The sequence below is a fragment of the Lissotriton vulgaris genome, chromosome 3_2 (genome assembly GCF_964263255.1).
Source record: "Lissotriton vulgaris chromosome 3_2, aLisVul1.2, whole genome shotgun sequence".
Taxonomy (NCBI): domain Eukaryota; kingdom Metazoa; phylum Chordata; class Amphibia; order Caudata; family Salamandridae; genus Lissotriton; species Lissotriton vulgaris.
The window spans coordinates 309,009,445-310,077,299 of record NC_141690.1 but is presented as its reverse complement, the minus strand read 5'-3'; the positions used below and the strand labels follow the sequence as shown (position 1 = coordinate 310,077,299).

Sequence of the window (1,067,855 nt, the reverse complement as noted above, 5' to 3'; positions counted from 1 at the left end):
CTGGCTATGTGTTGACACTGGTGGGCAACTCTGGTGCATCCCTGCCCAAAATATACAATAATAACATCTGCCCATTCAGTAGTGCTCGCAGTAAAAGAAGGGCTCAGGTATTCCAGTTTGACCAAGAATTTGGAAACAGAATTTCCGGTAAGTAAATATTGATTCAGAAACCACAGGGTCAGACAGGAGTCAAATCAATAATAATTATTTAACCATATCTGAAGTGCATGACATATGTTTACAATTCAGTATCCTAAATGAAATTACTGGAGAGCTAGGTTTGCCTCACCACAGGGGTCCTCTCTCAGGAGGGGGGAAATCAATGAAACAATTAAATCAGTCTATGAATAGCACGAGAGCACACATTGCTCAACATATAACATTTGTGAACTCTGAATGATTCATTGAAAATATGCGCTGCACTATTTTTTGATGTGGTGTATACAATGAGATGTTATTCTTTAATGACTGATAAAGCACTAGGCGCAAGCACTGGCCTCTGAAAACGCACAGTGAATATGGTATCCTAGTGTCATTAATATGCATAAACGTTTACAATGCAATAGTGTGGCTGTAACGGTATTGCACCGTTACAACGCAACTTTTACAACGCACTACCATTACATTGCAACTTTTACAACGCAAATACCATTACAATGCATGCCATTACAACGCATGTCATTACATAGCAGATACAATTACAACGCATGCCATTACAGCTGCTTCATAGAACATAAATGCCAATGGTCCTCAATCACAAAACATTTTGTACAACTAGATTTGAACTGGTGCTCAGAAAGTGCCCACAGCCAGCGACAACAGGCTTTGAAGCCTGCTTGCAGCTGGCGCGTGCAAACAAAAAAAAGATAGCTTGGTGGGTTTTACACACTGGTGCACATAGGATTAGGTATGGGAAAATGTGTGTTGGCAAGGGAAGGGAAACGCGTTGGCCACTGGGAATGTGACACGCACTGCCAAATTCATACATCTGAGTATTCATGTACCTTTTCACATTCAATTCGCACACCTAGATGGAATGCCACAAAAAAGTCAAGTAAGGAAGATGACAGTTGGAAATATATATTTTTGCAATTCTTGCACCTGTGGAATATGTGCACTACTGGTAGCTTGTTTACATTGAACAGTTTAAAATCCATGACACAATCAACATAAGTGCATTGACTGTAGACCATAAAATCCTGAAATGGGTTATTTATTTGGGAAAAGGGAATTCATACCAACTAAATAAACTCAGTCTGGTTCAAACAAAACAACGTTTTGAGAAAATGTCTGCTCAAACACTGGTAGCTATGGCTCACGATGCAGTCAATCCCAAGAGAAGTGTGTTTAAAATCAAGAAGTACCAACAATTGTGAAGTAAAGAACATACATAACACTATGAGATTCTGTAGTATTGAAGCTGACAGGACAACAGGATAGCTTGTAGAGTTGGTTTATTCAGCTTAGGAGAAGCACAGCGACAGGGAACAGGCAAAGCTATCAACTGCCAGAAGGCAACATTCTACTACAAAGCCATGGAACATACAAGCACAGGGGTTCCAACTACAGGTGCCAGGGAGGCACAATACAGTGAATACTACATTATCCTCTTTTCTGTAAAACAAAAGAAGAAGAAGAAGAGTTCGAACCTGGTGAAGGTGGAGAGAAAAGAAAGGAAAGAAAAGAAAAGAGGAGAAAAGAAGAAAGAAAGGAAAAGAGAAGCGAAGTAACCAGAAAACCAGGATGGGAAGCAAGAGGTAAAGGAAAACACAACTGGTTGTAAAGGAGAGGAACAGAAGCAAAAAGTTATCTGAACCTGGCAGGAATCCTACACACTCTATGACTCCTGCGAGGTCCTGGTACAGAAACATCAACAACATTTCCGCCATTTCCGTTAATAGCAACAGTACCGAAACGTTTGTCACTTGAAACAGAGCTGGGTTTGGGCTGGGAAGCACCAGTGGAAGCATCATCACTACTAACTTTAACAACTTTACAGATGTTCCACCAATCCTTATTATTCACACGTACAGCATTTCCACAGACTTTATCAACCACAAGTGGCTGAGAGAATTTGCTCCTACCCTTGGTGACATGAACAGGATTCTTAATGCGAACCACATCACCAGCACAAATGTCATGGGCAGCAGACCTCTTCCGTTCATCAAAATAGGTCTTCTGCTTCTTTTGAGCTTCAGAAACATTGTCTCTGACCAAATCATCAATTCCATCCATTACATTCAATTTTACCCACTTTGACATCCAACCCGGACAAATTTTGGTGGAGGGTTTCCTACCCCTCAGGAGCTCAAAGGGGGAAACCCCAGTAGAAGAATGAGCCGTTGTGCGATAAAACCATAACATGGAACGCACAGCATTCTCAACCACACACTTACTGGCAATGGCCCACTGGATACAGCTGTTGAGAACGCGGTTCATCCTCTCAACGAGGCCATTGGCCTGGGGGTGGTAAAGGGAACTTTTCTTATGTGTCACACCACCTTGTTTAAGGAAAGATTCAAATTCACAACTGACAAATTGGACACCATTGCCAGTCATGACAACTGAAGGGAACCCCTCCCTCAAGAAGATGTCCTTTAGAAAGGAAATTACACTAGCAGAGGAGGCTTCACTGATGAAGCGGATTTCCGGCCATTTGGAGTAGTAATCAATGGCAACAATGGCAAAACGGGAACAAGGGGGTAAAAGGTAAAAAGGACCAACCAGGTCAACCCCAATCTTTTCCCACGCTCTTTCCGGAAGTTGAACAGGCTCCATAGGGGGAGACCTAACCTTATGACTTTTGTCTGAGGACTTGCAAATAACACAGTTGTCAACCAGAGAATCAACACACACGTCCATCTGCGGCCACCAGAACACATCTCTCAACCTGCGTTTGGTGAAAGTCTTCCCTAAATGCCCTTCATGTGCACCATCCACCAGACGCTTCCGCAAGCTCTCAGGGGGAATTAGCCTGCCACACCGCATGAGAATGCCATCCTCAACAGTGAGTTCATCAGCAACCTTGACGAAAGTTTGGAAAAGACCAGAAACATTCTTTTCTTTGGGCCACCCAGACTTCAGATAGTTGACAACCTGTAGGAGAACCACATCCTTCAATAACTCTTTTCTCCACTCAACCTCACTGATTGCACACATTCCTTCAAGATCCAAAGCCGCAACCAAACAATCCTCTTGATCTTCATCTTTTTCAATCTCGGGGTCACTATCAGTTAAGGGAAAACGAGAAAAATAGTCGGCCCTGACATTCTTTGAGCCCGGTAGATAAACAACCTCAAAGTCATACTGAAGAAGCTTAGTGGACAACCTTGCAATTCTAGGGGTATGCTCCTTAATCTTTTCCCCGGACAAAATAGAAACTAGGGGACTGTGATCTGTGCGAATGGTGAAATGACTTCCCCAGAGATAAGGATTAAACTTCCTGACCGCCCACCAACAAGCCAAGAGCTCTTTCTCAATAACAGAGAAGTTGACTTCTGCCCCACGCAGAACCCTTGAGGCATATGCGATGGTGTTGTCAACCTGTCCATTCCTCTGGGTAAGGACAGCCCCAAGTCCAAACCCACTTGCATCCACAGTCACGACACACTCCTTGTTGGGATCGAAGGGTTTGAGAATGCTCTCCCCAACAAGCTGTGATTTGATCCACTTGAAAATTTCTTGACAATTATCATCCCAAACAAAAGGCACACTTTTTTTTAACATGTTAGTCAAGGGTTGAACTTTTGACGCATAGTCCTTGATAAACCTTGAGTAAAACTCACTGAGTCCAATGAAAGATTTTAACCCAGATTTGTCGGCAGGTGGAGGAGCATCAACAATGGCTTTCACTAAGCCAGGACGTGGTTCCACACCTGCACGAGAAACAACGTGCCCTAGAAACTCCATCTTTTCTTTCAAGAAAACACATTTCTCTTTCTTCAATACGATTCCCTTTTCCTGCATGATTTCCAAGACCTGATTCAATGAAAAGTCATGATCCGCCTTGTTCTCGCCAAAAATTAAAACATCATCCTGGAAGACGATTACTCCAGGGGTGTCCCTAAACATCTGACTCATCAACCTTTGGAAAACTGCAGCCGCTGACGCAAGGCCAAACGGCATCCTACAGTACTGAAAACTGCCAAAGGGAGAGACAAACGCAGTCAGATGTCTAGAGGATTGACTCAACACCACCTGGTGGTAAGCGGAGGCCAAGTCCAGCTTTGTGTACCACCTTGCCCCTCTGGTAAGGGACAACAAATCTGTGATTTTTGGTAAGGGGTGTGAATCAATCCAGATGTTCTTGTTGAGACTGCGCAAATCCACACAGACGCGCAAATCCCCATTCCTTTTTCTGGCGACAACAAGTGGAGACAACCACAAGGACGACTCGATGGGTTCTATGACTCCTTTTCTGCACAAACCCATCAACTCCTTTTCTAGATCATCCCTCACGCTGAAAGGAACACTCCTCACCTTATGTTTTACGGGAATGGCACCATCCTTTACTCTAATTTCGTGGTTGAAACCCTTAATGACGCCAAGGCTGTTTCCGAAGACTCTGGGGAATCTGGAAATTAAACTCTCAATATTGTCACCTGAGACAATAACTGTAGACTCTCTACATTATCACAAGATTCTTCAATACTGATCTGTTCTTTGGACCCGGGTCTAAGGATCATTTTGAACAAACCCTGGTGGAACCAACCCAAAATGTTTAGGCCCTTCAATGAAACGTATACTTTACCAAAGATCCTCCTTCCCCTGAACTGAATAATGTCTTCAAAGAACCCAAGAAGAGCAATTCTACGCCCTTCATAAGAAACAGGAGTCCTGTCAGGTGGTAGGAGGTTCCTTTCAGGCCAAGTTACATCAAACAATTCTTGTGTAATCATAGTTACTCTAGCCCCAGAGTCTACTAAAAGGGTAATTATCTTGTCACCCACACCAAAGTCTTCAAGAGGGTCAACACAATCAGAAGGATCTCCAATAATGACCCCATCGTCCCGTACTACTACGACCAAGTCTCTAAGGTCATCTTGGATGCCATTCATAGAGTCAGAGTCATCAGCAGTACTTCCATAGGACTCTGAGACATTCCCAATAGTGTTGACGGTACTCAGACTCTGGGACTTGTTGCTGAAAGCAGGATTTCCCTGTTTAGAGACTTGGCAAATCTTTGCGAAATGCCCAAACTTTCCACAGTTCCGACATGTAGAGTTCCTGGCAGGGCAAAACTTGTTATTTTTATTGTGGGAAGGATTTCCACATCTGTAACAAATGTCATTTCTTGAAAAAGCATTTCTCTCAAAACGCTGTGAACCAGGAGTGTTGTTTCTGTCGAAACGTTGACTGCCAACCACTTTATTGTCTTTGTTCTCCTTGGTTCTAACAATTGAAACTCCCTCATCACATTTCTTTTCAAGTTCCTTTACTTCTTTTTTCGACAATTCTATACTCTTGGCCATACGAATAGTCTCTTCAAGTGTAGGATTGCCCAGAGTTAGGAGCTTCTGCTGAATAGACTTGTCGGAGCACTTACAAACGTACTGATCCCTAATTAATTGCTCACGAAAACCTTCAAATTCACATTCAGCACTTAGTTGTCTTAGACAGGAAACATACGTCTCAACATCCTCCCCAGGTAGTTGTTCTCTTTTGAAGAATTTGTGTCTTATGACAACAAGACTCGGCTTGACATCAAATCGTAACTCAAGTCTCAACCTTGTCTCTGTGTATTCATCTACATCCTCTTCTGCGTTGTTTCTCACCAAGGGAGGTAAATGCTTGAAGATTTCTCTACCCTCGAAGCCCAAAGAATGCAGTAGAAGACACTTCTTCCTTTCAGCGCGATATCTGGATGCGCCTATAGCCCCCAAATAAGTCTCAAAGGCATCAAACCATTTTCTCCAGATTATTGGAGGATTGCCTGGGGTTTCGAGAAAAGGAGGAGGAGGAGAAACAGATTGCATACTGGTAAAGATTAGGGATTTTACCCTTTATTGACTCTGTCGCTGCGCAAATGAAGTTGAGTATGCAAGTATAATATATTTTCCTTGAAAAAGGACCATGTAATAATTTTTTCCGCCACAAGATGGCACCGACGTGTAAAGTTAGTGTCAAACAAACACTAATGTAATGCCTTTCTTTTCCTTATGTTTAGGCGTTTTTTATTTACAGACGGCGCCAGCATGAGGATGGTGAAGAGCGCTTCCAAGGATTTCAGACCGGCAAGATATAAGCTGGCTCATAGACGCGTTGTCAGTACGCCATGAAATTGACTTAAAACGGCAAGACGCGAAGAGGCACAGAGACGCGTAGTCAGGGAGACGCGTCTGGCTGAAAGAGCGCGCGTCAGGCGTAGTCAAAGAGACGTGTGTAAGTAGAGCGCGTCAGGTGGTTGCGTTGGCAACAGAGCAAAGCAGAGTCTCGCGCTGGCATCAGTGACGTGGCGCGCTCGCGCTGGAAAAGGCGTAGCAGCTTCCTCGAGCCTCCACGTTACAACCTCGCGCAGACACCGATGACATGGCGCGCTCGCGCTGGAATGACGTTGTAGCCTCAACGTAATTAAAATAGATTAAAGAGCCATAAATTAGTAATTTTCGCGCAGAAAAGCAGCGGACCACTTATCTTGCCAATGGTCTTCGCTTCACCAGAGAGTTGAAACAGCTGCTCCTCATATACACTCGATCCACAGTGTACTGTCCACAGGAATACGAGGAAGGAGAGGTAAGGCAGGTTCTTTTATCTTCTCCTAAGCAGCATCGTCGCCAACAAATTTGTAGTATTGAAGCTGACAGGACAACAGGATAGCTTGTAGAGTTGGTTTATTCAGCTTAGGAGAAGCACAGCGACAGGGAACAGGCAAAGCTATCAACTGCCAGAAGGCAACATTCTACTACAAAGCCATGGAACATACACGCACAGGGGTTCCAACTACAGGTGCCAGGGAGGCACAATACAGTGAATACTACAGATTCCCAATAGAGAATGGTGCAATAAGTAAATAGGCACCAAAATCTTCAAATTAGTATAAGGGGAACCAGAATTATGATTTTTTTAAAGATTGTAAGGCAAAAGGCTTCCGGAAAAATCAACAGCTTCTAGTGAACTGAGACTTAGGCACAATTTCTGGCAAACCACAATGGAGTGAAGGTTGAATATACCACACCAAGTGGGTTGTCCAGTGAAAGGATTTGGCTTCAGATGCAGGGCATGATTTGAATTTTGCAGCTGGGTACTCCATCCAACATATTACAAGTGACATAGCATGAAATGCACTTGTAGTAAGGCAGGCAGGATATCGTGTTTGTAATGGAGTAACCCATCTGCCATATTCTAAATTGGGCTCTTAAGTCTCCAATTGCTGGGAAAGCTTCTTCTGGTCAGTCCTGAAACCCTAGGTCCTCATGGATGACTTCTAAGCAGCAGGTCTCTCCCCATGAATGTTTCATCAGAGTCTAGTCCTCTTTACTTAGCTGGGCCTTCTTGGAGTCTGTAGTCTTTCTCCTTTTTGTGTCCCTGAAAGCAGGTAAACAGGAGGCTACTTGACCGTTGGAGAGAAGTTCCATGAGTCCTTTGCCCACATGCATCAAACTGAATTGCATTTGCAAATGGTGCGAATCGCAAAATTCGGCCGTTTGCGAATGCAATTCATTGATTTGGGATGCATTAAGCTTTTTTTCGCAATTTTAGAAATCACAATTATGTTGCGATTTCTAAAATTGCGATTGCATTTAAGAAATCGCAATTTGAGATTTCCTAAATGCAATGCATGATCATTTCAAAATTGTGAATTCGCAATTTGGAAGAGGTAAATTAGCATGAAGTTGGACTTCATACTAATTTACCGAAAACTTACAAACATGCACAAAATTGCATTTATGAAAGTTGCATTTTACACACACACATGTCCTTGGGACATGTGTGTGTGTAAATTGCACTTAAGTTTAATTTCAGGGGTGCAGGGAGGGGTTCTTTGGACCCCCCCTGCACCCTTGAAATTGAATTTTCAATTTGCGATTCGCAAATTGAAAATTGGAAATTGTGAATGCCTTCCCATTGATTCCTATGGGCCTCTTGGCCCATAGGTATCAATGGGAATGGGATTCCTTAATTGCGATTCGCAAATTGAGAATCGCAATTAAGGAAAAATAAGAAATCGCAAAACTATTTGCGAAATTTTGATGCATTGCCATTTGCGAATTCCTAATTGCGATTCCTTAATTTCGCAATTAAGGATTCCCAAACTGCAACATTGATGCATGTGGCCGCTTGAGTCTTATTGAAACAAAAGTCAGAATTATCATCCCATCAAGGCCCTCTCCTTCAGATGAGCTCTTCACAGCTCCAGAAATTTTCTGTGGAGGTGGTGGTTGCAATGCCAGAGGTGCCAGAATTATCCTCTACACTAACCACTGATTGGAGAAAATCTATGATTTAAACTATTTTCTTGTAGTCCCCCTCATACTTTTTCAGCACTTCCTCTTTACCTTACTGTGATATTATCCAGGATCCTCTGTCTCAATGTGGCAGTCCTTGGCTGCCACCAGGGAGGCATGTTTTTAGCGTCTTGATAACTCGCTTACTTCACAGGTTCAAAACTGATTTTCATTCCTACTGTGCCTAGAGCCTGACTGCCTAGGAAGGTCCTGAGGATGAAAAGGAGATTCTCTTCCTGGCATTTAAAAGTCAAAATAGCTAGTTCTACATCTTCCCTTTGTTCTGCCAACGACTCCTGTACAATCCCAAATAGCTAAACTCTATTAAGTGGTCAGTAGTTATCACCTATTGCAGTGGCGTAGCAAGGTCAGGTGGTACCCAGTGCGCAAAATTTCTTGTCACCCTCCCCCACATTGAAATTATTAAAAGAAGGAAAAATAACTTAAAGTTTTGCCTTGCCTTGTTCTGTTTTTTTCTTTGCTAAGTACCACTCATTTCCCCCAAAAAAGTGTTCTGATCCCAAATCTTTATTTTAATTTTAAAAACACATATTTTTGCCATTTTGCCCCCCCCCTCCCCATGGATGACACCTGGGGCCACCCGTACCCACCACACCCCCCTACCCACGCCGCTGACCTTTTGGCTTTTCCTGGATTAGGGGCAAGGCACTATTCTCTGAGCTACAATTGTTAATTCTCCCAGGCAAGAATGTGTACTCCAGCTGTGGAGGTGTAATGTGTGGCAGAACTGGTTGTAGGCCCGTTCTAACTCATGCAGCCTAATGTATAAGTTTACAAAGTTACTTTTTTTCCTTAAACTATGAAAAAATTGATAGAAGCATCAAGTCAGATTTTGAAAGCAATCAATAACCTTGAAGCATTTTTACTGTCATTTCTAAAGCGTAGGTGAAAAATAAAGATTTTGAACCTACTTGGCCTACTAGGAAAAGTATAGCCGGATTTACTTAGTAAAATGTTTTTATTGCTTTATTTCACAGTGAGGTTAGAGGGGGGTGAGCCACTGAAAGCTGGAACCAAGCACGAACAAGATGCCTGGCTCTGGCCCAGCTCTTGGTCTTTCAAGGACAACATTAGTAGAGTCTTCTAGTGCTTTCTGCATACCAGTCATGCTCTAACCTCAACAAGAATTAAAGGCAAAGTATTAACCTTTGATCTAAAAGAGGTGAAAGAAAGAAATACCCATCTAGTGACTGAAATGCACAATGTGAAGCCAGAACACATTGGACCACATTCTTCGCTTGAACAAACTGTATGATCCGAAGCAAATATTGCAGTCCACTGAGCCTCTTTTTTCTTCATTATCACATACGAGAGTACCTTCAAATACATTACTTCAGAATTTGCACTGGATAAAAACCCCTTGTGCTTGCTATAGCAGACTATAATGTTGCTTCATGTATAATAGGAATTCAGGCCATGTATAGGATACCCATGACAACTGATTGCCTCTTAGTTCAATAATTGCACAATTCCCAGGGAAAGAATGGTTATACATTCATGAGTAAAATCTGTCAGTTTCAATAAATGCCTTTCAATTAAGTATTATAATCTGATGTCCTAAGATAAAATTCTTCTCCATGTTAAAGAAATATACTTTTTTGAACTTCGAAGACCCATTATTATTTCCACATGCGGTTTGTTGTGTGGTTTACAGGTCAAATATTTCTATGGCTTGCATGTACATACAATCTTAGATCCACGCCAAAGCCCTGACTCTCCTCTCTCTGTTAAATTGTTGGCTCGCCCATCTCTAAGTAAGGGCACACTAACACATCCAATATGTCATGTGCCCTATTTTATAGACCTGAACCCTGGCAGAGTTTTTTTTTCTCCTGCCATACGTCACTGTAATACATTGGATCTGCAGCCAAGCCAGATCACAGTGGTGCTCCTGTCATAAATATATTTTTGCCTGATAGACGGGTGATGTAAATATACACTGCAGTCCACATATGGCATTTAGCTTTCTGCCTTTTATTAAGCTACAAGAGCTACCCTTAAACCCTAAGAGGCCAGCATAGAAATGCTAAAATACAACTATGGCTTTTGTAGGTAACACTTTAAAGATTACTATATCATTTATATTGCTAAGTAACCCGTGCACAAATAATGGAATCACAGATTAATCATGAATTCAGACGGCCATGATGATTTCAAGCAATATTTATCATATTCATTCATAAGAAAAGAACATAATAACATTATATATTCACTAAATAAATGAAAGAAAGAGTACAGTGCTCCCAGTGACCAGAGAACAACGAAAAAAGAATATTACTAAAAAACGATATAAATGTTGTCATAACAAACAGCATGTAATCCTCAAATATATTCAATAAGCCTTATTGCAGTGTCACTCTAGTATGTTTGTTTGTTATATTTGTTGACGAGGTTGTGACCTGATAAAAAATAACCAGTTCTCATCAGGACATAATTATTATGGGAAGCATTTGAAAAAACGAACATGCAAGGGTAATAAATACTACATGGAATGGTTTGTAAATGTGCTTGAATCAGCCAGAAAAAACGAACTACTCCTGATAAACCAGTGCGACCAAAACCGTCTCAATAAGTATGAGCATGGGCTGGTAACAGTTGGAAAATGCTGTGCGAAAGCGAGGCTTGAAGCTTACCATTCATTCCAGCCTTCCGACGGAGCTCCCTGATTGGAGGGACTAGTCAGGCATGGAAAAAAGTCACAAGAATAAAAAAGGGTGCACAAAAAATATCAATAATATCCCCAAAAATATTATTGTAATAAATGAAAAAATAAAAAAGAAGAAAAAATGAGCCAGTTGGACTTTATGAAGTCCTCCCAGACAGTCACATAATAGAGTGTTTAAGTGTGCCTAAAAAGGCCATCTGCTGCCAGGAAGGGGGGCAGAGGTGGCCACAACCCTCCTTGCAACTGAATAGGCTGTGCCCTGTCGTCACGCAAAAGGTTTGTCCCAATTGCATTGTCACTGCAGCCAGTCAGCCATTAAATATAATGGGGTGACCCAGTGACCCTCAGAACCTGGGTTCTAAAGTTTAGACAAAAAACAATGGTTCTGTCGGATGTACAAAACAATTTTTTTGTTAAGTTGTAAATCTAAATATTCTTTATACATTTCAGAATAGAAATTCAATATGCAAGAACACACAGCACAACTCTTATTTTAAAAGATTTTTCTTATTATAGATATCTTGCATGCATCAATCAATTCGAAAATGGCTGTCCAAGACAGAAGTGACATAGAATCACATACAGGGTGAAATGCTTTAAAGTGACTAGAAGTGACAAGTGATGACCGTGCTATACAAGAAAAGGTAAGCTAAGACGAAGACAGACGCTAGCAACACAGCTCTCAAGGGATGGTTGCAGCAGCACCCATACCTCATTTCTCCACCGGCTGGTGAAAAAATTCATTCATTGCTGAAGAAAAACCACAATTACGGATACCTTTTGGAGGGTGTTGGCTGATACTCCGTTCTCAAACAGCTATTGAAGACATCTCTAGCTCATCAAGTTCTTTAAAGCTATTGAAGACATCTCTAGCTCATCAAGTTTTGAGGCTGCCCTCCAATCCCCTTGTCCTGATGAAGACCTGCCCGAGATGCAAATAAGTGTGCACCACATTTTAGGGTTGAAACGTCGACGTTGTGTTGTCAATCCGTCCATGTGAAGTCACAACTACAAAAAGAAAATAGTTTTGTTTGTTGTGCCTATTGAGTTAAAAAATGGACTGATGAAAATCTATGTTTTATATGTGAATATGTCATCCCACCTTTCCTTGTATAGCACGGTCATCACTTGTCACTTCTAGTCACTTAAAAGCATTTCACCCAGTATGTGATTCTATGTCACTTCTGTCTTGGACAGCCATTTTCGAATTGATTGATCCATGCAATATATCTATAATAAGAAAAATCATTTAAAATAAGAATTGGCCTCCAACCAGTCAGGGCAGGGAAGTCAGGACATTGCAAGCACTTCAAAGACAAACCTTTAGAAAGTTCTCCTACTTCAACTAAGGCGCCAGGAATAAAAATAGGACTCTCAGTCCCACTCTTCAGTTCACTTTCTGCACAGACAGAAGGACTCTAAAAGGATGGTCTGCTATTGTGGCCTACTGTATACTCCACAAGGCTGCTTTGCTGCACCTTGAAGGACGGCTGGGCTGCCTGGAGCCTACCTTGAACCCTCAAAGGCCTGCCCTGCTGCTTAAGCTCAGCTTCTTCAACTGAGCCCAGGACTACCAGTGAATCCAAACGCTAATTTTCTGGTCTCCTGTTCAGAGCTACAGGAACATAACAGGCTCCCACAGTCTTGAATCAAAACCTGAACCCAGCCTGAGTGAGTCCTAACCCCCCAAGTGGTGCTCCTCCAGTATTGGTCCCATTTTTGTGGTGCTAGAGGTGCCCATGTATCCAAAATACAAAACTGGGCTAAAAACTGATATAAGAATCAAGGGAAGACCGGCACCAGCCTGCTTGTTTATCTATGTTCTTCTCTGCAGCAGAAAATCCTGTTTAGTGGTGCTTCGACAAAGAGGTACCGGAACTCTCATAGGATGCAGCCTCCTGCCTCATCTTGCTGGAGATTTTTAACTTCCAAAGATGTGATTAAGTCCAAACGTAGAAATCTCCACCACAGATTCATTCAGCGACTTCCCGACGATGCTCCCTTCTTGGATACCACCTGGAGCCTTGCCCCACTGAACTTTAGCTTCTCAGAACTTTTCCTTCAAAAGTTTTTCTAAGTCTAAAGGAAAGTGAGGATCGGGGCCAATCCATTTCTTGTATCCGACCTGCACTCCAGCAAGATTTTCCGGCTTTGACTCAGTCTTGCATGACTCAATATCTGTGGTTGGTGGTATGATCTTTTTAGGTGCTAGTTTTTACTAAAAACTTTTAAAGTTAATAACTCCAGTTCTACTGATTTTATTTTTGTCGTTTTGGTATCAAATAATTTTTTTAAAGTACTCAGTGTTTTTAAATTGGTGTGGGATTTTTCTTGTATTTTGTGTTTTTGCTTTATTACTCTTTGTGTGTTGCATAAATACTGACAGCTTTTTTGCAAGCTATCAGAGGTTTAAGCAGAGGTTAATTAAGTGAAATTGTGTGATTCACCCTGACTTGGATTGTGGCTGTTGCTTCAACAGATGTCACTCGCCCTCTTCAACCAAGAACCCAGTCTCTTACAATATGCTTAGTTGGAACTTGTGCTGTTTTATTATTTTTGAAATAATTTACATTTAGAGGTAGGCTAGGTGTCATGTCCAAATTGCACACAAAATATGAAATTGCTTCTGACGCAATCAGAGAATGTGAATCAATCATGACAAATGGTCTACAGCACATGGGTGCACATTTCAAAGTCCTCAGAATCGTAAAAACTAGTTACAAAGACTTTGCATCGAGTTTCAGTTATTTTGTAACACAAACCTGATGCAAAGTGTTAGGCTGGAATTTACAACTCAATGACAATTATGATTAGCATTGGATTGTATCCAAAAGTAATACAAAGCTGTGCAATGTGCTGCCTGCAATTCACTTAATCAAGGGGGCATTTCATGAGGGGTGCGTTGGTGTTTCCTTGCAACCACCCATGGATGATGACACAAATCATTATCTACAAAGGAGTGTAGGTAGGGATTTGCTACAAAATCATGTGCAGTCCTAAGGAAGACATAACAAGGACAATATAAGAATTTCTCCTATTTATTTACTCTTTGCACATGTGCTGCATTCTATCCCACACATGCAAAGAGGCAAATGCCTTAAAGCATAATTAGGTTGACCATTCAAGACCTCTTGTATGTACATTAGTATATACTTATATGTGTATGTACTTTGTGGGCTCTGGAAATCAACCCTAGGACCTCTCTGCTTCCGCTTAGAGACTTTTTTTTCTGTTCAACTGCCTCTATTTAACTGTCTTGACAGAAAACGACCAGTAGAGGTCAGTAAAGTACCCGAATTGCTTTCTGCTTGTTCAACTGCTTCTATTCAACTGTCTTGATAGAAAACAACCAGTAGAGGTCAGTAAAATGCCAGAATTGCTTTCTGCTGAGGGACTTTCTTTTTTAAATTTTTCTGGCAACTGCCTCTTTTTAATTTTCTTGATAGAAAACGACCAGCAGAAGTCAGTAAAATATCAGAATCACTTTAGCATTCTCTAGATTCCAGTCCATAGAAATTGTCTTCGACGAGCACCCGTAGACAATAATATTTTTTTCAAATCTTGTATTTTCAGTGATATGACCCTGGCATTTTTCCCTTATTAAATTCTAGAAGGTTAAATTGTCATTCACGTTTTGCTTCCAGCCACCACAGCATACAGGAGGGGAAACAGGCCAGCTTCCTTTATCCATCGACTCTCTTCATTTTGAGTGACTACACAAAGTCAACGCCCATTGTTCATATCCACCTAAAAATAGTTGCATTCATTTTAGGTGACATAGCTGGCTCAAACCTTCCTTAAAAAACAGCTGCTTATATTGCCTACACTTGTGGTGACCAGTTTGAAGGTGATTTTCTTCTGACTCCTTTTTAGGGTTGCTTTAATAACTCTATAAGTGATGTAACATTGTAGATGCCTGCTAGGTTAGGTGGATATTTTTTCTTGTCTCTTTCACAAATAATAGTAATAATAAAGTGGCAGAACTGGAAAGCTTGTTCACATCATTAGCAAAACAGCGACATAAGTGAATGCCTTTCTGATTAATTTTCTTTATTGCAAGCATATGGTAGCCACGTTTAATGGACACCATATTTTCTTTTTAATTTTTTTTGTATATGCTTGTACTAAATTCACCTTAACCGTTCCACCATTTCAGCATCTTGCCAAGGCCAGTCCTATTGTTTTGCCAGTGGTTGATTTTTTTAAGAACTTATACATTGTCAAGAACTAGTAATACGACCAAAATGGACATGCATTTAAAAATCATGCTTGCCCCTTACGTGACGTAGGAAAAAAATAAGATAATGAGAGGCCCCTGTCATCAACCTCTTCTCCTGATACGAACATATAATGTCTCCTGAAAGAAAGTATGCATGATGAGTGTATACACACTAAATCGCACTAGAGTGATGCTTACAAAAGGCCAGTTGCCTAAATAAAACAGTGGCCGCTGGACAGATAAATGTGGGCTGGCACGATAGGTTTTTTTCCGAATAGGCAAAGCTCTGTAGCAAAATCGACGATACACAATTCTATCTTAATCTCTACTAAAGTCTACAACATGTTGCAACCAATTGCGCGCATGGGCACAGAATGCAAATAGGTATCTCTCTCTCTCTCTCTCTCTCTCTCTCTCTCTTTCTCCCTCCCTCTCCCTCTCCCTCTCCCTCTCCCTCTCCCTCTCCCTCTCTCTCTCTCCCCCATTGCCCCGCATCTAATCATTTTCATTTCCAGATTTCAGCACCCTGGGTGCTATCTGCATGATTGATATATGTTTGCGCATCGTTTGTCCTCATGCATTGTTTTGATTTCACCCACTACCATTTAATAATTTCACCTCGGAATTACAATTGATTATATCTAAATAATTTCCTCCACTAAATTAATATCGATTTCAGGTTTGAGGCGGCTTTTCTGACGAGTGCAATATTACATAATGAAATGCACAATTCCTTCAATGGTCCCCAAATTGTTGCCCCGTCCTCCTTCTAAATAAGTAACTCGGTGTATCGATCTGAATGGCCTTTCTGGCCTGTTTTAAACATAGGCATGCTGTATTGTATGCTCAGCTGTGTGCCTCTCACGGCACTTATTGCATCAGTTTATTGAGCTATTGGGCATATCAGTGGAGTTATCAAATGAGCCACTCATATTCTTAAATATGGCTCAAACCAAGCCTTCAGTTTTTTCTAAGCACATGAAACGTTATTACTTTTGTGACACACTCCAGCAATGCGTCACTTTTGCGCCATACAGATACGTCAGAAATACTGACGTATCTGTAACTCCTTGCGCAATGATGCGTCATACTGTAAATATGATGGATCATTGGTGTTGCAAGGAGGGCGCAATGAAAAGTGACGCATCGCTGTTTTCACGCAGTGATGCATCACTTTTCATAAATGAGGCCCCCGGTTTTTGGTTCTCGAAATCTGGCCACCTTAACACAGGAGAATTATGAAGCAGTGTCAGAATATGTCAGAAATCAGTGTATTTGAACTTGAAGAGGCGGGGTCTTATATTGTCTATTTTCTTAAAAGCATGCTGTATTTATTCGCTCTGACTGAATCTGCTGCTTCCATAAAGCGAGCCACTCACACCCTCCAGGAGAACCTTCTTCGTAATCTCCTTGTCTAGACAAAATTGACTGACTAGACACTGACAGACAAGTCCTCGAGCACCCATTCATCAGTTCCCACTACCCCTTCCAGTCGCTGACGGGCTGGCGGGCCCCCTGCCCTGCAGAGCAGAGGCGCGTGCGCACTCATTGTCATGCGCGCGGAAAAAGATACGATGTGAATTGGAGCTGATGGGTCTTCATGACAAAGACACCAAGTGCTTGACTCTGTCCGCGCAAAACCAATCCCCATTTCGCCTTCTGGCCCGGGTGCCAGCGAAGGACAAAGCCCTGCAGGTGTGATGTTTTCAGCGACTCCAGGCTTGAATAACGACCCAATGTCCTTGATTGCTCTGGCCTTTGGAGTGATAATGACATACTCTACATCACAGCGACCGTCACAAACCCTCAGTGATTGGCCTGTTGCCCTAAATGAGAGGACCTCGGCCCCTCGGCCCCTGTAAAGCAAAAGATATCTATATATATATAAATATATATATATATATATATATATATATATATATATATATATATATATATATATATATATACATATATATTTTTTTTGAGGTTTCACCTAAGTCACAGGTTCGCTACCATTTTTGGTGAAAATTAAAATAAAAGGTTTTATTGCTGTCAGATTCCCAGGGGGCCCAAGGACCAGACCTAGTGGGTCAGGGTATTCCTACCCTGCCTCCGGTTCTTTTTTACAAACATTTTTTGTGGGAATTTGCTGATGCGGAGTCCCAAGATGGCTGCCAACACTGTGTGGTTGAAGTGTTGGCAGCCAATCAGATTTCAGCACGGGCATTGTCGGATCCTCTGAGGATCCATGTCCCGGTATATACAAATTTGAATTTCTTTTGAATAACACCGCAAATACTGAACGGATTTACACCAATCAGCAAAAAGCACTCTTTCTGAACCAAGAGCTACCTTTCTGACACATTTTGTGTAATTCAGTCCAGTGGTTCGAGCTGTAGCCCTCTTCAACATCCTTATGGGAATTTACAATGGAAAAACACATTTTTTTGACAACCCCCCCACCCCCCTCTTTTCTCGGTCCGTGCTCACAGATCACCTTGAAACTTTCTAAGTCTAACAAGAATTACCAGTGTAGGTTTTTGGGAAAAGTTCGTGAAGATTTGTAAACTGCATCAAAGATTTAAGCAAGTCAACTATATATTTATAACTATATATATATATATATATATACATATATATATATATATATATATATACATATATATATATATATATATATATATATATATATATATATATATATATATATATATATATAAAACCAACTGGCGGTCGCCAGTAGGTATATATAGTTAGGACCTTGTTTCCATAGGAAATACGCAACATTCTATTGGGAATAACTTTGGCGCCGTTTGAGGAATTTGCATGTAATTTTCCAAAATTTAGGCCAGCTCCGTTCCGCTCCTTCCCTGGACGTTTCGGGGGGATTCGTCGTCCGGGGGACGAGAAGAAAGGGGGGTCCCAAAACGTGTTTTCCCCATGTTAATTTCCATAGGACGTTCAGACACGGCTACAGCCCGAACCGCTGAATGGAATTACACCAAACTTTGCAAAACTGTAGGGACTGGTACGCAGAAGTGCCTTTTCCATATTTGGTGAAAATTGCTCCAGTGGTTTTTACGAAAATTAACTTCCAGAAAATGTATATCTATAAGCGCGCTTCGAGCGCTCAGGGTACGCGTACCGGTAAGCGCAACAGGCGCGCCACGGAAGTGCGCGAGCGGAAAGCTGATTGGCTCTCGGGTGTCTGTCAACATTCCAAACAGTCCGGAGAGTCCGCCATCTTGTGTCTCGGTAGAATCGAGACACAAGAGGTGAAAAAAACAAGGGGGAAATGATTAAAAGGGGACAGGGTAGACACCCCCTGACCCCCTAGATTTTCTGAGGGGGGCCTAGAGGACCCTGAAGGGCAAAAAAACTAGGTGCGCGTACCCTGAGCGTACCACAGGGAGAAACAGTGCAAGAAAATAGTGTAAAATAAGAATTTGGAGTGCTTGGAGGTAAAAAGAGTTGTTGTGTTATGTGGGTGATTAAGTACCTACAAGTAGGTACCGATGCAGAGTCTAAAATTCAAGAGAAAGACTCTGTTCCCCTCATCTGAGAAATGTACACCGTCTCCTCTGTAGATATCTTGCATGTTGTAACGCAAGATATTGTGGGATATGGAACCCATACCATAGTCTCTCAGGAAAGCAGAAACAGACCTTTCAGGGACCCCCTGAGAAGACCTAGGGGGTCAGGGGTACCCTGCGCCCTTTTCACGTTCTCAACTATTACATTTCACTCTCTTCTGAAACTACACAAAATGGCAGCGATAGGGTGCATCAGAGACAGACAGTGAGAGAATGGAGGTAGGAGACGAAGAAGAGATGTCAAATATACATTGGAGAAAATATAGTGGGAGAAGGAAAGTAACTATGAGTAAACTTACTATGTAACACAAAAATGTTGCACTTTATACTATGTCTCACTTTATACCACAATCACTTCGCTACTACCTCATAAATTACAAATAAAAATGAATAATGTCTCAAACAATTTTTAATTTCTAAATATAAATTTATTCTTCTGAATTTTCATAATTTAAAAGAACTAGTAACATGTCGTCATCAGGAATTTCCTCATCAATCACATCATCAGGAATCTCCTCATCAAAAGTCTGCAAAGATGATTCCTGGAACTCTATGGTCTCCAAACATTCGAGAAATTCGCTGTCCAGAGACTGATCAAAAACATCCCTCATGTCATCTCCTCCTACAGAAACGTCTTCATTACTGGTGCTGTCAATACCCGGGACATTCAAAATCTCAATAAAAGTAGTGGAAAATTCAAAAACAATTTCAACGGTCTCACTCCCCCAATTTAGAACACTCTACAAATATAAATACTGATATTCACCAAATTATGGTCATTTTAAGTAACCACAGTGGCAGCTTTTGGAAATTGAATGTGGTGGAGCTTAAGACCAATAAATGAATTATTGTTGAGTGCAGCGAGGGAGTTGTACATTTAGGAGAAGGATCTAGGTGGGGGCTTCCCCCGGGGAAATGTTTTAAAATTGGTGCATTGTGGAGCAATTTTCAGCACTCTCTCTGTAATAAATGGATCAAAAATACAGTTCTTGTAGGCATTTCCAATTGTACAGAACTGGTGCACACATTTCAGCATTTGTAACTACCCATCAAGGAATGAGTAAATTGCAGCAAGTGGGCTGCAGCAAGTGTTTTACGCAAGTGTGTGTTCGCTAGAAAGTGTGTGCACATGTGTGTGTTACTTGAATATTCATGAATATGTGCATCATTGAGTGCCATTTTGTATTTAAAGATGTCTAAGAGTTGTCAGATGATACTCTGATTTTATAACAAGCTCTACATCAGCTCCTAATGGAGGAACAGCTTCAGAGTTATGACTGGTCCCGGGTTTTACTCTGCAGGGCTTCAATGAATTTCATGTGTACAAATAGGCAGAAGAAGGAAGTCAGAACAGGCAGGGCACAGAGGTCAACTCAAACAACAATTATATTGGAACGATTTGCCTCACTAATATTGATTCGATTTGACTCGCTAGAAGCTGAAGGTGCTAATTTACAAAGGTGGAAAGAGTGCTCACTTCAAAATTCAAAAAAGTGTATTTCTTTAACATGTGGAAGTTTGACATTCAAATATCACATTATAGTACTGCACTGAGAAGCACTTATTAAAATTAATAGTGTTTTAACATGAACTTAGAACAATTCCTGCCCCCCACCTCCACCCTGGTGACAGTAACACTAGTGAACTAAGAGGCAAGACAGTAGTCATTTGAACCCTGTATGTTGCCAGGATTCTATAAGATAGAGCAGCATTATCATCCGGCAAATCAAACACAATAGGTTTTTGTACAACTGGCATTCTGAACTCACATAGTTGAAGCTACTGAAATGAAAATCGATAAAGTATACTATTTTCCGAAGATCACAGGTGAAGCCACGATTAATCCAGTTTTTATGGTTTTACTTTGTACAAATCAGACACTAAATGGATATCTGTTTGTCTCCCATTGTTACCTTAATTGTAGGTGATATTGGTAGAGGTGGCATTGTTATTGGTTGCCTTCTTGTTTGTGGTATTGCTGGTGTGTGTTAGAGGTGGTGGTGGTATTTTTTGTTGTTGGTATTACTGGTGGAGGTGGTACTAAGAGTGTGGCAGTGGTATTAATGTAAATGTAATTTGTACTTGTAAAGCACACTAATACCCCAACTGGGGTGTCCTGGCGCGGTAACGCATACCGCTGTGGAACCCTTCCTTGCTTTTCCATGTGAAATGTCCACTCCTGGGTACCCCCAAGGTGTATCCAGGCATCCCAGTGCTGTTGTGGAGATTAAGCAAGCTATTGCCCAGAGTGGGACCCATGATTAGAATAGGCACCGAGGCGAGAATTATCAGGTCAAAGGAAATTGAGCCCAAGACCCGCTGAGGCGGGAATTGAACCCTGGTCCCGGGCCAGCCCTCTGCATCAGGGTCTGCCGCTCTAACCATTGAGCCACACTTCTACACATAATGGTGATGTGTTATTTCTAGTTTGGTAAATATTCTATGATGCCTATTATTAGTGATTGTAGAGATTTAAGACTGGGTAAAGAGAACACTGAATGTCACCTTTTAAAATGCATGCTGAAGGAAAAACTGCTTGCTTCCTGTATACAAAGTATGTGTTAGACAAAGAATAGAATGTGACAAAAAGTGTGATGGTTGATTTGTATCTTTTAGATGTTAAAAAGCTCCTCATGCATTGCAGTGCAAGATTTAAATAGGAGGCAACATACTAAAACCGAAAAGCCTATTGCTCTCAGCGTTGAGAGAGGAATATTTGAAAAATCAACCCACATTAGCGAAATTGTCATCATCTGAATCTATTATACAAAAAAATATTTGAAGGGGAAATAAATGATTGTCCTTCAATGTTGCAGCAGTTAAGTGTTTGGGAAATTACTCATTCCCCATATCTGATATAGCACAATAAGCATTTCCCCCTACACTGCCAATGGCTACACGTTCTAGTAAATCACCACTGCTCTGCCTCAAGAACTACACAATGGTATTAAAGTTACAATATTGCGTGGCTAGCCAAATGCCCCGCTTGCTCATAAGTGAAAATTGACCTCATGCATAAAACGCAGATGGCTGACTCCAAATTAACAGAGCCTTTTGCATTTTATTGCATTTTTGCATTTTATTTTATGACACATCCACAAATGGCAGAAAATATCAAAAGTCCTTCACTCTTTCTGTCATATTTGAGCCCTCCGCAAAAAATCTTATGATTAAAGAAGCCTTGGTATTATGATGAATTAATGCAAAAAATTAAGGCCGCCTAGCATTGATGGCTCGGGTAGTGAAATGTTACAATGTGCCTTGACTTCCTGTATTATAGCCCTGGCTAGATAATTGAAATAATTAACACTGATGATAAAAATGTGCTCAACACTAATTCCCCACCTTTTAGTCTGCATTTCCTGTTGAGATTTACAACCCTGCTCCAAAATGTAATACTCTTTTTGACTAATTGTCATCTGTGGGATCACAAGCCAGAAAAGCAGCATTTATCTAACACTCCTGTATTTCAGTGCTCTCACAGACAGGCTACAGGTCTGATAGTTTCCCAATACACTTTTTTACTAAATCACAAGCACCCTCTCTGTCTCTGGTATAAAGGATAATTGCTAGGAATAAAACCATGTACATTTTTGTTTTTCTAAGCATTCTATAGCCAGGTGACATGCCTAGAGAGAGAGACAATTATTTATTGTATAGTTAATTAAAACCATTATAATATTCCAAAGAATAAAATATAGTTCCTTCAGGTGCTATAATAGATTAGATACAAACAAGTAGGTGACATGTATAGGTAGAGTGTACTCATGGCAGTGACATTTTGCATGTCATTTGCAACATTATTTCGTCATACTGACCAGAGCACATTGTATTTGTTGGTCACTCGGTACAAATTCATTTTTTCACAGCTAATGCATTGCAAATGTAATCAAACAATTTTGCTTGAAATTACAATTATTGTAGTTGGAAAATTTTGCTTCAAAACCTACCTGAAAGGAGATGTGGTTCAGCCCCCAGAATCTAATGAAATAATGTTATGAAATTTCTCTTGGTAAAGCATTCACGTTCAGAAAGAAAATACAATTTGGAATGGCAATGAAAAAGAAAAGAAGTATATGACTTCCTGATAGCCAGATAAGGTGGGCAGGCTACTGCGACCAGTTTTCAGTAAGCATTACTTCTCACGCTTGAGCAGTCCCGCTGGCGTAGCAAGACTCAATTTCACTTTTGTGTCTCTAAAGCTGGAATATAACATCGCTAAGCCTATTTGGACTAGGTCCCTGGCTTTCTGCTTTCCAAAGTAATGTGTTGACATTCAATTGTCCTGTTTGTTTCACCTATTCCTGCCTATCTAGTTTATTTTTCTTCCAGTACACCAAACCTTTTCCTTTCAGTGATTGGGTGCCTGCTCTTTCATTCAATAACTGATAGAAAAGAAGCAAGAGTTTCATTTCATAGAGCCCTAAAACCCAATTAAAATCCAATTAATTGGATCCCAGGAACTTGAAAATTATTAGGCAACAACTTGAGCAGGATTTTAGAAGCTAAACAGTTAAATCTCAATAACGTATTGGAAGAGGTTATTTAAAAATCAGATTACTTTTGGTGGATAGTTGGATTTCATCTTAGAAACACATCAATTGTAAAGGAAGCTGGACAGCAGAATAGTCTACGCTAATGTTTTCAAAATAAGAATCAAGCAGCATGGATTATTTTGCTCTAGAACATAAACTTGCAGCATCATGCTTTTGTCTCGCCTTTATTTGCATGAGTGAGTCTAGATACAATATGTGTCAACCAATACAGATTAGACCATCCTAGAATTTTTTTACTTCCTCATGCCGACTAGATTTTGTTTAGTTAGATTACTCTGTTGGAAAATTGATATGAACTTTTCTGATAGCTTTACATGCATTTGTATACCCACTATTACATTGCCAATAAGCAGGGTGAAGGGGGACGCTAGAATATAGGTCTTTAACTGTATTGTAACCAATATTCCAAGACAACTGATATTACAAAGTACCTTGTCACTCATAAAAGAGGTCCCTTTCTTTTGGTAGCAAATTCTTTAACAACCAGTTTTCTACATAGGATTTCGCCAACTTTTCCTCATTGTTTAGGATGATTGATGAGACCTTTAAACCAAATAAGTTAGATTGTTCAGGTAAATTTGCACTTATATTTTGTGGGTATTTTACTACTAAATTTGGTTGTAATTTAACCTTGTAGAATTCCTTTTTTTTAAAACTGAAAATAGATCCCTTCCACAGTGGAAAACTAATAAGTGTGGTATCAATTTATAGAATCATTTAGCTGAGAGGGACTTCATCAAAGTTCATGAGCACTTCTAACCTGATGTTAAAATTTCCCTATATTCATAAATAGTGGTATTATCACTCATTATGTGTTTGTCTCCTTAATCCTTAAACCATCACTTAACAGTTCATGATCAGTCAAATCCTTTCTGTTTAATTATTTCCTTTATAGGAAAAAGTCAATGTTTGGGAAAAGCTTCTAAACTTGTGTTTGGTATACCCATGTGGTGTTTTTTAACTGGTAAAATTCAGACCTGCTGATATAAACAGTCATAATTTACTTCTACACTTTTTCACTGCTGTATGTAAGGCAGTATATGAAGTTCTGCAGCTTGTTCCTTGGCTAATTGACAGCTCCATATTACCCTAATACAAGCTCCAAAGGAAAAAGAAATAACTTGTAGTCGAGGTTCCTGAAAATGACCATAGAGAGGAGGAAATCTAATATAATTTCAATGCCTGGGATCAGCTGCAATAGGCCAGTAGTTTGAGGACTGAATCGCTGTTCCTTTTTTAAGTTCACCCCTTTATATATGTTAGACATACATATTTCACTTGCCCACTAGGGTTTTCAATTTTCTAACATCCACAGACATTTTTATAATGATGTAGAAATTGACGTATCTAAGATTCCAATTTAGGTGGGCCGTTGTATATTTAACGTCTTTAAGAGAGGCATCTCTTGCAATAAACAACAGTTGATTATCAGAGGGATGTGGACCAACAGAGTCCCTCAGGACATCAACCAATCAAATACTAAGGTTTGGGTTCCTTTGTTCTTTATGTGGCCCGTACCTCTAATGTTCCTATGTCCATTCGATCATAGTCACTGCATTACAAATGGGTCCAGGAGTGATCCTCTTTGTTATCAGCCAATACCACTTATTTATTATATTGTTAAAGCACTGTGTCCATGATAGCATGCTAAATTGGTCCAGCGAAAATAACTTCTTAGCTGATGTGCAATATAGTTTTACAGAAGGATTAGGAACTACAATGCAATGTCTAAATCTCTATTTGTTATCAGCAAATATGCAGAGGAGACTAGGCAGAAGGTCATCCACCAGGCTTTTAAAGCCTTAAGGAGAGCTTTCGTTAGCATGAACAGGTCAAAGTTGGAAAGAATGCTAACTTCAATAGAAGTGTATATGGCTATAATTGATCTTCTACAGAGTGCACACGTTGAACATTTAGCTAAAGTCTTGTATAAAGTAATGGGCGAATGGACTGAATATTTTAATTTAGATAGAGGCGTACCACAGAGATGTGCTCTTGCACCAAACATTTTATTGTACATACTTTATAATCTTAATTATTAGAATTCTCTATGCCAGCCCAGCTCTAGGCGAATGATGCTGTGTTATTATCATGAAATACTAATGTCCTTCAAAATAATTGATGCCTTTGTTTCTTTTATGTACACATTAGACTTAAATATTAATATATACAAAAAATATATTATGATTTGCGGTCCACAAAACCAGCCAAGACAAAATCGTTGTTTATTAATAACCAATTGATTGAAAAAGTACACAGTTTCGAATATCTTGGAGTGATTTTTAAATCTGCCAGCACTTGGTCTTCTCTTCTGATCTTCGCAAAATATTTTTTTACAATCCTTAGGTGCAATGCAGTTTTTAACTTCACCTCCAAACTGGAGAAGAAATCACTACGGGGCGTATTATCAAGGACCGGTGTTAAAATTATCGCTGTTTTATCGGCAGGAAACTGCCGTTAAAACAGAGATAATGGGCTTGATAATACACCCTTGTTAATTCCCATGGAAGCCCATGTTCTAGTGTTAACATGGGCTTCTATGGGAATTAACAAGGGCGTATTAACAAGGGCGTATTAACAAGCCCATTATCGCCGTTTTATCAGCAGTTTCCTGCCAATAAAACAGCGATAATTTTAACGCCAGTCCTTATATAGATACATAGAAATATACAGAAAGAAATGTTTGCCAACTTTGTAATTCAGGCATTTGGGAATATTTAGCATTCTACTTTTTACAGATGGAGAAAAAAAGTTTTTGTCAGAGGCTCCTGAGCCTCCTGTCAAGCCACCCTTATTATTTCTTGTCATGAGGAGTTGGGACCTAATTAACTTGAGGACACCATTAAATTAACCGCAAACATGTCTTCAGTTTTTACTTGGGTGATCTTTACTTTTTTTTAACAGAGCTAAAATGAATATTTAAATTCTCTCTGGTTAAAATATGTCAAGTCTGTGTGATGAACTTGGTAGACTCAATCTCATTTCAGATCCTATTTGTATTACCCTACAAGGCAAGGCCTGTGTGAAGAATGCTTTTTTATAGAGAATAGGCGTAACCATAGGGAAACACTATTGCCTCTAAAACTATTAATCGGATACCATAACATGTAACAAACTTGGCTGTTATGGAAATCTATTTTTACAAAACAGCCAATTTCTGTGATGAATTTGTTTTGTCTTGCTTCAGGCTGGGTATTGTTCATTTCCAGCTATCTTTTCTGAAAGTTTGGCAAAGTTCTATAAGCTGTTGCCCAGGTCATATATTTTCTCTCCAAAGCGTGCTTTCTTTTGATACATTTTTGCAGTTTTATAAATCCATGCACCAACGTTACTTTACTTCAGAAATGTGGCTTCAACACTTGCAGTTCTGCATTGATGTTTCTTCAAATGTTACCTAACCTGCATGTTTGCACTGCTTTTGGAACTTTTTTTTATAACTGGCTGTAATACTTTGTAAGTTCTATGGAATTTAAAATGTTTATGCATTTTTTGGGTTGTCTGTGATTTCTACCCTTTTGTATGCCTATGTGTTACTTTTATTTTCGAAATAAAGTATAAATGATGATAACTACTACCTCTTGCATAAGGGCTCAAATACACCTATATATCAAAGGGGTGGTTATAGGTATTAATCTGAGGTTTTATTTGAATGTTCACCCTAAATGAGAAGCACTATATTTTTTTTCAGAATCTAAAGCCCAGAAATAAAATGCAACGGTCTTCTGGCACTGAATTTGTGTTTGGTACAGCCTCCTCTAAAGGGAGATGCATAAGATCTTGTGAACAAATGGAGCTGTGTTCACCAGGAGGAAAACCACATGATCTTTGTCCAAGAAGACTTCCCCAAATGTCTAGAGACTTTTAAATCACCAAATAGGAAGTTAGAGAACATTTCCTGAATATTCCGACTTACACATTTTTTTACTCTGAAGGACACGACAAGGTACAAAGTTTACAAAAAATGAAGAGACCTTCATTGAAACTTTTTCCTGGTTTGATCCAACCTGAGTTCTAACCTTGAAGTTTGAGGCTACTGTTAGACTGTGTAAATGAGGGATGCTGCCTACCTTGGCAAAGCTGTCAGCCTTGTGCCACTAATGTTTTTGACCTCCATAAGAATTTCCAAGCCAAAAGATAAAAAACCTTTACCTGGGATGAAGCATTAACCCTTGACTGAATTCACTACATAACTAAAGAGCAGCAAGAGATGCCTAAGCCCCTCATCATCCATAACTCTAGGTCAAGGAAAAGAGGTAACCTTAACCTAACCTTTCACAATTGATGACTTCCCTAAAAGGGTAGCTACAGCTCGACAATACACATCAACTAATCGTTTTCTTTAGAAGGTGTTTTGCAATTTTAAACATATGATTTTCTTCATTTTGGTGTTCTTTTAATCAAGATATTTTGTTCTGCTTTACTAAGCTGATCTGGGAAATGTAATGTTGTTATGGTGTTGCTGTCCATGTACCACATGCAGGTTTCTCTGAGGGGGGCTTGCTACTTGTTCCCGCGCCCAATGGTAGCTAGGATTCCTAACATAAACATGTTTATCCAAAATGAATTATATTGTTTTGACTTTTGTGGGAGGACAGCGACAGCTCACGTCAAGACAGATGTCTACCTGCTGCATATATTAACAAAACAGATGGGTTCCAGGACTTAATTAAGCAAACATATTGTAATTTACACTTGTTTGCTGTGCATGCCACCTGGGGTACATGCTTATGGGAACATACAAACAATTTTACCTCTTGGGCCACTGGTATCACTGACATAATCTGGGAAGTTAGGAAATTTGGAAGGTGAGTGGATGATTGTGAATACGTATTCCCATTGCATGTACGATTGCCCTAGTGGAAGGCAGTTTCTTAGTCATATTTGCACTCACCATGACATTGAGAGATTAATAGAAGTTACACTGATGCAACAGTAGTCTCAAAGTGCATGAACCAAATAATGAAGCCTCTTTTAACTGTTTCCCCTATAAATGACTATATATATTTGTAACTATATATAGGAGAGCTTATATCCCCCACCCCCAACTAAATGGAAACACTGGAACTAAATAATGAAATTAGGGTTTGACATTTTAGGGACTGTTATCACTCTCCTCATGTACAGCAATGCCCTGTATTTCGTTAACACGCTACTTGCTTCTTTTTAAGATACATGTTCTGCCTTGGAAGTACTGTTTCATGTTTACTGTGTGGATTTTCAAATCTACATCAAAAATACATAAAACCAGGAACACCAAAACATCCGATTGATGTCTGCTCAAAGAAAGGAATACCCGGCTATGAAACGGCACACCTAGCAAGTTATTATTTCCCACAGAGTCTTGTTCTAAGATTAAAACCTCAGGCTTAATTTTGGTATCTGGCTATCCAAGCACCTCCGATTGAAAAAATGCAACAATCTACGGCTTATTAGAACATTGGAATGTTGGGAGCTCCATTGCAGACAATGGAGTGCTCCCTGCTTCTACGGGCCGGTAAAGGCCCGCCGAGCAACATTCCAATGTTCTACAAAGGCTTCTCGAAGCTCAAGGGGATTTATATCCCCTCGAGCTTCGAGAACCCTTTATTGAATTTGTTAGAACATTCTGCCCTCTAGTGGCAGAATGTTCTAATAGCCTTATAGCCCTTCGTAGCAGGGCTATACCGGCAATTAAAGCCCCGCTGTCTCGTTAAAGCCCCTCGCCTTCCGCTCGGGCCTTTAAAGATTCAGCTGGCCTTTAATAGCCGATATAGCCTGCTACGGCGGGCTATAAGGCTATATTAGAACATTGAAATGTTGGGAGCTTCACTGAAAACAATGCAGAATGCTCTGGGCTTCTAATGGCTGTAGAAGCCCGAAGTTCCAACATTCCAATGTTGTGCTCATGGTTGTTGCTGTGAACAAAGGCCTCTGTGAAGCCTCTGTTTTATTTGTTAGAACATTCTTACCTCTACCCTCCAGTAGCAGAATGTTTTAATAGTGTTAATTTGTCTCTGTAGCTTGGCTATGCCAGCATTAAAGTCCAGCTCCCTTGTTAAAGGCCCTGGCCGAAGGAACAAGCCTTTAATTGCCGGTATGGCCATTAAAGGCTACAGAAGGCAATAGTGGATCTTCTTGTGGATTAATCATCTATCAATTCAGTGGATGAGAGAGTGATGTTGGCCAGGGTGATCATCCAATTAAATTGTTTTGATACAGATTAGTGATTACATGATCAGCATATTTGATTTACTAGTCAGACCCTTGTACAGTGCACTACGGGTACCCAGGGCCAGTAAATCAAATGCCGTTAGTGGGCTGCAGCACTGATTGTGCAACGCACACAAGCAGCCTCTAAAATGAAACTACGGCCTGCCATTGTGGAGCCTGTGTGCAGTCTGGGACTGCCATGTCGACTTGGTAATTGCACGCACTTGCAAGTCCCTAAACCTTCCCTTGACTACATGTTAGTCACCCCTAAGGTAGGCCTAAGGTACCCCTGTTGTAGGGTGTATTGTATGTGAAAGGCAGGACATGCCCTAATGCGTGTGGCATGTCCTGATAGTGAAATATGACCAATTTCGTTTTTCACTATTGCCAGGCTACCTGCTTCCATAGGACAGAATTAGGAGTTTGTTTGTAACCTCATATAAACATAACTGCCCCTGGGAGCAAGATGGGAAAATAAAGTTTGATATGCCTGCACTTAGAATGTTAAAATGCATCTTTTAGTGAAGGTGATTTTTACTTTCTGTGTTTGAAAATACCACTTTCAGAAAGAAGGTATTTTTTTGCTTAGCCATCCAGTTTGCCTCTGCCTGGTTTGTGTATTGCATGTCTGGCTTTTGGATGACAGTGGCTGGGGAGGAGCAGTGGTTCCAGAGAGTCTGATGAGTCAGGCTGGGCTGAATAGACCTAGGCTGCAATTAAAGAAGGAGATTTCCTTTCACCTGAATGGGACTGGTCTTCCTTTCACAATGTAGTCTCCACCTCCTTCCAGGAAGCTACACCAGAGAGTACAGAACTGGTTTGACTGGGCACTGGGGTTCTCTGCCACCAGAGAACAAAGGATTGTGTGCTATAAAAAGTGGGGCCCAGACCCCTGAAATTTAGATCACTTCTGGGAAATCAAGAGGAACCTTTGCCAAGGAGAGGAGAGAGAGAAGCAACAGAAGAATACTGCCCCTATGCTGATGGCTGTCTGGGGTTGGCCTGCAGTCGCTACTTGCTGCCAAGGAAAGGAAAACATGACGTTGCTGTTTGATTTGTCCCCTGCGTGAGCAAAAGAACTCCAAGGACTTGAACTGAGCTTTCCCCCTCTTCTAGTGGTCTCAGGAACAGCAAAGACCTCACCTTGTCTGTGGGCACTGTCTCTGATTGTCTCTGCTGAAGAAAAAAGGGTAACTGACTCTGTCATCTAGTCTGTCGCTGGATTCTGTGTCCTGAAAGCACCGCCGAGAGCAATGCCTCACTTCACAACGCAACCCTGGGGTCAGCAACTCCATCAACGAGCCCCTACTTGCACCGCGTCCTGTGGATACTGTAATCCGCAACGCTTCCCTACACGCTGCAAGGACATCACCGACTCCGTCGCTGCCTGACCCGAACATCGACCGGCTCCGTCGCCGCACTGTGACCTGCCAGCACCGCAGAGAGCATCGTCACACCCTTTAACGTCAGACCAGGTCTCACCGACTCCGTCAAAGAGCCGCTACCTGCACCGAATGGTGAGGACATCGCCCACTGCAATGCTCTGTTTCACAACAAGACCGTGACATTTGCCCCGACTGACTCACACTGATGTGTTGGTCGCAACGTGAAAGGTACTGTGTCAGAGTCTGGTCCGTATCGACACAGTCAGCTGGAATTGCTAGACTCTGTCGTATTCAGTATTGCGGAAGCCCCAGGAGGAGCTACCGAGTCGGAGGGACCGTGATTTATTGATTTACCCGCAATTTAAAGGTTATTTTGCACAATTACTATCTTTCAAGAGTATTGTTTGTGTGAGTTTTTTTATTCTATTTGGTCTTGTTGGTTTAGATAAAGATGTATTATTTTTCTAAACTGATGTGGTATCCATTTGTAGTGTTTTCACTGTATTACTGTATGGGTACACAAATGCTTTTACACACTCCTCTTCCCTTGCTTTATGGACAAAACTATTGCAAAATACTATTTCAAAATTGTGGAAGGGGTATTCAACCACCTTAGCTTACTCACATCGAAAGCCCATCCTCTAATCAGTAATTTCCTTCGATACACCAAATAGAATCTCATCTCATGGTCACCCATCCATTGGGGAAAGTGGTCTGGTCTATGAGCCGGAAGTAAGATCTACATCAAAAGATCATTTTCCACTCTGCCTGGTTAGGTCTGGGTTGTGACAGCAAAGCTGTCAAACAGACCTGCTTACAAAATACATAAAATTGACTTTCAACCACTGTCTTGCTTCGATCAGCCTCTTTCAACCATTGGCTTGAGATTTTGCAAAACATATCTTGACTCAGCCTAAATGCAGTTGTTATTTTTCACCTAATGCAATTGGGTGTTTGGGCCAATCTTTCTAAGTGCACTTGAAGACTTTGAATGGACTGCATGAGGCATGACCTTACAGTTATAGCTCTCCCTGTCCCTTCTGCTGGCTCTATCTTGTGGGTCTCTCTTTAATGAGTGCATCCAACCCGTACTTACGGATTTTCAAAATGCTCACTTTTAGCACATGGGCAGGGATACCAGATAAATCTGCTTGTGATTTGCTTATTAATCGGTTTTCTCTGTATCATGTATCCCTTCTCTCTTACTAGGGCCATTATAGAGCCAGCAGAGCAGATAAACAATTGTAACTCTAACCACCCAGATCAGGAAGCAGAAAAGTACAACTTCTCAACAAGAACAGAAAAGTACAGCCTCGATTGTCAAAATAATGGAGTTTATACCAGGACCCTAGCCCAAGATACACCATTATGCAGTAAAGGATGCTGTTGCTAATAACATGTGGACGTTTTGCCACAATCACATGTTCCACTAGAACATTATGCATCTGGTTAGAGAAAGGCTTAAACATGAATTACATTGTTTTACTCTGATGTTATCACATTCTGCCATGCTACATAGATGATTGGCCTTCATGTGCTACAAAGATGATTGCCCTTCATGTGTTTCATAGATGATTGCCCTTCATGTGTTTCATAGATGATTGCCCATCACAAGCACCTGGATAACCTATTGGGTGATTAGCTGCACTTTATAAATCCTGATTGATTAATTGATTGATTGATGGGTGGTGTAAAGTCATACGCCATATCGCGTTGGACATTTAGAATACAGCTTGTCACAATGCATGCTATTACATTGCAAGTCATTAGAACAACTTGCTGTAGGGGGCACGCTGGACTTAGGAATAGTATTAGTTACTATCCCTTCTCCAGTTTGCACAACAGTAGGGAAGGTGTTTCAATTAATTTTAATACCTTAGTACCCCCTTCAGCAAGGCATTCTAATGACTTGCGATGAAAATTTATCGCGTACTAACAACGCACTCGTTGTAACAACCACGTTGCAATAGCACTGCGATGTAATGACAGAGCTGTAAACATTGTTTCCCGACATTTCACATACATAAGATTTGTACATTTCACGTAATTTGACCCTGGGATTTTTCTTAAACAACTTTAACAAATCAAGTAGGGTTTCCCAATAGACTCAATTATAGTTAAAAATTCACACAGTGTAGGTGTAATACATTCTAATAGCCTATTTCAAAATGTTAGCAATCTAGATCAACAAAAGTGAAATTATTGTTAGGTTACCACACAAAAATGTTACCTATGATTGTCATATGTAATTTGGGTGCCTAAAATTGCTAATTAGTTCAGCATTACATAACAGTACTGCAATAATCTTCTTCACTGAGGTTACTATATAGCATTTTTCAAGATTACCTAGTTTACCTTGAGATTTACTACAGCATCAGTAATTTTCTCCGTTTTTTTGGTGCTAATTTCCACTCCTGTTGTGCATCCAGTTCTGCCAAGTACCACGCATCAGGCGTTAGACTAACGCATTTCAGCGTGCTGCTCCATATCACCGCACTGAAATGCATTGTCACACATGATAGGCATAGCGCAACACCTTACCCGTCACTGACGCCGCATTAACCTTGCCTAATAGCGTTAAATGCTGACGTCGAGGTAGTGCCCCCTGGCTTCTACTGAGACATGACAGCCCAGTCTGACAGGTTGTGTGGCACTTATTTGAGTGCAGAGGGGAGTGGAGGTCAGGTGCTGCTTGCAGCCAGAGTTAACTTGTCGGAGGCGCTGGGCTACTTAGCACAAATGATCATGGTGTGGCACGGTTGCCTGCTCGCAGCGGACGCTGCATGGCTCAGCTCTCTCAGTCTGAGCAGCTGCAGTAAATTTGAGCCCCCGCTATGGCAAATTCAATTGCATGAAAGGGTGAGTGGAGTGACAGACTGGCCTTGGATTGGACACGACAGGCCTTGCCGAGTCGAGGGAGGACACACTGACTAAGTAGGTGGGCGGCAGATGGTTACTGAGCCGGCCCCACAGAGCAGTGTCACTGCAAAACATGAAATTGCAATAAGAGAGGCATAGGGGCGGAGGGCAGCCTTCTGAGAGTGTGTGTGTTGAATTATTTACAATATTCAAAGAATTCCTTCGGGCAGCTGCCTGCAGTCAGTGGGTGCCCCAGCCATGTTACAGAACTCGGTGTAGCTCACAAGTTCTGCTCTGGCACGGCATGGGCTCGGACCAACTGTGTGTTTCTGGCCTCCTTATCTTTCCGTGTTTTTTCTCAAAAGTGCCGGGGGTAATTTAAAGCAGGTTTTTGGCAGTCCTAGCTGTCGGCTATTTTGTATGTGAGATCCCTGCGCCGGCCTCAGCCAGACTGTGAGGATAATAAATGGTGCAAGTCAGCCGAGACTCTGTGACACCTTTTCAGCTGCGATGCCTGCATCCGTCTGTAACTTCTTCATGTTGGGGCCTCGCACCACCTTACTATTGGGCCCAGGGCACAAGTCCTAAACAAGCATTTACAATGCAATGGTCTCAGCATTATTAAAGGTAGAGCTATTGGCATTGCTCAAATTTTTTTTTAAAACATAAATATATGGTATTGTCATTTACAATGGCAATAGGTAAGCATTAGAGAGTAGTAGAGAGTATTCGCGGACACAGAGCCACACACACAGAAAGCCACACACACACACACACACACAGAGCCCCACACACACACACACAGATCCCCACACACACACACACACAGAGCCCCCCACACACACACAGAGCCACACACACACACAGCGAGCCCCACACACACGCAGAGCCCCACACACAGAGCCCCACACACACACACAAAGCCCCACACACACACACAGCGAGCCACACACACACATTGAGCCCCACACACACACAGAGCCCCACACACACACAGAGCCCCACACACGCACACAGAGCTCCACACACACAGAGCCCCACACACACATAGAGCTCCCTACACACACGCAGAGCCCCACACACACACAGAGCCCCCCCCACACACACACAGCGAGCCACACACAGAGCCCCCCCCACACACACACACAGAGCCACACACACACACACAGAGCCACACACACACACACACACACACAGAGCGACACACACACACACAGAGCCACACACACACACACACAGAGCCCCACACACGTTACTTCAGCCATACCTGCTTTCTAGAAGCTGCTTGTTGAGAAAAAAAAGTATATTTTGATGAGATCAAAAGCCCGTATTGCCACCATTATGTATTGGACTAGATTATAAACAAAAGAGGGGCTCCGAGCCCGGGCCCTCGGCTGCTACAAGAGTGTCTTTACAAGTTCAAAACTACCCATTTTGTAAACATGGGTCACATTTGTAGCTAATTCACTAATGTTTGGGACATGGCAGTTTTTCTGTTCCAGTCCGACCCTGCAAAGGTGGCAACCTCAATTCCACCCTGAATGACTGATATTGGCTTCCACATCATTTATTCCATCCGAATGAGTGACACGGAGTGCCACTTAAACTTCAAAAGCTTCTGTGTCACAAACAAATCAGTAATGACTCCCGCCCCAACCCAGACTAGCAGAAAAATGCTTCACCTCCGAAATGACAAACTACCTCCAAAGCATCAATAGATGCGGAGTTGCCAAAAAGGAAAAACCTCCAAAAAGCTACCTATATTTTTCAGCCTAGAAAACAGAGCAACAAACCGTCAGCCATAAACCTTGACCCTGCTTAACGTTCAGTTACTGTGTATAGCAGTACACAGACACCGTTTGGGACCCGCTGCTCTTCTGGGGCCTCATTTATGAAAAGTGACGCATCGCTGCGTGAAAACAGCGATGCGTCACTTTTCACTGCGCACTCCTTACGACATTCCTGATGCGTCATATTTAATGTATGACGCATCATGTCGCAAGGAGTGACAGATACGTCAAAAGTGACGCATTGCTGGAGTGTGTCACAAAAGTGACGCAACTCCAGCAATGCGTCCTTTCACATGGGGATAGCCCCATGTGAAAGGGCTTGCGTCAGTCTTACGCCTGCTGTGAGGCAGGCGCAAGATTTTGACGCAACAACGTCCTAAAAGTGACGCAATGAAATCTCATAGATTTCACTGCGTCACTATTACGAGGCTTTTTGCGGGGGAACGCCCCCTCTGCATACATTATACCTGACGCAGGTATAATGTGGCGCAGGGGTTTAAAAAGTGACGCATCTACTTAGATGCGTCACTTTTTAAATATGGCGCAACGAGGCGCATTTTTTACACTGCTGGTGCGTCACAAAAAGTGACGCACCGGCGGCGCAAAACTGACGCAAGGCCTTCATAAATAAGGCCCCTGGTGTTTACAGTGCAGAAGTTCATGACTTTGTCAGGTTCCGGGTGGGGCGCGGGGACTGGTCTAAAAAGTCAGCCAGACTTGGAAAGTGCATGAAGTGGTGGAGCTCGGGTGGTGAGCCTAATGGAGCGGATATATGTTGATACCACGCATACTTTTAGCACGCATACCATTACCCCGCATTTTTTACAACGCAGGACCCATTACCACGAATACCTTTACAACGCATTACACTACAACGCTGGTACTATTACAACGCATACCATTACAAAGTAAGTATAGGTAAGTATATAATATTTTAAAATAATGTAATTAATAATAATTTAAATATTTTAATTAATTAATAATTATTTTATTATTAAATATTTTAATTAATTATATAAATTTTTATTTATTAATTTGTAAATATATATGTTAAAAATACCCCTGTACCCCAAAACCCAAACCCAGCCCAGAACCCTAAAAATACCCCTGTACCCCAAAACCCAAACCCAACCCTGAAACCTAAAAATACCCCAGTATCCCAAAACCCAAACCCAACCCTGAAACCTAAAAATACCCCTGTACCCCAAAACCCAAACCCAACCCTGAAACCTAAAAATACCCCAATATCTCAAAACCCAAACCCAACCCTGAAACCTAAAAATACCCCTGTACCCCAAAACCCAAACCCAACCCTAAAACCTAAAAATACCCCTACCCAACCGTGAAACCTAAAAATACCCCTGTACCCCAAAACCCAAACCCAACCTTAAACCTAAAAATACCCCTGTACCCCAAAACCCAAACCCAGCCCTGAAACCTAAAAATACCCCTGTACCCCAAAACCCAAACCCAGCCCTGAAACCTAAAAATACCCCTGTACCCCCAAACCCAACCCTGAAACCTAAAAATACCCCTGTACCCCAAAACCCAAACCCAGCCCTGAAACCTAAAAATACCCCTGTACCCCAAAACCCAAACCCAGCCCTGAAACCTAAAAATACCCCTGTACCCCAAAACCCAAACCCAACCCTGAAACCTAAAAATACCCCTGTACACCAAAACCCAAACCCAACCCTGAAACCTAAAAATACCCCTGTACCCCAAAACCCAAACCCAACCCTGAAACCTAAATAAATACCCCTGTACCCCAAAACCCAAACCCAACCCTGAAAACTAAAAATACCCCTGTACCCCATAACCCAAACCCAATACCCCTAATAATTTTTTTTTAAAAAAGATAAACGTACCTATACTTACGTTGTAACGGTATGCGTTGTAATAGTATCTGCGTTGTAGTGTAATGCGTTGTAAAGGTATTCATGGTAAAGGGTCCTGCGTGGTAATAGTCTCGTTGTAAAAGTATTTCGTGCTAAAAGTTGCGTGGTAACAGTTACATACCTAATGGAGCAGCATCTTTCCCTACACCCCGAGTAACAACACCCCTCGAAGCCCGGCATGGGGTGCAAGGGCAGCAAAATGAGAGGCTGTCTGCAACCCAGGAGGAAGGTAATGGGCGGGAAATCCGCATCTTTTTTGTTTGTTTTTAGTTTCCTTTTTAAAAGTTTTGCACAAGTTGAAGAAGTGGCTGTGAATGGGGCCGGCTACGGAGGGGGCGACGGAAGCTCCACGGAAGGAGTGGGGGTGGGGGGAGGGGCAAAGGACCGGGTGAGTAGAGTAGGGCGCGGGCCGTGCTGGTGGGGAAGGGGTATCTAGTGGAGAGGTTTCCATTATGCAGAGTAGGGGGTCGACGAATAGGGGCTCAGCAAAGATCTGATGTTAGACAGCAGAATGGACTTTGGGTGTAGTTTAATTGTCTCGCATAAAAAGACATTTTACTCAATTAATTTAATGGAAGAAGTTTGAATCAGTGCCTCTTCCAAAACACACGATCCTCCCCCACGCTCTGCTGCGGTGCGAGGGCACGCACTGGCGTGGCTTCTGATAACCCCTGCCTCCTCCACGCCCCCAAATCCTACCTCCTGTCAATGATGTCAGGATCTGTCAAACCTCCCTTTCTGTCTCGCATCCTTAAAATAGCCGGAGGGGTCCTTTCTTCCGTCGAGCGCGCGGCTTTCGTCAGAACATCACAGCGACCGAGGGGGGGAGGGGAGACTTTTCCCTTAAAAGCACAACAATAGGCACTGACCCTGTGGCTTGTTTCTGGCCCCGAAAGGCAACATTTTTAATATTTACTGCATCAAAACAATAGCTGGAGGCCCCTAGACTTCTCCTGGGAGTGTTGCAATAACACCCGGGTAGTGCATAACTGTAGTGCCTGTAGTATGTGTACACATAACAGCACGTGAAGGGGGACTTTTCAGTAATGTAGACAACAGTTGCTGAAGGCCCCTACCATTTACTACAAGTCACCAGTAGCTGGAATATCCCTTTTTTTGGTGTCTTCAGTGGCTGATATAAGACTCCCACGGTGAAGGCCTGCTTGCATCCAGAAACAAGCGGATGGATGCAAGGGCCGGACGCAGTCGGGCAGAAATGGCTGCTGCAAAGCTCCGACATTATAGGAATCAGGGGCGTGTTTTTTGCTGAGTGACGGATGACGTCACGGTGAGAAAGAACGCAAAAAACACCCCCCCGAATCCGAAAAAGACGGGGCTTGGACCGAGTGACGCCCCTCTCCTCCAATGGCTGGCCTCCGTTTAGGAAGCCAGCCAATGGAGAAGAGGGGCGGGTTCAAGCCCCCTAACTAAGAAACATAAAATCTCGGAGCTCCGCCCACACTGCTACGCAGTGTGACGGAGTCCTCGACCTAAAAAAAAAGTGGGGGATGCTGTCACCGGAAGTGACTTCACAACAGGAAGTGACGTCACGAGAGGTGGCTTGCATCATCGGGCTCATTGCCTCCCCTCGCTCCCCCCTTAGATGCGATTGCTTCTGAGAAGTCAGCGAGTGAGCAGCTTGCTGTGAGATCAGATCTGGTCCCAGAGAGGCTAAACAGAGAAGTGTAGCTGTTACGCAGGGGGGACGGCGTCCACCCAGTAAAATAAGTGGGGGGACGCCGTCCACCAGCGTGGTATCCCGACTCGAGCCCTGATTGGGCCAGGCCTTACATGGTCAGAGAGAGACCCTGGAGTTATGATGCTCTTGTGATTGATTACGGCAAGGAGTGGGCCCACCCAGTGGGTTGGCACAGGCTGGCCATCTCTTCTAAAAACCACAGTTGATGGACAGAATGCAGAACAATGTCATACATTCACCCCAGTACAGAGATCTGGGCCTAAATCCATCGTTTTTTTGCACTCCACACCACCCCAGTTCAGACATGGCCATATGCAAATCAGTCTGACCCTGTGCCTCATGGGAACAGTCCAGCCCGAACTGCCAAGCCATGCCTTCCCTGGACCGGAAACAAGCTTCCGAGGACCGGTTTCTCGCATTCCAGCTGCCTTCAGCCCGGATTGCTTGAATCCAGTGATGTGGAGTGCATGGGACTCACGTCTGAGCATACCCATCCCACTCAGGGTGACAAATGCAAAAACCACAGTTGATGGACAGAATGCAGAACAATGTTATACATTCACCCCAGTACATCACCACCCCCTTTTGTATGGCCATCTCTTCTAGGCACCAGTGGGAGGAGTGTTGTTGGGGCCTCAAATCCTGTTTGGATTTGGGCGGAGTCTCATGTGAGCAGAGAGGTCCTGGAGTGATGCTCTCAGCAGCATCATTGATTGTGAAATTGGGCGACTCCAGCACTGAGAAGTGGACAGAGGGAGGGACATTCAAGGTGGGAAAATTAAAACAGGAGAGGGCAGCGTACATTGATGAGATATGGCACTGCCAGTTCCAGCATGACTGCATACAACTGCGCAAGGTCATAGGCTGCTCGGCCTGTTAAAGAGGTCACATGTGGAGCAGATGTTAATAGGGATTTTTTTACAGTACTGTGCTAGTGTTTATGTAGCACGTTCCATATGATAGACCTGAGCCACTTTGAATTATCGAGTACGTGGGTGCCCGTTTGCCAATTATACAGCGCTTATACTCACAACGAGGTTTCTGGACGCTCTTTGGTTACATTGTTGATAGGGTGATGGTAATGGAACTTTGGATGTGTCATTAGGATCAATTGATGAGCTTCACTGAACTTCAGATACTTTCAAATCTTATTGATTAATAATAGCAGCTGAGATCCGCGCTGGCACCTCTCAGCTGGTGGGTCGGGCAGTTTTCTTTTCAGCAGAACTCATTAGTTATTTCAATGTGGGGGGAACTTCTGTGTTTTTCTAGTGATTAAAATATGTAACATAGGGGCATTGTAGGAGAAGGCTAGTTCAGAGTCAGCAAGCGTAGGGGCACATGCTTGCCTTGGTTTGTCATCTGGGACACATTGAGGAGTTTTTTGTATTGCAAGGTTTTTTCTTTGTCTAGCCTTGACTGGTTTTTAGTGGTTAACTATAGAAGTTGGGTTTTTACCTTGCATAATAATAAACAATTCACAGAGGAGAACAAAAATACTAGTTGCTGCTTTGATTTACTTGTGAGAAAGTGTCACTCGTTTGGCAGTAGAATGTCATTCCCACTGAAACCACCAAAATGTCACACATAAGCAGTCTGAAACTTTGGCAGCTATGCTGGGCGATATAAGAATCAAACACACTCACTGCAGTATTTGATTGGTTTATCGTCTGTCCAACAACGTGCTGGTTGCTACAGACTAGTAAGTGCCACTAGTACCTTCTCCAATCCTCATTAAATTTACTTTTAAGCACAGCTTTGTCTAGAGCATAAGTGATCTGGGCACTAGGCTATTGCCCTTCCATTGTTGGTGCTTTGCAGCAGTTTTAAGATATTTTTTATAGCATCTATTTACTCAAATAGGTTTGATGTCTCATATTTTTGTTCCCCTCCTATTCACTGATTTTGCTTGCAAGAAAGTGTCACTCCTGTTGAATGTCACTCATGAATAAACTAAAATTATGAAAATGTCGCCCATAACCAATCTGAAACCTTGGCAGCTTCAAATAACAGTACCAATGTATCAAACATTTTTATTTGGAGCATTTTTTATTATTGACTCTTTAAGACTGTTATGTTATATTTATTTTGTATAGCGCCCTAATCACCCAAGAGGGTGTCCAGGTGCTTGGGCATGTGTTTGGTCCCCAGGGTGCACATAGGAAGAGCCACTAAGACTTCAGCTTCTTGTGGAACTCGAGGTTTGAGGATGAGGCTCTGGTGTGTTGAGGGAGGTGGTTCCATGTCTTGGGTGCCTGGGGAGGAATGCACAGTACTTTCCATTCCTCTCCAGTACTTGTCTCGCACAGCCGTCTGTCTCTGGCCTGTAAACACCCCCTCCCATTGAACGAGTCTGTAACCCACACTATGTGCAGGACACAGGTGGTTTTCTAATGTGCTCGCTCGCTGCGGTTAACATGCCAGAATTGTATCAAAACGCTCTGCCAGCCCCGCATTTCCATTTAATACACTACCCTATTTCTTCTTGGCTTAGCCTGGAAACCGAAGTCAAGAGAGATTTCGGAATCGAAAATATTTGCAAATGGTGTCCCCTGCTGCAGAAAAATCAATCCTTTTTTTCTTAGTTCCAAATTGTTCATTTTTCTTTCCTATTTTGCAGTAGCAGCGCAGATAGCTGCGTGCGCAGTCAACGCTTTACATGCAGGTCGCATTATTTACAATGCTCAAAATCTTGCGGTGTGTTAGCGCGCCCTCCTCTGGATTTCAGCTGTAATGACATCCTCTGCCAAACCTTACCCAACTGTTCTGTATAACATAAATTGCATTGTCTCCTCTGCGATTTTTCTGGTTCACCCTCACTCAGATGACGGGCAGCACGTCACCTCGTCATTGGAAGAGTATACATACTTTCATATACATTTACAGCACTGAAAAGAAACACATGGAAGAACAGAACTACCGAACTGACAAAAGGTACCGGTGGAAATGGACATTTGCCATATGTTGGGACCCCAATAGCCATAAACTCACCCCCAAAAATAGTTAACCTTTTGTGGAACTGTTCAGCTATTAATTAGGCACAGGTAAATGTGTATTTTCCATAGGAGCTTTGAGGTGTGTTCGTGCTGTGGGAGCAAGGGAAGGCAAAACTAATAGCCCATTGACCCTCATGCTGTACATTTTGGGGCATATTTATCATACTTTCACGCAGCGCAACGTATAATATAATATAGAATCCACGTTTGTAAAGCGCACAATCACCCGTAAGGGTCTCTAGGCACTGGGGGCCGTCGGGAAGATCAAGCAAGCTATTGCCCAGAGTCACATGGTGCTGGGCTAATCTGCCGCCGGCGATCGAATCGTGATCCCCGGATTCCGGAGGCAGTCGCCCTAGCCGCAGCACACACCTCTTCCTTAGCTCTGGCGCACCTTTGGCCGCCTAGCACCCACACAGGGACCCTCGCACCAAGGTGCAAGGGTGCCTGCGTTGTAAACAGGGCTGTCTTTGTGCACAAAAACAATCCTAAGACGCCTTTTCCTCTTTCTATGTGTGCAGCCCACAGAAAAAGAGGAAAAAATATGAAGAGAAATAAAGATATTTTCCATTGTTACGCCTCCCCTGCGGTGGTGTAGCATTAAGATGCTTTCCTACTATTGGTAAATCTGGCAGTGCGCAAAAATCCATGGTTGGATGCGTGGGAACGCCCACGCTCCACCCATGGAACGTCTCCCTGGGGCAGAGTAACGCAAGGCAGTGTTTTGCGCAGCCTCGGGGGTTTATCAAACCATGCAGGGCCACGCACGGGGGTCTTGCATGGCTTGATAAATCTGGCTTCAGTCTTGCGTTGCCCTTGCACCCCCTTGCGTTGCAAAGGGCAAAATAAGACCTTGATAAATATGGGCCTTAAACTATTAAAAATAAAATTGGTAGATGTTTCATACATTTCAGGGTTGCTTCAATGTATTCTGTATTCAGAGGTATATCTTTATATTAAAATGTAAAAAGGGATTTAATCAATCAAGTCATCATTGTACTGCTTGGCCTGTCACCCGAGACAGTATCCAGGCGCTTGTTGCAGGTTTTAGCTGAAGAGCCAGGGGGTGTCCTAGCTTAGGACACCCCCGCGCCGCACGGCCACCAGCTGCTGCGAGTGCCTCCCGCCTCCCGCCACCCGCCTGCCTCGCTGACCCTGCCGCCGCCGTCTGACCACGCCCCCTGCCACCGAGCGGCGTGGTCTCCTGCGGTCTAGTGCTGTGTTCACTGTTATTTTAGGCTCCTGTGCCCCGTTTTTCCTTGCTGTGTGCCCCTTTGCTGTTGCTGAGTTTGTCTTTCTTGTATTTTTATCGCCTGTCCCCCTGCTCTCGCTCCCCGGTTTCCTCCTGCCCCGCTCCCCGCCTCCGTTGATAACCACGCCCCCTTTCTTTCTGTGCCCTCCCCGCTCCCGCCTCCCAGCTGCTCCGCCCTCCCTCGCACTTGGCCATATATGGCGACCGTGCGACGCAGGTGAGTGTGACCTAGCTTAGGACACCCCCGCGCCGCACGGCCACCAGCTGCTGCGAGTGCCTCCCGCCACCCGCCTGCCTCGCTGACCCTGCCGCCGCCGTCTGACCACGCCCCCTGCCACCGAGCGGCGTGGTCTCCTGCGGTCTAGTGCTGTGTTCACTGTTATTTTAGGCTCCTGTGCCCCGTTTTTCCTTGCTGTGTGCCCCTTTGCTGTTGCTGAGTTTGTCTTTTGTTTTTCTTGTATTTTTATCTCCTGTCCCCCTGCTCTCGCTCCCCGGTTTCCTCCCACCCCGCTCCCCGCCTCCGTTGATAACCACGCCCCCTTTCTTTCTGTGCCCTCCCCGCTCCCGCCTCCCAGCTGCTCCGCCCTCCCTCGCACTTTGCCATATATGGCGACCGTGCGAACGCGCAGCGGGCGCGCCGATTGTGCGCCGAGGGCGCGCCAAAGGTAAGCCCGTCTGCGCCCGTCCGCGCCTGGACCGCGCCCAGTGCCGGAACCCCTGGTCCCCGCAGACCCCTGCCCACCCGCCGGACGTACGACACCGCCACCCTCAACGCACTCAACGCCGGCCGAGTCCCGGGCTGCTACCGAGCCACCCCGAGACGCACCCACGGACCCTTCTGCTGCAACGCCTGCAAGTTCACCTGCATCCGGACCTGCACCACTCCAGCAGTGCCCAAGACCTCGACGAGCAACAGCAGCAGCCACCTGAGATGCATCCTGCTCAACACCCGCTCCGTCCACAGGCACGCCATCGAGATCTGGAACCTGCTCGACACCACAGCCCCAGACGTCGCCTTCTTCACGGAAACCTGGATGAACGCCTCCTCCGCGCCTGACATCGCCATCGCCATCCCAGACGGCTACAAGATCATCCGTAGGGACCGCATCAATCACACCGGAGGAGGCATCGCCATCATCCACAGGAACACCATCCGCATCACGACCAACACCGATGACACCCTCTCTACCGCCGAGCACCTGCACTTCCAAGTCCACATCAACCCCAAGACCACCCTCAGAGGCACCCTCATCTACAGACCCCTGGACAACGCACACAATTCAGCGAAGACATCGCCGACTTCATCAGCCCGCACGCCCTCTGCTCCGCTGACTACATCCTCCTAGGGGACCTCAACTTCCACCTGGAGAACAACAACGACCGCAACACCACCACCCTGCTGGACAACCTCGCCAACCTGGGACTCAAGCAACTGGTGACCACCCCCACCCACTACCCCGGACACACACTCGACCCCGTCTTCTCATCCAGCAAGGACATTGCCTTCAGCCACGCCACCGGACTCCACTGGACGGACCACAGCTGCATCCACTTCAGCTTCGCAAGGACCACGATCCACCACCACCAGCAACAGGCGGCACGCAGGAACTGGAACAAGATCACAGCCGACCAGCTCGCGTCCTCCCTGAGCACGAACCCTCCCACCAGCACAACGAACCCCAGCCAGGCGGCCACCAACCTCATGAAGTGGATCAACGACTGCGCAGACGAGCTCGCCCCCCTGAGGACCCCGCCCAGCAGACCCGGCAGCAAGAAAGCCCCATGGTTCACCGATGAACTCAAGAGCTCCAAGAAGAACTGCCGAGCCCTCGAGAGAACCTGGCGCAGAGACCCAACACTGGACAACATGACTGCCCTTAAGCTCGCCACCCGGAAACACCACCAACTCATCCGCGCCACCAAGAAAACTGCATTCAAGGAACGACTGGACCACAACGCACACAACCGCAAAGAACTCTTCAACATCGTCAAAGAGCTCTCCAACCCCAACGCCGGAAACAACAACATCACCCCTTCGCAAGACCTCTGCAACTCCCTCGCCTCCTACTTCCACAACAAGATCGCGGACATACACAACAGCTTCAGCACTCAACCGACGAGCACCACGACCGAACCACTGCCCCCCACCACCTCCTCCGCGCCTGGAGTCCGATCAGCACCGAAGACACCATCCGCACAATGAACTCCATCCACTCCGGATCTCCGACCGACCCCTGCCCCCACCACGTCTTCAACAAGGCCGACGCTATCATCGCACCCCACCTGCGGGACATCATCAACACCTCCTTCGACACCGCTACCTTCCCGGAGAGCTGGAAGCACGCCAAACTCAGCGCTCTACTCAAGAAGCCATCGGCTGACCCCACCGACCTCAAGAACTACCGCCCCATCTCGCTGCTCCCATTTCCTGCAAAAGTCATCGAGAAGACCGTCAACAAGCAGCTGGCCGCCTTCCTCGAGACGAACGGATCCCTCGACCCCTCGCAGTCTGGCTTCCGGGCCAACCACAGCACCGAGACCGCCCTGATCGCAGTCACAGATGACATCCGAGCGCTGCTCGACAACGGAGAAACAGCGGCCCTCATCCTCCTCGACCTCTCTGCGGCCTTCGACACTGTTTGCCATCGCACCCTAGCACAACGCCTCAGCAACGACGGAGTCCAGGAGAAGGCACTGGAGTGGATCATCTCCTTCCTCGCCGGAAGAACACAGAGAGTCCGCCTCCCCCCATTCAGATCTGAAGCCACCGAAGTCATCTGCGGCGTCCCTCAAGGCTCCTCACTCAGTCCAACCCTCTTCAACATCTACATGAGCCCCCTCGCAGACATCGCACGCCAGCACAACCTCAACATCATCTCCTACGCCGACGACACCCAGTTGATCCTCTCCCTTACCAACGACCCCGCCACCGCCAGAGCCAACCTTCACGAAGGGATGAAAGAGGTAGCCGAATGGATGAAGAACAGCCGCCTGAAACTGAACTCGGACAAGACGGAAGTCCTCATCCTGGGATCCTCACACCCCGCCTGGGACGACTCCTGGTGGCCCCCCGCCCTAGGCAGCGCACCCAAACCAACAGACCACGCACGCAACCTGGGCTTCATCCTGGACTCCTCCCTCTCCATGACCAGACAAGTCAACGCCGTCTCCTCGTCATGCTTCAATATCCTGCGCATGCTACGCAAGATCTTCCGGTGGATCCCCACCGAGACCAGGAAGACGGTCACCCAGGCCCTCGTCACCAGCCGTCTGGACTACGGCAACACCCTCTACGCCGGATCCACCGCCAAACTCCAGAAGAGACTCCAGCGGATCCAGAACGCCTCAGCACGACTCATCCTGGACATCCCCTGTCGCAGCCACATCTCCGGACACCTGAGAGATCTGCATTGGCTCCCGGTCAACAAGAGAATCACCTTCCGTCTCCTCACCCACGCACAGAAAGCCCTACACAGCCAAGGCCCAGGATACCTCAACAGCCGCCTCAACTTCTACGCTCCCAAACGCCAGCTTCGTTCGACCAGCCACGCCCTCGCCGCCGTCCCCCGCATCCGCAGAGCCACCACAGGGGGACGGTCCTTCTCTGCCTCGCCGCCAAGACATGGAACTCCCTCCCCACCCACCTCCGCCTGACCCAGGACCACCTCGCCTTCAGGAAGCAACTCAAGACCTGGTTGTTCGAGCAGTAGCGGATCCCCCCCCCCCAGCGCCTTGAGACCCTCTGGGTAAGTAGTGCGCTATATAAATACGATGATTGATTGATTGATTGATTGATTGATTGAGGCCCTTCCCGAAGTCAGCCAGCAACTGTGTGGTGAGGAGGGATGTACGTCATTACATTGCGTCATTACATTGCGGTGTTTACATCGCGCTACTATTACAACGCAGTTATCACAACGCAAGTCGTTACACCGACTTGCGTTAGTGGCACTGGACTTAGGAATAGTATGATTTACTATTCCAACTCCAGCCTACGTAACAGTAGGGAAGGTGTTGGAATAGTAAATCATACTATTCCTTAGTATATAGCGCCATCCAGTGCAAGTCGTTGTAACAGCTTGCGTTGTGATGACTGCGTCGCAATGGTAGCGCGGTGTAAAGAACGTGTTGTGATGGTCGTCTCCCGGTGAGGAGGGGGAGGGGTTTCCAGGCTTCAGCAGTGTGATGGGAGAAGAGCGTCCTCTGGTATGGCAGCGGCATATACAGGGGCAAAGTATGCTGAACGAAGACTCCTGGAGGTCGGTGGAAATGCAGGCAATGGTTCATGTAGGTGGGACCTTGGTTGTGGAGGGCTTTGTAGGGGTGTGCCAGGAGATTGAAATGGCATCTCTTTTGCACCGGGAGCCAGTGGAGGTCTTTCAGGTGATGTGTGATGTGGGTTCTCTTGGGCTGGTCAAGGATCAGTCTGTCGGCTGTGTTCTGGGTTATCTGGAGTCTTTGCATGAGTTCGGTGATGGTGCCTGCTTAGAGTGCTTTGCCGTAGTCCAGTCGGCTGGTGATGCGAGCTTGCAACACTGTCTTCCTGGCTCTGATGGGGAGCCACTTGAAAATGTTTTTCAGATAATGTGAAAGTAGGCTGAGGAGATGGTGTTGACCTAATGTTTCATGGAGAGTTTGCAGCTGAGAATAATGCCAAAGTTGCGGCCATGGTTTTGTGGCGTGGGGGTGGGTCCGAAGTTCAACGACCACCAGGAATCATTCCAGAGGGCGGTGTGTTTGTCGAAGTTCAGAAGTTCAGTCTTGTCTGTGTTATGCTTCAAGCAGTTGTCCTTCATCCAGGCTGAGACATTCTTCATGCAGTTGTGAAAGTTGGTGTTAGACAAGGCAGAGTGGGATGAGAGAGAGAGGACGAGCTGAGTGTCGTTGGCGTGGGGGATAATATTAATGACGGGCAATCTGACGATGTCCGCGAGTGGTGTCATGTACACGTTGATGACCATTAGGCTGAGGGTTGAGCTTGGGGGATGCTGCAGGTGGTGTGGTAGGATTGCAATGGAAAGGAGGGAGGCAGACTGTCTAGGTACCTCCCATGAGGAAAGAAAGCTGCAGATAGGTCAAGCAAGATCAAGACAGCCGATTCTCCTCTGTTGAGTAGGGTGCGGAAGTTGTCTGTTGTGGTGATCAGAGCAGTCTCAATATAGTGGTTGGCTCTGAAGCCTGATTGTTACAGATTCAGTAGGTTGAATTCAGTGAGTCAGAGGTCGATATTCTTCTCCAGGACTTTGGCGTTGAATGGGAGCAGCGAGATGGGATGGCAGTTGTGGAACTCGCTGGGATCTGCTGAGGGTTTCTCGAGGATGGGTCTGACCTCAGTGTGTTACCAGGCATCGGGAAAGGTGGCAATGGTTATCGATGTCTTGAGGATAATGGTGAGTTGGCAGCTGATCATGTCTCTTCCGAGGTTAAAACATCGATGGGGCGCAGGGGTCGGTAGGTGCTCCCAAGTGGATGGAGTTCACCAGAAATTAATTTGAGATGTTCCACATCACTTCCAATAAACATTCTTTACAGAAGTGCTGTATTAGAAGAGTCATCTAAATGCTACTGATATCTCAGGGAAGTGGGTCAATAAGGTGCTAGTTTCACCATGTGACAGCTGAAAACCAGCACAAGCCTGAAGGATGGTTGATCCGCTTCCCTGTCCTTTAGTATTATCTTTAACAACAGGAAAGAGGACTGATATACAGGCAGTGAAGGGAATATAGCATGTTACAATACATGCCATCACATTGTGTTCTATTACAACGCGTTGTTAGAACGTGATACCTTTACATCGCAAGTCACATTAAATCGACTTGCTGTATGGGGCGCACTGGATTTAGGAAAAGTATAATTTAGTATTCTAACTCCAGCCTGCGCAACAGTAGGGAAGGTGTTGGAATAGTAAATTATACTATTCCTTATGGCAGAGCTCCCCCAACAGGAAGTCGATCTAATGACTTGCGATGTAAAGGTATCGTTGTAACGACCGGGTTGTAATAGTAACGCGATGTGATGGCAGCGTTGTAAACGCAGTTTCCCCAGTGAAGGTAGTAGCAGAAGTCAGCTTAGAAAAGGAATGATATGTGTCATGTGAACCGCGATTGACTGACATATGGGAATGTAAGGTAGGATAGATAAAAGAAAGGTTATGCCTGATTTATATCCGTACCAGTCACTTTATGGGCTCTGCCTATAAAATTGTCAAGCCGCTTCTGAAGTAGAATGATACCTTAAAACTAGGAGATAAAGCAGGAGGGGTTTACTTACTCACCAAGTGCCCTGACTTTACTGAAACCTCAGTCCCAAAGCTGGGGTGAACAAGTCTCATATTGGGTGATTGTTTGCTGATTGAAACAACAAGGCCCTAATTACAAATTGTCTGGTCTTTGCCGCAGAGATGGGGGGAGAGGGCAGAATTAAAATTCCTGGATTACTGTCCACTACCTCCTCAAAATATCTTCTTTGTCCAAGAGTTACCAGATGGGTATTACAGCACAGCTTTTCCTTATTCCGCCAATAACAATAACACTACTGCAAATTTCCGCCTGTTCTGAGAAGACACAAAGTGTCAGCAGGACTGCAGGTGTGGTCTGATGGCACAGGGGTCCAGGGCACGCTTGTAACTGTCCAGTCGGATCATTGTCTGTGCTCCTCAGACTGATTCAGGGGGTGGCCAGGGGCTGATAAATGTTGCTGCCTGCTTTCCTGAAGCATTTGTGACATGTCTGGAGTCTGCAGGCTGGAATTACTGGGTCTGGAAGTTTTAGGTCTGATGATTCCAGATTCAGACGTATTTGAATTGGATACCTCAGGAGTTTCACCCAGAGTTATAACTCTGGGTTACACACCTAAACTCATCATGAGAGACCAAGCAGCTGGAAGCCTGGGCGCTATCCCTGTTAGATAGAAGTCAGGTTCAGGAAGACAGAAGATGACAGAGAAGTGGGGACTATGAAAAGATGTAAGCTAATTGCTCTCAGACTGTTCTTAATAAGCCCCAGAAAGGATCACCATTGGGATTACACTCTTGGCATTGTCATGCACTGTGTTGTAAACTGAGTCGAATGTCAGTCAGCTGCACAGAATGGAGGTATTCCCTACCCTTTTAATATTGCTGTTTTAGGACTCAAATTCCACAGAACTGCAAGGCTAGTTGTTAGACCAGACAACCCTTTTGTTGCTTTAACCCCTCCTGTTCTGCTGAATTCATTGTGTTGACTTTAGGACTCTGCACTTTACCACTGCTAAGCTGTGCTACAATGATTGTGTTTTCTTGCTCAAATACGGCACAAATGGCCTACACCTAACTGGCACATTGAATTTACTTGTAAGTCCTAAGTAAATAGTACTCCCTGTACCCTGAGTATGTAAATTAAATGCTACTAGTGGGCCTGCGATACAAAAGGGGATGATCGACGGAGCGTTTGAGCAAATTAAACACTCGCCCCCAGTCAACTGATCTGGGTTTAATCCATCACCATTCTTTAGCTCACTCCACCACCCCAGTTCAGCCATGGTTATATGCAAATCAGTCTGACCCTGTGCCTCATGGGAACAGTCCAGCCCGAACTGCCAAGCCATGTGTTCCCTGGACCGGAAACAAGCATCCTGGGACCGGTTTCGGATTCATAATCCTCATCAGCCAGACTAGCTTGAATCCAGTTCCAAAGTAAGCAAGGGACTCACGTCTGAGCATACCCTGCCAACTTAGGGCGAACAAAGCGATACAAAAGGGGATGATGGACGGAGCGTTTGAACAAATCAAAAACTCACCCCCAATCAACTGATCTGGGTTTAATCCATCACCATTCTTTAGCTCACTCCGCCACCCCAGTTCAGACATTGTCATATGCAAATCAGTCTGACCCTGTGCCTCATGGGCAAGGGACTCACATCTGAGCATACCCTGCCAACTTATAGCATTATTTCCATCAACTGTTGCTTTGCATTTGTCACCCCGAGTGGGATGGGTATGCTCAGATGTGAGTCCCATGCTCTCCACACCACTGGAGTCAAGCTATCCTGGCTGAAGACGGCTGATAGCCAGAAACTAGTCCTAGGATGCTTGATTCCGGTCCAGGAAAGACATGGCTTGGCAGTTCGGGCTGGACTGTTCCCTTGAGGCACAGGGTCAAGGCTGATTTGCATATGGCCATGTCTGAACTGGGGTGGTGTGGAGTCCAAAAAAACGATGGATTTAGGCCCAGATCTCTGTACTGGGGTGAATGTATGACATTGTTCTGCATTCTGTCCATCAACTGTTGTTTTGCACCAGTGGGCCTGCAGCACTTATTGTGCTACTCACTAAAGTAGCCTTTTAAAACATGTGTCAGGCCTGATACTGCAGCATGTATAGCCATTTTAAATTGCAATTTCAACGTGGCAAAATAAACCTTTTGCCAGGCCCAAACTAGATTTTTAATAAATATATGATCCATGCTGGTTAGAGTGGTCCCATGGCGGCCGACCTCCCTGGTCCTAATAGGGCAGTTTGAAGACCACCGTGCCCCTGGGAGTCTGGCGGTCCGTGGACCGGCAGACTTGTAATAAGTCCCTTAGGCTCTTGGAAGACTTATATAAGGTATTTCAATTATTTTCAGGCTCCATTTTTGACCATCACCTTCTGAAGAGGCCATTCATTCTTCAGCAGTAAAATGGAGAAATACTAGCTCTCAGCTTTAAGTTTCATCCTGATCATAAAAGTTCATCAAACTTCTTTACGGCTGGGATCTGAATCAGCTCAGATATGTGGATGGCTGGTGCTGGAACATTTTGATCTCCAAGAAAACTATAAAGAAAATAGATAACTTTTTGAAGAGGTCCTCACACTAATATTGGAGATGTATTCTTCAGAATCTGTCCATGGCGTATGGAATGGGGAGGTCTTAGAAGGTATGATGTGTTCTTCATTGAGAAAGAAGAAGGAATAGAAAAGCAGGACTGAAAGAGGGGAGTAGGTGCTACAGGAGTAAATATTAAATCGTAATCTTAGTCCTTGACTCCTTGTGGTTAATTCACACAATTTCATGGTCAGGCTTCTTAATTCACCCAAAATCCAGTTCGCCCTTTCAACTCATTTGTATGGAGTGGAGAAGTGTGGCTCAATGGTTAGAGGAGGCAGACCCAGAAGCAGAGGTCAGACCCGGGACCTGGGTTCAATTCCCGACGCGGCAGGGTGTTGAGCCCAAATGTCCACGGACTCGCTAATTCTCGCTTCGGTGCTCACTCGAATCATGGGTTCACACTCTGCAACTCTGGGCATTAGCTTGCTTAATCTCCACAACGGCCCCCCTGCGGCGGGATGCCTGGCTTTCACCTTGGGGATGCCCAGTACGGGTTATCTCACAGGGAAAAGCCAGGACGGGTTCCCAAGGCAAGCGCCGAGATGCTCCAGGGTAAGTCGAGCGCTATATAAGACTGTACAATAATAATAATAATAATAATAATATTCTAAGAGGCACTGGGGAAGCTGGGCATATTTTTTTCTTTTTCTTTTCCCAGTGTACTCCCTTTGGACTCTTTTGACGTCCATTAATAACAATTGGCTGCACTGACTTTGATTATAAAATTTCACAATCATTTCTCTATTTTATTTTTGTCAGTTCGCCTTTACAAATAGTAAATATATGTTTAACATGTGTACATGCTAAACTGTACATGGTAAACTCTTTATTCTCTTAACTAGATAGCATTTTGATTGCTGATGAATTCATTTCCCATCACCTCTGCCAAAGTAAACCTTGAGCCTGGCCATGCCACTAAAGAAACCCTTTGGACATGTGAGCTCAGGAAAGTCTGAGCTAAGTCTCTGTTCCTTTCCCACAGTTATTCATAGATAAAACACATTTCATGCATAATATATGTATTCCAAATAATTCCTTAAAATACATGATACAATCACCAAAAATGATGTGGCAGATAGTCTGAGTCTTAATTAAAGAAAGTAATCATATGATACATTTCCAATAGCTCCCCTGCCACAAAGGAAATACCAATAGTAAAAGTCCCTAAGTGATTAAGGGCCATATGTATCATCAAACTGATTTGTGATTCCCAAATAGCGATTTTTAAGAAATTGCTATTTGAGAATCGCAAATAGGTATGTATGTACAATATCGCATTTTTTTTGCAATTTCTTAAAATTCCTTAATTGCGATTAGCAAATTGTGAATCGCAATTAAGGAATACTTTCCCATTCATTTCTATGGGCCAGGAGGCCGAACTTCTGCGAATTTCGGCATTTGCAAATGCGAATTTGCTTGATACATATGGCCCTTAGATCATTACCTCTCCGATTGCCACATGGTAAAAGGCAACTATTTCATATTCATCAATGTAAGGATTATATTTTGATCTTGTAAAATGTTCACTGTATAAGGTTCTCAAACAGTCTAGGTGCACAAGTTTTGACAAACGCGTGGAGGCAGCACTGTAAGAAATCCTTCATAAATTGATTAATATAGGTTCAGAATGTGCTCCTTCCTTTCCAGATGTTACCATCATTTTTCTTTACAGACACCACAGAGCCAAAGTCCAAACAGCTGCCAGCTTGTTACTCTGAACACTACACACACATTACACATATTTTTGGTCCTTTTGCCGTTCCATGGCCATAATTCCAGTGCCATAAATAGAAAACATGTACTCTGGGACACCATATGTGGGGTGTAAGGAAGTGGTAGTAAATAGCAAGCGGAGTCATTGGGTGGACGGTATGGGGATATTAGTCAGAGAGACATACACACTTAGGACCTCATTTATGAGAAGTGACGCATCGCTGCGTGAAAACAGCAATGCATCACTTTTCATTGCGCCCTCCTTGCGACACCAATGATGCGTCATATTTACAGTATGACGCATCATTGCGCAAGGAGTTACAGATACATCAGTATTTCTGATGTATCTGTATGGCGCAAAAGTGACACATTGCTGGAGTGTGTCACAAAAGTGACGCAACTCCAGCAACGTGTCCTTTCACATGGGGCAAGCCCCATGTGAAATGGCCTGTGTCAGTCTGGCGGCGTACGAAATTGACGCATTTGCATCCTAGAAGTGGCGCAGTGAAATCTTATAGATTTCACTGCGTCACTTTTACGACCCTTACGTGCGTCAATACGGCCCCCTTGCAGACAATATACCTGGCACAGGTATAATGTGGCGCAGGGTTTTACAAAGTGACGCATCTACCTAGATGTGTCACTTTGTAAATATGGCACAACAAGGTGCATTTCTTACGCCGCCGTGCGTCACAAAAAGTGATCCACCAGCAGCGTAAAAGTGACGCACAGCCTTATAAATGAGGCCCTTACTTTTCAGGAAAACTTCCTAAAAATAAACTGGCAACAAGGACAAATGTGGCAGTAAGTCTGTTCTAGATTACTTAGCAGGCCACAAACAAACTGCATTTCAAAATATCATCCATGGATAAGGCATGAGCTGAAGATATCTTTGTGTACCAATCAATTTCCTAGGCATGATAGCAGTAAGGACAATGAAGTGGTTGCTGTGGAAAGCTGCGTGGAGTGAAGTCACAGGTTGCATTTGTCATAAAATAGCATTGAAGGTAATTATGCCTAAGGAAAGCACATCACTTAACATGCTGGCCAGAGGTTTATACATAGCTCAGTGGGTAACCACTTTTGTAGCAGAGCTCCTTGTGTAACGTGCAGGTCAGCAGCTTTGTCACATAGCATAGTGAGTTATGAACTTGCACCAAGCATCTGCAATAAACTGTGCATTCAGCATATTGAAGTGCTGGTGGCTGGGATACCAGATCCAACTCCAAAGGAACTGCTGGGTCTGGAGTCCGGGTGGAACCCCTTCTTTTCCAGCACTGCCAAAATCCCTGAGATCCATTGCATGTAGCATAAATAGCTCAGCAATGTGATGCAACCCAAACAATAGCTCAATATGCAAGAAGCATTACAAATAGGAGATTGCTTCAAATTATAAACATGAACCCAATATTGGGCGCCAGTCTGCAACATACAACATCTACTGCACTGAATGTGAATGCCTCTAGCCACATACAGGTACATGCAAAAGTGAGGGTTGGAATGCTTGAGGTAATCTCAGCCACTGATAATTACTCTGGGCCACATTCCATGCCATTGTTCTTTTGTGCACCATGCGACCTCATACAGGAACCAGCTGTATGCAAATCAGTCTTGACCCTGCTTCAATATGAGTGGTCCAGCCCAAACTGCCAGTCAGGCTTCTTCTGAATGGTAAGAGAAGCAAACCATGGGTGACTTCAGCCTGTTTGGGCCTCTTCAGTCAGGTGTAGTTGGAGTCCTGGGCACATTGAGCATGGCACACATGTCCCGGCATACCAGGTGCATACAGGGCTTCACACTGAGCTACACACAAAGTGATGGGTGGAATGCTTGATTTACTCTAAGCCACTAGTAATTCACATAGGCCATATTTCAGTCCATTGTTTTGTCCATCCATGCCACCTCAGGCAGGAACCAGTCATGGCACGGTGGGCTAAAACGAATAGACTGGTCTGGGATGCGTCTCCGAGGAAATCCCGGTGGCTCAGCTTTATTCAAGCATACCTTCCATAATTTTGTTTCCTCCATGTGTACACATGCTCCAACAGTACCCTAACATGCACACAAGTTAAACAGGTAGCACCATTAACACAATTCTTTACCCTGAGTACTGGCCCTTCTGGTACAACCAAGATCATCTACACCAAATGGACAAGTCTTCATTACATGTTATCTGTTTATTATTACCAGCATAACATAACACTGCCTATGGCACCTAGACAACACCTACCTATCAGAAAGTTAAACAATCCTTTGTGTGAATCCTGGAACCAGGCGAGAATACACAATTCAAACAGCCTAAATGTTGATGACCAGGCTCACCCAAGACAGCATTAGGTACTGAACCAAACCAAAAAAGACAAAAAATCTGAAATGTTATGTCTTACATATTTTTGTAATTCCTTGAAAATAAGCATTATACTATTTCATGTAACTTTTTTTTACCAGAGTGTGCACCCCACGTAAAAGAAATCTTGCGATATTCTATCATGTGACTGGGTATTAAAACAATATCATGCCAATAAACATTTTCTGCTTCAATTATGCTTTTGCCTGTGTCATGAGATTTTTTGAGTGAGGTGTGTGCTCATGCAACAGATAGTGCCACAGTGTACCAGCAAGCTACATTTCCCTACAAAATATTAATTTTCTGAAATTTGCATGGAAGTTTGTGAAACTTTGCAAGAAGTCATTTTCAATTTCCCACACATACCTAATAACAAGTACAATTTTGGGATTTTCTTGTAACCTATGTTGGTTTTAAACTTCACAATATGTTCACTTGCCCGTCTTTTAGGGTCTGACTAAAGGGCCACCCCTCATGTCCCCATGGGCTTAAGTTTCTCCCACAAATTGGGTAAGTGAAGATACAGAATGCTTTTAATTATCTTGGATGGTCATTTTTGATGAGGTGTATGTGTGTATCCCAAAATTAAAAAGAAATGCTGGGACTATGATTTACGGTCTGTGTAGATTCAAAGCACCTCAGTCCAAGTCGCAAAAATCGTTCGTCTTGTGATTGGTTTTCACTTCTGACATTGTATGAGGTGAGACATTGGTGCATGCAAAGGTATGATTTGCATCACCTTGCTCTATACACCATTTTGTAATGCATGATTGTTTGACTTGGCCCTTTTGGCAGGTTCACCCCGAAACATTTTGCATTCTCCTAGCCTTTTTCTGTAACGTGGTGTTGGCGATTTTAGGCCTCTGAGCACGTTAGCACTGTGGTCCAGTGTAAAGTGTGTGAGCTCTCTGTGTATATGTGGTGAGATTGGACTGCCCTCCCATAGGAATGCATTGGGGATGAGTGTGTCTGTGGTAATTCCTGGTATGAGGGAAGCTGCAGGGGCGAGTTTAGTATGTATGAACTCGTGAGGATAAATGCTGCGCAATGGTGTGCGCAGATGTATGGTGAGTGGTGGAGAAATGTCACTTTTAGAAGTTGGCATTTCTGTGTGCTATGTGTCTGCTTGCCTGATGTGAATTGCATGTCTGGCTTGTGAGTGACAGGGGCTGAGAGGTGTGGGTGGCTCCAGGAGGGGCAGGGAGAGTCAGAGCTAGGCTGAATGGGACACCTAGAGTAAGAGTGGTGGGAGGGGTTATCCATTGACTCTGAATAGTGTGGTGCTTCCCTAGTGAATACTGTGGTGTGCCTGATGGCGAGCCCCCACCTAAGAATAGGGAAGAGGATCCCTGTCAAAAGAGTGATCCAAATCCCCCCTAAACCAGTTGCAACTGGTTCCCCCATGCCTTGCACTTTACACAAAAAAACGGTGTATAAAAGAAGGGGCTGTGACCCCATAAGGTTGTTCGGTACCTGGGTGCTGTTCCTGAGGCTGAGGGGGCATGCTGCTGCTGGGTCCCAGGAGGACCTGCCAGGAGGGCTGCCTCTCTGGACCCACATTGCCCCCCTGTCGCCTAAAGGCTTTCTTCTGGTTGCACCTAGTGCCTGGTGAGAGCTATACTCTCTCCAGGGGAGGAGAGCGTGGGCTGTTGCAGCGCCTACCTGCACGTGGAGATTGAGGGAATTCCGGCGTGAGGGATTCCCCTATGGTGCCAAGGAGAGCGGGTGGCGACCCCGTGTTTTGCTGAGCTGAGCAGGTGCCCACTGCGCATTTCAGCTTGGGAGCCCACCCCACTGCTTTAGGCCCTTTTTGCAGGTGCCCACCCCACATGTTTGTGCCTCTTGGTTGTGCGGAGGTAACTGGTGTTGGAGCCCACCCTGCCTCTGTCTGTCTCTGACGGGTGCCCACCTCGTTGTTCTTGTTCTCTTGGCGGGAGCCCACCACGCTACTGTGGCCTTCGAGGGGACCCCTGGCATGGAGATCACCCAGTGTGCAGAGTAGACAGCAGGAGTCCATCCAGCATTTGCGCTGAGTTGCGGAGATTGCAGAGAGGGGCCGCAGCACTGCCCGTGGCAACCTGGAAGTCAGGCAGAAGCCACCTGACTGGGGCTGGAGCTACGTGCCCTGTGGGGCGGAAGTTGCAACGCAAGACCAGTGTGTCTCCCATGCTTGAGGGAGAGCCCAACGGAGGAGAGAAAGCCCAGCGTGTCAAGGCGCCGATCCACAGTAGCCCGAGGAGACGTCCAGAGCCCTGAAAGTCTCCCCGCTGAAGTCCTGGATGGGCAGAGACAGGAGAGCCCCAACGGAGTACCAAGGGCTCCCCCAGCCCCGCTGTCTGCAGCATTGCCGAAAACGAGGAGAAGTGGTGAGGGAGCCCAGCGGGGCTCCCGTGGTGCAGGGTGGGCCCCATTGGTTACCACCCGGTGAGTAAGAGCTTGATCAGGCACAGTGTACTTCCTGAGCGGGCCCGCCATTGCCGGCCGCTGTAACAAGGGGCATATTTGTTGCTGAGGTCCCAGTGGCGGTCCTGAGGGCATGTGGTGCCTGTACCTTCCCCATTGTGGCCATTCCTCTGCAGCTGCCCCGCTTGCTAGAGGACAGCTGTACTGATTGGGGCACATTGTCAGTGCCAATTGGACTACAGTTTTTGTTGGAGAGTCGCAGAAAGGGGCTCAGGCAGCCCCGAGTGCCAGTGCTTTGGTTCACTCACAGCTGTGCCACAGTTGCAGGCAGCTGCAATGTTTTGGGGCCATTCTCTGCCAGTAAAGAAGGGGTGAGTTGCACCCCCCTCTTAGGCGCCCTGACTTTCTGGACATAGGGCAGTGGAGGCCCCAGCGAAAGGCCAGTTGGCCTTGGGGTCAGTTGAGAGTGTTGATAGGGTGCCAGGTCCTAATATGATGGCCAATGCCTAAATGTTCCTGACTACAGGGACTGCATATCTTGTTTATGCTTAGGAGATTTATGGGCCATGTCCTGGCCTGATGGTGTATGCCTAATGTGATTTCTATGCGTAATGTGATTTATGCGTATGGTTAGGCATAATGTGATGCCTAGGACCTACTGTATTTATGTTTAGGATGTCTAGGTATAATGTTTTTATGCTGGTAAAGCCCATTGTGTAATGTGTTTATGCTGATGAGGTTTGGGCCTAGTGTGGGTTTATGTCTTAGGTGGTAATGCTTAGGTCATTATGGTACCAGTAATTACTGGTTGTGGTTTACATTTTACTGACCTGTTCTGATGGTACTGACCATGGCCCGATTGGCTAGGTCCTGTATATAGTCCCCTGTGAATATTGCTCGTGCCAGTTGGCAGTGTAAATGTATTATTATGTTTCTAATGTGGTTATGAGAATACAAAGGTTATTTTTTATATTCCCTTGTGTGGACTTTATTTTGTGATGTGCCTAGTGTGTTGCTGCTGTGTGTGTGTGTGTTGCGTAAACGCTTTACACATTGCCTCTGGGATAAGCCTGACTGCTCGAGCCAAGCTACCAAGGGGGTGAGCAGAGGCTATCTTCAGCGGGTAACTCCCTTGCTCTGACTAGAGCAGTGATTTCTGCCTGGCTTTGGCGCAAGCCTTAGCCAACCAGAAATCCCATTTCTAAGATAATGATTAAGATAATGATTACGAATAGAGTTGACAACTATTATTGACAAAATTTGCTTACAATATGTAGCATGTGAGAAGGCACACATGATGGAAAGGTGTGCATTTAAAGTATGAGAAGTTACATGGTGGAACGTTTTCCCTCCTGCACCATAATTTATATTTACAGGTACAACCCAGAATGGCAAGTATTACACTGTCTATGCATGCTTTGAGTGAATTTGCATGTGACACAAGATCCTGTAAATTATGTCACCGGGGGAGTGCTAAAAATACAAACCCACCCTGATGAAAGCCCATGATCATTTCAGGCCATTAGTGTAGGGCTGAAACAAGTTAGTGTACTTGGTGAATTTAGGGTCACAGAACCATTGTATCCTAAAACCCCAATAGTATTATATACTTTTAATCTTTCCCATACACTCAACTAATAAAGGGATATGTTGGGAGTGGACAACAACTTTTTATCTTTAAAGTTATGCCCCCCGATTTAACATTCTTCATAATAGCTCCCTAGAACATGGTTGAGACCACCTTGACCTTTAGGAGTTAGGATGGACCCAATGAAGAAGCATGCCACTATTAGAGTGTGTGAGGGTTATATAAAAAAGGGATTATTTTCCGTTCCCACTTCCTTAGGAGTATCGCATATAAATTCTTGTTCCCATCTTGTAGGTGCCTTTCTTCCTGAGGGATACCCTAGTGTCAGTAGTATGTCTGTGTAGGAAGGATGTATCCCTTCAGCCTTTTCTAAATGGTTCTTCCCACCCTTCAGGCACTGGTAGGTTTCCTCTAAACCTCCAGACCTTTGAGCATTGAGGAATAGAAGCATTGCTCAGAGGATACTCTTAGTGTGAAAGGTATTTTGAGTAATAGAGTGGCATTGCCTACTTTTTCATGTATAGATACTGATGACTAATACCAATCATAGTAACACAAAGTCAAAAATTGTGTTGATAGTTGAAATGTGTCAATAGTGGAAAAACTGTTTCATTCTTAAACTTTGTAATACCCTCTGAGCACATGTGCAAGGAATTTCTGATTTTCAGTTCTTTTACAAAAATGTGAACAGCTTTTTTTCATATGTTGACACTACAAAGGCTGCCAAGCATTTACTCAACTTTTTAGTGCCAAGAAGCCAATTGGAGTATTTGTGCCATATCATTTTCCTCAATCAATCACTCAGTCATTCAATGATTTATTAGTATGCAATTGGAGACTAAAGCTACTTCTCTAGAAGCAGATGGGAAACCTGTCCTTAAAACATTAAGGAAGGGTCGCTGACTACTTTTGGAAGTGTCCCAGTTCCCATGTAGAGCTGCTGGACAAAGCCTTCCAATCAGGGAGCAAAGTACCTTTCTCCACTCTTCATTTTTCAGATCTGATCTCTGATCTGAGTTCTTGGAGGTAAATTGTTGCGAGTGGGCTCATGTGCAAATTGGGAAAGGGTAGGGTCTAGAAGCCAGATGTAAAGAGCCATTTAACCATCACAAACCCTGAGATTCACAAAATAATTTTGTGAGTTGTAAAAGCATTTCTAATTTACAAAACAGGCTTCCTGACTCAAACAGCAATACAATTAGCTAGGGGTGTTAAATGAGCATCTGCACTACCTTGCGTTTTCATAAATGAGATTTTTTTTTTTAAAGCAGTACTGGTTCCTCTACAGAAGATGCAGGGATGGTGGTCTGCCCTTCCTTACAGACCACTTGTCTTGTGTTTATAGGCAAGCACAGGAGGTCACAAATAGTGACCGGCCTAATTAATCTTCATTATAGATGTCATTTTGCAGGACTAAAGATTATGCGATTGGACGTAATCGCACAAAAGCCGCAACTTCAAATTAAAGACGGATCGCACTCCTATTTTTGCAACCAGTCTTTTGGTACATCAGGCCCTTGATTAGGAGAAGGGTTTTTATTGTTGGAAATATTAAAATATATCTATTTTTTCACTATTTTGATATTTTACATGTGGTGTCATCCAGGACTGCAGACCATAACTGTCTCCATGCTGTGGGGTGGTCCACCCAGGATTCATTCAGCTCGCCTTGTAATTCCTAAGCTAAACTGGGAGCCCAACAGGAAGACCAACTACATAAAGGCTTTCACTGTCTAGCTTTCTGGAAGGTCACTCAGCCTGCCCCATTTTCACCTGGAAGAATAAGGACCAAGCAGATAATAAATAACGATAATTACGCACTTATATAGCGCACGACTACCCGGAGCCATCTCGGCGCTTGTACGAATACCGCCAAAGAACCCTTCCTGCCTTTCCTTGTCAAGAGCCCACTCCTGGGCAACCCCAAGGTGAAGTCAGGCATCCTCAGCGTTTTCGGGGCCGTTGTAGAGATTGAGCAAGCTATTGCCCAGAGGTGCAGAGTGGGACCCATGATTAGAATAGGCACCGAGGCGAGAATTATCAGATCCGAGGAAATTGAGCCCGAGACGGGAATTGAACTCTGGTCCCGGAGAGACTACTGCATCAGGGTCTGCTGCTCTAACCATTGAGCCTCACTTCTCTACAGCAGAGAAGCGTTTCCTGTTTTTTCTATGTGAAATCTTATCATTTAAAATCTGACAACTCCCTCTTTGTAAAATCATGTGTATTTTTAACAGTACTTCTTTAGTTTATTTCCAAATTAATAAAGTGTATAGTTGTGTTTGCAGTGGTCATGCAACGTTCTGTTCTGTTTTCTCCTCTGACTCTATCAGCCTTTGATGAAAGTATTTGACCCCCCATCACTCCAAGATTCACATTCATTCACCTAAAAACACCAAAATTACTTTCACAACTGACCCCTTTTCAACTTCTGACCATTGTCTTCACATCCTTACAAAAACTCACTCATATGTAACATGAATCATGCGCCCCTCCATTCTGAGTCGCCCTATCCCCTGCCAAACTTTAACATTCTACTACCTGACAGCCTATCAAACTGCATTGCAGACCTTCACTTCTGCCACCATGTATGTCCTACTCTCTAATCCCCAGCCTAGGGCTGTACCTCTCTGACCACTCTAAAAGAAGATGTTTTACAGAGCACATAGACTCCTTGTCCCAACTCACTGAAGACCAGATCCTCTATAAAGACAAATCCTACATATTAAGAGCATTTAGTGGTGCTCCAGGGATAGTAAGACTGTCAATAGTCAATCTTAGTGCATATTCTTTGAGAACAACAAAAATGCAAATTACTAAACATTACATGTACAATTAAATTGACATAAATATTTGGCTATGAGTGTGAACACCAACACACATGCTAGTTTGCATATATTCACTCAATGTTGTTAGGCATATACACTCCTTGGGTACACACAGAAGTGTGTTCATTTAAAGAACAGAAGTAACTCCAAATCCAGGGTATGACTGTGGGAGGGCACCTTTAAACATGGTGGAGGTTGTTGGGAAAGGGGCTTCTCTTCAGAGTGGAATCGCTTGCATGGGCGAAAAAAGGTTTAACGAGCAGAACACTTCAGCTATTGTAAATGTACACTTACAACATTTAGGCATATGTAAAAAAAAAAGGGAATAAGATTGAAATCTCACAATATTTTAGAAAAACTCTTCTATAACTAAGACTGTTAGAGATTCTGGAGAAAAGAATTGGAATCCATTATTAAATTCCACAATGATCAGAAATGTATCTCACAAAATGTCACAGGTTTACAAGAGTACATTCCCGACTACATTTGTCATTAGAAGGCTGTGTGTGTACAATTGTATTTTTCTTCATATAGACTGTGTTAAATGGATATTACAAACAGTATGTCTCTTTGAAATTCTTAAACTCCTAAAATTGTAATACAAATAATGGGAAATGGCTGAACATTTACAAAAGTCTGCAGAATATGAAACTCAAATTATTTTATATGCACAATAGAGTTTAAGTCTTTGCCCTGTAAAGCCTTAATTCACATTCTGAACACTACGTTTTTCATTATTTTTTAAACAGATGCCATTGTATTGAGCAGTGCTTTAATTTGACCTTGTTTGCTTTATTTCCTAATTGTTAATTCCTAGGAACCGCTGAAGCACCAGCTTTCTCCTGTAATTCATTTGTATGTGCAAGTAGTCACATAATATATGTAGAGCCATGCAATTAAAATGAGGGATGGCCGCCATTTAGCTAAACAAGGCTGCTCTGTAATACATTGTTAGTTCCTGCACTAGCCTGCCCTTAACTCCGAAGGCTCCTGTTAGAAATCTGAACAGTCTGTAAGTACAAATGTCAGTGTAACTCTAAAACCTCGCAGGCTGCCATCCAATCGTTCAGCACAATGTTCCAATCAGCGGCGAACAGGTGAGCCTTCCAATGCCATCAAGGCTCAGTGAAAATTAATCAAGGGAAGGAAATGTTAAACTTAAGAGTTCACGTTTGCAGCACAGAGTTCATTATGGCCATCACTGGCTATGCAGCGTTAACTATGACTTGCTTTTCTAAGCCTCCCTTGAAAAGTCAGCTAGGCATTACTGCCAAGATCAATAGATAGATTGTCCTGTCCAGGCAACCAGAAGTAAATCAGCCAATCCCGCTGACTCAGTAGTCAAGCGCTGCCACCAATCACTGATTACTGGGTCCAAGACAGATATGGACATTTTACTGTCACATGAATATAATGGATTGTTCATTGCCACACTGATTAACCTTGCTTAATTCAGAACAACCTTTCAGAGATGGATTTTTAAGCATGGGTACAGTAAGAAATCTTACCAGGAAACTCAACTGTGCCTTACAATTAAACAGGGTTTCATACTTATTAAAATCAGAATCTGGCAAACTATTGTTACTTAAGAACTTATATCTATATTTAGTACCCTTTTTGAAGGCACTCGGCTGTACATGTTCTCTGAGCTGCCAGGACATTCAAAATAATTGTTAGATAGTGAAAAGAAAGGGGAACAGATGTTTGTGTTATTTTGTGCCTTTCAATGACTATACTAATGCCCAAACAGAATGATATATAATGCAACATGGTATAGAACACACTTACTGGGCCACAGATGCACACTTGTCTATAACAGGAAGTTCCAACCATTATTCAAGATTTTCACATCTTTAAAGAACACCAAATTTGAAAGGCTGAAAATAAAATTGCAACAATAGGGCTAAATGTCTTGAAGGCATATTGTGTTTTATATTTGTCTTCTGTACCTCTTAAAATATCATTTCTTAATTATAGACCACATTTAATGTCAGTGAAATTTCTTAATGTGCAAAAAAGTGTTGAACAAACAATCACAGATTTACTGGGATTGTGCTGAGGATTGGTTTTTGTTATGATCCGTACTATTGGTAATATAATTTACAATAATGCTTATATCACTTTAATAGAGAAAAACTATCCAGAACTCTTCTGGACAAGTGAAAAGTTAAAAATTATATTTGACTTAGAACCTCTAATTTGTGCATTGGGACAGTTGTGGCAAATGTGATTGGATAATGTTTTAATGAATCTGTATTTCTTTAGGGTGTCATGATAGCGCAGGGTAAGTACTTTCATGAATTAATTATTTGTCAAATGAGTACAAAACTGCTTTGGGATGGAGCTGCTTCCACATTTTTAGGTTTCCATTGATGATAGAAACATTGTCTAGCAGTTTAGAGTGATATAACACAGTGAGTGACTTGAAGAATGAATCAGCTCACTTTTGGTAGCACAGTTTCCACTTGGGGCTCAGTCTTTTGCTCCATGCAACATCCTTCACATTACATTTTGCTAACAGTCCTACCAACTGTGACAGACAACGGTGTGTGGCAGCTGTACAATGGCACATATCATCTGTTTAGTTACACACCACAGTCCTGATTTCCACATTGTGTTGTTACTACTCAGAGAGGAGGAAATATTCTACAGGGTACTGGAGCAACGACTTCATGCAGCTTTCAATTGTGTACATTTTAAAGAGTAAGCCAGGAAGTACAATATTTGACTGGTATGACCTGATAGGTGTATCCGACCTCTGCTCCAACACTGTTTACCTCTTGTTCTCTGGACCGCTAGGTTCTGGTCATCAAACAATGACTTTTGACCAGCAATTTACTTTTTCTTGTTGCTTTTTGTCTTAAAACTTTAAAAATCCCTTCCTTTTGATTTTGACGATCTTGGTGTCTTTGTAATCATTATATTTTGTTCTCTTTTTCTAAGGTAGTTTGTCACTGTTACTGTTTTTTTTCTTTACTTTAAAATTTGTTGTATTGCCTGAACGTCTCTTCCCTGGGAACTGATTGCTGGGCGCCCCATAGCTACCATCGGTTGAGCAGAGATTCTGCAGAAATCTGTTTCCACAATGTAGCCACAGTCGATTCATTGAGCTTATATGGGTTCACCTCTCCACAACTAACAACTCTATTACTGGCAATGTCTCTTTGTTTGTAGACATTCAACAACAACTGTGAATAATTTGCATTTGTAAGTGACAAGTTGAAGAGTAATTATTAGCATTTCAAGAGTAAATCAAAGTTGCAATTGTAATGCAATACCAAGAAGGTTGCTGAATACCATTTTTATGTTTTAAATGCTTTTCTCACAAGTAAGAGCATTTCCAAACAAACATTAAGCTGTGAAACAAAAGAACTCAATAAAAAACAGAAAGCAAATCTGAAATTTGACATTCCTAAAGACTCTCTGCTATTTGTATATTTCACAGGCACAAGTGTTATCACAGATGTATACCAGACCAGAGTTCTATTTGAATAACAAACACACATATGATCAAAAACCTGTTAGAACATTTCTGGAGGCACCTCAATCAGGCAGATTGTTGAAAACACAAATATAGTCTGTAGGCATGTTTATGACTTTTCTGTAAATCAGTTCCATTGGATGCTGTAATAATACCTTTGATGCATGTCTGTCTTTACTTTTCAGATCATTAAAACTGTAGAAGCCAGTGCTTCTTAGCTGTTGAAGATCTGCATTACTTAAACAAGTAGATCAGTGGCGTAGCTAGATCTACTGCCACCTGGGGCGGCCCCAAGGTTAGCTGTCCGGTGCAGGTAAGAGTTGGAAGGGGTGTCAGCCGACGGACTACTTCGACTTGTTCCAGTGGTTATGGGTGGCAGTCAACTTGTTATGGGGGGCGGAGGGTGGTGGTAGTCTACAGACACAACTTGGTTACCTTTGCCGTCCCCAAGAATAGTGCTGCCCCCTCGCTACGCCAATGAAGTAGATGAAGCACGGCCTCAATGAAGTTTGTAAGAAGTTAAGTGTCCCTGTTCCATTAATATACATTCGATCAAGTGTGTTTACCCACTAAAGATTGAGAGTAATGTAAAGTAGGATTTATATTTCAGTCAGCAGGGGATAGTACTGATCCAAAAAGGAAACCTTAGAAGTTATTGCATCTCATATCATTTATATCTTCTTTGTTACTGTTAGAGTTCCCACTGCTAAAACACAAACTCATCTTCTTTACAAATCTGCAAACAGTTATTTGAAAACAATATTGCAGACTTGCCGATGGACAAGTTGTTTGCAGCACTCTCATCTTTTGTACCAAAATTAGAATCATTGAAGTATTGGCTCCTTCATGTCATTCCCTAAATTTTCTTTTGGTAATGTCTTAGCTCCCATAAAAATCTTTCGTCCTGCACAATTATTTCTGCATCTTAATTTCCAATTGCAAAATGTGAAATCTGTTGAGAAGTCTATCAACTGCAAAGCAATGTTGATACTCAGTGCACCGTACTTCTGGTGACACTTAAAACCAGATGGTGAAAAGGGCAAAATCTAATCATTGTGAATCTTAAATCATTGTGGCTATTCACTGTGGTTAAATTATACTTAAACCCAATTCCTTCTGTTTCTCCTTGTACACCTCCTAATACGCTGAATCAAGTAAATGACCTTTTGGCACCCTGGGTTTTTTAATAAAACTTAAATAAAAAAAAGTCACATGGCCAATGTGATAGGCTTAACAATGGACAAGGGAGTTATCAATCAGGGAAATTATTTTCCTTTTAGAGTAAAAAATGAAAAAGAAAGTTTCATTGGCTAAAGGACATTTGCCACATGCGTTGTGTAGCCTATACATTTCTGAAATCTGTTCTGCTCATTAGAAGAAACTTACTCCTAGTGCATCTCTGACTTTAATACACCTGTTCTGAGTAGGTTCCTAGAGACTTAAAAATAATTAGAGATGTGTGGTCAATATTATCCAAAATGTTGTAGGAGTGCAACATGCATATGTGTCTGTTGTTTGCCCTCAGGGACCTTTGATAATTTAGAATGGGTTGCAGACGCTTGCACTGCCCTTGTGTAATATGGATCCCCCTGTACAAGTTATGTGCCCGAACAATCACAGTGGCAGTGCTCCCTTATGTTCACTTACACTGAGCAATGGCAAGTAAGCTGTCAGGAGGTGCATTGACTGTGCTTCATGTTGAAGGAGGGACACAGTCAGTGCATCACCATGAGGGCAGTCCTTGGGAAAGGATGGGGGAAAATCAGGAAAATCCAAGGCATCCACCTGTGGTCTGTTGCAATCACACACTGCAGACTCCTGTTAGGGGATCCATTCCCTCCTTTGTAAGTAAGGCCGGATCTCTGCAATGCAAGGCAGAAGGGAAGCTAAAAATCTTTAATACACTGTGCACAGTGGAGCTTTGCTTTTGCACCATCACTCTGAAAATCATATTTACTATAATAGTGCACACTTTCTCAGTCTGAGCCTTGAAAACCCACTCAGTGCAGCACCAATATGCAGAGTAACATAATGTGCCTTCTCTGTGATATGACCCCAGTCTTTATTTTTGGAAAAACATGTGTTTCAGTGAGTCCTGCCCCTATTAATAGTCATATTATAAGCAGCGTAAATAATAGATTTTACTCTAATGAAGAAACATATAACTGGAATGGAATTTGCATTCACATACAGAAAGAAAAATATATTCCACTTACAAAGGAACCATAACATCTTAAAAGTGGAAATGAAACAACATGTAAGTCATGGGACCCCTTTAATTGACATGTGTCAGAATGGGGGGCGTACAGATGAGGCAGCCTGCATGGAATATGTATGTGCACTGCCAGTTACTTTAAATAAAGTAATATTTATTTACCACTTTTCAAACAAGTTGCAAATGAGAGACTTCAAGAGGTCAAGATGTGCCCAGATGCCCACTAAGATAGGTTAGTTTCCTTGCACATAACTACCATTCACAGGCATATTGTTAATTTATTTTAATAATATTTTTCTCATTTGCCATTTATGAAGTGTTCTAATGGAGTTTGATCAATAAAGCTGCACACAATGACAACATAAAAGTGTACAGTATATTATTGTTATTATTCATTACACGTTGCCCAACGTCTTTATGATTTCTGCTCATTAATTTTATTAACTACAGGCTTAAGGTCAACCAGAGGATAAGAACAAGGAAAGAAGACAGAGGCAAGGACAAACAGAACATGTTTCAGTCTCCATTACTACCAAGCATTTGATTTCTGAGACTTCGCAAAGGGAAAGAAGAGTTATTGGGGGAATATTTTGACTGATCTTTGAAACAAGCGCTATCATCTTAGTCTGTCTATCGGATGCATCCATATATTCATTCATTAATCTTGCCACCCATCTGTCCCTCTTTATCCTTCCATTGCCTTTCCCTCATTTCATCCATTTATTTGTATTATAAACTTGACTGTTGTAATTCTAAACGCTCTATTGAAATTTTAGGTATGTCCTCTGTACAGCTTTGCATCCATACGACTGTCTGTCTGTCTATCTATTTATCTACCGTCAAACCATTTCGAACGCAAACTTTGAGGTTAGAGGGGTATACGTAATAGCCATTGTACATAATCTTTGTGAATTTCATTTGCACCAGAGCATCTCGATGATCCACAGACAAATTCAGATTTACTCCAGTCCAAATCCTTGTGAATGAATTAAAAAAAACTGTCATAATTATTCAGAACACTGCCCACTACCTTAATTTAATCAAAATTCGAATATGGGTAATATTACTGCTAGCAATACTGCACATAGAATTAAGAGTAGGCAGATTGGTATATGTAATTTGGGATTTTTTTAAATTGGGAAGTTTTGTAAATATGCATATTTTTAATTCATTCGTTTATATATGTAGTACACATGTAGCATAGTCTAACTGAATAGTTAGTAGAGAGCATTAAACCATACAAAAGCAAAACTGTAGGCGATCGTTTACAAGGGTACTCCGTTGTTGTAAATTGTATAAGATTATAGAATGCTTTATCATTTACCAAAATGCAATCTATTTGCATTGGTTACATCAGATGAAATAATGATGTCATGCTGCCAATAACATTTTATTTTCTCTTTCAGCTTTTCTTGTAATGTCTATGTCAATAAAACTATACTTTTAATGTAAGTTGCTATATGCTTTTTCCTCACTTTGGAAACTCAGCTTGACTAGGATGCTAAATGTATATATTTCTGATTTGTGAACTAGCAAACATTTCGAATGCACCCACAATACCTTGATATGGTAAAAAAATACATATGTAGAGATCCAGCAAAACACATATGGCATCTGAAAATACTCGTTTAAAATACCAACAGGACAATTTTACGATAAGCACAAAACACATGCTAAATTGTCAGATGAACATCTGCCAATGCTTAAAAAACATGATGCACCATGCAGTAGAACATTGTTCATAACCTGCCTCGCCACTGATTTGACCCCCTTGCCCTGGCAAAGATTGATACTGCACCCCATCTACAAAAAGGGATCAGTGGTGAGCCGTGACAGCTATCGCCTCATAGCTCTCTTGGATGTTGAAGCCAAATATTTCACCTGCCTACTACTGGAAGATCTGAAAGCATGGGCAAGCCGATTGTATTAATAGTGATAAAATACTATTATGTCTGGTTTTAGCAACCTTAAATCAATAACTGTTGTGCAAAAAAACTTCTACCCATTCCCTGTGATTTTTGCTCTCCCTGTCATTCAAGGACATCTTCTTTTTTATCTTGATGTTGGCAAATGGACCTATTTGCTCTGTTGTGTTTTCTTTATATTGTCAGCAATTGCATGAGCCACTTTATGAACTGGCATTTTTAGCTTACTTTGTTGGTGTCTGGTCAATCCATCCTTATCTAAGTGCTTCTATAGTGATAAAATATCATTATACTGAGCTCTAGAAGCTTTAAATGGACAGGAGCTGCACTACAATCACTGCTAGTAGATTGACCAATTCTCCTTTATCAAAGTGTATTTACAGTGATGAAATATCACTATGCTTAGTTCTAGAAGCATCATACGCATTACAGCTACACTGGAATCATCAGGAGTAGATTAGTCCATTTTGTGTCTCCTTCTTCTTTCACCATAACATGTGGGATTCTGTAATGTGCACATTGAGTAGGACTTGGTTTTGTTGCTTAACATTCATTGTAATTTCACTACTAAATGTCTGGATTTTTTGACAATTTCTTGTTTACAAAATGAAGTTACTCATCACAGATGTCTTAACCTTCTATGAACTGGTTGTGTTTTATGATGATATTTCTTTTTTTGTATTGTGTTTATTTTTTACATTATTAGTTCTTGCTGCCACCAGTTTAATGACCTTGATTATCTAAATATAGTATATTAAATCTGAATCTGAATCAGTAGAACAGATGATCTAAGTGTGGCACAGGATACACCACTTGTTTTAATACTGATGAGCAATATGGGGAAACCATAACAATTTGTTACCATTCTACAGCCATTTGCCTCCCTCAGCCATAAATGAAACTGTATGTTTCTAAGGCCATAAACATTGATCATTTACTGTATATCCATAACTGGGTTCTCCGTACAAATGACTAGCAATGTAAAGGTGGAATATATGAACCACGAGTCACAAAATGCCAGTAGTGCCGGAAGTGGCAAGTAGTGTAAACTTCACAAAGTAAATATGACCATGTTTACTTTTTTCAGGTGAGCCTTAATGACCTTGGGAACCAGAGGAAGTAAGGACTCAGCTAGAGGTTAACAAACAGCAATCTAGGAGTAGCTTCTGCCATCTTTGACTGACTCTAATTGACATCAGTAGCCCAATTTGTTAAAAAAAAGGCAAGCAAGGACTTCAGCAGAGTTGCACCTACTCTTCCTCATGGTAAAGAAACAACAACCCTTTTAAATCCGAACGCAGGTCACTCAGATTTAACAGAAATAAAGAAGTATTATTCTGTACTACTCAGAACCATTTTTAAAGATTCTTCATTCTCCCGCACTCATGCTACACAAAACCAGAGGACTTTGTCTAGTGATAAGTTTGTAAAATATTTTTCCCATAGGAGCCCACCGCCGGTCCTGGCAAGTACTAGGGTTGCTGAAAACAAAGTTTCTTGGGGTCTGATTTAGAGTTTGGCAGATTGGTGCTTGGTCACTCATGTGACAGACATCCCGTTCATCATATTGAAAGTGCCTTATTTCCGAATGCATATGTATTAAGGAATACGGGGTATCTGTCTAATTTGCCTTTTCACCACCTTTTCCATGACAGTGAGCCCGCCAAGGATAGGGTGGCCTGCCGCCTCTGGGCCCGGGGGTGCATGTAGGAAGTCACATTTTGCGCCCCCTGGTATAGCACGCCCATTTCCTGCACAGGAAGGAATGCACAACATGGTGAATTCCTTCCCGTGCATGAACATGCTGTGGCCGTGCCTGCCTAAGCTTCTCCTGTGAGTTTTAGACAGGCACCCCAGTGACACTTCCTCAGCACCGTCCGCCCACCTACGATTACAATTGTAATCCAGCGGACGGAAGCACTACTGGTTTGGCGGTCCTCCTGCAAAGCGCTAGTGTGGCGCTCCGCTGGCGGACTGCCAAACTCGTAATAAGGCCCTTCTTCTAAATTTTACCTCATGCTCTTTCTTCCAGGACTTTATCCTTTGTGGCTCTTTATCGCACTCTGTGGATTCTTTATTATCCATGCTTTTGTGCCCTTTTGTGACTGTTTACCCATTTTTCTCTTCCTACTTCTTTCCACGTTTCCTCCCTTGCTCTGAGTCTATATTTGGTAATGAAAATATAATCCCTGTCCTCAAAGGTGAGTACCAGTGTTTATCACCTACAACAACCGGAACAAATTAAAAACTGAATTTCCTGTTCTTCCCAAAGGATTGGTCAAACCTTTCACTTTGTCACCATCACAAAATCATACATCATCCAGTTGTTCCACCACACAAGACCTCAGTGGTGTCTAAAAACCCAAGTGGGGTTTTTGATTAAGCTTCACTATTGTCATATATTGTTTGTGGAGTACAGTACAAGGGTACTATATTACAAAAAAAATAAAAACATCTCAAAATGCATTACTTGGTGAATATTTAACAAGTATCACTATACGCTAACATAAACTGCACTCCTAGCCTGGTTGCATACATATTTGATCCACATAAACTGGCCAATGCACCACCCAAATTAGTATCATGAGTAACAATTTCTAGACTGCACTTATTATTTAATTTGTATCTAGGGTGCATATCGCACTCTGCAAAAGTCTCAAATATATATACAAATTGAGGCCACTGAACGTTCTGTATTTCTTTTCCACTGGTGGTCCAAAAAAGTACGTCTTAGGGACAGATTAGGAGTAATGACAGACCCAAATCAGTATTATTACACTGAGAAGTACCGATACCACAGGAATAGGTGCTTACAGGGTGTGGGAATCCTGTGCTATTACTAGTTTTTAAGTAAAAAAAGGGAAGCAGCAGGAGAATCAGTGTTTAAACACTGATTCCTGGATTTTTTCCTCAATACTAGGCCTTTTTAGCCTACACATTTTGGCTACTTCCAGCAGCTAAAAGTTACAGGTTAAACTGAAGAGAGTCACGTTTTTAACTAAGGATGTAGCGCTATTTTCTGCACTCAAAGTGCACCCTTGTGTCTGAAATGGGCCAAAGGATGCCTTATGCGCGTCGACAAGAGCACCGCGCGTGCTCTCTACGTTTGTTATTCCTGTCCTCCTGTGGTAGGATTTTTGCAGAAAAATATTCTTAAGTACTCAAGCAGGTGTAATGGGGTAATTTCTGTAATCTCACATCACAGGAATAATGAGGAATTGGTAAAATTAGTCTAATTACTCCCCACAGGCCTGTTGTAACTCCAGGTAGTGGCGAGACTGGATTTACAGGTCACTCAGGGTGAGGGTCTAAGTGACTGGAGATATGTCAAGAAGAGCAATAATGTTTTGCAATCAAACAAGCACCCTGGAAATTACCTAATGTATTAAACAAAATATCACTGGACAACATTTCATAAGCATCAATTGAGAGATTTTTTAAAAAACAATTCCTGCATCACCTAAATGTATTTGACAACGATATTTGTGGCTCAGATGTAAGACCATTCTTGAAGGTGGGAGAGGTGTGGTTCAGCGCCAAGGCGGATGAATTCGAACAGGGGCAGCTCTAGGCTTATGGTGGCCCTGGGCAGGGAGCGTAGGATAGGGGGCCCCAGAAGAGGGGTCCGAGCTGGGCGGAGCCCCCCACCCCGGAGCTCAGGAAGGTGTTTGGAAGTGGAACAGAGCCGGAGGCCGCCAAATCCCTGCCAGGGGCCGCCAAGCAAATATGTATTCATCCTCAGAGGATTATTATATTAAGGATATATATTGGTGTGGTGGCCCCTGGGGTTTGGTGGCCCTGTGCAGGTGCACAGCTGGCACATGCCTAAGGCCGCCCCTGATCCGAGCTCAAGGCTCACGATTCGATCCCGGCGCTGGTAGCAGCTCAGCTCAGCACCATGTGACTCTGGGCAATAGCTCACTTTATCTCCCCGATGGCCCCCAGCGCCTTGAGACCCTTAAGGGTGAGTAGTTTGCACTTTATAAATGCCGGATTTAGATTTAAGACATTGGTGTAAACTCATCTAAAATAGAACATAGTGGTAATGGAACCTATTCCAAATGTTCAGTGTGCTAAATGTAAATTCTTCCAAGTCTGTCTTCATTAGAATTGGAAAGTTGTTGCAGAAAGATGTAGAGGAAATTTTCATATTTAATGTGTAGTAACTGCTAATGGACTTCGCAGTTACACAGAAGAGAGCAGAACCACCCACCATGACTCAAAACGACATGACAGTCTGTAACTTCCCAGCGTGTTTTTCAGGAGGCCTAAAAGCTTGCTCTCAAAACATAACCGAGAACAGAGCATTAAACAGATATAAAGAGGGCCTGCATTTCAAGTACCAGGCACCTCAGCATGCACATTCTGTTTTCAGCTTTCAGCTAAAAATAAAACAACATCAACCTTCCAGCTATCCTAACTAGCAAATAAATAACTTTAGCTATCGTCCTTTAAAAACAGAGCACGTTTTACCATCAGGCCTCACACATTCTGCAGAATACTAATGGGACTTTGAGCAATTTATAGAACTTTCATGGGCAAAACAAACAAATGTTAGTTGGCCAAAGTTAGTTTTAAGGATGTGCACACACAGCTTTTATTTAACTTTATGATCTTTTTAATGTACCAGCCTAGAGAGTGTTTCTAAAGTCATGTCATTAGCATTTCAAAGCCTTGAAATTAGAGTTCCTGAGCCAGATCACTACATGTGCAATCATAGGCTTTTGTGGTTCAGAGGATGAGATACTATAAATGGTCATAGCAGGCGTACCATGGGACCCAATGCAAGCAAAGTCAAAGACCCTAGGTCTGTCTTTAACATGCTACGTCAAGCAGACACTGAAAGAAATATATGATGTTTGTATGGGTTAGCACATTAAAACCAGACCTAACAGCTCTGCAAATGCCTGTGCTGTAATTGTTGGAGGAATGGGGTTGGGTTCTATACTGGGGTGCAGCAGTGGGGTGTGTTAGAACTAGGCATTACAAGTTCAAATGCAGAGGTCAATATTACCATTACCAGTAGGAAATCTCTTGATCAATGTTTGAGCATATTTGCTAGTTTCTATTCAGCTGTACTTTGCCTGTGAAGAAACGTGCAATCAAGCACATGTGTATGTATTTCCCAAGACTCACAAAGTCTCATAAATACCAGAAGCCAATCTCTCTATAGGAAAACACAGCACAGGATGAGGTGAACAGCCATTATACCAGTGGTCTGGTTAAACACAAATCACAATTAAATGCTGCATTGCAAATGCCAGGAATATTTATACACAAGCATATATATGAAACAAGTTTCTGAGCACACGCAATCGTACATAAACATAAATTATGACTCATCCTTATATTTTTCAATTATTTTCTTTATTGGATGCTGATATTTCTGCCAGCCAACACGTGTTTTGTCAGTGGGTGTCACCCTAAAACTTCCTCAGGGCTGTTGTCCACAGTTTCTATCTCAATGGTGGATATATTCCCCACCATGGGGGCATAGCAATGGTAGGCTTAATTCCAATGAGAATTTGCATGCCCTGAATAAATCTTGTGACTTGTGTATGGGACAGATTCTCCATCTCTTCCTCTCCAGCAAATAAGCTCGCTACAGTGTGTAGGGTGACTTACCCACTGACGAAACACTTGTTGGCTGGCAGAAGAATCAGAATCCAATTAAAGAAAATAATTGGAAACTATAAGGATGACAGGATGACTCTTAATTTAGCATCTCTATTAAATGGACCAAGTCAGTGGTTTTTCCACTCACAGATGCCATTGAGGAGTTCTCCTTATACTTCCCCCTGTGCTGTGCTAGAGAATCTATTAAATATTTGGGAATATGGCTATGGAAAGCTAACTATGGGTGCGTGATAGACTGGCTGCGGGGTTGAGTGGCTGCATGGGCCCGCCTTCCTCTGTCTATGGCGGAATGATTGTCTATAGCCAAAATTATCTTTTTGCCTACATTTCTCTACTTGTTTATCCCTCCCCTTGCTGCTCAATAGCAGTTTTAGGTGTAGGCTGTGATCTAGTCTGGTGGCATTAACATGAGCTGGAAAACAGTCCAGTATCGGCTGGGAGATCATTATTCTGCTGTTTGAGCAGGGGGGCTAATTGCGCCTGAGCACAATTATCATTGTGCTCAGGCGCAATTTGTGTTTTATTGGTTATAACCATTACAGTTTATGGCACATCCGGCGCCTGAGCATGATCTTGTACTTCCGCAGTGACAATCTATAGTGCTGTAGAAGCCACAGCCTCGCCGGTGGGTGGGCATGGATACAGTAAGGTACACAGTCTAGGCACTGTGTGAACTCAGCCGTAGGGCTAGATTAGAGGATACATTTGCCCCCTCAGTGCCACTGATTGGGTATCGGAGATTTCCCTTTACCCATGACGTAGGTGTGTTAATATACTTAGGCGTCTCTAGTTCACCACGATGGGGACCGTGTTTCCCAGGGGGAATTTATTTTGCAACAACTGCTATTTGAGGATTATATGGTTAACTTGCTCGACCGATTCACCTATTATCAGCTTAAGGCTGACTTGTGTGCCACTTGCACTTCCTTTCCTGCTGTGCCCCCCGCACTGACTTCAAAGATTGCTGGGGAACCCTTCCCCATGAAAGTTGATAACCAGACTATATTCGGACGAGCTGTTCCTATTCGAATTCCTACTGACCGGTTGGGATGAGAGATCTTGCTGGGAGTGCCTATCTCTGAAGACATATGGGCCATTTGTTGCACGCAGTCGAGGGCGCTCCTACCCAACTACAGGCTGCGGCTGATTCTTAACACAGGCTCTATCGAACGCTGGAGTGGTTATGCAGAAGAAGGCTCTCAGAGGCGTTAGATATTTGCAACCTGGCACAAATTTTTTGCATTTGGCATGGGATTGCCCAGCAGTTTGGAGAAGTTGGGAAGCTTTTATGGATAGTATAGGTGAGATGACGGCGCTAAGATTAGATCGCACACCACTCACCGCCCTTCAGGGATATGTAGATCAAGTCCAGCTGGAGTTCAAAAGTTAGTCACATTGTTAATGCTCCTGGATAAGAGAAGAATGACAATGTGCTGGGGTTGTAGACCGTGATCGCAGGTTGAGGACTGGCTAAGGGACACCTCGTATTCCCAGAATCAGCTTGTGACCTATTGAAATTTGATGCCGGCCCTCTATCGCCGGAGGGATATCTGGGATTCCTTCTAGACCTATATGCTTCAGCACGAATCAACTGAAGGCGCTGCAGATAAGGTTGGTACTGTGTGCTGCTCTGTTTGACTCCCCATTATATGACCCCCATAGACTCAGATAACTGTGCAATTAGTGTTTGTTCTTCATCTCTTTCTGTTTTCTTATTCTTCCATTTAAAACTTTTTCCAACTCTTAGTATGTATAAGGCTGACCAACAGAAATTTTCACATGATTTAGTGATGTGGTGCCAGGCTATACAGAGGAATGATATCAACTGGGTCTGTATGATGTGCAAGTAAAATAAACCCATGCCTGATTGAAATGTGAATTCTGTATTCTTCCAGTCGAAAAGTAATAAACAGATTTAAAAATATACATATATATATATATGTATGTATATTAATTTTATGCAAAATAGTAACAGTTTGCTTTGAAGGAAACTATCAATAATTTGTGACTGCACCTCCAGTCACAGAGCATTTGCCCACACCTCAGGAGAGGTAGCAACTGATTTGGAAAGGTGTCCCAATGAGAATTGTGTTGATGGGCTTGCAGGAAGTGGGCAGTCGTCTAGGGGACAACTACCTGCTCACCTGTTTCCCCTGATGTTTTCCCAACTAGAAAACGTTAATTTGTGTCCTTTATGGAATGCAGGCTACTTTAAAAAAAAGATTTAAATTAGGGAACCCAAGTGCATGGATATCAGTCTGCTATCCTGTGAAGGTGACAACCCCAAAGTTCATAGCCAATCACCGAGGGTTGCAAATTTTTACCTGCCTAATTCATATTCATTAGACAGGTGATTCCGTGACCCCTTTGAATGGTAATTTTTGAAGCAGAAGCTATTAGTACATAGGTCACTTTGCAAAATCAAAGTCCCCTCTCAAAATATCAGTTTGAAATTTGCAACCATGTCTTCTGAATATTTTTTAAGTCATCTGGCCCAAAGAGTCTCATTCACAAAGGTATTTGCATGTTTAAGTGTCTCTAACTTGCATACACAGATGGCCACTTTATCAGGGCACCACAATTTTTGAACTTACAAGAAGTCAGAACAATTACAAAAGGAGCGTCCACTACATTGTTTTGTTTCCAACCTAAAGAGCCATTTTTCTGCGGCACTCAAGCCCTGACACACGAAGGAAGAAGATGATTTAGGGGGTGCTACACCAGACTGAAAGAAGAGGCTATACTTCTTGCTATTTAAAAGTCACAAGAGTTTGGAAATCACAACCCTGATGAAGTCCATTGAGTACGAAAAGCGTTGGATGGGCAAATTGGAAAATGTTATGCATTGAAAAATCAATACAAATTGGATACTCTTACAGAATTTCCCATATGCCATACCACGGGCCAGGTTCGCACAACTTAATGCCATACATAACAAATTTCTCTGGCACGATGGGGTGGTACAGATTGCATTGAGTACGTGCACGCAATCGACTTATTGCGGAGGCATTGTGGAGCAGACGTATATGCTTATTATGTGACCTCCCACCTACTAATTGTCAATGAGTGGTGGTACAGTTCACCATCTGACCCAGCATTTGTACTTGACCACAGGGCAATGGAGGGTGCTCCCCTCCTACAACTCCGGTATAGTGCATAGAATCTAGATTTCTTACCGCCTGCCAGAAACACAGAGATTCAAATTTGGAGGTCTATGGTCAAGCAGATGGGATCGCATGGCCGCCTGACTCAGACGAGCCTGTTGTGGCATGGTACACTTCTGCGTCCGGCAGCGGCATTAGCAGGAATTCGAGGGTGGGACCATATGGGGATATCCACCTTCGGGGATGTGGTACAGGGCACCACCTTAAAATCGTTCCAACAGCTCCAGACAGAGTTTCAATTACTTAAGACTCAATTCTATAAATATTGCCAACTCCGGCATGCTCTCACTCCCTTACTGCGACCAAATGATAATTTGCCTGAATTTCACCCTTTGGATGGCACCTATTGATGGGTGACTTGGGTGTCCATAAGTCTCGTCAGATCTATCAAACGCTGACGACACACAACCATACCACACTGCATAACACCAGAAAGGCATGGCTAGGAGAAATCCCTGACATGAACAATGACGATTGGACTGAAGCATTGGCTAGCCCTCGAGGTGCAGTGGTCTTGACACGCTACCATCTAACAATATTCAAATATATACACCGCATATACTATACCAGATTCCGAATTTGGAGGATGGACGCCAGTCAGTCCCCATTATGGTTGAGAGGTGGGGTGGAGGATGAGACCTTTTTGCAGACTGTTTGGAGTTGTACGGCACTGCAACCATTTTGGCGGAAGAGTCACTTTCAAGATACTCCTTTTCAAATTTTTGTGGTGTAAATTGAATAGTTGTGGCTTCTAGGCAGTGGGGGCATGAAAAGTTGAGAGTGGGATAACTGATGATATTTGGTATGATACACTTGTGCAATGGTAGATCCTAAACTGCTTTTGCTTATCTTTTGGTTACAAGAAGTCAGTTTCACATTTGTAAAACATTGGCTCACTGGGATGTTTCCGTACGAGTAGTCCTGCTCCTGTGAGTGAGGACTGGGTGTTGCAGGGCTATAATGAGGTGTAAGAGCAGGGATTTCATGATAGGGAAAATAAAGTAAGACAAAACTGCATTTGTCCTATCTTTGTTTTTTCAAGTACAAAAATATACACTTATCTTTTTTCAGATAAATAAAATTGCAAAGACTTTTTGAAAAATGCCTTAAAATCTGGGGCATGCATAGGTTTTAAGAAGTAAACTGAAAGATATTGTAATTTCTAAACAGTAGGAAAGATGTAACTATCCTTGACTAGGAATATCTGAGTGAAGATTACAGAGTACAATTGGTTGTAAGACTAACATCCATTATGTTCAAAGTATGGCAAATGTCCGATATATCCGAACAAATTAAAATATACAAACTTTTATGTGAATGTGGCTCAATCTGTTCAATTACATATATATATATATATTTTTTATAATAGAGTGATAAATATATAGTGTGAACTAGATCCAACGATACCAGAGGGCCAGTTTCCTTTCAGATGAACACGTTCATTTTTGTTAGGCATGGGAGATTGAGTGATTTACCCAGAATCACAAGATGTAGAGCGTCGTTGCTGAGACTCGAGCCTGTGGTTCTCCAGTCTGAAGTCAGCGCTCTAGCCATAAGGCTACATCCTCTCCCCAGATATGTTTACAAATTTCAGATATTGTATCTGAAATTGTGCAATCTAATTATCCCAATCTCTCATAAAGACTATGATATTAGAAAATGAAGAAAAAAACAAATACAAAGAATTTCCACATTCCAAAAAGATTCCCAGTCATATTAAATGTATGTTTAAAAAGATGCTATATACATGTGACCCTGCATATCAGGTTATTATAAAAAAAATCCCCTGCTTGACATTATGTTTTCTCTGAGTTTTCTTGGGCAGGGTAAGACGTGCTTGGTACATCACACTATTATTGAAATATTTCTTAACTTTCCCTTTAGATTCTCTGGATTTTAGTCAAGCTTAGTTCAATTTCATCTAGGTATTTGCACCAAAAAAACATTAACACCTTAAATGTGAGAAAGTGACTCTTGAAATCTCCACATTACCTTTGTAGTGAAGGGAACATGAACTTCAAGTATCCATAGTATGAGCAAATATTTCCATTGTTGCCAGCGCCAGAGGGATTTCCTTTTGGAATTCCCTCCTAGGCTGCTGGGCGAAGCTTCTCCTGCAGCTTTTGACAATTGACAATCTAATGTAGACACTATAAAAAGTAAAGTAAAAAAGAGAGTTTGTCTCCATTTACTTTAACTGTGTTCCATGCTCAGGGGCACATCTCAGCCCTCAGCGCACCAATCAGAATGTGAGAGGTTTATCATTGGAAATGGGGCATTTCCCCTTTCCAATGATACATCTCAGTAGTAGGTTACTGCTTGGGGATAGCCACAAGAGAAGGGTTCCCAAGCAAGGATCTACTGATTGGATCACCAGGGAGGTTTAAAGGTGTGTGAGCAGCCCACCAGGCATAGGCACTTACTATTTAGTAATCACTGCGTATATTCTCCGAATTTCAAAGTTATATTTCTTTTTCCACTGCACAAATTGAATATATATTCTTTCTTCCCTTTCTCTGTCTCAGGAGGGAACATTGATGGCTTCACTCTCTTCTGATATTTTCAATATCAGAAGAGAGCAAAGCCATCAATGCTATGAAGGACTCTGTGAAATTGGGGAAAAGACAATTTTCGAGTCAACCCAACAAAGAGACCTGGGTGATTTCCTGATTCCTAATATCTTACGCTGGACTATCATTTCATTAATAACAACATAATAAACGTATCAAGGCACTATCCTGCAATCTTAGGCCACTCCCTCCTGAGACAGAGAAAGAAGAAAGAGTATATATTCAATTTGTGCAGTGGAAAAAGAAATACAACTTTGAAATTCTGAGAATTTACGCAGTGATTAATAAATAGTAGAAGCATATTACTGAGAATATCACTGAAGAAGTATTTCTTAAATGAAAAACGTGCCCCCAAATGAAATGTTGTCCTGAAGGAGGTTGCCCCATATCTATTGGTTCCAACCACCGAAACGCGTCGACGCCTAAAACATAACGGGAAATCCATAAAAGCCGAGGGATTGTGAAATACACAGAAGTACTTGTACTAAGCATCCCTTGCAAAAAGACATATAGGGCTTTTGGTTAAGTCCAGTATCTAGTTAGAATATTGGAACTGCTTTTTTAAAGGGGGGGTGACTTTAATGCAGTTTTTATGATCATGTCATATGCTTTCTTCTTCTGTTTTAAAAAAGTGTTTATGTATTAGTGTATAAGAACATAAAGTGCAATGTATAAATAGTGATAAAGGGTTTTAAATGTATTGTTCATGTGTACTTTTGTGGGAACATTCCCTCATATTTTTAAAAAAGAAGATAAAAGTGATTTTTTACTAATAAAACATTTTGTAAGTGCCTATATTTCAGTTTGAGAACATATTTGGGACTGAGGTTGGATGAATATGAGTTATGAAGGTGTGATTGACAAAGATTATGAATGAGCGGATGGTGCAAAGGGACATATAGTTGATCTCCAGGGAAATTTCCATTGGCTAAGCTGTCTATAGTACCCTGCTCCCTGGAAACAGTGGGGTCGCCTCTCTTTTTTTCACAACTAACAACTGACTGACCTCCTTAACTTGCAGAAAGGACATGATGTATTGTGTAGGAAAATACAGCAATATCATGGAAAAGTTAAAGGCCACCTGTGGACTGCAGAAGATGTTGCACTATTCACTAGTTTTGCAAAGCTAAAATCTCTGTAGGTTTACCGGTTTACCTGTGTAACCTGACTCATGTAGTTTTCAAACCTGCAGGCATACTTTTTAATAACCCCTTTTGACATTAACTAACCCTATTTTTTAATATCGGAGAAGCGTGGCTCAGTGGTTAGAGGCGGCAGACCCGGAAGCTGAGATCGGCCGTGGACCAGGGTTCGATTCCACGCCTCGGCGGGTCTTGGGCTCAAAATTCCACGGAGTCGACAATTCTCGCTCCGGTGCCTAATCGACTCACGGGGTCACACTCTGCGACTCTGGGCAATAGCTTGCTTAATCTCCACTACGGCCCCTCGCGGCGGGATGCCTGGCTTTCACCTTGTGGATACCCGGCCGGGGCATCTCACAGGGGAATACCAGGACGGGTTCCCTAAGCAAGCGCCTTGAGACGCCTGGGTTAAAGCGCGCTATATAAATCGAAGCACATTTACATTTACATTTACATATTAAATACATTACATCTAAGTATGCCTTTTGCCCTGAAGGTGGCACACCTAGAAATCAAAGGTGCGGAAGGACAGAACGCTGAATAAATTGGATGGATTTAACTCAAATCTCTTGACTGGGGCGAATGTTTGATTTATTCAGCATTCGCCCATCATTTGTTGCAGCAGTACATTTTGCCTTAAGTGGAATGGGTATGCCCAGATGTGGGTCCCTTGCTCACTGTGCCATTTGATTCAAGCTAGCCTGGCCGATTTTCTCTAAGGGGAGCAAGTGGAGGCTGCGCAGGTGTTGGGTGATGTGTTCGTGTCGAGGGATGCCGAGGCTGAGTCTGGCTGCGGTGTTCAGTATGGTCTGGAGTTTGTGGAGCAGAGACTTGTTGATCCCGGCGTAGAGGGCGTTTCCAGTGAGGATTAAAACTAGCTCAGATGTGCAAACACTGCCAAATTTATTCCAGGGCACTCTGGCTAGATTAAAAATGTGAAGGATGAACGTGAGAGGAGAAAATTAAGATTTCTCCAAGAATCCTCTAACCTTGATGTAAGGTGACCACCCCACACCTCGCCAGTTCTATAGAAATATTCAGTGAAACTCGAACACGATTAGTGTATTGTTCAAGGTATCTTTGTTTGACTGGGAGCATTCTCCATAGATACCAGAGGTAGGATCGGAGGAGTCCTCCGGTTTTGGGTCCTGAAGAGTCATGATGAATGCTGAGTGACCCTTTCTTGCGGTCACACCTCCTTCGGCTGAAACATGTTGACACTTTGGCAGTAAAGGAAGGGTGAAGGAACCCTAATTTTCTCCCCTCACCTTCATCCTTCATGTTTTTAATTTAGGCAGATGGTGACAGAATACATTTGGCAGTGGGTACAGATCTGAGCTATTTTTAATCCTCCCTGGCTGCACTTTTTCTTAGGGGATCCCAATATTGTGTATTTGTTTGTATTATCTTCCCCTCCCTGTTGCTCTGCCCCAGGCATTGGTCTGCGCGGGAGTGTATGTAGGACACCCTATGATGAAGCATGTCACAATTCTGTGACTGAGGGCAGTTTTTCACACTGGACACAAGCCTTTCACAATTTATATACTTCTCCTCTTCCCTACTCCTCTGTGTGTTATTCTGTATACCTCAGCCAACCAGGAATTACATTTTTAACAATGTCCTATTGCGACTTTATCCCTAAAAGATTTGTGTTACATTGTTTAGCGGACATTTCTTTCTCGCTATTTAACATATTCATAGCTAAAACAGATTAAGGAATAGTTCCTCTACCAGGAATATTTTTTCTCACATGTCTACTAATCTGTTTAATTTTTTTTTTTTCAATTATTTAAACTTGATGTACACTTGGAATCTTCTTTATTTCTCACGATGTACTGTCGTTGCTTTCTGAAACATAACACCTTTACATATTTTGAAGGAAAGCTGGTTGTTTTTCAGGTCATGCTTCCAATTATAAGCCAAATTTACACTCAAAGGAGCATGTTTGCCTCTGAGAATCCTCTTGGTTGGTGGTGTGGGATCTCAACCATAGTTCAAATGAATATACAATATGTTCTCCATAGCCACAAGGTTGTCTTCACTGAAACGTGTGAGTATTTATCTTATGCAGATACAAAAGGCATTTAACATACCATGATAAAGGATAAAGTATATTTTACAGGAGCTGCCTCTTACAGGTGGGGTTGGAATACACAGTTTATAAAGACAGGAGCAATGAAAAGGAGGGTGGGGACATCAGAGAATGATACAGAAGCAGAGATAAAATAGATTTATAGAGATAGATAGATAGATAGATAGATAGATAGATAGATAGATAGATAGATAGATAGATAGATAGATAGATAGATAGATAGATAGACAGATAGATAGATAGACAGACAGATAGATAGATAGATAGAGAGATACTTCAAATGCCACGCAAACACAAAGGACAACTTCTTGATTGACGCACACACAAAAGGATACCTCACCTTGCACTTAAGTGTGGCTTTTATGGCTGTACGAGCAATCACAGGCCTACAATGTAATCTCTTTACATACAGAGGAAACAGGTCACACATCTGATGCCTATGTCACTACACTGATGGCAATACCACATAAAGTCAAGGCCTTAAATTACAATTCTATACACATATAACATTAGGTACCCAAAGACGTCATCAAAATACCGGTACTACCACATTTTGTCATTTGCTGGATTATTGGGCTATATACTACACTAATTTCTTGAAACTGTAACCGGTCATGGTAGTGTAAAGAGTCCCAACGGGGAAATATGACGTGATAATATTTCAATTGGTGATCACTTTATTATTACCTTGGGTGAAGGTTTAAAATTGGAAACTACAGGTTGAAACGTTGTCATAGCATAATTGAGTTCATTCAGGCCCTCACTGGAAAAACAGATTTCCAAACCCAGAGTTGTAAATAACATTCGCACTCGGAATCAGGTATGATTTTCCACCCAATTGATAATTATGGGCAAGAACATGAGGAATAACTTTCACAAAAAGTAGTTACGTCCATCCTGCAATTGTTATTGGCTCTGATGTTCTGGTTTACGCAGACAGCTGCCATCAGGTAGGCCCAGTGCATAAACAGGAGTCGATCCTCCACTTCTGATTATCCCTAGTGTTCTGGTTTACACAGAAAGCTGCCATTTAGTAGGCCCTGTGCATATATATGAGTACATCCTCCACTTGTCATTAGCTCTTGGTGCTGGTTTACACAGACACCTGCCATCAGGTAGGCCTCGTGTATAAACAGGAGTCCAACCTCCACTTGTTATTGGCTCTTGTGTGCTGAATTACACAGACACCTGCCATCAGGTAGGCCTCGTGTATAAACAGGAGTCCAACCTCCACCTGTTATTGGCTCTTGTGTGCTGAATTACACAGGCAGCTGCCATCAGGTAGGCCCCGTGCATAAACAGGAATCCATACTGCACCTGTTATTAGCCCAAGTATTCTGGTTTACGCAAACTGCTGCCATCAGTGCTTTGGTTTACAAAACAGCTGCTATAAAGTAGTCCCTGTGCATAACAGGAGTCCACCATCCACTTGTCATTAGCGCTTGTGTGCTAGTTTACACACCCAGCTGCAATCAGGTAGGCCCCATGCATAAACAGGAGTCCAACTCCACTTTTGATTAGTCCTAGTGTTCTGGTTTACTCAACAGCTTCCATCCAATTAGCCCCGTGCATGAACAGGAGTCCATCCTGCACTTCCGGTTTACGTAGACAGCTGCCAATAGGTAGGGCCTGTGCATGAACAGGAGTCCATCCTGCACTTGTTACTAGCACTAGTGTTCTGATTTACACAGAGAGCTGCCATCAAGAAGGCCCCATGCATGACAAGGAGTCCATCCTCCACTTGTTGTTAGCCCTAGTGTGCTGGTTTCACATACTGCTGCCGTCGAGTAGGCCCCATGAGCAAACAGGAATCCATCCTCCACTTGTTATTAGCCGTAGTGTTCTTGTTTATGCAGACAGCTGCCATCAAGAAGGCCCCATGCATGACAAGGAGTCCATCCTCCACTTGTTGTTAGCCCTAGTGTGCTGGTTTCACATACTGCTGCCGTCGAGTAGGCCCCATGAGCAAACAGGAATCCATCCTCCACTTGTTATTAGCCGTAGTGTTCTTGTTTATGCAGACAGCTGCCATCAAGAAGGCCCCATGCATGACAAGGAGTCCATCCTCCACTTGTTGTTAGCCCTAGTGTGCTGGTTTCACATACTGCTGCCGTCGAGTAGGCCCCATGAGCAAACAGGAATCCATCCTCCACTTGTTATTAGCCGTAGTGTTCTTGTTTATGCAGACAGCTGCCATCAAGAAGGCCCCATGCATGACAAGGAGTCCATCCTCCACTTGTTATTTTCTCTAATGTTCTGGTTTACGCAGACTGCTGCCATCAGGTAGGCCCCATGAATAAACATGAGTCCATCCTCCACCTGCCATTTGCTCTTGCATGTGGGTTGACGCAGACAGCTGCCATTAGGCATGCCCCTTGCATAAATAGAAGTCCATCCTGCACTTGTTACTAGCCCTTGTGTGATGGTTTACGCAGACAGCTACCATCAGGTAGGCCCCATGTGTTAACAGGAGCCCATCCTCTACTTGTTATTAGATCTTGTGTGATGGTTTACACGTACAGCTGTCATGAGGTGGGACACATGTGTAAACAGAAATCCATCCTGCACTTGTTATTAGCCGTAGTGTTCTGGTTTCACATACAGCTGCCGTCGAGTAGGCCCCATGAGCAAACAGGAGTCCATCCTCCACTTTTGATTAGTCCTAGTGTTCTGGTTTACTCAACAGCTTCCATCCAATTAGCCCCGTGCATGAACAGGAGTTCATCCTGCACTTCCGGTTTACGTAGACAGCTGCCAATAGGTAGGGCCTGTGCATGAACAGGAGTCCATCCTGCACTTGTTATTAGCCCTAGTGTTCTGATTTACACAGAGAGCTGCCATCAAGTAGACCCAGTGCATGAACAGGAGTCCATCCTGCACTTGTTAGTAGCACTAGTGCACTGGTTTATGCAGACAGCTGCCATCAAGAAGGCCCCATGCATGACAAGGAGTCCATCCTCCACTTGTTGTTAGCCCTAGTGTGCTGGTTTCACATACTGCTGCCGTCGAGTAGGCCCCATGAGCAAACAGGAATCCATCCTCCACTTGTTATTAGCCGTAGTGTTCTGGTTTATGCAGACAGCTGCCATCAAGAAGGCCCCATGCATGACAAGGAGTCCATCCTCCACTTGTTGTTAGCCCTAGTGTGCTGGTTTCACATACTGCTGCCGTCGAGTAGGCCCCATGAGCAAACAGGAATCCATCCTCCACTTGTTATTAGCCGTAGTGTTCTTGTTTATGCAGACAGCTGCCATCAAGAAGGCCCCATGCATGACAAGGAGTCCATCCTCCACTTGTTGTTAGCCCTAGTGTGCTGGTTTCACATACTGCTGCCGTCGAGTAGGCCCCATGAGCAAACAGGAATCCATCCTCCACTTGTTATTAGCCGTAGTGTTCTGGTTTATGCAGACGGCTACCATCAGGTAGACCCCACGCATGAACAGATGTCCATCCTGCACTTGGTATTAGCCCTAGTGTTCTGGTTTACACAGACAGCTGCCATCAAGTATGCCCCGTGCATAAACAGGAGCCCATCCTCCACTTGTTATTAGTTCTTGTGTGTTGGTTTACACATACAGCTGTCATGAGGTAGGACACATGTGTAAACAGAAATCCATCCTGCACTTGTTATTAGCCCTAGTGTTCTGGTTTATGCAGACGGCTACCATCAGGTAGACCCCACGCATGAACAGATGTCCATCCTGCACTTGGTATTAGCCCTAGTGTTCTGGTTTACGAGACAGCTGCCATCAAGTAGGTCCCATGCATAAACAGGAGGTCACCCTGCACTTCTTAATGGCCCTAATGTTCTTGTTTACACAGACAGCTGCCATCAAGTATGCCCCGTGCATGAACTCGAGTCCATCCTCCACTTGTTATTAGCTCTTCTGTGCTGGTTTCACATACAGCTGCCAACAGGTAGGCCCTGTGCAGATACAGGAGATACAGGAGTCCATCCTCCAATCGCCCGTAATTGCCCAGAACAACGTTCATGAAATTATCTGTCATTTACCCTGCTGCTCGTAAAACTGCTTTCGCTCACTTTTAGAATCATTATTTTACATTCTCGACGTGTTGTAACTGGGAATTTGTTTTAACTGGGGAATTGTTTGGAGAGGGTGGGGGAATCGAACCCTGACCGGAGAGGTTGCTAGTACCGATCACCACCATTTTTCATTGACGGTGCGGTCTAGTTGTTTTTACCCTGGCCTGATTTAAACAGGACGCTGCGCAAGCGCGCCAGACCCCGTAATTGCCCAGAACGTTTCTCTCCTTCTGCAGAACTTGTTGCTATTTTTTACTTGTTTGCACTATTATAGAATCTTTCAACTTGCATTGCTATTTGAATCTTTTAAATGTTTTATAAGCTTTCGTTCATGAAATTATCTGTCATTTACCCTGCTGCTCGTAGAACTGCTTTCGCTCACATTTAAAATCCTCATTTTACATTCTAGACGTGTTGTAACTGGGGAATTTGTTTTAACTGGGGAATTGTTTGGAGAGGGTGGGGGAATCAGGGCTAACTTCAGCACGGAAACAGCATTATTAGAAGTTGCTGAAGCTATTAAAACCACCTTGGACAAAGGAGGCAATGCAGTACTGGTGTTGTTGGACCTCTCTGCGGCCTTCAACACCGTACCTCATAACAGACTTCTGCACAGGCTAGAGGAGTGCTATGTCGGAGGACCCGTATTGAGATGGTTCACCTCCTTCCTGATCAACCATAAACAAACTATTTGGTCTCCTCCTTTCACAGCTGATATACTGCCCATGAATGCTGGAGTTCCTCAGGGCTCAATCTTGAGCCCTACTCTGTTTAATCTGTAAATGCCCCCTCTCGCACTACTTGCCAAGAAGCATAGTGCAAAAATAATATCATATGCGGACGATACCCAACTGTTGTTCACACGTGAGAAGGGGATGAGTTCAATGGCAATGCTAATAAAAAATGTTTATCCAAGGTATTTTCCTGGCTCAAAGATAACGGACTGAAATGCAACTCAGACAAATCATAGATTATTTTCTTCGGCTCCAGCCCTTGCGATGCATGGCGTAATTGGTGGTCGCAAGACATGTCCCCCTCTTCAGCACCAGTTACTGAGGTAAAACATCTAGGTGTTAAACTGGATGCTACCCTCTCAATGAAGGCCGGAAACTGTTTTGAGGTCTTGAGAATGTTGCGAAACTTTCTCCTCCTGCTTCCTGTCTCGCATAGAAAGATGGTCGTTCAGGCCTTGGTGATCTCAAGGCTGGATTACGTTAACTCTCTTTACTTGGGCCTCCTGGCGTATCTGGTTAGCCGTCTTCAGATGATTCAGAATGCGGCGGCCAGAGCCATTTTTCTAGCAGGCCCTATGACACATACGACCCATCTGCTGGCTTCCTTACATTGGCTTCCGGGTTCCGAAACGTATTCATTTTAAAGCACTGGTTCTGGTCTTAAAAGCCTTTCATAAGATCGGGGCTCCCTACTCAGTGAAGGATTTCAACACTACATTCCCCAACGCACTCTGAGGTCATCTGCTCAGCTTCTGACCTCCACGCCTAAGGCCCGACTGTCTCGGATTGGGGGTAGATCCTTTCAAATGGCAGCCTCTCATTTATGCAACACTCTACCTCTCTGTCTCAGACAGGTGCAAGACCTCCTCATGTTTAGATAGAAATTAAGGACCTGGCTCTTTCAACTGTAAGTTTTCGGCCTGCTGTCGGCACATAGGTGTTTACTTTTTGTTAGCTGTTATGTAGTCTTTTTGCTCCAGTGCCGGGACACTCCTGTGGGTAGCTGTACACTTTATAAGTGCCATATAACATAACATAACAAAACAATTGTTATTAGCCCTTCTGTGCTGCTTTACTCAGACAGCTGCCATCAGGTAGGCCCCATGCATAAACAGTAGTCCATCCCGCACAATTTATTAGCTCTTGTGTGCTGGTTTACGCAGACAGCTGCAAAAAGAACAATTGATGGACATAATGCAGAACAATGGCATACATTTACCCCAGTACAGAGATCTGGGCCTAACTATATAGTTTTTTTGCTCACCATGCCATTCCAGTTTGGACCCAGTCATATGCAAATGAGTCTTGACCCAGCGCCTAATGGGAACAGTCCAGCCCGAACTGCCAGGCCAGGTCCTCCCTGGACTACAAACAAGTATCGTAGGACCGGTTTTAGGCAATCAGGCCGCATCAGCAAGGATAGCTTGATTCCAGTGGCATGGAGAGCACAGGACCCATGTCTGAGCATACCCGTCCCACTCGGGTTGACAAATGCAAAAAGAACTATTGATGGACAGAATGCAGAACAATTTCATACATTCACCCCAGTACAGAGATCTGTGCCTAAATCCATTGCTTGTTTCTTTTGCATATGTCACCCTAAGTGGCAAGGGTATGCCCAGGCCTGGGTCCCATGCTCACTTCACCATTGGATTCAAGCTAGTCTGGCTGATAAAGGCTGATGCCCTGAAACCGGTCCCAGGATGCTTGTTTGCGGTCCAGGGAGGACCTGGCTTGGCAGTTCGGGCTGCATTGTTCCCACAAGGAACAGAGTCAAGACGGATTTGCATATGGCTGGGTCCAACCTGGAGTGGTGCGGTGAGCAAAAGAATGATGGATTTGACCCGGATCCTTGTGACTGGGGGTGAATGTTAGCATGGTCCAGCATTCCGTCCATCAATTGTCTCTTTTACGCAGACAGCTGCCACCAGGTAAGCTCCATGAATGAACAGAAGTGTTTACCAATCATCTTTTATGTGATATTGGCGTTAGAGATCTAACTGAGTTTGCGCGCATTTAACCACTAATGTTCGGATCTTAGTGACTCAAAAATCACTTCAAACATAACATTCCCAAAATGCAATAAATTACATTTAATTTTGAAAAAATGACCATCGTGCCCTCCATGCAATGTAATAAATAGTTTAGAACACTTCATACTCAGTTACTTCTTACATTCAATTCAGCGGCTGTAGTGTTTTTAACCCGTTGCCTGCTGATGACGGAACCGCTCCGTCATCAGCTGCGGTGGCCCTGTGCTGATGACGGAGCGGTTCCGTCATGGCCCGCTCGGAGCGCCTGCACGGCGCAAATTCCGCGCCTGCGCTGAGCGTTAAATTGAGAGGGGCGGGCCATGAGGGAACCGCTCCGTCATAAGCACAGCTCCACCGACGCTGGTGACGGAGCGGTTCCGTCACCAGCATGTGGCCGCCGCGCGGCCGCCCACCCCCTTAGCACTGCGGCGGAATAGCCGCCGCAGTGAAGGGGTTAATTGAAGAATGCTTGGCATCAAAACAAAAATCATGCATCAGTCAAGGAACAAATATGTCTAAATCTCAGTGAGCCAGACCCCTATATCGAAAATGATTCAATGTACAATGCATACGAATACCACATCATATGAGATATAAATAAACTCTCCACAAAATGTTAAAATGAAGAAAAAAAAAGGCGCGTCGCGTCTCCACATTGAGGTATTCTATGTACTAAAGCTGCACTGTTGTTCCGTATTTTTTTTTTTGGCTTAAAAATTGTGCATCTTCTTGTTAAGAATAGGCAATGGTATTATCATTTTGTAGAAAAACATAATATCCACAACAATGAAAACAAAATACATATATGTTTTACTTTGAACGCCATTACTGTGTGCGCGGTTCATTGCTGGTAGAATGCGGACAGCATTAAAATATTTAATTAAATGAACCTAAAAACTTGGGAATAATCACTTTTGAAGGACTTTAGCCCATGAAATTAAAACAACAACGATTTAGTGCATTTTTTTTGTTCTTTATTGATATTTCACCCATGATTCAGTGGTTTTAGCACTTTGCGTTCCAGAGCACATATCATTCTTCCCTCCCCGGACACACAATTAGGCGAGAGGCATATCACCTTGTTAAAAATGTGACAGACCAGTTTTTTCGCCTCCTTAATTGACTCACTTTCTTCCTCTGACTCATAGCGAGCGGGAACACCTGGGTTTTTACGAGGTATTTAAGCCAGACGCGTCATAAAACCTTTCAGCATCAACATGAAACTGATGAACTTATTTCCTAAATGACAAAAAAAAAAAAGGACAGAGGACTTACATTATTCATGTATTCGCTCAGCAGGTCCTGGAGGGCCTGTCGCACCGCGTTGCACTCGGCCACGATGCGCTCGCGGCGGTCGTCGCGCGTGCACGAGGAGTCGGCCATCAGCGCGGCGCCGCTGATGATGCTCTCCAGTCTTTCCTCTAAGGATGGGCGGAACCTGGCCTCGCTGAAGGTCAAGGGGTCAAGAATGATCTTGTTCTGCAAAGGAAAAGAGTTGAAAAGAGATTCAGTTACGCTGGATGGACTCTGATTACTCTTTCTTCAGCTCACATTTCATCAAAACTGAATTTCCCTAAAAATGAAAAAGTTAGAATTGTTTGGATGTTTCTGCTCAATCTATTACGACTACATATATATTCAAATAAAAGTAAGGTCCCTGAAAGGGCCACACAAAAGGGCAAGGCACATGTCTCATGCAACATTAATAGTGTTAGTTTGACCTGGGTTTAATAAGGTCTACCAGAAAGCTTTATGGAGCCCGGGTCATCCACTTTTTTCAGGCCTCCACTCTGCTTTTCATAACAAGCATTGGCATAGCCAATATGTCTCACTTTTGGGACCTTATAAGTGTTTAGTTATGCAGCACAATATCCTTGGTGCAACAACATCAACAGTTGCATGGCCAAACACTTATACGGTCCCAAAGGTGAGACCTATTGGCAATCCAGTGAGTCTTAGAGCTGTGCAAGACAGACGAATGGGATGCAGGGGAGCAGTAGGGTGAGACGGACCTCAGCTATAAACATAGTGTGGCTCCAACCCAGAAGACAAGTGAATAATGAGGTAGGGTTTCTCCTGAGTGCAACCCTGAATATGTTTTACGCATCCCATTTTTCTCTGGTAATACACAATGGCCCGCAGTTAACAAAATGCCATTTGCGTGCCTCAGAGTAGACCAAATTATTAATTGTGGTGAATACAATTTTGAATAGGATTGGCTGAACTGTATAGCTTTCCTTCTTAAGAGCTGTGTATTATAATACTGGAATTCCTGTATACGTAACTGACACGTAGATCACAGAACATTTGTATAATTTGCATTTGCGTAATTTAAGTTTTGGTTTTCTTTCCTGTGCCGCATAACTTATTCCTCCAGTGCCAGATAATTTCAGTCACTTTATCTATATTGATGTCTCCGTTTCTTGTTCCCTATAAATGGCAACAAAGCTCATGTCTTAAAGTAAGTAAATAATTACAATCCCGATGTTCTCCATTAAACGATGACGTTTAATCTACTTTTGTGTTAGAGTCCTGCCCTTACAACACATAGCAGGAGGTAGAGCTACTCCTATCTGCACGTCTCATACACTCCAATAAGCACTCCTAAGAGGTGCCAGACCCCAATTAACACCTCTGAGCACCCCCTCCTCAGCTCCATGCATGTCAGTGCCACCATCAGCATCTCTCAGGTACCTGGAGCCTGCCCACTCCCTCTCAGTCATCATCTCCCTCTGCCTCCCAGCATGAACAGTGACCAACCCAGACCTTTCCTCTGCCCCAAATGCTGCAAAAGCTCTCGTAACCCGAGGGTGGAGGGGTGTGGTGGGAGGTGGATAAAAACCAGAGGACATGGAATTGGAGGTGGGGGGGAGGTGTCCTGCCCCCCACCATACCCCTGCCGAATGGCATGTTACAGCAGGAGAAGGCAGTGGGGGGGCAGGTAGAGAGGTGTGTGGTGTCCTGGGCCCTAGGCCCACATGCCGGGACAAAGCCTACACAGACACGACAGTATGTTACTGAGACTGGCCACGAGCATGTGCACCCGGGCCCATTTATTAGCCTGGTCACGTCACTCGTGACGCCGGCGGTGGATGGGTGTGGGGTATGTGTGCCCACTCCCATAGAGGGAGTGGTTATTAAACTAGTGCCTGGCGAGACACTAGAACGTGTCTCGCAGGACACTACAAGGACACTACAAGGAGGGACGAAAGGAGGCTTAGGGATGAGAGAAATGAAGAGAGGCAGAAGCGGCGCTGGTGGGAGGGGAGAGAAAGAGGAACAGAAACATGGATTGTATTCGTTGAGGTTGCAGACGGCAGGGTGGGAGATGGGGTTGTAGGGGAGGGGCGAGGAGAGCAGGGGTGGGGCGACAAATGAGGGATGAAAGGAAACGGGGAAAGGTTACACAGAGGAAGCTGGAGAGGAAGGGGATGAGGAAAGTGTAGAGGAGATCAGAGGCGAGGAACGCAGGGAAGAGAGAGCCATGGATGGGACGGAAGAAAGAAGGGAACGAGGATGGGCATGGGTGGGGTGGAAGGGTTGAAAGAAAGGAGAAGGGAGAATTTAATTGTAGAGGTAGGGCATGAATAGGCGAGAGAGAGTGGGCGAGGTGAAAGAAGAGTGGACGGGGGATTGGAACTAGGAAGGTGAGATGCAGTAGAGGTAAAGGTGCAACACGCAGGGAAGTGGAAACAGGAAGACATGGGATGTTAAAGGGGAGAAGAAAGATGTTGGAAGAGGGGACGTGGCAGACAAGACTAGGGAAGAATAAGAGAGGGGCTGAAGAATTGGCCAGAAGGGGTGTATGGGATAGGAATTGAACATTTCAGAAGAATTAGAGCTGGAAAGAGAGGAGAGAGGAAGAACAAGCCAGCGAGTGATGCGCGTGCGCCACAGCAAGCAATCTGTTTTCAATTATCGTGCACGCATCTGTGCACGATAATTGAAAACAGATGTGGCCTGTGCTGGTACCTGCAAGCAATAGGCGGTGGGCGGCGCAAAGGCAGGACATGCGCCCGCCTTTGCCCAATTGCGTGTTGTCTTTCTTAGAAAGACGCACGCAAAGCCCTATAGCCTGCAACGAAAACAAAACCACACATATGTGAATATGTGGTGAGATGTCAGAAGCCCTTAAATAAAGTATTTGCCATAACTGCGCATGCGCTGTTACAGGCTCGACCTAAAAAATCATTTCATTCAGTGAAGGGAAAATAGTGTCTATTGAAAGCATTTAAATGCAGCCAGGCAAATACCGCATTTGAGATCACCTAGTGTTCATATTGAAAAGTCAATGTCAATATGAATAAAGATACATTCATATATAAAAACAGAATCACATTTTTATTAGCAAATTTGCCTGTTGTGAACTCCACATCAACCCAGACTCAGGAATACATAGTTTGGCAGGCCTTGAGACCCAGGCCAGAAGTCACTGATTGACAGATCACAGGAGGGGTGGAAGGTAGCCGCCAGACAAATGCGCGAACGGTAAATTTCAGATCAATCTCACAGACTGGCGCAGCAACACCACAGTGGTCCAGGGAGATTAGCCCCAATAAAAGGACACACGGCCGGAGGGGTGCGCACATTCCCAAAACACCATAAAGTAAGATAACACATGAAGTTAGGAGCACATAGACAATCGGGATACAGCAAACACAGTCCACGCAAGGTCGAGGCCCACCTGGATGCCTCATCCAATACCTTAATTTATGGCTCCAAAGACAGAGGTTCACATTCCTTACCAAAAATGGACCACTATAACTATTTTATTGCATTCAATGAACTGCATAAAAGTGTTGAAAAGTCATTCTGTATGCCCTGTGCACCCCCATTTTATGTTTACTGGTACTGGTGGTAACTGACTGTCCCAGGGCTCTGTTTAACCCCTTCGATGCTCATGACGAGCTCAGCTCGTCATGCAGTACACTGCTCGTGTGCTCATGACGAGCTGAGCTCGTCATGAACAATGGTAATAAGGCCAGCATCGATGGTGTTAACCAGGCCCTAGGCCAGTGCTATGTTGAAAACACAGTAAGACACACACATACATGAGGGTACACGATATACCAGGGTATCCTTATAATTGCCTTGACCTACCTAGGACATAATAGGGCAGGGGCATAAAAACAACCTTTAAGTCCCTGGTACATATAATGCCAGGGTATTTAAGAGCCCAGCAGCCAATTCTGCACTTGCATGAGAGCCTGAGGTCATTTTAATATCAGCCCTGTGTTGCAGGATTGCTTTTAAATGTAAATTGTGGCCAAACTCGACTCTGGTGGATGGGGCACTTAAAAAGTGATAAAGTACAATATTGTAGCATACAAGGTATCTTAGTGCATCCTCTAGGTGTTCCAGGGACGGCGGAAATGTGTTTCTAAGGAGAACCCTTATAAAAGAGGTTGTCCTGGTAATAGAAAAATTGCAAATTTTACTTTCCCCCCATTGTAGTAAAGTGCTTCTCAAAATCGACTTTTATGCTAGGAGCACAGTGAAGTAAGGATCAACACTATGTATGCATATTAAAAACCCCTAAAGTCTCCACTAGGTGTCCCATGGGTATAGGGTCCTGTAACTATAAAAAGGGTCCTTATAAAAGATGTTTTACATGCCCAGGTGTTGGAGTAATTGTATATTTCATTTTCCCAATGGTAGATCCCCAGCCACATATATTAACCTGGCAATAGTTTATTAATGTATAACTTCCGTTAGGAATTTACCCAAAATATAATTCAAGGATTTAGGAGAATGGTATTGATAACATCAACAATATGCTCTTGTTGAATTTATCCTAAACTAAACAGAAAAGACGTTATACTTTCTTGTCTGTAAGCCAGAATTTACCCTCCCTTTCATCTCCCCTGATTGGTCAGAGTTTAGAGGATTAGCCAGGCTGCTTTGATGAATTGATAAGTTGCTCCCTGGAGAGGTTATTTCTTAGAGAGAGCTCTGCTACACAGGAATGCCAGAGCAGGAGGCAGGGGTCGTAAACCATGGAGATTCAAAGCGGGATAGGACAGGCAGGGAAAGCCAGGTCCATCTACCCATCAGCTCCCCTGACCCGTCTAGAATTTGGTAGGGGGAGGAGAGCTATGGAAATGAGCCATAGTGGAGGTTGGTTTAACTAGTTCTTGCCCTGCTGCTGGAAATTTAGCCATACTGAATTTTGGTGAAATAGTGCTTTTTGGGATAAGATTATGCCACACTTTAGAGGAAATGGTCATGCTCTGGGGTGTCCTGCACCTCATTATACAGGAGTACTCTTCTGCTTGACCACAGGAAAACACTGAATAAATATGTGAGGGGTGCAGAGCCTTACAAATCTGCTGCTTGAAACTAAGAGAAGGGGAAGACTTACCATGCTGGAAATTTGATTTGTACCATCAGGTCCTGCATACTGACTCACGGTTCCTGCTACATTATCGGCAACTACAGCCCTTTGGATGTACCTTGCTTCAAGAGGAATACAGGGTAGACTCCCTGCAAGCTACAGGTTAACAGTTCTTACCTGGACCATCACCACCATGAATCCCCAGCCTGGAGTGCATTCAGTGGATTTGTAAGGGTTTTGTCCAAGTGGACTGTGGGAACTGAAGTCCCAAACTTTCAAGGACCATCTAGGAGATTCCAAACCCTTGGATTATGTTTTGAACACTTTGGACCCCCAAGAGGAACTTCAGGAAGAAGTTCCAGAAGTTTTGAGACGTTTGGAACAACTTTGAAACAAGCTTCATAAGGGGAACGACTCAACTGTGAGAGCAACAGTGAGCCTGCCTGCCCTCCTGGCTCACCCTGCAGAACAGCTCCAGAAGTCCGACTTCAAGAGTTTGACCAGGATCTCCCTGGAAAGCAAGCCGGTGAGCCCTCACCGAACTTGGACTGGTGAAGAGCATCGAGGAACCTCGGCAGAAAAAGCTCCAGAAAAGTTTCTAAGAAAGAAGGTAAAATCTAGACTGAGGCCTACCGCAAGGGGTAGCATAACAGGGCGCCATAGCGGTCACCCTTAAACTTTGACGTTGTCCTGGTACTGAGTGACCAGATGTCCCAAGGTGGCACTACAGGTTTCTAGGTGCCTTATAGTGCTAAATCTTTAGAAAAACATAACTTTGGTTCCCTACATTCGAGTTTTGTTGTTTTGGTGTCATTTTAAAGATAAAAATATTTCGATTTTTATAAAGTGGTGTGGGCTTTTTTTTGTGTGTTAAGCCTTAAATATTTGCTGAATTGGTGTTTTTCAATGCTTTACATACCTGTCTCTTAAGTTAAGCCTGCCTGCTCACAGCCAGGATACCAAGGGCTGAGCATGGGAATAATTTACTGAGACCTATTCTGAGCCCTAGACTGTGTTAGTGACCTTATTGCCAGTGGTAAATGCATATTTAGCACTACTAATACCCCACTTTGCAACAAAAATTCACTTAGACTGATTATAAATTAAGATAATCCACAGACTCTATGCCTATGCTCCTGGCTGCATTGTTTAATTAAACAAACAGCTCCTCGTTTGCCAAACGCCTCTTGGCTCTCGTTTTTTTAAAGTTATTTCATGTTCAAACAACACTACTGTATGTATGAATATGCTAAGTCTGTTTTGTTTCTTTAAATAATTTGTAGCATGAACCTGATGCCCTGAATAGAGCAGAGATCAGATCAAAGACCCCTGACTTCTCCTTCCTTGTGAGGGTCTGAGGCGTATATATTGCTTTAAATGCCGTGAACTATTTCTTAATAATAAGCATCTAAAATATTGTCTTTCTGGGAAACTGTCATCTGAAAGCGGCGGTCAAAGCAAGAAATGTGACATTGTTTGGGGCAGGTTTGCTAATTTTGTGAATGAGCACAGTGGCAGTTCCTCTGCTAAGGTGGAGGACCATCACTCCACAGCTTTGCGAGCAGTGAAGAGGGAAAATAAAATAATAATAACTGAACATAATCATAATAAAAAATATCATTTCCTAGGTGTGGGGAGGTGTTGGTCTGGTCAGAGAAGAGGCCAGGGGGAGGAGGGGTTTTCACTCCTAAAGTGTGCATGAATGTTTGGCCGTCCCTCTTAGGCTGGCAATACAGTCCTGCACATTTTGCATCTTCACCACTAGGCTGTAATGCACAGCTTGGTGAGGAAAATGCACAGACTCCCTGTCCCCTTCTGAGCGCTGACCACTGTTCTCAGACAAATGACAACACAGCATTGCAGTATTGTGATTGACTTAGGGGAACCAATCACAATGCTGCATTGCAGCATTCCTCTTGGATTAGGAGAGCCCGGGTGCTTCCTGAAACAGAGTAGAGGAGGCATCTGCAACGCGACCGCAGGTAAGTTTTCTTATTGTTAAAATATTTTCTACCCACCCCCACTTCCCTCCATCCCCTTTCCTCCATTCCTTATCAGCCACCACTGAATGAGACAATGCCATTCAGACAACCACCTACACAAATGAAGAAGGTGGCCCCAGAGAAGGAAACCAGTTGGCAAATGAGTTGAGTCAGAAAATGGAAGTAATCTATATAGGTGAAATCTCCTTTGCCTCTCCTATCCCCTCAGTGCATCTGTGGCACTGTGTGTCCTATAAAAAAAAATACATTCATATGTAATATACACAACTGTCAATTAAAAGAAATAAATATCAGACAAGGTGGCCATTTTATTGCCCTCTGGAGTCCATAAAAAGTGCTGCAAGTTTATCAGCAAAGAATGCAAAAACGTTGTGCTGGTCTTATAAAACATAACATCCTTATCAGATTTTTACCTTCAGTAGAGGCAGAAGTAATAGAATGATCCTTTTGAACCTGTTGACCATCATAATTTGACGGCATATGTAAAGTCTAACTTCAGTGCTCCGTTTCTTTCTTCTGCCTTAATTTGTAGCCCATGTTCATGAAGTGTATTTCCCAATTTTTATATTTTGTATTTTTAGAAACATACTAGTTGTCTGACAGGTGGAATGGTGTACTTATTTTCTAACATTCTGTACAACATATCACTGATAAGGTAGCCTCCTTCTGTGGGACTGTGCTGGTTCCAACTCTGGAGGTTGGTATACTGGTAGTGCAAGTGCCATTTATGACTATTCAAGCTGGACTATACTCCAAATCAATTTAAAGCAGGAGTTGAACACAGTTCCTGGTGACAATTGGGGCATTCATAGTTCTAGCGATTTTGATTTCTACAGTTAGCATTGCTAAATGTAAGCCTTTTGTAATATTCTGAAATCTTGACATCTGAAAGCATTTTAAACTGTAGTTTGAAAGTAATGTATGCAACCTTCCTGGATTCATGGAAACCTAGGTTTGTATCTTAAGAAAAGTGTAAACCTTCCTTCTAGTTAGGGTGAGGGAGTTACAAACCCGAAATAACCGCTACTCACCTCCTTGTAGCGTGGCACACGCAGGCAGGACTATCTCAGAGGAAATCTGTAAAGTATTTGTACATAACACACACAGTAATACAATGAAAACACCACAGATGGACACCACACCAATTTAGAAAAATAAAGTTTCTTTATCTGAACCAAACAATAGCAAAACGACAGAACTTCAACATACAGAACTAAAAATATGACTTTTTAAAAGTTTCAAGCAAATCTGTCCAGAGAACTCTATGGATGTTGCAATTTTACACAAAGTAAATTCGATGTGTCAAAAATCCACAAAGAAAAACAGCCGTAGAGGAGGTAAGCATCAGAAAATACAGCAATGCGTCAATTCCTGAGTCCCTTGGGAGGTGATGCATCAGTTCTGCTGTACGCAGGAGAAGTGTTGCCTCAAATCCGGACTGTAAGGAGATGCGAGGCTTCGACATCCAAACCGGTTTTGGCCTGCGGGTGATGTGGTGTAAAATCTGGTGCACAGGTGCCATGTGTTGAAATCTGGATGCGCAGGAGGTCGATGCAGCAGTGGCAAACAGGCACTGCTTCGATTTCTTCAGCCACAGTCCAAGGATACATCAATTCATTTCAGCTGCACATCAGGGCCTTTGTCGGAGTCAGTGCCTGGGTCTTAGACATCAGAGACACGGTGCACGGAACTTGTTGATTTCTTTGACTGCACCGTGACTGTACGTCAGAAAAACAGGTGGTGGTAGAAGTAAGCATTTATTTTGAAGACTTTTGTAGCTTTTTGCAGCAGGAACAACCTCCAAAGGCCCAGAAATGGAGGGGCACCACTTGGCACGTCACAACTCACAGCAGTGGAGTTCAGGGACGATGCAGGTGAAGTTTTAGATTCCGCTGATACTTCTTAAGAGAAGGTAGGCACCCACAAGCCCATCGAGAAACTTCACAAGCAGGATAATTGGCAAAATCTAGTCATTTTTCTCCAAAGCAGAAGCAGCAACCACAGGGCAAACAAGCAAAGCAACACACAGCAAAGGAGTAGTACTACTCCTTATAGCTCTTCAGCTCTCTTCTCCTTAGAGGAGTTACCTCTTGATCCATAAGTGTTTATATAAATGTGGGGTAGGCTCCAGAAACACTACGGGGCAGAGACAGCATTGTGAGAGGCCAGGCACAGCCCTATTCAGGTGTCAGTGACAACTCCTCCCACGATTCTAGCTCAAAAAGGCCCGTCAGCATGGTGATGGGCTTTAAGGATATGCAGGGCACACATCTGCTCCCTTTGTGTTACTGTCTATAGTTAATGAACAAACAACTCAGCTGTCAGTCTAAACCAGATGTTGATTCCACAGGCATGCAGAGGCACAGAATAGTAAAGCAAGAAAATGCCCTCTTTCTAACAGTGGCATTTTCAAACACACAATTTTAAAACCACCTTTCCCAGCACAAACTCCAAATCTCTAGCTCTTTCAATTTGAAAGTTACACTTGTAAAACGAAATTGGCAGTATTTCAATATCAGGACATGTAAAACACACCAATACATGTCCTTCCTTTCACAACCACTGCACCCTGCACATGGGGGTACATTAGGCATACCTGAGGGGTGATTTAAAAGTAGTAAAATGGAAGACCACTTGCCAGGTTGACATGGGAGTTAAAACTCCACTAGCATACATGCAATGGCAAGCCTGAGACAGGTTTACAGGGCTACTCATGTGGGTGGCACAACCAGTGCTGTAGGCCCATTACTAGCATTTGATAAACAGACCCTGGGTAAATACTGTGCACTTTACTAGGGTCTTACCAGTAAATCAAATATGCCAACCATGGATAACCAATTATAATCACAATTTACACAGAGAGCATATGCACTCTAGCACTGTTCAACAGTGGTAAAGTGCCCAGACTCCTAACGGCAACAAAAACACGTCAGAAAAAATAGGATGACACTGCTAAAAGGGCCCGGTCGAACAATTATTCTCCATGGTGCTCATTTTATTTAATAGTCCTCATAAATGCTGCTGGAAACATGCTAGCTAAAACAGTTACTAACTATCTTATTCTTAACTGCAACTGATTTAAGGAATACTAGTAATCGTGTATATTTCGTAATATCATTCTTAGATCAAGTGAACGTTAACATTTTACGTGACAATTGCACTTCTCAATGCAAATATGGCACCTAGAACTGTAAAGTGGGCATATTTGAGCCATTTTGCCTGCTAAACAGATAAAGAGGCTACATGAAATCTGCACCAAGCCTATCTGTGCTTTGCCTTTATCCTGTTGGGGACCTTAAGTATGAGAATGCATCATAAAAGTACTAGGCAGAGGAGGCTGGACAGTGTATCCTCCTCAAGGATGAAACACAAGTAAAAGAATAAAAATACCAACATAAAACAGCAGTTGTACACAAAAAAGTGTAAATACAAATTAACGTGTTAGATCTGTCAGCCTTAGGGTGGCCTTCCCGCAAATGTTTTGTTTCCACTCCTATTTTTGCTGATCTCCTTTTTGCTGGCCTTAGGACTCTGCACACCCTACCGCTGCTAATTTGTGCTAAAGTGCTCCTACGCTCTCTTTAAAACATGGTGTCATTGGCCTATACCCAATTGGCACATTTAATTTACTTATAAGTCCCTATTAGAAGGTACCACATGCACCCAGGGCCTGCAAATTAATTGCTACAAGTTGGCCTGCAGTACTGATTGTGCCACCCACTTATGTAGCCCTTCTAAATCTGTCTCACACCTGCCATTGCAGCCTTAGCGGTGTGGCGCCGTGGCTAGGGCGACTGACTCCAGAATCTGGGGATCACGGTTCAATCCCCGGCACCAGCGACAGGTTAGCCCAGCACCATGTGGCTCTGGGCAATAGCTTGCTTAATCTTCCCGATGGCCCCCAGCGCCTAGAGACCCTCACGGGTGATTGTGCGCTTTACAAATGTGGAATATTATTATTATATTAGTGTGAAGTTTTAAACTGCCATTTTGACCTGGCAAAATAAACCTGTTGACCTGCCCAAACCTTCCTTTTTAATACATCCCTAGTGTAGCCCTGAACAGCCCAGAGGCCAGGGTGCAGTGTATCTAAAAAGTAGAACACGCCTTTATAAGTTGTACATATCCTGGCAGTGAAAAACTCCTACATTTATTTTTCATTACAGCAAGGCCGACCTTTGCCATATGATATCATTGGAGATACATTATTAAATGTATTTCATTGCATTTATTAAGCTGTAACATTTAATTGGGAGCAGGTGGACATATTGAGTTTAATGTCTAAAGAATTGTCATCAAAAACCTTCTTCATTGGTGACGTTAGATATTTAATCACAATTCTGGAATTGCAATTTTTAGAAAGATGGCATTGTTTGGTCCCATCCATTTGGACTGCTGCCTGTATCCTGAGTCACGTGACTAGGGGGAAGTTACAGTTGATCTTTGTGTATTGCTTGCAGACATTGAGAAAAATGGAAGCTGGGTGTTGGGAGGATTTGCTACTCTGAGTTAATGTGGGGAGGAGCTGCCACCTACCACGCTTGAACATCACAAGTCTGAGCCATCTAGAAAACGGGCTTCACACTAGTTTATTGTGACTCTAGACAATCTAGGGCCACAGCAGGAAGTACCAAGCCCCTCTGTGGGATGGATTCTACTGGAAGCTTCCCCAACCAGCTATAAATATTGGACTTCAGACACCAACTCTTCAGTACACCTCTGGATCTGTAGACTCTGCCAGAAAGAAGGATTGCCATGCTGCTGAAAGGGCTGGCACTCTGATGGACTTCTGCTCTGAAGGACAGCTGCTCTGCCGGGCTGAACTGCTGTCCTGCTGACCTCATTTCTGGGTGAGAAAGACTGGATCTGCAATTCTAAATCTAGGACCCCAGAGCAACTCCAAATACTAGTTGGCTGGCCTCCTGATCCGAACCCCCAGGCACACAACTGACTTCACAACCTTGAACCAAGCCCCTGGATTCTGCCGTAGGTGAGTTCTATCTTGCCAAGTGGTGTCACTCCAGCCCTAGACCATTGGAGGTGGGCCTGAAGATGTTCTTCAAGCCTATTTCTGGAACCAGCAGAACTGGCACATCGACTCAGCTACACGGTGCAACTTCTAGCAGAACTGATGCGTTGCCTCTGCTGCATGGACTTTCCTACCACAAGGACTCAACATCACCATCACAGCCACATTGAAACTGCTGCTGTATGATGCAGCCCCAATTCAGGCCCTCAAATCACAAATCTTTTGTTAACTGCTGCCTCAACTCTACATTTTCTTTGGAACCAGACAGAGCGCAGCGCATCCTCAATGCAGGACTTCTCATCAGAAGCCCCCTCGTCGACAACCTCTTCAACAATGAGTAAGGACCTCACATGGCAGCAATCAGCTCCTCTGAACCAATGCTGTGCAATGCATCTCTGACCTGGACCTTGCATCTCCTCAGCTGCACGACGCATCCACGACGTGGGACTCTGTAACTCTACGCAACCAGGATTTAAGGCACTCTTGTTCAGCAGGCCTAACTATGCACCTGAAACTGGCTCACACTCCATCACAGTCAGCCCGAATCTGTAACTTTGTCGCAGTTTAGGGTGACCAGATATCCACAGTCGCAACTTTTGACTTAAATCCTTAAAATTCCATATCTCATGTTCTACTGATTGGATTTTTGTTGTTGTGGTCTTACTGTTATTTATTAAAATTTACTCTATTTTACTAGTGTGCTGTAAGATTATTCCTGTGTTGTGTTCTCATTTTATTTCTGTTTAAACTGCTGCATAAATACTTTACATATTGCCCTAAATTATGAATGACTGCTCTGTGCCAAGGTACCAGAGATTTGAGCAAAAGTGAATTTGGGGTTTGCTTGTGACTTCGCCATGACAATGATTGTGGTTTCTGCTTGAGTCGGGTTCCTCTGCCCTCAAACATTAACCCACATTTCTTACACTGGTGATCAACAAAGAGGATTTATTTGTGCAGAACCATTCAGTGATTTTGTGTTATACTAAAATCCCTGATAAGTTATCTGAGACCAATTTGAGCCTTTTTTAATTCTCCCTAGTGTCTGGATGTCTGTTTTACTTTGTTTCTAAATGTACGTTCTTGACCTCTTTTTCTCATGCCATGGAAGTGGAGAGGCTCATTGAGGATAACCTCAGCAGGGCTTGCAAACATACTTCAAGGAGAAGGGGTCACATGCAGGAAAGAAGGCCACGAAGCTGGACCTTCAGATAGCCCTCTGCGCCTATTAGGGAACCACTAGCAGGCAATCCCAGCCTGAGGACTCTGAAGATCCTAAAGTGGAGGATCCTGATGATGGGGAACTTGATTTGGGAATGGAGTATAACCTGGCTGTGGACCCTAAGGGGAGCTCCCAGAGGATTGAGACAATTTGGTCAGTGACAGAAAGTCCATTGTGTGGGCAGGAAGCAGTGTGTCTTCCAGGAACTTGTCCCTAGAGGAACTGGAGGACAGGAAGTCGGCTCAAGCTGGAGTTGGCCAAAATGTGACTAAAGGCAAAGGAAAAGAAGGCTGGTAGAGCGTAGGCAGAAAGGAAAATGCTGCTGTAGCAAAAGAGAAGTCTGAAAAAACTGAACATTAAACCTAGACAGAACTCAGAATCCAGTAGCAATGGTGGCAGCTTATGAGCAGTATCTGAAGATCCATATACCTAAATATATGGTGCCCTACTATGTGGTGGATGATGATATCAACAAATGGTTAGCTGCCTATGAGGTATCCTTGAGGGTACACAAGATCCCAGAGGAGTACTGGCGGGGGGAAGCTTGTGGAAGAAAATGCCTACAGTGTTCAGAGACACACCACTCCTGCAAGCGGTAGATGATCAACCCAAGTATTACCCCATGAAAGGCATACTTGTCACCAAGTTAGGCTGACCCCTGAGAAAGTACTGTCAGAGGATTAGGGACAGCCACGACCCCTCAAACTAGTCTTGGGTGGACTTCTTAGATTATTCTACCATTGAGTTGGGTAACAATAAACATCTGTTATTCAGCTCCAAGATGCTCCTTTGGGGTGAACGTGTGCTTTACAAATACCCATGTTATTTTATGTTATGTTATTCTAATGAGGCCTCAATGACTGGGCGAGGAGCAGCAAAGTTAATGATTATTATTGGGCAGTTCTACCTGATTTTGAGGGAGCACATGCTCAATATTTGTTTCACAGGGCTGCACCAGCGCCAGGTGGATAGCAAGCGGATAGATCCAAGGAAGGTTGCTGAGGAGACAGAAATGAGGGTCAGTATGTGGTGTAGTGTCTTGGGAATTAGGAATGTCGGAACTCTTTTGGCTCTGGATCTGACTCAGTGGTTGAGTGGGGGCCTGAGTAGGTTTTCAGGGGGCAACTCTAAGGAGACCTCAGGGTGCATGTATTAATAAATCTATCACAGGGATCAATGAGGGCTTATCAATATGAGATGTTCAAACATCCCTAGTTTCAGTAAGCCATTATGTAGCTGGGGAACTCCAGTTTCCAGCACATGGCTTCCATGGCCACTTGCAATATCTAAGAAATTACTTAGACATCACAGCAGATATGTCCACACATGTAGTATAGTGCAACTTGTGGTAGGGTCAGAAGGCCTGCTGTAGGGTTGGCTTACTGACACTGCATGCAGAGTCTGCAGGCATGGCACACAGGAGATGTGCCATGTTGTGTCTTCACTTTTCCCTGCACCATGGCATGCAGCCTGGCATGACAGCTTGCATGCGGGTGGTGCGGGGTCCCTTAGGGTGGCCAATACATGCTGCAACCATTGGGGTTCCTGTTGAGCCTCCTTGTCTTAGGTACCAGGGGTACCATTTAATAGGGTCTTACAAGGAATGCTAAGGTATTGCTGATTGGGGAAAATATTGTACAGTTTAAGGGAAAGAGATCTGGCACAAGGGACCTAGATGGCAGGTACCCAGTGCACTTCTGCCAAAGCTGCATCAGATGCTAGGCAAAAAGTAGGAGTGACCACATCAAATAGCGACACTTCCTTAAATAAAATGCTGCTGTGTCTTATTCTAAGTTGGTAAAACAGAAAGAAAAATGAAAATCTGAACTACAGAACATAAAAATATAATCAGGAATCAAAACTTGAAATCCATTTTAGCGACACACCGGATTGACCAAAAGCACAACATCTCTCAGTTGCGATTTCAAATTGGCATGGACAACCACAAAATACTACTACAAAGAAAAACTTTCTGTAATAAAAAATGTAACACTTTACAAACTAGAGGCATGAATGATAAATATGAAATAACTTATTTTCTATAACAACATGATTGTGTTACCTGGTAATTCTTCCATTAATTTCAAGGTATGATCTATCATTACAATTTTTAGCACATTATTTTATGGCTGTGATTATTCATTGCTAAATGCAAGTGCTTTGTTTGCTCATGTTTGACTATTATTTTATTTTATTTTTTAATAGCATTTAGATATCAGGCAATTTCTAATATTTGCCACTAGCAATATTATCCATTATCATGGTATCTTATTGAGTCACAAATGTATTGATTTTCTTATGTGCAGTACTTGTGTTGTGTTCAACTACCACCGATCTGGAAGGTAAAAAGTGTAAAGATTTTGTTTATTGCTTTGTTTATTTGTGGACACCAATACTTCTGGGTTCAAACATGCTGTACACCGGGCAGTATACTTCTGGATGCTTGCTGCGACACATGTAAAGCACCCTCATCTCTTTTGCTCACAAGCACGTTGTTGGGGAGGCTGCATGATCGTTTCTTCACATTTAACCCCTTCCTTGCTGCCATCGGCCTTTGGCCGTCATGAGCACTACCTCGCTGGTGCTGTGAACGTCCAACAGCCGACGCGGGCCAGCCCACTCCACGGAACCGCCGCACTGCGGCGAAATAACAACCGCGGCTGAGGTGTTAAGGTGATTTGCTTCACATCTTGAAACAGACATTGAAATGTCTACACTTGTTTCTGGCTTACATGGTTTAGGTCTCTTTAGCGTATAGTTCAAGTTCAAGTTCAGTAATTTGTATAGCGCGCTACTCACCCAGAGGGTCTCAAGGCGCTTGAGTGAGGGTGGGTGCATCATTTATCGAATAGCCAGGTCAGTATAGTGAAGAAGGACTTGTAAATACACTGCTGGTTTTAGGAGGGCATGCGTGTATGACAAGATCATGCACAGTGGTGATTGGGATTAAGTTGGACTTTGTGATTGCATAAGTATTTCACACAGGGCAGTTATTTGAGGAGTTTTTATTCATCACAAGGTGGATTATAGCTTCAATTGCACATGTATGTTAGTTTTTTATTTTGTTGTTGAGAGAACACTAATACGGGTAATACACACATTGTTGGATAAAGACATGGGGTTCCCGCTATCCATTTTCCCTGTTAATTTTCTTATTTTGATTGCGATTACCCCTGATGAAGGGTCTATTTTACATGAAATGCATTGGGTTCTGTGGTGTTAGATGCCTTTTGAAGAAAAGTTCAAGATTCACAAAGGAACGTATGTTTGAACATCAGTACTAAGTATTCACACATGTCTTCCAATGGATTAACAATAAAACATTTAAAGGTTCAATTGAAGGATTCCATAATACATTTTTGGTGTAAAGCGATTTATAATTAAATATTTAAAATGCCCAGGGGTCTTGTTTAGTAATGGATCTTGGGACTGGAAAGTTTGTTGGCTACCAACAGTTTCTCAAAATAAACCTTTTGCCAGGCCCAAACCTTCCTTTTTTCTACAAATAGGTAACCCCTAAGGTAGGCTCTGGGCAACCTAGAGGGCAGGGTGCAATGTATTTAAAAGGCAGGACATGTACTTTTAAGTCTTATGTCCTGGTAGTGAAAAACACCAAAAAGGGAGAGAGGAGCTAGACCCGCCTCACTTACACCTGAATAGGATGTGTCATGCCCCCACACAAAGGGCTGCATACCCCCATCCTGTAGTGAGTCTGGAGCCAGGATAGGAGCACTTCAAAGACCTTTCTCTGAAGTCTCCCCCACTTCAAAGGCACAGCTGCAAATAAGTGCTGAACCTCTGACTTCAGTACACTTCTTGAACTGTGACCAGTCTGCCAGGAAGAAGAACAGCTGTGCTGCTAAAGGACTTTTACTCTGTTGGACTGCTGTTTGCTAGACTCCTGCCTTTCTGTGCTGCAATGCTGCCTGCTGTTCCACTACCTGGGTGAGAAGGACTGGATCTGCATCACTTGAACCCAGATTGACTCCAAGGGCTAGTTGGCTGGCCTCTTGATCTCACATCTCAGGGACTTAAAAGACTCCCAACCACCCTGCTTCTTCACCTGGACTTTAACACCTGTAGGTCTGCCCTGCCAAGCGGTGCCACCCTGGATCAGGACCCTTGGAAGTGAGCCCAATTGGCTTTCTCCAGCAAAACTGACGCATCCTCTTGCGAACCGGTGCATCGCTGCTGTTGCATAGATCAGAACCAGCATATCGCTCCTATTGTGTAGATCAGAAACAGTGCATCACTCCTGTTGTGTGGAACAAGAATCGGCGCATAGCTTCTGCTGCCTGGATCAGCCCCGACGCATCACCTTCGCGACCACCACTGCTTGACGCTCTTCCCGGCTCAAGGTGTTTGCATCCTCTTCAACTGCATCCTTAAAGACAATGATGAATCTTCGTATCGCAGCTCTTCTCTCATCGGAGCCGACACATTGCCGCTGCTGCATGGATCAGGACCAGCGCATTGCCAACACTGCATGGATCGACACCGATGTATCGCTTCAGACACCCCCCACATCTTCAACGTCAACACAGCCAGGATTAAGGTACTTTTGTTCAGTGGGCCTCACTTGGTCCCTGAATCTGGCCCATGCTATGTTGCAGTCAGCTTCAACTTTTGACTTTGTCCTTGTCCGGCTTAACCAGATATCCCAAGCGAGCGCTCATTTCCTTCTCAGCGCTTATTTACAGTTCATATCTCAAGGTCTGATTACTGGATTTTGGATGTTTTAGTCTTGTTTTTTTTATTGAATCAATATCTATTTTTCTAACCTATTGTGGAATCTTTTTGTGTGGTGTTTTCACTGTTTTACCATTTGATGTGTTGTACAAATACTTTACAAATGGCCTCCAAGTTAAGCATGACTACTGTGTGGCAAGCTACCAGAGGGTGACCACAGGTTAATTTAGGGTTTGCCTGCCTGTTACCCTGGCTAGGACTGAGACTGCTGCCTGACTTGGGCTCATACCCTTTTCATGGATTAATATATACTTTGTCTCCCTAGTGTACGACATCTATTTTTGGTGTTCAAGATACAGAATCAGAGACCTCAGTAACTAAGTATTATGTTATGGAACGATTAACTTTATAGCAGTAAACCTTCACAAAGGAATCCTGTGAAATAGGGCTCTGACTCCTTCGCAGGGGTATTCAATGTGAAAACAGCGCAGCCTTCTTCCAGTACAATTAATTAGCTGGAAAGGAGAAATGCTGAAAATTGAAGGAAAAAATTAAGATGCACCTATGGTGCTTAAGTTTAGGTATAAAGCATTCTCGATATAATCAAAAGTGTGTCTTAGCAGTTATACCCGCTTGTATGTCTCCATGCTCATGATGGATGTTACCAAAAGTCCAGGTGGATAATGTAGACCTGGCATGAAACCTGCCCAAATCATGCTGTGAGGCAGTGCCTCCAAAAAGAGAGAGAGCGACAGAGAGAAAGAGAGAGAGAGGGAGATGGAGAGAGAGAGAGAGAGAGAGAGAGAGGGAGGGAAGGAGAGAGAGAGAGAGAGAGAGAGAGAGAAAGAGAGAGAATGTAAGAGACAGAGAGAGAGACAGAGACAGAGAGCGACAGAGAGACAGAACAAAAGACAGAGAGAGAGATAACGAAAGAGAGTGAGAGAGAGCGGGAGATACAGGGAGAGAGAAAGAGAGAGAGAGAGAAGAAAGAAAAAGAGAGAGAGAGATAGAGAGAGAGATGGAGTGAGAGGCTTTTGCAAGAAGCAGTTCCATGCTGGGAACTCAGACCACCTGAACACCCCCATAAGGCTGATGAATTTCAACAATCATTGATACGTGAACAGTGAGTCACACTTGTATGGGCATTGACAGAACACGACTTCCTCTATAATTTATTGGATATTTGTTCTTCTTTCATAAGAATCACTAGTCTTCCCTATATTTTCGGTCCCTTTGTAGAAGGTGATGGCCACCATGGTAGTGGCATTTATTGCCTGTTTTCAAACGGGGATTTTAAATTAGCTGAAGGGCGTGTCACCTTTAATCTGGTGGCTTTCATTGCTTAATACAAGGAGCACAAACTGTGTGGAAAATCAATTGTACTCTTTTTCTTCGACCTGTGTCAGCTAACAGGGCCCGTCGTAGGACTTCTGGGGCCCCGTGCAAAAGGGAGGATGTGAGGCCCCTCTAATTTGCATGCAACATCACAAGAATTGACATCACAGAAAGTGACATCGCAGGACTATTGATCTTATTTGGCGTCACTGAAGAGACCTAATGTGGACATCAGTAACATGGACAAAAAGATAAATATACAAATGCAATAAGTCCATATATTTTAAAACGGTATAAAATGGATCACATTTGTCACATTGGATGGAAAATCTAGGTGCAGGTCTCACAAGAATGGATATTTTTTACTCCAAGTTAACTGATTGTTTCCAGATGAGCGCATGACAAAAAATCCCACAGCATTATGGAAAATAAATTGAATGGCATCACTGGGAAATTTTTTGCAAAAGGGAATATATAGCAAGATTAATTCGAGTTCAGATACATGTATTTTTCATTTTACTTTGAAAGCTATGTAACTCACTGACCATAACACAAAAGAGCAGCTGAGAACCAGTGCTTTTGGATTTAGAGTACAGAATTATTCACTTTTCCTCACTAGGCTTGAGGGGATGAGAGCATGGGAAACAGGAGAGCAAATCTACATTTCTTATAAAAAGCAGATAAAAGGAAAGATTGCAATCAAACAATGAAGAGAGTGTAACTCCAACCTTCTAGATTATTCTTGTGGGGTGGCTCCCTGGTATTGATTCATTAGGGAAGGTTTAGTATCTGGGTGTGTTTAAAGTAAAGGTATGCTGTGTAGATTCAAGAGGTTTTCAAATCAATGTTTTTGATTTGGTATTAAACTGTAGGAAGTGGTACTGGCCGATTTTAGCGCTGGTGAAGCACTGTGCGACAATGTTTGTTGGTGTCCTCCAATGACGCCCTCCGCTAGAGATTCCCTCACTAACACCCTTTAGCAGTGCCTCTCAAGTCTCCATACTCACATTCTCGCTCAGATGCATTTAATTTGATTTACAGTGCCACTGATACCAGTGTAGAGTGTCAGAGCACTTTTTTTCAGAGTTTTATATAGCGCGAACTTGACCCGAACCGAATCGGGTATCAGAGCGCTTTACATAGCACCAGTTACGCTACCTGAGGACACAAATTCATTTTTGTTAGGCACGGGGAGATTAAGTGATTTGCCCAGAATCACAGGATGTTTGGCGTCATTACTGAGACTCGAACCCAGATCCCCAGGTCCGAGGTCATGCGCCCTAGCCGTTAGGCCAACTCCTCTCCCCCACTTAATATCACACACATTACACAGAGACAATCAATCATATGTGTGTAAATCACTCTATAGAAAATGTTACGTATGGCAAAGGACTCACATGACAAGACATGACAATCATACTAGTAGGAAGTATAGTTTACTAGTGATTGGTCAGGAGAAACACAAACTATGAATTTAGAATGTAACACCATGGTTGAGGGTTCCCCTTAATAACCAGAATTGATTTCTACCTAAAAGAACCCTTTTTGCAACATTAGGATAATCACAGACTGGGGGAAAACATAATGCTCTAATTATACCTTGTAGTTTATATCAAGCTCCAAGATGACAGTTAACAGCTCACTGTTCTTTGTTAGGATTTTGACTTATAAACTGCAACAAACAAAAGGTCCACTGACCTATTTATATTATGTGCACTTGGTGTTCTGCATAGTATGTGTTCTCTGCAGCAGGCACATTAACTGTCTGTACTACCTTTCCACGAATCAAAACTTCTACTTGACAAAACTCTATCTCTAACTAGGAAGAATATTAATTACCTGAGTTATCATGACAATTTTATTGTTGCCGGAAATTGCTGGAGGCCAGGAGGAGGCATTAAGTGCTCTTAAAAACATAATATACCTGCAAACATGACACCCCAACCAAAGTCAGAGCCAGGTGCGATTATACTGGTCGCAACGCCCTAGAGCCTCCCTGCTCAAGGTCCTCTGACCTCAGTGACAGTCATAGTCGCACTATGGTGAGCTCCTTCATAGGCCTCCGTGCAAAACTGTAGGTGAACTTCAGTATGGATTGTGGTTGCCAGACTTTCACGGTTAACCCACGCTTGCCACTGTTAGGGTCCACCTACTGGTGCTAAGACACCAGGGCTTCTAAGATCTAGCAGGGCCTTCGACAGTCTAGCACGGGAATGCGCTCCCTCAGGAGAGTTGTCTAGCGGACAGGTCATGAAGGCAGAACCTGGTTACCCCATTAAATTCAGCAGCTCTGGCCATAGTGCTACATCTTCTCCCCCACTGAACACCATACAGCCCCACTGAGAGAAACTCGCACTGCTTTCAGCAACAACCCAATTGTGCCCCGCTATAAACACCTGGTTGTGACTCAATTGAAATTATGCACTAGACAAGAGTAATATGCTGCCTGAAAAAAAACAAGTTACAACATCCTGGAGAAAGCAAACACTCAAGGGAAAGCAAGATTAAGAAACACATGCAAAATGTAAGAAGGAACAACATAGTTAGTTATCTTTACACTTTTACACTTATTATTCAGAAATCAGTGAGTGCTTTTGCCTGAAAAGTTAAGGATGTGACTACAAGTCCCAGAAGAGACATTTGATTATCCAATCCTCCCTTCAAGCAGGTATTTCAGTACCTCCAGGAGTGGTGCACTTCTCTACCGGGGAAAACAATGTTGTTCAAAGAAAGACTAGAAAACAAAAGTAGCGCTTCACTGGTAAACTCTGTAATGTGGTGCTAATGTGTTTGGATTTGAGTAAAATCAATCAGGCCACTTTGCGACCCACTGTGTCTTGCTTTATTTGGTTATATTTCCCATCTTCAAACGTATTTCTCTACGTCCTGAGACTGCACTTTGGAATAGAAAAATGTCTAAAAAGATGAAATTTCCAGCAAAAGTGTTTTTCTTTTTGGATTAATTTCACGGAAGAACAAATAAAGGAAAAGAGATAAGAGGGAGTAATACCCAATTCTTGAAGTTACGGTTTTCAGTAAGTGCGGAGGAGCAAGACAGAGTAAGAGTAAGAAGGGGGGCGGCTGCCAGCGGCAGAGCAGAAGTGGGCACTGTCCTTGTCCTCTCTGGGCAAGAAGGAAAATGACAGAGTCTGACCTCCCTGCCCCCGAACAGCCAAGCCTTATCTATAGGCTTTGGCTATTTCTGCCATCCTGGGAGGCGTGTTTAAAATGAAAAAGTAGGGGAGCTAAATATATTATATTAAAGAAGTAGGGGCATGCCCCCAAGGCTCTAGACATGAGACCTAAAGACAGGCAAAATATTTCGAAGTAAATCTATAGGCCACCTTGACATGCCTGGGTCTCATCTGCTCTTAGCATATCAGCACTACAAAATGGATACAAGGCCCAGGGGAGGGGGCCCCCCACACCTGGGCCTTGCAGCTTCCCCAGCGCCTAGAGGCCCAGGGAACGTGGCCCCCCAAACCTGGACCTTGCAGGGGCCCTCTCCCCTGAGCCTCGGAGCAGTAACGAGCAGGCACATTTCCATTAAAAGAAAATGTCGGTATCAGTGATGTGAAGGTTAACAAAAGCCAGTTGATCTGGCTGCTCCCTCCTCCCCTAACCTACCTCTCCTTATCTAAACAAAGGGGCCTTCTGTCACCTAGAATGGCCGGTACTTAACAGGGGCACTGCGCCGCCCCGCACTGTGAGTTAACATAATTGCAGGCCCCTTCCCAATATGTTTGTCTCTTCCCCAACTGCACCCCCTGGAATGCCACCGCTACCTCACCAGCAAGATCAAGGCACTTCTTTTTGTAATATGAAAGTGTGGGGCAAGGGGCCTCAGAGGAGCAGGGTGGCTAACTGTGGAAGTGTGGCCTTTCACATGGAAGCGGGGCCCCCCTGTGTTTTAGCTTAGCGTGAGGCCCTGGGCAGCTGCCCACACTGCTCATGCCTAGCGCCGGCACTGTCAGCTAAAACGACAACCCCGTGCTTATTCATAATTCATCTAGCAGATTATTAGCTCAAAGTTATCTGCTTTATTGTTTACATTTTATAAGCCGAAAGCAGACTTGAAAACGAGCAACACTGGCAGATATTGCTGCCAGCTTTAGAGACCGACTAGATTTATGTCAGTGAGCACGAGGACACTATCCTTGCACGTGCAGCCCCAGCCTCGTAATTCTACTGGACAGATTTTCCAGCGGCTGAGGGCGTGCCTGGGATCCCTCATCCTTGACGTCTGGGTGCAGGAACACAGGTGGTGTTCTAATTGGGCAGATCAGAATCCTACCCGGGAAAACCACTTCACCCAAAGTGTAATCAATCCCCCAGGAATCAGGGTATTAGGGGGCAGATTTAGAAGAAGGTGCCGAGGCATGGCACCACAAGCCCTTTGGCTGCGCCATGCTGCGCTATGCTGCAGCACTTTCAGAGCACAGGAATGCAACATATTTACAATGATATTTCGCATTCCTGTCCTCACCCCTGCGCTGGCACACAAACAGCTGCCATGCGTCCGGTGCAGGCAACCTTGCACCATAGTGCAAGGTTGCTTATGTCATGGGGAGATTGTTACAATCGCTACAGGCATATTCCTATTTCAATGCGTGCTGTAGAATGCAGTATGCAATGAAAGAGGAAAAAATTAGGAGAAATTAAAACATTTCTCCTCATTGTGCCTCACCACGCCACCCCTAGGGTGGCGTAGCATACTGGTGCATTTTCAGGTTTACAAATTCTCTTAAATCTGGAAATGTGTCTGGGTCCATGGGTGTTGCGTGGGAACACCCTCAGCAACACCCATGGAACACCCTTTCATGCAATGTGCCGTGTGTAAAGGGGCTGTATTTACTAGGACAGGAAAAGCCACAGCTTTACCTGTCCTTGTAAATATAGGGCAGTGTAATGCGCTGCCAGTGCGTCACAAAAAGTGATGTACTGGCAGTGCAAGGGGCTTGTAAATCTGCCCCTAGGATTCTTCACACTATGCAAACTTCATAATAATGCAAAGATGGCAACCCCATTTTAATCTTTTTGATGGTGCTCATAAAAGACGCCCGAGCACATTAACTGCAAATTATATCACTTTAATATTTTTGGAACCTTTATATTTCGAGATGAAAATATTTATTCGAAAACACGAATGTACAAACATTTCCAAAGTCGATTTTGGCAGCAAACCACGTGACAGATGTGTGTTGTTGAAGTAGCATGTGTCAGAAGCCTAAAGCAAGATACCAAGGTGACCTTCATTAATGGCAAACGTCTCTCAATTCATTTTTACTGGGTTTCTATAAAGCTTTTAGCTTGTCCAAACCCTGCCACCAAATGAAAGATACTTCTTTGCATGATTTTTTTAATAAGTCAAATAGTTTGGGATAATAGTAATCAACATTTTAATGGCTTGGCATGTGTTCCGATGTTCTGCTTTTCTCAATAAATAAAAGTTACACCATGTGTGTCACCCATTTCAAGCTTTGACAGCCTTAGTTCCACATGCCTGCAGTTGATGAAAGGATGCTGCAGGCAGCACTGGATATGCTCTCAGTGGTCAGTTGATGAAAGTACTAACAGGTGCATTGTAAAGCTCTTTTTCATTAGTATTGGTGAATGCAAATGAACCAGCTTATATAGCTGGGCTGCAGAGATGATGGCATAAACCTGACCAATACTGTGTAACAAATTTTGGTGGCACAAAATAAACAGCTCATTCATCAAATACGAGAATAGCTGAGTCTCTATTTTTCCTGCCTACACACTGCTGACCCAGCAACAAGGTCCGGCTTTACTCTCGGTGAAGCGACAGCTTCGAGACCTGAATATCCAATATTCATTTATGTTCCTGGCAGAAATACGGATTGTGAATGAACAGCAGGGCACAAGTCCTAAAAAAAGAAGTGGGGGGACGTTCCAAGTTAGGTGGTCACCGGAAGTGACGTCACGAAAGGTAGTCCCCTCTCATTACAGAGGTAGTATGATGCTACAACACGATCCAAGAGATCGCAGTACATCACAACGCATCTTTTACAACACAAGTCGTTACCACGATTTGCGCTTTAGGGTGCTGGACTTAGGAATAGTAGGATTTACTATTCCAACTCCAGCCTACGTACAGTAGGAACGGTGTTGGAATAGTAAATCTACTATTCCTTATTCTAGAGCGCCCCCCAGTGCAAGTCGTGGTAACAACTTGCATTGTAAAAGACGCGTCGTAATGGCACCGCTGTGTTTTGACAGCGGTGTAAAGGCTGTTTACCTTACAGAGAGTCCTTCACTTTGACCCTCAGCCACACTGAGCCAGCCCGGCTGCCCTTTGTGACTTCTTAGCTTCACGCATTTCAACAGCAACAGGTACCTCTCTCCTCTATCTTATGGGTTCAAAATTGCTGAGGCTTTTAAACCACAATTAGCACGCGCAGCCTTATAACTCTTGTATAATTACAGGTCGCGATCTCACCAACTGTGGCATGGTCGCATTTGTTGATGTCTCTCCATCTCACGGGTTGCCTCGGGCATCCAGCTCTTCTTCCAGGAAAGAACTGTGAGGCAGGGGGGACGGCGTCCACCCGGTAAAAACCCAGTAAAATAAGTGGGGGGATGCCATCCACCCTTGTGGTACCCCGACTCGAGCCCTGATGAACAGCGATCGCATTTCTTCATGGATCCAGAATAAGCTGGCCATTACCCCTCCCATTTACAGTTGTCACTACACAGGGCATTGTCACTTCCCTCTAGTTCAAGAGTCCATCTTTAGACCACATGTTTGGGCGTGGAGTCATCAGTTGCAGGCTCTGGTTTCATTTTAAATGGTATTGGTAACTCCACATTGGTGATCCCCACAAGATACAAGCAATGCAGAACTTCCTTCCCAGGCAAGCGAAAGGGGTCTGGGGTGGGGAGCTGCATACCCAACACGTAATTCACATGACAACATGTTCCATCACAGTAATATCAGATTTCTAACCCAAAATGTACGGAGGATACATTCAGCGCACCGTTGATACTCTGTATATTCATACACCAAACAACAGCAGGCACATATCTGCTTCCTGCAAGAGACTCATCTAATAGACAGTGAACTTCAGCGTCTCAGCAAACGCTGGAGAGGGCAAACTTATGGTACACAAGATTCTTTTTTATGCAAAAGGAGCCTTGTTATGAATCTGTCCAAGGACACCTTTTCAGTCCCTTTGATAAGGAAGAAGGATTTGTATTTCTGGAGGGCAGATTAGATGGTGAACAGGTCCTCTTGGGATGTATCTACATCCCAAACATGAAGCAGGTCATCTTTTGGACTACCCAATCTGAGATACTTGTCCAATGGGTGGGCATTCCATGGTTGCTAGGAGAAAACTATAGTAGTGTTCTAGATTTTTCTCTTGATCAATCACACCCATCGCTTTCCGGTGCTGTGGCATTGGCTGCAATTTAGTCAGTGGACTCAGCAATTGTCCCTCCTTGATGCTGGGAGAACCCATTATCCACATCTGCATCAATACTCTCACTTCTCTTTCCCCCATGATATATATGTTCGACTAGACTGTTTTATTTGCTCCTCAAAGTTTATGCCGCAATTGATGCACTGTGACTATTAGGATAGTGTCTGATCACGCTGCCCACATAGTAGATATTAGATGGGGATATGCCGCATTCCCCGTTTCCTACTTAGCAATTTTAAAAGGACACATTAGCAGATGCAGCATTTTGTGTATGCATAGGGCACATATCACCAGTTACTTTGTGGATAATCATGCCAGTGCTACAAGTCACACTATAGAATGGGCTTCTTTTAAGGTGGGAACCAGGACTTTTGTATGCAAAACATATCTGGGGTTCATAGAGAGGTTGCCCGTGACTTGAAGTCGTTGAAGGGGAAGTAATAACCTTTGACAACCATCACCCTTGAGATGCGATAACCCGTTGCACCCTAAGTGACGCAAAAGCGTGTTATGCCACACTGCTAGAACACCTATGTTACAACTGTGCAGAATATACCACTCAAATTCATGCAACAGGTGACAGGCCCAGGCACCTGCTTACATGGCTGGTTCATCAAGAGGCACAATCTCCGCCAATCATGGAGATTGCACAGGGTGGTGGGCCAGCCCTACAATCCAAATTCACATATCACAAGCATTTAGCTCTTATTACACTGCACTATATCAGTCATTGCCTGCACCTCCTCTGGCATTACAAGCCATTACCACCAGCGCATGTGAGGAACTTGATGGCTTGATCACTATAGGGTAAGTTAAGAATGCTATACGTAATATGGCTCGTAATAACACTCCTGATTTAGACGGCCACCAGTAAAATATTATGGGGCAGGTTTATGAGCCCCCTGCGCCACCAGCACGTCACTTTTTGTGACATACTGGAGGAGCATTTCACTTCTCCATATTTACAAGGAGAGGAAAAGCCACCCTGCCTGATTTTTTCCTCTCCTTGTAAATAGGGCCCCTTCACATGCAGCACTTTGCGTGGAAGGGGTGTTCCATGGGTGTTCCCACACAACACCTATGGAACGAGACACAATTCCAGGTTTACGAGTACATCTTGAAATGCGTGTCAATTCTACACCTCCCAAGGGGAGGTGTAGCCAGGCGCAATAAGGAGAATTGTTTTAATTTCTCCTCGTTTTTCCTCTTTCAAAGCGTGCTGCATTCTACAGCACACATTGAAAGAGGAAAATGCCTGTTGTGATTGTTTTTGTGCACGAAGGTGCCACTTCCTGCACAAATATTGCAGTAGATTGGCGGGTGTCATGTAGAGTGTGGGAGGAGCTCCCATGGCTTTTATGAAAGTGTTGTGGTCCATAAGTGTCCCATTCCCAAATAAGGCACAAATGGTCTCCACCCCCACATCTGTCCAGGGTCCAAGTACTCTCTGCGTTAGCGTGCCAGCTGCCAAAGCAATTCCTACCAATGTGATGTTAGCGGCATATCTGACGCCTTTAGAGGTATACCGTAGCACATTGATGCCCAGATATTTGAAGGTCTGTGGGGCCACTGGCAGCTGGAGTTCTCCGAAAGTAATATAGTCCGGGTGTGATTGATCGTGAAAGAAAAAAGACATTAGATTTCGATTCATTGATGGATGAGCTTGAGATCAGTTCGAACTCAGCAAACATACGGGGAAGCGAGACAAGTCCCTCCAACAGGTCCGTCACAAATAAGATAAGATCATCTGCATATGCTGATAGCAGACGCGATATGGTACCTGTAGGGCTACCTTACCCTGCATCCTCTCGCCGTATACAGAGTGCCAATGGCTCCAGTGCTAGAACTAATAATATCGGGGACAGGGGGCAGCCTGGTCGCGTACCCCTGTGGATACCATATTCCCTGGAGATTAGCTTCCCGGTTCGGATCCTTGCAGTGGGTGCCGCATATAATAGCTTTACCCATTTTACATATTCGGGGATAGACCAAAGCAGGCGATGACCCTAAACATGTATTCCCACGACAACGTATCTAATGCTTGTCTCATATCCAGGGATATGCAGCCAACGTTTAGATATTGCGCGAGCTCAGTCGACATGATCTGGTGTATTTTACGTAGATTTAATGAAGTGCTCCTAGCTGGTGTAAACCCGCATTGATCCATATGGATCAACTTGTGGAGGTATGGCTGAATTCTGTTGGCCAATACTTTGCTTAATATTTTGTATTCCGTACATAGCAAAGACAAGGGGCGACAGCCGGACATGTTTTCCGGATCCCTACCTGGCTTAGGCAATGACACCACCAGCGCTTGTGCGGTGGTGCAAGGAAGGTGCCCCAGCTCAAGCGATTTCTTATATAACTCCTCCAGATGTGGTATTAATACCTCAAAGTATGCTGCAAATAATTCCACCGGCAGCCCATCCGGGCCCGGAGGTTTGTTGCGCGCAAGTCCACCTATGGCTGCTTTTATTTCTGCCCTAGTAATAGGTCCCTCCAGGTCCTTCAGCATGCTTGTCGGGGGTTGCGGGTACGGTAGGTCAGTGAGGAAGTCGTCAATGGAAGACTCCCCCCAGAAAGTGTGGTGCCCTGCACAGTTCTTCATAGTAGTCACTGAAGGCATCATTAATTTCACACTGTGTGGTTGTAGTCTCTCCCCCAGGTACCGTGATGCGGCTAATAACAATAGTGGGAGGGTCATTTCTAATCACTTTAGCTAAGAGGGTACCTGACTTATCGGCCTCCGAATGATGTATTTGCATGTATGACCTATAATCTATCAGCCACAGTGTCTCGAGCAGTTCTGCATGATGTATGTGTGTCTCTTGTACCAGTGCCTGTTTCGTAGGGTCTCGTGTTGCCTCCTGCTCTAGTCGAGACATATCCGTCTCAGTGTCTTGCAGTTTTCTATGTACCTCTTGTATAGCTCCCACCGTTGTGCTAATTGCTGCACCCCTAACATGCCTTCATAGTATCCCACTCAAGCAGTATTGTAGAGGCAGTGTTGTGATTTTCCGTAAAGTAGTTTTGTAGTGCCGTGGAGAGCACGCTGCGAAACGCCGAATCCTCCAGCGTTTGAGGCCATAGCCGCCATGTGGCGACTGGGGAGGGTAGTCCGCCCCAGCTAAAAACTGTCTCCAGTGGGTTATGATCTGAAAATGTGTTTGCTAAGTGTGTGGTGTCTGTAATTTGGTCCGCCATGGATGCAGAACACATAATCCTATCTATTCTGGTGTGCAACTAATGTACAGGGGAGAAGAAGGAATATTCCCAGTGCAACGGGTTCCTTAGGCACCATGTGTCACATAGGGACCAGCCCTGTACCCACTCACTAAGGGCTTCTGCCTGTTTGACCGCTGACGCTTTCCGCAAGAGAGGTTGTGACCGGTCCATGGTGACGTCCATCCTCGCATTACAGTTGCTCCCTATGAGCCATGGATACGATTCCCATCCCACCACTATTGAATTTAGACTCCTGAAGTATTTGTGTTGGTCATAATTTGGAGCGCAAATGTTCCCTATGACAACCAGTATCCCGTCTAGCGTACCGCGCAGGAATATATACCATCCCTGCATTTCTATTCATTTGTCCAATGCAACAAAGGGCACTCCCCCCTTATCAAGATCGTCACCCCCCCTCCCGGCAAAGGCAGAGTAATTGGTGGATATAAGTTGACCTCTCCATTTCTTTCTCATTTTGGTAGCCTCCGCTTCTGTTAAGTGTGATTCTTGGAGGAAGACCACCTGTGCCCTCTAGCGCAGTGTTTCCCAAACAGGGGACCTCCAGGGGTCCGTGACACATTCCCAGGGGGTCCGTAGGCAACAGTTTTAAAAGCTTAAAAGCACATAAATGTTTATTGTATAATTAGCAGCTTTCCAGCAACAATAAAAGTGTCAAGATAATGCCAGTGATTAATGTACCTGTTGGAGCGTGAGGAGAGTTTTGTTCAGTGGCAGTTTGACTTAAATAGTGTAGCGCAGAGGGTTAATGTGCCTACTGCAAAGAAAGTGTAACATGCATTTCAAAAAGCAGTATTTTATGTGCATAGGTTTGTGGTTACTGCTTTTGTCACAGAGATTCTTTCGTTACTGTGCACTTTATAAGTGACAATCGTAATGTAGCAGAGGGACCTATAAACTGCCATCAAAGAGCTGCTTGCAAACTGCATGGTACCAGTTATTAACTTATGTTTTTTCCCAGTTATTCATTATCCTGATGCTGCTAATAAGATGTATTTGGTCTGAGTTTGTGCTTTTCCAGGCCAAGCACTCTTTAAACATTTTATATACAGACTGATTTACATGTATGATTCAATGTCTCTATATGTGTGTGATGTAAAGTGCTCTGACATCCTACAATGGTATGAGAAATGCTATGAAACAAATGAAATACATGTGACAGAGGGGCTATACTTCAATATAAAAAACTAAGGCCCAGATGTACGATTCGCTTTTATATGTGCGAACGGGTTCGCGAACCCATTTGTGCATGCAAAAACCTATTGAGCCATGTACATTGCCTATTTTGCGACTCGCTAAATAGGTTTTGCAACTTGCTATTTGAAAGGGGCATTCCCTTCCAAATAGCAAGTCTCAAAACCATGTACAAATGTTTTGTGGTCGCAAAACACTCGCAATTACCACCTACTTCCAGTAGATGGTATTGCATTCACAAATGGGAAGGGGTCCCCAGGGGACACCTTCCCCTTTGTAAATGCATGCAAAATATTTTTTTAAGGGCAGGCAGTGGCCCAGGGACCTCTGCCTGCCCGTAGAAAATGAAACAAAAACGTTTCATTTTTTTTTTTTAAAATGCATTGTAAACAGTCCCAGACATGGTGGCCTGCAGAGCCCAGCAGGCCACCATACCTGGGAGGGCTGGCATTCCCAATGAGGTCGCAAATTGCGAGAGGCTCATTAATATTAATGAACCTCGCAATTTGCGACCCCTTTGGGAATTCCAAACAGTGTTAAACACACTATTGTACATTTCATTTAGCGACTCGTAATTTGCCACTTCCAATGTGTCGCCAATTGCGAGGTGCTAAATGAAATGGTCGTACATCTGGCCCCAAAATCCTTAAAACTCTGAGTATTTGTTTTGTATGCACACGTGTGTATTTTTTTTGAATTACTGTTTTAATATTTGAAATTTAACTCATACAATTTTCTTGGGGATCCCCGGCTTCCAGTGGTGACTCAATGTGGGTCCTCAGGAGTTAAAAGTTTGGGAACCATTGCTCTAGCGTAATAAAATTGTGTGTACTCTGTGCCGCTTATGTATGGAGCCAAATCCCCAGACATTCCATGTAACAAATTTATATTTGTCTAGCATACGCTGTGCCATATCACCATCTGAGTCTTCTACTATGCAGGGGGTTATAGAATCGTGGGAGAGCTAACACTATCATTGTGCCAGAGCCATAGATCCCCAATCTAAACACGATACCAGGACAGGCCTAAAACTAAAAACAAGCCAGACCAAACTAGGTGAAAAATAAACCAATACACAATAAACTGTAGCAATTGCAAAGTGGGGACTGGCAGCCACATCCATTATGTAACGTAGCACATAACCTGGGTCTCCCCCGAGCATATCATATAGAAATCACATTTGTCATATTATCAGATATAGAAACAATGAAAAAGGATATACAGGGTGCAGGGGATCAGCGAACCGGTAGTGCACACATTATCAACAGTTTGTAGCACCGAAACCATTGCAATCAAGCTGTTATCCCAGCAGTCCCTCAGCCGTTTGAGGTGTCACAGTAGGAAAAAGTGTTAAGCTGCCTTCAGAGGCAGAGAGGACTGTGCTGTGCTCCAATGATTCCGACAGTCTGCAAGAGGAGCTGTCCCTGAAGGCGTTTGCCGCTGCCAGGGCCGTTTCCTTACTGGCCTGGGCTTGCTGCTGTGTGGGACCAGGAAAGGGCTTCACGCTCTTGGACTCTGCCACATGTTGAGACTGCCGGTGTCTCGCGTTTCCAGGTCCACGTGGTCTCGGACGGGACTGGCCTGAAAGTTGTGTAGGTTCCATAACTTCCAGCCGTTCCTCGACGTCTTCTGGGCTTTCGAAGAAGTAGGTCTTTTGGTCGTGAATTATCTTCAAGTGGGCAGGGAACGACAGTGCATATTTGAGGTCCATAGTGGGCAGTTTCCTCTTTACATCTTGAAAGGCAGAGCGCTGCCGATGTACCAGAAGTGTGTAATCAGGATAGAGTGATACTTGGCAGTTCTCAAACTGGACCTGTGGCTTCTCGCGTGCTTTTTGCAGCAGCACATCAAGGTCCCTATAGTTGAGGATATTCACAATTAAGGGTTTAGGCGGCGCTCCCACTCTTTGTCTTCCCATGGGGATCCGATGCGCCCTCTCAACACAGAAGAAGTCGGAGAGGTCCTTTGGGGCCACATGCGTGTGGAACCAATGCTCTATATAGGTCGGCGATTCAGTCCTTTCGCTGCATTCCGGCAGCCCTATGACGCAAATGTTGCCCCATGACCTGCTTCCGAAGGGATTGGAGCTGATTCGCAAGATCCTTGTGCTGGCCGGGTACCAGGTCTTCCAGTATGGAGTCATGGTCTTTCACCTTGTCAGCCAATTTACTATGGTCCGCTTTTAGGAGGGTAAAACCGGTGGTGAGGGGGCCTTTTTCCTGCTCGATAGCTCTCCTGGATTCTCTGACTTTATTCAGTATCAGGTCCAGTTTGTCCTGCACCTTCACTTCCTCTGTGGGGGGGATCTTGTTGAGTGATTTCGTGTTCATAGGCACGTCTCCATCGTCCAGTTCCTGGGAGTTAGTGGCTGCTACCTCTTTTATTTTGCCCTGCTGGGGGCCCATCTCTCCATTGCAGGGTATCGGACCTCACGCCGTCTAAACAGTAGATCTGGGCATACGATAGGTCAGAACAGGTGCTGCAGCCACGCCGGTGTCCCCCTGTCTTCTGTAAGTAGTATTCAGCAGTGCACCCACACTATGATAGAGACAGAAGTATAGAAAGCGTTACGGGTTCAGCTAGGCAACTACACACAGGTCTTGATCTATAACCTATGTCAGTGTACAGGTTCCCCGATCACGCTCTTCTTTGAGGAAAAAATCAAGAATATCCAAAAGGATTTTGTAACACCCCCCAGACCTAACCAGGATTCAGATCTGGGGACCAACCCAGACAGCACCAGTCACTCACTCCCAGCCTTCGAACCAGCTTCGCTGGAGCAGACACGGGCCGCAATTGCTGCCTGTAAATCAGATTCTCCTTTGGATGCTTGTCCTCCAATGGTACTACAACAAATTATAGACATTATCAACTCAGTAGTAAACCAGATAGTTAACACCTCATTAAACTCCGGCATATTCCAGATGAATGGAAGATAGCCCTAGTAAAACCACTGAAAAAACCCAAAGCATTGACTCATCCAATCTCTCCAACCTCCGCCCATTATCGCTTCTCCTGATACCGGGAAAAATCCCAGAATGACTAGTCCATAAAGAACTACTGAAGTTCCTCGAAACTACCATAGTTCTCCACCCTCTGCAGTCCGGCTTCCGTTCCAAGCACTCCACAGAATCTGCTCTCCTGGAAATATTGGACACTCTAAAAACCATAGTGGACAAAGGTAGGAAGACAGTTCTGATTTTGCTCAGCCTGTCAGCCGCTTTTGATACTATCTCACACAGTATTCTCCTTGCAAGGCTTCTATCCAGTAGCATCCTGAGTACCGTATTGGCATGGATTGAGTCCTTCCTCACCAATCGCAGGCAAGCAATGTCCCTTAGATCATTCCTTCCTACCGAACGTCCCATAAAAACTGGAGTGCCGCAGGGCTCATCCCTCAGCCCGCTGTTGTTCAACATATACATGACCCCGCTAATTTCCCTGATAACTTCATTCGCGATAGTAGTAATATCCTACGCAGATGACACACTATTAATTCTATCTCTGGACAAAGATTCCACTGACGCCGAACTCAATTTCAAACTCTGCCTAGCCGAGGGCATCCAATGGATGAGGAACAACCACCTCAGGTGTAACACCGACAAAACAGTGATTTTACTAATGGGGAAAGACAATTTCTTTCAGCCTAGTGCTTGGTGGCCAGAGGGTACGACACCATCACCTACCACTGTTAAGGTAGCAAAAACCTAGGAGTGCAATTCGACACTGCTCTCTCCTTTTGGCCACACGCACTGACAGTAACGGGGACCGGCTTTAACCTCATCAACTCATTAAAAAAAATGTTGACTTCATTCCCTTAATGGCTAGGAAAACAGGTGCGGTGGCACTGATCCTCTCGCACCTAGACTACTGCAACAGCCTCCTGGCGGGAGCCAATAAACAAACACTGAAAAGACTACAAGTGGTACAACACGCTGTTGCCCGACTAGTTCTGAAGTTCCCACGTAGGTCCTCAGCATCCGCAGCACTTAAAACCTTCCATTTGCTCCCAATGCATAAGAGAATCCTATTTAAGATACTCTTAATCACTTTCAGAGCCTCACTTAACCTGGGCCCAACGTACCTCGCAGTCAGATTTATCCTATATACCACATCCAGAACTCTTAGATAATCATCAGCAAACCTCCTCAAACCTCCCAGCTTTAGGTACAAAACCAAGGGAGGAAAAACAGTAGCCACATTAGGAACTAAAGCCTGGAACCGTTAGCCAACGCACCTGAGGATGTTAAAAACAGAGACACATTTCAGGAGGGCACTGAAAACCTGGATCTTCGTATCCCCAGACAAATTCTGCCCATCCCTTATATAGGGCCCTGCAGCTTCATCGCTTCCTCTCCTCCGCCTAGCACCAGGATGTGTGGAAAATTAATACGTTTTGGTAAACATTATCTGCGCCATCTTGCCTTCTCTCCCGATGCCACACTTTTTGTCGTGCACACCCGCCATTTTAGGTACCTTGGTCAGAACCACCCTCTGCACGCCACTGACCCCCAGCACGGCTCTTCGCCCTCACAAGCACCCCCCACGCACTGGTCACCCCGCTCTCTCATGCATGGGCCATAAACCCTCCCAATCTGCGCGGCTCTGCCTCGGAATCCTATCCTGTTCCCAGCGCGACACCTCCCTTCATTCCTTTCATGGTCCCAGGTCCTTTGATACAACCCCCCCCCCTTTTTTTCTGTGTGCCCGTTTGTCTTCCTCATTCCCAGGCCACCACCTGGCCCTGCGGATACTGTTTATTGCCCCCCCGTACAGTAGGAAGCTTCCCCCCATTAAAGGACCCTCAAATTGATCAAAGCCCCCACCCTATGAGATCCGATCAACCCCACACATTCCGTGAATCGGCGGAATGTCCAGCTGCGTGATAATCATCACCTGTTGTGACCGGGGTGGGGACTTCAACTGTAAATGTGTGTGGGAACGGGCCTGAAGGGGAGATTCCGAGGATGTCCTTTCATACTTCAAAGCATTGCAAGAATGTGTTACATGCAATAAAGATCATAAACTTGTGTATAAGAGGCCAGGCCTCAGAGATGCGGTTAGAGCACCTCGTGACGATACTTGCTGTCCGAACTGATGTGTTTCTCCTCCGGAGAGAATAAAACTTCTGTTTCCTGCCTTCCAGTCTCCAGCGCCTGCCTCTTTGTTTGGTAAACTTGAGTGGGTATAGAGGCGGCTAACGCCGGGCAACTTCGAAAAAGGTCTTCTGCCTGTACCTTTTTCAACAGATGCTCCTTCTAGAGTGACAGCATGCTCTATAAATGCAAAAATCAAATCAAATCATGGGGCTCACCTCACACCTTCGTGATTAAACCGTATGTTCTCATCTGCTGATCGTGCCTGTCCTAGATGCCCAGCGCTGTCACATGCTTTGGGCATGCCTGGATATTGCGAGTTTCTGGCATTCAGTAGATGCCCTATTAGCTACAGCTACAGATCTAATAGCAATCAACTCATGGAAAACCACAGCGCTGGGCTTTTTTCCAAGGAATAAAAGCTTTAAGGGGCGGACGCGCTTTGCTAATCTAGCCCTTCTTTTAGCCAAGCCCATACTAACCATGCGTTGGCATGCACAACAGCCCCTGTCCTTTCTTCAGTGGTGTCAAGTTTTGCTCCGTTGGGGTGAAGCAAAAGTTTCTGCGCTGCACTGGAAGGAGGACTAAAGAATAAGATGACGCCGTATAGCAGCAGTCTGGGACACAATGCTAATACAATTCAAAGAGCATATAGCAGAGCATCCCTCTATCATCTCACATCAATATACTCCTCCTTTGTACTCCTCTGATGGAGAATAACAGGGCATACTGTAGATCCGGCTCCACACTACTTAGTCAAGGCCACCTAACTAACATTGTGGTAATTCTGACCTCACACTACTCACTCATACACCCCCTAGCCAGTATTGTGGAGGATCCGGCCTCCCACTACTTACTCACGGCCCCCTAACCAGTATCTCCTCTATCCCCTTATTTGCCTAATCATGCTTTCCGCTCGTATATTCCTCTTTGTTTTACCCTATACTTAAACTCAAATTTCTTCTTATCTTTCCAAATTTTCTCTTGCTCCTTGATGGAGGACCGAAATATTTGCTGTTACAGTCACAGTGTCACAGCTGATGACTCCCAACTACTTAATACTAAATGCTTTTTAAGATGATTAATTAATTTTTCTTAATGAATGTGGCGCAAAAAAGCATATTGTATTGTATTACTGTATTGAATAATTTCAAAACCTAATAAAAATATTTGAGTCACCAGGTTTTTGTCCATGGGTAATAATAACGTGTTTTTAGATGGTGCTTCATAAAGCACTTGAGCTTTTTGTTCTACTACAATCACTTGAACCGTTTCTACATACTGTAATGGTGTTATTATTGCCATAATCAATAGTATTTGATGCAGCAACCCAAAAAGGTTGAAAGGCTCCATCTGCCTGACCAGTGTTTGAACATCTGGAACTAGATCAATAAATATTTTTTGAATGGCACTAAACTGGTAAGTAGTAGATGTAAACACCTTTTACCACTGTATTATGAAAGTCAAAGTCAAAGTCAAAAAAGGCTTTATTTCGATAAAAGTTATCATAAAAGCTTCACAATAAAATACATAAATTCATTTGAGTAAAAAAGGAAGAACAATTTAATTACAGTCAGTTTTAAAAAGTTTCAATTTTCATATAAAAGAAGCATTTCATAAGTAATTAATTAAAAAAGGAATTATATGAAAGTAGATTTAGGGAATATTCTTATTTGTGGCATTTTGTTGTGGTGGAGATGGTGGCAATGTACTCTTTTGTTTTTGTGCTGCTGTGTTGTCATGCTTTATTTTTGAATTTGTGATGATGTGCTGTACTTTGGTTGTTGTGTTGTGTCCTCCTTTGAGCGTTTATCCTCACACCTTTCCAACCAACACTTATTTATTCACATGTGAACCTCTAGGTCAGAAAAGATCCATTTCACCTGTTCTATGGGGTACTTCAAGGTTAGGATACCCCATGCTGTCTCCTGTGATTGTCAGCCTGTACATGGAGCCACGTAGTGCTCTATTCATGAAACCAGCATCAAGATCCACCAACATGCCAATGATATGCATCACTACCTGAAATTCTCCCCTGCTTCAGACATCCAATCCCTCAGACACTACTTGCATAGCATCCAGACTTGGATATGTGGCGCTTACCTGAAGCTCCATGGAACCAAGGCAGAAATCATGTTATTAGCCAAGAACAATAAACAAGATAAGTCACAAAACTGGCTAAATGACATGAATCCTAACAGCTTTGAACCCCAGATTTTACCCAATGCCAAGTCTATTGTATTCATCCTGGACACCAACTTCACCTTCAATGAAGAGATTGGCAAAAAACGCAAAAGACGGTGTGGTACCAGCTCTCTCTTCTAAATAAATTGAAAATGTTTCTTCCAAAAAGTGACTTCATAACTGCTGCTAAAACACGTGTACTCACATCTGGAAGGTGTTAATGTACTTACCATCTTCAAAACCAGCTGTATAATTTACAATGCCATCAGGACTAACACCCCTACTTATCCTACAGACAAGCTCACAATCTCTGGTGATTTTTGGCAGACCCACAGCCAGGACACCATCAGACTAAGAAATGTGAAAAAGTAAACACAAGACTGCAGGCCTTCTGCATATTTGCACCTAGGGGCTTATTTACAAGCCCCTTGCGCCACTTTTGCGTCATTTTTCCCATGTTAAAAATGACACAAAAGTGGCGCAAGGTGCTTGTAAATAAACTCCCTAGTTTCTGGAATAACAACCCTGTATTCACTAGGACCAATTCAATGCTGCTCCAACTTTGGAAAGAGTTGAGGAATCACCTGTTTACAGAACACTACATCTCAATGCATTAAGCATCCACAACCCAGCTTCCTCTCCTATTACTCGCTGACTTTATGCTTCAATTTGATTTTGCACAGCGCTCCTCAGCCTTCTCGCTCGGCTTGTGCCATTGAAATACAACATACATACAAACTTACATTCCTTTGTTGTGCCTGTCATGTTAAAAGTGTTTTATTATGTTACTTTGTGCATGTTATGGTTTTGTACTGCTGTTTTACCTAACATATGTCGCCCAATGTTGCTATTTTTCTAGACAAAGGAAGCACATGCTTTGGAGGTTCTTGTGACAATCAACCATCGACCACTGTCTGAGGTTGTAAAATAGAGCTGCTCTACCTCTTCCAATATTTAAAAAAGCAGTTAGTGAAAAATTGTAGCTGACATAATATAGGAGCCATCAACTTTAGATACAGAATCTGACCAGCAGTACCTAGCTGAAGCCTCTTGCCAGCTCATAAATGTTCTTGAAATTCAGGAGTAGCTTTCTGCTCTCCTCATAAGGAGTCTTCGACAAATGCAGCCCTCACACCAGAAAGAGAAGGTTTTTCTGTTTCCATCCATCAGGCACTTGGGGCCTTGATAGAGATTGGCAGATGGGATGCTCACAAACGCGGCAGATGTCCCGGCTGCCATGATACAAGTGCATTATAGCCTATGGCACTTGTAATACAGTAGACAGGATATCCATCATGTTTAGACAGAAAATCTCATCTTCCGCACTCTAAATAACTGTGAATGAGCATATATGAAGTATCTACTTAGTTTTCTGAATAAACCTATGAATTTGAGTACTGTCTCAGGATAATTATTATGAAGCCAAGTGTGTATGCATGAATTATCTTTATAGCTTGTTCAAACTTACGTATCCGGGTAATTTTTACAGCATATTTAAGATTGCTTTGACAGATTCAGTTGTATAGTATTGCTTGATATTTTAACATTATCCTTTATGTTGTTCAGGCGCGGCCGTTCCATTTGAGCGCAGGGGCCACGCCCCTTCACCTTTTGTCCCGTACGAACAGTGTCTTTCAGGCTGAACAAAGGTCAGCCTGACAGAAACTGTTCAATTTCAGTTCAGGCAGTCAGGAGCCAGACATGCACATTTAGTGCTGGCTCCTGGCTGCCTCAACTGTACTTTGCTGGGCTGAGAAAGTCACAGCTCCTGTGGGCATGACGTTCACAGCTCAGCAAAGGTTTCTAAGGCCCTCCCATCACTGACGAGGGGTAGCGTTACTGATTGCCTCAACCTGGATGCTTCAGTTTTAGGCCCTGAACCACCCAGGGTCGAGTGTCAATCAGTGACACTTCATCACAGAGTTTGGTGGGGTCAGTAGACTTACTGAACGCATCCTACTCTGTGATGACGTTGGGATTGCTGCCTTTCCGCATTGGATGACTCTAGGTCCTAAGCCTTCTGGAACCGCCGAGGCAGCACAGAGCTGGCTGCAGGTAAGTGTGTGTTTTGTTGTCTATTTAAATCATTGTTTGGCGCATGCGTGCATACATGTATGAATGAATGTTTGGGAAAGAGTGTTGTGAATGAATGTGTTTGAGTGTGTATGCACGTGTGTGTGAATGCATGGTTGTGAGTGTTATGTGTACAGGGTCGGATTGAGATCACAATTCGGCCCGGGCACTGACGAAAAAAGCGGCCCACATTCAAGAGGCGTGGCCCATATTTAAGGGGCGTGGCCCACATTCAAGGGGCGTGCCCTTTCATGAAACACTATTCGCACAGACAAGGAATGAAAGTGGGAGGATACTGTTCTTGCACAGGACACAGGGCAAAGGTGCCAATGGCCTACATGCTGAACAACTAAAAAAAATAGCAAGGCCCCTTTCTGTCACAAAATTATTCCAGCCCTCCAGCACAGGAGCACCTGAAAAGCAGCAAAGCCCCTGCTATTACTAACCTACTTAGCCCTCCCCAGACCTTCAGCTCAGGGGCACATGAACAGAGGTAAGGCCCCTGCAATTAGTAAATTAATCAGCCTCGAGAAAATGTCCTGGCAGGGGAGCACAAAACACAGCTTTCTGGGTCATCCTAGGTAGCCAGGGGGGAGGCTGAGGTGAATCTGGTGCATGGGAAGTGCCTTCCCAGTGTGTTCTGGCAGTCTGAGTGTTTACCATTTACTGTAGTATTACCCTTGTACCTGTGTATGGTACCCTTTTGTAACTTGAACATGTCACTTTTCTCTGGTATCACACTGCATGCTACCTCTCACTTTTGTTTGCTTTAGATACTTGCACAAGTGCCACCATTGCCTATGTAACGTTTGTTTTTGTGCTGGAGAGTCTGCCATTTATTGCAGTATTATACCTCTACTTGTACTTTGTACGCTTTTGTAACCTGCACACATATCACTTTTTCCTCCTGTAATGTACCAATTGCTACCTCATGTATTTTGGTTGCTCACTATTGTCACTTTTGATTCATGTAACTTAACGTTTGCTTTTGTAATTTGTCCACTTGTAATTTTTCTCTTCATGTATTATTGCTGTTCCTCGTGTGAAGCGCTCTGACACCTTCGGGTAAAGTCCGCGCTATATAAAATTGCATAAATAAATAAATTAAATAAAAAAATTCCAAACATCACCTGGCCCCCACAGCAAGACCCATTCTTCCTCGTCCACTATGTCCTGAATGTGAAGGGCTGTGGGCGAGGTGCTAAGACTAACACCGTTTCTGAGCTGCATGGGCCCCAGGGGGGCCGAGGTGCAAATGGCTCAAAGGCCTGAGAAACTCCTGGCCCCCAGGGAGGCCAATTATTGCAAACAATCACCCCTGCCCAGCCTCAGCTTGATTGCTTGGCAGGGCAGGGGTGAAGGAGAGGCCACAGCTGACAATCGCTCTCCGGCCGCACAGCACAGCGAGGCTGCTTTCATGTTCTCTGTCTGTTTCGTGCCCTCCGTGGGCCGTTTTTTTTTCTCCCCTTTCCTAGTCCACTCTCTGTGGACTGGGACAGGGGAGAAAAAAACGGCCCACAGAGGGCACTGAGGCACCGGCCCTTCGGCCCATTCCCGAATGCCCGCCTTGCCAATCCGCCCATGTATGTGTATGTGTGTGTGTGTCCCATCCACCCCCCTCCCTCCAAAACTTACCGGCCGCCCCTGTTGTTGTTTCTCATATTGTTGATGATTTTCGTTAATCAAACCATAAGTTAAATATATTTAATATTACACTAAATAATGCCCTAAGTTTGTAATAGGTCACACCTGCTCACTAAAACACATTTGTAAACGAGACCCAAAATGTTTACTCTGATTTTTTTTTTAATAGATTAAACATCGTTTATGAACAAATTATTCTGTTATCTGAACGGTGTTATAATTATTCCTACCGTGATAAACTAATAAACTATGTGTCCCTTGAGAATACAGTTGACTAAATTATTTGTTCAGAATCTTTACTCTCAGATGAAGGGCTTCACATTCCCAAATGCATAGGGAGCTCATTAACAAATTTCTAGAAAATAAAAGAGATGCACAAGAACGTTGGATTTTGAATAAGTTAATTAATTGATTTAACATGATAATACATAGTAGTTTGGATTTTGTCAAGAAAATGCATGTATGTGCGCACGCGTGGGTGTGCGCAAAACGTGACTCAGGTGGTAAATCCGGTAATGAGCAACTAACAATCAATATATGCAGATTGGGAACACATAAGAGGAGTATGTGCAGAACTTCAAAAGGTATCAATAATGAGCCGCCACTTCCAGCAGGCCCCGCAGCCCCCGCTGTGCAGGGGGGCCCCATGCTCCAGGGGGCCGCCCTCAGCACAGTACTTTGGCCAGAGAGCTCCTGATTGAGGCCGGAGCAGGCCCCTCCACGTACCTTGCATGGGGCCCACCAAAGTTTCTTTACGCCCCTGACTTCCACAGAATGTCTGAGTGATATTTATTTCACCATATCAGCACCAGAAAGGTCAGCACATTTCCGCTCTAAAGCTTTGTTCACAAACAAGTCAATGTGTTGGACAAGCCCCATTTTAAACCAAATAATATATAGAATTATAGATGGGTAAAAGTGAATTACGATGATATTTTTCACCAAGGGGTTCTGAGTGACATGAAATAGACAACAAGAGATAGGAGCAAGTTGTCTATGATTTCAGCAGAACCCTAAGGTTCCCTGTAATTCGCTTTTTACCATATATAAGTTTGGGTTAGGTATGCACTCAAGTCATGTGCTCCTGTTTCCAACTGCTATGCAGGGGCAGATGAGTAATAAGAGAGCCATACATAACATGGCCTCTCCTTCATACCTCAAATTAAAAGAAAAATCTCTGACCTCCTGTCACCCACCCCAACCACTCTCTCTGCCTTCCTTCCCTCTCCTTCAGAAGCTGTGCTCCCTGCATGGCACCGCTGCTCTGACAGACACTCACCAGCCCAGCCATTGCAGTCTGGAACTTCTTTTATGAGGTAGCAGCCGTGAGTTATGAGATTTATAACCCACCCACTGCTACGTTACAGTAGTGAATTATCAGATTTAAAATCTGACATCCTCGCTAATGGATCTCAGTTAGAGCCATACGTAACATAGAGAAAACAAACTGACCATACTAATAAACATATGGAAAGTATGCCTCTAGCAAGTACTCTGTTAATAAAGAAACAATACTTGAAATACCTTTGACTGAAAGTCTCCTAATTGGAAGACATGCAGCATTTGTATAAGATCAATGTGCCCCAGTGTTGGACATGGCCCTTTTTGCAGGGTTATCACCAAATGTTGTGCCTTCTTTCAGCTAATTTTCTGACCCTGTTTTTCTTGGTTTTAGGACTCTGTGCACTGCAACACAGCTAATCAGTGCTAAAGTGTATGTGCTCTCTCCTGTAAAACATAGTATGATTGGTTTACATCTGTTTAACATACTTAATTTACTTGAACACCCCTTTTACAGTGATATCCCATATACCTAGGGCCCAATAATAAAATGCTACTTGTGGCCTGCAGCACTGCTGATGTAGCCTTTCAAACCTGTCTCAGGCTTGCACTGCAGGGCCTGCATGTGCTGTTTACTGCCACGGAGACCAGACATTTAAAACTATTTGCCAAGCCTTAACCCCCCCTTTTACTACATATATGTCACCCCTAAGGTAGGCTTTAGGTAGTCTTGTGGGCAGGGTGCTGTGTAAGTAAAATATAGGGCATGTGCCTTTATTGTGTGGCATGTCCTGGTAGTGCCAACCAGCCTATTTGGTTTCACTCAACTGTGATGCCTACTCCTCTCATAGGATAGCATTAGGAATTCCTTTATATATTTTTAACTGGTAATTCCTGATCTGAGAGGAGTAGCATTGCCATGCTTGGGATGTTTGGAATAGTGGTGATACTTTCTGCTTCCTGGTGTAGCTGGATTTTACAATACTATTTTAGAAATGCCACTTTTAGGAAGTGAGCAGTTCTATGTGCTTATGACTCTTTGAGCTTTGCAGCCTGACTCCAATCCACGTCTGGGCCTGGTTGACAGCGACACTTTGTGCATACTTTCTAGATAGTCATGACACAGAAAGGGATTGGTGTGACAGGAGTAATATCTGCATTCACCTGCATACTGATAGTTGTCCAGGGATGGGAGAGAAAGAGGCAGGGCACACTTACATTTGTATAGATTGTGTCCTGCGCTCCCAAAAAAGGCTGATTCAGCCCCTACTGATGTCTGGAGCCAGGGCTGGGTTGAAAGGGATTCTTGCGCACTTCTAGATGTTCCCCTTGAAGTTCCACCTTGAACAAAGACAATTTTGAGTATAAGTACCCCATATTTTTAGACACTCCATGGGACTTGAAAACCAGATGCTGCTGGCTCTACCTGCACATATTGCCAGAGGAACTGCTGGGTTGCTCAAAGTACTCAACTGGACTGCTTTCCTGCTTGTTGCCCTGCCTCCTACCCTTGTGCCCCACATACAGTGTTCTCCAAGGACTTGTTGGCTTACCCTCTGTTCATAAGGTTTCATGCTGCATCGCCATTAAATGGCCGTGCAGGCTCTAGAGGCTGATCCTCATAAGCTTTCCTTGTGGGACTGCTTCGGAGTATACCTTGGTATACCAAGTAGGTGTAGACGCGAGGCCCGAGCTTTGATCAAAGGATGCCTTTAAGCCAGACCCCCATGCCGGATACTCATGAGGCTTTGCTCAGATAATTTCAAGAGTATAAAGCATAGAGGGAACCCCCTCTTACCCACACTGCACCTTAGCGAGAGCAACACATACCGGGTCACTTACACTTTATTTCGACCCCTTTTTAATAACCTTCTTATCGCTTTGCATACATAAAGGTCCTGAAGCTCATTTCCAAGGCCTGTCTGAAACATGTTGACCACACAGGATGTGGGAGACCTTAGATAACTACATAATACATCCATCGACTTGCTTTTAACACTGCTAAGGGCCCATGTTAGAACCGGAGGTCTCTGGTTGGCACAGGTAGGCACTTGTGACAAGCAAGAACCCTCAGCTCCAAGTCAGGGCAAGGGAACTACTCCTTCGAATAACCCCTGCTCACCCTCTAGGTAGTGTGGTGCGAGCAGACAAGGCTAATCCTCAGGGCGATAGTAAGTTAAGCATTAGTGATCACACACAGTAAACCCACTACCCCACCACAAACGGACACCAGTCGTATGGTTGTATCAAAAATACGTATACTTTATATAAAAGATTAATTCAAGCAGGATTATCACAAGACCAGAATAACGTTCAGTAAGTTGAGGTCACCAGATTACAATAGGCAAACTTAGTCTTTCCGTGTTTGTGGTTTAGCAAGGTACGGTGACAGGGAAATAAGAACGTGCGGACCCTGGATCCGGTATGAACTCGGGACGGAGTTCAAGTGTACCTTGCTGGTGGAAGTCCGAGGAGTTTCAGGCACGGCTACTTGTGAGGGCGGACCCCGAACGAGACCGACGGTTCTCCAGAGGATCTATCCGGCTCAATCCCCCTCGAGGACCGAGGCGAAGGCGCTAGACTGTGGAGGGTTGCGCGATCCGGGATCGGTGCAGCTCACGGGGCGAGGCGCCGTTCAGGCCTGCGCGGCGTACTACTTCTTAGACCCGTGGATCTGTGAGGGGCATCCAGTTCTGAGGCAGACGGTGCAGCACCACGTTTCCGGTACCACGGTACGGGGGGGCCTTTCTTGAGGTGCGGCACGAGCCTTGGTATGCAGGAGCGCAAAGCGAGACAGTCGGGTACGTTACGACGTACGGACCGTCTGAGGCTATGAGATGCTCTCCGTGCAGATTCCGGCTGGAGAAGATGAGAGGTGCGAAGCTCGCTCCGTAAGCGGTGAGGTGACAGGAAAGCAGGTGGCCCGGCACTGAAGCAGAGAGGGGCTCAGGGATGAGCGAGACTCTCTACGGCGGGGCGACCAAGCTCCGAGCTGTCACGACCTGCGAGAGGGCAAAGGCACCCGAGTCACAACTCTGGCGAGGGAATAAGAACTGAGGCCCACCAGCAGACGGGCACAAGTAGATAGAACCCAATGGTCCTGGGGTTCCGTTCAGGGGGCAAGCTCTCGATCAAGCCCTTGAAGATCGTTTCAGGCACAAGTCTACAAAGTCCTATCTGGTCCTTTCCTCTCCGTTCTCAGCAAGGCACCACTGCAGGCCAGTCTTACAGGATACAGACTGGTTTCCGTCCTTCAGCTTCTCTTGGTCCTTCTAGTCAGGCAGAGGTTCGTCGTGGTCAAAACTGGATCTGATTTGTAAGGAGCGGAGCTCCTATATTTATACTACATTTCTTTTGTCTTTACAGGCCAGGGGGCCTGAGCCTAGTTTAACCCGGTTCTGAAGTACTTTGTTGACAGGACGCTGCCGTCTTCTTTCAGGGTGCAGGGCAGAGATTTCAGACGCTCCGCAGGAGGTGGAGCCAGCATTGTGGTGGTGGACCACAACCCTATTCAGATTCAAAGACTACTCCGCCCACCCATCCTGGTGGAAGCATCTCATTCACCACCTTGAGCACCCGACTATCCCCCAGGAATCTCCCAGCCCTGTCACTCACCCAAACCCAGACAGCAGATACACATTCTGGCAGAGGCGGGCTGAACAGTTAGGCGAGCAAAGGCTAATTTCTATAAGTAGCATTTGCAAACACAGGATATTAAAATAAACCTTACTAAAGGAAGTATTTTATTATTCTTAGTTCAGGCATACTAAACTCGACCTGCTACCATGTTCCCTGAGCCTGCCGGGACTATAGTGTGTAATAGCTCTGACAGCTCATCTGGCGTAAGAGAACAGGTAGTCCTTCAATAGTCAAGAACGAGAAAGGGCGGTAATTCACTACTAGGACATGCCACACTGTAGGCATGTCCTACCTTACGCTTACAATGCACCCTGCCCGTAGGCCTACCATAGGGGTGACTGATATGAAGGTGAGGGAAGGTTCTGGGACTGGCAAGTGTGGGCACTTGCACAGCCAGCGTGACAGTACGGGACTGTACGCGGGGTCAGCAATGGCGGACCCGAGGCATATCTTACAAGGCCGCTTCTGTGGGTGGCGCATCCAGCGCTGCAGGCCCACTAGTGGCATTTGTATCTACAAGCCCCGGCATGCCTCGTGCACTTTACTGGGGACTGACAGTAAACCAAATATTCCAATTGTGGAAATCAATTACACATACACTTTACATTGGGAGCACTTGCACTGCGGCACGGATCGGCCGTGGCGCAGTGCCCTGAGCATCGAACACCAGCAAAACATCTGAGGCACATCAGCAAAAAGTGGAAGGAAGACTCACACCAAGGTGCCAGGTCTAACAGCCCACTAATAAAATATCCATAGTAGGAAATGGGACCCAAGGACAGTTTTTATATCACCTTCACACGCTATCACTGCACACTCACTCACCACAAAACCAGCTCCGCTGTAAACAGGCATTGAAGCACACCTGGGGCACTTTCCGTGTCACTGGGTGGAGCCTGATGATGAAGCATGCCACCAACTAGGTTGGTGGGTGAGGGCTTTCATAAGAAATAGTATTTCTTTCTTCTGCACAACACACAACTCTCATGCATGTTCAGGCTAGTTCCTTTTGATTATACATATACTTTTAGGGGAAGAGAACTAGCCTTCTTGTTCCTCTCTCTCTCCTTGATACCCAGTAATGCCAAAGAACTGCCTGCCAGACAAAAGAAAACTCCTAATCTGGCGGGTTGTTCAAACATGTGTTTGGTAGTGTGGAGGCAGAGAGGTCCCTCTCCTGCACTGCCATACTCATTATATGGCCTTTAGATGTATTCAGCCTCAACGTGACACTGAAATATTCCACTATTTGCAAGGCCTGACCCTTGATTAAAGTCCTACTAAAATAACACCTACATTTTCACCACTTTTATTATTTTTATCACTCCCTTCATCTGGTACTTAAGCACTATGGGGCATTATTATCAAGTTGGTTTATCTCTGCTTTTTTGGCTTTAAAAGCCAAGAAAGCGGAGATAACATTATCTCCCTATTACCTAGCTGTCGCTAACACCAGTTAGCGACAGCTAGTAGGAGATAGCGACCATCTTGGGCCCCACTTTGCATGTCAGTGATATTTATCACTAATGACATGCAAAGTGGGCGTGCCAAGATGTTAGCAACTGGAAACAGTCACTAACAGCGCTATCTCCTATTACCAACCTTTGGAGATATTCGCGCTGAGCACGAATATCTCCAAAAGCTAACACCTGCCCTGAGCAGTTCTTAGCCATGTTATCCAATGGGAGGTGGATAACATGGCTAAGAGCATTAGCTCGGTAATGCATGAATATCGCTGACTTTTCAGCGATATTCATGCATTGCGGCCGATTTTTATCGCATTTGCGATAAACCTTGGTAATACCAAGGTTTATCTGCGATAAAAATCGCCGCAGCTCAGCGGTAAATTTTTGTCTCTAACCATGCAATAGCGATAATTATCGCTATTGCTTGGTAATATGCCCCTATATTTCCAAATGGTATCATATGTGGTTTTTTTTCTTGAAAATCTCAGCACCAATGGATTAAGACATGAGCAGGTCCACGTCCACCAAGGCAGACTTAGTGAACCTTTGATCCAGCCCTGTCGGTGAACATCTGGCATCTGACTGATGTGGAAGCAGCGGTAGAGTGCATTGGGCTGCAGTATTCCTTCCAAATCTGAAACTACAAGTGACTTCCTCACATCCTGCTTAGATTTGTGCTCTGCAAACATACTTTTCAGTAGACCTGGTTGGTTCAACTACTCTTTGCAGCATAATAAGTCACAGAGTTTTATGTTTGTTGACTAGTTTGACAAACCAGTCATTTATAACACATTTTCTTACATTTTGAAAACTGATCGTTTACATGAGCCAGTCAGTACTAGTGATCACCAGGGAACAATAATGGACTCGCATTAAAAGGTGGACCCTAGTGGGCACTGGCATATAGACAGTGATGCTAAAACATGTTCTGACATAAGCAATATACTTTTCATTAAACATCTCAGTTCTGTTTTCATGAACAAAGTTGACTGTATGTGATTTTAACCTTCCTCCTAATAGAAGAAAAAACTGTGCATGAAAGTCAAGGAGAATAAACTTCTGAAACAAGTGTTTAAAGGGTGAATAATGACTGAGTCTGAAGTCAGCATTTCTCTTTTCTAATGGAATATATATTGGGCAATAAATGCAACTCCCCTGTCTGGTGGCGCATTACCTGGCGTTTTAAACAGGTCAATAAACACAATAGCACAGATAAAACCCCTACTCGCTCAGCCGCACGAGCGTAAAAACTGATTCACGGACTAAGCAATCACCCACAGAACGCCTCGTCTTGGAAAAATGGCGGGAAATCGCTCACATTACACTGACGGAAGATGAGACTTGTATTGAAAATATCAGATAATGCAGCAGAAATGTTCATGGCCTATCTAAAAGACCCTAATCCCGCGGATTGAATCACGTTTTACAGGCAGAGATGTCCAATAAACCTACTATTCCAGGAAATAATTTTGAGCCTATCGAGTTTTTCGGTCATAAAACTGTTGCCAGGGTTTAAAGGCTCTGGAAGCCACTGGATACCTTTTCCCAACATCTATTTGACAGTCTTTAGTATAAAATTCGTGGCCTGATGTAAACCGGGCGAAGACACAGCATCCATTCTTGCATTTGGAGATGTTCATTAGGCCAGTGCACACCTGCTCCCTGCATCTTCCTTGCCTGGTCCTTACTTTTAGAAATACGGCTAATACAAATCATGAAATGTATCATATGCAATGTCCCTCCACACCTTTAAAAACGGACTAACAGTTTCTCTCTAAGCTATGTCACTTTTCACTGCGCACTCCTTGCGACACCAATGATGCGTCATATTTAATGTATGACCCATCATGTCGCAAGGACTTACAGATACGTCAGTATTTCTGACGTATCTGTAAGCGCAAAAGTGACGCATTGCTGGAGTGTGTCACAAAAGTGATGCAACTCCAGCAATGCGTCCTTTCACATGGGGAAAGCCCATTGATGCTGTTGCGTCAAAATCTTGCGCCTGCCTCACAGCAGGCGTAAGACTGACGCAACAGCATCCTAAAAGTGACGCAGTGAAATCTCATAGATTTCACTGTGTCACTATTACGAGGTTTTTTGCGGGGGAACGCCCCCTCTGCATACATTATACCTGACGCAGGTATAATGTAGCGCAGGGTTTTAAAAAGTGATGCATCTACCTAGATGCGTCACTTTTTAAATATGGCGCAACAAGGCGCATATTTTACGCCGCTGGTGCGTCACAAAAAGTGACGCACCGGCGGCGCAAAACTGACGCAGGGCCTCATAAATAAGGGACACAATATCTATGAGCATCTTTCATAAAGTAACTAACAAAGTATCCCTTCAAATCTTTATAAAAATACTTATCATTGTAATCTTGGATACCTTTAGAAAAGTAACTAATTTGGAATCCCTTCATACTATTGATTATTCTTTCTCTCTCTTGTCGGTGGTCTCTACCTTTCCGCGTGCTCTTTGTGATCTTAACCGTTTTGGCGGCTAGCTGCGGGATACCAGTTGGTGTCAGAGCACTTTATAAATTCTATAAATAAATAAAATAAATGAACACAATATGCCTCAATTTCTTTTGAAAAGTAACTAACAGTGTGCAACAATATATTTTGAAAAGTAATTAGCACAGTAGCCCTCCATACTGTTAAATCACGTAAAGGTAACTTTAATTAGTTTTAAAGTCAGTGAAAACTCGACTGTCTTATACGACAGTGTTAGAAAGATAAATGTCTGATCCCAAAATATCATATTTTGGAAAAATGGATATGGAGACCAATTTATATATATAAAGTTACTAGCAACCCCATTAAATGATTCCTTTCTTAGATCATTTTGCTACTTCACTCAAACTAATAAACTTGACCCTTGGTAGGTCGCTCCCCACTCCGCACAGCTCCGCCTGTGCGCCTGTGCCCTAGCCTGCTGCCGCGTCTGCTGTCACGGGTTCGAGGCCCTCCCTGCTCCTGCTCGTGGTTCTGTTCTTTTAAGTTATTGTAATTTGTGCTTTTGTAAGTTCACCGTTGGTCTTCTTGTGCTTTTTGTCAATTCTCTTTGTGCTTTGTAACTTCACTGTTGGTTGTTTGTTCCCCCTCCCATCTGTGCCATTACCGTGCCCTATCCATTTCGGCCCATTCCTTCTCTACCCTCCCCTGCATCCCCTGCGACCCGTCCCCGCTCCTTATTCGCCCCCTCCCACCTCCCAGCTGCTCCTCCATCACACTTCCCCTTCTTATGGTTGCCGCTGTGCGGCTGCGTCCTGGCACGCCATAGGCAAGCCCGTCTGCGCCTGTCCGCAACTGGACCGCACCCAGCACGAGAACCTCTGGCCCCGTGAACGCCACAATGCCTCACTCCGCTACAACTCCAGCACCCTCCACATACTCAAAGCCAGACAATCACGCACCTGCTGCCTGGCCGCCCGAAGTGCACACAAGGTCCCTTTTCCTGCCAGAACCGCAGCCACTCCAGCATCCGACCCGCAACCCACCGACCAGGAAAGAACCCAACTACCTCAGATGCATCCTCCTCAACACTCGCTCTGCTCGCAAACACGCTATTGAACTCTGGGACCGACTCAACTCAACCTCCCCAGACTTCGCCTTCCTGACGGAGACCTGGATGAAACCCTCCTCGGCACCCGACATTGCCATAGCCATCCAGGACGGCTACAAGATCACCCACAGGGACCGCACCAACGGAGAAGGAGGAGGAATCGCCATTGTCCACAGGAACACCCTTAGAGTCTCGACCAGCACCGACAACACCCTCAGCACTGCCGAACACCTGCACTTCCAGATCCACACCAACCCCAAAACCACCCTCAGAGGAACCCTCGTCTACGGATCCCCCGGACCACGACCACAGTTCAGCAACTCCATCGCTGACTTCATCAGCACACACGCCCTCGCCTCCATGGACAACATCCTTTTCGGCGACCTGAAATTCCACCTCGAGAACAACAATAACACGAACTCCACCACCCTGATAGACAAACTAGCCAACCTCGGATTCTTGCAACTCGTCACAACACCCACCCACTCTGCGGGCCACAGGCTTAACCCCATCTTCTCCGCAAGCCCACACGTCTCCGTCAACCACACCACCGAACTCCACTGGACCGACCATCGCTGCACCCACTTCACCTTCCGGAAACCCACCTCGCTCCACCGCTCCCAACAGATGGCTCACTGCTGCTGCAGTAAAGTCACCAAAGACCACCTAACCACCACCCTCGCCCTGATCCCACCCCCCGAACCAACGGCCGCCGACACCGCCGCCCGCAAGCTCAGGCAGTGGATCGACCATGGCGCCAGCACACTCGCCCCGCTCAAGAAACCCTCCAACAGTCACACCAGCAAGAAAGCCAGCTGGTTCACTAAAGTCCTCCAGGCCTCCAAGCAAACCTGGTGTAAGCTGGAGAAGAACTGGCTTTATGAACAAACACCGGACAGCTACGCAGCCCACAAGAACGCCACCCGCAAACACCATCACCTCATCATATCAGCCAAAAGGACCTCCTTCAAAGACCGCCCAGATAACAATGCACACAACAGCAAAGAACTCTTCAACATAGTGAAAGAACTCTCCAACCCAAGTTCCAACACCAACGACATCCCTCTCGCAAGACCTGTGCGACTCGCTGGCCACCTACTTCCATTGCAAGATCGTAGACATCCACGACAGCTTCAACAACATGACTTCCACGACATCCACTGAAACCTCCGCCCCCACAACGACCATCCCCACCAACCGCCTACTCTCCTGGACCAACATCAACAACAACGACACCATCAAGGTCATGAACATCCTCCACTCAGGATCTCCGTCAGATCCCTGCCCACACCACATTTTCAACAAAGCCAGCAGCGCCATCGCACCCCATCTCCGGAAAGTCATAAACATCTATTTTGAGAAAGCAACCTTCCTGGAGAGCTGGAAGCATGCCAGGATTAATGCCGTACTCAGAAAACCTAAGGTCTATTGTACTAAGGTACCCCAGGAGTCCCCATGGGCTAAAACACTTAATAAACATATATATTTCCTATATCTAGGGTCACTGCACTTAAAACTGTTAGAAACGGGACCCTGGCCGGCCAAGACTCGCGTCGAGGTCAGTCAGGGATCACCATTTCTAAAGTCAGGGCAGGGGAGTCACACACCAAGGCAACCCCCACTCGCCCTCTAGGTAGCGTGGCGCGAGCAGTCTAAACTAAACTTGGAGGCGGTATGAGTTAAGTATTTGCGCACGCACCCCAGCAACAACACCCAAGGCCCACCACAAAGAAAGACTCCACACAAGGATATATAAAAAATAGCCTTTGTATTATAATAAACAACACATTAGATAACACACGCAAACTGTACAGTGTGCCAGGGGCACGGGCAGAATTTACAAGGGGAATTATGTACAGGACAGGGCCACATGGACCACTGTCAGGGGTAGGCACTTTCAGAAAATAATACTGGTAGGTATACACTTATGTCGTAAACATAGAATGAGTAGCACCAAAATTATAAATGCAACACACATCTGGAGTAATCACTGGAACAGAGTAAAGACCTCCTACGCAACCCTAAAACACTGTAGGCAATCACGCAGGTAACTAGGACCTTCAGCAGGACCTAGAAAAAGGAATACCAACACCTAAGCAGTTCACTCTTAGCAAAGGGAAGGAAACCTAAACATAAAATGGGACATCAACAATCTACTATGCAGGTCACATTTAGCATAGTGGATAAACATAAACTACCTAATCAGGTCACTTTTAGAAAAGGTAAGCGGACATAAACAATTGCACATGAGGCATTAAACACAGAGGTGCAGATTAGAACATTTTGCGCAAGAATCACATATCAAGAAATTACAATGCGCGGGGTGCACACAGCACAACACTCACAATGTCCCTCAGGCCAACTGGCCTCGAAAGGGGCGGAATGCCCTGAGTCTCAGTGTCAGGGAGGTCTGCGCAGGCAGCACAGAACACAAAGCCTAAACGTGGCAACTGTCCACTAAGTGCTGGACAGTTGTAAATATGATGCACAACGTTGGAGCCAGGAGGGCTCAAGAACAAGGTGGGCAAGGAGCCTCTCATGGGCTCACAAAGCAAATGGGCCAAGGTAGAGCTCAGCGCTCTAAAAATAATCAAAATGATGAAAAATGCCCCAGAGCCTCTCTCAGGGCTCTACATACGATGTGGCAATGAGCCTCGCCGGGCTCTCAACGAACAAATGGCCCCCAGGAGCCTCGGGGCTCCAATCTCAATACTCTGGCCACGTTGGAGTCCCTCACGGGGGACTCGAAGATAGATAATGCCCCACGGAGCCTCGCGCTCCCACAAAGGAATGCCACACACGTTGGAGCGGCCCTCTGCCAATCGGGGCCGCTCGAAGAACAAAGGACCCTGTCCCCGCACTCACCGGTACCTCGCTGGTGCTGCGGGGGCAGGAACACTGCCGGATCTCCTCCTCACTCGTCCCGGGGCTCTCCCTCCGATCGGGAGCCTCGGGCAGGACACGCCGGCTGCTTCTCTGCTGCGGGGCGGGACTTCCAATGGGCCTCGAGGGGGCTGCGCAGCGATTGGCCGGTCGGCCAAATACTTCCGGCTCGCCTCAGACAGGCAGACGGGCTCCCAGTACCCGAGGAGTGGGCTCCCTCAAGGTATTTACAAAATCAAAGTACGGGGCAATGCCGGGTGGGCTCCGGCTTCAAAATAAAATTATAAGGCGAGGTGGGCACTCGCTAATGCCGAAAATCGGCGAAATCGGTCCCAATACCGGGTGGGCACCGGCAATGAAAATACAGCGCTCCCAAGCGCTTAGGGACTACAGAAAGTGCGCTCAGCGGTGAAAAGATAAGCAAAGCGCTATTGAACGCTGGGGCACCAGGAAAGCGCGCCTAGCGCTATAAATCAATCAAAAGCGCTTCCAGGCACAGCAACAGCTCCAGCAGGGTCTGGAGGCAGGCAGAGGGGCAAGGCAGGGCCAGAGCCAGCACACTGGGTCTCCAGGCAGGGAGACAGCCAAGTGGCGGTCCTCTTGGCCCCCGCAGCAGCAGCAGCCCCCTCTGGCAAGATCCTAGGCAGAACCAAGAACAGGACAAATTGTATGGGGACACAGCCCCTTCTTATACAGAAAAACCCTTTGTCTCAAGGGTGCAGGGTGGGGGGAAACCAGTCGCAGCTGGTTCTGAAGTACTCTGTTTACCTCAACCACCCTCTCTATTCACTGGCAGGGCTAGGGCCATCAGTCGCATTACAGGGGGTGGAGCCAGCATTGTCTGGGGAAAGTCCAGGCCCATCAGGGACCAGGTGCACTCCTCCCAAGCCATCAAGCATGCTGATCTCACACTCACCACCGGGCAGACCCATCCAGCCTTCCTGGAGCCAGGCTCACCAGCCAGCTCCAGCCAATCACACTGCAGGCATATTTTACAGTAATATGCCAAGTCCTAGAAATGGCATTTCTACTCATGACACACACATGCCACAAACACCATTGCAAAGCATTCATTCCCACGAACACGCACATACCAAATTCGAGCATGCACTCCCCACACATCAGGAATTACTAGAGACACAGACATTCCCCATGCATCCCTATGGGAGAGCAGGCCAGCCTAACTACATGCAGGCACTTTACTCTGGGACACAGAGAAAAAGTGCGCACAGACCAGAAAATCATCCACGCATATCACAGATCAAAAGCAAAAAGATTAGGGGTGAACCTGCCTTAAGGGCCAAGTCCAACACAACCCCCTTCCAGCCAAAACGCAGGGCAGACCAATCACCACCGTGATGGACTTCCCTGCTTGGGGCGATAAAACACGGACGCGGGCCCGCAACTGCAGGGACACCCTCCTGTTTTACGCCACTGTGAACCCCTGGGGTTCTTTCTAAAACTCTGGTAGGGACTCACTGGATTACCCCACTGGTACTCTCCAGCTGCCCTCGGTGAGGACCAGGCCCTAGGCCACCCAGGTGCCACTGGTTCCTGCCAACTCACCAAGTGGGGGGTAGTAACCCCTGGCACATAACAGCCATTTTCCACTCTTCCTGTCTGCAAGACAGGGCTAGACTGCCGCTGGTTCTCCAGCCTAGGGTCTACAACCTTAGGTGGACCAGGAGTCTCAGGGAAGGTTCTCCTCCCCTTACCTCTTCTCCTAGGGTTCCTCCTCCTCCTGCGAGGGGTACCCTCTAAACACCACTCTCCCAACCTAGGGTTTAACCCCTCAGGTGGTACCGGGGTCAGAGGTGGGCTTTCCCACCCTCTGCACCCCCTTCCAGAGTCCTGCTCCCTCCCAACCGGGGCGGTACCCCTGGAGAAAGAACTGGTTAGGACACTGCTTACAGTATTCCCACCCTTCAGGTCAGGCAAACCCTGAACCTGGACCTCCAACCTCCGGTCTCGAACCTTCGGTGGAATCACTGCCTGGCACTCCAGGACTTCTGAGGACTCACAGGTCACTCCCAAATCACTCCTTTCACTGGACTTCTGTACTCTCCCTCCTGGAGCAGTACTGCCAGACTCCACAACTACAGAAGCTCCGCTCACAGAGGCTCCAGGTCCCCCACACACTAGGAGATCTCCCTCAAGTGGACTAACAGGAAAGCATAGATCCCCACCCTGGTGTTCCCTAAAGAAACCATCCAGGCTCTGAGGCAGGGCTTCGGGTATCTGTGGACTCTCGGTCTCACACTCACTTCCGCTCCACTGAGACAGACAGCAAGCCCCTACACCCTCCTCACTATACTGAGACCTAGCTGGGCTACTCTCACCCTCCTCCACCACGCTGGGTTGGAGAAAACCTGACCCACTATTATTGGAATCACTCCCTAGCGGCGCTAAGGAACCTCTTGCACTCTCCCAGCGCTCTGCTTCATCTGCAAGGTCCCAAGGACAAAAACACTTCTAATTCAGCAGGTGCTGACGCAACTCTGGACAAACAACACTGAGCAACTGCTCTTTGAGGAACATATTTACCACAACGTCCAGCTCATGGTCCGAGTTAGCCCTCAGCCAATCACACATTGCATCAGAACAGTCATCCATAAAATACCCCCATTTCTGGTGAGACGGTTTCCTAAGGTTCCTAAACCTCAACCTATTCTCCTCCTCTGGAGAAACAGGAACCATACTCTTGGAACTGGGAGTGGGACTGTCAACACCAAATCTTAAAAAGCTGCCACCACTGGACTCCACCCTCCCTGGGGAATCCAGACAATTATACATGCACTCAGGGGGTAACCTACTCTCTTGGGAACCTTCTCCCTGAACAAGGCCCTCTCAGCCTCTAGCTTGGCATGCTCCAACCTGAGCTGTTCCAACGCTAGCTGATACTCCCTCTCTTCCTTCCTATCCAACCACTCCTCTGGGGACAGGGAAAGGGATGGGGCGCTGGTACTGACAATGGACCCAGCAAGGGACTCCCTATCTATGGGGTCCTCACTCTCTGCTGACATCCATCCACTGTCATCCTCATCCAACTCACATTCATCAACAGAATCTTTAGGGCTCCCCACAGACTCACCACCCTCATGGCGTGCGGCCCGGGCCCTATCTCTCTCTCTGTGCTCAAGATCCCACTGATCCTTTTGCCACAGGATCAGGCTGTCCCTAAGCTGGGACTGAGTAACCAACTCACTCACCTCTATGCCTCCATTTTCGCAGAATCTGACCAGCTCTAACCTACTTTATCTAAACAGACTACAGAGATCAAAAACTGGCTCCATTTTGGCGGACGTTCTCCGGAAAAGTTTGACACAGGGAACCTGGGGGTCTGAGCTAAACAGGAGAATACAATTAGCACAATTCAGCAAGATTCCTATCTCAGAACTTGCACTCCACTGTCCAGTTAAACACACACTCATTCACACACAACCCTCCCCTCGGATTGGTAAGGCAGTTTCTACCACTCCTGATTCTCTCAACCTGACCACTAGCGACACAGGTACCAAACTCTGGGAGCAGGGCGGGGAACAAGGTACTGGACAAAATACAAATGACACCTTTCAGGAGAAGCAAAACTGAACTTCCCTAAAAAACAATAATCCCCAAAATGTGGTTATCTAAAAAAAATGCAGAGCTTTGAAGTGTGGCCTGTCGCCACTGTGGTACAGCGCAAACACAAATTCTTATCCTCACCGCTTGCCGCCAATGTTAGAAACAGGACCCTGGACGGCCAAGACTCGCGTCGAGGTCAGTCAGGGATCACCATTTCTAAAGTCAGGGCAGGCGAGTCACACACCAAGGCAACCCCCACTCGCCCTCTAGGTAGCGTGGCGCGAGCAGTCTAGGCTAAACTTGGAGGCGGTATGAGTTAAGTATTTGCGCACGCACCCCAGCAACAACACCCAAGGCCCACCACAAAGAAAGACTCCACACAAGGATATATAAAAAATAGCCTTTGTATTATAATAAACAACACATTAGATAACACACGCAAACTATGCAGTGTGCCAGGGGCACGGGCAGAATTTACAAGGGGAATTATGTACAGGACAGGGCCACATGGACCACTGTCAGGGGTAGGCACTTGTCAGAAAATAATACTGGTAGGTATACACTTATGTCGTAAACATAGAATGAGTAGCACCAACATTATAAATGCAACACACATCTGGAGTAATCACTGGAACAGAGTAAAGACCTCCTACGCAACCCTAACACACTGTAGGGAATCACGCAGGTAACTAGGACCTTCAGCAGGACCTAGAAAAAGGAATACCAACACCTAAGCAGTTCACTCTTAGCAAAGGGAAGGAAACCTAAACATAAAATGGGACATCAACAATCTACTATGCAGGTCACATTTAGCATAGTGGATAAACATAAAATACCTAATCAGGTCACTTTTAGAAAAGGTAGGCGAACATAAACAATTGCACATGAGATATTAAACACAGAGGTGCAGATTAGAACATTTTGCGCAAGAATCACATATCAAGAAATTACAATGCGCGGGGTGCACACAGCAAAACACTCACAATGTCTCTCAGGCCAACTGGCCTTGAAAGGGGCGGAATGCCCTGAGTCTCAGTGTCAGGGAGGTCTGCGCAGGCAGCACAGAACACAAAGCCTAAACGTGGCAACTGTCCACTAAGTGCTGGACAGTTGTAAATATGATGCACAACGTTGGAGCCAGGAGGGCTCAAGAACAAGGTGGGCAAGGAGCCTCTCAGGGGCTCACAAAGCAAATGGGCCAAGGTAGAGCTCAGCGCTCTAAAAATAATCAAAATGATGAAAAATGCCCCAGAGCCTCTCTCAGGGCTCTACATACGATGTGGCAATGAGCCTCGCCGGGCTCTCAACGAACAAATGGCCCCCAGGAGCCTCGGGGCTCCAATCTCAATACTCTGGCCACGTTGGAGTCCCTCACGGGGGACTCGAAGATAGATAATGCCCCACGGAGCCTCGCGCTCCCACAAAGGAATGCCACGCACGTTGGAGCGGCCCTCTGCCAATCGGGGCCGCTCGAAGAACAAAGGACCCTGTCCCCGCACTCACCGGTACCTCGCTGGTGCTGTGGGGGCAGGAACACTGCCGGATCTCCTCCTCACTCGTCCCGGGGCTCTCCCTCCGATCAGGAGCCTCGGGCAGGACACGCCGGCTGCTTCTCTGCTGCGGGGCGGGACTTCCGGTCGGCCTCGAGGGGGCCGGTCGGCCAAATACTTCCGGGTCGCCGCGGGCAGCGCGGCGGCTCGCCTCAGACAGGCAGGCGGGCTCCCAGTACCCGAGGAGTGGGCTCCCTCGAGGTATTTACAAAATCAAAGTACGGGGCAATGCCGGGTGGGCTCCGGCTTCAAAATAAAATTATAAGGCGAGGTGGGCACTCGCTAATGCCGAAAATCGGCGAAATCAGTCCCAATGCCGGGTGGGAACCGGCAATGAAAATACAGCGCTCCCAAGCGCTTAGGGACTACAGAAAGCGCGCTCAGCGCTGAAAAGATAAGCAAAGCGCTATTGAGCGCTGGGGCACCAGGAAAGCGCGCCTAGCGCTATAAATCAAACAAAAGCGCTTCCAGGCACAGCAACAGTTCCAGCAGGGTCTGGAGGCAGGCAGAGGGGCAAGGCAGGGCCAGAGCCAGCACACTGGGTCTCCAGGCAGGGAGACAGCCAAGTGGCGGTCCTCTTGGCCCCCGCAGCAGCAGCAGCCCCCTCTGGCAAGATCCTAGGCAGAACCAAGAACAGGACAAATTGTATGGGGACACAGCCCCTTCTTATACAGAAAAACCCTTTGTCTCAAGGGTGCAGGGTGGGGGGAAACCAGTCGCAGCTGGTTCTGAAGTACTCTGTTTACCTCAACCACCCTCTCTATTCACTGGCAGGGCTAGGGTCATCAGTCGCACTACAGGGGGTGGAGCCAGCATTGTCTGGGGAAAGTTCGGACCCATCAGGGACCAGGTGCACTCCTCCCAAGCCATCAAGCATGCTGATCTCACACTCACCACCGGGCAGACCCATCCAGCCTTCCTGGAGCCAGGCTCACCAGCCAGCTCCAGCCAATCACACTGCAGGCATATTTTACAGTAATATGCCAAGTCCTAGAAATGGCATTTCTACTCATGACACACACATGCCACATACACCATTGCAAAGCATTCATTCCCACGAACACGCACATACCAAATTCGAGCATGCACTCCCCACACATCAGGAATTACTAGGGACACAGACATTCCCCATGCATCTCTATGGGAGAGCAGGCCAGCCTAACTACATGCACGCACTTTACTCTGGGACACAGAGAAAAAGTGCGCACAGACCAGAAAATCATCCACGCATATCACAGATCAAAAGCAAAAAGATTAGGGGAGAACCTGCCTTAAGGGCCAAGTCCAACAAAAACATATAGGTCAACCCTGCTTGTTTCTAAGTGTGAGGGTGCCTCTGAATGAGCAGGAGACCCCTACAGACACTGGAGTCCATTCTCTCGGGTTGTGAGTGAAGCAGTTATATACTAAATAGAGGTGCACTGCATAATTAAATGATGAACATCTCTAAAATGGCTGCAACAAATACTATAATGTTTGGTACCAAACATGTTTGAATCATACTCCCACACCATAAACGGTGTGGGAGTATGATTCCAAGCACACGAAGAGCCCTCAATTATGCTCTCAGAGTCCCCGGTACCAGCCTTCTAGATCCATACAGACCAAAATGGTTGCATCCGACCAGAGACACGAGTCTGTCCTCCTGCTGCTGAGCCAAACTTGAGCAGGGGAAGGCAAAACAATAGTCATCCTGTTGCAGGGAGGTGTGACCACCTCCCAGACAGGATTACGTGTACTGGGGCAGGGTGGGTGCGCTTGCTAGCGCCACTCAGTCTGCATAAGGGTCACATTTGGTGTCCGCATGTATAGTCCTGTGCAAACCAGCTATGGGGGTTGCTGGCTCCTTCTCTGGCATGAATCTAGACAAAGGACATGACAGCAATCTCCCCCTGTCCAGACCCTCCCCTGGGAGGATCCCCTGAATTATCCCAACCCCTTTCCTTAGGCTACTTAAGGGCTTTCCTGTGGGTGGGTCCCTAGATTCATTGTGGGACAAGATACAGATCGGAAACCACTTCTTTTTCTACCGCCTGGGCACTCTGGACTTCGCTGGACTTCGTTTGGGCTCAACTACGTCTCCCTTCCAGTCTGCTGCATCATCTGGGCCTGTTCACAATTGCACTAACCTTCCAAGGCCTGTAGGCATCAAAGACACCCGAAGTAATCTCCCTTGGAGAGAAGGAGTCACTTCCCTACGTTTGCAGGCACCGCAACTAAGTCGACGAGTCTGCTGATCCTGAGCTCCTCTGGAGTACGTAAGGTTCTGCAACATAGGTGGCTCCACAGCTCCTGAGGCCTGCCCTGCTCTCTCACCAAGTTTGAGGCCAGTATCCCTCGGGGGTTGAAATAACGAAACCCCTGTGCACTGCGTCAACTTGTAGTTGCAAAGTCTTGTTGACTTCCTTCCAAGAAGATCCTCAGGCTCCACGTAGCCCCAACCTAGAGCACCTCCAATGACCAGAATCTTCAGCTACACCACATTGTGTGCATCATGGCCTGCATCTTTTGGTGAGCTGCTTGAGGTCTTCTTGCGACTCCAGTGCTTCCGGCCTGTGGTCCAATTAAGGGTCACCTTTGTTCCCTTTGGGCTCCTCTGATTGCTCGGGCCTGCCCTCACTCCCCGACACCGACCCCTCAGCAATCGGTATCCGACATGAGACAGCTCGTGCACAGCTCCTGATCATAATCAGTGTCACCTGGTCCTCACAGCTGCAAAGTCAAGGCCATCGTCATCTATCTTGCAACCTCCGACATCGGAGGGCATTCGTCTTCCAAGTCTCCTGGTCTCTCCTGAGTGACATAGACTCTGACTCCTCTGCTTGCAGGTACCTCTCATCTCGAATCCACCTTCGCATTCCACTGGACACTTTCTTCTTCTTCAGCAGCGGCCTCTTCCTGAAGTCCTCCATTCGGTTCCACTGCGGTTTCCGACACCACTTCACACCTATGCACCTGGCTTCTCTGGTGTAGGTAATATGGGTAGTAGGGTATCCACAGGTTGGACGGCTCTCCCACCTCCTGTCTTCCACTGGGGTTTCTTCAGGGTCTACTGGGAAGGGTCCTAGATCTTTAAAAGTCCAACTGCGACTTACCTGTAGAGTTGTACGGAATAAGCGGTTGTGTTTCCACACTGCACACGCTTTCCGTGGGGTCCCTATCTACTCACCTTTGGTGGTTTCTTGGATCCCCAGCATTTCTACGTCCTCTCGACATTGTCTTGACCCGAGGCATGGTTCTTATACCACTTTCTTAGTACATGGTTTGGTCCCCTCCTGGGGTCCACTGTGTATTCGGTGCTATTTACTGTGTTTCTTTGTAAAGTAGTGTGTGCATTATTATTATCTCTGGATAGGGGATATCTAAAGGTGCTACAGAGCATATTATAATAAATACATATTCTTATAAATACCTTGTGTGGTTCTTTTTCACTTAATCTATACTGTAAGATTGCATTCTGGTGAAAGAAGCTGCTTAACACACCTTCTGGACTAAGCCTGAAGGCTGCTCTCCACAGCTACCATTTGAAGAGCATTCTACGGTTGTCTAAGACCTCTTAAGTTGCCATAAGGGTTGTCTGGACTGGTGCTAGGTGCACACTTACATTAGCAGACAACATACACCAGTCCAGCTTCTCACAAGTGCAATTTTCAATTAGGAATGGATGGGACCCCCAAGTTTGGTGCCTCTGGAATCACAATTTAAAATCACAACTTATAATAAAGCTGGATTTTAAACTGTAATTCTGAAAATGCATTTTTTAGGAAGTTGCCATACTCCCCAGATCGGTCATCCTCCTAAATAAGGAAATAAATGAGCTGGTGAGGGAACAATATTTGTCCAGATCCGCCGAAAGATACCGCAAAATAGTCCTCTTAAAAAGAAGGAGACGTAGGGCCAAGATTAAAATAAAAAAAGAAAAAGAGGATTCTCTATGGATCAATTTGCGAGAGGCCGTAATCAACGGTCACGCAAGATTATTCTGGTCTCTAATCGGGGAGGGCTGTGGAACAAGAGTAAGACCCCGTCCAATCCCCATCTCTGAACAAATTTGGGTCAATTACATCGCTAATTTATATGCTAGTAATGGGCCGGTGGCCGAGTATAGGGGATCCTGTGAAGATAGTAATTTTCCAATAGATTTCCCTTCTGAAAAAACTATTGAACTGGCCATAAAGGAACTGCGCCCTTCCGGCGCAATGGGGCCTGATGAGCTCCCGGTATCAGTCTTGAAACAGGACTCAGTCGCCTGGAGCAAAATTTGTTTTCTCATATTTAGGTTCTGCTTCATGAGTAAAACTGTCCCCTTGTCCTGGAAAGGGAACATATTGGTGCCAGTGTTTAAGAAGGGCGACAGGAATGCACCCAAAAAGTACCGCCAAATCGCCCTGCTCGACGCAATTGGTAAAGTCTTCTCTAAATTTCTCTTATCCTTGATTAATGATTGGGTTGATAGGAGTCACATATTACCCTTAGAACAGACAGGCTTTCGTAAGGGACATGGCACCCTGGACAACCTTTCCGCTCTTCAGATAATCTCTGATAAATATGTAAGGGTTCGTGGGGGAAGAGTCTTTGCGGCTTTTATAGATTTCTCCACAGCGTTTGACAAAGTGGACCGGCCCTTGCTGTGGAGAAAGTTATCTGCCCTAGGCATGCCTCCTCTCCTGTTAGATTTGGTTCAGGCTCTCCACTCAGACACATGGTGCCAAGTCCTTCAAGGAGGGGAAAGAGGGTTGTCTCAAGTTATTCCTTCCATTAACGGACTAAAGCAGGGCTGTCTTTTGGCCCCTCTGCTTTTTTCCCTGTACATCTCAGATCTCCCTATGTCTTTATCTTCTTGTGATGGTATAGCCCCAGTATTGGGGGGAACTCCAATTTCTTGTTTGCTATATGCAGACGATATCCTTATATTGGACTTAACGCCCAAAGGGTTAAACAATCGTCTGCACGCTCTGCACCATTTTGCAGAATCCCACTACTTGAAGATAAACGCAGCAAAAAGTAAAATCATGTGCATCTCAGGGAGGAAAAAATCAAAATATGAGAACTTTGGTTGGTCAGTAGGAGGTCATAAGCTGGAGGTGGTAAAGTCTTATGTCTTCCTGGGGAAAATAATATCCAATAACCTAAGTGACAAGGCCCACATTGATAATAACACCCGGAAGGCCCTGTCTCAGGGTAAAAGCTTGAGTGCATTATACTCTGCCACTGGGAGAAGACATTTCTCTTACTTGCTAGAGGTCTTTCGGGTGAAAATCCCGTCATCCCTCTTGTACGGAATTGAAATAGTCGATCTAGGGCAATGGTTTTTTTTACACGTTGCAGAAGGAAAAATCTTACGGTTTTTAGCCTCTACTAACACCGCCTGCACAGTGGCTGCCCTAAGACTTGAATTCGGCATCCGTAGTAGTTGGGTGGAGGGCTTGGCAGGGTTAGTGCGTTGGGTAGCCAGTTGGCTGGAGGAGAAGTGGGGACTCTGAGACATTTGATGAAGAATGAATTGCTGGGCACCTTAAGGGAGTACTCCTTAACTGTAAAGAATTTTAGAAGGGCCGTAGCCCTTCTACAATTGGAGGAGAGTACGCTTTTTACTCTGTCTGCCAGCCAGTTAAAATCACTTTTGAAACAGGCCTCATGGGATCTCAGTTTTAGGTTGGACAGGGAGTCCATTCTTGCAAAGAAGGGAGTCACTCCTCTTACTGATACTTGCGTATTAAAACATAAGCAACCCTATGTCGCCTGGAACTTATCCCACGGCATACGGCGGTTTTGGCTTCTCCTGAGGCAGGATCTGCTGCCCTTAAATAATCTTATGGCTAGGTGGTATGGTTGTTCTGCAATTTGTAATTTTTGTAATTTGTTTACTCAAGATTGTATACACGTTCTTTTTATATGTCCTGTACTTCGACCATTTCGGCGTAAGTGGTTGAGACCAATATGCTTGAAATTAAGCATTCTTACTGCCAATTCCTTTCTACACGCTTTATATAATCCCCCCAATGAAATGTTATGTTTTAGTATTTGTAATTTTTTAAAAAGTTTTTTAGATATTTATTAGATGGTCTTTAAACTGTGTTGTGCTGATTATCTTGTATTTTGGTACATTCTGTAAATGTCTTTTGCATTTGAACGAGTACTTTGTATTGTGTATCTTTTTATGTGGACCTCTTTGGAGTTCCAAAACATAATAAAATAAACTTGAAACTTGAAGTTGCCATTTTCTTTCTTTAGCCATTTGGTGCCTACTGCCTGTCTCTGAATACACATCTGTGGTGGGTGTAAGCCGGGCTTTGTGCATTCCCTTTAGACAGCCAGACACAAAGCACAGTTAGGTGTTACTGAGTGGCCAGCCGCATCCTGATAGGGCATCCTGTGCAGGATGGGAGGAAGGAGCTCACACTTAAACATGAACAGGCAGGGTTCTGTCACCACACAAAGTGCTGTATACCCCCTACGGATAGTCTGGAGCCAGAGCTAGGAGAAAGCCCCTCTTTGAAGTCCCTTCCACTTCAAAGGTACAACTGGGTATAAGTACTGGGTCTCTGATCCCACCAAATCAGACTCTAATTGGCCTGTATAAAACTCTACCAGGAGGTGCGGCTGCTGTGCTGCTGCAGGGACTGCCCCTCTGCTGGACTGCTGCTTTTGAAAATCTGCTTTTCTACTCTGCTTCCCTGATTCCTGCAACCCTCTGCCCTGCCGAGGAAGAACTGAACTTGAACCCAGTGTGATCTCCAAGAGTATGCTGGCTTGCCTCCTGTTTTGAGAGTCAGGAATATCAAAGTCTTACCCTGCTCCTGTGCCTGGTCCACTAGAACTGGATCCAGGTACTCGCTCCAGTAGAATCGATGCATCCTGTGCAACGTGAAGCCGAATAGATGCATTGCCGCTGTTGCAGGAACAGAAACGGCACATCGCACTTTGAACCAGTGCATCGCCATCCGAACCAATGCATCAGAACCAACGCATCGCTGCCACTGCAGTGAAAGTTATTGACACATCCCTTCAAATGCGTGGAGAAAACCAGTGCATCAGCTGTGGACCCAACGCATCTTGGACCCATCTTTGTCTTGGGAACCGGAGCATTGCCATTGTTGCATGGAGAAAATCAATGCATCTCCCCCACAGGAGGACCAACACCGAGGCATCAATTGGCAGCACCCCACATCTTGCTGTTGCATCTAGGATCAAGGTACTTTTGTTCAACGTGCTTCTGTACCTGGGCCCTGTCCATCGTATTTGCCTTGCTGTCTTGACTTTGCCCCTGCCCAGCGTCACCTGATAACCCCCATGGGCCCTATTGCTTCTAAGCTGTATTTTTGCCATTATTCATTAAAAATTCATAAATTGACTTTTACTTATTGGATTTATATATAATTTATGGTGTGTATTTGATGTATCATGACTAGGATTGTGGTTCCTGCTTGGACAGGATGCATACCCCTGCCCACCAGAAACTCAGTTTCCAACAGGCATGAGGAAAAGTGAATGTTACCAGTAAATGAATAGTACCATTAAATAGCAAAAAATTAAAAAAAGTTGATGGGGCGATGAGACCAGGGAATAGGGTATTGTGATATTAGTGGGGTATGGGCACCAATGAGTAAGACATGGTGATCAGCTTGTGAGACAGGGCGATAGGAAGGAAAGCCATGATCATCAATATTTATTTGAGTATGAACTGTCATAAATTAGATCAGGTGTCAGGGTCTAGATATTTTGGAGGTACTGTGGCATTAGGACACAGCAGTCTCAGCAGTGCACGGTACCCATTTATGGCTGTCTTTGATTACCAAATGTCAGAAGTGGGGCACATTTTCTTTGCTATTGTTAGTGCTCTTCCACACTTGCTACATCAATATTGGGTGAACAGTGTGAGAAGAATGGTGAACAAAAAGGCAAGATGGCTGAAAATGTAGCAGAATTTATTTGTTGATGTGTCTAAAGCATACAATAGAACATGACACCATATCATTCACAAAGCAACATAACAGCACCATTAAAACATTACAGGGCATATCCCAATAAAACAGTCAAACAGAACGCAAGACAAAAACTACAATACAACACAAGGAAATCACATTTCAGTAATGCAGCAAAAATACAAATCAGCAGAATAAACAACAGAACACTTCACCAAGTGCTTAATTTGAGCCAGTGGTTGTAGATAGAGACACCAGCACTTAGTTTTGGATACCTCACTTATTTTTCCTCTTGAGACTTTGACCCCAAAGTAAGAGAGGGAAGAACACAAAAGGGGGAAAGAAGGCATAAGAGAAAGACCGAAAAAGTGTGACGATGGGAAAATGCAGAGAGGAAAAAGGACATGCCAGAATGAGTTTGAGTAACCAGGCACCTCTGATCAGGGAGTAAAGATGCTTAAGGGTGACTCAAGACTATGCAACCATGGCATTGAGCGCCACGACCTTCTATCGCTCCCGTCACAGATTTCTTATCAAAAGTATGGGCCACAAATATATTATTTTACAATTTAAGTACTGACTTCACCTCTGCAGCAAAATGCCACACAATAAATATGCAAAAACGTTCATGCCACACTTTACCACCTCCAGGATCTTATTTTGTATTTTATTTATTTTCATAATCTGGTAATGAACAAATGAACATTGTTTTGAGCAAGCGCTGTTCTTGTTCACCAACAAGTACGTGGAAAAACGCACCAGTCAAAATTGTTGTGATCCGAGACGAGTATTGTATTTGCATTTGCAGTGCTCACTTTATTTGTTTAAGGGGCCAGTGAGTTTAAAATGAGTGGTCGCAGTGCTTGCTTCATTTTATTTACACTGCTGGTCTGGCATCTATTTAAGAATATTCATCAAGGCTTTTACAAACACAATCTGTAGGACAACAAAACAAGAAGGTTGTGTTTCTCAGGTAGCATCACTATTTCAAACAATACCTTCTGGAAGTAGTATTTAGATTGTAACCAAAGTGTGTATGAAAGAATGAACAGGTGCCCCCCACGACAAGGCGAGGGGCACCCTTGGTTGCGCCGTGGGGCTGAGCCTCCTCCGGGGACCAGAGAAGGAGGTGGGGCTGGCCGGATAATGAAGGGCGGCGCTGTGGAAAAACGAAACTTAACGGAAATAAAACTTACCAGAGGTATTTAAGGTTGTGCTCCAGGGGTTTCGTTCTCTTTGTCCCCTTGGACCACAGCCTGGCTACAGGCGCGTCGTCGACCACCCTCCCACCTGGCAGAAGGCCAAGGCATCACGAAGGCAGAGTGCTGACAGTTTACAACATTAGGGGATGCACAACAATGGAGGTGCAGCCATTCGAGAGACCCCTAGAAGGGATAGATTCCATGAGTGCAGTGGATAGGCGGGGAGGAGGGGCTGACCTGACGGAAGTCCCGGACTCTACTGCCCTAACCCACCACGTATGGACTGAGAACAATCCCGGGGAGGATGCCTGCGTTCAGGTACCTCGGAGGGCTGGTGCGGTATGCGGTGCCCTGGATGTCAAGTAATGCAACTGTTGGCTGTAGCGCGTTGGGGGCTGACGGAGCAATGTGCACAGCACAGTGGGAAATGGCGGCCTAGACGGTCAAGTTCAAACGTATGGCCAAGTTCCTGTGTACGTTCGAAATGTACGGCCAAGTTGTTCTAGTGTACGGTCGAGTTAAATGTTAAAATGTAATGTCGTACCTAATTCCAGTACTGCTGTTGACATGTTGATGCAGATAAAGTGTGATGCTGTGAATAGTTCTTATATATCCAAGAAGGTTACTGTACCTTGGTAATGGTCCATGATGATTCACTTGGATTGATGTGAATAAAAAAGGCTACGCCCTGGACAACATATCCTGATTCTGAGAGTTCTTGGGCATAGTAAGGTGAAGAAATTTGGGGAGGAGGGAATGTCCCGATGTGCGCACAGTAAGACTCAGTGAGAGCTTGAAAGCGCTGTCAGAAATCAAGAACTGAATATTGCCTTTTAAATACACAGAACACAACTGTGTTTCTCCTAACTACAGCCTTGTTTTCTCAAGGAGCTGCGAAAACGGCAGATGGGCAATCGACATACAGATAAACTCCTCTTTAATGTATTGTGCTGTTTACATGGCATCCAGTGCTTACTTTGTAAATGTAAGTAGCGGGCAGGCCCATTGTCAGGAGGCCACTGCAGCTTGCACCATCCATTGCTCCTGCCTGCACTGCTAATGATAGTACCAACACAACTACTAACTCACCCACTCCTACTGCTATGACAATTCGGACTATTCCAGGACCCCCAAACTATAACAATAATTTGGGCGGCAGATAGTCATTTTTAATGTATATTAAATTAATAAACACCTGTTGTTGTGCCCGTCTCTAAATTATACTAACAGTTCCACCATGTGCAGAATGTCATAGCAAACAGTTAAGAGCCACTGCCGAACACCGGAAACCACCGGCTCAAATTAAGCACTCGGCATTTCAAGGTAAGTGGTCAAAAGATGCACTCAAATTCATCTCAATTTGTATCACCAGACATACGGTAAATTACTTCACTCACAAGGGAATGACCCTATCCGTTGAAAGAACATTCTGCCGTTCTGCTTTTTTCCGACTTGATCTTTAAAAATGAAGACCAGCCCTTCTTGATTTGCTGTTCCTAAGAAACAATATTTAAAGGGTGCACAGTTAGTAAACCTGCAGGTATTTTGCTGATGGCATAATGTTCTCTGCCTTCAAGAGAATGAGCTGTAAACTGCAGACCTGCTTAACTATGCCTGAGCAGGTCCTACTCTCACGCTTACGTGGCACATCATAACTGGCGCGTTGCTGCTGAACCAATCCGGTTCTGCCTTTGTCCCAGTGCACAGGACGAAATTAATGTATAATTGCGCTGATCAACACTGAAAGCCCTTCTCTGTGGAGTTTCTGTTATCTTTTTTTTTCTTATCACATGAGCTTTAGTAAACGACTGAAGCTTTCTCCAGCCAAACAACTGTAATGAGAAATATATTTGAAAGTGTTAGGCAACCTCATTTGGCAAAAAGCCTCATGGCTGCATGCAAAGTAGAAAATTCAAGCACATTTACACCATCCATGGGTAGGAAAAAAGTGCAGGTGCCTGTAGTAGAGTCGATATGACAGGCACAATTGTACCCTGGCTATGGGAGTCAGAATACGCTAGCAGGGTGTAGATCTCCTGAGTCCGGTGCCATGTTGCGGTTTAAACTCTCTGCTAACTCTGCAGGGCACAGACAGGGTGCCTTCTCGTCACCCATCTTCCCCGTGTTCACCTGATGCTTTGAGGTTGCGATGGGGACTCTGGTTGGTTAGCAAGTGATACCCCATAGGAGTCCATTTAAATAAGTTTGCACAAAGTGGCAAGCATGCACCAAAAAAGAATATCACAGCAGACTTCAAAGCTGATTGATGATAAAAAAAACTTCCAATTGTAATTTTTGCTTGCCCAGGAACCAGAAATAACATTCCTCAATGACGTGTTTATTTGTGAATGTGATTCTATCTCTTCCTACCCCAGTATACTAGAGAACTACATCGGAATTTAGGTACTGTACTTGGACCAATCTGCAGGGTCATCCCCAAAGTTTTTGCCTTCACCCTCCTGTTTTCCTAACCTGTTTATGTTGGCTTTAAGGACTCTGCAAACTTTACCACTGCTAACCAGCGCAAAAGTGCTTCGACTCTCTACTTAAAACATGATAGCATCGGCTAAAACCCAACTGGTATGTATTCCTGTAGCTACAACAGGATGTCATCCTTATGACCCTTGGAGTTCACTTCTTTATCCTGAGCATAAGAGGAAGCTGGTCCTGTACTTCAGGGTTCCTCTCAGTTCACAGACAGCAGGTCCTGTATTCTTCTATTCTTCAGCAGATCCAGAAATTGTTCTGCAGAGGGTGTCAGGGGATACCACATTTATGCTAGGCACTAGCCTGTGAGTGAGCTAGTTTGGCCTCCTCCCTAACCAATGGGCTAAAGGTATCCACACATTCCTGTCTTCCCTACTGCAAACAATTCCATAGTGCCCCTCCCTACATCAATGCAAGATGGTGAAACCCTTCTCCCCTTGTGTGGAGATGTGTACCCACCCAAAGGTGTCCAAAGTAAGGAGCAGTTGCTCATTTGTGGTCACTCCAATCCAGTTCTGGGTGCAGCTCCCCTCCCACTGGTATTGGTGCCGAAATGTTTGGGGGAACAAAGGAAGGTGCCTGTTCAGGTGGCATTTGACATCTGTCTGTTACACTGGAGGCTTATTTGTATTAAATTAAGTTCCTAGATACAGCTCAAATGGTCATCGTACCAGATTAACAGTAACACCTACCCACATCCGAGCCTTTGTCTTTGCTCTGGGAGCAGTTTTCACACTTCACGCTGGTCCATTTACTCAGAAGGCTACAGCTGGATATTAATGCAAATTACACTTCTTAGGATTTAGACATGTAAAAGGTAACTTTCTAAAAGTTATTTTCCTTAATATTATAAAAAATCTGACCACCATTAGGTGGGGGTTTTGATAAATATTAAAAAAAGAGGCGTTTAATTATCTTTATAGCTGGTTCATACCCTAAGGTAGCAGAATTAATATTTAATGTTGCTTCCTTATGGGACAGCCAGCCTTCCTACAGTGAAAATAGCTTTTGGGTGCAAGCTACTAGAAGAACATTCTAACATTAAGTTACTATATGTCCTGCTTTTAAATACCATAGGCCATACGTTGTGGGCTGCAAAGCCTACTTAGGGTGAGTTAATGATATTTGAAAGGATTGTTTTGACTTTACAAAAGGGTACATTTTTCAGGTGGAATTGCAATTTTTTCACTGCTCTAGTGAGGGGACACTAGTAGGCCTGAAGCCATGTGTGCACTGACACTGTATTGGATGGCACAATAGTCCACTACTGGCCTCCCAGGCCGTGGGTACATATTTTGGGGACCCAAAGGAAAGTTAAACATGCCAATTAGGAGGATACCAATTTAAACATTTGAAAAGGGAGAGTACAGGCATTTCACTACCGAAAAGTAGAGGTGACGTGCTCAGAGTTCTACAGCCAACAAAAACAGATAGTGAAAAAAACAGGCGGACATTACACATAAGATGGTGATTACCTACATAATTTCTTTAGCTTTCACCTGTGTCAATTTCTCCACAGTTTTATTTTGGTTTGCACCAAAAAACGTTACATTTTTTTGCTTGAGAACTACGTGTGGCTCATATATAGCTGTCTGTAAATTGTCCAGGCTTGTATGATGCGCCGCATCCCCATGCTGTGAAAAATGAATTTTTATGGGGACGGGGTGTCTTCAGTGGCTTCTGATGTACCGTCGCCCTAATTGTCCTACACAGGATAGATCATTTCACTGGAATTTGTAGGTTGTAAGTGAGGAAAACTCCACATCTTGCAGACAACATTTAAACAACTAAAAACACTCTCCAGTCCCCAACTTGGGCTCAATGTCCATCACGATTCATGGACCCTCAGTCTTATTACAGGCCCTACACCCCCTGCAATGTTCAAAGATTACCATAGATAACAGTTTCCTGTTGATTAATAGAGGCGTTAACGTATTATGGTTTTTGCACCTGAAGTCTTGCAGCTATTCCAAGCAGCAAATCCAGTTCAGTGGACCCTCAGTGGGTAAGTCTACAGCCTAGTGGAATTAAACATTGGACACAACTGCAATCTTGCCCCACTGAAGGATTCAATACTCCAAAAAAAGACTGCAGGGAAAATGTACTTAGAAATCATGCAAAGCAGTGCAGAAAGGCAAGTTGCTGTGCTATGTGGTGTGTATGGGAGAGAGCTGGAAAGCCCCATATTTACTAAGATATGGCACTCTTCAGCTCCCTCTACCTGGACTGGTGTTCTTGAAACTGTCTAGTGCCATTGCAGGCACCCTTTCACCATAGTGCAAGGATGCCTGCATTATGGGAAGGATTGTTTTCTACAGGAAGGAATACCTTGCTGCACAAAGGCAACATGTAAAAAGAAATAGCCCTCTTTCTCTGAGTGCTGCAGAAGAAACATGGACAATAATTATAACTCTCCTTGTTACGCCTCACTGGGGAAGGCATAGCATTTTGATACATTCCCAGGTTTACTAGCTCTAGTGGATTTGAGGCTTCCCCGTGACAAGAGTTGTGATCACTCCTTGAGGGGGAAGCTGTCCAATCCAAATAATAATCCAATGTTTTACAGATCCACAAACAAACAAATGACCTGAATGGTCAAACACAATTATAGAACATAGAGCTGAAGATGCGGAAGAGATTCCCTGCCACAATAAACTAAGAGCAGTTGAGAAGTCAGAGAGGGAAGGTTGGCCTAAAAAGAAGATGGCACCAGAAGGACTAGCCCCATTTTTTGCTGTCAAGTGAGCCCAAAGCATAGCAGTGGCAAGGCCCTCCCCAGAGGCCTCACTGAGACCAACTGTGAAAGAATGACTTAATTATCAGGATCAGGACATTCTGCCGAAAAGATCGAGGCCCTCAGGGGCAGGCCCACACTGGTTGATGACCAAAAGTTGTTTCTGTTCCATGATTGTAATGCACAGGTGGGAGCGAAAATAAATTTCTTTGTTAGAATCAAGAAAGCCTCACGTCGTTTTGAGTGAAGTACATCCTCACCTTCCCGTCCACCTCAATGACACATTGATAACAATAAGACATTGTTTTCTCTGACTATGAGGATGCACATGAATTTGCCATTAAGTGGGCTGCCACTTGCGGCTATTTAGTGGAAGAACCACAGCCAGGTAGGAACCGCCCTTCAGTTGCTTGGAACAGGAGTAGCCGAAATAAAGTTTCCAAATCCTGAAATAAACCAATAGCAGCAGAAAATGAATAGCCCTGTTGGCAGTGTGCAAACGAAGAACAGAGAAAGAGTCATCAAAGGCAATTGACTCTCGGATTTAATCTGATGCTGGTGGCTCAGAGAGTGCTGATAAGACTCTGAAACTTTTGTCACTCCAATGACATTAGAGGTCTTTATGGACTGATTAAATCTGTTTACTGTACATTTACCCTAAAGAAGAAGACCTGGGTCAGCGATTGGGTTTCGCTGCTGTTACAGGCAAAATGGTTTGATTGTGATAGGGGAGCGCGCATTGTTGGAGGGAGTGCTGGTTTTGGTTTCAGATTTGGGGCTTGATATTTGAAAATACTTGATCCAGATGTCACACTAAGGATGGGAGGGCAGCGGCGGACCTGCTGTCCTACTTAAAATTGGTGATTGCTTCAATGCCTTAAGCCTGAGCAAATGATCCTCTTTGGCACTGGGTTGCTTTTTTCCAGACATCTTCCTAAAAGGAAGACCCACAGATGTCATCTATATCTATAGCATTTTTAAGGTTTGTTTGCAGTGGTATAGGTACTGGGGAATTAAGCCCTGGAGAAAGGCGGGCAAATGGGGAAAGTTTTGTTCACTCATGCAGATGATTTCACAACATGAAATCTCCATTCTCTGACACCAGCAGATTAAATACTAAGCAAGTGTAAAAAAAAAAAGAAATCAAGAATTTATCATCTAGTCACCCAGGACCTGGAACAACATCCCTGTATCCATCAGGAGTGCCCCAGCACTGCTCTAATTTAAGAGAGAGTTGAAAACACAACTCTCTGAAAAACAGTACATCGTAATCCATGAACTGTCCACAATACAACTTTATCTCCTATTACTCATTGACTTTATACTTGTCTTTCATCATGTGCATCACCCTGCTGCCTTTTGGCTAGGCTTATGCAATGATAATACACCATACATACATATGTAAATGAAGCAGACGCTAAGATCGAGGTTCGGTTACATGGAGGGAGGCCAAACATAACAGAGTTAGACAAAGGGGGAAGTAATGTACCAGGCACCACTTGTGATGTCCCATCCATACAGAAACGCACAGAGCAAAAATGAGTTGCCATGCATAGAATGTTGGAGTATAGAATGTGAAAAGGAAGGGCAGAGTGATAAAAATACACAGATTTTATGCTTACATTAAACAACACTTAATAAATATTCTGTTCCAGCAAAAACACATCTGATAAGAGAGGAGACAAGTGTGGAGATGATGAGGCTAAAGAGGTGATGAAGAGAACATACTGAATATACAGAACAACTTTCTCTTCATACCCAAGGTACTTTATTTGGGGGTTCCGCCTGCAGACCCAATGCATTGGAATACTGCATTAAGCAAGAGGGCAGGTGTTAGACCTGATGTACTTGGTGTGGTCGTTCCCAAAACTATTTGCCTTCACCGTTCCTGTTTTCTTAAATTCATTTTATTGGAATTAGGGCTCTGTGTACTTTAGCACTACTAACCAGTGCTAAAGTGCTTGTGCACTCACCCTAAAGCATGATTAGCCCACTTAATGAACCTGACACTAGTCTTTTGTCGCACTTGATGTCTTAGAGCCTTTGCCGGGGAATGGAAGACATTTCCAGAAACAGATGTGGAGGTAGCCTAGAAGATACCCCCACTTCAAGGGCTGGTATCAGTTATAACTATTGGACCCATCAAAGTTATTTTTTGGTACACTCCTGGACCTGTGGAGGACTTTGGAAGGACTGCCTGGACCTCAGAGAACTGCCCTGCTGCTTGAGGATTGCCTCGCTCTCCAGAAGACTGCCCAGCTGATACCAGAGGACTACCTTCATGCCTGAGGCCTATCTTGCTCCCTGAAAGACTGCCCTGCTGCTTGAGGCCTGCCTTGCTGCTTGAACCCATGGCTATCAGAGTGCCACAAGGGCTAGTTGCCTGGACTCTTGTGTGAGCTGCAGGGACAAAATAAGCTGCAGACACTTTGAATCCTGCACCTGACTTCGGCTAGATTGAGTCCTAATTCCTCAAGTGGTGCCCCAATCCTGGAACCAATGATGTGTAGTTGGAGTTGCGGCTCCAGCTTAACCATAAAAGTTATGATTTAGAAAAACTTCACCAAAAAATGGCCTGGGAACTGGTAGAAGACCAAGACCTACCAGCCAGCTGATTTGCCTACGGTGCATTGCTGGTCAGCCTTACTTCATGGCAGTTCATGATAAGTTCTTCTGCGCAACAGTAAGTCCTGTTCAGCGGAACCTCATTGCAAAGGTATCAGGCCTCAATCGGCCCTCTATGACTACTGCCTGAAGCTTCCTTTGGCTGGAGATTTTTGACTTCCTCAAAAGTGACGAAGTCTGAAGAAAAAAAAATCACTGATTCCATCCAGCGGCACCCCCAACGATGACGCCTCCTCCTTGGACACTGACTGCTGCCTTGTCCCCTGAACTTACCCTTCTTAGAAACCTTTATTCAAAATGTCTTTCAAGTCTGAAAGAAAGTTGAGTTCGGTCTCCATCCACATTTTGTTTTCGACCCACGCTCTAGTGTGGTTGGCTATAAACTCTGGACACTTTGGCTGGCACTTTGATCATTTAGGCTTTACATTTCAATAAATACTTGACTCTGGTTCTACTGATCGCATGTAATTCATTTTGGTGTCATTTTATTTAGTAATGTGTTCACCATAGGGATTACAGCTTGCTGGAGCCCCTTGTAGAACTTATTAATATATGGAATACTATTCTCACTTTCGGTGAAGTATTTTTACGAGACGGAAATCCTAAATGATCCTGGAGAATCATATCAGGGAGGACCTTTAATGTTTGTATCACCAATACCTTGGCCAATACTTAATAATCTGTGTTTATAATGGCCTGTATGACCTTAACTCTAGTGGGAGTCTGTTCGGTTTAGGCAGCATGACAAACACAGTTGCTTTCATAGATTGTGGAAGAGTTCCCCTAACTCTGTCTTCTAAGTACAACTCCAATTACTGTGGTGCTATTGCACCTTAGTTTTTTAAGGCCCTGCTCTTGTTTACGCGTCTCTTGAGCCAGTAAAATTATTTTCCTCTCATCCAGGGCCAATTAGGTTTCCTACAGGGCACTCTCAGAAGATGTCTCCTCTAGTTTCAATTTGGCCAGCAGAGCTTAAACTCCCCTAAGCCTTCTTGTCCCCCAGTTCCTTAGTGGACATGCTGTGGGCAGACACACTGTTCCCTGCCCCGACATGGGATCTCACTCCTGCAGGCAAGGTGTCCTCCTCTCCTTCAGGGTGGGGGAGCTCAGGGATTGTGGCCCAACCCTATTCCTCCTTCTGTTAGGCCATCTCTTCCTCATCTCTGGAGTGATTGCATCCTTCAGACTTCCTCAAAAGTCAGAGGGCTACCTGAAGAAAAACCTTCCACCTCTCCTTGCAAAGTCTCAGCAGCTCTGCCTTGCTAAGGTCATCAACTTTGATCAGCTCCATCTCCGTTGTAGCAAAAAGGATATGAGGCATACTTAGATTTGGAACAAGGAAAAAATAGTTATATCTAAATTTATGAATTCAGATTTAAAAGAAATCAAATTTGATGTCAAACTATTCTAGAGATGTTAGTGTTACACAAAACCAGTGAGTGGCACTGCAGAAACATTAGTACTGCATCCCACCACAGAACACCAGTGTAAGAAATTGGGTTATTGGTTTGGGGGGTGGGTGAAAACCCTACTCAAGCAACAACCACAAACCTTATCAGGGTGAATCGCAACATTTAGTAAATCAACCTGTGCTTAAAACTCTGATAGCTTGGCACAAAGCAGGCAGGCTTAACACAGAGGCAATGTGTAAAGTATTTATACAGTATGCAAACAGAAGTGAAGAGAAAACACAACACAAAAAAAATTATAAATGAATTTAGAATTCCTTGGATATTTTTAATTTGCTTTTCGATGACCCCTCTGCCCTCCCCACAACTGAACTAGCCCAAGGAATGTCTGACATAATATCAACAGACAAAATATATACATACAAAAATATCGGCACAAAAATATCGAAATCAAAAATATCGGAGTCATATCTTCATAAAGGTAAGTACAAAAATATCGAAAAATTAATATCGTAGTACAAAAATATCGAAATTAAAAATATCGTTTTTTTAAATGTATTAATAATAATGTAAAAATAATTTTAAAATACATATCATTTTACAAATATTAAATAAAAATATTAAAACATAATTAAAAAATTAAAACTAATACATATACATTTAAAATAAATTAAACACTTAATAATTTAATGTAATTTTTTTTAAATTTCATTTAATTGATTTAATTTAAATTTATTTTATTTTTACCCTGTACGCCTGTACCCCAAAAACCCAAAACTGACCCTGAACCCTAAAAATACCCCTTTACCCAAAAACTGAAAACTGACCCTGAACCCAAAAAATACCCCTTTACCCAAAAACTGAAAACTGACCCTGAACCCTAAAAATACCCCTTTACCCAAAAACTGAAAACTGACCCTGAACCCTAAAAATACCCCTTTACCCAAGAACTGAAAACTGACCCTGAACCCTAAAAATACCCCTTTACCCAAAAACCCAAAACTGACCCTGAACCCTAAAAATACCCCTTTACCCAAAAATCCCAAACTGACCCTGAACCCTAAAAATACTCCTTTACCCAAAATTAATTAATATTATGTAATTACCAATTAATTATTAATTAACAATAACAATAAAGTAAATATATTAGCACATTAGCTGTAATTAATTTAATTTAATAATTAATATTATTTTTTCCCAATTAATTAATTAAGAATAAAAAAATTATATATATAAAAAAATTACTCTAATTAATGTAATTAACTAATTAATATTAATTAATTACCAACTAATTAATAATAAAAAATATGTACACAATTATATTAATTAATTAACTAATTAATATTAATTAATTACCAATTAATTATTAATTAAAAATATTTACAAACATATATTAATTAATTAATTATTATTAAATTACTTCCCACCCTATTCCCCTATAAACCCATAACCCGCTACAGAACATATTTATCAATTAATAAATTAATTCTCAATTAATTAAAAATTAATTCTCAATTAATTAATTAATAATTCCTACTAATTAATAATTAATTTAACATAATTAAATTACTTCCCACCCTATTCCCCTATAAACCCACAACCCGCTACAGTACTAAAAGACAATATTTAATTGAACTACATTAACAATAAATATTAAAACATAATAAATACAATATAATATACACAAAATTTATTTAAAAATTGATATTAGTAACATCGAAATTATTTATTTCGATATTATTGACATCGATATTTAAAACTTCGATATTACTAATATCATACTAATATCGATATTAAGACTGTCGATATTACTTACCTTCTATATTATGTCCCATCGATATTTAAACTTCGATATAATTGTATATCGAAATTTAAAACTCAATATTTTGTCTGTGTACCAGCCCAAGACCTCATGGCCTATCAGCTGCTTCAGAAGGTCTTGCAAGCAACCCATGTTAAAGGGCTCCTCCTCAACCCCATTTTTTCTAACCTGGGAGACCTGAAGTCAACAGAGCCCATCCCGCTTCTGTGGTCTGACCATTTTATGATCCCCTTCATCTGGCCACCACCTAGTACCAACCCAAATCTGACCTTGGTCCAAACTCTCCCTGGAGAGGTGGGCTCTGGAAATCGGAAAGATCAAACCGAATCTAGATTCTAATCCAGCGGCAGCCAATGAAAGTTTTTTCAAATGAATTGAGGGGTCACTCAATTTGGTGCTCCCCATAATATCAATCCAGAAGAAAGCTGGCCCTAAAAAGTCTGCTTGGTTCTCTCCCAAATTACGCATCATAAAGCAGCAATGTAAAAAATTAAAAAGGATATGGAGGAAAGATTTCTCACATGAGAAGAAATTGGAATACAGGGCGGCTATTGAATGGTATAAGGCAGAAATAAAAATAGCCCAAGCCACCTATTATGAGGAAAAGATCGCATCAGCCGCCAACTCCCCTAGAAAAACCTTCCTCATTGCCAAAAAACGACTTAAAGTCCCTTGCCCTCAGTTTATACCGGATACCTCAGGCCTCAGCTGCACCAATCGTGGTGAATACTTTGCTACCTAAGTACAAAACATCCTTAATCACATCCCCCAAAAAGATAGTGACATCTCAATCAAGCATATGAATGTGGGTGGGTATATAATGGAATATAAATTGATGACCTTCGCCACAATGACTCAGGAATCATTCCTAACCATCTTGTCATCAGTAAAAAGCGGGTCGCCACTAGACCCAGCACCTCCTAACATCTTAAAACTGGTCGGACCAACAATTGCCCCCACTCCTACACGCCTGGTTAATGTTTCATTATTGTCGGGCTCGGTTCCCCCTGAGTTGAAAAGGGCAATGGTAAAAGCGTTACTAAAAAGAACCAACTTGGATCCAGCCCACTTGGGCAACTACCGCCCTATCTTGCTCCTTCCCGAAATCAGCAAGATAGCTGAAAAATATGTTAAACACATTCTCTCCATGTTCCTTGAATCCAATGGCTTGCTCCATCCTTCTCAAACAGGCTTTTGCCCTAGCCAAGGCGCTGAAACGGCCTTACTATCAGTGGTGGAAGAGTCTAGGAAGATTCTTGATTCAAGAGGGTCATCAGCCATAATCCTCAATAAGCTAAGTGCAGCCTTCGATACGGTAAACCACCGAATTTTGGACCACTGTCTCAGGAGTGCAGGAGTGACTGGAACAGCCCTTCTTTGGCTACAACCTTTCCTAGAAGAAAGATGCTTCCAGGTTTTCGAAGGTGATACCACATCAAATCCTATCCCCTTACAGTGTGGAGTTCCTCACTGCTCATCCCTGATTCAAATAGTAACATACACCAACGACACTCAGCTGGTCATAGCACAGAACCATCCTAACCAGCCGACTAATGATCCTGTCTCGAGGAAGTCGCCAAGTGGAAAAGTTTGTCTCACCTAAAACTTAATGGCAAAAAAACCGAGCTTATGATCCTCGGAAACTCTCTAAATTTTAAAGCAAGCACCATGTGACTAACTATCATGGGCCCGGTGCCGGCCCCAAAAACAGAGATTAAAAGTCTGGGAATTTGGCTAGACCAAGATCTCAATTTTAAAGCACAGGCCAGGAAGACCACTGCCTCATATTATGGCCTGCTTAGAATGACCAATAAAATCCTTCCCCTCCTACCTTTCCAGGCAAGAAAACTACTGATCCAAGCACTAATTCTATCGAGGATAGACTACAGCAATGCCCTTTACCAACGGGTCCCGAATTCAGTGGTCACGAAACTGCTGGTCGTACAAAATTGTGCAGCGAGACTTCTCTTGGGGATTCCCAACCGTTGCTCGGCAAGGCCTGTGCTACGCTCCCTCCACTGGCTACCGGTGCAAGAGAGAATCAACTTCAAGGCCCTTTGCATTGCCCATAAGTCCCTGGATGGGAGTGAGCCTCCTATGAACAAAGCCATGATTCGCCCCTAATGGCTAACAGAAAACTCAGCTCAGGTAAGATTCACCTAGCAGTTGTCCCTAGGATCAAGAAGGCCAGAAGTGGCGGTCGGCTCTTCTCAAATTATGCCTCCTGAACTCTAGAATGCCCTTCCACTGCATCTTCGCAGGGAACCCAACCACCTGAGTTTCCGGAAGCAGGTAAAGACCTGGCTGTTTCCTAGGGTGTCTGACCTCTAGTTACGGTCTCCAGCACTCGGATGCTTCCGGGTAGCCATGTGCTATATAAAAGCCAATTCAATTCAATAATAGAGTCAATTTTAATAAAGAAAATAAAACCAGAATACCAAAAACCAACCAGAGAAACGGGAAATGGCTGTTTCAAAGATTTAGGTAGCTATAGAACCTAAAAGTAAAAAGCTCCACCCACGGTCATCTAGTCATGTTAGATCAGGGAAAAGTTCAGACTGACCAAGATGGAGCGCAGGTCAGATACAGGAAGAAGGTTAGTCCTGCTGAAACATTTACCTTGTTAAAGTCTGACATGCAGAGTTCCATTCACGGTGGAGGAGGCCATGAGGAGCAGGGAGAGATTCGCTTATGGTCATCATTGTAGCCGGAAGAGCAGGCCTGGCATCATAGATAGTCAGTTGGGCATCACACATGGTCATTGCTGGAGCTTACCATTGGTGATCAGTTCATGCTGTTGTTGCTGTAGCACAAAGTGCAATTTCACAGTGCAGATTGTCGCTGGCAGTCACTGTAGCATGAAGTGTCCGGTTTACAGGAACTTCATGATGGTGATCACTGTAGGCAGCAGAGTCTCATCACGAGTAGGCCTGTTCACGGTCGTTAAGGATCAAAAACTTTAGGATTTCATTTTTCTTCTTAGGAGGAGCTAAACTAATGCCGACCAAGGGTCCAGCAGAAGACAATAGGACTCAGAGGGGACCATTTGTAGGTCTAGGAAGGATTAAATGTCTTGGCCCAATTATCATTGACTGATGGGTATCTTTATGTCAGTACATACTGGATTAATTATCCATTCTAAGATGGGTCCTGAGGATGGTCTCAAGGACCTAGCTGGCCACTGGAGACCGAAACGTTGACATCTATTCCTCCTTAACAATAAGAGCTACAGTGTTTGCTATGTTTAGTCCCATTTTGGATTCTCCCAAAAATTATTTTGTAAATTAATCTGATGGGACATGTGTTTTTATGTAACTGTTTTTGGTTAGGATGATTGGATATGTTACAACAAAAGGGTAGCACGGAGTCAAAAGAAACTAAGTAAAACCCTAAAGGTGCCTCAAAGGAACAACAAACATGAACTGCTAATGTATGGAAAGAAAACAACAATGGGACCACTCAGCTCTTTAGGAGAAAATTCCCATCAGTCACCATTCGATTCCGCCCTTCATCATCTGGGAGTTATCACCATTAGAGACCAAAGGTACTCTCAGTGGACTGGTCAGATGTTAAGACCTAATCCCACCTGTATCGTACTATGATGAGTGATGGGAATTTTCTCCTAAAGAGCTGAGTGGTCCCATTGTTGTTTTCTTTCCATACATTAGCAGTTCATGTTTGTTGTTCCTTTGAGGCACCTTTAGGGTTTTACTTAGTTTCTTTTGACTCCGTGCTACCCTTTTGTTGTAACTGTTCTAAGGGACAGTAGCATTTTGGGGTCATTAAACTGCCCCTGAAGACCCTCCCCCCGTGTTTCTTTTTGATTGGATATGTTACCATAGGTTCCTATTTTATATCGATATTATATTTGACTATGGGATTGAATGGTGGTGTCAGTGTTTACATTAAAATTTATTTACGTACTACTTAGAATTTTGAAATATAATGCGGCATGTACTTTTGATATGCATAATATGTTGAACAAAAATACACTTATTTTTATTTCACCACATCTATTCTGGTTATATGATTTTTTGAAAAATAATTGTGCTGTAGATAAGTAATAGGATCACTTCTAGTGATTAGTGAAAAACCAAAGAGTTGAGATAAAGGAATCGTTAGGTAACATTTTGTGATTTAACTAGTTTGCCCAGTTCCTTGGGGTAGATTGGGTTGCCCTATGTTTTAATATAACTTTTAAAAAGTGGCATCTTAAGAAATGTGACTTAAAATCAGACTTTACCATTTAAGAGGATTTTAAATTACAATTTATTTGAGTCTAAACTTCATATCTGTATCTGCTCTCAATCAAAGGTTAGCACTTATAAAATTCAATAAGGTAGCCCAGTATTAGCCAATGAGAGAGATAGTATTAATATTGATCAAATTGATGCCAGTTTTTATAATGATACATTCATATGTAAGAATGAAATTGCATCCCTATTATCAAATTCATCCGTTATGAACTCTCAATCAACCCAGACTCAGGAATATGTGGTCAGGCAGGTGCTCAGACCTAGACCTGAAGTTAGTGGGTGACAGGTCACAGGTGAGGTGACACGTAGCCGACAGACAAAGCGTGAACTGGAAACTCAGGTCAATCCATCAGATAAGCACAGCAACACCACAAAGGTAAATGGAGACTGGCCCTAATAAAGCACATGTGACTGGAGGGAGGTGCACATTCCTAACACCTTAAAGTCAGAAGCCATATGACGTTAGGAACACACAGTCAGTCAGGAGACCGCACACACAGTACATGCAGTGATCACACGCCGCTCTTGCTGGACACCTGGACACCTTACCCACTGGCCCCCATTGTGTCCACACAAGGTCAAGGCCCACCTGCATTTGTTATCAGGGGCCCTATTAATGACTCCAGAACCATGGCCTGTATTCTCTTACCAAAATAGGATCAACACAAGGGTTTTACGATACCCAAAGAAATGTCTAAAAACGTATACAGATTGATTACATTTTGAGACAGTCCTCAGATCTGCTTCTGTAACTGTCTCCCAGCCGAAGCATTTAATTAAACCTACTGTTACGATTTTGCCAAACGCCTCTTGTCTTTTGTTTTTTCAAGGTAAATTCATATTCGAGCAACAATAGGCCAGGACAGGTAAAACCTAAAGCCTCATGCCCTACATGTTAAATACAATCCTCCCTGCTCTATGAGCCTTTTAGGGCCTGTTTTAGGATGAGTTATATGTATGAAATAGGCAGGTTAAGGCTTGGCAAAAGCTTTTTTTGCCCGGTTGAAATGGCACTTTAAACCTGCATTACAGGCTGCAGTGGCACACCAGAGACATGTTTTAAAGGGATACTTTGGTGGGTGGCACAATGAGTGCTGCATGCCCACTATTAGCATTAAATTTACAGGACCAGGGCACACATATACCATCTACAGGTACCTACAGGTAAATTAAATGTGGCAAGTAGTTAAGCCAATTTTACCTTGTTTGACGGAAAGAGCACAGTTACTGTAGCACCGGTTAACAGTCCTAATGGCAATTTAATTAATGTATTTTAATATTTGCTTTTGTAATGCGTGGCAGCTACCCAAAAAGGGTTTCCCAGCGCACTTTGCAGACTTGCGGAGAGAGGGATGAGAAGATATACATGTCTAGATGTTAAATAACCAGGGGGCATATTACCAAGCAATAGCGATAATTATCGCTATTGCTTGGTTAGAGACAAAAATTTACCGCTGAGCTGCGGCGATTTTTACCGCAAATAAACCTTGGTATTACCAAGGTTTATCACAAATGTGATAAAAATCGCCGCAAATGAATGAATATCGCTGAAAAGTCAGCGATATTCATGAATTACGGAGCTAATGCTCTTAGCCATGTTATCCACCTCCCATTGGATAACATGGCTAAGAACTGCGGGGCATATTATCAAGGGGGTTTATCTCCGCTTTTTTGACTTTAAAAGCCAAGAAAGCGGAGATAGAATTATCTCCCTATTACCTAGCTGTCGTTAATACCAGTTAGCGACAGCTAGTAGGAGATAGCGACCATCTTGGGCCCCACTTTGCATGTCAGTGATATTTATCACTAATGACATGCAAAGTGGGCGTGCCAAGATGTTAGCGACTGAAAACAGTCGCTAACATTGCTATCTCCTATTACCAACTTTTGGAGATATTCGTGCTAAGCGCAAATATCTCCAAAAGCTAACACCTGCCCTGAGCAATTCTTAGCCATGTTATCCAATAGGAGGTGGATAACATGGCTAAGAGCATTAGCTTGGTAATGCATGAATATCGCTGCCTTTTCAGCGATATTCATGCATTGCGGCGATTTTTATCGCATTTGCGATAAACCTTGGTAATACCAAGGTTTATTTGCGGTAAAAATCGCCGCAGCTCAGCGGTAAATTTTTGTCTCTAACCAAGCAATAGCGATAATTATCGCTATTGCTTGGTAATATGCCCCTGCTTTTGGAGATATTCGCGCTTAGCGCGAATATCTCCAAAAGTTGGTAATAGGAGATAGCGATGTTAGCGACTGTTTTCAGTCGCTAACATCTTGACACGCCCACTTTGCATGTCATTAGTGATAAATATCACTGACATGCAAAGTGGGGCCCAAGTTGGTCGCTATCTCCTACTAGCTGTCGCTAACTGGTGTTAGTGACAGCTAGGTAATAGGGAGATAATTTTATCTCCGCTTTCTTGGCTTTTAAAGCCAAAAACGCGGAGATAAACCCCCTTGATAATATGCCCCCAGGTTTTTAAGGCTTTGCGAAATTTAATGTAATCTATCTCGTTTCGTAGTGGAAGAGGCAGTGAATTCCACAGAGAGGGACCAAAATAGGAAAATGATCTTCTGCCCATACGAGAAAGCTTGATTTTAGGAATGACAAACTTCTCTGGCAATAAAAAAGAATTCAGCAAAACAGGAGGGTGTGAGGTCAAAAAGTTTGGGGAATACTTCACCAAGGATATCAGGTCTAGCATCTCCTTTCCACTACCTTTTTGCAAATTTGCCAATTCTGGTGTCTAAAAATATATTCAACAGCTGGACACCTTGCTGATAGAAATTGCTGGGCTGGAGGGCGGTCTTAATGTCCCTAACCATGAGAAGAACCACATAGCCATGGCATTACAAGACGTTGCTCAGTGGACAAGCAGACACACCTGAATAATAATATAGAGGCTGCTTATGTGGGTGGCACAATCAGTGCTGCAGGCCCACTATCAGCATTTGGATTACTGGCCCTGGGCACACACATTGCACTGTACTCAAAACTGACTAGTAATTCAAATCAGTCAATTATGCAAACAACAATCCATACATAAAATTTACAGGGAGAGCAAATGCACTTTAGCACTGATCAGAAGTGGTAAAGTACCCAGAGTCATAAAACCAACAAAAACAGGTAAGAAACAGAAGGACACAAAGCAAAAAATCACGGGATAAACCAGCTGTAAAAGTCTGTAAAATCGAGAGGGGCGTGGCTTGAACGCCGTACAAGATGGCGGCTTGACCTCGGAGCTCCGTCAGCCGTTCACCGGAGCCGGCGATTTTCTCTGCATTCACCAGGCGAATGCGAGCGCTGATGCCAGATTCCGCCGCCGGAACATGAGGTGAGCAGGGAGAATTAAGCTGCTCTCCTCGAAACCGGCGGTGTACGATTTTCTCACCAGTGACGCGCTTCGCTCTTCAGCGGCCGCCATTTTCTCCAGTTTTTGGCGCGCAACGTTCCCTTTCACCATATGCCGCTTTTTCACTTCAGCGTGCGCAATGCGGATGTTTCAAACACCGAACTCTTGGTATAATAGTCTCCTCTTCACCACCTTATCGCTTCACTTGTGATGTGTGTCTATTGGCTCTGTGGCAGGAAACAACGCTGTATTTTCTCTCAGCATAACTAAGCGCTACTTCCTCATGTCTGATATACTACTTTATACAACAAGCTGTCACGCTGCTCCACATTGACTCCTATGTTATACTAGCGCTTCAGTCTGTTTTCTCCCGGACATGAGGTGATACTCTCTCTCCACAATCTTCCTGATTTCTCTGAGGAGACAGTATATATTTTGGTGACGACCATTGTGCTAAATCTCATCATTCCTTAGCAAGTTGTGGTGTCATTGCACTTCTTTTCCCCGTTATTTATGGGGAAGCTTCGCAACCTCAAGCTTACAGCCTCCAAGACCAAACCGCAACTTTCCTCAGACTCTGACTCTGCGCCACACACTATGGATGATTCTGTTCCCATCAAACCAAATGCTGCTCACGGCGCAATTCCTAAAGCTACTACACCCAGTAAGCTTCTTCAACCCGCTTCAATAAAACGTCTGAAAAAAGACCCTCCCTCTCCAGACTCCTCAGCGCATTCTGCGTCAATGGATCTTATTCTGGAGGAGCTTCGTGCACTCAAACCCTTCATGGCTGAGACAACTAAAACCTTACAATTCCTTCACGACAAATGGTCTACTTTGGAGTCGAGGGTTCTATTGGTGGAACAATCTACAGAAACTCTTCAAACTTCCTGCGCAAAAATTACACTCTTGGAAAAGGATATCTCTCTCTTGAAGCGACAGTCGGAAGAGTTGGAAAATCGCAACAGGAGGAATAACCTTCGCCTTTATAATCTTCCGGAACTTACAGAAGGATCCAATCCAACAGCTTTCTTCCAAACATTTTTGCCAAAAATTTTGGATCTTCCTCCTTCCACCTCTCTTAATATTCAACGTGCGCACCGACTTGGTCTTAAAGTCTCCACCAAGCCCCGAGGAGTCATCATGCTGTTCCTCCAGTATACTGATCTTCTTCAAGTATTATCAGCAGCAAAGACTAAAAAACAAATTATATGGGAAGGTCATAGGCTATACCTTTCTCAGGACGTTGCTAAAGTCACAGCTGATCGTCGAAAGCAGTTCCTTGATTTAAGACCACGTTTGAGAGACCTTGGCGCCCGTTATGGACTGCTACATCCATGCCTCTTCAAGGTGACCTACAAGGAAAGAACAACTACTTTTGAAGATCCACTCGTCCTTGAAGAGTTCCTTCGTCGTCACGAAACCGTTAACATGGACACTGCAAGACCTGTTTAACCATCTTTGTTTTACCATGTTTTCTCATTTTGTCTACCTCTATGTTCCCTGCCGTCACTTGTTTCTAATGCCTGTATTTGACTGAATACCTCCTACATTTCTATATCCTACCCCTGTTGTGCAAATGTTCTTGTACTCTCTTCTTATCTTACTCTTCGTATGTATTTCTAATGTTTTTTCTAATTTTTATCTTTTTACAGATCCCAACCTCGTGTCTCTTCATCTCGGTGTATCCGTATTTCCCTTCATTTTGTTCCTTCGCTGGTTCCTCAGGTGTTCGACGATGTGAGTCTCCGTTGTTGATGTCGTCCTCTTCTGACGTCGTCATCCCTCAGTTCTCTTGATTTGTTCGTTGTTAGTTGAGATGTTACTCCTTTCTGTACTCATTGCTCTATTTTTTCTATTGCTTCTCTTTTCTCTTCCCTTACTCAATTCTTTCTTTTCTCTTCATCTACTATATTATCTCTATTCTCTTTTGCTCTCTTTCTCTTACATTTACTGTTTTTCGCATTTTCATTGCGCTTCTCTTCAATTTCTCGCTTATCTCTTAATGTATCTTACCTCATATCATTTTACTAAAGTTACAAATTCCGAGTAGTTACTTGGAATGTTAAAGGGTTAAATAACCCCATTAAGCGTCAACGTGTCCTGACCCACTTGGCGCGGCTTAAAGCCGATGTAGCTCTTTTACAAGAATCCCACCTTTCGGACACAGAAGCTACTAAACTTAAACGTTGCTGGGTAGGACATGTTTTTCACTCTCCTGCTTTAGGTAAGAAAAATGGTACTGTTATTTTATGTCATAAAAAGTTAAATGTTTCAGTTGTAACTCATGAAAATGATGATAATGGCCGTTGGGTTATTACTAAGCTCCTCATTGATAAAATACCTATCGTTATCTTTAATGTTTATGCTCCTACAGGTGTTGATAAGTTATTTTGGCCTGCTATTTCTGACAAATTAGTTACTCTTAATGAACAATATGTTATTTTTGGTGGTGATTGCAACCAAGTCCTAGACCCTTTTCTTGATAGGAATTCCAAAGTTAAATTTATCCCTTCCAAGATGCATTCCCAATTTATTACTTCAATTCAAAACTATGCTCTAGTTGACATATGGAGATTATGTAACCCTGACCTTAAAGAATACACGTTTTATTCCCCCACCCATCACTCTCAATCTCGTATTGATTATCTTTTCCTCAGCAAATCCCTAGCACAACTAGCCACCCATTCAGATATAGGTTCCATTTTAATCTCAGACCATGCCCCCGTTTTTGTCGATATTGACCTTATTCCCTTCTCCCCTCATTCGGGACGCTGGGGATTTAATAATTCTCTACTCCTGGACCCCATTTTCTCCACTAAATTTATAGATTTTGCCTCTGAGTTCTTTACACTAAACCACCTCCCTGAGTCTTCCTTTGTCACAGTTTGGGACTCTTTCAAAGCAGCTGCTAGAGGTTTTATCATTAATTTTGTTTCTCAAAAGAAAAAACAGTCGATTATCAAGTCAACTCAAATTTTGGATAAAATTAAGAAACTAGAATATACATATTATAACTCTACCTCTGAATCTTCACTTCGTGAACTTATCTCTGCCAAAATTGAGTTTAATAAGTTTACTACTAACGCAGCTTCAAATTCTCTTCTTAAATGTAACTCCCGCTATTATGGAGGCCAAAACAAAATGGGCAAACTTCTAACTAATTACCTTAAAATACGCAAGGAAAAAACAAAGATTGAGTCCTTACTAGATTCTGCTGGTGTTTCTTTGTTCAAAGACAAGGATATATTAGCTCAATTTGTCTCCTTTTACCAAACTTTATATACTCCTGAGTCTAGCCCTGATCCTGGTGACCTTCTATCCTATTTCCAGAATATCCCTTCCCCTCACTCTTCTCATGTGGATTTTTAATCCTTGGATTTAGACATTTCCCTCTCTGAAATTTCACATGCTGTTTCAATCCTCCGTAGAGGCAAAGCCCCAGGACCGGACGGTTTTACTATTGAGTTTTACAATCACTTCTCCTCCCTTCTCCTCCCTAAGCTTTTACTATTGTTTCAGTCCTTTGTCCAATCTGGCTCTTCTCAGGGAACTTTTCAAGAAGCATTAATTTGTCTCATACCCAAACCAGATAAAGATCATACGTTATGTAAAAATTATCGCCCAATTTCCCTGGTAAATACTGATTATAAAATTTTCGCCAAAATTATAGCTCTTAGATTAGACCCTCTGCTACCAGAACTTATCGGTCCGGAGCAATCCGGATTCGTTAAAGGTCGCTTGTCATCAGATAATTCTCGTGTTTTCTTTAACATTTTGAGTAGAGCTGCCTCTCTTCCCTCTCCATTAGCTGCCATTTCTCTCGATGCCGAAAAGGCCTTTGATAGAATAGGCTGGGATTTTATGTTTCAAGCTCTTCGTTGGTTTGGTTTTCCACCTAAATTCATTTCTCTTATTTCTTTACTTTATTCCAGTCCCCATGCCTCCATTTTCGCTAACGGTATCACTTCTGATTATTTTCCTCTTCGCAGAGGAGTCCGTCAAGGATGTCCTCTATCTCCTCTTCTATTTATTCTAGCTTTAGAACCCTTCTTAACCAAAATTAGACGAGACGAGAACATTTCTGGTTTTCAATATGGCCCCCAACAACAAGTTAAGTTATCGGTCTACGCGGATGATATTTTATTTTACTGCTCAGATCCTCAAACAACTTTACCTTCCTTCCTTAATCAAGTATCTGCTTTCTCTAATGTATCTGGATATAAACTTAATACGGACAAATGTGAAATACTCCCCCTGAATCCGTTATGCCTCAAACATCTATTTGACACCTCTGGCTTTTCCTGGCAACCCTCTAAGATTAAATATTTAGGTGTCTGGTTCGCCCCTCGCCTCTCTGATACCCTCAAATTTAATTTCGAATCTCTCTCTACTAAGATCACTACTTCTACCAACCGTTGGAACCCTCTCTTTCTTTCTTGGTGGGGACGCTTGGACTCCATAAAAATGATGCTAGCTCCTTTGGTCCTCTACACTATTTCTATGATTCCTATTCACATCCCTAATCATTACTTCAAGTCAATAGATTCTATTCTGCTGAAGTTTTTATGGAAAGGTAAAAAATCTCGAATAGCTCTTTCTGTTTTAAAGAGGGATAAATCTTTGGGCGGGGTCAAATTTCCCAATTTTAAATCGTACCATACTGCCTTTTCTTTAAAACAAGCCGTACGTTGGCTCTCTTCAGATCTTCCGTATTATCCTCCACTCTGGCTAACACTAGAATCATCCTTCCTCCATCCCTATGACTTTAGTGAAGTTCTTTCCTTTTCCTCTAATGTCTCTTCTCTCCGATCTCCTATCATTTCTCACACACGCTCCCTTCTTCAGCCTTACTTGTTATCCTCCTATCCTTCTGCTTCTTCTGTTCACACTCAACCTATTTGGCATAATAAACACCTTCAAATTCGCAATCGCTCACTTTATTGGAAATCTTGGCACTCTCGTGGTTTAAAATGGATTTCTCAACTTATTTCTGATACTGGTCCTCTTCCTTTTCACCTTCTTCAAAACCAATTTTCATTACCTTCCTCTTCTCGTAAACAATATTTATCGCTGATCCCCTCCCTTGTCCAATATCTCTCCTCCCTTCCTACTACCAATTCTATTCCTATACCTCACCTTTCCATCTCTAATGCCCTGGACCAGTCCCCCTCTGCTTCTTTTCTATATAAAGCTATACAATCATCGACTGAACGCTCTAAATCTAAGGTTGAGTTGGCTTGGGAGGAAGACTTGTCTCAAAACTGGCTCCCTATCTTTTGGGATAAAATTTGGTCTAAAATTCACAGTACATCTAGAGCTGCCAATACTACCCAAACCTTATTTTTTATTTATAATCGTACATTATATACTCCCTTAATTCTGTCTTCTTTCTCATGGGACACTCCTTCCACCTGTTGGTCCTGTTCTTGTCCTATAGCTGATTTGAAACACATGCTCTTTGACTGCCCTCCCATTCTCCATTTCTGGCACTTAGTTTGGTCCCAAATCCAAAAACTTTTCAACATCACTCTTCCCTTTTCCATCCTTCACATTTTTCTAGGTTCCCTTTCCCCTGATCTTTCTGGACCCCACCATAAACACAAACTACTCGATCTCCTGATAGCCATAGCCTTTCATCATATTACATCACATTGGAAACAGGCTAAAGACGTTTCCTTCACTGCATGGTGGAACGCAGTGTGTTTTAACCATCGTCTGGACACAAATTTTGTCTCCCCTATTTCCCTAGCAATTAAACGTGACCTTCTATGGATCCCCCTTACCGAATATCTATCCAGGATCTCCAGACCATCTCCCATTTCTCTATTACGCAGTGTCGAAGTTCAAAAACCACCATGATTGTTTTATCTTAATATATATGAGTTTATTGGTACAAACTATGTTTTCTTATTGTCACTTCTAAGTTATATACTTCTAATGATTTTCCCTTACCCTCAATATTCCTGACTTTCTTAATACATATTGTTCTTTTTACGTTATTTTTATGAACCATTCCATTGTAATGTAAGAGAGATTTCTTGTTTTTATAACTTATGACTGTTTCTTCATGTACTGTCTTTTCTTCTTCATGCCTTAATAAACTTCAAACTTAAAAAAAAAAAAAAGTCTGTAAAATCATGTTAAGCCGTGTGCTATATGTGCTGCGGCACATGCCAATGCACATACCAGAATCCTGCTTCCACCCATTGGATGAGTTGCTCCTGATAACTCTACTGGGGGTCTGGGAGAGCACCGATAAGCCTGGAGGTCCTGAGGCTCCTAAGGGATAGTTGAGGACTGCAGGCATCACATTTCAGGATGGAGGGAGAGATTTACCAACTTTTGACGTAGCACACTACAGCAGCCACAAATGTTGTGAAAAGGAGAGGAGGAGAGTGCTCTATTTACTCAGATAAGGCACTCTCCTCCCCTCTACCTTACGCCAGCACTGAAATCAGCTAATGAGTGCCATGGAGACACCTTTGCGCCATAGTGCCAGGGTGTCTCCATGAGTCTAGCATAGGTTTTGGGTAGCCTTCCAGTATAAAATACTTTGCTGAGACTCACTTCAAACCTTTTTCCTCTTTGTATGCATGCTGTACAGTGCAGCACACATGCAAATTCGAAAAAGGAAGGAGAAATGAAAGCATTTCTCCTTCCTTGCGCCTACGTGAACTTTACTTTACTTACTTAATTGGGTTTAGGGTGAGAAACCTTGGGTGGTTGCATGGAACGCCCATGCACCACCTTTGGTAAGCCTCCATAGCGCAATGTAAAGCAAAGCAGCGCTGTGCGCTGCTTTTCATTACTTTTCCGTTATTCAGAAATTAAATTTGAAAAAAAGATTTTGGGCCAATTTGGTTCACTTTTCTGATGCAAACTCGGTGCAAAATCTTAGTACACCTCCCCCTTGTATTGGGTGGCTCACTTACAACATACAGTGCCATGGTTTTTAGGAGGGAAGTACTGACCCAGTGGCAGGGATGCTGGCACACCTGGTATATTGGTGGGCACTACTGGCATTGCAACGAGTTCCCCACAAGAATAGAGCAGCATTGCCAGTTCATATTGAGACCCTACTGGACATATGGGGGCAGGCAACCAAAGGTGAAGGGGATGAATAGATATATATGCAGCAGCTGGTTCCCTGGTGCTCTGGGATTAGTCCAGCAATGCCTCTATACCCAAGAAACGTTATGTGGCCTTCTGAGATAGATGGGGGTAGATGGTGGGTGTTTCCTGGCACATGCTGGTCTGGCGGCGTCTGTCCGCAAGGCTTGGGCGAGGTTCTCATAAGAGCCAGAAATGCATGTATTTAACAAAACACCTCTAGATATGGGAGACACGGGCAAATTCATTACTCAAATGTACTCATTACTGACAGCGCATACTGCTATCCGCATTGCCACACTGACGACACAAGGGGAGGATGACATGGGAACGGAGATGAGCGAACTGGATTGGGTGTCTATGCTTGGCAACTGTCAGAGGGTTGCACGTAGTGCACACCTATACACTGTACATGCACACACCAGGCTTACATTACACCACAGTGGTTGCACAGACAAGATCCCTCCAATCCAAAGCAATGCCCCAAATGCAGGATAGCAGAGGGGACTAATATACATATGTGGTGGGAATGCCCGGGTGTGAGAGCTTTCTGGGGTGAGGTGGTTCAGACCTTGGGGATACTGACCGAACTACAACTGCAGCCAATAATTCAGATATGCTTGACGGGTCTGGTTACTCGCACTAAAGACAATAGATTTGTTGAAAAGGTACTAGAACCAGGATTGGCCAAGGCAAAGAACAGTTAAACTGAGAGACCCTGAGATGGGGCAGGATATAGAAACGGCTGGTCATTAACTTTCAAACATGTTTATTTCTATTTTTCTATTTTCAGGATTTGGTGAAGCGCAACAGCTACCCCGGCAAAGGGGTGTCCCGGCGCTAAGAACAGGCGCGCAGACTGAGGATAAAGGGGGAGAGGGAGAGAGGGAAAGCTAGGGAGCGGGGAAAAGGTGAGTCTTAATTGCTTTGCGGAAGGCAGGGAGGGAGTCAATGGAGCGAATGCTAAGGGGGAGATCGTTCCACAGTTTGGGGCCAAGGACGCTAAAGGAGCGACCTCCAGTTCGGCAGAGTCGAGTCCTAGGGATTGTCAGGAGGAGTTGGTTGGCAGAACGCAAAGCACGGCCAGGAACGTATGATTGGGCAAGGCTACGAAGCAGAGGGGGATTTCCTTGTTTCACGATCTTAAAGATCGTGACTAAGGCCTTGAATTTGATTCGGTAATCCACGGGCAGCCAGTGGAGCTTACGGATGGTAGCTCTGGCTGAACATCTGCGTGGGAGGCCAACCAGCGTTCTGGCTGCCGCATTTTGGATGCGTTGGAACCTAGCTGTTTCCGCTTTATTGGCTCCCAAAAGGAGGACGTTAGCGTAGTCCAGGCGCGATAGGATGGTGGCCTGGACGATAAGCTGGCGGGCCTTAGAATCGAAGAGCCCAAGTATGGGCCTGAGGTTCCTTAAAAGGCCTATGCAGGTGGCTGCCACCTTTTTTGTGTGGGACTGGAAGCTAAGGTTGGCATCAACCCAGACTCCCAGGTTTTTGACACATTTTTTGGGGAGTGGAGTGGCACCTAGGGATGACGGCCACCAGTGCTCGTTCCAAAGGCTGGTGTTACGGCCAAGGAGGAGCACCTCGGTTTTTCCGGCGTTGAGTTGGAGGTAGTTGTCCGTCATCCAGCGGGCCACAGCAGTCATACCCTCTTTAAACTTGGATGACACGAGGGACGGGCTTTCCGAAAGGGTGACAACCAGCTGGGTGTCGTCAGCGTACGAGACCAGCGTGAGCCCCCACTCTCTAGCCACGTCCGTGAGTGGCTGGACGTATAGATTAAAGAGGGAGGGGCTCAGCGCTGAACCCTGGGGGACACCTTGAGCGATGGGGTGGGGTTTAGAAAGAAATGGAGGAGCCGACACCTTGAAGGATCTATCCTTAAGAAAGGATCAGAACCATGCAAGTGCGAGGCCAGTCACACCGGTCATCTCCAGACGTTTCAGAAGGATGTCATGGGATACCGTGTCAAAGGCTGCGCTGAGATCAAGGAGAATCAGCGCAGCACTATGACCGGAATCTAAAATCATCCGGAGATGCTCCGTAGTGGCCAGTAGGGCAGACTCCGTACTATGGCCTGCACGGAAGCCATTTTGGGAGGGGTCCAGGATTCCGTGACTTTCCACATGTTTCGAAAGAATGTTATTAACATGGGTTTCGGCTATTTTGGAAATCCAGGGGAGAAGGGATATAGGCCGAAAATTTTCTGGTTTGGAGGGGTCGAGGGTAGGTTTTTTAATTGGTGATACCCATGCTTGTTTCCAAGCTATGGGTACGGATCCTGTGGAAAAGGAAAGGTTGAGGATGTTCAGCATGGGGGATAGAAAAAAGTCCATCGAGGCCAGAAAATGAGAAGGACTCATGGGGTCGGTAGGGGAACCAGACTTAACTTTCTTACCTAGTCTGATCAGGTCTGCGGCGGTGATGGCGGAAATTTGGGACAGAGGTAAGATGTTAGGAACTGTGGTCATAGAAACTCCACAGAAAGGAGCGATCTGTGGAAAGGTAGCATACATTTTCTGGACTTTTTCAACGAAATATGTTGCGAGCTGCTCACATTGCTCGTGGGAAGAAATTTTTGGAGGGGGCGCCCTAGGGTTTTGGAGCTCTTTCACTAGTTTAAAGATGATTTTAGATGGGTTCGCATTGGAGCTAATTTTGTTGGAATAAAAAGCAGCACGAGAAGATCTAATAGCTTTATGGTAGGTCTTAAGCCTGGATAAATATTCAGCCTTATCCTGGTTATCATAGTGTTTCCTCCATAGGCGCTCAGCCTTTTTACACTCCTTGCGCATTGCCCTAAGGGTGTCGTCGTACCACGGGTTGGAGGGTGTATTACGTCCTTTAGTCAGTTTAGCCGGAATAAGAGTGTCCAGGCCGTTACTGATCCAGTTGGTGAAAGAGGTATAGGTCGCGTCTATCTCCTGGTTAGCTTCGTATTGAAACTCTCCAAGGGTTTCATGTAAGGCAAGGGGGGAGAGTTTGTGCCAGGGTCTTTTTAGACGCTGAATGGATTCAGTTTTGATTTGACGTTGAGGTGCCGGAACATTCAGTTTAACAAGGTGGTGATCCGTCCATCCCATGGGGGTGGGGGTTTCTGCAGCTGCCTCTTGTATGTTAGAAAAGATCGGATCTAGGGTATGTCCAGCTATGTGGGTAGAAGTGTGGACCAGGGAGTTAAGTTGCAGTGCCGAGAGGTCTGCAAGAAGATTAGTAATGGTATTGTCGCCAGTCGCATCAAAGTGCAAGTTTAGGTCACCTAGGATAGTGAAGTTGGCGAATTTAGTAGTGAGCACTGTGGCCGTTTCGAGGAGGGCATTAATAAATCTAGTGGCCTGGCCTGGAGGGCGATAAATGTATAGGCCTGATAGCATAAATTGGGGGGTCACGCTAATTTTAAATTGTGCGCATTCACAATCTTGGAGAGGTTCCTTGATAAAAGAACAAGTCAGGTGTTTTTTGTAGATAATTGCGATGCCGCCGCCGCGAGATTCACGGTTAATGGTGACCAGGTTGAACTCATCTGGGAGCGTTAGATTGGGGATGGTGGTTATGTCATCTCGGAGCCATGTTTCGCATAGAAACAGTACATCAGGGTTTTCCTCCTGAAGGAGCGTATTTACCTCAGGGTGATGTTTAACGAGGGATCTGCAGTTGAGTTGGAGTATCGTCAGTGGCGGGATTGTAGTATTTGGGAGGTCACTTCGTACCCTAGTGGGTGCGTTGGTGGAGAAATGGCAGTGGTGGCATTGGAGATGCGTAAGACCTAGAATGCCAGTGGTGTGAGGGCATTTTTGGTGAAGGTTCAGATGTAAGAGTTCCTTACCGTCGTAACGTATGCGTTGACAGGGCCTGGACGGACCAGGGAGGGTGGCGAGAGGCGATGGTCTGGCGATGACGGGCGAAGACGGGCTTGCCTTAGGCGCGCCTTCGGCGCGCAAACGGCGCGCCCGCTGCGCCCGTCCGCTGCGCGTCCGGTGAATGCACATCCTTAAGAGAGGGGGAGGAGGTGGGTGGGCGTGGCCTGCAGGTAGGCGTGGCCTCTGTTCCTCGCCAGTAATGGCGGCAGAACTGAAATTTCTGGCGGACTCGGTGCAGCGAAAGGTTCGCTGTTTAGGCGTACTTCTAGCCCAGGAGGAGGTGCCTGAAGGGTGAGTGCGCAGATTAAAATACAATTTTACTAATCAGTGACACAGAAAATAAGTTTTAAAAAGTGGTTCGTCTTCTCCCGGCTTCCGCCTCAGGAGTTAGCGTAGTTCTGACTGGGTCGCGCTGTCGGCAGCGTTTAAATACCAGGGTGGGTGGGCGTGGCCTGCAGGTAGGCGTGGCCTCTGTTCCTCGCCAGTAATGGCGGCAGAACTGAAATTTCTGGCGGACTCGGTGCAGCGAAAGGTTCGCTGTTTAGGCGTACTTCTAGCCCAGGAGGAGGTGCCTGAAGGGTGAGTGCGCAGATTAAAATACAATTTTACTAATCAGTGACACAGAAAATAAGTTTTAAAAAGTGGTTCGTCTTCTCCCGGCTTCCGCCTCAGGAGTTAGCGTAGTTCTGACTGGGTCGCGCTGTCGGCAGCGTTTAAATACCAGGGTGGGTGGGCGTGGCCTGCAGGTAGGCGTGGCCTCTGTTCCTCGCCAGTAATGGCGGCAGAACTGAAATTTCTGGCGGACTCGGTGCAGCGAAAGGTTCGCTGTTTAGGCGTACTTCTAGCCCAGGAGGAGGTGCCTGAAGGGTGAGTGCGCAGATTAAAATACAATTTTACTAATCAGTGACACAGAAAATAAGTTTTAAAAAGTGGTTCGTCTTCTCCCGGCTTCCGCCTCAGGAGTTAGCGTAGTTATGGTGCTTATTCGATGTGATGCGACATGATAAAGCAAGCAATGCTGCCTACACTGCCCAAAAGCCATGCTGGCACTAACGCTGAATTGTCTACGGTGGGACTGCTTCTCTCTCTAATGTTTGGGGGAAAGGGCGGGAAGGGGGATGGGCTTTGTAATTGAAATGTGAAGATATTTACCTACTAATATCAATAAAAGACAGCTGAAAAAAATTGGCTTCAGCAACAAGTCAGGTTCAATGTAGCAATTAGTTAGATACCTCGAAGTGCCGTATCTGTAGTACCATTTGTAAGTTAGCACTTCTGAGTTGTCTATGGGTAACCCCATGCTGGTCAATGAGGTTACTAGCCTTTCCACATTAAAATGACATTGTATGGCCTTTGGTGTCAGGAGATGTAAAGGTAATAAAACACATGTCCATCTCTTTAATATAATGTACCCTGACTTTAGGGTCCAGTAGGCTTGCCCTGGTGGTGACTTATAAATATTCATGTTTCGGTTTTGCCATTTGTTCAAAGGGCAAAGTCGAGTTAGCAGTTTAAAAACTGCTCTGCCTGTGGACAATGGTGGGCTGGTTGGCATGTTTTGCTTTGTCACACTCATGGTGGCACAATACGTTCTACAGTCCTTGAGGGGCACTTAACATGCAGGCCCTTGGTACCCTTAGTACCGTATACTAAGGACTTATTGGTATAAGTAAGTTAACTTATGGCAGTTTGTACTGATGAAGGTCCACACAGGAGTTTGTAATTCGCAATGTTTTATTCTTGAAGATAACAGGTAGTAAAGTCTAGAACATCAAGTAGATATGTTGTAAATCAGAGCCCCACCAGGAGTTGCCTTTCAGCTGCTCAGCCCATGACCAACTGTCACTTCGCCTCTCTGAGTCCCAACATTCCGAGGCATCGTCAGACTCCAACATTCCAATGAGTCAGAGCACAGGCCCTGGCTGAGCAGAGGTGGTAAAATACCTTACAATATAAATGCAGGATACTACACAGCTGTTCTTGAGCCAATTAGATAGCTACCTTTTTAAAGGCCAGAGCATTGGCAGGGAGGCCTCTTTGGCAGGACTCAGTGCACCTCCTGAGTCGAAAAACCAGTAGCAGCAAGGGCATCATGCAAACAGTGGCATTTCTTTACAAATGAACACTGTCATATGTACCTTGCTTGAAACCCATGCATCTATAACAGTATCAGTATCTATTAATGTAATGTGTTACATGCTGAGTTATATACACGTTCTGAATCACCTTTCACCCTACACTCTATGGGATAATTACAGATTAAACCTGATCAGTAAAGGTATTATTAGTACTTGAACCAGACATACTGGAGAAAGTATGATAACCTCATACTTGGCCTTCTGTTCACCTGCACAGAGGTTTTCACATAAGGCAGTGGGATGTTCTGACAGAGATACCTATAAGAGGCACTCTCGCTTGTGTAACAAGAAAGCCCAGACATGACAGTTGTGCCCTTCCTTAGTTCCAAAGTGGTCCAGTAGATGAACAAGCTAACCAGAACCTGAAAATGAGTCAACAGCTGGTCAGATGTTCAGTTCACCAGAAAGCCATCCGAAGGAATTAAAAACCCAGGTAAAAAGTTTAGGTCTGTGAAACAGAGGACCCATCAACACAAGTGTACTAGGCAATACAATGTAATGGAGCAGCTTACTGGAAGTTAATCAAGCAGCACAAAATGCTCTGTCTTGTAAATATGCTTCAACCCCACTAGAGGGATGCTGATGTGATAGTTCCTTTTGAAGTAAAGAACAAGAACTTAGGGCTATATTATCAAGAAAGGGCGATACATAATCGCGGCTTTTATCGGCATGAAACCGCTGCTAAAGCGGCGATAATGGGCTTGATAATATGCCCTTGTGAATTCCCATAGAAGCCCATGTTCTGGTGTTAACCTGGACTTCTATGGGAATTCACAAGGGCATATTATCAAGCCCATTATCGCCGCTTTAGCGGCAGTTTCCTGACGATAAAAGCGGCGATAATGTATCGCCCTTTCTTGATAATATGGCCCCAGATTCCATATTTTTGATAAATGCCACATAAAATTCATTGTCTGCAAACGCTACAAAGTGGAAAGGTGAAAATATTAGGGATTGAGCTCAATAGATGCAATATGTATAAGGTCGAACTCATGCATATTTCGATTTAGAAGTATTATTCTAAATTGATTCAGGTGTTTTGTTACATAGGAAGCTCCCACTAAATAATGTCTAACACCAATCTGCATTGGTTTTCTTCTGAAGAATGTTCTAACGCGTGGCACATTTGATAATACTGTGAATGGTGGAGTTCATATATAAGAGTGATTATCCCACAAAAGTAAGACCAAGAATGACTAGATACTAAGATGTGCTGTGATATGCAAAGCAGCACATAGAGCAGCACTGATCAACATGCATAAATATATTTGCACCTGGCATGACACCAGACCCTCAGTAGCGCATCTAAAGTGGGAATTTTGAGGTGGGGAAAAAGCAAAAAATGCTAGTCTTACAAGCACAGATCAAATATAATCATGCAAAGCAGCTTGATTTGGACCTTCAGAGAATCCTAATGGCAAATGAAAACATGCTCCAACAGTGGCCAAATTTAAAATAATGTGAATTTTCCACATGGAATCCTGTAATTTGTGCGAAGTTACACCTATTTTGTGTGTATCACTTGGGTGATTGCATATAGAGATTTGTACTAGAATGTATGACTTAAGTACCAATCTCACTCGAGACACTACAGTTTCCCCTGCATGACTTTGCACAATTAAAAATCATGCGGGCTATTCACAAAAGTTACTTTACTATGTGGAGATCTGTGGCCCGACTGCAGTGTCTCCAAATCGTAAAGTATACACAAAACATATATACTTTTATGATAAATTCGAATGAAAATTAATTGTACATATTTATTAGAAATATAAAACAAAATGAAAAATGCTACCGCACTATTAACTTCATTTTCAAATTAATCTTAAATTAAAAAGAAAAAAAGCAGGTAAATCCCAAAGCTTTTAATTACAAACTCAAAATTGGAGCTCATACAAGGCCAGAAAGTTGTACTATTTTTCAGACAATAGGACAACAAGCCCTTCGCTCGTGTAGCCCTTATTCAATAATCTAAACCACGAATTCATTATTATTTCTTACAAGCAATTTCATGCGTACGTGTTTCAAAAGGATGTCATTGGCAAGTAATTACAGAGTCGCGGAAGAACCCTTTGTTCCATTTTTCCTGGAAAAGCTCACGTAGGTCTCCGAGAGTAAAATGCACTTTTTACATGTTTCCGTTCGTGATTGAGGTTATGATGCATTTGTGTCTTCAATAATCTATTGTAGAAAAGACGCCGTCTATTGTTGTACCTGCCTGGAACAGAGTTTTGTGTAATTTTACGTTTAGCCACTAGATGGCGATGCATAACAAGGAATACCGAGGACACCTATTTCTAATTAGATACTACCATTAATTTCATTAGAGTGGCCAGAGGTAAAATTTGCAGATATTCAGATGAACAAGGAGAAAATAGAATGTGTTTCATTCTGATTGGTATTTTATGTTTTAAAACAAAATACTTTGTAGTCACAAACGCATTCTAGTTGAACAGATATCTCTACTATTGAGCTGGTAAAGGAAACACCTCAGCATAAGCCCACTGAGCAAAGATAAGCATGCAGGCCTTCATTACAAGTTGGGGTATTTCACCCAGGGTAATAACTTCAGCTGTATCCCTCACATCACAATCACCAGTCTCTTCTGGACAGGAATATCACACCTGTAGACTTCAGAACTGATAATTCCAGGCTGAGCAAGACACCTGAACCCACATTTGCTAAGATTCTGTGACTGGATGGGATCACTTTTGTGGCACAACCCAGATCAAACCATTATTGGCATTTACTAAGCCACCAAAACCACTTTGAGTGGCTTTGCATCGTTTAGTAAATACAAAATAGCGTAAAGCAGCGCACAGTGCTGCCTTGCGTTACTTTGCGTTTGGCTCGGCGTTACCTGGATAGAGCATCACTTCTTCCTATACTCAATTCAGGTCCTTCCTGAAGACTCACTTGTTTCGCAAGAGGTATTACTAGAGCCCCTCAGTTTTTCATTACCTCTCCTTCTCTGTTGCCCTTCTATCTATTATCGATTCTGTTCCTTATCTGCCAATTAGCGCCAAGAAACCGTTGGGTGTATGTGCGCTCTATAAGTTCTTTTACATAACATAACATAACATTAGCATTCTCATGCATCTACTTATGCATTTTAATGCAAACCTAGATTTACAGAGACTCGTAAACCTGGGTTTGTGCCAAAATGCTGCACCTGCCCGACAGAGGCATAAGAAAGAGAAATATCTTTATTTCTGGCAGTTATTTCCTCTTTCGACACGCCTGCCCATAACCCAAGCACCCATACACCATGGTGCAAGGGCGCCTGCATTGACGCTAGAGAGCACATGGTGTGCCAGTGTGAGGGGATAGCAGAAATCTGTGTAAATATGGAGCATTTCTGCCCTCTCCCTTTCACACAACGCAGTGCAACAAGTTCCCTTGCGGTGCCACGCAAAGTATTAGCAAATGTGTCCCCTGTTCTTTGCTGCTACTGCAGGACCCATCAGTCCAGTAAGCAGACAATGCCCCCCCCAAATAAGCATACAATGCATCCTTGCTCCGCCACCCACCTACCCACATCCCACTGGCCCTCTTTTGACACTTACCACCTACTTAGGCCAGGTGGAAAACGGCACAGTATTTTTTCCAGTGGAATTGGGAAGAACTACAGGCTCTGTTGTGGCCACGCCTCATCTTGCCTTGCCGTCCGAGCCGAGTCCAATTGATCGAGGAGAGGGGAGGAGAGACGCACGCAGCCGCAGCCCAGCTATTCGAGCGCAAATCAAATCATGAGAGGAACGCCGGGCACCGAACATTGAGGAGAGTGTGTGCAGCGCAGAAGAGCGGCTGTGGAGCGACCCAAACCCCTTTCCTTACCCCTGCATGGTCCACTAAGACAAGCCGAGCCAAGCCGCGCAGAAAACGTAAGCCCCTGCTCTAAAAGCCGGGGCATCCCAGTGGGGGTGTGGGTGTGGCGTAATAGCTTGGTGGGCACAGAGGAGGACGCCGAGGAGCCGGAGTTTGAATCCCCCTGTAGTTGGGGCGGAGGCTGATGAGGCAAGCTAGAAGGAAGCGGCCGTGTTTTGGTAGCAAAAACGCAGCAAACGAGCAAACGAGCAAACGAGTGGCTAAAGCCCAGCCCACCAGCCTAGAAAATACCAGGAAAGCCCAGCCTAGGGGCAGAAGACGAAATAGAGAGGCTATACCAGAGAGATAATACCAAACAGGAAAAAGGAGAAAGGACTATTCCCTCTAACTTTCGGCAAGGCAGGCAGGCGGATAGCGGCACAACAGAGGTAAGTGAGCAGGAGTGAACGTATAAAAAGTGGAGTGTATTAGCAGTATCAGTTCACCATATCTGACACCATTGGAATATAAGACTAATTAGGGGCGTGTTGCAGAGATAAGCCAGGAACATCCCCAATATAATATAAACGAAAGGACATGGGCCCAAAACGCAAGCAAAAATCAAGGAAGGAGGCTCAGGAAGCCAGCCTAGCGACGAGCGAGGTACTGGCAGGATCAATATCATGGGAAGAGAGCCAGGAAAATCAGGTTTCCCATGAGGACATTACTGAGGGGCGTCGTAAAAAAGGGAAATGTAAAAAAGGAACTAAGCAGGCCTGCAAACTAAAGAGGGGTGCACTTCAATATCTACTAAAAAAAAGATAACAGCATCTTCTAACCCCGTAAAGGACTTCGTAGGTAAACATTACAAAGTCCAAAACTTGTCTGCAATAAACTTGGAACCCGAAGAAGAGCCCCGTCCCGAGAACACAATAAATACAGAAACCGAAGAGGTGCCCCAGGGGGGGGGAAGCAAGAGGGGAACGCCAGAAAAAGAATTGGAGGTGGAGATAGAGGACCCATCATTAATAAATCTATCCCTACAGAGTCAAAATCCAAAAATGGTGGCCCGCGGCTCTCCTCATCCCCAAAACATTTCTCCCAGCAAGCATCAGGGAACGAAGGGCAACTGAGAAGGGAAAGCTTTGAGTCTAGCTTTACCTGGGAGGGCACCTTCTAACCAAGTGCTATTCAGCCACGAGGGGAAAAACAACCCAAAACAGCAGGACCCAGGAAGGACTGGAAGCCAAGTGATCCTAGAGAGAAATATCCCACAGGACACGGATTTGTCAGCAGCATCTTCTTCGTCAATCATGGACCTACTACTAATGTTACAGAAAACCCTTAAGGGAATCCTAGAAGTATCACTGCTGAATAATGGTCTATTAAATGCCCAAAAGTCATTCTTAAAGAAGATAGAAGATGAGCTGATAGGAATTAAAGGACAAATGCCTCTCATGTTAAGACCAGTAGGGTCTCCACAAAACTCTGATAAAAGTATAGGAAGTGAACTGGAAGAGCCAGTAGATAATGTATATATATCTAGGCGCCCAATGCTGGTAAAAAGGAGGTGTGAACATACAAGGGTCCGTACTAAAGGCAGGGTAGGCAAAAAACAGGCCCCACAGATAGTGACAAAGGGAAATAGGAAGAAAAAGGAAGATGGGGGAACTCTAAATGTCTTGGCCCAGTCCTTTGTACCGATCGGATCCCTGGCAACGGAAGCCATAAGAAATGTGCAAAATAGACAAATGAAGAGTCAGAGAAGTAAGGACCCAAAAGAGAAAGTCTTAAAAACCAAAATTATAAAGCAGAGAAAAATTCCTGCGCTGCAAAGTCAAATGCAGAACCCCCTGAGGCATTGCAACTTGGAGGCAACACCACAGCCACAAGAGCTAGAACAAGGGCTCAAAGGGAGGAAAGAGATTAGACAGATACACTTAGCTTCCCCAGAGAATGGATGCGAGTGGGAGAATAATATATGGATCTATTTGGAACCAGCAGAAGCAGGACAAAGGGGTAAGAAATCAAGGAAAATTAAGCCTTTAAATAGGGAACAAGTTCTGTCAGTCTTCTCCAAATGTAGTAGCCTGAGTAGAATTGGTACAAAAGATTTAAGACAGGCGGGCTTTTTAGAAAGTAAATCAGGAAGGGAAGTAACAAAAATACTTCTATACTCAGATCTGGTAAAAATAGCAATTATGAAAGCAGCCAGCGAGATACTCCTGGGGGAGTAAGGGTAATAACAGAAAAAGCACTAAGGGGTGAATTACAACCTGGAAGGAACTTTCTAAAGTGCCATGCAGGTCTGGGTAGGAGACAGGTAAGGCTACATAAGGCTAACGAAGAAGACGGTAGCCGCCTGAAGGTAGTCATAGACAACACTGTAAAAGAGGACCTGTAGGGTAACTGGAGCCAAGGAAGTTATCTAGGAGACCTCTCGGAAAGATATTTGGATGGAACTGGGGAAGTTGGCGGCTTAAGTGAGATAGAATAGGAGGGAGGGGTGCCGCATAGCCTAAGTCTCTTAACGTGGAATGTAAATGGGTTAGGCAATGAGCTAAAAAAAGAACATATAAGGAAACAAGTAAACAAAGTAGAAATTGCCTGCCTACAAGAGACATGGGAATGCGGCGAAATCCCTATCTTCGAGGGCTACCAACAACTAAATCGACTGGTCAAGAGGCAAATATTTGGCTGACCATCGGGGGGAGTTATGACACTTATCTCGACAAAAATTCTAAGTAATGTAGTATTGTTAAAAGTAAAGTGTAAATGGCTACTGGCTTGCAGGTTAAATCATCTGACCCTGGACAAAAGATGCGAAATGATAATTGTCATAAATGTCTATATGCAGTGGGACAATGTGGGTGAATATGTAACTGAGATGGGAAATTTTAAACAGGATATAGATGTTATTTTAGAAATGTATGCTTCAGACGTGTTGTTAATTGTGGGGGATTTTAACCACAAATTGCATCCAATGAAGGTAGACTGCTGGTATACAGAACTACTGGATACTTATGGAATTAATTATGCCAGCTTCCCAGTATGTGTTCCCTCGAAAAAGGATTTGGATCTAGTCAACTATCTAGGGGAAAAGGGCCTTTTTTGCTTAAATGGCAGGTTTAAAACAGACTGCCCGGCAAAGAAGACCTTTAAAATAGGCTCACAAAACTCCCCAATTGACTACGTTTTCATGCTAGCCTGGAACTTCCACCTAGTGCAGGAATTTAAAGTACATCAAAGTGAGAGTAGCGACCATATCCCGCTCCAATTGCTGTTAAATGGGGGAAGGCTGGAACCAAGAGAAAAGGTGATCCCACTAGAGGTGGAGTACCCAAAACGGGTGACAACAAGATTAACAGACGAGTACCAGGAAAAGTTAAAATCATTTCAACTAAAGGAAGAATTAGTAAACCATGAGAGGAAAAACTTGGAGTGGTATGAGGAGAAAATAGCCCAAGCAGTCCAGTGCCTAAGAATAGAATTAAAAAAGGTTTAAAGAAACGGTACAATAAACCGGATCAGTTGTCTGAAATGGTTTCCAATGGACTGCCAAAGTAAAAAAAGAGATAAGGGCAGAAGCTAGAAAGCAAAGGAAAGAGTTCAACCAAGAGAGACAAAACCACATTACTAACTTGAAAGTTGAGTTTAAAAAGATGGTCACCGACGCAAAAAGGGTTTATAAAGAGAAATGCTGGGATGAGCTGTTAGAATCAATTGAGGCAAAGAACTTGAGACTATTCTGGAAATTGATAAAATCAGCATCGTCTCCCCCAGCTGGAGAAATGATATGCGTCGTAAGTGAGACCGCCTGGGATAAATACCTAAGGAAACTGTATGGAGCCCGATTACCATCGGGAGATATAGTAACCCAAGGTTGCCAGGAAATCTCAGAAGAATTCAAATTAGATTTTACTAAAGAGCGAGCGGAAGAAACGATTAAGAAACTGAACCTAACCCGGGCCTCAGGGCCGAATAATCTTCCAGCGATAATATTAAAGTCCCAAACAAAGTGGTGGGCAAGTTTCCTCTCTCAACTATTCCAAGTAATTTTAACAGAAGGTAAAATGCCATTAAATTGGAAGGGCGCAATAATTAGACCTATCCACAAAAAGGGTAGTATGGGGGAACCTCGAAATTATAGACTGATAAACCTTTTGGACATAGGGGGAAAAAGTATTTTCAAAACTAGTCTTACATAGACTAAATGATTGGGTTGAGGAATATTCAATAATACCCATTGAACAGGGAGGTTTCAGAGAGGGACACTCTACAATAGACCACTGCTTCTCTCTATGGGCAATGGCAAGGAAGTCAACGGAGCAGAACGGAAAGTTCTGCTGCTGCTTCGTCGACTTCCGAGCCGCATTTGACTCAGTGGATAGGAGCTGCCTATGGGAAACACTAATTAACAAAAATATCCCGAGAGATTTGTTGATTATACTAAAAGAGTTGCACCGAGGCAATTGGGCCCAAGTAATCAGAGACACTGAGGGGTCATTGACGCTAAAAACACCTATTGAAAACGGCCTGCGACAAGGCTGTGTTCTGGCCCCTCAGCTATTTTCCATATTTTTATCGGACTTACCGGATTGGCTAGAATAAATGGCAAAAAGGTACCGTGTCTGTTATACGCGGACGACCTCGTAATAGTGGAACAAACTGAAATAGGTCTTCAAAGGAAGCTGAATTCTTTTAATGAATATTGTACAAAAAAAAATTTAACGGTAAATTTAGACAAGACAAAAATCCTATGCTTTGGGAAAAAAGTGACTACGTTTAATTGGTTTTTAGGGGAGCTTAAACTAGAATCAGTTAATGAATACCGATACCTAGGTGTGTGGTTCGACAAAAGACTAAACTGGCAAACACACCTAGAAGCCCAAAAATCGTAGGCACAAACATCAATCGCTGGGTTCAAAATGTTTAACCGTGATTATGGGGATAAGTCCCATCGACCATTATTAAAAGCTTTCAGTGCAATGATACCACCGCAAGTACTCTATGGAGCAGAAATCCTTTATTTGAGCGGTAAGGGAGCCTGGGACCAAGAGGAAGGAAAATGCCTGAAAAATCTTTTATCTCTGCCCCCATCAGCAATGGTGCAAGCTATAAGAACAGAATTAGGAACAACAGCTTGGGCGGTACAATCACAAGTAGCAGTGATTAGATTTTGGAAACACCTCAAAAATGAAAAAGGACAAAAAGCTGCACAATATTGTCGGAAAAAGATACAACTAAGTAATTTAAAATGTGCAAAAATGTGCAGGAAGAGAATGATACAGGCCTGTGAAAACATGAAAGTGGACATATGCCGAGACTCCCTAATAGTAGAGTGTACAAAAAATGAGCTAAAGCTCAATGGACAAGTAGCTACTAGAAGTGCGGATAGGGAATACCTTGGCAAAAAAATATCGGTAGAGTTCATGATGAACTCATAGGAAAAGGAAAAATGGTTCCCCTACCTGGACATCCTACCTAACCCGTGATTTAGGAAAGAGATCCTAAGGTTGCGCATTGGGATTAACCCATGGCTAATAAATAAAGACATTAAAACCACATTTTGGATCCTAATGGGTACTCTAACTGTAGGCGGGGCACAAAAGGGGACTCCTTGCACATTTTGCTGGATTGTATAAACATCCTAGATCAACGCAAACTTTGGCTACGCCCTATATTTGTAAAATATGGTATAAGAACTCAGGCTCAAGCAATTGCGCGGATTACAGAATAACCTAGTATTGATATTGCAATTGCTCTAGGGAAATTCATAAAGGTAGTACAGAGTTTTATAATTAGTCAGAAATAATATTTTAGAATTTTATGAGGAACTTGAATCTTGTCTAAAGTCTTATTAATTTTAATAGGATAGGAAGTAAATGAATGAATTAATTATAGGAACACCCATCTATAAATGTCATGTATCTAGGGGGAGATCATTTTATAACCATGGTAGAAGATTTTAACTTTTAACCAGTTTGAGAGACAGTTAGGGAATATTTTAATCAATAATTAATTGTTATGTATTTGTTTAAAGATTACGATCTAAATAAACATACTTTTTGACTTGACTACAGGGTAAATAACCTGGTCGGGCCAACAGTTTCCCTGCCTCAACCTCTAACTAACTCATAAAGAGAGTTTTAGATATGGCCAGGCATTTACTGTCCTACACTCAGAAACCAGATAAAGTAAGGTCCACAAAGCTAATTAATCTATGTGTTTCATTTCAGGACACAAAACTGCTCTGCAGGGATAAAAAAAAAGACCTTGCAAGTCCTAAGCAAAATCAGCATTAGAGAGGGGAGTGGGTGGGGGTGGGGCCATGGAAACTGAAACATGAAAGACGTATTTTAGATCCATAAAGCAAATATTGTCCCTTCTTCATGCATTTAACTTATTTTACTTACATCAAACTCGTTCAAAGCTGCAGCTAGCTCGCCAATGCCAGTATGGCCCTGCTTCTCGTCAGTCGGGGAGGTCGCCTGGGCTGCATTTGATATACCAGCGATGGCGTCTTGAACTTGTTTGAAAACGTAATCTCTGTTGGCCCTTGTAGCAGCCACGTCAGGGTGACGGAGGAACGCCTGCGACGCAGTGTAGAGCATGGTGGCGTTCTTTTTAAGCGCTCCACGCGCAGCAGCCATTTCATCTCTACAATGAGGGTCTTTCAGTTCCTGTTTAAAAGGAAACAGACAGAGGCATGAAGAGACAAGCCAGTAAAATATTCTGTAGAAATAACATCAATTGCACACAATGGGGCACATGCATCAAGGTAATCATTTGCGATTACCAAATTGCGCATTTTAATGATTTACTAATTGGTAATTGCAAATGCCTATGCATGAAGGATTCGCAATTAATCTTTTGAATCCTTAACTTTGCGTAATAGCAAGTCGCAAATTGTGAATCACTATTAGGGAATGCATGCCCATTTATTCCGATGGGCCTAAAGTCCCATAGGAAGGAATTGGAATGCATTCGCAATTTGCGAATGCAAATCCAAGGGTGCCTGGTGGCCTTAGGCCCCCCTGAGGCACCCAGCAGAAAAGGTAAGTATGCACATGTGCAGCACACACATGCCCTATGGGCATGTGTGTGCTTCATAGCGCATTGAAAAAATATTTTTTTTAGCATTTTCCCATGCATGCACAAATTACCATCCACTTGAAGTTCAATGTGAGAAAGGCATCATTTTAAATGACATGACCCCAACACTTTTGTCTAGGGAGGATGTGATATGTGCTGGGTTTCCTATAGGTAGTTCTTGCAAAGAGAACACCAGTATGAACTTGGTTCCAGAAACTGTACACTAGTGAAGAACTCTGGTTCAAGACATAGGGACTGAGTTTGGCAGATTCACAAACTCCATAACAAAGTGGCAGATGTCCTATCAGTCCTCTTAAGAGGTCATTGATGACTATATACTTCAAAGAAGGTGTACTGGACATTTACTGATTTTAAAGTGGATGCCTCGCATCTGTCAAACTTCAAATTAGGCCCTCAGTCATTTTCCAGTAGAGTCCTAAATTGGTTACAGCTAGAAATCACGTCACAGTGTCATGTAAATGTCAAGAAGTGGGGGGGAGGACTTTATAAATATATTTCTAGGAGAGTAGTGGATATTTGTACTTATTTTTAGACCTCCTGCTGTTCATCCCTTTCTACATTACCCAATGAACAGAAGCAAATTTAGTACTGTTGGACCTGACATCCTCGACGTGGTTATCCCCAACTTTTTGCCTTACATCCTCCTGTTCTTGATTACTTCGTTTGTGCTGGCCTTAGGACTCTGCACACGTTACCAGTACTAATCAGTGTCAAAGTGCTTGTGTGCTCTACCTAAAACATGGTATAATTGGCTTACAACCAATTGAAATTTTTAATTTACTTGCAAGTCCCTTGTAAAGTAGTACTACATGTACCCAGGGGCTGTGAAACTAATGCCACTACTGGGCCTGCAGCACATATTGTGCCAACCACTTAAGTAACTTTTCAAAACTTTCTCAGGCCTGACATTGCAACGTGAGTGCACAGTTTTAAACCACTATTTTGACCTGGCAAGACCAACATCTTTCTTTTCAATACATATAAGCCACTCCTAGAGTAGAACCTAAACAGGCTATACAGCAGACCACAGTGTATTCAAAAAGATGGCCATGTACTTTTACAAAACTCTGACATTTGTTTTTTTACAAACATTGGTTTACCTTATAATATTTAATAAATGGTTACTCTCAATTGGCAGCAGGTAGAAATGTCAAGTTTGGTGACTAAAGAATTGTAATTTAAAACCCTCTATAACGGTGAAGTCTAATTTTAAGACACAATTCTGAAAATTCACTTTTAAAATTTTGTATTTTTTTTCCTAACAATTGGAACAAAACCAATCCTGGCTGTAATGTAAGCACCCTAGCAGCATGGCACCGAGCTGCCTGCACTAATTTTAGGCCTTAGTAGGTATGGTGCATTCTTGCTCTCTCTTTGTCACGCAACCCACCGCAGGAAGTTGAGCTGTATTGCCTGACTTGTTCAGAAATCTGCCCCATAAGGTTTTGATTAAAACTTCATGGCGTAGTTTACACTTCTTTTCTAGCACAGAATCCAAAAGGTTGTGCACTTTAGAAAATTGTCAATAACACAACAAAGCCTAAAGTGGCCTAACATGGCAATGTTACTTTAGTGTTTACAAAAAATCTGTCTGTTGTCCATCTAACCAGGTGGTATATTTATTGTTTACACTTTGTATATGAGAAACAAAACAATACCAAAATATTTATTCACAGAACCATATTTAAGTCATACCTTGCTGATGTCATAACTTGCATATGTTTTGCTAAATAGCTGCATTGATTTTGTTTGCTCACTGAAGATGCATTTGTTAGAGGTTGCCTACTGTAAAGGGTTGAATCATTTGTGTTTTTTTTTTACAGTTTTCTCATATCATTCAAATATTTTTTTCTCTAAAAATCCCTGTTTTCCACACACCCTGAGCTGTTTCTATGCCATAAACATTCAAATCATGTAGAATACTTGAGCCTTAGGTCTGGGTAGGAACTTCAAAATGGGGTCGTCATCTAGTTTGCCTTGCATCTTAGACCTTTCAACACTATGGCCCTTGTGTGAAAGTGTCCTTTTCTGATGAGATCACTTCCCATTTTTTCAAACGGATGCTATTGTTATATTATTCTGTGCACTTGGACATTCCCAATAGGACCCAGGACCCAGTGAATGTGCTCTGACCCCTAAAATATGGTAAAAGTGTCTAACTTCTGATAGAAAATATTTAACTTTCACATAAGCCCATAGTATATGATGTGAAAATACACCCATGGCACAGAAAGTTGGACTGCATCTCTTGTGCCATCCATTAGTGGGACAGACAGTCCATGGCTTCAGGCCTACCAGTGTAGCCTGACAGCTGCATTTCAAACCAGCAGTTCGCTCTGTCTAAATAACCCTTTCTGACTGGGCAAAACCTCCCTTTTAAATATGATGTCACCACTATGTGATCTTGTAGCCATGAGGTAGCCTACAAAGGGGCATATTATTAAGCTTGGCCGATATAATTATCGCCGCTTTATCGGCAGGAAACTGCTGATAAAGTGGCGATAGTGGGCTTGATAATATGCTCTATGGATTTCCAATCGAAGCTCATGTTAGATGTCTTTCACATTTAACATGAGCTTCGATTAGAATACCATAGAGCATATTATCAAGCCCATTATCACCACTTTATCGTCAGTTTCCTGCTAATAAAGCGGCGATAATGTTATCGCCCAGGCTTGATAAATGCCCCCCAGTGTTTAAAAGAAGGACAGGTAGAGAGGTAATATTACCATCTCCTTCAGTGACAGGGCCCCAAAAGCCATTTTCACAGTGAAAGGCTCAGGCTGCCCTATTAGAAATACTAGATATGAGGTTAAACTATTAATTCTGGTATCTTAGGTTTGAGACCAGCTAGAATATTAGTTCAGCTATTCGGCCAGTTTGGGTGGACCCAGGCATTTATTTACCTTGTTATGGGTCCTGCCCTTTCACAAGGAAACATAAGGTCTGACCTGGAGGTGGCAGTCCTTTGTTTCCCCCAGCCAGGCTATAACCAAGCCCACTGGGAGGGAAGAAAACCCCAACAACCAGTTTTGACTGACCACAGAGAAGGGAACTGGTCATTTTCATGGCCAAACCTTTGGGTGGGCACAAAGGATCTGTGCAAGGAAGGAAGGGTTCACCCATTTTGTATTTTGGGAGTATGGGGCACTATGGGATTGGTTATGGTAAGGCAAACAAGGACTGCTTCATAAGTGGGCAGGGTTCCCCCGGGAACATTTGCCCTGTAGGTTAGGGAGGAGCCAGAAGTCATCCCCACCCACTAGCTGTTGCCAACCATAAACGTGGCACTCCAAGGCCCTCTCCAAAGGACACTTCCTGTGGAAGAGCAGAAGAGGGGCCCCCTCAGCTGTTTGACACCTGTGAGGTGGCCTGAAGAGCTGAGCTCCTACAACGTGTTTCTAGGACAAAGAACCAGGACCAAGTGTCAGTTGTCTGATCTCTTGTGTGGCTGCAGGGAGACAAGAAGCTGCCAGAGGCCTTTTCTCTGAAGTCCCCAGCAGGACAGTAGCAACTGAACCTGGCCTGGACCCTGCTGGTGGCCTCTACTAGAGTGACTCTTGAACCCAAGAGCAATTCCTGAGGTCCTGGAACCCCAGGCTTTGTCAAATTGGACTTCTCCTAACAACTCTAAAAAGCTGGGAGTTAAAAATGTGCAGTACTTCCAGTCCTCCTGATAACAGAGACCAACCGTCCAGCCAATCTGCCCAAGATTCGATTGAGAAATTTGCTCTAGAAAATACTGTGACTTGCAGATTTTTGTGTGCAAGCATTTGCAGCACACGCAATTTTGCCGGCCAGCTTTTGTTTCCAGCAAATTTTAACCCGGTGTTACCGTACCTGCAACAGGAGCACCAGGCCAGTTGTAATATTTCACCAGAGGTTTCCACTCAACTTATAATCATGTCCCCAGTTAGAAGCATTTTATCTTTTAAAACCATGTTGTAAACATTGGGCTGGAGTTTATGAAAATATATTTGCAAATAAAAAAAAATCACAAATGATCTATGCACTAATCATACATTAAGGTATATTACGATACTATTAAGATTTCACTCTAATAATAGATGAACTTGGAAGGGACTTCTATGCTCATTTCACCTGCTTTTGGGCTTCATTTCCTGGAGTTAGAGTTCCTCTTCATTTGAGATAGTTTAAGGCGATGAAAACATACCAATGTATTTTTTTTTTATTATTTTCAAATTGTCTGACCATGGACTACAGCGGAAAGAAGCAATCAAAGAATGCATACTATTTGCTTTTATGGGGCGTTGTTTGTATTTCAAAAACTGAGACCTGTTGTGACCAGAGTATTTTCCTGTTGCACATAATTTAAAAAAATGTAGGATGTTTGATTGATCACATACCTGTTGCCTTCTTGCTGCTACATAGTTTAATTTCACCATCTCTTTGCCGAATTCTTTAAAACGATGAGCTAGGTCTTGCTCATTTGTAGCATTTTTTACATATTCAAGAGCTTCTTCAACCTACAATTTAGAACACGATATATACAGATTAGTTTTTTAAATTGTATGCATTACTTTTCTTTTGACAAATTCAGCAATAGAAATGCAGCAATGCATTAATCGCGCATAAATTAATGTATTTAGCAATCTATAGTTTATATTTATCACAACAAAATAATGCATTAACCCTGAAATGATCAAAAGTCTGCAGTCATAACAACATAGCATGGTCATTTGTAATTATGCTATTGTGCCAAAAACCTACTCCCTAAAGCCAGATAACAGCTGAGATGGCATATAGATCAGGCATCAAGCCTTCCTCGATTGCACACATGCCTTATGTGTAGTATGCTTCTGTTAAAAGAACAAACTTTACCCTCATCAGCCAAACCGAAATGATAAACCTGTTCCGCCTCTCACAGATTTCAATTTCAAAAAAAGCTTTATTCGAATTATAAAAACAAATTCATAAAAGCGTACAGTTAAAAAATCACATTTAAAAGTTACATTTCCAATATTAGTAAAATGCTACATTTTCATTACATCAATAAGAATTCAAGGTCTAAAAACAAAGAAATTTCATAATATGTTACCATAGCCAAGTGAAATAATTTGGATTAGGCCAGGAAGGGTCAGTATAATAAAACATATGCGGGTGCAAGTTTAAGCTTGCATTGTGTTTCTGTACCTAATAACAGCTCTCAGTAGGGAGGATACAACAAAAATATAATGTTCCTTTTTGTAGAGATCTTAATTTGTCATATGCCCCTCTGCATGACCTCAAACCCCACGATACAAGTAAGGATTTCAGGATTTTTTGCCTCGGCTTACTATAAAAAGTGCAAAAGAAAATACAGTGAATATTAGACTGGTAAGAGACATTGTCACAAGGGCAAAGTGGCTTCTCTTTACGCCAGTCATTACACTGTGGGAAGGTTATTAACCTGTAAAAGGTTTCTAACCTAAAACGAGTCAATAGCATACGAGTAAAAGGGGGCTGTTCGATCAAGAGGTATAGCTGAACCCCCTTATTGAGAGTAACCAAATCGTGGGCCATGACCGTCTTCTTATGTTTCTGTTCCTGCCATCTTTTGCTCTCTAGATGTGCCAACAAATGTTTTTTGAGACCAGATCTTGAGATGTTTGCCATGCTATCTGGATTAATAAAGAATTCGGGGAGGCCAGTTTCATCCAACAGGGCTTTAACATAAGAGAACCATTTAATGTTAGTGGCTCCATCCTTTGCTAGGCAGTCCGTTATGATTTTTCTGTTTAGAGGGGTCTCTGGATTTACCCATGCCATAGCAATATTGGTGATAACTTAATAATGTCTGTGACGTATGGCAAGGCTACTTCCATGTGTGTCACATTAGTTGCCGTGCTCTTGGGGGTGGCCAATAGATAGCGCAGGAAACGATTCTCGACGCGTTGGATACTTTCCACCTGCTCTATCCCCCAGAGCCCAGCCCCATATCTCGCTGTGGAAATGCATTTAGCCTTGAAGATATGGAGCAGTTCTTTAACTGGCCTCCCCCCTAGTCTTTTGGTAAAGTCCATCAGGGCTCCGGTAGCCTTTGTAAAAGCTAGCGTCCGTGTAACCACAGCATGTTTCCAGGAGCCCTTCCTCTCAAAATGGACTCCAAGGTAGCAAAATCTGTCAGTAAGTTCAACCCCTCAGCCATCCAGGGTTATTGGGTAAGGTGTTCTTCGGGTCTTAGGTCCGCACGACATTGTGTACGTTTTGGAAACATTCACATGGAGACTTCTAGTTTTCATGTACTCTGAGAATTTAGACACCGCCTTTTGTAGGCACATCCTCGTTTGTGACATAATCGCCGCATCGTCTGCGTAGAGCAGTATAGGGATGGGTGTTCCGTTTGCTGTAGGATAGTCATAGTAGACTTCACTCAAGATTGATCCGACCTTATTTATATAGAGCATAAAGAGCAGAGGTGCAAGAATGCACCCCTGTCTTACTCCTCTGTGGATCCGGAACATGCCGGAGCACTCACCCTTTCTGCCAAATCTGACACAAGCACCAGCCCCATGATACAGTTCCTTGATAAAAATGAGTATTTGATTGTCCAGGCCAATGTTCATTAATGTTTGCCAGAGCGTTCCATGGTCAACGCAGTCGAATGCAGAACTTAGGTCCACATATGTTATGTACAGATTTTTTTTTCAATGGATATACTTGGCTGTAATAATGGCTAAATTAAGTCCCTGCTCAATCGTCCCTTTACTTGACCTAAAACCATACTGGAAGTCAGAAATGATTTCCTGTTCCTCCAGCCAATCCTGCATGCGGTTAAGAATGATCCTGCCTGCGATCTTCATTAGGAAAGGGGGTGGTGATGAACAGAGTGTCTGAATTAAGCAGACCACTCTTACCCAGTCCAAAGATCAGGGCTTGATCCATCACCGTTATTTATCTCACTGCACCATCCCAGCTCAGAACATGGCTATATGCAAATCAGTCTGTCCCTGGCCCAGTGCATCATGGGAACAGGGCAGACTAAACTACCAAGCCAATTCTTCACCAGAAAGGAGACAAGCTACCGGGGACCGGTTTCTGGCATTTCAGCCGTCTTCGGCCCGGCTTGCTTGAATCCTGATGGTGCAGTGAGAAAGGGACTCATGTCTGAGTATACCCTGCCACACCTATAGTGGCCAAAAACGATTCAGAAAAGGGGGTGGTGATGAACAGAGTGTCTGAATTAAGCAGACCACTCTTACCCAGTCCAAAGATCAGGGCTTGATCCATCACCGTTATTTATCTCACTGCACCATCCCAGCTCAGAACCTGGCTATATGCAAATCAGTCTGTCCCTGGCCCAGTGCATCATGGGAACAGGGCAGACTAAACTACCAAGCCAATTCTTCACCAGAAAGGAGACAAGCTACCGGGGACCGGTTTCTGGCATTTCAGCCGTCTTCGGCCCGGCTTGCTTGAATCCTGATGGTGCAGTGAGAAAGGGACTCATGTCTGAGTATACCCTGCCACACCTATAGTGGCCAAAAACGATTCAGAAAAGGGGGTGGTGATGAACAGAGTGTCTGAATTAAGCAGACCACTCTTACCCAGTCCAAAGATCAGGGCTTGATCCATCACCGTTATTTATCTCACTGCACCATCCCAGCTCAGAACCTGGCTATATGCAAATCAGTCTGTCCCTGGCCCAGTGCATCATGGGAACAGGGCAGACTAAACTACCAAGCCAATTCTTCACCAGAAAGGAGACAAGCTACCGGGGACCGGTTTCTGGCATTTCAGCCGTCTTCGGCCCGGCTTGCTTGAATCCTGATGGTGCAGTGAGAAAGGGACTCATGTCTGAGTATACCCTGCCACACCTATAGTGGCCAAAAACTATTCAGAAAAGGGGGTGGTGATGAACAGAGTGTCTGAATTAAGCAGACCACTCTTACCCAGTCCAAAGATCAGGGCTTGATCCATCACCGTTATTTATCTCACTGCACCATCCCAGCTCAGAACCTGGCTATATGCAAATCAGTCTGTCCCTGGCCCAGTGCATCATGGGAACAGGGCAGACTAAACTACCAAGCCAATTCTTCACCAGAAAGGAGACAAGCTACCGGGGACCGGTTTCTGGCATTTCAGCCGTCTTCGGCCCGGCTTGCTTGAATCCTGATGGTGCAGTGAGAAAGGGACTCATGTCTGAGTATACCCTGCCACACCTATAGTGGCCAAAAACGATTCAGAAAAGGGGGTGGTGATGAACAGAGTGTCTGAATTAAGCAGACCACTCTTACCCAGTCCAAAGATCAGGGCTTGATCCATCACCGTTATTTATCTCACTGCACCATCCCAGCTCAGAACCTGGCTATATGCAAATCAGTCTGTCCCTGGCCCAGTGCATCATGGGAACAGGGCAGACTAAACTACCAAGCCAATTCTTCACCGGAAAGGAGACAAGCTACCGGGGACTGGTTTCTGGCATTTCAGGCGTCTTCGGCCCGGCTTGCTTGAATCCTGATGGTGCAGTGAGAAAGGGACTCATGTCTGAGTATACCCTGCCACACCTATAGTGGCCAAAACCGATTCAGAAAAGGGGGTGGTGATGAACAGAGTGTCTGAATTAAGCAGACCACTCTTACCCAGTCCAAAGATCAGGGCTTGATCCAACACCGTTATTTATCTCACTGCACCATCCCAGCTCAGAACCTGGCTATATGCAAATCAGTCTGTCCCTGGCCCAGTGCATCATGGGAACAGGGCAGACTAAACTACCAAGCCAATTCTTCACCAGAAAGGAGACAAGCTACCGGGGACCGGTTTCTGGCATTTCAGCCGTCTTCGGCCCGGCTTGCTTGAATCCTGATGGTGCAGTGAGAAAGGGACTCATGTCTGAGTATACCCTGCCACACCTATAGTGGCCAAAAACGATTCAGAAAAGGGGGTGGTGATGAACAGAGTGTCTGAATTAAGCAGACCACTCTTACCCAGTCCAAAGATCAGGGCTTGATCCATCACCGTTATTTATCTCACTGCACCATCCCAGCTCAGAACCTGGCTATATGCAAATCAGTCTATCCCTGGCCCAGTGCATCATGGGAACAGGGCAGACTAAACTACCAAGCCAATTCTTCACCAGAAAGGAGACAAGCTACCGGGGACAGGTGTCTGGCATTTCAGCCGTCTTCGGCCCGGCTTGCTTGAATCCTGATGGTGCAGTGAGAAAGGGACTCATGTCTGAGTATACCCTGCCACACCTATAGTGGCCAAAAACGATTCAGAAAAGGGGGTGGTGATGAACAGAGTGTCTGAATTAAGCAGACCACTCTTACCCAGTCCAAAGATCAGGGCTTTATCCATCACCGTTATTTATCTCACTGCACCATCCCAGCTCAGAACCTGGCTATATGCAAATCAGTCTGTCCCTGGCCCAGTGCATCATGGGAACCGGGCAGACTAAGTATTCTGAGAGTATTCTGCTTAATTCAGAAACTCTGTCCATCACCACCCCTTGTTGTTAAATATTTGGTCCACCCTAAGCGTGGAAGGGTATACTCAGATATGAGTCCCATGCTCATTGCACCATCAGGATTCAAGCAAGCCGGGCCGACGACGGCTGAAATGCCAGAAACTGGTCCCCGGAAGCTTGTTTCCTTCCCAGTGTAAGAATTGGCTTGGTAGTTTGGTTTGCCCTGTTCCCATCATGCACTGGGACAGGAACAGACTAATTTGCATATAGCCAGGTTCTGAGCTGGGATGGTGCAGTGAGCTAAAAAACGGTGTTGGATCTAGCCCTGATCTCTTGACTGGGTGAGAGTATTCTGCTTAATTCAGAAACTCTGTCCATCACCACCCCTTGTTGTTAAATATTTTGTCCACCCTAAGCGTGGAAGGGTATACTCAGAAGTGAGTCCCTTGCTCATTGCACCATCAGGATTCAAGCAAGCCGGGCCGACGACGGCTGAAATGCCAGAAACCGGTCCCCGGAAGCTTGTTTCCTTCCCAGTGTAAGAATTGGCTTGGTAGTTTGGTTTGCCCTGTTCCCATCATGCACTGGGACAGGAACAGACTAATTTGCATACAGCCAGGTTCTGAGCTGGGATGGTGCAGTGAGCTAAAAAACGGTGTTGGATCTAGCCCTGATCTCTTGACTGGGTGAGAGTATTCTGCTTAATTCAGAAACTCTGTCCATCACCACCCCTTGTTGTTAAATATTTTGTCCACCCTAAGCGTGGAAGGGTATACTCAGATGTGAGTCCCTTGCTCATTGCACCATCAGGATTCAAGCAAGCCGGGCCGACGACGGCTGAAATGCCAGAAACCGGTCCCCAGAAGCTTGTTTCCTTCCCAGTGTAAGAATTGGCTTGGTAGTTTGGTTTGCCCTGTTCCCATCATGCACTGGGACAGGAACAGACTAATTTGCATATAGCCAGGTTCTGAGCTGGGATGGTGCAGTGAGCTAAAAAACGGTGTTGGATCTAGCCCTGATCTCTTGACTGGGTGAGAGTATTCTGCTTAATTCAGAAACTCTGTCCATCACCACCCCTTGTTGTTAAATATTTTGTCCACCCTAAGCGTGGAAGGGTATACTCAGATGTGAGTCCCTTGCTCATTGCACCATCAGGATTCAAGCAAACCAGGCCGACGACGGCTGAAATGCCAGAAACCGGTCCCCGGAAGCTTGTTTCCTTCCCAGTGTAAGAATTGGCTTGGTAGTTTGGTTTGCCCTGTTCCCATCATGCACTGGGACAGGAACAGACTAATTTGCATACAGCCAGGTTCTGAGCTGGGATGGTGCAGTGAGCTAAAAAACGGTGTTGGATCTAGCCCTGATCTCTTGACTGGGTGAGAGTATTCTGCTTAATTCAGAAACTCTGTCCATCACCACCCCTTGTTGTTAAATATTTTGTCCACCCTAAGCGTGGAAGGGTATACTCAGATGTGAGTCCCTTGCTCATTGCACCATCAGGATTCAAGCAAGCCGGGTCGACGACGGCTGAAATGCCAGAAACCGGTCCCCGGAAGCTTGTTTCCTTCCCAGTGTTAGAATTGGCTTGGTAGTTTGGTTTGCCCTGTTCCCATCATGCACTGGGACAGGAACAGACTAATTTGCATATAGCCAGGTTCTGAGCTGGGATGGTGCAGTGAGCTAAAAAACGGTGTTGGATCTAGCCCTGATCTCTTGACTGGGTGAGAGTATTCTGCTTAATTCAGAAACTCTGTCCATCACCACCCCTTGTTGTTAAATATTTTGTCCACCCTAAGCGTGGAAGGGTATACTCAGATGTGAGTCCCTTGCTCATTGCACCATCAGGATTCAAGCAAGCCGGGCCGACGACGGCTGAAATGCCAGAAACCGGTCCCCGGAAGCTTGTTTCGTTCCCAGTGTAAGAATTGGCTTGGTAATTTGGTTTGCCCTGTTCCCATCATGCACTGGGACAGGAACAGACTAATTTGCATATAGCCAGGTTCTGAGCTGGGATGGTGCAGTGAGCTAAAAAACGGTGTTGGATCTAGCCCTGATCTCTTGACTGGGTGAGAGTATTCTGCTTAATTCAGAAACTCTGTCCATCACCACCCCTTGTTGTTAAATATTTTGTCCACCCTAAGCGTGGAAGGGTATACTCAGATGTGAGTCCCTTGCTCATTGCACCATCAAGATTCAAGCAAGCCGGGCCGACGACGGCTGAAATGCCAGAAACCGGTCCCCGGAAGCTTGTTTCCTTCCCAGTGTAAGAATTGGCTTGGTAGTCTGGTTTGCCCTGTTCCCATCATGCACTGGGACAGGAACAGACTAATTTGCATATAGCCAGGTTCTGAGCTGGGATGGTGCAGTGAGCTAAAAACGGTGTTGGATCTAGCCCTGATCTCTTGACTGGGTGAGAGTATTCTGCTTAATTCAGAAACTCTGTCCATCACCACCCCTTGTTGTTAAATATTTTGTCCACCCTAAGCGTGGAAGGGTATACTCAGAAGTGAGTCCCTTGCTCATTGCACCATCAGGATTCAAGCAAGCCGGGCCGACGACGGCTGAAATGCCAGAAACCGGTCCCCGGAAGCTTGTTTCCTTCCCAGTGTAAGAATTGGCTTGGTAGTTTGGTTTGCCCTATTCCCATCATGCACTGGGACAGGAACAGACTAATTTGCATACAGCCAGGTTCTGAGCTGGGATGGTGCAGTGAGCTAAAAAACGGTGTTGGATCTAGCCCTGATCTCTTGACTGGGTGAGAGTATTCTGCTTAATTCAGAAACTCTGTTCATCACCACCCCTTGTTGTTAAATATTTTGTCCACCCTAAGCGTGGAAGGGTATACTCAGATGTGAGTCCCTTGCTCATTGCACCATCAGGATTCAAGCAAGCCGGGCCGACGACGGCTGAAATGCCAGAAACCGGTCCCCGGAAGCTTGTTTCCTTCCCAGTGTAAGAATTGGCTTGGTAGTTTGGTTTGCCCTGTTCCCATCATGCACTGGGACAGGAACAGACTAATTTGCATATAGCCAGGTTCTGAGCTGGGATGGTGCAGTGAGCTAAAAAACGGTGTTGGATCTAGCCCTGATCTCTTGACTGGGTGAGAGTATTCTGCTTAATTCAGAAACTCTGTCCATCACCACCCCTTGTTGTTAAATATTTTGTCCACCCTAAGCGTGGAAGGGTATACTCAGATGTGAGTCCCTTGCTCATTGCACCATCAGGATTCAAGCAAGCCAGGCCGACGACTGCTGAAATGCCAGAAACCGGTCCCCGGAAGCTTGTTTCCTTCCCAGTGTAAGAATTGGCTTGGTAGTTTGGTTTGCCCTGTTCCCATCATGCACTGGGACAGGAACAGACTAATTTGCATACAGCCAGGTTCTGAGCTGGGATGGTGCAGTGAGCTAAAAAACGTTGTTGGATCTAGCCCTGATCTCTTGACTGGGTGAGAGTATTCTGCCTAATTCAGAAACTCTGTCCATCACCACCCCTTGTTGTTAAATATTTTGTCCACCCTAAGCGTGGAAGGGTATACTCAGATGTGAGTCCCTTGCTCATTGCACCATCAGGATTCAAGCAAGCCGGGCCGACGACGGCTGAAATGCCAGAAACCGGTCCCCGGAAGCTTGTTTCCTTCCCAGTGTTAGAATTGGCTTGGTAGTTTGGTTTGCCCTGTTCCCATCATGCACTGGGACAGGAACAGACTAATTTGCATATAGCCAGGTTCTGAGCTGGGATGGTGCAGTGAGCTAAAAAACGGTGTTGGATCTAGCCCTGATCTCTTGACTGGGTGAGAGTATTCTGCTTAATTCAGAAACTCTGTCCATCACCACCCCTTGTTGTTAAATATTTTGTCCACCCTAAGCATGGAAGGGTATACTCAGATGTGAGTCCCTTGGTCATTGCACCATCAGGATTCAAGCAAGCCGGGCCGACGACGGCTGAAATGCCAGAAACCCGTCCCCGGAAGCTTGTTTCCTTCCCAGTGTAAGAATTGGCTTGGTAGTTTGGTTTGCCCTGTTCCCATCATGCACTGGGACAGGAACAGACTAATTTGCATATAGCCAGGTTCTGAGCTGGGATGGTGCAGTGAGCTAAAAAACGGTGTTGGATCTAGCCCTGATCTCTTGACTGGGTGAGAGTATTCTGCTTAATTCAGAAACTCTGTCCATCACCACCCCTTGTTGTTAAATATTTTGTCCACCCTAAGCGTGGAAGGGTATACTCAGATGTGAGTCCCTTGCTCATTGCACCATCAGGATTCAAGCAAGCCGGGCCGACGACGGCTGAAATGCCAGAAACCGGTCCCCGGAAGCTTGTTTCCTTCCCAGTGTAAGAATTGGCTTGGTAGTTTGGTTTGCCCTGTTCCCATCATGCACTGGGACAGGAACAGACTAATTTGCATATAGCCAGGTTCTGAGCTGGGATGGTGCAGTGAGCTAAAAAACGGTGTTGGATCTAGCCCTGATCTCTTGACTGGGTGAGAGTATTCTGCTTAATTCAGAAACTCTGTCCATCACCACCCCTTGTTGTTAAATATTTTGTCCACCCTAAGCATGGAAGGGTATACTCAGATGTGAGTCCCTTGCTCATTGCACCATCAGGATTCAAGCAAGCCGGGCCGACGACGGCTGAAATGCCAGAAACCGGTCCCCGGAAGCTTGTTTCCTTCCCAGTGTAAGAATTGGCTTGGTAGTTTGGTTTGCCCTGTTCCCATCATGCACTGGGACAGGAACAGACTAATTTGCATATAGCCAGGTTCTGAGCTGGGATGGTGCAGTGAGCTAAAAAACGGTGTTGGATCTAGCCCTGATCTCTTGACTGGGTGAGAGTATTCTGCTTAATTCAGAAACTCTGTCCATCACCACCCCTTGTTGTTAAATATTTTGTCCACCCTAAGCGTGGAAGGGTATACTCAGATGTGAGTCCCTTGCTCATTGCACCATCAGGATTCAAGCAAGCCGGGCCGACGACGTCTGAAATGCCAGAAACCGGTCCCCGGAAGCTTGTTTCCTTCCAAGTGTAAGAATTGGCTTGGTAGTTTGGTTTGCCCTGTTCCCATCATGCACTGGGACGGGGACAGACTAATTTGCATATAGCCAGGTTCTGAGCTGGGATGGTGCAGTGAGCTAAAAAACGGTGTTGGATCTAGCCCTGATCTCTTGACTGGGTGAGAGTATTCTGCTTAATTCAGAAACTCTGTCCATCACCACCCCTTGTTGTTAAATATTTTGTCCACCCTAAGCGTGGAAGGGTATACTCAGATGTGAGTCCCTTGCTCATTGCACAATCAGGATTCAAGCAAGCCGGGCCGACGACGGCTGAATTGCCAGAAACCGGTCCCCGGAAGCTTGTTTCTTTCCCAGTGTAAGAATTGGCTTGGTAGTTTAGTTTGCCCTGTTCCCATCATGCACTGGGACAGGAACAGACTAATTTGCATATAGCCAGGTTCTGAGCTGGGATGGTGCAGTGAGCTAAAAAACGGTGTTGGATCTAGCCCTGATCTCTTGACTGGGTGAGAGTATTCTGCTTAATTCAGAAACTCTGTCCATCACCACCCCTTGTTGTTAAATATTTTGTCCACCCTAAGCGTGGAAGGGTATACTCAGATGTGAGTCCCTTGCTCATTGCACCATCAGGATTCAAGCAAGCCAGGCCGACGACGGCTGAATTGCCAGAAACCGGTCCCCGGAAGCTTGTTTCCTTCCCAGTGTAAGAATTGGCTTGGTAGTTTAGTTTGCCCTGTTCCCATCATGCACTGGGACAGGAACAGACTAATTTGCATATAGCCAGGTTCTGAGCTGGGATGGTGCAGTGAGCTAAAAAACGGTGTTGGATCTAGCCCTGATCTCTTGACTGGGTGAGAGTATTCTGCTTAATTCAGAAACTCTGTCCATCACCACCCCTTGTTGTTAAATATTTTGTCCACCCTAAGCGTGGAAGGGTATACTCAGATGTGAGTCCCTTGCTCATTGCACCATCAGGATTCAAGCAAGCCAGGCCGACGACGGCTGAAATGCCAGAAACCGGTCCCCGGAAGCTTGTTTCCTTCCCAGTGTAAGAATTGGCTTGGTAGTTTGGTTTGCCCTGTTCCCATCATGCACTGGGACAGGAACAGACTAATTTGCATATAGCCAGGTTCTGAGCTGGGATGGTGCAGTGAGCTAAAAAAACGGTGTTGGATCTAGCCCTGATCTCTTGACTGGGTGAGAGTATTCTGCTTAATTCAGAAACTCTGTCCATCACCACCCCTTGTTGTTAAATATTTTGTCCACCCTAAGCGTGGAAGGGTATACTCAGATGTGAGTCCCTTGCTCAATGCACCATCAGGATTCAAGCAAGCCGGGCCGACGACGGCTGAAATGCCAGAAACCGGTCCCCGGAAGCTTGTTTCCTTCCCAGTGTAAGAATTGGCTTGGTAGTTTGGTTTGCCCTGTTCCCATCATGCACTGGGACAGGAACAGACTAATTTGCATATAGCCAGGTTCTGAGCTGGGATGGTGCAGTGAGCTAAAAAACGGTGTTGGATCTAGCCCTGATCTCTTGACTGGGTGAGAGTATTCTGCTTAATTCAGAAACTCTGTCCATCACCACCCCTTGTTGTTAAATATTTTGTCCACCCTAAGCGTGGAAGGGTATACTCAGATGTGAGTCCCTTGCTCATTGCACCATCAGGATTCAAGCAAGCCGGGCCGACGACGGCTGAAATGCCAGAAACCGGTCCCCGGAAGCTTGTTTCCTTCCCAGTGTAAGAATTGGCTTGGTAGTTTGGTTTGCCCTGTTCCCATCATGCACTGGGAAAGGAACAGACTAATTTGCATATAGCCAGGTTCTGAGCTGGGATGGTGCAGTGAGCTAAAAAACGGTGTCGGATCTAGCCCTGATCTCTTGACTGGGTGAGAGTATTCTGCTTAATTCAGAAACTCTGTCCATCACCACCCCTTGTTGTTAAATATTTTGTCCACCCTAAGCGTGGAAGGGTATACTCAGAAGTGAGTTCCTTGCTCATTGCACCATCAGGATTCAAGCAAGCCGGGCCGACGACGGCTGAAATGCCAGAAACCGGTCCCCGGAAGCTTGTTTCCTTCCCAGTGTAAGAATTGGCTTGGTAGTTTGGTTTGCCCTGTTCCCATCATGCACTGGGACAGGAACAGACTAATTTGCATACAGCCAGGTTCTGAGCTGGGATGGTGCAGTGAGCTAAAAAACGGTGTTGGATCTAGCCCTGATCTCTTGACTGGGTGAGAGTATTCTGCTTAATTCAGAAACTCTGTCCATCACCACCCCTTGTTGTTAAATATTTTGTCCACCCTAAGCGTGGAAGGGTATACTCAGATGTGAGTCCCTTGCTCATTGCACCATCAGGATTCAAGCAAGCCGGGCCGACGACGGCTGAAATGCCAGAAACCGGTCCCCGGAAGCTTGTTTCCTTCCCAGTGTTAGAATTGGCTTGGTAGTTTGGTTTGCCCTGTTCCCATCATGCACTGGGACAGGAACAGACTAATTTGCATATAGCCAGGTTCTGAGCTGGGATGGTGCAGTGAGCTAAAAAACGGTGTTGGATCTAGCCCTGTTCTCTTAACTGGGTGAGAGTATTCTGCTTAATTCAGAAACTCTGTCCATCACCACCCCTTGTTGTTAAATATTTTGTCCACCCTAAGCATGGAAGGGTATACTCAGATGTGAGTCCCTTGCTCATTGCACCATCAGGATTCAAGCAAGCCGGGCCGACGACGGCTGAAATGCCAGAAACCGGTCCCCGGAAGCTTGTTTCCTTCCCAGTGTAAGAATTGGCTTGATAGTTTGGTTTGCCCTGTTCCCATCATGCACTGGGACAGGAACAGACTAATTTGCATACAGCCAGGTTCTGAGCTGGGATGGTGCAGTGAGCTAAAAAACGGTGTTGGATCTAGCCCTGATCTCTTGACTGGGTGAGAGTATTTTGCTTAATTCAGAAACTCTGTCCATCACCACCCCTTGTTGTTAAATATTTTGTCCACCCTAAGCGTGGAAGGGTATACTCAGATGTGAGTCCCTTGCTCATTGCACCATCAGGATTCAAGCAAGTCGGGCCGACGACGGCTGAAAGGCCAGAAACCGGTCCCCGGAAGCTTGTTTCCTTCCCAGTGTAAGAATTGGCTTGGTAATTTGGTTTGCCCTGTTCCCATCATGCACTGGGACAGGAACAGACTAATTTGCATATAGCCAGGTTCTGAGCTGGGATGGTGCAGTGAGCTAAAAAACGGTGTTGGATCTAGCCCTGATCTCTTGACTGGATGAGAGTATTCTGCTTAATTCAGAAACTCTGTCCATCACCACCCCTTGTTGTTAAATATTTTGTCCACCCTAAGCGTGGAAGGGTATACTCAGATGTGAGTCCCTTGCTCATTGCACCATCAAGATTCAAGCAAGCCGGGCCGACGACGGCTGAAATGCCAGAAACCGGTCCCCGGAAGCTTGTTTCCTTCCCAGTGTAAGAATTGGCTTGGTAGTCTGGTTTGCCCTGTTCCCATCATGCACTGGGACAGGAACAGACTAATTTGCATATAGCCAGGTTCTGAGCTGGGATGGTGCAGTGAGCTAAAAACGGTGTTGGATCTAGCCCTGATCTCTTGACTGGGTGAGAGTATTCTGCTTAATTCAGAAACTCTGTCCATCACCACCCCTTGTTGTTAAATATTTTGTCCACCCTAAGCGTGGAAGGGTATACTCAGAAGTGAGTCCCTTGCTCATTGCACCATCAGGATTCAAGCAAGCCGGGCCGACGACGGCTGAAATGCCAGAAACCGGTCCCCGGAAGCTTGTTTCCTTCCCAGTGTAAGAATTGGCTTGGTAGTTTGGTTTGCCCTGTTCCCATCATGCACTGGGACAGGAACAGACTAATTTGCATACAGCCAGGTTCTGAGCTGGGATGGTGCAGTGAGCTAAAAAACGGTGTTGGATCTAGCCCTGATCTCTTGACTGGGTGAGAGTATTCTGCTTAATTCAGAAACTCTGTCCATCACCACCCCTTGTTGTTAAATATTTTGTCCACCCTAAGCGTGGAAGGGTATACTCAGATGTGAGTCCCTTGCTCATTGCACCATCAGGATTCAAGCAAGCCGGGCCGACGACGGCTGAAATGCCAGAAACCGGTCCCCGGAAGCTTGTTTCCTTCCCAGTGTAAGAATTGGCTTGGTAGTTTGGTTTGCCCTGTTCCCATCATGCACTGGGACAGGAACAGACTAATTTGGATATAGCCAGGTTCTGAGCTGGGATGGTGCAGTGAGCTAAAAAACGGTGTTGGATCTAGCCCTGATCTCTTGACTGGGTGAGAGTATTCTGCTTAATTCAGAAACTCTGTCCATCACCACCCCTTGTTGTTAAATATTTTGTCCACCCTAAGCGTGGAAGGGTATACTCAGATGTGAGTCCCTTGCTCATTGCACCATCAGGATTCAAGCAAGCCGGGCCGACGACGGCTGAAATGCCAGACACCGGTCCCCGGAAGCTTGTTTCCTTCCCAGTGTAAGAATTGGCTTGGTAGTTTGGTTTGCCCTGTTCCCATCATGCACTGGGACAGGAACAGACTCATTTGCATATAGCCAGGTTCTGAGCTGGGATGGTGCAGTGAGCTAAAAAACGGTGTTGGATCTAGCCCTGATCTCTTGACTGGGTGAGAGTATTCTGCTTAATTCAGAAACTCTGTCCATCACCACCCCTTGTTGTTAAATATTTTGTCCACCCTAAGCGTGGAAGGGTATACTCAGATGTGAGTCCCTTGCTCATTGCACCATCAGGATTCAAGCAAGCCGGGCCGACGACGGCTGAAATGCCAGAAACCGGTCCCCGGAAGCTTGTTTCCTTCCCAGTGTAAGAATTGGCTTGGTAGTTTGGTTTGCCCTGTTCCCATCATGCACTGGGACAGGAACAGACTAATTTGCATATAGCCAGGTTCTGAGCTGGGATGGTGCAGTGAGCTAAAAAACGGTGTTGGATCTAGCCCTGATCTCTTGACTGGGTGAGAGTATTCTGCTTAATTCAGAAACTCTGTCCATCACCACCCCTTGTTGTTAAATATTTTGTCCACCCTAAGCGTGGAAGGGTATACTCAGATGTGAGTCCCTTGCTCATTGCACCATCAGGATTCAAGCAAGCCGGGCCGACGACGGCTGAAATGCCAGAAACCGGTCCCCGGAAGCTTGTTTCCTTCCCAGTGTTAGAATTGGCTTGGTAGTTTGGTTTGCCCTGTTCCCATCATGCACTGGGACAGGAACAGACTAATTTGCATATAGCCAGGTTCTGAGCTGGGATGGTGCAGTGAGCTAAAAAACGGTGTTGGATCTAGCCCTGATCTCTTGACTGGGTGAGAGTATTCTGCTTAATTCAGAAACTCTGTCCATCACCACCCCTTGTTGTTAAATATTTTGTCCACCCTAAGCATGGAAGGGTATACTCAGATGTGAGTCCCTTGCTCATTGCACCATCAGGATTCAAGCAAGCCGGGCGGACGACGGCTGAAATGCCAGAAACCCGTCCCCGGAAGCTTGTTTCCTTCCCAGTGTAAGAATTGGCTTGGTAGTTTGGTTTGCCCTGTTTCCATCATGCACTGGGACAGGAACAGACTAATTTGCATATAGCCAGGTTCTGAGCTGGGATGGTGCAGTGAGCTAAAAAACGGTGTTGGATCTAGCCCTGATCTCTTGACTGGGTGAGAGTATTCTGCTTAATTCAGAAACTCTGTCCATCACCACCCCTTGTTGTTAAATATTTTGTCCACCCTAAGCGTGGAAGGGTATACTCAAATGTGAGTCCCTTGCTCATTGCACCATCAGGATTCAAGCAAGCCGGGCCGACGACGGCTGAAATGCCAGAAACCGGTCCCCGGAAGCTTGTTTCCTTCCCAGTGTTAGAATTGGCTTGGTAGTTTGGTTTGCCCTGTTCCCATCATGCACTGGGACAGGAACAGACTAATTTGCATATAGCCAGGTTCTGAGCTGGGATGGTGCAGTGAGCTAAAAAACGGTGTTGGATCTAGCCCTGATCTCTTGACTGGGTGAGAGTATTCTGCTTAATTCAGAAACTCTGTCCATCACCACCCCTTGTTGTTAAATATTTTGTCCACCCTAAGCGTGGAAGGGTATACTCAGATGTGAGTCCCTTGCTCATTGCACCATCAGGATTCAAGCAAGCCGGGCCGACGACGGCTGAAATGCCAGAAACCGGTCCCCGGAAGCTTGTTTCCTTCCCAGTGTAAGAATTGGCTTGGTAGTTTGGTTTGCCCTGTTCCCATCATGCACTGGGACAGGAACAGACTAATTTGCATATAGCCAGGTTCTGAGCTGGGATGGTGCAGTGAGCTAAAAAACGGTGTTGGATCTAGCCCTGATCTCTTGACTGGGTGAGAGTATTCTGCTTAATTCAGAAACTCTGTCCATCACCACCCCTTGTTGTTAAATATTTTGTCCACCCTAAGCGTGGAAGGGTATACCCAGATGTGAGTCCCTTGCTCATTGCACAATCAGGATTCAAGCAAGCCGGGCCGACGACGGCTGAATTGCCAGAAACCGGTCCCCGGAAGCTTGTTTCCTTCCCAGTGTAAGAATTGGCTTGGTAGTTTAGTTTGCCCTGTTCCCATCATGCACTGGGACAGGAACAGACTAATTTGCATATAGCCAGGTTCTGAGCTGGGATGGTGCAGTGAGCTAAAAAACGGTGTTGGATCTAGCCCTGATCTCTTGACTGGGTGAGAGTATTCTGCTTAATTCAGAAACTCTGTCCATCACCACCCCTTGTTGTGAAATATTTTGTCCACCCTAAGCGTGGAAGGGTATACTCAGATGTGAGTCCCTTGCTCATTGCACCATCAGGATTCAAGCAAGCCGGGCCGACGACGGCTGAAATGCCAGAAACCGGTCCCCGGAAGCTTGTTTCCTTCCCAGTGTAAGAATTGGCTTGGTAGTTTGGTTTGCCCTGTTCCCATCATGCACTGGGACAGGAACAGACTAATTTGCATATAGCCAGGTTCTGAGCTGGGATGGTGCAGTGAGCTAAAAAACGGTGTTGGATCTAGCCCTGATCTCTTGACTGGGTGAGAGTATTCTGCTTAATTCAGAAACTCTGTCCATCACCACCCCTTGTTGTTAAATATTTTGTCCACCCTAAGCGTGGAAGGGTATACTCAGATGTGAGTCCCTTGCTCATTGCACCATCAGGATTCAAGCAAGCCAGGCCGACGACGGCTGAAATGCCAGAAACCGGTCCCCGGAAGCTTGTTTCCTTCCCAGTGTAAGAATTGGCTTGGTAGTTTGGTTTGCCCTGTTTCCATCATGCACTGGGACAGGAACAGACTAATTTGCATATAGCCAGGTTCTGAGCTGGGATGGTGCAGTGAGCTAAAAAAACGGTGTTGGATCTAGCCCTGATCTCTTGACTGGGTGAGAGTATTCTGCTTAATTCAGAAACTCTGTCCATCACCACCCCTTGTTGTTAAATATTTTGTCCACCCTAAGCGTGGAAGGGTATACTCAGATGTGAGTCCCTTGCTCATTGCACCATCAGGATTCAAGCAAGCCGGGCCGACGACGGCTGAAATGCCAGAAACCGGTCCCCGGAAGCTTGTTTCCTTCCCAGTGTAAGAATTGGCTTGGTAGTTTGGTTTGCCCTGATCCCATCATGCACTGGGACAGGAACAGACTAATTTGCATATAGCCAGGTTCTGAGCTGGGATGGTGCAGTGAGCTAAAAAACGGTGTTGGATCTAGCCCTGATCTCTTGACAGGGTGAGAGTACTCTGCTTAATTCAGAAACTCTGTCCATCACCACCCCTTGTTGTTAAATATTTTGTCCACCCTAAGCGTGGAAGGGTATACTCAGATGTGAGTCCCTTGCTCATTGCACCATCAGGATTCAAGCAAGCCGGGCCGACGACGGCTGAAATGCCAGAAACCGGTCCCCGGAAGCTTGTTTCCTTCCCAGTGTAAGAATTGGCTTGGTAGTTTGGTTTGCCCTGTTCCCATCATGCACTGGGACAGGAACAGACTAATTTGCATATAGCCAGGTTCTGAGCTGGGATGGTGCAGTGAGCTAAAAAACGGTGTTGGATCTAGCCCTGATCTCTTGACTGGGTGAGAGTATTCTGCTTAATTCAGAAACTCTGTCCATCACCACCCCTTGTTGTTAAATATTTTGTCCACCCTAAGCGTGGAAGGGTATACTCAGATGTGAGTCCCTTGCTCATTGCACCATCAGGATTCAAGCAAGCCGGGCCGACGACGGCTGAAATGCCAGAAACCGGTCCCCGGAAGCTTGTTTCCTTCCCAGTGTAAGAATTGGCTTGGTAGTTTGGTTTGCCCTGATCCCATCATGCACTGGGACAGGAACAGACTAATTTGCATATAGCCAGGTTCTGAGCTGGGATGGTGCAGTGAGCTAAAAAACGGTGTTGGATCTAGCCCTGATCTCTTGACTGGGTGAGAGTATTCTGCTTAATTCAGAAACTCTGTCCATCACCACCCCTTGTTGTTAAATATTTTGTCCACCCTAAGCGTGGAAGGGTATACTCAGATGTGAGTCCCTTGCTCATTGCACCATCAGGATTCAAGCAAGCCGGGCCGACGACGGCTGAAATGCCAGAAACCGGTCCCCGGAAGCTTGTTTCCTTCCCAGTGTTAGAATTGGCTTGGTAGTTTGGTTTGCCCTGTTCCCATCATGCACTGGGACAGGAACAGACTAATTTGCATATAGCCAGGTTCTGAGCTGGGATGGTGCAGTGAGCTAAAAAACGGTGTTGGATCTAGCCCTGATCTCTTGACTGGGTGAGAGTATTCTGCTTAATTCAGAAACTCTGTCCATCACCACCCCTTGTTGTTAAATATTTTGTCCACCCTAAGCGTGGAAGGGTATACTCAGATGTGAGTCCCTTGCTCATTGCACCATCAGGATTCAAGCAAGCCGGGCCGACGACGGCTGAAATGCCAGAAACCGGTCCCCGGAAGCTTGTTTCCTTCCCAGTGTAAGAATTGGCTTGGTAGTTTGGTTTGCCCTGTTCCCATCATGCACTGGGACAGGAACAGACTAATTTGCATATAGCCAGGTTCTGAGCTGGGATGGTGCAGTGAGCTAAAAAACGGTGTTGGATCTAGCCCTGATCTCTTGACTGGGTGAGAGTATTCTGCTTAATTCAGAAACTCTGTCCATCACCACCCCTTGTTGTTAAATATTTTGTCCACCCTAAGCGTGGTAGGGTATACTCAGATGTGAGTCCCTTGCTCATTGCACCATCAGGATTCAAGCAAGCCGGGCCGACGACGGCTGAAATGCCAGAAACCGGTCCCCGGAAGCTTGTTTCCTTCCCAGTGTAAGAATTGGCTTGGTAGTTTGGTTTGCCCTGTTCCCATCATGCACTGGGACAGGAACAGACTAATTTGCATATAGCCAGGTTCTGAGCTGGGATGGTGCAGTGAGCTAAAAAACGGTGTTGGATCTAGCCCTGATCTCTTGACTGGGTGAGAGTATTCTGCTTAATTCAGAAACTCTGTCCATCACCACCCCTTGTTGTGAAATATTTTGTCCACCCTAAGCGTGGAAGGGTATACTCAGATGTGAGTCCCTTGCTCATTGCACCATCAGGATTCAAGCAAGCCGGGCCGACGACGGCTGAAATGCCAGAAACCGTTCCCCGGAAGCTTGTTTCCTTCCCAGTGTAAGAATTGGCTTGGTAGTTTGGTTTGCCCTGTTCCCATCATGCACTGGGACAGGAACAGACTAATTTGCATATAGCCAGGTTCTGAGCTGGGATGGTGCAGTGAGCTAAAAAACGGTGTTGGATCTAGCCCTGATCTCTTGACTGGGTGAGAGTATTCTACTTAATTCAGAAACTCTGTCCATCACCACCCCTTGTTGTTAAATATTTTGTCCACCCTAAGCGTGGAAGGGTATACTCAGATGTGAGTCCCTTGCTCATTGCACCATCAGGATTCAAGCAAGCCAGGCTGACGAAGGCTGAAATGCCAGAAACCGGTCCCCGGAAGCTTGTTTCCTTCCCAGTGTAAGAATTGGCTTGGTAATTTGGTTTGCCCTGTTCCCATCATACACTGGGACAGGAACAGACTAATTTGCATATAGCCAGGTTCTGAGCTGGGATGGTGCAGTGAGCTAAAAAACGGTGTTGGATCTAGCCCTGATCTCTTGACTGGGTGAGAGTATTCTGCTTAATTCAGAAACTCTGTCCATCACCACCCCTTGTTGTTAAATATTTTGTCAACCCTAAGCATGGAAGGGTATACTCAGATGTGAGTCCCTTGCTCATTGCACCATCAGGATTCAAGCAAGCCGGGCCGACGACGACTGAAATGCCAGAAACCGGTCCCCGGAAGCTTGTTTCCTTCCCAGTGTAAGAATTGGCTTGGTAGTTTGGTTTGCCCTGTTCCCATCATGCACTGGGACAGGAACAGACTAATTTGCATATAGCCAGGTTCTGAGCTGGGATGGTGCAGTGAGCTAAAAAACGGTGTTGGATCTAGCCCTGATCTCTTGACTGGGTGAGAGTATTCTGCTTAATTCAGAAACTCTGTCCATCACCACCCCTTGTTGTTAAATATTTTGTCCACCCTAAGCGTGGTAGGGTATACTCAGATGTGAGTCCCTTGCTCATTGCACCATCAGGATTCAAGCAAGCCGGGCCGACGACGGCTGAAATGCCAGAAACCGGTCCCCGGAAGCTTGTTTCCTTCCCAGTGTAAGAATTGGCTTGGTAGTTTGGTTTGCCCTGTTCCCATCATGCACTGGGACAGGAACAGACTAATTTGCATATAGCCAGGTTCTGAGCTGGGATGGTGCAGTGAGCTAAAAAACGGTGTTGAATCTAGCCCTGATCTCTTGACTGGGTGAGAGTATTATGCTTAATTCAGAAACTCTGTCCATCACCACCCCTTGTTGTTAAATATTTTGTCCACCCTAAGCGTGGAAGGGTATACTCAGATGTGAGTCCCTTGCTCATTGCACAATCAGGATTCAAGCAAGCCGGGCCGACGACGGCTGAATTCCCAGAAACCGGTCCCTGGAAGCTTGTTTCCTTCCCAGTGTAAGAATTGGCTTGGTAGTTTAGTTTGCCCTGTTCCCATCATGCACTGGGACAGGAACAGACTAATTTGCATATAGCCAGGTTCTGAGCTGGGATGGTGCAGTGAGCTAAAAAACGGTGTTGGATCTAGCCCTGATCTCTTGACTGGGTGAGAGTATTCTGCTTAATTCAGAAACTCTGTCCATCACCACCCCTTGTTGTGAAATATTTTGTCCACCCTAAGCGTGGAAGGGTATACTCAGATGTGAGTCCCTTGCTCATTGCACCATCAGGATTCAAGCAAGCCGGGCCGACGACGGCTGAAATGCCAGAAACCGGTCCCCGGAAGCTTGTTTCCTTCCCAGTGTAAGAATTGGCTTGGTAGTTTGGTTTGCCCTGTTCCCATCATGCACTGGGACAGGAACAGACTAATTTGCATATAGCCAGGTTCTGAGCTGGGATGGTGCAGTGAGCTAAAAAACGGTGTTGGATCTAGCCCTGATCTCTTGACTGGGTGAGAGTATTCTGCTTAATTCAGAAACTCTGTCCATCACCATCCCTTGTTGTTAAATATTTTGTCCACCCTAAGCGTGGAAGGGTATACTCAGATGTGAGTCCCTTGCTCATTGCACCATCAGGATTCAAGCAAGCCGGGCCGACGACGGCTGAAATGCCAGAAACCGGTCCCCGGAAGCTTGTTTCCTTCCCAGTGTAAGAATTGGCTTGGTAGTTTGGTTTGCCCTGTTCCCATCATGCACTGGGACAGGAACAGACTAATTTGCATATAGCCAGGTTCTGAGCTGGGATGGTGCAGTGAGCTAAAAAACGGTGTTGGATCTAGCCCTGATCTCTTGACTGGGTGAGAGTATTCTGCTTAATTCAGAAACTCTGTCCATCACCACCCCTTGTTGTTAAATATTTTGTCCACCCTAAGCGTGGAAGGGTATACTCAGATGTGAGTCCCTTGCTCATTGCACCATCAGGATTCAAGCAAGCCAGGCCGACGACGGCTGAAATGCCAGAAACCGGTCCCCGGAAGCTTGTTTCCTTCCCAGTGTAAGAATTGGCTTGGTAGTTTGGTTTGCCCTGTTCCCATCATGCACTGGGACAGGAACAGACTAATTTGCATATAGCCAGGTTCTGAGCTGGGATGGTGCAGTGAGCTAAAAAACGGTGTTGGATCTAGCCCTGATCTCTTGACTGGGTGAGAGTATTCTGCTCAATTCATAAACTCTGTCCATCACCACCCCTTGTTGTTAAATATTTTGTCCACCCTAAGCATGGAAGGGTATACTCAGATGTGAGTCCCTTGCTCATTGCACCATCAGGATTCAAGCAAGCCGGGCCGACGACGGCTGAAATGCCAGAAACCAGTCCCCGGAAGCTTGTTTCCTTCCCAGTGTAAGAATTGGCTTGGTAGTTTGGTTTGCCCTGTTCCCATCATGCACTGGGACAGGAACAGACTAATTTGCATATAGCCAGGTTCTGAGCTGGGATGGTGCAGTGAGCTAAAAAACGGTGTTGGATCTAGCCCTGATCTCTTGACTGGGTGAGAGTATTCTGCTTAATTCAGAAACTCTGTCCATCACCACCCCTTGTTGTTAAATATTTTGTCCACCCTAAGCGTGGAAGGGTATATACTCAGATGTGAGTCCCTTGCTCATTGCACCATCAGGATTCAAGCAAGCCGGGCCGACGACGGCTGAAATGCCAGAAACCGGTCCCCGGAAGCTTGTTTCCTTCCCAGTGTAAGAATTGGCTTGGTAGTTTGGTTTGCCCTGTTCCCATCATGCACTGGGACCGGAACAGACTAATTTGCATATAGCCAGGTTCTGAGCTGGGATGGTGCAGTGAGCTAAAAAACGGTGTTGGATCTAGCCCTGATCTCTTGACTGGGTGAGAGTATTCTGCCTAATTCAGAAACTCTGTCCATCACCACCCCTTGTTGTTAAATATTTTGTCCACCCTAAGCGTGGAAGGGTATACTCAGATGTGAGTCCCTTGCTCATTGCACCATCAGGATTCAAGCAAGCCGGGCCGACGACGGCTGAAATGCCAGAAACCGGTCCCCGGAAGCTTGTTTCCTTCCCAGTGTAAGAATTGGCTTGGTAGTTTGGTTTGCCCTGTTCCCTTCATGCACTGGGACAGGAACAGACTAATTTGCATATAGCCAGGTTCTGAGCTGGGATGGTGCAGTGAGCTAAAAAACGGTGTTGGATCTAGCCCTGATCTCTTGACTGGGTGAGAGTATTCTGCTTAATTCAGAAACTCTGCCCATCACCACCCCTTGGTGTTAAATATTTTGTCCACCCTAAGCGTGGAAGGGTATACTCAGATGTGAGTCCCTTGCTCATTGCACCATCAGGATTCAAGCAAGCCGGGCCGACGACGGCTGAAATGCCAGAAAGCGGTCCCCGGAAGCTTGTTTCCTTCCCACTGTAAGAATTGGCTTGGTAGTTTGGTTTGCCCTGTTCCCATCATGCACTGGGACAGGAACAGACTAATTTGCATATAGCCAGGTTCTGAGCTGGGATGGTGCAGTGAGCTAAAAAACGGTGTTGGATCTAGCCCTGATCTCTTGACTGGGTGAGAGTATTCTGCTTAATTCAGAAACTCTGTCCATCACCACCCCTTGTTGTTAAATATTTTGTCCACCCTAAGCGTGGTAGGGTATACTCAGATGTGAGTCCCTTGCTCATTGCACCATCAGGATTCAAGCAAGCCGGGCCGACGACGGCTGAAATGCCAGAAACCGGTCCCCGGAAGCTTGTTTCCTTCCCAGTGTAAGAATTGGCTTGGTAGTTTGGTTTGCCCTGTTCCCATCATGCACTGGGACAGGAACAGACTAATTTGCATATAGCCAGGTTCTGAGCTGGGATGGTGCAGTGAGCTAAAAAACGGTGTTGAATCTAGCCCTGATCTCTTGACTGGGTGAGAGTATTATGCTTAATTCAGAAACTCTGTCCATCACCACCCCTTGTTGTTAAATATTTTGTCCACCCTAAGCGTGGAAGGGTATACTCAGATGTGAGTCCCTTGCTCATTGCACAATCAGGATTCAAGCAAGCCGGGCCGACGACGGCTGAATTCCCAGAAACCGGTCCCTGGAAGCTTGTTTCCTTCCCAGTGTAAGAATTGGCTTGGTAGTTTAGTTTGCCCTGTTCCCATCATGCACTGGGACAGGAACAGACTAATTTGCATATAGCCAGGTTCTGAGCTGGGATGGTGCAGTGAGCTAAAAAACGGTGTTGGATCTAGCCCTGATCTCTTGACTGGGTGAGAGTATTCTGCTTAATTCAGAAACTCTGTCCATCACCACCCCTTGTTGTGAAATATTTTGTCCACCCTAAGCGTGGAAGGGTATACTCAGATGTGAGTCCCTTGCTCATTGCACCATCAGGATTCAAGCAAGCCGGGCCGACGACGGCTGAAATGCCAGAAACCGTTCCACGGAAGCTTGTTTCCTTCCCAGTGTAAGAATTGGCTTGGTAGTTTGGTTTGCCCTGTTCCCATCATGCACTGGGACAGGAACAGACTAATTTGCATATAGCCAGGTTCTGAGCTGGAAGGGTGCAGTGAGCTAAAAAACGGTGTTGGATCTAGCCCTGATCTCTTGACTGGGTGAGAGTATTCTGCTTAATTCAGAAACTCTGTCCATCACCACCCCTTGTTGTTAAATATTTTGTCCACCCTAAGCGTGGTAGGGTATACTCAGATGTGAGTCCCTTGCTCATTGCACCATCAGGATTCAAGCAAGCCGGGCCGACGACGGCTGAAATGCCAGAAACCGGTCCCCGGAAGCTTGTTTCCTTCCCAGTGTAAGAATTGGCTTGGTAGTTTGGTTTGCCCTGTTCCCATCATGCACTGGGACAGGAACAGACTAATTTGCATATAGCCAGGTTCTGAGCTGGGATGGTGCAGTGAGCTAAAAAACGGTGTTGAATCTAGCCCTGATCTCTTGACTGGGTGAGAGTATTATGCTTAATTCAGAAACTCTGTCCATCACCACCCCTTGTTGTTAAATATTTTGTCCACCCTAAGCGTGGAAGGGTATACTCAGATGTGAGTCCCTTGCTCATTGCACAATCAGGATTCAAGCAAGCCGGGCCGACGACGGCTGAATTCCCAGAAACCGGTCCCTGGAAGCTTGTTTCCTTCCCAGTGTAAGAATTGGCTTGGTAGTTTAGTTTGCCCTGTTCCCATCATGCACTGGGACAGGAACAGACTAATTTGCATATAGCCAGGTTCTGAGCTGGGATGGTGCAGTGAGCTAAAAAACGGTGTTGGATCTAGCCCTGATCTCTTGACTGGGTGAGAGTATTCTGCTTAATTCAGAAACTCTGTCCATCACCACCCCTTGTTGTGAAATATTTTGTCCACCCTAAGCGTGGAAGGGTATACTCAGATGTGAGTCCCTTGCTCATTGCACCATCAGGATTCAAGCAAGCCGGGCCGACGACGGCTGAAATGCCAGAAACCGGTCCCCGGAAGCTTGTTTCCTTCCCAGTGTAAGAATTGGCTTGGTAGTTTGGTTTGCCCTGTTCCCATCATGCACTGGGACAGGAACAGACTAATTTGCATATAGCCAGGTTCTGAGCTGGGATGGTGCAGTGAGCTAAAAAACGGTGTTGGATCTAGCCCTGATCTCTTGACTGGGTGAGAGTATTCTGCTTAATTCAGAAACTCTGTCCATCACCATCCCTTGTTGTTAAATATTTTGTCCACCCTAAGCGTGGAAGGGTATACTCAGATGTGAGTCCCTTGCTCATTGCACCATCAGGATTCAAGCAAGCCGGGCCGACGACGGCTGAAATGCCAGAAACCGGTCCCCGGAAGCTTGTTTCCTTCCCAGTGTAAGAATTGGCTTGGTAGTTTGGTTTGCCCTGTTCCCATCATGCACTGGGACAGGAACAGACTAATTTGCATATAGCCAGCTTCTGAGCTGGGATGGTGCAGTGAGCTAAAAAACGGTGTTGGATCTAGCCCTGATCTCTTGACTGGGTGAGAGTATTCTGCTTAATTCAGAAACTCTGTCCATCACCACCCCTTGTTGTTAAATATTTTGTCCACCCTAAGCGTGGAAGGGTATACTCAGATGTGAGTCCCTTGCTCATTGCACCATCAGGATTCAAGCAAGCCAGGCCGACGACGGCTGAAATGCCAGAAACCGGTCCCCGGAAGCTTGTTTCCTTCCCAGTGTAAGAATTGGCTTGGTAGTTTGGTTTGCCCTGTTCCCATCATGCACTGGGACAGGAACAGACTAATTTGCATATAGCCAGGTTCTGAGCTGGGATGGTGCAGTGAGCTAAAAAACGGTGTTGGATCTAGCCCTGATCTCTTGACTGGGTGAGAGTATTCTGCTCAATTCATAAACTCTGTCCATCACCACCCCTTGTTGTTAAATATTTTGTCCACCCTAAGCATGGAAGGGTATACTCAGATGTGAGTCCCTTGCTCATTGCACCATCAGGATTCAAGCAAGCCGGGCCGACGACGGCTGAAATGCCAGAAACCAGTCCCCGGAAGCTTGTTTCCTTCCCAGTGTAAGAATTGGCTTGGTAGTTTGGTTTGCCCTGTTCCCATCATGCACTGGGACAGGAACAGACTAATTTGCATATAGCCAGGTTCTGAGCTGGGATGGTGCAGTGAGCTAAAAAACGGTGTTGGATCTAGCCCTGATCTCTTGACTGGGTGAGAGTATTCTGCTTAATTCAGAAACTCTGTCCATCACCACCCCTTGTTGTTAAATATTTTGTCCACCCTAAGCGTGGAAGGGTATATACTCAGATGTGAGTCCCTTGCTCATTGCACCATCAGGATTCAAGCAAGCCGGGCCGACGACGGCTGAAATGCCAGAAACCGGTCCCCGGAAGCTTGTTTCCTTCCCAGTGTAAGAATTGGCTTGGTAGTTTGGTTTGCCCTGTTCCCATCATGCACTGGGACCGGAACAGACTAATTTGCATATAGCCAGGTTCTGAGCTGGGATGGTGCAGTGAGCTAAAAAACGGTGTTGGATCTAGCCCTGATCTCTTGACTGGGTGAGAGTATTCTGCCTAATTCAGAAACTCTGTCCATCACCACCCCTTGTTGTTAAATATTTTGTCCACCCTAAGCGTGGAAGGGTATACTCAGATGTGAGTCCCTTGCTCATTGCACCATCAGGATTCAAGCAAGCCGGGCCGACGACGGCTGAAATGCCAGAAACCGGTCCCCGGAAGCTTGTTTCCTTCCCAGTGTAAGAATTGGCTTGGTAGTTTGGTTTGCCCTGTTCCCTTCATGCACTGGGACAGGAACAGACTAATTTGCATATAGCCAGGTTCTGAGCTGGGATGGTGCAGTGAGCTAAAAAACGGTGTTGGATCTAGCCCTGATCTCTTGACTGGGTGAGAGTATTCTGCTTAATTCAGAAACTCTGCCCATCACCACCCCTTGGTGTTAAATATTTTGTCCACCCTAAGCGTGGAAGGGTATACTCAGATGTGAGTCCCTTGCTCATTGCACCATCAGGATTCAAGCAAGCCGGGCCGACGACGGCTGAAATGCCAGAAAGCGGTCCCCGGAAGCTTGTTTCCTTCCCACTGTAAGAATTGGCTTGGTAGTTTGGTTTGCCCTGTTCCCATCATGCACTGGGACAGGAACAGACTAATTTGCATATAGCCAGGTTCTGAGCTGGGATGGTGCAGTGAGCTAAAAAACGGTGTTGGATCTAGCCCTGATCTCTTGACTGGGTGAGAGTATTCTGCTTAATTCAGAAACTCTGTCCATCACCACCCCTTGTTGTTAAATATTTTGTCCACCCTAAGCGTGGTAGGGTATACTCAGATGTGAGTCCCTTGCTCATTGCACCATCAGGATTCAAGCAAGCCGGGCCGACGACGGCTGAAATGCCAGAAACCGGTCCCCGGAAGCTTGTTTCCTTCCCAGTGTAAGAATTGGCTTGGTAGTTTGGTTTGCCCTGTTCCCATCATGCACTGGGACAGGAACAGACTAATTTGCATATAGCCAGGTTCTGAGCTGGGATGGTGCAGTGAGCTAAAAAACGGTGTTGAATCTAGCCCTGATCTCTTGACTGGGTGAGAGTATTATGCTTAATTCAGAAACTCTGTCCATCACCACCCCTTGTTGTTAAATATTTTGTCCACCCTAAGCGTGGAAGGGTATACTCAGATGTGAGTCCCTTGCTCATTGCACAATCAGGATTCAAGCAAGCCGGGCCGACGACGGCTGAATTCCCAGAAACCGGTCCCTGGAAGCTTGTTTCCTTCCCAGTGTAAGAATTGGCTTGGTAGTTTAGTTTGCCCTGTTCCCATCATGCACTGGGACAGGAACAGACTAATTTGCATATAGCCAGGTTCTGAGCTGGGATGGTGCAGTGAGCTAAAAAACGGTGTTGGATCTAGCCCTGATCTCTTGACTGGGTGAGAGTATTCTGCTTAATTCAGAAACTCTGTCCATCACCACCCCTTGTTGTGAAATATTTTGTCCACCCTAAGCGTGGAAGGGTATACTCAGATGTGAGTCCCTTGCTCATTGCACCATCAGGATTCAAGCAAGCCGGGCCGACGACGGCTGAAATGCCAGAAACCGTTCCACGGAAGCTTGTTTCCTTCCCAGTGTAAGAATTGGCTTGGTAGTTTGGTTTGCCCTGTTCCCATCATGCACTGGGACAGGAACAGACTAATTTGCATATAGCCAGGTTCTGAGCTGGAAGGGTGCAGTGAGCTAAAAAACGGTGTTGGATCTAGCCCTGATCTCTTGACTGGGTGAGAGTATTCTACTTAATTCAGAAACTCTGTCCATCACCACCCCTTGTTGTTAAATATTTTGTCCACCCTAAGCGTGGAAGGGTATACTCAGATGTGAGTCCCTTGCTCATTGCACCATCAGGATTCAAGCAAGCCAGGCTGACGACGGCTGAAATGCCAGAAACCGGTCCCCGGAAGCTTGTTTCCTTCCCAGTGTAAGAATTGGCTTGGTAATTTGGTTTGCCCTGTTCCCATCATGCACTGGGACAGGAACAGACTAATTTGCATATAGCCAGGTTCTGAGCTGGGATGGTGCAGTGAGCTAAAAAAACGGTGTTGGATCTAGCCCTGATCTCTTGACTGGGTGAGAGTATTCTGCTTAATTCAGAAACTCTGTCCATCACCACCCCTTGTTGTTAAATATTTTGTCCACCCTAAGCGTGGAAGGGTATACTCAGATGTGAGTCCCTTGCTCATTGCACCATCAGGATTCAAGCAAGCCGGGCCGACGACGGCTGAAAGGCCAGAAACCGGTCCCCGGAAGCTTGTTTCCTTCCCAGTGTAAGAATTGGCTTGGTAGTTTGGTTTGCCCTGTTCCCATCATGCACTGGGACAGGAACAGACTAATTTGCATATAGCCAGGTTCTGAGCTGGGATGGTGCAGTGAGCTAAAAAACGGTGTTGGATCTAGCCCTGATCTCTTGACTGGGTGAGAGTATTCTGCTTAATTCAGAAACTCTGTCCATCACCATCCCTTGTTGTTAAATATTTTGTCCACCCTAAGCGTGGAAGGGTATACTCAGATGTGAGTCCCTTGCTCATTGCACCATCAGGATTCAAGCAAGCCGGGCCGACGACGGCTGAAATGCCAGAAACCGGTCCCCGGAAGCTTGTTTCCTTCCCAGTGTAAGAATTGGCTTGGTAGTTTGGTTTGCCCTGTTCCCATCATGCACTGGGACAGGAACAGACTAATTTGCATATAGCCAGGTTCTGAGCTGGGATGGTGCAGTGAGCTAAAAAACGGTGTTGGATCTAGCCCTGATCTCTTGACTGGGTGAGAGTATTCTGCTTAATTCAGAAACTCTGTCCATCACCACCCCTTGTTGTTAAATATTTTGTCCACCCTAAGCGTGGAAGGGTATACTCAGATGTGAGTCCCTTGCTCATTGCACCATCAGGATTCAAGCAAGCCAGGCCGACGACGGCTGAAATGCCAGAAACCGGTCCCCGGAAGCTTGTTTCCTTCCCAGTGTAAGAATTGGCTTGGTAGTTTGGTTTGCCCTGTTCCCATCATGCACTGGGACAGGAACAGACTAATTTGCATATAGCCAGGTTCTGAGCTGGGATGGTGCAGTGAGCTAAAAAACGGTGTTGGATCTAGCCCTGATCTCTTGACTGGGTGAGAGTATTCTGCTCAATTCATAAACTCTGTCCATCACCACCCCTTGTTGTTAAATATTTTGTCCACCCTAAGCATGGAAGGGTATACTCAGATGTGAGTCCCTTGCTCATTGCACCATCAGGATTCAAGCAAGCCGGGCCGACGACGGCTGAAATGCCAGAAACCAGTCCCCGGAAGCTTGTTTCCTTCCCAGTGTAAAAATTGGCTTGGTAGTTTGGTTTGCCCTGTTCCCATCATGCACTGGGACAGGAACAGACTAATTTGCATATAGCCAGGTTCTGAGCTGGGATGGTGCAGTGAGCTAAAAAACGGTGTTGGATCTAGCCCTGATCTCTTGACTGGGTGAGAGTATTCTGCTTAATTCAGAAACTCTGTCCATCACCACCCCTTGTTGTTAAATATTTTGTCCACCCTAAGCGTGGAAGGGTATATACTCAGATGTGAGTCCCTTGCTCATTGCACCATCAGGATTCAAGCAAGCCGGGCCGACGACGGCTGAAATGCCAGAAACCGGTCCCCGGAAGCTTGTTTCCTTCCCAGTGTAAGAATTGGCTTGGTAGTTTGGTTTGCCCTGTTCCCATCATGCACTGGGACCGGAACAGACTAATTTGCATATAGCCAGGTTCTGAGCTGGGATGGTGCAGTGAGCTAAAAAACGGTGTTGGATCTAGCCCTGATCTCTTGACTGGGTGAGAGTATTCTGCCTAATTCAGAAACTCTGTCCATCACCACCCCTTGTTGTTAAATATTTTGTCCACCCTAAGCGTGGAAGGGTATACTCAGATGTGAGTCCCTTGCTCATTGCACCATCAGGATTCAAGCAAGCCGGGCCGACGACGGCTGAAATGCCAGAAACCGGTCCCCGGAAGCTTGTTTCCTTCCCAGTGTAAGAATTGGCTTGGTAGTTTGGTTTGCCCTGTTCCCTTCATGCACTGGGACAGGAACAGACTAATTTGCATATAGCCAGGTTCTGAGCTGGGATGGTGCAGTGAGCTAAAAAACGGTGTTAGATCTAGCCCTGATCTCTTGACTGGGTGAGAGTATTCTGCTTAATTCAGAAACTCTGCCCATCACCACCCCTTGGTGTTAAATATTTTGTCCACCCTAAGCGTGGAAGGGTATACTCAGATGTGAGTCCCTTGCTCATTGCACCATCAGGATTCAAGCAAGCCGGGCCGACGACGGCTGAAATGCCAGAAAGCGGTCCCCGGAAGCTTGTTTCCTTCCCACTGTAAGAATTGGCTTGGTAGTTTGGTTTGCCCTGTTCCCATCATGCACTGGGACAGGAACAGACTAATTTGCATATAGCCAGGTTCTGAGCTGGGATGGTGCAGTGAGCTAAAAAACGGTGTTGGATCTAGCCCTGATCTCTTGACTGGGTGAGAGTATTCTGCTTAATTCAGAAACTCTGTCCATCACCACCCCTTGTTGTTAAATATTTTGTCCACCCTAAGCGTGGTAGGGTATACTCAGATGTGAGTCCCTTGCTCATTGCACCATCAGGATTCAAGCAAGCCGGGCCGACGACGGCTGAAATGCCAGAAACCGGTCCCCGGAAGCTTGTTTCCTTCCCAGTGTAAGAATTGGCTTGGTAGTTTGGTTTGCCCTGTTCCCATCATGCACTGGGACAGGAACAGACTAATTTGCATATAGCCAGGTTCTGAGCTGGGATGGTGCAGTGAGCTAAAAAACGGTGTTGAATCTAGCCCTGATCTCTTGACTGGGTGAGAGTATTATGCTTAATTCAGAAACTCTGTCCATCACCACCCCTTGTTGTTAAATATTTTGTCCACCCTAAGCGTGGAAGGGTATACTCAGATGTGAGTCCCTTGCTCATTGCACAATCAGGATTCAAGCAAGCCGGGCCGACGACGGCTGAATTCCCAGAAACCGGTCCCTGGAAGCTTGTTTCCTTCCCAGTGTAAGAATTGGCTTGGTAGTTTAGTTTGCCCTGTTCCCATCATGCACTGGGACAGGAACAGACTAATTTGCATATAGCCAGGTTCTGAGCTGGGATGGTGCAGTGAGCTAAAAAACGGTGTTGGATCTAGCCCTGATCTCTTGACTGGGTGAGAGTATTCTGCTTAATTCAGAAACTCTGTCCATCACCACCCCTTGTTGTGAAATATTTTGTCCACCCTAAGCGTGGAAGGGTATACTCAGATGTGAGTCCCTTGCTCATTGCACCATCAGGATTCAAGCAAGCCGGGCCGACGACGGCTGAAATGCCAGAAACCGTTCCACGGAAGCTTGTTTCCTTCCCAGTGTAAGAATTGGCTTGGTAGTTTGGTTTGCCCTGTTCCCATCATGCACTGGGACAGGAACAGACTAATTTGCATATAGCCAGGTTCTGAGCTGGAAGGGTGCAGTGAGCTAAAAAACGGTGTTGGATCTAGCCCTGATCTCTTGACTGGGTGAGAGTATTCTACTTAATTCAGAAACTCTGTCCATCACCACCCCTTGTTGTTAAATATTTTGTCCACCCTAAGCGTGGAAGGGTATACTCAGATGTGAGTCCCTTGCTCATTGCACCATCAGGATTCAAGCAAGCCAGGCTGACGACGGCTGAAATGCCAGAAACCGGTCCCCGGAAGCTTGTTTCCTTCCCAGTGTAAGAATTGGCTTGGTAATTTGGTTTGCCCTGTTCCCATCATGCACTGGGACAGGAACAGACTAATTTGCATATAGCCAGGTTCTGAGCTGGGATGGTGCAGTGAGCTAAAAAAACGGTGTTGGATCTAGCCCTGATCTCTTGACTGGGTGAGAGTATTCTGCTTAATTCAGAAACTCTGTCCATCACCACCCCTTGTTGTTAAATATTTTGTCCACCCTAAGCGTGGAAGGGTATACTCAGATGTGAGTCCCTTGCTCATTGCACCATCAGGATTCAAGCAAGCCGGGCCGACGACGGCTGAAAGGCCAGAAACCGGTCCCCGGAAGCTTGTTTCCTTCCCAGTGTAAGAATTGGCTTGGTAGTTTGGTTTGCCCTGTTCCCATCATGCACTGGGACAGGAACAGACTAATTTGCATATAGCCAGGTTCTGAGCTGGGATGGTGCAGTGAGCTAAAAAACGGTGTTGGATCTAGCCCTGATCTCTTGACTGGGTGAGAGTATTCTGCTTAATTCAGAAACTCTGTCCATCACCATCCCTTGTTGTTAAATATTTTGTCCACCCTAAGCGTGGAAGGGTATACTCAGATGTGAGTCCCTTGCTCATTGCACCATCAGGATTCAAGCAAGCCGGGCCGACGACGGCTGAAATGCCAGAAACCGGTCCCCGGAAGCTTGTTTCCTTCCCAGTGTAAGAATTGGCTTGGTAGTTTGGTTTGCCCTGTTCCCATCATGCACTGGGACAGGAACAGACTAATTTGCATATAGCCAGGTTCTGAGCTGGGATGGTGCAGTGAGCTAAAAAACGGTGTTGGATCTAGCCCTGATCTCTTGACTGGGTGAGAGTATTCTGCTTAATTCAGAAACTCTGTCCATCACCACCCCTTGTTGTTAAATATTTTGTCCACCCTAAGCGTGGAAGGGTATACTCAGATGTGAGTCCCTTGCTCATTGCACCATCAGGATTCAAGCAAGCCAGGCCGACGACGGCTGAAATGCCAGAAACCGGTCCCCGGAAGCTTGTTTCCTTCCCAGTGTAAGAATTGGCTTGGTAGTTTGGTTTGCCCTGTTCCCATCATGCACTGGGACAGGAACAGACTAATTTGCATATAGCCAGGTTCTGAGCTGGGATGGTGCAGTGAGCTAAAAAACGGTGTTGGATCTAGCCCTGATCTCTTGACTGGGTGAGAGTATTCTGCTTAATTCAGAAACTCTGTCCATCACCACCCCTTGTTGTTAAATATTTTGTCCACCCTAAGCGTGGAAGGGTATATACTCAGATGTGAGTCCCTTGCTCATTGCACCATCAGGATTCAAGCAAGCCGGGCCGACGACGGCTGAAATGCCAGAAACCGGTCCCCGGAAGCTTGTTTCCTTCCCAGTGTAAGAATTGGCTTGGTAGTTTGGTTTGCCCTGTTCCCATCATGCACTGGGACCGGAACAGACTAATTTGCATATAGCCAGGTTCTGAGCTGGGATGGTGCAGTGAGCTAAAAAACGGTGTTGGATCTAGCCCTGATCTCTTGACTGGGTGAGAGTATTCTGCCTAATTCGGAAACTCTGTCCATCACCACCCCTTGTTGTTAAATATTTTGTCCACCCTAAGCGTGGAAGGGTATACTCAGATGTGAGTCCCTTGCTCATTGCACCATCAGGATTCAAGCAAGCCGGGCCGACGACGGCTGAAATGCCAGAAACCGGTCCCCGGAAGCTTGTTTCCTTCCCAGTGTAAGAATTGGCTTGGTAGTTTGGTTTGCCCTGTTCCCTTCATGCACTGGGACAGGAACAGACTAATTTGCATATAGCCAGGTTCTGAGCTGGGATGGTGCAGTGAGCTAAAAAACGGTGTTAGATCTAGCCCTGATCTCTTGACTGGGTGAGAGTATTCTGCTTAATTCAGAAACTCTGCCCATCACCACCCCTTGGTGTTAAATATTTTGTCCACCCTAAGCGTGGAAGGGTATACTCAGATGTGAGTCCCTTGCTCATTGCACCATCAGGATTCAAGCAAGCCGGGCCGACGACGGCTGAAATGCCAGAAACCGGTCCCCGGAAGCTTGTTTCCTTCCCACTGTAAGAATTGGCTTGGTAGTTTGGTTTGCCCTGTTCCCATCATGCACTGGGACAGGAACAGACTAATTTGCATATAGCCAGGTTCTGAGCTGGGATGGTGCAGTGAGCTAAAAAACGGTGTTGGATCTAGCCCTGATCTCTTGACTGGGTGAGAGTATTCTGCTTAATTCAGAAACTCTGTCCATCACCACCCCTTGTTGTTAAATATGCGATCTTCATTAAGCCGTCAAGAAGCGAAATTGGCCGATAGCAGGCAGGGTCATTCCTATCGCCCTTTTTATAGATCAGAACTATTATGGCTTCCGACCAAGTAGAGATAAACCCAATGTTATTTGAGGAGTTAAGCACATGGGTCAAAAGAGGTGCCCAAAGATCTGGAACACTTTTGAAGACATCCACAGGGACGCAGTCCGGCCCTGGGGCCTTTCCTGCCGGGCTTTCTCTGATTCCCCTCAGCACCTCATCCAGATGAAACTGTATGCCCAGTGGGAAAGAGGAGTTGTCAGTTTCTAGCAAGAATGCCCCATGATTTTCAGAACACACTCTAGAGGATTCAGCTCCGTTGTAGAGGCCTTCAAAATGTTTAACCCAACTTTATGCTGTGATAGCTTGATCTATTTTGGGACCCTGATGGTTTTGGAGGAACGGGGCATTAACGGCCTTCCAGAAGGCAAAATTGTCTTTCCGGTCTGCTGCTGCGCATAGATCAGACCACGCCTGAGTTTTTAACTCCCTTTTTCTATTTTTTAGGGCTCTCTGATAGGCATGTCTAGCTAGCTGGATCTCTTCTTTAGACTTTGGGCAGGAATGTAGGGCTTTTTTCAGGGCGACAAGTGCCTTGGTGCAAGTCCCACTGAACCATCCATGATGTCCCTTAGGTGGTTTACGAGGAACTTTAGTCAGTAGGAGTTTTATGTCTGCACAGATTTTTTTAAATGAGCCGAGTATGCTGTGAGCATTGGCTTCTACTGTAAGACAGGTTTTACGCTCTTCCTGGGCGTTCTTAACAAGCTTTTGTATGAAGTTTGTGGGTTCAACCTTTTCCCATTTTATACGAAACCCATTTTTCGAAGCAAGAATTGGGGTTAGATTGTATATAATATTACTCTTACAACTTTGACCACCATCCCCCGTCTTCAGTTCTACAACTATCGGGTAGTGATCACTAATTGCAGTGTCAAGAGTCTCCCAATTTAATACCAAACCTGCGTACCGAGTTAAAAGGAGTGTGAAATCAATGATCAAATTGTTCCTCCTCCCATTAAACGTTGGCCTAAAGGGTTTGTTTGGGGCGCACAATTCATTAATAAATGATAACGTGAATTGAGCTGATGTAGTATTATATAGCTCCCCTACTCTAGAGTGGGAGAAGTGGCTCACTGGCCCTTCAGAATCCTCTCCCAAGCCACAAATACCCTTCGATCCATGGGGGCAGAGGAGACAATTAAAATCCCATACCCAGAGCAGGGCCATGTCCCTAGACATTTGGTCCTCAATTTTGATAAGTTCCTTCAAAAGATTGTTAAGGGTACATTCAATTTGGGTAGGGGGGATGTTGTTATAAAAATTTACCAGCACCATGTTTTGTAAGGGTCCCCACAATGTGATCAAGATTTGATAATATTCATTGGTGATAAATGTAACATCTAGGGGCCCCATATTAACTGATATGTAAGTGCAGAGGCCCCCCTTAAATCTACCACTGGGACTCGGGATGGCTAGGGTAAAGAAGGTTTTATATCCCACAATATGAAGCTCTTTGTTTGACCAGGTTTCCTGGGCACAAATGATGGTGTGATTTAATGTCATTTGCTGCCATAAAGGATCGTTAAGTTTGGCAGATAAGCCTGCAACATTCCAGCTAATTATGCTATTAGAGGGTGGACTTTTCAGTGGCAGGCTGGTCTCGGGAGGTTCAACCTAGGATGCTTTAACTGTTTCCCTAAAGTTGGCATGTGTAATTGGCAGTTGTAGCCATTCCAGATTTGAGGTAACAGGTGCTTTTAATGGTTGTGCTAGTTGGATTATGGGACTCACAGCGGTATTAGAAAGTTCAGAGGCTGGCTTAATGGGATGTCTTAAGACATTAGCATATTTATTTGGGTCACGGTTTGCAATGCTATTAACAGAGCTAAAGCCTGTTACGAGCGCCGTGGAAGTTGGCATAACTATGTTAAGTGCAGGTATTTTATCCGCTACGCTTTCCTCTTGATCACACCTCATATCTTCCCTCACAGAGGGCTTATTAATAGCAGTGTGACTGGGTGTGAGTGTTTGATTGATTCAGATGCTCCGTCCATCACCACCCCCTTTTGTACCGCTTTTGGCCGCCATAAATGTGGCAGGGTATGCTCAGACGTGAGTCCCTTGCTCACTTTGCCACTGGATTCAAGCAAGCTGGGCTGAAGACGGCTGGAATGCCAGAAACCGGTCCTCGGAAGCTTGTTTCCTGTCCAGGGAAGACATGGCTTGGCAGTTCGGGCTGGGCTGTTCCCATGAGGCACAGGGTCAGACTGATTTGCAAATAGCCATGTCTGAACTGGGGTGGCGGAGTGGGCTAAAGAACGGTGATGGATTAAACCCAGATCTTTTGACTGGGTGTGAGTGTTTGATTGATTCAGATGCTCCGTCCATCACCACCCCCTTTTGTACCGCTTTTGGCCGCCATAAATGTGGCAGGGTATGCTCAGACGTGAGTCCCTTGCTCACTTTGCCACTGGATTCAAGCAAGCTGGGCTGAAGACGGCTGGAATGCCAGAAACCGGTCCTCGGAAGCTTGTTTCCTGTCCAGGGAAGACATGGCTTGGCAGTTCGGGCTGGGCTGTTCCCATGAGGCACAGGGTCAGACTGATTTGCAAATAGCCATGTCTGAACTGGGGTGGCGGAGTGGGCTAAAGAACGGTGATGGATTAAACCCAGATCTTTTGACTGGGTGTGAGTGTTTGATTGATTCAGATGCTCCGTCCATCACCACCCCCTTTTGTACTGCTTTTGGCCGCCATAAATGTGGCAGGGTATGCTCAGACGTGAGTCCCTTGCTCACTTTGCCACTGGATTCAAGCAAGCTGGGCTGAAGACGGCTGGAATGCCAGAAACCGGTCCTCGGAAGCTTGTTTCCTGTCCAGGGAAGACATGGCTTGGCAGTTCGGGCTGGGCTGTTCCCATGAGGCACAGGGTCAGACTGATTTGCAAATAGCCATGTCTGAACTGGGGTGGCGGAGTGGGCTAAAGAACGGTGATGGATTAAACCCAGATCTTTTGACTGGGTGTGAGTGTTTGATTGATTCAGATGCTCCGTCCATCACCACCCCCTTTTGTACCGCTTTTGGCCGCCATAAATGTGGCAGGGTATGCTCAGACGTGAGTCCCTTGCTCACTTTGCCACTGGATTCAAGCAAGCTGGGCTGAAGACGGCTGGAATGCCAGAAACCGGTCCTCGGAAGCTTGTTTCCTGTCCAGGGAAGACATGGCTTGGCAGTTCGGGCTGGGCTGTTCCCATGAGGCACAGGGTCAGACTGATTTGCAAATAGCCATGTCTGAACTGGGGTGGCGGAGTGGGCTAAAGAACGGTGATGGATTAAACCCAGATCTTTTGACTGGGTGTGAGTGTTTGATTGATTCAGATGCTCCGTCCATCACCACCCCCTTTTGTACCGCTTTTGGCCGCCATAAATGTGGCAGGGTATGCTCAGACGTGAGTCCCTTGCTCACTTTGCCACTGGATTCAAGCAAGCTGGGCTGAAGACGGCTGGAATGCCAGAAACCGGTCCTCGGAAGCTTGTTTCCTGTCCAGGGAAGACATGGCTTGGCAGTTCGGGCTGGGCTGTTCCCATGAGGCACAGGGTCAGACTGATTTGCAAATAGCCATGTCTGAACTGGGGTGGCGGAGTGGGCTAAAGAACGGTGATGGATTAAACCCAGATCTTTTGACTGGGTGTGAGTGTTTGATTGATTCAGATGCTCCGTCCATCACCACCCCCTTTTGTACAGCTCCACATTTGTTTGCAAAGGCAGAGACAAAAGACCATTAGGGTCCGTTGTATGAACTAAATTATTAGATATAAATGCAGCCATTTGTTTCTCTGAAGTGAGTCAGTCTACACCGTCTAGACCTGTCATAACTGTTTCTAGTGGGGACATTGAAAACTGGGGCCCCCCATGTTGTTAGAAGGCAATTTGCTTTCATGGGTTGATAGGGCTGAAGGGACCTCGGATAGAAGTAGCTCAGGTCGTGAATCTGGATGCCCTCCCCCTCGCTTTCCTGGAACCAGCCATTAAAGTGTTTTACAACTCTGCGGTCTCTAAAATTAATTATTATAATGTCTCCCTTAGAGTCTTTGGGCCTCTGACCTACCCATTTAAGCCTTCGGACATTCAGGATTTGCCCATTAATATTGGGGGGTAGCGGTCTATTATTCCGCAACCAGTGCATAACCTTGTTTTTATGTTCCCAGTAGCTTCCTGGTTTCTCTTGAGGTAATTCTGGGACCCTGGTCACTACAGCGACGTATGGAGCTGCCTCTGGAGGGAGATTAATTTGTAAAATGGGCCCAGTGTTCTTTCTATAGGATGAGTTGCTCCTGTGATTATTGTGTGATGTAGTCCCTGCTCTGGTTTCATTGCTCTCTAATACCTCAGTCCTTGGTGGTTCTGTTACCCTGGCGATGGTCTGTATCTTTGCTGGAGCTATATGTAGGGTGTTAGATCCTTCAGTAGGGCTGTATTGGCTATAACAGCATTTTCTATGGACCCTAGTTGGGAGGTCACTCTCTTTAGTCTTTCCACAATTGGCAGGAACAGAGATTTCATTAGAATTTCAATGTTCTCTGTCAGTTCCTGAATTAGGGATTAGTGGACCATGTTCTAAGTTTGAATTCATGGGTATTGTTTCTACTCCAGTCATTTCTTTTGTTGGAGTACGGGGGTGTGTCTTGGTCTGTTTGGCCTGTCTCCCTACTTGGTTGCTACCCCCCCTTTTCCTTTTTTGCGGGTTGGATGTAATTTGGGCCCGCACCTGGTTGGCAACACCAGGATTTGGGGGGTTTAATGGTGTGGGGTCTTCTAAGAGTAAGTCTATAGCACGATCAGCACTGGAGTCTCTACTGCTTGGGGGCCTATTAGACTCGGAAGGCGATGTGACGTCTTTAAGCAGGTAAGGTATACCAATGTCACTGAGACGCAATCTCTCCTTGTCTGATGAAGATACCAATGAGACCGCTGTAAGTGAGGGGCTTATAGATATGCGTTCACTGGAGGCTGCTTTGATGATGAACTGATCGAGTGTTCCTTTTATTGACCCTCCCATCAATGATTGTCTTCCCTTCATGGCCCTCGTTGACATAATTACTCGCTGTTTTTAAGTCAAAGACTTCTGCAATGAGAAATGGGCGGCAGAGATCAGAGTCTGCCCAATCAAAACAGCAGCGACAATACACAGAGTGAAAGGAACAGCTTTCCAATTGTTGTGATTAAGTGTCACGGTTCATAGGGCAGTGGAGTCAAGTCAGTAGTGGAAAGGGTGGCCCTCAGGCCACTGAGTGCCACAGAGGGCCCGCCCTTTGCCCAGGCTTCACCCGGTGTCCCGCGAGGCGGGGTTGACGCAGTTCTTATGCGCCTCCTGGTGCGGTCTCCTGGTGCGCGTTGCACATGGGCTGCTGGGGGTTGAAGTCCCCTGGCCCGCACTCCGCTCGGCGGCCGCACTGGTGAAAGTGAGTGAGGCAGTGGGAGACAGGCGGCTAATTCTGGTGACTTTATGCGGCTTTCTGCTATGTAGACAGGATCGTTTGGCTGTTGGCAGGTTGGCTGGCTGGCAAGCCCAACAGGGGCTACAGGATCATTCTAGCGAGCTTCCCCTCTCGGCAGGGGCTGACGCAGTTCTTATGCGCCTCCTGGCGCGGTCTCTTGGTGCGCGTTGCGCATGGGCTGCTGGGGGTTGAAGTCCCCTGGCCTGCACTCCGCTCGGCGGCCGCACTGGAGAAAGTGAGTGAGGCAGCGGGAGGCAGGCGGCTAATTTTGGCAGCTTTCTGCGGCTTTCTGCTATGTAGACAGGATCGTTTGGCTGTTGGCAGGTAGGCTGGCTGGCAAGCCCATCAGGGTCTACAGGATCATTCTAGCGAGCCTCTCACTGGTTTTTCCTTCTTGGAACATATTTTAGGAAGTTTTTCTCTAGGTCTTGCCTTCATACTGTTGGAGACCTATTATTTTCATATAGTACATATACTTAAAGTGGGCTGTCGTCAGCTCCTTGCTCATAATTAGATGGCATGATGTCTATTTTACTTCCATGCTCTCTGAAATGGCTTTTCTCCCTGTTTTTGAGTTTGGTTTTCCCAGCAGTATTTCAGTTTCATAGGGTGTTCACTGGATGGTGTACCCTTCCAAAGCTAACCCCAGACATTGCTGTGGATGTGAGGCACTATAGCCCTCATTTAGGGGCCGATTCACAGAACTAACTTAAGATAAAATCCTAAACTTACTACTTTTGGTATTCACAGAAGTTAGAATTTTGTCTTAAGTTTGTCTTAAGACAAACTTAAGACTGACTTAAGACAGACTTAAGACAAAATCATAACTTAAGTCTGTCTTAAGTTGGTCTTAAGTTTGTCTTAAGACAAACTTAAGACAAAATCCTAACTACTGTGAATACCAAAAGTAGTAAGTTTAGGATTTTATCTTAAGTTATTTCTGTGAATCAGGCCCTTAGTGTTTGGTAGATAGGGCACTGCCACAAATACCACAACGTACCTGGTCCAGCTAAACTGACAGTACACCCACTCTATTTAGAGTGTTGTGGTACCTCTGCAGAAACTTTACACCGATGACTCGACAGATCTGATCATCCACCCTATTTAAAGCAGAAAGTCTGGCACATTTTGTTTTTGTTCGGGAAAATTCCAAACAGACAAATAAAGAAATTACCCTGGTGTTTCAGTGTGATTTTTGTTTTGCATAAACAAAGACCTGCGTTGAGAGTTTGTTTTTGTGAAACAAAAGTGATTGCTGAGCAGCCACATAAACTATGCCTGCCACTTAGCACCCTTCCAATGCCAGACAGGTGGAGGTCCCGAAATATGGCATTGACAGTCTGTAGAGAAGTGGTGGTTGTAACTTCTGAACCCTGCTTGCCAGGGATATGTCCACCCTAACTTGGAATCTACGTTCTATCACTGTCACCCTAACCTCACACTCCTCTTCCTGCTTTCTTTTTAGCCCCCGTCTCTTAATGACCACCCTGACAGCTAACATCTATTCTTGAGGCCCTGTGTACTTTCAGAGCCATCTGCCACTCTATCAGAGGGTAGTCAATTTAAAATGGATTTTTTAGCCATTTAAAGACGGCATACACATGAGGGTGGGCAACCTTCTATGCAATATACTCCAAATTGAGCAATTTTATTAAAATATTACTGCTGCTGGTGATGAACGTGCATCCATGGTAGCCACTTCTAAATGGTTGTTCTTAAAATATACCAAATTGCATCCATAGATGGCCACCCAAAATACACGCATATCGAAGATGGTCACATTGAAACACATGGATATCATATATGGTGTAGTGTAGTTCCTATTTTCCCAATAGGCCCTGCGCATTGGAATAACATAAACAATAGTATGGACGTAGAAGTGCGGTCTTCCAGGTCTCTACTGACTATGCTAAACTTAATTGGGTTTGTTACCAACTAGCTCAGAGGTCACTGGAAACTTTCTTGACTGAATAGGAAGTGATCAGCTTCCCTGGTACAGACAAGAAGGGATTCAGTTTTCCAACAACCGCATAAACATGACAACTTTGCTCCTTAGAATAGGAGTCAATCTCTAGAGTTGTGTGAAACAATAGACAGTTATTTTACTCAGTCAGTTGTGCAGATTACTTTCACCAAGATGCAGAGAAATAGAGAGACGGGCGTTTTCAATAAAAAGGTATTATTTATTGAACAGTCTTTCTTCTCGTGCAAGAGAAATGAATTGCCACAATTGCAAGACTAGTTATTATAAAAAGTGCGTACAGTAAAATGAGGATTGCGAAATAATACTGTAAAAGCATTGATATGGTTTCTTAGCCATACAATGGTTAAAATGAATAAAATATATACATTCATATATACATTTAGCTAACGTACTCAACTGGTGCTTCTAACTACGCCTACCCCAGTTTACCTGACCTAAGCCTAATACTTGGGAGGGAGTAAGTAAGTAGCAGTTTTAGTTAAGTTGGTTTTGCCAAGGTTTGCTTCAAGAATTCTCTCTAAGGGTTTAGTCAACACCATACCTCTGAAATAGAATGTTGGAGGTCTTGTATCTCCTTCCAGGACTCGATATCCCAGTCACTCGCAAGAGTAGGCTGGAAACGCCGGAGCTGGATTTTCTCGGCAGGAGAAAAGACAGCGTCTCTCTCTCTCAGCGCGTCGAGGAGGAGGAGGGGCAGCGTCCATGGGCAGCTTGTATCTGCTGGGCTCTGCAAGGGACAGCTGTTCTGCTCCTATGTTCACCACACCATTGCTATCATCGATGTCGTTGAGGCAGCGTTTGCTTAAGGCAACGTTGGTAATATTTATACCTGAAAGGTGCCTGGTTTGACTTAAGTTTTTGGACATAAGACATCAATAAAGATGTCACTAGGAAGTGATCGTCTCTCAGTGCTCATTAGAGTTCTATTACAAATCAAAACATAGCAAGCGGTGTTTTCCCAGGTTGCTGAGTTTTTATCTTGTTGAAGAACTCGGAGTGTAATCTAGGAATCTTAGATAGTGGCTTCTGCTGTGTCATTTGCTCTAATGAGCTGCAGAGGAAGTGATTCTGAAATGTGGCTCTGATCGTGTTAGGCCAGAGACGATTTTCTGAAATATCGCTCTTGATCGTTTATGCCATTATAGGGGAATAAATGGATTATAGCCGTATAGGGGCATAAGGTCACAGTATTGATCGGGGTCCTAGATTAGAACGCGACAATGGCTTCTGTGGATGTTCAAGCCTCTGTGTCAAAGGCACAAAAATGTGATGAAACAAATGCTTGCAAATATCCTAAAACACTGGCAATCATTCTGCATAGCATGCCAACTCATTGTTTTTCACCCACCATGCTACTCTAGATTGAAGCCTGCCTTAGGCAAATCAGTTCTGACCCTGCTAATCATTTAAACAGTTCATCCCACAGAACACCTCAGCAACCACCAGCTCTTCGACACCACGCAGTCTGGATTGAGGTAAACTACATTACATGAACAGCACTTGTTGCAGCTGCAGTCGGTATCCGCATGATCATTGACAGAGGAGACATGGCAGTCCTCATTCTCCTGGACCTCCATGCAATGTTGTGCAAGGTTTCACACCCTATCCTTATTAGGCTCCTACACAAGATTGCCATCCAAGGTGGCTCTCAGCTCGAACTGGTCCTTCATAACAGATGGAACACAACCTGTCAGCCTGGCAACTTACTTCTCGGAAGACAGAAAACTCATCTACAAAGTGCCTCAAGGGTCATTGCTCAGCCCCACCCTCTTCAATGCATACATGATTCCTCTGGCCAAGGTCATTAGTGAACTTGACATCAGCATCCTCTCATACACTGGTGGCATGCAACTCAGACTCTCCATTTAAGAAAAGACTCCCAACACAAGAAACAAGTACACCTCTTGCATGACTGAAGTTACCAACTGGATGAAAGCCAGGTGTCTCCAGCTCAACAATGACAAGGCAGAAGTAGTGATCTTCAGTCAGAGACACCTCACCATGGGTTTCCAAATGGTGGTGTGTGAACTCGGACCCACACCCAGCACCCATGCCAAGAAACTTGGAATAATCATTGACAGCAAACTAAACATGACTGTACAACCCAACACCAACACTGTATCCTGCTTCCACACCGATAAGTTGCTACTAAAAAGTGCCTTGTAAACACACAGGGCAGGGTACTAACAAGTAAAAATAGGACACAGTACATACTTAAGCTAGTGTTTTCACACTAAAATAAAACCATTCCATGCATCAGCCTGGCTAGACTTTCCCCCATAGGCCAATATGATTAATAGCTTTAATGTCCACTTCTGCTTAGGATAGGGCTAGAAAGTGATTCAAAGGTATTTCCTGCTTAGTTCTTAACCCCTTCCATGCTCATGACGAGCTGAGCTTGTCATGCAGTACACTGCTCGTGTGCCCATAACGAGCTGAGCTCGTCATGAACAATGGGAAACAGGGGAATGAAGCACCTTGGGAAAATACCTCTAGCATTGATGGTGTTAAAACCAAAAAATCAGATTTTTGATAACTTTGTAAAAATGTAATTTTGGCATCAAGACTTTAAAAAAATTGTTCTGCACTCATCACTCATCGAATACATATCCCTGATTGTGAGAATTAACAGTCTTGGCTCCAGACTAACTGCAGGGAATATGCAGCCCATTGTGTGGCTGCCTATTCACACAGCCTTTTCAAAAGTGGGGCTGTGCCCAGCTCTTCCCTCCCATTCTGCTAGTGATGGCCCATCCAGGCGCACCTAATATCCCTAGAATTTGTGGCTGTCTAGGAGGAATACACACATTTCAACTACACCTAATTAACGTGACTCAGGTACAGGCTACAGGCTACAGGCACTAAATGGCTAAGAGAAGAAAATTACTACTTTCTAAAAGTGACGTTTTAAAAATGTTACTTAAAAATCAGACTTCACCATAAGTTTGGAATTGTCATTACAATTCCAAAGACGCCATGCATGAATTGGTTATCTGCTGCCATTTAGAAAGTACAGCTTATTAAATGTAATAGGGTAACAATATTAGTCTATGGGAAAGGTAGGCCTTGCAGCAGTCAAAACGAATGTAAGAGTTTTTTACTACCAGGCCATGTGAAACTTAAAAGTACATGTCCTACCTTTTAAATACACTGCACCCTGCCATCTGGGCTGTCCAAGGCCTACGATAAGGGTGACTTTTATGTATAAAAAGGAAAGGTTTGGGCCAGGCAAAAGGTTTGTTTTGCAAGGTCGACATGACAGTTAAAAACTGCACACATAAATTTACAACACAACACAAGCATTTTAAGCCTACAAAACAGGTGCACCTACTCCTTATAGTTTTTTGTTTGTTAGCAGGTTTGGAAAAAATACATTATTTTTTATATATGACCCCACCCACTCTAATGGTGGCATGCTTCATCACTGGGCTGACCTCGGCCCTAGAAGCCGACGTGGGCTCAACTGCATTTCAGGGAGCACTTATGAGAACTTACCGGGAGTCTAAAGATAAACAATCCTATTGAGGATCAAAGATATCTCTTTATTAGTGACCCTTGGTGGTATGGTTAAAAACTGCAGAAGGAGGGATGTCTAGGTTATTATGATCCTAATACCCTCAATTATATTGTCAACATGTGTCAGCCCTATTACTGTCCTAGAACAAACAAGTGCCTTTCTACAGCGAGATAACCGTCTGGCCAAAACAGCGTTTCCAGAAACCCCTGACACAGCCTGGACCCGCCCGCCAGTCTCCAGCAGCCGACCGCGCACGATTCAAACTACAGCGGGGCTGCCTGGAGGAGACCGGCGAGGGGCTTGAAACTTCAATACCCAGCAGCCCTCACTGGGGTCCAGCGTCATCAGCGAGCGCCCGGTGGCGCTTTAAATTGCCAGCGAAATCATTGAGCGGGCGATCTGTCCTAGAACAAACCAGTGCCTTTCTACAGCGAGATAACCGTCTGGCCAAAACAGCGTTTCCAGAAACCCCTGACACAGCCTGGACCCGCCCGCCAGTCTCCAGCAGCCGACCGCGCACGATTCAAACTACAGCGGGGCTGCCTGGAGGAGACCGGCGAGGGGCTTGAAACTTCAATACCCAGCAGCCCTCACTGGGGTCCAGCGTCATCAGCGAGCGCCAGGTGGCGCTTTAAATTGCCAGCGAAATCATTGAGCGGGCGATCTGTCCTAGAACAAACCAGTGCCTTTCTACAGCGAGATAACCGTCTGGCCAAAACAGCGTTTCCAGAAACCCCTGACACAGCCTGGACCCACCCGCCAGTCTCCAGCAGCCGACCGCGCACGATTCAAACTACAGCGGGGCTGCCTGGAGGAGACCGGCGAGGGGCTTGAAACTTCAATACCCAGCAGCCCTCACTGGGGTCCAGCGTCATCAGCGAGCGCCAGGTGGCGCTTTAAATTGCCAGCGAAATCATTGAGCGGGCGATCTGTCCTAGAACAAACCAGTGCCTTTCTACAGCGAGATAACCGTCTGGCCAAAACAGCGTTTCCAGAAACCCCTGACACAGCCTGGACCCGCCCGCCAGTCTCCAGCAGCCGACCGCGCACGATTCAAACTACAGCGGGGCTGCCTGGAGGAGACCGGCGAGGGGCTTGAAACTTAAATACACAGCAGCACTCACTGGGGTCCAGCGTCATCAGCGAGCGCCAGGTGGCGCTTTAAATTGCCAGCGAAATCATTGAGCGGGCGATCTGTCCTAGAACAAACCAGTGCCTTTCTACAGCGAGATATCCGTCTGGCCAAAACAGCGTTTCCAGAAACCCCTGACACAGCCTGGACCCGCCCGCCAGTCTCCAGCAGCCGACCGCGCGCGATTCAAACTACAGCGGGGCTGCCTGGAGGAGACCGGCGAGGGGCTTGAAACTTCGATACCCAGCAGCCCTCACTGGGGTCCAGCGTCATCAGCGAGCGCCAGGTGGCGCTTTAAATTGCCAGCGAAATCATTGAGCGGGCGATCTGTCCTAGAACAAACCAGTGCCTTTCTACAGCGAGATAACCGTCTGGCCAAAACAGCATTTCCAGAAACCCCTGACACAGCCTGGACCCGCCCGCCAGTCTCCAGCAGCCGATCGCGCACGATTCAAACTACAGCGGGGCTGCCTGGAGGAGACCGGCGAGGGGCTTGAAACTTAAATACCCAGCAGCCCTCACTGTGGTCCAGCGTCATCAGCGAGCGCCAGGTGGCGCTTTAAATTGCCAGCGAAGTCATTGAGCGGGCGATCTGTCCTAGAACAAACCAGTGCCTTTCTACAGCGAGATAACCGTCTGGCCAAAACAGCGTTTCCAGAAACCCCTGACACAGCCTGGACCCACCCGCCAGTCTCCAGCAGCCGACCGCGCACGATTCAAACTACAGCGGGGCTGCCTGGAGGAGACCGGCGAGGGGCTTGAAACTTCAATACCCAGCAGCCCTCACTGGGGTCCAGCGTCATCAGCGAGCGCCAGGTGGCGCTTTAAATTGCCAGCGAAATCATTGAGCGGGCGATCTGTCCTAGAACAAACCAGTGCCTTTCTACAGCGAGATAACCGTCTGGCCAAAACAGCGTTTCCAGAAACCCCTGACACAGCCTGGACCCGCCCGCCAGTCTCCAGCAGCCGACCGCGCACGATTCAAACTACAGCGGGGCTGCCTGGAGGAGACCGGCGAGGGGCTTGGAACTTCAATACCCAGCAGCCCTCACTGGGGTCCAGCGTCATCAGCGAGCGCCAGGTGGCGCTTTAAATTGCCAGCCAAATCATTGAGCGGGCGATCTGTCCTAGAACAAACCAGTGCCTTTCTACAGCGAGATAATCGTCTGGCCAAAACAGCGTTTCCAGAAACCCCTGACACAGCCTGGACCCGCCCGCCAGTCTCCAGCAGCCGACCGCGCACGATTCAAACTACAGCGGGGCTGCCTGGAGGAGACAAGCGAGGGGCTTGAAACTTCAATACCCAGCAGCCCTCACTGGGGTCCAGCGTCATCAGCGAGCGCCAGGTGGCGCTTTAAATTGCCAGCGAAATCATTGAGCGGGCGATCTGTCCTAGAACAAACCAGTGCCTTTCTACAGCGAGATAACCGTCTGGCCAAAACAGCGTTTCCAGAAACCCCTGACACAGCCTGGACCCGCCCGCCAGTCTCCAGCAGCCGACCGCGCACGATTCAAACTACAGCGGGGCTGCCTGGAGGAGACCGGCGAGGGGCTTGGAACTTCAATACCCAGCAGCCCTCACTGGGGTCCAGCGTCATCAGCGAGCGCCAGGTGGCGCTTTAAATTGCCAGCCAAATCATTGAGCGGGCGATCTGTCCTAGAACAAACCAGTGCCTTTCTACAGCGAGATAATCGTCTGGCCAAAACAGCGTTTCCAGAAACCCCTGACACAGCCTGGACCCGCCCGCCAGTCTCCAGCAGCCGACCGCGCACGATTCAAACTACAGCGGGGCTGCCTGGAGGAGACCAGCGAGGGGCTTGAAACTTCAATACCCAGCAGCCCTCACTGGGGTCCAGCGTCATCAGCGAGCGCCAGGTGGCGCTTTAAATTGCCAGCGAATTCATCTCGCGGGACGCCGGGTGAAGCCCGGGCAAAGGGCGGGCCCTCTGTGGCCCTCAGTGGCCTGAAGTGGCCGGGACGGGCCACCCCCTTAACATCTTCCGTGAGGACACCCTGTAACAAGGTAATCCACGTATTAGATACAAGGTGCATAGTTATACGTTCACTTCTTGAGGATGACTAAAGTGCAGAAGACCCCGATGGCAACGAGATCCACAACGAGATTAAAAACTGTGAGTACACCATTACCCACTATAACTGCCATTGATATCATGCTACAAAAACGATCAGCGTTGTGGCGGACGCTATCCAGGACACAGAAAGACGACTTTCCTTGACCCCAGATATGCGCTTTCCAAATTTGTCCCTGCACACTACCAATAACACGCATATTATGGACGATACAATTAACTCACAGGAATCATTATTAATGCAATCATTTACAGACTTACCAGGGTCGCATATTAAGGACAATACATCAAAACCCCTGTTTACATGCTCTGCAGGGAATACAATGGAGTGTAGCCCTTTGGTACCGACTAGTCATGATAGCAACATAAACTGTCTGCACACATCGCCTTCAGACTCTGAGGTTCAACTAGTCGAGAGTACCATACCTGCCATTCAACTGGCACTGATGATAACCCCTGAACCAACAAGTTCATAAGAAAAAACGAAAGACAAAACACCTATCGAAAAAAACATTCTGCCTAGTAGGCAAACCGAAACATTCAATTAAAGATATGTGGAAGAAACTTATACAGGGGAAATCTTCCGCGACAACCATAACAGGGCCCCTGTCGACACCCTCTCAAGACCCGGATACATCCCGAATTGAAAAGGACAACGTGGAGAGTATCCCGGCTAAAGAGCAGACAATGCAAATAGATCAGACATCCATAACGAAATACCCTCCTTGAGTGAAATAGAAACTATGGTTAAATCTCTCATACAGCCCATCAGTAAGCGAATTGTCAATATAGAGAAGGCTTTAGGAAAATTCGAGAGAGCACAAAATGAAGTATCTTCTAGCATTCTTAAATTGTTAAAAATGCCTAATACAACTTCTACCTTTGTTTCAGCGAGTACAACCCTCAAAGATAATAACTCAAAAAAAGTAAAAAATATTAGTGCCACAGCAAATAGTACTGTTAAACAGATAGCGCCACAGCAACAGGGATCTCCAGCCACAATTGACCCAGCATTAACTACACAGGTAGCGCCCAACCCATTGAATGTAATAGCTACACCCGTAAACAACACACAAATTACACAGATATGTGATGAAACTGATGACAGTGAATGGGCCGTGGAGGGTCACTCTCTAGAAGCAGTCAAAGCAAATGCGGAGACATTGAGGCACCCTACCTTATTAACGACGAACATCCCCACTAAGACAGCAGGGGTAAATCAGCATAAATCGATGACAGTAAAAATACCTATCCATATAAATCTTCCACCTGAGTCTAACGCATATACAATAGTCATGATTGGGGTCCCTAAACTGACTGATAATAGGGGGGAAACCTATGTGGAATTAAAAAATAAGGTCATGCAATGGCTAACCACACACAGGCCACTTCCCTCTCATATAATTGGGACCATTTCTCATGTGAAGAGAGTAGATTGGGTGGGCTCAAGATTTAAATCAACAGAGGGAGACTGCATTGTAGTTAGCTTTAAAGACAGAGGAGCGGCGAATTTCATCGCTAACTGGAGGAGTTCCTCGACAAATAGCCTGATCCGCACAATGGGTTTAAGCTATTTTTACCCCCATAATACAAACGGCCAAAGAAAAAATCCAAAACCCTATTATGGACAAGAGGGGTTTCTGGAGCCTCAAGCCCATTACCATTCACGGGCACCCCCCTTTGTTCCTAACCAGGGGATGATCTTAGACTTAGAACCGCAAAGACATGAACATTCATGGGAAGGTAGAGCATACAGCCACCCACCTCAAGTAATGTATGAGAGAATGGAACCTGTCCAATACACATATAAACGAGATCATGTAAATCCCTATCTGTTTCAAAACCAATTTGAGATTCCAACATCAAACAGATATGATGCCTTGTACACCTATGACCATTTGGACGAGGTGGATTGACTGACACCTGGCCTGCCCCCTAGTACTTTATCTGACCGGTCAAACTCTCAGGAACAAATCAACCTAATAAGTACTGATAAATCAGTAAGTACTCTCAACCTCCCAAGAGTGGCACTAGATATCAATATATTAGAGCCCGCAACATCTCCCCCTGACAACCTCTCCTCACAAAGTGCACTTACCCTCCCCACTTTTGAAGCGGGTAGCTCTTCCTCTACCATAGTCCATAACCTGTTACATAGTATTAGAAATCAACCGACAGTTGTAACAAGTCACTTCAACCAAAACTTGCATTCGCTACCTAACACGACCCAAGAGTTACCGAATGACCGTGATGAACTTAACACCATAAATATCTTGTCGTGGAACATTGCAGGACTGGCCGCAAAAGTGAACGATCAGACGTGGGTAGCATTTGTTAGGAAATATGCCATACTGTGCTTCCAGGAAACGTGGCTCACAGATAACAACGTCTTCATTGAGGGGTTCCAAAGTTTCTTTGTCCCAGCAACCCCATCTCCCAGTGGCAGATCAAAGGGGGGCCTGGCAACATTCATCAGCCTCTCCCTCATCTTCCAGGTAAAAAACAAACAGTTGGATAACAGGAACATTCAGATCCTGGAGATTAGGAAGGGTAAAAAAGCACTAACCCTGGTTAATTTTTATAACTCAGTAACGTCATTAGGAGAGTGCAATATCATCTAGCTCCACAATTACCTGCGAGATAATTTGGTAAAATCGCCACGGAATAAAATAATTGCAGGGGATTTTAACGCACACATCTGTGGAAACCCGACTACGACAACCTTGGACTCTTTGGGATGTGGGAACAAATCAGGTCTTCATTTTGCGCATTGTCTGCGAGGAACCAACATGAACAATTTAATAGATGGCCTGAACCTGAGTGTTGCAATGTCTCTGAAAGACGACTCCTTTATTTTTGAAATACCAACCTATAAAGGCTCAGAGCATGGCTCTTTCATAGACCATATACTTCTTTCTGTTGATCTGGCAAATTCAGCTTTAAACTTCAAAATACATGAAAGCATCTTTAGCGACCACAATCCAATCTCAGTGGAACTAGGAGAGGGTCTCTTTGAATTGCGGAAAATTTTTAAAGACCCGGGTGCTTTAAAACTGATCAGCAGAAATCGTCGTTTGAAATGGACCATGATAAACAGTGATGCTTTGCATAAGTCTGTCAAAATGAGCTGTGAACAGGAACTCAATCTCTGTGCCTCTGAATCCACATCACCTGAATCTATTTTATCTGTTTTTGCTGTGGTAACTCAAAGAATCGATCAACTGCTATCTGTTCCATCAAAAGGCCCAACTGACTGTCAGCCAAGATGGTTTGATCACGCCTGTTCAGCAGCCAGTCGAAACTTGAAAACGGCTCTCAAGAAAAAGCCAAGGGACTCCGCATATATTAAAATCCTGCGATCTGAATATAAATCAACCTTGGCATCTCGCAAAAAGGACATAAAAGCGAATATCTGGGAGTCTTTGCTTGATCCATCAACTCTGGGTAATAGCTCCAAGTTCTGGAGTATAATTAATAAGCCGTTGTTTGATGATCCCAACGCTGCAAGCCTTGGAACTACTATACCCGAGAATGAGTGGATTTCCTATTTTAGTTTAATCTTCAAGAGCGATGATCCTCAGATGATACAAGCAATCAAACTTCCAGAAGAAGCACCCTTGCTTTTCACAGTCAAAGAAGTCGAAAAGGGGATCCGTAGTCTAACCAGTAACAAGGCCCCGGGCCCAGATGGCCTTCCCCCAGACTTATTCAAATCAAATATCCCACTTTGGGCCCCAATCCTCACAGCGGTTGTCAATGCTGGTGTTGTAATCGGGGCCCCAAAGTCCTGGGGGTCCTCAACTATTGTACCCGTTTTTAAGAAGGGTGACAGAAGCAACGCAGCATGTTATAGGCCAATCTCTTTGATAAACTCAGTTGCCAAAGTAGTGGGAGGGATAATTTTGAATAGGCTGACCACGTGGGCCAAAAACAACAATGTAATGTCGCCCGTTCAATACGGTTTTAGACCAGGGCACTCAACAATAACTCAATGCCTGAACTTATATCTAATTAGTGGCAAGTACACTTTGGCTAGAAATGGAACCTTAAACATGGCCTTTATGGACCTTTCATCGGCCTTTGATTGTGTTGATAGAAATAAACTCTGGGATGTCCTATTAAAAATGGGGGTTGAAAAGAATCTGATTAACTTCTTAGCCGATCTCCATAGTGATACGCGAGCAAATGTTCGTTATACTAAAGACTTGAAAGTTACCAGGGACTTCAAGATAAATCGGGGGTTAGGCAGGGCTGTATTTTAGCACCATTTCTTTTTAATTTATATATAAACAGCCTTGAGGAGCATCTTTTAAAAACAAATACTGATTACCCATACATAGGGAGAAAGGGCGTACCTGTTCTGCTCTATGCAGACGACGCCGTCCTTATTTCCAGAACTGCATTAGGCCTTCAAATACTACTTGACTCTTTCTTCCAATTCATGAAATCACGGGGTCTGTGCATCAACAATACCAAGTCATTTGTTATGAAGTTAGGATCTGGTTCAAAAAAGTCCTACCCCTGCTCTGTTAATGGGGAAAAAATACCAATAACAAAGACTTTTTCATACCTCGGCATATTGTTTGACCACAAACTCACATGGGGTCCCGCAATAAGAAAGAAGAAAGGAGAAATATCAAGGACCAATGCTGCAGTAATTGATTTTGCGCGCAAAATGGGAAATACACCAGTGGTTGCTCTGATGAAATTGTACCAAGCTAAAAGCACCGCTGTGGCCTGTTATGGGAGTGATCTTTGGGGCTTTGTCCCAGTGGGCGACCTTGTAACTACCGAAAACAATTTTTTAAAACAAGTTTTGTGTCTACCCAAAGGCACAGCTAATTTTTCCACTCATGAGGAACTGGGCATGCCACACCTAGGGGATAAGATTGCTGTAAACCCCGTATTGTGTTGGCTAAACTGCTGGCTGAACGATGAAATACCATTTACCCAAAATATTCTTCTCGAAGCACTCAACTGGGAAGGGAAATTTAAGATACCCTGGTTAAAATATATCAGAAACTGTCTTCATGATCTGGGTCGACTGGAACTTTTCCTAGCACCACAGCAAGTATCCAAGCACGACGTAACTTATGTAAAGGGCACTTTTCTGTTGACTCGACAGCTTGCTAGGGAATAGTCAGAGCTGAAAAAGGGTAGTGTGATGAGACATGTTTTAACAAAATCATGTCTACAAATTGAACCATACCTATCCTGGCCCATCTCCAGACATGAGCGCTTCCTGTTGTCCAGATTTCGCTTCGATCTATTTCATTTGATGCTAGCTGTGCCCAGTGGGGCCCACAGGGGACAAGTGTTGCCAGCTTGCGGCTGCGACAGTAAGTCTCCGCAAGATCTGGCACACTTTTTATTTGTATGCTCCTATTATATGATACCACAGAAAATGTTTTTAAAACCCCTTTTTAAACAATTGAATATTGTACAAATAAGGCCTGCACTACTTTATCTCCAAATGCTGCACTGTGAAAGCACTTTGTTTATATGTAATTTCTTAAAAACAGCCCTGAAATTTAGAAAAAGTATGGAAGGCTAATCCCCATTTGAATCATTCTCCTCCTGTAAATATGTCTCTGATAATTAGTACACTTATATCCGTTTTGGGAAATTATATGCTCTTCTGTGATTCCTTGCTCTTGATGAATTGTCTTTTTTAATATTCGTTCTGTATATATATGTATTTTATTGTACTTTTATGACTGTATTGCACACAGTCGAATAAAGGAATTTTGAATCTTGAATCTACTAGCCTACACAAGGTCCTGAGCTTTCATCAGAATTTATAGATTTTTGTGTGCCCTGGATATATTACTGCAAATAGCAAATTTATGTCTAAATCCCATGCAGTATGCTAGTGTCCTACATGGCTTCTGGAGACTTGCCTAACAATGCCTGTTGGCAAAAAATGTAGTGCCTATAATAAAATAGGAACAGACAAATAAATTTATTTATTTATTTATTTTTAGCATTTATTGAGCGCGAACAATTGCCCGCAGGCGTCTCGGCGCTGTACTGTATTACCCTCCTATATGAGCTTGGAGAAGTTTTCAGAGGTTAAATAGCCAAGTTTTCAATTTCTTCCTAAAGGACATTAGGTTTGGACTTGATCTTATTGTTTGTGGAAGTGTGTTCCATAATCTTGGGGCGGCAACTAGGAAACGTCTGTCTCCCCAGTTGACCAGCCTAGTCCGTGGCACTACCAAGTCATTCTGTCCTGCTGATCGTAGCATTCGAGTGGGAGTATATGGGACAAGATGGTCGCACAGGAATTGAGGCGCTTGATGGTGTAGTGCCTTGTAGACGATACATAACGTCTTAAATTTAATTCGATTCCTGATAGGAAGCCAGTGAAGACTCCTCAATGATTCTGCTATAGGCTTGAATTTGGGAATGTTAAGGAGAAGTCTGGCTGCTGCATTTTGGATTGTTTGCATTTTCTTAATTATCCTAACTTGGGCGTTTGCAAACAATCCATTGCAGTAGTCCAGTGCTGATAGGACCAAAGCGCTAATCAGTGTCTTTCCCACATTTGTAGGGAGAAAAGGAAGGATCTTCCTCACCAGACGTAACTTGTAAAAAGCCGTAGAGGCTGTCTGATTGGCGTGAGCCATGAAATTTAGATTGTCATCAAAGACGACACCCAGATTTCTCACTTTCGTGACTGGTTTGGGTGCGGCTCCAAAAGATGATGGCCACCAGGTTGGGGACCAACTAGGGCTGAGGTGGCCAAAAGTGACCACCTCGGTTTTGTCGGAATTTAATTTCAGACAGTTTGCTGACATCCATTTTCCAATGGCCAGCATACCTGTCGTGAAATCTTCCGCCACTGTTTCCCCATCATTTCTGACAGCCAGTATCAGCTGTGTATCATCCGCATATGAGGTAAGGTTCATCCCGTGCGCTTTGATGGTGTTGGCAAGGTCCGACACATATATATTAAATAGTGTCGGACTCAGGGATGAACCTTGAGGTACCCCACATGGCAGTGATAACTCAGCGGATTCAAACTGGCCCAGTATAACTGCCTGGGATCTCTCTGCTAGAAAAGACGCTAGCAGATCTTTTGCCAGGCCTTGCACGCCCATCTTTTCGACACGGTTGACTAGGATCTTATGGTCAACCGTGTCGAAAGCAGCCGATAAATCTAAGAGCACCAATAGTGCTGTGCCACCTTGGTCTCTGATTAATCGGATGTCATCCGCTGCTTTAATGAGCACTGTTTCCGTTCCATGAAATTTGCGGAATCAAAATTGTGTTTCGTCGAGCAGATGGTATTGCTCGATGAATTCCGCAAGTTGAATATTCATGGCTTTTTCAACTATCTTAGCCAGGAAGGGTAAGTTCGCTATAGGCCTATAGTTTTTAAGTTCTGCTTTGTCCAAGCCGGGTTTTTTCAGGAGGGGTTTAAGTAAGGTTTTTTTTAACTGGTTTGGGAAGATGCCTGTACGGAACATGAGATTGATTATTTGGGTAATAACTGTAATAACAGTATCCATTATTGAACGAAGGGCATTCAAAGGACAAGGATCCAGGGCTGAGCCAGATTTAATTGACATTCCAAGGGTTGGTAAGTTTATATGTGCAAAATGAATAAAACCAAGATGAGCCCATAATAAATAGGGCTGTGTAGAAAGTGCCTCTATCGTGTGCACCTATTCCACATGCATCCTCATAATAATTTAAGCATGCAATCTATGCTCAGGACCATAGACCTTGTAAGTTTCGCAATTTACATATTTTGCTAACTGGATTCCTCTGACCATGTATCCACATGTAGAGCGTGATGCTTTCATATGTGTATGCTGAATGTATCTTTAATACTGAAAATGGACGTTAAACATAATTTTTCAAATTTCTGTATCATGTTAAAAACCTGTCCTTCAAATGTTGGCAGGTGTTGGCTGAAAGGAAAAACCATAGTCATGCAGTTGTCCAATTGCTATTGTGATGGTGTTAGTATATTATGACGCGTTTCCAAAGCTGTAAAACGTGCTGATAAAAATCACAATCACACTCACCCACTTTGGGTCACTATCAAAGCTCCTCAGGGGGCAGGAGTGCACATAGAGGCTGGCCTGGCAGGCCTGAGACATGTTTAAAGGGCTACTTAAGTGGTTGGCACAATCAGTGCTGCGGGCCACTAGTAGCATTTAATTTACAGGCTCTAGGCACACGTAGTGCCACTTTAATAGGGACTCACAAGTAAATTAAATATGCCAATTGGGGATAAGCTAAAATAACCATATTTTAAGGAGTGAGCACATGCACTCGTTAGCAGTGGCAAAGTACACAGAGTACAAGGACCAGTAAAAATGAGATGAGCAAAAGTGAAGGAGGAAGGCAAGAAGTTAGGGGGTACACCACTGGAGGAACTGGGTTGTTGGTTGACTTGGGTATGAGCCATGGTCAAGCAACAGTCGCAAACCTTTGCAGGGTGAACCACAAAATGTCAATAAATTAACCTGTGCTTAACTCTGGGTAGCTTGGCACAAAAAGCAGTCAGGTGTGACTTAGAGGCAAAGTGTAAAGTATTTATGTAGCACACAAACAGTAACTAAGTGAAAACTTACCATAAGAAAAAATCCCAAAGCAATTTAAAAACAAGGACCAGTAAAAATGAGATGAGCAAAAGTGAAGGAGGAAGGCAAGAAGTTAGGGGGTACACCACTGTAGGAACTGGGTTGTTGGTTGACTTGGGTATGAGCCATGGTCAAGCAACACTCGCAAACCTTTGCAGGGTGAACCACAAAATGTCAATAAATTAACCTGTGCTTAACTCTAGGTAGCTTGGCACAAAAAGCAGTCAGGTGTGACTTAGAGGCAAAGTGTAAAGTATTTATGTAGCACACAAACAGTAACTAAGTGAAAACATACCATAAGAAAAATCCCAAAGCAATTTAAAAATATAGAGTACATTTTAATGAATTATTTGGCACTAAATCGACAAACTTCCGATCACAAGACCTTGGGTTATGAATTTTGAAAGCTTTTATTGAAAATTAGCACCTAAAAGATCAATGTACCTGCTGCGAACATCCAGCTGCGCAAGACCAGGTCAAAGTAAAAATAACTATGCAAGACATGATGTAGCAGAGTCCAGATACAAGCAGTGGATTGGGCCCAGTCAGTGCTTACCTTTGGAATTGAAGAAATTCTGGAACAAAGTGTCTGAGAAGCTAAAAGCACAGTGGGGAAAATCTGCAGGAGTTGTCTGAGAAGGAAGTGTAATGGTGAGATGGCCTTCGGTTAATACAGTGGTGAGGATTCCACATTCAGACTTAGTCACCGAAATGGAAGTCGAAAATCTCCAGCAGGACAAGGCATAGGGTTGTAGCTGAAGACAGTTACATGAAATCAGATGGCCATTTGGTGAAGGACCGCTGAAAAGGATTAGCTGCTGCAGATAAGAACGCAGTGGGTGAAACCACAAAATCAATTTGACTGGCAATGCACCTCGGGCGGATAGGCAGGGCAGTTTTTGGCCATTATTTACCAAGTCCTCAGTTTTGGGAATTGGCCATCTGTGCACCTTTACACCTCAATCAAAGGTCCAGGATTGGTGGGACACCTCTGTGGGTACAGGACCCACTCAGACACGGTCCAGGCACGGTTTCAAGATGATGGTAGCCTTTTATGCCCCTGTGGCTCTGAACAGGAGGCCAGCACACCATTCTTTGGAGTCATCTCTGGTACCCCTGGGTGCAGATGAAGATGCATGGCTCAACAGCAGGGCTGGCCTATGTGGGTTCAGCGCAGGTTCCAGGCAGCAAAGCAAACCTTCCAGTAGCAGTAGCTGTCTGGCAGAGTGCACAGCAGGTCACAGCAGCAGTCAGTCCCTAGACAGGTGTCAGGCACAAAAGGACTAAGGGCAGGGAAATGGCAACGTTCTAAACGTGTAACTGCAACAGATGATGGACGGATTGCTGAATGATTCAAACATTCTACCCTAGTCAAGAGATCTGGGTTAAATCCATTGTTCTTTTGCCCACTACGCGACCCCAGTTTGGACCCAGCCATATGCAAATCAGTCTTAATTTATTTTATTTACTTGAGTTTTATATGGCGCTGGCTAGACCCGTAGGTATTAGGTGCGCTTTAAATGAGGAAAGTTACATTGGATACAAGTTACATATTGTTACAGAAGATACATCAGTTACAAGTTACATCAGTTGGTTCATGGCGTATTGAAGGGTAAGGGGGTAATGTAAAAGTGTAAAGGGGAGGGAGATAAAGCGGAGAGACGAAGGAAAGTCAGCCCAATGTCCAGCTGGGTAGGGGACGGCCGAAGGGGAAATTCACAGCCCATCTCCTCAATAGCTATCAGGTAGCTCCACCGGGCATCAGCCAAATAGCTGGGTCTCCACGGAAAAACATTTAAAGATCATGGAAGATGAGATGAATGGAGAGTAGAGGGGTAGGGGGCGAAGGGGAAGGAGGGAGATACGACTGAGAGACAAAGGAAAGTCTGCCCAAAGTACGGCTGGGTAGGTGACGGCTGAGGGGGAAGTCCACAACGCATCTGCTCTTTAGTTATCAGGTAACTCTACTGGGCATCAGCCAGAAAGCTAGGTCTCCACTGTCGGAGGAAAGTTCAATAAGGTCTATGTCCTGAAGGGGCATGATGGGGAATAGTATCAAGGTCAGGTGGAAGTCCAGTTTCTGTCCCAGAGTAGTAACACAACGTGGTAGGGACTATTGTGGCAGCCATCTTGGGGTCAGGCAAGGGTATTCTGACCTTGGTGTTACATTCAGCCGGTCCCATAATTATCTTATCCTTGAAGGGGGTGTTTGTTGAGCAATGGAGCAGCTAGAGGCCAGAGCCAGTGACCGGCCGTCTACTCCGGAGGAGAGTATTGCTGTGATATAGCTACAAGGGGGAGAAACAGGCGCCATTTTAGATCAGGCGTGGCGCCTCCTATATTGCTCTCACTCTCTCATAAAAATTAATTAGTCTCAACAAAAATGAAGCCATTGATTCGTGGTGGGCAACAGACAGCTAAAGGGGGCTGTAGCATTATTTATGCCCCCATCCTGACAGGGAATGTGTGCTCCTCTGGGTGTTTCTGTTGATCACGCTTCGATTACAGTTAGGTCATCTCAAGATCAGGCATCTGAGACAGGTTGGCTGGAGGATTTTGAGGTGAGAGGGTTTGATTGCATTAGTCAAGGATGAAAGGAAGGGGAGGGCTTACTTGGTTCTCCTAGGAAGTAAAAATAAATGCCAATAGATCAAGATCACCTGTCGGACTCCAAGGCAGCTATTATCAACGCAGTGGAATCCGCCATTTTAGATACCAACATCAGGGTCAGGCAAGCCAGGCAGGATGGAGGTCTGCAGTGAGTTGAAACAGCGCACGGAGAATGAGAGAACCAAGGAATTCGTTAGATTGCCTTTTCCTGCAGGTAAGTCGAGTTCACCGTTTGGGGCTGTTAGTAGATGTTTTAGTTTTAGACTTGCAATCGGGATCCGTCTGAAGTAGAGAGAGACTACATCTCAAGATGTCGGTCCACATGTCATCCCAGAGTGGTCACCAAACAGTCTGGCCCGCCCCCCATTTTTATTGTCTATTGGGCTGTATTGTGTAGCACAGACTTGGCGATCTCCGGTGCTCCGGACCGTTATGGCAGGTCACCCAGGTGGAATCGCAGAGTTCGTCTCCGGCAATCAATGTAAGTCCCAAGATGGCATCCGTGAGCCGAGCCATAGTTGGGAACTGGCTGTAGTCTTGACACTGTGCCTCATGGGAACAGTTCAGACTGAACTGCCAAGCTAGGTCCTCCCTGGACTGGAAACAAGCATCCTGTAACCGGTTTCGGGGTATGTCACCCTTCCTCAGCCAGGCTAGCTTGAATCTAGTGGCACAGTGAGCAAGGGACTCACGTTTGGGCTTACCCAACTGCAAGTGTAACTGCAACAAATGATGGACGAAATGTTGAATGCTTCAAACATTCTCCCAGAGTAAAGAGATCTGGGTTAAATCTAACATTCCTTTGCCCACTACGCCACCCCAGTTTGGACCCAGCAATATGCAAATCATTCTTGATCCTGTACCTCATGGGAACAGTCCAGAACGAACTTCCAAGCCAGGTCCCCCCTGGACCAGAAACAAGCATCCTGGGACCAGTTTCGGGGTGTGTCACCCTTCATCAGCCAGGCTAGCTTGAATCCAGTGGCACAATGAGAAAGCTGGTCCTTTGGACCACAATGTTCTTTCAGGAATAGACCATTGGAATCTGCCCTTTAGATAATCCGGTCCTGTGCCTTGGAGAGCTCTAAAAACCAGGCATAGAGCCTTAAAGCATACTAGACTCTTAACTGGGAACGAATGCAATTTCTTAATGTCTTTAGATACTGAGGAAAATCTAGACGTTCCTGTGAGTTTTTGACCTTTTTAGTGGGAACTGAAAGGGTGCCCAACGTGTCCGGCCACCAATTGGGTGTCCAAAAGTTGGTTTTATTGCTGAACAATATAACCCCGGCTTTACCCGAGTAAAGCTTGAGGCAGTTCTCTGCCATCCACCTGCACACTGATAGCATACAGTCTTGGAACCGCCCTTCAATGCCTACCTCTTTGCCAGGAATACCACAATTTGAGTATAGTTTGCATAGGAGGTGAGGCTGAATCCAAATGAACTTATGACGGGAGCCAAAGCACTGACATAGACATTAAACAGCGTTGGACTGACAGAGGAACCCCACAAGGTAGTGTAAAAGGTTCGGACTGGTAGTCCCCCAGTGCCACAATTTTTCTTCTGTCCTCAAGGAAGGATCTTAAAAGATCCGAAGCTTTCCCACGAATGCCACATGATTTTAGACGGTCCCTAATATTACATGATGCACCATATCAAAAGCAGCGGTCATATCCAACAAGATCAGTGCTGCCCTGCCTCCCTGATCTACGGCTTCCATAATCTCCTCCATAGCTTGTATGAGTGCGGACTCTGTGCTATGCCCCGCTCTAAAACCATATTGAGAGGTATCCAGCACTTGTGCTTCTGCTAGGAAGAGGCTTCTTTGTCAATTCATGATTTTCTCCACCAGTTTTGCTGGTGGTGGGAGTCTGGAAATCAGGCGAAAATTGTTCGAGTCTTTAGGATCCAAACTGGACTTTTTTAAAAGGGGCAAAATGGATGCCATTTTTCATTGTATAGGGAAAAGCCCTGTTATAAACATCATTTAAATATGGATATCAGTAAACCCACAATTGAGCCTGCAGCCAGTTTGACCACCGTGACTGTAATCAAGACTCAGTTCCAAATGTGTGACCCACTAGCCAGTGTTGTGGCGCTGTTGAGGCTACGGGCTGCATGATCAGTAGCTCCATGGCTTCTGTTTGTCTTCGGTGTGGCTCTGGGCTGGGCTCCCTTTTCTGGTGCAGGCCGTCTTCCGACTTTACACCAGGTCAGAGCAGGTGTTAATTTCCTGCTGCTAATGCGCATTATCGCCTGTTTTGGGTTCTCATCGTCGATCTGACTAGTCGTTGCGAATGTTACGGTGTGGTGTTGTCGTGGCTTTTGACACGGGAAAGCCTAGTCTGCTTCTCATTAGCGATATTTGCAGAGGTCATCTGTAGCGATGGTGATATGGGCTGTGATCACCAGCTTGTGAATGGTGCGATATTTTTATCGCCACTTTGGCAACGATAAAATGCCGTTAACTCTGCAATAAATATGCCCCTTGGTTTCTAGTACGGTGTGTCTGGGTCTTGACTATACTTAGCTTGTCTCTTCAAATTCCACGCTGTAGCAACAACCACACAATGGTAAACGTGATGCATACTGTGTGGCTATCCAGCCTGTCCATTGAGTGAACTAAGGCCTGCCACTGCAAAGACTGCACGCAGTTTGCTACCTGTCATGTTCTCCCGACAAGTGCACCCACTTGCCAGGCCTTACCCTTCTCTTTCCATGCACATAAGAAACCCCTATAGTAGGCCCAGGGTAACTCCCTGGGCAGGGTGCAGTGTTTGTGAAAGGTAGGACATGTACCAAAGTATGTACCATGTCCTAACAGTGAAATACTCCCCATTTCGTTTTTCACTCTTGCAATGCCATCTTGCCCAAGGGAAAGAATGGGGAAGGCTGCGTAATATGTGTCCAGCCTATCTTCCCATAGGCATAAGATGAAGAGGTGAAGTTTAGTGAGCCTGAGCTCACAATTTAATAACACATATTTTTGTGAAGGTGGTTTTGAATTGTGTGTTTAGAAACAGCGCTTTTAGAAGTGGCTGTTTTTTTTGTTCCAACAATTCTGTTTGTCTCTGCCTGGTTGTGGATTGACTGTCTGGATTTGAATGTGATAGGATCTGGGACATGTCTTGACCCAGGGGAGGAGTAGGAGAGACAGCATTAGTCTGACCTGCAACTTGAGTGTAGGGGGAGGATTAGCCCCCTGGATGTGAAGAGGCCTGGGCTGCTGCCATAAAAGAATAGCTTCATCTCCTGCTGAGTGATTGAGGAACCAGACCCCCACTATCAAAGGAAGAAGGTGTCACTGGCAGGGAGACACCCAGAACTGGTTTGGACAGGGGTCAGTGCCCCCTGAACACAAAGACTTCAAGGACATTTAGGGGTATAACTTTGAGAGATGAAACCCCTGAACCTTGGACTGATCAAGACTGAAAAGGATTGAAACAACTTTGTGGTCAAGAGGAACCTCTGCCAAGGAAGAACAGCTGAAGAGACTAAAGAGAAGGACTGAACGTTGCTGTGGGTTCTGGGGCTGGCCTGCAGTTTGCTGATTCAACTAAGGAGAGGCTAAGGGACTTGCTGTGTGCTGTGTTTCTCTGCTTGAAAGGACTTTGCTGTGTGCTGTGGCCCAAAGCAACTTGTATCCAAGAGACCGAGGAGAGCTCCCTCCCTATGATGGAAACTCAGGAACATCAACATTTCCAAGTGTGTCTCAGCGACGCTGTGTGCACATGATTTTTGCAGCCTGAGAACTTCATAAGCATTGCCCCGGGACTGTGTGGCCGAAACCCAACCGAGTCTCAGCAACGCTTAGTGGGTGTGCAACCTGACACTGACTGGGGTCAGTGGTGCTGGTTGGAAAGTGCCCCATGACTGCAGCATGAATTATCATCCACACTGCTGTGTAGCTGTTTGTGGCCCGAGCCGTCATCGTAACAGAGATTGAGGCTCAAGATCGCCGTTGCTGAAGGATTTCTTAAAGCTAAGGAAGTCGTGAGGTAATCATGATCTTTCTTCGCAAGAGGAATCTGCCCAAAATTGTCAGTAATGGAGAAGGCAGCACCATAACATGTCTGGCTACAGCGTCGCCTTGCATCGGAGGTGCGTCATCATCGGGAGCGCCCAGCAGGACGTCCGACGAGCAGGGAGAGAGAGAGAGGCAGCACATCCGCTAGGTAAGGCCTAGACTCCGGTCGGGAGCCGCTAGCGTGTGTGGCCTGGGGAGGAGTCCAGGAGGGCTTCTGTCTCTCTCCCGCTGCATCGCATTAGACTCGCTGAGTGCTCGAGCGGCTAGACCTGCCCGGCAAAACCGGGGCCGCACTCGGAAGTTCAGGACTGTTGTCTGTGTTTGGGGCCTAGTGGTGCCCGCGCTAATCATGTTGATTGGCCTGGTATTATTCCTGCATTATGAACTGCCTTATTACTTACATTAGGGATTGTATTATTCCTGCATTACCAACTGTCAGGTCCCCCACTAAAAGGTCCAATATTCGGAAAGGCGTCCAAAATGATAAAAGAGGAATGGTGGTAGCCGCCTTGTCAAAACTCTGGAAACAGCATTGGGTGCAGGGCAGACTGCAACATGGTGGCAAGGTGTTCCGTAAAGGAAGACAGGTTAGCACTCTAGTCCAAATTGAAAATTCAGGTGATACCGGTGAGGCGTGCGAAGAACTGCGCACTTGTTTGGTCTTACAGTATTTTTCTTCTTGATAAAGATACCACTATTTTCATACATCAGTGTGGTGTCCATTTGTGGTGTTATCACTGTGTCCCTGGGAGTGTGGTTGCAAATACTTTACACATTGCCTTGAAGATAAGCCTGGCTGCTCGTGCCAAGCTACCAGGGGGTGAGCAGGGGTTATCTAAGAGGATGTCCTACCTTTCCCTAACTAGAAGCAAGGGTCCCTATTTAGACTAAGTTAACTGCCTCAGCCAACTAGAGACCCCTAGTTCTAAGAACTCCCAAATAAGAAGGGGTCCCCAGGGGACCCCTTCCCCTTTGTGACGGCTCTAAAAATATTTTTTAAGGGCAGGCAGTGACCCCAGGAACCACTGCCTGCCCTTAAAAATCGAAACTGAAATGTTTAATTTTTATTTTTAAAATGCATCCTGTTTTCCTTCAAGGAAAACGGGTTGCATAAAAAAAACTGCTTTATTCAAAAGCAGTCCCAGACCTGGTGGTCTGCTGACCGTAGGAAGACCACAATCCCTGGAGTGCCAACCATTCCCAATGGGGTCCAAATTGCGACCGCCTCATCAATATGCATGATGCATGCAATTTGCGACCCCATTGGGAATCGCAAACAGTGTCTCAGACACTGTTGTGCATCTCAATTTGAGAGTCACAAATTGCGAGTCACAAATGCGATGCAATTTTGACTCGCAAATTGGTGGATCATACATCTGGCTCCAGAAGCCTACCCTGATAAGGTGGCGGATGCAGAACTGACCAGAAGAAGCTTTCTGAGCAGTAAGACCTCTGACCGGAGCAACTCACTCAGGGTATCCAACCTCTGCTCGATACCAGTCAGTGTGAAATTATGCCTAGGACAGTCCACTACAAACTGATTTCCCATAGTGCTTTAGCTGTATGACGCATACTTTTACAACGCATGCCTTTACAACGCATTTTTCACATCACAACATCCGTTACAACGCATTCCATTACATCGCATGACACGACATCGCATTTTAAGAAACTACCTTTACAAAGCATTCCATGTCATCGCATACTACCTTTACAACGCATACCATTACAACGCATGCCATTACATTGCATTTATGGTAAGTATTGGATAGCATAGGGGTAAAAATTACTATTCTAACTCCAAGGGGTGCAACAGTTGGGTAAATGTTGGACAGTGTAGGGTTAAAAATTATTATTCTAACTCCAGGGGGGGCCACAGTAGGGTGAGTGTTGGATAGTGTAGGGGTACTATGCGTTGTAATGGTACGCGTTGCAATGACTGCGTTGTAATGAGATGCGTTGTAATAGTATGTGTTGTAGTGTCATGCGATGTAATGGTTGCGTTGTAATGGCATGCGATGTAAAGGATGTTGCGATGTAATCACTGCATTGTAATGGTAGTGCGATGTAAAATTTGCATTGTGTAAAAGTTGTTTTCGGAAATTTTCAGGCACTTTTTGCCTTAAATGGTTTAAAAAAAGTATCTCTGGTTCCCCTTAATCTATTTTGATCATATTTTTGTGTCTTTTTGCTCATAAATGTTTTCTCTATGTTTAATAAATTGGTATGAGAATTTTATTTTAGTGTGTTCTTTACTTTAAAATTGTTGTACTGCTTGAACGTAGCACACACATCTCTGTGGATTGCCTGGTTCTAGAGCAAATTGTCTCTTAGAATTGTGGTTTGACCTAACCAGATAGGGTTTATTGAGCTGGTAGAGGAGCCCCCCTTCCAATATAAGAATCCCATTTCTGACAGCTGTCAATTGGTAAAGAACATTCTAGAGGACTGTAGTTTATTCTCAGAATACATGCTGTGAAGGTAGTACATGAAGATGGCATAAATCAGTATGGTGCAAGAATGATAATGTACATTGATTGCATTACATTTAAAGGACCGTATTCTCTAAATTACTGCCCACAATGGAGACAAAAATGTGTAATTACTTTTCACTGTGTGCCTGGTATTTTAAGTGAAAATTACTACTCTGACATTTGAGTAGACCTTTCAAATGACCAGCATGTTTTATGAATTCACGTCAAGCTTCTCTTGCACTTGCCAGCTACCATAGAAAGGTCTGCTAAAAGCAGCATATTTCACCTGATTTTCATTTTAATTTTACTTGGTGTCATACAGAAGTAATAACACGTTTTAAAGATCGGGAACAATGGATTTTAACTACTCCATGTTTTACTTATGCAAGACAACGTGCCTGACATTCGTAAAATCGACTTCTTTCTAAATGATCAAAAGTTACAAATAACATATATTTTTCAGGAAAAACTCAGAAGCATCACGCTATTTTCAAAAGAAAAGTATTTTCATCCAAAACCTGTTGATTGTTCTTTATTTATTCTGATCAACAATTATGTAATTATTAAGACAGGTACACCCTTGGCTGTACTGATCCTAATGGCACAACCACATCACCAAACACCTCCGCGACATCCACTGGCTCCCTGTCGAAAAAAGAATAAACTTCAAGCTGCTCACCCACGCCTACAAGGCCCTGCACATCCTCGGACCTCAAAACCTCACAACTGCCTCTCCTTCCAAGCCCATCAGAGAAACCTCCATTCAGCAGACCTCTCCCTAGCCACCAGATGAGAGGACTAGATCAGGCAGAAGGTCTTTCTCCTACCTTGCAGCCAAGACCTGGAACGATCGCTCCCTTCACCTCCAACGAAGCGCGACACTTCATCATTTCAGGAAAAACCTCAAGACCTGGCTCTTCGACTGACCCCAACGGACCTGCTCACACCTATCCCTCAGTGCCTTGATACCCGTGGGTGAGTAGTGCACTCTACAAAAACCTTGATTGATTGATTGAAACCTGATACTGAGGAAAAATCATAACATGTTCTTTAACACACTATTGCAGGCCCGCCACTCCTTGCTCTTTCCATTATTCGTTCAATCGTCATCTTTAAGGGGGGTACTTCAATTTAGGAAATATGAATATCCATTATATTGATGCCCCCAACTCTCTCTCAATTCTTGTCTCGGGCTCTTATCCTGAGAGTCCTGATGATGATCCCTTAACTTTCTAGGGGGTTGAAACATCAAGTATTACTACGGACCTCTTTTTAGGATTGTATATAGAAACGGGACGGGTTGTTCCTGATTTATGATGCACATCTTTGATCACTGATTTTCACTTGTGTGTATCATGTTCATGAGAGCACCAAACATGTTTCTCTCACACGCACTGCACCATCATTGATGCTTTTTGTTGTAATCTAGGTAAATGGTATATTCCTTGTCCTCCCCTCTCCACCTGTTTCCCCCCTCAAACCCCCTTCCACTTTTTGGTTTGCCCATTCCATAGAACATTCAGGTGAAGCTCATGTTAGAATGTTGGATGTGTGAGGATCTTGTTCGAATAAACTCCTTACCTCAAGTTGCCTTGGGAGGAGTTTTTCCAACAAATTAGAGAAGGGGATGGCCCTCCCCTCACATGAACCCATTGATGAAGCTTTGAGGAAAATGTTATGGTCATATCAGATCACTCCCACTGCAATCTCAGGAGTATCTCAATTTGTTTCTCCTAAAAGGAGAAATCCAGGATCCAAGTTGACTCCCTATTGGCTTAATGGAGGTTGCCGAGTTTGGGCGGAAACAAGATTGGTCATCACCAAAATATTATAAAACTAGGTATGACCGGAAATGGGGTACTCTCAGTAGAGATTGGAGAGAAGGTCAATGGGTCACAATTAAGCGACCTAAACCTAATCACTCAAAAATATCTTCATTCTTTAAACCTGTGAGAATCAAGGGCCAGATGTAGGAGCCTTAATACCAGTCGGAAACGGCTGATTTCGGCCGTTTCCGACCGGTATTTGGCTTTTGAGATGTAGGGGGCATTTTATTTACAGAATCGGTATATTTACTGATTCGGTAAATATACCGAATCGGTAAAATACCGAATCGGTAAATTTACCAATTCTGTACCGATTCTGTAAATCAAGATGTAGGTGGCACTGTAATCAGTGCCACAGGCCCTTACCGAATCGTTATTTACCATGGAATACTATTCCATGGTAAATAACGAATTCCAGTGTACATGCACATCTGTGCATGTACACCTGTGCCATGTGGCACACAGACATGCCCTAAGGGCATGTCTGTGGGTCAAATGGCACACAAGCCAGAAACAAGGGTGCAACAGGGTGTCAAAGTGACACCCTGTCACCCTTGCAAAATCGGTAATTTTACCGATTCTGTAATTACAGAATCGGTATTTGCCATTGATTCCTATGGGCTTCAAGGCCCATAGGAATCAATGGCAAATACCGATTCTATAATTACAGAATCGGTAATTACCGAATCATACAGAATCGGTATTGTTACCGATTATTTTACCTACATAGCAATTACCGAATAGTGAATACCGAATCTGTAAAATTCGGTATTTACCATTCGGTAAATTGCTATTACCTACATCTAGGCCCAAGTGTGTAAAACGCAAGTCTGTGGGTTTAGGGGATGGAGGTACATGGAGTATGGACAATGTGGCTCGTTGTACGGATGTGTTAATTCCTTCCTCAGATGATGGTGGGGTGTGGGATGGAAGACTGTTGAACTCAAATTGGTTTAACGATGTCAGAGTTCGACGGCAGATTATGAAATGTAATGCCTACTTCATTGTTGTTAAATGTATTCCTGTCTGCTAATTTCTTGAATTTCTTTTCCTATAATTCCTTTCAGGTTTTGGTAAAGATTATAGTTACAATTGATAAAGGGAGATTGTGGTGTTGCAGTCTAGTGCTCCCCACCCACGTGACCGGCGCCTTGCCTCATGGGACATCGAGAGGCGGCGCGATGAGGGCGTAGAGAATAATGAATGAACGCTTGCCCTCCCTTTGCCAATAAAAGCGAAACATAAGTTACCTCTAGCCCGAGTCGTCTTTCCCCAGGGGCTCACCTTTCTATCACCATAGACTGGCGACGAACGGTTGAGGACCCCACTGACAATGCTACACCACGTGCTCTTCTTATCCTGCGGCGTGGCATTCAGTCCCGCAGAGGGAGGGCGGCGCGCACCGGGCATCGGCCCTGAGGCAGCGCAACCGTGCTGTTAAGGTACACGCACCGAGCGAGTGTGGCCCCACGCTACCAGGAGCCTGCCGCTGCTTACACACCCTCTCTACTGCAGCACAGAGGAAAATATAAATAAATAAATCAGCCTCCTGGAGAGATAGACCGGCACTTGCCAGCCCCGCGCACAGCACTTGTGCTTCAGCACCACTATACCACCTCAGCGTCTACCAGGCCTTTCATTGCAGTGGTGCCTCTGCCAAACGGCACCTCTACTGCCTTCCAGCCACCTGCCCTCATAAGTAACCTGCTCCACAGTGCCACACTCCGCAATTGGGCCAAGCAGCTTCCACCAGCCCTCATTGCATTCAAGGTACTCAGCCACCAACTCAATAGTGCCATACTCACTACAGTCGATCCAAGTACTTCTCTCTCTCTCTCATTGGCTCACTGAAGAAAACGCAGCAAGGTGCCTCAACGCTGCCAGCGTGCTCAGGACTTCCACTTAGCTTCCCAGGACTGCCCAGGTGTGCCTGCAGGTCCTACCACCTCTGCCGCCGCCACCGACTGTGCACCCCACCTACTACCCTTCCAAGCAAATACATCCCAGCCCGGCAAGATGCGCGCCCAGACCTTCTCCTTGACCAACCCTGTTCGATTCCTCCCTAAGCCAGGGGAAACTGCAGTGAAGTGGGCAGACTGGAAGGGGTACTTTCTGAACTACCTATCAGCCTTAGAAACCGAAGGTAAAGAAGTGTTCTCTAGCAAACGCAGGAAGAAGATACTCCTTTAAAATCTCGGACCGGAGGGTCTACGAGTGTTTGAGAACATGGTCAAGAAACCAAGAGCAGCCACAGATGAAGACGTATTCCAGCATGCGATTGACGACTTAGACGGTCACTTCCAACCGGTCATTTGCATAGCCACTGATTGCAACTTCTTCCAACGCAAACAAAGCGACACAGAGACAGTGGAAGACTATGTCGCAGCTCTCAGGAAACCTGCATGGTGACCTGATTCGAGACCAAATAATATTGCAAGCAGTCAACACCAGCGTGCAGGAGAGGTTGTGGGTGAGTGGGAAACTCCCCTCCACGAAATCATCCCAATCGTCAAAAAGGCTGAACTGTCCAAAAGATGCGTGGCGGCTGCAAAAAAAGAGGACCCAAAACCGACGGCGTGCAAGATAAGCGACAAAGACACAATCAGAGACAAACTGGGCCCCTCCACAAGTCACAAGTATGGCCGAAGCTCCACGAAGACCTTGACAGCCTGTCCCCGATTCCAAAAGCTCTTGCTACAGGTGCAGCAGCCAGAGGCACATGGCTAACGACAAACGATGCCCTGCCTTTCACGTCAAGTGCTCCTTTTGAGGCATGACAGGACACTTTGGCAAAGCCTGCAGGTGGAGACCCTGCAGCAACACAGTTAAGTGTGTCATGTTCGACTCGGAGCCAGAAGCAAAAGAGGAGGAAGATGAAGATTGCATCTTGTAAATAGAAGCCCAGGTGTTAGGCGCCAACTGCACCTCTGGGAGGAAACCGTCCTGTCTCATGTCCATAGGAGTCATCCAAATATCCATGGTGGCGGACTCAGGGTCCCCATTCACAATCATCAAACGGGACATATGAGACAAGGATCTTGCCAGTGCATTAGGGCGTCATCTACACTCGACGGATGTACACCCGGTCACCTTCACAGGTGAAAAGATCCCCATGGTAGTATTCCAACAACTACAATTCGAATTCAAGGGACAGGAGCCACGGGCAAGATGTACGTGCAGAAACAGGACCCTTGGTCAACCAAGGAGCAAAAAAACGCAAGTTCTGATGCAGCCCCAACGTGGACGCACTTTGTGAAGAGTTTCCCGACGTCTTTGGCAGAAATTCTCCCAGTCTTCGAAAAAGGTTGTCCCCTTTTGATTACGAACTACAGGCCGATTAACTTAATTGATGTTACCCAGAAACTCTTTGCTCGGGTACTTCTTGATTGACCGCCTCCAATAATGGATCAAAGAGGAAGAGATCGTGAGTACAGGCCTGCTTCAGAAAAAACACCCCTACCGTCTGCCAGATTTTTAGACTCCAACTTCTTTTCTGGAAAACTATTACAATAGAGGGTAGCAGTCTCTATTTATTTATTTATTTATGTATTTATTTATAACAGTTGTAAAGCGCACTGTTACCGTACGGTGTCCTGGCACTGTCTTGATAGCTCCTGAAGCTAAATCCCCGGAATTAGTTTACAAAAAGCCATGTTTTTAGCTTTCTCCGAAAGGTCATCAGCTCAGGGGACAGTCGGAGTGCCACAGGAAGAGCATTCTAGGCCACCGCCGCCCCTCGGCTAAAACTCCTGCCTCCCCAACACACTTTCCTTATGCGTGCGATCAATCCCAAAGTGGCTGACCTCAAAAGTCTACCTGGTTTGTACAGGTGAAAATATTGCCCCAGGAATGCTGGGCCTAAACCATGGGTCGCCTTATAGACAATGCGCATGCTTTTAAATAGGATCCGCTTCCTTACTGGCAACCAATGTAGTTTCACCAGTTCGTGGGAGATAGATGCAAACTTAGGCAAGCCTGTAAGTAAGCGCGCTGCTGCATTCTGCAGTATCTATAACTTGTGAAGTACTCCTTGCTGGGCTTCAAGGAGCAAACTGTTGCAGTAATCCAATCGTGAGAGCACCAAGACCTGGGAGAAACGGAAGAACCTTCCGGAGGATTTTCATTTAAAATTTGTAGATCTGAAGTCGGCTTTCGATCTTGTACCAAGGGACAAACTTTGAGAGGTACTTACAGAGCTGGGAATCCCACGTTATCTCCTTAATATCCTAGAGAGGCTACATGTAAACAATTTTGCCCAAGTGAGATATGAGAAATATGGTGAACTAACACCTGATTCCCTCTCAAGAAAGGGGTACGGCAGGGTTGCGTTCTTGCACCCATCTTATTTTGCTTATTCATAAACAGACTCATTGAACAACTTAGAAAGGTAAAAGACAGCCATGTCCCTATGCTTGCCTCTGGCAGGGTTCACTCGATGATGTTAGCTGATAATACCCTTTTACTCTCAAAGACGCCAATGGAAATTCAATGCATTCTCAACAGCTTTTTGCAAGAACAGGGGTTTGGAGATCAACACAATGAAGACCAAATACATGGTCTTCAATCCTGCTATCAAGTCTCACCCAAATCCATCCCTGAATGGCATCCCGCTCGAAAGAGTTTCGGTCTTTGACTACCTGGGTGTCACCTTGTCAGAACATCTCAAATGGGGCCCGCAGATCACCAATGGAAGCCTTAAGCTAGCTCAGACAGTGGGAGGCCTCACTAAACCATATAGATTGTCCACATTTAAACCAGCAGGCCTGACAGAAAGGTGACAGAAAGGTGCGTCTGTGCATTGACCTTCGAGAACTAAACAAGAACATGCTGGTCGACAAGTTCCCGCTGCCACACATTAACGACATTGTAGCCCAAACAAATGGAATCAAGTGGTTTTCGACCATAGATCTCACCACCGCATACCATCAGATCTTACTCCACCCATCGTCTAGAAAGCTGACCTCGTTCATCACCCCATTCGACTGCTACAGATTGCGGCGCCTGCCCATCGGACTGACGTCCACAGCATCTGTCTTCCAAAAACTAATATATAAGCTGGTCAACGACTGCCGCGACATCCTCTACGTCCAAGTCAGAACACGATGAGACACTCAGAACAGTCTTACATACCGTGTCCACAAATGGACTCACCGCTGAACTGGAGAAGTGCAGATTCGACCTGCGCAAAGTCACATATCTGGGGTACGAAATTGGCGAACATAGAATTTTCCCGAAGAAAGCCAACGTCAAAGCCATCAGATTGGCGTCCACACCAAGTACCAAGGACAAAGTACGATCATTCTTCGGGCTGGTGGAATTCTATAGCAAATTTGTCAAGAACTTCGCAACCAAGACCCACAACTTACGCCAGCTGCTGAAAGACAAGTCCACTTTCCACTGGTCTGTGGTATAAGACACAGAATTTGAGACAATCAAAAAAGACATCTGTGAAGCCATTCAACTTCAGGGGTTCAACACCTCAGCCCCAGCATCCTGACAACAGATGCAAGCGAGAAGGGATTGGGAGCAGTCCTTTTGCAACGCGCCACAGACATCACCATCGTCTTCGCAACCCGCTCCCTCGCTCCCAATGAATAGAAGTTTAGCGTCATAGAAAAAGAGATGCTGGCCGCCATCTGGGCCATGGAGAAATTCCGACAATACCTCTGGGGCTCCAAGTTCACGCTCCGCACGGACCATAAGCCGCTAATCAAAGTCCTCATGTCCAGCGGGAATGCCAAAGCCACACCCGCGCTTAACCAGCCGGCTCCTGGATTTCGTCTACGACGTGGGATTCCTGCCAGGCCACAAGAACAAAGTAGCCGACTTTCTCAGCAGGTTGGCCGTGATGGAGGAAGCCCCACACTCTGACTGTTGGGATGAATACCAAGTGGCGCTCACGGCTGATCAGGAAACCACTATCGGGGCGCAAGACTGGAAGACGGCCTACAAACGGGACCTGGATCCTTCCAAAGTGAAGACCTAAGTCACTCATGGCTGGCCCGAAAAGAAACACTTGAAGGGTAATCTCAGGAAGTACTGGGAAGTGTGAGAGGAGTTATCCCTCAACGACATTGCCACATTCCTCCTTAGAGGTGAAAAAGTCATCCCCCGAAAGATGTGCTGGACTGCCTCCTCACCGTACTGCATGAGGGCCTTCTTGGCACCATCAAATCCAAACTAAGAGTGAAACAGTCATACTGGTGGATGCCGGTGGACAACTCTGTGGAACGGTTTGTGTGAGCCTGTCAACACTGCGCTAACGCCCACAACGCACACACAATGCTAAGACCCCCAATGGGGGAATTTAACAAGCACACAAACCCATGGGAAGAATTGTCAGTAGACATCCTGGGCTCCATTCTGGACTCATGGAGAGTACCCAAATATGTGATCGTCCTGGTCGACAAATACTCCAAGTGGCCGGAAGTGGAGATCCCTGAAAAAGTAGACACAGATTCCGTCATCACCTTCTTGACAAACTCATTCTTGAGGGAAGGTATTCCAAGTGTCCTCACCAGCGACAATGGACCCCAGTTCACCTTGGAAAAGTGGACAGCATTCCTCCAGAGAAATGGCATATGGAACAAACACACGCCAGAATATCATCCGGCCGGCAACGGCCAAGCAGAACGGTTCAACTGAGTTCTCATGGGCTCTGTCAGGCAGCCATCAGCGCGGGCAAGAACTGGGAGACAGAAATCAGAAACACCGTGAGGGCCTATCGCATCACTCCTACCCTCACACGATACAGCCCGTTCCGGATCCTACGTGGCAGGGAGCCGCTCACAAGGGACAACTTGGCGTGGATGGACTTGAAACTTCAAAGCTGCTGGTCACCTGCAGTAGTGAGGAGCAAAATACAAAATAGCCCAAAAGATATACAAGGACAATTACGACAAGACTCACGGAGTGCGAGCGGTCTCCTAAGCCCAAAGGGACTGGGTAAGAGTGAAATTGGACCACTTCGGCAAGAAAGGTGACAGCAAATTCAGCCTGCCACTCCAAGTCCAAGAACTGTACTCCCGCTCAGCACTACTACGTGACGGTAAAGTATGGTCACACAGCAGGATGGCGAAGTGCAACAAGGCCCTACAGTGGCAAGCCAATGGATCCTCCCCCATGACATGCTCTCAAGGGGTGCCGATGTACCTGGAAGACAATGTTGCTACCAACTGTTCCGAGTTCGGCGTCCTGGAAGGGGGGACAGGGGGCAGCACCGCATCCACAGGAGAAAGAAACAACACCCCCCCAGCACAACACACACCGCTTCAAACGCCCAATCACGTGGATATTCCAGAGGCGTCCACTTCACATGACAACTACCAGGAAAGAGGATCACACGAGGAGCAGTCGTCCTACACACAGAGTGGTGCGACCAATAAAATACAATGACTTTACCACATAGAGGTCCAAAGGGCACACACCATCTTCCCCCTGAGCTGACAACGCAGATACCCGGGACTTCTCTGGTGAGTGGTCACCACGCAGAGACTGTGCGCAAAAAGTGCTCACGCACAACCTACCGCTAAGCAGTCCAGACAATTGGGAAATAGTTTGTTTGCCTGTTGCATTGCTATTACAGGGGGGAGATATGTGGTGTTGCAGTCTAGTGCTCCACACCCACTTGACCGGCGCCTTGCCTCATGGGACATCGAGAGGCGGCACAATGTGGGCATAGAGAATAATGAATAGACGCTTGCCCTCCCTCTGCCCAAAAAAGCTAAACATAAGTTACCACTAGCCCCAGTCATCTTTCCCCTAGGGATCACCTTTCCATCACCACAGAGATGTGTTGTAATCTAGGTAAATGGTATATTCCTCGTCTTCCTTTCTCCACCTGTTTCTACCCCTCTCTTCCTCTTATTGGTTTGCCCATTCCATAGAACGTTCAGGTTAAGCTCATGTTAAAATGTTGGTGTGAGCCACCTGAACGGTTGGATGTGTGAGGATTTCGTTCGAATAAACTTCTTGCCTCAAGTTGCCTTGGAAAAGTTATTTTAACACTTTTCTCATGTTTTAAAATATGACTTCATTAAAGAAATAGTTTGGCACTTTTAAAGTTATGCTGATATCATTCATTTCATTCATCTCACTTACAAACCAGCCACATGCCCATTGTACTTTGATTTCGCTGTTCTCCCTTCATCTAACTTCACAATATATGAAGTTTCTTCGTCCATCTCTTTCCCACTAAACCAAAAAATTCCCCTTATGTGTAACAAAACTACTTATTGAAAAAAATTGAATTCCTGCTTTACACTTCTTGACTACTAGTCTGAATAAATGATGAATTGAGACCTATTATCCCATGACACTTAAAGCTTCCACCTCATCCAATCTTTACTACTCATTCATTGCCTTCTGATGCAGCTTCAGCGCACCCCTTAAATTAATTTCCAGTACACAAATAAGTCTCTTCAATCATCTCAGTAACATAAAACTCATAAAAGCCATATTAAAAAGAAGATTATTTGAGAAAATTAACCTTTTACAGCCATGGAAGTCACAAAATATAAATCCATTGTGCTTCTAGGCACTCTGGCCTCTATTTGGCGAGAAAGCTGGAAGCACCACTTTTAACACCACAAAGTGAGCAATATTGTAATTAAGGGGCATATTATCAAGGGCCTTATCTCCGCTTTTTTTGGCTTTAGAAGCCAAAAAAGCGGAGATAATGTTTTCGCCCTATTAACAAGGCAGTGCTAACATGTATTAGCGCATGTTAGCAGCCTTGTTACAGGTGCTTTGCTTTGTATCTCTAATGAGATGCAAAGTGGGCGTCACTGGGCAGTACAACCTTGCAAATATCGCTGATGTGCACATTGCAATATTTAAAAGGCTGCCCCAGCATTTAAGCAGACTGTAACTTTTGTAGAAAACCGCTGTTTTCGCCAAAAATTAATGTCTGCTAAAATGCAGACTTACCTATCCCTAACATTGAGGTGGATTATGTTGATACGACCACAGGGTCGTATCAGCAAGGTTAATGCCTTTTTGCAGGGAACATCGCCGGAAAACCAGCGATGTTCCCTGCAAAACTGAGATTTCCCCGCTATCGCTGGAATTTGTATCTCCCTGGAGAAATCCATTGTTAATAACGCGCTACCAGGGTGATAAATTCCAGCGATGGACGGCGATAAATAAAAAAGCGCTAAGCACGCTTTACTTTATTTATCGCCGTCCCCAGATAATATGCTCCTAGGTGATTAGTGTTAGTCAGCTTTCCAACATTTAAACGCTTCCATTATTTTTATTACTCATGATAACAATTATTTCTAGCTAGAATCTGTAAGCACTGGAAATGGATGTGCCAAGGTAATGTGAGTTAAGTTCTAAATCCTTCACCTTCCAAATTGGAAACTGATTGGATGGCGGGCAGCAATCTCCTTTCTCTGGAAACAACTTAAAATGAGCACACAATAGCCATCTTAAGTTAAACCACTAGTCAGAATGTGGGTTATAATTTTGGGATGAAGGTGACCTTTATGAACTTAATAAATATTTAGCTCTCAGCAGATGTCTCAGCGACACTCTGTTCAGCCTATGTTTGCTATGGCACATGCAGAAGGCAGTTCCACAGGAAAAAGATGTGTTAAGTTCAAGCAGTTGCAATAATTTCAAATTACAAAATGCAAGACAATAAAATTACCAAACAAATTAAGGAAAATGAGAGAAACATGTAATAAGCAAAACTCCACTGAAAGTAATTAAAATTAAACATAAGATGTGATTTGTTTTTGTAGGCATTCACACAGAAAAGGTAAAGCATCTAGATGAACAATACTTTGTATGACTGGGGTATAGGTGCAATGTTCATGTTATCTGCAAGAGAAAGCAGGTCGGATACACCAAGTCAGCCATCTCAGTCTAAGCTTCTTCCCTACTGCCTTTGTGTTTTTTAAAAGTTTAAGTCTTTTAGGGAGTTAGAGTCGGAGGCTGAAGCACGAGGGGTTCCTCAAACTTAAATATGTTGTTGTCGAGCTCCAGCTGCACCTATTGCTTTAAGTGCTAAAATCTCAACTGCAAAGTTCGATTTCATAGCCACTGAGGTTGTTTCACCGCGTATATCGATTTGCTGCATCACCACATATGATATACCTTTGGACTTAGTCACTTTTTTAGTTGTCAACATTCTTCAGCAGGGCCAGCCTGTCAGCTGCATCCAAGCAGGGCTCCTCAATGCCAGTTACCTTCACAGTAAGGACCACAGAAAAAGATGTTGAGCTCAGCAAAAAGCCTTATTCTGACCTGGGGTGGACATGGTCTGGTAGGTTAAGCCTCAGTACCTTGTCTCAATCTGCCAGCAGTGGAAGAAAAAGAGCCAAATATCACTTTTCATACACTGTTTTTAAACGTAATTCTGGTCACTACTGCAGCCCATGGGTCCTAAGGGGAGGCTTCTAGGCGCAAGATTTCTCTCCAGCCTTGCTTGGTGTGAGCCTCTGTGGTCAGATATACTTTCTTGAGGTCAAGAGGTCTTCTGATTTTGTGTCCCTGTAGTGGTCATACTGGAAACCAGCCACCTGACCCTTTAGAGCTTTCTTCCACCAAATTTAGTGAACCCAGTTCCGGAAATGTTCTTAGGAGGTGGCAGTGGAGTGACAGCCTTATACTGTGCACTAACTAGTGATTGTAGAATTGACCCACCCCAATTATATTTACTTTTTCACTCTATATTCATCTAATTTCTCAGAACTTCCTGGAGATTTACTACAAAAACATCCCAGAAGCCCAAAATATAAGATGGCTGGATCATTTTTCACTGAGAGGGTCTCTGACTCTTTTTAAACTTCTCCCCTGTGTCGATATTGGCTTCTACCCTCTATCAGGGTCAAACCTGTGTCGCTCACCTGCTGAGGTGACACCAAAGGGTCTAAGAGGACTCTTTGCATGAATGGGAGTGGTCTCACTTGTCATCACCAAGTATAAATAAGTCGAGTTATGGCTTCCCTTTGTTCTGCCAGCTGTTCCTTTCCACTCACAGATGATCACTCTCTGCTAAGTGGCCAATTGTTAAGGACACCGCTGCCTTCCTGGGCTCAGAGTCCAGGTTCTTGTCCCCTGGAGGGCAGGGTTGTTAGCTCAAGCCAGGAACGTGTATTGGCCTTTCGAGAAGCGATGAGTGGCTAAACTGGTTTGAGCCACTTCACACATTAAAGTTATCAAAATCAGATTTCACCATAAAATCATATTTTGGAAACTAAGGGAACATTTGATTCATGTTGTTACCATTTTCCAAAGTAGAGATACACAATAGTAGTACACAATAGTAGGTTTAGTTATATCTAGGCCTCTGCCTGGAGAATGTAGCCTAACCTACAAGCTGAAAACAGCTTTTAGATCACTGTGTGAGCACCATTTCACGTGCTACTTTTGTTTCGATGTTAGGAATTCTGGCTGTGGGTTTGCAAGGCATAATTTAGCAGTGATATAATGTACAAATAGAGGTTTCCCTTAACAGGAATGGAAACTTCTCCCTTCTGTGTGTCAAAGCAGTCCTTTTAAGGGGGCTCTACATTCTTTCTCATGATATCTCAGAAGAAATGGGACTAGGTTAATTTGTTAGAAAAGCAAAGCTGTTATTAAACATCATCCACTATGGTGTCTGTGTGCAACGCTGAGTAATGTCTTACATTTATACACTGTTTCTTTTTTGACCATGTGCCTTTCACCTTCCATATACACGTATTGAGTAAGACTGCCTCAGAAACAAACTACATAAAGAATCTCAAAGTGGCATCACACTCCTGTCCTACAAGTTATCATGGGTCTTACAGTATTGTTCATATTTTGTATTTATTTTAAATCGTTTTCATTCCAACAGCAGATATATGCAATACATTAAAACACAAATTGTATGCAGGAGTGTGGTTTGTATGGAAGGTCAGAGGTACATACGCTAATAAATGTAAACACGTTTTAAAGGGCAGACATTGCTCAAAACATTTCCCAGATTATAAATGATTTCCAAAGAAATCTCAATCCAACAGTAAAGTAACCCATTCAAAATACCTCCTGAAATATGATGGGAAACTCAGGATGACCTGCTTAAACTGCAGCCTGGAAAGAGCACAGAGGGGCTTCTGGCAGCCATATATTGTGTTAAATATATCGGTGGTACCATGTGATGTCATGCATGAGGAAGGGTGAGTGGTGACTCATATTCAACGTGCTCTTGGCAGCGAAAACGCTTAGTGCACAGAAATGGGAGCCACCCACAATCCCCACAATTGATGACAGGTTTTTGGACTTGGGATAGGGTGGTGAGATGGTGCATGTTTCAATTTTGAGAACATTGTGTGAGGAATCACTGGAGATTGTAGTGGATATCATGGGTGGGGCTTGACAGAGAGGCAGGGGTGGGTGGTGAGGGTGGCGATTTTTGGTTTTCAATATAAAAACATGAGGGGGGAGATTTACAAGGCCCCTGCACCATGGTGCGCAGTACTTACAACGCAACGCATGTGGGAGATGCAACGCGTTGTAAAGCCCTGTGCCACATGTAGGCGTTCCTGCGCAGGGGGGGGGTGTACCGGCGCAGGAAAGCCTACTAAAAGTGGCTGAGTGAAATCTACAAGTTTTAACTCAGTCCCTTTTAGCAGGTGTAAGGATTGAAGCAGCATTAACTAGATAGGGTCCCCAGAGCATTGCTGGAGCTGCGTCACACTTGAAACGCAACTCCTGCAATGCACCACTTTTACGGCATAGATGCGTGACACATCTGTGCCGTTTTTGCCCCATGGTGCGCCGCATTGTAAATGTGGCGCATCCATGATGGCGGAGCTGTGGAGCACAATAACTGGCGCATCCCTGCTGATTTGCAGGGATGCGCCAGTTATTGTAAATATGCCCCGAAATGTCTGGTTTCAAAGGTCCCCTCGCCTTCTTTTTCGTCATTATGTTGTATGATGCACTGGAATAGCTTGTGCTTGCAATGCTTTACGACATTTCAGTAAAAAATATCATTAAATTAAAAAAATATTTCAGTGATGTCAATACTCACTGCAGCCCACATAAAACATATACATTCCATGACACTGGTGTCATTTCTACACAATCTACAATGGCCTTACAAGTAAGTTACATCAATAAATTGGGCAAAATCGATTTCAATAGAACGCTTTTAGGGACAGAACACATAGTTCTAATACCAGCAGAAATAGAGTCCAGAAAAAGGCAAACAATCAAGGCTGAACGTGCAGAAAACACAGATTTCCTCCACAGGAATGCAACTTTCACGCGAAAAAACTTTCAAACGTATATGGCTAGTTATTGCAGTGTTCATAACGTTTAAAGAAACTTAAAAGGAAACATGAAAAGTGCCTATCAGTATTCTTAATTATTCCTGTAAGTATTTTTTGTATGGATCTTTTAACCATAAGTGAAAAAAAATTAAATTTTGATTGTGATTCAGTAAGGCAGAATTTAATATACTTTACTTCTCTCCAGCAGCTTTAAAAGACATTAAACATCTAGCAGGAATCCCTTTGATTCTCATCACCATCTGCCATATTGCTATAGAGTATGTTTCCAAAGTACCATTTCAAATAAGGTTTTTTTATTCCTCATTTTTTATGCATAATCATTAACCCAATTATATTCAAAAGATCATTTACATCTCTAAAACGGGTCTCTGAAATGTTATTTTTGGTCATGATTGAGCTTTTAAAGTTGCCATGTGGATCCATCATGTGGCATGCCGTCAAGAGTTGCTACTTTTGCAGAACATGTTTTTCCATTACATTCAAGCTGTTCCAGCAATAGGACACGTTGTTATCCAACAGAAACGAGATGTTTTTTTTAAGTTTATGTGATATTTCAAACTGCTTTTCATCTAACGCTTAATCAAATGCTCTTACATAGCACCCTAATTGTTACAAAGTGATTTTGTCTGAAATCTGCATTTTTCTAGGATGGTAAGTGCATGGGCGTGCAAAGTGCATCACTTTAACTCTGCATCACTGATTAGGTGGGTGGCATTTAGTAAGTCTAGGACATATAAAGGCAGTAGGGCTACCCACACTCAAGTACTGAACAGCTGTCACTGAGTGCTGAAAATTATGCTTTAAAAAGGAGACATTTATAATTGCAATTCAAAACAAAGTTACTATAATACATTTTTCAAAGTCTTGTAAAGTGCTTCTGCTTGGAACAAGCTAATTTATCATAAACCTAACAACACTCCTCTGATGAGGGAATTGCACTGGGTCCTGGTGAAAGAGCGAATGCTATTTAAGACTGGTTGCATTATTTTTAAATCTATATACAGCAACAGACCAGCTTTCATCTCAACTAGCGCTCAAAAATACTCACCGACCCGTTATCTAACCAGGGGTGGCTGCCACAAATAAAGGGTGGTGGGGTGGGAGGGGGATTGCATGTGGGGTCATGCGGGAGGGGGGTAGTTAGACATAATATATTTCAATTAAAAAAAATGACCTTTATCCGTTGCCCGCCACCAGCATTGCGTTGCGTTCGCCACCTCTCCTCTTCCTGGGTCCCGCAGCTCCTGGGACTGACTCCCATCTAATCCCGGTGCTGCAGAGCAGTGCGGGGATTGGCCTGAGTGGGCACAAATACCGCCCTTCTCAGACCAGAGGGTCTTTGGAGGAGAAGACCTAAGTGTGCATGTGTGTTTTGGTCAGCCTGAGATTGCCGTACAAACAAGCATGAGTACTCAGAGAGTGGAGTGCACTTAGCACTCCTCCTCACCTCTCACATGCCTTGGCCCCGCCCCTTCCTACAGCGCTGGCTAAGAGCAGGAAAATGCAAAATAAAACAAGTGACCAGCAAGTGGAGGGACCTAGGAATTATAGGCTCACAGTATCTTCTGCCTTGAAAACCACTGAGAGCTGCTGATGCTTGAACACCTTAGGCCAAGGAATCTATGGAGGAGATTAAGGAGTTGGGGGGCAGGTCCTTGAGCTCTCACTCATTGGAGGCAACATAATTTAATATAATCTCCAGACATTTGTAAAAAATGTAGAGCTAAGACGGCCCTTAATCAACCATCCTGGTAGCTTGAGAAAACCACTTGGAGTACCTTGCAGCAAACCCCATAAGTGGAGCCAGAGATATCTGCATTGATTCAGCTGATTGCATGGTGTATTTTACATGCACATTGGGCTGAGAAATTCTGCACAGCACCCCATACGAGAACGAGTGCCATGGGGACTAGCTGGAGAATGGGTCTATAAGGCGGACCACCTCCCTGATTTTGGTGTGTTGAAGGGATTCCCCAAGTTTCTTGATCAGCTCTTTGAAATACCAGGATGCTCCGTCCATCACCACCCCCTTTTGTACCGCTTTTGGCCGCCATAAGTGTGGCAGGGTATGCTCAGACGTGAGTCTCTTCCTCACTTTGCCACTGGATTCAAGCAAGCCGGGCTGAAGACGGCTGGAATGCCAGAAACCGGTCCTCGGAAGCTTGTTTCCGGTCCAGGGAAGACATTGCTTGGCAGTTCGGGCTGGACTGTTCCCATGAGGCACAGGGTCAGACTGATTTGCATATAGCCATGTCTGAACTGAGGCGGCAGAGTGGGCTAAAGAACGGTGATGGATTAAACCCAGATCTTTTGACTGGGTGTGAGTGTTTGATTGATTCAGATGCTCCGTCCATCACCACCCCCTTTTGTACAGCTTGAAAGATGCCATTTTCCTGCCTCAGCCATTTAGTGCCCTTCATCCGGTGTGTGTGTGTGTGTGTGGGTGTACTTGTAAAGCGCACTGCGACTCCATGGAGTATCCTGGTGCTGAAGCCCGCTGGGGAACCCGTCCTGGTTTTCTCTGTGAGATGGTCCCTTTCTGGGTATCTCCAAAGTGAAACCAGGCATCCCCGGCATCTTGGGGGGCCGTTGTAGAGATGAGGCAAGCTTAATGCCCAGAGTTCCCGAGTGTGTTCGCTGGTTAGAGTAGGCGCTGAGGCGAGAATTATCAAGTCTGTTTTGACCCTGGTCCATGACCCTGCCGCTCCACCCGCTCCTTGGCCTTCCTTGTGCCTCCTTGGCCTTTCCTTGTGCCGATCTCGCCTGCAAACGCTAGCCTGGTATCGTATTGCCTTACTGTATTCCTGATTGTGCCCCAATAGAGCCTGGTATCGTATTGCCTTACTTGTATTGGTATCGTATTGCCTTACTTTATTGCCTTACTTGTGGCCCCGATCTCGCCTGCATTGTATTTGTGCTCTTAACCCTCCCCGCTCCCTGCCACTGCTCCCCCGTGGCCCCACCCCGTTCCCTCGAGCATCCCCGGACCTCGCCACCCTGCTCCCGCCTCCCAGCTGCTCCTCCCTCCCACTGATAAACAAAAAGGAAGTCCCGCGACGTGAAGAGCTGTGACCATCCTGACCTAGTCAGAAATGGTCGCTCCACCCGCTCCTTGGCCTTCCTTGTGCCTCCTTGGCCTTTCCTTGTGCTGATCTCGTCTGCAATCGCCAGCCTGGTATGGTATTGCCTTACTGTATTCCTGATTGTGCCCCAACAGAGCCTGGTATCGTATTGCCTTACTTGTATTGGTATCGTGTTGCCTTACTGTATTGCCTTACTTGTGGCCCCGATCTCGCCTGCATTGTTTTTGTGCTCTTAACCCTCCCCGCTCCCTGCTGCTGCTTCCCCGCGGCCCCACCCCCGTTCCCTCGAGCATTCCCGGACCTCGCCACCCCGCTCCCGCCTCCCAGTTGCTCCTCCCTCACTCCGCCCCCCTCAACTCTCCACTTATGGCAGAGTCGCATACGCGCAGTGTTCACGCGCAGCGGGCGCGCCAAAGGTAAGCCTGTCTAAGCCCGTCTGTGCCTGGACCGCACCCAGCGCCAGACCCCCTGGAACCCGCAAAGGCCATCCGGCCTGCCGAACTTACGACGCCGCAACCCTTACCGCACTCAACACCGGCCGCCTCCACGACTGCCACCGAGCCGCCCCAGGAAGCACCCATGGACCCTTCACCTGCCAATCCTGCAAGTTCTGCTGCATCAGGACCCACACTACAACCACAAACGCCAAACAGAGCTTCAACAACAACCACCTGAAGTGCATCCTGCTCAACACCCGCTCGGTCCACAGACACGCCATTGAACTATGGAACCTACTCGACACCACATCGCCGGACGTCGCCTTTCTCACGGAAGCCTGGATGAACGCCTCATCAGCACCGGACATCGCCATAGCCATCCCGGACGGATACAAGATCATGCGAAGGGACCGCATCAACCAAACAGGAGGAGGTATCGCCATCGTCCACAAGAACACCATCCGCATCTCGACCAACTTTGACGACACCCCCATAGCCACCAAACACCTCCACTTCCAGATACACACCGACCCCAAGACCACACTCAGAGGCACCCTCATTTACAGACCCCCAGGACCCCGCACACAATTTAGCGAAGACATCGCTGACTTTGTCAGCCCACACGCCCTCCCCTCCGATGACTACCTTCTCTTAGGAGAACTCAACTTCCACCTGGAAAACAACAACGACAACAACACCACCACCCTGCTGGATAACCTCGCCAATCTCTGACTCAAACAACTGGTGAACACCCCCACCCACTACGCCGGACACACGCTTGACCCAATCTTCTCCTCCACCAAGCACATCTCCTTCAATCACATCACGAGACTCCACTGGACAGACCACAGCTGCGTCCACTTTAGTTTCAGAAAGACCACGACCCACCACCACCCGCAACAAATTCCCCGCAGACACTGGAACAAAATCACCACCGACCAGCTCACCACATCTCTGAACCAAAACCCTCCCGCCATATTAACGGACCCATATCAAGCAGCCATCAATCTCGCACAGTGGATCACCCACTGCGCTAACGAACTAGCACCCTTGAAAAACCATCCCAACAAGCCAGGAAGCAAAAAAGCCTCCTGGTTCAACGACGACCTCAAGAACTCCAAAAAGAACTGCTGCACCCTCGAGAAAGCCTGGCGAAGAAACCCACCCACAGACAACATGACCGCCCTCAAGAACGCCACCCGCAAACAACACCAGCTGATCCGCACCACCAAGAAATCAGCATTCAAGGATCGACTAGACAACAATGCCCACAACAGCAAGGAACTCTTCAGCATTGTCAAAGAGCTCACCAATCCCATCGCTGGCAACAACAACATCACTCCCTCTCAAGACTCTCTAGGCTCGTTCTTCCACAGCAAGATCGCAGACATTCATAACAGCTTCGGCGACCTGTCCACTCCCCTCACCACTGAACCTAAATCCCTCACCACAGCTCTTCACGCCTGGACCCCGATCAGCACTGAAGACACCATCCGCTTGATGAGCTCCATCCACTCCGGATCGCTAACCGACCCATGCCCCCATCACATCTTCAACAAGGCCGACTCCGTCATCGCACCCCATCTCTGGGACATCATCAACTTCTCCTTCAACACCGCTACCTTCCTGGAAATCTGGAAACATGCCGAACTCAGCGCCCTCCTGAAGAAACCTACAGCAGACCCCACCGAACTTAAGAACTACCGCCCCATCTCGCTCCTCCCGTTCCCCGCCAAAGTCATAGAGAAGACTGTCAACAATCAGCTCGCCGCTTTCCTCGAGTCTAACAATTCCCTCGACCCCTCACAGTCCGACTTCCGAACCAACCACAGCACTGAGACCGCCCTCATCGCAGCCACAGACGACATCCGGACTCTGCTCGACAACGGGGAATCAGCGGCCCTCATTCTCCTGGACCTCTCTGCAGCGTTCGACACGGTCTGCCACCGCACCCTTGTACAATGCCTCAGGGACGTCGGGATACAAGATAAGGCATTGGATTGGATCATCTCGTTCCTCGCCAGAAGAACGCAGAGAGTCCGCCTCCCCCCTTTCAGATCAGAGGCCACCGAAGTCATATGCGGCTTTCCACAAGGATCATCGCTCAGCCCCACCCTCTTCAACGTCTACATGAGCCCCCTCGCATCCATCGCACGCCAACACAACCTCAACATCATCTCCTACGCAGACGACACCCAGCTGATCCTCTCCCTCACCAAAGACCCAACCACTGCCAAAACCAAGTTACACGAAGGGATGAAAGAGGTAGCCGAGTGGATGAAGAACAGCCGCCTTAAACTGAACTCAGACAAGACGGAAGTCCTCATCCTAGGATCATCCCCCGCTACCTGGGACGACTCATGGTGGCCCCAGGCCCTAGGCAGCGCACCCAAACCAACGGACCGTGCTCGCAACTTGGGATTCATCCTAGACACCTCCCTCTCGTTGACCAGACAAGTCAACGCAGTCTCATCATCATGTTTTAACATCCTACGCATGCTCCGAAAGATCTTCCGATGGATCCCCACCGAAACAAGGAAGAGGGTCACCCAAGCACTTGTCACCAGCCGACTGGACTACGGAAACACCCTCTACGCCAGAACCACAGCCAAATCGCAGAAAAGACTTCAACGCAATCAGAACGCCTCCGCTAGACTCATCCTAGACTTACCTCGCCCAACCACATATCCGGCCACCTGAGAGACAAGCACTGACTCCCCGTCAACAAGAGAATCACGTTCCGTCTCCTCACCCACGCACACAAGGCACTCCACGACCTAGGACCCAGATACCTCAACACTCGCCTGACCTTTTACACCCCCACTCGCCAACTACGATCGTCCAACCAAGCCCTCTCCGCGATTCCACGCATCCGAAGAGCCACCATGGGAGGAAGATCCTTCTCCTACTTGGCGGCCAAGACCTGGAACTCCCTCCCCACCCACCTCCGTCTTACACAGAACCACCTCTCCTTCAGAAAGAAACTCAAAACCTGACTGTTCGATCAGTAGCGAACTCCTCTCCCTTAAGCGCCTTGAGACCCTCTGGGTGAGTAGCGCGCTATACAAATTTTGACTTGACTTGACTTAACCCTGGTCCCGGGCCGTTCTCTACTTACGGGTCTGCCGCCTCTAACCAGTGAGCCACACCACTACACCGGTGTCAGAGTCACACGATTGGGTGTAGATGACAGTTGGGGTTGTTGTATCCCTCCTAGACAGCCACACACAATGGGGGCTTAGGTGTACCTAGATGGGCCATCACTGGTAGGATGGAAAGGAGGAGCTGGGCACAGCCATACTTACTCCTGATTAGGCTGTGTCCTGACGCCACACAAAGGGCTGCATACCCCTAGTAGTTAGTCTACAGCCAGGGCAAGGAAGGTACTCTACCTGTGCTCTTCAAAGGCATTCCTCAGGAAGGTTCTCCCCACTTCAAAGGCAAAACTGGGTATACATATTAGACCTCAAACAGCAATTCTTCACTACACGTCTGGACCTATGGATACTCTGCCAGGACAAAGAACTGCTGTGCTGCTGAAAGGAATATCACTATGCTGGCATGCTGCTTTGAAGGACTTCAACTCTGCTGACCTGCTGCCCTCTTGCCTCGGTGAGGACTGGACCTGCATCTGTTGAACCTAGGACCCCCAAAGTGAATCCCAGGACGAGTTGGCCTGCCTCCTGACATGAGTCTCAGGGACAAAAAGTCACCAAAAATCTCTGCTATCTGTGAGTCTACCTTGCAAGTGGTGCCACCCTAGTGTTGGACCCTAGGAGGTGAGCTTAAGGTGCTCTGCCAGCCTCTGAGGATGAACTGACAAATCTCCTTTCCTGCACGGTGCAACCCCAAGCACTACCAACGCATCGCCGCTGCTGCATCGATCTTTCCTGTGGCAAACACCTGCATTGTCTTCACAGCCTCCTCAGAACCACCACTGCATGACTCATCCTCAGCACAGGCCTTTGCATTCCTCGATGAAGGCAGCATCGGTGACGACGCCGGACACTGCAGCGCAGTCTCGCAGCTCCTTCGAACTGACGCATAGCCCGGCTGTGCAATGCATCCTCGAAGCCGGACTTTGCATCTTAAACCCCTTTCACGGGATCCTCAATGTTAATGCTGACCCTCAAACTGCAGTCCAGTGAATTTCTGAACTGATGCATGGTTTCATCTGCACAAACCATTTTCGATGTGGGCACTTGCAATGCTCTGCAAACAGCATCTGTGATACTTTGTTTATCTGGCCTACCTGGGTCCATATAGCCGGCAGGTAATCCATCACAGTTGGCCTGAACATGTGATCTTGTACCGGTCCAGTGCAACCAGATATCCACAGTTGGCGTTTTTGGCTTTTTAGCGCTATTTTTATTGAAATCTTTAAAATGGCATATCTCAACAATAACCCTATTATTCTAAAATGGTGTGGGATCCTTATTGTGTGGTGTTCCTCACTTTATTTACTGTTTGAAATGTTGCACAAATACTTCACACATTGCCTCTAGCATAAGCCTGAGGTTGAGCACAGGTAAATTTAGGGTTGACTTGTACCTCACTCTGACAAGGATCGTGGTTGCTGCTTGACCAGGGCTCACACCCCAGTCAACCAACAATCCCACTTCTCACAGAGATCGAAGATAGTTATGTCCCTAGCCAGCTAGTGATGATAGAGCAACTCAAGGAGGATTACTCCACCCTATTTAGGCGATACCATAGAAGCTTCCAGTGTTGCCTAACAAGTGGTTATCTAACAGGATTCAGACATTTCTGAACCAGCATTGCTCTGAGCCAAATGAAGCGAGGAACTCTCAATAGACTGATTCCAAATTAGAGGGTATGGGCTGGGGCAATTCAATTCTCAAAGGTCCGCAGGAGGAAACAGACAACAAGTGAATTAGACTCTAAACCAGGAACACAAGGAAAAGGGAGGACAGGAAGGTTCTTCCATGCCCAAAGTGATTGCATACTATAGCTGCCGAAAGGAGGGACAATACAAAAGGGACTGTTAGCTAGTAGACCCTGTAATGGCAGCACCTCCTATAGCTAGAGTATTGCCTATGGGAGAAGGGATCAGAAAAGGCTCTGTGCTGCCCAACGTACTAGCAATGGTCATTTTGGGAAGGGACCTAGATGCTCCAAAGCACATCCATTCAAATACAATGGGGTTAGGGTTGGAAGCAGGTGCCAATGAGAGGAAATTGTCTATCGGGAAGGATCTCACACCCGAGGAGATGCTCCTTGGTGTCATGCCAATAAAAGAGCCCGTCATGCTAGGAAATGTGGGTGATAATGAATCTAGAGCATGGGAAACTTTAAACTTTGTGTGCTGTGTTGGTTAGCTCTATAGATTAAAGTGTCAAGATGCCACAATTAGCTATTTTTATTATTATTATAATTATTTTACATCATCATTATTATTATTACTATTATTATTTTTATTATAAAATACCTATTATTGCATAATGCTGCTGTTAGTTTTACTCTGTGTACTGGAACTCTGCTAACCAGGACCCAGTGCATGTGCACCGGCAACTAAAAGTGGAGAAGTGAGTGGAGAAGTGTGGCTCAATGGTTAGAGCGGCAGACTCTGATGCAGAGGTCTAGCCCGGGACCAGGGTTCAATTCCCCGCCTCTGCGGGTCTTGGGCTCAAAATTCCACGGACCTGATAATTCTCGCCTCGGTGCCTATTCCAATCATGGAGTCCCACTCTGCGACTCTGGGCAATAGCTTGCTTAATCTCCACAATAGCCCCCACAATGCTAAGGAAGCCTCGCCCCCACCCTGTGGGTGCCCCGGAGTGGGTGCCTCACAGGGAAAGCCAGGACGGGTTCCACAGTGGTATTCGTACAAGCTGCCTTGAGACCCTTGCGGGTGAGTAGTGCACTATACAAGTATCAATTTACTTTACTTTACTTACTAAAACAGGTTAAAATGGCTAAACTCCTTATTGGCATATTTAACTTACCTATAAGTCCCTAGTTTATGGTAAAAAGCCTACCCAGTGCTTGTAAGATTAATGTCTCTAGTGGTCTGCAGCACCCATTATGCCAACCACTACAGTCATATTTGCACTGTAACTGTAGTGGGTGGCATAATGGGTGCTGCAGACCACTAGAGACATTAAACTTACAAGCACTGGGTAGACTTTTTACCATAAACTAGGGACTTATAGGTAAGTTAAATATGCCAATAAGGAGTTTAGCCATTTTAACCTGTTTTAGTACCTATTTTCAATGTGGCAGGGTTAGGTGTTACATAGAATATCACTTCGATACAATACTACAATTTATTAATTGTATTTCCACCTAGAAAACAGCTGCAAAGTTCAAGAATGAAATATATTTATTACAAGCCCAATTCACTAATAAAGTCGGATTTATGATAAATATTAAAAAAATGCACTTTTAGAAAGCTACCTTTTCACTGCTCGAAGTCTCCTGAAGCGAATTTACATGAGCTTTCAGCTGTCACCCAAGTAATAATTAACTCCCTTGATGAGGTGTGAACTTGCCCTCAGGGTTGAGACGAAGGCCTTAGGTATGGGTAGATGCTCTGTTTCTCTGGCAAGTTGACCATCTGGGATGTGCCTAGGAACTTAAGTAACTTCAAAGCTGCCCGAGGCAGAGCCCTCTTTTGTCCACCTAGCAAGGCAGATATCAATGGCAAGGGGAGAGGAGCTGCCCGTAATAACTGGTTTGAAGTGACCACAGAGAAGGAGTTGCTAATTTCCATGGCCACACTTCTAGATGGGATCTGGGACACTTCACAGGTTGAGAACGGTTCAGTCATCTTTATTTTAGGTAGTGAGCGGCACTGTGGGATTGTCTGCAGTAGGGCACATTGGAATTGCTGCAAAAGTGGATACCTGTGAGAGCAGGTGTATGGTCAATATTGAACCATGACGTTGGAATGTATTCTGAGGATTCGTGCCTCTTTCAGTGCTAGACACCGTCCAAAAGGATTTAACCTATAATATCTATACCACTGAGAACTTCTAATAAAGATGTACAGCTACTGAGGCTGCCATTTATTCTGAAAAATCTTAAAAGAATATAGAGTGACAAGAACGACTTTGAACAAGGATTTCAATACTGTAGGGACACAGGAGTATTGCAAGGTCTGCCCAATCATGAGAGGAGGTATCATTCATGCAATAGAACGGACAATTGATGAGCCCTGAAGAAGTCCTAAAACAGGCCGAAACGCATTGGCTACCTGAGAATAAAGAATAAAGAAATTTGTAACAATTTGATTTGGTGGAACTGATTCTTTGTCTTTAATGTATCTTTCAGTGCGTATCTAGCTTACGCTGACTAGAGTGGTGGTCCCTGCCTGGCCTGGGTGCATACCTCAGCCAACCAGGAATCTCATTTCCAACAGTTGGTGATTCATGCATAGAGCTTGTTGCTGTAGTCCAGCTGGCACGGTGATCAGGGCTTGAGTGGCGGTTTTCCTGGTGTTGACGGGTAGTCGTCTCAAGATCCTATGGAGCATGTGGAGGGTGTGGAAGCTAGGCAGAGGAGACTGCATTGATCTGCCACTTCATGGTGAGTTTACTGTCCAGGATAGTGCAAAGGTTGTGGGCGTGGTCTTACGATGTGGGTCTGATGGCCACCAGTTGTCCTTCCATGGGGGGGGAGTTGTTCCCAAAATTCAGCACTTCCGTCTTGTTCGTTTTGAGCTTTAGGCAGTTGGTCCTCATCAAGTCTGTGACACTTGTCATGCAGTTGTGGAAGTTGGTCCTAGTGGTGAGAGGATCCCTAAGAGGATGAGTTGGGTGTCATCTGCATAGCATATGATATTGAGGGCCTGGATTCTGATGATGTTGCCAAGGGGCAGCACATAAGTGTTGAACAGGGTGGGGTTGAGGGATGAACTTTGTGATATGCAGCAGATTAGGCTCTTGGGTTCTGAAGTAAAGGAAGGCAGGCGCATTCTCTCTGTTCGACCGGTGAGGAAGGATGCAATCCATTTGGGGTGTCTCCCTCAATCCCGATGTAGTGGAGTCTCTTGATGAGTGTGTGGTGGGATATGGGATTGAACACCGGTAAGAGGTCAAGGAGGATCAGGGCTGCTGTTTCTCCCCAGTCAAGGAGAGTTCTGATAACATCGGTGCCAGAGTTCAGGGTGGTCTCCTGCTACAGTTGGCACGAAACCTGGATTGGGAGGTGTCCAGCAGGTTGTTTGTCTCCAGGTGGTCGATGAGTTGGTAGGAAGAGGAAGCAGAGAGATGGGGCGGTAGTTCTTTTGTTCGCCGTGGTCAACAGAGGATTTCTTGAGGAGGGGACTAACCTTTGTGTGTTTCCATCCTTCTGCGAAGGCGGCTGTAGTGATGGATGTGGTGAGAAAGGAGGCAAGTTTGCAGCTGATTTCCTTGATTCTGAGGTTGAAAAGATGGTGAGGGCAGGCGTCCATGGGTGCTCCTGAGTGCAAGGGGGTTCATGATGGCTGTGATGCTCTGGGTGGTGTGCTTTTCCCATGCAGTGAGAGTAGTTGCCTTGGCTTAAGTTGGTGTGAGGATTTTGCAGAGGTCTGTGGGTTGGGGAATGCAGTTTCTATAGATAGTGGATATCTTGTAGTGAAAATCGTTTGCCAGGGTGTCCAAGAGTTCTGAGAGGGGGAGATCGTGTTCTCAGTGGCTGTAGAACTCTCTGACAATACTGATGAGTTCCTTGCTGTGGTTGGAGCTTGCTTCAATGTGGTCTGCAAGGTCTTCTTTACGTGTTTATTAGGTGTTAGTGGTATTTATTGAGGGCTATCCCGAAGGAGGCGTGTGTACTACTTGTTTGGTGGGTCTGCTAGTCTTGGTGGGCTTGATAAGGATGACTCAGATCCAGCTGAAGATGTTTTGGATGACACTTTCAAGCGGAGTTGAGATGGGGGGTGGTGAGGGTGTCCTTCCATTGGGTCTCTATCACTTTGTTTCAACTGCAGTTGGAGGAGCTGGGACGCTTGATCGTAGTGCCTGGGGAACTTGGGGTGGTGAGCTGGACGATGGCGTGGTCAGTTCAGGTGAGTTCGGGGACAGGGCTGTACATGACTCTGTTGATGGCAGTTAAGATCGGGTCAAGAGTGTGTCCTGTGCTGTGTGTGGAGTTGGTGACCTGTTAGGTGAGGCTGATATTGATCATGCTTTCCAGGAGGTTGGCGGAGTTTGCATCTTTGGGGTCCTGGTGATCAGTAGGCAAGGGTGCATCTGATGGTTGCTTTGCTGTCAGTTTGGAGGTGGAAGCTGTAGTTTCCATGGTCGGTGTGTTGTTATCTTCTGTGACGTCCAACAGATGGTTTATTTCAGAATAATGTTGATGCTGCCTCCGTGTTTGTTTGTGCATTCCCAGTGTATCATTTTGTAACCATTGGGCATTGAGGTGGAGATGTCGGGGGGGGGGAGGGGTTGAGCCAAGTCTCTTTGATAAAGAGAACATTGGGGGTGAGGGTGGTGATAGTGGCCCTTGGGGTCCGCAAAGCCCATTCAGGGTGTCTGCGACTGATTGGAAAATTAAATAATATTAACATTAATAAAGTGTGCATACATAAAAAAGCAAAATGTTTAAAACGTTCTGTAAATGTGAAGGAATTCGAAATTGGAGGCTAAAAATGTCGCCAGTGTCCTCAAATTGATTAGTTGAAGCCGTGCAAGTGCCTCAAATGGAATATAGTATGGACGATGAGGGACTCAATCGAATTTAAAAAAGCTCCGACCTTCCTATCAGGATTCATTTTTTTACGTTTGCTTGTAAATTAAATGAAATATGTTATTTGTATATTTTCTGATGAATGCTTCTTTGTGCATTTTTGGTGTCTTGTTTTGCGGTCATCAAAAATGCTTAGGCCCGGGATCCTCAGCTTCCAGTAATGACTCAGTGGGAGTCACCGTTTCAAAATATTGATTCAGAAGGGGTCCCCGGGGTTCCTTGAAAGGTTAAGGAGGGGTCCTCAAAGTCTAAAGGTTATGAACCACTAGTCTAGAGTATCTATCTTTAAGTCTTTTTAACTGCGAACCAGTAGATACAATGGGGCAGATTTACCATCCCCTTACGCCTCTTTAGTGCCGCCGTTGCATCACTTTTGTGATGCAGCGGCGGCGCAAAAGATGCGCCATGGTGCGGGCTATTTACAACGTGACGCATCTGGGAGATGCATCACGTTGTAAATCCCTGCGCCTTAAGGAGGCGTTCCGCTGTAAGGGGGAGCGTGCCCACGCAGAAACGCCTCCTAAAAGTGGCTGAGTGAAATCTACAAGATTTCACTCAGTCACTTTTAGGCCCATGCTGCGTCAAAACCCTGCGGCTGCTTGAAGCAGGCGTAAGGCTTGACACAGCATTAGTAGAATGGGCCCCCTGAGCATTGCTGGAGCTGCGGCGCGCATGCGACACAACTCCAGCAATGCGACGCCTTTATGGCACAGAAGCGTGACGCATCTGTGCTGTTTTTGCCCCATGGTGCGCTGCATTGTAAATACGGCGCATCATGGGTGAGGGGGCATGGCGCATAATTACTGGCACATCCCTGCTAATTTGCAGGGATGCGCCGGTAATTGTAAATATGCCCCAATAGATACAATTATATAATTTTTAATATTTTGAAGCAGAGATAAAAAAATAACCTGTGAGTACCGAAAGAAATACCCTCTCCATGAAAGAATAGATATATCAAATTGTGTCATATTTTTTTTAAAAAAGGATAACGCCTAATGAAAGTTATGATGTCCTATGGTAAGCGCCAAGAGACGAGTGGTATTTGTGCGCTATATAAATATCAGTAACATAAAATATTATAAATCAAAGAACGTAAATACCAACACCGGCTTTAATAAACTGGGAGGAACTTGATAGAGTCCAGAAATAAAGTAGACACGAGAAGAGAGAATAGAACATTCTTTCTGGCGAATATTGTGTATCCATGAGTGGCATACTAAAGCATTACTTAATAATCACACAATAAATCTCTGGTACAATCTATAAACAAGAGCTGAGATCGTTAACTTGTTAGAAGCTTCTGTGCAGCAATATGTCATATATTCAATTAATGTTGATCTGTCTTCTCACATTTTTAGTTTGGTTGAATAATTGCCTCGTATTCTATTGTTCTACATGTTGTACCGAGGCTGAGAGCAGCAGGTGCGTGCAGTTCCTTCTAATGACCACAAGAGCGCACCACTCGGCAAGCACACTCTCAAAGTTAAAGAAAATCTCTGTTTGAGAGATAAACTGACCGTCTGCCTTATCATTTTCATAACTGTTTGATCTATCCATTCATTTCACGTTAGGACGTTTTAAAAATGTGTATACCTTTTACCCCTGACAAGGCATTCTTTCAAGACACTTATTCTGCAAATATCTAAAAGCTGGTGGACAGCAAATTTAGCTGATATTTTTAAATCGCACACCCCCCTCCTCAAAGATGTGACTTGGTGTTGTCCTGTTGAGATCAACAATAGCAAGATACTAAAGCATCGAGAATGACACAAGGGTTCGGTGTGCCCCAGCAGTCCTTCAGTCCAGAGCTCTTGCCATTATTCTAAAATGCAGGTCGGGGCGCAGCTATCCATGGTGCAGCAGAGGCAGTGATACTGAGGCTCTGGGGTGTTGGGGTGTCCTCTGACCTACATTGATGCTTTCACCACCCACCAGGGTTATGGGGGCAGCATTTTCCTTGCTTGCATTAGGGCCCATGGTACCTTTGCTGCACCACTGAATGCATGATGTATTTATGTACAACGTGATTCAAATGGTTATATCCCGGTAGGTTGAGCTTAATTAAAAAAAATAATCATAATAAGTGCAAGGTTCCACGGGGCATGCAGGGGTTACTAGGCCGAACCGTGGTGTTTGAGGCTTTTCCCTCCTGATGTCCCAGGGCCTGATCTAATATGGAACCTGAGCAGGGCAGAGTACACTTTCTGCACTTTACTCTCAGTGCTAACTATGGTCAAGCAGTTCAAGGCTTCCTGGGGCAGAAATTGTCCAGTCAAGTACTTATTTTTAATATTAAAAAGAAGTATTTTATTTCTAACTTTATTTCAAAGCAATATTACCAGATATATAAAAAATAACACATTTCCCCTTGAGGTCTGGGCTCAAATTTTTCACCAGCAAATCCCTCTCCGACCTGCTATTCGCAATGTGGTAAGAGTTATTCCCCATTCACTGGTGGCTGCATCCAGGCAATGCTTACTAGCAGTTCTTGACTCACAAGTCCCCTCTGACTCTCCATAAAATAGTCCAAAGAGTCTTGGTGCCACAGCCCCTCATGCAGAGATGTAGCCACTCCAGCATCAAGGAGGCTTGCAATGTCCCACAAGTGCCGACCACTGGCAATCACACTGTTTCAGTCCTGCGTGGGTAGCGGGCTGCGCGTGGCTCTCTCCTGCACATACAAGGCCGGCTCCAAAAGGGAGTGGAGATGCTCCAGTACTCCTCCTGCATGGTATGTCTTGCGCTCCCCACAGATGGGACGGAGAGTTAGATGTCTGTGCTCCCGGCTTGGGTCCTAATGATTCGGTGATGCACACACAGCGTCTTACTCAGTTTTACGACTCAATCCTAATTTCTTCATAGTAGGTCACGGCTCAGATTTCTCTAGTGACCTCATGACCACTTCAGTATCGGCAGCCCTTCCTGGCATATGGGTTGCGAAAAGTCCACTAGTCATGGCACCGGCCCTCACCACTCAGTAGTCCTCCTGGCATACCGAGTCACTGCCACAAGCACCAAACAGTTTTACTTGTCTCGCACTGCACTCCGCTCATGGCTATCTTCACACCGACCCCCTACTGGCATACGGGGGTCACTGACTGGAATCTGCACATGGTCAAAAACTAAATCGGTGTAGGAGCCATCGTCTAACATCTCAGACCGGGAGTCCACTCAGCTGGGCTACCCACTGGACCTTGCTCTCTTCTTCTTCACATGCACACATTTGTCTTGGCAAACAGGCAGGCACTGGTGTTCCAGGCTCCAGAGTAGATGTATCAGTTTCCCTCACCCAGCAGGGAGACTAGCAGGCCTTGGCCCCCAGTCCTGGTCACAGGCAGATGTCTTGCAGAGCTTCCCCTCGTAACATAGCCCATCCGTCTGCTTGGCAGATGAAAACTTTTGGGGTAAAACCTCTCCTACTTATAGTCCATTTTCAGACACCACATGTGATTTAGGGTCTGGGTCTTTGAAGTTTTATGTAGTGGTTCTGCTTCTTTTGAAGTGTACATTTTTCCCTCTCTTCTTCCTCTGAAAGGCTGTCTGTCACAGCAGAAGAGACTCCAAAGCTGAAAGCCTCGCAACACAGGCCACAGGAGTGACTAGACTTCATACCTGGTTGTCAGCCCCTGTGATATGTGCATCAAAATGTTAATCCCAGGTTCCCACTTTACTCCTTCTGATTCCCTTATCAGCCCCTTCTCCTGCCTAAGATGTGTCCAGGCACTTTCCCTGTGATCTATCACTGAATTGAAGAGAAACCTGCAACGCCTACAGGGGAGTCTCCCTCTCCCATCTCCAGTGTGCCCCACCCCGCCCACAGGAATGCTGCAATTCATAAATCTGTCTGTGGGTATTCCTCTACTCCTCATGTGTTCCCAGGCAGGCTTGGCGGGGGCGGCTCCACTGCTAAGTCAGAGAAGTGTCTCCCCACTGGTATTTTAGCTGTGCAAAAATGAAAAAGAAAATGATATAAACATAATGTCATCATTTTCTTTTCTATGCGTCAGTCGGAGCGGGGCTGGCCCTGTGAGGCCAGAGCAGGGGAGGAATGGTTTACACTCCTCTAAGTGCACATCACAGTTTGACCAACCGTCTGGGGGTGGCCAAACTATCATGCACACTTGGCATGTTCTCCATTGGGCTGTGTTGCACAGCGCCATGGAGAACATTCCCAGCCTCCCCAGGGAATGCATAAGTGTCCAAACAGGACGCTCAGACAAATCACAACGCTGCTCCTACAGTAGTGATTGACTGAGGGAGCCCAGAAGCCTGTGTGCTTCCTGTGCTTTCTGCAGATAGAAGAGACAAGTGTGGTGGCTGTAGAGGAATGCAGCAGTGAAGCGGAAAAGGTAAGTTCGTTAAAATATATATTTTAATACCCACATGACCCCCCACCCCATTACAAGCGAGCCACCACTTAGGCCTGGACTTCCCACTTTGCACCTGTGGGTCATTCAGGTAATTTACCATTACAGGCACACTTGTACTCAGTATATGGCCTAAGCACATATGCTGTCCAGTACTGTTACCTCCATGTATAATGCCATCACAGACACACATACATTCAGCCCATATAATCATTCTATGCACAATGCTCACTATTGTAGTCTTTCTGTATTGTGCCATGTTTTGCTACTTGCAAACACACTTACTGTCAACACACACATTAACCATGCTCTACACAACACCTCACCCTTCATGTATTGTACTTCTCGCAAGCACACATATACCCAGCACATGCAGGCACACTGCACAGCACTACATCTCTCATGTAATGTATCCCTCGTAGGTATACATGCACTCACAATGCATGTACTGCACAGCACTGCTCTATCCTGGCAGACAAACATCCAGCGCAGAATGACCACTCCTGTGCTGTGAGGCACTCTACATCTAACTGATGTAGGCCAAAAGTTAGTTAAGCACACGTCAGTGGAACTTCAAAATGGTTGAGTGAGATGGTAGGCCTCACTCCAATGACACAGATCAAAAAGGACCTGTTGACCCCTACATATCACTACACGGTATGCAGCCACCACAATACTCCTGCTGCTTTATTCCTGGTCAATGCAAAAACAACAATTGATGGACAGAACGCAGAACAATGTCATATATTCAGTACAGAGATCTGGGACTAAATCCATAGTTTTTCTTCTCACCATGCCATTCCAGTTTGGACCCACCCATACGCAAATCAGTCTTGACCCTGCGCCCAATGGGAACAGTCCAGCCTGAACTGCCAGGCCAGGTCCTCCCTGGACTGGAAACAAGCATCCTTGGACCGGTTTCGGGCTTTCAGCCTTCATTAGCCAGGGTAGCTAGACTCCAGTGGCATGGAGAGCACGGGACACACGTCTGGGCATACTCGTCCCACTCGGGTGACAATTGCAAAAACAACAATTGATGGACAGAATGCAGAACAATGTCATACATTCACCCGAATACAGAGATCTGGGCCTAAGTCCATCGTGTTTTTGTTCACCATACCATTCCAGTTTGGACCCAGCTATATGCAAATCAGTCTTGACCCTGCGCCCAATGGGAGCAGTCAAGCCCGAACTGCCAGGCCAGTCCTCCCTGGACTGGAAACAAGCATCCTAGGACCGGTTTCGGGCTTTCAGCCCTCATCAGCCAGAATAACTCCAGTGGCATGGAGAGCATGGGACACACGTCTGGGCATACCCGTCCCACTAGAAACCCCGAAACTGGTCCTAGGATGCTTGTTTCCTGTCGAGGGAGGACCTGGCTCAGCGGTTCGGGCTGGACTCTTCCCATGAGGCACAGAGTCAAGACTGATTTGCATATGGCCAGGTCTAAACTGGGGTGGCATGGTGAACAAAAGAATGATGGATTTAACCCAGATCTCTTGACTGGGGGTGAATGTTTTTATTTGTTCTGCATTTCGTCCTTCAATTGTTTGTCTTTTGCTTTCTCACCCTGAGTGCGCCGGGTATGCTCAGATGTGGGTCCTGGGCTCACTGTGCCACTGGACTCAAGCTATCCTGGCTGAATAGGGGTGAAACCCCAAAACCAGTCCTAGGATGCTTGTTTCCTGTCCAGGGAGGACTTGGCTTAGCAGTTTGGGCTGGACTGTTCCCATGATCCAAAGGGTCAAGACTGATTTGCATATGGCCAGGGCTAAACTGGGGTGGCATGGTGAGCAAAATAATGATGGATTTAGCCCAGATCTCTTGACTGGGGGTGAATGGTGTGATTTGTTCTGCATTCGTCCATCAATTGTGTGTCTTTGGCTTACTCCTGGTAAAAGCAGTAGCCTTCCACCCCTGTTAGGGTAGCGCTCTGGGCACCCATCCTGTTCCAACAAGACCACAATCTGTGAGACAGGCCTATGTCCTAGTAAACACATGTGGGTTGTGTTTGCCTTTGACAACAAACACCAGCAGTAGGGAATCCAGGCAACACTACAGTTGAGCAATCAGGGCAGGGGTTCATGCCCATAACGATTGAAGAGGACTTTTCTGTCCCAACATCCCCCAAAAATGAGTGCCATTGTCCACTCAGCAACTGTGGCATAGATTCAGCACTGCCTCTAGGGATATATTTAAAGGTCAGTGTTGATATTTTGTGTGTGTTAGACCTGCCAACCTTAGGGTGGTCTTCTCCTAAACACGTACCTACCCCCTCCTATTTAGCTGAATTTGTTTCTTTTGGCCATAGTACTCTGTGCACTTTACCACTGCTAACCTGCGCTGAAAAGCTTGTGCTCACTCCCTAAAACATGGAAAAATTGTCTTGTACCTGACTTAATTTACTTATACTTCAACCAATCAGTCAATCAATCAATGGGGATTTATAGAGCATGACTTATCCCCTGTGAGGGTCTACAGGTGCTGGGGGGGGTGTTTCGTGCTGCTCTGGGTTCTTTGTTGAAGAGCCAGGTCTTTAGACTCCTTCGGAATACAGTTGGGTATGTCACCAATCACAGGTGCAGGGGGAGGTCGTTCCAGAGTTTGGGTGTGAGGTGGGAGAAGAAGCGGACCCCGCTTCTACATCTGCGGATACAGTGGGAGTGGACGTGGAGGAGGAGGAGGAAGGAGAAGCAGGGATGTCTGGTGGGATGGTGGAAGTTTACTCTCTGGTTGAGGTAAGCTAGGCCCTGGTTGTGGCTGGCTTTGTAGATGTGGGTTAGAACTTTGAAGTGGTAGCGTTTGTTGATTGGAGCCAGTGTACAGCTCCGATAGGGGGGGGGCATGTGGGTTTGTCTCGAGAGGTTAAGACAAGTCTTACGGCAGCATTCTGTATCATTTGGAGCCTGTTTTGGAGATGGGTGTTCAACCCTATGTAAAGGGATTTGCTATAGTCCAGGTGGCTGGTGTCGGGGGCTAGGTAATGTTGCTCCTGATGTCTGTGGAAAGCAATTTGAAGATTTTCTTCAACATGCGGAGGATATGGAAGCATGCAGAGGTGACGGCATTCACCTGTAGTGTTAATGGATAAGTTACTATTGAGAATTATGCCTAGGTATTTTGCATGCTCTGTGAGCTCAGGCGGGGGGCCAGTTTGGTGATCCACCAGGTGTGATCCCAGTGGGAGGCAGAGCTCCTGAAGATGAGTACTTCGGTTTTGTCAGTGTTCAGTTTGAGGCATTTGTTCTGCATCCAGCTGGCTATATTGGTAATGCACCTGTGAAGTTGTCTCTTGTGCTGGCTAGGTCTGAGGAGAGGACAAGATAAATTGGGTGTTTACACGTAGGATATGATGTTCATGTTGTAGGATTTGACATGGGTGGCTATGGGGGCCATGCATCCCTAGTAAACTGGTATACCATATACCCAGAGCCAGAAAATTAAATTAAACTAGCACCTATTGTGCCACCACTTCAGTAGGTCCCTAAAACATGTCTCTGCCATTGCAGTCTGTGTGCAGTTCTAAGCTGCCAATTTTAGCTGGCAAAATAAACCTCTTACCAACTTTAAAACTCCCTTTTTTACACACCATTAAATGTAGACCGTAAATAGCCCCTTGGGCAGGATGCTTTGCATTTAAAAAAGTGGGACATGTACTTTTGTTACATGTCCTGATAGTGAAAAGCGCACAAATTTGTTTCTCGCTACTGTGAGTCCTGCCTCTCCCATAGGATCACATTGGGTTACCTTATTACATTTAATAATTGATCACTTTTGCTTGGGAGCAGGTAGAAATATCATGTTTTGTGTCTAAAAAATTATAATAAAATCCCCCTTAAATATAATGTCGGATTTTATTTTACAATTCGGAAAATGCCACTTTTAGAAAGTGTGCAAAAAAGTGGAAGGATCGAATGCTTGAATTAATCTCAGCCACTAGTAATTACTCGGGCCGCATCCCAATCCATCTTTATCTTGCACACAATGTCCCCTCAGTTTGAACCCAGTTATAGTCAAGTCAGTCTCGACCCTGCTACAATTGGAATAGTCCAGCCTGAACTGCAAAGACAGCTCCTCCCTGAACTGGAACACAAGGATCCCAGGACCGATTTTGCCCTAGTCATGGCTCATCAGCCAGGTACAGATTGGTTCCAGTGACACAGTGTGAACGGGAACCCTGCATGAGCATAGATGTCCCACTTTGGACAACAGACTAAATTATACAAAAAGTGATGGATGGAATGCTGGAATTAATCTCAGCCACTGGTAATTACTTGGGGCCACATCCCAATCCATTGTTATTTTACACAACATGTCACCTCAATTTGGACCCAGCTATATGCAAATCAGGCTTGACCCAACTCCAATTGGAATAGCCCAGCCCAAAAATGACAAGCCAGGTCCTCCCTAAACCAGAACACCAACAACCCAGGACCAGTTTTGTCCTAGTTATGGGCTTATCAGCCAGGTACAGCTTGGTTCCAGTGACACAGTGTGCACAGGACTGACGTCTGAGCATACCCATCCCACTAAGGGCTATGCACTAAAGTATACCAAAAAAGTGATGCCAAGGCTGCTGAGCCAAATGTTTCTTATTGACAGTAGATGGTGACATCATGCCCGCAGTTTGGGCATTCTGGCCTACACTTTCTTTGTCATCTAGCAGTCTTACATCTCACAACCATTGTGAGCTTTTCCTTATCACCCACTGCATAAAAGACTCTGCTAGTAGATCTGTGGTGTCTGGCTATAGGCGTGGGAGCCTGACTGCTGGCAACTGATTCATAGTGAGGCACATGCGGTATCCCATTTCTCCATAGGAGCAGGGGCGTAACACAGGCCCCTGCAGCCCACGCGGTGCGGGGGGTCCCCTAGCTCCAAGGGGCCCCATCGGCCCTGCACTCTGGCCGGAGAGCTCCTGATTGAGCCCGGAGGGGGCCTCCCTAAGTACCGTGCAGGGAGGCCCCCTCACTTTTCGTTACGCCAGTGCATAGGAGAGGTGCCTACTGTCTCTCGGGGCAAACACAGATGTACAAACAAATTAACTAGCCACAAACTATGTGATATGGTAAATCACAGGCTATTTGTGACCAATAAATTTAGGTGCATATTTACAAACCCAATTGCCACCCCAATGTTACTTTTCATGATATTGTGGTGGCAATAGGGGCTTCGCCTTATTTACAAGGCAGCATTAAGCCACTTTACATGACTTAACGCTGCCTTGTAAATAAGGCACTCTTTCACACTATACTTAGCATGAAAGGGGAAGGCAGTGGGTGTTGTGGGAGCGTTCCACTGGAAGACCCTTTGATTTTGATGCTGCCTCATATTTACAAGGGTAGCGTAAATATGGGGCAGTGCCTAACTGAAGACTAGGGAAAACCTGGTCTTACCCTGGCCCAACGAGGAGAAATGTTACATTTCTCCTCATTTTTGCTGTTTCCATCTGTTCTGTGTTGTAGAGCGCACATTGAAAAAGCAAAATTCCATTGATTGTTTATGTGCAGCGCTGCTCCAGGATTGGCTGGTTTACCATTCTAGGGGGAAGTCCATCCCTTTCCACACGAGCTGAGTAGAGAACCGGGAAGAAGGAGACCGCATACCAAGCCTGCGGCAGCGAGGACACAGAAAAGAGCGTTGGGCGGCAGGTAAATTCTTTGTATTTTTTTTAAAAGGTATATTGTTGTCTGTTTTTCCCCTCCCTCTTGTCCCACCACCCGCCAGTCCGCCCCCACACCGGCCACTACTGCTACTACATAAAGGTCTGGAACATCCTATGGATAAATGCTAACAGTAGTTTGGATAAAAAGCATGACAGAGGCAATAATCATCATGACAACAAGTCGATTATGGTTCTTCTTATGAGGTACAAATAGTATATTTGATATAGATCAAAATATGTGCACATTATTCATACATTTAACAGTATTCCAATTACATGGTTGTCAATCATTGACAAGTTTTTAAATGGATACAATTTGTACACAAAAGATATGTCTCCTTTTGATGATTTGAAATACACCTTTTATTCTGGTCAATCAATAGATGAAGATGAGATTTGGAAGTCTATTATATGAAAGGGATATAGTAAATCTGAATTTTTGAATCTGCAACATCTGTGAAACCCACAATGTTTCTTGGTGTTAGGATGCATCATGATCAGGTCACAGTTTTTGCCCCCATCAAGTACCTGCTTTAATAACTATATTGATTCCCAAATATCTGCTAGGAATGCTGCCTTGATGGAAACAGCATCTTGGCTTGAGGCCCAGGCCTGCTCATTAATTTTAAATGGTAAATACTTAATGTATGGAAAGCTCAACCCTCATCAAGACACTGGTGTTCAGCATATGCCATATAGGAGCCCTTTCATCCAGGAATACCTTTGCCCTTTCCTCCTGCTTCATTGACTGATCAGATGCTGCCTTCTGTATCAAGCAGCTGAAACTAACTACAACAGAAATGTCTTCAGATAGTGAGTAAAATCCTTCACAAACTGCAGACCCTCATACAAGGCAAATGAAGGCCATCTCGTTTCAGCATCAATTGTATCCTTGCTCCCGCTGCCCCCTCAAGACTTTCATATGAGGATTTTTCAATGTTTAGATGTTCTCTCGCTTTCCCAGTGGTGATCAATTAACTATTTACCCTTTACTATCCTCTAAGGGTATTTTTGGTTTACTCCTTTAAGCCCATCTCTAGTTTTCCATATTGCTTGGTTAGTCTTACACACATCATCTAATTTTTCTGCAAATTGTCTTACTGTTCAGGATGTGCTTGAATTTGAATTTGAATTTAAAGTATTTGTAGAGCGCGCGTATACCAAACTGTTTCATGGCGCTGTGGGGTCAATTCAATTTCAAGTTACGAGCTCAGAAATGACATAGGTTGAAAAGGCTTGTTGAAATAGAAAAGTTTTCATCTTCCCCCGGAACTCCATGTAGGATACCGAGGAGCGAATAGGAAGAGGTAAGGAGTTCCAAAAGGACGGGGCGAGAACAGCAAACTTACATCCTCCCATCCTCTTCTTCCTAAAGCGAGGGACAACCAGAAGAGAGAGGGTGGAAGAACGCAAGTGTCTGCTAGGAATGTACGGGTGGATATGGGATTTAATAAAAGCCGGAGCTGTCCCAGCAAGAGCCTGAAAGGTGAGGCAACCAAGTTTAAACAATGCACGCTCTTTAATGGGGAGCCAATGAAGGGAGCAGAGTACAGGGGTGATGTGCTGAGATCTGGGTAAGCTAAAAACCAAGCGGGCAGCTTGGTTCTGCCCCAGCTGGAGTTGGCACAGGGCATAGATGGGAATGCCATTAAATAATGCATTGCCGTAGTCTAAGCGTGAGAGTACCATCGCCAAAACAATAAGTTTGAGGGCTGGGAGTGTGAAAAAACGTGAAATTTTGCGAATGGTGCGCAGGATAAAGAAACAAGCTGAAACCACCGTGCTCACATGTGAATGAAGAGTGAGGTGCTGATTCAAAGTGATCCCCAGGGTTTTAACAGAGGAAGAAGGGAGAGGAGCAGAACCGAGTAAGGGGGGCCAAAAACAGAGGACCAAGGGTTGAGTTTGCCACCAGTCAGGACCAGCTCGGTCTTGTCAGGGTTGAGTTTCAAATGATTAGAGTTCATCCAATCCCTGATGAATACCATCACTGACTGGAAGTTGGAGATAGAGGAAGAAGAATTGGATAAATTAAAAATAAGCTGGAGGTCATCAGCGTAATTAAACACTGTGACCTCCATCTGTTGTAACGCAAACATAAGTGGGAAAATATACAAGTTGAAAAGAAGAGGGGAAAGAGAAGAGCCCTGGGGAACACCACATTTTACCTTGTGGGCTGATGAGGAGAAGTCCGCCAGATGAACGGCCTGGGCACGATCATTGAGCCAAAATAAACCTGTCTGTCCTTTTGATTCTTCTGTCATGAGGTTCAGGGAGCTTTCTGCATTCAAGCCTCACAGTCTAATTGGGAAAGTTAGAGCTTTGTTAATGGATCATACCCCAAAAGATTTGTTCTTGGGCATATATAACTCCTTTTCTTTTATATAGGAATTCTCAGAATATGCAATGCACTTCTTTATAGAATATAATGGAAGTCGATGTACAACGGAACAGGGGCTCATGTTACAGAAATTTTGAATTTATAACCCTAGGCTTAGGACTACGTTACGCTCGCGTAGTTTGCATAGTTGGCACAACTACGCACTACGCGACTTGCACGTGGCACAGAGCAAAAAGCGTAGCGTAGCAGGCATTTTTTGCTTGCTCGCGGTCCTCAACGTCAAGTTGGCGACCGCGAGCAAGCAAAATGACTTCCCAGCGAGACTTGTTCCTTGTTCGCAATCAGCAACATCAAATTGTCGATCACGAGCATGGAAAATAAACCTCTAGGCGAGATTCTCAACGCGGGAGGTCAGGTTTCTCATTGCAAGTGGTTGCCTATGTTCGAGACCCTCGCGATGAGAAATTACCAGTCCGTGTTGAGAAAACTGTCACTCGAAAACAAATCTACTTGAGCAGCAGAAAACGACCGCTTGCACTGTGCAAGATGCCGTTTTCAATGATTGCACAGTACGGACAAGCATGTGATACTGCAATCAGTGCGAAAAGCATTTTCCGTACCACACTATGCAGTTCGCGTAGCTACGCATAGCTTGCGTAGTGTGAAGTGTACTTCTCGTAGCTACACGTAGCGCGACATACGCAAACTACGCCCAGGGTTATGAACTTATGCAAAAAATAGGTAAATCCATTTTTCAGACCTGAACAATTGGCACCAGCTGGCTGCAAAATAAATGTTTTCACTAGGGCAGATTACAAACAATACTAATTTCATGATATTTCTTTTACATTTTCTCAATTTTTGTGACTTTTACAGTTGAAAAAAATGGAACTAAGGAGGTCATTAGGATGGCGGAAGGACCGTCGTCGGCGGTCCTTTCGCCCTACAGAAGCATTTTACCCGCCGCCAAATTAGGATGGCTGTGGTGACTGCGGAGGATGCAGTCTGTTCAGCGCTTCACTGCCAAAGGCAATCGTCCTGATTACCTGGCGGAGGATGCTGGGTGCCTAAACTGGTGACGGTGCCTAGCAGGCACTGTCTACCAAATTAGGATGTGGGTAAACAAAGGCCTTTTCATGGCATAGAAAGGCTGGTGGGGATTGGGTTTGGGGGCCGGTTGTGGGCCCCCCTTGTTGGGGGGGATGTTGCTGTACTGGGAAAGTACCATTTCCCTGCACTGAGAGGCAGGCACCGCGGGATGCCTGCCACGCAGTGCAGGGAAATAGGGTGCATGCTGTTTTCACATTGCTAACGGTGCTGCAGGCAGCACCGTCCGCAATGTTGAACACCCTGGATGTGCCCGCCAGTATGTCGGTTGCATCGTAGTATGTGTGGTGGGACCGCCGCACCTCTGGCAGTCGGTCCCAGCATCGCAACGATGGGGGGAGGACTGATGTCTGCCCGCCATCATAATGAGCCCCTAAGTTTGATATCATTTCTTTTGACCTATACTGTATAAAAATTAAACCATGCCAAATCCGTTTGCTCTATTCTTTTTTAACTTAGTCAGGATTTAGGATTTCTGTGTTGTTTAGCTTGCCCAAGGATAATGGTTTGAACAGAAAAGTATTACTGAGGTTGATTGCTTTAAGACCTACTGAAGCATGGGTTTCCTCAGACAAAATGTGTGTGGTATGTGTTCGCTTTCAGTTCTGTAGCATCCACTCCATCTTTGGAGCACGCAAAAGACTACACCACACACCGAGCTCTGTAATACGCATCTTTATTCTTCGTTATGCAACCATTAACTGAAGGTACTGCGTCACAGACTTTATTGACCACACCCAGATACCTCAGAACAGATTACTTAACTTTGTAAGGAATCTGCCTAGGACCACAATGGTCCTACTACACATGATCACATGACCCTACAAGTTCCAACAACAAAACATATAAAATATAAAGAACATTTTCCGTCCTAATCGGGTTGATTAGGACCAACATAAATGCAACAGATCACATTCAATTAGAAACCAAGAAAAAGTATTGCACAGTATGTTAAAGCCTATTAGAATAGCATAAAATCAGTTTGAATTATGCTTAATTTGTCCCTGTTTTTTCTGATGCTGGATACAGGCATTTATTTATTGCAGTCCTCCACATGGTGGTGATGTCTATCAGATATTGAGCAGATTAAATCAACATAGTGGTTAACAATTTTGCATGCATAAAAAATAATGCCGCCAGGGCCTCCAGGCCATTCTTACAGAGTATGTGACCTGGAACATTACAAATGGTCACACTTGTGCAATGGTTAGTGGAGAGCTTTGGCACTGCCATTTTCCAGGGACATTGGGTTGTGCAGGTAGCAGTGGCCACTTGAAAAATACCTTGGCAATGCCATTTTGTTTATTTGTGTTTTTTTTTTTACAGATTAAGCACTGCTGCTGTCGTTGTTCATGGCGGGCAAGTTTGAAGGCTCGAGTTAAATAGCTGAAGGGAAATAATTAAATTCCTTGTTGTAAAGATGAAGACAAGGGAGATGCATTGCTGTTGAGACTCTAACATACCTATGGCTCAAGAGTGGAATAGCTCCAGCGAGGAAAGTTTAACCCGTAAGTAAAACTTCCAAGGGTAGTGATTTCAATTTATTAGACTTGAAGGCTAAGAGTTCCCGGCGATACAGGAAACTCTTTCAACAACCACTCAAAGTGTGTTCAGCAGTCTCGGTCTGTAGAGTCCTCAAGCCTTAGAAATTCCAATTCTTCCGTATACATAGGAAATCCTATGCATACAATAGGGTATTTTCTTAATTCTTGTACACCTGAATCATACCCCTTTTAATAGTGACGCTGCACAGCTCACATCTCATTCCCCTCAGCTCTGATATTTGTCACCTCTTTCGCACTCAGGCAAATTCCTCAGCAGACATGAGTCATTTTTAGATTAAGAGATTAAGGCAGACATTCAAATATGTGTTTCCAGACACAGTTCCTTCTTTAGAGGGGATAAGCCACTGCTGTTTAAATTGTACCAGCCAGATGTCCAGCAAAGGCATACATGTTATATCATGAGAGCAGCCGCTTTTATCGGCAGGAAACTGCCGCTAAAGCGGCGATAATGGGCCTGATAATATGCCCTTGTGAATTCCCATAGAAGCCCAGCTTCTGGTGTTAACCTGGGCTTCTACGGGACTTCACAAGGGCATATTATCAAGCCCATTATCCCGCTTTAGCAGCAGTTTTCTGCCAATAAAAGTGGGACTGAAGGGGAGGGAGGGACTGAAACTTAAAGCCAATACGAAATAATGTTAAATTGAAACAGTTAATAACAGTTAAAAATATAAATGAATACAAATTAATGTTGCAAAATTTATACAAATATTGCATATTTATTAAAATAACATATTTTGAATTTTAAAAAAAGAAAGTAACCATAAATAATATTAAATTAATACCAATAATAAAATATATATACAAATAATCTGACAATAAAGGTACTATGTGACACAAAATAAACATTGCATGCCACAAATCGTATCTTTGAGCAATCTTGGGTGTCCAGTGTTGTTTTTGAATTGCTTTTGGTTATATAGTTTCCTATATTTTGCTCTATGGGTTCACCATAGCATAGTCTACATTTGGTACTCTATTCTGTATGTGTTATGTGTGAGGATTCTTTTTTGGGAAAGTTCCTACAGGGCAGAACATGAGCAGCATAGCATTCCTGGTGATGTCTAGGTGGACTGTCATTAACACCATTATTTCCTGGACATATATGCAAGACCTAGACAGGTTCTGGCACATCTCACTTAGCAATGAGGAGATAAATGTTTTAGGACACATTAAAGTAGTATTGAATATTGTATTATACATGCTTGTCAAAGCTTCGAATGATCTATCCCCTTTTGATATGCTTCCTTTAGTATTAATATTGAATTAATTTTAGCAATCCAATCTAGCATATTGGATTACTGGTAATGGGGTCTTGGCAGTCCCTTATTAGTATATGTTCCAAACGGTGAGTGATTTAGTGTAAGCAATCTAAAGAAATTCTTGTAAGCTATACTGGGGCCTGGCTGCATAAAAGAGAGTGGTAAGAAATGCCAAATATCCGACAATCCCTTAGAAAGCTGTCATGTCATGGAAATTATCATTAATTGCCATTGATTGAATTTGAACATTTACTACATTAAGGAATATTCCCATTAAAAAAAATGTATAATCAGTTTGGCAGCTTTATACTTTCAGTTTATAATTGAACAATAATAAATGTTCCTACATATTATGGGTAAGTTATGGAGGTCTAGGTCACATTTTTAGAATTATCTCTAAACCTGTCGGAGTGAAGCTCACAACATATCACTGGAAAATATGTCAAGCGTGACACTGGAACTCTCCTGACAGACAATAACTGTAAAATGGCAATATTTTGCATAGTGCGCATGCGCATGTATGTCAGAGCAAGACAGGTAATGCCGATTTTCAACTGCAAGGATCTCGAAGTGCTATGCGCCAAGTAATTTGCTAGTTAAGCATGGGTATGTATACTTATTTTTTCTGTCTCTTGCTCTTGTGAAGCTACTGTGTAGGCTTGTGAAACATTCTACTGGTATTCTTACACATCAGTGAAGAAACAGACCGAAGGAACAAAATCCATTAACATGTTGTATTGATTTTGCCGCTCGGCCTAACAAAATACAGAGAAATATTCTGCTTTCAATCAAAGTTCAAGGCAGTCCAATATCCCCAGGAACTGCTTTAGTCCTTTAAGTGCTAACCAGATTTTGACAAATGACAACCAGGTCATGCTTGCTCCATTGTTTGTAATTTATAGGGGATTGTAAGGATATGCAGATATTGTAACTAATTTTAGAGTGATCTGATGAGATATGCCATAATATTTGTATTTATTTAATTGCAAAAAAGCACACATACATTATTGATATGTAGGAATGTGTGTCTTTCTTCAGACATCGCAACAGGTGTGTTGAACAACATTATCCTCCTCTGGACTATTTGAAATATATTTTGGGGAAAAGCTATTTCCTCACTAATTTTGTAGCATTTTGTTAAACAGCAGTTCACGCAAGTAGCAATTTTTTGATGGTAGTGGTAAGTAGAAAAGGTGTAAGTCAAAAACACAGTAAAGGAATTGTGGAATAATTGCTTAAGCTCGGGAAGAAAATTACCCCCAATTTTTGTATTTACTTTCCTTTGCACACACACACACACACACGCACACACACGCACACACACACACACACACACACACACACACACACACACACACTCTCTCTCTCTCTCTCTCTCTCTCTCTCTCTCTCTCTCCTTCTAGTTATAGTTAGGACCATGTTGCTATTGGAAAAGCATTTTGGGCCTTGCCTATTTCTTTGATGTTGTATTGCAAACCTTGACAAAAGTTTCCAAGACAGATGTCAAGTTTTGAGGTGATCTGTCAAGCATAAGGCAAGGAAAAGGGGGTTATCAAAATAATTTCCCATTAGCGCTTTGAACACGACTACAGCCCGAACCCCTGGACGGAATTACACCAAATTTGGCTAGAAGGTAGATTTTGGGTTACAGATCACGCTTTCAGTTATTTGGTGTAAATGTGTCCAGTAGTTATTCAGAAAGTTAGGTGAAACCAAATGAGGATATCTGGACAGAGCCTAAGCACAGATCTCATGGTGAGATCTGGTTAGCTGTCAACACTTCAACCAGAAAGTGCGGGCAGCCATCTTAGGACCAATATACAGAACAGAAACCCAGAAACCCACCGCAATACATTGTAGTGAATGGCAGGTTTTGAGAGTAACAAAACGGGGAAATCATTTGTTGAGGGTATCATACTAATTAAAGGAATTGTGATGTTTTGCGGTGATTTTACTCTTCGAAAAAAAACCTTCTGCTCAGAGCACATCAATCATGTTTGAGAAAACAGTTTTCTCATGATTTTTCCATAGAAGGTGCTACAGGAGCTAAAATGAGAGCATATTTTCTGTAAATTCACACTACATTTCTCAGCCATATGAGAATGAAGCCTGACATTCTCAGTAAAACATAAACTTCCAACAGGAGCAGCCTGTCGGTTGATTCCTGTGCGTTTTACTGCAGCCTTACAGAATGTGCTTAAGAACAACTAGAGCGCTGACAAAAGTATGGCACACCTTTAAGCCATCTTGATTGAATCAAAATGGGAAAATGTAAAGTATTTCATTTAGAAAGAAACACAATGAGGCGATCCTTTCATAGAAATGATTGTTAGTGCTATAAAAATAAAAATTAGAACAGGTTTAAAATGAGATCTCAAATATCTTCCTGTTGTACTTCAACAGGAACAGCCTTTCAGTTGACTCCCTTGTGCTCTACTTCAGCCTCCCAGAGTGTGCTAAAGACCAACTAGAGCGCTAACAGTCTTACTTATGACAAAAGGATTGCACACCTGAAGCCATCTTGATTGAATCAAACTGGTAAAACCAAAAACATTTAATTTAGAATGTGGGGTTTCATTTTGTCATAGAAATAATGGATAGGGCTGTCAAAGAAAAACGTAAGACATATTTTAAGTGGCTTCTCAAGTATCTTCCTCTTCTATTTCATTAAAACATTCTTACATGTAGATTGGAACATGCACTTTCAATAACAGCAGCACACTGCCAGTTAACTTCCTGGTGATCAGCAGTTTACTACAGTGTTTTGCTAAGCAACTAGAGTGTTAACATTCTGAATCCATGCCACAAGTGTGGCACATCTGACTGCCATCTTGATGGAATCGAAGTGGAAAACTGAAAGCATTTTCTACAGAGGATACTGCAGTAAATCAGGAGATTAGGGAGCTTCAAAACAAGTAAGTCTACCAAAATGGTCACCAGAGAGAAATGTAACCCAATTATAGTCTAATGTCAGAAGTGTGTGAATCTCCCACACATATTGAGCTCCCTTATAAACATGCATGCAAGGGTTAACAAATACTAACCATTCAGGAAAGGAGTGGCAAAATATAAGAAATCTGAAAGATATGTTTTTATTTGCTGCCTCCACACTTTCAGAGTGTGCAAAGTTGAAAATGTTGCCTTAAATAGTGGTGTGCAATTCTTATGCTGAGTTCCTCCATTCCCTGACAGTATTGTTTCTATCTGATAAGACCCAAAAGTTAGATTTGATCAACAAACTCAATTTTCAGGTATGTGAATTACATTTAATTTGGAGACAAAAATGACTGAAAAGGTGTATGTGTATGTGGGAATCTCATAAGAGTATCAAATATTTTTGAGAAAAGATTGGAACTATATAAGGTAATGCATGAGTAGTTTGTGAGTGGCTATATATGTTTAATAACAGGTGAGTAAGGTGCTTTATGAGAGTATAAGAATGTGACAGTTTGTCTGATTTGTGGACTACGTATGTTAGAAGATGGTTTACAATGTATTGCTTTGAATTAGTATGTTATACATTTGCTGCTTACTACATGGCATAATTGGTATTAAAAAAACTGTAGATTAGGAGTTAAACTTTTAGTTAGCAAGGCATTAGAAGATGCAGAAATATTTACATGTGTATATATGATGTTCTGTTCTCAAACAGTGTTTCTCTTTGAATTCTGGGTGTTGTAGTTCTGTTACATTCCTTTATCAGACAGCTACAGAAGCAGATATACATTCAGTCACTTACCCAGAAACTATTGTGCATGCAGCAGATTCACACATAGTTGTAGTAACATCTATATTGCTCTCTTTTCTCTAACACAGGCACTGAGGTATTTATTTATAGCCACTTACATAGACATTTCACAAGTCATAGAGACACTAAAATAGACAGTCACATACTAGCACATTTACTTAAACGTCTCATTGCACTGCTACAGGTGTACTCACACAATTTCTCAGATATCTTGTCAAGTACTTTCACAACCTTCTCATTCATTTAAAGAAATACTCTTTCCACATGGATGGTGCTTGGAAGTACAGGTCCTGTGTTTGCACTTTCACTTTTAGCTTAATTTGCCATGTAAAAGTTGTTTGTCGAGTCTTAAATTCAACTTTCAGTTCACTAAGTTACGTGTGCACTTGCATGCCCCTAGCACAGTACAGCAAAGAGTATGCCATCCCTAAAGCAACTGGCATACATGTTTAGAAAAACATAAAGCCTCTGTTTCAGCTATTGAGACAACTGCAGAAGCATGTAGAGGTTCAGTCACTCACCAGACCATGCAGCAGACTCAAAGGTTATTGCAGTCACATCTACCTAGCTCTGTGTTGCCTAACACCGGCACTGAAGAGTTTCTGTAGCCACTTACAAACACATTTAGGCAGCCATAGAAGTATTATACCAGGCAGTTACATACCAGCACATTTACTTAAACATCTCATGGCACTGATAGAGGTGTACTCCTACAATTTATGAGATATATAGGCAAGTACTGACAAAACCTTCTCGACATGTATAGAACTAGTCCTTCAAACATGAGTGATGGCTACAAGTGCAGACCCTGTCTGTGCTCTCACTGCAAGCTTCACTTGGCATGTTATAGGTCATGTACCCAGTCACTGACCTACTCAGACACTCATGCACCCACTTAAACATCTACCAGACAAGTAGACATTGATACACACACTAACATAGTCAGTGAGACACTTAGGCAGATAGTCCCATGCCCACTCAGACACAGACGTACCCAGTCATATACCGACTTAGCAACTCTTGCACTCACTCACATATTCATCTTCAAAGGTACATGTATAAAATAGAATTTAAAAATCCTTAGAAATTCTTTTAAAAAAACAAAGGTAACAGGAATGTTATAGCTAAGAAATAGAACAAAAAAACCTACAAATTCACTCAAAAATAAAGGATTACAGGGACGTTCTGATTAGAAAACAGAATTAAAAAAACGTAGAAAATCAGGGACGTGATATTTAAGCTCACATGTCACTCGAACGAAAACAGTAATATTTAGCAGTTATAGTTACATAAGCTAACTGTAACTTACAGCCGTTGCATTGCACTGCCTATGACCTCACATATTACATTACTAATGACATGGTTAGTGACACCACTGATGACATCCCAAATAACATCACTGATCACATCATCCAGTGAGTGTGAGTGTTTTCTAAATGATTCTGAGTGTTAACGATAGATAATACAATACTATACAACTTAAATAAGTATAGCTTGTGTACTACTAAAGAGTAATACTATTTGTTACACATATTATGTGAGTGGTTGTGTGACTGTGTATCTGTGTCTGAGTAGGTGTCTGAGTGGCTCTATGGGTGTGTGAGTGGTTGCATGAGTGAGTGATTGGCTGTGTGAGTGCCTGTGTGAGTGGCTATATGACTGAATGACTGACTGTGTGTGTGGCTGTGTGGGTAAGTGAGAGGTGTGTCAGTGGTATATGGGTGAATACGTGGTTGTGTGTGAGGCTGTATAGGTGACTGATGGGGGTGTGAGTGAATATAAGAGTGGCTGATGGGGTGTGTGTGAGTGAAGATAAGAGTGGCTCTATGGGTCAGTTTATGCTTATGTCAGTGACTGTATAAGTGAGTGAGTACATGTGTTAGTATCCATTCTATATGAGTAAGTGAGCAGTGTCTGAGTGACTGTGTGGGTGAGTGAGTAGGTATGTGAGTAGCTATATGGGTAACTAAGACTAAGTGTCTGATTTGCTGTATAGGTATAAGCGTGGGTATGTGAGTATCTGTGAGGCTGGATGTGTGAGTGGCTGTGTTGGTGAGTGAGTGGGTGCATGAGTGGTTGTATGGTTGACTTATGGGTTATGTGAGTGGCTGAATGAGTATGTGGATGGATGTGGAATTTCTATGAGTTAGTGAGCATGTGAGTAAGCACTTGTATGAAACTGTGAATTGGCTTGTGAGTGGTTATGTGGGAGTAGCTGTATGTGAAGTTGCAAAGGGGTGTGAATTTGAATGTGAGTTGTTCTATGGAATATGTCATCAGTGATGTCATTTGAGATATCATCAGTGAAGTCATCAGTGATGTTACTGATCATGTCATGAGTGATGTAATATGTGAGGTTATAAGCGGTGCATTGCAGGGGTGTAAGTTATAGTTATCTCAGGGAACTATACCTGCTGACTTTCTTTTTTTTTTTTTTGGGTCGTAAGACTTTTATTGATATATGCCAAAAATATACATCAGTTCGCCTACAACCTGGAGGCCGGCTACCATCCACAGTGATAATTTTACCATTGTATTTACACAGCTATTCAGCTGACATTCTCCGGTCCGGCAGCAATTAAATGGCCTTGCAGGAAATAGCACAGTAGTACTCTTGAAATTATCCTCAATCGTCTTACTTTTATCTTTTATAACCAGAACTTAACTTGTGACTCGATAGATGCAGCACACAATATTCAGTTTACTAACAATTACTGGGTCTCACACTCCAGTAGGTCGTCCCAGGCGCTGACCATGTCCCCTCCCACTCCCCAGGTTCCTGAAGCAACCAGTAGACAAAGTCCAGATCCCTGAGCCCTCCTATAGCCATTGTCATTAGACCGCAATTGGCTGTCCAGTCCACGTCCTCCTCATCCTCTGAACTATCTGTATCCTCCTCAGGTAGAGGCTCACACAGGTCCCCCCGATAGCTATTCCAAGGCTGCCATATCTTTTTCCACTTGCAGGAGTTAGCTTTAATTTTATACACTGCTCGCTCGACCACCAGAAGCTTATCCATGTTCCTACACCACTGTGCCCAAGTCGGTGTGTCCGCCACCCCCCACTTCTGTGCTATATCTCGTTTAGCAACCATCACTCTCACCACCACCCATTGCTGTCTCTGACGTGTCAGATCATTCGGTCCCCACACATTCAACAAGCACACGCGAGGGTCAGGTGTAAGTGAGACCTCCAGCATCTGGGAAATGGTACGCATCACTTGCCGCCAATATTCAGCAATAATCGGGCAATCCCAGAGTGTATGCAGCAATGTTCCCTCTTCCCCACAGCCCCTGAGGCAATATGGGCGGTCTGCCCTAAGCATTTTGTGCAGGACAGTCCGTGTATGATAAACCCGGTGCAGTATCTTGAATTGCACGAGCCAGAATCGAGCCGAAATGCCCGCTTCCTTCGGGGATGCCATTGCAGCATTCCAGTCTGTCTCGTCCATATCGCCTAATTCGGCCACCCACTTCTCCCTCAGTTTAAGCAAGGGGTCAGGCAAATTGTTCATCATTTTTCGATAAGTGAGGGACGAGGCGCTGGTCTGCATAAAGTCAGTGAGAAGGCGATCCTCCAAGGGGTAGGACTCCGGGACATCCGTTCCAGGCTCTATGGCAGTCATTAGTGTGTGACGTATTTGTACATAATGGTAGTTTTCATTAGGACCTAGGCTGTACTGTTGTTGTAGCTGTGAAAAGGGGACCACCCCGTCTTTTGTCCACATGTCTCCCACCATGGATATCCCGATATTGTCCCATTGAGTGAAACCCTTACTACGTCTCAAGTGACCCAGCGCCTTAGTGTCCCACAGAGGTGTAAGTTTGGTTATGACACCCCCCATTTAAGTCTCGCCTGCGCCTTGTGCCACAGTGCCACGGTGTGTTTAGTCGGGCCCGTTAGTTTCGCCGTAAGGCCTTTGTGATACAGCGGGGCCAATAAGTTGTGCGTACCTAGTTGCGCTCTGTCTGCAAGATAAGCCGGGTCGTCATGCAGGGCATGTAGCCACTGATTAATAACTTTAAGTTGTGCCGCCCAGTAATATAATTGTATATTTGGCAGGGCTATCCCACCGTCGTACCAGCCGCGGTTGAGTTTCAAATGTGCCACTCGAGCCGGGCGCTCTCCCCATAGCAGGCCCGTCACCACCGCCGTCAATTTCTGGAAGTATAAGGGCGGCACCAGGGTCGGCGTATTTTGTAGTACATAAAGAAGACGCAGCAGCGCCATCATTTTAAACAGCGCCACCCGCCCCAGCAGTGTCAGAGGGAGGGCTTTCCAGTGTCTCACGTCAGCCTTCAGACGAGTGAGTGGAGGCAGTAAATTCTGTTCAGTAAAGACCGCAGCGTCGCGGGTGACATAAATTCCCAGGTATTTGAATGAGGTGCCTGCTACCGTCAACTGGCAGTCGCTGGGGAGGTCCGGGGAGGGACCCTTCAGTTCGTAGATGACCGACTTCGCCCACTTAATCTTATATCCGGAGTACTGCCCGTGGTCGTCACATAGTGACATAAGCACCGGGATGCCTCTCTTAGGGTCCGATAAGTAGATTAGCATGTCATCCACATAGAGGGATACTCTATCTTCCCAGTTGTCCTCCCAGCGTATTCCTCGCAGCAACGGGGTAGTTCTAATGATAGTGGCCAGTGGCTCCAGTACTAAGGCGAATAATAGGGGTGAGAGCGGGCAGCCCTGCTGTGTCCCCCTAGCTAGCGGTATTTCATGGGAGATGTGGCCATTCGCCGCCACGTGCGCCACCGGACTCGCGTATAGAAGCCGTACCCAAGAAATAAACTTAGGGCTGAAGCCCATGTGGGCCAGTACTGCAGAGAGATACTGGCATTCCACCATGTCAAACGCCATCCTGGCGTCTAACGACAGTATGGCTGCCGGCTCCGTCAACAATGAGGTTCGCGCCACTGCCCCATGCCCTCTCCGAAGGTTCAACGCCGTGCTCCTATGCGGCATAAAGCCCGATTGATCTGGATGGATTAATTGTGCAAGGTGAGGCAACAGTCTAATAGTCAGCAGTTTTGCCAATCTTTTGGCCTCGGCATTAATAAGAGAGATCTGGCGGTATGACGCACATTCAGTGGGCGGCTTGCCTGGCTTCGGAATCGCCACTATGGTCGCTATACACTGATCGAGTGGCAGGGTCCCCTTCTCTAGACTGTCCGTGTACATGGCCAGTAGAGGTTAAGACAGCGTTTCGGTCATTGCCGTAAGCCATTCAATAGGAATCCCGTTGGGACCCAACGCTTTGCCGGTATGGAGTGAAGTAATGGCCAACTGTATCTCCTCCAACTCCTCCACCGCGTCCTGTGACAGAGTCGGAGTTGGCACAGCCCGGAGTGCCGTCATCGCCGCCTCCTCCGTCACCTCTACTTCCGGGGTGTACACCCGTTCGAAGTGGTCAGCCAAGGCTTCCACTATCATCAAAGGGCGCGTTTGCAGCACCCCCTCTGAATTTTTCAGTTGCAATATATTTCTACCACCTCCCTTCTTTTTGTCCAGCCAGGCCAGGAGCTTACTGGCTTTGTCCCCGATATCGTATACCCTATGCGCAGTCGCCTCAACATTTTCGACTGTCCGCCGCCTGAGAAGGTCGTCGTGTGGCTGCTGGCAGAGGCGAAGAGTGTGCAGTGTGTCCACCGTCGGGTTTGCCATATGGGCCACATTCGCCTCTGCAAGTGTTGATTCTAGGTCTAGCAGTTCCCTTTTCTGCATGCGTTTGTGCCCCGCTATAGTCGCAATAGCCTGTTCTCTTAGAACCGTCTTATAGGCCTCCCATAGGGTCGTGGGGGACGTAACAGAAGCCGCATTTTCTGAGAAGTAATATTGGGTCATCTTTTTCAGGTCCTTACGAATGTGCGGTATCTTAAGGTACCCTGGAAAAATCGGGTAAATTCTTTTACGGGCACTCTCTGAGCACGACAGGCTCATGGTCAAGGGAGAATGATCAGAAATACTCCCTGGCCTGATCTGCATGTCACTTATGGTGAGGCGACCGTCGCCTAGTGTAAGGAAATAGTCAATGCGAGACAAACTGTTGTGAGTTGTGGAATAATAGGTGTAGTGCCGGCCTTCAGGGTGCAATTGTCGCCAGACGTCTACCAGCCCTTGTGCCTCTAGGAAGTCAGTAAAGCGAGACGGACCAGGTGTCTGCGTCCAAACTGGGAATCTATCCTGTGTGTTATGCGCTACTGCGTTAAAGTCCCCCCTACTATTAGGTCACCCTCCGGGAGCTCCAGCAGGAATCTCTCCAGGTCAGGAAGGGCGCTTGCATGAAGCGCTGGTGGAATGTATACAGATACTATGTTCAATGGCTTCCCCTCCCACTGTCCGTAGGCTGCCGCGAAGCAATTGTGATTGTCAATTTTGGTGGTCTGTAGTATGAACTGGGATGCCCTCCGCATCAGTATGCCCGTCCCGCGAGACCCTGACGTGAAGTCTGAATGTACTACCATGTGATAACCTCGTCTATCCAGCACCCCACTGGCCGTGCCCACCAGATGCGTTTCCTGAAGAAGAACCAAGTCGGGGCTCACCCTTCTAAGACCCTGCAGCACCAGCCCCCTCTTAATCTTGTCTCCCGGTCCCCGCACATTCCATGACATTAACTGTAGCGGCGCTACCGGCCCCGCGTGTGACCCCCCACTTAGGGTATCAGTCTGTGTGCTGTGCGCCATGTTCTACCTGCAGCGACGGACATAATTTTGACATGGACTGATGCCCATGCACCCGATGTGTGCCCACCTATGTGTCAGTATCTTCAAGCCATATGCAATTTCCATGAGTCAAACAATTCAAACAACTAAAAACACCCTCCCCCTGAACTCCCCCCTCCCTGCCCCCCTGCTACACGGACATGAAATCACCCACCCCCCCAACTTAGCAGAGTGCTTAACCCTTCCCCCACACCAAACACTTGCTCGTTGGGGTGTAGGACTCTCCGGAGTCGTCGGCCCCTCTTACCCTCCTCGGATGCCCTCTGCCCAGTGTCCAGCGGCAGGCCGGCAGGCAGCCCACATCGCTGTTGCAATGTCTCTTGTAGTCACCGGGTGGCTATTGTTCAGTGTCGGCCTCATCGTCTCCACCGTTTCTTACTGGCGAGCGTTCCTCCACCGTCCGCGCTGACGCCTGAGAGTTCGGATGACTCCCTGTGTCCTGGTTCTTTTGTATCCTGTTCGAACGGCGAGGCTGATTGGCTGGACGCCAACCCTCCAACCATTCCTCGGCTATCTCCGGAGTGTCAAAGAACCACGTCCTGTTTTAAGCTATCACTCTTAACCTTAGCATAGAATACTGAATCTCCCTCGCCCTCAATTCCCTCTTGACATCCAGAAACGTCCGTCGGTGACGAGCGACCTGTGCTGTATAGTCCGGAAAGAAGGCCAGCGTGGAGTTGTGAATCTTGACGGGGGGGGACACCCTCGCTGCCTGCAGGATAGCGTCTCTGTCCCGAAAGTTGAACAGACAGGCAAGGATAGGTCGTGGGGCTGCACCTGGTTTGGGCCGGCCCCCAGGGACTCAATGTGCCCTTTCCACCGAGAAGAAGGTGGACAATCCTTTAGGCTGGAGCTCCTTCTTTATCAGTTCTTCCACATATAGGTCCGTTGCTCTGGTGCCTTCTGATTCCGGAACGCCAAGGATTCTGATGTTGTTCCTCCTCGAGTGCCCTTCCTGATCATCCAGCCTCTCACGCAGTGTCTTGTTCTCTGCCGACATCCGTTCCATCGCCGTTTGGAGTTCCGACACGTCTTCCACCAGCGATTTTGTAACCACCTCCATTGAGCTCACCTTCTCAGACATTTTATGGAAGTTCGCCCTGTTTAGAGTAATTTCTGTGGAAATCGAGCCCACTGTTGCCTGCACCTGCGTCAGCGCCCGCATGACATCATCCAGTATTGCCTTCTTCCCACCTGCTCCGTCAGTAGATTTGCCGGCTGGGGTTCTGCCGTCCGCAGGGGATGGGGAGCCTTTGTCACAGGCATATTTATCGATGCAAGTTTGCGTCGTGCCGCCCTTTGAGCCTCTGCCCATCATTCTTGCTGTCTCTGTACCTCAGGCCTCTTGTCGTCGTGCCCGTCTCTCCTGCGCGGTGATGTGGATAATGGGAGGAATAGCGCCACTGTCGGTCCTATGCACAGATCAGGATGCCTCTCACCATTCCCTATTGCACCTGGTAGAAGGGAGCAGACTCAGCGCACTCCGCTGTCTCCAGTCAAGGTCCGCAGGTGTCCGCTCCTACTTTGCGGTGTTATTATACCTTGACGCCAGTCTAATGGGGAGGTGCACTTGCACGTCCTCCACTATACGTGCAGATAAAAATCACCAGCTTATATCCCTCTTGCCGAGTGGTCTGCCGCCTCAAACATAAAATCTTGGTCTTACGCCGCTATTAATGGGGCCTCTCACCGCGCCTCCTACCTTTATTGTGCCGGTGTGTGCGGGATCAGTGGGCGGCACTTCTTCCCCGGTTAATCACGTCCCAAGCACCCGCAGTGCCCTTCCTTCACTCCTGGGCAGCCGCTGTTTAGTAGCGCCGGTTGGAGCAATTACGGTAATGGCCGGATACCGTCAGGTAAAGCGGACGGTGGCACAGTCAGCCCCACACCACCTATTCACCACAGGGGGCCACTCACACCTTCAGTCCTGCCCGCCCATTTCAGCAGAAGCGCGCGTGGTCTACAGGCGGCCGTCACTCCTCTGCATTGCACCCAAGTCCACACTCCGGGCTGGCGCTCCACCGCACCAGCTGATCTCGGCCGGCAGTTGCTCCCCGTGACGGTCTGCGCCCGCCCCCGGGTCACAAGCTCAATGGTCTGCCTCACACCTGCATCGTCTTACGCACCAGTGCTCTAGGGAGGCAGCGATCACTCGTCCCTAGCGGGCCTCGGTTGGAGCATCACCCGGCGGCACCCCACTCCTCACTCCACAAACTCAGGTGGGGCTCCGCGGGACTCAATCGAGGGTCGGCACCGGGGGACACTCAGTAGGCCGGCGGGAGGCCCCTCTGCCATCGCGTCCACTGTCTTGTCCTGGCTCTCCCTTCACCACGATCATCACTCGGCTGTCTTTGACCCTCGGTTCGGCCAGTGTGTACAAAGATGGGGGCCCGGCTTGCTCTGTAGCTGCACCCTACGGTCTTCGCAGCCCGCAGTCCGGCTTATTTAAATGTCTCTGGTCTTTTACTTCCTCCGCTCGGTTGATACTTCCCTCGCCGGCCAAGGCAATTTTCCCAGCCTCCGGCGGGGTCACCGCAGCCACAGCCCGCAGGTGCTGACCACTTCCGGCGGGTCCCTCCCGGGCTACGGCCTCTTCCGGTCGGATTGCCAGTGCGGACAGACCCCGGCTCACTGCTGTCACTCAGGCCGCAGGCACACTTCGGCGTAGTTTCACCTCACGTCGTCGGATTTCAGTCAAAGTTGCTGCCCTCGGTCCCGCCCGGTCCCGGGCGTCGAGCCCCTCCATTGGAGCACTCAGAGTACACGGATGGTCTTACGGATATTAGGAGAGGCCGTTCGAACTACGGAGCTCTTTTTTTAGGCAGCCGCCATGCTTGGCTGCTAGCCACGCCCCTACCTGCTGACTTTCACTGGTTTTTCTAAAGGTGAAATGTGAGCCTAACTATAACATCCTTGTAACCTTTGTTTTTGTTTAGTGAAAATAACTATCTATCCAGCTATCTATCTATACAAACATACACACATGCACACACCCACATATATATTATCCAGTTGCAGACACCACTGGGTAGTTATAGACAGAATAATGTTTCCATAGAAAATACCCTTTTTGTGTTGCTAATAAGTTTAGCCCTATTTGACGGATTTCCACTAAACATTTAAAAAATGCAACCTTTTAACTAGTTTGTACATGGAATGATATGATGTGATCTGTCAAACACGGACTGAGAACAAGGGATCCAAAAATGAATTTTCCCCATTAATTTTTCCATAGGAACTTTAGACACAACTATAGCCCAAACCTCTAAAAGGATTTACACCAGATTTGACAGTAAGCTAGATCTGGGTTCAGAAAGTGTGCATTTAGTATTTTGGTGTAAGTCTATTCATTAGTTTTGGAAAAATTAATGTTCAAAATGTGTGTATAAGCTGCTGTAGAGGATCAACAGATATGACAGATCTCATTCTGAGATCTGACTGGCTGCCACCATCTCAACCAGGAAGTGGTAGCAACCATCCTAGGACTCTCAACTCAGTCCTGAGTCATAACAAAAAATGTCACAAAAAGAGATATGGTAGGGTAGGGAGCCCCTAGGCCTGGTAGTGGGGTCCCAGAGCAATCACTTTGGGGCCAAATACATTATGCTTCTTAAAATGTTGTCACAAATTTACAGAGGATAGGCAAAATAGTGGCATTTAAAAAAAAAACACTGGCTTTTCACCCACTCCCAGGTGAAATAGGGCTCAGAGGGGAAGTACAGAGGAAGCAAACCTCGAAGATGCCCAGGGAACTTCATATCCTGGTGCCAACATTTTATAGTAGGGGAGGTGGCAGGGGTAATTATAACTCGCACCCTCGCCATGCACTGCTAATTACCACACATTTTACATCACTCATGAAATTGTCTATGACATGATTGATAATATTACTGCAACATTTGCAATGAAATTATTTATGAGAAAACTGGGCATGGGTGGTGAGCAAGTTATAGCTATGTCAGTGCACAAGTTATGGGGGCATATTAACACGTGCTTTACCTCCACTTTTTTGGCTTTAAAAGCCAAAAAAGTGGAGATAAAACTATTGCCCTATTAACAAGAGGGTGCTAACATGCATAGTCCCATGTTAGCACCCTTTTTCCAACGACTCCCTTTGCATCTCTAATGAGATGCAAGGTGGGCTAACCTTGGTTATCACTACTTTCATTACAACTGCTTTCAGTCTGATTTAGCCATTATATTCAATGGAAGGTGGATATAATGGCTAAGTATGCCCTGCCCTATCATCAAGCTATCACCAAACGTTGTGAGATTATCGCTGGATTTCCAGTGATAATTGCACATTTGGCAGCTTGCGCTTGGAATTGTATCGTAGTTGACATAAGCTTTGCTGATAGCATGCTATCTCAGCAATACAATCCAGCAATAGCCGGCGATAATTATCCTCGCGCTAAGCGTGACAAGCGATAATTATTGCCGGCCCTTGCTGATATGCCCCATAGTTACTTGAGATAACTATAACTGGTGTATTTATGTGGGTATTAGAGTTTTGTTGTTAGTGAACATTTCACTTAACTATAACATTACCTTTGTTTATTTCAGTGAATTTCTTTTTAACATAAAGTAATATTTCATTACCATATGTAAAGCCAACCCTTGGTCGTGCACACCTGCTGTGCCCCGCTCTGACCCCTACCCTGCCATTGATGGCCCATCCAGGTACACCTAATCCCTATATTGTGTGGCTGTCAGGGAGGAATAAACAAAGTCCACCTGTCAGCTATTCCCAGTCATTTGTCCCAGGAGCAGGCTGCCGGAACCAATTAGTTAGGACAGGAAAATGCCAACTTTCTAAAAGTGGCATTTTCAAAATTGTAACTTAAACTCTGACATTACCAATAAAGAGGATTTTTAATTACAATTTCTGAGACACCAAAAAACATAATGTCTACCATTTCACAATAAAAAGTTATTGGTTATTAAATATAATAAGGCAACCCAATGTTATCCTATGGGAGAGGTAGACCTCACAGTAATAAAAAAATAATTTAGGATTATTCTCCTACAAGGACATATCAAAGCTTTTATACAAATTACACCCTGCCCTATGGGCTATGTAATACTTACCTTAGGGGTGACTTTTTTGTGATAAAGGGATAGTTTAGGGCTTGGCAAGTGGGTTACATTACCAGGTTTAATTGGCAGTTTAAAACTGCATCCAGGCTGCAATGGTAGACCTGAGACATGTGTTAAGGGCTCACTTAAGAGGGTGGCCCAATTACATCATTGAATTGATAGGTCCAGGGTATATGGATGCCACTTTACTAGGGACCTAAGTACATTAAACATACCAATCAGGTGTAAGACAATTTTACTATGTTTTATGGAGAGAGCACACGCGCTTTATCACTAGTTAGCAGTGTTAAAGTGCACCAAGTCCTAAATCCAATGCAATCAAATACAGCAACAAATGACATTGAAGGCAAGATGTTTTAGTAAAGACAACCCTAACTGTCTAACAGGATTCAAATTAACGCGCACGATTCTGCTTTTAATCTATGCAGCACCAAACGAAACTCAGAGCCTGATTTAGATCTAGGTGGATGGGTTACTCTGTCACAACGGTGATGGATATCCCGTCCGCCGAAGTATAAATCCCATAGGATTAAATGGCATTCATATTTTGTCTGGATATCTGTCACTGCTGGAGTAACCTGTCTGCCAAGATCTATATCAGAGCAAAACTAATGGGGATGATGGACGGAGTATAGAACATTGCAAGCACTCACCCCCAGTTAACTGATCCGGGTTTAATCCATCATCATTCTTTAACTCACTCTGCCACCCCAGTTCAGACATGGCCAAATGCAAATCAGTCTGACCCTGCGCCCCATGGGAACAGTCCAGCCCGAACTGGGAGTTGGGGCTGCACTGTTCCCATTGGTTGCAGGGCCTAGACTGATTTGCATATGGCTGGATCCAAACTGGAATTGCATGGTGAGCAAAAAAACGATGGATTTAGGCCCAGATCTCTGTACTGGGGTGAATGTATGACATTGTTCTGCATTCTGTCCATCAATAGTTCTTTTTACATGTGTCACCCCGAGTGGGACGGGTATGCTCAGATGTGAGTACCGTGCTCTCCATGCCACTGGAATCAAGCTATTCTGGCTGAAGAGGGGTGAAATCCCGAAACCGGTCTTAGGATGCTTGTTTCCAGTCCAGGGAGGACTTGGCCTGGTAGTTTGGGCTGGGCTTTTCCCATAAGGGCGCAGGGTCAAAACTGATTTGCATATGGCTGGGTCCAAACTGGAATCGCATGGTGAGCAAGAAAACGATGGATTTAGGCCCAGATCTCTGTACTGGGGTGAATGTATGACATTGTTCTGCATTCTGTCCATCAACAGTTCTTTTTGCAAGACCTATATCAGTCCCTTTAACGTCTCCCATGTCGAATAGTGCTTATGCGCCTATTTTTCCTCTGTAACTTTTAAACCTTCTGTGCAATCAGACCTTCCTAAATTGTATACACTTAGCAAGAGACTCCCCACCTGCACAACCACCAAATCAGTGTCCTTTTTCCCTACGGGCATATGTCTTCCTCATTCTGGACAGTTTATATTTCTTGTCAAATCCTAGCAAATTTTACATTTCAGTCTGAGTCATGAACGCCACCTCCTATATCCTCTACATATACAACAATGGTAGGATGTAAATGTATGAAACTTATATAGCGCAGGACTTACCCTGGGGCATCTCCGCGCTTGCTTAGGGAACCCGTCCTGGTATTCCCTTGTGAGATAGCCCTGGAAGGGTATCCACAAGGTGAAAGCCAGGCATCCCGCTGCGAAGGGCCAATGTGGAGATTAAGCAAGCTATTGCCCAGAGTCGCAGAGTGGGAACCCGTGAGTCGAGAAGGCACCGGAGCGAGAATTATCGAGTCCGTGGGATTATTGAGCCCAAGACCCGCCGAGGCGGGGAATTGAACCCTGGTCCAGGGCCGAAACTCAAGCTCCAGGTCTGCCGCCTCTAACCCCTGAGCCACACTTCTCCACAGCCACACTTCTCCACAGGACAGGACAGGCATAGAAGGCATTTAATAACATCTTAATAGGCCTATCTTTTCTATGCTTAAATACATTGCTCTAACCACCAGGTCATGTGCTCTGGGGACACTTATTGCATCATAGAAATGGAGCAGTATTTTGTGTAACATAAATATAAATTCATTCAACTTTTAATTTCAGTATTGCTTGTCAGCGCAATACCTATTGCTACCAGTTTAAAAAAAAAATACAGAGTGGCCTTGGCTCCAACCAGATAAGTATTTCCTTCTCATCTCTAGCAATTGTCTGTTCGGTAATGCAGTGTTTACAGAAAGCAATAATTTTTGTTTTGTATTTTTAAAAGTTCTAGTTGGGACTCCAAACAGAAACCAGCCCTACTTTCTTTGCATTTGCTTGCTCTATAGAAACTCTCACAGTTCTTTGTTATATTTAATAAAGTTTATCTTGTATATGCTACATTACTCTTTGTAAATTTAGACATTTGGATTGCTTTGCTTTCAAATAGCTAACAACCACCTTTTACATGCAAAACAAATACATAAACATGATATGGAATATACATACTATTTTCAGATGGGTCAAAAGCCTCATGACATCGGCCATGTCAGCCAAGATAAGAAGGCGTGTTACAGCAGACAGCAGTGCACGAGCAGCGCGCACCATTGTGCCCCTCTTCACCGATGAACAGGGGTCGTCTGCAAACTCTGAGGAGGCAATTCGCATGGTTTCACCTAAAGTGCAATAAAAAAGTAAAGGGTTAATAGTTAAAATGTCACTAAATGAACAACAACTAGGTATTAAAAAAACAAAACAGGTCAATAGGAAACTAATGGCACCTCCTCTTCAAAGCACATCCGTGGTATGGGTTACACCTGGCAGATTTGCATGTGCACATGTTTAGAGTTATTCATTTATTGGTGGTTTATTCGGAGGAAACGTATTCCAGCGAGTAATCTCCAAGGCCATGTCTGATGAGGGTATTTACTTAACCTGGGTTGGCATTTCCACCATTGTATTTGGACAGTAAAGTTGTTGTATCTTTATAATAATAATAATAATAATAATAATAATAATAATAATAATAATAATAATAATAATAATCCTGTATTTGTAAAGTGCACAGCTACTCGTAGGTTTCCTGCTGCTGGGGGCCGTCGGGAAGATTAAGCAAGCTATTGCCCAGAGTCACATGGAGCTGGGCAGACCCCTGTTTTAAACAAAGTGCTGTATCTCTCCTTTCCACAAGCAGGCACATGGCTTAGTGCAGGCAGGTTTCTACCTGCATGGCGTGCCCAGCACAGGACTCTGCCATCTCTGTTCTTCCTAGACCAGGCAGCGGCCAGCATTTCAGACCTCCGGGGATTGGGGAATCCATACTGGTAGGGCACCTTCAACAGACTGAGTACTCCAGTTTCTAAGGAAGTAGATCATGAACCTGGGTTCTCCATTTCTAGTGGCCAATTTGAATCTAACATGGACTTTATCAAAGGAGCTATTCTGTGTTTCCCAATCCAGGAATTCTAGAATTATCTCCTTGATGCAAATGCTTTGGAAGGACAATCTGCGTAGACTGGAATTTCCATATGTGAAAACCTTAACAATTTACTACATATTGACAAACATCAAGACATCAATTGTACAATTTCCCTAAACTAGATTACACACCCTTTCACTACATCATTTGTGGTAGCCCAAATTACACACTATGGGCCATATGTACACACACATTTTCCCATAGACTCAGAACGGGTAAAACCCTTTGACACATTCTGAACCTATATGTTCCTTCAATGTTTACACTGAAGGTACTCTCTGTATGTTTCTACAACAAAGAAAAGATCCACCTCAAAAGAAAGGACTTGTTTTCTGTAGCAGAAAAGGAGAAAGACAAAGAAGGCGAGAGTTCCTGTAAAGGAGAATAGACCTTTACTATCTCCAAGGTTCTGCCCGCCTGCTGGCCTTGGTACCAACAAACCTCTAGACTCCCTTTGAGATCTTCTGCCCTATATATCATCCTGGGCTGAGTTTAGTGTGGGATTCAGTGCAGAGATTTTCAAGCCGGCTCACTTCCATCCACTTAGGTAGGTCACAATCAAACATATATTCATCTGACTGAATTGAAGAAATATCTTCAAACTGCTGTGAGTATATGAACTAGTACCAATATTGAATTGCACCAAACTATTTTCAGATTTGTACCGTTCATAAGCAACTACACAAACCTTCAACTTTTAATGCATACTCTAATCAGTTCAGTTCACAAGATGTTTGTTTAGACCATGGTCTTTTAAACAATACAAAACAAAGCATAATCAGAGTCAAAAAAGTACGAACAGACAAAATTTCTACTACATACTCTAATCATGAAATCTTTTTAAAAAAGCTATATTTTGATCCATTGGTTTATCAGACATTGGGCCTGCTTGAAATGGCCTCACTAAAGCAAAAGGCACGTCATACCCGAAGATAATATAGCATTTGGCAGTGAGGCTTTGTCCAATGGCCCCAAAACTCTTCCTGAGCAGCACATTGATGGAAACATGTCACCGGGTACACACTAATATTTATTTTATTTTATTTTATTTAGCGATTTGTAAAGCGCCTGGTGACCCGAGGGCATCCTCGCGCTATGAAGATTTGTTATCCAGATGAGAGGGAAAAAGGGGGGAGGGACATTTATTTGGGGAATAAAAGGGTTTTAAGTTTTTTTCTAAAAATCAGGTAGCTGGGTTCCAGTCTGAGGGAACGTGGAAGGGAGTTCCATCCAGTGGACGCTTTTACCGAGAAGCGTCTGCCTCCCGTGCGTGTCTTTTTGAATTTGGGGATGTTGGCTAGGTGCTCATTCTCGGACCGTAGAGATCTGGGTGCTTTGTAGGGAGTGACCAGGCCGTTGAGAATTGCGGGGCCGGATCCATTGATTAGTTTGTATGCCGTGCACATGGCTTTGAATTCCACTCTTTGGCGCACAGGGAGCCAGTGCAGGGCCTTGATGGCAGGTTTAGCTGACACTCTGGAGGGGAGGTTCATGATTAGACGGGCTGCTGCGTTCTGTGTTCGTTGCAGTTTCGTCAGGGTGGCCTCAGGGGCTCCCAGGTAGACCGTATTACTATAGTTCAACCGTGACAGAATGAGTCCTTGGACTAGTAGTTTCCTGGACGCGGGTGGGAGTAGGGGAAGAATCCTGCGGGTAGTGCGCATCAGCCCAAAACAGGTACCAGCAGTTTTGGCCGCTTGCGTCTTCATTGAGAGCTCGGGTTCTAGCCAGACTCCAAAGGTCTTGATTTCGTGTTTCGGGATGGGAGTTTCCCCGAACACGTCTGGCCAGACCGCTGGAGGAATAGTCGCCCATTGCTTTCCTAGGAGCATCACTTCGGTTTTTGACCCATTTAATTTTAAAGATGATTCACACATCCAACCGTGGATTTCAGTAAGGCAGTTTTCCAGGTTGTCTGGGTGGTCGTCTAGTTGGGATAGGGAGACGACCAGTTGTGTGTCATCAGCATAGCTCACTATTTTTATACCGAATGGTGTCACCACGTTTTCAAGGGGGGCCATGTACGCATTAAAAAGCGTAGGGCTCAGGGACGAGCCCTGAGGGACCCCGCTCGTGAGGGTGAGGGTGGACGAGTGGTGATTGCCGTCCCATACTTGGAACGTGTGACCGGTGAGGAAGGACTCAATCCAGCTGAGTGCCGTCCCGGTAATCCCTGCTGCCGCCAGCCGATGAAGAAGGACCCGATGGTTGACGGTGTCGAAGGCTGCGCTAAGATCCAGGAGGATCACTGCCACTGACCCTCCTGAATCTAGAATGCGCCTTGCCTCCTCGATGACAGCGAGAAGGGTGGTGTCTGTACCGTGCCCTGGGCGAAACCCAGTTTGGGATTGCCGTAGGATGTTGTTTGTCTCGAAAAACTGAGACAATTGTCCGTTGACCAATTTCTCGGTTACTTTGCTAATGGCCGGGAGGAGGGAAATTGGCAGGTAGTTTGCCATATCTGCTGGGTCGAGCTGGGGTTTTTTAAGGAGTGCTTTCACCACCGCGCTCTTCCAGCTGGCTGGAACAGATCCCTGGGCAAGTGAGCTGTTAATAAGCTCTGTAAGAGTAGGGACTATGGCGGGGGCTACGGTTTTGAGGAATCTAATGGGTGCAGGGTCCAGGGGTGATCCGCTTTTCATTTTGGTCATGGTAACTTCTACCTCGTTCGATGTTACTGCCACCACACCAGACAACAATCACATTAAGTGTTGTGACAGCTGAGGTACAACACAGTCATTAGTCAATCAATAAAGTAAACAGTTTGGGAGTTCACATCAAGACAGATATTATGTTTTGTAAATTTGATTTAATATAGCACACCAATCAACCCGGGAGTGTTATCAATAAATCACGATAAACCCTCTCAAAACCGACACGCTACTACATTATGACAATTTACATATCAGATTTCGTCTTGTAATTCCTGATGCCTACCCACAAAACATAGCTCGTAGATCCCACTTTATATAAATCAGCTGTTAAAAAAGTGAGTTGCATGAGGTTGAAAACCAAAATGAGTTATTGACTGATCCACCATGTCTTAGCTGTTTCTTGAATTTCATTAGATGAGTTTCCTCCAGCAAGATATGGAGAATTGCCTTCCAAAGAGATCATTAACTTGAAAAGAGTATGAGGTCTGTAGACTTTAACTCAATTAATTTGACAGAATGTTGCAAATCGCTATGAGTACACAAGAAAACCTTTTATAAAAGTTAATTTCGCATTAAAATGTTACAGTCAGACGTTCAAATTCATATTCGAAGATAGATTTTACACTTTAATTCTATTCGTGTAGATTTATTATTTTTATGGCTTCTTATTTTTTATGGTTCTTGGTTTGTATGTCCATGTATCTTGTTGTTAATTTTCATAATGAATGGTGCACGTACCTGCATGGACTCTATTAGTGCACTGGATTTTGTGACCAGGATAGGATAATCAATGCACCTTGGGATATATTCTTCTAAAAATATTCTAAAAATAGCGATGTCAGTGAAAATATATTTTTAAGCAGTTGTCAGATATACAATAGCCCGCTTTTCAAATTAGGGCTTAAAACCAATTTTAATTATGAATGAATTAATATTGAACTTTTAAACATAGACCAAATATATTTCTGATTTATCGCACATTTTTGTGATTCCCAAAGCAGTGAATACACATTCCCTAAGAATTCTTCTTTAATATTTTTTTCTTTTTATTAACATATTTGTTGAATGTCAGACACTAAATATTTAACAACCAGATGTAGGGGGACCCCTTGCAAATTAAACTTCCTGTGGCAAATCCACTTAACTTGATACATCTCAGTAACTTGTTCAAGAGGTGCATTCAAGCCCCTGTGTCTACACAAGGTTGGAAAGTTATATCTCACCTCTACTAGTGGGATCCAAAACCACATTTCATCAGTACGCCAATATGCTCACTCATCCACAATCACGGGGTCCTCGTTTTAGCTTTTGCCAAGTGGGCACTTGGTAATGGGAATACCTTTGATGCTGGTCGCCCGGGTCAGGTTCTTGATCAGACAAGACTTCGCTGGGATTGACCCTTTGGGGGCATCCGTATGTGCAAATACTGTACAAAGCCCACTTTTATAAATATATAGCAGAACATTCCAAGCAATAGACATTTCGGAATTTGCTGCAGTCAAACTTTTATGCTTAGTGATATTAGTTCATTATTTTAATCAAATTAAGTCGTTTTGTTAGATTTGAGAAAGGATTATTATATAAAAACTTTCTTATGAGCTTTAGTGTGCTTGGAGTTCCCCTCATAAAAATATCCTTCCTCTGTTTATTTTTTGAATTCGGGAAACACTCCCAATAAGACTTAGAAAGAAAACAAAACTATTTGCTTTCAAGTTTGTCATTCCTCAAATGTTTTAATGTGCCAGGTTTGAAACATTTTGTAATTGTATTAAAAAAAAGTTTTCAAAATTATTTGTTGCTTAGAATTTGATTTCCTAATGTCATTATGTACAACAATGTCACGATGCTATTGACATTAGTTCTGAACCAATAACATTTATGCTTTTGGAGTTCATATATGCTCACAAAATTGTGCTTCAATGATCTGTAGGAAAAAGTGAAATATTTATTTACACACATTAGCAATTAGAGCAGTTGTACTGTTTTTGAGAAAAGGTAGGGCATTTCCCATGTACCTTGGACTCAGTACTTCTCTTTTATCGATTTATTTCTATACGGTACATTACAAACTGCCCTTATTCAACTACTCATGCATGGTTCGGGTAGGTGTACTCTACAACAAAAACATATGCACCTGTAAGAAAGAGACTGAAAGGCTGAGTCCAGCAGTTTCAGCCATCCATTTATCCAAGGTATGCAAATTGAGAAACCACAACTTGGGTAACAATAACATCTATTATTTGCGATGCTGAGATATAAACCCAAATATTAAGTAAATGGAATAATTTTATTTCAAACTGTAATTCATTTTGGTACTCTGTATTCAAAATAAAAATGTAGAATTTGTTATTAGTGATAGCATTCTGTTTGCTTCTCATTTAGCATATGGATGTGATTTACCCTGCATTATTGAATAAAAGAACTGAATTTAACAACCAGGGGGCTACTTTGCAAGAAACTCTTCTGCCAGCTGAGCAGATACAACTGTTAAGACTCCCTCAGCAGCAGCTTCCTTATTTTTAGGCAGAAAGGAGAGAGAACTAATTTTGCAGACACCTTTGGAAATATTTAAAATATGGACAGGACGGTGCCTGGAAAGATATAGAAAATTCATCAGACAGTAGCTGCAAGTGCAGAGCTGGATAAAAGTGTTAATTAAAAACACAAGGCGGGGAATAACTCCTACTGGCTTTTCTGAACTCCTGGAGGCAGATTTCACAGTGATTTGGTTTATGCTAATCAGGCAGACATACCTGTCTTTGAAGCCTCACCACATGCGCATTCTGTATCTAATGAAGTGCAGGCACATTTGCTCTAAGCTAGCTAGACACTAACTTAAATAAATCTTTAAGTGAGGAAGGAATTTCAGGTAGGCAAGTATCAGGACAGACTGTTTGCTGAGTTTTCAAAGGAGGAATCTATGATAAAACGTCCTTTCCCAGTGATGTATGTGCCACTGCCTCACTGTCAGTATGATGCTGCATAGAGTGTGACTGTGCCACTGCGAGAGCTTATTTGACAGTGTCGGAGAGTAAGCACGGAAATACTAGTGGGCATATTTATGTTGGTAATGCGCCACGTTTGTGTCATGCAACTGAGGCTTAAACGTGGTGCATCCCTACGACCAATTTACAACGTGACGCATCTAAGCAGATGTAAAGCCCTGCGTCACATGTGGGCGTTTCGGCGCAGGGTGGGCGTTCCGGGGCAGGTGCGCCTCGCAAAAGTGGCTGAGTGAAATCTACAAGATTTCACTCAGTCACTTTTAGGCCAATGCTGCGTCAAAACCCTGCGCCTGCTTGAAGCAGGCGTAAGGCTTGATGCAGCATTGGACAGATAGGGCACCCCCGAGCCTTGCTGGAGCTGCGTCACGCTTGCGACGCAACTCCAGCAATGCGCCACCTTTACGGCACAGATGCGTCACGCATCTGTGCCGTTTTTTAATCCATGGTGCGCTGCACTGAAAATGCGGCGCACCATGGGTGGCGGAGCTGCGGCGCACAATAACTGGCGCATCCCTGGGGATGCGCCAGTTATTATAAATCTGCCCCATGGCGTCTATTAGGGTATTGTGTAGATCCATAGTCGTAACACGTATCTCAAGCTCATAGCTTATTGATGAACAGAGCAGGGTCCAGGCTGATTACTGAGTATAAGGAACTTTGTTACACATTCCTTGAGGAATAGACACAAGGATTATCAGTTAGCCATTGTTTTGATGGCGAGGTTTAGTCTTGTTAAGTGACTTTCCCACTTGAACCAACATTGTGTGATGCTAGACAAATCAGTTAAAAAAAAAGTCATTGAAAACACTATACAATAAATGTAATCTGGTCACTTTTGTACAGAATAGAAACACCTTGAAGAGGTCTAGTATGTGATCTTGCAACATATAAATCTTTTCAACCATCAATCACCCAGCAGACCTCCAAGAAGTGTGGCGTTCTCTTATGATGCCCTCTGTGACCTCATGGCAAATCTCTCTACTGATTTCCAGACTCTTACTTTACTATATGTAAATGTTCAGACTTGCCATTAGCTCTAGAGCCTTGCCAGACAGAATGCTTTTCCCCTATTTGTTCAAGGCTCCTAAAACACCTTCACACCTGCACCTGGCAAAGAGGAGTCAGTAGTAAATCACTTCTGCTTCCCATCAACACACCATCACCACCTACAAAAGGTGATTCCTTTCACGATGACTGCGTAAGTAGAGTCCTGCCTCTCCCTCTTAACACCTTAACTGCGGCAGCAATTCGGCCGTGGTGCGGGCTTTCTGATGAGTGGGCGGGGCAGCGTCGGCCAACGGACATGCGCAGCACTACGAAGGTAGAACTCGCAACGGCCGTTGGCCGACGGCAGGAATGAAAGGGTTAACGTCCCCACATGCCTGCTGGGGTGAGGGGTGGGATGATCCTTTTTCGATCGTGTTTGCAAGGCTTACTTCTGATTAGTCGCAACACAGGTATTAGAATGACTAAAGGCAACATTTAATAAAATCAAATTTACAGTTTTGGTTAGAGTTTGCCAAAAATAGAATGGCACTGGCATCCGAAACTGAACTGGATGGTACAAGGTCTTGTGCAATGGTTTTCCTTGCATTTGGTGGCATTCTAGAGATGTTTTAGACCCAGGACTTCTTCCCGAAGTTAAAATGATCGCCAATGACCACACGAATACTGCTACTGACAGATTTTATTTATGCCACATAGTGGAAGTCAATGGCCAAGAGGAAATGCACAACTGAGTCACATCCTCATTGTCCCTATAAGAAATCAAGGAATGGTTTTGGAAAAAACTGACATATAGGGAACAAGAGGAAGAGAATCAATCAGGGCACAGGGAATAAGTCATTGTATGCCATGAATCCAACTCAAAGTTTCTACAGGAGGGTGCAGAAGATGTCCAAACCATTGAACAGAAGCAAATGTTTGTCTGCATGAAAGGGGGAGGCACAGGTTCTGACCATGGAACACCAAGCACTCACTCAGCTCATTTCCACATTATTTCTGGCAGAAATCCTAGATGGTGCTAGGCCTCCAACACTATACTATAGAGGTCGTACTCAGGGTGTAGAGAAGCTCTTACTGGTTAAACAGTGACCGGTTGACCAACACTCATCACAGCCTACAGCCTAATGCGAAGGTACAATGTCCATTCATTAAAAAGGGAAGCCCTGGCAAAGAGAATCATCCTCTAGGGAATACATGGTTTTGTAGTGCCTTATGTGTGCCGCAATAGAACGTATTCATGTCTAGTGGTCCCCATGGTCTCAGGATGATTATGTATCATCTTAATGTAAACTGAGATTTGCAGCAATACCTTATTCCTCAGCAATGGCATACTGTGGAAGTCACCAGTATGGGTAATATTCAAAATAGATGCCTGCTGATTAGACTGGGGAGAGAATTTCAACTCATTCAATGGAAAGGGAAAACAGAGGTGAAAGAGCACTCTTCAAAATGGAAATAGTTCCAAAAAGCCTTTAGTGTTTTAAATCATTTCCATCTTTTTATCAAGGAGCAGGGGTAGTCTGCATACTCAGACAGTGCAATGACAGGGGCCCACTGTAAATCTTAGGCTGGAACCCTTTCATGCAAGGACAGAATGGCAAGCTTGCAGCTGACATCTGAATGTTCTTAGATTTGAATCTCAGCAAGGATAGTCTTTTAGTCATTTAAAATCAACTGGCTGGGTCATATATCCTTTTTAACTAATGCTATTTCATGTCCATGGTGGTAAGTTCAGGAGGCGCTTTCTCCAAACAACTTTTAAAGCTGTATTATGAAAAAGGATTCTAGAGGTGTTAATATGTGACAAGAACGATCATGCATATTTGTTGTGTGACATTTTGTTGTGGGATTGATGTGTTCTGTTGTGCTGCTGAGCATTTATTCTGCATTATTGTAATGTGAGTTTATTTTGTTGAATTATGTTTGTTGTGTTCCATTGTGTTTTGTTGTGATGTACCCTGTTATGTTTTAGTTGTGTTGTTATATTGCATAGATAGCTAACTTTCATAGCATCCATTAACATCATGAAACAACATTACTTTACTTTCATTTGGCTGCTACCAGCCAACAGGATTCGTTAACCCTGTGTTCATAATTCTCAATAATGTTGTAAATATTGTATATACAATAAGGGAAAAGAGGATTTACATCTAACCCGTTTTGAAGAAATGCTCCATTTGATGATTCCTTTTATCATTATTCATTAAATGCATGTATACAAAATGATGGTGAATGCTTGAAAAGTTTCCTTTAAATTCTACAATGCATTTCACAACTATCAGTACAACTGATATTGACAGTTCAATAGGTGATGGATATTTTCACCAGGGGAAATCGAGCTGGCAGAGATTGGATCATGTTTTCCAACTGTAAGTAAGTGGTTTATTAGTTGTGGTGGATTGGTGTCTCCCTTAAGTAACAAAGGCACTAAAGTGTTAGGTCTAGTGAAAGGTGTCAGTAATTTAAACCTGAAATCAGCCCCTAATAGCTAAGGTTCATCGCTGACAGGCTTTACTTAGAGAAAATGTGTAAAGCATTTAGACGTACCAAAACTGTTATAAAGTCACAACCACTAAACAAAAATAATCCCACTCCAATTTATAAACAATGGAGAATACTTTTATAAAGAAAAGGGCACCAAAACAACTGAAATCCAATAAAGGGAACAGTGATATGATTTTTTAAAGTTTTAAGTACAAATAGTTTCAAAAAGTGCAAAGTGTCAATGGTAGTCAATGGTTGCAGTAGAACTGGACCTAGTTGTGAATTGAAGACAACCGAAATGGAGCGTGGGTCAGGTACACTAACCAGGTTTGACCCAGTCAGAGGTTTTACCTTGAAATTTAGTCAAAATATTCGGTGGGGCAAGGCAAACAAGGAGGAGTGCTCTGTGACATTGGACAAGGTACTGGTGAAGCTTTTGATTTCGTCAGGAATAGCTCTGAGTGGGAAAAGTTGAATATTGCACCCAGCGACTAACGAGCTACCGCTAAACTTAGCAGCCTGGTGCCAACGGAGTCGCCCTTGCACCATAGTGCTAGGGTGCCTGCATTGAGGGGAAGATTGTTCACGTGAAGGAAGGTCTCCCTTCCTGCACATAAACAATCTTTAAATGACGTTTTGTACATTTTACGGGGGCTGCTTAATACAGCAAACATAGAAGTTGCAAAATGTCATTATGTTTTGATTGCTTATGTGCAGGAAAGGTCACCTTCTTTCACATAAACAAACATTGGTATTTTGGTGTTTCTATGTGTGCTGTACAACGCAGCACACCTGGGAACGGCAAAAACGAGGAGAAAAAAAGCATTTCTCCTCATTTCGCCTGTTTATGACCAGGTTTTCTCTTGTCTAAATTTTGGTGCTGCCTCCTATTAATGCCACCCTTGTAAGTAGTGGGCAGCATCAAAATCAATGGGTGCTGCAGTGGAACGTCCACAGCAACACCCATTGCCTTCCTCTTTCACGCTAAGTACAGCGTGAAAGGGTGCTTTATTTACAAGGCAGTGCTAAGCCACAGGGAGTGGCTCAAAGCTGCCTTGTAAATGAGGTGAAGCCTCTATTGCCATCGCAACGTCAGTGAAAGAGACATTGTGGTGGCAATAGGGGCTTGTAAATATGCCATTTAGTGTCTTTTTCAGAAATCAGAATCCTCCAACTGAACAGAGCTGCAGGCTGTGTCTGATGAGGGCTCCATAAAGCTGTATACATTTTTACTAGGCGTGGGTGAAATTTTAATTACGCCGCAGTCATTGGAATAGTTTTAGTAAGTACGCATTATTTACCTGATGTGAAATTACCGAAATTATGAGAATTTGACTGCTTGAGTAATTAGGAGTAATATGGGGCAACAATCGTACCACAGGAGTACAGAAACAACAAAATAAGAGAGAGAGGGATGCTGCTGACTACTGCTGATTATATGCTTTAGCATTTATTGAAATGTTCTTAGCACAAAATGCATCTTTGGGCCCATTTTGGATACAATTATCACTAAGAAAATCATTTTAAATGCTGCTTTACACTTCTCACATTCTTACACATAATTCCAAGTAATTTGGTGGTAATTAAACAAAAAAAAATAACACACATTAGGCCCACTCCAATGTCTGTATACAATATGGCAGAAACAATCAAGGCATAATAACACAAAAGCAAATAAAATTACTGGTTAAAACAGGAAAGTTGCAATTTATTATGTATACATACAAGAATAAAATTCACATTAAGGTATTACATTACACATAAATAAGACATACAATTAAAAAACTATATCAACGCAAATTTATAACAGTTAAATCATTCAATTATGACCCGCATAATTGGCATAGGAAAGAAAGGTGGCAAGTATCAAGGAATTCCACCGAAACGCGTCGACGCCTCCAAAAATTTGTATAATTCCTGACTTCCTCATCGTTGTAGATATTTTGATTCTTGCATACATGACATCGATGAGATAATCTAGGAGTCTGAATATACTCATAGTATGTATAACAAATGTATAACAGTTAAATCATTCAATTATGACCCGCATAATTGGTACAGGAAAGAAAGGTGGCAAGTATCGAGGAATTCCACCGAAACGCGCCGACGCTTCCCAAAATTTGTACAATGAATGACTTCCTCATAGTTGTAGATATTTTGATTCTTGCAAACATGACATCGATGAGATAATCTAGGAATCTGAATATACTCATAGTATTGCACAATTTCTCATGTCTTACTGTTTCTGTATTTTCCTGTGCCAATTATGCGGGTCATAATTGAATGATTTAACTGTTATACATTTGCGTTGATATAGTTTTTTAATTGTATGTCTTATTTATGTGTAATGTAATACCTTAATGTGAATTTTATTCTTGTATGTATACATAATAAATTGCAACTTTCCTGTTTTAACCAGTAATTTTATTTGCTTTTGTGTTATTTAGGCCTTGATTGTTTCTGCCATATTGTATACAGTCTTGTTCAAGGGAATTTCTATTTCTCTGGTTACATAACCCTACTTCCCTTGATTAACTTAAGGGGTACCTCTCTTTTCGAATCCACTCCAATGTCTCACCAAAGTTCCTCTGAAACGGATTTGATGCTGCGGAAATGTTATATGCAGAGGTACACCGTGTCTTCAGCCCAGCCAGAGAGCTACTTGTGTACCCGCTTATCAGACTTGTCCTGGTCCTCCGGAGGACTTGAGATTCAAAAAGGTTGAGCCCCACTTTTCCAGGGCTGGTAGAAGTCTGGTTGGGCACATCTAAGGGTCCCAGGACCTTAAGAACCCTACTTGGGGGGGGGTGGGGGCAAGGAGGCAAGGCTCACTGCAGCAGAAACTACAGCAGGGTCCAGGTCAATGCCAGCTGATATTGTTCAGGTGGGCATTTTAGGAAAAAAACGTCTTGCCGTTTGTTGTGTAACTATAGCCACAGATGTGGCCAGACAACTGAACCTTGCAGTCTACTTCTTTGTCCTGGGTGCAAGTGGTAGCAGGTCCAGCCCTTCATATCTCCTCACTGGTCTGAAATAGCAGGTGGAGTCCTTCATCTGTACTTCCACTGGTCCAGAGAACTCTGAACAAGGTGTCTTGGGGTGACATGTTTTTGCCTAGGACTAACCTGAGGGGTGGGAGGTGACTCCTGGCCCCTCCTTATCATTGTAAAAGGTCCCAGGGGTACCAGTACCCACTTCTACAGCAGTTCTTGTGTGCCATGCTGCAAATAACCCCAAAGTACTATACTAGCCCTTTCATTTATGGAGCCATCCGCGGCCAGTGCAGGTAAGAGCAGGAGTCGAGAGGGTTGGGTGTGGGGGAGTCAAGAAACGATGACGAGGGAGAATAATACAAAAAAATAAAAACACTTACCTGGCGCTCGCAACATCACCGATTCAGCAATGCAGCGAGCGCTAGGTAAGTGTTTTTCTTTTTTTTCTTTTTTTCTCTCTCATCGTCCTATGTTGACTCCCCCCACCTTGTCCTCTTGCCCACTGCTCTTATCTGCACCGGCCGCGGCTGTTAGGAGCACCAAACCTCCAGTGGGGCAACCTTCGAAGCTGTAACCAGGCAGGTCACAGCTTAGCTTGATAGTTTAGCACAAAAAAGTTTTCTTTTGGGCCACAAAATGCTCTGAGTGGACTCATCCTGATTTTCCTGCCTGCCAGGATTGTGCCTTGAGCAGATAGTCTTGGGTGGTTGTTTCCAGGTCCACCAAGTCCCAACATTTGCAATTCTTTGGAGTAGCTACTCTTGGTCCCTTCTAAGCCTCTCAGGACTTCAGGACAGCACTTAAAGTCCAGGGCTCCCTCCAGCAGGGGCCATCAGCACAGTCAAGTTCAGCTCCACTTGCAACTGGTCAATATATGGAAATACTTCTTGTAGCTTGATGTCCCTTTAGCCACACACATGGTGAGCCAACTGGCGCTTCATAAGCTGGCTCTAAGTGGGAGCAGGTCCAGCCCAGCAGGTATCCTCCTTTCTGAGGCCCTGAGGGTTAAATGCCACGTTTGCACAATTCAATTGTCAGTTGATGGTGGTGACTCCTGGTCACTTCCCAGCCAATGGGAACAAATGCCTCAAACATTGTGTTTGTCTTTCTGCAGGCTTACCCCCTGTGTACCGCTCTCCAGGAAAATCAAGATGACTGAAACTTTTTGATAATGGAGGAGACTGGTCCTCAAAACATACCAAACCGGTTCAGTGACAAGCTCCCTCTCCTACTGGATTGAAGACAGGCTGGCTACATTTAACTCTGGTAGCAAAGAACCCTCATCTCCAGATTTAATTCTACAGTTAACTGTGAATGGGCAGATATCAAGTTAATGAAGTATCTGATCCTTCTGCAACTGCCTTTCCCGAGAGAGGATGAGTTTTATATTTCACACCCAGGTTTTCCTGCTAAAAGGATCATGCCATTGTTTCAAAGCAGGGAGCAGTTTCCACACCTCATCAAGCGGAAAGCACTGAAAAGAGATGCAGGTGCAGGCACACTAATACTAATTAGACAACTGGATCTTTGGGAAGGCAAAGTCTAACTTTTAAATGTTACTTTTCTTATATATTGATCAAAAATCAAGCTTTACCATTGAACAGGTTTGAAATAAATATTAAAAAGAGCAGTTAAATGGACTCTGTAGGTTATTCCAAGCAAGCGTTACCCAAAATAATACTTTAACTGTACTGTAGTTATTCTATGGTTAACAGGTACATCACTTTATAGTGAAAATACCCTTTGGGATCTAGTCACTGTAGGAGCATGCCATGCCTAATTTTTCACATGTTCCACTTTTAAACATTTGGCACCTTACATTGAGGCCTACAAGGCCTGCATGGGGATACTAACTTAATATTTAAAGGTAATGTCCCTTTCTGACAAAATGAAGGATATTTGGACAGGTATGACTGCAGGCTTAAAAGCTAGAAAATTCAGGCACAATTATAGGTCTGAAGTCATTATTTTCTTATTAGCCTAGTGGAAAGCACATTATGTTCTTCATTCCAAAGGTGATATTTAAACTTCATACCATCAATGTATTTCCAGCACCATATACTATAACCTTATTGGACAGGACAGCTAAATATGCCAATATGGGTTTAGATAATTTTACCATACTTTAGTAATAAGAACACAAATACAGCAGACTGATAAGCAGTATGCTGATGGGCAGAGCAAAAAAAACAGTAGCACCCATCAGCAAAATAATGTGGTGATGGTGCAAATAGAGGGATTTTCTTACAAATGTTTTCTAAATATTACACCGAAACAATATATGTGCCACTCTGAGCAATTTTGCCACTGAAATGTCATAAGAAAATAACCTTTCCATTCATAGTTTTCTTCTCACTTTATAGGGAAGAAAGCAGAAATAGATGTCACATGTAACAATGTAAAAGCATATTCACTTCTAGGAAACTTGTATCCTACATACCTTGTTTTCGGACGTCTTCCACAGCCCCAATCAATTCCTCTTTAAGGTCATGACTTTCTTTGGCAATCTGCTCTCCTTTTTCCAAAAAGTTCTGAGTTGCCTGCTCTACAGAAGCTGCAAGTACATGAGCTTTCTTCGATCTTCCTTTCTTTTTTCCAGACGGACCCTTGTTGCTTGTATTAACAAGTGTAGTCACCTGATAAAAGGAGAATATTGTAAACATATTTAATATACACATACTATGTAATCAATGTCAAATTATACATATTTGGTTGATGGAATACCTTCAACTTCCCCATTGCATTGAACAATCCATAGATCAAATACAACCTCTTTTCATCAATGAATTACTTTTATCTCCACTTTATTCACCAGCCCGCTGAGTAGTTTCATCCATTGTAATCTTTATCCACAAACTATTGAGACTTTTGTAGGCACCACAACATTAATCACAACATTGTACTCTCCAATTTAAGCCCTACGTACTCGAATAATTCAGATATGTGTAATAACTCCTGCTTCAAGGTTTGTGTCAAACACTGCCCCCACGTTTTTCCCCAGGTAAATTTTAAAAAGTGAAACCCACTTATATTTACTAGGAGTGGTGCCTTGTACATACGATAAAATAAGCACCAAAAAACAGGTTTTACCACGTTTTGAAGCTAAAACACAGAATAGGCAATAACAATCATCGCACCCAATAAATTGTAAAGGCCTCATTTGTAGTTATCAAGGGAGATAAATATTGGACGAGACACGAAAGCATTGTAGTGATAACATAGATCATTGTAGTTAGATACTTGCTGTTTCTCGGTTGTTGTCTTTCAAGGGAAGTGGCAGCACAGTCTATCTACCAAGCCTTCAGGACTGGCTCTTATAAATCCACTCCACTTTGACACAGATTCTAGGAAACAATACACATGGTCCTAAAGTATTCACCAGACTTCCTCTGTATCTGGGACCTTAAAAATGGGCCTATCTGGCTCAGAGCACAGACTCCTAAAGGAGGTTTCTGATGCCTCTTGGAATCTACTCTATACCAGTCATAAATTCGGTAGGTTGTCTTTTTCATTTCCGATAACAAGTTCTCAGTCACTCAGCCCACAATTTTTAAATCTCTATTAATTGACCTTAGGGCAAATGTTGGAATCTTCTTTAAGCTTTAGGTAGACCTGTACAAGGAAGAGTTTTTCTAGTTAGATATTGTAAAGAGGGCACTTGGAACAACAACCACAGAAAAACTTCCTAGCACCTATTCTTAGTTCAATGTGACATAATTGAAAGACTTGAGGATTAATACCAGGTCAATGATATCCTGTAGACATATCCTATTCAATTTTGGATGATAAAATTCACTCTTGCAGAAGAATATGTTTTCCTGGGTAGCCAACACAACCTTTACAAAAACAGCACTTCTTCTAGTGGATAGTGGGAGTGGTGTTCCAGAGCAAGTTATACCTCTTTGCTATGTCCTGGAAGACCATAGAATGCTGATGAACCTTATATATATTTGGGTTCTTAGTTGTGCAGACTGGGAGGTCTGCACAAATCATAGGTCCACAGTTGACTCCTTACTGGGAACCAAGGTCCCCATTGTAGGACAACTCTGTCAGGGTAGCGCAGCGGAGCAGTCCAAGGACTACTCAGGGGAGGTGGCATAGGCCTAAGACATGATTGTCCAATCAGTGCTTTTTCACTGGGAAATGAAAAGTATATTTATTACACACACACACTAAAATGAGGCAGATGGCAATAACGTTGATATGATTCTTGAATCACATTTAACACCTGGTGGGTCATGATTCTATAACAACAATACCCCTCATCTGTACCTGATGCAACAACATAATAATGGAGTTGTCATTTTTTCATAAAGCATGCCTATTGGCTTTGTCAAGGGGACATAATATAAAAATATAATTTACACCTATTGCCTTTGTCAAGGGGTCAGCACATCAACATATAAGGCAAGCTTGTTGGTTTAGTCAAGGGGACACCACATTAAAATGTTAGGAAAGCCTATTGGCTTGGTCTTGGGGTCGCCAAATTGAAACAACCATATATTGTTAAACAGTCTCCACAGGCCGGGCATTCAATGAGGTGGAACACATAGGCTTTATTTTCTTAAAAACGTCCAGAGGTGCCGGGGGCGGTGCTGTTGATGATGTCAACAGAAGTGTTGAATATTGTAAGAGATACTATTTTAAAGTAGCATACTTTTATGTAAATTTTGTCACTGATCTATCTTTGGGATTTTGTTTGTATTCATGACCAACTAGGCCTACATTTTAATCTGTGCAATAGGAAGTAGCAATATTATTATATTTTATATTTCTATATAGTTGTCAAAATAATGCAAGTATGTTTCTTATCTATCAAGTCCCATGTATAGTTAAAGGGCTTGTTTTGTTGACACTTTGTGCACTTGTGAATTCAATAGTGTACTCTATGTGTCAGATTGGCTTTTAGAAAATAATAGAGACCCTTATGATCCTTTCTAATATGGCTCAAGTGGCACTTGCCTTTTTGACAGATTACTCAATTTTCTTTTATCTACTTCTCATCCTGCCTGGGAGTTATAGACTGCTGCATTGCACCAGCCAATAACGTGTAGCCAGAGCAATCTCACCATATCTCTTCAAAAGCCACAATTCGGTGTCGATCTAATATTCATACCCCACAGATAACAGTTACTGTAAAATGAATCAGACTAAGAGTAGATATTTGGTCAACTAATGTGGCTTTTGCTGAGTCCCAACACATTATTCTTTTATCTTTCCACATATGCATTTGATGCATGTAATTGTGCATAATGCTTGTGTAACATCATCAGTGTGCCAGCTGGTAAAGTGTCACTAATAAAATGATATTTACAACAAGGGGTGGTGAGGGACAGAGTCTCTGAATTAAACAGAAAGCTCTCACCCAGTCAGGAGATCAGGGCTAGATCCAACACCGTTTTTTAGCTCACTGCACCATCCCAGTTTCAGAACCTGGCTGTATGCAAATTAGTCTGTTCCTGTCCCAGTGCATGATGGGAACAGGGCAAACCAAACTACAAAAGCCAATTCTTACACTGGGAAGGAAACAAGCTCCCGGGGACCGGTTTCTGGCATTACAGCCGTCTTCGGCCCGGTTTGCTTGAATCCTGATGGTGCAATGAGCAAGGGTCTCACATCTGAGAATACCCTTCCACGCTTAGGGTGGACAAAAATATTTACAACAAGGGGTGGTGAGGGACAGAGTCTCTGAATTAAACAGAAAGCTCTCTCCCAGTCAAGAGATCAGGGCTAGATCCAACACCGTTTTTTAGCTCACTGCACCATCCCAGTTTCAGAACCTGGCTGTATGCAAATTAGCCTGTTCCTGTCCCAGTGCATGATGGGAACAGGGCAAACCAAACTACAAAAGCCAATTCTTACACTGGGAAGGAAACAAGCTCCCGGGGACCGGTTTCTGGCATTACAGCCGTCTTCGGCCCGGTTTGCTTGAATCCTGATGGTGCAATGAGCAAGGGTCTCACATCTGAGAATACCCTTCCACGCTTAGGGTGGACAAAAATATTTACAACAAGGGGTGGTGAGGGACAGAGTCTCTGAATTAAACAGAAAGCTCTCACCCAGTCAAGAGATCAGGGCTAGATCCAACACCGTTTTTTAGCTCACTGCACCATCCCAGTTTCAGAACCTGGCTGTATGCAAATTAGTCTGTTCCTGTCCCAGTGCATGATGGGAACAGGGCAAACCAAACTACAAAAGCCTGATTTGCATATAGCCAGGTTCTGAGCTGGGATGGGGCAGTGAGATAAATAACGGTGATGGATCAAGCCCTGATCTTTGGACTGGGTAAGAGTGGTCTGTTTAACTCAGACACTCTGTTCATCACCACCCCCCTTTTTGTAAATCGTTTTTGGCCACTATAGGTGTGGCAGGGTATACTCAGACATGAGTCCCTTTCTCACTGCTCCATCAGGATTCAAGCAAGCCGGGCCGAAGAAGGCTGAAATGCCAGAAACCAGTCCCCGGTAGCTTGTCTCCTTTCTGTTGAAGAATTGGCTTGGTAGTTTAGTCTGCCCTGTTCCCATGATGCACTGGGCCAGGGACAGACTGATTTGCATATAGCCAGGTTCTGAGCTGGGATGGGGCAGTGAGATAAATAACGGTGATGGATCAAGCCCTGATCTTTGGACTGGGTAAGAGTGGTCTGTTTAACTCAGACACTCTGTTCATCACCACCCCCCCTTTTTGTAAATCGTTTTTGGCCACTATAGGTGTGGCAGGGTATACTCAGACATGAGTCCCTTTCTCACTGCTCCATCAGGATTCAAGCAAGCCGGGCCGAAGAAGGCTGAAATGCCAGAAACCGGTCCCCGGTAGCTTGTCTCCTTTCTGGTGAAGAATTGGCTTGGTAGTTTAGTCTGCCCTGTTCCCATGATGCACTGGGCCAGGGACAGACTGATTTGCATATAGCCAGGTTCTGAGCTGGGATGGGGCAGTGAGATAAATAATGGTGATGGATCAAGCCCTGATCTTTGGACTGGGTAAGAGTGGTCTGTTTAACTCAGACACTCTGTTCATCACCACCCCCCTTTTTGTAAACTAATAAAATGATAACATATTTTTGGGCAGAGTTACTGACATTGTGCACCAATTTGCCTCACAAAAGTAATCGAAACAGGGGCAAAATGTGTATTTGAGAGGTATTTTTCACCGCAAATTTCTATTTGCACTGGAAAATAGTCCTAAACCTGCTTGCTTTGCATCAATGGGGTGTAGCATGGGTAGTGCATGTGTGTTCCCATGTAACCACCCATGGATGTTGAAGCAAAACCCTGTCTACTAACATTTGTAGGCAGGGCGTTTTGCCACAAAAATGATGCATATTTGTAGTTGATTTAAAAAAAGGAGAAATTCTTTCATTTCCTCACATGTTTCTGACTATGCATGTGTGCTGCACTGTACCACGTGGGAAAAGAATTAAAGTTTATCTAGGCATAGCATTTTGTACTGGAATGGTACCTTTTCAGCACACAACCTATGCTACACATCACACAGACACATTTGCACTATACTGCAAAAGTGTGCACATGTCACAAGGCAGTCTATAGAAGAGAGCAGGAGTACCATATCTTGGTAGACAGTCCTGCTCTCTCACTCTCACACAGCACAGTGCAGCAACGTTGCTGCTCTTCGTTGCATGACAACTTTGGAAAACTGTCCCTATGTTGCCAGAAACCCCCATGCCTTATGATCGAATAGCTCCCACAACATAATTAACGTGTCTTTGGAAAACAAGAACATGGCAGTCACTGAATGGAAACATATCGTGCTGGTGACTTACACAATACACCTTCTCGCAGGGCAAAATCTATACTCTTAAAATAAAAATGAGTTTCTCTCCCTCAATAACATGTGCACTATCAACCTAGCGTGATACTTCAGTGAGGCATTGTTGGACCTGGGGTTACGAGTCCACATAGGGTAGCCTGGCACAGAGTGAAAGTACTTATCTCAAAGGCAATCGTGTTATGCTTGCGTCACACTTATCACATTAACCCAGCGCCCATCCACTGAAAGAAGACACCACACCTTGTTAGAAAACTAGAAATGCTTTATAGAAATATTTTGATAGGTTTACTCCTTCAGTAGTTCAAACTTATAATACATTAACCACTTCCACCTTTACTTATTTGCATAAATAGAGCACCACTTTGTTTTGTCTTACATGTTACATTTATTCACCAAATACATAAGAACTCAGGGAAACTCTTGGCACTTCAGGCTTACAGCAGTTATTTTACATTAACATCTCACCATTTTACTCATAGTGTACTTGACTCTGAGTTTACACCCCATGTTCCAACTCTCATTTTACTAAGAATCTCCCTTTAGCCTTTGTTTTACGTCGGGGCAAAAGGTTCCAACCACATCCCATACAAGTATTGGCTTACTTAAATTTGACTTGGGCTAGTGGGAGATTTCGTCACTGTCCATTGCTAAAGCACCATAGCCAAAGTCAGTAAATATTAGCCGCTAGCATATATCAAAGAAAGGTCCCCAATGACTTTAGTGGATTACAACAACATGGCACCCTAAATGCAGTTTCCCTTTTAGTTTCACCTTCTTCGCACTTTCACATAAGCGTAGGGAGAGGGTTGTCAAAGTTATCGTACATTCAAAGGTGTTAACTCCCCTCCCTTGAAAGGACTGCTACATTCAGTTCTTTTTCCCTAACTAACACAGTGTATGAAGATTCCACAGTTCTCCCTCAGTTTTCCGGCCGGCTATGCGTGAAGGGAGAGTTCTCAAAGAGGATTCAATACCCTCTGTTTCCCAGCCTGCTACCCTGCTTACTTTTCAACAGGACCATCCGGCCGATGCCAGCAGACTGAGGGATCACGGCGACAATCCGGGGAGTGTAGGGGTTAATTCTGGCCCGGTATGCTAAAGAAAGCCACATGCATCCAGGGAGACTCCGTGGTAACTGGAGTGCCTCAGTGCTTGCGCGTCCCTTCCTCCCAGCACCCCTCGGAGGTTTGGGCTCCTCCCTTCCCGGCCTCTCCCACTCTTGCCTTTCCCCTTCCGGGCTCAAATCCTCAGCGCCGGGTCAGCTCCGATGACAGGACATCCTACGGACTCGAAGGCTTCTCTCCGTCGGAGATCAAGTTTCGCACGGGGCCGTCTCTCACCCTGCTCTCGGCTACTTCACCCACGGTTCTCACTGGGAGGCGCTGCCGTCAACAATTCCTCAGCGCAGAGCCTCCACCTCACACGAGCCCTCGCGGACCTGCTGATCCGACTCACACAGGCGCAGGGAAGCGGCCACCACTGGGAGCTCAGGCCGGCCTTGGTAAGTCTACAGCCACGAAGAGAGAGGGGGGGCAGATTCTGGCCAGGCTCACAGTCGCTGAGGGGAATCTCTGTGCCCTGCCACTAGAAACCACCAGGTAGGGAATTGACTTCACAGGAGTTATTTTTGTGGTAATCCCCGATATAAGGCAGCATCAGCCACGCTTACTTTTCAGATCTACATAGATCTTTTCTAGCAATCCTTACTGGGGGACAGTCTCTCTTCTCTGGTACCTCAAGTATGTCGTGAGCAGACGGCTCTGCCGGGTCAGATCCACGGTTGAGGGGGGGGTATCAGACAGTAAAGAGGAAGCAGCCCCCATAGGCTGTCAGACCCTCTACCGCGCGCCCACCTCCTCGCTCCTCAGCCTGGACTCCAGCTCACCCTTGACCTGAGTACCACCTCTCCTCAGCTCAGCTCTCTCTACAAAATGGCCGCACAACATTCCAATATTTATAACCTAGAACCAGAGGGTCTAGAGTGGACCAGAAAGTTCTGGAACCCCTCATATTACCCAATGGCCCCAAGCCCTGAGGTAGCACTTGGCAGTTGGCAGGACTCCATTTTGTAAAGGTTTACTACCCTACCACCTCCAGTTTAAAAGAGCACCTGTACCCCTCCATGGTATAAAATAATGGCGCACCTAGAGCTCTAAGAACATCACCACAAAAAAGTTTGTAGTGGACACAAGAAATAAGAAGAAAAATTAGGAGGCAAAAGGGAAAAATAGGAGGGACTACCCAAAGGGCTGACATGTCTAACAGGCATCTTTATAGATTCCTGGAAAGTTAGACTAATGTGAAAACTTGAAATTGGTAAAAACATTGGTGGCTATAACAAACATTGTTGGATTTGAGAAGAACAGTCCCAAGCCTGTGAATGTGAAGGTTGGGACCACTCCATCATGTACAGCTTGGTCTCTGCAAATGGAAAGAGAAATGTGCACTCATTTGCTTATAAGGGACAGGTGCACAAATGGATGAAAGCAGAATCTTCCACCACCTGCAACTCTGATCACGCAATCAGTAATATCGAAGACTAAATTCCATGATAGTGATGCCAGCTAAATCATGAACTGTCACCACCTAACAAGGATTTTAATTCTGACCTCATAACTGGGTTTTTTAACTGCAGGTTACTTTAAAGATGGCATTTTCAACACATCCAATGATATGGGAAACTAAAATTCATGAAAGAAGAATATTCACTCAATTGAGTTTCAAAGTTGGAGGTTTTCAATGTGCATTATTGCCTTAGAGCCCACTATAGCAGGCTCTACCGACCACTAAAGGCCCGCTCCAGCGTTAAAGGCCCCAGCCTAAATCAAGGGCCTTTAACAAGGGAGCGTGCCTGTAATGGCTAGTAGAGCCTGCTAATGAGGGCTACAAGGCTATTGGAATATTCTGCCCCTAGAGGGCCTCACAGAGCCCAAGGGGGCTGAAATCTCCTCGGGCTCCGTGAGGCCTTTGTTAAATATTGGAATGTTGATGAACTGGGCTTCTACCGGCCAGTAGAACCTCAGAGCTCCCAACATTTCAATGTTCTAATACATATTATAATTCGAAAAGGTATTCAGTAATTAGAGATTAAGGGGGCCCACATAATTGAGTTTAAGATCCTGCATAGGAAATCTACACTATGGCATCTCATAATGGGTTTGCTTCCACACCAAGCCAAGTTCTTCGGATGATGACAGAAAATGAGATATTTGTGGATGACAGCTTCTCCACACACCTTAGCTAAGTGACATTTTCTTAATGTCAACCTTGTATACCTGGATTGGATCTTGATGCAGCCTGTTAAAGCCAGATTGAATGATTGTTATCAGGAATAGAAAATCTTTGGAATACATGGAACCAGAATACCCAGCTACATTTCTCCAGTAACAAGAAACAATAGCTAAAGAAACTTGTCTGTCAGAAGCATCCATATATGCCCTGGGATGAACCAAAAATGAAGCACACAGATAGGATCACTGGGGATGATTCCATTACTAAGAGACAAAACCAAGACATTGTTTTGTACATAAAGAGGATTTATGACATTCATATATGGAGCACCAGCCTACTAACCAGGAGCGGACTGGCCATAGCGGGCACCGGGCAATCCCCCGGTGCGCCGCACGTGTGGGGGCCGGTTTTGGGCCCCATGGGGGCCGTTTTTGTTACACACCCCTTTTTTAACCCTGGGCGAAGAACTACGCTCCGTTCGCGGAGTTTGCGGAGTTTCGGCAACTCCGCGCTCCGCGGAGAACGCGAAGTTGTCGAATACTCCGCAAACTGCTGCGTAGCGTAGTTCTCGCGCGCTCAATAGCATGTTCGCGTGCGCGAGGATGCTTGTCGGTAAGATCGAGTTGCCGAACATGCAGAAACTGCAATCTGGCACAGACTAACTCGCGAACACGTTAGTAGTGACCGGAAATAAGGGGACGCGAGCGGGCGGGACAAACCTCATGGGTAACTTTGCACGCTACACATCCCGAGCATGCAGGCAATCAATCAATCAATCAATCAGGATATTTGTATAGCGCGCTACTCACCCTGAGGGTCTCAAGGCGCTTGGGGGAGGGGGACCGCTACTGCTCGAACAGCCATGTCTTGAGTTGCTTCCTGAAGCATAGGTGGTCTTGAGTCAGGCGGAGGTGGATGGGGAGGGAGTTCCAAGTCTTGGCTGCCAGGTAGGAGAAGGATCTTCCTCCCATGGTGGATCTTTGGATGCGTGGCACGGAGTGTAGAAGGTCAGGCGGTTGTTGAGGTACCTGGGGCCCAGGTCGTGGAGGGCCTTGTGTGCGTGGGTGAGGAGTTGGAACGTGATTCTCTTGCTGACGGGGAGCCAGTGAAGGTCTCTCAGGTGTCCGGAGATGTGGCTGTGTCGGGGGATGTCCAAGATGAGTCGTGCGGAAGCGTTCTGGATGTGTTAGAGTCTTTTCTGGAGTTTGGCTGTGGTTCTGGTATAGAGGGTGTTTCCGTAGTCCAGTCGGCTGGTGACGAGTGCCTGTGTGACCCTCTTCCTGGTTTCGGTGGCGAGCCCTCGGAAGATCTTTCGGAGCATGCGTAGGATGTTGAAGCATGATGATGAGACGGCGTTGACTTGTCTGGTCATCGAGAGGGAGGAGTCCAGGATGAAGCCCAGGTTGCGTGCGTGGTCCGTTGGTTTGGGTGCGCTGCCCAGGGCAGGGGGCCACCAGGAGTCGTCCCAGGCGGAGGGTGATGATCCAAGGATGAGGACTTCCATCTTGTCTGAGTTCAGTTTCAGGCGGCTGTTCCTCATCCACTCAACTACGTCTTTCATCCCTACGTGTAGGTTGGTTCTGGCGGTTCCTGGGTCGTTGGTGAGGGAGAGGATCAGCTGGGTGTCGTCGGCGTAGGAGATGATGTTGAGGTTGTGTTGGCGTACGATGGCTGCGAGGGGGCTCATGTAGACGTTGAAGAGGGTGGGGCTGAGTGATGATCCTTGTGGTACGCCGCATATGACTTCGGTGGCCTTGGATCTGTATGGGGGGAGGCGGACTCTCTGGGTTCTTCCGGTGAGGAACGAGATGATCCACTCCAGTGCCTTCTCTTGGATTCCGATGTTGCTGAGGCGCTGCACTAGGGTGCGGTGGCAGACCGTATCGAATGCTGCGGAGAGGTCCAGGAGGATGAGGGCCGCTGTTTCCCAGTTGTCGAGCAGGGCTCAGATGTCGTCATTGGCTGCGATGAGGGCGGTCTCGGTGCTGTGGGTGGCGCGGAAGCCGGACTGCGAGTGGTCGAGGCTGGTTGGGCGAGCGCAATTGGTGATCCACTGTGTGAGGTTGTTGGCTGCTTGGTTGGGGTCCGTTGAGCTGGCGGGAGGGTTCTGGCTCAGTGAAGTGGTGAGCTGGTCGGTGGTGATCTTGTTCCAGTTCCTGCGGGGAACCTGTTGCGGGTGGTGGTGAGTCGTGGTCTTTCTGAAGCTGAAGTGGACGCAGCTGTGGTCTGTCCAGTGGAGTCCAGTGGAGTGGCTGAAAGAGATGTACTTGCTGGAGGAGAAGACTGGGTCAAGCGTGTCTCCGGCGTAGTGGGTGGGGGTGTTCACCAGTTGCATGAGTCCCAGGTTGGCGAGGTTGTCCAGCAGGGTGGTGGTGGTGGTGGTGTTGTCGTTGTTTTTCTCCAGGTGGAAGTTGATGTCCCCTAGGAGGATGTAGCCAGCGGAGGCGAGGGCATGCGGGCTGATGAAGTCTGCGATGTCTTCGCTGAATTGTGTGCGAGGTCCTGGGGGTCTGTAGATGAGGGTGCCTCTGAGTGTGGTCTTGGGGTCGGTGTGTATCTGGAAGTGAAGATGTTAAGCGGCTGTGAGGGTGTCGTCTGAGTTGGTCGTGATGCGGATGGTGTTCTTGTGGACGATGGCGATGCCTCCTCCTGTCTCGTGGACGCGGTCTCTCCGGGTAATCTTGTATCCGTCCGGGATGGCGACGGCGATGTCGGGCGCTGAGGAGGCGTTCATCCATGTTTCCGTGAGGAAGGCGACGTCTGGAGATGTGGTGTAGAGCAGGTTCCAGAGTTCCACGGCGCTCCCGAAGACGAAAAATGGCTCTTGAACGGGTCAAGCAAGCTACTACGCATGCTCGCGGAGCTATGCGTAGTTCGCGGAGTGCAAGTGCATCTTCGCGTAGCTCGCGGAGTGCGGCTACGCGAACTATGCCCAGGCTTACCCTTTTTGCAGCATAGCTGCAAAATCGGCCCTGTACCAAAATCGGCCGAAAATCGGCCCAGGCAAAAAGCTTGGCGGCACCTCCAACCCCCCCAGTGGGGTTGGGGGGGGGCGGCCGAGCTCTTTGCCAGGGCCGGTTGTGGTTCCCAGTCCGGCCCTGCTACTAACCTGTAAACAATACTGAAATTATGTTAATATACTACCTTAAAATTCAGGTTTTGTTCCTGCAATAGAAATCTCTGAGCATCATTACAGGTAGCCCATTATTTGATGTGTGGGTACTGAGGGTGCTGAAATCTCTGATTGTGATTGGAATGTGGACTGAGGTGGTCTGAGGTGCAGAACCCGACATAACAGATGTTTACTTGCATTTCATTTGTAATTCTTGGACAACTATAGAAGCAGGGGTTGCTTTTGGTGGCACATGTTATTTTTTGTGCCTTCAATCATGCTTTATGACTTTGATGATGCTTCATTGATCTCTTCGGATGTATGACGTTAGCACGCATACTATTACCTCGCATACCTTTACAACGCGGTATTTACAACGAATACCGTTACAACGCATAGCGCTTTGAGGTGCTGGATAGTGGTAAGTATAATTTTATATTCCAACTCCAGTCCCCGTGGACACTAGGGAAGGTGTTGGATATAAAATTAAACTTATTCCCTATCCTAGAGCACCCCCCAGCGCAATGCGTTGTAATGGTATGCGTGGTAATGCCTGCGTTGTAATGGTAGTGCGTTGTAAAAAATGCGTGCTAAACGTTGTATACCATCTCTTCACCATGTGTATAATCATATTAAATACACCCTCTATAGAGATGCCACCTCCTTGGCTATGGAGTGCTGTTGTGTCACATCAGTAAGTTGGTTACTCAATATTATCAAAATATGGAAAAAGAAGGATGACAACCCATCTATTTCTGCAAATAAAATAAGGCCCTAATTATGAGTTGCATGGTACTGGTAGTGATTTACCACAATGTAACTTCAGATGCAAAGTTACCATTATACTGCAGTAAATCATTTTCCAGCCAATGATACTGCATGCAATTCCCGATTCCGTATGGTTTAATAAATGCATTTACCACTTGCATGTTGTATGTGTATGCGGGAACCCCAGGTTGGGGTAGATAGTGAGGTGTAGAGAGAAGGGGAGGGAAGGCATAGGAATTTTCTGGCAGCGAAGAGTATAGTATACTCCACCATTAGAATAAAAAAGGGAATGTGGCTTGACAGCTACAGCAACCAAATCCTCTTGCAATTTCATCATCCAGAATTATTGCATGGTAAATGGTAAAATCATGCTTGGTTCTCCCACAGCCTGAAAAACTGGATGTGGAAAAAACAGCCCACTTGAAACCAGGCAGAACAGAATGCGATGAAGTAATTCCACTCATGTCCTTTGAAAGATTACATTAAAATGTTCCCCTTGAATACAGTCATAGACAGTAATAGAATTTCTTGTATTCCCCCCAACTACTAAATTTACTGGATAGAAAATGAGCAAAAGCAATTTAAAATAACTGATTGGCTTCTTTATTAGATAATATTAAAGAGATCTTTCAAATAGAATGCCATTGGCAGCAATGAATGGTAAATGTGTTCTATAACTATGTTACACACAGAGGAGGCGTGTCCTAGCAACATGACCGACAGAACTTGAGCTCTTCAGCTCCCAGCCGGTCTGCCATGAAATCCTGACATAATCCTGAAGTCTGGACTATAACAGTAGCCCAGAATAACACATCACAACTGGTAGCCAGTGGTACATCCGAAGCAATGACTGTCGGCCCGATAAAGGAAGGAAAAAAGAGCAAAATGAAGGTACTGGAAGGGGGGCTTAGCTAGGCCCGGGACATGGCAGTGCTCCGTGGTGCAGCGGCTTCGAGAGGGGAGCACGGCAGAGGCCCAAGGACTGCCAGATCTCCTTGAGGCTCGAGAATTTTGGGGCATGTGATTGCCCTGCTGCCCCGGTGAGCTCCCCCTCCCCACCTGCCCATAGCATGGAGGCAGTCGGCTGGCCCAGGATGAATTCCAGCAAAGGGGGGGCCCTACTGACCCAGACTGGCTGAGACTTAGGGGGAGCCGTGCTCCAGGAGCAGTGCAGGCAGGTGAGGCCTATCTGTGACTAGAAAAGACTCCGATGGCCTCGGTGGAGTGGCAAGAGACCTGCAGCTGTATGGTGGGGCGTGCCTGGTATGGTAAATCTGGGCCCGCTGGTGACCAAGATATCAGAGCCGAGCATCGAGCCCGCTCGGGGCAGGAGGAGGCAAGGCAACCCCCAATGGCTATTATAGAGAGTGAGACTCTGGAGGGCTGGATAGAGGGTCCCGGCGGATGTACGTTGTTACAAAGCATGCTTTTACCACGCATGCCTTTACAACGCAGGTTTTTCAACGCAAGTCGTTACAACGACTTGCGTTGGGGGGTGCTGGATAGTGAATAGTTTAATTTACTATTCCAACTCCAGTCCCCGTGGATAGTAGGGATGGTGTTGGATAGTAATTAAACTATTACCTATCCTACAGCACCCCCAGCACAATTCGTTGGAATGACTTGCGTTGAAAAATCTGTGTTGTAAAGGCACTGCGTGGTAAAAGTTGCGTCGTAAAGGATGTTTCCCTGTCCCTGCCGATGGTGGGGCAGCCCCAGCCATGCTGGCAGATGTAAGTGAAGACAACCAGTTTAAAATGAATCTCAACACAGGTACCTGAAGTGGGGCCTGGTATTGGGGGAACTACGCTGGCCTGCCCCCCTCCTCCTTCAAACTTGTAGCAGAGTAAAGAAGACACTGTGCGACCAGGGTGGCAGCGGTGAGGCCTTTTCCTCTGGCTCGGAGAGACAGACCATGGCAGGGGCCCCCTGCGGGGGTGAGATCCGATGGGTGCACACGGGCCTCAGACCCAGATCTGCAGTTGGGAGTAGCTGAGACGGGGCCCGGTGAGGCAGTTGGGCCTGGCTCGAGCCAACACCTGGAGGGGGGAATCAGGTTGGTCGTTCTCCCCCTCTGGTCCTGCCCAAGTGAAATCGGCATTTAGATGAGGCACCCCTCCCCAGCAGACAGGCTAGGAGAATAGCAGGGGCCTCGTGCAGCTTGCAGGGAGCAGCCTGACGGACTCCTTCAAAAAGACAAGAGTGAGACAGACACTGGATACATGAAAGGAGCTCATCCTACCCTCACAGAACTGTAGGTTAATGCTTGGCTGAGTGCTGAATGAGGTCTGGTGTGCTCCTGGAGAGTGGCACTTGCACATGTCATTCGACCACTGGCTAATTGTGGGTGTGCTGTGCACTAAGGGCTCACTATCACTGGCTAGCTCCTGTGAAGGGAAAGGATGGACAGGCTAGGGAGCAGGTGTGGTATATCACCCTACATTAAAACTCTGGCTGGGACTAACCTGTGTGGCAGGGACTTGAGAGCTTCTGGGCCTTGGTGGGCCGGAGGTTTGGAGCACCGTGCTGAAGACGTGGAGAGCTGTGCCAGACAGAGCAACATCTGCATGTTTGGCTTTCCTGAGAGAGCAGAGGGGAGATCAGTACAGCTGTTCCTGGAGCAGTTGATCAAAACCTACCTGTGCCCAGCGGGCATATCGGATATGTTTGCCATCGAGAGGGTGCACAGGGCCCTGGTGCCTTTGCTGCCGCCAGGGCCCCCCACGTGTGTTCATTGCAAAAATCTTGAACTATAGAGTCAGGGACTGCATCCTCCAGGCCACCAGAGAGCAACAAGACCTCTTCTTCAAAAAGAGCAAGATCACCATCTATCCTGATTATACCCAGCAGGCGCAGTAACAAAGGAAATCATTTTTAGGTGTCAAAGAGGAAATTAAGGCATATGCACCTGCAATACACACTGTTATACCCTGACAAACTTAAGGCCCTGTCACAGGGTAAGGTGCACTTCTTCGAGAGCCCTGAGGAGGTGTAGGAATGGCTGAAGATTTGGGTGGATGCACTTCCACACAAGGTCCTGGCTGCTAGACGGGCACAAAACACATGGTACACCTGGTCTATGAATATCAGTGTGGCTTCATACCAACCAACAACACGGGCATGAACATCAGGCAGTTAACGCACATTATGCACGAAGTACGGCAAAGAGACGAGGACCTAGCCTTAATCTCCATAGATTTGGAAAAGGCCTTTGATTCGGTGGATTGGGGGTACCTACTGGAGGCGCTCAGGGTGGCTGGATTTGGCCTGCGGTTCAGACGATGGGCATATATATTGTAAACGTCGGGCAGTGCTAGAGTTCGGGTGGGGCACAGCAGGTCAAGAGGGTGGCAGATAGGCTGGGGGCCATGCCAGGGCTGCCCACTTTCTCCACTTCTGTTTCCGCTAGCAATAGAGCCCCTGGCAATTTGGGTGACCAGGGACCTGGACTGCTGGGGAATTAATGCTGGTAGAACCTCCCATATCATATAACTGTATGCATTATTCTATGACTCCTCACCACAGGAGTTGGCACCGAAGCTACTATAGGTGCTGGAGGAGTTAAGAGGGTGTTCAAGGTTGCGACTTAACAGGTTGAAGTCATTAAGGTTCTCCCTGGCTTGTCTGGCGGGCCATTCTGCGGATTCTCTTCCTCAACTGGGCCTACAATGGGAGCAGGAGCACTTCAGGTACCTAGGCATACAGGTGGCGTATGAAGACTCACATATATTACATTTTAACATCTATAAGATGAAAGATGCACTAAAGGGGTCAGTGGGCTTTTGGAACACTCTGCTCTCCTTAATGGGCAGGTTGGCAATAGCTAAAATGGTGGTACTGCCCTGCTGCCTTTAAATGTTACAAAACGCCATGTGTCCCATACCCAGGTGAATATTTTGGGCTCTTGGTTCCATATTGATAGACTTGTACTGTCCAGGTCTTCGCAGCAGAGTGGCGCTCACCACACTGAATCGCACGTACAAGGGGGGGCGGACCCGAGGCTCCCAGATTGGAGCTCCAATACTATGCTGCTCAACTACAGTATGCCTCAAGATGGTTGCTGAAGGGGACAACTGGGAGAAAGGGATACTCCAGGATAGATTACCAGCTACTGACCTGCCATCTCTATTCTTGTAGGGCATGGGCACTTCTGATGTTGTGCCATATCTGGTCAGACAGGCAGCGCACATTTGGCAAATGTTTGTGAAGCAGATCTTGAGGTACGCCTGTTCCATCGCGAGTTGTCGGTGTGGGATATTGCGCCGGTCAGGAGGGTGTTGTCCAATATGTCACATCGGGTGTGGCAAATGGTGGGTTGCGACATGTTTGCGGATTTGTAACCAGGCCAGAGCTTTATCACATTCGAACAGGCCTATGGCTACTTTGGTCTGAGGCAGGGACAATACCTTCAATACACTGCTTTAGTTAATATATTTAAAGAAATATGGCCTACATATCTATCGATCCCATAGCCCACACTGACACTGGACATCTTACTCACTTGCGGGGTGGGTAAGCATACTATATTCAAACTGTATAGGGCAATGAGGTCAGACGCTAGTGCTTCCCCACCTGGGGCATTCGCAGCTTGGAATGCGGACCTGGAGGAGCCACTGGAAGACAAGGATTGGAGGTTGGCAGGCGCTCTCACGCACATGATCTCCTGCAATGCCTGCTTCCAGTTAATCCACTACAATTACACACATCGCATATATATGACCCCAGAGAGAAAACTTTGCATGGCCCCCAATTGCCCTAACTCAGTCACTGGATGCTATAAAGAAGGAGCTAATGTCTTGTACTTGGCTTGGGAATGCCCTGAGGTTAGCAGCTTCTGGCCAGATGTAGTGGAGCCGATAAGAGGCAGCATGAATAGAAGAGTGCGATTGACATCCAACCACTATCTACTAGAGTTGATATAAAAACCCCAAAAGCAATGTAAGATGGCATATAGACTCCAGCAACTACTGTTGGTGCTGGCAAGGCCCCGAATTGCAATTGTTTGGATGGAGGAGCGGGCGCCTAAGATCTCAGCATCGATTTGGGATGTGCGTTAGTGGAGGAGGTACACATGAAGAGTTGTCACAGGGATGAGTAATTAGAGAATTATTTAAGGCTCTGGAGGGAGCTCTGTCATGACCTACTGGCCGCCAGCCGCCAGACATGTTTCTAAAGCGAATTGGCTGTGGGTAACCATGGGGGTGCTGAAGGGGAGGGGGATTAAATGCTTTTAACACTTGGCTATACATTTTGGAGTGAGGAGGATTGTGGATGGGCTGATGCCTTGAACTGTATTAACTGTAATGTATGACTACATGATTTTTCTGCTGGCTTCGTCATGCAACCCTGTGTCACGTTATTAAGTAAAACTTTAAATAAAGTTTTGGAAAAAAATATGTTACACATAAGGGTATTAACACTTAATAAAGAAATGTGTGGGCATTAGTACTTTCATAGATATCACAGGGAGTTTGTTTCCTTCTGTGTCTCCCTAAAAAATGCATAGTCTATGAAAGTAGGAGATCGGAGAAGGGCATCCTTCTGATCCTTGGCTTTGACTGTACTTGACATGAAGGTCAGGAAGGGTATAAGTCACTCAATCAATCAATCAATCAGGAGTTTATATAGCGTAAAATGTAAAAAAAAATGTAAATTGATACTTGTATAGCGCACTACTCACCTGCAAGGGTCTCAAGGCGCTTGTATGAATACCGCTGTGGACCCCATCCTGGCTTTCCCTGTGAGGCGTCCACTCCTGTGCACCCCCAAGGTGGAGGCCAGGCATCCTTAGCGTTGTGGGGGCAGTTGTGGAGATTAAGCAAGCTATTGCCCAGAGTTGCAGAGTGGGACTCCATGATTGGAATAGGCACCGAGGCGAGAATTATCAGGTCCGTGGAATTTTTGAGCCCAAGACCCGCCGAGGCGGGGAATTGAACCCTGATCCCAGGCTAGACCTCTACATCAGGGTCTGCCGCTCTAACCATTGAGCCACACTTCTCCACGTGCTACTCACCCGTGAGGGTCTCAAGGTCCTTGGGGGGAGGCGGATCTGGATCAGTAGAAGAGCCAGGTCTTGAGGTCCCTCTTGAACGTGTGCAGGGTCGGGAGTGTCTGATGTTCACTGGGAGCTTGTTCCAGGTCTTGGCTGCGATGTAGGAGAAGGCTCTACAGCTGGTTTTGTTTCTGCGGATGCGGGGGATTTCTGCCAGGGCGAGGTCGGCGGAGCAGAGGTTTCTCTTGGGTGCGTGGTAGGAGACTCTTTCGTTGAGGTATTTGGGTCTGATGTTGTTGAGGGCTTTGTAGGCATGGGTGAGGAGTTTGTAAGTGACTCTCTTCTCGACGGGGAGCCAGTGGAGGTCACTAGTGCCTTGCAAAGCTTTTTTGTGCTTTGAGGTCGGCCGAAAAGCAAGGACTGGAAGTTCTTTTTCTATAAGCTCTGCTCCAAAGGGCAGGAGCCAACTCCTCTGTAGCGTTTCTAACGCAGGTTGTTACATTTTGTGATATCATCCTACAAAACGCCTGATAAGTCTGGGATGTTAACTTTTAAGACATTCGAATTTCTAGAGGATCTATTTTGTTGAAGGCTTTCGCATATGGGTCAGCCAGCTTGGTATTGGATCTAATTTTGTTGGCAGCCTCCAGGCAAACCTAATAAGATAAGTATCTGACCAGATAAGAGGTTGCAGGTCCTCCATATGTACTGCCACACTAGAGCAGACTTGGTCCAGTTTAAGGTCGCCTTGATGTGTTGCTTTCACCACATATTATTTTAAGCTAAGCAGGTCTTAGCCTAAAATATCAAGGTGTACATTTAAGTCACCTAGAAGCATAAAGTGTGAGTATCTTAGGGCTAGGTGTGTAATGGCTCTATCTAGTGTTTTTAGAAAACAGACAGCCAGTCCCGGTGGCCTATAGATTAGAACTCCTGCTACTGAGTGCTGGGGTGATAAAGTAATGCAAATGCCCAAGGCTTCTGCACCCATCAAGTCTTTGACCTTCATGTACTGGCATCCCCAATCTTCTCTGATAATTACTGACAGTCTGCCTCCCCCCCCCTTGAGATCTTTCCTGTCAATTTTAAAGCCCTTGGATTGGATAGCCAAGTTTCCGTCATGCAAATAAAATCAAGACTCCCTTCCTCTAAAAGATTGAAAATGTTGTAAGCATGTTTTTTGCATTGAGCGTGCAGTAATCAGAGTGTCACGGACTGGGACAGCACCATTTTTAGTTAGCCATGTTGGGACACCAGCATGTTTACTACTGTCTCTAGTAAAGCAGACATTACAACATGAGCAGTTCGTATTCAGCCCAGCCAGAGGGGCCCAATGCTCCTTTTGACATTTAATAGTCAGTGCCAGGTTCAAAAAAGTAATTTGACTATATTTAAAGAGGTTCTTACCCTCTGGGTACTCCTGGCAAACATGGCTGGTGGGGACGCTTCTGGGATGCTGATGCGTCTATGCAGTGTGTCTGCTTTTAAGCAGGAGCCCCAGTGACGACTAGAGCATGCACTAACCAAAAAATGGCATCTATAGTTGTCCAACACGGAAGGCTCCTTTTTTCTCCCTTCGTGGACTAGAGCACCATTTCCCCCTCGCGGAGCTCGAACTAGCAGCAACAACAAGTGAAACTTTTTAATATTACAGTTTTAGTTCCATTCGGGAGTAAACATATAAAAAGGATTAAAACCAACCACAATTTTTTAAAATAACACCTCACCTAACCCTCTCTATCTCAGCTCTCTCTTCACCACATATAAATGTAAATGTAAATGTAGTGCTTTTATATAGCGCAGGAATCACCCCCAAAGGGGTCTCAAGGCGCTGTGCACATCCCCGCTGTGGAACCCTTCCTGGCCTTTTCCTGTGAAGTGCCCACTCCTGGGCACACCCAAGGTGAAGCCAGGCATCCTAGCACTGTTGGGACCATTGTGGAGATTAAGCAAGCTATTGCCCAGAGTTGCAGAGTGGGACCCATGATTAGAATAGGCACTGAGGCAAGAATTATCACGTCCGGGGAAATTGTGCCCAAGACCCGCCAAGGTGGAAACTGAACTCTGGTCCGGGCGGGTCTGCCGCTCTAACCATTGAGCCACACTTCCCCATATACCTCCCTATCTCAAAGTCTAACCACTGTCTACCACTCACTGTGCATATCTACACATTCCAGCCTCTCTATCCCTTTCTCTGTCCCTCAGCTCTCTTTCACCTCTCTCTAAATCTGCCCTCCACCTATTTCACATTTCTCTCTAACTCCTCTCATCTTTCTCTACCATATCTATCTTTCTCTCTATGCTTCACCAATCTAGTTTCAGCTCCACCTTCTTTCTATCTCACATCTCGCACCATCTATTTCTCTCTCTCCCTTACATCTCTCCCACTGTCTTATCTTCATCTATGCCACCTCCCTTGCTCTCTTTTAACAACTAACCTCTCAATATACATCACTATTTATCTGCCACCTTCCCTCACCATCGCTCCTCTCAATTCTTACTTTTTATACTTTCACTTCACCGCTCTCACTATCATACTCTATTACCTACCTTTTTCTCTACCACATTTTCTCTATACTTACCTTCATTCACTTCATTTTCATTTCCCTGTACATACTAGTCTGTATTTCAACTCACTTCTAATTCACTTTTTTGTCTACTCTTACTTGATAGTGCTTTTTATCTCACTGAAGGAGTGCCCCTTTTAGACATGATCACCCCCAATTTTGCCTGGTATTTGATGCAATTTTGACAGATGTGCACTGGGTTCCTGCTATCCGGGTCACCAGTGCCAGATCTCTTTCCCTAAAACTGTGCAATTGTTCCCTAATTGGCAATACGTTTAGCACGCCTTGTACGTCCCTAGTAGATGGTTCCCCTGGAACCTGCAGCAGGGAGACTACAGAGGGTCCCCCAAGGGCTGCAGCCTATATTGTGCCACCCTATGGAACATCTCAGCTCACTCATACAAACTACAATTGCAGGCTGTGTGACATGGTGCAGCGAAAGGTGAAGACGCTGACATGGCACACCTCCTGTGTGCCATTCCTGCAAACTCTGAGTGCAGTATCATTAACTCTTAAGTCACTCCAACCCCACCCCAGCAGGCCTTACAGCCCTAAGGCAGGGTGCAACATACTACATGTGCGGACATATCTGCATGAGCAGATATGCCCCTGTGATGTTTACATCGATACTGACAACAAGTGAAGAGGAAAGCCATTTTTAGTACTTCCCTGGACACTGGTAATTACAAGTTACCCAGCTACAAGATGGCTTCACAGAAACTAAAGATGTTTTGTATCAAACATCTTGTATTAATAAACCCCTACTGATTCCAGTGATGGGTTTATTAATACATGCACCCTTAGAGGTGCCTCTTGAAAACATACCGACTACCAGTGTAGTGGCTGACTGGTGTAGACCAACCTGTCACCACAGACAGGTTTCTGACCACCGGCAGGTGAGGTCCATGCTCTATGAAGGCAGAAACAATGCATACACTGGTTGGAGGTGTTGTCACCTCCTCCATGCAGGATGGCTAAGTGATCAGCATATCAAGGCAGGAGGCTTCAAAGGTCTCTGCCTCCATTGATATGTGAACCAGGTTTCCCCCAGACAGGGGAAATGCCACCTCCTGCCCTGGACCCATTTGGCACCAGGACAGGTGGCAAAATTAGCTAGTCAGGAGGCATGTTATGCATTAGGCTAGTTTCACCCCTAATGTAGGCTACCTGAAAACTAAAACTCCACCATCATGGGTTTTGATGGAATTAAGTTTACTGGGTAAGGGTTATGCCCATTTACCACAGGAAGCGGTCACATAGGGAGTGTAGTTGCCCTGAAAGTAAGTAGCCCTTTGGCTACTATCTGTCTCTCCCCTTAACACCCCTAAATTGAGTATTTAGGAGGTACCCTTGATATGAGGAACTCAGATTCAATGGATCCAGAAGAAGAGGACAAAGACGAGCCGGGAGAAAACGAGAACTAAAGACTGCTGTGGACTTTTGGCACTGAACGCAGCCTGCCTGCCTGCCCAGTCTTGGCAATCGCGATTAGGCGACCTGTACTGCAGCTGGGCAACTACCAATAACCCCAGTAGGCTGCAAGCCCATCACAAATTTCCAGCAATCTGCCTTGGAGCTACTCCCCTGCAATTGGCAGGCAACGAAGAAGTAGTGTCTGGTTTATCGTATTGCCCCTCCCCAGATACCCCAATGCAGCAGCCCCCCAGGAAGAGGCACCTGTGGTCCCGAGGGTCAGATCTGTCTGTCCACTAAGTGAGAGAACACCAGGACTGACCGGAGCCGCACAGCACCAATATCCATGATACCGGACCCTTTAAGTACCATGACCTGTTTAAGTCCAGTTGGGGCTCTAACAGCAGCGAGACCGATCAGCCGTCGATGGACATCAGCAATGCAGCGACCCATTTCCTTCACTCCTTCACTCCCCTAAGCAAAAGTGACATCTATAACATTCTTCCAACGATCAACCCATCTAACCACTTCAGCGACCCACTACAACCTCCAATCTTCAAAGAAATAAAAAGCTGACATTCTCCTGTTATGGTCAAAGATTGTTACGCCTCAATATTGCAAGGCACTGCCTCCGACTGGCTAAAAGTAGGACAGGTAACCCCCATTTTAAAAAATGAATGTAGACAGTTCTGGCCTTAACAACTTCTGCCCTATTTCCAACATCCCCACTCTGGTGAAACCTCTAGTAAAATGTGTGCAAATTCAGCTCTGCACACACATTGGGACCTTGCAACTCTTGGATCAACATCAATCCGATTTTTGTCGAGGTCACAGCACTAAATCTGCACTCACTCAGACCATGGATGACATATTAAAAATGCAAGACCATAATAGATCATGTCTTCGGTTTCCAGTTAACTTATCCTCTGCCTTCAACACTGTTAAACACAACAGGTTACTGTCCATTCTAGAACAGGATGGGGCTAGCGGGGCCTGTATTGCAATCGTTTACATCATTCACACAGAACCCAAAGAGTCAAGGTGAATCAATCTCACTCTCAGCCCTTCCCTGTCAATATGGGGGTACGACAGGGGTTCCCCCTTTCACCCATTCTCTTCAATTTATTCCTGGTACCACTTACAAATGCACTGAACTCTGCGAACATTCTTTATCACATGTATGCAGATGACACTCAATTGTATCTGAAATCTCCTCCCTAGAAGACTTATTTTCCCTCAACTCTACCTTGCTGAACTCTCAAAAGTGGCTCACTGATAACCATCTCAAACTCAACACTTCCAAAACAGAATTCTTCCTCATCGCCTCCCCTAACAACACTACCAAGATCGACCTCTGGATGAAGTATCTAACAGTCTTCAACTGTTCATCTCACATTATTGAGCCAGTGAAATCCCTTGAAGTCACACTAGACAAACACCTGAATATGCAGAAGCAAATCAGCAATGCCACCAAGGTAGCTAATTATCAAATGGGTATACTAGGGAAACTCAAACCCTTCCTACCACACAACGACTTTAAGCTTGCAGTCCCACCTCTTGTATTGCCTAGACTAGACTACGGAAGCTCCACTCTCTGTGGTCTTCCTAAATACAATATGCCCGCCCAAGGACCTCCCTTTCTGTGGCCAGACGGATAACCTGTCCAAAAATAAATGATGATCACATATCTAGATCCCTAAAATCTCGAAGTATGAAGCAAGATTTCAGCTAAAGATAGCTTGCATGACTCATAAAGCCCTACATTTCAAGGTCCCCATATATCTGGCACAAAAGCTTGGCTTATCAGGTGGATGCAGACCCTCACGAAGTGCAAGTTCTTTACATCTGCAACCACAGATTTTTTTTAAAAAAAAGAACGAGCTACAGAGCCTTCTCGGGCATTGCCCAGAAGATATAGAACTTTCTGACACCGGAAGTCCGTCGAACCTCATCTACCTCTTCATTCAAACATGAACTGAAAGCAATACTAATGAACAAGTTTCTGCCCTAAGATACATTATGTTTTATTGTTTATTTATCTACCTGTTGTTCCGATGCTATGAATTACTACACATTGTTGTGCAACCATTGACTCTAGCTTTACCATACTAATCCCATATATATAATGACTGTCTGTTCCTGCAACTGTATCCTACATACCCTATATTGTGAAGCACTCTGATACCCTCTAGGGTTTTGTTCGTGCTGTACAAAACTTTATAAATAAATGTAAAGATTTGTTTTTTAAATTCCAGAGTGGCCCAGCTTTCATGATTTCTGCACCCTCAACCGGTGGGAAGCACAACCACAAGGACCTAGGACACACAGAGCCCAGCCGACCTATCCACTCTGCACCTGAGCCCCCTTGCTCCCAGGACCCTTGTAGCATCCAGCCCCCATTGGGAGCACCTGTACTTGTCCCCAAGTACCCCTCTGAAGCCTGTTTCTAGATGGCCCTTCTTTTCCCCTGGTGTAGCGCCCAAACTAACCACCACCTCTGCACCTGGACGCCCCAGGGCAGGTAACGAGTAACTGCTGGTGGTACTTTGGAGCTTGGCCCCCTGTGACCCTGAGTCCCGAAGGAGACCCACAGATTTCTACTGTTGATAATTGTATGCAACAAATGCCTTTTTTTCCCATAAGTAAGCATTGCTGCGTAAAGATGCATTCAAGTGAACTGTTTCTAACCTGCAAAACATAATATTTGAAAAAGTACTTTATTGATGACACGTTTCTAGGTTTCAAACTTTTTACAAAAATATGACTTAGTTTTCTAAATTTGTCGCAGATTTATTCTTGAGTGTGTGTCTCATTTATTCTCTTTGTGAGTACAATAAATGTTAAGCACTACTACCCACTGATAAGCCCAAACTGCTTGCCCACACTACCACAAAAGAGAGCATTTATTGCTATAATTCTTTCCTTTTTAAACCAATTCCTCGACTCTTTACACAGTGTACTTTGTTTGGTCCACTATATAAAGTGCCAGTTTCCTAAACTCACCATTTCTCTCTCGTAGAACATTTACATTGCTATATCCGTCTACATCAAACTGACAATGCTTACTCTGCCTCAGATCTGCCTCTCTACCTTATCTTGTTCGGCTCTAGAACTCATCTATTTCTGTCCTTCATTGCCTTTTGCTCTCCCTTTCTCTCTGCCTAGCTACTCTCTTAACTTTGACTGTTCTTTTGTACCTCTTCTCATGTCGCTCCTCTATCTCACATCTCTCACTGCCTTACATCTAACAATACTTGTCTCACCACCCCATCTCTCTACCTGTCTGTAATTCACCTCTCCTTCTATCTTAACTGTCTCTCTAGCTTACCCGGCCTTGTACTCCAACCCTCTACATTTCCTTCCCTTTATCTCTTTCTACCTGTTGACCTCACTCTGAAACCTTAGGTACGTAACAACTTCTCTTTCTCTACTTACCAATTCCTCTGTCAACCTCTCTGTATCTTTTTTCCTGGTATATAACCTATCTCTCTTTACCTTAGCTCTCTCCTACTTCACTTATCTCTCTACCTGTTCTTCATCTCTACCTCACTCATCCATTTACTTTTTACTCTCTCACCACACTGTTAGCATTACCTCTCTGTTAATTTCCTGTCTCCCATCCTGTTCTTTTTTAAACCCAGAAAAATTATTTAGTCAAATCAGAGAAGGGCATGTATGGAAATATGATAGGCAGGAAAGGGCAGGACAAGATGAAAAAGTATCATGTTTCAGCTGAGACTAATTCTTTTGCAGTGAGAATGCCAATATGCCCAACTTGAAGCAATGCTATGTGTTTTTTTATGTATTTAATAAACAGCATCACATATAGATTCACAGTCATGAATATTATAACATAATCATCCATATAAGCATCTTCAAGTTTCTACAAAACAGAAAGCAAATATAGGATCCAGAAATAGGAAAATAATAAAGAAGAAAAGAAACTGATCAGAAGGCAGTATAACACTTCTTCTATACTTGATAATTTTACCTATATACTCAACTTGGTTAGGTAAATGTCTTACTAAACAATATAACTGACGGTTAAGTAATTCACCCCTTAGTCCCGTGCATCCATCTTTCAACCGGTTCCCAAATTTTCTGACCCCGCGTTCGAGAACGCGTTCATTTAGCTGCGTATATTGCTGTTTCTTGATTATAAATAGCCAGAAATCTTGCCAGCCACATTTGATAATTTGAGGGATCTGCATCCTTCCAGCTAGCCGCTAATAACATTTTATATACAGTTACACCAATACATAAACATGATTCCTGAGTTTTGTTCAATCCCAGTGTATTATCAGAGCCCAACATGAATAGCATTGCTGACACCGGGAGCTGTTGTCCAAATAGTTCTTTCCAGAAGTTAATCAAATCATTTTTAAGTGGAGTTAACACCCGGCATCCATAAAACATATGAATTAGATTAGTAGGGCCCTGCGCGCATCTTGGACAGAGATCATCCGATCTTTTACCCCATTTAAACAATTTTGCTGGAGTGAAATATAAATTGAAAATCGTTTTATATGTCTGAGCTTTTAAGTTTGAAGACATAATTATCTTAGATGTTAATAACAAACTATAGTCAATATCAACATTTGGATCATTTAGTCTAGACGCCCATGATGATTCCGTATGTTCTATATCATCTTTTATTCTTTCTAGGAGTAAATCATATATTTTCCCTATTTTTACTGTTTTAATAGTCAATATATTCAGAATAGGTATTGTTTCAAATGATATCTCATGAATTTTTGCTTTCAGGATCGCTTTGATCTGATAAAATTTAAATTGGTGACTATTGGGGATATCATATTTCTTCTGAATATAAGAAAATTGAAGGTCTGCAACATTCTTGCATAGATCCAATATTGTGCTTTTACCTGCTCTGTTCCATTTCTTGGCCATATCATCATTTACCAACCGGGGAAGAAGGAAGGAGTCCCAAAGGGGAATATATCTATTATGTTTCGGGATTGATAAGAATTTCGAGATCTTTATCCAAACTTTCCAAGAACTCATAATTATTTTAAATTTTGTTTTTTTTAAAATAGCTTGGTTCTATTTGTTTCAATAGAAGACCTTGATGTTTATTCCCAAGTAGTAATTCGTATATAGAGGGAACTACTGGTGCTATCGTTCTGGAATCTAGCGTTTTTGTATTAAGCATGGGAGCCATTTGTTGAAGAAAAACCGCCCATTGATACAGCAGAATATTAGGAAGGGCTAAGCCTCCTCTATGTTGTGGTAATGATAGATACTTAAGAGACCTCCTAATTTTCCCATATTGCCCCATAAAAGATACAATTAATTAGTCTATTGCTTTAAGAGTACTGTCCTCCACTACTAATGGTATCGCTCGAAACAAATACAAAAGTTTTGGGAAAATATTCATTTTTACAAAATTACCCCTGCCAATAATCGATAAATGTAAACTGTCTACTCTCTTGAGATCTTTTCTTATAGTTTTAATTAATGGATTAAAATTAAAATTATTAATCATTTCAACTTTAGGTGTTAAGCATATCCCTAAATATGTGGCCTTTTCTACTATCCTAGGATCATTATAGCTTGTATTCTCAGTACAGATAATAATTGTTTTGGCTTTATTTAGTGAATAACCTGAAAATAAGCCGAATTGTTGAGTTATTGCTTCAATTTGTTCAATTGCCTCCGCGGGATCAGGTGTTACAATTGCCACATCATCGGCATAAGCTAGAACCTTCGTATCAAAATTACCTATAGAGATGGGTTTGATATCGCTATTATGAGGTAATTTCATGATTAGAGGATTAATATATAAAGCGAAAAGGATCGGAGAACAGGGACACCCCTGCCTTGTCCCCCTAGACACCTTTATTACCTTTGATTCCTTCCCCATAATCTGAAGCCTGGCTCTAGGTCGAGAGTACATAGCTTGAATAGATCTGATAAAGTTGTCTCCAAAATTCTTTAAACGAAGAATAGTCCACAAAAACTCCCATGATAACCGATGAAAGGCCTTTTCGGCATCGAGGCGGATCATTGACATCTGGCCGACCCCTCTGCAGACACGAAATCAAATAGCGCAATGGCTCTGCGGATATGATCGGTCGTACCCTTACCTGGAATGAAACCGTGTTGCCAGGGGGAGACCAGATGCTCAATCACCCCCCCCGAGCCGATTAGCCAAGATTTTTGCGTAGAGTTTGGAGTCGGAGTTGATCAGGGAGATAGGTCGGTACGAAGATGGATTCTCGACAGGTTTGTTTTTTTTGTGAAAAATTATTAGATCTGTCTCCTTCCAAGAGTCTGGAGTTGTACCCGTTATTTGTATGCCTGTAAAGAGATCTAGTAAAAAGGGCATTATAACCGGACCTAAGATTTTATATAATTCCAAAGGAATTTTTTCGGGACCGGCTGCCTTTCCTGAGGCAAGACCTGCCAACGCTAGCTGTAACTCAGTTATAGTAATTTGATTCGCAAAGTCAAGTTTAGATAGATTATCAAGAGTATTTATTGAGTCTATGTCACCAATAAATTGATTTACAGCATTACTAACTTCGAGTTCAGTTTGTGGATTATCATAGGAGTACAAGTCTTGGTAATACTGCCGGAACCCTTCAATAATTTTCTGTGGGTCAGTATATTGGGTATTATTTATATTTATACAAGGTATCGCATTGTAAGAGGCCTTCTGACGGGTACGGAGTGCCAGCTGTTTCCCCACTCTCTCACCGTTTTCGTACAGATTGTTTCGTTGTGTTTGGAATGTCTCAGCAGAGCGCTTAGTTAACCAATTATTCATTTCAGTTTTGAGAATAATTATCCGGTGAAGGATATGTTTTCCTTCTATACCCTGGGATATTGCTAAAATATGTTCTTCTTCGGCTTGAATCAGATCACGGGTTAGCTGTAAGTTCTTAGCTTCTCTGAATTTCTTAGTACGAGAAACGTAGCTTATAGTTTCACCAATGAGTGCTGCCTTGAAACAATCCCATACAGCCAATCTAAAAGCACTATATTGATTCATATTAAAAAAACCTTCTACCCATTTCTTGATGAAACTCACATATCCTTCATCGACCAAACGTTTCCTATCAAAAGTCCATTTAGTAACTGGTCTAACAAAATTGTATATATCCAATGTTAAAACTAGTGGGTTATGATCTGAAAGGATCTTTGGAAAGTTTTTGATCTCAGCTCTATTTGTCAAACCCCGTACTACTAAGAAGTAGTCTAATCTCACATATCTGTTATGCGGATATGAGAAACATGTGTAGCCAGGATCATTATAATTCTTTAAATCCCACATATCCGTCAAATCATGGCTCTGCATCAACTGATTAATGGCTCTAAATACCTTGGGTGTTCGGCCAACATAAGTATCTTGCCCAAAGTTTCTACAACCTGCCCCTAATGAAATATTCAAATCTCCACATACTATAAGCGTTTTAGACCGAGAGCCAAGTTCCATCTCTAATTTTTCAATGATTGCAGGTTCATCATAGTTCAAACCATAAATTGAACAAATGGTTAAGCCAGAAGATATGGTTGCAATAACCCATCTTCCTTGAGGATCACCTTTCTTGCGAATAGGCTCCCCTAGGTATAATTTGGTAATAATCGCGACTCCACGAGTATTAGATGTTTGAGATGTGGAGACACATAGATTATAACCAAATAACTTCAGAAGATCTCTTTTATCCCAAGGAAGATGGGTCTCTTGTAGGCAGATTATGTCAAAGGAGCCTTGTCTAATAATCTCGCTCAAACAAATCCACTTAGTTTTATCGTTCAAACCTGCCGCGTTCCATGAGCATATTGTTAACTTCCCCATTGCTGTTTAGGAGAATTTTCTCTACAACCCTCTGACATTTTAAATAGTCTTTCTAACCTGATCTGATCATAGCTTTCTGTTGGGTTCCATAAATTTAGTAATACTCTTACTGCTAGCTTAAAACATGTAACTGTGAATTTAATAGTGATGCTGATATTTTTTTGATTTTTCCTTCCACCCCCTCCCTCAAGACAGCCACCCCTCCAGCCCACCCCCTCTCTACCCTTCCCACCCAAATGAGACAACAGACTCTGTAAGAGTCCGTAATGATGAGCATGCAGCGTGCGACTCAGGCTCCTTTATCATATCATAATAATTCAAACAGATGCCGAGCTACACCTTTACCAGAAGAAAAAAAAAAGACTTGTAGGAATCAAATCGCAAACCAATGCTCCCTCCTATATTCCATTTAGAACATCAAAAACCCCTTAGTGAGCCACCACCCTTTCAATAATCCGTATATATCAACCATACCCCCTGAAATTGATTTATCAAGCATCTTACTTATGTTACCTACAGCCTAATCTAAATGACATGAACTTAGTTAAAGCCTGGAGGTTCATCACTATTATCGTTTGGATGAAATTTCATCCAGAAATTCTTTTCTGATGTAAAAAATTTAGACTGTCCTTCCCAAATCACTTTTAGTCGGGCTGGATTGTTGAGGTATGCTTTGGCTTTTATATCCTGAAACGGCTTGATGAGCTGGCGTAGCCTCCAGCGTCTTTCCACTGTAGTGTGGCAGAAGTCCGGGCGGACAAAATATGACACCTCCTTCCTGACTTTCTTTGCCTCGGGTCGGGCCTTCTCAAAAACTAATTGACGTAGCATAAAATTCCCCAAATAAACCAAAATGGCCTGAGGGTACCCCCGCGTTTCTGTGGTTGTTTCATCGTGAGAGGTACCCGATGGGCTCTCTGGACCTCAGCCGCCCAGTTCCATCCAGTTATTTCGGGAAGGGAGTCACGTAAGAGATCAATAACATACAGTCGGGCATCCCCCCTTCTTCCCCTTCCGGGACCCCTAAAACTCGTAAGTTATTTCTTCGCTGTCGGTTTTCAAACTCTTCCAGCTTCCACTTAATATCCGTCAATTGCTTTTCATGGGAATCAACGCGGCCCTGATGGGTGGCCAACTCTGTTTCATTAGTCACAATACGAGACTTCACTTCTGTAAGCCTATCCCCAAAAGAGCTACATGTTTTGGCCAACTTACGCACTACCCCCTGCATCTTGCGCATTGCGGCTTGGTTTTTACGAGTCAAGTCAAGTCAAGTCAGAGAATTTATATAGCGCACTACATACCCAGAGGGTCTCAAGGCGCTTGGGGAAGGGTGGGGGATTATTTGTCGAAAATCCAAGTTTTAAGCTGTTTTCTGAAGGATAGGTGGTTTTGAGTGAGGCGGAGGTGAATGGGAAGGGAGTTCCATGTTTTAGCTGCTAGGTAGGAGAAGGATCTTCCCCCCATGGTGGATTTGTTGATGTGAGGAATATCAGCAAGGGCTTGGTTGGAAGAACGTAGCTGGCGGGATGGGGAGTAGAAGGATAGACGCGTGTTGAGGCATTCTGGTCCAAGTTCGTAAAGTGCTTTGTGTGCGTGGGTGAGGAGGCGGAACATTATCCTCTTATTGATAGGGAGCCAGTGGAGATCTTTTAGGTGACCGAAATGTGGTCTTTACGCGGTATGTCTAGTATGAGTCTGGCTGATGCGTTTTGGATGCGTTGGAGATTTTTCTGAAGTTTCGCGGTGGTAACGGCGTATAGGGTGTTTCCGTAGTCCAGGCGGCTTGTAACCAGTGCGTGAGTGACTGTCTTTCTGGTTTCGGTGGGGATCCAGCGAAATGTTTTTTTGAGCATGCGGAGGATGTTGAAGCAAGATGATGAAACTGCGTTGACTTGTCTGGTCATCGAAAGTGAGGGGTCCAGGATGACTCCCAGGTTCCGTGCGTTGTCAGTTGGGATGGGTGCTTTTCCTAGGGCAGCTGGCCACCAAGAGTCGTCCCAGGCGGAGGGAGAATTACCTAAGATGAGGACTTCTGTTTTGTCTGAGTTCAGTTTGAGACGGCTGAGCTTCATCCATTCGGCTACTTCTTTCATTCCTTTATGTAGGTTGGTTTTGGCGGTGTTTGGGTCTTTGGTGAGGGAGAGGATTAGTTGAGTGTCATCAGCGTAGGAGATGATGTTAAGGTTGTGTTGGCGTGCGATGGCCGCGAGGGGGCTCATGTATACGTTGAAGAGGGTGGGGCTGAGTGAAGATCCTTGTGGTACGCCACAGATGACTTCGGTGGCCTCTGACTTGAACGGTGGGAGGCGGACTCTCTGGGTTCTTCCGGCAAGGAATGAGGTGATCCAATCCAGTGCTTTTCCTTGGATTCCGATGTTGTTGAGGCGTTGTAGAAGGGTGCTGTGGCAGAATGTGTCGAAGGCTGCGGAGAGGTCAAGGAGGATGAGGGCGACTGTGTCTCCATTGTCCAGTAGTGTTCGAATGTCGTCTGTTGCTGCGATGAGGGCGGTTTCAGTGCTGTGTTTGGCTCGGAAGCCGGACTTTGAAGAGTCGAGGGAGTTGTTGGTTTCGAGGAAGGCAGAGAGCTGGTTGTTGACTGCTTTCTCGATGACTTTGGCCGGGAATGGTAGGAGCGAAATGGGGCGGTAGTTTTTGAGTTCGGTGGGATCAGCTGTGGGTTTTTTCAGAAAGGCGCTGAGTTCGGCGTGTTTCCAGCTTTCCGGGAAGGTGGCGGATTTGAAGGAGCAGTTGATGACGTCTCGGAGATAGGGTGCTATGATGGAGTCTGCTTTGTTGAAGATGTGGTGAGGACATGGGTCTGTGGGGGATCCTGAGTGGATGGAGTTCATCAGGCGAATGATTTCCTCGGTGGAGATTGGGTTCCAGTCAGTAAGGATGTTCAGGGGGGGTGAGGGTACAGCAGAGGGTAGGGTGGGTTGGTCTCCGGGTTGGTTGTCGAAGCTGTTGTGGATGTCTGCGATTTTGTCGTGGAAGAACGAAGCTAGGGAGTCGCAGAGGGTTTGAGAGGGAGTGATGTCGTTGGAGTTGGCAGTGGGGTTGGTAAATTCTTTGACTATGTTGAATAGTTCCTTGCTGTTGTGAGCGTTGTTGTCTAGTCGGTCTTTGAATGCGGCTTTCTTGGCAGTCCGGATCAGTTGGTGGTGTATGCGGGTGGCGTTTTTGAAGGAGTTCCTGGTGCTGGTGTTTGGGTCTTTTTTCCAGGCTTTCTCAAGGGAGCGGCAGAGTTTCTTGGATTTCTTAAGATCATCGTTGAACCAGGGGACGTTTTTGCTGCCTAGTTTAATTTGACGTTTTTTCAAAGGTGCTAGGGTGTTGGCACTGTTGGTTAGCCATTGAGTGAGTTTAATGGCTGCTTGGTTGGCGTTCGATGAGAGGGCGGGGGGGGTTTGAAGAGGTGCTGAGGAGATCTGGTTGATGGTGATTTTGTTCCAGTTTCTTCGCAGAGAAGGTTGAGGATGACTATGGGTTGTGGTCTTTTTGTAGACAAAGTGGACGCAGCTGTGGTCTGTCCAATGGAGAACTGAAGTGTGACTGAAGGAGATGTGTTTGCTAGAGGTGAAGATAGGGTCGAGTGTGTGTCCTGCGTTGTTGGTGGGGGTGTTTACAAGTTGTTTGAGTCCGAGGTTGGCGAGATTGTCCAGAAGGGTGATGGAGTTGTTGTTCTTTTCTAGATGGAAATTGAGGTCTCCCAGTTGAATGTAGTCCTCGGAGGGGAGGGCGTGAGGGGTGATGAAGTCAGTGATGTCTTCACTGAATTGTGTGCGGGGACCTGGTGGCCTGTATAGGAGGGTGCCTCTGAGTGTGGTCTTGGGGTCGGTGTGGATCTGGAAGTGAAGGTGTTCGGCACTAGCGAGGTTGTCATCTGAGCTGGTTGAGACACGGATGGTGTTCTTATGGACGATGGCGATGCCTCCTCCTTTTTGGATTGTGCGGTCTTTTCGGATTATCTTGTAGCCGTCCGGGATGGCTATGGTGATGTCCGGAGCTGAGGAGGCGTTCATCCAGGTTTCTGTCAGGAAGGCGACGTCTGGAGAGATGGTGTCTAGTAGATTCCAAAGGTCGATGGCGTGTCTGTGGACCGAACGGGTGTTGAGCAGGAAGCATTTTAGGTGGTTGGTGTCGGATCTCTGTTTGGTGGTAGTGGGTGTGGCGTGGGCCTTGGTGCTGTCATACTTGCAAGAGTTGCATGCGAAGGGTCCATGGGTGTGTCCAGGTGCGGCTCGGGCGCATGTGGGGAGTCGCCCGGGGTTTAGTGCTAGGAGGGTGGTGGAGTCGTAAGTAATGCAGGAGGGGTGGGTGGGGCGAGGAACAGGGGGTCTGGCGCTGGGCGCGGTCTTGGCGCGGACGGGCGTAGACGGGCTTACCTTTGGCGCACCTTCGGCGCGGCCGCAGCGCGTGGACGCTGCGCGTTGGGACATCTGCCTTAAATGGATAGTGTTGGGGGCGGAGCGTGGGAGGGTCAGCTGGGAGGCAGGATCCAGGTGGAGGGAGGGTCTAGGAGCACACACCAAATGGCAGCAACAACAACAATAAATGCAGCGATGCCGTGCGAGGTTGGGGCCCAAACCTGATTAAAATGGAGCGCTATGGGGATGAATGTAGGCAGTGGTGGCAGGAAGCGCTGTGTAGCAGAGAAGGCGCTAAAATTAGGAATGCACCCAGCGGCAGTGAAATTGTTAGGGGAGATGCCCAGCAGTACGAGGTAGTTATGAACAGCAGAAAGTACCTCTTTAAACCCGTGGTAAAGTTAAAACAAACACAATGCCCAGCAGTGCGGTGTGCGATGACCAGAATGCAATACAAAATGCTCGTAGACCAAATGTAAGAAAAAGATCGAAAAGCACAATCAACGCTCGTCATGCCGCGTTTCTTCTCTATGTGTAGCAATAGCCTGAAGAATAGTACCTACTGCCGAGGCTGATGATATATGCGATTGAAGTTCTGGCCCCGCTTGATCATTCGAAAGAGTTTCAAGTGGAGTGTTAAGTGGATTAATTGAGTGATCCCATGCTAGATCTCTGGATCCCTGTCTTTTGGCTCTTTTTCTTAGCACAGTTTTAGCCCTAGAGTTTGGGGCGTCTGATTGATCACTGGGACTTTCGTCGGTACTAGCGGAAATCTCATCCTCATCATCCGACCATTCACCCCTCTCAGAAAATGAAAAAAAGTTGCTTGGATCTTTTTCAGCCTCAAGATCCACTAAGGCTAGAAAACCTTCCTCTGCCATTAAGCCTGTGGGTTGAGGCTCCCTGCTTGATGCCCCCCTCTTGCAGCATGTCACCGGCTACACCCGACCTCTCAGGAGGGCACGCTGCTATAATATTGTCAGCAGATTGCTCACCTTTAGTATCTGGGTTCGTTGCCATTGTATTTGCTTTACAGTTAGTCTTGAGTATTGGCGGAATATTCTCCGCTCTCACCTCAGGGGTCATTGACGAATTACCATCGGCAACAGCGTCCTCCTGGTTGAGTACTGGTAACTCTGGGTCAGGTTCCACGAACGCGGCTTTATTCTGCATTCTCACTGCTGCGGGAGCTGGCTCATTCTGCCGCTGGTGTCCCGGAACCATTTCACTCTGTAAACCCACCGCGGGAGCCAGCTCACTCTGCTGCTGATGCAAGAGCCGACTATCCTGCTTCCCGGAAAAGATCCGCAACAGTAGGTCCGGTATTGCGGTGAGCGGCGCCCTTTTTCTTAAGGCTTGAGGGATCGGGTGGAGGAGCTTTCAAAGAACCTGAGCTTGCACCCAAGACATCTTCCTGCTTCGCCAACTTCGCCGCCCTGGCTTTGGCGACCACAGACACAGGCGTTGGGATCGCCGCCGCCACCAGTTTCGTTGTTTTTTTTGGAGCCGCAATTATCTTAGGAGAAATGGTCGAATGCTTCGGGCTGCTGCAGGGGTTGTCGGTTGTTTTTTCTTGAGGTTCTTTAGCGTGGATTAGATCTGCCGAGGGGTAGGCTCTGCTCACAAGAACACAAAGTACCGTGAGTCCAATGTAGGTACTGATAGAATATTTATGCTTGTGCATTCTTAGTGTCTTGCGAACTTATTTTTCATCCCACAATCCATAGTAGTCAAAGAATGCGGTATTGCCTGGTAAAGGGGGACTGGCTCGCGATCTTAGCACGATATCCTAGCTTCGCATCGCTGGAGCCTCAGTCTATGCTGCACTGCGGTCTAGAGCACGACCGCCATCCTGCCTCGAAGCAATGCTATGTGTATTGCATAACAGACATCTTATGGGTAATTACAGAGAAATATTTGTTAAGTACAACACAATTAGAATAATTCTTCCTTGGCTATAAAAATAACAATGTAAGTATAAGAACTCCTGGCTTGATGATTACCAGGAAAGTCTATTTTCTTCTCAATATATAGAGTTGTTGCATTTCGAGGAGACTTTCCACCAACATGGAGCAATCCAGAAATTCAGCTAACTCGTAGATGCTTAAAATTCAGGAAGTTGGAGGACCTTGGCATCACAAAGACTGAAAAATACTTGATGAAAGAGGAATAGGTTTGTTTTTACATCTAAGACATATATTTCCACTATCTTACATTGAACATCAACAGCCTATCTATAAACAAGATCAGTATAACAGGGAAATATCATGGTAAGGAAAGTTTTGGGTACAATTAATTAATGAGAAAAGAGATTTAGCTCTTCTTCAGGCTTATTTAGAGAAATAGGTCAGACATATATGCGTGTCTTCAATAAATGCAGTGATGAGTTGGCAGAAGAACTTAGATTAGAAATTATCCATGAAATATGCAAAGGGGTTTTATCATCAATAGTGAATGCTCCCACTGACAAGTCTGGAAGATTTACACAGCAGAAACTGTGCTTCAGATGAAAGCAGGCATGCAAAAGAAATGTGGAGTAAAGGGTTAGTAGATTTCATTTTATGCTGGGTCATGCTGGAAGTATCAGTCTTCAGTTACAATCATATGCTAAATTATTGTCCAAGTTTGTTCTGTTTTGGGGAATTACTTATAATGAAAATTGACTTGATAATAGGTCTAGATCGGGATCCGCAAACATTTCCAGAGCAAGAGCTACATATGTTCAATGAACATTATCCCAAAAATAATATTAGTGTTGTAATAGTGATCAAATTAGGTAAGAATATATTAGAGGCTACCCTATACAAGAGTAACAGCATTGATCAACTTAATGCATCAGGCAGGGTTACCAGCAGTAACATAAAAAAAGCTTTGTCAACTTTTGCTGCTCTTGCAAAGGTAATACACCCTAGCCACCTCGTCAATGTTCATGGCAGCAAGGTAACAATATGATTTACCACTTCAATATCATCTTAAAAAGTATTTGGAAACGCAACCATTTTATTCCAAATATCTAGGGCCAGATGTATCAAGGCTTTTGCGACTCGCAAAGGCCGAAATTCGCAGAATTTCGGCCTTTGCGACTCGCAAACGGCCGATTTGCATTTTTTCATATGTATGAAAAAATCGCAACTTTAAGGATTGCTTATTTTGCCATAGCATTTAAGGAATCGCAAATTTTGCGATTCCTTAAATGATATGTATGACACATTTTGAAATTGCGATTTTGAGTTAAGAAATCGCAAATTACCACCAACTTGTACTTGGTGGTAATTTGCGATTTCTTTTCAAAATGCCCTATTTGGCATTTGTGAGGGTGGCATGTGACACACATACATGCCCATAGGGCATGTATGTGTGCCACATGCACACACATGTAAATTTCAGGGGTACAGCAGGGTGTCTTTGAGACACCCCTGCACCCTTGAAATAATTCTCAAATTGCGATTAGCAAATTGCGAATTCGCAATTTGAGGATTATTGCACTATCATTCCTATGGGCCTCCTGGCCCATAGGAATGCATTGGAAATTATTCTTTATTTGCGAATTCGCAAAATGCGAATTCGCAAATAAAGAATAATAAGGAATCGCTAAAAAATAGCGATTTGTACATACATTCAGTTTTGCGAATTCTAAATAGCGATTCGCAAAAAATCGCTATTTAGGATTCGCAAAACGGAATCTTGATACATCTGGCCCCGAGTGTGTTCTGAAAAGGCGCACATTTTACTCTCAACTACACACTTTTCAGTCTTGGTATAATATATTAATTCAGCCAAACAAAAACTTCTAATATAGTAGTCTGTGTAGCACACAGGAGACCCACTCAAAGGTAGCTGGAAAGCTTCAATTAGTTCACAAGCTGCACACTGGAGAATCTGGTCTAGACATTAGCATCCCAGAACAGCTATTAATCTTTAATGATGGAAGCAATGAATCTTATTGTAACTCTAATGTGTGGACACAGTGACTAGGCGCGTGAAATAGACCGTGTCATGGCACTTGGACCATGTGAAAAACAACACACAAGTTTGTGGTCCCAGATTAACGTTGTTCTTTAACAGCCCTTCATAGCAAGGGGACTCAATATTGGCGTATGCTGTTTATCAAAGGCACTTCCTAATCTTTATTTCTGAGACAATAAAGTAGTCTAGGAGCTTCCAAACACAATGACTCTTCAGCCCTGCTCAACAAATCTCGAACCCTTGCTTAGCAAATGTTAGTTCCCAGAATGACCATATATCATCCTTAATAGACAGTTATAATTTCAAACTGCCTTACACTTAGTTTTAATATTGACACCATGACTTTTCCCTAATAAAATTTTACTTACGTTATGGTTGCCAATTTCATACTTCACTTTTTTCCAGATCATTAATATTTTTCTCACTGCCTTTGACAACCCACACCATTACATCCATGTTTATTTTGGTATGATTCAGCAATGCTGGTCCCTTTGGGTTTGGAGTAGCACATAATACCAATAGGTGTGTCACTCCTTAACCGGATCACTTTTGATTGTATCCCAGATTATGATGCTCTGCCATATGGGTGGGCTGATGGGATTCATTTTCTTTTTGTTGTACACACTTTATAGGTAGACACAGACACTCTCTCTTTTCACACATACTAGCCATAGAGACCATTGACAGTCCTGTTTTGTATATTCAGTTCCCAGAATGTACCTTTTTATATTCCAGCACTACACGAAAAACCATGCTTTCTGCTGTCATGGTGTGGAAATGAGAGTATGATGAATGCAAGGCTAATAGGGAGTCTTGTTTCCCCTGTTGCTGGAAAGTTCTTCATCATTTAAATTGGACTGCCTGCCACCAGCCCAGCTAATTTGGAAGCAGAGAAAGAGACCAGTCCCAAGCAAGGATCTGGGCCCAAAATATATCACTGTCACTCCCTGTCACTGTTGTGGGATCCAAGCAGTGCCTAATTTAGAATATATTAGTGCAGGGGCTGAAGGAGCTTCTTAGGAGGTCATCACAGCAGTACTGAATGCTAGGCCTGCCAAATATCAAGGCTGATTAGTTTTAACCCCTTCCGTGCTCCCGTCGGCCGTTGGCTGTCGCAAGCACTACCTGGCTGGTGTTGCGAACGGCCAACATCCAAAGCGGCCCCGCCCACTCCTCAGAACGCCCGCGCTGCGCCGAAATAATGCCCGCTGTAAACAGGTAATTATACCTTGTTCCTCTTTCTTCCACCACTCTACACTTACTGTTTCGTTTTCCTACGCTAACAGGTTTTTACTTATCCCTGTTATCCTCTTTTATCACTGTTTCACTATCTATCTATTCTGCTCTCATTTAATTTCCCTTCTTTTTATCTGGGTCTAAGTCTGATGAAGAAAATTAGTTCTGAGTCCACTCAAGCCTACCACATTCAACCACTCGCACAAATAAAGCACTAGACGGGAGGCTCTAGGGCCAGTTATGTATGTATGTATGTATAGGCATTTATATAGCGCACTACTTACCCGTAGGGTCCCAAGGCGCTTCGACCGCTGCGAAACCCTTCCTGGCTTCCCTGAGAGATGGTCCCTTAATGGGTATCTCCAGGGTGAGACCAGGCATCCCCGGCGGTCTGGTGGGGCCGTTAGTGAAGATGAGGCTAGCTAATGCCCAGAGTTGCCGAGTGTGATCGCTGATCAGAGTGGGTACCGAGGCGAGAGAATTATCGAGTCCGCTGACCCTGGTCCAGAAACCTGCCGCGCCGGGAATCGAACCCTGGTCCCGGGCCGTCCTCTGCTCTCTGGTCTGCCGCCTCTAACCAGTGAGCCACACTACTTCACTATAGCTCCTTTAAACTAGTGTAAGTAGGCATATTGCAACACTCACTCCCTGAGCAGTGCCCATGCTCTTGAGAAAGCCTCTGCCTACCTTGTCTTTCTGTTCACCTGACTGTTCCATTGAGCTCTCACCCACAGGATCCAGGTACAGTCAGCACAGTGCTGACTGGCAGTGTGACCCTATCTTTGTATGCATTATATCGGTTTTCAGTTCTTAGAACTGCCTTTATAACCAATGCAGTCATTATCAATGGTTGCTATTCAAATGTGCCACACATTTCTCCTAAGTTGGCTCGATGAAAAATTCACAACTTCGTGTTTAATTGCATTTCTATTCTGTTCAATTTAGTTATCCAGAATTTCTTTCAATACAAAAATGTCATTTTCTGTAAAATCCTCAATAGTCCTTTCTCATTGTGCTGTAAGGTCATCATTTCCTGCTACCTGTCACAAATAGCTGTCAAGGTAGAATACTTTGAAAATGCCACCTAATATGTTGTGTTCTTTTAAATGTAACTTTAATATACTTTTTAGGTCCTGCCTAGGCAGCGCTTACATTGTCTCTTCGAGACATGCTGTATTGAGGATATGGAGCAGTACAAAAGGGGGTGGTGATGGAAGGAGCATCGGAACAAATCAAACACTCACACCCAGTCAACAGACCTGGGTTTAATCCATCACAGTTATTTAGCCCACTCTGCCACCCCAGTTCAGACATGGCCATATGCAAATCAGTCTGACCCTGTGCCTCATGGGAACAGTCCAACCCGAACTGCCAAGGCATGCCTTCCCTGGACCGGAAACAACCTTCCTAGGACTGGTTTCTGGCATTACAGTCGTCTTCAGCCAGGCGTGCTTGAATCCAGTGGCAAAGTGAGCAAGGGACTCACGTCTGAGCATACCCTGCCAACTTATGGCGAACAAAGCGGTACAAAAGGGGGTGTAATGGACGGAGCATCTGAACCAATCAAACACTCACACCCAGTCAACAGATATGAGTTTATTCCATCACCGTTCTTTAGCCCACTATGCAAACCCAGTTCAGACATGGCCATATGCAAATCAGTCTGACCCTGTGCCTCTTGGGAACAGTCTAGCCCGAACTGCCAAGCCATGCCTTCCCTGGACCGGAAACAAGCTTCCTAGGACCGGTTACTGGATTTAGGCCCAGATCTCTGTACTGGGGTGGATGTATGACATTGTTCTGCATTCTGTCCATCACCTGTTGTTTTTGCATTTGTCACCCCGAGTGGGACGGGTATGCTCAGACGTGAGTATCGTGCTCTCCATGCCACTGGAATCAAGCTATCCAGGCTGATGAGGGCTGAAAGCCCGAAACCGGCCCTTGGATGCTTGTTTCCAGTCCAGGGAGAACCTGGCTTGACAGTTCGGGCTGGACTGTTCCCATGGGGCACAGGGTCAAGACTGATTTGCACATAGCTGGGTTCAAACTGGAATGGCATGGTGAGCTAAAAAACAATGGATTTAGACCCAAATCTCTGTACTGGGGTGAATGTATGACATTGTTCTGCATTCTGTCCATCAGCTGTTGTGTTTGCATTTGTCACCCCGAGTGGGACGGGTATGCTCAGACGTGAGTCCCGTGCTCTCCATGCCACTGGAATCAAGCTATCCAGGCTGATGAGGGCAGAAAGCCCGAAACTGGTCCTTGGATGCTTGTTTCCAGTCCAGGGAGGACCTGGCTTGGCTGTTCGGGCTGGACTGTTCCCATGGGGCACAGGGTCAAGACTGATTTGCATATGTCTGGGTTCAAACTGGAATGGCATGGTGAGCAAAAAAATGATGGATTTAGGCCCAGATCTCTGTTCTGGGGTGAATGTATGACATTGTTCTGCATTCTGTCCATCACCTGTTGTTTTTGCTTTTGTCACCCCGAGTGGGACGGGTATGCTCAGATGTGAGTCCCATGCTCTCCATGCCACTGGAATCAAGCTATCCAGGCTGATGAGGGCTGAAAGCCCAAAACCGGTCCTTGGATGCTTGTTTCCAGTCCAGGGAGGACCTGGCTTGGCAGTTCGGGCTGGACTGTTCCCATGGGGCACAGGGTCAAGACTGATTTGCGTATGGCTGTATTCAAAGTGGAATGGCATGGTGAGCAAAAAAACGATGGATTTAGGCCCAGATCTCTGTACTGGGGTGAATGTATGACATTGTTCTGCATTCTGTCCATCACCTGTTATTTTTGTATTTAGGATATGGCCATGAAGCACAGCCCACTTTCCGCCCATCTTTTTAATTTGCTCCTGTGACTGTCCTTTGTAAATGGTGGCTTTTCATTGGTCAATAGGCATAGTAGTCCCACCTTAGTACCACCTTTTCTCTTCTTGTAACCTCCCATGAGTACATTCCCTGTTACATGTGTTGTTACTAAGTATGTTTTACTTAACAGCCTTAGAGCACTATTTTCTTAGATGGCTTTCTCTTGCTTGCTGTTGCGGGCAGGACCAGCTCTCCTGCACCGCTTTTTTCTCAAATTTAACCAGTGCAGTACACATCAGCTGGAATAATTGTGGCCGCAATTTTCTTTCATTAGTTGTAATCGCCGAATTCGGCCGCATGCCTTTTTTTCCTCTTTATTTAAGCTAAAGCACAAGTGTGCGACTGATTTGCAATGCAATAGCTCTCGTATTACTGAAAGTTTGACCTATTGCTGTTGCATTGTTATTAGCAACGCCAATAGCTCAAACTTTCAGTAATGCCAGCCCTATTACATTGCAAATGCTTGTTTGAACGATCTTGTGAAGCGGAGCCACATACCTGTCCACCCAAGACCCCTTTTATCCTGTAGTTATCCTTTTGGGGCCAGGCCTCCCAAAACTCCTACTTCTGTTTACATGACTGCTCTCGATAGGAATGCAGTGGGGGTAGAAAAATATTGCTGCATGGCAGACTTTCTGAATGATCTATTCTGTTATCAAAATCTAAAAATATATACATTACGGACATTCTATATTAAAGATAGAATATTAAGTAGAGACAATAACAAATCAAGCGTCGTTGACAGGCCTAGAAGTTACATTAGAACTTTAGAAAATGCATCACTTTAGAATTCCATTTCCACATTTATTCACAAAGAAAATACACAATTCAGCCATTAAAGCCACACTATTTTCAATACAGTTCCCTGCATGTGACTCCATGTTTTTAACTAACAGGCTCCGTGAACTTTACGTCTGCCTCGAAGTGCCAATACTGTGTCCATTTCTCACCATATTAATCTATCCCCTGAACACTGAAGATGGGTAATAGCCAGAATAAACACAGCTCTGACATTTTAGACTGTGTTATTGCTTCTGTTATATAATGCCAGGCTTTCACTTGACTGCACTGTCTTAATGCCTGAGTGTTTATTATAATAGGGCTCCCCCAGGCATCATTTTCAGCCTCTTCGAAGCCCCAGAGTATGACATTGTGGCAAAGAGCTAGCAGCAACCTACACAAGCGTAAAATCGCACCTCTGAGAACTAAAAATATAAACACGTGCCTATGAAACCTCAGTGCAATCACGCTCCCTGTTTTTAGAGTACTCTTGTAAAGCAGTCTCTTTAAAAAAAATAACAAAACACACATGTTCATTCTGATATATGCATTTCAATGACCTTTATTCTACATACACCTAAAAATGAATTAGTAGGTAATGCATGAGGAACTGAATACAAACGTACACATTGTTTAGCTGCGAAACACATGTCCAGTTTTTGTAACTTTTCATAGGAGCAGGGACATTTTGCACTCACATTTTTTGTAACTGACCACTGCAACAATGACATTTGCACCAGGTGACTGACATAAAAGGTGATGTTGCTTCTGCACCAGTCTGATAGCACAAACGTTGCTTTCACACTTTTCTGCTTGTGCATAAATCGCACTACACTGTTCCAAAAATAAGGTGGCCCAATATTTGGTGCTAAACATGACATGACCCATTAGCAGATCACATTGAAACTGCTCATCTTACCCAGGGATACATTGCAGCAGAATCATTGAATGAGAAAAGCCAAACCTTGGGCAATAGATTGAAGCTATAGTTGGGCTTTTTGAGTTCCTGACACCCAACACCTCAAGAGAAGAATTTACAAAGATAGCAGGAGCATTTTGAGAACCCCAGCCACCTTTTCTGGGCCTATTTACATCCTCAGCAGGCTCTGGGCACAATTTGTGATCTTAGGAAAAGCCCAGCACCGGATACACTACTTTCAAGCCTGCGTCCCATGGCCTTCAACAGCATGCCATGCCTCTGAGGGCATGATATGGTTGTTGGTCAATAAGGATGGGTTTTGCCCTTAAAGAGTGGCTCTTGAGTATGCCTGTACCTGTTAGGCACAAGAAGAGGCCATTTGAGGCACCCCACATGACCCCTCTCTACCACAATAACTGCTCAGAGTAGATAAAAAGAAGAGGCTAGATTAAAATTAAACCAATGCAACCAATATTCCAATGGGCTAGGCATATTTCATGAACTTCATTTATGCCTGGTGAGCAGTCTCTCCACTCCCACTACCTGCCAGGAACAAAGTGTGTCCTTCAACCAAATACTACATCCACATTTCTGTCTCCATTACTAGCTGGAAATGGCAAATGACAGCACACACAGTCGACAGCCAATATGAATGTTTCTTTCCCCCTTCACTGACTGCATGTAGTCCTTACGTAACCTTTTCCCATTCCCACTTATCATTAATTAATAATGTGCAATTTAATGGCAAATTCAGCTTTTATTACATCCATTTAATTGCACAATGTACACAAATCTTAGGTTTTATGAGATGGGTGCACTATTTTAAAGTTCTCAGAGGGTAACCATCTTTTTTACCACCCCCTTCAAAGAAAGAAAAACAAAAGAGGACATGCTACAAATGTTTTTTAAAAAGGCACATGATGTAGGGTGTTGGTTTATGAGGGAAATCACACCAATGTCTACACACAATGGCAATGATACAAAAAAATGAAGTATAATAATGCATTATTCATAAGTAGACGGGTCGAAGATATCTCCCTGGTTGTCCATACAGTTAGGGAGAAATACAAAAGATAACTGACTTCATGCCTGCCCCCTGGCCAGAATTGGTTCTGTATTCCAAGAGATGACTGATCGATTTTATGTGATTTATCTGGTATTGTAATTTATTATATTTGTATATGGTCACATGCAATATGATGCAATTTGCAAAGTCAAAAAATATGTAATTTAAAAAAAAACAGATATAAAAATGTGAACAAAACTTTTTTTGATATAATGATTAAAATTAAACAAAAAATATATCATACAAACATTTATCAGTACCTGAATATTTGTTCAGCATCTGACTTGTGTGGTTAAAATCCTTGCACGTAACCCGGTGCGATTTTCAGTTTTTCCAAAAAGTGCCCCCTGGCCAGAGCTAGGGGATATTATTAGTTCACAGAGTATTACTGAAGGGCTCGACTGTATTAAACTATCCTCACGGCTTTCCCCATTGACATAGGATGGTTGTGTCAGATGGTCTCATCACCCTGACCAAGTGTCTGGAAATGTCAGTGTGCCAATCTCTTTTCTCCTTATTCGTATTAATTAATTGTGTGCTTATATAGCGCAGGAATCACTCCCGAAGGGGTACCTCCGCGCTTCTGGCCCTGTCCGAGAGCTGTGGTGGGGGTTGTTAATGTATTCACTCCTGATTCTCCCCCACCACTGCGAGTCCATCTCACACTGCACCCACACATCCAACTGAAGCCAATAGTCTTGATCATGGAGTGAGTTAGAAGTATCACTTTCAGAATTAGGGAAAATTATACTGTGGCAGGTGTCCCAGTCCATCCCCTCCAACAAAATAATTCAGGAGGTGACAGACAAAAGCAGGTTACATGCCTCCTGATGTTATCTTTGCAATTTCAAAATTCACAGCTGTTGCTTCCTGCACAACCCACGAAGACATGAGGACACAAGGAATCAGCCACTCCACAGGATGAATGAGTGGATTCTATGTTAACAGTGGAGCATTATTGCACCATAACAACCCTCCTGGTGTCAGGCAATAATATGTTTGTAATAATGCCTGGAGCTGTGGCTGGTCACTGTGCTCTGGGGTCATTGATGGTCATTGCCCTGTTGCACCAACCTTGACCTTCATTACTTCCTTTGGATATTCGTGATCATATCTCATTGGTTCTCACTACAGCCTGAGGCTATTAATGCTTTCTTAGCCCATTTCCACTAATGAGCCCTAGGTGGTGGAAGAGTAGCAAGGCAACCCTTCCCAGCTTTTGATGATGACCAGGGGGTTGTTTCTTCACAGAGAGGACTCGGATAACAAACACCCCTTTGCCACCCCTTGCCTAAGTAAGATGTGATCTGAATACTACCACAGCATACACTTGCTGTCAGTAACTGTGCTCCCAGAAAGAGACATTCCCTTGACACTGCTTCTCATTTTAAAACCCTTGATGACTAAGAACACTGCTACCACCGTATTTGGAGATTTTCCCTAAAACCTTCTAACTATTTTGCAGTACAGAGACTGACTGACTGACTGACTGACTGACTGACGTTATTTGTAGAGCGCACTACTGCCGAAGCGTCTTGGCGCTATGTTAGAAGTGAGCTAGGACATAAACGCAGACCCTTTAGTGTTGGAGGAAGAGCCAAGTTTTGATTTCTTTCCTAACTGCCAATCTATTGGGTAATCTTCTAAGATGTAGTGGTAGCGTATTCCAGAGTTTGGACTCTAAAAGAGAGAACCGATTTCCCCCACAACGTACTCTTTTTATCTTCGGAATTTGTACAAGGCCAAGGAAAGATGACCTTACTGTCCGGGTAGGGACATAGTGTGAAAAGAGAGCTCGCTCATCCTCGGCCCGAGCTCCAAACAGAGCTTTGTGGACCAGAAAGAGCGATTTGAAATAAATGCGTCTTCGTACCGGGAGCCAGTGAAGATTCCTTATCACTTTTGATGTTGGCTGATGCTTAGGCAGCCCAAGTAGGACTCTGGCTGTCGCATTTTGGATAGCTTACAGCTTATCGAGTTGAAATGGGACCTCAACTTCAAAGCTTAAAAAGGCACTGAAAATAATTTCCATAAAAGTTTAGTTATGACTACTGTGCAGGGAAGTAATAACTTAGAAAATGGGATTGTTACCAGGTGAGGGAGTATTACAGCTCTCTCGATTCATATATCAATCGATCGCTAGTTTCACAATGTCTTCCCTTCCACTAACAAATGTCGATAGTTAATAGGTTAATGAGTAATAATAAAAAGGTTGAAGGATACTAATAAAAAATGGGTGTATTAGAAGGTATTGAAATATACTAAAGCCATAGTTGCAATTGTGGTCATTAATATGTGAAATTAATTTATAAATCATACCAAAAGACACCAAATATTAGGTGTCACCCTGGCTAGGGTGTTATGAAATGACTACGTCTTTCCAGATTTTTCAGTGTTTTAACATGGAGTCAGTGACACAAGAGACCACACTAATCCCTTGAGTATTCGAAAGAACAAATAACTGAACCATGATTTTCAAGGTCTTGTCTACATCGTACCAACTTCAACTGAAATATATGACAGTGTCCTAGTTTGTCTTACAAAATTCGCAATCACTTAGATTTACCAGAAGGTCTAAAGATACCTGTCTAGAGAAAGGTTCACTGTGCTACAAGAAGAACCTGTCTGCTCTGTTACACATGATTTCAACATTTCTAACTTTTCATATGATGCATAAAATTATTGCAGTAGGATGTTGAGCTTCAAAAGCTTTAAACAAAAAATCTAAACTTTGCATTCTATGTGCCACCTTCCTACACATTTTCTGAAAATAAATTACAAGGATAGTAAAGCTCAATCGTGTATGACATTTATGATATTACCTGCTTTAATTGTATTAAGTGTATGAGTTGAAGTATGTGGCACAGGGTGGGTCTCCATGTTGCTCCCTTGTGTCCATTTTACTAAGTCAAACTTATAACCCAGACCAGGCAGGTCGGTAAAGACTCAGAGCGGCATGCTGGTAAAGGGAAAGTGTCAATCATGTAATGTTGAATGATAGGCATTTATTAGAAATGTACCTTGCAAGCTGGAAAGCAGCAGATCTTTTGCTTGCACTGCAAGCCCTTTTCTGTGATGATTTTAATTGGCTGTTGAGTGTATCCTGCCTCAGAGTCTAAGCTAAGATTTTTCACTAACGGATTTCTAAATTGTACAACCTTGCAAAGGAATACTTTCTTGTAGTGAATTGTTGATTAAATGTAAACAGACAGGTGGGCTCACGTCAAGGTAACTCTCCTTAACAGTAAATGCCTCTGGTTGTCACCCATGATTTCATCATAGATTTACCAGAGAACGATGTGCCAATCTCTGTTAAAGAAGAAAGCTAAATATGATGTCAGTTGAACAATACATATTTGCTCGTATTTATAGCATGTTAAAGAATGTTGCTAACCCTTTTTTGCACAATGCTATTTAATCATCAAAATACATTTTTCAAATATATTTCATATTCTTTCTGAGTATCAATATGTCAATTGCCTTCTTTAACTGTACGAAGACTTTCATGGCATATATCAGCACCCACATTTAAAAGCAAGTGCAATCAAACATTTGAGTTGCGTTTGAATTGATATTTAGTTTAATACGAAGCGGGGAGTAGAAATGTACACCAATCCGTGCATGACCCAAATTGTGAAGAAAAGATTGTTTGTAATGGGGTATCAACATGGAAAATATATATGGTAGATGCTGTAAAGCTGATTGAAGTTAAAAATAGTTAGATGTCTCAGTTATCATAAAGTTAATTTAAATTTAAATTCACCTCAAATATTTGTACTATAAACACATTTTCTATGAACGGGCTCAAACATGATCAGGTAAAGATCCGGTGACCTTGGTAGTAAAGTGAATGTCAGGAACACTAAGAGCCAGATGTCTTACCAATGATGTTTGCGAGTCGCAAATTGCATTACATAGTGAGTTGAAATTTGCGAGTCGCCAATATCAATGTCCAAAAGTGTCAGAGACATTGTTTGTGATTCCCAATGGGGTTGCAAATTGCATACCGCATGCATAATAATGAGGCTGTTGCAATTTGCGACCCCATTGGAAATGGCTAGCACTCCCAGGGATGGTGGCCTGCTGGGGTCAGCAGACCTCCTTAACTGGGACTGCTTTTAAATAAAACAGTTTTATTTTCAATGCAAACCGTTTTCCTTAAAGGAAAACAGGATGCATTAAAAAAATGCAACTTTTCATTTTAATTTTTTAGGGTAGGCAGTGGCCCTAGGACTACTGCCTGCCCTTTAAAAATGTTTGTGCATGCATTACCAAAGGGGAAGGGGCCCCATGGGGATCTCTTCCTGTTTGCGAGTGCTTTACCACCCTTCTGAGGAAGGTGGTAAACTGCGAGTGTTTTGCGACCGCAATTGCAGTCACAAAACATTCTTACATAGCGTTTGGATTCGCTATTAGGAAGGGACGCCCCTTCCTAATAGCAAGTCGCTATTCCTATTTTGCGAGTCGCAAATTGATTTGTGATTCATAAAATAGCATTAGTGCATGGGCCACAGGATCTTTGTGGGCTCAACCAGTTCTAAAATCAATTTGAGCCTGCAAAAACCATGGTATATCTGGCCCCAAATTAATAGAGTTTGTATAAAAGCAGAACTAACTGCAACTAAGATGTTAACCTAATTCCCTTAAGCTGTTGAAAAGACATAACACACATATTCTGTGAGCGTCACGTACATTATATTATTCAGTATTTATAATCACACAAGTTGAAGCTTGAAGTGTTTTACCACTATAGTAAACAAATTGATGGTTTTTGGTTGTTATCCTTTGCAAATTTGAAAGATGAAGAAATAAAGAACAGTATCTCTGTAAAATGATAATTTTCATAAGAACTGAAACCCTTTCGCCCTTTGGCTTTTGAATCTCTCAATGAAAAGGAATATGTGATGTCTTCATAAAGTTAAAAAAAGGACTGACTAAGAAATATAACACACTTAAGGTGAACAAACCATGTTACATCAGAAACAATTCAATAAAACAAAATCGTAAATTAAAACCAAAATAAGCCAATAGTGTATGGTGGACAGTGAGCTAGGCACCTTCCGAGTCTGAATGGCAAATGAGCACAGTCAGAAGAAATCTGTTGGTTTACCCCAAGCAAAAGTTAAAAAGGACAAGCACATATTCACAATTCGTGGCCAACTGGCCACCGGTGCAAGGTTGGTGGAGGTTTTTGTGGTTTGTTCTCTGCAAAATTTTTACCTTGAAACAAAAGATATTCTGGATGTTAAAATCATCAGTGGGGCAATGATGGAACATGTAGCAAATCAGTGCCCCACAAGACCAGTTACATGCTGTTTGTGGGCCCTCCTTAACCTCGATCTTCACAATCAAATACTCAGAGTGAAATTATCGTGGAACATGTAGCCAGCAGGGTCATATCTTTTTCAGCCAACCTTGGCATCCTAACAACTTTTTCTGGTCCTCACAAGGTCGGCACAGTTAGGGTAATGTATTGTAGCTCCTCTCCTAGTGCTCCAACATTCTCCAAAGATTCAATCTTCTTGTTAAAGATTAGACTGCAAACGTCAACATTATCGGCGCCATCTTGCCCCTTTTTCGAGCCCATTCGTGCGCGTAAGCGGCAGCCATTTTGAGCACCATGGCCTCCCTGCCCCTCGCTGATAGCCAGCGCGTCTCTCTCTCTCTCTCTTAAACCTCGCAAGCATCCCCCCGCACGCTGACAACCCCCGCTCTCTCATGCCTCGGGTCATAAACCCCTCTTCAGCGCAGCTTCACCACAGAATCCCATCCTGTTCCCAGCGCGACACCTCCCCTCATTCCTTTCATGGCCTCAGATCCTTTTGATACAAACCCCCTTTTCCTGTGTCCCCGTTTGTCTTCCTTGTTCCCAGGCCGCCACCTGGCCCTGTGGATACTGTTTATTACCCCGTACAGTAGGAAGCTTCCCCTCCCCATCAAAAGACCCTCGAGCCGATCAAAGCCCCCACCCTATGAGATCCGATCAACCCCATGCATTCCGTGAATCGGCGGAATGCCCTGCTGTGCGACAACCATCACCTGTTGTGACCGGGGTGGGGAATCCAACTGTAAATGTATGTGGGAACGGGCCTGAAGGGGAGATTCCGAGGATGTTCTTTCAAATACCAAAGTGTTGCGAGAATGTGTTATGTGCAATAAAGGTCATAAACCCTAGTATAAGAGGCCAGGCCTCAGAGATGTGGTTAGAGCACCTCGTGACGATACTTGCTGTCTGAATTGATGTGTTCTCCTCCGGAGAGAATAAAATCCTCGTTTCCTGCCTTCCAGTCTCCAGCGCCTGCTTCTTCATTGATTAACATTGGTGGGTCATAGAGGCGATACCGCCGGGCAACATAAAAGGGTCTTTGGTTACTGGTTGTCTTTGAAACCCTTTTTAACAATTGGCGCCCATCGTGGGGCCCATCAGCGACTCGTGGATCCAGTGGGAGAGGTCCTGACGACAGAGTGAACGACTGCAACGATCGGAAGGTACCCTGTCCGATAGACCCTCGTCTGACAGCCGATCATCCGAACTTCACTGGTTCCGAACAGACCTCTCTCGAGTGATCTGCGGTCCTGACTGGGAACCATCAGGAGTGCCACGAGAAGTACGAAGAGAAGAGGACGATCGGGCGCTGGATTCGGAAGACAAGAAACTGTCCATGCGGTCCGGGTAAGGTCGTGTAATCACGACAAATTGCGAAAGTGATTGATAATTGAAAGTGATTGATAATTGATGAGAAAATACTAGTATTACTTTTTTGTTAATTTATTTGGAGATTCGCTGTCTGCAAACGGAGAAACAACAGGCTCTCCCTTTATAAACAGCGAAGGATAGGTACGCACCCGTCGGACCTATCTTTCTCCCCCATTGAACAATTGCCCCCCCCCCCATTGATTAACTGTTATAGATTGTTTTCTGGAGATTCTCTGTCTGCAAACAGGGAAGAATAGGTCCCCTCTTTGCAGATAGTGAAAGGGTAGGTGACGCGAACCTTTGCGAGCCTACTTATTCTCCCCATTGACCATATTGATTTTTTATTTTTGACCTAACATTGATTGCTCAAGATTGGTTCATGAGGTATTCACTACGTGCAAACAACGTAGAATAGAAATATTCTGTCTAGTCTTTGCACGCAGCGATAAGATAGGTAGTGCTGACTATTATCCCATTTTGATCCGTCATGCCTGTCTTCTCCCCACTGGTTAGTAGCCTGTTTAGCCCGGACCGCTTATTAGAGATGAACCATCCGGCTCCGCTGGAAGGCACCCCTAATAAGGACATGTTCATGAAGCATGGATTAATCGCTATAGCCTATAGCCAGCTGTGGCATAAATATACGAAAAAGGATCGAGAAAGTCAGTGCCCACTGATAGGATCCTTTGAAGACGATAGAATAAACGCACTAGAAACAGCCCTTGGTAAAAACAAGACGACGCCCACTATGCTTGACAGCTTCGGCATGTGGCGAAAAGAAGCCGAACAACGCAAAAAGAGAACTGAGAGTAGGTTGGGAAAAGAGCTGCGGAAAGCAGCCCACCTAGCGGCCCAGAAACTGGAGAAAGAGATAAAAGAAAGAGAGGATACCAAACAGACACTAGAAATAGAAACGTCAAGCCAGTGTCTGGTTAGAACACCTTCCACGCTCTACCCTGAATTACACTCGAAACAGCGAACCAACGATGATCTGCTGCTAGGTCCTCCGATCATCCACATGCCCCCTCCATATGCCCCTTCCCAACCCTTAGCACAGCACCCACTACCCCCAGGTACAAGCGAGAGTAGCACCACGGCTTCAGCCCCCATGGCCTCTGTGCCGGCTGAACTCCTTGTATTAGATGCTACGCAAACGACAACGTTGGGCGGCCCAGAGGCCCGAAGGGTTGGTCCTGCCAGAACATACAGACTAAGCAAAAATGAGCGAGCAGGGGTCGATAAGATAGCAAAGATACTGGTAGAGAAGAGGGAAGATGAAGAGTCCGTCACGGATGTGTTTAATTCTTATACAGGGAGTCACAGACGACACTTTACTGTACAACTGTGTTACCACGTCTTAAACGCATACGAGGACCGATATCAAGAAAAAGGTCCCCAGAGCCTAACGACTCTGTACCGGAAGGTCGATATCGGGGATGAGAGTGAGAGTGATGTGACGGACCTCCTTACGCGTACGCTTGAGGTTTTCCGCCACCTCACTGAACAAAAGCCGAAAATCGAATCCACAACATCCGTAGCAACCGAACCACAAACTGAACGATCTAACACCATGATGCCGATACGAGAGGCTGCCCCTTACTGGGTTCCTCCACGAGGTGAAGGGACTCACGATGACGCAAACAACAAAGATGCAAAGGGAAGGGTAGTGTACAATTGGGTCTACCAACCATGGGACCGGCAAGAGATTCTGACCTTCCGGAAATCTCTGCCTGACCTACGTAAAAACCCCACTGCCTTCTATACTGAGTTGGGTACAGCCCTAGGATCGACGATTATGACTCTGGCTGACATCGACTTGTTTTTCGGGTTATGTCTACCAGCTGATGTGTGGAAGCAAATCCGGAAAGTCGACCACTCTGAGCTGTTTGGACATAACTGGTCACAACTCGATGGCATAGACAGACAACGAGAACCCGGACAAAAGCCTTTGAAAGCCATTTTAGACCTCCCGGATAAAATCGTACAGAAATTAAAAACCCTGATTCCAGAAAAGAAAGTGGACTGGTCGATAGTAACGGCCTGTCGCCAGAAACCTCAGGAGGATGTATCGGAATACTTCTCCCGGTTTGAAACTGTGTTCTCCGATTACAGCGGCCAGGACCTGACCACTGCAACCGGACACCATCTGTTTGTCCAGAATTACGTTAAGGGTTTATCACCGGAGGTCTCGCAGAAACTGCAGGCCAGCGAAAGTAGTTGGGCAGCCTCCAAACCTACGGCTATCCTCCAGATGGCCCAATATTATGAACATCAGAAAAACGAAAACGATAGAACGACAGAGAGAAAGAAGAAAGACTTAAAGGAGAGGGTGATGATGGCTCAACTGCAAGGGGTGACTATGGGACGAGACCAATACCGGGGAAACCATCAGCTGAACGTCCCTAAAACTGCACCTCCCAAGGACCGTACTTCGACTCCCCACATCGGACGTACAGATATTAGGGAGGACCAGTGTGCTTTCTGTAAAGGAACGGGCCACTGGAAATCTCAGTGCCCAGTTCTTTTGGAGCTCATCAGAAATCGAGATCCTAGGGATACAGCAAGTGGACCAAGAAATAGGGGACCACAGCGAGGGCCCCCAAACGACGCAACTAATGATAGATCAGGTAGGCCAAACACATTTGACCGACCCCGACAGAACCAATGCCAGCAATCTGACTACGATGATGTTCATGACTTTGCATAGGACTGCCTAGGGCAAGGGAGGGATCCAGTCGAGCTCCATGTTGACCAGCAAGGCCCTTATGTCACTGCTAAGGTCTTGGGTACAAAGTCACCATTCCTGGTAGACACTGGCGCAACACGTAGTGCATTATCTAAACGACTGATTCCAAGGGCACCCTTGTCTGGCTCACTAATAACATCGACAGGTTTCGATGGAACGCCCTCCACTAACCCTTTGTCCGCCCCGATCCTCTTTGACTTAGAAAACAACACCACTGACACCACGTTTTTGCTTTCCTCCAATAGCCCTGACGCAATTATGGGACTCAACTTATTGAAACACTTCCGAGCAACGATTAGATGTTCCCAAGATGGAGTCCGAGTTTTCCTTTACGACAATCCCGTTCTGCTTAGACATTGCCCCCCCAGACGCATGTTTTCCATCACCGACGCTGACACTTCCCTGCTCGACACTCTGCCTCCGTATCTGTGGGCCAAAACGGATTCGGATGTAGGACGCATGATGATTGACCCAGTGCACATTACTGTTCGACCAGATGCAACACTCCCAAAACTTCCACAATATCGGATATCGCCCGAGGGCGAGAAGGCATTGGTAGAAATCATCCAATCACTGATAGACGCAGGAGTGGTAGAGGAAGTGGTTAGCAACGTTTGCAACAGCCCAATCTTGCCCATCATTAAGAAACAGGGAGAGGGAGATGAGAAAGCATACCGCTTCATCATTGACCTTCGAGAGATCAACAAAGTGGTGGTACCCCAGTACCCTGTGGTCTCGGACATTACTACCATCCTGACTTTGATTCCCTCCACTGCCACCACCTTCACTGTCATTGACCTCAAAAACGCATTCTTTTCCATCCCCATCCACCCAGACAGCCGATATCTCTTCGGTTTCACCCTAAAAGCCCGCTCATATAGGTTCTGCCGAGCACCCCAGGGCTACACAGAAAGCCCTAGCATCTACAGCCAGGCCCTCAAGAGACAACTGGATCAAGTCCAGTTACCCGATGGAGTGGTGTTAGTGCAATATGTCGATGACATCCTCTTGGCAGCCGACACCACTCCACTAGCTGTCACAGCCACCATTCAACTCCTGCATTTCCTTGCAGAAAATGGCCACAAGGTGTCTAAGAAGAAGTTGCAATTCTGCCAACCCCAGGTCACTTACCTAGGCCACCTTTTGTCCAAAGACGGAAGGAAATTGACTCCTGACCGGATCCAAACCATTCTCGACACCCCCATCCCTAGGACCCAGAAACAGGTCCGCTCCCTACTAGGCCTCACCTCCTTCTGCCGACAGTGGTTACCCAACTTTAGTCTCGTAGTAAAACCACTGCTTTCACTGCTAGCTAAGGATATCCCTTTCCCACTCCCTTGGACCCCTGAGTGTCAGGCTTCCTTCATGCAACTACGAGATGCCCTTTGCTCGGCCCCTGTGTTGGGTACCCCCGATTACACAAAGCCCTTCTCCCTTTACACTCACGAAAGGGAGGGGTGCGCTTTATCTGTCCTGACCCAGTCCATCAGCTCAAAGCAACGACCATGCGCTTACTTCTCAGCCACCCTTGATCCTGTAGCCAGAGCCCTGCCTGCTTGCCTTCGAGCTGTAGCTGCGGCTGCGATCTCTATCCGACAGAGTGAGGGGATCGTGCTCTCGAATTCCCTCACAGTACTGGTACCCCATGCAGTTGACACCCTCCTGAACCAAACCAAAACGCAACACCTGACGAGTGCACGACTGACTGGATACGAACTGACTCTGCTCGCACCCCACATCACTCTGAAGAGATGCACCACACTGAACCCAGCAACCCTGCTGCCCTTACCAGAAAACGATCCCAATGCGCACCCTGTACACGACTGTGTGACCCTCACAGACGAACAGACCAGAAGTAGGGTTGACCTCAGAGACACGGCCTTTCCCGACCCCGACGGAGAGCTGTGGGTGGACGGTTCTTGCATCAAACTCCCCGATGGCACCACTTCAGCTGCCTATGCAGTCACCACGGCTCGAACTGTAGTCGAGACAGCCCGCATAACGCAACGATCTGCCCAGGCAGCGGAACTGATTGCCCTGACACGAGCCTGTATTCTAGCAGCAGGAACCACAGCAAACATTTACACCGACAGCCAGTATGCCTTCGGGGTGGTCCACCATTTTGGGCTCCTTTGGAGGGAGAGGGGATTCTTGACCTCACACGGCACCCCCATTCTGCACGGGGATCTAGTCTCCGCCTTGATCGAAGCCGTCCTTCTCCCCAAAAAGCTTGCAGTCATCAAATGCCAGGCACACAAAAAGGTGACAGACATTGTTGGACAGGGAAATGCACTAGCCGACACTACTGCCCGAACGACAGCTGAAAATAGGACGACAACACGCATGTACGTGACCAGGTCACAAGCAGAAAAATGGTCTGACGCTAGGGACACTATTAGAGACATTCAAATGGCTAGTACCCAACACGAACTGACTGAATGGACACGGGTGGGATTAAAAGATGACGAAGGCTGCTGGCGGACAAAAGACACAAACAAATGGTTGCTACCTGACTCGTATCTGATTCCCATACTGACTATGGCACACTCCCCTGCCCACATAGGATCAGCCCCCATGATTGAACTTGTCTCCAGAGTTTGGCACAATGATAAGATCACAGAGTCCGCCAAGCGTCTGGTCCAACAATGCTTGATATGCCTGCAACACAACCCCGGGAAAGGAACTGTAGTACCCCGGGGAGGGTTTGGGGTCCCAAATCACCCTTTTGAAGTCCTGCAGATGGACTACATCCAACTAGACAGATGTCAAGGCCTGAAATATGTACTTGTTGTGGTGTGCGCATTTAGCAAATGGGTGGAAGCATACCCAACCCGTGACAACACTGCTATGGCCACGGCAAAGGTACTGTTAAAGGAGTTTTTCCCCCGTTACGGCCTTTGTCGAATTTTGTGGAGCGACAATGGCCCCCACTTCGTAGCTGAAGTTATCCAACTCATTTTGAAGGGGTTGGGTGTAAAACAAAAGTTCCACGCAGTCTTCCACCCCCAATCTGCTGGACTAGTTGAACGACATAACGCCACACTGAAACTAAAATTGGCCAAAATAGTAGCTACCACAGGACTGAAATGGCCAGACGCACTCCCCCTGGCATTGCTCTCAATGCGTTCCACCCCTACCAAACACCACTTGACACCATACGAGGTTGTATTCGGCCGGCCTATGAATGTCTGGTCTGCACCGAAACCAACTTCCATTCATGACGTCCCGGACGTCCTAATGTCTGATTACTTATGCCAGTTGACTAAAACACTGTCTGTTATCCATCAACAGGTGCTGCATGCCATCCCTGACACTTCCAGGGGTCCCGGACACACCATCCAGCCTGGGGATTTCGTCCTGATCCGGAACTTCCAGCGTGCCAAGAGTCTGGAACCCCGGTGGACGGGCCCCTGGCAAGTCCTCATCACCACCCGAACAGCACTTCGGGTGGAGGGAAAACGCAACTGGCTGCATGCACACCACTGTAAGAAGATCTCCTCGACCCTGACCTCGACCGAAAACATCGACAACCAAGAAGAGCTCCTGAACAAGGACCGACCGTCACTAACCTGCTATCCTGATACCGAAACACTTGAACTTTCAAAATTCCCTGATCCCACAGTGCCATCGAAAGAAGGGTATTTCCTGCGTCGAAAGGAGGGAGCCTCGGCTAAGTAGACCACGGACTGAGTTAAATCTCAGAACGGTGACCTAAACACTACCAAGGGTTACCCGGAGAGAAGCAAAACAAAGTCTGTGGTTCTGCCCGCTACCGAGCACCTTGAAGATGATGGAAGCGCCAGATAAGAAGATGATGGAAGCGCCAAATAAGAAGATGATGAAGGCAACAGGAAATACCCACCACAGAAACCCAAAAGCAGACAGACTCCACAGCTCAAAAACAATTGCACTCTTTATCACAATCCTTTTCTGCTTTCTCCTCATGACCACACTCTGGATTGTGGAAGAAAATGCACCTGCTCACGAAACATTCCTGACCACTGCCCAGCCTACCACCATGAAGGAACATTATCTGATTTCGCTCTCTCCCCAACTCAGAGAGAGACGAAAGGAATTCTGGAATAACTCCTTCGTACAACTACTTCACCAACACAACCTTGCCACCAATGCCACCAACTGTTGGATCTGTGGGTTGCTACCCCACGCCACTGGACACTCGATACCATTCATCCCTTCACCTTTCTCAGTTCACGGCTCCTGTCTTGCTTGGCTGATGCTTCTGCAAGAAAGCTTTAAGGACAATGCCACCTCCAGCAAAACCGTAACGCATTTCTACCACGGGGTCTGGCGGAACAGAACAAAGACACACTTCTGCCCGCAGACCACCAACAACACAATCCACTTGGACATCCCTGCTAAAGAACAAATTGAAATGCAAGTGTTCAATAACCCAACCAGAACCACCTTCTCCTACCTGCGAAAACGAACGGCTGCCACTCTGACTGTGGCCCTGTCAGTCATCAACGTCACCGGCCACATGTGCATGGAAGGGCTTGGGACTCAGCTGGTAGGCCACAGTGCTTGCCGGTTTTCCAGAACTCTGGACTCCACCGACCCACCTTCCTTTGTGGCATCTCCAAACACGTATTTCGTCTGCGGCACGAAGGCTTACACCTGGCTCCCCAAAGGCTGGGGGGGCACTTGTTTCATTTCCTTCATCCTTCCTCCGACTTATGTGGCACCAGCAAATCATCACAGACAAAAACAAGCCAAGGACATTGAACAAGCCGACTCAACAGGAGCGCAGTTCATCGATGCTATGAAAGGACTAGTCCCCCTCTGGGGCCCGATGGCAAACAGCCGTGCCATCCGACATCTGACTCAAGCAGTTGAGACAACAATGAACATCACGGCTGGTATCCTTGCTAACAACACCGCTGAACTTCAAGCGGTCCGCTTGGTGGCCCTCCAGAACCGTGCGGGGAACGAGATTTTGATATCAATTTATGATTATGATAAATTTAATAAAGAATCCCGTTCATCTGTTTTGGACCGCTCGTATCTGTCATTGAGGAAAGGACCACCCCCGCATTGGTTAGATAAACCCCATTAACTGACGCCACTCTGAAGAACCACTTACAACTGATAAAGTTTTAAGAGTTTATATCAAGTTAATTTGAATGCGTTACAATCCACTCAGGATAAAATCTCAAAAGAATACAATATACAAAATTGGTTACAATATCAGCCGCTTAAGCTTCGGTGTGAAGTGGTTCCTTCTGCGTCATCTGCAGTAAGATAAAAAATATCATCAAGTTAATCTGTCCCTACTCTATGCTACGTGACAACCCTGCTTCGCAAGTTTCTTCCCTAAAAAGGTGTCAGCAGTTTGACTTCCAAAGAAGTTCAAACTCTCTTTAGCCTCTAAAGGAAATCTTAAGTTTCAGAAGCAGTACCCTATCTGCCTACCCATCCGCTCTCTCAGGGTCCTCGGCCTACTGCTCCCTTGCGCTTCTGATCTCTCAGCGCATCTGCTCAAGGCATCTACCCTTCGCCCTTGCTCTGAGCAATTCGTCTCGCTGTTCCTAATCTCCCAATTGCTACGCTGATGGTTCTGCTCTCCTCCCCGGGGTGCTGTCCCTAAAATACACAATCACAGTGTGGGTGGAACGCCCCTTGACGCCCACCACGGACTTTCCCCGATGATGTCAACTTCCTGCTTCTTCCATTGGTCCACTCCTTGCGTCGTTCGTTAAGTTGACCTTTTCTTAGATGTCATCTTCATCATCTCATCGTCGACTTTTATTGATTCTTCCAGATCGTGTAACATATGAATTTAGACAAGGCCTTAACTCTATGTCTCTTAACTTGACCCTGCTAGGTCCTGTGAATGGTCTTGTCAAAACATAGTCTACATTCAAAGTGTCTCTCCTCACGTTCGGGCAATAAGCTCCGTCCGGCATTGTCACCTTAAATCTAACAAGTGCTAGACTTCTCGGCTCTCACGTCCACTTCAAGCTATTTACGACTTTCACAAGCCCTCTAAATTACATACATTTGACTATGCTCCTGCGAGCTCTTGACCCGTTAGGTTACAAACACAAATGGCCTAAACTCTTCCAGCATTCCTACAGAAACCTTCTACACAGTATAACCTTTGGCATACATTTATATATTCGTACTTCAGCAAAAGCCCTAGTTATACTTAAATACATTCTACATCAAATATATGAAATACATAGAATACGACTGCATAGAATATAACTTATGCATTTTCCTTGGTTACATCTTTATGTGAGTTCTCTTATATATTTATCCACGTTTCTCCGTTTAAAGTTACACATGTTTAAAGTTACACACGTACACGAATTCTACTGTGCACGTTCGATATTTCCTAAGCATTTCTACACATTTCTATATATACCCATCATGTATACGGGTCTTCTAAATCTAATGCATTTTAACGTGTGAATACATTTACATTTCCTATACCATGTTATCACATTCATTGGCCTTTATGCTATAATCGCCAACTTTACATTACGATATGCGTTTCATTCCTACGTTTATAACATATACGTCTAGATATGGTTACTATATACTTTGCATTCAAATTGCGCTCTCTCAGTTCCCCCCTTTGATGACTTTTAGGAGTCATCACTAAAAGCAATTTGAATATATCTCTTATACTGAACTAGTTACATCTGTTCCTCTTTTTATCGATTCAAGTGTTCTCAGACTTTTATACTGTTGATCTTGTAGAACAGCTAGTCTCCTTTCTTGGTCTCTCATCGATCTTTGTAACTGGTTCGACCTATACCATTTATACAATTTTACTAATCCTAATAATGTAATTATACAAATTAATACTATTAATACAGGCTTTAAAATATACCAAACTATACCTTTGCCTAGATTAGCAAACCAACTTCCAACCTTTCCCACTCCATTTCCTACTTTTTCCCAAACATTTACTTTTGATAAATCTCCAATTTCTTGATGAATCTGTGTAATGTTCTGTATGACTTTCTCAAGTGGTTTTGAATTATCAGGAATATAAGTACAACATTCCTGAACTTTCAAAGCTTTACAAACTCCGCCTTCTTTTGCTAATATCACATCTAAAGCAAGTCTGTTTTGTAAAACCATTGCTCTAATCGACTGCATCTCACCCTCTACTAACATTAATGATCTTGCAGTGCTGGCAGACAATCTATCCACGACTGTCGCTAACCTTCTAATCTTAACATCGTTAAGAATCAAACCTAACAATGGAAACATCGCTCCAAATACATCTCCTACTACTTCTGCACCTCCTACTTCCCTTTTCGTTCTCCTCGAAGCCTTTCCTTCCATGATCGCTAAATCCTTTGCATGATATATTTTGGGGAAGACAATTGCCAAGTAACACGAACCATACCAATTGTCTGGAAGTTTTACATAGTCATTTCTCCCACATACAAAATACACATTCGGAATAGCTTGCATCCCTTTCATAAAATCTTTCGTGTAGTACTCTAGTCTAAAAGAGTGCTCGCAACTAACTTCACCTACAAATTCACTCTCATAATACGTTTTGCTTCGAGTTAAACATAACTTTCCTTTCTGTGTTCTATCCAATGCTATTGGACCATTGCTACCTTTCTTTTTATGTGCCTTCTCTTCTTCTGTCCAATCTGTTTTCCATTGTCCTGACATTTTTAGAATCTTCTGCCGTCTGCATCGATCATCTACTTGTGCTATAAACCTTTTCTCTACTTCTGATACCTTGCAAGTCAGATTATTTCTACGTGCATATGATGTATCTAATGTGTCCCAAGGAAGAAAGAATTTAGCCAGTCTATCTTCCTTTTTGTAGTAGTCCCACTTATTCATTTGCTTATAATTCGGAACTTCGGGCAGTACCGAATCATAATTTGAAAAGTAGTACTCAAACCCTTCTCTACCATAGAATATACTAAGCAGTAAACTACATGTTATCCCATAAGTCAATGGGAGATGGTGATATCTAATGCCCTCGTCTACAGAAGCCGGCAATTGCATACAAACGTAGCAATCTTTGGCCTCCATGGCATCGATATATTCATACAATAATTTAGCATATGCATTTGACCTAAAGTTTCCCTGTGACTCGTCTATGTGCAATCTACGAGCTTCATCTGCAAGAAACGCTTTTTCACGTGTAACAGTGCTCTCTTCCTTCCTTCCCACAAGAGCAGGTTTCAAGGTCGTTACAATTTTTACATTTGCTATTCTTTTATCATTCTCATGTCCTGTCATGTAAGATATCGTTACTACTATGATTATGAGAAATATCACTATTGCTATAAGTGTACCTACTATACATCTAGCTTTTCTGTTTGGGTTGCCGTTCTCCATGTCATCAAACAGCGTACCTCGTTCTCTAGCGAAAGTTCTCTTCTCAGTCTTTGGTTGCTTGTTTGCTTTCACAGTCTTTAAAGTGCTTTTTATCAACAGGTATCTTTTCACCACAATGTCTTTTTCTCTTCTTAGCAGCAGACAACCCTAGCCCTTCTCCGTCCTCTAAATGTAATCCCTAATTTTATTCTTCTTTCCACTCGGCGCTAGGTTATCTTCTTCTTTATAACATACGTACGAAAGTCTTTTATGCATCAACAATTATTTTCGGACCTGCAGCTTTCACAACAATAATTAACAGTTCAAAGCGAATAACTTTTTCTTCTTCTTCTGTCATTTGCTGACCAGCCGTTGGAAACTGTAATCTTTTTAGCACTAGATCTTGAATTTTACTCAAACGTGGGGGTATGGGAAGTGTGAAAGTCAGTAACCCCTCAGTCTCAAGTCCAGGTGCCAACATCCATATCTCCACTGCCACAAATGGATCGAGATCGATTACTTTCACGCTCTTCACTCTCCCAGATTTCTGTCCCCAATACATCTGCTAGATAAGTCCACTCTGGGGTGGCGTACCTTCTGCAGGGCACACGTACCCTTCTTGATCTTCGTGGACTCTCAGTTCCTGAATCTGTCGTCTCTTCCTCCTGATCCGATTCTTCAGCGATCGGGGCAAGAGTTCTTTCCTTTTCCCTTTCCGAACTTGGCCTTTTCCTTCTCTCCGGCCAACTGGCTTCTTCACTCTTTGCCTTTCCGCTCCTTGTTCTAGGACCTGTCTCTTGGTCACTCTCAGCCTGCTCGATATCTGTGTCGGATTCCCAATTACTTTCTTCTCCTGAGGCGACTTCGGTCCCACTCGTGTCCTGACCTTCGTCGCCCTGTTCCAACACAGTTTCAGCTTCTTCGATCACCTCCACAGCTTGGCTTTCCCCCTCTATGGCTTTTCCGCTTCCCGCCGGATTCTCATCCGAGAGAGGAGCTGTGTCTTCTGGAGGTGTTGGCACTCTTCGGGTGTGTGAGGCATGTATCCAGTTTGGCAGACCTCCACACTTCACTGCGGTATTCGTTACAAGTATGACTTGAAATGGTCCTCTCCAACGCACGTCTAAGCAGTTCTTCCTGACATGCTTCTTCACCAGGACCCAGTCTCCTGGACTCAGGTCATGGCACAAGTCTTGTACTGATGGAACCTCTGCAGCCTGGACCTGGAGGGACACAGAATTAACGGCATCAGATAGTCCCTTGCAGTAGTCCAAGATCAAATCGTCTGTGATGTTCACTAGCGCTGCAGTCGGAACCGATGGCAATCTCATAGCTCTCCCCATTAGCACTTCATGTGGAGAGAGACCTGTTCTTCTATCAGGTGTGCTACGTATGCTCATAAGAACTACTGGAAGTGCGTCTGGCCAACTCAGGGATGTCGATGAACAAACTTTAGCCAGTCTGGACTTGATAGTACTGTTAATTTGCTCTACGATCCCTGAAGCTTCTGGTCGATAGCTGCAGTGTAACTTCTGATCGATATTCAAAGCTGAACACAGCATCTTCACCACTTCGCTATTGAAATGAGTTCCTCTGTCCGATTCCAAAGAGGATGGCACCCCAAATCTCGGTATCAACTCTCTAAGTAACAATTTTGCTACTGTAAGTGTATCGCACCTACGTGTAGGGTAAGCCTCAACCCATCTAGAAAATATGCAGACAATCACTAACACGTATCTGAGTCTGTTGCATGGAGGCATTTCTATGAAGTCAATCTGCATCCTATTGAAAGGCCCCCCAGACCTTCCTATGTGACTCAAGGTAACTGGTGTTCTCTTTCCCACATTTAGTTGCTGACAGATCGTACATCGCTGACACACTGCTTCTGCCGCTACTCTAAATTTAGGATTGAACCACGTTTGTCTGAATACTCTTACCATAGCATCTCTTCCTATGTGTGCTGATCCATGCAATTTCCTTGCCATTGGACTAACAAGCTAATTTGGTAATACTGCCCTTCCATCGGCAGAAACCCAGAAATTCATCTCACTTTTTTCACACCCTGCTGTTTCCCAGCTCTTTTTCTCTTCATTTGGTGCATTTTCCTGTACAGCTCTCAATTCATCCCACGTATCCACCGTGTCTAACAACATGGTTAATTCAGTTCTCTCCTGGACTCCCCCCACTTTGGCATCAGTGTGAGAATATCCCTGCTCTGCGCAGTAACGCGCTACCTCATCTGCGTATTTGTTTCCCAGTGATACAAAGTCCGTATTTTTTGTATGTGCTACACATTTGACCACAGCTATGGCCATAGGTTTTTGCAAAGCCTCTAACAGTAGTTTCACGAATTCTCCATTCCTAATAGGAGAACCCGAGGAGGTCATATAACCTCTTTGAGACCATAACTGCCCGTAATCATGAACTACGCCGAATCCATACTGACTATCAGTGTATATAGTGACTCGAAGTCTATCGCCTGCTAAGCAAGCACGAGTCAAAGCCACAATTTCAGCTACCTGTGCGGAGTGTACTCCTTCCAGGCAAGCGGCTTCTATAACTCTGGTAATCGTGCATACTGCATAAGCTGCTCTCAGCTGACCGACATCGCTTCTTACGCATGAACCATCAACGAAGAAAATTTCGTCTGGGTCTGTCAATGGCTCATCTACGATATCAGGTCTCGGTTTGGTACATAGTTCAGTCACATCGAGGCAGTCATGTTCTGTACAGTTTTCGTCGTCCACTTCATTCGGAAGTGGCATCAAGGTTGCAGGATTCAAGACAGAGCATCTCTTGAGGGTCACATTCTCGGCAGCCAGTATGACCTGCTCGTAGCGTGTGAGCCTGCTATTCGTCAGATGCTGAGTCTTAGTCCTGGTCATTAACAGTTCTACAGAATGTGGTACATACACTTCTAACTGATGACCCATAACTACGCTTTCAGATCGTTCAATGCTGACACCCGTTGCAGCTACGGATTTGAGACATCCGGGCAACGCTGCGGCTACTGGATCTAATGTAGCCGAAAAGTACGCCACTGGCCTGCGCGCATCTCCATGGACCTGTGCTAATACCGCTAAAGCGCATCCCTCTCTCTCGCAGCAGTAAAGCAAAAAAGGTTTAGTGTAATCTGGCATTCCTAAAGCCGGGGCACGACATAAGTCCTCCCTCAGCTGCAAAAACGCCATCAAACAATCTTTGTCCCATGGTACCGGATCACTTACTCCTTTGTGCGTCAGTTGTAATAGCGGTTTTGCCTTCAGTGAGAAGTTTGCTATCCACTGTCGACAATAACCGACCATGCCTAGAAACATCCTGACTTCTCTTTGTGTCGTAGGCGCGTTCATTTTCATAATCGCCTCTATTCTGTCTGGAGACACCTTCCGCTTTCCCTTTTCAATTCTGTGGCCCAAGTATTGCACTTCAGTCTTACAATATTGCAATTTACTTGGAGACACCTTGTGTCCGTTCTCGGCCAAGTGATTTAACAAGGTGATGGTGTCTTCTCTGCAAGCTTCCTCAGTTTCTGACGCAACGAGGAGGTCGTCTATGTACTGGACCAGAACTGAATTCTTGGGCAGTACTAGACTCTCAAGATTTTTCTTCAACAGCTGGTTAAAGATTGATGGGCTCTCTGTATACCCCTGAGGGATACGACACCATGTTAAAACGCGATCTTCCAGCTTGAAAGCGAAAAGATACTGGCTCTCTTCGTCTAACGGTATCGAAAAGAAAGCCTGGCACAAATCTATCACGGTAAACCATTCAGCTTGGAACGGTATCTGAAACAATATGACTGATGGATTCGGTACCACTGGACAACATGAGACAACAATGTTATTAATCTTTCGAAGATCCTGCACTATTCTGTATTTTCCACTAGGTTTCTGCAAACCCATGATCGGGGAGTTACATGGACTTCCCACGATCTCCTTCAGTATTCCCTGCTTAATCATGGATTCGATCACAGGCTTGATCCCTGCAATCGTCTCTGGCGTTAGCTTATACTGTGGTGTTCTTGGATACTCAGCATGGGGTCTTACCAAGATTTTTACCGGTTCCACTCCTTTGATCAATCCTATTTCTTCCCCAGTAAAATCCCATACCTCAGCTGAGACTTTCTCTCTCAAGTCTTGCGGAAGCTCCTCCACTGTTAAGGTAGGATAGAGTTCCACACATTCCCTTGAGTTTACAACTTTAAAATCAGCGTCCTCATCATTGGTCTGCACTTCTACTCCCTCAGGTGTGCAATGTATCATGCAATTCAGTTTGCACAGCAAATCTCTCCCTAATAAGCACACAGGACTAGAATCGCAGATCACAAACTGATGTTCGTCACTGTAATTCCCTATCCTTACTGACACTGGTTCGGTCAAGGGATTCGTCATCCTTTTGTTCGCAACTCCTACCACCTGAACCGTTTCTCCTGATATTGGCAGACCCGGGACTACTGCAGATCTTAACGTGGATCGAGTGGCCCCTGTATCCACCAAAAAGGTCGTAGGACATCCCGCTATTTCCGCCTCTACGTATGGTCCTCTCTGATCTACTTCCAAAGCGGCTCCTAGAGTACAATCTTCCTCCCTATTCGCCCGCTGCCCTGTAAGAGGATCAACGTAGTAGCATTCCTCTCCTCCTACAAACAATGGCATCTGTCTGTAGGTTTTCCCTCCGTTCGAGATGCGAGGTGGTTGAGGAAACGGGGCTCGAGGAGTTTGAGTCCCCCCTTTGACAAACCTGCCCTTCGGGACTGTGGCTCCCTTAACCACGTTGTTCTGAACCTCTTCCTCCTCCTGCTCGAATTCCCCTGACTCAACATTGTAAGGACACTTGCGTCGCCAGTGTCCCACCTCATTACACTGATGGCATCTCGTCGTCTTTTTCAGTGTCGCGATATCCATTCTCGGTCTCGGTCTTTCTTCCTCGTCTCTGCTCTGATTATTCTGTTTCTTTGCCTGCGTTCCTGTTCCCTGCTGCCGCGGTTTATCCTTTCCAGCAGCTTGCATTTGCACTAGCATTAACTTTTCTTTAAGCTTCTTTGCCTTAGAGTCTATCTCGTCACTACAGTACCTTGCATACCTCAGAATTTCATCTAAAGGTTTGTTCTGCCAACAGATCAGATGCTGTTGGATCATTAGGCATATTTCTGGTCTCAATCCTAAGACAAACTTTGAAACAAACTGTCCTATGTCCTTGGGATCCATCACATCTAATCCGCTGTATTGCTTGAATGCTTTCAGCAATCTCTCGTAAAACTCATGCACTGTCTCTTTCGGCTCTTGGGTAGTCCGATCTATCTTTACCCAGTCTATGTCTTGCACCGGCACTTTCTCCTTTAGCCACGGTATTACTCTCTCGTATTTTTCCATGACTCTATCAGATGGACCATTCGTCCTGGCGTCTCTTGATGGCTCACAAGTGGGCCATTCAACACTAAGCTTGCACGCCGTCCACAAGTCTCCGGGTACTACGATATCGAACAGTGTGTTCAAATCGATCCACAGTACCTTTGAGATCTTCACAAATCTTTCTACCTGCTTATACCACTCGACGGGATTATCCCTAAGCTTTGGGAAGGAATTGGTGAATGCCGCCAAATCCCCCCTACTCCAGGGCACATGAACGTAGCTTCCATTCGCGATTTCTCGCAAAGGGAAGGCTTCCATTCGCATCAAGCCTGTGTCCTGGGAGCCCTCAAGTACACTCCGTCTAACAGAGCCCTTTCTGGACCATCTTTCCTCCCATCTATCTAGATCTCTCCATATTCTGATACTTACGATCAATTCCCTTATGTGTACTTTCAGCGCGATCGTTCTGCGATCATCCAAATCCTGATCCGTGCAAGTTAGCCTATGGTTACTCTGTAAAGCCTTAGTTCGTGACAGGTCTACCATGTACCTGTTTGCTAGATTAGATAAGTTCTCATGAGCTGACCTCGCTCTTCGAGTAATATCTTTGGATAGGAACAGTATCTCATCTGGTGTATACGAGGCTAATCTCTCTAATGGCACTGTACCATCAATCAATTCATCCAGATCTGCCTTCAAACTCATCACGTCAAGCCGTTTTGCTTTTATTTCAGCTTTCAGCATTTCAGTTCTATGTTCTTCTCTCATATCCCTTTCACCTCCACTATGCGCCCTACGCCTGAGCACAGGTGAGTTATGAGGAGTCTTCCTTCCATCTCTTCGTTCCCACCCTTCTAGATCCCAAGCCTTTCCATCTCCACGTGGGGTATGGTGGAATAATGCTCCGTCCCCCAACCCTATGTTCCGATTTTTAGGCTCGGTTTCTCCAGATGTGAGATAGGATCCACCGTTCGGTTCTAACCCATTATAACTTGCTTGTTGTCTGGTGTCGCTTAATAAAATGAAAGGCCCTCGCCGGTCTTCCGTGTTCCCGTGATCTCTTTCGTGATCACCGGATGCATGGCGAGACGTTTTGCGACTCCCTAAATTCTCATGACTCCTTCCACTATCTCCGGATGCATGTCGAGACGCTTCGCGACTCTCCATGTTTCCGTGACTCCAATGTCTCACATTCTCACCTGGGGCATGGTGTGTGCACCTAAAGGTATTCTGGTACTCCTGTGTCCTACGTTCCCCTTCACTGAAGGTGACGCGAGGCACTTCGCCACACCCTGCACTTCTGTCTTCGCACATTAGCCTATTGCTGTTATCAGTAGGATAAGTATCTCTTCTGCTCTCTTGGCTTCCTCTCTCCCACTCGGGACTGCTTTCGCCAGCTCCACAATGAGAGAGAATCCTGTTATCCTGCTCTCTCCACTCGGATCCCGTTTCTAAACTTTTATTCCGAGCCTCTTCGGCAGCGTCCCATTCTCTCAGGTATTCCCTTAATTCCTTATGGGTTTTCGGTTTAGGACCCCTCAAATCCATTGGTCCTCTTCGACCTCCCTGTTCTACCCTGGGACCCGTTGCGGAATCTAATGGGGTACTCCGACTTATTGGTGCTCGTATTTGCCTGTGGGGATTCATTGTGGCATTCCTATTCTCCTCTTCTGCTCTTTCATTGTCCCATCGTGCCTGTTCCTCCTGCTGGACCCCTTCTGGGTTATAGATTGACACAATAGGGCCTATGGTGACCGGGACCTGCAAAGCGTCCGGCATTTGGTATGACCTAGCGCATTGCGTCTCCGGCACCTTCTGGACCACAAATCTTCCCACTACTCTCTGTTCAGAACTGGTTTGGGGTATTTCCTCAGTCTTATTAGCGTCCCACTCTGTTACCGGGATCGACTTATACTCCCCCCACCTAGCTCCGTCTGTTTGCGGTAATATGGGACTCGCAAGTTCACCGCTGTATGGAGGTGGTCTATCTGTTAACAACCTTTCTATTAGATCCTCCTCCGACTCGCTTTCCTCATCATCTTGTTCTAGAGGTTTCCTTTCTCCCGTAGCCTCTATCATGGTGAACAGTTTGTCCGCTTCTATCTTTTGTACCCTCCATTTCTTAGCTTCATCGTCCCATTTAGCATCCTGCACTGCCTTTACCGATCTTCTCACTCTTTCTTGTCGCCTCTTTACGCCCCTTTCGTGTGCTGTTCTAAACCACACACCAAGAGCTTCAAATTGTGTTGGCCTCGGTAGAGGTCTCATTGAAAGCATCGTCGCCTTCAGTTGATTCAACACTTCTAACTTAAACGTTCCAAATCTTGGAAACGCTAGTTCTTTTTGCCCTTCAGTTAGCCTGTGCCACTCGGAAATCCATAATATCGAATGTAAGCCTACATTTACTGCCATATGATATGCAGGTGTGCCTTCTGGTGGAGCTTCTTCTCCGGCATATAAATTTCTCCTTTTCTTTTTAAAGATTTTTCCTAAACCCTTAAAACACTTCATTTTGATCACGTATGATATTTCTTACTTATTTGCGTCCTGATAACAACCACCAATCCCTGTACGACTCTCGCTAATCAGCCTATCCCAGCACGGTTCTACACTAACCGACCAATCTCAGCGCGGCTCTACGCTGACGTCACTTGTCTCTTCTTCAGCAGCTTCTCTCGTTTCTCGACTCGTCTCACGATCTCATATGCGTTTTCATTCATACACTGAAAAAAATGACTACTTCCGTCCAAGCGATCACTTTTCTCTGACTGTACGGCCACAGTCTAACTGTAATTGCTACCTCAACTGGCACAGCGTCTTTCCTCTTACGGTCGGACACTTGCCTTAACTGATAGGTTACTTACACACAGTAAACGTACGACCAGCGTCCGCTACTCATTCACTCACACATACGCTCCCCCTATCATCGGTCTGTCGGGAAATCAATGGTACCTCATGACCCCCTTTCAATGGTAGACAAATTACTCTGGGTGTTCGATACACCCGAACCACTTAAGTCCTCTGGACATAAGATTTCATCCGGTTGCGCGCGCTCACAACCTTCCCCCAATCACACTACAGGCATTCAACTCCGCTTGACATTACAACACAGGAACAACATAAAACACCGCAATCTTACAACGCATGACCCTTATACTCACTCTCGACCGACTCTGCTGCTTTTCTCTCGACGCACCATCAGCACCGTCTTCGGCTGCAATTCTTCTTCTGGTCGATGATGACTAGGGACCTTGGGGTAAACTAACCTGGCCTAGGTCGTCTTCCTCAAGAAGATAACCATCATTTCTCTGCTACCAACTGCGGGGAACGAGATTTTGATATCAATTTATGATTATGATAAATTTAATAAAGAATCCCGTTCATCTGTTTTGGACCGCTCGTATCTGTCATTGAGGAAAGGACCACCCCCGCATTGGTTAGATAAACCCCATTAACTGACGCCACTCTGAAGAACCACTTACAACTGATAAAGTTTTAAGAGTTTATATCAAGTTAATTTGAATGCGTTACAATCCACTCAGGATAAAATCTCAAAAGAATACAATATACAAAATTGGTTACAATATCAGCCGCTTAAGCTTCGGTGTGAAGTGGTTCCTTCTGCGTCATCTGCAGTAAGATAAAAAATATCATCAAGTTAATCTGTCCCTACTCTATGCTACGTGACAACCCTGCTTCGCAAGTTTCTTCCCTAAAAAGGTGTCAGCAGTTTGACTTCCAAAGAAGTTCAAACTCTCTTTAGCCTCTAAAGGAAATCTTAAGTTTCAGAAGCAGTACCCTATCTGCCTACCCATCCGCTCTCTCAGGGTCCTCGGCCTACTGCTCCCTTGCGCTTCTGATCTCTCAGCGCATCTGCTCAAGGCATCTACCCTTCGCCCTTGCTCTGAGCAATTCGTCTCGCTGTTCCTAATCTCCCAATTGCTACGCTGATGGTTCTGCTCTCCTCCCCGGGGTGCTGTCCCTAAAATACACAATCACAGTGTGGGTGGAACGCCCCTTGACGCCCACCACGGACTTTCCCCGATGATGTCAACTTCCTGCTTCTTCCATTGGTCCACTCCTTGCGTCGTTCGTTAAGTTGACCTTTTCTTAGATGTCATCTTCATCATCTCATCGTCGACTTTTATTGATTCTTCCAGATCGTGTAACATATGAATTTAGACAAGGCCTTAACTCTATGTCTCTTAACTTGACCCTGCTAGGTCCTGTGAATGGTCTTGTCAAAACATAGTCTACATTCAAAGTGTCTCTCCTCACGTTCGAGCAATAAGCTCCGTCCGGCATTGTCACCTTAAATCTAACAAGTGCTAGACTTCTCGGCTCTCACGTCCACTTCAAGCTATTTACGACTTTCACAAGCCCTCTAAATTACATACATTTGACTATGCTCCTGCGAGCTCTTGACCCGTTAGGTTACAAACACAAATGACCTAAACTCTTCCAGCATTCCTACAGAAACCTTCTACACAGTATAACCTTTGGCATACATTTATATATTCGTACTTCAGCAAAAGCCCTAGTTATACTTAAATACATTCTACATCAAATATATGAAATACATAGAATACGACTGCATAGAATATAACTTATGCATTTTCCTTGGTTACATCTTTATGTGAGTTCTCTTATATATTTATCCACGTTTCTCCGTTTAAAGTTACACATGTTTAAAGTTACACACGTACACGAATTCTACTGTGCACGTTCGATATTTCCTAAGCATTTCTACACATTTCTATATATACCCATCATGTATACGGGTCTTCTAAATCTAATGCATTTTAACGTGTGAATACATTTACATTTCCTATACCATGTTATCACATTCATTGGCCTTTATGCTATAATCGCCAACTTTACATTACGATATGCGTTTCATTCCTACGTTTATAACATATACGTCTAGATATGGTTACTATATACTTTGCATTCAAATTGCGCTCTCTCAACCGCCTTGTCTTAGATGTGGTTCTTGCGGATCGTGGTGGGGCATGCCGCATTATTGGGTCCAGCTGCTGTACGTACATACCGGACAACTCACCCTCAGTGTACAAAGCCATCGAACATCTTCATAGACTCTCTTCAGAAGTCCACCAAGAACAAGAAGAATGGTCGCTTGGTGGGTGGTTCTGGAGCACCGTTAAGAACTGGGGCTGGAGACTATTCACCATTATCCTGATTCCTGTGGTTGTAATATGCGGTTTATGCTTAGGAATTCAATGCCTACCACCTCTGTGTACATTATGCGTAAATTGTATTTGCCCTAAGACTGTGGACTTTGGAAACGAACATATGAGAGCAATATATGATGCCGAGGTTAGGAATTTGATGAAGATTGACATTGAGTAAGCAAGTTGGCTAAGATATGTTGAAAAGGGAGGACTGTTAAAGATTAGACTGCAAACGTCAACATTATCGGCGCCATCTTGCCCCTTTTTCGAGCCCATTCGTGCGCGTAAGCGGCAGCCATTTTGAGCACCATGGCCTCCCTGCCCCTCGCTGATAGCCAGCGCGTCTCTCTCTCTCTCTCTTAAACCTCGCAAGCATCCCCCCGCACGCTGACAACCCCCGCTCTCTCATGCCTCGGGTCATAAACCCCTCTTCAGCGCAGCTTCACCACAGAATCCCATCCTGTTCCCAGCGCGACACCTCCCCTCATTCCTTTCATGGCCTCAGATCCTTTTGATACAAACCCCCTTTTCCTGTGTCCCCGTTTGTCTTCCTTGTTCCCAGGCCGCCACCTGGCCCTGCGGATACTGTTTATTACCCTGTACAGTAGGAAGCTTCCCCTCCCCATCAAAAGACCCTCGAGCCAATCAAAGCCCCCACCCTATGAGATCCGATCAACCCCATGCATTCCGTGAATCGGCGGAATGCCCTGCTGTGCGACAACCATCACCTGTTGTGACCGGGGTGGGGAATCCAACTGTAAATGTATGTGGGAACGGGCCTGAAGGGGAGATTCCGAGGATGTTCTTTCAAATACCAAAGTGTTGCGAGAATGTGTTATGTGCAATAAAGGTCATAAACCCTAGTATAAGAGGCCAGGCCTCAGAGATGTGGTTAGAGCACCTCGTGACGATACTTGCTGTTTGAATTGATGTGTTCTCCTCCGGAGAGAATAAAATCCTCGTTTCCTGCCTTCCAGTCTCCAGCGCCTGCTTCTTCATTGATTAACATTGGTGGGTCATAGAGGCGATACCGCCGGGCAACATAAAAGGGTCTTTGGTTACTGGTTGTCTTTGAAACCCTTTTTAACATTCTGAAGTCACTCCACCCTGCACAAAAATGTGCAACTAACATAAATCATCCTAAATCAGTACCACCCTGAATACTGCAGCTTGGTTGACAACAAGCAGCAGGAAGATAGCACTGTGTTAACACCAATTCATAAACAAATCCAATGGCTCCCATACGAGAAACACATTACCTTCAAAATCGCTTCTTTAACACAAAGTTATTCACAAAGGGCTTGTAAAAGATAAAGTGCACACATTGAGAGGCATAATAGAAACAAGACAGAAATGAAGATTATGCCTATATATTCTTGCAGCCAAAAATCCAAGGTGGCAAAACAGCCTTTTTATCTCTAGGATCAAAACTCTGAAACCATATACCAGAGGACATAAGAACCTACTACCTTCTACAAACAGCTGAAAATACACTTCTTTAAATTCTACCTACTATGCTTGCCTGATTCCTCCTCGTTCTTTTGGTGTCATTATTCCTCTGTTAGCAAATGATACAGGTTTTATGTAGCTATAGTGTTCTACATAAAACACTCTGGTGCACCAGTAGCAAGGGCTGTGCTCTACAAATACCATCAATAAATAAAAAAATATTTTATCATTTTAACTGTAAATAGGAAAGCTTCTTACATTTCATATGCAGACATTTTGCAGCAGTGCAAAATACACATGACAGATGTCATGCTTAACTTACTAACAGGGGCGGCTACTCCATTAGGGCGGAGGAGCGCCGCCCCACTGCTTTCTCGCAGTGCGAGAAGCAGAAAATAAAATGGTATTTTAAATATAATTTTATTTTCTGCTTCTCACGCTGTGAGAAAGCAGAAGGCATGGGTATGCCTGATTGGGTGGGGCGGGATATATGCCTGGTTGGGGGCAGGCGGGTCAGGGAGGAGTGACTTGCACCACTCTGAGTATCCTGACTGCTTTAGACGGCCCTGGGGCTGACCAAAGCAGTCATGCCCACTCTACATTTTCTCTATGTAGCCCTACAGGTGCCCACACCAATCACAACGCTCCCATTGCAGCCTTGTGATTGGCTTACAGGAGGGCAGGGAGAATGAATGTTCCTGTTCAGGAGCAGGAAAAACGCAAAGCAGAGTAAGTCAGGTAAGTTTTATTTCTATTTTACCCCTCAACCCCCCTCGTGGTAACCCCCATGCGATAAACCCCCACAATCCCCCAAACCCTCCCCACTGCGAACATTGCAAGCTGTGACTGCCTACTATACCCTTACAACCCATAGACAATGGCTATAACGGTTTTCTTGAACCTCCAGTTTCACCTATAATGAGGGAGAGGACTTTTAACAACCTGTAACGCCTGCGGCAGATGAGCTTAAAGGCTATTAGATAATGCTGCCCACTGAGAGTAGAACGATCAAAATTAAAAAGGGAGAAGCTGCAAAACAAACATTGGAATGCTGGAGTGAAATGCTGACACCAGACATTATTAGCCCTAAGCCTTTCCACTGTATGCAGTGAAGCATTCAACATTCCAATGTTCTAATATATAACATGCTTACAATGGCTGAATCTGAGTCGTAAGCTGGAGGTGAGGGCCTATAACGAGTGAGAGGACATTTAATAACAGGTATTGAGAAAGGGAGAAGGGCAATAAGGCTGTTTGAACATGCCACCTACTGAGGATACAATGTTGTAAATTAAAGAAGGAGAAAAAGAAAGACAAATATTGCAATGTTGGAGATGAGATCTTAAACCAGCCATCATTTGCCCAGACCCACTTCATTTTCTACAATGGAGCACCCAACATTCCAATGTTCAAAAAAAGGGTTCAATCTGACACTTGTATTTAATTTTCTGTTAGACTCAGACTTAAACCTAGTGTACCCCTATGTTCTGCTTCAAACTCATTGTACAGATGCAAGCGCTTTTCAGAGTATGCTTTTTGTGCAGCTAGCACTCACAGGAAAACATTACAGCTGATTTGCCAACGTGAAAATATGTAAATTGAATCCTAAAATCAATTTTCATTTTTAGGGAAGCATGCAATTAGTGTGCTTTATCCACCAAGAAAGCCAAATACCAGGGGTCCTATTATAGCCAGGGCACACTTTTCTTGTTTGCATTATGGCACATCTTAAAGCAGATGCACTGGGTGCAAACAGGGAATGTGCATCTTATTAGGAAGAAGGCACTACCCTCAGGACAGTCATCCTGGATCCAGTGTATTCAAGAGAAATATGGAGCAGCTGTTTAAAAGCTGCTCTGTGTTTCTCTGTGGGGGCAGCACCCGCCTGCACTTTCAAAAGGGATTAGCCATCTCCTTGCACTCAGGTGCATTGAGTGACTGCACCCCCCCTGCAGCGGCTGCCTGGGGTATCTATGGGACCCCATTTCATCCCTTGAGAGGGCTGCCCTCAGAAGGCACACTGACAGGGCACCACCTTTTTGTGGTGGCCTTTCGGTGCACCTCCTGTTGGCATGTTTGCCTCTGCACCCACTTTGGGAACATAGTGCGAACACAGAGGCAAAGTGATTCTCTCATATGTATGGGGTCACGCCCCCAAGCAAATGAGGGAATGCTTTATTTTGACAATGTTGGCATTACATGTTCCCCCGCGCTATCTACATTACCGAAGGGGCCGTATAAGCGCCTGCGGTCCCTCCTGTAATATTAAAATGCCCAGAGGCACACAAAGCGGGCGCTAACACCTGTTGCACCCCCGGGGCACTTCTGTAATACGGCCTCAGATGTTCAATGTTCAATAAAAAACAACTGAGAGGAAACACAGGAAAAGTATAAAATTTCTACTAAGTTTGTAAAAATCTAAATATAGCTACTAACATCTCCTTTCATCTCTTTTGCAAAAATGTGTTATTTATAACAAAAGCGTGCAAAGGGAGCAAGATAAATCAGCTAATTTGAGTGAAAATTAATTAGTTATGTAAGGTCTGACTGAGTGTTTTCCAGATGAGTTACTCCTGCAAAAAGGTGATGGATAGACCTTTCATTGTATGACAAGTGCACTTGCTATAAGATTGACGGGATATCCATAACGTTTGTGTCAGAGTTATCCATCTAAATAAATCTAAATCAAGCTGTTATTCATTTTCATTTATTATAGCTCTAGAAAAATTAAAGACTAAAATAGTCTTTAATTAAAAGTGCCTTGCAGAGGACGTACGTATGCCACGAAGACGGCTTAAGGGCCTCGGCAGATCAATTTTCTTTTTAACAGAGCTAGTGGGCTTATGGTAAATTCTGTTACCTTAGTTTCACATTAATAGATGGAATGTTCTTTCATGCATTCTCTTTTCTGTGATGGCATATTGGCCTCAGAACAAAAGTTACTCAAGTTGTAAAATAAAAACCTCTCCTTTAGTTTTTTTCTATATAGAGTTGGACTTTGCATGGTTAAGTGGGAAGCCCTCGGGCTGCCGGTGAAATACCACTACTCATTGCTTTTTCACTTACTTTTGAGACGCGGGGTGAGCCTTGTGGGGCTCTCACTTCTGTGATAGTTCCTCTCACTCTCCAGGGACAATTGCAGGTGGGGGGTTTGACTGGGGCAATACACCTGTCATACAATAATGCAGGTGTCGTAGGTTTAGCTCAGGGAGGACAGAAACCTCCCACATAGCAAAAGGGCGAATATTTGCTTGATCTCGATCAATACAGATGTGAAAGCAGGCCTGCACAATCCTGACTTTTTGGGTTTCAAGCAAGAGGTATCAGAAAAGTTACCACAGAGATAACTGGCTTGTGGCAGCCAAGCATCCTCAGTGACATTGCTCTTTAATACTTTGCCTTTGGCTCTTCCTATCATTGTGATGCAGAATTCAACAAGTGTTGGATTATTCACCCACTGATAGGGAATGTAAACTGGGATTGGACCATCATGAGACAGGTTTGTTTTATCCTACTGATGATGTGTAGCTGCGAGAGAATCCACAGGTTCGGACACTTTGGGGCCGATTACGATGTTGGCCTGTAAGCCTCTGACCGCAAGTCGGAAGCTTTCCGCCCGACACAGTCGGTTTGCGGTCCGGCCACCCTATTAAGATGCCGGCGGTGGAAATGTAAATCAGCTGGTCATTCCTACTCACTTCCAACCGGCTCTCGGAGTCTTCAAGCCAGTCGGAAACGCACCTTAATCCCTTATGGATGGGATTTCTGCCATCAGGATTATGATGTCAGTTTCGCACAGCCTTTCCGTGCCGTCCTTTCCGACATGGAGAGGCTGTTGAAAAGCGACTTTGGGGGACCCAAGCAGGGCCCTCTTGCCTCTGTGGCTTACGATTGGTACCATGGGGTGCCTGCCACACGGTGCAGGGTTTTACACACACTCCATAGGAGCCTGTATTGCGGCCCGTTTATGGCCGTGACACAAGCTCCCATAGAGAAAAGTGAGTATGCGACTGAACAGTTTTTGGTTTCATCATAATCACACAGTGTGAACTGCCGACCAGTGGTCGGTCCCGACTCCGAGACAGTGCTGGTCAGAGGCAACTCCGACCAACATCATAATAAGCCCCTTGGAGTCTGTGATTGCCTGAGGAAGCAATGGGGGGATTCTACCTTTGGTGGGATTATGACTGAACGCCTCTAAGTCAGAATCCCCCTAAACCACAACAATACCACATTGTTAACAGAGACTAAACAATGTTCAGGATTCAGACCTTTCCATATGGAACACCATATAATAAAGCCAGAGGCATACCACAAGCTGCATGGTTGTCACAGAAATCTTAACTCCTCCTGCATCCAAACAGTCTTAGGGTGATGATAAAGAAGCCCTAAACTCACACATGCTTTCAGCTGTCGTGTGTAAGTGTTCTGGATTAACACAGCAACCCAACTGCTCAGGGTTTCATAAGAACATGAACCTCCACCAGATGCAAATTAAGACAAAACAATCAAAATTAGTAGATCTCTGGTTCAATGTATATCTGACTGCTCTAAATCTGAGAAACAGGTTCAGTCCAACAGACTCAGGCACAAGCAGCATACTTATTTCTCACTCTGATATGAAGATTCTTAAGATTTCAGGAAGAGTGATGCCTCTATAGTGATGTCAGCTTCTATACTACTTTTGTACATAGCTCACTGAGCCCTACCCTCTTCAATGTCTACATGTCACCAAGCGCCCACATAATTTGAACCCAGAAAACTAACATTGTATCCTACGCAGATGACACCCAGGTCATCCTTTCCCTTGCAGACATCAACCACAGTACCAGGACCAACTTCAACACCTGCATGTCCAACCTAGCTAACTGGATAAAACAGAAATGACTAAAGCTCAGCACTGAAAAAACCAAAGTCCTGGCATTTGGCAACAAGAACTCTCCACAGGACACCTCCTGATGGGCAACAGACCTGGGACCCACACTTATCATTACCGACCACACCAAAAACTTTGGTATCAGTGTGGATGTTCTTACCACCTCCTGTTTCTTCATCCTACGCATGCTCTGCAAAATATTCTACTGGATCCCCACAGGCACCAGATGCATGGTCACCCAGGCCCTCATCATCAGCAGACTGAACTACATCAACGCACTCTATTCCGGCATCACAAATCAACTCTTACAAAGACTTCTAACCACCAAGAATGCAGCCACCAGACGAATCCTCAACATCAACTGCAATGCACACATCACACTCCACCTCAGATAGCTACACTAGCTACCAATTCAGAAGAAAGGCCAGTTCAAACTGCGCACCAACACATACAAAGCTCTCCACAACGTCGGGCCTGATCTCCTCAACTACTGTCTCAACTTCCACCAACCCACCAGGTGACTGCGCTCAGCCTCACTCCTCCTCGCACAAATACCCTGCATCCATAGGCACAAATCAGGAAGATGTTCCTTTTCCTACATTGTTGCCAAATCCTGGAAGAACCATCCTCATCAGATCAGGATCTCCCCATACCTTCTCAAATTCAGCAACTAGAAGACCTAGCTATTTGACTAGAATCGCCGTTTGGCCTACTCCCCTACTCCAGCATCTGGATACGCTTTGGATTATAAGCGCGCTCTACAAAACCTCATATGATAACATAACATATCAATAAAACTTTAAGATCTATTTAGTGCTCCATAAATGTGTACTCACTCACTCATTCACTCACTTCATCACTTACTCGCTGGTCCAATCACCTACTCACTCACTCACTCTCTAGGCCAGTAATATTAATTTAAACACCAAATTGCTGAAAGTGTTTTTTTTTCTTGAATGTCCTTGTATTTTGTTGAAATAGGCCTGTACCATTTGCAGTTCATGTAGACCCAGGTCCTAGAGGAAGAGGGCCATTTGAGGATTCACCACCTTGCAATATTACCTGAGGAACACAGTTTTAAAAACACAAAATACATTAGTTATTTAATAATTCTATAAGAATGTCTTTTGTTATCTTGTCAGGCACTCCACAACGCTTTGACAAATTAAATTGGTGAGCTGAATCAGAAAGTCTTATGAGGTGAGATAGGTGGGAGATGAAACATACAAGGAGGGTTTGGGGTATTTCCACTACAGATCTGTAACAGGATAGCCTCCAGAACCCAGCATCTCCAGAGCCTGATCGTAATAAGACACACCGGAAGCCAAAGACTTTCCTGAAAAGGCAGTTTTCAGAATTTCACCATAAAGTAGATGGACGGGATACACGGGCATGGAATACATACACATTTGGGACCCTCAAACTTGTAGGACCTACTTCAGTATTTGAGTTAGGACTGGCAATACTTCAAGCTGTGGACAGTGTAAAAGATGCTGAAAGGAGTTTAGCAGGGGCTGGGGAGCATTTTGTGTAGATAAGTTATGACCTATCTGGCTTCAGCTTTTTTAGTGAATGATATTTTGAGCTATGATTTGTAAATTAGGATACAATATTTCAAGTAATGCAAAACCAGCAGTACGGCATAGTAGTACCACAACAGTTAAAAAGTAGAAAACACAACTGAATAAATACCCCACCTCACTTTATTATAGTTATTATTTTATTTAACAAAAAAAAACCAAAACAACAAATATCCAATTTGGGGAACTGGAATATATGAATGTTTAAAATTTTAGATGAAAATAGAACCTAAAAAAGCACTAAGCACCAACAGCGGTTATCTGGTTATGTTTGACCGGGACAAGTTTAATGTTTAAGGCGAACTGCAATGGAGTGAAGGTTGGATACAGAGACTGGTTTTGTCCAGGTAAGTAGTTTTACCTTCTGCACTAATCTCTGAAATGGAACTCAAACATCCTCAGTGGGGCAAGGCAGCAAGCTGTGGCTGAGATGAATTCCACAAGGTTGGATAGCGGTTGGACGAAGTTGTGGAGAAGCTATTACCTTTTAGTGGGAAAGTTCAGATCAGTAGTAAATCAAAACTTATACCTAAGGAGGGTCCCTCACTAACCGGATACTTTTCACATTTGCATCCTGTGAACATTTGCACCTTCAGATTTAGGGCCTCATTTTAATGTCGAGTCAATGCCACCTACAGGCTGTTGGTGGTGGTCCCCCCGACATCCAGCCAATCGGTCCGACCACCAGATTACAATACCGGTGGTAGGAGCGATGATGTCGTGAGGAAAGACAACAGGCTCAAGGAGCCCATAGAGGCGGCAGTCGGACTCTAATCCCTACAATGCAATGGAGGCGGTGAAAGAGCAGGCATTGCCATAGGCATTAGGATGTCCCTTTCTGACTGCCTTCTCATGGTGGTCCCACCTCCATGAAAAAGCAGATGGAACCGGACTTTCAGCGCCCCAAGCCAGACCCCCGTGGGACACTGGTTTGTGGCCAGGGGACACATGTGGTGCCCCCCACACACCCATGCACCGTATGCTAGGCACCACATAGTGCCTGGCACAACGTGCATGAATGTTTGTATGGTTCCTTTTTCTACTGCGCCTTGTGCAGTGGCCCTTTTCTAGGTTGCAGCAGATGCCACTGTATAAAAAGGGATTTTACGACCACCTGCATGGCGGTCGTATCGTAATAGGGTCGGTGGGACTACTGTCACGTGGTCGGACAGCCACCTCTCCGCAACGATGGTGGTCGGACACTCTCCAGCAGCAATGCACTGTCATCGGATTGACTTGGCAGGTTTGTCCTGCTCTTATGTTGGTTCTGCATGCACAAATCCTCCTGAAAAGATTTCTAAATCTCAGAGTTTGGGTTGGGTGGGAGGAGTACACTCTGACACTTATCTATGAGTCCAGGAGCTTAAGGACATCACTTAGGGGTCAGGATTTACTCCTTTAGATCTCACCAGCAGGGTCAAGGGGCAGATCTAGTTGTAACTGGTCGGAGTCTCTCTCTCAGGAAAGTGGGCTTCTCGTAGCTGTTATCTCCCTGATGCTTAACAGGAGGTCACTTCTCAGTCTAGGTGTAAGTGTGAATAGGTCCCAACCAAAAACGCTGGGAATAACACTGGACAGAAACCTCAATATGCAAAAACACATCAGCAACACAACAAAAGATAAATACTTTGAGAAAACTGAAACCTTTCCTGCCTGAAAAGGACTTCAAGCTGGCAGTACAAGCTCTAGTCATCCCAAGAGTGGAATACAGGAGTGTCTCTCTCTGCGGCCTGCCCAGAGCTGCAACGGCCCCTCTAAGAGCCTCAATCAACGCTGCAGCAAGACTTATCACTGGCTCCAAAAGAAGCTCCCACATATCCCCTGACCTAAAATCCCTTAATTGGTTACTTTTTGAAGCCAGAATTCCTCTGAAAATAGCATGTATGACACATAAAGCCATTCATCACAACGCACCCAGCTCTCTGGCACAGAAACTGGTGCCCTCATGTGGTGCAAGATCTTCAAGAAGTGCTAAAAACCTTCTACTGAAACCGCAAAGATTCAGCAAGAAGAAAACATATAACCAAACCTTTTCAGGGATGGCGCCCAGAATTTGGAATGCTCTACCCCGGAAACTAGACTTAAAAAAATAAGTGAAATCGCTTCTCATGGCTAAATTTACTTGCGACCCAATGTATGTTCTACATGGAACTATATAATGTCTACTGTCCAGCCAGGTATAGATATTGTTTCTATATTATGCGTGATATACATGGAACATTGTGTTATGTACCATATACCTATGTATCTATGATAGGGTGTTTATACTATCATTGACTAGATTTGAACGTTATGTTATTTACTTTGTACCTATGTAACTAAGACATTTACCTTGTAAAGCGCTCTGATACCCGCAAGGTTCTGGCTCGCGCTATATAAAACTTTCAAATAATAATAACAATAGGGTTTTCCTCACAGGTCACATCAAGTGCAGTCCTTCTTCTGTCTTACCCAGATCCAGAGTTGTTCTGAGAGGGTACTGGGGTTGCCACATTTATGCCCAGTGCCAGTCGATGGGTAGAAGAAAATTCTGGCCACTCCCTAACCAATTGGGTAAAAGTCCCCATGGGTGACCTTACCCACTTTTGCAGCACTTCCTGTGTGTTATACTGTAAACTATCCTACAGTGCCCATCTCAATCTAAAACCAAAATGGCAGAGCATTTCTTCCCTTGTGCAGAGCTTTCTGTGCACACCTAAGGGCCTGGCAATGATAATGGGCAAATCCTCCCTTGTGGTCAATCCAAACCAGTTATGAGGTAGCTGGGTAGCTGGGTTTGAAAACAGGTCAGCTATGAATTAAAAAGGGAGGCAGGAGTAGATGTGATGTCCATTTGCCCGCGACTGGGTAGGCATCCTTTGAAGCTATTTATGTTCCTGGGCAAAGTACAGATGGCTATCTTGTCATGGGGTAATCAACCCCTCTCCCTTTGTCTCAGCTCTGAGAGTCACTGCACATCTAATCTAAAATCCATTCCGCTCCTGGGTGACACTGAACATTGGCAGAAAGTTACATTTATCTCAGGCAGGAAAAAGACAACTTTTTAAAACTTTAATTTTCCAAATGGTAATCTAAAATCCGACTTGACCAATAAGTGGCATTTTAAATTACTATTAAAATGAGTCATTTAATTTTTTTTCCAGCTACTCCCAAACTGATGTTAAGCATTATAAGGTGTTATAATGCAACCTAGTGCTTCCCTATAGGAGAGCCAGTCTTGTCACAGTGACAAACGACTTTGCAGGTTTCCACTGCCAGGACATGCACCATAGGGGTGACATATGTTTTAAATAGGAAGGTGTAGGCTTGGTAGTAGGTTTATTGTGTCAGGTTGAATAGGCAGTTTTGAAACTGCATACCCAGGCTGCGGGGGTGGGCCTGGAGACATGCTGGCATTGCCACTTTAGTGTTGGTACAATATCGGCTGCAGTCCACTAATGACATTAGCTTACAGGCTCTGGGTAATCTTTTCTTTATTGTACTACAGGCATCTAGGTAAGTTAAGTATGCTAATCAGGTATACACCAATTTGATATGTTTTTAGTGGTCAGAGCACATACACTTGGTACTGGACAGCAGTGTCCTGGTGCGCTAAGTAGAAAATAATAGCAACATAATCTAGCAAAAAAAATGGGGGTGACCATGCAAAACAAGGCATTTTCCTACATATCAATTTGTTCTCTAGGAAAGGGAGTACTTTTTGGAGACTGGCCAGGTGTGTGGTTATTGGTAATATGTTTCCTTTATTTGCTCTGAAGTATAGAGGCTCAGATTTGTTTTATATACCTTTCTAAGTAATACGATTTGTTGGCCCAAAAATCTAGGCACTAAAATTTCAATACAATTGAGTGAACATGCAAAAATTATACCTTAGACCAGAATAAAAGAAAGAAAGAATAGTAGGAGCATTGGTACATTCCTTCTCCAGCGACTCACCTAGACCTCTCATAAATTATGTATTCGCCTGTTCGCTGGAAGACACACTACATACATTTTCGTTATTGCAATTCTTTATCTGCACCTTTCCCTGGATGTAGCAATGCAGATCTTCAATGCTGCCCTTCAAATAAAGGTATTAAGAATATGCACCTCATTGCCGCACCCACAATTTGGGATCATTTGATTTAGCAAAATCCAAGCCAATAGGGGACAACAATATTCATTACCTGTCAGCCAGCTAAATGATACAGAATGCACAAGAAGAATGCCTTTATTTTTCAACATTTCAAAAGCAAAACATGTCCATGTCACTCTTGCTGACTGTCAGATACACAAAGCAGGCATAACAAATCAATTTTATGCAGTCTAGGCCTGACAGGTTCCATCAACCCTTAAGCAAAGACGTTTTTCAATGCACTTGGCGAATATAAAGCTTAAAAAAACCAAAAGAAGAACTCTCCTCGGGCAGTCGGTGTGTGCAGGAGACTTGCTTATCTTTGAGAACAAGGCTGGATTCTGTATCTGTAGCGAATCCCTCGACACATTCAATGGTTAAAAGTTCAATCTAAGGCCTTGATTATCCCTGTCTCCTTCGATCCATGCATTTGAGCAGGAATGGCAATTACCGGTTGTGATAACCTCTGCATCGTCTGATTTTTTGAGGTTGCAGGAAGCATCAATATCAGCAGATTATGCCCCATTTCTCAGGGCTTTTTTTGCAATAAGTGATATTTGCGACCGATAAATATTGATCCTGTGGTATCGGTATCTATCCGGTGTGATAAATGTTGTCTATCACTCTCGCTATCAACGTTTAAAGAGGGAACAAATCTATAACTATTGGATATGGCAAAGTAGGATTGCAAACCATAATGATAAATGGTAATTAAATTGGATATTGATTTCATGCGCATTTTTGCAGTGCCAGTCTCTCTCACGATTCATCATCCACCACACTGCTATGCACTGCATCCCATAACACAAGAACTGCATCATCACACACGGCAAGGAAATACTTTGGGCCTCATTAACCCCTTCCCTGCGGGGGTTATTTTCCCACTGTGCTGGGGGGAGGGGGGCGCGCACGGCGCTCCTGTGCTCATGACGAGCTGAGCTCGTCATGACCACACCCGTTCCCGTGGAACGCTCAGCACAGCAGGGGAATTATCCCCGCATGCGAGCGTTCCACGGCTCATGACGAGCTCAGCTCGTCATGAGCATGCAAAGGGTTAACAATAGAAGGGCCAGCGCAGTGTCAAAAGCAATTCTGCAACACTGAACTGCGTCATTCTAGAAGTGCAGTAATGCATCGTATTTATAAGAATACAGTGCATTCCTGTACGGACCCCAGCGCCGGTGCTAAAAAAGCAGCCTAGAGCCAGCGCAGGCACCTGTGGCTCACTGGTTAGAGGAGGCAGACCTTGTTGCAGAGGTCAGACCAGGACCAGGGTTCAATTCCCGACGCGGCAGGGTCTTGAGCTCAAAAATGTCCACGGACTCGATAATTCTCGCCTCGGTGCCTACTCGAATCATGGGTTCACACTCTGCAACTCTGGGCAATAGCTTGCTTAATCTCCACAATGGCCCACCGCGATGGGATGCCTGGTCTTCACCTTGGGGATGCCCAGTAGGGGTTATCTCGCAGGGAAAGCCAGGACGGGTTCCCAAAGCAAGCGCTAAGAGACCTGTCGGTGATTTGGCACTATATAAATCGAAATTAACATAACATAACACCCTTGAGCCGTGTTGCAAGGGTACCTTACTTGCCGGGCTGATTGATTTCGTGCAGGAAGGGACAACTGTCTACACAAGATCAAACAGTGGAGATGATTTCCTCCTTCTTTGTGTGCTGCAGAAAGAAATAGAAAGATGCTACAAAACAATACATTACAAATACACTTTTTTATTTAATGGCCTACAATTTACTAAACTTAGAAGCGTGAAAGGCTAAGTTGCATTTCAAGCTCATCTGTGACTGAGAAGAGATGTGGTGCTATTGCTATGCAACCACCGATGAGCAAATTGATAGGGCCAGAAAGTAGAGGTGGGCAGGTGGCAGTCTGACATGCATGGAAGGGCCTGATATTGGGATCAGATGCTGAAGCTAAATTACAGATGGGAGCATAGTCTCAGCAATGGGGGTTGGCAAAATCGCACTCGTGCAATGTGGTAATGCTCAGCTCCCAGGCCACCTACTGCAACAATGTAAGATTTATTTTTAAGCAGATGCAGTCATTTAAGTGACAGCAGGTGTTGGTGTCAACCGTGACAGATGCTTGGTATGGACATGATTGATGTTTTGTCTGAGATCGCCCTGCAGATGTTAAAGAGCTCTGGTGCAGTGAGCTGGCTCTGACGTAAGGCAGTTCTGTATAGACTGACATTTCAATGTGTGACTAGTGCAGAGAATGACAGAATGATAAAAAAAAAAGATATGCACCCAGGTTGGCAGCTGCCTTCAAGTGTCTTCAAGAGGGGCAACACCTAGTAATTATTTACAAGCAGTACCACACAAAACACAGTCACAAACACACATAGTTTATTTTCAGTTTAAAGCTCTCCTCTCACAGGACTGAGAATAGCTTACAATGCTGGCAGCAGGTAAACACAGCAGTATGGGCAGGTATTTGTCCTGCTGTCTACATGGGGAGGATGGCCTACACGTCTTTCATATTAGAGTAAGGATTCTTGCCACTCCCTTTTACAGGAGGTTTTCACTCCCTTTACCTGGGGTACCTGGGGTTTGGATGGTGCACAAATGCTTGCTCTAAAGATGTGTGCCATGTCAGGGCACAGACAGTGTGTACATGTGTGTGTATGTACGTCTATCTCTCTGTTTGTCGGGCGTGGCTGTCTTTCTCTACATGCAGGAGCACTGGGATGTCCTGGGTTACTGGGGTTCTCATAATGGAAGATGGAGAGAGCATGCCAGACAAGAAATGTAGGTTGAAGATAGGCCCTAAAATATTCCTGAAGGCCTTTGAAGTGGACAAGGCTCCTCCGAAAGGAGGTAAAGAGACAGAAGTCCCATTAAAATATAGGGCCAGCTCCTTCTGTTACATCAGTCATGGTCTGTGTGGCGCCATCCTGCTACCTGCAAGATTTTAACAACAATGTCATGTACCTGAGCTAAGTTTAGATGAAACCCATCCGCTGAAACAAGACAACCTACAACAAGTCAAGAGTGGCTAATTCAAAAGTCAAAACCTACAAACATGGCATAAATCTAGGATGCCATTTCCAGAATAGTGTTGCAGCGCTTCCTCATTGGTCGGTGCCTGGTGGTCCACAGCTGTAGACTCAGGAAGATTTCTAACTTCTAAACTTCCAGGGTAGGCAGCTCCCTTCTCAATTCAGGAACACAATCTGAACTCCTGAACAGTACTGTAAGGAGAAGTCTTGAAGGATTGGGCCTTTACTGAGAAGAAGTAAGTACTGAAGTTGTTCCAACAATGAAGTAACACCGAGTTGTAGGAGAAGGCGTGACTGCCGTTTCTGGTTTTGTACAAGTAGGAGAGGTGTCTGGTAGGTTTCTGAAACCTGATTCACTTGCTTAGTTATGCAGGGCCTTTTTTTGTTTAAGGCTTAGAAAGTGTGACTGAGGCTTTTGAAGACTGGAAGCAAGTGGAGCTTTTTGAGGTGTGGGGTGATGTGCATGCACAGTGGAAAGCTGAGGGTGAGCCTTGCTACAGACCTCTGTATTGTTCAAAGTCATCTCATCAGTTGAGTGTTGATTCTGGAGAAAGTTTGCATACAGCAGGCAGTGCTCAACTTATCCATCAGATGGTAATCTTGTACCCAACGGCATTGACATTTCTGGTCAGAGGTGAACAATAAACCCAAGCATGTATGATATAGCGTGTACACTAATCGGGTGCCACAGTCCTCGCCTACCAAGAGTATGAGTTTCTTAGACTCATCGTGTGCCAGTGGATAATATGGGATCAGCACAATTTGCAGCGCAAAGTGATCCATTGGGGTAGCATTGGCAAAACGTGCGTTTTTAGAATGTGAGATAATGTGTCCATCGGAGAAAAGGTCACCAAGGCTTACCAGGAGACAGGGACCCACACGTTATCACCTATTATCAAGGAAGGTGAGTGTGGTATTGAGGCTCCTAATTGATGTTGGAGTTTGCACCAAGCCCAGGTGATGCTGATGGTGGACAAGGTCTGTAAATCATTCGGGTCTAGGGGAAGTCCCTTCAGTAAAATGGAAGCAAGAGGTGTGGCTTGTTCAAACTACGGTTTGGTGTACGCAAGCCTGGCATCTTTGTGAAAGCAGTGATACGCATAATGGCACTGTGCCGCTAGATGATACATGCGGAAATGTGGTAACCCAAACCAGTGTCGTGAGGCTGGTCACACTGAAACAGTCAATTGAGGTTGGGGCTTTACTTTGTCTTGGTTCTTCTTGCCCTAACGATTTAAAAAATCATATTTATGGTTCTCCTGATTGGATTTGAATAAATTCTGTGTCACTTTTCATATTACGGTTTTCTTGGTTTTTAGAAATTGGTTGTGGATATTCATCATGTTGAGTTTTGACTTTATAATTGTTTTGATACTGCTAAATACTTTACACACTTTTTCTCCAGTTAGGCTTGTGTGCACTGAGTCATAGTTTTCAGGGGTTAAGCCCAGTTTTAAATTATCGAAGCTATCCTCCCCAACAAATATCACTTTTTCTTGTAAGATTTATACAACTAATCAAGACCAAAAATAGTTACAAATGCGTCTGACAAAGTTAAATGTGTATTATGCCACATTATTTATGAAATGTCCATTAATAACAACCTGAGTTACCAGAAATATTGCTGAGAAAGCAAAATATGAAAGCTTACATTATTGAAAATTATTTGTTAAAATATCATACTGAAAGTCAGTGGAAGGCATAATGATTAAATATATTCCCAATTAAAAATATTGATAAAAAAATGACATTTCAATAAAAAAAGGAAAATAGTAAAAGGTTAAATAAAGAGTATACAAGATGGACCTGTCCATTTATTTTTATTAACTCAATTTTGTAAAGTACACCTGCAACCAAAGGAAGTTACAGAACAGCCTCTATACAGGACTGTAAGGATGACGAATATTATTAGCACACAAAGACTAGGTGTAAGTAGTGAGAGAGGGCAAAAACAATGAAAAAAAAAGATCTCCTTGACAAAAAAAGCTCCACAGTTTCTGGCTGATATGGGAGCGGCTAAGGTGTCATGGCTTTGGCCCAGATCAAAGTCAGAGTATCTGTTTTCTTTAGGGCCAGAGGGAAGAATCTCAATTTGATCACTGTAAAGGCTTAACTGACTGCTCAAAATCAATGTTTGCACTTTTTGGAGGCCATCAATTACTCATTTATGCCAATATGGTTTTCTTGACCTTTAAGTATTTGGGCATATTTAGATATTGTTACCATTAATGCTGCAGCAAACATTAGGGCAATCAAGACTTCCTGCACATGGGCCATTGTCGTATTGAGAGAGCTAGGCAGAGGGATTATGCTTGAGAATGAACCAATACTCACCTGAAGTGTGCTGTTTGTTAAGCTTTATCTTACCCTATATAGACCACATTTCTTAGCCTACCGGTGAACTCCTGATGGGATAGGACAGTCTTGTGGTCAACCATTTCAAAATAGACCTGGGAAAATCCATGCACTGCTTTCCCCATTGTCTCCAGCAGATAGGAGTTCCACTCTCACATTCAATACTGCTGAATCAGTGTCCCTTTGAGGTCTAAAGCCAGAATGAAAACCTGAAGTCGGACACTGGCATTCCACTTTTGTAATATTTTTATATAATTTACGGTTCCACAACACGTGATTGCCCCAACCAAGTTACTTTAGACAAAAAGCATCTAACCTGGAAGCTGCAGCTGATGTTGGGTTCCTTTATACAATTGTTGGTAGCATCATGGTCTGCCAGTTTTAGTTACCACCGTGATCTGCCAAATGATTTCTAATTAATATTATGTTTGATTACCGTACTCAAATTCCTGGGTATTTACTAGAATACCAATGAACCAACTACAAAATTACAAAACACAGCTGCAAAGTGAGGGGTGGGTTTTTGAAAAAGAAATGAACCAAGTCCTATACTATAGAAATGCCACAGTATTTAAGTTAAAATTAAAGCGTAAGATTATTTGTCTCACCAGAAGGTCTTCAGAGGGAATACTCCACATTGTTACACATTTGCTAACACTTTACACCAATCATTCAGATCAGCCATCCTCGGATTCCATATACCACCCCATGATACATAAAACTTCTGCACACCCACAATGCAGATCTTCCAAATAGAGCCAGATGCATCAAAGGGTTTTGGCCATTCTGTGTCTATGGAAAAATGTGTTCCTCCATATGGCGCTAAGATTCAAGTAATATTTATTTTTTTACGTTCTTTTTTTACCTTCTTTACATTCCATTGTGTGGGATGTTGTTTAGGGGAAAAGGTATTCCACCTTTGATGCTCTTGAAATTATCTTGATTTCTTATGGGGCTCGTATGTAGGATATCAATTAGGGAAGCTTGTGGAGCAGGTTGTAACATAATTTTATGGAGGTCAGATACAATAGGAATGGTTAAAATAATAAAAGAACGCACGTCAATAAAGAAAAGATTGTCTCTTCTGCCTGCTAGACCGGTCTACAGCTTTCAAGCCTCTATGATGTATCCAATTAGGACTGCCGATATTTAAGAAAAAAAAAGTTTTTAATCACTTTTCAATAAACATCCGTTTATGAAGCAAGTACCAATTTTCGGCATCACAACCCATGTCATTTGAATTGACGTCCTGCATTTAAAAAAAAAAATTATTTATTTTTATTTAACTTATAAGGCGTACAGCTACCCGCAGTGGGTTTCCCGGCGCATTGGGCTAGTGTGTAATGTTGTCTGAAGTCCATCTAAAAGGATGAGTAACAAATGCCTACTTTGAAAAACATAAAAGATCTTTCAATTTTATCCTCATTATCTCCAAAGGTAGCATTACTTTTACCGATATTATGAATTGCAAACTGCAGGATGAAGAACCGCGATTGCAGTAAGGAGGAATAGGGTACAAGAGCGATTTTTTTTTTAAAGGGTACTACCTTCATGGAGTTTTTTTACTTTAACGAGTGAAAAAAAATATTTTTGCATTTAGGATAAAAATAAGTGCAGGAATAATGTTTTTTTTAATACTTTTCTTATATTGGAAAATATTTAATGAATGGCATTCCAATTAAGTCACAGTCAGTGACTTGACAATCATTGCATTTTCTATACTCTGGCAGACAGTAGCAATCTCCGATAGTTCATGCCTTCCTGCCAGTCTCACTATACAAAACAAGTGTCATTATCTAAATAGATTCTTATGCAAAAGCAATATTATGGAATGTCTCAGCATATGAATGTAATATGCTTTTGGTGGAAGTGTTACTTACTATACAACAACATTATTTTCATGATTGTTAGTACCATTGGGTGCAAATAAAGACCCCCCCCCACCGCTACAGGGTTAAAGTTCCTCTAGGCAGGGAAAAATTGAAAATTGCAAAAACCTAGGGCAACTTAAATCTACTAAAAAACATGGGGCAATGGTTCATACATAAACATAAAGGGACAAACACATCCCTTTTATAAACAATTACAAGAGTTGATTGAATTAGAATGATACAATAAATATAAGTAATAAAAACTATCCACAGGCATCCTTCATTCATATCAGCAGTCACTCTGACAACATATTCTACAAAAAATTGAAAAGCACAGAAAGTGCACAAACATGGCTTATGACATGATCCACAAAAGACTGTCAAGTGATTTTTCATTATGCATAACATATGGTCCTCATAACATAGTCTCTCTATATAGCATAGGATATCGTCATGCATGACTAGTAACCAATAATATTTAACAGTATCCAATATCGAATACATTTGATTCATTGAGACTGCAATCAGTGGCTGGAACCTAGAAGGTATCTATGCGCGAGAAATGTATGTAGCCCCTCCCCCAATTAAAAAAAAATAAACATTGTGACATAAATTAAATGTGCTTCGCATCTGAGGATTGGTAAGGGTTAGAAGGAACCCATAGTGATAATTGGGAAGGAAGAAAGAAACCAAAGCACACCAAATAGAAAGTTACAACTTTACCAGAGGGTGCAAGGGAAATGGTGAATCAAAATCTGCTTTTAGGCAAAATAATCAAATGTGTCATTCAGCATGCAGAGGGGAGAATAGCTTGCAACATGAACAAGAAGAGACCCAATGGAGAGAGCCTTCAGGAAATAACTTTTTTGAGAGTATGGTACCTAAATATGTGGATGCCGCTTCGGTTCGATGGTGGAGACAGAAGAGAGTCCTATGGGACACTATTTATAAGAATATATCTGCTGAGAGATAGAGCAAATATAAAAATGACTCTATGCCTTTGCTAGGAGCAAAAGAGATTGATAAATAATATGTGGCCATAACTATACCTTACACATCTCTATGATGATTGGTGTGCAGCATTAGGTTATGCCTAAGTATGGCAAAACCTGGTCCCAAGAGACTGGCTCTCTAGAAGTTCCTAAATAGATACAGTAACAGTCAATAATGATGGAAATAATGAGATAATGAGAAAACATAAAAACAAAGCCTTGAAGGCACTACCCAAATGAAGTAATGGTCACCGATTCATAAGTTTGGTTACACTAATTATATCCCAATGTGTGGACTTCAACTGGAAGGGACTCTAGCCTACAAGCGGCTGGGCGATGCTGCAAGTGTACCATTGGCATCCGCGGATCATGCTTGGCCTGTAGTAACTAGCTTCGGCAAGAGGTGGCATTTGGTTAAGACCCCTAGCACATAATTGCTACTCTAGCCGTTGGAATGTGGTTTATTACTATGGGTAAGTATGTACCTACCACTAGTAATAAGCCCAAAATAACAAAATAAGGTCCTGTCATGGTCTCAATAAATAATGACCTTGCTCAACCCTCGATAGCTGCCTGCGAGAAGGCAGGCGTAACTTAGGAAACAGGTGAGTATAGCACTTAAAAATACTAATACATAAAATACATAAGACATAACACACAATAAAATTCCAACACCAATTTATAAACATAGGAAATGTTTTATGAATAAAATGACACAAAAACGACTAAAATCCAATGTAGGGAACTGGAGATATGACTTTTCAAAGAATCAAAGAATAAACACATTCTAGTTGCTAAAACCAAAAGTGCCACTTTGGTACATCAAGAAAAATGTATGATGTTGAGGAACAAAATACCGTAATTTATTAAAATTTACAAAATTGCATTTGTGGGTAATTTTTTTTAACCTTTTGTGAAAGCATTGTGTTGTTTTCATAAAATATTTGTATAGTTTCCAAATAAACAGCTAGTATTGGAGGCCAAAATAATTCATTTTCTGAAATTTGTAGGTTTCTTTTTTTTCAAAAGAAATAATGCAATATAATCACAGCCAAATCACTGGTTGGTAGCATCTTTACAGCCTTAAAATGTGTACTACACTAAATTTTTGAGCGAGTACATGGTATCACAAACATTTTGTGGTGGTTGACAGTGCATGCCTTTGTTGGTAGATGAGCCACGATAAAATAATGATTCACTGGGTTGGTCAGGAGTGATTATCTTTGACAGAGATTAATTAGAGGCTTCCACCTATCTTTTATACTTTAGTATATACGTATTATATACTTATATGTCTATGTACTATGTGGGCTCTGGAGATCACCCCTAGGACTTGTCTGCTTCCGCTTAGGGACTTTTATTTCTGTTCAACTATCTCTATTCAACTGTCTTGATAGAAAACGACCAGCTGAGGTCAGTACAATACCAGAATTGCTGTCTGCTGAGAGTCTTTCTGTTTTTTAATTTTTCTGGCAACTGACTCTATTCAACTTTCTTGATAGAAAACGGCCAGCAGAGGTCAGTAAAATACCAGAGTCACTTTAGCATTCTCTAGATTCCAGTCTATAGAAATTGTCTTTCACAAGCACCCATAGACAATAATATTTTGTTTTAATCTTGTATTTTCAGTGACATGAGCACCGGAGTCCCTGATTTTATATTAAAAACAGAGCTTTGAACTATACCATTTCCCGCAGACAGGCATTATTTCTCTCCATGTGTTCCCATACCTGGTGTGCCACGCAGTTTGGTGCTTACTTTCCCTCCATGTTAAAGAACAGTAGATGTTTCAGCACCCAGGCTAATGTGCTGCATAGCTAAATACATATAAGATCCCAAAGGTGAGACCAATTAGATTGCAAATGCTTGTTTGTTCTACCTATTGGGCAGCTGATTGTGTAGTCTTTGTGCATGCTCCTGCATTAGGAAGCAAGCGTTTACATTCTGAAAACACAAAGGTGCATCGCTGCGTCATGTTTAAGAAGTTACACCTAAATGTGCAACAGCCATGTTTCCTACCTGCAAGAAGCAATGGGGACAGTGGATGACTCCAGATTTTTAAAGTAAAAATGTGCATGCGTGAGTGTGAATCAAAAAACATAATGCTTTGTGCATACTTTTGGCATTTGTGGTTCTAACTAAATAAGTTGCTTTGGGTTTTCTCTCATTCCTCAATTACTAATCACTTGGCTAACTTGGTGTTAAAGATCCGAGAAGCGTGCTTGAAAGTTTGCTGCAGATGAGGAAACGATCGTTAATTAGAAGCTGCTGCAAATTCAAGTCCCTTTTCACTGTTAAAAAACAGTTCCTTTGCGTTAAAAAAATAGAGAATTAAAAACCAGGGGCCTCATTTATGAGGCTGTGCGTCACTTTCACGCCGCTGGTTCGTCACTTTTTATGATGCACCATCAGCGTAAAAAATGTGCTTAGTTGCACCATATTTACAAAATGACGCATCTAGGTAGATGCGTCACTTTGTAAACTCCTGCGCTACATTATACCTATGCCAGGTATAATGTATGCAGGGGGGCGTTCTGACGCAAGAAAGGGTCATAGAAGTGACGCCGTGAAATCTATAAGATTTCACGGCTCCACTTCTAGGACACAAATGCATCAATTTCTTAAGCCTGCCTCACAGCAGGCGTAAGATTGACGCAGGCCTTTTCCCATGGGGCTTTCCCCATGTGAAAGGACACATTGCTGAAGTTGCGTCACTTTTGTGACACACTCCAGCAATGCGTCACTTTTGCACCATTAAGATAAGTCAGAAATACTGACGTATCTGTAACTCCTTGATGCGTCATACTGTAAATATGGCGCATCATTGATGTCGGAAGGAGGGCGCAGTAAAAAGTGACGCATCGCTGTTTTCACGCAGCGATGCGTCACTTTTCATAAATGAGGCCCCAGATGCCAACATTTTGCACCGCCGCAGCTGGTAACATTTCACAATTACAGTCCAACAACTTCAACTGAAAGTACATCTTGGCCTAAATCATATCTTAAATTATCAGTTTGTACTCTCCATGGACTCTCTACTGATATCATTCACTATTTAGTTTTTTTCAGAGGCACATTATCTAGACCTCGCCCAATCATGCACTTTGCTTTTCGGTGGCTCATGGGAAGACAATAACAGATTATGCTTCAAGCAGGTCTAACAACGACAAAGAAATTGCACAAATCTCGCTTTGAAACAAGGTCATCCATTACTTAGGCTTGGATTAGGAGAGTGAACAGAGGGACATCATGGCCTAAACTTACACAGATCCACAGGGGTGATATTAGGGAAAAAATGCAGGACAGAAATGGGATTGGAGGATCTGCCAATCAGGGTAAAGGTCTGGCATTCAACGTCTGCATGAAAAGTGTTGAAACCCTATATAACAGTGCTTAATTTGAGACAGTGGTTACCGGAGCTCGCCACCCGCACTTAATTGTCAGCGCCTGCGCTTATGACAGCCTGCCACAAGATGGTGCTGTCTAGCTAATTTAAAAATGACCACAACAACAGTTAATTATTCATACTATATTCATTACAAAATGACTATTACCTGCCGCTTAAGCCATTCTTATAGCTTTGGGGGCCTGAAATACATAAAAGGCTAATCGACTTAAAAGCTAATGTATGCATCAGGTATATATCATGAGCAAAAAGAAAAACATACTCCTCTACAGACAGGCCGAAAATGTGTTGTGGCAGACAGTTATTATGTGATGCCAGTTTATAAACTAAACCCCTTCTTAGAAAAAAATACTGTGATCTATTTTCCAAAAGTCTTTTATTGATATTGCAATCCTCTATGTTCAAGAAAAGTCACACAGACATCAATCAAGCTGCAGCATGCTTTTGAACATGTTCCAAATGTTCACAATTTATGTCTTTCATAACATGAAATCAATAGCTGCTTTAATGCTATCAGATTCAACAGTGTTACATTGCTATTTCACAGCTATCCGTTCTTTTGTAAGATTTGCCTGTAAAATGGCAGATAGCAAGCAAAATGTTAGTAAAAGACTAAATTACAATGACAAGAACTACCACACAGTTATGTAATGCTAAGGGACGACGAAGTGGTGCTCACATAATTCACCGGTGAAACTGGGATAGCTGGCCAATGTACACAAGGCTTTGGAAGGCACAGTGCCCACACCAGCCTGTGTCAAGAGAGTTCAGCATCGGTGTTAGACCTGTCAAGTCTTAGTGTGTTATTTCCCAGACTTTTTGCCTTCACCTCTCCAATTTTTCTGAATTTGTTTTTGTTGGCCTTAGGACTCTGTGCACTTTTCCATTGCTAACACCCTAAAACATGGTAATCTTGGTTTACATCTGATGGACATATTAGATTTACATATAAGTACCCAGTAAAGTGGTATACAATATACCCAGGGCCTATAATTAAAATACTGTCAGTGGGCCTGCAGTCATTATTGTGCCACCCACTTAAGTACTCCTTACAATACGTGCCAGGTCTGCCACTGCAGCCTGAATGTAGCTTTAAAATGCCAATTTGACTGGGAAATAAGACCCCCAAGCTTTAAACTCCAATTTAATGTGTATATGACACCCCTAAGGCAGGCCCTTGGTAGCCTATAGGGCAGGGTGCTTTGTAATAAAAAATTTGGACATGCACTTTTAAGTTTTATATGTCCCAGTAGTGAAAAACTCCTAGAATTCCTCATTCACTACTGTGAGGCCTACCTTTCTCATATGATAACATTGGTTTGCCCTATTACATTTAATATGTGCTAACGTTTGATTGGGAACAGGTAAACATTTCATGTTTGGTGTTTGAGAAATTGCAATTTAAAACCCTCTTTAACCCCTTGCGTGCTTGTGACGGAACTGTTCCGTCACAAGCCTCGGGTGGGCTGTGCTGGTGACAGAACGGTACCGTCACAAGCACAGCCCACCCGAGGCTCGTGATGGAGCGGTTCCGTCACGGGCACGGGAGCATCGCGCGGCGCCCCTCCCCCTTAGCACTGCGGCGGAATAGCCGCCGCAGCTAAGGGGTTAATGATAAAGTTGAATTTTAAGTTACAATTTTGAAAACACTGCTTTTAGAAAGTTGGCCTATTCTTGTCCTAACCATTTGTTGCCTGCAGCCTGTTCCTGGGTCACATGCCGGGTCATAGTTAGCAGTTGGTCTTTGTGTATTTCTGATAGATAGCCATACAATATAGGGACTAGGTGTGCCTGGATGGGCCAGAGGAGCTGTGTGCAGCCCTACTAGCCCTTAATTAGTCAGAAGACTGCCTGCTGCTGTGGTCGGCCTGCTGTGTACTTCAGAAGACTGCATTGCTGCACCAAGAAGGACTGATTTTCTGGCTGAAGATTGCCTGTGCCCTCAGAAATCTGCCCTGCTGCCTGAGCCCTGCTCTTCTACTTGAACCCAGGATTTCCAGAGTGACTCCAAGGGCTACTAGGCTGGCCTGCTGATCAAAGCCTCAAGGACCTAAAAGGCTTTAACAATATTGAACCTGCAACTGACCATGCCTGAGTGAGTCTTGACCCTTCAACTGTTGCCTGTCTTGGACTGGACCCTTTGAAGTAGTGCTAAAGGTACCCAGATAGCCTAAATCCAAAACTTGGTGCATCGCCAGTCGGCCTCATTTCGCAGCAGATCCCACTAAAATCTCCTCCACAGCCACAATTCCTGTTGAGCAGCTCCGTGCAGAAGGGGTATCTGGCCTCATGGAGCCTACATCAGCTACAGCCTGCAGTTTTGTCCTGCTGAAGATGTTGTACATCCAAAAAAGAGACTAAGGGCCTGCTTTAGATCTTGGCAGACAGGTTACTCTTTCACACCGGTGATGGATCTCCCTTCTGGCAAAATATAAATCTTATAGGATATAATGGGATTTATATTTCAGCGGATAGGATATCCCTCATCGTTGTGTTGGAGTAACCCGTCCACCTAAATCTAAACCAGGCCCAAAATCCTAACAGAAATCTTAACTGCAGCTTCGTCCAGTGGCTCCCTAACGACGATCCCTTACCTTGGACACTGCCAGCTGCCTTGCCCAACTAACTTTACCTTCTAAGACATTTTCTTCCAAAATGTCTTCGAAGTCCTAAGGTAAGCAGAGACCAGACCCAAAACACTTCCTGTATCCGACCTGTGCTCCATCGCAGTCAGACTAAATACATCAGAAATCTTTTTTAGTTAATTTAACAAAAGCACTGCAATTTACCAGTTAAAGTTATTTCAAGTAACTATAACTAGTGTTCCAAAGAAACTATAACTCGCCAAAAACGTCTAATTACACCATATATTTCATCACTCATGACATGTTCTATGACATCATTCTTAACATCACTACAACATCTAAAAGGAAATGATTGTTGAAAGGACTGTGCGATGCGGAGGTGCAAGTTATAGTTACATTAGAGAATGAGTCATAGTCAATTGAAATAACTATGACTGGTGAATTTCATTGGTTTTGTTTGATTAAACTGGTGGGTTTTAACTGACATTTTTACCTAACTAGAATGTCCCATTACACTGTGGGTTTTCAGTGAACACATACACATCCTCAGCTGCTCATACCCACATGCACCCACACATAAATACAAACACAAACACATAAATGCAGACACACTCCCCACCACCCCCCAATTTAGAGTTTAGTGGATGGGATACTCCATCACAACCTGATATTACAGCCACCATATTATGTGTTAATGACTGAGTATCCCATTCACCAAACTCTAAATCAAGCACCCAGTGTGCAACTGTGGGAGAAGCTTCTTCTGGTCACTCCTGCAGCTCATAACTCCTCAGAACAGGCTTCTGTGCACAAAGACTCTCTCCAGCCAGGTCTCTTGTAGGGTCTCTTGTAGGGTAAAGGCTCTGTGGACAGAAGTTGTAATGTTCACCATCTCCCAATTCTTGCCTAGTGATCTGCTTTCATATGACCCATCCTGTTCTGCAGTCAATTGAACAAAACCAGATGATGTAAGAGGTGAACTATTAATGAGACATCTTTAATCTTTTACAGTAATGTCCATATTTTTTATGGGAGGATCCTTGGTGTTTAAGAGATGTTATCTCTAGCCCCACAAAGTAGAATTAGAGACACAACATCAGCCATTTCATCAGGGGTGTTGTCAACCGCCCACTTTAGGAGCTACAGCGGGGAGGGATTCTTCATGGGCTTGTTCTGTCTGTGACAAAGACTCATAATTAACATGAAAGGGTGGGAGGGTGAGTGAGTGAAAGGAAGGGTGAGTAAATGGCTGAAATAAGGCATGGATAGATGTATGGATGAATGAGTGAAAGGATGGATGTAATTGTGGAAGAGGGAATGGGAGGGAGGGTGAATGAGTGAAAGGGAGTGTGGATGGAAGGTTTGATGAGTGAAAGGATGAATGAATGGATAAGTAAAAGTGTGATGGCTTGATGATCAGAGAAATGATGTAGGGATGGATAAGCGAGTGAAAGGGTGTATGTATGAGTGAAAGCGTGCATTGATATAGGGAAAAGGCTGAATGGACGAAGTAAAAGGATGGATAGATGGAATGAAAGGATGGATAGATGAGTGAAGGGAGGTATATAAGGATGGATAACCAAAACAATGGATGGGTGAGGGAAAGGGGGACTAGAGAGACGTCTGGATGAAAGAGTGGAGGGATGAATGAGTGAAAGGGTGAATTAAATGGCAGATGAGTGAATGGATGGATCAATGATTGAGTGATAGGATGGTGACAAGAAGATGGACTTCACAACATGAGCCAGGTAGGAAAATGACAAACAAAGAATGCAAATGAAAGATAATGCTGAAACATTTCCCACTGCATATGAACATGAATCAGACCTGGGACTCCCAACTTGTTTATGAAAAGAAAAGAAAAAACTTCACATCTTAAGTTTTTCTGAAACACTCCCATGACAAACTGTGCATTACTTTTCTTGCTCTGGTCATGCATCGTTCCATACAGCACTCATCTTCAATTCTTCCTCCCAGGTGGGTTCGCACAAGTTCGACTTTACTATCAAGAATGACAGAGACCTTATCTTTGTTCCAAACTTTGCCATCACTGGGATGAACAGTACTTTGAGACACTGTTACAAGTTGCCTGGTGGCAGAAAATTGCCAATCACCTTTGAGGACATCATCCAGCTTCTTGACTCTGACTCAACTTTCCTCACCCAAATTCCTGGACCCACATATCAAGTCAAGCTGCCATACTTCTCATGTACCTTCTTCCTCACATCCACCACACCAGCCAAACTTGCCTCATGAATATGATTTCGACCCATCCACTCACACTTGAGTTTTGAGCTGGGCACTGTACCCTGTAACAGGACAAATGGAGAGACCCCTGTGAAGCAATTGTGGATCGTCCTGTAAGCCCACAACATGTCATTCATAACTGATCTCCAATTTAATTTGTTTATCATTGCCAGTTGCAAATAGTCCTTCCATTTGTGGGTGAAGCTTTCAAATAGACCATTGCTTCTAGGATGTCACTCTTATGAGCCAAGACCACTGCAGCTTACCATTGCAAGCTTTCTATGGGCTCGATCACATCAAGATTGCACAGCTTATCCACTATCTTGCAACGATCGCTTCTCAACAATAACTGTACCCTGCAAACCTTATGCTCTACAGGGACAGAACCAGATCTCAAAATGATTTTGTGCTTAAACCCAGACAATTTTCCCAACTGCTTGGTAAGCACCTTAGGAAACTTTTCAACCCAAACATTGGCAGCTGACATACTCATACACACTGGCAACACATTGGACCTTGACCTCACACCATGGATCATGCCATCCCAACAGATTTGAAGCCTCCTTTGCTACAAAACTATCCAGCGAACTGCCTTTCCTTCAAACAGACCATCAAATTGGGGCCTTCAACTTCAATTCTTTTTCTACCATATGCACATATTCTTACCTTGGATGGTTGAAGTTCTTGAAGACTGAAGTTTGAAAAGGCATATGGACCAATTAAAATATAGGGTGACTCAGGATTCGCCATTATCCTGATATTGCAATATTTTGGTTTCCTTTGTACACGTTTTAACTCTCCCACCCCTCCTCAATATTTTCAACGTACATCCTCAATACATACTGTAATTGTTAGAATGACATCTTCATCACTGTCAGTTGTAGTATTATCCACCTGAGATGCCACTGGTTTGCATGTATTATTGCAAACTCTCCCAACATTTATTTATTCACTTAAAAGGTTTTATATAGCGCTGGTTAGACCCAGGGGTATCATAGCACTTTACATGGGTATTAATTGCAATGTAACAAAATTACAATGAGGTGGTATTCAAAATCAATACAAACAGTAAAAAACAGCTAAAATTGTACACGATCTAATTACATAAATTGCAATGGGTTACAGCAAGTCCTGAGAGATTAGGCTAGCGTGGGAGGGAAAGGATGGAGAAGAGGGAGATAGGGTATAGGAGTGGGTAGAGGCTGAAGGGGGAGGTTAAGGCAATGCCATACCGCTTTACATGGGTATTAATTTCAATGTAATAGAATTACAATGAGGTAGTATTCTAAACCAATGCAAACAGTAAAAAAACGCTCAAGTTTTTCCCCAATCTAATTACATAAATTGCAATGGGTTACAGCAAGTCCTGCAAGATTAGGCTAGCGTGGGTGGGAAAGGATGAGGAAGGGGGGGGGTAGGGTATAGGAATGGGGAGAGGCTGAGGAGGGGGAGGTTAAGGCAATACCAAGTGGGACGAAGCAGGTCCAATGGAAAAGGTAAGTGGGATATGTTAGTGGACGAAGGAAAATGTGTGAGGGGGAGGAGAGAGGGAGTGATCAAAAAAAGTGGGGGACCTTAAACAGTAGGAGGTCTGGGTGGGATGAGTGCCCGGGCGAAGGATTAAAGTTCCAGATGTTAGGGAGTTTCCGTAAAAGGAGAGTGATTGTGTGGATTTCTTGTTTAACAGAGGAGGGACAAGAACAAGAGTGTTGGAGCTCCTCAATGCTCTAGAGCAGCCATCTTTGTGAAGTTTATCTGAGACGTACTACGGGGTGCATTGATGCAGAGCTTGTTGCGTAATGCAAGCTGTCTTGTAGGAAGTTCTTCGAAGGGAAGCCAATTGAGGTGTTTAAGGGCAGGGGAGATGTGGTCGCACCATTTGACGGCTGTAATGAGCCTAGCAGCCAGATTCAGAACAGATTTGATTGGGGCTAGGTAGACTTTTGGCCATCTTAAGGGGTGTACTCCTTTCCATCTCACTCCCCTATCCTTGTGTCCTTCTTTAGACTGTAGAGCATTCACCACGGTTAAAGTGCTGTATCCTCTGGTTCAACAACTCCTTGAAATATGCGTTGGAATTCTCTACAGCTCTGGAAACGGTAATTGCTACTTCTAGACTAGGATCATCTGTAGACAACAGTTTTTCCTCTATCTTTTTGTCTAGAGTCTTCTCTATCAACTGATTGCGTATGATTTCATCTTTGAACTCAATAATTGCAGAAAGTTGCTAATTGATGTAGCACAAAGACAAAATCATCAACCGATTTGCCCCTACATTGAGCTCTTTGTAGAAATGTATGTCTCTCTAGTACAACATTACTAGATGAAGAAAATCTCCTAAAAAAATTTTAACCGCTGAAACATAAATATACACTACATCAACCGCTACCATCTACCCCGATACACCCTCCTGGTGTATTTAAACTTTTACCTCTTGCAATGGTAATGTTTTTAAAATAGACATTCCTTCTAGGCCTAAATTGTGAATGAGCAAAGCTTTTTTTTCTTCGTGTATGGAAAGGTGTCCCCATCGATGACATCCAAGTGCACCGTAAAAGCTTCCTTCCATTAAATCCAGCACAAAGGAGGTTTCTGGCGTGGACAAAAATGCTGATGGAGCAGTTACACTAACCATTTTGGTCCAGGATAGTATATTATATATAAGGTTTGGATGTGCTACCAACATTCTTAGTACAATGACCTAATAATGCTCCTTCAACTCTGGGCTTCCACAAAAACTTGTAGAAAGCAGATCATATCATGCAGAATGGCACAGTTAGCACACTGGTTTCTCTAGCAAGGAGTCATATGACTGAGAGGATCTACCACAGAAGGAGGAACTTTCCTATGACCCAGATCCTACTTGAAAGCTTTAAAGCTGAATTCAGAGAGTTTAACATGTTGAGATACGCCTCCGAGTGGTGAGATGATATGCAGCTTCACTTCACAAGCCGCTTGGCTGTTGAGCCCACCTTATGTGCCACTGTTGTGTGATACATCTTCCACTACGTCCCCGCAGTCCGATGGGGAAACTGGTTCCCTTTTTTACCTTCTCTTAATTTTGGATTAAGGGCAACTAACTGTAAGTACACAGTTAGGTCACTAGGGCTGAGGGTTGGATACACCTTAGCGAGTGTATACCGCCCAGGTCTCCTTTCACTTGGTCCTGACGAAAACCTGGCATTTTCCACTAAAGGTTGAAACATGTAGACCACTCACATAGATACTATCGGTTAACCGAACCAACGGAAGTATCGCAAAATTGTTTTTAATACTGTCCAGTAGCTTCAGAATAAAGTGTTTTCTTTGAACTCATACTTGGGCAGTTTTTAACTCACTTTTTCACACCACACTTACTCAAATTACCCGCTCCACTGTAATCAGGTGTCGCAGCACACCCGGATGGTATTCGGCCATCCGGATGGGAACCCAATGATGAAGCATGTCACCAACCAGGTTGGTGAGTGAGGGGTCTTCTAACAAAACAACAACTTTCTTTTGGACTTTCCCCTATTTCCCTTTCTCCCAGGTCTTCAGGTCCATTGGTGATACTCCTCTTTTTTGTTTATATAGATTAAGGTTAAGGGGATCAGGAGTACCCCCTTCCACACCAGTGGAAAATTCTTCACTCTCTTTGTTGTTTTTTTCACGAAACTGGTGGTGAACCAAGCTCCTGCTGATTGCCAATGAGAAGAAGAAGGCTTTCACAACATGAGCCTGGTAGGAATGTTTATTGTAGCACACGTTTCCTCCCAACTGCAAGAGTACATCACCTCGAACTACATTGTCAATTATGTCAGCCACCCAACTATTCACCCAGACCCCCGTTTCACCACATTCCATGGACCATGCCAACCATCAACCCAAAAGATGGATGGCTGAGTGTAAGGGTTGATGGTTGGATGAGTAAAAGGAAGGATGGATGAGCAAAACGATGGAGGGATGATTGAAAGGATGAATGAATGAAGGAATGAATGGGGTATGGATAAGTGAAAGGATGGATGACTGGGTGGACGGGTGGTTGGATAGGTTTGAAGATTGATAGGTAGGTTTGGATATGGATAGGTGGAGGAACGGACAGAATAGTGACAGACTGAATGATGGATTAAAGATTAAATAGATTAATAATTGTAAAGCTGAGATGGTAGATATCAGCAAGTGAATGAAAAGATGAAAGGAAGAATGGTTGGGTGCTTGAATGGAAGAGACAAGCAAGCTCTTCTGGGAAGGTTTGCTAGTTGTCGTGAGGGCCTTTTTTCCAAAGAAATTATTTTTTTCCTGGCTATTGCCTTGGATTTCACCTCCACTAGACTTCACCTGGCATCCTATGCAAGAATTAATAAACCAGTAGCTATTATATAATAAATAGCATCAAATCTGTCAGGAACACCCAGGTCATTAGACAATATCCCTCTCCTTTCCTCATATGTATCTTCTTCTTAGCGCAACAAGATTTGCAAATTAGGTCTCATAAAAGGAAACCCGCTGAATACTTCTAAACATACTTCTTTTTTCCCCTTATGTGTTAACTACTCAAAATGCAGCAGTATGGCGGGCTCACTGTCATTCGGCACTGATACCGGTGCTTAAATTGGGGTTGATGGACCCCTCGGCTTCCTAATTTTGAATTGTTTGGAGCGGACACTTATTTCACTTTCGCTTCATCCCTTGTCCATACACACAGCTTCACTTAACCAGTTGGTTTGTTTTTGTATAGATATGACCTACGTGATGTGCCAGGACAATATATCGATTTGTCTCTTGGATAAGTGAATTAACAGGACCATGGCACATACATCTTTGTGATTTTTGCCCTGAAGTAGTCCATTGTTCTGGATGAAACTCTTTGGCTGTTATCTACTGTACATACCTTTTATATACGAACACTAACAGACAGGGGCGGCTCCTCCATTAGGGTGGAGGAGCATCGCCTCACTGCTTTCTTGCTGTGTGTGAAGCAGAAATACCATTTTAAGTTTCTGCTTCTCCCACTTGGAGAAAGAAGAAGGGTATGCCTGTTTGGGGGAGGGTAGGTGGACCAACCCGGTAGGAGTGGCTTACCCAATGCTGTCGCCTCTGACTGTTTGGTCAGCCCTCTCTGGCTGACAAAACCAGTCTTGCACACCTGACTTTTCTCTATGTTGGCTGCATGAAACCTACATAGAGAAAATGGCCTCCCCATAGGCCTCCCCATAGGTGCCCAGGTGGGTGCCGTCCCCACCAATCTCAATGCTGCTTTTGTAGCATTATGATTAGCTTAGGGAAGGGAGGCTGGGAAATTGGGACCCAGCCAGGATCCTCAATGTCACGTGACCCGGGAAGGTAAGTGTAATTCTTTTTAAATTAAATCTCCCCCCCCCCACTTTTTCCTCTGCGAACCCGCGAGACCCTATGTGCTACACTAAACTGCCTCCCACCCACAAGTCACGCCGACCGCGACTTCTAACAGAATAAAAGAGGATTTGCACACCCTTTTTGAAAATCACATTAGACTGTTTGGTTATTTCAAGGAAATGATATAATTATCATATGGTGCACCTGTATATAATTAGATTTGAATGTGTATAGTCCTCTAGTTGGACTGCACCTTGGCAGCAGGTGACCAATTGAGTGCACTACTTAGATGTAAGGTTATTGTAATCTGTTGGGGATAACAGTCTAGGTGCGGTTCTTGATAGGGGTCCTGTTGTTGTGCTTATGCTAGACTTTTCAGGACATTAAGGGGCCCATTACGATGTCGGGCAGATTTCCCCCGCCACACTTGTTTTTCCCCCGCGGGGGGGGGGGGGGGGGGGCGTCCACCGCTTTTCCGCCCCGGTCGCAAAGGCGACTGGAGCGGAAAAGGGTTTCTATGCTGGCGGTGTCTGTCAGACACCGCCTGCCATATTAGGATGCGGATTTACTGATGCCTTTCCATGGCGTACCCCTCTTCATTTGCATAAACAAAGCGACAGGCACCGCGCGGTGCCTGCCACTTTGTTTATGCAAATGCATTTATGCATTTATAGCATTGTGGCGGGTGGTGCAGAGAGCACCGCTGTCCACAACGCTATAAATGCAGGATGTGCCCGCCACTGTGGTGGGCACATCCTAATACCCCCGCCCTAATGGCGGGTGGTCCCGATTTCACAGGATTAAGACCGTCCATCATCCTAATGAGCCTGTTAGTTCCTACTAATTTAAAGGGCATTTCTGGTGTATTTCGGAGCACATGATGCAGTTGGGTGGCGAGCATGACTATTTACTGCTTTCCTCCTTCATCCATTTATTATTTCAATTGCTTCTCTATGAGTCACATTTTCATATCAGGACATATTTTCTTGAAAACGATGAAAGTTTATCAAACAACACAGCAAATGCAACATCATAACGTCAGAGATAACAATATTTTATATTCGTTTAATGAATATTAGGTGTATTCATTTGACGTTGATGTCAGCAATAAAACTATTCTTCAAGCTAAATGTGCTTTATGTTTACTTAGCACAATGAACCACATCGTTTCCCCTGAGTCCCGATGTTCTTCGACAGAGCAATGCAGGTCTTGAATAGACAATGGGAGATGCTGGGCATCACCACTGTACACTCTTCTAAGTGCTGTCATTGCTGTACATATGAAATGATGCCATCCTGCCTTTGATAAATGCGCAAAATGTAAATGTGGAAGCGATGGGGCGAGCTAGAGTCTGTCAGATAAATAAGAAAATGTAGGATGCACATAACCAACATGCAGGGAGCTCAACGCGCAATGTCAAAAACTCTTCGTTTCTGTTTGTAAATACACATTTGTGGAAGTTTAATAAAGAACACAACATAAACCAAATGTATTATTATTTAGACACATTTCATCGCTGATACAAATAACGAAAGTGATGCATGGCATAGCAAGAAAATAAAAAAGTTGACCTATTTTGATTGGCAAAAAAACGACTAGTAACCCCTCCCCCCAGCAAAAAAAAAAAAAATAAAAAAAAAAAAATATATATATATATATATATATATATATATATATATATATATATATATATATATATATATATAATCCCATGTATTTCGTGGAGACTCCAGCACTCATCATTACTTGCTGTTTGTGCACAGCCACATGGACGTCATTTAGGGGTCGCAGCTGCAACCTCTGGGTTGCCCTTTGCGACCCCTGGTGCTGTCTTTTCAACCCCTGGCCTCAGAGGTGGCAAAATCAGTGTCAGGAACACCATGGCAGCTCATCCATGCGGATGTCGGTTGGGACTCCTCTCTCTGTTTCCTCTTAACTTGTTTTTATTACACTAACAATGAATAATGGTTCATTAGTCGCTGTTAGTGCAATAACAATGGAGTACAATTAGCTGGGAATTGGCCTTCCCTGGCAGCTGAGTAAAGTAAAAAAAAAAAAGGGGTTTTAAAAGTATGATGCGTGCGCCCTTCCAGGTGAGTGTGTTAGTGTTTATGTGAGAGAGAGTATGAGGTATGTGTAAGTGTAAGTGTGTGTGTTTGTGAGTGAAATTGAAGGTCATAGGGTGCGTGATGTCACTTTCACTAACCCCGGCATTTTGGGGATGCACCGCCATGCAGGTGATACTGTAAGACCTGGAAGTGGAGACTGCTCGTTATGCTCAGACGTGAGTCCTGTGCTCTCTTTGCCACTGAAATCAGGCTATCCAGGCTGATGAGGGCTGAAGGCACAAAACCGGTCCTTGCAAGCTCTTTCCAGTCCAGGGAGGACCTGGCTTGGCAGTTCGGGCTGGACTGTTCCCTTGGGGCACAGGGTCATGACTGATTTGCATATGGCTGGGTTCAAACTGAAATGGCATGGTGAGCAAAAAAATGATGGATTTAGGCCCAGATCTCTATACTGGGGCTGAATGTATAACATTGTTGTGCATTCTGTCCATCAACTGTAGTTTTTGCCTTTGACACAACCGGCAGACTGCATTGAGCAGGAAAACATTCAGCGGATGCTCCCCAGGTAATCAGGATAAAGCTGCGTCTAAAGGCACAAGATTATGGGGGCAGCAGTACTGTGGTAATGTAAAACTGGAATCAATTTAAGAGCCCTACTCCTGTTCAGTCATATCACAAAAATACGACATTGGACCAAGGTTGACCCCAAACCTCAGCTAATGTGGTGCAGGTTGTTATCAAATTTCCCAGTGAATTTCTATAAATTTAATTTGTGTGAGGTTATTTTTCATATCCATTAATCATCTTTACACTGGTTATATGCTATATTTCATTTGTTAAGATATCCTTTTTGGAGACAGCTTTAGCATCTTGTTAGCCTCGTTTGTTTAAAAATATCCTAACAAAAATGCATATGTACATCGAAATGGCTATTAGTCAGCCTTCTTCATCCATCAGGATGTTCAACTACCAATTGTATGTGGTTTGCACTCACCACACCTTACAGCATGAGGTAATAGGTCAGCCGATTTCAGACATAACTTATAAGTAGTGGATTAGGCCTGCTCAGATTTAACCTTCAGATGTCTGAGAAGGTAAAATCAATAGGTCAAGTCTGCAGGCAGTGTCCAAAGAGGAAGGGTCATTGTTGGAGAGCAAACTGGACAGACACAGTGAAGATTTCTGCATTCAGACTTACTCTCTGTTTGAATGCTGAAAATCTCTAGTGGGACATAGCTGCAAGTTGTAGCTAAAGTGGGCTCCACGAGATCGGATACCCCTTCTGTGAAGGACAGCTGAATGGGAATTTACTTCTACAGGGAAGAACATAGCAGGAGCTGCTGCAAATTCAGGCCGACCAGCGAAGCTTCTTGAAATAGCAACAAGCATGTAGGTGCAAGGCTCTTCATGGGTCTCACATCACTTTGCAGCCAGACATCTGGGGATTTTGGCCATCTGGGCACCTTTAGCACTACTTCCATTGGTCCAGGATTGGCGAGACACCACTTGGAGGACTAGTACTCACTCAGGCTAGGTGCAGGTGCACATTCAAGATGTTTGGAGCCTTTCCTGTCCCTGAGGCTCTGATCAGAAAGCAGGATACCTAGCCCTTGGAGTCACTCTGGTAGTCCTGGGTTCAAGCTGCAATGCAGGCCTCTGGTGATCAAGGCAGGCTTGCAGCAGTAGAGCAGTCCTTCCAGGAGCAGCAAAGCAATCTTCTGAAGTACACAGCAGGCCACAGCATCAGATAGTCTTCAGAGATTCCTTCTGCAGGTCCAGAAAGTGAAATGAAGAGTGGGTTTGAAGGTTCTATTAGTATACCTGGTGCCTTCTTTGAAGAAGGAAATGTTTCTAGAGATTTGTCTTTGAAGTGCTTGAGATTTCCTGCTTCTACTTTCCAGTATCCAGCATGATTACGGACACAATGTTGTAGTATGAAGTCCTTTGTACAAAGGCAGGGCACAGCCTAATGATTTGCAAGTTGGGCTGTGCTCAGCTTCTCCTCCCACCCTGCCAGTTATGGCCCATCCATGCACACCTAATCACTCTATTGTGCGGTTATCTGGGAGATATTTGTAAAGTCCAACTGCCAACTACACCCAGTCATGTGACCAACAAACAGACTGCAGGCACAAAATAGTGTGGCAGCATTTTCAAAATTGTGACAAAACATGAATGTCCTACTTGCTTTCAATCAAAAGCTATCATTTATTGAATGTAATAAGGCAACCCAATGTTATCCCATGGGAGAGGTAGGCCTCTCATTAGTGAAAAATGAATTTAAGTGTTTTTCACTACAAGGACATATAAAACCAAAAATACATGTCCAAACTTTTAATTAAAATGCACCGTGCCCTATGGGCTGTCTCAGGGCTACCTTAGTAGACATATATACAATAAAAGGAGAGTTTAAGTCTTGGCAAGAGGTTATATATAAATCCCACACCAATTTAGAAAATAGAGTGAAATTCAGAAAATAATATGACACCCGAATAATAAAAATACAATCAGTAGAAGCAGAGTTACAATTTGTTAAGCTTTTAGTAAAAACTAGGGCCTAAAAGATCAAAGCCCCAACTACTGCCATCTAGTCGCGCAAGGCAGAGTCAAAGTGAAAGGTTATGGCTGACCGCGATGGAGCGTAGTTTGGATAAACAAGTCGGATTGAGCTCATCCTCAGTTTAACTCCAGACTTATAAAGGTTTCTTAAGAAAAATGTCTGAGAAGGAAAGGTTCTGCAGGGCAAGGCAGCTGGTGTCAAGGGAGGAGTAGGTATCACTGGGGAGCCACTGGAAGAAGTTGCAGTGAATATTTGTACGTTTAGACTTAGGGCCTTATTATGAGTTAGGCAGTCTTGGAGCAGAACACCATGCCAGCACCCAGCTCCAAGACTGCCAAACCCATTATGAGACCACCCAGCAGATTCCAGCTGGAATCCAGGTCAGGAGGTTCTGTGGCGGCAAATCCACAGCAGTGCTGTGCTAAGACTTAGCAAGGCACAGGAATAAGAACGCCATTGCATGTTCCTGCACGGCATGTCTGTGGAGTCCATGCTGTGAAGGAACAAGGGGTGCATGCAGAAAGGGAGTCACATCATGTGCCCTCCTGCATGCATCCGTTAGCACAGAGGCCAAAAGGGAGCCCTTAGTTCCTTACGCCACACTTTTCAATGCAGGCTCACTGCCATGAACACTGTGGCAGTGAGGAACCTTGTAATATGCTTGGCGGTGCTTCAATAGAATTGCCATCATATTGCAGCCTCAGACTACTGCATCACTGCTGAGGGATCGCAGATCCCCAGTGGTAGCAGTGGGCCTGGGGCAGTCTGACCGCCATAGTCAGAATACGGTGGGTAGATGGCCAGTCAGGTTGTCCACAGACCACCACCACAACTCTGGCGGTCCAATGAACTCCCCTAGTCATATAACATACCCTTAGTGTCTACTTTAGGAGTCAAAAATCTCCAGTAGGATAAAGGTGCAGGCTATAGCCAACAAGGGCTCCAGGACCTTTCCGATGAGCTGCAGAACAGGATTTGCTTCTGAGGAGAAGGAATTAGCAGGAGCTACCACAAAGTCAAGCCAACTAGCAATGAGGGATCAGTGAACAGGGCAGTCCTGGATTCCATTCACACCACTTTCAAGGGTTGCGATTTTTGTGACCCTGTAGCTCAAATCAGGAGGCCAGCTACTAGCCCTTGCTGTCACTCCGGTAGACCCGATAGCAAGCAGCAGGGTAGTATTCTGAGGGTGTACAGCAGGCTTCAAGCAACAAGGGTGTCCTTGTAGTAGCATGGCAGTCCTCTGAGGTACGAAGCTGGCCCCAAGCATCAGGGCAGTTATCTAAAATACCAGGCTGTCCCAATAGGTGTCCTCCACAGGTCCAGGGGTGAACTGACAAGATGGTATGAGGGTCATAGTTTTATACATTTTACCAGCTTTAAAGTGAAGGGGATGTCTAGAGTATTCCGTAAATTGCTGGTTCTAGAATTTCCTTGCTGTCTGACCAGGCACCAACAGGTCTGAGGAGACAAAAAGCTAGTGTGAAGTTGTTTGCGAGTGTGGTGAGGCAACTCCTTTGAATAGTAATTGGGGCAGGAAACAGCTCCACTCCAAACATACCTAGTCCTCTTTTGTCTAATTGTCAGGGAGAAATGGAAAAAGGCCACCTGCCATCCTAATCTCGGTCATGGGTAGGGCAAGAAAGTGCTAAATTTCTATAAGGGACATTTTCAGAATTGTGACTTAAAATCCAGCTTTACCTCAAAGAGAAAAAAAGCAGTTATTTTGAGACCAAATATGTCATTTCTATTTGTTGCCAATAAAACATTAATGTTATTAAATGTAATAAAGTAACTCAAAGTTATCCTATGGGAAGGATAGGCCTTGCAGTAATGAAAGTGGAATTTATGCGTTTTTCACTACCAGGACAAGTCATGAATATAGTGCTTGGTGCCTTTAGGGCATACCCTAGGGGTAACTTATATGTACTAAAAAGGAGGGTTAAGCCTGTGAAAAGGTTTATTTTGGCAGGTCAAATTGGTTGTTGAAAACTGTACACATAGCCTGCAATGGCAGTCCTGAGACATGCTTTGACTGCACTGCCGCGGTTGGCCAGAACCGTTAGCTAGTGGTGTACACGACCCAGCGGTAGCCCCGAACGGAGCTATCAACCTCAAGGAACTGTATATAAAGCCTGTTTTTGCATTATCCACATTTTGATCACTGTATGTTGGAAGTTTAAAATTTTGAACTGTTTCTGAAACTGGTGTGGTGTCCTCTTGTAGTAGTTTGTTATGTGCAAATGTTTTATACACTGCCACTGAGCTAAGCCTGACTGCTCATGCCAAGCTACCAAGGGGGTGAGCCAGGGTTATCTTAGACCTAACCCTGACTAAAGTGGTGGATTCTGCCCGCCTGGCTTAGGTGCATACCCTAGCTAGTCAGAAATTCATTTCTAACAATTATTATTTTATTTGGGGTTTTTTTTCTGCAACTCACTACAACCAGGGATTTATTTTTCATAAATGACCTATCATGTGGAAGGCAATGAAAAAGAACTCTGGTCTGTGAATCAAAGATGCTGAAAGCACATGCCAATTTGTCTCTAATATTAAATTAAGAATTATGGAACTTTTTGTGGTTATTTTTCTTCTTTCCCTCGTAAATGATTGGCAAACATGGAGTAACAATTAAATTACCTTGGCATATTGTGTGTTTTGACACTTGACCTCAAAGATGCTTTCTTGACAATGTTGTCTGCAATCATTTCAAACTCAAAGTGTATTCGTTAGCTAGTGAGATTGTAATACTTGTTAATAGTTCAGTGTCGATGTTTGATGATGATTTGATCTATGATCTTAAAATGCACTATTTTGAGAAATGATATATGTTCTGGGACAAGTAACTTTTATCTAACATGAGGTATTATTAGAAAGGTAATGTTTTTTTTAATGATGCACATCCAACAATTACATTGTTATAACCAATGTAGTATGTGAATAGTTATGGCCCTTAACATTTTAAATACTGGATATTCAGGGTGGGAGGTTACCTGAGTATCCAACTGTAAGCTTCTGGCAGGGTAAAAAACATAACGATTAGAAGTTTACAACTACATTTACCTTATTGACTGTGTTCATTGACTTTAAGTCTTCCAATTCAAAGTAAATGTATGTGTTGTGTTTTGTTGTGTTATGTTATTTAGAGATCACAAGCTCTCTTATTTTGAGTGGAGTTCTCTGACATCTGAGTCTGACTCTGGTGGAGCATCTCAATAAAAATGTTCAATAAGAAAATGGGTTGTTGATTGAATCAGGTGTAAGCCCAGGTCAAGTAGCAGCCACAATCCTTGTCAGGGTGAGACACATGCCAACACCAAATTAACCTGTGCTCAACCCTCTGGTAACTTGGCGAAAAGCAGCCAGGATGAACTTGGAGGCAATGTGTACATTTATTTTGCAACACTTCAAACAATAATAAAGTGAAACCCCGCACACAAAAAGGATCCATCACCAGGTCAGACAAATAGAGTTTCTTTAATGAATAAAATAAGGCCAAATGACAAAAATCCAATCAGTAGAATTGGAGATGTGCTAGTTTAAAGATTTTACTAAAAATAGTGCACTGGACGAGGACAAACTCACAAGTTCAGGCTCTCTGCAATGGAGTCTGGGCCTGCTACAGGGACCAAGTTAGGCCCACAGAACAAAGAACCTTAAATACTGGTTTGCGGAGCTATGTGAAGATTCACATCGGAGATGCGTTGGGCAGCTAAAGCGATGATGAGGGGCAACAAGACTGCAATGTGAGGTCATGGGTGATACATGATGATTTCTTAGGAGGCTGTAAGGGCGATGCAGACCTTTGTGATGGGTCCAATCCATGCAGCAGCAGAGGTGCATCGGTTCTCCTAGGGAATGCTACATGCAGCAGAGGGGATGCTTCGGTTCCTTGGATCTACAGAGGCTGGTAGAGCACCTTAAGTTGACTTCCAAGGGTCCAGGACTAGGGTGTCACCATTTGGCAAAGTAGACTCACGGGTAGCAAAGAGTCCAGGTGCAGGTGCTAGTTTGTTGAAAGGCTGTTGTATCCCTAAGGCTTCAAATTAGGAGGCCAGCCAACTAGCCCTTGGAATAATTCTAGGATTCTGGGTTCAAGAGATGCAGATTCAGTCCTTCTCAAATATGAGTGCAGCAGCTCAGCACATCAGTTCAGCAGTCCTTCAGAGCATTAGTCCAGCAGAGTGACAGTCCTTTCTGGACAACAGTACTTCCTGGTTGAGTTTCCACAGGTTTTCAGGTTTACTGAAGAGTTGGTGTCTGAGTTCCAGGATTTATACCTAGTTTTGCCTTTGAAGTGCAGGGAAGCTTTGAGAGGCATGCCGTTGAAGTGCATAGGTGTCCTGCCTTACTTGCGCTCGTTCCAAACTGACTACAGGGGGTATAAACCCTTTGTGTGGAGGCAGGACACAGCCTATTCAAGTGAAAGTGAGGTAGTGTCCAGCTTCTCCTTCCCATCCTGTCGTTGATGGCTCACACAGGCACACCTAAACTCTCTACGGTGTGTGGCTTTCTAGAAGGACCACACAAAGCCAAACTTTCAACTACACCCAAGCATGCAACTCAGAGACAGTTTGCAGGCGCCAAATGGCAAAGGCAGAAACTGTCAGCTTTCTAAAAGCTGCACTTTCAAAAATTTTCATTACAATTCCAAAACACCAAACATGAACTGGTATCTGCTCAGGTAACTCCAATGTTATTTCATGGGAGAAGTTTGTCTTGCATTAGTAAAAAATGAAGTCTTGAGATTTTTACAACTAGGACATTTTAAAACTGAAAAGCACATGTCCTACTTTTTTAATACATTGCACCCTGCCCTATGGTGTGACATATGTATTAAAAAGGGAAGTTTGGGCCAGATAAAAGGCTTATTTTGCTAGGTTAGAAAATGCACGCACACAGACTGCAATGGCAGGTCTGAGACATGTTTAAAAGAGGCCTGGGTAGTGAACTCCACTCCGTTTGCAGAGTTTGCTGAGTTTTCTGCACTCCAAGGTGCTCACAGAGTTCAGTGCACCTGAGTTTTTCCCTGCTCGCGAATGGTAACTTGGGTAGAATTTCTACTCGAGAGGCAGGAAGATTAGCGCAAATGGCAGTTCTTACCTCACTCCAGCACTTGCGTTACTCAGCCGAATTGTTTTTTTCATAGTTCCGTGTAGCGAAACTACGCAAATTACGCCCAGGCCTGGTTTAAAGGTGGTAAAATCAGTGCTGCAGTCCCACTAGTGATTTAAAAAAGGGGGGGGGTGGTGATGAACAGAGTGTCTGAGTTAAACAGATCACTCTTACCCAGTCCAAAGATCAGGGCTTGATCCATCACCGTTATTTATCTCACTGCCCCATCCCAGCTCAGAACCTGGCTATATGCAAATCAGTCTGTCCCTGGCCCAGTGCATCATGGGAACAGGGCAGACTAAACTACCAAGCCAATTCTTCACCAGAAAGGAGACAAGCTACCGGGGACCGGTTTCTGGCATTTCAGCCTTCTTCGGCCCGGCTTGCTTGAATCCTGATGGAGCAGTGAGAAAGGGACTCATGTCTGAGTATACCCTACCACACCTATAGTGGCCAAAAACGATTTAAAAAAAGGGGGTGGTGATGAACAGAGTGTCTGAGTTAAACAGACCACTCTTACCCAGTCCAAAGATCAGGGCTTGATCCATCACCGTTATTTATCTCACTGCCCCATCCCAGCTCAGAACCTGGCTATATGCAAATCAGTCTGTCCCTGGCCCAGTGCATCATGGGAACAGGGCAGACTAAACTACCAAGCCAATTCTTCACCAGAAAGGAGACAAGCTACCGGGGACCGGTTTCTGGCATTTCAGCCTTCTTCGGCCCGGCTTGCTTGAATCCTGATGGAGCAGTGAGAAAGGGACTCATGTCTGAGTATACCCTGCCACACCTATAGTGGCCAAAAACGATTTAAAAAAGGGGGTGGTGATGAACAGAGTGTCTGAGTTAAACAGACCACTCTTACCCAGTCCAAAGATCAGGGCTTGATCCATCACCGTTATTTATCTCACTGCCCCATCCCAGCTCAGAACCTGGCTATATGCAAATCAGTCTGTCCCTGGCCCAGTGCATCATGGGAACAGGGCAGACTAAACTACCAAGCCAATTCTTCACCAGAAAGGAGACAAGCTACCGGGGACCGGTTTCTGGCATTTCAGCCTTCTTCGGCCCGGCTTGCTTGAATCCTGATGGAGCAGTGAGAAAGGGACTCATGTCTGAGTATACCCTGCCACACCTATAGTGGCCAAAAACGATTTAAAAAAAGGGGGTGGTGATGAACAGAGTGTCTGAGTTAAACAGACCACTCTTACCCAGTCCAAAGATCAGGGCTTGATCCATCACCGCTATTTATCTCACTGCCCCATCCCAGCTCAGAACCTGGCTATATGCAAATCAGTCTGTCCCTGGCCCAGTGCATCATGGGAACAGGGCAGACTAAACTACCAAGCCAATTCTTCACCAGAAAGGAGACAAGCTACCGGGGACCGGTTTCTGGCATTTCAGCCTTCTTCGGCCCGGCTTGCTTGAATCCTGATGGAGCAGTGAGAAAGGGACTCATGTCTGAGTATACCCTGCCACACCTATAGTGCCCAAAAACGATTTAAAAAATGGGGTGGTGATGAACAGAGTGTCTGAGTTAAACAGACCACTCTTACCCAGTCCAAAGATCAGGGCTTGATCCATCACCATTATTTATCTCACTGCCCCATCCCAGCTCAGAACCTGGCTATATGCAAATCAGTCTGTCCCTGGCCCAGAGCATCATGGGAACAGGGCAGACTAAACTACCAAGCCAATTCTTCACCAGAAAGGAGACAAGCTACCGGGGACCGGTTTCTGGCATTTCAGCCTTCTTCGGCCCGGCTTGCTTGAATCCTGATGGAGCAGTGAGAAAGGGACTCATGTCTGAGTATACCCTGCCACACCTATAGTGGCCAAAAACGATTTAAAAAAGGGGGTGGTGATGAACAGAGTGTCTGAGTTAAACAGACCACTCTTACCCAGTCCAAAGATCAGGGCTTGATCCATCACCGTTATTTATCTCACTGCCCCATCCCAGCTCAGAACCTGGCTATATGCAAATCAGTCTGTCCCTGGCCCAGTGCATCATGGGAACAGGGCAGACTAAACTACCAAGCCAATTCTTCACCAGAAAGGAGACAAGCTACCGGGGACCGGTTTCTGGCATTTCAGCCTTCTTCGGCCCGGCTTGCTTGAATCCTGATGGAGCAGTGAGAAAGGGACTCATGTCTGAGTATACCCTGCCACACCTATAGTGGCCAAAAACGATTTAAAAAAGGGGGTGGTGATGAACAGAGTGTCTGATTTAAACAGACCACTCTTACCCAGTCCAAAGATCAGGGCTTGATCCATCACCGTTATTTATCTCACTGCCCCATCCCAGCTCAGAACCTGGCTATATGCAAATCAGTCTGTCCCTGGCCCAGTGCATCATGGGAACAGGGCAGACTAAACTACCAAGCCAATTCTTCACCAGAAAGGAGACAAGCTACCGGGGACCGGTTTCTGGCATTTCAGCCTTCTTCGGCCCGGCTTGCTTGAATCCTGATGGAGCAGTGAGAAAGGGACTCATGTCTGAGTATACCCTGCCACACCTATAGTGGCCAAAAACGATTTAAAAAAGGGGGTGGTGATGAACAGAGTGTCTGAGTTAAACAGACCACTCTTACCCAGTCCAAAGATCAGGGCTTGATCCATCACCGTTATTTATCTCACTGCCCCATCCCAGCTCAGAACCTGGCTATATGCAAATCAGTCTGTCCCTGGCCCAGTGCATCATGGGAACAGGGCAGACTAAACTACCAAGCCAATTCTTCACCAGAAAGGAGACAAGCTACCGGGGAACGGTTTCTGGCATTTCAGCCTTCTTTGGCCCGCTTGCTTGAATCCTGATGGAGCAGTGAGAAAGGGACTCATGTCTGAGTATACCCTGCCACACCTATAGTGGCCAAAAACGATTTAAAAAAGGGGGTGGTGATGAACAGAGTGTCTGAGTTAAACAGACCACTCTTACCCAGTCCAAAGATCAGGGCTTGATCCATCACCGTTATTTATCTCACTGCCCCATCCCAGCTCAGAACCTGGCTATATGCAAATCAGTCTGTCCCTGGCCCAGTGCATCATGGGAACAGGGCAGACTAAACTACCAAGCCAATTCTTCACCAGAAAGGAGACAAGCTACCGGGGACCGGTTTCTGGCATTTCAGCCTTCTTCGGCCCGGCTTGCTTGAATCCTGATGGAGCAGTGAGAAAGGGACTCATGTCTGAGTATACCCTGCCACACCTATAGTGGCCAAAAACGATTTAAAAAAGGGGGTGGTGATGAACAGAGTGTCTGAGTTAAACAGACCACTCTTACCCAGTCCAAAGATCAGGGCTTGATCCATCACCGTTATTTATCTCACTGCCCCATCCCAGCTCAGAACCTGGCTATATGCAAATCAGTCTGTCCCTGGCCCAGTGCATCATGGGAACAGGGCAGACTAAACTACCAAGCCAATTCTTCACCAGAAAGGAGACAAGCTACCGGGGACCGGTTTCTGGCATTTCAGCCTTCTTCGGCCCGGCTTGCTTGAATCCTGATGGAGCAGTGAGAAAGGGACTCATGTCTGAGTATACCCTGCCACACCTATAGTGGCCAAAAACGATTTAAAAAAGGGGGTGGTGATGAACAGAGTGTCTGAGTTAAACAGACCACTCTTACCCAGTCCAAAGATCAGGGCTTGATCCATCACCGTTATTTATCTCACTGCCCCATCCCAGCTCAGAACCTGGCTATATGCAAATCAGTCTGTCCCTGGCCCAGTGCATCATGGGAACAGGGCAGACTAAACTACCAAGCCAATTCTTCACCAGAAAGGAGACAAGCTACCGGGGACCGGTTTCTGGCATTTCAGCCTTCTTCGGCCCGGCTTGCTTGAATCCTGATGGAGCAGTGAGAAAGGGACTCATGTCTGAGTATACCCTGCCACACCTATAGTGGCCAAAAACAATTTAAAAAAGGGGGTGGTGATGAACAGAGTGTCTGAGTTAAACAGACCACTCTTACCCAGTCCAAAGATCAGGGCTTGATCCATCACCGTTATTTATCTCACTGCCCCATCCCAGCTCAGAACCTGGCTATATGCAAATCAGTCTGTCCCTGGCCCAGTGCATCATGGGAACAGGGCAGACTAAACTACCAAGCCAATTCTTCACCAGAAAGGAGACAAGCTACCGGGGACCGGTTTCTGGCATTTCAGCCTTCTTCGGCCCGGCTTGCTTGAATCCTGATGGAGCAGTGAGAAAGGGACTCATGTCTGAGTATACCCTGCCACACCTATAGTGGCCAAAAACGATTTAAAAAAGGGTGTGGTGATGAACAGAGTGTCTGAGTTAAACAGACCACTCTTACCCAGTCCAAAGATCAGGGCTTGATCCATCACCGTTATTTATCTCACTGCCCCATCCCAGCTCAGAACCTGGCTATATGCAAATCAGTCTGTCCCTGGCCCAATGCATCATGGGAACAGGGCAGACTAAACTACCAAGCCAATTCTTCACCAGAAAGGAGACAAGCTACCGGGGACCGGTTTCTGGCATTTCAGCTCCTTCGGCCCGGCTTGCTTGAATCCTGATGGAGCAGTGAGAAAGGGACTCATGTCTGAGTATACCCTGCCAAACCTATAGTGGCCAAAAACGATTTAAAAAAGGGGGTGGTGATGAACAGAGTGTCTGAGTTAAACAGACCACTCTTACCCAGTCCAAAGATCAGGGCTTGATCCATCACCGTTATTTATCTCACTGCCCCATCCCAGCTCAGAACCTGGCTATATGCAAATCAGTCTGTCCCTGGCCCAGTGCATCATGGGAACAGGGCAGACTAAACTACCAAGCCAATTCTTCACCAGAAAGGAGACAAGCTACCGGGGACCGGTTTCTGGCATTTCAGCCTTCTTCGGCCCGGCTTGCTTGAATCCTGATGGAGCAGTGAGAAAGGGACTCATGTCTGAGTATACCCTGCCACACCTATAGTGGCCAAAAACGATTTAAAAAAGGGGGTGGTGATGAACAGAGTGTCTGAGTTAAACAGACCACTCTTACCCAGTCCAAAGATCAGGGCTTGATCCATCACCGTTATTTATCTCACTGCCCCATCCCAGCTCAGAACCTGGCTATATGCAAATCAGTCTGTCCCTGGCCCAGTGCATCATGGGAACAGGGCAGACTAAACTACCAAGCCAATTCTTCACCAGAAAGGAGACAAGCTACCGGGGACCGGTTTCTGGCATTTCAGCCTTCTTCGGCCCGGCTTGCTTGAATCCTGATGGAGCAGTGAGAAAGGGACTCATGTCTGAGTATACCCTGCCACACCTATAGTGGCCAAAAACGATTTAAAAAAGGGGGTGGTGATGAACAGAGTGTCTGAGTTAAACAGACCACTCTTACCCAGTCCAAAGATCAGGGCTTGATCCATCACCGTTATTTATCTCACTGCCCCATCCCAGCTCAGAACCTGGCTATATGCAAATCAGTCTGTCCCTGGCCCAGTGCATCATGGGAACAGGGCAGACTAAACTACCAAGCCAATTCTTCACCAGAAAGGAGACAAGCTACCGGGGACCGGTTTCTGGCATTTCAGCCTTCTTCGGCCCGGCTTGCTTGAATCCTGATGGAGCAGTGAGAAAGGGACTCATGTCTGAGTATACCCTGCCACACCTATAGTGGCCAAAAACGATTTAAAAAAGGGGGTGGTGATGAACAGAGTGTCTGAGTTAAACAGACCACTCTTACCCAGTCCAAAGATCAGGGCTTGATCCATCACCGTTATTTATCTCACTGCCCCATCCCAGCTCAGAACCTGGCTATATGCAAATCAGTCTGTCCCTGGCCCAGTGCATCAGTGCATAGTAGCATTTAATTTACAGGCCCTGGACACAGGTAGTGACACTTTACTAGGGACTTTATAAGTACATTTAGGAGAGAGCACAAGCACTTTAGTACTGGTTAGCCGTGGCAAAGAGCGCAGTCCTAAAACCAGCAAAAATTACGTCAGCAAGCAGGAGGTCTGAAGGCAAAAGATTAGGGGGAAAACCACACCAAGGAATACCTCATTCATATGTTATTGTGTGTGGATATATTATGTTGAAACAACTATAGGGATTTTACTGTTTGTGAAGCGCTCTGATACCCAAGGGTGATGTTCGCGCTATATAAAACTCTCTAAATAAATAAATAAATAATGAGAGGGAAGTGCTGGGATTATAAAGAATCATCAGAGTAATGAAGATTACAGGTCAGTATCAACTCATTACCTGCTCAATCTTTATTCAACCCATAACATATTTGAGGATATACCAAACCAGTAATGTTACGACTAGATCACTGCCAAATGACCAACTTACTATGCATCAAATTACCAAATGTAATATTGCCAGAGACACAAGATTTGCGGAATCTTTATGGGAGAGGTGTGTGGGGGTTCATTAACTGCCTCAGCAAAGTGATGTTTCCTGAATATCCTAGATGACACAGTTTTGCCCCACATGGAGCATATATGGTTAGCCCTGGTGTTAGCTGTTGCTAAACGGAATGTTGCAAGATTATAACAGGTGCAGCGGCTGGTTGAATAGAAATGTGATATGGACTGGTGTATTTTGACTGAGAGAACGGTATACAAAGTAAGGAGATGCCCCCATAAGAGGGCAAAAGTATTGGGACAATGAAATCGCTATAGGGGCAACATTTGTGATGACCTCGCCCCCCATGATTTTGATTAACTGCTATCTAATATGGTCAGGCTGAGCATTGCTGTAAGCTGTTCCGGGAAGGCAAACAATGAAGCGGTTTAATGCTGAAATTATGATTTGTAACCGCTTTGACCATTTACATCCAAACAAGCGAACCTGAAAAGAAACCACAACCTATCTTCAGCTGAACTATACCAGATATTCTACATGGGGCAGGATAAATATAGCATCCCAGAACTTTGTAAGAGGTCCTTAAGGAAACAATAGGCAAACAAGATCATAGCCAAAATAGGCAGAGCCATCATAAACCTGATGCGAATATTAAACAGCAGGAGCCATTGGTCAAGGAGTCATCTCAATCTTCTTACAGCCTAGCAGAGGATTATTTCAGGAATGATGGAACTAGGCAAGAGATATACGACCCAACTAGCCCACATTCTTCAATTGCTCTGCCAAGTTATACTGAAGCAAACTGTAATTAGCACCACTCCTCTCAGAAAATAAATAAGTATAGGTAAAAGATGTGATGAGAATCAATCGACTCACAAAGAAAATATAACTTTATAATAACAATCTGACAATCTCTAACTGCAAAATAAAAAAGTACAGTTCTAATGCTAAAAAGCTTACTTTCCAAGAGGCCAAGGAGATCAGGATCTGATATATTCGCTAGCAAAACCAGTAAGGAACCTACTGGAGGATCAGAGTGGTCCAACTCAGTTTACCTGAACATAATCTCATAACTGAACTTCACCATGCTGTAAAACCTCACACCATCTGGCCAGCAGAGTAAAGGAGGCAGATAATTAACCTGAATACCAACAGGTATCATTAGAAGAAATATAGTGAAAAAGCCTAGTATAGCACTTATACATGGCCTAAACCCTGGATCTTCAGATTAAAGATCTGATGTTCAACAAACTGAACTTTCCAGACCTAAAGCCTCCCACTCAAAAGAAGCAGTTGCCTGAATCAAAGTGGCTGTGGTGTAGCTCACATACCTCATGCCCAGTGAAAATGATGAAGCACCAACACAACCAAGTTTAAATAGCTTCGAGTCTAGTCCCAAAGGGAAGTCGAAGAGAAGATTATAGTAAACTTCATTAAACACTCCGCCTCTCCTGGCAGACAAGAATTACTGAAGACAGTTAAACATGAAAATTCTACCCTGTTTTAAAGTATGAAGTCTATCTATGGTCTTATGAGGGAACCAGTTTAAAGACTGATTATAACTGGCAGGAAGTTACCAACTAATACAATAGTCCACAATACATCTTAAAGCCACACAGGAAGTACCAGTAGATGTCAAAACATTGAGGTTCTAACCTCAAACATTAGGTTCCAGTAAGGAGGAAAGTGGAAACTTGATCAAGGGTTACACCACAATGTCCAGCAAAGATGTGTCCAAAAAGAGGTTAAAACGGAACTGCTTCAAACCTCAAGCCCAGCAGGAACCTCAAGCCCAGAAGACGAAAACTGCTAGACTTAATCCACCAACTACAAAAAAGTACACACATTTCAACTCAAGCCAAAGTCCAGCAAAGACGTATGAGGGAAAGTGATTGATCAAGGATTAATTTGGCAATTATAAAAGTAATCCATCTCCAGCATCAAGCCCACGCCCATGTTCAGCAAAGGCATAAGAGGAAGTTTCTAATTGAATGGTTCATCCACAATTGGAGGATCTAAATGTAAGAGAGTTACAACCTGAAATCCAAACATTGTGCGACAAGAAAAGAACAATCCTGATAAATCAAGAATGAAATCATAAACCACAGAAGCTAAAAGTAAGCTTTTTCCAAGCTGCAACTCAAACCCAGAAGAGGAATATGAGTGAGCCAAGGATTAGTTCACAAACTGTGTAGATGAAAAGACAGATTGTCATAACTTCGAGCCTAACCCAGTTGGGCATAAGAGGAAACTTGGTAAAGCCAGTGCCAATTATAACTGCACACAATAAGCAAAAACTACTTACAAAATACAGCTCAAGTCCAGCAAGCATGTAATTGGGAACTGATAAGTGAAGGACTAATCCACAATAGCCGAAGGTAAAATCAATCTTATTCCAACCTCAAACACAAGCCTAGCAGACACCTAAAAAGGAACCTTATGGATCAAGAATTAAACTATAATTCTAGCCTTGTTAGGCAACACAAATTGAAATAAAAGTAACCATAATCCAATTCTCCCTTTTCATTGTGTGTAAGAGAGCAAAAATTAACCTGCAGAGAGAGATTTAGCGCCATAGGTTCATATTTTGCCTGAATGCCTAAAAGTTAAATTTCCATCAACCATTGTTATTTGGAAGTTTATTTGAACACATTTAATCTCCTCAAGACCTATGCACCGTGGAGGGCATAAGGAGGAACATGATTTGCCAAAGATTAATCCACAACCCTGTACTTTACTGTGAAAGTCTATTAACAAACACGTCAGGCTTCAATCCCAGTAGGGAGAAAAAGTAATCCTAGACTGTGCGCCCACTAATAACCTTGCTGAAAGCTTGAATGTTACAAAATGTAGGTGGGATACGCTGCAAATGATTGCTCCCAATAAATATGAAGCCATTTGGCATCTCTGTCAGAGAGCTAAATTACACCTCACATGAATGACTTTCTCTGTCCTGCTGTTTCTAGGAGCTTCCCTTTAATCCCATAAGCCATTATCAGGATAAACTTACATTTTTTCACAGAACATTGCAGTAGGGTCTTTTGAAACATACTGATGTTTTAATAATAAATTGCAAGCAATACCTAAAACAATTAGTCATCTTTATTGCAAGACAATGGGTCTGATTCCCAAAAGTAAATTTACGTTTTTAGACTTACTCACTTGTATATCTATTACGGCACCTTATATATATTTATAGCCCTATTAACAAAGGTATTAACAAAGGTAAATTTATTGTGTAAATGTACTTTTGCACCTATGTATATGGATATATATATATATATCAAAAGAACACCAAGTTCCGGTTGGTAATCAGTCTCGCTCACGGGCGGGTCGGCGTAGGGCTACCGGTCACCCAATCCATCCGAAAGTACATTTCTCCATTGGAAAAAACGTCGCCAACACACAGAAAGTTGCTGTGCACGGTAAATTTAATAGGCAGGAAAACAACGCGTTTCGCTTTGTAGCTTGATCACGTTTACAGTGAAACACCAAACAATTGTCCTTTTACAGTTTCCTCACCTCTAGAGGAAGGACAAACCACCAAGTGTCTAAAACATAGGTATTCTCATGGCAGCCATGTTTGAAAGGGAAAAAGTTGCTTTATGCAAATCACAATCATGTCTTAACTGAATTAATGTCAGCATGATACAGAAAATAACAAAAAATAACATATCAGCCAAACAATGCGTAAATGTTAGATGCATTTTGTGATATTTGCGTGCTGACATCCAAATTTGTATTCATCCCATGTATAATGCTTGAAATGCAAAGTTACAATTGCGGACCCCATGGGTGAGTAGACAGTTAAAGTCGTGGATACCGTCGTTGTTATATTGAGACAATTGTTATGCACATCGATCATAGTGTACAAAAATCTAGCCCAAGTGGGCATATGACCATAATTAAACGTCATACAGAAATCTAGCCCAAGTGGGCGAATAACCATGATTCTAAGTAAAGTCCACGCCCCAGTGGGCAAACTTGCATGTGTCACATCATCATTCATGTATCTTAGGAAAGGATGTTAGGCACTGCATTGATTTCCATGTTTCGCATGCTTGGGTTTGTATGGCTCGTCCCAAAGTTTATCATGGCGGGTCATGAGGTACCTGAACAATGAATAAAAGGGGAAATTAAAAGCTTGGAATGCTATACAGATAATCTAATCTATTCACAAGTGTAAATTCATTCAGCAAGATGTACTGCCAGTTCTTCATGCAGGTTTAATCCATTTGGGGTCATAATCTCAAAATCAATAATATATCGAGATTCGAGTTGTCGTAGGGCCAGTTTTCTGTTACCCCCTCGTGTACCTAGGGCAACCTTGTCTATCACCACCATCCTTACCAAGTTCTCATTCTGAAAGTGATGGCTAGAGAAGTGGCAAGCCACTGGATATTGTAGGTTGAGGTTCTTGATTGCCCTCAGATGTTGCAACACACGTTCTTTAGCTTTTAGGATGGTACTGCCTACATACCAGAGGTTGCAGGGACAGATGAGAACATACACACAATACGTGGTATTACAGGAAAGATTCTTTTTGGTTTAAAGTATTTTATTCAGGTATAAAAAACATGGGGAAGGGAATAGGAGGTCAAGCGAACATACAGTACAAAAAGCGAGATGTTGCAGCGGTTCAGAAGGAAAGTAGGGAGACAGGAAGCCCCAGAGGGTAACAAGGCATAAGTCTTAAGGCAATTAGGCATCGCGAATGACCCCCCAGTAGACCCCCAGTCCCTTAGCAAGGCCGAGCTGGAATAGCGTCCCGCAACACAGTAAAAAAAAACACCATCCCTCCAGCCCCCCAACCCCGGAAAATTAGGAGAAAGAGAAGCAAAGGAAGAAAAGGAAGAAAACAATACCCCAACATCCCCGTCCGAAGGTCAGCATTAGAAGCATATAACCCCGCCCCCCACCCCCAGTCCCAAACCCCTGATCCCGCACATTCACTCCGCTGGAGCCGCCGGCGGCGTCAGCCTAAGAAGTCGCAGGTACCGCGGGCATGTGAGCTCGCGAAATTCCGTGGACAGGAGTGCCAAAAAGGGGTGCCAGAGTTCTTCAAACTGGTCAACATTCCCAGCCACCGTCAGCGAAATCTTCTCCATGCCCAGTACCTGCCAGAGCCTGTGTAACCAACCAGTGATAGAGGGGGCAGTGGGGGTACGCCAGAGTACAAGGATGTTTTGAACCGCGGAGCCCAGCGCAATCGCAATCTGCCTACCCCTGCGGGACTTCAGCGGGTACATCAGGTCGTTGGGGATAGGCATGGGCGGAAAATCCGTTCCGCTCGCTGATTTTGCGGATTTTGGGAAATTCGCAATCCGCGAGATTCGCGAATCTCCCGCAAAATCCGCAAATCCGCGAGCAGCGGATTTTGCTCGCACTGCTCGCACTGTTCGCGTGAGTTCGCGCCCCGCGAATAAGTGCAAAATTGCAGAAATACGATCTTAGCAAAACTGAAAACCACTACTTACCAGGTTCAAAAGTTCAGGCTCATCATTAGTAGCCATTTCCTGTAGTGCTTCCTGAGGGGCCCCTCCAGAGTTCAGTTGCCAGTTGAAACTATTATGTGACCCTGCTCTGAACCTCAGAATAGTTACACATATGCCACAAAGGTCCTGAATTACAGCTAAGGGAGACAAGCAGGAGCCAGGCTGGAAGTTAAAATCCATTAATCAGCCCCTAATTCATTATTGTCAGTTGGGGCAGGGCAGGTGTTGTAACTAATTTTGCAACAATGAAAGCACTTAGCAAGTGCAAAAGATCACTAATCAGGGCGCACTAAGGAAGCAGGTGCCAGCTAAAAAAATATTCTGTGACACATTAATCAGCCCCAAATTAATTCAGGTCACTTGAGGTAGGGAAGGTGTGCTTTGCTTTGCCGAAAATAATGTACACTGGACAACCAGAGGGTGTGGTGATGAAACAGAGGGTGGCATGGGTGGGCCAGAGGGTGGCATGAGTAGTCAGAGAGTGGCAGTGGTGACAGAGAGTGGCAGTGATGAAGAAGAGTGTCCCAAACAGTCTGGACACGTAGAAACAACAAGTTCGCAAAACTTGCGACCCGACAGGTAAGTTCGCAAATTGCGAAATTGTAAAAACCCTCGCGAACTGGCAGAAACACGGGCGAACACAAAAAAAAAAAAATCCGCAAATTCGCGGGAATTCGCGGATTTTGCGGATTGCGAATCCGCAAATCCGCAAAATTCGCGAACGCGAGATCCGCAAAATTCGCTCATGCTTAGTTGGGGAGGCCTAGCAAGACATACGCAGGGAAGCGCGGGAGCTCAGTCTCAAAATGCCTGTCCACCTCATCCAAGACCTCTGTCCAATAGGCCGACAGCACCGGGCACTCCCAGAGAATGTGCGTAAGGGTACCCTCCCGTCCGCAGCCGCGCCAGCAACCTTTATCGCCGACTTTGCGCATCTCGTAGAGCCGCTCCGGGCTGTAATACCAATAGGTGGACACCTTAGTAAAGGTCTCCGTCAGCCCAGTGTGGTACGCAGAGTGCCTCGCCCGATACGCAATCCTGTCCCACTCCTTGTGGCTCAGGGTTCTGCCCAATTCCCTGTGCCAGCGCTCCCTCCCTGGGTTATGGTAATGAAACGGCGGGGGTTGGAGAAACTTGTACAAGTCGGTGATAAGCTTGGCATCCGAGGCCCGGGTTACCAGCCATCGCTCATAGGGCGTAATCGAACGGGCAGCGACGTCGCGCACTGGGGGTTGTAGAGCCCAGTGGCGAACTTGCATATAACGCAGTCTGTCCCCTTCCATCAGGCCAAACTCCTGTCGGAGCTGCTGGAAGGGAAGTACGCCCTCCGGTCCGCAGATCTGGAAAACCGCCCTGCAACCCGCGCTCACCCAGTGGGAGAAGGCTCCCGGTTCCAGGCCAGGAGTGAAGTCTGGATTGCCAGCAATGGGAGCGAATGGCGATGGAAAAGTGGTGAGCTCGCGAAGCTCGCACACCGCGTCCCACACTCTCAGCGGAACCCGGGTGATAAAAGAGGTGTAGAGATTAGGCGGGCGGTGAGTGCGCCGCAGGAACGGGACTTCCTGGAGTGTACGTCCCGCAACTGCCTGGTCTTGAAAGAGCCAGTGCTTGTCCGATTCCCATCGGCTCCACTCCACCAGGTACCGAAGTTGTGCCGCCTGGAAGTATTTCCGGAGGTCCGGGACCCCGAGACCCCCCGCCTCCGGGGCAATCATGGAGAGGACACACAAGGCGGGAGATGTCTGCCTGCGCCTGTTGTATCCAACCTACAGGGGGCTGGAGAGGTAAAGCGCGAAAAAGATACAGGATCTGAGGCAGTATCGTCATCTTCACCGCTGCGATACGGCCCAGCCACGAGAGCAGGCCCTTGTTCCATCGTCCGAGTTCCTCTTTGATCTTTTTGCCCAGAGAGGAATAGTTAGCAACGACCATTGCAGGCAGGGAAGGCGCAAGCAAAATCCCCAGGTAAGGCACCGTGGAGGAGGACCACTGCAGAGGAAAAAGACGCTGGAGGTCCCGCCTGGTGTCAACAGAGAGGGACACGTCCAGGGCGGCCGACTTAGACATATTCATTTTGAAGCCTGCCACGCGGGCAAAGGAATTCAGTTCCTGGACGCAGGCAGGGAGCGACCGCCTAGGGTCATCCAGGGTCAGCAAGACATCGTCCGCATACAGGCTGACAGTATGCGTGTACTGCCCCATCTTCACCCCGATAGCGTCCGGGTTATCACGAATCCTCTGGGCAAACGGTTCCATATAGAGGGCAAACAGGAGCGGTGAAAGGGGGCAACCCTGTCTCGTGCCACGCTCAATGGCAAAGCTGCCGGAGCTGTGTCCGTTGCCACGCACCGATGCTGACGGTCTCTTATAGCAATTAAAGATCATAGTGCGGAACTTCTCGCCGATCCCCAGTTTCCCAAGAACCAGCTCGAGGTACGGCCAATGAACCCTATCAAAGGCCTTCTCCGCGTCTACCGATAGCAGCATCCGCTCCCCCGGGACGCGTGAGGCCTTTTCTAGCACGTGCGTCACCCTCTTGGTGTTGTCGACCGTCTGCCTGCCGGGTACAAAGCCGGCCTGGTCCGCCTCCACCAAACCTGGCAGATGTAGACCCAGTCTGGCCGCCAAGATCCCCGTGTAAAGCTTGAGGTCCACATTTAGAAGCGAGATGGGCCGATACGAGCCGCATAGAGTCCGGTCCTTTCCCGGTTTCGGGATAACCGACACGGTCGCCGAAAGAAGGTCCGGCGGGATGGCACCCGGTTCGGAGAAGGAGTTGAATAAGCGAGTCAGGAGAGGCGCGACAGTGGGACAGAAGGTCTTGTAAAACAAGGCCGTATAGCCATCCGGGCCCGGGGCCTTGCCGTGTTTCAGCCGTGCAATAGCGGAAATGACTTCCTCCACGTGAATATCCCTCTCCAGGTGGTCCGCCTGGGCGGGGTCCAAGGCCGGGAGGGTTACCGATTCCAGGTAGGCCTCGGCCTCTCCCGGTGGGGAGGACTCTGCAGCGTACAGCGCCTCGTAAAAGGCACGGAAGCAATCCGCCACCTCCGCGTCACCGGAAACCGGGACTCCATCTGCTCCCACTAGCTCCTTCACGACGTTGCGTTGCTGCGCAGCCCTGAGCCGGTGGGCCAGGAGCTTACCGCATCTATCTCCGCCGGTGTAAAAGGCATGTTTCAGGTGCAACCCCGCATACTCAGCCCTGTCCAGGTCCAACGCAGAGAGTAGTTTCCGCGCCGCCTTCAGCTGCCTCCAAACACGAGGCGCCCCCGTCCGGCGGTGAACCTGCTCGAGTTCCCTGACCTGCGCCGTTAGTTCCTCCCTCTTGCGTTGACGCTCCTTGTTCTCCGCCGAGGAGATGGAGATAAGCTCCCCTCTGACGACCGCTTTCAAAGCCGCCCACTGCGTTGCCAGGGACGTATCAGGGTTGCTATTGTGGGTCGGGTACTCCTGGATGACCTCCTCCACTCGCTTCACCACCGATTTCTTATGGAGAAGCGTGTCCCGAAGCCGCCACATCCCTCTGGAGGGGGGGGCCGCCGGCCAAGCAAAAACCCCGGAAACCGGCGCATGGTCGGACAGGGACAGAACCCCGATGTCTGCCGCCGTGGCGGCTAAGCGGAGCGGTCCGCTCACCAAGAGGTAATCCAACCGCGAGTAAGTGCGGTGTGCGTGGGAGAAATATGAGTAGTCCCTAACGGCGGGGTGCATGGTGCGCCAGAGGTCGTGCAGATCCATCTCTGCGATCTGGTCCCGTACCATTCTAGAAAGCTCCCCCGTCTGCGGAAAGCGCTGGGCCGACCTATCCAAGGTGGAATCGAAGACCATGTTCAGGTCTCCCCCCAAGATGACGTGGCGGTCGGGCGAGGCAGTAACGTCTACCAACACAGATTCCAGGAAGCGATCCTGGTGGTCATTTGGGCTGTATACGGAACCAACCGTAAAGGCAACACCCCCCAGACGCATGCGATACACTAGGAGCCTCCCCTTCTGCTCGGTATGTTTATACAGCACCTCACCTCGGAAGGAGCTGGCTAGAAGGATGGCTACCCCTGCAGTCTTAGTCGCAGCCGAGGAAAAGAGTTGCGTGGGGAACTTGGCAGAGCGCAGCCTATGGCAATCTTTAGAAAGTAAATGGGTTTCCTGCAGGAGGCAGATATCCGCCTGCGACCCTTCTAGCAGGGAAAGGATCGCCCTACGCTTCACAGGGTTGTTCAGACCCTTAACATTAAGGGTCACTACTTTCAGGGGCGGCATCACTCCCAGGGAAGCAAAGCGCTGTGCAGCAAGCACGGGATCAGTGGAAGGGGCGCGCGGGGCAGGGGCGCAGGGAAGGCCAGAATCGGCACCGCATGTGGTCGGACAGTATCGGACGGGACCCCCCCAACACCAAACCAACATTGAAACCCCCCCAAAACCAACCCATGGCAACCAGCCAAAACCAAAAACAAGAAAAAACACCCCATAGTCTCAGTCTAGCCCAAGTGGGCGAGTCTGCAGAAAACCGTCAAGTGGACGTTCAGCCACACACCTCCAACCTCTCCCCCCCAACCCCCAGCCCCAACCCAGCATCGAAGAAGCTATGAGTCTCTCCCCCCGGAGTAAAGTTAGGCCGTCTGGGCCACGCCATTGGAGTCAGGCAAGTTCCTGGCCGCAGTCCTCAGGGCCTCCGCCATATCCGCCCTGATGGTAGGGGAGTCAGGGCGACTCGCCGTCGCCGACGATTGGCGCCTCCTCGATCTCCGTCGGCCCCGCCGCTCGGGGCGCCTCCATGCGGGTGTGGCCCCTTCTTCCTCCGTAGCTGTGAGTCCCAGTACCCCACAGACATCTTGTAAGGAGCGCAGCTGATGTAACACCCCATTCCATCGAAAAATAAGACGGAAGGGGTGACCCCAGGAATAGGCCGTCTCATGCTCTCGCAGGAAGTCCGTGGCGATGCGGAAGGACCTGTGCTTCTGCAGTGTGATGGCGGACAGGTCCTGATAGAGCGCCACGGGCCGTTCTCGAAAGGACAGCGGCTGTTTCCTTCGGGCCTCAGTCATAATGCGCTCCTTTAGGGGGAAATCCGGCAGGAATGCCAGGATATCAGGCGGGGGTGCCGATGATTGTCGTTGGCGGCCCACCCTGTGTGCTCTGTCTATGCGGATCGGGAAGTCCGCTCCTTCTCCCAAGATGTCGCGGAACAGGTCCTGCAGATAGGCCACTAGGTCCGCACCCTCATCCGCGGACGGAACGCCCCGCACCCGGATGTTATTCCGCCTGGATCTGTTCTCGAGGTCCTCCGAGTGGGCCTGGAGCTCGACACACTGCTCCCGTAGGCGGAGGATGTCCTGCTGGAGATGAACTATCTCCTCGTCGCGACGCTGGGCCGCCGTTTCCACAGTGTCGACTCGCTCGCCCAGGCCTTCGATTTCTCTACGCACTTCACGTACCTCTCCCGCCACCTCGGTCTTGAGAGTCTGAAATTCCTCCTTGAGGGAGCTGAATAGGTCTTCCATGAAGGACCTCGTGACAGGCGGTTCGCCTCCGGTGGCGTCCGTTGAGGCCCGGGAGGACCCCGGGGACGGCTGCGCCCTGTCGCGTAGTTGCTGGGCCCTGCCGAGCATGTCCGGCAAAGTGCGATCTCCCCGTGCAGCGCCTCGTCTTCCGGCCATCCTGGCCTCCGCGGTGGGTGAAGCCTAGAGCCGACCGTTGTAGGCGCGCCCAGCCGCCCGTGGGCACCAGAAGTGAAGTCCTCGCCGAGGACAAGGGTAGTGCGTCACAGGCGACAAAATGGCGGCCCGGGTCAGGGCGAAACGACCATCGGGCCAAGCAAGGCGGTCAGCAATGTCCAAGTCGGAGTCTTTCAGCGGTGTGCCCCCAGGGAGGACAGCAGAAGTGTAGGCACCAGGAGAAACCAAGGCTCCCGCATGACCAGGGCGCAGGCGAGGGTCACCAGTATTAGGTCCGCAAAGACAAGATGGCGGGAGGGCGGAACCCAGGTTGCCAGCCCAGGCCAGCCAGTCTATGGGCGACCCCCGAATGGCAACGGGTCGGGGAAGTGCGACCCCAATGTCTTCCAGTACCATCGACCAATACGCCCGTCCCGGGCCCCGCTCAGACTCCACCGTTCCACTCTTCCAGGCTCGGGGTCCGCAGGGCGTCACACTCCGATACCCATGGCAGGGGGGTAGATCGCCGTCGCAGGGCTGGGATCCGTCTCCCAGCGATGGTCCTGGCCACCAGGGCGCAGGACAGGAGGCCACCACACTCTGCGGAGTCCGTCTAGTCCATCCCCCGGGATCTCCAGCGTTCAGCACTCGACTCAGCCGAGGCGCGCGGACAGCGCCGCAATATGCTCCGCCTCCAGGCCCTTCTCCTCGGGGCGATCCTGGCTCCCCTCTTCGGGCCGATCGGTGAACAAACTTTTCGGGGACTTCCCCCGGGGCAACAGAAGTCAAAGTGGCATCAAAACGTGCCCCATGAACTCCGGCACAGTTCTCTCGCCCGCAATGCAACCGCGGGGGGAGAGAAGCGCAGGAATCGGGGCTCGAGCTGAGCCGGGCCGGAGGAGCTATGGGAGGAAGCGTCCGCTCACCCCGCCATCTTGGCCACGCCCCCGAAAGATTCTTTTTGATCACGAACCTACTGCCTGTCGTCGGAACAGTTAGTTCCTTACAGTTACTGCTGTTCCGACAGGCCTTGCAGGATCTGCAACATCTGAAACCTGGAGTATCTCTTGTTTCCATTGTATCCATCACAACATTTTTACTCAGGTCATCCTTCAGAGATCTACCTTTTCTGAAGGTGATCTGTGGGTTTTTCCCTAGGTATGGTTTTAGGTGATGGTCTGTCATAAGGATACTCCAATGTTTATTCAGAATTTTGCGTAGATCTTGTGACTGTGCAGAGTATGTAGTAATGAACCTGACTTTGTCATCATTTTCCCTGATCTTATTGGGATTAAGTAGTTCATTTCTGGATTTGGCATCTACTTTTGCACAGGCCTGAGTGATCGTTTTGTTTTTATACCCTCTTTCCCGGAATCTGTTGCACATGACTTCCTTCTCCATCTCAAAGTTTGCCATAGTGCTACAGTTCCTTTTTGCCCGTAATAGCTCACCATACGGGATGCTGTCTACTAGGTTACGAGGGTGAGCACTTCTAGCATTAAGCAGGCTATTACCGCCTGTAGGTTTGTGGTAAAGGCTAGTGGTGATCGTGTCGCCCTGTATCTCAACTTTAATATCCAAGAATTCAATTGAGTTTTTCTGGATATTTTCTGTGAAGTACAGGTTGAAAGTGTTTCTGTTTAAGGTCTTAACAAAATCCCTGGCTGCATCCACACTCCCATTCCAAATCATAAAAATATTGTCGATGTACCTAAGCCACAGGGCCACTTCGTTGTCAAATTCGGCCAGTTCCTTGGACACCTGCTCCTCCCACCAGCCCATGAATAGATTGGCATAGCTGGGGGCAAAACAGGTGCCCATGGCCGTGCCCTGTGACTGTCGGTACATCTTGTCATCAAACATAAAAAAATTGTTGGTTAAACAAAATTCTATGAGAGTGATTAACATTTGGGAATGGCCAGTGTAAGAAATCGATCTGGACTTAAGGAAGTGTTGAACAGCCTTGAGTCCCAGATCCTGCCTAATGCAGGTGTATAGGCTGCTTACGTCGAGAGTGACCAAGACAAATGTGGGTTCCCAATGTATGCCTTCAATGATTTTAAGAAAATGGGTAGTGTCTTTTAGATAAGCTGGAAGAGCGACAACGAAAGGTCGTAAGTAATGGTCAATATATTGGGATGTATTTTCCAACAGTGACCCTATGGCAGACACAATGGGTCGTCCAGGGGGATCAGTGGGGCTCTTGTGGAGTTTGGGGAGCAGATATAGGATGGGGGTCTTTGGATGGTCACATTTCAAATATTTGTATTCCTCCCATTCAAGTAATCCTCTGTCCCTGAAATCTTGTAAGAGGTCATCAAAGCAATTTTTTGATGTTCTAAGATCAGAATGATTACATATCTGATAACATGTGGTATCACTTAATTGTATATACCCTTCTGCAAGATATTTCCTTTTATCAAGGACCACAACATTCCCTCCCTTGTCTGCATTGCGTATCACTATAGTTTGATCAGCTTTCAAGTTGTCAACAGCCAGCTTTTGTTCACAAGATAAGTTTTTCATGTTATTGGGAATTCGCTTGGACCTTAGTTTTTTGATATCATTTAACACACATTTCTCAAAAACCTCAACTGACTCACAAGCAATTTGCGGGAGGAATCTAGATTTGGTTTTAAAATTACTCCCAGGGTTTACATTGGTATCAGTTTCACCATCATTAAGGTACTGTTCAGTTGCAAAAGAGCCCGAGGAAATTACTTCCAATAATTCAACATCATTCAGATTTAAGTCACTTGCAATATTTAAATCAATGTCAGATGGAGGTCTAGTTGGATGCGTTTCAAACCATTTTTTCAGTTTCAACTTTCTTGAAAAATAGAATAAGTCTATTCTGGTTTGCGCATAGTTCAAGTTAGAAGAGGGGCAGAACGATAGTCCTAAAGACATTACCTCCCTTTCACATACAGTTAATGGTCTTAAGGAAAGGTTAATTACCGTCATACTCGAGCCTTGCTGCCCCTTGTCGTTACTCCCATGGGCAATTTTTCTGCGTTTTTGTCGAGCTTTGGCTTGTTTGTTCCTCTGGGCCTTCCCCGACTTCCTCTGCCTCTTCCTCGTTGACTCCCCTGATCCTGTTGGGCCTCCGTTCGTCCTTGATTTAGGACTTGGAATTGCAATAAAAAATTCTTCTTTGTTTTTTGAGCATCTTCAGCAATCCTTTGATCCAATCCAGACGGGGAGATGTCAGGTAGACTACCCTCCGATGCATCACTCTCCACTACTTCCGCCGGACTTGCCGGAACGAGATTGATGGTCTTGGATGGATTAGATTTATCAAATAAATGATCGTATTTGCGATGGAAAGTTAATGTGCGCCCTGATTGATAGTCTTTAAATGGCTGCCATGAGAATACCCATGTTTTAGACACTTGGTGGTTTGTCCTTCCTCTAGAGGTGAGGAAACTGTAAAAGGACAATTGTTTGGTGTTTCACTGTAAACGTGATCAAGCTGCAAAGTGAAACGCGATGTTTTCCTGCCTATTAAATTTACTGTGCACAGCAACTTTCTGTGTGTTGGCGACGTTTTTTCCAATGGAGAAATGTACTTTCGGATATATATAAAAACGAATGGACAGATTTTTAAAGTGTAACTGGCATTTGAGAAAGACATTGCTGTCGAAACGCGTCATGCCACACTCTGCTGAATAAAATCCTTTCCTGAACTCCCCGCTGTGTCTCTCCGGTTCTTCACGCAGGAATCGACTTCTTTCATTCAAATTGCGCGTCAGCCCCTGGGCGCGCTTGAGCAGACCCGTCTTCTAAAGTGGCCGGAGGCACAAGGGCAGCTACGGCATCTCTCTAATTATCCAAGGTATTGGAAGCACTCCGGCTCGCCGCTCTCCTAATCAGCAAGGCTCCCGCTGCAGCCCAGCAGTCCGTGACCTCACGGAGAAGTCAGGATCACGACATTCTTGGCTTCAGGAACAGCGTTGCAGGAGTTACCAGCGGTCAAGACGTTTGGGGAATCGGGAGAGGAGAAGACTTCAGCAACAGCACAGTCTCTTCGTTTTACAAGCGTCCACATTCATCCAGCACTCCACGAGATAACAGTGGATTCAGGGGCACTAATCTTACCTGGCTTTCCATTACTGCTGAATGCTGGGAGTTGTAGTTTGCCGACGCAGCTACAACGCACCTCCTCCAATCAACCTGACCCACCTGGATGGCCACCAATGGCAAGACGACGTTTTCCACTTAAAAACGAATGGACAGATTTTTAAAGTGTAACTGGCATTTGAGAAAGACATTGCTGTCGAAACGCGTCATGCCACACTCTGCTGAATAAAATCCTTTCCTGAACTCCCCGCTGTGTCTCTCCGGTTCTTCACGCAGGAATCGACTTCTTTCATTCAAATTGCGCATCAGCCCCTGGGCGCGCTTGAGCAGACCCGTCTTCTAAAGTGGCCGGAGGCACAAGGGCAGCTACGGCATCTCTCTAATTATCCAAGGTATTGGAAGCACTCCGGCTCGCCGCTCTCCTAATCAGCAAGGCTCCCGCTGCAGCCCAGCAGTCCGTGACCTCACGGAGAAGTCAGGATCACGGCATTCTTGGCTTCAGGAACAGCGTTGCAGGAGTTACCAGCGGTCAAGACGTTTGGGGAATCGGGAGAGGAGAAGACTTCAGCAACAGCACAGTCTCTTCGTTTTACAAGCGTCCACATTCATCCAGCACTCCACGAGATAATAGTGGATTCAGGGGGAGTAATCTTACCTGGCTTTCCATTACTGCTGAATGCTGGGAGTTGTAGTTTGCCGACGCAGCTACAACGCACCTCCTCCAATCAACCTGACCCACCTGGATGGCCACCAATGGCAAGACGCCGTTTTCCACTTAAAAACGAATGGACAGATTTTTAAAGTGTAACTGGCATTTGAGAAAGACATTGCTGTCGAAACGCGTCATGCCACACTCTGCTGAATAAAATCCTTTCCTGAACTCCCCGCTGTGTCTCTCCGGTTCTTCACGCAGGAATCGACTTCTTTCATTCAAATTGCGCGTCAGCCCCTGGGCGCGCTTGAGCAGACCTGTCTTCTAAAGTGGCCGGAGGCACAAGGGCAGCTACGGCATCTCTCTAATTATCCAAGGTATTGGAAGCACTCCGGCTCGCCGCTCTCCTAATCAGCAAGGCTCCCGCTGCAGCCCAGCAGTCCGTGACCTCACGGAGAAGTCAGGATCACGGCATTCTTGGCTTCAGGAACAGCGTTGCAGGAGTTACCAGCGGTCAAGACGTTTGGGGAATCGGGAGAGGAGAAGACTTCAGCAACAGCACAGTCTCTTCGTTTTACAAGCGTCCACATTCATCCAGCACTCCACGAGATAACAGTGGATTCAGGGGGACTAATCTTACCTGGCTTTCCATTACTGCTGAATGCTGGGAGTTGTAGTTTGCCGACGCAGCTACAACGCACCTCCTCCAATCAACCTGACCCACCTGGATGGCCACCAATGGCAAGACGCCGTTTTCCACTTAAAAACGAATGGACAGATTTTTAAAGTGTAACTGGCATTTGAGAAAGACATTGCTGTCGAAACGCGTCATGCCACACTCTGCTGAATAAAATCCTTTCCTGAACTCCCCGCTGTGTCTCTCCGGTTCTTCACGCAGGAATCGACTTCTTTCATTCAAATTGCGCATCAGCCCCTGGGCGCGCTTGAGCAGACCCGTCTTCTAAAGTGGCCGGAGGCACAAGGGCAGCTACGGCATCTCTCTAATTATCCAAGGTATTGGAAGCACTCCGGCTCGCCGCTCTCCTAATCAGCAAGGCTCCCGCTGCAGCCCAGCAGTCCGTGACCTCACGGAGAAGTCAGGATCACGGCATTCTTGGCTTCAGGAACAGCGTTGCAGGAGTTACCAGCGGTCAAGACGTTTGGGGAATCGGGAGAGGAGAAGACTTCAGCAACAGCACAGTCTCTTCGTTTTACAAGCGTCCACATTCATCCAGCACTCCACGAGATAATAGTGGATTCAGGGGGAGTAATCTTACCTGGCTTTCCATTACTGCTGAATGCTGGGAGTTGTAGTTTGCCGACGCAGCTACAACGCACCTCCTCCAATCAACCTGACCCACCTGGATGGCCACCAATGGCAAGACGCCGTTTTCCACTTAAAAACGAATGGACAGATTTTTAAAGTGTAACTGGCATTTGAGAAAGACATTGCTGTCGAAACGCGTCATGCCACACTCTGCTGAATAAAATCCTTTCCTGAACTCCCCGCTGTGTCTCTCCGGTTCTTCACGCAGGAATCGACTTCTTTCATTCAAATTGCGCGTCAGCCCCTGGGCGCGCTTGAGCAGACCTGTCTTCTAAAGTGGCCGGAGGCACAAGGGCAGCTACGGCATCTCTCTAATTATCCAAGGTATTGGAAGCACTCCGGCTCGCCGCTCTCCTAATCAGCAAGGCTCCCGCTGCAGCCCAGCAGTCCGTGACCTCACGGAGAAGTCAGGATCACGGCATTCTTGGCTTCAGGAACAGCGTTGCAGGAGTTACCAGCGGTCAAGACGTTTGGGGAATCGGGAGAGGAGAAGACTTCAGCAACAGCACAGTCTCTTCGTTTTACAAGCGTCCACATTCATCCAGCACTCCACGAGATAACAGTGGATTCAGGGGGACTAATCTTACCTGGCTTTCCATTACTGCTGAATGCTGGGAGTTGTAGTTTGCCGACGCAGCTACAACGCACCTCCTCCAATCAACCTGACCCACCTGGATGGCCACCAATGGCAAGACGCCGTTTTCCACTTAAAAACGAATGGACAGATTTTTAAAGTGTAACTGGCATTTGAGAAAGACATTGCTGTCGAAACGCGTCATGCCACACTCTGCTGAATAAAATCCTTTCCTGAACTCCCCGCTGTGTCTCTCCGGTTCTTCACGCAGGAATCGACTTCTTTCATATATATATATATATATATATATACACACACACATTTTTTAGTATTGCCATTTCTAAGTGAGGATTTATACCTACCTGTAGACTTGCATGTATCCACCTCTTGGAACCAGGATTTGGAGAAATCTGGTGCACATATCTTGATTGTCTTTACTGGTGTAGTGCATAACTTAGCTCCTGTTTTATGCATCTGCAGTTCATATAGTGCAGGGAAATACCGTAAAAGCATGCAAAGTTAAATGTTACCTGTAAACTGGAGCACCAATTGTGCTATCCACTATACTGACATGGAAAAATATGGTCTAAAGGTCTCCATTTGTAACCTGACTGTTGCAGCTTTTTAACCTGCCGTAAAACCTTGCCCAAAATAACCCGATTTCATTGGAGTGAGCCCTATATTTAAATACTATTTATTTCCCCCTATGTAGGCTTTGTTGCCCACAAGGTAGGTGTATTTGAAGTAGCGCAAGTACGACTTTTATGTTGGCATGTTCCTAAACTTACTAAACCCCAGATAACTGATCATATGGAGAGAACTAAGGTGCAATTAAAATGACATTTTTTCTAACTTTCATTTGGGTTAAGCTACAGAAAGGATTCAACCACTCTTTTTAATGTTTGATACAAATTCAAATTAATATTGAGGTTTGACTGTTGATAAATATAGAGGAAATGTACCTTCATAAAGTTATCCTTTTCTTGTCTGACGAGCTATTTGTTTAATTATTCGGCAGCTGCTCCATCAGTACTATATCTGATGAGGTTTTATAACTACTTCCACAACAGAGACAGGAAGTCCTGAGTGCGAGGTATGTGACACATCTCAGCTCAGTATGGATAATCGGACAATGTTCACCAACTTAATTAACTTGAAATAGACCATGGAGAGACCTTGTCATTCATAGCTAACTGTGAATTAATTATTGGTAGAGACCTCTTTGATGTAGGGCCAATTGTAGTCAACTTGGCATTAGCCCAGTGGGAGGCGGTGAAGTGGTGTTATTGAGAAGGAAGTGGTTGCTTATTCCTCTAGACAAAGTCCTAGTTGGACCACCAGACTCCTATAGGGGAAAACAAGTCCTGCTATATTAGATTTCACTCAGAGTAGTTTACTGTGGAATCATTTGGCATGGCAAACAGTACTTGTTGCAAAAGTGGGAAGGTTTGCCCATGAGCACTTTTTTCTCATTGGTTGGAGAGTGGCCAGGAGTCCCACCTACCCACAGGCTATTGAATTTACAAAATAAGATGACAGAACATGCTGTCTGTGACCTATGTGGAGATCTAAAGGCTTAGACCTGCATCCAATTTTACCCCTTGTGCAACTACATGATTAAGTCTAAAAACTTGTTTCTGAATTAAATCACTGCTATCTGTAAAGGCTCATCTACAACTAATTCCCTGAGAGGCAGCAGAAACAGCTTATCAAGGCACATTTATATTCATTATTACTTTTATTAAAATTCTCTCCATATGGCAAATGGTGGTTATTGTAGAAGATGATATATAGCATTTGAGAAACAAATGTAAAACATTACAGGGTAAGCTAACATAATACATCATCCAAAATGTTACACTATTGGGAATGCACACAGTTTTGTGCACCTCTTTTGTGATATTTCTCAAGATAAATATACAAATGGCCTCTACATTATAAAATGAAACTCACATTATGGGCATTAATTATTGATTAATTGACTGCTAATTGAATGTTGTTAATATTGCTAGAATCAATTCTAATATTTATAATGATACATTCGCACATAAGAACGAAATTGCATTTCTATTAATAAATGTGCCCGTCATGAACTCTCCATCAACCCCGACTCAGAAATACATGGTCAGGCAATGTAGGTCTGAAGTTACTGATTGACAGGTCACAGGTGGGGTTGCACATAGCCAGCAGACAAATGTGCAAACAGGAAACTCAGCTCCATCCCCCAGATAAGTGCAACAACATCACAATAGTCCTGCGAAATTGACTCCAATGAAGCACACATTGCCAGAGAGGTGCACTCATTCCCAAAACACCAAAATGTCAGATGCCACATGATGTTAGGAACACCTAGCCTATCAGGACACAGCACACACAGTGATCACATACCCCTCATGCTGGACATCTGAAAACGTTCTCCACCTGCCCTCATTGTGTCCATGTAAGGTTGAGGCCCTTCTGCATTTGTTATCAGGGGCCTTATATATGCTTTATGATACCCAATGTATACAAACCTATTTAGATTGATTGTACTCTGAGACAGTGCCCAGGTTCTGTAACTGTACTCCCGGACAAAGTGTATATATATATATCTATCTATCTATATATATATATATATATATATATATATATATATATATATATATATATATATATATATATATCTATATATATATATATATAAATATATATATATATAGATATATATATATATATATATTCACTGAAAAAACCATAGGTTATAGCCCATATATAGTTAGGGATTAGCATTTACAAAACCTTATTTTACTCGCACAAAACCATTGAAATTCGCATATATAGTTAGTTGCACTAACTATATATCGCGCACTCGCAATCCACTGCTGATGATGTCACATATTACATCATTCATGACATGGTCAGTGACATCACTGATGACATCACTGATGACAACTCAAATGACATCACTAATGACATCATCCAGTGACTGTATGTTTCTGTAAAGTTAAAATATGTCTTACATATTGAAGAATGAGTGGATGTATAAGTGTCTGGATGAAGGATTTAGTAGGTGCATGGCTGATTGGATGAGAGAGTGATTAAATGTCTCACTGAGTGCATGGGTTAGTGACTAAACTGTCTGAATTTGTGCATCATTACATCTGTTGTTCTGTAAACTGCTGCATGTGTTCATCAGTAGCTATATGAGTAACTATATGGGTTATTGATTGTTTGCCCAAGTATTTGTATGGGAGAGTGAGTGTGTGTGTGTGGGTATCTGGGAGGTGTGTGACTCTGTGCATAGATGTGTGAAAAGTTGATTCACTAGATGTATGGGTTCAAAACTGCATGTGGAAACAACTGTATGGGTCGTTGACTGTGTGCATGAGTGTATTGGTGAGTGAATGGATATCTCAGTGCTACATGTCAAAGTAAGTACATATGTAAAACACAGTACCTGTGAGACTTGACATATATAAATAACTGTGTATAAGAGCCAGTGAATGTGTGAGTGGCTCTATGGATCATTGTAAACTTGTACCAGTGATTGTATAACAGAGTAAATATGTTTTAGAATATGTTAGAATAAGTAAGGTGTGTATAAATGTATAGTTGAGGAAATGGAGGTGTGATTAATTCTTTGCATGACTGACTAGGTGTATGAGTAACTCCATGGATGAGTGACAGTCTGTAAGTGTCTGTTTACACTGAGTGTATCTAAGGTTATATTAGATTCTGAAGAGGGTCATCGTATTATCACATGAATGATGTCATCAGTGTTGTCATCAGTGATGTCATTTGAGTTGTCATCAGTGATGTCATCAGTGATGTCACTGACCATGTCATGAATGATGTAATATGTGACATCATCAGCAGTGGATTGTGAGTGCGCGATATATAGTTAGTGCAACTAACTATATATGCGAATTTCAATGGTTTTGTGCGAGTAAAATAAGGTTTTGTAAATGCTAATCCCTAATAGGACCTATGGTTTTTTCAGTGAATTTCAATAGTTTTTTAATAGCAAATATCAAAAGCTGTAAAATCTATTCTTAATTTAAGGGAAAAATATATTTTATATGTTTTTAATATAATTTCTTTTTTTTTTTTTATTCTTTTTTTTGTTTCGCTACCGGTCCACGCACCGGGTAGCTTCCGGTTAGCTCAATTTGGTACCGCGACCCGGTCCGCGCACCGGGAAACGTTCCGTTAGCGCAACTGCCGTGATCAAACACAACATCGTGACGCGTCGCACAAGAGTGACGTATCACGAAGTCGCGTGATGCATCCTATGACGCGCTGCGTTCCCGTACCAGGAAGTGTTCCGAGGCGCGACCCGGAGAGCGTAAAGTAAGCGCAAAGAGACATGTGACCTGAAAATTACACTTTTCATTGGTTCAGAACATTTTTTTTTCCAAATGATGAAAGACCCCTCCTTTTTTCCTCATTCTTACTTTCTACTTTGAGAGAGGAAGACCTATTTTGGAGAAGAGAGAGGAAGAGCCATTTTGGACTTGAACAATGGCTAGTGTTGTTGCTTCAGCTGGTGCACCACCACCACCATTACCTTCACCACATCAAGGACCACCACCACAGTACTTTTGTGGTCAAGAAGAGGAGAATGAGGAAGAGGAGGAGGAGGAGGAAGTGACCTGCTTGGCACAGGCTCAAAATACTGAACTTGCCCAAAACCTTTCAAATCCTTTACCCAGCACCTCCACTGGACAAGCCACTCAATCCAGACCTGAAGGAGTCAACATGGTCCTCAACATACAAGAACATTTTGGAGATTTGAAATTTATTTGAATTTTTTGTGGGGCAATACTTTGTTTTGGTGAAAAAAATATCACCACAATCAACAATAGAATGGAGAAACATAATTGCAGTAAGAAAAAACAATAATTAATTTCTTTTTTCTTTGCTCCTGTTGAGCCATTTATAATTCTGTTTTAAGTTTGTTGCCTTTTTTAACACAAAAAACAAAAAAATCAAAAAACGTTCAGAAAATTAAAAAAAACATATAAAACTACAAAAATAAAAAAAACAGTTCTTTTGAGAACTACCTCCCATTTATAAAAATTCCCATAAGTTTTTTAAACTCTACATTCTTTTTTCTCTTTGGTGAGCTTCCCGGTTCGCTTCCCGGTACGCGAACCGGACGCTAACCACGCGAAAATTTGTAATTTTTTTTTTCTTTCGCATATATGGGCCTCCTCAACCACTCTCAGAAAACCTAGGGGGTCAGGATACGTCTCCCGTGCCCCCTTACACCCATTTCCCACATTGTTTTTCCTCCATCTTGTGATTAAATTTGACCGTAACACAAGATGGCGGACTCCCGTTACGCTACCGGTTAGCTACCCGGTTCGCGTACCGGGTAGCGCCTCTACCGTGAAAAATCGCAATTTTTTTAAATTTTTTTTTCCCATCGGGACCCTTAATTAGCACCCTCATCAATCCTAGGGGGTCAGGAGGGGTCTACCTTGCCCCCTTTCATTAATTTGCCCCTTCGTTTTTCTTCATCTCGATCCTACCGAGAGACAAGATGGTGGCCGTTCCGGACTGTTTAGAATGTTGACAGACACCGGAGAGCCAATCTGCTTCACTTCGCGAAGTTCCGTTACGCGTCAGGTACGCGAACCGGGGCGCTAACCGGAGCGCTGTCACAGATATATCTGTTTTTTAAAACGTTAATTTCTCAAAATCCACTGGAGCACATATATTGAGACATAGCAAAGGCATGTTGTGCAAACCATATCTACAATTTTGCCAAGTTTCGTGTAAATCCATTCAGCCGTGCGAGCTAAAAGTGAGTCCGACCGCCCTATGGAAAACACGTTTTGGGACCCCCCTTTTTTCTCAGCCCCCACTTCACGAAACCCCCCCAAACTTTCAGGGGGCGCTCAGAAACAAAATGTGCCCTTTTCCTGAAAATTTCAGCAAATTCCGTCCACAAACGCCAAAGTTATTCCACATAGAATTTTCAGAAATCCCATAGGAAAAATATCCTAACTATATATACCTACTGGCGATATAGGTAATATATATATGTATATATATATATATATATATATACATATATAAAAAAAAAATATATATATATATATATATATATATATATATATATATATATATATATATATATATATATATATATATGTCAGAAAAGCTGGTATAGTCCTATTTGTAGAAACCAGAGTCGAGGCCCAAATTATATTCTCAGTGCTGAGAATATAATTTGGGCCTCGACTCTGGTTTCTACAAATAGGACTATACCAGCTTTTCTGACTTATCTTAAGGATCGGCGATCCTGTCGAGCGCCCGCCGTGTAAGAGGCAGAAGCACGCCGCTTTTTCGTGTTGTATATATATATATATATATATATATATATATATATATATATTGTTAGAAATTAGCATTTAAAAAACCCATAGAAATTCACTGAAAAAACCATAGGTTTCATTGACGTTATAGTTAGTTGGACATTTCACTCATACAAAACCATTGAAATTCTGCGGTTATAGTTAGTTGAGCGAACTATAACTCGTGCCCCCGCAATGCACTGCTGATGACATCACATATTACATCATTCATGACATGGTCAGTGACATCACTGATGACATCACTGATGACATCTCAAATGACATCAATGATGATTTCACTGATGACATCATCCAGTGACTGTGGGTTTCTGTAAAGTTTTAATATGTTTTATATATATGCCAAGTTGTCTTGAAGAATGAGTGGGTGTATAAGTGTGTGGATGGAGGATTTAGTAGGTGCGTGCATTTTTAAAATGCTAATTTCTAACTATAACGTCCCTGAAACCTATGGTTTTTTTAGTGAATTTCAAAGGTTTTTTAAATGCTAATTTCTAATTATTTTCTTCTTTAAACCTATAGTTTTTTCAGTGATTTTAAATTATCACTTTATTCTCAACCTAGTGAAAACAACTGATATCCCCAGTTTTCCAGCAATATCTTTCACAAAAATATTTTTACCACAAATGAGAGCAACAACTAACAGTAATAATATACAGAGTAGACGTTCCAGTGCAAAAAAAACACAAAAGCACCACTTTCCGATATTTTCAATGAGCAGCCAAATCTGGGGTGTGATCCAAAAACAGGCAATAAGCCGTGTTTAGATTATGAATCTAACATCCGCATTTTAATGGTGTAAACCAGGATGACTACCTACAATGTGAAAGGGAGCCCAGCCCAGCATCACATCGGAAGACCAACACATGTTACTGATCATGCAGCTCAGACACCCATGAAGGCCACAACAATCACTAACATCAGCCTCAGGACGTACCCCCTGGACCACTCCCCTCCCTACTACCACTGAGGCAGTGCAGAACAGGACAGCGGACCTTCCAAAAACGGTGTGGTCCCTCAGCCACACAATACTTGAAAGTTGGCAGATATGGCAAGCAAGTATGTGTGAAGGACACAACTGACCCATCAATATTATTAATGCACACAATACCAAGAGTAGCGGTGATGTGCTGGCAGACCTCACTATGCAGAGCAGAAACCTCTCCATGTGTACCTATACTGCTGGTTCTTGTAGCGTTGTGCACAATAGACGCAGCCATGTTACCTCAGACAGTGGGGAAGATCTCGGAATGTAGCTGTGTTGTCCTCCCCTGCAAGCGGAAACGCAGTGGACTGGTCCAACGTACGCCACTCCAGCGTAGGCATTTGAATAAATAAGCCAGGACTCTGGGCGTGTTTCGCTTGTAAACTGTGAAGGCCAGCGAGTTTCCCAGAGCGGCGGGCCTCACCCTGCCACGTGGCTGCCGCCATGACCGCAGGCCTTCTAAACACAGGCCCCCTGCGAACCCAGCAGCACAGCACCGCAAAATGATATCTGTACAGATTACTGCCTGTGATCTACACTGTGGACAGCAGGCCTCACAATTCAGATGGAGTAGCGATTGCAGATGATGCAGTCCAGTACGCAAGACACATTGCTCCCAGTGCAGCCCACTCAGACTACGCATCATCGCAGGGTGCACACATGCTGAGTGCCAAAGCTACTACTAACTCAGTGCACCATAAGTCATCGCCACGTGGCCTTATTGAGGCAGAATTCAATAGACAAAAGACATTGCTCTGAGTGCGCCCCCTCCCGGACCACGCATCATCGCAGGGTACGTACACGCTGAGCGACAAATTTACTACTAAATCAATGCACCATAAGTCATCGCCGGATCACTGACAAAATAGAGAATACCCAAAATATTGATAACAAAATATAGAATGACAAAATATGGAATTCCTATCTACAAACAGGTAAGTACAAACATATCGAATCAAAAATATTGTTAAAAAAAATATAGTTAGTCAAAATATCGAATTTTTAAAAAAGTCTTAAAAATAATTTGTAATTAATGAAATATTAAAAATAAGTAACTAAAATATACTTACCCTTAAAATTATGAAATAATTAATTTAAGTTATAACAAAACATACATTTTTATTTTTTAAACCATATATATATATATATATATATTAACATAATATTAATAAAAAAATATACAATATTTTTACTGTACGATAGCGGAAGGGTAAAATTCACTATTACCACTCCAGTGAGTGCAACAGTAGGGAAAGCGTTGGATAGCGTAGGGGTAAAAATTACTATTCCCACTCCAGTGAGTGCAACAGTAGGGAAAGCGTTGGATAGCGTAGGGGTAAAAATGACTATTCCCATTCCAGTGAGTGCAACCGTAGGGAAAGCGTTGGATAGCGTAGGGGTAAAAATGGAAAGGGGCGACCACTCGGTCCCCCCGAACGTATGGTGGAGTACCCCGATCCCCCCGGGAAGCCATTTTGGGCGGGAGGCGAGTCTCGGCTGGTATGTGATGAAGCAGTTGCGGCAATAGAGAGATGATGCGAAGGCACCATGTCCTCTTATTCCCCCGCAGGCTCCCGTGGAACAACCAGTAGCGGGCGTGAGTTCGGCAGCGACTACGGTCACAGCTACCGGTTCAGGTAAGCAGCTATTGCCGATGGCGGGGGAGGGGTCGGTACCCTCAAGGAGGGAAAAAGTGGCTCAGCATATCCCGATGGAAGTCAAAGAGAGGATATGGGCTGATAAATATGTAAACATGTTTTCCTTACTAACTGATCATTATGAGATTGAGCATGTGAAAATTCAAAAGGAATTTCTGCACCCTAGTGTTTGGCGCGCAAAAATGGCCGCCTTCAGAGTTGACGAAACGATAGGTAATTGGGGCAGAGCGTTTGGGATGTTCACCGCAATTATGGGGGAACGAAGGCCCGAACTGTTGGCTGAACTACCCGTGTATCAGACACGTATCATGGAGTTTTCTCAGACATATGAGGGTAATCAATGGTTCTTGTACGATAGCATATTCCGTAAGTCCAAGGAGTTCGACGCATCTCTGACGTGGGATTGTTTCGACTCCATTTCCTGGCAAAAAATGGAGAAATCAGGCATGGCAAAGTCGCCATTGTTGGGGGGGAACGGGGGTGAGTTTTCCCGCCACTCGTCTGGGGCGCCCTTTCGGGCGGGATCAGGCAATGATCAGCACTCAAGGACCAATGGCAACTCAAGTAAAAAAGGGGCATGCTGGAGTTTTAACAGACAAAACAGTTGATGGACCGAATGTGGATCAATGTCACACATTCACCCCAGTCCAAAGATCTGGGCCCAAATCCATCGTTTTTTTGCACTCCACACCACCCTGGGTTAGACAATGGTGATATGCAAATTAGCTCTGACCCTGTGCCCCATGGAAACAGTCCAGTCCGAACTACAAAAGCCATGTCCTTCCCAGAACGGAATCAAGCATCCGAGGACCGGACCGGTTTCGAGGTAACACCTCTCATCAGCCCGGCTAGCTTGACTCCAGTGGTGTGGAGTGCGTGGGACCCACGTCTGAGCATCCCCAGCGCACTTATGGCGGTATTTGCAAACAAAACAGTTGATGGACCGAATGTGGATCAATGTCACACATTCACCCCAGTCCAAAGATCTGGGCCCAAATCCATCGTTTTTTTGCACTCCACACCACCCTGGGTTAGACAATGGCGATATGCAAATCAGCTCTGACCCTGTGCCCCATGGGAACAGTCCAGTCCGAACTACAAAAGCCATGTCCTTCCCAGAACGGAATCAAGCATCCGAGGACCGGACCGGTTTCGAGGTAACACCTCTCATCAGCCCGGCTAGCTTGACTCCAGTGGTGTGGAGTGCCTGGGACCCACGTCTGAGCATCCCCAGCGCACTTATGGCGGTATTTGCAAACAAAACAGTTGATGGACCGAATGTGGATCAATGTCACACATTCACCCCAGTCCAAAGATCTGGGCCCAAATCCATCGTTTTTTTGCACTCCACACCACCCTGGGTTAGACAATGGCGATATGCAAATCAGCTCTGACCCTGTGCCCCATGGGAACAGTCCAGTCCGAACTACAAAAGCCATGTCCTTCCCAGAACGGAATCAAGCATCCGAGGACCGGAGCGGTTTCGAGGTAACACCTCTCATCAGCCCGGCTAGCTTGACTCCAGTGGTGTGGAGTGCCTGGGACCCTCGTCTGAGCATCCCCAGCGCACTTATGGCGGTATTTGCAAACAAAACAGTTGATGGACCGAATGTGGATCAATGTCACAGGGAAGACATGGCTTGGCAGTTCAGACTGCACTGTTCCCATGAGGCACAGGGTCGGACTGATTTGCATATAGCCATGTCTGAACTGGGGTGGCTGAGTGAACTAAAGAATGGTGATGGATTAAACCCAGATCAGTTGACTGGGGGTGAGTTTTTGATTTGTTCAAACGCTCCGTCCATCATCCCCTTTTGTATCGCTTTGTTCGCCCTAAGTGTGGCAGGGTATGCTCAGACGTGAGTCCCTTGTTCACTTGGCCACTGGATTCAAGATAGCATGGCTGATGAGGATTATGAATCCGAAACCGGTCCCAGGATGCTTGTTTCCGGTCCAGGGAAGACATGGCTTGGCAGTTCAGACTGCACTGTTCCCATGAGGCACAGGGTCGGACTGATTTGCATATAGCCATGTCTGAACTGGGGTGGCTGAGTGAACTAAAGAATGGTGATGGATTAAACCCAGATCAGTTGACTGGGGGTGAGTTTTTGATTTGTTCAAACGCTCCGTCCATCATCCCCTTTTATATCGCTTTGTTCGCCCTAAGTGTGGCAGGGTATTCTCAGACGTGAGTCCCTTGTTCACTTGGCCACTGGATTCAAGATAGCATGGCTGATGAGGATTATGAATCCGAAACCGGTCCCAGGATGCTTGTTTCCGGTCCAGGGAAGACATGGCTTGGCAGTTCAGACTGCACTGTTCCCATGAGGCACAGGGTCGGACTGATTTGCATATAGCCATGTCTGAACTGGGGTGGCTGAGTGAACTAAAGAATGGTGATGGATTAAACCCAGATCAGTTGACTGGGGGTGAGTTTTTGATTTGTTCAAACGCTCCGTCCATCATCCCCTTTTGTATCGCTTTGTTCGCCCTAAGTGTGGCAGGGTATGCTCAGACGTGAGTCCCTTGTTCACTTGGCCACTGGATTCAAGATAGCATGGCTGATGAGGATTATGAATCCGAAACCGGTCCCAGGATGCTTGTTTCCGGTCCAGGGAAGACATGGCTTGGCAGTTCAGACTGCACTGTTCCCATGAGGCACAGGGTCGGACTGATTTGCATATAGCCATGTCTGAACTGGGGTGGCTGAGTGAACTAAAGAATGGTGATGGATTAAACCCAGATCAGTTGACTGAGGGTGAGTTTTTGATTTGTTCAAACGCTCCGTCCATCATCCCCTTTTGTATCGCTTTGTTCGCCCTAAGTGTGGCAGGGTATGCTCAGACGTGAGTCCCTTGTTCACTTGGCCACTGGATTCAAGATAGCATGGCTGATGAGGATTATGAATCCGAAACCGGTCCCAGGATGCTTGTTTCCGGTCCAGGGAAGACATGGCTTGGCAGTTCAGACTGCACTGTTCCCATGAGGCACAGGGTCGGACTGATTTGCATATAGCCATGTCTGAACTGGGGTGGCTGAGTGAACTAAAGAATGGTGATTGATTAAACCCAGATCAGTTGACTGGGGGTGAGTTTTTGATTTGTTCAAACGCTCCGTCCATCATCACCTTTTGTATCGCTTTGTTCGCCCTAAGTGTGGCAGGGTATGCTCAGACGTGAGTCCCTTGTTCACTTGGCCACTGGATTTAAGATAGCATGGCTGATGAGGATTATGAATCCGAAACCGGTCCCAGGATGCTTGTTTCCGGTCCAGGGAAGACATGGCTTGGCAGTTCAGACTGCACTGTTCCCATGAGGCACAGGGTCGGACTGATTTGCATATAGCCATGTCTGAACTGGGGTGGCTGAGTGAACTAAAGAATGGTGATGGATTAAACCCAGATCAGTTGACTGGGGGTGAGTTTTTGATTTGTTCAAACGCTCCGTCCATCATCCCCTTTTGTATCGCTTTGTTCGCCCTAAGTGTGGCAGGGTATGCTCAGACGTGAGTCCCTTGTTCACTTGGCCACTGGATTCAAGATAGCATGGCTGATGAGGATTATGAATCCGAAACCGGTCCCAGGATGCTTGTTTCCGGTCCAGGGAAGACATGGCTTGGCAGTTCAGACTGCACTGTTCCCATGAGGCACAGGGTCGGACTGATTTGCATATAGCCATGTCTGAACTGGGGTGGCTGAGTGAACTAAAGAATGGTGATGGATTAAACCCAGATCAGTTGACTGGGGGTGAGTTTTTGATTTGTTCAAACGCTCCGTCCATCATCCCCTTTTGTATCGCGGAGTTTTAACAGAGGCAAGTGTACAAGGCCTCAGGGGTCATGCAAGTTTAGACATGAATGTACAGGGTGTGGGCAGTCCTCGCATCCCGAGACCATGTGCAGAGCCAAAACGGGTGACACGGGAAGTAGAGGGGGCGCCAAACAGGTCTGAAATAGTCCGAGGGGCGCCTCTACCTACCCCGGTTGATACCATGGCAATGATTCCTTGGCTCAATGAATACCCGGATCATAGCTCCCCTGGGGTGTTGCGAGATGGGTTCTTGTATGGTTTCCGCATCCCGGCGGGGAATTTTCAGGGTAAAACACAATGTAGGAACCAACTGTCGGTTTTGCAGAATACAACTGTGGTACAAGCAAAGATTGGGAAAGAGGTGACCCGGGGTCGGGTTGCCGGACCATATGACAGACCGCCAGTTCCTGATTTTGTTTGTTCACCCCTGGGAGTAGTCCCCAAAAAGGACCCAGGTGAATTTAGGTTGATACATAACTTGTCAGCTCCGAGGGGTCTTTCGGTGAACGATGCGATTGACCCGGGAGTTTGTTCGGTGCGGTATGCATCTTTTGATGAGGCCGTCGCCATGTTGAATCGCCTGGGGCCCGGAGCGCTGATGGCCAAATCGGACATCGAGTCAGCGTTCCGGTTGCTCCCGGTACACCCAGACGACCAGCGTCTCCTTGGTTTCATGTTTCAGGGACGCTATTACATGGATAAATGTATGCCAATGGGTTGCTCCATATCTTGTGCGTATTTTGAGAAATTCAGTAGTTTTCTTCAATGGGCGTTCACAAGAATAACGGGGTTTACGCATGTTATGCATTATCTTGACGATTTTCTGTTCCTGGGGGCAGCCGGGGACTCCGAATGTGCACAGGCTTTAAATGAATTTTGTGATCTCATGAGACATTTCGGTGTGCCATTGGCGCCAGGTAAGACTGTGGGACCGTTTACTTCGCTCGAGTTTCTTGGAATAGAGCTCGATTCCGAAGAGGGTTGCTTCCGGTTGCCCGAAGAAAAGGTAACAAAATTCAGGGCCTCGCTGGAAACATGTATTAGCGAGACAAAGGTGAATTTGCATCAATTACAACAGACTGTGGGTCAGCTGAATTTTGCCCTTAGAGTGATACCAATGGCTCGCCCTTTTTCCCGCTCAATTGCACAAGCCATGGTCGGCCTTAAAGAGGGGCACCACCGCACAACGCTCTCGGCAGAGGTTCGCCAGGACATGCGCATTTGGTTGGCATTCCTGGCGGATTTCAATGGTCGTGTGGTCTGGAACAAACCGGCTGTGTCCTCCGAGGAGCTGGGGTTGTGGACAGACTCGGCAGGGAGTATGGGCTTTGGCGCCATATTGGGTAATCACTGGTCAGCCCAAACATGGCCGTCGTGGTGGCATGAGAGTGGGCTTACAGGTAACATTGGGTTTCTCGAATTATTCCCTATTCTGGTGGCCTTGAAAACATGGCCTGAGGGGTTTCGGGATCACTCTGTGGTGTTCTGGTCTGATAACATGACCGTGGTTGAGTGTATCAATAGCCAGGCAGCACGATGCAAATGGATTTTGAGATTGCTTAAGGAAATTGTCTTGCTATGTATGCAACTGAACGTCCTTTTTAGGGCAAGACATGTGCCAGGGGTGCTGAATCAAGCAGCTGATGCGCTTTCTCGTTCCCGTATGCAGGCCTTCTGGGATTTTCTGCCCACAGCGGACCCGGTGGCGGCACCATTTCCCGAAGCTCTCTGGTCTCTCGGTGCCCCGAACTACAAAACCTCGTGGGAGAGAGTTTAGCACCCAGGACAAGGAAGGCATACGAAGGGGCGTTCCGTTCCTATTGGTCCTTTTTGGGTTCTGCTAGGGGGGAGCTTTGGGGCCAAGAAGAGTATGTCCTGAAATTTTTGTTGTCGTTACATCAGGCAGGCAAATCAGTAGCTACGGCTCAGAGGCACCGGGCCGCCATTTCTTTTATGGCTCGGGCTCATGGTATCCAGGACCCCACAGCGTCTTTTGTGGTACAGAAGGCGCTGCGTGGGTGGCAACGCCTTGAGGGTCGCAGAGTGGACGAAAGGCACCCGATAGGTCTGGAAAGGTTGGCCCTGTTACTGTCCGTACTCCCTGCAACATGTTCATCTCAGTCTGAGACAGAGGTATTCCGGGCCGCTTTTGCATTGGCATTTCATGGGGCTATGCGGGTTAGCGAACTGGTAGCAAAGAACAAGCAGGATACGGGGGGAGGTCACATACAAATTAAGGGGGAGAATTTGATGGTCTCGTTTGCCAGGTCCAAGACCGATCAAGGTGCGATCGGGGACAGTGTAGTAGTCCAGCGGATTCCCGGATCTCCCATGTGCCCGGTTGCATGCGTTGAGGAGTATTTGGCGCACAGGGCGGCATCATGGGGGGGAACCTTGCTGAGGCACGCAGACGCCACCCCACTGACTAGATTTCAGTTCAAGCGGGTGCTTGCGATGGCAATTACAGCCGCGGGCTTGAACCCGTGCGAGTTTGGGACCCATTCCTTCCGGATAGGGGCTGCTACAGAGGCTACAGCCAGGGGTCTGAGTGTGGAAAAAGTAAAACAGTTGGGGCGTTGGTCCTCGAATTGTTACAAAAGGTATGTGCGGTTGCACATGTTGTGAAGCTGATATCATGCACTCACGCTTCTTGTTTTTGTTTGGTTTACAGTTTCGCAAGCTTACGAGGCGGGGCGGACTGTGCAGTCGACCCGACACCTGGGAACCAGCGGTCAAACACCACCGGCTGAGGAGAGAGTGGTGTGGGTCGTGGGCCACTCATACGTGAGGCGTGCCGCGGACGTATTCAAGGCAGGTGACATGATTCACATGGCTGGGGAATACGGGTACAGGGTGACCTTCTATGGAAGGGGCGGGCTCTGTATTGACCAGTTTCAAACTTTTATGGAGGGCTTGTTAGGGCGGACAAGGTCACCGCCATCTATAATCATAGTGCATCTTGGGGGCAATGATTTGGTGACCACTGGTAGACGACTACTTCTCGAGGCGATACTATCCACAGTAAGTTGGTTGGCGAGAAGGGTTCCAGGGTGCACGATTGCATGGTCCCATATGATTCCACGGAAAGTGTGGCGGGGGGCTATTTCGGTGGCTGCTGTAAATCATTCAGTGAAGAAGGTGAATAACAAGCTTGGTAGATTGTTCCGTACTAGTACATTGCATTCTATTCCGCATGGGTGTATCAGAGGGGACCGAATGTATCTAGAGGATGGAGTCCATTTGTCCCGGGTGGGGAATTCTTTACTCATAGGAGACTTCGTAGCTTGGTTAAAGAGTTTGCAGCCATGACCTTTAAGTAGGAGTTTTTGTGGGGGGTCCGGATAGCCGGTCAACTATCCGGCCTGTGGCGGTAAGGTCATGATCGGTGAGCAGTAATTGGAAGATCCCTAGAGGTGGGGGCGTCACCCATTACGGATGGGAGCGCCCGGGGGGAGGCGGCCATTGGCCCCTCAACGGGGAGGCGGTCCCCTCTAAGGATGGGGACGCCGAAAGGGAAGGCGGCCATAGGCCCCTCCCTGGGGAGGAGGGGCTGCAGGGCCTCTCCTGGGAATTTCCCGGGGCCAGGACATCTGCGACGGCAGATGTGGTAAGTTGTGTGGGGTGGGAGGGGGGTCTACGCTACCTTCTAGACACCTCACACGAGTCCTCGGACGACCACTAAGATGGCGTCGAGTTAACATGGGGCCCCCGTCAAGACAAGGGAAATTGGAAATAGGCACAAAGGTGTAGTCCTCTGTGCGACCGCCCCTCACAAGTGAGGGGGGAGTTCTGGGTTAGGGATCTGACACCGGTTACGACCTTGCCGTTGGCCCGTAATGTTAGGATGTACAATTTCAATTTTAGAAATGCATTTGCAGGATGTTTAGTATCGGCTAGGAGAACCTTTGTATTAGAGATGTGTTAAGGTTAACCAAGAACATCGTAATGTGGAAATGAAATTGTACATGATATGAAACTGTTATTTTAATGTTTTAATTTTGTTTCATATTTTAATAAATACGGCCGGGAGGGTAACTCCCTCCCACCTTCCAAAAGTTCAGAACCGTTTCCGTATTCCCATTCTTGGGGATTGTGTTGAGAGGGGGTGGCGGGTATCTCAGCCATATGGAAAGGGGCGACCACTCGGTCCCCCCGAACGTATGGTGGAGTACCCCGATCCCCCCGGGAAGCCATTTTGGGCGGGAGGCGAGTCTCGGCTGGTATGCCCGAAGCGGCGTAGCCGGGGCGCGCCTTTTCCCGCCCAAGAGTGGGTTGTCCTAGACACCGAAGCCGCTAGCCACGCCCCGGAGGCGGATTGGAGGTGGGTCCACGCCCGCCTGAAGAAGGATAAAAGGAGCGACAAGCCAAGAAAGCATCCTCTTGTTCCTGTGCTCTGAAGCTGCACCTCCCCGTTGCACGTGAGCTCGAGACGGAACGAAGAGCCAATTTTGACCCACCCACCAGCCCCTGATGACAGCGAGTTGTTTGAATAAAGTCGTGTGACGTGGTATTGTTTTTTCTTACAGGTTGTTCTGAATAAAGTTGGTGATTTGATATGCAATAAAGTTGATAATCTTCATTTTCAACATGTTTATTCAAAAGTAGTTGCACCAGAGTTGAACAGTGATGTTCTGTAGAGTTTATACTTTGAATGCTTAAGTATAATTGTTTTTATCCTCTTTAGCCTTAGATTGTTGTATTTATTTTTTGGTCGGGCGGTAAGGTCATGATCGGTGAGCAGTAATTGGAAGATCCCTAGAGGTGGGGGCGTCACCCATTACGGATGGGAGCGCCCGGGGGGAGGCGGCCATTGGCCCCTCAACGGGGAGGCGGTCCCCTCTAAGGATGGGGACGCCGAAAGGGAAGGCGGCCATAGGCCCCTCCCTGGGGAGGAGGGGCTGCAGGGCCTCTCCTGGGAATTTCCCGGGGCCAGGACATCTGCGACGGCAGATGTGGTAAGTTGTGTGGGGTGGGAGGGGGGTCTACGCTACCTTCTAGACACCTCACACGAGTCCTCGGACGACCACTAAGATGGCGTCGAGTTAACATGGGGCCCCCGTCAAGACAAGGGAAATTGGAAATAGGCACAAAGGTGTAGTCCTCTGTGCGACCGCCCCTCACAAGTGAGGGGGGAGTTCTGGGTTAGGGATCTGACACCGGTTACGACCTTGCCGTTGGCCCGTAATGTTAGGATGTACAATTTCAATTTTAGAAATGCATTTGCAGGATGTTTAGAACCTTTGTATTAGAGATGTCTTAAGGTTAGCCAAGAACATCGTAATGTGGAAATGAAATTGTACATGATATGAAACTGTTATTTTAATGTTTTAATTTTGTTTCATATTTTAATAAATACGGCCGGGAGGGTAACTCCCTCCCGCCTTCCAAAAGTTCAGAACCGTTTCCGTATTCCCATTCTTGGGGATTGTGTTGAGAGGGGGTGGCGGGTATCTCAGCCATATCACTATTCCCACTCCAGTGAGTGCAACAGTAGGGAAAGCATTGGATAGCGTCGGGGTAAAAATTAGTATTCCCACTCCAGTGAGTGCAACAGTAGGGAAAGCGTTGGATAGCGTAGAGGTAACAATTATTATTCCCATTCCAGAGAGTGCAACAGTAGAGAAAGCGTTGGATAGCGTAGGGGTAAAAATTACTATTCCCACTCCAATAAGTGCAACAGTAGGGAAAGCGTTGGATAGAGTAGGGGTAAAAATTGCTATTCCCACTCCAGTGAGTGCAACAGTAGGGAAAGCGTTGGACAGCGTAGGGGTAACAATCACTATTCCCACTCCAGAGAGTGCAACAGTAGGGAAAGCGTTGGATGGCATAGGGGTAAAAATTACTATTCTCACTCCAGTGAGTGCAACCGTAGGGAAAGCGTTGGATAGCGTAGGGGTAAAAATTACTATTCCCACTCCAGTGAATGCAACAGTAGGGAAAGTAAATACTTCGTATATTATTAAAAATAAATTAAATATTAATAGCAATAAAAAATTAATTAAAAGTAATTACCAATTTGATATAATATGATAAATAATCAATTAAATATACAAATACAAATTAATTATTAAAATTCATTACCTACTAATACAAATTAACAATTAATTAATTAGCAATTAAAAATGAATTAACAATTAATTCTAAATAAATATCAATAAATAAATTACAATATTTTATTAATTATAATTAAATTACTTCCCACCCTATACCCTTATAAACCCACAACCCGCTACGGGAAATACATTTATAAAATTAACATAATTATCAATTAATCAATCAATAAAAATTCATTAACAATTAACATTGAATTAATTACCAATTAAAAATAATTAACAATTATTCAAGATAAATACCAATAAATAAATAAAAATATTTAATAAATTATAATTAAATTACTTCCCACCCTATTCCCCTATAAACCCACAACCCGCTACAGAAAATAAATTAATAAAATTAACATCAATATCAATTAATCAATAATAAAAATTAATTGACAATTAACATTTATTTAATTGCCAATTAAAAACTTTTAATTCAAAATAAATACCAATAAATACATTTTATTATTTAAGTAATTTTAACTAAATTACTTCCCACCCTATTCCCCTATAAATCTACAACCCGCTACAGAATTAAATTACACACAAAATAAATACCATAAAATGCGTAACTTAAAATAAATTATAAAATAAATGTACACTTTCCACACATATAATAACACACAAAACACTTTAAAAAAATTGATATTATTAAAAAATCGATATATTTAATACCTATATTATTTACTTCGATATTTGGAACTTCTATATTTATGTAAATCAATATTAAATTACTTACCTTACATTCAATATTTTTGTTGACTATATTCTGTCCATTCGATATTTTGTCCATTCTATATTTTGAATTCGATAATAGTGCAATTCTATATTTTGGACTCGATATTTTGTCTGTATACCGTCATCGCCACTTTGCCTTATTAAGAGAGAATTCAATAGACACAAGACATTGCTATAAGTGCAGCACGCCCAGACATCGTATCATCGCAGGGTGCCCATACACTGGTTGTTTCTGGTGCCACTAACTCAACCAATCAATCAATAGGAGTACTTGTAGAGTGCGCTACTTACCCCTGAGGGTCTCAAAGCGCTGAGGGGAGGGGGTGCTGCTACTGCTCGAAGAGCCAGGTCTTGAGGAGTCTTCTGAAGGCGAGTAGGTCTTGGGTCTGCCGTTTGTGGGTAGGGAGGGTGTTTCAGGTCTGGCGGCGAGGTAGGAGAAGGATCTGCTGGCTGAGGTCATTCGTTGGATGCGGGGGTAACCATGAGCGGATTTTGCGGATTGGCAATCCGCGAATTTGCGGATTTGCAAACTCGCAATCCGCAAAATCCGCGAATTCCCGCGAATTTGCGGATTTTTTTTTTTTTTGTGTTCGCCCGTGTTTCTGCCAGTTCGCGAGGGTTTTTACAATTTCGCAATTTGCGAACTTACCTGTCGGGTCGCAAGTTTTGCGAACTTGTTGTTTCTACGTGTCCAACCTGTTTGGGACACTCTTCTTCATCACTGCCACTCTCTGTCACCACTGCCACTCTCTGACTACTCATGCCACCCTCTGGCCCACCCATGCCACCCTCTGTTTCATCACCACACCCTCTGGTTGTCCAGTGTACATTATTTTTGGCAAAGCAAAGCACACCTTCCCTGCCTCAAGTGACCTGAATTAATTTGGGGCTGATTAATGTGTCACAGAATATTTTTTTAGCTGGCACCTGCTTCCTTAGTGCGCCCTGATTAGTGATCTTTTGCACTTGCTAAGTGCTTTCATTGTTGCAAAATTAGTTACAACACCTGCCCTGCCCCAACTGACAATAATGAATTAGGGGCTGATTAATGGATTTTAACTTCCAGCCTGGCTCCTGCTTGTCTCCCTTAGCTGTAATTCAGGACCTTTGTGGCATTTGTGTAACTATTCTGAGGTTCAGAGCAGGGTCACATAATAGTTGCAACTGGCAACTGAACTCTGGAGGGGCCCCTCAGGAAGCACTACAGGAAATGGCTACTAACGATGTGCCTGAACTTTTGAACCTGGTAAGTAGTTACTTTCAGTTTTGCTTAGATCGTATTTCTGCAATTTCGCACTTATTCGCGGGGCGCGAACTCACGCGAACAGTGCGAGCAGTGCGAGCAAAATCCGCTGCTCGCGGATTTGCGGATTTTTCAGGAAATTCGCAAATCTCGCGGATTGCGGATTTCCCGAAAATCCGCAAAATCCGCGAGCGGAACGGATTTTCCGCCCATGCCTATGCGGGGGACAGTGGCAAGGGCGAGGCTGGTGGAGCGGAGCTGGCGCGTGGGGGTGTAGACGATGAGCCTGCTGTTAAGGTAGGCTGGTTCGTGGTTGTGGAGTGCTTTGTGTGCGTGGGTGAGGAGCTTGAAGGTTATCCTCATGTCGATGGGGAGCCAGTGTAGGTCTCTCAGGTGGGGGGTGATGTGGCTGCAGTGGTGGACATTGACGATTAGTTGGGCCAAGGCGTTTTGGATGCGTTTTAGTCGTTGTTGACTGGGATTCCTGCATATAGTGCGTTGCCGTAGTTCAGTCTGCTGCTGACGAGAGCTTGTGTCACCATTGTTCTTGTTTTGGTCGGGATCCACTTGTAGATTCTGCAGAGCATGCAGAGGGTTTTGTAGCAGCAGGAGGAGACGGCATTGACCTGCTTGGCCATGGGGGAGGATTCGAGGATGAGTCCTAGGTTGCGTGCATGGTCGGTGGGTGTTGGTGCTGTTCCCAGTGTGGTCGGCCACCAGGAGTTGTCCCAGGCTGAGGGGGTGGGTCCGAGGATGAGTACCTCGTCTTGTCCGAGTTCAGCTTTAGACGGTTGCTCCTCATCCAGTCGGTGATGGCCTTCATTCCCCGGTGGAGGTTGGTTTTGCGGTGTGTGGGTCCTTGGTGAGGGAGAGGATGAGCTGGGTGTCATCGGCGTAGGAGATAATGTTGAGGTCGTGCTGGCGGGCCACTTGTGCGAGGGGGGTCATGTAGATGTTGAACAGTGTCGGGCTGAGGGATGAACCCTGGGGGACGCCGCAGATGATGTTGGTGGTTCGGATAGGAAGGGTGGGAGGCGGACGCTCTGGGTTTTGCCAGAGAGGAAGGACGTGGTCCAGTCAAGGGCCTTCTCTTGGATCTCGGCTTCTAGGAAGTGTGTCTTTAGAGTGCAATGGCAGACTGTGTCAAAGGCGGCCAGCAGGACCAGGAGGATGAGGGCTGATGATCGCTGTTGTCTAGTTGGCACCTGATGTTGTCTGTGGCGCCGATGAGGGCTGTCTCAGTGCTGTGGTTTTGTCTGAATCCGGACTGGGACAGGTCCAAGATGTTGTTGTCTTCCAGGTGGCGGGCCAATTGCCTGTTGACAATTTTCTCGATGACCTTTGCCGGGAACGGGAGCAGGGAGGTGGGCCGGATGTTTTTGTGTTCCTTGGGGTCCGCCTTGGGCTTCTTGAGAGGGGCATAGATTTCAGCGTGCTTCCAGCTTTCCTGTAATGTCGCTGTTTCGAAGGAGATGTTGATGACCTTCCGTAGTTGGGGTGCAATGGCTGCGTCTGCTTTGTTGAATACATGGTGTGGGCACGGGTCTGATGGAGATCCTAATTGGATGGAGTTCATGACCTTGCGTGTCTCGTCGTTGTTGACGTTGGACCAGGAGGTCAGGCGGATGGCGCTGGTGGTGTTTGCTGGGGAGGTGGAGACTGCCATAGTCGGGGTGGTTGTGATGTTGAAGCTGTCGTGGATGTCAGTGATCTTGTGGTGGAAGAAGATTGCTAGTGAGCCGCACAGTTCTTGTGAGGGCGGGATGTCATTGGCGCTGGCGCTGGGGTTGGAGAGTTCCTTTGCGATACTGAAGAGCTCTTTGCTGTCGTGTGTGTTGTTCACACGGTCTTTGAAGGAGGATGGCAAATGGGTGCGGGATAGTGGTGTCGCAGGGCAGCAGCGGCGGGAGGTGAACTGTGGGCACGGGGGCGAGGGAAAAATCAGGGGCAGTGAGGGGGACAGAAGGCAAGAAAACGAGCACAATTAGGGGAGCAGAAGGCAAGAAAATGAGCACAATCAGAAGAGGAAAATGCAAGAAAATGGGCACAAATTAGGGGCAGCAAGGGGGAGCTGAAGGCAAGAAACAAGCACAATAAGGGTAACAGGAGGCAAGAAAAACGAGCACAATCAGGGGAGCAGAAGGCAAGAAAACGGGCACAAATCAGGGGCAGCGAGGGAGAGCAGAAGGCAAGAAAATGGTCATAAATCAGGGGCAGCGAGGGGGAGCAGATGGCAAGAAAAATTAGCACAATCAGGGAACAGAAGTCAAGAAAAACAAGCACAATCAGGGGGCGGAGGTAGAAAAAACGATCACAATCAGGGGGCAGAGGCAAGAAAAACAAGCACAATCAGGTGGCAGAAGGCCCGAAAAACAAGCACAATCAGGGAACATGAACTGCATGCCTTCTTGATTGTGGGTGAGTGGTGTGGATGCACTCGAAGAATGGTGCACCCTTGTGAGAGCAGGGTGAGGGCTCTGCTTGTGTGAGTGTAGGGTGAGCTAAGCAGTGAGCAAAGGATGTGCGTAGCAATGTGCCTGTGGGAGTGGTGTGGATGCACGCTAGTAGTGGCCCTTGTGAGAGCAGGGTGAGGACCATGCTTGAGACTGCAGAGTGACCAGTGTGCATCTGTGAGCATAGGGTGAGCTGAGCAATGTGCCTGTATGAGTGCAGAGACTGGCGAGCCTTTGTGAGTCCATTTGAACTTTTTCCAATAAACCGTAGCAAGTTTTCTTGCAATAAATAGAGACTGAAAATGCACCATTTGCTCCCATTTTTCTCATTTTTATCCTCATCATGTAAGGAGCTAATAAAGAGATGCACCGACCCGGTCTCCTTAATTGATTCTATCTCGCTCGCCTTATAAATCCAACTTGGAGCTTTCTGCCTCACCTCTTTTAAAACACACCAGCCGCCACTGTAATGGCATCACTAGAGAGTACAACCTGTTCCACGTCCTACGCTCAGTCATGTCTCTTCCGGCATCGTACCGGCTCACTGATCTGTTTCGCTAAAGATTTTACTTTGCACGGTTGCCCTGCACATAAACCCGCGGACAGTTCAGTTACTCACTCTCGCTAATCTCCCCCCCATGTCCTCTCTGTGAATTTCACAACTCAATGCACCACTTATCATTGCTGGTTGCACACACGCTGAATTGCCAATACTGTGCAGCTCTACTCTACTCAATGCCACGTGGCTGTGCGCCCTTGCTCACTGCAGCCTCCTGTCTACACTGCTGTCATCAGGGCTCATAATTAAAATTGAATTTTCATTCAGTAATTACAGAGTGGAGTAGGCAACTAACTACAACGTCCCTCAAACCTATATAATATCAATTATAGCATCATCGCAGGCTTCAGGACCACTAACTTAGTGCAGCACACCTCATGGACCCTTTATGAGACAATAATGTGTTATTTTCAACAAAATAGATTACAGCATGCAGTTGATACCTCTGGTCATTCTTATGAAGTGAAAAATGTCTCTCCAATCGAAAAAGAAAAGATAGTTTCTAGAAATGTTGAACAAGTAATAGCTGAAGAATTTCAAGGGAGACGTACCCAGGCTCCAGTGTTTACATGGGATTGTAGAAGTATTCGTAGTATACGTCAACAATCTATTGATATTTTTCTAAGTTTCCTAAGACAGTATAGAAAAAACTGAGAAACAGAAGAATAAGGTATTACAAGAACTAGATCCTTCCAAAGTGAGAAAAAATACAGGGTTTCAATGTCATTCTCTGGCTTGTCTTTCTAGGAAAGTGTGTAAAAGTTGTTTTCATCATTTAACAATGTTAGCAGTACATCATTCCGAAATGCAAACATTAGTTAGAAGATTAAACTATGTGAAAAATCCGGCATTATGTCTAAATGAAATTAGTACAGCTATTTTGCATGGTTCAGTATTGGATGTAAAACCAGTTTTGAGTGATATAGAGTTACATTTCTCTGCTACCAAAGAGGAGTGTACAGAAAATAACAGTTTGATAGTAGTGCGTGTTGAAGAAGAGATGAAAGATAGTACTGATGTGAAGTTTGAAAAAGAAATAACAAAGTTTAAAGTAGTTTCTGGTGAAAATCCCAACTATGGGCCTGATTAGGATTGCGGTTTTCCCGCATCCTCCGGGCCGGCGGAAGCCACCGCCGGCCCAGAGGATGCGGGAAAACCGCTGTGGAGGCACAGAAGACCCACCAGCAAATTAGGATGGCGGTGGGTCTCAAAATCCGTCCGTTATTACAAATTCTGTATTATCTTTCAGATGTGGAGCTTTAGAGTTCCACTAAATCCCAGCATGTTGTTGGAGACAGAGCGGTGGTGTAAAGGTGAGCTGTGACGGTTTTGTACACATTGTGGGTCCTCAGTGTCCTTCCTCATCTCTTCCTTTCTCTTCCTCACACTCTTTCTGTCTACTTCTACCTCTTACACTGTTTGTCTCTTTCTCTCTCTCACACTCTTCCTCTGTTTCTTTCATTCACCTATATGATTTCTTGATCTAACTTTGAAAAATATCAGTATCATATGATTGAAATATGAGTGAATTGCTGAACTTTATCACTACCATGGATAACAATTTTTGAAATAAATCGAAAATTACTATGACTACAACTACTTTTGGAAAATTTATAACTTGAATCACGCACACTCGTGCCTTCCAGAGTGCCCAGGAATTGTCCTTACTCGCTGTAAGGCTTGCGCCGTTTTCAGATTTACAGCACCTTTTGGACCCAGAAGGTGACTTCCTGTGCACCTACTAACAGAGTACACTACTACCCTTGAATGACATTTTTTACCCTGGAGTGCAGCGGTTCATTAACATTTACATAATAAAAAAGTGGACATCTCCAAAAGTGAAGAAATGTATGAACATTGAAGTGTACATCCTTTACATTCAAAGGAAGTGATTAGAAATACTATGAATTATTCAAAACGAAGAAAACGAAGGGAACTCCCATGAGTGTTTGGGAAAGAAGTTTGGAAGATTGTTGTTTTCCACAGAGCTTCCCCACTGGAAAAGGTGGACGATATGACAAACGACCAGTACAGATTCCAGCATCAGAGTATCGTAAAACAAGGTTGTACTCAGTAGATCAAATATTTCGACAATGTATTCCATATTTATTTCATCTTTTGTTCCATACGCCTAAACTGTGGTCAGCAGGGCGCACAATTCAAATTCAGTCTTGATTCGTTAATTGTAGAGTCAATGCCTGCGCACAACCTGAGTGCTACAGGTGCCACTAACTCTGTGCAGCTCAAGTCAATCCCATGTGGCTGTGTACCCTTGCTGACCGCTGCCTCTGGCCTACCCTGTGGTCATCAAGGCTCACATTTGAAATTGAGTCTTCATTTATTTATTGCAGAGTCCAGCAGGCAAAAGACATTGCATCCAATGCAGCCCGCCCGGACTATGCATCTTCACTGGCTGCACACACGCTGTGCTCTTCAGTTGCCGCTAACTTTGTGCATCATAACTCATGGACCCTTTATGATTAAATTTCGTGCTGTAGACACTGGATGCAACAGTGTCACTTCAGGCAGCAGGAAAATCCCAAAGGGACATTAACAATTTCTTCACATGAGCACTCTCATCTCTGGTGCCCCTACCTCAGTGCACCACAAGTCATGGACCCTTTACAATACAATCTTTTGTGTGTGATTTAAGATCTGGTGCCCCTACCTTAGTGCACCACAAGTCATGGACCCTTTATGATTGAATCTCTGTGTGTGATCCGATAATCATATTTGTAGTTGTCACCGCACACCCATCCAGCACAGGCGTCACTGGACATGTGACCCTGTTAATAAAAAGGGTCCGGGTGCACGTGCCCTTAGCCAGTTTCACTATCTATCTAACTGTGTCCGTGCGTTCATTATGTATGCATGATGGCCCTGGGCCCCACAAAATTACATTGTGCTGTTGACTACGCACGCAACCATATTACCTCTGGCAGTGGGGATGACCTTGGTTATGTAACTTTGTCTGGGACCTCATCGCCCCACCACCAGTGCGCCAAGAGGCACTTTGCAGAGTGGTGTAAAAATGGGTGTGGCCTCTGACCACCTATCAGAAATCTCACTGTATGGGGCCTACTGGAGGTATCTGGTGGGGCTTCACCCCCTAACAATAAAGCCCTGGGGAGGTGGCGGTCCCCGGGGCTATAGGTGAGCCACATGCCCCCTGTATTTAAATGAGTATCGCCCCGGGGAAGTGGTGTTCCCCGGGCCTGCGTGGGGCCCTGCACAATAATTTCCATTGCCCCGTTTCAACCGAGTCACAAGTTGGATACCAACATTTCCTGGTTTGAAGTGTTGGCAGCCAATCAGATCTCAGGCTCGAAATCGGATTGGTTCGCAGATCCTCCGTGGTGAATATCGATATCTGTAAATCTTTAAATATCTCAAACAGTATGAATACAATCATTCCATTGCACGTGTGTGGTACACTTCTCCAAGGTTTATGACAGCACTTTGCCGGATACACTGGTCAGTAATGTTGTGAATGACCAATTCGGGAAAATAGAGATTTCCTGGAAATTACTTTAGAGGAGGTTATCTTGACAATTGAATGGAGACCATCAATAAAGCACAAGGTCCGGGTGGGGTCTCTATTGTTTTTTTAAATATAATATTTATCTATCAATCAATCATGGCATTTGAACAGCGCACTACTCACCTGTGAGGGTCTCAAGGCGCTGGGGTGGCGAATGCTGCTACTGCTCGAAAAGTCAGGTCTTGAGGAGTTTTCTGAAGGTCAGAAGGTCTTGGGTCTGCCGTAGGTGGATGGGGAGGGTGTTCCAGGTCTTGGCGGCGAGGTGGGAGAACAATCTGCCCCCTGAGGTTGCTCTTTGGAAGCGGGGGACTGTAGCGAGGGCAAGGTCAGCGGAGCGGAGCTGGCGGGTGGGGGTGTAGAAGCTGAGTCATCTGTTGAGGTACGTTGGTCGGATGTTGTAGAGTGCCTTGTGTGCGTGGGCAAGGAACTTAAAGGTTATCCTCTTGTCGACCGGGAGCCGGTGCAGGTCTCTCAGGTGGGGTGTGATGTGGCTGCGGCGAGGGACGTCGAGGATCAGGCGTTCTGGATGCGTTGGAGCCGTCTCAGAAGTTTGGCCGAGGCTCCTGCTTAGAGGGCGTTTCCATAGTCCAACCTGCTGCTGACAAGGGCCTGAGTGACTGTTCTTCTCGTTTCAGTAGGGATCCACTTGTAGATCCTAAGGAGCATGCGGAGGGTGTTGAAGCAGGAGGAGGAGACGGCGTTGACCTGTTTAATCATGGAGAGGGCAGAGTTGAGGATGACCCCTTGGTATCGTGCGTGGTCGGTGGGTGTTGGAGCGGTTCCCAGTGCGGTCGGCCACCAGGAGTCGTCCCAGGCCAAAGGGTTGAGTCCGAGGATGAGGACCTCCGTCTTGTTCGTTCAGCTTCAGTCGGCTGTTCCTCATCCATTCAGCAATGGCCTACATTCCTTTGTGAAGGTTGGTTTTGGCGGTGTGGGGGTCCTTGGTGAGGAAGAGTATCAACTGGGTGTCATCGGCGTAGGAGAGGATGTTGAGGTCGTGCCGACGGGTGACTTGGGCGAGCGGTGCCATGTAGATGTTAAACAGATTTGGGCTGAGGGATGAGCCCTGGGGTACGCCGCAGATGATCTCGGTGGCTTCGGAGCGGAAGGGGGAAGGCGGATGCTCTATGTTCTGCCAGAGAAGAAGGAGGTGGTCCAGCCCAGGGCCTTCTCTTGGATTCCAGCGTTGTGGAGGCATGTTCGTAGTGTGTGGTGACAGACCGTGTCGAAGGCGGCTGACAGGTCCAGGAGGATGAGGGCCGCCGTTTCTCCGTTGTCCAGCAGGGACTTGATGTCCTTGGTGGCGGCGATGAGGGCAGTCTCGGTGCTGTGGTTGCTGCGGAACCCAGACTGGGAAGGGTCCAGGATGTTGTTCTCCTCGAGGTAGCGGGTCAGTTGTTAGTTGACGGTCTTCTCGATGACCTTTGCCGGGAACGGGAGCAGGGAGATGGGCCGGAAGTTCTTGAGGTCCTTGGGGTCCGCAATGGGTTTTTTGAGTAAGGCGTTGATCTCGGCTTGCTTCCAGCACTCCAGGAAGGTTGCTGTCTCAAAGGAGGTGTTGATGACTTTCTGGAGATGGGGTGTGATGGATGTGCTGGCTTTGTTGAAGATGTGGTGTGGGCATGGATCTGACGGAGATCCGGAGTGGATGGTGTTCATGATCTTGATGGTGTCATCGCCGTTGATGTTGGTCCAGTAGAGCAGGCGGTTGGTGCGGATGGTGGTTGTGGTGGTGGAGGTCTCAGTGGTTGTCGGGGTGGTTGTGGATGTCTGTGAGCTTGCAGTGGAAGAAGGTGGCCAGCGAGTCGCACAGGTCTTGCGAGGGTGGGCTGTAGTTGGTGTTGGAGCTGGGGTTGGAGAGTTCCTTCACGATGTTGAAGAGCTCTTTACTGTTGTGCGTGTTGTTGTCTAGGCGGTCTTTGAAGGTGGCCCTTTTGGGGGATCTGATGAGGTGATGGTGTCTGCGGGTGGCATTCTTGTGGGTGGCGTGGCTGTCCGGTGTTCGTTCACGGAGCCAGATCTTCTCCAGCTTTCGGCAGGTTTGCTTCGAGGCCCGGAGGTCTTCAGTGAACCAGCTGGCTTTCTTGTTGGTATGATTGTTGGAGGGTTTCTTGATCAGGGCGAGGGTGTTGGCGCAGTCATTGATCCACTGTCTGAGGTTGCGGGCGGTGGTGGGGTCGGTATGGTCGGCGGGTGGGCTCTGGGCGAGGGTGGTGGTTAGCTGGTCTTCGTGACTTTGCTCCATCAGCGGTGAGGCATCTGTTGGGTGCAGTGGTGCGTGGTGGGTTTCTTGAAGGTGAAGTGGATGCAGGGGTGGTCGGTCCAGTGGAGTTCGATGGTATGGTTGAAGGAGACGTGGGGGCTTGCGGAGAAGATGAGGTCAATCGTGTGACCGGCTGAGTGGGTGGGTGTTTTGACGAGTTGTCTGAGTTCGAGGTTGGCTAGGTTGTCGATCGGGGTGGTGGAGTTGGTGTTGTCATTGTTCTCGAGGTGGAAGTTTAGGTCCCCGAGGAGGATGTAGTCTGTGGAGGCGTGGGCGTGTGTGCTGACGAAGTCGGCGATGGAGTCGCTGAACTGTGGTCGGGGTCCGGGTGGTCTGTAGATGAGGGTTCCTCTGAGGGTGGTGTTGGGGTCGGTGTGGATCTGGAAGTGCAGGTATTCGGCAGTGCTGAGGGTGTCGTCGGTGCTGGTCGAGACTCTGAGAGTGTTCCTGTGGACGATGGCGATTCCTCCTCCTGCTCTGTTGGTGTGGTCCTTGCGGGTGATCTTGCAGCCTTCCGGGACGGCTTGGCTATGTCGGTGCTGAGGCGGGGTTCAGCCAGGTCTCCGTCAGGAAGGCGACGTCTGGGCAGGTTGAGTCGACTAGGTTCCGGAGTTCAACAGCATGTTTTCGGGCAGAGCGGGTGTTGAGAAGGATGCATCTGAGGTGGTTGGGTTCTTTCCTGGTCGGCAGCATGGGTGTGCAGATTTTTGTGAAGCTGCAGTTCTGGCAGGTGAAAGCTCCTTGGGTGCGCTTCGGGCGGCCAGGAAGCAGATGTGTGATCGTCCGATGTTGAGTGCGTGGAGGGTTCTGACATCGTATCGTGACGGGCGTCGTGGCGTTCGTGGTGTCCAGGGGTGCTGGGCGTGGTCCAAGCACGGAGGGGCACGGATGGGTTTGCCTTAGGTGCGCTAGCGGAGCGCCAGCGGCTGCGTAGCAGCTTCCATATGAGGGGATGTGGGAGGGAGGAGCAGCTGGGAGGCGGGAGCGGGGCAGCGAATGGGATTGCAGGTGGGCGGGAACGCAGGGACGCAGCGGCGGGAAAAACAGTCGGGGCCGCGGGAGAACTGGGCACAGGAAGGAAAAACAAGTTTAGGCAAGAAAACAAGTACAGGCACAGAGTTATAAAAACAAGTCTGGGCAAGAAAGCAAGTTAGGCACAGGGGAATAAAAACAAGTCTGGGCAAGAAAGCAAGTACAGGCACAGGGGAATAAAAACAAGTCTGGGCTAGAAAGCAAGTACAGGCACAGGGGAATAAAAACAAGTCTGGGTAAGAAAGTAAGTAAAGGCAGAGGGGAATAAAAAGAAGTCTGGGCAAGAAAGCAAGTTAGGCACAGGGGAAAAATACAAGATTAGGCAAAAACAATGCAGGCAGAGCCATGCAGCAGCGTGGGGAGCGACCTGCCTGCAAGCAGGGTCATAGGTCGCCAGGGCCCCAGTTAAATTCATGAGGAGTGCATCATATGCAGGCCCTTCCACATCTTGGTCAAACTCAAATATCGTCCACATCTTTAAGAAGGGGTACTGAGCATATCACGTCTTCTATCATTACATCTTCCTCATTTATTCCACCGCCAAAGTGCTCATCAGAATTTTATGGATGTACGTTGTTACAACGCATGCTTTTACCACGCATGCCTTTACAACGCAGGTTTTTCAACGCAAGTCATTAAAACGACTTGCGTTGGGGGTGCTGGATAGTAAATAGTTTAATTTACTATTTCAACTCCAGTCCCCGTGGATAGTAGGGAAGGTTTGGTTTTGGATAGTAAATTAAACTATTACATCCTACAGTACCCCCCAGTGCAATTCGTTGTAATGACTTGCGTTGAAAAACCTGCGTTGTTAAGGCACTGCGTGGTAAAAGGTGTGTCGTAAAGGATGTTTCCCGAATTTTATTAGACCGACTGGAAGTTTGGGCTTCTGATAATGGTATACTTTCCGAGGCACAGTCAAGGTTTAGGCAAGGCTTGGGGACTATAGACCAATGCTTGAATCTTCACAGTCTAATCAGTAAATACATCAAGGTGAAGAGGGGCTGTATGTATCTAGCATTCATTGATCGCAGATCCACATTGGTCTGTGTCAACCGAGTCAAACTGGAGGGAGGTGTTAGAAATGGGAATGGATCCTCAAAATGTGCAACTGCTGACTTAACCTCATGAAGCTGTGATAGGGCGCAATATGTATGGCCCTAAAGGTGAGTGCACCTTCCCAATTAAGAGCAGGCGGGATGTCAGACATGGCTGTGTTCTGTCATCCTTTCTATATTGCGTCTACATTAACAATCTTGTCTCATCACTGTTACTTTTAGAGGAAGATACACCTGAGTTGGAAGGAAGGGGATTCCTGCTTTGCTGCATGCTGATGATTGTGTTATACTCCCCAGGACAAGGTTTTGGGCTATATAAACTACTGGATAACATTGCTTTCTTTATAAATCAATTGGGTCTGTTCATTAACAATTCTAAATGCTATTGTCTGTGGTCATTCTCCTATTAACCCCTTCGCTGCTAATGACGAGCTCAGCTCGTCATGCAGTACACTGGTCGTGTGCTTATGACGAGCTGAGCTCGTCATGAAACAATGGTATTCATATAAGCTCAGCACCCAGCGGGAATTGCCTTAGGAGTCAAGGTGTTAAGTAGAGATCTCATTATATTGATAAGACCACACTCCTTTGTGTGTTGATTTTTATGTACCTGGGGGTTCCCTTTGATAATAAAGTTACCTGGTGGCATTTGGTGAAAGTTAAGATGATCCAATTTGACAGGGCAACTGATGCAGTCTTTAAGTTTGCACTAAACTAGGCTCTAAACCCCTGGATGCAATGATACATGTTTATAAGGCCAGATGCATCTCCGTTGCCATATATGGTGCAGGTATCTTGGGAGTTTTTGACACAGCAGAAATGCAGGGGGTGAAAATGCCTCTTTGAGAAGGTTGCAACCTGTTCCCAATGGTTTACCCACCTATGCTTGTCATGTGGAGTTGGGACTATTTTACATTGAGGACCGGGGAAAACTTTCACCCTTAAAGTTATGGCTTTCTATCTGAACAAAATCAGAAAAACTACTTAACCAAGCCTTGGATACTGATTGTTTGAGGTTTGATAAATCTTGTACTATGGCATATGTAATGGATCAACTTTGTTTGATAGGGTCATTGGATCTCTTTAAGAACCTCCAAAGTATCAGCTCATCAACTGAAAACAGTGTTAAACCTTCCTTGCACTGTTTATGAGTAGAAGAGAAGCCCTTGAGGGCAGTGAGAGAGGGGTGGTAGCTCATCTACTCCTAACTACGAAATATTGTATTAAACCCTACTTAGACTTTGTGCCAAACCATCATCATAGGAACTATTTAGTTAGGCTTCAATTTAACACTGCTAATTTTTTAGTTTCTTATTCCAGAAGCATATTTGTCGATTTAGACCTTGTGCCATGCCCAAGAGAGTCAGGGTCTGCACAATCCACATTACACTTTTTTCTCCCGTAAACTCTATGAAGTACCAAGGAAATGTTTTTTTATTCCGTCACTTGGATCACTCAATATAAAAAGATGTAGGTTTGCCCTATTCTATTTACAACCTCTAAAGTCTTGACGTATTTGTTTTATGGTGTACAGATTTATCTAAGCTGCAGTTAGACTGCAAAATAGGGTGGGCAAGAAATGTAGAGAACTGATATGATTTTGTGGAAAGTGATCAATTATAATTCATTTTATGTCTTATTTCATTGTGCTATGTATGATTTGTGGGCATATGATCACTGATCTGATAAAATGTTCTCCCATATGTTTCTCTTTCATTTTTTTTTGGGAGAATTCACAAAATCACTTTACAACCTAAATTGTCAAATTTCATGGGTGTGAGTTAGTTGAACTATTGACGCTTTATGATCTGTTTCTTAAATTTTGCTAAATTGTTGCCACTTGCTGCTGTATTATGTACTGATGAATTTTAAACTTTTCAAATGTTATCTTAACATATGATTGGATTTTTAAATCTTATAATGTGATTCCTATTTATTGTTACTATATCCTTAATAAAATGTTGTATTATTTTATGGTTTTAAAACCAAATAAAGATTTACTCAGTGTTTTTCATATTAATATTAATAACAGGTTAGATTGAATGTAATCAAACTCCACAGACTTTTAGAACATTATACATAATACCTACATGGGATGTACCACATGATATGTTTGACACAGTGTAGTTGGTGGTTGAGTTTTGTCTGTGTTGAGCTTCAGACAGTTCAGTTTCATTCGTCTGCTGCACAGTTTATGACGTTTTTTCTAATGGGGTTGGTGTTGTCTGTAAAGGATAGCATGAGCTGGCATAGGATATGATGTCCACTCCATTGGCTCTACTGATGACTGCAAGGGGTGCCCTGATTATGTTGAAGAGCATTGGCTTAGGGAGGATTATTGTGGGACTCTGCAGATGAGTTTCTTAGGTGCTGAGGTATTGGTAGTGTGACTCTCTGTTTCTGTCTGTAAGGAAGGAGGCTAGCCACTCGGGTTGGCCAATGATTTTCTCTGGAGAGCATTGACTTCTGTGTGCCTCCAGTTGACCAGGAAGATTGCATTTTTGATGGAAGTTTTGATGAAGGACATGAGCGCAGGGCTGATCGCAGATTCTCTTAAGTTGTAGATGTGGTGGGATGTGGGGGCTCCCGAGTGGATGGATGTTATTATTGCAACAGCGTCTTCGAGGGTGAGCTGTTTCAATTTGGTTAGGTGTTTGTCCCTACTTGTGGAGGTAGGCATTTGGTTGATGATGTCTTCTCCTCTGGGCCGGTAGCAGACTGGATGGAGGAGTTTCTGATGTAGGAGAGAAATTTGCTGAGCATGGGTCCCTTCAAGTGGCAGGTGTGTAGTTTGCTGATGATGTCCTCTGGATATGGTTGCTTTTTTAAGTTGTTGTAGATTTTCCTGATTTTGTTGTTCGCATAATTTAAAAGGCCGTTGCAGAATTCTGGGAAGGGGTGGTGATGCTGGTTGATGAATCTGGAGTGGTGTATCCCTTAATGATGGCAAAACATCTTAACTGCTGTTGGAACTGCCTTCAATCCTATCCATGAGGTCTCTTTTTTTGGTAACTCTAAGGTGGTGGTGGTAGCGTCTGAGGGCAGCCTTGCTGATTGATTTGTCCTCAGCATCATGGTTAGTTCTCCACTTCCTCTTCAGTTATTTGCAGAATATTTTGGAGTTTCAAAGTTCTTCTGTATACCAAGAGACCCGTTGTTGGTTCTGCAATGTCTGTGGGTTTTGATTGGTGCAAGTACATTTATGTAGCTGGAGATTCATTGGTTGAAGTTGGTGATGTCAATGGTGGTGTTGGGTTGGTTTGCTTCAAAGAAGTCACACCAGCATGCTTCAATTATTCTTCTCCTGTTTTGGCTGGATTGGCTGGTGTTAATGTGAGCTTTGGCTTATGCCATAGTGATATTGAAATGGATATTGGAGTGGTCGATCCTTGTGCATATTGAGGTGGATAGTTAGCGTATGCAGTTGCCAGAGGCGAAGTGAGCATCTAAGTTGTGTCCTGCATTGTGAGTAGGGTCTGTGAGGAGCTGGGGAAGTCCTGTATTGTGTAGACTATTGAGGAGGTTGGTAGAGCAGTTGTCAGAGTGGTTTTCCAGGTGAAAGTTGAAGTTGCCTAGTTCTTGTAGTTGATGATGAGGCGAGTGAGGAAGTCTGTGATGAGGTTTCTGAAGTTACCAGGTGTTCTATAGGTTAATTGATGTGTTTACTGACACAACCAATTATTTCAGGAGATAGGGTCATGTAAGACAGCACTGTTTATTAAGTTAAATTCGTAAACGATGCATAGCCATAAGTAGTACAGTTACCCAAGTTTAGAGTAAATTGACTTGTAGAAAACCTACACTTAGGTATGTGTAGATTTTATAGCAATGTGAATAAGTCACATAATCTAAACAGTTGTTCATTATGCTTTGGAGTTATCACAACATGAAAAGAATCTCCAGCATTAAAGTTTCTTCTTTTTGTACTTAATGCCTGCTTAATACATAAAATGTAGTCTTGGGAAATGGTGAATTCCGTGCAAGGTAGTAGTTTAAACACCCTTTCTAACTATGAGTCAACTGAATCCAAATATGTTCTAGAGCTGCATATTAAAGATGAATTGCTGTCTCCATTGTTCAATGTTTTTATCACTTGCTGTTTTCTCTCTTAAACTTTCTTCACATCCTTCGTGCGACAAGTGTTGTACCGCCATCTGCAAGTCTATCCCTGGCATGTCTTTTTAATCAAATAATGCTTTATTCGATCACTTTGTATCATTAAAGCAATATGCAACAAACATACAAAAACATTTAAAAATCGGTGGGTGTTCACATCAAGTTAAAACATGATTAAACTGAGTTTTCAAGTTGCTAAATTTATAGAAGGTTATGTAATTAGGGAGGATACCTGTAAGGAAAAAGGGGCCCTGAGTAGTGATTTTTCCTTTTGTTAAAATTATAAAAACAAGAATGAATAAAATTGTAGAGGGAGAGGTGTTAAAACACCACCAAACAGTAATATGTAAGAAAGACATAAATATGTACAAACTGTAGATGAACTCTCACAAGCAAGGGGGGTGTATCTCGAAATTGGAGACACTGTTTTTTTATTTTTTTTTAAACGTGCACATTCCATGAAAGGTTCAAAATTTGTCGGCTCCTCAACATATTATGATAGATCTGGAATGAGAGAGGAGCTGCCATTTTCACTTTTCACTCTGCATGTGAGTCCTTCAAAGCTTTGTGTCTGATGTTCCAGGCACGACTCAAAACCTTGGCAACCCCGCAGGTAAAAAACGTGCTTCAGTCAGTTTAAAAAATATGCAGGGCGACCTTGTGGTGACATGTGACTATGGATTTACAAATTGGTTTTATCCAGTTTGACCTAGCGGTTGAATAAGCCGGGCATGCAAATAGAACGTGGGACACAGTTTCGGACGGGGCTCTACAACAAGGACAAGCCTTGATTCGATGTTCGTGAGTGCTACATTTAGATGTTATTGCATGTACTGGGAGTGTGCCTAGCCTAAATTGGGTGTATAGCAGCCTATCACGTGGAACCTGGATAATATCCAGGTAAGGCTCTAGGGCTCTGCACTGTTTATGACTGAAGAACTCATCTGTCAATCCTCCCAAATTTGTTTTGCGTAGTTCCTTGGAATCAACTCAGTTCCAAAATATATTCTTCAGCTCTGGCTAGTTTGGGAGTCTTGTGTTTCCCATGAGTCAAAGACCCAGCTTCATCAGTGTCTTTCTAACATTAGATATCCACTTGACCCTGTGCCCCACATCTAGATTGGTCACCTCAATCAGGGTAACAACATCATTAGCGAGCTCAGGGGTGCGCATTACGTGAGCCCAAAAGAGCAATGGGCGCAACTTAGCAATATCCCTGAGCGGCCGTCTACCCATGTCAAACAATAAGGGAGTTAGAGGGGTGTTGCGGGGAAGCACCACCAAGTCCCTCAGGAACTTGTGCTAAGATCTGGAGGTATCTTCAATGTCTCAAACCTTTTCATATAATCACTCAATAAGCATCCTTAACCGCATCGCTGCGGCGGTTATTTTTGCGCTAAGCGGCTTTTTTCCAAAAGCTGCGTTACATGACGAGCTCAGCTCGTCATCCGCACACGACCACCGTGGCTGATGACGAGCTGAGCTTGTCATCAGCATCGAAGGGGTTAGCATATAAATTCATGAAAATATGGACATTTCTCAGGGAGTGTTGCATGGGTGTGGAGCCCCCAAAATACCAGAGGTAGCGGAAGTTTGCCTGCCTGAGGTTAGCTGGACAAACCTGTGGCGGAGTTGGGTCGGTTGTGCTGAGTAAGTGAGGCACTAAGTTAGCCAATGGAGATCAGCCCAGTTACCTGGGCAACAACATGCGTTTAATAAGGATGAAAGCTCAGTCCAAATGTGTGATTGGCTGCAGTGACCCCCCTCCCCACATTCCCCTCCACATGTGACTGACTTTACAGAAATAAATCTGCACCAGTGCGGCCATGAAAGAGAGAAATACACCACTCAGTTTATTTGCTCAGCTAATTGCTTGACAATCTCCAGACTGAGCTGTGATGCAGTTTGTAGACAAATCATTAATTCTAACCACAGATGTAGGACACCTGGCAGACGTGCTGTAGCATCTTATACTAACTACTCCATACATACACATCAAACTTGAACTGTGGCCCCCACTCAAGCTCTGCTGGTCTGAGAAAACACACTTTCTCTCTCACCCAAAACCCGAATGAAAACCTGAAATGCCTGCAATAGGATGCGTTAAAAATGTATTGCTGCTGTAAAACTAAGCGCGTGCTGGTATGAATATAGAATGCGAAATAAAAGCACTTATTGTGACTTCTAAAATGTGTGCTATCTTGGCAGGTTGCATATCAGAATAGCACAGGTGGCCAGAATTTAGACACAACTTCTTCTCTGTGCAATTCTGAGATTCTCCAGGCCTGCTTGGGGCTGTCTGGGAAACGTGTTGCTCGGCTACATTCAAGCCGACGATCGGGCTGCAATATAACAGTTCCAAGTTGCACCTGTTAAAATCTCAATGAAAGCTGCGACTGAGCCTTTGTGGAGCGTTTTGCACAGTCAGATGCTCCTGTTCCTCTGTTCCTGGTACTCCCTTTAAACCAGGGGTCGCAAGGGCAGTGCCAGAGGTTGCAAGGGCCATGCAAGAGTTCGAAGTTGCGACCCCTGGATACCCCCAAATGACATTTATAGGGTGTTGGCACAACTAAACCTTCCACTACGCCCACATTGCATCTTCCAAAGACGCTAGAAAGGATTTTCTGTGCTTTAGGTTTAAATTATTAAAATATCTTTTACTCACATGATCATTCAAGCTGTTTAACAGATCTATTACAGAACAAACACACTAAAAGGGAGTCATGTGTTAAAAACATGCACCGTGCCCACCGTCCACCTGTCTTCGTGCTTTTGTTGTGAAGAAGCTTCAAGAAGCCTGCCAGCCCGAGTGAGTGCATGACGTCTGCTGAATCCCCTAGCCAGAGCAAGATACAGGCGCGTGGTTGGGATTGCCACAGTACTTAAAGCTGTAACCAGGGCAATGGCGCCCATTTATCTAACCGAGGGTAGCATCTTAACGGCCATCACAAGTGCCAAGGAAGGTTCTCGTGCTTTCCACAGCTGACCTTTGGTCGAAACTAAAAGTAAGCAAAGGAAGTGACGCTGCTCTGACAATGGATTATGCAGTAACTTAAAAAGGCATCAGCCATGCCATCAACCGCGGTCGGTAGAGTGGTGACCTGCAGGGCGGTGACGTGGGGAGGGGGAGAGGCAGGGTGGGGGGTAGTAATATATGGATTACAGAGTTTTACAGGTAAGTAAACATATAAATAAATAAAACAGATTTTGTTGCGTGCACTGCATCACCAAATGCGATGCAGTTTGTGCAACGAAATTCGTTTTCTTTCTTTATATGTTTACTTATCTGTAAAACTCCGTAATCCATACATTACTATCCGCCACCCTGCCCCTCCCCCTCCCCACGTCACCACCCTGCGGGTCATCCCACAACCGACCGCGGCTGCATGCCATATAAACAAGTGGTATCAGCATTGTCTGCACATGCCGGAGTAAAGTTAAAACGCATTGAAGGATCTCGGATGCCAACTGAACTGAATTATTAGAAGTGACATCACGCACCTTTACAGCAGATGGCACAACAAACAGGGTTGACCTCTTTGGTGCACACTTGGGGGCATATTATCAGGAACGGCGTTAAAATTATCGCCGGTTTAGCGGCAGAAAACTGAGGGGCGATAATCGTCTTGATAATATGCCCTAGAGAATTCCAATAGAAGCCCATGTTCACACCAGAACATGGGCTTCTATGGGAATTCACAAAGGCATATTATCAAGACAATTATTGCCAGTTTAGCTGCGGTTTTCTGCCGCTAAACCGGCGATAATTTTTAACACCGTTCTTGATAATATGCCCCTTAGCTTGTCCACCACATCCTTTTTAATATTATGATCTTTATTGCTAAAATCAAATTCACAATCGAACAGTATATAAAACTGTACCACAAATATTATTAACCATATACTGATACATTTATAATTGTAATAATATAAAATAAATCAAGTTTATCAAGCATCATACAAAAAAATTATAAAATCTTTCCGACATGGGCTAGATCATTACACATTAAAGTGCAAACGAGGAATAGACAGCAGATCCATTCTGCAAACCGATTATGAAAGTGCAACAATAATTCCTATAGCAGGAAAGAACATTGCACGTTAAAGTGCAAACGTGCAATAGTCAGTAGCTCCATTGTGCAGACTGATTATGAAAGTGCATCAATAATAACTATAGCATGAACACTAAGTTCAACAGAATACCAAACAGTGCAAATGTGCAGAATAGGAATACATTCGGAAAAAAATTCTTGAAGCCAAGAGATATAAATATAATACATCTCAAACAGTCAATACCAAACATTTTTCGGCTGTAGCTAAAAATGTAATCAATTGGCATATCAATGGAATCGACTCGCCCAATAAGGAAATAATAAGAGCCTCACGAGTTGGTCTAATCCCAATCTTCAAAAATAGGGGTTTCAAAAAGATATGCAGAATTTTAAGCAATTTAGGACACACGCATACCATATGCAATACAGATTCATGTGGCCAACCGCAAAGTCTACAATTGGTATCCGGCCACTGCTGACTCCAAGGCAGTGTGCCCTCTTTTGTTGGATCTATTCCCATTCGTAAGTTTAAAATTGCATTTTTTATTTTTGTCGAGAAATGAACAGTCAGGTATGCGTAAAGACTGGTGTGAATTATTCACACAAGTCAGAGAGAAATTCCCTTTGGGCGAATTTACATAAGTACATAGGTACTCACAAACATTAAACTACCAACACCTCACATATCACAAGGAAGCAATGTAAACAGGTGAAAATTACAATATATGTGAAAACACTCTGGCAAAAATAAAGTATAAAACAATTTATTAAACATACATTACATCAATTAAGAGCTAAAAATTGGGAAACACATATAGGACGGTACAGTAATCAATAAAAACAACATTCCGATAAAAAGGAGTTCACAGGGAAAAAGGATTAAACCCAAACAAAAAACATTAGTTTTGAATTTCTCCTTAAATTATAGTCCCAGATTAGCTCCTAGGGCGTCGACGCGTTTAGGCGGTACAGTCAATCTAATCCGCCTTCATCAGGACAGTGTATAAATAATGTTTCCCAAACATTTTCTCAAACAGACGATAAATATGACAATGTATCATAAGGGGTTTTCCGCCTCCTTATTTTAAGTTGAGATTTTCGTCCAGCGAATAATCCTCTGTGTTTGTTCTGAATACTCTTAGAGTTCAGTGAAAACACGCATATAATTCTCAGTCAATGTCGGAAACGCATCCAGCTAAATGTCTGGAAGAGAAAGTTAACACGGCTGCATCATAAGCACGCGGTAATTATGCTTTAGGTTCACATTTCCGCTTCTTATAAGAGCGTTTTCAGAAGTCGGTAGCCGTGCACAGAAGGGTTCCAAGTTCCGATCCCAGGATACTCGTTACCCGAGGAAATTCCCTCTCTGTTGGCCCTTCTGTATCTCGTTCTTGTGCGTCCCGCGTGTGAATCCACTCGTCTTCCTGGCTAACACATTTATTCACATACCATGCTTGATTTGTTGCGGCAAACACATTTGTATCCATTTTAAGGGATTCAGTTTTAATTTGTTTTTTCAGGGTTAAATTGTAATTGGGCATTTTCAATTCGTGAAGCACAATCTGCAGGCCAATATCCCTTAGGCAAGTCAAAATATAGGATCTTCAATTAGCCACATAAGCAGATTTTGTTATTTCTAGCCAGCAGTTATTCACTAGTGAGACAGGGGTAGGAAAAAACATAGAGTACATACATCTCAAAAAGGCTCCTTGGGACACCAAACACTGCCTTTGGAGACCAAACTCAAGTCTTATTTCAGCTTGACCTACTGACCTGGGAATCCCAAAAGTTGATTTAAAAGCCTTGGCTACTAATAAATCCAGTAGCTTAGCATCTTTCCCTCTGGTAATGGGTGAGCCATATGAAAGGGTTGACTGTAGCTTGGCTTTCATGACTTTAGGAATATGTTCATAGTATTGACAATTCAATGATTTTTCAAACATTTAAAAGTGTGAATAAAATTCACAGGTTTTGCCCTTAGATCTTTAAAATGATACTTAAAAGAGACTCTATTATCAAATACCACCCCTAAATATGTATATGTTTTGACAACTTCAATTGGCCCTGCTCTGGCACTACATGAATTAGACTGCTATTTTGCTGGTCCAATTTTCATAGTTTTAGGTTTTTTAACATTCAGTTCAAGGCCATTTATTTGTATCTAATCATCAAAGGCATGTATGAGTCTTTGTAGGCCAATAGGGGTTTGGTCAGAAGGATAGTATCATCAGCATATTGAAGGTAGCTAATTTTCACCTCTCCCAACTTTGGAGAATGAGTGTTAACAGAGTCCAAGTGCTGCAAATGATCTGATAAAAATAAGTTAAAAAGGCAAGGAGCAAAAACACAACCTTGCTTTCAGCCATTATATGTTCTGATTTTTTTCTTTGATAGAGAGCTACCATCACACTGCCTGAATTGAACCCAGGTATCTTTTTGTTGATGAGGGGTTTGAGGGAGCTTGTGGAAGGGCAAGATGGGAGAACTACTGAAAGTAAACAGGTTGAAATTTTTGAGTTCTGTCTTCAGGGCTCATGACATCTGAAATAGCCAGGTCAATGGCTGGAATATTAAGGGGCAACCCAGTGAATGGGGGGAGGTAACATGCCACTGATGCCTACTCAATGCTTTACACACCTGTCGTCTAATTTAAGCCTGACTGCTCATCTGCCAAGCTACCAATAGTTGAGCAAGGATTCATTTATAAAGATTTGAATGGACCTTTTTATTGACAGTGGCATAATTACTAGGTGTAGGTACCTACCTACATCTACTAATAACCCACCTTCCGACAGTCTCTGTGCCAGATTTAAGGGAGCATTAGTATACTGGCAGATATCTTAAGGTACTGGAGTGTATTGGCTTTAACATATGCCACACAGAATGCCGCCATTCATATGTAACCTTCACACTTCACACCATTATTTTCTCATATCTTACACCACCAGAGCAGCGGGATGTCTTTTGTGTCCCTGAGAATTCAGAAAGAATAGGCAAGCTTACAAACCCTTAGATATCACTTTGGAGGGAAGGCAATGTCCCCTTTTCCTTCCAGCAGAGCCAGAGAACAGCAGGCCACAGGGCAACAAACAGGAACACAATCCTTCCAGAAAAACAACCCAGTTGAGTCCTTTGCGCAGCACCACTGTTCTTTTGACAGTGATTCAGTTTAGGTCTAGAAGTCTTATTTGATGGTGTCAGAGACCAAGCACGTATACCCAAATGAACCTTTGATGTGAGAGAGACTTCAAAGAGTAGTTTTGAAGTGCACTGGTATCCTTTTCAATCCTAGCCTTCACTTCAGACAACCAGTGGGGGGTTATAAGCCCTTAGTATGGAGTCAGACATCTACCCTTTAAAGGGCAAGGGTGAGCTCCTTCTTCCCATCTGCCAAGGAAGACCCATCAGTGTGATGTGATCATATTTATTGAGGGCCCAGGTGTGAAGTGCTGTGGCATGTAGGATGCCCCTAAGGGGTGCCACTGTGCTATCTGGGGGGCCTTGGGATAGGGTATTACCATCATCCAGATATGAGAATATGAGGGCTTAAATAGCAATTCTTAAGTTGATTTCTGGAAGAAACAGTGTAATTTGTTTTAGAAAGGAGATTTGGAAGCTGGCTATATTTGTTTTTTGGCAATGTGTTTCTTGAAGTTGAGGTTGGTGTCCATGGTCAACTCATGTAACTTGACACTTAGTGAAAGTTGGGGTTCGAATCCATCAAGGCCCATGCCATTGAACAAAGTTTGCATTGTATCTTATTTGTTGTTCTTTGCAAATAACAGGAATTCTGTCTTGGTTCCGTTGGGCTTCATGTAAGCACTGAACATCTAGACCTAGATGATGTGCAAGCAGTGTTTGAGATGTTGGTGACTCTTGCTTTTGTTATCGGTATATCACTAAGAGGCTCCATTTAAATGCTGAAGATGACTGGAGACACTATGCAACCCTGGAGCATGGGCGTGTGTTCCAGCGTAACAATGGCATAAACATTTTGGAGCTATCTCTAATGTATTTGTTTAGGGGTAGTCACAAGTCATTTCTTGGTACGTTCCTCAAATGGAAAATGTGTAATAATGTACTCATGTCAAGTGCAACAGTAAATGTTTTCCAGGATAGGAAAGGCAATGGAAATAGCTAATTCCCTAAATTGGTGAGGAGGAGGGAACAAGGAATGCCTATGGGGAAAAAAAATCCCAGATGAGAGGAAAAAGTCAATATGTGCTGCTGAACAATTGCAAGATATTGCCCATCTATAAATGCACACTTTCTCCAGATACAAATGTAATTTTTTTTCCATGGTTTGGGAAATATACATGCATTCTCTTGCGAACATTTATGAAATCTAAAAAAACTGAATTTTGGGGGAAAAATAAGACATAAACAACATTTAAGATGGGGTTTTTGAAAACCTGGCCCCAGAAATTTCGAGCTTTGTAGGGACTGCAGTCAGCTAACCAGTCCAAAATATGTGTAATAATTTAAAAATAAACACTCTAGTAAGATGCTGTGCAGTTCCCTGGCAAAATACAGAAATTGAATGTAAGAGACAATTATATGTTTGTGCCAACTGTTTCAAAGACTTAAAATGTCATTTTAGATTGCATGAATTCCTAGCAGTTCCTAGTGCTATATAAATAGAATTGAGAAATTCTATTACAGAAAATGTTCCTTAACTATTACTCTACACAATTATAGCAGTTAGGATATATGAAATATATTCTGCCTCTGCTCAGCTGAATTTTATTCCAAAGGCATTCTAAGTACTCTCTGGGACTGCACCCATTTTATTTGATGACCCTACTTTCCACCTGTCATGTTGAAGTACTATACAGTTAATAAAGAGGATCAGGGGGAGTAAAGAGACGCAAGTATGGCTGAACATATTCTGAGGAGGCGCAGTGGACTACTGCCCTGCATAATTAGCTGAACTAATGTAGGAATCAGGGGATTTTGTGTGAAACTCAAAGGGCTAAACTGGGAGGGACAAGGCTACTAAGCACAGCTGCATAGTTGAGATATTGATATATCAATTTGAATATATTTTGATACATGAATATCTCAAGGGTAGTTTTCTTAACTCGAAATTGTATAAGACTTGATAATATTTCACAACTACTGACTGGCAAGCCTATCCTTTGGAATATTCTTCTAGACTGAATCTCAAGAACTTTGCTTTCTATAGTGAACAAAAGAGAATACATTGCTGCTTGCTGATGAATGCCTTCCCGGATGCTTGACTTTCTGCTTCTAGCATTCTGTGCCAGAGCTGGCAGCGACATGCTGCCCCAAGTGATAAATGCGACTAGGATCCTATCACTCCTTGATGAAGGAGGGTCTAGAAGACCTGAGGTCCACTTTCTAGTGTTTCACATTTCCAGGAGATCCATTGATACTGATACTTTCCTGCATACCTGGAAATAAAATCGTGGAGACTACAACCACAAAGGGAAGTGAAGTGGAATTTGGAGAACCGGCATGAGCATGTGATGACTTCTCATAATAGCCATGCTACCAGCACTTTGTTTCAAAAGCACCAACTGTAGAAACATACCACAACAATGGCAGACTCAAATTTGCTTTATCCCATACATAGCTTCTTGGTGTGATGATATTCAGGGTATTGTGTGGTTGGCGTATAACTATATGCAGCCTTATGGAGCCTTTGCTGTTTACTGCATTTAGTTTTGCCCTACTGAATACATTTCTGCTTCAATCACTTTCTACACTTAGGTGACATGTTTCCTAAAAAATATTTATTTTGACACCTCAGTTGGTTTTGACCCTCTATAATTTTAGGTTATTATTGATTGCATAGTTGTTGTATGTATGCCAAATTTATTTTCTTGCTCTTTGAGCAATCTACTAAGGTTAAGCCAGGGATTCCATCCAAAAATCCATTTAATGTTATTGCTTGAGCTGCTCTGGCCTTGTGGGAGCTCTGCTGTAGCTCACAATCACAATGTGTGCATATTTTACTCACAGCCATAGAAGAAACTATAAAGACCCAGGTTTATTGATTTTTCTTTTTTGTTTCCCTTTCTGGTGTGGAGTTTGATTTGATTTGATAAATGGACCAAGATGTGTTTCAGCTGTTTTTTAAAATAGAATTGAGTATGTATTAATCTAGTCATTTATTAATTTATATTTTGTCATCGTGCAGCTTGTATTGACTTAGTTTTTGAAAATCTCTTCCCACAATGACAATGCATATCCTTCCTCCTTCAAGTAGAACATTGTGTTCTTGTGATGAAATATCTCAATGAGGGTGTGCATGTCATGCATTGTATCTCTAACTCTTGGCACTGCATACTAAATATCAACCATAAACCAGTCATGGGTTGGCACGTGTTCCTCACTCTCAATTGGCTTCAGATTTGTGGACGTGAACTACTGTTCCCTTGTTCGAATGTATTTCTAACCAGAATGAACACCAGCTCATGTTTTGACTGTAAATGTTTCCTGATGAATGGCTCAGTTCCTGCCAAGTGAAAAACATGATTCCGAACACAATAATTTAATCATATAATCTTATAAAAATATTTGTAGTCAGTGCCAGCAAACAGATCTCATTGACTACGGAGATAAAGAGATTAGTATTGAAACATGTCCCTATTTCAATTCAATTAAAGACAAAGTTAAATACATGGCCACATCAACACATATTTCATTTAGAAAAAAGCCAGACTGGGGTGGAAAGCCAAATTCATTATAACCCACATTTGTCTGACTGCTAGTCATTACTTTTATGGATATGTTGTTCATCATCCTAAAGCAGTGTGTACCAATATTATTGTCAATGTTTGCTTCATATTGAGTTAAACCAATGTATTTGTATTTTATGGGAAACCTACGAAGATAACTGTTGACATTATTTCCAACGGTACAAAAGGGGGTGATGATGGACGGAGCATCGGAATCCATCAAACACTCACACCCAGTCAAAAGATCTGGGTTTAATCCATCACCGTTCTTTAGCCCACTCTGCCACCCCAGTTCAGACATGGCTATATGCAAATCAGTCTGACCCTGTGCCTCATGGGAACAGTCCAGCCCGAACTGCCGAGCCATGTCTTCCCTGGACCGGAAATAAGCTTCCGAGGACTGGTTTTTGGCATTCCAACCGCCTTCAGCCCGGCTTGCTTGAATCCAGTGGCAAAGTGAGCAAGGGACTCACGTCTGAGCATACCCTGCCACACTTATGGCGGCCAAAAGCGGTGATGGATTAAACCCAGATCTTTGGACTGGGTGTGAGTTTTTGATTGATTCAGATGCTCCGTCCATCACCACCCCCTTGTGTACCGATATTATTTCCAAAGCATATGGCACTGATTTGTAGCCAGACCTTGCAGTACAGACATTCCAGTACTAGGGTGCCAGATTACCACATACAAGAGTTCCAGATTATCACTTCAAACTCTTCTCTGACATAAATTCAACAACAAAAAAATTGTAATGCACATATATTGCAGGCAAAAGTATCGTGGTGTTGAATATCAAGGTTTCATACTTATAATGAAAACTATAAAACTATCTTCTCAAAAATATAATGGTTTGAATTTTTGATAATAGGGATGTGTACATTTAAAAATACTTTAAAATATTTTACCTTTAATTTATAAATTTAGTGTATACATAGTAAACAATGTAAAACAAGGAATATTTAAAAAACAATTTTACAAATACGTTGAAATATAAACAAATATATATAATAAATGGCATTTGCGCTTATCTCTTGTTGATAAAGGTTTTTGTACCTAATTGTATTGCACATTGCACTTCACTTTTATCAGGCACTGAAGCAGTTGCCAGGAACACCAGTTTCGATAACTGCAATACGTTCGAAAGACATTTTGACCTATTTTTAAGATAATTTACATGACTACTGTTTGTAATGGCACTTTGTTAAATGTTAAATGTAAAAATGCTTTGAAAGCCTTCTGGCTCAGAATTTTTAACATTGTACATGTCATTGTTAATTCTAATGGTTTAAGCAACCACATAATAAACTTATGATTAATATATATATAAAACAGATACTATTCATTAAAAAGAGTCAATACACAAAACAGTTATAATATAATATAGAGTAAAACATTGCTAAAAGTTAAACAATTTAATTACTAGGTAAATACAATTATATTTTACAAACACTTTTTAAAATAATGTTAATGTACAAAACTCACTAAATTAAATAAAACATATTACATTTCGAAACAAATATACCATAAAAAGAAAAGAAATATATTAAAAAACAAAAATTACAAAACAGTTAAAATAAAAACATAACCACAAATACAAAATATAAATCTAAAAATTATAACAATAAATAAAAAATAATTACATCTCTACCAAAGAGGGAAAATATTTTAAATGTTACATCCAAAGTAAAAAAAATACAAAATGAAAGTAAATATCAAAGAAATTCAATTAAAATAAAAAAAACAAATATAAATGAAAGAAAATTAATATCTCAATTCAACACATTGTTTTGGAGCACACAATTTACCACTCTCTATTTAGCCTAGGAACAGTGGAAAAATGATTGCACATTAGAAGGAGTGAACTCTGGATAAATATGAATCAATTAAAAAAGTAATTGCATAATTAATTTCATTACCAAGCCTCATTTTACAAATTATAAAAAATGTTTTAAAAATAAAATATATATTAAAAAATCAAAACAAAACCTCCAAAATATTACCAAAACAATAAAATACCTATTATTATAAAATATTGTAGTGAACTAAAATGAAGATATTAATAAAAAAATTGCAATATGATAAACAATTACAAAATTGATATTATATACCATAGTAGTTTAAGAAGACAATAAACACTGGAACAGCGATATTTGTTAAAGATATTTGTATCTCAAAATATTTTAGAGGCAACATTAACATTGTGCACCCTTCCATCATCTCCATATTGTGAAAACTACGGCTGCCCATCTGGTACTTAATATTCCTGCTACTTTATCCATCACATACCATCCTAGAGATTGTTTTAGTGTCCTATAGGGCAATGGTCTTTGTGTAAATATCTGTCTAGTTTATAGAGCTCTTAACAACTCAGAGGATAGTCCATCTAGTTTAGCCATAGGTTCTGGCTCTACCATCTCTCACGCATGCTCTAATCTGCCTCTTTAAAGTAGGTATACATCTCACACTTTAAAAGTTGCCAGGTGGTTGGTGGCCGTTCGATGTCCTCTAGCGGCTAAATACTCAGATTCTCTTTGCATCTTAAACAGGAAACCTCTTGCGACTCTCAGGTAAAAAAGAATTTGAAAATCTGACTCTTTCAAGAGGCATAATTGACATTGTCACCAAACTCCCTGAGGTCCTTCTTCCTACTTTTATAGAGGTCGACAAACTCTCTTTGTCTTCAGCCATCATTCCTCAGACCTGGAAGCAGTTGAAAGTGATTACCCTCCTGAAGAAAGTGTCTCTCGACCCTACAAGCCCAAAAACTACCACCCTATTTCCCTGCTCCCTATCCTAGATACAATTATGGAAAAACATGTTTATAATCTCCCAATTCAGTTTTTACAGGTTAATCATGTTTTGGACATATTCCAAAATGGTTTCACATCCAATCACAGCTCTGAATCTGGCTTCCTGACCGTGACAAAGACACTTCAAAGAGGGGCAGATATAGTCAGCCCCTCTGCCCTTATCCTCCTGGACTTCAGTCCTGCCTTCAACAATGTATTGCATAAGGTGCTTCTTCAACAACTCTGCGATTCAGGAATCTGTGTCAAGGCTCCATCTTGGTTTGCCTGCTTCCTCAGCAATTGCTCCTTTCAGGTCATCTCTCCTGCTTCCTCATCTTAGCTTAGACACATGGAGCACAGGGTCCCCCAGTGCTCCTCCCTGAGCCCTATACTCTTTAACATTTAATTCATGCCTCTGGCAGACATTTTGAAGTGCTTTAGGGTGTCTATAATATTGTACGCAGATAATTCTCAACATATTATCTCCTTCTCTGCTGATGCCTCCAAAGACTTTGTCAAATTTCTGAAATGTACATTGGCAGTGGATGGATGATAATGGTCTGAAACTGAGATCCTGTTGTTTGGAACGCACACCCAGACTTGGGGAGAACACTGGTGGCCGGAGGGTTTATGGCCTCACCATCAAGCACATCATCTATAAAAACCTTAGGTATATGCCTGGATGATTTGCTCTCCTTTGAAACCCAAGTGAGAACTCTATCAGGCACGTGTTTTGGTCTGCTGAGAGACATCAAATCTATTATCTGTTTCTTCCAACCCCATAATCAACAGTTGAGCATTCAATCTCTCATCATGTCTCGCCTGGACAACTGCAACATATTTAGTATTTTGGTGGCAAGAAATTGATCTTAAAGAGGCTGCATTCGGTCCAAGAAGCTGATGCCAGACTGCTACCACTGTTCTCACTTCCTGAGTTCTTCTCGTCCTCTGGGCTCCTTTAGAAGCTCCATTGGCTGCTCATTGTAATGTAGTGTAAATTGGTACTTATAAAGTGCACAGCTACTCAGAAGAGTGTCCTGGCTCTAAAATACATCAGGGCAGAAAACTGACACTATAACTACAGGAAAAAGGGGCTACTGTCTATTGCTGTAATAGCCAGGTTTTCAGGCACTTCCTAAAGGTAAGTAAATCATGCACCCGTCAATGGTAATGGCAGGCAGTTCCACTGATGGGAGGCCAGTACTTAGAAGGAGCGGCCACCCCAGCGGGCGTAGGAAAACCAAGGAATAATCGCCTGCTGCAGCAAGGAAGACCTCAGAGTACTACCCAGGATGTAGTGCTAGACTCTCTTTCAAATATAGAAGGCACCAGTGTCATGTAAAGCTTTAAAAGCCAAATCCAAATCTATGAACCAAATTCTCTTTCGGACCGGCAGCCAGTGCAGGGCTTTCATATGGGTGGCAACCCGCACTCTGGGACTTAACATCAGAATCAGCCTGGCTGCCACATTCTGGACCACCTGAAGCTGATTCAGTGGATATTTTGGAAGGTCCAGGTACAAGACTTTCACGTAGTCCAACCGTGAAACAATAAGAGCCTAGACTATAGTCTTCCTACGAGTGATCGGTAGTAAGGGGAGAAAGTTCTTTAGCATTTTTAAGAGGTCAATGCAGGAACCGGCTACGGTTTGCATCTGAGCTTTCATGGATAAATTGCCATCTAGCTTGATCCCCAAGTTCTTGGCTGTATTTACTGAGGTTGCAGGGGGTGACATGTTCGATGGCCACCATTGATGCCACACGTCGCAAGATGAAGAACCAAAGAAGATAATCTCAGATTTCTCAGGATTGCACTTTAATTGGTTCAGTCATAGCCAAGAGAACACCTGTGTCAAATAATTGTTAATCTAACCACTCCTGAAATCAGCTCCCTTTTCACATGTAAACAACAGTTGTGTATCGTTTCCATATGATAATATTGTTGCACCATATGACTCAGCGAGGGGAGCAAGGGGGGCCATATATAAATTGAAGAGTGTTAGGCTCAAGATCGAGCCCTGAAGAACCCCTACCTTCATGGGGGGAATGGTGGCAGTAAATGGAGTAGACCAAATCAGTTGCTGCCGGTCTTTCAAAAAGGAAGAGAACCACTTGAGTACCGTGCCACCAAGGCCGCACTGCTGAACTCTCTGCAGCAGCCTGTCATGGGGCACAGTATCAAAGGCCGTGGAGAGGTCCAGCAGAATCAGCACCGCTTTGTCTCCTTCATCTAATGCCTCCTTAATGACATCAGAGACACCGAGAAGGGCTGTCTCTGTGCTAAAATTTGCTCTAAAACCAGACTGGCTATGATAGAGCACATGGTTAGCTTCAACGTATTCTCTGGTGACTAGATTCACATATTTCTCCAGGACTTAGGAGAAAAAAGGAAGTAATTTTATTGGCCTATAGTTTGAAGCCACCAGGGGTCGGCTGAAGGCTTTTTTAGTAGAGGGAGAATTTTCGCATGTTTCCATCTGCCTGGCACCTGCCCATTGTCCAGCAAGGCATTGAGGATGAAATTGGCAACTGGATTAATGATCTCTGCTACATATGCCAACACTTTAGCTGGGCATGGCTTGGAGGGAGAGCCTGACCTGAGAGCTTTCATAATCTCCAAAGATTTTTCCAAGGGAATTGGACGAAACTGTGTTAGAAATGGACTTGTCGCAGGGGTGACAAGAGAGGTAGGTCCTGTGTTCACTCCCTTGACCAGGGAGGGATCCTCAAAGGAGTCTTGAATGGTTTTACTTTTATCATAAAAATAAGAAGCAAGATGGCTAGTTCTTTCGCAGGTGGGAGTAAAAGGACTGTCGACAGCACTCAGTGATGAAGTGGCTCTTACTATTTTAAAGATTTCTTTACTTTTGTTCCCCACTGTCTCGATTTTGGAAGAGAGGACATTTTTCTTTTCCTCAAAAAGGTTATTGTAGTGGACATAAGGGCCTGTTTGTAAATTGTTTTATCCTCAGGATTAAAATTATTCCGCCATGCCCTCTCCAGACGTTTACAGTACTTTTGCTTTTTCTGAGGGTTTCTGTAAACCATGGGGCTCAGACTCGGCGGATTTAGCTGAGTGAGAGATAGGAGGAGTGAGCTCTCAGGAGCGTAGCTAGAGCCAATTAAACAGGCAGAGTACATCATTCTCGTGGTTGCCACTGAGGGGAATTGGATGATGATTAAGTTTTTCACTCAGGGCTTCTGAAACGGACATAGAACGGTCTGAAACTACTGGGGCAAACCCTCCCATTGGATTGAGGGTAATTTGGCACCTTACAGACTCTAAAACCTAAAAGATGATGGCCGGGCCACACTAGAGGAAGAGGCGAATCTGTATAAATCTTCTCATTGGAGAAAATATGGTCCAGAATATGTCCCTTCTCATGGATAGGTTAATGGACATAAGGGAGCAGATTGAAAATGGCCAATGATTCCCGCAGTATAATAAACTCGTGCTCGGCTGGTTTGTCCATGTGAATATTAAAGTCACCAGCACCAGGCAATGCTTGTATTTGGAAACAAGGGGTAAAATTGTGTCACTAACAGACTCAAGGAACTTCCCGGCAGGGCCATGGGACCTGTAGATCAGTACTCCAGCCAAGGATTGATGTGCAGACACAACAAAATGAAATCCGAGGCATTCCGCCCCATCTAACTCTTCTGTGGGGACTATGGTGCAGGAAAAAATCTGTTTGCAAATAACTGCAACACCCCCGCCCATACCCACTGCCCGGTTCCTCCTTATGATCTGGTAGCCAATGGGAATTGCGCACACAATAGTGGGGATGGAGCCTTCATTAAGCCATGTTTCTGTTAGAAACGTTATATTAGGGTTTGATTCCAACAGCAAATCAAATATATGCAAATCATGTTTTTTTAAGGAGTGGGTATTGATGAGAAGAGCCTTTAGATGACCGTCCTCCAGATATTGTGGATGTGATTGGTCTCGCCATTGGAGATAGAGGCCGCCCAGTTGCAAAAAAAGCACACGGAGATATTACCATCAGGGTTCAAAGCTTAGTGGGAGCGGCAGCTCAAGCACTTACCGATGTCAAGTAGCCTTGTTCTGCTCTAAATCAGGTGCTTCCCATTATAAATAGGAAAAATGGCTGCGTGGCCAGCTCCGGCCGCCTCCGGGATGCGTGCACCAGCGGCGCATCCGCTGCACGTTTGTGCAGCAACCCACCTTTTATTGCCCAGGATACAGCAACTAGAATGCTCACTCATCTAAAATTGTGGCGCTTTGTTCCAGTGTTTGAGGCACCCTACAATTTAAAGTTCTTAGCACGGCACTACAAAGGGAGCATGTCTAGTCCTTGAGTTTGGCATGAAACAATATCTAATAATTTACAGTTTCCTGACTCAACCACAAATTCTTAGAGCAGGTAAAAGCAGGCACATGCAAGGGGGCAAGCATTATGTACCTATATATAACATAGTACATTTGTAGCAAGCAATTTTCACATCATTGTGTAAAAATCGGAATATTTGTTAAGGCTCAGCATAAGATGCCGACCCTTGACCCTTGACTACCATCCTCATCCACCAGAATCCTCATGATCCTCACAGAAACAATACATTGGATCATAACACACCCCCTTCATTACACATAAATAAGATGAAACTATACACATACTAAACAAATGGAAAAACTTAAGTCATAGCAGTAATTACAAAAATTTAAGGAAACATAAGTAATACAGTTTGCTTGTTACAGTTCAAACCTAAAAAACATAATCACATGCAAAACATACTATTTTGGTTTATAACTCAAACAGCCACTGATTCTTCTTCCTCCATTTGGTATTTGTACCAAATCATCAAAACTACCCTTTTCCATCCGCTTCCTTTTCCACATCGGACACTCCAACTTATTACAACACGTGACTTTCCTTGCATTCCACCACCTTCCATCACATAACAAAATCATATTTCCCTTCACCCTCTTCCCATATTTTGGGTACGACCATTTAGAGCTGCTGTTTGCACGAGTCATCCCTAAAACACATATTATAACCAAATCTACCCTACGTGGGTGATAAAGTGGAGTTTCTGATATTCATAATCCCCTTTCTCTTAAGGAATGATTCAAACTCATCAGACACAACTTGTGGACCAATGTCCAAGATAATTTATGCAGGACAACTCTCTCTCTCTCTTCTCACTGGGAGGTCTTAAAAAGCTGTTATTCAACAAGAGGCTTAATACAATGACATTTTGAATCATTTTTATAAAGTCGAAAAAATCCATTTTCTGATGAAAAACGATGACCCTGGACCTGAAGAACCTCCTTCAAATGGTCAGTAATGGTGAATTTTGAATGTTTAATCTTTTGACTGTACTTGACTGTTGGATGTGAATCATCACTTTTGGAACCAAAATAAGTGTGTTTAGAGTCATTTTCATGCTCAAAATTAGGCAAAATACAAGCTACTTAATAGGAGGAAAAGTCGATAAAAATGGCAATTTTTTCACTGGGAGGCCTTGAAAAGTGGTTATTCAACATGAGGCATGATACAATTGACATTTTTAATAATTTTTTGTAGAGTTTAAAAAATCCCTATTCTGCTGAAAAACGATGACCCCAGGCCTGAGGAACGTTCTCCAAATTGTCAGTAATGGTGAATTTGGAATGTTTAATCTTTTGACTGTAAATTACATTCGGAAGTGAATCATCACTTTTGGAACTAAAATAAGTGTGTTTAGAGTCATATTCATGCTCAAATTTCATGAAGGCAACTTCAGCCCATTTTGAAAAATAATCCACTATTACAAGTGCAAATCTATTATGCTGCAATGTCCCACATGTAACAGTTCTAATAATATATTTCTCAAACTTATTGGCACCACCAGTCTGTCCCGTGTGAGGAGAATGTTATTTTCTACAGAATGTTCTTTCCAAAGCAGCAGTAAGTCACACAAAATTATATTGTCTATAACCTGTACAACCTTACCAATCAGTAACTTTTGTATCACCAGTTAAAATAACTGATCACCACCAGTTGTTTGTTTCCATTCATCTTCAATAATGGTCCCAGCACATACTTCCTCCCCAATGGCTATCAACTATTCGTAATCATCCTCCATAACAGTGTCCTCCAATGCCAAATACAACAAACTGCATAGAATTTCTTGATGGCTGGCACATACGTAATGTCAAAGGTGTACTCTTGCACCCTAAACAATCATCTTGCCACTCTTGTTGTTGCTCTAGCCGTGTCTTTTGTTGGAAACAAATCTACCAATGGCCTACAGTCAGTGCGCAATTTGAAATGAGCCCCCCACACATATGTCCTGAGATGCTGTATACTCCACCAACACGCCAATGCCTCTTTTTCAATAGCTGAATAAGTGCACTCTGCTCCTCTAAATGTATGTGTAGCGAAAGCCACTACCCTTTCCACTCATGTCCTTGAAGTCATTCTCACACTCACTTGACCCTTCAAATTAAAAAATGTTCCATAGGGAGCTCCAAAGCACGATACTTGCTTAAGAAGTGTTCCACGAACTTTGAATAATATTCTGCTAGACTGATAAAGGAGCCTAGTTGATCCTTATCCCTTGGTTAAGGTGCCCTCTCAATCGCTTCTAAGAACTTCATTTGATGTTTTACTACTTCCAATGACAGAGTATGTTCCAGATAATCAACTCATTCACTTCACACTTACACTTCTCAACACCATTTGTCAATCCAGCAGGCTTCAACGTATTCAACAAGTGTTTCAGCACAAAAATATGTTGCATTGCATCCGGCCCAAACCAGAAAATTATCCTGGAAAAACAGCAAATTTTTTAAACCTGCCAAAACAGCTTGTATCACCCTTTGGAATACAGCAGATGCTGATGCTAGACCAAAAGGCATTGGCACAGATTGATACGCTCCATATGGTGTTGTTAAGGAGGTAAGATGTTAAAAATCAGGATGCAGACGTATTATGGTGATCTTGGTGTCTGGCTACGGATGGTAATCAACCCATATACACTCATTCAGGTGACAGAGATCAACATACATACATAGTTTGCCATTACTTTTCTTAGCCAAAACTACTGGACCTAATAACGCGGATGCTTTAATTGGTTCTATACACTTCCATTAACATAGTCTGTCAAGCTCTTCCTTCAACTGCTCCCATAATGCTAATGGTACATTACGATCTTTGCGTACTTGTGGCTTAACATCTTGCCTCAGTATTATGCGGTGTTCAAAATCTTTCAAGCAAGGCAAATTCCCAGTAAACAATTTAGGAAACTTGGACCTTGATTTATCATATTGACATTGTTCCATTAACAGCACTGGATGGTTCAGGTCTAGGAACATTACCAACATGCTCTGTTCTTTTCAGCCCAGAAAAGCTTTACCCATTTTTACTATATACACTTTACCAATAGTGCATCTATTTTTGAATTCTATTTGAGTTATGAAGTACCCCATCACTGGTAACTTATCCCCACAATACTCTTCCTGTTCGACATCTGCTGGCAACAATTCACATTTCCCCATGTTCTCCCACAATGGTTGATCAACATGTGTGTATAGTAGATTGCTTCGTTCTGCCACCCTCAACCAGCTAGATGATTCAGAAAAGGGGGTGGTGATGGACAGAGTATCTGAATTAAGCAGAACACTCCTACCCAGTCCAAAGATCAGGGCTTGATCCATCACCGTTTTTTAGCTCACTGGACCATCCCAGCTCAGAACCTGGCTACATGCAAATTAGTCTGTCCCTGGCCCAGTGCATCATGGGAATAGGGCAGACCAAACTACCAAGCCAATTCTTTCACTGGAAAGGAAACAAGCTTCCGGGGACCGGTTTCTGGCATTTCAGCCGTCTTCGGCCCGGCTTGCTTGAATCCTGATGGTGCAGTGAGCAAGGGACTCACATCTGAGTATACCCTTCCACGCTTGTGGTGGACAAAACGATTCAAAACCCTCAACCAGCTAGTCATTCCATGCTCCAAAACAGTGTCTTGGGGCGATCGCCGCTTTTTAGTAGCAGCACCTAAATTGTGGAATACTCTCCCCCAAAATATTAGGTTGAGTCCTTCCCTTCTTCATTTCCGCAAACTTTTAAAGACCTGTCTGTTTGACCAATAACTCCCCACTACTTCACTCTAGGTCTCAGCTTAACAAGTAAGTGCATTCCCAGTGCCGAGACGCCTGCGGGTATTTGTTGCGCTTTAGAAATGTCAAAAATAAATAAATAAATAAATAAATATAGTGAATAGCAATCTTCCCACATCCAAATTTGCTTTCCATTCACCATCTTGCACACTTTAGAAGACTATAATTATTCCCAAAAGGACTCTTAACGTTGCATACAACCATGACTTCCACACTACTACCATCCACACATCCTGTTACCTCATCATCATCTGACTCCTCATGCTCAGTAACCCAATTCACATTTTCCTTGCCATCCTTCCTTACACTCACTTTACAAACCCTAGAACCTTTTCCCATTTTCTTGCACCTGTGGCATCTAACTTTGGCAGCAGAGCAGGCACTCCAATCCCCATGTGTTTTGCAATGCCACATCTATAACATTGTTTAGATCTATCCTCAAGACACGTTTTTCCTGTATTGAACTTGTTATTCCTCCACCTGTTCATTTGTGCAAATTTTGTCACCAAACTGATGCTTTTCCCATCCAGATGATCAGAATTCCATTTTGTTTGATCACAATTCATTTATTTAGCATATTGTGCCGTATTTTCAATGTGCTGTGCAATTTCAATAGTTTTTTTTTAATGAAGAACCCTTTAAACCCAATATTTTCTCCTGTATTTTTACATTACTGGTCCTATTAATCATTTGGTCCCTTATTATTTCTTCTTGTAACTCCACAAATCTACAAGAAGCAGCAAACGTCATTAGCACAGCCACAAAGCCTTGCCAAGTAGTTGAGCCCATGAAAAAAATGTCTGTTTTTCCACAACAATACTAAATTTTTCCCCAAATTCTCCTTTAAAGCTTTCAATGTGGACACTTACACATCAGCATCTCCCTAAGAATCAGGATCTGTGTTCTCACTGTTGCATGCCATCTTGGGTAATGTGCTTAATACGTTTCTGTCTTCAGCACTCGAACAATGTTTCAGCATTGCCCACTTACATTTGGCCACAAAAACATCCCCACACGCAGCCTCCAAATATGTCTGAAAAGATTCCTTTGAATCTCCCCAAACCATTGGGGGTAGACCAGGATCTTGTAAAACATAGTTAGAGCTGCAATGATTTGCACTGCCATCTTTCCCTGGACTTTATAAATACATACTATTATGAAATACCAGCCTGGTAGAAAAATAAATAATAAAAGTTGTCATCGAACTCTGGACAACAACAAAAAATATACATACCAAAAGTAGTCACGGTTGTCTTGGTACTCGCTCAGGAAATTTGCTGATTTGGTAAAAAACTCCGAGCTTCTAATGTTATGGTTCTTCCTTTAGTTCCTGTTCTTTTAGAGCAGTAACAGTGTTGAGGAATTTCCTACCTGTGCACAGTCCCCTTTCTACACCAATGCATTGCTGTAGAAGTGACATTATTGACCAGACAGTCCTCTTTCTACCCTCATGCACTGATGAATAAGTCCTTCCTCTGTTCCTTTTTCCTCAATCCCCTCTGCACCCTGGCACAGAAGGAATAGATAGGAACACCAATAACCCACACTGGAGGGTGTTTACTCCTGTGGTGGTTTTACCAATGGGGTGGTGGGTCCACCAACAATCTGCCATGCTGCCTGTTGTAAATTGAAACTACCCCTTGTGCCTGATCAGGACAACTCTCAGAGGTTACATCCACTAGTATAGCATCTGCTCCACAATCTGCTGTCCTCTTCAGTACCCCACTCTCGTCGCCACTTTTGGAGCAAGTAATCTTCACACCATTGTATAAAATGTGAATATTTATTAAGTCTACAGCATAAGATGTCAACCCCTTGCTAGCGCTGGACCAACTGCCTCACCCACCAGAATGCTTGTCATCCTCACCGAACCATAACATTGGATCCGAAAAAGAACAATAAAAAATCCATCTTACATGTTTTACACATGGGCTGTTGCCTAGTTATAGAAATGTGTACTGGAGTCTGTACCACCAATACAAAGTATGGGCTAGACAGCTGCTGGTTCATCGTTGCACAGCAGAGCAATGTCTAGAGGCACTCAAAACAACTACATTTAGCATAAGAACCTCCATTTTTGTCATGGGCAAATGATTCTTACTAAATCTGTTGCTGAGCTCTTTTCTGCTCAATGCGAGACGGCAATTTTATACACAATACTTTGTTATAGGAAAAACAGTCAATCTAGGTTGTTGTTTCAAATCAATGAATCCAGGGGCATATTACCAACAACTTGCGATAACTATCGCTATGTTGGCTTAGCGGCAATATTTTTGTCGCCGAGCTGCGGCGATTTTTATCGCTTAGGAACCTTGCTACTATCAAGATTTATCTCCTAAGCGATAAAAATCGGCCGAAATGCATGAATATCGCTGAAAAGTCAGCGATATTCATGCATTACCGAGCTAATGCTCTTAGCCATGTTATCCGCCTACCATTGGATAACATGGCTAAGAACTGCTCAGGGCAGGTGTTAGCTTGTGGAGATATTCGCGCTTAGCGCGAATATCTCCAAAAGTTGGTAATAGGAGATAGCGATGTTAGCGACTGTTTTCAGTCGCTAACATCTTGGCACGCCCACTTTGCATGTCATTAGTGATAAATTTCACTGACATGCAAAGCAGGGCCCAAGATGGTCACTATCTCCTACCAGCTGTCGCTAACTGGTGTTAGCGACAGCTAGGTAATAGCCAAAAAAGCGGAGATAAACCCCCTTGATAATATGTCCCCTAGTTCTTTACAAGAAGGTCTTTCGGGCAGGTGTAATGATGACTATACCTATAATCAATTCAATTCTGAACAGTATATGAATTAGATGAACTATTCCATCTCGAGGAGCATCGCAACTCAGCATTGATCTGCTCCTCAATGTGATCAATTGAATAAATGGGACGATTTCTGCATTCTGGAAGAGAGAAGTTTCTTTGGAAGATAGTACATTTGAAAATAATGAACCCTTTTGTACCACTTGGATCCCGGTTTATGAGTGGTCAGTGTTTTCCCACTTTCCACAAACCCGTGTTTGTGTAAGACATGAAATTACAAGTTGTGTAATATTTAATGCACTCGGTAAGTACTAGGTGCACACTTCACCCTTCTTTACATTTCGGCAGGTCAAACCTGCAGGACTTTAGCGGGGAAAAAGTGTATGATATTAACCATGTAAAACATCAAAATCTGCATGTGATTCCCCAAAAATTCAAAATAGGTGCCATTTATTGCACCCATTAAATAAAATACCCTATAGTATTGGTACTTACCAGGTGCAATAAATAGCACCTTCACTCATAATCAGGGCCTTTTAGTTTATGTAGTGATGATATACGGTAGAGGTACACAAGACCACTTTTCACTAGAGTATATTTCCGCAACGGACATTAGACAGCATATTTATGTGGAGTGATTTGTGCATTATTCATCAAATGGACTCCCAAATGAAGCTTAAAATTCACGAACACAGATAAGAGTTTGAAAGTCTAATTAGGATGCAATCCTTCAACAGCTGTATTACAACATTAAGCCATTCACGAATAGATGGCAACATCAGTGGATTTAATCCAATATTTATACGGTATTTTAAATTGGTTTACAGATATATGGTAATCGCTTTTACAATGTTTTGCCTTCTATTGTATATTTGTATCCCCAGATTCTAGATGCAATTTGATTTCAATTCAGCATAGGGCATAAAGAGACTTTTGTAAGGCTATCCATTTTGTAGCATAAGCTTAAAATACCTTTGGTAGCTATTAGGAGATTTAGGAGCACTTGCTTTGGGTTTTGTGTTTGAAGTCGATAAAGAGATTAGAAAATGATAATTATGTTAATTTATATATACATTTTCTTCTACGGTCTGTAAAAAATGTTCAACTACAAACCCAGTTTAAGATTAATAGTAAACAATACCTATATGGGAATGAATTTCTTGGTGCATCTCATTTTTTAAATGGATGCAGCATTAAAACTGATTGGCTGACGCGTGGCTAGTGCCAGAGCAAGCATAGTCCTCTGGTAGCGAGCTCCTGTAATAGCTGTGGGATGACTTGACTAGACAAAGAAAGGGCACCTGAAAATGTGGACAGCAGCAGCATCAATAAAGGAATCAGTCAGTGCTTAATTTGAGCAGGTGTGTGCCGGTTGAGGCCACTGGCACTCATTTCTGGTGACTGGCACTTATTTACATGCATCAAGCATTTACTGAGAGCAAGAGGAACAAAACGCACAAAGGAGACAGGAGGAGGAAGAGAAAGATGGAAAGACTATCACAAAGAGAGAAAGCAGGAATGTGCAATAGAGAGATAATGGGGTAGGGAGTGTCTGGTAGCAAGTAAAGGGGCCTTAGGTGGATTTAGAACTACGCAGCCTTGGTGTTCGGGGCACCAACACTTAATTGCACAAGCGACAGCTTTTGAACAAAGATATGGGCACTGACATTCATTCTTTTACAAATTAAGCACTGGAACCACTAGCGATTATAAAGACACATCGATGGACACCTATAAGCTCAGGGACTATGGAGAGGAATTCAAACACTAGAACTCAAACTCGGTGGCCATATTGGGCCTAAATTAAACTGGAAGAAAACATCAGACTAAAGGGTTGTATGGTGGTACGACGCATGCCTGAACAACGCATGCCTGTACCACGGGGTCTCTACCAAGAACGCCTCTTTACCACGCATGCCTTTACCACGAATGCCTCTACCATGCCATTACATTACATTTTTATGCATAGAAACACAATGAATGAATGAATGAAATTATTTGTAGAGCGCACGGTGGCCAAAACGGCTTCCTGGCGCTGGGAGCTCTAAAGAACCGAACAGACAGGGCCAGGAGGATTAGCAGGGGTAGGCCAGGGCAAACAGAAAAGTTTTCAGCGCTTTACGGAAGTGTAAAAAGATAGGGATCGAACGCATAGAAAGAGGAAGGGAGTTCCAGAACCGGGGAGCAAGAACAGAAAAACGGGTTCCACCAGTGCGAGATTTGTGAAAGCGGGGAACAGTGAGAAGGGCAGAAGATGATGAACGGAGAGTGCGGGCAGGGGTGTGAAGGGAAATCAAAGAATTGATGAAAGCCGGTGCAGAGTGATCAAGGGCCCGATAAACAAGGCACCCTAGTTTAAACAGAGATCTCTGCAAAATGGGCAACCAGTGAAGGGATTTGAGGACGGGAGTGATGTGATGGGTTTTGGGCAAGTGAAAGATAAGACGGGCGGCCTGATTCTGGATAGCTTGTAAGCGGCGGGTTTCATAGGCAGGAATGCCAGCGAACAAGCTATTGCCATAATCAAGGCGAGAAGTGATAAGGGCAGAAATAATGATTTTAAGGGAGTCAAGAGAAAAAAACCGAGAAATTTTTCGGATCATTCGAAGGGAAAGAAAACAGGAGGACACCACGGCACTGACCTGGCCATGCATGGACAGGTCCTGTCTGACCTTGATGCCCAAAGTTTTAACAGAGGGAACGGGGGTGGGAGGGGGGCCAAGAATGGGAGGCCAGAAAGCAGGGGACCAGGGACTGGATGAGCCGCCAATCAGGACAAGCTCAGTCTTATCTGGGTTGAGCTTGAGGTGGTTGGCGCTCATCCACCCAGAAATAAAGACCATGGTGGAGTGAAAAAAGGATAGAGAGTGAGAAGAAGAGGAAAGATCAAAGATGAGCTGGAGGTGTCTATATTTGGCTGTACAACTGGACATAATCGTTTAATGCAAAGAATTAAAGGAAACACACACGTGGAAACATATACAACATTAAAATGGAAAGAATATATCAATTGAAGCTGTTTTTGCCCCACATTTTGCAATACTTTTCATGGATGATCTAGAGGCCACTAAAATACCGACTCCCACTATCACGCACTTAGACAACATATCAACTTGGAAACGCTATATCGACAATATTTTCTTAATTTGACATGGCGAACAGGCAGCATTGCTGAACTTCCTAGAATGGCTCAACACTAACAGCAACGTACAACGATTCACACTAACACACAGCAGGACAGAGATCTCCTTTCTAGACGTAGTGATTAGGCATATAGAGGGAAAACTATTTACTTCACTCTATAGGAAACCAATAGAAAGAAACATTCTATTACGCTATGGTAGCCACCATCCTCGCCCCTTGAAGGATTCACTCCCATTCTCACAATTTCCCTGCATCAGGAGAAACTGTTCATTCAATGAGGAGTCCAGAGGATACCCACGCAAACTAGTTTGCAGCTCAATCAAGAGAGCCTGGTATTGCCCACGAGACAGCCTCCTATCAGCAAAAACAAAAACAGACACACATAATCGCTTAGTCTGTGCCACAACTTTCTATCCCATATCCAACAAAGTGAAGAAAAGAATCCTAAAGCACTGGCCGTACTAAATGGACTTCAATCTGGAACGACCTCTTTTTGCATTCCGCAAAAATAAGAACATTAACGCTCAACTGGTCAGGGCTAGTCTCCCACCTAAAAATCAACACAGACATTTAACGATCTCTGGGCCCTTCCCCTCTAACTGGTTTTTCAAAATGAGTCAATTGTGCTGCATGTCTATTACTATTGAAAGCAAGGAATTTGTGTTTTATGCCATCAGAATTTCTCTAGAATATTTTTCCAATTGTAACACTCGAAATGTGATTTATGCCGTCATATGTCCGTGCAAGATGATCTACATTGGCCAAACGGCTCAAAAAGTAAGGATTCACATTTCCCAACATCGAAGCTGTATCTGCTGCAAGATTCCAAGTACCCCGCTCATGGATCACTTCTCTCTAAAGGGACACAGAGGAAGATATCCACTGGCAGGGGCGGCTCTAGGCTCATGGCGGCCCTGGGCATGGAGCGTAGGTTGTGGGCCCCAGAAGAGGCGATTTGGGCTGGCGGAGCGCAGAGGCCAGTGAAAAGGGGGAGGGGTCAGGGTGTTTGGAAGTGGAACAGAGCCAGAGGCCGCCAAATCCCTGTCAGGGGCCGCCACGCAAATATGTATCCATCCTCAGAGGATTATTATATTAAGGATATATATTGGCGTGGTGCCCCTGGGGTTTGGTGGCCCTGTGCAGGTGCACGGCTTGCACATTCCTAAGGCCGCCCCTGCCACTGGCAAGTCATCAATATAGTCAAACCACCAACCCAGAGGTGTACACATCAAGAAGATCCTCAATAAGTTGGAACTCAAATGGATTCTTCGGACCAAGAGCCTATAAACAGCTCTAAATGGAATGGAGGACTGGACCACTCCAATATAGCCTCTAACGAACCTTGAAGAATAATATTGAAACAGTGCTTTCAGCTCATATTTGTAAATATAAACTCTTGTGCATTATGTCCTTCACAATATGCACTCTCACACAGACACCATGAGCATGACAGAAGCTTAACCCTGGAGCCATAATTTACGCAGCCTATCAGTACAAACCCCAAGTGCATTGACTGTTGAAAATGCCAAATAAGTGCTGTCAACAATTATTATCCTATTTTTACAAGCATTATAAGTTCCTGTTTTAATCTCTACAGCAGCTCTGTCGTAACCTTTCACCTGTATCTGTCTACATACGCCGTAACCCCTGTAAATCTTTAGGTAATATGTGTCCACTGGTGTTGTCCTCGAATAATGTATGACTATTTGAAACATTCCACTGTTTCTTTTAAAATATGTATAAAACAACTCTTTCAGTACTTCACTCCATTCTGGGGCTAGTGAAATAACATGTTTCTACTAGCCCTGCTCTAAAATGATGTGCGATATTTAATTGATAAAGTACTGTTTCTCTCTCTCAAACGTAAACGAGAATTCTGAACATTCTGTTCCAATATGGCTCCCACTTTTCACCCGCTTCTCTGTACATCATTCGGTCACACTGGCACTGCGTGATCACGTCAATTTCACCGGCACTGCGTCATCATGTCAAGTTCACCAAAACATCTTCACCTTTAACAAACTCTTGCACTTCAGTCCCAGCTGCTCTCGGCGTTTTTACGCTGTGAGCCTCCTGGCGGGCCGCTCATCCTACCACAGTAGGAATCACCGCTCGCATAGGGCCACTTGTTTTCCAGGTGGCTTTTTTTTATTGTTATAGCCGCACACTTATTCCCGCAGCGTCATCTTAATTGGTTGGAAGATTGGTTTCCTCAAGCGTACCAGCTTCCGACTCTTTGATCATAACTATTGGCTTCCATATATTGGACCATGGAATACACCCCGACTCCTTGACCACCTTACTCCATTGTATGTATCCACTTGCAATCAACAATGGCTTCACCATTATATGTAAATTTCCTAATACTGATTATACTGTTCAACTTATTCCCACAGCGCTTTCATTTTCAAATTTTGATCATCTCGTGAATACTGTGCTTACCAGTAACGCAGATTTTTTCACTGATCCATTCCGCAATACCTTGATCCTGGATTCCTTCTCCATATATATATATATCAGGATCAAGTTTGCGCTATATAAACTTTATAAATAAATAAATAATACTTTTAGCATGCCTCACATTCCACTTCAATGTATGCTTAATAATGGATAAAGCTACTCTCATCATTACCAAGCAAGCATTGTTCTTCGCTTCTCTAAATGAATATATTCTCATGTTACTCCCTCCTGCCCTTTCATGTCTCCATTCCCTCTTTCTTTTCCCATTTTCTTCTTTCAGAACTTCGACCAACATGCATCTGCCTCAGGCACTAAGTACCTTTCAAAGGCCAGGAGGCATGAAGACAATGCTGCTGGTGGCTAGAGCTGGCCCTTATGAGCGAATCGAGACCAAGATTAAGTAAATAGACCCACAATGGCTTGAAAAAACAGCTGGTGAAGCCTGGCCCGGGGTGGGGGTGGGGGGGCAGAGCATGCAGAGTGTAACCCTCCACTACAGATTTCCATGACCTCCCTCTGGGAGAGGCAAAGCACCCAGGGGTCGGCGCAATCTTCTTTAGGATTTTCTTCTTATGGGGGGGTGTGAGCGGGCCTCCATCCCCGAAAATTTCTAGGCCCCAGGACCCAATTCCTCAGGGCTTGACGTAACCAAGCATAGTCCCAGAGGACTTCATATCCCCAGGACACCAAAAGCAAAGGAGGAGCATTGCCTTCTGCAGTGCGCAGTCCTCACTCTTTGTGCCCATATCTGAGGAGTAGCGAGGCACAAACTACCCTAACAGCATTCCAGCCATGAGGAGGACATCTCTTGTACTGGCAGTAGAGCATAATCTGCTAGAAGAGTCAGGCAGCCATTGCAAGTTTGGGCTCCTTGCTCTGAACCAGTATTGCAGTATACACGGTGTGCCCCATATAAGGGGTAGGGAAAATGTACGCCATGAGGCTGCACAAATAAAACCGAGCAAAGTCTAGAATATAATGTTCACGCTTCCAAGCCGAAGAGCAATTGCGAGGGCTCTTATCTATTAATTTGCATTTGGTAGCAACATTGTCCCCAGGAAAGCCATGCGTGCTACTAAGAGATGTGGATTATGTTATATGGGGCTGAAGCGAGTGCAGCAGCCCGCTGGAAAGTTTATTCAATAGTTGTCCTACCTCTCCATTAATGCCCCGGATGCGTTTTTGGCCTACTTTAAAGCTCTATTGAAGCCTTTCCTTTTGGACACAAGAACCGGAGTGTAGGTGACCCTGTTGCTTTATCCTAAAGTATAGTAAAGGTAGAAATAAGACTGTGGTGGCATATGTTTTTCAACACAAGGTTTTATTGCCAATGTTGTTGGTGGCAATGCATAGTGTTACCTTCTGCTGAATAGTTTTGAATCTTGGCATTATCCCCATTGATTTCAGGGATGTTGCAACAGTGAATTATAATATGTTTTCTGCTTTTACTAATGTGGTCACACCATCACAAAGCCAGTGGACCTGCCTTATTGATAATGACACTGCCTTCTATCGTGATATGGTATCTAGTTTAGTTTAGACGAATTCTGAGTTTAGGTTTAAGGCTTGCTTGGAATGTAAACAACTCTGAGGGTGTCACCAATTATTTTTTTATATATATGTAAATAATGTGTACTATTTAGTAGCGTGTGTAATAAAAGTACTTTTCCTTTTCATAAGAATAAACACTGATTGGACAATGATGTATTGAGGGTTGTTGTTGTTGGGTACCAGTGAGCTGGGGGTAAAATCTAACACCACCTCCCCATAGTAGGTCTAGGACTGCTGTGCTTTGCTACACTGAGAGGGTCAAGTGCTAAAATGGGATACTTAGTTTGCAGCAAAAATATATTAGTTGTGAAGGTTTGTGGACAGAATTTCTTACAGACATTTACATTAAAAAGGACCCGACCGCCACCAGCGCCAGGGACCCTGGGTCTCCCTCCATCCTCCACTACAGCTCAGCCGCCCTCCATGCGCTCAACTCCAGAAAATTCAGAGACTGCCAACAGGCCACGCCGAACACAACTCATGAACAGTTCTCCTGCCTCCGCTGCCGCCAGACCTTCACCACCACCCTGAGCCCCAACACCACAGAAACCAACACTGGCAGCACCCTAAGATGCATCCTCCTCAATGTGCACTGTGTGCACAAACATGCTGTAGAGATCTGGATTCGGCTTGACTCTCTCTCATCCGACATCGCCTTCTTCACGGAGACCTGGACAAACGCCTCCTCCGCCTCTGCCATCAACACCGCCATCCCTGAAGGATACAAGATTCAGAGGAAGGACCGCCTCAACCAGCAGGGATGGGGCCTCGCCATCGCTCACAAAAACATCCTCCGGCTCACCACCTCCAGTGAAACCTTCCCCTCCACTGAACACCTTTCCTTCGAGATCCAGACCAACCCCAACTCCATGCTCTGAGGAACCCTCGTCTACAGAACCCCCGGGCCAAGTTCGCCCCTGCCATCACCGACCTCATCTCACCCCACACCCTCACCACAATGACCTACATACTAATTGAAAACATGAACTTCCACCTCAACAATGCCACCACCCTCTGTGACAACCTTGCCAACATCAGAGTCAAACAACTCGTCTCCACACCGACCCACAGGGCAGGACACACCCTCGACCCCATCTTCGCAGCAGGCAACAGCGTTCACTTCAGCCACACAACTCATGGACCAACTACTACTGCGTACATTTCACCACCAACAAACCCAGGGCACCCAAACCAGCCCCACGCCCACCACAAAAGAATCGGAGAAAGGTCACCGACCACCAACTCTACTCCGCACTCAACCGAAACAACCACGGCTCGGCATCCAACGCCAAAATCACAGCCAGAGAACTCCACACCTGGATCTCCAAATGCGCAGAAGAGCTCGACCCGCTATGCAACCCCGACAAACAGTGCCCCAGGAAAGCCGCCTGGTTCACCACTGATCTCCAAGAAGCCAGATGTACCTGCAGATGCCTGGAGAAGAACTCGAGAAATACCAGCACACCCGAAAACTACACCACCTGCAAGGATGCCATGACTGACTACCACAACCAAATCAGAACAACCAAGAGGACATTCATACACACCAAAATCCACGCCATTCCACCAACTCCAAGGAACTCTTCAATGTCATCCAGGAATTGACCAACCCTCACAGCGAAGCCACAGACACAGTCCCAAGACCTCTGTGACAAGCTTGGAACCTACTTCCAACTTTGTCGACCCCCAACCTGACACCACGGCCAGCCCACCCCCAGGCACACCAGCCAGCCCACCATCTCCACCTGGACACCAATCACTGCTGCAAATGCCACCTCCACCATGAAAGGCATCCACTCAGGGACCCCATCGACCCCTGCCCCCACACATCTACCATAGAGCCGCCACCACCATCGCACCGGAATTACAATGCACCATCAATATCACTCTCAAAACAGGCACCTTCCCAGATGACTGGAACTGCGCAGAAGTCAGGCCCCTGCTCAAGAATCCACCAGCTGACCCCACCGACCTCAAGAACTACCTGCCCATCTCGCTCCTCCCTTTCGTGGCCAAAGTTGCAGAGAAAACAGTCAACAAGGATACAGATTCTGATGCAACAACAGCACAGAGACTGCCCTACTCGCCGCCACAGATGACATCCGCACCCTCCTGGGCCAAGGTTACTCCACGGCCCTCATCCTACTCAACCTATCAGCGGCCTTCGACACTGTCTCCCACCGCATACTAGTCGCCAGACTACACCACACCAGTATACAAGGAACAGCCCTAAATTGGATCCGATCATTCCTCATAGGAAGAAGCCAAAGAATTTGACTGCCACCCTTTCTCTACGATCCCACGGAAATCACCTGCGGAGTCCCACAAGGGTCAACACTGAGCCCAACCTTCTTCAACATCTACATGGCCCCCCTCGCCGCCATTGTCCAACAACCCAGCCTCAACATTGTCTCCTATGTTGACAACATCCAGCTCATCCTCTCCCTCACCAAAGACTCCGCCACCGCCAGACTCAACTTCCAGAAAGGAATGCAAGACATTGCAGTCTGGATGACCAACATCTGCCTTAAGCTCAATGCTGTGAAGACAGAAGTCCTCGTCCTCGGATCTATCCCTTCAGCATGGGACAACCACCGTCCTCCTCAAACCATACGAACAACCTCGGCATCGTACTCGACTCATCCCTCACCATGAGCCGACAGATCAACACCGTCACCTCCAGCTGCTTCAACACCCTCTCTGTGACATGTTTGCGCTATACAAGACTTTCTGACTTTGACTTTGACCCTCTGCATCCTCTGCAAGACCTTTAAATGGATCCTTCCCGGAGTCAAGGAAGACAGTCACCCACTCCCATCACCAGCAGATTGAACTATGGAAATGCTCTCTACTGTGGCATGAACAAGTCCCTACTCTGAAAACTCCAGACGATACAGAACACTGCCACCAGACTTGTCCACAGCATCTCAAGGCAAGAACACATCAACCAACACCTACGAAGACTCCACTGGCTCCCCGTGGAGAAAAGAGTCACCTTTAAAATCCTCACCCACGCCTACAAATGCATACACAACACAAGACCCAAATACCTCAATGACAGAATCAAATTTCACGCACCCAAAAGAAACCTCCCATCACTCACCCAAAAGAAACCTCACACTGGCCGAAACCCCATGCATCCGCAGAGCCAGAGCAGGGGTAAGTTCCTTCTCTCACATTGCGGCCAAAATCTGGAACGAGTTCCCGACAGTCATCAAACTTAACACCTCCCTGAACACCTTCAGGAAAACCCTCAAGACATGGCTCTTTGGCTGACAGACTTGCGAACCCCCCCACCACCCTTCAGCGACTTGAGACCCACATGGGTGAGTAGCGCGCAGAACAACCCAATTGATTGATTGAAAAACAGTCGGGTAAGGCATTCCTCAGGCAGTCCCAAAATTGAAGAAAAATGACAACATAATACAAATGTAACTCACTAATTTTCATTGAGGCCAAGCAGGTGAGCAGGATTTCCCATGGAGTTATGTTTCTTCACTATAACTGAACTCTCGGGCCACCTTCGAAAGTTTAGACTTGTATTGGTGTTAACTTTTCTTTCCTTATATAATGTTCTGTAATCAAGAAATATTTGACACTCGTCTTAATATTCTTATTGAAGACAACGTGGCTGGGCAAGCCACAAAGGCACCATTAACAGCAAATAAAATGGACATGACACAGGCATTCAAGGATATTGCCAAGGACATACAATCTATTGGTGACCACCCTGCACACTAATGAGGAGAATAAAACAGCCTTGGAGTCTATCTTTGAAGACACCCAAACATCCATTACAAACATGGAAGAGGTAATAAAAAACTATGACATAAATGTGATGACTTGGAAGATCAGTAAATAGCAGACTTCTCCAATGAGTAGCTTGTGAGATACCCGCAGCTCCCCAGCTATGTGTAAGTAGCTCTCCTGTGTGCACCCCTGCCTACTAAAATATAAGTATTTCCTTGGTTGAATTATTATATTTATGCCAAAATTAAAAACCGTGTGTGCAAGAGAAAAATGTATGCATTTTCTGAACTCATATGCGCATTTTTGGTGAAGAATAGTTGAAAAATATTTTAAACTTATATTAGTGTGAAATCATGCTACACAGGGGAGACTCAATTTTCATATTATTAATTCCCTTGATGTCAGGAGAGTTGCGGATGCGGCTGTTATGTATTACCCACATGCTGGCAAGCCTGCCTGATGCACTGAGCTGATCACTGCTGACAATCTTGCATGGGGTGGCCACTAATTTAATCTCTGATGTGGTCACTATTACCATGCCAATAACATTAGTAGCTCGCGATGATTTTCATGCTCTTATTATAGAAAATATTGGAGACCGCTGGTCAAGAGAGAGAACATCAGCATAAGAAATGTGATGGACGCAACTGTAAATGGTGAGATGAAGAGCAGCAATGCCAAACAATTTATGCACATGTTACACTTAAATAATACTCAAGAGATTGGCATAGTTCATGATTATAGAGTGGGGCACTCATGGCCCCAGAGGGGTCCCACCTCATGGACATAATAGCTAAGACTTAATCCTCCTTTACAAAGGATAAATGTTAAAGGAAACTAGGAAGTCAGATTCCATCAGATTTTATGGACTTTGAAATCTATTATTCTAAGACCTATGACAGAGGGGAACATCCATTACGACGCAATTATTACCCCGCACTACCATTACAACGCGGGATTACAACGAAAGTCCTAACAACGACTTTTGCTGGAGAGCGCTGTTGGATAGGGAATAGTTTAATTTTCTATCCAACACCTTCCCTACTATCCACGGGGACTGGAGTTGGAATAGAAAATTAAACTATTCCACTATCCAGCGCCCCCAACTCAAGTCGTTGTAACGACTTGCGTTTTAATCCCCGAGTTGTAATGGCATGCGGGGTAAAAGCATGCGTTGTACTGACATACAACCTTGACAGAAGAGTCTGAATAAATGCACAGCTCAAATATCAGTTATGAGTCAACTCAGGAAAAAACTAATTGAGCCTACCCACTTGCTTTGTGTTTGTAGTTGAACTCAACTTCCGAGTGATTTGACTCCCAGAAAAAGGTCAATCAGTTTAGGTCTAACCAAAGAGTCTGCCCTGGTGCAGGCAGGAAGAGAGTAGCTGAATCTCGTAAACCAGAAGGAAGTTGACATTGAACCAGGACAAGCCAAAGGAAATAAGCTAAAAATCCACCTGTTCATTCAGTACTTTTCTCCCTTTGATGTAATGAGACATGAAGGAAAACGCTCAGATCTTGCTTAGAATATGGGATTCGCGTGAACCCTCACAGAATAGGACACTTTACTCTGCAGGCATTTACAACGCGTGCCATTACCCTGCATTTTTTACTCCGAAAAATCTTTTACAGCATAGGGCTTTAGAACGCAATCCATTACAACGCATTCCCTATTACAGTGCAATTTTCTATTCTAACTCCACCGGGGCGCTGCTTTGGGGAATGCGTTGTAATGCTTGGAGGTGCAAAGATCTGCTTTTTAAAAGATTTTGCGGAGTAAAAAATGCTGGGTAATTGCATGTGTTGTAATGAATTTGTGGTAAAGTATGTTTACCACCCCCACACAATGGTCCAATAACTTATAACAGTGGTTCGCTTGCGTTTGTTATGTTTGGGACGTATTGAATCATATAGGAATGAGGGGGAGAAACAGCAATGGTCGGGGTTTTTAACTTTATGTTAGTGTTTGAAATGTTTTGTTTTACTATTCTGGAAGTTAGAGTGTGGAGAAAAATAAAGAGCTTAGTCAGGATTCAAATGTGTTTTGTGCACATGGGTAGGTTGGGTAAAGGGTTGTCTATAGGGGCCTCAGACAAGTCAATCACACATTAACAAAACTGTGGTACAGTTTATCACATGCAATGCCAAGATTTTAACTCCCCCAGGTTAACCCCACAAAATATGGAAGTCCCGGATATGAGGACGTACAATAAACACACTTGCTCTCTAAACACTGAAGACTCATGGGGCCTTATTTATGAAGGCCTTGCGTCAGTTTTGCGCCGCCGGTGCGTCACTTTTTGTGACGCACCAGCGGTGTAAAAAATGCGCCTTGTTGCGCCATATCTAAAAAGTGACGCATCTAGATAGATGCGTCACTTTTTAAACCCCTGCGCAACATTATACCTGCGTCAGGTATAATGTATGCAGGGGGGGCGTTCCCCCGCAAAAAGCCTCGTAATAGTGACGCAGTGAAATCTATGAGATTTCACTGCGTCACTTTTAGGACGCTGTTGCGTCAAAATCTTGCGCCTGCCTCACAGCAGGCGTAAGACTGACGCAAGCCCTTTCACATGGGGCTTTCCCCATGTGAAAGGACGGATTGCTGGAGTTGCGTCACTTTTGTGACACACTCCAGCAATGCGTCACTTTTGCGCTTACAGATACGTCAGAAATACTGACGTATCTGTAACTCCTTGCGACATGATGCATCATACATTAAATATGACGCATCAGGAATGTCGCAAGGAGTGCGCAGTGAAAAGTGACGCATCGCTGTTTTCACGCAGCGATGCGTCACTTTTCATAAATGAGGCCCATGAAGCATAAACTACACCTGATCAAATCTTTTGCTTTCTCGTAGTGAAAGGTGCCAGTATTATGATTGTTTGCATAGAGAGCTCAATTTTGAAGAGAGAAAGGTGGTGAAGGACGGCAGATAAGTGATGTTTTGTGTGTGTTGTTGTGGAAGCTCAAAGAAAGGGAGGTACCACTAGTGCCTTCACATTTTCATGGTGCAGAATAGAGGAGTTTTTCATTCTTAGCATTGTGTCCGATTAGAGAGAAAATGCTTTGATATGGACAGGTGTCTTTCAATCAGTACACAAACCTACCTTAGCTAGTCATACGTAAAATAGGTACGCAAGCTGTGGGATGCCTCACACATAGTTAAAGCCCTCCAGGAATGTGTTATGGATGTACTTTAGAGTCCTCGTTGCATAATCAACAACATAGATTTAATGGAAGAGCCTTAGCAGCAGATGAAATTAGAGAACTTCAGAAGGCACAAAGCATAAATATGGCTGTAATAATCTATGCTTGACCTGTGATCAGTGTGAACAACGAAAATAGCACAATGGGTGGGCCTTTATAATCAGCAATAGGGTAGAGTAGGAGTATTAATGGTTCAAATACACCCTCCAACACATATCATGAACAGAAACACATAGTCAAGCAAACATGTACTAATAAAATTCTAGAATCCACTCCAGAATATCTGTTTTAGGATGCCTAACCCCCGATGGCAAAAGGCAATCATAGGGCTAAGGGTTGAACCCAGACTTTAATGGATGTATGACAACAGAAGGGTATAATTACAGCCTTCCCTCACAAGGTGGACACTCTTTAAATAACAGGGTAACAGGGTATATATCACAATTTAATGAGTCCATCAGTGAGTATACTTTTTATCATCATCCCTAAAAAATTAAATTCAGTTATCCTACCTTCCATATACATAGGGACTGTTAGAACTGGCTATTTCTGGTTGGCTATGGCTGACACCAAAACTAGGCAGAAACCACCATTCTAGTCAGGGCAAGGGAGTCACACGCCAAGATAACCCCTGCCCACCCCCTTGGTAGCTTGGCACGAGCAGACAGGCTTATCCCGGAAGCAATGTGTAAAGCATTTGCGCCAGCACACCCCAGCAACAATATCCTAGGCACACCACAAAAGGAACTCCACACAAGGTTATATAAAAATAACTTCTGTATTGTAAAAACACATCAGATAGAAGTCACACATGTACATTGTGCCAACTGGCACGGGCAATATTCACAAGGGATTATTTACACCAGGACAGGGCCACATGGGCGCCTGTCAGAATCAGCACTTAGTAGAAATAGCACTTCTAGAACATAGAATGTAGGATATAAAATCACTGTAGCACCAATTAGCAAATATAGCACACAACCAGTAAACTGGTAACAGGTAAGTACTGTACCACCTACGCAACCCAAAACACCTTAGGAGAATGTCACGCAGGGAACCAGGACCTCACTAGGACCACCTGTACTAAAAAGAACAACCACCTAAGTATCACAATACAGTTAGGGGTATAAACAAGAACACATTACACATGATGCATCACAACATTCAGAGGTGTAGGGAGGGAAAACACATGATGCATAAACATACATTCAGCTGTGTCATAACAAGGCACATGATGCATCAAAAACACATTCAGAGGTGCAGGGAAGGAAAACACATGATGCATAAACCAACACATTCAGAGGTGTAAAATCAAGGAAGACACATGATGCATAAAAACATTCAGAGGTGCCAAAACATAACTCAATAGCGCAAAAACACATGATGCCCAAAAACATTCAGAGGTGTAAGATCAAGGTGCGTAATCATATTAAATGCATTACATTTCCTAGCACCACATCACAATGCGCAGAACTCACATTAGGCAATTACCATCACATAGATAATCACATTGCGCCTAAATAAAATCCCATACCAGCCCCCATCTAATAAAGGGACTAAAGAGCCCTGTGTCCAGAATGTCAGGGCGCGCTGCCAATGCAGCGCCAGTCAGAGGTGCGCCACCGGCGCAAAACCTAAATGTTGCAGGTACCCACTACTTGCTGGGCACCTGAGGACAATCACAAGACCTAAACGGTGCAGCTGCCCACTAATTGCTGGGCAGCTGCGAATCAAAACTGCGACAGGGTCCTCACTGACCCTAGGACAGGACTGCGCCAACTGTTGGAGCCACACAGGCTCTGAAAATACTCGTGTTCACGTTGGAGCCACACAGGCTCTCACATAACCCATGCCCCAAACGTTGGAGCCACACAGGCTCTGAAACTGTACCACATTGCGCAGAACGTTGGAGCCACACAGGCTCTAAAACAATTAGGGCCCCGTTGTTAGAGTCCCCCCCTCTGGGGACTCGTGCTCAAGAGAAATGCCCCCTAGAGCCTCAATGGGCTCGTGGCTCTAAACAACTGGGGGGCCATGGAGCTGCTCAGGGCTCAACTACAAATGCCCCTTGAGCCTCACAGGCTCTGAAGAAACATGCGGCGTCGGTGGAGCCCCTCCTCGGGGGACTCGATAACGGAAATGCCCTCGGAGCCCTCTCAAGGCTCTACACACAAATGTGGTCATTAGAGCCTCGGGATCCGTCAAAACGTTGGGGTGGCCCACTGCCACCTGGGGCCGCCTTACCTCCACTCTCGTCCTTGTGCCTCTCTCCGGCACCAACAGCAGCCCCCACGGAGCCCCACAGCCCTTTTTACTCACCGGGCTGTTCCTCTGGCGGGGGCTCCTGCTTCATTCGCGGCGGGGGCAGCTCTTTCAGGCGGCGGTGTGCGCGGGGCTCTCTCACTCGGTAGAGCCTTGCGGGGGGAACCAGGCAACTTCTGAAGGCTTCTCCTGTCGGCGGTGCTGGCTCCTCTTCCACAACGGAGCCCCGCCTGCACCTTCAGCCGCCGAGCTCCTCTTCCCTCCCCGGACTGCGGGGCGGGACTTCCAGCCAGGCCGCGCCACCATTGGCTGGCCAGCCAACCACTTCCGGGTCCTCGCGGGCAGCGAGGCGGCCCGTTTCAGGCACTTGCAGGCGGAGTATCACTATCCGAGGGGTAGGCTCCCTCGAGATAAGTTAATAAAAAGTGAATACGCGGCGTGGGCAGCCGCGGAAGGACATAATAGCGCTACCACGAGCTGAGGGGATAATTACAGCGCTCCCAGCGCTATACGTGAAATAAAGCGCTCGTAAGCGCTAGCAGCAGAATAAAGCGCTCCCAAGCGCTAGGGACAAAAGTATAGCGCTCTCAAGGCGCTGGGGGCATAGGTAGCACCCACAAGCCCCCAGAAATTACCCCTATAGCAAGAAGGGTCCAAAGAAGTTCTGGAGAATCAAGATGGAGCCCAGCAGCTCCCAGCAAGGCAATTCCTCCAGCATCCAAGTCCATCAGGCATCCAGGGGCTGGGCAGGGCTCAGGGAGGCAAGCCTTCCCCTGAGCCCAAGCAGCAGCACGCCCCTGGCAGGATTCAAGTCAGAAACAAGAACATTTTTAAAGTGTCACAGCACCCTTTTTATACCCAAAATCCTTTGTCTAAAGGGTGCAGGCAGTGTGAGAACCAGCTAGAACTGGTTATAGGGAATTCCTTTCACTGACCAGGCTAGGGACATCAGACGCACCCCAGGGGTTGGAGCCAGCATTGTGTGGGGAAAACCCAGCCTCATTCAGGACCCTCAAACCAGACGGTCAATCCACAAGCAGGCCCATGCTCACTCTTCCCCTCACATCAGCATGCTAAACACTCCATTCACCACCGGGGCAGACCCTCCCAGACTCTTGGAGCCAGGCTCACCAGCCAGCCTCAGCCAATCACTTGCCAGACACAAATTACACAAATATGCCAACTTCTAGAAGTGGCACTTCTACACTAGATCCAATCATGCCGCATGTACCATTGCGCAGTATTCAATCTCACTAGTTTGCACATACCAAACTCGACCCTGCACTCCCCACACATCAGGAACTACCATGGGCATACGTATTTCCCATTAATTCCTACGGGAGGGCAGGACACTCACCACACATACACAGAGAGCTCACACACTTTACACTGTACCACAGTGAAAAAGTGCGCAAAGGCCTAAAATCACCACCACCAGGTTCCAGAAACAGGCTAGGAAAAAGCAAAAAGTCTCGGGGTGAACCTGCCAAAAGGGCCGTGTCCAACAGGGACCAAACCCTAGATGGTATGGTAAGTCATCAGAGATCCTTTTGATCATGAAGCAGGCTGTAGACCTGGTCTGTGCTATTTGCTGTTGCTGAAACATGTTGACCATTTGATGTCCGAATCAATACATTTGTTTATATATCCTATATCTTATTTTTGGATTTACAGGGGGCAACTTGACTAATGGTTTGCCAGGTTTGCTAGATTAACCTACAGGTAATGTTATTCTTTATTTTTGGATAACATTTAAAATCCTTCGTGAACTCAAGGAGGGTTCATGATAAGCTTCCTTGCTCCTAGAGCCCACTGGGATAGGTATGATGTCTGCCCCAAACAAGGTGAGAACACAATGATGAAGCTTGCCATAATTTATGAGGGTTTTACACCCTAAATATGTGTACCCTTAACTATATGTGTAGTTTTAATGCTTTTCTAACATTAAATTAGTATTTGCTTAAAAAAATTTAATGTCTTTATTCCATCTCACAGCATAGCTATGAACTTTGGTTCATCACTTCACCAATATCATAAGTGTAGCAGAGGTAACATCACCTGATCTTTTATCAGGTTGACATGATCGATAACAGTCACTAAGAAGGGCAAGGTTAACTTTATTAGGCTCTTATTCAGACTGGTTAAATTAAAATGAAAGGATCTAGAAAGCAGGACTGAGATACCCTAACCAACTTTTAAGCAACCTCATGACTTCAAAACAAATTTCAACAACAGGAAGTGGGCAAGTTTTATTCCAACAAGAATATCATTCCAAAAAAAAGACAACTTGGAGAGAGATTGTGGGATAGTAGAGAGTACATTAATTGATAAAGGGGTTGGGTATGTGTTCCGTTTCTACCGAAGTGCCAATTTACTTTCCGGTTGATACATTTTGAAAAAATATAAAATATTTTCCTTTACTAGCACATGAAGTTACTAGGCCAGTTCAGGACAAATGGGTCACTCGCAGGTCTAGAATATTTTCTTTAGGAGGAAAAATCAATGGCTCGATTGACAATGTGTGCATTACCTAGAAGAGCACAAGTTCATGTCACATAGCAAATCTACCTCTGACTGCACAAAAGATGCTAGAGTATTGTTGTAGTCCTAACTTTAGGGGTAGTGATGGAAACAAAGATTTTACTACAGGAAGGGCAGAGGTGTGGCTAATTGTTAGATCTGGGGTCTCTAGTTGGCAATGGTATTCACCTTTGTCCAAATAGGGACCCTTACTTCTAATGCAGGATAAGGGGATTACACTCCTCAATAACCCCTGTTCACCCCCTTGGTAGCTTGACACGAGCAGACAGGCTTATCTCAGAGGCAGTGTTTTAAGCATTTGTGAATATACACAGTAATATAGTGAAAACACTACAGATGGAAACAACACAGGTTTTATAAAAATAAGTATTCTTTATATAGACTTAACACAAGACCACAAATGAAAAAAATCCACAATACTACACTTAAGGTTACTTAAAAGATGATTAAAGTCTCTTAGTTCAAGTTGTTGGTAAATGCAACAAAGTTCTCAACAAAGTACCTGGATGCTTAACGCAAAGTGAACAAAAGGCTTGCAATAGGGGAGATGCGTTGGTTCCGTGACGGGGGGGAACGGTTGTGTCCTTCCTCGATGCTTGCGCAGAGTAGGGGACTCGTCGTGAGCTTTACCGGTGCGGAGGTGATGCGTAGTTTCTCGGCCTGTGGGCCTGTTGCGGTGCGCAAGATGACACCTTGATGCAATGCGACGATCTGGTTGCGATGCGAGAAGATGGTGCCCTTGCTGCAGCGATGCGATGACGATGCAATGGCGCCCTGGCAGCCTTGCGACGACTCTGTACTTTGAAGCCGCGACAGGCCCTGCGACACGCTTCTCTGGCGATGCCATGGCGACTCTCTCAATGGCGTCATGCTTCTCTGGTGATGCGACAGCAGACAGCTTCGATGAACAGACGCTTCCAGGGAGATGCGGCGAAGGCTCACTTCTCTGGCAATGCGGCGATTTCAGCTGCGGCGGCGAGATGCTTCTTCTTGATGCGTCGCGCTTCCAGCTCCCAGCGGCACGCAAGTGACTGGATTCAGAATTCCCAGTAAGGAAATTCAGGAGGGAGCTGCAGGTGAAGTCTTTTGTCCCTGAGACTTCAGCAGGAGGCAAACACAGTTCAAGCACATGGAGAATATTCTGTAGATGAAAGTCCTTACAATGTTCCTTCTCCTTTCCCTTGGCAATGAAGCAACCACTGCAGCCCAACCCAGCAAACAGCACACTGGCAGAGGGGCAGTCCAAACTCCTGCAGCTTCCTTGGTTCTTCTCCTTGGCAGAAAGGTTTCTTGTTCCAGAAGTTATCTATTTTCTTGGGATCAGGGTCCCAACATTTATACCCCAAAATCCTTTGTACTTTGAAGGCAGAGAGGCCTCTGCCCAGTCCAAACCAGTTCCTGAGCACTTTGTTTACATGACTCTCTTCTTCCTTTTTACTGTGCAGGGCAGAGACATCACCCGCCACAGTAGGTGGAGCCAGCACAGGGGAGGGAAGATACAGCCCTGGAGCACTCTGTTGACATGATTCCTCCTCTTCTTTCATGGTGCAAGGCAGAGACATCAGACGAGCCACAGGGGGTGGAGCCAGCATTATAGAGGGAAGGCCCAGCCCTATTTAGGTCCAGGTGCAACTCCTGCCTCCCATCTAGATGCAGATCTCGCTATTCACCAATGGGCTGCCCCAGCCTGTCTTCTGGAATCCCCTCGCCCTGTCACACACAAACCCAGACAAGGAATACACAACCCAGCAGAGGCAGGCTCAAATGGTTAGGCGAGCCAATACCTGCTTTCTAAAAGTGGTATTTGCAAATTCAGAATATTAAAATAAATTTTACTAAAAGATGTACTTTATTATTCTGAGTTAACCCATACTAAATTCGAGTTTCTTCCATGTTCCCTGAGTCAGTAAGGCTTATAAGAATGTAATATTCTAACTGCCCATTCTGGCCTTCGAGAACAGGCAGCCTTCAATAGGGAAAAACGAAAATGGCTGTATTTCACTATTAGAACATGCTACACACATCAGAGCATGTCCTACCTTATACTTACAATGCACCCTGCCCTTGGCCCTAACATAGGGGTGTCTAATATGAAGCAAAGGGAAGGTTTAGGGACTGGCAAGTGGGTGCCCTTGGCCAAGTCGACATGGCAGTGCTAGACTGCACATAGGCCTTGCAATGGCAGGCCTGAGACACACTTTACACGCTGCTTCTGAAGGTGGCACAACCAGTGCTGCAAGCCCACCAGCAGCATTTGATTCACAAGCCCTGGGCACACATGGTGCACTGTACTAGGGGCTGATAGATAAATCAAATAACCCAATCATGGAATAACCAATTTGTATATCAATTTAACATAGTGAGCACTTGCAATTTAGGACTGATTAGCAGTGGCACAGTGTCCAAAGCATAAATCCAGCATAAACATATCAAAAACAGAGGAGGCAATCCGTCAAAATGGAAGGGAGACTCACGTCAATTACGTCAGGTCTAACACTAATGGAAAGGGAATTGTAGTTGTATACCTTGTCCTCAACCTTCCAAATTGATTTTCAAATTAATTTCTTGCACCAATTTTTAGATTCAAAAGGCTAGCAAAGTGTGAAATATGGTGCAACGCCCAATCAAACATTGGCATATTGCACGAGGCTGCGAGAGAAGAGATTTCTCTGCATCAGAAAATATTTTGCTGCTTCAGAAAGTGTATTTGTTCCACTTCTTTGGAACCAGCATCTTTTCTTTGGTAGAAATTTCCCGGGTCTTAATGTTAGGCTAGTGCATGAAAAGCCATAAACTTCAAGGAATTGCAAGTACACGCTCTAGCATTAAAAATGTGATCATATTTTGCGGGCATCACAATAATCTTTTGGCCACATTCTCATTTCCAATTGGAAGATAAAATAATTTGCATATATAATACTTTTTAATAATAAAAAATATAGATTTGACCTTATAAACCTTTCCATCTCCTTGGGAAACTAGGACTTTTAATTTCTTGTATGTCTGAGTATAATTTAATTCCCCAAATTGTTGTCTGATGACCTGCTCATGCATTACGGTTTTTCATTAAAGAAACATGTTAGGGAACTAGTCTGGAACGCTTTTCATTGCACTCTGTATTGTAGTATGTTGCTAATTTGTGACTATAGCGAATTATGATTGTCTTACACTGAAAAGAAAAGAGGGAGTTGCTTTCAATACTGTAGCAAGTGCTAGAACAGTGGAAGAAACATACAGAATGTATCAGCATCATCCATTTCTTACTTGTGCAGCACTACAAACAGTAGTAAACAAAAATGTGTGCAGAGTTCCCAGGGGGGGCCATAGAGGTGGCTCAAGATGACATTTCTCTCACTAGTTAAGAACGGGCAGGTGCATGGTGTGAACCCTTGTCGGAAAGTTTAGGATACCTCACACAAGTAACCGGTTGGACAACAACTGTCATCCCATCCGGTGACCGTCCAGCGTCATCATTGGCATCCTGCTCCCACGGCAGGCTGGCGGTGCAATGCCCGTCGGGTAGCCCAGGAGGGCTACACTTTAGTGGAGAGATTTTTTTTTTTTTTTTTTTTCCTGCCAACGGGTGTGTGAGTGTAAGGGGCCTAAATAAAGTGCAATTGTGAGCGTGGGTGTGAATTCTAAAAAAAGTCAGTCGAGTCCATTAGGCAATTTTAATAGTGTGGCTCACTGCTTTGTTAAAATGGATTAAGGGGTATTAAGGAGTGATGGGTAATCTGATCAATCCTTATTCAACCCTTAGTGTGGAGTTGGTCAACATGTTTCTTGCCTGGAAGGCAATTCATCAGGACCTATAAAGCTCATAAAATTGCTAACGGTCCCTCTGATTTCAGAGAGATCGAAGATACGACCTGTACGTTGTCGCAGAATTAATGTATTCCTTGGGGACCTATCAGGAACTGGGAAGGAAACAAAACAAGTGGTTACTCACTTTGTTCACTCTAAGGCCTGGGGACAACAAGTGGTCCAAAGAGTGGGGTATCAATGAGTGGTCTAGGGGTGTGGAAGATAGACAACCCCGTTTGTATATGGTGTGTCCGTAAGTGAGAGAAAGTGAAGTTAAAAGACAGAACGTGGGTTGCTGCGTCCTGTGAGTGGCATGCTTACTAAATAGGTGGCATGCTTCATGGTGTCAACATATGCCATGTCCGATCTACAAATCAAGTTTGATGTGTCAGTAACACTGTTAAAAGATCAGTGTTTATTTCCCCCAGCATTGGAGTGAAGTGAAGGGAATATAGTCAAAGATGACAAATTTGACAAATTGAGTAATTAGCTCGAGCTCAGAAAAAACCGTGACCGTTTGACACTCTGTGGAAAACGTCAATGCTGACTAGTGACGTGGTGTGTTTACATCATTGGTGCCGGCTGGTCATGCTCGCCGAGTGGTAGCTGGCACAAACAATACACTTACCCGCTCATCCCTTGGAATAGGCCACCTCGGCTGACCTGGTGGGGCCAGCAACCAGCCAGGAGAGCCTGTAAATGAATCAGAGGGAACGCGGGAGAAAAGTCAATTTCAAAACAGCGCTGCTAACTGAGGGCAGAAGCGCCGTGTCAGAGACCGGGCGCCGAGAGCACAGCTTAGCGCTCGCCGTGGTCTAAGAGCAGGGCGAGGAGGGAGGGAAGGGGGGAACACAAGAGAGAGAGCGTCGGAAGTGTTTCTCCCCGTCTTACCTCGTGAGTTGCTGGAAGAGAGCCTCTAAGCACCTACCCTTCCCACGTCTCTGCCCGATTGCAGGACAGCCGGTAACAGCATGGGTGTCCCGGTGAGGCAGATAAGCGTGCGTTGCGCGCGCGCCCAGAGGGGCGTTTCTTTCAAGTCACTATGGCAACTTCAAACACGGGTCAAAAATTAGTAGAAAGTGAAGAAGCCTGCGCTGTGTTCGTGTTTAGAAACTGGGCGCCATCTTAGATAGGGACCTCTGGAAGTTGGAGGTACAATGATGAATGCTGGGTAATTAGATTCCCAGCACCAATATTAGAAAGCGATGAGGTCTGTGTTAGGTCAGATTGATTAACATGGGCGCCATCTTGGAGAAGGGGTTATGTACATTAAAGATATAATGAACATAACTGGAGGAAGGACAATATAGTCCGAGTCAAATACTATCTGGCTAAACTCATCCATGGCACCGCATCGTTAAGGCCCAGGTCATCTGTATGTAGACGGTGTATCCATCTTTGTTCGAGTCTGAAGAGAGTTTGTTGGTTGACTGATGGTAGGCTTTCAATGACAGTCCATCGGATACTCTCTATGGAGTGGTTTCGCTCTTTACAATGTTCATAAAGTTTGGTGTGAGTTTTCAGGCAACGTATATTACTGTTGTGCTCCATTATGCGCTGTTTGACAGGGCGCATTGTCATCCCAATGTAAAGCTTCTCACATGGGCATATGAGAGCATAGATACATTTGGGACTGTTGCAGTTGGTGTGCCTGTTATATGTCCAAGTGAAATCTCTTTGTAGTATGATCGTTTTCCCTTGGATGGTCTGGGGGCACACCACGCAGGAGCCACACCGGTAGTGCCCGGTGACCGGAGGAAGGTCCCAAAGGGTATTTCCTGGTTGGGTACTAGTCTTCTTGGGGCGGGTATGGATCAGAGTGTCCTTTAAGTTAGCTGTCCTTTTGAATGCAAAGCGTGGGCGTGGGAGCTCCAGCCCTGCAGAGTTGAGAATGCCCCAGTGAGAATTGATAGTCTTTTTTATGAATGTAGAGTGCCTGGTAAAGGAGGTTACACACGTGATCATCTCATCTTGTTCTTTAGGGTGAACCTCAAGCAGAGCTTCTCTGTTGTTATTAAGTGCTCTTTTGGTTGACGTTTTTAATAGTCGTGTAGGATAACCCCTGTCCCTTAGCTTGTGTTGTAGAGTTTTAGCTTCTTGCTTGAAGTTTTCGATGGAACTGCAATTTCGCCGGAGGCGAAGAAATTGGCCGAAGGGTAAATTATCCCTAAGGGCTCTCGTGTGGTGGCTAGTGTAAGGTAGTAGACTGTTCCTATCGGGTAGGGTAGTGCTGATAGTCGTTGGCTCAAGAGAGATGGTCAGATCCAGGCACTACAAACACTAAGACACTCAAGCACTGAACTAAGAGATAGATGTAAAAAAATCTGATATCAAAAAGTGTTTACAAATTGTGAACCAACTTTTCGAGATCAGTCCCATGGCAAAATGTCCTGCCACGGGGTTTGAATGGATGATTGTATGAATATTAATTAGGTAGGTTACCATTTGCAACCCCTTGTAATTGGATTATGGAATAAATATTAATTAGGTAGGTTACCATGTTCAACCCTCTGTGATTGGCTGCAAATACAGAGATGACAGTGTGCACGGAGCAGCAGACGACCTCTCTGTTTTCACATTCTTAACCAGTTGGCTGCTAGTGGTTTTCCCATCCTGTGCCCGAAAGTAAGATTTATCATTGTTCATGACAAGGTCAGCTCGTCATGAGCACAGCTCAACTGTGCGTGAGCAGGGAAGGGGTTAAATGGGATTCTTTTTGTGTTAATGCAGCCTGTGGACCATAAAGCAATCACTACTGCTTTAAAGAAAAAACATATCACAAATGGGAGCATATCAAAAGGATCAGGCAGTAGTCCTCTGAACCACTGCCTTCTCCCTCATAGCTTTCCTGAGATGAGAAACGGCCCAATGGCGACAGTTTCACCTTCCCAAATCTGTTACCACCTCTTTTAAGCAGGTGGTAACTTTTCGACTGCAGATCAGTTTTGATCTCAAACAACTTTCCATTTACAATTAGAATAGGATAACACTTTCTCACCCTTTGCTAAATGAGATTTGGAATCGGTCAGTATACCCATTTTGCGAGTCAAAAAATCTTTTCTGAATGATGTAATCAGTTCAGTACATAGGAAAAATTCCTTTTGTGGTTGCCAACCCTGTATTTTTTGTGAACTGCAGGTTTCGAAACTACAAAATAACATTGTATCACTCGCCTTAAGTGCTGATCAGATAGAATTTTCAGAAAATGTAGATACATACCTCATTCCTAAAAACATAAGAATCTGTTATGTGGATAACTTTGGGCAGCTAATTCCATAGATAGGTCATGATTTGCCAATTGCTCTTAGTGGGCCTCGGCCTTGATTTAGACAACATTGTTGACAAACAATTTGGATCATTTAAAGGCTCTTGGATTGTATTCTGTCATTAACAGGAAGCCAATGTATCCTCCACAAATTAAGCAAATGTGTTCTACTTTTAGAATCTTGGCAACTTCTCTTCCAGGAGAAAGTGGAACCAGTCTGAGACTTTTGATGTTTTTTGCCATACCTATACATAGAGCATTACAGTAAATGAGTCATTGGTCTTCTATGCTCCCCCAATAGAAATTGTCTCAGTTTCCAAAGTTGAATATCATACATTGAGGACATCACCATAGAATTACTGAGACTTTCCATGGATTGGGTAGACTGAAAGATGAAGAGAAGGGTTATCAATTTATCCCAAGGGCAAAAGAGAGAGAAGCATCAGTTTCTTCTTATCCATGGGTAATGTTGTGGGATCTGAAACCATCAGAGAATAGAGAGGCAACAAAAAGAAGGAAATGTGTACAGGGTTTTCATAAAACAAGTGACGGTCCTTCAATGATATACACAAATCGTTTTATTGATTCCTTGAAAATTTTCTTGAAAAAAGATGATCAAAAACAGCCAAACAGCAAACACGTTTCGCCCAGGTTGGGCTTCCTCAGGGCTGTATATGTAACAATAGTATAATCAGGAAACGCATTTCCATGATATAAACAAGACATAACAATCTGATTAACAGAGTTGCTAACATCAAACATTCATCGTATATTGCAGTCCAAAAAATATTCATTTTGAAAGACAATATCTGAAACCAAACTCACAATTGACTATTGTGGTGAGATGGGCCCGAAGTTGAGAAGCATTAAACTACTCCATGATCCTCTGCAATAAGAATCACATTAGGAATGGAAAGGTTTCTGCCCTAGCAGGTGAGTTGTAGTGATTTACCTTTTTCAGAAATAGATTAATCTAAATCTGCTTCAATGTCTAAAGGCCTGATTTAGATCTCGAACAACAGGTGACTCCGTCACAACGGTGATGGATGTCCCATCTGCCAAAATACTAATCCCATTACATCCTATTCGATTTATATTTCGGCAGACCGGATATCTGTCACCATTGTGATAGAGTAACTCGTCAGCCGAGATCTAAATCAGGATCTAAGGGTCTGAGCCATTCTGAAATGAGAAATAACGAAGGAAGCAATGAACTTTCAAAAACTATCTAGACACTAATTAAAGAAAATGAGAAAGAATGAATTGCCTGCTCAGTGAGACTGCTTCTTTGATTTAGTAATGTAGTGCACAGTGGCAGCGGTGTTTTAATAATTAAAAAGTATTTGATATACCATTGGTTGGTGTCATAAGAAACTACTACATCTAGTGGGCAAATCTGCTAATATGCTGTCAGATTTAAAAATGTCTCGTTGATGAAAGTATGTGATTCTTTGCACCAGTCACATATGCACATTTTGAGAGTAAACATAGCACACCTCCTCTGGACAAGCTGCCTCAGAGCCGAAAAATGTAAAATAAAGCAATGCTGGAACGTCATTTGCATTGTTCATTTGCTGGCTCTGAGCCAGGTAGTAGGGTTACGCTCCAACGCCATTGCAGAGGACCCACCACTGTATATGCGGCTTATCTCTTAAGATATTTAGAAGCAATTTAACTTTTTCTTTGGTGGTGATGAATTCAAAGTTGACAGCAGAACCACCTAGTTGTCAGATCTGGTGACGCCTAGCACAGGTAACGCTGTAGGGCGGTGAGGCAGGGCGGGGTGGGGTGGAGGGTAGTGGAGTTCGACATTCGACAGGAAAGATTTAAGGAAATAAATAAATACATAAGCCCTTTACCTTGCACTCGCCGCATCCCTGAGTCAGCAATGTGGAGAGCACATGGTGTTTTTAAATTTCTTTCTTTACTTTCACCGATCCCATTGTATTTTAAACTCCACTAACCCCCATCCTGCCCCTGCCCGCCTCATCACCCCACAGTGTTACCTGTGCGAACCGCTACTGGTCAGATCGATGTTGGCACCAAAACCTGAAATCTGCTGTGATTGTGAGAGGTAAGGCACAGCTCTAAAATATAATTTACAGAAAACTTATTATCACTTTTAGCAATGTACTGTTTTCCTGGTGAAAATATAGCAAACATTTGAAGTAAAAGCGGAATAGAAGGTGAGAATTTATGATCGTCATTCTTAAGTCCAAATAGATCTCTGGGACATTTGAAATTAGTAAAAAATAAGAAGCTAAAATCTAAATATGAAGGTATAAGAGAGCTAAAATAATGTTAACAATAGTATTCAGATTATTATCTGAATACGGTGATTGTAGTCTCTTTTATCTTGGTCCACAAGAGTAGTAGCTAACTTATCTCAAACTAATATCAATACAGCAAAAATAAAATTTGAAACACATGAATGCAACATCCTAGTGACCAGAATCCTCCACCAACCTTGTTTTGATATCGAAGTATTGTTTGGCAGCAAGAACATTAAAGGAAAGGCACTACATCCAATTTAAATGGTATGGGCCTTTGCTATTCTTTTCAACTGCCCTACAATGGATTAGTAGATGGTAATAAAAGGGTCTACTGTCTTATTAGAGTTGAGATCTTCCGTACCCTGAATATTAACTGTAGGCTTTTATAAAATATTCTCAATTGCTTAGAGTTTTGATGCATTTTCTAGGACTAACTGAAAGCAAACACAAAAGTCAGATAGTATAGTATATAGTATAAATAACAAAGGCACAATGATCAGCTTACAGTATGTCCTTGTAAATCGTATTGTCACATACAGAGGGAAAAAACGTTGTTAGTTTGTATTTGTGTAAAGATATTACAAGCAATTCTATGATGCTGAATTAAGGAAAGTAATTGGCTTGGTCACTAACATAAATTGTAGAGCAGAACATTAGATTAGATGATAGGCAAAAATAATAGCAATCATATTGAACATAGAGCACATGGATGTCAACGCCAAATACCAGCTTCTCAACACCATACACTCAGGATTTCGACCCAACCACAGCATGGAAACCTTACAGCAGCAATTGATGACATCCGGGTTAATCCGCAACAGGGGGAACTGCAGTATTCATTCTCCTATATCCATCAGCAGCCTTCAACTGCAAATTCCACCCTATCGTTATTGCGTGAAATTGGTTTGGTGGTTGCCCGGGCCATAAGTCCTGATCAAGCAGCAACCATAATCCTTGTCAGGGTAAGGCGCAAGCACACTGCAAATTAACCTGTGCTCTCCGTCTTGGTAGCTTGGCAAATGCAGTCAGGGTTAACTTACAGGCAATGTGTAAAGTATTTGTGCAACACTTCAAACAGTAAAACAGTGAAAGCACACCTTAAATGGAGCCCACATAAGAGTTAGAACAATATAGTCACTTTGAATAAATAAAACAAGACCTAAATGACAAAAATCGAATTAGTAGAACTGGAGATATTGAAGTTTACTGCTTGAATATCTTTATTCGGCAATTTATCACCATAAAAGAATACATATACATAAACATTTCAAAATACCAATAAAAGATTATAAAATACAGTAAAAGCATGGACACCTCATTCGTCAATTTACTGGCAGTAAATTCGTCCTCAGCTTGTGGAACCTCCAGAGTGTAGTTTCAGTAAGCGGGAACGTGTCATCCACGCACTTCCCAAAAATGTAGCCACCCCACAGATCATACTGGCAGAAGAAGAATCTGTAGAGAGGACACGTAGTGCCTGGCTATGGCACCTCAGCCCTAATTCCCTACAGACGGGTTTCAACCAGAATTTCCGCGCCCCTTTATAGGCTGGGCAGGCAAAAAACAAGTGAGCCACCGATTCCTTAGGGGCCGCACAGCCAGGGCATGCACGCGAGCGGGCATCTGTATTCGACCATCTCACCGTAAAGTCATGAACCGGGAGCGTCCCATATCGCAATTTTAGGTACAGCGCTCGATCCAATGGTTTAGTTATTAAGTCGAGAAAGGGTTCCAATTTTCGCACACACTTAATTGTCGAAAATTGGTCAGTAAGTGAGCCCACATTCGTAAGCCTCGTAGCGTTACTCTGTAGCCAGTCCCAGTATCGTTTTTTTATAACATCTTTGGGTGGTGGTGATTGCAACTCCCATGCCTCTCTTAGACCCAAGCTGAAAGCCAATTCTTTCAGTTTATTTAGCCATCCTATTTTTTTACATGTGTCCAGTAGTAGTAGTTCATCCAGCCCTTCTGCATACTTTGCGAGCTCCTCAGTTCTTCTTAGGCGGGACCAGAATAGCAACGGGCGTAGCCTCACCAAGTCCTTTACTGTTTTCCTGCCCAGATCTAATCTTAGTGGGATCATTGGGGTGGAAGCGGGAAGAGCTACCACTTTCCTAAAAAAAATGTTTTCCGCTCTCATCAAGTCCGAAACCCCTTCAAACCCCCAAAGTTCGGAGCCATAAAGTGCTGCAGGAAGAATCTGTCCCTCATAGATGGTCATAGCTGAGGAGACCGGTTAACTGATTGATTCACGGATCTCCTTCAGCGTCACCCCGGATACTCTTCGATGGTTTAATAACATTTTGGAAAGATGATCCTTCCAGGTCATGCGGCTGTTAATCCGGACACCAAGATAGTCAAAAGACTCGACCAGCTCGAGGGGGGCGTTGTTGAGCACAAAATTATTTTTAAATCTTTTTGAGGGTGCAAAAGCCATCAATTTGGTTTTCGATGTATTGATTGTTAAGCCTCGGGTGGTGCAGAAGGAGCTAAACCGATTCAAGAGTTTTTGTAAGCCCACCGGGGATTTGGAAATTAATAGGGTGTCATCAGCGAAGAGAAGTGTGGGGATTCTCTCCCCCGCCAGGGATGGGGCATCCGACTCCTCCCCCTTTAGATGGTCAACCACTCCGTTTACGAATAGGGAGAAGAGGGTCGGAGCCATGACACAGCCCTGACGTACTCCTCTCCGCACTGGGATCCTGTCTGTTAGTTGCCCCTGGGATCCCCATCTAACCCTCGCATAGTTCCCCTCGTGCAGCTTTACGATTAGGCTCAGAAGACCACTGGGAAAACCCATCTCTCCTAGAATTTCCCAAAGTTTTGTACGAGGGACCAGGTCGAATGCAGTTTTGAGATCGATGAAGGCCATGTACAAACTGCCTTTCATGATGGTAACCGCCTTCCAATAGATGGCAAAAAGACGAAAGACCTGGTCCATCGTACCTACCTTCCTTCTGAACCCCGCTTGTAAGTGGGAGAGGATACTAGCCTCCTCTATCCAGCCGCCTACTCTTGAAATGATGACCCTGCCGACCACTTTCTGGATTATGTCTATCAAACTGATGGGTCTGTAGTTCGCAGGGTCATCTCTAGCCCCCTTCTTATACACAGTAACTACCTCAGCCCCTTTCCAGGAGTCTGGAACCTGGTGTCCCCTCGTGATCAGATTCATTATAATCGCAATTAGTTTGGCCCAGGCCTCTGGCTCCACCATCAACAGATCCCCAGGGATCCCTTCCTGCCCGGCGGCTTTCTTAGGGGTTAGGTGTCTAATCGCCATCACTACTTCTGCAGTTGAAAATAAAAGGACATTATCATCTACGGGGTCCCCTTCACCCAGGCTATTCACCCCAGGACTAGTTGTTTCCTCCGAGTCTCCATATAGGGATGAAAAATGAGTAAACCATTGCTGGCAAGTTATATGATCAGCCAATGGTTGCGATTTTCTCTGCCTTGTTCTATTAACCAATTCCCAAAAAAGGTTCGGGTTCCTACTGCTCACAGCCTTGGAAAGATCTTGCCAATACTGTTCCTCCCACTCCCGTTTGGCCAATGATAATGCTTTCAGATAATCCTTCCTGGCCGCTCTAACCAGTAAAGGGTCCCCTGAAAGCAGAGCTTTTGTCAATGTTTTCCTTTTGCTCTTACAATGATCATTATACCATGATTTACAAAGAGTAGAGGGTATAGCAGGAGCCCTATTACTTTTCCCCTTCGAGATAAAAAATTGGCCAACTTGATCTATTGTGGTTTTATAGGCAGAGTCAAGGGAGGGGTGTTGGCGATTGACGGTCCGATTTTCACCAACCCAGATTTCTAAGTTGGAAGACAAACCCTCAACCATCGCTTTGATGATTCCTATATCGCCCTCATTAAGCTTAGCCTTATCCCATTTCAGTCTACGGTTATTGTTAAATGGGATAACTTCTTTAGTTGTTTTTAAGGTGACAATCGCTCGCCTGTCATTCAGAACACCCCAATTGAACTTGCAACACAGGGGATTGTGGTCACTATCCTGGCTTGGGACGACCTCCATATCAATTAGGTCCGGCCAGAATCCAACATCCATTAGGATGTAATCGATTCGGGACGGCCCTGAGAGTCTATTAAAGGTCAATGCCCCTGACTGATCAGATATAGTCCTGCCATTAAGGGCTCTTAATTTGTGGTCCCTTGTCAGTGCATTAATTTGTATGGCCCTAGGTGACCACTTCCTAATAGGGGGCAGGGAAAGAGTTGGGATGGACCATTTTGAATCCTCCTCTTCGATTCCTAAGGGGTCGTCTCCGAGAAGGGGTTCAAATGTACAATTAAAATCACCCCCCACAAGAATTTTAGCTGAGCAGGGGCAATTGGCTAAGGCCGAGTCCAGGGCTGTTAAGGTCAAAGAGGGAGAGTCACCCTGTGTCCCTCTCGCATAAACATTAAAAAGGTCAAGCCTGACGACATCCTCCCGTCCTCTTGCTGAAAGGTGGAGTATATCATTACACTCCACAATATGGCTTGTGACCACCCAGTTCAGATCTATTTTTATCCAAACTATGAGACCGCCCGATGGTCTGCCCTTTCCCTTACTTACTGCGGGCACAGACTGGGTAGTATACCCCGATTTATGTAGAGGAACAAGACTCCATGTCTCCTGGAACAGGCAGACATCAAACTGCTCAATGAGTGTGTGCCACTCCGGGATTTCTAGCTTCCTCTTTAGCCCAGCAATATTCCAAGAAAGGAGGTTTATTACCCGCCTTCCTCTAGGCATAGAAGTGTAACCCCCCTTGGGCAAACTCTCGTTAACCACCCTAGTCAAAGGGCTCCCCCCCTCCTGGGCCAATGAAATGGGGGTTGCAAGGCAACCAACCATACTCATCACGGGCCCAGCTAGCCTAGAATCCTCAGTTATGTCATTGGTGGTCGCCATATGGTCTGTGGATAGACTAACTTCTTCAGTACCTATGCTACCCCAAGGTGGACGAGGATCCTCATCCCCAGGAAGTTCATTATTATTTTCCCCCCCCCCCCATGCCCCCAACTTCAATCGCAGTCTTCCAGCCCTGACAGCTGGGAAAACCGATTGTAGGTATCCAACAGGGTAAAGGGTCTCAGGTGGTTCATACTGGGACCCTGGTTCAGCATATGTCTATGGGGGACCATGGACCAGGCGGAGTGTAAATCAGGCACCCTGGTGAACTGATGCCCATACTGGGAATGATTATTAATATAGGGTAGTGTGAAGGGCGGCCTATAAGATTGTGGTCTGTTTGAATATTTAGAGTTGGTGACTTCTGACCTGGGGTAGAAGTATGTTAAAGCCCGTGGGATAATACAGGTTTCCCCATTCCCAGGTGGCCAATTTAGGATGTAATCAACTGCCCGAGGGTCTCTAAAATTGACCACCACTAGGTCCCCCTCGATATCTTTAATTCTACTCCCCAGCCAGTTGATCCGTCTAACATGAACTATGTCCCCATCTATGTTAGGTGCTATCGGCCTGTGCATCCGCAACCAATGGATAATTTTGTTCTTGAGGTCGGCATATCCCTCCTTCTTATTTTCAGTTAACTGCGGGACCCCCGTTAAAATCACCACATAGGGCACAGCTTCTGGGGGAATCTCTACTTGTGGGACCCTTTTATGAGGTATTCTACTTTTCCCACCATCCCCATGTGCGTTCTGATTGTTGCTCGCCGAGGCCTTTAGGGATGATTTGGTGGGGCCCGCTCCCAATTCAGTGGCTGGTGCTTTTGGTTGTTTAGGCGGCGGTGTGTTATGAGTTGGAGGCACAGCTCCACCCGGAGGCTGGCGAGTTTGCTTAGTCAGAGCAGGGGTAGAAGGAATTTTAGATTTCCTTTGTGGTGTGGTAGGAGGGGGTGTGGGATGCACCGCCACACTTCCTTTATTTTTGGTAAGGGTAGACATACTAGTTATTGATGGGTAGAAGGGGGAAACTGACCTGGACTCTCGCCACGCCACGGACCTCTGCTGCTGAATCCTGCCTGCTAAGCCGCTGCTGCTCGCCGGGTCCCGCTTCGCGGCCTTAGCAGCTGTGGGGAATTTTGCCTGGGGCTTGTTGGGACACCGGCAGGGCTGCGAGGGTAGAGCGGGTGGACTCTAAGTTCTAGGAGTCCCCGCGCGCCCGTGTCAGCTGGGCTCCTCTCCCTGCCGGCCGCGCCCCCAACACAGCTGCATTAAATCATCTCCAGCCCCCACACCAGCGGGAAACTGACCTGGACTCTCGCCACGCCATGGACCTCTGCTGCTGAATCCTGCCTGCTAAGCCGCAGCTGCTCGCCGGACCCGCTGCGCGGGTCCCGCTTCGCGGCCTTAGCAGCTGTGGGGAATTTTGCCTGGGGCTTGTTGGGACACCGGCAGGGCTGCGAGGGTAGAGCGGGTGGACTCTAAGTTTCAGGAGTCCCCGCGCGCCCGTGTCAGCTGGGCTCCTCTCCCTGCCGGCCGCGCCCCCAACACAGCTGCATTAAATCATCTCCAGCCCCCACACCAGCGGGAAACTGACCTGGACTCTCGCCACGCCACGGACCTCTGCTGCTGAATCCTGCCTGCTAAGCCGCTGCGCGGGTCCCGCTTCGCGGCCTTAGCAGCTGTGGGGAATTTTGCCTGGGGCTTGTTGGGACACCGGCAGGGCTGCGAGGGTAGAGCGGGTGGACTCTAAGTTCCAGGAGTCCCCGCGCGCCCGTGTCAGCTGGGCTCCTCTCCCTGCCGGCCGCGCCCCCAACACAGCTGCATTAAATCATCTCCAGCCCCCACACCAGCGGGAAACTGACCTGGACTCTCGCCACGCCACGGACCTCTGCTGCTGAATCCTGCCTGCTAAGCCGCTGCTGCTCGCCGGACCCGCTGCGCGGGTCCCGCTTCGCGGCCTTAGCAGCTGTGGGGAATTTTGCCTGGGGCTTGTTGGGACACCGGCAGGGCTGCGAGGGTAGAGCGGGTGGACTCTAAGTTCCAGGAGTCCCCGCGCGCCTGTGTCAGCTCGGCTCCTCTCCCTGCCGGCCACGCCCCCTAGAACACCTTTGCACATCTTTAAAAAGAGCAGTCTTTCCCGCTGCGCGGGAGCGCGCGGGAGGGCGCCGGGAGAATCCCGGGACAAGGGCGGGACCGTCTGTGGCCGTCCGGGGCCGGAGGAGGCCGGGCTGGGCCTGACCTCTTTCTTTGTAGTCCGGAGGACATTGTTCATTACATAATGGATATGGCAACAGAAGAAGAAACCCCGGGTAAAAAATCCAGATTACGTAACGGTTCCCTGGAGAATTACTTTTCCAAGAGGAGCGAGGGAGAAAAGGATTCCATCCTAGCAGAGCGCAGGGCAGAGCGGCATCGCTCTGTTGAGAATATGAAACATAGACCCCTCACCGATAGTCTACTTGAATTGAACCGGGAGGGTGATTCGAATGTCCTAAGTGAGGATAACGTAAGTCAAGATGGAGTCCCCCTATTGTTTCGTGACTTTGTAGCCACTCCTTGTTTGCCCTCGGATAATATTATAATTGTTTCACCCACTCCTAGTTGTAGTCGTGTGGCTGACACATCTAAATCTAGGAAGCAGAAAGTTAAGTTTTTTCCTGTAGCCCAGACCCACCGCCCTCCCCCTAGTAAAAAAAGGAGGAAACAAAGGGTGGTATCAGGTAAAGCCAAAACATCGCACGCTGATTTCGGTAAAGGGACAAAAACTCCGATTACAACTGAGACTCCTCCAGTAGCAGAGCAGGATCATACACCACAGGTAGCTGTTCCACCGGTTCATTGTCCATCTTTAGCAACCACACAAGATGAGGCTCCTGATAACAACATTAGAGCCACCCCACCTATTACTTCACCACTACTTCCCCCCACAGTGTCAGGGAACTTGGAATTTTTGTTGAGATCTCTCCTTCTACCCATCAATGAGTCTATTAAAAAGATATTGAAGTTTAAATGTGTAGTGAAGAATAGCACCAAAAATCACAAACCGCCAATTGGGATATCTGGTCCTGTTGGACAGTGACAAAGTCCCAAGTTCATTGTAAGCAAAATCCGATGCACACAACAAATCAGTGTGATATGAGTGATCACCAACAAATGATAAGGATGGAGTGACACGAATGTGTTCTTTTTGTGTCGTTTTTTTTACTGGAATGCATATATTAATAACATGAAACCAGCCGACACGTGTTTCGTCAAGCAGAGAGTTAACCCGTGACTCTTCAGGGCTGTTAAAAGGTCATGAGGAGCGGGGTCGGTGGAACGGTGATACTTCCAACCCGGTCCTGATCGGGTGTTCACGAAATGTGAGCGTCTTAATGGGATATGTCAAAATTTCAGTAGGAGAGCGATGGAAAATGATGCTTGCGGCGAATGAAGCGGTATAGTAATAGCTATTAGCTTTTAACAGCCCTGAAGAGTCACGGGTTAACTCCCTGCTTTACGAAACACGTGTCGGCTGGTTTCATGTTATTAATATATGCATTCCAATAAAAAAACGACACAAAAAGAACACATCTGTGTCACTCCATCCTTATCATTTATTGGTGATCACTCATATCACACTGATTTGTTGTGTGCATCGGATTTTGCTTCCAATTAACTACAGGGAAGGATTTCCGCCATCCCTGCTTCTCAGAGTTTAGGGTTTTCTCTGATCCATTTGCACCAACCATAAACGAACATTTCTTTTGACCGATCCACTACCTGTTGAGCCCCAAAACATTTCTGAACACTCACAAACCCATCGCAGAACCTCAAAAAGTCCCAAGTTCAGGACAACTGCAATGGAGCGGGATCAGCTACAGGAAACTAGTTAGGTCCGCTTAACAGAGTAACTTAGATCCTGGTTGTGCAGCGTTGCCTGGATCCATATCAAAGATGGGCCGAGCACCGAAAGTAATGTGTCAAGCCTAAGATGCAGCAAGGCTGTGGTGCTGGGTCCTTATGCATCCTTGTCGATGATCCTGTTGATGGGGTTGGGATGTGAAGTCATTAACGGGGATGTGGTGCACATCTGGTGATTCATCTGTTCTGGGGAGCTGTGAGGCTACGATACTGTTTCATCAAGGCTGCCATCGAAAAGAGATTTGAGTATGTGAGCAGTAGATGTGCCATATCACTAGAGTGATGGACCAGTTCCAATAACTGCAGTAGAAGATGCAGGTCTTTGTGACAGGTCCAATCCATGCAGTAGTGGTGATGCATCATATCTGCTCGGGAATACACCGCTCAGATGGAGAGATGCCTCGGTTCCGTTGGCAAGCACCGTAGGCCCACTTCCAAGTCAAGTCAAGTCAAGTCATAAAATTTGTATAGCGCACTACATACCCAGCGGGTTTCAAGGCGCTTAGGAGGGGAGGAGGATTATTTGTCAAATATCCACGTTTTAAGCTGCTTTCTGAACGCTAGGTGGTTCTGGGTGAGGCGAAGGTAAGCGGGGAGTGAGTTCCATGTCTTAGCAGCCAGGTATGAAAAGGATCTGCCTCCCATGGTGGTCTTGTTAATGCGAGGTATCGTGGCGAGGGCTTGGCTGGAAGAACGTAGTTGGCGGGAGGGGGTGTAGAAGGACAGTCGAGAGTTGAGGCAATCTGGTCCGATGTCGTAGAGTGATTTGTGTGCGTGGGTAAGCAGACGGAAAGTGATCCTCTTATTGACGGGTAGCCAGTGGAGGTCTTTAAGGTGACCAGAGATGTGTTCGTTGCGTGGGATGTCTAATATGAGCCTGGCTGAGGCGTTTTGGATTCGTTGGAGTTTCTTCTGGAGTTTAGCGGTGGTGCCTGCGTAGAGGGTGTTTCCGTAGTCCAGCCGGCTCGTGACCAGAGCGTGGGTGACTGTTTTCCTTGTTTCGGAGGGGATCCAGCGAAATGTTTTTCTGAGCATGCGAAGAATGTTGAAGCAGGAAGAGGATACGGCGCTGACTTGTCTGTTCATTGAGAGTGAAGAATCCAGGATGACGCCAAGGTTCCGTGCGTGGTCTGTCGGGATGGGTGCTTTTCCAAGGGCTTCCGGCCACCAAGAGTCGTCCCATGCAGAGGGGGATGTACCTAAGACGAGGACTTCTGTTTTGTCTGAGTTCAGTTTCAGACGACTTTGTTTCATCCATTCGGCAACTTCTTTCATTCCTTCGTGTAGGTTAGTTTTGGCGGTGCTGGGGTCATTGGTGAGAGAAAGGATCAGTTGAGTGTCGTCCGCGTAAGAGAGGATGTTGAGGTTGTGTTGGCGTGCGATGGCCGCGAGGGGGCTCATGTATACGTTGAAGAGGGTGGGGCTGAGTGAGGATCCTTGTGGTACGCCGCAAATGACTTCAGAGGCCTCGGACTTGAATGGAGGAAGGCGGACTCTCTGGGTTCTTCCGGTGAGGAACGAGGTGATCCATTCAAGTGCTTTTCCTTGAATTCCGATGTTATTGAGGCGTTGTAAGAGGGTGCTGTGGCAGACTGTATCGAATGCTGCAGAGAGGTCGAGGAGGATGAGGGCGACTGTGTCTCCATTGTCCAGTAGAGTTCGAATGTCGTCTGTTGCTGCGATGAGGGCGGTCTCAGTGCTGTGTTTTGCTCGGAAGCCAGATTGTGAGGGGTCGAGTGATTTGTTGGCTTCGAGGAAGGCGGCGAGCTGGTTGTTGACGGCTTTCTCGATGACTTTGGCCGGGAATGGAAGAAGCGAGATGGGGCGGTAATTTTTGAGTTCGGTGGGGTCTGCTGTTGGTTTTTTCAGAAGGGCGGTGAGTTCAGCGTGTTTCCAGTCTTCAGGGAAGATAGCGGAGTTGAAGGAGCAGTTGATGACGTCTCGGAGGTGCGGTGCTATGACGAAGTCTGCTTTGTTGAAGATGTGGTGAGGGCAAGGGTCTGTGGGGGATCCTGAGTGGATGGAGTTCATCATGCGGATGGTGTCCTCAGTGGAGATTGGGTTCCAAGCGTTAAGGGTGTTCACTGGGGGAGGAGGTTCAGCAGATGGTAGGGTGGGTTGGTTTCCGGGTTGGTTGTCAAAGCTGTTGTGGATGTCTGCAATCTTGTTGTGGAAAAAAGAGGCTAGGGAGTCGCAGAGGGTTTGAGAGGGGGTGATGTCGTTGGAGTTGGCCGAGGGATTGGAAAATTCCTTGACGATGTTGAAAAGTTCCTTGCTGTTGTGGGCGTTGTTGTCAAGTCGATCCTTGAATGCCGTTTTCTTGGTTTTTCGGATCAGTTGGTGGTGAGTGCGGGTGGCGCTTTTGAAGGCGTCCTTGGTGCTGGTGGTTGGGTCTTTTTTCCAGGCCTTTTCGAGGGAGCGGCAGAGCTTCTTGGACTTCTTGAGATCGTCGTTGAACCATGAGGCCTTCTTGCTGCCAGGTTTGCTTTGACGTTTTTTCAGTGGAGCTAAGGTGTCGGCGGTGTTGGACAACCATAGGGTGAGGTTGGCGGCGGCTTCGTTGGCGTTAGAAGAGAGGGCTGGGGAGTTTCGAAGAAGCGATGCGGAGATTTGGTCCGTGGTAATTTTCTTCCAGTTTCTTTGCAGGGTAGGTTGAGAGTGGTTGATGGGTTTCGGCTTGTTGTAGGTGAAGTGAACGCAGCTGTGGTCGGTCCATAGGAGATCTGTAGTGTGGCTGAAGGAGACATGATTGCTGGATGTGAAGATGGGGTCGAGTGTGTGACCTGCGATGTGGGTGGGGGAAGTGACTAGTTGTTTAAGTCCAAGGTTGGCGAGGTTGTCCAAGAGGGTGGTGGTGTTGCGGTCGTTTATTTTTTCAAGGTGAAAGTTGAGGTCTCCCAGAAGGATGTATTCTTTGGAGGGGAGCGCGTGAGGAGTGACGAAGTCCGCGATGTCTTCACTGAATTTTGCGCGGGGTCCTGGTGGTCTGTAGAGGAGGGTGCCTCTGAGTGTGGTCTTGGGGTCGATGTGGATCTGGAAGTGAAGGTGTTCGGAGTTGGCGAGGTTGACGTCAGAGCTGGTAGAGATGCGGATTGATTTCTTATGGACGATAGCGATTCCTCCTCCTGTGTGGCTGGTGCGGTCCTTGCGTGTGATCTTATAGTCTTCAGGGATGGCAATGGTGATGTCTGGGGCGGAGGAGGCGTTCATCCATGTTTCTGTTAGGAAGGCGACGTCAGGAGAGATGGTGTCTAGTAGATTCCATAGGTCGATGGCGTGTCTGTGGACCGATCGAGTGTTGAGAAGGATGCATTGTAGGTGGTTGGGATCGGGACTCTGTGGTGTGGTCGAAGCGGAGATGTTGTCGGTGCCGCTGAATTTGCAGGAGTAGCAGGAGAAAGGTCCATGGGTGTGTCCAGGAGCGGCTTGGACGCAGTTGGGGGAGCGGCCGGGGTTGAGGGCTAGGAGGGTGGAGGCATCGTAGGTAATGCGGGAGGGCTGGGCAGCGCGAGGGGCAGGGGGTCTGGCGCTGGGCGCGGTCCAGGCGCGGACGGGCGTAGACGGGCTTACCTTTGGTGCACCTTTGGCGCGGATTGGGCGCGGTCGCTGCGCGTGAACGCTGCGCGCGGGAACTCCTGTCATATATGGAGAGTGGAGGGGGAGGGGCGAGGGCGGCTCAGCTGGGAGGCGGGTCGGGCACACGAGGACGACAACAAACAACGAAAATGGAGGCGGGGGGAGGAGCAGAGCGAGCGGAGCGCTGTTGGTGAATGCGCAAACAAAATAGGAAAGTACTAAAATGAGGGCTAGAGCGCTAATTCCACAAAGCGCTAGACAGAGCACACAGCAGGCTATAAACAAAAGTAGCTTTCAAAGCGAATGTTCAGCAGAGCAGCGCTATGATATTGGTGAGCTAGAGCGCTATTTCCACAAAGCAATATGTAAAGCACACAGCAGGCTATAAACAAAAGTAACTTTCAGAGCGACTGTTCAGCACAGCAGCGCTACGATACCAGGCTTCAGCCAGGGACCCAGGGAGCGACCACTCAGTCCGTGAAGGATGAGCGTGGACTGTGACTGTGGTGGGATCTCTTGGCAGGGCAGACTCAATGACAGCAGAAGTCCAGGTGCAAGATGATTGGATGACTGTTATGTCCCTGAGACGTCAGATCAGGAGGCCAGCCAACTAGCCCTTGGGTTCTGGTTTCATGAGATGCAGGTCCAGTCCTTTTCAGCCCAGCAAGAGGGCAGCAGGTCAGCACAGCAGAGCTGGATTCCAGCAGAGTGGCAGTCCCTTCAGCAGCACTACAGCCCTTCTTCCTGGAAAAGTATCAACAGGTCCAGAAGTGTACTGAAGTGATGGTGTCCGAGGTCTTTCTGTAATTCCCAGTTTTCCTTTGAAGTCGGGGTAGCTTCTAGAGTCATGCCTTTGAAGCGCACAGATACTCAGGCTTGCCAGCCATGGCTTCAGACTAACTACAGGGGGTATGAAGACCTTTGTGTGTGGACATGACACAGCCTATTCAATTGTACGTGAGGCTGGTACCAGCTCATCCCTCTCATCCTGAAAGCAGGGGCGTAACGCCCCCGCAGCCCCTGCAGTGCGGGGGGGGGCCTCACTCTCTACAGTTAATGAAGGGGGCCCCCAGGGGACCCCGGCCCCCTCAGCTCTTCGGAGGGCTGTGAGAGAGGCCTGCGCTGAAGCAAGCCTCTCTCCCTCTGTGTCTGAAGCAGGTGCAGCCTGCTCGGAGCCCTTCGCCCCCTCCCTCTGACTGTAGAGAAACAAAGTATCAATATACATTGTTTCACTTCAGTCAGAGCCAGAGGCAGTCCCGGAAAAAGGACTGGGGCCCCAGAGACAGCAGTCTCCACTGCTCCTCTGAGGCAGCACAGAGCCCGGCCCCCACTCTCTCCTCATAAGCAAAGCCCACCCCATAACAGAAGAGACAGGGACAAGGATGGGGTGGGTGCCCCATCCCACAAGAGAAGAGACAGGGACAAGGATGGGGTGGGTGCCCCATCCCACAAGAGAAGAGACAGTGACAGGCCCCCACCCGAGAAGAGACTGGGACAAGGATGGGGTGGGGGCCCCACCCCACAAGAGAAGAGAAGAGACAGGGACAAGGATGGGGTGGGTGCCCCATCCCACAAGAGAAGAGACAGTGACAGGCCCCCACCCGAGAAGAGACAGGGACAAGGATGGGGTGGGTGCCCCATCCCACAAGAGAAGAGACAGTGACAGTCCCCCACCCGAGAAGAGACAGGGACAAGGATGGGGTGCGGGCCCCACCCCACAAGAGAAGAGAAGATACAGGGACAAGGATTGGGTGGGGGCCCCAACCCACAAGAGAAGAGACAGTGACAGGCCCCCACCCGAGAAGAGACAGGGACAAGGATGGGGTGGGGTGGGGGCCCCACCCCACAAGAGAAGAGAAGAGACATGGACAAGGATTGGGTGGGGGCCCCACCCCACAAGAGAAGAGAAGAGACAGGGACAAGGATGGGGTGGGGGCCCCACCCCACAAGAGAAGAGAAGAGACAGGGACAAGGACAAGAAAAGAGAAGAGACAGGGACAAGGATGGGGTGGGGGCCCCACCCCACAAGAGAAGAGAAGAGACAGGGACAAGGATGGGGTGGGGGCCCCATCCCACAAGAGAAGAGACAGGGACAGGCCCCCACCCGAGAAGAGACAGGGACAAGGATGGGCTGGGGGCCCCATCCCACAAGAGAAGAGAAGAGAAGAGACAGGGACAAGGATGGGGTGGGGTGGGGGCCCCAGAGACAGCGCTCTCCACTGCTCCTCTGAGGCAGCTCAGAGCCCGGCCCCCACTTTCTCCTCTCCATAAGCAAAGCCCACCCCACAAGAGAAGAGAAGAGACAGGGTGGGACAAGGATGGGGTGGGGGCCTCAGAGAGCAAGAGCAGGAGACTGCTCTGGACCCTGACAAGGGTGGGAGTGGGGGCCCCTAGAGAGAGCATTCTCCAGGGCAAAGCTCACATGAGAAGGGATGAGGCAGCAAAATGGTGCCCTCAGGTAAGCCCTCTTGTTAGAACACACCATGGGCATCCGCAGGAGGGAAGGAGGGGGGCCGAGAAGGGTGCAAGGCAGAGGGGAAAAGGGTGCAAGGCAGAGGGGGAGAAGGATGCAAGGTAGAGAAGGGTGCAAGGCGGAGAGGAGAATGGTGGAAAGAAGAGAGGAGAAGGGTGCAAGGTAGAGAAGGGTGCAAGGCGGAGGGGGGAAGGGGTGCAAGGCAGAGGGGAGAAGGGTGCAAGGCAGAGGGGAGAAGGGTGCAAGGCAGAGGGAGAATGGTGCAAGGTAGAAAAGGGTGCAAGGTGGAGGTGGACTAGGGTACAAGGGGAGGAGGAGAAGGATGCAAGGGGGAGGGGGGAAAGGTGCAAGAAGGAGGGCAAGAAGGGTGCAAGGCAGAGGAGAGAAGGGTGCAAGGGGGATGGTGATGAAGTTAAAAATGTGCCCCCCCTGGAAACATTTCTGCAGACAACCATGGAACGCACACTACTTTGTAAGGGAGAGTGGGAGAGAGTGGAGAGAGAGAGAGTGGAGAGAAACAGTGGAGAGAAACAGTGGAGAGAGAGAGTAGCTAGAGAGAGAGAGAGTGGAGAGAGACAGTGGAGAGAGAGTAGACAGTGGAGAGAGAGTGGAGATAGACAGTGCAGAGAAAGAGAGTGGAGAGAAAGAGAGTGGAGAGAGAGTGGAGAGAGCATGGAGAGACACTGGAGAGAGTGGAGAGAGAGAGTGGAGAGAGAGAGAGACAGTAAAGAGAGAGACAGTGAAGAGAGAGACAGTGGAGAGAGCGAGTGGAGAGAGAGAGTGGAGAGAGAGAGGGGAAAGACCGAGTGGAGAGAGATAGAGTGGAGAGTGGAGAGAGAGAGAGAGTAGAGAGAGAGAGTGGAGAGAGAGAGAGTGTGGAGAGAGAGTGTGGAGAGAAAGAGAGAGAGAGAGAGTGGAGAGAGAGAGAGTGGAGAGAGAGAGAGTGGGTGGAGAGAGAGAGAGAGTCAAGAGAGAGAGAGAGAGAGAGAGTGGAGAGAGAGTGAGAGTGGAGAGAGAGTGGAGAGTGGAGAGAGAGTGGAGAGAGAGTGGAGAGTAGAGAAACAGTGGAGAGAGAGACAGTGGAGAGAGAGACAGTGGAGGGAGACAGCAGAGAGAGAGTGAGTGGAGAGAGAGTGAGTGGAGAGAGAGAGAGTGGAGAGAGAGAGAGTGGAGAGAGAGAGAGAGTGGAGAGAGAGAGTGGCGAGAAAGTAGAGAGAGAAGGGGAGGATGTGGAGAGAGAGAGTAGAGGGAGACAGTGGAAGGAGACAGTGGAGGGAGACAGTGGAGGGAGACAGTGGAGGGAGACAGTGGAGAGAGAAAGTGGAGAGAGAGACAGCAGAGATAGAGTGGACAGAGTTGAGAGAGAGAATGGAGAGAGAGTAGAGACTGACTGACTCAGACTGAATACTGACTGACCGAGAGACTGACTGACTCAAAAACTGACTGAGAGAGAGAGTGACTGACTGACAGAGAGAGAGAGACTGGTTGAGAGTGAGACTGACTGACTGACAGAGACTGACTAAGGTAGAGAGAAACTGACTGAGAAAGAGAGACTGAGAGAGAGAGGCAGAGACTGACTGACAGAGAGATAGACTGATTGACTGTGAGAGAGACTGACTGACTGAGAGAGACTGACTGAGAGAGACTGACTGAGAGAGACTGACAGAGAGAGACTGACTTGGAGAGAGACTGACTTGGAGAGAGACTGACTGAGAGAGAGACTGACTGAGAGAGAGAGAGAGAGAGACTGACTGACTGGGGTAAAGAGAGAATGACTGACTGAGAGAGACTGACTGACTGACTGGGAGAGAGAGAGGGTGACTGGGAGAGAGAGACTGGCTGACAGAGAGAGATTGACTGACTGAGAGAGATAGACTGACTGACAAAGACTGACAGAGAGAGAAAGAGACTGAGAGACTGACAGAGAAAGAGAGACTGACTAACAGAGAGAGAGAGACTGACTGACAGGGACTGACTGAGAGAGAGAGACTCACAGAGAGAGACTGACAGAGAGAGACTGACTGACTGACAGAGAGACTGACTGACAGAGTGAGAGACTGACTAAGAGAAAAACTGACAGACTGAGAGAGACTGATTGAGAGAGACTGACTGAGAGAGAGACTGACTGACAGAGAGCGAGACTGAGACTGACAGAGAGAGAGAGACTGACTGACAGAGAGAGAGACTGACTGAGAGAAACTGACTGAGAGAGACTGACTGAGAGAGACTGACTGAGAGAGACTGACAGAGAGAGACTGACTGACAGACAGAGAGAGAGCGAGAGACTGACTGACTGACTGAGAGAGACTGACTGAGAGAGACTGAATGACAGAGAGTAATAGACTGACTGACACAGAGAGAGACTGACTGACAGAGAGGGACTGACTGACAGAGAGAGACAGAGACAGAGAGAGAGAGAGAGACTGACTGACTGAGAGTGACTGACTAAGAGAGACTGAATGACAGAGAGATAGACTGACTGACTGAAAGAGAGATACTGACTGACAGATAGAGAGAGAGAGAGACTGTGATGGAATTGGGGTCAAAGTGTGTATGAACCTATGCAATGCCTCTCAAGATTGCTATTGTCTAATAAAAATAAAAATGTATTATCAAAATGTGCTCTTTGTAGTTACATCTGCTTTTGAAATACTGCATTGTCGCATTGTCTAATGTTTTTAAACGGAAACGAGAAGGAGCAGTGGATGCACTTTTGTCAAAACTGAACGATAAGTGGGCCCTGTGTTGTATATCATGACAGGAGTCTGCATCAGGAAACCCACCTAAAATTGGGCAAACTTCCCCGGCCTACTGATGGCAGGGGCCCTGTAAGGGATGGACCACCCCCTATGACAGCCTGCTGGCAGACTAAGCCCAACCTTTAACTCCACCATCCAGTGTTACTTATAACGGCTGCATTGGTGACAGTGGCGTAACAATCGCCCCGCTTCCGCTGCAGTATGGCGGGTCGATAGCCTCAGAGCTCTAGACTGGCACGGAGGATGGGAGGGGGGCCCCCTCCATGTAGTTTGCAGGGGGGCCCCCTCATGTTTCGTTATGCCACTGCCTGAAAGTGATGGCTGACTCAATCACACCTAAGCTCCCATTGGGTGTAGCTGTTTAGGAGGAATACACAAAGCCTAATTTCCAACTACACCCAGTCAGGTGACCAGAGACAAGCCACAGGCACCAAATGGCTAAGGCAAGAAAATGCTAACTTTCTTAAAGGGGCATTCACAGAATTGTAATTAGGTTTTTTATTAGGATTCCAGAGACACCAAGCTTTAATCAGTAATATCTTCCCATTTAGAAATGACACAAATAAAATATAATAAGGCAACTCAAATGATATCCTATAGGAAAGATAGGGCTTGCAGTAGTGAAAAACAAATTTAAGAATTTTCCACTAACAGGTCATGTAAAACCGAAAACTAAATATTTAAATACACTGCACCATGGCCTTGGGGCTGTCCAGGGCCTGCTCTAGGAGTGACTTATATGTATTAAAAAAGAAGGTTTGGGCCTGGCAAAATTGTTTATTTTGCTATGTCGACATTGCAGTAGACAACTGCACGCAGGCACTGCAATGGCAGATCTGAAACATGTTTAAAGGGCTACTTAAGTGGGTGACACAATCAGTGCAGCAGGCACACTAGTAGCATTTAATATACGGGTCCTGAGCACATGCATTGCACTTTACTACGGTTTATAAGTGAATTAAATTTGCCAATTGTGTATGAGTCAATATGACCATGTTTAGAGGAGCGATCACATGCACTTTAGCACTGGTTAGCACTGGCACAGTGCTCTTAGTCCCAATGCCAGCAGAAGCAAGGTTAGAAAAAATGGTGGAGAAAGGCAAAAACTTAAGGAGAAGCCCACTCTAAGGCTGACAGGTCTAACAAGAAATGTTCGACTCCACAAACCAGTCATCTAGGGACTAGCCTTGAAACTGATCTGTTCCTTCCTCGCTGGAAGAACCCAAATTGTCATCATTCCCCTATACGACATCTTATTTGTGGAGTCCCGCAGCGTTCCTCGCTAAGCCCAATGCTTTTCAACATCTACATGACCCTGCTAGCCGGAATCATACAAGCTCAGAACTTAACCATCTCACACCGATGATAAGCAACCGTCTTGGACAAAACCCCTACCAACAGGAGCAAGTTCAACACATGCATGACAGAAATGGTCAGCAGGACAAAATCCAGTTGCCTCAGATTCAGTGGCGGCTGGTGACATTTGAAAGTGGTGAGGCGTAAAACATTTGTAGTAGTTAACTGTGGCGAGCGAGGGTAGCTTGCAAGTCTGAACTACCTATGGGGGGTTTGGTGGGGTTCCCTCTGAGAAAATTTAGAAAAAAGAGTGGGAAAAGGGTGAATTTTCAAGCAATAATGAGAAGAACAGACTGAATTGGTGATAAAATAACGGAAACAAAAATGAGATAAGGAGAAGGGATCAGGGTGAGTCCTGCAAGTGATGGACAGGTAATGTGTCAGGTCAGAGATCTACAAATAGGGACTGAAGAAACAGTGTGATGAACACAGGCAGGCGCAGGGGTGATGGACCGACAATGTGACCAGGCAGGTAGGTAAGTGATGTACAGATCTCGTGTCATTCATTAGAACAGGAAGAGACAGATGGGTGATGGAGGTACACGTAGACTGTGGGTCAAACACTGTCCAAATAACAAAGGCACAGCGGGCATTGGAGGAAGACAAGCTCTGGGCATCACAACCTTAGAAACACTGCCCCAATAACAAAGGCACAGCGGGCACTGGAGGAAGACAAGCTCTGGGCATCACAACCTTAGAAACACTACCCCAATAACAAAGGCACAGCGGGCACTGGAGGAAGAAGGGCCTGAGCATCGCATTTTCACAACTGCACACTGCGCCATAACATGGGCAGAGTGGGCACTGAAGGAACAAAAACCCAGGACATCACAACCTCACAAATACCGCTCCATCCATCAACAAGGGCAAAATGGGCACTGAATATATACTGCCCCTGGGCATTACAACCTTAAAGAGGTGGTGCTTGTATTAAGGATAGAGCAGGCACACAAACTAGAATGACTTGCACATCGCACCGCACACCCCCTGCCCCAATAATAAGGATAGAGCAGGCACGGCAGAAACACAGGACCCACATCTCTAAAACACTGCCCCAGAAACAAGGATGTGACAGTCACACAATGCCCCGACTATCATGGAATCGGGCTCAGCCCCCACCCCTTTGTGACTTTACCTCAATCAAACAACATCCCCAGAGTCTTGCTCACCATAATAATAACCGGGTCACAGCCACGTAAGAGAACACATTCCCAGTTGTTAGAATTGAGGCCCTATAACTTCTGAATTCCAAAGAGTCTCTAACCCGTCTTTCTCACAGTAGCCATAATATTCACATTTTTCAATCATATAAGCCTTCGGAAAAAGATAAATTCAACAGCGACCGCTCAATCTGTATTAAGTATTGAGGGAAACGTCTTATATACACACTGGCCTCTTTATGTTCTCAGTTCGTTTGTCACATGTTTCTGGCGCGTTTGTTTTTCTTTGATTTATGTCAGTTTTAGACACTTTCCTGTTCATTTGGGTTTCTGCAAGTACGAATTGCATACAGTCATCACTCGGGTCATCCCACGTTTCTTCTGCTGCCTAACCTTTTGCAAGTTTCTCCTCAGCTCAGACCTTTGATGTCCCTCATTACTGTATTTATTTATGGGTTTTTTCTCTCGCGCGGACTTTACCCGAAGGTGTCTGAGCGCTTCACAATAGGAACAGAACTGATACAAGAGAACATTACAAGTGAACATTGCAAAAGTTACATTACATGAGGCAAAAGTGACAATCGTTAGCATACAAAATACAAGAGGCGCAAACGGTACATTACAGGAGGAAAAAGTGACATGTGTGCACTGTGCAGGTTACAAAAGCGTACAAAGTCAAACAAAGTACAAGTTGAGGTATAAATGGCAGACAGACACTCCAACACAAGAACAAACGTTACGTAGGCAATGGTGGCACTTAGGCACTGTAGTCCCACTACACGCCTGTCTGTGCGCATCAGCTATAAATTGTGATTCTTGGCTGTAACTTCAAAGGCGTGATCTAAAATAAAGTACGAGGCAGAGCTACGTTATAAAATATAAATTTTGGTGTCCACCGAAATGAAGGATTACACAGTGGTTTCATTCTGAGTCGGAGGTCACGGTAAGTACGTCAAAGGGAACTCGAGGGTTAGGGGGTCCCATCCTTAGCATCTTTATGAAGATGATATTGCTGAGTTGCTCGCAGTGACTGTGTCACGGGTACAAAGCTGCACCAGGGCACGCAAAGTTCGCCACAATTATACCGTGGTTTTTGGTCCTTACATGCCCTTAAGACCCTGACCACGGCTTCATTCTGGGTTTTAGCAGTTTCTAATAACTAATTTAGCTATACGTCATGGGTCCCTCGCTACCTAAGCTCGTGCTATGTAGTTTTGCCATTGCAGAATCGGGGTCATGTTCTCTCTGTCTCGGGTGGGTGGGGGTGGAAATGGGGTAATCGGCTCGTCGCGGGGGGAGGCGGGAGGGGTTTAATGAAAAAAAAATCAAATAAAACTTACCGCCCTGCGCCAGCTTCTGGATGGGTCCCGTCCCGACTCCCACCATGGTGCCGCGTTGACGTCCCGACAGCGTAGGGGAAATGGCCAATCACCTTAACATGGCTGGATATAGCCATAGGTGATTGGCCACATAGTGCGGCCCTCAGCAGAAGAGCAGACAGCCAGACGATCCCCACGCACGGCACCATCCTGCTGCAGCAGCCAATCCTGGCGCAGCGTTAACAGCGCCACTGCGCCAGGATTGGCTCACGAGCAGGACACTATCTGCCCATAATGAGACCCGGGGCCCCGGGTCCCTGCCTGTGTCTCTAAGTACTATAGGGGAGGAGGGGGAGGGAAGGTCTACAGTACGCATGCGCGGGCCAGTCAAAATATTGACTACTCCTGGGTTTTGCATGCGCGCTGTCACCCTCGCTATTCTGCTCTGGCTGCCTGTAAACTGCCTGTCACTCTCTGCCGCAGCCCCGCCCCACATCCCTATGCGGTGCCCGATTCTGTCGGGCTTGTCCAGGGGCCGATAACGCGTAGTGCGGGTGCCTGTCAGTGCGCGCTCAGATTTATTTAAAAATCCTTTTTTAATTCATGTTGGCAGTGCGCGGTTGTCCATGGCTAGTGGGGCAACGCCCCAACGCCCCCAATGGACGCACCGCCACTGCTCAGATTTAACTCACACAAGACTAAAGTGGTGGTTTTCACAAAGAACACCTCACTATGGGACTCAACCTGGTGGCCCACAATTGTAAACCAACTCCTACACAGTGCTCACAAACTAGAAACCTTGGAATAATTGTAGACAACAAACTGGACATTATCGCCCAAGTCAACGAAGACGTCTTGTCCTGCTTCAACACCCTAACGAGATTGAAGAAAATCTTCAAGTGGCTACCAGACAACTCAAGTAAGATGATCAACCTAGCACTCATCACCGGTAAGTATTGAAGCACCCTGTTTGAAGGAATTACTAACCAGTTCACAAGAAGTCTGCAAACCTTCCAAATTGCAGCAACTATATTAGTCCTCCATCCTACATGCCAAGCCCACATCACACCATACCTTAGGGGGCCCCACTGGATCCCGATACATAAGCCTGCACTGTTCAAACTCCTTACCAAAACACCTACAAAGCTCTCCACAACACTGGCCCTGCTTACCTGAACAGACATCTCCATTCTGACGGTGTCGTACTAACAAACACCACAAAAATGCCCAAAAGCAAAGAAGGAGCCTGCACCTTCCTGTACCTGGCCTTCTTGTACCTGGCCTCTAAAGCCGGGAATGGCCTCCCATAACACATCAGAGCCTCCTCCTCTATTCTTGACTTTTGCAAGAAGCCTAAAACCTGGCTTTTCGAATAAGCCCCAAAGGCTAGCCTCACACACACACAAACACACACACCTGCTACAGTGCGCCTAACTACCCTCACAGGTGATTAGCGCAGAATAAAAACACTGATAATACAATATACTATAACACACTCTCAAATCAAGAGTATCTCTTACTACACAGCAGTGCTGGGACGCTCTCAAAGCTTGTTGTCTTAAAAAGCATTAAAATGCTATTAAAAGAAACCAAAATTAGTGTAAGACCCCTCAAAAAGAAAAGATCTACACTGACATGAACGGGACGAGCCCTTTAAAATGATGTTTATATATGTACTGACACATTACTTCTCCAGGAGAGAACAATATAAGAAGTCAGATAACATGAAATGATGACAATAAAATTGCGTTGATTTCCCTTTTGGCCGACTTTGCTTCTCCCTTAGTGTTATGTATTATGTGATTTAAGGTACAACTACTTTGCACAGCCACACGTAATACATTTGATTTTTTGACATTATGTTATTTTAGAAATACGCTGTACATGTTATTTGTTATTCAGGGACTCTTCTTAGGATTTAGTCTGAACATGTCATACAAGTTCAAACTACGTGGTGTACTGTTTTCTGTTGCCCGGTCAGCAGCAGCATCTCCTAACGTTTTTAGACAAAACACAGTTGCAGTTTTCCCACACAGTAGTTCTCATTTATAAACCATTGTCTCACCCCCTTGTGGGGCTGATAGGAGAATTCCTGCAGATAGGGTAGTCCCTGACCAGAGGGGGCGGCAAACCAATGGGTTCCATTGGTTTGCCGCCGCCATGGGCTCCATTGGTTTGCCGCCGCCTGCGAAGACAAGGTCCCGGACGTACAGCGGATACTTAGCAGCGTTTATTGATGAGAGAGTATTTATTCTACGGAATTTTGAATACACACCCTATCTGCCCTCCATATCATTGCTTCATCGACCGGACACACGCGTTATAGAGATTCCCAATAGAAACCTTGTTGTGGCAGCGCATTCAGGAGCAGCTTTGGGAAGGTACCAGCGTCAATATCTAACCGAACCGTGTGTCTACCTGGCTGTCCCTACCTTGAGATTGATGTGGGACCTATTTTATATTCAGCCTGGATACATCCTGGCTTTGCTCCTTATTTGTCTCTGGAGATATACAGAGACATAGGAGAATACTGTCAGCTATTTAAACTGACTCCAGATTTAGCCCCCATGCTATTAAATTGTTGGATTGGAACCACTGCATTATAGACTCAAGATTTTGATACATGAAAAAATTGATCTAATGCGCCCTGACAAAGGAAGTTAGGACAAGATTCCTATTCCGAAACGCGCGTCGGCGCTTCACTTTTGCGGTGTTGTGTTGTATATATTTTATATGTCCATATAATGTTTGAAGTCGCCTGTTTGTGTTTAAATGCATTTCCTGTTATTTGATTTATGTGTTGAGAGTTTGTGAGATTGGTAAGACAGTGTGTTTGTATAAACTGTGTGGCTGTTGTGATTGGGCCTATATGTGTGATTTTCTTTATTGGGAGTATTGTATATAGTATAAATATATGTGTATAGAATGTACATACAAAACTGGTACCACGATTAAGATACATTGTTATTGCTTTGTTCTTGCTTATCAGAAAACTATTTGAATAAATAAGAAAATATGTTTTTACAATAACCTCTGTTTTGGGACAATGTTATTAATTGAATCTATGTAGGATATATTACCTAGATCTAATTGAATACTAGTAAGAGGTTCTGTTCTTGTTTTTGGGCTGTTCATTGTATACAGCTTGCTAGTAATGCTGATCACATTTCTTAATGTATTTGTTTACTTATTGCAGCACATCAGCTTCAAAATGAACTACAATAGTTTCAATAAATTGATTGTAAACGTCCTTTGTGTCTTTCTTTTGTTTACTATGGACATGCATGAGTGAGAAATGAAAAGTGATAATCTGTTTTCATCGTTCCTCTGGGGAGTAGAGGCTCATGTTTTAGGTTTGCCAAAATCACCTGCTACTCTGTAAAGGTAAGGAGTTCAGATGAGGCACTGTGAGCGAGCCTGGATTTGGGCATACAGGTACTGACGTGGTAGAGAGACTCAGGTCCTACATCTGATGACCTTTTATCCCAAGGCACAGTTCTGCTTCACAGCAGTATCCCTGCAGCAGAATCGATGGGCACCATGCAAAGAAAAATGGCATGAGCACTGAAAGAGGTTTTTAACTTGCAATATATAGAATGCTAATTGTCTAAAAACATCACTAATCTCAGTCAAGGGAAATGAATCAACAAAAGAACATAGGATGTTAAAGCGAGGCAGATAAATTAACATAAGGTAGTGCTGATTGCATGTATTATCTTTTGGGATAATGTACTTCTAGCTTCAAAATAAAGTATGATACCCAACAAAATATAAGATATGCTCCTTTCTCTTTAAATGTGACAATGGTGTAGGAAGCACAGCCAACATTTCATTACACATTGGGATTCACTGTATGCTCTAGTGAAACACAATGGAACTTGTGAGTAAGCAGTATCATTTCAACTGTTAAGGAAAATTGATAAAGTAAATGACATGAACACGTATTGTTTGCAGATCTCAAGCCAGCAACAAACATGTACCCATACTTTCTTAAGTTAAAAACATGATAGCAGGTTTTCATTTCTTTGTAAAATCAATACAGATGTTATGGCACAATTTTGTGATTGGGAACCAGGTTAGGGAGATAAGGGCATAAGGGGAGTTAAGGGAATAGGAGAAGTTAAGGATAGGGTAATATTTAAGTTGGAGGTTACTTTTTCATTTTAAGTTGGACTTGGGCCAAGATTTTGGTATGTTTAGGATTAGGGTTGGACTCATGGATAGGGTTATTTTTAGGCTTTTAGTCTAGAGTGGAGTTATGGTTATTGCTTGAGTAGGTGCTATGGTTTGAGTATGGGTATGTGTGCTACAGAGCATTTGTAAGTGGAGTTGTTGGGAGTCCACCAAAAGGAATAAGGCCACACATTTGTTTAGATAAAAACATAGCTTTAATAATTTAAATCTGGGTCTCTCCCTTTGGCATCCTTGGTTCAGATCAGGCACGCTTAAACTAGGAAACTGTATAAAGTATTTAGCAGTAACAAAACAGTTACAAATTCAACACACAACACAATAAAAATATCACAACTAGTTTAGAAAAATAGAAAAACGTTTAATTAGTAAAAAGAGAAATTCATTTTTGAAGGCTCAAGGCAAAACATGCCAAGCAAAAGTAGAAGGCTAATCAGTTCTCACAGTTCGCAGTTTACAGAGATCTAGCTGCGAATTTAGGTTGATGGTGATGAAGCACACTAAGTGGATTTGTCCACTTGAACGATTTCACCGTCTGACTTAGTCTTGAAATGTAAGTCATAGTCTTCTAGCTGCCCAGGTTGCAGGCTGTATCCAACAAAGTCCTCTCAATGCCGGGTAGCCACTGGATGAGTTCCTGCTGAAGCAGCTGGTTTTGACAGGAAAATCTCCATGTGAGGGACAGACAATTTCTAGGGCTGATGAAGTCCTCACATCGGGCGGATACTTTTTGCTCCTTCACCAAATCAAGTTCTCTACCTTGGGACTTTGTCTTTTTTATGGAGTCTAAAATGTTCCAGTTGGGTAAATCTGAAGTTGTAAAAAAAAGTCACTTTGAAACTGGATATCTTTGTGACAAGGTTCTGTCCTCTCTCTAGATGTCTTGGAATTATTTTCAGCTTTTCAGAATTTCTGGAGCAGTTCTTCTCAGTCACTTCTCAAGCTCCCAGGACCACACAAACATCACATGGGGTCAGGCCCCATTACAGCAGTCTTGTCCATTTCCATTTGCTAATGGTCAGCTGGACACTTCATAAAAAAGGCATCTTACTGCTTGTTGTGTCACTGTACCAAACGTGAGGTCAGTCAACTGATCTTAGTTCCTGGGTACATGTTAGAACGTATCGAGTACTTCAGGTCTTCACAGTTTCAAGCAGCAGGTCTAGTCCTCTTCTGTTCATCCACAGGTCCAGGGAGTGTTCTGAAGAGCTTTGGGTGAGTGCCACATTGAGTACCCAGTGCTTAGGGGACTCATGGACACTCCCTAACCCATGAGGGAATCGTTCCCATGGCAAGTCATGCCTTTCTGCCTAGGAATGGGGCCTATGTACCAGTCAGGAATATGTTGCGGGAGGGAGACGACCCCCTCCTTTTTAGCTACACCAAAATAGTCTGGCTAAGAGGCGCATAGGAAACAAAGGACTTCAGTTCCCCCAGGTCTCCTTTTTCTCTTAACTATGACATAGCAGGCCTCACTGTGGTTATTATCAAGTTAATGATGTTCCTGGACAATCCCCAGATATCCTTCCTGAGTTGATATCTGCCAAATACTTCGCACCCAAGTCTTCCTGTGAACAGGCTTACAGCATTGTACCTGCACAGGAAGCCATTTTCACACTTCACTAGGAAGGAAGTACTAGCAGGTCCATCTGCCAGCAGGCTAATACCATGTAGTCTACTCAGGCTCAGGCAGGCAAAGTGTAATTTTTAAAAGACACTTTTCCTAAATATTTATTAAAGCTCTGACTTCATCATTTTATTGGATTTTTATTAAAAGTTAAAATAGTGTTTGCATTATTTCAGCAGTTTGCTCCAAACTCGGTTATGATTTTATTCTGAACTTTAGCTTTCTCATTTTCTTAGCTCTAGACAGTGCAATAGCTTTGATGGCTAGTCATGGTAGGTATATGCCATCACAAAATTCTTGCATGTTCCATTTTAAATTCTAGCTACCTTACCTTGTGGGCTGCAGGGCCTACTTAGCGGTTACTTTTTGATATTTAAAAGTAAAGTTCTTTCCTGTCAAAAATGGTTATTTTGAATAGTTTGCCTGCAGGCTCAAAAGCTGAATCAGTCAGGCTACCAAGGCCTATTTTTTTTTGTCACACAGTGGGTGGCACAATAAGTACTGCAGTTGACAGGTGACATTTAACTTTCCATGCCACTGGTATATTTTCCTGCACCATATAATCTGGCCTTAATGTAAAGTTAAATACATCAATTAGAAACGAGCCATCTTTACCTTGGTTTAGGTGTCATAGAACATCCACTGGACCAAGGACAGCAGTACCCCATCATGCAGAGTGAAAAAAGCAACATAATGGAAGTGACCGTGTAAAACCAGGCATGTCCTCTCAATTTCTTAGGTTTAGAAGAAGAACTTAGTGAACAAAACTAACCAATAGTGGCATCCTGATACGCAGCATTAGGCTCTGCAGACATTCATTCAAGCAGTTCGATGCTTAGTACTCCAGGCAAACTATTAATATATCGATTTATTCATGGGATCAGAAAATGGAGAGTCTCCGTGGTGAGGTGAAATGCAGATTGAAGTGAACATAAACAGACTCCGATTTAATAATTTCAGCCTGTAAATGCTTGTACAACTGTTAACGCAAACGGCAGAAGTAAGTGAGGTTCTAGATTAGAAAGGTGTTGTATGGGATGGGTCATTTCACGAGTGAAAACTATTTCATATGTACAAATATAAACAGAAGTGCGGTTTTTGTACAAATGTAAAAATCCACTACAGTTATTCATGTGAAATGTTTGCTGCATCGATGTTGTAAAGAAGCTATCTGAGTGAAAGAAGAAAGTGATTTGCTCAGCTTTACATGTTTAATCAGGGTTAGTGTTAAGGTTGGAGTCAATGGTAGAAAAGGGTTCGGTTACATCACACCAGAATGTATTGCTTTTTTTCGACTTCTGTTTTGCTTTTGGTTGATATTATTTATGTGTATTGTTGTGAATATACTGGGGTTCAACTTATTAAAGTCAGGCCTTAGTTTTCCACAAGTGTGTAGCATGCATGTGCATTAACAAAGATAAGAGAGATATTCAGTTAAATCTAGGCTGACTATTCATTTAGGTAAGGGGAAACAGTTGATTTGTATGAGAAAATAATGAATGGGATAGGTGGGTTGGAATTATGTTGGCTGGAGTGAATAATTCATTTCTTAGAGTGAAGATGTTTCTCTAATAGTAGGTAATATTCAGTAGTTAGTTTTGAAAACATTTCTAAAGGTGTATATTTATGAGCTGGTTCGTATCTACCCTGCAACATGCAACATGGTGCAAGTGCAACACAAACCATAAATGCGATTTATGAAGCCAGGCAACTTCACATTGCAGGTCCCTGAGTGGCTCCATACATCTGGAGTAAAGCAACCAGTGCAAATCTCTGCATTGCCTTACTCTGTGCTAGGGATGCCTTCCATGGATGTTGCATGGATGTTCCCACACAACCCCCACAGTTTTTGATGCATTCTCACATTTACCAGTAAAGCAAACCTGGGAATATGCCTTAAAGATATGGCTTCTACGAGTTCAATCAATCAAAGAAGCTTTATTCGGTTTCAGTTTCAAGAATCCATAAAAGCACATAAAAATATAAAAAAAACATTACATAGCATTCATATTTACATTAGATAAAAACCCATTTCATAAATACAGAGAGAAACATACCGAATTGCCACTAAATTCCAATATAACGAGTTACTTCTTTCTAAATGTGCTACATTGTGCAGCACACATAGAAAGAGGAATTTGCCTTTTGTGCAGGACGATGCCCGTTCGTGCACAAAAATAATCCTCCATTCACCACAGGCAAGGGTACCGCTTTGGCAACAGGCAGCCAGAATGGTGCCAGCTCAGGGGAAAAACGAAAATGGGCACTAGTACCTTAAATATGCCACATTCCTGAGCTTTCCATGTCATGCACACCAGCGCACCAAGGTGACGTGCTGCGTGAAAATCTTGTAATTCTACCCATCAATTTGGTAGATTGTCTCTGTTGTCACTGTCTGGTAATTCCTTGGCTTTATTAGGGCACTCTCCTGTGAGGCTATTGTGGCTGTTGACTGTAAACGTGCTATATATTTCAAACACTGTTATATATCATAATAGGGAGTGATAGCTATGAAAGAGATCTGGTGCTGCAGCGCTTAAACATTACTAAAGTGCCTTCTGTGATCAACAGGTTTGATGAATTAGTTCTAACATCCCTATGGCTGTCCTACCACCCACACTTCAAGAATCAGAATCAGAAACATCTTCATGCAGATTATATCCTAATATACATATTTTATGCAAAAAAACAAAAAACCCATAAGACATGATCCAATAATAAATATTAAGACACATAAAGGCCTGATAAAATTGACAGCAGACCTAATCAAAATAAATCTGCATGCTACAAGAAAAATGTGCTTTAAAGCAAAGACAAAGACTTATTGGTGAAATCAATCCACTAGCAATGTCCTCCTAGAGGATACTGCAGCTTGGGGAAACATGGCTACACAACAACACAATTCATCTTCTGTCAAAGGGCGTAAAAATGACAAGCCTGCATGCAGAATCGCATCTTTTTGAGTCTCATAAAAGGCACAAGAAATCTTTTTGTATATAACACAGAAAATCCACAGAAAAAGTGAAAGCTTATCATGGTTTGTTTAGACTGATTGCTACAGGGGCATATCCTCAAATCAAGATTATGCTTATGCTTAAACGAGAAGCATGGAGAATATTTTATTGCACTGGTTCTAAAGCTGAACAATAAAATGCCTACCCACCCTATTTGTGTTCCATAAATAGTCCGAGGGAGACTCCCCCACTTCATTCGTACCGCTCTTACTAATATCAACTGACCTCAAATATTCTTGTCTATTTATTTCTAAAATTTCTGTTCTGATCATTCCATAAATAGTCAATTGTGAGACAGGTAAGGACAGCATTTCCTGAATATTGTTTTCTGTTCTCTCCCTGCTATTTTCTCGTTTGTCCCAAGCATTACTATTTCCCCTTTTTTTTAGGTCTCCCTATGCAGCATGCATGCGCTGCATAGGAAAAAGACCTTTAGTAATCGATTCACTTTTGCGGGCAAAAACGTGCACACGCTGCATTGCTTTCAATGGCAAGCTGTGCACGTTTGGCAATTCCCTTGCGGGAGCGAGTTTTAAAGCCAATTGTTTGTAGTTAACAGATGGTTCCTGCTCGCTCCTGCAAGGGAAGCACATCCAGGCCCCCTCCTCTCTCCCCTCCCCCTGTTGTAATTCGACCATGGCCGTGTTAGCGCTTAGCTGAACTACACGTTTTCCCGCTTAACTTGGCTATACACGAAAAACGCCATTTTGGATGTTACGGCGGCCATCTTAGACCATAAGCGGCCTCGTGGCTAGCGTGCCCTTTAGTCCGTTGTCCGTACCACTGACCACTTGAGTTTGCCAAGCAACAGGCTATTTTTAGCACTGGTCAAGCCTGTACATGCGCAGTCCCCACTGACCAGTCACCCCTTAGGAATGTGCTGCCAAACTGACCAGCGGGGTTGTAACCCTCCAATGAGCTGGCTGTGTTCCAGAAAATGACCATATATGTACATAATGCCTTGTAACTTTGTGCCGCCTATCTTTTATTACCTGCAAATTGTATAAAAGACCGAGTCACACCGATGTTCGGTGTGATACTTCTTGCATTACCGAAGGGTGGTGTAGGAATGTACCACCACCCCATGGGGTCTTAATAAACTTGTTCTTTGAATTTTACAGTTTCCGTGCCAACAGTTCTTGAATGTAAGTGGGTTATCTACGGAGCATGTAGGCCTTGGGAACCCCAAAACTACAAATTGGCGACCACGAAGGGACTCATCGGCGACTCGGATGCCCGAAAGAGAGGTCGTGACGAAGGTTTGGAAACTCGCCATGGACGCGTATGCTGCCACCGAGTGACCCGAGTCTTGGCACCCGTGGTGTTTCTTCCTTTCCTTCTGATCTGACCTTCCAGGTGGCGCCGGTCTCCGACTGAGTTTTCGATCGTCTGCGTTGCTGGAAAAGTGCTGTTTGGCTGATTCGATTACAAGACCTTGGCAGTTGGAATCTGGATATTTGAGATTTTTGGGTAAGATTTGTGATCGGTAAGGTAGTCTGTGGACGCTTACTGAAGTCCTATGATTTGTGATCGGTAAGGTAGTCTTCGGACGCTTGCCAGAGTTCTATGATCTATGATTTTGATTTGAGTTAGCTAACGTTTGTGAATTTGTGACCTTTGAATCTATATGTGTAGTGCACTTCACATAGGCAGGCATGTAGAGATGTTTCTCTAACTTTGTTTCTTTCCTTTGAGTGGCACATTTGTGTGAAGTACTGTAAGTGCCATTTTAAACGGTGTCACGCTTTCGTGATACTTTTTGAACATGCCTGTTTTAAGCACACTCCGAGGGATGTGCTGTCTTGGAAATGGTACCACAATTAGGTTAGCGGAAGCACAGCCGGCTCCCCCAGAAGGAACACTAAACCGTGAGATGTACATAAAATTTGGCCTTCCCCCTATAATGTACAGCAAATTATGGCATAAGTATACGAAGTCGGATCCTGAATTGCAATGGCCTCTACATGGGTCGTTCGATTTACGTAAAGTACAGTTTGTGGAACAATGCTTGTTTCAACGCAGGTCTAGACAAAACATGTTTGATTGTGTGCGAATGTGGGAAAAAGCGTTGCGTGAGCGAATGAAACGTGAAGTTGCCTTGGCGGACAAAGAGCAGCGCAAGGCTGCTCGAGATAAGGCTTTACAGCTTGAGGAAAAGGAGGCTCAGGAGAAGAAAGAGAGGGAGGAACGGGAGCGTAAATTGCAAACGACTGGTCAATTTCCTATTCGTCGACCGCTTTATCCTGTCCTTAATAATGAAATTGATGATTTTTCATTGTTAGATTGGTCGCCGCCTCCGTATGTTTCGCCTATGGCCCCAGCTGCAGATTCGGAGGATGATGGACAGGATAAGCCGGGAAAGAAGTGTGTATCTGGTCTCAGGTTTTCTGCGGAGAGATCCGCACATTTACGTAGTTGGGCACGTAAAGTAAATACGAATTTTGCTTCTCAGTCTGAAGTTATTAAGTAAAGGGGTACATGGACAGACCAAGAATTACTGTATTTTCTGGCTACGTTGGCAGATGAAGTTGTTACCGCATATCGTCACTTTTCAGATACATTAGAACCTAAGAATGTGTCAGTTCATCGTGAGAATTTGGATAAAGGTTTGTTTGATCTTGCAGATGTCGATGACCTTTTCAAGCAACTGATCCAGCTGCGAGATGAGACTACCAGATTGCGGGACGAGCGGAGAAAGAATAAGGAGTCCGAGCCGGAGTTTAACGGGCAGTCTAAGGAGTGTTCTCTCCGGGGTTCAGATAAGAGTTCTGCATTGCATGTTATGCCTATGCGGGAAGCCGCACCCTTGTATGTTCCACCTAAAGGGGAAGGTACAGATGATGATAAATTGTCAAAGGATGCCAAGGGATATTTTGTATATAATTGGGTATATACGCCTTGGAACAGAGCGGATGTTATGGCATTGAAAAATTCTTTACCTGATCTTCGTAAAAATCCGGCGGCATTTTATGAAGGGGTGGAAGGGGCTATTTCGTCTTGTGTGATGACTCTTGTTGATATAGATCTGTTTTTTGGGTTAATTCTTCCACCAGATATGTGGAGACAGATTCGTAAAAATAATGATGAAACGATACTTGGGGGAACTTGGAAAGAAATAACGGCAGCCGATTTAGACAGGGAACCGGCATGTAAGCCTTGCCAGTTGATCTTGGATCTCCCGGCGGCTATTTTAAATAAATTAAAAACGCTTGTGCCTTCTAAAAAGATCGATTGGACCATGTTAGCTTTGTGCAAACAAAAGCCAGATGAAACGGTTTCAGATTTCTTTACACGCTTTGAAGAGGCGTTTCATGATTACAGTGGTCAATCTTTGACGGAGGATACGGGTAGGCACTTGTTTGTAGATAAGTATGTAGCTAATCTCCTACCGGAGATTGCAAAGCGATTGAAAGCGAGTGAAAGTTCCTGGGCCACGGCGACCCCTGCGTCTTTGTTAACTATGGCTCAGTATTATGAGCGGCAGGAGCTGGAGGCTAAAGAAAGTATTGATAAAAAGGCGAAAGAATTGAAAACGAAGGTGATGTTGGGGCAGGTTCTGGGAACACAGGGTAGAGGGAGTGATAGAGGTAGACAAGGTGGAGGAAATACGTCGTATGGTCGTACGGATATAGCGGAGGATCAATGTGCGTACTGTAAGGAGTTTGGGCATTGGGCTGATGATTGTCCGGTACTTCGTGAACAACGTAGTCAGCGTGGTCGAGGAGGTGGTAGGTCGAGAGGAAGTTATACGGGAGCAAGAGGTGGTGGAGGCGATCGTGGAAGGGCTGAGGAGAGGGGCCGTGGCCAGGATGAACGAAATACTTTTGATAGACGAAACCAATACCAGATATCGGAGAATGAGAATGTGGAGCATCAGGATTATGTGCATGCATAGGACTGCGTAGGATGGGGTGCGGAATCGATTGAAGTGCCGGTAGATCAGAAGGGTCCATATGTAACAGCGGGCATTTTGGGTTCTACTGATCAATTTCTAGTCGACACAGGAGCTACTCGTAGCGCTTTGTCAAAAAACTTGGTTCCGAGGGCTCCCCTGTCTGGCGAAATGATAACATGTGTAGGGTTCGATGGCACACCCTCCCCTAGCCCATTGTCAAAACCTCTTGCACTTTGTATTGACAAATTTTTTAGTTTTGGCCAATTTTTGTTATCGCCCCATACACCAGATAATATCCTGGGTATTGATTTGCTTAAATATTTTCGAGCAACGATACGGTGCGCTCCTGAGGGAGTGCGGGTTATCCTGAATGACAATTATCCTGACTCAGACAGATTTTGCACTATACTAGACATTCCAGCGTTGGCCTCTCTCCCACACACGTTATGGGCGACCTCGGATACGGATGTCGGAGAGATGCGTATTCCACCTATTCATATTACTGTTAAGGAGGGGGCCTCTCTGCCACGGGTACCACAGTATAAGATTTCGAGGGAAGGTGAAATTGAACTGACACATATTGTCCAAGATTTGATAACTGCGGGAGTGGTGGAGGAGGTTCCTTATAATGTTTGTAACAGCCCTATTCTTCCGATCCTTAAGAGAGATACTGATGACAAAGTCTATCGGTTTATTATTGACTTGAGAGAGATTAACAAAATTGTCATTCCTCAATACCCGGTGGTGTCCGATATTACGACCTTGCTTACACTGGTGCCACCAACGGCCACAACCTTTAGTGTAATTGATTTGAAAAATGCGTTCTTTTCCATCCCTGTCCATCCTGATAGCAGATATTTGTTTGGCTTCACGTTAAATAATAAATCGTATAGATTTTGTCGTGTTCCTCAAGGTTACACTGAGAGCCCTAGCATCTACAGCCAGGCTCTGAAAAGACAGCTTGATTCCTTTGAGTTACAGTCTGGGGTTGTCCTTATCCAATACGTGGATGACCTTCTGCTTGCTGCAGACTCTTATGCACAATGTGAGGAGAGTACGATTGCATTGCTTTCTTTTCTGGCACAGAATAATCACAAGGTTTCTAAGAAAAAGCTCCAATACTGTAGACCCAAGGTGACCTACCTTGGTCATCTTTTGTCTAAGGAGGGGCGTGCATTAACATCAGATCGAATTCAGGCGATTTTAGATACACCAGTCCCCCGCACACAGAGAGATGTACGTGCCTTCATAGGGTTAACGTCATTTTGTAGGCAGTGGATCATGGGGTTTTCGCACATTATAAAACCTCTGCTAGCGTTACTGTCCAAAGCTACACCAATGCCCCTTGAGTGGACAGATGAATGTCAAAATGCTTTTGAACAATTGAGACAGGCCCTCTGCTCTGCCCCCGTATTAGGTACACCAGATTACACGAAGATTTTCACATTGTACGTACACGAGAAAGATGGGTGCGCGTTGTCAGTGCTGGTGCAAGCACACGGGGATAAGCAGAGGCCCTGTGCGTATTTCTCTGCCATTCTTGATCCTGTAGCACGATGGTTACCTGGGTGTTTTCGAGCAGTTGCAGCAACAGCAGTAGCCATACGGCAGAGTGAGGGAATAGTGTTATCGCACAAATTGTTGGTGCTGGTTCCCCATGCAGTGGATGCTCTGTTAAATCAAACAAAGACCCAATATCTCACGAGTGCTCGTTTGACAGGATACAAGCTTACACTTTTGGCGCCACATATCACACTGAAAAGATGTGCTACCCTGAACCCTGCCACTTTATTGCCCTATCCGGTCGAGGAGGGTCAGGAAGAAAAACATCATGACTGTGTTTTCCTGACTGAGGAACAGACAAAGGGTCGTGTCGACTTACAGGATATGCCACTTCCAGATGTGGATGGGGAACTGTGGGTTGATGGATCGTGTTTGAGGCTGCCAGATGGTACGACTTCCGCAGCCTATGCGATCACGACACTTAAAACGGTGGTAGAAACAGCACAGATACCCCAGAAATCGGCTCAGGCAGCAGAGCTGATAGCTTTAACAAGAGCCTGCGAGTTGAGTGCTGGCCTATGTGTGAACATATACACGGACAGCCGGTATGCCTTCGGAGTAGCACATGACTTCGGGCTGCTCTGGAGAGAGCGTCGGTTCTTGACTTCTCACGGAGTACACATTATGCACGGAGAATTAGTGCGTGATCTCCTAAACGCGTTGCTTTGTCCAAAGAAAGTAGCGATAATAAAATGTAGCGCCCATAAAAAGGTCATTGATAAGGTGGGTCAGGGAAATGCCTTCGCAGACAGCATAGCGAGACAAACGGCTATGTCTCGAACTGACTCCCCCATGTATGTGACACAATCACAGGCTGAGCGATGGAGCGATGCTACAGCAGAAATCTTAGACATTCAGAAATCAGCTACTGAATCAGAACTTGCGGAATGGGCAGCAGATGGAGTGCTAGATAAAGAAGGTTGTTGGAGAAGTAAGGACATGGAGAAATGGAAATTGCCTGCAGCTTACTTGCAAGCGATGGTTCAGATGGCACATGGGTTGGCGCATGTGGGAGCTCTTGCAATCACTCGACTGCTAACACGAGTTTGGGAACATCCAGAGATTGCTAATACTGCCAAGAGAGTAGTGCAGACCTGCCTGGTATGTTTGCAACACAATCCTGGAAAGGGGACCCATACTCCGAAAGGAGGGTTCGTTCCACCTTCCGCACCATTCGAGGTACTCCAAATGGATTATATCCAGCTTGAGCGTTGCAACAATCTGAAGTACGTCTTAGTGGTGGTATGTGCTTTTAGCAAATGGGTTGAGGCCTTCCCCACGAAAGACAATACAGCTCTAACAACGGCTAAGGTGTTGCTTAAGGAGTTTTTCCCTCGCTTTGGAGTTTGCAAATTTTTGTGGAGCGATAATGGGCCTCATTTTGTTGGGAAGATTGTGGAGTATGTACTGAAGGGGTTAGGGATTCAGCAGAAGTTTCATGCTGTGTTCCACCCTCAGTCAGCAGGTCTTGTTGAGCGGTATAATGCCACGTTGAAACTCAAACTGGCTAAAATTGTAGCATCTACGTCGTTGAAGTGGCCGGATGCATTGCCGCTAGCATTACTCTCTCTCAGATCAGTGCCCCACTCGCGAACTGGCCTCACACCATATGAGGTGGTGTTTGGTCGCCCTATGAATATCTGGGGGGTGCACAAGCCGCGATTGATACATGATGTGCCTTGTATAATGATGAACGATTATTTGGCACGATTAACAAATGATTTGCTTTCTATTCATCAACAGGTTTGAGAAGCGCTCCCTGACAACTCTACTGGAGAGGGCCATGATCTTCGCCCTGGCGACCATGTCATGATCCGGTCGTTTGAGAGAGCGAGCAGTTTGGAGCCGAGGTGGCGGGGCCCTGAGCAGGTCCTTCTGGCAACCCGGACAGCAGTACGAGTGACCAACAGAAAGCGGTGGGTGCACTCAACCCACTGCCGTCGTGTCTCTCCTGATCTGGTGAATCCTGCTGTGTTAACGGACTACAAGGAAATTTTGGAGAAAGAAAAGAGCCCAGCTGTGACATCGGCCGAAGTTGAGGGAGCCTTCTCGGACCACACTGTTGCTGGACGAGAGCGTTATAATCTGCGGCCACGATAAGAAGATTTTTTGGTTTTCGAGACTGGTTGGTTACCGCTCTGGGGTTTGTGAAACGGAAGCCGGGAATCTCAAGGGGGGGGGGATCAGTTCTGCCAAGAGTAGCGACACCCGTCTTGACCCCGGAGAAGAAAACAACGGCTACCTCGGAGCTCAGCACCGTATTTTTCTTTTTTAGGTATACACTTATGTGTATTTGAGACTTTGTGAACAATTTGAACTATTTGAGACATTAAGAACTTTCTGAACTATGGCGTCCACTGCATCACGAGATAAACGAATACTTGGTGCCATCCTTTTTGTCTTGACCATTGTGGTAATAGCTGTGATAGCCTGGGTAGTTGAACTTGTGGTGCCTGCACGTGAACATTTGCTGCCGACTACCCCGGCCCCATCTGAACATTTTCATTTCACCTTACCCTATGATGAAGAACGGCACCGACAGACTTACTTGATTAATAGTTTTATCCAGATTCTGCATCACACGCATAATATGACAAATACGTCCAATTGTTGGGTGTGTGGGATGTTGCCGGGGCATCAGACGAAAGGGGCTACTCCACTCATTCCACTCCCGTTTTCACATAATGGATCCTGCAATGCCTGGTACACTCTCCTCTTCACTCTGAGATGGCCAACGAAAGGGGGGGTGCTCTTTCGTCTGAATAAAGTTTGTTATCACGACAGGGATGGGTTTCCACGGGCTGAGGGTACTCGATTTGAATGGGAGGAGTACCGGCCCGACAATGTATCTGCCCCGCGTGTGTACAGCGATCAACGAAATATCAATGTATCTAGCTCACATGTCATTAATGTTATCGGTACTAAAGCTGATTTATGCATCCGAAATAAAGGCTCAATCCCGGTGGGGAAAAGTGAATGCAACACCACACTTACCTTTGATAGCCCGAATGGCATATCGTTTGTAGCATCTCGCAATACTTATTTCATTTGTGGAACGAAAGGTTATCATCAACTTCCGTTGGGATGGTTAGGCACGTGCTATGTATCTTTTGTACTACCCCCTGTATTCATTGCCCCACCAATGTATCATAATGACCATATTTTGTATCACAACTTTGTTTTGAATCGTGTCAAACGGACTGTTGTTCTGGACGACATCGACCAGACCGATACTGCCTTACAGCAATATGTGGACTTCAATTTGGGACTGTTTTCCTTTGTAGGGGCCGCGTTGAACAGTCGGAAAATACGACGATTGACACGTGTTGTTGAGGCCGTAGCCAATGATACTGCCATTGCACTTGGGAATATCACTGAAGAACTCCAGATTTCTAGGATTGTCACGCTCCAAAATAGGATGGTGTTAGACGTAGTTTTGGCTGACCGTGGGGGGGCATGCAGAATTATCGGATGTAGCTGCTGTGTTTATATACCTGACAATTCACCATCTGTTTATGATGCCATTTCCAAACTGCATAAGATAGCTGCTGAAATTCATCCGGACAATGGAACTTGGACACTTTCAGGATGGTTCTGGTCAATGCTCACTGCTTGGGGTTGGAAACTGCTAACGATTCTCTGTATTATTGTGGGGATACTGTTTTTCGTATGCTTATGTATTCAATGTGGCCCAGCTCTATGTTCTATGTGCTTATCAACTTGTGTACCATCAAGGCGAGCTCTTGCCCATGACCACATGATGCTTCATAAAGAAGTAACTCAAATAATGTTAATAGATATTGAGGACGAACACCCTGATTATGTTCACTATGAGGTAGCTTCAGCTAAACGCTAAAAGGGTCGTCTGTTGTAATTCGACCATGGCCGTGTTAGCGCTTAGCTGAACTACACGTTTTCCCGCTTAACTTGGCTATACACGAAAAACGCCATTTTGGATGTTACGGCGGCCATCTTAGACCATAAGCGGCCTCGTGGCTAGCGTGCCCTTTAGTCCGTTGTCCGTACCACTGACCACTTGAGTTTGCCCAGCAACAGGCTATTTTTAGCACTGGTCAAGCCTGTACATTGCGCAGTCCCCACTGACCAGTCACCCCTTAGGAATGTGCCGCCAAACTGACCAGCGGGGTTGTAACCCTCCAATGAGCTGGCTGTGTTCCAGAAAATGACCATATATGTACATAATGCCTTGTAACTTTGTGCCGCCTATCTTTTATTACCTGCAAATTGTATAAAAGACCGAGTCACACCGATGTTCGGTGTGATACTTCTTGCATTACCGAAGGGTGCTGTAGGAATGTACCACCACCCCATGGGGTCTTAATAAACTTGTTCTTTGAATTTTACAGTTTCCGTGCCAACAGTTCTTGAATGTAAGTGGATTATCTACGGAGCATGTAGGCCTTGGGAACCCCAATACTACACCCCTGCTGCTTTTTACTTTGAGCGCAAGGCGTGTGCTGATGTTTTAAATGCATTTGGGTGGTCACAGGCAGTAGAGAATGCACCTGCTTCCAAGGTATGAAAACATGCTCTATTTAAAATATCACAGAGCATGGGCTCTCGGCGGCGGGAGCATTGCCCTTCAAATTTTTATCTTGAAACGTGCTTAGTTTCAGCGCTGCACCCGTATCCAAGGTATTATGGATGCTCTATTTAAATCATCTTGGAGCATGGGCTCGCGGCGGGCGCCGCGCTTTGTATCAGTGGGAAAACATGTATTATTTAAAAACAGCAAGGAGTGGGTGCTCCCGGCCACGGACCTCAGATAGAGTGAATACTTTAGCTGAACGGTTTTTTGTACTTACTTTTGACCCGTATGTGTGCATGATTCAGTAACATGCGGTAATGAGTGACATTTAATCCTCTCCCTCGCAAAAGGCCATTGTGGTACGTCGGTGCAGGGTGTAATGCGTGGAGTAATGACGTGCAGAGAACACACTGTGCTCATTGGTCAGGGTCACAACTCTCTGTCCGCGCGTCAAGGAGGCATGGCTCCAGGGTTCGGGAGGGCCATGAAGAAGCATGGAATCGCCAAGAATATGAATGGGGTTGTCCAGAATCTCCCAGGTGTCTGAGAGGCATCTCTGGACATGCAGGATAGCCTAGTAGTGGCAGGCCCGGCTTTAGTGCTGGTGGTACCACTGAGACAGTCTTTGTGTTTTTTGGCCGCCCCTCATGACTTCCTTCTCTGTGGATTACCCCGCTAGTCCACCCATCAACAGTGCCCCTCATCTCTCCATAGCCCCTCTTTGAAATGCCTTACATTTTTTAATAGCCCTACTCATAGTTCACTAACACTTAGTCCTGTGATCTGCATGGTACACATTCTTTGCAGCAGGCACATCAACCCTCTGCGCTACTTTAGGAGTCAAACTGCCACTAGACAAAACTACAATCCATCCCCAACGCAAACAGTCATAAGAGTCAACTTGACATTTTTATAGTTGCCTGAAAACTGCTGGACACACAGTGAACTCTGCTGCTTGTGCTTTTAACCCATAAGTTATTTTTAAACACAGTGCCTCTCCACCACACAAGGTGATCACCAGGTGTAGCTGCACTGGTTGCACCGGCCTAAAGTCTCTACTGTCCGGGTTGTGCTACTAGTTTTTCTCTGTATTTCTGGTGTTTTGTACTCATGTAGTTTATCTCATCTGCTCTCTCTGCCTCACTGTCCTTTGACTCTCTGCTTCACACTCCTCGCTCGCCACTTCATCCTGAGCTCCTCACCCTCTGCTTCCTCTCATCTCAGCCTGTTCTTTCTCCACCTCACCTTATTTTTCTCTGCCTTGCACACTTGCTATCCACTTCACGCTCCCTTCTGCTAGCATTGGCCTCCTCTCTCCCTCTACCACAACCGCTTTCTCTCCCTCTTTATACCTCAACTTTCTCTCTCCACGTAACCTGTCACTCACTCCACTCACCATACTCTCACTGCATCAACTTCCTATTCCTCCACTCACCCTTCTATATCCTCCTGCCCCTTCTCTCTCACTCTCACCATTGTTGCTGGGCCTCCTACTGCTAGCTTCAACTCACTCTCTGCCCCATCCTCCTTTATCTTTCTGACTCAACATTCTTGTTCTCTTCCCTTTCTTTCTTGCTATCTTCAACCCTCTCTACCTCACCCTCCACCCTCCACCTGCTCCCCTTAACTCTCCTAACGATGAGTTCTCTCCTTTTCCTGCTGACCTTCTCCTCTCTCCACCTCATTCTCCTCACTCCACCTCATCCTCCTCTCTCTTCACCTCACTGTCAGCATCACCTTTACTGCATACTGAATAATGATTTTGTGTATGTGATGGAAGCTTGATCTGCTATAGTACAAGCATGTGTGAGTGTACCTGTGAGGGTGCGCATGTGTGCATAATCAGGACTTACTCTCCTACTGTCCTGGACATGTTCTTCACTGAACAGTGGCAGCACAAAGGCCTGAATTATATACAGCATGCTCATGAGCAGGCGCAAGATCTACAAAGTGTATTTTACAGACATAGTATGGAGCTACACAGCGCTTTAAAGTTGTGGATGGTGCCTACTGCTGTTCATTTGCTCCAAACATTGTGATAACGTTTGGAAGAGCAAACAAAGTTGGCAACTTCAGAAGAATCAACCAAACAGCAAATTTGGGCCTGTTTCATCTCGTAGCTGCCCACTGTGTCAACTGTACAGCCACTGAGGTTGACAAATGGACTTCTCATTCGGTGGCTATTTTCTCAACAAATAATTGGTTGTCAGTTTCTTGAGCAGAATGTATTTTAAGGGGGGGGGGCGAAATGCACAGCTAATGCGAGTGACTCAATTTTGAACTGTTGTGCCAAAATTCTGACTGGCATAGTGCTGCCTCTTTCACATTCTCTTTCCCACTAGTCCCTCCCAGTCCTGTCACCCTCTGTTTCACATTCACTCTGCCCACTTGTCCCTTTTGTTCTATCAATCTTCTCCAGTCTCTTCATCTTCCTTCTCTGGTCCTTCGCCCACCACTGATCACTTGGTCATCACGCTTCTTTCTGATCACCCTCCTTTCTCATCATACTCGTCCTTCAACAGGCTCATCCTTTGCCTTTACCCTTTCTCCACTCATTTATGTAATATTTCACTAAGAATGTATTTCTTAGAAATAAACTATTTTGACTTGACTAGATTGTTTCTGCTGTATGGTTTTTAGGTAGAACTGTGTGATGAGAGCTTGGGTGGGTCTCTTGATGTAATGGGAGTGTCACAGGTACCCTGCTATTCACACATGCATGATAGACACCACCATCCTGACTAGCATCACACCTGTCCCAGGCCCTTGAAGTAGCCCAAGAGCATTGATGTTGTTAATTAAAGCTAAACAAATAAGTGAAGAAAGGGAGGCTGCAGATCCAGGTGAATCAATAAGACAATCACTGGTACTGAGCTTTGGCAAAGCGCCCAGGGCCTCTCTCTAGAAGTGAAATAAGCATTGGCATAGCCGATAGGTCTCGCCTTTGGGATCTTATAACTGTTTAGCCATGCAACAGTTGATGTTGTTACACCAAAGATATTGTGCTGCATAAGTAAATACTTATAACATCCTAAAAGCGAGACATATTGGCTATGCCAATTCTAGTTCATAGTTGGTGGGACCCTGAACCTAAGTGACCCCTGAAACTGAAGATACACATTTGGTGAGCCTTGAAAATGGAAACTCCAGTAATGACACTCCCTATTTAGGACACCTTTTACTCATTTTGTGCCCACCTTTTGTGCAGAGGGGCTCACACCTAGTAGGCATGTGCACTAAATCGATGGATAAAGCAATGAAAGAAACTGAACTGTGTTCGCTTACTGATAATGTTCCAATGTTAAATGCCTGTTTGTCCCTATAGGGTTGCAGGTGCCTAAAACGATACGAGAATAAAGGGTTGGGGTTAAGGAAAATGCAAGACCAAACTGCACACTGTTTAATCGATGCTTTGACCTGCATCCACGTTTCACTTCTGTTTCATATACTTTTGCTGAAGCAAGTCATTTGAGGTCAAACCATTATGTTTCTTAAGGTAATGTTTGAGGTGCACACTGACACCCTTCTGCATGGAGAAGAAAACTGCTCCACTCAAGATTTTCCAGACCACATCAGAAGTGCACCATAACAACCAATTCAACTTTCAGCCTTCTTTATATCATGTGCCTGCAAGCACTGTCCGAATTTGTCAAGTTAACCCTTTACAGAAGTGCATGAATACAGCAGCCTAAAGGTGGATTGAATTTTAACTCAGATATGACTTATGTGAGAAATCTACGCCAGGGCTGTATCACAGATACAGTGCATTTTCTTTGTTTGCACCGGGAGCACCTTTGAAAACAACGAAAATGCACTGTTTGAGGATGAATGTGCTGCCTGCAAGGCAGTTGTGAACTCACACTGCCCTGGGGACAGCGCATTCATGTGAAAATTGGAGCGGCTGCTTTGAAGCAGCTCCATGTTTAAGAGTGCAGACGGGAACCCTCCTGCACTTTGAAGGGTCCCTCCCCTTGGTGGCATGTGCAATGAATTACTGCAAACGCCAGCAAGGGGATGTTTGGGGTCCATGTGACCCCTTTCCCACGGTCAGAGGGCCATCAGTGGGCACCTCCGGATAGCTTCTTTGCCTGTTCACCCACATGTATGATTCAGCGCAGGCACAGGGGCAAAGGGATTCCCTCATTTGCATGGGGCCACATGCAAATGCAAATGAAAGGACACCCTCTGATGATAGCGCTGGCACTTTGTGTGCATCACCACTATCAGTATTACAGAAGGGGAACACAAGGGGCTGCGGCCCCTTCTGTAAAAGCAAAGTACCCCCTGGGAACGCAAAGCGGGTGCATGCACCTGATACGCCCCCATGGCACTTCCGTAATTCTTCCACATTCGTCTAAGGACAATAAGATGATGCTATGCTTCAACTGTGTCAACTGGGGTCCTTTGCCTCTAGCGTTCCCTGGCCCTTGTACTGCAAACTCTCAAAGTGAGAGTCAAGAACCCTTTTTAGTACCTGACTCCGGGTAGTGGGGAAGAACAGCTCAAGACTGAGGGAGGTGCTGAGGGATGAGACCTTAGAACTCAGGAACACATCAAATGTTACTCAACACTTCCCTGTCCAGTCAGACCTTTTTTCTTTTAAAAAAGAAAAGCACAAATACAACTAAATACTATGCTCAATATTACAAACATTTCAAAACGGTAGGTGGAAAAAACAACTGGACCTCTTGCTAAAAGGGTTTCACAAACTCATTTGGGTGCACAACATGTACCCCACAACAAGGTCTCAGTGCCACTATATCCCCAAAATCTTAACTAGACCTCATAGTTCTGATGCACCTTGAATCATTCCTGCACCAGCAGATCCTAACACCCAAAACAACAATAAACCATTTATGTTCCTAAAACAAACCATTACAATATATGCAATTCAAAAAAGACAAGTCTACTGGACTGTGCGAATGGTATTCACTACGTTAAAAAGAGTCCTGCTGACTTTGATAAAAAGTGGGTACATGGTAAACTATAATCTCATAGGTTTTACCACTGAATTTGTAACATAGTCATTCGTCAATCTATGTGCTTTGACAATATTTCAACAAACACGGAAAAATATAAATTTTACCAATGATCAAAACTTTTTACACAATGCTGTTTAGCAATCACTTAGGGTACACAGGGTCAAATACTCCCAGGGCTGGGCAAAAAAATTATCACTTTTGTGACTGCACAGGAGGTAACGGGGGGATCATGTTATCCGGGATCTCCCTTACATAGGGCCATATCCCAAGCCAGGAGGCTTTTGAAGGTGTGATGATGGTCCCCCACCTTGTGTGTGGGGATTCTGTTTCAAACACTTATGGCCCCTCAGTAACACCCACCTGTCCTCAGCAGACCTTGGGAGATCCCGCCTGACATTTATTATCTGCTGGATCTGTGCCTTGGCTCTGGGCTCCCGTGGCTATGCTTGAAATGCTGCTCACAAGATGTATATAGGATCGCCCCTCCTTCAGGGTCTCCAGTAACTCTACATTCTACTGGTCTGGGAGAGAATCAGTGAGCTAATGCACTAACCATTGAAAAAATCCACACAGTACAACCCACATGTGGTAGATCAACCTCCCTCTTGGGTGTCCTCTTCTCAGTCCTCCGGGGAAGAGTGTATAAAGAAAGGATGAGTTTCTTTCTATTGGTGGTGCACCCATCCAACCTGGTGGCGTCACAATGTCACTCACAGGACAAAGTGCACTGCTTACATCATTCTTGAGGTAGACTCTTGGAGATGTTCAAGATGGCAGCTCCCTCCATATAATGGGAGCAAATCTCTCCTCTGACCAAAGCTCTGGCTACCAGGTACTGGTTTATATTCTCTCAAACATTAAACCATCCTCCTTGGGTGACCGGAATCAGCGGCACAGCATATGAGAGAACCTTCAAATGAATTTAATGGGAGCCATTGCTAACAGGGAGATTCCACTTCCACCCACTGCTAGGAAAAGTAAATTTTGTCTAGGGTGAGGCAATTGTGTTCATGGTACACTGATCTGGCAGATAGGGCAGCAGACCACTTAACCCTTCCAGCAGGGCAGCTCAAAGCATGAATCTCATTAAGGCCGTATAACGGAAATATGCCTAATTAATTTATATATGAAAGAACTCACATATGTTCAACTGGACCTCACATATGCTCCCAAAAGCCAGCCAGAAGAAAATGAAACACAATTTACGCATGCAGTATATAGCGAGAAACTTGTTAAAACAAATCATATTAATTTAGTTTGACCCCTCTGCCGCAGTGCTACTACCCGTGAGCAGATGCCAGGCTGAGTGAGCTACACTGTGATCAACTGAATTAATGGGGTGCGAATCAACATGGCTAAAATCATTCTACTGTAAACATACATCTGTCTTTAAATATAAGTCTTGCAGACTGTTTTATCACACAATCTGTACATAAGTACCGAGCTCCCTCTGTACTTATGTAAGGAACGAGCTCCCGGTCAACATCAGACGCTCCCCTACTCTGCACACCTTAAGGAAAAGCCTTAAGACCTGGTTTTCCTGCTAACTCTGAGCTGCACCCCCGCCCCCAGTGCCTTGAGACCATCTAAGGCGAGTAGCGTGCTTCACAATTCCCTGATTGATTGATATAGGTGTATGGTATAACTGGTTTACACTTTAACAAATTTGTGTAATTCTAGTTCAAAAGTGGCCATTAATATATAATATATTGTGCCATATGTATGTTGCTTCCTCTATAAAAACAATCATATAGGTAGCAATGTAAAATGATTATGCTCCTAACTTCAAACTTTTGTAGATACCTAAAGAAATTGTATGCTTATGGGAAGTCCAACACAAATTTACCTAAATTCAAAATGTATATAATGAAACTTACCTGTGACACCAGCGGTTCCAATAATCTTTCCACTGTGAGTGTTCTGATTTCCAAACTTTTTGGGTCCCATTTCAGAATGATTGGTGATGTTGCTGAAGTCATACTCCCTATAAAGTATAAAGGAATATTTTAATATACAATTGAAAGCAATAATAAATTTGTATTAGATTATATTTTCCATATACAAATGAAAATTGTATTATTGATTATAAAACACCTGTATTGCCTTTTATTCTTATCTTAATACGTTAAACGTATATATAGACAACAGAAATGTATTTTAAGTTAATAGAGGTTAATTGAATGAGCATAGTACTTTTCAGAAAAATGTAATAGGCCTTTGTATAAATGAATGCACAAAGACCATGTGTGAAAATGTTCATATTACATTATAAATGAGAGAAAGATCCTGTCCTTAATGAATCTCACTTGTATCCCCATGCAAATGCCTTATTTGGAGAAAAAAAGAAACATGAATGTTGTTATCACTAAGTCCATTCTGTGTTCAGCAGCGCAAGAATGGGAAGAAATGAGCCTTAAAAGGTGGCTGTTCTTAAAATGCTTGTAGGTATTTCTGCTATTTGTGCAGTGACAACTCACTTCAGGGGTAAATCCTTTGTACGGAGGTGCATATGTGCGTTGCAGCAAAGAGGTCTTCTTATGCAGAGTGGGATGGTCTATGGATATTTGCCTACGTTTGCAAACATGTCCCTGTTTACACATAGGTTGCATAGCCCCAGTCAACAAAAGGATATCCTTCGAGCTCCTCACCCACGCACACAAGGCACTCCACAAGACTGGCCCAGCCTACCTCAACAGACGGCTCTCCTTCTACACCCCCATCCGCCAGCTACGCTCGCCGACCTCTCATTCGCCTCCATCCCCTGCATTCGAGGAACAACCACCGGTGGGAGATCCTTCTCCCACCTCGCCGCCAAGACATGGAACACCCTCCCACTGAACCCACAACAGACCCAAGACCTGCTGACCTTCAGGAGGATACTCTAGACCTGGATGTTCGATCAGTAGCGGCATCCCCCTCCCCAGCACCTTGAGACTCTCGCGGGTATGTAGTGCGCTTTACAAATGATTGATTAATTGATTGATTGAGTCAGTGTTGGTGCACAACCACACCCAGTGTGCACAGTATAAACTAAGACCCAGTGCCCAGTACACTTCATGAGATAACTGCCCATGTTATTGCATGCAGTGGAGGAGGAGGTGCAGTAGTGACAGACTAAGCAGCTGTTCAAGCCGCTGCTCTTTTCACTGAAGGCAGATGAGCTAGTCTTTGGAAAGGGGGTGTAGAAACACCAGAGAGCGGTGAAGTCTGTGCCTCCCCTCCCCAGTGGACGTCTCTGAGATGTACTTGGAACCCACACTCCTGTAGACCTATGAGAAACACCTTTCACAGAATATTGGTATCTGTACTATGGTGCAGTCACAAGTGTAAAGATGTTATCATCGGAATACCCATTGGGCAAGAAGGGCTTTAGCCCCTCCCCCTCCATCATCTTCACAGCCCAGGCTGCTGCAGCATGGAACATGTAATGACGACATGGCCGCAAACCCAGTTTTATCCTATGTCTGCACCTTCCTTTACCGTCCTTTCAAAAGCCATTTACTGGCTCATGAGGCTATGTTTTGTTTTTAATTTGTTGAATGGGACCCCTGCTTCCGCGTTCCCACTGCCTATTCAGTCTCATTGAAAGGTAACCATCAAGGCTACCTGAAGTTCATCTGGATAGAACAGCATGGGGTATAGCCACTATAAAGACTTCCCACCTAATCTGCAAAAACATAGCAGGGGTCCACCGTCACACTTTACAGCAAGAGGCCCAAAATGCAAACTGTCATCAGTGTGTAATCAAGAGAGGGGCAGATTAAGCATGAAAAGGATTTTGCCTTCCAAGCTAAAAAAAGTATGTGTATAAAATTGGAACTTAACTGATAATAATGATTTAACTTTTAGGCTTTGAAGCCATTCACAATACAAGGCAGGATTTAAACAGAAAGTGATATTTTTTTTTCGATTTTTTTTTTCTCTTCTTTCCATTCTTTTTTCCTTTCCTTCATTCTCCTTTCATCTTATACTTATTTTATAATCTTTTTATAATCATTCATCATCATTGCATTTAGGATTATGGACTATACGTTATTTTTATATTCTTATATTTATTATATTTTGTGTAGTACTTTTCTTCATCTGTACTATTTTTTACTTACCAAAGATTTTACTATGTATCATTATTTGCATCTGTACTTCTGTCTTCAAATTTCTAATAAAAAATTTCAACACAAAAAAAAATAAATAAATAAAATAAACAGAAAGTGAACGCAAGAAAAGATGCACTAGGGCATGGGTAGTCACAAACTTTCTGCCGGGGGCCAAAATTACAGTGTGGTTTGTGGCCGAGGGCCGCACCGGTAAGGGTGGGGTCAGTGGGGTGGGGGAGTAAAAAAAATCAAACCTGTTTAAAAACATTAGACAATGTGACAATGCTGTATTTCAAAATCAGATGTAACTACAAGGAGCATATTTTGATAATACATTTGTATGAGTAGACAATAGCAATCTTAAGAGGCATTGCATAGCTTCATACTCACTTTGACCCCTATTCCATCACAGTCTCTCTGTCAGTCAGTCTCGCTCTGTCAGTCTCTCTCACTGTCAGTCAGTCAGTTTCACTCTCTGTCAGTCAGTCAGTCTCTCTCTCTCTCTGTCAGTCTCTCCCAGTCAGTCTCTTTCTCTGTCAGTCTCTCTCTGTCAGTCTCTCTCCCTCAGTCAGTCACTCTCTCTCCCTGTCAGTCAGTCTCTCTGTCAGTCAGTCAGTCTCTCTCTGTCAGTCTCTCCCTCAGCCAGTCACTCTCTCTCCCTGTCAGTCAGTCTCTCTGTCAGTCAGTTAGTCTCTATCTGTCAGTCAGTCAGTCTCTCTCAGTCTGTCCCTCTCTCTGTCAGTCAGTCTCTCTCTCCCCGTCAGTCTCGCTCTGTTAGTCTCTCTCTCAGTCTTTCTCTGTCTGCCCCTCTCTATGTCAGTCAGTGTCTCTCTCCCTGTCAGTTTTGCTCTGTTAGTCTCTCTCTGTCAGTCAGTCTCTCTCTGTCTGTCCCTCTCTCTGTCAGTCAGTCTCTCTCTCCCTGTCAGTCTCGCTCTGTTAGTCTCTCTCTCTCTTTCAGTCTTTCTCTGTCTCGTCTCTCTCTCTGTCAGTCAGTGTCTCTCTCCCTGTCAGTCTCACTCTGTTAGTCTCTCTCTCTTTCTGTCAGTCTCTATGTTAGTCTCTCTGTCTCTCTCTCTCTATCAGTCAGTCTCTCTATCAGTCAGTCAGTCTCTGTCAGTCATTCTCTCTGTCAGTCAGTCTCTCTGTCAGTCAGTCAGTCTCTCTATGTCAGTCAGTCTCTGTCGGTCTCTCTCTGTCAGTCAGTCTCTCTCTGTCTGTCTCTCTTTCTCTGTCAGTCAGTCTCTCTCTCTGTCAGTCTCTCTCTGTCAGTCATTCTCTCTCTGCCAGTAAGTCTCTTTCTCCCAGTCAGTCTCTCTCTGTCAGTTGCTCTCTCAGTCAGTCTCTCTCTCAATCAATCTCTCTCTGTCAGTCAGTCTCTCTCTGTCAGTCTCTCTCTCAGTCAGTGTAATAAAGTTGACAAATAAAGCAGGGAGAATATATTTTATATAAAAAATAGATTTAATTAAGGAGTAAAGAAAAGTACAAGTTGCTCAGTCAAAAGTCTAGGGTAATCTGCCTGGAATTTAGAATGCATAATAAAGGATGCAGCACAAACCTAACAGGCGATTCTAATGGCATTTAAAGAGGCATGTATATAGAAAATGTAACAGCCAGTCAGTCTCTCTCTCAGTCAGTTCCTCTCTGTCAGTGTCTCTCTCAGCCACCTTATCTCTCTGTCAGTCTCTCTGTCAGTCTATCTCTCTGCCAGTCTCTCTCTCTCTCTCTGTCAGTCAGTCTTTCTCTGAGTCAGTCAGTCTCTCTCTGTCAGTCAGTCAGTCTCTCTCTCTCTCTGTCAGTCAGTCTCTCTCTTTCAGTCTCTCTCTCAGTCAGTCTCTCTCTCTGTCATTCTCTCTGTCAGTCTCTCTCTCTGTCAGTCTCTCTCTCGCTGTCAGTCAGTTTCTCTCCTCTCTGCCAGTCTCTCTCTCTGTCAGTCAGTCTCTCTCTCCCAGTCAGTCGCTCTCTCTGTGTCAGTCTCTCTCTGTCAGTCTCTCTCTGTCAGTCAGTCTCTCTGTCATTCTCTCTGTCAGTCTCTCTCTCGCTGTCAGTCAGTTTCTCTCCTCTCTGTCAGTCTCTCTCTCTGTCAGTCAGTCTCCCTCTCTGTCAGGCTCTCTCTCTGTTAGTCTCTCTCTCTGTTAGTCTCCCTCTCTGTCAGTCAGTCTCTCTCGCCCAGCTAGTCAGTCTCTCTCTGTCAGTCTCTCTCTCAGTCAGTCTCTCTCTCTCTCTTTCTCTCGCTCTCTCTCTACTCTCTCCACTCTCTCTCGCCACTCTCTCTTCACTCTTTCTCTCTCCACTCTCTCTCTCCACTCTCTCTCTTCTCGCTCTCTCTCTCTCTCTCTCTGAGGGCCATTGGTACATTACCTGCAAGTTCTGCAGGCTTCCAAGGAAGGTCTACCGTGCTGCTGGTGGCCCGCGGGCCACAGTCTGAGTACCACAGCACTAGGGTCACACAAGCCAGATTTATTAACACTTGGCACTGGTCACAGAAATTGTTGGTAAACTGTATACATTCATGCACAAACCCTTTTTTTGATACTGGAATACTGTTTAAAAAGTAATGCAAATAGAGCAATGCACAAATTTGCATCAAGGGGGCATATTATCTGTGGTACATGGGCATTCCCATGTTACCACTCATGGTTTTTATACAAAGCTCTATGAAGTAGAGAGCTTGAACATGGGCCACCGCTTTAGAAGAGAGCAGCAGGGCCATATTTTAATTTGATTGCTGAGCTACATTGCGTGAAATATTAATGAGTCTGTTTCCTACTTTTCAGTGCACAACCTGTTTCCACTGGAAAGATCCCTAAAGGTAACCCAAAATAATAGTTTGTGTAGCTTCGCCTTAGTTTATGTCACTCTAACACCATTTCTTTTTAAAGCAAAGCCCTCTCTACTACCAATGCTAGATAGGGCCTTGCACCAAAATATTACACCGCATCGAGATAAGCACAAAGTAGGAGAAATGTTTTATTGCTAAAAACTTTCCAAACTTTGTATTTCTACTGCACTGTGGAGCACACATACAAATAGATAAAAGTTTTCAAGTCAGTATAAATGTAGCCTCAGATATTTTGCGTCGTGGGCGCAGCACTTTTTTAGTGCAGCCACAACGCAAAATGTATTTCGGGATTTACAAAGCCACAAAAAAAACAAATTGCATAGCGTAAAGGAAAAAAATCCACAAGTAGCTCAATCAACGCATATATTCTGGGTCAGGCAGGTATAGAGGCAGGAGTGTAGCATCTGCATTTTGGTGCATTCATGCATGTATTTTGACACAAAACCAGATTTACTAAAGTCTGTGAACCTGGGCTTGCAAGAAAATGGTGCACTTATCGTAGGCTGTCATGACGAAGAGAAATATCTTTATTTCTCTTTGTTACTTCCTCTATGCATGTGTGGTGCATTCTGCAGCACACACATACACAAAAGACAAAGATAAATAGACCTTTAAGAATACATTTGTTCAGGAAGGTATCACTTCCTGCACAAAAACTATTCCAACCAAAACATAGGCACCCTTGCGTTGTGGTGCAAAGGTGCCTGGGTTGGCCATCTCAAGTGACCCAGTGCAAGAGAGAGCAGAAATGTGCCATATGTAAGTAAATATGGTGCATTTCCGCTCCCTCCCTTTCACCTGACCTAATGCAGTAAGTTCTCAGGCCGAATGAAAATTTTGTGAATTTGGGCCATAGTGTTTAGCACTGGAAGAGCATTTTTTGCAGTACAAAAATACATGCTAATCCTACTCATACACCTTTATATTATGATGCAAAGGTGAGTGCAGGCACTAAGTAGCTTGAGTGCTGACCAGTCATGGAAAGAGAGCAGCAGTGCCATATCTTGGTAGCTATAGTGCCATCATGCGTCTCCCTTTCACGCAACGCAGCACAGCACATCAACTTTCATTGCTGCACTGCGTGAAATAATAGTACATTTGCCCTTAGGTTCTACTGCTAATGATAATAAAAGAGACATTCTACCCAGCCCAAATGCTTCTCTCATCCCATGTAAATACTGGCTTAAATAATGTGTATTTGGGTGTTGATGTTCCTGTTGTACTGTACCATGCATATGTTTTGGTATTTGATGCTACCTCTCCCACCTTTCTCTACTCCATCCTCTCAGGGCTCAGGCGGTTCATCTAGCTGGTTTCACCGCTGCTCCCCGCAGGGTTGCTTATGGAGTCCCCCAAGGTTCCTCACTTTCCCCTCTTTTGTTTAATTTATACATCTACCCCCTAATTTTTATGTTACAGCAGCTCGAGGTCACGGTGTTTAACTACGCCGATGACCTCCAGCTAATTTTCAACCTTTCCCATTCCCCTTCCTCTTCCCTGAACGTCCAGTCCGTCATGTTGTTCATCCAGGACTGGATGAACTGCAACCACCTCAAACTCAATCCAGACAAGACGGAGTTAGTCTTGACCGGAGGTGGTTGCAGTCCCTGGTCCCCCTCCCACTGGCCTTCCTCACTTGGTGTCCCTCCGCTTCCTGTTCCCAAGGTCAAAACCCTTGGCATTCTTCTCAATTCTTCACTTTCCGTTCACTCACAGGTTTCCTCAGTTGTTTCCTCCTGTTTTTTTTCCCTTAGAACTATTAGGAAGATCTCTCGCTTTTTCTCTCTGCCTGCGTTAAAAGTCATAGTGATGGCCATGGTGCTCTCGCGCCTTGATTATGGTAATATCATCTACAATGGCGCCCCAGCCTACGCCATTCGCCGTCTGCAGCTAGTGCAGAACCAGGCTGCCCGCCTGATTCACGGCCTGCCTAAATTCCATCGGGTTACCCCCCTAATGCAGGCACTGCACTGGCTGCCGGTGAAAGAGCGAGCCCTGTTCAAACTCGGCTGTACCACATTCCAGGCCAAAATGGGCACCGCCCCGGAGTTCATCTGCTCCGCCATCAAACCCTACTTACCTGGCAGAGAGCTCCGTTCCTCCCATCAGGCCCTGCTGACCACCCCCCGTTTCCGCAAGAAAAAGGCCGGAGGAACAAAGTTTGCAGTCCTCGCTCCTGCGTTCTGGAACTCCCTCCCGACCGAACTTCGACTGACTTCCTCCTACATAGAGTTCCGGAAGGGTCTTAAAACTCTGCTCTTTGCCCAAGCCTACAAGGTCTGATTCCCTCCGCTCCTGCCATCCCCCTCGCAATCCTAAAGCGCCAAGAAACCGCTTGGTATTAGTGCGCTATATAAATGTTTTTAAATTCAAATTCAAATTCTTTTCCTCCTGTGTGCCATCTTCAGATCAGTCTCACATGGGAGATACAGCTTGTTACTGGCACTGCCCTGTACACCAACCCCGTCTTCTCCACGGAACCCCAGTGAATGGGCCTACCTATGCAATTGTGAGCACAAGGAATGTGTATGGTGCTGTAGACTTGTGTGCAGCATGTATTTTTCCAGCACACTGCTACTTTCCTGAAATTCCTGGTCTTTTTTAACCTGCCCACTCACCAATGAATTATCTGATGAGCAAAGGAAGTTTTCTAATGAGCTTGGCAGGATGGATGTAGTTCAGGGCCCTCAAATAGAAGTCAGAATGAGAAAACCATTAAGTTCTTCCAGCCCTGGTTGCAGTCAGCAATTCACAAACTTCTACGTACACACACACACACACAGACACATACACACACCAGAATTTAAAAGCACTATGAGGCCATATAAATGGTGCAACTACACTACCCAAATGCTGGAACATACATAACATCTCACAGTTAACTGTGTCCCGCTTTTCTTCTGGCAATTCCAGTTATGTTTCCACACCTGACCAGGGATGCCAGGGTGCAGTATATTCGATTTTCAGACTGTGTAACTGCAGCTAATCTGCTTCTGACAAGAAGCCACCACTGATTACACTGTGACATCCAATTAATTATGCATGTCTCTAACAAGAGGTCAATTTAATGTTAACCAGGAAGAAGACCAAAGTGACAGACTGCATAAAATCAAAAATACAATTTCCAGAACTATAACAGAAATGTTGAATCAGACCAATCCAAGCTGCATTGGTTTTCTTAGGGTGTGTGGTCTACATGGGAATTATTCTACCATTTGCACATAGCGTTATATGGCAGAATTACTAATTTGAAAATTACTTACCAGTAATTTTCATTACTTCTGATCCGAATGGTTCTCATTACAATCAGTAAATGTTAGGCAAGTCTGTGTATAGAGAGTAAGTACTCAGCAGTACGTTGAAAAGACAGACCACAACTACTCTAGTGGGTACTACAAAAGGGATAGCTTCCCTACGCTCTGACTTATTCAAGCTATATTCGAAAGTTGACGTCAAGGAATGCTGGGCTTTTAATATTGTGTGTGATGAAAATGATTAGGATTAGGAGTAAGGAAGAGTATTAGTGAGTAATCCAAACATTACCTCTACATCTCTCATCCTCATCATCACAGGAGGTAAACTAAAGCCAAAAACCAGCCTTCAACCTATAACATAAGATAATATGCACACAGTATGTGGTGACATACACAATTTAAGGCAGGACAGAACTATGTATGCCCCGTTTAAAAGAGCAATCTTCAAAGGATTGATTGTGTAGCCTGCACTGTTGTACAAAGGTGTGGAAGAGACTGAAGTAGCCACTCTTCACATTTCAGATTAAGGAAAACCCTGGAGTTTCACCAAGGAGGTAGCCACATCACATGTGTATCTATTCTGGAGATGCTAAGGGAAAGGGAGTACACGCCAAGGACTATTGGCGAAGGCAGAATCCTTTCACCCCTTTCAAACTCCTATAAAAGCTACGAGAAGATGATCAGATAAACACTTTAGAACATTCCAAATAAGTCAAAATTGCCCTTTATACGCCAATGGAACGCAAGACTTCCCCACCCAGAAAAAAAGAAGGAAATGGAAAAAGACGGACAAAACAATCTCTGTATCTATATGAGCTAAGATTGCTACCTTGGGGAGAACTACAAGATCTGGACAAAGCACAAAACCATCCTTAAGGATTTTCAGGAAGGGAGGTCATCATGAAATAAGAAAAGCGAGCTCACCAATTCCGATGAGTTGAACAGGTAAACGTCATTATCATAAATTTAAGATCAACAGAAGATAAGGCTTCAAATTGGGATATCCGTATTGATTCTAACATCAGATGCAAGACCCAAGGAGAAAAAGAAAGCCTAAACATAGAACAAGAGAAGAAAAACCTTTCAGGACATGGGAACGCAGAACCTCCTTGTCACACAAACTGATCCAAGGATCTTGAAAAGGTCAATTCAATTCAATTGAGACTTTATTTCGGTTTTATTTCAAACCATAAAAGTACACATATAAAATACATTGAACATTTCATATTTAAAATCACAATTACAAAAGGACATATTATACGTATTTCATAATGAGTAAGTAGGCGAAATCAACAATAAAGTGCTATTAATACTGGGTTTACAACATGATATAAGGTCTTTCAGTAAATAAGCTCATCATCCTTCAGAGGTGTAGAATCACTGATCCAGCCACTTTCTCAGTTTGAAAAGGTCAAATTGCTGCCTATTGTGTCCTTAGGATGGGGATAGCAAGATTCTTCTGAAAACCCTCCAAGTAAAACTGTAACACAGAAAGGAGTGTACATTGAATAGAGGAGAGTGAGAGAGTTGTATTCCAATATTGGAAAGATTTGCAGTGCCAAGAAAGGATTTTTATGATAAAAGGGCATCTAGATTTTGATTGTAGTTGCCCTGTTAAAATGTTTTGTGAGTCTGCTGTTCTGCAAACCGATTTCTTCAAACTCCACATTCAGAAAGAGAGGCAGACACCCTACTCAAAACACACCTGGAAGAGGAGGAGAAAGGGAAACAGAGGGAGCTTCCAAACTGAAAGATCGGACATGGACGAAAAAAGGGGAACTTGGACATGCATAGCCAGAATGGACTCACTAGACAACATCCGATGCTTCGTCTCGATTTCAAAGAAGTATCTGAGGGATCAACAGTCAATGAGGAAAGGCACAGAGTAGATGACAAAGCCAAAGCAAAACTAGAAGCATCCTCCTTCCAAGGTACTAGTGTGGGATAGTGGGAGCAAAACATGGGCAGTTGGGCATTTTCAGGGGAGGCCCACAGATAACAAAAGTCCCCTAAAACTTCAGGATAATCTCCTGAAGATTCTTAATGTAGGGTCACTAGACAGAGAGAACTTGATTGAGGCCCTACGTGTCAGTTCAAATAGGAAAAGTCACTAAATTGCCTGTGCTAGAACACTTTGTTGCTTCCTTTGATGTTGGATGTGTCAGAGATCGACATACTGCAGACAGACCCCTCCAGTTTGAAGAGTGTTTGTGTCACATCAATGGCCATCATCCAAAGCTGACAGTATCTCTAAGGTGGTACCTCTTCCTAACAAACTAACTTCCTTTGTTGGCACCATCAGAAATCCTGTATGAAGTGGAAAACCCTTGATTAAGGATTCTGGGATTAACTACCAGTGCAGAGGAGGTACTGAATTTGCTAAAGGAATCAGCAGGCCATAGTTATGAGGCTCTGGATTCCACTGATGTGGAATATGAAATTGAAGTGGGTGAAGATGCAAATGTGCCCAAGAAACTGCAAGGGTGCAAGAGTCCATATGTCCCTGAACTTTCAATAACAGTCGGCTGGAGCTTGAATGAGAGACAGTAAATGTGTTAGTGTGGTCCTTAATTTTCTGCTCCAAATGCAGGCTGATTAAACATATGTATGTCTGTGCAGAAATGGGCTCCAATGAAAGATCTGTTTCAAGATGGCTCTGTCTGACATTTTGACAGATTCAAGAAAAATTCTTGCAGCGTCAGACAAGAGCAATTCCTTTCAAATTCCTTTCTGGAGAAGAAGCATTAAGAAGCCAGTCATCCAGATAAAGGAACATATTCCAAATCTGAAGATGGGGAAGAGAAACAATGAGAGCCGCCATCTTGACAAAGACAATTGAAACAGAGCAACGTCCAAATGACAAGAACCAGTATTTTTGGGGGCATACTGCTATGAAATATAAAGGTAGGCATCCAGGAGATGGATCACCACTTGAATGCTCCCTTTGGAAGGTTTCTCCGTGGGGTCTTCACTTTGAAGGGAATCTTTTGTACCCATAGATTGACTTCCCTGATACCGATGATCATCTGGAATCCCCCTGTTGACTTGGGAACCAGAAAGTCCATTTAATTGTTGAGAGTCCCTGGTTCCTCGCGGAGTACATGAAAAATTGCTTGCTTTTGTAACGTGAAACAGACAAATTGAAACATGGCAGTCTTTTGGAAGGAGAATGTGGTCACGGAGTACGTTTGGGCCGAGAATCTGGAGTAAAACAAAAAAAAAATGATTTGATACCTGTTGCTCATTTCCTTAAAGAACTCTAATGTCTGAAGTAGATATTTACAACTGTACATGTAATCCTTTCTCCAACCTCCAAAGGCCAGTTGGAGCCATTCCGGCATTGTCAAGAAAGTCATGTTTTTGCAAAAGAGGAAGGATTTCCTTCCTGGATGGAAAAACCAGAAAAAACACTTATTGTGCTTTTTTGAAGGTGAAGGCAGATGTCTTGAGGATGAGTATCACAAGTATGTAAGAGCTGCTTAAGGTGAGGTACTAACAACAACTGTTTTTATGTAGCATTGCACAGATTCATGGCAAAGTAACAAGCATTAATATTGACATCTAATTGGCACTTCCTCAATATCAGGAGGAAGGGAAGGTGTGTTAAAAATCAAACTGGTAATTTGTAAGTCACGCCCACCCAGTCACCAACATCATGTGTGTTAACTCACTAACCTCAATATTTGTAAGCCTGGGCGGAGTGTGCCGAGTGGTGCACCGTGCAATTCCACAGAGTTAAAAAAAAACTCTGTGGAACTATACCCCGCCCTACGCCCTCCCCTCCCCCAAAACAATTAAAAATAATTAAAAAGGCATTTACGTTGTACGTCTTGCGTGTGCGCATGCGCATTTGCAAGACTTATAGGTAGGGCTATTTAGTGCGAGGAGGAGGCAGGAGAGAGCAGCCATTGCAAGGAGGAGGTAGCCGAGGTAAACCCGGCAGGTAAGTGCCCTTTTCATTTTTTTAAATAACTTTGGGAGGGTGGAGGGTCCGGCAACTACGATCCATCACGAAGTCAAACTTTTGCCTGAACTCCGCGTTCGCAGCGGATCCTGGAATAGGCAAAACTACGCAAGCTCTGCGGGGGAGAGTAGTTACCCGCCCGGGGTTACATACTTGAGGACGTGCACACATATGTGCAGCATCAAACAAAGAAATGCTGAATGTCCTTACAGACAGACTGAAAACATGCCTTAGGTCAACAATCAGGAAGAAGCACCTTCCTGGACCTGCCTTTGATTATAAATATTTAATAAGAACTTTGTCTTGCCCAGAAAGAATTGTGTGAGAGATTTATCTTCTTGAAATAACTTTACTAAAAACAGTTCTAATTTGCTTCATAATAAAATTGGTAGAATGTACTTTTTAGTTTTAAACTATGTTTACAAAGCACAGTTCTTTGCTCCTTTTGGCTCTGAGGTAGCTCTGCCTCATTGCTTGAAGTGTTGGAGCTAATCCTTGCTTTACGTTTAGCCCCACCTACTTGCTTCAAGTGTTAGCTCCTCTCCCTCCCCCGAAGTTCAGGTCTAGTTGCGCCCCTGGGGCCATTGCCCAAGGCACATTGCAATCTTTTGCACATACCCTTCACATTGCATCCTCAACAATGTGCTCCCAGACAATGGGTGATAGTGAAAGCATCACTCAAGTTTCTGTGGCCACCATTGGAATGTAGAAGTCCCCCACAGCAGGGTCAGAATATTAAGGCGAGCACTTGGGCAATGGCCGAGGGCGGGTATGGGAGTTCCAGCTGTGGGCTGCTTATTTGGCAGCCTGGAGGGACGATTTGGACTGTGTCTGGTGTGTTGAGTTGTCGTCAGCTGCCCAGTGGGGCCCTGAGTCGCCAGTCTGGAGGCAGATGGGTGTCCATAACATCCCTTTTATCAACGAGCAGAGGTGTCACTCCCTTTCTCTCGCTGGGCCGGCCAATTATTTGTGTGCATACTGAGTTGGGGCGGGGGGCCTGAGCAGAAGTGGCCTCACTTGTTTTCAGGTATTTATAAAACTTCGCCAAAGCAGTGTTTTGTGGAAAGGCAATATGCAAATGTGAGCCACTTTTTTTAGCGTGCCCGGGCCAATTTATAATCTCAATCCAACCCTGTCCCACAGCACAGAAAAAAGCACAGACGCCTGTGTCGCAACGAGGCTAGATCGATAGTGAGAGATTCAGAGAAACAGGGGGCAGAAATCCCCTCCTGAGACCATGCTGCTTCAACTACAGCGCCTGCGCTAACTCACAAAGTTGGCGAGTAACCATACACACTGCAGACAGTGCAATGTTACTTCTGAAGAGACCCACACAGCTCCAACCTGTGCAAAGTCTGCTTGCACATGCACTGACCAGAAGTTAGCATCCATCATCAAATTGGCCGTTCTTCTACGTCACCGTTTGCATCACTGCCTTCAGGCTGTTTCAAGGCATTTCACATGGACAAAGCAAATTCAACTCTATTAGACAATAAAAAGAGATAAAGTGGTACATGTGCACTTGAGCAAAATCAACTAAACAACTAACTCCGAAGAACGAAAATGATTTAAAGAAACACAATATGACACTGATATAAAATGACCTTTGAGAATTTGTGAAAGCCCGCTTGGTAGCAAACATGGCTGATGTGTGGTACACATAGCTGTTTTTCTTAAGAAACTAGTTAGCCCTTCACTGCGGCGGCTATTCGGCCGCAGTGCTAAGGGGGGCGGGGTGGCCGCGTGGCGGGCGCATGCTGATGACGGAACCGCTCCGTCACCAGCCGCGGTTGCGCTGTGCTCATGACGGAGCGGTTCTATCACGGCCCCGCCCGCTCAATAGAACATACAGCGCAGGCGCGGAATCCGCGCCGCGCAGGCGTTCCGAGCGGGCCGTGACGGAACCACTCCGTCATCAGCACAGCGCGACCACGGCTGATGGTGGAGTGGTTCTGTCACCAGCAGGGGAGGGGTTAAACAGCCTAAGGAAACTAAAATTGAGGTATACCTCCCCAGGCAGCTTAAATGCAAAAAGCACCCGTCTATTTCCAGAACCTATTAGTCATGTTCGAAGCAGGAGAATGGTTTATTTTAGGCCCTACGCCAGGAAGATGAGATTATGACTGTTAACGAGAAAGTATTTATTCTTGAACATACATCATGACAGACCTACTAAGGTCCCCAAATAGAGAGGATATCTCCTTCCAACAGGGGCTGAAGCTCAAAAGGTCATGCTTGTCATTGTCTTAAATGTACCTAGTGCTTTGTAACATACTTGCAAATTCACAGAATCCCACGAGTAAACCCCCTAGTCTGCCTACCTTTCCTGTCCCTTGCAGCCATTGCTCTATTCCTACCCTGTTTATTGCAGGCTTTCACAATCCCTTTTAGCTCTTGACTGCAAATGATCCTCAGTGAAAAAGACCCCCTTCTCCAAATCCCCTCTTAAATAGAGGGATTTTTCCTTCAATTTCAACCAAGGAAACAGTTTAAACTTGCTCTTTGCAGGAGCACTTTCCAGCTTTAAAATCCTTTCTGAATACCCACAAAATTCAAGCTGTATTAGTGTGCACAACATTAAGTTAGACCAAGCCGACTCATCCATTCCCTTCCTTAGGAACACTGACTAACTCAGGCAGAGATCTCTGGGAGCAGAAGCACTTATGTACATGACTAACACGATTTGCATTTGTAATGGGCTCTGTGAACCAGTATTTATATTTTAGGGTGACTCATCCACCTAGTCCTGCACCTACGCAACACATAGCAGGCACGAATAGTAAACTCAGCTCTGAATCCGAATTATTTTCAATATGCACCTATCCTGATGTGCCAGTGAAGAATATTACCTTGCATTTATAATCAAGCAGGACTGCGTCCACTGACATGTACCTGTGGTCACCAGTAAAATCAAATATTGGTAGTTAGCTGCTGCTGTCCTGGGTTTGTAAATTGGTGCAACAGTTGTAATCAGACCTTTAAAGATGGCAGGAAAGCTGAAAATAAAAAAAAATAAAAAAACTACCCCTACATTTCCTTTGAGAGTTAACAGGCTGGCAGTCAACGATAAACCGACTGTACAGCACATTAGGTGCTAAATTCGAATGCATTATTTTAGGGAGAGATGATGAGCTGAACTGTTTTAAGTGCAGACATGATTTAGTGTCTTAACCACTCTAATGCTGTGAGCGGCACAGCATATTTAACAAATGACTCATGGGGGACCCATTAAGCCAGAGGCAGCACTGACTCACATTTCACTTGATCTGATCTTTTCATTTGTAGATTTTGTGTTTGTGAACAGCTTCACATGGAAGCATGCATTTAGGGCAGTGATACTAGGCCCAGAGCTGCATGCGGTCCTCCTGACCTTCATAAGTGCCCTAAGTAAGGAACTAGGGTGTCCTGCACCACATGACTTTAAGAATACCTTCATTTTGAAAGAAATCTTGCAGCAAAAGTGTAAAAATATAACGGATGTACCATGTTACAACGCATTCCATTACAACTACCTACTATTACAACGCGACCATTACAACGCATACCATTACAACGCATAGCGCTTTGAGGTGCTGGATAGTGGTAAGTATAATTTACTATTCTAACTCCAGTCCCCGTGGACACTAGGGAAGGTGTTGGATAGTAAATTATACTTATTCCCTATCCTAGAGCGCCCCCCAGCGCAATGCGTTGTAATGGTATGCGTTGTAAAAGTTGCGTTGTAACAGTAGGTAGTTGTAAAAGTTGCGTTGTAACAGGTGTATACCAAATATAACAATTTAAAATGAGTTATTTCATCAACATGCAGAACTGTTTCATCTTAGTACTTCAGATTGTAGCAGTACATTGAGAAGTATTTTTTTAAAGTGATACTTAAAAAAATAAATGTAGAAACATTCATTCTTTCCCCCCAGGCTAACCTGAGAACAATGCCAATGGGGAAGTAAACAGCAAGTCAGTTGCTATGTGCACTGTTTGGGGTGACAGCGTTTCTATTATCCATGAGCAACATTATAGTTTATCATTTCAAACACAGGAGAAGGTTATGTACAGCGCACTTCCTAAAGTCATGCATTTCGAGATCAATACAATTGACTAGGGTCACACAATTTGGATAAGTGGCGAAGCTAGGATTAATTCCAGGTTTTTCGGTTTTACATTGGGGAAATTCCTCCGCTAGAAGTATATGCTTCGTTTCCACTACACCCACCTTCCAACCAACCGTATCCACGAATCCCCAAACCCCCCTGTTGAAATCAATGCAGCAAGCAGCCCTCGGTCACATCACAGACCAAATAATATGGTCCCTAGGAAATTGTTTGTAAGTATCCATGATTTAGGATGTAAGTAAATACACATGAATAAATATCCGGATGCACTATTACATGTTCTGTTGCATCGTTTAAAGCTATTGACCCGATTTTATTTATTTATTTGCCTTGTCGGGTTTTGGAGCGGTAAATGGTTAAACAGTGAAAAGCATTAAAAAATGTATTTTATAAAACATATTTCGTACTTATGCTTTTTACAGGTGATGACTTCATATTACTTTAAAAGCATTAAATAGTGGAGTGCAGACAATAAACTAGCTGCAGAACATGAAAACAAGACACTAAAAAACATGAATATCAGCTAGATAGCTAGTATACAAATATAATGTATCCTTCTTGAAATACTCGAAGGAATTTTTAGTAAAAGTAAGAGTTTGCACATGTCCACTCATCCAACAATGAATGTGAAAAAAGTGCCTCTGTCGCGCTTTGAGGCAATGGCTTCCCCACCCATAATCTATGTGACTCGGCTCCATGTACGGGCTCGCTTCAGTCACCCTCTAAGAGTGAATCAATTGGAAGTCATGCTGGACACAAAGATGTAGATGATAACATGTGAAGGCAGTGCTGCCAAAATCCATTCTGCAACCTATAACCCCATTGTGGAATCCTGGCTCTGACCCAATCCCTCAAAAGCTCACAACCATAATTGGTTCTGCAATCATCTGGACTCATTACATCAAAAGAGTGAATGAGTCTTAGCAGTAAACTTAGTGGCAAAGCTCCAAAGAATGTAAAATCATGAGACCCATCTTAATATACGGTTTAAGACATAGAAATTAACACCCCACAGGGATATCACTCCAGGGCCTCCTCACTAAATAAAGGATTGACATTCATGGAAGACCACCCTAATGCCATGCCAACCCAATACCTAATATCACAAACCCACAGGTTCAACTAGAGAGAAATAGTTAAAATGTGCTAAGAGTAGAACATTACATGTACAAGACACCTTCCTCTACAACTTGCTTACATTATCCCTAAGCATATAAGAAACCTTTCTGAGGTTCAGGAAATTTTTGAACGGGCAACTCTCTTGGTAGAACCTTGGATTTCACTACTGCGGAAGCACCTGATTGCAATGCCACTGATATCTCTGGGTTTGCCAACAATCACAGCTAGAGATCCTGGCAACCACTGCGTCGCTGAACATTAGTGCTAGACAAGCATGATGAGTCAAAAAATATATAAAAATAACAAATCTATCGCTGTTGAGCTTTAACTGTCTTTATGCATAAGTAATTAAATAGCAAATAGTAGAAATAGCATGTACAACATTGTTCCTGATTTGAAGAAATGACTCAACACAATACCAGTGTAAAAGTGAAATATATTTCTGGGGATGGACTACAAGAATACAGCTCCAGCTTTAAGTTATTTTATGTTATGCAAATTTTTAGAGCACACTATCACCAGAAGGGGTATCCTAGCACTGAGCAGGTGTGAGCCTTACCTAACCTAGGGCCTATTGGTACTACTCAAAAAGGCAGGTCTTCAGCTTCTTGTTCAATTCAAGAAGTGAGGAGAAGCCGCGCATGTGTAGAGGCAGGTTCTTCCACGCTTTTCTAGTGATGTAGGAGAAAACTTGACCATCGGATCTGGTTTACCATATGCCTAGGAAGTGTTCACGTAGAAGTCTGGATGAGGAGAGGTTTCTGAAATGATTGTGAAATCAGATGCAATTGTTGAGGCACCTTGAAAGTATGGGTGAGAGAGTGGAGCTCCTACATGTGTAGGGTGATATTAGTATGGCATGGGGAGGTTGAGTGTGATTCTGGCTGCTGAGTTCTGAATGGTCTGCAGCCTTCTGGTGAGTTTTTTCTTGATCCCAGCACCGTGTTCCTGTAGTCGAGCTTGCTTGTGAACAGGATGCACATGATGGTTTTCTGGGTGCTAATTAAGAGTTATTTGAGAATCTTCCTCAGAATCATCAGAATAAAGAAGCATGCTGCGTTGACAGCATTGACTTGGGTGGTCATGTTGAGTTTTCTGTCGATGTCAGTTGATGACGAGTTTTTGACATGGGTGGTGGGTGTAGGTGAAAGTCCTACCTCTGTTAGGCACTAGGTATAACCCCATGGTGAAGTGCTCCTCCCAAAGATCAAGATTCGATCTTGTTGATATTCGTCTTCCTTCCTCATTTTCTTCCGGGTGACCATTCGTCTCCTAGAATTTTTTCCTGCCTCACTTTTCTTCTAGAATTTTGTCTTTCAAAATGTAAACTTCTACTGGAGATCTTAAGTGCAATTAAGTTCAAATCACATATGGTAAATCATGTAGCACTACTGCAGCACAAACAACCTGTAGTGTGCCCAAAACACATTGAGCCACAAATCTATGTAAATAACTTGCTAGAGTCATACTTTTTCAGAGAATTTTTTAGCACTTTATATTATGAATTTTTCACTGCATACATATATACATTACGATAAACAACAGATAAGTAAATAAATAATATCCAAGCATTATGGTAAAATCAGCTTGTCATAATATAATGCCCTTTTGAAATTATGTGTTCTGACTTTTTTTTTTAAGGCAAATTCTGGCGCCCTAATTTTCAATCCTTCGTAGACTTTATAACTCTCTTTTTTGTGTTTCATATTGTACAGGAGAAATAGAATTTTGTAAAAAACACCAACCTGCTAAAAATGGATTACATTTGATAACAAGCATTTGCAATGCAATAGGTCTCGCATTTGCGAGAGTTTAACATATTGGCATTGTAAACTACAATGGCTTTTATTTATGTTTTAAAAACAAACACATAAATTAAAGGTACTGCCATTTACAATGACAATAGCTCAAACACTAACAACTGCGAGACCTATTGCATTGCAATTACCGAGATGGCATTTTACACCAGAAAAGTTAAAGTTAGGTATTTGGAACCTCTTAACAATGTTGAAGGGGTAGCCAGGATTCAAGTACTCCGATACATATGTGGTGGAAATGTGATTGCCCTCCATACACAACAGGGCACAGTACTGAAGAGACTCAATGTCTTTTATGTTTGTACTTTTCAAAGCTTTAAAAAAACAGCAAGGGGGTTTGTCCAAGATGGAGAATGGATAGCGCGTGCCCTAATCCCCTCCACCGCCTGCTGCTTTCCGGGGTCGGCTGCCCACCCTCCCCAGACCATAAACCGGGTCCCGAGGTGCTTGAATGCAAAAGTGAACCTCTCAAGCATAGTGGGTGCTTGAAAGCGAACCCTACAAGCGATGTTGGCTGGTCCCCTTGGTGGGAGGGTGAATCTGATCAGAGTGTGCCGACAGAGACTCAAGCTGGCGGGACATAGTGAGCAGGTCGTGGTCCTCCTGCAGTCACCCCGATGCTCCTGGCCGCTCCATCTGCTGTATTTGATGGAGGGAAGTGAATGCATGCTATGTGTGCACTGTGTTCAAACGTCACAAGCCATACGTGCACATTGCCTGTCTGGGCGCGCTGATATCGCCAGAGAAGGCACGTCGTGAGCGTACGCATTGGTTGTCTGGGCGCGCTGGGGAATGGTGATGCGGCGCATTTCAGAAGCCTAGCCACGAACTGGGACTTGGCAGGGGATGCCTGCTGCACCACCATGCCAAAAAGCTATAGACAAGGGAGAGGCAGATGCAGCTATGAGAGGGCTGTGGAGATTGTGGAGCTGCCGGCTGCCAATGAAGCACCAACTGAGGTAAGGGCTCAACCAGGAGCGTGCAGGGGATGAAATAAGGACAGGGTTTTTAAAAGCAGCTACACCAAATGCTTCTAGTGAGCTAGAACGTGCAGGGTGGGGTAGGGGAGCAAGGAAAATGAAACACGCACAGAAGTAGCAAGGAATGCTGCACAGATAAGAGGTTTGTCCGAGTCCTCCAGAGAAAACTTTGCAAGGGCGGCGATGGGTGGGGGAGGAAGTTTACATCACGCTGTTAGGCTCGCATTCATACCTGCAGGAAGATTCGATCCCTTGCTACAAAGCAGAAGCGTGGACATCGTTTGTCACAACCTGCAGGAATAAATAATATAAAATGAAAGAAAAGGGGCAGATCCGCAACAGAAGGGGCCTGATGGAGTTAGGGAGGGAGCGAGGAAGAGGAAAAAGCGCACACCTGCACATATGTGTCCATGCACGCACATCTCAATGGAGCAGGGAGGGAGCAAGCAAGAGAAAAAGCAAAAGCTTTCGTGTGTGGGAGCGAAGCGAAAGTGAGCCTCGTGCTAACACTGCAACCCTTACGCGTTTATCGGCTGTCTGGGCCAAAGCTCAAACAGACGCCGTAAGCGTGCACATAGGCTGTCCGGGGGAAAGTGAACATCTCCTGTCGCCCTTCCAAACTAAAGTTGACGACAATAGATCTCGCCATAGTGACAGCACAAGCACTGCATCGCTAGGAGAGACCTAAGAGAACCATGTATTTTCTAGTGCCCTTAACTTTCATGTATAGGGTGACCACCTCCTTGAAGGTCATTACGGACACTGTTTCCAGTCCTAAACTTTTGTTTGATCACCTAATGCATTTTGGGTGTTTCCATTCCACTAATTCGACTAACGCACCTGAAAACAATGGGGTGTAGTTGAAAGGTTTAGGACTGGAAAAAGTATCCGTAATGACCTGCAATAAGATGGTCACCTTATGGATATGCACCACCAAATGTATCTTGGAGGATATTTGTGCTTGCGATCCTCCACCTGGGCGAGATATTAAATTATGATCTTTTTGGTGAAACCGTATCCATATAGATAGTGTCAGTGCTGACGGGCTAGTTTGGAAGGCCAGTTAGCCTAATGTCCCTTCTTAAAAGGCAACATCCATTGTCCTAATCAAATAGTGTATATTTGGAATGGCAAATATGAAGCAACAAACAATTTTTTGAAAACAGAGAAGGATTACCAATCATGTTTTAAATAGTAATGATCATACAGAAATCAAGAATTTTCTTCCTACAGCTCGGGTTAGTACATTATAAAACTTCTGTAACAAATGTTACTCTTGGTACACATTTTAGTGTCCTTGGGGATGACACCAGTTTATGTCTTCCTGTTGCACACATATCTCTGCAGCATGCACATGAAACTAATGAGGTACCATAACATACAGTGTAAAATATATGTCTTGCTGTGTTTTTTCTCTCAAGCTCTGCCTTATCTGTTTCTCTCATTAGTGTAACAAACAACCAAGAATAGAATATTACTCACAGGAGAATGTGGGTAAGGGAAACACTGTTTTGATTACCCTAATGCTTCCTTCCTTTAATTTACACTGCATTCACCTGTGTTTCTATCCTTACTCTCAAGAAAACAAAAACTAATTTATTTCAATCAAATACAAATCACACTGACAATAAAAATGACTGGGGATGATGTTCTCCATAATATGCATTTAGTGGATAGTTATTCTACCACCAAACCAACTGTAACTAGGTACAGATTTTAATTATGCCTACGCCTCTTTTAGGCGAACTGAGTTAACCTACACAGCAAAAACCACTTCAAGATATTTGGTCACTGTGAGGGTGCACACTGCATCCACATATGACATTTCACTCACAGGCCAATGGTGCATTTTCTGTGCCACTAACCATGGCCTTAAAGGAAAGTTAAATGAGTCAATGAAGTAAATCTAATGCGCAGTTCATGTTTTAGGGGGAAAGCAAGGTCACTTTTGTAATGTTTAGAACTGGTATGACACACAGTATCCCAAAGAAACCAGGGTCCGTATTATGCATTTTTATTGTTTACCTTTTAGACAGTGCTCACGCGCAAACAATGAAAATGTACCCTATTACGATGAATGCGTTGCCCAGGGCAGCCGCAACCTTGCACTGCCCTGGGGGCAGTGCATTCATGTGAATACATGAGGGGGCTGCTTGCAGCCACTCTGTATTTTCACAGTGCATGCAGCAAGCTGTCTGAACTTTTGAAGGGGATTACAGATCCCCTTGCAGGCGAGTGCAGTCAGTGACTGCATACGCCTGCAAGGGGATGTCTGGGGGTCCATAGAAGCCACGTTCCCACCTCCAGAGGGCTTCTCTCAGGGGCGCACTCACAGGCGCACTGAGAGCTTCTTTGCCTCTGCGCCCACGTCTGTAATATTACGTGGGCGCAGAGGCAAAGGAGTTCCCTCATTTGCATTGTACACACCCCTATGCAAATAAGGGAATGCCCCTTGAAGGTAGCGCCGGATTGCGCCAGCTCTATCGGTATTACTGTAGGGGACACATAAGCGCTTCCTCCCCCTTCTGTAATACCAAAGTGCACTGGGGGCGCGCAAAGTGGGCGCAAAAGCCTGTTACGCCCTCCGGGTACTTACTGTAATATGGCCCCTGATAGGAAGAAAATGGGATGGGTTATGTGTTTTCTTACACATGCTCATTATGTGATGATACAACAAAGCTGTTTTACTTCCCAAAAGGTCCTTAACCTCAATCCCAACTCTAATCCTGCACCCTCCACCCTTACACACTTGTATACCGTCAGTACTCTGGCATTTCAAGTTACTTTTCACCCTAATATGTCAGTTCCAAGGCTTGGCTCACTGTGGTTCCACTATCTTGATTTTCCTCTGAAACCTAAAACTCGGTGAGAAAATACGCCCGCAGGATGTCCTATTTTTGTAATTAATCTCTGAACACTCACTCTTCATCACTAGCTTTCAAACTACTCACTAGAATGGTAAATTCCTGAATCTCATTTTCAAACCACATACACACTTCTATCAGCCCCTCCCCATCTGGTCATGACCAATGCATGTGACTATTGACATCTTCACAACCTCCAATTCCAGAGGCATCTATCAAATATAAAAAAGAAATCATGTTTTTGATGGTTTCATATTTTATTTCCATTAAACTTTGAGCTCCAAGTTCCCAATTTAGAACTTTATTTCGCAAGTTTCTTTAGATATTTAAATTTTATAGTGTACGTTTGTTTACTGTCTATTCCCCGTCCCTGCTTCCCCTTTAGCACTTTATTGTCCTTCTTTTATTACTCTGATCTGGGTGGCCCAGTCCCTCTCAGAAGTAACTTGACAGGTTTGTGATTGGAGATAGCTGTATCCCTCGGGTCTCTTTAGACTAGTGTAGCAAGAGCCACGACACTTATTTGATTGATTTATGTTCTTAATTTAACTTTTTTCCAAAATATCTTTTTATTTCATTGATTTGCTGTACTTTTTTTATGTCAGGTGAAAAAGTCTTTAAGAACAGGCACCCACCTATCCTGTCATTTGTTGTTTTTTTGTTGGCTACCTGTTTTTTGTCTAATAGCCATTGTGCGAAGCTGACATCTTTGCAGAAGTTTTACATTCTTGTTCCTTAAGCAATTAGGTTCTGTTGAGAGCTTGGTTTAATTGAAATGTAACCAAATCAAAAGCAAAAGCTATCAGTCATCTGTGGCGTTTCATTAATGGAAGCCATTATAAGCAGTATGAACGATGGAGCCAGGACTTCCTTATAGCACTGAACATGTATGAAATGATTCAGGTAGACTAAGCTTAAAAAACATCAAGCTCATTTTTACTAATGCTTTCATACAATGCTTCAGGGTAAAATCATGTTAAACTTTTTTTTGAGTTTAAGGAATAGTAATTGACCTGTTTTAAATAAACACATAGCTTGCAATAGACACTTCAGAGCTGTCACCAACGCACTGTGTTTTAGATTCCTGCTGTAATTCACAGTGTGAAGCTCAACTGGTCTTCCAGGGATGATTAAAATAGTGCTTTATGTTAGAATGCTATTCTTTCTTCAGGATATCAAAGTGTCTCAAAGGCAGTTGACCCCAGCTAGGTATAATGCAGGCACAGATTGTGAACTAAAATCATAAAGCCATTTTCTGCCATAACCCTATGGCAACAACAACTTAATGTACACCTCACACCTGTCCTCATAAAGATACCTAGCAGGTGAAATTGTTTTCACAACTGTGTACAAATCGGATTGCCATGTGTGGCATCATGCGTTTGTAGGTGTAGGATGGTGCTCTGCCCTGAAAAGCTTAATGTAAGCGGTATAGATTCAGAGATTCGGTCCCAAGTCAAAGAGTCCATGTACTTCTACTTGAAACGTCTTTGATCTAGGGGCCACTTCAAAAGAAATCTTATAAGTGCACTACACTAACTTTCAATCCCAGCCCTGGATCCAAATGTACAGTTGAGGTTAACAAGCCCATTATGTGAGGGTATGACACAGCCTATTCAAATGTAATTGCACCCTCCTTCACAGCCCGGGAAGAGTATATAGATACACCCAGCCCTTCCTGTGTGACGACTGTCCGGAAAGTATGCAGAAAGTGAGCTGCCAACTAGATCCAGACATGGATTGGTTGGGGGATCCTGAGCCACTCCTTTTAGGATCACTCCCAAATGCCATTCCAGATCCCCTGGTACTCACCCAGAAGTCTGCCTCCTTTGCAAGGTTCCTGAGATCAGAGAACTTGCACTCCAACAGGTGTTGGCGTAGCCCTGGAAAACAACAGAACATGTGCTCTCTGATAATCAGATTGTACAGACCTTAAAAAATGTTTGTGCTACCCAGCACCCATCCATCTAGTGCTTTGCAACAACCCTTCACAAATTCCCCACAAGGCTGGTGAGGCAGTTTCCTACTGCCCCTGAACCTCAACCTATGCTCTTCAGAGGTGATTCTATACCTTGCAATCAGGGCTTCCTTCATGGGGGTGTGGCTCTGCCTGGCTCTCCCCTCTAGGGCTAATAGGGCATCCCATATCACCAGGAATATAACTCCCCAGGCCAGTTACCCAATCCTCCTCAGTGAGTTTGCACACTGTCAGAGCCCTCTCATACTCCTGCAGCCACTGACGTACCTCAACCTGCTCCTTGAAGCTAGGCACCAAGTCTGTGGGTACATGAGTGGCATTCCTAACATTAGATTCACAATTGCTATCCCCACTAGCCCCCACCTGCAATGCTGGGGAGTCTAAAACTATGCTCATGGGCCAACCTTTCCTCAAGAGCTAGTTTTTCTCTGGCAAAGGCCCTTTCAGCCTCCACCATCCTCTTCTGGCCTAGAGCTCTTACTGCCTCTAGCCGTCTCTCCTCCACTAACAGCTGGGCCAGCTGTAACTTCAGGTCCCTCTCAGCCTGTCTATCCCTGAGTTCCTGACAGGACTGGGAATCGGAGATGAATCAGCTGCTGGTTTAAGGTTTAAGGTTTGTTTATTGTACAGTTAATTAAAACTCACAATTATAAAACGTACAATTTTTTTTAAAAAGGTCTGTTTCTTCGTTAAAACAAGTAAGGTGCAGTGGTTCAAAATCTAAAAAGTCTCAGCTTTAGTTGCTTAAGAGTCTGTGGAGTTTTAGTGGGCTTAAATGCTTCCTCTTTTGATGGCCATGAATGCCAGGGGTGTTGTTTAGTTATTATTTGACTTCTGCTAGAGAGTACCCTCTGGTTTTTTCGTTCAGTCTTTTGGCCACTATATCAAAGTATTTTGTTATTCGGCAATTTAGCTGAGTTTCATTAGGGTTAAAGCAGAGCATCACGGCCTGCCTGCAGCTCGTAATGCCCTTCTGGTTCCATAGAGCTCGAAGCTGGGAGCGCCTTATGTCCTGGAGGTTTGTGCAAATGCAGATAATGTGTATAAGGTCTTCTTTTGCAGAGAGACAGAGGCGGCAATGATTTGCATGATTTTCCCTTAACCATGGTGCCAGGTGCGGAGCTATGGGGATTCTACCCATGCGCATGTTAAGAAACTTGTTTTTAGTCTTCTGTGTGAGTCCCATCATTAGGTAGTCTTGTGGTTTAAGAGCGCTATAACAATTCAGCACCACCCAGCCGTGCGCTCTCTTGGCTAGGGTGGCTTTGTCCTCAATTGATGACACCATCTTGGTGACTTTTGACACCACTTTTTTAAAGGTACGAGGGTCAGTAGCCGACTCCCATAGGTCTGCAAGTCCTAAGACCTTCAGGGAGTCCATTAAGTAGGTTCTTGCTGGTGAGTTGTCTCTTATGTTTAGTTCTGTCCATAGATGGGCGTTTAGGGTTCCATGGTCCGCGTCTCTGATTTTCCGCCAGCTTTTTAAGTATGCGCCTCTTCTCTCGACCTCTTGTTTCTGCAGGCCGAATTCGAGCCGAATTTGTGCAGGTGATGAGTTGTTGGGGAGATGAAATATTGCCCTGAATGCTCGACTGATGGTTTTATCTAGTGTTGTTGCGTCTTTTCCTCTCATGGCCTCGCTGCCGTAGGTGAGCATGGGCTGTAAGCGAGCTCTTATTACCTGTAGGAGAGGGCCCAGGGACCGGTCTGGGAGTGCTTTCTGCAGGGGCTTTATCGATAGGTGGAATGTCGTGCCCTTTCGGCGAATGGCCTCTAGTTGTTGCTTGAAAGAGCCATTGCCGTCTATTATGACGCCTAAGTATTTGTAGGAGGTTACCTGGTCTAACCTCTGTCCGTTCAGGAACCATGTGGGTTTCCGTTTTTTGTGATGGTTTATTGTCATTACTTTTGATTTGTTTAGATTGATGGTTAATGAGTTCATTTTTGAAAATGCGTTGGTTTTGTTGAGGAGGTGTTGAAGGCCGATGGGGGACCGACTGATGAGGACTAGGTCATCCGCGTATAGAAGGTTTGAAAGCGTGATGTTGCCTAGTCTTGGAGCATGAGATTTAACTGTCTCCAGTTCGTCGGGGAGGTCTGCGAGGAAAAGGTTAAACATCATGGGGGCTAGGACGCAGCCCTGTTTCAGGCCTTTACTGGTCTTAATTTGTCTCGAGAGATGCGAGCCTGAACCCAGCTTAATTCTGACCCAGGTATCGGTGTATAGCATTACCAGTTGTTGTAAGAGTGGGCCTGGGATTCCCCATCTGTCCAGCTTCCGCCAGAGTTTTTGCCGATCCACGTGGTCGAACGCGGCACTATAGTCAATGAAGCACATAAAGAGTGCACCCTTAGAGGTTTTTGCAGCGTCGGCCAGAAGGGTAAGTGCCATGATGTTAGTTGAGGTGCCCTGGCCGCTGCGGAATCCAGTTTGGGTTGCTGCAATGATGTTTTTTTCTGATGCCCAAGATGTTAGTTCCTCCAAAATGAGGCCTGCGTAGTATTTGGCCTCTGTATCAATAAGGGCGATAAGACGATAGCTGCTCGGGTCGTTCCTGGCTCCCTTTTTGTAGATCGGGCTTATTATTGAGCCTCTCCAGGATGATGGTATACTTGCTGTTCCTCTTATTGCGTGAAATACTGGTGTCAGGGTGTTGCACCAGAAAGTAGGGTCTTGCTTGTATAGGATCGGCGGTATCCCGCTGGGACCGGGGGCTCCCTCGAGTTTGCCTTTCTGGATTAGCTTCCTTAGCCTGTCTGGTTTGACCTGGGTTGAATTTATTTCTCGAAGCACAGTTGAGTCCAGTGTGGGTGATTGGCCTCTGGCCTCGGGTGGGGTTTGGGCCTCGATTGGTTTAGTCCTACGGGCTTGGTTCTCTTTGAGGCAAAGTATGCCCAGGTTGTCAGGGCTTTGATACCCTGTGTCTGACCTGTCTTCCCCTGTTGGCTTGACCGTTGTTGGGTCCGCTGCGTTGAAATGAGCTGATAGATAAGTAGCCCAGTCAGATTCGGAAATATTGGAGTCTATGCCTTTGTGGCCTGGTTGTTGGAGACTATGGATGATCTTCCAGAAGCCGGAACTGTTCTTCTGTTTGGAGTTGTGGAGGATTTTTGCCCAGAGGTCCTCGTTTAGTTGCCTTTTTCTTTCCCAGGTCTTCTTTTTTAGTAGTGCTTTTAGCTTGCGGAGGTTCATTTGAGAGTCCACGGTGTTGGGGTGTTTTCGGAGTTCTTTGAGGATCTTTTTTATTTCTCGCTTTATGTTTTTTATCTCTGCAGTTGTTATTTTTCCGTGTGTGATCCTGGCGATGTTGTTGCCTTTTTGGGTTTTTGTCTCTGTTGCATGTTTGGCTCCTATTTCCGTTACGAAGTCAACCCAGGCGTCGAGGGGGTTGTTGTTTGAGCTGAATGTCTGATTTATGATTGTTTTTGCGCTGATTAGGAGATTCTCAGGCTCTGTGGTTTTGCATCTTATTCTACGATAGTTGGTGGTGTGTTCTGTAGCAAGGTGTCTTCTTGCAGCAGCTTTGTTTACGCTGGTCAGTTCAAGAGTGGATTCTAGCGGCAGGTGGTCGCTTTGGGTGCTATTTCCTATCTTGAACGAGCTTATCTTCTCGTACAGTTGGAGCGATACGAGCATAAAGTCAAGGTGTGAATAGGTGCTTGATGAAAAATAAGTTGGTGCTGGGGGGTTGTCCTCGATGAGACGTCCATTGAGCGCTCTCAGGTTTAATTGCTCGAGATCTTGTACAAGCTGGGTTGCAGTTTTGGTGTGTCTGTTTCGGGGGGGGAAAGATTGGCTTGGGATTTTCCAGATGGTGTCCATTTCCATTGTCATTTCGTCCGTGGTATTATCTCTGAAAAGGTTAAGATTGAAGTCTCCTGCCACAAGTACGTTCTCCATGTCCCCCTCGACCATGAGCCTTGTCAGTTCTTTGACGAGTTCTCTTGACCCTGATTTTTTGTGCTTCGGATGAATGTATGTATTTATTACGTGTAACTGTTGAATGACCTGTTCTATTTTAACTGCAAATGATATACACTGTATTTCGTTTGGAGGGGTGATATTTGCTCTTTTGATTTCCGTTGCGCCGATGGTGGATATTGAGGAGAGTATCGCAAGTCCTCCTGAGCATCGGCCATGTTGGGAGCCTCTGGTTGCCGGATGGGTCAAAGTTGTGTAGCCTTGTAAAGGGAAATCGTTTGGTTCCCATGTTTCCTGGAGGAGGATCAAGTCAAAATTGTTGAGGTAATTTTGTGTGTCTGGGTCGTCCAGTTTGTTTGAGAGGCCATTAATGTTCCAACTGCATATTTTGATTTTGGTGAAGGTGGCCGTTGGGTCGGATGGTAAGAATCGCACTTTTTGTCAGTTGGGGGCTCCTCCAGGTATAGTGCGTGTGATTTTGAGACTGCTTAGTGTTGATTGCTGTGTGGGGGGGTTGCGAGGGAATGGTGAGTGTTTGTCCAACCCTGGGGAGTGGCTGAGCGCTCCTTTCAGTATTGATTTGGCCAGCTGGGTGTTTTCTTGGTTCATATCTACAAGGAGCAGAGTGGGGTAGGGTGGCTTTTTTTCTGCTTCGAGTTTGATTCCCCACAGTGAAAAAGTAGGTGATTCGTTCATAATTGAAGTTGCTAACTCCCTCGATGACCATTTGGTCTTTGTTGTTTCGTTTCCTTGTGGGTGGGGGGCTGATTGAAATTCGAGTGTTAGCAGATCGGTGGTTTTTATGTTTTTTAATTTCTCTATTGAATTGATGAGCTTTAAAATGTTGCCCCTGTTTAAAATGTCCACTCTTCCTCTGGAGATAAATTCGGGGATGAATAAGATTGTGTCCGTGTACTTTTCGCCCAGGGGAGGTGTTTGCTGATGCTTTTGTTGCTCGGTTTGGGTATTACCGTGCGACTTGTGAATGGGCGGGGTTATTGTTCCGCTTTTGGTTGTGACCCCTTCCGGTTTCTCCTTTATCTGGCTGCTTAACGAGAGGGCAACTCTTGTTAATCGGTGATTCTGTGCTGTTTCTCTAGTGTCGGTCTCATTTTTGTTGCAGGTGCATTTTCCTGAGAAGTTTTGTGTTGTCGCTTCGGTTCGTGGTGGTGTGGGATTCGCTCGGAACTGTCTGCTTGCTTCCGAGGTTGTTTGTGTTGTTGCCTCTTGACAGGCCCTTTGCCCTCTTTGTTCCTGTCCTGGTGGGTTTCCAGTTGCCGGTTTAGATGGTTGGCCGGCGGGGTTCTGCTCTGAGTAGGGGCTGAGGGCCTCTTTTAGGAGTATGAAGGGTCCCGTTCCTGCCGCTGTTGGTGTCTTTGTTTGCAATGGGTTTATAAGTGGAGATGGGAGATTTGTGGGTTCCTTTTGGTGCTTACTGTCACCTGGCTGCTCCTTGTCCCTCGGTGTGGTAAGTTGACTGTGCTCTTCTCTACTTTCCAATTCAGCTGTTTTCTTGTTCCGGCCCTTTCTTTTTTGCTTGCGTCGTGCCCGTGCGTTTGGTGGGATCTCCAGTGGTTCGGTTTGTCCTCTTTTGGAGCTGTTCCGTAGCGGTTCTTCGGGTGAGCTTATGATAGGTGGGGGCAGGCTCCACTGCGTGCTTATTTTTATTTTAAGTTGGTCTTTGCTGTTTTCTGGCGCCCCTTTGAGGTGTGGGGTGTCGGGCCATCTGTTTGGTGATGAATGTTTCATTGAGGTTGATTCTGTTTCCGTCTTGATGTGCCTTTCAATTGTTGAGGGGGGCATTGTGATGTTTGTATTTTATGTCCTCCAAAAGGTTGCCCAGCATTGTGGGTATAGTTGATAGTTTGTCAATGATTGGTGAGCAGATGCAGTTGGTTCTTTCAATTTGAATTAGGTTAGCTGATTCCTGTCCTCTTTTTATTAGGCCATTAAGGTCAGCTAGTTTTCTGTCAATCCCCATTGTGGCCTCTGCTAAGCTTTGTAGGACTGACAGTTGTAGATCGAGCTTATCTGATTGGTACTGGAGTGCCGTTGAAGATAGCTGTATTGTGCTGAGTAGAGTTGCCCAGAACGGGTTGGGGGGATCTCCGGACCCCTCTGTTGGCAGATGGGAGTTTTCTTCGTTGTTACCATTGATGGGTCCTGTGGCGTTATATGTTGCCGCTAACTCGCTCCATTCTTGAGATACCAGGAAAGACATGTCCCTGTCCGGAGAGCTTTGGACCCCTCTTGCTATGTTTGGGGGCGAATTCGCAGGGTCGTGTATTGGTCCCGTTGTGTCAGGAACCTCAGTGTGGCCTTGAGTTTTTTGTTCCGAATGAGCAATTAATGCTGGTGGGGGTGCTGATTCTTGGGTTGTTGGTGGTGCTGCCGCCCCTTGATGTGTGTATGGGGAGGAATTGGTTGGAGAAAGATGTTTTTTAGTGCTATCAGGCCCCGAGGGCCCTGCCAGCTCTGACAGGTGATGGTTCCTTGATGTGTCCTCGTTTAGTGAGGGACTTGTTTGGATTACTTCCTCATTGCGTCCATTTTCCCTCCCCTTGATTGGTTTCTCTGGTAGGGGGGCTTGACTGTTGTTGCCTTCTAGTCGCTCCTGTCTTCTGGTTTCTTTTGCCCCATTGTCCCCTACGCCTGCTTCGCTTCCTACGTCATTCAGTCTTTCCCTTGGGGTTGGTGCGTTGTGTATTTCTGCTACTGAGTAGCTCATAGTTGGTGGGAGAGCGTTGTATGCGTTGGCGGGTTGTAATGGAGATTGGAGGCCTGTAATGGAGTCATTTGAAGAGAAGATGACGTTTCCTGGGTTTTTTAAGTAGGCAAATTTTGTGTAGATTTTTGGCTGAAAATTGTGTGTTGCCTCCTTTTGCTGGCCCGCTACATTGAGTAGTTGGTGGGTGTGTTTCCTTTTGTTGCTTCTGGGTTGTTCTAGAGGTTGGGTTTGGCTGAGATTGATGTCCTTATCGTGTTGTTGCCCACCGGTTTGCGAACCGTCGTTTGTGGTGTTGAATTCTTTACTTGTCGTTTTTTCTTTTCCTTTTTTGCTGTTGGTAGCACGCTTATTTTTTTCCGGTGACGCTGAGCTTGTGGTTGTGTTATTTCTTTTTCGTTTAGCTGGTTGCTTTGTTGGGGGTCTTCGTTCCCTACCCGACCTCATGATCCGGTAAGTTCCTCTCAGGGGCTCGGGAAGTCGCTCTGTGTCTCCGTGCCTGCGTCTGTGTCGCCGGGGCTGTGCTGCTACTGCTGGTTCTGCCGTGGACCGATGTTCTGGATCAGGTACAGGGGCCCTTTAGCGCTGCGATGGTTTGGCGTGAGTTGCCGCGTCTTGGGATTCTTGGGCTTCTCTGCTGCCGGGCTGAGACGCTTGCTATAGGTGGGCTGTTAGCGTGGTCCTGCGAAGGCGGTAGTCTGTGGTCTGTTGCCTTCTCCGGCAGCAGTTGCTTCGAAAGCTCCGAATGCTCTGCCTTAGATGGGTAGGAGGGGAGGAGGGCTGCTGCAGATGCCTGCCACTTGGAGGCCCAGCCTCCTGCCTGTTGTCTCCTCGCTCGCTCTCTCTGTTCTTGCTGTTCTTACTGACTTCTCTTTGCTGTCAGTGGGTGTCAGTGGGTGTCATTAGCGGGAAGGGGTTGGGGGAAAGAGTGAGGGTGGAGGTGAAGGTAAAGGTAAGGTTGGCGCGTACTCACTCTCTCCGCCGTGGCTCGCCGCTGTCGGTGGTCAGGTCGGGACCCAAATCCCAGATTTTTGCCAGCACTTCCCTGGGACACCAAGCTGATCTCTCGGCCGCCCGCCTTTTGCTCGCGGGCAGATGGGTTGAATCAGCTCTGCGCTTGGTGCTGGCTGCTGTTTGGATGGTAAATGGTACACAGCCTCTCTGAAATCTCGGAGCGTTCCTCTGCTCTGGGTCGCTGCTGCACGCACTTGCTCGCACTTGCTTTGTTACTGATTGTTGCGTGGCTGTTGCCTAATCAGGTTAGTTCACCTCGTTGCTACGTGCTCGTGGTTCGTGGCTCTGTGTTGAGCCGAGCTGGGAGAGCTGAGGTAGACCCTGGGCTGCTTGGCTGGGCTGGGCTGTTTGGCTATTAGGCTGTTGGGCTGCCGGTTGCTGGTTACAGGCTGGTTACGGGCCGTAGGCCGCCTCGAGCTCTCCCCCCCGCCTGCTCCCTCGTCGCCTGCCGCTTGTTGCTCCTGTAGCTGGGAGCCGGCCAAGCCGGGATGCCCCGAGTGCTCCGAGTATGTGGTGGTGGTTCCGTGCCTCTAGTGCCTGTAGCGCTGTGAGCCTTGGTACCGGGGGAGCGGGTGAGCGGGTGCCGGTATCTCGAGTTGGTGCCGGTATCTCGAGTTGGCTCCTACCGTGCTCCTACCATGCTCGGGGGTCGATTCTCTGCCTCCTCAGCCTCAGCCTCGGCAACTAACGGCCGATGAGCTCGCCAGAACGCCGCTGCCGCCAGCCCTCGGTCCGCTGCTCGTTTGCTCGTCTCTGTGCTCCGTGCTCTGCTCTGCGATAGCTCAATTGCTCAGCTGCTGGAACTAGATCCAGCCAGGGACCCCCTATTTTTGGTGTCCTCTATGTCTACTAGAGTCCCTGCCCAATCATTTTCTTCCTCCTCCCCTCCTCCTCAAAACTTTCAGGGTCACTGCTTTCTTGGGGTGTGGGTTGGGAACCCTCCCTCACACTCAGAGTCCTCACAAACCTCGGGGTATTCCACAGGATCTTCCCTAAAACCATCACTCTCTGGTTCTCTGTTGACACTTTTTCACCATCCATTTCAAAATAATGCAGGGTTCTGCGAAGGTCCGCCATATCGGATTCCTCACCAACAGCTAATCCCTAATCCCTCAAGAAAACCTTTAACGCTGCCAAATTATAATAGAACTTGTCTAGGTCAAAGATTAATCCCATTTTGACCAGGCACAATTGCAACAACAAGGTTCCCAGGTGTAAAAGCAGAAGCAGGATTAAACAATCAAAATGACCAATGAGAGAACCTGGGGTAAAAAAACACGTAATGGTCTAAGTTCAGAGTTGTAGTGCAACAATGAGTCACTGTGGTATCACGCAAATGCAAGTCTTATCCTCACTGCTGATCACCAATGTTAGAAATGAGGTTTCTGGTTTGCTAGGGTATGCTCCTAAGTCAGGCAGAACCCACCACTCTATTCAGGGTAAATAGCTACCACGTGCTACTTTGTGGTAAAAAGACAGATGAAAATGAAGCGCTCTCCACACGCACTATCTCACCAGAGGCACTCACCAAGCACTGGTAGAAAGTACAAATCGCTCACTAAGCGCTGGAACACATGTTGCTGCAGTAGATGCTGAAAACACCAGCCGTTCTTTTCCCCAAAAGTAGCGGGGTCCTGGAATTCTTCAGAGATCTTTAACTGAGCAGGGAGGTGGCCAGCACACCTGTCCCTGGAGAACATTTGAGGGCACCGAGGGGCAGGCAGACCGGCATACAAAGGCAGATAAGGACATTTGCTCTTGATATCCCACCATCAGGGAGGAGCAGGCAGCAGGGCAACAAACAGAAAAGCAATAAAAGGGAGTACTTTAGACCACTCAGCAATTAGCAGGCAGCAGGGCAACAGCAGAAAAGCAGTTCAAATTAGACAGACGTCAGTCCCAGTTCCAAAAGTGCTCTAAAAACATGAAGTCAGAGCCCCTGTCCTTATACTCCAAATGTCTTTGATCTAGGGAGGACTTCAAAATAAACCTTATAAGTGCACAACACTCCATTTAAATCCCAGCTCTAGCTCCAGATGTACAATAGGGGGAAGCAAGCCCTTTGTGTAAGGGCAAGACACAGACTATACAAATGTAAATGCGCCCCACCCACCTCCCTCTTTCCCTACCCAGAAATACTATCAGTCTGCAGATGAACTTAGCCCTTCCTGTGTGGTGGCTGTCTGAAAAGTATGCACAACATGTAGCTGTTAACTAGGCCCAGATTTGGATTGGAGTCAGGCCTCAAAGCACAGAGAGTTATAAGCACAGAGAAATAGTCACTTTCGAAAAAAGTGACATTTCTAGAATAGTAGTAAAAAAATCTACCTAGACCAGTGAGCATGATTTATCCCTACCAATCTAAACATACCAAACATGGCAATACTGCTCCTTTCAGATCAGGATTTGCCAATTAAACACATTCCCAATGCTAGAGGAGTAGGCCTCAGAGTAGTAGTGAGAAACAAAATATATTGTTTGTCACTACTAGGACATGCCACACAATAAACGCACATGTCCTACCTCATACTTACGTAGCACCCTGCCCATAGGGCTTCCTACGGCCTTCCTTAGGGTGACCTTTATGTAGTAAAAGGGGAGTTTAAGGACATAACCCCCTGGTACTTTGTTATTTCCCTACTTCTGTATATGATACTAGATAGGTCTGTTGGACAATTTTGAACTGTTGCTTTGTATTTCCATACATTGTTTAGCTTGAGTTAACCATGTCCGACAAACAGGGAGGTTTGCTAAACAAAACGCTCGATAACTATTTTACTAAGGCCACCCCTGACATCCCTATGGAAATTGCTTTGGCAGAGCGTCGAGCTGAACGCCGTCGCTTTGTGGAAAGCCCCAAATTTCTGCACCATGGAAAGCATGAAAAATCGGGCAGCGTCACCATTACTTCTACCTACTTCTTCCATCAACGAGAATACCCAGATAGCCAATGTAATCGTTCATATACTGGATACACAGCCTCCAGAAGTGAACAATATTACACCCATACTAATCACTTCCCCCGAGTTGGCTATGAAAGGCACCTCTCCAATTACCCATATGAGTACTCCTAATTTAACAAAGGCACCTGTCCATATATTACCCAAAACAACGCGAAATAGGGTAAAAAAAACCATGCCTGTATCCAGGGTACCATGGCCCTCCTCCTTGTAAGAAACGGCGAAAAAGGGGAGATTCGCAACAACCAAAGTTAAGTCACTCCGACTTTGGGAAAAAGACGAAGACTTTTGTTAACAACCCTGACAACCCATCAGTAGCTACAGAAGGGTCTAACATTACATCATTGCTTTCACCTAATATGCTTATAGACGAAGAGGGCAGTTCGGATACTATTATGGTTGATAAAGTGCCCCAAGTAAACCGAGATCTTGTTACATTAGATACCCTAGAAAGCCTAATTAAAACCTCCTCTGCGTCAATTCTAGAGAGGCTGATCGAAGTGGAACTTAGATTAAGCCAAATTGAGCGGGCATTGGGAAGTAAGGGTGTTGATACCATCATAACCCCTAGCAATGTACTGCATAACACCACGATACAACGTGAATCTATCCCACCGCACCTGAATCTATCCCTAGTTGTTAATACAGCCACAGGTAAGGGCCCTATGTTCCCCAAACCTTCAGTTTCATTGACAGTGCCCCCAACACTCAGAAAACTTATTCCACTTTCCACACCCCCCACCTCCCCAACATTGCCAGTTCTTATTCCTTTTCCCTCACCCCTATGCCGACGACACCCAGTAAATCCTCTCCCTCACCAAAGACCCCAACACCGCCAAAACCAATCTTCACAAAGGCATGAAAGAAGTAGCCGAATGGATGAAACATAGCCGCCTAAAACTCAACTCAGACAAAACAGAAGTACTCATCCTAGGTTCTTCCCCCTCAGCTTGGGACGACTCCTGGTGGCCTTCCACACTGGGCGCAGCACCCACACCCACAGACCATGCACGTAACCTTGGCTTCATCCTAGACTCCTCTCTCTCGATGTCCAGACAAGTCAACGCCGTCTCGTCCTCCTGCTTCAACATACTTCGCATTCTCAAAAAGATCTTCCGCTGGATCCCCCTCGAGACAAGAAAGACTGTCACCCACGCACTGGTCACGAGTCGACTGGATTATGGCAACACACTTTACGCAAAATTACAGAAAAAACTCCAGCGCATCCAAAACGTGTCAGCGAGACTCATATTAGACATCCCGCGCCAAGATCACATCACCAGACATCTAAAAGACCTCCACTGGCTTCCCGTTAACAAAAGAATTACTTTCCGCCTTCTCACCCACGCACACAAAGCCCTCTACAATCTAGGACCCGAATGCCTCAACACTCGACTGTCCTTCTACAAACCCACCCGTGAACTTAGATCATCCAATCATGCCCTCGCCACAGTCCCGCGCATCCGGAAATCCACCATGGGTGGCAGATCCTTCTCCTACATGGCTGCCGAGACATGGAACTCACTCCCCACTCACCTCCGCCTTACTCAGGACCACATCTTCTTCAGAAGGGAACTTAAGACCTGGCTTTTCGACAAATAATGAACCCCTTCCCCTAGCGCCTTGAGACCCTCTGGGTGAGTAGTGCGCTTTATAAATGCCAGAACTTGAGCTTGAACTAGTATAGTACAGTACCAGTGCCAGGGCCTGCAAATTAAATTCGATTAGTGGGCTTTCAGCACTGATTGTGCCACCTACTTAAGTAGCCCTTCAAACGTTTCCAGATATTGCTGTTTATTAGGAGGAGATAAGTGTTCTCTGGCACTGGCCACATTCTCAGTGGCTCTGGGATGCCACATGGGGGCTAGGGCTCTATTTTCCACAATGGACTTGCACAATCCTGGACAAACCCATCTGCAACTGGTCAGCTGGGTATCCTGTCTTTGGTTTTGAAGGTGACTTCTTCAGCTCCTTGGTGCCCATTGCTGGTAAGGGAGTCCAGCCCTTTTCTTACAGGAGTCAGGCACATTCATTTCTCTGCGGAGCCTTGTGAGTGCAGCAGGTGCAGCCTTTCAGAGTGCAATTCTCTTTTTTCTGCAGTCCAGGGGTCCAACAGGGCCGTCATTCTTCTCTTCTTCTTTTCCAGTCAGTAATCTGGCGACCTCCAAAGAGCTGTCTTATTTATCCTTCATTTCTGGACTTAAGGAAGGGGGCATACTAAACAATAGGAATTTGGCTACCCCCCTCTAGTATTACCACTGCCTGTGAAGTGTGGCAAACTTCTAACCCAGAATGCAACAGTATCCCAAAAATCATAATGGGTAAAATCTCCACCAGGTTTGTGTGTCTGTTCAACCCAACTAAGAAGTGTGGCTAGCAACTGACTACACTCCTCTTCCAGCCCCTCTCCCTATCTAATTAGAGGAGCTCCCATCTGGCTAGAGAATAAGAAAGTGGGGGTGGTCTGGGTCCTGTAACATCTGTTATCTAAAGAGGCTCCTGCCATTGTAGTTCAGCTTATGTATTCAATCCTTTTTAGGTTTTGCCTGTTTTGCAGTATGTGGGCTTTGTCCCGCCTCAGTCTTCCATTGGGTAGCTCCATAAATGGAGGCTAGCCATTGGAAGACCGAGGCGTCCGTCATTCTGTGAGGCGGCTCGTGGGCGTTCCTGAGATTTTTTCTCATCCAGCCCCTTTGTGACGTCATTCCGGCAGTGGGCGGATGTTATTTTTTTTTTCTCGTCCTGTTTTGGTCAGTTTCAAAGTGTCCTTTGCAGGAGTGGGCTGCGAGATTGAAGTTGCCAGGATGCGGTGGGCTGCGCGATTTCTTTCCTTGCAGGTAAGTGGCATTTTTAAATATTTTATTTTATCCAGTTTTTGCTCCCCCTCCCACTGTCCGTGTGCCCATTCCCGCCCCCTCCCGCTGTCCGTGTGCCCGTTCCCGCCCCCTGCCCCCGTCCGTGTGCCCGTGCTTCTTGTTTTCCGTTGGTGTGGAAATCTTTTTTTGCAATGTGGCCAGGCGAAATGTTTCTGCTCCGTTCCAAATTACAGAAGCAACAAAAAGGTGCATTTTTAAAGGTGTTTACATCAGTGCAATGTTTCAATGACCCGGCATAACTTAGCAACTATCGTCTAAGCCACATTTCCTTCGTAGGCTTCATACATATCAGGAGGCAGCAGCTTCTATACGTTTGGGTATTCAAGATGAAGACGCTAAACCGGGCCTCGTTCCGGAGGAATGGGTCAGCCAGCAGGACTGGGAGGACCAAGGAGCAGTAGGGCCAGGGATGCACCTAGAGGCGGGGGAAGGAGGTGTTACATGACTGGGGTGTGCCCTTCATTCCGGGCGTGTCATTCCTGGTGTGGGGTTAGTGGGAGGCCCCCTGCGTCCTGACTTCCGGTGCGGCATCGCTCAGGCCCACCTTTGGCTCCGCCCAGCGATCACCCTTAATCTCTGCCACATGTCCGGAGCAGGGCGGGGACCCCTCCAGAGAGCGGGCCAGGTACAGCTTCTTGGCTCGTTTGAACATTTTCTTGCAGGGGTGACGTAGAAGGCAGAGCAACAGCTGCAGGAGTAAAATGGACTCAGTGCAGTAAAAGGAACGTCACGATTATTGCTGTTTTGCATTTTTATGTCTTTACATTTCTCATATCTGTCACGTGCCTGTTCTGGAAATGTCTACATCAATGTTTCCTGGGTGATGTCAAACATTTTTTGCGCTGTTCCTTGGTCTAACTTCCTCTCACGGTCCCCCTAGTCCTCGGCCTAAACAATAAAAAACAATTTTGACAATGTTTTAGTGTATTAATGGCGGTTCGGCGTTTCTACAAACAGGGGCAAGAACATGCCAATGCTTTAAGTGGGCCGGGTCCCTCCTGGTCTCGGACCTGAAAGTATTTAAAAACGCACTTTGAGACAGGTTATGTCGGGGACTGTATTCATGTCCTTCACTAAAACACTGAGATGATTTCGTGGGTGCCAAACAGTTGCACCCAATCTATAAAATATATCATCACACAAAGAAAGGAGAAACCAATAATGTGATTCGTTCTAATTGTTGTGAATCCCATGCGCCTGAACTTAAAAATGTCTCTGAGTGATATCTGAAAGCCCACCGGTGGCACGGTTTGTTCTGTGTGCTGTTTAATGACGTGCTGCGGAAACTACGTTATATAAAGAGACATTCCTTTAGTGTTAATGCTCAGATAAGAAAGAGATTGGCTGCCGATTGTGCATGCACATGCCACAAGCAGTCTTTAATCTCGCTAATGGACCATCTAAGCAGCTTCTTTTTGCAGTTCTATAAAGCGCAAACTCGACCAGAAGGTATAGGAACGCTTTACATTAGCACCAGTTACATTGCACAAGAACACAAGCTTATATTAACACAGCTTTTAGGAGTCCTTTCCGAAGAAGACGCCCCACCTACACGTTAACCTGCGCGAGGAGTGTTCTTGATATTTTATGCAGGCTCCTGGTGGCTAGTGGTTTTGGGTTGTCACACAAAGTCACCGTCCCTTTAACAGGGTGAAGTAGTAGATATGTACATTTTGAGGTTCTGCCGGCACCTGCACCTCAAATAAGGTTCAAATGTAATCAGGCGCATGCACCACACACCTACGCAGATGCACTGAAAGATTTGAGCACCGTTAAGTACAGGCCTGCAAAATGGCATCAGATGACATGCAGATATACAACTTGTGCCGCACAAACTCGTGCAACTAGGAGAACTGCCAGTTGAAGTATCCTGGCGGAAACCGGGAGGTACTATGGCTTTTACAAGAAGGAAAGGGAGTCAACTGGACCCAAAGAGACCCAGACGGATGCAGGAAGACTTTATTCTATGTAACAATGAACCAAAAGAGAACATAAGAGTCAAACATGACACAGCACCTTTCTGAACAAAGGACAAGTGCAGTACAGAGAGTGCTTGTAGCAAAGTTTAAAGAAATACTAGCTCTCCCACAAGGATTGCAATAAACTTTGCTTCTGTGAAAAAAAAAAAAATATAGTGATGTCTAAAATGAGTTAGATACCTGCAATATCACTCATGGGAGTGAAATAGTTATAGCCTCTTTTGCAGCTACCAAACTGTAGGATTATTGAAATGGAGTAGAAATTAGAAAATGCACCCCTCCCCCGTCCATCTGCAAGATAGGACGGGGTGTTTTAAATCGGAGCCTGAGAAAAACTGTCTGCCTCGAGGCCTCTAGTCACATATCTCGCAGTGTGTGGGGGGGCTCTGTGTGGGTGTGTGGGGGGCACGCAGTGTGTGGGGGGGCTCTGTGTGGGTGTGTGGGGGGCTCTGTGTGGGTGTGTTGGGGGCTCTGTGTGGGGGGCTCTGTGTGGGTGTGTGGAGGGGGCTCTGTGGGTGTGTGTGGGGGGGCTCTGTGTGGGGGCCTCTGTGTGTGTGTGTTGCATTTGCGAGAGATTAAGCTATTGGCATTGTAAATGACAATGCCATTTATTTATCTGTTTTCAAAACCAACACATAAATACAAATGTTGTCATTTACAATGCCAATAGCTCTAACTTTTGCAAAGGCGAATCCGTTGCATTGTAAATGCTTGGGAGTGCTAGGGAGTGCGAGGGAGTGCGAGGGAGTGCAGAGTGACTAGGGAGTGCAAAGCGACTAGGGAGTGCAGAGTGACTAGGGAGTGCTAGGGAGTGCAGAGTGACTAGGGAGTGCTAGGGAGTGCAGAGTGCAGAGTGCTAGGGAGTGCAGAGTACTAGGGAGTGCAGAGTGACTAGAGAGGGCTAGGGAGTGCTAGGGAGTGCAGAGTGACTAGGGAGGGCTATGTATTGGTAGGGAGTGCAGAGTGACTAGGGAGGGCTAGGTTTTGGCAGGGAGTGCAGAGTGACTAGGGAGGGCTAGGGAGTTCTAGGGAGTGCAGAGTGACTAGGGAGGGCTAGGGAATGCTAGGGAGTGCTAGGGAGTGCAGAGTGACTAGGGAGGGCTAGGGAGTGCTAGGGAGTTCAGAGTGACTAGGGAGGGCTAGGGAGTGCTTGGGAGTGCAGAGTGACTAGGGAGTGCTAGGGAGTGCAGAGTGACTAGGGAGTGCTATCGAGTGCTAGGGACTGCAGAACGTCCGCAGAGGCTAATGGCAATGTAAATGCCATTTATTTATCTGTTTTCAAAACCAACACATAAATACAAATTTTGTAAATGCTTGTTCTCTCCCTGGCTTCTACAGAAAGGAGATTTCCTCCCACCAAATGGCTGTATTGTTGTTGTCCCAGGCGTCTTCACTCCTTACTCCGGAAGCAGCTTGCTTCAGACTGTCAACAACTGGCCAATCAGAAGAGGCTGCTACTGGGGTGCTTTAGGTACCTTCAGGAAAGTAAGTTCTTAAATTAATTTCTTGCAACAGTTATATAAAGTCCGACTTTGGAACTTTGCTTGATTTATCGTAACTATTAATTTGGTACTTTAAATGATATTTCAATCAATCAATCAATGACATTTATAGAGCGCACTACCTACCCGTAGGGTCTCAAGGTGCTTAGGGGGAGGGGGGTGCCGTTACTGCTCGAACAGCCAGGTCTTGAGCTTCTTCCTGAAGGAGAGGTGGTCTTGGGTCAGGCACAGGTCGGCCGGGAGGGAGTTCCAGGTCTTGGCGGCCAGGTAGGAGAAGGACCTTCCTCCTGTTGTGGCTCTGCGGATGCGTGGAACGGCGGCGAGGGCGTGGCTGGCAGATCGGAGGTGGCGTTTGGGAGCATAGAAGTTGATTCGGTTGTTGAGGTAGCTCGGGCCTTGATCGTGTAGGGCTTTGTGTGCGTGGGTGAGGAGCCGGAAGGTGATTCTTTTGTTGACGGGGAGCCAGTGCAGGTCTCTCAGGTGTCCGGAGATGTGGCTGTTCCGTGGGATGTCGAGGATGAGTCTGGCTGAGGCGTTCTGGATCCGCTGGAGTCTCTTCTGGAGCTTGGCGGTGGTTCCGGCGTAGAGTGCGTTGCCGTAGTCCAGTCGGCTGGTGACGAGGGCCTGGGTGGTGGTCTTCCTGGTCTCCGTGGGGATCCACCAGAAGATCTTCCGAAGCATGCGCAGGATGTTGAAGCACGACGAGGAGACGGCGTTGACTTGCCTGGTCATGGAGAGGGAGGAGTCCAGGATGAAGCCCAGGTTGCGTGCGTGGTTCGTCGGTTTGGGTGCGGTGCCCAGGGCGGGGGGCCACCAGGAGTGGTCCCAGGCGGAGGGCGAGGAGCCCAGGATGAGGACCTCCGTCTTGTCTGAGTTCAGTTTCAGGCGGCTCGTCGTCATCCACTCGGCTACCTCTTTCATCCCTTCCCTGGCGGCGGCGGGGTTGTTGGTCAGGGAGAGGATCAGCTGGGTGTCGTCAGCGTAGGAGATTATGTTGAGGTTGTGTTGGCGTGCGATGGCCGCGAGGGGGCTCATGTAGACGTTGAAGAGGGTAGGGCTCAGCGAGGATGCTTGAGGGACGCCGCAGATGACTTCGGTGGCCTCTGGCTTGACGGTGGTAGGCGGACTCTCTGTGTTCTTCCGTCGAGGAAGGAGATGATCCATTCCAGTGCCTTCTCCTGGATTCCGACGTTGCTGAGGCGCTGCACTAGGGTGCGGTGACAGACCGCGTCGAAAGCCGCGGAGAGGTCTAAGAGGATGAGGGCCGCTGTTTCTCCGTTGTCCATCAGGGCTCGATGTCGTCGGTGGCGGCGATGAGGGCGGTCTCGGTGCTGTGGTTGGCACGGAAGCCGGACTGCGAGGGGTCGAGGGATCCATTCGTCTCGAGGAAGGCGGCCAGCTGTTTGTTGACGGTCTTCTCGATGACTTTGGCTGGAAACGGGAGTAGTGAGATGGGGCGGTAATTCTTGAGTTCGCTGGGGTCTGCCGTAGGTTTCTTGAGTAGAGCGCTGAGTTCGGCGTGCTACCAGCTCTCGGGTAAGGTGGCGGTGTCGAATGAGGTGTTGATAATGTCCCGCAGGTGGGGTGCGATGACAGCGTCGGCTTTGTTGAAGACGTGGTGAGGGCAGGGGTCGGTCGGAGATCCGGAGTGGACGGAGTTCATCATGCGGACGGTGTCGTCGGTGCTGATCGGGGTCCAGGCTCAGAGGGTGGTGGTGGGCGGCGTTGCTGTGGTCTTGGCGTGGGTCGGATGGGTGTTGAAGCTGTTGTGTATGTCCGCAATCTTGTTGTGGAAGTAGGAGGCGAGGGAGTTGCAGAGGTCTTGCGATGGGGTGATGTCGTTGTTTCCGGCGTTGGGGTTGGAGAGCTCTTTCACGATGTTGAAGAGTTCCTTGCAGTTGTGTGCGTTGTTGTCCAGTCGGTTCTTGAAAGCCGTTTTCTTGGCGGTGCGGATCAGTTGGTGGTGTTTCCGGGTGGCGAGCTTGAGGGTGGTCCTGTTGTCCGGTGTGGGGTCCTTTCTCCAGACATTCTCGAGGGCTCGGCAGTTCTTCTTGGAGCTCTTGAGTTCGTCGGTGAACCATGGGGCTTTCTTACTGCCGGGTCTGCTGGGCGGGGTCCTCAGAGGGGCGAGTTTGTCCGCGCAGTTGCTGATCCACTTCGTGAGGTTGTCGGCGGCCTGGCTGGGGTTCGCTGAGCTGGCCGGAGGGTGCTGGCTCAGGGAAGCGGCGAGCTGGTCGGCTGTGATCTTGTTCCAGCTTCTTCGAGCAACCTGTTGCTGGTGGTGGTGGATCGTCGTTCTTCTGAAGGTGAAGTGGACGCATCTGTGGTCCGTCCAGTGGAGTTCTGTGGCGTGGCTGAAAGCGATGTCTTTGCTGGATGAGAAGATGGCGTCGAGTGTGTGTCCGGCGAGGTGGGTGGGGGTGCTCACCAGTTGCTTGAGTCCAAGGTTGGCGAGGTTGTCGAGCAGGGTGCTGGTGTTGCAGTCGTTGTTGTTCTCCAGGTGGAAGTTGAAGTCCCCCAGGAGGATGTAGTCAGCGGAGGGGAGGGCATGCGGGCTGACGAAGTCGGCGATGTCCTCGCTGAATTGAGTGCGTGGTTCCGGAGGTCGGTAGATCAGGGTGCCTCTGAGGGTGGTCTTCGGGTCGGTGTGGATCTGGAAATGCAGGTGTTTAGCGGAGGGTGGGGTGTTGTCGGTGCTGGTTGAGATACGGATGGTGTTCCTGTGGATGATGGCGATGCCTCCTCCCACCTGGTTGGCGTTGCGGTCCCTCCGGGTGATCTTGTAGCCCTCTGGGATGGCGATGGCGATGTCGGGCGCTGAGGAGGCGTTCATCCAGGTCTCCGTGAGGAAGGCAACGTCAGGTGCTGTGGTGTCGAGGAGGTTCCAGAGTTCGATGGCGTGTCTGTGGACGGAGCGGGTGTTGAGCAGGATGCACTTGAGGTGGTTGCTGCTGATGTTCGGCTTGGCGGGTGCCGGTGCCGGGCAGGTCCGGATGCAGGTGAACTTGCAGTTGTGGCAGCTGAAGGGTCCGTGGGTGCGTCGTGGGGTGGCTCAGTAGCATCCTGGGATTCGGCCGGTGTTGAGTGCGATGAGTGTTGCAGCGTCGTAGGTTCGGCGGGGCCAGGGGTCCTGGCGCTGGGTGCGGGCCAGGCGCGGACAGGCGTAGACAGGCTTACCTTTGGCACGCCTTCGGCGCACAATCGGCGCGCCCGCTGCACGTGACCGCTGCGCGTTCGCACGGTCGCCATATATGGCGAAGTGCGCGGGGGGCGGAGCAGCTGGGAGGCGGGAGCGGGGAGGGTACAGAATGAAGAAAGGGGCGGGGTAAGCGGTGGTGGCGGAAAGCGGGGAGCGGGGAGGGATGAGACGGGGGCGGCTGAAGGAACAGGCAACCAGGCAACAAAGGGGGGGAAAATCACAAAGTAACAGCAAATATTACAAAACAAAGCACAATATTAACAGGCACAGAAACACAGGGCAGGAAGCGAGCAGAGACCACGCCGCTCGATGGCAGGGGGCGTGGTCACGCGGCGGAGCCGGGGCAGCGAGGCAGAAGGCGGGAAAGGCACTCGCAGCAGCTGGTGGCCGTGCGGCGCGGGGGTGTCCTAGAATTAGGTCACTACTTCCAATCCAAAATTGGACACTATTAAATGTAATGCAGTTCACCCCATGTTAGCCTACGGGCTAGCAGCACTACTGTATGAAAAAACAACTTTGGCTGTTTTTCCTTACACAAGGATACAAAACATCTGTTATATTTTCATTGCTTTTTATAACTGTGCACCCTAACATTAGGGCACCTACGGCAGACCGGAGTGGTGACTTGTAAATAATAAAAAGTTTATTTTGGACTTTTCGAGTGTTTTTAACCCCAAAATCAAATTTGGACAAAGTTATATTTTAAAACCACAGGCCTGGCTTTAAAATGACATCAGACACCACAGCAGTGCATACATAAGTGCATTAGTGCCACTGGGGTCTCTAAACTTACCTGCACAAATACTAGGTCCTTACAGTTAGGTTAATACCGCTCATAATATACCTTTAAAGGATAGATCACTGAACCTGGGCCTGGTTAGCAGAAATAAGGGCACTTCCGGAGTCAGTAATCACCAGCATCAGGGCAGAAATTGGGGGGGTGGGTGGGGGTGGGGGGGTGGGGGCGGTGATGAGGGAAAAAAGGATGACTTTCCTACACCTGCCTAACAGGATCTGATTATCCTTACAGAAAATGAAAGTTATTCAATGAAGGGGTTGATATCGAGTTTCACGATGTGCATGTGCTACTTTGCGAGGAAGGAAAAATGCACATGGGACTTTTGGAATTTATATATTGCACTATTAGCATATGGTCTGTCATCCTGTATTTTATGCTGAAAGTATCCTATCCATAATGGCAGCCATGTTGGAGCCAGGCACTTTTGTAAATGCTGCCAACGTTTTCCCAATAGTTTATATCCTTGAAAGACTTTGCTTTAGTGAGAGCCCATTAGAAAAATTATTTGAGAAGACAAATCTTTGACACCAAACATGTTTGCCAACTACAAAGCAATGTGATCATTTTCATAATCACATAACACTTTTGGATAACATAGAAAACAGCGTACCCATCATTATTGGCACTATATAGATTCTATCAATGTTTTATTATTTTATTTGAAAATTGCAAATCGACATTACCAGTAATGGCATGTTGTGATGAGAATTATTCTTGTTTATTAAAAAGAACTCAGTATTTTTCTATGGTTCAATCCAAATCTACCATGTACAGAATTTAGTTGTGTATGCTACTTAATTTAAAAACCATAACCACAATAAAAAAGAGACCTCATACATGATATTCCAAATAGTGTTCTCTACTTGAAGGCTTATGAGTATGTAATATTGTGGTTTCACACAACACATTACTTATCTCTGTAGATTATGAAATGCCAATTGTAACCTTTGCTATCAACACTTGGCAGTTCTTGCCAGAAGACTATTCTGGTTTAGATCTATTTCCAATTTTGGTCTGAATACTTTAAGCTTCATGACCTTCATAAAAAAAACACAATGGGTGTTAAAAGCTCCAGTATTTCAGAAAATAAATATTGGGGTACTGTTGGAAATTACCCTTTCTGCAGGATCACCCCAAGCTTTTTGCCTTCCTCACCCCTCCCCTTTTTTTGATGAATTTGTTTTAAACCTGGTAACAATGACTTATCCTCACTCATTTATTTACTGTACCTATAAGTCCCTAATAAAGTGCACTATATGTGCCCAGCGCCTGTAAATTAAATGCTACAATTAGGCCTGCAGCACTAATTGTACCACCCACTCAGTAGTCCTTTAAATATAGCTCAGGCCTGCCATTGCAGAGCCTGTGTGTGCAGTTTTAAATTTCCATTTCGACCTGGCAAGCTTACCTAATTGCCAGGCAAAAGGCAGCTGCAAGGGCAGAATGCAGTGAATTAAAAACATAGGCCACATATTTAAAGTTTTACATGTCCAGGTTGTAAAATAAATTCAATTTTCAATACTGCAAGATCTATCTCTCACATAGGTTAACATTGGGTTTGCATTAATCATCTTCTAAGTGTAATTTGCAATTGGAAGCAGATGGAAATTTAGAATCTGGTGTCTATGGGCTCAAAATGTAAAAGCACAACCTACGGTAAAGTTGGATTTTTTATTGTAAGTCTGAAAATGCCACTTTTAGAAAGTTGCCATTTTCTTACTTTAACCATTCTGTGCCTCTGCCTTTCTCTGAATACACATCTGGGTTGCGTGACAGCTGGGCTTTATGTATATCCTCTAGGCAGTCACACACAAAGAGAGCTGTGGTGTGTGCAACACATATCCTGATGGCCAATCACCAGGTCAATGGGTGTCCCTGAGCTAGAGTGAGAAGGAGGAGCTGACACTTGCACCCTAATTGGGCTGCATATGCCCCTGTAGTGTGTCTGGAGCCAGGGAATGGAGGGCAGAGACCTCGTGAGGTTCAAATGTCTCTTTGAAGTTTGCCAACTTTAAAGACTAAAATAGGTATAAGTACTGGGCCTCTGACACCATGTACTCAATTTAATTCTGCAACCTGAGGAGACTTCACCAGGATGCACTGTCACTTTGCTACCTGCTTTACTGTGTTGGCCTGCTGCCTGCTAAGTGCTGTGCAGTAGGAGGGACCGTCACTTTGCTACTGGCTTTTCCGTGGTGACTGCCGGCTTGCCTGCCTCTTGCCTGGACATTGAGAAAGACTAAACCTTATCTCTGCAAACTCATAAAGAAACTGATTTAGTCTCAACCGGCACTGCATGAGAGACTCAAACTGTTCCGGCTGTGTTTGTGCCGAGAGAAATCACCGCTGCATTCAAAGCTGCTGCAGTGCCTTTCATTGCAACGTTACCACAACACATTGCCCGGATGATCAGAGGTGTGTTCAAAGACTCATGGCTCATCCGCCATCGACCCCCCACTGAAAATGTGTGGTATGCTCTGCCTCAGCAGCCGATGACGCGGGCCCCTCTAACGAGACCTGCCAACACCCCTCCAAAGCCCTGACACTGTGGGCTTTCTTGCATTGGTGACCCCTCTGAGCAAAGGAATGTGTCCCCTCGGTGCGCAGGGGTCTGTGTGTGAAGCCAACCTGCGCTCGCTCACAAGCAGCTCTACTTTATGGAGTTGCGGCCTGGGTGGTCCCTCTCCTGACTCGCTTGGTGACTTGGGGGCAGTCTATCAATCAATCAATCAATCAATCAACCAATCAATCAATCAATCAATCAGCATTTGTAAAGTGCAGCAAAGTCACCCCTAAGTTTATCTGGGCGCTGAGGGTGCCATGTCTCTTTCGCAAAAGCCAGGTCTTGAGATTTTTTTGGAGGTCCACTAGGGAGGGTGTTACTCATCGGTGGAGAGGTAGGCCATTCCAGGTCTTGGTGGTGATGTAGAAAAAAGGAGCGGCTCCAGCTGCAGGTGCATCCGAGGTGGGAGGGTACGAGGGTGAGCACGGGTCTCTAGCAGGCACAGGGAAGTTCATTTGGTTGTTGTTGGTTTGTTGCGCTGATTTGTCATTTCATTGAGGATTATGTGGAAGTTGTGCGCATGGTCAGTCACTGTGGATGTAGGTCAGACTTTTGATGGCCACCAGCTGTGGTCCCATATGGAGGTGTTCTTCCTGAAGATCAGTACTTCTGTTTTGTCAGAGTTGAGTTTGAGGCAGTTGTCTCTCATCTATTCAGCTACGCTGAACATGGTGCTGCAGAAGTTGGTTTTGAGGTTGGAGGGGTCATCAGAGTGTGAGAGGATTAGTTGAGTTTCATCTTATAGGAGATTATGTTGAGTCTGTGGAAGCTGACAGCATCTGCGAGGGGGGCAATGTGGATGTTGAACAGGGTGGGTCTGAGCGATGATCCTTGAGGTATGCTGGATATGGTGTCCTTAGGTGCAGAGGATAAAGGAGGCAGTCAGATGCTCTGTATGCATTCTGTAAGGAATGAGGTGATCCACTTGAAGGCATTTTGCTGTATACCGATGTTTTAGATTCTGTCAATGAGAGTGTGTTGGGAGTCAGTGTTGAACTCCCAGATAGGTCGAGGAGGATCGGGCCGCCATTTTTCCTTGGTTGAGGAAAGTTCTGGTCTCATCTGTGGCAGCAATCAGCATGGATTCAGTGCTGTGGTTGGCACGGAATCCTGACAGTGAGGCATCAAGGAGATGTTTGTGTTCCAGGTAATCAGTAAGCTGCTGGTTGATAGCTTTCTTGAGTACTTTGGCTAGTTAGGGGAGCAGGGATATCAGTCTCTAGTTTTTGAGGTCGCTGGGGGCAGCCTAGGGTTTCTTTAGGAGGGGTCTGACCTCTGCGTGTTTCCATCCTTTCGGGAAGGTTGCTGTGAAGATGGAGGTGTTGAGGATGCTTATGTATCAGTTACCATGCCCCAGTTGTGGTGGGATGGACAGTGGTGCTTGGTGGTGGCATGCTGGGGGTCAGAGATGGTAAAGTGAACAACTTCATTGTCAGTCTAGGTGAGTTGTGTGACATTGCTGAATTTTTCGCTGGAGCTGAAGATGGAGTTGGTGACCAGTTGGATGGGTTCAGTTACCAGTTGGATCAGGCCAAAAGTGGGTCAGGTTCTTCAGGAGGGTGATCAAGTTGGCTTTGTTGGGGTCATCGACGTGGAAATTAAAATCGCCGAGTAGGATGTAGTGGTTGAAGTTGATGACTAGGGGGGGTGATGAGGTTGGAGATGGCATTGCTGAAAGCTGGTTTGGGTCTACAAGGTCTGTAGGAAAGGGTGCCTCTTAGCGATGAGCTGTAGATCGAAGTTAAGGTGTTCCATGAGAGACGTTGAGCCGTCATTGGTGACAGTGCATCGGATGGTTTCTCTGAAGATGATGGTGATTCCCCAGCTGTGTATGTCAGTGTGGTCTTGTGACATCGTGCAGCTATTGTGGATGGCAATTTTGCAGAGGGAGTGAGCATTGAGCAGGATGCATTGGAGTGGTTCTGGGTTATTAGGAGTCTTCTGATCAGGAACGGCATAGGGTCTGGTGTGGGCAGGAGGTCCTGTGTCACAGGAAAACCAGCAATGGAGGCAGGTGAAGGGCCCTTTGGTTGATTGCTGAGAGGACATGAAACAGCTGCTGTTGCGGGTCTGTGGTTCAGGGTCAGGAGCGCCTTGGCGGATAGAGAGAGGACCAGGGTTCCTGGCATTGGGCATGGTCCAGGCATGGGTAGGCATGCGACAGGCTTGCCATTGGCCCGGCCACGCAGCAGCCTCCATATGTAGTCCTGGGAGGTGGCAGGTGGGAGGGGACGGCAACGAGGCAGGCGGGTGGGAGAAGCAGAAGTGGTTGGAATCAGCAATCAGAACGGCAGCTTATCTGTCTTGAACCTGGTTTCCCGTGGAGAATGGAAATGGGCAAAACAGGCAAAAACATAACCATAGTAAAGCGAGCTCATGATGCCTGTTTTAAAGGGAACAGTATGGCAAAGCTGCCAATTTTTGTAGGGGCTAATTAATAATCCCTCAAAACAGATTAGCCTATTTTTGCAATCTGTTTTTAGGACAAAAGGCATATTACTTATAATTAGTAATTTCTGAGTGTAGTAGGGATCACATATGGTCCTGATGAGTAAAGCAGGGGGAACTGCTTACGAAACATTTCGACCGAGAAGGGCATAATAAATACACCCTTTCTAACTCCTTTTTACCATTTCCAGCTGGAGAAGCCCTTAAAGTATATTTTTTCTACTAGCCAGGAAAAATGTTTAGTTTTTTTTTCACTAGTCATCACACTCCCTACCACTCCAACTATCCACACCACACATAGCCTAACACAGAAAAACAGTGCTCCCACGTATTCGTCGGTCGAAGCACGCCCTGCCCCGTAGAGTGGCGGGAAGACCCACATGATGAAGCATGACACTATGGGATTCTTACTGTGTGAGGGGTATTTTAAAAACACATAGTGTTCCTCCAGGACATTTCCCGGAGTAACAGAACCCACTTCTGTGCACATAACGTGAGGAATTAAATTAGTACAAATAAAAAATATTAATTAACACAGGGAGCCAGAGGCAAAGATTGGTGGTAGCGTAAGAGCGCCTCTCTAAACCAGGGAGGTCAAAGACTGCTCATAGGTGACACTCAGTGGCCTCCATATGTTGTCCAGGGAGGTGGGAGGGGCTGACAGGGAGGCAGGAGGTTGGGAGCGGCAGAAGTGGAGGGAATTGGCAACCTGAACGTCAGCTCATTAGGTATGAACTGGATAACCCATGGCAAATGGGAGGCGAAAATGCGGGCAACCAGGCAAAAATAATGCCAAAGTAAACAAAACCAAAGGGGACTCCAAAGGACAAATACCCCAGTGAGAAACTAAGTTATGGGCAGGCGAGGTCCCCAACAGCAGACTCAAACCAGGTGCTCAGGGGAACTGTGGCTCAGTTGATAAACGCAAGGAGCCAGAGGCAGAGATTGGTAGCAGTGTGGGAGTGGCTCTCTAGAGTAGGCAGTTCAAGGACTGCTCATAGAGGTCTCACAGTGGCGTCCATATGTTGTCCTTGGAAGTGGGAGGGGCTGGCAGAGAGGTGGAAGGGTGGGGTCAGCAGAAGTTGTGGGAATCAGCGATTGGAGCAACAGCTCAGCCAATCTGTTTTGGATTACCCATGGGAAATGGCAAATGGGAGGCAAAAATGAAGGAAAAACAGGCAAAAACAGAACCAACGTAAACAAAACCAAAAGGTACTCCACAAATCCCCCAGGGAGAAACTAAATTATGGACAGACAAGGTCCACAAAAGCAGGCTTAAACTGGGGGCTCAGAGGACTGTGCGTCAGTCAATTAACGCAGGGAGCCAGAAACAGAGATCGGTGGCAGCATGGTAGTGGCTCTCTAAATGTTGTTGTAAATGTTTTTGTATAGCACACAGCTACCCGCAGTGGCCTTCCCGGCGCTTGTACGAATACCGCAAGGGAACCCTTCCTGGCTTTCCCTGTGAAGTGTCCACTCCTGGGCACCCCCATGGTGCAGACCAGGCATCCCTCGCGTTGTGGGGGCCGTTGTGGAGACTAAGCAAGCTATTGCCCAGAGTTGCAGCGTGGAACCCATGATCAGAATAGGCACTGAGACGAGAATATCCAGTCAGGGGAATTAATGAGCCCGAGACCCGCCGGTGCAGGAATCGAACCCTGGTCCCTGGCCAGAGCTCTGCATCGAGGTCTGCCTGCTCTAACCATTGAGCCACACTTCTCCACTCTCTAGACCAGGGATGTCAAGGACTGCTCACAGGGGCCGCACAGCGGACTCCATATGTAGTCCTAGGAGAGGCGGGAGCAGCAGCAGTGGTGGGAACCAGTGATTCGAACAGCAGCTCAGCTTGTCTGAACTGGATTACCACATTGTCCTCTAAATTAAGCTTGACTGCTCTGTGCAAAGCTATGAAAGCATGAGCACAGGTTAATTTAAGTTCTGTATCGGACTACCCTGACTAGGATCGTTGTCCCTACTTTGACAGGGTACATACCGCTGCCATCTACAGACCCACTTTCGTACAGGTACAAACAGCATTGATGTTTGTTTTAGCACATCTCAAATGATATCACTGATGACATCTTCAAGCAAAGTAAACTTCAGTACATTTCATAAAATATAATTTCAATTCTTTTAAATAAGAAGATGACACAGGTGAGAGATGTGAGCATAGAGCTTACTGTAACCTTATTAACCACCACTCTCACTTATCATGTAAGAGACAGTTCTCAGTGGATACTCCTGCCTTTTCTAAACCGCTACTTTAAATACTAATGACCAAAGTATATCTATATAGGCTAGCTTATTGCAAACCACAACAACACCAATTGTGAACCTGGAAAGGGCTTTTTGTGTGAATGTCAGATTTACACAAACCACTTCAATATACAACTATTATGAATGTCTTAGTGGACAGGCAACTGCGTGACAAACTACTAGTTACATTATTATTCATCCTGGCAAAAAAGTGTGAGCAGAGAGGTGTGTTTGTTGTAAATGTCTACTACACTGAGCCCTCACCCTAGAGAAAGGTCTTAGTGAACAGTTGAATTTATTGCAATGTACTACTACAGTCGTTCATCACAAAGGAGAGAGGTCTAAGGAAACTGGTCAATATGCCATAAAACAGAACTACACTCAGCCATCACTGTGGAGTGAAGTCTCAATGAACAGCTCAGACAGTCGCAAAGCACTACCATACCCATACATCAGCAGGGGACATGTGTCAGTGTAGAGGCTAGTACACTGATAAATAGTACACCGCTTTAAAAACTGGATTATAGATCAGATAACATATGTTAGAAATAGTATCACACAGTAAGTTTACAAAAAGAATAGTAATTTAACTTATTCTGTAGCTTAGTATATATCTTTAAGTTCCAAAAGCTTTTATGAAACAATCACTGAGTGATGTCACTGAGCATGTCATGAGTGATGTAATATGTGACGTCATAAGCAGTGCATTCCGGGGGCATAGGTTATAGTTAGCTCATGTAACTAGAACTGCTGAATTGTTACAGTTTTGTGTGTGTAAAATCTGACTCTCTTTATAACATCCCTGTAACTTTTTTTCTGTGAATATCTAAGGATTTTTTATTTCTATATTTAATAGCAGAAATGCATCCCCATTTGTTAATGTGATTCTTTTTCCAATGAACCTACAACTTTGGGGAAATCATAAGGGTGAAAGACCAGTGCAACTCTAGGAGTATAGATAAAAATGCGAGGCTCAACGCTTTTACAAACATACACCAAACAAATATTATCAAGAAACAGTGCTGTACTACGGAACTAGATTTGTCACATCATTTTTGGCACCTGACAAGCTTGGAGAACATTTGAGTAAATGAGATGCCTTAAATTGTCACACTGCCCTGCAACATTCTTCATGCTAGATCACGTCTAGGGGGCAATTTGTATTTATAATGCTGTAATGCATCATATGCAGGATATACGGTTTGGATGGAAAACTATAAATAATAAAATACGAGTAGGCAGAAAAGTAGCAACATAATTTTGAGCAATGGAGATGAATCACAAGGAAAGACTATACGTCACTGTTGTGAAATTAAAGAAAGCCTGCTACGCAGCATAGGAATAAAGGATCGTGAAGGTGAAAAGTTATAAAATGATTTAGTTATGCAAAGCTTGAAAAGCACAATTCAAAAATAAAATCACGTTTATTTTTGCTGACTCCGCTCAATTATAAGGTTTCAGAATACCAGCATCTTACAGCTATTTTTTATTCATGAAATGCTAATTTAGGCCATTAATATGGATGGCAATGAAAACAGTTCTATTTTGATAAACACTATCCTTGACCTTGACAATTCAAATTCCATAACTCAGTGAGTTAGCTTCCTGCACTCAACCTAAGCTATTGTTCAGGATCCCATTCTCCTCACATGACCTTTTATCTTTCTGAGGTTGAGAAAGTCAATAATAATAAACTGGGATGAAGAAAAGGACTGTTGATATTTGTGCTCGAAATTTTTAAGCTAGTTGAAAAGAGCACCATTCAAATACTGCAATATTATCTCACCACCATATTTACTCTGCCAACTATGATTTTAATTTCTATTGCGGTTGGGTCTGACTTCGAAGCATAAATGCGCATGGTATTGTAATTGTGATAAAGGAAATAAGTTAAAAAATGTATAAGATTGTATATATAAGTGATTAGGTCATTCTGAAAGCTCATGGAAGAAATATGCAAAGAAAATAATATTGACTTTTTGCATGGAAAATAAATTTGAGATAAGCACAACATCTCTAATTTTGACACACTTTAGCGCTTTAGGACAATTGCATTATCAATGCTGCAGTAGACTGTAACAGACATCTGTGTAGTGGTGGTGGGGCGGCTCTGCACAGAGCCCCATCAGTTTTGCTTGTGCTGCCCAAAACGTGGTCGCAGTAAGTAGATTAGAGGGTGACCTGTGGAAAGAAAGCGCAATGCGTGGACGACTTCACAGGGTGTGGTGTAGGGTTGGAGAGCCCTCAGACTGAAAGTAGATGATGATACTCTTGCCCTGGTCCAAAGATATTGCAGTCTCTCAACCGCTCTATTATGACTAGAGTGGTCGGCCACCCTCGACCACTACAACTGCCAGAGAACAGAAATCCCTTGTGGTGATACAGTGGTCTTGAGGCTTCAATACACTTGTTGGGGTTGCTGAGGCCACGTCAAGGATATAATGAGTTTCCTCACTGCCACACTTTACATGGCTGTGCGACTGCCATGAAAAGTGTGGCAGTGAGGAAACAAAGGGGCCCTTCAGGGCCCCCTTGGCCTCACGCCATGTGGATGGACACAGGTGAGCACAACATGTGCCCCCCTGTGAGCATGTACACCAGTACCTGCACAGCATGGACTGCAGCAGTCCATAAAGGTGTTCCCGCTGTGGGATGCCAAAGAACTGCCTGCCAGACATGCAAAAGCTCCTGATCTGGTGGGCCATTCATACATGGGTTTGGCGGTGCCGGAGAGGGCCCGTCCAGCTCCTGCACCGCCAAACTCCTAATAACGCCCATTGGCACTCCATAACAAAGTTGGATAAGGGAGAGGGGCCAGCAGACTGTTGCAGGCCCATCCACATGTGTGAACCTACCGTATTTCAGATCACACGCTTTCTATACTTATCTTAAAAAATACCATAGTAAAAATGGTGAGAAAGAAAAAACAATGGCTACAACATATGAGCCTTCCATGCTGATATACGTCAAACTGGACTACGCCTTAAGAAACCAGTTCTAGTGAAAGAAAGACCCACACATTATGCATGGCTGCGAATATGTCTCCTTACAATGCATGTGAATACATTGCATGCTATTACGAGGCAGTTGTTACAACAACCGTGTTGGTACAATAAGAACCAGTACATCGCAAGTCATTACAGCGACTTGCTGTAGGGGCTGCGCTGGACTTAGGAATAGTATTATTTATTATTCCTACTCCAGTTTGTGCAACAGCGGAGAAGGTGTTGGATTGTAAATCCAACACCAGCACGCCCCCTACAGCAAGTCGTTGAAAGAACTTGCAATGTAATGGTATGCATGGTAATTACGCGGTCGTTGTGATGACCGTGTTGTAAAGGTACAGCATTGTAGAGACAAAGTTGTAAAGGCTGTTTCCCCTTTGGCTGCATGCATACCATCATCCTGTGACCCTTAATGAGTTTGGGATACTCCCTCCAATTAATTGGCTGTATCCACTGAGTTGTTCTATGTCGGTGGTCAGTGGTAGATGGCTTCACTTTTCTGGAGGATTTTGCTTTCTAGTGCTCTGAATAATAACCTTTAAGGTCACAACTTTCACAGTCAGAATAAGCCCAAGCTCCTGTACTAAAATAACGTTTTTAACAATAAAGTTGTGCTGGAAATCCCAATGCTACACCCATTGCCCTCTTCTTTGATGAAGTGGACTGCTGCGTAAATTGGCATATTTAAGTGGCTTAAAGCCACATTGAAAATATGGGGTACGGAGCAGCGCCACAGGAGAGTCCGAAAAAGTGACACTTCTGTGGCTTGTTAATATGCCCTCAAATGTCACATTGTTGAAACAGCTGTTGTGGCTCATCTAAGGATAATGTAGTTTTAAAATCCAACAGGTTATGAACCTGAAACAACCACCTTAGAGAAGCAATGAACTAAATAACTCATTGTAGGAAAGTAGGATCTGTTTTCATGGTCACCCCTAATTTTTGCTGATGTTATTCTGTTTTATGAATAGTCTGACTCGGATCCTGTTAATCAGGACCCCAGTCTCTGTGTTTGCTCCTTAAATTGGACGATGGCGAGTACTTAGGTACCCCCCCAGATTGGTTACTGGTGTACCTGTATGAGTTCCTAGTATATGGTACTAAGGTACCCAGGGCATAGGAATTCCAGGGGTCCCCCTTGGGCTGAAGCATGTATTATGCCACCTATGGGAGACCACTCAAATTGAGACTACAGGCCTGCAATTGCAGCCTGTGTAAACTGGTGCTCTTTTTATAGCTAAGGTCACTGTACTTAATACCTATAAGTCACCCCTATGGCAGGCCTTTCAATCCTGAAGACAACGTGCTTGGTTATAAGTGTGAGGGTGCCCTACATGAGCAGGACACCCCAACAATCCTCACAGTCCATTCTCCAGGGTTGTAAGTGCGTCAGCCATTACGGTTTATAGAATGGCCATGCGTCATTACGCATATGGCTAACTCTACACTGGCTGTAATAAACCCTGGTGTGTTTGGTATCAAACATGTTGGAATGATACCTCAACACCGTAAACAGTGTAGGAGGTATGACTCCATGCATTATGGGGCACCTCCGGGAAGCCCTCAGTGCTCCCAGTACTGGTCTTTCAGAATCTGACAGCAAGCTATGGCTGCTCCCAACCTCAGACATGATTCTGCTCTCTTGCTGCTGAGCCAATCTTGAGCAGGGGAAGGTAGGGCAATAGGTTTCCTGTCACAGGGAGGCGTGACCAAGTCCCACATAGGACTTAGTGTATTGGACCAGGGTGCTTGCCAGCGCCACCTGACTGCTTTGAAGCGCACACTTGATGCCCTCCTTTCATACTCCAGCTGGAACCAGTTCATGGAGCCATTGGCTCATGCTCTGGTGTGAAACTGGACAAAGGAATGGGAGTATTCTCCCCACTGTCCAGCCCTTCCTCTGGGAGGGACCTCTGAATCTTCCAAACTCTGTCCTTAGAGTACTTAAGGGCTTACATGTGGGTGGGTCACTAGATTCGTAGTGGGACAAGATTCAGATCAGAAACCACTTCACCAATTGTCCGCAATTTGGCAATCTGCGAATCTCGCAAAATTGCAGAAAAAAACACGAATCCGCGAGCGGGACAAGTTTTTTCCAGGAAGCACTTACAGGGTTACAGCGGGTGCCCAAGTTGAAGCTAATTACAAAATTTACAAAATGGTTACAAAGAAATTAACTTCAACTTGGGCACCTGCTGTAGACCTGTAAGTGCTTCCTGAGCGACAGCCTTCTTGACTACTTGCAACTATTCTCTGACCCTGCTCTGACCCTCGAAGCAGGGTCAGAGAATAGTTACAAGTATGGCACGAGGCTCCTGTCCCAAAAATTAAACCTGAACAGGAAGCACTTACAGATAAGTAACAGGTGCCCGAGTTGAAGCTGAAATTCAGTAGCGTTTTAATCAGCGAAAGCATTAGTGAGCACGGTCGAGGCTGGGCAAGTGTGCTTTAACCCCATCCCTGCCGTCGGAAATTAGCTGTAATACTCGAGAGAGGTCTTTGCATCCCTGAGTTTCTCGAGCACGATCCCCTTGTAGTTCCTGTGGCCAGGAGGCTGCTTTCTCCTCACCTGCTGCCCTGCTCACTCTCTCACCCTTTACACAAGAGGCATGTGCACACGCATAGAAGCCCCGCACGACACACTAGCAGTATCAAACGTTTTTCCTGCCCTTTCCCAACTATGATGGACAGCTCACTCAAGGGACCTCCGCGCCTTTTGGCGCGGTGGCGAAGTTACAGGCACACATGGTCACTGGGGACAAATCTTTACCCAGCTGCAGTGTAGGAAAAGCACTATACATTTACCCAACGAGGTAGCACTTAATGATTAGCCAGTAGAAAGTACTCGAAGTATGGGGCAAATCACAAAAGAATCCTCGATTTTACGGGAAAATCCGCAAATTTGTGGATTTTTTTGCGATTTTGCGCAAATTCGCGGGCCGCAGATCTGCAAAATTCGCCCATACTTAGTCTCATCGTCCTGCTAGTCTTCTGTGCTGTCTCTGACTGTGCTCCATACAGGTTCTTGTGGACATCCAAGACACCCAAAGGAATGTCCCTTGGAGTGAAGGAGTCACTCCCATGTATCTGCAGGCACCGCAACAAAGCTGACCAATCTGCTGTTCCTGAGCTCTCATGGACTTCGAAAGGTTCAACAACACAGGTGGTAATTTTGCATCTCCCTTGAGGCCTGCACTGTCTTCTCAGCAACTTTGAAGTCAGTATTCCTTGTTGGAACTGCTGGAGCAGTACCCCTGTGCACTGCATCGACTTGCCGTTGCCAAGGCTTGCTGACTCTCTTCACCAGAGGTCTTCGGGCTCCAAGAATCACTTAGGGTCCTTGGCCCGCTCTTAGTGAATTACCTGCCTGCTGTTTGAAGCCCAATGTGTCAGGACGCCAGAGTGTGGGTCACCTCACAGTCCAGTGCTAAAGAGTAAGAGTCATAACAGAAGTAACTCCTTGAATCTGATTGATGAATGAATAATGCCCTGTGGCATGAATACCAGTGAGGGACTGGTAACTATTAAATCCAGACTGCCACTTCTATCACACCTGGTGACGAATGTCTATTCATAAATGGGCCAGGCACACAGCTGTAAAGATGTAACTATTCTTGGGATGACATTTAATTTGAACACTTATTAGAAAAAGAAAAACAAAGATCAAGGCCCGTTCAGAGCCCACATTATAAGCTGTCCAAACATAGATGAATTAATTATTGTTAAAGGTCCCTAAATAGAGTTCCATATGCGATATCTATAGCATGTTTCTGTCGTTTCGTTTCGTTTCAAAATGCTTTATTCGGTTTGTACAGGTACAGCCATATAGCAACATTCATAGATACAATTGAAGTCACTTTTGAAAGGATTAAAGAATGATGAAACATGCTAAAACAAATTACATTAATACATTAGTACAGCCAATCAAGATAAAGCCTAAAAAGGAAAGTAATCACTAAGTATAGCGTCAATATAAACATTTGGTGCAGGGCATGTCAAGTGGGACAGTACTAGACAAGAAGCCTATACAGGACATGTGTGCAAAATAAGCAAAGATTGGACATAGCATTTAGCAGCAATTTAGCAATTAATGCAGAGACATACCATGTTAAAAATAATCACTTATATATATAGCAGTCGTTTTAGCTTTTGATACAGCATACAAATAGATGGTACAAAATATGAGACCTATGCTAGGCCTAAAGTGACATAGTATGTGCAAAGTATACAAAAAAAAAAAAAAAAGAACGTTGTATTAGCAGCAATTTTTAAGACTAGTGCAAAATTTGCCGAATGAGGTAGTATCAGTCGGAGAGAGGCTTAGACTGGGCATAAAGTGCAATAGTGTGTGCAAAATATGCAAGGATAACTAAAGTGCAATGTCTATAGAATCTCTTACGTATTTGGCAACAATTATATACAAAAATTTTAAAAGGTATAGGTCCAGAGGGATACAAAGCCAAGGGAACAATCGATATGGAATCTAAAAACATAATAATGCCAAAGTTCGTGTATAAGAGAAATGCAAAGGTTTGGCGATAGCTCACAGTTGGTCAATTGGTATCTTTATCAACGGAGATCATACAATAATTGATTTCCTGTGTCCAATACATTTAAGGGCATAGGTGGCTACGCGGTAACATATATTAGGGGACGACAGGTCAAACAACAGTTGCATTGCAGCTCTTATATCACACGTACTGTATTCTAAAAATAGTTGCTTTAGATAAAACTTTCTAAAACCAGTATAAAAGTTGCAAAGTAGTAAAAAGTGGCAGATACTCTGTTTCGATTTCCCATCGCATGGGCACGGGCAAGACCCCGGCTTTTTTACAGTGGGGAAGGCCACCAAGTGGTGGACTATGCCCAGCCTCAGGCGTGCAAGAACAAACATTTAATTTGAACACTTATTAGAAAAAGAAAAACAAAGATCAAGGCCCGTTCAGAGCCCACATTATAAGCTGTCCAAACATAGATGAATTAATTATTGTTAAAGGTCCCTAAATAGAGTTCCATATGCGATATCTATAGCATGTTTCTGTCATCACTGATTACTAGCTTGCCTTAGAGGACATTGAAAGAAATGTCACCTGCTATTTAGACATGCTATTTAGATATTGGACTCTTTCAACTTCTTCTTCGCTAGCGGCAACTTTACTGAAGTCCTCCATTGGACTTCGAAGTTAGGAATGTACACTGATTCATTAAGAATTCCATGGCAGATATGACTCTGATATAAGGCACAGGTACATTTTTGTGACTTTAATTAGCGCGTATAGAAGTTCTCTAGCTTTAATTTGTTTTCATTGATTTTTTGAGATATATCATTTTAATATATAACAACTCATTTAGGTTTGTATTCAATGCTTCAGAGATAAGTGGTTACAAAGTAGTGGGGTGAGTTGAAAAATGTGGTTGAAGGATGAAACTGCAGGGTATGGTGGTCACAGTATCTTAAGTATCTTAAGTTGTGCTTAAGATAGCAGTGGTGGGCAGGTAGGATCTTTGTCCAGTAGCGGTTTGAGATGCAGGTTTTGAGTGCTGCTACGAATGCACCAAACGATACCCCTGACATGGATTCGGAATGGAGAACATCTCATGAGGGAGAATATTTCACTGTAGTCAGCACCGGACTGGCCATCAGTTCCACCTGGCATTTCCCCAGTGGGCTGGAGCCCTTGGAGGCCGCTTTGCAAGCCCAGGGGCATTCCTGCTGCCTCTGTCACTTTCCTCAGCTCCCCGTGATCTATTGCAGCAGGTGCACGTGCTTCAAGAGAAAGAAAGAGAGGTAGGGAACCACAAGGATCGTCACTAAGTCCCACCCTCTTCATCGTTTACATGAGTCCACTCGCTTCCATCGCGCGTCAACACAACCTCAACATCATCTCTTACGCAGACGACACCCAGTTAATCCTTTCCCTCACCAAAGACCCCAACACCGCCAAAGCTAATCTTCACGAAGGCATGAAAGAAGTAGCCGAATGGATGAAACATAGCCGCCTAAAACTCAACTCAGACAAAACGGAGGTGCTCATCCTAGGATCTTCCCCCTCCACCTGGGACGACTCTTGGTGGCCTTCCGCTCTGGGCACAGCACCCACACCCACTGACCATGCACGTAACCTTGGCTTCATCCTAGACTCCTCTCTCTCGATGTCCAGACATGTCAACGCAGTCTCATCCTCCTGCTTCAACGTACTTCGCATTCTCAAAAAGATCTTCCGCTGGATCCCCCTCAAGACAAGAAAGACTGTCACCCACGCACTGGTCACGAGTCGACTGGATTATGGTAACACACTATATGCCGGAATCACAGCAAAATTACAGAAAAAACTCCAACGCATCCAAAACGCATCAGCGAGACTCATATTAGACATCCCTCGCCAAGATCACATCACCGGACACCTAAAAGACCTCCACTGGCTTCCCGTCAACAAAAGAATTACTTTCCGCCTTCTCATCCACGCACACAAGGCCCTCTACAATCTAGGACCCGAATACCTCAACACTCGACTGTCCTTCTACAAACCCACCCGCCAACTAAGATCGTCCAATCAAGCCCTCGCCGCAGTCCCGCGCATCTGAAAATCCACCATGGGTGGCAGATCCTTCTACTTCCTTGCTGCCAAGACCTGGAACTCACTCCCCACTCACCTCCGCCTTACTCAAAACCACATCTCCTTCAGAAAAGAACTTAAAACCTGGCTATTCGACAAATAATGAACCCCTTCCCCTTGCGCCTTGAGACCCTCTGGGTGAGCAGTGCGCTATATAAATGCCCAAACTTGAACTTGAACTAGTGACAGTGAGTGCAGAGTGACAGTGAGTGCAGAGTGACAGCAGAGTGACAGTGAGTGCAGAGTGACAGTGAGTGCAGAGTGACAGCAAGCGACAGTGAGTGCAGAGTGACAGCAAGTGACAATGAGTGCAGAGTGAGTGCGAGAGTGACAGTGAGTGCAGAGTGAGTGCGAGAGTGACAGTGAGTGCAGAGTGACAGTGAGTGCAGAGTGAGTGCGAGAGTGACAGTGAGTGCAGAGTGAGTGCGAGAGTGACAGTGAGTGCAGAGTGAGTGTAGAGTGACAGTGAGTGCAGAGTGAGTGGAGAGTGACAGTGAGTGCAGAGTTAGTGTAGAGTGACAGTGAGTGCAGAGTGAGTGGAGAGTGACAGTGAGTGCAGAGTGAGTGTAGATTGACAGTGAGTGCAGAGTGACTGCATAGATAGTGTGTAAGGGTGCAGGGTGCACATTGTGTGAGTGTGCAGAATGAGTGTGCAGGATAAACAGTGTGAGACTATGCAGGGTGACATTGGGAGTGTGCGGGTGAGCAGTGTGTGAATGTGTAGGGGCAGTGTGTGAGTGTGCAGAAAACACCACACACACATACACCACACACACATACCACACACACACACCATACACACACCACACACACATACACCACCCACACATAACACACACACAAACCACACACCTCACTCTCTCAACACCACACACTCGTCACCACTCACCACAACACACTCACCACCACACTCACTCCCCAGGCTCACCCCTACAGACTCACCACCACACACTCACCACTACACAGAAAACAACACACGCAACAACACACCCCCAGCCGTCAATGAATGCTTTCACCATGCACAAACACCAACAACCATCAATGTACGCTTTCACCAAAAACAAACACGACCATGCATCAGTGCCGCTAAACACCCACGCACACAACAAACAATGTCAGTGCAACTTTCACTAAACACACACACACACACACACCAACAGCTGACAGTACACCAGCCACTCTTTCAATTGGCACAATCATCAGCAGCTGTCAGTGCCCATTACCATTTACAATGCAATTATCTCAAACTCAAACAAACCCGAGCCCTAATGCATTCCTAATGCTTGTTTTAAAGCTGCTGGCTGAGCCAGCATGTGTAGGTAGGGGAGGAGTCAGAGCATGGGAGTGAGGGGGACCAAAGTGGTATGTTCATTTCTAAGTGTGCATGTCTGTTTAGCCGGCCATTTGAGGCTGGCGAAGCAGACATGCGCAGTTAGGTTTCTCCAACCCAGCTGTATTGCACAGTCTGACTGGAGAAACAGCGCAGACTCCCTGTGCCTGAGCGAGTGTTAAACCAGTCCACTTGGGTCAATCCCCACACTGCTCTCTTGCTATTGTTAATAGCATGAGAGGAGTGAAGGGGTTGCACATGGAGTCTCTGATGTTGTCCCAGTGTCTGCTGGGACCAGAAAGCAGAGGAGCACCGAGGCACGCGGCAGCAGAAGCAGCATCAGGTTTTTTTTTTTTACCCCCACCGCGCTACCCTCCCCCCACACTCCCTCCAGCCGCCCACCACTATTTATCTGTGTCTGCCGCCTCCGTACATGGCATCCATCATTCTCCTTTGACCATGTGCAGACTCACAGTGTCTGAAAGATTTATTTCATGTGTCTTCTGTGACCCCATCATGGTTACCCGGGCCCTGAATTTGTGAGCTACCATTACAGACCAAAGTTCAGTGTTTACCTCAAAGGAAGGGGAGCCCAGGACGACTTGCAGAGGTTAGGCCGGGGACAGAAAGGGCAAGCCGCTGAGACAGTAGCTAAAGTGCTATTTTCCAGAGATGAAATGAATGTATGTGGGCTGCTACCCACAGGAGGACAGCTCTGCTGTGATGAAGGCCCTGTTACAAAGACATTTCCCAGTCTCTATCAGCAAAAGGTAAATTGCTGGAGGCAAAATGGGAGACAGGGAGCTTTAAAGCATCCAGATGTCATTTTTTTGCTGCACTCCAGCAGGGCTGCTGAGGTGAGGTAGAGGAACTGAAATTGCTTGGTAAAGGAAATGAACTCTCTTAATCTGGAGAGAAAAGCCATGACTCCTTATTGAAAAGTAGAAAAATCATTTCACTGCCTTTATAGAAGGCACATCAATCCTCTCAACACAATTAAGCGCAGTCAGGTATTGCAAAAATTTTCAGTGACCTGTTTCACCGCCATTAGAAGAGTAACTGTACCAAAAAAAAGAGATGTAGTGACTTTTCCAATAGCGAAAATTATTGCGTTAGACATGAAACCCTATGCATTAGTTTGAGCTCGTTTAAGGTGTTTATTTGGTACAGTACATGTAATAAATGTTATTGCCGGTAAGTTCCAACCCCAAACAGTGTTTAAAATATATTTTACTTTAAAATGCAGGCATATTTAGAATATTCTAATACATAAAGAAATAAATGAGTGCTTCATACAGAAAGTGGGAATTTTTAAGCCAGGATAGTTTCACACATCCCACCAATTATGGCAGTTTACCCTTTCTAATTCCATGATGGAAACATATTTTCCTTGTCGGGAGTGAATTTACAATTTTCTCCGCGGTGAAAATGGGTCTGGTTATAAGTTTATTAATACCTACAAGAATCTATGTTTAGAGACACATTTTCATGGCATTCCCTGCAAGGAGGCACCACTCACAATTAATGTGCATGGATTTAATCACTGACGCCATCTTTTGTGAAGTAGAAAGGAGTTTACACTTGTCAAGGGGTCTAATTGTACACCTAACCAAAACTAACACATACACTTTTGTATATATGGCACCATTGGAGTGGAATTGTCTTGTTAAATATAGGCTGCATTACACATTAACATCACCCAGGTACATGACGGGAAAGTATGGCTCTAGTTTCATCATTGTGGCTTTGCTGGCTGCAGCTTAAAACGCTGTCGTTGGTCCTGTTAGTTAGATGAATGCTCTGTCGTATAAAAATAAATGTATCATTAGACATGTAACCTATAAGTGCGTAATTAATTGCGGGCATCAGGTTAAAAGTGGACGATGATAAACCTGAAATGAATTTATGTACCTGCCTATATTGTATACTGTTGAGAATAAAAAGTCTATTTTTTACTATTTCATCTAAGAAAAGTATACAAACTTGCATTAAATTTCTTTATCAGAGTTTATCAATAGTAAGTGTATTTGTTTGATAACTACATTTGAAAAGTAACTTTTAAAACACATACTGTAATTCGATATGTTTTTCATACCAGATGTGGTATACAGGAAGTCATGTAACTGGTAGTATGTGTAATAGGTGCTAGCAACAGTGAAGTCTTGGAAACATTATACCAGAAAGAAAGACGGGAATGCATATAGTTGGCTTCTGCAAACATAACATACAAGTTTATGGGAGAGATGCCCTTTTTCATGGGTGCGTTCTCAGACATCCATTTCTGCTCCAAAAGGGCAGGAGAGGGTTATCCAAACAGGAGGGGAGTGATTCCTACTTTTCATGGAAATGTGTCTTGAAGGGGACTATGAGCTCTTGGGAGGAAAGCCTTACTTTTGCCATTTTGGATAAAAGCTTCTGGAGCATCTGGGATATGCCTCAAAAAGTGCATTGGATGATAAGATAACTTCTGCTCAGAATGGCCTAAGGAATGACTTCCATGACTGACTTCTGCACGGTATAAAAATGGGCATGTCATCACCAGCTTCTCAGAAGCTTATGGACAGGGAGAATTCTTCCTGACATGTGATGAAGAATGATGTATATCCATTTGAACCTAGCAACTGGAATTGCACTCCAAGGGTCAGTTGGATTATCTGTGTAATTCCTAATAGACAGAAGAGAGAGGTTAAGAACTGCTTTACTTTGAGGGGAGACACGCTGCACTGGGGAACCGGGCCATGGATGGAGAGAGACCTGTACTCTAGAAGCCTATCCTAAGAGCATGGGACCAATGACTGAGACCAGAGGCAACTTCTCCAGTGGAAGACATTTGCTTTCTGGCTGAGGTGCGTAGAACCCTACTAGTAGTAACTAGAATTCTTGTCAAAGTGAAGTCATAAGCAAACCATAAATTAACCAGTACTCAACTCTCGGGTAGTTTGGCACAGAGTGGCCAGTCTGAACTCAGAGGTAATGTGTAAAGTATTTGTCAAACTGTAACAAAGGGACAACACACCACGTAAAGTATCCCACACCAGATTAAGACAATTGGGTAAATCTCAATGAATTAAACCAGACCAATACAATATAAAATACATTCAGTAAAACCAGAGATTTGCAATTTTAAAGATTTAAGTGAAAATAGCACCAAAAAGCACAAAGCAACCAACTGTGGATATATGGCTTCTTCGGGCCCGGACAAAGTCACAAGTTCAAACCGACCGTGATGGAGCATGGGCTAGCAACAAGAACCCAGTTAGGCCTGCTGACCAAGAGTAACCTTAAATCCGGGTTGCAGAGCTTTGCCAGGACCCAGGTCGAGGATGTGTCGTGCACCGGCTGGTACCAAAGAGACTGCGAGGATTACGATGCGCAGTCCAGTGTCATTATCAAAGCTGCTGTTGATGAGGAGCTTGCAATGCATTGGAAATGTGTCAGCAGTTCGATGGGGCTGTGAGGTCAATGCAGATTCCTTGCACTGGAAGGATACTCACAGCAGAGGTAATGCATCAATGCAAGGTTGCGCCACACAGCAGAGGCAATGCATGGGCTCTGCTGGATACAAAGATGGACATGCAGAGAACTTTCAGGCCCACTTCCAAGGGTCCAGGATTGGGGAGGCACTACTTGGCAGGAAAGAACTCAGAGTTGCAGATTCTAGGTGTTAGTTACAAGAGACTAGCCCTTGGAGTCACTCCAGTGGTGCTGAGTACAGGCTGCATATCCAGTCCTTCTCACTCAGAAACAAGGGCATTAGGTCAACACAGCAGGCAGCGGTCCTTCAAAACAGCAGTTCAGCCGAGTGGCAGTCCTTTCAGAAGCATAGCAGTCCTTCTTCCTGGCTAAGTCATCCACAGGTCCAGAAGTGTATTAAAGCGTTGGTGCCTAATGTCCAATATTTATAACCGGTACCTTCTTTGAAGTGGGAAAAATTTCAAGAGGAATCAATTTGAAGTGCTCAGGATTCCTACCTCCCATGCCCTGGCTCCAGACTAACTACAGGGACTGTGAAATTATTTATATGAAAACAGGAAACAACTTATTTCATTCTACTCCAGTGTAAGTTTTGCAGTATGTGACTCTGCCTTACCATCCGGCCAGTGATGACCCATTCAGGCACTCCTAAGCTCTGTATTATATCATGTGACCCAGAAACAGGCTGAATGGCTAAAGCAGGAAAATGCCAACTTTGTAAAAGTGGCACTTTTTTAATTGTAACCAAAAATCCACCTTCACAATGAAAGCAAATCTTTGATTACAATCCCTGACATGAGCTGTTTACCTGCTCTCCTTTGGAAGTTACAGCTTATTAAATGTAATAAGGTAACTTCAATGTTATCCTATAGTAGAAGCACGTCTTGCATTAGTGAACAAAAGTGAGTTTTTTTCAGTCTAAATACATTCCACCTAGCCCTTTGGGCTGTTTATGGTTTATCATATGGCTCATTAATATGTATTCAAAAGGCAGGATTGATCCTGAGAAAAGTTAAATTTTCCAGGTCAAAATGGCAGTTTAAAACTGCATATACAAGCTGCAATGGCAGGCCTGAGAGATTTTCATAGGGATGCTTAGTGGGTGGTACAGCTGCAGGCCCACTAGTACCATTTAATTTATAGGCCTCGGTACACGTAGTGCCACTTTTTTAGGGACTAATAAGCCAATTAAATATGACTATTGGGGACAAGCCAATGTTAAAGTTTTAATGGAGTGAGAAAAAGCACTTTAACATTGGTTAGTAGTGGTAAAGTGTACACAGTCCTAAAGCCAGCAAAAAACAAAATCAGCAGAACAGGAGGCCTGAAGACAAAAAGTTAGGGGGAAAACTACAACAAGGATGCCAGATATAACACCCACCCAGAGGTATGCCAAGGGTGAACAGTCCCCTCCTCTGTGGTCACTTACAACTTGTTTTGAGGGTAGTTGTCACCATAGTGGGCTTGGTGCCTGCTTGACATTGGGGATACATGCTGAGCCTTTGTATGTGTCACCTAACATTTGCTTGTAACAGAGCAGGCCCGTTTGAAGTCAATAGTGTCCCGGGGACCACTCTAACTGTTATTCCTGCGAGGGCAAGAAAACACTTCACCACACCCCAGACTTTTGTCTCTGCGCTGGGAGTCTACCCGGCCAAGTAGTGCTATCCCAGTTCTCGACCCTTGGAAATGGGCTTAAGATGCACCAATAGCCTTTGTGGATCCAGCAGAACCGATGCGTCTCCTCTGCTGCACGGCTCAGCTTTGAGCAGTACAGAAGCATGGCCATTTGCTGCGTGTATCAGAACTATCACAAAGATCCACATTGCCTCTCCAGCCTCTTCAGGACTGTCACTGCATGATGCATCCTTGGTGCTGCTCTTCACATTCCTTTTCAACGGCAGCCTTGACGTTGACGCTGAACTCCGCATCGCAGTCTCACAGCTTCTTGGAACTGATGCATCGTCTTGACTGTGCAACGCCTCGATGCCAGAGCTTGAATCACAAGCCCTCATCAAGGTCCTCCACGATGACACAGGACCTCACATCACAGCCTTGCCACACCTCAGAACTGATGCTTCTTCAACGTGGATCCTTGCAACGCTCTGCAGAATTTAAAGTACTTTGTTTAGCGGGCCTACCTGGTGCCTGTAGCCGGCCAATGCGCCATTGGGGTCAGCCTCAACTTGTGACTTTATCACTGTCGAGCACACCTAGATATGCACAGTTGGTGCTTCCTGCTAGTTTGTGTTTTTTTAATGTTATCTTTAAACTATAATGTCTCCGGTTCTATTGATTGGATGTTTGTCGTTTTGGTCTGGTTTTCTTTATTAGAAATAACTCTATTGTTTAAACTCGGTGTGGGAACCTTTTTGTGTGGTACTTTATAATTTATTACTGTGTGAAATGTTTCCCAAATAATTTACATATTGCCTTAAGTTAAGCTTGAATGCTTAGTGCCAAGCTGCCAGACAGTTGGGGACAGGTTAATTTAGTGTTGGCTTAAGCCTCATTCCGAAAAAGATTGTGGTTGCTGTTTGGTCAGGGGTCCAATGTGGCCAAGCTCAATACGTTTTGCAAGTAGAGGGGGTTCTCAGCCAAGAGCAAGACTTGGAAGGTGAAGCTCCAAAAGGCGTTGATGGCCCGGGCGGAACTCCAACACTCACTACTTACAGTGTTGTAATTTAGCAGCCATTAGGTTAAGCATTAGCAGGAGACTTGTTGTATTTAGAGACTATCTTGTCCGTTGTGTGGAATCCATTTTGTAAATCTGGGAGCCATTTTGTTTGCCATGTGCTCGCCATGTGCTCTGTCCTACCTTCCTGTTAACTGCTCTTGAAATCTGCCTGGAGACTAGATATATTTAGTCTCTTCTGCTTCGCACATGCTCAGTTGAGCTTACAGCTGTCCCCAACTTGTAACTGTCAGGATGTGTCCACCTGAAATAGCTAACTGTCAGCCCCTCCCACTTGTTGCCAGCACACTCTCTGTATGACCTTATATGTATTTGAAACCAGCATTCTGTACTTGTACCACCTTCATTTGAGCCCCTGTGCGGGTATAAAAGATCCAAACTCCTTACAGTCAGTGTGCTACTTCATGCATTACCGAAGGGTGTTGTGTGAATGTAGTTCCACCTCATGAGGTTTAATGAACTCTGTCTTTTCTATTCCAGTTTCTGTGCCAACTTATTCCTATTGCTCTGAGGACTCTGTGCAGAGAAGGGCGAATCCCTTGCACTGGTAGGCCTTGCTGAGGCTCACCACTATAACAGCAACGTAAAGAGATGAAGATGTGGACAGGCAAGGAGAGGATCTGGATTCCAGTTCTGAGAGACAGCAGTTTTCTGAGTGGATGTTGTACCTCCTGAGTTGGAGCTCCCAGCCAGAGCAGAGAGTAGCATGTCTTTCAAAGGCCTGTCCCCAGAGAAGTTGGTGGACAGGAAGGCAAAAAGGAAGTTCAGGCTAGAGATAGGCAAAATCGGGATGGAGGAAAGGAAACTGGCCAGGGAGAAACACTGGTCTTAGAGTGACTGGCTCATGAAAAGAGCTTCAAGGAGCTGGACTTCAATGCCAGGCAGGCAGAGTCCAGCATTAGTGGTGATAGCATACCTGCAGAATCCTCTGGACAAGAGGGTTCATATACCTAAATGCCTGGTGCCTGACTTTGTTGTGAGGGAAGAAATCAACAAGAGGTTTGAAGCATATAAGATGGCTTTGCAGGTGCATGGGATCCCTGAGGAGGATTAAGGGCTAGCTTCTGGAAGCACATTCCTATCAAGGGGAGTGATGCCCTACCGGCCCGGGATAAGGGTGACAGGATGAGGTATCCCCCCGTGAAGGACACCCTTTTCAGAAAGTATGGACTCACCCCTGATAAATACAGGCAAAAGCTTAGGGACAGCCAGAGGCTGCCCCAGCAGTCTTGGGGGTTTGTGTGAATTCCTTTTGCAAGCCACTGGATAGTGTGGTGATGGACAGTGAAGTGAAGAATTATCAGGCACTGTACAGTTTGATTGCGCAAGAGCACATGACAGTCTTTGTTTTGCAGATCTGTACCAAGGCCTTATTGAAGGTAAGCACACTGACTCAAGGGAGCTTTCTAAGGAGGCAGACCACTGGCTCAGCACCAGGGTCCACAAGAAGGAGTCTAGTGGAGATAACCACAAGGTTGGACAGGGTCCCCACCAGAAAAATGAGGATTGAGACAAACTGTAGCAGGGTTTCCGTTCTCTCACAGAACTGTGCATAGAGATCTAGAACCTCAGTGAGTTAGGATGATCCAAAACTCATCTCAGTATCAGAAATCCCCTTACCTAGCTAGCTACAGTGTCTCATGGGTCATTATGGAATGATCCATGTCTTAGACAAACCAGAACATGAACTTTAGAATACCTCAGGAATCGTGGAACACATGAACACTCTTTCGTTATATAATCATTTCAAACCAAAACTGAGAGTCAAAGAACACAAGTGCAAGTTTGAAATATTTATTATTCAATGCAAAGTTCTCAAACGCAGTATCTTGTATAATACCAAAATGCAGATTATAAAAATCAGAGTCAGCAGCATAGTCACTAATCCATAGTAAGCAAATGGTGATAGCATGTTATAATGCAAAATCTATAGAAATCTATATCACCTATATTTCGCGCACCCTATTTATCATATCATTTTATATATATGAAGGTCTCATTCGGGCTTTAGCAGGGCGGCCCCATACCTCTAAATGTCAGTAGGAGTAGATCACATCAACAGCTACCAGCTCTCTTCATGCGCAGCACCAAGTGTGTTCGTTCATTCCGTGTAACTCTATCTTAAACCCGCGTAGAGCCCAAAATGTTGGCATCAACATTATTTGTGTTATGTCTAATGTGGTGCGAGGATCAGGCCTTCCACCAACCTTGTGTTAGGTTAATCTTAGACTGTTCAGCTCTCAGTGTGCAGACAGTTGTACCAAGTGTACCAGGCAAAGCTGATAGCATAGAAATAACATATTATTCCAAATAAACCACCTCACCGCTTCTAGGGTGAAAGCGACAACAACAAGTAGGTGTCGTGTGCAAAACTGAAGCCAAAGGAAAAACGGCTGTTTAAACATGTAATACACTCATGCTAACTTAACGCAATATATGTAACGAAGTATCCATATGACAAAACATAAAAACAGGGCATTCTCTAAAGTTCCCCAAACTAGTTCTTAGGTTCATAACACCCAATCCCTGCCTGAATAGATAAATACATTGTTCCCTGACAGTAGGTTCTAAGGGAAGGCACCCTTAAGTGCTATAAGTGGCAACACTTTGGCAACTACAATGGATATGACAAATTTGTCAAGCGGGCACAGCCCCCGACTGGTGCGAAGACACTGGGGTTGGTTAGTGTAGCACTTGGGAAGGAGATTGCCCAGATAGTGTGAGGGATAGAATAGAGGTTACCCTAGTGTCCCTGGGTGAAAGAGAGATGGTACAGAAAATACACCTTCCTAGTAAATTAGAAAATACAGACAGTAGGTGGCCATCATTGGGCAGAGGATAGAGGCTCTGAGAGACACTGAAGCCAGCATGATGACTGTCAGATATCTTGTGTCCTAAGAGCAGGTTTTCTGTAACACATTCCATCAATTAGTTGCAGCCAACTACAATTAGAGTCACTACACAGTAGCTCTCATTCCCTTTGAGTAGGAGGCGGGTCTCTCAAGTTCATTGAAGGTAGCTGTGAACCTGTCCATGCCTGTGGATTGTCTGCTTGGCAATGAACTACAGTATTCCATCTGGAAGTATGTGAAGCTCAGGACCTACTTGCTGATGTTAGGGTTGCCCGAGTGGGTATGTCTGATCACACATTCCTTGGGTGCCTGAAAGGGTAGTCAGGAGGACTTGGAGCCTGGAAGAATGGTCCAGGTACCTGCCAAAAAGAAGAAGGGCAATGGGTGCTTGACAACTTCTCCTGAAACACTCATGGTCCGGGACGAGGCAGAGACTGAGGACGATGCCCCAGAGCTTATAGGGGAGGACATTGCCACTCTCAGAAACCTACCTGAGCTGCCCAGCTGGCACTTTTTGAGGAGTTCTGCAAGGCACAGATGGAGTGCCATACTCTTGATGGCCTACATCAGCATGCTTGAGGGCCGGGCAACTCACAACACCTCTGGTGCTCACTTGATTTACTTGGAGAATGGTCTCCTGTATAGTGAGCCAGAGGTTCCTGAACCTGGTGCAGCTTGTATGTTGGTGGTCCCTCAGTGCTATAGGGTCTTTCTACTGGAGCTGCCTCATGATATACCCCTGGCAGGTCATCCAGGGCAGGAAAAGACATTTGAAAGGCTTGTCACCCACTTTTATTGGCCACGGATGAGGATTGCCCCAGCTGCATTCTGCAGATCATGCTCTGCCTGCCAGGCCAGTGGAAAGTCAGGAGGTAAGCGGAAGGCTCTCTGCAGCCCTTCCATTTCATTAGCATTCCCTTTGAAAGGGTCGGCATCAAACCTATTGGGCCTCTGGATCCCCAGAGAGCCCTCAGAAACAGGTTCACTTTGGTCTTGGTGGACAATTCCAAAAGCTACACAGACGCTGTACCTCTGAGGATGGTGACCGCACCCACTGTGGCCATGGCACTGATGGGGATCTTTACCTATACTTTGATACCAATATCATGTCAGCATATATGAAGACCAGGAAGAAGCAGTGTGAGATAACCTTTAAGTTCTCCACTACTTACCACCCACAAACTAACAGGCTTGTTAAAAGTTTCAAAAAGACTCTCAAAGGCATGATTATGGGTCTATTGGAGGCCTTTAGGCAAAAGTAGGATATCGTCCTGCCATGCTTTTTGTTTCTTTACAGGGAGGCACAACAGAAGGGGATTAGATTCAACCACTTTGAACTTCCATATGGGAACCATGCAAGAGAGCCTCTCAGCCCGGTGAAGGAGGGCTGGGAGCAAGCTCCCAGGAAGGACACCCAGGATGTGGCCAGTAATGTACTGGCGCTCCATACCCTGATTAAGCGCTTCTGAAAAACATCAAAATAAAATTGAGAAGGCAGCCAGGAGGTCATGAAATGTTGAATGACCAGAATGCAATCTGACTGAGTTTCAACCATGTCAAAAAGTGAGGATGTGGAACCCAGGGCCCTGCAGGACTGCTGGTCTGAGCCCTATAAGGTGAAAGTTTTCAAAAGTGAGTTCACCTACCTGGTGGACATCAAAACTCCCAGGAATCCATCAATCACCACAAACACCACTTTGAGAAGTCCAAGGTAACCATGCTGCTGGTCACGAATGATGGAATGGAAGAGGAGAGTGAACCTTTCCCCAACCTCATTTCTTCCAAGAAGCAGGATGGGTCAGTTGAGGGGCCAGTCTCTCCCCCACACTGACCCTTGAGCAACAGAGAGACTGCCATTAGTTGTAGGAGCAGTGTAGCTCTATCTTCTCGCTTACCCCAGGACTCACTATGTGGTGTACCCATGATATTGGTACCAGGGACAATATGCCTATGGAGAGCAAAATCTAAAGGCTGTTTAATGAGGTGAGAACAGACATTAGGGAGGAGGTCACCAAGATGCTGGACTTAGGGATATTGAGCCCTCAGACAGCATTTGGTCCAGCCAGTGGTATTGGTCTCCAGGTGCCACCCCAGAACTTAGGGTTTGGGGGCTTAATGTAATCTCTCAGACTGACGCACACCACATCCTCTGATCTGATGAACACGTGAATCAGTTGGGAGCTGTGAAGTTCCTCAGCAAACTTGACTTAATATCTGGGTACTAGCAAACTGCCTTGACCAAGGAGACCAAGGAAAGGTCTCTGCCCCAGAAAGGCACTTTCAAATCCAGGTGATGCCCTTTAGGTTGAAGAGTGCCCCTACCACCTTCCAGCAGTTGGTCAACCAGGTCCTAGCCGGGTTGGAAAACTTCTGTGCAACCCATCTAGACAACATTGTCATCTTCAGCTCTAGCTGGGCGGACCACCGGTGCCATATCAGGGAAGCGCTTCGGGCTCTCCAGGGGGGCAAGTCTGACTATCAAGGTCAGTAAGTGCCAGATAGGGCAAGGCTCAGTGGTCTACATAGGAGGCCACTGAGTGGGAGGAGCCAAGGTGCAGCACCTACAGGCCAAAATACAAACAAGTCTGGCTTGGGAACCCCCAAGAGCCAGACAGAGGGGACAGCCTTCTTAGGCATCCGTGATTTTATAGGAGATTCATCAAGGGGTAATTCTCCATTGTTGCACCCTTGACAGAGCTTGACTTTTAAGAAGCAGCCAAGGCAGGTGATCTGAACAGAGGCATGGCAGATCGTTTTTGATGCTCGGAAGGATGCCATATGCACAGCACCCATGCTCAAGGCCCCTGACATCACATCTCCAAAGAATTCATTGTCCAGACAAATGCCTCAGAGCATGGCATAGGAGGTGTGCTCTCACAGCTAAACAAAGAGGCCCGGGATCAACCTGTAGCCTTTATTAGTAGGCAGCTACTTCCCCAGGAAAAGAGCCGGAGTGCGCTAGAAAGAGAAAACTTTGCAGTGATCTGGGCACTGAAGAAGCTCAGACGATACCTGTTTGGTGCTAACTTCCATGTTTAGGCCGTCCACAGACCCCTCAGATGCCTAATGCAGATGAGGAGTAAGAATCCCAAGCTGCTGAGGTGGACCTTCTTCCTACATGACATAGACTTCACAGTAGAACACCGCCCAGGGACAGAACACACCAATGATAATGTTCTCTCTAGGTTTTTTTGCCTTAGTGAAGAGCACTCCCCACTTTCAGCGGAGGGCACATGTTAGACCTGGCGTGGTGTTCCTCTTAACTTTTTGCCTTCAGAACCCCTGTTTTGATTACTATGTGTTTTGCTGGCCTTAGGACTCTGAAACCTTTACCACTGCTAACCAGTGCTTAAGTGCTTGTGCTCGCTCCTTAAAACATGGTAAGATTGACTTATACCCAAATGGCATACTTAATTTACTTGTAAATCTCTAGCAAGCTAGCACTACCTGTGGCAAGGGCCTGTAACTTGTATGCTACTAGTGGGACTGTAGCACTGATTGTGCCACCCAGTCAAGTAGCTCTTTAAACATGTCTCAGGCCTGCTAATGTCTCAGGCCTGCTACTGCATTCTGTGTGTGCAGTTTTGAACTGTCATTTTGACCCAGCAAAAGAAACCTGTTAGCCAGGCCCAAACCTTCACTTTTAATACTTATAAGTCACTACTGGGGTAGGCCCTGGGAAGTGCAGAGGGCAGGGTGCAGTGTGTCAAAAAACGTTGGACATGTACTCTTAAGTGTTACATATCCTGGTAGTGAAAAACTCTTACATTTTATTTTCACTACACGAAGACTTTCCTCTCCCATAGTATACCATTGGAGTTACCTTATTACATTTAATATGCTGTAATTTCCAAATGGGAGTAGGTGAACAGATCATGTTTGGTGTCTTCGGAATTGTAATGAAAAATCCAAACTTTTGGGGAAGTTGCAAATGCCACTTTTCAAAAACTGCATTTTCCAGACTTAGCCATTTGGTGCCTGCAGCCTATCTCTGGGTCACATGACAGGGTATAGTTGACAATTGGGTTTTGTGTATTCCTCCTACACAGCCACACTCAGTTGGAAGCTTAGATAAGCCTAGATGAACCATAATGGGCAAGGTGGGAGGGAGTTAGTCTGGAGCAAGGAAGGTAGGGCACCTGTGCACTTCAAAGACCTGAAACTTCTCCACAGTTCAAAAGGAACAATTGAGTGTAAATTTTGGACCTCGGACACCAACTCTTCAGTATATTTTTGGACCTTTGCTTACTTTGCCAGTAAGAGGTCTGCTGTGCTGCTGAAAGGACTGCCACTCTGCTGGACTGCTGCTCTGAGGGACTGTTTCCCCGCTCTGCTGACATGCTGCCTGCTGCCCTCTTGCCTGGCTAACAAGAACTGGACTTGCATCTTATGAACCCAGAACCCCAAAGGGACTCTGAGGGATAGTTGGCTGACCTCCTGATCTGAAGCTTCCGTGACGCAACCTTGCATCTGCACCTGGAATCTGCCATCTCTGAGCCTACCTTGTCAAGTGGTTCCACCCCAGTCCTGGACCCTTGAAAGTGGGTTTACGGGGCTTTGCCGTGCGGCACAACCTCAAGCAGAACCGATGCATCCCTGCTGCTGCGTGGATCAGAACATTTCAAAGACCCACATTGTCTCTGCATTCTCTTCAGAAATGCCAGAGTGCAATGCATCCTCAGCACTGGCCCTTGCATCCCAGAAGTCTTGGCATTGCAGACTTCCAGCCCCCTAGAGCCTGTGCATTACCTCAACTGAGAGACACATTCTCTTTGCCAGACTTTGCACCACAAGCCCTCATCAACTGGAGTCTCGGCAAGGACACAGGACATTGCATCATACCCTCGCCACACCACGGGTCCAGCGCATCACTTTGGCTGCACAACGCATCTTATACGCAAATCCTCACAATGCTCCGCAAACCAGGATTTAAAATACCTTGTTCAGCAGATCTAACTGGGTCCCTGTAGCCAGCCTACGGTCTATCACGGTTGGTCTGAACTTGTGACTTTGTCCTGGTTCAGTAAGAACAGATATCCACAGTTGACTCTTTGGGTTTTTGGCATTATTTTCACTCAAATCTTAAAACATGAATATCTCCAGTTCTCCTGATTGAATTCTTGCCATTTTGATCTTGTTTTATTTATTAAACATAACTCCCTGGGAAGTGCAGAGGGCAGGGTGCAGTGTGTTAAAAAACGTTGAACGTGGACTCTTAAGTGTTACATATCCTGCATATCCTGGTAGTGAAAAACTCTTACATTTTATTTTTACTACTGGAAGACTTACCTCTCCCATAGTATAAAATTGGAGTTACCTTATTACATTTATTACGCTGTAATTTCCAAATCGGAGCATGTGAACAGAAAATGTTTGGTGAGTGTTTGATTTGCTCTAACGCTCCGTCCATCATCCCCTTTGGTATCGCTTTGTTCGCCCTAAAATAACTCTATATTCCCAGCTTGATGTGGGATCGGTTTTGTGTGGAGTTTTCCACTTTATCACTGTTTGAAGTGTTGCACAAATACTTTAGACATTGCCTCTCAGTTAAGCCTGACTGCTCTGTGCCAAGCTACTGAAGGGTTAAAGACTGGTTAATTTAGGGTTGGATTGTGCCTCTCTCAGACAAGGATTGTGGTTGCTGCTTGAACAAGGACCATATCCCAGTCAACCAACAACCTAATTTCTCAGAGTGGGCACACAGGCTCTGCAAAAGAGAGACAAGGTTTTTCAAAATTGAATTTTGAGAGTGAGGGTCATTCTGGGAGATTATGCAGAAGAACAAACAGGAACTGCTGAATAAATGGGCAGGGCTGCCCAAGGATTGTTTACCCCATTGGTTAGAGAGTGCCCAGGAGTCATCCCCCACCCACTAGCTATCACCAAGTATAAATGTGGCACCTCAAACACTGACTCAGATCACTTTCTGGAACAGAAGAAGGACCCACTGTTTGAGACCTGTGAGGAGACCTAAAGTGCTGGGCCTGCTCTCACTTGTACCCAGGACAAAGACAAAGTTATTTGGCTGACCCATTTGTGTGGCTACAGAGAGTTGCAAAAGGCCTTTTTTAATGAACTGTGCAGGTGACCAGAAGCAAATGGGCCTGGACTGGACCCTGCTGCTGGCCTCTGCCTGACATGCTTAGCGTCTGCCGGGTCTGGTGGCTCAGTGGACTAATGCGTCTACTGCAGGGGCCTGTGATTGACCTCATGGTCACAGGTTCAAATCCTGGCAGGTCCACTCAGCCTTTCATCCAACTGAGGTTAATAAAATGAGTACCATTGAGTTGGGTAACACCAAAGATCTGTTATTCAGCGCGCTAGATACCCGTAGTGGTGAACGTGCACTTTACAAATACATGTTATATTATTAAATACCTCCCCTGAAGGCCTTAGAAGTACACTCCTGTAGTTGTTTGGCACCTGAAGAAAGTTTGGAAAGTTTTGAAAACTTTTTTCCAGAGCTTCATCAGGATCAAGCAATAAAAGTATGTGACAGGCAGTTCCGCAGCATCAGATTAGATTTCAGCTTCGTCCAGCTAAAAGATTCCTGCACCTCTGAAAAACGACAAAGACCCATTTAAGCAAGATATCTCCAAGCTCCAGAGTGCCAAAGAGACTAAGCTGTTTCAGGTATCTGGCCTTTATAGCATTGACCTGCTTAGGTGGGATTCTTTTTCTCAGAAAGTGATAAATTACCATTCTGTGTTGGGACTGGAAGAAATGTCAATGCCTTTCTTCAAAAAAGTGACAATGTCCCTTTCTGATGTGAGACTAAAAATCTATTTTTAACTCTTTGACTTCCATAATTTCACTAGGACCAACTCACTTGGTATATCTGTCCTGGTCCCCATTGTAGTTGTCCTCAAATTGCACCTAGGTCCTAGTCTACCGGTACCCTTGGCTACCACTGGCCCTTTGAGCTTTTTGGTGCTATTTATACTTACATCTTTCAAAATTCATATATTCTGTTACCCTTACTGGATATTTGTTGTTTTGTTATCAAATTGTTCTCTATGTTAAAAAATTGGAGTGGGGTTTTAATTGTTTTGTGTCTTTCACTTTTTCACTGTTTTGTACTTTAAAATGCTTTACATATTTTTGTTAAATCTTGTCTGTCTGCTCTGTGTCAAAGTTACCAGGGGTTGAGCTCGGGTTTAAAATGCTGAAACCTTTGACTGAACCTAACAGGTTAGCACCTTTTTTATTAGTGGTGGATTTCCATCTACCCAAATTAATAATTCACTTTCCTATAATACTCCAACATTTCAGATAAACATTACATAATTACTGAGTTAGTATATCAATCAATCAATTACTGCTTTATTCGACAAGCATAAAACATACAAAATTGCTCATAAAATGCAACCTCTAAAGACCATGATAAAAGAACATAAAATAAAGTAAAGTGATACATTTCAAAATATCATCATTAAAAACAGATAAAAGAGATTGTTAAGAAATTGATAAGACAGCTACATCCTCTACTTACATACAAAAACAGAACAAACAAAATGAATAGTAACAAGTTCCTTTGGGATCCAGGGTGTATATATTCAGGTATAAGGGTGATCACCACATATATATTCACAATAAATGGACAAAGACAACTGGTGTAATAACTGTTTAAACAGTTCAGAAGATGTCGGTGGGGTCAAGAAGTAATTATTATTGCCTTTGTGCGAATGACCCACATTTTACACAGAAACTTGGCATCCGATCGGAGTATCTTGAGGGCAGTTTAGTTCCTGCGAGTCCCTATCAGCCTGCATAGGGCTTTAATCCATGAGCGATGAATGCCGTCATATCCAAAGCAACTGGGGTGGTGGAGTGAGCTAAAGAATAAAGATGGATTAAACCACGATCAGTTGAATAGGGGTGAGTGTTTGAATTGCTCAAACACTCCGTCCTCCATCCCCTTTGGTATCGCTAAGTTGGCAAGGTATGCACAGATGTGGGTCCCTTGCTCACTTTGCCACTGGATTCAAGATAGCCTGCCTGATGAGGGTTATGAACCCGAAACCGGTCCCATGATGCTTGTTTCCGGTCCAGGGAAGACATGGCTTGGCAGTTCGGGCTGGACTGTTCCCATGAGGCACAGGGTCAGACTGATTTGCATATGGCCATGTCTGAACTGGGGTGGTGGAGTGCGCTAAAGAATGATGACGGATTAAACCCAGATCAGTTGACTGGGGTGAGTGTTTGATTTGCTCAAACGCGCCATCCATCATCCCCTTTGGTATTGCTTTGTTCACCCAAAGTTGGCAGGGTATGCCCAGGCATGGGTCCCTTGCTCACTTTGCCACTGGATTTAAGATAGCCTTGCTGATGAGGGTTATGAACCTGAAACTGGTCCCAGGATGCTTGCTTCTGGTCCAGGGAAGTCATGGCTTGGCAGTTTGGGCTGGACTGTTCCCATGAGGCACATGGTCAGACTGATTTGCATATGGCCATGTCTGAACTGAGGTGGTGGAGTGAGCTAAAGAATGATGATGGATTAAACCCAGATCAGTTGACTGGGGGTGAGTATTTGATTTGCTCAAACGCTCTGTCCATCATCCCCTTTGGTATCGTCATATCCAAAGCAGGCACGGAAAACATGACCAACAGATTCAGGGGCAGTATTACATATTGGAAAAACATCATCTTTGTCAGGGGAAAATATAGCAGTGAAAGTCTTTAGAGGCAGTGTACGTCTCCTAAAATGAAAACATAATTTACTGTCTTAAGGTACAGTAATTAAATCCCAGTATGGTTACAGATAGAATGTGGATTTAAAATCATAAAAGCCTGCTATCAGCGAGTGACCAATACTCGATCTAACTGCATTTTCGTCTACCCACTTCCACTAATGGGCCTTCAACAACCTACCTTGATGTTAGAGACATACTTAATGCATCATCATAACGTGAGAGCTCGGGCTGAAACCACAGACTCCTCAAGAATGACAAAGGCATTGTTCTCTATGTTTACAAACTAGAGTGGGATTTTTATTGTTTTGTTTCTTTCACTTTTTCTTTCACTTTTTCACTGTTTTGTACTTTTAAATGCTCTACATATTTTCTTAGAGTCTTGCCTGTGTGCTCTGTGCCAAAGTTACTAAGGGTTGAGCTTAGGTTTAAAATACTACAACCTTTGACTCGACCTAACAAGATAGTGCCTGTTTTTATTTGTGGTGGATTTCCATCTCCCAAATTAATCATTCACTTTCTTACAATGCTCCAAGATTTCAGATAAACATTATATAATTTCTGAGTTAATAGATCATATTTAGCACAAGCCCATTTCTTAACCCTTTCCATGCGGCTGTGATTCCCTTGGTGACAACACGAACAGGGGCGGGCCGTGACGAACCCCAGCTGTCATCAGCACACGAGCACCGTAGTGCATGACGGCTGGGGTTCGTCATCAGCATGGAAGGGGTTAATAGTGTGCATACAACAAAAAATAAATATTGGGTATTCACACACTAGTATTATTGTTTTGACATTGAAATTGATTGTGTGATCATATTGAAAAATAATTGGCAAACTTCTTCTGTTATGTAAAGTTGAACTTCCCCCCTTAGATCTCTTCACTTGTTTTTTTTTTATTTAGCTTCTTGTCAATGCAGAAATCAGTTTTCACTCTGGGCTCGCCATCCCATGAACCATTTCTATTCTCTTCTCTTTGCACTGTCTTCAGAGCGGCAATGTACTTCTCTTTGATTAGCCCCAGCCTTCCACTCTTCCATGCTTGGATGAGACGGCACCTATCACCTTTGCTTGCCTCACTTGAAACACCATTGCTTTGATGTTACACAATTTACGTAATTGACAACATATTTATTGTGAATTCCATTAATAAAATGAAGAAAGAACCTACTTTTTTCGGAATTAAATTTCTAATTTACTGGTTTTTAATTCAGCTGCCTTGATCCAACGGGCTAGGGCAAGGAACAAAGATATCGAAGGTTCTTGGATGGTATCTGTTTCTGAGAAAGGAACCATCCTGCAAATGGAAACATAGGCTTAGTGCACACACCTACTAGCATCAAAAAGACCTTTGTAGAGCAGAAATATCTTTGACGGTCAAACAGGATGAGAATTGAGATCCTCTGACAGTATGTTTCTCATTGAATATCTTAAATATTGCTCTAGAAAATGTAAGAATCTGCAGATTTTATGCTAAATTGCATTCTAAACCATCAGGTACAGATTTGTTTTCTAAGTCTGCAAAGGGGGCAGGAGCTATTTTTCAATCTAGCTAGATATTTTATTATCTCCTTACTTGTTAGAGCTCCGATACATAATTTCCAGTTTTACGCGAGGAGCACCAGTAAATGACAGGTTCCCTACACTCAGAAGTGTTGCTTGATCTTTAAGGACTACTTGCCTATTTCATTTCATGCTAGTGTGTGGCACAGCGCACTTATACTCTATATTCCCAGCTGGATGTGGGATCGGTTTGGTGTGGAGTTTTCCACTTTATCACTGTTTGAAGTGTTGCACAAATACTTTACACATTGCCTCTCAGTTAAGCATGACTGCTCTGTGCCAAGCTACTGAAGGGTTAAGGACAGGTTAATTTAGGGTTGGATTGTGCATCTCTAAGACAAGGATTGTGGTTGCTGCTTGAACAAGGATCATATCCCAGTCAACCAACAACCTAATTTCTCAGAGTGGGCACACAGGCTCTTCAAAGGGGAGACAGGGTTTTCAACATTGAATTTTGAGAGTGAGGGGCATTCTGGGAGATTTTGCCAAAGAACAAACAGGAACTGCTGAATAAATGGGCAGGGTTGCCCAAGGATCGTTTACCCCATTGGTTAGAAAGTGCCCAGGAGTCATCCCCCACCCACTAGCTGGCACAAGTATAAATGTGGCACCTCAAACACCGACTCAGATCACTTTCTGGAACAGAAGAAGGACCCACTGTTCGAGACCTGTGAGGAGACCTAAAGTGTTGGGCCTGCTCTCACTTGTACCCAGGACAAAGACAATGTTATTTGGCTGACCCATTTGTGTGGCTACAGAGAGTTGCAAAAGTCCTTTTTTAATGAAGTGTCGAGGTGCCCAGAAGCAAATGGGCCTGGACTGGACCCTGCTGCTGGCCTCTGCCTGACATGCTTAGTGTCTGCCGGGTCTGGTGGCTCAGTGGACTAATGCGTCTACTGCAGGGGCCTGTGATTGACCTCATGGTCACAGGTTCAAATCCCGGCAGGTCCACTCAGCCTTTCATCCAACTGAGGTCAATAAAATGAGTACCATTGAGTTGGGCAACACCAAAGATCTGGTATTCAGCGCGCTACATACCCGTAGTGGTGAACGTGCACTTTACAAATACACATTATGTTATTAAATACCTCCCCTGAAGGCCTTAGAAGTAAACTCCTGTAGTTGTTTGGCACCTGAAGAAAGTTTGGAAAACTTTTTTCCAGAGCTTCAGCAGGATCTACCAAAAAAAGTATGTGACAGGCAGTTCCGCAGCATCAGATTAGATTTCAGCTTTGTCCCGCTCAAAGATCCCTGCACCTCTGAAAAACGACAAAGACCCATTTAAGCAAGATATCTCCAAGCTCCAGAGTGCCGGAGAGACTAAGCTGTTTCAGGTATCTGGCCTTTATAGCATTGACCTGCTTAGGTGGGATTCTTTTTCTCAGAAAGTAATAAATTATCATTCTGTATTGGGACTGGAAGAAATGACAATGCCTTTCTTCAAAAAAGTGACAACGTCCCGTTCTGATGTGAGACTAAAAATCTATTTTTAACTCTTTTACTTCCATAATTTCACTAGGACCAACTCACTTGGTATATCTGTCCTGGGCCCCATTGTAGTTGTCCTCAAATTGCACCTAGGTCCTAGTCTACCGGTACCCTTGACTACCACTGGCCCTTTGAGCTTTTTGGTGCTATTTTTACTTATATCTTTCAAAATTCATATATTCTGTTACCCTTACTGGATATTTGTTGTTTTGTTATCAAATTGTTCTCTATGTTAGAAAAATTGGAGTGGGTTTTTTATTGTTTTGTGTCTTTCAATTTTTTCACTGTTTTGTACTTTAAAATGCTTTACATATTTTTGTTAAATCTTGCCTGTCTGCTCTGTGTCAAAGTTACCAGGGGTTGAGCTCGGGTTTAAAATGCTGAAACCTTGGACTGAACCTAACAGGTTAGCGCCTTTTTTATTAGTGGTGGATTTCCATCTACCCAAGTTAATAATTCACTTTCCTATAATTCTCCAACATTTCAGATAAACATTATATAATTACTAAGTTAGTATATCAATCAATTAATTACTGCTTTATTCGACAAGCATAAAACATACAGAATTGCTCATAAAATGCAACCTCTAAAGACCATGATAAAAGAACATAAAATAAAATAAAAGCGATACATTTCAAAATATCATCATTAAAAACAGATAAAAGTTTGTTAAGAAATTGATAAGACAGCTACATCCTCTACTTACATACAAAAACAGAGCAAACGAAAGTTCCTTTGGGATCCAGGGTGTATATATACAGGTATAAGGGTGATCACCACATACATATTCACAATAAATGGACAAAGACAAGTGTAATAACTGTTTAAACAGTTCAGAAGATGTCGGTGGGGTCAAGAAGTACTTATTATTGCCTTAGTGCGAATGACCCACATTTTACCCAGAAACTTGGCAACAGCACATGAAAATGCCTGATTCGGTTCCGATCTGAGTATCCTGAGGGCAGTTTAGTTACTGCGAGTCCCAATCAGCCTGCATAGGGCTTTAATCCATGAGCGATGAATGCCGTCATATCCAAAGCAACTGGGGTGGTGGAGTGAGCTAAAGAATGATGATGGATTAAACCCAGATCAGTTGACTGGGGGTGAGTGTTTGTTTTGCTCAAACGCTCCGTCCATCATCCCCTTTGGTATCACTTTGTTTGCCCTAAATTGGCAGGGTATGCCCAGACGTGGGTCCCTTGCTCACTTTGCCACTGAATTCAAGATAGCCTGGCTGATGAGGGTTATGAACGGAAACCGGTCCCAGGATGCTTGTTTCCGGTCCAGGGAAGACATGGCTTGGCATCGGGCTGGACTGTTCCCATGAGGCACAAGGTCAGACTGATTTGCTTATGGCCATGTCTGAACTGGGGTGGTGGAGTGAGCTACAGAATGATGATGGATTAAACCCAGATCAGTTGACTGGGGGTGAGTATTTGATTTGCCCAAACGCTCTGTCCATCATCCCCTTTGGTATTGTCATATCCAAAGCAGGCACAGAAAACATGACCAACAGATTCAGGGGCAGTATTACATATTGGAAAAAAATCATGTTTGTCAGGGGCCAATCTAGCAGTGAAAGTCTTTAGAGGCAGTGTACGTCTCCTAAATTGAAAACATAATTTACTGTGTTAAGGTACAGTAATTAAATCCCAGTATGGTTACAGATAGAATGTGGATTTAAAATCATAAAAGCCTCCTATCAGCGAGTGACCAATGCTCGATCTAACTGCATTTTCATCTACCCACTTCCACTAATGGGCCTTCAACAACCTACCTTGATGTTAGAGACATACTTAATGCATCATCATAATGTGAGAGCTCGGGCTGAAACCACAGACTCCTCAAGAATGACAAAGGCATTGTTCTCTATGTTTATAAACTAGAGTGGGATTTTTATTGTTTTGTTTCTTTCACTTTTTCACTGTTTTGTTCTTTTAAATGCTTTACATATTTCTTAGAGTCTTGCATGTCTGCTCTGTGCCAAAGTTACTAGGGGTTGAGCTTAAGTTTAAAATACTGCAACCTTTGACTCGACCTAACAGGATAGCGCCTGTTTTTCTTTGTGGTGGATTTCCATCTCCCAAATTAATCATTCACTTTCTTACAATGCTCCAAGATTTCAGATAAACATTATATAATTACTGAGTTAATAGATCATATTTAGCACGAGCCCATTTCTTAATAGTGTGCATACAACAAAAAATAAATATTGGGTATTCAGACACTAGTATTATTGTTTTGACATTGAAATTGATTGTGTGATCATATTGAAAAATAATTGGCAAACGGCTTCTGTTATGTAAAGTTGAACTTCCCCCCTTCGATCTCTTCACTTGTTTTTTTTTTATTTTGCTTCTTGTCAATGCAGAAATCAGTTTTCACTCTGGGCTCGCCATCCCATGAACCATTTCTATTCTCTTCTCTTTGCACTGTCTTCAGAGCGGCAATGTACTTCTCTTTGATTAGCCCCAGCCTTCCACGCTTCCATGCTTGGATGAGACGGCACCTATCACCTTTGCTTGCCTCACTTGAAACACCATTGCTTTGATGTTACATAATGTACGTAATTGACAACATATTTATTGTGAATTCCATTAATAAAATGAAGAAAGAACCTACTTTTTTCGGAATTAAATTTTTAATTTACTGGTTTTAAATTCAGCTGCGTTGATCCAACGGGATAGGGCAAGGAACAAAGATATCGAAGGTTCTTGGATGGTATCTGTTTCTGAGACAGGAACCATCCTGCAAATGGAAACATAGGTCTAGTGCACGCACCTACTAGCATCAAAAAGACCTTTGTAGAGCAGAAATACCTTTGACGGTCAAACAGGATGAGAATTGAGATCCTCTGACAGTATGCTTCTCATTAAATATCTCAAATATTGCTCTAGAAAATGTAAGAATCTGCAGATTTTATGCTAAATTGCATTCCAAACCATAAGGTACAGATTTGTTTTCTAAGTCTGGAAAGGGGGCAGGAGCTATTTTTCAATCTAGCTAGATATTTTATTATCTCCTTACTTGTTAGAGCTCCGATACATAATTTCCAGTTTTACGCGAGGAGAACTGGTAAATTACAGGTTCCCTACACTCAGAAGTGTTGTTTGTTCTTTAAGGACTACTTGCTTATTTAATTTCATGCTTGTATGTGGCACAGCGCACCTATACTTTAGTATCCCGATGTCACTTTCACTTTAACTATCCCAATGGATTTATTCCCTCCACAGTCAGTAAACGATGGGACATATTATCGAGAACGGGCGATAACATTATCGCCCCTATAGCGGCAGGAAACTGCCGCTAAAGTGGCTATAAGGGGCTTGATAATATGCCCTAGAGTATTCCAATAGAAGCCCAGGTTCCGATGGGAAGGACATCAAACCTGGGCTTCAATTGGAATTGTCTAGGGCATATTATCAAGCCTCTTATCGCCGCTTTAGCTGCAGTTTCCTGATGCTAAAGCGGCGATAATGTTATCACCCGTTCTTGATAATATGGCCCGATGTTTGCTGGTCACTAGTGCATACATGCCAATAGACCCCATTCAGGCGGGAGACTACCAATGTTTCAAGCCAAAAATTGCTTTATTTTAGCTGTCTCCCGCCTGAAATTGTATTTTCTACAATAGAAGTTAATGGGGAATTTTCATTCTCCTGATTTTTTTTATTTTCAATCTCCCACATCCCTGTGCTAAAATGTTGGCATGTATGCTAGTGCTTTATTCAATAGGTAAGGGAGATGGTGCTTTTTAATCGCCTCGGGTGTCACGAACATCAGGGTGCAGTGGGCGAGGCATCTGTCTCTCCCTGCTTGTCAGAACAGTTACTTCAGATGAAGCTGCTGACGAAAGTGGGGTCTTCCAGCCCCTCTGTTTGTGATGCATTTCATTCCAGGTGCTTCCAAATGCAGTGATTACGTACTGATGATGTGTACAACAAACATGCAAAAACAGGACGGGGTGAGTGTGGCTCTGCAACCCCATGAATACCAAAAGGCAGAGTCTGAAGGAGCATTGAAAACCCCTTGTTGAACCGTAGCTCTCTTCCATTCCTGGATGAAATTGTGGCTGCGAGCAGCGCCTTAAAAAAAGTGGACCACGCAGGTAACCTCATTTCCCTTTACGCGGTTTTGAATATTTAAAAATACAACCATTCACGAGGGCAGATGTGGGGGCCCGGAAATAGTTGGGTTTATTCCCTTCACATTGTCTTGGTTGTTATATTTCAGAAACATCTTTCTAATGCGGCTTCTAAAGTCGGGAATAGAAACTTCTTTTATTTGCAGTTCCCTGACGCAATTTAGCTCTTAGTAAAGTGATAAAAAAAAATTATTTTAGCAACATAAAAGAGGTTAAAGATTTCAGTGACACCTCTCCACGAGCAATCACGTGCTGTTTAATAGAACAGTTCTGAGAAATCTGTCTATTCAAAAGTTCCGCTTCTCCGAGGTTTCTCTTGCAATAAACAGACGACGCTGATGTCTTTAAGCGTAAAAGGCCATTTATTAGGACCAGGCTGCACAACATAAACAATAACCAAATAACAATTAACCAATAACAAACCCCAACATCAACTCTTCATCCATACACTCCCTTCACCCACTCCAAACTCACCTCTCATTCCACTCCATGACCCATTCCATTATTCATCCATTTCTTCAGAGCGCTCTCTTAGTATCCTCCCCGGTATCACCTGGCATTACCGTCATGCCTCCAGTCTCCCTCATCATTCATTCTCCCCCCGAGGGATGCGTGCGCACACTAGTGACTCCCCCACCACGCCCAAGTACCGCTGTAGGGTGGGTGGGTGGCCTTTCTTAACTTGTCCCCACCCGATGCTGCCAGAATGCAGGAAGAGGAAGTCACCTTCCTACCCTGCATTCTTATACCAATCCCCCAAAACCCCACCCCCTGACCCCAGCCCGACCCTCCCTGCACAAAAAACCCCGGGGGAAGACTAGTCTGCAACTCTGCTTCCCCTGGGGCCCACCTATGTTGAGGATCTTGCACTACAGTAAAGAGACGACCTACGTTGTAGAGGCGATAGAGCAAACAAATGAACGGAGAGCAGAGCTAACGTTCTGGCACAAATCTTAGAACCCGTGTATGAGACGATGCCTGAAAATGGGTTATGTAAATCACACAACAATCCGAGTAAATAACGATAAAGCCTCTTCTGATTTCAAAAAAGTGTATTTAACATATGCCTGCTTTGACGCCCCTATTTAGATTTGGTCTTTCTCATTTAATTCATCATTCATTGTCGGTATGAACGTTTGTCTACTCCTGCTAGTCCACTACAGTGTGCTGGAGAATTGATCACCATTTTGAGTATCGCCCCTTACTCTTGCTAAGCATTGCCCATTCTTTACCTTTTGGGTGTGTTTCGTTTTATTGCTTTATTTTTCAGGATGCTCTGGTTGTGTCCCGCTGCTAATCCAGTTGTTTACTGGGTTTGCATAATCCCTTCCTGTTGAGTATGTTTTGGGAACCTTTCATCTTTTTAAGGTTTGACAGTCCATCATTAAGGGTCTTTGTTCAGCCTCGTTCTCCCCAATTTGGGGTGCTTGTTGTTGCCAAGTAAAACAACGTTTTTTAGGAGCTGCATGAGCAATGAGAAAGAAATGTGTGGGATGTATATGCTCAGACTATGTTTAGGAATACCTGGATATACACAGCACTATTCAAGGCAGTTGGGTACTATGTGTGTACACTAAAAAAAATATTTGCAATGGAATAGGTCTCACATTTGCCAGAGTTTAAGCTATTGGCATTGTAAAGAATATTTTTTTATTTGTGTTTTAAAAAACCTACAAGCAGTGCATAAATACGCACTTTGTACTTCTAGTCCTTGCTTAGAAGAAGCAAGGCTGGCATCAAAAGAAGCATAGTTACTGCCAGCCTTGCTTGTCCTAAGCAAGGACTATAAGTACAAAGTGGGTGTTTACGTGCTGCTTGCAGGTTTTCCAAACACAGAAATAAAAGGCTTTGTGATTCACAAAGGCAATAGCTCAAACTCTCGAAAATGTTAGGCCTATTGCATTGCAAATGCTTGTTTTCTATCTTGCTTGCAAATTTATTTTGATCTGTTGTTGCAGGGCCCCTATAAGTAGTGGGGTCCATAGTTCGGGTCCTACTGTGCCTATTGGTAACCCAGCACTGATCCTGGCACTGTATCAGGATCAGCTCCTGAGCTCTGCACCAATGCGGAAGGCGTCTGCAGGTGCTTTTTTTCCAGGCTTCTGTGCTTACGTGAGTTCTGGAAATCGAGTTAGTGCCTGGGCTGCAGGTAGCAGAGCGCAGAAACTCAGGGCAGTAATTGTCCTTTGGTGATGCCTCAGCAGCGCATAGACTTTGTTCATGTTAATGCACGTGCTGCACACAGAAATAGGAAATGTGCACACCTTCATGCATATTGGTTTTTTAGGTCGAGCAGACCTACCCTCAATGCGTGAGCATTGAAGGTGTCTGCTTCAGACCTATTGTGGCCCGTATTTAGGAATGTGGACAGCTATCGGACGCGCGCTTTGACAATGTCAGATTTCACCTCGGGAGCGCGCGTCTGAGCTGCGCTTGCGCGGAGCAACACACAGCCCTTGCTCACACACAGACACAGGCAGCCCCCACCCCTCTGCATGCACGCACACACACACACAGGCGCGCGCATGCACACGCAGGCACACGGCACACATACAGGCACACGGCACACGATGCCCTGCCTCGCATTCTCTCTCAATCACACACAGTCACGCATGTGCACACACATTCCCTCGCGCACATGCGCACACACTCCCCCCTCCCCCACAGGCATACACACAGGCACACACGGACTTAACATCAGCCCTGGGCCCCACTCACCGACTGCGCTCTTCCGGCGGGGCTCCTCTCGCGCTCCGCTCCTCACGGCGCGTCTCCTCTCCTGAATCGGGGCTCCCTCAGCTCAGAGGAGCCCCGCAATAGGCGCCACACTCCTCCTTCTCCCCAGCCCCCTCCTGGGGACCCGGGCTACCCAGGACCGGCAGGGCGCTCCATGCGCCGGCAGGCCTTCTCACGGACCTCAGGAGGCGGGACTTCCGGTCGGCCGCGAGCGGATTGGCCTGCCGGCCAAGAGCTTCCGGGTCGCCGCGGGCAGCGCGGCGGCACCCTCCCGATCACTACGAGGACAGGAGATGTGCATGCGAGTGGCCGCTGGCGTCTCGCGTTTTAAATTCTTGACTTTAATAATTCTAATTTTAAAATTAACACATTTGATTATGTTACTGCACTAGATGGATGCGATATGTTTTGCTTCGATGTTAAAATCAAAATTAAAAAAGCCAAATCACCCCCCCCCACCAGCGCCCCATAAGAATATGGTATATGCAGCCTGCAAAGGGAACCACATCATGTATTTTTATTTTTACTTCTCCTCGTCCTATGTGCGAGCACACCTGGGAAGGGAAGTCTAGGCATGGTTTAGTTGGCTGGCCATTTGCCCTTCTCTGCACACTGCATTATTCTCGCTGAGGACAGACACTATAACCTTTGTTTGTGCAGATGCCCCGAGATATTCTCTCTAGGGCTCCCGATTAATTTAACGTGGCATGGCGGTGGCTTCAGGTCTGCCTGCTCCCTTGTGATGCCAGACGCTGGATAGGCACGCTGCTGATCTCTTCTGCAAGGCAGCACACACTTACATCAAGCAATCGTGAATCCATATCACCACCTCTCCAGTAACACAAGTATGTGAGTCAAATAACCACTTGCATCAACAAAGCAAAGTCCCGTCTTGAGTCCTACCATTCCAGAGCATTCGGATGCAACTAAACTATTCACACTAGAAGGCGTCTATCTAAAGAGGCAAGGAAGTAACACTAGTCATCGGCACTTTAGGACAGGGAAAAGCCGCAATAATTGTAATAGGAGCGGTCACGCCCACACGTGCGACAGTAATTCAGTGATGTTATCAGTCGAGCAGCTGATTAGTAAGTATAACAACATTCACTGAGAAAGGAGGTCATATAATCGCCCAGTCACTGATGCAGCATTTAGTATGTGGTCACTATTATGCACAAAAAAAAAAAGAGAGATCTTTGGCACAGTGACGAGTATTCGGTCTAAGAATTTTGCAATTTCATGACGTGCAGAATGTCAGACTGGGGGCAAGCTCCTTTTCTTTAATGTAACATTTTGTGATATTATGTGAATGCTTAAAGAGTAAATTTGCCAGAAAAGTTCACAGGACACTTCCTCAGAAACAAACATAAGAAACAGAACAGTGATATATTCTGTCCTCTGCTATACTTAGAACTCAGGAAGTTAAGAAATAGTGATTTGTAATACAATTATCAAAGCAACATATTAAGCAAGCCAAATATACCACAGGTCCCTAGTGTTTTTTTCATTCCCCTGGTATGTTTAGAAGTACCATAATTGAATTTCGGCATACTTCGTAATTAGAAAGTTTGCATACAGAGGGCCTATTTCAATATTAAACAAGCATTTACAGTGCAATAGGTCTCGCATTATTAAAGTTTGAGCTATTGGCATTGTAAATGACAGTGCCTTTTATTCATTTGTTTTTAAAACCTGCAATCGGTGCCTAAACACGCACTTTGAACGTATAGTCCTTGCTTACGATGAGCAAGGCTGGCAGTAAAAGAGACTGCCAGACTCGCTTCTCATAAGCATGGACTAGAAGTACAAATTGCATGTTTACGCACCGATGCAAATGAATAAAAGGCATTGTCATTTACAATGCCAATAGCTCAAACTTTAATAATGCGAGACCTATTGCATTGCAAATGCTTGTTCCTTTTTGCTAACAGCCCACCTAAAAGATGACAACAATGTTATCACTGTAATTCACACTCATAAGGAAGACATCCTTATATGGGATAACTCTCCGCACCTGGTTCTTATGTAAAGCGCTCTGACGCCTTCGGGTAATGTTCGCGCTATATAAAATCGCATTAAATAAATAAAATGAAAAAATGCCTTCGTTCCCACATGATTCTTTTCAGAAAATAATATTCATTGAGCATAAAACAAAACATGATGTTATAAAGAATGGAAAGACCGCAGAACATGCATGTATAATGAGTAATAATGAGATGGGTGCATGGTTTATTGTACAAAAGACACGCACAAAAGACGGCGATTAATACGTATAAATATATCATTGTAAATTCAACTGAGATTGATCAGAATTTCGTCAGTGTAAAATAAAGGGAGAGCTCATAATTAAAAAAAAATTCTGTAGCGATTTGATAGAGAGATATTTTAATCTGTTGCAGATGTGAAACACGTCTTATATGTGAAACTCAAAAAAGCATTACATTTTGCCAAATATTTGCAAAAGAAATTCTTGCCAGTTATTCATTTTGGTCATAGTTGGAGATGATTTCCTCAAACGCCGGGGCTGAGTAAACACCCACAAATGTAGCAAAAAACATACATCATACACAGCTGCTGTTCTCTTTTTTATGTTCATCACAGTGGCACATCAGCGCAGAGAGGCTCGAAGTTAGAATAATTCACATTTCAGTCTTTTTTCGGTGTAAAATAAGTGTGAAAAGGAACATCTGCCGCGCTGTGCAGCTGAAAGGAAACATCTCCATGTTTCTGATGTGCACACTGCCCCCCGCCGCCCCATGCCTCTATCTCTTTTCAAGGTTTCACCCCAGAATCAGGGGAGAGCGAACAGATGTTTCCTGATTGGAACACTCTTGTTACTTCCGAGCAAAGACCCTTAACAATCAGGACCCCCGCCTCCGCGCTCTGTCAGGGGCAGCAATCCGCCGGAGACGTCTCACACGCGAGCGGTCACGTGGGCCGTGGCGCTCTCTCGAGGACCGTGACGTCGGCGCTACGAGGCAGGCAGGCTGCAAGCTACCTGACAGGAAATGCTCTAACGATTAAGAGAGCTGGTGCTAAGCACGCACGCCTGTCAACGGGCTTTATTGAGAAACAATCTGGGAAAAGTGCAGAAATATGTTCCAGGGTTTATAGCTTGCGAAGATTTATACATTTGATGTAATCATAGAAGGAAAGGCCAACATACACACAAATCATATATTTCCATGTCTGCCCAATACTGGAGGTGGGAAAATGCAGAAATATGCACCGCAAATATCTACGTTTGTGAGTTTTGGTGTTAAAACGTACTGGAACGGTTAATAACAGCCCACATGACTGTAAGGTTATGTCCACCCCATTCATAACCCTTGGAAGCATACGTCATCACCATAAACACAAAACGTAATACTACAGAAAACATGCAATACTGCTGACACCATAAGGCTTATGTTTCCTTTGTGGACGTTAATGTTCGCAGATGCCGATTCTCACAATCAGGAGATGGAAGTTTACTAAACAGGTGGCACTTGTTGCCCATCTAAGTGGATAGTCTGCAATAAACGTTGCTTGAGTCATGTAAGCAAGTGCCGGAGTGCGCCTACAAATTCTCGGCAGAGGTAAGGCACTTGCACTGTGTTAATAATACAACAGGATGAAGAGCTTGAAGGTCCAGCATACGAGCCCCAAACAAAATGCATTTCAGAGAAGGAGTATGCAGTTCCTATGGGGGAGGAGGAAGAGAGGGAGGGGGCTGGGTCAGTCAACACCCCAGCTCTAAAGTAGAGGCAGGGTGTCTCCCAATTCACACACCCGGTTGGGTGCCATGCTTCATCGTCCTTGTCAGGCAGGTGCTGCAATGCCTGATGGGCCCCTATGAGTGGCTCTTTGGCGGACAGCTTTTTCCCAAGCCGTTTTGGAGAGATGTGGGTGTGGGGCCTTGTGGTGCAGATATGGATACAGTGTGCAGTAAGGTAGTGTGCAAAAGGGTAAAACGAGGCAAGATGGTGCTCCAAAATAAGTTTAATCTACAAGCTCACTCGTCTCAATTAAAACATAAGAGTGTCACCGCTGGTTATGATGATCAGAGGTGGCTTGATATGCATGGTCAACATGTTTCTCGCCTGTTGTGTGAAGAATCACATGGCAATTCGCCAGGACCGAAAATTAAACACTATCCACACAATGGTTGGTTATACAGAGGTGAACCAATCACTCGATCAACCTAACAATGAGATACCTTATTATGTAAGAAAGTTTGACTAACTCAATTACGGTTCTGATCACGCTTCATCGACTAGCAGGCGGAGGAATGTACGTTACAAGAAAGTTAACGTCAGTTCGTCAGGAAAAATGGTGCTGGGAACCTAATCCTCACTCCGTCTGGTCAAAAAGATTGGTGTTACCATAATAGTGCTGTTCTACTTCAGCCTGTTAGGCTACTGCAACACTTAAAGCTTGTTCTGTAATCTAGAAAAGAGGAATACCATAGACCCAGTACCATACCGATCCCCCAAAACAAACCTTTCTAAACTCTTACCTCTTTTCTACCCCTCCCCAAACCTTCTCAATCCAAATAACTGAATAACATATCCACTACTCAAATTACTTCATATTTTACTATACTAATTTTCAACACTAATCCTTTACGGGTTCCGAGTGGCGTGCTACTGGCCAGAAAAGTGCTTCAACATCCATCAGGGGTAACAAGTGGTATGTGAATGCCAACCTTTCTTCCCCTTTTATCCCTCCGCTATCCTTCTCACTACAAATAACTGACTAATATCCACCACTGTAATTACTTCACCATATTAATTCACCACTAATCCTTTATGGGCTTCCTGAATAGCGTGCTTCAACACCCCATCAGGGGTAACAAGCACTATATGAATACAAACCTTTTTTCCTCCTCTATCTTTCTGCTGTCATTCCGAATTCAAATAACTGACTAACCTATCCACCACTTAAAATGTACTTGCATGTTTCACTATATTAATTCAACACTAATCCTCTATGGGTCCTGGAGTAGCGTGCTACTCGCCGAAAAAGTGCTTTGACGCCTCGTCAGGGGAAGTAAGCGCTCTATAAATGCAATTACAATACAATACAATACAATATAATAATGTACCCCATCTAGATTAACACTCATGTATGTGTAGGGTAGAAATGGGACAGGATCCAGGCTCTGTCACAAACATAAAAGTTGTTCCCATTAGTGAATCAGATAGCTTAAACAGTGGCCCACATTTGGATATCAGGCTATTTTCTAACTTGTAAAGACTTTGTATAAATGTTTTGCAAGGTATGGGGTACTGCATGCATTTGTTCTTCTTGTAGGCAATATTTGTGGTAATATCAGGGAAATTGTAGGAAATTGAGTCATTAGTTCTGTGGCCTGCACAAGTAATAGGTCCACATTTGTCCTTACTGGGAACCAATCACCTCATTGTAGCACTTGACTCTCTCAGGTTACCGAGGCAGAGCAGTCCAAGGCCTACTCAGGGAAGATGGTGTGGGTTACTATTCACCATTCACTGGCATGAGATAATAATACTCAGTACTGTCTTTAGAAAAAGAAAAGTGTATCTATTACCTAAACACTACTAAATACCATGCAATCATTTACAAATATGTACATTGACAGATGGAAAATGCAATATAAGATATTCTATAATCATCTGTGACCCCCTATAAGGGGGTCACACAAACATATCAAGTCAGCCTATTGTTTTTGTCCTGGTGTACGAACAAACCACATATAAAAATCATCATTGTGTACTTAAATGCAATTATCAAAAATACTGCTCCAGCTAGAATCTCCTTAATAATACTTATGAAATATATATACTGTAACCAGAAATCATTCACTTCATTATGATGAACCAAAAAGCATTTAGACCAAGTGAGATGTGTGTACTTTGGACAACTTTTTTTCCCATCAAACTGCACTTATAAAAACAGCTCCTAGAGGGTATCATATTAGAACACTACTGTATTACAAACATACACACAGCCCTGAGAGAGCCCTTCAATACAAATACAGCCTTTAACCAACTTTCAAGGCATAACAAACACAATTATACACATAAACCCCCCAAAGAGCGCAGCACTTCTGGTTGTGAGGCAAAAGCTCTAGCCTTAGGATTACTTGAGAATATGAGTAAAATCCTGGGAAGATCTCTTGTCAGAGTCCCACCCAACTTAGGGTGGGGACTATGGAAATTTTCTTAGGGGCAAAGGCTACGTACTCCTGAGTTTTTTGGTGATGACCCAGTCGTCCTGGGGACACCACAAGGGGAGAAATTACCTAAATTAGTGCAATAGCTGTCAGACTCTGCATCATTATGGGGCACTCTTCCTTGGGAGCAGTGAATATTATAGTATCTGTTCTCCCGCTGAGCCCGGAGAGCAGCAATGTTTTTTCTCTTCTTTTTCTTTGTGGACTTGCACCATGCTCTATATCTCAGATTGCCTGGTCCCACCGGGCACCCCGAGTGCAGAATCCCACATTGGGGAAGAGCCTGGGAAGCCAAGCCCTGGCTGTCCCCACTTGCTCCCCTCACCTGCAGCACTACTGTGGCCTGCCTGCTCCTGCAGGCAGGCATGTAGTTTGTGTCTGGCCTCCCACTCCCCCTAGTCAGGGGAACAGGGTGTGCCTGCTACATGGGGGAGCTCAGCGGTGCTTTCAGTATCTCTTTTCTGCTCGGCCCCAGGGAGGGGGTCCTGGGCAACATCACACGTTCCCAATTATGGGGAAAGCGTAATGTGCTTCCCCATGTAGGTGGTGATCGGGGCCCTGAGATGGGGTCCTAGGTCCCCTAAGCATAACCCTGGTCTGAGAGATGGGTTCCTCAGGCATTTGGAGCATCAGGGAGGGGGCTCCATGCATGCCCACTCCCGGCTCCATAATTGTACCAGATCCTTCTTTGCTTTGACGCCCAGGCCCGGTCCACCGTGGAGCAACTAAAATCCTCCGGCAGCAGAGTTCCTCACGCTTGGCAGCTGAAAAAGGTTGCCAAACTTTGAGATGCCCTATCTCAAGCCCCACTGGGCCAATCTGGACGATCCCAGGCTAATTTTTCTTCTGGCGGTGAGCTCTAGCCACCAGGTGACCTTCAAACTGGCACAGTCTTCCAAGAGCTGGGTCTTCTGGTTCTCTGCACCAGCTCTTCTCCTCATGTTGGCTTCTGAATGCAGAAAATCCAGGACTTTACCCGAACTGGTCTTCATGGGGTTTAAGGGAAACAGTCTCACTGGCTTTTAAGGACACCCACTATCCCTGGTGTAAACTGGACAGAGTCTTTAGTCCTAATTTGGGGTCAAGGTGTTCCTTCTTCCAGTTCTCCCAGGAGCCAGCAGCAAAGTGCAGAAAAATCCACAGGCAAGAGAGAGTCTCCCCATTGTGCAAGAGTTTTTAAAGGGGAGAAGAAGGTTCTAGAAGTCAAGAATCCCTGGCCAAACCTAGGGTGCCATGTCACCTTTCCACTCCTGCCTCAACCCTCCTGCACAGCATGCTGGGGCAGTTCAATATTTATAACAATGATTGAATTTGAATCAAGTTAATAAGATTGTACAGTTCACATGCCACCCACTGGAAAAGACTTTCAGCACCATAAAGCAATATTATTATTATTGTAAATAATCCATACTAATATTATAAAGAGAGAGCCCAAACCTTTGAGGCGGGTGAGCTCAGGAACCACAGTGCCAATCACAACACCCAATACAGCATTGGAAAGGACAGTTTCAGCAGATGGACATAGGCTATACAGCAGCCCACCATATACATTAGAAGGGTAAAAGCACGTTGTGTGACAAAGTAGTCCGTTGAAAGTAGCACCGGCTCTGAGGTGGGCATGTACGTACGATTGGAGTGTGTGAATTGTGTTCTATCCCTGTGTACGCAGTCAGGTGACGTATGGAGCATGTGAACAGCCTTCTATCGCAGCAGTACAGTACGCCATCGGGTGACTTAGACGCTGTGTGTGGCGTCTCAGTGCATCACGCTGTGTTGTGGATGCAGAGCCTGGGTACGAGAGCCCGGGCACGATGTGCATGGCAGGACGGCAAGAGGCGCATATCGCTGGGGCAGACTGTGAAGCCAGAACTTCAGAGCAGGTACACACGCGTCGGCGCTTGCACATATCGCTGGGGCGCATTCTAATTGCTCAAATGTCTGTCATACCCGGACTACGTCAGGACGGGCTGCTAGTAATTACAATAATGATAACAACAACAATAATAATAATAAAAACAATAACTATTCTTCTTATTAACCCTTTGCGTGCGTGCATGCGTCGGCCAATGGCCGTCGCAAGCACTACCTCGGTAGTGCTGCGCCCGTCTGTTGGCCGACGAGGCCCCGCCGACGCCTTCAAACGCCTGCACCGCGGCCTACAAAGATTAATATTATCATCATTAATAATAATAGTAATAATTTAGAGTGCTGAAAGCCTTTTAAAATAAGTGACATGTAAATTTTACATTGTTATGAAATGTATTCATAATCTATTATTATTATTATTGTTGTTGTTATTGTTATCATTATTATTTGATTTATTGGTTGAAGTGGGTGAGAGCCCCCCTCAAATATAAATTACAGATCATGACAGGGTAAAGCACAAAGGGCCAGATGTAGGTGGCTGTTTCAGGCCATTTACCGACCGGTAACGGCCGATTTTGGCTGTTACCGGTCGGTAAATGGGTGACAGGTATGTAGGGGCATTTTTTTACCGATTCGGTAATTTTACCGCATCAGTAAAATAAAAATTCTTTAAATTTACCTATTCTGAGGCACCCAGATATAGGTGGGACTCTTCTGAGTCCCAGAGGCCTTACCGAATCAGTATTTTACCATCAAATCCAATTTGATGGTTAAATACCGATTCCGGTGTGCATGCACATGTGTGCATGCACACCTATGCCATGTGACATGCAGACCTGCCCTTAGGGCATGTATGCCTGCCACATGGCACCCAAGCCTGTTTTGTGGGTGCCAGAGGGTGTCAAAGTGACACCCCCTGCACCCTTGTGAAAATCGGTATTTACCGATTCGGTAAATACCGAATCGGTAATGCCCATTCATTCCTATGGGCTTTGAAGCCCATAGGAATGAATGGGCATTACCGATTCGGTATTTACCGAAGCGGTAAATACCGAATTTTTCCGATTCGTTATTCCAGCACATCTGGAATACCTACATATCCACCCCTCAGATTTACCGATTCCCAATTACCGAATCGGTAAAAATCGGTAATTTTCGGTAATTCAGAATCGGTAAATCTATTTTACCTACATCTGGCCCTATGTCACTAAATTAACCCATGCTTAACCCTCTGGGAGCTTGGCACAAAAGTAGTTGGGCTTAACTTAGAGGCAATGTATAAAGTACGTATACAGTACTCAAACAGTAATAAAGTGAAAACACAAGAAAAATCCAGGAGTGTTCTTGGATTCAGTTGCTGGAGATGCCACCTTTATGCCCAGAGCCAGCCTGCGGGTGGGGCACACCCCTGTGTCTAATTCTAAAGCTGGGACTCATCAGTTGTTAACTTTCCCCTGGGTTTGCCTCCCACCTGGCTAATGAAAATGAAGAGCAGGCATGCCAATGTGTATGTTACATCTGACAAAGACAGAGTCGGCATCTTCTGAAGTCAGAAAGGGCTGGCAACCCATTAAAGTGCAATAAGGGCAGGGACACGCCTCCTCCCAACCATCTTGCAGGAAAATCCTCACCTCTCATCACCCGGCCTCTGTCCATTGTCTGGCCCAACCATACATTTCCAAGTGGGGGAGCCATCAACTGTCTAAGGGAAGCTGACCAATCAAAAAAAGACACCAGAAGCTTGTCGGGAAAGGTCAACAGACTAAACATGCCATTTCAAAAATAATAATTTAAAATCCAACTTTACCATTAAAGAGGATTTAAAACTATGATTCTAATTAGTGGAAGAAGTATCTCTCTAGCTGTTCCCAAAATGTATTTAGTACTTACAACATGTAATAATGTAAAACTGTGTAACTCTATAGGAGCTCAACTTGCCATAAGGAAAAACATGACTTTGCAGGGTTTTCACTGCCAGAACAAGTAAACTATGAAGTCTACATCTCCCACTTGTTATATACCATACACCCCCCCCACTCCAAGAGCTGTTAGGGCCTACCTTAAAGGTGACTTATGCATTTTAAAAATAAACGTTTAGGCCTGGCAAAAGGTTTATTTTGACAGGCTGAAATGGTAGTTTCAAACTTCAAACAGGCAGCAAGAGTAGGCCTATAAACAAGTGTTTCAGTGCTATTCTACAACATTTGGAAGGGAGAAAACACACTATTTATCACTGGTTAGTAGGTGTAAAGTGTGCAGAGACCTAAAGCTAGCAAAGACGAGTTCAGTACACATAGTGTAATGAAGGCAACCATCTGGGCGAACACCACACATAAGAGAGTAATTTCCAAAATGTATTATCGTAGTTGTTTTGTTGTTGTTATTAATATTATTATAACTACTATTAGTAGTAGTAGTAGTAGTGGTATTAGTACATTATATACCTGTGTATTTAATTTCTTACTACATATGCTTTCTGACATTAGAATATGTATGCAACAAGAACATGTCATCACTACTCAGTTGTAGTGGCATATTTCAAGCAAATAGTAATGTCAGAAGGAATATCATCTCCATCAACAGGCAGAGAGTGGGCAACCACGATTTCTGAGCTGTGAGAACAGATTGTGTGCAGTCACCTGAATGGTCATTCTGTGCAGTGGAAGCACAGATAAAACAGACACTATCTTGTAGCACTTCCAGAGCAAGATGACTGTCTTACAGCGTTTGATCACCAAGTCCCTCAAAAACACAGGAAGAAGCTGTGACCTCTCTAGTACTTTGACAGAACCTTGACGGGAAGAAGTGTTACATTTCTAGCTGAGCATCAGTAGACAAAACTGTAGCATGTCAAGCTCAGCATGAGCTGACAGCATTAAAAACCCATTTAAAGATGGAACAGCGATTATTCAAATTTCTATAAAAGTCGACAGTATGTTGGCAGCAACAGGAAATCATTTAAAAAAGTTAATCTTTTTGCAGTGTTTCGCTTGGAAAATCCTGTTGTCTATGTTCCTATGTTTTCTGGTGTAAACCAATGTTTTTCTCTGCTAACATTAGGACTCCTAAACTGAGAAAATTCTGATTTGTAAGACTTTCGGAATTCAAAGAAGGCATTTAGAAGTCCTAAAGTTAGGAGTCCTAACTTTACTACTCATGAACTGGGAAAAATCCTAACTTTAAAACTTTCGGTATTCACAGAATACATTCAGGATTCCTAAAGTTAGGACTCCTAACTTCTATGAATACCGAAATGAGTAAGTGCCTTCTGTGAATACCAAAATGAGTAAGTGCCTTCTGTGAATACCAAAATGGTAGTAAGTTTAGGATTTTGTCTTAAGTTAGTTCTGTGAATCTGGCCCCCTATTTCTAAGAATAGGCCTGTGATAATGATTGAATTGTCCCCATATATTTAAGACAATATTGGATTAACCATGGTGAATATTCAGTCTTGGGGGATCCTCATTGTCATAAGCAATGATTGAGAATTTTTGGCACTCCACTGTGGCTGTGAAAAGTCCACAGCTGAGAGTGACACATTGAGCTCTCGAGGTGCACAGCCATCATCAGCTCAGCTATCCCTTGCCTTAAAAGCATGTATTTCTTTTACATTTGACAAGCATCACTTCACAAATTCCTTCTCACTCTTTTTTTGAAGCAGAAATTGGTGTGAGGGTAAAACTAGTACATAATTTAGAGGTATTATAAAACTCAGGCAATAGGTAAGATAGACGTTAATAGGCCCCAGCCATTGTGGTTGAGGTTATTTGCAACTGGTGTACTATGGCTTGTCCAATTGTGCCTCTACACACTTGGGTAAGTACAACCTTTCTACACTTGACTCTCAGATTGGCATGGACGAGCAGTCGAGGCTTCTCAGGGAGGTAGTGTGGGGGAGAAAGAGCTGAGAACTCAACTGGTAAACAACAAACACAGTAATGCATTGCCCAACTCAGTACTTTTCTTAGTAAAAAGAAAGTACTGTAATAACACAGCAGAATATAAATTACATTACACAATTAAATAGAGCTCATCAATGAGGTTGTCATTCTAATTTCAAATCCTTGGTAAGTATTTACACCCTCTATAAAGTCCTACCACCATTATAAGAGCTTAACCAGTGTCTATGGGCCTTATACTAAAGAGTAGGTAGAGGCATAGGTTAGGCACACGTTCAGTTTACTAGGTTTCTACTCATTCAGGGTATTTTTATAGTTCGGTTCAGCAGTTTTTAACCAAAATAGAATTGCATAAGTAATAGTCAGTATTGCTATTGTAGAACATGGTCTGAACATCTAGCTCATTCTTTTATGTGTGATTTGGTTACCTGCTTACATTGCTACTGCCATGTGCCATTGGCAGGTGTTTTCTTGGCCAGTGCGCTCAGCAGTGACTCTGCAATTAAGGGACCGCAGCAGTTGTCACTCAGGCTTTAGGCTATTGCAGGTGAGAAGCTCGGACGGCCAGTTTGGGGGGTGCTCATTCTGGAGAATGTAGCCTCCGGTTTACAATCTGACGGGTGCTAATTGCAGGAAGTTGCAGCCTGTGGACAAGGATCAAGCCGTGGGAATATTTGGCAGAAGCAGCTCCCTGGTCAGGATCAGTTTTCCGCTTCCTAGGTGACAACTGCTCATTGATGAGCTTAGAGTTGGGCAGCAGGCATACCAGACCTTCAGGCATGGAAACAATGCACAACATCATGTGATCATTCTTGGGCTTGATTTCTATGCACAGTCCACAGCAGGGGCCGTGATGGGATACCCGAAGATCCCTCATGGCACAGTTTGACTCTGGCTTCACTCCCAAAGACAGTACTCATCTTCTGGGTGTTCTTCACACCAGGAAGACAACTGGCTTCTCCTCCTAGAGAATCTCTACTACTGCAGGGACAAACACTCTTCTTAACTCTCTGAGCAAACAAGCACTGTCCATGAAACAGTTGGAACAGAAACAACGTTTGGTGGTTTGGGTGCTAGTTCTATAGACATTTCTAGACAATGGCTGTGGATCCACTGTCCAAGGTTTCAGAGCTGGTTTGGGATAGTTCTCTTTCAAATGTCATATTCTGACTGTTCTTCTGACACAGCCTATGTGCAAAGTGAAGGCTCTCACAATAGATAGCAATGTGGCAGTCTCCAAGAAGGAGTATCTAAAACAAGGGCACATTGAAGTGTAAGATCTCAGCATGGGTAGACATTTGCATTCCAGGGACAAACAAAAGTGCAGGCTCAGTCTCAACGACAGTAAAATAAACTGCAGTCACATCTTTCAGCCCTACCACCTTCCAAATGGCATTGCTTGTGAAGAGCTAATGAGCCGCCTTTTGGCAACAAGATCCTCATTGAATGCTTAAATGACTCCACCCTCCCGTTACATCAGTGTCTGCATCTGCACCCTCCAGCCACATGAATGAATGCAGTGAATACACCTCTGCTGCCAGGAAAAGCTGTATCATTCTCTATCCTGTTCCATGCCAAACCAGGGTCCATCCCAAATCCTAGTACTCAGACTCATGCTACACAGAGTGTTAGACTTTCACACATGTGCTGTACCAACACTGCAAATGCATTCCTTTGACACGCACACAGAATGACAGCAAAAGGATTGGAGTTTCACATACCATGGACTCTTTTCACTGGGAGGGGGCAGAAGACTCTCCTCTTCCTGACACAAAGAAAAAGGTCTGGTTGCACTACTGATTCACAATACTTTGGTACACTACCACCACTGTTTTATGTAATTTAACCAGGGCATGGACAGTAGTCATAATGCCATTATCATAGCATGTATGGTGTCCTGCTCCTGGTCACCGGGCAGTTTCATGACCATGCATTACCAGAGACAAGCATAGGCCTCTCTGCACACTGCAGATAAGCAACATTTCAGGTCCACAATAAAAAAAAACAATTGGGATACTAGGTTAATGACATGCTTGTTCCAACAGTATTTGAGTATTTGAGAAACTCATTTATTGTGTTTTTATCAGCTAATTATTCAGCAGCAGACCTTTCTTTTCTGTATGCCAAATTGTTTATCTTGCAGTTGTCCAACGTGCCTGAAAGTTAAAACTATTTAGTGAAGACCAAACCTTCCCTTTCACTGGCGTTGTCATTGCTGGACTCCGACTATAAAAGGTGGAACTCTGCTTTTCTGTATATAGAGATAACTCTAATCACTAATATATGCAGTAGACCTTTGTACTCTCTACCATTCCTATGTGACTCTTAGAGTGTATCCATTCGTATCCCTTCCCTATGTATATAGATAACTAGGCATTGTGGTGCACTGAAGTACATGTTGAGTCACTGTTCCCATACTCCTCAAAGAGAATCCTAAATGCAGTCTCACAACCACTGAGCACTGCTCCCATCAGCAGGTTGGGAGAAGGTCCCTGCTCTCTCAAGTCTTACACTTTTCTAAATGCGTAAATTTGAAACTTCATCTCAAGGAGCATCTTAGGAAATATCAAAAATAAACTAAAAAAATCCACCTGGTCTATGGATGTTGTTGACTGCACCAAGGTTGGTTTTCTCCATTGTTTATTTTCTCTACATTTCAAGTCCCTCCCTTCTTCTTTACCCAGAAGAGCAGCTCTCAGGTTATGTAACTACTATATGTAGGTGCTAGATGAAATAAGTTATCACTATTTCCAAGTATTGTCAGGAGAAGTGGCAGTGTCCCATTCAACGGTATGGAATCAACTTCTCTAGCTGAAATTTTAAGTATCTGTGTAACATTTTTAAAGCACTTCTTAGATACATACAGTGACAAAAGACCTGCCTAAGAGTGATTTCATTGGTACTCAAAGCGATTCTATACCAACGGCTGGAGACACAATATTGGTTTTAAACAACTGCAAAAACCGCATGGTGAGCGATATTTGTCATCAGGGCCTGACTTCAGAATTTATTGGCTATAATGTGCCTCCGTGAAAGAAAGTTTTATTGCAGTTTATTTTTTAGTGTCTTACACACTTGGGCTGTAAAATAGTGTTCTTGAAAAAATAGGTCTTTATAGGTTTTGTAGCAGAAGACACGTTTTGCAGCAGCGGTTTTTCAGATATTAGGTAACACAGGTGTGGCTTTTGAATGCAAGTGGTCTAATTACCCTTGATAGTGGAAACATAAAGGAGAGAGACAGATTTTAGTGTGGACACACTAGTGGCATTAAGTAAGGAAAAATGTGTGTGTGTGTGTGCATGTGTGTGCGTGAGTAGGTGTATCTTGCGGCATCAGAATAAATTGAATGACTATACCCACTACAGGTTAAGCATGATTGTCTAGTTGTTATATGAGAATTTTGACACTAGGTATTGTAGTAATATTAGCACTGATTCAAATCTTCATACTTAAGGCAGCGTTAGATATCCCCATAAATTAAAGAATGAGGGGGACATGGGTTAACTGCAGGACCAGCATACAAATTGTAAGACTGCACCACCCACAGAACCACTAATAACGTATCTGCATTCGAAAGCATCACTGATGTTACCTAATAGCTGTAACTCCGGTGCTGCAAAATGTGTCTTCTGCTAAATATTTTTTTTTTTTTTTGCTGCATCTCATCATATTCTCAACCCATTTACTGCCCACAAAAAATTTCACAGATCTCAGTTCCTCTTTTCTTCTGATATTTGCCCACTAAATGCCTAATGGTGTAAATAATATGGAGATAGATAAAAAAAACAGCAGTAAATATCGAAGGCCAAATATTTGTACTGGAAAATCAGATTAAATTTACCACAACGTTACTATGGAACTACTGCGCTTTACTTCGCATACTGGGCATACTAATATTCGTCAATATTATCTTCAATAGCAAATCTTCTCCATAGGAGGAAACTCTGTGGTGACTGATCACCTAGATCAGGGGTCTCCAAACCGGTCCTGGAGGTTCGGATCCATGCCAGATTTTTAAAATTACTACATGTATCTCAATGGGGATATCCAAAAAATCTGGTATGGATCCGGCCCTCCAGGACTGGTTTTGAGACCCCTGACCTAGATGATTCCTCAAATGCGCCAACCATGACTCAGCGTTCTTCCCATTCAAAATGTACACCAGTGTCAAACTCAATGAGCTCGAGTTACAAAAGCCTATATGAGCACAGGCAGCAGTTCTACAGGAGTACTTTGTATGTACCCTGACAGACCTTCTTTCTGAGTTGGCACAAAATCTCCAAATCCCACTTAGTAAAATTGCAACGAGGACAGGGACATTGCTATTTTTACTGACTGCATATGAATATTCCATTTATTTCCCCATTTTACTCCTATTTTAGATGTTTTGTGGACAATACACAAAGGCATGCTGGAGTATATAGAATAATGCTGCAGAGTAACAGGACTAGTTCATACTCCAAATGTCGTTTGCCCAATGGGCATGATTCACAAACATTTGTCTATGAGTATGTAAGTACTCTGACGCATATTATCAAGGGGGTTTATCTCCGCTTTTTTGGCTTTAAAAGCCAAGAAAGCGGACATAAAATTATCTCCCTATTACCTAGCTGTCGCTAACACCAGTTAGCGACAGCTAGTAGGAGATAGCGACCATCTTGGGCCCCGCTTTGCATGTCAGTGATATTTATCACTAATGACATGCAAAGTGGGCGTGCCAAGATGTTAGTGACTGGAAACAGCCGCTAACATCGCTATCTCCTATTACCAACTTTTGGAGATATTCGCGCTAAGCACAAATATCTCCAAAAGCTAACACCTGCCCCTGAGCAGTTCTTAGCCATGTTATCCAATTGTAGGTGTATAACATGGCTAAGAGCATTAGCTCGGTAATGCATGAATATCGCTGACTTTTCTGCGATATTCATGCATTGCGGCCGATTTTTATCGCTTAGGAGATATACCTTGATAATAGCAAGGTTCCTAAGCGATAAAAATCGCTGCAGCTCGGCGATAAAAAAATCGCCGCTAAACCAACATAGCGATAATTATCGCTAGTTGTTGGTAATATGCCCCTCGTTTAGTACTCCAGAATTTCAGGAGTAGGCCAGGAGCAAGAGAGAAGTACCTCTGGCTTAATACCAAATCCACAGAGTAAGCCAGAAATACTACAAAAGTAAGTCAAGCAGCCAGGCATTTGTGACTCAGGACTGTGAGGACTTTTTCTTCTGTTTGATAACGTTTCGGTTCTGCATTTTCAAAGGGCATGTCGATTAACCTGCAGCAAGGTTATAATAACGTGCTTGAGTTATTTCGCCTCCTGGGTGCAAAGGCTTCCTTTTCATTGTCTAAGGTCTTCGCTGTTGTAGCATTTCTCAAGGTCTTTTCCATTTCTCTCATGAGAAGTGTATGCACCTTTTATTATTGTTATATAAAGTTTCAGTTTTTGTCATGTTATGCAGCTTCAACTTTCTATGCGAAGAAAAAATATAAACGTTGAGGAAATTTGGGGAGAGTTTAGCATACACAGCTCAACTGCTGGTTAGGGAAATCTCTGCCTGTCTGGGCTGCAATATTGCAATTTTTGCTTAATTTTGCATAATAAATATATTTTACACTTCAAGTAGACTCGGAGCCGAGTTTTTATTTTACAAGTCCAATATCTTCATTTGTCGTGTAGTTCCTATGAAACCTATACAGGATCTGCGCATTCGGACAGCATACACTGCAGGATTGGTGTCAGACTGATTCTGAACACCGGGTATGTTGGCCTTTTGTACCAGCTAGTTCACAGTGGCACTAGAATTTCCTCTTACCAAAGAGAGAATAGTTCTTGGCAACCATCGAACATGACAACCGTGATCCCTCAGGACTGTGGGAACAATATACTACTTTTCGCTCAGTCAATCTTGCTTACTCAGTCTGTCTTAGAGAGATACATTGAATAAACAGGCTGGGCGTTTTCAATAAGTATTTATTGAACAGTTGTTATTCTAGTGTCAAATAGATGAGCTGCAACAACCGTTAGACAGTAGCAGATATACAGGATTAGAAGCACTATGAAAGTAAACGGATGGTAAAGCTCTACCATCTTGCGAAATCATGAATGCATACAAATTTATAAAATACATGATAATAAATAGGTGCGTACTCCTACAATGCCTCCCCAACTAGATGTACCTAACTGTACCTAGCATGTATTTATTTGTTAAGCCAAGAATCCCTCTAGGATAAAGGCAACCCCATTACCTGGATTGAGAGACTGTGGGACAACCGTCCTTGTCTCGAATTGGACATCCCGGGAGGGATGTTAGACCATTGTGAGCCAGAGCGTCTGCATGCAGGAACCTCAGCGTCTCTGAACCGTGTGTCGGCCGGGAAGTCCTGATCTCCTCTGTCTATCCTAGCAAGATGTGATGTATATATACCCATAGGTCTCCCTAGGGGCCTACCTCACTGTATTACTGTGTCGGCCTAAGCATGATGTTGGGCATGAACTTTATACATAGATATTATACCGGAGGTGGTAGTCCTGCTGTGCTTCGACGAATCCTCATGCATAATGTATGAGATTTCGAACTAGGGAAAACCCGCATTCTGAATGCAGTGTCGTATCTAGGTAAAAGGTTGGACCCTGTAAACTGTTAGAAATGTAATGTAGGGAAGAATATAGGTGAGAGGTTATGAAGTTACCTGGGCCTATACCAGGGTACCTATATGGAATATAACGATTCGGACAGTGCAACATAATGCCAATCTGGGATGCTGGAAAACATTTTGTCAGCCCATTCCTTCTTATAATATTTAAAAAATATAAGAAATTCAGCTCGCCTAATGTTTTGCCATTGTCTAAAAATCTTTATATAATGTAAACTGAAGCCAACCGCATTTGATGCCTTCCTTGTTCCATAGTGGTAGGCAGTGCAAATAGCATTTGCTCCATTTTCATACCAGGGTAATGTGTCTGCAATCTTGGATTACATTTTCTCCATAACTAAGACATTAGTCAGTATTCATACATTGTAACACTTTAAGTGCTATAAGGTGTGGTAGAGGTATTGAATACGTTTATTACAAAATGTACTTTCTTTTGTGAGTGCAAAGTATAGCTTTTTTGCTTCTGTATTTGCTCTTTTTATAGGTCTTTAAAATAAGTGATTATGCAGGTAAACCAAGATTTTTCAGAAAGGCAGTTTTCTACTTGCAAAGAAATCAGCCACATTTCAATGTGAACACTTCTAGCAAGGCGTTTCTTCTAAGAATTGAACATGATTGTTTTTGTATACTAGCCCTTACTATTAACTGAACCCGTTTAGATTCGCAATCCATCAGTACTAAATGCTAACGACTGACACAGGTAAGGAACACACAAGCTGGTTTATTTTCTGCTAAGGTCATTGATAGAAATATAATTAAAATAATGGAGGAAAGGAAGTACAACAGACAAAACAGTGGAACCATAAAACTAAGATAACAATAACCTTCAAGGGCATTGTGGCCACAAGTAGAAGCATCATACTAAACAAGTATCCATAAAACCCTGTGGTCCTTGAACATGTTTGTGTCCAGGATCATATAAGAGAGTAAACCGGTCACCTAGTTCATCCTGTCTCTTAGAATAAAAGGCAAAGAATGCCCCCCATGCTTGTCCTTCAAAAATACTGCAACAATTCGCTATTCACTGCTCAGTCGTTAACCTTTCAGATGACTCTGGGGCCTGCTGTTCAGTGGCGGTTCCTCCGTTAAGATTGAGGAGCCTCGCCCGCTGCTCAAAAGAAATATAAAATGATAATAACGTATCATAATAATAGTTTTATTTTTCCTGTTGCAGTCAGTGGCTCTGTTTCATGCTGGGAGGGGTAGGGCTGACCAGAGCTGTGGGGAGGAGTGGAGGCACAACTGTTAGGCCGTCTTGGGCACTGTTAGAAATGGGGGTCTCTAGTTGGCAGAGGTAGGTAACTTTGTCCAAATAGGGACCTTTGCTACTAGTCAAAGTAATAGGGATACACACTTTAGTGAACCCAAGCATACCGTCTGGGTAGCTTATCACGAGCAGACAGGCCTAGCCCAAAGGCAATGTGTAAAATGTTTGTACTCAAAACACACAGTAATACAGTGATCACACCACAAATGGAAACCACACCAGATTAGTAAAAATAAAGTAGCTTTATCTAAACTCAACATTACCAAAATGACAAAAATCCAACATACAGGTAAGAAAATATGACTTTAGAACAGTTATTGCAAAAATAAAGCTTGTAGAAAACAGAGAGCTCCACCTGGGGCTATTACGACGTTGTGACAGCAATAAATCCAAAGTACAGCGCCGATTGTGAGGAGCCCGTGTCTGACAAAGAGTCACACGAACCCCCAAACAAACAGTGCCGTGGAAACTAAGTCTATGACAATGCATGGCATCATGGAGGTGAGGCGCCAGTTCAGAGGTCGAGGCCGGCCCCCTGGCAGCCATGGGGGAGCCAAGGTTCTGTGTCCGTCAGGAGGCGGCGTGTCGAGTCCAGCACAGGGGGAAGACGGTTGTGTGAGCGGTGAGATGTCGGTTCCGGTGATGATGCAAAGTGGGCGAGTTTGTGGAGTCACCCTCAGCGGTTATCAGCACCGTGATAACAAGATGCAGGCGCTGGCTTTTGACGGAGTCAGTGCAAGCTCTGGCGTCGGGCACAACCGATAACGTCAAGCTTCGGTGGGCATCAGAGCTGTGATGCAGGCTGGGCGGTGAGTCGTTCACTTCACAAGTGGTGCCCCGGGCCTCAGTCCCTTTCTCACTGCTCCATCAGGATTCAAGCAAGCCGGGCCGAAGAGGCTGAAATGCCAGAAACCGGTCCCCGGTAGCTTGTCTCCTTTCTGGTAAAGAATTGGCTTGGTAGTTTAGTCTGCCCTGTTCCCATGATGCACTGGGCCAGGGACAGGCTGATTTGCATATAGCCAGGTTCTGAGCTGGGATGGGGCAGTGAGATAAATAACGGTGATGGATCAAGCCCTGATCTTTGGACTGGGTAAGAGTGGTCTGCTCAATTCAGACACTCTGTTCATCACCACCCCCTTTTGTAAATCAGTGCAGGTTGTGGCATCACAGCGGCATCACTGACGGTGTCAGTGGCATGTTTTCTTGCTTCTCTTAGGTTTCTTCCAGCTACCAACACCAGGAACAACCTCCAGAGGCCCACAACTGGAACAGGGAACTCCTGGCAGGTCAGAACTCTCAGCAAGAGGGTTCAGGGGAGCTGGGGGTGAAGTCTTTGTGTCCCTGAGGCGTCAGAACACACTGCAGGCCCTTGGAGATCTTCTTCAAGCAGGTTTAAAGCAAATTTCCAGTCCCTGCCCTCTCCTTGGCAGAAACAGAAATTGCAGGCCAACCCCACACAGCACAGCACTACTCCTCAATGCTCTTAAGCTTTTCCCTTTGGCAAAGGTTCCTCTTGAGTCCAGAAGTAATTTACAAATCTGGGGTTTCAAGTGTAATACTTATAGCCCAAAACGTCTTTGTTCACTTTGTGCAAGGGTCACTGAGCCCAGTCCAAAGCAGCCCTGTCCTCACTGGTGCAGTATGACCATAGGGGGTGAAGACAGCAGTGTGCAAGGTAGACAGGTCCTATTCAGGTGCAAGAAAAATCTCCTCCCAGAACGCTTAATTGAGGCAGGGTCTATTCAGCTCAGCTCAGAGTCATCCAGGAAGTGTCAGGCACAACTCAACCTCCCCCAGTGGATGTCTACAGTGAATGAACATCGCCTACTTTCTAAAAGTGGCATTTTCAAACGCATAATTTAAAAACCATCTTTACTAGAAGATATGTTATTAAATTCTGAGTTGAGAGAGCCTAAACTTTATTTCTCTATCTTGTCCCAATTTGAAGTTATACTTGTAATATGTTACAAACCATTTCTAATTCTATCCTATGGGGCAAGATAGCCTTCCAATAGTGAAAAACTAAATTGGCAGTATTTCACTATCAGGGCATGTCACCCATACCAGTACATGTTCTACCTTTCACATACACTGCACCCTGCCCAGAGAGGCATCTTGAAACTACCATAGGGATGCCTTACATGCCTTACATGTAAGAAAAGTGAAGGTTAGGGCCCGGCAAGAGGGTGCACTTGCCAGGTCGACATGGCAGTTAACAAACTGCGCACAGACACTGCATGGCAGGTCTGAGATTCCATTTTTAGGACTTCTCATGTGGATGGCACAATCAGGGCTGCAGGCCCACTAGTACCATCTGATTACACACCAGGCACACTTCAGTGCACTTTACCAGGGACTTACCAGTACATCAGATATGCCAATCAGGGAGAATCAATTGTAACCACAATTTACACAGGGAGCACTTGCACTTTGACACTGATCAGCAGTGGCAAAGTGCCCAAAGCATCTAAGCCATTAAAAACAAAATCCAGCACGGCATCAAAAATACAGGAGGTAGAGGCAAAAAAATCAGGGGAAACCACGCAAAGATGTCAGGTCAAACATGCACACTTTGCATATTCCCCACCAGGCTGTAATGCACAGCCTAGTGGGGAACATGCAAAGCCTACCAGCCCAGTCTGGGCGTTGAACCACGGCACTCAGGACTATCACAGCGCTGCACTGCAGCATTGTGATTGGCTTCGGGGAGCCTTGGAGCCAGGCTGCTTCCTGCTGCCGGGACTGGAGACAGGAAGAATGAAGATGAAGAGGACGGAGGAGAGGCAGCGGCTGTCCGTTCCGTGGTAAGTGTTTTTTTTCCATTTTAGATTCATTCCCCACCGCTCTCCTCACCATGCCCTTCTGGTAGCAGGCGCTACTGCTGCAGGTATAATATCACACCCTTAATGGGAAGAGCTGGATTATGTTTAATTGTTTGTATAGTACCCACTACACTCAATATAATTGCTTTTAACCACGTGAGAGCTATCTTCTTGGGATGGACAAGCCTTTACATCTGCACAAATAAAATCGGATTTGTCCTAACCGCATCGAGTGAGCATAATCCTTCTTATAAAGATACAGCAGCTACAGACATGGCCAGAGGTGAGGAACAACAACAGTTATTGGAGAAGGGCACATTTATATAGAATATATGACCAAGGGTGGATTGTGGAAAAGGCAAAGCCAATGCGAAACTCGATGTGGAGAGGGTGGAGGGATGGGGTTGTCATGTTGTTATGAGCAGGGTACCCCACATAATAGGAGAATTGAGAGGTTCTGTTACATGGTTGTCATTTTGAGGTCTTGCACCAACTGCACTGAGGTTTCTCTCAGGAGAAGATACAGTCCTAATAAAAATAAATAGGCAATAAACCTGCATACCACTATTAAGCACAGCTAAGAATGTTAACTGCCACAAGGTTAAAATTGTTGAATAAAACCAGCCTACATGTGAACCAGGAGAACATCTTTTCATAAACCCACTCTGAGGAGGTCTATAGCATAGTGAATCCCTCTAATACTTTTAAAAAAAAAGGCATAGGCCCTCTGTCAAGTATATAAATTGCCCAATACACATTATGAACCCATGTGCATCTTTATGTAAAAAAAAAGTATCACTGTACAGTTTGAAGGGGTCCTTAAAGATTGTTTACGCGATAAATAAATACAGAACAGTGAGAATGCTGAGTAGTGAGAACTGCTGAAGGCATATGTTCAAAATTCCCACAACAACCTAGTCAGCAGGAATCTCCAGAGCTAAATGAAGATTGTTGTATTTTTTTATTAAAGTTCCACTGTTGCCTAAAGTATGTCCTGCTGCTGCGGCAGAATCACTTGAGAAGAAAAAGAAAATGCCAAAATAAGATGAAGAATGAGTTAGTATCTGGCAAAAAATAAGCTCTTTCATATAGCCCAGATGAGTGGTAAAGTCGAGCAGGTACAGCTACCAATATATTGCCTCTTGTATTGAGGAACCACAAGCCTTGCTGAAGAAGCAGCTCTAAGTGTTTTCGTTTGATATCCTAGCTCCAAAAGCACAATAAAATCTGCGGTATCACATCCTAGAAACCAGCTCTCCCCTGCCCTAAGTCTGTCAAAAGAAATTTGAATCCTTCTTGAGGGCAAAGCAGGCACCAAATTAGAACTAATGGGAAACATGCAGCCACCAAGGATGCCCCTTTGTCAGGGTCATTTAGCTGTCTTTGTCCACCGACTCTGCCTGTTCAGACATAGTCACCTTTCTCGAGCTTCAAATTCTCCAGTGGGGCATGATGGGCCATGGAGGCCAAGGAGAGCGCCAAGAGGTTGAGTATTTTGGGGCTTATTCATCAAAGTAAGCTGAACCATAATCATACATTTACAACTGGATTTACCTCGGTTGAGCCTGCCATGAATCCACAACTAGATTCTTGACAAGCATAAACCGTGTACAAGGGTAAAGGTCTCAGCAGCAAGTGCCATTGAAGGTTTGGGGTTGAGGACATTCCTCAGTGTTCCAAGGCATGCTTACACTTGATAGCATGTTTGTGAGCATTGACAACCTACTATCACACCTTCTTGCTAGAGTTGCATGCTCACTGTATCTAAGTACCAATGTGAAGACACTTTCCAGGGTGGGAAGGGAAATGGTCCCCCCTTAATTTGGTGGGTGTGAAGGGGAAAAGGTTTCTACAAGAGGAAAATTATATTTAACCTGTGTAAAAAAACAATGTGCATTTGATGTGGGAAGCCTTTCACTTTATATTGGGTTCTCCACCAAGGAGAACCTGTTACAGAGGAAATACATTCCCAACAAGGAAAACAGTAGGGAAATCTGCACTCTGATGCTATTTTTTGTGGAGAAGTGTGGCTCAATGGTTAGAGCGGCAGACCCTGATGCAGAGGTCTAGCCCGGGACCAGGGTTCAATTCCCTGCCTCGGCGGGTCTTGGGCTCAAAATTCCACGGACCTGATAATTCTCGCCTCGGTGCCTATTCCTATCATGGAGTCCCACTCTGCAACTCTGGGCAACAGCTTGCTTAATCTCCACAACAGCCCCCACAACGCTAAGGATGCCTGGCCTCCACCTTGGGGGTGCCCAGGAGTGGACGCCTCACAGGGAAAGCCAGGATGGGTTCCACAGCGGTACTCGTACAAGCGCCTTGAGACCCTTGCGGGTAAGTAGTGCGCTATACAAGTATCAATTTAAATTTTTATAGTTCACACTGTTGAAGTCTTACTTTGTTGGTGAACAGGTCCATTGTATTTGGTTTCTCGCCAACGTCTCAGCAAGGCCTAAAGCCTTCCGCGAATGTTCCAACTACAGCTTTGAGTTCAGCAAACAAGGAAACCTTATCCATGAAGGTGATGTGTTTCTAGGGAAGCTCGACGCATCCCAGGAAACCGTCTAGGATACCAGAGCACAGATAGTCAGCGAAGATAATCTCCAACCAGGGCACCGCATGCTCCAGTCACTTGGGGGCATATTATCAAGGAGGGCGATATGAGATTATCGCCGCTTTTGCGGCAGTTTTTGGCCGAAAAGCGACGATAATTTTATTGCCCTATTAGCAAGCTGTCGCTAACAGCAGTAAGCGAAAGCTTGTAAGCGATAGCGACCATATTTGGGGCCCGCTTTGCATGTCAGCGATATGTATCACTAATGACATGCAAAATGGGCGTACCCAACCTGTTAGCGACTGAAAGCAGTCGCTAGCATCGCTATCGCCTATTATCAACGCAGGCGTAGTGATACAAAAATTCGCGCTAAGCGCAAATATCGCCAAAACCTAACGCCTGCTCTGACCACTTCTTAAGCTGTTTATTCAATGGGAGTTGGATATTCAGGTTAAGACCCTATTGGCGTTAATGCCTGAATATCGCTGGATTCCCAGCGATATTCACGCATTTCGCCGCTATCGCCGGATATTTTATCACTTTAGAGATAAACGTTGCTAATAGCACATTATCTCTGCGATAAAATCCGGCGATGCACGGCGATAGAAAAAATATCTCTAAGCTCATTTAGCGATAAATATTGCTAGTTATTGATAATATGCCCCTTGGTTCTTCTGTAGTGATGCCCTTTTTTATCCTTTATGTCCCTGAGACTATAAGATGTCAGCTGTTCTGACCATTGGAAATCACTTATGTACTTTCCAAGGATCAGAATAGATATTGTTTTCAATGTCTCTTGTTATCGACTGGATGGCTTTTTTTTAAATTTCATATCCTTGCTCCAGGATCAAATAACTTACTTGCATATATATATATATTTTTTTACCTGGATCAGTTCTAAGCGGATGAACTGTATGTTTCTGCTGCTTACTTGAGGACGAGGCACTTTTTAATTCTCTTTGGAGCTCTTTCTCTTCCTGTTTTTTCTTTCCCAGCCCCATGTTCTCTTTTTTTCTTTGCCCAATCCCATGCTCCGGGGCACGCTAGCCATCCAACTTTCCATATTATTTATTTTTTCTCCTTCTCTCCCTGTTTTTTATGTTCACCCGCTCACTCTCCTTTGCTTCCTAATGTTCTATTTCCTGATGCTTCCCACCCCCCTTCACTCTCCTGCTCCCTGTGTTATATACATTTTAATTATTTTGACTCGCTTCCTGCTGACTTTTTATACATTATAATTTACAGCTCAAATTAGACGCCCACCAGGTAACAAGGGTAAACTAAATATGGCAGCCCACGTCATGATGCATTCCTAGCACTGTATCTCGCCACGCCTACACATCTTCGTGCGCGCATGCGCAGGCACTCAGCAAACAGCAATATCTAAACATTTTGGAGCAGAGAACTAAAGGGTTTGCCAATGCTTGTCATAACTGTAGATATAACCGGCAATGGAGTTCTGAAAGCAGTGTGCAGTCAAACTATCTGAGGGTGAAACTAGGAGGGTGGGAACCCTCAAACGTAAAACTGAGAATAAAAGTCGCCCTCATTTTAATTGGTTTATTCACTTAATAACTTGTGATCCAGTAATAATATCCCTATATAATAGAGCGAGAAAATAAAGAAACAATAACAAAGAAATATGAAAAGAACTATAATTATTATCTTAGTTGTAACGACGCCTAGCTGACATTTTCAGAATCCAAAGTGTATATATGTAATCTAATTAAGTAGATGACTAATGCATATGTTAAATATGAAATTCAAAAAGCTCATGTTGCTTCATGGGCTTCTCATTAAGTAGTGCTGCATACTAATTAACACCACTCTCTCCCCAGCACGCGCTTTTCAGAGGAAAACCCTGCACACTATAAAATGCAAGTATGCTTCGGAAATATTTTTTCTGTGACATTATTTTTATTGTTAGGGCTAAGTGGAAGTAGAGTAGGAACCTGCACACAGAGCAGACAGCTGCTCTGGAGACCCACAATGCAAGGAACTGCGGTGGAGGGCTAGAGGGTGGGAGCCGCTTCTGAAACCCCCATGAATGGATGGGTGGGTTCATGTCAGCACAGTAAGCCATTACAGAAACAGCATTTGTGATTATATACTATTCATTTAAAAAAGTCAAAGCACATTGGGCCATATTATCAAGAAATGGCGATACATTATCGCCGCTTTTATCGGCAGGAAACTGCCGCTAAAGCGGCGATAATGGGCTTGATAATATGCCCTTGTGAATTCCCATAGCAGCCCAGGTTAACACCAGAACCTGGACTTCCATGGGAATTTACAAGGGAATATTATCAAGCCCATTATCGCTGCTTTAGCTGCAGTTTCCTGCCGATAAAAGCGGCGATAATGTATCGCCCTTTCTTGATAATATGGCCCATTATTCCCAGCACTGAATAAATTATACTAGAGCTGGGCGTAACTCACCTAATTACGTGTAGCGTCATCACGTAATTACGTGTAGCATTATCAGCATTACATGGGAAGGGTAATTCTGCATTTAGCACTATTTCTATGTCCAAAATTGACGCGAGGATGCACGCTGCGCTAAGAAATAGCTCTATATGCGACAGAACTCGCTAAATGGGTTCTTGCGGTAGGATTTTTACCACTAAATTTGGAGTAAATGGGTAATTATCAGTAATTCTGCATCAAAGAGTAACACAGAATTACCAAAGTTACTTTGATTACTCCGGTGTAATCGCAATTTTGCCCATGCCTAATTTTATGCACAATTCATACCAGTGCTGTGTTGCAGAAATATTGTGAATGAGTGAAAACCATGCAATGACTTTTTATGTGTCACAGATATCTATAAACCAGTAAACACATACACACTTTAATCTTCATGAAAGTAAACTAGGTCAAGGTATTCTGCTGTTCTTTGGATAAACACAGACAATTATTGTTTGCAAAACAAACACAGGATTTACTTCACCTCAGAGATTCTGCCAGGAGAGCTCTCAACGAGATAATCCCCTCAACATCAGCATTTGCTGATCACAGATTCTCTCACAGCGTTGCGAATCTGCTGACGCGAGTATGTTACATCTAGAACGTTGGGCATTGTTAGGGCAAAAATGGACCTTTAATGAAGCAGTGCAGTAAGCCGTATGCACTCCCAGTGAGATCAGTTCTGCCAGAGGAAGGGCCATAGAGCATTGCTATACATACAGGGACGGACTGGGAACCACAACCAGCCCTGGCAAAGTGCTAGGCCGCCCCCCCCCCCCCCCCACTCACTCAGTTGGAGGTGCCGCTGAGCTCTTTGCCAGGGACGGCTTCCGGACGATTTTTGTACAGGTCCGCTTCTGCAAAAACGGCCCTGTAACAAAAACGGCCCCCAGGGGCCCAAAACCGGCCCTACCCGTGCGGCGCACCGGGGGATTGCCCGCTGCCCACTATGGCCAGTCCGGCCCTGTATACTATAGAACATACATTTGTCCATGTATTAAATCCAATAGTTACACAATAAGGTAAATCCATACTTCAATAAAAATAGAATGCACCTTATTATCTGAGAACCGTGCGTAAAATGCATCACATTTATAGCAAATTTACAGATGTGCACTATGTGTTCTACTATTCACAAGAGGCAAATCTTTGAGTGGTTCATGTCATCCCCCCCTCCCTGTAAAGTTTATTTTGATGGGCTACGTTCAACTGTTTGGGCTTATTTAAGGCAACATGCATCTCCAAGGTTTGTTTCTGTTAGTTCCTTTGAAGAAAATATAGAAAACAAATTGATCTCTCTAAAATTAGTTTGTGTGGTTCTCTTACATCCATACACATTGGAGCAGTAGATATGGTTTCATCAATGTGGGTAATTTAAACTCCCCTCATCGACTACACAAATGTGCAGTCTGATACCAACCTGACCTTCTGATAATGAAAGGAGGCCCTTTTATAGCTCTCTCACTACTCAAGAGGTACTAAAGGGCACATACCTTATATCAGAAGACTAAGGTCCAGATTTTCTACCCTTTTTTGTGTCTTGTTGAATAATCATGGAAAAAGTAGTAAAGTTGTGATGTATTTATTAGCAGCATGGCCATCCATCCACAGGTTACAGAGTACAGCTACAACTGATTTCTATAACAGCAACATGTAAGTTCCACTAGCATGTGGAATGTACAGCTCTGTTGAAAGGAAACATGTCGCATGCAGTGGCATGCGACAATGACCAAGCTTCTTAAAGAAATACAACCTGAAATAAGAATACAACATGTCTGCACACAGGTGATCCTTCCGTTTGCGACAGCAAAAAAGGGTAATGGCATATACAACTGCTATTTTGCGAGTCACCGACTCACAAAATAGCATTTGCGACTCTCACTATTTGCGTCCTTTCCTAATAGTGAGTCACCAGACATGTCCTATTGTTTTGTGGCGGCATTTGCGGCTGCAAAACACTCGCCGTTTACCACCTACTCCAAGTAGGTGGTAAACCACTTACAAACAGAAAGGGGTCCCTAAGGGACCTCTTCCCCTTTGTGAGTATGTAAGAAAATATTTTTTAAGAGCAGGTAGTAGTCTTTCATTTTTATTTTTTAAATGCAACCCATTTACCTTTAAGGAAAACGGGCTGCATTTCTTAAAAATAAACTGCTTTATTAAAAAAGTAGTCACAGACATGGTGGTCTGCTGACCCCAGCAGTCCACCATCCCTGTGAGGGCTAGCCATTCCCAATGGGGTCGCAAATTGCGACTACCTAATAAAAATTAATGAGGCATGCAATTTGCAACCCCATTATGAATCGCAAACAGGGTTTGAGATCTGAGACCCTGTTGTACATTCATATTTGCGAGTCACAATTTGACGAAAACTGCGACTCGCAAATTTGAATGTTTGTACATTTGGCCGCAAATCTCTTTCAGAGTAGTGGTCTGAAAAAAGCAAGTCAAGACAGAAAATCTGTGTATAGGTTTTGGTTTACTGGCCCCCTTTCCTATTTTAACTGTTGCTAATTAAAGGGATAGATCTCTCTGAGGGATACTCTATGCCTTTACTGAAGAAGCTGCAGCTGTGATGAAACAGACTTAATTCTCCTTTTTATCAGTGAAGTGTACTTGCTGTTACTGTGTTAGACTTGCTAAAACCTCAACTGGTTATGCATGAGTTGTGGAACTAAAACATGATCGCTGCAGGGGATTACCTTAACATTTACGTATTTTTTTCACTTTGAGTTTTAATGTTCCAGTGTGTCTGATCTTTAACAATCTTAGCAGCCAGAGCCTTTCAAAATTACTGAAGATTTATCACATATATCTGTCTATATGTATATATTCCCAATTTCTATTTTTATTTACATAAAGTAATACTAAATTACCATATGTAAATGTAACCCCCCTGCTGCACACAGTCTTTGGACATGTGAGGTAAGGGCTTGGCTGCAGGGTCTTGTCTGAGGCCATGCCCTACAACCAACCACACTGCATTCACCCAATCCCATGTGTGGGCAGGAACTGGCCTCTGCTTTCAAGCCATTCTTCAGATGATGGGTGTCTGTAGTAGGGTGTGGGGATGGACTGGCCCCTCCTTTCAGACTTCTCTCTCTGATGACGGGTGTAAGACCTAGCAGTTTTGGGCTGCTGAGATGCATCAAAGACAAGTCAAAATCCACCATTCCAAATAGGATGAGTATGATACACGTGTCCTATAACCTGTGCCCACCGTCTTGTAGCTTGGCACAGAGCAGGCAGGCTTATCCTCAGGGCTGGAGTGAAAAGTATTGGCTCAGCACCCCCCTTTTAACACACTACATTCGCCACAAAAAGACTCCACACCATATGTATATAAAACACTTGTCTTTCTATTATACACACACCCTGAAATGAAAACAAGATACACATTGTATCTACACTCTACAGTTACATGCAAATGTCAGACTTTTCCATTGCAGAAAGGACAAACCGTCATCAGTCTCATCAGTAACCCGGCCCCTCAGTCTCTCAACTCCACTAGCCAACAACACACGTTGCTTGGCTGGCCCCCGCTGGGTTAGACAGTCTGAACCACCTCATACGGAAAAGAACAGTTACTTAGTTTTGTCCATCCGGATTAGACCTCCAGGCACCTGACAGCACCTGCACAACGTTGTGACCAAGGAAGCTGGAACTCTTCCATGTCTGGAGAAATATTTTCCCCTCAAGCGGAGCTATGACCTGCCGTAGACCCACGACAGCCAGCTGCAGATGACCACAAGACACACGAAACCCTTTAGCCTATTCACAGTGTTTTCAACAACAAAACACCCTGTGGTGTGGGTCCAGGCAGAGGGAGCCAATGACCGTCAGACAGACGCTACGATCTCAGGCACTGTTGTCCTCCCAATCTGAGGGGCGAAGAAAGACACCCTTAGCACACCACATGCTCTGGAGCGCAAGCAAGCACAAGTCCCCTGGTTGCATGCAAGAGGCCTTCTAAATCTGCAAGCTTCCCTCACATTCCCCAAACATCTCACATCTCAGCACCTCAGATGGCTGCTGATCTTTGTGCACACACTTCTCTTGCACAGTGAGATTATGGGGAATGTCAGGACAGTCCCTGTCCCAACCACAATCAATTCCACCTGTCTCCACCACACCCAATGCAGTCCTTATGATTTCATAGAGACAGTGAGATCCTTTGTGTCCCTGGTATATTGAGGACAGGAGGCCAGCTCACCGGCCCCTGAAGAGTACTTTAAGACCCAGGCCATGCCAGTTGGCCCTTAGCTTCAGGCTAGCAACGTCCAGGCAAATGCCACAAAGTTATGGTCCCCTTCCTAGAGCATGACAACCTCCAAGCCACCACAAGCCTACAAATAGTCCAGTTGCAGTCCTCCTGCATTATTGATTCCTTGTGCCAATGTACTAGTATTGAACCAGCATAGTATGGTTCCACATCCAAAAGTGTCTCTATTTTCGGAGCCCGAAGCCCCAGTAGTTATAACCATGATGGCCTTTGAAGATAATTTCAGTTCAAGAGGCCGCCAATGAAATGCACAGGCCCTTTCAACATTTTGTCCTGTCTGCCATCCTACCCAGGAGATTTGATCACAATCTTTAGTGGGGCCAAGACTCTGCCCCTTGGAATGTAAGTGCCAATTCCACCCCAGGTAGCAATCCCCGAAAGGCCCCTCATTGTCCGAAGTCCGTAGTTTCAAGTTAACCCCTAGGTTACCGCCCTCTATTATAAATGCACAGATGTGGCTGTCCCCTGAGCACCCAGTTTTAAATTAGGAGACAAGCCGCCAGGTGCACATCGAAATACCTACTTTCCCGAAGTGACATTCCATCACCGTAACATTGAATTCACTCCCATTACTGCAGAGGCTTTGCCATTACGAACTCATCTATACAAAACACTATACTGCTACTATTTGCCTGTAGGAAAGGATCTATGTTGATACAACGCATGTTATTACAACGCATGCTTTTACAACGCAATTTTTACAACGCAAAAACTTTTACAACGCATGTATTTACAACGAATGTTTTTACAACGCAGGTACCTTTACAACGCATACCATTACAACGTAAGTATTGGTAAGTATATGTTAATTTTATAATCGTAATTTATTTTTAAAAAATATAATTTAATGTAATTTAATTTAAATTTAATTTTAATTTATTTTTACCCTGTACCCCTTTACCCCCAAAACCCAAAACTGACCCTGAACCCCAAAAATACCCCTTTACCCAAAAACTAAAAACTGACCCTGAACCCTAAAAATACCCCTTTACCCAAAAACTAAAAACTGACCCTGAACCCTAAAAATACCCCTTTACCCAAAAACTAAAAACTGACTCTGAACCCCAAAAATGCCCCTTTACCCAAAAACTAAAAACTGACCCTGAACCCCAAAAATACCCCTTTACCCAAAAACTAAAAACTGACCCTGAACCCCAAAAATACCCCTTTACCCAAAAACTAAAAACTGACCCTGAACCCCAAAAATACCCCTTTACCAAAAAACTAAAAACTGACCCTGAACCCCAAAAATACCCCTTTACCCAAAAACTAAAAACTGACCCTGAACCCCAAAAATACCCCTTTACCCAAAAACTAAAAACTGACCCTGAACCCCAAAAATACCCCTTTACCCAAAAACTAAAAACTGACCCTGAACCCCAAAAATACCCCTTTACCCAAAAACTAAAAACTGTCCCTGAACCCCAAAAATACCCCTTTACCCAAAAACTAAAAACTGACCCTGAACCCCAAAAATACCCCTTTACCCAAAAACTAAAAACTGACCCTGATCCCTAAAAATACCCCTTTACCCAAAAACTAAAAACTGTCCCTGAACCCCAAAAATACCCCTTTACCCAAAAACCCAAAACTGACCCTGAACCCTAAAAATACCCCTTTACCCCAAACATATAACATATAAAAAATAATTATATACTTACCAATACTTACGTTGTAATGGTATGCGTTGTAAAGGTACCTGCGTTGTAAAAACATTCGTTGTAAATACATGCGTTGTAAAAGTTTTTGCGATGTAAAAGTTGCGTTGTAATGGTATGTCGTTGTAAAAGTTGCGTTGTAAGTGATGTTTCCCGTAGGAAATAATGCCCTCATGCTAATCCAATGCGAGAAGCACGACCCATAGTACAGGACACACCATCATGTGTCATTCACGACTTTTGTAGGTAACACTTATAAACACCTGCCCAACCTCTTCCCAACACTGCACCCTGTCACCAGGGGAAACTCTGATATAGAAGGAGATATGCAGAACCTTGGCACGTGGCTTTCTAAATGCTAAACCGAGTAACAACAACACGTCCACAGGCCCTACCAGGGTAAACCTATGGCACAATTGATGAGCTACCTCTGTGGATGGCACAATCAGAGTGGCAGGCTGATGATGGCAAAATCAGGATACATCCCCTGGTATAGGTCTTACGCCATGACAAGGGACTTACAGCTTACTCAAATTAGGCCACTATATTTACACCGCTCCACAGTATCTATATGATGAGCTTAGTGCTTTGACACTACATGGCAGTGCCAAATGCACTCTAGTCCTAAGGCTAGCAACAAGTTCAGCAGAAAACTGGGAAGTAGAAAAGCAAAAAGTAAAGGGGAAGCTCCCTAGAAAAGGCCATTTTCAACAACTGATGTGTGTAGTATGGTATGTGGAGAGACTGGCCTCTCCTTGCAGACCTCTCTCTGAGATGATGGGTGCACATAATAGAGTGTAGAGAGTGACTGGCCTGTCCTTTCAGACCTCTCCCGTAGATGACAGGTGTGCATAATAGGCTTTGTGGATGGAACCGTCTCTCCTTTCAGACCTCTCTGTCAGATGACAAATGTGTATTGTATGGTGTGGGGAGGGACTGGCCTCTCCTTTCAGACCACCCTCAGATGACCGGTGTGTGTAGAAGGGTGTGTGGATGGATTGACCTCTCCTTTCAGACCTCTCTCTCTCTCAGATGACGGATGTACAAAGCAGGGCGTGGAGGGACTAGCATCTCCTTTCAGACTTCTCTCTCTCAGATGATGGGTGTGCATAGCAGGGTGTGGGGAGGGAAAGGCATCTCCTATCAGACCTCTCTCTCAGATAATAGGTGTGCATAGTAGGGTGTGTGGAGTGACTGGTCTCTTTGCTGAGATCTTCCTCTGTAATGATGGGTCTGTGTAGTAGGGTATGGAGGGAGACTATCCTCTCCTTTCAGACCTCTTTCTCAGATGAGAGGTTTGTGTATTCGGGTGAGGGGAGGGTCTGTCCTCTTCTTTTACATCTCTCTCTAAAATGAGAGGTGTGCGTAGTACGGTGTGTGGAGAGACAGGCCTCTCCTTTGAGATGTCTCTCAGATGATAGGTATGTGTAGTCGGATGTGGGGAGGGAGTGCCCTCTGCTTCAAGACCCTCTCTCAGATGACAGGTGTGCATAGTTGGGTGTGTCGAGGGAATGGACTCTCTGCTTGAACCTCTATTGGTAATGACAGGTGTGCGCAGTGGGTTGTGGGGAGAGACTGGGTTCTCCTTTAAGACCTGTCTCTCAGGTGACATGTGTGCATAGTAGGGTGTGAAGAGGGACTGGGCTCTCCTTTCAGACCTCTGTCTCAGATGATGAGGGTGTATACCTGGGTGTTCAGATGAGCCTCAACTTTCCGCACAACTCTTCTCAAACTAATGAGCATAAATAGCAGAGTCTGATAAACACAATCTCCAGTAAGACTCCTTCGTACAGTAACAAGTGTGCCTAACATAATGTATACAGTTGGTGAGCAAAATAACGATGGATTAAACCCAGATCTGTGACTGGGGTGAATGTTTTGCCATTGTGCAACATTCCGTCCATCATCTTGTGTGTTTTGCTAACACAGTGTATACAAACATCACCTACTCCTTCCTACTTTTCAGGACCGGTGTAAGTCTTGCAAGATCGTAACATTAAAAAAAAACATTCTTTCATGTCATGAATTATGTCATATGTGAGGTCATAAGCAGCGCATGCACTATAACTGGTGAATTTCAGTGTTCTTTAGTTCAAAATGTTAAAGTTATAATGTTGTCACTGATAAAATCCACCTAACTATAACGTTACATTAACCCTCGGTTTTGTCAGTGAATGGTTACAGGGACGTTATTATTAGATTCAGATGTTTTACACACAAGACCATAGAAATTCAACAGTTATGGTTAGAGTTATCTCAAGTAACTATCACTCATATTCTTAGGTAACTATAAATCACACCCTCACCCTGCGTGTGCCATTTATAACCAGAGTTGACACACAAGTGAAATATGTTTAGAAAGAGAGAATTTTGGGGTCGATTTCAGACCTTTCCCACAATATAAATGCACGTAAAAATACTCCAGTGAAATGCTGGTGTGAGGATTATCTCCATATGTCACGTAGATTCAGGGGATGGGGTTTCTTCCCAGGTAAACATACCTTCTTTTTGCACAAAAACAACACAATTGCAACAAGTGCAAATATCCATTTCCACATGATTTCATCCCTATTTATAACCTCCATGAGATAACTGGCCCAGTAGATGCACTCTTGAAATGTACAACTGTTCCATATTTGCAGCAGTATATATCTATTCTTCATTAAACCTCAAAAAGATTAGGAATGAACTCCGAGCACAGGAAGGAGCCTACAGGAGGCGGTGTTTTCCCTGATAAATCTCTGCTTTGTGAATGAGGCTCAGACAGTCAAAGGCTATGAAAAGACATATTTGTGCATGTCCCTGCATTAAAAGACCCATTAATTCAGACGCTTCTACAAATTGTCTACCTGCACTTCTTGGGGCATAGTACCAAGCAATAGCGATAATTATCGCTATTGCTTGGTTAGCGATAAAAAATTATCGCCGAGCTGCGGCGATTTTTATTGCAGATAAACCTTGCTATTACCAAAGTTTATCGCAAATGCGATAAAAATAGGCAATAATGCATGAATATCACTGAAAAATCAGCGATATTCTTGCATTACCGAGCTAATGCTTTGAGCCATGTTATCCACCTCCCATTGAATAACATGGCTAAGAACTGCTCCTGGGCAGGTGTTAGCTTTTGGAGATATTCGCGCTTAGTGCGAATATCTCCTAAAGTTGGTAATAGGAGATAGTAATGTTAGCGACTGTTTCCAGTCGCTGACATCTTGGCACGCCCACTTTGCATGTCATTAGTGATAAATCTTTCTGACATGCAAAGCGGGGCCCAAGATGGTCGCTATCTCCTACTAGCTGTCGCTAACTGGTGTCAGCGACAGCTAGGTAATGGGGAGATAATTTTATCTCTGCTTTCTTGGCTTTTAAAGCCAAAAAAGCGGAGATAAATCCCTTGATAATATGTCCCCTTGTTCCTAATCAGGACTAAACGTTGATAGAGGGGGCTATAGATCAGGAGGTGGCCAGACACTGCTGCCATTTGTTGGTGGTGCACGAGTTTCAGGTTCGAATCCCAGAAAGGTCGCCTCAGCCTTTCATCCGCCCACGGTTGGTTAAATAAGTGCCATTTTATATTGTGTAATAACATTAATGCATAGACAAGTGTTCTTCGTAAAGTGCCTCGGATAAAACTGCTATATAAATAGCAGATTATTACTATGAATGTGCTATGTAAAGGCAGACAGCATGAAGAAAACAGAATTATTTTCCTTTTATCTCAACTAGAATTGAAATTCACTCCACAATAATTCACCCAACACAACACCTTTGAGAAAACAGGAAAAGGTGATGTTAACTTTCAATGAGATGCAAATCCTAAACGTGAATAATAACTTTACTGCAGAACTCACTTCAGCCCTGATAACAAGATGCGAATTATCTTTGCTGAAAGAGAAATGATTGTGCCTGTCAGAAAATAGGGAGCTTTGAAAAGTATATCAACCAAACAATGGTGAATATCAAAGTGTTCCAAAACTATAATCTGTACCTTTAAAGAAAGAAAGGCATTGATCTCTAACAATGTGTAAGTGTGTTAATCTCACTGATGTGTTGCGAGGAACCGGCTTCTTACTTTGAAAGTGTAAAGTCACACCCTTGGCTGAAGTGGGTCATAGTTTGAGGCAGATGTGAAAAGGACGCGCTGCACATTTGACTTCAGGTTTGAATGCATCACAACAATGAGAGGCGGATTCATAGAGGGTCTCTGCACTGGTGGCGGAGGCCCTACAGTTGTTGCGAGGGGCCGCACTAGTGGTGGAGGTCCAGCTGTCTTGGCAGGGGGGTGCACTGGTGGCGGAAGCCCTACAGTTGTTGCGGGGGCCGCACTGGTGGCAGAGGCCCTACAGTTGTTGCGAGGGGCCATACTACTGGCGGAGGTCCAGCTGTCTTGGCAGGGGGGTGCACTGGTGGGGGAAGCCCTGCAGTTGTTCCGAGGGGCCGCACTAGTGGCGGAGGCCCAGCTGTCTTGGCAGGGGGGTGCACTGATGGCGGAAGCCCTGCAGTTGTTGCAAGGAGCCGCACTAGTGGCGGAAGTCCAGCTGTCTTGGCAGGAAGGTGCACTGGTGGCGGAAGACCTGCAGTTGTTGCGAGGGGCCACACTAGTGGCGGAGGTCCAGCTGTCTTAGCAGGTGGGTGCACTGGTGGCGGAAGCCCTGCAGTTGTTGCGAGGGGCCGCACTAGTGGCAGAGGTCCAGCTGTCTTGGCAGGGGGGTGAACTGGTGGCGGAAGCCCTGCAGTTGTTGCGAGGGGCCGCACTAGTGGCGGAGGTCCAGCTGTCTTGGCAGGGGGGTGCACTGGTGGCGGAAGCCCTCCAGTTGTTGCGGGCCGCACTGGTGGCAGAGGCCCTACAGTTGTTGCGAGGGGCCGCACTAGTGGCGGAGGTCCAGCTGGCTTGGCCGGGGGGTGCACTTGTGGCAGAGGCCCTGCAGTTGTTGCGAGGGGCCCCACTAATGGGGAGGTCCAGCTGTCTTGGCAGGGTGGTGCATTGGTGGCGGATGCCCTGCAGTTGTTGCGAGAGGCCGCACTAGTGGCGGAGGTCCAGCTGTCTTAGCAGGTGGGTGCACTGGTGGCGGAAGCCCTGCAGTTGTTGCGAGGGGCCGCACTAGTGGCAGAGGTCCAGCTGTCTTGGCAGGGGGGTGCACTGGTGGCAGAGGCCCTGCAGTTGTTGCGAGGGGCCGCACTAGTGGCGGAGGTCCAGCTGTCTTGGCAGGGGGGTGCACTGGTGGCAGAAGCCCTGCAGTTGTTGCAGGGGCCGCACTAGTGGCGGAGGTCCAGCTGTCTTGGCAGGGGGGTGCACTGGTGGCAGAAGCCCTGCAGTTGTTGCGAGGGGCCGCACTAGTGGCGGAGGTTCAGCTGTCTTGGCAGGGGGGTGCACTGGTGGCGGAAGCCCTGCAGTTGTTGCCAGGGGCCACACTAGTGGCGGAGGTTCAGCTGTCTTGGCAGGGGGGTGCACTGGTGGCGGAAGCCCTCCAGTTGTTGCGGGGCCGCACTGGTGGCAGAGGCCCTACAGTTGTTGCGAGGGGCCGCACTAGTGGCGGAGGTCCAGCTGGCTTGGCCGGGGGGTGCACTTGTGGCAGAGGCCCTGCAGTTGTTGCGAGGGGCCCCACTAATGGGGAGGTCCAGCTGTCTTGGCAGGGTGGTGCATTGGTGGCGGATGCCCTGCAGTTGTTGTGAGGGGCCGCACTAGTGGCGGAGGTCCAGCTGTCTTGGCAGGGGGGTGCACTGATGGCGGAAGCCCTGCAGTTGTTGCGAGGAGCCGCACTAGTGGCGGAGGTCCAGCTGTCCTGGCAGGGGGGGTGCACTGATGGCGGAAGCCCTGCAGTTGTTGCGAGGAGCCGCACTAGTGGCGGAAGTCCAGCTGTCTTGGCAGGGGGGCACACTTGTGGCAGAGGCCCTGCAGTTGTTGCGAGGGGCCGCACTAGTGGCGGAGGTCCAGCTGTCTTGGCAGGGGGGTGCACTTGTGGCAGAGGCCCTGCAGTTGTTGCGAGGGGCCGCACTAGTGGCGGAGGTCCAGCTGTCTTGGCAGGGGGGTGCACTGGTGGCGGAAGCCCTGCAGTTGTTGCGAGGGGCCACACTAGTGGCGGAGGTCCAGCTGTCTTGGCAGGGTGGTGCACTGGTGGCGGATGCCCTGCAGTTGTTGGCAGGGGCCGCACTAGTGGCAGAGGTCCAACTGTCTTGGCAGGGGGGTGCACTAGTGGCGGAAGCCCTGCAGTTGTTGTGAGCGGCCGCACTAGTGTCAGAGGTCCAACTGTCTTCGCAGGGGGGTGCACTGGTGGCGGAAGCCCTGCAGTTGTTGCGAGGGGCCGCACTAGTGGCGGAGGTCCAGCTGTCTTGGCAGGGGGGTTCACTGGTGGCGGAAGCCCTGCAGTTGTTGCGAGGGGCCACACTATTGGCCGAGGTCCAGCTGTCTTGGCAGGGGGGTGCACTGGTGGCGGAAGCCCTACAGTTGTTGCAGGGGCCGCACTAGTGGCGGAGGTCCAGCTGTCTTGGCAGGGGGTGCACTGGTGGCGAAACCCCTGCAGTTGTTGCGAGGAGCCGCACTAGTGACGGAGGTCCAGCTGTCTTGGCAGGGGGTGCACTGGTGGCGGAAGCCCTGCAGTTGTTGCGAGGGGCCGCACTAGTGGCGGAGGTCCAGCTGTCTTGGCAGGGGGGTGCACTGGTGGCGGAAGCCCTGCAGTTCTTGAGAGGGGCCGCACTAGTGGCGGAGGTCCAGCTGCTTGGCAGGGGGGAGCACTGGTGGGGGAAGCCCTGCAGTTGTTGCGAGGAGCCACACTAGTGGCAGAGGTCCAACTGTCTTGGCAGGGGGGTGCACTAGTGGCGGAAGCCCTGCAGTTGTTGCGAGGGGCCGCACTAGTGGCAGAGGTCCAACTGTCTTGGCAGGGGGGTGCACTAGTGGCGGAAGCCCTGCAGTTGTTGCGAGGGGCCGCACTAGTGGCAGAGGTCCAACTGTCTTCGCAGGGGGGTGCACTGGTGGCGGAAGCCCTGCAGTTGTTGCGAGGGGCCGCACTAGTGGCGGAGGTCCAGCTGTCTTGGCAGGGGGGTGCACTGGTGGCGGAAGCCCTGCAGTTGTTGCGAGGGGCCGCACTATTGGCCGAGGTCCAGCTGTCTTGGCAGGGGGGTGCACTGGTGGCGGAAGCCCTACAGTTGTTGCAGGGGCCGCACTAGTGGCGGAGGTCCAGCTGTCTTGGCAGGGGGTGCACTGGTGGCGAAACCCCTGCAGTTGTTGCGAGGAGCCGCACTAGTGGCGGAGGTCCAGCTGTCTTGGCAGGGGGTGCACTGGTGGCGGAAGCCCTGCAGTTGTTGCGAGGGGCCGCACTAGTGGCGGAGGTCCAGCTGTCTTGGCAGGGGGGTGCACTGGTGGCGGAAGCCCTGCAGTTCTTGCGAAGGGCCGCACTAGTGGCGGAGGTCCAGCTGTCTTGGCAGGGGGGAGCACTAGTGGGGGAAGCCCTGCAGTTGTTGCGAGGAGCCACACTAGTGGCAGAGGTCCAGCTGTCTTGGCAGGGGGGTGCACTGGTGGCGGAGGGCCTGCAGTTGTTGCGGGGGCCGCACTAGTGGCAGAGGTCAAGCTGTCTTGGCAGGGGGGTGCACTGGTGGCGGAAGCCCTGCAGTTGTTGTGAGGAGCCGCACTAGTGGTGGAGGTCCAGCTGTCTTGGCAGGGGGGTGCACTGGTGGAGGAGGCCCTGCAGTTGTTGGGGGGGCCCGCACTAGTGGCAGAGTTCAAGCTGTCTTGGGAGGGGGTGCACTGGTGGCGGAGGCACCACATTTGTTGCAAGGGCGCCCGCACTAGTGGCGGAGGCCCTGCAGTTGTAGTGGGGGGACCAGCCCTTGTGGTGGAGGCCCCACAGTTGTTTTGGGGGACCGCACTTGCGGCAGAGGTCCAGCTGTCATGGCAGGGGGTAGTCACACTTGTGGTGGAGGCCCAGCAGTTGTTGCGGGAGGGCCCTCACTAGTGGTGGAGGTCCAGCTGTCATGGTGAGGGGGCACCTGTGGTGGAGTCCCCACAGTTGTTGCGGGGGCCACACTAGTGGCAGAGGTCCTCTTGTCATAGAAGGGGGTGGGGTGCACTTGTGGCGGAGGCCCCACAGTTGTTGCGGGGGGCCCGCACTTGTGGCGGAGTTCCAGCTGTCATGGCAGGGGGTAGACAATCTTGTGGTGGAGGCCCAGCAGTTCTTGCAGGAGGGCTCGCACTACTGGTGGGGTTCCCGCTGTCATGGCAGGGGAGGTACACTTGTGGTGGAGGCCCCACAGTTGTTGCGTGAGGGGCCACACTAGTGGCGGAGGTCCGGCTGTCATGGCAGGGGGTGGGGAGCAATTGTGGCGGAGGCCCCGAAGTTGTTGTGGGGGTTCACACAAGTGGCGGGGGTCCAGCTGTCATGGCAGGGGGTGGAGGGCACTTGTGGTGGAGGTCCCACAGTTGTTGCGGGGGCCAGCACTTGTGGCGGAGGTCCAGCTGTCATGGCAGGGGGTAGTCACACTTGTGGTGGATGCCCAGCAGTTCTTGCAGGAGGGCCCGCACTACTGGCAGGGTTCCCGCTGTCATGGTAGGGGAGTTACACTTGTGGTGGAGGCCCCACAGTTGTTGCAGGGGGGCCCGCAGTAGTGGTGGACGGCCAGCTGTCATGGCAGGGGGTAGTCGCACTTGTGGCAGAGGCCCAGCAGTTGTTGTGTGAGGGCCCGCACTAGAGGTGGAGGTCCAGCTGACATGGCACGGGGTCCGCACTTGTGGTGGAGGCCCTGCAGTAGTTGCAGGGGGACTCGCAGTAGTGGCGGCGGTCCCGCTGTCATGGCAGGGGGGCACACTTGTGGTGGAGGCCCTGCAGTTGTTGCGGGAGGCCACACTAGTGGAGGTACAGCTGTCATGGCAGAGGGTGGGGAGCACTTGTGGTAGAGGCCCCGCAGTTGTTGCGGTGGGCGCACTAGTGGCGGAGGTCCAGCTGTCATAGCAGGGGGTGGGGCGCACTTGTGGTAGAGGCCCCACAGTTGTTACAGGGGGACCCGCACTAGTGGCAGAGATCCTGCTGTCATGGCAGGGGGGCACTTGCTGTGGAGGCCCCACAGTTGTTGTGGGGTGACCTGCAGTAGTGGCAGAGGTCCAGCTGCCATGGAAGGGGGTAGTCACACTTGTGGCGAAGGCCCAGCAGTTGTTGCGGGGGGACCCGCACTAGTGGTGAAGGTGGCAGGGGGTGCACTCATGGTGAAGGCCTCACAGTTGTTGCGCCTCCACACTGGAGTTACTCATTGCGAATGTCTCGCAATGAGTGTGCCCCCCATGATTGCGGGACACCCCACCACCGCGGGGCTTAGTTCCAGCCGAGTGTGGAGGCCATTTGTGAATTGTCCCCTGAGTTCCTAGAGAAAGAAAATAAAAGGAGAAAAATTAATTTTTAAAAAATACGATTGTGATCCACTTAAAATAAAGGCGTTGTGGTATTAAATCAAAGGTCCGCACTGCAACACTGTATCCCTGATGGCACGCAGTCATCAGAAGAACTGTATTTTTATAAATTCACTGTATTTTTATATTTTTACTGTACTATAAACGGTATGCCCCTTTTTCTTTTTTTTTTTTTTTACATTTTTTTATTGATAAAGATAAATAAGGTGTAATTCCATTAAGATCCAATACATATTCAGTTGATAGATTATACGTATATAAAATTCCAAACGTGCAATAAATTAGTCAGCAGGGTACAAAAAGAAGGAAAAGAAAAATACATACATTCATATCTCACAGGGAATTCATATTACTGTTAGAACACATTAATAAGCTTAAAACACTCATACATAATGTATTGATAAAATTTGTCTCCTTTTATTTCTTCCATTTCTTGAGAGGCTCCCAAATATTTCTACCAAATTCTCGCGCTGTCCTCCCCTTAAATTCGTATAGGCATGCCTCTAAATTATGTATACCTAACAATCTGGACAGCCACATTTGAAATGTAGGGGCAACAGTATCCTTCCAACCTGCTGAGATAAGAATTCGCAATACTGCCACTGCTATAAACAATAACGCCTGAGCGTCTCTCCCCACATTATGTTTATTATCTATCCCTGTAATAACCAGGGTAGGGGATAGGTTGATGTTAATACCTAGCAGCCCCTCCAAAAAGAAAGTTATTTCACTGCGTATTAAAACCAAATTGGGACAATGATAAAACATATGCAATAGATCTGCTGTGCCTGAATTGCATTTGGGACATTTGTCGTCTTCTCTAAGTCCCCACCCAAATAATTTCGCTGGGGTATAGTATAAATTAAATAAAGTCTTATAGTGTTGAGACCTTAAATTTGAAGCTCGAAATACTTTCTTGCTTAATATTAGGGCAAGGTCTATATCAACATCCGGATCTCCCACTTTTTGTGCCCAAGTGACTTCAGTTTTTTCCAGATCATCTATGAGGCCAGGCAGAGATAAATTATAAGCAATTCCAATCTTCTTTCTCCCTTTTTTAGATATTTAATCAATTGGCTATCTGGGGGTAGTGAAATTTTTGGTCTGTAAGCTAATAATGTTTGGGCGATTTGTTCATATAATATCCAGTGACTACCGGTTATCCCATACTTCTTCTGTACCTTGTCAAAGCTAAGAACGGCACCGCCTTTCATAACATCGCCCAAAGATATTATCCCATGCTCTCTCCATGCAGTACAATATACACTTTGGCCCAAATGTGGAAATAGATTAGATTTCCAAAGATTTATATTAGTGTTTATTTTGGGGATCTTCATAATTTTGCTGATCGCCTTCCAAGTTCCCCAGACCCCTTCAATGATCTTATATCTTGATTTCCTATAATATCTTCGATCTAACTCGCATTGCAATAACCCATAAGCCTTCCTCCCCAATAACAGCTCAAAGATAGAGGGGTGGGCCTGACTCTCAGTTTGATCTTCTGATGGTAATGGTTCTGCTTGAACTAATATGTTCATCTGTGTAAGGAGACATACCAGGTGATATAATCTCAGATTCGGCATAGCCAGACCTCCCCTGTCCCAGGGCAATGACATATAATTAATTGAGCGTCTCACTTTGCAATACTGCCAAACAAAGCTACTGAATGTGGATTCGATTTTCCTCAACACATTTTCCTCTAACAGTAATGGGATAGCCCTAAACAGATATAAAACTTTGGGAAACATTGTCATTTTTAAAAAGTTCACTCTACCAATCAAAGATAAGTGTAGTACATCAATTCTTTTCAAGTCCTTTTCAATTTCATTAATAAGGGGAAGATAATTTTCTCCAACCATCTTCTCGACTGCTGCGTTAATCCTGACCCCAAGATATATGGATGAATTTACAAATCTATAATCAGATTTCACTATATTTTTTGTACATATTATCTGGGTTTTTCCCTCATTTAACCGGTAACCTGAGTGAAGACCAAATTCGTTGGCCAATTGAACCAAAGCTGGCATTGCTTGATGTGGGTCAGATGTAATTATCGCCAGGTCGTCAGCGTAGGTAAGCAATTTTGTAGTGAAGCCATTAAACACCACTGGGCTAATTTGGCGAGATGCTAACATTTTTTGAATGAAAGGATCTATATATAAAGAAAATAGGATCAGGGAGCAAGGGCATCCCTGGCGAGTCCCTCTCTTTATCATTATTTTCTCAGATTTTTCCCCCATAACCATAACACGAGCCACCGGATCAAGGTACATAGCCTTGATCGCCCTCAGAAAGTTATTACCAAAGCCTCTACCGACCAAAATCCCCCAGAGAAAGTCCCAAACCACTCGGTCAAAGGCCTTCTACGCGTCGAGGAGGATCATGGCCATCTCGCCCCCCGTGGCACCATGGGCATCAAATAGCGGTATTGCTCTTCTAGTATGCTCTGTAGTACCTCTACCGGGTATAATCCCATGCTGCCACGGAGAAACGAGACGTCCAATGATCCCTCCCAACCTGCCAGCCCAGATCTTAGAATATAGCTTAGTGTCTGCGTTGATTAACGATATCGGTCTGTAAGACCCCGGCAGTTCCTTTGGTTTCCCCTTCTTGTGGAAGATGACGATGTTTGCCTACTTCCAGGACTCGGGTATTATACCTGACCACAAAATACCATTGAATAAATCCAATAAAATTGGTGCGATCTCCTTTTCTAAACATTTATACACCTCGAGGGGGATTCTGTCAGGTCCTGCCGCCTTACCTGAGGCTAGTTCCTGTAGGGCCTTAGTTAATTCTGTCATATCTAGGTCTCTATCCAGATCTTCTCTAGTTTGAGTGTCTAGGCACGGCCCACCATCTGCATAGCCAGAATCTAATCCATGCTCATCCATAGAGCCCTCTTCATTATAGAGATTTTGATAAAAATTCTGAAAGACTCTCAAGATGTCATTAGGCTCCGTATACTCCTTACCCTCGTCTTGTACACATGAGATTAAATTCATATTCCTCTTTTGTCTTATCTGCAGAGCGAGAGCCTTACCTGCCTGTTCTCCTGTTTCATAGCGTCTTGCCTTGGAAACCTGGTAGTCATTAGTTTCCTTCTGAGTGATTATTTTCTGCAAGTCCGCTTTAAGAACAGTTATTCTTTTTAGACTCTCACGCCCCTCTCGTCCCTGACCTATATCCCTAATATGCTGTTCTTCCGCTACCGTTAACAGATCAGTAAGCTTCTCGATTTCTCTCTTATCGTCTTTCCTAATCCTAGCAGAGCAGCTTATCATCTCTCTTCTTAGAGCGGCCTTGAAGGCGTCCCAGACGTTATTCCTAGACACACTATATCTATTATTATCATAAAACTCCTCAGCCCATTTTTTGAGATGTTCAACAAATCTAGGATCCAATAATAATTTTCTTTCAAAAGACCAGCTGGTTCGTTTCCTTTCCATTTTAGGCATATCGTAGTACAAAACTAGAGGATTATGGTCTGATATTGATTTTGGAAGTTTTTTAATTCGCACCTTATTCAACTCTGTGGAGGAAATCAAGAAATAATCCAATTTGGTATACTTTGAATTAGGACAAGAAAAATAGGTGTAACCTGGATCTAGAGGTTCCCTTACCGCCCACACATCTTTAAGACCATGTGATTTCATAAGGGAATCAAGAGCTCGGAACACTTTAGAATTCCGCCCAGCATAATCACCTGTTTTATTCCAGTCTACTGAAATATTTAAATCCCCACAAACCACTAAAGGTGTTGGCCAATTAGCTAGTTCTCCTTCCAAATAGTCAAAGATTTCCGGATAATCCTGGTTTGATCCGTATATCACACATATTGTACAACCTAGATTATGTTCAACTATCACCCATCTCCCTGCGCTATCGGCCTTGTGACGTTTTGCTCCTCCTACCATAGGCTTAGCTAGAATGGCCACTCCTCTGATTGTTGACGTTTGAGACGAGCAGGCTAAGATTTCGAGCCCCCTGAACTTCATCAAATTTCTTTTTGCCCAAGGAAGGTGGGTCTCCTGCATGCAGAAAATATCAACATTATTGAACTTAGAAAAATGCTCCACCCTTTGACGTTTTTTCGAGTCATTCAAACCGCCTACATTAGCTGTACAAATTTTAATGCTTGCCATATTTTTGTATAAAGCTTCCCTGCTGCCTTTTAATATTAGCATTTTTTTTTATCTTGGTACACCTTATTTTTTCTTTTTTCTTAGATTTTTCTCCCGACCTCTTACCCTCCCTCCCCCCTGGTTGCTCTACAGCCCCCACAACCCAGCTCCCCCCTTACCCCCTTGCCCCCCTCCCTCCCACCTCCTCCCTATACCCCTGATCCCTAACTAGTGAGGCGCTCAGACTGAGTCTGTGCTTGTGATGGTTGCAGTGAGAGCAGTGAAACTCGTGATATCATATTATTGTATAGTTCAACATTCTGTTGCCCCCTTTTGAGATATATATATATATATATATATATATATATATATATATATATATATATATATATATATATATATATATATATATATATATATATATATATATTTATATATTACCTACTGGCGGTCGCCAGTAGGTATATATAGTTAGGATTTTTTCTCTATGGGATTTTTGAAAATTCTATGTCTAATAACTTTGGCGTTTGAAGACGGAACTGGCTGAAATTTTCAGGAAAATGGAACATTTTGTTTCTGAGCAGCCCCCGGCAATTTGGGGGGGTTTCATCAAGGGGGGGCGGAGAAAAAAGGGGGGTCCCAAAACGCGTTTTTCCCATGTTAATTTCCATAGGGCGGTTGGCCTCACTTTTAGCTCGAACGGCTGAATGGATTTGCACGAAACTTGGCAAAATTGTAGGGACTGTTAGCCCGATGTTCCTTTGCTAGGTCTCAATATATGTGCTCCAGTGGATTTTGAGTAATTTAGGTTCAAAAAAAGATATATATCTGGGCGGAGCCTAACCACACATCTGATCTGATTGGCTGTCAGCACTTCATCCAAGAAGTGTTGGCAGCCATCTTGGGACCAATATACATGATAGCACCTCATTAAAAAGCATTGTAGTTAATAGAAGGTTTTAGGACTTTAGTTACATTATAAATCATTTGTTGATGGTACCATACTCGTTTTAGGAATTGTGGTGGGTTCTAAGGTGATTTTACCATGTGAAAAAACCTTCTGCTGTGATATCATGAATATTGTTTGAAAGAAAACTAATATCTCATGATTTTCCCACAGTGGTTTGGAAGGGGATCTATAAGCTAAACTGAAAGCATATTTTCTGTAAATTCACATTATCTTTCTCAGTCATGTGAAAATGAAGTCTGACATTCTCAGTAAAACATGTACATCCAACAAGGACAGAGACTGTCAGTTGATTCCTTTGTGTTCTACTGCAGCCTCCTAGAGTGTTCTAAAGAACAACTAGAGCGCTAACAGTCCTACTTATTACAAAGGTATGGCACACCTGAAGCCATCTTGATTGGAATAAAGTGGTAACTCTTAAAACATTTAATTTAAAAAGAAACAACATGAGGGGGTATATTTTGCCATAGAAAGTATGATTAGTGCTGCAGAATGAAAAATTAGGGCACATTTTGAGTGACTTCTCAAATCCTTTTCTATTTCATTAAAACATTCTGACAAGCAGTCTCCCAAAATGGCCACCAGAGACAAAAGAGCCCAAATGTAGCCCAAATATCACCCAGATGTAGCCCAAGTATAGCCCAATGACAGAATGTCCCAGAGTGTTCTAAAGAACAACTAGAGCGCTAACAGTCCTACTTATTACAAAGGTATGGCACACCTGAAGCCATCTTGATTGGAATAAAGTGGTAACTCTTAAAACATTTAATTTAAAAAGAAACAACATGAGGGGGTATATTTTGCCATAGAAAGTATGATTAGTGCTGCAGAATGAAAAATTAGGGCACATTTTGAGTGACTTCTCAAATCCTTTTCTATTTCATTAAAACATTCTGACATGCAGTCTCCCAAAATGGCCACCAGAGACAAAAGAGCCCAAATGTAGCCCAAATATCACCCAGATGTAGCCCAAGTATAGCCCAATGACAGAATGTCCCAGAGTGTTCTAAAGAACAACTAGAGCGCTAACAGTCCTACTTATTACAAAGGTATAGCACACCTGGAGCCATCGTGATGGGAATAAAGTGGTAACTCTTAAAACATTTAATTTAAAAAGGAACAAAATGAGGGGGTATATTATGCAATAGAAGGTATTATTAGTGCTGCAGAAAGAAAAATTAGGGCACATTTTGAGTGACTTTTCAAATCCTCTTCTATTTCATTAAAAAATTCTGACATGCAGTCTCCCAAAATGGCCACCAGAGACAAAAGAGCCCAAAGGTAGCCCAAATATCACCCAGATTTAGCCCAAGTATAGCCCAATGACAGAATGTCCCAGAGTGTTCTAAAGAACAACTAGAGCGCTAACAGTCCTACTTATTACAAAGGTATGGCATACCTGAAGCCATCTTGATTGGAATAAAGTGGTAACTCTTAAAACATTTAATTTAAAAAGGAACAAAATGAGGGGGTATATTTTGCCATATGAATTATGATTAGTGCTGCTGAAAGAAAAATTAGGGCACATTTTGAGTGACTTCTCAAACCCTCTTCAATTTCATTAAGAAATTCTGACATGCAGACTGAAACATGCACTTTGAATACCAGCAGCAGACGTCCCTGGTGAGCAGTAGCTTTACTACAGTGATCTAATGTGCAACTAGAGTGCTAACATTCAGAATTTATGGCAAATGTGTGACACATCTGAATGCCTTCTTGATGGAACCAAAGTAAACAAGCATTGAAAATGCAATAGATCTCGCCCTCGTTTAAGTTAAAGCCATTCTGTTTGTAATGAGGTGGCTTTTTAGCTTTGCTTTTATTACTGTTTTTTCAACTTTCATGTAAATAACATGCATCTGTATGCATATAAGTATATGTATGCATGCATTTATGTTTGTATTTATATAGATATACAGATGATATATGTTTATATATGTATGTATATATATATATTCACTGAAAAAACCATAGGTTATAGACCATATATAGTTAGGAATTAGCATTTACAAAACCTTGAAAATTCACTGAAAAAACCATAGGTTATAGACCATATATAGTTAGGAATTAGCATTTACAAAACCTTGAAAATTCACTGAAAAAACCTTAGGTTATAGACCATATATAGTTAGGAATTCGCATTTACAAAACCTTATTTTACTCACACAAAACCATTGAAATTCCATATATAGTTAGTTGCACTAACTATATATCGCGCACCCGCAATCCACTGCTGATGATGTCACATATTACATCATTCATGACATGGTCAGTGACATCACTGGTGACATCACTGTCATCAGTGATGACATCACTGATATATATATATATATATATGTATATATATATATATATATATATATATATATATATATATTCTCTTTTTTTTAATCTTTCTTTCCCCACTTTTTTACGTGAACACCCCGATTACTAATTCACCTGAACCTTCCTCAAAATTCCCCCGATACTGGAGTCAGAGACAGAGACATACACTATATATATCCACAGCTGCTCTACTTCCCATAAGAGTCCAGGTACTCTCTTGCTTTAATCTCAGAGGTAAAGTACATAGTTCTCCCCTCGTTTATGATTTTCAGTTGAGCTGGATTAATTAAATAAGCCTGCATTTTCTTCTGCTGAAATGGATTAATCAGTTGCCTGAGTCTCCAGCGTCTCTCCACTGTTATATGGCAAAAATCTGGACGTACGAAAAAAGAGATCCCATCGACGTTCCTCTTAAGTCAAGTCAAGTCAAATGATTTATATAGCGCACTACATACCCAGAGGGTCTCAAGGCGCTTGAAGAAGGGTGGGGGAATTACTTGTCGAATATCCAAGTTTTAAGTTGCTTTCTGAATGCTAGGTGGTTCTGAGTGAGGCGAATGTGAGTGGGAAGTGAGTTCCAGGTTTTAGCTGCCAGGTAGGAGAAGGATCTACCTCCCATGGTGGTTTTGTTGATGCGAGGTACAGTAGCAAGGGCTTGGTTGGAGGATCGTAGCTGGCGGGAGGGGGTGTAGAAGGAGAGTCGTGTGTTAAGGCAATCGGGTCCAAGTTCGTAGAGTGCTTTGTGAGCGTGGGTTAGAAGGCGGAAAGTAATCCTTCTATTGACGGGGAGCCAGTGGAGGTTTTTCAGGTGACCAGAGATGTTGTCTTTACGCGGGATGTCTAGTATGAGTCTGGCTGAAGCGTTCTGAATGCGTTGGAGTTTTTTCTGGAATTTTGCGGTGGTACCGGCGTATAGGGTGTTTCCGTAGTCCAGGCGGCTCGTGAATAGAGCGTGGGTGACAGTTTTTCTAGTTTCGGTGGGGATCCAGCGAAATGTTTTTTTGAGCATGCGAAGAATATTGAAGCAGGATGATGAAACGGCGTTGACTTGTCTGTACATGGAGAGTGAAGAATCCAGGATGACGCCCAGGTTCCGTGCGTGGTCCGGCGGGATGGGTGCTTTTCCAGCATCCTGTCTTGCCTTCTCCACAATTATCTGCCTCAGCACAAAGTTACCCAAGAAGATTAGGATAGCTCTTGGTTTGTCCCCTTCTTTGGTGCCTTTTTTGATTTTAAACGGTGTACGGTGAGCTCTTTGGATTTCTGCTGCCCAAGTCCAATTAGTGAGCTCTGGAAATGCTTGTTCAAATATTTTGATGACATAGGCTCTGGCATCGGATCCTTCCACCCCTTCGGGAACCCCAAGAATCCGAAGGTTGTTCCGTCTCATCCTATTTTCTAAATCTTCCAGTTTCCATTGTATATCTATAACTTGTGCGTTTTGGGCTTCTACCTTGTTGACTGCAGCTGTAGCTTCCGCCTCTGTGGACACAACTCTATCTTCCAGATTAGTCACCCGATCTCCCAAATTAATACAGGCCTTAGACAGCTTTCTAACAGCCCCCTGGATTTTCTTCACGGCTGCTTGGGATTTTCGACTGTCCTGCCGGGCTTCCTCTCTGTGGGCTAAGATCTCACTGTGGATAGTCTATAATAGCGACATACGTGCGGCACCTCCCCCAGGGCTCTCCTGGAGGGGTAACGCAGAGGAATGGTCCCAACTGAGCTCACTCTGAGGGAACTCGCGCTTTTTTAGTGTTTTTAGTGTTTTGACCGCTGTTACTGGGGAGCCAGGCTCGAGATCGCTTCCTGCATCTGGATCCGAGACCACGTTGGAGCCAAGCTCTTCATCTTCATCATCTTCATCGTCCTCTGACCACTCCCCCCCCTCTGACACTGAGAAGAAGCATTCACTTGGAACTTTTTCATTTTCTTTCACCTTCTCAGCTTCCCCACCAGCCGCCAAATTCTCCTTAGTAGATGCACCATCATTAGAGCCTTCCTGATCTTCTGCTGTATTCATATCCTCAACCATACCCTCAACCAGAGCCGTGGTCATTCTCACATATGCCAGGGATATCTGATTTAGGCTGAGGGTCATGGTCAGGTTCAGGTTCAGACATTAGTTTTTCAGTGTTCTGGAGGAGGGGAGGATCAATCAAGTCAGTTGCATCTGGGAGAATTACGGAGCCTGTATCATTTATCACTATTTCAGGTTCGCCCCCTTCCTGTGGTAACATCATAGTTTTTGCCCCCCTCTCTCTGCCAGCCTTCGTAAATATATCAGCAATTGGGGCCGTAGCTGTAGCTGTGGCTGTTGCCTGTCTTGTTGTTCCCACCATCTGCTTCCTTACCGGAGGGGTCTGAAGTTTGCCATCCGAGTCGCTCTGCATGTTTTCAGTCCCAGCCTTCTTTTTCTTTTCTTTCTCTACGGCAGATTTTCCTCCCGTGTTGACTTTTGGAGCCATTGTAAACCGCCGCCTTCCTGCCTGAAACCTCCTTGCTCCCAGCTCCGTGACCCGATCTGTACGCTTCAATGATCTTGCCTCTACTGCCGCGAACAACACCCTGCTCCGCTCTGTTCCGTGGCTCCGCGGCACCCGCGAAGCTACACTCGAGCCCCGCCCTCTTGCTCTCCGGCTGGAGCACAGTGAGAGAGCTGCTCGCGTCAGATCCTGGATCAGCCGTACTGCCGAGCCGCGACAGGTGAGCGGCAGAATCATCTGTATGTTTTTCCAGCTGACTACTGTTCTTTAGGCAAACTCCGCTTCTTGTCCATTCAAGCGTTATGGGCCTCCATCAACAATGCAGTACATCGATCCGTAGAGTCTCCATCAGGAACAATCCATACGAGCTGCACTGCTCTGCTGCTTTCGGCTACTACTAAGCAGCCACCATCTTAGGTATGCCCCTGTCATCAGAAGAACTGTATTTTTATAAATACACTGTATTTTTATATTTTTACTGTACTATAAAAGGTATGCCCCTTTTTCACTGTGCTACATGACATTCTTTGGCCTAAGACATCCTACTCTAACCATGGCTCGGTACCCTCACCATATTAGACAGTTCTCAGCCTCCAAAAGAGTTTGTAAACTTTTATAGCTTTAATCGAACGGCACCTGTGCTGAGTGTTGATAAATGCACCGTAAATCTAGCTTCCGTTTAAATGTATTTCACCCTAAGGGGAGTATTGCACCGTGTTGAAACGGACTGTATGTTTCTCACATTTTCGTAACCATTTAAATAGGATAGTAATGTCTTTTCAGTGTCATCCAAGATGTTGTTTTACTTCATTGTAATATTTGTTTTGATGCTCTATTTTAAGGCACTAGATGCGAGTGCCCAGAAGCAATGTAAGCTGTCAGTCAAGAGCATTGCACGTGGGCCTGAACTATATCTGGGATTCTGTGAGTAATCTCTGACAATGTGAACACTTGCACAAAATATGCTCTTAGGTTTAGGCACAAGAACATATAATGAATTTCTGCTACCATCTTATAGACAGTTTTGGTGTATTTCTTGAATAATCTCACCAGCATGTCACACATAGCTTTCCTGCTTTGAAGCGCTATGCAATTTAATCATCTGCTTCCCTCCTATTCAGCCAGTTTCCCTAAATTTGACAGAAGAATGTTCAATAAATACTTCATCTCGATTTGCCTTTTTAAAAAGCGTGTAAAACAACGAATGTAGAACAATGGGTGGTACACAATTAGTTTTCACACTTTTGAAAATGCTGGTAGCTAAATATATTACATGAATTTTCATATGAGCGTCTGCGATGAAAATTTGGGAATGCTATTTTTATATATTTTAAATTTGGGAATGCGATTTTTATATATTTATTTAAGGAGGAAGTGGGCTAAATTCTCCTTGGAGGATTTTAATCTAGCTTTAATCAAGGACGGCCAGCCTGGAGGTGAGGACATAGAAACGGCGGTTTCTAACCTGAATAAGCGCATCACAGAAGCGCTTGACCTGACCGCTCCACTCTGCCGCACATCCGCATGTGCCCGCAAGGAAAGATCAGCCCCATGGTTCAGTGGAGAGCTGAGGCAAACAAAGGCGGAATGTAAACGAGCCGAAAGAGTTTGGAGGGTGTCCTATGACAATCAGGCCAGGGAACTGTTTTTAGAAAAAAGGCGCCTACATCACAGGCTGATTAAAAAGTCTAAGGCAGCCTATTATGCAGGACAAATTTTAGGGGCGAAAAACTCGGCCAAAGAACTCTTCGGTATCTATAAGTCTTTGACCACTGTAGACTCATCTGCAGATCCGGAGAGTTGCTCGACGGAATCATGTGACCGTATCGCTGAATACTTCTCCACCAAAGTCGAGAAAATTTACTCGACTTTTCCTAACCCCCCTACAGGGGCTGAATTTGAGGTAGTATCAGAGGGCACAGAGACTGCGGGGCGTCTTACAAACTTTAGTACCCCCCCTCCTGAGGACCTAGTCAGGGTATGCCTCTCTGTTAAATCGGGCTCCCCTTTGGACCCGGTGTCCCCTAAACGTTTGGGGGACAGCCTGGAAGTACTGGAGCCCTATATAAGGCACGTCCTGTGGACACCTCCTTCAGACCGGGAATGTTGCCTGAGGGGTGGAAACAGGCAGTGGTGCTCCCGCTCCGGAAGAAACCCCACATTGGTTTTGAAGTATTAGATAATCTGAGGCCCATCTCACTCCTGCCTTTTCTGTCCAAAGTGGCGGAGAAGGTGGTAAATACCCAAATCATGAAGCATGTGGAGGAGACGGGATTGCTCCACGCCACGCAGTTTGGCTTTAGACCACGCCACTCTACTGAGTCCGCCCTTCTTATGGGCGTAGATGAAGGCCAAACTATGGCCCTGATCTTGCTTGACCTCAGCGTGGCGTTCGACACTGTAGCACATACCATCTTGCTACAGTGTCTGAACAGAGGTGGCATTGCTAACACCGCGCTGAGATGGATCCAGGCCTTCCTTACGGGGAGAAGTTTTCGAGTGAGGCAAGGCGACTGCTATTCCAAAGGGGTTCATCTGGGCCAAGGCGTGCCTCAGGGCTCGTCCTTGAGCCCGACCCTTTTTAATGTGTATGTCGCGCCTGTAGCCTCCATTGTGGAGAGCCATGGACTCCAACTGGTTTTGTATGCCGATGATACGCAACTGGTTATCTCCCTATCACACGCGCCCTGTCTTGCTGCAGATGGCTTCCGGTCGTGCATGAAAGAACTTGCCGAGTGGATGGCCATCAATTGTTTGAAACTTAATGGCAGCAAGACAGAGGTGTTGGTGGTAGGGAGAGCCCAGTCTGCCTGGTCGTCGGCATGGTGGCCACCCTGTTTAGGACCAACTCCCACCCCCTGCCAGGAGGCAAGAAACCTGGGGGTATGGTTTGATGTGGGTCTTACTTTCGGGCCCCAGATCAACCGGGTGGTCGGAGTGTGCTTTGGGGTACTGAAGAGATTGAGAAAAGTCCTGGACTTACTCCCGATTGAAGCCCGTCAAACCCTGGTACATGCTCTGGTGACATCCAGGTTGGATTATGGGAACCTGCTGTACCTGGGGGCACCAGAGAAAAGCATGGCACGCCTTCAAGTGCTGCGAAATGCGGCAGCATGCTTGATCCTCAGGCTGCCCAAAAGGGCGCCTTCGAAGGTGGCCCTGCAGAAGTTACACTGGCTTCCTGTGAGGAGCAGAGTGGAATATAAGCCCTCTGCACCTGTCACCGGATCTTGAATGGCAGGGCACCTCGTCCATTGAAGAAACTGATTGAAATTTACGAACCTGCTCAAGCGCTCAGATCCGCCGGTGAGGGTATACTGAGGATCCCCAGGGTTAAGAAAGCTCGCATGGGAGGCAGGTATTTTAGGTGCCTAGCGGCAAACTACTGGAATAAACTCCCAGTGGACTTGTGCCTGGAACCTGAGGAAGCGAGGTTCCGAGCGAAATTAAAAACCTACCTCTACGCTAAATAACTGGCTGCTCGGCAGCTGTGTTCCCTGCTTGCCGCCTCTCCCACTTTTCAGCGCGTGGACACGCCGGTGCGCGTAACTCAGCGCTCTATAAATGTCCCTATTATTATTATTATTATTATTATTATTGATTCAGCATATCTACACAAAGGTGGCATGTGTGCTATACAACTTCCAATCACTGCCAATCACAGCACATAAAACACCATTAAAAAGTTACTGACCAATAGTTTAAGAATATCTCATAAAAAATATGAAGTATCAAATAGTGTCAGACCTGTTACCCTTTTTGCCTTCCTCCTCCATCTTACTGATCATGTTTTTTGCTGTCCTTAAGACTCTGCACACTTTACTACTGCTAACGAGTGCTAAAGTGCCTGTTCTCACTCATAAAAACATGATAACATTGGCTCCTACCCAATTGGCATATTTAATTTACTTACAAGTCCCTAGTAAGGTGGCACTACTTGTGCCCAGGGCCTGTAAATTAAAAACTACTAGTGGGTCTGCAGAACTGACTGTGCCACCTTAAGTAGCAGTTTAAACCTGTCTCTGGCCTGTCATTGCAGCCTGAGTGTGCAGTTTTTAATTGCCATTTCGACCTGGCAAAATAAACCTTTCGCCAGACCTAAACCTTCCTTTTTCAAAAATAAGTCTCCCCATAGTAGGCCCCTAACCAGCCTAGTGGGCAGGGTGCAGCATATTTAAAAAGTAGGATGCTTTAAGTAGTTATATGTCCTGTTAGTGAAAGAACTCTACATTATTTTTCACTACTGCAAGGCCTACTTCTATCATAGGGTGACATTGGAGTTGGATTATTACATTTTATAAGTGTCATTTCCAAATGGGAACAGGTAGACAGTTCATGTCTCTGGAATTGGGATTTAAAATCCTAACTTATTTTGAAGTCGAATTTTAAATACAATTTTGAATATGCCACTTTTAGAAAGTTGACATTTTCCTGCCTTAGCCATTTAACGCCTGTATTCTGTCACTGGTAACAAGACTGGGTGTAGCTGACAGGTGAGCTTTGTGCATTCTTCCTAGATTGCCACACACAATAAGGAGCTTAGGTGTGGCTGGATGGGCTATCACTGACAGGGTGGGAGGGATGAGCTGAGCAGAGTCTCACTTATACCTATATGGGCTACGTCCTGCCTCCACACAAAGGGCTGCATACTCCCTGTAGTTAATATGGAGCCAGCACAAGAAAGGTTGGATGCCTGGTGACATCAAAGGGAAACCTCTGGATGCTTCTCCACCACTTCAAAAGCACAACTGTGCATAAATACTGAACCTTAGACACCACCACTTCAGTATACATCTGGACCTGTGAATACCCTGCCCGGAAGAAGGACTGCTAGGCTGCTGAAGGACTTCCACTCTGCTGGAATTCAGGCGCTGTGCTACTGCTCTGCTGTGTTGACCTGCTGCCAGCTGTCCTCCTGCCTGGGTGAGGGTGAGAAGGACAGGACCTACATCTCTTGAACACAGAACCTAGAGTGACTCCAAGGACTAGTTGGCTGGCATCCTGATCTGAAACCTCAGTGACATATCAGGCTTCCAATAACCTTGCACCTATGCCCTTTGAATTGAGCTTAACATGCTCTGCCAGCCTTTGTGGACCCAGCAGAACTGAGGCAACTCTTCTGCTGCACCGCCCCCCCCTAGCTGAATAGATGAATCTCTGCTGCTGGATGATCTATTGAAAAGACCCGGATCGCATCACATCGGAACCAGTGCAGGCCTTAGCATCCCTTGTCAACAGTAGCCTTTATCACAACACCAGACTACGCATCGCTCCATTGCAGCTTCTCAGAACTAACACATCGCCGCGACTGGATAATATATTTCCGACTCAGGACTTTTCATCACAAGATCTCATCGGCAGGATTGGCAGCGATGACGTACCAGGACCTTACTCCTCAGCCTTGCCATATATCGGAACCGATTCATCGCTATGGTTGAGCAACACATCTTCGTGGTGGATCCTCACAAAAGTCTGCAAATCAGGATTGCAAATACTTTATTAGGTGGTCCTAACTGGTTCCCTGTAGTTGCCAGCACTCCATCGCAGTTGTCCTTATCTTGTGACTTTGTCCCAGTCTGGCACGACCAGATATAGTTGGCGCCTTATGCCTTTTGGTGCTATTTTTACTAAAATCTTTCAAATTGAATGTCTCCAGTTCTACAGATTGGTCTCGGTTTATTTAATAAAAATTACTGCATTGCTCCAACTCCTTTGTGGACTTCTTTTATTGTGTGTTTTCACTGTGTTATTGTTTGAACTGTTGGACAAATACATTAATCACAATGAAACAAATTATTCTTTTAGACAAATCACACTTCATTTCTTGCCCTGAATCCTAAAATGTGTTTAAGAAAAAGAATGGAAGAAAGTAGATTTAAAACTAACAAACTTGTTTTTGACAGGGAAAGGTTGCACAACTTCAAAATGTAAGTACATGTACTTGAATGTTAACATTGATTTGTACAATTCCAACCTTGTTGCCATGAAAAGTGACAGCCTCCCACTCTTTTGCAGGTTATATAAAAACATCAAATTAATAAATAAAACATGGACATGTACAAGGCAAGAAAATTACTGAGTATGCAAGCAATACAAAGGACAGCATGATGGAAGAGTTTGAGGAACCAGTAGGAAATTGGCAACTTAAATGTGCTAATGTGCCCTAATTAGTTTGACAATTTGTCTGTCTGCACCTTCCATTACCAAAATGAATGTCTGCAGTGACAATCTGTCATGTTTAAATGATTCAAAGAATAAATCTTTTCATGAAGCTTTATGGGAGCTGAAAGTCAAAATCTGAGCATTTTTTTGTGTACTGTACGAATGAGAATCAACTTTGTTTTTCTAAAGCCAACTGCACTTTCAGTAACATATAAATGGTATTTCTGGTAAATAAGTTAGATTTGAAAAAGAATAAGAATGCCACATAAAGCTAGATACTCTATGAAATGTCACTTGCCAGCTTCAATGCAAGGTACTATGATGTTATGCCGTAATTGCACTAGTCAAGGCCTGTGTAGTTAAGGTTATTCTGGTTCTAACGTGGAGCACTCGCCTTTGATTATTGATGTTTCACAACTACTAGGTTAGTTGAAACCCAGGGTACTGTGAAGTTTATAGGGGGAGGTTAGGGAAAGTACTTCTCTATATGTGAAGGCTTGCTGATCAAATGTTGGACCTTAATTATTGTTTGTCACACAGGATACTCCATCACAAACATAGTGGTTGCCCCTTCCACAGTATTACAAATGTATTGTAGTGTATAGTCTATGGCACTTGTTATACGGAAGGCATGATATCCGTTGGGTTTTGATGGAGTATATGGTCTGCCGATTGCCTGTAGATTGTAGAGAGGTGACTATACGAGATGCGCCATGTGTACTTACGCGTTGCCCTTATTTTAAAGACTACACTAAACATAAGCGTCCCGAATGTGCAAAAAATGACATCTCCACTATTACGGATAACAAGAGCAATGGTCCGAAGCACAAGCAGTGAAAAGAGATTGTTGGTTTTACAGTTTATTCCTGGTGTCTTTTGACCATATCATAATGGATAGTTAATTCCTGGGTAATGCAAAGGGGTAATCGTTGCTGTAGTGGGATTACACATCCCCAGTAATGCAAAATTAAATCATTTGCATTGATCGTTTTTATCTCATAAGGATTATAATTCATTTTGAAATATATTTCCTTAAAATGTTTAACTTCTAGCTTTTTCCTCTCAAACCTTAGTGATTGATTAGCAACTAAGAGATCGTGTTTAATGCACTTAGTAGAGGCAGGTGGCCCACAATACTTTGAAATCTCAGAGCATGACCAGTATGCTAAACTATGGCTAGACATTGACGGAGAGGGTAATCCATTACAATGGCAATGGAATGCTCTCTCCACCAAACTCTCAATCCACCCACCTGATTTAGGGCTGGAAGGATGAACAATCTATTGACAATTAAGCCTACTCCTCCTTACCAGATAAAGTACGGGCAGTTTAGGTGAGCCATCCGACTCTACTGTGGGTGGTCTGGCAGCTTTTTCTGCATTCCATCATCACCAGGTAAAACCTGGTAGTGAGGGACAGTAAAAATAAAAAAAAATACAATTGCACCATAGGAAAAAACTCTTATGGTTTTTCAAAAACAAACTCCCTCTTTGGGTATTAAAAAAAAGAAGTAAAACCTTTGATAGCTGGCCGTCATGTTTCACAGAGCCACCCCTCAGAAGTTTTCAGCATTCCCAGGAACAGCCATGATGGTCATTTCTCCCAATGTACTGAAACCTGTTGCATTGGATGTCCATCAGGGCAACTTTTTAAAGTACCTAGTCACCCAGATGGACATTAAACCATCCACCAAAATCAATATCAGTGCCTGTGTCTCATCTAATGATTCAACCTTACCCTAACAAAGATCAACGGACAACTTAAAAGTTTGGTTTCTATTAGGGCAGGTAATGTGCAATTTAATGATTCTTTTGATTCTGTATAACTGTTATAATACTTGCATATCTCAACAATCCACATAATTCCAACTACATTGTTCAAACAAATATTTCTTGAATTACTCAAACTTGTTAACTAATGTCAAATGAGATTAATACAGAGGAGCATTCCATGACCTGTACATGCTGTAGATGTTTCAAAGCTTTATAAAAAGTGACTACTCTAAATGAGACCCTCCATATGCTGCTGTTCATAATAGGACTTAACATATCTTACTTTTTCTAAATTTGCTAAATATTGATGTATATTGCATTTTCCATGTCAATTTTAATAAGGACAGTGTCTATATATGATCACGTTCATAGAACATATTGTAAAAAACATATAAAATAGACACCTTACCAAGCAATAGCGATAATAATTATCGCTATTGCTTGGTTAGAGACAAAAATTTACTGCTGAGCTGCGGCAATTTTTACCGCAAATAAACCTTGGTATTACTAAGGTTTATCGCAAATGCGATAAAAATCGGTGCAATGCATGAATATCTCTGAAAAGTCAGCGATATTCATGCATTACCGAGCTAATGCTCTTAGCCATGTTATCCTCCTCCCATTGGATAACATGGCTAAGAACTGCTCAGGGCAGGTGTTAGGTTTTGGAGATATTCGCGCCTAGCGCGAATATCTCCAAAAGTTGGTAATAGGAGATAGCGATGTTAGCGACTGTTATCAGTCGCTAACATCTTGGCACGCTCACTTTGCATGTCATTAGTGATAAATATCACTGACATGCAAAGTGGGGCCCAAGATGGTCGCTATCTCCTACTAGCTGTCGCTAACTGGTGTTAGCGACAGCTAGGTAATAGGGAGATAATTTTATCTCCGCTTTCTTGGCTTTTAAAGCCAAAAAAGCAGAGATAAACCCCCTTGATAATATGCCCCTGTATTGTTTATTTATGTAGACTTGTGTGCAACCCACTTGAAGAAAAGCTCTCAAAAGGAAAGAGTAACCCCAGATGTTTTCTGGTGCCTTTATGTAGAGATTAGTCTGTCTAATAGGTATATGGAGTGGGAGGTCCAGGAATAGAAAAACATTATGTGCTAGTCCTCTATAGACATAATATACAGCTGTTGTGTAATTGAAATGAGAGATCTCAGTCCACAGTTTTTTGCTTCATAGACATAATGGAGAGTTTAATATATTTATGAAGAGAGAATTGAGAATTTGGTCCCAGGCTGTTAGGATTAGCACTAAGTTTGCATTGATTGCTTTCCCCTAGAGGGCAAAATCAGTACCCCTTCAGCTAAAGCTACTAGGATCAATTGAGGACCTCAAACAAGTTTTTTCAAGCTCAAGTGATCTTAAGTGTTGAATATGGTATTTCTTTACTCATTGGCCTGCTCAACATCAAGACTCTATTAATGGCCCTCCCCTGTATACCATCATAGTTAAATTACAGGCATCAACAAATCTTACAACATCATACTCATACTGATCCAACTGAATTGGCACCTGTTAGAGACCAGAATTTTTTCATATCATCCTGCATTATTGACATAGTCTCAAAACAATACACAACTTATCATCTAAATAAAAAATAATGCTCACAGGAACAAGAAGACAGCAATGAAGTACAAACAACTTACACCTGGAAGCATGTTAGTTCAAGACGATGTTTGCCACGGTCACTTTCAGGGTTTCCCTCATAAATATGCAACAGATATACTGGTGGAAATAATCATTACCTCCTTCAGGCTCCATCTACAGGGTTATCTCTGATCAAGCTCCTCAGCTTGAACTTTATTCACACTGTAAAGCTTTGCTTTGTTCACCAATAGAACTCTAACCTATGGTCATATAATTTCTTCAAATAACTTTTAATCTAAAATGTCTGCTTCCGGCATCCAAAGTATATATTTGGTAGTATAAATTAACTTTGGCAAATGTTTTTACACATTTAAGGGAGCATATTATCATGCATCTAAATTTTCAGCAACCTCTTGCCATCTGTTTCCATCTAATTAAACAACAGATCCTAGATTTATGATGTAATAATGTCTACTATTAGCCTTTTGATTTAAATTTCCAAAATAATTTTAAATTATATATACAGGTTCTACTTTATATAGGAATTGTTTACAAATATTTAAGAAAAGACTTCTTACTTGTCTTAAATATATAAAGCACTCAAAATTCTTGCAGGGGACTGTATGTCATATAGAAAAAACAACAAAGAATATTTAAATAAATGAATTAAAAATGCTGTCCCCTATGTCCTGGACCCCCAGCAAGAATCTGAACTCCAATACAGGGCATTTAAAAAAATTAATACTTGGTCTGTAAAAACTATATATGAGGTGAAATGGTCAGTATATAGCTCGGCCCCAAACATTTTACATTTAGTGGGATTTTCGAATATAAAATCGCCTCTAACAATTGAAGAGTTGTGGGCCAGATATATGTTTACTTATGAATACTTATAGGCACTGCTCTAACATTTATTTCCATAGATACAGCACTGCAAAAGAGGTGCACATTAACAGCTTAATAAATGTGAGTTTTCAAAATATTTAAACGCTTGTGGGAGCCTCAAATTCGTACATTGAAAATGATTTGTGGTTAATTGATAAACATAATTAGAAATGTACCCAGTAAATAAAATCATATGAAATATAATTCTTTTGGTAATGCAAATCGGATTTATGAATTTAAACATTTAGGCAGAGAATTATTAACAAAACGCAATGGTTAGGTTTGCTTAACATTTGAGGAGATAGTTCATAATTTAATAGGCTACATTTAGAAACATTCATATGTTATCTGTAAAGAAAATCAATGAATTTCTAAACTGCTAGTAGTCTAGTGGCTGGAATGGCCATGTGAGCAACCATTAACAATGATAATAATCCCTTATTTTAATAGTGCTACTTGACACATTTGTGAACTTTCGATGTACTGTACATAACAGGTGCTACTATAACGCAATATCAAGATATTTAATTTACCAATATAAGAAAGAAGGAAGAATGAGTTGGTCTTCTCAAGATTTCAAACTTATGACTGTAGCTTCCTACCAGCCCAGGTACTCGCCAACAACCACGTTACACCTGGAGAGCAGTTGCACACGTCTTTATTCGGCTGCGTGTAAGTGAAAACTAAACATTCTAAGCCTGCCTTCAATGTATCCCATTAACGCTTACGTCACAGGCCTATGGTGTACAGTATTAACTACAGAGTTCCAGCGTTCTTTTATTTATAAGGTGCTACAATTAGCACCTGCATATCTTAGCTGCAAGCATTTAACACTCTAAGCCATCAAGGGAAACGTTTTCTGATGATAGGTGAGGGACTACATGATTTCTAGGATGTACTCCCTGCTAGATTAGTCAATTCAGGTCCCTTGCTCATGTCAACTTGCAACAGAGGTATTCAGTAAGCTGTGGAGTTGTTCAACCTGGAAGGCTGGTGAAAATAGAGATCAGTCACTGTCATAGTACAGTCTCAAGAGCAGCAAACCATTTGTCAATGTGACCTGAGCATTAAAGAAGATAAATGTATTTTACTTCTAAACCTGCATGAACAAAATTAACCTTTGTGTTTCTACTACTGTGGAGAACAAAACTATTATTCAGAGCTCAGCAATACTTCAGGGCACTGCAAGTATCTTTCCTTTGCTTCCTATAAGGTTTCTCTTGTGCCAAATTACTTATTTTTATGTCTTTCACAGTTCAAGTGAAGATGAAGTAAAAAACAATTACCCAAGTTCATTACATCATTACATAATAGGTTTGGGACATGTAAAACATGTTATTCTATGGCAGTTAATATAATGTTACGCTTGTCATCCTGTAGGAAATACATTTGTAAAGCGTACATTTTCCAAGATTGGCACTTTGCTAATTCTGAAAGTACACTTCACTTTTTGGTAAGGTGTAGGTCAAGTGATTGCCTAGGACAGGATGTTTATGCCCCAAACAGGTTGAAAACGAAGGATTTATTAAAGGTGAATTTATATATGTAAAAGATTTACTCACACAGAATCTTATGCGAATAAATCACTGTCCAAGGGAAGGACGCGACTGTTGCCAGACAGCAATGTCCAGTATATTTATTTAAAACATATGTAAATACTTTTTGTGAGCTCACAAATATTTCTCTGTCCCATTCCCATCTTGAAAGTGGTTGAATATTTATTCTAGTTAATGACAATAGAAGTTAATTTTCTGGACAGAGGAAAGGACAAAACTGGTTTTGTTGATGGAAAAGTTGTTTTCGCTGTGAAATAGGCATTCAATTACACAAGAATAAATACAAAAGTGTCACCCTATGGTTGTATCTCACAATTCACAGACCTTTCCCAGGAGTACACCTGTGAACCTGACACTTTCTAACATTTCTAGGTTCCTCTAGGGAAACATTCTGTTTTCCATAAACTCTAGGGTAACATTTTGATTTTTAATATTTATATCATGTGAAGATGAGAGTTAATAAACAAAAAAGGGTTTTAGGTAACACGTGTTTACATATAGTTTATGCCCTCATTCAAAAAACATTCAAAAACAAAATGAGCATTGCCAAAACCAGTAGGTAATCATCAAACACCAAATCTATTGGCTTCGCCAATGTTTGTTAACTGTGCAAGAAAAAACTGCTTCATTGGCTCCTTTTATTCAGAAACCCAATTTTTCGTTAGGTCTTGCCTAGCCAGTGCTTGCGCTATCTCTTCGAGAAATTCTGTATTCAGGATATGGGCATAAAGCTCAGCCCACTTTCCACCCAGATTTATGATTGGCTCCTGTCCCTGTCCGTTGTAAATGGCGGCTTTTCATTGGGCAATAGGCTTAGTAGTCCCTCCTTAGTACTGCATTGTCTCCTCTTGTAACCTCTAACGAGGACACCCCCTGCTCCATCTGTTGTTACTGCCTAGGTTTTAATTATAGAGACTATTTTCTTAAAGGGCTTCAGACAGGACACAGACCTGGTTATTACATTTGCTTTTCACCCATTAGCAATAGTGCTATTCAAATGAAATAACTTCACTGCAAATAAAAAAACGAAAGTAAAATACATTGTTATTTTCAACACCAACAGCTCTAACTTCAACGAATGTGAGACCTACAGCATTGCAAATGCTTGCTTTTATGTGTTTAAAATGGAGGAAGTTTAGGTAGTTCCAAATTCTTCCAAATAGCTAAATGCTTTCCACCCAGATGTAAATGTTTTTCATAAGGGGTAGCAGTGATGACATAAGTGTTAGAATGTAATGCACGTCACAGCCTCAACGTTCATTACACCTAGGTACCAGTACATCAGAAAATACTATCTTGACTGGGACTACAATGACATGATAAGTCATGATAAGTTTAAAATATGATTTATCCACTGTTTCAGCTAGACTATATTGGCTTTACAACTATATTAAATTAATGTATTTAACTTATATTTATAATATATAATTAGTGAAAATGTACCCCTACCTTTCACCCAAGCCTGAAATTAAATAAAAAAAGTTACATGTATTTATAAGTTTATTAATTATTTAATCATTAAGCATTAGCCATAAGCATTAATTAGTTAAATTGCATGATATAGTTAAGTCTAATTCCACCTCAATCGGTTACCTAATTTAATTGCACAACTAAACCTAATGTTAATTAATTTAAATTAAGATATATTACTAATTGTAACCGACCCTAATACCAACCCTAACCCTTGGGCGTTAATAATTTATTTTAAAAACGTAAACCAGAAAATGATTCATATAAATATTGGACAATGAGCGATGTCTAATAAATACCTGCGAGCATGACTGAGCATGTGAATAACTGACACACAATGTTCATTATAAAGCCATAACATTATTATGATAATGCAGCCCCATGAATAAGTAAACGTTTCCAAATTAAGCTCAGCTCTTTATAGCCAATCGATAACGACAGTGTTTGTAAATCGGACTTTTGCCTTCTTTCTGCTCATTTATTTTATATGCTATGTATAGGATTTCATATATAACTTTTATTAGTTTATATTTTGTTGTTTCGTTTTTATTGGCAGCATTCATCTATAGAGTGCACTGAACAGTAGTCACCCCACTCTGACTAGCCTGGGGGGACGCTGCACAGCACAGCCTCAGCCAATCAATCAACCGGTGACCTCACGTAATGCAGCCAATCAAACTCGAGACCTCTGCCTCCGCCACGGAATGAAAATGATTCATCATTTCTACTGCAATTTCTATAAAATCGGTCTTTGGATGGGGGAGGGGTACATTAGGCACAAACGCGCAGTGTTCTCGAAAGACTCGGCGTGTTTGGCTTCCTGAACATGTGCACACTCAACAATGAAGAAATAACTACAAAGAAACCACGCGTTTGTACTGTAATTTCTTTCAAACGAACACGTTGATAAAGCAGAACGAAGACCAAGCAGGTGTTAGTGTAAACAAGATTAGCAAGGGGTGAAAGGAGGTCATTGTGTTGTATTTTGTAAATGGCTAAGCCGAACTAATATGAAATGTATTTCAACACTAACATATATTCTTTTTTCTCGAATCAACTATTATTCTTAAAAGTACATATTAGTACTTCTAGATAATAGATGGTAGAAGGTTTTCCTTTATCTATTTCTAGCTGTCAATTATTCTGCTTGCTTTTCCATACAATTATAATATAAAAAAATAAAGACCATCATCAAAAATAAGTCACCAGATAGGTAGAATGACCATGGAATAGTTCGAAAATCTACTGTTAATAAATATATTATGAAGGTAAAAAGAGAAAATATGGGAGGCTGGTAAAAAAGACCTGAAATTTCAAATAATAACGCCAGTTTGAAAATATTTTGACACCATGGGCTATATTATCAAAAAAGGGAGTTACATTATCGCCGCTTTCATCGGCAGGAAACTGCCGATAAAGCGGCGATAATGGGCTTGATAATATGTCCTTGTGAATTCCCATAGCAGCCCAGGTTAACACCAGAACCTGGGCTTCTATGGAAATTCACAAGGGCATATTATCAAGCCCATTATCGCCGCTTTAGCGGCAGTTTCCTGCCGATAATAGCGGCGATAATGTATGGCTGTACTACAGTCGAAAAATCAGTCTGTCCTCTTCCTCATGGTAGATTTTGACTCAAAGAATCAGGGGGCATATTACCAAGCCCGCGATAAATGCGTTAGCGACTTTTTAAAGTCGCTGACGCACTTATTTTTTTATCGCACTATTCCCAATACGTCTCTAACCTGAGTTAAAGACGTATTCTTGATGTCATCTATCGCCCCGTGCTGGGGGCGATAGATAGCGCAAATGGGATGCAGGGTGGGCGTTCCCATGTCCAACCACATGTAAAATGTGGTTGGAGGTGTTAAGACCCTATTATCAAAGATGGAGTTGGGAGAAGGAGACCTGCGATAAACTCGTTTATCGCAGGTCTCCCAATGCCTGCTTTCATCAGGTGTGAGGCATTGATAAAATGAGGGTGTGGATCATAAAGCTGAACCCACCCCCCCATATTATCAAGGCCCACATTAGCGCGTGAAAACAACGCTTGTTTTCATGCACTAATGTTCCTATTGCCAACTATTGCCGGATTTAATTTCGCCTACGTGTTGCGCATTGATAATTACACGCTATCACGGCGATTAAATCCGGCCATAGCCGGCGATATGGAAATGTGCGATGTGCTTTTATTAACGCACATCTTGATCATATGCCCCCAGGATTTTTGTGTGGAGTATGGAGAAGTGTGGCTCAATGATTAGAGCGGCAGACCCTGATGCAGAGGTCTAGCCCGGGACCAGGGTTCAATTCCTGCCTTGGCGGGTCTTGGGCTCAAAATTCCACGGACCTGATAATTCTCGCCTCGGTGCCTATTCCAATCATGGAGTCCCACTCTGCAACTCTGGGCAATAGCTTGCTTAATCTCCACAACAGCCCCCACAACGCTAAGGATGCCTGGCCACCACCTTGGGGGTGCCCAGGAGTGGACGCCTCACAGGGAAAGCCAGGATGGGTTCCATAGCGGTATTTGTACAAGTGCCTTGAGACCCTTGCGGGTGAGTAGTGCGCTATACAAGTATCAATTTACATTTTTTACATTTACAGTTTTATTCGCTCATGAGAAAATATCCCCTCGCAGGAGTGGAGTTTTCCACTTAACTATATCCAGGAAAGAGACTCAAAGGAGAACCAAAGGAGTCTGACTGTGGCAGTCAATTAGGTGACTTGGAAACTCACACTAAGTCAGAGGTTTGTTCACCATCCAGATGTTAGTGGAAGTGTCTTTACAAAGTAGGAAAGGGCAAAGAATTGCCTCCAGTTAGATAGGAGTGATTCAGGGGAAAGGTTTCAGAACAGGGAAAATTACTGAAGAGAAAAGGCAGTGGGAAAACCCAGTCAAATACACGGTCCCACCCCACACTAAACCCGGGTATTTTTTGTGTCTGGCTACTGTACCTTCAGGCCTTTCAAACGTTTTGAAATATCATCTGCATCTTGTTTCCCCTCAGTTGTGTGTCCTTTTAGGCCCCAAGGTGAAGAACATCTAGTGTGGCCTAATGTCAGATATAAAGGCCCCAAACATTCCATGTCTATGGCATTTCCCTTCTCCTATTAGCCTCTGCAAATGTGCAACTACTGTGACATAAAACCGGGGGACCAGGCTGACCATGTAGTGCATACACTATGACGGTCTGTAAGTTTGTGTGTTCTCTGGTTAAAGGTTGCTTCACCAAGTTGCACATATGTTTTGTTACAGATTTGTGCAAAAGCATAGCTTCCTCTGCAGCCTAGAGATACCTCTTGTGCCCTACAATGCTACCTCACAAACCAAACTACCATTCTGCACTCTATGTCTTAGCAGAACTATGATGAAATAGCCCTACATTTTTAAGTATAGTTAGGTTCAGCAATTAATACTAAAATGTATGTGAATATACAGCTTTATATGATGAAACCAAATTCAAAGATGGGTTTTGATTAAGCTTTGGAAATGTGAGATTTGAAAAGTTTTATGTGTCTCAGCGAAGGGTAAAAAAATGAAGATAATTACACCTGCTCGGCTAGTGAGAAATCACTTTAAAGTGTGCTATTGGACCTGCTGTGCATATTTCCCAGTGCCATAGTTAACGCACCCTAGGATGGAAGAAAGAGAGGAGAGAGCGGGTTTCAGAATGATAATGCTGCCGCCGCCAGGAAAGGATTACTACTTCACATTAACAGGCCCTGTTCAGAGCAGCAGAACTCCCAGGGTATGTGTCTCCGGCTCTCTATCAGATGGAGTTACTTGAGCTTTCACAGGGGACCGAGGAATGGCTTTGAAATCAAATAGGCTAAACTGACTAAGCAAAGTTGTAAAGCAAAACAGAGCTCTCTCCATGTGGAGAAACCTTCTAGCTTGATGGCTGTATCTTCAAGAGAGTATGGATCTGATATACAACCCCCTTTTGAGGTTGCAAGCGCTGAGATTCTTCTGTTTTTCTCTACATCTTGCTGTAGAGTGCAGTGAATTGTGTGCCTTATTTGGCAACTATTAATCTCTTCCCTTCTGCAGTGCTAAGCAGGAGCGGCCCGTGCAGGTAAGAGCGGTAGGGCCGAGTTGGGAGGGATTCGACAGACGACTATGAGGGAAAATTATCTAAATACTTAATTTTCCGTCGTCGTCTGTCAAAATGCCCTCCACCGCCACCACTGTCCACTGCTCATACCTGCTGGTGCTAAGACTGATCTGCTGTCTCACTCCTCACTGTTTCACACTATCCTGTAGTTCACACAATTACTGAAGGCATGGTTGTTTAAATAGAATGCTAATTAAACATATGGAGCTCAGTGCTACTCCAGCTGGGCTTATAGCACAAAGGCCCGTATTAACACACCTTTTGTCTCTTAATCTTACCCTCGACTATTTTTCATTTGTTGATCATGACTACTATCTTGCTGATTTCCTCTGGAGATTTAGTTTCTCAACGTGTTATTGTTCTCTGATTGTACCTCTGTTGTATTTGCATTTGTTCTCTTGTCTCCTAGTTGTTTCTTACTTGCCCACCTGTGAAGCCTTCTGATACCCTTGCGGGTCTAGTTCACGCTATATAATACTTTATAAATAAATAAATAAAGAGTGGCCCAGAGTGGTATTGGTATCTAGGTGGGGGTTGGGTACATTACCGTACTGTTCCAGGCAATTACAAGTATGCCAGGATCACCGGGCACCGATTTATTGGGTCTGCAATCCCCAGACCCTGAAATGCTGAACAAGGAGCCTTCTGAGTACCTGCAGGGACTGTAGACATCTGTAGCACCAGCCCCACCCACCCAACTAGAATTGCAGTACGGGGCATGCAGAAAAAGCTCTCCGAGATGAAGTCAAAGGACCTTTGCCCTCCCGATGGCCCTGAGTCCTGTAAAAATGAATAAATGTATAAATACTGCAGTATAATACAATCTTATATTTTAGAAAATGTGCAATCTATGTAACACATTATGCTACCGGAAGAAACACACATATTGACTAAATATTGTATTAATTAAAGACCAAAGACTGCATCTTCTGGTGTGACGCATAGAAATTAAGGTTGCAATATGTAATATCTGACCAATACAAAAATAAGAATTCAGCCACTTCCCGTGTTCCAACAATTCTTATTGTAAGCCTTGCAGTGCCAACAAAATACAAATAATATGTCTGTATCTCCCCATACAAGATTAGTTTTTTATGTCTGTGTTGAGACCAGTGTATATTAGTTCACAAGACAGCTTGGCCTTCCAGTTTGATAATATGACCACTGTTTAGTTGGGCAACAATAAAAAGAAGCATTGGTTATGTATCGGTTTCGACCATGTAATGAATAAAGAGCTGTTTTCATCAATCATCTTCCTGGAGAAGCAAAGAGTTCCCTGACAGATAAAACCTGAGTGGAGAGGATATGGTGCAGTGGCCAGAGATGCTGACTTGAGCGCTGGGGATCCCGGTTTGAGTCTCAGCGGCGTCATGCAAAATCCTGTGATTCTAAGCAAACCACTTAACCTCTCCGGGTGATAAATTGTTATATAAATATGCTGCAAGAGTAAAAGGCAAAGGTTCATGAAAATAAAGTTCCACCAAAGCGGATGTTAACAGTATTTTGGCACAGTAGGAAACAGATAAGAGAAGCAGACTAGAAACACTCATTGGCAAATGCAGGAAAATGTGCTACAACCAATAGAAATGGAGGAAAGGTAAGTGCCACACAAAGGAACCAATGAGAAGCCAGGAAAGAGAGGCAGCAGGATGTAAATCCCTTTTAAGTTTATATTAAAAACAATACATTTCTCAAGCTCAGTAACAATAAACTGAAGCATAGCAAACTGGGCCTACCGTCTTCTAGTTAGATGAATGAATACAAATCACAGTATTTTGCCTTCATTTTGGAAAGGTTTGCTGAGTCACCTTGAGTAAGCATTCGCGTGCCCATTCCCCGCTCCAGCAGAGCTCCAATTAGGAACCCTGGGAGAGCCGAAGGATGTGCCGAGGCATTAACGAGCTGCTCATGAATGATCTCTCAGCAGCTCAAGCTAGCGCATATGACAGTATGCAAGCAGCAACATTTCCCTCCAAATAAGGCTGCCTATCTGGTAGTCAGTTTTTACGATTGATTTCTCTGATATTACTACAAATATTGCTTGCAGCAAGCACAAATGCATATAGACTTCCATACCTTGCAAAATACCCATGGAGCGTGTCCTTACACGTTTAAACTGCACTGATATGCAAATGTGGGCCACCCTTTTAGCTCTCCAATTCACTAATGGAGGGCACTTTTATTTGGTGCCTGGGCCATTTTTCTGCCCCAGCCTGACCCTGCAAAAAACTACTGATCCAGGGTCTATTCAGGCAGAATGAACAAAGATCTAAGAACAACCAGGGTTTCTGACACCCAATGGAAGTCCTGTCAGACAGTGATGTGCCTTGTTGGAAAAGACTGCAAGGTGCACTAGGGGAAACCTGACATTCCTCTGATATGCTGCACTGTGCAGCAAGTGACTGTGACAGGAAAGATCAAGTAAACTCCAATAGGAAAAATGCAGCCAGATGTTCTGTAACAAAGGATGGTTGATTATTAGTAGGTATATGATGAACATATTTAATTATAGCTCATTATCACTGATTAAAGGGGATTTATTTGTGGGAGAGTAACATTGATTGGCTCATTATGGTTACTTACACAACATCTCAGTGGAGAAAAATTACCGCAGCCATATTAACTCCTGTTCTATTCTTCAATGGATCACAGTCAGAGAAGCTGGTCTCTGGGAAAGTGATCTCCCAATTTGTTGGACACAAGGGCTGGATACGCCCCCAAAAGAAATAAAGAGTGAAAAATCTTGGCGCGTGATTCAAAAATGATCTGTCTTTTTTCCCAGATTTGTGGTGCGCTATGGTCTGGTGGTTCATATGGAGCAGCAAATCAAACCATGTGTCACTCAACACAGCAATATTTATAGCTTGTTTGGATTAATGCAAGATATTCTACTTCTAGGCAAAAGGTCTTTGAGAAGACCTAGGGGCATATTATCAAGGGGGGTTATCTCCGCTTTTTTGGCTTTAAAAGCCAAGAAAGCGGACATAAAATTATCTCCCTATTACCTAGCTGTCGCTAACACCAGTTAGCGACAGCTAGTAGGAGATAGCGACCATCTGGGGCCCCGCTTTGCAGGTCAGTGATTTTTATCACTAATGACATGCAAAGTGGACGTGCCAAGATGTTAGCGACTGGAAACAGTCGCTAACATCGCTATCTCCTATTACCAACTTTTGGAGATATTCACGCTAAGCGCGAAAATCTCCAAAAGCTAACACCTGCCCCTGAGCAGTTCTTAGCCATGTTATCCAATGGTAGGTGGATAACATGGCTAAGAGCATTAGCTCGGTAATGCATGAATATCGCTGACTTTTCAGCGATATTCATGCATTTCGGCCGATTTTTATCGCTTAGGAGATAAACCTTGATAATAGCAAGGTTCCTAAGCGATAAAAATCGCCGCAGCTCGGCGATAAAAATATCGCCGCTAAACCAACATAGCGATAATTATCGCTAGTTGTTGGTAATATGCCCCCTAGTTTGACCTACTTTAAGGAAGCTGCAATAACCAGCAACAGAGGCCATTTGATGGCTGCTTTCAGTTTAGCAGGCACAGCACCAGACCTTAGAGACTCATTAACCCCTTCCATGCTCGTGACGGAACCATTCCATCACGAGTCACGGTTGAGCTGTGCTGATGACAGAATGGGTCCGTCATGACCACAAAAGATAAACGTGGGGAGGGTCAAATAGGGCTATATTTAACGACCAAGACCACTCATGCCCTGAGAATGACTGTCAACAAACGAAAAAGTGGCCTGGTCAGAAAACTGTAAGTGTGCCGCAACTGAACTATAACCCCAAGACCATTAGTAACACTAGAAGTGATGACCCAGGTCTGATAAGAAAATTCCCATCAGCCCACCCATTTGGTGGAATGTCGTCATGTGGGAGATGTCACCAATCCAGATCTCAAACAGTGCACCTGATCATGGTGCAGAGATGGATTAACATGGTGTAAATACAGACCACTGGGCTTCACTGGTGATGCTAATGGGGTGCAGTGCAAAAAATTAAAGTGAAAAACGTGAAAGTAAAATTGACTCCAAAGGCCAAAATTAATTTTAATCAGTATGGCGCTCGGGTCAAGATTAAAATTGCCAAAATAGTTTGAAATAATAACTATATGTGGGCAAAGTGAGTGAAGGTCGACATGTTTCAGCTGTATTGACTGTTGGTCTTAGCTTTCTTCAGGACCATTGGGAAACTGCGACTGCAAATCAAAAATAATAATGCACGCTAATGTACATTGGATAAGTCCTACCAGTTCCTCTGAGCCCAGATGAATACTGTAGGAGGTCCAGAACTTTATGTATCTCCCAGCATTATGTGGGAGTACGCCTCACCTCACCCGGTACCCACTCGGGACCCACTGACAATCTATTATATTCTAAGGACCTGGACTGAATTCCCTTTGGCTGGTTATTTATTTGAAAGAATGCTGAGGATAAGAAAACTTATTTTACTATGGGTAGGGTCTAGTGATACAGGACACAAAGTGGCATATTATCAAGCCTAATTTCGCTGCTTTAGCGTGCAGTTTCGGCCGAAAAGCGGCCACTTAAACATCACTCTATTATCAAGGACACGCTAATGCGTGTTTCCTTGAATTAGCAGCCATCTTTTCTCCACTTTGCATGTCAGCGATTATTATCGCTAATGACATGCAAAGTGGGCGTTCCTCACAGAGCAACATGGGTAAACATTGCTAAAACTCCATCACAATATTTACAAGGATGCCCCAGACCCGCGAATCGATGATCAAAGTCGCGCTAAGGCCCCTTTATCGCAGGATTTTAACTCCTGCTAATAATCCGACTTAGGGAGGTGGATCTTAGGGCTAAGTCCACACCTGCCCATTATCAAGGTTAACATTATCACGGAACATTTTTCGCTGCTTTTCTCATGCTAATGCATGTTATCACCCTCTATCGCTGGATTTCACATCGCCTGGGTGAAAAGAGTGAAGTAGTGTGGCTCACTGGTTAGAGGCGGCAGACCCGAGAGCAGAGGACGGCCCGGGACCAGGGTTCGATTCCCGGCGCGGCAGGTTTCTGGACCAGGGTCAGCGGACTCGATAATTCTCTCGCCTCGGTGCCCACTCTGATCAGCGGTCACACTCGGCAACTCTGGGCATTAGCTTGCCTCATCTTCACTAACGGCCCCCCAGACCGCCGGGGATGCCTGGTCGCACCCTGGAGATACCCATTAAGGGACCATCTCTCAGGGAAGCCAGGAAGGGTTTCGCAGCGGTCGAAGCGCCAGGACGCCTACGGGTAGCAGTGCGCTATATAAATGCCAACACACACAAAGAGTTAATAATAGGTCGCTAACCCGGAGCTGGAATCCAGCGATAGATGGCAATAATAAAAATCGAGCGATGCTCGATTTGCGATAACTATCGCATGTGTATGATAATATGCCCCATAGTCCTTTAACTGCATTTGTCTAAACCTTATCATGAACTATAACTTCGCTCTCTGCCACGCACAGTCTTCTCATAAATGATGTTATGTCAGATGGCATGAGCGTTGACATAAATTCTATGATTAAACATTCTATAAGTGATGTAAAATGAAAGGGTATATTCAGTGAATAAGGAAGACACGAGTTATAGTGAGTTTAGTCTGACTTGCAAGTTGACAACACTTTGTACTGAAGTACGCAAGATATAGTAAAATTTGAGTAGGGCACAAATTATAACTTTAAATTAAAACTATAACTTCATTATTTCTAAGGTTTGTGTAGTTTAAGTTGGTTTTGAGGAGACAGACTACATTACGTTTTCCTAAATATAACTAATCTTAAACACTTATTTTTTTATTTGCATTTGAATTTTTTTGAAAATTTGTTTCTAATCATATAATGTTGTTGTTAGACCGGACATCCTAGCCCCCTCCCCCCCTCTTCCCCCCCCCACTTTCAGGGTGATCTCTCAAGAGGGGGGGCTGAGATAAAAAGGGCATCTTGGCACTGAATAACAGATATTTATTGTTACGCACCTCAATGATGCTCATTTTATCAACCTCAGAAGGATGAAAGGTTGAATGGACCCTTTGAATTTTGAACCTGTAACCATGAGCTCAAACAAAGGTCCCTACGGTTGACACATTAGTCCACTAAGACACCAGACCCAGAACTTGATCTGAAGATTGTGCTTTTGGTGATTTGGTGTAAATCCATTCAGTAGTTTTTGAGATATTAAGGGTAAAAATAATTGTATATCTGGATGGCTGGGTTCATGAGAGGCTTTAGAGCCTCTTGCGGGAGCGCCAATTTAAAAATGGAGTATTTTGATTGGCTTGGGAGCTTTATTCCCCTTGGGCCATCTCGCTCCAAAGGGAGTCAGACTACCGCTGGAGTGATCCGCTCCCAGCAACATGAGAACAATGTTGCTGGCAGCCATTACATGATTAGAGACTTAACTCCTGTCCTGAAGTTAAAAAAGAAAACTAAAATAAGGGAGCAGGGTAGGGATACATGACCCCCTAGGCTCCAGGAGGGGAACTATAGGCAGAAAATGCTGCGATCACATGGGATTTCTGGGGAAACGGAATAAAAAATATAAAATGGCGACTGGACTGCATTAATTAACTATGAGACCTGGAGACTCCACCCCAATATTCAATAAAGGGAGGGGGGCAATTTTGCCTCCCCTCCCTGAGTCTCTAAAGGCCCCAGGGAGCCCACCCGCATAGCTGAAATTACTTAACATGGGGAGTGAGCCCTGCAGCCCCCTCTCAAGCTGTTAAAGGTCCCAGAGAGCCCCCCCCGGGCAAATTACTTTAAGGGAGGGGTCTGCACAGCTCACTTCTCTAAGCAATCAATGGGCCCCATCGTTCAGGGCTGGCTCTCTATCTATGTGCCGGGAATCCACCCTCGGAACAAAACAGTTTTCCTGCTTGCACTAGTGTGACGGGAAACATTTTTAAATTTCCTGCCAAGTGAAGCAAACAGCAAGTCCACTTCCAGCAGGTGGGAGCTTTTAAAATGCTCCTGTCTGCTGGGAGTGGACTTTTGATCTGTTCCACTGCCCACACTAATGTAGGCATGGAAACAAATCAAAATATTGTTTCCGTCTGCGGGAAGCAACATTAGAGGCTGCTCCCTCTGGGCGGGAGCAATGCTGGCTTCCACAGCATGTGGGTAGCTGGCTGGGGCCATGGGGACCTTGGACCTCCCCCTCTGGCCCCCGAGTGCATAGTGGGAGAAGGGTGGGCATCAGGGCACCCACCTTTAAGTGATGAGGGCCCCAGGGATGGGGAAAATTGTTTTGAGAAGACAGCCATGCAGCCACATCGCCTTTATTTATTTAAATTAGTGGCCCTGGGGGATGGGGTTCTCAGGGCCTAACAAGGATTGGGGTGTGGCTCCCTCCACTTTATTTTTAGTAATGGCCGTGTGGGATGGGGTCACTAGGACCTACCATGGTTCTGGGAGGTAGGCTGTTTGGTAGGGTCAAGGATATAAAGATAAATGTCCTCTCCAAATTTAATTACATCTTTGGAATGCTGCCTCTAGTGATATCAGTTACCTGTCTGAAGAGCAAACAGCACTCCATCTCCTGATCTGGGGCTTGGAAAGACCAAGATTACAGGATGCAAAGCTCTACTCCACATCGCAGAAGGGTGGATTATGTCTTCCAGATTTGGAGGGTTATTCGCTGATGCAGCAGCAGGCCCCTTCTGTGTACTGGTTACCCACTTCTGGGGCTACACCATTATGGGTGGTGATGGTGCATCATTTATTGCAGTCTTCTGTGGAAAATTGACTTCAAGACCTTCCGTTACTCCCCACTGTAATCTCATCAGTCACACTTCCCAGTACGCTTAGCAGCGGGCTGATAGGCTAGTTAAAGTACTGAGCCGAATTCACGCTAAACCCCATTATGGCACAATGCATCCATTACGGTCAGTGGGGAGGAAACTCACTGATACATCTGGTTTAGTCATGGTATCCAACAGATTGAGGATCTTGTCTCTAATTGTTTTATCAAGTTGTTCCAGACCTGAGACAGGAACTTGCAATTCCATCCTCCTTACATTGGATATACTTTTGATTGTCACATGCCCTATCATATGTCCTGGGGACGGGCATATTGACCTCCTTAGCTCACTCATTACTCAATATAGCCATACCTGGAAACATTTTGGGTGGGACTATTTCAAGATTGTAGGCTACATTGCTAGACCCCTGTGTCTCTGTTACCACATCATAATAAGGGATGGAGACACAGAGGTCTCCCAGCATAGGTTTGTGAATAGCATTTTGTAGTATATGTGTGGTACTATTTTAGTACTACTAAACATTCTATAAAGTGCATTTTGTGAATAGGCCAGAACATGTCCAGGAGCTGCATATATTGATCTACTTTGGTGACTAGTTATACCTGGAATTTACTTTTTAATAACACAATGTTCCAGATAAGCTCTGAGACTACTGCTGCAAAAGAGTTTTGTTTTGTACATTCTGTTGTATTGGCAATTATATTACTGCAAAACAAAAATTCCTCTTGTTTCTGGAAGATATTTGAAAATATTGCACGAATACCACAGGGAACACATTTAGCAGCCTAAAGGAGCGTCCTATGAGAGACTTGATATGAGCTGTAAACTAGTTTTTCAGTACAAACACTGGCATCTTCCAAATACTCAAATGTAGTTTTCCACAATTTTAAGTACATCAAGGTTACACCTGAAAGACTGAGAATGTATGCCTTCCAAACAGTGTGAGAAAATGCACCAACAAGCAAAGAATCCACAGTAGAAATGCAAGAAGTGACAAATTGTAGGTAAATGTTTCCAAAGGAAAGAAGAAAAATATGTTTTTTTAATTATCTAAACATATATCCAAATATACCCTCTTGTGTACAATTTAACTGTTTTCTCAGTGACTATGCTTCTTGGTTCATGCATATTTTATGTATGGTATACTACAATGGTTCATGAATCAGACACACATTTATAAATTAGGATTACTTGCAGCCATACATTACATGACACCTCGTACATCTCTTTTGGTAAATCTAACCCCGCAGCATCTATGGAGGGCCAGGGTAGTTTTCTAATGAATGGCAAAAAGGGTGATGGGTCCTTTACTTTTCTCACTCCTAACATTATTTAGGAAAATACATATACATGCAACCTTTACCATTTTAACATCAACAGATGCATTTGCAATAATCAACAATAAACAAACCATGACTCCCGTTTACCGCAGCGGTAATTCCCGCCGCGGTGCTGCCGTTTTTGATCGCGGGTGGAATGCCGTCGGCCAATGGCCGACGGCAGCACTGGGGAGGTAGCGCTGCCGTCGGTCATTGGCCGTCGGCAGCACTTAAAATCAGTAGCAAAAAAAAAACAATGCTCTTAAATTCTTGTAGTAGGACTCGTTATCGGCTCTCCTGGAAAATGGTGTTGTTGTCTTTAATTGCATGAATGGCATTGCACAACAGCTACAAACATTGCTGCAGGACCAGTGTCATTTAGCCAATGCCATCTGGCATTCCAAGAATGTCTGAAGCTTTTGGCAGACTAAATAAGAGACAGCAATTTCCTGCAAACAGAATTTTTGAAATGGGCCCATAAATAGGAAATATCTGAAATGCTTATTATATTGCTTGCTTGTGAGACAGACAAGCCCAAGCACATGTGCGGGGCGACCCCAATTTCACATATACATTTAAATAATAACATATAATATTGTGTTATATAGATGATAGATAGATAGATAGATAGATAGATAGATAGATAGATAGATAGATAGATAGATAGATAGATAGGTAGATAGGTAGATAGGTAGATAGATAGATAGATAGATAGATAGATAGATAGATAGATAGATAGATAGAGAGAGAGAGAGAGAGATAGATAGATAGATAGATAGATAGATAGATAGATAGATAGATAGATAGATAGATAGATAGATAGATAGATAGATAGATAGATAGATAGATAGATAGATAGATAGATAGATAGATAGATAGATAGATAGATAGATAGATATGAAACGTTATTTCCAAGTCAAAAATATTTTATTCGTTTTTTGTTTAAGAATAATTAAATAAAAGTTTTCCGAAACTTAAATTAATTAAGCAAATACATTTGAATAATAATTCACTATATTTAGTAAAGAAAGTTTGCATTAAGTTTTCATATAAGTAAAAATAAGCGTAGAATCAAAAGCTATTTTTTTTAATGTGCACCAACATAAATATGTATCATATGCAAGAGCAACCCGTGCTGATTCAGTAAACCAAAAGAACTACAAATGTCTATTAGCATACCTTAAGTATGCATAAATAATGCGCACATGGTCAATGTTAGGTAAATCTCACAGAATTATAGGTCTTCTTTTAACATTTCTCTTGTTATTTATCCATATTTCTGACAGCGTCAGAGGAAGTTTCAGCTAGCATAGGGCCATGATAAATTAAATGATAATTAGCAGTTCGTTTTTTGCTCTCTAAATAACACACATGAATATTTGCACAAGTATAAACTTTATTGCAAAACTGCATCTTTTTTTAACAAAATAAAATAATCTCTGCTAAGACATTAGGCACAGATCTTGCCTATGCTGTCATGAAGACAACAGGAAGAAACTCAACAGACGGTCTAACTTCCTGTATTTTCTGTTATTAAAATAAATACAGATAAATGCAGGCTATTTCTCTCTGTATTTTTATGTTAAGAGCAGAGAGCACCAAAGACTCGATGGAGAGTAGTTAAGAACTACAAAACCATCGAATCTTCACATGCAGAATTGGAGCGTGCATGGAATGGTCGAAGACAGCCCAAGCACACATAACACGAAATCCAGTAGGACAATGCACAGTAAACATATATGAATAGCATTGTTTTACTTGGGGACCAATCTGTCCAAATGAATACTCTTGCTGTGGAAAGTAGCAAAATGTGTTTGTTTCCCCTTCAAATAATTACTGACCTGGTAACACTTTCTCAACAGTTGTGGTACATTTCGTTGAGTGCAGAGTATTAAATATTTTCTTAGGGCACTTGACCTTGAGTATATTCACAGCATGGGACAACATTTTGAGAAAATCATAGTTGCTGGAAGTAGTGTGTGGGCTCAAACGTCAACCTGCTGCTGATCCATTAACCCCTTCGCTGCTGCTGCGATTTTACCGCTGTGCGGTAGACAAAAGAACAGGGAGGGACCGTGACGAACCCCAGCCGTCATCAGCACACGCCCACCGCGGAGCGTGACGGCTGGGGTTCGTCACCAGCATGGGAGGGGTTAAACATAGAGGTTGGTGTTTACTTTTCAACTCTGTCTAAAAAGAGAGAGAATTTTGTTAGGTAAACTATGTGACAATCTTGCTGAAGTACAGGGAGTGTGAAAGAAAACGCTATAGGATGTTAAGTGAAAATGATATTCACTGACATCTGATTCCCACACATTGTTGTTTTATCAGTAAAACTGCATTCCGCTACCACATTTAGTAGTCATTTCAATGAAAACAGTGCTATCTGTAAATGGCAGTGCACTACCACACCATGCTTTCATAAAATATTTGTGACAATGTGCTCTAAAATAAACCACTGGCTACATACCACACTGAGGCAACTCTCCAGTGGAATGGGCGTGGCTCATTTGACACACTTATTTTTGATGTGATGCTTGGATTTTTCACAATCACAGTGACATGGGTGCTGTAACATTGTTAGCAGCACCCCCACTCTAAAAATTGTTCCAGCACCACTAAGCCAAATTGCATTTATTTGTTTTTCAGAAAGATTTCTGTGAACATTTTGTAGTATACACAATTTGTGGAAATGGATTACTGCTCGCCTTTTTGTGGCTACTATGCTACATTGCCATGTTGTTTCTTGTCTTGAAGGAAGATTGGTGAGTGCACTTTGGCTCAATGACTTTGTTGTTTCTCCTTGGTAGGTATCATCGATTTAAGGTTCTCTAGCCAATGCTGCCCATTCCAAGGATTCTGGCATCAATAATGAGAGCCACAAAAAATCTCCCATAATTAACTGTTACAGGAGTCGCCGATAATACCAGGGGCACAGAAATAACAGGAATTAAAAGTTTTTGGGAAATAGTATGCAGAAATGGATTTTCCCATGCTGACTTCTGCATATTATTTCCCAGGCCTACAGAGAGTTTGACAGGCTCTTACAGATGAAAGTTCATTGTGGAAAACAAAACTTGGCATTGTGACAGGCATAATAATTCGGTTATCATCATAAATATGCACCAATTATAATGAGGGCATAAATGTCTAGGTAAGTAATCCTTGCATCTATCCAATAGCCTTGCATTGTAAAGGGTTTTCATAGTAAGTGGGTAAATTTGGACCCACATAGGAAGACTATTCTGTAGTGTTATACGGTTCCCATGAATTTAATAGACTGTGTATTTGGTCAACAAAACTTCATAATATAGAGTCTGAGTCTACTCATATCATCAGTAAATGTTGGTTCGGCTAGCTCAAAGTACCGCATCTAAACTCTTACACCCCCAGAGTTGCACATGCTGTTGGTAACCTTGAAAATGAACCCTCTTATTCACAAGGAATTTGTGGAAACAGATCAAACCCTTTCATTTGCCACTTCTGCATGCCCAAAGTTTTAAGAAGAAAAGAAGCAACAATACATTTTCAAATGTTCATTGGAAAGGTCTAATCCTTGTAAGTAAAACATGAGCTGCGATTATTAGACAGATGAAACACATGATTATTAGAAGCATTATTAGAATGGTGAAAAACTCAAAACAATAAAACCATCCTAATTGTTACTTTTGTTACTCCTGTCTATCTAGAATACTCCTACTCTAGCGAGAGCATGATGGGAGTACCCTTCTGTCAAACTCTGTTGGAATAATCTAATCCCATACCTTGGTGTAATATCTCAGGGTGCCAGTCTCAGTGCATTACGAGTGCACTCTGCCTCAGTAAGCAGGACTGCTCACACCTGTGCGTGTTCACCTATCTTCCTTCTTTGCTGCTGTATGCAGTATTCATGATAACTCCAGTGTGAAGTGCCTCTCATTAAATTCAAAATGAAGCCTGATTAAATAATAAAACACCGGCCATGTCACATTCTACTAGAGATGCAGAATAACAACTTTACTTAGGCTGGAGAAAAAGAGTAATTTCCTACTATCACGTAATAAAGCGAGGAAATTGCGTTCTAGTATCTGTTTCCCTGGAACAGTGTAGATTACAGAACAACTTCTACTAAAAATAAATGATAGTGTGGCACTCTCATGTGTTAGTGAAAAATGTGCAAACCTCCATTTTAAAAAGATGCTACATTAAAAAGGAAAACTAAAATGAACACTAAATATAATCCCCATACCAATAGATGATATTACATTTTATCCTTCAAAGTATCTAATGGAAATCACTCTGATTTTACCCACATTTCTATTTTCACAACTATGGTTTGGAACTCAAATCCCACAATATTTACTTCTCGTCAGTAAAAAATGCCAATTCCTCTCTGGAAAATATGGCTAAAAAGAAAGCATTTTTGGGAATTTGTATACAAATATTACTCGTCTTTCCTCTGAAACAAAGGGGTGAATTCTTCAAAACTATCCACACACCTACGTTTAATTTAGCAGTGTAAAAAAGGAGCATTTACAAGTGAAAAGACTTTTACGAGTACTATCTATTTAGAAATTTAATCATTTTGCTCTATAAAATGCATTTAATCATGTATAGGTTCCTAAATAAGGGATTTAGGGCCAGATGTACGCCATATTTTGCAGTCACAAATTGGAAGTCATCCCGTTTGTGACTGCAAAGTTGGTCTGCCCCATGTACAAACCCTATTTGGCGAGTCTGTGAAATAGGATTTGCGACTCGCTATTAGGGACAGGCGTCCCTCCCAAATAGGGACCTGCACTGCAATGTAACATTGTTTTGTGATCGCACTTGCAGTTGCAAAACACGAGCAGTTTAGAACCAATTCAAGTAAATGGTAAGCCACTCGCAAACGGAAAGGGGTCCCCTTCCCCTTTGTGTGTGCGATAATATTTTTTAAGAGCAGGCAGTGGTCCCACAGAACACTGCCTACTCCCAAAAAATGAAACCACAACATTTCATTTTTCTTTAGGACGAGCCTAAACAGCACTTGCGCTGTTAGGCGATCTGTTGTATGTGCTTTGGAAGGTCTGATTCCCTTATTGAGGATTGGCTTTTTTCTGTGTCCTTAAAAATGGCAGCTTGAAAATAGCTAACATTTGCTGCATGTCCCACCTTTTCTCTCACCTTACTGCCCATGGAGAACTGGCTTGGGAAGATCAGCAACGTGTTCGCTGCAGCAGCGCATGTGAAGCCGGACTTTACGCACTTTGCCAGAAATCCGCACCGGGCTAGCAGCTGGAGTGTTGTCCGGCCCCAACCAGCAGACGACTTTACCAAATTGAGGCCTCTCCTTAAATTTTGTCACCTCTGAGAGGAGTCGAATTGATGTCTTTTACACGTATCAGTTCATTCTTGAAGTGGAACTTCCTGATCTGCCACGATATGCACCTGCTGCAACATGGCCGCCATTCTGACAAATATGTTGAAATACAGCTCCCAGAGCCCCCAGTGAGTGACCCCTTCCAGCCCTCATTCTTTCAGAGAGGTGGCTTCTACTCCTGGTCACAGGTAGTGGCGTTTCTGGTGCGAGCGGGAGACAATGCAGGAGTGAGAAGGACAGACAGAGGAAGAGTTAGAGACCCAGACACTTAGTGAGAGATAGAGGGAAAAGAGCATTCAGGAGCTGAGGTGAGTGAGGTGCAAGGAGGGTAACTAGTGCGGGAGTGTATGGAAGAGTGCGTTGTTTCTCGACCTCGTCTGTTCCATTCTCTGTCTCTCCTGTATCTAGTTATCCCTGCTGACCCTTTCACTTGCCCCATCTTCCCTGCTTGTAATGCATACTACTCACAAACGCCCATCTCTCTACCCGGTGTTATTTACATATTTCTTTTAGATTTTTTATCTTACAGGGGATCAGCAGTTGCAAATTGCAGCCGGCTATGAACATCTCCTTTTTGTACTTCGCATGTAATTCATACTGACTTTTTATACATTTTAATTCACTGCACTAACATGGTCGTCAAATTAACATTCCACTGCAAAAGAAAAAAAATGAATGTAATTTACACCACCTACCACTTGACCATGCATATTTAACTATTTGTCTTCCTCTCTAAGCAGTACACACTTCAGTTATAGAGAACGATATCAAATCTCTCCCAGGACAAGAAACATCCAATATCATGATTGCCTTAAGGAGACAGGTCTGTTTAGCACAGAGGCAGCAAGCCTCATTACAAAATGTTGAGTCACTTGTGAAACTTGAATTTAATTTTATCTGCCATGCGGTCCCCACACCAACTTGCGCCTGTCGCCGCTTCCTTAACTATTTGTCTGCCTCCCTCCAGACATTGGTTCACGCTTCAAGCTCCTGCTGCTCTGCCATGCTTCTATCTATCTCTTGCCTGCTTTTGGTTAATAGAGGGGGATCCTGTCCTGATGGACCTTCTGAATCATGTGTAGACAACATTTGAGGCACTGGGGTTGTAGGGCAGAGGAGACCTTTATTCAGGGCTGTGTATCATTGGCGGAACCTCAACATTCAAGTTTATAATGAAAACTGTCCTTCGCCAACACATTGAGAGCAATTGTCATGATCAAAGCTTGCCTTCTATTAGGATGAGGGTCCCACTTTCATATTCCTCTGAGCACGGAAAGCAAGTGCAACACAATGATGTTCCTGCACTCGTTTTAGAATCCAACCCCACTGACTTCCAGCAAGCAGATTCAAAATAGCTCTCTTGATCTTAGTAGCAAGATCAGCCCTGTTCAGAGTTGTCTACAGCAGCCGAGGTCTGCAGCACCACCACATTGTTCTGAGGAGCTGAGCCTTGACAGAGCTCTCCTGGGCTCACTTCCCTTTCACCCCTCATGACTCAAGCATGCTTGCCAAGGTATTTTCACAGAACACCACTGCCTCCTGTATGGTGGAGCATAAAATGCCCTAGTTAAGCCATCAGTGAGGTGCCTCTTAAGGCACATTCACAGAGCCAGGAAATCCAAGCAGCTTTAAATAACCATTTAACACTTCAGCTGCTGCTTTCAGCTACATAAATAAATATATCAGGCCTGCTTGTATTCCAGTTTATCGCCCATGCCCTGCACGCCCCACACCACGTCCCCCTGTCCCTGTTGCTTTTACTATTTGTATTCCTTCCCAAGCCTTACACACTTCAGGTGCTAACCCAGGTATAAAATCTTTCGCTGGTCCAGTAAAATCCTATATCATGATTGCCTTAAAACAGCAGTCCGTTTAACAGTCATAGATTACTCATGCATGCCGAAAATCCTAAAAATCGATCAGTACACATTCCGAACAAAAGCAGTCTTCCCATCTGTTTGCTCCCCAAAATACACATTACTCTCCCCTGCAGCATAATTCCATTACACTCCGGGCAACACAATTTAAACTCCACATAAATCCACTCCACATAATTACACTCTAAACTACAAAATTAAACTTCATACCACATAATTAGACTCTAAATATATCCACTCAATTTCAAAACATATAGTTGCTTAATAAAATTCTAATCCGCAACATCACCCATATTCACACTCCACATAATTCCACACCATGCCTCACAACACAATTCAATGGCAGACAATTCCATACCACACAACATAATTACACGACACTCCATACCAAATAATTACACTCCACATAAATCTACTCCATGCCACATAGCAACACTCAATATAAATACACTCCACACCATGCCACATAACTACTTAATGTAATGTCACTCTATGCCACACGATTCCATGCAATGCAATTCAACTCCACACAATTCCATGGCACAGAATTCAAGTCCACAACACATAATGCCACCACACACTACATACATTCAACCCACACCACAGATTTCCACATCATGCCACATAATTCCACTCAATACATGCCACTCCAGGCCATACAATACCACTATACATAAGTCCACTACACTTCATCCCACATAATTACTAACCACATAATTCGATTGCACATGCACACACTGATCCAGCATTTCATATATTGGTTCACTTCAGGTCTTTCAAAACAGTTTCTTTACCATAAAGTGTCAATAAAATAAACCACACACACTATCCACCTCTACAATAAAAAATACATGAGTAAAATACAATATTGTTTACCATGCCAATAGCTCTGACTTTCACACATGCAAGACCAATTGTATTGCAAATGCTTGTTTTTAAATGCATCCCATTTTCCTTTAAGGAAAACAGGCTGCTTAAAAAAAAATAATGCTTACTGGAAAAGCAGTTACAGACATGGTGGACTCCTGACCCCAGCAGGCCACCATCGCTGAGAGTGCTAGCCATTTCTAATAGGGTCGCAAATATTAATTAGGGAGGCAATTTGCTACCCCATTAGGAATCGCTAACAGTGTCTGAGACATGTTGCGAGTCGCAAAGCAACGCAATTTGTGACTTGCAAATTGTAAGGGTTGAACATCTGGCCCTTTGAGTTAACGAATGCTTCCTCTGTCCGGATACATTCATGCACCTCAGTCTGTTATATCATGTATTTACACGATTTCACAGACTGAATATGTCAGTCACCACTCAACCTATTAAACTAGATGGTTTCCTATCTAATCTGTCCATGGCTAGCCAGGAGTCCTCAAGCTTTCATCCTCTCACTCATAATCTTTAACCTTTACATACAACCCTTAATTGGGATTATTAATCATTCTAATGATAAGTAACACACATACATGGATGACACTCAGGTTTATTTAAAAATATCTCTAAATTTATGATATTTTTCATCTCAGCAATGTCTTTACAAAGGTGAAAGCCTGGCTAGCTCAGAATAACCTCAAAAAATTCCTCCTCTTCTCTCCCCCTTTTTGCTCTCTTCGTACAGGAGTTGCTTAAATAATTAGATGACCTCAAATGCAACCCTATCAATAAATCCCTGGAGATCACCATTGACAAAAACATGACCAAGTAACCCAACATCAGTGCAGCCATACTGTTTGAAATGGGATTTCTGGTTGGCCAGGGCATGAGCCTGAGCCAGGCAGAAATCACCACTCTAATAAGGGCAAGGGAGTTACACACCAAAGATAACTCCTGCTCATCTCCTTGGTAGCTTGGCAGAGCAGTCAGGCTTATCCAAGAGGCAATGTTTAAAGCGTTTGCGCAACACACTTACACAGCAGCGACACACTAGGCACACAACAAAAGAAACTCCACGAAAGGTTCTATAAAAATAGCCATTGTATTAACCAAAAAACACCTTAGAACATATCACATCTATACACTGTGCCACCAGGCACTTGTCATGTATTTACAGGTATTTGCATAAATCACCAGGCCAATCGGCCACTGTCATAATCATCACAATTCATAGTTAGTGAGAACAACCAGTAACTTCTGGTAAGGGTGCACTTAGCACACCACATTTAGGTATAAAATATCATCAGAATTGCATCATAGCAAACCTTAGGAATGTGCACCTATTATGATATCACCATTATGGTACACCTCTCTTGCGTAGGCCACATAGGCACCACAACGTAACCAGGGCCTGCATGTGCCTGGCCCGAATATTCCTGGGAGCCCACTGGCCTCCAACCCATGTAGGACACGAAAGTACCGGCCCCTCTGTCCCCAATCGGCAGTCCCAGCGCTTCTGCACTACCACCTGGATTGCGCAGTAATTTTGTGGAGCTTCCTTCCTCCACCAAGGCTCAGCGGCCTCCGTTGAGGTTTACCTAGAGCTACTAAGAAGCACAACAAGGCCTCTGCCCCAAAAGTAGGGCTGTGGGGCCAAGGGTCACTCCGGCTGCTGCCCACTACCATCCGGGGCAGCTGCTATCATGGCCACATGTGGTGACGCCGACTTCGGCTCCTCACCTGGCTTTTCCTTCCTCACATTTTAGGCCAGGAGAGGGGGAGCACTACCTGCCAGAGCACAGGGCAACCAAAAAGCTCCAGAAGCGGGAGAAACGGATGCAGCTGCCCGCGACCATGCAGTACAGATGCGACATTGGAGAAATTTGCCCAGGGCTCCTCGGTCTCTTACTGGTGGGGAGACCCTTTCTTGATAATTCCAGGAGCCTGCGAGGCTCCGACACGATCTCCTCATTGGGCCCCGCCCTCAAGAAAGTCTGCGTTGCTGGATGGCGCAAAGGGTTGCCTGGACTCCGCCCACAACCAGGCACAGCTTCTGCCTGGCTTCTGGCCTCTCCACTGTGGGGGCTGGTTGCCAGACAACGGCTCAGTGACAAGCGCCCACTCTAGAATGGCAGCTCCTTCCAGCCTCAAGTAAGCACCGGTTCAGTTCCCATGGGGTCAAAGCAACAATATTTATATACCACAAAGTCTTTGTTCTGCCTATGGTACAGGGCCCTGGACTTAGTCCAAAAATGGGGGCACTTGCTAAGTGCACAACTCTCCCCATTATAAGTGTATGCCCTGGCCCCAGACACACCACACGGGGCGGAGCCGTCATTGTGGAAGGCAGGCACAGACCTATTCAGATGCAGGTGCTACTCCTCTCATCACTCCAAATGCAGACCAGGCCTATTCAGCCTAGCGCTGACTCACCCAGACTCTCTGGAGCCAATGCACATCCCCAGCCCATGTCACTCCAAGGCCAGACAGTCAATACACAACAGGCACAAAGACGCCACACAGAAATGCCTACAAACAAACAAACCAGCAGATAAATCAACGCATTACTCAACATCGCTCAAGAATTATAAAGAAAGTCTTAGCTGCACCTATGGTCGAGCATTTCATTGAAAAATCCCATAGCGATTAGGATTTTAAGTGGACAGTGCTGTCAGTCTTAGACACAACCAAATGTTTACTTGATATTGACACTGCCTTATTACAGAAGGAGGCTTACCTCATATTAAAATATAATAGTGCAGTCACCAGCCTCAATGTAATGACAGAACTTTCAAAAACGTAACCATTAAAAAAAACAAAAAAAAAACCTACAAGTTCCACAATGCACCTTGTTGGGTGCCAGTATGATCCCCTACCTGAACTATATTGCTATTTGCTGGCAATTTCGCACTACATTGCCCATGTGTATTTGCGCAGCTTCATGCGAGATATAGTTCTAATGAGAAATGCCCTCAGCTACCTAACGAGCAATGTTCGAAGGAATGGTTCAATTAATTTGAGCTACCGAAAGTAAGTTTCACTTATTTTACTTGTGCAGTACGCTCTTGTACTGTGGTCCGAAGCGCATACTAAACTGACACGCATTATCCTTGTAGAAAATTGGGACGCTGCAGATGTGAAGTACGTGTTGCTAGCGATACTTCCTTGTGAATTACGGTACATTTTAAACTTTTTATAATCTTGGTGATGGACATCCCACCTGCCGAAATGTAAATCCCATTATATCCTACAGGATTTATATTTCAGCGGACACGATATCCGTTACCACTGTGACAGACTTAGCTGTCCGCCAAGATCTAAATAAAACCCTTAGTCTCCTCAAGAAGGTCAAACCATTAATTCCTTTATCAGATTCCGAAAAACATAGTGCAAGCCCTGTTCTTGTCAAGATTGGCTTACAGGAACACCTAAAGTTTACCTTGCACCCCTCAAGGCAAGCCTCAATGCCACAGCAATGTTGGTAACTGGTGCTAAGTGCTTAAATCATATTACTCGCTCTGTCATCTCTCCAGTACCTAAAAATCAAAGCTAGACTCATGCTCAAGGTAGCTTGTCTGACTCACAAACCAACATACCTAGTGTGCAGTTTCACCATCTGTGGAGGCTGTTGCTCCCTAAGCAGCTCCAGTTTGCTTACACTCGAACTACCAAGATTTAAGAAAGATGTATCTTCTTTTACACCGTTGCTGGCTCCAGAATCTGTGGAACTCCCTTCCATCTGAGATTCATACTAATCCAGCTTTTGCTATGTTCAAAGGAGAGATTAAAGCAATTTGGATGAACAGATTTTTCCCAGTTTGAACCTTCATCTCCTACAAGGTCTTCCCTATCTACCAGTGGCCTTGGCATCTCTATTTTTTTGCCTTCTCTTTCTAGAAGTCTCTTTAACAGGAGTACTCTTGGTGATCTACTCAAGTCCACTATTGCTGGTCAATTTGTATATTTATCTTAGGATCTCGGTTTGCTTCTGCACCAACGTTTGGTGTGTTAACTTACTGTTCTATCCTTAGGTAATCTTTTTGCCATTTTAATATTAACTTTATTTTAGCTTACTGTTGTATTATTATTACTATTTTTATATACATACTAACATTTGCCATGCTCTGATACCCTTCAAATAAATAAATAAATGCTTAAATTGTGATATAGTATTCTTTACAGTGGTGAGCCTTCAGCTCTTTCCTAAATTGGAGCAGCATTGATGTAGCGCTGATGGATACGGGCATGTTGTTCTCGATCCTGGGTCATAGGTAGAAAAGGACTGCTGCCTTGTTTTGTCTTTAATTGCACTTCTTACTCTACAGTCCGATGGAGTATTTGCTGATGAGAACCACCAGAAATAGCATGTATGTCTGCAAGATAAGGAGAGTGGTGGTTATCATTCCTTTATTCATGATAAAGCTGGTTATGATGATTGTACAGACTGGCAATTGGTTAAGTGGTCATATTTCTTCAGTCCCTGAATGAGAAATGCTACAGTGAGTTGGATGCCCTTAAGGGGTGCCAATGTGGAGTCTGGGAGGCACTAGAGCAGGATTTACTACTACACAGATGCACAAGTATGAGGGCTTGAACACCACTTCTGATCTTACTTTCTGGAAGGAACAGTTTCTCTTTGGTTAGAGGAGAGAGAGGTACTAGGCCATCTTTGTTTTTTGGCAATGTGTTCCTCAATGTGTTGTTCTTGAGGCTGTAAGCCAGTGTAGTTGTCTAAGTGCAACAGTAGTGGATTTGTGTTTGAGAATGTCCAGTAATATGCGAGCTGCGGCATTTTGCACAATCTGAATTTTTGTGAGGCATTTTTTCCTCATATTGACGAAAAGACCATTACAGTAATCAGCTCTGGACAAAACCAGAGCTGAAATAAAAAAGTTTGCGAAGATTATAGGGAATAAATTGAAAGATTTTTTCAGAGAAGCTTTAGTGTAGTATAGAGACCAACCATCAGCCAGCCCTCCTGCATCCATTGGTTCATCACTTAAATTATGGCCGGCCTTCTTCCATTTCCACATATTAGTTCTGAGTACATGGTGTAAATTTCTCTGAACAAATTATTTCTGACTATTATGGGGAACGTCACGAAATAATGGAGAGGTCCGTGAAGAATTATGATATTTCTGATTGTGCTCCTTCCCATTGGTAAAAGGTTTTTTTTTTCCAAAAAGGAAGTGAGTGCTTGAGGTGGGTCATCCCTCTCCCAGGATTACCATCTTTGAGTTATTTGCCTCATGGCCATCTGCAACCCTAAGTGTTTTCATTTCACCATTTCCCATCTAATCATTATATTATGCTTCTGACAATAAGCATTATGTGTTTTCTGTAATGGGAAGAAGAGGCATACTTTTTCTAGAATTATTTGAAGACCTGTTATAACTTTGAAGTTACTCAAAGCATTCCTAACGTTGATCAGACTATTACAGCGGTCTTTGAGAAACATTTACACGTCATCAGTATATAAGGCTCTAATACGAGATCTCAGCTTTTACTTTACATAATACACGCGAGTGGTTCCATAGCCAATGCGAAGAGCAGAGGTGACAGCGAGCAGCCTTGCCTAGTCTCCAGCCAGATCTGCGATTGTCTTGAGATCGCGTGGCCCCGTGGAAAACGTGCGCTAAGGGGTTGTTGTGAAGGCGTCTGATTCACCTGAGTATATTCATTCCGAATCCCATTCTTTTCAGCTCTTCGAAGAGGTAAGGCCACAGAAGTATACAGAACGCCTTCTCCATGTTTGTGGAGGCCACCGTGGCAACCTGACCCTACGGTGCTGTATGAGTCATGACATGTAAAAGGCGTTTGTACCGCACCCAGCCTTCAGAAGTTTCGCAAGCTGTTGAAAACCTTCCTTTTCCCCTAAAGGTTTCCGTCACTTCCGCTAGCTTTGGTCTAATCTCTTCTCTTAGCGCTGGGACGCCGACGGGTTACCACGCGCTCTATAAATCCTATTCCATTCCATTCCATGTGAGCGTTACAACCGGGGATAAAGCCATATTGATTGTAATGCATTAGTCCTTTAATCAGCGGCGCCAGTGTGTTAGCCACTGCTTTCCTCACTATTTAATATCCTGTGTTGAGAAGAGACAGTGACCTCGAGAAATTTAAAGCCACCAACTCACACTTTTACAGGAGAGCATGGACGTCTGCAGGGGGTGCTAGTGGGGTGGTGCTTGCCCCCCCCCCCCCCCCTCTGGATTTATCACTTGCCCTTTATTGACTATGCCGGTGCCCTTTGACTTTGGCAGAAAGAGTTGGAGGAAGGGTGACGTTAAAATTATGCCCCACCCTTGAAAGAAATGCAGGAGAGCTGAGATTACATCAGTGTGTGACGTCATCTTTCTTTCTACTGACCAAGTTAATGTTAGTCATCTTGACAATTTTAATACATACCAAGGCTAGATAAGAAACACCACGTTTTATTGGAACCCCCCCCCCCGCTTACTGTTCGATATTTGTGAGCTCATGTATTTTATTACATCGTAAATTTACATTGGATTTTAATTTTTCTCCTGCACACTGAGAGGTATATTACTGCTTTCACTGCAAGCTCTGCTTCCCTGGTGCTAAAACACGAGGCTCTTCCAAGAGAATGAATCTAAAAAATGAGAAGCATAACATCAGGCAATATATCATGTCTGGCTGACTGAACCAGGTTTATATTAGCCCCTGGTCAGGCATTTACCACAGAAAATAAGTTTCTAGAGAACAATAGCAAATCCCCAGTAGTAACAAAATGACTCTGGCTTATAAAAAACAATGTGCTGTGTACATACAGTGTTACTTTTTAAAATAATTCACCCAAGTCGGGAAGAAAAGCTTCCTTCGGGATGTTCTACCTAACAGTTTGACTGTGTAGATTCATGTATGGACGCCTACAATTGTTCGAGACACCAGGTCAGATCCAGACCAAATCCCTCAGTTCTGGTACAAGAGGACAATTTCCAGTGTTCTGTACACTGGGGCTTGCCACTGTCAGACTGGCACTCCCTATGTGCCATGTGCCATCTTGAGCTACATTCTGTGTTGTACCGCCAGGGCCGCACTGGTAACAACAACCAGCCCTGGCAGATTGCTGCTCGACAGGCCCTGGGAGCGTGGTAGGTGGGGGGAATGCTAGTAAGAAGTGCTGCTCCAGATTTTGTTACAGGGGTTTGATACTGCAGCACTGCTGGAAAACTGGACACCAGTGACAAACTCATCCCCATGGCCGCAAACCCGGCCCCCACCCCTCTAGCCCACTGTGGAAACTCCAGGTGCCCGCTATGGCCAGTCCACAAGCAATGCATTGTTATTTCTGCTCCTAAAACTTGTTCAGTACAACTCCTAAAGCAGTGCTTAATTTAAAAAAAGAAAAATAAGTACCAGGGCCCTCACCAGGAGGCCATTGAAGCTTGCACCACACATTGCCATGTCAGAGTTGCCAATGAGAGTATCAACACACTACTAATCATTACATACTTAAAAGTGTGACAATTCCAGGCCCCTAAAACTAAAAAAAAGGCCTGAGTGGCCTGAGTGCCATGTATTAATCATTTGTATTGTTCATTGAATTAATAAATTTGTGTGCTCATCTATAAATTCAACTGACAGTGCCATTGTGTGGCAGACTGTCCTATGTGACAGGGTTGACAATTAAGTGCCAGTAATGAGCACTGGACATCCCAGGCTAAAATTAACCACTGTCCTAATGAATCTTGAAGCACTAGTAGGTATAAAAAGTATATGGGAAAAATAAGCGTGGCAATTTGAAGGCCTTGTAGAACAAATTCGCTTTGAGTTCCTTCTTGAAATGAGATGTTATCACATAATTTGCAAACACAACAGGTGATGGACCGAATGTGGATCAATGTCACACACTCAACCCAGTCCAAAGATCTGGGCCCAAATCCATCGTTATTTTGCACTCCACACCACCCTGGGTTAGACAATGGCGATATGCAAATCAGCTCTGACCCTGTGCCCCATGGGAACAGTCCAGTCCGAACTACAAAAGCCATGTCCTTCCCAGAACGGAATCAAGCATCCGAGGACCGGACCGGTTTCGAGGTAACACCTCTCATCAGCCCGGCTAGCTTGACTCCAGTGGTGTGGAGTGCCTGGGACCCACGTCTGGGCATCCCCAGCGCACTTAGGGCGGAATATGCAAACACAACAGGTGATGGACCGAATGTGGATCAATGTCACACACTCAACCCAGTCCAAAGATCTGGGCCCAAATCCATCGTTATTTTGCACTCCACACCACCCTGGGTTAGACAATGGCGATATGCAAATCAGCTCTGAACCTGTGCCCCATGGGAACAGTCCAGTCCGAACTACAAAAGCCATGTCCTTCCCAGAACGGAATCAAGCATCCGAGGACCGGACCGGTTTCGAGGTAACACCTCTCATCAGCCCGGCTAGCTTGACTCCAGTGGTGTGGAGTGCCTGGGACCCACGTCTGGGCATCCCCAGCGCACTTAGGGCGGAATATGCAAACACAACAGGTGATGGACCGAATGTGGATCAATGTCAGGTCAAGTACCGAAAAAGAGTGATCACATTGCCTTCTCTGTGATACTGGAAAACTAAAACCAGAGAGCAGAGGTCTGATGGGATAGTATCTTACCAGATGGGAGGTGATAAAACCAGAAGAAGAACCATAAAGGGTGAGGTGCAAAGTACATAACATTTTACAAGAAATCCTGGACTGAGTAGCAGCTGGTGAAGGATTTTAGAATGTGGTGAGAATGCCTAAACCAAAGACCCTGATCAACCAGACAGGAAGATTGGTTCTGAATTGCTGCAAATGCTGTAACAAAATATGTGTTGATAGCTAAATAGACACCTTTGCAGTGGTCTAATCTAGACACAATTACTGCCCTTGTATTTGCATATTTCAAGAGATAGGAATATTGTGGTGACACACATTTAATTCCAAAAGTACCATGGGAAATAGAGTACTGCTGTGGAAACTATTAATGCCACATTTGATTTCCATGTGTATTCCTCAATCCCAACCAACTAACAGCTAGTGAAAAGTCTTGAGGAATCCCAGGTAGAATGGAAATGCCACATCCCTTGGATTCTTGATATCCTTTCCGGTCAAACCATAATACCAATTGACTTCAAAATGAGGGCCTTAGAGGCAACCTTAACCCTATCAGCAAAATAATAACTTGTACCTCTTCATGTTTTCTTGCAGATTTTGATTATAATGCTAGTCTTCACGTTTAAGTGCTTGTGTTTGGGTGTTCAATTTTTAATGAATTTAGTTTAAAGACAACACCTTTTGAGGATCTCACACTACTTATGATGTGCTGTCAACTTGCACAGAGCTTCTAAGAGAAGCAAGGGGAGACAACTAGGGTAATAAAGGTCTGAAGCTATGTATTTCTGCCGCATGAAAAGTTTGAACCTGGCTAGTTCCTACACAGTTCTTCAAACTTGCAACTCAATCTGCTAATAAATAGTAAATAGGGGTGAGAATTTTCTTTTTAATCTGTGGAGAGTGAATAAAAACTTCATGTAATTCTGCATGGTTCCACTGGTTTTACAACTGCCTGCCACAAGTTTAAAAAAGGCAGAATACAAGCACACTGGCCTAAAGTAGAAAATGTTTTTATTTTGCTTAGTGAGGTGGCAAGGAATGAGGAGTTCTTGTCCCCTCAAGCCCGTCAGGGATAGGACTAGATAATTGTATTATTGGTAATTGCATTAGGTTACTTAAAATGCATGGCCCCTCTCAGTGTATGAAAGCAGGTTTCCTGCCGGCCTGCTCCACCAACTAATCCGTAAGGCCAAGAAAACAGCATTCAAGGATCGACTTGACAACAACGCCCACAACAGCAAGGAACTTTTCAACATCGTCAAGGAATTTTCCAACCCCTCGGCCAACTCCAACGACATCACCCCCTCCCAAGCCCTCTGCGACTCCCTAGCCTCATTTTTCCACAACAAGATTGCAGACATCCACAACAGCTTCGACAACCAACCCGGAGACCAACCCACCCAACCATCTGCTGAACACTCTCCCCCGTGAACACCCTTAACAACTGGAACCCAATCTCCACTGAGGACACCATCCGCCTGATGAACTCCATCCACTCAGGATCCCCCACAGATCCATGTCCTCACCACATCTTCAACAAAGCAGACTCCGTCATAGCACCGCACCTCCGAGACGTCATCAACTGCTCCTTCAACTCCGCCACCTTCCCGGAAGACTGGAAACACGCTGAACTCACCGCCCTTCTGAAAAAACCCACAGCGAACCCCACCGAACTCAAAAATTACCGCCCCATTTCGCTCCTTCCATTCCCGGCCAAAGTAATCGAGAAAGCCGTCAACAACCAGCTCGCCGCTTTCCTTGAAGCCAACAAATCCCTCGACTCCTCACAATCTGGCTTCCGAGCAAAACACAGCACTGAGACCGCCCTCATCGCAGCAACAGACGACATTCGAACTCTACTGGACAATGGAGACACAGTCGCCCTCATCCTCCTCGACCTCTCGGCAGCATTCGACACAGTCTGCCACAGCACCCTGTTACAACGCCTCAATAACATCGGAATACAAGGAAAAGCACTTGAATGGATCACCTCGTTCCTCACCGGAAGAACCCAGAGAGTCCGCCTCCCACCATTCAAGTCCGAGGCCACTGAAGTCATCTGTGGCGTACCACAAGGATCCTCACTCAGCCCCACCCTCTTCAACGTATACATGAGCCCCCTCGCGGCCATCGCCCGCCAACACAACCTCAACATCATCTCTTACGCGGATGACACTCAACTAATCCTTTCTCTCACCAATGACCCCAGCACCGCCAAAACTAACCTACACGAAGGAATGAAAGAAGTTGCCGAATGGATGAAACAAAGCCGTTTGAAACTGAACTCAGACAAAACAGAAGTCCTCATATTAGGTACATCCCCCTCTGCATGGGACGACTCTTGGTGGCCGGAAGCCCTTGGAAAAGCACCCATCCCAACAGACCACGCACGGAACCTAGGCGTGATCCTGGATTCTTCACTTTCAATGAACAGACAAGTCAGCGCCGTATCCTCATCCTGCTTCAACATTCTTCGCATGCTCAGGAAAACATTTCGCTGGATCCCCACCGAAACAAGGAAAACAGTCACCCATGCTCTAGTCACGAGCCGACTGGACTACGGAAACACCCTCTACGCAGGTACTACCGCTAAACTCCAGAAAAAACTCCAACGAATCCAAAACGCCTCTGCCAGGCTCATATTAGACATCCCGCGCAACGAACACATCTCTGATCACCTGAAAGACCTCCACTGGCTACCCGTCAATAAGAGAATCACTTTTCGACTGCTAACCCAAGCACACAAATCTCTCTACGACATCGGACCAGAATGCCTCAACTTACGACTGTCCTTCTACACCCCCTCCCGCCAACTACGTTCTTCCAGCCAAGCCCTCGCCACTGTACCTCGCATCAACAAGACCACCATGGGTGGCAGATCCTTCTCTTACCTGGCTGTTAAAACATGGAACTCACTCCCCGCGTACCTTCGCCTCACCCAGAACCACCTAGCATTCAGAAAGCAACTTAAAACATGGATATTTGACAAGTAATTCTCCTCCCCTCTCTAAGCGCCTTGAGACCCTCTGGGTAGGTAGTGCGCTATATAAATTCTCTGACTTGACTTGACTTGACTCTGCTGGGTCACCTCCAAACTTTCTGCCTTCACCCCTCCTACTTTTTCTGAATTCCTTTTTGTTGGCCATAGGGCTGTAGGCTCTTTAGGTTGGAGTGGCCCTTCCCCCTTCTTTTGACAGACATGAAGTGTCTGTCAGGATAAGAGAAGGACAGCCGGACCGATACTCTTTATGTTTAGTTCATGCGGCCAAGTGCTATACATGTGTTAAATGCCCAAGAGCATAGCTGCCTGAGCTGAACACTTCAGACCTGAAGGTGTCATCATGACCTCCTCATCATGGCAAAGCGAATGGGGGACCTCTCCCTCATGACGAGGCAATTTAGGACTTCAGCTTTAATCTTTGAAGGGCCCAGGACCGAGTGGCTATCAGTGACACCACGTGCATAGAGTGCAGTGGAATAAGCAACTCTCACTGACCCCATCCCACTATGTGACGAGTAAGGGACTGTCGCCTCCTAACATTGGCTGGCCTAAAGTCAGCCAACGAGCATTCCTCCAGGAAACTCGGAGGCAGAGATCACTGCTGAAGCTGGTAAGTTTTTTTTTTAATGTTATATGTGCATGCATGTATGCATGAATTTATATGTGTTTGGGAGTATGTACTGTGAATGAGTGCGTGTGTGGGTGTGTGCTTGTGAATATTGTGAGTAGGTGTCCATGCTTGTGAATGTGTGGGCAGGTGAGTATGTGTGTGCATGTGTGGCCCGCCTTTCCCCACCTGCTCTAGTTACCTGCTGCCACTGGTCCCTATACATATGAAGAAACTCTGGGCCTCATTTGTGAGGTTTTACAGAAAGGTAGCACCGCAGGCCTTCCTGCTGCGCTGCCCTACGGTAAAACAAAAAGGCAGGAAGGCGCCATATCAATGAGATACGGCGCATTGCTGTCCACTTTCCAACACAGGCACCTTTGCACCATGCACCAAGAAGCCTTTTCCTTTTTCTATGTGTGCTGCAGAATGTAGGAAAAAGGAGGAAAAATAAAGATATTTCTCCTTATTATGCCTCTCTTACTCCAACCCTGGGGAGGCCTACGTTTTTTGGTGGTTGCCTCCAATTTCTCATAAATCTGGGGCAGTGCCAAAATGCCATGGATGTTGCTGGGAACGACCCCAGCATTTTTTTTTCTAAAGAAATCACTGAGGTTGCACACACGAGTCACAGGAAATGAGTGCACACCCGTCCTCCGTCCTCACTTACTGCTGTCAGTCCCCAAGATGCTGATAAACATTCCACATAACACACACTTACTTTGTTGTAGGAATGTGTTTCCTCCTCTAGTCTATCGAGTTCAATAACAACTAACACAACTGTAGAGGTCGACAACCAAATGTTGTTTATGCATGTTTATAACTAGAACACTTTTCTTGTAAGTAATCAGTGCAAAGTTATTTGAGCCAGACCATCTGGGCAGGTGCACAATTGCTTAGTAAATCCAATGTAAATTATTTGACCTTCATTAAGGTGACTACATCTGTGGGGATCATTTGTATGTGTAGAATGCTGCAGCAGTGATTCTGTGGCTGGTTAATCATCAGAATGTGACACCGAAATGGCATGCACCTATAATGCTCTACCCCATCGGAAAATGTTTTTCACTAAATTCCATTTAGCATACCTAATGTGTTAAACGAGACGGGTGTCGAGACTGGCATTAAGCAGTTTTTTTAGTGAACGCATGCCCTGTCAACCTGCAGATTTACTATTTTTATTTTTATACCTCAGATTTAGATTTTTCATTAACAGAATGTGCGTGCCCCTCTGTTGCCTTGTCATGCATCCAGTCAAGCTATGTATTTTTAGACAATTGTGGGATAATGACTGATGCACCACAGCCATAAGCATGTAATTGCACACTGAAGATAAATTGAAGAAGGCAGAGATTTCTTCACCTATTCAAAATTCCTCAGTACTTAGCTGTCTTTCTCAAACACTTGAATGTAAATCACGGAACACTAGCTAAAGAATTATTGTCCTGAGTGCTGTATGTCTGAAAAACCATAGCTGTGGGATTTCTTCTGAGTTGTGTAACTGACACTGATGAATACTAACAAAATCACTGGTCATGATACTTTTTTTATTTATAGGTAAGTAAAAACCCCAGGAAAACAAAGAACTATTAAAATAGGAATGTGTCCTGATTATTTGCAAACTCATGAATGAATTAGTGTAACACTCATCTCCCTCTCCATAACTACACTTGCGTAAGGCAGACAGGAAACTGGGTATTTTCCAATTTACTTGTTAATCAGTGCTTAATTTGAGCTGGAGGTTGCTTTCTGGTGCTCGCCTCGCACTTAATTGTCAACATCAGCACTTATGACGGTCTCCCACATGCTGGCACTGATTGTCTAATTTAGAGATGAGCTCTACAACTTAGAGGCATATCCACAAGGATTTATCTCCAAAGTATCCCCACTTTAACGCATCAAAAGTGGTGATAGAATTAACACCCCATTCACAAGCAAACTGCAGATATCGCTAGAATTCCAACAATAACATCACCAAAACCTAAAACCATGGCGGACACCAGCAACTAACGCTAATGAGATGCAGAGTAGGCGTTCCTGTGCAGAAACACATGAAAAAACAGCAACACCATTTTCACAACAAACTGACAGATCCGCGAAGCGAACCGAAAACACACGATAAACCGCGTTAGATGCAGGTATTTAACACCTACATCAAGCCGGTGTAAAGACGAATGACTACCTGCAGTAGGCAACGGGGCCCCGCACATAGCCACATCCGAAGACCGAACTACGCCATAGAGCTACTCATCATGCAGCTCGGAGACCCAACAGGGCCACAACATCCACCACCACCCCCTCCTTCACCCGGTCCCACCCCCCCGGACCACCACAGAGGCAGCGCATAGTAAGGCAGCGAACCTACCGGTAAAGCACAAAAATCACAGACCTAACACCTGAGGAAGTCATTGCCCACTACAGGCTCAAAAGGCAACTATCATCCCCATCATGACCCACATCGCCCACAGGCTAACTGTACCAACACAGCGGATTATCAAAATCCCCCGCAGAGAAAGCTGCTGGCTGTGCTGCACCTGTTGGCCTCTGGTGCCTTCCAACCAACAACAGTCGGAGGGGTCTCACAGCCAGCCCTATCAGAGTTCATCACACCTGTCTTGGATGCCATCCTCAGCCTCATACCCCAGTATCTTCACTTCCCCAACACTGCGAAGGAAGAGCTGGAGACCAAGCAGGGCTTCTGCGCCATAGCCAGATTCCCGGCCATGTTGTGGGCAATCGACTGCACACATGCCCCACTTGTGCCCCCTGAGGATACTGCACACCACTACCGCAACAGAAAGCACACGCATTCCATCAATGTGCAGGCAATAGTGTACCACCGGGGACACTTCACCAATGTTATCGCCAACAACCCAGACAGTGTGCATGATTCCTTCATCTTACGACAGTCCATCATCAACCAGCGCTTCCAGGATGGCACATATGGAACGGGACTGCTCATTGGTCAGTACCAAATAAACACACCACACATCACAATACCTCATCAGCACAATGCACATCTGTGGGCATGCACACATGAACAAATCATGTTCTACATGTCAAACTACATGTCCACATACCAGACACAACCACAACACTCCATGGTCCTCCTGGCCTACCCCTGCACCCTATAAAGACAGCTGCTGTAGCTGCCAGCATCAGCTCATGCCTGCGGGCTGGCGAACACTCACCCCACACACAGCCAGCACAGGTGTCACTGGATTGGTGGACCTGCCATTACATTCTGCCGAACTAAGTATTGACCCTTTTCTCCCTGCACTGTCACAGGTGATCAAGGATATGCACTCTGCCCTTGGATGATGACACCCCTCCGAGATCCAAACACACCCGCCCAGAGGCAGTACAATGCGGCCCTTATACGTACCAGGGGCATCGTTGAACGCACATTTGGCGTGTTGAAGTCACGTTTTAGGTGCCTGGATGGCACAGGTGAGTAGCTTCTGTACAGCCTGGACATCGTGTGCAAGCTGATCGTTGCATGTTGTGTGTTGCACAACATCTGTGTTCGCACCAGGGCCCCATGGATCCCAGTTCCAGAGGTACCGGCTGATGATGGTGGTGATGGGGCAGGTGGGACACATCCCACTGCAGCAGTGGCTGGAATGGCCCGTGGGAATACCATCATTGACACTTACTTCTCATGAACACATCACATTGTGACTGTCCATAGCAATCATGCGACGGTAGCGAATGTCCAAATGCACTGCATGTGTGAAGAAACATTTTTGCAGGGCTCAGCCAGTACATTTTGTTTTTATGTTTCCCTGTGTTCCAGATGTGATTTGGCAGGTTTTGCACATTTGCGGAACCAGTTGTGTCCTGTGTTGAAATGTGGTGGGGGTGCTGTTTGACCCGGGATGTTGTCACTGCCGAGGTGCACCCCTGATTGTGCGCATATGCTGCACGGTGGGTAAGTCGCTCCTGCAGCTCTGCTCTGTCTGCCACTGGTCTCTTTCGTGCAGTGTGCCTGTCGATTCTGTCCTTCCACGGTGCTTGGATGTTGTGGTGTATATGTTGTCCTTTGCATTTGGCCAGGGTGCATTTGTCGTACTCGGTTGTTGATGAATTTTGTACAGTCACATTCTCAGTGTGCTGGGCTTGTACCATTTTCCCGCATTGCGCGTGAGTATTGCTGCCCTTACGCTGGTTGTCACTGTTTTTTCATCGCACTTGTGTCCATCGCAGATTTTGTCGCATTGGAGAATGTGTTTTTATCTCCGTCACGGTGGTTGTTTCGCGGATACTGTCAGTGGTGTCGGCAGACTATCGCATACTACTGTCATGTTGTGATTTTCATGCTGTCACAAGGTTATTTTCCAGCGATGGACTGCGATGCTGAAAGTTGCATTACGCTACTCTTGCGGTAGTTATCATACGTTCTTGTGAATATACCCCAAAGTTTATTAATTCAGAAATATATTACAAATTGCTGGAATTGTCTAAATTGTGAGGGTTACTAGTTGTGTTGGTACTGTCAGTGCCAGCACTGGCAGAGGCCATAGGTGGGGCAAGCTGCAGAGGCCTCCTGAGGAGGGCCCAGGCACTTATTTGTTTACAAATTAAGCATTGTTATCAAGAAATAATACAAACTTGGCATTTTAGTGGGTACCATGGACCAGATGTTGATTGCCACAGGTCACATGGGTGGGGTTATGAGACACACATGGGCTTTTAAGGTTTCTCAAATACTGACGGTCACAAAAGAAAACAATGTACATGTCAACAAATTCAGAGACAAGTAAATTCAAACTGTCTGTTTATGTAATATTTCCTGCTCACAGATATTAATCTGTAGGCCAATTAAAAACGTAATGACACCCTATATATTAACTATTTACATATACTAATGATTATCAGCAGAAGCCTAGCCTCACCCTCATTGGATGTCTCTCTGAATATGGTAGTGAAATTACCTGCAATTTCTGATAAAAGATTCTTTCCTTTCATCGTGCCTCCAGCATTTGCTTGACTTGCATTGATCTGTTCTGCACTTACAGAGTCATAGGCAAAGCTTGGCATAGTATATTTTTGTAATCGGTCTCCTGAGTGTGCATATACAAACATTTCTGGGCAGGGCCTGATACGCCTTTTTTTCAACCGGGCATTTCCCCAGAGGACTGGAGCCTTTGGAGGCCGGTTTTGAAAGTCCAGGGCCACTCCAGGTGCCTCACTTTTCCCGGCTCCCATGGCTAATTGCGGCAGGCATGGGGAGGCTTTAAGAGAGTGAAAGAGAGGGAGTAGGAGATAGAGCGAAACCAATAGAGCGGCCCACGCTATCCTATGAGGGCCACATTCGTCGCCTAGTGGGAAAGTGTTTTGGGATGCTAAAAACTCTCAACCACACCTTAGACTTGCTTCCCCTGGAGGCCAGACGCACCATGACTCAAGCATTGGTAACATCCCGTATGGATTACGGAAATGTCCTGCTCTTAGGCACCACAGAAAAAAGCATAGGGCGCTTGCAAGTCCTTCAAAATACGGCCGCCCGCCTTGTACTGAGACTTCCAAAAAGAGCAGCCTCCAAACCTGCTCTTGCGGCGCTACACTGGCTACCGGTCAGAAAGAGAGTTATGTATAAAGCTCTCCTAATATGCCACAGGATTATATGGCATAAAGCTCCATCCTATCTCCAAGACCTGGTACACATATATGAGCCAAACAGAGCACTACGCTCAGTAGGAGCAGGCCTACTTAGGATTCCCCGCGTAAAAAAAACAAAACTGGGAGGCCGCTCATTTAGACTGGTAGCGGCTCGCAACTGGAATAGACTCCCGGTTGGCCTCAGACTGGGAGGCTGAGGCCAAGTTCAGAAATCTCTTAAAAACCCACCTGTACAATCTGTAAAACTCCGCTGGGTGGAGGAGCTACGACGGCCGATGTACGAATCTGATCTCCACAGCGCGGGGACACCCCGAGAGGGCGTCACCAGGCGCTTTATAAACTTCTTTATAAACTTCTTTATAGAGTGAGAAGATAGAGAGGAGAAAGAGAGAATGGATGAAAAGAGAGAGATTGGGAAGAAGAGGAAGCAGGGGCTGGTTTGAGCATTTTTACCAGGGCTGCATCAGGATGCAGATTGGAGCGCAGGAAAGCAACGCTACAAGGAAATTGTGGCATTTCGGCTAAAGCAAAGTGTTGGGATTGTACATGTGCTCTCATGTGCTTTCACGAGCCGTGTCACGAGCGTACAGCTTGTCTGGGCGCTCGTGACAAGACTGTGTATGTGGGTATGTTGTTATGTTTCAAACATGTAGAATGTGGCACTGTTAGGCGATGTTCTTGTTATGGCATTACTAACTGGAACGGCAAGACTGTATGACCTGAATAAACTTGGTCTGCTTTGAAACTTCTCTCCTCGTTATTTCCGACTTTCCTACACAAAGTTTCCTATTAACCTCAGAATTACAGAGAAATATAGCAACATTGTATATTTTCTCATTTGGTTCACTCTAAAATGCCTAAGTGTCCAAAATTGGCTGGCCAATAGGATGTGCTGAAAATATAGTACATCAAAGTTCCATAAAATAGGTGTTTTGAAAGACACCCTTTCAGCAAGATAATGTTTGCTACACAGCATAATTAATTTAAATAATCAGTCATGCATATCGGGCATGAAGGTATGTCTGGTTGTACCGTACACAATTTATGCTTCTAAGTATGTTTCCTTTGGACCCTAAATAGTCCCTGACCCTTTGTCTTTTAGAAAGGCAGTAAAATCGTATATTTTCTGAATGAGAACCCCATATGGGATCATGCAATCCATATCGGTCCGCACTGCAAGTTTGGGGCCCATGTGAAACAAGCGAAACATGTTTTTGTGTTTTTGTCTTTGATTTCCATAGGTGAACAATTATTTACCTTTCCCTTTTTTAGCAACAGCTTCCAGTTACAGGGTAATGTTAGCTGGGCAGCTGCTTTTCAAAATCAAAGTCCTATTATTGGATGGATTCTTTTTGATCCTTTGTATGGTCAGGAGTTCAATCTTCAGACTTAGATTTAGAGTTTGGCAGATAGATAAATGTCACAAACATGACAGCTATCCTGTCTTGCTTACTACATGTGCCATAGGATATAATGCACCTATAAAAAGACAGATGGAACATTTCTTCATGTTTGTGACAGAGTAACTTGTACACCATAATCTAAATATGGCTTATGATCTGTATTTTGGGGCTCATAATCCTCCAGTGGGGCAAGCCTGAAAGCTGTCAGACACTTTCTTATTGAGGTTACACTAATGTTTTAGAGGTTTTGAAAGTCCAAAAATGTACAAAGTATCAATTTTTCAGACTATTTGGAGTAGCTGCTCTAGGTTCATTGCAAGCCTCCCAGGACCAAAAGAACAGCACCTAGGAGCCAGACCTCCCCCATCAGAGGCCATCAGCAGGGTCCAGCCCAGGTCCGGATGCTACTGGTAATCTTCTCACACCAGGAAAAAGGCCACTTGCAGTTTCTTGTGTCCCTGTAGCCACACAGAAGGTCAGTCAACTGGCCCTTGGAATCCACTTCTTAGTTCTGGGTACAAGTGGGAGCATGTACAGCCCCTCAATTTTAAAGAGAGGCCACAGACAGCAGGTCCAGTCTTTTCCTGTTCTTTCACAGGTCCAGACAATGTTCTGATGAGTTGCAGAGGAGGTGCTGGTTCTGAAGGAGTCACTAGCCAGTTCATGTGAGGCGCCTCTTGGACATTCCCTAACCAGTGAGAAAAAAGTTTCAGTGCAGCACTTCTCATGTTTGAAGCACATTCGGTTTGCCCTACAGTTCGACATCAAAATCCAACATGGCTGCAACCTTACACCGTTCTGCCCTTGCAAGTTGCTGGTGTTGCTTAGGTTAATGAACCAGACTGCCCCCATACTGGATTGGTGCCAAATTGGCTACAGTAGGCACAAAGAACAATGGTTTCTCTACCCGGATTCACCCTTAGACTTAGCTATGGTAATTTTCAAGTTAATGAAGTTCCTGAACCATGGTGAACTGCCCTTTCTGAGCTGAAAGGAATCACATACGTCATACCCAGATCTTCCTGTCAAAATGCATAAGCCATTGTGTCTGACTGGCAGTAGTTTGCTCACCTCATTAAGGGGAAGCTCTGACTGAAGCCAGCTGAAAGCAGGCTAATGCTAATGAGTCTACTAGAGGATTCAAGCAGAATATTTGTAAGAGATATTTTTGCTAAACATTTATTTTAAAAAATCATACTTCACTAAGGAACTGGATTTTACTATATCTTAAAAATAGTGGTTCAATTATCCTCTTAGCTTATCACAAACCAGGGTTAGCAGAAAAGTACTTTATTCTGTACTGTAGTCTTTTTATAGGGAGAGCTGGGGCCCATTCCATTGAAAATAGCTTTTGGAGTCTAATCACACCAGGTTTATGCCAACACTAAAATCTTGCATCCACCACTTTCAAACACTAGACACCCTTCCTTGTGACCTACGAGGCCTACTTAGGGGTAGCATACAAAACATATAGAAGTAAGTTTCTTTCTTGTGAATAATGGTTTGCTAATGGATTTTACACTGCAGCAGTCAACTACACAGGCAGGCCATGCCTATTTTGTCTGCCTAAGTAATAGCATAATGTATGCTGCAGCACACGGGAAGCATTTATTGTTCTATGCCATGGGTGTATGTCCCTTTACCACATACAATGGCTTTTTGAATAGTTAAATATTTCATTTGGGTGTTAGTCAATGTTACAATGTTTTAGGGGCCAGAGCACATGCCCTAGGGACTAGACAGAAGTGCCTCATTATGCAGATTTCAGTCAGCAAAAAACTGGAGTGATAACCGCAAAACAAGGGATTTTCTAATGGATTCTATTTTTTAAACTTGATTTATGAATTCACTGTTGTCTGTAGTCTGTGGTCTATGTGCTGTCACATACATTTTCTCTATCAGTTCTACTTATTGTCAAATAAGCAGTTTTGGCTTCATATTTCAGCATTTCTCCTTTATCTTCACATGTTTGGGTAATGCTATGCTTGACAGCATAACATTAGGTCTGAGATGAATATCTCTGCCCTAGCCACACCATTACTATGGTAATAAGTTGTTATCTTTCTATCCCAGCACCTGACATCAATATTTAATTAGTGCTAATGACAAAAGAGGTGAATTGTTTATCTAGCTTGCAACATTTCTGTTGCATAAACGACAGCATATAACCTAGACATTTGTACTGGAATCACACTGCAGTGAAGTCGTACAGGCAAGCACTAATGTCTTTTTTTGTATTCAATTTTTTATCTTGCTTCTTGAACCAGCGATAAGTAGTATTTAATGAAAAATTCTGTATATCGAGAATTTCTCATTTGACTCATGTACATCGCCGCTTATTAACAGGCTGGGAATGAATACAGTAATAAGTGGGATAAAAAGCAGACATGCCACAGTCACTGCAATTAACACATAATTGATGACAAGAATAAGGTATCATAGTGGTAGCGTGTGTCAGAGGAATCGCTGCTCCCAAGGTACCCAATTATGAAATACTACAAGAGGAAATTCCTGCAAAATTAAATCAGGTAGCTAAGAACATCTATGGTATAAAGATGAAAGATCATCTGATTACAGCTAGCTAGGTGCATCATACTCCTGAATGTAATCCAGTATTTAAGTACAGTAAACAAGTAATAGGACAGTGGAAAGAAAACCAGGTCTGTGCTGCTCTCTGTCCACTGTAGACCCCACCTTCACCCCAAGTATGAGTGTGGCAGAAAATTCTAAATCCTGTGCCAGTGATTGTGCAGGGATTAGAATTCCAAACTTTGCAGTAATACTGCAAATTGCAATGTACGAGGAATTTGGTGCTGTAAACACCAGTTCTTTAGGTAATTCGCCATTTTTCTCCAAGCAGCGGGGGACTGGCCCTGGTTTAAAAAAACAATCTTAAGAACACCTGCCTAAAGGTGTGTTCGTCCAATGATTTTGAGGTCATGCTCTTCAAGTGTTGCTATAATCACCAAGGCTCAGTTAACGCATTGCTAATATATCGTCCCCCAGGTCTGATAGCACATTTTCCGGAAATTATAGGACATGTGATGGAAACTAAGGTTAATTATGGGGACTTTACAGTACTTGGTGGTTTAAATTTTCCTTTGGAAAATTCCGAAGATAGGGATACCTGCAAACTGATAGATATGATAAGTAGCCTGGACCTAGGTCAAAAGGTAACAGCTGCTTCCCATTCAGCTGATCATACTCTGGATGGGATTTGTACAGATAACCCTGCATTAACCTTTCCAGAATCTGTACCGTTGACCTGGTCTGATCATGTTGCAGTTTTTTTCATCTATCTATTGTTAAAAAGGAGGCCAACCATCGGAATCCCAAGTTATATCAATACTATCGTCCTTTGCATACAATTGACGCAGTTGAGCTAGAAAATAAAATGTTGAACTCAATGGCAATCTAGAGCAGGATATTGGCGATTATAATGCTTGACTCACTTCAGCCTTAGATCTGTTAGCCCCACTTAAAAAGTCCTGTAATAATAATAGATTATCACCTTCACATCCTTGGTTCTCCTCAAACTTAAGGGAATTCAAGCAGTCCTGTAGACACGAGGAGTGTCTTTGGAGACGTCTCAAACGGAGTTTACACAGCCACGCATACCATCAAATGGGGTTAATCGGGGCTGGTACACCCGCTTACTCCAGCTTTCAGCACTACCGATCTTACTTTTCCATCTTTCTCAGCATTTTTGTCACTGTTGACAGAACAAATGTACGATTTAATTCTCAATACCCGTTTGGGTTCTCCATCAGATCCCGGTCCTTCAGATATCTGCCACGCGGTCTCCGGAACTTTAGTGGGTGTCTTATCCCACTTATTAATGAACTGTTAGGCTGGGTTCCTTTCCATCAAATTTGGAAGTTGCCTCGGTATTCCCACTGTTAAAGAAACACTAGTTGGATCCTTTAGATGCTAATAATTATCGCTATTGCCAGGCATACCTTTACAGCCAAAATTGCAGAAAAGGGAATTAATAAAGAGCTTACTTTTTTCCTGTAATCAAATGATCTACTGGATCATTCACAGTATGGGGTTCGCTGCCAACACAGTATGGAACTGGAAATATTTACTGCCACAGAGGAACTAAGGGCCTCGCTGGATTGGGGGAACTCAGCAGTGCTCATCCTACTCGACTTTTCACTTGCTGACTGTGCCACTGGATTCAAGCTGGCCTGGCTGATGAGGGGTCATACCCAGAATCCGGTCCCAAGAAGCTTGTCCAGTGAGGACCTGGCTTGGCAGTTTGGGCAGAACTGTTCCCATGAGGAACAGGGTCAAGACTGATTTGCATATAGCTGGGTCTAAACTGGGGCGGCAGAGTGAGCAGAAGAACAGTGGATTTCCCTCAGATCTCTTGACTGGGGGTGAATGTATTATTCATTCAGCATTCCGCCCATCATATGTTTGCGTAGCACTTTTTGCACTAAGTGGAATGGGTATGCCTAGACGTGGGTTCCTTGCTCGCTGTGCCACTGGACTCAAGCTAGTCCAGCTGATGAGGGGTAATACCCCCAAACCGGTCCCAGGAGGCTTGTTTCCATCCAGGGAGAACCTGGCTTGGCAGTTCTGGCTGGACTGTTCCCATCAGGAGCAGGGTCAAGCATGATTTGATTATGGCTGGGTCTAAACTGGGGTGGCATGGTGAGCAAAAGAACAATGGATTTAACCCAGATCTCTAGACTGGGGTGAATGTATGATACATTCAGCATTCCGTCCATCATTTTTTTGCGTAGCATAATACATAAAATGTTGCGACCTAATGAATTGGTGCGGGCGCACATGTGTGTGTGTGCGCCTGTGCGTGTATGAAAGACTATGTTCACGTTTGTGTGTGCTTGTGCATGTCTGTGCGTGGGATGGTGTGGACATGTATCTGGGTGTTTTTGTATTAGAGCATGTGATTCTATGTGTGCTTGTGTTTGTGCAAGCAGATGTTTCTGTATGTGGGCTTATGCCTGTGTGTGTGATGGTGTGTGCTTGTATTTGAGTGTCTTTGCATTAGAGCATGGGATTGCATGTGTGCTTGTGCGTCTAGATGTTTCTGTATACGTGCTTGTGAGAGTGTGTGCGCACATTTGAGTGTGCTTGTGCATGTCTGTGAGTGTGATGGTGTGTGTGCGCATGTATTTGTGTGTAAGTCCTTGGGTATTTTTGTTCTGGATCATGTGATTGTATGTGCGCCAGTGTTTTTGATAGTTTCTATATGTGTGCTTGTATGTGTGTGTGTGTAGGAGAGTGTGAGCGCATTTGTGTGCTTGTGCATGTCTGTGCATGTGACGATGTTTACGTGTGCATGTATTTGGGTGTTTTTGTATTAGTGCATGGGATTTTATGTGTACTTGTGTTCTTGGATGTTTTTTGTCTATGTGCTTGTGTGTGCGTCAGTGCGCATATGAGAGTGTTTGCTCACATTTGTGTGTGCTTGTGCATGTCTGTGTGTGTGATGGTGTGGGCACGCTTGATTTGTTCTTCTCTGGTGGCCGCTGTCCTTGATATTGACTTTAACTTCCAGATGCCTGACTTTAGGATGGCCACCAGTGTACCAGTGTACAGTACAGTCCCCTGCCTGACCCCAAGATGGCTTCCATAGTGGCCCCCTACACGTTGTTTTACTTTCCTGGGACAACAATTGGACATTGACCAGACCTTGAACATATCCCCTAGCCTGCCTACACATCAGGACTTGCAACCTGCGGAACTTACCCCAGACTGTGGAGACCTAGCGATTTGACTGATGCCCGGTGAAGCTACCATATAGCTAGAGAGGAAATGGGTTGTGGACCCCCCCCCTGCCGTCACCTATGCAGCCGGACCTTGGGCAGATTTTCCCATCGTCTCTACGTCCTATCTTCCTCCCACCCCTTTACCCCATCCACTTTCCCTTCCTTGCTCCATTCACCTTGTCCCCTATGTTCTTTAAAGGCTTTTCTTGATACTTATGTAACTTTTAACTGATGTAAATTGCAACATTATTTTTCCTCATGTAAGGCACTCTGATTCCTTCGGGTCTAGCCAGCGCTATATAATAACCCATTAATTACATGTTTTCCCATTTAGTACTCTTTCTCTCTTTGTCTACCTCCCTAGCTCCTATTCCTTTTACCCCGAATCTCTCATCTTGCTTGCTAGTCTGCCTAGTCCCCTGTCCTTTGTGCCCTTTGACTAAGCACTCCTTCTCCCCTTGTTGGGAAAATATTCAGTTTTTATACCCTGGGGTCTCAGCAAACTCGCTGAGTGAGTCCACTGCACCAAGGGAGTATCTTGCTCGCAGCTGAGGTATGGTATGGCACCCTTGCCAAAGCACTCCCTCTCCCCTTCTTGGGTAAGGATCCAGTATGTAGGCCTTGGAGTCTCAGAGATCCCTCTGAGAGAGTCCACTGCGTAAAGGGAGCCTCCCGCAACTGAGATAGGGAGATGATACCACTCCCCCTAGGATCACAGCTTACTGGACTTTGGACGTTGCTTTGACTCGTCTACCGGTTTGTGTCCCCGTCACCCTTCCCCTCCTATTTCCATGCGGTGTCCTTCACCCTCCCCTCCTCTTTCCTGCCTTCATTACCTGTCTACTTCCCCCGCTTCTTCCCCCTCCCCTGAATCTCTCCCCCTGCCTGCTTTTCCCCTTATGTATTTGTGCTTATTGTTTATCTCTACCTTACAAGTAACTATGTTGCCATGCTCTAATAACTGTGTAACCTTTGTTAAAATGTAACCTGTAACTATGATCTGATGCTCATGTAAAGCGCTCTGATACCTCCGGGTCTAACCAGCGCCATATAAAACCTTGAAAATAAGAAAAATTAAAATAAAATTTGGGGGAGATGAGGGAGTACTCTGCGAGAGATTAACCCCTTCGATGCGGGTGACGGAACCATTCCGTCATCAGTCACGGTTGAGCTGTGCTGATGACGGAATGGTTCCGTCACGACCACACCCAGTCAAGGAATGTTCAGCACAGTGCTGAAATTCCTGCAGCACGGATGTGGTTAAGAATGCTCTTCACAAACCTATTTTCAGTTTTATGAACATCATCGATTCTAGTGGGTCTCCGCAGTTCTGCACCGAGCATTTTTGCTTTAAGATGATATATTTCCACCACTGGTGCAAAAGAGCATGTATTGACTTTCTTATGCAATTGTGATACAGCACCAGTTTCTTTTTGGACCTTCAATGTACACTTTCTAATATGCATTGACCAGTTCATACTATGAGTTAAAAAGACCCCCAAATACACAAACTTTACTGCAGTTTTATATAGCACGAACTTGACCCGAAGGTATCAAATATCAGATCGATTTAAATGAGCGCCAGTTACTTTACACAAGAACACATTCATTTTTTTCAGGCACGGGAGATTTATTGGCTTTCCCAAAATCATAGTATGTTGCTGAGACTCGACCCCAGTTCCTCAAATTTGAGTGCAATGCCCTAGCCCGATAGGCCATATCCTCTCCCCAACTTCTGCACTTGTTCAAGTGAGATGCCCTGCTCCGTAATATTTGCTCTAGTAGTTTTATAAGGGTTAAATGTCATAAATATAGTATTCTTGATCTTGAGCTCAAAAACCTGAGCGCTGCGAAAAGTTAAAAAGCAGTCAACTATGGCCTGCAGACAATGCAGAGTTTCAGAAATTTAAAAGTGAGTCATCTGTAAGGAGCAGCATCACAATTTTGTGAGGGCCAAATTTAGATGCATCATTTCCTGGGAAATCATGTGCTTGGACTAACTCATTGATATAAACCGTGAACAGTGAAGGGACCAACACACAGTCCTGTCGAACATCAGTTTCAATATTAAAAGGGTCCATGAGCTTGCCATCGTTTTCAAATGTGACCCGAGCAGTGCTGTGAGCATGCAGCCTGCTAAGGCAGACAAAAGGTTGAGGAGAACAACAATCTTTTTCAAAACTTCCCACAACTTGGCCCTGGGAATAGAGTGAAAAGGCTGTTCTTAAGTTGAAAAATACCACTATAAATGGCCTTTGTCGAGCATAGTTGTCCAATAAATGCCACAGAAGCACAGGATTTGATCCACTGTGCTAACCCTATTTCTAAACCCTGCATGCATCTCAGAAAGAATAAAATTGTCCTGAACACAATCCAGCAGCTGTCCTAAAAAAGATGGGAGAAGAGTATCTGGGAAGTATCAATTAGGCCTGGGTAGAACTCACCGAATTTGACTCCCAAAAATTCTGCAGAGTTCTGTGAGCGGGCGGAGTATTGCTCGACCATCCCTAATGAACCCTGCGTGGGTACTGAGTGTTTTTGGGAGCTAAGAAACCCTATTGTTGCCACAAGTAAGTCCCCCACTGCGGGATTGCTGAGACGCCATCGGAGCCCTGCCCCCTTTCTCAACCACTCTGTAAAGGAGCCTCCTGGCCCACTAATGGTTGGGGGATGAAGCCCCCTTGGCTGTGAGGGTCATTGGGGGCCAAAAACCCTATTGTTGCCATAAGTGAGTCCCCCACAGCAGGATTGCTGAAACATCGTTAGAGGCCCGCCTCATTTCTCAACCACTCTGCAAAGCGGCCTAGTAGTTGGGAGATGTAGCCCTCTTGTCTGCTGAGAGACATTGGGGGCCAAGAACCACTCTTTATGCCACAATCAAGTCCCCCCGAGTGGGAGGGCTGAGACATCAGCAAAGGCCCTATCTCCTTTCTCAAGCACGCTGGTTCCTCCTGGTGAACTACTGGTTGGGGAATGTAGTCCCCTTGGCTGCTGAGGGCCGCTGAGGGCCGCTGAGGGCCAAGAACCCTTTTTGTTGCCACAAGTAAGTCCCCCACAGTGGCATTGCTGAGACAGCATCCCCTTTCCCAACCACATTACAAAGGGGCCTCCCGGCACACTATTGGTTGGGGTATGAAGTCCCCTTGGCTGCTTAGGGTCGTTGGGGGTCAAAAAAACGCTATTGTTGCCAAAAGTAAGTCCCTCACAGCTGGATTGCTGAGATGTCATCAGAGGGTCCGCCCCCTTTCTCAACTACTCTGAAAAGGGTCTTCCTGGAGTGGTACTGGTTGTGGGTTGACATCCCATTGGCTGCTCAGGGTCATTGGGGGCCAAGAACGTCTATTGTTGCCACAAGTAAGTCCTCCAATGCAGGATTGCGTAGAAGTCATCGGAGGAAATGCCAACTTTTTCTACCACTCTGCAAAGGGGACTCCTGGTGCACTACTAGTTGGGGGATGATGTCCCTTTGGCTGCTGAGTATCAATGAGGGCCAAGAACCCCTATTGTTGCCACAAGTAAGTCCCTCACAGTGGGATTGCCAAGATGCCATTGGAGGCCCTGCCACCTTTCTCAACCGCTCTATAAAGGGGCCTCCTGGTGCATTTCAGGTTAGGGAATAAAGTCCCTTTGGCTGTTGAGGGTCGTTGGGGTCCAATAACTTCTATTGTTGCCACAAGTAAGTCCACCACTGCTGGATTGCTGAGAGATCGTCAACGGCTCTCAAAGACTTTCATTGTAATGCCATTTTCATTGTAAAGACATTCGTTGTAATGGCTGTTGTTCTTGCAACATACAAAGTGTACTAATATGGAAGTTACACAAATTTGATACATGTCTTTGCCTAGGGCTGCCTAGTCACCTTTGCATTGCACTAGTGGGCATTTGAAAAAAATATATAATGAACCTGTGAATATATTTGGCATTTTTACTAATCTTTTGAGTGAGTAGCTATAAAGCTTGTGAGTAAGGTGTAGTATGTGCTTATGCCTTGCGCCCCTTAACACACATGGTTTACTTACCTCCTGAAGATTATATCATTGTGGAAGACTCTGAGCTGTTGACATTTGTTATGGCTTCTGGCAGATGAGATGACTCAGTTAGTTGCTTCCTTTGAAGCCACCATCTGCAACTGCTTACTTTCTTCTTGTTCTTTAGTATGTGAATGGAGGTCGTACCACTGTTTGCATACCTCTAAAGCACTGCTTTTAGTAACACCAACAGCACTAATTCTCTGGTTTATATGGAACCATTTCTGGCTTTTTGAAACCTCAGAAATTGTTAGTGGAGTCTTGCCAAATAATTAGCAATTTTTAGCTAATTATTCCTCAATCAACATTTCCACCCAATCCCCCAATTTTCTCTTGTGCTTTATGCTGTCTACGCCCTAGAGGTTATGGTTTGCCATGGCATAGGATGGGAAAACATGGCAGTAGATTCCACTTGGAATATTTCTCAGTATCAATATCTTCTAGTCTGCTGTGCTCCTACAGAGTCATTTCCTCATTCGCTTATATCATATCTATGAAACAGAGGGATATTTGCAATTGATGAATTATGCTGATTTCTTGATTGCAAATCGAAATTCTTAGGCATCAAATTCTTTGAAATTACTATTAGAGGATTTGTTTTATTTGAACATAGAATAAAGTGACTTCTTAATAACAATTTGTTATTTTTCACAATTAAGGAGTAACATCATCATGTTTTTGTACATTAATCCTCTTGTTATTTGAGTAAAAAAATTATCACTAAGTTTCAGGTAAAATAACTCAATAGAATACCTGTGTAATATGTGTGCATGCAAATGTACAATGCATTTGAGATATTACAATAATTGAGTAATGAATGGTCTATTTATGTATACGTCTATGTGGCACTTAGGAGCATAACATAAAGGATTTATGAGTGCAATTTAAACTTTCTTAATATTAAATCATTTACACACCTACAATTTAATCTGTTTGGTGTAATTTTACATGTGAGTAATTATCATCACAAGTTAAACATATTTTAAAATACTGTAGCTCTGCCGGCACAACCTTCCCGACTACAGACTCTGGACTTCATCCACACAATGCTCTTCACGTTGAACACAATAGCCCCATGTTTACTGCCAATGTGAAGCTTTGACCAGCAGCCAGATCTTCACACCAGCAATGATCACAGCACCCACCAACGCAAAGCTTTGATTGGAGCTCCGTTTGTAGAACTCGACTGAGCTAGCAGGTAAACTTATAGCGGGACCAACCAGGTCCCCAAAGCCGACCCACGCTTCATTTCGGTCAGCCTGAACTTTTGAGTTTGATCCAGTCTAGCATGACCAGATAACCACAATTGGCACTGCGTTCTTCTTCACTTTATTTGTACCTAGAACTTTTAAAAGTCATAACACCATTTCTAGTTGTTGGATATTTGTCATGTTGGTGTCATTTTATTTTTTGATATTTACTTTGTTTTTATAAATTAGTTTGGGATTTTTTCAATGTTTTGTTTTCACTTGATTACTTTTAAAGCGCTACATCCATTCTTTACAAAGTGCCTCTAAGGTAAGCCTGACTGCTTTTGTGCCAGGCTGCCAGAGGATTAAGCACAGGTTTATTTAGTTATTTTTGTGGTTTACTCTGACAAGGCTTTTGTATATTATTTGAGTGGGGCTTTCACCCTCTCAACTAATAACCAGGGGGCATATTAACAAGTCCCTTATCGCTGCGTTATCGGTACATTTCTGACGATAACGCGGCGATATCTGCATCACCCTATTATCAAGGCATCGTTAAGTCAATTAACGTGGCTTAAAGCCACGTTAATTGACTTACTGATGCCTTGGTAATAGGGCCCCTTTCACGATAAATTCATTATGAAAGGGGGCGTGCAGTGGGTGTTGCGGTGGGCGTTCCACTACAACGCCCATTCACTGCGAAGCTGCCACCTATTATCAAGCTTGGCCGAATTTAAGAATAGATCAGACCTGTTCTTAAGGTGGCGAAACGAGGAGAAATGCTTCATTTCCCCTCGTTTTTGCTTTTTCCATGTGTGCTGCCTTGTGCAGCACACATGGAAAAAGCAAAATGCCAAGGTTTGTTTATGTACAGGAAGGTGTCCCTTCCTGTACATAAACAAACCTTTTTTTTAAATTGCCAATTTGTAACTTACATGTCTGCTGCATAAAGCAGCACACATGTAAGTTGCACAATGGCATTTAAGCTTTGTTTATGAGCAGGAAGGAACTCCTTCCTATACATAAACAAACCTTCCCTGCCTGCGCTGGCGTTAAGTTGTAAAACCTATCGCCATCGCAGGGGGAAACGCTAGGCTGCACCATATCCTTGGTTATATGGTGCAGCCTAGCGTAAGTGGGGAAGAGAGGCATTAAGCCAAGGCGGCTAACAATTCTCATCGCCACTTTGTTGCTAATATGCCCCCAGATTCATTGCATGCCTTTTCTCCTTATCCGTAAAAAAAATATTTCACCCCTGTTCACAGTTTACATTTTTAGCCCTGCTTCTTTCTCATTCTTCATTCTTTTAATTCTGTGTTCCTGGCACAATAAATCAGGTTATATGTAAAACAAAATTGCAAAATAAACAGCGTCCGTTTCCATGGAAAATACAACAAATATTTATTTTGAAATTCTGACGTAAATATGCTCCATAGGAACTGCACAATATAAAGCTTTTGTAGCATGCATCTAAGTTCCAAACAGATTAAATCAAATAAGTAACATTTGCCTCCAGGCCTTCTCATCGGTCAACCAGCCTATGTTTTATGGAACCTTGCATCCCATTATCCTTTTAAATTGACTACCTATATTTAATTAGCTGACATCAGGTAACATTTCAGTAGACTGTTTTATTATCTCAAATCTCCTGAAAAGTTAGCAGTTTGACTTTTTCTTTTCACTTTTTTTGGCACAGCAATTAACTTACAGTAAATTGTATAATCGATTCCAAAACAGTTCAGTAGCTACAGCTAAGGTATTATTGTGTGCAGACGCACCACCTTTAGTGTACTAGCACGCCTCTCAAATCATTGACAGAACATTTAGACCTGGACCAGCATACTGATCCAGCAGCAATTTTCCACTTTACAGCACCAGGAAATAAATAAACAGCTCAATTCAGGCATGGCTTAAATGGGAAGATTTACTTTTAGATAAGTCCAACACTACTTTAAAGTTTTGACAAACCCATTTCATGCTTTGAATCTTTTTAGAAGGGTCCAGCTGCTTTAGCAGAGAAATGTTACACTTGGTTTCTCCAGGTGCAGGTCTATTTTAATTTAGCAGGTTTGCAGTTTGAGGCAATTAAAAAGGATCTCACATATTTAATGTCTGATACTATTGTTAAAAGAGATATGAAATTTTGTGTAGTACCATCCAAATATTTCATGGCTGGGAGTGTGGCATTTAAAAACCACACACAACTCTGTGCAATACAGAATATGTATGCATCATAGGGAGTGCTGAATCCAAGCCTAGTTAAACTGCAAGAATGTTTGTCTCAGAATCTTCTCAGAATAACTCAAATTCTCTTTATTTATTATTTATATTATTAAATCTAATCCTTCTCAACTGGAGCGGCTATCTGACCTCAAGTATTTAGGTTTCTCTCACTCCCTAGCAAAAGAGGTGAAATCCCCTGGCATCTAGCTAGATAATCATTTATTATTTCTTCAAACATCACACACACGCACTGCTTCAGGTGCCAAAGCAATACTGCTATCATTTAAAGTGATAAATAAAATCTCTCCTGCAACCACTAGTGCCTGTGCAAGCCATTGCTGTCTCCTGAATTGATTGTGAAAACCCAACATTAATGGGAATTACCAAGACTAATCTTTGGACATTAAAAGCAGGCATCCACTCACTTGCAAGGTTAGTTAAAAACAAAAAATATGACGACATCTCACTAGTTCTAAAGGTACTACACAGGCTCCCACTTGAGGTGAAAATAAACTCAAAACAGCATGTTTCATCTACAAAACTCTAGAAGATCACAAATCTCAAAATATGCAAAAGGTACTAAAATGTGAGGATTAAAGACAACTTTCACATGGAAAAAAACAAAAAATATCATTCGTATACCAACCAATCCTTCTCAAGAGCTGCACCTATCCTCTGGAATACATCACTAGTACACATCAGAAATACCACGGACCTGCTTTTCTTCCGAAAACAACTCTAGACTTACATAGTTCAAGTATATCTGAAAATAACTAGTATAAAAAAGGGATGAACAAACTACTCTGAATCTTTACCACAGTTGCTCCAATATGATTTTACCATGAGAAAACAAAGACAAGAGGAGTTTGGAAAAACAGGAACAGTTGGTTTAACTAAACACTGTAGCCGGGAGTTCAGCATACAGTAACGGGTCTGAGGACTGACTCAAAGTACAGATGTTTTGAGAATCTTCATATACAATTCTTGAAGCATCATAAAACAATTGATAGCTCCAGTTCTGGGAGAGCAATGTATGCCTAGTAATGGAGCCATAAATTACTCCCACCTGATGACAAAGGCAGGTGGGTCTCGACCTTGCGTGGACACATTGAGGGCCAGTGGGTAACGTGTCCAGATGTCCGGCATGGGAAGAGCGTGATCACTGCATGTGCTGTTGATGGAGCAGGGATTCGCATGTAAGCGCCCTGCTCGCATACAAAACCCTTGCCTAAACTGTATAATCATATTAACACCATTGTTCGTCATTTATTAAGTGTTTTCCCAAACACGCGGGTGTCCCCAGGATGCTTGCTTATATGTCTTTTCTCATACTAACGAAGCTTGCACTAAACACGGCTGCTTCGCTGAAATTCAGTCTGCGCATGCGTCGGTCATACCCATGTGATGTGACGCACTCGCATTCTGGAGGGAATCTGTGCTCATGCGCACTGTTGCAAACATGGCCGCTTGTCTCTCACCACGCTTTCTGCGTGCTACTGCTGCTTTAGCCTATCTGTCTTTTCGCACTAAAACAATAATGCTATAGTCATTATAAAGTAAGGGTTGGTTAGAACTTTATCATGGTATACAGTGTGATCATTTTTTTTGTGATTTTAATTTGTTCTCGCTTACTTTTCATGTACCGCGTCTCTGGGGCTGGGAAATCGGGAGCGGAGCCATACTTGAAGCTCTGCTGGGCACAGTCACATGACAGGAGAAAAAACACCATTGCGCAGAAGCTGAAACAAGCCAGCTGGCTCCTGAAGCACAATGCGCCTGAGAACTTCTCTGGGAAAGCAGAATCTTACCTTGGACGATGCAACTCTGTTGCTACCTATTGTGAACTGTACTATACTGCTGTATTCTATGCATGGGAACGTGAACCCAAGGGGCGGGTAGGAAAATTTTAATATTTGGGATGAGAAAGTTGAATTCTAGGAGGTGGTAATGACCGCACCACCTCTCCTGACCAATCATAATGTGGGAAACTGTCACTTGCAACATTAGAGGGTGGTCTAAGGGTCCCCAAAACAGTATAATTGCCCTAGTTTAGCTTAGGAAAATTGTCCGACTTGTCCGAGTAGCAGACCTGTCACTGACCCTACGAACTCTATAGGTGCTCAATCTGAAGTGCTGCGGAGCACTCTGTCCATACCTTCCACAAACTCCTAAGGGGTGGAAATAATCCTAAGTGCTGGCGAAGCACTTTGCTGGGGAATTCGAAAACCCAATCGGGGTTACTGGCGGATTACTTGCAGAGGGGGGTAACGCTGGCGTTGCTTCCAAAGCTGTGGGTGTTGGTCGTACCTTGGTGAGCCCAGTCCTGATCCCAAATCCTGAGGGGTATCCTGTCCTTACTGTCCGTGAGCTGTACCTGCTCGCAGTCTGGCATTCCTTCCTGAGGGTCCTTGTCCCCGTCCTTTCAACTGACCCGTGGCCAGGGTTAGTCTTCATTCTGAACTAGGTAATTATTAATCCGTGGGTTTACGTCTCTCTCTCTCTCTTTCTCTCTATTTTTCTTAATAAAGCACTCTTTGCCTGTGATATTGCTCTATCACCTTTAAAGCAAGCTTTATGCAATTGTTTATTAGAATTGTTCCACTTCTCTCCCCTCCCTTAGAGAATTGCCAAACTGTTATATTTTATTAGTATGTTCCGATTTTTCCCTTTCCCTTAGTATGATTGCGGTGAACTTAGCAAGAATAGTTTAAAGCACTTAGGTTAAGTACATGTTATAGGTCCATATCCGGTGTCTTAGTATAAAGTTGCAGTGGACTAGTTTTGTTCTAAACTCCTACCTTAGTTTTCCCATATACCCAAATGGTCTTAGCATTAATCTATAGCTATTTTATGGTGTTAATTCTGATGATAGATGTATTACTCTGCCTATCACTTATTGCCTTGTCGTACTCTCTTTGAACTTTATATAAAGCTTTGAACATCCTCAGGTGTCTGTGGTCATTTTACAGAAATTGTGGATAAGTATTGTACGGATTATAAAGAGTATTTGATCTCAGGCCTGTCTGCTGTTTCCCTGATCGCTCCAGATCTGTCATAAGAATTGTGCCTGTGGTAAGTCAGGTGCATGGTAAGCAGAGGTGAAACCAAACCTTAGTTACTCATAGCAGCGTGCAGGAGGAGAAACCAAGAAATCCTCACCCGGTTCACCCAAATTATTAGTGTGGTATTGAAATTTGCACGCCAGGGCCCAGTGCGTGTAAAGAATTGGTAACCTCGGTGACCCGGGAGGACTGCGCTCTCTATCAGTAATTTTCTGGTAACCAGAGGATGGTTTGGACTAGTTAGATTAGGTAGACAGGATAGGTCATAAACAAACCGTGAAAATAAAATGTGCTGCTGATTTTCTACTGTATTGGTTCAAATATTTTGAAATGTTTTAAGGATTTATATGTAAATGTATATGATTTTTGCATTGCTGCTATAAATGTTATATTAACCATTGTTTGTGAATGTTCAGTGTAGTCCGAATCCCCGGGGAAGTATTTAGCTAACGGTGAGCAGAATCCGGTTAGCTGTTGAAGTCACTAGGTTTGAGGCATTAGTGCAGGGTTGAGGATAACTGGAAGCACTAATTAGGACCTTTGTTTCTGGAGTGAATGATAGCTACGAGTCCTTTATAAAACTTTCATTGCGATATCACCTAGTAAGGGTCGCATACGGAAGGAGTAGTAGGGTCTCCGAGGCTTGTCTGGTAAGTAAGATAGTTCGCTGGTGAAATCCTGGCTCAGTACATATCCCCGACTAAGGTGGATGAGTCAGAAGAATAACGGGTTCTATGTTACTAGAGTGAAGGGACAGGCAAAGAAGTCTATCCAGAGTGAATGAAAAGTAGACAGAAGTGGTTTACTAGTAGTGAAAGAAAATTCTTTTATCTCTTTAGAACACTCAGACATAGTGGCAAACGTTGCGTGTTGTTGAATAAAATCTGCATTCGCACTTTAGGGAGAGTAAAAAGTTTCCGTTACCTTGTGAAGGAGGGAGTCAGTCGGAGAGCTGCTCTGACGTCACTCCGTGCCGCGCTGGTATTGGTCAAGACAGCGGGTGTGTAGTGGAGCTGAATTTGTAAAGGAGGGGTGAGTGCCGAAGCGTGAGACTCTGTCTTGCGAAAAGGCCGCGCACCCATTGGTCAAGGGTGTTTGTATTCTCTGACCTGATTGGGTAGTGCGAAATATAAGTCGCGCTAGCATTGGAAGCACAAAGGTAAACAAAATTAATCAAGCCGAGTTAGAAGCGAGTCTGGAGAGTTGCATGTGGTATCCAGATTTCATACCGAATCCAAAGTACCTAGGATTTCATAAGGATCAGCTTATACGAGGTAGACCGCACATGATGTATGGAGTAAAGAGGAAAATGTCATTTTCTGATAAAATAAAGAATTTTTTCAAAACTGACAAGCCCATTAGAACGAGGGAAGGCGTGCTCATTCCCCCGCCAAATACCCCTGCCTCCTTCATGCTGTTTGATAAAGGGTACCACACTTGTGTCTGGTTAGAAAATTGGGCAAAGTATACTGCAGATGACGGAGTCCTAGCATTCCCTGTTGAAGGTACATTTAATGGTCGGATTCTGTTTAACTTAAGGATCCGCATGAATGAATTACACCCTAGACCTAGGTTGACCCAGTATGAAGCCCTGGAGGAATGGGAGATTGAGGCTGCAGAGCGAGATAAACCCCGGATGGATAAGGGAGTGAGTAAATGGTATCCGAGGGTTCAAGCGCAGACCAAAGAGCAGAAAATGAAACAGTGGAGGCAATCTATGTTGACTGAAGGACTATTTCCTATGATGGGGGTATTAGAAGAGAAGAAAGGAAAATGTAAAGAAAAGACCCATCACCTAATGCCTGTAGGGGACTCAGAAGATGAGCACCTGGAAGATTTATTAATGAAAAATCCACCTCCCTATGTTGCAGAGTCAGAGCCTGTGCATTCTCCAAATCCCTTTTCAAAATATCCCAAATGTAGGAGGGATAGTGATACAGATGGAACAGGTACAGACAGTAAAACCAGTGACGGGGATGGGTTTTGCAGACCTAAATCCACGGTCCCAAATTATCAGCCGTTCGGAGAAGGTCCACCCCGATTGGTCACTCCGACTGCTCCGAGTATTTATCCTCCCTTGGTACCTCAGGTATTGCATGACAATTCTGCAGAAAAGGTGTTGCGGGAAAAAGAGAAAGAAGCCCTGGCTAGACAGCGAGAAGATTTAGTTCGAACCATTGCCCAGATACATCCCCATCCTGATTCCCTGACTATTCCAGTAACTATTGGTCCAGCTATTCCACTGTATAGAAATGACCTGGCTAGTCCCCGTCCTCCTGTTATCACCCCAATGCTGCCTACTCCTAGCGTCCCTTCCCCGAGGAAGGAAGTATTCATAGATGAGGATCAAGAGAGTGAGTGTGAATCTGTGGTTCTGATGGATTTGCCCATTAGAGAGCCTAGGACTAGTACATCGGGGGCAAGAAGTCAGACTAGACCAAAAGAGGTGTTGATTGAAGGTGCATCTGGGGTTAGGAGTGCCACCGTAGTATCCCCAGAAGAATTAGACAGATGGACAAAAGAGGTGGAAAAGGAGACCACTCCCCAACCTAAAGCATTAGAAATATATAAATTAAGGATAGAAATAGAAGAAATGATGGCTGGGAATGTAGGAGTTGAGCGCCTAAGCTCGTACAGTGAAGAAGAGTTACTGTTTATCAGCAAAAATCTTACTCGGAGTGCTAGGTTGCTCCATGAAAGGATAATGGATACAGCCACCGAAATGGGAATTGATGTTAGTCGCTCCAAAATTCTTCAGAAACCCTACAGAGTAGATTTTTCAGATAAGGATTTAGAAAGCTTAAATGTGATGGGAAAACAGATCCAGATAAAGGAATTGTTGAAGCTCTTGCAGAAATGGGGCGAGGTGGGAAAATGGAGAACCCGGTGGGCAAAGAAAAAGGAAGACAGCAGGGCTAAGTCTCAGGCTTCAGAATTCGTGTTAAAGGAAGTAACACCAACAGAAAAATTGTGCCCCATGAGAGAGGTCCCAGGAGGGAAATATGTCCATGTCCCTTGGTCCCGACAGGATATTGTGTCATTTACAAATGACTTCCCGAAATTACGGTAGAAGCCTGTTGATTGGTACAGGCAGGTAGAACGCTTCATAAAAGTTCAGAAGTGTCTGCTGAAAGACCTGGATGGGTTTTTCGACATTGTGGTCCCTGTAGACCTAGAGACCGAATGTAAAATAGAAATTGATTGGCCTAATGATGAATATCCCAGAGATGAGAAAACCGGAGCTCCCTCACCTGATGTAATGAGGAAATATGACCAGCTCATACAGTACCTTAAGAAAAAGGTGCCAGCAAAGGAGACGGATTGGACCCGAATAGATAGAACCACCCAAGAACGTGATGAAACGGTGCATTCATTTTATGAAAGGTTACTGCAGGTATTTAAAACTTACAGTGGTATCGATAACGTAGACATGAAAGACATGACCCATTTCAGTTACAGATTTGTGCTAGGATTAAGGCCTGAAATCTCACAATGGATTCGAGATAATAAAATCAGTTGGCAGGGAAAACCCATAGATGATGTCCTGAAGTATGCAAAATACTGCGAAGATGAAATCGAAAATAAAAAGAAGGCTCTCAAGGAGAAAGTAATGTGGGCACAGGTGAAATTAGCCGAACAGCAAGAAAAGCAGTTAAGTAAATTGACTTCTAGTAATAATGCTCAGAATGCCACTGCTGGGGGGGGAGGCAAGCCCCGAACTAAGATGAGTCGGGAAGAGGCCATGAAAAAGTTTCCGTGCCATGGGTGCGGCCAGATAGGGCATTGGCGAGACGAGTGTCCACACCTGCAGGCCGGTAATACCCCTGTAAATGGTTTAAATCCACAGGTGCCGAAAGAGGGGACAAGAAAGAACCAGCAACAGGTAAAATTACCTCCAGTACCTCGCGCTCCTAGACAGAATTTTAAGAGTCAGGGTCAGCAGAATGAGAGGGCGGAAGTATGGGAAGTCGAGAGTGAAAGAAACGCAGTCATTCCACAGTATTTGTTAAATGATACCTTCCTCTGTGAAGATCAAGATTGACGGGGCCTGAGAGGGGAGGATGAGGAGTGCGTGCTTGGCGCCTCCTTACCGGTAGACCAGACTGGACCATACATTGAAGGAAAGGTTGAGGGAAAAGACGTCACCTTTCTGTTGGACACTGGTGCTACCAGATCTACTGTAAGAACAGTGGATGTTCCTAACCTACCCCTCTCGGGAGAAGCGATCCAAGTAGTGGGCGTCTCCAATCAAATAATAAGTACTCCAGTAACTGAACCAATGGAAGTTTCTATAGGAAATTTCAAAGAAATGCACAGATTTGTGGTCTGTGATTCCAGCCCTGTGAACCTGCTAGGACGTGATTTGTTGTGCAAGATGCACTGTACCATCTATTGCACACCGAAAGGCGTCGAAATTCAGACACCCGATGAAGATGGTTTGTACAAGCTGATATTAGTCAGACAAGATTCTGATATCAAACCTTTAACAGTTGAGGATCTACCTGAAGAGCTCCAGTTAAGAGTAGTTCCAGAAGTGTGGGATTTCACAGGAAAGGATGTAGGTTTAATGGCAAATGTGGACCCAGTTAAAATAGCAATAAAAACAAATGCTGTATACCCCAAAACCAGACAGTACAAAATGAGTGCAGAAGTAAAAGCTGGAGTAGCGACTGAGATTACCCGGCTGCTCGAAGCCGAAATAATAGAGGAAGTGATGAGCAGTCCCTGTAATTCGCCAATCATTGGGATCAAAAAGCCTAGTGGAAAGTACCGGGTGGTGCAAGATTTACGCAAGTTAAACCAAATTGTTGTGCCTTGCTGTCCTGTTGTGCCCAACCCTGCCGTGATACTATATCAGATTCCCTGGAATGCAGAATGGTTCACTGTCATCGACCTGTGCCATGCATTCTTTTCCATCCCATTGCATCCAGAAAGCAAGTTCCTTTTCAGTTTTGAATTTGACAGTCATATCTATGTCTGGAATCGTGTCCCCCAGGGGTACACCGAAAGTCCATCGATTTTCAATCAGATACTGAAAAAGTGCCTTTAAACCCTAGTGCTGCCAAGAGAGTCTGTTTTGGTGCAGTACATAGATGACCTGTTGGTGGCATCTAAAACCCAGACTGACTGTGTCACTGACACCATTGCCTTGTTGAATCACCTAGGAAAGGGAGGACATAAAGTGTCGCCTGACAAGTTACAATTTTGTAAAAACTCAGTGAAGTATCTGGGGCACCAGATAGAAAAAGGAATCAGGAAAGTTACTACCGAAAGAATCAAAATAATTAAAGCAATGGAACTGCCCAGAACTCAGAAAGAGGTGAGGATGTTCTTGGGAGTTGTGTGTTATTGCAGACAATGGATTGTAGGATTTGCGGCTCTAGCCAGACCCCTAATAAAAATGACAAAGAAAGGAGCAGAAGACCCCGTCAGTTGGGACAGTGAAAGCATGAACGCTTGGGTAACTTTGAGAAACTGTCTTTGTACCGCTCCTGCATTGGGTATGCCTGACTACACCAAGCCCTTTGAGCTATTCTGTGACACAAGAGAGAATTGTGCTCTTTCAGTTCTGACCCAGGAGAACGGACTAGTTAGAAGACCAGTGGCCTATTTTTCGGCCACCCTAGATCCGGTGGCTGCTGGATTACCTGGATGCTTGAAAGCAGTTGCTGCTACTTGCGTCAGTCTGGAACAGAGTGAGAACATTGTCATGGGACATCACGTCACTGTATATGTTCCTCATTCTGTTGTAATCCTACTGACCAGAACTAAGACCCAGTACCTCACACCTAGTCGGCTGACTAAGTATGAGAGAATTCTAATTGGCGCTGAAAATGTAACTATTTCCCGGTGCAATGTCCTAAACCCTGCAACACTGTTACCGGTCCCTCTGGATGTAGAAATTGAAGAGGGAGGGGAACATAATTGCATCGATTTAACTGAGTACAGTACAAAGCCCCGTCCGGACATCCGTGAAATAGCGTTGCTTGATGGGGATAAGACAATGTTCGTGGATGGCTCGTGTTTGAGACATGAGAGTGGGAGTCTGAGTGCTGCCTATGCTGTGGTTACGCTGACAGAAACCATAGAAGCATCTTACCTGAGCGAGGTGAAATCTGCACAAGTGGCAGAGCTCATCGCGTTAACCAGAGCATGTAAGAGGGGTAAGAACAAAAGAATAACTGTTTACACAGACAGCCAGTACTGTTTCGGGGTTGTTCATGACTTCGGCCAATTGTGGCTGCAAAGAGAATTCATGACGTCCTCAGGCACCCCTATCAGAAATGGAAAGGTGGTGCATAACTTACTGGAAGCTATCCAATTGCCCAAAGAATTGGCTGTGGTCAAGTGTGCGGCTCACAAATCTGGAAATGATGATGTGACTGCCGGTAATAGGTACGCTGACCAAATTGCACAGTTTTGTGCCCGATACCAAATGTCCCTCCAAATTGCGTTGTGGGGTGGAACCAGCTGCCAACTTATGTTGTTTGAGAATGTGTCAACGTGGGAGGAATTAAAGGATTTGCAACAGGCAACAGACAGGCAAGAGAAAGGAAGGTGGGCAGCAGAGGGATGCAAATTGAGAGATGATGGTGTGGTGGTAGACTCGACTGGGGTGCCTGTACTGCCTGATAGCTTGGTCGACCCCATGATCAGAATGATACATGAACCAACACATATGGGAAGAGACGCAATGTGTCGGGTGTTTGACAAGGTGTTCTGTAATTCAAAGTTCAGGAACCAGGCGGAAAAGCTTTGCCAGAGGTGCCTGGTGTGTCAGCAATTCAATGCAGGAAAGAGGACTGTAGTGGAACAGAGTAATGTCGGAAAGGCAGTAGGTCCCTTTGTCAGAATGCAGGCAGACTTCATAACAATGCCTAGGTGTAAAGGGTATAGATATATCTTAGTCATAGTTTGCCTATTCTCCAGGTGGGTGGAAGCATATCCAGCGAAGAAAAATGATGCTCTCACCACAGCCAAGTTATTGCTCAGGGAGTTGATACCTAGGTACGGCATTCCCGAGACAATCGAAACGGACCAAGGTGGGCATTTTGCCAACAATGTCCTAGAAGAACTCTGTAAAGCATTCAAAATGAAGCAAAGACTGCATTGTGCCTACCGTCCAGAGGCTTCTGGGGTAGTGGAACAAATAAATGGCACCCTGAAATCCAGATTGGCCAAAATGTGTGATTCCACAAAGATGAACTGGATAGAGGCTTTACCCCTTGTGCTGATGAGTTTGAGAAGTATCCCGAACAGAAAAACTGGCCTAAGTCCCCATGAAATATTAATGGGAAGAGTGATGCGACAGGCATGGGTACCCGGACACAAACTGCTAAGCATTTCTGATGATATGGTATTAGAATACTGCAAGCAGCTGGGTGACCAAGTGCGTTCTCTCTTTCAGCAGATTGGAGAGACAGAAGACGAGTGGCCAAAGACTCCAGCACATAAACTGCAACCAGGAGATTGTGTGGCGTTAAAGAAACACACCCGGAGCAGTTGCCTGAAACCAAGGTGGGGAAAGCCACGACAAGTGATCCTCGTCACTACAACTGCTGTAAAGTGTGCTGGTGTACCGAAGTGGATCCACGCCAGCCACACGAAGCGGGTAACTGGAGAAAACGTGACTGGAGCTGAAGGCAGCGCAGCTGAAGAAGCTTCCGAGGAGGAGAGTCCGGAGCTAGCTGACATCGAACTGCCGAGCACAAGTCGAGACGTTGAATGGTTCCCCGCCGACGACCAGGTTCATGATCCAATACGAACCAGGAAATATTCCTACTTAGACAGTGAGTGGGATAGTCCAGGTGAGTTAGAAATAGAGGAGGAAGGTCAGGTCAACGAAAATCACAACACACCTGATCAGGAAGTAGGCCAAGTAGGGTCAGATCAAGACATCGAAACTTCTCCTGAAACTCCAGAAATTGGAAAGGGACAGTTAAAAATTAGAGCTGACGTTCATGCAGAAGAAAACGAAGAGATCGAAGAGCATGAACAGGAACAGATAGAATTAGATCAAAGTGCTCAGACAACGGAAACAACAGTAACCAGAAATAAAAAGCAAGTACGATTTGAATCTGAGCAGGGACAGATTAGGGACCAGGCAGAAGAAATAGAGGAAAGACCTGGAACTAGTCAGACAGGCAGGGAAACAGAGGTGCCACATCAAAAAGTAAAAAGAGTGCACGAAGAAGGCCAAGTTTCCTCAACTACTGGGAGGCACGGAGGCAGAAGTGCCCCCCGATACGTCAAGAGACTGAGGCTCAGACTAAAGACAGTCGAAGAAAAACTAAAAGACCGAAAAAGGGCTGAAAGTGAAAGAAAGGCAGCCCAAGGCAAATCGCTAAGAAAGAGCGACAGACTAAAGAAACAGAACCGACTGTATCGGAGCCCTGAGTGGACTTATTTTGTGTTGGAGGAAATAGACGAACCACACCACAGTGGCAACAGTGACGAAGAGTCCATTGCTGATCGGAGTTCTGACGAAGACCCTCCTTGAGAGAGCCCCGAAGTGAGCCTTGGGTGCAAAGAAACGAAGAGGGGTAGCAAAAGCCACCTGTAAGCTAAAAATGTCTGATCCGAATGTCTCTGGAAGATCCCGGTGTGGGTGTCTTAAAACCTGTTGTAAAATATGCTTGTGTAGTATAGCAATGCTAATAGTCATGTGGATAGGACTAACAGTTTTTATACCTTTTATGATAAGTAAAGATCCTAACTTGTCCCCTACTGAACCAGAAGCAGTAGACGTAGGGGTTGTACAGACTGCAGAAACACCACGAAGCCTAGAAAGACGCGACAAACAAGTAGGACTGACACACACACGACTTAATTTAGAAGCATCAGATGAGGATGGACTACACTTTCACAAAATGAGAAACAAGACGCAACTAAATGTTTTTGCTAACTTGTTAGTGCATTATGTAGAAGCTATGGAAATAGAGGACTGTTATGTCTGCATGAAGCTGCCAACCTCAGTGGCTGAAGGCGTGACATACCACCATCTACCTTTAACCTATGGAATCTCCTGTAGTATATTAGCTAGCTTGTTTTATAGAAGCACTTTACAGTACTATTATTCAAATGCTGACGTAGTATTCTCTGAACTTCCTATTAGAGGACACTTGAACCTTGTACATACTAAAAGTGACGTGACCCGTTATATGGGAGAATATTTTCTGACTATAGGCAACATAGATTTAGATGAAGCAAGACAAGCTAATCTGACCTGTTCTCTGCAAGAGCAGGAAAAGATGTTTATAAAGATGGCAGACAGAAGGAGAGAAAAGTTTCAGAAGAAGGCAAATGACGAAAAGGATAGAGTCCCTAGGTGGGCTGAGCACATGGATAACACCTCGCAAGGCGAAGCTAGTCCTGCCTTGTTGCTGGATTTTGAACGGAAGGGGAAACTTTGTATCCATAGGGAAAAGACAGAGTACTATAACAATGTATTCATCGGTTCCAGCGAGTGTGAACATAATTACAAGGTAATTGGAGGTTGGGGTTTCAAAAATGGGTCAGAACCTGTGTTTCCCGGAATATATTATATATGTGGGAACAAGGCTTATTTCAAATTGCCGGATCACTGGTATGGAAGCTGCTACTTTGGCATTGTTTTCCCGAAAATATACCATGTGAATAATGCAGCTGGAAGCGATGAATAAACTAATGGCTTAGTGCGTAGTAGACGTGAAAGTGTAGGTGAAATTATAGGTGATATTTTTAGTGCACTGATACCTGGAATGGGGGTAGTTCTGAACACTCATAGAATCTGCAAATTGTCTACAGTAGTGGACCGGTTATCAACGGACACTGCTGCTGGATTCCTGATGGTCAATACTGAAATGGTTGCGATCAGATCAATGGTTTTGCAAAACCGTCTTGCCCTTGACACCCTATTAGCAAAAGAGGGCGGAGTCTGTAGAATGCTGAAAGCGCAACATTGTTGCACTTACATTCCTGATAAAAGTATCGAACTAAAACAATATGTGAAAAACATAACTAATTTGGAAAAAGAACTCAAACCATTGGAGGTTGACAGTGCTTGGACGAGACTGACTGGAGGTCTCTCCTCTATAGGTAGTTGGTTTACTAACCTAGGTAGAAATCTTTTGTGGAAAATACTGATGCCAATAGTTGTAATAGGTGTAGTTGTATTGATCATTTTTATCTGCTGCAAATGCCAGAAGTGCAAAAAGAAATATACTGTGAATAAGAGGGGGGTGAAAAGAAATATTGATGAACTAGAATTAGAAGAGTTAAAAAGTGAAATTTACAAAAAGGTGAAAAATCACCACTCTCATAGAGAAGCTGAAAGAAAACTCAACAATAAATTTGTTGAAATTCAAATGAGTGATGTGGATGAATGAAAAAAGTTGGCATCTGTTTCCTTCTATGTGGTGATGATAGTAAATATCATCAAAGAGGGGATTGATGGAGCAGGGATTCGCATGTAAGCGCCCTGCTCGCATACAAAACCCTTGCCTAAACTGTATAATCATATTAACACCATTGTTCGTCATTTATTAAGTGTTTTCCAAAACACGCGGGTGTCCCCAGGATGCTTGCTTGTATGTCTTTTCTCATACTAACGAAGCTTGCACTAAACACGGCTGCTTCGCTGAAATTCAGTCTGCGCATGCGTCGGTCATACCCATGTGATGTGACGCACTTGCATTCTGGAGGGAATCTGTGCTCATGCGCACTGTTGCAAACATGGCCGCTTGTCTCTCACCACGCTTTCTGCGTGCTACTGCTGCTTTAGCCTATCTGTCTTTTCGCACTAAAACAATAATGCTATAGTCATTATAAAGTAAGGGTTGGTTAGAACTTTATCATGGTATACAGTGTGATCATTTTTTTTGTGATTTTAATTTGTTCTCGCTTACTTTTCATGTACCGCGTCTCTGGGGCTGGGAAATCGGGAGCGGAGCCATACTTGAAGCTCTGCTGGGCACAGTCACATGACAGGAGAAAAAACACCATTGCGCAGAAGCTGAAACAAGCCAGCTGGCTCCTGAAGCACAATGCGCCTGAGAACTTCTCTGGGAAAGCAGAATCTTACCTTGGACGATGCAACTCTGTTGCTACCTATTGTGAACTGTACTATACTGCTGTATTCTATGCATGGGAACGTGAACCCAAGGGGCGGGTAGGAAAATTTTTATATTTGGGATGAGAAAGTTGAATTCTAGGAGGTGGTAATGACCGCACCACCTCTCCTGACCAATCATAATGTGGGAAACTGTCACTTGCAACATTAGAGGGTGGTCTAAGGGTCCCCAAAACAGTATAATTGCCCTAGTTTAGCTTAGGAAAATTGTCCGACTTGTCCGAGTAGCAGACCTGTCACTGACCCTACGAACTCTATAGGTGCTCAATCTGAAGTGCTGCGGAGCACTCTGTCCATACTTTCCACAAACTCCTAAGGGGTGGAAATAATCCTAAGTGCTGGCGAAGCACTTTGCTGGGGAATTCGAAAACCCAATCGGGGTTACTGGCGGATTACTTGCAGAGGGGGGTAACGCTGGCGTTGCTTCCAAAGCTGTGGGTGTTGGTCGTACCTTGGTGAGCCCAGTCCTGATCCCAAATCCTGAGGGGTATCCTGTCCTTACTGTCCGTGAGCTGTACCTGCTCGCAGTCTGGCATTCCTTCCTGAGGGTCCTTGTCCCCGTCCTTTCAACTGACCCGTGGCCAGGGTTAGTCTTCATTCTGAACTAGGTAATTATTAATCCGTGGGTTTACGTCTCTCTCTCTCTCTTTCTCTCTATTTTTCTTAATAAAGCACTCTTTGCCTGTGATATTGCTCTATCACCTTTAAAGCAAGCTTTATGCAATTGTTTATTAGAATTGTTCCACTTCTCTCCCCTCCCTTAGAGAATTGCCAAACTGTTATATTTTATTAGTATGTTCCGATTTTTCCCTTTCCCTTAGTATGATTGCGGTGAACTTAGCAAGAATAGTTTAAAGCACTTAGGTTAAGTACATGTTATAGGTCCATATACGGTGTCTTAGTATAAAGTTGCAGTGGACTAGTTTTGTTCTAAACTCCTACCTTAGTTTTCCCATATACCCAAATGGTCTTAGCATTAATCTATAGCTATTTTATGGTGTTAATTCTGATGATAGATGTATTACTCTGCCTATCACTTATTGCCTTGTCGTACTCTCTTTGAACTTTATATAAAGCTTTGAACATCCTCAGGTGTCTGTGGTCATTTTACAGAAATTGTGGATAAGTATTGTACGGATTATAAAGAGTATTTGATCTCAGGCCTGTCTGCTGTTTCCCTGATAGCTCCAGATCTGTCATAAGAATTGTGCCTGTGGTAAGTCAGGTGCATGGTAAGCAGAGGTGAAACCAAACCTTAGTTACTCATAGCAGCGTGCAGGAGGAGAAACCAAGAAATCCTCACCCGGTTCACCCAAATTATTAGTGTGGTATTGAAATTTGCACGCCAGGGCCCAGTGCGTGTAAAGAATTGGTAACCTCGGTGACCCGGGAGGACTGCGCGCTCTATCACTGTGTCTTTTGTTTTTACACTACTTCTGTTTCTACAGCCCATTATTCATATCATATCTTGCATTATCCTCCCTCTTGATATGCTTACTTCTCTCATTTTGCAAATATTAGATGTAAAGTGTATATGTAAGCTTTTTTTCATGAATACTATTTACTAGCATCTGTTTATTGCTGCACTGCAGAACGAGGAGGACTCCAGCCTGCCCCAGGGGTGCATAAAGGGGCCACAAACTACAGTATCTTGGTTGCACTAAGACCGGGGTCTCCAACCGGTCGATCGCGAGCTACCAGTAGCTCGCGGAGACCCCGGGAGTAGCTCGTCTAGCTCTAGCCCTTCGCCCGGATTGGGCATAATGTGTGGATGGGGCGGGAGAACAGGATGACGTTATGACGCGATGACGCTCCTCTCCTGGAGCTTCCGGCTTCTCTCATCTACTGAAAACGCGCTGGCATAGGAGCAGTAGGAGACCGCCAGAAGCAGCCTGGAGAGGAGACGTGCCTTTGACTGCAGGTAAGCTTCTCCCCACCCTGATTGTGCCGTTTTTCGTGCGTGCCCCATAAAGCAGAAATTATCAGTTACTTGTCCAAGTGGAGGCGTAATGTGCAGTTTTTCGTGCGTGCCCCATAAAGCAGAAATTATCAGTTACTTGTCCAAGTGGAGGCGTAATGCTGGAGCGGGGTGGTGTCGGCCAGTGGCGGATGGTAATGTTAGCAGAGAGGGGGGCGGGTGGCCCAGACATGTTCACTCATTCACACCCAGCATTCACAAACTTGCGCACACATAGATTCACAACATTCACTGACCAAAAATGTTCGAAAACATCAAATGTACCTGCTCTGCAGCTCCCAGGCGCTATTCGGAGAGTGAAAACCTTGCTAGAAGCAACGGTGCATTGAACAATAGTGGGGGCCCTCAGCTCTGACTAGGGGTTATTAACAAGCAGGATGTTCGTGGGTGGTGAACTCCAGCCTGTCCTGGGAATTGTTAACGTTCTCTCGAGGCCAGGCCCTTCTGTTCCTTTGCACTGCTTTTATTTCTCTTACCGTTTTTTCTGTCCAGACAGAGCATTTCGAAATATAAATCTTGGATGGTTCCCCGCTCTGGATACATACACATTTATATTGACTGCCTAGAGTTGCTTGTTGTGTATTCCTGTTGTTGCATATGCAAATGCGGTGTATTTTCTACTTTTGCCCTTAGCTTGAACACGTTTATTATCTTTATTGTACATCCACTTCTTGATTAGGAGGGAAACGTAATTGCTTCTTGTTGGGGAACTAATTGTAAACTATCTGTGGAACTGCACGAAATGGGTGGTGCTTTGACTAGATGAGATATTTGACGCAGTGAGCAGTTGTGCTCCAAGTATGCACCATAAAATAATTTTATTAGCAAAGCAAACTTTGGGCCCTAGAAACGGACTCCCTAACATCCAAACATGGAAGGCTGGATATGCACTTCCTGCAAACAACAAGTGGCAAAAAGCGTAACTACTTGTTCGAATTCAAGCTAGTTAGTTTTCTCGAAGGACCAAGGACCCTGTATAAAGGCAGGCAGCACTTGTCAAAATTGCCCAGTTGCATTAAATCTGTGCACTCTATATGTCTATTTGTGCAACTATTCTATCACACATAACTTGGCTAGTATACAAAAATGTGCTTATTCAGTGTGGGAAATGCCAATCCGCTTGGTCTGTGTAATGAGATACCATTTCATGGGTAATAATGGCATTCCAGTGCCAGTGCCGTTTGTCAGAAGAATTCTTTGCTAGTCTTCTCCAGCTTGCTCCAGTCATTCTGCTGCTGCATTCAAAGGAGACTGGGAAGTTCCTGAGTATGGTTTGCATAATATTCAACATTTTACATGTGCAGGTCAGCCATTCTATATCCACATGCCCTTGACACAGCTATTCCTGTACTCAATGCACCGCCTACTTCCCAACTCAATAAACTTGCTCACCCATCCTAGTCAATCACCATCCGCACCACGGTACAAAACCTAGTAGAGATGCAACTCTTATTACTCGTATTAGTTCAACGGCCAGCACATCAAGCCATTTCTGTGTTCTCTGCCGTATCTCACCTCACTGCACTACGTGCTAATGCACAACACAAACTACCTTTACTTTGACCCACTAAAACATGGAAAATTCCACCTCGATGAGGTCAAAAAAGCAGCAGCCAAAATGGTACTGTAACCCAAAAAGAAGTTCCAGGACTCTTCTCCTGGCGACTCTCTGCTGAATCCTTATTAATGGAGACAAACCACAAGAAAGACAGCCACAGATAGGAAGAGAGAAAGATTGACTAAGAGAAAGGGAGAGAGTTAGAGGGAAAAGAAAGTGTGGTGTAATCATGGGACGGACGGGAGATGGAGAATTTTGTAGAACGGACCAAAATACATGTTTGTGCATGGTGAGAAAACGATACAAACTTTTCCACCTTTGGGGCAATCCTGCCATATTCATGGTGATGCAGACATATTGGTGGTAGACCTCCTCTCTGCTCCAAGCATGTTTAGTTACTGAACCCTCTTTGCACTAGCGCTGCCATTCTCTGCATCACTGGGCCAACCACCTGAGCTCCCAAATCCGTGGAAGTGAGAGGCAGTGTCACTGTGCCAGTCCCCTGAGCCCAGCTTGCCCTAAAAGTGACAAACCCCAGTACAGCCCTACCAGTGCCTGACCAGAATCACATTGCCAGTCTTCTGAAACGTCTGAGATTCAAGCTCAGCACTCTGAGACTTCATCCCCCGACTCTACAAGTCTCCAGTGATGGAATAGTGCATCCCCATATCAATTCACAGAGCTCTGCACTCCTAGAGGTGTAAGGCTCGATGTACCATTGCTCATCTCCTGGGTCTCTCCAGTCCAGGAAGGTACAGTTTTCAGAGCCTGTACTTGTTCAGAGATGGCCTGTCTCCCAGTTGTTAATCCCCTTTACAAGCCAATATGAAAACCTGGTTCAGTGGGGAAGGTGTTGCATACATGATTATGTTCTTGGAGGTTAAAGGTCAGCGAGCAAGGTTATAGATTTTCCAGCATGTATGCTGAACGATGTGAGGACAGGCTGCGCTACTGTAAACTTTTGACACATGTTTACTTGCATTACTCCAAAAAATTCACTTATTTTAAAACTGCAATACATTCATTTATTAGTATTGGGTTCAGACAGCTGATGCCCCCAAGCTTGGAACCTGTCGTTTTGGCATGAAACGTAGTAAAAGGAGTTCTTGTGTGTTGAATTGCATGCCAGCTTATATTTCTAATGTTGCGCCAAACGCCTTGCTGTGATAAATGTCATTTTCTGGGTATGTGAGTAGATGATGAAATTAGGCTTCAAGTCAATGAAACTGGGCGGTGGGGGTCTCTCGGAAAAATGCGCGAGTTGATTCGGGTTCAGTAGCTCACGACGATTTTAACTGGCCAGAAGTAGCTCGGACTACACAAAAGGTTGGAGACCCCTGCACTAAGATATGATGTGCGGTAGCATATGGTGGGGATAATAGCAGGTAAAAACTTCTACTAAAATATCTATATTACTCCTGGTGGTCAGCTGGTCCAGCAGCCTAATTATTGGGAAGCCAAAGAGGAAGAAGACCCACTGTGACACTAAAAGGAGTGGAGAAATGATGTTCAGGAACAGTCTGCCATTTCTTTTGTTTTCTAACCAATTCTAATCCACCATATAACTATGTACACATATTATGAATAAAAGATACTTACAAAACGCATTCACATTTCCAGTTGTCTGTTAGCCTGTTACACAATGGTTCCTGTTTAGTAGTGACCCAGTTCACAGAGTTAAAAAACCATCAGTCCAAAAAAAATCAGGATGACCAAGTTAAAAATTGCACTTTCTCACAAAGGACACATGGAATTCATGCTAGAAATTCAGGAATTGTGAATCTGCACTCCAAATGGGAATTACTGATGCATGATGTATGGTTGAATATTCATTACGTTCACTAGACAATTGTGGATCTGATATGACCAGTTTCACAGATTCCATGCAGAAGTGTTTTGAATTCCCCTTCAGTAAACAAAACCACAATACAGAATATTTTATACGTGTATGTTTCAATTAGTATACAATTATTCTGGTATTGAAAAATGACCCTTCTCTTTCAGCTCACACGCACAATATTACTGATAATATACTGCTTATTGAAGTTTTTATTTACATTTAAAAAATTCTACAATATTGCTTTATTAATGTCAAGGTATATTTTTCTCAATATTATCTCAGTGATTCATCAAGGAAAAATACCAGTGTTTTCAATTCATAAACATTGAAAGTTCACTCATTATCAAGTTCACTTTCTGTATACTTTTACATCAACAAATATGATTAAAATTATTCCAGAGTTAGGTGTTGTTAGAAATAGGACTTCTGGTTGGCTAAGGTATGGCCTAGGCCAGGCAGAAACCACCACTCTAGTCAGGGAAAGGGAGTTACATGCTGAAGATAAACCCTGCTCACCCCCTTGGTAGCTTGGCAGTGAAGTCAGGCGTATTCCAGAGGCAATGTGTAAAGCGTTTGCGCAACACACTCACACAGCAGTGACACAGTAGGCACACCACAAAAGAAACTCCACACAAGGTTATATAAAAATACCCTTTGTATTATCCATAAAAACACATTAGCTCACAGTCACATATATTACTGTGCCACTATGCACTTGTCATGATTTCACAGGGATTACATAAATCACTTGGCAAAATAACAGCAGTTAGTAAGTGCACAAGGGTTTCAGAGTTAAAAGGTGATGAACACCCCCAAACTCGCTTGGAAGCACACATTTTCTCATCAACGATACTATAGGAAGCCTGTACCTGAGAATTGCAGGAGTAAATTCCTTCCCTCCTTCGAAATAAGTGGGGGCCACTCCACCAATTGGTATGATTGTAGACTGGTAGTGATATAGGGAGATTGGCTATTCCATGGAGAAACTATTTCCTGACAAGAAAAAACTAAAAATAATAGGGATACTCTTGCAATAACTAGTATACATTTTCTCAATGTTATTCTTTTGCATGATCCTTATTGAAAATTCACACTTTTTTGACCCGAAGTACTCTAGGAAACATTTGACTGTTGTGTATATCTACAAGGACTGTTGGAAAGCAGGTGAATTCCAAAACCACATAATTATCCACTGAAACATTGACTAAATCCAAAGGTGCAGATTTACAATTTGTTTCCAAAATACATGCATTTGTCTCTGCAGGAGGTGTGTCTTCACAGAAATCCAGTCCACATCTATGAAAAAAGTGTAGTGAGTTGTCACTTACAGCCATATATTCACAAAGACATGTTGGAGTATGTAAAATAGTGCTTTACTCTTACCTGCCTTTCTGAATTGCTCAAAAAATCTATTATAGCAAGAAAATTAATTATTTAGGGCATATTGATGTACAATCAGTCCAAATAGAAGCACTCTATTCTATTTGGACTTTTCCTAAAGGGGGTTGGACATTTTAGAACTGATTCACAAAGGTGTGTAAGAGTATGTGAAGGCCTTCTCTTGTGTTTTATTCAGTGGCGTAGCTAGACATTTTGCTACCCATAGTGGCCACAGGTAAGAGCAGGGGGAGGGTAGGCTGCTGCCCCCAAACATCTTGCCATCCTGGGTGACCCCCACTTGCTACGCCACTGGTTTCACTTCCCTTTGTTGTAAATACATTTCCAAATCAGACCCATAGATTTTACATTATTCTCTACTATGTAACTTTTCTGGTCATGATCTCTCTGCTTCCACAAGCACGGCAAAACTTGACAAGCTGCCGATAAATCACTTGCATGCATCCATGCACATTTTTGCTCAAATATTTTATGCCATCTTACTAATTGCATGATTTGATCATTGAACCACAACATTAGCATGCTCTAGCACAACTCACAAAATGACAGCATGAAACACTGAACTGTCAGGATTAGGTGCTGTCAGAGTGGCACATCAAACCACAATAATGTTTACAGCCTCACCATGTCAATATTTCAAGCAATTTATAGCTCATAAGCTCTTCCATCCAGAAAGCCCAAGACACCTGAAAACCCTGTTCGCCAGAGGCTCTTTTGACGCAAGTGCTGGCTTTACCAGTTTTATATGCAATTAGGAGAGCAACACATTGTGAGATAATTAATCATAATAATTATTTATTTATGATTCAAATTTCTCCTTGAATAAAACTCATAAACATACAAAAGAAATTACAAGCTGTTTAAAACACATGCCAGGACACTCTACATATTTGTCCTACACCTGGATTATTAGTTTGATTTAATTTTCTCACTATAACCTTTATGTAGAAAAAATATTGAAGAATTGCTTTGATTCATTTCTTTAAAACTCTCACAAAGAGAGGGCGTACCAGAAAGGAAATTGAGATCTTTTTTAGTCCCTAAATGTAATTTTCTATTCCTTTTGGCTTAAACCATATTATATGAAATACTAAAATATGAAACAGAATTTCCTAGTGAGTTTTTTTTATATATGGAGTAATAATCAATATGCCACTGTCAGAAATTGGTTTATTATTTTGTGAGAGGGAGACCTACCAATTCACTAAATATAACCTGTATTGGTGAAAACACTGTTACATGAGGATCTCTGCTCAATCACTGATAGCTACTGCACACGCAGGAAGCCTGCCTTCAGTTCCTTAGCCATTCTCCTATTTACATTAGCTTCCTCATCCCTCAAATGTACCTAACTTGGTCTCTCTCTCTGGGAACAAATAGCAGACTCCATGTCATCTCCATGTCAGACAAGCCAGTGCTAGAACTGTCCTGCGTTCTACCAGCCGCACCTGCCCTGTCCTAGACCACATTGTCCTTCATAGGCTCAGAAACTATTGTTTTCTGAGCCAGGGCATTAGCTTTCAATGTTGCCCCCTTAGATGTGACTTCGAGTAGTACGCAAAGTACAGATAACTGTTAGCAGAAAGACCTTTGACAATTCATGAGCAGTAAACTGGGTCAAAGTGTTTTTCTATGTGTGAAACCTTTTTCTTTAACTTCTACTTCTATTGCAAGTTGTCAGAAATTTAGCAGGAATCTGCTCTTTGCAAAAATTGCATTAGGGAGAAAATACTAGCGTCTTGGATGTTGAATGGCTTTGTCTGTTCACAATACAAGGACTTTCAAGGCCAGAGATATTCTTTTTGAGCAGATTGATTGATTTTTTTTTTTTTAAAGGGAAATATTTATTAAAAATATTAAGTGAAAGTGGGCTATACTGTTTGACTTGACTGTCAGCAGTAAAAAAAATAGTACTTAATTGTGTAATTAAGACTGTAGAATTTTAGTAGAAACACCAGGTTATTATTAAAAAATACATTCCGGCAGTAGAAGGGAAAGACACATAAAGTGGTTTCCTCAAGGTGCTGCTAACAATGTGAAATAATTAAAGTTAGAATGTTTAAGTTTCGGTTTTCATTTATGTATACATTGTGGATACAACTGTGGACATAGGCCAGGGCTAGTGTGCTCCAGCATTTACAGACTAATTAAATATTTAGTGTAGTTGTCAGATAGCTTGCTGTAGAATTTGCAACTGTTAGCAAAACATGCTGTTTCTAGTCCGAATTGATCAAATAATACTACATACACACACTCACAAATACTTCTAAAAGGGAACCATATATTAAAACAAACAATATTTCATATTAAAGATAAAATGAGATTATAAAAATAAAAACGACATAAGCCCAACATGTGCAGCAGTCCTGTAAAATTCAAGGAACAACCATATTCTTCAACGATATATACAATTTAGCACATTTTGGTAGGAGACCTGCTCCAAGCTACTCAATCAAACATCAATTGTACCCACACAGTTTTGAAGCAACTACATTTTTCCAACCAGATTTTGTTAAGCTATTCCGACTGTTATCCAGTTCAGAGAAAATAGTATGCTGTACATAATCAGGATGTTTCTGTCTGCAATCAACGTATATCTTAAGATATTCCTTCATCTACAACTCAATCCAGTATTTACAAGGGACAGTAGGAAGAAAAAATGTATGAGGAGAATTTTTAAGCAGGGGAAATAGATTTATGAAGCTCACTGTGTATACAGTCCTAAACTTAAAGAAGTATATTTTACAGGTGTGGGCAGTAAACCTTCAGTAAGGTTGTTTTTGATTGTGAATACCATTCACTTACACTTCAGTCTGCAAACAGTGATAAGTTACGCCTGGGTTTGGGTAGTATTAAAATACCTCACCCAAGAGTGAAATAGGATCAGACTGTTGTAACGTCCTAGGTAAATTGACACCTATGAGTTCCCAGTGGGAAATTCTACAGACATTTTTTTATGATGGCACCCATTTGAAGCTGAGGAGCATATACTCTATCGACTGATGACAGCACTAGTCTAAATAGCTAGTTACTTTATAATAACCGTGGTTAGGATGGCTGTATTCTTTTTAATGTTTTGTACTCTTCAGAAACATCAGATGTACAGAACCACAAGATTCCCAGGGCAGGCTCTCATGCTCTTTGCTTTCAAAATATTTTGCCCTTACTAGTAGTAATATTTTGCCCTTACTTATCAGTAGATGCTTACTGGCTGTGTATGATTTGTGTTTCTTTGTTTTACTTTTCTTTCCTTGATATTTAGGTCATTTTGTAGTACGGTATTTATTTTTGTGTTCAATAAGTTTCTTATTTTAAAAAGTATAAGAAGTAGTTAAATACAATACTGTATGTTCAATGTATTCATTTGTTTAAAAAACAACCCATAAAAACTTTTGAACACAGAAAATATTTTGCCCTTCCTTGAGCATTCTTTGGTGGTAATATAGGGCAATTCATAAAGGTGTGCATAGTATGTGAAATAGTACTAAAGTAGTGCTAGAGTAGTATTTCCTAAACACATTAGTGTTTTTATAAATTGACCCCAAAATGTTCAAACATAAGGAAAAATAAGAGTATGTTTTTGTACTGAAAGCTTTATTTTTTTTTTAGTTTATGAATATCTTTTGTTTGAAAAGTATCGTTTCTGAAGAAATTCAATGCAATAAAAATGGTATATTTTGTAAACCTCCAGGTAGTTCTTTCAAGTAACAAAAAGTCAGCAAGCTCGCTGCACAACCCTGCTCAAGAAATACTTAAATACATCTTTGTGCATGAGAAATATATCTGTAAATATGCTGAACCAGCTGAGCTACTGATTATGCTACATTACCGAGACGCCTCTGTGAACTGCTAGAGGCACATTTTCAGAAAATGGACAATAGCTAGATTGCTGGGTTTTGGAGGCATAATCTTATAACGAGGCTGCATTTGATAATTTACCAGAGAAGATCAAACTCTAGTTCCAGTGGTTAGGCAACGCAATTTCATACCATGTATGAATTAGACTTGTAGCTCATTATCAAAGAAAAAATGGTCCAATGCACCAAACCGTGGTGCGTCCTTTAGTCTCAACTTTACAGGATCTAATACTAATATTAATCCTATATTAATTTCTAACACTCAAAGTGCTTTTCACTGGATCAGGTCCAGCTGCAATTCAAACCTGTACAATATTTCTGGTTAGCAGATAAAATATAATTTAAGATCTACTGTCCTTTTACAATTTCCCATTTGATATATATTTTAGTGAGAGTTGCCTTTAGTTATTGCAACTCTATATTTAAGTGTAATTGTCCTGTTTATTAACAGCATTTTATGAGTTTGGTATTATCATAAGCATTTATTATATATGAACAAAAGATAAGAGTATTGTTTAAAATCATTACATAGAACATATTGCGGCACCTGGGAAGGAAGGCATCTGGAAGCCCAGCATTCAGGACAGGAAGCGTTTGTGGTGAAATTTCAGAATTTATTGATTTATCCACTCTGAGGAATGTGGGGTTCAACATGAGTAGCCGCTTTGATTTGCATGCCAACATGCTAGCAGCAGCCGCATGACAGTGGTTGAGCAGAGCTTCAGGCTGAAAGTGAGAAAGGAGCTCTGGGGCATTATCGAGCCTCCTGCACAGACTGGTCGCGTGTGATGATTGAGACTCACCTCATTCCGGCGGTGTTTGGGAGCGTGGTTGAGTCTTGTGAGGCAGCTAGCAAAGAGAGAATCCCACCGCAGTTTGGAGGCTTAATCGAGTCTCAAGCAGAAGCTGTTGGGAACAAGGTTGACTAATTTGACTGCGCATGTCTGTGGAGGACGGGAACGTGCATTTACGTCCGTGGTGAGTTAAGACGTTGTGGTGTGACACGACACAGCTGGTGCATGGTGGTCAGACATGTTTGTTGGTGTCCTGGCAAATGATGTGACACAGCACTGCATCGCCTTGCATCTCTGGGCGTCCTAGCAAACGTTGAAAAGAGACTCCTTATTGGAGAGCATCTGCTTTTTGTTGCCAGCTATTGCAAACAGAAGTTCATGTGCGAGGCGGGAGCTGTCAGTGGCAGGTGCACAAACTGTTGGCAAGACTGCGTGATTTGTGACTGTGCTTGTCAACCAGGAAGTCTCGGTGACAAGCACACCATTGCTGTAGTTATAAGTGTTGATCTCTGAATACATGTTAGGCACCCTGTTTGTCTATCTGAAATGTTGATGACAGACACACCCTGAGCAAATATATCATGTTGGGTCAATATGCTAACGAGTGACAGCATCATTTTCTGTTAGACTTTGTACATTTGTGTATATGTATGCTATCTAGTCACAATTCAGATTGGCCTCAGGGTATTTAATGTCTTCCCAGAACATACCTCTTCCACCAGTATTTTTTAGACAGTCTGGGTCAGCCATGTATGGGATGGGAGGACTGGAGGATGTATTTAGAAGGGATTAGTAAGGATGTGTATGTGACAAAAAGGAAATTAACAATTTTTAAACATAGTTTAGGTAGCGAAGGTAGTATTGTTTTTATTTAAAACTATCAATGGAGGGAAGAAATACAGTTGCGGGGCCAGACACAGATGAGGATGGTGTGTATGATATTACGCTGAGAGCTTTAGAAAGGAAATTATGGATAAAAGGTGAGTGTTGTTGTAGAAAGGCATATGGTTTTTCTCCGGAATCAAGCATTAGGTGAAACAATAGACCAATATGTAATAGTCCAACAAAGAATTTAAAGAACTTAGAGATGAGATTATAAGGGATCAATAGAATGTGTAACATTAAAATTCAAGAGAAGCGGTTAAGTCTTAAGGATCCCACATTAGATAAGACTATAGTAGTAGCTAAACGCATTGAATATACTTCCTTATACATGAAAGAACTAGGAGAAGTGTGCACTAAAGGAGGCAGTGAAAATGTATGTGCCATTAAGAAGGTAACACATAAACCCAAGGTTGAAAACAAGATTTCATAGAGTACCAAGCTTAAGTCATGTTTCAGGTGTGGGAGTGTGTGACAGGCAGCAGAATCGAGCAATTGTCCTGCTACCAATAGTACATGTTTCAAATGCAAAAAGACAGGAAATTCTTCAAGGGTCTGCACAATTCAAGAAAGTGGTGAACTGTGTTGACAGGCACAAAGTGGGATGTCTGGATGGGAGTACAGGTGGAACTGATGATGACGATGATGATGATGTGGAGGTACTAGTAGTTAGGGAGGAAAATACAGTAAACATGTGCACTTATCGCCCTCCCAAATACCAGATTAGAATGAATGGAAAAGAGGTGCAAGTATGGGCTGATTCCTACTCTCCACTCATGTTAATTGATGTGGGCATGTGTAAGGGTATAAAAACAGAAGAGTGTTTTCCTGTTGATGTTGAACCAAAGGGGTATTGTAGTGAAAAATTACCTGTGTTGGGTTATTTTACAACAGAATTGGAATTTTTGAACATGCAGGGTAATGGATAGGTGTATGTAGTGGACAAATTATGATCCTTGTTGGGATAGAAAGATCAGATCGAAAAGGGACTCGTGCTAGGTCCTAATCATCCCAAATAAGTCTTGTTGACAGAATCCTGACCAGAAACGGATTGGGTCAGTATATTCCCCAAACTGTTAAAGAAGGAGCTGGGATGTTTGACAAAGTTTGAGCAACGCATTATGGTAAAGGAGGGGGCGGTACCAAAAGTGCACAAGGTGAGGAATGTTCCTTTGGCGTTAAAGTGTCTACTACAGGACAAATTGTCGAGGTTATGAAAGGAGGGTGCAATCAAACCAATTGAGACTTCTGAATCGTTAAGATCGATTGTTAGTGCAAGGAATCTCAACAGAAAAATCTGCATGTGAATTGACCTCACAGACCTAAATAGTTGCACATGGGTTGACCATCATCCCCTTCTAAAAATGTATGGAAAGCTGGCTACTGTAAAGGGGGGAAATGTTTCACTACCTTGGACCTGTCCAATGCATATCACCAAGTGAGGTTAAAGAGAAAATCAATACATTTGACATCATTCATACCACACAAGGGAGGTTATCAGTTCATTCGCATTCTCTTTGAGTTGACTTTGGCATCGGCTGTGTTCCAAAGGGTCATGCAACGGCTGTTAAAAAACACGTTGCATGTCTTTGTGTTCCAAAATGATGTGTTGATGTGGGGTGAAAATGAAAGTCAGCATAAAGGGAAACTAAAGGAGGTGTTGTCAAGACTGGAAAGTGCTGGTCTTACAATAAGTTTGGCGAAATGCAAGTTTTGTACCAAGGAGCTGGAGTATCTGGGGCACAAGCCGATGCATGAAGGAGTAAAACCTAAACTCAAGTTGGTTGAAGCAATTGAAAAAGCCTCTGTTCCCCAGGATAAGGATCAATTCAGATCTTTCCTCGGTCTTCCAGAGTAGTACACCAAATTTGTACATAATTTCACAGACAAGGTACATGTGTTTCGGGAAATTATGAGGAAAGGTGTCAAGTTTCTTTGGACAGAAGAGTGTCAAATTGCATTTCAAATGGTGAAAGAGGCTATTGTAAAGGTGGTTACGCTAAGAAAGTTTGATCCTGTAGACAAGACCATTATTGTGGCAGATGCCAACAACTATGGGTTGGGGTCAGTCCTTATGCATTTACATGAAAAGACTAAAAGAGTGTTGCTTTTTGCATCACATACTTTGAAAAAAATGGAGAGCACTTACTCAACAGTGGAAAAGGAGGCTCTTCCCTGTTGCCGGGGTGTGCAGCATTTTTGTACTTTTGCGTGGGGTTTGCATCTTGAGTTGCGTACAGACCACAAACCTTTAGTGGATCTGTTCACGACGGCTGGAGCTGGAGAGTCCATGCCTCACATTGTCAAATGCTTATATCATCTGCAGGAATACATGTTTTCTATAAAATATGTTACTGTGATTAAGAATATAAATGCAGATTGCTTGTCTAGATTGCCATTGAATGGTGATTATGAAAGTGAGAATGAGGAACGGATGCTGCCGGAAATATCTGATTTTGGGGGTGCCCTAAAGGAGGAAAATTGAGTAAAGGCAGTTTTGGAGGATCTTGCTTTGGTGAAACTCATTAAGGCGTAACCTAACGTATGAAGATGGAACCATGATGAGGAGCTAGAGTTGTGCAAGAATGTCTGGGTGCAATGGAGAACAGCATTGTAAGGAGAGATGAGCAGCTGGTGGTGCCTATATGCCTAAGGGTTAGAGTGATGAGTTTGCGTCACGAGGCACATGGAAGCATGCCAGCCATGAAGAGAAGAGCTCGGGTAGACATTTGCTGGCCTGGTATGGATAAGCAAGTGGAAAGACAAGTCCGTGATTGCAACCCATGTGCTTGCAGCAACAAATTGCATGTGGTTCAGGAGACAAGGATTAGCCTGGTAGCCCTGCCGTCTCCGTGGATATTTGTAGACCTTACGAAGGCTTGGGTGTGTGTGAAAAGTACGCCATAGTAATGATGGATTATTTTTCCAAATGGCCCGAGGTGGGGTTTGTGAAGGAGGTGAAAACTAGTAATGTAATAGCATTATGGTGAGGACATTTTCCGCCGGGAGGGTTGTACTGCAAAAGGTTTGACTGATAATGGGACACAATTTGAGTCTGAGGATTAAAGCTGCTTCCTGAAGAAGTGGGTAATCAATCATTGCAAAACTCCTGTGTATCATACTTGGGGAAGTGGTTTAATTGAGTGATTCAACCATGTGTTGGGTGAGAACATTCAATTGGCCATGGCAAGCAACCTTTGCTGGGTAAAATAGGTGAAGGAGATGTTATGGAATTATTGCTTCACGCCACACACTGCAATGGGAGCGATTCAATTTTGTCTTCTTAAAGGTAAAATGCCTTGTACTATGCCAGTTCCGGCTTGATGGCCTGATCTGGTCCGCATTGTGTGGACTATGACAGGGTGCACAGGAGTGTAGATGATTTATCAAACCAGGTACAGGGAAAGACACAATGAAAGAGTGAAAATAGGTGACAATGTTTTTACCAATGGTCAGAGTGCGGGCAGACAACCTCAAAAGGAAGGGGATTTCCAAAATATCTTTGTCAAAGGTGGTAGTCAAAGTAAAGGGGAATGCTGTCAAATTATCTGATAGGAAATGTTGGAACACAACGATGTGGGAAAAAAAATGGATGCAAAGGGAGGTTGATAAGAACCAGAATGAGAAACTATGCATGTAAGAACCGAGTGAGTGTATTAAAGGCAAACCTCAGGCAATGGATGCTTATATATGTTATCAGTGGTGAAAGAAGTGGTAGGGTGGGGGTAAAAAAATATTTTTGTTGTGTTCCTTTTGTTAACCTTACAGTGTTGGGTTAGTTTATTCATCGTTCTATAGAAGAAGAGAGATGTGTAATGTTGTGTCATGTAACCTGGTTACCCAATGCTATTCCTCGGAAGATGAATGCTCCACTTCTATAATCAGTTCTGTGGATTCTGAGAAGATGGGCAGACAGTTGCTGAGGATGAGGATCTGGGTGTACCAGAGGCCATTTCCTCTCTCTTAACAAAGAAGATTCAACATCCATCACTGCGTCCTGGTCTTTCCAAAATCACGTAAGGACTTCGTCAAGAGATTTGAAATGTTCAGAAAAAGGTGGTGAAATCTTTGAAGTATCAACATTGTAAACAGAGCAATATGGTTTATCACTGATAATGGGAAGTTAACCCAATGGTCATTCACCTCTAAACGTTTACTGATTACTGAACTACAGTTATTGCGGAGAAAGATATTAACCCCTTCGATGCTGGTGACGGAACCATTCCGTCATCAGTCACGGTTGAGCTGTGCTGATGACGGAATGGTTCCGTCATGACCACACCCCGTTAAGGGATGTCCAGCACCGGGGAGGAATCAAGGCAGCAGGCAAGGTGTTAATGTCTACACCACAACCTCAAGATAGTGCATCGCCACAGAGCATCATTTCAATAGGAATTCAAGAACAGATTGTGCTGCATTCAGGGCTGGGGAATACTTCATTTTGTTCCAGTTAATAAATAGTCTAAAATCCAAGGATTTCATTGATAATCAGAGATAGGTTGGAGTGTAGATCCCACACATATAGTTACATTTTAGACACGTCAAATGAAAGAAAAAGTTTATAATCCCAAAATATTATTCCCTCTTTTGATTGATGGTCTTGTAGACTGCTGACCAAGGTCTCAAACCCAGTAAAATTAAGCTTTATTCGAGTTATAAATATATCATAAATGCACAGCTAAAATAAATATAGACATTCTGATATGTTACATACAGACCTTAAAAAAACAAATTCCAAATACAAGTGGTTATTAGGCATATAATAAAAAGATCTTGTGGGACACCCCTGCGCCGCACGGCCACCAGCTGCTGCGTGTGCCCCTCAGCCTTGTCCCTGCCTCGCTGCCTGCCTCGCTGCCGGCCGACTCCGTTGTCGTTTGTTTTGTTTTGTTTTTGCCCGTCATTTGTGCTTGCTAATTTGTCTCCTTGCTTCCCTGCCCGTGTTAGCGTTTTTTTTCCCTCTGTTTTCTGTATTTCTGCACTTTTTCTCAGCTTGTCCTTCCTGTTTGCCCGCCTACCCTCGCCGCCCTCCGTCTTCCCTCCCCGCTTCCCGCCACCACCGCAGGCCCCGCCCCTTTTTTCATTCTGTTCCCTCCCCGCTCCCGCCTCCCAGCTGCCCCGCCCACCCGGGCACTTGGCCTTTATATGGTGACCGTGCGACACAGGTGAGTGTGACCCACTTGTGGGACACCCCTGCGCCGCACGGCCACCAGCTGCTGCGTGTGCCCCTCAGCCTTGTCCCTGCCTCGCTGCCTGCCTCGCTGCCGGCCGACTCCGTTGTCGTTTGTTTTGTTTTGTTTTTGCCCGTCATTTGTGCTTGCTAATTTGTCTCCTTGCTTCCCTGCCCGTGTTAGCGTTTTTTTCCTCTGTTTTCTGTATTTCTGCACTTTTTCTCAGCTTGTCCTTCCTGTTTGCCCGCCTACCCTCGCCGCCCTCCGTCTTCCCTCCCCGCTCCCCGCTTCCCGCCACCACCGCAGGCCCCGCCCCTTTTTTCATTCTGTTCCCTCCCCGCTCCCCCCTCCCAGCTGCCCCGCCCACCCGCGCACTTGGCCTTTATATGGCGACCGTGCGACACAGGTGAGTGTGACCCACTTGTGGGACACCCCTGCGCCGCACGGCCACCAGCTGCTGCGTGTGCCCCTCAGCCTTGTCCCTGCCTCGCTGCCTGCCTCGCTGCCGGCCGACTCCGTTGTCGTTTGTTTTGTTTTGTTTTTGCCCGTCATTTGTGCTTGATAATTTGTCTCCTTGCTTCCCTGCCCGTGTTAGCGTTTTTTTTCCTCTGTTTTCTGTATTTCTGCACTTTTTCTCAGCTTGTCCTTCCTGTTTGCCCGCCTACCCTCGCCGCCCTCCGTCTTCCCTCCCCGCTTCCCGCCACCACCGCAGGCCCCGCCCCTTTTTTCATTCTGTTCCCTCCCCGCTCCCGCCTCCCAGCTGCCCCGCCCACCCGCGCACTTCGCCTTTATATGGCGACCGTGCGAACGCGCAGCGGTCACGCGCAGCGGGTGCGCCGTTTGTGCGCCGAAGGCGCGCCAAAGGTAAGCCCGTCTGCGCCCGTCCGCGACCGGATCGCGACCAGCGCCAGGACCCCTGGCCCCCGAAGACCCCGGCCGACCCGCCTGACGTACTCCGCCGCCACCCTCATCGCTCTCAACTCCGGCCGACTCCCAGAATGCCTTCAAGCAACCCCACGATGCACCCACGGACCTTTCAGCTGCCACGCCTGCAAGTTCACCTGCATCCGGACCTGCCCCGCACCAGCACCCGCCAAGTCGAACACCAGCAGCACCCACCTCAAGTGCATCATGCTCAACACCCGCTCCGTCCACAGACACGCCATCGAACTCTGGAACCTCCTAGACGCCACAGCCCCTGACGTCGCCTTCCTCATGGAGACCTGGATGAACGCCTCCTCAGCGCCCGACATCGCCATCGCTATCCCAGAGGGCTACAAGATCGTCCGGAGGGACCGCAACGCCAACCAGATGGGAGGAGGCATCGCCATCATCCACAAGAACACCATCCGTCTCACGACCAGCACCGACAACACCCTGACCACTGCCGAACACCTGCACTTCCAGATCCACACCAACCCGAACACCACCCTCAGAGGCACCCTGATCTACCGACCCCCTGGACCACGCACACAATTCAGCGAGGACATCGCCGACTTCGTCAGCCCGCTTGCCCTCCCCTCCTCTGACTACATCCTCCTGGGGGACCTCAACTTCCACCTGGAGAACAACAACGACCGCAACACCACCACCCTACTGGACAACCTCGCCAACCTGGGACTCAAGCAACTGGTGTCCACCCCCACCCACCTCGCCGGACACACACTCGACGCAGTCTTCTCATCTAGCACAGACATCGACTTCAGCCACGCCACAGAGCTTCAATGGACGGACCACAGCTGCGTCCACTTCACCTTCAAGAGAACGACGACCCACCACCACCAGCAACAGGCCGCCCACAGAAGCTGGAACAAGATCACAGCAGACCAGCTCGCCACCTCCCTGAGCCAGCACCCTCCTGCCAGCTCAGCGGACCCCAGCCAGGCCGCCGACAACCTCACGAAGTGGATCACCATCTGCGCGGACGAGCTCGCCCCGCTGAGGACCCCGCCCAGCAGACCCGGCAGCAAGAAAGCCCCTTGGTTCACCGACGAACTCAAGAGCTCCAAGAAGAACTGCCGAGCCTTCGAGAAAGTCTGGAGAAGGGAACCTACACCGGACAACAGGACCTCCTTCAAGCTTGCCACCCGGAAGCACCACCAGCTGATCCGCGCCGCCAAGAAAACAGCATTCAAGGAACGGCTGGACAACAACGCACACAACTGCAAGGAACTCTTCAACATCGTGAAAGAGCTCTCCAACACCAGCGCAGGAAACAACGACATCACCCCATCGCAAGACCTCTGCAACTCCCTCGCTTCATACTTCCACAACAAGATCGCGGACATACACAACAGCTTCAACAACCATCCAACGCACACCATGACCGAACAACCACCCTCCACCACCACCCTCCACGCCTGGACCCCGATCAGCACTGAAGACACCATCCGCACGATGAACTCCATCCACTCCGGATCACCGACCGACCCCTGCCCTCACCACGTCTTCAACAAGGCCGACGCTGTCATCGCACCCCACCTGCGAGACATCATCAACACATCCTTCGACACCGCCACCTTCCCTGAGAGCTGGAAACACGCCGAACTCAGCGCTCTACTCAAGAAACCAACAGCGGACCCCACCGAACTCAAGAACTACCGCCCCATCTCGCTCCTCCCGTTTCCAGCCAAAGTCATCGAGAAGACCGTCAACAAGCAGATGGCCGCCTTCCTCGAGACGAACGGATCCCTCGACCCCTCACAGTCCGGCTTCCGAGCCAATCACAGCACCGAGACCGCCCTCATCGCCGCCACTGATCACATCCGAGCCCTGATGGACAATGGAGAAACAGCGGCCCTCATCCTCCTAGACCTCTCCGCGGCCTTCGACACGGTCTGCCACCGCACCCTAGTACAGCGCCTCAGCAACATCGGAATCCAGGACAAGGCGCTGGAATGGATCATCTCCTTCCTCGACGGAAGAACACAGAGAGTCCGCCTACCACCGTACAAGTCAGAGGCCTCCGAAGTCATCTGCGGCGTCCCTCAAGGATCATCTCTGAGCCCCACTCTCTTCAACGTCTACATGAGCCCCCTCGCGGCCATCGTACGCAAACACAACCTCAGCATAATCTCCTACGCCGACGACACCCAGCTGATCCTCTCCCTGACCAACGACCCCGCCTCCGCCAGAGCCAACCTGCACGAAGGAATGAGAGAGGTAGCCGAGTGGATGACGATCAGCCGCCTAAAACTGAAATCGGACAAGACGGAGGTCCTCATCCTGGGCTCTTCCCCCTCCGCCTGGGACGACTCCTGGTGGCCCCCCGCCCTGGGCACCGCACCCAAACCGACAGACCATGCACGCAACCTGGGCTTCATCCTGGACTCCTCCCTCTCCATGACCAGACAAGTCAACAACGTCTCCTCGGCGTGCTTCAACATCCTACGCATGCTACGGAAGATTTTCCGGTGGATCCCCACCGAGACCAGGAAGACCGTCACTTAGGCCCTCGTCACCAGCCGACTGGACTACGGCAATGCCCTCTACGCCGGTACCACCGCCAAGCTCCAGAAGAGACTCCAGCGGATCCAGAACGCCTCAGCCAGACTCATCCTCGACATCCCACGAACCAGCCACATCACCGGACATCTGAGAGACCTTCACTGGCTCCCCATCAACAAAAGAATCACCTTCCGCCTCCTCACCCACGCACACAAAGCCCTACACGACCAAGGCCCGAGCTACCTCAACAGCCGGATCAACTTCTACGCACCCAAACGCCACCTCCGATCAGCCAACCACGCCCTCGCCGCCGTCCCCCGCATCCGAAGAGCGACTACAGGAGGAAGGTCCTTCTCCTACCTGGCCGCCAAGACCTGGAACTCCCTCCCGACCGACCTGCGCCTGACCCAAGACCACCTCTCCTTCAGGAAGAAGCTGAAGACCTGGCTGTTCGAGCAGTAGCGGCACCCCCTCCCCCCCCCCACCCCCCCCCAGCGCCTTGAGACCCTACGGGTATGTAGCGCGCTCTACAAGTGTCACTGATTGATTGATTGATCTTTATGTTATTTTATTCATAGAGTTTATAAGAGATGCTGTCATGGCTCCATCAGCATAGATCAATTTCACAAATCTGATGACGTTTATTAAAAATAGAGCAATGGATTCCATAATAATTTCATTGTCCAGAATTTGTAATTTCATATCTGCTCCACGACATTGTCTTAAACCTAACATTTTTAAAATAGGGATTATAAACCTTTTCCTTGGGACTGAAGACAATTTACAAAAAAGAACAGTATGCAGAATTGATTGGCATGGTATATCATCCCATGGGCGCAGGACTAAATCTCTTGACCAGTCATTTATGGTTGGATTGCTGACAAGCCTGTTCAGAATCCCCAAGCGAAAACGGGTCAAGAGCAGTCGTTCAAAGCATCCCTGGACTTGAACCAAGTATGGCTGAATGCCTGAGCATGTTAACATCAGCTGTTTATCCATAACAGTTATTTTTTCGCTTTCTTTAGACCATCTCCTATCTTGTAAAAAGACCAAACAGTCTGCCTTCAGTACCTTTCTATGGATCAAGGCCATGCTCTCTGGTTTCTCATAATTTTCAGGGTGGCCAATTCCGTTTGCGAGATGTTTGATATAACGGAGTCACAGGATGAGAGAAAACCTATCCAGTTTTAAACAGTCCTCAATAATTTCACGATTAAAGCTGGTCTCATCTGATACTTAGACCTAGTGCCAAAGCAAGATAAGGTTAATTTTAATCACATCCGAGATAAAAGGTAGACCGAGCTCAGAATGACAAACAAATTTAGCATCTCCTGGAGTGCGCTTTTAGAATCAAACACCTCAGCGTCCAGAACAATGACCGATGCATTTAAATTCAGGTCAGCACATGTGCTACCCCAGACATATCTTTTATCAACAGTTTAATCTCCACTTTTGAAATCTGCTGATCCAACAGTTATCTGCAGTGTAGAAGTGTGGCTCAATGGTTAGAGCGGCGGACTCTAATGCAGAGGTCTGGCCCGGGACCAGGGTTCAATTCTCCCCTCCGCGGTCTTGGACTCAATTTCCTCGGACCTGATAATTCTCGCCTTGGTGCCTATTCTAATCGTGGGTCCCACTCTGCAACTCTGGCAATAGCTTGCTCAATGGCCACAACAGCGCTGGGATGCCTGGCTTCACCTTGGGGGTGCCCAGGAGTGGGCATTTCACAGGGAAAAGCCAGGAAGGGTTCCACAGCGGTATGCGTACAGCGCCAAGACACCTCAGGGTAAAAGTGCGCTATACAAGTACAAATTAATTTCATTCTCCAGCCAAGTGAGTACGACATTCTCACAGAAAAGCATATGCAATAATTGAGGAAATTTATGACTGTAATTTCCCAAAGTTCATAAAAACTTGTTAATTTAAATTGTTGGCACAAAACTCAAGATAGAGCCAGGTGACTTATTCCGGTAGAAGATGCTCCTTATCTAAGCAATTTCAGCTTGAACTAGCGTTCTGCATGCAAAAATTACACAAAACGGCATAATCAGAAGGATCACAACATTTGGCATGCAGCAAAAATTAAGGACATTTCCGCTGAAATGTGTCACCCTCAATCAGCATGCATACAGATTAAAAGAAGAAATAAGGAAAACTGTTTGAACTCCAGGATGCTCATAATGGAAGGAGTCCCGCCCTGATGCTCGCCCTTTCCACTTCTCCACATCTGCGAGTGCTAGCATGCTAGCATGCCTACTCAGGTAAAACTCTTGGATCATGAAGTCGCAGGGGCAGATTTACAAGCCCCTTGCGCCTCATTTACGCCGCTGTTGCGTCACTTTTGTGACGCAGCGGTGGCGCAAATCCTGCACCATGGTGCGTGGTACTTACAACATGACGCATCTATGAGATGTGTCACGTTGTAAAGCCCTGCGCCACATGTACGCGTTCCTGTGCAGGTGGGGCGTTCCGGCACAGGAACGCCTCCCAAAAGTGGCTGAGTGAAATCTACAAGATTTCACTCAGTCACTTTGGGGCCCATGCTGCGTCAAAACCCTGCGCCTGCTTGAAGCAGGCGTGAGGATTGACGCAGCATTAACTAGATAGGCCCCCCAGAGCATTGCTGGAGCTGCGTCGCCCTTGCGACGCAACTCCAGCAATGCGCCACTTTTACGGCACAGATGCGTCCGTGTGCATTAAAAGTTATGTTGTATTAATTGGAGATACCCCTGAAACAATGATATGTTCACGTGGATATTGTTTGATAACATTTTCGTTCTAGTCTAAATATCATAATGAAAATCGCCCAAGATCAACCAAAGATGTCCTGTACATTAAATATTGCTGTATTTTTTTTAAAATACTTTATGTGCCGCCATAGTGGATGAAAGGTGTTATCATTTTTATACTAGGCATTAAAAAGCACTTTGTTATTTTATGTTTTTATTTTAAGAACGGCGTAAAATTAAAATAACATAGAATAGTTAACTGAGGAGATCCGGGTATCAGTGTTAGAATAATGCATTATTTTGTATGTATTTGGTCAGTTATTTTGTTCGGTTTGTAGCTCTATAGAAGGTTAAGGAAACTAGTGAGGACATCAGTAAACTTAGAACGAGCAGGAGTAGTAAAATCAATCAATGACACTTCAATCAATGACACTTATAGAGCGCGCTACATACCCGTAGGGTCTCAAGGCGCTGGGGGGGAGGGGGGGTGCCGCTACTGCTCGAACAGCCAGGTCTTCAGCTTCTTCCTGAAGGAGAGGTGGTCTTGGGTCAGGCGCAGGTCGGACGGGAGGGAGTTCCAGGTCTTGGCGGCCAGGTAGGAGAAGGACCTTCCTCCTGTAGTCGCTCTTCGGATGCGGGGGACGGCGGCGAGGGCGTGGCTGGCTGATCGGAGGTGGCGTTTGGGAGCGTAGAAGTTGATCCGGCTGTTGAGGTAGCTCGGGCCTTGGTCGTGTAGGGCTTTGTGTGCGTGGGTGAGGAGGCGGAAGGTGATTCTTTTGTTGACGGGGAGCCAGTGAAGGTCTCTCAGATGTCCGGAGATGTGGCTGGTTCGTGGGAAGTCGAGGATGAGTCTGGCTGAGGCGTTCTGGATCCGCTGGAGTCTCTTCTGGAGCTTGGCGGTGGTACCAGCGTAGAGGGCGTTGCCGTAGTCCAGTCGGCTGGTGACGAGGGCCTGGGTGACGGTCTTCCTGGTCTCGGTGGGGATCCACCAGAAGATCTTCCGTAGCATGCGTAGGATGTTGAAGCACGCCGAGGAGACGTTGTTGACTTGCCTGGTCATGGAGAGGGAGGAGTCCAGGATGAAGCCCAGGTTGCGTGCGTGGTCCGTTGGTTTGGGTGCGGTGCCCAGGGCGGGAGGCCACCAGGAGTCGTCCCATCTAATGGCTTTGTAACGCCCATTTAGTAGTGGCTTCTTCCACATTGGATGAAGGTTTGTTGATCAGGTCCTCTGTAATTGTACAGTGTAAAGCTATGAGTTTCTTTCGTGCAGGAAATATTTCCCATCTACTCATTAAATATCATATTTGCTTTCAGAATTGAATTGCATGTTGTCTGCAGTCAGAGTGCAGGACATACTGCTTTTGAATCACATTCACTTAACACTTAATTCTATGAACTTTGATGGTAGAGCACTATCACAATCAATTTGTACAATTTTTTTTATCACAATAAGCTTTTTTAGCAAACACTAAATTATCAAATGTAATCTGGCACTGCGTATTTCATTGTAGAAGTAAATTTTTTATTGCAAACATCTACAAACACAATATATTAGATAGGAATTCAAAATCACATTAAAACAAGTGGCTATTAATATATTCTTTCAAACGTTTCCGAAGAACAAATCATTACTTTCGAGATTTTGCCTACCAGCTGTATTTTCTACCCCAGATCTCACATTTTAGTTGCAGAGTTAGGAACTGCAGGGTGTCTTAGTACCTGAAGGGCAATTAATTACAGAGAACCCAGTGGGAATAATTAAGCCACCAGGACTACTGAAAAGTGACAAAGCACATTTTCATATGCATGGAATAGTAAAATTAACAAGCCAAAATTTGTGAAACCATTAAAAAAAAAAGAATTAATAATAGCTATTTCCCAAATTTAACACATGTTAATAAGGCAAAATGACAAATGATTATCAATGTCTAATGAATGCTACTTTGATAATTAAGGAAAAATTAATGAAGATTTCTTTCAGACTTAAGTCATACTTAGTTCTACTTTGTTCTACACAATTATAACTTTTTGAGTTTTACATTTTTCAACACTATCAATATGAAGTATGTTAACCTGTGAATCGGGAAATAAATATACGGTTGTTATCAAGAGAAATTGTATGCTCGTTACTGCATAAATTAAGGTTGTAAGTGCCTTCTGTGCTGCACACAATCAGGCCCACTGTTTGGAATGTTATTTTTTTGTGTCTACTTTAATAATTCCTATCTTTAAGTTAAAAACACTTTAAAAACAAGATAATGTTGAACATTTCTTTTCAGCCTGAAGGAGCAAGACGTGGCCCTTATTTTAGAAGTACTTGTCTGGCAGTGCAGCACTTCATAGACATTTTTATAAGTAATTGTATTATGTGACTTAGAAAATCCTATACATATTGGTGCCAAATGACATAATCAATTTTGGAGTATGCAAAGTTGAACTAATGTATGTAATCCAAAATGCAATTCACAATCCTCTGTCCAGAGAGCTCGGCTTTTGCCTCTAGTATTGTTTCTGCATGGAGATCTCTGTCCTAGAGGCACACAGATATATAGGGTTAATTCTGCAGGTGATAGAGACAAGGAGTAGTGATAGGAAAATATGGAATAATTGCTGCAAAAAAAGTGGGTGTCAGGAATGGGTTTATTATTTTCGGAGATGGGTGCCCCCTACCAATCTAATGAATCCGCACAGGTGAGGTCAAAATACGGTTTGGGGAAAATCCCTGCTAAACCCCTAGTAGGTGTGGTAGAAGCAGTAGACATGCCCATGAGAAGCGATCGTTATATTCAAGCAGAGCCATCAATTTTAAAGTCAAGAAAACAACACAGAAACATTTCCACATTAATTTGGAAATAAAGAGAAAAATAGATAAAATGTAATTAGCAACAATATAGTAAGAGCTTTGAAATAGTTTAAGGGGAATGGGAGACGATAATAGTACTTTTTTCTGCAGATAGCACCAAGAAAATGAATAGCGTCAATCAAAAATCACTATTTGCAGTTTACTAGGGCCTAGGCACAATATCAGGCTGACCACCTAACCTCTGAAATACGACTCAAAAGCTTCCAGGAGGCAAAGTCCAAGGCAGTGTCAATGAGGGTCCCTGGGAGTCAGACGTATCATTGTGGAGCTCCTGTTTGAACCATTGTTTTTGGCGTCAATTGGATTTCGTAGCTGCTGAGGTCTCATTGCAGGTTGTAAATATCTTCTACCTCTATCCAGTCCCAGGGTTTACCAAGGTTTCTGTTCCTTTTTTTAGAAGTAATGATCTTCCAATGGGGCAAGGTAGAAAGGTGCAGCCAGGTATGTCTTCATGATTTGGGATAACGTTTCCACGAGAGCCCGCCGAACCACTTTTCAGCATTGCAAAAATCTTTTAGTGATAAACGTGGTTTTACCTACTTGTCCCTGCCTTCCATAGGTGGAGACAATGACAAAGTCGCACTTTCCTTAAACTGCCTGGAAATGTCCTTCTAATCAGTCCCGCAGGCCCTAGCTCCTCAAAGCAGGCTTCTAAGCACCATCTCTCTTTCCACCCAGGTCTCTTTTTGTCTCACCAAAGCAGCTAAATAGCAGGCCACCCACTTGACCCTTGAAGAACAGTTCCAATCCTTGGTTCCAGTAAGATTTAGGAGTCCTTGAGTGAGTTCTCTTGAGGAGTCAGAAGTCTTCGTCCAGCATGGCCTCCTTCTTTTTCTATTTCTAATTCAAGTAACGTTTGGAAGAGGTAGGGGTTTAGGTGCCAGGTTTATACTGTGCGCTAATCAGCTATGCAACAAATTCGGCTACCCAATCCAACCTATTTTACCACACTTCCCAACTCCTTCTGCATCACTTCCTCTTTGCCTTAAACCCTGCTTCAAGATGGCAGACTCATTCAGCCATCAGGAAGTAATGACCCTCATGGCACAGTGAAGGCAAAAAAGGTAATGCCTAAAGATGGCCTTTGTTCTCCCAGAGGCTCCTTTCCTCTCCCAGATAGCTAATCCTTGTTAACCTCTTCTGTGCTGGTGACGAGCTCAGCTCGTCATGAGGCACAGTGCAGCTGCACTCATGACGAGCTGAGCTCGTCACAGCCGTTGGAACGTGGCACGCGGAGGTAATTACCCCGCTGTGCTGAACGTTTGAAAAACGGGTGTGGTGTGACGAGCTCTGCTCGTCATGAGTGCAGCTGCACTGTGCCTCATGACGAGCCGAGCTTGTCACCAGCACAGCGGTGCCGCGCGCTGCCCCTCTCCCCCCACACAGCGGGGTGTAAACAGCGAAGGGGTTAAGTGATTAGTAGTTGATACCAATCTGTTTTTTCAGGGCTAAGAGACAGACTACTGACCTCTGAGCCAAGGTTGTTAACTCTAACAGCCTAGTTTGTGTGTTCCAGCTCTGGAGTGGCAAAATGGCAAAACTGGTGTATGGTCAGTTTTGGCTCAGGAAGCACACAGTATATTTTTATAAAGTTGTTTTTCTATTTAAGTTATCAAAATGTGATTTCCCTATTTTATCTAATTTTGGAAAATTAAGTAGGAAATACAGTGAAGCTTTTTTTCAGCATTTTTTAGGCAGAAATAGAAACTGAGAATGTTAATCTCACCTAGGCCTGTTCAGAAAAAAAGTCAAGTAAAGCCTACACAGTGAAATAGATTTTTGGTTTAATACACTTTTGAGAATGCACTAAGTACTGTGACCTACGTTTTTCCTTTATGGCAAAGGAATTCCCCTGCCATTCATTACTGCAGTGCATTTAAACTTCTGCCCATCCATACATCAGTTTTTACCTGGCAGACATATTTTTGTGAGACATGTTGGTAGGAAAAATACACCCTTTTTTATTTATTTATTTAACATTTATATGGCGCAACGAATCATCCCAAGGGGGATCTCTCGGCGCCTCGGCATGACACTTGCAGGAACCACGACTGATACAAACCCCTAAAAAAACAAGTTTTTAGGCTTTTCTTGAAATGTCCCAGAGAGGTACAGTGACATATCTCTTCTGGTAACCTGTTCCAGTGAAAGGGAGCAAGATAGGATAAGGCACGCCCTCACATTCTAGATTTATTGATCTTACATGGCACTAGAAGGTTTTGATTGCTTGATGTCAGGAGGCGAACGGGGAAGTAAGGCCTCATCTTCTTCCTTAAGTATGCTGGCCCCAGGCCTCGACTTGCCTTAAACACCAGTGGGAGAAGTTTAAAGACCGCTCTTTTTTTGATGGGAAGCCAGTGTAAGGCTTGCAGGAAAGGTCACAAGGGGGAGTGTCTAGGTTTATTCAAGACCATTCCTGCAGCAGTGTTTTGCAGTATTTGGAGCCTAGAGCAAAGCTCTTCTCTGGCTCCTACCAGTAGTGCTTTGCCATAATCCAACCTGCTCACCATAAGCGCCTATATCAAGGGATGCAAGGAAATACCTTTCTTAGCATTTTCAGGATTCCGAAACAGGTGCCCGAGAGTGCTTTTACATGATCTTTAGACGATAGTTTGCTGTCTAACAGAACTCCCAAATTCCTGACCTGCTTCGTGGGGGAAGGAGACTCCCTCAGTTCAGTGGGCCACCAATCTAGCGTCTCAAGTTCTTCCGCCTTTCTGAACAGGAGAATCTCAGTTTTATTAGAATTAAGCTGGAGGAAATTATCCCCCATCCTGACCTCTATGTTCAACATACAAATCTTAAACTTGGCCCTGGTGACAGCGGAATCTGAATGGGATAATCACCTGCGTGTCATCCGCATACGAAATAGCCTCAAAGCTCTTATAATGGCGGACAGAGGGGTCACATATATGTTGAACAGAGTAGGGCTTATAATGGACCCCTTGGCACCCCCTTGTCAAGTGGGGTGATTGCTGATACATATGAGTCTAGCTTGACACATTGTGATCTATTTGCCAGGAAGCTTTGCAGCCAAGCAAGTGCTAGACCAGCAACACCAATCTCCTGTAGTTTTCAAAGCAGGATATTATGCGCGAATGTGTTGAAGGCCGCTGAGAGATCAAGAAGCACCAACATAGTGTGGACCCCTCTGTCTAAGGACATCCTGATGCTGTCAGTGACTTCGATCAAAGCCGTCTCCATGTTGTGACCTGCTCGAAAACCCGATTGGGCAGGGTCCAGCAACTGATTTTGTTCCAGATAATCTGTCAGTTGTTGATTAATCATCCATGACTTTCGAACAACATGGAAGAAGAGTAATTGGCCTGTAATTTTTCATCTCTGCAGACATTTTCTTTAAGAGAGGTTTGATCGATGCTCTCTTCCACTTGTTCGGGAATGTGGCGGTATCCAGGGAGATGTTACAAACTGACAAGAGTTAGGCAGCTAAAACCATGGCCAGTTCTGCCATCATGAAAGGAGGGGCGCAATCTGAAGCTGACCCTGACTTTGTTGTTGTAAGTGACTTCCCTACTTGCTCCATAGTGATGGTGGGAAATGAGTCAAGATTATGTAGTGAGGGGTCTCTACTCTGCGGGCTAGGCAACCTAAGGTTCACTCCTCCCCCCAACTAGTTACATATATTATCTATTTTTTCTCTAAAGTGTGTGGCCAGTTTATCACATAATTCTTGAGCGTGAGGAGCCGCTACACTACTCACTGTAGGGTTAGTGAACTCCTTTAATATCTTAAAAAGTTCCTGTGAGGAGTTCTTTCCCTCCCTTATCCGCAGACTCAGATGTTCTCTTTTGACAATTTTACATTGGCCCAAATAGGCTCTGTGTGCCGCAACATATGCTGACTTATCATAGGGACATTTGATTTTCTTCCACTTTCTTTCCTGACCTCTGCACCGACCCCTCTCCGCTTTGAGCTCTTCCAAATACCAAGGCGCAGGCTCCCGTTTCCCTTTTATTCTCACTGCTTTCAGAGGGGCCATACTGTCCAGGGCATTTCCGACTGCTCCCTCCCATTTTTCCAGGGCCTTATTGCTATCTGACTCCCGCTCCAACAATGGAGCTGAAAAAGCCCTGCCAAAGTTTTCCGTTGTTACTTTCCTCCATGTCCTACGAAGACCCTCCTTGACTAAGGGCTTCTTTACACCATCTGGGTGGCTGAAAGAAAATGTTAGGGCCCAGTGGTCGGTCCACGTAAGCTCCTGGAGTGACTTTACGGAGGGAAAAGGGACGTTTGAAAATATGGAGTCCAGTGTATGACCTGCAATGTGAGTAGGCTCATGCACTGCAGCCCACATATAAATATTTTCCTTACTTTAGTGCATTTTAGCAACTATCTACAATGGATGTTTAAGCAAGTTAAATAGCCAAATGGTGGGGGACGTTGTACTACTTCAAAACAGGCCTAACAGTGGCGGCTGCCATAAACAAAAAGGCATGGGGCGGGGGTCCAGAAAGCTGAGGGGTCGAGGGGAGCGCGGGGGTAACTAATAATTTACAAACAATAAACTTACATGAAGCTACCTGAAGCTACCTTTCACGTCGTATCGCGTCTCAATGTTCTTCCTGGTCCCAGCAGACACTGGGACAGCATTACAGACTCCCTGTGCAATCCCCATGCTGCTCTCATGTTATGAGAACAGCGCGGGGAGTTTCCTGAGCGGGCTGATTAGATGCTCAGCACAGACCAGGGAGTCTGTGCTGTTTCTCCAACCCGGATGTTCAAAACAGCAAGGTTGAAGGAATCTAACTGTGCGTGTGTGTGTTGCCAACATAAGACAGCTGGCCAAACACACATGTGCACTTAAAGAAGTGCACCAACCATTCCTCCTCCTCCCTCCCATGGCCCTAACCCTCCCTCCCTACGCACGCTGGCTCAGCCAGCAGGTGAAAAATAACGATGATAGAATATCGTTTTATTTTTTACCTGCTGGCTCAGAGCCTGAGTAAGATGAGGAGCAATCCCGCCGATAGCCTGGCAACCGAGTGAGATGGTGTGCCCTTTATAAATACAGCGGACTGATCCCAACTTGTTATAATATCTTGACATTAATTTGGGAGGTGTTATGGAGTTTGACATTTGAGTAATAGTGGTCTTCGGTGAGAAGCTTTATGTTGATCTAGAAGGCTTGTTTGACCTATATCAGTACAATATTGTGTGCAACGTATAGTCCTGAGGATGGTCTTGGTGTGAATTTTGCGATAAAGACCGAAACGTCGACACTCCTATACCGTTTGGTTTACAATCACCAACAACAGGAATTGTATATATCATTGATTAATTAGCTGACTGATGGTTCAGAAACACTTTATGTATACATATGTTTGATGCATATTGTACCAACGGAATAATACACTACAAAAAGATGTATTGAAGATAGTAGTGTTTTCTGTTGCCCTGTTTTAGTAATAATTTTGTAACAACTCTTGATATACATTATTCACAGTGTGATATAAATTTTGAATAAGAGATACCGTGCCTCTTATGTTCCTTTCAATGAATTGTACATATATATGATTTGATAAAAAATGAATAATTGTGTGAAATAATTCCTCAAGGTGCATTTTTCTAATAAGTTCAGAGCCAGTGGGGCATCGCTCCTCTGCCATTATGGAGTAGCCACCCCTGAGGCCTAAATGTACTCCAGACCAGTATTGGAGTAAGTCAACCACGACACATAGCCCACCACTGGTGCTGCAGCACACTGCCATAGAAATCAATAGAGACAGAGAAGAACATGAAAACATATCCAAACATATAAAATAAAGTAAATTAAATACGTAATAAAAATATATTTTAAATCATTTTAGCTATAATATCATTTTTTAATGAAACCATGAAAAATAGAAATGTTTTAATATACATAAAAGATTTTAACAATATATTGCAAATGATCGTTTTTTTCATATTTAAGGCAAAAACGATATTGTAAGCAATGAGAGAGGGGAAGTTAACATTAATTTTACTTAATTAAATAAAAAAAAAATATATATATATGCGCATATGTGTGTATATATGCAGACGAACTCCTTCCTAAAAAAGAGCAGAGACCCAGGGGGATACCAGTTATATATAATTTGTTCCTTGTTACTGTGGTAGTCCCAGGTGAATAGGAGTTAGGGAAATGTGTTTAAATTATTTTTTATGGAAAATATTTACTTTATACTAATTTAAAATTAATTTCATTACAATTCTCTATTATATTCTATAGGGAGATCTCCTCGCCAGTGGCATAGATCTAAACAGACAGGTGGAACATTTTCAATTGTAACTTTATACTTATGAATTAGGCCATAGGAGTCTCCACACTTTCATTTGAGGAGTTGTAACTTGTGAGTATATATCTACACATGGAAATGGAAAACCCCATTCATGAGGAGATTTACACCTAGTAGGTGTAAATCTACAAATGAAAACTTACCTTTTGGGCCCATCAAAATAAAAACTGCAAACAATTGTCACAAAAGTTGGAAAAGTTCTGTTTTTTGTAGAATTTTTTTTTGAAAACCCAGTAATATCAAATGTTTTGGAAAAAACTGTATTATAACAAAGAAACAGCTGTGTCTATGTTTTACGTTAATTTTTGTGTAGGCGGCCGGTTAGGCAAGTTAAATGGTGTGGCAGTCTTTACGCGTCTGATCAAATAAGTTTTGGTGACAGAAAACAAGACTACTTTGTTTGTAAATGTTTATGTGGGCACCTTCAGAATTCCCCAAGCATAATTTAACATGAATTTGCCTTTGGAAACATTGGATTCTGTGGGCTTCACAACCAATGTCTAAAAACCATGTTATATGCTAAAATGTAACCATCAGAATTCTTGGCACATTCTAGGTCTATACAGGGACGTAGCATCAGGGGAGGGTATTTGGGGTGTTAGCCTCCCAACTCCCCATTAAAAGCATTTTCAGATAAATAGTTGGGTTCCGGTGATTTCAGTTGGGTATGTTGAGGTGTCTTTCAGATTTCATCTGGGATTTTTGCATGCATACACTTTCAAAACCACACACCCGCAAGTTGTGCTGATTGGTGCCTCTGGGATTCTTTAGTCACTTCATTTGGTGGTGGTAATACTGGGTTGCAAAGCAGCTCTGCCTACTTGTTTTCTCCCAATGATACCATCAGAGAATCCAGGCTTTCAGGATTTTCCTTTGATGGACGCGGGTGACAAAGGTGGGGTGTCATCATGTCAGGATGGCAGTAGTGTGGCTGAATGGCCAGGTGCTGACACATCGTATTCTCAAAGAACAGATGCAGTGTTTGTGCATCTTTATCCATATCGTCCGCCCCCCCAGGTCAGCACAGCGCCAACCACAAAAGCCAGAGAGATATTAAATACCCATAACCCATAATGGTCCGGCGGGCTGGCAAATTGTAGAGATGTAGGACGACTACCACAGATCCAGAAAGCAGAGATCCTCAAGTCATTATTTTGATCAAAATAATAAAGACAGTCAACATCAGACAACACAGTATCTAATACTGTTGCTTTAAGATTCCCTAATATTACCACATCCAAGCTAAAAAGTAAAAAGAGAGCAGAAAAGAATCATTGTGTACCTTCAACTACAGATATATGGCTGTATTATGTGTTGTTCTCTTCTGGATGTTTCTTTTGGAACCTAATTTTCAGACATTATTTTAATATTTCATAAAACATAAATAAGGTAATGGGTTAATTTATGTTATTATAGCGATTTTAGAATATGTATGTTTATAAGATTCTCGTTTTTCTAAGAATGTTAAATTGTCTCATATTTTACAGATACCTCCTATGAATTTAAAGATTCTTTGGCTTAATTTAGCCACTGAATGACATGAGGATTTGGTGGAATAATATCTCAAGCACTCCCATGTAAACTTCCATATACTGGTGAAGATATATTTTGCAAACCTAGCTTATGAGAAGTGACACATTATACAGTTCAATAGGGCCTTGCCAGCTGTACCCAGAAGTACCACAGGAGAGAAAGCACATTCTAATAAAAATGTATACTTGTAATTGCTTTCATTGCTTTCATGACTTCTATATTTATTTATTGATATTTTTATAAAGTGTGAACATAACCCTAGAGTATCAATTCACTGCACAGAATAAGGTCATATTCTGAATATAGAGTAATGAAACATTTACAGTTAACTTGCAGTTTATGCATGCTGGTTACAACTTATGTAGAAAAGGTACTTTGTAGGTTAGAGTTTGTTACAATTAATACAGGTAGGTAAAAGTGTCAACCAAAATTTACAGGAGATGCTACATTTGCTTAGGATGTGTCTAATAAGTCTACCAATGGCTACAGTTAGCATTGGCTGATTAGTCAAAGTTTTACAATTTAAACCGGCAAGTAACAATGTAGGCAGACATTTACAGGTAATGTTACATTAAAGTTGGAATCTTCCAAGCAGTTAACAATGGTAGTTTACTACTAGTATGGCTACTAGAATGTATTTGTGCAAATTGAAGAAGAAACTGCGACCATGAAGTTCATCCACTCAGAAGCCATATCGGACCACAGCCCCCACCATGACTACTCCAGAGGACTGCAACCAATCAGCATCATGCTCACACCCATTCTGAATGCCTCCACCTTTTCCACAACCTTCCCAGATATTGGGAAACATGCAACTGCATTGTTGAAGAAACTCTCAGCAGACCCTTAATGCTTGCCAGCAGGCGTATCCCCTTTCTACCACTCCTGGCGACAGTCATAGAAAATCATCAACAGACACCTCACTGAATACCTCAATGACCACCAACTCCTCAATACCACTCAGTCCAGTGTCAGACTGAACCACTGCACAGAAATTGCCGACATCGCTATCAAGGATAACATCTGCATGATACTCGACAGAGGAGACACGGTGCCCCTCATCCTCCTGGACCTCTTAGCTGCATTTAACACAGTTTTCCACCTCATACTCAGCTACACAACATCAGAATCCAAGGACACGCACTCGGGTGGATCTGCTCCACCCTGATTGGAATAACCCAGTCAGAAAGTCTGGCTCCATACCATAACATAACATGTGTATTTGTAAAGCGCACGTTCACCCAAGGGTATCTCGGCACTGAATAACATGTTTATTGTTACCCAACTCAATGGTACTCATTTTATCGACCTCAAAAAGATAGAGGCTGAGTAGACCCACCGGGATTTGAACCTGTGACCATGAGGTTGAACTCAGGCCCCTACAGTGGCTGCATTAGTCCACTAAGCCACCAGACCCGGATTTCGTCATACACCTTTTAGCTAGCATCATCTGATCTCACGATATCAACGTCCTCTCCTATGCTGACGACAAGCAACTCATTCTCTCCCTCACTGACAAGACATCCAGTACCCAGATCAAATCCATTGCCAGCAGGACTGAAATTGCCCACTGGAAGAAGATCAAAATTCTGAAGTTGAACATAGATAAGACTGAAATCATGATATTTGGGAAGAGAACACCACTATGGGACTCAACCTGGTGGCCAACAGAGCTAGAACCGACACCCACCCACACCACCCATGGCAAAAACCTAAGGTTCATCATCAACAGCAATTTTTACATGACATGCCAAGTCAATGCTGTCACCGCCACATGCTACCATACCCAGAAGAAGCTGAGAAAGATTTTATTATAGCTCCCGATCAGCAGCTGCACAAATATCATGCACGCCTTGGCCACACAAAGGCTAGACTAAGGAAACACACTCTATGCCTGGAGCAACAAAAACTTACCAGAAGGATGCAGACCATTCAGAACTTGGTGGCCAGAATCACTCTCAACCTCCCACACTGAATTCACAACACACCGCAACTGAAGGAGCTTCAATGGCTCCACCTTCACAAACAAGCACAATTAAAACTTCTCAACCACACTTCCAAGGCACTACATAATACTGTGCCAGCACACCTCAACAATTGTATCTGCTTTCACAAACCTTCCAGAAGCCTCCATCCAAACCGACTCCTACTTGCACAAATCCCACGCATACTGAAAACCAGATACGGCAGTTGGGTCTTCCCCTACATCGCTCCTAAAGCGGGGTACGACCTGCTGCTGCACATAAGAGCCTCTTCCTCACTTCTTGAATTATGCAAGAACCTGAAGACCTGGCATTTTGAGTAGTCTACTAGACCCTTAGTATGCCCCGACTCTCACCTCCTCAGCATCAGGATTCCATCCAGTGCACTCTAAAAATATGCATACCATAGCATTACATAGCATCGTATACCATAATATAGCATTACGCCTTGTTTTTAAAAGTTAAGAAATAATTTTCTGCTTAGGAGGATTCAATTATGGTGGTTTTTGGTTTGTAGTTAGTGGATTTACCATCTGGCGGTGTGCAAGGATAGACAGAAAACTACGGTGATTAAAATACAACAGAATTGGCAATCATCAATACGATATACACAATAAGCTGCCCCGCTCAGAGGGGCGTGGCTTGGACGCCGATCGGGATGGCGGCGTGAGCTCGCAGCTCCGCGCGGAATCCCGCTAATTCTCCTGTTTTTCGGGACCCTTGGCGACCCGGAGACAACGTTCCTGCCCTCTGAAGGGTGAGGGGACAGCTGGACGTAATCGGTGAATCGCTGGGGGACTGCTGGCCCCGAGGAGATCGAGGAAGAGGCGGCTGAGGTGTAGACCGGGGTGTGAAGAAAATGGCGGCGTGGAGGTCGGACGGTCCCGAACTTCAGCCCTGAGTCCGACTGTCGCCAAGCAGAGAGGGACCCCGCACCCGGCTGCCCGACGCACTGGGATTGGCGGCGCGAAGCCCTGAGACCGGGGGACGCTGCCCGATTCACCCAGGAGATCGGGGGTTCTCGTCGGCAACCGTCCCACGGCTCATCCTCCCCCCACAGGTCCAGTGGGGGTGACGGAAAGGAGCTCATCCGCCTGATCATTGCTCCTGGGACCATTGGCGGTGGCATTGCATTGTCCGGTGCCCGGTAATCGGCACGGACCCACGGGAGCACCCACAGTACGGGTGGCCGGACTTGTGACGCAGCGCCCTGACATGGCGGGGTTCGGAGGGCCGATGCCCGGGAGCCGCGAGGGGGACTCGGCGACATCGACCCGGCCGAGTGAGAGTCCCTCCCCGGAGCTTGACCAGGAACAGCGGCTGAACCGGCGCTTGGATGCCATCCTTGAGGCGATCACTTCCACCAAGGAGGCGTTGCACAACGACATTGCCCAAGTGGCCACGGGCCTGGGGCTGCTACGCGCGGACCACGCGAAGCTGGCGGATCGGGTCAAGGATCATGACCAACTGTTGCTGGACCTGAAGCCCTCGGTGGTGACCGCGGAGCACAGGATTACAGACATTTTGGCCCGACTGGACACTCTAGAGCGGAGGGCGGAGGATGCCGAAGGCCGCAATAGGCGGAACAACGTGCGGGTCGTAGGCCTGCCGGAACGGATTGAGGGGGAGGATGCGGTGGCCTACATGGAGAACTGGTTCCGCACTGTGGTGGCGCCGGAGGGGCTTACTCCTTTTTTCACTCTGGAGCGAGCTCACCGGGTGCCCGCTCGCCCGCCGGGGCTTGGCCGCCCCCCCCGACCAATGGTGGTGCGGCTCCTCCACTACAAAGACCGAGACCTCCTCATCCAGCGGGCCAGGATGTCGGGCCCTTATGGGGTGGAGAACAGCAAGGTAACGATCTTTCCGGACTATACGCAGGCGGTCCAGAAGGACAGGGCATCGTTCCTGGCTGTGAAGAAGGAGCTCAGGGAGGAAGGCATTCAGTACTCCTTGCTCTACCCGGCCAAGCTGCGGATTATCATGGATGGCACCACACACTTTTTCCTCACTCCGGACGAAGTTTGGCACTGGCTTGAATCGTACAGAGCGGGGACGGACAGGACACACCAAAGTAGGCGAGACCAGCCCAAGCAGCCCCGGGTGCGGCAGTCACAACGCATCAGGTCCCGCAACAGGCGCCAGCGGGAGAAGCGGGAGGCTCAAATGGCGGCGGAGAAGAGGGATGCACTCGCAGCGACGGCGGCCATTACAGGGTCGCAACAGAACAGTGAACGGGCCGAAACGGACTCGGGAGGAGAAGGCAGCAGAACAGGAGAGGAACTTTCGGAGGCAGAGAGCCAGAAGGGGCCGACAGTGACCCCACAGACCTCGGATAATATTTTCTGCGGCTAAGATAGACTTTGGCCTAGACCGGGACTTCATGGTAGGGTGATATCCTGTTGCTGGAGGGCGGGTCGCCGGGTGGGGGAGCTGAGTGTATCAGAGGGGATGAAGGGCGGGACGCGGGCTCCGCTAGCTGGGGTCGGCGGCGACTCACCCCCCCTAGGCCCTTAAGGTCGACTGTGGTGGAGACCACAGGGTAAGTGTGCGAGAAGTTGGATCAAGGTTTGGATGGGGGCGGCCATTGGGTTCGTATGCTCTGTCCTGGGGAATGGGGTTTGGGGAATGTTTCAGTTTTGGGGTTGTTTGGGGGGGGGCAACTGCATTGGGGGGGTCATGGACCGTTGGAGTTTAATTCGGACTGTACGGACTTGGTATGGGGACATTACCTAATTTGAAATGCCTGACGTGGAATGTCCGGGGGCTGCGGACTATGGTGAAACGCCACAAAGTACATGCATACCTGGTACGCAGGGGGGTTCAGATAGCTATGCTCCAGGAGACTCACCTCACCAAAAAAGAGTGCGCTGCCTTGCAGAAAAGGTGGCGGGGCCAGGTTTTTGGCACCACTTACTCAGCGTATGCCAGGGGGGTCTTGATCTGGGTGAGAGCGGGGATACCCTTTCAGGTGCTGAATCAGGTAATAGATTCGGATGGCAGGTTTGTAGCGGTGGAAGGGAGATTGTATGGACGGGATGTGGTTTTATGTTGTGTTTATGCACCGAACTCTGACCAAGGCCGATACTTTGATAGCCTCTCGGGGTCCTTGGCCTCTTTCCTGGCGGGCCCGATAGTGCTAGGAGGGGACTTCAATTCGATTACGGATGTGGCTCTGGATAGGTCCCATCCCCCCCTAGTAGACTCTCCTGTGCGCAGGCTGGCCGCGCACAGGAAGGACTGGCAAGAACGATGGGGGTTGCTGGATGTCTGGAGGGAGAGGCACAGGGGAACCAGGGATTACTCCTTTTATTCCGCTCTACATGATTTACATGTCAGGATTGATTCGGTGCTTTGCGGGAGCTCCCTAGCCCCATTGATTACCCATGCTGAGTACCTTGCTAGGACGATATCCGATCATAACCCCCTGTTGGTGCATATCCAATGGCAGAGGGAGCGCTCAGTAATACCAACATGGCGGCTTCGTCCGGAGACGCTAGAGGATTCTGTGTTCGACGATGCGGTCCGGCAGGGCATTGATAGTTATTTCGGTGTGAACGAAGGAACGGCGACGAGCAGGTCTGTTGAATGGGATGCAATGAAAGTGGTGGTGAGAGGGGTGTGCTTGGGCAGGTTCTCGAATGCTCGAACGACTGTGCTGAATGACTTAATGAAAGCGGAGGAAGCTTTGAGGGACCTGGAGTGCCGCAGGCCCACTAGGCCAGATCTACAGGCCCAGTTATTGGAAGCGAAGGAAGCGGTAGCCGCGGAGACGGAACGTTTGCGATGCTATGATTATAGGCAGTACATTATCAGGGCACACGCAGAAAGGGACAAGGTGGGTACCCTCTTAGCCAGATTAGCTAGCCCGGAACTTAGGGGTTGCCCGATCCTCAGCATTATTGACGCGCGGGGAGAGATGGTGTACTCCCAGGCGGCTGTATTGGACCGCTTTAGGGGTTACTATGAGGAATTGTACCGGAGTCAGCTGGGAGTGGGGGTCCAGGACATCGTGGAGTACCTGGGAGAGAGGCTGCTTCCGGTCTTGGACGAGGACGACGCGAAGGACCTGGGTAGCCCGATCACGCTAACGGAAATTCGAGTGGCTATCAAACATATGGCCCGTAATAAGACGCCCGGGGTGGACGGACTCCCAATCGAGTTTTATCAGCACTATGTAGACGTTCTGGCGCCCAGGCTGCTGGTGGTGTATACGGAGGCCTTCGAGAAGGGGGCGCTGCCTGCCTCCATGCGGGAGGCCTTGATAGTGCCACTCCTCAAGCCCGGCCGGGATGCCGCGGACGTGAGATCTTATCGCCCGCTGTCCATGCTAACGGTGGACTATAAGATCCTGAGTCGCATCCTAGCCACTAGACTAGCCCCGCACATGACGGGCCTGGTGCACAGGGATCAGGCCGGGTTTATACCCACGAGGAGCACGGCGATGAATATCCGCCGCCTGGTGGGAATAATGGACGCCATCTTGGATGGAGAGGGATCGCCGGCGGTTCTGTCCGTGGATATCGAGAAGGCCTTCGATAGTTTGGAATGGCCTTTCTTGGATGGAGTGCTGGAGCGGTTTGGCATGGGCGATGGGTTTCGGAGGTGGACGAGGGTTTTGTATAATTCGGCGACGGCGAGAGTTCGGTTGGGCGGCTTGGTATCTGCCGCGTATCCGGTGGGCAGGGGAACACGACAGGGATGCTCTCTCTCCCCTCTGTTGTTTGCCCTGGCGATGGAACCCTTGGCGGTCCATGCGAGGTCAGGCGACCGATACGCGGGAATGGTGAGTGATGGGCAATGGCATTATATATCGCTCTATGCGGATGACCTGCTCCTGTACCTAGCTGACACTTCGGGGGCACTGGTTGGAGCGATGGATCTGCTGTCCGAGTTCGGCCGACTGTCGGGCCTTAAGGTCAATTGGGCGAAGACCTGCGTGTTTCCGCTGAGAGCGGGATCGCCAGCCCCTAGCAGCGACCTGGGTGTGGCGTGGGAACCCTCTTGCATCACCTACTTGGGTGTCCGCATCTACCACTCGGCTACTGACCTTTTGGAGGGTAACATTGGCCGTTGTGTCCGGTCACTGCGGGGTAGCTTGTCTTTCTGGTCGACCCTCCCGCTGACAGTTCTGGGCAGGATAGCATTGTTGAAAATGGTGGCGCTCCCCCGCTTCCTTTATTATTTCCGAACGCTACCTGTCTGGATTCCCCAGGGGGTGTTTAGGGAACTGCGGTCAATGATCATTGGCTTTCTGTGGGGGCATGGCCGTCGCAGGATAGCCTTGAGTACGCTACTTCGCCCCAAGCTGGAGGGGGGCATGGCCGTGCCCGACCTGGAGCTGTATTATTTAGCGGCGCAGTTGCAGGTCCTTACGCAGAACGTAGCCAGGGTGTTCCGGGGGCCGGAGGAGGACCGGGGTCGGGGGATACAGCGCCACGTGCTGTCGTACATCATTATGCAGCAACGGCTCGAATTACGGGCCCTCACCATGGAGGAGCGGACGCTCCGGCTGTGCTGGCAGAGGAGCCTCCGGAGAGCGAGGGCATCGCGGCCTTATGCCCCGGAGATTCCGATCGGGATGTTGACGGCTTTGCCGCACGGAGGGGATTGGTCCCCGTTGATGGATTGGGAGGACGCGGGGCTGCAGGTGGTGGGTGACTTGTATATAGATGGGGCGTTGGCACCGTTCGACGTGCTCCGGGACCAGTTCGGACTGCCTGAGGGGGGCTTCCTACTACACGCGGCTGTAGTGGCTGCCATGCAAAAGCACTGGAAAGAGGGGCTCCTGGAACCTGCGACGACTATGGCATGCCAATATGTGGTGATGGCGGCTGGTACATTCAAAGCTGTGACGTGCCTCCATAATAGGATGCTGAACGACGGGCTGGAACCACTCCATGGGCTCAAAGCTAAATGGGAGGGGAGCGTTGGCCGGCCGATACCGGACACGGCATGGGGCCATATCCTGCGACGCGCGTGGAAGGGCACCAGGAACGCGCGCTTTCAGCAGGTCCATTTTTATGTGCTCCATAGGGCCTATCTAACTCCAGAGAAACTACAGCGGCACTTTCGGGTGCCGGATGCCTGTTGCCCCCGGTGCTCGTCCCTAGGGGCGGACATGGACCACTTGTTTTGGGGGTGTCCACAACTAGGAACTTATTGGGCGGAGGTAGGGGAACTCCTGAATGAAGTGACTGACAGGGAGGTAGAATTCGACATGGCGACGTGTCTATTGCTCTGGTTCCCGCATACTAAGCACACCAAGGTGACCAGCAAATTCATAGATCTGGGTCTGATATTGGCTCAAAGGGAAATATCGTGGCACTGGAAGGCCAGGGGGGGTCCCTCATTGCGTAGATGGAAGAGTGAGTTGCTGGGATGGTCTGACTGCGAGAGCGTGCTCCGGATGAAGCAAGCAGTGAAGTTGGGGAATGAGAGGGCTCTGGATGCGGCGCGTGCATGGGAGTTAGTGGTACAGGCTCTGCGTGATGCTTTGGTTGAGGATGAGGACGGCGAGGACTAAGCCGCTGGACACCGCGGGGCGAACACAGAAGTATGTCATTACGCACTGTAATGGAACCATCCAGTTCGGTAGAGCGAAGTACACACCTTAGCAGTTGCCAGGGGGGGGGCGTTGGGGGGTTAGTTGTAGGGGGTCTGGGGGGGGCCGGAAGCCATTGGAGGGCTGCTGTTGGAGGCCTCGACCCACTGGGACGGGGGGTATTGGGTAGCGGGCGGACTGATTGGGTGGGACGGCCTGGCACGAAGGCCCGAATAGCCTAGAGCAGGCCCCGACGGGGGCAATTACGTTGATACCACGGGGATGGCTGACGGGAATGTTGTTGCGGGTGGGGGGGTAAAAGCAGATACGTAAAACGACCTTACGCCAGGGTCCCAATGGGACGTACACTGTGTTGTGCTCCTCTAGAGTGATCTGATATGCCGCCCGGCCTCCGGGATGCGGGCTGAATGGCTGTGTACAACTGTGAACTGTTATTGGACGGGGGGGGCCCACAAGTGCACTGGCTGTTTACTTTTTTCCTGCTGTTTATAACTCTGCAATAAAAATATAATTAAAAAAAAAAAAATAAGCTGCCCCGCTCACATTCTACTGGAAATTATTTTAACAATAAAGTCAACACTGTTGTATTCCCTATTTCCTCATGGGAACGCACTTGCTCGTGCACAACCATAACACTCAATACCCTTGTAGAGCCCTAGCGAACAGTCATTCACGCTGTACAAATTTCCCTCCATCAGTATCCACTCTCACTCCTGCCCTTATAACATGCACTACACAGAAGGAATGAAAAGTTATCATCGCAATGTCGAAAGGCTGTCCTTTGAAACCCATGTCAATGCTGTCACAAGCAAATACATGTTAAGCTTCTTTTCACAATTTGCATTTCTAGTTGTCATATTACTGAAGTCATTATGGCACAAACAGCTGTACCAAGGCCTAAAAAGATATGAAAAGTACGCCACACCCTGACACCACAACACTGGCTCTAGATCAGACAAAAATTCAAACAAACACCCCTGGCGCTTTACACGAGCACCAGTTGCGATTCACAAGCATACATCCATTTTTGTTAGACACGGGCAGATGAAGTGATTTGCCCAGAATCACAGGATGTTGAGCGTCATTGCTCTAGCCGTTAGGCCACATCCTCTCCCCCAATTGTTGAGGACATCAGGCAACTCTCCTGATGCCATCCAGTAATTGCTTTGATTACCCAGAAACTAGATCATGTCAACGCAGATACGATGCCACATCATGCTTTTCACAACTCAGCAAGACAATGTTGAAGTCATTTGAGCTGGACGAAAACAATATATGCACAGCCAGCATAGGTGTAAAGTGCCTCATGAATTCAATCCTCTGGGCCTCATTAATGAAAAGTGACGCATCGCTGCATGAAAACAGTGATGCGTTACTTTTCACTGCGCCCTCCTTGCGACACCAACGATGCGTCATATTTACAGTATGACGCATCATGGCGCAAGGAGTTACAGATACATCAGTATTTCTGACGTATCTGTATGGCGCAAAAGTGACGCATTGCTGGAGTGTGTCACAAAAGTCACGCAACTCCAGCAATGTGTCCTTTCACATTGGGCAAGCCCCATGTGAAAGGGCCTGTGTCAGTCTTACGCCTGCTGTGAGGCAGGCGTAAGAAAATGACGCATTTGTGTCCTAGAAGTGGCGCAGGGAAATCTTATAGATTTCACTGCGTCACTTCCATAACCCTTTCTTGCATCAAAACGCGCCCCCTGCATACATTATACCTGGCGCAGGTATAATGTGGCGCAGGGGTTTACAAAGTGACGCATCTACCTAGATGCGTCACTTTGTAAATATGGTGCAACAAGGCACATTTTTTATGCTGCTGGTGCGTCACAAAAAGTGACGCACCGGCAGCTTAAAAGTGACGCACTGTCTCATAAATGTGGCCCTCTCTGTTTACAGTTTTACCTATGCGTCCCTTCCAGCGTTCATGGGTCTTGTAACGCTGTTCTGTGCAGTGTAAAAATCGTAAATATATTTTTCTGTGCTATTGCCTAATACTCATTCTAAATCAATTGTTTATTCTGTGTGGCTTAGTCGTGATTCATACATGATGCATGCTTATAGCCACTAAATTAGGCTTTAATCGTATCATGCAAGTTTCAATATAGTAGTCCTTTTTTATTTTTTATTATGTTATACTTTGTCTATACATCATAATATTCTAATAAGCTTTATGGTGATTTTCCACATGTAGTTCCTTACAGCTAAGGCATTATTTTTTGGCTCGTAAGTATGTTTAATTACTAAAAAAATAAAATATTTTGAACACAAAATAAAGATATCAAACGTGAAAAAAATAATGCCATAGCTGTAAAGAACTACGGGGCATATTACCAACAAGTAGCGATATTTATCGCTAAATAGGCATAGCGATGATTTTTTTAACGCTGAGCCTCGCCGGAATTTATCGCTGAGATAACGAGCTATTATCAACGTTTATCTCCAAAGTGATGCATTTTCCGGAGATAGCGGCGAAATGCATGAATATCGCTGAGAATACAGCGATATTCACGCATTAGCGACGAAATGCTCTTAGCCATGTTATCCACCTCCCATTGGATAACATGGCTAAGAACTGGTCTGGGCAGGTGTTCGTTTTTGGAGATATTCGTGCTTAGCGCAAATATTTCCATTGCTACGCCTGCCTTGCTAATAGGCGATAGCGACTCTAGCGACTGCTTTCAGTCGCTAACAGGTTGGGTACGCCCACTTTGCATGTCATTAGCGATAAATATCGCTGACATGCAAGGCGGGCCCCAAACCGCTTGCTATCGCCTACAAGCTGTCGCTAACTGCTGTTAGCGACAACTTGCTAATAGGGCGATAGAATTGTCGCCGCTTAGCTGCCGAAAAAGGCTGCTAAAGAGGCGATAATTCACGATCGCCACCCTTGATAATATGCCCCTAAATGTGAAAAATCACCTTACATTAGGCGTATTAGAAAGAAATCGTAAACATAAATATTTTGCCCTATTGCCATGCACATATATTTCGCTCGTAGCTAGCATCATCTCACCATCCATGTAAATAACAAAGCTTTCTGAAATTGGAAGCTAGTGGTCCACAAATAATAGTACACGTATACACTGCACACTCACAAAGAGCAAGAAATGACTGATTCAGAAAATGCAGCAGTGTGTTTTGAGCCCAAGTTCAAATACTTCTTTCATCCGGATGCCTTCTTTCACTGAAGGGCTGTGCTCCAAAGGTTGCACCCCCCAGAGGAGCAGGCACTTATGCATGATTGATCCACTTGAGGTCCTGTAGAAAAGCTTATGCCATCGACGAATTACTCAGCACATCTCTAATGACCACTTCCAGTCAAATTGCAATGTCAGTCTGGCATTTCAGCCACTCCAACTGCAAGTGTGGGAATTTTTTAAAATTCTTTTTATTGTTGCATCAGAAGTATCACAAATGTAGGAATTAGCACACGGTAGGGTGTCAACATTCCGCCCTGTCCGTCAGTCATGCAACTTTTTTATTTCTGGATTTCACACTCATCATTAGAACACTTTGCTCTTGAACTCGAAACATAAAGAAAACATAGGAAAATAAGTCAATCCCCCTAACAACCGCCTACCTACCCACCTCTAACCTCTCCCCCCCCCCCCTTAACCCATCCCTCCCCCTCTATGGAGCTCCCACCCACCGCATATACATGATCTGAGCATTGAAGTATGTACATGGCCATCAGAGATCCCCATCGTATTTTCTGCCACGTCAGGGGCTCCCCTGACCTCCTATTCCTAGTCTACAAGGCCTCATTCCAGTCCATGGTATTGTCTCCACTTTGCCCACACTCTCCAAACTTTTTTGGGCAGCCCCTGGCTTTGTAGGTCACTCTCTCAGCCGCCATGTATAGATCTAGCCCCCTCCTCCATTCCTCCAAATCTGGCCTTTCGGACGCCCCCCAGTATCTTGCAATATCCCTTTTCGCTACTACAAAAGCCAGTACCAGAAAGATAATCAAAGGGCGAGTCAGGTCCACTTCTGTTGTCATGCCCAACAGCGCCAATCTTGGGTCGCGCGGTATATCCACCCCCAGTACCTCCTCCAGTTCTAGGAATACGCCTTCCCAGTATTCTTGAATGACTTCGCAGCCCCAGAGTGTGTGAAAAAAATCGCCATTCTGCTGGTGACACCTAAGGCACGCTGTGTCAGTTATCCTCCCCATTTTAAAAAGTCGCACCCTGTCAAAGTAGGCTCTGTGGAGCACCTTGAATTGTATGAGTCGGAGCCTCGACTTAATCGCTACCTCGCGTGGGTGCATGAGGACAATCTCCCAATCCAGATCTTCCATGCCTCCCACGTCTACCTCCCATTTTTCCCGTAGGACCTGTAGGTCCCCTAACATGTTTTTGGTCAAGGTTTTATATGTGAGGGATATCGCCCCGCCCAATATTTGTTCCTGTAGTAATCTACCCTCCAGTGGAGCGTATTCTGGAATGTCTGTGAGTGTGATGTTTTGTGCCCTCCATGCGTGCCTCAGCTGTGCATATTTGTAGTACTGGGTGCTGTGTAAACCAAATTCTACCCTAAGCGCCTGAAAGGTTTTCAAGTCCCCCCTCGCTATCACGTTACCCACCGTTGAGATACCGATGTCATCCCACCGCCTGAAGCCTCTAATTTATTAAGCTCTCCCAGCCACGTGCAGCACCATAGTGGTGTCTGTCGGGTGGGCCTCTTGTCCCATCCCATTCGTTTTGTCGCCTTATGCCACGCCGTCAGCGTAATCCTCGTGGCCGGTAGGAACTGCTTTCCCACCGTCCCTCCATAGAGGTAGTGCAATATATTCTTGTTTGACCACTTAGACCTTTCTAGTGCGTACGTAGGGTGATCGGCTGCCGCATGTAGCCACTCGTTAATCGGGGCAAGGTGTTCCGCCCAATAGTACGCCTCCAAGTTGGGAAGTGAAATCCCTCCACTGTATTGGTGATGCTGTAGTGTGGACAGGGCTACTCTTGGTTGTTTCCCCAGCCACAGGAATGCCCGCAGATCCGCATGGATTTTAGTCAAAGTCCTGGCTGGCAGCGGATAGTATTCGTTCTGAAGTGCGAAGAGAAACTTCGGTAGCAGGACCATTTTATAGAGTGCTGCGCGTCCTAATAAGGTGAGTGGGAGCTGTCTCCACCTATCCATCTCTACTGTTGCGCCAATCATTATTTGGGCTACATTGTTGGCGAAGGAGCGTTCCCTATCCAGTGTTATATATACTCCTAGGTACTGAAAGCCTTCCGTTGTATGGATGAGTAGTCCTGGCAGGCACTCCCTCCGTTCCTTGCCTTGTGGGTCATAGAGTACTGATTTGTGCCAGTTTATAGTGTGACCTACCCTTGCCCCGAAATCGCCTAGTTCTCTGAACAGCTCTGGGATTGTCGTGTCTGGGTCAGTTACGAACAACAGCACGTCATCGGCATACAAGGATATTTTCTCCTGTGTTGCGTCCAGGTCTCCCCATGTGAAGCCCCTGATCCCCTGGTTCTGCCTAATCCGTATCGCTAATATTTCTATTGTAAGGGTAAAGAGAAGGGTGGACAGTGGGCAACCCTGGCGCGTTCCCCTGCCGATCGTAAATTCGCGGGATAACCTCCCGTTAACCCGCACTCGTGCCCTCGGGGCTGAGTATAGGAGCTGAATCCATTTCAAAACCTGGGGGCCAAACCCAAACCGCTGGAGGGTCCCCATCAGGAAAGGCCAATGGACTGCATCGAAGGCCTTCTCCGCGTCCAGGGATGTGGAAATTAGCAATATTAATGTACATAAGCGGCGTTCATTTGCCTTCTCCCATCCCCCTCCCTGTAGGCACCATGAATACCGTGAAACGTTGACCGCATCATTCCGCCAGTAAAAGCCTGTGCCCATATGTACATGACAGCCATTTTAGGCACCATGGCCTTTTTGCCCGCTCATTGGAATTCCCGGCTTCCCTCCTGCACGTATTTGAACACCCCCCCCCACTCTCACATGCATAGACCATAAAACCCTCTCCTCTGCGCGACCCTGCACTGAAAAGTAACCCTCCTGCTTGACCCACGCAAACCCCCCATTTCCTCTCGAAGAAGCATCCTTCGCCTCAGCTGACATAACCCCCCCCAGCTGTACCTGACTGCCCCCGCTCTCTCATGTACGGGTCATAAGACCTCTCTCTCTGTGCGACTCTGTTCCTGGGCATCACACCTCTTGCCTGACCATCACCCCCCTTCTTCCTATGAATACCCCTCCCTTGATGACCCCTCCACTGAGCCCGATTGTCCGCACGGACCACTGGTCATCTCCTTCGCCTGAGGATACAGTTCATTGCCCACCACTGTATGCGCTCGTCCCTCTTCAAAAGAGCTACTATTGATCATGACCTCCCCACCCCTCCGAGAATCGATCAGGCGCACACATTCCAAAGGAATCAGCGGAACACTCAGCTGAGCAATAGCCCCCTCCCATTATATGGTGTGAGGACCTGTACTGTAGCCGCGTGTTGGATTGCGCCAGAACGGGGAGGGGTCGGGGATGTCTTTTCCTTGCCTCACAATGCCGTTATTGTAATAAGGAATGTATGTGATGTATAAAAGGCGATGCCTAAGAGAACTTGTTAGAGCACCTCCCGAAAGACACTGTGTTTCGTGTCCGAAATGACAGGCTCTCCTCATGAGAAATAAAGCTCTGTTCTTATGATCCTGCTTCCAGCGCCCGTCTCTTTATTTGGTAACTATTCAGGATGGGAACTAAGAGGCGTCTTGCGCCAGAAGCCTGGGCATCGGTAGTAAATTGGGCTGACTTTCCACAATTGGCGTCCCATCAGCGACATAAGGTCCAGTAAGAGAGGTCCAGACGATGGGGGTGAACATCTAAACGATCGGAGTATACCTGCCTTAAGAGGACCCTCGTCCGGCTGCTGATTGAATGAACTTCACCGATTCCGAACGGACCTCTCTCGAGTGACCTACTGTCCTGACTGGGATCCCACAGGACTGCTGCAGTAAAATCATGGAGTAAGAGAACGATTGGGCGCTGGAAAGGGGAAGACGAAGAACTGTCCACATGGTCCGGTCCGGGTAAGGTTAAGTAGGAGACGCCTGTTACGTCTAATTGGTAGGATGGCTTTATCCATCTGATTGATTGATTGATTGTTTGTATTGGAATCGGTATTTAAATACTGATATTGTTCATTGATTGGTTGCTCTGTTGTTCTTGGAGATTCGCTGTCTGCAAACAGGGAAAGAACACGTTCTCTCTTTGCAGGTAGCGAAAGGGTAGGTAACGCAAACCTTTAACACGTCGTACCTACTTATTCTCCCCATTGATTGTTTGATTGTGGCCCGAACTGTTGTTCGCGGATTGTTCCCTGGAGATTCTCTGCCTGCAAACGGGGAAGAACAGGTTCTCTCTTTGCAGGTAACGAAAGGGTAGGTAACGCAAACCTTTAACACGTCGTACCTACTTATTCTCCCCATTGATTGTTTGATTGACCGAACATTGATTGTTCGATATTGGTTCTTTTTGAGGTATTCACCGCCTGCAAACAACGAAGAATAGAAATATTCTGTCTAGTCTTTGCCCGCCGTGATAAGATAGGTAGTGCAGACTTTTGTCCCCGTTGTAATCCGTCATGCCTATCTTCTCCCCACTGATTGGTAAACTAGTTCCACCCGGACCATTTATTGGAGGTAGATCATCCGGCTCAACCGGAGGGTATCCCTGATAAAAGGACATATAAAATATGAAGTGATCACCGAATCCTGTTAACAGAAACTTTAGCATGAAACACACACTAGAAAAGGAAGAAAAAAAAAAAAAGTCGAGCTAAGTCAGTAGCCCACTGATGAGTTTCTGAGTTAACTAAAAATAGGAAACATTAGAAATAGTCCGTAATAAGAAATATAAAATGGCGAAAGAAGCCAAGCTTGACGCCAAGACAGCCACGAGGTAGCTAGGCCCCGCCGCCCCCTCGCTATCCAAAGCATGTCTTTCCCACCGCCCGCCACGCCCAAATAACGGTAACATGAAATAGATACCTACCCCCATTCCGGAAGCTCCCGAAGTGCAACAGGCCCGCGGTTACACCCATCCGGAAGGCGAGGCCTCAACACGTGCAGAGCAGGGCCCGGCTGGCCGCCATCGGAAAGGGAGGCTGTGGGGCGGACGGCCCAAAAAGTTGTAATGGTCTCCTCTCTCTCTTCTTTTGGCTGCCCTGCGGGCCACGGGGGGGGATGTCTTGCCTCTGCCTCCGACCCCCCTCACCCCTCTCTCTATCGCCTGCTCCGGCCGTCAGAAAAATGAAACCGGAGCGGAGGTCGGTAGCGCAATGCTGCGGCAATACTGGAGAGTTGCAGATAGCCTCGCCTGGTCTGGCTGCTACGAAAAGTCCAGAGAAAACGGTGCCCTGCAGGCCGCACGGGGGGGGGTGTCTTGCTGCCTCCGACCCCCCCCCCCCCCTCTTCATTGCCTGGTACGGCCATTCCAAAGTGCTGGAGCCGAGAAACGGCGTGGGGTCGCTGGGAGGGGGAGGCGGCGCGAACGAGCCTCCCCCACCCCCCCCAGGTGGGGGCTTCCAGCGACACCCCAACGCTTCGATCAACAGGGTCCCAATCAAAATGCGGCGCTTGTCCCAGGACCGATGCACGTCCTGTGCTTTTTCTCCTCGACTTTGAAGATTCTATGAGAGCCGGGGGGCCCCCGACCCTTCCACACGGGCGCCCCCGTGCCCCGTTGGGAACCGCGACATCGGCGCACTCCTGCCGTCGCCGACCTCAGTTTTTGAAATGACTAAGACCCTGCAAGACCGCCAACTTGAACAGTTCCGGTGGGATGCCAGTATGACCCGGTAGAGAAATTGTTGCCTCCCTCCCCACTTTTTGACTGATGGTTCACATTGCCAGTCTCTTCTGTTGCCCTTTCGAAAACAGACTCTTGAACTGCCGAAAGAGGTTCTGGTCCAACCGCGAGATGGAGGAAACATTTTTTACTATACTTGGGCCTGCCTGACCTCGCCCAAAATGGCGCCGATACAAATGAAACTTTCAGCTCTTTGTTGTACCCTGATTGCTCAAGCTTTGATGTTCTGAGATGTGTATGTAGTTTTTGGACAATGAAAATAGATAAGATAGATATTGATAATGTGCTCAGAAAAGGATTTGATATAAGATGGATATTGATTATGTGTTGGGACAATGAACTGGTATAAGGTGGGTATCAATTATGTGTTAAAGCAATGAATTGATATGAAATAGGTACTGATTGAGCATTCGGACAATGAATTGATATTAAGTTTTAACACACTATGATTATTGAAAGTTTGACTTTTCGACATTTATAATGCTTACTCCCAATGAATTTCGATACGATGTTATTGCACTTGCCGCACTTTATATTATGAAATGAATGGCCACCGACTTCGTTCCCCTCACGCCCGGCTCCAGTCTGCTCTGTGGCCGGCCCACTGGGTTGTAGGCTCGTGTTTGTGCGCCAACATTTTTATTAAAGGTTTTTGAAAAAGCAAGTACAACTGTAGCGATTGCATTAATGAGTCTCGAATGTGTTACTACTGTCTCCGATATAAGCGAAAGATAAGCAGCTTTATTAAGGTTGAAGGTTAAAAAGCCCGATACTTAAGCCATTACATTACATGCCACAGGCAACAGGAAAAACGTTTTAGGTGCCCTTAAACAATACTGAAGAAAACGCCACCTGACCACCACCCTTGCGCATGATCTAAAAGACCACGCTCAAGTGATCCATGCGGATACGCAGAACACCAATGATTATGTTTCTAACGCTACTGCTCTCTCTGGGCTTAAACGCAGAGATGGTAGAGAATGCACCGTGTGGAGGTAGGTCAAGTATGTGATAAGTAAAAACATTTTCGGATTTATGCGCGCTGATGTGTTTTGAATGTTGCCCCCACCCCCCCCTTCTTTCTCCTCCCATCTGCAGGTCACGTCGGAACGTCGGCTGAAGTTTGGAGGAGTGATGACTGAACGACCGACGGAAGGGGAAGTAGGGAATTTGAGCATAGTGCTTATACATGACGAGCTTTGTAAGATGTAGCACCCCCCCCTTACTTAGACATGACTGTTCCTCCCTCAGAACCTAGTGATTGGGAGGATGGACTGACGTAGATACTCGACGGGTTAGTACGATATGACAGACTATGACTCGAACCAGCACGCCAGATGATGCAACTATGACGTTTAACTAGATAGGGAAAGGACAAGGAAAGTTCCGGGGTAAGGTTTACCTAAGCACCGCCCGTCTGGAAGACTAGGAATGTTGTTAATGTTTAAAAACCGTATACCACCTCCTTCTCGCACCCGTATAGATATAGCTAAGCTGTCCGACTGTTCTCCCGATTAATTCCCTCCGTTGCCTCAGCCTGGAGAACCTTTTCGCCAAAAGGGAGAAAAGGAGAAATGATTCAAAGATCCCACCGTGAGTAGTAACCCGACCAGGTTAATTCCTGACCAACCGACCGAGGTGTAAGTATTGGTAACCGAGAACACTCGCACAGATGGCAAACGAAAGGAAAAGGAGGAAAAAGGTAAAAAGAGCTAAGCACATAGATGAATAGGATACTAAAGATGCGCAGCATGCAGAAAGAGATCTTTTTGGCCAATAACTGTTCTATGTTTTGTCGTAAATTTTTGTATGTAACACACGTACTGTCTTCCCTTGTCTGAGTTTGTGTGTATGTAATGCATGGGTTTATGTCTTCCCTCTGTTTGTGTTTCTGTGTTACCTGACCCCTGCCGTTCTGTGTTGTGAGCGCACTAAATGACCTATTACCGTACACGTCTCTCTCTCTCTCTCTCTTTCTCTCTCCCTCTCTATCTCTCTCTTTCTCTCTCTCTCTCTCTCTCTCTCTCTCTCTCTCTCTCTCTACCTTTCTACATGTCATACGTGTACCGAATGGCTCGTTTAGAATATGGACGACTCTCACTCTCTGTGAGAACCCCCCCCCTATTGCCTCTTCCTTTTTGTGGTAAAATTGTGCCCCGCCGGCACCAGCCTAATTGGATACTTATTGAACGCGAAGGTGTTCAGCAAAATTGACAGAAACTAAAATGATTGTAACTCGCCATATTACTACCTCTCCTTTTCTGCAAAAATGAAAGAACTTGAATTGGCTAAGAAGGAAGGGACAGGTAAGACGGCTGATGTCCCCTAATCTGGCCCTTTTATAGGGGACTATATGTCAATGGCATCCTATTTTTCAGTTTGTTAGAAATACAAGCCCCAATGTCCAGATTGATCCCCAATGCCCAGCTTGCCCCACCCCTCTGCACTCAAGCGCGAATGTCCAAAGCGTCCCCGCCTCTCCCTGACTCCTGCTCCATATCAGCTGTCCTCGAAGAATAACTGATGACCTTGATTAACTGTCGCTCCTCGATGAAAGCCTGTTTCCCCCCCCCCCCCCTCTCTCGATGATAGCACCCCTGCCCTGTTTTTGAAAGGGTTAGCCGGAATGAACGATAAATAGACTTGGCACAACACAGTAGGAGTGCCGACATGTGTACTTCATGGTGGTAGGGTTCTGACTGTGACCTATGAACGTAACGCCCAAGTGCGTAGGATTGAGGGCGGAATTCAAATGCATAAATGTCTTCTCCTGCCAGTTCTCTAAAAACTTGTTTTGTACCCATTCAAAGATATACGATCATCGGAGTAGAAGGGTCGGACGTGACGTACAGCCTGGCTGCGGATCTTGAGACACATGTGACCTCGACCAAAGGTGGAGCTGCAGAGCAACAAGATACGGGACGAGACAGCAATCTCAAACGTGGAAAATGAAAAGTTGACGGGCTGCCCTGAAGCCCTCAGTCTGCTAACCCACGTGTGCCTGAAGTCTTCGCCCCCCCTTTTGGGCCCGATTGATGGGCCTGCCTGCTCGTTTTCCTTTGCTCCCTTGGTCCCTTGATATGTCCAAGAAAAGACCTGACCCCACTCCGCCCTCTCTTCCCTCGACTATCCAACACCCCCTCTTTTCCACATGACTTTTTGACTCAGACAGGAAGAACAGCATTCAGATGGAAATGGGGTTTGCCACAGAAGGAAAAAGGAAATACAGGTGCCGAGCATAAGGCACCCTTAAAGAATTGGTTAGGGAACAGGACTGTGGTCTAACAGCAGAGGACTGACCGCACCCTGCAACGCGTAAGGATGGATCCGAGCTGGACCTATAGCTCCACCGCCGGTGCTCAACAGCGCCAACGAAAGAAAACGGACTAGAGCCTACCAGTGATGGCTCACTGCTAAAAAGACACTGTGACGAAGACACCCATCAATTTGACTAAATTACTTGTGTCGAACCGAATTCCGCCCTCAACCACTTTGTATTGCTTTCAAAATGTTTTTTCTTTTTCGGTCACTTTTAAAAGCTGTACATTGATGCCACTGAAGAGAAAGTCAGAACATTTATACTATGTAGTATGCTGAACTCTAGGCTTGTATAAGTAACCCAGCAACTGTGAATTCATATGTGCTGCATTCCACCAACCGCATCGATTGTGCCATGGTTATATGCAATTCGCTGGTATTTGACAAACGCTATCTCATCGACCATACATGTATTATATGTACGTCCATTAGTTAGGAAATGAACTTACTTATGTTAAAAGCGGCGACTGTGGAAATTAGCAATATTAATGTACATAAGCGGCGTTCATTTGCCTTCTCCCATCCCCCTCCCTGTAGGCACCATGAATACCGTGAAACGTTGACCGCATCATTCCGCCAGTAAAAGCCCGTGCCCATATGTACATGACAGCCATTTTAGGCACCATGGCCTTTTTGCCCGCTCATTGGAATTCCCGGCTTCCCTCCTGCGCGTATTTGAACACCCCCCCCACTCTCACATGCATAGACCATAAAACCCTCTCCCTCTGCGCGACCCTGCACTGAAAAGTAACCCTCCTGCTTGACCCACGCAAACCCCCCATTTCCTCTCGAAGAAGCATCCTTCGCCTCAGCTGACATAACCCCCCCCAGCTGTACCTGACTGCCCCCGCTCTCTCATGTACGGGTCATAAGACCTCTCTCTCTGTGCGACTCTGTCCCTGGGCATCACACCTCGTGCCTGACCATCACCTCCCTTCTTCCTATGAATACCCCTCCCTTGATGACCCCTCCACTGAGCACGATTGTCCGCACGGACCACTGGTCATCTCCTTCACCTGAGGATACAGTTCATTGCCCACCACTGTATGCGCTCGTCCCTCTTCAAAAGAGCTACTATTGATCATGACCTCCCCACCCCTCCGAGAATCGATCAGGCGCACACATTCCAAAGGAATCAGCGGAACACTCAGCTGAGCAATAGCCCCCTCCCATTATATGGTATGAGGACCTGTACTGTAGCCACGTGTTGGATTGCGCCAGAACGGGGAGGAGGCGGGGATGTCTTTTCCTTGCCTCACAATGTCGTTATTGTAATAAGGAATGTATGTGATGTATAAAAGGCAATGCCTCAGAGAACTTGTTAGAGCACCTCCCGAAAGACACTGTGTTTCGTGTCCGAAATGACAGGCTCTCCTCATGAGAAATAAAACCCTGTTCTTATGATCCTGCTTCCAGCGCCCGTCTCTTTATTTGGTAACTATTCAGGATGGGAACTAAGAGGCGTCTCGCGCCAGCAGCCTGGGCATCGGTAGTAAATTGGGCTGACTTTTCAACAGGGAGAGGAACCAGTGGGGTTCACTTCTCTCTTGAACCTCCTGTAACCAATTATGAGTGCGGCGGAGGTTTAATTTGGTCGCCCTATCCGGAAGGAAACCGGACTGGTCCATATGTACCAGATCTGTAATGACCTGTCGTAGACGTTTAGCCAAGACAGTGGCCAAGATCTTTGTCTCTATATTGAGGAGGGAAATTGGGCGGTAGGAGGCACAGTCGTCCTTGGGCTTTCCCTCCTTGTAGATCGGAACTATAGTGGCTAAGGCGAGATCAGGCGGTAGACTTTCCGCCCGGTATGCCTCTACGAATAAAGCTTTTAAATGTCGTTGCAACAAATCCGCCGTCCTTTTGAAGAATTCCGCCGGGAAGCCATTGGGCCCCGGTGCTTTCCCCGGTTTCAGCGATGCAATGGCTTCCGCTATTTCCTCCAGGGTCAACTCAGCTTCCAAGGCCTTGCTGGCCTCAGGGGACAGAGTTGGCACCTCCATATCGCCCATGTAGTGTAAGGCATCCTCCCTGTCACCCAAGTCCCGGGCCCCATAGAATTTCTCATAATATGTCGCAAAGGCGTCCGCTATGGCCTCGTCTGTGTTCGCCCGTCTGTTTCCTACTAACGTGATCTGATCCACCCACCTTGCCGCTCTTTCTTTCCTACTCAACCATGCCAAAAGTTTGCCGGATTTGTCACCTACATCATATAATCAGTGGAGTGTTGCCAACGCCTGAGTGCGTGCCTCATCAGTGACTATTTCCCTGTAGTGTCTCTGCGCGTCTAACAGTTTCCTAAGGATTGCCGCTCCTTTCTGCTGGTGGTATTCTGCTTCTAGGGTTAAGATAGACACCTCTTCACTCTCTATCTTGTCCTGCCGTTTCCGCCTAGCTTCACCCAGCCTGCTTTGTATGCGATCTCTCAGGACCGGTTTCATTGCCTCCCAAAGGGTGACCTCGGAGTCAACCGTCCCCTCATTTTCGGCCATATAAACCCGTATGTCCGCTCGCATACCCCAAAGTATTTCCGGCGTTTGGATGTCCCAGGCCGCCAGTCGCCATTCCGCCTTCCTCTCTCCTCTCTCCCGCCCCAACTGCACATACAGCGGGGAGTGATCTGAGATCCCCCTTGCTTTGTATTCTGCTAAATCTCTCGCTGAGACATCCTGCCTGGACACGAAGATATAGTCTAACCTAGAAAAGACTCTGTGGGCCCCCGAGTAAAAGGAATAGGTCTCCTGTGAAGGATGGAGCCATCTCCAGACATCGGTGAGGCCGGTGATATTCATTTGCCGCGCTAGGGCCGAAGTGAGCCCTACTGGATGATGTGACCCAGACCGATCCTGCGAAGCGCACATAACATCGTTAAAATCACCCCCCACTATTTGTATCGTGTCGGCCATGTCCAGTAGTATAGCCGTGATTGCCTTGAGTGTGCGTGTCTGTAGCTTGGGTGGGGCATATACTGATAGGATCGTGTACCTACGCCTCTTCCATACCCCCTGAACTCCCGCATAGGTCCCCTGTGGGACTAGCCAGGTGCGAGTGACCGTAAATGGCGCCGTCTTTTTTATGAGAATTGCAACTCCCCTGGAGTCCGTTGTGTATCCCGCGTGTGCCAGGACGACATGTCACCCTCTCGCTATAAATGCGCACTTATTCCCTCTAAGGTGTGTTTCTTGGAGGAGGATGATATCAGGTGTCAATCTTTTGAGGTATGCGTTAACTAGACTTCTCTTAATCTTTGACCCAAGGCCATTCTCATTCCATGTTAGTACAGTGACCCCTGTGTCACCTACGTGTGGATTGTCTAGTGTACCTGCCATTGGGTGTCACAATCTCCTTCCCATGTAGGTCCCTGGGGTAGGGATAGCTCTAGGTGTGGCATGGCGTGTCGCTGCTGTTTCTCAATGAACCCCCCCCCGCAACACTCTTGAACCCCACCTTGAGGGAATATAGAAACCAACCCCCCCTCGCACCCACCTCCCTACCTCCCTCCCTTTCTTGTCGCATCCCAACCTGGGACCAAACTATCCACGGGAGAAGGCCTGTCGCCCTCCCACACATTCCTCCCAACACTAACCAACAACCAGTATTAAAAACTCAAGAAACAGTAGGGGGTGTGTCAACTTGCATGCTCCTCGTTGCCGAGCTGCAATCTCCCCGATCCCCGTACACCAATGTTCATGAGTGTGAGTCCTGCGTTCCCATGTTCGGCCCCTGCCCCGAGGAGTCCTGTTCCAAATGCTGGATTTCTTTGACCAGCAGGTGTATCGAGTCCCCCACTATATCTTCCTCCTCTCCTCCGGATGTGTGGCCCTCTGAGTCCTCTCCTTCTTCTCCTTCCGAACGGATTCCATTCCGCAGGCAACTGAACCTAGATCCTGCCACAGAGTCATTGCCCGGGGATGCCGATCTGCCTCCTCTCCCGTCATCCGTGCCTCGGGTTCGGTACGGTGTCGCTGGGGTCTTTTGCTTTATTCTCTGTGTCTTCCTCTGCTGTGGTTTCGGCAACTCCCAGCGGGGCCTGTCCCGAATTGATCTGTCCAGCGCTTCTCGACCCGCCGCCTCTCTACTATTTATGATAGGGCGTTCCTCAAGCCATTGCCACGCGTCCTCTGGGTGTGCGAAGAAGATGGATTTGTCCTTGTATATCACCTTGAGTTTAGCGGGAAAGAGGAGCATGTACGTTCTGTTCAAGGACCTCAGTTTTGCCTTCACAGAGTCGAACGAGCGGCGCTGCTTTGAGACTTCTTGACTGTAGTCCGGGAAGATCATTATGGTGGCATTCTCCAAGCGGATCTCCCCCATTTTCCTGGCTTCTCGTAAGATCAAGTCTCTGTCTGCAAAGTTCAAGAAGCGCGATATGACCGGTCGCGGTCTTGCCCCCTCCGGTGGTTTGGCCAGAAGGGCCCTGTGGGCCCTCTCGATGATGAAGCACGAGGAGAACTGCGCAGCTGGGAAGGTAGTTTTCAACCAGGCGAGGAGAAAGGCGGACATGCTCTTTCCCTCGATTCCTTCCCTAAAGCCCACAAAGCGAAGGTTGTTGCGTCTTGATCTATTTTCCGCATCGTCCACCTTCCACAACAACTGCCGGTGTGAGGCCTGTAGTTCCGCCATGTCTTTCTTCAGTGTTGAGATCGATTCCTCATTGTCGGTTATTCTAGTTTCCGTCGCCGCCACCCTTTCTGTTAGGTTCCGAAAATCTTGCCGCAGCAGCATCACCTCGGATCCTACCTCTCCAATTTTCACCTCCAGGGCTGTCCGAGAGGCCTGTATGTCCATCCTGGATGCCTGGATGGCCACCATCAGCATGGCCGTATCAGTCCGCGGTCCCGGCGGCATGGACTGCTGGTCCGCTACGTGTCGCGGCGCCGCAAAGTTGTCCATGGGGCCCTGCTTCGTAGATTTGGGCACCGGGTCTCTTTTCCCCATGACTGCTCGACCCTTGTAAAGGGGGCTCCCGCTGCAGGTCACCGTCCCCTATGGTGATGAGGTGTGCAGTAGTGTTCGACAGTCGTCACAGAGACTCTGGGTACTGCTGTCCGCTATGCTCTGCCCAGGGGCTCCTCGTTATCCCCCTGCCCCTGCCCTGAGTCTCTCCAGTTACTATAGCAGGTAGAGGGGGCCGGCATACTGCACTGCAGGTGAAGCGATGTCTTGCCGGTGCACGCTCAGAACGCTCCAGCAATCTCTGCCCCAGGTGAAAAAATGGTGTCTTCACCACTGCGTGCCCGGTCCTCTGCGCTCCAAGCACTTTGTGCCTCACATTCAGGCCGATTACGTTGATGTCTGCCTCCCCAGGCGTCCCCGGACCTCCGCCGCCATGCTGGTGAAGTCCAGCGCATTTACCGCGCGTGAGCCGGCCTCCTGATTTGCCCGGGCTCGGCCGCTCTCCGCCTCCTCACTCAGCCGCTCTTTCCTTCAGTCAATCCCCGGCCCCACTTTACTGCGGGGAGGGCTGTAGGGGTCACCGCTTGTTACCGCCAGTCACCGGCGCCGCCGGCCGCCATCTTGGTAAAGGCGGCTGGTCGCCGGTGATTTCCCGATCTCTCCTATGCCACTCCAACCGCTTCCGCCCGGTACCTCCTGACCTGTAGGTGCGTCGCGGTGTCTCCTTAGGCTGGTTCCGTCTCTGGAGGGCCACGAGCGGACTCCTAGGATCGCCGGGGTCCGTCGGGTGCCGCGGTCGCCATCTTGGCTGCTGAAGGAGTCGCCGGGTCAGTTTTCGATCACGTTTCCCCGATGAATTCAGCTCGTTACCGCCACTGCAGCTCTCTCCCCCGCTGCCAGAGTGCTTCGTCTACCTTTTGGTGCCGTTCGTGGACCATGAAGCAAGTGATAAGTCGGATTTCGCCGCAGCTCGGCCGGAGCTTCGGCAAGACACGTCTAGCCGGCCATGCTGCTGGCCACGCCCCCAAATTCAAAATATTCTTTATTTCGGTTCAGTTAAAACCATAAAAGATACATCGTGATTAATCACATACAGAAATATAAAACATTCAATGTAATTAGATGGAATTGATACAACTTAGCCTTCAACCAGTAGCACTTGATCAGGGAGAGGAGCAATAATAAAGTATACAGTAAAATGACCAAACTGTAATATCACAATTCAAATATATAATATAAAAAAAACATTAAAACTAGGTATTACTTAATTTGTAAAAACATTTATATGATACGCTTGAATCAGGTATCCTTTAAGTGACAGCACAGTATCCATTATATTATATTAGCCATTAAAGACATTAAAGTTTGTGGCATTACTTCAAATCCTTTGACAGTGTTGGCATTCTGATGCCTATGCAAATTCGAGCACGCACACACACACAGTAGACACACACAGAAGACACACCGCGCGCCTATGCACACACACACTGCAGACAGCCACTGCACACAGACACCACGCAGACAGGCACCGCACGTACACACACACACCACAGACAGGCACCTTATATACACACAATGCAGACAGGCACCACAGACACATACAGCAATGGCATACCCTCTTCCACTACCCTACAGCTCTGTGCGAATGGCTGCAGGCTTGACTCAGGTGGAAGGCCTTACATATTTTTTTCTACAGTTTTATAAAGTGCAAACTCAAACCACAGATATTGTGCCAGTTTCCATTTGCACCAGTTACATTACACAATGTCACTTTTTTTTATTCACAGGGCAAGGAAGTTATTTCTACAGAATCACAAAAATGTTAGACAGGTGAACGTGGTTCCCCAGCAGCAAAGTCGGAAGCTCGGGCTGTAATGGCACAACTTGTCCATGCTGTATGAGGCATTGGGTGCAGTGAGAGAAAGGAGAATACAGCTACGGTTTGGGGGCGAGTCTTGCTTAGGGCATGTTATATGTGCCCAAGACTGCTTACAGCAAAAATAATGTGAGGTTGTTGCTCACATATAAAACAAATATATATTGAGGACTTGATGGTACATTAAACTTGAAGTGTCTCTTAATTTATTTTAATAGGTTAAAAGTTAATTTGCATTGTGCATGCAGAAAGCAATGTGTAAGACCTTATATGGAAAAAAGTGCTCCTGCAGTAGTAGCTATTGGTGCTGGATGCTGCTTTCCAGCCGTTTATATCAAACACATTCTGGTGCAGGAGTAGGAGATGTAGGCAGAGGCCATTTTAAAACGCCTTGGGAGGAAAAATGTGGGTATGACAACATTGTTGCAGCTATTTATGCAAAGGGTGCTTAAAAACACGTTATATGTAACGAAGATTAAAATACAACCTGAGGCACTGTTAGGAGGAGAAATAATATAATTGAGGTGCTCCAAAAAGCTGCATACTTTAGGTTTGAAAAGACAGCGATAAGGCAAAAGAAACTGTTATAATGCCAGCCTGAAGCATGTAACAGAAGCGCTTGGCTTTTTTTCGCTTTGAAAATGGTTTGAGACATTAAATTCAGTGGGTAAACACGCAGTTGCAGGACTGCATTTCTTAAAAGAGCAAATTAATGTTCAGCAGTAAAGAGGTCTGGAGCTACAGTATTGGCTGAGAACTGAGGCACAGTTTAACTATAGAAATACATTGATTTTCGCGTTCCCTGAGGTTGAGGTGCTCCACATAGCCTCATACTTTAGAAAGGCTTGGAAAAGGCAGAGAGAAGGGAAACAACAACATTAAACATACAACAAACTAATGCATGCTCAGTGCCGCTATATCCGGGCTCCCCCTCCTCCTAACCCTCTGCCCCTCTGGGTGTAAAACGCCTGCCACACGTACCACAGTGTCCACCGCCTGCGGTTTGCACCGGGTCATGCCCTGAAAAGGTTCAACAGACAAATGCAACAGCTCTGAGGGCCGCACCACTAGCAGCTACACCAGGACCATCAGCCCTACACCGCCACTGCACAGTGCCATTAGCTCCATGGCAGCCGGAGTCACATACCTAAGGAGAGTAGCCTTGACTCCGCCCATACAGTGATCAGGAATAACAATCTCCGCGCACCTACCAAAAATGAATGTTTTCATCTGTAACGTATGTGGTGTGCAAAGCTCTGCAATACCTACATATCGAGTTTGCACTAAATAAAAAAAATGCAATTAACTGACAGTATTTTTTCCGGTTTGGTGGCGGGGTCACACGCAAAGTAACACGGAAGAAAACGCAGGAGATTTTTCTACGATGAATGCTTCACAGCTTACTGTGGATAGATTGGCAGAAGTAAAACAAAGAAGTAGTCCCTAAAAGAAAAGATAACAACCCAGCAGCATAACTAAACAGTAGTTGGTCGGTGCTGCTTCCTGCAAAAGAAAAGAAAAACGGAAGTGACATATCAGCTCGCCAGCCAACAATAATCCAGATAAGAATAGCAATGCCAGAATTAACGAATGGCAAGCAGCAGGAGTAATTACCCTCCATATTCTGTTTACTACAGGTCTTGCCACAGCGCATGCGCTGGCTAGGCTCGACCTAAAAATGCATAGGATAAAATGATGATAATAAGGTATACTTTCATGGGGTTCATAGAGTTTGCAGAATGAAACTCAATATATAGGATCAAACATTGTCAGATAAACTTCCCCTTTAGTAAATAAAACAACAAAAAGGCCTGTCATGGTCGGAAGTGTCATAGGAACGGCAGTGTTTTTAGCTCCGTTGGGTTAGGATTGATGAGTCCTAATGTCCAGTTGGATGGAGTTTCACACCTCCGATACACTTCCAGAGAAGGCTTGATTGAGATCGTTTGTCTTCTTAAAGCCGTCAGTACAAGGATAAGGTTGTACATGCTTCGAAAATGACAAGTTTATTTGCAAACTAGTTGGGCGTCCCCAAAAATATTGCTTTATGAGGTATATTGGCCATCATTGGTATTTCACAGCGTGGTCTAAGCAAACTCCTTTCTGAACAATTCAAAATAATCTTCGTGACTGTTAAGGTAGATCTAAAATAGGGATTATTTAATTTTTAACAGAAAAAGAAACTACAATTGCGAAGTAATTGCAAAAAGGATCAGAGTGGTGTAAAAAATGCTTGAATTAATCTCAGCCACTGGTGAGACCAGGGCTGCTTTTCAACCCTCAATGTTTCACATGCTACTCTGAACAGAGACCAATCATATGCTAATCAGTTTTGGTCCTGTTCCAATGTGATCAATCCAGCCTAAAATGCCTGGCCATGACCCCTACTGGTGGGCACAGAAGCAATCTAGACTGGTCACCTAACCACAGTATAGAATCTAATCATCATTAATGCAACTTAATGAACACTAACACAGTACCATATATATTGTGATAGAAATGGCCTTTTCTGATTTGCATTGAAAAATTCTCGAAAATGGGATGGATACATGCACTTTAAAAGCACATTACTCTACTACATAACTTTGTTAGGCAGTGGAGTGACTAACTGCAAATAACTACAAACAAATTAATTGTACTAATATTGAACACAATTCAATCCTACATACATGTCCTTACTATTTCCTACCATGTTTCGTTTGCAGTGAGGCAAAGATGGACTGGATCATGACAAGTCGAAGCACTCAACACACTAAATACATATATAGAAAATGTTCTGCAAAGAGAATTAATACTTATCACAAACATACTAGAATGATAAGATGTTCTATTTAGAATATTAATGACAAATGCTTATTTTTTAACTCTTAATCGTTTCTACTTATATGGGCAAACTTCACATAGAATTATTTTTTTCAAAAACACAAGGGCATTGGAGATGGGGGGAGCAGATGCATAAAGCTATCTCTTACTTGCAAACTCTACAGTTTGGTCAATTATAAGGTTGGTGACCACTAAAGGTCTTTTTTGTATGTTCTAAACCCATTTAGTGATTTAATAATTGCTTATCGAATTGTAAAATGGGTTTAGAAATGCATACTAAAATTAGAAAAGGCATGTTCAGGGCTTTCCTTCCCAATTTCAATTTGGAAAGCTGTGTATCAATAGTTTGCAACCACAATTTCTGTTGCATACCATTGATAGCTTACCACCTCTTTCAAGGATATGATATACCATTTGAAAAGGGTAAATAGTTGCCAAGGAAGGCAGGCTGCATTAAATAAAGATCCTTTGTTTAAATGCAGCGATAGATATTTTGGTCTGCTGACCCCAGCAGGCCACTATCACTGTGGTGGGATCCAAATGGAATGAATTGGAATTTGCCACCTACCTCATGAATAGTAATGAGGTAGGTCCTATTGCAGCCCACTCTGAATGATGATTTTGTAAACCGACCTATTCATACATCAGTTGTAAAATCAGAATTGATATGCAAAAAGTTGGTGCATAATTTGAGACCACTTTTTCCAACCTGATTCTTGGTACGATGTTATGCAAATTTGCTACAAACATACCATATAAAAAACACTTATAATGCATACATGTCAGGTAAGAGAAACCAGGGGACTAACCAAAATACAGAAAAAGTTAAGAACAAGATATCAGGTAATTTCTGATTGATGCACCAATGTTAGCAGGGTGCGAAACTGGGAAGATCTTTTTTTCAATATTTACAAAGTCCTATGAAAATCTTTGTAACTTGAAAAAGTTGCAAAACTCTTTGATGTATTAGCTTGAAAACTGTCACTTTTTTGACATTTTATGGAACACTTATCCTTATTTAGTACCAACAAAATGGTGCTTATAAGATGTGTTTTGCGGACAATGGGGCCTGAGATATCAGAAACAAATTGATAGGTTTAAATGTGCCCCCATAATCCTATGCACAGGTGTACATTAATGGCTTGAGGGCATTCACAAACACTTCACGTAGTACAACTGGAAAATCTGTGCCTGTTAGAGATTAACAGGTATACTATAGGGACTCAGGACAATGCCATACACTTTCACTCGGCTAAGGACTGTGTCTCATTGGCCGAACTGTCCACAGGGTACCATGTGGCTGTTGAGCGGTTAAGTGAATCTTCTCAACCAGATGGAGATGGTGTATTAATTACCTGCTGTTCTGGTGACCGCACTAGATCAAGGCCAGTATAGCCATCCTATCAAAAATATTTTTAGACATTTTTGTCGTTTGCAGAATGACTTGTACTGAAGTCTGGTCCTGAAGAATGCCTCAGAACTTCGGTTGGAGTCTAGCAAAGGCAGAAACATGTTGACCACCAAAGGTGTTATATGTGATATAAACCCCCAGTCCTCTCATTTTTTAACCAGATCCAAGGACACGACTGAATAAAGACACTGAGCCCTTGAGATAGTTTTAATCATTCACTTATTTTGTTTTGCACTCTGCCCCTCGCTCACACTGCTCAATGCATCCCCCATTCAAAACATCTCAGCTCCTCTCCATCCACTACACTAGGTGGAGAGTTACAGCCCACATCTGGGACCAGGTGGCCCCGATGTGAGGAGGGAGCCCAATGATAAAGCATGTCACCCTTGGGTGAGTGAGGGTTCTCATCCTTATAAAGGATCCCTTTCCCTTATTTCTAACACACAACCCCCTACCTAAGTAGAACGTATCTCTAGTGAGTTTAATTTCATACTATAGGGATTGTCATGAAATTTGAGATTTCCCCAATGGGGTGTTATATGTACAGAGCAACTCTGTGTTAGGGAGATGAAGGTCACTGTGGAAATGGCAAATGCACATTTCATTATTTTCTTCCTTTTTAATCCACACTGTAAACTTTTTACCATGAAGCCCCTCCTACTTACTCAATCCATTAAGTCGTCCGTTACTTGACTAAAAAACTTAATACTTTTCCAAGGAAATGGTTGGAGAGGAATTTGCAAATGGAACTCACTCATTGGCTTGTGAGTGTTGCAAACATCTCATTATATAATCATTCTCTTGATATGCCCACTTCCCAATACCAAAACAAAATTGATGAAATAATATAGCTATATATGCTTTTTACCAAAGATAATCAACAACATGGTAAATAACTCACATATCATATGATATGCACCAGTTTGAGGCTATATCAATTATAGATCTGCTCTTATGATAATAGTAATGTATTGATGCATTTTAAAAGACAAGCATGGCCTTCAAATGATAGAATTCAATTGTGGAGCACAACACTGAAAGAGCCATAGAGCTGAAGGGGCCAACACGTGTTTCATTAAATACCAACTTTTTCAGGGCTATAAAACAAAAAGCAGTGGCACAGCTCAACTAGAATAAAAAACTATACCTTAACAAGTGAGATTTGCAAGGATGGCCCTGTGAGATTTCTTCCTTTTACATGACTGGGTCACTGACAATAATATCAGTATAACACAAGCAAACTAGGTGGGAGGAAATGGAGGAAAATTAGGTGCTTGGTGAAGGTTATGCCTAAGTTTATTATGACCTCAAAACATTTGTTGTTCAAGTACCCACATACATAAACCAATGTGCCTACTAAGACCATCGACGGCGTTACTCCACATGAGCAGACTTTAAGGAAATGCCTCCATAAATACGTTTGGCCAGTGGATACTTTTGAAAATTTAAGAATGTGACCAAAAGGGGTAGACTAAAAATATCATCAAATGGTAAAGACATAAATTAACAAAAGTCTTTCTAGAAATAATCATGCATTTACATTGCTTCACCTCATAAATGAGGCACAGATTTACACAGACTGATGAATGAAAACGTATTTTCTAGCTTTCTAATGAATTTCAAGAGTAAATCTGAATATCCTTTGCTTACTCATGGTTTTCACCTAGAATTCGAGAATACTGCAAGTATATCAAGGAAAAATGTTTATGATTTGGGCTCAGATAGTTTACAGCATTGTCAGCTAACAAGCATGCTTACAAGGAGATTTGGTCTAATGTCGATAATGGCCAACTATGGCCAGGGTCAAGTCTTGACATTGTCTCACCATCCTGGGATTCTGGACAAATCATGTAATCCACCGTGCTTTAAATAAATGAATCCGACCTAGTGTAAAGTAATCTGGTACTCATGTAATGTGCTCTAATGCCGTTGGGCCAAGATCGCACTATATACAACTATAAAAAATAAAAAAAGACGGCCAAGAAAAAAAGACCACTCTCTGTACATTAATTCTATGAAAATCTGATTACTTTTAGTAACAAAGATTGATTCTTCAGAAGTTGATGAATATATTACCACTTTACACTCCCAGCAGAATGGAAAACCTAGGCTAAATAGAGGCCTTTAAACCATACAAGGTAGAGGCCTCCATACTAATTTGAGTGTGTGAAAAGTACTAAAACAACAATACATTGACTAATAGCATTAATCATATGCTCAATTTTGTTGACAATAAGTTTTCTTCTTTAGGAAAAGAGAAGTAATTTCTTCTCAGATAAAAGGCATGAATTAGGCTGAGGTGCCTTGGGTGCCTTGAAGTATCTGGAAGGGCTAGTACAGGTAAGAGTGGTGGGGCAGTAGAGTGAGACGGGGCAGGGAAACAGGGAAAGTGGGAATGTTGACAGATGACAGGTCAGGCAAAATAAATAAATAAATAAAACCACTTACCTTGCTTTAGCCGCCTTGCTCTTGCCGCATCACCGACTCCGCGATGCGGCGATTGCAAGTCAAGTGGTTTTATTTATTTATTTTATTTTCCCTGTACCTTTGTATGTCGACTTCCTTGCCCCACCACCCTTACCTGTATTGGCCGCTCCTGTGAAACATGCATGTTCTTGATGTTAAACCACAAGAACTGGAATGTTTCATACATTGTGGTGCAGATGCTTTGTGTCATTCTGCCAAATACGGTGTAACAATGGGAAAAGTCAATTCATGATTTGTTATTTGCATGGGCATTCCATTAATCCAAAGTCTCACTTCCCTAATAGATAGATGAATTAAAGGAGTGATTCACTGGCAATAATTACTGTCTTGAAAAGGGTTGTTTTTAGAACTTCACAAACTCAGAGAAGACTAAAGAGAGAACATTTCCAGGCAAATCTCTGGTAGAGTTCTGCAGGGAGGGGGAATCCCTGCTGTAGATATCAGAAAACTATCCTATTCTTTTAATTACAAGAGCCAGATATTCACTTCGAAATCAGAGTTAAATCAGCATATGCACATAGGCAAGCAGGTCTCTCCAGCCTCTATGCTGTGTTCAGTGAGCTAGGGAAGAGAAGCTCTTGCTTTGCCTTACATGTATGTGTAAGACGTCAGGATGTTGACCAAATCTTGCTGTTTTTGAAAACTGGGAAATTGTGTTATCTTAATCTGAGTATTTCAGAGTTTATTTGAGGAAATTATTATACCATGTGAAGTTTTAGGAATAGGAAAAATCTCTGACGACAAAAAGACTATCAGCGTAAAAAATATGCTTAAAATACTTGAAGTACTGGGTTTTAATAGGCGGTATTATAGTAAAAAAAAGTCAAAAAAAAGCTTTATTTCGATAAAACAATTATCATAAAAGCAACTCAATAAATCGTATGGTACAATTAAGAACAGTAATAGGTTTAAAAAATACTCTTTTGTCTGTGTGCTTAACAATAAAAAGGACAATAGTTTCAGTGATTGGTGTTTGCACAAGTAAAACTAGCCAATTAATTGATTGAGTTTTTTCAGATTGGTAAATCAAGAAAAAGTGGCAATTCATTGAGTTAAGGCATTTTTAAAATAGAATTAAACAGTTAATTTTAGCCTTTTGGCTCGAATGGACCAAGCCCATGATAAAAACTTGGCCACGGCACAAGCATAGGACACACTACTATCAGATATAAGTATCCTAATTGCCGCCTCGTGACTCCTAGTGCCCAACTGGCGACATAAGTTTTTAAGCCAGACCCTCCTTGGAGTTGCGTACTCGCTGCACTCGAACATAAAATGTGCCAATGACTCCGGTTTGGCGAGACAAACTGGGCATAACTCAGACATTTCCATATGGGATTTCCACCTTACGATGAGAGAGTTAAGAGGAAGGGTTCCTGCTCTGAATCTGAAATACAAGGCCCTATCAAAAGGTTTTCCAATCACATCAAGGTACAATTCCCGTCTAGGACGATCTTTAAACCTCAGGAAGTCCTCTGTGAGCCTGCCCAAGGTGGTGCTAGTATTCCTTTGTGAGCGGATCCAGTCCCAGTAGAGCTTTTTAAGGACTAGCTACAGGGGTAAAGTTCTATTCGACCATGATTCAATTTGGCCCAACTTTGATAGCAAGATCTTCATGTCTCTCAGCCATTTGATTTTATGCCAGCTTGGCGATGACATGATTTCTGCTAGACCTCTGGCATATCCACTTAATTCCTCCACCCGCCAGATGCGTGCCCATAACAGTAATGGGCGAAATTTTGCAACATCATCAATCTGGGAGCAGCCTAAGTCCAGCATAAGAGGAAGTGTAGGGGTGCCTTGCGGGAGGGACATAATTGCTCTACAAAATTTGTTTTCGGATCTCTGCAGAGCCCCAGTGATGGATGAACCCCAAAGTTCGGCCCCGTAGAGGGCAGAGCTAACACCTTTAGCTGAATAAATCTCGAGGACTGTAGCTATAGGCCTTGTTGTGCAGGATCGTTGCTCTTTCAAAAGGGCTCCTGTAATCCTCTTGTGGCTCATCAACATTTTATCCAGGTGTGGGGTCCAATCCATTTTGTGCGATAGGCGTATCCCAAGATAGTCAAAGACCTCTACCCTTTCCAAGAGCTCGGCATTCAGAGTGGGAGAGCGAACTTGTTGTTTAGGAGGATTCAGCACAAGGTACTTAGTTTTATTTGTATTTATTACCAGACCTCGTTTGGTGCAAAAGGATTGGAAATTGTCCAAAAGTCTCTGGAGACCCATTGGGGATTTAGAGATTGAAAGCGTATCATCCGCGAAGAGGAGGGTCGGTATGCGTTCGCCAGCCAGGGATGGTTCGTCAGAAGGATGTTTCTGGAGATGCTCGACCACCCCATTGATGTAGAGAGAGAAAAGGGTGGGAGCTAGGACACATCCCTGGCGGACACCTCTCTCAACCGGGATACTACCCGTTTTCTCCCCTCCAGGGCCCCACCTGACTTGGGCAAAGCTATCTTGGTTCAACCTAACTAATAGGGACAGCAAATAATGGGGCAGCCCCATGTCAGCGAGTACTTTCCACAATGATTCCCTAGGTACAAAGTCAAAGGCAGTCTTTAAATCGATAAACGCGAGATAAAGACTGCCTTTGCCTATGACCACCACCTTCCAGTACACCATCATGAGTCTGAAGGCTTGCTCGATCGTCCCAGTGCCCACTCTGAAGCCTGCCTGATAGTCAGAAATAATTTTGTTTTCTTCTACCCAGTTTAAAATTCTGACTAACAGGACTTTGCCGACTACTTTTTGGCCAATGTCTAACAAGCTGATCGGCCTATAGTTGGATGGATCATCCCTCGATCCTTTTTTGTAAATAGGGACCACCTCGGCCCCTTTCCACGATGAGGGAATAGGGGCACCTTTACAAATGGCAGCAAGGAGGGAGTGGATCAATTTACCCCATTTTGCGCTGTCAGACTTTAAGAGGTCACCAGGAATGCCATCGGGACCAGCCGCTTTTTGTGGAATAATAGTGCTTATTGCATATTCCACTTCCTTGATCGTAAAATCAAAGTCAGTAGGCCGGATTACATAATTTGGAGTGAACAATGGTAGAACCACCCCGCCTTCATCAAGATCGCCATGACAGGTATAAAGTTTTGAAAAATGATCGACCCACGCCTGGCTTGGCATATTACAGGTTATCAGATCACTATCTGGTCTATTACGGGCTCTTATGGTATCCCAGAACCATTTCGAGTCTTTTTTAGAGCTAGCTTCTTTGAGAGTTGACCAGTAGGCATCTTCCCACTCCCTTTTTGCTAGCTCCAATGCTCTTTTATGTTCATGCCTAGCCATCTGTATTAGTGATTGGGACTTTCCCTTGACCGCCTCAATTAGGCGTGTTTTGGCTTTCCTACATGATGCAGAATACCAGTCATGTCTCCCTTTAGCTTTGTTTTGGGGCATGGTTTTCCCTGCGGTCCCTTGTACCGAAAAAACTTCCCCTATTGTTTTTACGGCTGCTTCATATATAGATGTTATCCTGTCTACTGCCATAAGTGGGTCTATTGAACCAATTTCTACTTGAGAGGCTTTAAGCACTTCTTCAATAGTGGAGAGTTTATCAACATTGCTCGAGATTTTATTCCACTTAAGGTGTCTTCCACAAGAGGAGACAGTAACCCCATGTGGACGATTCGATGGTACTAACGGCACTCCGGAGGACCAGGGATTCATTATGGATAAAGAAAGTGAATTATGGTCACTCTCTATGGTTGGTATAATAGCCATATCAATGACCGAACTCCAGAGCCCCCGGTCCAACAGAATATAGTCAATCCTCGAGGAATGACCAACTCTGTTGAATGTTGGGGCACCCATCCGGTCAGAAGAAGTGCGGCCATTAGCTGCTCTTAGTCCAAACTCTAGAGTCAAAGCGTTTAGCTGTATTGCACTACGAGTCCAGCGCTTAATAGGCGGGATAGAGAGTGTGGGAATACCCCATCTGCTGTCCTCTTCTCCTAGATCAGGAATTCCTTCCAGGGGAAGTGGCTCATATGTGCAGTTAAAATCTCCTGCTATTATAATATGATCAGGTTCTTTGTGATCCCTAACTAGGGCCTCAAGCTCGGATATTACAGGTGAAGTACACCCATTTTTGGAACCTCTAGCATAGACATCATAGAGATCTAGAGTCAATCCACCACGATGGCCAGTTAGAGAAATACCAAGGATATCTGGATTATCTGTCTGCTTGATAGTTATCCGACAGTTAAGTGAGATGCTCACCCAAATAATAAGCCCCCCTGAGGGACGCCCCTTCCTTTGCTTGGGTTTTTCAGCAGGTACAAAAATGGTGACAAACCCAACCCGATACAGTGGCTCAGTGCTCCAGGTCTCCTGCAATACACAGATCTTATCAGCTTCAATCAGGACGTTCCACTCAGGCAAACCTAGTTTCCTAGTGATCCCCGCAAGGTTCCAACTAAGAATTTTTATTTCACAATTTGTTAGTTTACCTCCAATGTTGGTAGTAATTTCGGGTTAGTTAGGTCTTCACAGTCCCTAGTTGGAGCATGGGATAGTGGTTTAACAGCTGCCAATGTTGGGGATTTGAGGCAAATAGGATGAGAGATGGCTAAGGAAGCATCCTCCATATCCCTATTAGTATCAGGGTTTATGGCTGCAGCTTCCGTGCGGTTAAGTCAATCACCCTCGTCTAACACACAAAATCTATTTGGGTGGGCAAACTGTGAAACAAAGGGATCAAAGGGAGGGGGCAATCCTTGCCACGGTTGTTGCCACTGGTGGTTAGCAAGTTGTGTGGGCTGAAGGGGTTGCTGCCACTGCTGAGTAGGATGACGAGGGGGTTGTGGAAGTTGAAAGGGTTGTTGCCACTGAAGAGTAGTGTGCTGTGGAGGTTGTGGGAATTGTAGAGGTTGCTGCCATTGATAGGTGGTATGTTGTGGAGGATGCATGAACCCTCTGCTAGTTGGGAAAACAGGCCGATGGAAATTTTGTCTTGGGGGCATGGGTAGGAAGTAAGACAAGGGGAGTGGATTAATTTGGGTGGCAGGTCCGCTATTAGGTGTGTTACATATATAACTTGCTGCCTCTAAATCCCTGAAATTAACTGTAATTTCATCGCCTGCTATGGTCTTCGTATTCCTGCTCACCCAATCCCCTCTACGTACAGAGAGAATTTCGCCACTCATATGGCCGGGTAGGGGTTTGTGTAGCTGGAGCCACTGGGCGCATTTATTTCTTAGCTCTACAAAAGTTTCTTTTACTCTCTCCTTCAGTGGCGGAACGGCCGTCAGGACAACCACAAAGGGAGAGACTTCCGGTGGCAGGCTAATTGTCTTAAAGCGCGCCTGCTTTGGCTTAGATTCTTGAGGCTTGTTTAAAGAAGAAGATACTGTTGAGTTAGCGGCATTCCCATTTAGGTCTTTGGCTTGTGAGTTGGCTGCTTTAGTTGGACCAGTAGGTGTTTGTGTAGCTGGAGCAGAGCCCACCCCGTTAGGGGTAGGTAAGAGTACAGCAGGATTGTTCCCTGTTTGGGTCGAATGTTGTATAGCTGGTGCCTTACTAGCTAATAGAGTATTAGCCTTGATGGATGGGTCTTTTACGTGCTTAGTGCAAGGTATATTTTTGGAAGGTACTTCTTTTGTCCCTTGCGGCTGCGTAGACCCAATCCCACTCGTCTTGTTAGCACATTTCGAATTTATTAGCGACGTTAGTCTATCATGCTTAGAGATTAAAGGCTTGATTTGCGCTGCTAATGTGGCTTCAAGATCCGATTTTAGGTCTATTACCATGTTTTCGACCCTACAGGGTATGCCTGATGCAGAATTCCGGGTGGGCGAAATCAGGTTATGGTTCCTAGTTTTAGCTTTAGATTTTTCCTTAGTCTTGGTCTTAGGCGCAACCTTTGTAGAAATAGTAGCCCTTCTCCCTGAATCAATCAATACAAGAACCGCTCCTGTGTCAGGTTGCCTATCTGCACTCAGTTCTGGCTTATCAGATGGTTGACAGGCTTCTAGATCTGGAGTGGCCTCAAGGTCAACATAAGACGGATCAGAGTCAGATTGAGTCACTGATAAGTCGACAGCGTTCGGGACTGAGAACATGCCAGCAGCAGTTAGGGGGAGGGGTAGGGAACAATTATTCGAAACTTGCTGGGAGGGAGAGTTTGCAGTTGCAAGAGAGCCCAAAGATGAGCGCTTAGCGTTCATAAGGTCCAAGGAAACTCTTTTTTCCAACAGGATGATGCTCTTGTCGATGGTTTCATTTACCCGTGAAATAAAATGGTCTATGGGTCCAGTCACATAGCCTTTTTGGTACTACTTCTGGTTCTATTGCGCATGGTTGACATCTGCACTATGGAGCCAGATACAACAAAAATGGCCCTCACAAAGAGTAGATATTAGGTCTTGTGGCCGGCCACTCTATACTGGAAGAGAGGAAGAGAATCACAGGGCCGCCTACCTTGCAAATGAATAGGAGGTGATAATGCAGGGGTTCAGGGCCAGGGCCGTCCTCTGCCGTCCTCGAACGGCCTCAAACGGCCCTGTCTTTGTCCAGTCTTCGCCCGGGCTGCGTCCCGCGCTGCAGAGTAAGGTGTAATGATATAGGGGGCGTAATGGGCGGGGGGGCGGGCCAGCAGGGAGAGCGGACCGGAAGCTAGCCGTCGGTCTTGCAGGGACTTCTGGGTATTGAAGTCCCCGCACGCTCGCAGCCCCGCTGAAGCCTCACGCCCGTTACCGCCTTTCCGCCGCTGCCAAGGAGTGATCCTCTCTGATGGTCGATGCCCCGTCACACACGGGCGAAGCGGCACCCGCGGAGCGGGTGCTGCGAGGAGTGGGCTTGGTGGGCTGATGCGCTGCTGAGTCTCACTGGTAGAGCCAGGGATTTCCGCCAACAACGAGCAGGAGAGTGTCCCGGTATTATAGGATTTTAGGATTTTGCTGGAGTAATATCACAGGGTCACTAATTCTCAATATGTGAGATGTTCATATAAGAACACGTTTATTTACTGAACAGTAGCAAAGAGATGGCAAAGCTAGCTCCAAAGTCTCAAAACTTAGAAAATAGTTGAATAAAACTCAAGAAATTTAGGGGGATATTCACAATTACGGGTGATAACTATCGCCATTGACAGTCAGCGCAAGAAAAGTTTACGCTGCCTAACCCTGATTAGCGGGGTATTTTCAAGCCTGCGGTACATGGCAATAGTAACACAGAAGAGGTGTCAAAACCCACAAACTAATCATCGCGATGGGGAATCAAAATCCTATGTTAGCCAGCGATATGTTGTGAATGGCCGATAATCGGTTGAAAAGTCCTATCATCACTACTTTTAGCACCCGTCCCAACACTGCCCCTGCTGGAAGTCAGGTGTCAGTCACTGTGAGACTGGCAGCATGGTGACCGCGGCAATCAGCTTCCTCAAAGTCTGACCATTTGTTTTAACCAAAAATACTGTCATTTTAGTGGTACGAACATAGGCAATCAATCAAACAATCAATCAGATCATTTGTAAAGCACACTACTTACCCCTGAGGGTTTCAAGGCGCTGATGGGGAGGGGGGGTGGGGTGGGGTGCTGCTACTGGTCAAAGAGCCAGGTCTTGAGTCGTCTCCTGACGGTCAGCAGGTCTTCGGTTTGTCGTAGGTTGAGGGGGAGGGTGTTCCAGGTCTTGGTGGCGCGGTGGTAGAAGGACCTGCCTCCGGAAGGCAGACACCTTCCATCTGGAATACCTGCATCTTAAAAGGCTTCTGGCTGTGTTCCCTTCCATGCTGCAGGTAGGCATCCTGCTTAATACCAGCAAAAGGAAGGTGTAAAGTCGTGGTGCTACCGCAGGTTATCCCCTGTTTTTGCTTTGCAGATCCTGCAGTTCGTGTGAATGTGGTGTTGTGGTTTTCTCATGTGTTTTTTCACAGGAACGCCTACTCTGCATTTCAGCATCTCATTAGTATTAGTTGGGGTTGTCCACGGTGGAGAGAAATTTGGGGGCAGTTATCGCAGGAATACTGGTGTTGTCTGCGGTTTGCACCAGCTTGTGAATGGAATGTTAATTCTGTCACCACTTTTGATGCGTTAAAGTGGGGATAATTCAGAGCTAAATCCTTGTGAATATGCCCCGTAGATCTTTAAATGCTCCAGATTCTAATGTGTATATAAGGATTAGGGCACTGAAAACCTAGCTACAATGAAGGTGAGTGTTGAATATAGGAATGGCCGATATAAGAGAAGATAGTGGATGGTCCAGGCTTAGGCTCAGGCACGAGGGAAATGATGGGAAATTGTCAGAAGCGGGAGAGGATGAATAGGGTGGATAACGCCAAGGCGAATACACATGTAAAATAAGAGCATCTGTTGGTGAATGGAGTACCCGGTCACTACTCGTTTGCCAGTCTACCCACCCAGCTCAACATATGTCAATACTAATGAAGATATAATCGATTACACCCCAAGGAAAGACAAAAAACAAAAACAAAAAATGTGGCAAAGAAAAGCAACCAAACCGTTACTAAAATTGCCCTTGTCAAAACCAGCGTATTCTGCATTATCATGGGCGAAGATAACTTTGTAGTAGAAGGGAAAACAAGTTGCATGCTTTTAAAATAATTACAGCAAGCTATGAAAACAATTGACAACTCACTGAAATGCATTCTTAGGCGAAAACGTATTCTAGCACAACAGGTTCACAACTAAGCTATAGATTATCTTAGTCTTCACACTGCTTTGCCCTACTAAGTGGCCCAAATGTATTCTGACTTGATGAAACCTCTTATTCTAATATTAGGTACACACACTTTACTAACTCACTAGAGGGAGCCTGAGTATGGGCAAAACATCTGACTTATTCTAATAACTAATTGTTAAATGTAACTGTGCCCTGAAAAAATCCATTAAACGTTAATCAGAAATCTATTACAGGGGGTTTTGGATTCTGAATTGTTTATACTGAGGCCCCGCAACTGCGAGCAGTTGAGCCTGATATCAAAGACAGCATTAGTCGCTCCACAGGGATATTCAGGGTTTCAGATTTCGTTCTGTTTAGAGCGATCAATAGGGCTGTTATTGCCAATGCCAGAATTAATGGTAACATAAGGCAGAGAAGAGACATTTCCTGGGATGTAAAATCTAAGTAACATCTGTCTATTCATCCATTTGCTGTCCTCGCACTGCAGTCTCCATCAGCCAAAGCAAATAAAGAACCATGAGAACATGTAGAGAAATGTGAAAGTCAAGAATAACCTTAAGTTAAAGAAAATATTTAAAAGTAAAGGATGGATAATGGGCGTGCCCAAAGTCCTTTTAAGCATGTCACCGGACGTGATGTCACGACAGGAAGTGATGTCACGAAAGGTGCCGAGCTCCTCGTTCCAGAGAGGCCAAAGAGTGAAGTCCAGCTGTTTGGCAGGGGGGATGGCGTCCCCCCGGTAAAATAAGTGGGGGGACGCCGTCCACCTGCGTGGTACCGACTCGAGCCCTGTTAATATCCATTGGCAGGGTAACTCCAAGAAATGACATCATTTATGCATGTATTTGTTCTGTTCATCTCAAAGTGCCAGAAAGGCCTCGTCCACTTACTATGTTGTTTTATAGCACAACAGACATAATAAAAATATGTTTTCAGCTTTTATAAACCCATTGTAGTTTTATCTCAGCGTGCACAGCAGGGCAACCCAGGGATATGTTGAAGGAACAGTCAGGCAGACTCCGTGCAAATGAGGAGAATGCCTGCCTATTCTTGGTTTAGTTGTGTTCCCCCTACTTTTGGGAAGACATCCCACGTGGGATAGGACACCTGAAAGGACCACGGGAATGAGCACGAGAAAATGTGAGAAAGTGCCCCTAAGCCTTCACCTTTCATACTGTTTTTAAAGAGCGGCTACATGCAGAACATGTTTTCAAGCCGAAAAACACGAATCAAAAGAAAACTGTAAAGTTCCTAAAATGTTACAACCCTCATTGTGTAGCCCTAACACGTGTAGTGATCTGGATCTCGTTTCCATTAGAGAATTCCGTGCACAAACGTGTTAATTACACTTTTAAGATAGGAAGCTTTCAGGGTGTTGCCAAAAAGGCATACATTGTAACCATTCAACAATACCCAGGCCATCTCAACAGCCATGAACCCCTATGTAATCGCACATTAATTCTTGTAGTTGGAATAAAGTGCAACAAGCAAATACCAGGAAACATAACAAACATGTGTACTCCCCTGCAGGCTGTGGTTTGGAAAATTCGAACAGGTTGCTAAGAAAAACTGCAAAGCAAGTCCAAGAAATACACCACAGAGTAAACACACAAGTGGGGTAGAAACAAAGCCACGCACCACATATATCAAACGTGCCACTTCGCACTGTTTGAAGTGCGCGCCAGGTCTCGAATCAATGTATTACCGATCCCAAAACATAACCATGAAGATGTGTGCTGGGCTTGCAGAGACAGTGAGACACATGTCTTATCTATCAATCTAACTTTTCCGTTCACCATCTGTCAATACGAAGGAACACAAAAACATCACATCTCGGTATAATGCAAAGCAAACTATAAAACTGAGTAAAAGATAGTACATACAGTGAAGAAAGGTGGCTTGTTGTTGCTACTGGGTGTGCCAGAGCACAGAATTTATTAAACAGTTGATGTCTGCTCTGTCAGAGGCGAGCACATCTGTAGCAGAAGGGGAAACCTGCTCCCACAGCAAGAAATAATCCCAGCTCGACACTAACGTATAACAATAACTACCTCAGAACTACATCGTCCATATCCACTGCTAATCGTATACTTATTATATATTGTAACTATATCTTTTTATTTACTCTTTATGTAATGTGTGCAATTGCTGCGATATCATCCACATAAACAACTTTCTATCGTATACTCCTTTTCCTATCGTTACTATGCACTTTTTATTTACTTTACATGTAACTCTTGTAATTACTGCTGTGCTGACTCTGCAAAGCGCTCTGATACCTTCGGGTCAAGTTAGTGCTATATAAAACTCGGTAAATAAATAGAAACAATATAATTAGGGCTCAGCTCCTAAAGTTCCATAGAAATGTAAATATGTTTGAAAAATTATAATAATTATAATGCAAATAGACTGTGCTCTGTAATGATCAAGAAAGCTTAACTCATCATAACACGCGCTGTAGGATGCTCGGCTGTTGACACTGGAGTCTTGCATGTGCACTGAGCTGAAAGTGACGTCAGAGGGAAATTACTCAAGCCGCTGGCTTTCACTGACATTCATGGGCTCAGGTTTCAGTCTGTTAGAACGATCGATGACCAGCTATTGCCGCTGTCACAATAATTTGTCTCATAAACAGTCAAGAAAGGGTTTTTTTCATGCATGTATATGACACCATCTAGGGAATCAAAGCATTCCAGGCCACTCCCTGCTTTCGAGCACAAAAGCCGCGATAAAAATAGCTTTCTTGCATTTTCATATCCTCGAGTGTCTAACTTGGAGCTCCGCCAGCTCCGCCAGATTAGACCTGGCAAGTCTCAGTGCACGTGATACACATGATAGTGAAAACAAGGCCCGCAATTCATTTGATCATGTTTCACGTACATTTGACCACGCATTAAACTCATTTGTCACCTTATCGGAATGAGGCCGGTGAAAGTGTTATTGTTCGAACGTGCACTAAACTCTCTCGTTTCAACATTATTTGCAGGAGGGGAGTGTGTTAAGAGAACATTTTAATCGAGGAAAAAACTGAAAGATGATTATGACATGCCTGACATACTGGATGTGTTAATACGTGGTTTATGCAAATCGCAGACGTCGCTCGTGTAATGTGATTGGAAGTCTTTTTCACACGGAGTTTACTATTGGACACGTGCACACGACGATTATTGATATGCACTCGTGTGAAATAGGAGCCTTCGAACAGGCAGTTCACAAAAACGGAGTGCAGAGTACACAATGCCTGCACAGAATCAAAGTATATGTATGCTGAATGCAAACATGAAGAAATGCCGATACTCTAATCGATGGTAGCCGATCCCAAAACAATCACGGCACAGTACAGAGGTGAGCTGGGGAAGCGAGGAGATGGCACTTTCCGAATGGATGAATCTGTCAGACCTGCGCATATATGTGGGACAACCAGTGTTCGTGAAACACCATGGAACCAGAGTAGGCAGGAATTAGCGACAGTAGCAAAATGCCTGCCTGACTCCTCTGCCCCAATCCAGACTTGCTAAACTCAACTAACAAAATCTCAGGCCCGTGCAATATGAGGTAGAGCGAAGCACCACGTCAGCATCAGTGACCCCTTACCATAAGTATACAGCAACGCATTCATCTTTAGGGAACCCTGAGGCGCTTAGAAAGGCCCACTTAGTCCCACAGAAAGGACCACTGGAGCCCTCAGAAAGGACCACTGAAGCCCTCAGAAAGGCCCACTGAAGCCCTCACAAAGGGAAGGACCACTGAAGCCCTCAGAAAGGCCCACTGGAGCCCTCAGAAAGGACCACTGAAGCCCTCAGAAAGGCCCACTGGAGCCCTCAGAAAGGACCACTGAAGCCCTCAGAAAGGAAAGGCCCACTGAAGCCCTCAGAAAGGACCACTGGAGCCCTCAGAAAGGACCACTGAAGCCCTCAGAAAGGACCACTGAAGCCCTAAGAAAGGACCACTGGAGCCCTCAGAAAGGACCACTGAAGCCTTCAGAAAGGCCCACTGGAGCCCTCAGAAAGGCCCACTGGAGCCCTCAGAAAGGACCACTGAAGCCCTCAGAAAGGCCCACTGGAGCCCTCAGAAAGGCCCGCTGGAGCCCTCAGAAAGGACCACTGAAGCCCTCAGAAAGGACCACTGAAACCCTCAGAAAGGCCAACTGAAGCCCTCAGGAAGGCCCACTGAAGCCTTCAGAAAGGAAAGGACCACTGAAACCCTCAGAAAGGCCCACTGAAGCCCTCAGAAAGGACCACTGAAGCCCTCAGAAAGGCCCACTGGAGCCCTCAGAAAGGCCCACTGAAGCCCTCACAAAGGGAAGGACCACTGAAGCCCTCAGAAAGGCCCACTGGAGCCCTCAGAAAGGACCACTGAAGCCCTCAGAAAGGCCCACTGGAGCCCTCAGAAAGGCCCACTGAAGCCCTCAGAAAGGAAAGGCCCACTGAAGCCCTCAGAAAGGACCACTGGAGCCCTCAGAAAGGAAAGGCCCACTGGAGCCCTCAGAAAGGACCACTGAAGCCCTCAGAAAGGACCACTGAAGCCCTCAGAAAGGACCACTGGAGCCCTCAGAAAGGACCACTGAAGCCCTCAGAAAGGCCCACTGGAGCCCTCAGAAAGGCCCACTGGAGCCCTCAGAAAGGACCACTGAAGCCCTCAGAAAGGCCCACTGGAGCCCTCAGAAAGGCCCGCTGGAGCCCTCAGAAAGGACCACTGAAGCCCTCAGAAAGGCCCACTGGAGCCCTCAGAAAGGACCACTGGAGCCCTCAGAAAGGCCCACTGGAGCCCTCAGAAAGGCCCACTGGAGCCCTCAGAAAGGCCCACTGGAGCCCTCAGAAAGGACCACTGGAGCCCTCAGAAAGGCCCACTGGAGCCCTCAGAAAGGCCCACTGAAGCCCTCAGAAAGGACAACTGGAGCCCTCAGAAAGGCCCACTGGAGCCCTCACAAAGGCCCACTGGAGCCCTCACAAAGGAAAGGACCACTGAAGCCCTCAGAAAGGCCAACTGAAGCCCTCAGAAAGGAAAGGACCACTGGAGCCCTCAGAAAGGCCAACTGAAGCCCTCAGAAAGGAAAGGACCACTGGAGCCCTCAGAAAGGCCAACTGAAGCCCTCAGAAAGGAAAGGACCACTGGAGCCCTCAGAAAGGCCAACTGAAGCCCTCAGAAAGGAAAGGACCACTGGAGCCCTCAGAAAGGCCAACTGAAGCCCTCAGAAAGGAAAGGACCACTGGAGCCCCCAGAAAGGCCAACCGAAGCCCTCAGAAAGGGCCACTGAAGACCTCAGAAAGGCCAACTGAAGCCCTCAGAAAGGAAAGGACCACTGGAGCCCTCAGAAAGGCCAACTGAAGCCCTCAGAAAGGAAAAGACCACTGGAGCCCTCAGAAAGGACCACTGAAGCCCTCAGAAAGGACCACTGAAGCCCTCTGGAAGGCCAACTGACGCCCTCAGAAAGGACCACTGTAGCACTTAGAAAAGCTCACTGAAGCCCTCAGAAAGGACCACTGTAGCACTTAGAAAAGCTCACTAAAGCCCTCAGAAAGGACCACTGAAGCCCTCAGAAAGGCCAACTGAAGCCCTCAGAAAGGAAAGGACCACTGAAGCCCTCAGAAAGGAAAAGACCACAGGAGCCCTCAGAAAGGCCAACTGAAGCCCTCAGAAAGGAAAGGACCACTGGAGCCCTCAGAAAGGCCAACTGAAGCCCTCAGAAAGGAAAGGACCACTGGAGCCCCCAGAAAGGCCAACCGAAGCCCTCAGAAAGGGCCACTGAAGACCTCAGAAAGGCCAACTGAAGCCCTCAGAAAGGAAAGGACCACTGGAGCCCTCAGAAAGGCCAACTGAAGCCCTCAGAAAGGAAAAGACCACTGGAGCCCTCAGAAAGGACCACTGAAGCCCTCAGAAAGGACCACTGAAGCCCTCTGGAAGGCCAACTGACGCCCTCAGAAAGGACCACTGTAGCACTTAGAAAAGCTCACTGAAGCCCTCAGAAAGGACCACTGTAGCACTTAGAAAAGCTCACTAAAGCCCTCAGAAAGGACCACTGAAGCCCTCAGAAAGGCCAACTGAAGCCCTCAGAAAGGAAAGGACCACTGGAGCCCTCAGAAAGGCCAACTGAAGCCCTCAGAAAGGAAAAGACCACAGGAGCCCTCAGAAAGGCCAACTGAAGCCCTCAGAAAGGAAAGGACCACTGGAGCCCTCAGAAAGGCCAACTGAAGCCCTCAGAAAGGAAAGGACCACTGGAGCCCTCAGAAAGGCCAACTGAAGCCCTCAGAAAGGCCCACTGAAGCCCTCAGAAAGGAAAGGCCCACTGAAGCCCTCAGATAGGACCACTGAAGCCCTCAGAAAGGCCAACTGAAGCCCTCAGATAGGCCCACTGAAGCCCTCAGATAGGCCCACTGAAGCCCTCAGAAAGGCCCACTGAAGCCCTCAGAAAGGAAAGGACCACTGGAGCCCCTAGAAAGGACCACTGAAGCCCTCAGAAAGGACCACTGAAGCACGTAGAAAAGCTCACTGAAGCCCTCAGAAAGGCCAACTGAAGCCCTCAGAAAGGCCCACTGAAGCCCTCAGATAGGACCACTGAAGCCCTCAGAAAGGCCAACTGAAGCCCTCACAAAGGAAAGGACCACTGGAGCCCTCAGAAAGGACCACTGAAGCCCTCAGAAAGGACCACTGAAGCCCTCAGGAAGGCCAACTGAAGCCCTCAGAAAGGACCACTGAAGCCCTCAGGAAGGCCAACTGACGCCCTCAGAAAGGACCACTGTAGCACTTAGAAAAGCTCACTGAAGCCCTCAGAAAGGACCACTGAAGCTCTGAAGCACTTAGAAAGGACTTCTGAAGCGCTTAAAAAAGAACATAGAAGCTCTCGGAAAGGCCCACTGGAGCCCTCAGAAAGACCAATGAAGTGCTTAGAAAGGCCTCTGATGCCCTTAGATAGGACCACTGAAAACCACAGAAAGGACCACTGAAGCTTTGAAGCGCTTAGAAAGGGCTACTGAAGCTTTCAAAAAGGACCACTAAAGATCTCAAAAAGGACCACTGAAGCTCTGAAGTTCTTAGAAAAGACCACTGAAGCTTTTAGGAAGGGCCAATCAACCGCTTCAGAAGGACAGCTGAAGCACTTAGAACAATCCACTGAAGCTCGCAAAAAAGACCACTGGAGCTCTGAAGTGCTTAGAAAGGAACACGGAAGTGCTTAGAAAGGACAACTGAAGCTTAAAGTCGTGTATGAAAGACACCTAAGTTAGGCTCTTGGCAAATTGTTTTTCTATTAACCCGTTGCGTAAGCACGTCGGCCAACGGCCGTCGCGGGCACTACCTTGGTAGTGCTGTGCACGTCCGTTGGCTGACGCAGCCCCACCATCCGTGGCGGAATTTGCGCTGCGCTTAAGGAGTTAAAAAAAAATCTAAATGACCTTTTTGGATTGTGATATTGCTTAAATGAGGAGGGTTGATACTGTCAGTAGGCACATGAAATATGATAAAGGAATAAAGGACAGAACTTTAGTGGCTGTATACATTTTCTTTAACCGCATTGCTGCTGCGGTTATTTTTGCGCTGTGCGGCTGTTTTCAAATAACCGCATTAGATGACGAGCTCAGCTCGTCATCTGCACACGCCACCCGTGGCTGATGACGAGCTGAGCTCGTCATCAGCATTGAAGGGGTTAAAAGGTATTCCCATTCATGTGTCCCTGGCTAAACTCTAGTGTACCATCATTTCACCAGCTTCTAAGAGCTTTAAAGCTATGCAGTTAAGTGTACTGCAGCCAAAGGACAACCTTTATTGCCGCGTGTCACATACGGTGATTGAGTGGGGAAGCCATACTGCAACAAAAACTTATTTTTCTTACATCTGATAATCTACAGAGCAGATGCAAATTGGAGCGCCTTGTGGCCCCGTCAGGGGTATAAAGTGTGTATTAAATACTACAATACAAATATGTAAGAGTAGTGTGCAGGTGCTACTGGCCTGATCATTCCACGGTTGCACAGGTTGTTGGAGAGGTCTCTTCCATGCACCTAGTAGCAGCTACTGCCTGTTTCTAAAGGTTGCTCTAAAATCCACAAATCCAGGTGTTTGTTTCAAGTAAACGTTTCAGTGACCAGGAACCACTATCAGCTCTCATGTCTGGATCAGAACCGCCACCTTGACTTACACAGAGAGCCTGACAGCAGGAGTGTTAGCCCACCGAACTATCATCGTGGACATTATTTGTGTGGTGATGCACAGATCTCAGAAGGAGGATCCTGCACTCTTTGGGGAGTTTTACAGGAAATGTGACCGCCATATTGTAAACAGGTACCTCCATCACCCTCCTCAGGCCTGTTCCATAGAGCTGGGACATGAAGCTACAGACCCCCCTGGCCTGCTGCAGAAACAACAGGCCAGTGTCTGCTCGGATGGAATTGAACCCCAGATCTTGAGGCCGCAGATAGATATCTGCAGCGGTGCATTGACCGAGCCAATAATCCTTTAAGGAGTGTGACCTGCGATTGACCAAACGTCTGCTGTGAAAATGAAAAACTGAAGCTTTCCGTGTAAATGTTGCACGAACGAGCCACAGTGAAAGTGACGATGGATTGGAGAAGCAGCCCTTGCACCAGGCCTGCCTTACTCACTATCACTAAAGGTAAACTCGCAGATACAGGCTGTAAAATACTAACCCTCTCCCCCATCCTGTTTTATACTCAGACATTATCACGTTTATCTCAATTAATAATGGCGAGATTTAAAAAGTAATTCAGTCGTCATTCATTTAGTTATTGAAACATTCGATAATGCATTCGCTCACACACGCAACCATATAATGACTATTCTCCATACATTGATCAATTATCGATTCATCCACCCACTCATTTAGACATTCATCTGACAATTTTCTTTGATAAATTCACTCACTCGAGTACACCAGTTCATCACTGAAAAGGCACAGAATCTTGATTGGAGCCCCTTGTTCTCTCTTCTTCCACATGCCAATGTCCCCCTCTTTGATCTCCTCCCCCACATCACAGGGGCCTGTAGTGCTTGACGTCTACATTCATGTTGCCTGTGTGTTCTTGGGTTGCTGCAAGCGTTGCACAAGCGCGTTTACTACCATCATTATTAATTCACTGAGGTGATAATCAATTCACGGAATCACCCCTCATAGATACATTTGTTCATTTATTCGTTCATTCGTCCATAGCTTAATTTAGAAGAAGATTTTATTTGCTGATTTATTTATTCATGCACCTTTTAACCCCTTCCTCTCAACAATGAGAGAAATAAATTGTTTCATCCACCGTTTTTGTCCTCCACCCATCACAACACCCTCGGTGGTGCTTTTTTGTGTATGTATGTATGTGCGTTTGTATGCAGTATTTCTGCGGGTGCAGAATATATGTGTGCCTGCATGTGCTGCCGATTTATGCCTGCATGTGTGTTGAATGGATGCACGTGGCATTTACAGCTGCTTTGCTGCGTAGGTGTACAGGCGCTGCTTTATTTCGTTCATGGGAGTCTCCATACGTGTTGCCAGTTTGTCTTCATGTATGTCCTGTGTACACGAGGTAGTTCTCTTAGTGCCTTTATTTCTGCCTGCATGCTGTATGTGACTGTACTTTCCTACGTTCATGTTTTTTGCCCGTAGGGTGACCAACTGGCATTGGTGCAAATTCAGGACGGTGAGTGTAAAAATTCAGGACAAAGGGTCAAAATTCAGGACACAAATTCAGGACAGGAGGTCAAAATTCAGGACAAAACTTCAGGACAATTGGATAAGTTTTACAGACACGTCAGAGGTCGAGCAATAGTATATAAGTAAGCCCAGCCATATCCAAACATATTCAACCATTTGCAAACCTATCCATCATGTATCATTCCATCTATCCTTTCACTCATCCATCCCTTCATCCAACCTTTATCCGTCCATCCACCCTTTCATCCTAGCCATCTGTACACTCATACATCCACTCTTCTACCCATCCATCCATTCACTCATCCATCCCTCCATCCACCCTTTCACTCATCCATCCATTATCCATCCATCCACCCTTTCACTCTATCCATCTGTACACTCCTTCATCCACTCTTCTACCCATCATCCATTCACTCATCTATACAGCCATTTACCCTTTCACCCATCCAGCCATCCTTTCACTTACTCATCCATCCACTCAGTCACTCATCCTCCCTCCCATCCACCCTTTCAGTCATCCATCCATCCTCCCTTTCTCTCTCCATCGACCCTTTCACTTAGCCATCCTTCCATCCATCCATCCACCCACCCATCCATCTACTCATCCACTCATGAATCCATCCATTGACCCTATCACTCATCCATCCTTTCTCTCATCCATTTATCCTTTCACTCCTTCACTCATCTATTCATCCTTTTGTCCATCTACCATCCCTTTCACTCACTCATCCATCCTTACATCCACCCTTTCACTCATCCATCCATCCATTCACCCTTGCACTTATGAATTCATCAATCCATCCATCTTTTCACTCATCCATCCACCCACCCACCCACTCACTCATCCACCTTTTTACTCATCCATCCTTTCCCTCATCCATCCACCCTTTTACCCATCCAGCTACCCTTCCACCCATACATCCAGCTATTTACCCTTTCTCCCTTCCATCCTTCCACCACTCACTCATCAATCCACCCATCCTCTTTTATTATCCATCTATTCAATATTTTATTCATCCATTCACCCTTTCACTAATTCATCCACCCATCCCTTCACTTACTCACTCGCCCACCTTTTCATATTAATTTTGAGCTGAGCCTTTTTGAGCAGCAGGAGCCATTCCTGGACTGGGACAGAAGCCACCCAGGGCAGAGACAGGATCCACCACAGGTGGGGTGGGGGGTCTGGGGAGGGGGGGGGGGGGGGCGAGGGACAAGAGCCATCACTGGGGGGAGGGTGGGCAGGAGGGGGACCAGGATCCACCGAGGTGGGCATGCGGTATTCTAGTATCATCTTGGTCTCTTCCAGGGTGGGGTAGGGCTCCTCACCCCCTCCTGGACAAGACAATGAGAAGTCAGTCTCTCTTTCCAAAGTGTTACTTTTGTCATCCCCCACTGTGATGTACAGTACAAAGGAGATACTCCAAGAGGACTGATTTAACCGATTGTCCTCCTTACTTTGTTAGTGTGGGTGCGATTGTGCCATTTCTTTATTTTATTATATTAAAGACTTCATGTTTGAAGAATTGAGGTTTGTTTACAATTTAGTGACAGTAATTAAGTTGTGTGCTGTGAAGAGAACCACGTGCTGCCTCGGTGTAATCCAGACCGGTTGTAGGATATTTGGGGCCCTGGGCAGAAAGGGAATGTCTCACACAAATTGCAGAGCCATGACGCATTCAGGGCTGTTTGCATCTGAATAGATGCCCCCTGCTCCTGAAGCTGCAGCCCCCCCCCCTCTCAGTCACCTTCGAGCACCTCTTAACAGCTCATCAAGGGCTGGAGGTGTGAGGGGTGGGGGCTGCAGCTTCAAGAGCAGGGGCATCCATTCAGATGCAAACAGCCCTGAATGCATCATGTCACATCAAGAAGGGAGGTGAGTGGAAGCTGCGCTGGCTTTAAGGAGGTGCGACTGTGCCCGGTTAAAATTACGGACAAATGGCGTCCGTTAAAGAATCCTTCACGGACAACGGACAGACGGCCGAAATTACGGACTGTCCGTGAAATTTACGGACGGTTGGTCACCCTATTTGCCCGTCATGCTCAGCTGCCGCCTGTAATGTACAGATTCCTCTCTGTGTGTGAGCAGCCGTGTCTCTGTGCTCTGCTGTTACTCAGCAAAGCTCCCAGCTCTGGCCTCCCCTCCCCCCTGCCCACGTGACACTCTTCAGAGACGTCCCTTGGCTCAGGCGGCAGCCGGGATTGATGCTCGCACGAGCGGCAGAGCGCGCCAGTGAAGGGCAGGCCAGTGGGCGTGGCGATGGAATGCCTGTCCGAAGGAGAGGGGGCTTAATGGCTGGGACAGCAGAGCACAGGGTCATTAAAAAAAAAAAGTTTAGATATTAAACAAAATAAAACATCATTACAAGGTCATATTGCAAAAAATACATATGAACATTAATAGTACAAATGACAAAATTATATGTTATGTTATGTTAACAAAGGTTTATATAGCGCACTGACACCGGTTGGTTTCCTGGCGCTGTAGAGACAGAGAGCAGTCAGAGTTGGAGGCCTGCGGATTTAGTAGTATGCTTGTTGTCCATAACCCTCAAAAGGGAAAACATATACTTAAAAGAAAAATGCATTTTTACATTTGGGTAAGAAAAAGGGGGGGGGGAGGAAGGAGAAGAAGGAAAGGGTGAAAGAGAAAGAGAGAAGGGGTAGCACAGTGTCATTTTGATTTCTGTAATTTTTTATTGTAGAAAAAAGAATTCATTTCTGAGGCCCAGCAGCACAAACTTTACGGGCCCTTAAGATTATTTTATTGCCGTTTCTGCCAACCCCATGAAGCCAAATAATATTGAATAATGCAGTAAAGGGTGAGCATGGAGAAATAGACAGATGGGAAATGGAGACAAAGCGTGTCAGACATACGTCGGGAAATACTGTAAATTCTTCAAATTCTCATACGGTAAACAGATTTTTGTCATGGACTGGATCATAATGTTTTGAACAGCCCCCTGCTGGGACAGAAGCCTCATGCTGAGAACAACAACAAGAAACACAGGGCAATCCCAGCCTGTCCAAGCCAATCCAAACACTTTTGGGTAATTTTATGGGGTAGCAAACACGACCATGATGCCATAAATAGACCACTGAAAGGACATCATTTCAAGATGAATATAGCAAAGTAAATATGATCAAACTGAAGTAAGGGACAGGAAATAAAATATTGTATCAGATAAAATATTAGGATATCACAAGTATTGGAATCAGGCTAAAATATCTGGGATAATCAATCATGAAGGTACAAAAAAAGGAAATGGCTTTAAGCACAAACAACAACTTTAGGGGGGAAATGCAGAAATTAAGTGGGTCCCCAACTAGGAGCTTACGGTGAGGGTAGCAAAGGGTGATGCTCTGTATGTGAAAAGATATATGGTGCCTTTATAGACAACTAGGGGTAGTATGTGAATGTATTAGAATACATTTAATATATTAGACCATGTAATAATTATCTAACAGGAGGAAGAAATAAAGTGTGGTGAAACCTTAGCAGCTTCAAGAATGATGGCACAATCCAGGTCTGTGCACATAGGCTATGTGTACAGGGGAAAGACAGATCAACTAAGAGCCAATACTTTGAGAACACAAAACTATAAAATTCCAGGGATATCTCCAAACTTATTTGGGATCACAGGAGGAGGAGGTAGCGCACAGTCACTATCCTAGAGACAGAGATCAAGGGGGAAGAAACTGTTGGGAGGAAGCAGATGCATGCGGGAAGAAGGAGAGCTGTGGTTAGTAATGAAAGAGTCTGTGAGAGGGAATAGAAGAAAGGAGGACTGAGTAAGCAGTGATGGTAGGAAGATGTTTGGGGTATTACATGTAGGCCCAAAAAGGAAAGTGTTCAGTTATTTTTTCCAAAAGATCAGTAAGGATTTGGACTAGTTGATCTCCATTTGCAGTAAGTTCCATATCATGTTTGCTGCACCAGAGGAGGAGTGTGAGGCTGGTTTAGGTGTTGAAGTTCATGCTTTGTGGGGTGCATTTTTCCCACATTCCTCAGATTCTTGGTTCCTTCAGTTCTGCTGCTGCTAGACAGTAGACATAATGGCTGTTCAAATGTAAGACATTGTCAGCATTGCAAGTGGATATAACTATATTATTTTGGACTCAATTTGGAACCAGAGAAGATCTTTGAGCACAAGTGTGATAATATGCTCAAATCATTTTGAGCCAGTAACGAGTATGTCAGTGTTAGACTTGGCATCTTTTGGCATGTTTCCCCTGAGTTTTTTTGCTTTCTGACCTCCCGTTTATGACTCTGTTTTTGCTGGTGTAATGATTCTGGCAAGTGCTCCTGTATAAAATGTGTTATGGATTGGTGTTTCCATGAATGACCTATGTGATTTATGTGTCTATCCCTAGTAAAGTGCATTGCGGGTGCCAGGGCCTATAAATTAAATGCTGTTGGTGAGCTGCAACAATGGATTGTGCCACCCACATAGACAGCCCTTAAAGTGTAACTCTGGCTCCGTAATCCATACTTTACTACCCCACACCATGCCGCTCCTCCTCCCCACTTCACCGCCCGGCAGGTACTCCCACTACCGGCCGCAGCTGGTGTTAAAGTAGGAGTCTCTGGTTGGACACAATCATCCTACAAGGTGTGGAATGCCTGAGTACATGGGCAGTATGGGCAAGGAGGGTTGTTTGATATGAAGGACCTTGGTGAGGTGCAGGGACAGACTGGTTAACCAGAAGTTGCCTTGGCAAAAATGCTGAAACCAGCCGTTCTCCCTTTGTCTCTTCACACCATGTCCCTCTTTCCATTCATTCTCTCCTCTCTCTTTCCTACCTCTCTGAACACTCTCTATCGTATCATTCCCTCAATCTCTTTCTCCATCTGTCATTAAGCCTCCTCAGGCCTGCTGCAATTAACGATGGGTAGCTGGGAAAGTGAGATCACCACTAGCGCCCAGGGCCTTCAAACCGGTGCCCACGGGCACCAGGCCACTAGGGACATGCCCAGTGGCAATCTGAAAGGGTGGTTGCAGGAAGACCACCAAGTTTGGAAAGTACTGGGCCCATACCCCTACAGCTTAGCGGATACTACCACTAGCAAATGCAACAAACCCAGGCTAGTAGGACCCATAATACTAATACAGTGAAAGCTTGTTTTGTATTGCATTTTGTAACTCGTCATGGATATCTTAGATAAGAGGGCACCTTCAGAGTGTAGAAAATACCGAGCAGGATTAAAGATTCCCACCAAGGGAGAGCCTGTGAGGAGCTGGCTCACACATTGAACCAATGCATCAGCTCACACTGTTTTGGACCACGTTTGCTAAGGGTCACAAATAGCTGTTATGCGGCGTTGTCTGCAAAAAAAATATCTGCCAAGATCAGCAGGCCATATTCTCAGAAACTAAAACTAAAATCCAATATGTGTGGTTTATTTATAGTGATTGAAAAAAAGGTTTATGTTTTTTAAATCAAACAGGCATATTACATTAATGAAATATGCATTGCTAAAGGGTGTAGGTTTAATATTATTACTGTGAACAACCTGACAAAGTTAGGAGCTAGGAATTTTGAACAATGTATTCCCTTATATGCTTTGCTATATGTAATTCTACAGGGCATTGCTGTTTTGGGGGCAAGGCCTGCTGATGCATGAATGGTTAAAGATACCACAGTTAGTTTAAGATGCCTATGTAGGAGGGGTTCCAATTGGTATTTCCGGGTGCAATTTAGAAATATTTTTATTTTCATTTGTAGCATTTAATTATGTGTGTATTGAAGTACTTTTCCTTTTTAAAATAAAACACTGACTAAATGATTTATAGAGTGTTATTTTTTAAAGTTACTGATTTCTGAGTTCCCAACCCACAAGATATCCCGGAGTCAACCATGGTCTAATCTGCAGTAATGTCAAGTGGTAAAAGATGTACCTAATCCCCAGTTTCAGAGTCTGAGGTGTGAAGACCTTAAGATATCATTTGAGAGAGTTTGGACCCGGTGACTTCTGATTGCTCTGGAGATGTTATAAATGGGATTCCTGGTTGGCTGTTGTATGCACCCAGGCCAGGCAGGAACCACCACTTTAGTCAGGGTAAGCTAGATACACAAGATAACCTGTGTTCACCCTCTAGTAGCTTGGCACAGAGCAGTCAGGCTTATCTACAAAGGCAATGTGTAAAATATTTGTGTAACACACACACACACACCTACATACACACACACACAGAGTAACACAATCAATACACCACAAAAATACTCCACACAGGTTTAGTAAAATAGAGAATATTTATCTGAGTAAAACAAGACCAAAACAACACAAATCCAATCAGTAGAAGTAGTGCTCTGAATTTGTAAATATTAAATGCTAAAATAGTGCTTAGAAGTCACTAGCGGTCAAAAGGTTACTTGAGGTCACGAGTGACCAGTGCAGATCCAAAATTCAGGCCAACCAGGATCGGTAGAAGCCCGGCTACAGGACCTAGACAGGTCGCGCTGAAGAAATGCCTTGGAAGGAGCTTTTGATGATGTCCAGAGGCTACTGCGTCATCGTCGAGCCATGCAAAGGGTGTAATGTGATGGCGTTAAGCTCCAGTGAAGTAAATGCAATGCGTCATCATCAAGCCGCACAGAGCATCGTCATCAAGTCGAGTAAGCTGTGGAACTGCTGTCATCGGGCAGCCTCCGTGTCGGCAATGAAGGGCGATGTGGCGGAAGTTCTAACACAGTTGATGTAATGTGTCAGTTTTGATGAAACCAGCTGAAGAGCCCACTTCTGAGACCCATAGTTTGGAGGAGGCACCTCAGGCAAGGGTAGGCTCATAGAAGTTAGGGTCCAGCAGCACCAGCAGAATTGTAGGAAGTCATTTGTGTCCCTGAGTCTTCCGAAATCAGGAGGCAAGCCAGCAAGCCCCTGGAGATCACTTGGAGGGAAGGCAGAGTCCTTCCAGAAGAGTTGGGAGGAGCAGGTAGCAGGGCGAAAGCAGAAAAGCAGTCCTTCCAGAAAAGCAGTCAAGTTGAGTCCTTTAAGGAGCACAACAGTCCTTCTGACAGAGGTTCAGTTCAAGATACAGAAGCGTCTGATTTTAAGGGGGGTCAGAGACCCAGTATTGATACCCAAAGAGCCTTTGATGTAGGGGGAGACATCAAAGGAACTCTCTGAAGTGCACAGGATCACTTTCAACGCAGTCCTGTCTGCAAGGTAACCCTAGGGTGTGCGGGGGGAAGGGGGCAAAACAGTGCTTTGTGTTTGGACAGAACAATACCCATTGAAGTGTAAGTGCCACTCCCTCCAATTACACACTGGCCTGGAAGATCCATCAGAATGCACATGGGTCTCCAGAATGCAGATGAGCCTCATCTTCCTGTGTTTGTGGTGCCCTATGGGGAATGCACAGAGTATCTGACACCCAATCTAGAGGTTAGTTATTCTTTATTCGATCAAAAATATGATCATTTACAATAATAAAAACATTTCATAAATATAAAAGGATAAAAGGTAAAAAATCCATATTTCATAAAAATCTTATATCAGGTGAACAATAACAGCACTAAACAGACCCTCCAGCATTTCGCGATTTTGCGATCCGTGAAAAAATCGCGAAATCTGCTTAGTAGCGCCATGGCCGCGATATTTACTATTTTGGCCGCTAAAAAAGGCCTCCCTGCAGACCACAAAGAAATTGTGCCTTCTTATTGGCTGTATACATGCACGTGACTACATGCCGTAGTACAGCCATCAAATAGCTGCTTCTTCCTGCAATATTATAGGTGGCAGTTCATTCAGTGAGGGAGTCAGCCGCCGAGAGCACGCGCTCACTTGTATGTTATTTTAAGTGCAGCCGTTCCCGGGATCTGATGGGTCGACCTAAATTAATGAGGCATTCACACACGAAATCAATCAGTCCGGGCCGGTCGTGCAGCTGGTACATCAACTGCTTCCCGGTCTCCCGGATTACTTTCAGATAATGGGAAAGCCTAGTCCTCCTATTTTTAATATCTTACCCCCAGATTCATTCTGTCTTTGCTTTGATCAGCTCCACCCACATCACCCACTGACAAGGCCTGATGACTGGCGAGTATGTATGGGATGATGAAGATCGGAGGAGTGAGCTTCATAGGAAGACTGAAACGGGTGCCTTTGTGTCTTGCTACAGGTGCATTTTACAATCTGACACTTCTTCCTCACTTGTGTTGTTCGAATAAATGCTGCACACCGTGCAGAACGAGAGACGGGAACTGAGGCCCTGTCTGTGCCCACTATGAGGACAGGCATTCAGATATGCCGACATTCAAGGTCACAAAAGTCAAACAATTACAGGGTGATTAGGGAGTGGGACAGGCCAAAATGTTCAAGCTGTTTTACTTGGGTAGTGCTTCGGTGAGTGTCGCTGCGCAGTTTTACGCTCCATCAAAGAAGTAACAGCAATGTGTAATCTGTTTGGGCTGTCTATAGAAATAAATGTCACTATTTTTGCAACAGTTGAACCCTGGGGGAGATGTTAATATGATAAAACCCTCACTTGCCAGGAAATTATTGTGGGAGGGAGCAAACATAATATGTTCCCTTATATCTACATCATCAGTTATTACCCCTTTATGTGTATACACCCAGGAAATTTAGCATCCGACTGGGAGGAGGGTACACTCATCCATGACATTCCTGCTTCCGTGATGCAAGCAGCACAGTGCCAGCATCTTATCATTCTCCTATCTGTTGCTGCAGATTTGGAACTCCATCCATTATCACCAATAGTTTAGGGGAAAAAATAAAAACATACCTCATTCTAAAGTAACAGCAGGCATGTGACGTGGTAGTTACAAGCTAGTGCCCTGTGCCCATTACTCCCAAAAGACTTGCAGTCAAATGTAGTGCTTCCGACTTTCCTCACCTGAGCAAGGTGTCTTCCCAGTGATAAATGAGAGGCAGGGTGACAAACACTAAGATGATGTTAAAACATGTTTTCATGGAGGTTCCTAAGGATGTGGGAGATTCAATGAGCTCTCCTATTAAAAAAGAGAGAATGCTGTCGTACAAATATAACATTTGGCAGGGAGAGCAGTAAGCATTTCCATCCTCTGGATGGCATCATGTAATATCTCTGTTACAATCTTGCGTTAGATACTACAGCTTGTGAAGTTTGAATATTGGTAGTGAACTTAGCATTGGGAGTACCTGCCGGGCGGTGACGTGGGGAGTGGCAGGGTGTGGGGTAGTAATGTATGGATTACAGACCTTAACAGGTAAGTAAACAATAAAATAATTAAAATGAATTTCGTGGCGCGCACTGCATCGCATTTGGTGATGCAGTACACGCAACAAAATATGTTTTATTTATTTATATGTTTACTTACCTGTTAAGGTCCGTAATCCATACATTACTAGCCCCACCCTGCTCCTCCCCCTACCCACGTCAATGCCCGGAAGGTACTCCCACTACCCGCCGCGGCTGGAACTTAGCTCAGCACTTTATATTTTATTGGTCCCAAAAAATACCAAAGGACTTTATCTTGGGAAACGGAGCTTGGTCAAGATGGAAAAGTATTTCTTCTTCACTTAGGCCCTTGTAAGTTGATCTCTCTTCTTTCTTGTTTACATTGTGAATCCTTCAGAGTGACAGAGGTAAGCATGCATATTTGCGCCGAAACAAAACGTTACTGCTCCATTTGAGATCATTTGTGGTGATCTGGGCACCCACCACCATCATCAACAGCCCTAAGAATTATACGCCTTTGCAGCTTAGTGATGGCAGGCAACAACTGTGTCCAAACTGTAGGGAGGCATCCACGTATTGGGATAGGACAAGAATTAGACCGGATTTAGGAATTAGGGGCAACAGCTTACACTTTATTGATGGCTTGCCATGTCCCCGGATACTGGAAACTCAGCGTGAGGTTTGCCTTTGGGATGACTGTTGAAACTTGGGGATGAGAGCCAACTATCCTACGTGTAGGTTGCAGGGAACACTGGGTGAGGATGCATGTCCGAGAGGAAAGCAGATGGATGAGTTTTGAATCTTCCCACTCTGTGAGTGGACTCAGACTCTCATCTTGGATTCAGTACAGCTCCCTCCTACAAGGTTAGGACTGGAGCATTGCTTCTGTAGAGCTGCAGATACCTATTTCAAAGTGGAATACTCTGCTAAAATAGTTTCCAGTGATTTCAGACTGAAAATGAATGATTATGAGTAAAATAAAGTGCCGCAAAAATGCCGCTAAATTTCCATATTTGTGCCGCTAAACTACCATATTTGTGCCGCTAAATTTCCTAACCCATGCCGCAATATCCTGGGGGGTCTGACTAAAGGGAATACATAATAACAAGGTTTCATCACAAAAAACATATAAAAGTAGGTGTTATCCGGTCAAATTTACAGAGGCACTTTTATGGAATTTGGACCTTCTCCACCAAGCATACAGCAAAAATCTTGATATTGCAAATACGAGCCACCGTGTTGTATCAGATCTAAAGATGCGTAGAGCTTCGCTAGGAGATCTGAACGACAGAAGGCGGCATACTGGAATTATCCAGGTTTTCCTATAATCAGCATGAGTGGGACAGTAAAAAACAAAATGATCAGTGGTTTCCGCACTGGTGTGGCACGTGGGGCACAGAGATTATACAACTGCATTTCCCCCCATGTGCTACTTCTGTGATTCAAAGGTAAGGTCCCAAGTCTAAACTGAATATACAAAGCTTTTCCCTGTGGTGATTCAATATCGTCCATAAATATTTCAAAGCCGAAAACTACTTTAAGATAAGTAGTAGTTAAAGTGCCTTGTGCAATACCTTCGATATGTTGGTGATCCATGTACTCCCAAAACCTTATTTTGAGCAGAGGAACCAGGCCAACCTATCGCTAATACGAACCCCCAAATAGTCAAAACATGTGACCTGCTCCAGTGGTTGCGTGCCCAGCATGAGTTTGCCCTTATTTAATTTGTAGGTATTAAAGGTCATATATTTGGTTTTGGAGCAGTTTATTTCTAACCCCTTCTTCTTGCATACTTCGTCAAATTTGTTTAAAAAGGATCTGAATCCCACAAGGTGTCCTTGAGATTAGCAGGGTGTCATCAGCAAAGAGTAGACAGGGTACAGAACTGCCTGCTAATCTTGGGGGATCGCCACCACAATTATATAGTTCTTCAATAAGACCATTAATATAGAGTGTGAAAAGTGTTGGGGCGAGGACGCAACCTTGTCGCACACCTTTCTGTTCTAATATGTCTTTTGTCAGGCTGCCTTCAGTGTTCCACCTAACCTTTGCATAAGTATTATGATGTAAACGAATCAAAATGTTAAGTAAATCGTGTGGGAAACGGAATTTGCTCAGAGCAAGCCATAGTTGGTTGCGGTCTATCGAGTCAAAGGCCGTTTTTAAATCCACAAATACAACATACAAGTGGCCACCTCTTATGATCACTTCCTTCAAGATGAGCAGAAGACCTAGAGGTGTATTGGACACAGGATGTCAGACACAAAAAGCAGTAAGTACAGAGAAATGTCCACTTTCTAAAAGTGCAAAAACAACAGTTGATGGACAGAATGCAGAACAATGTCATACATTCACCCACCCCAGTACAGAGACCTGGGCCTAAATCCATTGTTTTTTTGCACTCCACACCACCCCAGTTCAGACAAGGCCATATGCAAATCAGCCTTGACCCTGTGCCTCATGGGAACAGTCCAGCCCAAACTTTCTAAAAGTGCAAAAACAACAGTTGATGGACAGAATGCAGAACAATGTTATACATTCACCCACCCCAGGACAGGGATCTGGGCCTAAATCCTTCGTTTTTTTGCACTCCACACCACCCCAGTTCCGACATGGCCATATAAAAATCAGCCTTGACCCTGTGCCTCATGGGAACAGTCCAGCCCGAACTGCCAAGCCATGTCTTTCATGGACCAGAATCAAGAATCCTAGGACCGGTTTCTGGCTATCAGTCGACTTCAGCCAGGATAGCTTGACTCCAATGGTGTGGAGAGCATGGGACCTGAGAAGTTGGCACACTCCCTCTGACAATGACTGTGCTTCTCCATATGGGCAGGGTGAGGATTGAGCCCAGACCAGTAAAAGGTACCAGATTCTCCTGGAACACGAAAAGGTCCATCTAAGAACTAATGAGCAGGCCTTCAGAGCAGCAAAAGCAGTACATTGCATATGTACACACAAAAGTCATTAGGATGCAGAAAAAGAAAATGTAATTTCCTTAAACAAACAGCGATACGACTTGTAAGAATCGCAACATATCAAACTGCTTCCGCTTTAAATAGCACACACACTGGTCACTAATGGAAATATACTGCACATTCTAAATCTTAATTTTCATCTACAAATCCTTTTTGGGAAACATTCATAAAATTCGTGAAAAATATCCTGGAGTGCCTTCACCAAAACAACATCCACACTACATCTTAGCAAAGTCAATGAATCAGAAATCCTTTTCCACACATGTGAAAAACTGGAAAACTCTGCATTCACAAACAGATGTAATTCCCTAAGCTGGGATCCAAGTTTGTTTACATGCAATGACGTCACTCACGAAATCAGAGGTTTTGCCTCATGAGAGTATTTCCAGCAGAGTGTTGGGGGAATGTCTTATTACTTACAGGTAATCTTAATTACTCCTGGTCCTGTTGTCCTCCTCCCATCCATTACGCCCACCTCCCAAACGGCTGGCCTTCCTTGGAGGCTTGGTAGTTCTGAACGGCTACTGGGTAAGTACAGTTTACGTACTACCGGTGGGAGGGTTTGGTGTGGGGGGACCAAGCAGTCCTTTTGTTCTTTTTTCTGTCTCAGAGATACTAGATCTTCATTGTCTATGAATGGGACGAGGACCTAGGGCCCCTCGGGTAATGGTTGTTTCAGAATCGTTTGGAAACCCAAAGTGGCTATTCACAAACATTAGCAATGCTTTTTGCACACGTATAAACTGACGCCTAATTGATCAAGGTGCAAAAGGCATGATACATTGCCAGAAATTCCCATTTTGCATGGAGATGGCATGGGAAGGGAAAACTTCTTATAGAAAACTTTCCCGACTTCAGACAAAAAAAAAATGGGAGTAGAACAATCTCACCAATTTCCAAACACAACTCATTCAGAGGTTTCTGCAGGAAGGTAGTCAACTCATGCCAATTTACTAAAAACAGATAAAGGCCAAACGTATGTGCCTAATGTGCACTTACGCACCTACACTCCAATAGTATCCGGTATCGCAAGCGTACATCTACAACACTTCGGAATATTAAAAAAGTCACAAATCTCTGCAAGGTAAAGTTTAATGGCTAGTTCTTACCCAATTGTTCTAATGTGTTCGATTTGCAATGATAGGTTGAAATAGAGTTTAGTTCACTAACTTTGAAAGCACATGTGTGATGGATTAAAGTAGAACTTAATTTGTATCCCTGTGCATCTTTCAATGACTAATAAATACAACTCCAAATATCTATGACTTCGTCAATGAAATATCAGAGGCTAGTGCTTTAACACATACTTAATTACTGCACTATGTTTTATTTTGGTAATTTGGCTCTAAGAAAGTAGAAACGTAGGTACCCTTTTCTGATTAATTTTGTTAAATCCCTAGGTAACAATCCATTTTCAGAATAATACAAGGCTTCCGTAGACACTTAATTATTGTAAAAGTTGCATTGTGTGAAAGGATATCATGCCGGTATTTTCATTTCAAATTAACAATGATAAATATTGCATGGACCAATGTTTGTTTCTGGTAATAAATAATGCAACTCTCAGTTTTATGAGAGTTGCTTTGCTTCCCTTTTTAACCATTTAAATAATACCTTAATAGATTAAATGAAATCTCAATATTAGATTGTTTGAATATTAAAACCAAGATGAATTTACATAATGTAAAACTCGTCCATTTTGGCCTGAAATACCTAAAAACTTTCTGAACGACAAATGCTAATCGGTCTATGTGTAAATGCATTAAAGAAACTGCTGCGATGTTTTTAATCTAATGTTTAGACGTCTGCAGCCATGCATATTAATAAAATAAAACTGATGAAGATAACATGAATTTCTTTAAACAAACAATACTGCTGTTGTAAATTGTCAGATAAATATCCATCATGCATTTTGCAGTTAGAGAAATATCAGTACAATAAATTACTACATGAAGTTGTTATTCAAGATAAGTCATGAATATCTTGAGCATAGAGCTCGAACAAAATTGGGTTAATCAGCCTTTTGTTGCAGGTGATCCCATCTAACATGAGGATTCTTCAGGTTTGTTCTCCACTATTGTCATTAGCTGCTACATTTTCCAAGCTGTCACCACCTCCCTTGTGCATCACATCTGCTTTAGTCTCTATGGTATGTTTTACAGCTTCCACTTTTAATTCTATTCTATTTTTTTTACATGCATATCCCTAAACTGGGGCAAGACTGTCACAGTTTTCATAATGTTTAAAAGATCTTTTATCAGAGAAGAAATCAAACTTTGGCAAAGCTCATAGGCCTTAGTTTAATGTCCGGAGGCATGCAAACAAGGCAAGAAGAAATGCTGTTGGCAAGAGTTAGCACAATAAAGTCGGTTTACTTGTGGAACAAAGGGTGGATGATGCCAGGGTTCATGGCAATAAGAAGTCAAGACCCAATCTCGTGGTTGGCACGTGCCTCTCAAGTGGCTGCACCCAAGAGCCACTGGTTGAGAGACATTGATTTAGGTTTGGAGAGAGGTCAGTGCCTAATAGTTGTTAGAGAGGTCTGTGCCTAATAGTAGTTAACAGTATCTAGGATAATGAATCCCAAGTCAATTTTGCTTTTCACAATATAATATGCTGTGTTTATTTTTCAAAGTGCCAATAGACAAAGGACAGCCGACAAGTGTTGATTAAGGAGCCAGCAGACCAAGGGCTTTTTCAAGGCAAAAATGTCTTGTTTGTAGTTACTCAGTTGTCATCCTATTGAATACAACACCAGTCTCTGTGCTCCCGGAAAGCTCTTACTGGAATAAAGTCGGACCTAGGTGAAAACAAGTGACAAGTGGCCTACAAGTTTTCTGTTGCCCATCTTAAAGTCAATTCTTTTTTAAAACAAATGTGGTTCTCCTAAATGCCATTCAAAATCACCAAACTATGGTAGTAAACACACTGATGTCACAGATACCACTAGTAGTACCAGTTCACATTTTATATTTTACATCCCTAGCACAGAATTCATTATGTCCTTCTCAAACTCGAGTGCCTCTGTGGGGGCACAAGACATTTATACTCCCATCTATAGCAAACCTTGCTGCATTTTTAACATGATTGTGTTCACCACAGTTATACTTTTTACACAATATCTTTTTGGTGTTACCACGGAATGAAAGCATACCAGTATCACCAGTGCTTAATTTATAAAAGATTAAGTGCTGGGTTCACAGTTTTGCTCCAGAGCCCACGGCCCACACTGTTGAAGGTGAGTAAGCTGAATGCCAGAGCTGCATAGCCCTCAATCCACCCCATGCCTCTTTAAACCACCACCAAAGACTCCCTGCCTCTCTAGCTCTCTCTTGCAGAATCTTTTACATCCCTAATGTATCCCTATGTCATGAACTTATCTCCTTTTCTTACTACTTGTTTCCTCCGTTTGTTTTTTATCTCTCTTGCACTGGATCAAAGTCTGTTGAGGAACAATAAACTCTGTTCCCCAAAAATAGTGCTGGTGGCCCCCAGCTACAACCACGGCTCACAGTAAGCACCGAGTATCACCGAAAGAACAAGGTGGTCCACCTTCAGGACACTCATGGCCAGATTAATGAAAAAGTGGCACAGCGCAGCAAGTCACCTTGTTGCGTTGCGTCACAGGGAACGGGCAGGAATGCCCCATATTTAATGCAATACGGTACATTTTGTCTTTTCCCCTACGCTGGCGCACAATGAGTGCAAGGAATGAATGAATGAATGAATGTTGGATTTATAGAGCGCGTGGTTACCCGGAGGCGTCCCAGCGCTGTACCACTGGGGAACCCGTCCTGGCTTTCCCTGTGAGATGGTCTCTTTACTGGGCATCCCCAAGGTGCAGCCAGGCATCCTTGGCGGTGATGGGGCCGGAGTGGAGATTAAGCAAGCTATTGCCCAGAGTTGCAGCGTGGGACCCCATGGTTAGAGTGGCACGAGGCAAGATTTATCGGGCCCACTGACATTGGTCCTGCACCCGGCCACGTCGGGATTTGAACCCTGGTCCCGGGCCGACCTCTGCCTCCGGGTCTGCTGCCTCTAACCATTGAGCCACACTTCTCCATGCAGGATTGTTTTTCTCCCGCGAGGAACACCTTCCTGCACAAAAACAATCCCGAGAAGCGTTTTCCTCTTTTTATGTGTGCTGCTGTGTGTAGCACACATAGAAAAAGGAAAAACAAGGAGAAATAAAGACATTCAGGGTGTATCTTTTTGGCATATTCCCAGGTTTACCTGTTCTTGTAAGTCTAGGATTGGATCATAATCCATGGATGTTGTCTGGGAACACCCATGCAGCTCCCGTGGAAATGCCTCCCTGCCACAGAGTAATGCCAAGCAGCGATTTGCGCTGGGTGACATAACTCAAAATCTATGAAGCTATTCAAGGGGGCCTTGTGCGGCTTCATAAATCTAATTTTTCTTTTGGGTCAATCTGCACAAGTAACAGAAAGCTTCTCATAAATATGCCCCCTAGTGTGGAAGGAAGTTTGAATAATAGGAACATAAACATCTAATAACTAATTAAAGCTTCTGCAAGCTGTGCATCAGCAAAGCTAACATTAATTAATGGGTAATTAACTCTGCTGGTGCTTCCTCCAGTATTCTTCTGCTGCCAGACTGCCAGGGGCACTCACCTGCGTAGTAAATTTGAGAACACATACATTCTCAGGAGTGACGCAACATTTTATTTAAAAAAACCCAATAAAAATGAGCTGTGTTAAAAACATGGCTTAGCATTTATAAGAATGGTCACTGTGGAATCACTACTCTAGTATAGGTATTTGTCTTGATGTTGGAGCATTGTTATGCATCAAAAGGGTTTTTATTGTAAGTGTAACTAGGTATTCAACATTATTCCTGCTTGGATTTTTAATAAAGTGTGTACTGGTCAGCCTCAGCATGCACCCACCTCACATGCAGGGGAGCTAGCTGCTGGGGTTCGGTAACTATACACACTTATTTGTGACTGCAGAGCTAAAAGTAGTTGGTTGCTTCCTTATAGTATTGAACAGTCATTGTGCCCTTGCTTCTTTTCGATTAATGCTACTAGGCGCTATATTGTGAAACTGCCAACGGTGGTATGTCTGACTACTACTCAGAGCCGCAACCCCTCAATGAAGGCTTCTCGTCTCTAAGAGGCACAGTAACAAGCGAAGATTGACACGTCGTCTGATTAGTGTATCAGGGAACACAGGCATGTCTATGAGAATCAGTGCTTTATTTGAGCAGGTGGTTTCCGGTGCACTTAATTGTCAACACCAGAGCTTGTACCACCAGTTTGCCACACGGTGGCGCTGCTAAAAAGTCTATTGACTGCCGCCCAAGCCATTCTTATAGCTTTGGGTGTCTAGAATACGCTGAATTGACTCACTTGTAAGAGTGTGATGACTAGTAATTCTGTTGGCACTGCCACTGGCAGCGCTGGCAGGGCAATGGGTGGTACAAGCTGCAGTGGCCTCCTGACAAGGGCCCAGTACTTATTTTGTTACAAGGTAAGCACTGAAAAGAATAGGTTATGAGCTGCTGCCAATTATATATGCAAAGGAAAGTTTCAACAGGATGCAATTCTGGAGTACGAATAGACTGCTCCTGCAGCGGAGTTCGCCCCGACAGGACACATGGGTTACCATCTTTCCTATTCCAGGCAGGGCAGTGGCAGGGCAGGGCAGTGGCATAGAGGGTCAAGATCTACCTCCTATGAGGTAGATCTTGACCCTCTATGCCACTGCCCTCCCGTCCACCCAAGGACCTCCTGGAGTTGCACTTCTCACTTACCGCAGCCCGAGTCAGCCCTGCTCTCCTATGCTCGATTTCTGGAGAGGTTCATTTCATTGGCATTTTGCCTCTTCATTTTCTTTACGCAAATGATGCAGAAACAAAGAATCAGCGGCCGTATCATGATGGTCTATGTTGGTGCAGTGCAGCGACAAGTGCTTCTTCGACGCGCCTGCAGATGTAATGTGAGTTTATGTATTCCTATATTTCTCCAACTAGGTCCCTCATTACGCGTTAAGGATAACATCATGTGTTTGCAGGAACAGGGATCAGAATTATGAGGTGTGTGATAATGGTATTTATCATATTTGTCAAATACGCCCATCAGATTCTGATAAACTAGCGTTGAGACCTTTATTTATTTATTTTTTGTTTCGCAGATTTTATATAGCGCAAACTGGACCCGAAGGTATTGGAGCGCTTTACATGAGCACCAGTTACGTTACACAAGGTCACATTCATTTTTTATTTTTTGGTAGGCACTGGGAAATTACGTGATTTGCTCAGAATCACAGGATGTGGAGTGGAGCCCGAGGCTCGTACATTGGCTTCCCAGCTCCAACGTCGGCAGTCTAGCCGTGAGACCACATCATATCCTATTTTGAAATCCTACAGCTCAGAAACAGTGATCAAGGTTCACCTCTTTATGCTCATGTGCTGTGTTGTCTAAGAAAAGCATTACCTATCAAAAAAATTCAGTTACATGCGATTTTAGTATTTGGTTCAGTTTACTCAGTGGATGTGCAAAAAACAGGCATGCTGCCCTGTGCCAGAAAAGCCCAAAAAAGCATGAACTGTGGGATAGCTTTGTGGTGCTCTGCCTGTATATTCGGGTGCCTGAAGGTTTCCAAATTAAATGGAAAGTGTTACTTTGAGCCCGTCTCGGTGTGACCCAGTAGGATCAGCTGATAGGCTTTATGGGACATTGAAGGTCTTGTAAATATGGTATTCCAGATTAGATACTTTTTTCTTGCATGTTTTTGTTTGCTACAAGTTGTGTGCAAGGCCTGGGCGTGAAAATCCGCTCCGCGGAGTAGAGTTTTTCCCTCGTTCATGCTCGCCAACGTTAAGTTGGGGACAACGAGCGAGGAAAACCTTACTCCAGACCACCTCCTGGCGTTTGTATGATAGAAGCATGCATGGTTAAACCATGCGTGCCTCTACTACGCAGCCCAAACCACAAATGTGTCTTAACCATGCATTCCTATACCTCAATATTGCATAGTATAGGCATGAATGGTAAAGGGGTACGTGTGGCTAAGGTCGTCACTACCCCGACCCCCCCACCACTGCACTTTACTAACACTACCGACCCTCCCACCCCTGTGGCTGACTCTACCCATTCTCCTCCCCTGCCTGAAGGCCAAAAACACTGCCCCTTTACTTAAACTACCCCAACCCCATGCACTGTCCCTTAAACTACCCCAATCACCTCCACTCCCCTGAAACCTACCCCAACCCCCGCGGCCCAAAAACTAACCCGACTACCCATTCCCCTCCCACTGTCCTAAGGCCTAAAACCCTGGCCCTTTACTTATATCACCTGACCCCCCCACTCTTGTGCTGTCCCTTAGACTACCTCAACCCCTTCCACTGCCCTGAAAACCTAGCCTGACCCCCCAATCCTAAAAACTAACCCGAATACACATTCCCCTACCACTGCCCTAAGGCCTAAAAACCTGCCCATTTACTTACACTACTCCCCAGCCACGCAGCCCCTTAAACTACCCCACTCCCTTCCACTGCCCTGAAACCTACCCCAACCCCCCAGCCCTAAAACCGACCCTTACTACCAATTCCCCCCAATGCCAAAGGCTTAAAACTCTGCCCCTTTACTTACACCAATCTGACCCCCTCACCATGCACTGTCCCTTAAACTACCACAACCCCTTCCACTGCCCTGAAACCCTGCGAGCTGTGGACGCAGAGCTACGGCTTGCTTTAGGAGTTCCGAGTCTGCTCAGTCTACCGTTTTGCATTTGACAGACTGCCTTTCCAAAGAACATTCAATTTTTCCTACGTAGTTAACAGCTTTTGAAGTTACATGTCAAAAACGTAATCACTTCTTCTTTTGAAAGCAAATGAAAACAAGGGTTTACTGAATGGTTCTCGCTTCAGGTGAGTCATGCTGTAACTTCAGCTAGGAGTGTTTCTTTGATTACTCCTTGCTCACCCTCTCTTCCCACTTACCGCCCTACTTATCCGGTGCGATCCCATTTCGCCCACCGCGCTCCTGCAATGCTTTCCCACCCCTTACCAACTTGTCTGCTCAGCTGCTGGGTCAATCACCTTAACCTATATGCGCAGTAACCTGGTCCTCATTTATTTTCAATTCACTTTTATAAAATATCTGTCAACCCTCTTGGAGTAGTAAAAAAAAAAATTGAGCAATAATGATGGGTAAGATAAAAATCAATGCGAGGCCCCACTTGTGGATTGACTTAATCCAGCAACTATGTGGGAATGAGTGTGTGTGAGTGCATAGCAGCCCTATGATATTTGTTAGAAATGGGAACTGTGGTTGGCTAAGGTTTGTGCCAAAGCCAGGCAGAGACCACCACTCTTGTCAGGGAAAGGTAGTTCCACACCAAAGATATCCCCTGCTCACACCCTTGGTAGTTTGGCACGAGCAGTCAGGCTTATCCCGGTGGCAATATGTAAAGCATTTGCGCACGCACACAGCAACAACATCCCAGGCACACCACAAAAGGAACTCCACACAAGGTTATATCAAAAATGGCCTTTGTATTCTCATAACACATTAGAATAGTACTCATATAATATACATGGTGCCACCTGGCACTAGGTAATATCTACAAGGGATTATTTACACTGGACAGGGTCCATTGGACCACTGTCAGACCCATCACAAAGTGAACTTAGTAAAGGTAAACTACATTATGCACAGTATCACATTAGGCGCAAATTACATTCTGCGTCAACCTCACTAGCATAAACACATTATGCAATCCTCTCATAAGTCTAAATGCATTAGACCCTAACCTCCTTAACATAACTCACATTAGGGCCATAAATCACAGTGGAGGATAATCTCCCAAGCATACCTCATATCCAAACTACAGATAGAAGGAATGAAGGCCGTCGCCGACTGGATGAGGATCAGCCGACTGAAGCTGAACTTGGACAAGACGGAGGTCCTCATCCTTGGGTCCACCCCTTCGGCCTGGGACGACTCCTGGTGGCCAACCACACTGGGAACTGCTCCGACACCCACAGACCATGCACGCAACTTAGGGGTCATCCTCGAGTCCACCCTCACCATGACTAAACAGGTCAACGCCCTATCCTCCTCCTCCTTCAACATCCTCCGAATGCTACATAGGATCTTCAAGTGGATCCCCACTGAAACAAGAAGACCAGTCACCCAGGCCCTCGTCACCAGCAGGCTGGACTACGGTAACGCTCCCTACGCAGGAGCATCGGCCAAGCTCCTGAGACGGCTGCAACGTATCCAGAACACCTTAGCACATCTGATCCTCGACATCCCCGCAGCAGTCACATCACTCCCCACTAAGAGACATATACTGGCTCCCCGTCAACAAGAGGATAACCTTCAAGCTCCTCATCCAGGCACACAAAGCCCTCCATAACACCGGCCCAGCTTACCTCAACAGACGACTCATCTTCTACACCCCCACCCGCAAGCTCCGCTCTGCCGACCTCGTCCTCGCCGTTGTCCCCCGCATCCAAAGAATGACAGACGGAGGTAGATCCTTCTCCCACCTCGCCGCCAAGACCTGAAACACCCTCCCAACCAACCTGTGGCAGACCCAAGAACTACTGGCCTTCGGAAGACTACTCAAGACCTGGCTCTTTTTATCAATAGCAGCATCCCCCCCCCCCAGCGCCTTGAGACCCTTACGGGTATGTAGTGCACTCTACAAGTGTCCTGATTGATTGATTGAGTTAGAGACATCAAAATGAGTGCATAAATCATACTACATGAATCACATTTCCTAGCACCACATAAATCACATTAAGCACATAGTCTCCTAATAAAGACCATAGTAGAGGCATTAATAACATTTTGGCCTGGCGTCCAATTAACCTCACAGTCCCCTAGCGAGAATGTCAGGGCTGCTGCCTAACAGCTAAATCCAAAGTGCGCCACTGCACAAACCTAAACGTAGCAGCTGCCCACTAATTGCTGGGCAGCTGGGAAAGTATGGGGCAAAGGAGTGCATCTCAGTCCTAACTCAAAACATGCCCCCAAAGAATAAATGCCCTAAACATAGCAGCTGCCCACTACTTGCTGGGCAGCTGTGAAGCAATTAGAGGCCTGGGCACCACTGTGCCCGTCTATCCCCCTCAGGGGCACTCTGTCAACAAACCTGCTCCAAAATGTTGCAGCTGCCCGCGCTGGTGCGGCACAGCTGTGAATCCGTAATGGGCCCTGATACAACTGTGCCCTATGGACCTCGCTGGAGCTCTCCAAAAAACTTTGGTCCCATTGTTGCAGCTACCCACTGTCAGGTGGGGCAGCTGGGAACATTACCAAAACAAAGGACTCGGGTACCCCTGGGCCACCTGGACCCCCATGGGGGCCCTAAAGCAATATGGCCCTCGTTGGAGCGGCCTGCAACGGCGGGTCTGCTCAAGAAATAGGCATGGTACACTGTGCCCTGGACGGCACCAACAGGGTGCCATGAAATGCTCTCAAGCCCCCCCCATGGGGACTTTGTTCAATCTTTGAGGCCTCCTGCACGAGATCAGCCCTCACTCACTGGGCTCTTCCTCGCTGCGGGACAGGTACCACTTCTCTAGTCTCCTTGCTGGACTGGGCCGGCAGGCTTCAGGGGAGCCCCCATTAATCGGGGACTCTCTCCTTTCTGGGCACATTCTCTTGAACAGCGGCTGGCTTTGTCTCCTCTTCACCCGATCCCTCTCCTGGGGGACCGGGTCTTCTCCAAGGCAGCAGGGGCAGACACCGGCAATGTGCCTGGGACCCCCTTTGCCATAATCATCAAATGCGGCAGCACTCGCGGCTCTCCCGTACGCAGGGGAGCCCCGATCTTTTCTTGCCACTGCCTTCTTCCGGCCGCAGCTCTACTTCACCCAGGCCCCCTCCTGGGACCCGGGGCTCTTCTTTATTTTGTCCGCCACTACGGGGCTCTCCCTCACGCATGGGAGCCCCGCGTTTCTATGTCGCGCTGAGCTCTTTATTGGCTGTGCTTCCCTTACGTCTCGGAAGCCCCGCCCACATGGACACTGCCTCGCCTACCTTCCGGGTCGTGCTGGGCAGCAGCCTGGAAGAGAATTCTTTAGCGGCTCGGGCAGCGGCGGTGATACGAGGGGTAGGCTCCCTCCAAAGTTAAAATCTAGAGCGGGGTGGGCTCCCGCCATAATAATGTTATGTTATGTTATGTTATACTGGATTTCTAAAGCGCACAGCTACTCAAAGTGTCCCGGCTCTCCAACCATGAGACCCCACCAGCCAGCTGAGAAGAAAACCAACAAGAGAAAAGAGATCAGAACAGTAATGTTTTTAATTTCTTCTTAAAGACTGTAGGGTCGGCAATCCTCCTAAGAGCAAAAGGAAGCTCATTCCAGGCTAAACCAACTTTGCGAGTGAAAGAACACCCACCCAACCTGTGACGCAGAAACTGCGGATTCTGTATGAAATGAAATGAAAGTAATGAAAGTATACGCGGGGTGGGCACCCGCATTAACTTAAATAAAACGAACCAGGCAATGTGTGGGATGGGCACCTGCTATGAATTCGGAAAAAAGTGGGGGAATCCCTATGTCGGGATTCCCTCGAGGATGATCGCAGTCCAGCGCTGCAAGAGGAGAACAGAATCGCTCCTCCTTAGGGCAAATAAAGCTCTCTGCAGCCATGGGAATAAAGCGCTGACCAGGGGATTCCAAGTAAAGCACTCCCAGGGTGCAAAAATGCTGCCCAGAGTTCGGAAGGTCCTGGGCTGCTAAGGGCAGAAGAAATGAATCCCAAAAGTCCTTTTTGGCATCAAGGGGCAATGCAGGGCTCTGGGAGGCAAGCCCTCATGGCAGCCCACCCTGGGTCCCAGCAGCAGCACGCCCCGGCAGGATTCTGGAACAAGAATTGAACAACCTCATGGGGTCACAGCCCCTATATTTGTCCTTCATTTCCCTTTGTGTAAAAGCACATGGCTTAGGGATACCAGTTAGAACTGGTTTAGGGGGGATTTGGAACACTTTGTTCTGCTCAGCTCCTCTCCCCTTTGTCAGGTGGGGGCTCAGTGATCAGACACACCACAGGGAGCAGAGCCATCATTGTGGAGGGAAGGCACAGACTTATTCAGGTCCCTGGTTCAACTCCTTCCTCCCATCTGCATGCAGATCTCTCCATTCATCACTGGGCTGACTCGCCCTGTCACCTGGAGCCACCCACACCATTCAGCTCCTGTCAATCACAAGCCAGACATGCAATTTACATCAGGCAGGCAGAAACACAGCACACAGAAATGCCAACTTCTAAAAGTGGCATTTCTCCACCAGTCACCATAAATCTGTGCACGCCATTGCACAGCATTTATTCTCACAAGTTCATACATACTAAACTTGCCCCTGCACGCCTCTCATACCAGGAATTACCATGGACACACTCATCCCCAATGCCTTTCTATGGGAGGGCAGGCCAATCGCACCACACATACACAGAGAGCGCCACACTGTACACTGGACCACAGTGCTAAAGTGCTCAGAGGTCTAAAATCACCAACACCAGGTGACAGAATAAGGTTAGGAAAATGCACAAAGTTTCGGGGTGAACCTGCCAAAAGGGCCAAGTCCAACAATATTTATTAGTTTATATAGCGCTAGAATCACACCCTAAGGGATATCTCCGCCCTATGGGAATGCTGGAGCCTGCCAGAGAAAGTTTCCAAATTAAAACAGTACAGTTTTGTGAAGCCTTCAGAACTGTGAGTGATCCGGGCATTGCCGCAGATGGATGGGGAGTTGGTTCCAGTAGAAGGGGGCTAGGTGGAAGAAGGCTTTACCACCTAGACTCAATTTTTTTGTAATGTGGAACAAGGAGTAGAGACTTGGTTACTGAACGTTGAGGCTAGATGGCAGATATTTTGTACATTATTCTGCCAGGTAGCTTGGACCTTAGCCATTCAAGGATTTATGCACAATGCAGCAAATCTTGAATCTGATCCGCGTACGCACTGGGTACCAATGCAGTTGCTGCAAGAGAGGGAGAGAGGCTGTTCGAGGAGGAGCATTAGAGACCAGGCGAGCAGCGGTATACTGGACTTCTTGTTATCTGTTCAATGAAGCTTCATTAGCTGAAATCAGTAGAGCATTGCAGTAGTCCAGGTGGCTTAGCACTAAAGCCTGGATAAGGGTTTTCTGAGTAGTCAGAGAGAGGAAGGGAAATACCCTACGTAGGAGCCTTAACACGTGGATGCAGGAGATGGCGGTAGTTGCAGCATGCTCCTTCAAACGCCAACCAGATGGGAGGAGGCATCGCCATCATCCACAGGAGCACCATCCGTCTCACGACCAGCACCGACAACACCCTGACCAGCGCCGAACACCTGCATTTCCAGATCCACACCAACCCGAACACCACCCTCAGAGGCACCCTGATCTACCGACCCCCTGGACCACGCACGCAATTCAGCGAGGACATCGCCGACTTCGTCAGCCCGCATGCCCTCCCCTCCGCTGACTACATCCTCCGGGGAGACCTCAACTTCCATCTGGAGAACAACAACGACCGCAACACCAGCACCCTGCTCGACAACCTCGCCAACCTGGGACTCAAGCAACTGGTGTCCACCCCCACCCACCTCGCCGGACACACACTCGACGCAGTCTTCTCTTCCAGCACAGACATCGACTTCAGCCACGCCACAGAGCTTCAATGGACGGACCACAGCTGCGTCCACTTCACCTTCAAGAGAACGACGAGCCACCAACACCAGCAACAGGCCGCCCGCAGAAGCTGGAACAAGATCACAGCAGACCAGCTCGCCACCTCCCTGAGCCAGCACCCTCCTGCCAGCTCAGCGAACCCCAGCCAGGCCGCCGACAACCTCACGAAGTGGATCAGCAACTGCGCGGACGAACTCGCCCCACTGAGGACCCCGCCTAGCAGACCCGGCAGCAAGAAGGCCCCATGGTTCACCGACGAACTCAAGAGCTCCAAGAAGAACTGCCGAGCCCTCGAGAAAGTCTGGAGAAGGGAACCGACACCGGACAACAGGACCTCCTTCAAACTTGCCACCCGGAAACACCACCAGCTGATCCGCGCCGCCAAGAAAACAGCATTCAAGGACCGGTTGGACAACAACGCACACAACTGCAAGGAACTCTTCAACATCGTGAAAGAGCTTTCCAACCCCAGCGCAGGAAACAACGACATCACCCCATCGCAAGACCTCTGCAACTCCCTCGCTTCATACTTCCACAACAACATACACAACAGCTTCAACAACCAACCAACGCACACCATGACCGAACAACCACCCCCCACCACCACCCTCCACGCCTGGACCCCGATCAGCACCGAAGACACCATCCGCACGATGAACTCCATCCACTCCGGATCACCGACCGACCCCTGCCCTCACCACGTCTTCAACAAGGTCGACGCTGTCATCGCACCCCACCTGCGAGACATCATCAACACATCCTTCGACACCACCATCTTCCCTGAGTGCTGGAAACACGCCGAACTCAGCGCTCTACTCAAGAAACCAACAGCGGACCCCACCGACCTCAAGAATTACCGCCCCATCTCGCTCCTCCCGTTTCCAGCCAAAGTCATCGAGAAGACCGTCAACAAGCAGATGGCCGCCTTCCTCGAGACGAACGGATCCCTCGACCCCTCACAGTCCGGCTTCCGAGCCAACCACAGCACCGAGACCGCCCTCATCGCCGCCACCGATGACATCCGAGCCCTGATGGACAATGGAGAAACAGCGGCCCTCATCCTCCTAGACCTCTCCGCGGCATTCGACACGGTCTTCCACCGCACCCTAGTACGGCGCCTCAGCAACATCGGAATCCAGGACAAGGCGCTGGAATGGATCATCTCCTTCCTCGATGGAAGAACACAGAGAGTCCGCCTACCACCGTACAAGTCAGAGGCCTCCGAAGTCATCTGCGGCGTCCCCCAAGGATCATCTCTGAGCCCCACCCTCTTCAACGTCTACATGAGCCCCCTCGCGGCCATCGTACGCAAACACAACCTCAGCATAATCTCCTACGCCGACGACACCCAGCTGATCCTCTCCCTGACCAACGACCCCGCCGCCGCCAGAGCCAACCTGCACGAAGGGATGAAAGAGGTAGCCGAGTGGATGACGACCAGCCGCCTGAAACTGAACTCGGACAAGACGGAGGTCCTCATCCTGGGCTCCTCACCCTCCGCCTGGGACGACTCCTGGTGGCCTCCCGCCCTGGGCACCGCACCCAAACCGACAGACCATGCACGCAACCTGGGCTTCATCCTGGACTCCTCCCTCTCCATGACCAGGCAAGTCAACAACGTCTCCTCGGCGTGCTTCAACATCCTACGCATGCTACGGAAGATCTTCTGGTGGATCCCCACCGAGACCAGGAAGACCGTCACACAGGCCCTCGTCACCAGCCGACTGGACTACGGCAACGCCCTCTACGCCGGTACCACCGCCAAGCTCCAGAAGAGACTCCAGCGGATCCAGAACGCCTCAGCCAGACTCATCCTCGACATCCCACGAACCAGCCACATCTCCGGACATCTGAGAGACCTTCACTGGCTCCCCGTCAACAAAAGAATCACCTTCCGACTCCTCACCCACGCACACAAAGCCCTACACGACCAAGGCCCGAGCTACCTCAACAGCCGAGTCAACTTCTACGCTCCCAAACGCCACCTCCGATCAGCCAACCACGCCCTCGCCGCCGTCCCCCGCATCCGAAGAGCGACTACAGGAGGAAGGTCCTTCTCCTACCTGGCCGCCAAGACCTGGAACTCCCTCCCTCCCGACCTGCGCCTGACCCAAGACCACCTCTCCTTCAGGAAGAAGCTGAAGACCTGGCTGTTCGAGCAGTAGCGGCACTCCCCCCCCCCCCCCCCCCCCCCCCCCAGCGCCTTGAGACCCTACGGGTATAAGTGTCACTGATTGATTGATTGATTGATTATCAGTTTCAGGTCCAGGTTGATGTCCAAGTTTTTGACCACAATCTTGGGAGTCAGAGCGGTGCCAAACTCCACTGGCCACCAACTTGGGGACCACATGACAGATGCATCCCCAAACAACTTGATCTCAGTTTTCCCCACATTGAGCTGGAGGACTTGTTCCTAATCCAGCTAGCGATTGCCATCATGCCATCCGAAAAGGAAGACTGAGCATTGGGAGTGTGTTTGTCAAAAGAGAGTAGGAGCTGAATATCATCAGCATATGAGATTGGTACACAGCCTAAATTCCTGAGTAATCCCACCAAGGGAGCAACATCAATGTTGGATAAGGTGGGACTGAGACAGGATCCCTGGGGTACCTCCTTGGTCAGTCCTGTAGTCTTTGAACGGAAAGGACCTAGATTGATTCGATATCCATTTTAAGGCTATCCCTTGGATTCCAATTTCCCCGAGTCTCCTGAGCAGAATCTGATGAGAGACCGTCTAGTCGAAGGCCGCCGACAGATCGAGCAGTACGAGAAGTACCGATTGTCAGATGTCCAGGGACTGTCTAATGTTGTCGGTGACAGCAATCAAAGCTGACACAGTGCTGTACCTGGGTCTAAGGCCAGACTGAGATGAATCAAGGCAGTTGGAGGCTTCGACGTAGTCAGACAGGTGTTTGTTGATACGTTTTTCTAATATCTTGCTCAGGAGAGGTAGCAGAGAAATTGCACACACACAAATGACCATCTACACCGGTTGATTATGCTTCATGTCAAAAGCTATTCCAATGCATCAATCTTTGCATGCACAGTCACCCTTCTCTGAATGATCTTGGCCATAAAGTATAGCAAGGCAAGCACGTTTCAGTAAAGTCCAGAGGTCTTTGCCTGCATATTCAAGGTGAGATCTATTGCTTTTGCCAGTGCTTCTTGCTCTACTATCTGAGCTGCAAAGCGGCAGTCTATCAAGAAAGCATTTTTCAAAACCCTTAAATAAATATATACATGTATGGGGTGTACATTTATGCATATAGAAAAGATCTTATAAAGTAAATTTGTACTTGCTAACTTTTGCATTTTTTTCTCAGCTGGGAAAGTCTTTCCTCCTTCCCATATCAATACCAGTTTCGGTGGCATTTTGTTATGTTCAGTACATCATAAAGGTTTGCAGTCCCAGCCCAGCTGGAAGAGCTTAAGTACAATATAACACATTTCCTCCTCATTATCATCCATGATAGAGAAAGGAAAAACCCTCCATCCGTGTGCAGGGTGGAAAGGCGACTTGCAAATGCTTGTAAATACCCACTAGTTCACGTTTGTAGTTGTTCAAGTTTCTTTAGAATACTGCTATATTATGTTACATCTTAAGGATGTAATGCTTACGTGAGTATATCCTTTTACAAGTGAAGTGATAGTAACACTTACTGAATACAAAACGTGAATTTACTGTCATAAAATAAAGCATTTGTGTACCTAGGTTCACCTAATGTGTGTAAATGGATTTGGAATCGTAAAACAAATAATCGCTTTCACGGGGAAGTTCCTTTAGTCGCTCTTCACACCCACTCGTTCTCTGGCGCTGAGGCTTACGTCACTCATCCGCTTGTGTCTTAGTTCAATTACCAGTTGTTACTTACCGCTTAGAAGGTCACTTCCCTAGTAAGGTTCACAGAAAATGCAGAATTGATTATTAAATGGCCTCTAAGTGCCCCCGCTACTCACAGGTAAGATCTTATGGCGATGCATCAGCTGCAGGGGGAGGCTCGCTTGCAAAAATGTCATTGTAACATTTTGTACTACAAGAAGCCTTGAACACTGATCGTATTATTTTATTTCATCTATAACCGGATACGTCACGTCCTTAGAAACATGGAATGAGAAAAGCATGAAGTTTAAATTTGTGGTCCAGACTATTCGGATCCCTGGTTCGTGAAATGGCAGACTTTCCACTTGACATTTGTGTTGATGGCTCTGCAAAAACTGCAGAGAAGCTTCGGGCTTTTGGAGTCGTTGCCTCAGAGAAGCAATGTCAGTAGAAACATAACAGTAGCCTTTAAAAAAGAGACTATTAGAAAAACAATAACCAAGGGCAGTGACATTAAAGGTGTCAAATAGCAGTAATGGCAGATGAGCTGCAGACAGAACTCTTTTTAGTGCACAGTTCCTTTCTGCACTGGGTGCACCCAATATTAATGCCCACAGGCCCAAGCCGTGGTTGTGCACCGTCGGTTCTAATCCAGTCCTATCATAAACAAGCACTTGCAATGCTAAAACTTCTCAGCTTTAAGGTATTGGCTTTGCCAATGATTGTTTGGACTGACATGGAAACTCATTCTTTAAATACCCATTTTGGAATGAGTTTCCTATGAAAGCAAACCAACTTAAAGATGGCCACCACCTAACGCAACACATGCGTTCATAGATCAGAACACACGAGTGCACGCTTCGTGGTGTGTGTGTGATGTTGCGTTCGTGCTCATGAGTGAAGACACGGGTTTACATTTGTCATGACTTGATCATCCTTTTGTTTTCGGGAGGATGTTGATCCTGGACCAGTAAAGAAAAAAATATAAATTAAAAGTGCACAAAAGCACATTTTAAGAAAGGAGCAGCTAGCCAGCAAATTGCAGCTGCCCAACCTTTCAAAAAAAGATAAAAAAATACACAATAATTTTAAAAAACTAACAAAACGGCTACATCGGCTAGCAAATTTGGTGGGTGTGGGGATAAAAAATACACAGGCATAAGCAGTGAGAGCAAGTTGGGGGGAAACGGAAGAGTTGGGGTTCTGATGAGAACACATTTGGGGGAACAATGTTTGAGCAGGGTAAATGAGTGGGGGAGAGCAAAACAGATAGTGAAGAAAAGCAACAGACGTAACAGAGAGCAAGTAAAAAGATGTGCACTCATGGAATGAGTAAAGGAAAATAGAAAGTAGCTCTGAATTCAAGCAGCATCAACGATGTAAGGCTACGGGTCAACCAACCAATCAGAACACTGAAAATGAAATGCTCCCAGAAGGGACATACAAAAGTAAAAGGAACAAAGCCATTGAATCGAGAGGAGACAACTGAGTTGGACAACACAACCACCCAGTTATTAGCTAGGGGGAGACCCAAATCTATTTATGATCTATGCATATTAGAAACAATACATCTGACTAAAAGAGACCTAAAACATTTTTTTATAGGCTTGGGCATGAAATTCTGCTACACAGAGGGAGTTTGCAGAGTTTTTCACACTTTGCGTTCCGCGTCGTGTGCAGTTTTCTTGCTCGCGTACTCCAACGGTAAGTTGGAGAGCAAGGAAAATCTTACTCCAGACCACCTCTCGGTGAGATTTCTCATTGCGGTCGTTTGACAATAGCCACTATTGCTCGCGTTGAGAAACCTTCCATTCGAGTTTTGGATGCTGCTGCTCGCTCGAGTAGAACATCTACACGAGTGGCAGAAAGAAGCAGCACCCTTTTACGCTGCACATGATGATGTTAGTGCTGATTTTGCAGAGCGGGACAAACATCCAGTGCTAAAAATCAGCGCAGATTGCACAAACTAACGCATTCCGCGGCTTGCTGAACTCCGCACAGCAGAGTTTTTCGGTCACTTCGTGGAACTCTGTGAATTGTGCCCAGGCCTAATTTTCATCCGTTTTTTAAATGCAGGGCCAAACTGTGAACAGCAACCAACCCTGGCAGGTTGCTGCTCGACTTGCCCTGGGAGAGGGGGGAGAACGGGTTAGCCGCGAAGCACTGCTCCCGCTTTTCTTACAGGTGGCTGATGTTGCAGCACTGCTGCAAAACCAGCCCCCTGTAAGAAAAGCAGCCCGCTGCCACAAAATGGGTCCCCGCCCCTCCGGCCTACCAGGGAAATTGCGTTGCCTACTATGGTCAGTCCGGCCCTGAAGAACTGGTTTCTAACAATCCAAGCTTCCCCACCTGTCGATACCTTCTGGAAGTGACCATATTTCTAGGAGGCATATTCTTTAAAGGAGAGGTACATGAATGAATGAACGAATGAATAAATGAATGAAAAGATTTTTATAAAACGCGCAATTAACCTAAGGTATCTTAGCACTACAGGAAGGACAACAAAAACCAGTCAGACGCTAAAACGCAATTAACTCTAACAGTACCTTATTCCACGGCTTCAGTAAACCGCCAAGTCTTCAGCAGCTTACTGAATTGCATAAGGGAAGGTTGACAACGCAGAGTATGAAGCAGTGAGTTCCACCATTTTCATTTACATAAAACCTCAGATATTAAAAGAGAGGCTGATTAGTAACTTAAGTCCTTGAATATCTGGCAAAAGTGTTTGTGAGCTTTGTCCTACTTTCAGCGAACAGGGGAGAGCAAAAGTATCGACACGTCAGTGCGCATGCCTGAAACTCTCTTGCATGCTCCCCACAGAAGGAGGGTCATTGACACATGGAGAAACTGAACAGATGAAACACTGACACAACAAGCACTGGCGTTGCCAATAGGTCTCGCAGTAGGAAAGTTTGAGCTATTGGTTTCGTAAATGACATTTTATATTTATGTTTTGTGATTTACAATGCCAATACTTTTAACTTTAGCATATGTGACACTTTTAGTATTTGTAATGTCACATGTTTTGTATTGCCTTTACTTAGATGTATTGATATTACAATTAACATTGGCTTTTAATTTTTTTAAATAATTAATACTTAAATAAAAGTGATTGTAATTTTTAATGGCAATAGCTTAAACTTTTGTAAATAACTGTTGTGAAGATTATGTTCAGTGACTAAAATCCAAGAACAGAAGGGAAATATTAACATTTGTTTGTGACATTTGAAATAAAGCTTCAAACATTGAGAGAACATATTTGAATTAGTTGTGGTGGAATGGTTGCACAGATTGATGATGTGGTGGCGCTGAGTGATGTTGTGGTGGCGACGAGTGATGCTGTGCCGTTCAGTGATGCTGTGGTAGCGCATAGTGATGTTGTGGTGCACATGAGTGATGATGCGGTGGTGCTGAGTGATGCTGTGGTGATGTGATAAATAGAGTGAGTGTGATAGATAGATAGAGTGAGTGTGATAGATGGAGTGAGGTAGATAGATAGATAGATATCTAGATAGATAGATAGATAGATAGATAGATAGATAGATAGATAGATAGATAGATAGATAGATAGATAGATAGATAGATAGATAGATAGATAGATAGAGTGATGGCGAAAGATAGAGTGAGTGAGGGCGATAGATAGAGAGAGTGAGGGCGATAGATAGACAGATAGAGTGAGGGTGATAGACAGATAGAGTGAGGGCGATAGATAGAGTGAGGGCGATAGATAGACAGATAGAGTGAGAGTGATAGACAGATAGAGTGAGGGCGATAGATAGAGTGAGGGCGATAGATAAAGTGAGTGCAATAGAGTGAGGGCGATAGATAGAGTGAGGGCGATAGATAGAGTGAGGGCAATAGATAGATAGATAGATAGATAGATAGATAGATAGATAGATAGATAGATAGATAGATAGATAGATAGATAGATTGAGGGCGATAGATAGCTAGAGTGAGGGCGATAGATAGATAAAGTGAGGGCGATAGACGGATAGAGTGAGGGTGATAGATAGAGTGAGGGTGATAGACAGATTGAGGGCGATAGACAGATAGAGTGAGGGCGATAGACAGATAGGTAGAGTGAGGGCAATAGATAGAGTGAGGGCGATAGATAGATAGAGTGAGGGCGATAGATAGATAGAGTGAGGGCGATAGATAGAGTGAGGGCTATAGACAGATAGAGTGAGGGCGATACACAGATAGAGTGAGGGCGATAGATAGATAGAGTGAAGGCGATAAATAGATAGATAGATAGATTGATAGAGTGAGGGGCAATAGATAGAGTGAGGGTGATAGATAGATAGAGTGAAGGCGATAGATAGAGTGAGTGTGATAGACAGATAGAGTGAGGGCGATAGACAGATAGAGTGAGGGCGATAGAGTGAGGGCGATAGATAGATAGATAGATAGATAGATAGATAGATAGATAGATAGATAGATAGATAGGTAGATAGATAGATAGATAGATAGATAGATAGATAGATAGATAGATTGATTGATAGAGTGAGGGGCAATAGATAGAGTAAAGCGATAGATAGATAGATTGATAGAGTGAGGGGCAATAGAGTGAAGGCGATAGATAGATAGATAGATTGATAGAGTGAGGGTGATAGAGTGAGGGCGATAGATAGATAGATAGAGTGAGGGCAATAGATAGATAGATAGATAAATATATAGAGTGAGGGTGATAGATAGAGTGAGGGCGATAGATACAGTGAGGGAGATAGATAGATAGATAGATAGATAGATAGATAGATAGATAGATAGATAGATAGATAGATAGATAGATAGATAGATAGAAAGATAGATAGATAGATAGATAGATAGATAGATAGATAGATAGATAGATAGATAGATAGATAGATAGATAGATAGATAGATAGATAGATAGATAGATAGATAGATAGATAGATAGATAGATAGATAGATAGATAGATAGATAGATAGATAGATAGATAGATAGATAGATAGATAGATAGATAGATAGATAGATAGATAGATAGATAGATAGATAGATAGATAGATAGATAGATAGATAGATAGATAGATAGATAGATAGATAGATAGATAGATAGATAGATAGATAGATAGATAGATAGATAGACTGAGGGCGATAGAAAGAGTGAGGGCGATAGATAGAGTGAGGGCGATAGATAGAGTGAGGGCGATAGATAGAGTGAGGGCGATAGATGGATAAATAGATAGATAGATAGATAGATAGATAGATAGATAGATAGATAGATAGATAGATAGATAGATGGACTGAGGGCGATAGATAGAGTGAGGGCTATAGACAGATAGAGTGAGGGCGATACACAGATAGAGTGAGGGCGATACACAGATAGAGTGAGGGCGATAGATAGATAGAGTGAGGGCGATAAATAGATAGATAGATAGATTGATAGAGTGAGGGGCAATAGATAGAGTGAGGGTGATAGATAGATAGAGTGAAGGCGATAGATAGAGTGAGTGTGATAGACAGATAGAGTGAGGGCGATAGACAGATAGAGTGAGGGCGATAGAGTGAGGGCGATAGATAGATAGATAGATAGATAGGTAGATAGATAGATTGATTGATAGAGTGAGGGGCAATAGATAGAGTAAAGGCGATAGATAGATAGATTGATAGAGTGAGGGGCGATAGAGTGAAGGCGATAGATAGATAGATAGATAGATTGATAGAGTGAGGGTGATAGAGTGAGGGCGATAGATAGATAGAGTGAGGGCAATAGATAGATAGATAGATAAATATATAGAGTGAGGGTGATAGATAGAGTGAGGGCGATAGATACAGTGAGGGCGATAGATAGATAGATAGATAGATAGATAGATAGATAGATAGATAGATAGATAGATAGATAGATAGATAGATAGATAGATAGATAGATAGATAGATCGATAGATAGATAGATAGATAGACTGAGGGCGATAGAAAGAGTGAGGGCGATAGATAGAGTGAGGGCGATAGATAGAGTGAGGGCGATAGATGGATAGATAGATAGATAGATAGATAGATAGATAGATAGATAGATAGATAGATAGATAGATAGATAGATAGATAGATAGATAGATAGATAGATAGATAGATAGATAGATAGATGGACTGAGGGCGATAGATAGAGTGAGGGTGATAGATAGAGTGAGGGCGATAGATAGATAGAGTGAGGGCAATAGATAGAGTGAGGGCGATAGATAGAGTGAGGGAGATAGATAGATAGATAGATAGATGGATAGATAGATAGATAGATAGATAGATAGATAAATAGATAGATAGATGGTTGTGGTTGTGTGTGTGGTTGTGTGTAGTTGTGTGTGGTTGTGTGTGTGTGGTTGTGTGTGTGAGTGTGTGTATGTGGTTGTGTGTATGTGGTTTTGTGTTGTGTGTGTGTGGTTGTGTGTGTGTGTGGTTGTGTGAGGTTGTTTGTGTGTGAAGTTGTGTGTGTGTGGTTTTATGTGTGGTTATGTGTGTGTCTGTGTGTGGTTGTGTGTGTGTGTGTGTGTGATTGTGTGTGTATGTACTGTTACATCACTGCTCGTTATCTGATGCTGTGTTGGCCCAAAACTGACTAGTGTTTATCATGTGCAAGGATCACTTAGAAAGTAGCTCGGTAATTGCTTGGCTGGGTTAAGCGTGCAAGCCAGCCAATTACAAAGCCAATCGATTCAGCACAGGCAGCACACACTGCACGACGATGGGATAATAGTACTGATAGACTACTCATGGTATCATCAGTAACTGTATAGTTGTCGCAGGCAGCAGTGAGCTGCCAAATAACACTAACAGAGCGGGTACAGGCATTACTGTGAGGCGCTGAGAGACAGTCAGCTTTAATTAATTTTTATTGCGTGACAATCTTGGGGCATTACACTGATACAACAAAAATCAGCAAATGCGTTAGTCTGGCACAATATGCGTGTGGCACTTGTTGAAATGTCAGCCATGAACGACACTGTGTGCCCTGGGGAGGTTAGCAGTCTAGTTCTAGTCTGCAAGAGAAACTTCCAGGAAGGGGAGGAAACAGGAAGTGGGTAGGGGGCAGTAAAAGGCAAAGTTAGAGCAGCCGAGGCAGGACGGCAGAAACAGCAGGACGGTAGACATTAAGGCAGATGCTACAGTGAAGCATTGTAATATTTCTATAAAGAAGGGACTTAACACATTGCAGGGCTGTTTTCCGCCTGAAATTGCAGCTAGAAGTCAATTGGGAAAACACGATCCCCCCCTTTTTTTCCCTCAAAACCTCCTTGTTTCCTGTTCTAACATGTTGACATGTTGACATGTATGCAATTAGGAAGGCAGGGTAGGACTCCCCTCACTTTATGGCTACTTGCATTAGCCATAAAGTGCTTGGTTGATTGTTGTTGAATAGGGCACGTTGCTGCTATGCTGATCCTGGGCGGGGTTACTGGTACATTACAGGCGCATTAAGCCCTCTCAAGGGTCACAGATCCGCGCAAAAAAGTTCGTATATTTTTTTCGGCATACTGGTATCTGGTAAGTTTCGATATTATATAGACTAAATATGACTGCACATCTCAGCATGTGAAGAAAAAACTGACCCCGACGAGCAAGAAACTAACCTTGATGAGTTTACTCACGCATGAACCTTGGAAATGTTAAAGCCCTGCTCTTTAACAGTGGGATTCTTTTCACGGCGTGTATGGCAACATGTGACAAACACCATCAGCACATTAACGCGCTTTGAGGCCATAGGCGTGCGTGCGTCCCGCTACACCCCCCGCTCAAACAGAACTTTAAATGGCGAGCCTGTCATTGAGGGCGTGTTAAGCAAAGATAGGATTTGCTCCGTTTGTAGTAACTATTATGAATCACTTCGCAACCGAACGTTGACACTTGTTTATAAGTGAACAAGGTCCTTTTGCACACTGTTTTAAAACATAACAAGCAGTGGAAATGCTCCCACAGTGAGAGGCCAACAATTGTGTGAATTGCACCCTGGGGATACCAGAATGTGAGCTCGCGGGTGGGGGTGAAGAGGACAGTGTCAGAGGCCTGCCCTTCGCCTGCGGACTGATAGCGGCGCAGTGTGAGGCCACGTCACTGCAATATCATAGGGAACAGCGAGGAGAACCAGCCCTGAATAATCCCACAATTGAGGGGCGGGCCTGTGTTACTGTGGCAACCCCAGCCATTGAATTCGGTGCTGGGCTACCCTGTTTCTACTGCGATGTCCATTGCGATGTTCACATCATTACAGAGGCCCAGCCGGTGGGTGGCATGGGGGCGGTGCTTTTGCTGTGTTTGTATGAGCCTCTGGCAGTGCAAGGGGGGGTCTGCTAGTGACCCCGAGCTGCAAGGCTTGTATCTGTGAGCCCCCCCTCAAACAAGCTCTCTGCATTGCTGTGGCGGGGGGAGAGGGCAACAGTTCCCTCAGGGCCACCATATTCATCCAGACCCCCCTTCACCAGCCTAGTCCAGGCACAATCACCCCTGCCTCTCTGTTTCCCCAGTAGAGCAGCATGCATGACGCATCAGTCATCGTCTGTGACTGGCCTTAATAAAATCACTTGTAAACAAAACAGGTCTGTACGTTAAGGTCTGGGAAGCATATACCTGCTTTGCGACTATAGGGAACAAGAAAACCGTGTGAAAGAAGGGGTCAGATTTGTGACAAACTCACTATAGACGTAAATCAAATACGTCAAATTCGGATAACTAATACAGTGATGGTCTGGAATAAAGATATATGAGAACGTTTCGGTAGCTATACCTACAAAGATACAATGCACGCAACAATACTACTGTGATGCTTAGGTGAACAAAAGGAAAAGGGCAGTTGGTATGGAAGACTAGCTTTCAGTGCCACAAGTGTTCCTTCTTCAAAGGTTATTAGTGTTCAGCTTGAGGCTTATGCCATTCCTACAGCTGACAAGCGACCTACTATCACTTCACGATCAACAAACGTCTATCACTTCTGAACTTCCTGTGTTAGTCAAATAAACCGAATATTTCTCGAGCCAGTGGCAAAAGTTATCCTGGAGGCAATAGCCCCAAAGTGGGGGTTGGGGGTAGAGAAAACTGGCAAAAACAAGTTCTGATTGTAAGAAGGGACAGAGAGGTGGAAAGGTGGGAGGGAACACGGCCTGGGGGAAGCTGGCTGGGGAGGGGGAGGAGAAATGCAAGTAAAGGGTGTGCGCAGGGAGAGAGAGGGGAGGTGCTGGAGCTGGGGAACAGATGGCCGTGAAAGTTTATGGCTCAAAAGCGCGTGCCTGTGGCCACGTGAACTCGAAGAAAACCGCACGAACAAACCCGTGGTTTCACGAGTATTTTGAGCACTTGAATTCTCGCCATTTCCCATTCCTTCGGAATGGAAAAGGTGAGACCTAAAAATGATATCTGTGATTTGTGGAGCAATGCAGGTAGAATACAATTTTCTTGCAGGCCTTTTGAGTCACTGAAGGAAATTAGATAAAAGCAGCCAGCATAGAGTGAGACAGCCGAGGCAATTGGCGATTTCCTTACAACTTCACCATAGGTAAGCGGTTGCCTCTCTTTAAATCCTGTTTCTATGTGCTTAGCAGATTCTAATCACGCTTACTCCTGCAGCAAAGCAGCAAAGGGTCATTAAGCACTATTATCAGTAGCCATTAATTAGCTAAGATGTGTCTGCTGCCTTGCTTCACTTTTTAATTTTCACCGTGATTCCGCAGTGTATGCAAGCCTGAAATGCTCTACTTTATGATGTTTTCATCCTGGAAGGTTCCCGTTTGTTTTGTGGATTCTGGGGGTGGTGGAGCTGCCTGAGCCAATCTCTGGGGTGTGCACACATATTTATGCGCAGCTTTAATGAAGAGGGCATCAAAGGCAGTCTCATTTTAGTACATTAGCTTGTGGAACACAGTTGGAAATGGTAATCCTTTGCAGTTTTTCACTTCTTTAGAGCAGGATTTTTAGCATATCCCCATGTAGATAAATGTAGTTATCCTAAAATTTGACATGGATCCAGTCCCCCAGGACCGACTTTGGAGAACCCTGCTTTAGAGTATCCCATACTCTGATTCAGAGGCAAGATTTATCTCAGGCAAAGAGGGTGGATAAAGGCAAAAAGTGTTAATCAGGTGCACAGACTCTGATACCAGGTGCCATGCCTCACTCCCATCTCTCTAAACCAGCATCACCCTCTTATACCCACCTGTGGAAGTACTACAGCTTCTAGTATAAGTATTACTGGGGCACACTCAATGAGGATCTAGTGGTAGGATCAGAAAACATGTTTTACTGCCTCTTTTTCATGTTATTGGGGCTTAGTTAAGGTAGTGCTTGGTGCCAACACTTTTTACCATCTTATTATGAAAACAGGTTTCTGAAAGTGTTTGTGTGACGATAAGGTGAACAGAGATGTCAACAAATTCTGCCACATTTCTAAATAAACAAACATGCGCCACTGTCTAAGGAGGTAATAAAGCACCCCTTCAGCTCTTCAGCTATTGGCGACACATGTTGGCCTGAAACTATGACAGAGACCGTGTCCTAAACTAGAACTTTCTGGGTGTGGTGTCCCTCAAATTGAGCATCTGAAAGAAGTACACAGATACAATGTCAGTTGTTTTTGTAATGAGGGTATGTCTGCTGTATCCTCCAGGAAAGGGACCACGTTTTTAGAGGGAGTAAAAAATACAAGCGGTGGAGGGGGGTGGGGGGTGCACTGAATGTGAACACCCAAAATGGAGCTGATCTACCTTGGGCTCATTTATTTATTTTTGAGATTTGTAAAGCGCGAACGAATGCCCGTGGGCGTCTCGGCGCTGAAAACTCGACTCGTGGCTCTTCTGATGTGATTCCTGAGGGTTACTGGCTGAACAGCCAGGTTTTTAAACCTTTGTGGAAGGAATAAAGGGAATGACTTAATCTGAATGGCAGCGGAAGTGAATTCCAAAGTCTGGCTGCCGTGACTGGGAAGCGTCTGTCACCCCAGGAGACTGTTTTTGTGTGGGGAACAGTTAATTGATGCAAGGTCACCGATCTCAGTTGCCTTGAGGGATGATATGGTATAAACTGGTTCCTAAGAAACTGCGGGCCTAAATCATGCAGTACTTTGAATACCAGCCAAAGTGTTTTGAATTTTATTCGATTTTTAATCGGTAACCAGTGAAAATTCCGAATAGTTTGGGCAATAGGTTTGAATTTAGGGGTTCTGGAAACCAATCTTGCGGCAGCGTTTTGTACTGATTGCATTTTATTAACAACCCGAATTTGAGCATTGGCGAATAGGCCGTTGCAGTAGTCGAGTGATGAGAGTACAAGTGTGCTGACCAGAGTTTTGCCTGCACTGTCAGGTAGAAACGGCATGATTTTTTTATAAGTTTTAGCTTATGGAAAGCTGTTGCCGCTGTCTGATTAGCATGTGCGGAAAAGTTAAGATGTTCATCAAAAACAATTCCCAAATTCCTAACCTTCGGGACAGGGTTGGGCAAGGTTCCAAACGATGAAGGCCACCAGACGGATGACCAGCGTGGGGAGAGTTTCCCAAAGATGACAACCTCGGTCTTCTCGGAGTTAAGTTTAAGGCAACAGGAGGACATCCAGTCTGCAATTGCCTGCATACCTTCCTGGAAGCGCTCCGCCACCTCTTCTCCGTCGTTGTTAATAGCGAGGACTAACTGGGTGTCATCCGCATAGGATGTAAGGCCCATCCCATATTGTTTGATGACTCTTGCTAGGTCATAGATGTTAAAAAGTGTCGGACTAAGGGATGAGCCTTGGGGAACCCCACATGGTAGAGACAGCTCGGCTGATTGAAATGGCCCGAGTGTAACTGCTTCAGTCCTGCCGGACAGGAAAGAGGCCAGTAGGTTTTTAGCTCCCAGTTGGATGCCCATCCTTCCGACACGGTCGATCAAGATGGAGTGATCAACCGTGTCGAAGGCCGCAGAGAGGTCCAGCAGTACAAGTACTGCAGTTCCCCCTTGATCTCTGATGACTCTGATGTCATCGGCGGCTTTAATGAGGGCAGTTTCCGTGCCGTGAAATGGGCTCATAAATGCATTGATTGGGAACACGCGTCGCAGGAAGCTTTAATGTATTTCTTTTATTTCATGAATTTGGTATAGAATGAGCCTACTTTCAGCCAGTAGCAGTTCACTTGCTGAGAACATTTTATAAGAAAGCAGAAGCAACTAAAACATACGTGAGATGCTAGACAAGGAAACAACTGGTGTGCCAGGCCTGGCTGATGTTACTGTACAGAAACCATTATTTGACAGGAGAACAGAGTGAGAAAAATGTGAACATACTCAACAGTACATTGCTAAGGGATTTTCCTTTACATTATTTAAATACACTTCTCCACAATATGAGTAGTAGAAGTGTCAGACACTTGTACATGATGTTTAATCCTTTGCTGAAACCGGGATGAGATTTAAGATTGGGCGAAGTTTTAATAACAACTGCAAAGATAAGCAAATTTAGATATTTTTGCATTTCTCTAAGGAGTACAAAGGTCCTGAATTTGAGAGAGGACCTTCAGAGTTTCAATTCGACTGTCCCTGTAGTCTAACATTCTGCTCAACCTGGAAGTGACAACCAGCTGCATGGATTTGTTTTTTTCTCCTGGTACCACAAAGGGGCATCGGGGAAACACAATAACTGCCACTTGGAATTGTCATCTCTTCTCCCTGCTGTCAGGTGTCCCACCCTGGGACTTCTGCTAGCTGTGCAGCTTGTGAAGATGGTGCAGTCTAAAAAAAGCATTATGAAACTGTGAGGTTGTCAACTTTGCGCTTCATACACGCAGGTCTCCAAGTGCCAAAGTCAGCATCTGTCTACTAGACCTAACCTACTTCCATTCCTTTAGAACAGCCTTGAAAAGGGTAGGAGTGGTGATGGGGAGGCGTGCAAGGATGGCAGTGTCTGACCTAAAACACTTTTTGATTCAAGTCTTCTTTAACAGTTCAGCAGTGGCCTGTGCAGGTAAGAGTGGTGGGGCAGGTTGGGGGGGGGACTTCGACAAATGACGACCGAAAATTAATAATTTTTTTAATTTTCACTTGTAGTTGTCCCCCCAAACCTGGCCCCACCTCCCCACCACTCTTACCTGCACAGACCGCTCCTGTTAGTTTTACAAATAAAATAACTCAGCTGTAAAAAAACAATGAATTACACATGTAAATCACAAAAATACTGATAAAAGATTTAAAGAACGATTACAATAATTTATAAAGAAAAACAGCAATCGGCCTCCTATGTTCAGTCCAAATACAATGAAAACCATTTTGTGACTCCATAATATGTTTTATTGTTTCTTCTCGCAAAATACGTTAAAGGTTTTATCAAATATATCCACATAAGCAATAAAAAAAAAGGGGACAAAAAAAAAGATATGGGATAAAGTTTTCAAGAAAATTGTTAGAGAAAATACAAAACCATTTCTAGGATCCTTTACACCATAGTCTCTCAACAAAAAGCAATGAGAGAAACCAAATGAGATCTAAGAAAGGGGTTTAGGTAGTGTTTGTCAAATGTGGGATTTCGACCAGAAATATCTGTCATTGTTAGAGTGTATGGCTATGTATTCACACTAAAAAGAGCATGGGGGCTATTCCTATATTTTAGGTGAATGTCATGCATCCGAGAAACTCAATCACCCCCATTGCTTGGATAGCAATGCGGTAAACCAGGCAGGGTATGGTTCGGATACATGTCTTTACGTCTTTTCTCTTTAAGCCATTACAAACTTTTTTCAAATGTTTTTTCTTTAATTAAGGAAGCTTCTTAACCAATAAATCAGATAGACTATAATGAGCAAAAATTCAAGTACAATTATTGTTCCCCTGCAGTACTAATATTAGGTTGCTCAGGAAAATCATGAAAAAAGTACATCTTTGGATCTGAATATCTTGTTGATACTTGTTCTTCATGACGACTTTGCAAAAGCAAATAAAAGGTGTTCCTATATTTAATGTTTGCTCTAACACGGGGTTCTCCAAAGTCGGTCCTGGAGGGCCTGATCCTAGGCAGATTTTTAGCATATCCCCATTTAGATCCATTTAATTTTCTTAAAAATCTGGCATGGATCCGGCCCCCCCCCCCCCCCCAAGACCGACTTTGGAAAACCCTGTCTAACAGAACAGGGACGTAAAGAGACTTTAGTCCAACCGCGACTCTCCTGGACTTAGCCAATTGGCATCCAGAGACAATACAATGAAACCCTTAGGAAAACAGGACTCAAACAGGTAGACTTAAAAATATGGCACACATCTATCCTCAGTTGAAGTTCTTAGAGACATTCAAGAGGGGCACAGCGGCATCGTGGAAAAAAGAAAGAGCTTCATGTAAATTCTAGAATTATGAACAGCTTTTAAGGGTATTTTTCCACAACTGGAAGGCACCAACAATTATTTTCTCTCACAGTAAGTCTGTCCAATCACTGCACTCCCCTCACTAAGAAACATTGTACACACTGTTAACTTTAGGCTACTTAAGTGAAGACTCTAATGCTGATACAGGCAATCAGGTCATTGCTTCATTCACTGAAACATCTCTTATCAATGCTGTTAAATCCCTACCTAAGAAAGACACTGCCCTCAAAAAGCACCTGAAAAACAAACAACTGCTTCAAAACTGACAATAGTGAATGAAATGCTCTGTCTTTAAATCAATGTGGTTGAATATATAGAACAATTTTAAAGAGACGACCTTTGTTTCTGTGCACTAATGGGGTACTTAGCCAGCACTCAGCTGTCAACAAGCCACGCACGGCATCAATTATTGTAGACTGCAGCTTGTCATCTTTCAAGCAGTAAAATCTCTCATGAAAGAAAGCTGAAATGAGCTGATTCTGCGCCATGAGGGCGGCAGGATGTATGCTCTCTCTTCTGAGGCATAAACATGTCTAAATATTAAAGTTAAATATTTTGTGCAGCTTTGCATGAAACAGTTTCACAATTACTACACTCAGAACAGTCATAGCTTCCTCATTTACAAAATAAAAAATATTTGCAATAAAAAATAAACGTCATGTAGAATTATACAGCAAATTGTGTGGCTGATTAAAATTGCCACAACATTTGTCCTATCAGGGTTACAAGTAGCACTTTTTGTTAGAGATTTATATAGCGAGTACTCGACCTGAAGGTATCCTGTATCAGAGCCTTTTACATAGGCACCAGCTGTGGTACAGACCGACCAATTTACTTTGTTAGGCATGGAGAGATTAAGCTATTTGCCCAGAATCACAGGCTGTTAAGTGACGTTGACGAGACTCAAACCTGGTTACTCAGATTCGAGGACAACCTCCCTAGCCGTTAGGCCACATCTTGCCCCCCCAAGCGATGCAGTGGAGTTGAATATTTCACTTTCACCAGATTCTATGGCAATGCCCATACCTCAGAATCTACTGGGCGGACACATGGCGTACGTTGAACAACACTACCTTACCCCCGTTTGTCAACTCAGCGAAACTAGCCGTCCTAACACAACATGACGGTTATTGAAGACTCTCCATCCCCAAGCTAGAGGTGGATGTTGACAACCCTGACAGTAGTGGAAATATGTACCCTACGCCATTGGGGCTCTTCGAGAACGCCCACACACTTGAAATGGACTTCAGAGTTATTTAGACTAGACGCCTATGAGAAAAGTATTTATAATTTCCAGGGCCCACTTCCGACATCTGAGGAAGCATGGGGACTATATACACACCTATAGACCCCCTAAACTGGCCAGGGTAAGAATGCAGGGGGAGGCATGTGAGCTCAGGAGAGATGGAATGGCCAAGATAGGACACTAGGCGAATTTCAATGATCTTCTTTGATTCCTATTGACCGAAATATTCATACGTTGGGTTGAGTCTATATCCTACTGTACTATGTAAGTATGCAAATACACGTTTATCAGAGCTTATCCGATTGTACCACGTATATCCTTTTTCTAATAAAATAAAGAAAGAAAAATTACCCCAGAAATAATTCACTTTCCTTTGTATACAGCCAGACACTTGACCAGCACAAATTATACAAAATATATGGTTGATAACATGATTGGACACAGTGGAAAACGTTAAGAATTCAGAACAGAAACACCAAGTCTTGCTTTTTTATCCCATTGTCACATACTTGTGAAAAAGCCTTCCACTTCACTGGAATTACAAATGCCCACACCATTAGTAATTCTAAGGAAATTCCAGGCAAAATACCAGCCCAGTAGTAATGGCCCACCATTGTATCTTTTAAATGCAATTTAAATAGAAAATGTATTAAAATAAATGATTATTCTTTTTTTTCTATACGTCGAGATTGCTTTCAGAGAAAAGATCAGCAGACAACTCATCATTTACACAATTAAAATAATTTTTTTTATTGAGGAGGAAAGTGGTTACATACAGATTGCAAGAGATAATTAAGAGCGGAGCTATGAAAGCTAGATTCATTAATAATACTATTACCATTTAATCACAGGCAAGAATATTTGTATCCTACCAAACCACTGAGCTAGCTCATTAGATGGTAATATCACTAGGTTAACCCTTTACGCGTGAATGTGTGCTCTACAAATATGCCTGGTAGGTTATTTGTGCCTTAGTACATAAACAATATTAACTGTAGATGCTTCTGGTTATCCCGGGACTGCATTGGCAGGCTTAGTGATGTGGATACAAAATGCATAAGTGCTGTGGTGCAAAAAGAACAATTGATGGACGGAATAAAGATACAATGCCAAACATTCACCCCGGTACAGAGATCCTATATCCACCGTTTTTTGCACACCATGCCATATCAGTTTTTTGACCCAGCCATATGCAAATCAGTGATGACCCTCCACCCCATAGGAACAGTCCAGCCCAAACTTCCAAGCCAGGTTCTCCTTGGACCGGAAACAAAAATCCTGGGACAGGTTTCAGGGTATCACCCCTCATCAGCCAGGCTAGCTTAAATCCAGAGGCATGGTGAGAATGGGACCCATGTCTGGGCATACCCATCCCACTTAGAGAGACAAATGCAAAAACAAAACTATTTACGAGCTGTGGTGAACAGACGTTAGAACTATGCATCAAGGATGTAGCAATTAATGGTGCAACAGAGGCATCTGCACCAAGGCCCAGCGTCTGGAAGGAAAGAGGCTAACTGATTACTGCTGCAGTTTTCTACTCAACAATCAGTCAGGTTGCCAATTTTCCTTACTAGCATTAGGGTCCATTACATCCTAGCTACACCACTGCTAATGGTGGTGTGAAATGGTTAAATTGGACACACTGACAAAACTTTATACTGGTAGGGTATTTGAATCAGCACTTCACATATGCAGAATTTACAACTAGGGGAGTTATAATACAATAAAGAAAATGTCAGGCGCACTTTGCATGCTCTTTGCATTACAGCCTAGGAGGAGAACATGCCCAGACACCCAGTCCCTGTTTGAGCTCTTAACCCCAGCGTTTAAACCAATCACAACGCTGCTGTAAGGAGGAGAGGCGGCAGCTGGCTGCACCCAGGTAAGTGTTTTTATTTTAGTTCCTGCTCCCACCCCTCTATACCCATTTCGTAGCAGCCGCTTCTGAACATTCCACATAGTCATACACACAGTGCTGGATAATAACTATGTAGCTAGTGAGTATAAGCTGTCTATAAAACAATCTGCATTAACCCCTGCAATGGCCAACCCACTGAGAGCAAAGTCATTCAGGATACCCATCCGTATACATAACACGCTACTATTATCTGTAGCCACATCCGTTAACTTTACTTTTACATCAACCAACATGTACCATTACTAACTAGACACCTCACAAATCTGTACAAACAATATACAACCAAACAACCATGCACAAAGAATAGATGGACACCACACCACTGTATGGTGGCATGTTAATGCTGGAATGTACTATTACTATCTTTAGCATAGCATGACCAGAGGCACCAATTGCTGGTCAGGAGCTCACAGGAGCCACTTCCTTTGTTGAAAATGTAAGCGCAATGTTATCTCCAGTTCTGGATTTGTAACACTGATGGCAGAGGTAAGCGTTTAGTGGCATGGTGAGCGCTGGTTTGATATTCAGCTTCTGAGAGTCCTGAGACCAGTTGAAGTTGTTATTAAATACACCCAGAACCTTCTATGGGTAAAAGGACAAGCAATCCAAAAATGACCAAGTGTAGAACAATCACTGAGGATGTCTAAAGAGAGCCACCTCCAAACTAAACACAGGTTGTAGCATTTTCATTGCAGGTCTTAGTTACCTGCTCAGGTGAAAGTCTACATTTTTAGCCCAAGTCACTGAAAGCACCCTTCATGGCCAAATTAGGACATCTACATCACATGGACACTAGATGGGTAGATCCCTTTCCTGCAATTTTGGACTTTCCTTCATATTGTCCTCAATATGTTTCAAACCTTTTTTGGCCCACATTTCATTTTGCACAAGACAGGGTTTAACAGAGCTCTCTATGCCAGGGTCGCCAATGATTGATTAGCTGCACCCCTTCACTGTGAGCTTGAAATATATGGAGGACAAACGAAGGGGATGACTACATTTGTTATTAGGAATAATCGAATAGTCAAATAGGCTACAGGAGAGTTCACCTATAAGAAACTCTCACTTCGGCACCTGCATCATCTTACTACATGAATTATTGATACAGAATACAGTTTTTAATCAAATGCCTTTAAAAAGTCCAGTTGGTTGGCTGATCATGTATTGGGTTGAAAGTGTGTAAGCACAATAAAGATGGCAAAAATATATCACATGACCTTGGAGTTATGGACTGATTTTTCTGGTTATATGTCCTCAAACAATGCTATTCATACAAATTGCTGGAGTGCTCCAGCATCTTGTTTTAAGATAACGCCCCTTCCTAATAGCGAGTCGCAAAACCTATTTAGCAAGTTACAAATAAATGGCGACACTCTAGATAGGTTTTGTACATGGCCCTGTAGGTTTTTGCATGCGCAAGCGGATCGCAAACCTGTTTGTTGTCTGAAAGCTCCGTTCCCTGTTGTCTAACTACTACCTGTGAATTTTCTTGCGGTCTGAAATTTGATGGAATAATTGAATGTGCTGTGTGCCCATGCCCATGATTAGGAGGTCTGCCAACCTTCCTTTCTACTCTTCTTCTCAGCCTGATACCTTCTGCTGAATGGAGCAGGCCAGCCTTCAGATCGTAGATACCTGCTCAGGAGGAAGTCTACAATTTTAGCCCAAGTCACTGAAAGCACCCTTCATGGCCATATTGGGACATCTACATCACATGGACACTAGATGGGTAGATCCCTTTCCTGCAAATTTGAACTTTCCTTCATATTGTCCTCAATATGTTTCAAACCTTTTTTGGCCCACATTTCATTTTGCACAGGACAGGGTTTAACAGGGCTCTCTATGCCAGGGTCGCCAATGACTGAATAGCTGCACCCCTAAACTGTGAGCTTGAAAAATATGGAGGACAAACGAAGGGGATGACTACATTTGTTATTAGGAATAATCGAATAGTCAAATAGGCTACAGGGGAGTTCACCTACAAGAAACTCTCACTTCGGCACCCGCAACATCTTACTTCATGAATTATTGATACAGAATACAATTTTTAATCACATGCCTTGAAAAAGTCCAGTTGGTTGGCTGATCATGTATTGGGTTGAAAGTGTGTAAGCACAATACAGATGGCAACAATATATCACATGACCTTGGAGTTATGGACGGATTTTTCTGGTTATTTGTCCTCAAACATTGTTATTCATACAAATTGCTGGAGTGCTCCAGCATATTGTTTTAAGATAATGCCCCTTCCTAATAGCGAGTCGCAAAACCTATTTAGCGAGTCGCAAATAATTTGGGGCACTCTAAATAGGCTTTGTACATGGCCCTGTAGGTTTTTGCATGCGCAAACGGATCGCAAACCTGTTTGTTGTCTGAAAGCTCTGTTCCCTGTTGTCTAACTACTACCTGTGAATTTTCTTGCGGTCTGAAATTTGATGGAATAATTGAATGTGCTGTGTGCCCATGCCCATGATAAGGAGGTCTGCCAACCTTCCTTTCTACTCTTCTTCTCAGCCTGATACCTTCTGCTGAATGGAGCAGGCCAGCCTTCAATCACAGCGCTGCAGTTAAGCCTCTCAGCGATAACCTGCAATTCAGCGCTTAACTAAATTGCAATATTTTTAATGAAAAATGAATAGGATTATAATTGCTAACAACATCCGCTATAAACGCACTATCATTTGACTTGTAATAGCAAATATCGCATCAAATGGAACAACCTACATTTCCATATCTATGACAAGTGTACTAAAAATAATCAATTTGAATAATGATTTACATAAGTACGAAAATCACAAGTTCTAAATGAAGACCTGTTCAAGAACTAACCGCCTACTCACAATTTTCATGCTAAAACAACTCTTTGCTAAATTAAAAGTTTTATGTTTTTTCAAACCTTATCAGCCAGTAGTGAAAAAGCTATTCTGCAAATAAATGTGCTAGGCTGAGTTTCACGCTTTGCGACTGGTTTACAAGACTAATTTAGTCATTCTCAAAGGTAGATAATCTATTAAAAGTCAGGAACCTCAGGTTCACATAGAATGTCTCAATGTTTACTCAAAAAATACTGATAATGTATATCTATTTTGACTTCAATTTCCTACAGCAATGCCAAAGGCCAGAAGTGGTCCTACCTGCAATCCAGCAGTGACCACGTCATCAGAACAGCATTCCTGGTGAAGATACAAAAAATAATGGCAGGGGTATCCCGCATGTATCCTGGCACATTATTTCTACAGCCGTCAGATAACGAAGAGCAGGTATATCAGGGGACCTGACTTCCTCTACGGCTCTGCTACGCTGCCCAGAGAATTGTGGGCCTCGTTTATGAGACTCCGTGCGCCTGCGGAACGTCGCTTTTTGTGGCATTCCGTGGCGCAGAAGCCTGTGTGATATTTATCAGGCAGCACTAAGCCACTTTTTCTGGCGTACTGCTGCCTAATAAACATCAGTCCCTTTAATGCAGTGTTCTGCGTTAAAGGGGCGTGCAATGGGTGTTGCTGGGGGCGTTCCCAGCAACATCCATGGCTTTTTGACACTGCCCCAGATTTACGAGAAATCGTTAATCTGAGGCAGCGCCAAAAGCTTACGCCGCCCCAGGGGAGGAGTAAGGGAGGCACAACGGGGAGAAATATTTTATTTCTCCTCGTTTTTCCTTTTTATATGTGTGCTACATTCTGAAGCACAACTAGAAAGAGAAAAAAGCCTCTTGCGGTTATTTTTGTACAAAAATAACCATCCCGCAACGCAGGCACCCTTGCACCACGGTGCAAAGGTGCCTGCGTTGGTGCACTGCAGCCCATTGTGCGCCGGCGCAGGAGAAAAGGACAGGAATGCACCATATCTTATAGATACAGCGCATTCCTGCCCTTTTCTCTGCCGGAGGGAAACGCAGCAGGAAGGCCTTCTGCGCTGCCCTACAGCAAAACTTCATAAATGAGGTCTGAGTGTCCTGAGGCTTACTCAAGCAGCAACGTATCTGAAGCATTTGTCATGGGGAAACCACTTATGTACCATATTCACACAATTAAATACAGATATAAATATATGTTTACAACCAGATTTAACTTTTTTATATCTGCCAGGGATTCACAAAGTGATTTCTATGAGTCACAACACATTGATGTGGGCGGAGATCTCCACCCTATGTGTGGCAAAACCTACAGCCATACATACCACTGAAGGGGTGGGAAGTGGGTAATCCAAGTTGAGGCACAACTCCCCTTCCAAGGTTAGAAGGAAAAATGATCACTCTAAGAATTTCTAGGGCTGGAGTCTTTCGTGCAGGAAGCAAATTGTGCTGCAAAGAACATCACAGAGCAGCACCAAACCCCTGCTGTATAAATTACTGGGACTTTCTAAGAGTGGGACCTGAAATATGGGCGTTGCACAGCTTTTCAGTCAAATTGCTGACAATTTTGGGTAATAGGAAAAGTATTTTCAGGGAAGCCCTAAATGTAACCAAATGTAACTATTCAAATCTCATCTTCGCCACTGATATTATTACAATGTGCACTTTTCCAAGGCAGCATTTTTGGCACATTCTCCTATAATCGTCCATCAATTGAGGCTAGGCTCTTTGAAAACTTGATAGGAATGTTAGAATATATGATATTCTTCTGGCTGATTCCAGAAAAGTATATGCAGAACTATTGAATGGAGGCTGGGGGCTGTTATTATGTGTATTTTGATGACTTGTGGTTGAATTATAAGTTATTGAGACTTTCAGGTTCATGCATGCTATGCCAGAGCAGCTTATCCTGTGCTGGTGGTGGTAGTACTTCACCATTTGCTACATCTACCCAAAAACAAAGACAAAGGCGACTTGAGCGAGATGTACCAAGGATCAGGTCTCAGAGGCGTTACTAATGCTGCCTTATCCCCCCTTTGTGTTGCAACACGTGCAAGTCTGTGACAGCACAAAGCCGTCATACACAAACATTTGAAAAAAACGTGCCTTATGCATATTAATGAGACTTACCACAGAGATGGGGGGATGAGATGAACAGCAGACCCATGTCACAGCTCCCCCCTTGGCAAAAGGCCAACATTGCAGTCCCTGTCCCTGTCCCTTCAAGGGATGGGCAATAATAAAAACAAGAACAAATCTCATCTATGGTTAATGACTCCAATAACAGTTACACGCAATTGATTCACATCTCTGCTAGTGGGATGGAACGGGGTGCCTTTTTGTAGTTCCTTGTTTATCATATGGAGAAGTATGATACACTTCTCAGTGTGGCTCAATGGTTAGAGCGGCAGACCCTGATGCAGAGATCTAGCTTGGGACCAGGGCTCAATTCCCGCCTCGGCGGCTCTTGGGCTCAATTTCCTCGGTCCTGATATTTATCACCTCGGTGCCAATTCTAACCATGGGTCCCACTCTGCAACTCTGGGCAATAGCTTGCTTAATCTCCACAACGACCCCAACAATGCTAGGATGCCTGGCTTCACCTTGGGGGTGCCCAGGAGTGGGCCCTTCACAGGGAAAGGCCAGGAAGGGTTCCTCAGCGGTTTTCGTACAAGCGCCGAGATGCCTCATGGTGATTCGTGCGCTATACATGTACCACTACATTACCACTACACATTACATATGACAGGAGAGCTCCGAATTGGTTCATTTCAAGTAATAAATCCATTTGTGACTCATAATGTATCTTTGGAACATTACAAGATTGAATGTCGCCCTCGCCTAGCCTGTAAATGTGTACATCACAGGCATTTCCGGATCAACAATCAATTGTTACATCAGGCCACTCGTGAGCTATGTGCATCCAACTCAGGTTCTCGAGAAGGATGAATGAAATGTGTCTATGATACATGCTTCTGCTCTGATATGTTGAGTTGTGATTTGCAATATTTATACCATTGCAATATTGACATGTTTGATTATGCAAGTGCTAAAAATGGAGCACAGAGATACTTACTTAGGAATCAAATGTCTGCTGTTAAGGCAGTCCTCCTTACAATGCGCTCACACTGCCCATGAGCAATATGACAGAGCCAGTGTAAAGTGCCAGTGGAGTCCCACTAAAGTGCACACGCATTAGATGGATTAGAAGTATGGCCTATATTGGGCTGGCTGAGAAGTGTTGGCCTTCTTCATTACTAATGTGATAGACCTGTTGAGAAGTGTTGGTGCTCGCCCTCTTAGACTGTGCCCGACAAAGGATAGCACTTCCATTACCATCATCGCACTCCTGCCGTAAACAAATGACCCTGTCATTCCTAATTAGTGTATCTGTCGATATGTTGGCATTGTTCAATATAAAAAGGAGACTTGCTTTCAAGAACACTAATGTCTCATCAAATGTACCACATTTCTGCTGGTACTACATATGAAAATAAATCCACACCTGCTGTGCAGTAGTTTTATCTCACATTTTTTTCTTTTTCTCACTCAATCTCTGCTTTATACTTTACTTTTGGCTAAGTACAAGGTGTCACAAACTTAAGAGACCTGCTAGTGTACCACCATTTTAGCACTTCTTAGTTTCAGGAGTGGACATAGGCAATATGTGTGGCTCTCTGGTTAGAGGAGGCAGACCCTGATGCAGAGATCAGACCCGGGACCAGGGTTCAATTCCCCACGCGGCAGGGTCTTGAGCTCAAAATGTCCACGGACTCGATAATTCTCGCCTCGGTGCCAACTCGAATCATGGGTTCACACTCTGCAACTCTGGGCAATAGCTTGCTTAATCTCCACTACGGCCCCTGCGATGGGATGCCTGGTCTTCACCTTGGGGGTTATCTTGCAGGGAAAGCCAGGGCAGGTTCCCAAAGCAAGCGCTAAGAGACCTGTTGGTGATTTGGCGCTATATAAATCGAAATTAGCATAACATAACATAACATTGTCTCCTGAAGGTGTTTTCTATTTGGAGTAATCACTCTGAACCCCCTTACTCTCATGCCCAATGGTTGTACGGGTGCAGTACTGCTCTCCCCTGAGAAGGTTCCTGGTGAGCCCAGTAGCCAAGGAGTGACTGCAAACAATGGAGTGATTATGAACCAGAGAGAGGGAGCACTGGAGAAAATGATGCTGTCAAAGATGATTTTCAATACAACATGGGCCCTTTTTGCTTCACAAACAAATGACTCTGTGCACTCTTTTACATGAATAGGTTCCTCAGATTGAGTATGAATAATGCCCACAGAAAATGAAAAGAGACCTCCCACTCCTTACTTGTTCTGGAGCTGTCTAGGAGAAACAGACTACATTTCCCTTGCAATCTGTATTTGGGGACGCACAGCAAGGCAGCAAGACAAGTAGGCAACACATGAACACAAAGATAGCACCAAGCTCAATGACAAGCACCCAACACATGAGCAGTTCAATCATTGTTAATACAATGGTCTACAGCCTAAGAAGCAAAGGCTGTGGGTGAGCTGTAGTCCTACTGCAGTACTTCGATGAACTTCACTATAAGACTTTCATGGCACTGGTGGTGACTTACTAGATGTTTAAAGCTACATGTTGCCCATCGCCTGAAGGCCTGAATTTAGTTTGATATCTGTTCCTCGCCCTGCTCTCTGGCCTGCTGCACATACCTGTATGGAGCATCCCAGAACATATGGTGTTCAGAACTGCTGACCAGAGTAGAGCTGGAAACTCACCAATCCCTCCTCAGACATAGAGAAACTATCATCAAGAGGAGGGGATCCTTCCTGGAGTGGTGTTGCTCCCGCTGGACCCATGTTTATCTCAGTTACTGTGCGGAAGCGACTGTCATCCCATTTTCTGTCACCTTCTGACCTCCATCCGCAATGGCTCAAGAACCTATCACCATTCTCTTGACTTGGGAAGAAATTTTCCATACCCACCCTTGGGAAAACCCATGGAACAGGCAGTGTGTTCACAACAACAGGTCACAGTTGACATGTGTGCCAGCCAGGTGTATAAATTATCAACATGGCCTGGGTGTTCCTAAAAGTACATCCCATTAGTAACTAGAGCATAAGAGGCTCAAACTATTCTCTTTGACCCTCAGCATTGATCCTTTCTGAGACTGACCCCATTGTGCTGGTGTTGTTTTGTCATTTGACTGAGGTATTAACCACATCAATGCCACAGCAATTCATATTCTGTGCTGCAGATCCTTGAATCCCATTGTTCATGATGAGCTCAGCTCGTCATGAGCACACAAGCAGTGTACTGCATGACGAGCTGAGCTCGTCATGAGCATGGAAAGGGGTTAATCGCCAGCAATGGCTGCTTTGCTACTCAATGACTCTCAAGCCTCGGTCCTCTACCTCACGAGGTTCTGAACATCTGTCAAGAATTTGGCCATGATGCCTTCAGGTGACCATGCACTTACGCACAATTAAATAAAGTAAATAAACACATTTGAGCCATGAGACATCCATGGTTCAAGTTCTTAATAGCTCCGGTGCGAATCGCACAACCATGACCAGCATTTAGTTAGATATAGTCAAGTTTCACAGCTACCAAAATGAGTAATTAGATCCTGTCAGACTCCCAGTGCCACCAGAGTTAACATTTTTACATTTTGAATGGTAGGAGCAGAACTATCAGCACCCTGGTGCTTCATAAAACTAAACTTTGAACAGCAAAGACTGCAAGTGTCTTTTATTAAGTTGTATCAAAAGTAATACAACATTTACACCAGTGTGATTTTAATCAAGTTTTTAACATTTGTCACAGGAACTTTCTGACTTCCTGTTCATAGTCCGTCAGGTCGGCAAGGTTTTGAAGCGGACAGTCACTTTGATGCTCTGCAGGACCCTGCATGCTGGACTGCTCCCCCTTTATGGCTACACAGTTTCTGTCAGATACAGAACGTGATGAACCTTATGCTGTGGTATGCTGGGGTATGCTCGACGGAACCTTCCTCTCTCATGAGGATGCAAGGGAATGTTATCAACTGCCACCTGGTCAGTTTCTGCAATATGCAAACCTCTAACCCCAGTGTGGTCCCGATCCAGTGACGTTTTTTCATATGACTTGGTATTGCGTGAGGTTGCAGGATTATTGGGCAGATGTATTTGCAAGTGCTATGGGTTGTTACAGGGATCCATATTGAGCCCCTGGATACACCCTGTCTATTGGGCGTCCTTCCAACCTCAACAAGCATTTGCAATGTAATAGGTCTCGCATTAATTAAGTTTGAGCTATTGGCATTGCTAAAGACTGCAACAACAATTGCAGCAAAAGTCTATAAATTGTAGGCCAAAAAAATGTGTATTTATTTTTGTAGCAATGGTGGCATGCTGCGCTTTAGATATATATGTTTAAAAGTAAACTACTGATTGAAAGATTTGAACCCAAGGAAACTGGATGGATCAAAATTTCCTTCTCCCCACCCCCATTGATTGAAGTAAAAGTAAAGTGTGCCATACTGCGATTGCTATATTAGTTAATTGTGGATGCGCTAACAATTGATCTGTGCACTGATGGCTGGTGGTGTGTGTGCCTGTAGAAATTGTGCACTGATGGCTGGTGGTGTGTGTGCCTGGTGGAAGTGTGCACTGCCGGCTGGTGGTGTGTGTGCCTGGTGAGAGAGCGCACTGATGGCTGATGGTGTGTGGCTAGTGAAAGTGTGCACTGATGGGTGGTGGTGTGTGTGTGTGTCTGGTGAAAGCACGCACTGACGGCTGGTGGTATGTGTGTGCCTGGTGAAAGCGTGCATTAACGGCTTGTGGTGTGTGTGTGCCTGGTGAAAGCGTGCACTGACGGCTGGTGGTGTGTGTGCCTGGTGAAAGCGTGCACTGACAGCTGGTGGTGTGTGTGTGTGCCTGGTGAAAGCATGCACTGACGTCTGGTGGTGTGTGCCTGGTCGAAGAGTGTACTGACGGCTGGTGGTGTTTGTGCCCAGTGAAAGTGTGCACTGACGACTGATGGTGTCTGTGCCCAGTGAAAGTGTGTACTGACTTTGTGGCTGTGTGTGTGGTTGTGTGTGTGTGTGTGTGGTTGTGTGTGTGGTCGTGTGTGTGGTGTGGTTGTGTGTGTGGTTGTGTGTGTGGCTGTGTATGTGGTGTTGTGTGTGTGGCTGTGTGTGTGTGGTTGTGTGTGTGTGGGTGTGTGTGGGTGGTTGTGTGTGTGTGGTTGTGTGTGTGTGGTTGTGTGTGTGTGGTTGTGTGTGTGGTGTGGTTGTGTGTGTGGTTGTGTGTCGTTGTGTGTGTGTGGTTGTGTGTGTGTGGTTGTGTGTGTGTGGCTGTGTGTGTGTGGTTGTGTGTGTGGTTGTGTGTGTGTGGTTGTGTGTGTGGCTGTGTGTGTGTGTGGTTTTGTGCATGTGGTTGTGTGTGTGGTGTGGTTGTGTGTGTGGTTGTGTGTGTGGTTGTGTGCGTGCGGTTGTGTGTGTGTGGGTGTGTGTGGGGTTGTGTGGGGTTGCATGTGTTGTTGTGTGTGTGTGTGTGGGCATTTTTGTGGTTGTGTGTGTGTGTGTGGTTGTGTGTGAGTATGTGGTTGTGTGTTTTTGTGGTTGTGTGTGTGTTGTTGTGTATGTGTGTGTGTGTGTGGTTGTGTATGTGTGTGTGTGGTTGTGTGTGTGTGTGTGTGTGGTTGTATGTGTGTGTGGTTGTCTCTTTGTGTGGTTGTGTGTGTGTGTGGTTGTGTGTGTGTGTGGTTGTGTGCGTGTGGTTGTGTGTGTGTGGTTGTGTATGTGTGCATGTGGTTGAGTGTGGTTGTGTGTGTGTGTGTGTGGGCGTGTGTGTGGTTGTGTGGGCGTGTGTGTGGTTGTGTGTGTGTTTGGTTGTGTGTGTGTGTGTGTGTGGTTGTGTGTGTGTGGTTGTGTGTGTGTGTGGTTGTGTGGTTCTGTGTGTGTGGTTGTGTATGTGTGTGTGTGATTGTGTATGTGTGTGTGGTTGTGTATGTGTGGTTGTGTATGTGTGTGTGGTTGTGTGTGTGTGGCTGTGTGTGTGGTTAGGTGTGCGGTTAGGTGTGTGGATGTGTGTGTGGTTGTGTTTGGGTGTGTCTGTGTGGGTGTGTGTGGGGGTGTGTGCGGGTGTGGTTGTGTGGGGGGGTGTGGTTGTGTGGGGTTGTGTGTGTGGGGGTGTGTGGTTATGTGGGGTTGTGTGGTTGTGTGGGGGTGTATGGTTGTGTGTGTGGTTGTTGCTGTGTTTGGTTGCTGTGTGTGTTTGTGGTTGTGGTTGTGTGAGGTTGTGTGTATGTGTGGTTGTGGTTGTGCCTATGTGTAGTTGTGTGTGTATGTGTGGTTGTGTGTGTATGTGTGGTTGTGTGTGTGGGGGGTTGTGTGTGTGGTTGTGGTTGTGTGTGTGGTTGTGTGAGCGGTTGTGTGTATGACAGTAATACTAAAAGCATCTCAAAATAAAGCAACACAAACATTGAGTTTGTATAAAGAGAAAGCACGTTGTAAGTCATTTGTCCGCGTGAGTGTGGAGGAGGGGAGGAGGGCTCTGCAGTGGCTTCTGTTAGTCTCAAGGACCAGCGCAGGGGGGGGGGGTGGGTAGCTGACCCGGGCTACGCCCTTCTGATCCTGTATGCCCGATAATTTATCACTGTTATCACTTCAAGGTCACACGGAGTTAAAAGATGCATGGGGGAGCAGGGACTGGGCACTGCTTCTTAACATTGGTCAACAAACTGTGGAGGGAGCAAACAGACTGGAAGGATAGAACAGGACTAAAAATAGGGACCGTAACACTGTCGGGCATGAAGGGATGTCAAGGGTTACAAGGCTTTGGCCCAAAAAATAAACAAGCCACAACATAAATAAGCAGGGTTACTATCCCACGACTACCAGTTTCCATTAAAACCTGCAGAGCAAAGAGTCAGGGGCTAGAGATAGTAAGGGCTAGAGACGGTCAGCAGAGACACGGACTACGGCTTCACGGGGCTGTAATTGTGCACGTGAGACAGAGCAAAAGGCTAACTGAAGAAGCAGCCAGAGGTTAAACAGGGGAGCAAAGATGCTGGAGTAGTGAGAGTCAGGCCTTATAGAGCGGTAGCAAAGACAGTCCAGTGATAAGAAACTAGCAGTAAAGACATTTAGAATCTAGATAGCGACTGCAGTGACAGTAGGTATTAACGGCAAGCGAAGGATTTCAGGCACTAAAGATAGCAGAGGCGAGAGATACACAGAGGGTAGAAACATTTATAGCCTATAAATGTCCTGGTGTTAAAAAGCGTATTTGACATGTGACTTACTCTAAGCTACCAGCCTGTCAGAACTATGGCTAACATGTGACTGACTTGCTCACCCCAATTACCCAGGCAAGGGTGAAAGTCGGGTGCGATTGTGTATGTCCTAAATTTTTATATGTGTGCACCCCTGATATGTTACCAGGTTGTTTCACCTCCGCTGCTCTTTCAAAGGTCCACCTGGATTATGACAGTAGGTACTGCAGAATAGCAAGTGACATGAATACATCTGCTCCACTAAACTGCCAGACAGGTGTGTCTCACATTTGGTTGACTTGTCACCCTAGCCCTCCTGGCACCAGAGGTGCATTTGGAATGCCTCTATTGCTAAAAATGCTTTGAGAGCTCGAGAAACAAAGTCATTTTTCCATATAAAACGAAGAAAAAATACCCCTCACAATGTGAATTCATCTCAGCCAGTGAAATGGTCATATGACTTTGTACTATGGCAAACATCCATATGCCATGTATGGGAGTGATTATTAATCCATTTTTTTAGGCATTTGAAGATATGTCTTCATGATCTAAACACATGCAACTACAGTTTCAGTGTGTTTTATAAGATAATCTCTGTCCGCTGTACTTGGCATAGACCAACCCATATTATATGTTACCTTCATGTAAAGACTTAGGGCGTGATTTTTAGGGTTTGGCGGATAGGTACCCTGTTACAAATGTGACGCTTATCGCGTCCATCTGATGACAAGTGCATTTTATCCCAATGCGCTGGTAATAAGGTGCTGGGATATTTGTCAAGTTTGCGGCTGGGTACCTATCTGCAAAACTTGAAATTAGGCCTTTAGGGCCTGAGTTAGCATTGAGCGGATGGGAGACAGTGGGGAAAAAGTGGCCAATGTCCCATCAGCTGTTTCATAGGCGCAGTGATGCCAATGGCTCTGTATATTCAGTGGATGAGAGATCTTTTTGGCAGATGTCAGGCTCAGCCACAGTCTAAATAAGGCCCTTAATCCATCGTCAAAGTAATAACATTGGCTATTCAAAGATTGTCAAAATGCTGCCATACTGCACTTAGTCTTAAGTTTCACACCAACTCCATGAGCTTGGAGGCTACTCCAGGGAGGAAAGGATGCTCTGGAGACCCAGCCTTCTGTTGAAGACAACAAACCAGAATCCTCTTCAGTGGGAAAAGCATGACCTCCAACATGTGATTCTGTTAGCTCTTCACTACAAAGTCATTTATGTGGAACTTTGTAAAAATGTGGAAAATCCGAATCCGAATAGGTTCATTTTCATTCATGATTTCAAGCAGAGCAGTTTCTGGCCCAACCGTTGCTATTGAAGCATCTCAAAAAACATCACTAACCTATAATTACATTTATAAGTGGCTAGCAGCTGATAAATGTGTTCCAAAGCAACATGGCAAAGTGTTATGAGAAACCTAGTTATCAAAAAGCAAAAATCAAAGAAGAGGCTCTAATGAGATGAACTACTCCTGACCTCATTTGGGGAGTTAATTACTTTTATTGAATTATCTTCCATTCCATTCTTCTGACATTGTGTGATCTGAAAGTCGAAAGGCTACATCGTGATTCTGTCCTCCTATGACCTACATGGTGCATAAAGGACAAGATAGTACACCACCAAATTTACAGTATGAGCAAATTATAGAATTACTGAAGTAGTGCATAGATTTTCTTAGAAAACTCTTTGCAGTATTCATCTTTGACATGTGACTTATTCGGCACCTCTTAGCATTAGAACATTTTCCCTCAACACTATTAGCCAGAGACAGTATAGTTCACACACAGTAACATAGGTACATCAACTGTTTATGGCATGCGTGTTTTCAGTCGTGGCCGGTGCAGGTAAACGCGGTGGGTGGGGAGGGGGGGTCGACAGATGACGGAATAGAATTTATTTAATTATTTAATTGTATCTAGTCTGTCGTCTGTCGACTTCCAACCACGCCCGCACAGCCCTACCCCACCCTACCACGCTTACCTGCACTAGCCGCCACTTGTGAGCTAATGGAGATTATTCACACCCTAGAAGGACCAGCTTGGATTGGCTTCACAAGCCTCACTGTTGTCCACATCCTGAAGAATGTCTATGCACAGACCCAAAGGCTGAGAACGTTCTCTGCATTTAAGAAAATATTAGATTTAACTCCTGAAAGTTTAAATGATTCACTAATTCGTTCACTAGTGGCCTTGAAAAAAAATATTTTTCTAATATAGGGGTTAGGAAAGCTATGAAATGAATAATTGAAAAGGAAGTTATTTGATTTATTTTTCTTTCATTTATTTAGTCTTATATATCGTTCAAGGTTTCCAGATAATCCCTTCAAGGAGCTTGGTGTGGGGCTAACAGAAAGGTCACTTTAAAGTACAGACTGGCACAGATGAGTAACGCAGTATTAGTAGTTATGTGGCCTACAAAATACCTATTGGGGTAGACATACAGGCAAAAAGGCAGTACATAAGCAAAACATGACAGTGTTAGGATCAGTTGCTGATGCATTATTGAGGTAGACATAGCTTAAAAATACAGGGATTTTTTTAACAACGCATAGTAGCAGTACATATTGGGGTAGGCTTAAATACATAATGGCAGCACGTAAGTAAAATATCTAAGGCACTTTTCAGTTAGAGACAGCTCACAGATATAGATATTGATTTAACAGCGCATGGTATCAGTACCTATTTGGGTATGGATAAAGATATAATGACAGTACGTACGCGAACTATATGAAGTCATTAAAATCAGTAGCTGATACATTATTGAGGTAGAAACAGTATAACTGTATAGATAATGATTTTAACAATTCATAGATACATTTGTGCAGGATTACACGAGTAGTAGGTAAACATACATAAGCCCAAAGTATAACAGTCGACTGCGGTGTGTTTAAGCGAAATATAAAAAGGTGTTAGGATCAGTACTGATTCTTCATTGAGGTAGAAACAGCATCTATATCTAAAGTGTTTTAACAATGCATAAAAACATTTGCACAGGGTTACCCTGAGAATAAATAATCATACATAGGACTAGGGATTGACAGTGGTCTACACGTGCAGTAGATTGGATGGGTGAGATAGTGCACGTGCAGCTAGGGATGGGCCTCTTGGTGGCATGGGAGTGGAGGCATAAGAGTTTTCACCGAGGTAATGGTGCAGAGGCTTAGTCTTGACTTTGGGGATGGCAGCACTGGTCTGTCAGGAGCTTAACCTCATAGCTGCTATGGAACGTCCAGCTCCAGTGCTGGACGTTCCATTGCGCAGGTGAGGTTCGAACGTTCAATGGCTGACGGCAGCACTACGGAGGTAGTGGTGCCGTCAGCCGCCGAACGTGCGCAGCAGCTAAGAGGTTAATCAATCAAGATTGATAAAGACAGTATGACTGCCGAAACGTATCTCTATGGTGCTCCAAGTGCCTGGGGTGAACTGACTCAATAAAACAGGTTCTATGCCCCTGATTTCGAGTGCCACTTCCCTTTCTTGTAATAAAGTTTGAGGAGCATTTTAGATATTTCTAGTGCTGGCGGTAGCGCTATTTTCCGAGCACCACCAGTGATCATGTTGCCTGGCAGCGTACCGCAACCCTTTTTTCCTTGAGTATATAATATATATATATCTCCAGATACTTCAGGCATTGATAACAACAGGACGGCACTCCAAGCGATGCTTCAAATTATATTTATTTCAAATTCCAATATTACAGCGAACTTGCCAGATTATCATTATAGCGCAAGATGCGTTTCGGCTTATTCAGCCTTTGTCGTGAAAAAGGTTGAATAAGTCAAAACGTGCCTGTCGCCATATTGGCGATCTGCCAAGCTCGCTGTAATATTGGAATTTGAAAGAAATATAATTGGGTGCATCACACGCAGGGCCGTTCTGTTGTTATGAGCGACTGAAGGTATCTGGATGTAAATAAGCCCGGGCGCGGGCGTTTCACAAGCACCCCCAAAGATCAGGTTGCACGTCAACTGTGCGTGGAGACCTGTATATGTATATATATTTATATATTTAAAAAAACATTGGTGGCACTGTTGTATACCGAAACACAGGCCGTCATTCTGGCTTTTGCAACACAATCGCAGACTTCATTTCATCCCCAGCCTTAGATTCCAAGGACTACATCATCCTCGGTAACCCCAGCGACAAAACACCACACACATCCTCAACAGTTTGAGCAGCCTCGGATTGACCAAGATCATCCACGACCCTACAAACACCGCAGGACACATGCTGGACCCAAGTTTCACCTCCTGCACCCACATCAAATACAGCCATGCCACAGAACTCACATGGACCGGTCACTCCATCGTCCACTTCAGCATCTCTAGCCCCCTTACCACCATCCCCAGGATTTTTATTTTGTTTTTTATAGAGTTTTATATAGCACGGGCTTGACCCTTGAGTATCAGAGCTCTTCACAGATTAAATTTGGAACATTTGTGATACAGTGCGAATAGCAATATATAATTCCTATACATGATTTTCTTCTGTTTCAATAAAAACAGCAGCATTACTATATATAAAATTCCTGAACATGACATGATTTTCTTATCAGTTTCAATAACAGCAGCATTACTATATATAATATTCCTGTACATGCCATTCTTATCCGTTTTAGCAAAAGTAACATTGTTTCTGTACACATGGTTCTGATGTGCTTTCCGTGGGATCTACAACAGGACCGGTTCGTGATCGACGGTTGGGTATTAGTCTTAATGCTAAAGGACCGTCTAGCCTTATGGAAGGAACTTGCTCATTAGGAAGCTCTTCGCTTCCTTCTTGAATGTTGTTATGTTTGGAATTTTTCTAATGTTTGGAGGGAGTGAGTTCCAGATTCTGGGGGCTGCTCCAGAGAAGGCTGTGTCATATGTTTTCTTCTTTCGAAAGATGGGTGGTTTCAGCAGCAGTTCTCTGGCGCTCCTAGCCGGTCTGCTTCCCCCTGAAAGCTCTATTTTCTGAGCTAGGTACCTTGGAGTTTTGTAGTTGAGCGCTTTGTGTGTAGTACATGCCAGTTTAAATTGAATTCTGGCTTCGTACGGTAGCCAGATTAATGCTTTCAGTGAGGGGAGATATGGTTGTATTTTCTGGATCCAGTAATGAGTCTTGCTGCTGCATTTAGACAGGCTTTTAGTGGAGCTGTGGACATTTCTGAGAGACCTGCTAGAGTTGTACACCCATATTAAATCCTAGAGATAACTAATGACTGGACTGCTAGTTTGAGGTCCGCCGTAGCAATGAGAGGTTTTATTTTTCTAATATAGTTCAGGTGAAACCGAGCACTTTTTGTCATTGATTTGATGTGGGCTTTCATGTCTAGGTTCTTGTAAAGCGTGATTCCCAATGATTTTGCGGATTCAACTAGTGTTGGGTGCAGTTTAGTGCTGTGATCAGTTTGGTCCATTCTTTCACTTCTGTCCAACGTCCCTAACCGGAGGGGGAACAAAATGTCAGAGACCAGCTGAGTGAATGCCCTTAACCCTCCAGTCCTGTTACGGCCACCAATGTTGAACAGGGAGTGAAAATCTTCAATGCCTGGATCACAATTGTGCAGACACCTTTGTTCCCATCAAGAGTAACACCCATAGAAAATCCTCCTAAAGGGTACAACCAAGAAGTCAGAACAGTGAAACAGTAGGAGAGTAGATGGCGCACCAGCAAGGACACCTCCGTCAGGGCAGCTTTCAAAACCTCCCTCAACCTCTACCAGGGCCTGCTGAGGGCAACACAGAGGATAGCCCTTGCTGCACGCATCGAAACCAGCACCAACAATACCGAGGAACTTTTCAACATTGTTAAGGAATTCTCCAACCTGGCTTCCAGCAAAAACAACATCACACCCTCACGGAAGCAATGCGACAACCTCACCCACTTCTTCCATGACAAGCTTGCAACCATGTGCAGAAACTTCAAAACTCCGACTCACACCTACGGACTAAATTGACAGATACGCTACCACTCTAACCAACATGAACTACACACTCACCACCTGAAGCATCCTCACCACCCAGGACACCACCTCCACCATGAAATTCATCCACTTGGGAGCTCCCACAGACACATGCCCACACCATATCTTCAACCGCAGTAACCAAAGGATCCGCCAGGAACTCACCACCCTACTCTACAAAGCTGTAACCACCCAAACTTTTCCCGACACCTGGAAACATGTCAAAGTAAGACCACTATTCAAAAAAACGTCCGCCGACTCCAGCAAACTCAAACTACCAGCCAATGTCCCTGCTACTTATGACACACTTGGAGCCGAACCAGCTGCGCTTCGCCTCCCAATCCTGCTTCTGCAGGAATAACAGCACCAAACCCATCCTGATCTGAGCCACTGATGACATCAGAGCCCTCCTCGACCGAGGAGAACCAGCAGCTTTGTTCCTCCCTGACCGCTTGGCATCCTTCAACTTTATATCCCACTACACACTGATTGAAAGACTCCACCACATTGGCATTCAAGGGGACGTGCTCAGATGGATCACCTCCTCACTCACTGGAAGAATCCAGAGGATCCACCTCCACCTTACACTGTGGAACCCAAAGAGATCACCTGCGGTGTCCCCCAGGGATCATCCCTCAGCCCCATGCTCTTCAAAGCATATATTACCCCGCTGGCCAACATCATCGGATCCCACGGTCTCAACATAATTTCCTATGTAGATGACATCCAACTCATCCTCTCACTCACCCACGACCCCACCACCACCAGAACCAACTTCCATAGCTGCATGACTAATGCCATCCACTGTATGAAAAACAAATGCCTGCAGCTAAACACAGGCAAGCCGGAAGTACTGATCTTTGACAATAGCAGCAACACATGAAATGATTCCTGGTGGCCATCAGACCTAGGAGCAACACCCACTCCCTCCAACCATGCCAGAAACCTTGGAATCATGTTTGACGAGCTCACCATGAAATCATAAATCAATGCCGTCTCCTCCGCCTGCTTCCTCACTCTGCGTTTGCTACGTAAGATCTTCAGGTGGCTACCCCTACTCACTTGCCGACTGGATTACGGCAATACGCTCTACTTAGGATTCACCACACACCTTTCTCAGAGACTTCCAACCATACAGAATGCCGCAGCCAGACTCATCCTCAGCCTTCCCTGATTAACCCACATCACAACCCACCTTAGGAAACTCTCCTTGCTCACCATACAGAAGAGATTCCAATGTAAGCTGTTGACCCATGCACACAAGGCTCTACACAGCCAAGCATGCGCCTACATGTACCACTGCCTGAACTTCCACCAATCGCCGAGAAGAGTATGCTCTGCCTCCCTTTAATTGACCATACTCTCCACATCTACCGAAGCAGAGTTGGAGGATGCTCCTTCTCCCACATCGCAGCAAAGACCTGGAATAGCTGCCCCACCCACCTCTGGACCATCACCTTACTTCCAGAACTCCAAATGGTCTGCAAGACCTGGCTTTCCGAATAAGCCTCCATGGCCTGCAAGCACCTGAATACCTTATCGAGTGATAAGCCACGCTTTATAAATCCTGGTTGATTGATATGCACACACCCACATACACATCTATACATTTAAGGGTTTTAGGGTGGGTATAGAGTGGTATGGTTATTTTTAGGGTTTTGGGAAAGATTAGGGTAGTGGATGATATTTTAGGATTTAGGGGTGGATACATGTATTGGGTTGTAAAGTATTTTTAGGGTTTATGCCTGGGTAAGGGTGTTGGGTGGAAATTGTGGGTCATATTACCAAGGGCATTATCGCCGCTTTAGCAGGAATTTTTCCCGCTAAAGCGGCGATAATTGTATCGCCCTTTTACCTAGATGTCGCTAACACCAGTTAGCGACAGCTTTTAGGCGATAGTGGGCATTTAGGTGCCCACTTTGCATGTCAGCGATAATTATCGCTAAAGACATGCAAAGTGGGCGTGCCAAGATGTTAGCGACTGGAAACAGTCGCTAACATCGCTATCTCCTATTACCAACTTTTGGAAATAATCGCGCTAAGCGCGAATATCTCCAAAAGCTAACGCCTGCCCAGAGCTGTTCTTAGCCATGTTATCCAATGGTAGGTGGATAACATGGCTAAGAGCATTTGCTCAGTAATGCATGAATATCGCTGACTTTACAGCAATATTAATGAATTTCGGCCGATTTTTATCGGTTAGGAGATAAACCTTGATAATAGCAAGGCTCCTAAGCGATAAAAATCGGTGGAGCTCGGCGATATTAATATTGCCGATAAACCAAAATAGCGATTATCATTACTAGTTGTTGGTAATATGCTCCTGTATTTTTAGGGTTTAGGGGTGGGTGATGGTATTGGGTTGAAATTCGATTTTTAGGGTTTAGGGGCATAGTGTGGTCATTAATAAAGGGGGTTGGAGGCTACACCCCAATAAAAATAGAATGAACTAATTTCTAAAAAAAATTAGGGTTTGGTGGGCTTTCACCCAAAAAACTATTCAAAATACATACACACACACACATACATATATATACATATACATATATATATACTTCACTTACCTTAATTATACTTACCTACCATGGTGAGGCATGCTTGGCAAAGGCAGATGCATGGTAACTGCATGCATTGTAAAATATGCATGGGAAAGAACTGTGTTGGGAAAAGCATGGGTTGTAACATCGTACAGCCAAGTAGAGATGCAGTGGAAGGGAGTTCAAACTAGATCTCAATGTCCTCTGCATACAGGTCTAAGACAAACCATCTGACAGTCTCTGCAGGTGGTGCCATGAAGGCATTTGATAAAGTAAAATCTAAAGCGGTACCCAAGGATACACAACAAGATAGCCTACATGTTGTAGATATGAGCAGTCCTAATCATAATATTAGCATTAATAATCAGTGAATTCACATGAGGTCTCTTATCAAACCCAAGACAGCCAAGATGGTTTATATAATAGCTCATGAGTAATCATTTAAAAGGCCCTTAATTACTGCTTAATGTTCATCCTCCTACTGTCCCCCTACTACCCCTACTATCTCTTCTTCAATTATTAGCTGTTGAATGGCTGTGTTTGCCAGTTGTTTCACCCCTTCATCCCCCTGATGTGTGCCCCCTCTGCAGCAACCTTTTATCACAAAGCGTGTCATAAAAATCATCAAATAAGCAACAAATATGTATAATTTTGTTCAATGGCATGCCTCAATGTATTTATGGTTTTATTAGGTCAAATAAAAGAAAAACAACATATGCTGCAGGAATGCGTGGATAACTATAAACACAGTTTCTGCTCTGAGATCTAATTGCACTACAATTGGAGTGAAGCACCTATTTAAGATCTGTTTATGAGAGGGCCATGATGGGTGGCCTCCCTCACTTGCGGGCATTGGCATGATGTGCTATACTTGAAGTTACCTTGTTTTGGTACTGATGCACTGAGATTCCCAAGTGTGGTTGGCGTTGCTTTGAGGCATTCCCTGGCATCTTATACAGGATAGATGGGTGCATGTTAGATGGTGCAAACCTGCTCTCATTTGAGTCTGCTTGTGTCTCACAGTTGCATGCAGTTGTATGTTAAGACTCTGCCGTTGGATCTGTATGCTTTTTATGGACCAGATTCACAAAACGCTTTCCGTGACAGGCATTTACTCTAACCTTGGTGCAATTTACGACTGAATTTCCAGGAGTAAGATACACTCACAGGAAATGCTTAGTGAATTTGGCCATAAATAGGCATGTACATCAAGTACATTTCTCTACTTAAGCTCCTCCTATCCGCATGTGACTAGCTCATGCTGAGTGCCACTCTCAACATAAAGCACGGTGTGTGCATCACACACATCGAAGGTTTTGCTCAAATTGCACTTAGGCTTGTGGGTTTTGCACTCACAATTTCCATCAGGTCCTACTTTTTTTTATTTGCAACTGTGTGATGAAAGAGAATAGAAAGTATAAAATAATTATACAATAGCAACCATTCATAGGGATCTGGGGCGCTGACCCCCTGACCTCCCCACTGCATCACAGCAGTTGTGGGTGGACCTGAGGCTGTGGCAACTGAAATGCTCATGTCAGACTGCTCGGTTTTTTCACTGTCGCCAGCCTGACATACACAGTTCAGGCTTCTGCAATCAACAGCTGAAAGGCAGCTGAGAAGCAGAGTCCCAGCCCTGTATGTGTTTTGTTGCTCCAGCCAATCTCTGCACTGCTCTTTTGCTGTTTAGCATTGCAAGAAGCAAGATAGCAGTGCTTGGAGCCTTTGCCAGCAGAGTAGGAAGGGGCGGGCAAGGCATAGCAGGGAGGAGTGCTAGGCGCACTGTAAGTGCGCATGTTTTTTTTGGCCGGCTTCTTAGGCTGGCCTAACAGACATACGCACTTAGGTTTCTCCAACCCAGCTGTGATGCACAACTGGGTTTGGAGTAATGTTACAGGCACCTAGGTACTGTCTGAGTGGCAAAGTAGGCCACTCAGACCATTCCTGACGCTGCTCTCAGAGCATAAGAACAGCGCCAAGATTGGGTAGGGATCATGTGCCCCAGTGCAGGCTGGGACTTGGGGAGAGCCGGAGAAGAGGACCATGGAGGCCGCGTAATAAGATACGTTTTTTAAAAGTTAATATTACCCTGTCCTCCCCCTCACATCAGTATTGCGGCAGACGCAACTGTTCCTGCGAATGGTACCTACTTCCTTTTTTCATCATCTTTAGTTCAAAATTCCATGAAATAAGCTCAACTAGAATTAAATGAAGCTACTTCATACATTAAATAACACTAGAAAAAGATACAGATGTTGCCCTTAAAAATACACTCGTCAACTCAGTTTTAACTATCAAGTGGCAATATTTTTAGCTAGGTTTGTGACTGCATTCTAAAAGCTAAAACTATTTTTTTAATTACAATTACCCCAAAGAAATTAGCATCTTCATTTTTTGGCTAGACAAATGTTTGGGAACTTGAGATTTTAGGTTTTCGGTTGACCTTTGAGTAATTGGAAAATTTCACAGGAACATGTTCCATTTTAGCAAGATTCAAGCAATATGTGTTTAAAAAGCTTAAGAGGAGCCAATTAGCTCATTATTCCTTGCTACCCATAATGCAGTGCAAACTGCTGTGTTCTGCATACAATACATATCTCTTGGTGCTTTAAGCGTAGCTCTAATGTACGGGAAACAAAAAATATCACTTTTAAATGTTAACTTTTTTTTTGTTTTACATAACGCAAACTAGACCCCAGACATCGGGTATCAGAGCGCTGTATGTGCACTAGTTTTGTTACCGAAGGACACATTCATTTTTGTTAGGCACTGGGGAGATTAAGTGAATTGCCCAGAAACACAGGATGTTGAGTATCGTAGCTGAGACTCGAACCCGCTTCCCCAGCTTCGAGGTCGACCTCTCTAGCCTTAAGGCTATATCCTCTCCCCTGCTTGTTTACAATGTAACCCAGGACATCTTGGTTCACACGTGTAGGAGTTTTCAAAAGGCACAGCTAAAAGTAGGTTAAGTACATGTATCTTTCAGAACACCTTGGGATACACCTACTCACTGTTTTATTCAATTGAACGAGGTCTTCTCAAGACTCCGCCTCCTCTAGTTAGGCCAATATCGGTCCGAAAATAATGTACTTTTATTTATTCTGCGTACCTACTAAGAGGGAGTCGTTTTCATACATCAATGCATTGATTAAACTGGCAGACAATCCATACACTTAGATTTTTAGTACATAAAGAAACTATTATTTTTCTTGTTTTCTCCTGGTGAATGTTCCAGATAAACGTGTATTTTGCAGATGGTTGTGAAATTATTTTGGGGCCAGAATTCGACCGATATTTTAGTTGCTCAAATCTGCCCAGAGCTTCTCCTGATCCGAATGCATCAGTGATGTGGCAAGAGTGGACTTTGTTCCCAGGGGGTGGCTTGGCCCAAAGGAGTCTCCTTTTTGCCAAATCGCTTTTGCTCAGTGTCGAAGGGATCTGTCTGTCACGTCGAGGGTTGTACATAGAACTAAGGACACAAAATGACGATGTGTAAGAAGAAAAACTTCCTTATTCAAGTGTTACCATTTAAAAAAATCGCAGATGACATGATGACAAAAATCTCTCCCTTCCTAGTGGAGCACCATGCCGAGCATGACGTGCTCTGATGACATAACTGTCGGTGGCTGATGACGCCATTCACTGCATCCCTCACCGTCATCAAGAGATCTCAGTTGGGTGATAGTGGTTGGAGAGGGTGAGACTGGGTCGGTGCAAGCGTGAATTGTTTTAACTATGCAAAAGCTGAGGACAAGCCATCCTGTTGCATCGTCTTTTCTGGTAGATTAGGAATCTATATTGTAGGGGTTTATGAACCTTATTAGGTTGTTGAAGTGTTATGCTTTGTGAAGTCAAATAAAGGTATTAAGGTTGTTTGTACCAAATAAAAGTGTGTTTTTTTTTTAGGAAAGCGTACTGTTTAAAGTGCAGGTGTCACTGTAGTCAGGTGTAATCAGAAAACATTTGGATATTTACAAGTAATTGAAATGTTACTGAATGTTTAATTACAAAAAGTATTACATTCTTTATCTATTTCAGTGTTTAATACAACATGTTTGCTTTGGGCACTTTTGAGCACCTGTTAAGTAAACTTGAACGAGAAAAGAGTGTGGTAGAGAATGGTAGGGCCCGGTTCCCAAAACAGTCTGTGCTTCTTGGACAACTGGTTTGTGAACTGAACTTTGTCTTGCGATTTGTCTTGCGATTCAAGGGACATAATTTTCAGTCGCATCTCAAAGTGCATGTTCAAAGGAGTTTGCAAGCTCCAAGCATGATTTTTATTTATGAAGTAGGAGGTGTTTTGTTACCCTGTGCAAATGCCTGCGAATGCAGGGGGGGGCCTGTGAGGCCCATCCCCCCATGCATTTCTATTTAAATCTGTATTCACTGCTTAAAAGAACACGGCCTACTTCGTTTAAAAAAAAAAGTACATGCCTAAAAAGTACATGCCTAAATGATATTGGGGAATATGTCTTTTGTCTGTCCCCTGCCCAAGGGCACACTCTACCATGGACAGCTTCCACTTTGGAAATTGTATACCACCCAAGTTGACTGTCAGTCTCTGTTAAATGGTTTGCAACTACAGCTGCATTTACAAACGAATGAATGAATGAAACTGCACTTGTATAGCGCTATCTACCCGGAGGCCTCGTAGCGCTTAAACCACTGATACACGCCATCTTGAATCGGGCCTCTTCCTTATGATTCAATATGCCATGTTTCAATGGTTTGTAAAAGGAAGGGAGAGGCAGCCCTCTGACTGTCTCTTCCCTTTACATTTTTGAAAAGGCTCAAGAGGCCCTTTGTGATTTGGAAAGACTTTTCCGATTTACAACGTATTGATTGTGCATTGCAACTTTTAATTTTGTGGTCATTAAGCCTGAGATTTTGCAAATTGCAGGTTTTGCAACCTCATATCATCAGTTTACACACCAATCCCTTAGATTCAGTAGCGGCTGACGCATATTAACAGTGGTGAGATGGGTGGATGGGGTATGGGGCTGGGGAGCACGGGGTGTGAGGGGAGCGTGGGGGGAGAATAAAAGAAATTTTAAAAAACTTACCTCATGCTGCTGCTGCCGCCTTGTGCCGCGGAGCTCCTCTGCTTCCAGGTCCCAACAGAAGACTCCCTGTGCAATCCCCATGCTGCTCTCATGTTATGAGAGCAGCGCAGGGATTGGCCTGCGTGGGCTGGTTTGACACTCCGCTCAGAACAGCAAGTCTGTGCTGTTTTTCTAGCCCAACTGTACAATTCAGCGGGGTTGGAGAAACCTAACTGTGTATGTCTGTTTGGCCGGCCTAAGAGGGCCGGCCAAACAGACATGCACAGTTAGTAGTTCACATCAATCTGCCCCCCACCCATCCCCACACATGCTGGCTCAGCCAGCAGCTGAAAAATAAAACAATATAACATTATTTTACAGCTGCTGGTTCTGAGCCAGTGGGGCGATGCTCCTCCGCCATTGAGGAGGTGCCGCCGCTGCTGAGATTCATGTTGGATGCTGGAAACAACCCCTATACATCATTCTTCACATGCCGCCCTTGGTCATAACTTAAGACAAATTGTTACATACATTAATTATTGAACACCTATTATTAAATGTTTAATTTAAAATAAGTAGAAAAATAATGAAATGCTACCTCTTTTAAGTAGACTTTAATGATGATGTAAATATATATCGATTTCATTATTTAAAAATCTATTTTTTAAATAAATAATTAAAAATAAATACATTTATAAATAATGAATGAAAATAATGATTCCTACCTATTTAAATAACACATTTATATCTAAGTATTCTGCATATAACACTTTGAAGATTATTTAGTTACAAGTTATTAGTAAGTCATCTAATCATTCATAGCTCAGTCCGATTGACCAGTTGACACACCCAGTGTTACAAAAAATTACGTCAACTCACATCGAATCACAAATATAAAACAAAGCATTGCCACTATTCCTAAACTGAATTGTCGCCATTTCATCATCATCAAATTAATGTGAGATTGAGCTATTGCTGGTAACTGAAAACACAGCTAGCCAGATACACCAGTAGCGGCTGCCTTGAAACAGGGGGGGCGTGGGGGAATGGATAAAAAAAACGTACCTTCACAGCCGCTGCCACCACACACCTCTCTTCCATCTTGTTCGTCTGCACTGACAGCAGCGGAAGCAGACTCTCTCAGCCAATCATGACGCTGCATGAGTAAAGGCATCATTGGTCTGAGCGGCCTGTTGGGCCGCTCAGACAATGCCTGGGAGCCTGGGCATGTTTTCCATTGGACTGTGCAACAGAGCCAGTTGGAGAACATGCTAAGTGCGCATGACTGTTTGGCCGCCCAAGAGGGGCAGCCTAACAGTCATGCACACTTAGGGAGTGTAAATCACTCCTCACTCTGCTCTGGCAAGCTCAGCTTCGCCCCACCCTGACCTGGCTCCAATCCTGCACAGAAAAATAAAATGATAATAACGTCTTATTATCTTTTTCTTTTTGCACTCCTCAAATAGCAATGGGGTAACACCCCTCCGCTTTAGCGGCCGAGCCGCCACTGAGATACAACCAGCAATTCAGAAGTTTAATTTGATTAATAAAGTATTGCACAACTATAACACTCATGCAGAGAGCACTGCTACAGAGTACAAAGCAACAGGGTTTAGGAAAGGAGGAAGGAAAGAGACAGCAAGACAACTAAGATAATTTGCAGTGGCTTCTCAGCACCTGGGCTGATGGAGGATCTGGACTGAAGAGCAAACGGTTGATATACAATAAGTCTATCAGCAATTTTAACTGCTTAAAGTAACTGGAAACATTGGGACAAGAAATGAGACTATAAACACACACGTGCATAATCGATTCTGATTTTTCACTGAAAGTCAAATCACTGCTGAAATGTGAGCATCCGCCATGTTACTGCTAATGTTACAATGAGTAACTAGAGTATTAATGCATTTGGAAGAGAAAAGAGGAAACCTCTAGAGAATAGTTGTTGTACACCAGCTTTCTAAGTTTAGGTAATAGTTGCTTTTGTAGCTAGTGCAGTCTTTTCTAGTTTTTTTCTGCATGATTTTGACAGTGCTTGATTTGTAAACTAAAATGAAGTGCCAGGACCCAAGGAATTTGAGACAAGCCCACTGCAACTAGCACTGTCCAAACGTCACCTTAAACTGTAGGGATGAACTGGAAAGCTTAGGTTTATAATCAATTAAGGGCGTACTGCGCCACCATGAGGTGGATCTCATTAATGCATACTGATGCCTACAAATAACTGTCAGTGCCAAACACTGACAAACACTGGCACAAATTAGGCAATGGCTTTGCATTGAAACATGCCCTTTATTTTACTTATTATTTCAGTCATGACAATTATCATATTATTTTTCTGTTGCAAGGAATGACTACTTCTGTGTGATAAATTATAAAGCTGGCAGTGAAGTAGTGTGGCTCACTGGTTAGAGGCGGCAGACCCGAGAGCAGAGGACGGCCCGGGACCTGGGTTCGATTCCCGGCGCGGCAGGTTTCTACACCAGGGTCAGCGGACTCGATAATTCTCTCGCCTCGGTGCCCACTCTGATCAGCGATCACATTCGGCAACTCTGGGCATTAGCTTGCCTCATCTTCACTAACGGCCCCACCAGACCGTCGGGGATGCCTGGTCTCACCCTGGAGATACCCATTAAGGGACCATCTCTCAGGGAAGCCAGGAAGGGTTTCGCAGCGGTCGAAGCGCCTTGGGACCCTACGGGTAAGTAGTGCGCTATATAAATGCCTATACATTACATTACATTACATTATGATGTTTAAAGCAATAAATATGATATCAACCTGCAGCATGCAAAGTATTTAATGCAGGCCGAAATGTTACGTTTTTCATGAATGCACAAAAGCTGCCAATCCACATTACGGTGCACTCAGCCCATGTGCGCCAGCTATTGGGAGTGTGTGATTGGATGTGATAATTAGCTGGACGGTGCTCGCTTTCACACATTAAAGTACGGCTCTGAAACGACATCTTGCAAGATTTCAGTTCTTGTAAATCACCAAGGAGCAATGGCAATTAATACTACAATTTAACAGCAACTAAGAGTCTCCATATGGAGAAAGCGACAGTCCCATGGTTAATATAATTAAACCTCACTGCTGACAACAGTCCTGAGAGTGAGCTTAGCCGTCATGACTGATAGAAAACCAATCTATTTCAAATGAAGGGAATAATTAAAAAGTAGACACAGGACGTTCAATTCTATGTAAGCCACAAGAGGCACTCCTTTGAGTGTTCCTAGCACAGATTAATAAGCAGTTATTAATATGTGATATGAAGTACCACCAGGCATACCTTCTAGGAATAGTGCAAGCCACTGAGGAGTTCCTTCATAAGAGTATGGACTCATAGGTGTCATGCTGTATCGTCTATTTACATTTCCTGGATGTATCTTATTCCTTATAATACACAGTCACACACAGCATCCTTACCCATAGCACCCTATTTTAATATGTCGGGCTCTTCTTCTTATGACAGGCATTCACAACAACGTTCACCCTGTCACCCTCTTTTAATATTTTGAGCTCTTCTTCTGATGAAAGGCAATCTTTGACTCTAGGTATGTTGAATATATCTGTAATCTATAGTGTGAAAAGTAACAATATGCACATAGGAATGAATAGCTAAGCAAAATTACGCAGTTCAGTGTGGGTTACCTTTAGAACTAGGTGTACAGTTGAATTTGTATGCTATCTTCAGAGAGATTCCTGTAGTTTTTGATGTGAATTCAAACAGGGCAATAAATAAACATGAAGACATAAACACCCCATCAGGTAATGAAAGTGAGTTTCCCTGGTGAAGAAAGTTCAGAGCGCTGAAAATGTAGTCTGTTTAATTGCTTGAAAAATATGTCATTCTGTTCAGAAATCTCCCTATGACACTATCAATCAATTAATCAATCAACAGATTTCTAGAGCGCCTCTTATCACTCGTGAGGGTCTCCAGGCGCTATGGGCCTGACTACAAGTGGCCTTTTAAATTGCGAGCCCCTTGCAAATACCAATTTGCGTAGGGATGGCAATTACAAGTTGTGCAATGTTTATCACAACAAGTGTGATAAAGATAATTTAGTTTTGGTAGGCCAAAACTAGAGGAAACCAACAAGGGGAAAAGGCCCAGTCCAGTGTTCACTGGGACATTCAGCTTTTGGTGTGGGGAAGCATTACATTCTGCATGTAATGGGTGAAAATTATCACATCCAATAAATTCTGAACACCTCAGTGTTGAATTAGATGTGATAATTATCTTCCTATCCATAATCAAGCCCTATTTATTATCTCTTGCACCTGTGACAATGGGTTCGAGACTTCCCTTCACCACCTATGCCCCACTGTTCCCCCTTCCCCCTCCCCCAAGCCATATTGCTGCTAATTGTGTAAAATATGACTGAATTGTGAAAAGAACTATCCGCACCTTATTACAGAAATTCTCAGCTGTTAGTCACTTTGCATTTTCATTCTCCTTTACTTCTTTTGTTCAATGCTAATGGACTTTAAATCTAATCCCTTTTACCTTCTTTGTCCTGGGATTTGAGCTGTTAGACAAACAAACTATCCTTCTGTTTTAATGGCAATTCGACTCTAACTCTGTAAACAGATTTTTTTTAATAACCATCCAATCGAACTGTGCCTAAATGTTTGGCACTATAGTGCAAGCTGTGATATTCCTAACTGAAATTCTCAAAAGATTGCTTATTGCTTTGGATTTTGAATCTTTAATACAATAACCAAATTAATGTAATATCTATCTAAATCCATTATTGAGTCTTGTTGGTTCTTCCATTTAAAATGCGCTATTTTACTGATGACTTAAAGTGTGTTGTAGGTAGAATCAGCGAGCTCTGTTAGAACTTTGTTCTGTGTTGCTATTGCAGAGCTTTTGGTCTGCATAATTCTAATCTGACTTAATTTATTCAGGAGCTTGGGTCTTTCCGCTGCTATTCTTTGTTTTCAGAGAATGGTTTTGAGTGGTGTACCTAAGTGTGGTCTCAAATTTGTGAGTTAGCTGTCAATTAATGATCCTCATTGGACAGCTTTTTGGCCACCTTAATATTCGCCCCTCCAATCGGCGAAGAAAGATTCTTCAGAGGATCATTGTCTCTGTGGTAAATGGAAATGCTGCAAATTGTCTAATCGGAGAGGGCCCAGTACGGTTAGAGTAGTAAGGAGAGCAAGGGTATAATAACATTTTAACACGCTTGCACTAGAACAATTTGCACCTTATAACAGAAATTTGTCACTGCTAGTCACATTGTCTTTTATTGCTTACTGTTTGGATTTGAAGTGGAGAGTGTGTGCTGGCAATACATTTTAGCTGCATTACTGCAATTTAAAACAATAGTCTTGGTTCTTGCAGGCTTGTGCCTACCTGCAAGTAATTTTCAGCAGTGGAGCGTGGTTGGCCATCTTAGCACGATTAACCGGTTAGCGGTCTAGTTGTTGCCACTTGCTCATTTTCCAATTGATGCCCACCTCTTTAAATGAGCCCCAATGCGTGGACAAACCACCCATGACAGTGGGGTTGAGACTTCCCTGCACCTCATGCCCCTTCCTGTTTTATCCGTCTCTGAGTCTCATTACTGCTAATTGTGTAAAATATGACTGTATTGCGGATATAACTATGTGCCTTATTACAGAACTATTACCTTATTACAGAAATTCACTGCTGCAAGTCACATTGCACTTTATTGCTTATTGTCGGAATTTGATGTGGAAAGGGTGGCTCGGAACACTTTTTAGCCACATTACTGCAAATTAAAATAGAAGTCTTCGTTCATGCAGGCTCGCGCTTACCTGCAAGTAATTTTCAGCAGCGGACTGCGGACAGCCATCTTAGTGGGGCTGCCAGCGTAATTAACCGCTTAGCTGTCTGACTGCTGCCACTTGCTCATTTTCCAATCGAGGCTCACTGCTTAAAATGAGCCCTGGTACATGGACGCACCGACGTGGTGTGCCTCTGGTGCACCGAAGAAACATGCCAAAGGAAAGCCCGTCTGCACCGGTCCGCGCCAGATGCCAGGCACCCAGGCCTCACGACTCCCAAAGGTTAGTCTACTCCACTTCTGAACTTTGCACTCTTGCATGGAATTTGCATGGAAATGTGGTAGGCAAATGTGGATGCCAAGTTTTAAACACATCTCACCTGGGCTCATTACTAGACCCATCTCTCACACTGCACCCCTGTTAAATGAGTTTAAACTCTTCGGTATTAACTTTTGCTCCTTGGTCCAACACCACTCTGGCATCTTTGACTTCTTTCAGGACAATGCACCTGACTTTCTGTTTCTCACAGAAACTTGGTTGAACCAGTCAATGGCAGCATACCCTGCCTTAGCGATCCCCCTGGCTATTATATGAAGTATTGTAGCAGCACCTGCAGTAGAGGAGACGGCATTGCTGTGATCTGCACAGATATGATCGCTTGCTGCCTGACCCAATGCACTATTTCAGACTGCAAAAGCACCCTCCTAAAAATTTCCCTTAATAGCAACTTTACTTTCTCAGGGCTTCTAATGTATCGTCCACCAGGCCCCTCCAAAGCCTTCAGGGATGAGATAACCAATTTTATTGCACCGCTGGCCATCAAACTTGCCAACTTTCAAATTATTGGGGATCTCAATCTTCAGCTTGATGCTACTGTTGACAGCGATATCAGCAATTTCATAGATGACCTCGCCTCTATGCAGCTACCCCAATTAGTCACCGGTGCCACAAACTCAGCTGGCGACCTTTTAGACCCAGTCTTTTTATCACCAAATACTTTATACAATTTTACACAGTAAATCATAAAAGTTATTAAAAGTCATAAAACACAACAGATCAAAAACCTTAAAACAGTACATCAGATATCACAAAGCAGAGTGAAATGCCTCTGCTAAAAACCTTGATACATAAAACCAAATAGTATAACTAGATAAAAATTGAAGAGGTAAGGTGGCTGGACAGGTGCAAAATTCATAAAAAAGAGAAGGAGATGTATGTACTTGTGATGTAAATAATCACATTTAGGGCAAATAAAACAATTTGTAAAGTATCCAGTGCAGAAGCCATTCCACATATGCAAACTGGTGGTTCCATGTGTCAATGCCATCCTACTAAAATTGGATGGAACACATTCAAATGAAAATCGGACAGTAGTCGTCTGTGCAAGACTGGCATTTCCAGTTTCAAATACAACTATATTTTTTTCATTGATTTCATCATAGCATATTGGGTTCAAGACTTTTTGGTCATCATACATACTGCCCTTTTTTCATTCACATTAGAGCACATTAGATTCTGAGTAAATCACTTAATCTCCCTGTGCCTAACAAAAATGAATGTGTCTATCTGGAACGAAACTGGCGGTCATGTAAAGCGCTCTGATACCGGATATCTTCGAGTTTAGTTTGCACTATATAAAACTCAAACAAAATATATATATATATATACACAGTGTATTAAACATCCCAGCATCTTTCCCCCTAGAAGACTCCAACCTGCTTGCATGTACCACTGGGAGTCAGTCCTGCTCATTAAACTCAGACAAAGGGGCAAATCTGTTACTAAACTGGGTTAACAACAGTATTGGGGCAAGTCGCTTGTCCCACTCTCAGGGATGTACCATTCGGAGTGTCCTGACAAAAACCCACTCTCTTAAGTGGATAAAAATATCCAAATGGGAGTATTTCAATGGCAGGCCTCCTTAAGGGGTTAAACCTAAAGATAGACATAATCTGTGCAACTCTCTGAGGACTTCTGAAGCTAACAACAATGCAGTCATCATGGCCCACTTTATCAGTAACATTAGTATTGTATGCAGATAATACACATTCTTTCACTGTCTGAAAACTCAATGCACAACATGGCCAGCTGTCAGGAATGTTTGCTGTTGTCGAGTGGAGGAACAACAACTGTCTAAGCATCAACGTGAATAAAACAGAAATACTTTGATGAGGCAAATATTTGCATTTCTAGGGTGACCACTGGTAGCCTACTTCCCTTGGGCCTCCTGCTAAGCCCAATGCATCCAAACAAAAACCTAGGAGTCTGGATGGATAACACCATGGCCTCTGTGGCCCAATCCAAATCTGTAGCTAGCACTTGCTTTGGGCTCCTGAGAAGCTTTAAATGCATCCTGGACCTTTGTGACCTACATACCTGACAAACCATCATTCAGGCGGTAATTTTGTCATGGTTAGATCACTGCAACATTCGCTATCAAGGAGCCAACAAATCTATCACAAGGAAACTCCAGCTGGCCCAAACTGCCACAGCTAGACTGTATTCTCCTTCCTCAAATTTTGGTCCGCCTCCGGCCTTCCCCGTAGGCTTCATTGGTTCCTTGTGGACAAGCACATTTACTTCAAGATCCTGTGCATCGCCCATAAGACCCTGAACTCCCATGAGGCTATTATCCTGCACAACCTCATATCACTATAACTGCCCTCATGACACTTGCGCTCAGCCGACCTCAACTTGGCCACTGTTCCTTGAGTTAGGAGAGCAAGAGCTAGAGGCCACTCCTTCCGTGCTCTGGGGCCTTTTCTCTGGAACTCACTGCCTCTCTCCCTGAAGAACATCCAGAATCATCTGCTTTTTAGGAAATCTCTTTAGACATGGTTCTTTTCCATATAGCCTCCCCTCCCCCATATGGTGTTAAGAGTTTCAGCTTCTATGTCCTCGGGGTTCAGCACTGGGAAGCCCCGTTGTTGAGGCAGATGTGTGCTCTAAAAGCCCCTGTAACATAACCTATATCATATATGATATATATGGTGTGTTATCCAAAGCTTTTTATGTTTAGTGATATATAGAGTATATATGTATGTGTGCAGAGTATTATATGGTTTTATTACCATTGTTGATGGTAGACAGGAACATGAATCATGAGTGTGATGAAATAAAATAAAACTGAAGTGGTCTTCCAACTATTGCTGGAGTTGCTTTGCTGTGTAAAGTCATTGTAACATACAATTTGCATGGTGGTAAGCAATGTTTTCCTGTGAATCTTAACTGTACTCTGGTGGTAACATAGAACTTAGCATTTGCAGTGCAGTAATAAATCAGTGAGTGGACATGTATTTCTACACTCAAAGTGCCCAGAATTAAAAAAGAGAATTTCCCAAATGAAGCAGATTACATATAAGAGTCATGTGTGAGAAAATGCCTTTTTTTTACATTGTCACCCCCAATTTTTGCTGAATTTTATTGGAAGTCGTTAGACTTTGCACACTGTGGCAGAGCCCAGTGTATGTGTTCTAATCCCTAAAACATGTAGAAAATTGCCTGTTAGGATGAGTGAAAATGATGTTGAGGTATACCATGATGTGTGGAGGCCCAAGAACGGCAATACCAATAAAAGCAATGTCAACGTATGCCATAACCTATGCCCACATAACAATGTCAATACTCATAAATGCAATGTCAATGTATGTCATAATTCATGCACGCATAACAATGTTGGTACCAGTAGAAACAATGGGCCCGATTCACAGGACTAACTCCGAGCCGGAAGCTCCGCTGGAAGCTCCGCCTCCAAGCCGCAAGCTCTGCCTCCAGGACACATGCTCCGCCCCCAACCTGGAAGCTCCGCCTCCGGGCCGGCATTTCTGGCCCGAGTGCGGATGTAAAGTTAGTAGCCGTAAATCCATTCTGTGAATACCAAAACATAGTAAGTGCATTCTGTGAATACCAAAAGTAATCAGTGCATTCGGTGAATACCAATAGTAGTAAGTTTAGGATTATGTCTTAAGTTAATTCTGTGAATCGGGCCCAATGTCAATGTACGCCATGATCAAGACATGCATAACAAAGTCAATATCAGTAAAGACCACAACGCTATGACAACTGTACGTACAATATTGAGGATATCAGTAAACATGATATCAATGGCTGCCACATTATTCGTAGTAGCTATAACAAACTCATATCATTGCTGTTGGATTCCCCCATGATCACTTCCCCATCAACTCCAAGTCAGAGATATGTGATCAGATATGCCCTGCGACCCCAACCCATTGTTATTGAGTGACAGGTCGCAGGTGGAGTCTCGCTTAGCCCTAAGACTAACGCACACCCAGGGAAAACCCTGATCATTCCCACAGATAGACAGCTACACCACAAACAGATCCAAGGAAGTTGACCCCAATAAAACACATTTTACCATAGGTGTGCGTTCCCCAAAAATACCACAAAGCTAGTTGTCACATGCAAATAGAGATACTCAGCCAATCAGGACACGACATACACACCGCACGAGGTGATCTAGCACTTCCCCCCACTAGACATCTGGACGCATACACACTGGCCAACACTAGCTCTCCCCGAGGTCAAGAGTCATCTGTGTCCCTTTTCACATGAACAAAATTGTTAACCATGACTATGACGCCTTTCAAGGAATTAGTCACTAAACAAGAAAAGAGTGTCCAATGGTAGTATTTAACCACCGTCAGGAGCAGGTAAACAGCTTTACTTAAAGCATTAAAGAAAGCCCTCGCTCACCACCTAGTGATGACATGCTTCATCATCGGGCCCCACAAAAGAGACCGAGTGTCTCTTTTGTGTGCTACAACGCCAGATCTACTGCGAGTTCAGGCAGTGTTGTGCGAAGAAAACTAGTGAGTGGTGAATAGTTAAAATTAGTTAGTAGTGTATCAAAATTTACTTTATTCTAATGATCACTAAGGACTTATTGATTAAAAATTATGTGTTGGAAATTCGTCCACGGTTAATTAAGTGGTAGTTTCCTAGTTATCAGTCGACATGTTTCAGCCACGAAACGGTATGAATTTACCTGGCATTCATCAGGACTCAGCGTGTACTAAACCCTGGTGGTTTGGAATCTCTAAGGCCCACCCTTACCTAGGGAAGTGAAAGTGAAAATTAACCAAAAGGTGTAAAGTGCAAAAAAATTAGGAGGAAATAATGTCTTCCTAATTACTCCTGGTTTAGGAGGATTCCAGACTTACGGTTTCTGCACTTTTTTGGTGTTAAAGATTCACACCATGGGTCACAGGAGGGGGGTGGGAACGTAATTGGCACACCGCCCTCAACGCTCGGCACCCGCTGTGTACCTGCATCTACCCTCAACTGGACCTCGAATATCAAGGAATGCCGACGTGTTTCATTCTACCCACAAACTGTATATATGTGTGGCCCAAACTTCTGTACTTTGAGACTGTATTCAGATGCACCTCTGTCAATACTCTCCCGGCTGATGTTTTTAATGTAACTTTTTCCTGTTTTGACAAATGCCTCTTGTCTTTTCACTTATTTACTGTAAAATCATATTCAAACAACATTTTGGCGAACCAGCCAAGAGAGATTGGTTTATCAAGCCCGACTGCTGCTGAAGGACAAGTACCCCTGCGCAAACAAGATGGGTTAGAAGATGCCCTATTTGATAAGAAGTTCTGCTGAATCTGTATGGCAGAGGTTTGTCTGGAGACAGCCATCACAGGGGAGCAGACTTCATCTGATCCTTAGGCCCAGAATGTGGTTTGTGGCAAACTAGGACAAGCGAGTAGATCACCTTTGCATTTCCCCTAGGCAGCAAGCTAGATAGGGTGAAGTTACCTCCAGAATTGGGACCACTGTGAAGAACACAGGGTACGCTTGCCTCTGGGTGTCAGATATGGATCGCCTGGGCCACTTGGCATGATACAGAGGTTCGCTTGTCTATGGGAGTAAGATAGGGTCAGCTTGGAACATTGGGCCTGACACAGGTTTGCTTGTCTCTGGGTGTCAGATGGGACCACTTGGACCCTTGGGCATGGTACAGAGGTGCGCATAGGCTCTGGGTGTAATCTAGAGCCAGTGTCTCAATCTTCTTTTTTAGTCTCAAAAAGTTTTTTTTGCTTTCTTTTTTACTGGTTGTATCTAAAAGAAGTGAGAGGTGTTATTTACTTGGAGCGCTGGGTGTTAGGCAGTTGGTAGGCATTACCCCTGGTTGTGATATGGGGTGAAAATGTGGTCATTAGGGAAAAATTCAGACCTTGGTGAATAATGTGTAGCTTGTGTCTAGCCAAAAACAGAGTCGATAATTATCAGGTTATCACTTTTTCTCCACACAAACCAGTATTGTTTTTGTCAGCTGAGCAGCTGGTGACAGACTATCAGGTTCACTTTACTCTGTATATTAGATGGAGCATTCCCTCTCCTTGGGCTGTAGGCGCTAGGAAGGGCTAAGGTTTTTGGGACAGAATAATTATATTTTCTCTTTTAGTCTCTTTTAGATTTTTCCATTTATGCGTGTATTGATATTTTGGTGCAATTTGCTTCATGTTTAAATGTTATTTCATGTTTTATGAAATAATAACCATTTCTTCCCAAATCAAAATTTCACATTTGCTAGTTGACTGCTACAAATCAACTCGTACTGTTCTGACTTAACAAATGCCCATTGTTACAGGTTGTTACTGTTTCATTGCATGTGTCTTTGTTTATTGTTAAGTGTTTGTTTACTCAATGCAGCACATTTATAGAGCTTGTAACCAGTAGATGTTTTCGGTGCCAACCCGTGTACACAGTTTTACCCACAATTAGAGTGGAATCCATAATCATTTAAAAAACTCTTGAGATGATCAAAAATTTAGAAAATTCCTTAAAACGAGTTCTCTAAATCCATCATGGGGACCCAACTCAACCTTATGCAAGCTAGGTTCCCCAGACAGGCCCGGAAATTAAGAAAACATTGCCACGAGTGGCATGTCCATACCAAAGCATAAGCCTTTCCGTGGTCTGAAGGGGGAACATTTGATACATACACCACAGAACACACCAAGACGCACATACAGACCAGGTATGCAGGATGGAAAAAGGCTGATCGAGAGGCCCTACTAGAACTATGGGCCGTCTTTAAGGTGGCCCCATCCTACAAGACTATCCCAAGTCTGTAAGCAAGGCATCTGCACCTCCCCCACCATACACCGGCAGGGATGTGCTCTCACAGATGCCAGCCATCACAGCCGCCCCTGTGCTGGGTTACACCAGTCCATTGGACAAGGGGGTTGGTGGACCTCCCCTGTGGCAGAAAGCCACCAGACCTGGGGGGAGGGACCAACCAACCCAGACACAGTCAGCTCCAGCTCAGTTCAATGCCAGGCTCCATCTCCATTTGACCTCTCCACCCATCAGTTGCATCTCATCAGGTCCTCCTGATTGCCCCACAGGGTTCCCTAAGATCAGAGGGAAGATTGTGGACCTCCTGGTAGGGGACTCCACCAGTGAAGGGGAGGACAGAGAGCCCAGTCCTTCATAATCTGACTCCAAGGGGAAGCTGAGAGCTATACTCCTCCAAGGCATGCCAATGGTGCAGAGGAAGCATCAGGGAGTGGATTTAAGGCCAAACAATTGCCTAGAAGAACAACAAGCAGCACTGGGTGAAAAAGGCAACCCAGGGGGGAGTTAGAGGAAAGGTGTCAGGTAAGGATAGAAGATAGGGAGCTCCACCCTGGGAAACCCAGCAAGGAGAGGGAGCCACTACCCCTTCCCTGCAGGGAACCAGGGCTAAAGCTCGGGCCCCACATAGAGATGAGCTCAGGGAAGAATCAGAAGGAAGGAACCCTAACAAAAACACACACATCACCTGGCGGTGCCGTAGGAAAGGATCTGACCAGGAAAAAAGTACTGACTGGAAACACAATTGAGACGCAGAAGGAGCATTACCCACATAAGGCTCGGTAACACAGAGTCCTCAACGAAACCCCCACTCTCATCGAAAAGCGCAGCAGACAAACACAATTCCAGCCATATCCCTGCAGGGCCTTACAGGGTTCCAAGAACAACCCTCCAACCACCTCTGGCATCTCTTGTTAAATTAGCAACGATCAGATCATAGGTAAACACCCACTGGAACCCGAACAGGGTAGCCTAAAAACAGCCCAAAATTATCAACCCTACCAGAAGAGCAAGCAGCAGCTCAACCCAATTAGAGAAAACCTCATTCCAAACCACGTGCAGAGACCCAAGGGACATGCACGGGTCAACAGAAATATTGGCCTAAACATCAAGCATGCCCTTCCGCTGCACAACTACAAGCAGCACGTGGAGGTCGAAAAGACACCTCTGCACTGATTAAAACATCACACCTTTAAACAGAGCAGCCCACCAAGGAAGAGTACTGTCCCCACTGTAGCAAGGAGAGGGGGGTAACCAAAATACACACAGCACTAAAATCAGCCTACACTAACCATTCCCTGAAAATCCTAGCACCTCCTTCCAATATCCCATTAGGGAAATTCGCTCACAGTAAAACCATCAAGTGTATCGGAAAAATATAAACGCAGGAATTTCCCAAACAACTGCTATTTCCAAGCTAATCAACAAAGCACAGCTCTTATCCTGCAGGTCTGCGATCGAGCTGCACGTGGACCATCATTGCCGCGTCCGCCACCCCTCCGATCACAGCTTTCAAAAGGACTTTCACGAGACCAACCGCTCAAGTACCAAAGACTATCAATTGACTTTAATACCATTTTTTAAGTTCAAAAAGACTTTATTAGGCATACCATTTTTGCAGTGTCATTTTTTGTACTGCATCAAGGCGAGGCATCTCTGGACACCCAGATGACAGACATCTCTCCTGAGGACGATCCTGCAGCCTACGAATGTTTTCTAAGTTACATATTGTTGTACATGCTCTATTTAGCCGGGGTGTTCTCGAGCTCCTCCAGAGCTAGAAGGATGCCTAGTCTCATCAACTCGACTTCAACATTCTCGCAATGCATGCGCAGAGACCTCTCTCACCTCACGTACACCTATACTGACCCAAAGCTAGCATTCCTCACGCACTACACGGCACACTACCACACACCACCTGGTGCCAGCACATGACTGCTGTAGGCACTCAAACAACAAACCGATCACACAACATATGTTCCCTGATACCCCACGCCTCCCCATTCCATATCCACAAAATGACACCCCGGGTCCCATTCACTGATTGCTCCTTGAAGTTAGTGAAGGATGTAATGCACTTAAATAATGTAATGTACTTAAATATATCAGATCTGATTACAGCAGAAAGGATTGGCAGATTATCTATAACGTGGAAATAAATAAGGCAGAAGGGAAAGAAAGAAAGAAAGAAAGAAAGAAAGAAAGAAAGAAAGAAAGAAAGAAAGAAAGAAAGAAAGAAAGAAAGAAAGAAAGAAAGAAAGAAAGAAAGAAAAAGGAAAGAAAGAAAGAAAGAAAGAAAGAAAGAAAGAAAGAAAGAAAGAAAGAAAGAAAGAAAGAAAGAAAGAAAGGAAAGAAAGAAAGAAAGAAAGAAAGAAAGAGAGAAAGAAAGAAAGAAAGAAAGAAAGAGAAAGAAGGAAAGAAAGAAAGAAAGAAAGAAAGAAAGAAAGAAAGAAAGAAAGAAAGAAAGAAAGAAAAGAAAGAAAGAAAGAAAGAAAGGAAAGAAAGAAAGAAAGAAAGAGAAAGAAGGAAAGAAAGAAAGAAAGAAAGAAAGGAAGAAAGAAAGAAAGAAAGAAAGAAAGAAAGAAAAGAAAGAAAGAAAGAAAGAAAGAAAGAAAGGAAAGAAAGAAAGAAAGAAAGAAAGGAAAGAAAGAAAGAAAGAAAGAGAGAAAGAAAGAAAGAAAGAAAGAGAAAGAAGGAAAGAAAGAAAGAAAGAAAGAAAGGAAGAAAGAAGGAAAGAAAGAAAGAAAGAAAGAAAGAAAGAAAGAAAGAAAGAAAGAAAGAAAGAGAAAGAAGGAAAGAAAGAAAGAAAGAAAGAAAGAAAGAAAGAAGGAAAGAAAGAAAGAAAGAAAGAAAGAAAGAAAGAAAGGAAGAAAGAAAGAAAGAAAGAAAGAAAGAAAGAAAGAAAGAAAGAAAGAATGAAAGAAAGAAAGAAAGAAAGAGAAAGAAGGAAAGAAAGAAAGAAAGAAAGAAAGAAAGAAAGAAAGAAAGAAAGAAAGAAAGAAAGAATGAAAGAAAGAAAGAAAGAAAGAGAAAGAAAGAAAGAAAGAAAGAAAGAAAGAAGGAAAGAAAGTAAGAAAGAAAGAAAGAAAGAAAGAAAGAAGGAAAGAAAGAAAGAAAGAAAGAAAGAAAGAAAGAAAGAAAGAAAGAAAGAAAGAAAGAAAGAAAGAAAGAAAGAAAGAAAGAAAGGAAGAAAGAAAGAGAGGAAGGAGCAGGGGAAGAGCATGGAGGGGGGAATAAAGGAAAAAGGAGATAAAGAGACAAATGGAAATGATATGCTGAGACAAGCAGAGAGGAGACAGTTAAAGAGAGAGGGAGAGACAGGGCCGGAGTGGTCGACTTTGTGAGAAGGAGGTGAAAGGCTTAAATTAGTTCGAAAATGAGGCAATATTGTTTGCCAATGCCGAGCAACTGCGTGTTCTCACTTAACACATCCCGTTGGCCGCCGCGCGCTCTGTGGTTTGCTTCTGTCAACAGACCACAAAGAGCACCGTGTAGCTCGTTAAAACCAGCTAATTATGTTCCCTGGATGTGCTTGTGTGTGTTTGTCTACGAGCTTTGGTGGCTGTGTGCATGCATGGTTATCAAGAGGATGAACAAAACAAAGACAGTGTAATCCCAACAGCAGCCTCGACATGGATACTGTGGGATGGGACAAGGGTTCCCTGGCTGAGGGGGCACATCACAGAGCAGGACAAGGCCCCCCAGCCTCTCTCTATGCATTAAACTACACGTGCAAAGAGGCTCTTTACAGGGGTGCACAGGCTTGCAATGTGCCATGCAATGTGCCATGCTGCGGTGGTGAGAGATAGGCTCACAAAAGCAGAGACTTTTTAACCCCTTGGGCGCGGACGCGATTCTGCTCCTGTGCGGCACATTCCGATCGCGGGTGCGGTCATGACGGCCGGGAGCGGTCATCAGCACACGAGCACTGTGTGCCATGACGGCTCCCAGCTGTCATCAGCATGGAAGGGGGAGAAGGCACAGTTGGCCATTGCCCTGGGTCCCTTTCTTCCCTCCTGGGAAGAAAGTGATCTTTCTTTCACCTCTCTCTATTCCAGGGCTTCTCAAACAGTTTTTAGAACAACAAACTTTTACGACCCACCTTGCTCAAACAAGCACTACATTTGCACCGACAGTTTTACTGATGAAACTATATTACACACACACATGATCATGTGTGGAAATCAGGGTTCAGTGAATATTTATCATGCGTGCATCACCAATTAATGTTCCTTGATTTCTTTTGACCCTATTAAAATCTTTGTTTCCATCACACTTCAGAATTGCAAAAGAAATGTGCTTCATTTGTGCTTTTCAAACTATTGAATGTAAACAGTTCTTTTACACAAAATTACATTTTTTGTTATGTTTCAAGAAAATAAATAAAATCCAACAGCCTTTCACTCATTGTACCCCAACGAGTTGTCACATAATTCACTTTACTTTTCTTTCCCAGATGGCAAAGTGAGAGAAATGTGTAAACACCAATCCCCAAGTTCAAAAATAAGTAGCAATTTGTCAGAAGACATACCCTGACGTTTGACCTCTGTCTGTGAAGCCATGAAATGTGACAAAATAATGTAAAGACATCTTTATTTATTGATTGCACTTACAAGACCCACCTAAAAGCTTGTCTATTCTGTTGCACCGTCTAAACATCTCCTCCTCTCTCTATCACTGACCCTGTCTCATTGCCCCTGTCTAAACATCTCTCCCTCGCTCTGTTACCGACTCTGTCTCTGTCATCATAGGAGTCTGGGTAAGCCATATTTCAACTGTTTTTAGCTGATCCTACTAAAGATGAACATATGGTTTAGTATTCTTTGCCATCACGCCACGAGTTAGCAGGGAACGGGCAATATAATCACAATGTGGTCTGTACTGGGGCCTCCAAAACATGTCTTGCTCGCGCCCACAAGTCCTTCACATGGCACCGCAGAGAATCAGACATCAAAAAGTCAAGATTAATACTTTGAAGGGGCGTGTATGCTGCTGGGTGCACTTCACGGGGGTGACAGCCGCCTGCAGTAATTAAGTTGATATTCAGTTAAATAACCCGCGCTCATGCGCACGTGTTGGGGAGTTCGAGCAACGTCACGCGCCAGCTCTGTCACTCGCAGTGCCATACCAAAGAGTGTGCCCAATATGTCCCTCTCGCGGGGTCAATGGGGGACCCGGCCCTCCCCGAGTCATCCAGTCCCCAGCAGGGGCGGGTCTCTGCCTCTTCTGTGTGCGCCACAGCACGCGCTGTCTATGCACGTGCTGTCAATGCACGCGCAGGGGCTGAAAGGAGGGCGCAAAACGAGGCAGAGAGGGCAACAGGGGGTGGGGGTCACAGGGCCAGTGATCGAGGGCAGAGCAACAGTAGGTGATCAGGGTTTAGTGTGCTCCTCAGGGCTCTGGGCCCCGGTGCCACTGCACCGGCTGCACCAACGGAAGCTACGCCCCTGATCGAGAAGGGGCATGCAATGAGCCACGGGAAGAGGCGGCAAAGAGCAGCTGACAGGAGAAGGCAATAAGGAAGCATGAAGTAGGAGAAGAAAGTAGGAAAGGAGGCAGGCAGTAGGAGAAGAAAGTTGAAAAGGAGGCAGGCAGTTGGAGAAGAAAGTAGGAAAGGAGGCAGGCAGTAGAAGAAAGTAGGAAAGGAGGCAGGCAGTAGGAGAAGAATGTAGAAAAGGAGGCAGGCAGTTGGAGAAGAAAGTAGGAAAGGAGGCAGGCAGTAGAAGAAAGTAGGAAATGAGGCAGGCAGTAGGAGAAGAAAGTAGGAAAGGAGGCAGGCAGTAGGAAAGGAGGCAGGCAGTTGGAGAAGAAAGTAGGAAAGGAGGCAGGCAGTAGAAGAAAGTAGGAAAGGAGGTAGGCAGTAGGAGAAGAATGTAGAAAAGGAGGCAGGCAGTTGGAGAAGAAAGTAGGAAAGGAGGCAGGCAGTAGAAGAAAGTAGGAAATGAGGCAGGCAGTAGGAGAAGAAAGTAGGAAAGGAGGCAGGCAGTAGGAAAGGAGGCAGGCAGTAGGAGAAGAAAGTTGAAAAGGAGGCAGGCAGTTGGATAAGAAAGTAGGAAAGGAGGCAGGCAGTAGAAGAAAGTAGGAAAGGAGGCAGGCATTAGAAGAAAGTAGGAAAGGAGGCAGGCAGTAGAAGAAGAATGTAGAAAAGGAGGCAGGCAGTTGGAGAAGAAAGTAGGAAAGGAGGCAGGCAGTAGAAGAAAGTAGGAAATGAGGCAGGCAGTAGGAGAAGAAAGTAGGAAAAGAGGCAGGCAGTAGAAGAAAGAAGGAAAGGGGGCAGGCAGTAGAAAAGGAGGCAGGCAGTAGGAGAAGAAAGTTGAAAAGGAGGCAGGCAGTTGGATAAGAAAGTAGGAAAGGAGGCAGGCAGTAGAAGAAAGTAGGAAAGGAGGCAGGCAGTTGGAGAAGAAAGTAGGAAAGGAGGCAGGCAGTAGAAGAAAGTAGGAAAGGAGGCAGGCAGTAAGAAAGGAGGCAGGCAGTAGGAGAAGAAAGTTGAAAAGGAGGCAGGCAGTTGGATAAGAAAGTAGGAAAGGAGGCAGGCAGTAAAAGAAAGTAGGAAAGGAGGCAGGCAGTTGGAGAAGAAAGTAGGAAAGGAGGCAGGCAGTTGGAGAAGAAAGTAGGAAAGGAGGCAGGCAGTAGAAGAAAGTAGGAAAGGAGGCAGGCAGTTGGAGAAGAAAGTAGGAAAGGAGGCAGGCAGTAGAAGAAAGTAGGAAAGGAGGCAGGCAGTAGGAAAGGAGGCAGGCAGTAGGAGAAGAAAGTTGAAAAGGAGGCAGGCAGTTGGATAAGAAAGTAGGAAAGGAGGCAGGCAGTAGAAGAAAGTAGGAAAGGAGGCAGGCAGTTGGAGAAGAAAGTAGGAAAGGAGGCAGGCAGTAGGAGAAGAATGTAGAAAAGGAGGCAGGCAGTTGGAGAAGAAAGTAGGAAAGGAGGCAGGCAGTAGAAGAAAGTAGGAAAGGAGGCAGGCAGTAGGAGAAGAATGTAGAAAAGGAGGCAGGCAGTTGGAGAAGAAAGTAGGAAATGAGGCAGGCAGTAGAAGAAAGTAGGAAAGGAGGCAGGCAGTAGGAGAAGAATGTAGAAAAGGAGGCAGGCAGTTGGAGAAGAAAGTAGGAAAGGAGGCAGGCAGTAGAAGAAAGTAGGAAATGAGGCAGGCAGTAGGAGAAGAAAGTAGGAAAGGAGGCAGGCAGTAGGAGAAGAAAGTAGGAAAAGAGGCAGGCAGTAGCAGAACAGGTAGAATTCGAACATGCGACAGGACTACATGTGCCAGCGAGCAGCATCGTGGGCATGGGCGAAGGCAATGGAAGAGGGGGCAGTGACAGAAGGCAGTTGGCAGTAATTGAAGACAAAGGAAGAGTAGGAGATGAGGGTAGCAGGGGAGAAAGCAGGCAGAGCAGGCATCAGGATATCAGAGCAGGAGGCATGAGAAGGCAGATCGTTGGTTGTATGGAGGCAGTGACAGCAGGCACAATGGCAGCTGGTAGAATGAGAGCCTGGCATAAACGAGCCGGTGCCAGGGAGCACGGGCAGTTAGATAAGGTAGCAGAAGTGCAGGCAGTAGGGTAACGCAGCGGGAGAGTAGGGAACGTGAGCAGGCAACAGGAAAACATGCTGCGAACGAGCAGGCTTACAGGAAGAGTCACAGGGAGCAGGTTAATAGGAAACCCCAAGCAAGAGAAAGAGAGGGCAATAGGACAGAGGGTTGAGGGCAGGCCCGCAGGGGATGAGCAGCAGGGGGGAAGCGGGTGCGCACACGGGTCGCGCGGGGGCAACAGCCTGATAAAAGATGGAATGAGGACAGAGAACGAGCAGCCATGGGTAAGAGGGATGCCAAGGGTCACGGGAGGAGCAAGCAGAGACCAAACTACCGGAGAACAGGTGTCAAGAGCAGGCAGCAAGAACAAGCAGCAGGAGAACACGTGGCAGCGGGCAACAGACTGCAAGAGGAGAGTCTGGGACTGGCATCGGAATAACCAATGGCGGGGCCAAGAACCAGGGAAGAACCGAAGATGGAGGGCAGATGCCAGGGAAGAAGGAAGACAAGGGGCAGGTGCCAGGGAGGAACCGAAGACGAGGGGCAGGTGCCAGGTAAGAGCTGAAGACGAGGGGCAGGTGCCAAGGAAGAACCGAAGACGAGGGGCAGGTGCCAGGTAAGAGCTGAAGACGAGGGGCAGGTGCCAGGGGTACGGGTGAAAACATGGGCAAATACCTGAAAAGAACCGAATATAGAGGGCAGATGCCAAGGAAGAGCTAAAGACGAGGGGCAGATGCTAGGGCACAGCTGAAAAAAAGGGGCAAGTACCAGGGAATAACCGAAGATGGAGTAGGTGCCAGGCACAGCCGAAGACGAGGGCCAGGTGCCAGGGAATAGTTGGAAACAGGTGAAAGTGCCCGGGATGAATCCGAAGGAGGAGTAGTTGACAGGATGAACAGAAGACACGGGGCAGGTACGAGGGTTGAACTGAAGACGAGGGGCAGGTACGAGGGTTGAACTGAAGACGAGGGGCAGGTACGAGGGTTGAACTGAAGACACGGGGCAGGTACGAGGGTTGAACTGAAGACGAGGGGCAGGTACGAGGGTTGAACTGAAGACGAGGGGCAGGTACGAGGGTTGAACTGAAGACACGGGGCAGGTACGAGGGTTGAACTGAAGACGAGGGGCAGGTACGAGGGTTGAACTGAAGACACGGGGCAGGTACGAGGGTTGAACTGAAGACACGGGGCAGGTACGAGGGTTGAACTGAAGACACGGGGCAGGTACGAGGGTTGAACTGAAGACACGGGGCAGGTACGAGGGTTGAACTGAAGACGAGGGGCAGGTGCCAAGGAAGAACTGAAGATGCAGGTGCCAAGGAAGAACTGAAGATAGGGGGCAGGTGCCAAGGAAGAACTGAAGATGCAGGTGCCAAGGAAGAACTGAAGATAGGGGGCAGGTGCCAAGGAAGAACTGAAGATAGGGGGCAGGTGCCAAGGAAGAACTGAAGATAGGGGAGGCGCCAGGTAGATGGCAGCAAAAGGTCAGAGGATGACAGCGGGAGAACAGATACCTAGAGGGAAGACTGGGGGAGACGAGGGCAGGAACTGGGCAGGGGTGAAGGCAGGAGGTGGGCAGAGATGCAGGCAGCAGGAGACAGGCTCGCAATAGGAGAGAGAGTACCGGGTAGTAGGAGAACGGATGACAGAAGAGCAGGCATTGGGGAGCGGGCACTAAGTGAGAGAATGTAGTTGGCGAGGGAAGCAGGCGGCGGCATAGCAGGCACTAAAGAGCAGGTGGATAAAGAGCGTGCCACGTGAATCAAGGGAATACTCCGCACCGTTTAATTTTGCACAGAGCAGGCACTAATAGAGCAGGCAGCCCGGCGCAGGCGTCGCTCCACTGCTCTTTGTCTCATCCCAGCCCGCTGACGAGGCTCCGGCAGCGGGGGAGCGCAGCCGGCTCCTCCGCCGGCACCATCAGCTTGAACCCCTCTCCCGCTGCCGGCGAGGCCTAGGATGCGAGGAAAGCCTTCCTCCCGGGCACCGCTGCTCTCCCCAGTGCTTGCTCCAGGGCAGTGCCCATCCAGAGACTGGGCAGAGGGGCACAGCCGACCCACAGAGCCCGCGGCAGGTGCACGGACACACGCTGCCCTCGCTGCGAGGGCACCCCGGTCCACCTGCACCCGCTACTGTCAATGGGCCATTACCGGCGGGAGGCACGTGAGCCATGCCGCCCCCGCCGAGGGATGGAGAGGACTGGGAGGCAGTGTGGACCCAGGGACTGGGCAGGAAGGCAGGCGCACAGCAATAAGCTTATCCCATGTAGCATCAATGGACGGGTGGCGGATGCCGGGAGGAAGGGGGATGCAGTGGATGCACTCACCTCTCGCTGGTGGTACTCTCCTCCCAGTGAAACGGGTCCCAGCAGCAACACTTCTCCCAAATATAGGCGTGTTATCCCCCTGCGTGCTCCTGCACAAGGTATGTCCTCCGCAGACTCCCCAGGAAGGTGCTCGACTGATGTCCAAAGCTCAGCGGCGTCCCTGTGCGCCCTGGTCCCTCCGTGCCACCCTTCAGCCTGGTCCCGTGCCCGTGCACCGCTGGGTATTCTGGCGTGCCCTCGTGCGCCCCTGTGCTCCTCCTGCGCGCCCCGGTTCTCTCGGCTGCCACCGTCCTCTCCTCTCGGATACAGGAGCTGACCCAGCTCCTCTGGCAGATAGTGAGCGAGGACCAGTGATACAATGGAGTGACAGGGGGGCGAGGCCGAGACGCGCGTGCGCACGCGGCGCAGGGACGATGCGCGAGGCTGTGCCCTGGGATGGATGGCACAGAGTGAGGTGCTCCCCCCGACAGTGGGTGGGTGCAGTAGGACAGGGTCGGGGTCAGGGGCACAGCACTGCCTGCTTTTTTAACTGTCGTTCTGTGCAGGACGAGGCTGGTAATCGAAGGTCAGGTGCTCTGTGTAAATGCTACTGCTTGCAAATATTGAGTGGAGTACTGAGCATGCGCAGGCCGGTGGGCATGGAAACGGCTTTACAAAGCTGGAGAGGCAGGGGAGAGGAGGTGACAGCCAGGGTGAGCAGTCAGAGGAGAGAGCGCAAAGAGCAACAGAGGGGCCGAGCAGAGTCTAGAGACAGAGTAACACTACAATGGAGAGGTGAGATGGGGAAGAGCGGCACGAAAGAGAGAAGGCAGGTGGAGTGCGACCAGCAGGTAGAGTGTGAAGGCTAGACAGACGCAGAGAGAAAGAAACTTCAGTCAAGTACCAGCCCGGAGTGGAGAGAGGTTACAGATGAATAACAAAGAAACGCGAAAGGAAACACGAACATGATTGGGAGTCAGGGTCGAGGTGGAATCTGGCACAATGGAGCCCGCGCAGAGAATGCACACAGGGAGGAAGGGTGCACGTGAGAAACTGCAGCCTCAAATGTCTTACTCCCTCTCCCTGGCAGTGCTAGAGTAAGAAAAGAGACAGGCAGGCAGTGCTTAATTTGAGCCGGTGGGGGACACCCGTACTTATTTTGGGGGCCCCGCACTTATTTCGCCCCACATCACACATTTCCCGAGGCCAACAGAGGGAAAAACAAACAAAACAAAAAGATGGAGGAACAGAAAAACAGCCGCAAAGGGAGAAAGCAGACACCTTTAAGAGTGAGATAACTTGTCAGGGTGTGCCTGGCAGTGAATTAAAGAGACCCGAGTTGGATTCGGGACTGTGTACCCTTGCCATTTGAACTCTTGACATTTTATAGTGCCAGCTGCGAGTGTCTTACCTGTGCTTCGAGTACCAGCACCTATTATTGTACAAATAAAGCACTGCAGGCAGGGTGTTGAGTAGGTAAGTACCACTAAGAGCCAGCAAGATATTTTTAAAGAAGGAAGTTTATTGTGGAAATAGCAGGTGACCACTTCCTGCAGATCCAATCTCCGGGAAATCCAAACCGCATCCGAAAGCTGGGTTGTGGATGCCATGGAAAAGGATTGTGGGGCGTGAACTTGGGTCAAACATACTCACATATGAATTTAAACAATGCTGCTCGTGATCATACTTGTGATACTGATGTAAACAGACATCGTGGTAATGCATACCGCTACATAATCTTCACCTATATAGACAGAACAACAAAATACATGTAATGCATAGAAAAGTCCTTATACTGAGTAGGTATGGAAACATTGGGAGCACTTCTAGAGTGTACCGAGCATTACCATCAGGCTCAGTAGAGGAATAGTTAACAATTTCTTTAGCAATATCTGAAGAAAAATTCTCAGGAGTCACACTTGCAGAAACTCCCTCAGTGGTGTTTACACTTGTGTTTGATGATGACATTTGTGGAACAGAAACCGGCAGATATGCATTAGCGGAAGAATTACTGTCTTCAAAGTTAAACCAGTTTTCAAATTCCTGAAGTGTGTTTATCAATATCAACTGCTTATTCAGGCATCAATTTTAATAGCAGTCTTTTGCTCCACCAACCTTTCACTTGCCCCAAACTGCTCCTTTAGAAGTTTTTCCAATCTCAACAGGTTCAGAAAACACAGATTCTCCCTTTTTAGGTCGAGCCTAGCGTTGCAGGGCAGGCACTGCTCGCTTTGCGAGACATGCCGTATTCAGTATAGTGTGGAAGCTTTGTGGAAGCTCCGCCCACTCTCCCCTCTCTCTGCCCATCTTTTTCATTGGCTTAGGTTCTAAATGCTATCTTCCGATTGGTTTTAGGCTTGTTAGTCTCTCCCCATGACAGCCATGTCGTCATTTGTATCCTTCCAGGGCTTCTGGCCCCTTCATTCCGAACACTATTTTCTTCCCGTCCCCCCCGCAATCCGTGACTTCTTGGGGCACCCCACACCCCTCCCGCGCACTCCTGGTCATGCCCGCACCCCGTACGCACTCCCGTTTCCAATGCAATCAGTCTCCCGTAAATGCAAGTCCTATTGCATTGCAAATGCTTGTTTACTCTATTAGGTTGTTTAAGTAGAACCTAGTAATTTTTCTTGAACTCAACACATTTCACAATATGTGTGTCATCATAATACCATTTGTGTTTTGTTTGTGCAGCATCCACTCTATGTTTTATCAATTTGGTAATGTCACAATGACACATTTTTTCTTTGAGCATTGTGTCCTTACCCCAATCCGGACACCCATCTGCTTTGGGTTTCCTTTTTCATAATAGAAGAAAAGGAGAAACACCAGTGGTAGAATGTGGGGGAAGATCGTATGCTCATACTTTTTGTTTCAAGAAATCTTCATCAGGTACCCCACTTGTCAAAGCAGACTGTATATCTTCTAAAAAAACAATTTGCTCTCTCTACCAGACCATTAGAAGTTGGTGAGTATAAAGCCACCTTAAGATCTCTGATATGCTGTTTGTGTACAAATTCTTTCATGTGTGAAGAAATGAAATGAGCGCCATTGTCAGTAACCAAATCGCTAGGGTTGTTCATTTTCAAAGACTTTGCTTTGAAAGTTTACTGCAGTCAAAGTGTTCGCTACTGGAACAAAATCAAAAAAAAAATTGAAAAATAATCAACAAGGACTATTAAAAATATTTTGTCTGATGGTAGTAAAAGAAATAGCCCTGCAAAACCTAGAGCTACTTTTGACCAAGGTTCTTCAGGATAAGGTACCACATGTAATGGTGTGTTCTGAGTAAACCAGTGTTTGTGTGAAAGAAAAACAAGTACTGCAGGAAGATATCCAGTTGGCCACTTGAGAATCAAGAGAGGGTCACCAAAAATATTGTTTTTAATTTTTGGACGTGGTCCCAACCCGAACATTACATTGATGGGCTGCCTGGAATAGTTTGGATCTTATGGCAGCGGGAGGAATGGTAAAATAATTGCGACAAAAGCAGACCATAACCCACTGGCTACTTGTGAGAAGAGTCTAAGGGGAGCAGCTAAAGACCTTTCCTTGGGCCATCCTTTTTTAACAAACTCCATAACCAGAGATAAAACGTCATTTTCAGCAATGGCAGACAACCAATTTTCATGAGAAATGAGCTCAGACGTACTTAAATTATCATCTAAAGTGGCAACTACTGATTGAACTTCTTCATACTCCTCAGTGGAGTTAATGTCCTGAATTCTTATTCTAGATAATAAATCCGCTCTTGAGTTTCTGTTACCAGGAATATAATCAATTTTGTAGATGTACTTTTGTAAGTGTGAAAGAAGTCTAACCATTATAGAAGACGCTTTTCCAGAGCCATTTCCATTAGGTATAAAAATTAAAGGATTATGATCAGTAAAAAGAACAAAACTCATACCCAAAAGGTAAGTTTTGAACTTTTAATTAGCATAGGAGCAGGCTAATGATGCTCTCTCATTAGTGCTGTAGCGAGACTGAATTTTTAAGGGATCGTGAAGCAAAAGGTACTGTGTGTTCATTGTTTTCATAACATTGTGATAATACAGCAACTACACCAATCTACCAACCACCATGAATTTAGTATTGAGTTTAAAAGCTGATAGAGTAGGAACATTCGTAATAACATTTTTGATTGTGGTGAAAGGTTGGTCAGCTACATCATCACAAAGAAATTCCAAAACATTTTGTAACAGCTTTCAAAGACATTGCACAATCATAGCATAACCTTGAATGGATTTAGAATAATATTCACTCATCCCAAGAAAAAATTTCAAAGTATCTTATCTTTGGGAGGAGCAACACCTTGTATGGCTTGTACCAATTAAATCTTGGGATATATACCAGAGTCAGATATATGATGTCCTAAATATTCCAATTCAGTTTTGAGTAATTACATTTCTCAGGCTTAAGTGTGATGCCCATGCCCTTGAAAACTTCTTACATTTTTTTTAAAGACGTCTTTATGCTCCATCTCCATTCTTGAAAATATTAGGACATCATCCTGATAAGCTTGTGTGCCTGGAATGTTAGATAAGATGGTGTCCATTAGATTTTGAAAAATGGTTACTGCAGAAGCAAAAACCAAATGGGAGCCTATAAAATGTATACGCTCCTAGAGGGGTGATACATTTTGTGAGTTCTTGGGATTCTTAAGTGAGAGGGAATCTGATGATAAGCGAAGCAAAGATCTAATAAAGAAAGGAACCTAGCTCTGCTGATATTAGGAAGCAAATCATTGAATTTGGGTAAAGGGTGACAGTAAATCACCAGATTCTTAATAAGTATGCGTAAATCTGCACATATTCTTATGTCTTCATCCTTTTTGCGAACTACAACAATGGAGCTGATCCATTCTGAGTAATCAGTCTATCCAATCACTTGATCTTTACCTAGTTTTTAAAGTAAAATCTCAAATTCAGATCTCCCTGATAAAGATACTGACCTGACCTTATGTGATATATGAATGGCATTTTTTAAAAAGTTTACTTTTATGTTAAAACTTGTGAATCATGCCAATTTTATTGGTGAAAACATCTGAGAAAGTGCATAATTTCTCACAGAATGTTATCTTCAGAACTCTGTACAGAAGATATATCTGTATCACACTCCCTAACTGGATGGGATGATCCAGGCACAAACATCAATCCCAACTTTGCCAAATCTTGCCAACTTAGAATAAGTTTACCTTTTCTAGCTACATATATTCTTGTGTACATTTCTCTACCTAAACACTTCTCAATTTCCATGAAAAAAACAAGCATGTTGCTGTCCTGATCACCATAAGCTTGGGGAATCACATCAGGTTTCTGCAAGGGTTTAAGTGTACTCCCAACTGCTTATATAGGGTGTCTGAAATATTTGTGATGGGTGCCCCTGATTCCGTCATCATATCAAGTTTGGTGGATCCAATGCGATCATGGTAAATGGATCCTTTCACAGATTTAACCTCAACTGCATCTACATCTAGTGTGAGGACAACTCTCCACAGATCCTGTGTACAGTCCTCTGTAACAGAGACTATGTCCACATACCCAATGCAGGTGGTATCTCCTCCTCTCCTGAAAACACCTTAAAAGTGACCCATCTGGTGGCACTTGGTGCATCTTTTCCCAATGGCGGGGCATGGAGCATTATTGCTGAAATGGGTTTTTGACCCACACCTATAACAAAAAGATGCACTTTATGCAGATGATGCTATCATTCTGGCGCGCACTCTGCGCGAATTACAGAAGTCCCTGAATAGGTATACGGATTTCATGGGTGGCTTGGACCTACATGTGAATGTCAAAAAAACGTTTGTCATGGTAGCAGGCAGTGGGAAAAAACGAGCAAAGGATATCTATCTCAAAAACCAAAAACTTGAGGTAACTGCCCAGTACCCGTATTTGGGTATCATGATTGACGAAAGGCTGAACTGGAGGCCAGCAGTAGAGGCAAGGTGTCATCTTTTTAAAAGAGCTATAGTGGCCCTGATGAGCTTCTCTCAGAGACTGGGGAGGAGGGCACCAGTGGAGCTACTAAAAATTCATAGCGCCAAGTGTGGCGGCGCATCTGGACCTCTGACAAAAATGCGCTGACACAGGCAATCGTGGTAGACTCAATGGCTCTTGATCAATCCTTAAAAATAACATGGCTTCGGTATATCAGAAACTTCTTCAAAGATCTTGGCATTGAGAAGTATTATCTTCAACCCGAAGGTATTACTGATCTACTAAAGAGAGCGTTGAAACAACTGCCTCTGAGACACCTAGAGTCCTTGAGGTTGGCCTCTGAGTCGACAAAACCCTCGGTCCTCCATGCCAACATGATCCAGGCCACATACTTTATCCAACCTTATTTAACATTACAGATTAGTACGTATGATAGAATGTTACTGACAAGATTCAGACTAGACTTTTTCCATAGATTAGTAGCTTTTCCCGAGAGAAATAGGTGGGACCCAATTCTCCCTGCTTGTCCCTGTGATGAGGAATCAATACAGACTAATTTACACACAATATTGTTTTGTAAATTCCATCATCCACACCGGAAAATCTGGCTACTACCACTATTAAGGCGATGGGGACTTAGACAATGTCGTCCTGCAATGCTACGTCTCCAACTGCTAGAATCTGAACCTGTTTGTTATCATGTCCTTAATTTTCTAAAATGCGTTATGAAGCATAGGAAAAACCTGTAAAATTCATGCTGGATTTAGTTCCAGACGACGCAATGAAATAACTTGATTCTTTGTTTTAAACATATTAATTTGTCTTTGTCTGAATTTTATCCTGCAACATGATCTCTCTTTTAATATGAAATTGTATTATCAAATGTTGCTTTTATGGTTTTCCAATGTGTAGAACCGAATAAAGAAATTATTATTATTATAACAAAAAGATGCACTTTTTATGTTGAAATGTATTGTATTTAGCCTTAAAAAATAAAGCATTAATCCAATCTGATAATTGTACAGTATTGACGGGTTGTGTCAGAATATCTGCCGAAATACATTTACTACATTACAGAAGGGGGTAGAACCCATGCGATCGCGGGGACCTGGGCGTTATGTAGTAAATGTACAGAGGGGTCCCCGTGAGGAGGAATTATTTATAAACAACCAATAAAAATGTCAAAGAGACTAAGATAGTATTCAAAAAGGAAAACTGTTGTCATTTATTCAACAACACATGATGAATGCTTTTAACGCATTGTTGCAATCATTAGAAGAGAAACGAGAAATCGGAGAGTGAAATGGCCCCAAGGAGGGGAAGAGGGAGGGGGGTGTGCTCAAAGGCTGTGAGAAGGATTATAAAGATAGTACACAGACTTAAACATAATATACATACATCCAAGAATCAACAAGGAAATAGGAATTATCCCAAAAAACCAAAACGGCCTACATCAATTGAGGCAAGCATTGGGCAGGTATTTCAAAAGAGGGGCATTCCACGGTCACATGTATAATTCAATCAAATACAGGAATTGTGCCGGATGTCCCAGAGTAAAGAGGTGTCGACGTTTCGACCCCTGTTTGTAGGCTAAATTCAGTCCTTTACCGGGGTCTTCATCAGGACCGTTGCAGTGGGGGAAGGGACGAGAAGGGGCCGTCCTATCTGAAAAATTAAAAACCACGTCAGGAAATGGGGTATAGAATTTAAAACCTAAACAGTCTTTGTCCTGTACACCTAAAAGGTGGCTTAATTGAAAACAAACTCATGCCATGGAGTCCGGGTCATAGGACCTCTGGGAAAACATTAGCCAAGAATTGACAATGTCCGCTCAAAATGGGGGACAAAGTAATTACCTACAATTCTCTTTACCTGTCGACCATGCCCCTGCACTTATGTAACACATTGAGACCCACTTCGAGAATTTAGTTCAGTATTGGATTTACAGATAATCCGAGTTCCGTATCAATATATGAACTGTACTTTGTCCCCCATTTTGAGCGGACATTGTCAATTCTTGGCTAATGTTTTCCCAGATGTAGAATTAATTAATATACTAACGAGCGTGAGTATGGATAATTGCATATTCAGCTTTTGGTTCCTTCTGTCCAGAGGTCCTATGACCCGGACTCCATGGCATGAGTTTGTTTTCAATTAAGCCACCTTTTAGGTGTACAGGACAAAGACTGTTTAGGTTTTAAATTCTATACCCCATTTCCTGACGTGGTTTTTAATTTTTCAGATAGGACGGCCCCTTCTCGTCCCTTCCCCCACTGCAACGGTCCTGATGAAGACCCCGGTAAATGCTTGCCTCAATTGATGTAGGCCGTTTTGGTTTTTTGGAATAATTCCTATTTCCTTGTTGATTCTTGGATGTATGTATATTATGTTTAAGTCTGTGTACTATCTTTATAATCCTTCTCACAGCCTTTGAGCACACCCCCCTCCCTCTTCCCCTCCTTGGGGCCATTTCACTTTCCGATTTCTCGTTTCTCTTCTAATGATTGCAACAATGCGTTAAAATCATTCATCATGTGTTGTTGAATAAATGACAACAGTTTTCCTTTTTGAATACTATCTTAGTCTCTTTGAAATTTTTATTGGTTGTTTATAAATAATTCCTCCTCACGGGGACCCGAAATACATTTACTAGACATAATTATATGTTTAATAGCTTTAGCCATATCTCATACTTGAATCAAAGTTGGATCTCTGAAAAAAAGGCATCCCTGAATTTCATTCGAATTGCATCCAAAAACAAATTCCCTGATGAATATATCCAACACTGGTCAAAAATTGCATTTTGCAGCCAAAATTCTTAGTGTAGAAATGTATTCTTCTATTGTTTCCTCTAAAGACTGTTTCCTTTGATTAAAGAACCTTTCTAGTAGTACACTTGGTTATTCTGTGAATTTGTTCTTTAGTCTGGTGACAGCTTCTAAATAATCATTCCAGTCTTCACCTTCTCCAGAGGGTGAAACTATAGGGAGGTTATCAAAAATGTGTTACCCTCCTACACCAACATTACTATATAAAATAGCCTTTTTTCTTTCAGCACCCCTTTTTTTCAGCATCAATGGCAACTAAGAATTTCTCAAAAGTATTGTACCATGTTTCCCAAAGTTGTGGTGGCTTACCAGGATTTTTTTTAAAAGGCTGTAATTGTTCAAATTGTTGAATGCCAGATATGTTGTCTTTTCTTTACTTTTAAATTATGTAACATTTTTTAAATGGAATCTCCACACTGTTCACCATTTAACCAAAAATCGAGAAAGCCAAATGGTAACCACAGTCAGTATTTTTTCTTTTAAACGACCATAGTGCTTCAAAATTACCAAAACACAGCAATATCTATTCGCCTGTACTAGAAGTGGTCTAAACTAATATGGCAGCCGCGTTACTGTGATGTACGTGGTAAAAATCTGGTCAAGAATGTCACTAGGAATGCACAAGCTCACGTGTCAAGCAGTGTGAGCATAGGTGCCAACAGTAAAGATCCCTCAATATGCTAACCACACCAAAATTAAAGGGATTGCCTCAGGAGACCACTCATGGTTTTGAGAGAGCGCAATTTGAATAAAAAGTATGTATGTACCATATTCACAAGCATATCGCATAAACGTAGAATCTATAACGTGAAGTTAACACTTATAGTGTAAAGTTAGCCGATGTAATCAATGTAATAGGAAATGTATCTGTAGGTATTCTATAAAGTGTATTAGAATTAGGAATGCCCGTATACATAGTGGGCTAATATAGAAATGTATAGAAATGCTTACGAACAGTAGAACGTGCAAAACTGAATACGTGTGTAATTATTAAACGGAGAGAACGGCGAAAATGTAAAGAGAAGAAATGTGCAGAGTATGTATAACACGGTGTAAGCACGAGAATATAAATGTTGTATTCTATGTAGAATGCATTCGCGTATAATCATTGCTTTGCTAAATTCAATTATATATAAATGTGTGTTAAAGGTTATACTGTGTAGAAGGGTATGTAGGAATGTTAGAAAGGTTTGGTCTTGTGTGATTTTAACCTAACTGACCAAGAGTTCGCAGGAGTGTAGTCCGCTGTATGTAATTTAGTGGGCTCACAGGAACCGTGGATAGCCTTGATCTGAATGTGCGAGACAAGAGTCAAAGGTCTTGCTAGATTTAAGGTGACAATGTTGGACGAAGTTTATGGCCTAAGTGAGATAAGAGACGCTTGGAATTTGGGTCTTGTTTAGAAATGACCGTTCACAGGACCAAAGGAGGTTAAGAATATAGTCGTAAAGAATAAAGGTCTGTTGAGGTGATAGACTTTGCTCTGAAAGTGTCAATTGGAATGTCAATGAAGTCACCAGCAAGAAGACGAAGATGGTGCCTAAGAAGCAAGGTCAACTTAACGGACGACGCGAAGAGATGAAACTATGGAAAGAGCTAGAAATGACCTCATGTGAATGTGTACGTGGTGGGCGTCAAGGGGCGTTCCACCCATACTGTGATTGTGTATTTAGGGACAGCACCCCGGGGAGAAGAGGAGCAGATGGCCTGAGAGCAAGTTAGGAGCGAGCGCAGAGAGAACAGAGCGCAAGAGAGCAGTAGGCCGAGGACCCTTAGAGAGCGGATGGGTAGGCAGAGAGGGTACTGTTTCTCGACATAAGTTACCATTAGAGGCTAAGAGAGTTTGAACTTCTTTGGAAGTCAAACTGCTAACACCTTTTTAGGTAAGGAACTTGCGAAGTAGGGATGTCACCTAGTACAGAGTAGGGACAGAATTAACTTGTTTATTCTTTTTATAGATGACGCAACGGAACCACTTTGTGGCTATGCTTTTTAATCTGCTGATATTGGAATTGACTTTAATTGTATTCTTTTGTAGATTGAGGTTCTTTAGGGAATTTATGTTCCTTTTAGTTCCTGTATACTTGTTGAATCTTATCCTGAGAGGATTGTATATGCAACTTATTCTGATTTTATATTAAACTTTTAAACTTCATCAGTCGTAAGTGGTTCTTCAGAGTTGCGTCAGTTTATGGGGTTAATTTAACCTATGCGGGGTTTGTCTTTTACTCAATGACAGAAAATAATCGATCCAAATAGATGAATGAGATAGGTATCTAAGTAATCAGAAAAAGTATCAAAATCTCATTCCCCGCAGTTGGTAGCAGAGAAAGATGGTTTTCTTCTTGAGGAAGACAACCTAGGTCAGGTCTAGATTACCCCAAGGTCCCTAGTCATCGACGACCAGAAGAAGAATCCCTGCCGAAGAAGGTGCTGACGGTGCGTCGAGAGAAAAGCAGCAGAATCGGTCGAGAGTGAGTATAAGGGTCATGCGTTGCCAGATTGCGGTGTTTTGTGTTGTACTTGTGTTGTAATGTCAAGCGGAGTTGAATGCCTGTAGTGTGATTGAGGGAAGGTTGTGAGCGCGTGCAACCGGATAAAATCTTAAGTTCAAGGAGAGCTTAAGTGGTTCGGGTGTATCGAACACCCAGAGTAATTGTCTACCATTGAAAGGGGGTCATGAGGTACCATTGATCGCCCGAAGGACTGATGATAGGGGGAGTGACAGAGTGAGTGTATGAGTAACGGACGCTGGTTGGACGTTTACTGTGTGTAAGTAACCTATCAGTTAAGGCGAGCGTCTGACCGTGAGAGGAAAGACGTCTCGTCAGTTGAGGTGACAATTACAGTTAGACTGTGGACGTACAGTCAGAGAAAAGTGATCGCTTGGACGGAAGTAGTCATTTTTCGGCGTAGGAATGAAAACGCATGCAAGATCATGAGACGAGTTGAGAAAGGAGGGGAACTGCTGCAGAGGGGACGAGTGACGTCAGCGTAGAGCCGCGCTGAGATTGGTCGGTCAGCGTAGAGTCGCGCTGGGATAGGCTGATTAGCGAGAGCCGCGTAGGGATTGGTTGGTTTGTCATCGGGACGTAAACAAGGAAGAGAAAAAGGAAAATGGTAGATTATCGAAAATGAAGTGTTTTAAACGTTTAAGGGCAATCTTTAAGAGAGATAGAGGAAACTTGTATGCAGGAGAAGAAGCTCCACCAGAAGGCACACCAGCTTACCATATGGCAGTGAATGTAGGCTTACACTCAATACTATGGATCTCTGAGTGGAATAAGCTAACAGAAGGGAATAAGGAATTGACGTTTCCGAGATACGGGACGTTTAAGCTAGAAGTATTGAACCAACTGAAAGCAGTAATGCTTGCAACGAGACCTCTACCGAGGCCAACACAATTCGAAGCCCTTAGTGCATGGTTTAGAACGGCACACGAAAAGAGCTTGAATAGACGCCAAGAAAGAGTGAGACGATCGGTAAAAGCAGTGCAGGATGCTAAATGGGACGATGAAGCTAAAAAGTGGAGGGTGCAAAAAATAGAAGCAGACAAATTGTACCCAATGCTTGAGGTTACGGGAGAAAAGAAACCTCTAGAAGAAGATGAGGATAGCGAGCCAGATGAGGATCTGATAGAGAGGCTACTGTTAGATAGACCACCTCCGTACAACAGAGAAGCCGAAAGTCCCGAACTACAGCAAGGGGACGGAGCTAGATGGGGGGAATATAAACCGCTCCCAGTAACAGAGTGGGATCCCAAGAAAGGTGAGGAAGTACCTCAATCTAGTCCCGTACAGAGAGTAGTAGGAAGATTTGTGGTCCAGAAGGTGCCAGAAACGCAGCGTGCAAGGTCGTATCAATTGCCAGATGCTCTACAAGTACCTGTTACCATAGGTCCTAGAGTGTCAATCTACAACCCAGAGGGAGTCCAGCAGGAGGAACAGGCACGATGGGACAGGGAAAGGGCAGAGATGGAGAGTAGGAATAATACGATCAATTCCCAAAGGCAGTTGCTAGGACCAAGGAGTCGGAGTACCCCATTGGATTCAGCAACGGGTCCCTGGACAGAACAGAGGGAGAGAGGACAGATGGATCTGAGGGGACCGAAACCGAAAACCTTTAAGGAATTAGGGGAGTATTTGAAAGAATGGGATGCTGCCGAAGAGACTCAGAATAAAAAGTTAGAAACAGAAGCAGAATGGAGAGATCAGGATAACAGGATCCTCTCTCACTGCGGAGCTGGCGAAAGCAGCCCAGAGTGGGAGAGAGGGAGTCAAGGAAGCAAGGGAGATACTTGCCATACCATCAGTGGCAATAGACAAATGTGTGAAGACAGGAGTACAGGGTGTGGGGGAGTGCCTCGCCTCATTCTTAGTGAGGGAGAACGAAAGACGCAGGAGTACCGAGACAGTTTCAGGTGCACTCACCATGCCCCGGGAGAAAACGTGCGACATTGGAGTCACGAGAATATAGAGAGTCGCGAAAGGTCTCGCCATACATCCAGTGATCACGGACGGGATCGCGGGAACATGGAGGACCGTGAAGGACCTTTCCATTTATTGAGTGACACCAGACAGCAAGGAAGTTGGAGTGATGTAGAACAGAACGGAAGATCCTATATCGCATCTAGAGAGACCGAGCCGAAAAGACAGAATGTAGTAATGGGGAATAGATCAATGTTCCACCATACCCCAAGGGAGGATGGGAGAGCTTGGGATCTAGAGAGGTGGGAACAAAGAGAAGCAAGAAGAACTCCTCATAACTCACCTGCACCAAGACGTAGGGCTCATAGTGGGGGTGAGAGGGATGTAAGCGAACCACCTAGGACAGAGGTACTGAAAGCTGAGATAAAGGCAAAACGGCTCGATGTAATGAGTTTAAAATCAGATTTGGATGAAATAATAGACGGCACATTGCCAATGGAAAGGATAGAGCTGTATGATCATGATGAAATACTGTTTATGTCTAAGGACGTTACTCGAAAAGCGAGGTCAGTTCATGAAAAATTATCTGAGTTGGCGGACAGGTATATGATAGACATGTCACGAACTAAAGCGTTACAGGGTAACCATAGGCTAAATTGCACGGATCAAGATCTGGATGATCGTAGGACGATTGGGCTGAAAGTACATATAAAGGAACTGATCCTGAGTATCAGAGTATGGAGGGATTTGGATAAATGGGAGGAAAGATGGTCTAAGAGGGGATCCGTCAGGAGGAGTGCACTTGCGAGGTCCCAAGATGGAGAGCTAATGCGAATGGAAGCTTTCCCTTTGCGAGAAATCGCGAACGGAAACTACGTGCATGTACCCTGGAGTAGGGGGGATTTAGCGGCATTTACCAATTCCTTTCCAAAACTCAGAGAGAACCCCGTTGAGTGGTATAAGCAGGTAGAGAGGTTTGTGAAGATCTCTAAGGTACTGTGGATCGATTTGAACACTCTGTTTGATATCGTAGTACCCGGAGATTTGTGGACGGCATGCAAACTTAGTATTGAATGGCCCGCTTGTGAACCCCCGAGGGATGCTCAGACAAACGGTCCATCAGAGAGAGTAATGGAAAAGTACGAGAGAGTAATTGCATGGTTAAAAGAGAAAGTACCAGTGCAAGACATAGACTGGGTTAAGATAGATCGAACAACTCAGGAACCTAAAGAGACCGTTCACGAGTTCTATGAGAGATTGCTGAAAGCATTCAAACAGTACAGTGGGTTGGATGTAATGGACCCCAAAGACATAGGACAGTTTGTGTCGAAGTTTGTCCTAGGATTGAGGCCAGACATAAGCCTAATGATTCAACAGCATTTGATTTGTTGGCAGAACAAACCTTTAGATGAGATTCTGAGGTATGCAAGGTACTGTAGCGATGAAATAGACTCAAAAGCAAAGAAACTTAAGGAAAAGCTGATGTTGGTGCAGATGCAATCAGCTGGAAAGGGTGGACAGCGGCAACAGGGAACAGGAACACCAGTAAAGAAACAGAATAATCAGAGCAGAGATGAGGAAGAAAGACCGAGACCGAGGGTAGATATCGCAACACTGAAAAAGACAACGAGGTGCCATCAGTGTAACGAAGTGGAACATTGGAGACGCGAGTGTCCCTATAATGTCGAGACGGGGGAATTAGAACAGGAGGAGGATGAGGTTCAAACCAGCATGGTAAAGGGAACAGCAGTCCCGAAGGGAAAGTTCATCAAAAGGGGGACTCAGACTCCTCGAGCCCCGTTCCCTCAACCGCCTCGCATTGCAAATGGAGGAAAAACCTATAGACAACTTCCACTGTTCGTAGGAGGAGAAGAATGCTACTACGTTGATCCTCTTACAGGGCAACGAGTGAATAGGGAAGAAGACTGTACTCTAGGAGCGGCCCTGGAGGTAGACCAGAGAGGACCATACGTAGAGGCTGAGGTGGCTGGATGTCCTACGACCTTTTTGGTAGATACGGGGGCAACTCGATCCACTTTGAGATCGGCGGTAGTCCCAGGTTTGCCAATGTCGGGAGAGACGATTCAGGTGGTAGGAGTCGCAAACAGGAGAATGACGAATCCTCTGACTGAACCAGTGTCAGTGAAGATAGGGAACTACAGTGATGAACATCAGTTTGTGATCTGTGATTCTAGCCCTGTGTGTCTGTTAGGAAGAGATCTGTTGTGTAAACTAAATTGCACCATACATTGCACACCTGAAGGAGTAGAAGTGCAGACGAACGATGAGGATGCCGATTTTAAGGTTGTAAACTCGCAGGAATGTGTGGAACTATATCCTACCCTAACGGTGGAGGAGCTTCCACAGGACTTGAAGGAGATAGTGTCAGCTGAGGTGTGGGATTTTACTGGAGAAGAAATAGGACTGATTAAAGGGGTAGAACCGGTAAAGATCATGGTAAAACCCAATGCTGAGTATCCAAGAACACCACAATATAAGTTGACACCGGAGACAATTGCAGGAATAAAGCCTGTGATCGAATCCATGATTAAACAGGGAATACTGAAGGAGATCGTGGGAAGTCCATGTAACTCCCCGATCATGGGTTTGCAGAAGCCTAGTGGAAAATACAGAATAGTGCAGGACCTTCGAAAGATTAATAATATCGTTGTTTCATGTTGTCCAGTGGTACCGAATCCATCAGTGATATTGTTTCAGATACCGTTCCAAGCTGAATGGTTCACAGTGATAGACTTATGCCAGGCTTTCTTTTGGATTCCTTTAGATGAAGAGAGCCAGTATCTTTTCGCTTTTAAGCTGGAAAATCGCGTTTTAACATGGTGTCGTATTCCCCAGGGGTATACAGAAAGCCCATCGATTTTTAACCAGCTGCTGAAGAAAAATCTCGAAAGTCTAGTACTGCCCAAGAACTCGGTTCTAGTCCAGTACATAGACGACCTCCTAGTGGCGTCAGAAACTGAGGAAGCTTGCAAGGTAGACACCATCACCTTGTTAAATCACTTGGCCGAGAACGGACACAAGGTGTCTCCAAGTAAATTGCAGTATTGTCTGACTGAAGTGCAATACTTGGGCCATAGGATTGAAAAGGGAAAACGGAAGGTGTCTCCAGACAGAATAGAGGCGATCATGAAAATGAACGCGCCTAAAACACAAAGAGAAGTCAGGATGTTTCTAGGCATGGTCGGTTATTGTCGGCAGTGGATAGCCAACTTTTCACTGAAGGCAAAACCTTTATTACAACTGACGCACAAAGGAGTGAGTGATCCGGTACCATGGGACAAAGATTGTTTGATGGCATTTTTGCAGCTGAGGGAGGACTTGTGTCGTGCCCCGGCTTTGGGAATGCCTGATTACGAAAAACCATTTTTGCTTTACTGCTGCGAAAGAGAAGGTTGCGCTTTAGCAGTTTTGGCCCAGATACACGGGAACGCGCGTAGGCCAGTTGCTTACTTTTCGGCTACATTAGATCCACTAGCCGCAGCGTTGCCCGGATGTCTCAAATCCGTAGCTGCAACGGGTGTCAGCATTGAAAGATGTGAAAGTGTGGTTATGGGACATCAGTTAGTGGTGTACGTACCGCATTCGTTGGAATTGTTAATGACCAGGACTAAGACTCAGCATTTGACAAATAGTAGGCTCACACGCTACGAGCAAGTCATATTGGCTGCCGAGAATGTGACCCTAAAGAGATGCTCTGTCTTGAATCCTGCTACTTTGATGCCACTTCCAAATGAGATTGATGATGAAATTTGTACAGATCATGACTGCCTTGATGTGACTGAACTATGCACCAAACCGAGACCAGATATCGTAGATGAGCCATTGACTGACCCCGATGAAATTTTCTTTGTTGATGGTTCATGCGTAAGAGACGATATTGGTCAGCTGAGAGCAGCTTATGCAGTTTGTACAATTACCAGAGTTGTGGAAGCCGCCTGCCTGGAAGGAGTACATTCCGCTCAGGTAGCTGAAATTATTGCTTTGACCCGTGCCTGTTTAGCAGGTAACAAAATTCGAGTCACCATATATACCGATAGCCAGTATGGTTTCGGGGTAGTTCACGACTATGGGCAGTTATGGTCTCAAAGAGGTTACATGACCTCCTCGGGTTCTCCGATTAGGAATGGAGAATTTGTGAGATTATTGTTAGAGGCACTACAAGGTCCGACAGCCATAGCGGTTGTCAAATGCGCCGCGCACACGAAGAATGTAGACTTTGTGTCGCAAGGCAACCGTTATGCCGATGAGGTAGCACGTTACTGTGCAGAACAAGGTTATTCTCACACCAATGTAGAAGTGGGGGGAATACAGGAAAGAACTGAATTGACTACGTTGTTAGACACTGTAGATACGTGGGACGAGTTAAAGTGTGTTCAGGAAAATGCTCCAGATGATGAGAAAAAGGGCTGGGAAACAGCTGGATGTACTAAAAGTGAAATCAATTTTTGGATTTCTGCAGATGGGAGAGCAGTTTTACCAAACAAACTTGTTAGTCCAATGGCAAGGAAACTGCATGGATCAGCACACATAGGTAGAGATGCTATGGTGAGAGTATTCAGACAGATGTGGTATAACCCGAAGTTTAGAGTAGCGGCAGAAGCAGTATGTCAGCGTTGTGCGATCTGTCAGCAACTAAACGTAGGAAAGAGAACACCAGTTACTTTGAGTCACATAGGGAGGTCTGGGGGGCCTTTCAATAGAATGCAGCTGGATTTCATCGAAATGCCCAAGTGCAATCGACTCAGATATGTCTTAGTGATTGTCTGTATATTGTCTAGATGGGTTGAAGCTTACCCGACACGTAGGTGCGATACACTTACAGTAGCAAAATTGTTGCTTAGAGAGTTGATACCGAGGTTCGGGGTGCCATCCTCTTTGGAACCGGACAGAGGAACTCATTTCAACAGCGAAATAGTGAAGATGCTATGTTCAGCCTTGAATATTGACCAGAAGCTCCACTGTAGTTATCGACCAGAAGCTTCGGGGATTGTAGAGCAAATCAACAGCACAATAAAATCCCGACTTGCCAAAGTTTGTTCATCGACATCCCTGAGTTGGCCTGATGCACTTCCATTGGTTCTTATGAGCATACGTAGCACACCAGATAGAAGAACAGGTCTCTCTCCACACGAGGTGCTAATGGGAAGAGCTATGAGATTGCCATCGGTTCCGACTGCAGCGTTGTTGAACATCACAGACGATTTGATCTTGGACTACTGCAAGGGACTATCTGATGCCATTCATTCTGTGTCCCTCCAGGTCCAGGCTGCACAGGTTCCATCAGCACAAGACTTATGCCATGACCTATGTCCAGGGGACTGGGTCCTGGTGAAGAAGCATGTCAGGAAGAACTGCCTAGACGTGCGTTGGCGAGGACCGTTCCAAGTCATACTAGTTACGAACACTGCAGTAAAGTGTGGAGGCTTGCCCAACTGGATACACGCCTCACACACCCGAAGAGTGCCAACACCTCTAGAAGAAACAGCTCCTCTCTCGGATGAGAATCCAGCGGAAAGCGGAGAAGCCACAGAGGGGGAAAGCCAAGCTGTAGAGGTGATCGAAGAGGCTGAGCCTGTGTCGGAGCAGGCTGACGACGGTCAGGACACCAGTGAGACCAAAGTCGTCTCAGAAGAAGAGAGTACCTGGGAGTTCGAATCAGATAACGAACAAGCTGTAAGCGATCAAGAGACAAGTCCAAGGACGAGGAGCAGGAGGGCAAGGAGTGACAAAGCTAGTTGGCCAGAGAGAAGGAGAAGGCCAAGCTTAAAAGCAAATCAAGAGAGAACCCTTGTCCCGATCTCTGAAGAGTCGGATCAAGAAAAAGAAACTACAGATTCAGGATCTGAGAGTCCAACAAGATCAAGAAGGGTACGTGTGCCCTGCAGAAGGTACGCCACCCCAGAGTGGACTTATCTAGCAGATGTCTTGGGGACAGAAATCTGGGAGAGTGAAAGAAGTGAAAGTGATCAATCTCGATCCATTTGTGGCAGTGGAGATATGGATGTTGACGCCTGGAATCGAGACTGAGGGGTTATTGACTTTCACACTTCCCATACCCCCTTACCTAAGTCGGATCAAAGATCTAGTGCTAAATCGATTAGAGTTTCCAACTTTTGGTCATCAAATACCGGAACAAGAAGAAAAAGTCATTCGTTTAGAATTATTGGAACATGTTATTAGAGCTGCAGGTACGAGAATAATTGTAGATGCATAAAGACTTTTGTGTTTAAGCTATAAAGAAGAAGATAACCTAGCGCCGAGTGGAAAGAAGAATAAAATTAGGGATTACATCTAGAGGACGGAGAAGGGTTAGGGTTGTCTATTGTTGAAGATAAAAAGACATTGTTGTGAAAAGAGACTTTTGTTTATAAAGAGCACTTTACAGACTGAGAAAGCAAACAAAGCAAGACAAAGACTTGGAAAGGAAACTTTTCTTCGAAAAGGAAAGAGCTACGCTGTCTTGATAACATGGAGAATGGCAACCCAAACCAAAAAGCTAAATGCATAATAGGTACACTAATAGCGGTAGTAATTTTTCTTATTATTACAGTAGTTACCACATCATACATGGTAGGACATGCAAGTGAAAAAGAAACAACAGATGTAAAGCCTGTAACGACTTTGAAACCTGCTCTTGTTGGAAAGAAGGAGGAGAGCAATGTCATCCGTGAAAAGACGTTACTGGCAAATGAAGCTCGTAGGTTACACGTAGACGAGTCACAGGGAAATTTTAGGTCAAATGCATATGGCAAGTTATTGTATAAGTATGTTGATGCCATGGAGGCCAAGGATTGTTATGTATGCATGCAATTGCCGGCTTCCGTAGATGAAGGCATCAGATATCATTATCTCCCACTGACTTATGGGATAACATGTAGTTTATTGCTCAGTATATTTTATGGTAGAGAAGGGTTCGAGTACTACTTTTCAAATTATGATTCGGTACTGCCTGAAGTCCCGAATTATAAGCAAATGAATAAGTGTGACTATTATAAAAAGGAAGATAGACTAACAAAATTCTTTCTTCCTTGGGATACATTAGATACTTCATATGCACGCAGAAATAATCTGACTTGCAAAGTGTCAGAGGTAGAGAAAAAGTTCATAGGACAGGTAGATGACCGATACAGAAGGCAGAAGATTCTAAAAATGTCAGGACAGTGGAAAACAGATTGGACCGAAGAAGAAAAAGCACACAAAAGGAAGGGTAGCAATGGTCCAATAGCTTTGGATAGAACGCAAAAAGGAAAGTTATGTTTAACTCGAAGCAAGACGTATTATGAGAGTGTATTTGTAGGTGAAGTAAATTGCGAACATGCTTTTAGGTTAGAGTACTATACGAAAGATATCATGAAAGGGATGCAAGCGATTCCTAATGTATATTTTGTATGTGGAAGAAATGCCTATGTAAAACTGCCTGACAATTGGTATGGTTCGTGCTACTTGGCAATTGTCTTCCCCAAAATATATCATGCAAAGGATTTAGCGATCATAGAAGGAAAGGCTTCGACAAGAGCGAAAAGGGAAATAGGAGATGCTGAAGTAGTTGGAGATATATTTGGAGCGATGTTTCCTATGTTAGGTTTAATACTTAACGATGTTAAGATCAGGAGACTAGCTACAGTTGTAGATAGATTATCTGCAAGTACTGCAAGGTCATTGATGCTAGTAGAAGGAGAGATGCAGTCGATTAGGGCAATGGTTCTTCAGAACCGTCTTGCTTTAGACGTTCTGCTAGCAAAAGAGGGCGGAGTCTGCAAGGCTTTGAAGGTCCAAGAATGTTGTACTTACATTCCAGATAATTCAAAACCACTTGAGAAAGTCATACGGAACATTACAGAGATACATAAAGAAATCGAAGATTTAACAAAAGTAAATGTTTGGGAGAAAGTAGGTCATGGAGTAGGAAAAGTTGGAAATTGGTTTGCCAACCTTGGTAAAAGCATTGTGTGGTATATATTAAAACCTGTATTAATAGTATTTATTTGCATAATTACATTGTTAGGGTTAGTTAAATTGTACAAATGGTATAGGTCGAACCGGTTACAAAGATCCATGAGAGAGCAAGAAAGGAGATTAGCTGCTTTGCAAGATCAACAGTACAAAAGTTTAAGAGCTCTTGAAACGATAAAAAGAGGGAATCTTGTAACTAGTTCTGTGTAAGGTGTTATTCAAATTGCAGTTAGCGATGACTCCTAGAGGTCATCAAAGGGGGGAACTAAGAGAGCGCAATTTGAATAAAAAGTATGTATGTACCATATTCACAAGCATATCGCATAAACGTAGAATCTATAACGTGAAGTTAACACTTATAGTGTAAAGTTAGCCGATGTAATCAATGTAATAGGAAATGTATCTGTAGGTATTCTATAAAGTGTATTAGAATTAGGAAGGCCCGTATACATAGTGGGCTAATATAGAAATGTATAGAAATGCTTACGAACAGTAGAACGTGCAAAACTGAATACGTGTGTAATTATTAAACGGAGAGAACGGCGAAAATGTAAAGAGAAGAAATGTGCAGAGTATGTATAACACGGTGTAAGCACGAGAATATAAATGTTGTATTCTATGTAGAATGCATTCGCGTATAATCATTGCTTTGCTAAATTCAATTATATATAAATGTGTGTTAAAGGTTATACTGTGTAGAAGGGTTTGTAGGAATGTTAGAAAGGTTTGGTCATGTGTGATTTTAACCTAACTGACCAAGAGTTCGCAGGAGTGTAGTCCGCTGTATGTAATTTAGTGGGCTCACAGGAACCGTGGATAGCCTTGATCTGAATGTGCGAGACAAGAGTCAAAGGTCTTGCTAGATTTAAGGTGACAATGTTGGACGAAGTTTATGGCCTAAGTGAGATAAGAGACGCTTGGAATTTGGGTCTTGTTTAGAAATGACCGTTCACAGGACCAAAGGAGGTTAAGAATATAGTCGTAAAGAATAAAGGTCTGTTGAGGTGATAGACTTTGCTCTGAAAGTGTCAATTGGAATGTCAATGAAGTCACCAGCAAGAAGACGAAGATGGCGCCTAAGAAGCAAGGTCAACTTAACGGACGACGCGAAGAGATGAAACTATGGAAAGAGCTAGAAATGACCTCATGTGAATGTGTACGTGGTGGGCGTCAAGGGGCGTTCCACCCATACTGTGATTGTGTATTTAGGGACAGCACCCCAGGGAGAAGAGGAGCAGATGGCCTGAGAGCAAGTTAGGAGCGAGCGCAGAGAGAACAGAGCGCAAGAGAGCAGTAGGCCGAGGACCCTTAGAGAGCGGATGGGTAGGCAGAGAGGGTACTGTTTCTCGACATAAGTTACCATTAGAGGCTAAGAGAGTTTGAACTTCTTTGGAAGTCAAACTGCTGACACCTTTTTAGGTAAGGAACTTGCGAAGTAGGGATGTCACCTAGTACAGAGTAGGGACAGAATTAACTTGTTTATTCTTTTTATAGATGACGCAACGGAACCACTTTGTGGCTATGCTTTTTAATCTGCTGATATTGGAATTGACTTTAATTGTATTCTTTTGTAGATTGAGGTTCTTTAGGGAATTTATGTTCCTTTTAGTTCCTGTATACTTGATGAATCTTATCCTGAGAGGATTGTATATGCAACTTATTCTGATTTTATATTAAACTTTTAAACTTCATCAGTCGTAAGTGGTTCTTCAGAGTTGCGTCAGTTTATGGGGTTAATTTAACCTATGCGGGGTTTGTCTTTTACTCAATGACAGAAAATAATCGATCCAAATAGATGAATGAGATAGGTATCTAAGTAATCAGAAAAAGTATCAAAATCTCATTCCCCGCAGTTTCATCAGCAAAAGGCGACAAATTGTATATTTGTGGAAGCGAAGGGTCGGAATCCTGGCTTCACAAAGACAGCCATTAAATCCTGAAAATGTTGAAAGGTGCACAGCTTGCTCCTGTCTGTCATCGTCAAATATGTTGAGTAGGTAAGTACCACTAAGAGCCAGCAAGATATGTTTAAAGAAGGAAGTTTATTGTAGAAATAGCAGGAGCCCACTTCCCACAGGTCGGATCTCCAGGAAATCCAAACTGCATCTGAAAGCTCGGTTGTGGATACCATGGAGAAGGATTGCGGGGTGTCAGCTTGGTTCAAACATACTCACATATGAATATAAACAATGCTCATGATCACGCTTGTGACACTGATGTAAACAAACATTGTGTTAATGCCTATGCTATACAGGGGCGAGATGAAGGACACAAACATACAGAAAGGGTAACCACATCACTCCATGTTATCGCAGACACTGCCTCCAGTCCTGAACAGTTCTTCTACAAATCAATGATGTGAGGTCTGCCACATTAATTAGTTCAAAGGAAGCAAACTAAGACTGCAATATCCAGAATGCATTAGGCTGACACACACAAGCCCAGGACAGGAAGCTGTGTCCGTAGTGACATGGAGTGCGGTTGTCACCTTATTTACAGAACAGTGAAGGCCAAAGAGGGAATTGGCATAAAAGAGAAAAATGACCGTCAGTATTAAATAATGAAAGGAGAAGTAGCTTTTTTTGGTGAGATAAACGAAATAACAACAAAGGTCAAAGGTCATATGTCAAAAGAGAGCGAGCCTGCAGGAAAACACTGCCTGGTCAGTGGAAGTCAACAAAAAAAGGGGCCAGAGAAAGGGGACTGAGGCGTGAAGACAAGAGAAGGGGGAGACTTACACACAGGGCAAATGACTGACAGCCCATGAAAGACTATCTCAGCGATATAGAAGTAAGGGAAAGGTTAAGGATGGAGAGGGCTTTAATGTACCTTCATTTCAGGAGTTCACAAACTGTACTTTCCGGGGCTTTCTTTTTATATATAAAGCATTCTGTGGCATGAAGCATGAAAAAATGCAGTTTTTAACAGTTTATTTGTTTACATTTTCTTGCAATTTCATATAGCACGTTCAAGACCTACTGGTGTCAGAGCTATTTATCATAAGAGACTGACATTGGAATTGTACATACACATCCCAAATGTTCATGAACAGATGGCAAATCAGGGAATAACATTCATAGAGAACATGCTTGCAGAGAATATTATGCGATGCATTTTCAAATAGCATTCCCAGTGGACATATATCAAAGCATAACTTAAAAAAAAAAAATTGCACGATGTGAAGAAAATGGTATTTGTCCTTAAAATTTAAAGTACAAAGGACTAGATGTAGGTAAATCAGATTTACCGATTCATAAATACCGAATTTTACCGATTCGGTATTCATGAATCAGTAAATCTGATGTAGGTAATTATTCGGTAACAAAAACCGAATCGGTAGGATTCGGTATTTACCGATTCAGAATTACTGAATCGGCATTTGCCATTGATTCCTATGGGCCTTGAAGCACATAGAAATCAATGTCAAATACCGATTCGGTAATTACCGAATCGGTAAAAATACCGAATTGCCAAGGGGGACAGGGTGTCCCTTAGGGCGCATGTCTGTGTGCCACATGGCACAGGTGTACATGCACAGATGTGCATGTACACAGGAATTCGTTATTTACCATGCAATAGTATTACATGGTAAATAACGAATTCTTAGGGGCCTGTGGCACTGTTTGCAGTGCCACCTATATATAGATTTACCAAATCGGTAAATTTACAGATTCGGGGCCATATGTAGGTAAATTCCAAATACCGACTCTGTAATACCGAATCATACCGAATCGGTATTAAGAATGAGGTAAACGTGATGTAGGTAAATATTCGTTAAACATTACCGATTCGTTCCTAATCGGTATTAAATACCGATTGTGACCAGATCGGTAATAAAAATGCATACCGAAAGGCTAATACCGATTCGATGTTACCGAATCCACACCCAAAATCGGAAATACCGAATCGGTAATTCGAAAAACAGCGTTTTGGTGAATCAGCCAATCCTGATACACCCATTTACTTCCCAAACAGGAAGTTGCCACACCCAGCCAGGTGCACAGGGCCTGGAGCTCACTGTGAGGCAGACAGGCAGGAGAGCTGAGGAGGCAGCAGCAACATAGACCAGAAAAAGAATAGAGAAAAAAAACAGAACAAGCATTGCAATGGCAAGCCAGGACAAGGAGAAGGAGGGAGGTGAAAGAAAAAGAAAACTCAAGTTCAGCGACAAGGAGCTTGAGATCCTGATTGAGGAAGTCACCCAAGTGTACCACAAGCTGTTTGGAGTCCAGTCCCACCAAGTGCCAGACGCACAGAAGAGGCAAATATGGAGTGGCATTCGGGACAAGATCAATGCCATAGGTGTGACCCTGCGCACCATAGAGGACATCAGAAAGAGGTGGTACGACCTCAGAAAAACTGCAAAACAGAGGATGGCAGAGAGACATAGGCTGGCAGGGAAAACTGGAGGAGGAAAAAATCGAGCCCCAGTACCAACACCACTGGAACAGATGGTGGAGTCCACCATCCAGCGGGAGAGTGTGAGTGGCATAGGAGACGCAGACAGCTCCGCCAGAGCAGCTAGAAAACAAGGTAAGAAGCATGCCCAGCATGCTGCCCTAACCCCTCCCAAACCCCAACCCCCATAGTGGTAAAAGTGCTCCCACTCCACACCATGTCTTACTGCTTACCTGCAATGCATACTGGGTGATGTAGTCAGTGTGAAATCATGATCAGGACTGTCAGGGCAGCTAACACAATAGCATGGTAACATAATTGGACAGGTCAGGATAACCACTGTGCACTGTTGGCATGTACTTTAATGCAATGGCATAGCAGACAGAGCATTGAGAAAGTTTACATTTGTGTCATTTCAGGCGAGTCATCTCGCAGTGCAGCTGAGGGCAGCAGAGGCAGGTCAGCCAGGCCAGAGGGGAGTGAACACGATGAAGACAGCATGGCTGCAGGGAACACCAGCTCTGCGCCATCGCAGCCAGCCAATCGTCCACCACAGACATCACCACAGCGCCAGGGAGGGCCGCAATCCCCTCTCACTCAGTCACCACTGCGACGTTCACCTACACCACCACCACCATCACCACCACCACCACCACCACCACAGTCAGGCAGGAGGCATGCCGTGATCACCCTCCAGCAGATGGAGGAGTCGGAGGAGGAGGGCAGCCAGCGCCAACAAAGTCCTATTGTAGAGAGATCCAACAGGGAGCGGGCTGGTTCAGCATCCGAGGGTGCGAACATCTCATCACGACGCCGCAGGGCAAGGCCGGTCAGTCCAGTGGAATTTGAGCAGGGTGGCAGTGTGTTTGCTGGACTGGAAGGCAACATGCTGAAGGTCCAGCGCCTGCAATGGAGGGAGATGAAGTCGTTACACAGAGAGGTGGCAAACATTAACAGACATATGCACAAGATGGAGGAGGGTATCAGTGCCATGGGGGAGAATATGTCTGCAGGGATGGAGAGGGTAGCAACCTCGGTGGACAACCTGTGCAGCCAGGTGGAGCAGGACCGTGTTGGCATGCGCCGACAGAGACTGAGACTCCAGGACTATACTTCGTCGGTGAACCGGCTGGCCAGTACGACAGCACTGATGTGTCGCCGGTCCATCGCCATGCAGG

General features: G+C 44.9%; 1 protein-coding gene across 1 annotated transcript; it reads right to left on the bottom strand.

The window, feature by feature from the left end:
- Positions 1 to 93,290: 93,290 nt before the first annotated feature.
- Positions 93,291 to 1,041,309, bottom strand: LOC147725764 (catenin alpha-2-like). Its single transcript, XM_086964589.1, has 7 exons — positions 1,041,133 to 1,041,309; positions 632,520 to 632,626; positions 355,310 to 355,505; positions 339,759 to 339,925; positions 209,979 to 210,098; positions 204,912 to 205,178; positions 93,291 to 93,790 (listed from the first exon to the last, which is right to left on the bottom strand). Exons 2-7 carry the CDS (start codon positions 632,619 to 632,621, stop codon positions 93,551 to 93,553), a joined length of 1,092 nt encoding a protein of 363 aa, XP_086820715.1. The 5' UTR covers positions 632,622 to 632,626; positions 1,041,133 to 1,041,309; the 3' UTR covers positions 93,291 to 93,550.
- Positions 1,041,310 to 1,067,855: the final 26,546 nt, after the last annotated feature.

Coding starts and splice junctions, on each gene's coding strand:
- LOC147725764 (XM_086964589.1), bottom strand. CDS start 632,621: ATGACTTCAGCAACATCACCAATCATTCTGAAATGGGACCCAAAAAGT. Junction 339,926..355,309: donor GGAAGACGTCCGAAAACAAG/GTATGTAGGATA, acceptor ATTGCACTTTAG/GTGAAACCATGCGAATTGCC. Junction 205,179..209,978: donor TAGCAGCAAGAAGGCAACAG/GTATGTGATCAA, acceptor CCTTTTAAACAG/GAACTGAAAGACCCTCATTG.